Here is a 927,755-nt window from a genome sequence, read left to right on the forward strand (position 1 = left end):
TCTCGATCCTTGCGCCACCTAGCGGCGATTTTTTTCATAGGTCGCTTTCTATTCTTGTATGTATTATGTGTTCCAAATATGAGCCAAATCGGGCCACAAATACGATTTTTGTGAATATCTCGATCCATGCGCCACCTAGGGCTTTTTTTTATGGGTCGATTTCTATTCTTGTATGTATTATGTGTTCCAAATATGGACCAAATCGGACCACAAATACGATTTTTGTGAATATCTCGATCCTTGCGCCACCTAGCGGCGATTTTTTTCATAGGTCGCTTTCTATTCTTGTATGTATTATGTGTTCCAAATATGGGCCAAATCGGACCACAAATACGATTTTTACGAATATCTCGATCCTTGCGCCACCTAGCGGCGATTTTTTTCATAGGTCGCTTTCTATTCTTGTATGTATTATGTGTTCCAAATATGAGCCAAATCGGGCCACAAATACGATTTTTGTGAATATCTCGATCCATGCGCCACCTAGGGCTTTTTTTATGGGTCGATTTCTATTCTTGTATGTATTATGTGTTCCAAATATGGACCAAATCGGACCACAAATACGATTTTTGTGAATATCTCGATCCATGCGCCACCTAGGGCGATTTTTTTTATGGGTCGATTTCTATTCTTGTATGTATTATGCGTTCCAAATATGGAGCAAATCGGACCACAAATACGATTTTTGTGAATATCTCGATCCTTGCGCCACCTAGCGGCGATTTTTTTCATAGGTCGCTTTCTATTCTTGTATGTATTATGTGGTCCAAATATGAGCCAAATCGGGCCACAAATACGATTTTTGTGAATATCTCGATCCATGCGCCACCTAGGGCGATTTTTTTTTATGGGTCGATTTCTATTCTTGTATGTATTATGTGTTCCAAATATGGACCAAATCGGACCACAAATACGATCTTTGTGAATATCTCGATCCTTGCGCCACCTAGCGGCGATTTTTTTCATAGGTCGCTTTCTATTCTTGTATGTATTATGTGTTCCAAACATGAGCCAAATCGGACCACAAATACGATTTTTGCGAATATCTCGATCCTTGCGCCACCTAGCGGCGATTTTTTTTCTTATTATTGCATTGTCATCGGGTTCTGAACTATGTATATTCCAAGCTTCAAGCTTGGAGCTTATCGGGAATTTACTTAAATTTCAATTACAAAATTCGTTCACAACGCTCGTGCATGCGGCCGTGCGGCCTGCCTGTCAAGTCAAGCTAAATAAAACCGTTTAAAAATAATTATTGTGAGGCCTTGAGTTCGATTTGAACCCGCGATCTTACAAGTCAGTTGGCCGATATAACAACAAAAATTGTTAGTACACCCTAGAACACGGAGAAAAAGTGTCAATGAATATGACACTGTGGCATCGTTGCCATAAAACAAGTCCAATTTTCACATCGCTTCTGCAACAGATGTCGTAGCGCTGTGAAAATCAATTGGCAAGAAACAGGATAGAAGTAGAAATAATGACAACAAACAAACAACACCGTGATAGCTGAATGGTTATAGCAGCGGCGCCTAAACATTCTTCCATTCTAATTTAAAACAATCTTTTCATTTAAAAAATGTATCATAATAATAAAATAAAATAATTATTTATTATTAAAAATAATTATCGTGAGGCCTTGAGCTCGATTCGAACCCACGATGTTGTTGTTGTAGCGATAAGGACACTGCCCGAATGCCTTGGGAAGTGTTATCGATTTTGATGGTCCTTTGCCGGATGCAGATCCGGTACGCACCGGTACAAAGCCTGACAAACTCGGGAATGACCTCATGCGACTTTCTAGGCCATAACGCCCTCCCACCCCCTAGATCCATGAGGAGTTCGGGGTCGCCAGAGCCTCGGCTGTTAATGAAACAGCATTCGCCACGGATAAGTGAGGTTGACAATTGGGTTGGAGAAGCCATATATTGTGCTGGCAACCCCTTTAAAGTGTTGCCTCACACAACCCCTTGAATCTATTTGGTATTTTAGTCGCCTCTCCAAGTCAGTAGTCCGATATGCCACCAAAAAGTGTTTATAATTTTGTTGGTTGCACTTAAACTGCGGTAAGGGCTCGATATATTTAACATTACACATCTGCGGCGATAAGGAAGAGTGCGTGTAACGCACATGTTAAAAAAGTCATGTCTGTCAACTTTAACGCCAGGGTGGCGCAAACAACTTATATTTGGCCGCAAAGCCGGAATGTTCAGCCCCTACAACGATACCTCTCCCCTTTTGTCCCTGTCTCCGGTAAACAAAAAATTAAAAAGATTGCAGGTGGAGGAACACGATTATTTTGGATGTGCGTAACCAAAATCGGCATCCGAAATCAGAAGACCAACTTGTGAAAAAGTGTTGGGAACGTGCATATCATCTTATATATTATTTCTAATTGCTGTTTTTATGTACAGATCCCTTTTCGCTCTTATTTTGTAGTTGTGCTTTTGTTTAGCTATATTTTATTAAAATAATTTGTTAAAAATAATTGTGAGCACACAAAAAATCTATTTGTACTATGGAACTATTGTGAATATTTGATTAGAACTAACACTGCATTACCGGCAGTTGCTAACATTCGCCAGATGCCAGCGATTTCTGTTGATATTTGATATGGGACTTTTATATTTGTTGCGCAAGATGCGCACGGGTCCGGCTCGTATATATTATTTCTAATAGGCTTCCCAGTGGTAATCATTCTGGCATCGCTTCCACACCCTATAAGCTCTCTCCTGTTTTTTTATTAATTTTAAGATCTCTGATGTAAACCACGGTTTTTTATGGCTCTGGATTTTTACGTTCTTTGGCGGGACGTATGTATTAAACAGGTAATAAACGTGGTTATTAAAATATTGTAATTTTTCGTCTAACTTAGAAAATGACAAACATCCACTCCAGTCAAGACGAGAAGCCTCTTCACTAAGGGCTTCTAAGCTTACACCATTGTAATTCCTATACGTTATTTCAAAGCCGGGTTCTCTTACATTGAATTGCAAATCGTATGATAAGAACAGCATTTCATGGTCAGATATACCTTCCATAGGGAGTTGGTCAAAATTATTTACGTAATTGGCATTGTTAAAACAAATTAGGTCAAGCAAGCTAGGCTTACTGTTATTAGCAAAGCGACTTGCTAATGGATTTATAATATTGAAATCACACGCCATAAAGTTATTTATAAGGGACTTACTACGGGAGTCATTATTAAGAGTATCTATATTAAAATCCCCGCATATAATAACATGATCATAATATATAGAAAATTCCGACAATTTCTGAAATAGGAATGCCAGGTTTGTTCCACTATTAGGAATAAACTACATACAGAGTGTATGTGCCTACATGGTGATTAAAAGGAATAGAAACAAAAAAGGCAACTCTTAGAGACCAATTGTACAGCGAACAACAGGACATTCATATGGCTCAGCAGCTAAAGGCATCTGCCTTTGCACTGATATGAATGTTGGAGATTCGAGTTCAATGCTCAGCTCCCGAAAAGGTAGCTGATGAAGAAGTGAAATTCAGAAACATGTCCTAGTAACCATCGCCGTTTGTAAACTTACAATTTTTCTCTAATATCAATAACAAAAACCATTGTATAAAGCAATATGAGCCAGAGCTGTAAAATGACTCAATCAATACAGTTATAAATCAAGATTGATTCATTTTACAAATATGATTGGGTGATTTCAAATATATAAGCCAAGTTTGAATGCGATTTCATTTTTTCCATTCAAAAATTCCCTTAGTGATTGCATGACTGTAAGAAGAGCATTCAGCGTGATTGTGGATGCATCGAGAGCACTCCCACTCACGAGGGATTGCAAAATTTGTTGACTGCAATTACTTTTTCATTCACTTCCATTCAAATATCCGCTTTCAGGGTTGATACTTTCGTACTTTTGATGGCTAACATACCTGTGATTGGTTTGAAGGTGTCAAAATAGTTATAAATAAGCGGGCTGCCATATTTCATTTAAAACATTTTGTTTGATTCTTAAAAGTTTTAATCGGGGAATTTTGCCCCAAATCAATGAAATTAAATTTTAAATGCTTCAGTTCTGATTGAAATAAATAAGAACCACGAATAAATGAGTTAATAAATTCATAAAACATAATTGGAATAAAATATTATTGCCAAAAAAATAATTTCCAATCATAATTCCAAAATGTGGTTCTCGCATTCAATAGCGACGGTAACACTGACTCAATGTTTTGACATTTTATATTGTAAAACTGTATTTTGGTATTTTCTACAAAAATAAGCATAATTTTTTTAAAAGTTAAGTAGAAATCAATTGCCACATAAATAAAGAATATAATGAAGTGCTTCTTGTAGATTATAGTGCAGTGAAGGTGGAGAAAAATGCGTTTAAAAACCTGAAACGGTAGACGTCAATTAGTTGTGCACAGTGTTCCTCTTTATATCAAAAACACATAAAATGTGATTGTATTATTCAAAGGCCCGGCATTTCTTGATCTTCCCCAAATATATATTTTAAGACTGCGAGACTATTTCACTTGCAGATTTAAGCTTGCCTGTGCAATACATTTATTTCAGCATTTCTTGATATGGTTAACTATGCTAATCAGTGATTTAATATTTTGTAATTTTGGACCTCTATCTATTTCACCATGCACAAGTAACTTGAATTCGTTTATTAGAGCATGTTAATGATATCTTTATGAAGTAAAAGTCACATCTGGGACAGTCTTGAATACTGTTACTAGCAAATATCTATGTATCGAAATTCAACAACCTCTGTAAAGCATGTTTCAATGTATATACATAAGTATAAGTCAAAAGTAAAAGTCATTATAAAAAAAAGCAAGCTACTCTGAAATTTAAAAAAACCATTTTTCCGATTTACAAAGTCGTCGGCATTGTGTGCATAACTTCAAATAAACCAAGATTTGATAGTTACTTTTCCCAAGATCTAGGGGTGTGATGTCTCTGTGCATTGACTAAGCTTCCCATTGCGTTTGGTACAAATGGCCTAAAGGAATCAGGGCAGCGGTCGTCACCTCATAAGCGCTTTCACGCAATTGTTTTTGTAAAACGCTTAGGCAAGCGCATCGCATAGGAATGTATTCTGCTGTGCCCATTAGGAACTCAACTGCAATAATTTCGTGTAAAATGACTTTTGAAGAAAATTTTTGGTTATATTTTTCGGTCACCTGTACGAAAACAATGAAGCTTTGTTTGATTTATTTAATTGAAGGCATGTAGAAGTATTTTTAAATGCATTCAAGAAAACAATGCGATACGTTAATTTTGAAAGCTACCAAGTCCGACTGGGTTTGTTTACATGCCAGCGCCATTTCTGCTCGCTGATTGGTTGTCGCTATTTTTTTAGAAAACAAAATGAAGAATAGACATCCACTGACAAAAATTTATTTCGTCTCACTTGAACTTAAAAATTGAATATGGAATATATGTACATATTAGTGAAAAGTTTGAAGTTAAGAAAATAATTTAAGATTATCACTCATTTATCTAATAGAATATAATAAATAATAGCGGTTATTTTTAAAGGGTTTTATTTAGCTTAACTCTGTGTAGCGAACAGAATTTTGTAATCGAAATTTAAGTAACTTCCCGATAAGCTTGAAACTTGGAATATGGTTCAGAACTCGATAAAAATGCAATAATAAGACAAAACTTTCAGATAGGTGGCGCATGGATCGAAATATTTAAAAAAATTGTATTTGTAATCCGATTAGGCTCTTGTTTGGAACACATATTAAATACGGGAATAGAAATCGCCTTGTGAAAAAAACTCCCGCTAGGTGGCACATGGATCGAAAAATTTAAAAAAATCGTATCTGTGCTCCGATTAGGCTAACATTTGGAACACATATTACATACATGAATAGAAAGCGACATATGAAAAAATCGCCGCCAGGTGGCGTAAGGATCGAGATATTAAAAAACTGTTATTTTATGAATTTTAGAAGTTTTTACAGTGTACTTTTTACTAGCTTCTTCGCCATTTTTTTCTATTTATGGATTTCAAAGTAGGCGTGGTCACGCTTCCATAAGAAGCTTTTGGCGATCCCTGCATCGAGGGGATCAAAACCAAGGAGAAAGGGGGATTTTGTACATATTATTATTTATAAAAACGTTTTTTTTGTTTTCTTGGAGCCCCTGCAATAGTTTTGCAAATTTAGAAAGTTTTGGCAGCCAATGGTATCGAAATTGGCCACTTTTTTAATGAAAAATACGACCTATATCGTTTTCAAGACTTTTAGAAAGTTTATTCATATAAAAGGATGAAATTCGCATGACACCAACGTAATTTTTTATTAATAGTTAATAGTGTAACTATATTACTATTAATTACGTTAGCTGGCTATACGCTTTTTACTTTATATCTCATGTTTGTTGAAAATGCTACACTGTGTCTGGATGCGACGTTTTTTCTATTGTCATAAGCAAAAATATATATAAAAATAAAAAAAATTTCATTAAATGACATAAGTACAATATTGGACTACCTACCCAATTGGAAACCTTATTGCTCATATAATATATATCGTCGTGTCTTTTCCAAGAATATGTTAGCAAGAAAATTTTGGATTTCGCCCAAATAAATAAGTTAAAAATAATAATTAGTTTTTCTCTCGCAAAGTAAGATGTAAATTTTTTGTATCCTATGCGTCAAGCGAAGAAAGGTCTATTTTACAATCAGATTTGGACATATTGCTCAATTGGTGCACCATCAACTATATGCCACTTAATCTTAAAAAATGCAAATTTATGTAGATTACTTCAGCCAGCTTCCTACACTCTTAACAATTAAAACCTTGAACAGGTATGTATACAGTTTTGTAGACCTTGAGGTTGATATTGACAGTAAACTTAACTTCAACCTTCATATTACTACAACTGTTAATATGGCTAGAGGTATTCTGGCATTTGTAAGGCGATGGTATAAAGAATTCAGCGACCCGTATGTTACTAAAGCCCTTTTTACAACATTAGTCAGACCGATATTAGAATATGGTGCAATAATTTGGAACCCCTGCTACCAGGTTCATATTGACCGGCTAGAATCAGTCCAAAAACAATTCTTACCTTTCTCCTTAGGGGATTTCCTAGCTAGTCGTAGGGAAATGCTTGGAATTGTATTTATGATTAAATTACTAAATGGTTCGGTCTCTAACAATGTCCCTTGCCGGCCTTCAAGACATCTTAAACCTCTCTACCTAAAATATTTTAGATCAAATTTTGAACTAAATGAGCCCTTCCGCTGTTTTTGTCAGAATTACATCTCCCACTCTAGCACATTTGATGTTTTGGACTCGCTGTTTTGTATTAAAAAATCTGTTCCTTCCTCTCTTAATAGTAACTAACTGTATTCATCACCATATTGAATTCACTAATAATTCTATCCATTATATGTTTGTATATTTATTACTAATACGGCATTTATTTTACTTAGCTGGTGAATCCTCACTCTGTAGCTGACCAGTTTTAGATTTCGACGGAACAGGATTAGCCTGGTTTCATTTGACGCCTTGAGGGCAGTGCGGTGTCACAACGTCTATAAAAAAATATATAAAAAAAACTCTTTCCGCTCTGAACACTTTTTTTTTAACAGACAATTTTTCTAAATGCCCCATTTATTTAATGGGATCATTTAAAAAGAAGTAATAAAAACTTGAATTCTTTAAATCCTTTAATTGGTGGTGCTAAAACGTACAATAAGAATCATAATTTTCTACTTTGGTTTATATTATGAAAACAACTTCTTAGTAATGAGAATAAGTACGTATATTTGTCATACATGCGCTAATTTCCTACTGGTGCGCTTGGTGTGTAAAATTATTTGAATACATATCTTTATTTTTATTTGAAAATTGCCTAAACATGAATGCTAACGATGTAAATTCAGAGAATTCACCTTTAATACAAATTCTAGCGTTTTCGGGACTCCAAATTTCTTAAGAAACATAAAGTGCCGTCAGAAAACCGCTTTTTATTAAAGCTTACCTAATTCAATATTAATTTAACATGCGCGCATACATATACATACGAATATATACAAACCTATAGTAGTAGTACTTATTTGAATGTAGGAATACTTTTTGAAGTTTTTGAATGTTGTTTAGTATTAAAAGCAGAACATACACATAAGTAGGATGTTATGAAATTTCTTTGAGTTATCAGATCACAATAGAGTAAAGGTTCTCAAGAAATTATGGTCTTATTAAACAATGTATATTATTTTTTCAAAATATGTGATTGTTAGTTTGAATTGAAAATGTTATGCAACGAAGTTTGAAACCTTTTTATTTCTGAATTAATTTTAACCCTTATAATTTGATGTATAAGAGGTTATCCTAAATAATATTGTGCACTTTCGTAGGTTAGGTTTTTGAAATCTTAAGAATATCTAATCCCGGTATTAATTACAATACAAGATCCCGAAATTCCCGGGGTTCCCAAATTATAAAATATTGACATCCCTAATATAAGGTGAAGTTTTAGAATTCGTTGGCATATTCATTAACCCATTTATCGGCATATGTTGCTATTATTCGGAAACTAAAAAAAATTCTAAAACTTAGTTTTCGAGACCTCAGAAACTTGTACGGTGAGTACGTATATATATGGGGTATTCCATCCCATTTCGACCAATTTTGAACCCGACGCCTTTAGAATTGGCTGAAAGTTTTTCTTCTTTTTCTAGCTTACGAAAGACGTTTTTCAGAAGTTTTTAAAATTTTTTCATCCAACTCAAAAAAAGTTATGAATTAAAAAAAAACACCGTTTTTGTTTTCAAAATGCTATGACTTTTTCAAAAATTGACCGTTTGGGATCTTTTTTTTTTACAATTTGTTTTTAAATTTACTTTTCGGAAAAAATTCAAAAAAAATGTTTAAGTTTTTTTTGTAATTTTTCAGTTTTTCGAGATTTTTCGAATTTCGCCCTTTTTTTCTCATAAAAAACTTCAATCAATTCTGCAATCATCGCCACTAATCCCGGAGTGGGCCGAGAATTTTTTTTTTATTTAATTGAAAAAAAAACTTTAATTTTTTTTTTGTATTTTTTCCGAAAAGTACATTTAAAAACATATTTAAAAAAAATGATCTCAAACGGTCAATTTTTGAAAAAGTTATAGCATTTTGAAAAAACACCATTTTTTCAAAATATTTAAAACTTATTTTGAGTTGGAAAACGGTGTTTTTTTCAAAATGCTATAACTTTTTCAAAAATTGACCGTTTGGGATCATTTTTTTTTTAAATATGTTTTTAAATGTACTTTTCGGAAAAAATACAAAAAAAAAAATTTAAAGTTTTTTTGCAATTAAATAAAAAAAAAAAATTCTCGGCTCACTCCGGGAATAGTGGGGATGATTGCAGAATTGATTGAAGTTTTTTATGAGAAAAAAAGGGTGAAATTCGAAAAATCTCGAAAAACTAAAAAATTACCAAAAAAAAACTTTAAAAATGTTTTTGAATTTTTTCCGAAAAGTAAATTTAAAAACAAAATTTAAAAAAAAGGATCCCAAACGGTCAATTTTTGAAAAAGTTTATCATTTTAAAAACAAAAACGGTGTTTTTTTAAAAATTCATAACTTTTTTTGAGTTGGATGAAAAAATTTGAAAAACTTCTGAAAAACGTCTTTCGTAAGCTAGAAAAAGAAGAAAAACTTTCAGCCAATTCTAAAGGGATCGGGTTCAAAATTGGTCGAAATGGGATGGAATACCCCATATATATAAATAGTTTACACCCACTTAAAGAGATTGCTAGACATCACGCCGATTTTCACAGATCTTTATATAAATGTGCCATATGTTGTTGTATGGTGCGCAAGTGATGTGAAATTTTGGATATATCCATTTTACTTTATTCTACCCAAGATAATAAGGTTATTGGTTTCATCTGTGACTCTGCATTGTAATGACATAAATTAGTCCAGATAAAATGTATCAAGCTGATCACGGGAAAAAAGAAATTGATTGAAACCGATGATGCAAACTTTACAGTTGGGTAGAAAACTTACTATAGAAATCTTTTTCTTTTCCAATTTTTACCATGTGAAGGTAAGTAATAATTTTTCTAAATTAAAAAATGCTTCTGCTTACTGAAAGAGTCTATAGCATTTGTGAAAGCAACATTTTATTCAACCGTTATTTTGAAAAATTAAGGTTCAAATAAAAAATTTATGATTGGGTGGTTTTGCACTTTGTCTATGACAATCTCCAAAAAAAAATTTTGATAAGCATTTATTTTCCATTTAGCTTTATTTTTTTAAAGCTGTGAGAGTGAATTCAAGGGCTCCTTCGAAAAAAGCGAGCAAAATTTGTTAAAAAACCTAACAAAATGAATAACCAAATATGCTCCGAAGGTTAATTCAATATGCCCAAGTAAAAAATCACCATATCAGCAACTCCAAGAAAAAATTAATATGAAAGACAGGAATGTTCAACTTGCCGGAATGATACCTTTTTTCAATATAACTCGACATTTTTAAAATTGTCATGCTTAATGCTCTTGAGCAAGTTGTTTTAACTCTTCTCGCGCTAACTATCTTCATAACAACCTTTTCAACCAATTTTTAAAACTAAGCTTTCATAAAATGGAACTTAACATTTTTTCGTACTATTTTAGGTACTATTTACGCATTTTTGTAGCAAGTGATTGGTATTGAATGCATGACTTCACACACCAAAAATGTGAAATCACCTGAGTGCACTCATTGATTTCAGTACATTTATTTCTGCAGTCTGATTTAGCATTCTTTTCAATTGCATGTGGTGCTGAATGAAATCCTTATTTCTCTGCATGATTGTAGAATTAAAAAAATGAAAGCATAATTCTCGTATGAAGAAAAAATTGTGAAATACTGATTGTAGAAAAGCTCTAATTTCAAAAAGCAAATGATTTCATTCTTCATCAGCTCTGATATAAGCTCGCTAATTAAATACATATGATCATATTGATATAATAGTAACAGCGGAAGTATTAATGTCCCTATTACGGTTTTCAACTCAACTTAGTTGGGTTGTAATTAAAACAACTCAACTCTAAGACAACTCAACTCCTGTTTGGTATTATGAATTACAACTTATTTCAGTTGAAGATGAATCGATGTTGCCAACCTAAAAAAGTGATGATTAGACAGATAAATGAACAGCTGATCAATTTGTGGTGGAAAGCATTTGCAAAAGTGATTTTTTTATTAATAGCAAAATGGATACCAAATAAATAATATTAGAATTATTTTATAACGACGAAAACGGAAAAAATTCTCATGATCACTCCAATCCCTTGGAACTACCAAGCACCAACTAAGAAAACGTTTAAGTGACAAATAATGAGCTTCTAATGAAGTTATTTTGCACATTTGTAAGGTAATTTCGGTTAAGTATGGAAGAATATTGCTCGAGGGACGGCTGTACTCGTACCCTGTTTTAAAACAACACTCCTTGCTGACGGCAGCTATCAAATATGCTGTGGAAATGATTTTAGTGATTAAGAGGTTTTAGATATTGAGGAGCATATTTGTGCGAAGTGGATTAAAACCAAAATGACTCCAGAGCAAAGCGCTACAAAAACCGCATTTAACTCTAAAACAGGATTCCCACGAGTAGTGGTTAGTATCGAGATAGTATCACGTTCGCATAATTTCACCTATTTTGGCTGCATCCGAACTGCGCCCTGCCTCGTCCAACTTCGGGATGTCGCTCCAGAAGGTCAAAAAGTTCTTCAATGTAAACTTGTTTTTTCTATAAATGTGTACAAAATTGCTTATTATAAAGCTTCTTTAAATTATCTTAAAAAAGGTTTAATTACTCGCTTACCATTTTTTTTTTTCGGCAACGTTTTACAAGAAAATTTTTTCATAAAGTATCAAAGGCGGTATCAAAATACACGTTTCCACTTCCGTTTTAAGAATCCGAAAGCGGAAATTAAAATTTTTATTTCTATCGAAAGATATTTACAAAAACCCATAAAATGGGTTGAAATTTCGCAATTTGGTATTAAAATTACAACTCAACCTGTAAAAAAATGTCGGTTGAGTTGTCTAACAAAAGGCATTACCGTTTACAACCTTGTGTTGGTGTAGTTGTCAAAGACGTCAAAATCTTACAACTGATTACTAGCAGTTGTCTCATACAATTTTGCAGTTGTTTTGAAAAAAGGTAACATTTTACAAGACGGTTCACCACCTAATTTTTAACAAAAATTTTCAAAGTTGGTATCAAAAGACACGTTTCGACCTCCGATTTTAGAATCCGAAAACAAATTCAAAATTTAATTTCTGTCGTCATATCATTTTGGTTAAAATTTTCATATGGTTGTTGTATTTTGCGGGATTTTTTGTACACACTAATGTAGAAAGGCGTTGGATCCACCCAGGGTTATTTTTACAAATCGCGGCCGAAGGTCGCCAACGCAGAAAGATGTTCTGTGGAAAAAAAATATGGATCGGGCCTCATATTTCGGACCCTCTCGGGGCCATTTTGTGGGTTTTTGTAAATATATTTCGACAAATAAAATTTTTAGTTTCCGCATCCTAAAAACGAAGATCAAAACACGTCTTTTGATACCACATTTGATAAGAGTTAGATGGTACACGGTCTCATAAAACGGTACCGAATAAAAAGAAAAAATTTAAAGCCGGTAGTTAAGCCTTTTTTAATCAAACAATAATCAACAATTTTGTACACATTTATAGAAAAAACAACGTTTAAACGAAGGATTACATTGAATAACTTTTTGACTTTATGGAGCGACATTCCGAAGTTGGACGAGGCTGGCCGCAGTTCGGATGCAGCCAAAATAGGTGAAATTATGCGAACGTGAGTCCCGTTGATACTAATCACTACTTCTGGGAATCCTATTTTAGAGTAAAATACAATTTTTGCTGTTTGGGTTTTAATCCACTTCGCACAAATATGCTCCTCAATAATATCTAAAACCAGTACAACACCAAAATCATTTCCACATCATTTTTATAGTTGCCATCAGCAAAGGGAAACATAGTCCAGGGACTAATAAAGAAACTGAACGGGGAATGGTCACGTAATAGTGAGGAATCCATTGAGGTGCTTCTCGACACACATTTCCCATCGGGAGACGGTTTAGAAGAGCCAGCAGACATCACTCACACTTCGATCACGGAGCTAGTAGTGCCGGGCTTGGTGACCGATACCAAGATAGAATGGGCAGTGAAAACGTTTTTTAAGTTTAAATCGCCGGGCCCAGACGGTATATTCCCGGCCATGCTACATATATATTCGATGGGTGCATATGGCTGAATCATGTACCGCACTCTTGGAGAACTGCTCGTGTAGCTTTCCTACCAAAGGCGGGGAAGATCGGTCACGTGTATCCCAAAGACTATAGATCCATTAGCTTAACATCATTTCTGCTCAAACCATTTGAGAGGCTGATAGATGTGTACATAAAGTCCAACGTGGATGAAAAGCTGCTCTCCACAACACAGTGTGCGTACACCAAAGGCAAGTCGGTAGATACCGCAATGCATAGGGTGGTAATAAGCATAGAGAAATCCCTGGAATATAAGGAGTATGCTCTAGGAGTCTTCTTGGACATTGCCGGGGCTTTCAATAATGTTGCAAAATGAGCGATTATGGATGGTCTCAATTACATAAAAGTACATCCTGCCTTAATCAGATGGATCGGCTGCATGTTAAATTGCAGGAAGATTACATCACAATGGGGATTGTACGAGGCCACGAAATCAGAGGACAGAGGCACGCCGCAGGGAGAGGTGCTATCACCTCTGCTGTGGACGCTGGTTATGAACCAACTGCTCAGGCGATTCGAAGAGGGACCCGTAAAACTTACGGCTTATGCCGATGACGTTGCAATTGTCATTAGTGAAAAGTGCCTTCCAACGATTAGCTCTTTGATGGATCGGGCGCTTCGGGATATGCATACCTGGGCATCTAATGTCGGGTTGAAAGTCAACGCGTAGAACACGGATATGGTCTTGTTTACAAAGAGGTAGAAGGTCCCAACTTGGACCAGGCCTAAGTTAGGAGGGGCGACCCTACAGGAGAAACCTTACACAAAATATCTAGGAATCATCCTAGACAGTAAGCTGTCATGGAAGCTCAACGTGCAAGAGAGGGTGAAGAAGGCCTCAACGGCACTTTACGCATGTAAAAAATGTTTGGGTGTACGTGGGGCGTATCGCCCTCTCTTTCTCATTGGGTTTTTACAGCGATTGTAAGCCCTATATATACTATGGAGTTCTTGTTTGGTGGAAAGCCACACAAAAAACAACATACCTCAAAAAATTAGAGAGGGTATGCAGACTATCGATGCTTAGCATTACGGGAGCCCTGAAAACAACCCCGACGGCTGCACTGTATGCCATTCTGCACATTCCACCTGTAGACCTGGTAGCAAAGAACATAGAATTAACAAATGCAACCAGGCTCGGTGCCTCGGAGCAGCTTGAGGGCCGAGTAGTAGTATAGCGTCATCAATCACAAGACGAACAGACTACCTGATTCCCTATCTGCGCTTCAAGGGAGATCTTAAGGCCACAGTAGAGGTTGGTGCAAGGGTGCGCAAATGGCGGACGAGGCGTACATGTGTACACAGATGGTTCCAAAGTAGTGGAAGTAGTAGGGTCTGCGGTATACTGTGCTGATCCGGAAATAAGCAGATCCTACAGGCTGCCGGATTACTATAGCGTTTTCCAAGCGCAAATATTAGCCGTAACCCAAGCAGTAGAAACCCTGGAAGAGAATAGCTTAAGCTGCAACCGTGTTATCTTTAATATTGACAGTCAAGCAGCAATTAATGTAATAATTTCGCATAGCACAGCATATAAATGCGTGTTAGAGTGTAAGCAGCCTCTGGAGGAAATCGGGACAGGGAGAAGCATACATCTATATTGGGTCCCAGGGCATATGGGAAAAGATGGGAATGAAAAGGCGAACAAACTAGCTAAAAAGGGCGAATCCCTTGAAGCTTGCTCCGTAGACGTCCCAATTAGACTGGGCGAGATAAGGCGAAGGCGAGGGGTGCACATGATCGACCAAGCGGGAAAGACGTGGGTTAAAGGGCGGGGCTGTAAAGTGTCGAAGATTATGTGTAGGTCTCACAACGTTAGACTGACAAAGTTGCTTCTATCATTAAAAAGGGAGGACTGTAGACTCATGACGGGTATTCTAACTGGACACTGTCTTCTGGCGTCACATGCCTTTAAATTAGGCTTGGTCAGTGACAGCAGATGTAGGAAGTGCGGGTTGGAGGAGGAAACGATCGAGCACGTTCTGTGCTCGTGCCCTGCGCTTGCCAGACTAAGACTCCAGCTATTAGGAGTGATACAGCTGTCAGATCTAGAAGCAGCAAGCGGCTTAAGTCCTAGGAAGGTTCTAGTATTTGCCAAGAGGACAGAGTTATTTTATAACATAGGTCCTGGGTTTTGATAGGGTTTTTCAGTTTGGTCGTTAAAACAAACTTCTGGTAACACTACGGACTTAATCAGTCTATGTGAGGTCCTCATGGACCGGCCAGTTCAACCTAACCTAAGCATCTCTCACGTATATTCGAATAAAAAATGATGGCGTAAAGCTGAGAAAATCACTGACTCTTACTCATTTCGATTTCGAACTAAAAATGTCGGCTTCATCATTGCCCTTACTTATATACATATGTATTTGCATAATGTATTTACTCGGTAACTGACGATGGCAGCTTGTCTTTCTAATCCGACATCTTGAACTCCCACTCTGAAAAACAATTCACGACGACAAACGACTTATTTATTCAGAAAAAAGGTTTTACTGAAAAGTTTACAAATAACATACGCATTAATCAAGTATGCAAAGAGAGTAGACGTGTGATTCGTTTCGCTGCAATAAAATAGCATTTATTTAAATAATCTGTTACTTTAATTTTGTAAGTACCCGGAAAATTCTTTTGTAAAGTGGTTTGCAACTAAAATTAAAAAAAATAAACGTAAGGCGTGATAACCTCCGAAGAGATCTAAGGCCGAGCTTCTCTTCCAATTTGCGTCGTGCTCCTCTTGATTTTCCCTACAAATTGGCCGGACGGGACCTATATGTTTTATGCCGACTCCGAACGGCATCTGCAAGGCAGATGAGTTTTCACTGAGAGCTTTTCATGGCAGAAATACACCAGGAGCGCTTGCCCAACACTGCCGAGGGGCGACCCCGCTTAGAAAAATTTTCTTCTAATTTAAAAACCTTATTTCTAAAATTTTGATGTTGCTTTGCCCGGGGTGCGAACCCAGGGCATACGGTGTGGCGGAGCACGCTACCATCACACCACGGTGGCCGCGGGGGTTTGCAACTGGTGCGTGGAATTCTTCTGTGAAGTTTCGCTGTAATATTTATCATTGATATTAGAGAAAAATTGTAAGTTTACAAACGGCGATGGTTACTAGGACATGTTTCTGAATTTCACTTCTTCATCAGCTACCTTTTCGGGAGCTGAGCATTGAACTCGAATCTCCAACATTCATATCAGTGCAAAGGCAGATGCATTTAGTTGCTGAGCCATATGAATGTCCCGTTGTTCGCCGTACAATTGGTCCCTAAGAGTTGCCTTTTTTGTTTCTATTCCTTTTAATCACCATGTAGACACATACACTCTGTATGTAGTTTATTCCTAATAGTGTGGACATGATTTTTAGGCGCGCTTTTGAAAGCTTAGTAACATTTGTTCGGATTTTTACAGTATTTGCTTTTTATGCCCCTATTACCGTTTACAACTCAACTCTGTTTCAGTTGAAATTTTGCAATATGGTATTACATATTACAACTCAACTTGTCAAAATCAGTGTCGGTTGAAGATGTCTGGTTTAAGAACTTTTTGTGGCATTACCGTTTACAATCTTGTGTTGGTGTAGTTGTCAAAGACATCAAAATCTGACAACTGATTACTAGCAGTTGTCTCATACATGCCCCTATTACCGTTTACAACTCATCTTAATTGGGTTTTAATTAAAACAACTTAACTCCTGTTTGGTATTACGAATTACAACTTATTTCAGTTGAAGTTGAATTGATGTTGCCAACCTAGGAAAGTGATGATTTGACAAATAAATGAACAGCTGATCAATTTGTGGCGGAAATTTAGGCATTTGCAAAAGTGATTTTGTTATTACAAGAATAGGCTTTACCCCTATTTTAAAATTGTGCGCCACACAGATTCCTTGCTGATGGCAGGTTAGGTTAGGTTGAACTGGCCGGTCCATGAGGACCTCACATAGACTGATTGAATCCGTAGTGTTACCAGAAGTTTGTTTTAACGACCAAACTGAAAAACCCTATCAAAAACCAGGACCTATGTTATAAAATAACTGCGTCCTCTTGGCAAATACTAGAAGCTTCCTAGAACTTAATCTACTTGCTGCTTCTAGATCTGACAGCTGTGTCACTCCTAATAAATAAAAAAAAATAAATGTAAGGCGCGATAACCTCCGAAGAGATCTAAGGCCGAGCTTCTCTTCCAATTTGCGTCGTGCTCCTCTTGATTTTTCCCTACAAATTGGCCGGACGGGACCTACATGTTTTTATGCCGACTCCGAACGGCATCTGCAAGGCAGGTGAGTTTTCACTGAGAGCTTTTCATGGCAGAAATACAATCGGAGCGCTTGCCAGACACTGCCGAGGGGTGACCCCGCTTAGAAAAATTTTCTTCTAATTGAAAAATCTTATTTCTAAAATTTTGATGTTGCTTTTCCCGGGAGTTGAACCCAGGGAATACGGTGTGATAGGCGGAGCACGCTACCATCACACCACGGTGGCCACCACTCCTAATAGCTGTAGTCTTAGCCTGGCAAGTGCAGAGCACGAGCATAGAACGTGCTCGATCGTTTCCTCCTCCAACTCGCACTTCCTACATCTGCTATCACTGACCAAACCTAATTTAAAGGCATGTGACGCCAGAAGGGAGTGTCCAGTCAGAATACCCGTCATGAGTCTACAGTCCTCTCTTTTTAATGATAGAAGCAACTTTGTTAGTCTAAGGTTGTAAGACCTACACATAATCTTCGACACTTTACAGCCCCGCGCTTGAACCCACGCCTTTCCCGCTTGGTCGATCGTGTGCACCTCTCGCCTTCGCTTAATCTCGCCCAGTCTAATTGGGACGTCTACGGATCAAGCTTCAAGGGATGTGCCCTTGCATTTGGTGTACTCATGTTGGGTTGTGGAGAGCAGCTTTTCATCACCGTTGGACTTTATGTACACATCTATCTTTCAAAGGTTTTGAGCAGAAATTATATTAAGCTAATGGCTCTATAGTCTTTGGGATTCACGTTGCCGCTCTTCCCCGCCTTTGGTAGGAAAGCTACACGAGCAATTCTCCAAGAGTGCGGTACATGATTCAGTCTTATGCACCCATCGAATATTATTTTAAGCCATTCCACGACCGCTCTACTTGAAACTTGTAGCATGGCCGGGAATATACCATCTGGGCCCGGCGATTTAAACTTAGAAAACGTCTTCACTGCGCACTCGATCTTGGTATCGGTCACCAAGCCCGGTACTACCCGCTCCATGATCGAAGTGTGAGTGCTGTCTGCTGGCTATTCTAAACCAATCCCCCATGGGAAATGTGTATCGAAAAGCACCTCAAGGAATTCCTCCCTATTACGTGACCATTCCCCGTTCTCCTTATTAGTCCCTGGACTATGTTTCCCCTTGCTAGGACCTTTTTCAGCCGAGCCGTGCTGTTTCGCTGGAGCACTCTATGTCCGTACAGAAACTTTCTTATGAGATTCTCTTCCCCCTAGAAATTTGACGCTTGTAGATCCCTGTACTCGTCCCGAAACGCTTCGCGGTTTTACTTTTCCTCTGAATCTTCTTAGATGGCAATCTTTGTTATTCGCAGTCATAAGCGTCCTTGTTAGGACTTCATTAGACTCTTCCAGTTCCTCCACATTGGCAACCTCTTTGGGTTGTCCCAGTTTTGTTTCTACCTGTTTCTGGAATTTAGTCCAGTTCGTTGACCTAGAGTTTCCTACCCTCTTTAGGGGGATGCTGAAGCTAATATAAGCATGGTCGGAGAAGGAGGGTCCATCAAGAACCATCCAATCATACCTGGATATATCACGTTCGGACGAGTTCGCTCGACGCCACTTTACTGTGTTGGACTCGCAGCACCATTGGGCTGTTTGTCCCCCTCCAGAATCTTTGTCGTGACGTCGTCGTCCTCTCCTTGCCCTTTTGGTTTAGAGTGTTCGGGCCCCCTTCAGCCCCTCATAACTGTTGGACCGGGTGTTCCTCTTTGCGACTCGTAGCACCATTTGGCTGTTGGTCCTCTACTAACACCTTCGTGGTGACGTCGGCTACCTCCATCTTTTTCTCTTAGGCTTTTGAGGTCCTTTTCGACTTCGCCCACTTTTAGCGTGTTAGGATTTTTATCCTCGGGACTTCTCTTCCTGAGCCGCAAGTAAATTTGGCCTGTACCAATGAACATTTTGCCAAGCTGCGTGTACAATATAACCTCCGCCTGCTTGTTTATTTGGAGGATTTAGAACTGATCTTCCTCCGTGGGCCGAGGTACAGTAAGTACCTCCCAATTCTGTGTGGATATGTTTCAGTAGTCATCTGTCCGAAAGGACTGCTACAATCAACCAGCGCCACAGTCTGTGACTGCTTTGACACATCACTCATCTTCTCGGGAAAATCCGGAGTCCTAGTGTTATCTCCTTTTGGCACCTCCGAGAAAGCCGGAGTCTTAGCGTTAACTCCCTTTAGCACCTCCCCCCCCCCCCCCCCCTCCCTTTTAATTTTCTCCTACTTCCGTAGTTGGAACTTCCCTCTGACTCGCAGCTTTCGAGGTAGTTGCTACCTCGCTATTGGGGCCCATCTGTCTTACAACTTTGGGCCTACTTGTCTTGTCTATGCGACTTCCCTGCCTCGCGGCTCTGGGACTGGGTCCTTTCTGCCTCTTGAAAGCAGGGGTCGGATCGTTACATACGATGCGTGATCGAATGCCATTTTTTAATTCACTATAGCTCCGAAACAATGCATTGGATTAATGAAATATGTGAACTAGGGACAAAGCGTACTCACTAAATCCATAATATATTATTATTTTTTTAAATAGTTGAATAGCCTTATTTTTATCGCTTTTGTCAAAGCCGTTTTCGATCCGTGATCGTATGTTACGATTCCATAGCATGCGTGTCGACTTCCGCCGCTTCTTCCTCCTCGTACCGGTTGCATAACCGAGGGTTTCTCGCAGCAAACCTTTTGAACTGCCTTCGACCTACTTCTACCGTCTCATGGGTCCACTCCAAGCGCTCGATCTCCACTTCTGTTGGGTCGACCACTGCTCCCAGGCATTGGACAATTCTTAGTGCTGCACGGTACTGCTCTTTTACTTCCTCTGCTCCGTACTCTTTTCCACTCTTCTAATCCGTTTTCATTTGTATGCTTTTCCAACACGGAGTTCATTGAATCAGCGCTACTCTCGATCCCCGAGTCCGACGCATCGCTTAATGCGTATTTTTTGTCCTTGGCCTGCGACTCGGTCCTTATCTTGGTCCTTATTACAATTAGTTAATGAGTGGTTCATGGTCGTACGACCGCCTTCCCGACAAGGCGGGCTCAGCGGTCTAGTATTATATAAGGGGAAATAACCGTCCGCCACAGCAGCGCCCTTTACTGTTGTAAGGCCATTAATACTTCCCGAGGTGGCCCGGTATACGGAGAGATGACTTTTCTCATAATTTCGATTGAACCGATATGTGAGTGTGAATTGAAAACAGAGAACTAGATGCTATAATGCTAATTTGAAAAATTCGTACGTCGCACCGAAATTTTTCGATTTTACGAGTGATATGACATGTGCACGAAAGAAAAACTCGATTTCTGTAGAGATTTTTCTGTTATATACGAAAATTTATTTATTTACTAGAAATAGTAGCTCTACCAAAACATATAGTGTTGCACGATTTATTTAAAACAAAAATAGTTAAAATATCTGTCCAGAAGTTATAACCAATACAAGAATGTAAATTTTTGAAAAACAACGTATATAAGTTAACACCACCCACATTAAAACTTCACAAATATTCACATAGTAGGTTGCCTGCATTCTCCAGTCAGATCGCAGCACACGTGTATGCGGTAAACGCTGACTAGTATATTCGCATCATGGGAACATTACTGGTGATACGATATCAACAACATAAGCTACCTGCATTCTTCACTCTAGTTACAAAACGCGCATCCGGAATAAATGCTGATGCCTCTGTAAGGTTCATTTTATGAACCTCCGAAAAATGGACGTGCGCTTGCACGTCGCAACGCACTCCTCATAAAATCAAACACGTCTTTCTTGTCTTAGCTTTTAAGTTTTATTTATGTTGTTTTTAATTTGTAGCACAATAAATGTTTGTACGTCTTTATGTTTTTTTATTTATTAAATAGCTTAGTTTTGTCTGCGATTTAATTTAATATTTTACGCCACACTTGAAGCCGGTCCCAATTATAATTATGATGATAATGGCCGGTCTTTTTTCTGCAGAGCCGAATTGCTCTGTCTCCAAATTGTCCCAACATCTATTGTCCGTTCACAGTAGACAACGGGTGTTGCAGCAATTTGGAAACAGAGTAACATTTTTATTATTTATTTAAATATTTTCGTGTTTCTGATGTGGTTCTTTCCGTAAAAGTACTTTATCTCCGATTTTGACAACTAAAGGACGTGCCGTTTTATCATACAGCTTTTACTTTGTAATTTATTTTTATTAATTAGATTTTTTGCCATTTTGTGCGTTTTCTGCATCCTAAACTTAACTTCTTTGGCATAGTTTTCGACATTATAGATTGAGTCAATTTTTTCTTTTGTCAATTCATTAGGCAAAGTTGCCTTTTTTCCAAAGACTGACTCGAAAGGCGAAAATTGATTGTCGAAAACTGTGCTACTCGTAGTATTGTGTAGGAAAGTAAAGTATTTTAAATAAACATCCCAATCAGAAACAATATCTTTCAAATATGCACGTAACTATTCATTAAAAACTCTATGATTACGTTCAATCAAGCCAACAGTTTCGTGATGGTATGCAGTTGAAAAATTATGTTCAATATTTAGAAGTTTAGTTAATTCTTCAAATAATTCATTTTTAAATTCAGTACCTAAATCTGATTTTATGGCATTCATTGTGCCTTATGTTAAAATTAATCCTTCAAAAATTGCTAAAGCGATTGTTTTTGCCGATTTGTCTGGCACAGCGACTGTTACCAGGTATTTAGTCATGTCGCAAATCATGGTAAGTGCGAACTTGTTACCATATTTGGACTCAGGTAGGGGTCCTATTGTGTCAATTACTAGTATATCAAATGGTTTACAAGGAGTTTGTGTTAAAACAAGTTTTTCTTTTGTTTTAGGTTTAACCTTGTTTAAAAGACAATCATTACAACTTTTGATATATTTCGATATATAACGAGTCATGTTCTTCCAATAAAATTTTGTTCGGAGTTTTGCGTAAAGTCTTTTCATTCCTCAATGTCCACCAGAAATGGGATCATTATGGTAAATTTTCATTAGTTTTAATTTTGTATCTTCGTCTGTTACTGTCTCCACTAGATCAGTTAATATAATTTCTAATGATTTTAAAATTTTATTTCCAATATTTTTGAAATTTGTAATAGTATAATGTTTGAACAAAATATCGTTTTTCGGCCATTCAATCTGCTTAATTTTGCGTTTGCCGGCTTCTGATTCAAGACTCGAAAGTTATTTCTCTAAAGTCATTATTTCGTTAACAAGCTCAAAACTAAGTAACTAGAGTTTCTTATGTTTAATATGCGTAAAAATTCTTAAACTTTTTGTTTTATTATTTTTATCGTAAGTAATTTCGGATCTTATTCGTGGAATCTTTTTTGAAAAATTAAATGAAAATTTGTCGTAGACATGTAAAATAAGTTGTTTTTCGTCATTTTTGTCTGTTTTCCTATGTAAATTTTAGTCGTTTGTCTTTTTTGTCATTGCCCTTGTCTGTACTGCCAAAATTTGTTTGTTCGATTCCTTGATCTCATCGATTGCAATACGCGATAGTGCATCAGCACCAAAGTTTGATTTACCCTTAATATATACAATAGTGAAATTATATTCAGCTAGTTCTAGTCTTATTCTTGAAAGTTTTGAAGATGGGTCTTTCATATTGAATAAGTATACTAGAGGTCTATGATCTGACTTTACAATGAAATGGGTGCCATAAACGTATGGTCGAAATTGCTTTATTGCGAAATAAATAGCTAAGAGTTCCAACTCTATAATTGGTCTTTTCTGCTCAGTTTTATTAAATGCTTTAGAAGCGAAACAAATTGGTAAATCACTACCTTGCTGTTCTTGACTTAAAATAGCGCCACATCCACTTGTGGAAGCATCAACGGTAATAATGAATTGTTTAGTAAAATCTGGATATTGAAGTAATTTTGGTGAAAGTAACGCTGCTTTTAAAGATAAAAATGCTCTTTCGCACTCTACATACCATACAAATTCAACTTTTCTCTGCTTAATCGATTTAGAGCCGCTGCCACAGACGCAAAATTAGGTATAAACCGTCTGTAATAGTTTGCAAACGCGACGAATCGTCGTACCGCGTCTTTGTCAGTCGGTTTTGTATACTTTTTAACTGCGTTTATTTTGGAGTCGTCTGGCAACAAACCTTTGGCTGAACATTTGTGACCTAAAAATGTAACTTCTGGTCGTAAAAAGTTGCATTTATTTGGGTTAAGTTTGAGATTGAAAGACCTACAAGTATCGAAAACTTTTGAAAGATTTTTAATGTGGTGTGCTTCACTACAACCTATGACGATAATATCGTCGACGTATAAAAATGCGACGTTGGGTGGTATACCCGAAAAAGCTATTGTCATCATTCGTGAGAATGAATTAGGTGCTATATTTAAACCGAATGGAAGCACTTTCCATCTAAATGGACCTCGGTCAGGTAAACGTAATGTCACGTGAGTCAGGATGCAAGGGGATTTGATGAAATCCAGAAAAAAGATCTAATGTGGAAAAATATTTTGCTCTACCGACATTATCTAAAATATCGTCAACTCTAGCTAGTGGAAATTTATCAGCAAAGAGTTTTTTGTTTACTGCGCGAAAATCTACGCACATACGATATGCTTTCTGACCATTAGTATCCTTCTTTGGGACTACAATCAAAGGACTATTGTAATTCGAATAACTGGGTTCAATCAAATCGTTGTCTAACAGTTTATTTACTTGGCGATTTATTTCTTCGCGTTGAGAGTACGGCAATCGATAGTTTTTTACATATACCCGCTCGTTGTCTGTCAATCTTAATTTTTGCTCGTAGAAGTTGTTTAAAGTCATTTTGTCCGTGTCAAGAGCGAAGATGTCGGCATAATCAATGCAAAGGTCAATTAGTTTACTATGAGCATGTTGAGGTATTTGATTTTTTAAAATTGAAATAAGTTTTTTCGTACGTTTGTCTTCTGTTTCTGTCTTACTAATTGTATAAACATTGTAGTTTGAAAGTTTTTCTGTCCTAATACTTTTTCTTTTCACATACTCTACATCATCCGTGGTGTTAATGACTTTAATTATTGGGTTACTGGAATTAGCAATGCACCTAGCTGTGAAAACGCCTTTTTCAATTTCCTGAATATTTCGCATCTTGGAGGAATGATACAACTGTCGCTTTCTGTTCCGTGCAGGATTGGTATCGCAACTTTTCCATTGCATACCAAAATACTATTTCTTTCACAATTAATAATGCATTTTTTAATTTTCAGAAAATCTTTACCCAGTATGCCATCGTATGGAATATTAAAGTCTTCATTTACTACATGTAAAGTATGTTTAATAGAAAAGTTTGAAAATTTTAAATTTGCGGTAATTTTACCTAAAGTGAAAACTGAATTAGAAGTGACACCGGTAATGTTAATAATGTCGTTTGTATTTAAGGAAATATTAGTGTCTATACATGATATTTTTATTAAAGAAATGTCTGCTTGAGTGTCTACTAAGAAATAACAAAAATTTTGTGACTCGTTAAGTTGTAATTCTATGAAACCTGAATAATTTAGGTTTAAACAATAGATGCCTATTGGTGAGGTAAATTCGCTTACTCGGTTAGTTCGTCCTCCCCCAGTGTTCGCTCCCGAGGGGCACTCGCGTTTAAAGCGCGTACGTTTGCATTTCTACCTCTACTGTTGGATGATCTAGAATTGTTACCTCTATGGTTACTATTGTTTGAATTAGGATTTGTATTTGAACGCTGCAATTCTCCCTGCTACAACTTTCGAATTGTCTGGTTTGATCGTATTACGTAGAGCTGTTTTAATTTCATTAACTGAATTTACTTGTCTTGGTATTGCTTCACGGGCTTTACCCTCTAGTTTTGATTTTAAGAACGCTATAAAAGTATTACTTAAATCTGCAATAGCGAATTGTTCAAGTAATGCAATTTTGTCTATAAAAGAATCAAGTGCTAGAGGATCACCATTGTAGTTTTCTCTAATAGAATTAGCACATGTGTTAATGAAAATTCTCTTTTCCTCAGGTGTTGCCATGATTTGATCGTTAAGATCTGGAGCTGAATTAGCAGAAGGTGCCACGTTTGTACTAATTGGATCGTTAAGATCTGGGTTTACGTTAGAAGAAGGGGTAACTAAGGTTGTATTATTTGAGTCGTTAATGTTTATAGATGGACCAATTTATAATATTTGTGTTTGCTGGGTTGAGCACATATGGTCAAAAATTAAAAAACAGTTGTTGTTGTTTTTTCCCGACGCGTTTCGACGTTCTTTTTTCACGTCATCTTCTGGGGATTTCTTTAATGATAAATATGCAGAAATAATATACATATTAACATTTTGATACTTTTTTCTAACAATTAACATGAAACTGACACATCATAACATTTTTTTATTTACTTACATTAATTGTATTATAATTAAATTAACTATTGCACTTTATTTTAACAAATATACATAAACAGTTCGCACTTGCATTTTTGTTTACTTTGATTTACATCTCTGAATAACAGCTGAGTAGACGCTGCTGATATTGTCAAAGTCTTCTTTGAAATTTAGTGTGTTGTGTATTTGTTGTTGTATTCGTATGCTTTCAAGAGACATTCTCGTTTTTTCTCTTTTTTCGATATCTAATATCTATCTTTGTTAAGTGATGGGCTAAACCGGTGTTCGTTTTTTTGTTTGCTGCGTCTTTTCTGTGTTCATTAATACGTATACCCAGTTGTCGTTTGGTTGTGCCAATATAACATTTTCACATTTATCATCATCGCGACCATTGCATGTTATTTTGTAAACCACATCGTTTTGTTGATCTTTTGGGATTGGGTCTTTAATTTTTGTAAAAATATAATTAAGTGTGTTGTTCGGTTTGTGCGCGTAATTAATGTTTTTGTTGTTTATTGTTTTATGTAGTATTTGATTGTCTGTAAGACCCGGTATGTATGTTACACCGATGTATTTTTTGTTGGTGCTGTCCGGCGGTAAATTGTCGCGTTTTTGACTAATTCTGTTTATTGTGTTTTGAATTAGTCTATCAATGAGGGTGCTTGGATAGCTATTTTTGAATAATATATTTTTTATTTTCTTCATGTTTTCCTCAATGTACTGTTCATCACTGAGTAGCGCTAGAGTCGTTAAGCTCTGATTTTAAAGTAGAATAAGTTGAAGTTAATTGTGCTTTGTAAAAAAATTCGTATATTTTCACGGACGCACCACTTTATTTAAAAAAAACGAAAACGAAACCACCGTTTATATAAAAAAATTTTAATTGGGTTTTATCGGAACCGCCGCATATTTCAAAAAAATTTAATTGGTTTTTAACGGAACCACCGCATATTTCAAAAAATTTTAATTGGTTTTTAGCGGAACCACCGCATATTTCAAAAAAAATTTTTAATTGTTTTTTTTGTTTTAAACACCGTTTATATCAAAATTCCAAAATTTACACGTTACAAACTGCTTATCAAGTTCAACAGTCTTATAAGGTGAAAATTAATATTATGCTTGAAATCGAAGTAGTTAAATGTAGATATGTATATTATAACGCACCGCATAAAAGAAATTTTCTGTTTTCTATACATACATATGTATATGTGTTATAAAAAAACCGTAGGCAAAAATTTGTTAAATACATATGGGGTATTCCATCCCATTTCGACCAATTTTGAACCCGACCCCTTTTGAACTGGCTGAAAGTTTTTCTTCTTTTTCTAGCTTACGAAAGACGTTTTTCAGAAGTTTTTCAAATTTTTTCATCCAACTCAAAAAAAGTTATGAATTTTAAAAAAAACACCGTTTTTGTTTTCAAAATGCTATACTTATAAAAACACCGTTTTTTTCAAAATATTTAAAACTTATTTTGAGTTGGAAAACGGTGTTTTTTTTTTTAATGCTAAAACTTTTTCAAAAATTGACCGTTTGGGATCATTTTTTTTTTTTATATATGTTTTTAAATGTACTTTTCGGAAAAAATACAAAAAAAATTTTAACGTTTTTTTCAATTAAATAAAAAAAAAAAATTCTCGGCCCACTCCGGGATTAGTGGGGATGATTGCAGAATTGATTGAAGTTTTTTATGAGAAAAAAAGGGCGAAATTCGAAAAATCTCGAAAAACTTAAAAATTACAAAAAAAAACTTTTAAAATTTGTTTGAATTTTTTCCGAAAAGTACATTTAAAAACAAATTTAAAAAAAAGATCCCAAACGGTCAATTTTTGAAAAAGTTATAGCATTTTGAAAACAAAAACGGTGTTTTTTTAAAAATTCATTGAGTTGGATGAAAAAATTTTAAAAACTTCTGAAAAACGTCTTTCGTAAGCCAGAAAAAGAAGAAAAACTTTCAGCCAATTCTAAAGGAGTCGGGTTCAAAATTGGTCGAAATGGGACGGAATACCCCATATATATATTATACTTACGACTGCTGCCATTTAAAATTGTGTATTTTCACTGCCACGTAGAACTGCCTTTGAAAAAAAATTAAAACCACCACCTACCTTCTTCAAAAAAATCCGGTTGCCTGCCGAGGCTCCAGCCTCACGGTCGCCATGTCAAGTTCCCTTTTGGAACTTCTCAAAAAATGATTGTTCTTGTGTCGTACACACCCTATTACGCACACACTCCACCCAGTCCCCAAACAAAGTATTTTAATTCGTTTTTGTTTCTTTATTTAAGTATGTATGGTTATAAAAGTTTCAAGTGTAAATAAATGCTCCTTTTTTAAAAATTCCTTTACAAATTAAATATTTTAGCTTTTTTCTTTTTCACGTACTTAGTTCACGTTCGTTCTTCTGTAGTTCCAAATTTATATTGATGGCGGTGAAACATAAAAATGCCGATGGCACTATTGCCATTCGCCATTTTTATATTTCATTTTACACAACATACTTTGCCTACTGTCTTACACATTATATTGCAATAGCTGACTACTTATTACAACATGATTGAACATATTTCTTACTCTTTCTTACAGAGTGCACCATTCACAATGACACATCGTGCATTGCCAGCGATGGCGTTGCCAGATGTGTCGCTATGAATTAAATTGCGGGATTTTACCTTTACATCCGCCTTAGTAAACCGCCTTAGAAAGTAAATTAACATTACTTCAATACTTTTAATAAACTTTAAATTTGATTGAAAAACAAATCCAAAATTTTCTTACTAGCATTTAAGCAGCCACGAAGGCTCAAAAACTGTTAAAACAAAAAATACAAAAAAAATTGTATATTCAAATGAAAAATGTATTTTATAAAAATGATTCATACATAAGTATGATATTAAAATCATAACAAAAGATGTAACAAAAGTAAACAAAAATTCCTGTTCATTAAAAGCTTAAAAATTTAAACATAATTGTACTTCTTAAGTTTCAAAATATGTAAATGTATATAATGTAAATCTTTACAAATGAAAATTCAAAAACAAAGAACATACAAAGTATTTACAATTTAAAATGTAATTTATATTCCTACCAATAACTTTCTAGTTGCTACCAGCAAACTAACATAAATGTAAATAAAATTTGAGTATTTTACCTCTAAGTTCATTTGTAATCAGTAGCAAAAATGGTTCCGAACCAACGAATTCAAAAGTGGAGGAACACCCTAATGTAAATATATTCGTTTGTTCGCAACAATTTTATAAGTTTATTGGCAAGAAGACTGTGACAAAACTGATCACTTTGTCAATTATTCTTTTCCCCAAAAAGGGTGATGTAAAGGTAAAATCCCCCAATTTAATTCATAGCGACAAATCTTGCGACGCCATCGCTGACAATGCAAGATGTGTCATTGTGAATGGTGCACTCTGTAATAAAGAGTAAGAAATATGTTCAGTCATATTGTATTAAGTAGTCAGCTATAGCAATACAATGTGTAAGACAGTAGGCAAAGTGTGTTGTGTAAAATGAAATATAAAAATGACGAATGGCAATAGTGCCATCGGCATTTTTATGTTTCACCGCCATCAATATAAATTTTGAACTACAGAAGAACGAACGTGAACTAAGTACGTGAAAAAGAAAAAACTAAAATATTTAATTTATAAAGGAATTTTTAAAAAAGGAACATTTATTTACACTGGAAACTTTTATAACCATACATACTTAAATAAAGAAACAAAAACGAATTAAAATACTTTGTTTGGAGACTGGGTGGAGTGTGTGCGTAATAGGGTGTGTACGACATAAGAACAATCATTTTTTGAGAAGTTCCAAAAGGGAACTTCACACCTCACTACCGCTCCGTGGGAATATAGTTCGCACTGCCAGTACCGCCTAAACCCACAACGGGTTAACCGGCGCCCAACGGCCTAGTCGCGAGTTAAAAGGCCCTAAAGTAGTGCCCCGCGAATTTAACGCACCAAAAGGCCCTAAAACAGTGCCTCGCAAACAGATTCGCGGAAAACTCATCGCGACAACGGGAATCCACAAGCGAATAGCTTCGGTAGAAGAAAGCCACACATCCACGCAGAGTGCGCATCGAGGGAGCCAGAGTAGCAGAGAATTTTTATGATATAAATCAAAAACTATCAAGAAAAGATGCAAAAAGGACCAAAAACCCTATACGCCGTGGGACTAATGTAAGAAATAATTAAATTAGAGTAATATATAAGTGAATCAATAAAGATGGAACTAAGTTAAGCGAAGTGAAAATGAACTGCTATCGTTACTAACTTGTGAGGTCAGTAAGCGAAAGAGAAAAGTGGCTCAGAATTATATACTTAGACCTCCACTCCTAAATACAGGAGCAACAGCTGCCTCAACAGCACCTGCAAACCTTTCCCCTCCCCAAGTCGTAACAACGACCGAGGAATTCAGGGAAGTTGTAAGAAGCACCCTAGCCGAAATCCTTCACACCGACGCTTCAGTCCTGACTAGAATCAGTGCTCAACCCCCTTTGCTAATTGACCAGACAATTGAGGAGAGGTGTAAAATAGTATCTCGGACATGGACAAGATCCCTGACGTCGTCCGTTCCCTAAGAGAGTTCAGTGGAAACCCTACTGAGTTCAGTAGTTGGAAGAAGAGCGTGGAAAGGGTACTAAAAATTTACGAACCCAGTGTAGGTATTTCAAAGTATTTTGGTATCCTGAACATTATCAGGAACAAAATTGTCGGTGGTGCAGATGCCGCGCTCGAAGCATACAAAAAAAAATAAATGTAAGGCGCGATAACCTCCGAAGAGATCTAAGGCCGAGCTTCTTTTCCAATTTGCGTCGTGCTCCTCTTGATTTTCCCTACAAATTGGCCGGACGGGACCTACATGTTTTATGCTGACTCCGAACGGCATCTGCAAAGCAGATGAGTTTTCACTGGGAGCTTTTCATGGCAGAAATACACCCGGAGTGCTTGCCAAACACTGCCGAGGGGCGACCCCGCTTAGAAAAATTTTCTTCTAATTGAAAAATCTTATTTCTAAAATTTTGATGTTGCTCTGCCCGGGAGTTGAACCCAGGGCATACGGTGTGATAGGCGGAGCACGCTACCATCACACCACGGTGGCCGCCAAAGGACGGAAGTCGGTACAGGAGTTCTACGCAGAAGTGTACAAGTACCTATCTCTCATCCTCAATAAAATTTCCTGTATGGAAATTAACGACGAAGCCATGCGCGTACTCACCAATACATATCGCGATAAAGCACTAGATACCTTCGTAAGAGGATTATCAGGCGACCTCTCCAGGCTCCTCGGCATGAAAGAACCTGCCGAATTACCTGAAACATTACATTTATGCACGAAAACCAAAACTTTAGGTCCATACATGCTAACAACCAATATAGCTTTTCGAAAATATTGAGTTCACCTTCAATACCATTCAACACCCACCAAAAACCTTCTATTCCCGCAAGGAAGTTCCAACACGGAAATCATCCCTTCTACCCACAGCTCGCCCACATACCTCAACCAACCCCTCCCATGATACAGTCCCCCCCACAGTTCCAGCATACCTCATGTCAACAACCCATATACCAACAACACATATACCGAGAGCCCTATCCTCAGTACTACTATGGGCAAGGTGTACCTCCTGGTAGACCTCTTAACAATAACCCACCTGCAAGGCCAACTCAACCAAAGCCGCCGGTACCAATGGAAGTAGACCAGTCGCTGAAAACAAGGAATGTTAATTAACTACATCAACAGACCTAACGAGAACAATGCTACGCCGAAGCAACCACCGCCCACGCAATCCCATCAACATATTAGGAATTTCCCGAACAAAGTTCAACGTGTAAACCATATTTCCCCAAACCTCGATCTCACCACAACCGACTCGGCCAATACGACGGCGACACCAACACATACGATCCAGAGAGTGGGGAGCAATCATGGCAGGACTATTACAACCCTTACGAGCAACAGGAGCACCAGTATCGCCAAGACGACGCAAACGAATATGTGGACGTTCATTTTTTAGATTTACTTCCTCATCGCTTCCTTACTTCGAATGTAAAACAAGCGATGGCAGAATACTTAAATTCCTTATCGACACTGGTTCAAACAAAAATTACATTCAGCCCGCGTTAGTTACAAACCCTAAACCGAATGACAGCGTGTTCTTTGCAAACTCCGTAGGCAGAAAAATAAGTGTATCACATCATGCCGAACTTAACCTTTTTGGCCTCAGAGATAAAAAGCTAAAGTTCTTTATCTTACCAACCCTGAAATCCTTTCACGCCATAATTAGCAACGACAGGTTAAAACAACTTAAAGCTGTTATTTACACCTCTAACGACTACATGCTCATAGAAAACAAAATAAAAGTCCCCATTAAGCAACAAATTTCTAAATCAGTGGACAACATAGAAATAAAAACTGAACATATGAATCCAGAACAAAAAGTCATTATCGGAAATTTAGTGCAACAGTTCCGCACATTATCCGCCGAACCCTACAAAAACTAACGTACACCACTAGCATCGTCGGTGAAATGCGTAGAACAAACGACTCTCTAATTTACACCAAATATTATCCTTATCCAATGTCCCTAAAAAATGAGGTTGAAAAACAGGTCAATAAACTTGTTGAAGATGGGATTATACGACCATCTCACTCTCCCTAAAATTCCCCCGTATGGATCGTTAACAAGAAACCGGACTCTGCAGGAAATAAACAGTACAGACTAGTAATTTACTACAGGAAGCTCAACTCGGTTATTATTGCAGACCGGAACTCAATCCCCAAATAAACGAGGTACTAGCGCAACTAGGACGTAATAGGTTCCTTTCCGTGTTCGATCTGAGAAGCGGATTCCACCAAATAACCCTGAAAGAATCAGATATCGAAAAAACCGCATTTTCCATAAACAACGCAAAATATGAATACACTAGAATCCCTTTCGGATTGAAAAACGCACCATCAATTTTCCAACGCACCCTCGACGATATACTACGGTAACATATAGGGAAGTTGTGTTACGTCTACAGAGACGATATCATAATTTTCAGCAAGACAGAACAAGACCATGCTAAATCCTTACAAATAATTTTCGATACACTAGAGCAAGCCAATATGAAAATCCAGCTAGACAAATGCAAATTCTTCGCGCAGGAAGTAGACTTTTTAGGATTCATAGTCACTGCAGACGGCATTCGAGCAAATCCATTAAAGATTGAAGTAATAGAAAACGTACCCATACCAAAAACACTAAAGGACCTCAGATCCTTCCTGGGAATGTCTGGGTTATACAGACGTTTCATTAGGGACTACGCCAAAATAGCAAAAGCCCTTACTCTCATCTTAAGAGGGGAGGAAGGACGAATGAGTAAACATTTATCTGCAAAAACAGCAATAACCATGAACAACGAAGCAATATACGCCTTCAATAAAATAAAAAGGACGCTTACGTCCAACGACGTGATGTTACAATACCCCAATTTCGGTAAAGAATTCCATCTGACTACCGACGCCTCCAGTTATGCAATAGGAGCAGTGCTTGAACAAGATAATAAACCCATTCTATTCATATCTAGAACCCTATCAAAGGCCGATGAAAACTACGCAACAAACAAAAAGGGAATGTTAGCGATCATTTGGGCCCTCAAATCTTTGAGAAGCTATCTTTACGGCCCTGCCGTAGTCAAAATTTTCACAGACCACCTCTTACATATGCAACAAGGACAACAATAGCAAACTCAAGAAATGGAAAGCCATCATGGAAGAGTACAACTATGAGATCAAATACAAGCTCGGCCACACAAACGTCGTAGTGGACGCACTTTCTAGACCACCACAGGAAATAAATTCAATGACACCCACCCAACACAGCGACGAAAGTTCAGGTCAAACCCTAATTCCCTACACGGATGCACGCATCAATGCATTCAAGAACCAAATTTTTATTTCAGTAGGAGAAACTCCTTCATACCAATTTAAGATAATTTTCCCCACCTACCACCGTCATATCATAATCGAAAGAGATTTTACGGAGAAACCTCTCACCACCGTACTAAAACGATACTTAAATCCTTCAACAGCAAACTGCATAAGAACCGAAGATAGCATTTTGGGCAAAATCCAAACAATTTACCAAACTCATTTTAGCAGATACAGGGTACTCTACACCCGCAAATTCATAAAGGATATCTTGAACGAGCGGAACAAGAAACAGAAATCATAAACGAGCATAATAGGGCTCATCGAAATGCAATAGAAAATAAAAAACAGCTTTTTGATAGATGCCATTTGCCATATGCAATGAAAATAAGTATGAAAGACATCCGACTGCCCCAATCATACAAGCAACCCCAATTCCCAATTACCCAGGACACATTGTCCATATCGATATCTATCACACAAACAATAAGGTTATCCTCACAACCATCGTCAAATTCTCTAAATACGCCCAAACGAAAGTACTTAGATCAAGGGCGACGGAGGACATAAGGCAACCCCTTCAAGAATTGCTAACCTCTTTTGGTATTCCAAAAAAATCGTTATTGATAACGAAAAATCCTTAAACTCTGTAATCATAACCTTTATGCTCGAAAACCAATACGGAATAGAGATTTACAAGACACCCCCCTACACCAGTACTGTCAACGGCCAGGTTGAACGCTTCCATTCCACCCTTTCAGAAATAATGCTATGCCAATCATCCTGCAAGTACAATTATTCCATCCATTCGACAATTAAGAGAAAACCAATAGAAGTATTTTTCGGAAGGACTGTAAGTACCGAAACAAATAAGAGATTTAGAATTCCACAATAAAAAAAGATCAATCTTCAAAATTTACAGTCCCAATGACATCATCTATGTCAGAATAAGCAAAAGAGTAGGCACTAAGCTTACACCCAGGTACATGAAGGAGGTCGTCAGAGAAGACAGGAACTCCACAGTCATAACCCAATCAGGAAAGACGGTGCATAAAGGGCTGATAAGGAGCTGATAAAAATATAACAAGAAAAAAATACAAAAAAAATTTTTTTTTTTGCTCTCAGAAAAACTTGTTTAAAGAAAAAAAGCAGCAGATAAATAATTTAACGAAAATCACTAATGATATATTAAGTACCTTTCAGAACGAGGAGGTAATTGTAAACGAAATCGCTTTAAATTTACAGAATAAAATTAGGCTTATAAAAGAAGAAATAGTTAACATAAAATATGCCATACAATGGGCTAGATTAGGTATCATAAATTCTATGATTTTGAATAAGAAAGAAATTGAAATATCTATTAAGGAGTTTAATAAGGAAACTATGCCCTTCAACACAATGGAAGAGGCTCTAGAATTAGCCGAAGTTAGCATAAAGCAATTCAAATTCTATTTCGTATGTCTTGAAAATTCCATTAACTACAAAAGTAATTTATAACAATTTTATTATAAAATCGTTAATAAAAACAGATGTAATGATTAATTTAAAATTTAATAATATTATTCAAAATAAAGAAGAAATATTCGGAATACAAATTAATTGTAAAAAATATAACTCAATTAGCATTTGTAAGCAAGATGAATTGTTAGATTTAAAAAATGACTTTTGTATGACTAACCTAATTAAAAGCCTTAATTATTCGTGCCCCATGATAAATTGCCATCATATACCAAGAGACGAGCTAATTGCCCCAGGAATACTATTCCTTAATGATTACCATGGCAATATAAGTATCAGCAGCGATATGCGCCAATTAAATGGCACCTATATGTATATTGAACTTCAAAAACGAGACGGTAATAGCTAACGAAAGAACTTATAGGAATTTCGAAACACCTCCTTTAAGGGTGATGCCAGCAACAGCACAGCCAAATCCAAGGGAGGAGAGCTTTACCAAACTTGTGTCACGCGAAGCCCTTAGCGAGTTACATTTGAACAGTTAGTTATTCTTATCATTGCCAGCTTCAGGAAGCACTGCAGGAAGAAAACAAATAAATCTACAGAGCAACCATTACAATCAATCACTCAAGGCAGCCAGAGCCAAGAAGCAACCAGGCAAGTCCAAGTCCCAGTGCCCGAACTAGGACTTTTCAAATTTTTCAGACGATCGAGGAAAACCGTCTTTAAGAGGGGAGGAGTTAACACCACCCACATTCAAACTTCACAAATATTCACATAGTAGGTTGCCTGCATTCTCTAGTCACATTGCAGCACAAATTGTATGCGATAAACGCTGACTGACATATTCACATCATGGGAACATTACTGGTGATACGATATCAACAACATAAGCTAACTGCATTCTTCACTCCAGTTACAAAACGCGCATCCGGAATAAATGCTGATGACTCACTACCGCTCCGTGGGAACATAGTTCGCACTGCCAGTACCGCGCATACCTTAGCTTCATATTTCTACACGCGTAGCCAACAAACGCCAACTGCGCCTCACCAGCGGATGGGAACATTGGCAGCGATACGATACCACTGCAACATATGAAAATACCAACAATGATGCGACGCCGCTGTAATTGGACCGTCGCTAAGAATTAATAAAAGGCCATACTAACATAGTTTAAGTTCAGTTGTATTTTGCTCGTGTAAAACCAATAAAGTGCAAAAAAAAACGGCATAAGCCGGCAAAAAAATAATTTATAAGTGAAAAGCGTTTGTGATTTAAAATTTTTTTTTGTCAAACATTATACAATTAAATTCCGCATTTCGCGAATTTAAATCATTTAAGGAACGTCCCATTGTCCGTGCTTGACTATCTTAAAAAAAAAAAAAAACAATAATAAAACACAAACACCGTCACCAATTTAACTTCCCTTTTTAAATTTCTGTGGCACGAACAGCAATTCCATCTTCGAACTTTGCGAACGTTACCTGAGCATACAAATATTTTGTTCAATTTTTTTTTTTTGGTGAAGACCCAAAAGTTTGCTTGAAATGCCTCTTAGTACCCCAAAAATGTCCGAAACCGGGGCAAAACCAAAAGATGACCCAAAAAAAGAAACGACCAAGGAAAGGGCAACATCCCTCGCCCAAAATCCAAATCAGTTGACCCATTCGCGCAAAAGTTCATCGCGGAAAGTGACGTTCTCATGAGATACTGCGCGAAATTTAACGAGGCACCGATTCAAGATCACACTGAATCGTATCTCATGTTCAAAGACAAATCACTAGATGATTGTGGGGCACGGCTTCAATCGGTTACCGATCTGGTATTTTCGAAACCAGACGAAAGTTTCCCTGAAGGCTTCAAGAGTTCAGTAAAAGGCAAATATTGCACTATACGTATGAGGTGACCAAAGCAAAGATTGCCGATCAATTTTCGTTGATCAAAATGATGGCAACACCGAGCCCACCACTCCGCGTGGAACAGCCCTCGGCTGAGGAAAATATTTACTTCAAATTCCAAGCATGCGACACGGAGACCTTTTGTGGTGGCTATGAAGAATGGACCGCTTTTCCTGATATGTTGACAGAGGTGTACATTAAGCATCCAAAGCTCTCCCGTGCTCATAAGTTGTACCATCTCCGGTACGGAACGCGAGGCAAAGCCGGCTCCATCGTCAAACAATTTCCGTTGAGCGATGATAACTTTGACCTTACCTGGGAAGCTTAACGGTCACGATACGAAAACAAGCGTATCCTCATTGACAACCAGATAAAATCCTTACTGACTCTGGCCACTATTCCTTCCGTGAGCAACTTCAGAGAATGCAAAACACGATCAACAACTGCCTATCAGTCCTTCACTCCAAACGAGTTACGACAAACAGTTGGGATCCGATTCTGGTGTTCATCAAAACTCCCCGAAACAACCCTGTCACTTTGGGAACAATCTCTCTTTTCGCGAAGAGATTTACCTTCATGGTCACAAATGAACGATTTTCTCACCTCGAGGTATGAAGTCGTTGAAAGAGTCGATTAGCTTCAACCAAGCCAAAGGAAAATAAAACCAAAACCATCAAAATTCTGCACAAAACAGGTCCTTCAACAGGACGCAAACCCTTGTGGCAGACTCTAAAAAGGAAACTTGCCATTATTGCAACTGTAGTATCGCGTGGAATTCACCTCACTTCAAACACGCTTAACATTACAAACATTCGTTCATTGACCCAGATAACTACCTTGAGTTCATTCGCCAAGTCGCCTAATGTATTAATGCGTCATACGAAACTGCTCAAGAAGGAATCATATTGACAATATGTAGGTCAATATAATAATTCGCTGACAAAGCATTCCTCACTATGAGTCATTAACCTCTAGTATGTAAATATTAATGTAAGTATATATATATGTATAGGTTAAGAACTTTTGTATAAATAATAATGAATGTCGTCAATAAAAACAATTAACAAATTGCTATCCAACGCTAATCATCAGCGTTGGTCAGCCAAATCATTTGTTGTTCAATTCATTTTTTCTTTACATGGCGATCCTTCTATTTTCATTTCTTTAGATGAAATAGGAAACATTTCTTTCTACTTTTAACCTACCTCCAAAATAAGGAAATAATTGTCCATAAGAATAGGCTTACCCAATATAAAATATGCAAATGACTCACAATAATTTAACAAAAAAAAAAAAAAAGCGGTATCAACAATAGCATTACAATTTACTCGTCAATAAACAAAAACAAACAATTCATATTGGTATCCAGTTACCATTAATTCACATGCCGATTTTAAGTGAGTCGACGCTCTTAAGGGTCGGCTGTACAAAAAAAAAATTACTCATTATAGTATATATACAAACAAAAAAATAGCAAAAGTCAGCTTATTATGAAAAAGCGAGAATCAGCATAACGGGCACTGTATGTAAAGCAAATGCAAACGAATAAAAACAAAAAAAGAAAACACATATACTCATAATATCAAGTTACTACTATGACATAATTAATAGTTACAATTAAATTTGAAAAAAATCTCTTTTGTTAACACCAAGCAAGTTGACTGGGTCATTCAACGAAAAATGAAAAAACATGGCACACTTATCACAGTGACATTGGAGTGACCGTCTATAATTAAGCATAAAATTATATACGCTCACTTAAAAGGCCAATGGTGTAGTATCGCGTGGAATTCACCTCACTTCAAATACGCCTAACATTACAAACATTCGTTCATTGACCTAGATAACTACCATGAGTTAATTCGCGTTTGCCAAGTCGCCTAATGTATTAATGCGTCATACCAAACTGCTCAAGCAAGAATCATATTGACAATATGTAGGTCAATATAACAATTCGCTGACAAAGCATTCCTCACTATTGAGTCATGCACCTCTAGTATGTAATTATTATGTAAGTATGTATATATGTATAGGTTAAGAACTTTTGTATAAATAATAATGAATGTCGTCAATAAAAACAATTAACAAATTGCTTTCCAACGCTACTCATCAGTGTTGGTCAGCCAAATCATTTGTTGTTCAATTCATTTTTTCTTTACACAACTCCCCGCACCTTATTAGATTCTGTCCACAATTCAAGCGAATGGCTGTGCAAAGCCGAACACAATTAGTCAAACAAGCTAAGCTGTGTACAAAATGCCTTAGCAGCACTCATATAATCAATGAGTGCAGGAGCAAGTGGTCATGTTCGACATGTCATCAACGGCATTACACGCTGTTGCATGCGAATCCACAAGCTCCACGTTCCACCCCGCAAACGAATGCATCAAACGAGCAGCACACAACTGCTGAGTCGACATCTCCCGTTAGACAAATGCCGAATAGCTCCGATTCTAGCGAGCTACCGTGTTGTTCAAAACACGCACCGGTTCAATCATTGCATGCAGCCAATGACAACCAAATTCTCCTTCCTACTGCTATGGTCGCAGTCGAACACGAGGGTGAATTATTTCCACTGAGGGCCCTTATTGATCAGGGCTCGGAAAGAACTTTCATTTCCTCGAAAATTCAAGAACGGTAAACTACCCTTCGAATATTCAAAGTTCGAAATCTCTGGCATGGGTGGACAAGTCGTACAAAAGTCCTTCAAGGTTTGCCCTTTGACACTGGTTGCATCCAAGCCCATGAAAAGGATAAAGGCTCATGCCATTGTGTTGCCGCAACTTACCAATAATCTGTCAACATCCACCATCGGTCGCAAAATCTGGGAGCAGTTTAAACTCCTTGAGCTCGCTTATCCCAGTTGCCACATACCAGGTCAGACTGACATGGTCATAGGCAGCGACATTTATTTTAATTTTTTTTTTTTTATTTATCTGCAGGACACAGTCCTCACAAATAGATAACCATTTGAAATAACAATAGAAATTAAAAATAAAAAAGCAATTACAATAAAATTATATAATTACAAGATCAAAATACATAGAATTCAATATAACAGATGCAGCGAATTATATACATACATTTATATATTTATCATGATAATTCTAATTTTGTTTTTGGGACTGTGGGTTGAGGAAGGTGGCAAAAAGCGCGCCTTTACGCCGACGAGCCTCAGCTGGGCTACCACCATGCCTACCCGGCACCCTTCTCGCCGGACCAAGCAGTTACATTACAAGCTTCAACACAAATGCATTAGAAATTGACTACAAGGTACAGAGATGCACCAAAATCATCAAGTCCTAGCACTTAAACGGGATGTCTTCTTAAGACGTTTGACCATCAAATAATCTCGGAACACATCTGTTTGATGTAGTTGCGCCTCCAATAAACATAAGGCTACGTCTATTAAACTCTATTGGAAGATCTGGAGTAAGTTCCAGAGAAAATTAGCTGGCCTTCAAAAGTATCCACACAGATTCTGTGGGTTTTTTCAAAGCAATCACAGAAAAAAGCACACGTCGACCTGGTGGAGTATGGCACAAATATTGGACAAACACTAACATCCCTTAACTGGATTAGGTGAATCGGTCAGCTTCGACGACCTGCAACATATCTGTTGTTGATGGCAAGTTAAAATTCGCGGTTAAATTCTCCAAAAAAAAAAATGTTGAAGCCGAATCGTGAAAAATTCATAACAAATTTTCCATTGTTTTATTTTTAATTTTTTTATGATATTTGAAAAAAGTTAAATATTTCAAAATTTCGGTTTGTATTCTCTCGTTTGGCATTCCCGCAAAGTTTTAGAGAGTGATTAAAATTTTTTCAGCGTTGGTCAGCCAAATCATTTGTTGTTCAATTCGTTTTTTCTTTACACAACTCCCCGCACCTTATTAGATTCTGTCCACAATTCAAGCGAATGGCTGTGCAAAGCCGGACACAATTAGTCAAACAAGCTAAGCTGTGTACAAAATGCCTTAGCAGCACTCATATAATCAATGCGTGCAGGAGCAAGTGGTCATGTTCGACATGTCATCAACGGCATTACACGGTGTTGCATGCGAATCCACAAGCTCCACGTTCCACCCCGCAAACGAATGCATCAAACGAGCAGCACACAACTGCTGAGTCGACATCTCCCGTTAGACAAACGCCGAATAGCTCCGATTCTAGCGAGCTACCGTGTTGTTCAAAACACGCACCGGTTCAATCATTGCATGCAGCCAATGACAACCAAATTCTCCTTCCTACTGCTATGGTCGCAGTCGAACACGAGGGTGAATTATTTGCACTGAGGGTCCTTATCGATCAGGGCTCGGAAAGAACTTTCATTTCCTCGAAAATTCAAGAACGGTAAACTACCATTCGAATATTCAAAGTTCGAAATCTCTGGCATGGGTGGACAAGTCGTACAAAAGTCCTTCAAGGTTTGCCCTTTGACACTGGTTGCATCCAAGGCCATGAAAAGGATAAAGGCTCATGCCATTGTGTTGCCGCAACTTACCAATAATCTGTCAACATCCACCATCGGTCGCAAAATCTGGGAGCAGTTTAAACCCCTTGAGCTCGCTGATCCCAGTTGCCACATACCAGGTCAGACTGACATGGTCATAGGCAGCGACATTTTTTTTTATTTTTTTTTTTATTTATCTGCAGGACACAGTCCTCACAGATAGATAACCATTTGAAATAACAATAGAAATTAAAAATAACAAAGCAATTACAATAAAATTATATAATTACAAGATCAAAATACATAGAATTCAATATAACAGATGCAGCGAATTATATATATACATTTATATATTTATCATGATAATTCTAATTTTGTTTTTGTGACTGTGGGTTGAGGAAGGTGGCAAGAAGCGCGCCTCTACGCCGACGAGCCTCAGCTGGGCTACCACCATGCCTACCCGCCACCCTTCTCGCCCGGACCAAGCAGCTACATTACAAGCTTCAACACAAATGCATTAGAAATTGACTACAAGGTACAGAGATGCACCAAAATCATCAAGTCCTAGCACTTAAACGGGATGTCTTCTTAAGACGTTTGACCATCAAATAATCTCAGAACACATCTGTTTGATGTAGTTGCGCCTCCAATAAACATAAGGCTACGTCTATTAAACTCTATGGGAACATCTGGACCAAGTTCCATAGAAAATTAGCTGGCCTTCAAAAGTATCCACACAGAAAAAAGCACACGTCGACCTGGTGGAGTATGGCACAAATATTGGACAAACACTAACATCCCTTAACTGGATTAGGTGAATCGGTCAGCTTCGAGGACCTGCAACATATCTGTTGTTGATGGCAAGTTAAAATTCGCGGTTAAATTCTCCAAATAAAAAAAATTTTGAAGCCGAATCGTGAAAAATTCATAACAAATTTTCCATTGTTTTATTTTTAATTTTTTTATGATATTTGAAAAAAGTTAAATATTTCAAAATTTCGGTTTGTATTCTCTGGTTTGGCATTCCCGCAAAGTTTTAGAGAGTGATTAAAATTTTTTTTTTGAATCAAAAAACCATTATGGCCGCCAAGAAGAGTAAATGGTTTCACCTTCTCATATTTTTATCATGCAAAATACAACCAGGTGCTAAGGGCGGTCTATTTGACAGCTGTCAAAACATTCTCCACCTTCTATCATTACATTATGGACCGACTGTTTCGGTTTAGTTTTGCCTTTGCTGTAGCTTTTGTATTGATTGTTTTGCTTTATCGTTGACTTAAATTTTGTTTTGCAATAACCTTCTTTGTGACATTTTTCGGAGGTATGATTTTTGTAACTGCAATTGCACACGAAGTGCATCGAATAGTGCTGGAAACAAATGTGTTTTTGGTTTCTGATCTTTGTTGTTTCCACGGTGTTGGCAGACAATTTGTTTATTTAAGTGATTTCGCGAATTTTGTTTTCCACTAGTGCACTGTCTGATTTCAAGCTAATAACACAGCCCACAGAAAAAAAGTCGGATGTTCAATGGAGGAGACAGATCAATTCTTATGGATTTTTGCTCGCTGAACACGAATCCGTTGCCAGAATTCAAAAGTTAGCTCTTGTTTTTTTTTTTCTAACCTCAAAAAACTCCCCTTTTTCGAGTTTTTGAGACATGATCATGATCTGTGTAAGGGCAATCGTCTTACACTTTCTTCTTTGATCGGTATGTCTCGTTTGAGACACCAACTGTAGGATTATTTATGTAATTGTTATAAATATACTTTGTTATATTTTAAATTTTATATTATTAGACTGTTTATTGTTTATTATCAAAATATGAAAATATTTTCAGTTATCAAAAATATCTTAAAAAAAATAAAGTTTAAATAAATTATTCAAAATTATACAGAAAATATTATCTATTATCTATATATATAAAAAGAAGTGTACATTTTGATTGTCACTCCATAACTCGAGAACGGCTCGACAGATTGCCATGAAATTTTTAGGAAAGATACAGGAAGGAGAGATGATGGTTAGTTGATAAAATTACAAGTTAATTTCATTGACAGCATAAAAATGTTAAACAGATGAACCTGTCCAAATGCAAATGTTTATCAATCACTTTCTTCTGATGGTAACTATTGTTCACGCCTGCCTTTCCAACATTTCTTCGTTAAGTTAATAATTTACATACATACAAACACACACTCCCACTCATCGCACGCATTCATGCTTTAGTTGTACAACGTAACGTCACCGTCTTCGCTTTTGTCTCCCATTGTCCTTAACCACCTTGGCACATTTAGTTAACTTACAAATCGACGGCAATCCGATTAAATCCATACTACGCATATTCTATGAACATCACGTGAACGTGCGTGTGCCTCTATCGAAAAACGACATCTTTATCAAAGTGATACAAGTTCTTTATCATCGACATCATCGGCAATTTCATTTAATTTATTTGGTATAAAATAGTTCATATAACATGAGTGCAGATAGTTTGAATAACCCACGTCGTCCAATTGACGACTGTAATGAGAATGCAATATTTCCCGATAAATACAAAATGAGAAAAACACACACTTAATGTGACAATGCAATATCTTTTAACAATGCTTGGTGAGGTATTCCAAACGGCATCAGAGGAGCATATTAGCTACATACGTTAATTTATCCAAAAATCTTCTAGAAACATTGCCTGAATCGCTTCAATTTCTCAATAAATATACTAAACTTGGTATTCTGAATACGTTACGGGAGTTGAACATATACAATAACCGTTTTGATCACATGCAAAGCTTTCTTTATAAAACAAAAATCTTAAAATCCTATTAACCAGTGATAACCGTATCAATCATATAGATACTTAAATCAAAAATTAAATATATTTACATATATACATATATATGTTTAACTTTACGAATTTTGGTCTACGACCACATATATTTTTTAATTGACACTAATAATCTACTAAACTAGTCATATAACGTACAACAATTTATTTTTGAAAATTCAATTTTTTTTTAATTTAAAAATATCAAAATAAATGTAACAGATAAATTACCAGTATGATGATCTTACGATTTAGTGAGCTGTATTGTTCAAAATATTTGCATTTTTCGACAACTAATACTCATATTTTATTTTAAAAAGTTTGTTTCTTCAATCTCTTGTTACATTATGAAATGAGAATTTAATCTAAACAAAATAATTCCTTTTAGAATACTAATGTTACATTGCTTAACAATTTATATTAATTGATTTAAAACAATAGTCAATTTATTATTTATATTAATTATACGCACTTCTTCTCCAGTTAATATTCAAGAATATATATTAGACTGGGTTCGCCCCATACAAAAAAAAATTCTAATGTCCACCCCTCAATTTGAAGATTATGTTGAGAGGGTTTCGGAAACATTTTTTTAAATTTTTTTGATCCTTCGAAATACAGCCGAAACAGTTTTTTAGTTGTAACTTGGTTATTTAACGCCCGATTTTTAAAATTGATATGTCAATATTTTGGCCTTGAGAAGCTTCACATTAATGTCCTTTTAAGCTATGAAGTCGTTTTCGCATGATTAGGTCAGCTAACAAAAGTTTGCCCCCCCCCCCCCCCCAATGTATGGTTTTTCCTTACCAAATGAAAGTACTTAAAAATTCAAGAAAATGTTGCTTTGAAACCATATTAATAAAATAATAAACAAATAAGTTATAGCACTTTCAATATTTATTGCAACTGTTATTTTACCCGATTCTTATTATACTTAGACCTGAAACTCATGATATTTTTCGGGGGGAAATTGCAGGGTTTGCATTGAAAAGTTAATAAAGATATGCCAAATATCATGAATAGGGGAAGTCAAAGTAAATAAGTGAGTCAAACCTGTTGTTTCGTATTTATAATAATAACACTACGCGACAAAATCAACTTTTTTTCTGGGTATTGGACAAAACCCACTTTTTCGTAGAGACTGAGGTTTAAGTAAACAAAGTACTATCTCCGTTTTTCGAACTTAGCCTCCAAAGAATAGATATCGGCTTACGAAGTTCAAAGTCTGAAATTCTACATTTCGAAATTTTATTATATTTTTTTGTTAACGCGTTCAGCAAATTGAAAAAGTAAAAATGTGGTCCGCTCTTTTCCCTTATTAGAAGGGCTTGATTCTTTTTTTGAGAAATTTAGTATAACATCTGTTATACGAGGTTAAAGTCAGAAGTCAGAGTCTGACCGTATTCAGAAGTGGGGGTAACATTTTGTTAGCTGACCTAATCATGTGAAAACGACTTCATATCTTAAAAGGACATTAAATGGAAATGTGAAGAAGGCCAAAATAATGACATATCAATTTTAAAAATCAGACGTCAAATAACCAAGTTACAACGAAAAAACCATTTCGGCTGTATTTCGAAGGATGAAAAAAAATTTAAAAAAAAATTTTTTCCAAAACCCTCTCAACATACTCTTCAAATTTAGGGGCGGACATTAGGAACTTTTTTTTCGACCCAGTCTAATATATATCATCTACATATATAAAATATTTTACAACAACAGACATACAAACTCCGCAATGCAAATTAATTCATATTCAATTCGATAATAACACAATCCACTACAAAAAAAAAAAAGAAATAACTTAAATTTTTAAAAATCAGACAAATTTCTACAATTTTAAAAAATCTCTTAAAGATTTTTTAAAATAAATTTTAACAAAATATTTTCCTAAATATCAATATTTCACATTGAAATGTAAATCATATTAAAAACTCAATTTATACTCATTAACATAACATGAATCAATAACAATTTCACCCTCAAACAATTAAAGGAATCAACTTTTCATTCCTTATCAACAACTTGGACATACATTATGAAGAGTACAATTATATATTGAACATATATTCTGCATAATACAAGTTTTTAATTTTTTTTTAATGATTATGCACACAAAGTTCCAATCTACTATCATTCAATCTCATCCTAGGTTCTTCAATCGCATTATTATAAATAACAATATATATATATACTAGCGGACCCTGTTGCACTTCGTAGCAACCAACCAAAAAAAGAAATGAAAGATTATAGATTTTTTTTTATGAAATGAATGCATTGTATTTCAAAATTATTAATGTCAATCCAAATTACGCCGTAATTCTTCATTTCTTCGATGTAGCACAATATCGCGAGATTGAAACTGGTCTCCAACAATCACAATTGCCACTTCATCAATTGTTGGTGCATTAAATCGTCTCGCATGCTCTCCAAAGGGCGTTTTGTCAACCCTTATAACGATTCTGTGATCATCAGATGGCATACGATCGAGAGCGGTTTTAAACAATCGAATTAATTCATTGTACTGATGTAAGAAGGTTTGAAGTTCAGAAACAATTTGTCGTCTTGCATGCGCAGCAATTGTACAACGCCGATCCAATTCACAATTTGCATCTCCGATAAAATAGATTTGCAAAAATTGATGATCAGCATCAGGATACGGCAATAAGGATCCAGCTCGATGATAAATCTTGAATCTGTAATATTTTTTTGAAATGTAATTAGATACTGGATACGAATTCTTGAACACATCAAAAGAATTGCTGCTGAGATCGCAATTTTCATATGATATTCCGCATGAAGTAATTACCTTAAATGTCGCCATGAAATTGTCTCTTACAATTTTGGTCGCACCAAAAGAAGTCATTTGAAATGCCGCATTGTATTCTTGAATATGAGACAAAAAACGCTTAGACGTTTGCGACGTTCCAAAAATGAATGAATGAAGTGGATCGGCGGGAGATTCAAATGCTGGTAGTCTCACTTTTCCATTAGCACAACACATGCCAGGCGTTTCACCCTGAAATTTGGCTGCATCACAATGTGGACATCTCACCGTCATTCCACCAATATTGGCATGTTCACTATAATCATTTTCGCTATTGTAAGCGAAAGCAGCGTATTCCATCTCTTGCACAGCACGACGTGAAAGTCGTGTCGTTCGTCTCGATGCTGGATTTAATGGATTTGGATCTGTCGATCTATGATGACGTGCGTTTCGTAATTGTTGTACTTGGTTTTGTTGTGAGCGTTCCTCTACACTTTGCGCTCTCCTTTGATTAAATCTATAGGTAGAACTACGCGTACGTCGACCTATAGTTGATCGTCTTGTTGGTGGCATTTTGATGCATGTGATGAAATTATGGAAAAAAATCTTTTTTAACTATGTTTTCTTTCACTGAACACACCTAAAATCACTTTTTAAATTAATAATAGTTGGAGAAATGTAGAGCGTTTTCTACATCTATGTATATGCCAAATCAATAGGCAAACGAAATTTGGTTTTTATATGGCTTTATTTTGTCGTAACTCTTTGCCGATTACAAATTCAATGATTTTACATGCTAAGAAAAAATTCAATTTAGGCATCAGAATTTATGTTTAGGAATTTTAAAAGTCCTGCTATTTAATGTTGACAAAATAAGCGATGAGTGCGAAGAGTATATAGGCAAAGTAATATTAGTACAGTTGAGTGTGCATTATGTTGCTGCAGTGGAGTGGGAGTGCAGTGCATTGAGGAATATGCGATAATAGCAAAATGATAAAAAAAAAACAGCGAAGACGGTGACGTTACGTTGTACAACAAAAGCATGAATGCGTGCGGTGAGTGGGAGTGTGTGTTTGTATGTATGCAAATTATTAACTTAACGAAGATATGTTGGAAAGGCAGGCGTGAACAATAGTTACCATCAGAAGAAAGTGATTGATAAACATTTGCATTTGGACAGGTTCATCTGTTTAACATTTGTATGCTGTCAATTATTAATAATAGGTTGGATCGATTTTTTTCGTAGGTCGGACCGAAATGTAAACTTTTTTTCAAAATTTGAATTTTTTCTAAAAAAAATCATAACTCAAGAATTGCTAAACCGATTTGGGATTTCAAAATCAACTAACCATCATCTCTCCTTCCTGTATCGTTCCTAAAAATTCCATGGCAATCTGTCGAGCCGTTCTCGAGTTATGGAGTGACAATCAAAATGTACACTTCTTTTTATATACATAGATATTATTATATTATATTATAAATAACTAATATTAACTCACATAAAACTAATTCAACAAATAAAAACTAACAACAATAACAACTTATAGTAATCAATATACATTGTAAGTTAACATTTAAAAAATAAATTTTTCGTTTCACTGGAGGGGGAGTAGATGTAGGATTATTTATGTACTTGTAATAAATATGCTTTGTTATATTTTAATTTTTTTATTATTAGATTGCTTATTGTTTATTATCAAAAAATGAAAATATTTTCAGTTATCAAAAATTTCTTTTAAAAAAATAAAGTTTAAATAAATTATTCAAAATTATATAGAAAATTATTATTTTCTATACCAACAAAAATAAGCCATCATGTTGATCCCACCGAGCTTGATAACGACTCTTCATAGACTTATGCCCCTATTACCGTTTACAACTCAACTCTGTTTCAGTTGAAATTTTGCAATAGGGTATTACAGATTACAACTCAACTTGTCAAAAACAGTGTCGGTTGAAGTTCTCTGGTCTAACAACTTTTTGTGGCAATGCCGTTTACAACCTTGTGTTGGTGTAGTTGTCAAAGACATCAAAATCTGACAACTGTTTACTAGCAGTTGTCTCATACATGCCCCTATTACCGTTTACAACTCAACTTAGTTGGGTTTTAATTAAAACAACTCAGCTTTAAGACAACTCAACTCCTGTTTGGTATTACGAATTACTACTTATTTCAGTTGAAGTTGAATTGGTGTTGCCATCCTAGGAAAGTGATGGTTTGACAAATAAATGAACAGCTGATCAATTTGTGGCGGAAATTAAAGCATTTGCAAAAGTGATTTTGTTTATACAAGATATTATATGATATGAAGTCTATTTTATAATGGCGAAAATGTTGGTGATTGATATGTCGCGAATACGGAAAACATTCGCGTGATCATTCCTGTCCCTTGGAACTACCAAACACCAAACAGTGACAAGTGATGAGCTTCAAATGAAGTTATCTTGTAGATTTGAAAGGAAGCATTTTGCTCACTACTAAACTCAATTAAGGACCATTTCCGCAAACGCGTTCGAGGGAAGGCTTTACCCCTATTTTAAAATTGTGCGCCACACTCAGATTCCTTGCTGATGGCAGGTTAGGTTAGGTTGAACTGGCCGGTCCATGAGGACCTAACATAGACTGATTGAGTCCGTAGTGTTCCCAGAAGTTTGTTTTAACGACCAAACTGAAAAACCCTATCAAAAACCAGAACCTATGTTATAAAATAACTCCGTCCTCTTGGCAAATACTAGAAGCTTCCTAGGACTTAAGCCACTTGCTGCTTCTAGATCTGACAGCTGTATCACTCCTAATAGCTGGAGTCTTAGCCTGGCAAGTGTAGGGTACAAGCACAGAACGCGCTCGATCATTTAAAGGCATGTGACGCCAGAAGGAAGTATTCAGTCAGAATACCCGTCATGAGTCCTCTCTTTTTAATGATAGAAGTAACTTTGTTAGTCTAAGGTTGTAAGACCTACACAGAATCTTTGACACTTTACAGCCCCGTGCTTGAACCCACGCCTTTCCCGCTTGGTCGATTATGTGCACCTCTCGCCTTCGCTTAATCTCGCCCAGTCTAATTGGGATGTCTACGGAGCAAGCTTCAAGGGATGCGCCCTTTTTAGCTAGTTCGTCCGCTTTTTCATTCCCGTCTATTCCCATATGCCCTGGGACCCAATATAGATGTATGCTTCTCCCTGTTCCGATTCTCTCCAGAGACTGCTTACACTCTAACACGCATTTAGATGCTGTGCTATGGGAGATTATTGCCTTAATTGCTGTTTGACTGTCAATATAAAATTTAACACGGTTGTAGCTTAAGCTATTCTCTTCCAGGGTTTCTACTGCTTTTGTTACGGCTAATATTTCTGCTTGGAAAACGCTACAGTAATCCGGCAGCCTGTAGGATCTGCTTATTTCCGGATCAGCATAGTATACCGCAGACCCTACTCCTTCCACTACTTTGGAACCATCTGTGTACACATGCATCACCTCGTCCGCCATTTGCGCACCCTTCCGCCAACCGTCCACCTCTATTGTGGCCTTAAGATCTCCCTCGAAGCGCAGATAGGGAATCGGGTAGTCTGTTCGTCTTGTGATTGATGACGCTATACTACTATGGCCATATGGTCGTCGCTCAAGCTGCCCCGAGACACCGAGCCTGGTTGCGGTTGTTGTTTTGTGCGTTGCTACCAGGTCTACAGGTGGAATGTGCAGAATGGCATACAGTGCAGCCGTCGGGGTTGTTTTCAGGGCTGCCGTAATGCTAAGCATCGATAGTCTGCATACCCCCTCTAATTTTTTGAGGTATGTTGTTTTTTGTGTGGATTTCCACCAAACAAGAACTCCATAGTATAGAATAGGGCTTACAATAGCTGTAAAAACCCAATGAGAAAGAGAGGGCGATAAGCCCCACGTACACCCCAGCATTCTTTTACATGCATAGAGTGCCGTTGAGCCCTTCTTGACCCTCTCCTCCACGTTGAGCTTCCATGACAGTTTACTGTCTAGGCTGATTCCTAGATATTTTGTGCAAGGTTTCTCCTGTAAGGTCACCCCTCCTAACTTAGGCCTGGTCCAAATTGGGACCTTGTACTTCTTTGTAAACAAGACCATATCCATCTTCTCCGCATTGACTTTCAACCCGACATTAGATGCCCAGGTATATCCCGAAGCGCCCGATCCATCAAAGAACTAATTGTTGGAAGGCACTTTCCACTTATGATAATTGCAACGTCATCTGCGTAATCCGTAAGTTTTACGGGTCCCTCTTCGGATCGCCTGAGCAGTTGGTTGATGACCAGCGTCCACAGCAGAGGTGATAGCACCCCTCCCTGCGGCTTGCCCCTGTCCACTGATTTCGTGGCCTCGTACAATCCCCATTGTTATGTAATCTTCCTGCAAATTAACATGCAGCCAATCCATCTGATTAAGGCAGGATGTACTTTTATATAATTAAGACCATCCATAATCGCCCATTATAGAAAGCCCCGGCAATGTCCAAGAAGACTCCTAGAGCATACTCCTTATATTCCAGGTATTTCTCTATGCTTATTACAACCCTATGCAATGCGATGTCTACCGACTTGCCTTTGGTGTACGCATGCTGTGTTGTCGAGAGCAGCTTTTCATCCACGTTGGATTTTATGTACACATCTATCAGCCTCTCAAATGTTTTGAGCAGAAATGATGTTTAGCTAATGGGTCTATAGTCTTTGGGATACACGTGACCGATCTTCCACGCCTTTGGTAGGAAAACTACACGAGCAGTTCTCCAAGAGTGCGGTACATGATTCAGCCGTATGCACCCACCCATCGAATATTATTTTAAGCCATTCCACGACCGCCATACTTGAAACTTGTAGCATGGCCGGGAATATACCGTCTGGGCCCGGCGATTTAAACTTAGAAAACGTTTTCACTGCCCATTCTATCTTGGTATCGGTCACCAAGCCCGGCACTACTAGCTCCGTGATCGAAGTGTGAGTGATGTCTGCTGGCTCTTCTAAACCGTCTCCCAATGGGAAATGTGTATCGAGAAGCACCTCAAGGGATTCCTCACTATTACGTGACCGTTCCCCGTTCTCTTTCTTTATTAGTCCCTGGACTATGTTTCCCTTTGCTGATGGCAACTATCAAAAATGCTGTGGAAATGATTTTGGTGTTGGACTGGTTTTAGATATTATTGAGGAGCATATTTGTGCGAAGTGGATTAAACCCCAAACAGCAAAAATTGTATTTTACTCTAAAATAGGATTCCCAGGAGTAGTGATTAGTATCAATGGGATTCACATTCGCATAATTTCACCTATTTTGGCTGCATCCGAACTGCGGCCAGCCTCGTCCAACTTCGGAATGTCGTTTCATAAAGTCAAAAAGTTATTCAATGTAATCCTTCGTTTAAACGTTGTTTTTTCTATAAATGTGTACAACATTGTTGATTATTGTTTGATTAAAAAAGGTTTAACTACCGGCTTTCAATTTTTGCTTTTTATTCGGTAACGTTTTATGATACGGTGCACCATCTAACTCTTATCAAATGCGGTATCAAAAGATCTGTTTCGATCTCCGTGCTTAGGATGCGGAAACTAAAAATTTTATTTGTCAAAATATATTTACAAAAACCCACAAAATGGCCCCGAGAGGGTCCGAAATATGAGGCCCGATCCATAGCTTTTTTCCACAGAACATCTTTCTACGTTGGCGGCCTTCGGCCACTATTTGTAAAAATAGTCCTGGGTGGATCCAACGCCTTTCTGCGTGTACAAAAAATACGGCAAAATACAACAACCATATGAAAATTTGAACCGAAATGATATGACGACAGAAATTAAATTTTGAATTTTTGTTTTCGGATTCTAAAATCGGAGGTCGAAACGTGTCTTTTGATACCAACTTTGAAAATTTTTGTTAAAAATTAGGTGGTGAACCGTCTTGTAAAATGTTACCTTTTTTAAAAACAACTGCAAAATTGTATGAGAGAACTGCTAGTACAGTTGTAAGATTTTGACGTCTTTGACAACTACACCAACACAAGGTTGTAAACGGTAATGCCACAAAAAGTTGTTAGACTAGACAACTCAACCGACATTTTTTTTCACAGGTTGAGTTGTAATCTGTAATACCAAATTGCGAAATTTCAACCCAACCAGAGTTGAGTTGTAAACGGTAATAGGGGTAACAATTTTGCAGTTGTTTGGAAAAAAAGTATCGTTTTACAAGACGGTTCACCACCTAATTTTTAACAAAAATGTTCAAAGCTGGTATCAAAAGACACATTTCGACCTCCGGTTTTAGAACCCGAAAGCAAAAATTTAAATTCTGTCATATCATTTTGGTCCAAATTTTCATGTGGTTGTTGTATTTTGCCAAATTTTTTGTACGCATTAATGCAGAAAGGTGTTGGACCCACCCAGGGTTATTTTTACAAATAGTGGTCGAAGGCCACCAACGCAAAAAGTTCTGTGCAAAAAAAAAACAATGGATCTGGCCTCTTATTTCGGACCCTTTCGGAGCCATTTTATGGGTTTTTGTAAATATCTTTCGATAGAAATAAAAATTTTATTTTCCGCTTTCGGATTCTTAAAACGGATGTCGAAACGTGTATTTTGATACCACCTTTGATACTTTATGAAAAAATTTTCTTGTAAAACGTTGCCGGAAAAATATGGAAAGCGAGTAATTAAACCTTTTTTAAGATAATTTAAAGAAGCTTTATAATAAGCAATTTTGTACACATTTATAGAAAAAACAAGTTTACATTGAACAACTTCTTGACCTTCTGGAGCGACATCCCGAAGTTGGACGAGGCAAGGCGCAGTTCGGATGCAGCCAAAATAGGTGAAATTATGCGAACGTGAGTCCCATCGATACTACCCACTACTCCTGGGAATCCTGTTTTAGAGTTAAATGCGGGTTTAGTAGCGCTTTGCTCTGGATTCATTTGGGTTTTAATCCACTACGCACAAATATGCTCCTCAATATCTAAAACCTCTTAATCACTAAAATCATTTCCACAGCATATTTGATAGCTGCCGTCAGCAAGGAGTGTAGTTTTAAACTAGGGGTACGAGTACAGCCGTCCCTCGAGCAATATTCTTCCTTACTTAACCGAAATTACCTTACAAATCTGCAAAATAACTTCATTAGAAGCTCATTATTTTTCACTTAAACTTTTCTTACTTGGTGCTTGGTTGTTCCAAGGGATTGGAGTGATCATGAGAATTTTTTCCGTTTTCGTCGTTATAAAATAAGTCTAATATTATTTATTTGGTATCCATTTTGCTATTAATAAAAAAATCACTTTTGCAAATGCTTTCCACCACAAATTGATCAGCTGTTCATTTATCTGTCTAATCATCACTTTTTTAGGTTGGCAACATCGATTCATCTTCAACTGAAATAAGTTGTAATTCGTAATACCAAACAGGAGTTGAGTTGTCTTAGAGTTGAGTTGTTTTAATTACAACCCAACTAAGTTGAGTTGAAAACCGTAATAGGGGCATTAATGTCTTGATGGAATCTTTCTCCTTGTTCCTCACTAAAATCGCCCAAATTTTCCGGGAAGTAATCTAAATGAGAATGCAAAAAGTGCAATTTCAGATTCATCAAGCAACCGAGTTTTGTATAGTTTTTTACCATAGCAGCTACTATTTTAGCGTAATCTTTGCTTTATTATTTCCAAGAAAATTTTTAACGACGCTTCTGAAACTTAGCCACGCATCCTTTTCTTCTTTTATCATTTTCTTGACGAAAATTTCATCGCCGATGATTCTCCGTATTTGGGGACCATCAAATACTCCTTGATTCAATCTTTCTTCTGTGATATTTGGAAACTTTTCCCTCAGGTAAACGTAGCACTCCCCTTCTTTATTTAGAGCCTTCACTCACTGTTTCATCAAACCGAATTTTATGTGGAGAGGTGGTGGTAAAACTTTCGAAGGCTCAACAAGCGGCTCTTTAAGAACATTCTTAGAACCAGGGTATAAAGACATACGTTTCGGCCACACTGTTTTCAAATAATGACTTTTCCGATCTCGGCTATCCCATTCGCATAAGAAGCACGGAAATTTTGTGTAACCAGACTGCTGCCCCAGAAGTATGGTTATTATTTTCAAGTCACCACAAAGCAACCAAGAATGTTCTGAATATTTTATTGCTTGAAGAACTAGTGACATCGAATCGTAATTTTCTTTAATTTTTACAGACGAAGCCACCGGAATCGGGACATATTCGTTTGTGTTGTGCAACAACACTGCTTTTAGACTTTTTACTGAAGAATCAATAATGAGTATCCACTCATTAGCCGTATAACAGCCGGACTTAAGCTCATCCATCAATCCTTTCACATCATGACAATAAACTAATGAATGTTCTTCATCCCAGGAAAAATATTTGCGATATTCTTTTTTTCTGTACCTGTAGTACGTGACTTTGACTGAATTGCTTCTTCAGTATTTTGTTTTAACCACGATGCCAGGTATTCTGCTCCATCTTTCGGTAAACCCTAATTTCGAACAAGATCATCAACTCTCTCCTGCGTATTTTTTCCAGCTCGTTTTTCAACATTATAAGGAACATAGTCTTCACTTTCCGAGGTTTGACTTATCTACATCCTTTCAAGCTCATTGTCACATTGATGTGTAATCGTCGCAGTCTGCAAACTTGTTTCCGGATTCACTGTCCAATTTTTGTTCCACCGTTTCCTTGACGTCCATTTCATCCTTATCACTAGTGCTGTTAGAACATTCGTCCATAACAGCTTTTTGTTTTTCGAACATCGATATATATACTGATTTGACTAGATTTGAAACTTTGGCGTAGTCGATAGCTAACTTTTTTTCCCCCGTTCATTCCACTCAGATTTGTCATACAAAATTAGCAGTCCTTTTTAGTTAACGGTTCTTTCCAATGGCGGCCACCGTGGTGTGATGGTAGTGTGCTCCACCTACCACACCGTATGCCCTGGGTTCGCACCCCGGGCAAAGCAACATCAAAATTTTAGAAAGAAGGTTTTTAAATTAGAAGAAAATTTTTCTAAGCGGAGTCGCCCCTCGGCAGTGTTTGGCAAGCGCTCCGGGTGTATTTATGCCATGAAAAGCTCTCAGTGAAAACTCATCTGCCTTGCAAATGCCGTTCGGAGTCGACATAAAACATGTAGGTCCCGTCAGGCCAATTTGTAGGGAAAATCGAGGAGCACGGCGCAAATTGGAAGAGAAGCTCGGCCTTAGATCTCTTCGGAGGTTATCGCGCCTTACATTTTTTTATTTTTCTTTCCAAACAGGAGGAATTTTAATACTCATTTGCTTTTTGCCAGTCTCTGATCTCTTCAACATCATATAGCAACTGCTACATATCTTCTGAGGGACCGAGTCACAGTTTGCATCTGCAATTTCCAATCCGAAACATTTCTTATAGAGATCTCTCGTATGTTGAGTTATTAATCTCTGGTTTTTTGGTGTTTCGTACCGACTGCAAACGTAGCAAAAACTGTCTTTTTTCTTATCAGATATGTGATTTGGATTCGTCTTTACTCGTCGAGACTGTTTTCTTGCTGTATTTGATGCACTTGTCGCATTAGATTCCATGGGAGCCAATTTATCCACTTCCATAGAACTGGGGTCACATGATGACGACGACTGAGGACCCGCTTTCCCACCCTTACCAGTCGCCGATACTAGGTTTTTAGATCCTTGCATCGTACATTTGTTTCTTTTTCCTGCCATGACGGCGTAAAATTTAACCAAGGAGCTTTGCCAGCATATATATCTGTTGCCCACCTTCACCACGTGGATGTGCCCTGATCGCAGAAAAAAAGGAATAAAACGATCCGTACTTCTCAATCGATATCAAGTTGCTGAAATTGTCATTGATTCAGTTCAGTTTACATGAGTAAGGGGTTTTCTGAGGAGTAGAAATTGACAAACATTTCCTTAGCTAAGATGCTGTATTTTTAGTTTGCAATTTTGTAAATGAAATACTTTATTGAATGTGATGTGTAGATCAGATATTCAGATAGCATATCGAGTAGGTTGGGCCAGGGAAAGTTAGGTTATGTAGGGTCAGGTTAGTTTTGGGTGCGTTCTGTTACGTTTTTACGCTCATATGTTTCTTTCTGCGGCTGTGGATTTTTCTGTCCAAGTTTTAAGCGTGCACAGTTTAAGAACAAAATTCCACGGTATTTTTGATTGAATTTGACCGCTTTTAGGTTAGGATTAGTTAGTTTGAGTCACAAATAACGTTTTCAGATATGTTGAGGGTTGAGTGAGCAATATCCAAGGTCATTATTGTATTAAGTTACGAGATTGAACTCGTGAATTGTCCCTATGCCTTGAAAACGGGAGTTTTTTGAGGTTAGAAAAAAAAAGAGCTAAATTTTGAATTCTGACAACGTATTCGTGTTCAGCGACCAAAAATCCATAAGAATTGACCGGTCTCCTCCGTTAAACATTCTCGAGAAAGTGTGTCCAAATTAATTTTATCGGCTTCTGTGTCCAATTAAGTTAACATTTGGGTTCTTATATCGAAATCTGATTCGGCTTTAAGTTCCATTACGAATATTAAACATTTGAATTGATCAAATGTTATGCTATTTAACTTGAAAGTTTCACATTGCTTGTTGACCATGTATTGCGCTGTTGTCATCTGCAAATAATTGTAGCGCATGCTGAATTGAGATTTTTGATTCCCATTCAATTGCTTCAATTTATCTACAGTGCAGGCGAAATCGAATTCTCTTAAATTCTTGGGTAAAATTTAGTCAATCGGGCATGTTCTGGATTTCGATTCCGACCAATTTATTCGGAATCGAAATGGATTGGTGTTCTGAATATCGATTCCGACCACACTTGGTCGATTTGAAAAGTTTTGCCTGTGAGCAGTCGGAATCGAAAGTAATTAGCCTATTAAGCACAGATAATTACATTATTTTTCCCACAAATAAGTTTTATTACATTATTCATTTTATGTGGAAGATTTATAACAACTTTTTGCTGGACTATTTGTTTATTTAGTATAACAAATCTTAATTTGAAAATTCCTATCAAAAATTGTCCAAGCTAAACAAAGCGATTCTGGTCGAAAGGAAACCGACGTGTTCTCAATTTCGATCGATCGATTTTTGCGATTTTTACCCAGAATTGCACGTCTTCTTGCCTCTGCATTTCCGAAAACCATTGCACATAGGTAGATTTTGAAGTTTTAGGCGGCCAAAAACATTTTATTGCCTATATCTTCTTAAAACTGGTTAATAAATGAAAAATTATAATAAAATGTGTAATTAATCGGTTATATTAAAAAAATAGATATTACACTGTGTAACACTAAAAAATACCTGGGCAGTGAGGCTATTTTTCTTGTTGTACAGCAAGAAGTGTAATAACTTAGTTCGGTCTTTATCTTGGGTAAATTTTTAATTGGTTTTATGAAAAATTATAATAATTTGTGTAACTAAGCGGTTATATTAGAAGAGATATTACACTGTGTAACACTAAAAAAATACCTGCGCAGTGAGGCTATTTTTCTTGTTGTACAGCAACAAGGGCGTATCAAACCCTCTATCTAACCCCCTATCTGCAAGTATCTGCAGCTAAATTTAATGCAGTTGGCAAGCTAATTGTACCAAGTACCATGTTCAAAACTAATTTTCACTTGGACGGACTTGGAAACGTAACAAAACTGGTTTTGAACACCAAAAATAAAAAAATAAAAATTTTTTTTTTAACATCCTAAATAAAATAGGTTCTTTATCAATTTATAACTTTTAAAAATCACAAACACCATTAATAATGTTAGTATTTACCTGAAATATCAGAATCCATCACAATTACTCAATTCAGTTGTCTTAAAACTTAAAATATTCACGCAGATTTTTAATTTTTATAAGCTTTTCTGATCTAATTGTTGATAGTGCGAATAAAAGAGACTTATTCCACCTTTTAACTCAACGTTTCGCCAAATTTCCTTGGCATCATCAGGAGTTAAGATATCTCTATTTATTTAATAAAAGAAATCGAACATTACAATAAGTTTTGTGTATGTTTTTTTTACATACATATATATAGAGATATGTAATGAGACGGTGAACATGATTACACATAAAACAAAAATTACACTTGACAATAATGTTAATTTTGCACTTACTTACATAAAAATGTGTTGATTTAATTATTAAAATATGTGAAAACCATTAAACTATTAAAACTAAATCAAAAATCGATACTATCGTTTTTTGTGGTAAACTTGTCCCTATAAATGTTATAAACATAATAAATATGAAGCGGCAATATTGTCGGTGTCTTCTCTTCTGTTAATCGTATGTTCTCTTTTTTGAAGTATTCGAAGGCTCTATATGGTGTATCTCTTTTTTTCTCTTTTCTCTTTGTCTAATATTCTTGTATTTGCACAGTCAGCTGTGTGGTTGTTTGCTACCGCGTGTTGAGATAAAGCTGTGCTTTGTTTTTGTTTGCGTATGTCGGCTTCGTGTTCAGCTAATTGCGTACCTAGTGTTCTTTTAGTTGTACCGATGTACACTTTGTTGCAGTTTTTGCTGTCGTTGCCTTTGCACTGTATTTCATATACTACATTACTTTGTTGCTGGATATCTATAGGGCTTTTTGATTTTGTGAAACACGTCGCTAGAGTGCAATTCGATTTCAATGCCAATGTTGTGTGGGATGTATTCTTATTATTATGATCATGTGCGAGACTTTCTGTCAGCCTGGGAATGTATGTGACACTGAAGTATCGCTTTATTTGGTTGTTTATATTTGGGGATTGTTTTGTTGTGTAGAAAAATTAAAAAGACGCTTAAAAAGAATAACTACCCTGACTACTTAATAACCAAACCCCAAATATAGACAACCAAACAAAGCGATACTTTAGTGTCACATACATTCCCAGGCTGACAGAAAGTCTCGCACATGATCATAATAATAAGAAAACATCCCACACAACATTGGCATTTAAATCGAATTGCACTCTAACGACGTGTTTCACAAAAACAAAAAGCCCTATAGATATCCAGCAACAAAGTAATGTAGTATATGAAATACAGTGCAAAGGCAACGACAGCGAAAACTGCAACAAAGTGTACATCGGTACAACTAAAAGAACACTAGGTACGCAATTAGCTGAACACGAAGCCGACATACGCAAACAAAAACAAAGCACAGCTTTATCTCAACACGCGGTAAAAAACAACCACACAGCTGACTTTACAAATACAAGAATATTGGACAAAGAGAAAAGAGAAAAAACGAGATACACCATAGAGAGCCTTCGAATACTTCAAAAAAGAGAACATACGATTAACAGAAGAGAAGACACTGACAATATTGCCGCTTCATATTTATTATGTTTATAACATTTATAGTGACAAGTTTACCACAAAAAACGACGGTATCGATTTTTGATTTAGTTTTAATAGTTTAATGGTTTTCACATATTTTAATAATTAAATCAACACATTTTTATGTAAGTAAGTGCAAAATTAACATTATTGTCAAGTGTAATTTTTGTTTTATGTGTAATCATGTTCACCGTCTCCTTACATGTCTCTATATATATGTATGTAAAAAAAAATACACAAAACTTATTGTAATGTTCGCTTTCTTTTATTAAATAAATACAGATATCTTAACTCCTGACGATGCCAAGGAAATTTGGCGAAACGTTGAGTTAAAAGGTGGAATAAGTCTCTTTTATTCGCACTATCAACAATTAGATCAGAAAAGCTTATAAAAATTAAAAATGTGCAGGCCAAACAAACTGATCGGTGACAAAAATCTTGTAAAATATTCTCGTCAAAACATGCGATTTCACATAGGTTAAAAAAACTATAACGCGCGTTGCAGAAATAGCTAAATTCCGATTACTTGACAGCTAACGCCAGGTATGTGATGGATGGGAAGGGATATAATTATTGCTCCCCTGTCTATTCTTAAGCTGTGGGAGTGCTTTTTTTGTAATTGTGGCAACTTTCAAAAAATCCATTACGGCCGCCTAAATGTCTAAAATCTACCTATGTGCATTGGTGCTGGCATTTTGTTCAAATTTTTGCACAATTTTAATTTAACTAAAACGAAAATAAATAAAAACAGCTGTTTCGCTTGATTATCGAGTCGAAATGAAAACGATTCGAAATCGACTTCGAATCGATTTGTTTGAATCGGAATTGAGAACACCAAAAAGAAATCGACTCGAAATCAGCCTCGTTTAACTTTTCAAAACGAGTCGGAATTCAGAACAGGGCTGAATATATTTGATGGGGACGCTTTTGTTGAGTTTCCTCAGGAATAGCCTGACTATAGCTGCCTTATCGAGCTTATTTGCATTTATTTAAAACAAATCCCCGCACTGAGGGGACCACGTTTTAAAAGTTGGGTAATGTTCTGGGTCGTATATGAATTCAGTGATGCTAGATGCTAATGTGTCCATTTTTCGCTCTGGTTGCAAATTTACTTTTTGACCACCACATGTATCCCCAGATGTCGATGTAAAAAGCTGTGTTATAAGACCTTGCATTGACGCATTATCTCGCTCTCGTTGCTTTTGCAATTGGTTAAAAAATATTTGCATTTGCTGTGGATCCATTTTACAAAGTTTTTTTCGTCTGTATAACGAGACAAATTTTCACCACCTCGTCGCCACTATTAACTTTAGAATACATTATTTATTTAATTAATTTACAAAAATATATCCTAAGCATAAAATCAGTGATTAGTACGTCGCTCGAGTCGTAGGAAAAAAACGGAAGTGCCGATAAACTCGTGTAAGCGCTGCCACTTAATTATTTACACAAATAAGGTTTCTGTGCTACAAACAGGAAAGTCAAACTCAAAGCCCTTTCGGAACCAGTTTTCGAAAAGAGAAAATATGAAACATGAATTTAAGGCTCGAGGAGGTTAGGTGTATAATCTTAAAAATCTTAACAAAAAGTAGTTCTGGAAGTGGGAAGATAATTAATGCGGAAAAAGCATAAATCTTGGGCAATTTAATACAAAAAAATGCTTGAACGGTTTGTAAAAAGATATGTTTTATTTTTAGCAAAAAACACTTTTTATATAATGTTAGATCTACAAATGTAACTTGTGTGTTTGGATTTATTGAAATAAGTAGGTACGTTCGGCATTTGAAGTTCTCACATTCTATTCTTTGTCGTCATATATAATGCTGTCACACAAGGTAAAATTAAAAAAAGAAAAAAACAGAAGTGATAAAATGGTGCATGCCCCATATAGGGTTAATTCATTTGTTTAGTTTTGTTTGACATAATAGTTCCTTACAAGAGATTTATATTTAATTGTCAATCACACTTTGTTAAACTCACTTTGGTCGCAAGTTAGTCCATAAGTGCACCGTTGGCAATTAGTTATCGTTATTAAATTAGATTACGCAGTAATTTAAAATTTTGTTTTGTTTTACTTTCACCCATAAGTGTCAGTTATGTTTTATTTTAGATATTTAAATATTTAAGAGCAGTGTTGTCAAAGTTGATCAAAATTATAACACATTATGAATCAAACTAACTGTGATATCTTATCTGTCAACTGCCTGAGAGGATGTTCAATATGGCTACTTTTTAGCGTTTTGACAGGGTGTTCAATATGGCGGCGCATAGGGCCAGCTATCTTCAGCGGGTGATAGAAAGAGATACAGAATGAGACAGCGATAGTCAATTACAAATCAGCTGATCCAATCACCTTAGAATTTTGACGTCTATGCAGAAGATAGTTTGATTTTTGATTGATTAGTTTGATTCACAGTTCAATAAAAGATACTTGGTCGTTATTTATTATTTTATTTATTATATAATAAATAAAAAAATTGGAATGGACAAACTTTGTACATATGTATGAACATTAGAGCATACCACGTTGTATCACGGAAAAAAGAGTTGAAAATGTGCCACCCTCTTCCCTCTGGCTAGTACGCTTACCAACTGATTTGAAAAAAATAAAAGAAAAATGTGCCGGTACCCTGTAAAAATAGCCAAATAAGACTTTTCCTATGATTTTTTTATCTTATTTCTAATTTTTCACTTATTTACTCAGATAATGGCGCACGAATAATATTTGAATATATCTTATATCACACATTCTAAAGTGTTTACACAAGGCGCATTCGTATTTCCCCTTACATTTGAATTTAAAATTATTTGTTTATTTAATTAAGCTTTTATCTGAAAATGCTATACATTATGTAGTGTTGACTTAGTAGATACTTAACTATAACAAGATATTATATTGAGTATGTTTGGCATAAATTCTTAGTATTCTTCTCGCTGGCAACTTTGAACAATGGTGTGCTTCTGACTGGTCCTGTGTAATCATCATTTTTACTTTGATGTAGGCTTCTGCTATGGATCGATGACAGTGGTTTACCCCAAAACTTCAAGGGCTTAAGCGTGTTGTAATATGCAATTCTGCAAAAAGGAAATTTATCAGTTATATCTATACTAGTTACACGGTTAAAAATTTGAGTTTTAGTTTCGAACCCTCCATTGGTTTAAGCAAATTTTTAAACTATTTTTTGAAATCTTTTAAACCATCCATAATTGTGAGAAATAGTACGACTTTAAATAAAATTTTGTTACAAATAAATCAAAAAAGTTGAAAAAGAAATGCAATAAGTTTGAAATTTTCTTTTGAAAATGTTAGGTTAGGTTAGCTTTAACTGGTCGGTCAATAAAGACCTCACATGAACTGAATGTGTCCAAAGTGTTGCCAGAATTTGCTTGACGGCCAAACGGAAGGACCCGAATCAGGTGCCAGGACTTATTTTATAGAATTACACTATCTTCTTGGCAAATACTTGAAATTTTCTAGGACCTAGCTTAAGAGATCTGGCAACTCTGCCATCCCTAATAGCTGGAGCCTTCACCTGACGAGCACAGGATATGAACACAGAACTTGCTAAACCGTTTCTTCCCGCAACTTGCGCTTCCTATATCTGATGTTACTGACGAGGCGTAACTTATAAGCATGTGACGCCAGAAGACAGTGTCTAGTCAGTATTGCAGTGTAAACAGCCAACAATTTCAATTCCAAATATTTAAATCAGTTAATATGCTACCCTGTAACAAAAATAGTCTAAATGTTCATCAACACATAAAAAGGCTTCTGATAATTATTGCTGACATAGCCATTCACACGATTTAATACAGGTGTGTGTACAACACACAACCAAACAAATTTGCGTTTAATCTTTTATATGGCGATCCTGCCTATGATCCTACTGGCTGATTTTTCAGCCTAATTTCATAGCTGGCAAGGATTTTACTGGCTGATTACAGCCTAAGCCTTGTAAAAGAAGAAAAAACGGAAAGGAAATAATAATTAAATTCGGGCACCAAGAGTAAAAATTGCAGCAATTAGAAGACCACATTGGAACGATACAGATCAGCATGGCACAAGGATGACACCCTGAAGCGTTCAGGACTGGCAGCTAATAGTTATAATACGTATATTAGCTTAGTTTTTACAATCTCAAATTTATTGTCAAGCAGAAAAATATTCAGGCAACCTAACGGCTGCCTATCGACAAGCAAAAATTTAAATTTCTGCTGTAAAATCTTTTTTTTCTAATTTTTGAGCTATGTTCCCAGAAGAGAACATACAAAATGAAAGTCAAGTGCCTTAGGCTGTTTTCATAAAACTCCTTAAATATGGAAAAAAAATTTTACTGATGTTTTCCCAAAATAAAAAAAAAAATTTTTTAAGCCCAATATGGCATAGAAAACAAAATGAACAAAAAAGAAAATAGCATAGGAATTAATGTTTAATAATTAAACAAGAAAAAATATACTGTATTTAACTATTCATCATTTGAAACAAAATTTTTTCAGAAGATTTTGTAAGAAAAATTAGAAATGTCAGATTAGAAATGTTAAATTAAACAAATTTTTCCTTAAGAAAAAATATTTTTAGAAATAAACATTTTAAATAATAACTTTTATAATGCTAACTAAATAAGAAAAAAAAAATAATAAAAATAAAATGGAATGTTTAATATAATAAACATAAAAAACAAAGAAATAAGCATAAATTAGCATTATTAACACCCCAAAGGACAACAGGAATACATTTTTATTTTCTCTTTAATTTTCTCTTTCAATCATATCATCTCTTTAAAATGTCTTCGTGGACAAAAATTAACCCCAAAGCTGGTTACGAGTTAGGAAAAAGAAACTCTGAAACATCAGAGAATAGAATATTAAAATATAAACCACCAGCTGATCCAGAGCCAAAAATTAACCCAAACATTTCAGATGTTTGGCTAGCAGTTTTAACCTGCGTAATCGTGCTATTGATATAATATTCAAATTTAGCACTCTAAACCATCTAAACTCAACCCAATTTCGATAAGAACAGTAAACAATTACAAATGAATCACTGCAAAATGCCTCGCTCAATAGAAGAATTTATTAAGACAACTTCATTAGCACCCACCAAGTTCAAGAATTTGCTAATTCACAGTAGTAGCTGTCAAGGTAGAAGATTTATACCACAAACCTTTCGCAACATAATGCTTGACTAAAAAACGTACGTAAGTGGAAATATGCAAAATACCTAAAATTACCATAAGATCGGAAACTTAAAAACCAGTCAGAATGAAGAAAATAAAAAGTCACAAAGAGAACCTTATTACAAACAAAGCGCTTAATAAATAAATTTGCAATTAGACATATCACGCTCGTTCTCATCCAAAAGGATAGAAAAATTGTGGCGTAATACAAGCAACCAGATTGTTGAGGAAGTTATTGACTTAGGACAATATTCAACCAGGCTTAAAAATGCCGGCACTCTAGGACTTGTAAGAGAAAAAGACAGATGTTCCTTAGGAGACAAATTGGTCAAGAATAATGAATACTCGAGTAAGCATATTTAAAAATAAAAAATAGGTACCCAAGTTCTCAAAGATCTAATATTTGCATTAACCCCATAAGTTATGCATGTGACAAATGTCGACAGAAATTAAAGAAGTTCTTCATAAATATCATGACCATCCCATCTGGGAAGGCCACCCAGAAAATCGCATGACACATAAGATCTAAGAAAAATATTGCTGGAAAATATGAAAAATGGTACAAGAAAAGATATGAACAATTTTTGCATCCACTGTACCCATTGGTTTAACCACTTATCGCTATGTAACTACTTCTTGCTCTAGCAGAAACTGAATCTACCAATCTACTGTATATCATACGCTCAAAGATCCCACTTTTAGATAAATGTCAATTTTCAACCAATGATGACTGTAACCATTACCTTGTTCTATACGTTTCAATTTTAATTATAAATAGAGTAGATATATAGGGCCCTGTAGAATAGGAAAAGTAATTTTATTAATTACCTGCGGAATAGAAAATATCAATAAGAAAAATAATTTTATTATTGACGTGCGGAATAGAAATTATCAATAAAAAAAATAAATGTATGGCGCGATAACCTCCGAAGAGATCTAAGGCCGAGCTTCTCTTCCAATTTGCGTCGTGCTCCTCTTGATTTTCCCTACAAATTGACCGGACGTGACCTAGATGTGTTATGCCGACTCTGAACGGCATCTGCAAGGCAGATGAGTTTTCACTGAGAGCTTTTAATGGCAGAAATACACCCGAAGTGCTTGCCAAACACTGCCGAGGGGCGACCCCGCTTAGAAAAAATTTCTTGTAATTGAAAAACCTTATTTCTAAAATTTTGATGTTGCTTTGCTCGGGGTGTGAACCCAGGGCATACGGTGTGGTAGGCGGAGCACGCTACCATCACACCACGGTGGCCGCAAGATATTATCAATAGGAAAAATAATTCTATTAATGCCACCTGTAGAATAAAAAAAAATATCAATAGGAAAAATTATTTAAGTAATACCCTGTAAGGCAGAAAAGATCGACAGAAACTATAATTTTACTCTAATACCCTATAAAGTAGAAAATATCGATAGTAAAAATAATGACACTTTAATCCCATATAGAATAGGAAATGAGGGTAAGCAAAAATTTCCCAGTAACATAGAGAATAGCAATATTATAAATAATAAGAAAATAATAATACACAAAAATAGACTTAATTTAATAGAATAAGTAAATTTTCAACCTACCAACATAAAATGCAAAATATAGAATTAATTTATACTTAACTAAATAAAAATAGAATGCTCATGCATTCTCCAAATGCATAAGCATTCTGAAAAAAAGGGACATGTAGTGTAAAAAGCCAACAAATTCAATGCCTAATATTTGAATTAGTTAATATGCTACCCTGTAACAAAAATAGTCTAAATGTTCATCAACACATAAAAAGGCATCTGATAATTGTTGCTGACATAACCATTCACACGATTTAATACAGGTGTGTGTACAACACACAACCAAACAAATTTACAAACGTTGCATTTCCCACAGAAGTCACAGCTCAACACAGATGTGTAGGTCATAGTTTGTGTCGAGTTGTATGTAGGTATGTAAGTATGTATGCTTAAGGTAAATATGTGTGTAAGTATGTATGCTTAAAGTAAATATGTGTGTAAGAATATGTTTAGAATAATTTAGTATAAATAAGCTGACAATAATTGAATAAAGAGAATTCGCTTATTGATGTTAAAACTGACAAAACCAATTATTTTGCATTTAATCTTTTATAGCAGAGCCGGCCAAAAGTTGCACATTGTGCAATTTGAGTTCGTATTTTCACACAGACACTAACGATGTGCGATCACGATCGTTCGCTTTCGCTTGTCACTCACTAAAATCAACAGTGAATGCAAAAAGAAAAGTCCATGGTACTTTTTGGGCACATAATAAAAACAATATGCTGCAATGTTAAAGTGACTTCTAATACGTTTTAGTTAGTATTATTAAGTTCCTTTGAACATACATATTAATATTGAATTAATTATTATTAATTATTAATAAATAATGACAATTTAATATAAGTAACTTTTTATACGATATACTTAGTTTTATTAATTTTTATACATTTTTTTTATTGAATAACTATATGTTTTGAAAATATATATTTCTATCTTTACATTTACTTTGTTTTGTAGTCCTTTCATAATGAAAAAGTGATTTTTTTAAGTAAATTTTGCATTGAAGAAACACCATACCTTCTTTTATAAAAAATTTTATCTGGCTAGCTCGACTTCCGCGTTCTTAGTTATATGAATTTTAGTAAATATTGTTAGGATTAGCTTGAAATCAAATAATCAGAGTCGTTTTTAATTTCGAACTTCACAGTCCACATATTCTTTTAGCACACTGTGGGGAGTTGTCACTCAATTTTTACATACACTTATGCAATTGTTTTAGTATTTGTGTGGCCGGCTCTGTTTTATAGTATCCCCATCGTGAGTCTTCTCTCTTCAGAGATATGAGCCACTTTGTGAGTCTAATATCGTAGGCTTTGTAGATGGTCTTAGAAATTTTGCAACTCCGCGCTTCTGTCCATGCCTTTCCTGCTTGATGGATCATATGCAACTCCTTTCTCGTTTTGATTTCTTCCAAACGGATTGGAACGTTACAGCGAGTGTTGCCAACTCATCGGCCTTTTCGTTACTTTCTATCCATTTGGGACCGGGATATAGTTGTATGGTCCGGCTTGGGTGAAGATTTTAACGCTTCTTTGCATTCCAGAACACTTCTTTACGAAGTACTGTGTGAGATTATGGCTTTAATCGCCGCCTGGCCATCAATATATATACGCAACTTCAGCTTAAGCACGCTTCCTCCAGGACTTCTACTGCTTTCTTCACGGCTATAATTTCCGCCTGAAAGATACGTCAGTAATCTAGCCGCCTGTAGGATTTACTGTATACTTACTTTTTTAATGCTATGTGCAGTTTTCTAGATAGGGTCAAGAAACCCTTTTTAAGAGGTTAAGGCATGTATGGCCCCATAACTTTGTTTCTGTTTATTCTATCAACATAATTTTAATGTTGTTGAAAAGAGTACATTCGCTTCTATCAGTATACATGTTGTTAATATGTCTTCACAAACGTCAGATAAATTGCCAAAATAATGTGAAAAATTCAATTTTTTGTTAAATTTTTTCATTTTTAATCACGGTTTTCTCGAATAATTTGTCAACCAGTGCATATGTAAATGTTAAAAATAAAAAATAGGTACCCAAGTTCTCAAAGATCTAATATTTGCATTAACCCCATAAGTTATGCATGTGACAAATGTCGACAGAAATTAAAGAAGTTCTTCATAAATATCATGACCATCCCATCTGGGAAGGCCACCCAGAAAATCGCATGACACATACGATCTAAGAAAAATATTGCTGGAAAATATGAAAAATGGTATAAGAAAAGATATGAACAATTTTTGCATCCACTGTACCCATTGGTTTAACCACTTATCACTATATAACTACTTCTTGCTCTAGCAGAAACTGAATCTACCAATCTACTGTATATCATACGCTCAAAGATCCCACTTTTAGATAAATGTCAATTTTCAACCAATGATGACTGTAACCATTACCTTGTTCTATACGTTTCAATTTTAATTATAAATAGAGTAGATATATAGGGCCCTGTAGAATAGGAAAAGTAATTTTATTAATTACCTGCGGAATAGAAAATATCAATAAGAAAAATAATTTTATTATTGACGTGCGGAATAGAAATTATCAATAAAAAAAATAAATGTATGGCGCGATAACCTCCGAAGAGATCTAAGGCCGAGCTTCTCTTCCAATTTGCGTCGTGCTCCTCTTGATTTTCCTTACAAATTGACCGGACGTGACCTAGATGTGTTATGCCGACTCTGAACGGCATCTGCAAGGCAGATGAGTTTTCACTGAGAGCTTTTAATGGCAGAAATACACCCGAAGTGCTTGCCAAACACTGCCGAGGGGCGACCCCGCTTAGAAAAAATTTCTTGTAATTGAAAAACCTTATTTCTAAAATTTTGATGTTGCTTTGCTCGGGGTGTGAACCCAGGGCATACGGTGTGGTAGGCGGAGCACGCTACCATCACACCACGGTGGCCGCAAGATATTATCAATAGGAAAAATAATTCTATTAATGCCACCTGTAGAATAAAAAAAAATATCAATAGGAAAAATTATTTAAGTAATACCCTGTAAGGCAGAAAAGATCGACAGAAACTATAATTTTACTCTAATACCCTATAAAGTAGAAAATATCGATAGTAAAAATAATGACACTTTAATCCCATATAGAATGGGAAATGAGGATAAGCAAAAATTTCCCAGTAACATAGAGAATAGCAATATCATAAATAATAAGAAAATAATAATACACAAAAATAGACTTAATTTAATAGAATAAGTAAATTTTCAACCTACCAACATAAAATGCAAAATATAGAATTAATTTATACTTAACTAAATAAAAATAGAGTGCTCATGCATTCTCCTAATGCATAAGCATTCTGAAAAAAAGGGACATGTAGTATAAAAAGCCAACAAATTCAATGCCTAATATTTGAATTAGTTAATATGCTACCCTGTAACAAAAGTAGTCTAAATGTTCATCAACACATAAAAAGGCATATGATAATTGTTGCTGACATAACCATTCACACGATTTAATACAGGTGTGTGTACAACACACAACCAAACAAATTTACAAACGTTGCATTTCCCACAGAAGTCACAGCTCAACACAGATGTGTAGGTCATAGTTTGTGTCGAGTTGTATGTAGGTATGTAAGTATGTATGCTTAAGGTAAATATGTGTGTAAGTATGTATGCTTAAAGTAAATATGTGTGTAAGAATATGTTTAGAATAATTTAGTATAAATAAGCTGACAATAATTGAATAAAGAGAATTCGCTTATTGATGTTAAAACTGACAAAACCAATTACTTTGCATTTAATCTTTTATAGCAGAGCCGGCCAAAAGTTGCACATTGTGCAATTTGAGTTCGTATTTTCACACAGACACTAACGATGTGCGATCACGATCGTTCGCTTTCGCTTGTCACTCACTAAAATCAACAGTGAATGCAAAAAGAAAAGTCCATGGTACTTTTTGGGCACATAATAAAAACAATATGCTGCAATGTTAAAGTGACTTCTAATACGTTTTAGTTAGTATTATTAAGTTCCTTTGAACATACATATTAATATTGAATTAATTATTATTAATTATTAATAAATAATGACAATTTAATATAAGTAACTTTTTATACGTTATACTTAGTTTTATTAATTTTTATACATTTTTTTTTATTGAATAACTATATGTTTTGAAAATATATATTTCTATCTTTACATTTACTTTGTTTTGTAGTCCTTTCATAATGAAAAAGTGATTTTTTTAAGTAAATTTTGCATTGAAGAAACACCATACCTTCTTTTATAAAAAATTTTATCTGGCTAGCTCGACTTCCGCGTTCTTAGTTATATGAATTTTAGTAAATATTGTTAGGATTAGCTTGAAATCAAATAACCAGAGTCGTTTTTAATTTCGAACTTCACAGTCCACATATTCTTTTAGCACACTGTGGGGAGTTGTCACTCAATTTTTACATACACTTATGCAATTGTTTTAGTATTTGTGTGGCCGGCTCTGTTTTATAGTATCCCCATCGTGAGTCTTCTCTCTTCAGAGATATGAGCCACTTTGTGAGTCTAATATCGTAGGCTTTGTAGATGGTCTTAGAAATTTTGCAACTCCGCGCTTCTGTCCATGCCTTTCCTGCTTGATGGATCATATGCAACTCCTTTCTCGTTTTGATTTCTTCCAAACGGATTGGAACGTTACAGCGAGTGTTGCCAACTCATCGGCCTTTTCGTTACTTTCTATCCATTTGGGACCGGGATATAGTTGTATGGTCCGGCTTGGGTGAAGATTTTAACGCTTCTTTGCATTCCAGAACACTTCCTTACGAAGTACTGTGTGAGATTATGGCTTTAATCGCCGCCTGGCCATCAATATATATACGCAACTTCAGCTTAAGCACGCTTCCTCCAGGACTTCTACTGCTTTCTTCACGGCTATAATTTCCGCCTGAAAGATACGTCAGTAATCTAGCCGCCTGTAGGATTTACTTATTTCTGGATCGATAGAGTAAACAGCAGACCCGACCCCTTCCATTAATTTGGAACCATCGGTAAACACATGTATAGCACAGCTCAACGAAATAAGAGTTTTGGTTTGGTGCAGCTTTACTTGTAACCAAATTTGGTAGTACTCGGTACCCAGATAAAAACTGTATACTTACTTTTTTAATGCTATGTGCAGTTTTCTAGATAGGGTCAAGAAACCCTTTTTAAGAGGTTAAGGCATGTATGGCCCCATAACTTTGTTTCTGTTTATTCTATCAACATAATTTGTTGTTGAACAATGTTGTTGAAAAGAGTACATTCGCTTCTATCAGTATACATGTTGTTAATATGTCTTCACAAACGTCAGATAAATTGCCAAAATAATGTGAAAAATTCAATTTTTTGTTAAATTTTTTCATTTTTAATCACGGTTTTCTCGAATAATTTGTCAACCAGTGCATATGTAGATTATTTTAAAACAATCTCCTATTAATTCTGTTTTCAAAGACATTTAACTTTTTTATATCCGCGTAGATCTTCCTGGGATTTTCTACTTTAGTACATGTCTACTGTGAAAAAAAATTTTATTTTATAAAAAATTTTTCCTTCCCCTTTATTTTTTAAATTTTCTGTAATTGGTACTTTCGGGAGCGCGGTTTCAAGTGTTAGTGCCTTTCTATAAATAAATAAAAAAAATTCAATATCATGTCTTCATCACGAGGTAGTTGTGTCAATGACCCAAATGTGTTTTGCTACATTTGTGGGGAATACACAGTCCAAAAATTCAGGAAAAGTATAACAGATTTTATTAAAAGTGCTTATTTTTTGTACTTTAAATTGCAAGTTGTAGACAAAAACAAGCCGTGGATACCTCGAATAGTTTGCAAAATGTGCTGTGAACACTTGACACAGTGGGTCAATGGTAAAAGAAGCCATATGAGATTCGGGGTGCCTATGCAATGGAGAGAACAAATAAATCACTCCGATGACTGTTACTTCTGCTGTGTCGATTTGCGTGGTGTTAATGTTAAAAAATGATATATCCAAACGTTCAATCCGCTAAGAGACCTTTGCCACATTCAGAGGAAGCGCCTGTTCCAACATTTTATTCTACCCGTGAATCATCGAATAGTGAAATGTCTAGCGATAGTGATATCGAAGAAATAGCGTCTACTGAGCCAAAACCTTTTAGGGATCTTGAATTATCTAAGGAATCTGCAGAAGTGTTGGCTTCTAGATTAAAAGAAAAAAACTTGTTAGCTACAGGTACGAAAGTGACTCTCTACCGTACAAGAGAGCAAGACTTGCTGCCATTTTTTAATTCGGAAAATGATATAGTTTTTTGTTCAGATGTGCAAGGCCTCCTTCTCAAAATGGATGGCGTCTCTTCATAGACAGCTCTAAACGAAGCCTTAAGTGTGTTCTTTTACACAATGGCAACCAATATGGTTCAATTCCCATTGCTCATTCAACTAAATTAAAGCAAGAATATTAAAATATTGCACTTGTTTTAGACAAAATCAAGTATAACGAACATAATTGGAATATTTGCGTAGATCTAAAGATGGTTAACTTTTTGTTAGGACAACAAAGTGGATACACCAAATACCCATGTTTTTATTGCCTGTGGGATAGTCGTGCCAAGCACCAACACTGGACAGAAAGGGACTGGCCTGTACGTGAGATGTTGGAAATGGGAAAGTAGAATGTGATAAACCCACCTTTAGTTACAAAAGATTCAATTATTTTGCCACCCTTACACATTAAACTGGGTCTAGTAAAACAATTTGTGAAGGCGTTAGATAAAAATGGACAATGTTTTCTTTACATAACGAGAAAATTTCCTAGGCTAAGCATAGAAATAATAAAAGCGGGTATTTTTGTTGGCCCACAGATAAGAATGTTGATAAAAGATACTGATTTTTCAAATGCAATGACCAGTTTGGAACTGCTTGCGTGGAATTCGTTTGTTGAAGTTACTAAGAACTTTCTGGGAAATCACAAGTCAAGTAACTACTCGGATATTGTTAACAACATGCTGGAGAATTACAAAAACTTAGGATGTAACATGTCCATCAAAGTCCATTATCTCCAGACCCACCTTGACCAGTTTCCGGAGAATCTTGGTTCCTATAGCGAAGAACAAGGCGAACGGTTTCACCAGGACATAAAAACTATGGAAGAGAGGTACCAAGGCCAATGGGATCAGCATATGATGGCTGATTACTGCTGGGGAATGCAACGTGATTGTCTTGCTATACCTCATTAGCGAAAATCACGTAAACGAAAGTTTTTATGTAAATAAAAAGTTAATAATAAAATAAATAACGAAAAATCTTTTTTTTTACAGTAAAAAATTACTAATATAGAATATATTAAGAAGATCTACGCGGATATAAAAAAGTTATATGTCTTTGAAAACAGTATTAATCATTGTGAATGATAACTAAGTATGATATCTTCTGCATAGACGCCAAAATTCCAAAGTGATTGAATCACCTGATTTGTAATTGCCTATCGCTGTCTCATTCTGTATCTCTTTCTATCACCCGCTGAAGATAGGCGCCGCCATATTGAACACCATGTCAAAACGCTAAAAAGTAGCCATATTGAACATCCTGTCAGGCAGTTGACAGATAAGATATCACACTTAGTCATCATTCACAATGGAATTAATAGGAGATTGTTTTAAAATAATTTACATATGCCTGGTTGACAAATTATTCGAGAAAAACGTGATTAAAAATGAAAAAATTTAACAAAAAATTGAATTTTTCACATTATTTTTGCAATTTCTCTGACGTTTATGAAGATACATTAACAACTGGTAGAAGCGGAATGTACTCTTTTCAACGACATCAAAACGGTGTTGATAGAATAAACAGAAACAAAGTTATGGGGCCATACATGCCTTAACCTCTTAAAAAGGGCTTCTTGAACCTATCTAGAAAAGTAAGTATACAGTTTTTATCAGGGTACCGGGTACTACCAAATTTAGTTACAAGTAGAGCTGCACCAAAATCACTGTTGACCAGTGTAGTATGTTCTGCCATTTCTGCACCCTGGCGTCAACCCTCCGTCCTTAAGCCTTGTTGCAGTTGCTAACGCGATACTTTTGGCCTTTAGGTCTGCGCGAAATGGCATACAATGGTGATGTCGGGGTAGCTTTTAGCAGTCCCGTTATATCAATCATTAATGCTATGCATACCCCCTCAAGTTTTTTGGTATATGTGCTTTTTTGGGTGGCTGTCCACCAAACAAGGACCCCATAGTAAAGTATGGGTTTGACTATTACCGTATATACCCAGTGGGAGAGTTTGGGTGATAGGCCCCACTTGCATCGTTGCATTTTCTTGCACGCATACAGCGCCACGGATGCTTTCTTCGCTCTCTTCCACATGGAGTTTCCGCGACAACTTACTATCTAGTATAACTCCTAGATACTTCGAGCTATATTTTTCTTGTTGGGTTACTCCTCCAAGCTTAGGATTAGCCCCATAAGAGACCTTATGTTTCCCAGTAAATAATACTAGATCGTTTTTTCCGCGCTGGCGGTTAACCCGACTCCAGGTGCCCCGGCATGTTCATCCCGAACACGGATCAGCAACCATACAAAAGAAAATTACGTGATACGTCAAACGTATAAACAAAATGGGATCATAACATACGATAGCAAACGGAACGTAATTTATTTTCAATTCACAATAAATTTTACGATCCACATTAGGTTGGATTATATTTTTAGCTCACAATATATTTTGAACTGTCAAATTGGTTGCCAAAAATATAAAAATAAAGTAAATAACTGCGATGGGTGCAGTTTTGTTTTGTTTCAGCTCCAGTAATAGCGAAAGCGATGAAAACCTAGTCCGAAGGCGGTTAAGAGTACAAACTTATCGAACAAAGCGTAAGCATATCATTTATGTATTATTTCTTTGTAACAAAAAGTCATTGGAATTTCTTGAAGAGATTTCGCTTAACTTAAGAACCTTAAGAGAAGTTAAACTTGTCTCGCCATGAATTCCGGCAATATTTCCTTTTGGCTCGGATTAAGCTTGTTTAAATTCGACCATTGTTAATAATAATAGTTTTGAAATTTGTTATTATATTTCATTTATCCATCTATTTTAACAATTTTCTTACATTTTCAATGAAATTTGTGTGCATACGATCGCCAGTTTGTGTTCGAATGAAAGTGGAACGTAACGTCTACGTTCAGTCACTCGTCACGTAAGGTAAGTGTCCCTAATTTCGTGGTAGTACGATATTTCGTGGCATTTCGATTTTTTCTTCCAAACAAGGAACTGGGGAGTGTTTTTTTAAACTGAAAATTTCATAATAAAGATTGGTTTTTAAGGTATAATAATTGATATTTTACTAATTTTTAATATTAAACCTAATATTAAATATCAAGCAATATAAATTTGGAAGTTCGGAAAATGAGCCTGTTGTAAGGATACCTCTTAAGTAAAGTGTTAAGGAGTCCAGTGTATTTTGTTAAGTCTGTAAAAATTGTATCGTTAAATTTTTTTATGACTATTACTGTAAAAATCATTCCAATAATTTTTTCAACTTTTTTTTAATATTTATAGCCCACGAAATTAGGGACACACTTTTTTTGTGATGGTACCCACGAAATTAAGGTTATATAATACTTTATGTTTTTCATATTTTCTTTAAAATTTCATAAGAAACCCTCTTTTTTAAAGTATTTTAATTGTTAAATAAACTCCCGAGGAAGATTTCGATGTAATTTCGTGGTACACTTTTATTAATCTATCCGTCATTATTTTAATCAAAAAGCTCTGCGAAGCACAACATTTCAACGAAATAATGGCATTATAGAACTTTTGTTTATTGAATAATTTTTAATTTAATTTAAATAATGTATCAAGATTTCAACTTCTTTATTATTGTTTTGAATGAATATTGATAATAGCAAAAAAAATTTAATATGAACCTCAAATTACCGCTTAAAGCGATACCACGAATTTACGTACACCAAATTACAACACAAAAGTACACAAAAGCTCGTTACACAAAAAAGATTTGACAGCAGCGCTTAATGGTGTCACTAATGAAACAAAAATAAAAAAAAACATTTTTTGTAATTATAAATAAAAGTAATTTTTAGAAAAGTGACAAGTTACATCAATTGAATAAATTTTTTCTTGTTTATTTTTGTTTTAAACCTTTTTCGTTTAATGTTACTTATTTCATATCAATAATGTCTAAAGTTCTAAATAATCTTAGATTTAATGAAGAAATACAAAAAAATAAAAAAAAAATTCAAAAAAATTCAAAAAGAAAACAAAAAAATAAAAATAAAAAGTTTTTGAAAAGTACGTACATTAAACTATTTTTTTCTTATTTATTTTGGTCTTAAAACTCTTTCTTTTCATAGGTAAAATATCAATAAAAAAAATAGTTTTTAAATTTAAAATTTCTGAACATGAATTTCAGTAAATCAATTTGTTTATCTTTAGGAATTTGCGTTTAAAATAAATTATAACTATTTTTTTCAAGTTTTTAGGTTTCCTTCATTCGTTTTCACGCAAGATAGGTAGAAATTCAGATAATTTCTTAGTACCACGAAATTAGGGACACTTACCTTATGTTGCGATCCAAAATTACGATCGAAGTAGTACGTTCTCGTATGCCATAATCCGAACATCATGTTTTTACGTGACGAGTTATACGATCACGGATGTTACGATTTGGCCCCTGAATGTTATTAGGCATCTGCCGCTCATGATTACTGAAACGTCATCTGTATATGCCGCAAGTTTGACTGGTCCTCCGTCGAACCGCCTAGCAATTGGTTTATAACCAGCGTCCACAGCTTTGCTGATAAAACCCCTCCCTGCGGCGTTCCTCTGTTTACAGATTTTGTTGTCTCGCATGGACACCATTGCGACATGATCATGCAGCTTAACATGGAGCCGATTCAGTTTGTTCCAGCCGGGTGAACTTCAATCGAGTTGAGACGGTCCATGATTACTCTTTCCGAGACATTGTTGAAAGCTCCGACAATCCAGTATCGACTGGCCTTTGCTGTAAGGAAGGTGTGCTGAAGAGAATAATTCCTCTTTCATATTTGATTTTATATACACATCTATTAATATCTCTAGGGTTTTGAGCATAAAAAATGTCAAGCTAATAGGCCTGTAGTCTTTCGAATGCAGATAACTGGCTTTTTCCGCTTTCAGTATGAAGACTACTCGAGCCGTTCTCCAAGATTTAGGGACGCGGTTCAATTTTATGCTAATTCTAAGCCATTCTATATTCGTTCCATATTAGGATTGTTGACGTGGTTACATACATACCTCTTCCGCTTTTATCTCCTGATGGGAAGTGTGTGTTAAGTAGTGCCTCAAGGGACTCTTCACTATTGTGTGACCGTTCCCCGTCGTCCAATTTGATCAGTCCCTGGACAGCATCTCGCTTTCCGCAACTTTTTCCAGCTTAAACATCGCTTTTACCTGCCCTCTAAGAAGACTCAACTCCACCATGGTGGCTTTGCTTTCCTCTTTAATCTTCTCAGAGGACAAGATCTGTTGTACGCAGTTCTCAGCGCCTTTGATGAGAAGTTGTTGCACTCCTCCAACTACTCTACCATGGTAACCTATTTAGGCCACACCAGTCTTCCTGACACTCATTTCTGATATTTGTATCAGTCCTTTTCCCTAGGGTTTGTAAAGGTTTTCCCCTTCTCTACCCTTTCTAGGGGGACTCTGAAGCTGATATATGTGTGGTCTGAGAAGGATGTCCTATCAAGGACTCTACATTCATACCCCGACATATCCTGCTCAGCGCTCAATGCGAAATCAACAGCCATGGGCACTACCATAAACAAGTGACCAGCAAACTTGCGCATGCATAATAGATTGGGTTAGTCCCGATACAAAAAAAAAAAATTGCAAATGTCCGCCCCTAAATTTATGTTGAGAGGGTTTCGGAAAAAAACTTTTTTTTGATCCTTCGAGATGCAGCCGAAAAGGTTTTTTCGTTGTAACTTGGCTATTTGACGTCCGATGTTTAAAATTGATATGTCATTATTTTGGCCTTGAGAAGCTTCACATTTCCATTTAATGTCCTTTTAAGCTATGAAGTTGTTTTCACATGATTAGGAAAGCACTTAAAAATTCAAGAAAATTTTGCTTTCAAACCATATTACTAAAATAATAATCAAAGAAGTTATATCACTTTCAATATTTATTGCAACTGTTATTTTACCTGATTCTTATTATACTTAGACCTGAAACTCATGATATTTTTGGAGGAAAAATTATTATTACGGTTTGCATTGAAAAGTTAATAAAGATATGCCAAATATCATAAATAGGGGAAGTCAAAGTAAATAAGTGAGTCAAACCTGTTGTTTCGTATTTATAATAATAACACTATGCGACAAAATCAATTTTTTTTCTGGGTATTGGACAAAACCCACTTTTTTGTAGAGATTGAGGTTTAAGGTAACAAAGTACTCTCTCCGTTTTTCGAAGGTAGCCTCCAAAAAATAGATATCGGCTTTCGAAGTTCGAAATTCTAAATTTCGAAATTTTAGTTTTTTTTGTTAACGCGTTCAGCGAATTAGAAAAGTAAAAATGTGGTCGTGGTCCGCTCTTTTCCCTTATTTGAAGGGCTGAATTCTTTTTTTGAGAAATTTTGTATAACAGCTGTTAAATAAAAGCGTTGGGCGCGTGAGATTTCTAAAAATGTGAGGCGTAGCATAACCTGGTTAAGGTTCAGTTGGTCTTACTTATGACTATCAATAGAAATTTAACGCGTCCAACGCTTTTATTTAATTGTATGATCAACGCCCTAGTTTGATGGGGAGTGTGATGACTAGTACCTAGGACGTACCTAATTATTTTCTAGCTTTAAGTATTACTATTACTTAATGTAAGTATTGTTTTCAATAAAACCGTTTAACTTAAACATTTTTTTTAAATTATTTTATATTTAATTCACTCGAAAAAAGGAATAACAACAAAAAACATAAAAACATGGATAAAAGCATCTGCCTTTACACTAGTATAAAGTATGAATGTTGGAGATTTTGGTTTCAATTATCATCTCCCGAAAGGCTAGCTGATGAAGAAGTGAAATTCAGAAACATGTCCTAGTAACCATCGCAGTTTGTAAACTTTGTAATTTTTCTCTAATATCAATAACAATTTACTTTACTTTCATAGAAAATTCAAACGGAGTATTTGTGAGGTGTATCAGAACTTTTCGATGGTGGATTTTTTTTGTTTTACATTTTTGACACAAATAAATAAAAAAACTACTATGTTGATAGTTTTTCAAAACATAGTTAAAAAAATAAAATAAATGTAAGGCGCGATAACCTCCGAAGAGATCTAAGGCCGAGCTTCTCTTCCAATTTGCGTCGTGCTCCTCCTGATTTTCCCTACAAATTGGCCGGACGGGACCTGCATGATTTTATGCCGACTCCGAACGGCATCTGCAAGGCAGATGAGTTTTCACTGAGAGATTTTAATGGCAGAAATACACCCGTAGCGCTTGCCAAACACTGCCGAGGGGCGACCCCGCTTAGAAAAATTTTCTTCTAATTGAAAAATTTTTTTCTAAAATTTTTGATGTTGCTTTTCCGGGGTTTGAACCCAGGGCATCCGGTGTGGTAGGCGGAGCACGCTACCATCACACCACGGTCGCCGAAAAGATAGTTACTGTCACTAATAAAAACAAGAGAACCTTTCCACGAGCAAAAGTACTTTTAATTGTTTGGAAATACATAGCACTGCATGATGTAATAATAAAGATGATGTCAACAACATAACCTCACTTTTTCGGTAGCTCTATTTTCCAGTATTTACTTGTATTACAAAAGTATTAAACTTTGATTGCTTCATTTTTTGTACAAAACTCCCCAAAAATTTGTTTTCTGCAAAATTTTTTCTATATTCTTTTGGGGAACGCAAAGTTACGTTAATCCTTTTGGCTAAACAATTCTAGTAGCGGCTTATAGGATTATATATTTATAATATTTCTAAACGTTTAGTAAAATTTACTCCGATCGTAGTAGAACTCAAAGGAAGTTCTGTATGATAGACAACCCTCTAAAATATGCATGTCGAGCATGTCAGAATAAGGAAAAACGACAACGGGATGAGAAGGCTTGAATATTCAATTCATCATGATAGCATTCGAATACATGTTTGAAAGTTTACTGTTAAATATTTGATAATGAATGTAACATAAAAATATGTATTCGAGTGCTTTGTATTTCCAAGCAGTTGAAACTCCCTAAAAAACTGTTTTGCTTTATTAGAAAATTTGAAGTATATTTTACCTGTGAAAAAGTTTTCGTTTTTATTTTTGACAGTAACTAATTGAGAAATAGTAAAATATAAAATAAATAAAAAATTGTATAAAACCATGGAGAAAATAGGCACACAGTATTTCCCGCTTATATGCACCCCGGTTATAAGCGTTTTCCGGTTATAAGCACTACAAAAATTGTAAAAAAAAGTCCCCCTATTTCAATGTACACAAAAAATCACGACATAAGCATTTCCCGCTTAACCAAAAAGAAATAAAGTTAAAGATATCCATCTTTTCGAATAAGATTGGTGACAAATGGTTGGCTTCGGGCAAGTCGAAGGAGCGTTTCTTAATTAATAATAAAGTTTGGCTGTTGCGACTCTTGCTAATCTAATGATAGTGATGCAATTAATCCTAGGCAGTTTAACTAGTGACGAAGCTTTAGCTTTTTATTTATATAGATTCTAAGTCAACAACGCATTCATACAAACAAACTAGGAAATGGGCAATGAAGGCAGGACATAATGTGTTTCCCTCATATTATAGTTTGTTGAAGTCCAAACAGGCCTGTTATCATGCAGAGGAGCACATTGCTATAACGGAAACTGGCGCTGAAATAAATTTGCAAGCCTTATAAAATAAAATAGTGGAACGTCTAATTCTAGCCCAGAATGAAATTGTCAGCAGTGCGCTTCCAACAAGTTCATCGTTTACACTTGTGACTAAATGGGGATGTGATGGAAGTTTTGGGTACAGCACATACAAACAGAGATTTGAGAACACTGAAAGCACGGACGAGTTTCTTTTCGTATTTTCTTTAGTTCCCCTTAGATTATTTGATGGGTCCAAAATCATTTGGCAAAATCCTCGGCCTTCATCAACTTTGTACTGTCGTCAAATAAAATTTATATTTGCCAAAGAAGCGACCGATTTAACATTAGCGGAGACAAATAAATTGTTAGGCGAAATCAGTGCTCTTCTTCCAACATTTATTAACTTTGATGATTCTCAAATCTCTTTGAAACACGAACTTTTGCTTACAATGACAGACGGAAAGGTGTGTAACACATTAATCGTTCATCTCAGAAGTGTTTCATCTTCAAGATGATGATCGATGACCCCGCGAAGTTTAATAGCAACTAAGAAAATTTGGCTTTGGTTTACCTACACTTCATGCTTGGATTCACTGCTTCCAATGCCTCTTACATATCAGCTATAAGTTAAATATTAAGAAATGGCAGACTAGAAGCGCCGAAGATAAAGCAAACATCAGTATTCGTTCCGACGAAACCAACCTGAAATTTAAAACTGAGATGGGACTCATTGACCAAGGCCAGGATTCGGCTCTTCAAATGACGGAAACACAGCCCGTCGCTTTTGTAAGAATGCTGAGATGAGTGCTCAGATAACAGACTTGTATGTTGAAATAATCAAAAAATTTGATGTTATTTTGAGGACATTATCTTCTGGATTCGAGATAAACTTGGATGAATTCAATAAATTTTGTCTTGAAACCAGAAGACATTATCTTAGTCTCCATTCGTGGTACAATATGCCAGCTACTGTACATAAAATATTGATTCACAGTACAGAGGTGATCAAAGCGGCATTGCTTCCAATTGGGCAACTTCCGAAGAGGCTCAGTAAGCACGGAACAAAGATTGCCGCAGATTTCGGGAATACAATACTCGCAAATGCTCTCGTGTTGCCACGAACAGAACCTACTATCCATGTTAATTATAACATCCGATCTTTTGATTAATAGCCTTCGAGAAATTCCAAAAAAAAAGGCGGATAAAATATGTACAGAAGTCCTAAATCTAATTGTCAGCCCTAGTACAGAAGAATTGAGATCAGAATCGTCATCATATTGTAGCACAATACCACAAAATAGTGACGATAATACGGTATTAGGCTAAGTTAAGGTGTTGAATTAAAATTTTCTGTTTTTCGTTTTTTATTAAAAAATAAAATAAACATGTAAGAACGTCTAAGTTTGGGTGAAACTGAATATTATATACCTAGCTGCAGATTTTCAGAAGATTGATGATGACTATTAGGCTAAGTTAAGGTTTTAAATTAAATTTTCCGTTTTAAGTTTTTTATTAAAAAATAAAATAAACATGTAAGAACGTCTAAGTTTGGGTGAAACTGAATATTATATACCCAGCTGCAGATTAGAAATGGGGTTTGAAATAAAAAAAATAAAAAATAAAATTGTTTTTTTTTTAAACGCTTGATCTTTGAAGTTTTTTTTTTCAAATTTAAAGTATTACTTTTGGAAAAAAGGTTTAGTGTAAAAAAAAAATTTTACAGTGTATGCTTTCAAAAGCCGATTTGAATAACATTCCAATGGTACCAAGATCTTTGAAATCGGTTGGGCCATTCCGTTATCACAGCTCAAAAGTACATATTACGGTAATTTTTCAAAAAATTCGATACTTTAAACGCCCACAATTTTCTAAAAATGCAATTTCTAAAAATGAGGTTGTGTCTGGATATGTAAAATGGATCTCTACGCAAAATTTTATCAAAATTTTAGGGGGTCAAGTTCAATCAGTTTTGATTAGAAATTCATCATATGTGACCCGGCCTATGAAAAGGTGGCTTATGACTCAAAAAAAAAAAAAAAATTGCGAGAAACAGCTGTTAAAGATAAACAATGCATTTCTTCAGTTTCTTAGTAGTTTTCTTTTTTTTCAGTCATAAGCCACTTTTTCATAGGCCGGGTCACATATACAGAAATTAGCATTAATATGTAAACAAACTAAAATGTTAGAAAAACAACAACTGTTGCGGGGGCAGTGTGAACCCGGGGTAGTCGGGCGTGTGCGTCGCAATAAAAAGAAATAAAACACCGAATTAATATCAAAACAATAACAATTCATTCACTGTGTAAAGATTTGATTATAAAAAGGTTCGTTAAGGTTAAAGTTAAAAAACCCAAAGTTTGTGCAAGAGTACACTCGCTGTATTTAATGTAGGGGCAAAATGTATTGGTTAAAGAAAGAATTAATCAAATGCACACTTCACTATGTACTTGGCAATTCAAAGTTACAAAAATAGTTACTTGCAATATTAATTCACGGAATTCAAAGAGAGAATTAATTAAAGGCACAAATGATGAAAATAATTAATTGCAATATCACTTCAAATACAAATTGTTAAAGCGTAATAAATGGTTTGTTTCGATTACTCACCTGGGGCTAGCTGCAGGCTCGTGAACGTTCAAAAATAGAAGAAGGAGCCAAGACCGCGAAAAAGTCCGCGGCACCTGCCGACAGCCAACTTTCGTTGAGTTTTTCCCCTTCAAAGTTAGCTCTCGACTGGTGTAAGCCGTTACCGGTATTAATAATAAAATAACTAATGCGCGCATTAGGTTGGTCCGAAATATTTATGCTGGTGGCCTAAACATGCCGGCCCCCTTGCGGCGAGCAACTTGAAACTCGGTGAGTGCGCCAGCAACCTGCCCAAGGCGGGATAAAAATTAAAAATATGATATGTACGTATGGTTGTATGGTAAGTACGATCTCCGGTGGACATCCGTGCTTTCAATAATGCAGCCTCGCTGAACTGTGGATGAAAGGAAAAAGTGTTAGTGTTCAAGTGCGTGGGGTTGCTTGGTTTAAAATGCACCTTGTGGTATACTTAAAGTTATTATAGTCGGTGGGCTCCAGACAAAACGAGGCCGAAAATTGTGGCTTGGGTGAGGAACCCGCCGACAGTCAACGCGGGTGTGCCGACGACCATAATACTGGCGTAGACGTCGGCGCCCAAAGTGAGCAACACTGGCGACGATCGGTAAAACATCGGATCGGCCAGCTTCATGAACTGGAATGGGGCCGCTACCGACGGGTCCATATTTGCCGTTGAGTTTAACCTGGCATAGTTTGCCATTACTTGGCATAGATAATGCTGGTGGGAGCGCAGGCATCTAACAGGGCGCGGACCAGGTGTAAACGGACTCCTGCCTCAATACGGACTATTGCTGTCGGCGCGATGGCGATCAGTGCTCGAGTTATAGTAGGTGCCGCTAAATTGTCCCGCAGTCGACCACTCCTGAAGCCTGTAGGGGTTTGTTGTCGCCTCACGAGTGATCTATGGTTGTTGCGCATCTTATTAGGAGCCGCCCTCCCAGCGAACTGTCGGGATGAGCGGGACGGACGCGGTTCCGCGTCATCACGCTGTTTACCAGTAGGGCAGTGCGATGGGCGGAAAGGACGTGTCTCCGCGCCATCCCAGTCTTGTAAACGCGCGAAAGCGCCGTGCATAAGCGAGCGGTTCTCGGGCCTCTCGTGGCGTAGTGGTGGCCGGAATCGCGGCGTCTCTAAGCTACCCGATTGGGCTACCTCTGCTGCATTAGCCAGCCTCTCTTCTTCCTCGACTTGCTGGGCTCATGATTTTGTTTGCTCTGTGACGTGGATGGAGAGTACCGCATCCGAGCTCGCATCGTCGTGCTTGCTTGGAGTTGGCGACGGCTGATCCTCGTCCATATGTAGCGTCGTGTGATGTGGTTCGCGGCAACGCCGGCATCGGTCTTGGCTGGGGCATATTTCCAGGCGGCAGAACGGGGATAGGCAGTTGGGACAATAGCGGTGAACTAGTATTGCGCGTAGTCGCTCCCCAGTCGACATACCCCGGTAAATCGGGCACAATCTCACTCCGTGTGGTTTGGTGCACAGACGGCAGGCGATGGTGAACGCATTGGGGGGTGCCTCTATTTTGGAGCGTTTGGGTGCAAATCCAGGCATGTCTGGAAGTGGTAGCGTTTAGTAATATCGCTGCATAAGTTGGTTGGGTGGCTAATGGACAGAGACCAGGGGTCGATTATAGCTTACACATTGGTTGGCGTACTCGGGATAAGGGGTTCATGGCAAATGCATAACCTTATTATGTTACGCGGCAGAGATAATTGTACTTTATAAAAACTTTTATTTAGATACGCCTTAAATTTAATTTGGGTAAATATTTCCAACCTTAAATAAAACGATTGAGCATAAACGAAAGACAAACTGTAGTTTTTGTTGTTTTCCTGATGCAGGCAATACGCGTTTATATACGCTGTTAATTGGGTGAAATAGGATATCACGGTAAACCCATGTATTTTCAACGTGGGCAATTTAGAATTGGTGAATCGGATTGTCGTTTGAGCGACGACGTTAAAAAAAATATGTGCTGATGGGAAAAGGCCTACCTTACCGAGTGCGGTAATTTGTGGAACTGTCATCTGATCGCTCTTCCACATATTGACTGAAGCAGCTGTGTGGTGCGTGATGATACTTAATGGTCATGTCAGGAACGTATTTACGGTAATTCGCGTCTGAGTTCCGACGCAACATAAGTTTTGATAATGATTTCTAACAATTTTCATTTTTCCCTTGTTTGTCGTGGTTAAGTAGAAAAGTTTTTTGGCGTGGAGGGATTTCGTTATTATTATTTCTCTTTTTTTTTTTACATTTAGCTTGCCGTTGACCCCTGTTCATCTGATCAGTGCGTTAGGGTTTTACTAGTTTGCTGATGTCCGTCTGGCATCACTGTAGGGTATCGTCGTGGTGTTTTTGCACAGGAAACGGCATTTTTAGCGTGACATCGGTCAAGTGCACATATGACAAGCAACGTAAGTATAATATTGGTAGTTTTTTGGTTAGAATTCGTTTTACTAACCGGAGGTTTCCATTCTTTTCCAGATGGATTCAGTGAGAAGGGTGACCACGTATACGGCGGACGGAAGACGGCGGGAGGTATTGGTTCTCAATCCGCAGGGGCACCACGTAAGTTGGCACATGGATGAAGAAACAAATTTTTTTTTTGTTGTTTCTTTTTTTTCAGATGGTGGATACGGGTGTTGCTGCGGCGAATACCACGGCACTGGTGCACTGAGCCTCGGATTCGTTTGATTCGCTACGAAGAGAGTACGCGATGGTCCTTCGCATTCTTTCGGAGGCAGGAGGGGGAGATGTGGGAGCGGTTCGTTGAGCCCGGAGGTGAGCCCCGATTTCAGTGTCGGGTTTGTCCCCACATACCCACTACGTGGGGTACATTGGTGGCCCGTTTAAATGGGCACATGGGGTTGCCCCCTACGGATGCCCGTGCTGCCCCAAGCGATACCCGTCGGCCAGCTCGTTGAGCCTCCACCGGCGGCGTAAGCACACCCCGGCCTAGGCGTCCTGTGGGGGGAGGGGGGGGTGTTTCTCAGACCGGATTGTATTTTGAGTTTGAATTCGTTGAATTGCGATTGTTTTGTTCTATATTAATTTTTTTCTTTTTTCCTCGCGTGCCCATAATAGGGCTTGTGGATCTGACGGATCCGAGTTATGATCCTCATTGTATCACGCGAAATATGTTTACGGCGTAAGCACTTAAAAAGAGCAAGTGCCATTGAGTGGCAACCTTGTTTTATTCATTCAAAATGTCATTCATTCATGGGAGTGAGTATACACAGATTTTAGAATGAATTTCCAGGAAACGTGGATTTTTTCTCAGTTACTGGCTAGCTCGATTAATATCATATTTTTTTCTTTTCGTTTCAGATTGATGATGGTGATACAAATAAAGGATGCGGTCATTGGAAGTAATAAACAGAAAGGTGCACTCATCTCCCACGAATGTGGTTCCGGTCATACTCAATAGCTGCATTGATCAAGATCTAAGCCCAGCCCGCAAAATGGATGGACTCGTCATCTTAGGTTCCTTGGCGAAAGGTTCGGAAGAGCAAGTTGAAATGCTGGTTAAACAATATAAGGTCGTACCATACTTTGCTAAAGGAAATTACTTCAAAAAGTAATAGTAAAAAATGTGTTGAAACATGCCTCAGTACATTACGTTCGATATTTGAACATACGTGTCCACCTAAAAAGAATTTCCTTGCAGATGCAGATGTGCTGAAACATTTATTTTTTTTTACGTTTAGCTTCGTCCAATAGTTCATTGAAAACTCAACTTTGTATTACAAGTATACTTCTTTCCGTCTGTCAAACCAATAAAGATCAACTGCGTCTTTTGCAAGCTGGCACTCTGCACATTTTAGCTCGAATTATTTGCTATGATGATGAAGATATACAAATACCGGCGTTACGTTGCCTAGCCTGCATGTGCTATTCAAAATCGTTCGGTACCGGATAATATATGTGTTACAAGCTTTCAGGGCAGGTCCCTGCCAGATATTTAGTACAAAGTGAAGACCCCTCAGTTAAACAAGCAGCTCTGTGTTGCTTTGCGTCATTGGGTGCAAATGATGAGGCGATTCGTAAACGTTTAATGGATACAAATGTCTTAATGAATGCTATATTAAATGGCCTAAAAGATAATAATACACAGGGCAAACTAGTTGCGATTAGATGCCTGCATTCATTATCAAGATTTGTACAGCAAATACGTACCACCTTTCAAGATTATACAATTTGGGAGCCTTTAAGGGAAATATTTGCAACTGAAACATTGATCGATTATCTAATTTCCATTACTTCAGCCATATGCAATCTTCTGTTAGAGTTTTCACCATCTAAGGAACCTATTATAAATGCTGGCATTATTGATAAATTATGCCAGTTTACATTGCATGAAGATCCCTCACTTAGATTAAATAGCGTATGGGCTTTAATGAATATGTCGTTTCAGTCTGAATTATTTGTAAAAACCGATATTAGAAATACATTAGGAAAAAAACGTATCTTGGAATTGCTGAATGATACCGATACCAAGATTGTGAGGAAAACATTAGGGCTGTTAAGAGATCTACTGAGTAAAACTCATCATGTTGAAAGACTAATGAATACGCATGCGTCACCAATACTCGAAGCTATAAATAAGCTACTAGAGTCTCAACAATCAGCTGAAGGTAAAGAACAAGCATTATGTATTATTGGCAACATTGCAGCTGAGGCCGAGAATGCTGATTATATAATAATGGATAACAAGATCACGAAGCACTTGGCCGAATTTTTGTTTCATTCAGGTAGAAAAGTGCAGGCGGGCGCTGTTCACGCAATTTTCAATCTTGTGCATAGGAAGGATTCGTGGTCTATGGAAAAGTATGCGCGTCTAAGCGAATCGAATATTATTAAAAATGCTGAGGCCAGCTGAGGGAAATCCTGAAGAAGTGAATTACGAGGTGACCGAGCCCTTGTTACAGGTATGCGAGCGCTTTGACCAGCTGCATGTAATAAAAGTTACTTTTAAGTTAACAATTCCAACCGTTTCCGTTACAGCGTATCGCTTGATTTCAAGTAACCTTTCAGAAGCAGCGTAAGCACCTGTCCTTGCTCAGAATTCTCCGACATCGATGGCGATTTTTGGGTCGATTACTCACCTTTTACTATAGCGCCACAAATCAAAGGTTATCTAAAAAGGTGTAACAAATTCCACATATTGTGCGCATTGAACGTTGGCTGTGGAGGCAGATGATGTGGGTTCAGCCGTGATACTTATCGGAGGTGAAAGTGATATATGTTTTTTGTATTTTTCTTAATAGTGCCAGCGGTGTGCAAATATTATTTATATACATTAAACTCTAATAAACGCGATTATAATGAGGGACCTTGTCTCATAATCGAACTATCAATGCACTTATTTTTGTGCTTTTTATTGGCGCTGCCCTGTCCCAAAGTGCAGGTCATCTTTTAGCTCTCAGGGTGCCACAGTTCTCACACAAAAGGCTCATATTCCGTCTGCAATATTCCTTAAAATGTGGAAATAGCGCTGAAAATAATTTTCTTGAATTTTTGTTAAAGATAACAATTTAATGAAGGGACGGTTTGACATGGCCCAATCAAAATCTATTTCGATACATGTAATTTTTGATATACGGAAGTTCATGCTTATCTATCCTTAACAAGATAACAGCCCATCTGTACCCCATTAAAGCTATAATACGCCCTATGTACGAGTAAAACTGGGTATAAAATGTATGTTAGATATATATATTGTTTGAGGTTTGATTGTGGATGCTTCCACTTAACGCGCTTCTGCAATTCGGTGAGATACTCCGTTTTGCACCGTTTGCAGAAGGTTTGATGCAGCGCCTTAAGTTTCTCCCATCGATTGACGAATGAAGCGCGATTCTCGCTGACGTCGATCTCCGATGGAGCTAATAGGTGCCCTCCAACGAGGAAATGTCCTGGAGTAAGTGGCTCCAAGTTAGACGGCTCGTTGGAGGAGGGGCTTAACGGTCGAGAATTGAGACAGGACTCGATTCGACAAAGTAGGGTGCTGAACTCTTCAAGGGTAAATTTGTGATCCAAAGCGATCTGCTTGAAGTGGTTCTTGAAGCTTTTGACCCCTGCGTCCCATAGTCCGCCCATGTGAGGAGCTCCTCGTGGTATGAAATGCCATGTCAGATTTTGGTAACTGTACTTGGACAGAGTTTGGTTGCGAGCGGTCGCCAGGAAAGCTTTGAGCTCTGAGCGGAGAGCTCTGGAGGCTCCGACAAAGTTGGTTCCGTTGTCGGAGTAGATGTTCTTTGGACATCCTCGCCGTTTAACAAACCTATTGAAAGCTGCCAGGAATGCGACAGTACTGAGGTCACTAGTGGCTTCCAAGTGAATAGCCTTCGACATGCGGCATCCTCTTCCGCTATAAGATTTGATGGCAAATGGTCCGGCAAAATCTACCCCCGCATTGGTGAAAGCCCGGGAAAAGGTGGTTCGTTCTGGAGGTAGATCTCACATAAGTTGGGTTTGGGTCCGCTTGCGGAATATTGTGCACGTTTTGCAATTATGTATGATCGATCGGATCACATTTTTGACCCTAGGGATCCAATATTGTGTGCGTAGGCAACGAAACATAAGTTGGTTCTCCCCATGCAGGGTGTCTTTATAGATGAACTGGACAAGAAGTCGTGTGAACCGGCAGCAATACGGCAGAATGATCGGGTGCCGTTTACTGTAGGGAAGATCCTTGGCCCCTGACAAGGGGGGTAAGAGGCAGAATTTCACTCTTTGAACCGATGAGTTTCCCGGAATTTAAACTCGAAAGCTCCTCCGAATAATGCTTGCGTTGGTAGATAGTTATTAAACGACTTGTCGTGGCCTGAATTTCATCGGGTTAAATGAAGTACGATGCCGCTTTAAAGGAAGATTTTGTCTTAGGATTGGTTCTTTGGATAAATCTTCGAACATAAGATATGACCCTCAAGGCCCTTGACAAAAAACTGTTCGAGGATGTCCTCTTTCACTTTTATTTTTGAAGTTGTATAAACCTGCACCCATTTCTGCTCTATATTAGTCCGATAGTCCTTTTCTTGTATTGGCCATTATGTCTTATCTTCTTGTAACCAAGAAGGTCCCTGCCACCACAAAGAGTTGTTGACTAACTCCTTCGCTGGTACTCCTCGGCTAGCCAGGTCTGCAGGATTGGATGCGGATTCTACGTGGTGCCAAGATTTGTTTCCTACCTTTTCTACTATTTTCGTTACTCGATGAGCGACAAAGGTTGACCAAGAACAAGGGGGTTTTCTTATCCATGCTAAAACAGTCGTGGAGTCTGTCCATAGGTGTAGATTGAAATTTTCTAAACTCAGATGTTCGCGCACTGATTCGATGGTTTCGGCCAGCAAAACTGCACCGCATAGTTATAATCGGGGTAAGGAACTTGTTTTCATGGGTGTTACTTTTGTTTTTGCTATTAATAGGTTAACGTAGACCTCATCCTTTATCTTTGCTCATAAAAAGACTGTCGCGGCGTAAGCTATTTCCGAGGCGTCACAAAAGCCGTGTATTTCAACGTCGTTGGTTGGCGTAAAATACACCCAACGTGGGATACGAATTTCGTTAATGGAGGGGTATTCCTGCATAAAATTATGCCATCGGTCTAGGGTTCCTGCCGACACTGGTTCGTCCCAGTCAGTCCCTTCTAGCCAAATGTTTTGCATAATGATTTTGGCAGCAATGACGACTGGGGCGAGCCAACATAGAGGGTCGAAAAGTTTAGCGATTGCGGAAAGTATTGCCCTTTTCGTTATCATATCCCGGTTTTGCGGTGAAGTAAAAATAATCCGCATGCGCGTTCCATCGAATGCCTAGGGTCTTGACCGTACTCCCGTCCTCGAATTCCAAAAAGTCTTCGTTGAGCGGATGAGGTTTGAGTATTCCTTTCAGGTATTCTTGAGCAATTTGACGTCCATTTGCGAAGGGAAAAACCTGCGGGACTATAAAGCATCTGTGATTTCATCGCGAGCTTTGAGAGTGGATTCGATGCTATGCCCCCCGGCAAGAACGTCATCGACGTACATACCTGTCCGTAAAATATCTGCGGCAATTGGTGAGGAAGTTTCAACGTCGTCTGCTAGTTGGTGCAGTGTCCTTATCGCCAGATAAGGAGCACAATTAACTCCAAAGGTGACTATCTTTAATTCGTAGACGCTGATAGTGTCACTTGGATTGTTGCGAAAAACTATTCTTTGGAATTGTGTTTGGTTTGGCTTTACCCATATCTTCCGGTACATCTTTTCGATGTCGCTATTAAAAAGATATATAAAGAATCTCCATCGAAGGCGTAGGATCGTTAAGTCGGCCTGAAGTACTGGGCCTGTATAAAGTACGTCGTTTAGGCTTGTGCCATTGGCTGTTGAATTCCACACGAACTTTTGTCGTGGTGTTTTCTTCTTTTATAACCGCATGATGGGGTAAGAAGTAGCAATCGGTCAAGTGGGTTGTATGATTTTTGGAACTTTTGACATATGTCCCAATGTCTCATATTCCGCTAGTACCCTATTGTACTCTGTCTGTAGGGTCGGTGTCTTGGCTAGGCGCGTCTCATTCCGGTAGAATTGGGAGCAGACGACTTTTGAGGGAAGGCCCTAAGGAGATGTTGTTAGGAAAATCCTGTTTAAATAGAAGGGCGACAATATATTTTCCATCGGAGTTTCTTTCTGTTGTAGCTCTGAAAAGTTCCTCGCAATAGGCATTATCTTCGTTAAGTGCCCTTTTCTTAGGTACGTTTTCAAGTTCCCAGAAAGCGGTTAGTTGCTTGTCTAGGCTAATTTCGTTAAAAAAGTATACCCGTGTATTAGTTGGGTGAGGTGCTTCTGCACGACCGGTTAAAATCCAACCGAAGACGGTTTCTTGGGCGAGAAGCGTATTTAGAACGTTCTTCCGTATACCGTTTAGTATTATCTGGGGATAAATGTCGCCTCCAAGTATGAGGTGGCCTGGTTCATGAATGAAGAACCTCTTATCCGCCAGAATCAGATCAGGGAACGCTTGCCGAGTCGTTGCGCTAACTTGGCAAGTCGGAAGGTCCCCTGTTAATTGAGGCAGGACTAGGACCACTGTATCGATGCTTACTAAAGGGTCTGTAAGCGAACCTAAGTTCGTCGAACACGATTCTTATACCTGCGCGGATAGCGAATTGTTTATTCCCGGCACTTGCACATGCAAACGTTTGGATGGCAGGTTTATTCTCTTCTTGAGTCTTTCTGTTATGAAGGAGCACTCGGACCCAGAGTCAATCAGCGCTCTGGCGGAAAATTGCACTCCGTTGTAGTGTATATTAACCCGTGCTGTTCCTAATAACACCCCTTTAGTTGTGTTAGCATGACAAGAAGTGACGTTGGTATTATTATCTTGCCTTTTTTCAGACTCCATCCTTGTCCTAGCCTGCTTTGAAGTTGAAGGTGTGTTGTCGGTGGCGTTTTGAGTCCACCTTTGAGGAGTTGTCTTTGGTTGTGCTGTCGGAAGATGGAGCAAGGTGTTGTGCCTTACGTGGCACGTGCTGCAATTTAATGGGCTAGTGCAGCGTATCACGGAGTGTTCACCCGACAGACAATTCAGACAATAACTATTGCTTTTTACAAACTCTATTTCCCTAACGTAGACAACCTACGGAATTTTTGGCAATTTCGTAATTTGTGCTCCGTACTGATGCACATCTTACACGCCAGTTTTGGTACGCTGGCTTGGTAAACCCCAAGTTTTGTAGAATTTTCCCTAGAATTCGAATTTTGACTTTTGGGTGCTTTTGTGTTTTTGTTACCCCTAAGATCAGAAACCGTCTCTAATGTCTGGAAGCGATTGAACAGGAATTTGTCCATATCCTCCCATTTCGTGATATCTGTTTTTCGTTCTACGGTCTGTTCCCAGAGAGCCAATGTAGATTCAGGGAGTTTTGTGGAGCATAAGTAGGTTATAATTGCATCCCAATTTCTGATGTCAATATTATGACATTGTAGCGCAGATATGCAATTGTTTATCTCCCGTTGCAATTTTTTGATTGAGGTTCCACACTCCTGTTCGACTGCCGTCAGATTAAATAAGAGTTTAAGTTGGGTGTTTACAAGGATACGTTTATTTTCATATCTGTCGCGTAAGTTTTTCCAGGCGGTTGCAAACCCCTCGTTTGTTAACGAGCACCTGCCCACTATTTCTTTTGCCTCCCCTTGCGTTTTTCGTTTGAGATAGTATAATTTCTCGACATCTTTCAGATCGGTATTGTGGATGTAAATGGCCGTGAACATATCTCTAAAGGCTGGCCAAGAAAGGTAGTCGCCTTTAAATACATCGGTGTCGCAAGGCGGCAGCCGCATTTTATGCCCACAGCGCGAAGAGTCTTCATCCTTTGCTTCATCTTTTGCCGGCTGTGGGGTGATAGCTTCGACTTCAGCCGCCACAGCAGACATGCATTGCAGGTAGCATGCGAAGCAACTTTTATTCTTTCTTCTTAGCGAGCTGAGTTCCTCTTTGAACAACTCAGGATTGCTGAGGAGACCTTCATATGTAGACTTGGTCTTCTTCCATAGTGCCCTTAGCTCCTCTTGCAGTAGTGCAAGGGTGTGCTTGTTCCGGGATTCGGCCGGGGTGGAGTTGAAATCTTGTTCAAACTCGACTATGGAATCAGCCAATCTAATATAAGTCTCCATTGATTTTATTAATTTGAATATCTTGTTTCTTTAAAGGTGTCGAGCTTGGAGGTAAACGACCTAGTGGCGTTGGTGTATATGCAACCGCCGCAAAAACTATAAGTGTTTGTTTTTTTTTTAGTGGTTCAGCTATCAATCCTGCTGAGATTGAGTTGTGTCTAAGTAGAATCTTTAAAAACACACGGATTGAAATTCTGATCTGATTGAATGTATTAACACAGATGGAAATCCTTATGTGAATTTAGTGCGATAAACAAAATTAAGATAATTATGTAAACCACAGATAGAAAACCTGACGAGGATTTAGTGTGTATAAAGTGATATAAAATACAGATTGAAATACTGACGAGGATTTATTGTGTATGTAGTGATATGCAGCACAGATAGAAATCCTGAAGAGGATTTAATGTGTATCAGATGATATTAAAACGCAGATAGAAATCCTGACGAGGATTAAATGTGTATACAGTGATGTGCGATGCAGAGAAGAGAATCGTCTGCAAATATTTAATGTGTCTTAACAAGTGTGTTGGACACAGATAGAAATATTTTCCAAAAATTTTGCGTGTCTAAAAAAAGGTTTTAAAACGCAGATAGTAATCCCGATGTGGATATAGTGTGTCAACCTCGAGATTTGAAACACAAATCGAAATCGTTATGTGAATTTAATGTGTGTAACCTAGAAATTTGAACCACAGATAGAAATCCCGACGAGGATTTAATGTGTATTCCTAGTGATGTGAAACACAGATAGAAATCCTGACGAGGATTTAATGTGTATACAAAAAGTGTGATATGAACGCTGATGAGTATTCCCGAGTAGCCAACCAGGGTATCTTTCCGAATATAAATAAGAAAATAAATTTGTTTATCCAACTTAATGTGGAAAATTACACTTTTAATTATTTATTATAAAAACGCTGAAAAAATACAGGCCATATAATATAAGCGACCAGTATAAATTGTGTTTGTGAGCAATTGTGATAAGCCACTAGCCACCCAACGTAGTGCTAATTTTTCGGCTTTTTGGGTTTTATTTCAGTTCGCACACTGATTAATACAGTGAATTCCGTGATAGATATGCTAAGGCTATCAACCAAGTGAAAATATGGTTCCTGCAGCAAGTTTTTGTCAACGTATGTGACGACGAGGGGGTACAACACAGTGCAGTGATGAGTGTGTGAAAAAAACTAAAAAAAAATTCACTGACTGTCTGCCTTAAGCTGTGTCGGGTAACCCCTACCACTGGTGGGGGAATTACCCGATAGTCAAAAGGCGTTGTGTGCTTAGTAAACACGAAATTTTGCAATTTCACTTGCTTTGCCTTTGTTATCTATCACGGAGTGCACTTTCCGTACGTAAATCACGTAACTAAAAAAAAATGTGCACCACCAAGCAACTTTTTTACCACGTACCTTGAATTTGTGAGTGTGAAGTTAACGATGTTGATGCTAAAGATGTAATGTTATGCTGAATTGACTGTGTTCGATATGCTGATGGACTGTATGTGATGTTGAAAGGTTGTGTGTGATGTCGTGTGCTGACGTGATGTGATGTGATCTCGATGTGACGATGATATTAGTGGACTGTATGATATGCTGATGATGTTATAATGCTAATGGACTGTATGTATGTGTGTGATGACGAGTTGGTATACGCTGCTCGTTCGTTTTGATGGCCAACTTTTTTCACTGCTGGTTGATTTTAATGATTAAATATCCTAATTTTCTATGCAATCTCCAAATTCCTGGGTTTTGGTTTATTAAAAAAGGTATTGATTTTCGAAATTTTTCCTTTCTCGGCGCGTAAGGACCAAATGTTGAGGGGGCAATGTGTACCCGGGGAAGTCGGGCGTGTGCGTCGCAATAAAAAGAAATAAAACACCTTATTAATATCAAAACAATAACAATTTATTCACTGTGTAAAGAAGATGTGATTATATTGATTATCAGAAGGTTCGTTAAGGTTAAAGTTAAAAAACCCAAAGTTTGTGCAAGAGTACACTCGCTGTATTTCATGAAGAGGCTAATTAATTCCAACACAAAATGTATTGCTTAAAGAAAGAATTCATTAAATGCACATTCCACTATGCACTTGGCAATTCAAAGTAACAAAAATAGTTACTTGCAATATTAATTCACGGAATTCAAAGAGAGAATTAATTAAAGGCACAAAAGATGAAAAGAATTATTTGCAATATCACTTCAAATACAAATTGTTAAAGCGTAAAAAATGGTTTCGGGCTAGCTGCTGGCTCGTGAACGTTCAAAAATAGGAGAAGGAGTCAAGACGGCGAAAAAGTCCGCGGCACCTGCCGATAGCCAACTTTCGTTGAGTTTTTCCCCTTCAAAATTAGCTCTCGACTGGTGTAAGCCGTTAACGGTATTAATAATAAAATAACTAATGCGCGCGTTAGGGTGGTCCGAAATATTTAGGCTGGTGGCCTAAACAACAACAAATAAAGCATAGGGCAAAAATAAATTACATAATTACAATAAATAACTCCAAAGGGAACAGAAGACCTAAGAAAATATTTTTGTCCAGCTAGCTTGTTCAACAAGGAACACTGTGCCACCGGAAGAAGATCAATTTCACAGCTAACTATGATTTATTTGCTCTCCTATTTTTTAGTGCGCACCCATGGTATAAGTCATGGTGGAATCACCATGGGAAGTAAATAGAAAAAAGACAGAACATGTACGCTATCTGAAACGATACGGGTGTATTTTCAACGGTCAGACAATGGTTAAATTTTTAAACGCATTGAAAAAATGTGAATAGAAAAATATATTGGATATTAAAAACCTGCATTTTACAGCTTAGCAGTGGTACCTAACGCCAGTGCAAAAGGGGATACTAAGGCCCAGTGTAAGTTTAAAGTACTGTTAGCTTTAAAAAAAAAGTTTTGAACTATTGTAAACTGAGAGCAAGTTAAACTTCAGATCCAGCTTCCACTCAAAAACCGGACATAATATGAAGAGTTGTTATCCATTTACATGTAACACCCCTACATACATACATACGTCAGTTATTGAGTTAAACATTATTGCCTTTCGCGGCAATAGAGTGGGTTTCGGGTTCGACTGCTGATGTCGTAGTGATGGTGAAAGTAATCCTTTGTCTTGTCTTTGTAATGTCTTTATCCCTAAACATCTTTACAACTTTCCAGCAAATTTGTTGATTTATAAGAAGTTAGACATTCTCCCCTCTGATAGGTAATACAAACTTTATCAGAAGATGCTCCAAAAACTTTTGACATTTGAATTCAAGATATATTTACCAATTTTATCAAAAACAGAACAAGCATTTTGATCAGGTGCGCGTATCTGTGTGTGGGTGTGCTGATACACATCCTACTTGTAAACCTTTACCAAAGTGCGCTATACTTGCATTTGTTAAAATTAACGACAAAAATTAATTCTTGTTTTTCATATTTGAATTTAGGTTGAAAAAGTATGATTAAAGAATCTAAATTTTTTTAGATAGGTTGCAATTTAGGACAACTCGCATCCAGCCATAATATCAAAACATATTACCTATAGTTTCTATTGCTTGCAGCATATATGATAGGATTAATTACACCCGACGCCCATGCCAATACCGATGCCACAATGTGAAACCAAGGATATTTCGTTTTTCGTTCGTCATCTACGACATTCGCCAGCATCAATGGCAAATAGCAACCAAGAAAACAGCCAAATATGGTGACCATCATTAACGTTAATCTATTATCTTCGTTGGCTTTTCGATTTGTCAATACCGAATCGTTCGAAGAAACTTGATAATTTCTATGTGTTTCCATTTTCCGTTTTTGCCGCAAAACTGTGGTGTATATGCATGAATACGAAATTATAATAACTATACATGGCAGAAGGAATCCGATGAGAAATAGGGTTTTCTTAATAGATTTTCCATTTTTCTTCAAAATAGTACAGGAAAACGTGACTTCATCAAGACCCATTTCGCCCCAAACACCCAAAATTGGCGGCAGCTGTAAATAAAGCAAATAATCAAAACATATTAAATAAAAACTTACTCGTAAGTATTTGGAATATAGCGCACGGCTACATAATTACAGAAAGAAAACTATGAAGTCGTCATGCAGCAATTCTGTTTGTGGCAGTCTACAGAATACAAGCACATTTACAATTTTTTCCATCCGTCGCATTGTCAAACCTCATTTCCTTCTTTATTTTTGCTAAAACAATTGTTTTTACTTATATGGACTTAACTGGCTGACATGATGTTCAAGATAGCACCGAATGCGGTCGCCTATCTTCAGCGGGTGTCAGAAAAAGATGCAGGATGAGACGACGATAGTAACACTAAAAATCGGGTGATCCATGTTGGGACTTTGTTCATATTTTTATTATTGTTTATTAATATTTACTTTATATATTTAACTTTGTTATTTGTGATATTTTAGATTTAGGTTGTTTTTGAGTTTATAGTTTTTCAAAAGAAAATTTTAGACTTTTATATATACTGAATTTTGTGGGAGAAATAAATCGTTAGCTTAATGTGAAAATGTGCTAAGTCAACTTTTACGAATTTTACAGGAGACGAAAAAAATGAATAACTTTTGAAATAACCTTCTTTTTTCAAAACTGAGGATACCTTAATTGCAAGGCTTTTGAGGGTAGAAGCTTTGAAAAAGATAAATAAAAATCACGTCTGCCAACCCAGCAGCTATTTTATGACTTAGCACAATTTCCGCACTCATAACAAATTTTTTTTCCTGACTTAGTACTTTTTACGCAATATGTTTTCCCATCACTCCTCAACTTAATGATTGAAATAAAGCACTAAAACTATATATTTCACAAAAAATACTATTTATTTCTCAAACTATTTCTAACGGTTCTGATCTGGACTCTTTTACCGGATGGTGCGCAGACAATAATTTACATTTAATTCACACAAATGCTGTGTTGTGTCTTATTCCAAAAAGGTAACTGCCACATACTTTATCTAAAAACTAAATACTAAATCCCTTAATCGTTGTCAAGAGAGTAAATACGTATAATTTTTAACTCCAAACTATCTCTAGTACCATTGACTTCGTTGTTTCAAAATTTGTTGGAATGTTTGGGTTCAGTAGACTTAACACCAGTGACTTTAAGGCCCTATGACGTTGAGGGCACTTTATATATCCTTGGTCAGAAGTGATCTTGAATATTGCTCAATAATATGGAATCCTTTCCATGAATCTAACTCCTATAAAATTGAGAGAGTTCAAAAAATGTTTATAAAAATTGCTTTAGGTGTGCTTCACTGGCCAGACGGCCTCCCATTATATACCAGCAGGCACAATTTGCTTGGTCTTCCGGCTTTGCATGACAGAAGAACTTTAATCTCAGTCATGCTTGACTTTAGCATGAATTGCTCTGATTTATCTAATTTGTTCATTCCATATATTTCATTGCGTGATCTTCGGCATAATAGATTATTTATCTAAATAACTAATAAAACGAATTATGCTATGAATGAACCTATAACTAGAACTATACATCTAGCAAATCGATTCAGTAGTGTTCTTAATTTTAATAACAGCTTATATAAGTTTAAGCTTGAATTGTTTTCTATTTTTAACTAGTCTGTAAGAAAGCATGTAGTTATCGACATGTAGAAGTAGATTATTGAAGTAGGTTATGGTCAGCGCAAAGCATTTATCAAACACCAAAGGTATGTCTCAATTGGGTGAATCCAATTTAAAGGGGTTGTGTAGGCAACTCTCTCAAGGGGTTCCCAGCGCAATATATAGCTTCCCTAACCCAATTGTCAACCTCACCTACACGTAGCGAATTCTGTTTCATTGACAGCCGAGACTCTGGCGACCCCAAGTTCTTCATGGAACTAGGGGGTGGGGAGGACGGGATGGCCTAGAAGGTTTAATGTGGTCATATAAATTGTTCCAGAGATGGTCAGACTAGTACCTTAATAGTGCTTTGCAAAGGACCATCAACATCGGCCCAAAGCCTTCGGGGAGTGTGTTTATCGTTAATACAACAACAACAACAAATCATGTACTTTTAGACTGAATGAATTAAATAGTAAATAAAATGCGCGCACAAAGAAATGACTAGTAATTCAGATTGATATTATTGACTGGGCACACTTAGCACATTTTTTTTGAACAGTTGATGGCTTAGCACAGTTACACATCATTTCAAACAGCACGTAAAAATTAAAATATTTTTTTCTATCCATGTATTTTGAATTCAGTTTTAAAACTGCATTAAAATACAATTTTTTAAAAAAAAGTTACTTAGCACATTTTCACATTAAGCTAACGAAATAGTTTTTGGAATACAAGAAATTAATATTTTAATATTTATTAACCAACTACATTGGCGATGTTGCTATGTTGTCGAGACCATTATCCATAAAGAACAACTTCCACACACATTATTAATATATTGCAAGCTGCGAAAAGTAAAACAGTGTTTATTACAAATGCGAATTTATATCGAGTCTTACCAAAACCAAGACGTAAACCGTAACATACTGTTACATACAATAGGAAGTCTTAATAGTCCAGCGCAAAGAGTTTATAACGTATAAGAAGTAGCGATTTTGTCATCGAGCATCATCATAATTATAGAATATCATCATCATATGCAATTGATTATCTACTAAACATGCAGTATGTACATTGTACACATAAATAGTTACTCGAAATAATCGAAAGTCATCTTTTTCACGAAAGTTAATGTCAAATTTAATATTTTGGTAACAAAAGAAGTGCACATATAGTAAAATATAGCAGTGAAATTCCATGTGCTGAAGATACATTACAAATCCAATTACTTGGTAATGCAGAATTAATTCGACAGATTAATAAATTACTCAGAGAAATGAATGTGCAATTTAAAATTGTAAAATAATTTAAAATAAAAGTTAATTAAAAAGATTAACAATAAAAGTTAATTTTCGAACATTACATTATTTTTACTAACGCAAGTCCATGCTACCATAAATCTTTGTACAGTACAATCAGAGCAACAACAATAGAAATATCAACGCATATATATATTACAAGCAAATCAAATACAGTCAGACATTGTAGTGGAAATCAAATTGGTGAGCTGCCTCGTATTATTTTATATTTGATATTTGTATGTATTTATTTTTATATGTATGTATTTAAGTATTTACACATACGATAATTTAAACTAAATATTTTAAATTATATATTTAAATATTTAAATTATATATTTAAAATATTTTTAACTGTAAACGCTCTCTTCCAGAAATTTCCTTTCTTGTTTTTATAATTATAATTAATTAATTAATATAATTCCAATAAATAACCTTAATTGAAAATTTACTTTAAAATCACAATTAGTTAGTTAAATGTTTCGTTCTCCACAATACAGCATACACACTTCCACACTTACACATAACTTAAATGATTCGCTCTTCCCAAGAAGAATTGGTAAATCCTTATGCAAATCAAAATAATAATGAAATTTTTGCTACCTCCGTGAAACTTCCACCTTTTTGGACAAATTGTCCAGAAGCTTGGTATATTCAAGTAGAAACACAATTCAATACAAAAAACAGTACACAAGACACTAAAAAATATGAACACACAATTACTGCACTACCTCAAGAAGTTATATTTACTATTTTAGATCACATTCAGAATCCACCACAAAACAATAAATTTGAACAAGTAAAGAAAATCTTAATTTAAAGACATTCTTTAAGTGAAAATAAAAAACTAGATAACATTTTATCAGATTCAGAAATGGGTGACCGTAAATCCTCTGAATTTTATTGGTCACTTATACTACTTGCTGGTTCCAATTTTAGTCCCGATATATTAAAGAAATTATGGATGAGGAAATTGCCTAATAATCTGAAGGCAATATTACCTAGTTCTAGTGTCGAGAATATAAATGAATTAACAAAATTAGCTGACAATATTTGGGAAGTAGATAATAGGTCAGAAGTTTCTGTTGAAAATAGTTTCCAAAACTCAAAGCATCAAGATTCAATAATTGAGAATTTGGTTAAAACAACCAATATTATGTGTCAAAATTTCCAAAAACTTTCACTTGAATTAAGTCCTATACGACAGGAAATTAATCAAAGTTCTAGATCGAGGTCTACTAATAGAAGTAACTTTAGGCGGGGATACAAAAGTAAATCTAGATCTAATTCTCGGAATAATCCGAATTGGTTGTGTCGATACCATTACAAATTTGGGGATAAAGCTCAAAAATGTCAGCACCCTTGTGCATTTTCTAAAAATCAGAACTCGTCAAACTAAAGTCATCTGTTGCTGCGACGACAAACATCGGAAATTTAGATATTTCCACTCGTCGCCTCTTTATTTATGATAAAACAAACAAATTACATTTTCTTATTGATAGTGGAGCCGAAATAACTGTACTTCCGGTAGCAAAATTCCCTCATGCTAAAAAGCCTTCAGATTTAATTCTTACAGCAGCTAACGGTTCAACAATTTCCACGTATGGGAAAAAGGTTTTGAATATAAATTTAGGGTTAAGGCGCGAGTTTCCTTTCATATTTTTAATAGCTGACATAGCTAAACCTATTATAGGTGCGCATTTTTTTGTGCAAATACGTTCTCTTGGTTGATATTAAAAAATGCAAACGTTTAATTGATCCAATAACAAGTCTTTCGGTTAATACAATCTCGTGTGTTTGTAACATTTCTCTTCCGAAAATTTTTGTTGTTGATAATAAGTATTCAGAATTACTACATGATTTTTCGTCACTAAGTTTGGAACCAGACTATCCAAAACCAGTGAAGCATAATACGGTATATAGACTTATTACAGAAGGAAACGTTCCATTTTCTAAACCAAGACGTTTAGATCCCATATAGTATAAGGTGGCTAAATCTGAATTAGATTTTTTGGTTAAAACAGGCATATGTAGACCACCAAATTCTTCAGTAGCATCACCCTAGATCTAGTACCCAAAAAAGAATTAAATGACTGTCATCCTTGCGGTGATTTTCGGAGACTCAATGTTGTAATTATACCTGACCGTTACCCTTTACCTTATATTCAAGATTTTAATATGAACCTCAGAAATAAGGGATATTTTCGAAATTCGATTTCGTAAGAGCTTATCAACAAATTCCAATGGCAGAAGTATATATAAAACTGCAATAACAACACCTTTTGGTATGTTCGAATTTATACGAATGCTTTTCGGACTTAGAAATTCGGCTCAAACATTTCAAAGAGTTTGTTTTTACATTTGATGACTTGCTAGTTGCCAGTGAAAATGAAAAACAATATTTTAAAGATCTTAAGTTACTTTTTCAACGTCTGGCAGAGTATGGTTTTAATATAAAACCAAACAAATGTATCTTTGGGTTTACAAACATTGATTTTTTAGGCCATAATATTTCTCAATCGGGTATCAAACCATCAGAAGAGAAAATAATAAATATTCGTAGTTTTGAACGCCCAAGGACAATTAAACAGGCACAAAAATTAATTGGATGGTTAACTACTATCATCGTTATATACCAAAATTGGCCGAGTACACAGGAAAATTATACGATTTAATCAATCGAACGGATAAGAAACGAGGCAAGACTTTAGTTAGGGATGACACATCCAATACAGCCTTTGAAAGTATTAAAGAAAAGTTTGCATCTACGATATTGTTAAATCATTTTAACAAAGATGCAAAACTATCTTTAAACGTAGATGCATCTAATATGGCAATTGGTGGCGTAATACATCAGTCATTTAATGACATTTTGGAGCCACTCTCATTCTATTCAAAGAAACTGTCTCGGTTCGAAGTTAAATGCAATACATTTGATAGAGAACTTTTGGCTATTTATTTGAATATTAAGCACTTTCGCTATCTCTTAGAAGGACGTCAATTCATAGTATCGCGATATCTGTTGGTATCATCATATTTTCGGCAAGAACGCAACTCGGTGTCGGTCCCCAGGCGCTTTCACACCAAAGCTTTCGGAAAACTAGTCAGCCCTCCGTACAAGGCGGCTATGTTGGAGGAGAATATGAACTCCAGCCGCCGTTACATTTGAGACAGAACGTCTTCAATGAAATTTCTCGACACGGGCGCCGAAGTTTCGGTTGTACCCAAACGTCACGGTGAGAGTATGCAATCAAACGCAATGAAACTGGTTGCTGCAAACAATACTACAATTAATACATTCGAGACAGAACGTCTTCAATGAAATTCCTCATCGACACAGGCGCCGAAGTTTCGGTGGTACCCAAACGTCACGGTGAGAGTATGCAACCAAACGCAATGAAACTGGTTGCTGCAAACAATACTACAATTAATACATTCGGCAAACGACAAATAACATTAGATCTCGGCCTACGACGGCAATTTAAGTGGTGTTTCATAATCGCCGACGTTGCGCATCCTATAATAGGTGCGAATTTCCTAAAACACTGCGACGTGTTGGTGGATTTAAAAACAAAGCAAAGAATCTTTAACGCATACGCATACGCAAACGCAATTGCAAACACAAACCAAGGAATTATTTCCAAATAACCAACATAATTTTTTACGAGAACTACGACACTACGACGGCATTTCGAGACCGTTCGACCAATACAAACGTCACAGCATGGTAAACCTGCGGTATTTGTTCCCAAGGTTCTGCGCTTATGCAGCCATGTTTTTCTACGTGACGATACAATTAAAAAGCTATTGAAAGCACTTTACGACGGGCCATACCTGGTTGTAACGATAATGATTGAGATGAATTAGCAGCAATAACACAAGCCGCAAGTATTGATGCCAGCACATCGGCGAATTTTCTGGAAAGGGGGTGGTGTAGTGACTACCCAAATCGAACCCTGCAGCAATATGTGGCAACATCATAGAACAGCTGAGTTTTAGCAACTACAGCCAACGTCTAATAATAATTTGAATTTAAACGCATATATAATTTGGGACTTTCCATTTTAAGATACGACATTGTTCTTTTTAGTTTTAGTTTTAGTCTAAGTTTTATTTGAATTATTAAATATAGAATAAACATAACATTCTATATATATAATACTGCTATATTGCTGCTACAGGGTAAGTACACTCACAAACATCAGAGTGTCGATATATTGCTGTTTAAATGTTTTTGTATTCAATAATCGAATGTAATCTTGTCACACTTATGCTGTTATAATCACAAACAATTTGTAGGCTGTCTTGTTTTGATTTCGAATTCAAAACTCATTGCGAGCATTTTGTATTAGCAATATAGGAGTATTATATATATGTTATTAAGTAATATAAATAAAATGTGAAACTTACTAGCAGCAAAAATGATGTAGACCAGATGAGAACAAGTTGTATCAGGATGTAACTGCGTTTATAAATTTGCACGTACAACCAACGGCAGGCAATTAATATGTATCTAAAATGTATGAAAAATAGTAATTGAAATAAAAAATAAACAAAGAAAAGTCTTGACTCGGCCTGAATAGCTAGGCCATGTAAACAAAAATATTTAATATTAAGAGGCTTCGTACAAAGATATCTACTTTAATCCCTAAAATTTTGTTAGTTTAGTTTGAAAACAAATTTAGGTAGCTTTCTTTTGTTAAATTAAAACTAATGCCATGTCAATCATTTATTATTTAAAATTAGATTTGAAACGACAAGCTTTAGCCATTTCCACTGTGGAAACATTAGCCGTGTTTTCTTTCCCACGCGTATACGTTTACGTTTGCGCGTAAAAAAAACAGTTTGGCTCGCTTAGATAATGCTTAGGAGACCCATCTAGCGGCAGTGGTTAAATAACTACAGCTACAGCACAGGGTGTACCGAAAAGCGGAGACACAACCCTCTGATGGCTTTAGGGTATAACATATAGCTGAATCAATTGCGATGAAATGTGGATGAAATGTGGACACACATAGAATACATAGAATTATTGTATAGGGTGAAACAAAGACACATATTTCAGTTACATCTGAGTATAATGCGTACTGAAATTTAGTAGGCCAAATTTTATGCGCATGAATTTCAGAGGTGTTTTTAAAGTTTGTCGCTTAGCAGTCCATATAAAGTTTAAGCGTAAACGTATATAGAAGTAAAAAAAAAAAAAACACAGCTATTTATAAGTGAGATCGTCTACTGTCATCATTATTAATTTCTATTATAATAAGTACTATGTACAAGCACTCACCAAATTGGAAATTTATACCATTTTTGCAATTTATTACGAAATTTATCATATAATAAATTTCCAATTTAAAAAAATTGCGTAATAAATTGTTTCAAACTACAAATTCAACCTTGTAAAGTGTATTTATTGAGTAGATTTAAACGTCAGTTACGCAACTATATGATTGGTTAATCTCATCAGCTGATTTCTTTTTACATTTCACTGGAGTAGGGATTGTCAAAAGAAGAGGGCAAACTCAAAATGAAACCAAAACATTCTACACATTTTCTTACAACACACAAAAATTTCAAAGTTTTATGTTTTTATTTCATTCGCCTAATACCAACAGGCATATTTTGACAGTCTGAACAAAGGTATGTTGCTGCTGTAGAGATGAGCCAACCAGCTATCAAATTTCTATTGTGTAAGCTAAATTGCGTTGTATGAACACCTCTGAATTTAAATCGAAATTGGATCAATTTATTTTTCTGTTTGAACAAAGTATAATGATATTTCGGAAGTAAAATTCCATTGATATAAAGTTACTTTTCACATATACATTACCTATTATGACCTGCTCGCATTGTCACGGTTCTGTTAAAGATCTTTTGTTAAAAGTGGGCGTGGCCCTTGACCGAGATAGTCTATTTTTAACAGATATATTCACTGTTTTAATGAAAGTGCGCGCACCAAAATTTGTGGCGAGCTACTTTTATAGTTTTTCTAAAATTGTTGACTTTGCAATTTTTCTGCTGTCCTAGTATTTTTGAAGTTAAATTGCATCGATATAAAGTTAATATTCGCAAAGATATTGTTTATTATTTTCGAATTCGATCCTTTTAATATAAAAGTCCTCAACCGGTTTCATTCGTAAAATTCAAATTTTATAAAATCAGGCGGTGCTACTCTTTTTTCAAAAATTTCCAAATTTTTATACATATAAAAAGTGGGCGTGGGTATAATAAAATTTCGATCCTTTTAAATAGCAATGGGTGATGGGTGGGAAATAAACAAAAAACCGAAAAAACGGACAAGGACTCCTTCTATGAATAACTAAAAAAGACGTACGATAAATGCCCCTACCATGTACTAAAGTCAGGCTGGGCGACTTTAACGCCAGAACGGGCAAGGAAAGGGGACTTTTTTTTAAAGGACGTTGTGACAGCGTACTGCCCTCAAGTGTCCCAATGAACCCAGGCTAATCCTGGTCAAAGGTTTTTTTTGAAAATGTTATTATTTGAAATTGTTATAACATTTTTTGTTGTTATATCGACTTACTGACTTGTAAGATCGCGGGTTTGAATCGAGCTCAAGGCCTAACAATAATTATTTTCTGAAGGTATCTTATTAGGCTTTTCCGGTCTTAGTTTTTTTGAAGAGCGAAATAGAAATACATTATTCCACTTTTCTAACCCAACGTTTCGCTAATAACTTCTTAGCATCATCAGGGGTATTTGTTTATTAATTATATCTGTTACAAACAACAAAATACAAAATATGTTAAATTACATACAAATACAAAATATATTGAATTTACTAAATCCGTATAAAAAATCAATTAAAAACTGATAAACATACATACAAAACCAACTTACAATATTGCACCCCGCCGAGGGGTTTTCCCCGTTTAACACTATTTAAAACTATTTATACTCAGCTGAGCAGAGCTCACAGAGTATATTAATTTTGTTCGCATAACGGTACCCCGCAACGGCATACGAGATAGATATAGACTTCTATACACCAAAATTATATGGGCGAAAGAAGAAATTTATTTAGCCATGTCCGTCCATCCGTCCGTCCGTCTGTCCGTAAACGCGATAACCTGAATAAATTTTGAGGTATCTTAATGAAATTTGGTATGTATGTTCATCAGATCGCTATTTAAAATGAACGAAATCGGACTATAACCACGCCCACTTTTTCGATATCGAAAACTTCGAAAAACTGAAAAAGTGCGATAATTCTTTACCAAAGACGGATAAAGCGATGAAACTTGGTAAGTGGGTTGACCTTATGACGCAGAAAAGCAAATTGGCGAGGCACCGCCCAAAGGCAATTTAAAAGTTGTACAAGCTGTAATTTGGCAGCTGAGTATGTAATATTCGGTTACACCCGAACTTAGCCTTCCTTACTTGTTTAAACATAAAAAATTTTTGAAAACATTGAACATTTATGGACAGTATATCCTACCATCTTAACGCTATGGTAATCTCGTCGATACTAAAAGCTATTTTCCTAAACACGTAATGTAAGCAGATACTATATTGTCTGTATCTTCTTTCTTGTTAATCGTTTTTTCTCTTTCTTCCATGATTCTCAGGCTTTTTAAAGTGTATCTTGTTGTTTATTTCCTTTCCGTGTCAATAATTTTCTCATTAATGAAGTCAGCTGAGTGTCCGCTTGATATTATGTGTTGTGATAACGCTGTACTGTTCTTTTGTTTCCTTCATGTTCACCCAGTCTAACACCTAAGGGACGCTTCGTTGTTCCAATATTTATTTTATCGCATTCGTCGTTTGGTTTTTTTTTGTCTGCAAGCAATTTCATGAATGATGTTGTTTTGTTGGTGGAGATCTATGTGACACTTTGTTCTTGTAAATATCGTTGACAAAGTGCAGTTTGACTTAAGGTAAGGCCACATTAGGCTGCACTACGCAGCACTACACTGTTCTACAAAATATTCTTTGCATTTATTCTTATGAGGCAATTCACACCTAGCGTCAGCAGCACTGCCCGACCCGGCACAGCGCAGCAAATTTGATCAATTAGGCAAAAAAGCCGCGTTGGGAAGTGTCGCGCAGTGCTGCTGCCGCTAAGTGTGAATTGCCTCATAAGAATACATGCAAAGAATTTTGCACCATCTTTTTTCAATCTGGGCAAAAGAGTGTGGAACTCTCCTTCCTCATATCTTGAGGATGAGATGTCTTGGACCCGTAGCCACGACCTTTTTCTTTTCCTTTCCTCTTCTTCGCACAAAAATGAAATAATTACAGCTTCAAAAACTGTGTCATCAATTTTTCAAACAAAAATAAACACAAACTTTTGCCGCAATGTGTCGCTCGATTGCCGCTTAATGTGAATTGCCAAAATATGTCGCTCTGTGAGGCGCCGCTGCTGCTACGTGTCGCGCAGCGTAATGTGCGAGTATCTTTATAGGCAAGTGTTGTGTTTGTTGTTTTTATTATGCTGTGATCAATATTTTCGGTAAGTTTGTGTATGTATGTCACACTGTAAAACTTTTTCGCTGCTTTTGTTTCTAAATTTGTTCTTTCGGTTGGTTGGTTGCTGGATTTCATGATTTCTTGGTCTATTAGCTCTCGTATTTAATTATTAGGATAATTTTTGCTGCATAAAATATTATAAATTTGAAAATACAAGAACGAAATTGTTTTAACAGAGGCTGACAAGGGAAAGGAAACAGTAGCAATGTTTAAAACTGAGTATACAGAGAAATCGAAAACAAAAACACTTACATAGCAACAAGAACTGACCTTTATATGATACTTTACAAAAGAAAAACAACAGAATAGTGAACGATCTACACAAAAACCAACATATCGACTATAGAGAGAAACAACAACTCACTTGCTCTGCGGCTACGACACCTAGAATATATGGATTGCCAAAAATACATAAGCCTGAAATTCCTTTACGTCCTATTGTTTCTTCAATTATGGTCCCCTGCTACAAATTCTCTAAGTACGTTGGAGATATTCTACAAGCTTTAATATCAGGTAAAAGGTTATGTGATAATGAAGTGCTAGTGCCCTTTGATGTCGTTTCATTGTTCACTAACATACCAACAATGTTAGCCTCGAAAATAATTATATGGAACCAAATAAAAGAAAAAACCAGTATTCCAAAGCCGAACTTCCAGTAGATATTAGATTTCTCCTTAAAGGTAATAATTAGTTTATGTTTAATAAAATGCTTTATACGCAAACGTTTGGAATACCTATGGGCAATCCAATTTCACCTACAATCGCTGATTTTGTTATGGATGACATACTTGACAATCCTGTTTTGGAACTAAAGCAAGGATTTGATATAGACATAAAATTTATCAGCCCAATTCTAAAAAAAATCCTTGCAAGTTTTTCCCCTTCTCCCATTCCTCGTATTCTAAATAAAAATTCCTTGTGAGTTTTTTCCACTTCTCCCTTTCCCCTTATTCTGAACAATGCTCGAAAAAGCGGAAACCGGTTATGGGAGTAAAGTAGGTATTATGAATGTAAGTGAGAGGGAGATTTTTCTGCCATTTCTTAAGAGTTTTTTCACTGGTAACATTAAAGGAAATGCATCAAAATAGTTAAAGTAAATTGGTTCTTTTAAGAAAGAACACTTATTTGTACAAATTTGTGCTGAAATATGTACATTCTACCACAATATTCTTTATTTTAAATCGAAAGTAAATCATAAGCAACGGAAGAACTCTTGGTATATTTGATGTGCCATCCAGAATTTGTGCAAGGATTTTTAAAGAAGGCTTAAATAGATTTTGGCATATGACGAAAGGCGAATTCAACTCGACTTGGCCGCCAGAAAATTGTTTTGCTGAATGGAAGCAGGCAAATCCAGCAGATTTGTGTTATCCTGCCATCTTCCTCTTCTTATACTCCTCCGTTGATGTTGCTGTGGCACCAATTAAAGATCGTTTGATGTGAGTGGACGTGTTTACACTGTGTCGTGGGGTGCGCGCATTTGTTTATACGTTTTATTTCGTTTTCTTTCTTTCGTTGATATCACTAAAGCATTTGACATGGTTGATCACAAAATTTTATTAGACAAATTGTATTTTGCGGGCTTCCGTGGGTTTATATATAATTGGTTTAAATCTTATTTGTCAGGAAGAATTCAAAAAGTAAAAGTTGGAAGTAGTATAAGTAACCCAGTTACAATTAGCTTAGGTGTACCTCAAGGATCTGTCTTAGGTCCTATTCTATTTTTGATTTACCTTAATTCAATATTCTCGCTGCCATTGTATGAAAAAGTAACAGCCTTCGCTGACGACCTTGCTATCGCCTATGGTTCATCGACCTATCTGGATTTAGTAGCAGGAATCAATAACGATGTGCATTTGCTAAGAGTGTGGTTTGCAGCACATAAGCTCTGTGTCAGCAAGAAAACGAAGTTGATGTATTTCAATTTGCATCCAAAATCCTCGCCTGACATAGCCATTGTATTCCATGCTACTGACTGCAAACGTTTTGTACTAAATAATTTTCTGTTCTGTGCATCGTTTAAAGCTGAAGTAAATTGTTCCGATAATGGCTTCACTATTGAAAAAGTAAGCGACTTCCAATATCTTGGTGTTATTGTTGACCAAAACTTGAGTTGGTCTACGCATATTTCTCGTTTGAAGTCCTACTTGCGATCTTCCATTCGTTATTTTTACAATTTAAGAAAAGTTTGTTCAAACGAAACACTTAAAACTATTTACTACGCTTTAGTCCACTCCAAGCTCCAATATGGCATAACCTGTTGGGGTGGCGCTGCAGGTAATAAAATCCAGCAGCTTCTAACTATTCAAAAATGGGTCATAAGAAAAATATGTAATGTTGATCGTTTTCACCACTCTATGGAGTTGTTTAGGGATCTGAAAGTTCTTCCTGTTAAGCATATGTACTACTATAAAACGTTAAAGATATTTTTCATTCGCTGTGGGTATTTACATAGCCTGGTATCGGATAGTTATAACTTGAGGCAAAACTCATATGGACTTGTGTATGTCCCGACCTCTCGAACAACCAACTTCAACAACTTCTTTACTATCGTTTCTTGTAAAGCTTTTAATGCGTTGCCTGCATGTATACGTGTCACTAGAAATCTGAATGAGTTTTTGGGAAAGGTTAAATCTTTTCTACTAGAGAAATCACACGAAGACATCAAAATTTTGCTGAACCATAGCACTTAAAAAAATATATGTACATATTGTATTAATATATTTTATTACTTATTATTTTTAATCAAACTTCACCCCACGCACTATTTTACATGTTTTTGAATTCAATTTTATTCGGAGATGGCATTCGATACTAAAATACATATATTTTTACAGAATGCCTTACTTTTCTTTCTGTAATTATGGTTAATTTAATTTAAGTCGCTATTGTAACATATATGCTGTTTTGAAAGAAAATGAATAAAAAATGAAATGAATTCATTACTAATTTCAGTGAATACCATATGTAATACTGTGCATTATTTATACTTTATTTCTTAATTTCAAACAAATGGGCAACAATAATTACTTTTAAATTTTGTAAACAAAATAAGAAACGCGAAACGAAATCCCGATTGACAAAACAGTTGACTTCGAATATTCAAAATTCCTATTCCTCAATTATTGTTCTCCCTAGGAGAAAAGAATTGGAGGAATTTTTCCGCGGGAATAAAAAATCCGTGAGAAAAAAATTCCGAGGCAATATGTAAATATGTGGACGATCTCTTTGCTATAATTAAACGTAGCGGGGCGAACATTATTCTAGATATTCGAAACAAATATCACAAAGAACTACAATTTATAATGGAAATGGAAGCCAACTACAAAATAATTTTTCTTGACGTCTGCATCCATCCACCTACCTCTTCTGGACGCTTAATAAACTACCTTTCCTCTCAACCGACCAAATATAAGATTAATACAGCAGAAAATTTCATACATAAAATATTGACTTTAAGCCACAAAACTTTTCATAATGCCAATATAGAAAAAATTTATAATATTTTACGCAGCAAGAATTACACTGGTTTACAGCCAAAAGCCTTCCGATTCCGAAAATCAAGGTTATTTTTAATTCTATGGTAAAGTTTTTTAGATATTTACGAATAACCGTTTTTTCATAAAATAAAAAAAATTGGGTCCACTTAATCATACATATATATCTCATATATCTCTAGAAAGAATTGAGCAATTCCAGAACGGTTTGAAGCTTTTAAAAGGTAATACATTTTTCTATAAACTGTGCATACAACACTTTTTGCTAGGCCCTGCAGATTCAAAGATAACGAACAATTATTACGGATTTTTTAATTTTTTTTTGTAAAAATATAAAAAAATGTGTACTTTGCGAGGAAGGATCTCGAAAACTTTTTATTTTTTGCAGATTTTTTTTCTCTCTAAACTCTGTTTATTACAAAAAAAATAACCTATCATTCAACAAAATCGATGAACTAATACAAAAGTTATAAGCATTCAAATAAATATATCCATATAGTAAAACTTAAGTACCCTACAAATAATAGCATATGTACATATGATTCTGTCTTAACTCTATGATCTTATTTTATAATTGAAAAAGTTATGTGTTTTGTTTTGACGCTTATTTAGATTAGGGTCGGTTTCTTTACATTTTTCTCGTTCTTGTTTGTTCGGAACTGGACGATGAATTCAGATTTAGGGCTATATATTCTCATGTAAATTTAAAAATTTTCATACAAATTTTATGTTTATCGGGCAGATAGGTTTTAAAGTTAACTGAGAAACGGTCTTAAATATGTTTTTTTATTTACCCATTTCCGCATAGTATTTGATTAAGTCGTTCACCATCATCTCGTAGTTAGGACTTTTGTGTTGTGTAAAAAAGAAGTAACGACCTTTTCAAAAGAATCCCACGCTGCTGCCTCCACTGGTGACAATAGTTCTGTGAAATGGTTATTGGTCACCATTTTCCTTTTTTGCGGTCCCACAAAAATCCCTTTCTTTATTTTTGCTTTTGAAATCTCTGGAAAGATTGTCTTCAAGTGACGAAAAGATTCGCCTTCTTTGTCCAAAGCCTTGACAAAGTTTTTGATAAGGCCGAACTTGATGTGGAGCGGAGGTAGAATTAGTTTTTCCAGAACGGTTTCTTTATAAGTGGGGAGTATTTTATGTTATCCACCCCAACTTGAAACTCGATTCGTTGTGGCCAAGCCTTTATGATGTAGTGGCCTTGACGAGCTTGGCTATACCATTTGCATAGAAAGCAACAGTATTTTGTGTATCCACTTTGTAGACCACCTAGCATTCCAACGACTTTAAGATCGGCACGTATATTCCAATCATGTTCTTCGTATTTGATTAACTTGAGCAATTTTTGCATTATCTCATACGTTTCCTTCGTATTTACTGCATGCGCGATCGGGATAGATGGCTTTTGGTTGCCAATATGCAATAATACGGCCTTTAAACTTAATTTATTGCCGTCTATGAACAATCGCAATTATTTTGAATCATATTCTCCACCAAACTGTTTGAATAGACCAGCAATATCCTTGCAGTAAGAAACACTGTCTAATATGTTACCTTAACATCGGATGAAACAAATTTAAATTGTTGCATACGAGAGGCGTGTAGTTCGGCCTTTTCCAAGCGTGTAGTTTCCCTTATCCAATCATTGAGTTGTGCTTGTGACAATGAGTTTCTATCGGTTTCCGTTTGAAATCCAGTACAACATGATGCCGCGTAATCAGATACTGCTGTTGACAATGAAACTGGAGCCGGAACTAAAGTTAAATTTGATTCTGGCAATGTAGCTTCCGTTGAATTTAGTTCTGGTAATGACACTGTAGATACGCTCGCATTCTTGACTTTCCAACCCCAAGTACTTTTGTAGTACAAATATAGCAGTCCGTTGAATGGCAAGTTGGTTCCCTCCACTTTACTGGTGTAATAAATTTCATATGTCGCCTAAATAGATAGTTTCAGAAATTAGTCAGGGAGCAAGTTCCTAATTTTTACAAGGCACCTTTTTGTTCCGGTTTCCGAAAAAATCAATTCGACTCGACATGTGGTGCACACAGTATTCGGTGTTTTAGGCTCAATTCCAAAATACTTATAGTATGTAACTTTCAAAGGATTTGAAAACACACGTCGCATCCTTTTAACGATAAATTGACCGCAGATGAAACAGAACATATCTGGATCATTTGTACCCTCAAACTCCCGCGCCATTTTATTCATATTATATTTTTAAGTAAATGACGGGTTATAAACTGCAATTACAAAATGAACAGTATCCGGCGAGCCTTGTAGATATTATGAAGGAGAAGGCGCATGCACTATTATTTATACTTGAATCAAGTAAAAATTCAAAAGGTTCCCTAGTTCTACAAAGAAAACACTACCTGCCTTAAAAATATGCTCTTGTTACAAATGTACCTGGGTTTGAGAAAACGACACTAAAATTTTTTGTATGTAATAACCCGTCGAAAATCTACCTGCTATGTACCAGTAGGGTACTTAAGTATTAAATGGATATGTTTACTTGAATGCTTATAACTTTTGTATTAGTCTATCGATTTTGTTGAATGAAAGCTTTTTTGTTTGTAATAAAACAAATCTGCAAAAGAAATAAAAAGTTTTCGAGATCCTTCCTCGAAAAGTACAATTTTTTTTTTATTTTTACAAAAAAAAAATTGAAAAAATCCGTAATGATTGTTCGTTATCTTTGAATCTGCGGGGTCTAGCAAAGTGTCTTATGCACAGTTTATAGCAAATTTTATTACCTTTTAAAAGCTTCAAACCGTTTCGGGATTGCTCAATTCGTTCGTGGATCCATTATTTTTTTTTAACGGTAATTCGTAAATATCTCAAAAACGTTACCATAGAATTAAAAATAACCTTGATTTTCGGAATAAGGGGGTGGTTCTACATAGGAATTTCATAATGGCGTCTCTGGTCCAGAAAAAAATTGGAATTTGTGATCCAGTGTTATCCCTGTTTAAGTGACTTGCGCTCACTTAAATATGAAACGGTTCCGTGACTTGCATTCAACTAACCACCCCATCTGTGACTTGTGGTCACTTCTCCGGTGACTTGCGTACACCTCACTAGTTATGACTTGCGTTCATACAACCCTGGCTGTAGAGTAGACTGGAGTTGCCATCCAGTGCTTCCAGTCAACATTGTTGGAGTTGCCTTCCATCAATAATAGATCCTATAGATACTGGTGTGCGATGCGTCATCGCGCTCTCTTGCTTTTTTTGTGCGAACAGCCTACATCGATCAAAAAACCGGATCCGTTTTAGGTATATCATCCACAAAGCATCTACCATTTTCATCAGGTTACCAAACCCGGAGCAATCATTTTCAGCATTACCCTCACCTTATCCAACAAAAGGAAAAACAAAGGAAGTATCTATCCACAAAACGTAAGTTGTAATTTTCCTTATCAATCAACTAGAAGTAGCACTTGCGCTGCACCAGTCCCCAAAATATCACCAGACCCTGCGCAGTCGAGAGGCGCATCGAATTCCGCGCGTCATATCCATAATCAATTTCCCGTTTTTCTTGTTACAACAATTAATAATTTAATTATAGAATAATCCAATCCAGTTAAATCGACTTTCATTGTAAATGACATTATCGTCTACATATATATATACATAATTTCTGTTAATGTTAAGTATTGAATTCAATAAATGAATTAGAATTAAATTAAAATACATTTGCATCATTACGCTAAACATTTGGTCCTTGCGAGCCAAATTTGAAACAGTGGCAACGCAAAAGGTACAACACTGTTTGTATATCACCATCGCCCCATCGCTAATTTTCCATTCGAATTTTCAACTCTGCGCGTGTGCTACGTAAAAATAAAAGTTCTCATTAAATAGTTGTATATTCCTCAAAATAGTGTGAAAAGTATTAAAGAAGAGGGTTTAAAAAAAACTCGAGTATAGTTGTGAAAAACAAAAAAAAATTCATATCGTTTTAATACGCAATATAAGCATTATCGCCGCACAAGCCAAACAGCTTTGCGCACAAAGCATTGTCCACTCAGAACCCTACAGTGGTCTAACAAAAGACAGGAAAAGGAGAATAGCGCTTCAACCAGGGTGAGAACTGGCCACATACGCACGTAAGTGAAAATCCATTTTTTTCGCTCAAAAAAGTGCATATACATTGTGGCAACTTAGCCCGTTAGATTTAAAGGAAACCGCTACTCCCCACATACGCACATACATATATGTAAATATATCGTTCCATTCTGCTATTTTTCGAATAGCGGGACTAACCCTCCAACAATCGCTTCCATTTTTCGTTCGTAGCTTGCGCTTACGCGAGCAGCGACAGCAGCCTATCTCTTCTGGTTGTTCATAACATATGTACATATGTATGTATATTTATTTATTAATAAAGTGCATACTAATTTTCGCTATTTGTACTAGCACACCAAACAACCTCTATTCCTTATAATTAATATAATTTCATATACATTTTTACTTATACTTATTCATGCTATTTTCACTAGTCACTACCACTATTTACCTACCAAAAAATCCCTGCCTTTTCAATTAGCTTCCGTCTAAAAAGCTACTAAAATTCAAAATATATATATGTATATATACAGAATTTTTCTTAACTTTATACAGTTCATATTTGAGATTTTTCCCAAAAAACAGACAACACCACTAGTTGCTTATACGTATACATAAGCGCCTGTTTGTATGAATGTGGTTACATATTCCAAGACAAAAAAAGGGTGACCACAACAATCTTAAGACCTGCGCATTCCAGCACGTGAATAAATGCGTTATTACGTTGCTTGCGGCCAACCATAACCGAGAAAACCGCTTATCTTGGGTTTCTCAAATATCGAAGATCATACGTTATTTTGCGTATAACGTGTTTGTTACCACTCTTATCCGCATATTTCCATCATTAGCCATCGATTCTACACTTACTACGTTTATTTATACATCACACAAACATTTTATATCACAAAAACAATTAACATCATACGTATATTTCAGTGAGTTTGGGGGGAATTCCCTAATAAACCGTGCCAAGTTCTTTATTGTGAAATCCCATCGATATCAGCGGGACGTTCCCCAATTAACATTGCTTAGTTTTTTTTGTGAATCCCTTCGCGAAAAACGCAAAACCGGTTAAGTGCCTATTAATTTTTCGGAAAATCGTTGTTATAAATCTAAACCCTTCAAGGGACAGACGGCAGGTCCACTTTCCAAATAAGTGTTTTTCGGCTTGCGTCCATTGTGTCGAATTTCCCATCATCAACACGAAATTTCGTGCACAATACTAATTGTGAACTCAAGTAGTCTCCCTCCAGTTTATATTTTGTCAACTCAAAATCTTGATACAGTCTCCAATCATGCCTTCTTCAACCGAAATCAAGTCTAAATTTATCTTCGACTCCAACAATGTGATGAAATTTTGCACCAATTTTCAAAAAGAAGATCCTGATGACCAAACGGACTCTTTATTGGATGTCAAGTTAGAAGACCTCAACGGTCGTTGGGCTTCGTTGAAAACCACCTATGAAAACGTCTGCATAGCTGAGGAAAGCGCAGTTTATGAAGAGTTTAAAGAGGAAGCCCACAACAAATTTCAGCTTTGTGCCGACTCTTCCTACATCTGTAAATCGCATATATTGGATCAATTAAAAGTCCTCCGTGGGAATCCAACAGTCAGGCAATACCTCCCGTCAGTATCTGTCTTTTGATCCCAACTCGATGTGGTGTCTGAAGGTGGCACCGTGTGACACAGAAATCTTTTACGGTAGTTACGAGGAGTGGCCATCCTTTCGTGATATGTTCACGGCCGTTTATCTCAACCATCCCAGACTGACTCCCGCACAGAACCTCTACCACTTGCGTAATAAGACTCGAGGAAAGGCAGGCGCGATCGTAAAGCAATACCCTTTGTCCGATGACAAATTTTCATTAGCATGGGAAGCGCTAAAAGCCTGATTCGAAAACAAACCAATCTTAATAGACAAACAATTGAAATTGCTTTTCAACATTCCTCAAGCTACCTCGGAAAGTAGCGAAGGAATTCAAAAGGTACAGAACACCATCAATGATTGTCTTGTGATCCTAAAGTCGCAAGGAATTTCCGTTTCCCAGTGGGACCCCATTTTAATTTATTTATGTTCCTCAAAGTAACCAGGGGAAACGCTTTCTCTGTGAGAACAGTCACTAGAATCTAAAAAAGAACTTCCTAACTGGTCCCAGATGGACCAGTATCTGGCCAAGCGATACGAAGTGGTTGAACGCCTACATGAATATAAAGGCACTAAATGGCGCACTTCGTTCCCATCGCACTTCGTTCCCATCGAAATCCTCGCCTAAAATCCAATCTTATCACTTGCAAGAAAAACTTATTACTTGTAGATTGTGCAACGACAGTCATCCCTTGAGATCTTGCCCCGAATTCCGAAAACTGAGCGTACCGGAGCGTACCAAATTTGTTAAAGATATACGGTTTTGCACGAATTGCTTCGCTTACAACCATTCATCTACCAACTGTACCAGTGCCTTCCGATGTATGCACTGTAAGAAAAACCATCACACAATGTTACATCCTCCCGTAATCAACCAGCCCGACCACGCCTTGCACACCTGCAAAAAAGGCAACCAATCTACTACACACCGAATCTTCCCAAGAGTCCAGGCATCCAATCTTCAATCTAACCGAGGGCAATTGGGAAGAATCTCCTTCTTCCAAAAAACCTGACTCCGAAGTTCAGGCTAATTTCTCCACTAACAACGAGAAAACCCTTCTTCCCACAGCCCTAGTGAGTATCGAACACAGGCGCTCCATCTTCACATTACGAGCATTAATTGATCAAGATTCACAAAAAACTTTCGTGTCAGAAAAAATACAACACCGTTTCCAACGACCTACCTATAAAGAGAATTTTTCCGTCACCGGGATGGGCGGAAAAGTAGTAGAAAATGCTAATCGTGTCTGTCAACCCACGTTAGTAGCGAAACTCAATCACACCCGTATCCATACTAACGCCATCGTCTTAAAACAGCTGGCCAGTTTTCTTCCCTCCTTTAAACTATCAAAACCAAATGTTTCGGAAATCCAGAATTTATATCTAGCGGATCCATACTTTTACACACCCGGTCCCATTGATCTTGTCATTGGCAGTAACCTTATACCCCAAATCCTCCTACAGGGAATAAGACATGGAGTTTTTGGAAGTTTGCTTGCGAAAAATACCGTTTTTGGTTGGTACCTGAGCGGACCACTCACCTCAACCCAATGTTCTACCTTTCATACGTATGCCACGGCAATTTGAAACGAGGATCTGAGCTTCCAGCTGAAACGTTTCTGGGAATTAGAAGAAGTCACTGAATCAAATTCCCCATCCGACGACGACCTTGCGTGTGAATCGTTCTATCAAGAAACCACATACCGGCAAGCCAATGGGCGTTACGTCGTACGTGTACCATTTAAAACAGGGTTTCCATTCCAGATTTCTCTCGGTGCGTCTCGGTCGCAGGCGATGAAACAAGCGATTCGCATGGAACATATTCTCAGAAAACCCCGCTCCTTGAATCTGAATATAACCATGTACTAGAAGAATATTTAACCCTTGAGCACATGAAACAAACTTCTCCCAAAGAAATTCATAAAAACGAAAAGTACTTTCTAAGCCGACGTCATCTGGAACATCGTTGAACGATATCCTCCAAATAGGTCCTACTCTGCAAGCTGACCTTATGTTCGTCATTCTCAACTGGCGTCTTTATAAATATGTATTCAATGGAGACATTCAAAAAAAGTACCGACAGATCCTCCTGCATGAGGACGACCAGCAGTATCAGATAATTCTTTTTCGACGAAGCCCTGACGCAAAACCTACTGATTTTGCCTTAAAAACCGTGACATTTGGGGTGAATTGTGCGTTATACCTGGCTATCCGAACATTACACCAGTTGGCAAAGGACTTGAGGAAATCCTACCCTATAGCTGAGAGAAAAGAAACTTGCGTCGACGACATCTTGTCTGGAGGACATGAACTACGCTCCTGCATATAAGCCCAATTTCAAATCATTCATTGTCCAAACTCCGCGGGTTCCCCCTTAAGAAAATCACAGCAAACCATCCAGAGCTTCATGTCCATATTGCAGCCGAAGACTTGTTTGACTCAGATTTCTTAAAATTTGATTGCTCAAGTTCAACGAAAATCCTCGGCATTAGATGGAATGCCTTAAACGATTCCTTTTCGTACACCATAGAGCCCACCAAAATACCTTCTCAGGCGACTAAAAGCAAATTTTGTCATCAGTTTCGAAACTTTTGGATTCCGCAGGATGGCTTGCGCCTATTCTGATTCAGGCAAAGATATTGCGACAACAGATATGGTTAGAAGGTACGAATGTGTCCAACCACTCTCCCTTCAAAAGTGGATTCAATTTGTATCCGTCCTACCCGTTATCGAAAAAATTCGAATACCCAGATGGACTGAGTTCTCTCCAAACCAAAACATCCAAATTCATGGCTTTTGCGATGCTTCCGAGAAAGCATATTGTGCAACTGTATATATACGGTGTCAATCGGATGAAAAAGTATCATGTCATCTTCTTTTCTCTAAAACAAAAGTAGCACCTTTGCAAACAGTGAGCCTACCGCGCTTAGAACTGTGCGGCGCAGTCCTATAATCCAAATGCATAAATAGTCTAATTAATCAACTACCTTTAGGAGACATTGAAATGTTTACGGTCTGATTCATCAATCGTCCTTGCGTGGCTCGAAAAATCACCATGCAGTTGGAAAATATACGAAGCGAATCGTACATCACAGATTATCAACAACGTCGGTAACATCAAATGGCGCCACGTAACCCAGCAGACCTCGGCACCCGAGGATGTAGACCACAGGATTTAATTTACCAATCACTCTGGTGGACCGGACCTGAGTGGCTTCCAAAACCCCCTGAGCAATGGCCCATTTCATCGCGTCCGAACGTCGTTCCTCACGAAGAACGAAAAGCTGAGGCTTTTCACATTTCGGAGAATGAACCTGACATCTTAGACCGATTTTCATCTTGGCCGAGGGCATTACGAGTGATAACCTACATTTTTCGTTTCCTCCATCAATACAGTCCACTCAGTCGATAAATGACGAATCCTTAATTATCACTCAGGCTGAAATTCACTGGGTAAAAAACCGTCTCATAAAACTCGCGCAGACCTGATACTATCCGGTTTAATATTTATTTATTTAAGCCAATTAAAAAAGAATCTTATAGGCTAATTATAAAAGTGTAAAGTAGTTAACAATGTATAATAATATAAATTACCTTACTTATAAAAAGTATTTAAAATACTCAGAAAGCCATCTTTCGAACAAGAAAAATCTATCTCACAAAATTTAGAAATTCTATTGAACTCAATTAAGGCTCTAGTAATTGGAGCATTCCGCGCATAAAGAGCCCTGAGAACACCAATATGAAAAAACTCAGAAGCACGAAGAGCTCTAGCCGGTATATTAATGAAAATCCTCTCCAAGAGCACAGGGCAATCAACAACCCCACGTAACAAATCGAAAACGAACGACAGCGATAAAATTGTCCTCCTATCCTGCAATGATTTTAAGTTAATCAATAAGCAACGAGCTTTATAAGTCGGGATAGGATCCGAGAAGCGCAGACTGCGTAATGCAAAGCGTACGAATACTTTTTGGATTCGTTCAATTCTTGCAACATGGCAGGAATAATACGGAGACCAGATGAAACAAGCGTACTCAAGTTTGGATCGCACAAACGTAGAATATAAAAGCTTTAGCGTATACGGGTCACTGAAATCCAAGCTATGACGCCTAACAAAAGCTAGCATGGCATACGACTTAGCAATGCACACATTAATATGACTTGAAAACGAAAACTTCGAGTCAAATATTACTCCCAAGTCCTTAATTTCACTAACCCGCAACAGGGGCGAGTTTGATATTTGGAAGAACTTTCTTAGGTTAAGTGATAACCGATTATTATTACACCAGTTACTAAGTTTATCCAAAACTTCTTGCAACAATACCGCATCATGCAGGCTATGAATAGGCAAGTATATCTTAAGGTCATCTGCATACAGCAAAAATCTTACTTTAGAGAAGCAAGAGCGAATATCATTAATAAACATGACAAAAAACAGTGGACCCAGGATACTACCTTGTGGAACACCGGAGGAAGCAACGAATGGACGATACCTAACACCATCAACTACAACCATGCAACGACGATTAAATAAGTAGGATTCAATCCAACTCAAAAATACTGAGTGAAAGCGCAAACAGTCTAACTTTTTTATCAAAATAACATGGGAGACCCGATCGAATGCCTTGGAAAAGTCAGTATACACAGCGTCAACCTGATATCCTGCCTGAAAAGCTTCGAGGCAGTCATCCGAGAAAATAGTCAGATTAGACACCGTTGAACGTCCTGGAAAAAATCCATGCTGCTCTGGACACACAAAATTCTTTACACAGAAATGTAATTTATCTTGGATGATCATTCGAAGAGCTTCGCAATGGTGGAAAGTTTTGAAATAGGCCTATAATTAGTAATATCAGTTTTATTGCCGCTCTTGAAAATAGGTGTAATGAACGCTACTTTCCACGCATCAATAAAAGTACCTGTAGATAACGAATTATTAAAAATTAACAACAGTGGATAGACTAGGGAATCACATTGTTTAAACAAAGCCGAATAAGCCCATTAAGAACATCTTCCTTAGACAGTACTACATTACCGAAGTCAATAGAAGCCTGAATATTAAAAGTAATATTATCATGATTGACAGAGTCGGAAGTGAAATTGTTCATAAAGTATTCAGCAAAAAGATTTGCAGCGTCCTCCGGAGTATCGACAGCTTCTTCAGCAAGAAAAAGAGAGGACGGAATATTCGAAACTGATTTCTTCGAGTTGACAAAGTTCCAAAATGATTTTGGGTTAGATTTAAGATTTTCCTCAAAATTTAAAATATAATTTCTGTGTAAGAATTTATCCAGACACGCGAATTTCTTATCATACTCTTTATACAATTTGAAAAACGTTGGATTTTGAGTTCTTTTAAATTTACGGAAAAGTTTATTTTTCAAATTCCGGAGTTTCATCAAGGCTCTATTATGCCAGGGCACCTTGTACTTCTTTTTGGAAGCCAAGGGAATGACATTTCTACAAATTTGCAGAACAGTAGACTTAAATATCTCAAATCTTTTAGTGGTATCAAGACTGCAAAACAAATTATCTCAATTTATTTCCAGCAAAAGATTGTTCAAGTTCGAAAAATCACATCTCTTAAAATTAAAAGAAAAATTAGAGCTGGTAGTACTCGCTTCGGCAAATTTATAAAACTCAAGATCAAGAACTAATGGAACATGATGCAAATCGGATTTTTTAATAGGAGAAATAAATTCAAAAAGTGAAAAATTTAGATTATTAGATAAAAATATCAAATCCAAAGTACGACCTAGTCTGTTTGAAAAACGGCTAATTTGTTTAATATCAATACTTAAAAAACTATCTATTAAATATATTTCACTGGAGCTAATGACCTCACATGCTATTAAAACCGATATTGATAGAGTCTGTGACCATTTAACATTACCCAGAGAGAACTCCACCACCTCGTGCACAACCAGTAAGGTTTGAATTTCTATCTTTGCGAAAAACATTGTATAACATAGGATCAAAATATTCCTCGCTGAAAGAAATATGCCCAAGTTTCCAACGGACAAACTATCTCAAAAAGGAGTTCACTTCTCCCCCTGAATCCCCTTCTTGACAAAATCACTTCAAGAAAACCTCGGGATCACAAATCATGGCAGCCTTACCACCAGAACGTTCTAACTATTCCTTACCATTCACCTATACCGGACTGGACTTTGCAGGTCCCTTTGACCTCAAGTCTTCAAGTATTCGTAAAGAACCAATAATCGTAATTCGTAAAGAACCAATAGTCTGCGTTTTTGTGTGTTTCTGCACCAAAGCAATACACCTAAAACCCTCTTCGGACCTTTCCACCAAAGCTTTTCAAGCCGCCTTTTCCCGATCTCCCCACACGAATTTTCTCCGACAATGGGAAAGATTTTGTCGGCGCCAATAAAGCATTTCAACGAGACTTTAAACAATTCCTGAAAGAAGCTTCCGATGATATGAAGGAAAAATATTCTCTTCAACCTCTCGAATAGCACTTTTTACCACCCAACGCCCCCCAGATGGGTGGCCTTTGGGAAGCAGCCGTTAAGAGTTTCAAATTACATTTTAAACGCATTGCTAGCGGTCATAATTTTACGTTCGGGGAGCTGGCCACATTGCTTGCGCACATTGAAGCCGTACTCAACTTCCGACCACTTTCCCCTATGTCCGACAATCCACAGGAACTACTAGCGTTAACTCCAGGGCACTTCCTACGGGGTGCGCCATTGCTGGCTGCGCCAGAACCCCAATTCGATAATCTCTCTTTTCATAACAAGTGTGAAAAACTTAAAAGGTTACATCATCAATTTAGCCAAAGGTGGAAAGATTAATACCTCAAAGAGCATCATCAAAGGTATAAATGGAAGACCCCACAGCAGGACCTTTCTGAGGGAGATTTCGTCGTCCTTAAAAATGGATTAGTACCCCCAAACGAATGGCGCCTGGGCCGAGTAGAAAAGGTTTACCACGAAGTTGACAATAGTATACGCGTCGCGGACATTAGAACGCAACATGGAATCTTCACGTCAAACTAGTCCTTAACCCCAAGTTACACACACTTTCACCGTCTAATTACCACCGCCAAATTTATTTAATACTTTTATTAAACCGCATCTCTCTTACAGAAGCCGTGACACCCGTCAAACTTCATAATCGGAGGGCTCCGTCGGCCATCGTTCCCGAGAGCTCCGTGACCCGAACGTACACCAGTACTTGATATGCTTCCGCTACCATGCCCTTCGTTTTTGCCGGGAGTTTCGATTAATGGATGTAGAGGAGCGTCGAGTCAAGGTACACTTCCCTGATTACTGCCCCAACTGCCTCGCCGGAACACACAATCAAGTCAGAGATTGCCAATCCGAAGAAAAATTTAAAATATGCCGCCAATTACACCATACCTTATTGTATCGTCCATCCGCAGTAGAGCCGGCGGTGGAGCACACAACGCCCGAAACGGCACGCCAACGGTCAACAACGCCAGCGGCCCGACCAACCTCACAGTCCCCGCCGCCACCTCCCGATCGGCTTCAAGACTCGCTGCCTCACCTGCACGACGTAGACCTCAGCCCTTGGATGCTCACTTGTGGCTCGAGCTGGACAATGCCATAAGTACATTGCAACGGATCTGTAGAGCAGTTGCACCTGTGCACCGGGGGCACCATGCTTAATTGACTTGCGCTCACTTAAATATGAAACGGTTCCCTATCCACAAACCGTAAGTTGTAATTTTCCTTATCAATCAACTAGAAGTAGCACTTGCGCTGCACTAGTCCCCAAAATATCACCAAACCCTTGCGCGGTCGAGAGACGGATCGAACTCCGCGCATCACATCCATAATCAATATCCCGTTTTTCTTGTTACAACAATTAATAATTTAATTATCCAATAATCCAATCCAGTTAAATCGACTTTCATTGCAAATGACATTATCGTCTACATATATATATACATCATTTCTTGTTAATGTTAAGTACTGAATTCAATAAATGAATTAGAATTTAATTAAAATACATTTGCATCATTACGCTAAACAATCCTAATAATTTAATACGAGAGCTAATAGACCAAGAAATCATGAAATCCAGCAACCGACCAAAGGAAAGAATAAATTTAGAAACGAAAGCAATGAAAAAGTTTTACAGTGTGACATACATACCCAAACTTACCGAAAATATTGATCACAGCATAATAAAAACGACAAACACAACATTTGCCTATAAGTCAAACTGCAATTTGTCAACGATATTTACAACAAAATTTTAGGTAGATCTCCACCAACAAAACATCATTCATGAAATTGCATGCAAAGGAAAACCAAACGACGAATGCGGTAAAATCTATATTGGCACAACGAAGCGTCCCTTAGGTGTTAGACTGGGCGAACATGAAGGAAACAAAAGAAAAGTGCAGCATTATCACAACACATAATATTGTAACGAATTTAGAAAAATTCCGCTTATTTCCAACCTTCTGCAAACGTTCGAATCGCTAAATTGTTGAATAAATAACTCCAATATTCAGTAATGCAAAATGGTTTTTATTAGACTACTTTAAGGTACTAGGGGATATTCTGGTATAAACAAATCCAACAAAAACATTGGAGACCAGGAGAAACTTGATGAACTTTTAACAACCAAAAAAAGATTTGATGGACTTTTAACAACCAGAAAAGATTTGATGGACTTTTAACAATCAGAAAAGATTTGATGGACTTTCAACAACCAGAAGAGATTTGAAGTTAGCAGCATAGAGAAGTGGAATACAAAATTGGCCAATAGACTAGCAGCAAAAAGGAAATGGAAAATTGACCATTAGCCTGGCAACAAAAGAAGATTCAAGAACGACTGGCGGCTGTTAGCTTTAAATAAGTATATTTAAAAGTTATTACATTACATGTATAATTAAGATTAGAATTAATTGAGCGGCCGTATGGACGCTAAACCATGACCAAAAACTTCGTTTTTGCTTAGGAAATTTTTTTATCAGCATTTTTAGAATAAATTCTCTCACAATAGGACTAGCTCAATAGAAATGTCATGAAAAAAAAGAAGTAGCAAGAAAATTAAAATTTCTTATTTGAAAAAAAATTTTTTTAAATATTGTAGTTGAAAAACATTTTTTTTTGAAACGCTATCATTTACAATGACAGAAATTAATTTTTAATATTTTGTAAATCGAAAAAAAAAATTTTACATTAAAATACTAAAAATCTTAAATTAAACAAACTTTCCCAACAAAATTTTGCTTAGACTTTTATATCAACTAAATAAGGAAAAATATTGAAGTAAATTGGAATGCTAAGGACGTTTTTTTAAATAGTCATTTAACTTCCGACAGTTTCAATTATCCCTTTGTTAGGAATAAAATAACCACGGAGGAGAAATCCCATAGGACATTCTATAAATTTTTTTTTCACTCTGTTAAAATGCAAAGGGACTCCTCAGACTTTCCCCTCCAATAGTGGGACGAAAATACCATACACACTAGGGACCTACAAAAGGAATTAGAAGGCTTAAAGAAATTGTGGAAAATAATAGGAATGGAAAGGGAACCCACAATAGAAACACATAATAAACCCCACAACCAGAGTAGAGGAAATAATGCGGATGATTAGGAGAGTGTTCCCCGAAGATACCAAATGTTAAGTTATAGTAGCGTCTAAAAAATTTTTGACTATGACAAAAAAAATAATTTTAAATATTTTATAAACTAAAACTAAAATAAACTTAAAATATTTGAAAAAAAATTGTTTTCCTAATTAAAAATATTTTAAGAAATATTTCAGAATAACAATTTTTATAATACAAAAGTTATAAATAAAATAGAGTACCTGGGATAAAAGAAAAAAAAATCAAAGACATTTTATTGGAATTTAAACCCTTACTTAATGGAATAAGAAAGTAATTACAGAAGTTTCAAAAGGTCTTGGTGGGCAAAAATAGCCCAAGGCATTATGATAGCCATAGCTGGCTACGAACTAGGGAAAGGAAACCCTGAAACATCGGAGAATAGAATTGTAAAATATGAGCCACCAGCTGAACCAGAACCAGCCACTACTCCAAACATTCCAGATGTTTGGCTAGCAGTTTTAATCTGCGTAATCATACTATTGACCATCGCAATAGTTACGATACTTAAAAAATATATGAAAATCAAGTATATGCAATTGAAAAATGTGCAACAGCGCATCTAAAATTGTTTTTTTTCACCTTCTCAAACATCTAAATTCGTTTTACCCAAAACTGCGGAAGAGCAATAGACAATTAAAAATAAAACTTTTAACCAGTAACTCTCAAAATGTCGCAAATGACATTAAAGGCAGCTTCATTAGACCTGCCCAAAGTTAATGGCAAATAAATAATTTGCATACCTCACAGTAGTAGTTTCCATGGAAGTTATAAAATAACATCCCAGAAGGCTTTCAAAGGAAAAAGATTTATAAAATAGCCCTGGTAAAATTTGTGTCAGCGGACATATGAAAAAAAAAAAAAATACAAAAATTTTACAACCAGCCAATAAGACCAAAAAAAGATTTATGAAGAAAAAGTCACAAAGAGAACCTTAAAAATATATGTAAAGTGCTATATAAATTTGCAATAAAAGACTAGTTGCGCTCATTTTCACCTTAGGATAGAAAAATGTTAGCGTAGAAAAAGTATCAAGCAACCAGATTGTTGACGAAGTTATTGACGTAGGACAATATTCGACCAGGCATACAAGAAATGCCGGCAATCCAGGACTTGAAATCTATAAGGAAAAAATAATTGAATATTTACTGCAGTAGGAAAATTTAAAAATTGATAACCAGGTTCTCAATATCAACTAATTGCACAAGCCCAAGAGGTTGTGCAAGTGACAAATCCCGGAATAAAAATAAAAATAATTCTTCATAAAAATCATGACGATTCTGTCTTGGTGGCCGCCGCAGAAATCGCATGACAAATAAGATCAAACAAATTGCTGGAAAAATAAATAGAATAATTTTTGCATCCACTGTACCATCCTTCCATTAACCAGCTAAACTACTACCACTAATATAAACTACCTTGCTCTTCCGTCAACCTCAGCTCCAAAATGTCTGCACAATTAGCTACAGATTTTTGTTATACACTAAATTCAATAAAACCCTAATAAAATGAAATAACAATGAAAAGCCGTTATTTAATAAAAATAATTAAAGTTAGAAAGAGAAAAAAAAGGAAAAAAAAGAAAAAATAGATATTAGTATGAGATGCTTCAGGTAGGAAACCTAATTTTTAGAGAGATCATAATTTTAGGAAAGATATTTTTATTTAGCCACAGATAGAATAAAAAATAGTAATAGGAAAATATTTTTTTAGAGTTTAATATAGTAATAGAAAATATTTTTACTTTAACCCACACATATAATCCATACGAATAGGTTTAATCCGGTATAGAACATATTACATGACACGGTATAGAACATTTACTAGTAACACATATGATTTAAGAACCAAAACAATCATACATTAAGCATCCCAATTTACTCAACAACATAGATACATAAGAAAGAAAATGCAAATAAACAAAAGAAATAAAAATACTAACCCATGTTAGCGCAAAGTTACAGTTACTTCATAATAATTTGTAAACACATGCCGCTTTTTAAGGGAGACGACGCTCTTAAGGGTCGACAGTGCACAAAAAAAAACCAAAAAAAAAAAATCAATTACTCATCATAGTAAATACACAAAAAAAAAAAAAGAAAAAGTCAGCTTATTATGAAAAAGCGAGAATGAGCATAACGGGCATAGTATGTAAAGCAAATGCAAATGAATGAAAGCAAAAAGAAAACATATAAACTTATAATACCAAGTTACCACTATGACATAAATTACAACTGAATGCAAAAAATTATTTGGTAACACCAAGCAAGTTGACTGGGTCATTCAATAAAAAATTAAACAACACGGCACACTTATCACAGTGACGTTGGAGTGACCGTCTATAATTAAGCAAAAAATTATATACGCTCACTTAAAAGGCCGATGGTGTAGTATCGCGTGGAATTCACCGCACTTCAAACACGCTTAACATTACAAACATTCGTTCATTGGCCCAGATAACTACGATGAGTTCATTCGCGTTTGCCAAGTCGCCAAATGCATTATACCCAAATTGCTCAAGTAAGAATCATATTAACATAGGTCAATATAATAATTCGCTGACAAAGCATTTCTCACTATTGAGTCATGCACCTCTAGTATGTAGATATTAATGTAAGAATGTATATATGTATAGGTAAAGAAATTTTGTATAAATAGGAAAGAATTTATTCAATAAAGGAGGAATATCATTCTGACGCTAAACTTCAGCGCGTCAATTTTAATATTATTCGGAAATATTACAATCGCGATCAGACAAATCTCTCAATCTAAACGCTTCTAGCCTCTCCAAATGAACCACCCTTCTATTTCGTGGTTTTTCAATGGTTTGTATGTGGTAGATAGTATCAGCGATCCTCTTCAAAACTTTGTACAGGCCCTCCCAACTGCACCAAAATTTGGATGGAACACCTTTCTGCTGGTGGGGGTTGTATAGTAGTACCAAATCTCCCTCCAGGAAACCTACCGGATTATTTTTCTTGTCGTACCTGTGTTTCATCCTATTATTCATTATCTTGGACCGTTTCCTCACACTCTGTTGTTTGGCCAATGAACTACTTCGCAGAGCTTGATCTTGACGGATTGACTTTGCATTATCAGTATCGTCTTGACGGTTCCCAACAGTAGTGCGCCCTGGTTTGAAACTACCCTTGCATTCCTTCTCGGAAATTCTTTCCTTCGTTTTAGTGCGTCCATTTTGGTTTGTCAATGCCAGTGTTTCTCTCGCAGGTATCTTTGCTTTTGCCTTGTTTGGCCCATTCGTTCGATCAACCTTTGCCCGATCTATTGCCTTTGACTTTGGTGGTCTTTGTCGAATCGCCTCCACCAGCATTCGCTTACTGCTGAACCCTTTCTCCAAACTGAAGTTGAGTGGTACATCCTGGTTGTTATAGCGCATATTATTTCTTTTCATGTCGTTCCGGATGTCATGGTCAACTAAGAAATTCACTCCCAATATGACTTCATCAACAATCTCTGCCACAACGAATTTGTGTAGAACCGTGACCTTTCCAATTAAGACCTCACATACCACCTCTCCTTGGACTTGGTTATACTTGCCAGTGACCGTACGCAATCTTGCTCCAGGTAACGGTTTTACTATCCTGTTGACCAAGTCAGATCGGATTAAGAAATGAGATGCCCCGTATCTACAGTCAGTACATGCACTTTGCCATCCACGTTTCCTCTCGCTCGATTTTCATCCGATTTGTGATATAGATATCACAGGACATTCGATAGGTGGGGCAAGTTCTCGATCTTTACATCTGACTCGCTCTTGCTCATCTCCTCCAGCTTTGCACTTAAGACCACCCATGCTGTTGGAACCACTAGGGTCAAGACCGCAATGACGTGCAATGTGACCTGGCTTCCCGCATTTGAAGCATTTGATTACTCTAGCACTCCGCTTTTGCAATCCTTTCAGCGCCTCCAATATTGCGTTCACCGAGTCTGGCCTTTCTACTTCCACACGGCGTACTTTGAAAACTGGCTTACACGGAAGCGATGCTGTTTCCTGAGTCAGCGCATGGGATACTGTTTCAGCAAATGTTGGCTTTGGGTTTGCGTATGTCGCTCGCTTCGTTTCAACGTCCCGTATTCCATTAATAAAGCTCTGGATTTTTACGCTCTCCGTGTATTCCACGGGTGCGTCCGCATTTGCCAAATTAGCCAACCTTTCAACATCCGAAGCAAACTCCTGCAAGGTTAGGTTAGGTTGAACTGGCCGGTCCATGAGGACCTCACATAGACTGATTGAAGTCTGAAGAAGTTTGTTTTAACGACCAAACTGAAAAACAGTATCAAAAACCAGGACCTATGTCATAAAATAACTCCGTCCCCTTGTCAAATACTAGAAGCTTCCTAGGACTTAAGCCACTTGCTGCTTCTATATCTGACAGCTGTATCACTCCTAATAGCTGGAGTCTTAGCCTGGCAAGTGCAGGGCACGAGCACAGAACGTGCTCGATCGTTTCCTCCTCCAACCCGCACTTCCTACATCTGCTATCACTGACCAAGCCTAATTTAAAGGCATGTGACGCCAGAAGGCAGTGTCCAGTCAGAATACCCGTCATGAGTCTACAGTCCTCTCTTTTTAATGATAGAAGCAACTTTGTTAGTCTAAGGTTGTAAGACCTACACATAATCTTCGACACTTTACAGCTCCGTGCTTGAACCCACGCCTTTCCAGCTTGGTCGATCATGTGCACCTCTCGCCTTCGCTTAATCTCGCCCAGTCTAATTGGCAAGCAAGCTTCAAAGGATACGCGCTTTTTAGCTAGTTCGTCCGCTTTTTCATTCCCATATGCCCTGGGACCCAATATAGATGTATGCTTCTCCCTGTCCCGATTCTCTCCAGAGACTGCTTACACTCTAACACGTATTTAGATGCTGTGATATGTGAGATTTTTGCCTTAATTGCTGCTTGGCTGTCAATATAAAAGTTAACACGGTTGCAGCTTCAGCTATTCTCTTCCAGGATTTCTACTGCTTTGGTTACGGCTAATATTTCCGCTTGGAAAACGCTACAGTAATCCGGCAGCCTGTAGGATCTGCTTAATTCCGGATCAGCACAGTATACCGCAGACCCTGCTCCTTCCACTACTTTGGAACCATCTGCGTACACATGTATCGCCTCGTCCGCCATTTGCGCACCCTTGTGCCAATCGCCCACCTCTATTGTGGCCTTAAGATCTCCCTCGAAGCGCAGATAGCGGATCAAACTCCTGCAAAGCCTCATTAACTTTTTGGTAACGCTTTTGTAATTCTATTTGGTGTATTTGCTTCCTGTGTTCGCTTCCGTATCGCCTATCTAGAGCGCCCATCAATGTTTCGTAATTGTTTCGTTCTCCCTCTGGAATGGTTTGTAAGATTTCAGCTGCAGGTCCTTTAATGCGACGAACAGCGCAGCAACCTTATCTTCAGTATTCCAGTTGTTAGCTGCTGACGTCTTTCGAATTGAAGCTTAAATACCTGAAAAGGAACAGACCATCAAAGGATGGTGTTTTTACCTTTGGATTACTCGCTGAAACTGCTGAGCAATTTAGTAGTAACTGCTCGATACGTCCTCTCAAAGCATCCACCTCGGCCTCGATTTTTTCCTCAAACTGTTAAATTTTTGTATCCCTAGCCTCCAGCTTCGATGAAACCCTTATCTCCTGTGCCTCCAGCTGCGATGATATGGGGGCCTCCTGTGCGTTCTTCAACTGCTCAGCCAACTGAGATGTCATATATGTCTTCTGTTCTTCCAGTTGAGATGCCATATATGTCTTCTGCTCTTCCAGTTGAGATGACATTTGCGACGACATTTCTGAAATGCGTGCCTCCTGTGCTTCCATTTTGGATATTACTGTCGATGTTTGAGCAGATATTGCAGGCAAAATCGTGTTCAAGTCTGTGCTCGTAACTGTATGCGATGTTTCGTTTTTCTCTTCAATTTTTGTTGTTGTCTCGTCCCCATCAGGATGAAAGACATCATAGTCCACATAAATTCCTTCCGACTCTATCACCTCTCCTAGCCGTGCTTAAAGTTCGATCTTATTGCCGGTTGTATTCAATCCACGGCTCTCCAACTCCTTTTTCAGTTGCCGGATCCTTAATTTAATTAACTTTGCCATGTCCAAGTTGTATTCGAAATCTTCGGAATTTATTCAACAATTCCTCTTCTGACACCAACTGTAACGAATTTAGAGAAATTCCGCTTATTTCTCAATCTTCTGCAAACGTTCGAATCGCTAAATTGTCGAATAAATAACTCCAATATTCAGTAATGCAAAATGGTCTTTATTAGACTACTTTAAGGTACTTCACAACTAATTGCGTGTTTAAATCAAACTGTTTTCTGACTACTAAGCTTATTCTGCTTTTATGTTCTCGGTTTTCTCCTTCACCCATTTCTCAAAAGGTGTATTAATTTCTTGGTTACCAGCATATACATGTATATTTGTAGTTTGTATCCATATGCGTGTGTATATGTGAGTACTACTTCGGCTGATTATGACATGCTTTTTGAGTATCTCTCTGCTGCCTTGTATGTATGTGTGTACATGATGATAGATTTGTTCACGTATATACGAGTGGCTGCTTAGTATCGGCTTAGTGATACTAGTATCTCTTAGGGATGATAATATTTGTCACAATATCAAGCGGACACTCAGCCGACTTTATTAATGCGAAACTTATTGACATGGAAAGGAAATAAACAACAAGATACACTTTAGAAAGTCTGAGAATCATGGAAATCATGGAGAATCAGACAATATAGTATCTGCATACATTACGTGTTTAGGAAAATAGCTTTTAGTATTGACGAGATTACCATAGCATTAAGATAGTATGATATACTGTCCATAAATGTTCAATGTTTTATGTTTAAAAAATAGTTTTAAATAGTGCTAAACTGGAAAAACCCTTGGCAGAGCGCAATATTGTAAGTTGGTTTTGTATGTATTTTTATCAGTTTTTAATTGATTTTTTATACGGATTTAGTAAATTCAATATATTTTGTATTTGTATGTAATTTAACATATTTTGTATTTTGTTGTTTGTAATAGATATAACAAATAAACAAATACCCCTGATGAAGCTAAAAAGTTATTAGCGAAACGTGGGGTAAGAAAAAACTTAGACCGGAAAAGCCTAAGAAGATACATAATAATTATTTTATCTTAATATTGTTATGATACATTTTTTCTTAAATGAAAAGATTGTTTAAATTAGAATAGAAGAAAGAAAAAATGTAGACAACTGTCAAAGCTCGTTGTATAGATTTATTTTGCCGAGTCGTTTATGGGCAGCGGTTTGTCAAACGTCGAGATCTAAAACTGCTCACTTACAGAATAGATATCATCAGCTCAGTGTAATACTTTAATAAATAGAGAAGAAATATGAGAAACATACAAATACTATATTAATTATTAAATGGGAGAAGAACAGTATTTTTTATAAAAACAAGTAAGGAAGGCTAAGTTCGGGTGTAACCGAACATTACATACTCAGCTACCAAATTACAGCTTGCAAAACTTTTAAATTAAAAAAAAATAAAAAAAATAAATGTAAGGCGCGATAACCTCCGAAGAGATCTAAGGCCGAGCTTCTCTTCCAATTTGCGTCGTGCTCCTCTTGATTTTTCCCTACAAATTGGCCGGACGGGACCTACATGTTTTATGCCGACTCCGAACGGCAGATGAGTTTTCACTGAGAGCTTTTCATGGCAGAAATACAATCGGAGCGCTTGCCAGACACTGCCGAGGGGCGACCCCGCTTAGAAAAATTTTCTTCTAATTGAAAAATCTTATTTCTAAAATTTTGATGTTGCTTTGCCCGGGAGTTGAACCCAGGGCATACGGTGTGATAGGCGGAGCACGCTACCATCACACCACGGTGGTTAAATTACCTTCTTTTAAAAGTGGGAACCGCTAATTGCCCAAAATTTTACTAATTTTCTATTCTGCGTCATAAGGTCAACACACCTACCAAGTTTCATCGCTTTATCCGTGTTTGGTAATGAATTATCGCACTTTTTCGGTTTTTCGATATCGAAAAGTGGGCGTGGTTATGGTTGGTTGGTTGCTGTGCTGCCCGCGTGGTTATAGTCCGATTTCGTTCATTTTAAATAGCGATCTAAGATGAGTGCCCAGGAACATACATACCAAATTCCATTAAGATACCTCAAAATTTACTCAAGTTATCGTGTTTACGGACAGACGGACGGACGGACGGACATGGCTAAATTAATTTCTTTTTTCGCCCAGATCATTTTGATATATAGAAGTCTATATCTATCTCGATTAGTTTGTGCCGTTACGGGGTACCGTTATGCGAACAAAATTAATATACTCTGTGAGCTCTGCTCAACTGAGTATAAAAACGGAGTCCGAGGTTTCAAAATGCGTGAAAAGAGGTTTGTAGTGTCTCGTGGTTCGAGACGGAACACTAAACTTCACTTAGTTCAGAAGAAATGGCCTTGAAATCGACACATTTAGTAGTTTCGCCATAAATAATACAACAAGCATTTCTCTTCGAGTAGTAATAGTTGGAAGATTTATGAGCTTTAACCAGTTAGTATAAGGTGGAGGAATTGGAATGGAAAGGACATTATTCCAAGCCACCCACCCAAATCATTCCGTATTTAAGGTAGTCCGCAGATATTTTTTTTATTACGTAGAGTGAGTCATACGTATCAATGTTTTTGCAGTGCTTATTGAAGTCAGTACACAGACAACGAAGAGGTTCGTGCATTTCAAAATTCGATCTGCATGTGCTTATATGAAGCGGTTGAAATGGTCTAAAGGGAACATTAAATAAAATTTCACCGAAAAGAAAAGGCTATTTACCATCCCTCTAATAAGTGCTTGCGATGAGCTTTGTAATAAAATAAACGGCTATCTCCCTGATCTCTCCAGTTTTTCAGTTCATCGGCGACTATATTTACAACATGGATGCGCCAAATGTCGACCATATTGAACATCCACGTCGATAGCATTACGATACCGACTGTCTTACACCCAAAATCTTGGGTGTGTCGTTCGATCGGGATCTACATTTTGGAGAGCATGGAAGCGCAACTGTTCCTAAAATCCAGAGCCGTAATAAAATCCTCAAATCTCTTGGCGGAATCACTTGGGGTAAAGACAGAGAAACGCTCATTACCTCTTACAAAACAATTAGCCGGGCGGCCGGCCGGCCGATTGCATGCTATGCGTCTCCGTTATGGTCGCCATGCCTAAAGGTTACTCGCTGGAAGACAATAGAATCCTGCCAAAATACTGCCCTCAGAACCGCTACGGGCTGTCTTCTTATGTCCCCAGAACACCACATATACAATGAGGCGAGAGTACTCCCCATTAGGGAGAAAAATTAAATGCTGATCAAACAGTTTCTGTTGAATACCCAGAAACCTGGGCATCCCAACAGACATCTGATTGATGAGGCTGCACCTTCCAGGGGCTTAAGGGGTCATCTCCGTAAGCATTATGAGGAAATACGGCACCTGAGAACAGGGGTGAAGCAAAAAAGCACAAGCAGGTCCTCAGTGATATCCACAACCAGGCGTCGGACCTCTAGCTCAACTTCGATATGGATACTATAACAGGTTAATCTCTTACTTATCAAGAATCAACCCCGACATACAAAATGTCCTGCTTGCAATGTGTCCCCACATGACACCACCCATCTCTTCAATTGTAATGTGGAACCAACGCCTCTAACACCACCGTCACTACGGTCCATCCCTGTTGAAACTGCAAGTTTCTTTGGACTCCCGTTAGAGGACATTGATGATAATTTGTGATCGATCGCACCTCATGGATGGGGCGGAGCACTGCTACAACAAGAACACCATAGGTTTCCGGCGAGGGCGCAAAAATAACTTGTACGATGAGGAACGTGGCGCTCCCCCGAAAAAGAAGGACGCTGCGTACGGGCGCGGCAACGTGCGGTATATTGGAAAATTATCAATGGCCGAATGGGGAAGAGAGACGCCTATTTAATTTAATTTAATTTAAGACCGGACAGATTCCTGCAGGAACGATAATGGCGACCTGGTAACTGACGTAGAGAGCGTGCTTAAGTTGTGGAGGGATCACTTCTCTTCATTGCTAGCTAGCGAGGGAGAAGACGAACCCGATACCACAATCGCTGATGATGTAAAACCCGTTCCGGCACTCCACTATGACGAAGTGAGAATATCAAAATTCCGGAAAAAAATCAAAAGGCGCCAAATAATGACGGAATACCCACCGAGCTGTTTAAACAGGGCAGAGAAGAGTTGGTAAAGAACATGCATCAACTCCTATACAAAATATAGTTAGGTAAACGCATGCCTCCAGATTGTATCTTAAATGCACTGTATCGATCCACAAGAAAGGCGATCCCACGAACTACGGCAATTACCGTGGAATCATGTGCAAAAGACTGAAGAACTTTGTCATTAAAATAATTGGATCTTATCCTGAAGAAAACTCACGATAGGAGAATGGACACTCACCAACTTTTCGTCAACTACAAAGCAGCATTCTAGAAGCTCCTTGTATGCTGCTATGTCTGAATTTAAGTTCCAAAGTTAATAAGGCTCTGCCAAATGATGTTGAGCAAGAACCACCAACTCCGTAAGGATTGGGAAGACCTATTATTGCTGTTGTTGTGTTAACAGTACTGCGCCCTATTTAATGGGTGCGACCACTCACAACTTGTCATCAAAGTCCTCTAACAGAATTCCAAGGAAACTGACAGTTTCAGCAGGAGCGTACCATATTTATTTACAATAATTTTTTTTATTTATCATTAATCAAACACACACTTAGGTTAATTTAGAGTATTTGAGCTTATAATTAACTTAAAAAATAACAATAAAAAAAAACTTGCTTTGTAATAGATTTGTTTAACAGAGAATAACAAGTCAAAGGATGTAATAAAAAGTAAAGAAGAAAAATGAGAGAAGAATAAGAGAAAGTGCACTTTAGCATTGCCTCTTTATTGACGAAAGTAGTTTATGAGCTAATTCTTGAGTTGTTGTTGTTGTAGCGACAAGGTTACTCCCCGAAGGATTTGGGGAGTGTTATCGATGTGATGGTCCTTTGCCGGATACAGATCCGGTACGCTCCGGTACCATATCACCATTAAGGTGCTAGCCCGACCATCTCGGAAACGATTTATATGGCCACATTAAACCTTCATGGGGTCGCCAGAGCCTCGTCTGTCAGTGAAACAGGATTCGCCGCGGATAGGTGAGGTTGAAAATTGGGTTTGGAGAAGCTATATATTGCGCTGGCAACCTGAAGGGTTGCGCTACACAGCCCCTTCAATCTGGTATTTTAGTCGCCTCTTACGACAGGCATACCTACCGCGGGTATATTCTGATCCCCTAACCCGCTGGGGGCTCATTCTTTAGTCGCAGCGTATGTTGTATTGCTTTTGGGGCAGATCCTCCCAAAAGCGAACAGCGAAGACAAAAAATTGACGTTCAGTAACTAGCCAGTTGTACTTCATAGTAGTTAAGTTGAACGATCGAGATGATCTGTTAAGTTTAAGGCGGTCCATGAGATATTCAGGTTCTCGAGATGTGATGATCTTATGAAACAGTGTTAGGCACTTTAATTTTAGCAGGTTATCGAATTAAATAGAGAAAATCCGTTTGCAGTTTCAGCAGGAGCGGAGGTTGATATTAGAGGCGTTGGTTCCACATTACAATTGAAAATATGGTTGGTGTCATGTGGCGACACATCGCATGCAGGACATACATTACGTATGTCGGGGTTGATTCTGGACCAGTAAGAGTTCAACCTGTTACAGTATCCAGAACGGAGTTGGGTCAGGGTGGCTCCTGTCTCCCTTGGTAGCGTTGTTTTTTCTTCTGAAAGAGTAGGATATTGTGTATTTATAACAGGGTTCACCGGGTGCATCATGGCAAAGGCGTTTACTGATTCTGTATGGGAGTCCTTATGCTTGTCTGAGTCAAACGGCTGTGTTAGCAGGTGCCAGATCTCATCATAGTGCTTATGGAGATGTTCCCTTAACCCTCTCGCAGGCGAGGCTAGACCAAGCAGTTGTTTGCTAGGGTGTCCTGCTTTGTGACAATTTAGCAAAAACTGCCTCTTCAGCATTTCATTGTGCTCTTTAATTTTGAGCTCTTTGACCTCACTATGTAGTACAGATTTACGCCGATCACTTTATACAATTTTTCTGTATGTCTCGTGCAAAGCGTAGTTTCACCGAAGGAGATGTTATGGGCTAATTCTTAATGATCGTTGTCGACACGATTTCTTTACATCATTTGTGGCCCCTTGCTGGTCACGCACAAAGGCGACTTACGGTTGCTATTAATGGTCTTTCAATACTTACGACCCTGGTGGCACAGTTTTAACGATTAGCACCAACGCTGGCCTATTGATGAACGCGCCAAACTGTTTTTTTTTTTGGCTGTTTTAAGACCTATAAATCCCGATGTGTGAACAATAGCAATCCTGTCTACCACCAGTCGCTACCATACCTCCGGCCCTCACACCACATGCCATCACAGAAGCTATAGGACTACGACTTCGAACTCATACCTTCGCAGACGTCACGTTCCCAGAAGCTCTAGGTTTAGCTCCGAAGACTTTCTAAAGAATTGTTTTTCGCGCAATGCTGCCGAGCACTATCAGAGAAACACCTTGAAACGCTAGGGAGTAACTATTCGGCCAAGGATGCCGCCCTGTTGTTGTTGTTGTTGTAGCAATATTTCGCCCCACCTAATAGCTGCGACCGATACCAAATTGTCATCAATATCCTCTAACGGGAGTCCAAGGAAACTTGCTGTTTCGACAGGGGTGGACCATAATGAAAGGGGTGTTAGAGGTTCCACATTACAATTAAAGAGATGGTTGGTGTCATGTGGGGACACATTGCAAGCGGGGCATACGTTTTGTATGTCGGGGTTGATTCTGGATATGTAAGAGTTTAACATGTTACAGTATCCGGAACGAAGTTGAGACAGAGTGACTCGCGTTTCACTGGGGAGTATGCGTTCCTCTTCCGCAAGTTTTGGGTACTGTTCCCTGAGTACTGGATTCACCGGGCAATTCCCGGCATAAAGGTCCGACACCTGTTTGTGGAGTTCACCAAGGACCTTCTTGTGTTTTTTTGCTTCATACGGCTGAGTTATCAGGTGCCGTATTTCCTCTAAATGCTTACGGAGATACTCCTTAAGTCCCTAGGCGGTGCTGGCTCATCAATCAGGTGACTGTTGGGATGCCCAGGTTTCTGGGTATTCAACAGGAACTGTTTGGTTAGCATCTCATTTCTCTCCCTGATGGGGAGTATTCTCGCCTCATTATGTAGATGGTGTTCTGGGGACATAAGAAGACAGCCCGTGGCGGTTCTGAGCGCAGTATTTTGGCAGGCCTGTAGCTTCTTCCAGTGGGTAGTTTTTAGGCTTGGCGACCATATAGGGGACGCGTAGCACGCAAACGGCTGGCCAATTGCTTTGTATGTGGTAATGAGCGTTTTTTGTCTTTTCCCCAAGTACTGCAAGCAAGGGATTTGATTTTGTTGCGGCTCTGCATTTTTGGAACAATTGCGGCTGCGTGCTCACCAAAACGTAGATCCTGATCAAACGTCACACCCAAGATTTTGGGGTGTAGGACAGTCGGTAGCGTAGTGCCATCGACGTGGATGTTCAAAATGGTCGACATTTGGGACGTTCAAGTTGTAAATAAGGTCGCGAATGATTTAGTCGGTGATAATGGCAGGTTTCGCGAGGCGAAAAAGCTGGAGAGATCAGGGAGGTAGCCGTTTATTCTGTTGCAAAGCTCATCGATCTTTGGGCCCGGGCCTGTGGCCATTATTGTGCAGTCATCGGCGTAAGAAACGATACTAACTCCTTCTGGTGGCGAAGGTAGTTTTGATATATAAAAATTAAACAAAAGTGGGGATAGGACACCACCCTGTGCCACCCCTTGTTTAATTCTTCTTGGCTTTGATATTTCGTTTCTGAATTGCACCGATGCCTGCCGACCACCCAGATAAGTTGCGTTCCACCTTTTAAGACATGGGGGAAGGGTAGACCCTTCCAAGTCTTGCAGTAACGTGTCATGGTTGACCGTATCAAAAGATTTTGATAGGTCTAGCGCTTTGAGTATTGTTCTATGGTGGGGCTTCTGATTTAAACCACAATTTATCTGGGTGCTAATGGCATTTAGCGCGGTGGTGGTGCTATGGAGTTTTCTAAAGCCATACAGGCTAGCTGCAAATTTGCTTTGAAGTAGGGGAGCAAAATGGCTCCAAGCATCTTGGCTACTGGCGATAGGAGAGATATCGGGCGATACGACTTTCCTATGTTAGCTGGTTTCCCAGGCTTTAGTAGCGGGACCACCTTGGCCATTTTCCATTTTCCGAGTATGACAAATGTGGAAAGAGACAGGTTGAAGACATGTGCTAAATATTTGAAACCCTCTTTCCCTAGGCTTTTAAGCATCGGCATGGCTATGCCGTCTGGGCCCACTGCTTTGGATGGTTTAGCATGACCGATGGCATCCTCAACCTCTTTGGCGGTGATGGTAATTGGTGACGCGCTGAACTTATGTTTACGTGCGTGTCTGTTGGCCCTCCGTCTATTTTTATCGACCGTAGAATGCATTATGTATTGTCGGCAGAAAGCGCTCGCGCATTTTTTCGCATCCGACAGCACTTTGTCGCCAAAGGCGATGGAAACTTTGTCATTGTGCCTAGACGGATTCCATAGGGACTCTACAGTGGACCAAAAGTTACCTACACCGGCAGAGAGGTTACAACCGCTTAGGTGCTCCTCCCATTTCGCCCGCTTGTGTTCATCCGCAAGCAATCTGATGCGTTGGTTTATATCCCTTATTTGGCGTTCGCCGGGATCGAGCTGTCTTATAAGGTCACGTTCTCTCGCTAAATTTGCGGCCTCTGCCGGGAAGTGGGCCGAATTTCGGGAATTCTACCGGCGGGAATGAAATGAGCCGGGGCGGATTTAATGACCTTGTGGAAAGCACGCTCCTCTTGGCGGGCATCAGTTGGGATAGAGAGGGCATCAAAACGGTTGTATGTAAAGGATTTGTATTCGTCCCACCTTCCTTTTTTAAAGTTAATGAAAGTGCGTTTTTCTGCGACGATGAAGTCGGCGGGACGCTCGAGCGAAATAAGTATAGGCAGGTGGTCGGATGCCAGTTGACGCAGTTTACGAGTCCTGCGCTCACGATTGAAATATTCGGCGAACTGTGACAGCTTCCTACCATACGTGTGGGGGCGTCTCCGTTTATAGTCTAGAACGTCGTTTCTTCTATTTGATCCGCTAACATCTCACCCCTACTGTCCACCCGCAAGTTTGAATGCCATAGATCGTGATGGGCATTGAAACCGCCTAAGATAATGCGATTGTTTCCAGTCAGTACGCCGCTGATATCAGGTCGGTATCCACTGGGGCAACAGGTGACAGGAGGGATGTAGATGTTGATGATTTCTAGATTTGCATCGCCCGACCGGACAGATAATCCTTGACGTTCTAAGACACTGTCCCTGCGGTGGATGTCGGGATCAAATATATGATATTGCACAGTGTGGTGTATGATAAACACGAGGCCGCCTCCATTTCCTCTCTCGTGATCTTTTCTGTGGACATTATACCCAGAACAGGTTTGCAGTGCAGATCTTTCTGTGAGTTTAGTCTTCTGAATCGCAGCAATGCGGATGTTGCGCCGCTTCATGAAATCGACTATCTCCGTGATCTTCCCAGTTAGTCCATTACATTTTAACTGCAGAATTCTGAAGTGAATAGGGGGAGACGTCGCCACTCTGGGAGTAAGTGACTGGTGACTACGCCTTGGTTGTGGAAGGCCAGAACGCGATTGCTGTTGAGATCCTGGGACTAGACGTCCTTGGGTAGGCATTGGGGTACCCGGTGTATTTGGGTATGCGGCCTGGCAACATGACGCAATGAAACCCGTCGGGGGGTTGCCGTCGCGGAGACCAGAACATCTAGGAAAGTGGCACCGTCCATGGCAGGAGCTGCATTGGGCGGATGTCGCAAACGTATACATTCTGTGCTGGCAAACGGTGCAAAGGGAGGTAGGGACTAAGAGTCTGTTTCCCTGACCTACACAATTGCTACCGGAAAAGAGGCGGGAAGAAGACGGGGCAGGGACTGATGCTCGGCATTGCTCCCGACTCTACTACGGAGATTGTAGGTATGAGTGGGAGCAGCTGTGTGAGTTGGTGGCGCCGTGGGGCGCGAGCAACAGCGGGTACTTGTTGTGGCTTGCTGAGCAGCGGGGCTGCTGGAAGGTAGCGCGGGGGGTGCTAAGGCGCAGATTACGGGACGTCCTAGGACGTGAACAGCAAGGAGCCACAAAAGATTTATAGAAGTTACGTGGACGTCTGGTTTTGGGGTCTAGCCCAGAACAACCTGTCTGATGCAACCATCCCATACACGAGACACACTGACAAGAGTATGACCGTCCTAAAAAGATTCTTTTCCGGCAGATGCAGCAAAGCCATTTCTCAGGACCGGGGTCAGGAGACGGACCCGGATTGGGTCCGATACCTGCCCGGAGCAAGAGAATATGGAGCAGTCCCGCTACAAGGAGCTGCTGGGAGGATGACAATTTGTGGGAGGGGCGCTCCGGTACATAGAACCGACGGCCTTGGGATGCCGCCCTCGAAATCATAAGCAGCCCAAGTGGATATCATTGGGTAACTCATGGGTGAAAATATCATAATCCTACATAATTTAAATTTTACAAGAACACTGGATACAATTTTTTAAATTTCAGTAGTCTTCGTTAAACCAAAACGTCATTTTAGAATGAAAGTCGACCGATTTTAAGTTGAAAAATATTAAGGTTATACGCCCAGTCCAAACTGTTGTTTTCCGGCCTTTTGATACAAGAATTCATTATGAATAACCGCGTAGCTCCAGTTTTTAGACTAGTTCGACTATCCCCTACGTTATGGTAGCAGAACACCACTTTTACTTCACCACTTTGAGTGTTCTTGCGAAGGACAAAGCCATACCTGGTAAATATATTGTGGCGAATGTTGACATCACTAGGCTGTTAGTAAATAATCACAACAACAAAACACAGCAAGATACAATTTTTTGTGAAAATCTGTACTTTTTTCGGGTAACTTCCTTTTTTAACAACTTAAGGACAACTTGAAATCATGCTCGATTTAGGGTCATTTTATTTGAATTCATTGTTCTCTATTAATTTTTTTTAAAAAAATATGCAAAATGAGCATTTACATTTTTTACATAACTTTTTTTTTAGTGTTTTGTTTTAATAACTTGGTGAATTTGGTGATGCAAAATCCGTGATAAGCTGCCATGGAAAGCGCCTGTTTTTTTAAATAACTTTTAAGCGGTTAGAAAGAGTTAAGTTTCGAAATTGGATTCTTATAACTGGCAGTGATGCGCATCCGTTGATATCCATTTCGACTATATCGGACCAATTTTCAACATGAACAATAAATGGCCAAACAGTCTTAAATGAGTAGAAAATATAGTACTGCGCCGGACGCCGCCGAATGTCAAAAGTACCGGCGCGGCGGCGGCGTGCGAAAAACGAAAAAATCGGCGGCAACGGCGGCGTATATCTCTACTGTGTAGGTGATGTTCAGGTATCCTAAGGAGACATCCCGTGGCAGTTATGACGTTTCTTTATCTTTTCCCTGCTGCCGACATGCGCTTTAGGATTTGGTTGCGACTTTGTACTTGGATCGATACCTGGCCACTTCGGTAAGTATTGATGGCCTTACCACAGGACCGTTAAGCCCGCCTTGCCGGCCAGGTGGCCGTACGACGAAGATAAAAGACCCAAGATCTTGTTTCAATAAGGAGGATGAGAAAGGGAGAACGGAGTCGCAAGCCAAGGAAGACAAAAACGCTAAAAGCGAATCGTCGGACTCGGGGAGCGAAGGTACTGGATAGTCGACGAGCTCCATGATTGAAAAGCATTACGGCCGCCATTTTCCATTAGTTACTGCAAATAAGGTGTCCTAAGTGCTATATTTTCCAAAATTATCACAGTTTAAAGCTATTTAAAAATTTTATTTGCATTTTCTTAAAGATTTTCGTAATATGGCCATTAGTGATGTTTGTGTGTTTGTGCTCATTTTGTGTGATCAGCTGTTGGTTGCGCTACTTGTTAAGGTTTACAATGTGTTTAGCTTTTCGGTTTAATTTTGAAATAAGTTTTCCACGTTTGACGTTTTTTTCGATTTTTGTTTATTTGGGTTTGAAATCGAAGCCGAATTAAATTAAAAAGTATGTATGAAATTTCAAGAATTCAAAGTTACTACTAAATCGTTTTGAAAAGCGTTTTAACCCATGAATGATTTTAACCGTGTAGATGCACCAAATTTCACTAGATGCTTATGTATATATGTATATAGCATATATTGGTATTTGAAAAAAATTTAGAGGTCGGACGTATTTGAAACTATTTTTTTCTAAAGTTCGATGTTGCTTTGTCCGGGACTTTAACCCAAGACCTTCTATGGTAGGCGGACCATGCTACCACCACACCACGACGTATCCATAATTGTGGATTATCCTTAATATAGAGCTTTAACTTCTTAAAAACTTGAAGGTTTTCTCATAAATTTAGAACAAAAGTTTTAAAAAGTTCAATATGGTGACAAAACAATATACGAGCTTCAACGGTTTTGGTTCATAAAATATAATATAAGAATGTTATTTATTTATAAAAATTGCACTTTACCTATTTAACGTTATTCCAACCATACTTAAGATCGATACGGCGACGTTGCCATAAAATATTACTGGAAATATTTTGCAAAGGGTTTCTCCAAAAGTCCATTTCTGAAACAAATAAATAAGATCATGAATACTACTATTTAAAAGGTTTAGAGATGATTTCTCCAACTTAAGTCCAAGCAATCGTTGCGAAATACAGCCACACAATTACAACTTAGCCTTGATAATACATATTTCACTTATAGGGTTGATATGCGACACCACTTATCCAGATCCATGATCTGCCTGACATACAGCATTCAATGTGAAAACTTTGTTTTTTTATGTAATAAAATCCAATAACTCAAGAAGGAGAATGGATACTAAAAACAGTTCGAGTTTCTAAAAGATTTTAAAGTGTACCAATCAGGAAAAATAGACCCGTTCCATCTAGCAACGGTATTGTAATATTTCTGCAATGTTTCTACTTGAAATTGGATCCGTTCGAGACTCGACTTCCCCGCGTACCTTAAGCTTTAACGTTTAATTATTTTGAGATTATGAATATCGGCTTTAACGACGCACTGTGTCCAATATCAATAACGGGCATAATAACAGACCTGTAAAGTACTGAGTACATACTTGTACTAGTACCAAATAAGTACAACTACTCAAGTACTTCAAATCTAAGTACAAAGTATAAGTACTACAGTACTTGTACTTCGAATCCGTAAGTACAAGTAGATATACTAACGAAATACTTCGAAGTACACGAAAGTACATTTTCTGATAAAATATGTCAGTTTGATTCATAAATGGAAAATCAAAATGTACAACGCCTGTTATAAATTTTTTTATTGAATATGAGTAAAATTCATATTAGAAAGCAACAAGAAGTAAAACAACGTATTAAATAAGTATAAATTGTATAACAGCTAACAATATTAAAGTAGTTTTGTGTTTACCTTCATAGTACTAGCTCTTCAAACGAAGATTCATTGATTGCCTTCTAGGACTATAAACAATGCCTTCTAAGGAAAATAAACGCTCTACTGGGGCGGAGGAAGCTAAGGGCGTATTCATTTTGAGTGATAGGTCCTTCATAAGAGGATAACTCTGAATCATATTGAAATCTGCTGATGTATCATTAAGATACCTGTAAAATTCTTCTTCAACCATTTTGTCAAAGTTAAGTGATCGTAAGGGTGCTGGTTGATCATGGCCTATTTCTTCGAATAGCTCATCTATTTTAAAAAATTGAGGGTTAATAAAGATATAATTTTCATAAACGCATAAAAAGGTAAAGAATGAGGTATTAATACCTGGAGTATTAAAGTCAAAAAATAAATCACTTCTTTGTGCATCGGTCGTCCTGGGATTTCCAAATTCGATCTCCATGTGTGTTCTTGCGTGACGAGTTGCTTCAGTGATAACAATTTTGTACATATCTGCGGTGGACAATGTAGTACTTGATATACCTTGTAAGGCTTTATACCATCTGAGCTTTATGCCAGAGCATAAAAAAGCTGCAACAATGGCGTCATAGTTTTCTTCAGATAGCTTAAAGTTGGTTCAAATCGTAAAATTAATTTGTGCTCCAACTTTTTCGCCACTTCCTTTAAATAAATGAGGGTTTTGCCTAAATTTATTTTTTTCAATTTTACACAGTGTCACAAGGAAGGAAGAAGATAACCATATAACATATTATCTTCTCTTTGTAAAAAATCTAATGTTTCAGCGAAAGGAAACATTACTTCTTTATATTCTTGCAAATACGATACATCTGTAGCAGACAAACTGTATTTTTATACTCAGTTGAGCAGAGCTCACAGAGTATAATAACTTTGATTGGATAACGGTTGGTTGTACAGGTATAAAGGAATCGAGATAGATATAGACTTCCATATATCAAAATCATCAGTATCGAAAAAAAATTGATTGAACCATGTCCCTCCGTCCGTCCGTCCGTTAACACGATAACTTGAGTAAATTTTTAGGTATCTTGATGAAATTTGGTATGTAGGTTCCTGGGCACTCATCTCAGATCGCTATTTAAAATGAACGAAATCGGACTATAACCACGATATCGAAAATTTCGAAAAAACACAAAAAGTGCGATAATTCATTACCAAAGACGGATAAAGCTATGAAACTTGGTAGGTGAGTTGGACTTATGACGCAGAATAGAAAATTAGTAAAATTTTGGACAATGGGCGTGGCACCGCCCACTTTTAAAAGAAGGTAATTTAAAAGTTTTGCAAGCTGTAATTTGGCAGTCGTTGAAGATTTCATGATGAAATTTGGCAGGAACGTTACTCCTATTACTATATGTATGCTTAATAAAAATTAGCAAAATCGGAGAACGACTACGCCCACTTAAAAAAAAAATTTTAAGTCAACTTTTAACAAAAAATTTAATATCTTTACAGTATATAAGTAAATTATGTCAACATTCAGTAATTATATGGTGCAACAAAATACAAAAATAAAAGAAAATTTCAAAATGGGCGTGGCTCCGCCCTTTTTCATTTAATTTGTCTAGGATACTTTTAATGCCATAAGTCAAACAAAAATTTACCAATCCTTTTGAAATTTCGTAGGGGCTTAGATTCTAGGGCGATAACTGTTTTCTGTGAAAAAGGGCGGAATCGGTTGAAGCCACGCCCAGTTTTTATACACAGTCGATCGTCTGTCCTTCCGCTCGGCCGTTAACACGATAACTTGAGCAAAAATCGATATATCTTTACTAAACTCAGCCACGTACTTATCTTAACTCACTTTGTATTGGTATAAAAAATGGCCAAAACTATGACCACGCCCACTTTTTCGATTTCGAAAATTATGAAAAATTAAAAAAATGCCATAATTCTTTTACCAAATACGAAAAAAGGGATGAGACATTGTAATTGGATTGGTTTATTGACGCAAAATATAACTTTAGAAAAAAACTTTGTAAAATGGGTGTGACACCTAGCATATTAAGTAGAAGAAAATGAAAAAGTTCTGCAGGGCGAAATCAAAAGCCCTTGGAATCATGGCAAGAATACTGTTCATGGTATTACATATATAAATAAATTAGCGGTACCCGACAGATGATGTTCTGGGTCACCCTGGTCCACATTTTGGTCGATATCTCGAAAACGCCTTCACATATACAACTACCACCACTCCCTTTTAAAACCCTCATTAGTACCTTTAATTTGATACCCATATCGTACAAAAAAATTCTAGAGTCACCCCGTGGTCCACCTTTATGGCGATATCTCGAAAAGGCGTCCACCTATAGAACTACGGCCCACTCCCTTTTAAAATACTCTTTAACACTTTTCATTTGATACCCATATCGTACAAACAAATTCTAGAGTCACCCTTGGTCCACCTTTATGTCGATATCCCTAAATGACGTCCACCTATAGAACTATGGCCCACTCCCTCTTAAAATACTCTTTAATTCCTTCCATTTGATACACATGTCATACAAACACATTCCAGGTTTACCTAGGTTCATTTTCCTACATCGTGATTTTCCCTTATTTTGTCTCCATAGCTCTCAGCTGAGTATGTAATGTTCGGTTACACCCGAACTTAGCCTTCCTTACTTGTTTTCCCTTTTAAAATACTCATGAACACCTTTCATTTGATACCCATATCGTACAAACAAATTCTAGAGCCACCCCTGGTCCACCTTTATGGCGATGTCTCGAAAAGGCGTCCACCTATAGAACTACGGCCCACTCCCTTTTAAAATACTCTTTAACACTTTTCATTTGATACCCATATCGTACAAACAAATTCTAGAGTCACCCCTGGTCCACCTTTATGTCGATATCCCTAAATGACGTCCACCTATAGAACTATGGCCCACTCCCTTTTAAAATACTCTTTAATTCCTTCCATTTGATACACATGCCATACAAACATATTCCAGGATTACCTAGGTTCATTTTCCTACATCGTTATTTTCCCTTATTTTGTCTCCATAGCTCTCAGCTGAGTATGTAATGTTCGGTTACACCCGAACTTAGCCTTCCTTACTTGTTTTCCTATATCTAGCTTCTCAAAAAGTTCCTTTAATTTATTTTTGTGATCTAAAAGCCGACACACAGCATCGTATGTTGAATTCCATTTTGTTATCACAGGTGTAACTAGAGACGACCCTAATGCTTCTATTTTTTCCATAAAATACTGCATTTTCAGAAAATCTTTCAATGAAAAGTTAAGTTTAAAAACGATTTATTTGTTGTTTTTCGGCCATCAATATTTAAATTATTCAATTTTTCGAGCTCAAGGCCACGCATAAATAAAAAAACAAATATTTTATATCTTTCAATAAATATATTTGTTTAATGATTGATCGATATTTCGACCTCAATCTGAGATCATCCTCAGGACTAAAAAGATTACAAAACAATAAAAACATCAAAAAGTGCATTTTACAAACATTACTATAACACAACTTACACTCTTGGCTGTGCCTGATCGACTAATTTTAAAAGATTACATATCAAACGAATATAAACAATATAATGTAAACAAATAAATACCGTAAATATAAACAAATTTTGACAAAAACAACCATGTACAAATTTCTCCAACTGTACGTCGCGCTCAGCATACATATATATGTACATACATATATCAGCTACAGGTAAACTGTTGTTGTCTATCATTATAATACAAATATTGGTGGGCCATTAAACTAACAAATTACTCTCAAAGGGATTTTTTGTTTCTGCTTATTAGCTGCCTACAGGCCGCAGCACAATTTTCCGTGTCCGTTTTAAAATTTATCCGTTTGTCGCTCTCTATATTGATAATATGAAGCATTTCAAGTATGTATCTCTTATTATATTGCTTCTCTTGTTGCAAAATTCTCACATTGTCTAAATCTGGACAATGTCCCGTAGCGCTACAATGATGTGTTAAGGCTGTTTTGTTATCGTTCAAATTGTTTCTGTTTTTTATATTCGACTTGTGTCCGGAAATCCTCGTCTTAAGCTTAGATTTAGTTGTCCCCACATATACTTTGTTGCATAAGTGGGACCCGTCACCATTGCAATTAATTTGATATATTACGTTGGATTTCTCGGATTTTTCAATCCTGCTATTCATGTTGCTGTATATTTGTCGTAGAGTGTTGTCATACCCTCCATTCGCATAAATAAATATTAGAAAAAAAACTCGAACCATAAAAGAAAAAAAGTGAAAATGCCGCTCACACGTTTTAGTACATCAAGCGCATCGACAGTGGAGCAGAAATCTACAGGTACCTAAGGCTTCTGAAAATAGCGCCACCGTTGTACCTCCGCCTGCTCCTGGTTATCCTGCTGCATCTGCCATTTCATCGACCGCTGTAACTAGTACTTTTGGCAATACATTGCCTGCTGCCACTATGGCGCCTGTTGTCACAGCTGCCAAATTGCCTGTCGCTGCTGCTGTTACTATAGCGCCTGTTGTCACCGCTGTTAAATTGCCTGTTGCTGCCGCTGCCACTACATTTCTTACCGTTACCGCTGCCTCTGCCACTACATCACCTGCTGCCTACGCCACTACATTGCCTGTTTTTAACGCTGTTGCTACCACTACATTGCCTGCAGTTACTACTACTGCTGTACATCATAATTCACCCGCTGTTATGCTGTACGATGCCTCTGGTGGGACCGTCGTAATGTCCAGTGAGAATACTAACAACGTTGCCTGGTATGGTGCCACTCAGCCTCATATGAATGAATCCGCTGCAAACTATGCCATAAGCCCAACTATTGCTTCTGACGTATCTGTTGGCCTTGAAGCCATACCATCAAGTGGAGAAATAAACCACCTTGAAGAGAAGTTAAGATTATTGAAGCTACGTAAAGAAGTAATGGTGCTGCAAGGTGTAGTCCAGCAATTGGAGTCTGGCCCGGTCGTGCGCATAGGAAAGTACATCCATTTCGACGAACTTGATGCAGCAGTCCCGAAGTTTAGTGGCGACAATCACTACGATATAAATCGGTGGCTTTTACAGTTTGAAGACTATGCTGATTCTTACAACTACAATGAAAGACATAAATGCCTAGCATTGCGCCTGTCTTGACGCGAACCAAAAACTCCGAAAGTTTGATCGGTCAAGTTTCAATGGAACGAAAATAATAAAAAGGTTGGTATTAATGTTAAGTATAAAGGTGCTTTTAATAATTATATAGTATTTGTATAAAATATAAAAGTGATTTTAATAATTATAAATTATTGTTTAATATGTATATATGTAACAATATTTAATTACAGGTTACCTTGTAAAATCTGGAACAGGACGGCTGCGTGCGATCGGTAAGCAATCAAAATCCAAGTGGCGGAAAACTTATAAAAATGTTAGCACCGGTTGTTGTCGAACGGTTTATTCATCTGTGCGATGTTTTAACATAGATAGCTTAAACCGTTCGATCACCTCTGTTAACCTTATTGAAACAAAAAGAAATACTAGGGCTACCCCAAAAGTATAAGGTTTTGGACCGCCGGTCTAAACATGCCGGCCCCCTTGCGTCACGCAACCCTGAACTAGAACCGAACGCTTGCACCGCCGTGTTCCATTGACTACTGAAGGCTACTTCTTATTATCTAAGTATTTCTATCGCCTAGTCCTGGAACCTTGTACCTAGGCTAGAGAGAGAAAAGAAAAAAAAAAATAGGAACAAAGGTGGTTTCAAATTTCAATGGCACATTTATTCATTAAAAAAAAATCAGATAAGTATGCATATTCAAAATTTACTGTGAATTCATTTTTAGGTTCATCTGAATATAAATGCGAAAAGAAAGAAAAAATGATAAAATAAATAAAAAATACGTATATAGTTAGCACGCGCCCGACAGGACCCATCCAAATATAGTATTTTGGGCCAGTAGTGGACCCAGTATTCCAGCTGGAATGACCCCTAGAAAAATTTTAGGAAAAATGTCTGCCCGCAGCACGAGACGAACTGGAGCAGCGACGTGGAAGCGCGGGTCCGCCAAACGTAGATTTGAATATTTCCCCGCTATTGTGGCATCTAGTGTGGTTAGTGGCGTGCGTCGATTGAACTTCCGGAGGCATACTGCGTGCGTGGTGATGGTCGTGGATTGACCATGCTTCCCGCGCAACTTGATGAAGCAGCCCATCTGGCGATTTATGTAGGTCACACCTAGCTGCAGCTCTCGCGCGAAATCTTCGCTGATTATTGAGGTGGTGGCACAGGGATCGATCAATGCCCTCACGAGATGCAGACGCCCTCGGGCTTCAATTTTCACCACCGCGGTTGGAGCCACTGATGTGAGGGACTGAACTGGTTGTGGTGGCGCTCTTACTGGGGCCACTCTTCCGGACCGGAAATTCCTCGAAGGCGTGAGGTGGAATGCTGAAGATTCCACTCTCTCGTGTTGACGGTGTTTACGGGATCTCTGTCGGGCTTTTGCGCTCTTTCTATTAGACGGTTGGAAAGTTTTCATTTCCAATCCGCTGGTTCTTTTTATTTCGTGCTGAAGTTGCGGTCGGAAACGCTGAGGTTCCGATCCGCCGACTATAGCTGGGTGGAATGCATGTGATTCCACTCCAGCCAGGTTTTCTAGGCGGAAAGCGAACGTTTCCGCTCCAGAATGAGTATCGTTTCCTACTTCGGAGGCGTACAACGAGATTGCATCGCTGTCATCGGCGTCATTTCCCTTGGGTCGTGGTGGTCGTCGTTGGCGTTTTGGTGCTTCCCCAATGTGGTCTATATGGAGCATTGTGTGATGGTGCTCGCTGCATCGACGGCATAATCCCTCGTTGGTGCATTGAGATGCGAGGTGAGCCTCTGATAAGCAATTAGTGCAATAATTATATATGTGAGTATCGCGTAAACGTGCGGCTGGTTCTTTCGCCCGGAAAACTGGGCATACTCTAAGCGGGTGCCGGTTACCGCATACACGACATACCAATGCGTAATGGTTTGCTTCAGCCCGTTTGCGAATGGTGGTGAAACGCGTCATTTCTGTAAATAATAATTTTTCCATTGCAGCGATTTGCTTTTTTTGTTTTTGGTGGCGAGCAATATTTGCATGTTTGACTCTCTTATTGATGGTTGGTGGAAACAGGGTTAACTAATTTACTAGCAAAATAGCCATTGAGCTATTGTCGAACAATTTCATTTGGCTAACAAATGATATCCTGGCGCCCTCAACACAAATCCAACGAAGAAAGAAAAACGCTTCGAAAAATGCCCTAGAAAATCACCCACACATGCCATTCATTCAGTTCTATACATTTATCTTGATGTGCACCCAATTCTTGATCAAACTTAATCGTAATGGTCAGTGACCATAACGATTGACCGAAAAAGTGATGGTATCCAGTGCCTATACTATCATGCAAATGTATCGAATTTAGTACATATTCGATAGCATATGCATATCCCTATAATGATGAAGCCGGAAGTTTTTGATTAAAAGTGAAACGTGTCGGTTTAATGTTTTAATGTTTTTACGTGCGGGTGTGGTTTTCGCGTTTGCGACTTTGGATTTCCACGGGAATCCAAGAAATAAGTCTCGTGAGTGATAGTGAAAATATAAAAAACTGAAATAATATGAGGAAAGTGAAAAAAAAAATGTGCGCCTTTAATTAAGGCAAAATTGATTCCTCAATCAAGTAAAAGAGTCTGTAAGGCCATTGTTTTCGTTAAACATACAATAAGTGGCGGTGGTGTGATTTAGTTTTGTTGTTGTGCATAGTGAAAATGAAATAATGAAATGGCATGTTCCTACGGCACTTGTGTGTTAGGGTGTTTCCAAAGAAGTTTTTTTTTTGTTTTGGGGTTGTCGTATCTTCGGTTTCTGCACTATTCGACGGTAGCAATACCAATTTGACGAGCGGTCTTGTCACTTCTCCTCTCTCAGTTAGGACATCTACCACGCGTACCCGGTTGTCGGAACCAGGGTGTAATTTGACAACTCGCCCTAATCTCCATTCATTGGGTGGCAGGCTGTACTCCCGTATGACCACCATGTCTCCCACTTTTATGTTGGACTTAGAATGTTTCCACTTGGTCCGCTTTTGAAGTTCTGAAAGATATTCTGTTTTCCACCTTCTGAAAAAGTTCTGATGCAAAGCCTTGAGTTTTTGCCACCTGTTCACAATTGAGGCCGGGTTTTCATCGACGTTGATTTCCGCAGGGGCTAGTAGGTGCCCTCCGACTAGAAAATGCCCTGGTGTTAGAGGTTCAAGGTCTGGTGGCTCATTTGAGGCCGGACTGAGGGGTCGTGAGTTAAGACACGCCTCAATTCTGCATAATAGTGTATTAAATTCTTCGAAGGTGAACTTTTGGCTGAAAGCTACCTTTTTGAAATGGGCTTTGAAACTTTTCACCCCAGCTTCCCACAGCCCCCCCATGTGCGGAGCCCCCGGTGGTATAAAATGCCAAGTCAATGCCTGATGGGAATGTTTGGAAAGTGTTTGGGTGCGGGCGTCAGCCAAAAAGGCTTTAAATTCCGCCTTAAATGCGCGTGACGCTCCGACGAAATTGGTCCCGTTGTCTGAGTAGACATTTCTGGGGCATCCACGTCTGGCTACGAATCGAGCAAAAGCTGCTGCAAAGGATGAGGTGCTCAAGTCCCTAGTGCCCTCTAAGTGGATGGCCTTAGTCAAAAAGCACACGAACAGACAAGCGTAACCTTTGGAAATGCGACACCCGCGCCCACTATAACTTTTAATATCGAAAGGGCCTGTGAAGTCCACCCCGGTATTAGTAAATGCGCGCGAGAAAGTCGTTCGCTCCTGGGGAAGAATACCCATAAGCTGATTTTGGGCGCGTCTCTTATGGATTGTACATATTTTGCAATTGTGAATGATTGACCTAATCAGGGTTTTCACTTTTATAATCCAGTACTGCGTTCGAATAATACGCAGCATGAGTTGGTTTTCACCGTGGAGCGAATCCTCATGAACAAACTGGACAAATAGACGTGTAAACCTACAATTGTATGGTAGTATTATTGGATGGCACTCAGGATAAGGCATATCTTTGGATGCGCCGAGTCGCCCGCCAACCCTTAATACTTCGTTTTCATCAAGGAAAGGGTTAAGTGAAAGGATTTCGCTTTTAGACTCAAGTGATACTTTGGCTTTCAATTTCGTGATCTCTGATCCGTAATGTTGCTTCTGAGCTAGTTTTATCAGACGGTTCGTCGTTGTTTTAATTTCATCGGATGAAATTAGACAAGAGCCCTGCTGGCTAGAAGCTCTTGTTTTCGGATGGGTTCTTTGAAGGAATCTCAAAATATACGATATTACCCTCAAAGCTCGCGAAAGACTGGAAAACCTGTCAAGAATATCACTAATGTTGTCATTAATTGTTGCTGCATGAGCCTGCACTCGTTTTTCCTCAACGTTTGTTGTGAAGTCCGTTTCCTGGGTTGGCCACTTTTCCTTATCTTCTTGTAGCCAAGAAGGTCCCTGCCACCACAGAGTGTTGTTGATCAATTCTTGAGCTAAAACGCCTCTGCTCGCTAAGTCTGCTGGATTTGTAGCTGAATCCACGTGATACCAAGTCGAATTTCCTACTTTGTCTAAGATTTTTGTGACTCGATGAGATACAAAAGTAGACCATGAACATGGGGGTTTGCGTATCCATACCAGTACGGTCGTCGAATCAGTCCAAAGATGTATCGTAGTGTGGCCGAAGTCCACATTGTTGGATATCGATTCGATGATTTCAGTTAGTAGTACCGCCCCGCAAATTTCCAATCTTGGGAGCGAAATGGTTTTGACTGGAGCCACTCTCGTCTTTGCTAAAAGCAGGTTAACAAGTATGCCGTCATCCCTTTCCACGCGCAAGTAGACTGCTGCGGCATATGCCTTTTCAGATGCATCACAGAAACCGTGAATCTCGACGTTTTCAGTTGGCGAATAAAATACCCATCGAGGAATCCGTATCTGGTCGATTTCCTTGTATGTTCTGGCAAAATTGTGCCATTTGTCTAATGTGGAAGGAGATAACGTTTCATCCCAACCAGTACCCTCGAGCCATATATTTTGCATAATAATTTTTGCGACAATAATTGTAGGAGCTAGCCACCCTAATGGATCGAAGAGTTTCGCTATAGTTGACAAAACTGTCCTTTTGGTGAAAGTGGAATTTTCTTCTATTGACTTTGCTATAAAGTAGAATTGGTCAGAATGTGCATTCCACCTAATGCCCAGAGCTTTCACGCTACTGGAATCCTCGAATTCTAAAAAATCTTCGCTCAGTAGATGAGCTTTTGGAATGCCTTTCAATACTTCGTTACTATTCGAGGTCCATTTACGTAAAGGAAACCCGGCTGATTTCAATATCCCTGAAACTTCATTTCTTGCCTTTACCACGGAGGCAATAGTATGACCACCGGAAAGCACGTCATCTACGTACATATTTTTTCTCAAAATGTTAGAGGCAATTGGATGAGAACTTTCTGAGTCATCCGCCAGTTGGAGTAAAGTCCTTATTGCTAAATAAGGAGCGCAATTTATACCAAAAGTAACCGTTTTAAGCTCGTAGAGACTGATTGGTTCATCTGGGCTTGGGCGGAAGACTATTCGTTGGTACTTTGTATGGTTAGGCTCTACTAGGATTTGCCTATACATTTTTTCAATATCGCTGTTGAAAACATATTTGAAAAGTCTCCAGCGAAGAATTAAGGTCGGTAAATCCGACTGAAGCACTGGGCCTGGCATAAGAATTTCGTTCAGACTGACGCCATTCGAAGTTGAAGACGAGGCATTAAAAACCACCCTAACTTTTGTTGAAACACTCTCTTCTTTAATAACAGCATGATGAGGCAGATAATAATTGTCCACAGCGTCAGCTGACTGTATTGACGTTATTTTCGACATATGACCCATTTTCTCGTACTCCATAAGTACTCTATTATATTCCATTTTCAACTCTGAGTTTTTTCTAAGTCGCGTCTCAATTTTGTAATGAGGGCCCCAGGCAAATATCTGCAGGAAATTCCGCTCTGAACGGAAGGGACACGATGTATCTTCCTTCTGAGTTTCGCTGCGTTGTGCGCTCGTAGAGTTCTTCGCATATTTTTTCTTCTACTGTGGGGGATTTTGCCTTGGATATATCCTCAAGAATGACCTAAGCTGCATGTCTAAAGCCACTTCATTGAAAAAGGAAACCCGATTATTATTAGTTGGGCTGGCTGCATCAGCACGACCAGTCAGTATCCAACCGAAAACTGTTTCTTGGGCTAAAAGTGTGCTGAGAATGTTTTTCTTAATCCCGCCTAAGATTATTTGCGGGTAGATGTCTCCGCCCAGAACAAGATCGACTTGTTCATTGACAAAGAATCGTTTGTCCGCCAGTACAAGGTCAGGGAATGCCTGTTGTGTTAATGAACTGACGTCATGTGTGGGTAAATTGCCTGTCAATTGTGGCAAAACTAACACAATAACATCAATTGATATAAGTGGGTCAACCGGTGACCGCAGTTCTATGGCACATGCCTCTTTTACCTGCGCAGAGATTGAGTTATTGATGCCCGAAACTTGGGCATGCATTTTCCTAGTTGGCAGGTTGATTCTGCGTCGGAGTCTTTCTGTAATGAAAGAGCATTCAGAGCCAGAATCTATGAGGGCTCTTGCCGAAAAATCTGTACCATTATAGCGAATGGTTACACGAGCCGTTCGTAGTAATACACCTCTACTAGTATTCGCGAAATTTGATTTCATATTAATTGTTTCTCCTGAACCTTTTGTTTTTTTCGAACTGTGGCGTAATCGCGCTTGTTTCGACGTAGACGCCGAAACATCCAATGATTCTACAGCCGCTTCCGCCGAAGAAGGCTTCGTTTGAGCTGTCTGCAAATGCAGAAGGGAATGGTGTCGTGTATGGCACGTGCTGCAGTTGTGTGAGCTTGTACACTTTGACACGGAATGCCTCGAAGAGAGACAGTTCAAACAGCAGTTGTTACGTTTGATAAAGGAAACCCTTTCAGATGGTGTCAAATTTCTGAATTTCTGGCATGTGTGGATTTTGTGGTCGCTGTTTTTGCACATTTTACATGCGTATTTGGCGACTGTGGTTTGGAATGATCCTAACTTTTTAGGCGGTGGTTCAGAGGAATGCTTGTTGCTTTGACCCTTTGGTGGTTTCGAAGGCTTGATTCCTCTTAAACCTGAAACCGATTCTAAGGTTTGGAACCTATTTGTGAGGAATCGATCCATATCCGCCCACTTGGACGTTTCAGTTTTATTTTCTACTGATTGTTCCCATAAGGACAGGGTAACATCAGGTAGCTTTGTTGAACAGAGGTATGTGATTATCGGATCCCAGTTAGAAATGTCAATACGATGACTCTCTAATGAGGATATACAATTGTTAATATCCCTCTGTAAACGTTTAATGGACGCGCCGCATTCAGTTTCAACAGCATGAAGATTGAAAAGAATTTTTAGTTGGGTGTTGACTAAGATTCTTTTGTTCTCGTACCTGCCACACAAATTTTTCCAGGCTACATTAAAACCATCGTTTGTCAATTCGCACTTCTTGACAATTTCGCGAGCTTCACCTTGTGTCTTTTGGATGAGGTAATAGAGCTTTTGAATTGGCGACAGGTGCTTATTTAGTATATAAATGGCCGTGAACATGTCACGAAAGGTTGGCCGTGTCATATAATCACCTTTGAATACATCGGTATCACACGGTGGTAAATGTAGGTTGCGTGGAGCGAAGGAGGTTTCACTTTCCTTCTGTACCTTCTCCAAATTTTCCGCCAGGTCATTTATTTTCGTCATGCACCGTACATAAACGGAATAGCATGATTTATTTTTCTTTTTAATTGCGGTAATGTCTTTAGCGCTAGTGTCCTCGGCCACTAGCAGAGCTTCGAAAGCAGCTTTGGCTTTCTCCCACATGGACTTCAACTCCTGCTGCTGAATTTTCAGCGAATTTTTGGAGTGTTCGCTTGGTGGGTTTGCTTAAGAATTCGATGTCGAATTCAATTACCGTGTCTGCTAGGCGGTTGAATGCTTCCATTTTTACTTTATGCTTGGAAAATTTGAAATAATTTGAAATGCACCAAGCTTTTGTTGTTGCAAATCTTGCTTATTTTGACAGAGACAGAATCTGTATCGAGGTAACACGCTTTATACTATGTTTATTAAATAGCAATAACCACCAATAAATCGTAAATATGTTAAAATGATTTAATTTTTATAAATTTATTGGAAAAAAAAAAATCAACGAAAATAAACGTTTTTTAGGAGTGTGAAAAATGGACTGTAATGTTACATTTCACATGTGTGTATATGTATGTGTTATTATGTTAAAAAAAATTATTGCTCGCCAACCAAACTTGAATTATGTACTTGTGTATTACTGCAAGCACTAAAGTTATGGGAATAATTTTTCAAAGCTATTTTCCCAAAATTAATTTTGTTTCTTTGGAAAGTATTTAATTTAATAACGTGAAGTGATTTTGTGAACAAGCTTTTGTAATTTCAAATGCTAAGATTCAAATGGAAAATAAGTGAGGTTATGCCCACAGTGTAGTGTTGTTATTTGTGGAATATTAAAGCGTAAGTGCAAGTAACGAGAAGAAAAAAAATAAATGGGATTTAAGTGATCTCCGCAAGAAACTGCTTGCAACTTGTATTGTGCTTATTCCAACAACAACAATTGTACAATGTGTGAGTGTGTGTAACTCAGCAAAAACCTTAAGCTGTGTCAGGTACTCCTTACCACTGGTGGGGAGTAATACCTGATATTCAAAAGGGGCTATTTGTAAAAAAAAAATCACTGCAATTTACTTGTGGTGAAAAAATCTTTTGCTATCATATGTATTTAATTAGCGAGCTTTGCTCATATTGCTTTATACAATGGTTTTTGTAATTGATATTAGAGAAAAATTGTAAGTTTACAAACGGCGATGGTTACTAGGAAATTCAGAAACATGTCCTAGTAACCATCGCCGTTTGTAAACTTACAATTTTTCTCTAATATCAATTACAAAAATTTTTTGCTATGCTCACTAAATCACTTGCATGTATTTTATTTTGCAAAATACTCCAAGGTTTTGTAAAACTGAATTATCGAAAAAATGAAAATGGAAACGGTGAAGTGATTTTGTGTGAAAAAAAATTCTGCCGTGCAAATTTAATTAAAGTGGGGTTATGACCACCGCGCAGTGTTGTTGTTGTGGGAAGTGAAGAGGATATGAAGAGCAAGTCACGTCTAAACTCCAGAGTAAGTTGGATTACTTAATCCTCAACAGAAAATTACGTGCACTTCTCTATCACTCTCAAACACTGATTTGTACAAGTACGTGTGTGCGTGTGACACTGAAGACCCTTAAGCCGTGTCAAGTATTCCTTACCACTGGTGGGGGGAAATACCTGATGATCAAAAGGGTTACTTGTACAAATTTTTCCTTTAAATCACAGAACACTCGTTTCACCTTTTAACTTTCACAAAAAAATATTTTTTTTTTCTCACTTTATTATTTATATAAAACTATTCATGTGCGCACTGATAATTTAAAACCACTTACTTTTAATTTTATTGTAGTTGTCGTGGATTGTGTACTTCGATAAAAAATTGCTGTTGTTATGCCTTGATTAAATTCAGCCGCTGGTAATTTGTTTTATCAGAACTGGACTCCAAATTCTCGGTTGGCTAGCAAGGATTTCCACTGGTGCTGGAATTGCAATTTATAAGGCGTTGTAAGGACCAAATGTCTTGACGCGAACCAAAAACTCCGAAAGTTTGATCGGTCAAGTTTCAATGGAACGAAAATAATAAAAAGGTTGGTATTAATGTTAAGTATAAAAGTGCTTTTAATAATTATATAGTATTTGTATAAAATATAAAAGTGCTTTTAATAATTATAAATTATTGTTTAATATGTATATATGTAACAATATTTAATTACAGGTTACCTTGTAAAATCTGGAACAGGACGGCTGCGTGCGATCGGTAAGCAATCAAAATCCAAGTGGCGGAAAACTTATAAAAATGTTAGCACCGGTTGTTGTCGAACGGTTTATTCATCTGTGCGATGTTTTAACATAGATAGCTTAAACCGTTCGATCACCTCTGTTAACCTTATTGAAACAAAAAGAAATACTAGGGCTACCCCAAAAGTATAAGGTTTTGGACCGCCAGTCTAAACAGCGCCGATGCATGACTGGGACAGCGAAAGAATTCGTTTTGAACCACGGCCTAACGGATTACTCCACGTTGAAGCTTTTATTATGTGCAATGTTCCGCCGTAATTGCTCTCGACAGGAGGTCTATCGCCAGCTACGGTTACGCAAACTAAGACCGTCAGAATCGTGTGACAGTTATATGGTGGCAATGCAATCAATTCCTGCCCAATCGGAGATAATGGAGCAGGAGTTGGTAGACATTATAGTGGACGGAATCCCAGACAGCAGCAACAATATAAGCATCTTGTATGGCGCTAATACCATAAGCGAACTCATACGCCGAATGGAACGTTACGGGCAACGTCGTCACAGCGTTGATGTGCGCAAACCATTGAGCACAGAGGTATCAAATACCGCAGTAAAGGCAAACACTGCTGAAGATCTTTCCACTGTACGTTTTTCAACTGCTCGCGATTCGGGCATTATCAGAGTGCCTGCCCAAAGCCGCGACGCCCAGCCGGGCATGTTTTATTTGCCACCAACTAGGACATATGCATCGCAATTGCCCAAAGAAGAAGACCCAAACATCTCAGGTTGCAGCCATATCCATGGATGACTATGTTCCTTTAGTATCTCAGCAAGAGGTAAGTGTGGCCTTTTACGATAAAAATCGAAACAGATGTACAGGTTTTACAAATATCATCTCTCTTTTCGATTCCGGTAGTTCTCTTAGCCTTATGCAAAGGTCAGTTGCCGAAAAATTTGTTAAGCTGTCATTTCGGGCAAAGCCTACACAATCGTTGGCGTTGGTAAAACAAGGATATATTCTTTTGGCAATTTATTTTCGTAAATTAATTGGAGATATTAATGTAATAATAGTTCCCGATGAAACTCTTCCATTAATTCTTGGTCGAGATTTTTGGCAAAAACTTAACATTCTCTTAATACAATTCAATGAAATATCAAATGAATTTAATAAAAACGTAAAACAAAAGGTACCTTCTAGAAATACTGAATTAAATAAAGAAGATCCGAAAAAATATATATCTGATTCGATTATTAATAAATTTGTTGATGGTGACTTAAGTGTTAAATTAGATGGTAATAAGCCTACATTAAGTGAAGTATATGACAGATGTGATCATAATAAGCAGGACTCAAAAAAATTAGCAATTACCCCTATGATATGACGGATCTGTTTGATTCAGCTGTGAAAGAGATAGGAGCAATAGATGAAAGTGTTTTTCAGTCGGAAATAGATATAGGGCCCCGTTTGGCTAAACGAGAAAGAGGGGTAGTAATGGAAGTGTTGTCTAGTGAACATTTATCACCTAGATCAATTGAAAAAAAACCGTATGACTATAAAATGACAATCCGAACAACGGATGATATACCTTTCTATTCTTTGCCAAGACGATTATCGTTTAAGGATAGGGAAGAGGTACAAAAGATCACTGATGATTTAATGAAACGCGAAATTATACGACCTAGTAACTCCCCTTATGCTTCTGCGATTGTCCTGGTAAAAAAAAGAGCGGCGAAACTCGTATGTGCATCGATTACAGAGCTTTGAATAAGAAAACAGTACGCGACAATCTTCCATTGCCCCTAATAGACGATTGTATAGATTATATGTCGGGGAGAAAGTGGTTCACTCTCTTGGACTTGAAAGATGGGTTCAATCAGTTAGCAATGGATGAGGTATCTATTCCATTAACATCTTTTGTCACACCACATGGGCAATTCGAGTACCTTAGAATGCCATTTGGGTTAAAGAATGCACCGGCTAATTTTCAGAGATTTGTCTATAACATCTCCCGAGACCTAATTGATGCAAAAGAAATCATTGTGTATATTGATGACATATTAATAGCGTCAAGTGATCTTGAAAGTCATATTAAGATCCTACGTAAAGCGCTTAGGAGGACTTATGAAAAATATTTGGAACCTAAGCTAAGGAAGTGCAAGTTTTGCTACAACAATAGCGTACTTTTCCAAAACAACGACACCAGCTGAGTCTAGATATCATAGCTTTGAGCTAGAAACCCTATCGATCATATATGCTCTCCGCAGATTTAGAATATATTTAGAAGGTGTGCCATTTAAAATCATAACAGATTGCAACTCACTCACTATGACCCTAAATAAGAAACAGATCAATCCAAGAATAGCTAGGTGGGCATTGGAGCTGGAAAATTTTGATTATTCTATTCAGCATCGGGTTGGAGCTAGTCTGGGCCATGTATACGCGTTAAGCCGGAGTCCGTTGTTGGAAAGAGAATACGATTCCATAAATTTCACTTCAAAATCCGATTAAAGCAGTATTAGCAGTCATCAGTATTCTCAACTTGTAGATTCGCAGCCCTGGTTTGACGAAGTTGAAAGTGAGTTAGTGGCCGCTGTAGACTTGGATGATCTGGATGTTGTAGTGGCACTTGTAGCCAAATAATCATTCCTAGCTCCTAAGGAACAGTTTATTTTCATCGCTAATTTATTTCTACAAGACCTAAGCCACACAAACTTGCTATTAATACATTTTTTTGGACGTTTAGTATACCTTTATCTACGCATTTTTCTATCTACCCGGCTCGAAGGACCACAATGTCTTGGCCGGGCCACAGCTCAGGGATGGTGCCGGTCAAGATTTAATGTAGAAAAGAAGAAAAAGTTTGGTATTAGAATTTGAATTTAAATATAATATCTTTATTCGAAATAAAGATTGTGCACAAAAATTAATTATATATATATTTTTAGGTTACCTTTTGGTTGAAGCTGGAAACTGCGGCGGGATACGTCCTTTCTCCTTGATGTGTAAAAACAAGTGAAGTAAAAGAACATAACAGGTCAATACAGCTTGCTAGTCAAACTGTTTATTTATTCCAGCGATGTTCATTTGTATGGTTAACATAAACAATTTGACTGGCACTGTTAACCAATATAAGAAAAATGCGAGGGCGACCTTTTATGTTTGGAGTTTGGGCTGTCGGCCTAAACATGCCGGCCCCCTTGCGACACGCAAGATCTATTTGGACATATTCCGCCGCTGGTTCGCAGAATTTGCTTAAATTAAGTTTACAACTATTTTCAGCTTAAGTTCCGCTTGAGCCACCTAAAGGAGAAAATTGTAAAATAATAAATGAAGGTACACATGGTTCTAATTCAGTGGCACATTTATTTTCAAATTTCATACATTTATGTATAAAATACGTCATTGCTTATGTGTATGCATAAGCAGTATTTAAAATTCATTTTTTTGTAAAAAGTATATATATAAAGGTATTCAAATTTACTATAAATTCAATTATGTTTTTTTTTTGTGTAAGAAAAGTATAGTATAGTAATAGTAATGCAATTAATATATATATATAAATCAATTTAGCAGGCGCCAGACAATACCCAGCCAAAGATGGTGTTCTGTGCCAACAGGGGCCCCAAAGTTCCGGCTGGTATGGCGCCCAGCATAACCTTTGGGACCACGTCGGCACCGAGCACCAATTGGACTGGGGCGGCGACGTAGAACCGCGGGTCTGCGAGCCTGATGTTGGCATATGGTGTGGCTACCGTTGCGTCCAGGCTCGTTAGTGGGGTTTGCCTCCGGAAATGAGGCAACGCCACGGCATAAGTGGTGACGGTTGCCGTCTGCCCATGCTTGCCCCGCAGCTTGATGAAGCACCCACACCGATCCCCCAGAATCGTCACATCAAGGCCGAGTCGGCGGATGAGCTCTTCCGCGATGATGGACATCGCAGCGCATGGATCGAGTATAGCTCGAACCAGGTGCAAGCGTCCACCCGACTCGATCTTAACAACGGCCGTAGGTGCAACCGACGTGAGGCACTGGATCAGCTGCGGCGGCGCACGTGGGCTGACAACCGTCCCAGCCCGGAAGGCACTCGTTGGATGGAGGTGGAATGCAAGTGATTCCACTCTCCTTGCGGCGCGACTATGATGCGCTTGCTGCTTGCGTCGATTCATTTTGCTTTTCCCTTGGTAGCTATTCTTCTGCGGTTGGAAAGTTTGCATTTCCAATCCGCTCGCGATCACCTCATGTCGAAGCATAGGTCGAAAACGGCGCGGTTGGAAAGTTTTCATTTCCAATCCCCTCGTAGAAGGTGGGTGGAATGCCGATGATTCCACTCCACGTGAGACCTCCGGGCGGAAAGCGGACGTTTCCGCTCCAGAGGACTCTGTTTCGACCTCGGATGCAATTATGGAGAGGGTGTCGCTTTCCTCGGTGGTTATTTGTGGCCTGCTGCGTCTCCAGGGATTGCGTTGCCGCCGCGTCGTCTCCTGCACGTCCTCAATGTGCAGCATGGTGTGGTGGTCGTCTTCGCACTTCTTGCACCTCCCCTCATGTGTGCAGTGTGCGGCACTATGCAAAGAGGATAGGCAGTTGGTGCAATAGCGTTTTTTGATTACGAAATACCACCTTCTTTCCGGCGTACTATCGCGGAATATCGGACACACCCTAAGTGGGTGCTTCTTTTCGCATAAGCGGCAGGCCAGAGAGAACCCCTTAGCCTCAGATGTTTTGCGAATTGCAGTGAATCGCGTCATTTTTCTGAAAAGGAAAATGAGTTGTTCTAATTTCATCGACGTAGCGAGCGTATTTCGGTTGGCGAGCAATTCTGACAAGGTAATTGTAGACTTCACCTTATAAGGGGTTGTTGGTGGAAGCAGGGTAAAACTGGTGATACATAAATCCGCTATGGATGTATCGTATTGTAGAATAATTGATATTCATTTGTTTTGCAAATGATACCCTCGGACCCTCAAGACAGAAACAACGCTAAACCAAACATTAACAGGAAAGATTTTCTAAAACAATGTCTCATTTATATATTTCCCAGCATTTATAGCATTTATTTTTGATTACTAACTCGTTTCTCAAAAATGTAAATGTCTACGTCATGCTTTTTCATATGTGATGCATGCAGCCTTACGGATCATTGATGATGTGTCAACACCCTTATGCTACCTTACTAGAGTATCGATTGTTTGCAATATCGATATATTGCATGTTTCACTAACTTCAGTTCCGGATTAATTAATGAAAACGAAAAACGAAAAAAATAACGTGGCGCGTGTGATTTCGTTTTTGTGATTGCAATATAATTGTAATTGCAAGAAAAATAGTGCGCGCGCGGGCGAAAATGTAAATCGCGAAAATTTTGTATTTCGTGTTTGTGAAAATTTTGTGTTTATTTCGTGTTTGTGAAGTGGTTTAGTGAAACAAAATGTACATATGTACATATATATATATACATGTTGCAAAGTATAAAAAGAGGAAAAAAAAGAATGTGATAATAAAGACCTATGAAAGGTCATGTAAAAATCCTCCAATAAGCAGAGCAACAAGTTGTGTGAAAAAGTGTGTAATTGTGTTTTGATGTCGATACGATTCGCAATAAAATCATGCGATCGTGGAGTGACGACATGTGTGGTAGGGTGTGCAGTGGTTTTTTTTTTTTTTATTGTGAAAGAAAAAAATTTTTTTTGTGTTGGTTTTTGCTTCGAAAAGCAAAAACTTAATTGCAATATGTTGCATTAGGGTGAACCGAGCAACCCGAAATTTCTCCTCTGTTTCTTTTTTTGTTGTTAGAAAATTCCTTTTTTTGTTCTTTTCCTTTTTGTTTACTATTTAAACTTCTTACTTCGAAAAGTAAAAAGGAATTGTGCTATGTGCCGTGCATTATATTAGGGTGTCCTTAATTGAAAAATTTTTATTTCCGTAATTTTTGTTTTTTACTTATTTTATTTTTGTTTTTATTTTTATTTTGATAAAAACGGGTGTATGCAATGGAATTGGCAGCGCTTTGTTTAATTTAAGTAACGTTGCCTTTGCCATTGTACTATCCTTTTTTTCGTTTCTTCGTAACAAAAACAAAAAAATTATGTTTATGTGAGGACCCCTATATATAATTCACTAGGCGAAAGAACAAGGAAAACAATTATTTGAGGGAAATTTCATAATGTAATATGTGGTTTGCGAAACCCCGAACTTTTTTTTTTTTTGATTGCTTAAGTAGACCCGAATTTTTTTTCTTTCATGATTCCATGCAGTCCAATGCACATAGTCATTGTGTATATGCCTGTGCACATGTTTTCGGTGGCGACTACCTGATAACCTCAATTTGTAGTGAGTGTGTAAAAATCGCATTAAAAATTGAAAACTTAATAATAAAAAGTGTTCATCAATTCTAGAAAAATATTGTTGCTTTTATAAATGAAAATCACCACCCATGTGCGCAAGCATGTATGTACATGTACATATGTAATATTAGGCTGCATCAAAAAAAGAAATTTTTGTTTCCACTATGAGTTTGTTGAAGTTGCTTCGTTTTGGTTAGGAGAAGTTTTGATGTTGTGTGGAGATTTTATAACTCCAATTGTAGCGTTACTGCTGAAGATTCGGGTTTGACGTGTTTTCGGTTTCCGCGGTATAGGGTGGTAGTAATATTAGTTTGACAAGTGGTCTTGTTACTTGCCCCCTTTCAGTCCTTATATCCACAACGCGCACCCGGTTGTCTGAACCAGGGTGTAACCTTATAACACGCCCCAATCTCCATTCGTTGGGAGGAAGATTGTCTTCCCGTATAACCACCATATCTCCTACTTGCATATTTGATTTAGGATGCTTCCATTTTATCCGTTTCTGTAGTTCGGAAAGATATTCTGCCTTCCATCTTCTGCAGAAGTTTTGATGTAATGCCTTGAGTTTCTGCCAGCGATTGACTATTGAGGCGGTATTTTCATCAACGCTGATTTCCGCTGGTGCTAATAGGTGTCCTCCAATCAGAAAGTGTCCTGGTGTTAGAGGCTCAAGGTCAGATGGTTCATTTGAAGCGGGGCTAAGAGGGCGAGAATTGAGACACGACTCAATTCTACATAACAATGTGCTAAATTCCTCAAAAGTGAATTTGTTGTTTAAGGCCACTTTTTTGAAGTGGCTTTTAAAGCTTTTCACTCCCGCTTCCCATAGTCCTCCCATGTGTGGAGCTCCTGCTGGTATGAAATGCCAATTTAATGCCTGATGGGAATATTTTGACAGGGTTTGGTTTCTTGCATCGGCAAGAAATTCCTTAAATTCAGTTTTTAATGCACGTGATGCACCGACAAAATTTGTTCCATTGTCCGAATAAATGTTTCTTGGACATCCTCGTCTAGCTACGAATCTTGAAAGAGCGGCTAGAAACGAGGAAGTGCTCAAATCACTAGTGGCTTCTAAATGTATGGCCTTAGTAGAAAAGCAAACGAACAGACAAACGTAACCCTTTGAGGTAGAATTCCCATGAGCTGATTTTGCGATCGTTTCTTGAAGATCGTGCAAATCTTACAATTATGAATTACGGATCGTATCATGGTTTTAACTTTTGGAATCCAGTATTGAGTTCTAATGATGCGCAGCATTAATTGGTTTTCACCATGGAGAGACATTTCATGGACAAACAGAACATACAGACGTGTAAACCTACAATTGTACGGAAGTATTATGGGATGGCGTTCAGATTCGGTAGTATCTTTGGATGCACCAAGTCGTCCACCCGTTTTCACTACTTTGTCTTCATCAAGATATGGAGTGAGCGAAAGTATTTCGCTTTTAGATCCAATTGGTGTTTTGGATTGCAGACTTGAAATTTCTGATCCGTAATATTGCTTCTGAGCAAGTTTTATTAAACGGGTTGTTATAGTTTTAATTTCATTTGAGGAAATTAAATAAGATTCAGGTTGACTACAATCTTTCGTTTTAGAATGCGTTCTATGAAAAAACCTGAGTATATATGAGATAACTCTTAAAGCCCTAGGAAGATTCGAAAACCTATCGAGAATATCATTAATATTGCTTGAAATTGCGGTTGCATGTGCTTGTACTCGTTTTTCTTCAATATTCGTGTTAAAATCCAAATCTTGTGTTGGCCACTTTTCCTTCTCTTCTTGGAGCCAAGAAGGACCCTGCCACCACAGAGAGTTGTTGACTAAATCCTCGGCTAGTATTCCTCTACTGGCTAAATCTGCTGGGTTTGTACCCGAATCCACATGATACCACGATGAACTTCCAACTTTGTCGACGATTTTTGTAATTCGATGCGCAACGAAAGTTGACCATGAGCACGGAGGTTTTTGTATCCAAGCCAGCACGATTGTCGAATCTGTCCACAGGTGAATGTTTTGTTGACCTAAATCAAGGTGAGCGCATCTAGATTCGGTTATCTCCGCTAATAATACAGCTCCGCAAAGTTCCAGTCGAGGAAGTGAGACGGTTTTGACTGGAGCTACTCTTGTTTTTGCCAAAAGCAGATTCACAAATATGCCGTCGTTGGTTTCCACTCTCAAATACACGGCTGCACCATACGCTTTCTCGGAGGCGTCGCAGAACCCGTGGATTTCCACCTTTTCTGTTGGAGAAAAGGCTACCCATCGCGGTATTCGTATTTTGTCGATCTCCTTGTACGTATTGGTAAAATTTTTCCACCTGTCTAATGTTGAAGACGAAACGGTTTCATCCCAGCCAGTACCCTCTAACCAGATATTTTGCATGATCATTTTTGCCACGATAATTGTTGGAGCTAGCCACCCTAATGGGTTAAAGAGTTTTGCGATAGTAGATAGTATCGCTCTTTTTGTGGGCTCGGTGTTTTCTTCTATAGGGTTTGCTATGAAGTAAAACTGATCGGAATGAGCATTCCACCTAATACCGAGCGCCTTTACACTACTTGAGTCTTCAAATTCTAAGAAATCTTCGCTCAGTAGATGAGCTTTGGGAATACCCTGTAATATTTTACTGGAATTTGAAGTCCATTTTCGTAATGGAAAACCAGCTGAACTTAAAACCCTGGAAATTTCATCTCTTGCTCTGATCGCAGATGCAATAGTATGCCCTCCCGAAAGAACGTCGTCGACATACATATTTTTTCGTAGGATATTTGAACCGATTGGATGAGATTTTTCGGAATCATCAGCCAGTTTAAGTAAAGTCCTTATTGCTAGATAAGGAGCACAATTGATACCAAATGTCACTGTTTTGAGCTCATACAGACTGATTTGATCATCTGGACTTGAGCGGAAAACTATTCTTTGGTATCTTGTATGATTATGATCTACTAGGATTTGCCTATACATCTTCTCAATATCGCTATTGAAGACGTATCTGAAAAGTCGCCAGCGAAGAATTAATGTTGGTAGATCAGCCTGAAGCACAGGACCAGGAAGAAGAACATCGTTCAGGCTGACACCATTCGAAGAGCGTGATGAAGCATTGAAAACAACTCTAACTTTGGTAGAGATGCTTTCTTCTTTTATTACTGCATGATGTGGTAAATAGTAATTATCGACCGCATTGGCCGATTGAATTGAATCTAATTTTGACATATGCCCCATAGTCTCGTATTCTAGTATGACTCTATTGTACTCCTTCTGTAAATCGAGATTTTTTCTAAGTCGGGTTTCATTTTTATAGAATTGAGAGCACGCTATTCTTAATGATGGACCTATATTTATCTCTCCTGGGAATTCTGACCTGAACGGAAGCGACACCATGTATCTTCCGTCAGAGTTCCGCTGCGTTGTACGTTGATACAATTCCTCACAAAATGTATCTTCTAATGTGGAGGCTTTAGCTTTCGGCGTGTCTTCGAGCTCCCAAAATGACCTTAGCTGCTTGTCTAAAGCCACTTCATTGTAAAAGGATACCCGATTATGATTGGTTGGACTGGCTGCATCAGCACGACCAGTCAGTATCCAACCAAAGACAGTTTCTTGAGCTAAAAGAGTGCTAAGAATATTTTTTTTGATACCGTCTAATATGATTTGCGGATAAATATCCCCGCCCAGAACAAGATCAACTGGCTCATTCACGAAGAAACGTTTATCCGCAAGCACGAGATCAGGGAATGCTTGTTGTGTTAATGCACTAACATCGCATGTTGGCAAATTACCTGTCAAATGGGGTAGAACTAGAACTAATGCGTCAATAGAAATTAGTGGGTCAACTGGGGACCGCAACTGAATGGCGCATGCCTCTTTTACCTGCGCAGAAACTGAATTATTGATGCCCGAGACTTGAGCATGTATCTTTCGAGTTGGCAGGTTGATTCTTCGTCTGAGTCTTTCAGTGATAAAAGAGCATTCAGATCCCGAATCTATGAGAGCTCTGGCCGAAAAATCTGTACCATTATAATGAATGGTGACGCGAGCTGTTCCTAGTAAAACCCCTTTACTGGTATTAATAAAATTAGATTTTACAGTAGTTTTATTTTGCTGCTTTTTTTGTTTTGCAGATTCATTTTGAGATTGAGCTTGCCTTGAAGTGCACGGTTGCTCATCTGATGAATCTGCAGAATTATTTACCTGTGTAAGTTTTGCCTTACTTGTCTGTAAATGCAGAAGGGTATTATGTCTTAAATGGCAGTTGCTGCAATTGTACGCACTTGTGCATTTTGACACTGAATGCCCCGATGACAGACAGTTTAGGCAGAAGTGATTTCTTTTTATGAAAGCAAGTCTTTCATTGGTGTTCAAATTTTTGAACTTTGAACACGCATAAATTTTGTGATCATTGCTTTGACACATTTTACAAGTGCCTTTAGCTACACTTGCTTGGAAAGCGCCAAGTTTCTTTGGGGGATGTTCAGAGGCCTGCTTTGAGTTTTGTACCTTTTGAGGTTTTCTACTCTTTGTACCTCTTAAACCAGAGACTGATTCTAACGTTTGAAAACGATTTGTCAGAAATCGGTCCATATCCGCCCACTTCGAAGTTTCTGTCTTGTTTTCTACGGACTGTTCCCATAGCGAAAGGGTCACATCAGGAAGCTTAGTTGAACATAAGTATGTAATAATTGGATCCCAATTAGATATGTCAATATGATGACTTACTAACGAGGATATGCAAATATTTATGTCCCTTTGTAATCTTTTTATTAAATTACCGCATTCAGTTTCGACTGATTGAAGGTTGAAAAGAATCTTTAATTGGGTGTTGACTAATATTCTTTTATTTTCATACCTGTCGCACAAATTTTTCCAAGCTATATCAAAACCATCATTCGTCAATTCGCATTTCTTAACGATTTCTCTGGCTTCACCTTGGGTTTTTTGTATGAGATAATATAATTTTTGTACTGGCGACAGGCTTTTATTTAGAATATAAATGGCCGTGAACATGTCACGAAAAGTTGGCCATGACAAATAATCACCTTTGAATATATCAGTATCACAAGGTGCTAAATGCAAATTGCGTGGCGTGAAGGCAGCATCGTTTTCCTTCTCTGCCTATTCAAGTTTTTCTGCCAGGTCATTTATTTTTGTCATACACCGCACAAAAACAGTATAGCACGACTTATTTTTTTTTCTAATTGCCGTAACATTCTTTTCAGATATATTTTCTGATTGTAGTAACGCATCAAAGGCTTCTTTAGCTTTTTCCCACATCGATTTCAACTCCTGCTGCTGAATTTTCAGCGAATTTTTGGAGTGTTCGCTAGTGGCTATGCTTAAAAATTCGATGTCGAACTCAATAATTGTGTCGACTAAGCGGTTATATGCTTCCATATTGAAAATTTAAAAAAATCAAGCAATTGATTTTTCAAAAAAAATTACGTACACAGAGACAGAATCTGTGGAATTACCCAATTTGCTAATATAAATTAGTTAACGCTTTCCACCAACAAAATCAACCCAACAAATTAAATTAATTTCTGACAAATTTTGTGTAAAATTACAAACGTAAATATTTATTTTGAAACGAGTAAACTGAAATTTAATAATTTTCAGAGTAAAAAACCAGTGGACTGTATATACGTATAAATATACGTGTTAAAAAAAATTATTGCTAGCCAACCAAATATATTTATGTATGTGCGTGTATATATGTATGTAGCACAGTATATTTAAAATCAAACGCAAGCGAATCAACTGAGCAAAGTTGGAGGAAAAATGTTCCGTCCACTAAATAAAGTGTGACTTTTGTGAAATTAATTTTTCTTAAATTCAAATATATTTATGTACGTGTGCGTGTATATATGTATGTAGCACAGTATTATTTGAATGCAAACGCAAATGAAAACCTGAGCAAAACTTGGAGGAAAAATGTTCCGTCCAGTGGTAAACGCTCAAATTAAATTTTGTCTGTTTTAAAAAGTGAATTTAATTAAAAACCGAGTGACTTTTGTGAAATTAATTTTTCTTAAATTCAAATATATTTATGTACGTGTGCGTGTATATATGTATGTAGCACAGTATTATTTGAATGCAAACGCAAATGAAAACCTGAGCAAAACTTGGAGGAAAAATGTTCCGTCCAGTGGTAAACGCTCAAATTAAATTTTGTCTGTTTTAAAAAGTGAATTTAATTAAAAACCGAGTGACTTTTGTGAAATTAATTTTTCTCAAATTCAACTGTGATGAACCAAACCCAAAAGTGAGGTTAATTACACAGTGCAGTGTTGTTGTTGTGGGCTGTTAATAACAGAGAAGTGCGAGTCATATAAATGTAAATTGAATTAATTAAATTTGAAAAATTACTTGCACTTTTCTATTAAGTTATTCCCAAACACTGTTTGTACAAATATTTGTGTGCAATAATGCAACAGCGAAGACCCTTAAGCCGTGTCAAATATTATTTACCGTCGGCGGCAAGCAACATTTGATGGTCAAAAAGGCTATTTGCACAAATCAAATTTAATTTTGCTTTTGTTTCACAAGTCACTCGCGCACTTTTCACTTTCACTAATTTTTAATTTATTAACTAATGTGCTCACTGAAATAACCACGTACCTTTATATTTGTAGATGTGTCCTGATGAAGTGGATGAAATAATATATAAAGAAATGGCTTTTATAAATTGCTGTGTTTTTGCTGCTGCCAATGGTCGCTTTAAATTCCCCACAAATAAAATACTGCTTCTGGAATACCAAGCACTATACCCTCAAAATTGGTCGCAAGTACAACAAAATTTGAATTCCTGTGGTTGGTTCGCAAAATGGTCGTTTTAATAATATTTAAACACTCGTGCTGTTGATGCCAAACTGGTCGCTGTGATGAGAAAACGGATTAAGGACCAATGTCTTGGCCGGGCCACAGCTCAGGGATGGTGCCGGTCAAGATTTAATGTAGAAAAGAAGAAAAAGTTTGGTATTAGAATTTGAATTTAAATATAATATCTTTATTCGAAATAAAGATTGTGCACAAAAATTAATTATATATATATTTTTAGGTTACCTTTTGGTTGAAGCTGGAAACTGCGGCGGGATACGTCCTTTCTCCTTGATGTGTGAAAACAAGTGAAGTAAAAGAACATAACAGGTCAATACCGCTTGCCAGTCAAACTGTTTATTTATTCCAGCGATGTTCATTTGTATGGTTAACATAAACAATTTGACTGGCACTGTTAACCAATATAATAAAAATGCGAGGGCGACCTTTTATGTTTGGAGTTTGGGCTGTCGGCCTAAACAATTGCTATGCTATTTTTACCAATTATTACTATATTACTTATATATATTTACTACAAATAGGTTATTCTACCATATTAATAATTGTTTACTTATACATATATGCTAATATATTTAAAATTAATGTATCTAATTATTACGAAATTCTAATAAGAAGTACCGAATTTGGATTTCTTTTATATCGAAAAATTCGAACTTCTGGTTTTGTTCTCGGCTAAGTCAGTGCATTTTTATTTTATGTATCCAATATTATTGTTTGCACAATACTATTGCTTACCCTGACATTTATCTTTACGTGTTTTTGAATTTCCATGAAAATCACGCCACTCGCGATGATTAAGCATAAGAATTAAGACATTGGAAAATTTCCGCAAATAGCGGCTTAGCTGAGGCTATCATTGCAGTACTTCGAGCTTCTTTTGGTTTTGGACAAGCAGACAGTGAACATCATTTTTCTAACGTTTCGAAAAATTATAGAGTCTAAAGTGTGACTCACGTGTTCAATCTTTTATTAAAATTTTAAAGTCGTTTTAATTCGATGAAAATGTTTGCGATAATCGCGAATAAAAAAAATTTAATGAACGCGCATAATAAAGTTCTAAACCTATGAAATCCATTTTACATCTTTAATGGGAAAGGGTTCCCGAAACCAGGATGCAATCATCATCACTATCATCACTTCAGAGGACGAGCTTTGGCAGCGTTTTCTACCGTCAAGCATTTGGATACCGGAAATCTTTTTTAGTTGTGCATAAGACAGTGAAGTTAAAAGTCAGAAGTTCATATAGTTTTTGGACTTTCGAAGTGAATCTATCACACTTTTCCGGTTATAAACTTTCTTATCATTACATTTTTCGAATTATACCAAGATGGCGTTGTGATGTTCGCTGGAATCGTAACAGCTTCGACATTCGCTCAGCTGTTAACCAGAAGAGAACTAGTGATTTAGGTAGTTATTTTTTTGGTTTATTTGTGTGTTAATTGCAATTGCGATTTTTGGAAAATTTTCAATATCAGACCATGGCAGACATATAAGACTTGAAATAATTTAGTGATTAATTTTTAACTTTCATTTGATTTTTGTATGTTTTTTTTTCAATTTTTGGAATTCATTTGGAAATGTAGATTATTATATTGATGTAATATCTAACCAATGCATACCAAAAGAGTGAATATAAATAATCACACTATCTTTCACATCTTCGGAATGGTAGATTTTAGTTTTGGGAAATCTAACCGACGGAATTACCACTGGGGTTGGATGGATTTTCGCTTAATTTTTTGATTTATCGCAGAGGTGAATGGATGGGTTTACCACTACTTACTTCTATCAGGCAAATTAAGGAGGAATCAGCAGTTTATCTCTATTTTTTTGTATCTTATTTTGGGCAAATAAGGATATATATCTTTTATTGCATGCCTTTCACAAAACTTGTCTAACAAAATATTTAAGGAACAACTCCAACTGTCCAATTTGTGATACGCGGATAGTGTCAGAATCAACAACTCACAAACCTGCCACTCCGAAATCCAACACTCCACATCGTTACGAAACTCGGTTCCAAACAGGTTCACTAGAGGAATCTAAGTCTAATCAGACTGTTACTAAACCTGTACAGAGGGCGCAACAATCTGCCACCACCCATGTGAAGGTAGATAATGTTCAGACTATAGTTACAGCAGCAGTAGGGGCGCAGCAAGAAGAAATGTTGCAAAGTATTGACCATTCAATTGATCGTAGAATTGAAACGCAAATGGAAGAAAGGTTTAGACGTTTAAGCCTTCATTTTTCACCAATTCGAAACCAACAACAACCACTCTTATCTAATTTTAATACTTTACCCAATGTACAATAACAAAGCTTAGAGTAGTTACTTGGACTTCCTTCCGCGAGCGTACCAAATCCCGGATCGTCAGCTTTTAACCATGTTCCCAACAGAAGTGCCACAAGACAGGGTTTGAATGAATTAGCGTCTAGGCCTGATAAGGTTGGACACATTATTGCCAATTGGAAGTTGCGCTTCGCCGGTGCGATTGATGGTATGCCAGTTGAAAATTTTATATATCGTGTTGAGGCCTTGATTAATCAGACATTAGGCGGGTGCTTTGATATAGTTTGCAGACATGCAAGTTTGCTTTTTGACTCCAAAGCTAGTGACTGATTCTGGAGATATCACAAATCTGTATCGGAAATTCGCTGGCCTAGTTTATGTGAGGCCTTAAGACGTCAATACAAGGACACCAGAACATATGTAGACTTTAGAGAGAAAATACGGGATAGAAAGCAAAAAGTAAATGAAAGTTTAGATTCGTTTTACGACTCGATAGTCCAGTTGACTGATCGGCTAAGTCAATAACTTCCGCAAAATACACTTGTAGAAATACAGTATGAAATTTTAAATATTGATGTTTTTTCCATTGCTCATTTGCGCGATATTTGTCGGAAAAGTGAATTTTTCCTGCAAGACATGCAAACCCGGCAAAACTATAGCAAATCTTTGCCAATTCGCAAACGTGTTTCTGAAGTTCAAACCAATTTTGACTTTGACAGCGACGGAGATGTAAGCGAATATGACGAAATTGAGGAGGTAGCCTTAGTTTGCTGGAATTGCAAAAGGAATGGACACAGATATCAAGATTGTGTTAGCGAACGTAGGGGTTTCTGCTACGGATGCGGAACCGCTGATGTATATAAACCTAATTGTCCGCGTTGCAATGTTTCAAAAAACGACCAACCGAGTGCGCTGAAAAGTGCACGCAGACAGACACGTTTGAAAAGCCCGAAACATCAAGCAACAAACCTAGAATAATTCCTATTGATATATCGAAACCCATCACAAAAAAAAAAACGTGATTTACCTAACCCAACTAAACCTTTCCATGTTCGTGTGAAGGAATACGACCTTGCACGTGAACGAATCTTTCATGATTTTAATCAAAATAGTATCAAACTTAAATAAAAAGTAAGTCCAGTAATCGGATAGCCACTTTTTGGAATAATGTTCGCAATAACAGAAAACTACTATTAAGTTCAATTTTTGATAAAACGAATGACATTTGACCATATGCGGAAGTTCAGTTATTCGGCAAAACAGTTTCCGGGTTTCTAGATACTGGTGCTTCTGACAGTTGTGTTGGAGCCAAACTTGCAACACAGATTTTGGAAGAAGATATACCTATTAAAACTTTTACCTCATTTGTTAAAACCGCTGACGGAAAGTCACAAAAAGTTCTAGGGTGTATAAAACCCCAAATTACTTTTCGAGGCGTGTATTTTTGTTGTTCCCACCTTAGCACAAAATCTGTATTTGGGAATAGATTTTTGGAAATTATTTGATCTTTTACCTGTCCATTTAAGTGAAATAAATCAGGCTTCTGACGAAGAGCTATTTTCAAAACATACTTTAACAGAAAATCAAAAACATAATTTAGAAAAAGTAATTCAATCATTTCCTTCTTTTGCTAAAATTGGTATCGGAAAAACGCATGTGATATCACATGTCATAGATGTTGGTGATGCTAAACCAATTAAACAGCGGCACTATCCAATCTCACCAGCGATAGAAAAGCTAATTTATGCTGAGTTGGACAGGATGATTGAACTGGAAATAATCACCCTTATCGCGAGTTTTGTTTTCCCCCGAAAATATTCACAGTTTTTGTTCACCCTATCGCAGACGCAGGCGAAAAAATTGTTCGTGTTCGAAAAAGATTTCACCTTACCGGCAACTCTTTGTTCGGGCGAAATGAACAGCGGGAAAACCCAAATTTGTTCACTTATATTTTACAGGCGAAAGAGAGGAAAAGAAAATGTTAAGTAATATTTTATTTTGAAATTTAATACTCTTATAATTACTTTTATTATTAGAAATAAATCAATAAATAATGCACAATTGGAAGATGAATGGAAAAAGTGAAATTCCTGTATTGCTAAGTATGTAAATTCTATTTTTTATACAACGTATCAGTCGGCCAAGTTATCCATTGTGGACAAAGCAACGGTTCCAAAATGTTGGAACAGCTCACTGAAACAAGATTGGCTACGACCCATTTCGTCCTTTGCAACGCCTTTCTCTATACGAAAAAACGAATACATGTACTCAACTTTTCAATTGGTGGAACTCCAAATTTTTGCTTCAATTGTGGCAAGGAGTTGGTAAGAATATCTAGCCAATATCAGAATGCCGGCTTGTTTAGCCTGTAATATTGGCGAAAGCTAATTGAAAAAAAATTAACTTGTTATTCAAAAGTGCTGACAATAGTAATTTTTAGCTTACAGTGAACCAATTAGCTTCAAATGGTTAGAACTGTGCCTTTATTGCCTACGAATCGCTTTCAAATTTATATTCTCCTCGCGCTCAATCAATACCAACCTTAGTGCAATACTAAATATTATTTTATACATTTTTTATTTCTATTTTTGTTGTATTTTAAGGAAATATATACTTGGTTACAAAATTTACACAATTGTAAGTAAATTACTTGTTCACTGCTAATTCACAATAGAGCATCAGCTGTTTCGAAGTGAGCTTTTGTTCGCCCGAAATTGCCGATAGGCGGAAAAAGTTCATCCGAACAAAAGAAGTGAAGGCGAACACTTTTCCGCGTGAACTTCGCGATAAGGGTGAATAGAAGAATCTAATAGCAATTGGTCTTCACCGATTGTACTGGTACGGAAGCCTGGTAAAGTTCGATTGTGTCTGGGTAGTAGGAAGGTCAATAGCGTCACAGTAAATGACGCGTATCCATTGCCAAATATTGAGGGTATTTTAAGCAGGTTACCTAAGGCTGAGTTTATAACGAGCTTAGATTTAAAGGATGCCTTTTGGCAGATCCCTTTGGATCCGAAGTCTAGGGATAAAACGGCCTTTACAGTGCCAGGTAGGCCTTTATATCACTATAAAGTAATGCCGTTCGGCCTCTGCAATGCTACTCAAACAATGTCCCGTTTGATGGACAATGTTGTACCATGCCATCTACGCAGCGAGGTATTCGCATACCTGGATGACCTCCTGATTATCTCAGAAAGTTTTGAAAAACACATGGAAGTGCTTCGTATAGTTGCTCGGCATATAAAGGAGGCAGGGTTAACTATCAATATCGAGAAAAGCCATTTTTGCCTTAGCGAAGTGCGATATCTAGGTCACATTGTGGGAAAAGGGATTATTAGAACAGATCCCGAAAAAGTGGCTGCCATCACAGATTTTCCGACACCGAGATCTGTCAAACAAGTTAGACGATTTTTGGGTATGTCTCGGTGGTATCGTAAATTCATTAAAAATTACGCAGCGGTCACATCTCCGCTTACCGAATTGCTAAAGAGCAATAGAAAATTTACTTGGTCCGTTGAGGCTCAGAAGTCTTTTGAAGAGTTGAAATCCATACTGAGTAGTGCTCCCGTTCTGCATAGTCCTGATTTCAATAAACCTTTTTACATTCATTGTGACGCTAGCTTAACAGGAGTAGGAAGCGTGTTAGTCCAAAAAAATTAGGAAGGCGAAGAATACCCTGTTGCGTTCATGTCCAAGAAGTTGAATAACGCTCAAAGGAAATATTCAGTAACAGAGCAGGAATGTCTGGCAGCAATGCTCAGTGTGAAAAAGTTCCGTCCCTATATTGAAGGTCACACATTTACCATTATAACAGATCATGCATCTTTAAAATGGCTAATGTCTCAAACGGATTTGAGTACGCGACTAGCGCGTTGGGCTCTCAAGCTCCAAGGGTTTTATTTTAGCATTGAGCACCGACGTAGTAGCCAAAATGTTGTACAGGATGCCGTATCCAGGGTTAATACCTTTCATCTCTGGAGGCTGGTATTTTTGTTGATTTGAATTCATCCCAATTTACAGCGGACGACTATATCGAGCTTAGAGAAATGATACTCAAAAACATTGAAAAATTACCTGATTTGAAAGTAATTGATGGCTTTGTGTATAGACGGACTGAACACTCAACCGGAGAGCAATTGCACGACGATATGGTATGGAAACTTTGGATACCTAAAGGGTTGATTCCTGATATTTTGTATAAAGCGCATGATGCCCATTTATCTTCTCATTGTAGTATTAACAAAACTATAGAGAAAATTCGGCGATATTATTATTGGCCTGGTCTTGTTAACGACGTTAAGGCGTACATAAATGCGTGTGAAACATGCAAGTGTACGAAACAGCCAAATTATATACTTAGACCGCCAATGGGCAAAACTATTTCCAAATACGTTTTCTTGAAACCGGTTAAGAAGTTTTCTGCCGACGTTGTTTGTAAATACTTGGAAGAAGACATATTTCATGCTTTCGGTGTGGCAGAGTCGATTGTGTCAGACAATGGAACACAATTCAATTAATTCTTTGCTTCAAAATTTTGGCGTAAATCACGTATATACAGCAGTACACTCGCCACAAGCAAATGCGAGTAAACCGTTCCGTAATTTCAGCTATTAAGTCATACATTGCAACCGATCAGAAAAACTGGGACCAGTATCTTAGTAGCATTTGTTGTGTCTTGCGTTCTGCAGTACATTCTGCAATTGGTACTTCTCCTTACTTTATGACTTTTGGTCAGCATATGATAACAAACGGTTCTACATATAGTTTGTTACGTCATTTGAGTATGTTGGAAGATCGCAGTGTAAATTTTAACCAGTAAGATACAATTGACGTTATAAGAAAGAAGGCGGCTGAATGTATGAAAAAGCAATTTAACCGAAACGAAAAGTCTTATAAATTACGTTCACGGGTCGTAACGTATGAGGTTGGTCAGGAAGTCTATAGAAGAAATTTCAAACAATAGTATTGTTTGCACAATATTATTGCTTACCCTGACATTTATCTTTGAGTGTTTTTGAATTTCCATGAAAATCACGCCACTCGCGATGATTAAGCATAAGAATTAAGACATTGGAAAATTTCCGCAAATAGCGGCTGAGCTGAGGCTATCATTGCGGTAGTTGGAGCTTTTTTTGGTTTTGGACAAGCAGAGAGTGAACATCATTTTTCTAACGTTTCGTAAAATTATAGAGTCTAAAGTGTGACTCACGTGTTCAATCTATTATTAAAATTTTAAAGTCGTTTAATTCGCTCAAAATGTTTGCGATAATCGCGATTAAAAAAAAAATTTAATGAAAGCGCATATTTAATAAAGTTCTAAACCTACGAAATCCATTTTACATCTTTAATGGGAAAAGGTTCCCGAAACCAGGATGCAATCATCATCACTATCATCACTTCAGAGGACGAGCTTTGGCAGCGTTTTCTACCTACCGTCAAGCATTTGGATGCCGGAAATTTTTTTTAGTTGTGCATAAGACAGTGAAGTTAAATGCCAGAATTTCATATAGTTTTTGGACTTTTTCTTAAATTTTTCTAAGATACAAGTTATCTAAAATTTACTTCAGTTTTCTGAAATTCCTTTGTCTGTTTCTGATAAAATTGAGAAATTTGCATAAAATAAATTCTTCTTAAAAATTTGTATAAAGAAGAAAATGTTAAAAATATCATAAAACTTGTACATATATTTAATCATATTCATATATATGTACATAAAGAGTGAGTGCCTATAGCTTTTCTAGCTTGAAAAAGAAGAAGCAGAAATAGTAGATGTATACCTAAATAAAATATGTATACCTAAATTGTAAATTAGTATACGCATACTTGCATATACATATTTTAGTGTTTTTGTTTTGCTCCAATAGAGAAAGAATTAAAATAATTTTTGAAGCTTTGCTAAAAATACGTAAAATAGAAGTTTAAAAATTTGTGGTTTTCTTTTTAATTAGTGTGGAAGTTGAAAATTTAAATATTTAATGTGTTAGTGTACCAAATTAGTAAGCTTTGCATTATTATAAATGCGATAGAGTTCTAATCGCGAAATTTATCGCATGCGATTTTTCGGATGCCATATAAATTACATGCGTTTTTTATAATCTCACTTCAATGTTGAGTGACATATATCATTTTGAACCTGCGAAAGGAAAGGGAAATAAATAAGTGCTAATGAAGAAAAGTTTTCATCAAAAACAACAACAATAACCACGTATTTCGATTTCAGTCATCATTTTAGTTCCAGGTCCTCTGCTGAAAGATCTTTCAACGTTGGAGCGTAAGCGGTGAGTTTGTATTGTTTTTGTTATTTCTCCCAACTTTTTTTGTTGGTGAGCGACTGGATATTAAAATATTCATTTCTCTTTCGGCGAGGTTTCTAACTATGATAAAAGTGGTGTTGCCATATTCGTACTTTAAAATTAGTACCAACATTTATTTAACTTTTATTCGGGATTTTTAATAATTTAATAATTAAAGCATTAGAGAAAAAAATCGAAACTTTTTGTTTTCTTCACTTTAAAATTTAATGTTAAAATAACCTAAAACATTTAAAAATTATTCATCTCATAAATATTTACCTTTTGATGTACTCGAAATTATAAAATTAAACTTAATGAAATCTTTTGGAAAAACAAACTGAAATGTATAAATTTAAGCAAATCAAAATTCGTTCTGGTTGTTGTTGTTGTTGTTGTAGCGATAAGGTTGCTCCCCGAAGGCTTTGGGGAGTGTTATCGATGTGATGGTCCTTTGCCGGATAAAGATCCGGTACGCTCCGGTACCACAGCACCATTAAGGTGCTAGCCCGACCATCTCGGGAACGATTTATGTGGCCACATTAAACCTTCAGGCCATTCCCCCCTCCCCACCCCCAAGTTCCATGAGGAGCTTGTGGTCGCCAGAGCCTCGTCTGTTAGTGAAACAGGATTCGCCGCGGATAGGTGAGGTTGACAATTGGGTTCGGAGAAGCTATATATTGCGCTGGCAACCTGAAGGGTTGCATTACACAACCCCTTGAATCTGGTATTTTAGTCGCCTCTTACGACAGGCATACCTACCGCGGGTATATTCTGATCCCGCTGGGGCATTCGTTCTGGTTAAAATGCTAATGTAGCAACGAAATATATTTATTATTACGACTAGTGGTTAGTTAAATACTTTTCTTAAACGGAAAATTCTGATTTTTATAAAACGCTCTTAAATATTTGTAAATTTTAATTTTTTTTAAGATAACATTAATTATTATGACTATTTCCAAAAGCATGCTGGATAATTTTCGTATTAAGAAAATTCAGTTTCGGTGAAGGTTATGGTTTATCTAATAAATTTTGTAAAATTTAACATGACTCTTTAAACTTTTTATTTTGATTCCCTAGCCTGATAGTAGTTGAATGTGGTAAGTTTTAGGGATTTCCATGTTTTTTTTTGTTTTTTTTTTTTTTTTATCATGTGGAAATCATGGTTGGGAGGGCGAATGTTGCAACAACACCATGCAACACATCCCATACTGAAACCGGTGCGACATCAAAACATGTAAATCAATGTAGGTATCCGCTTTCCTTTAGGTATCTCTTTTTTTGGCACGTTAAATAAAATAATTGTGCTGTAGTGTGAGCTGACAGCGAAAGGTAGGAGCAAGAACTCCACCCCGTTAGCCGACGAGCAAGATCCGGATTTAAAGACGTGCACCCGCTCCTTACTTTTTGCAAACACAGTGCTTACTACAAAACGTTGCATGCTACAATGTTCAGATCCAAATTGCTCAGAACCGAGACGAGAAGCTTAGGGAGCTCATGACAAAACTGGAGAAAGAGGAAGTCATAGGGTATGAACTAGTAGACGGTTTAGTGTGTAGGAGAATTGGCGAGAAGATTATGCTTTGTATACCTTCCGAGATGGAGGAAAATGTAATCCGCACAACTCACGAGAAATTTGGCCATTTAGGAACAGAGAAATGTTATAATCAAACACGCAAGACTTATTGGTTTGAAAGTATGAGGGATAAGGTTGACCGGTTCATTAAGAATTGTCTTAAGTGTATTTTGTACTCTGCCCCAGCTCGTTCCAATGAGCATAACATGCTTAGTATTCCTAAAAAACCAATACCATTTGACACCATTCACTTAGATCACTTCGGTCCCTTGCCAGTGATTAAATCAAAACGCAAACATATTTTAGTCGTGATTGGCGCATTCACAAAATTTGTCAAATTATATGCGGTTAATTCCACGAGTACAAAAGAAGTGTGCTGCTCACTAGATAAATATTTTTCTTACTATAGCCGCCCCAGACGTATCATAACTGACCGCGGAACTTGCTTTACGTCCCTCGAGTTTAGTGACTACTTATCGAAAAGAAATACAAGCCATGTGAAGGTCGCAGTAGCATCACCGCAGGCAAATTGGCAGGTCGAGAGAGTAAATCGTGTCCTCAAGACGATGTTGAGTAAACTTACTGAGCCGTGGAACACTCCGACTGGACTGCAAAGTTGCCTCAAGTAGAATATGCTCTAAACAACAGTATTCATAGTACTACGAAAAACTCGCCTAGCGTTTTACTCTTTGGTAAATCAAAGAGGTAGTATCGTGGATGAATTTACCGAATCTATGGAAGACAAACTAGTGGATGAAACCACTAGAGACCATGAGGAAAATAGGCAAAAGGCACTTAGGAATATAGAACGTTCTCAAGAATAATTACCAATATTTTTTGAAACACAGTGTTCCGGCAAAAACCTATTCAGTAGGAGATTTTATAGTCATTAGGCACGTGGATACCAAGGTAGGAACTAATAAGAAACTCGTTCAAAAGTATAGGGGCCCGTATGTTATACAAAAAGTACTACCGAATGATCTTTATGTCATAAGGGATATAGATAACTGCCAGCTGACACATCTGCCATATGACGGCATTATTGAAGCTATGAAAATTCGTAAATGGAGCCTGCCTAATAACGATGAACAAGACCCATTTCAGTCACCAACTGCAACAGGTCACACAACCTCAGCTGATTGAGGTCAATCATTAAGTCAGATTGGCCGAGTTGTAATGTACTTATATTTAATCTGTCATGTCACCCATTTTATTATACCATGCATTTCTGACAGATGGTAAATGTCACCTGCTGGCGGAAATGCAGCCAACTTCGCTTTTGCTCTGGGGCCTGCTTCTTCTGGTGACAGTGAAACGCAGAGGTTGTTCAAATAAAAATAAAGCAAAATAAATAAATCAAATCGTTTTAAGTTAAAAGGAATAAATTGCAGGTTTTTTATTTATGCGTGGCCTTGAGCTCGAAAAACTGAATAGTTTAAAAACGATTTAAAACTATATATTTGAATCATTTGTACCTGTTTATGGCCTGCTTAATATTGCACGCTCCTCTGATAAAGTTTTAATAAAATCAGTAGTGGTAATTAAGTTCAGTGTGTGACTGGCATACCTTATATGTTTCGGTAAGGCTACAATATTTTCTATAGAAGAATTATCAGTACTACCGTCCGTCTCATCATCAGAGTCATCAAAATCGTCCAAGTTACACATGCCGAACTCTTTGAAAGCCTTTACAAAGTTCGACCCATTGTCTGTGACGGTCTCCACAATTTTTGATGATACCAGCCCGAAATTATTATTTATATCTGCTATCATTTCATGTATGCGTATGTGGTTATGCACCCCCAGAAAACCTTTTACACGCTAGTGCTAATGAATTCCTGTCAAAATTTGTCATCCAACCAATGGCAAGTGTACCCGAAGAAACTTTTATGCTTTGAAGACCATATATCGGTGATAGTACAAAAGTAATGATTTGTCGATATGAGTTCTTTTATTATACCAAACATTTTTGTAAATTGTTCGTCTAGTTTGTTCATTAATTTTGGACGACTCATCACTTTTAGCGATGTTCCTTCGAACATTTTTCGGAAGGATTCCCTCTCCACGGTTGAGAGTGGTGATGCCGTATCAATGATATAGCTCATCACTTTTTCGTCAAAGCTTTTCCCACCCAATGAAGTTGCTGTACGGCTTGAGTGCTTAAGCCCCGCATGCTTTTCCCGGTGTTTTATACGCAGGTGCTTCGAAGTAATCTTTTTATTGCCTTTTAGGCGTGCATCACAATATACGCATGTCGCACTTATCGTGCCTGCCTTGAGCTTATCATCAATAATCTGTGTTAAGAGTTCGGTTAAAGTGTGCTAGACTGCAAATATTAAATTGTACTTACTTCTTTAAAATCATAGAAAAACTGCAGAACTCCATTTTGTAACGACGGGTCAAGTTGACAATTTTTTGCTGGATATCTGTCAGATTCACTAGTTCTAGTTAATAACTTGTTTGTCTGTGGAGAATAATCCGGGTCGCGGACAGAATCATCCGATTCAAAATAAAAGGGCAAGTTTTGTGAGGAAATTATTTTGTGTTAAATTATTTACATTTATTTCTGAATGTCTTTTGGAAATAAAGAAATATAAATTAAATTTTTTTTTTTTTTTCAAGGAAAGCTATATATATATACATATATTGGGTAAACCGATCAAAATTGCAGATTGTACAACAATTTCAGGTAGTTTGTGCATGCGTATGTAGTATTATCAGAAAGTGGACCTAATAAAAGGTCAACGCTCATAGCCTTTGGGTTTTAATTCGGATGCTTCCGTAAGCGACTAAGCAAATTATTGCCTAGAACTAGTGAATCTAAAAGATATCCTCAAACAAATTTCGCCTTGACCCTTCGACACAAAATGGAGTTATGCAGTTGTTTTTAGGATTTTGAGGAAGTATTTGCAGTCTTGCAATAATAATAAGACTTTAACATATATTAACAGAGATTATTGATGATAAGCTCATGGGAGGAACTATTAGTGCAAAATGCGTGTTTTGTGATGCACGCCTAAACGACAAAAACAATTCGTCGAATTTTTGAAGCACCGAATAAGTCCAAGTACACCCAACGCTTTGTTGGCAATTAAATCTAGTAAATTTTTTGTGCACCCAAAATTGCAATGAATTCAAATCGGCCTGAAAATGATCTAAGGGACCCGAATTGGTAGAGCAATAAATGTAGCAAACCCTGCAGGCAAAAGCCAAAGTAGTCAGCAAACATTCTAGTTCATTGACTAGAATTTTGTGGGGTTATTCCTACTGGTTAGTTTTTGAACTGTTCATTGACAAGAACTTTGTCTGTCTGACTCGATGAAATGAGCGAGCGATTTCTGCCGCCAGTTTACAATACATTTATCAGTTTACAATGTTAGATGTCGTATAAACAAAAGGGCATATAAACATAGACGTTACTTCTGTAGATTAAATACACCAATAAAAAGGCCAAGCCTTCTTAGGCCTGGTTTTGTCAGTTAAACTACCTCAGTTTGTCAGTTAAACTACGCTTAAACTTATTCTCTGGTTTTCAGTCTACATTAACTGAAGACGAGCTTAAGCGGCCGATCAGGCAGGGTTAAAGTCTTCTTAACCTATCAGTTATTTGAGTTCGTATGGCGTCGAATAAACCCAAAAAGCATTTGGGTTTGTACCATTAGAGCTCATGCTGAAAACTAGTCATACATCTAAAATCTAAAGAGTTGTTTCGAAACAGTGGCTCAACTCGAGAATCACAGCGTACTCAGCAAAAGGGGATTTTCTTATAAAGCAAAAAGTGTCCTTACTTAAGTTAAAAAAAATTGGTTCCCAACTTGTGGTTCTCTAACTCGATTTTTGATTAATTACGCTTCATTACTGCTATCAACCAGGTGTTTATTTCTCACAATAAACATCTACTGGTTTTGATGGTACCACCTTAGAGAATTTTTTCAACTCCACCTCAACACGATCCCCCCTGGGCGGTGTTGGCTCATAATCAGATGTCTGTTGGGATGCCAAGATTTCTGGGTATTCAACAGGAACTATTTGGTTAGCATTTCATTTCTCTCCTTAATGGGTAGTATTCTCGCCTCATTATGTAGATGGTGTTCTGGGGACATAAGAAGACAACCCGCGGCAGTTCTGAGGGCAGTATTTTGACAGGCCTGTAGCATCTTCCAGTGAGTAGTCCAAGTTATGCAGGCAAGAGATTTGAGGATTTTATTACGGATTTTAGGAACAATTGCGGTTGCATGCTCTCCAAAATGTAGATCCTTATAGAAGGTCACGAGACAGTCGGATGCGTAATGCCATCGACGTGGACTTTCAGCATGGTCGACATTTGGCGCGTCCATGTTATAAATAAGGTCTCCGATGATTTGGTCGGCGACAATGTCAGGTTTCGCGAGGTGAAGAAACTGGAGAGATCAGGGAGATAGCTGTTTATGGCCTGTGGCCATTATAATGCAGTCATCGGCATAGGAAACGATAGTGACTCCTGCTAGCGGTGAAGGTAGTTTTGATATATAGGAGTTAAACAAAAGTGGGGATACGGCATCATCCAAAGGACAATCAACACCGATAGTACTCTCAAAACCTTCGGGAAGTGCCTTTATCGTTACAACAGCAACTCTGCTATATCACGGAAAATATTCAAAAATAAAATGTTGAAATATTTAAGTAAATAATATATTTCCAATATTTTCATATATCTTTGGCATTTCTTCATATGATGCACTCTCTGCAGCCAATATTGATAAGAATCTCCTATGTAAGCTGGTTTTCCAGGCTTTAATAGCGGAACCACCCTGGTCGTTTTCCATTTTTCGTGGATGACACCTCAGCATAGTGTCTTTTCTTTAACCCGAGCTCTAAAAAAGGGAAGATTCAGATTTAGACAATTTTGTTGAATTGATTTCTAATTTTGACTTTTATTTTTCTTTTTTTCTTCTTAGCAAACAAATACTTCAACCCGCTTTCTTTACAGGATGCAACCATGGCTACAGTAAGCAGAACTTTTGAAAATGTAAACAAAGCCTGTCTCTGTAAGTTATATTGAATCAATAACTAATTTTGACTTTTATTATTCCTATTTTTCCAGTAGCAAACATATCGTTCAGACCACCATAAGGACATGACGAGAACAACTTCTGCTGATATGGATCTGCTGGCAACGAAGAAATAATTTTTTTTTTTTTTTGTTTTGCATAATAGTTTAACTTAGTATATAGCTACAAATAATATTAAGAAATTTTATAAAGTTGTAACGAACGTGAATATTTTTCACTCACTGTAAACGAGTAATTAATGCTAGTATATATCAAAAGAAAGGTAATTTTATCTATATTATATATTTAAATATATCTAACTAGGGAAAATATTGAGAAATTTTATAAAATTGTAACGAAAGTGATTATTTTTCACTAATTGTAAACGAGTAATAAATGCTAGTATATATCAAAAGAAAGGTAATTTCATTACTTTTCTTTCGGTACTACTATCGTTTAAACCTATATCCGATTTTTTTTTAATTTTTGGAAAATAAGAGATACATGTATATAGCTAGGGAAAACTTGGTAAAATTTTGTAATGTTCTAAGAAAAGTATATTTTTTTCACTCCTTGCAAATGAGTTTCAAGTTTAAACATATACCAAAAGAAAGATAATTAAATTATTGTATTTTTGATAGTACTGTCAATCGAATCAAAAAGTTTTTTTCCAAAATTTTTTATATTTTAGAAAAACATCTCTGTAGTAAGAAAAATGTTGGCAAAGTTATACAAGTATTTTTCATTCTTTGTGGCTTTTTGTTAAAAAGAACTAACTGGCTCTCTGATAAAACATCAAAGTTTATTACATCGAGTGATCAAAAAGCAAATAGTTCCTTTATTAAATAATATAATTAATTTTAATTGATTTGAAAAATTTAGCTTATCGACTGATTGGTTTTTAATGGAGTTGCCCTTTTAGAAGCTCGGCCTAATCAGCTTTGATATTTTATAAATTATCGAATTAATTACTTTGATAAATAAACAAATGTCATTTTAATGTCATAAATCCGAATATTACGCTGTTATTCAAAACTATTTTATTTCACCGTTATTTGTATTTCTTTTTTAATTTATATAAAAAATATTAAAGTTTAGTAAATAATTGTTTTTGTTTGTATCGGCCTATTGGTAAATGATTCAAGGTTCGATTCGAGCTCAAGGCCAGAACAATAATTTTTTTTCTAATGATAATTATTGTTATTTTTTAATTTTTCTAAATTTGAAAAATTTTATTTTGTTTTTGGAATAGTAAGTCGAAAATGTTTCAGACAACATGCCATAGCTGCGCAGATAGATCCATTTCGAAGGGTGCTAAGCCTTCATCATCAGTACGCTTTAGGCACGCTGCGCTAACCATTTAGCTATACAGCGGTGGTTGGTTTGACTGGCAAATTTGCACCGTCTATTCCTTTTACCAACTATATTTATTCAGTGTTGCGCCATCTGGTGAAAATCACTGATAATGCTGGATTTTTGTTTATTGTCAATTACTTTGTTTGACATTCCCAAGTGCTCATGGTTTATTAACAATTGTTTTTGTTTTTGTCGGCCTATTGATAAATGATTCAAGGTTCGATTCGAGCCCAAGGCCAGAACAATAATTTTTTTCTAATGATAATTATTGTTAGTATTTAATTTTTCTAAATTTGAAAAATTGTATTTTGTTTTTGGAATAGTAAGTAGAAAATTTTTCAGACAACATGCCATGGCTGCGCAGATAGATCCATTTCGAAGGGTGCTAAGCCTTCATCATCAGTACGCTTTAGGCACGCTGCGCTAACCATTTAGCTATACAGCGGTGGTTTGTTTGACTTGCAAATTTGCTACTTCTATTCCTTTTACCAACTATATTTATTCAGTGTTGCGCCATTTTCTACTTACTATTCCAAAAGCAAAATACAATTTAGAAAAATTAAAAAATAACAATAATTATCATTAGAAAAAAATTATTGTTCTGGCCTTGAGCTCGAATGGAACCTTGAATCATTTATCAATAGGCCGATAAAAACAAAAACAATTGTTAATAAACCATGAGCACTTGGGAATGTCAAACAAAGTAATTGACAATAAATTAAAGACCAAAATTATCAGTGATTTGCACCAGATGGCGCAAAACTGAATAAATATAGTTGGTAAAAGGAATAGAAGTAGCAAATTTGCAAGTCAAACAAACCACCGCTGTATAGCTAAATGGTTAGCGCAGCGTGCCTAAAGCGCACTGGTGATGAAGGCTTAGCACCCTTCGAAATGGATCTATCTGCGCAGCTATGGCAGGTTGTCTGAAAATTTTTCTACTTACTATTCCAGAAACAAAATAAAATTTTTCAAATTTAGAAAAAGTAAAAAAACAATAATTATCATTAGAAAAAAATTATTGTTCTGGCCTTGAGCTCGAATCGAACCTTGAATCGTTTAGTAAATACTTAAAAAAAATTGTGATTACAAATTATTATTATTTATGCTATTTAATAACTTAAAGTCCGTTTTGTCTTAAAATTTATGTAAAAAGTCCTTTTGACAGATGTATTCTTAACATTTTTACGTTTGGAGATTTTTTGGGCATTTTGGAGTCTTTTTAGGTATTTTTGTAAATGTTTTGGGTATTTTTAGACTTACAATTTTTCCGATATGGAATCCCTACAAAAATTCAACCCTGTGTTATGGGAAATTTTCTGTTAGAGAGGAGCAACTATGCATTTTTCTTTATGGCATTTTGGTATAAGTGTGAGAAGGTTACGCGATCACACGTACACGACTCGTTCAAGGGGAAAGTGGATAAAATCCGCAAACTGCCTATACAAAGTTATCCATTTTTTAGCCACTTTTTTACGTGTCCTTATCCAGTTTTTTACGCAGTTTTGGCTGGCAGGGACTAGTATGTCAATTGGTTTGATATTGGTGTTTATAATAACTAGTATGCCATCTGGTATAATGCTGACGCAGAGGTTGACTAGAGTGTTAATTGGTGTGACCCTGATGCCTATACGGACTATTATGGCATCTGGTACGATATAATGATTAGTTTGTTAACAAGTGTGATGCTGATGCAGAGACTGGCAATTGATATTTCGTAGGACATCGCCGTGTTAAAAACACCTGTGCTAATATGAAAAAACGACAGAACTCTAACTAGTTGGTATTTTTGGCAAACTCGTACCTCTAGTATACAACTTGTTGGTTTGACTGTAGGGAAAATTTTACATCATCAGTATACATTATAGTGTGGGAATGCAATATAATCTGTGGCAAGTCATTTATGAACAAGGTAAAGAGCAAGGGGTCCAGATGACTTCCCTGAGGTAGACCAGAGGAAACTCCGAACGATTCCGAGAGATTGCACTTGAACAGGACTTTTTGGATCCTGTTAGAACGATAACTTTTCAGTCACATTCAAAGGTGAAACGAAGGCCCATTAAATCGAGCTTATGAATAGGTAGCTGGTTGACGGTATCGAATGCTTTGCCAAAATCGGTGTAAAAGACGTCAGTTTGCTTGTTCTTTAAAAATCCTTCCATAACGATAGAGGTAAATACAAGCAAGTTGGTAGTGGTTTACAGTTGACGTATGATCCGTGTTGGCATGGAGATAAACGGGAAGAGTACTGCTGACGTTGGCTGGTAACAATCTGTTTAAAAACTTTAGGAAAAACTGAAAGTTTAGCAATGCCCCCGTTCGCGGTTTTTAGCGGTTTGCGCTCGATTTATAAAACACACTACCACTTTGTACAATTCATTTAATTAGAAGCAGAAAAAGAAGAAGCAAAAGTAACAGCTGACGATCAGTGCTACCAATTCTAGTACATATTGACAATTTTAAATGTAATTTTAATGTAAAACAATAAAATTCAGTTCGAAAAAATATTGTTGGTAGAAGCGATAGTTTTGCAATAGACCTCAGTAGTTCCCCTTCGGATGTATTTAGGTTGACCACTCGTACGCGATCATCTTTGCCAGGATAGCTATCGAGGACCCGAACAAACTTCCATTTGGTAGGTGGAGCGTTGTTATCGTGTATAACCACCACATCATCTAGTTGTAGATTTTGAGTTGGACGAAACCATTTTGATCGTCGCTGAAGGTTCGAGAGATATTCATCTCGCCATCGTTTCCAAAAATGTTGCCATGTTGTCTGGCAGGCCCCGTAGTGATTCTTCGACCATAAAATTACCCGGCGTTAGCACTTCGAAATCTTGTATGTCAGATGGTATCCAACAGAGGGGACGAGAATTACGCAGCGCAACCCAAGGCCGTCGGTTCTATGTACCGGAGCGACTCGGGATTTTCCCGACCCGATTTGGCCATTTCAGTGTAACCCCATTTAATTTGTTGCGTCCCTCTCACAAATTTTCATTCTCCCAGCAGGACCTTGCAGCGGGATTGCTCCATATTCTCTTGCTCCGGGAAGGTATCGAACCCCATCCGGGTCCGTCTCCTGACCCCGGTTCTGAGAAATGATTTTGCTGCATCTGCCGGAAAAGAATTTTTTTAGGACGGTCATACTATTTCCAGTGTGTCTCGTGTAAGGGATGGTTGCATCGGACAGGTTGTTCTAGGCTATATCTCAAAACCAGTCATCCACGTAACTTCTATAAATCTTTTGTGGCTCCTTGCTGTTCACGCCCTAGGACGTCCCGTAGTCTGCGCCTTAGCCCCCCCCCCCCCCCACCCTCCACCAGCCCCGCTGCTCAGCAATCCACAACAAGTACCCGCTGTTGCTCGCGCCCCACGGTGCCACTAACTCTTACGGCTGCTCCCACTCATACCTACAATCTCCGTAGTAGATTCGGGAACAATGCCGGGCATCAGCCCCTGCCCCCGTCTTCTCCCCCCATCTTTTCCGGCAGCAATTGTGTAGGTCAGGGAAACAGACTCTTAGTCCCCACCTCCCTTTGCACCGTTTGCCAGCACAGAATATATATGTTTGCGATATCCGCACAATGCAGCGCCTGCAATGGACGGCGCCAATTTCCTAGATGTTCTGGTCTCCGCGACGGCAACCCCACAACGGGTTTCATTGCGCCATGTTGCCAGGCCACATACCCAAATACACCGGATACCCCAATGCTTACCCAAGGACGTCCAGTCCAGGGCCATAACAGCAGTTGCGTCCTAGCCTTCCAGAACCCAGGCGTAGTCACCCGTCATTTACTCCCAGAGTGGCGACGTCTCCCTCTATGCACTTCAGACTTCTGCAGTTAAACTGTAATAGATTCAGTGTTGCGCCATCTGGTGAAAATCACTGATAATGCTGGATTTTTGTTTATTGTAAATTACTTTGTTTGACATTCCCAAGTGCTCATGGTTTATTAACAATTGTTTTTGTTTTTATCGGCCTATTGATAAATGATTCAAGGTTCGATTCGAGCTCAAGGCCAGAACAATATTTTTTTTCTAATGATAATTATTGTTATTATTTAATTTTTCTAAATTTGAAAAATTGTATTTTGTTTTTGGAATAGTAAGTAGAAAATTTTTCAGACAACCTGCCATAGCTGCGCAGATCCATTTCGAAGGGTGCTAAGCCTTCATCATCAGTACGCTTTAGGCACGCTGCGCTAACCATTTAGCTATACAGCGGTGGTTTGTTTGACTGGCAAATTTCTACTTCTATTCCTTTTACCAACTATATTTATTCAACGTTGCGCCATTTTCTACTTACTATTCCAAAAACAAAATACAATTTTTCAAATTTAGAAAAATTAAAAAATAACAATAATTATCATTAGAAAAAAATTATTGTTCTGGCCTTGAGCTCAAATCGAACCTTCATTCATTTATCAATAGGCTGATAAAAAAAAAAAAAAAAAAAAATTGTTAATAAACCATAAGCACTTGGGAATGTCAAACAAAGTAATTGACAATAAACAAAAATCCAGCATTATCAGTGATTTGCACCAGATGGCGCAACAATGAATAAATATAGTTGGTAAAAGGAATAGAAGTAGCAAATTTGCCAGTCAAACAAACCACCGCTGTATAGCTAAATGGTTAGCGCAGCGTGCCTAAAGCATACTGATGATGAAGGCTTAGCACCCTTCGAAATGGATCTATCTGCGCAGCTATGGCAGGTTGTCTGAAAAATTTTCTACTTACTATTCCAAAAACAAAATACAATCTTTCAAATTTAGAAAAATTAGAAAATAACAATAATCATTAGAAAAAAATTATTGTTCGGGACATGAGCTCGAATCGAACCTTGAATCATTTATCAATAGGCCGATAAAGAAAGAAAAAAATTATTGTTCTGGCCTTGAGCCCGAATCGAACCTTGAATCATTTATCAATAGGCCGATAAAAATAAAAACAATTGTTAATAAACCATGAGCACTTGGGAATGTCAAACAAAGTAATTGACAATAAACAAAAATCCAGCATTATCAGTGATTTGCACCAGATGGCGCAACACTGAAAAAATATAGTTGGTAAAAGCAATATAAGTAGCAAATTTGCCAGTCAAACCAACCACCGATGTATAGCTAAATGGTTAGCGCAGCGTGCCTAAAGCGTACTAATGATGAAGGCTTAGCACCCTTAGAAAAATTTTAAAATAACAATAATTATCATTAGAAAAAAATTATTGTTCTGGCATTGAGCTCGAATCGAACCTTGAATCATTTATCAATAGGCCGATAAAAACAAAAAACAATTTTAAATAAACCATGAGCACTTGGGAATGTCAAACAAAGTAATTGACAATAAACAAAAATCCAGCATTATCAGTGATTTGCACCAGATGGCGGAACACTGAATAAATATAGTTGGTAAAAGGAATAGAAGTAGCAAATTTGCCAGTCAAATAAACCACCGCTGTATAGCTAAATGGTTGCGCAGCGTGCCTAAAGCGTACTGATGTTAAGGCTTAGCACCCTTCGAAATGGATCTATCTGCGCAGCTATGGCAGGTTGTCTGAAAAATTTTCTACTTACTATTCCAAAAACAAAATACAATTTTTCAAATTTAGAAAAATTAAAAAATAACAATAATTATCATTAGAAAAAAATTATTGTTCTGGCCTTGAGCTCGAATCGAACCTTGAATCATTTATCAATAGGCCGATAAAAACAAAAACAATTGTTAATAAACCATGAGCATTTGGGAATGTCAAACAAAGTAATTGACAATAAACAAAAATCCAGCATTATCAGAAATTTGCACCAGATGGCGCAACACTGAATAAATATAGTTGGTAAAAGGAATAGAAGTAGCAAATTTGCCAGTCAAACAAACCACCGCTGTATAGCTAAATGGTTAGCGCAGCGTGCCTAAAGCGTACTGATGATGAAGGCTTAGCAACCTTCGAAATGGATCTATCTGCGCAGCTATGGCAGGTTGTCTGAAACATTTTCTACTTACTATTCCAAAAATAAAATACAATTTTTCAAATTTAGAAAAATTAAAAAATAACAATAATTATCATTAAAAAAAAAATTATTGTTCTGGCCTTGAGCTCGAATCGAACATTGAATCATTTATCAATAGGCCGATAAAAACAAAAACAATTGTTAATAAACCATGAGCACTTGGGAATGTCAAACAAAGTAATTGGCAATAAACAAAAATCCAGCATTATCAGTGATTTGCACCAGATGGTGCAGCTGAATAAATATGGTTGGTAAAAGGAATAGAAGTAGCAAATTTGCCAGTCAAACAAACCACCGCTGTATAGCTAAATGGTTAGCGCAGCGTGCCTAAAGCGTACTAATGATGAAGGCTTAGCACCCTTCGAAATGGATCTATCTGCGCAGCTATGGCAGGCTGTCTGAAGAATTTTCTACTTATTATTCTAAAAACAAAATACAATTTTTTAAATTTAGAAAAATTTTAAAATAACAATAATTATCATTAGAAAAAAATTATTGTTCTGGCATTGAGCTCGAATCGAACCTTGAATCATTTATCAATAGGCCGATAAAAACAAAAACAATTGTTAATAAACCATGAGCATTTGGGAATGTCAAACAAAGTAATTGACAATAAACTAAAATCCAGCATTATCAGTAATTTGCACCAGATGGCGCAACACTGAATAAATATAGTTGGTAAAAGGAATAGAAGTAGCAAATTTGCCAGTCAAACAAACCACCGCTGTATAGCTAAATGGTTAGCGCAGCGTGCCTAAAGCGTACTAATGATGAAGGCTTAGCACCCTTCGAAATGGATCTATCTGCGCAGCTATGGCAGGCTCTCTGAAGAATTTTCTACTTACTATTCCAAAAACAAAATACAATTTTTCAAATTTAGAAAAATTTTAAAATAACAATAATTATCATTAGAAAAAAACTATTGTTCTGGCATTGAGCTCGAATCGAACCTTGAATCATTTATCAATAGGCCGATAAAAACAAAAACCTTTTTTTAATAAACCATGTGCACTAGGGAATGTCAAACAAAGTAATTGACAATAAACAAAAATCCAGCATTATCAGTGATTTGCACCAGATGGCGCAACACTGAATAAATATAGTTGGTAAAAGGAATAGAAGTAGCAAATTTGCCAGTCAAACAAACCACCGCTGTATAGCTAAATGGTTATCGCAGCGTGCCTAAAGCGTACTGATGTTAAGGCCTAGCACCCTTAGAAATGGATCTATCTGCGCAGCTATGGCAGGTTGTCTGAAAAATTTTCTACTTACTATTCCAAAAACAAAATACAATCTTTCAAATTTAGAAAAATTAGAAAATAACAATAATTATCATTAGAAAAAAATTATTGTTCGGGACATGAGCTCGAATCGAACCTTGAATCATTTATCAATAGGCCGATAAAAACAGAAAAAAAATGTTAATAAACCATGAGCATTTGGGAATGTCAAACAAAGTAATTGACAATAAATAAAAATCCAGCATTATCAGTGATTCGCACCAGATGGCGCAACACTGAATAAATATAGTTGGTAAAAGGAATAGAAATAGCAAATTTTCCAGTCAAACAAACCACCGCTGTATAGCTAAATGGTTAGCGCAGCGTGCCTAAAGCATACTGATGATGAAGGCTTAGCACCCTTCGAAATGGATCTATCTGCGCAGCTATGGCAGGTTGTCTGAAAATTTTTCTACCTACTATTCCAAAAACAAAATATAATCTTTCAAATTTAGAAAAATTAGAAAATAACAATAATTATCATTAGAAAAAAATTATTGTTCGGGACATGAGCTCGAATCGAACCTTGAATTATTTATCAATAGGCCGATAAAAACAAAAACAATTGTTAATAAACCATGAGCACTTGGGAATGTCAAACAAAGTAATTGACAATAAACAAAAATCCAGCATTATCAGTGATTTGCACCAGATGGTGCAGCTGAATAAATATGGTTGGTAAAAGGAATAGAAGTAGCAAATTTGCCAGTCAAACAAACCACCGCTGTATAGCTAAATGGTTAGCGCAGCGTGCCTAAAGCATACTGATGATGAAGGCTTAGCACCCTTCGAAATGGATCTATCTGCGCAGCTATGGCAGGTTGTCTGAAAAATTTTCTACTTACTATTCCAAAAACAAAATATAATTTTTCAATTTTAGAAAAATTTAAAAATAACAATAATTATCATTAGAAAAAAATTATTGTTCTGGCCTTGAGCTCGAATCGAACCTTAAATCATTTATCAATAGGCCGATAAAAACAAAAACAATTGTTAATAAACCATGAGCACTTGGGAATGTCAAACAAAGTAATTGACAATAAACAAAAATCCAGCATTATCAGTGATTTGCACCAGATGGCGCAACACTGAAAAAATATAGTTGGTAAAAGGAATATAAGTAGCAAATTTGCCAGTCAAACAAACCACCGCTGTATAGCTAAATGGTTAGCGCAGCGTGCCTAAAGCGTACTAATGATGAAGGCTTAGCACCCTTCGAAATGGATCTATCTGCGCAGCTATGGCAGGCTGTCTGAAGAATTTTCTACTTACTATTCCAAAAACAAAATACAATTTTTTAAATTTAGAAAAATTTTAAAATAACAATAATTATCATTAGAAAAAAATTATTGTTCTGGCATTGAGCTCGAATCGAACCTTGAATCATTTATCAATAGGCCGATAAAAACAAAAAACAATTTTAAATAAACCATGAGCACTTGGGAATGTCAAACAAAGTAATTGACAATAAACAAAAATCCAGCATTATCAGTGATTTGCACCAGATGGCGGAACACTGAATAAATATAGTTGGTAAAAGGAATAGAAGTAGCAAATTTGCCAGTCAAACAAACCACCGCTGTATAGCTAAATGGTTAGCGCAGCGTGCCTAAAGCGTACTGATGATGAAGGCTTAGCACCTTTCGAAATGGATCTATCTACGCAGCTATGGCAGGTTGTCTGAAAAATTGTATACTTACTAATCCGAAAACAAAATACAATTTTTTAAATTTAGAAAAATTAAAAAATAACAATAATTATCATTAGAAAAAAATTATTGTTCTGGCCTTGAGCCCGAATCGAACCTTGAATCATTTATCAATAGGCCGATAAAAACAAAAACAATTGTTAATAAGCCATGAGCACTTGGGAATGTCAAACAAAGTAATTGGCAATAAACAAAAATCCAGCATTATCAGTGATTTGCACCAGATGGCGCAACACTGAATAAATATAGTTGTTAAAAGGAATAGAAGTAGCAAATTTGCCAGTCAAACAAACCACCGCTGTATAGCTAAATGGTTAGCGCAGCGTGCCTAAAGCGTACTGATGATGAAGGCTTAGCACCTTTCGAAATGGATCTATCTACGCAGCTATGGCAGGTTGTCTGAAAAATTGTATACTTACTAATCCGAAAACAAAATACAATTTTTTAAATTTAGAAAAATTAAAAAATAACAATAATTATCATTAGAAAAAAATTATTGTTCTGGCCTTGAGCTCGAATCGCACTTTGAATCATCTATCAATAGGCCGATAAAAACAATTTTTAATAAACCATGTGCACTCGGGAATGTCCAACAAAGTAATTGACAATAAACAAAAATCCAGCATTATCAAAGATTTGCACCAGGTGGCGCAACACTGAATAAATATAGTTGGTAAAAGGAATAGAAGTAGCAAATTTGCCAGTCAAACAAACCACCGCTGTATAGCTAAATGGTTAGCGCAGCGTGCCTAAAGCGTACTGATGATGAAGGCTTAGCACCCTTCGAAATGGATCTATCTGCGCAGCTATGGCAGGTTGTCTGAAAATTTTTAATTATCAATAGGCCGATAAAACTAAAAACAATTGCTAATAAACCATGGGCACTTGGGAATGTCAAACAAAGTAATTGACAATAAACGAAAATCCAGCATTATCAGTGATTTGCACCAGATGGCGCAACACTGGATAAATATAGTTGGTAAAACGAATAGAAGTAGCAAATTTGCCAGTCAAAGAAACCGCCGCTGTATAGCTAAATTGTTAGCGCAGCGTGCCTAAAGCGTACTAATGATGAAGGCTTAGCACCCTTCGAAATTGATCTATCTGCGCAACTATGGCAGGTTGTTTGAAAAATTTTAATTAGGCCGATAAAAACAAAAACAATTTTTAATAAACCATGAGCACTAGGGAATATCAAACAAAGTAATTGAAAATAAACAAAAATCCAGCATTATCAGTGATTTGCACCAGATGGCGCAACACTGAATAAAAATAGTTGGTAAAAGGAATAGAAGTAGCAAAGTTGCCAGTCAAACAAACCACCGCTGTATAGCTAAATGGTTAGCGCAGCGTGCCTAAAGCGCACTGATGATGAAGGCTTAGCACCTTTCGAAATGGATCTATCTGCGCAGCTATGGCAGGTTGTTTGAAAAATTTTAATTAGGCCGATAAAAACAAAAACAATTGTTTATAAACCATGAGCACTTGGGAATGTCAAACAAAGTAATTGACAATAAACAAAAATCCAGCATTATCAGTGATTTGCACCAGATGGCACAACACTGAAGAAATATAGTTGGTAAAAGGAATAGAAGTAGCAAATTTGCCAGTCAAAGAAACCACCGCTATATAGCTAAATGGTTAGCGCAGCGTGCCTAAAGCGTACTAATGATGAAGGCTTAGCACCCTTCGAAATGGATCTATCTGCGGAGCTATGGCAGGCTCTCTGAAGAATTTTCTACTTACTATTCCAAAAACAAAATACAATTTTTTAAATTTAGAAAAATTTTAAAATAACAATAATTATCATTAGAAAAAAATTATTGTTCTGGCATTGAGCTCGAATCGAACTTTGAATTATTTACCAATAGGCCGATAAAAACAAAAAACAATTTTTAATAAACCATTTGCACTCGGGAATGTCAAACAAAGTAATTGACAATAAACAAAAATCCAGCATTATCAGTGACTTACACCAGGTGGCGCAACACTGAATAAATATAGTTGGTAAAAGGAATAGAAGTAGCAAATTTGCCAGTCAAACAAACCACCGCTGTATAGCTAAATGGTTAGCGCAGCGTGCCTAAAGCGTACTGATGATGAAGGCTTAGCACCCTTCCAAATGGATATATCTGCGCAGCTATGGCAGGTTGTCTGAAAAATGTTCTACTTACTATTCCGAAAACAAAATACATTTTTTTTAATTTAGAAAAATTAAAAATAACAATAATTATCATTAGAAAAAAATTATTGTTCTGGCCTTGAGCTCGAATCGAACAATGAATCATTTATCAATAGGCCGATAAAAACAAAAACAATTGTTAATAAACCATGAGCACTTCGGAATGTCAAACAAAGTAATTGACAATAAACCAAAAATCCAGCATTATCAGTGATTTGCACCAGATGGCGCAACACTGAATAAATATAGTTGGTAAAAGGAATAGAAGTACCAAATTTGTCAGTCAAACAAACCACCGCTGTATAGCTAAATGGTTAGCGCAGCGTGCCTAAAGCGTACTGATGATGAAGGCTTAGCACCCTTCGAAATGGATCTATCTGCGCAGCTATGGCAGGTTGTCTGAAAAATTTTCTACTTACTATTCCAAAAACAAAATACAATTTTTCAAATTTAGAAAAATTAAAAAATAACAATAATTATCATTAGAAAAAAATTATTGTTCTGGCCTTGAGCTCGAATCGCACCTTGAATCATTTATCAATAAGCCGATAAAAACAAAAACAATTGTTAATAAACCATGAGCACTTGGGAATGTCAAACAAAGTAATAGACAATAAACAAAAATCCAGCATTATCAGTGATTTGCACCAGATGGCGCAACACTGAATAAATATAGTTGGTAAAAGGAATAGAAGTAGCAAATTTGCCAGTCAAACAAACCACCGCTGTATAGCTAAATAGTTAGCGCAGCGTGCCTAAAGCGCACTGATGATGAAGGCTTAGCACCCTTCGAAATGGATCTATCTGCGCAGCTGTGGCACGTTGTCTGAAAATTTTTCTACTTACTATTCCATAAACAAAATACAATTTTTCAAATTTAGAAAAATTAAAAAATAACAATAATTATCATTAGAAAAAAATTATTGTTCTGGCCTTGAGCTCGAATCGAACCTTGAATCATTTATCAATAGGCCGATAAAAACAAAAACACTTGTTAATAAACCATGAGCACTCGGGAATGTCAAACAAAGTAATTGACAATAAACAAAAATCCAGCATTATCAGTGATTTGCACCAGATGGCGCAACACTGAATAAATATATGTGGTAAAAGGAATAGAAGTAGCAAATTTGCCAGTCAAACAAACCACCGCTGTATAACTAAATGGTTAGCGCAGCGTGCCTAAAGCGTACTGATGATGAAGGCTTAGCACCCTTCGAAATGGATCTATCTGCGCAGCTATGGCAGGTTGTCTGAAAAATTTTCTACTTACTATTCCAGAAACAAAATACAATCTTTCAAATTTAGAAAAATTAGAAAATAACAATAATTATCATTAGAAAAAAATTATTGTTCGGGACATGAGCTCGAATCGAACCTTGAATCATTTAGTAAATATTTAAAAAAAAAATGTGATTACAAATTATTATTATTTATGCTATTTAATAACTTTAAGTCCGTTTTGTCTTAAAATTTATGTAAAAAGTCCTTTTGACAGATGTATTCTTAACATTTTTACGTTTGGAGATTTTTTGGGCATTTTGGAGTCTTTTTAGGTATTTTTGTAAATGTTTTGGGTATTTTTAGACATAAAATTTTTCCGATATGGAATCCCTACAAAAACTCAACCCTGTGTTATGGGAAATTATCTGTTAGAGAGGAGCAACTATGCATTTTTCTTTATGGCATTTTGGTACAAGTGTGAGAAGGTTACGCGATCACACGTACACGACTCGTTCAAAGGGGAAAGTGGATAAAATCCGCAAACTGCCTATACAAAGTTATCCATTTTTTAGCCACTTTTTTACGTGTCCTTATCCAGTTTTTTACGCAGATTTGGCTAGCAGGGACTAGTATGTCAATTGGTTTGATATTGGTGTTAATAATAACTAGTATGCCATCTGGTATAATGCTGACGCAGAGGTTGACTAGAGTGTTAATTGGTGTGACCCTGATGCCTATACGGACTATTATGGCATCTGGTACGATATAATGATTAGTTTGTTAACAAGTGTGATGCTGATGCAGAGACTGGCAATTGATATTTCGTAGGACATCGCCGTGTTAAAAACACCTGTGCTAATATGGAAAAACGACAGAAATCTAACTAGTTGGTATTTTTGGCAAATTCGTACTATACAACTTGTTGGTTTGACTGTAGGGAAAATTTTACATCATCAGTATACATTATAGTGTGGAAATGCAATATAATCTGTGGCAAGTCATTTATGAACAAGGTAAAGAGCAAGGGGTCCAGATGACTTCCCTGAGGTAGACCAGAGGAAACTCCGAACGATTCCGAGAGATTGCACTTGAACAGGACTTTTTGGATCCTGTTAGAACGATAACTTTTCAGTCACATTCAAAGGTGAAACGAAAGCCCATTAAATCAAGCTTATGAATAGGTAGCTCACGGTTGACGGTATCGAATGCTTTGCCAAAATCGGTGTAAAAGACGTCAGTTTGCTTGTTCTTTAAAAATCCTTCCATAACGATAGAGGTAAATACAAGCAAGTTGGTAGTGGTTGACAGTTGACGTATGATCCGTGATGGAGATAAATGGGAAGAGTACTGCTGACGTTGGCTGGTAACAATCTGTTTAAAAACTTTACGAAAAACTGAAAGTTTAGCAATGCCCCCATTCGCGGTTTTTAGCGGTTTGCGCTCGATTTATAAAACACACTTCCACTTTGTACAATTCATTTAATTAGAAGCAGAAAAAGAAGAAGTAAAAGTAGCAGCTGACGACAGTGCTACGAATTCTAGTACATATTGACAATTTTAAATGTAATTTTAAATGTAAAACGATAAAATTCAGTTCGAAAAAATATTGTTGGTAGAAGCGATAGTTTTGCAATAGACCTCAGTAGTTCCCCTTCGGATGTCTTTAGGTTGACCACTCGTACGCGATCATCTTTGCCAGGATAGCTATCGAGAACCCGAACAAACTTCCATTTGGTAGGTGGAGCGTTGTTATCGTGTATAACCACCACATCATCTAGTTGTAGATTTTGAGTTGGGCGAAACCATTTTGATCGTCGCTGAAGGTTCGAGAGATATTCATCTCGCCATCGTTTCCAAAAATGTCGGTTCTATGTACCGGAGCGACTCGGGATTTTTCCCGACCAAGTACTGCCATTCCAGTGTAACCCCATTTAATTTGTTGCGTCACTCCCACAAATTTTCATCCTCCCAGCAGCTCCTTGCAGCGGGATTGCTCCATATTCTCTTGCTCCGGGAAGGTATCGAACCCAATCCGGGTCTGTCTCCTGACCCCGGTTCTGAGAAACGATTTTGCTGCTTCTGCCGGTAAAGAATTTTTTTAGGACGGTCATACTCTTGTCAGTGTGTCTCGTGTAATGGATGGTTGCATCGGACAGGCTGTTCTGGGCTAGATCCCAAAACCAGACGTCCACGTAACTTCTATAAATCTTTTGTGGCTCCTTGCTGTTCACGCCCTAGGATGTCCTGTAGTCTGCGCCACCTGTTGCCCCAATGGATACCGCCATAATATTAGCTCTTTACTCACTGGCAACAATCGCATTATCTTAGGCGATTTCAATGCCCATCACGATCTATGGCATTCAAACCTGCGGGCGGACAGTAGGGGTGAGATGTTGGCGGATCAAATTGAAGAAAAAACGTTCTGCACAACAAACGGAGACGCCCACACGTAAGGTAGGAAGCTGTCACAGTTCGCCGGATATTTCAATCGTGAGCGCAGAACTCGTAAACTGCGTCAACTGGCAACCGATGGTAACATTGGCATCTGACCACCTGCCTATACTTATTTTGCTCGAGCGTACCGCCAACTTCATCGTCACAGAAAAACGCACTTTCATTAACTTTAAAAAAGGAAAGTGAGACGAATACAAATCCTTTACAGACAACCACTTTGCTGCCCTCCCTATCCCGACTGATGCCCGCCAAGGGGAACCTGCTTTCCGCAGGGTCATTGAATCCGCCTCGGCACGTTTCATTCCCGCCGGTAGAATTCCCGAAATTCGGCCCCACTTCCCGGCGGAGGCGGCAAATTTAGCGAGAGAACGTGACCTTATAAGACAGCTCGATCCCGGCGATAAGGGGTATAAGGGATATAAACCAACGCATCAGATTGCTTGTGGATGAACCCATGCGGGCGAAATGGGAGGAGCACCTAAGAGGTTGTAACCTCTCTGCCGGCGTAAGTAAACTTTGGTCCATCGTAAAGTCCCTATCGAATCCGTCTAGGCACAATGACAAAGTCTCCATCGCCTATGGCGATAAAGTGCTGTCGGATGCGAAAAAATGCGCGAGCGCTTTCTGCCGACAATATATGATGCATTATACGGTCGAAAAAGATAGATGGAGGGCCAACAGACACGCACATAAACATAAATTCAGCGCGTCACCAATCACCATCACCGCCAAAGAGGTTAAGGATGCCATCGGTCATGCTAAACCATCCAAAGCAGTGGGCCCAGACGGCATAGCCATGCCGATGCTTAAAAGCCTAGGGAAAGAGGGTTTCAAATATTTAGCACATGTCTTCAACCTGTCTATTTCCACCTTTGTCATATCCGAAAAATGGAAAAGGGCCAAGGTGGTCCCGCTACTAAAGCCTGGGAAACCAGCTAACATAGGAGAGTCGTATCGCCCGATATCTCTCCTATCGCCAGTAGCCAAGACGCTTGAAGCCATTTTGCTCCCCTACTTCAAAGCAAATTTGCAGCTAGCCTGTCATCAGCATGGCTTCAGAAAACTCCATAGCACCACCCCCGCGCTAAATGCCATCAACACCCAGATAAATTGGGGTTTAAATCAAAAACCCCACCATAGAACAGTACTCGTTGCGCTATAACTATCAAAAGCTTTTGCTACGGTCAACCATGGCACGTTACTGCAAGACCTGGAAGGGTCTACCCTTCCACCATGTCTTAAAAGGTGGACTGCAAATTATCTGGGTAGGCGGCAAGCATCGGTGCAATTTAGAAATGAAACATCAAAACCAAGAATAATTAAACAAGGGGTGCCACAGGGTGGTGTCCTATGCCCACTTTTGTTTAATTTCTACATATCTAAGCTACCTTCGCCACCAGAAGGAGTTACTATCGTTTCCTACGCCGATGACTGCTCAATAATGGCCACAGGCCCAGGCCCACAGATCGATGAGCTTTGCAACAGAATAAACGGCTACCTCCCTGATCTCTCCAGTTTTTTCGCCTCGCGAAACCTGGCATTATCACCGACTAAATCCTCCGCGATCTATCTGCGCAGCTGTGGCAGGTTGTCTGAAAATTTTTCTACTTACTATTCCAGAAACAAAATACAATTTTTCAAATTTAGAAAAATTAAAAAAAAAAACAATAATTATCATTAGAAAAAAATTATTGTTCTGGCCTTGAGCTCGAATCGCACCTTGAATCATTTATCAATAAGCCGATAAAAACAAAAACAATTGTTAATAAACCATGAGCACTTGGGAATGTAAAACAAAGTAATAGACAATAAACAAAAATCCTGAATTATCAGTGATTTGCACCAGATGGCGCAACACTGAATAAATATAGTTGGTAAAAGGAATAGAAGTAGCAAATTTGCCAGTCAAACAAACCACCGCTGTATAGCTAAATAGTTAGCGCAGCGTGCCTAAAGCGCACTGATGATGAAGGCTTAGCACCCTTCGAAATGGATCTATCTGCGCAGCTGTGGCACGTTGTCTGAAAATTTTTCTACTTACTATTCCACAAACAAAATACAATTTTTCAAATTTAGAAAAATTAAAAAATAACAATAATTATCATTAGAAAAAAATTATTGTTCTGGCCTTGAGCTCGAATCGAACCTTGAATCATTTATCAATAGGCCGATAAAAACAAAAACACTTGTTAATAAACCATGAGCACTCGGGAATGTCAAACAAAGTAATTGACAATAAACAAAAATCCAGCATTATCAGTGATTTGCACCACATGGCGCAACACTGAATAAATATATGTGGTAAAAGGAATAGAAGTAGCAAATTTGCCAGTCAAACAAACCACCGCTGTATAACTAAATGGTTAGCGCAGCGTGCCTAAAGCGTACTGATGATGAAGGCTTAGCACCCTTCGAAATGGATCTATCTGCGCAGCTATGGCAGGTTGTCTGAAAAATTTTCTACTTACTATTCCAGAAACAAAATACAATCTTTCAAATTTAGAAAAATTAGAAAATAACAATAATTATCATTAGAAAAAAATTATTGTTCGGGACATGAGCTCGAATCGAACCTTGAATCATTTAGTAAATATTTAAAAAAAAAATGTGATTACAAATTATTATTATTTATGCTATTTAATAACTTTAAGTCCGTTTTGTCTTAAAATTTATGTAAAAAGTCCTTTTGACAGATGTATTCTTAACATTTTTACGTTTGGAGATTTTTTGGGCATTTTGGAGTCTTTTTAGGTATTTTTGTAAATGTTTTGGGTATTTTTAGACATAAAATTTTTCCGATATGGAATCCCTACAAAAACTCAACCCTGTGTTATGGGAAATTATCTGTTAGAGAGGAGCAACTATGCATTTTTCTTTATGGCATTTTGGTATAAGTGTGAGAAGGTTACGCGATCACACGTACACGACTCGTTCAAGGGGAAAGTGGATAAAATCCGCAAACTGCCTATACAAAGTTATCCATTTTTTAGCCACTTTTTTACGTGTCCTTATCCAGTTTTTTACGCAGTTTTGGCTAGCAGGGACTAGTATGTCAATTGGTTTGATATTGGTGTTTATAATAACTAGTATGCCATCTGGTATAATGCTGACGCAGAGGTTGACTAGAGTGTTAATTGGTGTGACCCTGATGCCTATACGGACTATTGTGGCATCTGGTACGATATAATGATTAGTTTGTCAACAAGTGTGATGCTGATGCAGAGACTGGCAATTGATATTTCGTAGGACATCGCCGAGTTAAAAACAACCTGTGCTAATATGGAAAAACGACAGAACTCTAACTAGTTGGTATTTTTGGCAAGCTCGTACCTCTAGTATACAATTTGTTGGTTTGACTGTATGGAAAATTTTACATCATCAGTATACATTATAGTGTGGGAATGCAATATAATCTGTGGCAAGTCATTTATGAACAGGGTAAAGAGCAAGGGGTCCAGATGACTTCCCTGATGTAGACCAGAGGAAACTCCGAACGATTCCGAGAAATTGCACTTGAACAGGACTTTTTGGATCCTGTTAGAACGATAGCTTTTCAGTCACATTCAAAGGTGAAACGAAGGCCCATTAAATCAAGCTTATGAATAGGTAGCTCATGGTTGACGGTATCGAATGCTTTGCCAAAATCGGTGTAAAAGACGTCAGTTTGCTTGTTCTTTAAAAATCCTTCCATAACGATAGAGGTAAATACAAGCAAGTTGGTAGTGGTTGACAGTTGACGTATGATCCGTGTTGGCATGGAGATAAATGGGAAGAGTACTGCTGACGTTGGCTGGTAACAATCTGTTTAAAAACTTTAGGAAAAACTGAAAGTTTAGCAATGCCCCCGTTCGCGGTTTTTAGCGGTTTGCGCTCGATTTATAAAACACACTTCCACTTTGTACAATTCATTTAATTAGAAGCAGAAAAAGAAGAAGCAAAAGTAACAGCTGACGATCAGTGCTACGAATTCTAGTACATATTGTGAAGTCAGTCGTTGCGAGCAAGCGAAGCATAGCGGTCGTATTTTGAAGTCGATGGCAGTCGTGCCTACGTTTACATATATTTCTATAGTTTTTACTATTATCAGCAACTTATCTTACTCTTCTTTTAAATAATTATTATTCAATAAATCCTGAAATGATCAATTGTATTAAACTTTAAATCATATTCGAGTTTCATCTTGACAAGTCAAAAGTGAGATTCACTGACGCCTACACGAAATCCATAAAAAGGGAAAAAATTTGCATCATCTACAAATACAAACGCATGACGACCGCGCAGAGCTAAATCGAAACATGAAGAAGAAGCATTAAAAATCAAATCAACGGAAAACAATTTGGTTTACTTTTTGGTGAACCAAAACAACAAAAAAAAAATCCTCTGCAACGAGCATTCTGTATGTGAATACATACAGCGTCAACTGCAAAGCAGAGAATTCTCAGCGAACAACGGCAGCGCGTCAGCGAAACTTACAATCGCAAAGACACTGCAAATAAAAAAAATAAATACAACATACGGCAAACGAAAATAACTCAGCCACGCACAGGCAACATTGACTGAAACGCAAGCAGAGTAGCAACGAGCAAGGGCGCCAAAAGCTAAACGGACATCAAAACGAAACAAAAAGACAATTTTGCAAAGCATCGGATGGAAAAAAGTAAAACGATCAACTCCAGAAAAGTTTTGTTAACGGGGCAACAAAAATAAAGCGACGTCGGCGAGGCGACAAAGCAAGACGCAAATTAAAAACAAACGAAGCTGGCAGAGAAAACATCGAGAACAAAGTAGAAGAGCATTTTTTTGGACGTGCACAGCAACAAGGGGAGTTCAATTTTAGCGTTCGAGGAATAAGCATTGCATTTTGTGGCGACTTACAAAAGGGACGCTTATTTGGCATAATAATAATTGAATTATTAAATGCACCATGATTAAATAAAATTCTTTAAAGGTGAACCAGCTGAATCACCTTCTGCAGACCAACAATGTATCGATGACCGGCACGAAAGCCCATAAGGTGGTAAAACTGCAGGAAATGTTTGGCAGCGACGAAATTGATCCATCTGAACTGGAAGATATGGACAATGACTTGCAAGCACAAATAAACGGATTGAAAGAGGTCATGTCGACGTTGGCGAACACAATAAGTACATTGAATTCTGCACATTCACGGGACAGTGGCAATACTCAAAGCCACTCCAATAACGAAAACGCATCGCAAATTTTGCAAATAACAACTGTAGGTGGAAACCAGCAAACGACAGGGCGTGCAACAATGACGATACAAGATATGGTAGGCGTGATGCCCGATTTTGATTCAGTTAAGGATCTTACAGCAGCGCCACAGTTTATTACACGCATCGAAAAACTACGTCAGGCATATGACTGGCAAGACAATTTGGTTCTTGTGGCAATTCAACACAAATTTAAAGGTATAGCCAAGCAGTGGTTGGATTCCCAAGTTGTTTTCAGCACTTGGGAGCAATTTGTTAATGCATTTGAAAGGGATTTTCCTGCCAAATGCAATGCAGCAGAAACGCATAAAGCCTTAATGAAAAGAAAACGTAAAACTGGAGAGGATTACGTTGAATATTTTTATACAATGTTAACGATGGGACACCAGGGTAGACTCGACGATCAGTCAATAATCTCACACGTTATCAGCGGTCTGAATGATGCTGCGTTGACACGAAATTTAGCAACAATGAATTTCCACACATGTAGCGAGTTACTGGCGGCACTAAAGAATTTGGTTGCTGTCACGGCGACCACGGTAACAACACCAATGTATAATCAGCAAGCTATTAAACCCGAAGGTAAAGAAAGCAATAAGCCAACGGGGCCGAAATGTTATAACTGCAATGAGTATGGGCATATCTCAAAGAAATGTCCACGACCTCAAAGAAAGCAACGTTGCACAGTATGCTCAAAGGTGGGGCATGATGCAAAAACCTGCAGTAGTAAACCGACGGTGGCAAAAATAACTGAGCTAGTCGAAAATGTTGAAGCACCCCCGGTACTTAAAACAGTGGTGCTGAACGGCAAAAACCTTGAAGCACTTGTTGATACAGGTAGCGTTAGCTCACTTATTAGGTCAAAGGCGGCTGAAGGTATAAATAGTCTCGAAACATACAAACGCTTTATTGGCTTTGGCGGGTTTGAGGTTGAAGTTACGCGCAAAATAGAGGTAAATGCGTGTGTAGATGACAAGATTCTTCCTGTAACGTTATACGTGGTTAACGATAATATGCTACCACATGATGTATTATTAGGGCGAGATGTTTTACAGAACAATGAGTACCGCATGGTGATTGATAGAGGGGTACTTCGCTTGGAAGAATTAACCACAAACAATTTTAATATTCCCAACGATTTAGACCGGGAAGAACGAAAAAGGTTATTGAAGTTACTCGACACTTACAAATCTAGTTTTTCTGAAGACATAAGTCATATCGGCAAATGTAAAGATGCCCAGATGACTATCGAAGTAACCACAACGAACCCTATCCTGGGAAAGAGGTACCAGGTACCATTCTCTCTGCGAACGATTTTATCTGAAATTTTAAAGAAATTGTTAGACAACGATATAATAAGACCAAGTAATTCTCCCCATGCCGCATCAGTACTATTGGTAAAAAAGTCAAACGGGGAGAGTCGGATGTGCATTGACTATCGTGCATTGAACGAGGTCACCATAAAGAAAAACTATATAATGCCTATAGTTGAAGAACAGCTGTCGCGGTTGGGAGGCAATCGATATTTCTCAACATTGGATATGACGTCTGGCTACTACCAGATTCCAATAGAAGAGACATCTAAAGCATACACGGCATTCCTAACGCATGAAGGATTATTTGAACACAATGTGATGCCATTCGGGCTCGTCAATGCCCCCATGTTTTTTCAGGAAACCATTGTGAATATCATTAAGCGGCTTCCGTATAGGAATAAAATCGTTAATTACGTTGATGAAGTAATCATCGCAACGAGAGACGAATCAGAAGGACGAGCGGTATTACAAGAGTTACTAGAAGCGATTAAACAATCTAATCTGACACTAAGACCATCAAAATGCACGTTTCTGGCGAAGACGGTAAACTTCCTGGGCCATACGATTGACGGCGATGGTATACGACCAGGGCCAGAGAAGACGAAGTGTATCAGAGAGTTTCAACCGCCTAATTCTCCAACAATGGTTCGTCAGTTTCTGGGTCTTACGGGGTTTTTCCGCAAGTTTGTCCCCAGTTACAGCGTGATTTCTATCCCTCTTTCGGCACTATTGAAAAAGCAAGCAACGTTTGTGTGGGGAGCTTCGCAAGAAACAGCTTTCCAGCGACTAAAAGATATTGTATCTACGAAACCGGTGTTAACGTTGTTTGATCCGGAGCGGGATCACGAGGTTCATACGGATGCGAGTTCAATGGGTTTAGCAGCAGTGATGCTACAAAATGAAACAGACGGATACAAGCCAGTATTTTACTTCAGCAGAAAATGTAGCGAAGCCGAACAGAAGTACGCTAGCCATGAGTTGGAAGTGCTAGCAATTGTGGAGGCTTTGCAACGCTTCCGCAACTATCTGCTGGGGCGAACATTCAAGGTAGTAACCGATTGCGATGCAATTGCAAGAGCGAAATCTACGACACCATTGACACCTCGTATAGCTAGATGGTGGTTGAAACTCCAAGAGTTCGATTTCACGTGTCAACATAGACCGGGGTCAAAGATGTCACATGTTGATGGGATGAGCCGAGCCCCAGTGCTGCCACCAAGTAACAAAGAAACAGTAGCTGAAAAATTACGGGGTTACGAAGTGATGAGAAGAAAAAGCTAGACGAGTTCAAACATTACACGTTGCAGAAAGGACGGTTGTACCGAGACGTTGATGGCCATAAGCAACTGGTGGTACCAAAGGCGATAAGGTGGCGTATAACCAAGACATACCACGACGACGCAGGGCACTTCGCTCTGGAAAAAACAATCCAACGGCTGCAGCAGCATTTCTGGTTTCCACGGGTAAGAAGATATGTGAAGTCCTATATCGACGCATGTCCAGAATGTTGCCTCAATAAAGCAAAAGGCGGCAAACCAGAGGGCCAACTTCATGTAACCGATGAGATAACACCGATTCCATTTCGGTCTCTACACATCGATCATCTGGGACCCTTTCCCAAAAGCAAAAAAGGTAATTTTCATATCCTTGTGGTAGTATGCGCATTCAGCAAGTACTGCATCGTGAAGGCGGTGCGCAATACGAAGACGACTCCAGTAGTTAATACTTTAAAAGAAATATTCCTAACATATGGGCAACCTAAAAGAGTGACCACGGATCGAGGTACGGCGTTCACGTCAGCTGAGTTCAACCGTTTCATGACAGAGAACAGTATTCAGCATGTAAAGGTGGCGGTAAGAACTCCTCGTGCAAATGGGCAGGCAGAACGTATCAATAAAACGGTTCTGGCTTCACTGAAATGTACAACGAAGAGCGATAGGGAATGGGACGTCGCATTGCCAACGTTACAATGGAACATAAATGCACAAGCAAACGCAACAACGGGGTTTAGTCCAAATCAATTGGTATTCAACTTTAGCGCGCGCGATGTATCCACTAACCGATTAATTCAAGCTATCGAAGATGAGTGTGACACCCCAGGGAATGTTGAGTTCCGACGTCAAGAAGCATGTGAATCGATGAAGAAAGCCAGGTGCGCCTGGAAAGAGCGATATGATAAACGACACCAAACGCCACGACAATATGAGGTGGGTGATCTAGTAGTAACCGAGTATGTACCCTCCGCAACAGGTACGTCTCACAAGTTGGACCCATTGTTCAGGGGCCCGTATATAGTAACAAAGGTGCTCCCTCATGACCGATATCTTGTTGAGGATCTTCCTGATACGTCGAAAAGCCAACGGCGGTATTCTGGAATACTAGCCAGTGATGGGTTGAAGCCATGGTGTACACTAGGTCCGGAAGACGATGAAGTCAACAGCGACGCTGAATCGTCACCCGATGACGAGCTGTCAGGAGAGGCCGAGCTGTGAAGTCAGTCGTTGCGAGCAAGCGAAGCATAGCGGTCGTATGTTGAAGTCGATGGCAGTCGTGCCTACGTTTACATATATTTCTATAGTTTTTACTATTATCAGCAACTTATCTTACTCTTCCTTTAAATAATTATTATTCAATAAATCCTGAAATGATCAATTGTATTAAACTTTAAATCATATTCGAGTTTCATCTTGACAATATTGACAATTTTCAATGTAATTTTAAATGTAAAACAATAAAATTCAGTTCGAAAAAATATTGTTGGTAGAAGCGATAGTTTTGCAATAGACCTCAGTAGTTCCCCTTCGGATGTCTTTAGGTTGACCACTCGTACGCGATCATCTTTGCCAGGATAGCTATCGAGAACCCGAGCAAACTTCCATTTGGTAGGTGGAGCGTTGTTATCGTGTATAACCACCACATCATCTAGTTGTAGATTTTGAGTTGGGCGAAACCATTTTGATCGTCGCTGAAGGTTCGAGAGATATTCATCTGTCCATCGTTTCCAAAAATGTTGCCTTATTGCGGTGATTGAGTTAGGTTCTGGCAGGCCCCGTAGTGGTTCTTCGACCATAAAATTACCCGGCGTTAGCACTTCGAAATCTTGTATGTCAGATGGTATCCAACAGAGGGGACCAGAATTACGCAGCGCTTCCCAAGGCCGTCGGTTCTATGTACCGGAGCGACTCGGGATTTTCCCGACCAAGTACTGCCATTTCAGTGTAACCCCATATAATTTGTTGCGTCACTCCCACAAATTTTCATCCTCCCAGCAGCTCCTTGCAGCGGGATTGCTCCATATTCTCTTGCTCCGGGATGGTATCGAACCCAATCCGGGTCCGTCTCCTGACCCCGGTTCTGAGAAATGATTTTGCTGCATCTGCCGGAAAGGAATTTTTTTAGGAAGGTCATACTCTTGTCGGTGTGTCTCGTGTAATGGATGGTTGCATCGGACAGGTTGTTCTGGGCTAGATCCCAAAACCAGACGGCCACGTAACTTCCATAAATCTTTTGTGGCTCCTTGCTGTTCACGCCCTAGGACGTCCCGTAATCTGCGCCTTAGCGCCCCCACCTTCCAGCAGCCCCGCTGCTCAGCAAGCCACAACAAGTACCCGCTGTTGCTCGCGCCCCACGGCGCCACCAACTCTTATGGCTGCTCCCACTCATACCTACAATGCCGAGCATCAGCCCCTGCCCCCGTCTTCTCCCCCCATCTTTTCCGGCAGCAATTGTGCAATGGACGGCGCCAATTTCCTAGATGTTCTGGTCTCCGCGAAGGCAACCCCTCGACGGGTTTCATTGCGCCATGTTGCCAGGCCGCATACCCAAATACACCGGATACCCCAATGCTTACCCAAGGACATCCAGTCCAGGGCCATAACAGCAGTTGCGTCCTAGCCTTCCAGAACCCAGGCGTAGTCACCCGTCATTTACTCCCAGAGTGGCGACGTCTCCCCCTATGCACTTCAGACTTCTGCAGTTAAACTGTAATGGATTAACTGGGAAGATCGCGGAGATAGTCGATTTCATGAAGCGGCACAACATCCGCATTGCTGCGATTCAAGAGGCTAAACTCACAGCAAGATCTGCACTGCAGACCTATACTGGGTATAATGTCCACAGAAAAGATCGCGAGAGCGGAAATGGAGGCGGCCTCGCGTTTATCATACACCACTCTGTGAAATATCATATATTTGATCCCGACATCGACCGCAGGGACAGTGTCTTAGAGCGTCAAGGCAGGCGATGCAAACCTAGAAATCATCAACATCTACATCCCTCCTGCCACCTGTTGCCCCAATGGATACCGCCCTAATATTAGCTCTTTACTCACTGGCAAAAATCGCATTATCTTAGGCGATTTCAATGCCCATCACGATCTATGGCATTCAAACTTGCGGGCGGACAGTAGGGGTGAGATGTTGGCGGATCAAATTGAATAAAAAACGTTCTGCACAACAAACGGAGACGCCCACACGTAAGGTAGGAAGCTGTCACAGTTCGCCGGATATTTCAATCGTGAGCGCAGAACTCGTAAACTGCGTCAACTGGCAGCCGATGGTAACATTGGCATCTGACCACCTTCCTATACTTATTTTGCTCGAGCGTACCGCCGACTTCAACGTCACAGAAAAACGGACTTTCATTAACTTTAAAAAAGGAAAGTGAGACGAATACAAATCCTTTACAGACAACCACTTTGCTGCCCTCCCTATCCCGACTGATGCCCGCCAAGGGAGCGTGCTTTCCGCAGGGTCATTGAATCCGCCTCGGCACGTTTCATTCCGGCCGGTAGAATTCCCGAAATTCGGCCCACTTCCCGGCGGAGGCCGCAAATTTAGCGAGAGAACGTGACCTTATAAGACAGCTCGATCCCGGCGATCCCCAAATAAGGGATATAAACCAACGCATCAGATTGCTTGTGGATGAACCCATGCGGGCGAAATGGGAGGAGCACCTAAGAGGTTGTAACCTCTCTGCCGGCGTAGGTAAACTTTGGTCCACCGTAAAGTCCCTATCGAATCGTCTAGGCACAATGACAAAGTCTCCATCGCCTATGGCGATAAAGTGCTGTCGGATGCGAAAAATATATGACAATATATGATGCATTCTACGGTCGAAAAAGATAGATGGAGGGCCAACAGACACGCACGTAAACATAAATTCAGCGCGTCACCAATCACCATCACCGCCAAAGAGGTTGAGGATGCCATCGGTCATGCTAAACCATCCAAAGCAGTGAGCCCAGACGGCATAGCCATGCCGATGCTTAAAAGCCTAGGGAAAGAGGGTTTCAAATATTTAGCACATGTCTTCAAACTGTATATTTCCACCTTTGTCATACCCGAAAAATGGAAAAGGGCCAAGGTGGTCCCGCTACTAAAGCCTGGGAAACCAGCTAACATAGGAGAGTCGTATCGCCCGATATCTCTCCTATCGCCAGTAGCCAAGACGCTTGAAGCCATTTTGTTCTCCTACTTCAAAGCAAATTTGCAGCTAGCCTGTCATCAGCATGGCTTCAGAAAACTCCATAGCACCACCCCCGCGCTAAATGCCATCAACACCCAGATAAATTGCGGTTTAAATCAAAACCCCCACCATAGAACAGTACTCGTTGCGCTATACCTATCAAAAGCTTTTGCTACGGTCAACCATGGCACGTTACTGCAAGACCTGGAAGGGTCTACCCTTCCACCATGTCTTAAAAGGTGGACTGCAAATTATCTGGGTGGGCGGCAGGCATCGGTGCAATTCAGAAATGAAATATCAAAACCAAGAATAATTAAACAAGGGGTGCCACAGGGTGGTGTCCTATGCCCACTTTTGTTTAATTTCTACATATCTATGCTACCTTCGCCACCAGAAGGAGTTACTATCGTTTCCTACGCCGATGACTGCACAATAATGGCCACAAGGCCCAGGCCCACAGATCGATGAGCTTTGCAACAGAATAAACGGCTACCTCCCTGATCTCTCCAGTTTTTTCGCCTCGCGAAACCTGGCATTATCACCGACTAAATCCTCCGCGACCTTATTTACAACATGTTCGTCCCAAATTTCGACCTTTTTGAACATCCACGTCCATGGCACTACGCGACCGACTGTCCTACACCTCAAAATCTTGGGTGTGACGTTTGATCAGGATCTACATTTTGGTGAGCACGCAGCCGTAACTGTTCCGAAAATCCAGAGCCGTAATAAAATGCTCAAATCCCTTGCTGGCAGTACTTGGGGAAAAGACAAAGAAACGCTCATTACCACATACAACGCAATTGGCCAGCCGATTGCGTGCTACGCGTTCCCTATATGGTCGCCAAGCCTAAAAACTACTCACTGGAAGAAGCTACAGGCCTGCCAAAATACTGCTCTCAGAATCGCCACGGGCTGTCTTCTTATGTCCCCAGAACACCATCTACATAATGAGGCGAGAATACTCCCCATCAAGGAGAGAAATGAGATGCTAACCAAACAGTTCTTGTTGAATACCCAGAAAACTGGGCATCTCAACAGACATCTGATTGATGAGCCAACACCGCCTAGGGGCTTAAGGAGTCATCTCCGTAAGCATTTTGAGGAAATACGGCACCTGAGAACTCAGCCGTATAAAGCAAAAAAACACAAGGGTCGGACCTTTATGCCAGGAATTGCCCAGTGAACCCAGTACTCAAAGAACAGTACCCAAAACTTGCGGAAGAGGAACGCATACTCCCTAGGGAAACGCGAGTTACTCTAGCTCAACTTCGTTCTGGACACTGTAAAAGGTTAAACTCTTACCTATCCAGAATTAACCGACATACAAAATATATGCCCCGCTTGCAATGTGTCCCCACATGACACCAACCATCTCTTTAACTGTAATGTGGAACGAACGCCTCTAGCACCGCTTTCATTATGGTCCACCCTTGTTGAAACAGCAAGTTTCCTTGGACTCCCGTTAGAGGATATTGATAACAATTTGTGATCGGTCCAAGCTGTTAGGCGGGACGAAGCACTGCTACAACAACAACAACAGAATTTACGCAGGCTTCGCCTCTGTTAGAATTGTTGCAAATTCCTCGTAAGTTAGAAGAGAGAAGTTTAACGCGCGCTTTAGGTGATATTTTGTGCGCTTTATGCCGGCCTCCCAACAGCCGCCCATGTGAGGAGAGCTTGGAGGATTAAAGTGTCAAGTTGTTTGAGAATCAGCGAAATAGGATGCTATCTTGTCGTCATCGACGCAGCATTGGAATGTAGCACGAAGCTCCTTGTCAGCACCGACAAAGTGGGTGACGTTGTCTGAATAAATATGTTGACAATGCCCTCTTCGATTGGTGTAGCGCTTGAAGTTAGCGATAACACTTCCTGAAGTGGGATCTCCGGTCAGCCCTAAGTGCATAGCGCCCGTGCTCATGCATATAAAGGAGCATATGTACGCCTTTGTTGATTTCGCACCTCGGCCATGAGTAAATTGTATGCTGTAAGGGCCAGCAAAGTCGACTGCACTTTGAAGTAAGCATCGTGTACTCTTAACACGACTTGATGGAAGGTTGGACATTTGTTGTTGTAGCGTTGTGCGGTTTAAGCGTTTGCATGGAACGCAACGGCGATATATACCTCGAACTAAGAAGTTGTGAATGCCAGGGAACTAAAACCGACGCTGTATTACTGCTTGCATCATTTGTGGACCGCCGTGCAACATGGCGATGTGGACTTCTGCGGCAATAACTTTGGCGAGCGATGAGTTTTTCGGTAGTATGATTGGAAGTTTCATATCGTTTGAACATGATGCGTTTTTGATTCGAGCTCCAACTCGTAGAATGCCTGTATCGTCCAAAAACGGTTGATGATGAGCGAGACTACCGCGCGTAGGTATTGGTTTTCCTGACATGCAATTAGAAATTTCTTGTGCGAAAACGTTTGCTTGAGAACGCCTTACCAATGATTGTACAGCTTTGCGAATTTCATAACAGGTTAGCGGACCAACTGATCGTGCATCTACAGTACAGTGTCGTACGCATATGCGAGCATTATTAATAAAACGAAGGAGGTATGCCCTAACTCGTTTGAGCTTGTTGTATGAATGAAATCTTCTTAGCAGATCACATTCTTCGTCGATTTGCATTAGGTGTGACCTGGTCTTGCTTGATTTCAACTCCAAATTTGTACTATGTTGTGCGGTATGTTGCACCCAAAAACGATAGTTTTCTCGAAGCCAAGGTGGACCATACCACCACAATTGATGATTAAGAAGTTGAGCAGGGCTAAGGCCCCGTGAAGCACAATCTGCAGGGTTGTATTCCGAAGCGACATGTGTCCAACTGACTGAAGGTAGGACCTCTTGTACGTCTGCCACGCGGTTTTCGACGAAAGTTGACCAGCGGCTTGGGATTGCTTGCAGCCGCGCCAGAGTTACCATCGAGTCGAACCATGCATACAGTTTTTAGCATTTTTGTCCGAAGCTTTGCTGAATTTGGCGGATTAGCTTAGCGCCTAGATGAGCTGCGCATAGTTCGAGGCGCGGTAGTGAAGTAGTTTTTAGCGGCGCTAACCTGGTTTTCGCAGCAATCTGGACAACGTTTGCGTCGTCGTATTGTGTTTGTGTGCGGCAGTAGATAGCAGCCGCATAGGTAGCTTCCGAAGCGTCGGTAAATACTTGAACTTCCACATCTGTAGTTGTACTACTACCAAGCCACCGTCTGAAAGCTTTGGCAGCTCCCTTCTGTGCGATACCCATCTGAGGCTAACTCATCCACATTATGTGGAGTGGTGCATGGCCATATGAGACCAAGCGGGTCGAAAATCTTGCTCGTATCGGAAAGAAAAATGTGTTTCGTTAGTTGACTCTGTAATTGCTCCAAGTCGAAAGCAATCGAAAGCGAATCGTCTTCGGTATGCCAAGTACAACCCAAAGTTCGAATGTCGTTCCCATCAGCCAATAAATGAGAGACCTGAGTAGAGGGAAGTGGTATTTGTTCCTTAATGGTTCGCAATTTGTCGCCCACTTTCGGAGCTCAAACCCACTCTGAGAGAGAACGTGTGAAATATCACGTTGAAGTGTAGTTGGCGATTTTAGAGAATCGGACCCTGTTAGTAAGTCGTCCAGGTAAAAATCGGGCATAACTATTTTAGCGGCGGTTTGATATTCTTCGGCTGCTTGCTGCGCAGCGCGATGCAAAGATTTAACAGCGAGGTGTGAAGCGGAAGCCACCCCATAGGTGACTCTTAGAAGGCGATAGTCACGCAAGGGTTCGTACGAATTTTCGCGCCATACAATGCGCTGATAGTCGATGTCCTCTTTAGCGACGTAGACCTGCCGATACATATTCGCGATGTCAGCAATTATACCATAACGATGGGTGCGAAAGGAGTTGTTGCCCAACCATTAGCGCATCGTTTAACGAATTGCCTGACGATGTCGTCATTGACGCGTTGAAGACGACTCTACGCTTCGTGGTCGAACTTGTTTCATGAACCACTGCGTGATGTGGCATATAATATGCGGTTTACGCTGCTGGTTCGGCTGGCTCAATATGGCCCAAGTCGAAAAGCTCCTTCATGAGCTTACTATACTCCTCGTGCAAACTTTTATTCGCGGCAAATCTTTTTTCCATTCGCAGTATTGCCTTTACTGCTGCGTTTCGCGACTCACCAATAACAACTTCCTGTTTAAGCGGCAGACGCATTATAATTCGACCGTCTGATGCGCGTTGGGTTGTTTCGTCGAACAACTTTTCGCAATATAGTTCCTCGGGTTTATAAAACTTTCTTGGAGGCAGCTCCAAAAACTTGGTAAGAAGGTTAGATAATTGTATGTCGCAATAGTGCGTTGAGATTAAAGTCGGCTTTAGATGTCATGCAGTGACGTTTCCGAACAGCAAGCACCCAACCGAATACGGTGTTCTGCGCCATCGGGCGCCGTTTTCACCCTTTTTAAACCATGGAGTAAAACCTTGTCCATTTCGTCCATGCCTAACAAAATATCTATTGGACCAGGCTTAAAACAGTTTGGATCGGCTAGCGGCAAATCTATAACATGCGGCCACCGTAAAGCGGGTACCACGTTGATCGGAATAACGACCTTTTAGGTAATATAAGTGTACTAACGTGAAAGGTTAAGTCATGTGATTTTGGAGAGATGCACAGTTTTACCTCACCCTTTGTGTGACCTCCGGGAATGGATCCGATACCTGTGACGCAAGACTCGGTGATAAACGTGGCGTGTGATCCGTTATCGAGAAGCGCCCTAGCGGGTTGCCAGCCACCAGCGTTATCTTGTATGTAAACTTCAGCAGTGGCTAGTAAAACCACCCTTTCAGCATCAGCATAGTGTGAGGTTATGTTGGCGCCCTGAACGCCGTCGTTATAAGCGGATGCTTACTTACTTACTTACTTAATTGGCGCTTAACCGTCTAAATGGTTATGGCCGTCCAACAAGGCGCGCCAGTCGCTCCGCCAACCGGCGCCAATTGGTCACACCAAGGGAGTTTAAATCGTTTTCCACCTGGTCCTTCCAACGGAGTGGGGGCCGCCCTCTACTTCTGCTTCCATAGGCGGGTTCCGATAGAAACACTTTCTTGGCCGGAGCATCATCTTTCATTCGCATGACATGGCCTAGCCAGCGCAGCCGCTGCGTTTTAATTCGCTGGACTATGTTGATGTCTGCATATAACTCGTACAGCTCATCATTAAATCTTCTTCGGTACTCGCCATCGCCAACGCGCAGAGGTCCATAAATCTTTCGAAGAACTTTTCTCTCGAACACTCCCAAAGCCGCTTCATCTGCTGTTGTCATGGTCCATGCTCCTGCCCCATATAGCAGGACGGGTACGATAAGTGACTTGTAGAGTATAATTTTCGTTCGCCGAGAGACGACTTTACTTTTCAATTGCCTACCTAGTCCAAAGTAGCATTTATTGGCAAGATTGATTCTTCGCTGGATTTCAGTGCTGATGTTGTTGCTAGTGTTGATGCTGGTTCCCAAATAAACGAAGTCTTTTACTATTTCGAAATTATGGCTGCCAACAGTAGCGTGGTTGCCAAAGCGCGTATGCGCTGACTCTTTGCTGGATGACAGCAGGTACTTCGTTTTGTCCTCATTCACCAACAAACCCATCTTTACCGCTTCTTTTTCTATTTTGGAGTAAGCAGAACTAACAGCGCGGGTGTTTAGGCCGATGATATCAATGTCATCAGCATATGCCAGTAATTGCACGCTTTTATAGTATATTGTTCCAGTGCGGTTAAGTTCTGCAGCTAGTATAATTTTCTCCAGCATCAAATTAAAGAAATCGCACGATAGGGGGTCACCCTTTCTGAAACCTCGTTTAGTTTCGAACGGCTCGGAGAGGTCCATCCCAATTCTGACTGAGCTGATGGTGTTGCTCAACGTCATTTTGCACAGCCGTATAAGTTTTGCGGGGAAACCGAATTCAGACATAGCGGCATATAGGCAGCTCCTTTTCGTGCTGTCGAAGGCGGCTTTAAAGTCGACGAAGAGGGAATGTGTGTCGATTCTATTTTCATGGGTCTTTTCCAAGATTTGGCGCATTGTGAAAATCTGGTCGATGGTAGATTTACCAGGTCTGAAGCCGCACTGATAAGGTCCAATCAGCCGGTTCACGGTGGGCTTCAATCTTTCGCACAATACACTTGAAAGGACCTTACATGCGATATTAAGAAGGGTGATTCCACTATAGTTGGTGCCTTTTTGCAGTATCCCCCTTCTTGTGGACTGGGCAAAGAACACTTAGATTCCAACCGTAGGGCATGCACTCGTCCGCCTATATTTTGCTAAGAAGCTGCTGCATGCGCCTTACCAACTCCTCGCCGCCGTACTTGAATAGCTCCGCAGGCAATCCATCAGCGCCCACGACCTTGTTGTTTTTCAATCTGGTTATTGCTATTCTAACTTCGTCATAATCGGGCGGGGGGACATATATTCCATCATCATCGATTGCGGGATCGGGTTCTTCATCTCTGCGCGGTGAATTGCCGCCTCCATTTAGGAGAGCAGAGAAGTATTCCCTCCATAATCTAAGCACTCTCTGGACATCAGTTACAAGGTCGCCGTTTTCATTCCTACAGGAGTTTGCCCCGATCTTAAAACCTTCTGTCTGTCGCTGTATTTTTGCGTAGAATTTTCGGGCGTTATTCCTGGTGGCTAGCAGCTCAAGCTCCTCGCACTCACGCCTTTCTTCTTCTGCTTTTTGCTTCCTGAAAAGGCGTCTCGCTTCCCTTTACAACTCACGATAGCGTTCACACACTCCTCTTGTCGCGCCCGCTTTTAACGTAGCCCTGTAGGCAGCGTCTTTTCTTTCGGTTGCAACGCGGCATTCTTCATCGTACCAGTTGTTTTTCGTGGCCGCCGGTAACCAATTTTTTCCTCGGCGGCAGTACGAAGTGCTTTGGAGATATGCTCCCACTGCTCCTGTATTCCTTCAGGATGAGTTGTGCTCTCTGTGAGAGTCGAGTTGCGAAATCATTGGCAGTCTGTTGTGATTGAAGCTTTTCGACGTCTAGCTTTCCTTGTGTTTTTTGTTCCTTGGTTTTAGCCGCGTTGAGGCGGGTGCGTATTTTGGCTGCAACGAGATAATGGTCCGAGTCGATGTTAGGTCCTCGGATCGTGCGCACATCTAAAACACTGGAGGTATGCCGTCCGTCTATCACATGTATATCTGATTGCGAGTATTTCGATAAAGCCATGTAGCTTGATGTATCTTTTTATGCATGAACCTCGTGCTGGATATGACCATGTTTCGAGCACCGGCAAAGTCAATCAGCCTCAGTCCGTTAGGAGAAGTTTCATTGTGTAGGCTGAACTTTCCGACTGTAGGGCCAAAAACACCTTCTTTGTCCACCCTGGCGTTAAAGTCGCCAATCACGACTTTTATATCATGATGGGGGCAGCGCTCGTATGTGCGTCCTAATTGTTCATAAAAAGTGTCTTCCACCTCATCGTCTTTCTCCTCTGTCGGCGCATGGGGGCAGATGAATGATATATTAAACAATTTTGCTTTTATTCGGATAGCGGCGAGACGCTCGTCCACAGGCGTGAACGCCAGCACTTGGCGACAAAGTCTCTCTCCAACCAAGAATCCGACGCCGAACCTGCGCTTATTCGTATGGCCACTCCAATAGATGTCACAATTTTTGATCTTCTTTCTTCCTTGCTTCGTCCAACGCATTTCTTGGATGGCGGTGATGTCAGATTTTGCTTTGACGAGGACATCAACCAGCCGGGCATCTGCACCAATCACATTCAGGGAGCGGACGTTCCAGGTGCATGCCCTCAATTCATTGTCCTTCAAACGTTTGCCATGGTCGTCATCAATAGAGAGTGTATTTGTTTGTTTGTTTGTTTGCTTTCTTTATTTTCTTATAAACATTTATCATTATACAGTATTACAATCTAAGTTAATAATTAAATAAGAAAATAGATAATGACATTAAATACTCATATTATGAGCAGTGGAAATGCCATTTCTTCCATTCGGTATTCGCTTTTTTAAAATGCTTGTGGGGCGCATTACAATAAAAAGGTACAATATATAAGATAAGCATGAGTAGAGAGATTCAATGATACAACTATTATAAATACAAGCAATAATTAGAGATATAAAGTTATATTTTTTTTTACTATAAAAGTGTAGAGTGTAGAGTGTATTTATCCGAGGCTTGTTGTTATATTTCATTGGAGTATGGTTTTACGTGGCGGGTCCCAAGCCCAGCGCACAACCCGCTCAGCGGGGGTGAAAATATTACTTGCACGTTTATATAGCGAGCCGCTTGCTCCAAGACAGATGCCCGCTTGCAGACGCACCTAGAGGTGTATAGACGCTGCCGATGAGATCTCCCCCGGCTAGCCCTTAAACTGATTATGTCAGAGTGGCCTAGCCAGGTTCTCGCCTTCTCACATTAGCTCACCGCTAAACGGATGTTTAGCGGCTACCCAGAGGATACTTGGCCGCAAGTGACCGGCAGTAGTGAGCTGCTTGAACCGCATGCAAAAGAATCGCTCTGGCCATTCCCAGGTGAATGGCGGTCAGAAGCTTTCCCCACTTTCGTGGACTTCTACACACGGCTCCACCCTCCATATAAGCTGATGCTGCCTCTTGATTATTGAGGCCAGCGTGTGAGAACGTATGGTGTCGGCGATGGCACATGGGGCATGATGAATAACTACGACATTTGCAAAGACATGTCCCTTACTGAGGCAATTTAAACAGGCACTTTGCGATTTTATAGCTGCTAGCTTTGCTTTAGCATCCAGCAGATTAAGTTTCGCACAAGTGTATATTTTATGGTCAGCCTTACAATCTGAGCAGGTTGCGACCTTAGCGGTGTTTGAAGATTAATAATCATTTGAATTGATTTGGTTGCATGCTGTATGCAGAACATGTTTTGCGTTTGACCTTGCGTTATTTGAAACTGCAGGCATCATTTCTAACGACCGCGCGCGAGCTTCGAGGAAATCACGAAGTGCTTTTATGTGACTTTTCACTATAATTCGCATCACTTTGTATCTAGTGGTCAGCACGTCACAGGCTTCACTGTAGTTCTTGTCACTCACTGCAAAACTACTAACTAATTCCAATGTCTCACCCAATGTTGGAAGCGGTATGCGTACGGGGGCAAATGCAGCCTGAGTTACTTCGCCATTCGTTTGTTTTTGTGGCATTTTGAGTCGTTAAAAAAATTATATTTAGCTACGGTATACCATTCCTCACCTTGAATGAGGGATTGTTCCTCCACTTCTGCGTTCTCATCGCCACAGGACACCTCCACTTCTTGTTGTGCTTCTGAAAAGCGTACCCATTACTCTTCCAGCAATTGTAAATATGTAGTTGCAGCTTCTGTATCGACAGTAGGCTAGTCAGAAAAAGAAGAAGCAAAAGTAACATCTGACGATCAGTGCTACCAATTCTAGTATGATAAGTTATGGATTGATTGATACAGAGATGCCATTTAGGCCCGAACAGCCCCTGTAGTTCTCAGCTTTTAATCTACTACCTTTATATGCAAGGATGTAATAAAAAACTGTTTCCAAAGTGGCGGGAATGTCGCAGGTCATAGAGATAACTCAAATAATTATAAAGTAGGCTCAAATTTATTTGCAGCGCAGTACTTAAGCACGTAATTGGCAGCACCATACTAATAGCAGAAATTCGAGCTATCTGAGCGATACGGATAATGACCGTAATGAGAACTCCTGGAGGAATATGTGGACTTCAAGAATTCTAAAATAGTTCTGCTACGTCATCCCCATTGGCAGCTTTTTATATCCAAAGGTAAATGAGGAAGGATACCCAGATGTTATGCATTTTGAATTAACAAAACTGTAAACCTTGTTCGGATTTTTCAAAAATTTTGCTTTACAACAACTTAAGGAATATTTATTACTGATTTGAGACAATGAATGCTAGAACAAGCTACTAGATATATAGAGAACTAGTGCAGATGGTCCAGATTTCTTGGATCTCTTATAAAGCCTAGATTTAATGTTGTTAAGTCTGATAAGTTGCTTTGAAAACCAAGCAGGCTTATTCGCACACAAGTTTACGGGAAAATATGGAGATTGATGAATCGATATCACAGATCCGACCAAGCCATCAGTTCATTGAGGTTAATCAAGTTCGCTTTGTATATCATGTGGTATCTTAAGCGCAGCGTGCAGCCGATATTCTGGAAGGGAATTCGAGTAAGGGCAGTACCCATCGAAATTATTCGAATAATAAACTCTCTTATTCGCAAGGTATTCGAAATTCGAGTATTTGTTACAACTTTTTTATCGCTTATTCGAATAAAAGTATTTGGTAAACCCTCCGAGTGTGTTTCTACCATAAAAAACTGCTTAGTGAAAACTCATCTGGCTTGCAGATGCCTCTCGGAGTCGACGTAAAACATGTAGGTCCCATCTCGCCCGTCCCGTCGCCGAAGAGATTTTAGGCGGAGCTTCTCTTCCAATTCGCGTCGTGCCCTTTTAAATTTTTCCTACAAATTCGCGGGACGGGACCTACATGTGTTATGTCGACACCGAACGGCAGATGAATTTTCACTGAAAAGCTTTTCATGGCAGAAATACACTCGTTGTGTTTGCCAAATTACTTCCGAGGGGCGACCCCGCTTAAAAAAACTTTTTTTGTCTAGATTTTAGATGTTGCTTTGGCCGTGAGTTCAACCCATGATCTTTGGTGTGGTGGGCGGAGAACGCTACCACCACACCAAGCAAGTCGTCGGTTAGCCAGCCACCAGCCATGGCTTCCGCAAAATGCATATCGCTATAGCACCCGCGCATAACGCCATTAGCACCCTGATTTATCCCTTGTCTAAAAATATTGACCGCCTATTATCTGAGTGGTCAGCAAGCGTCGGTTCAATTTAAGAGCGAAACCTACAAGCCTAGAAGCATTAAACAAGGGGTGGTGCAGGGTGGTGTCCCCATGCTATTCAATTTATACATATCAAAGCTCCCTCCATCACGAGAACAAGATACCAACATATCCTATGCCGACGACTGCACGATAGTGGCAACTGGCTCTAGCTCCTCAATAGACGAATTAGTTTTAAAAATGAATAGTTATTTACCGATTCTTTTTGTTTTTTTCATCTCGCGCGATCTAAAACTATTGCCGAACAAGTCACTCTGTTTAAGATATTTAAGGAATAGATGACGCAAATATTAGGTATTCATGTCGATTGCGTTACCATACCAACTGTCAGTCACCCAAAGATCTTAGGGGTGACATATCGAATGCCACTCTTACCTTCAAGGCGCATACCTCCGAAACGACATCTTAAGTACAAAGCCACAACAAAATCCTTAAGTCGCTTAACGGCAGCACAACTTACAAAGCAATTAGTCCACTGCTCATGTGATACGCGTCACTGGTTTGGTCGCTTGACTTAAGCGTAAGCGTGCCAAATACTGCACTCAGAACTACCACTACACTATCTACAAAGTGAGCCAAAAGAGCTCAACTTAAAGGAGTTTTTGTTGCATTGTCACAAGGCGGAGAATACCAGCAAATAACTGCGTGATATAGCCCCGTCTCACAGTGTTTCGTGTAGAACAAGCTAGCTGGACAAAATTATTTTATGAGATTTTCCGTTTCATATGCAGTCATTTATTACAACTACGTAATTTTTTTCAGCCATATGTTTTTTTTTTATTTTTTTTTCCAAAATTTTACTTCATATGCATACATTTGCTTATTTCATATATAGTAACACATGTGAATAAGTGACATAAATCCAAAAAAATTTAAAGGCTTGAGAATTTTTTATGAAAATTCGTCGAATTTTTTAAATATAATTTAGTTTTTTTTATAGATCGTGACACATTTTCTTATGGGAAATTAGTTAAAATAAATTTGCGAAAGCGAAAATTGTAAGAATTATCCAAAAAGGGGTTGTAATGAACCAAGGTGAAAGTGGGCCTAGGTGAGACTCCGCCAATATAGATCCTTAGGAACTCAACCATGAACCAGGGCACCGACTAATCAACATCTTAGTTCTCCGAGTACATATAGAGTTTGCTACTACCAGCTAGTCTTCAGCGAATGAGGGTGGGAACTTGCTCCTACACTGACTTTTTCTCGGCTTCACATAAAAATTTCAAACAGAGATTTGAAAAAAAAAATTATTTGTGGCCAACAAGGGTTACACCTGCTAAAAATTAAATTTGCCTAATCCTTACCAAATCCTACAAACTCCAAGTTGAAACCTGCTTACCTCCGTTGTCATACCAATAGCCTGGTTAAACTCTTCCGGCCGCGCTGTGGAAGGCTGAAGGTGTTGTTGCCATTCCGTCATAACCCACCCAACCTGCTAAAAGAAATCATATACGTTTGCTCTTTTAGCCCAAAAGAATACCTACCATTGCCTCCGCTAGCAACTATAGAAAAAAATTTACACCATCATGTCCATATTAAATTTTTCGACTTAACTTTATTACAAAACTGATGTTATTTCCATTCCCTGATTTCATTCTCCACAACTTACTATTCGATATACACCTACATAGATAAGTAACCTAATAGTTCATGTTAGTGTGCATCATCATACCAATTTTGACACAACATGGTCTCAGCAAACTTACAGCAAAATAGTCAAATCAAAAAAAATATGTACCATATCAAACAACTTCTTAATATATGTATACATATGAGTGTCTGAAGTCAACATTCTCTGTTTATATTTATAACAGCTTGCAATCCATCTCTCTGAATATAACATACATATTTCTGTTCTCATTCCATCTATGAATAATGCTGGTTCGAGAGACTCTCAATATTGCCAAATATTTTACTAGTCGCTCTCTATTAAAATTCATACATACTAGAGTATTAAAGTAAATCTAACAGCTAACATTCCTTTTCCCATTGTTAACATTTCTCGTATCTACAATATATTAAGAGTAGCATAGTCTCTCTATATTTAACTTCAAGTTCACAACATTCATGCTACAGTGTGGTAATTACACATACATTCTAATGCAAAATTTAAACGGTTGTCGTTGAGAGAGTGAGCGAGTGAGCGAGATCAATTACTCCGATTCATTCTCTACGGCTAATAATCTCCGAGTTCTATTACCAAGCTCTCGTTTGCTCACTATATGATAATTAAAACTTTTAGTGCTTGAAGCGAGCAGACAAAAACAAAAGGCACTGTTAACAGCTGAAGTTAAAGCTACGGCCTTTACGTACTAAGAAAATAAATGACTATGTAAAGACAAAAGGCATATGTTATCGTAGCATACAAACTTGCTACACATTTAATGGCTATGTTGCCACTGGCCTTATTCGATTGGATAGGATACAGTTTAATAAATAATTCAATTTGAGACACAAATTACATTATTTAGTAAACTCTTCCATATAGAATTTTTCTTTTAGATGTTCTAAGTGCCTTTTTAAGCGGTAGGTGTGAATAAAGAAGTTTTCATATATATACATGTATGGTCATCAAATGACTTACCCACTTATCCTCCTTCCACTGGCCAGTTGATGGGGATGATGGCGGCTAGGCATCAGCTAATAAAACTGAAAAAAAATATAGGAAATCACTTTCACCATTCACCACTTCCGTACGTCGGGGCTATTTGGCTCTCGGTGCAAGCATTCTTCCCCTGTTATGACCGGTCTTTCGATTTTCGATCGCCAATCTTTTGGTACCTTTGGTACGTTACTTAAATTTTACTCCCTTTTTCCCTATTTTACACTCACTCACTCTAACATTACATCTCTCTTCCCTCTATTACTAACTTCACCTTTGTTTTCTAAAATAAAATTTATAATTTATTATTAATACAAAAATTTTTTTTTTTTTTCCTTTACAACTTCTAGACATTATGAAATTATGCCTATTTAATTTAAATCCATGACCCCGATCCGCTCGTTTCCGGCTCCTGCGACTGCTTCCTGTGGCTTAGGTTTCAAGTTTCTTCTTCCGAATTACACCCTCCTTTACAAAATAAACTTAACTTTTGGCGATTATTCACGTCTTACGCAATTTTCCCCCTTTTTTTTTTTTCTTTTTTTCTAGTTGCTATTTGTTTATGTATTTACGAATGTTCCTTAATAGCATCCTTCTTTTTCGCAGCACAATGCTCGCAAAATTTTTCTTCGGAAAATATTTTAAAGGTCTTATTTAAATATTTTTTTTTTCTCTTTTTCGCCACTGAAAGCTTAGTTAACTTTCCTATCCGAATTCTACAAACCAAAACTTTTTAGTAGGTAAGCATTTTAAAGTTTTATTTCCTTTTTTTTTTTCTCTAAATCCAATCCACGAAAATTCTATGCAAGATTATTGCATAACTTATTATTAGTTTAATTAATATTTCGTGTTTCAAAAGGGTTTTTTTTTTCTCTTTTTTTTCTTGGTTTTTTCTGGTTCGTCAGAAAAATTATGTTCCTTCCGCGGTTGGTTTTTTCTTCAAAAAAAGTTCACTTTTCTTTTTTTTTTTTCTAACTACAACTCAAACAAGTTTATTGGATAATTTATTAATTTATTATTAAGTTATCATTTCGGGTTTCAAAAAGGTTTTTTTTTTTTCACACCACTTTTTTTTTCGAAAGTTTTTGGTTTAGTTTAAACCTTATATTTATTTTAGTTTCGCGTTTGGTTTTTTTTTTTTTCAAAAAAAAAGTTTTTTTTTTTTTTTTCTCTCTCGGACGGCAAAAGCGTTTCTTTTTTTTTCAAATTTTCTTAAACTTTATTATTCAAATGGTTGACAACCGCCCGAACTCAACTTATTCACCAGCACGACTTTCACTATTAGATCTCCAACATCAACTGTCCTAAGCTTGCGTTAATATTCGTTTCCTAAGCTAGACTTCAACCGCAATCCCGCTATTTCCTTAAAAAAATTTATTTACGAACTATTTGACTCCAAAAAAAATTGTTTGCGAACTATTTTATATGCTATTGTTGTTATAATTTTATATCCTCTACCAACTTATTAGATCGAACCCTACTCCAATGCTTCTCGCCGTTATTTTCTCATTTTTTCTCGAAACTATTCATCTCACTTCTTCGGTCTCATTTGAGACATTCTCAACCACAGTGCCAGTCCCGCTGTTAAGGTATCTGCTATAAACTGTTCCCACTTTTCGAACTCATCTTCGAGCGTGTACCCTAACATAGCCGAATTCGCTCGACCGCTGTTAACGTACGCGGTCAAATGTTGTTCAATCGTACTGTTAAAGGTATTGGGGCATATCAACATTTGTAATCTATTCCTATTTCCTATGGCGACCGGATGTAAGCAGTAATAGGACTGCCACATAAATCTCCCACCCTACACCACAGGTTCTTTGATATTGCTTAATGGGATGAGCACAAAGCAAAGGACCTGAAAACATGGAGATTTATGAGGGGTAAATAAACATAATCAAGGTGAGCTGTTAGGGTAACTTCAAATTTTTACCATAGATCTTTTGCATGGTAGGTTCCTATCACTTTGCCATGCAGGTCTTCTAAGACATAGTAGCATGATCCTTTAATGGCCTTAATTTTGGCTTTTACTCCGGTTGGTGCAAGCTTCGCGCTAAAATTGTTAGCTAGGTTGCTCTGCACAAAGTTTCGTCGCGTAACGATTTGGCCTACTTGGAAGTTTCTACTACGGCTTCGTAGATTATACGTGTTTGTATTTCGGATATGTGCTTTTTCCAAATTCTTCCTTATGGTATCTCTTATGAGGTGGACGTTGTCGGGGCGGTCTAGTCTTGCAGTATTGTCATTTAACAGTTGTAACTTTCGGAGTAGTCTGTAGTCTGTTCCGTGGGTAATCATGTGTTGTCCGAACACGGCAAAGTATGGGGTATATCCCAGCGATTGGTGTAAGCTATTACGCAGAGCACAGTTAATGCTGCTGGTGTATGCATCCCATTCCCTCTGATCCTTGCGTATGTAACTTCTAAGAGCCTCATTGATTGAACGATTCACTCTTTCTGATGCATTCGACTGTGGCGAATAAACAGCAGTAGTGATATGTGAAACACCATATTTCGTCAAAAATCCCTCGAACTCCTTACTTTTGAATTGGCTACCATTATCCGTGATAACGCTAACCAAAACAATCAAACACATTTTCCTTTAAATAGCCTATTATCAAGTTGGAGGTAAACCTTTTTAAGGGTTTTAAAAATACAAACTTCGTCAAATGATCGAGAATAATCAATAAGCCGATGTTACCTCTCTTTGAACGGGGAAACGGTCCTATCAGGTCGATATATAGTATTTGGAACGGTCTATCTGACACAATTTGTTGTCCCATTGGCGGTCGTAATGTAGTTGTTGGAGCTTTAGAAGTTTGACAATCTTCACAGTTACGTATGTACTCGCGAATTTGTGTAACCATACCTGGCCAATAGAACTTCCGCCGAAGGCGTTCTACCGTTTTGGCTATCCCACCATGTCCTGCAGATGGTGGATCGTGGGCCGCGGATATTACATGTTGGCGTAGTTCGGCTGGCACATATAATTTCCACGCTTTGTCATCTGAATCACTGTTACCGGTAGCAAAGTCTGTACGATGGTAGATGTATCCATCGATAACCTGAAAGTCGGGTAAATTCGAGTTCTGGAACTGACGCTTCAGTTCTTCGTATTCAGGCGAGTTGAAAGCATCGGAGCCTAAATCAATTTCTGGTAAAATGGTTAGTTCTAATTCATTGATTTCGGTTTCAGACATGTCTTCGGGTATACGCGATAAAGCATCCGCGATTACATTTTCTCTTCCCTTTTTGTGTTCAATAGTAAAATTAAATCCCTGTAATTTGATCGCCCATCTGGCTAGTCGACCGCTCAAATCTTTTTGTTGCATGAGCCATCGCAGACTAGCATGGTCCGTCACCACCTTAAACTCCATCCCTTCGATATACATGCGAAATTTCTTTATCGCTAATACTACAGCTAGGCATTCTAACTCCGTCACCGAATAATTTCGCTGGGCCTTATTTAGCTTCTTCGACATATAGGCTATAGGGCGCTCTTGACCGTTATCGTCTTCTTGCAACAGACACGCGCCTATCCCTACTTGACTCGCATCGCATTGTAGTATAAAAGGTTTGTTGTAATTTGGATGAATTAGTACGGGGGCGCAAGTTAATTTCCTTTTGAGGTCATCAAATGCTTTCTGTGCGTCCGGATTCCACGCGAAATGTTTTTTCTTGGAAATTAGTTCTGTTAGATGAAAGGTTACAGAAGAGTAGTCGTCGATAAATCGTCGGTACCATCCGGTCATGCCGAGAAATTTTCGAAGTTGACGTACGGCCTTTGGAACAGGGTAAGTCTCAATCGCAGCAATTTTATCTTGATCTACCTGAAGAGTTCCGTTTCCAACTATAAAACCAAGGTAATTGACTTGGCTTAAACAAAATTTACTCTTTTTGATGTTGATTGTCAAGCCAGCCTTTCGCAATAATGTGGAGACTTCGGACAAATGGATCAAGTGTTCATTAAATGTGGATGCTACTACCAACAAATCATCCAAATATACAAAGACCTGAGTTTTTAAATTGTATGGTATTACTTTGTCCATCAGTCTACACATGGTTTGGGGCGCGTTGCATAATCCAAAAGGTATTCTTTTGAACTGATACAGGGGCCTGTTAGGGACGGTAAAGGCAGTCTTCTCCCTCGATTGCTTATCAAGACTAATTTGCCAGAATGCATCCTTTAAGTCAATCTTGGAAATGCAATGAACGGGAGGAAGCCTGCTTAGCAATCCCTCAATATTTGGGATGGGATATGCATCCTTCAACGTCACCTCGTTTACTTTCCGCGAATCTAAACAAAAACGGACCTTTCCTGGTTTCACAATCAAAACTACCGGCGATGACCATGCCGAGCAAGGAGCTTCTTCTATGACTACTAGTTCCAACATTCTATCTATTTCTTCACATAACAACTTCTCGACTGCAGGGGAGATAGGATAGTGCCTTTGTTTGATTGGCTTTGCATCCCCTGTATCGATAACATGCTCCACTACTTCTGTCAAACCTAGCCCATCTCTCTCAAAACTTGGAAACGAATCTATTATTACTTCTAACTGTCTCTGTTGGTGAGTATTCAACGGCACAACTTCATTAGAATCGTCCTCAATCGCACTTACGTGACTAAATTGAGAATCGAGCTTCACCCCGATGCCAAACTCCTTCCAAAAATCCATACCGCATATGGCTGACTGTACAATCGAGGGTACTATCAAAAATTCTATTGTTTTCCGTTGTCCGTTGAAGCAAACTGGTATAAAAACTATTCCACTTATTTGTTGTCGTTGGCCATCCGCTGTTTTCACGTATCCCTTACCATCTAAAGCAGACGACCTTTTGGCTAACACCGCTTTCGCCAGCTGGCCTCCTATCACGCTTTTGTTTGCACCGCTGTCTAGTAAAGCAAGTACTTGCTCATCGTTAATCCCTATCTGTATAAACGGCCTGTTATCGGAAGGTTTGTATGCGATAGATGAAATAACTATCTTACGCAAACTCTTTTCTGGTTCCAAAAGTTTTTCATTCGCCGCGTTGAACGAGGAACAACTTTCGGAAGGGTGGAGAAGATGTCGGCGCGGCGCTGTTTGTATTCCGCCAACCGAACATGATAAGGTTTTAGAGGACTTAACTTAAGCAGAACTGTAGGACTTGTGGCAGAGGGTATGGGATTAGTTAAAAGTTGAACATTTTCTACATCCGAGGCTGATGGTTCGGATATCCTCGACGGCGGACATCCTGACCCCCGTTTTCCTCCCTCCTATTACAATGTTGACAACTGGGCTTGTAGGTGTCTAATCTTCCACAGCCGTAACAAAATACCCGTCGCACTGGGTTTGTGCAGTCTTGGTACCTATGCCCCCTATCGTCACAATTCCAACACTTGAGGTTTTCCGTTGACATTTCGGCGATGGCTGCATGTTCCGTAAGGTCCTGGTCATAAGTACCTTCCGTTACTTCGGTTATATTTCTTCTGGCTGGGAAACTTCGAGTTGGATGGCTGGTCACCACGCTAGCCATGAAATTTTCATGCCGGTGGCACTCCCTTCGAAGAATCGATAAATTGGCAATGTCTAAATGTAATAGCTCATACCTAAGATCAGGCTTTAAATTCCTAAACATGGTTTCAATAAGCTCCTGATCTGCCATGGGGTAACGCAGACGATCATTCATAGCAAGGATCTCGTCCAAGAATTGATCAAATGGTTCGTTGGGTCGCTGCTTTCGACGACGTATATTTTTATGTTGATTGGACCAAATTCTTTATGAAAATGTTTGCTGGGTTGGAGCTGTTTTGGTCGATATGTATAAAGAAAAAACCCAAGAGTTTTTACTTTTCTCTTCTATGCATTTCGACGCATCCGCGTCATCATCAGGAAGTCTATTTATTTTCAAACAAACAACATGAAAATACAAAAGTAATCATTATTTTCAATAAACATTACAAATTCAACATTAAAACAATAACTCACAATAATTTGATTAGTTGTACAAACACAATAATATCACAGGACAATCGACACATTCATTTTTCTTATTTTCTATTTTTGTTCTTATCATTTTTTATTATTGCTGTATAAGCGCTATTTGTATTGTCAATGTCTTCTTTAAAATTCATGACATTCGTCATATGTTGTTGAATGCGGAGACTTTCCAGTGTCATCCTCCTTTTGCATCTTCTCTCAACATCTAAAATTTTTGCGTTCCCAAAATCAGCTGTATGGCCATTGTCAGTCAGGTGTTGAGAAAGCGCGGTATTTGTTTTTCTGTTTTTTGCGTCCATTTCATGTTCGTGTATTCTCGTTCTCAATGCTCTTTTCGTTGTGCCAATGTAACATTTATTGCAGGCATTGTTGTTGTTACCGTTGCATTGAATTTTATACACTACATTGCATTGTTGTCCCTTGTCTATTTTGTCTTTTGTTTTTGTAAAGAAACGATTAAGTGTATTGTGTGGTTTGTGAGCAAATGTTATGTTGTCTTTTTTCATAATTCTCCTGAGCGATTGATTACTTGTTAGTCCGGGTATATAGGTAACTCCAATATAAGTTTTGTTTGTGTTTGCTTCTGTTTGTCCATTTGATGAATTAGGGTGGTCCATTTCTTGTGTCGTATTAATTATAAGCTTTTCTATTAGAGTATTCGGGTAGCTATTTTTGAAGAGAATATTTTTTATTTTCTTCTTGTTTTCTTCTATGAAATCACCGTCACTTAGAAGATGTATTTTCCTTATTACACTTGTTGCTGTGTTAATTTTCTGCTTCCATGGATGATTGGAGTGATAATTGATAATTCTTCCTGATGCCATCGACTTTGCATACCAGTTGAACGTTAAGTTTTGGTTTTTTCGGTGTATTTCTACGTCTAGGAAGGCAATTTTGTTGTTCTGCTCTAATTCTTTAGTAAATTGTATCCTGGTATGCTGTGCATTAAATACTGTTAGTATGTCTTCCACGTCTTTAGCTTTAACAATTGCGAATATGTCATCTACATATTTGGTTATGTATTTGACATATATGTCTTTGCTTTTTAATTCAGCGAGGCTGTCGTCCAATATTTTGTCCAGAACGATATTTGCAATGGTTGGAGATAGCGGGTTGCCCATTGGCATTCCGTATATTTGTTGGTATATGGTGTTGTTATATGAAAAATAATTGTTGTCACGTAGGCAGAAATCTAGTATCGTCTGGAACTGTTTTTTGTCTATTTGTGTATGTGTCTCCAATTTTTCCCATTTTCGCATAATAGTGCGTATTGCTAAATGTATGGGTATATTCGTAAAAAGAGATACGACGTCGAATGAAATGAGAATTTCGTCGTCTTGAATTGTGAAATTATTGATTTTTTCTTTAAGTTGAAGTGAACTTTTTATATTAAGATCATCGGATATAATATTTTCTAAAATGCTTCCAACAAATTTTGATAATTTGTAACATGGTACATTAATAGATGAGCAAATCGGTCTAAGTGGTGCGTGTGGTTTGTGAATTTTCGGAAGTCCGTAAAGTCTTGGAGCATTAGCAGCCGCGGATGTCAGCTGAAATTTTTGTTTTGCATCGAGTCTCCTTTGTTTGTAAAGATTATTTATAATTGTGTTATTCTTCCTCATCAGTTTTTGTGTGGGATCATTCCTAATTGTTTTGTATGTGTTTTTGTCGTTTAGCAACTCTTTCATTTTTAGTTCGTATTCATTTTTGTACATCATAACTGTCTTGTTGCCTTTGTCTGCATTTGTTATTATGATCTCGTTTCTGTGTTGGTTAAGGAATCTTTTGGTGTCTGTCGATGTTTTCAGTATAAACTTGTCCTTAGTGCAGTTTCTAATTTTTTGTTGAAAAGTATTGATTTTTGCCGCAATGTCACTCCTTACAGTATCTTTTTCCCTCTCGTCCTCAAAACTTTGTACGCATTGTTCCAAATCGGCGATTATTTCAATGGGTGAAAATGTTTTTCTTGACACTGGTAGGGCGAATTTGTTGCCAAGTGACAATAACCAACGCGACTCCTGCGGTACTTCGATGTTCGTATTGTTCACAAACCAATCTTCATTTAATCTCATGCCAAATTTTATAGTATTCTTCGAAATTTGCTTCTGGAGTTTGTCGTTGTGTATACTTTGTGTGTTTGTGGCGATTTGTGTCGAAAAATAGTGGTGGTTCTCTATAATTTTTTCGTAATCTGTTTGCTGAAGTCTGTTTTGTAACGTTTCCTGTAAGTGCTTAACGGTCGTTGTGATAATTTTAATATTAATGTTTGATTCTTTTATTTCTAAGTTAACGACTTTCAGAAGAAAGCATTGTTCTAATTTCATAAGGTCTCGTCGTGTGGTGTCTAGTTTAAAGCAGTGTTGTATCGTTTTTGTCTTACCCTGTAAATGTGATGGAATGATGCCATAATCTTTGCACCGCAGTAAAAATTTTAGGCGCTCTTTTTGTTTAGCCAGTTTTTTGATGTTTTTGTTGTGTTGCTTGATTATGTAACAAATCTTTTCGTCGTATTTGTATTTGATGTGTTGGTAGAACTGCTTCATGTTGTTGTTTGTAATATTCCGCGTTTTTTCCGGTTTTGCTCACCGTAAATATTTATATGTTGATTGGACCAAATTCTTTATGAAAATGTTTGCTGGGTTGGAGCCCGCTATCTCCAACCATTGCAAATATCGTTCTGGACAAAATATTGGACGACAGCCTCGCTGAATTAAAAAGCAAAGACATATATGTCAAATACATAACCAAATATGTAGATGACATATTCGCAATTGTTAAAGCTAAAGACGTGGAAGACATTACAGTATTTAATGCACAGCATACCAGGATACAATTTACTAAAGAATTAGAGCAGAACAACAAAATTGCCTTCCTAGACGTAGAAATACACCGAAAAAACCAAAACTTAACGTTCAACTGGTATGCAAAGTCGATGGCATCAGGAAGAATTATCAATTATCACTCCAATCATCCATGGAAGCAGAAAATTAACACAGCAACAAGTGTAATAAGGAAAATACATCTTCTAAGTGACGGTGATTTCATAGAAGAAAACAAGAAGAAAATAAAAAATATTCTCTTCAAAAATAGCTACCCGAATACTCTAATAGAAAAGCTTATAATTAATACGACACAAGAAATGGACCACCCTAATTCATCAAATGGACAAACAGAAGCAAACACAAACAAAACTTATATTGGAGTTACCTATATACCCGGACTAACAAGTAATCAATCGCTCAGGAGAATTATGAAAAAAGACAACATAACATTTGCTCACAAACCACACAATACACTTAATCGTTTCTTTACAAAAACAAAAGACAAAATAGACAAGGGACAACAATGCAATGTAGTGTATAAAATTCAATGCAACGGTAACAACAACAATGCCTGCAATAAATGTTACATTGGCACAACGAAAAGAGCATTGAGAACGAGAATACACGAACATGAAATGGACGCAAAAAACAGAAAAACAAATACCGCGCTTTCTCAACACCTGACTGACAATGGCCATACAGCTGATTTTGGGAACGCAAAAATTTTAGATGTTGAGAGAAGATGCAAAAGGAGGATGACACTGGAAAGTCTCCGCATTCAACAACATATGACGAATGTCAAGAATTTTAAAGAAGACATTGACAATACAAATAGCGCTTATACAGCAATAATAAAAAATGATAAGAACAAAAATAGAAAATAAGAAAAATGAATGTGTCGATTGTCCTGTGATATTATTGTGTTTGTACAACTAATCAAATTATTGTGAGTTATTGTTTTAATGATGAATTTGTAATGTTTATTGAAAATAATGATTACTTTTGTATTTTCATGTTGTTTGTTTGAAAATAAATAGACTTCCTGATGATGACGCGGATGCGTCGAAATGCATAGAAGAGAAAAGTAAAAACTCTTGGGTTTTTTCTTTATACATATCGACCAAAACAGCTCCAACCCAGCAAACAAGACGTATATTTTCTTTCCTGTCGTAGTCACTCAACTGATCTTTATATTTCTGTCTCAAACCTTCACATAACTCCCCCCAATCTAATCGTTCAGTTTGGCGATGGTGTCGCCAAAACCAAGCTTCCGCATTATCGCTGAACAACATATGTACGTATCGGCATAATAAAACGAAGTCCCCGTTCAAGGACTGCCGTGTTAGCGCATTAACCCGATATATAAAGTCTTCGACAGACATTCCATTTGGTTTGCCTGTGAAACGCACATGCCAGTTAGAAATAAGATTGGAAATTTTGTTAGCCTGTAGATCGCTGGTCCGGGGTAGAGATCCTCTGTCACGGTACGGTCGGGTATGAGGCTCCTCCGAATCATTCAACGGCATGTCCTGTGGCCACCTTGGGATGTCTTGATTCGATGGACGCTCGCGATTCCTTCCTAAATTTAAGTGCTCGAGTAGGGCGCTTAACTCACTGCCGATTTGAGCCGTCATTTGTTCGCGGAAGCCATTCAGGGATTCTTGAATTAAGCCCCGTACCATAGAGTCGTCTACCGCGGTGACCTGCGTTTGAGCACTAACCGTCGGTCTGGCGATTTGTCGCGGTGATCGGTTAAAATTTGGTCTGTTCAAATTTGCTGCAGCGTTTCTAGACGTTTGCGTTACCAAACGCGTGATTGGCCTGTTTCTAGCTACCGCACCCCCTCTCGCGCGGAATGAAGTATTCGACGGTGAAACAGCCGCCTCATTCATACTAGACACGTTTGGGAAATCTGACACTGTAACTGGTTCTCTGCAGGTCGGACAAGAAGCATTGGTTTCTATCCACCTAACTATACATTGCCTGTGAAAGTTGTGCTTGCACGGAGTCTCAACTCGGTCGTGTCGCACAGTATCGCTACAAATGGTGCAGATTAGTTCTTCCTCTGCATTTGTGAGATTCAGATTCTCTGGACTATGACGAACTGCCATTGCAAAAAAAAAATCTCAGACTTGTTAATTAAAGATAAAAAAAATTGTAACGTCGCTGTAAAATTTCGAAAAGTATTTATTATTTATATCAATAACCTACTCTTATTTGGGTTTCTTTCTAGAAACAATTTTAATAAAAAAAATAAAAAAAATTTTATTTTATTTTTTTTTTTTTTTCCTCCATGTAAAGAAAATTCGAAGTTATTTGTTTGACATAGTTGCTGCATTTGAGGACTTACATGGCGCATTGAAACTGTAATCACTGCCGGTTGAATTCACCCCGGAAATGGTATGACAATCGATAACAAAACAAACTACCTCTTCTGCAAATTCGGGTCTAGTTATGTGGCGAGAGTTTAGTTACCAACTAACTACTTCTCCAACCACCTACACCCGTATTGCAAAAAAAAAATGATGCGGTGAACAACGCGAGTAGTCTACCGAGGTAACCCAGTAGAGAAAATCTCGAGCGAAGTTTTACCAAAACAAAAAAAGTAAAAGTTAAGTATTTATGTATATCACTTTCTTCGGGTATGACTTCGACATAAGCCAATTGCCATCAATATCTCCGACTAAAGTGCAGTTGGAATCTAATGCATTCTGCTAAAGTATCTCCGGTTCACCTCCGAAATAATCCAGATCATGACACTCCAAGAAAGAATCTTTTGGCAGATGCGAAATTATAGAACAAAAAAAATATATACAAAATTTTATGGAAACGTAACCTTCGTTGGCCCCACACTTGGACGCCATTTATGTAATGAACCAAGGTGAAAGTGGGCCTAGGTGAGACTCCGCCAATATAGATCCTTAGGAACTCAACCATGAACCAGGGCACCGACTAATCAACATCTTAGTTCTCCGAGTACATATAGAGTTTAAGGAGCGGGTACTCTGTTTGCTACTACCAGCTAGTCTTCAGCGAATGAGGGTGGGAACTTGCTCCTACACTGACTTTTTCTCGGCTTCACATAAAAATTTCAAACAGAGATTTGAAAAAAAAAATTATTTGTGGCCAACAAGGGTTACACCTGCTAAAAATTAAATTTGCCTAATCCTTACCAAATCCTACAAACTCCAAGTTGAAACCTGCTTACCTCCGTTGTCATACCAATAGCCTGGTTAAACTCTTCCGGCCGCGCTGTGGAAGGCTGAAGGTGTTGTTGCCATTCCGTCATAACCCACCCAACCTGCTAAAAGAAATCATATACGTTTGCTCTTTTAGCCCAAAAGAATACCTACCATTGCCTCCGCTAGCAACTATAGAAAAAAATTTACACCATCATGTCCATATTAAATTTTTCGACTTAACTTTATTACAAAACTGATGTTATTTCCATTCCCTGATTTCATTCTCCACAACTTACTATTCGATATACACCTACATAGATAAGTAACCTAATAGTTCATGTTAGTGTGCATCATCATACCAATTTTGACACAACATGGTCTCAGCAAACTTACAGCAAAATAGTCAAATCAAAAAAAATATGTACCATATCAAACAACTTCTTAATATATGTATACATATGAGTGTCTGAAGTCAACATTCTCTGTTTATATTTATAACAGCTTGCAATCCATCTCTCTGAATATAACATACATATTTCTGTTCTCATTCCATCTATGAATAATGCTGGTTCGAGAGACTCTCAATATTGCCAAATATTTTACTAGTCGCTCTCTATTAAAATTCATACATACTAGAGTATTAAAGTAAATCTAACAGCTAACATTCCTTTTCCCATTGTTAACATTTCTCGTATCTACAATATATTAAGAGTAGCATAGTCTCTCTATATTTAACTTCAAGTTCACAACATTCATGCTACAGTGTGGTAATTACACATACATTCTAATGCAAAATTTAAACGGTTGTCGTTGAGAGAGTGAGCGAGTGAGCGAGATCAATTACTCCGATTCATTCTCTACGGCTAATAATCTCCGAGTTCTATTACCAAGCTCTCGTTTGCTCACTATATGATAATTAAAACTTTTAGTGCTTGAAGCGAGCAGACAAAAACAAAAGGCACTGTTAACAGCTGAAGTTAAAGCTACGGCCTTTACGTACTAAGAAAATAAATGACTATGTAAAGACAAAAGGCATATGTTATCGTAGCATACAAACTTGCTACACATTTAATGGCTATGTTGCCACTGGCCTTATTCGATTGGATAGGATACAGTTTAATAAATAATTCAATTTGAGACACAAATTACATTATTTAGTAAACTCTTCCATATAGAATTTTTCTTTTAGATGTTCTAAGTGCCTTTTTAAGCGGTAGGTGTGAATAAAGAAGTTTTCATATATATACATGTATGGTCATCAAATGACTTACCCACTTATCCTCCTTCCACTGGCCAGTTGATGGGGATGATGGCGGCTAGGCATCAGCTAATAAAACTGAAAAAAAATATAGGAAATCACTTTCACCATTCACCACTTCCGTACGTCGGGGCTATTTGGCTCTCGGTGCAAGCATTCTTCCCCTGTTATGACCGGTCTTTCGATTTTCGATCGCCAATCTTTTGGTACCTTTGGTACGTTACTTAAATTTTACTCCCTTTTTCCCTATTTTACACTCACTCACTCTAACATTACATCTCTCTTCCCTCTATTACTAACTTCACCTTTGTTTTCTAAAATAAAATTTATAATTTATTATTAATACAAAAATTTTTTTTTTTTTCCTTTACAACTTCTAGACATTATGAAATTATGCCTATTTAATTTAAATCCATGACCCCGATCCGCTCGTTTCCGGCTCCTGCGACTGCTTCCTGTGGCTTAGGTTTCAAGTTTCTTCTTCCGAATTACACCCTCCTTTACAAAATAAACTTAACTTTTGGCGATTATTCACGTCTTACGCAATTTTCCCCCTTTTTTTTTTTTTCTTTTTTTCTAGTTGCTATTTGTTTATGTATTTACGAATGTTCCTTAATAGCATCCTTCTTTTTCGCAGCACAATGCTCGCAAAATTTTTCTTCGGAAAATATTTTAAAGGTCTTATTTAAATATTTTTTTTTTCTCTTTTTCGCCACTGAAAGCTTAGTTAACTTTCCTATCCGAATTCTACAAACCAAAACTTTTTAGTAGGTAAGCATTTTAAAGTTTTATTTCCTTTTTTTTTTTTCTCTAAATCCAATCCACGAAAATTCTATGCAAGATTATTGCATAACTTATTATTAGTTTAATTAGTATTTCGTGTTTCAAAAGGGTTTTTTTTTTCTCTTTTTTTTCTTGGTTTTTTCTGGTTCGTCAGAAAAATTATGTTCCTTCCGCGGTTGGTTTTTTCTTCAAAAAAAGTTCACTTTTCTTTTTTTTTTTCTAACTACAACTCAAACAAGTTTATTGGATAATTTATTAATTTATTATTAAGTTATCATTTCGGGTTTCAAAAAGGTTTTTTTTTTTTCTCACACCACTTTTTTTTTCGAAAGTTTTTGGTTTAGTTTAAACCTTATATTTATTTTAGTTTCGCGTTTGGTTTTTTTTTTTTCAAAAAAAAAGTTTTTTTTTTTTTTTTCTCTCGGACGGCAAAAGCGTTTCTTTTTTTTTCAAATTTTCTTAAACTTTATTATTCAAATGGTTGACAACCGCCCGAACTCAACTTATTCACCAGCACGACTTTCACTATTAGATCTCCAACATCAACTGTCCTAAGCTTGCGTTAATATTCGTTTCCTAAGCTAGACTTCAACCGCAATCCCGCTATTTCCTTAAAAAAATTTATTTACGAACTATTTGACTCCAAAAAAAATTGTTTGCGAACTATTTTATATGCTATTGTTGTTATAATTTTATATCCTCTACCAACTTATTAGATCGAACCCTACTCCAATGCTTCTCGCCGTTATTTTCTCATTTTTTCTCGAAACTATTCATCTCACTTCTTCGGTCTCATTTGAGACATTCTCAACCACAGTGTCAGTCCCGCTGTTAAGGTATCTGCTATAAACTGTTCCCACTTTTCGAACTCATCTTCGAGCGTGTACCCTAACATAGCCGAATTCGCTCGACCGCTGTTAACGTACGCGGTCAAATGTTGTTCAATCGTACTGTTAAAGGTATTGGGGAATATCAACATTTGTAATCTATTCCTATTTCCTATGGCGACCGGATGTAAGCAGTAATAGGACTGCCACATAAATCTCCCACCCTACAGGGTGTCTACTTATTTATGTGAGTGACTGTACATATGTATATACATATTTTGTATTTATTTGAGTATTTATCCTGGCACTACAATTTTTACAGAATTATTTTATAGTACCAGTCAGGAATGTAAAAGTGAATTACAATAATAATAATAACAATGTAAATAATTAAGTTAATTATGTGAAAATTACTTATTACAAAAACTTAAAAGTAAAGTATCATACAAAGTAGAAAAGAAAATAGATTTTAATTGAATAAAACCTGATCCAACAAAAAGTTATAGGGTAGGTTATCTTTTATAATTATGTTATTATTCGCTATCATCACTTTCATTGGATAAGTCACTTGTGGAATAGTCATGAACATCAGCAACACTACTGTGAAAGCTTGAAACAACTGGGGTATTTATTAACTCCTCAACATTATCGGGGGACAGTAAATTTAAGACTTCTGAAGTCAGACTTTTAAATTTTTTCTAAGGTATCTCCCTAAAACTGTTAACTAAAGGATCCGATGTTATAAGCAACATATTTAGATCTCTATTCGTGGCTTCACGCGTCTGCTTTTGTGTGTTATAATCCCTGAATCGTCTCAAATCTTTGTTACGGGCTTCCTGTGCTTCCTCGGAAAGTTGACCAATAGGTAAAATTGCTGATTCTATAATATCAGTACTATGCACTAAGAATTTATGAACTGTAACAGGCATATTAAACCATGGATAGAGATATATGTATAGTTCTTTAGTCTCGACCGCAAATTTTTCAAATCTTTGGATATTTATATTGTACCCAGATGCTAATGCGCGAAGGAGAGTGTCGAATCTTTTGATGAGCGTTACATACAATCCCGTAATCTCAGCACTAGCCTCAGAATTTTAGAAAAACCTACGAGCAGTGTTGCCGTCATTGGTATTGCCGAAACCTGGTTTTGGTTTATCTTCATCAATCCATTGTATGTACCTGTTTTTATGCCTTGGTGACTGGTGCGGTAGGTTGTGGCAGGTTGAAGTCAATGATCTTCGCCTTTTTGCTTTTGGTATGCTCTTGTTGACCTTGCGCGTTTATTTTTGTATGTTTTATGGCTACGTGTTTGTTCCCTGTACCAGGGAATTGGTTTTGCCGTTTGTAGATCAGCTTTAAAAGTTCAAATATTTCGTCGGAGCTGGTACGTACATACATCCTATTTGATATGTAGAGATAACTAAATCTACAAAAAAAAAAATTTAAATAGATGTGCAAAGAATTCGCAATGGTTTTTTCTTTCGACTATTAGAGAATACTTGCGACTATAACATATGTAAAATTAAGCCCGGATGTCCGCGGATGTATATAACTTTTTTGTCCCTAAAGTTAAAAATATAGGGAAAAAATACCTTTTCTTCTTAATAGCGGAATGTTAAATATATTGAAAATACTCTAATTGTGAAAGAATTACTAATAAAAAATTTTACTTACCTTCGAGCTTAGAATCCATCAAAAAAATTATGTAAAAGTGTTCACTTAAAAGAAATATGAATCTTAATATTCAACAAGAATTTTGCAAATTAATCAATGCATTTTACGGCCACTCCTGCCTTCTTACTTCAATTACTCAATATATATGAGCATAAATATCAAAAAAAAAGCAAAAATCCCGTTATTTTGTTTGTTTTCTTTCATTTCTCATTACCTTGGAATAAGAACTTTGTTTTTGTCCAGCTTGTTCTACACGAAACACTGTGCGTCTCCCAGAGGGAAAAGGAAACAAATCTGTAAGCACTACGATGAGATACTCCACCTACCAACTCAGCCGGTTGATCCAGATAAACATAATGAGGTCCACACTGAGGTGGTAAGTACCTTCGCTAGGTCGCGCCTGGTGAACGCTGTTATCAATATATCCCAAAGCGGGGCACTCCAGCTACCAACTGCGTGATCTAGCCCCGCCTCACGGAAAAATAAAGAAATATAAATAAGCACTATGGTGAGATTCGACATCTATCATCTCAGTTGGTTGATCTATATAAACATAAAGATACCAGAACCCTAATCTACACTAAGTCGGTAAATACCGTCGCTAGGTCGTTGCCGGTGAACGCTACTATCAACATACTGTTGCATAAACTAATTAGTATGTCAGTTTGTATATTGGTGTTTATAATAACTAGTATGCCATCTGGTATAATGCTGACGCAGGGGCTGACTTCCGTGTTAATTGGTATGACCCTGATGCATATACGGACTAGTATGGCATCTGGTACGATATACTGATTACTTTGACAACAGGTATGATGCTGATGCCGAGACTGGCTATTGATATTTCGGACATCGCCGTCCAGTAACCAGTCTCTAATATGGAAAAAAGACAGAACCCTAACTAGTTGGGATTTTTGGCAAACTAGTATTCTTCTAGTATAAAACTAGTTGGTTTGACTGCAGGGTAAGTACGCATGTGCATGCTCATATGTGCAAGCGATGAGCGTGGGATAAGTAGGTACTTTTTTGCAAATCGCACCGCGCTATTCGAATAAAAGATTTTCGAATAATAAGGAAAGAAATCGAAAAAACTGTATGCGAATTTTTAATAAAAGTTAATAGCCTTGAATATTATAAATTGTTAGATTTGTTGAGCAAAAAGGCTTCACAGATGAATAAAACTTATTTTTTGTTTATATTCATTTATAATTTATTTGTCGATATTTCGACTTCAATCTGAAGTTATCATCAGGGCTGGGGACAAAACAATAAAAATAATAATAATTAATTTAATATATACTTAAGTACATATTATTCAAAACAAAGTCACCACTTACAAATATGGATATGTATGATCGACTGATTAGAGGAATCACTGTTTTGAAAAACTGTAATGCGAAAAAGCTTTGCTCGTTACTATAACATAAAAAGGCCAGCATTCGCATCAGTTGCAAAAAAATAAATAAATTTAGCCAAATCGCGGGTTTTAATCGAGTGCTGTGTTAGTGTAAAATTACAAAAAAAACAAAACAAGAACAAAAAAAAACAGTGAAAGAAGATACACGGGGAGACTGATCCAGATCCGTTAGGCTTTCGGCCAACGGAATCCTCCGGTAAGTAAACCCACCAGGGAGTAGTGTCCTGGCCCTCTACCATACTCACCTGTGCACGTATTGTATATAAGAGTGAGCTAACTCTCGTGTTCTTTCCCAGCAAAAAATCGTGCGATTAATCCCTAAAGAGATTGGTCTCCGATTGATCTCTTTTGTCTACATTTGGGCATAATTGATCCCTTTGGGGTGCAGTTGGGATTAGTCAGGTTGAAATCTATGTAACCCATTTTAAGAAATTTAAAAAAACGACAACGACATGAGTAAAATAAAAAAGATTACAGGTGAATGAATCGAGTTATTTTAGAAAAGTGCGAACCCTATACCGAACCTAAATTACTAGGACTTAACGACTACGACGGAGTTAGGATTAAGTTTTCGGAGAATATTTTGTATTCCTTTTATAAAAGCGGGAAAACCACTTATATCAAATAGATTTGGTGGCTTTGTAAACCATTCGATTGTGTTTCTGCAATGAAAAATGCGACTGTTCACTATTTGAGTCCTTATTGAACCGAAAAGGGACTAGTCTTCATATGTTCCCATATGGGTACAAAGGGGATTGGTCCCATCGATCTCTGTCGGGTATAAATGGGTAGAATTAGAATCTTCATAGGACATGCTCAAACAAAAGGGAACAGTTCAACTCATACAAAGAGATCAAAACTGGCATTGGTCGCATACGGCTTTGCGCCTCATCCCGCATTCATCCTAGACTAATCGCATTTTTCGCAGGGTTGTTTTAGAGGCAGTGCCGCGATTTGGCAACCGATATTTTGGGCAACTTTATGCTCGCATCCACCACAAATACAACAAAAAGTTACATCCATTACACGCAATAACTAACATCCACCGGCAATCCAAACAAAACCGGCAACACGAATCTCTTCAGCCACACACACATTGACAACACAATCACATCCATCGATCTTCTCAAGCATCCACCTACATACACCGGAAATATATCCAACAAACGCCTTCTACATCCACACACCGATACACCAGCATTCACCTGCAGTCCGCTCCAAAATTGGTAACATACTTCTGCACTCACACATACAAGCATACACTGGGATCATCAATCATTGGTAACACAGCCGCCAGAAACTGCATTCATCCATAGTCATATACACACACACACATAAGGTGCACTTAATAGACACTTTCTTTGTTTGGTAAGGGATAAGGGCCACATCCGTACTGGGCTGAACCAGCCAGCTACGGGGGATGTGACTGCGATCAGCTGGTCCATAGTAAATAAAATAAATGTAAGGCGCGATAAACTCCGAAGAGATTTGAGGCCAAGCTTCTCTTCCAATTTGCGTCGTGCACCTTTTTCATTTTTCCTACAAATTGGCGGGACGGGACCTACTTGTTTTATGCCGACTCCGAACGGCATCCGCGAGGCAGACGAGTTTTCACTGAGAGCTTTTCATGGCAGAAATACAATCGGAGTGCTTGCCAAACACTGCTGAGGGCTGACCCCGCTTAGAAAAATTTTCTTCTAATTGAAAAACCTTATCTCTAAAATTTTGATGCTGCTTTGCCCAGGGTGTGAACCCAGGGCATTCGGTTTGGTGGGCGGAGCACGCAACCATCACACCTCGGCTGGTCCATAGTACATATGTTTATACAAGAACTCAACGACCTTAAAGAGCAAGTCAGCCATCAACGTTGATCACATCCAGCAGGGAGGGAGAGAGTTCCCTGCGGAGCGGCGCTGATAAAACACCACAAAAATAAACCCACCACGATTGTGCAGCCAGAAACAGGGTGATTGGGGAGCGAACGCACTTGCTTCATGTTAGATTTAAGTTTTCCATTATTATTATTTTAGTTGCATCATTTCATCCTTTTTTTTGTTCACATATCTTTTTCTTATTGAATTATTCGAGGTATTAAAGGGCGACGCGTGCAGTGGTTCATTTGCGATTTTGAATGTTTTTTGCACGCAGTCATTTCACTTCATATTTTTATAAATTTTTATACTCAGTTGAGCAGAGCTCACAGAGTATATTAACTTTGATTGGATAACGGTTGGTTGTACAGGTATAAAGGAATCGAGATAGATATAGACTTCCATATATCAAAATCATCAGGATCGAAAAAAAAAATTGATTGAGCCATGTCCGTCCGTCCGTTAACACGATAACTTGAGTAAATTTTGAGGTATCTTGATGAAATTTGGTACGCAGGTTCCTGAGCACTCATCTCATATCGCTATTTAAAATGAACAATATCGGACTATAACCACGCCCACTTTTTCGATATCGAAAATTTCGAAAAACCCAAAAAGTGCGATAATTAATTACCAAAGACAAATAAAACGATGAAACTTGGTAGGTGAGTTGAACTTATGACGCAGAATAGAAAATTAGTAAAATTTTGGACAATGGGCGTGGCACCGCCCACTTTTAAAAGAAGGTAATTTAAAAGTTTTGCAAGCTGTAATTTGGCAGTCGTTGAAGATATCATGATAAAATTTGGCAGGAATGTTACTCCTATTACTATAAGTATGCCTAATAAAAATTAGAAAATAGGACAAACACGCCCACTTTTAACAAAAAATTTAATATCTTTACAGTATATAAGTAAATTGTGTCAACATTCAACTCCAGTAACGATATGGTGCAACAAAATGCAAAAATAAAAGAAAATTTCAAAATGGGCGTGGCTCCGCCCTTTTTCATTTAATTTGTCTAGGATAGTTTTAATATCATAAGTCGAACAAAAATTTACCAATCCTTGTGAAATTTGGTTGGGGCTTAGATGCTGGGATGATAACTTATTTCTGTGAAAAAGGGCGAAATCGGTTGAAGCCACGCCCAGTTTTTATACACAGTCGATCGTCTGTCCTTCCGCTCGGCCGTTAACACGATAACTTGAGCAAAAATCGATATATCTTTACTCAACTCAGTTCACGTACTTATCTGAACTCACTTTGTATTGGTATAAAAAATGGCCGAAATCGAACTATGACCACGCCCACTTTTTCGATATCAAAAATTACGAAAAATGAACAAAATGCCATAATTCTATACCAAATACGAAAAAAGGGATGAAACACGGTATTTGGATTACTTTATTGACGCAAAATATAACTTTAGAAAAAAACTTTGTAAAATGGGTGTGACACCTACCATATTAAGTAGAATGAAATGAAAAAGTTCTGCAGGGCGAAATAAAAAAACCCTTGAAATCTTGGCAGGAATACTGTTCGTGGTATTATATATATAAATAAATTAGCGGTATCCAACAGATGATGTTCCGGGTCACCCTGGTCCACATTTTGGTCGATATCTGGAAAACGCCTTCACATATACAACTACCACCACTCCCTTTTCAAAGCCTCATTAATACCTTTAATTTGATACCCATATCGTACAAACACATTCTAGAGTCACCCCTGGTCCACCTTTATGGCGATATCTCGAAAAGGCGTCCACCTATAGAACTAAGCCCCACGCCCTTTTAAAATACTCATTAACACCTTTCATTTGATAACCATTTCGTACAAACATATTCTAGAGTCACCCCTTGTCCACCTTTATGGCTATATCTCGAGAAGGCGTCCACCTATAGAACTAAGGCCCACTCCCATTTCAAATGTTCATTAACCCCTTTCATTTGATACCCATATCGTACAAACAAATTCTAGGGTCACCCCTGGTCCACCTTTATGGCGTTATCTCGAAACGGCGTCCACCTATGGAACTAAGTATCACTCCCTTTTAAAGTACTCATTAATACCTTTCGGTTGATACCCATATTGTACAAACGCATTCTAGAGTCATCCCTGGTCCACCTTTATGCCGATATCTCGAAAAGGCGACCACCTATACAACTACCACCACTCCCTTTTAAAACCCTCATTAATACCTTTAATTTGATACCGATATCGTACAAACACATTCTAGAGTCACCCCTGGTCCACCTTTATGGCGATATCTCGAAAAGGCGTCCACCTATAGAACTAAGCCCCCACGCCTTTTTGAAATTCTCATTAACACCTTTCGTTTGATACCCATATTGTACAAACGCATTCTAGAGTCACCCCTGGTCCACCTTTATGGCGATTTCTCGAAAAGGCGTTCACCTATAGAACTAAGGCCCACTCCCTTTTAAAATGCTCATTAACCCCTTTCATTTGATACGCATATCGTACAAAAAAATTCTAGGGTCACCCCTGGTCCACCTTTATGGCGATATCTCGAAACGGCGTCCACCTATGGAACTAAGGATCACTCCCTTTTAAAATACTCATTAACACCTTTCATTTCATACCCATATCGTACAAACAAATTCTAGAGTCACCCCTGGTCCACCTTTATGCCTATATCTCGAAAAGGCGACCACCTATACAACTACCACCACTCCCTTTTAAAACCCTCATTAATACCTTTAATTTGATACCCATATCGTACAAACACATTCTAGAGTCACCCCTGGTCCACCTTTATGGCGATATCTCGAAAAGGCGTCCACCTATAGAACTAAGCCCCACGCCCTTTTAAAATACTAATTAACACCTTTTGTTTGATACCCATATTGTACAAACACATTCTAGAGTCACCCCTGGTCCACCTTTATGGCGATATCTCGAAAAGGCGTCCGCCTATAGAACTAAGCCCCACGCCCTTTTAAAATACTCATTAACACCTTTCGTTTGATACCCATATTGTACAAACGCATTCTAGAGTCACCCCTGGTCCACCTTTATGCCGATATCTCGAAAAGGCGACCACCTATACAACTACCACCACTCCCTTTTAAAACCCTCATTAATACCTTTATTTTGATACTCATATCGTACAAACACATTCTAGAGTCACCCCTGGTCCACCTTTATGGCGACATCTCGAAAAGGCGTGCACCTAGAGAACTAAGCCCCACGCCCTTTTAAAATACTCATTGTCTTGGCCGGGCCACAGCTCAGGGATGGTGCCGGTCAAGATATGGTGCCGAAAAGAAGAAAATTTTGGTATTAGAATTTTAATTTAAATATAAGTATCTTTATTCGAAATAAAGATTAAGTACAGTAATTGACTAATACATATATTTTTATGTTACCTTTTTGATGATTCTGGAACCGCCGGTGGGATACGTCCGTGCACGTTGATGTTAAAAATCCAAGAAGCCCAATAACAGAATTTGTTAAGCCCGCTTGGCAGTCGAACTGTTTATTTATTCCTGCGATGTTTATTTGTATGGTTAACATAAACGGTTCGACTGGCTCTGTTAAAAAATATAAAGCGAATGCGAGGGCGACCCAATATGTTTTAGAGTTTGGGCTGTTGGCCTAAACATGCCGCCCCCCTTGCGAAACGCAAAATCTATTCGGACATATCCCACCGCTGGTTCGCAGAGTTTCTTAAATTAAGCTTAAACTAGTTCCAGCTTAGGTTCCGCTTGAGCCACCTAAAGGAGAAAATTGCAAAATAATAAATGAAGGTACACATGGTTCTAATTCAGTGGCACATTTATTTTCAAATTTCATGTATGTATATATAAAACGTAGTTAAATTTACTGTTTCGTAAAAAATATATGTAAATAAAGGAAGTTCATTTTATGAATAACTTTACAATGATTCCAATGAAGGTTTCAAAAACTAAGTATGAAAAATATTTAAAATCCATTTTATGTATAAGTATGGAAGTATATATATTTTATGTATGTAAATATATATATATGAAAAAAAGTATGTAAAATTACTCTTCGGTAAACATATGAAATTATAAATTTAAATTGACATATATAAAGCCAATTTAACAGGCACCAGACAATACCCAACCAAAGATGGTATTCTGTGCCAACAGGGGCCCCAAAGTTCCGGCCGGTATGGCGCCCAGCAGAACCTTTGGGACCACGTCGGCACCGAGCACCAATTGGACTGGGCGGCGACGTCGAACCGCGGGTCTGCGAGCCTGATGTTGGCATATGGCGTGGCTACCGTTGCGTCCAGGCTTGTTAGTGGGGTTTGCCTCCGGAAATGAGGCAACGCCACGGCATAAGTGGTGACGGTTTCCGTCTGCCCATGCTTGCCCCGCAGCTTGATGAAGCACCCACGTCGATCCCCCAGAATCGTCACCTCAAGGCTGAGTCGGCGGATGAGCTCATCCGCGATGATGGACGTAGCAGCGCATGGATCGAGTAGAGCTCGAACCAGGTGCAAGCGCCCACCCGATTCAACCTTAACCACGTCCGTGGGTGCAACCGAGGTGAGGCACTGGATCAGCTGTGGCGGAGCACGTGAGCTGACAACCGTCCCAGCCCGGAAGGCACTCGTTGGATGGAGGTAGAATGCAGGTGATTCCACTCTCCTTGCGACGCGACTATGATGCACTTGCTGCTTGCGTCGATTCCTCTTTCTTTTTCCTTGGTAGCTATTCTTCTGCGGTTGGAAAGTTTGCATTTCCAATCCGCTCGCGATCACCTCATGTCGAAGCATAGGTCGAAAACGGCGCGGTTGGAAAGTTTTCATTTCCAATCCGCTCGTAGAAGGTGGGTGGAATGCCGATGATTCCACTCCACGTGAGACCTCCGGGCGGAAAGCGGACGTTTCCGCTCCAGAGGACTCTGTTTCGACCTCGGATGCAACGATGGAGAGGTTGTCGCTTTCCTCGGTGGTTTTCTGAGGCCTGCTGCGTCTCCAGGGATTGCGTTGCCGCCGCGTCGTCTCCTGCACGTCCTCAATGTGCAGCATAGTGTGGTGGTCGTCTTCGCACTTGTTGCACCTCCCTTCATGTGTGAAGTGTGCTGCACTATGCAAAGAGGATAGGCAGTTGGTGCAATAGCGTTTTTTGATTACAAAATAGGAAGATCGGACACACCCTAAGTGGGTGCTTCTTTTCGCATAAGCGGCAGGCCAGAGAGAACCCTTTAGCCTCAGATGTTTTGCGAATTGCAGTGAATCGCGCCACTTTTCTGAAAAGGAAAATAAGTTGTTCTAATTTCATCGACGTAGCGAGCATATTTCGGTTGGCGAGCAATTCTGACAAGGTAAATGTAGACTTCACCTTATAAGGGGTTGTTGGTGGAAGCAGGGTAAAGAATGCGATATATAAAAACGCTATGAATGTATCGTATTGTAGTATAATTGATATTCATTTGTTTTGCAAATGATACCCTTGGACCCCCAAGGCAGAAACAACGCCAACCCAAACATTAAAAGGAAAGATTTTCTCAAACAATGTCTAATTGATATATTTCCAAGCATTTATAGCATTTATTTTTGATTACTAACTAGTTTCTCAAAAATGTAAACGTCTACGTCATGCTTTTCCATATGCGACGCATGTAGCCTTACGGATAATTGATGATGTGTCAACACCCTTATGCTACCATACTAGTGAATCGATTGTATGCAATATGCAATATCAATATATTGCATGTTTCACTAACTTCAGTTCCGGATTAATTAATGAAAATGAAAACCGAAAAAAAAAACGTGGCGCGTGTGATTTCTGTTTTGTGATTGCAATATAATTGTAATTGCAAGAAAAATAGTGCGCGTGCGGGAAAAAAATGTAAATCGCGGATATTTAGTGTTTATTTCGTGTCTGTGAAGTGGTTTAGTGAAACAAAATATACATATGTACATATATGTATGTACATATTGCAAATTATAAAGAGAGGAAAGAAAACAAAAAAAAAAATGTGATCATAAAGACCTATGAAAGGTCGTGTAAAAATCCTCCAACAAAGCAGAGCAACAAATTATGTGAAAAGTGTGTAATTGTGTTTTGTTGTTGCTACGATTCGCAACAAAATCATGCGATCGTACATTATAGTAGGGTGTGCAGTGAATTTTTTTATTGTGAAAAAAAGAAAATTTTTGAGTGTTTTTTTTTTTGTTGGTTTTTGCTTCGAAAAGCAAAAACTTAATTGCAATATGTATTTAATTAGCGAGCTTTGCTCATATTGCTTTATACAATGGTTTGTGTAATTGATATTAGAGAAAAATTGTAAGTTTACAAACGGCGATGGTTACTAGGACATGTTTCTGAATTTCACTTCTTCATCAGCTAGCTTTTCGGGAGCTGAGCGTTGAACTCGAATCTCCAACATTCATATCAGTGCAAGCCTTTAGCTGCTAAGCCATATGAATGTCCCGTTGTTCGCTGTACAATTGGTCTTTAAGAGTTGCCTTTTTGTTTATATTCCTTTTGATCACCATGTAGGCACATACACTCTATATGTAGTTTATTCCTAATGGTGTGGATATGATTTTTAGGCGCGCTTTTGAAAGCTTTGTAACATTTGTTCGAATTTTTACAGTATTTGTTTTTAATACTTCCGCTGTTACTATTATATCAATATGATCATATGTATTTAATTAGCGAGCTTTGCTCATATTGCTTTATACAATGGTTTTTGTAATTCATATTAGAGAAAAATTGTAAGTTTACAAACGGCGATGGTTACTAGGACATGTTTCTGAATTTCACTTCTTCATCAGCTAGCTTTTCGGGAGCTGAGCGTTGAACTCGAATCTCCAACATTCATATCAGTGCAAGCCTTTAGCTGCTAAGCCATATGAATGTCCCATTGTTCGCTGTACAATTGGTCTCTAAGAGTTGCCTTTTTGTTTATACTCCTTTTGATCACCATGTAGGCACATACACTCTGTATGTAGTTTATTCCTAATGGTGTGGATATGATTTTTAGGCACGCTTTTGAAAGCTTAGTAACATTTGTTCGGATTTTTACAGTATTTGTTTTTAATACTTCCGCTGTTACCATTATATCAATATGATCATATGTATTTAATTAGCGAGCTTTGCTCATATTGCTTTATACAATGGTTTTTGTAATTGATATTAGAGAAAAATTGTAAGTTTACAAACCGTCGCCCGGAAAAATTGATGTCGTATGTGAAATTTGGGCCGAATTGAGTTAATAATGCAGTTATACTAAACTAATAAAGATATTTCGAATCACGTCATCCGTTTTTCGCTATCTCTTTTGGTTTTAGAGATATTGAGCAGTATTTTGTCGTATGTGCAAGGTCCCAAGCGATTTCGTCTAATTTTGTCGCATGTGACAACTAATTTTCACGTACGACAATTCTCCGTATATACTTTGTTCTTTGAACACTCGGTAAAATATTGGCATAATCACCAATTAAACAACACATACGACAAACTTTTACAGAAGATTGGTAACATTTTGTCTTATGTGTCATACAAAACCGCATGATCGCACAATATTTAGTATCGATTACGATGTCGGCGAGTACGGACGAATCATCTGCGCCACTTTTGCCGCCGGAAATTAATGAGTAAGTATAAATTCAAAAATATGCAATACAATTAATTGAAAACATTTAATATTATTACAGTATGGAACGTGAAATACTAAGCGATAGCGATAGTGATTTTTCACCAGATGATGATCAGAAAGATCCGAACTACATTCCAAATACTTCGAAAAAGTCTGCAATAACGCATAATTATGAATTTATTGCCACGACAATCGATTCAACACCAAATGATGTTGGCAGCCAACTTCGAAATTTGCCGTCCCATGCCAGCAATTCTTGTATGTATGTGCCTTTTCTTATTTTAGTTAATTTATCAATATTTATCTTCAGATTACAGCGAGGCTCCAGTAACTAGGAAACGTGAGCGAAATCCCGAACTTTGGAAACAAAATGTGAGAAAAAATTTCGTACAAGAAAGGCAACTTATACTCGATCATTTCTGGAGCCTAGGTCCTACAGAGAAATAGACCTTTTATGCTAATTTTATAAAACAGGAGGAAGTTAAACGCAGACGATGTGAGACCAAAAGGCAGGACGATCCAAAAAAAAAGAACAGCTTTAAATTCTATTTGAAATCATGTACCAAAACTGTACAGGTTTGCAAAAACTTTTTCTTAAACACCTTATCAATATCCGAACGAGGCATCTACTATTTTTTTCGCAAACATTATGCAGTAGACACGAAGGAATCTTTGTCTAAACTACATCATCGTGGGAGAAAACGTACCGAAGAAAGTCGAATAGAGGAAGTAAAGAATCATATTTTGAGCTTCCCAACAGTCGAATCACATTACTGTAGATCCTCCACCTCAAGAAAATATTTGGAGGCCAATTTAAGCATCCAGAAAATGTATGATCTCTATAAAATTTCGCTCAATAACCCAGTCAGTTTAGATATTTACAGGCAGGTTTTTAACACATAGTTCAACTTAGGTTTTTATACACCACGTAAGGATGTTTGCGACAAATGTAGTCTCTTTAAAGTAAATAATGCTAAACAAACGGTAGCTTCTGTTCAACTGTATGAGAAACATTTAAATGAAAAAAGATTTACAATAGCTGAACGTGATGCCGATCTCAAGATTATTGACAAAAATACTGTGGTTTTAGTGTATGATCTACAAAATGTATTTTCACTTCCGAAATTATTTGCTTCAAGCTTTTACTATAAAAGAAAGTTGTCTGTATTTAACCTTACTGGTACGCTTATACTACCTGGATGCGAAAAAGTAACATACTGCGCTCTTTGGAACGAAACTTTGAGCGGACGAAGCGGAAACGACATTGCCAATGCCTTAATTAAAATATTGAATAAAATTTTAGAAGAGCATCCAAATATTAATACCATTATATTATGGAGTGACTCGTGCGTTCCGCAAAACAGGAATCGTATAACTGCGATTGCTTTGCTACAATTCTTACACGATCATCCACATATTATAGAAATTAAGCAAAATTTCAGTGAGCCAGTGCATTCTTGCTTACAACTGGTTGATTGTGTTCACAGCGTAATTGAGAAATACTTACGAAACGTCTAAATTCCTAGTCAACTTACATTATTAAGACTGCTTAAAAATACAAACTTTACAAATACAAAACTCCGTTTGTTACAAATGACTGATAATGACTTTAAGTGCTATTCTATAAAATCGGAAAATATAAATTTTAAAGATGTACAATTTTTTAAATGCAAATCTCTACTATATTCTGGAAATTATTTGTTCGAAATTGGAACGAAAATTTCATTTGAACATGCAAATTATTCGTTTACAAATATTCAAAAAAAAAAAAATAGATTTTCAAAATCCATAACCATTTGGGAGAAACCCTTTTGTATTGTACCGAAAAAAGCACTTGATGAAAATAAAAAGAAAGACTTAACAAGTGCTATTTCATTCCTGGAAAACCAGGAAGATAAAGATATTTATCAAGCTTTACTTAAATTTTAAGCTACTTATCGCTTTGTTTATTTATTTGTTTAATTGTTTTTTTACTTTATTTTTGTTTAAAAACTGAATTGTTATATTTATTTATTTGTTTAAGTTGTTTGGTTATGATACTTGTACATTTAGTTTTTTTTTTTAACAGAATTTAACTTTTTTTGGAAAGATGTTCATTCTACTGTGCTTTTACTTGCTGTGAATTAATTTATTTAATTTTATGAGAAATAAAATACAATATTTAACTAATTTAAAAAATCTTTAATTTGGTTGAAATTGAGAGCACATTTTGTCGTACGTTATACACATTCCTGCAAGACTGTTGCTAAATATAACGTACGACAAAATTTTACTGAAAAAAATCCTTTATAAATTCCAAAATAATTAACAATATATAACAGAACTAAAACAATTTAAGAACTTCGTGGCTTAGTAGTATTCTCCCAGACTTTGGAGAAAATCGAATGAGGCGTTTTGGAGAAATACAATTCCAAACTTCAAACCTGTTTTCCCAAAAGTCTTTTAATGCAACATACGACATCAATTTTTCCGGGCGGCGAAACGGCGATGGTTACTAGGACATGTTTCTGAATTTCACTTCTTCATCAGCTAGCTTTTCGGGAGCTGAGCGTTGAACTCGAATCTCCAACATTCATATCAGTGCAAGCCTTTAGCTGCTAAGCCATATGAATGGTCTCTAATATCAATTGGTCTCTAAGAGTTGCCTTTTTGTTTATATTCCTTTTGATCACCATGTAGGCACATACACTCTGTATGTAGTTTATTCCTAATGGTGTGGATATGATTTTTAGGCGCGGTTTTGGAGGCTTAGTAACATTTGTTCGGATTTTTACAGTATTTGTTTTTAATACTTCCGCTGTTACTATTATATCAATATGATCATATCAATTTAATTAGCGAGCTTTGCTCATATTGCTTTATACAATGGTTTTTGTAATTGATATTAGAGAATAGCAATATTTTGCATTAGGGTGAACCGAGCAATCCGAAATTTCTCCTCTGTTTTTTTTTGTTAGAAAATTTTTTTTGTTCTTTGTTTTTGTTTAGTATTTAAAACTTTTTACTTCGAAAAGTAAAAAGGAATTGTGCTATGTGCCGTGCATTATATTAGGGTGTCCTTAATTGAAAAATTTTTATTTCCGTGATTTTTGTTTTTATTTTTATTTTGATAAAAACGGGTGTATGCAATGGAATTGCCAGCGATTTATTAATTTAAGTAACGTTGCCTTTGCCATTGTACTATCCTTTTTTTCGTTTCTTCGTAACAAAAATAAAAAATTATGTTTATGTGAGGACCCCTATATATAATGCACTAGGCAAAAAGAACAAAGAAAATATTTATTTGAGGGAAATTTCATTATTTAATATGTGGTTTGCGAAACCACGAACCTTTTTTTGATTGCTTAAGCAGACCCGAAATTTCACGATTACATGCAGTCCAATGCACATAGTCATTGTGTATGTGCCTGTCCACATGTTTTCGGTGGCGACTACCTGACAACCTCAATTGGTAGTGAGTGTGTAACAATCGCATTAAAAAATTGAAGACGTAATAATAAAAAGTGTTCATCAATGTAGTAGCAAAATATTGTTGCTTTTGTAAATGAAAATCACACCACCCATGTGCGCACGCATGTACATATGTAACATTAGGCTGGATCAAAAAAAAAAGAAATTTTTGTTTCCACTATGAGTTTGTTGAAGTTGCTTCGTTTTGGTTAGGAGAAGTTTTGATGTTGTGTGGGGATTTTGTAACTCCAATTTTAGCGTTACTGCTGAAGATTAGGGTCTGACGTGTTTTCAGTTTCCGCGGTATATGGTGGTAGTAATATTAGTTTGACAAGTGGTCTTGTTACTTGCCCCCTTTCAGTTCTTATATCCACAACGCGTACCCGGTTGTCTGAACCAGGGTGTAATCTTATCACACGCCCCAATCTCCATTCGTTGGGAGGAAGATTGTCTTCCCGTATAACCACCATATCTCCGACTTGCATATTTGATTTAGGATGCTTCCATTTTATCCGTTTCTGTAGTTCCGAAAGATATTCTGATTTCCATCTTCTGCAGAAGTTTTGATGTAATGCCTTGAGTTTCTGCCAGCGATTGACTATTGAGGCAGTATTCATCAACGCTGATTTCCGCTGGTGCTAATAGGTGTCCTCCAATAAGAATGTGTCCTGGTGTTAGAGGCTCAACGTCAGATGGTTCATTTGAAGCGGGGCTAAGAGGACGAGAATTGAGACATGACTCAATTCTACATAACAATGTGTTAAATTCCTCAAAAGTGAATTTGTTGTTTAAGGCCACTTTTTTGAAGTGGCTTTTAAAGCTTTTCATTCCCGCTTCCCATAATCCCCCCATGTGTGGAGCTCCTGCTGGTATGAAATGCCAGCTTAATGCCTGATGGGAATATTTTAACAGGGTTTGGTTTCTTGCATCGGCAAGAAACTCCTTAAATTCAGCTTTTAATGCGCGTGATGCACCGACAAAGTTTGTTCCATTGTCCGAATAAACGTTTTTTGGACATCCCGCGGCCACTGTAACTCTTAATATCGAAGGGCCCAGCGAAATCTACCCCTCTATTGGTAAATGCACGCGAAAAGGTGGTGCCGTCTTGAGGTAGAATTCCCATGAGCTGATTTTGAGATCGTTTCTTGAAGATCGTGCAGATCTTACAATTATGAATTACGGATCGTATCATGGTTTTAACTTTTGGTATCCAGTATTGAGTTCTAATGATGCGCAGCATTAATTGGTTTTCACCATGGAGAGACATTTCATGGACAAACTGGACATACAGACGTGTAAACCTACAATTGTACGGAAGTATTATGGGACGGCGTTAAGATTCGGTAGTATCTTTGGATGCACCAAGTCGTCCACCCGTTTTCACTACTTCGTCTTCATCAAGATATGGGGTGAGAGACAGTATTTCGCTTTTAGATCCAATTGGTGTTTTGGATTGCAAGCTCGAAATTTCTGATCCGTAATATTGCTTCTGAGCAAGTTTTATTAAACGGGTTGTTGTGGCTTTAATTTCATCTGAGGAAACTAATAAGATTCCGGTTGACTATAGTCTTTCGTTTTAGAATGCGTTCTATGAAGAAACCTGCGTATATATGAGATAACTCTTAAAGCCCTAGGAAGATTTGAAAACCTATAGAGAATATCATTAATATTGTTTGAAATTGCGGTAGCATGTACTTGCACGGGTTTTTCTTCAATATTCGTGTTAAAATCCAAATCTTGTGTTGGCCACTTTTCCTGCTCTTCTTGGAGCCAAGAAGGACCCTGCCACCACAGAGAATTGTTGACTAAATCCTCGGCTAGTATTCCTCTATTGGCTAAATCTGCTGGGTTTGTACCTGAATCCACGTGATACCATGATGACCTTCCAACTTTGTCGATGATTTTTGTAATTCGATGCGCAACGAAAGTTGACCATGAGCACGGAGGTTTACGTATCCAAGCCAGCACGATTGTCGAATCTGTCCAAAGATGAATGTTTTTTTGACCTAAATCAAGGTTAGCGCAGATAGATTCACTTATCTCCGCTAATAATACTGCTCCGCAAAGTTCCAGTCGAGGAAGTGAGATGGTTTTGACTGGAGCTACTCTTGTTTTTGCCAAAAGCAGATTCACCAGTATACCTTCGTTAACGGCTGCAACATACGCTTTCTCGGAGGCATAGCAGAATCCGTGGATTTCGACCTTTTCTGTTGGAGAAAAGGCTACCCATCCTTGTACGTATTGGTAAAATTTTTCCACCTGTCTAATCTTGAAGACGAAACGGTTTCATCCCAGCCAATACCCTCTAACCAGATATTTTGCATAATCATTTTCGCCACGATAATTGTTGGTGCTAACCACCCTAATGGATCAAAGAGTTTTGCGATAGTAGATAGTATCGCTCGTTTTGTAGGCTCGGTATTCTCTTCTATAGATTTTGCTATGAAGTAAAACCTATCGGAATGAGCATTCCATCTAATACCGAGCGCCTTTACACTACTGTAATATTTTACTGGAATTTGAAGTCCATTTTCGTAATGGAAAACCAGCCGAACTTAAAACCCCGGAAATTTCATCTCTTGCTCTGATCGCAGATGCAATAGTATGCCCTCCCGAAAGAACGTTGTCGACATACATATTTTTTCGTAAGATATTTGAGCTTATTCTTTGGTATCTTGTATGATTATCATCTATTAGGATTTGCCTATACATCTTCTCAATATCGCTATTGAAGACGTATCTGAAAAGTCGCCAGCGAATAATTAATGTTGGTAGATCAGCCTGAAGCACAGGACCAGGAAGAAGAACATCGTTCCGGCTGACACCATTCGAAGAGCGTGATGAAGCATTGAAAACAACTCTAACTTTGGTAGAGATGCTTTCTTCTTTTATTACTGCATGATGTGGTAAATAGTAATTATCGACTGCATTGGCCGTTTGAATTGAATCTAATTTCGACATATGGCCCATAGTCTCGTATTCTAGTATGACTCTATTGTACTCTTTCTGTAAATAGAGATTTTTTCTAAGTCGGGTTTCATTTTTATAGAATTGAGAGCACACTATTCTTAATGATGGACCTAGATTCATCTCTCCTGGGAATTCTGACCTGAACGGAAGCGACACAATGTATCTTCCGTCAGAATTCCGCTGCGTTGTACGTTGATACAATTCCTCACAAAATATATCTTCTAATGTGGAGGCTTTAGCTTTCGGCTTGTCTTCGTGCTCCCAAAATGACTTTAGCTGCTTGTCCAAAGCCACTCCATTGTAAAAGGATACCCGATTATGATTGGTTGGACTGGCTGCATCAGCACGACCAGGCAGTATCCAACTAAAAACAGTTTCTTGAGCTAAAAGAGTGCTAAGAATATTTTTTTTTGATACCGTCTAATATTATTTGCGGATAAATATCCCCGCCCAGAACAAGATCAACTGGCTCATTCACGAAGAAACGTTTATCCGCAAGCACGAGATTAGGGAATGCTTGTTGTGTTAATGCACTAACATCGCATGTTGGCAAATTACCTGTCAAATGTGGTAGAACTAGAACTAAAGCATCATTAGAAATTAGTGGGTCAACTGGGGACCGCAACTGAATGGCGCATGCCTCTTTTACCTGCGCAGAAACTGAATTATTGATGCCCGAAACTTGAGCATGCATTTTTCGAGTTGGCAGGTTGATTCTTCGTCTGAGTCTTTCAGTGATAAAAGAGTATTCAGATCCCGAATCTATGAGGGCTCTGGCCGAAAAATCTGTACCATTATAATGAATGGTGACGCGAGCTGTGCCTAGTAAAACACCTTTACTGGTATTAATAAAATTAGATTTTACTGTAGTTTTATTTTGTCTTTTTTGTTTTGCAGATTCACTTTGAGATTGAGCTTGCTTTGAAGTGCACGGTTGCTCATCCGATAAATCTGCAGAATTATTTGCCTGTGTAGGTTTTGCTTTACTTGTCTGTAAATGCAGAAGGGTATTATGTCTTAAATGGCAGTTGCTGCAATTGTGCGCACTTGTGCATTTTGACACTGAATGCCCCGATGACAGACAGTTTAGGCAGAAGTGATTTCTTTTTATGAAAAAAAGTCTTTCATTCGTGTTAAAATTTTTGAACTTTGAACACGCATAGATTTTGTAATCATTGCTTTGGCACATTTTACAAGTGCCTTTAGCTACACTTGCTTGGAAAGCGCCAAGTTTCTTTGGGGGATATTCAGAGGCCTGCTTTGAGTTTTGTACCTTTTGAGGTTTTGTACTCTTTGTACCTCTTAAACCTGAGACTGATTCTAACGTTTGAAAACGATTTGTCAGAAATCGGTCCATATCCGCCCACTTGGAAGTTTCTGTCTTGTTTTCTACATACTGTTCCCATAGCGAAAGGGTCACATCAGGAAGCTTAGTTGAACATAAGTATGTAATAATTGGATCCCAATTAGATATGTCAATATGATGACTTACTAACGAGGATATGCAATTATTTATGTCCCTTTGTAATCTTTTTAATGAATTACCGCATTCAGTGTCGACTGATTGAAGGTTGAAAATAATCTTTAATTGGGTGTTGACTAATATTCTCTTATTTTCATACCTGTCGCACAAATTTTTCCAAGCTATATCAAAACCATCATTCGTCAATTCGCATTTCTTAACGATTTCTCTGGCTTCACCTTGGGTTTTTGGTATGAGATAATATAATTTTTGTAGTGGCGACATGCTTTTATTTAGAATATAAATGGCCGTGAACATGTCACGAAAAGTTGGCCATGACAAATAATCACCGTTGAATATATCAGTATCAAAAGGTGCTAAATGCAAGTTGCGTGGCGTGAAGGCAGCATCGTTTTCCTTCTCTGCCTTTTCAAGTTTTTCTGCCAGGTCATTTATTTTTGTCATACACCGCACAAAAACAGTATAGCACGACTTATTTTTTTTTTCTAATTGCCGTAACATTCTTCTCAGATATATTTTCTGATTGTAGTAACGCATCAAAAGCTTCTTTAGCTTTTTCCCACATCGATTTCAACTCCTGCTGCTGAATTTTCAGCGAATTTTTGGAGTGTTCGCTAGTGGCTATGCTTAAAAACTCGATATCAAACTCAATAATTGTGTCAACTAAGCGGTTATATGATTCCATATTGAAAATTAAAAAAATCGAAACAATTGATTTTTCAAAAAAAAAAAAATTACGTACACAGAGACAGAATCTGTGGAATTACCCAATTTCTAATATAAAAATTAGAAAACGCTTTCCACCAACGAAAAGAACCCAACAAATCGAATAAAATTCTAATAAATTTATAGTAAAATTTCGTATGCAAAATATTTATTTTGAAACAAATAAACTCAAATTTAATAATTTTCAGAGTAAAAAACCAGTGGACTGTATGAAATATATTTCATTATTTCACTTAGTCAATGGACTTAAATCCTTACAGACTATGATACAAACTAAAGTTAAGAGATAGTTATTTGAAAAATAATACATAGTACTTAGAAAGCAGATTTTAACATATTTAGCAGTTTCGCTTTTGGAGCAGAAAAGTCTAGATTTAGTACTGATAGAGTTAAACTCACGGAGAGCACGAGCAATTGGAGCATTACTGGAATAGTGGGTTTTAAAATTGTCACAATAAAATGTATAAAAACTGCGAAGACACCTCCGAGGAATATTAAATCGAATCCTATCAAATAAATATGGACAGTCAACGAACCCATTAATAATATCATACGTAAATGACAAGCAGAGTATTGATCTGCGATTATCTAAAGACTTAAGGCTTAAAAGCATAAGTCGCGCAGAGTAGGCGGGTATAGGATCAGAGAAGTTTAATGGACGAAGGGCACATTTGAGAAAAATTTTTTGTATTCTTTCAATTCTGGTAATAGCAGTTTGACTACTTGGTCTCCAACTAAATACGCCATATTCCAGATTAGATCTAACAAAAGATGTGTAAAGTAGCTTAAACGTGTAGGGATCAGAGAATTTGGTAGCATTGCGCCTTACAAAGCCAAGCATAGAATATGATTTAGAGGTTATGAAATTTATGTGCTTACTAAAAGAAAACTTATTGTCAAAGACAACACCAAGGTCCTTAATCTCATTAACACATTGAAGCTCACAATTAGAGATACTATAATTTGTAGTTAGAAGATTAATTGACTTCGAGTAGGTCATTTGAAAGCATTTGGACGGATTCAAAGAGATACCGGAATTCAGGCACCATTGGTGCAATTTAGTAATATCATTCTGCAACATTAAGGCATCATCTGGCATCTTAATGGCAGAAAATAGCTTTAAGTCATCGGCGTATAGCAAACACTTCGCGAATGAAAAACAACTACTTACGTCATTAATAAATAAGATAAATAAAAGTGGACCTAATATACTCCCTTGGGGAACCCCAGAAGTGGCTAGAAACGGTCTAGACGATTGTCCATCAATGGAAACATCACACTGTCTGTTACTTAAATAAGACTTTACCCATAAAAGAAACGAAGAGTGGAAACCAAGGCAACCTAATTTTTTAATTAAAACACTATGATGGATTTTGTCAAAAGCTTTTGAAAAGTCCGTATAAATGCAATCAACCTGATAACCTGCAGAAAAAGATTCAATACAATATTCACTAAAAACAGCAAGATTTGAAACTGTTGATCTACCAGCGACAAAACCATGCTGGAAGGGAGATATTAAAGACTTAACCGCAAAACTCAACTTGGCATTAACAGCATGCTCGAAAATTTTGGAAATGGTAGAAAGCTTTGAAATAGGTCTGTAATTACGCACATCATTTTTGTTACCACTTTTAAAGACGGGGGTAATGGAGGTGAGCTTCCACTCCTCAGTGAACGTACCGCACGAAAGAGATTTATTAAAGATTATTCTTAAAGGAAGAACTAGAGTCGGGCAGTTTTTTAACAGGACTGAAGAGAACCCATCAACGTCTGTTTGAGACGAAGATTTAAGTTTGAGAATAGCATTACTAATATCATCAGAAGAGAGACAGAGGGCACCAAAGTTTAGAGCAGTGTCAAGATTCGAGGAGGCATCAAACGATTGATAACTATCGTCGGCAGAAAAATTTGATTTAAAAAACTCCGCAAATAAGTTGGCTGTATCACCCGGTGTTCGCGCTGAGTGGCCATCAAGGAACACCCCAGACGGTATACTGGAGCAACCTTTTTGGACTTGATATAGCTCCAAAATGTTTTCGGATTCAACTTAATGTTAGACTCGATTGTATGAATATAGTTGGTTAAAGAAGCTTACCCAAATTATTAAATTTCTTCAAGTATTGCTTATATTTAATGAATAACAAATGGTTCTTCGTATGTTTAAACTTACATACTATGTGTTAAAACCAAAAGTAATTGCTCGCCAACCAACTATGTGCTTGTGTGTATGTATAGATGTATAGCACAGTATTTATTTAAATCAAACGCAAGTGAAGAAACTGAGCAAAGTTGGAGGAAAAATGTTCCGTCCACTAAATAAATGCTCAAATTAAATTGTTTGTTTTAAAAAATTAATTGGATGTAAAAGCTGAGTGATTTTTGCGAAATTAATTTTTCTTAAATTCAACTGTGATGAACCAAACCCAAAAGTGAGGTTAATTACACAGTGCAGTGTTGTTGTTCTGGGCTGTTAATAACAGAGAAGTGCAGGTCATATAAATGTAAATCGAGTTAATTAAATTTTGAAAAATTACTTGCACTTTCCTATTAAAACATTCCCAAACACTGTTTGTACAAATATTTGTGTGCGCTAATGCTACACTGAAGACCCATAAGCCGTGTCAAATATTATTTACCGTCGCCGGCAAGCAATACTTGACGGTCAAATGGGCTATTTGTACAAGAAAACTTTGTATTTTATTTTTCACAAAATCACTCGCCCACTTTCCACTTTCACTAATTTATAATTAAATTGTGCACACTGAATAACCACGTACCTTTGTATTTGTAGATGTTGTTCTTGATGCAGTGGATTCAATAATATATAAACAAATGGATTTTATAAATTGCTGTGTAATTGTTTAATGAAAAGTTGATGTTGCTGCTGCTGATGTTGCCGCAAATATCTCCTCACAGAATAACTCCTCGAAAAATACCAAGTATATTGAATTTCCGCTGCTATTGGCACGCAATATAATATTTAAAACACTGTGTTGGTTCGCAAAATGGTCGCTGTGAAAAAACGGATTGAATGGACCAATGTCTTGGCCGGGCCTCAGCTCAGGGATGGTGCCGGTCAAGATATAGTGCCGAAAAGAAGAAAAGTTTGGTATTACAATTTTAATTTAAATATAAGTATCTTTATTGGAAATAAAGATTAAGTACAGTAATTGACTAATACATATATTTGTAGGTTACCTTTTTGATGATTCTGGAATCGCCGGTGGGATACGTCCGTGCACGTTGATGTTAAAAATCCAAGAAGCCCAATAACAGAATTTGTTAAGCCCGCTTGCCAGTCGAACTGTTTATTTATTCCTGCGATGTTTATTTGCATGGTTAACATAAACGGTTCGACTGGCTCTGTTAAAAAATATAAAGCGAATGCGAGGGCGACCCAATATGTTTTAGAGTTTGGGCTGTTGGCCTAAACACTCAATAACACCTTTCGCTTGATACCCATATTGTACAAACGCATTCTAGAGTCACCCCTGGTCCACCTTTATGACGATATCTCGAAAAGGCGACCACCTATACAACTACCACCACTCCCTTGTAAAACCTTCATTAATACCTTTAATTTGATACCCATATCGTACAAACACATTCTAGAGTCACCCCTGGTCCACCTTTATGGCGATATCTCGAAAAGGCGTCCACCTGTAGAACAAACCCAACGCTCTTTTGAAATACTCATTAACACCTTTCGTTTGATACCCATACTGTACAAAGCATTCTAGAGTCACCCGTGGTCCACTTTTATGGCGATATCTCGAAAAGGCGTCCACCTATAGAACTAAGGCCCACTCCCATTTCAAATGTTCATTAACCCCTTTCATTTGATACCCATATCGTACAAACAAATTCTAGGGTAACCCTTGTCCACCTTTATGGCGATATATCGAAACGGCGTCCACCTATGGAAATAAGGATCACTCCATTTTAAAATACTCATTAACACCTTTCATTTGAAACCCATATCGTACAAACAAATTCTAGAGTCAACCCTGATCCACCTTTACGGCGATATCCCTAAATGGCGTCCACCTATAGAACTATGGCCCACTCCCTCTTAAAATACTCTTTAATACCTTTCATTTCATACACCTGTCATACAAACACATTCCAGGGTTACCCTCGGTTCATTTTCCTACATGGTTATTTTCCCTTATGTTGCCACCATAGCTCTCAACTGAGTATGTAATGTTCGGTTACACCCGAACTTAACCTTCCTTATTTGTTTTTTTTTTTAAGTTTTTTTGCTACAACAATATCACATTTATTCGTACCTTGATTATTTATATTTTTTTTTTGAGTGTTGGCGTGAAACCACAAAGATAACGCAGCGGTCCCACCCACGTGGAGAAGACAAAGAACACCTAACACCTTAAAGATAGTTACACGCACTGCACTCATTAGGTCTACACGACCGTCCGGGCCTCCCTGGGACGCTATAACTCGGGATATTTCACGGTTTTTCCATTATTTTGTATACTTTTTCCGGGCAGCCGCGTCTTATGAAGTTCCACGCACACGATACAAATTAGTTTCAGTTTCATTTCGCCGGAGCGACTAAATGTAGGTCGGGTTGTTGTTTTGACTTCTCTTTTCTTTGCAGCTAGCTTTCGGATGGTACCATTGGAGATTGACAAGCAAGGTGAGTCTCAACAGCATGCCCAAAATATATATGTGACTAGTTATGTTGAATAACTATTTTTTACCAATACCATTAACACGACAGTTTTTTTTGTTAGATACTCAGCGTAGAGAACCGGGAGTAGGCTCGCAGATATATACCCGATAGCGTCTCGTTCAAATCATTTTTTTATTTTTTTTTTTATTATCTGTTTTTTTTTTTGTTTTGATTACAACAGTTTCTTGATTTTACGAACATCATCGTTGCAGGGTTTGTTCGTAAAATCGATTTTTTCGTAAAATCGGGTACCATAACTTTTTTCATATATTCTTGATTACTTACTTACTTACTTAATTGGCACTTTAACCGTCTAAACGGTTATGACCGTCCAACAAGGCGCGCCAGTCGCTCCTTCGCTCCGCCAACCGGTGCCAATTGGTCACACCAAGGGAGTTTAAATCGTTTTCCACCTGGTCCTTCCAACGGAGTCGGGGCCGCCCTCTACTTCTGCTTCCATAGGCGGGTTCCGATAGAAACACTTTCTTGGTCGGAGCATCATCTTTCATTCGCATAACATGGCCTAGCCAGCGCAGCCGCTGGATTTTAATTTGCTGGACTATGTTGATGTCTGCGTATAGCTCGTACAGCTCATCATTAAATCTTCTTCGGTACTCGCCATCGCCAACGCGTAGAGGTCCATAAAACTTTCGAAGAACTTTTCTCTCGAACACTCCCAAAGCCGCTTCATCTGCTGTTGTCATGGTCCATGCTTTTGCCCCATATAGTAGGATGGGTACGATAAGTGACTTGTAGAGTATGATTTTCGTTCGCCGAGAGAGGACTTTACTTTTCAATTGCCTACCTAGTCCAAAGTAGCATTTATTGGCAAGATTGATTCTTCGCTGGATTTCAGTGCTGATGTTGTTGCTAGTGTTGATGCTGGTTCCCAAATAAACGAAGTCTTTTACTATTTCGAAATTATGGCTGCCAACAGTAGCGTTGTTGCCAAGGCGCGTATGCGCTGACTCTTTGCTGGATGACAGCAGGTACTTCGTTTTGCCCTCATTCACCATCAAACCCATCTTTACCGCTTCTTTTTCTAGTTTGGAGTAAGCAGAACTAACAGCGTGGGTGTTTAGGCCGATGATATCAATGTCATCAGCATATGCCAGTAATTGCACGCTTTTATAGTATATTGTTCCAGTGCGGTTAAGTTCTGCAGCTAGTATAATTTTCTCCAGCATCAAATTAAAGAAATCGCACGATAGGGGGTCACCCTTTATGAAACCTCGTTTAGTTTCGAACGGATCGGAGAGATCCTTCCCAATTCTGACTGAGCTGATGGTGTTGCTCAACGTCATTTTGCACAGCCGTATAAGTTTTGCGGGCAAACCAAATTCAGACATAGCGGCATATAGGCAGCTCCTTTTCGTGCTGTCGAAGGCGGCTTTAAAGTCGACGAAGAGGTGATGTGTTTCGATTCTTTTTTCACGGGTTTTTTCCAAGATTTGGCGCATTGTGAAAATCTGGTCGATGGTAGATTTACCAGGTCTGAAGCCGCACTGATAAGGTCCAATCAGCCGGTTCACGGTGGGCTTCGATCTTTCGCACAATGCGCTTGAAAGGACCTTATATGCGATATTGAGAAGGCTGATTCCACGATAGTTGGTGCATTTTGCAGTATCCCCCTTCTTGTGGACTGGGCAAAGAACACTTAGGTTCCAACCATCGGGCATGCACTCTTCTGCCCATATTTTGCTAAGAAGCTGCTGCATGCGCCTTACCAACTCCTCGCCGCCGTACTTGAATAGCTCCGCAGGCAATCCATCAGCGCCCACGGCCTTGTTGTTTTTAAATCTGGTTATTGCTATTCTAACTTCATCATAATCGGGCGGGGGGACATATATTCCATCATCATCGATTGCGGGATCGGGTTCTTCATCTCTGCGCGCTGAATTGCTGCCTCCATTTAGGAGAACAGAGAAGTGTTCCCTCTATAATCTAAGCACTCTCTGGCCATCAGTTACAAGGTCGCCGTTTTCATTCCTACAGGAGTTTGCCCCGGTCTTAAAACCTTCCGTCTGTCGCCGTATTTTTTGGTAGAATTTTCGGGTGTTATTCCTGGTGGCTAGCAGCTCAAGCTCCTCGCACTCACGCCTTTCTTCTTCTGCTTTTTGCTTCCTGAAAAGGCGTCTCGCTTCCCTTTTCAACTCACGATAGCGTTCACACACTCCTCTTGTCGCGCCCGCTTTTAACGTAGCCCTGTAGGCAGCGTCTTTTCTTTCGGTTGCAACGCGGCATTCTTCATCGTACCAGTTGTTTTTTTGTGGCCGCCGGTAACCAATTTTTTCCTCGGCGGCAGTACGAAGTGCTTTGGAGATATGCTCCCACTGCTCCTGTATTCCTTCAGGATGAGTTGTGCTCTCTGTGAGAGTCGAGTTGCGAAATCATTGGCAGTCTGCTGTGATTGAAGCTTTTCGATGTCTAGCTTTCCTTGTGTTTTTTGTTCCTTGGTTTTAGCCGCGTTGAGGCGGGTGCGTATTTTGGCTGCAACGAGATAATGGTCCGAGTCGATGTTGGGTCCTCGGATCGTGCGCACATCTAAAACATTGGAGGCATGCCGTCCGTCTATCACAACGTGATCGATCTGATTGCGAGTATTTTGATTAGGAGACAGCCATGTAGCTTGATGTATCTTTTTATGCATGAACCTCGTGCTGGATATGACCATGTTTCGAGCACCGGCAAAGTCAATCAGCCTCAGTCCGTTAGGAGAAGTTTCATTGTGTAGGCTGAACTTTCCGACTGTAGGGCCAAAAACACCTTCTTTGCCCACCCTGGCGTTAAAGTCGCCAAGCACGACTTTTATATCATGATGGGGGCAGCGCTCGTATGTGCGTCCTAATTGTTCATAAAAAGTGTCTTTCACCTCATCGTCTTTCTCCTCTGTCGGCGCATGGGCGCAGATGAATGATATATTAAAAATTTTGCTTTTATTCGGATAGCGGCGAGACGCTCGTCCACAGGCGTGAACGCCAGCACTTGGCAACAAAGTCTCTCTCCCACCAAGAATCCGACGCCGAACCTGCGCTTATTCGTATGGCCACTACAATAGATGTCACAATTTTTGATCTTCTTTCTTCCTTGCTTCGTCCAATGCATTTCTTGGATGGCGGTGATGTCAGATTTTGCTTTGATGAGGACATCAACCAGCCGGGCATCTGCACCAATCCCATTCAGGGAGCGGACGTTCCAGGTGCATGCCCTCAATTCATTGTCCTTCAAACGTTTGCCATGGTCGTCATCAATAGAGAGTGTATTTATCCGAGGCTTGTTGTTATATTTCATTGGAGTATGGTTTTACGTGGCGGATCCCAAGCCCAGCGCACAACCCGCTCAGCGGGGGTGAAAATATTACTTGCACGTTTATATAGCGAGCCTCTTGCTCCAAGACAGATGCCCGCTTGCAGCCGCAGCTAGAGGTGTACAGACGCTGCCGATGAGATCTCCCCTGGCTAGCCCTTAAACTGATTATGTCAGAGTGGCCTAGCCAGGTTGTCGCCTTCTCACATTAGCTCACCGCTAAACGGATGTTTAGCGGCTACCCAGAGGATACTTGGCCGCAAGCGACCGGCAGTAGTGAGCTGCTTGAACCGCATGCAAAAGAATCGCTCTGGCCATTCCCAGGTGAATGGCGGTCAGAAGCTTTTCCCACTTTCGTGGACTTCGAAACACGGCCCCACCCTCCATATTCTTGATTAAAATAGCTAAGATAACCAGAGAAAGTACACGTGTTTTTAAAACTTGTTTTACTCAAATAACGAATGCAAAAAAAGAACAAAAACAAAAATTTAATTTCAGAATGGTTATCACCGTATAACATACATACATATTGCATATTTTAGCTTAGGTGTATGCTCAAAAAAGTTGTTCGAACAATATCATGTGCTTAATTCAGTAAGACAGTATTTAATGTTTAAAATATTTGTGTAAAAAGTTTATTAATCATTGCTTGTTTGACAGGAATATTGAGGTAACTGTTTACTGCAGCTTTTTGAAACAACCAAATTTGAAGCACAATACCGTTTTGCTTGGCCCACCGAATGCACGTGCCAAAACTTTCAATACCGTCTGTATGCTTAACTTTTGGCTCTTCAATTAAAATTTTTTATGATACAAAACACAAAATTTGTTAGTTGTTCATAGAACCAAGTACTGTCGATGCACGTTTGTTCGTACTATAAAGTCGTCAATGTAAAAACTTTGAATGTTCGTAAAATCGAAATTTCGTAGAATCAAATTTTGTAAATCAAGAAACTGCTGTATTTGTATTATAACCCTTGAATCAATTGAATGTACCTGTACTGATCGCATGAAGTACATAGTAAGTTTTGCGGTTTTGAATATTTTATGTTTGAATTTTGATAACACTGGTTAACAACATTTTTGTACATGGGTCGTGCGTATATTTTTTTATTGCTTTTGCACCCAGAAATAAGAATATGAACATAAACAATTTTTGATTTGGTTTTGTTCGAAAAAAATGAGAAAAACGAAAAACATGAAAATTCATCAAAATTTGACATACATTTGATTTATTCTAGTATAGTAAAAATCAATTTAAGATTTATTCTTATAAATTTAGTTTTAGAATACAGTTTTAATGTTTAAGAATGCTTTTTTCTGCTTTTCCTGCCATATTCGGTAACATTTTCTCTTATTAATGTTCAAATATAGTCCCGCATCATGCTTTCCGTATACTGACCTTGGTAGCGTTTCTCAAACTCCATTATATCTTGATGGAATCGCTCCCCGTGTTTTTCTGAATAAGCTCCCATTTATCTTTAAATTTATCCAGATGTGAATGTAATATGTGCATCTTTAACGACATTCTACATCCGATGGCGGAAAAATTCGCAATCATGCCAGTTATCAGCTCATCATAATTTTCATCCCTATGATTTCCAAGAAAGCCATGAACTACTGCCTTAAAACTGTTCCACGCAAGTTTCTCCTCATTACTAAGTAGGTCCGGGAAAATATCGCAGTTCATAATTTTTTTTTATTTGAGGGCCAACAAAGGCTCAAGCTTTAATTTTCGCCTCTGACAGCTTTGGAAAAAGTCTGCAAATATTTGAAAGCTTTAGACTCAATATTAAGAGCCTTCACAAATTGTTTAATAAGGCCAAATTTAATATGCAATGGCGGCATCAATATATTTTTAGGATCAACAATTGCTTCATGTTTAATATTAAATCTTCCCACTCCATACTCAGTACGTTCAGGACAATGTTTTTGGCGATAGTGGGCGGCATTATTTCTGCTAACCCATAGTCAAAGATAACAGGAGTGTTGGTATAGTGTTAACTACTTTGTATTCTTTACTTTAATTTTTAAAATAAATTTTAATTGAGTTTTCATGTTAACTTAAAATTTTTGAATAACTTCAAAAAAAGAAAATTCTAGTTAGTTTGAAAATATTTAAACTCAAAAGTAAATAAAATAATATTTCTAAAAATAAATATTTAAATATTTGGTTAACCACCAAATATATTGGCGATTCTACCAAAGGACCTAATTTTTAAATCGATATTTGATACAAATGCTGAATGTGGCGCTTTACGTATCACAGAGCTACTGAACAATGCAATATCACAAATAGAAGTGCAACTAAGTGACGTGCTACCAAAAAAAAAAAAAAGTTTTATTAAGTTGTCTGAACCAATTGCAGACTATCAACCGGTTTCGGCAAATGTGCACACGATCCAATACAAAAATGCGTGAACTGATTTCTCAAAGAAAAGTTAAATCAAAAATATCTACAAGAATTAGTGAAGATTAAATAGTGAATTCTTAACCGAAATTTATCTAAAAATAACCCTAAAATTGTGCACAAATATCTTTAAATATTTATATGAAGTGAACTAAAGAAGTTATTATAATAAAACAAACATCCAAATTAAAAAATTTAGTATACAAAGATATAAACTATGAACAAAGATACAAATATAAATAAACTATCTACGTAAATACAAATATTAAAAACTTTATTATCTACATTTAAACCCTTAAAATTTAACTAAATACTTAAAAATTAAAAACTATTTACAATTGAGTTATCCACTTCATTACAACAAGAGCTATTTTACGCACAATACACACAAGAACGGATTTAAAATATAAGACATCACGTTGAAAATGACGAGATTTATAAAGAAAACCACAAAGCCATTGCATAAACAGCAACAACGACGTATTCAATTGTTATCACTTCCAAAAAACGCAATTGATTCCCTTAAAATTTCTACAATCATCAATCAACTACTTATTAATTTTAATATATATATATTTTTTTTTTTTTTATTAAATTAAATTTTATGTAAGTATAATTATTATTTTAATATTAAATTTAAAATCTTCTATTATAATTTAAATTAAAATTTTAAACCCTTTACATTTTCAAATTTATTTTAAGATTATTTTTATATTTTAAAAATTCTATATAAATTATTTAAATTTATTTATTTTTTATATAAAAATCTTAAATATTTCCTAATTTTCAAATTTTTCATTTAATTTTTTTTTTTCATATGGTTCTACGTTCACCAATACGAACCCGTAAGTTTACAAATTCGGAAAATCAAAACAACAATTATACAAATAACACAACGACTCACAATACAACTCAAAATTCTAACATTAATACAACACAAAACACCATCTCTAATATAACACAAGATACTTCAACACAAGATAACTTTACAAATTTTCCTTCTACTAAATCTATTAAATTACCACAATTTTGGCAAGATTGTCCTGATGCCTGGTTTTTACTTGTTGAAGGACAATTTGAAATTAATAATATCACTGATGATAATTTAAAATTTCAAAATGTTCTAATTACTCTTCAACGAGATACTATTTCTAAAATTTTAGATGTTATTAACCCTCCTCCTCTTTTTAATAAATATGATACAATCAAAAAAATTCTATGTGAAAGATTTTCTCTTAGCGAAGAAAAACGATTAGAATAATTATTTTCAAAAGCTGAACTTGGTGATCGTTCACATCTGAATTATTCAGATTTATGAAATCACTTATAGGTTCTGACTCCATAGTTAGCCAAGAATTACTCTTTAAATTGTGGATTCGTAAATTACCACAAGAAATACAAATTTATTATTTTAGCTGACAAACTTTTTGATTTAATCAATAATCCTCATTTTTCCAAATCTCCTGTAGTCTCAAGTATAAATAATAATATTTTAGAACAAATGCGTTAAAAATTTAACTGAATTAACCACGGCTATTTTTCAAAATTTAAATAAAATTTCTAATGATATTAATCAATTACAAATCCGTTCAAGCGAAACCCAGACGTCTTGATCCAATCAAACTTAAAATTGCTAAAACTGAATTTGAATTTTTAGTTAAAACTGGTATATGCAGACCCTCAAATTCTCCTATTGCATCTCCACTTCATCTCGTTCCTAAAAAAGAACCAAATGATTGGAGACTATCGAAGACTTAATTTTATTACTACACCAGATCGGTATCCTTTACCACATATTCACGAATTAACAATTGATTTAAAAAACAAACAATTTTTTTCCAAAATTGATCTTGTGCGTGCCTACCACCAAATTCCAATGGCAGAAGAAGACATTCATAAGATTGCAATAACTACCACTTTTGGAATGTTTGAATTCGTAAGAATGCCCTTCGGTTTACGAAACAGTGCTCAAACTTTCCAACGCTTTATTAATGAAGTATTTTCTGATTTCGATTTTGTATTTACATACATTAATGACATTCTTATTGCCAGTGATAATGAAGATCGACATATAAATCATTTAAAATCAGTTTTCAAAAGACTTGAAGAATATAATTTAAATATTAAACCTTCAAAATGTACTCTCGGTGTAAATAAATTAAATTTCTTAAGTTACGAAATTTCAGGCGAAGGTATTAAACCATCTTTAGATAGAATTGAAATCATAACAAATTTTGAAAAACTAATTTCTATAAATAAATTACAAAAATTTTTAGGTATGATAAATTACTATCACAGATATATTAAAATGTTAGCAACAGAACTTAGTCCTCTTCATGAAATGTTAACACATGCAATTAAAAACAAACTCAAACAATTAAATTGGACAAATGAAACCACAACAGCTTTCGAAAATGTTAAAAAACTTTATGCTAAAAATACATTACTTACACTTTTCGACAAAAATGGTACTTTATCATTAGCAGTAGATGTGTCAAATGTTGCTATTGGAGCAGTTCTTCAACAAACTAGCAATAATATACTAGAACCCTTAGCTTATTTTTCAAGAAAATTAACTACAACAGAAACTAAATATTCAACATTTGATCGTGAACTTTTGGCAATTTATAATTCAATTAAACATTTTAAACATTTTCTTGAAGGTAGAACTTTTACAATTTATACTGGTCATAAACCTTTAATTCATGTTCTAAATTCTAAAGTAGATAGATCTCCTCGTCAACTACGTCATCTTGAATAAATTGCTCAATTTACAAATGATATTCAATATATACGTGGAAAAGACAACATAGTTGCCGACACACTTTCCCGTATTCCAGAAATAAATGCAATTTCAACTCAAGATATAAATTTAGAAACTTTATATAAAGAACAGCAAACTGATACATTTTTACAAAAAACCATTTCTGATCCAAATTCTAAAAATAATTTAAAAGAAATTCATATTCCAATTATTAATTTAAACATATGGTGTGATGTTTCTCTACAACCTTTTCGACCTTATGTTCCACATTCTATGAGAAGAATTATATTTGACAAAATTCACTCATTATCTCATCCAAGTATAAGAACAACTAGAAAACTAATTCAAAATAAATATTATTGGCCTAACATGCGTAAAGAAATTAACGATTGGACTTCATCTTGCATCAATTGCCAAAAATCCAAAATTTCAAGACATACTAAATCTCCTATCCAAAAAAATTCAAATACCATCAGGCCGTTTTGAACATATTCATATGAATATTGTTGGACCTCTTCCAGTTTCAAATGAAAATTCTTATATTTTAACAATTATTGATAGATTTTCACGTTGGCCTGAAGCTTATCCACTTAAAGATATTTCAACAAATACTATAGTAAAAACTTTTATTCAAAATTATATACCACGATTTGGTATACCATTGAATATTACAGTAGATCAAGGTTCACAATTCACCTCAAAATTTTTTACGGAATTAACTAAACTTTTAGGTTCTCATAAAATTCATACATCTCCTTACCATCCCCAAGCAAATGGCATGATAGAGAGATTTCATCGAACTTTAAAAGCAGCAATTATAGCATCAAACGACTCGGTTCATTGGTCTGACATTTTACCATTCATTCTACTTGGTTTACGAACTTCTATTAAAGAAGATTTAAAATGTTCATCTGCGGAACTTGTTTATGGCCAAACACTTAGAATACCTGGTGAATTAATTATTTCAAATAGTAATAAAGAACACGATTTTTCTAATGACGCTCTTCATAAAATAAGAGAATATTTTTCACTTGTTCGTTCTAAAGTTTTTCGTCATAAGAAAGAAAATTTTTTCGTTCCTAAACAATTAGAAAATTGTGAGTATGTTTTTGTTAAAGTTCTTCGTAAATCTAATTTAGAATCACCTTATGAAGGACCTTTTAAAGTTATCTCTAAGAAACATAAAACATTTACAATTCAATACAAAAATACTATTAAAAATATTTCAATTGATTTACTTAAACCAGCAAACATACTTATTAACACTAATTTAAATACAAATACATTAAACAACAAAAAACAAAAAAAGGTTACATTTAATATTAATTAATAATTTGTTTGTTTCAAATTTTCTTGGAGAGGGAGTAAATATAGTGTTAACTACTTTGTATTATTTACTTTAATTTTTAAAATAATTTTTAATTGAGTTTTCATGTTAACTTAAAATGTTTGAATAACTTCAAAAAAAGAAAATTCTAGTTAGTTTGAAAATATTTAAACTCAAAAGTAAATAAAATAATATTTCTAAAAATATATATTTAAATATTTGGTTAACCACCAAAGTTGGTATATCCACCTTGCATTCCAGTAAAAAAACAAACCATCTTGATGTCTCCAATAACTTCCCACTTGTATTCCGTATATTTGATTGCAGTTAATAGCATTTTAATACTGTCATAATTTTCTTTGAGATGTATGGAATGTGCCAGTGGAATAGATGGGAATTTGTTCCCATTGTGTAGTAGAACTGCTTTTAGACTTTTTGTTGAGCTGTCGATAAAGAGGCGCCATTCATTTGTATTACAAGGAATACCAATTGCTTCAAATAAACCTTTCTCTTATTAAGTCATTGAGATCTTCAGAGTTGATGAGATGTGGTATTCCTGGTTAAAATTGAGGAACAAATTCGTATGTACGGATGCAGATGAACTCGGTGTTTGAAAGCTGCCTTGAGGGAATAGTTGCTTTTCCAACACAGGCGGATCAGGTAAAGGATTTTGTTCCGAATGTGGTACTGGAGCGGATGTCGATGGTAGTTCCGGATATATTGTTTTCCTTAAACGTTTCCCTTTCAGTGGTTTCACTACACAAAAATAGCAATCAGTGTCATGATTACTCGGTTCCCTCCAAATCCTCGGCACTGCGAACTTCATGGCTCTTTTCTCACCCTGGTAGCAAACTATAATAAAACGTAAAGCATTTCATAACAATTTCAGTTATTATGCAATTATATATATGTAGATATATGTATATATATGAAACAGTTAGTACAATAAAAAAGAGAAAATAAACTTACGCTCCAGAATGCTTCTGCAAGAGTTACATGAAACATGTGCAGCCCATTTTTTGTCCTGGTTTTTAACAGGTAGACCGAAGTAGGCTAAGTAGGTTCTTGTGTTTTTAGTTAAATCAAACTTTTTTTTGTCTTCTTTTAATACATTCGCCACATATATAGCAAAACGAATTAGCCGCCCGTTTACAACTTCTCGAAAACATCATTCCTCTGTGTATGCAAAAACATAGTGTCGCCCACAACGAGTGACCCAAGAAACTACCGCTTCTTAAAAAAATGTTACTTACAAAAACGCTATCAGGTAGCTGGCATGCTCTATTGCTAGGCCTGCCAATCCGTCAGTAAAAGTTTCGATGAGTTTCTTAATATGTACTTAACGAATTGCCAAATCTACCTAAAATCATGTGTATCTGGGACCTTTTATCTCCTTTTTACTGTTTCTCAGCCACATTTTTTGGTTTTTTTTTTAAGATGAGTATATTGTGCTTTAAGTAGATCTTTTTTCGATGCATCGCTGCATCAGGTAGCTACCCGCTGCCCTCTATCGACCGAAATAGCGCGAAAGGACCTACATTAGCCGTGTGCAAAAATGAACAATTTTCAAATCGCTATAACTTCTACAAAACCAAATATTTTAGATTCGTAATTGCATTTTTTTTATAGAATTGAACATAGAATCCGAATTTTTTTTGTTGGCCTGTGTAATCTCTCCTTGCTTTATTATTATAAATCTACTATATATTTGTGAAAGTATGTCTGTATGTATGTTTGGACTTGCAGCCTAAACCGCAGAATGGAATCGAACGAAATTTTGCCATGACATACCCTGAGTGCGTCAATCTATGGTAGCCTATATAAAAAAAAGTTTTCGACAAGGGCGCGTGGCACCTCCCATACAACTTGAATTTTTGGTAGTCAATATATCTGAAAGTATTAAGGCTAGACGACTGAAATTAGATGAGTGGTTATATGAAGCCAATCCCTACCCCTCCAGAAAAACTGGGTGTAACGAAAAAAGGGGCGTGGAACCTCCCATACAACTGGAATTTTTCGTTGTCAATATATCTGAAAGTATTAAAGCTAAACGACTGAAACTAGGTGAGGAGGTATATAAGACTAATCCCTACCCCTCGGGAAAAATTTGGGACAGCCAAAAAGGGGCGTGGCATCTCCCGTACAAATGGGGGTTGGGATTAGTCTAATATATTAGTCTATATAGTACTGCTTTTATTTATACCCGAACGACGTCGGGTCCTCTGCTAGTAATAAATAATTATCATTACCAGATGTTAGATTTGAGGCGGAATTTTCCAAATACATATAGTAATAAAGTAGTTTAAACCAGTACAACTTAATATACTATTTTATTTATTGTCCATGATTCAGTGAAAGTATTCAACAGGATAAATATGGAGTAGTTAACCCTTTAGTGTTAGTGTGGGTGTTGCCCTTAGGAGAAGGGGTTGACCAAATGGGGGTCGTTGGACAGAAATGACGGACTGACTGGGCACTTAGACCGACCTTCTGACAGACGGATGAATGTCTGGCAAGGGAACTCAACTCGGATTAAGGAGCTATAGTGGAGTTCAAGGCTGTTCGCCGCTAGCGAACAGGTGGGGTGGGATGGCTCCCCCAGATACGGATGGGTTTCTTCCGCTTTCCTTTCATCTTTAATTATTTCAATTTATTATCAGATCCTCCCAAGGCATGAACCTTCATTTTTTGTTTAGTGGCTGCGGGTGGAGTAAGGTGGTAAGGAACACGGCTACCGACGAACCTTAGCAGCGCTACCACCATGCCTGCCGGTCACCCTGCTCGCCCCTATACAGGCAGTTACACAACAGTATGAGTTAAACCTGTTACAGTATCCAGATCGAAGTTGAGCTAGAGTGACGAGCGTTTCCCTAGGGAGAGTGCGTTCCTCTTCTGCGAGTTATGGGTATTTTTCTTTATGAACTGGATTCGCCGGGTAGTTCCTGAAATAGAGGTCCGACGCCTGTTTGTGAATATCACAGAGGACCTGTTTTTGCTTTTTTGCTTCATACGGCTGTGTTCTCAGGTACCGTATTTCCTCATAATGCTTACGGAGATGACACCTTAAGCCCCTGAGAGGTGTAGCCTCATCAATCAGATGTCTGTTGGGATGCCCAGGTTTCTGGATATTCAACAGAAACTGTTCAGCATTTAATTTCTCTCTCTAATGAGGAGTACTCTCGCCTAATTGTGTAGGTGGTGTTCTGGGGGCATAAGAAGACAGCCCGTAGCGGTCTGAGGGCAGTATTTCGGCAGGCCTGTATGTTTTTCCAGTGAGTAACCTTTAGGCTTGCTTGGTAATCAGCGTTTCTTTGTCTTTACCCCAAGTGCTGCTAGAGAAAGGATTGAGGATTTTATTACGGCTCAGGATTTTATGAACAATTGCGGTTGCATGCTCTTCGAAATGTAGATCCTGATCGAACGTCACACCCAAGATTTTTTGGTGTAAGATAGTCGGTAGCGTAATGCCATCGACGCGGATGTTCAACAGACGAGACAAATCAGCAATTACCTGTGCGTTGTTATTGCTGTGTTCGTAATTACGTTTTTTGGCTTTTCCAAAAAAACTTACCTTATCAAAGTACTTATGCATCAGAACGAGTTATTTTAAATGAGATGTCTCCCTCATACTTTAATTTAAATTAAATACACATTGATGTTACTATTGCATGCAACATTAAGTTTAGAGTAAACACAATGAGCAATATCATTTTCGGTTAGCGAGGCGTGTAATCGGGACACAAATATGGCCCTACGAGGTGGCACCTCCAAAGGACCACTAGTTGGAATTATTGTTGGGCATACTTTTCTTTTGTTTTGGGGATACATTAATCCCTTCAGCCTTTTAAAGTGAGCATCCATCGTTTTGAAACTATCGTTAAGGACACGAAACCCAATAAAAAAGTTTTTGAACTCATTCTGATTTTGCTTCATGAAAGCACGCATGCCATTTTCTACATAACGACAATCATGACATGTCCTATTCAGTCCAGTTTTGCTAAACATTAGGTCAATAACTCGACCACCTATGCGAGAGAAACCGGCACAGGTCACATAAGTCATATTATCACAGAGCCAATAGCAAACATAAATGTGTAGCAGCGCGCACATACACAGCCACGCTCACCTGATAAAATGCTTGTTCTTGTTCGTTTTTTGTGTGGATGCTATTTGGCACTGTTGTACTTCTTAGGTCGAAGAGAAGTGTAGTAGCTGCTAACGACAACTGTGTAAAATTTTTATTGCAAAATTACAAAGAAATATTCTTATTAACTTTCAAATGAGCACTTAATTACACCTCTCTTTAAAATCCATATGTTTTGGATAATTTTAATTAATAAATTGTGATACTTTATTACCGGGGACGATTGCTAAAACACGACCAGAACCGTCGAGGGAGGTATTAATAGACAATTTTTTGCCTCGCTTCCAATAATTAGAATACTTTTTCGCCTTTGAACTATAGATAACAGAACAAAACGCGTCTTTTCATTTCTCTTTCCACATTTTTGGACGGGTTATTGCAGTCGAACTCGGTTTCAAACTGTTCTTCGCGGAGAACTTCTGAACGGGTAGAAAAACTTAGCACTCGTGTTTCTATTCTTAATGCTGCAATAACTACGTGTCCTCAGATACCCCAATTCAAGACTTTTGTATAATTTTCTGTAGGACGCATATAGGTGCAATACATTTTCTTGCTAAATTCGTAAAAAAAAATTTACCATCACGGCAACCCATATCTAATATTCCGCTCCTTTTTTGTTTCCCTGCGTCTATTCCACGACAGCAACCCCGGTAATTTTGACACTTCGTTCAGTGTCAAACGCAGGTTCCACTGAGTTCCACACTAGTTTGACACTGACCGAAGTGTCAAACGGCAGTGTGTTAGAAAGAGAACGGAATTGTTTCCTTCTCATACATATCATACTTGTAAACCTGTACTATGAGCTGACCGAACAGCTGTATAAAATATATTGGTATTGTGCCATGCAGATGCCGTTCGGAGTCGGCATAAAACATGTAGGTCCCGTCCGGCCAATTTGTAGGGAAAAATCAAGAGGAGCACGACGAAAATTGGAAGAGAAGCTCGGCCTTAGATCTCTTCGGAGGTTATCGCGCCTTACATTTATTTAAAAAATGTTAAAAATGTAAGGCGCGATAACCTCCGAAGAGATCTAAGGCCGAGCTTTTCTTCCCATTTGCGTCGTGCTCCTCTTGATTTTCCCTACAAATTGGCCGGAGGCGACCTACATGTTTTATGCCGACTCCGAACGGCATCTGCAAGGCAGATGAGTTTTCACTGAGAGCTTTTCATGGCAGAAATACACCCGGAGCGCTTGCCAAACACTGCCGAGGGGCGACCCCGCTTAGACAAATTTTCTTCTAATTGAAAAACCTTATTTCTAAAATTTTGATGTTGCTTTGCCCGGGAGTTGAACCCAGGGCATACGGTGTGATAGGCGGAGCACGCTACCATCACACCACGGTGGCCGCCATTAAAAAGATTATGTATGTATATAAAATAACACATATGTGTGTACAATAACACATAAATTTGGTAGTTTTTCTTAAAGCCGGTACACATTCGGATTTTGCGTTGCGTTGCGCAAACAGCTGACTTTGAACACACACGTCTTTACAACCCAACAAGCAAGGTAAACGTAATATAAGTTTTTAATAAGTTTTATCAAAAAAACATTAAGCTTACAAAACCTTGATTTTTTGTTTATAAACCGTTTAGAAATAAGCGACAAATAATCGAAACTGTTCCGTGCTACGCATACCCAAAAAAATAATTTTCGAGCCTGCAAGAAAAAATGTCGGAGGGGTAAATTTTTCGACCAAAACACTCCCCAAAACCCAAAAAATATTTTTTTTTACAAAAAGCTGTTATCGCCAACGTTTTTACAACAGTTTTTTGAGAAAAAAAATTTTTTTTTGGGTTTTGGGGAATGTTTTGGTCGAAAAATTGACCCTTTCGCATTTTTTTTCGCAGGCTCGAAAATTATTTTTTTGGGTATGCGTAGTGGAACCTTTTTTTCCTGAGCCCAAATCCTATCGAACAATAGATGGTGCGATATCGGTTAACTTTCATCCATACAAATCGACCCAGCTTATTGTGCACACATAATATATATATATATATATATATAATTTCTTAGTTTCATACATACATTACATTAAGTTTAGCTGCAATTCTAACGCATTCTTGGAGAATTCAAAAAGCGGTTTAAATGTAGCCATTCTCTTTCATATATACAAATTGTATTCGCGCAAAACGCCCTTTTAGTTAATTCGTTTCTGTGTACAACAAAATAATCAAAATTACAACAACCACATACAAATTTTAAACTTTTTTTTGTAAAAATCTTGACAGTAAAAATATTTCTTTCCCGCCGTCGGGTTATTGATTCCAAGGTAAAAACGAGTCTTTTGGCACTTCCCGAAATTTTTGGTTTGGTTTTACCATCGTAACCATCGCACATTCTAAAATTGCGTAATTTTCGTCGCAAACATACAAATATGCATTCTAAGGATAATAAACTAGCTCCTGACGTATATTTGCTTGTCGGGGAAGCGTTTTTTCACTACCATTTAAATTTTTCGCAAAAAGAAAATTATTAAATTTCTCTCATTTTTGATAACTGCCGCCAAATTAAGACCTACTTTAAATAATTAAAATCGAGCTCACGTCATTTTAAATTTGAAATACCTGTTTAGAGATATAATAGTGTTTAAATTGATTATAACAGACTTAAAATGATGCTTAATTAAGAATTATGTTTAAACCAATAAAACTCTGTTTTATTTCGACGATGACCACGGGCCATTATTTATTTGTCAATTTTCAAAACAGCTATAGCTATTAGTGCAATCAATTAATCCTCTAACTTATATTTACCTCTGCTAGTTTTCCTTTCGGTTTGTTTAACTTTGCAATTATTTTGGATTGCTGTGTAAAGAAGTGTACTAATCACAATAAAACTTCCCGAAGGACATTTCTGTTTGCTATTGGCTCTGTGATAATATGACTTATGGGACCTGTGCCGGTTTCTCTCACATTGGTGGTCGAGTTATTGACCTAATGTTTAGCAAAACTGGACTGAATAGGACATGTCATGATTGTCGTTCTGTAGAAAATGGCATGCGTGCTTTCATGAGGCAAAATCAGAATGAGTTAAAAAACATTTTTATTGGGTCTCGTGACCTTAACGATAGATTCAAAACGATGGATGCTCACTTTAAAAGGCTGAAGGGTTTTATGTATCCCCAAAACGAAAGAAAAGTATGCCCAACAATAATTCCAACTAGTGTTCCTTTGGAGGTGCCACCTCGTAGGGCCATATTTGTGTCCCGATTACACGCCTCGCTAACAGAAAATGATATTGCTCATTGTATTTACTTTAAACTTAATGTTGCACCCAATAGTAACATCAATGTGTATTTAATTTAACTTAAAGTATGAGGGAGACATCTCATTTAAAATAACTCTTTCTGATGCATAAGTACTTTGATAAGGTAAGTTTTTTTGGAAAAGCCAAATAACGCAATTACGAACACAGCAATAGCAACGCACAGGTAATTGTTGATTTGTCTCGTCTATTGAACATCCGCGTCGATGGCATTACGCTACCAACTATCTTACACCAAAAAATCTTGGGTGTGACGTTCGATCAGGATATACGTTTCGGAGAGCATGCAACCGCAATTGTTCATAAAATCCAGAGCCGTAATAAAATCCTCAAATCTTTCTCTGGCAGCACTTGGGGTAAAGACAAAGAAACGGACATTACCAACCAAGCCTAAAGGTTACTCACTGGAAGAAAATACAGACCTGCCAAAATACTGCCCTCAGAACCGCTACGGGCTGTCTTCTTATGCCCCCAGAACACCACCTATACAATAAGGCGAGAGTACTCCTCATTAGGAAGAGAAATTAAATGCTGAACAGTTTCTGTTGAATACCCAGAAACCTGGGCATCCCAACAGACATCTGATTTATGAGGCTACACCTCTCAGGGGCTTAAGGTTTCATCTCCGTAAGCATTATGAGGAAATACGGTACCTGAGAACACAGCCGTATGAAGCAAAAAAGCACAAGCAGGTCCTCAGTGATATCCACAAACAGGCGTCAGACCTCTATTTCAGGAACTGCCCGGCGAATCCAGTTCTTAAAGAAAAATACCCATAACTCGCAGAAGAGGAACGCACTCTCCCTAGGGAAACGCTAGTCACTCTAGCTCAACTTCGATCTGGGTACTGTAAGTAGTAAGTAGCAGGTAAGTAAATTAATTGGAACTCTTCACATTTTGTCGCGATCAATTCCGTTAGCAATACAAAATGTGAAGTTGCTGTTGCTGCATTTTTCTGAAAGCTAAAGTTAATATTTGACTGTGTTAACTCCCCCTTTTTAAGTATCAGCGTCCCGCTGATAAAATAAAGGATCTAACTTTTACCTATTGCAACTGGTTGGAAATCTATTATTGTAGGAGTGGATTTGAATTTCCTGTGGTAAGCTGATTTGGTGTGGAAATAGAGTATTATGAATAAGGTCAGCCCAAGAAATATTGATAAAAAACTGTAACTTATTGACATAATAAACTTGGATGAGATGTAATCTAATTTTGTTACATTCGTCAAGTGGAGTTGGTGAAGGTATTGTAAATCTATTTTTATCTCTTTTTCAGTTAAGTCGCTAGAGAGTATAGGGGTAAGATCTGGTGAGACGTAGTTTGCCAATTTGTGTAAATCATATTGCATATAGTTTCGTTATAAAAATTTATGATAAAGGTGCCGTTCAAGACCTGAGTTAAGTTATTATACGTTAGATTTCCTATAAAGTTGGAAATGAAGACTGTTCCATCTGTAATTAATTCAATTATAGGATCATTTCGAACCTGATAGTCGCAAGTTGCTTTTCCTCCCGTGAGGATCTGTGGAATACAATGGTTTTCATCCAAAGGTTCTAATTGATTTCTTTTGCATATTGTTATGTCTTCTATTATCATGCATTTTTCGCGAATGCCATATTTACCTTCTTGTGCAATGAACAAATCAATAAATTGGAGATAAATTTGTTTGCTATTTTTTATTGTTGATCGGATAAGAATTTTGTTGTATAAAATATCTTCGGTTTGTGGCAAAGATATTACGTATAGGAGAAGCGAATCCTGGACTATCATTGACGGTTCTGCGTATCTAAGAGCTTCTAATTCATTTTTGAAAGGTAGAGTTTCGGTTTGGCAAATTATATTGGCTATATCTGCTTTATTTAGCAAATGCGAACGAACTATACCCTTTTTTGCAAGTTGAGTGACTAAAACTATTTGCGAGAGACCATATTTTACTAATCCTAGCTTATTATATAATGCTTGTTCGAATCTAACTGTATCGTTTGCGTCGATTTCGTCGAGTATTCTATTGTAATTATCCAGTATTTTTTTGGTTGTTTTAATTAAGTAGTTATTGATTGTGTACTGTTTGTTACTATTTCCCGTGAGGTCATTCGTTGTAGTCAAGATTTCGTCCCAGTCGGTTGCGTCCGGATTACCTGCTAGCCTTTTCCAGGCCGAGCCAATCCAGTTGATTGATCGTTTGCTCTTTTTTAACGTTTCTAGTCCGTAATTGATCTAAAAGGTTGTCGATTTGTGAAATTTTATAGTCTAGCTGTGGAGCTAGAGGGCTTGTTCTGCTAGTCTGATAGCGAATGATATGTTTGATGTTGAGAATTCGTTCATAATCGTCCAAGTCAATGTTTGATATTTTTCCTATGCCGTTTTATTGCCATCAATGGGCTTTTGTATTCGTATATGTCTACTACTGCTCCTGTAAGTTTTGGTATCAACCTAGTAAACGGAAGAATTTTCAATTTTCAGATGAGATTTGTGAATCCTTCCATTATTAGTGGTGGTAATTGTTACATTATTGTCTTTTCCTACGGCTTCTTTCTTATAAATAGGTTTGTTTTTCTGTTTAATCTGTTTGTCTTTTTTGAAAACTGTTTCGCCTGGTTCATAGTTTTTAATTTTAGTCCTTTTTTGTTGTGCCAGTTTAGCATCTTTTTCTGGTTCCTGGCGAGTTTGTGTTTGATGTCGTTACTAACAATGTTCTTGAAGTCCTTTTATTCCTGATAATTTATCCTGTTAGTCCTACCAAAGAAAACGTCAGCTGGTTTCTTGTTTGTTGTTGAATGGATTGTATTGTTTTATCTGTCAACAGCGATGTAAATTATCTCATTAATAGAAAAGGCAAGATATTCGGCTTGAAGGCATCGGGCTGTTTCAATTATGGTGGAGTGAACGCGTCCAACCGCACCATTCACTTCGCTTTTTTGAGGAGGGGTCAAATAGATTTCTATTCCTAAGGCCTCCAAGTAGTTTAATGTAATTGGGCTAATAAAACTGCCCTCGTTGTCCATAACCAACGTTTTCGGGACAGAGCAGAAATGAAGAAGTTTTATCAGCATGTCGCGGATATGTATAACGGATTTATTTTTTATGCGAAAGAATTTAACAAATTTCGAGAATTTATCTAAGCAGGTTATATATTTTTCCCCTGCAATTTCGATAATGTCTATATGAAGAATCTCAGTAGGATACGATGGAATGGATGTGGCTTGGATTTCGGGTTTGGGAGGTAGGCGTTCATACTTGTTACAATGGCAAATTTCACATGATCTTGTGTAATCTTTGATTAGTTTGGCAATTTGAGGGAAATAAAATTTTTCCAGTATTTGTTCTTTGTTTTCTCTCCCGTTACGATGAGCTCTTTTGTATTCTTCTCTGATAATGCGGAACTTATCTTCATCGTTAGGGACATCGCTCACTATCCTCTGGGTGATTCTAATTCTAAATTTTCATAAACATTCTTTGAAGATTTCTTGCAACATAGGAATGTGTTTTCTGGGATTTTGACCCCATTAACTAAATTTGGGTTTAGGTAATTTTTTAATATGGATTTAATAACTCCTTTGCTAAGCTTTGTTTTTGCTACGTAGTGCCTTTGGTAATTTGGGTGTGGCTCCTCATGGCATTCCAGTTCCTTTCCTTTGGAAATTACTATTTGAGGCATAAATACGTCTATAGGAGCCTCGCAATGAGGAATCAAGTCTGTGTTGTCCTCTTCTGCGCTATGTTGGGAATTGTCATCTGTAGTCGCGAAAGAGCGTCGGCTACTGTGTTAGTTTTCCCAGGTGTGTATATGAGCTTATAGTTGTATTCCTCTATCCTTGCCTTCCATTCATTTTAACTTAGCATTATTATTGCTATTGCTCAAGGCGAAGGTAAGGGGTTGGTGGTCGGTTAAAATTTGTATTTCCTTCGCACCGTACAGGCAGGTCCTAAGCTTATCTAGTGCCCATATAATAGCCAGCATCTCCTTTTCAATTGTCGAATAATTCTCTTCAGTTTTATTAAGCGATCTGGAGATGTAGGTTATTGGCTTATCTTTGCAATTTTCACCCTGAGAAAGGACAGCTGCGATAGCTATATTCTTTTTATAGAGGAAATTTTTTCAGAGTCGGGTAGGATTCCATCCTGTGTGACAACGTGCTCTAAAAATTCTACATGTGTCCTGAGGAATTTCGATTTTTCTTAGTTGACTTTTAGTCCTGATTTTTTAAGTAATTTAAACAAAAGTTCCAAATTCTTTAAATGTTCCTCTTTATCTTTCCCTACGATGATAATATCATCAATGTAGACGTAACAACATTTACCAATTAAGGGTTTCAGAACATCATTAATCATTCTTTGAAAGATGGATGGCGCGTTTCTAAGTCCAAACGGCAGCCTGTTAAACTCGTATTTACCATTGGCCGTTGAAAAATCTGTTTTCTTTATATCTCTTTCTTTGATTTTGATCTGGTGAAATCCAGATGTTAAATCAAGAGTGGTGAAGTACTTGGATTCGCCTAAACTTGCTAATGTGTTATTTATATCCGGTATAGGATACGTATCAGGAATAGTTACAGCATTTAAGCGTTTAAAATCTATAACTATCCTATACTTTTTTCCCCAGATAGGCCTGGCTTTTTCGACAATACCCACAAAGGAGACTTATAAGGACTTTTTGATGGCCTGATTATGACGTATCTTATTAGCAACTCTTTTATTTGTTTTTCCACCTCCTTCCTAAGGTTCGCTGGGTAGGGGTATGACTTTGTGTAAACGGGTTCATCCGTTGTTGTTTTGATTTCTGCGCGTACACTCGTCTTAACAGTGCCGCTGTCCGAAACAGGACCAAAAATTTCTGCGTATTTCCGCTTAATAGTTTCTATATTATTAGTAGTAGTGGTTAGGGTATTATTTACTTGCCGAACCGTTTTTTCTTGTAATTTGATTTCAGTATCATTTAGCCGTAGCGTATTGTTTTTTTATCAATTATAGCTTCTAAGTGTTTTAAAGTGTCGTCTCCTATAATCCCGTCGAAGGATTCCAGTATCAATTATTAACTTTAGAAGTCCATTGTTTTTTGTATGGTAATTTATGTAAGGAAGGCTTGATCGGCCCCTATCATAAAATTTATTTCCTCGGAATTCTCCTGCTCATCAAGCTTTTCATCTCCTGATTTAATATTAAATAATTTAGGTTGTTTCCTTGGTAAATTTGAGGTATTTTGTGACCTCGTAGCCGGAGCATGGTTGGCCCGTTTATATAATTTACTTTTTGAGAATGCAATGATGGATCGACCTCCATCGGGACAGGGGGTTTGGGCTGTGTAGGCCGTGGGGGTGGTCCTTGCGGCTGAGTTTGCCTAGCATTATGTTGGTTTCTATAGTTATATATTGTATTTTTTTCGTGAATGTTCAATTTATTTGGTGAATTTGGCAATGAGGAAAAATTATATTTTTTGTAATTCGCATTGCCAGAATTTTTTGGGTAAATCGAATGATTTCTTAAGTTCATGTTATGTATCTCTAAACAGGAAGGATAGGCTTCAGGTAATGTTTCGGGTTTTTGGATTATTAGCATCCTTGAAAGTTCGACTTGTACTCCCCTGACAAAAACATCGAGTGCCCTATTCCTGTAGCTGTCTATCAAAGCGCTTATAGCTTCCTCTGAATGTACTTGAGCCTTTATCTTATTTATTATAAGCGAGAGCTGGTAATTAATCCTGGCGTAAAATTGGTCTACACTAGAATATCTCTGGCTTAAAGTTGTTAGTTCATACTCAAGGGTTCTGAGATCACGCTTGTCAGCGTAGTGTAGGGATAGGCAGGTTTTAATTTTTTCCCATTCGTCATTAAATACGTTGTAAGATATAAGGGCGGTATCCGCCAGTCCTCTTATTTTATTTCTAATATGCTACATTATAGCACGAAAGATGGGTCTGTTTTTGATTACCTCGTAATCTTTTAAAATGGATTACACACTGGAGATCCACGGAATATATTGAATTGGATTTCCATCAAAAATTTGTAAATCCTTTACACATTCTGACAACCTCCTCATTTCGTTGAGTTCTGCCTCTGTTGCTGGGGCAAGAGGTGCAGGGCTATTTATTGGAAGAGGTCTAATTATAGTTTCTAATTCCCCTATTCTGTTGTTCATTGCCTTAATCAGCTCAATTTGCAAATTGAGAGCACCAGTTAGCTGTGAAATTGCGTTTTCTATATTTTCCATTTTTTTCTTTTTTGTGATTTTCAAATAAAAAATTAAGCAAATAATTTAACTAAAATTTTATCACTTAATGGCTTTTAACTTAAGTTAATTCTGTCAATATTTTTTAAATTATTTTCTAGTTGACATAATTCACTTACAATAAAATGAGGAACAGCAATGCAGTAATATTTGGTTGTCGCCTGCAGGCGGTTGCTGTTGGAGATTTATCCTCTTCACAGTTTTTGAGGGTTTATTCACTAGTTGCACAAGGATATTTGTATTCTTTACGTTATAACTTTTTGAGGGTCTATTTTATAGTTTTGCTCAATCGACAAGGATATTTGTATTCTTTTTAATTTATACAGTTTTCAAGATTTTATTTACCCAGTTTACAAGGATATTTGTATCCTTTCCGTTATAACTTTTTTGAGGGTCAAGTTTCACTCAATCGACAAGGATTTTTGTAAAATTTTTAAGCTACATAGTTTTTACTAGTTTCACTCAGTGAAATAGGATAATTGTATCCACAGTTTTTATAGATTTATTTATTAATTTCACTCAATTTTATGAGGATATTTGTATCCCTTTTTTTAAGTTACTTTATTGCGCTATTTTTACGTTGGGCGACAGTTACTGCCCGTGCGCCGTCGATAACAAAATTAAACTCAATCGTTAAATTTATCAACTGAACCAACTGAACCTAATTGATTTGTTTTTATTAGTTTTGTAACCCTGATGACGATTGCCGCATAGCAGTCGAAATATATTGGTTGAGAATAAAGAAAAAAACATCAACGTTGTTTTATTTTACAACACAGACCTCGAGCCAGCTAAATAAGATAGCTAATTGATTTATTTATTTCAGTCTTTTATATTACAATTTTGCTTACTCGCTAATTTACAATATTCTTATTGCTGTTTTGTTTTTGTTGTTATACTTGGAAGTCGCGGCGGTTTTTATTCCGTCGCGATCGCTTCCGCTTAATGTTTGCGAAATATTGCCTAATCATCAATTTGCAAATGGAGCAGGTAAGTAAATTAATTGTAACTCTTCACATTTTGTTTCGATCACTTCCGCTAGCAATACAAAATATGAAGTTGCTGTTGCAGCATTTTTCTGAAAGCTAAAGTTAATATTTGACTGTGTTAACTTACATATGTACATACAAAAGAAGCTAATATGAGCGTGGTTAAAAGGGACCAGCGGACCAAATAGGCGTAGAAAAGACCATTTTTGGTCCAAATGGACCAAAGTGGGAACCATGGTCCAAAGAACTCAACCGGTCTTGACAAAAATTGGACAGTTCACGTGGTCACTCGGTATTTTTCTGGCTACATAGAATTCGTAAAAGTGAGCGGTGCCTTATTAGTGAGTTACGGGTAAAAAACCGGCTTTTCGTACCTTTAGACTCTTGCGAGCCTAAAAATTTTTGGGCTATAACCCGGTTTTAAATTTTTCTCCGGATCGTATAAGAAGATATTTAGACCTTTCCCACTATATATACATACATATGTGAACTAGAAAAATATAACACAGATGTGAGAACTGAAAATTTTTTTTTCTCTTTTTTGCGGGTTTTGTCAACTTTTGTGCTATCTGTATGCATTGAATCAAAACTGGAAATCAATTATGGCTTCAATAAGTATTAATTTCCTTATATATGCTAAAAACTTTAATGAAAACAAAATTTAAAAAATGTAAAATTGTATCAAAATGACTAAGAAATATTTACTTGACCCATTGTTTTCGTAATTTAGAATCATCCTCTACAGGCTAATATGACTGTAACTTTTGTAGTTACCAACCGATATTAAACTTCATTCTTAAAAATTACATACACACTTTTTTGAACATGTGTGAACATTTGCGTGTATCAATCACCCAACAGACCAATTTTTTTAATAATTTTGTGAATTTTATAATTTTTTATTTATTTTTTTATACAAAAATATGTGTCAAAATTCGGAATAGTTTTATGTTTAGTATTACTGGTCTGTGAATAATTGAATCAAAATAATATTCATTTGCCGTCTTCAAGACCGGTTTTCTTATTATATAAAAGTAAATATAATAATAAATTAATTATGAGACCAGTAAAACCAAACTTAACATTAAATACCTTTTACAAAAATAAAAAACTCGGTCCTGAAGATAATAAATAATAGAAAATATACATTTTATATTTTATCTTCTGTGCTAAATGAATGGCGGCGGCAAGGGTGTGGTGGCAACGTGCCCCGCCTACCATACCGATGTTCATGTGTTCACGCCCTGGGCAAAGTAACATTAAAGTTTAGAAACAAGTTTTTTCGATTATGAAGTTTTTCTAAGCGGGGTCGCCCGTCGGCAGTGTATTTCTACCATGAAAAGGTTCTCAGTGAAAATTCATCTGCCTTGCAGATGCCGTTCGGAGTCGGCATAAAATATTGTAAGTCCCGTCCCACCAATTTGTAGGAAAAATTAAAAGGAGCACGACGCCAATTTGAAGAGAAGCTCTGCTTTAAATCTCGTTAGAACTTATCACGCCATACATTTATTTATTTAAATGAATGGCCAAATCGAAAGGAAAGTCCTTACAGATAAAAGTACCATGTCTATATTAAATTTATTCCAGAAAACGTGGAAAGTATACTACGCTCTCTACAGACGCTAGAATGAAAGAATTGCTCCATTATAAATGTTTATTTTATGTATTATCCCTAGCTATGGGTGCTCCAGCTCTGTATTCCCCTCAGCTTGCTTATGCATATCTTATAGTCCTTATAATTGTTATTACACTAATCAATGGTACTTACTTCTTCATAATATCTCAAAGCTGTTAGTGGTAAGCTTAAGCAGCAAAATAGAAGGTCAGACACGCTGAGCGACAATATAAATGCTGTGGTTGCATGTCCCCGAATTTTAGGACATTTCAATAAAGCAATGATGGTTATAAAATTTCCTGGAATGAAATTAGATTGTAATATGTAATTAATTCTTCATTAGCCATAGGACGGGCAGGCCGACAGCTGTTTCGATTATACCATGTGAATCTCATCAAAGCTTTTTCTCTCGGAAATGGGGCTTCTTTAATCGAAACAGTTGTGCACTGGCCATTAAAAAGTGGCGTTTAAATTATTCCCAAAACATATAGTTAACTCTTTCCAGCAGTGCAAAAAGTATGAAGAAACTATTCTAATTTGACTTGTTAACTTTACCGACTAGCACAGTCAGTTTATCACAGAGTATTTTTTTTGTTTTTGTTTAGAACCCATTTTCGTTGTTTAGTTTACTGGTTAGTGCGAAGAAAAAAAAAAGTAAAAACTCACATAAACACACATTTAATTGTTGAGTAATGAATAAACCATAGCAAGGATAATTCCACAACTAAATCCTGGGAAGCCAGCTAACAAAGGTTAGTCATATCGATCGATATCATTTCTTTCGCCAGTTGCAAAGACAGGGGAAGCACATCCTAGATCCTCACTTCACTGCGAATCTTCGCTTAGCCACCCATCAGCATGGCTTCCGCAAAATTCATAGCACTACCGCCGCGCTAAGCACCATAAATACCCAGATAAATAAGGCACTGAACTAGGAATAGCCCCCTCAACCACGGCACGCCACTCCAAGATATAAAAGATTCACTCCTCCCTTGTATTAAAAGATGGAACGCAAATTATCTGAATGGTCGGCAACCGTCCGTTCAATTTAGGAACGAAACCTCAGGGTGGTGTTCTATCCCCGCTTCTATTTACTTCCTTCATATCAAAGCTCCCATCCCCACCAGAAAGAGTTACTATCATTTCCTACGTCGACGACTGCACGATATTGGCAACAGGATCTGACAGTCCAATAGACGATTTAGTTTTCAGAAGAAACAGCTATCTCCCCAGTTAAGTTTCTCACCTCGCGCGACCTGGTACTATCACCGCCCAAACCCACAGCCACTCAGCTTACGACGTTGATAGAACAGATGACGCAAATATTGGACGTTCGCGCCGATGGTGTCACACTACCGACTGTCAGTCACCCAAAGATCTTAGGTGTAACGTTCGATAATACTCCCGCGTCCTTTCCGCATCAGGCACCATCAGCACGAAGGCGCTGAAAAATGTATTATGAAAGGTTCATCAACTTATTAAAATTAGGGCGAGACTTTCACCCCCCAAATACAGATACAAGCGTGGCGGCGAAGTATCTTACCACAAATCTGACATAAAATCTGCGCTTTTCAGTTGAATGGCGACAGTATCGGGGTTTTATTCGTGAAAAAATGGTGGTCAGCACCAAAAAAAGGGGCAATATCCCAGGTTTGTTTATTTACAATGTGCTTTTATGAGACCCGTCATAAGCCCAGTACGAGGAATACTAAGTGGAAAGTATTAAGCGGAAAGAAAGATTAGATTTCTACACACGTTCCCAACCTCGTGTCATCTGTTGGCCTATAGAATATAAAAGACTACGGAAACGCTACTTAGGAGGACTACCAGATTGTAATTTAATACATACATAAATTAGCATACGCACTATTATGCTCGTCAAATGATGTCACGCGGAGGACGATGTCCCGCTAAATCTAATGAGAAAATGTAGCAGCTCGCTTCATAACTTCACAATGAGCGAACGCTTGTTTAGATGTGTAGTCTATTGCCCGATGCTATTTTTGGCCTTGGACCCCTGCCCACAATAGGCCTATAAGCAAAATAATAGCGCATAATCATAAATTAGTGGGACCTACATGCCGTATGTCAACTACTAGAAATACACTCAAAGCGTTTAGCAAACCATTGAGGGACGACGCCGTCAGGTAGAAATAGTAAAAATTTGTTTCTAAAGTAATTTACTGTACTACAAAAAAAGCATATTACCTATATACCACGCCAGTCACTTTGACCTATATTCACTTGTTATTTTTACAAACAAATTAAAAATATTTGTTTCGTTAACATTTTGGATTAAGTGCTTTGCTAAAAAAAAGTACTATATTTAATACCATTCCAGAAAAGAGCATCTTCTGTTATTCCCCTTTCTCTCATCATTCGCGTTGTATGGGAGTCTTCAAAATGAGCTGTCACTACAAAGGACACCTGGAATTATTACATTATGTTGCTGCCTTTCTCCAATCATTCATTTTTTCACTACCAGTCAGCTGAGTGAAAAACAAAAAATATCATTAATGAAAGTTTTCTATACCTCTATTCAAATTACGGAAGAAACATTTTTGTGCACTAATCTGAAGGTGAACATATTTTCACTACCAGCTTTTAAATTTTAGTGAAAAATTGTTCTGCTTCAATACCACTATGGCTGAGTGACATTTTTTGCATTACTACTCAACTGTGAGTGAAGGCTGGTGAAGTATTACCATACGGTGAGCGGCAGGGCATAAAACATTACGGTCGTCATGACGGTGGAAACTCGTTCATCAAAGTCAAAGCGGTGAAAAATTTACATTATTCATAAAAATAAGCAACATTTTTGACTTTTTATTTTCTTGAATATGTTTTTTTCTGTATGTGCTTATAAAAAATAACAACTAAGAAAAAAACCATGAAAATTAAAAAAAATTGTCTGCCGTAAGTTTTCCGGTCGCTCTTAAGCGGTCGTAAAATAGCGGCACCGCTTTTGGGGGAAACTAAGCCTTTAGTTTATTTTAAATTAATAACAACAGTTTAAGGCCGTACTTTTGCTACATAATCAGTTGAGGAAAATGAAAAGAGATCAAATAATTATCGATCAACGATGCTTCTAGTCTATGTTCGCTCTGTTCGTTCGGGACCAAAAACATGGGTTTTCTTCATACCATTTCATTGAGTGTAAGCCACACGATTATATTTTTTACTTCAAAGGTTCGTACGTGCGCGACTACGCAATACCTTTTATTTTATATGTATATAAAATATCCTTGATTTCGATCTTTATATGTGCGATCACAAGCAATAATCACCTAAGTTCTCTCTTTTTATATGGGACTTGGCGATTATTGCTTATGACCACAGATACATACATATATAAAAACCGTTTAAAAATGAATTTGTGTGCGGTAGTCTTCCTAAATTTCAAAAATTCCGATATATGTATGTGTTTTTTTCATTTTTTATGGTTAACGGATTGTTTAGGGAAACATTTTTTGAAAAGTGGGCGGTGCCACGCTCCTTATGAAAAAAAACTTAAAATCGCTTCATCTCCGCAATTATTTGCAGCATGTATTCAACATTTGGTATAGAGATTCCATGCATTAGGAAATTGAGGTGGCAGAGGTGTGATGGTATGAATGGGAGTAAGAGACTGAGTGGGAATGGAGATAAATAGAATAAGAAAATAAAGTAGAAGAGAATGACATAGGGCCTCACTTTTTCAGTGTAGGCAAACCAATTTTATTTAGGATAGGCAAAGTCTGCCGGAAACGCTTTTAATATTTTTTTGTCGTTTCGTTCGTTTTGCTTCAGAAACGGATTGGAAAAACAAATTGAAAAAAAGGAATAATAAAGAAATTTTTTAACATATAAACATTTTTAATTTTTAGTGCAAGTGACCACTGATTTTATTGTTTTCGAAAATAGTAAATTTTTTTTTTGTTTGAGTGCTAGTGCCACTACTGGTTTTATTATTTGTGAAAACATTTACGGGTCGTTACCTAAAATAATTGCGGGTCGTTTATTTGTTCATGTTTTTTTTATTGTGGTATATTTATGGTGTTCCATTAACATGCTGGGGAAAACGAGCAGATTTAGCACGAGCTACCTCACGTGCTAATGCCCTCTGGGCAATAGATAACGCGGATAGCCGTGTTATGTCTGAATTTCGTTCAAGGGCGACAAATGAGTGGATAAAATAATAGCGCTAGAATCACAGTGAATTTAAAAATGTGTGACTGACAGTTAAGTACGATTATCTTGTAAGGGACTATTATGTCAAACAAATGAATTACCCGTAGAGGTTTTTTTTGCATTTTACCTTGTGTGACAGCATTATTTATGACTATAAAGAAAATAGTAATTTTTAATATTTTGTTGTTAGGCTATTTGACCTATTGTGGGTTCCAGTAGGAAATAAAAATGTGGTGATTACTCCACTGTTGCGGCTCTATTTTGCGCTAGCCATCCTAGCTTCTTCAGGGGCGCAGTCTATTTTCAACAATAAAACATAAGAAATAATTACATTAGTTTTGTCACAATTTTGAAATAATTTACATTAACAATAATAAGGTGTCACAAAAACAACAATTTTAGCTAAGCTAAGACTAATATAAGGTACATAAAAGACGCACATACATACATACACGTAATATTTTTCTTTAACTCTAAAAAATTGGTACCACTTGCAAAAGGGATCATAGTCATACTAAACATTAAAATATTATAAACATAAAAGATAGCTTGCTCCAATCGCTTCTGTATCCTCCTTCTAGTTTATAGCGATTTCCCATTTTTGCATTATTCGTAGGCTCTCTAATGTGTATCGGAATTTTCCTCTTTTGTTTTTGTCTATTATTGTGGTATTCGCGAGATCAGATGTATGTCCAGTTGCTATTATGTGTTGTGATAAGGCAGTGTTGTCCTTTTTCTTATGTATGAAATTATGTAGACAAGAATAATTATTGTGCAGTCATCGGCGTAGGAAACGATAGTGACTCCTTCTGGTGGTAAAGGTAGCTTCGATATGTAGAATTTAAACAGATGTGGGGATAGGACGCTTCCCAAGGCAGTCGGTTCTTCGTACCGGAGCGACTCGGGATTTTTCCCGACCAAGGGCTGTCAGTTCAGTGTAACCCCATTTAATTTGTTCCGTCCCTCCCACAAATTGTCATCCTCCCAGAAGCTCCTTGCAACGAGCGGAAACGGATTCGATGACCTTGTGGAAAGCTACTTGCTACTCGTTTCGGACCCCATTGCAAACCTAGTTTACTAGATGTATTTTGTGTGGCTGACATGGGCAATATCTTACATTTTGATCAGCTTTATCTGGGAGGTGTTAGCGACCATGACTTCATTTTTTTGAGTTATAATGTAGTTTTGCAATCTACGAATACTATCTCCATTGGCAACCTGTACGTTCGTGATTTCAATAGAATCAATCTCAGAGCTTTAGCTGCTGAAGCATCTTCAGTTCCTTGGAATGACAGTTGGTTTGAAGCAGACATAAATAAAAAAGTTGAAAATTTTTCCAATTTGGTTAACTACCTATTTAATAAATATGTCCCACTTAAGAAAATTAGAGTGAACAAAAATAAGCAACCATGGTTCAATCGACATGTACTTCAGGCAATAAAAGCAAGAAATAAAAGCTATTCACTTTGGAGGAAACCCTCTTGTGAAGAAAACTGGAAGGCTTATAAGATATTGCGAAACAGAGCTACGAAAATTACTAGGGATGCCAAAAGGGGTTATTTCCAAAGCAAACTTGATGTATGCCTACAACCAAAGATTCTCTGGAATAATCTTAAACAACTTGGTATTAAGAATGATTTAAAATCGGAATGCTCGATTGAGGCTGATGTAATGAATGATTTCTTTGCTACCAAGTTACCGAATGAGAGTGAGTCAAATATTTCCAGCGACGATTCTTTGTTTGATTGGTGCAGTAAATTTAACTTTTCTAATATTACTGAATCTGAAACAATACAATCCATATTTTCAATAAAATCAAATGCAACAGGGGAAGATAAAATAAGTCTAAGATTTATTAAACTTATATTACCATATGTGATTGCGCCATTGACGCATATTTTAAATTTTGCTTTAACATCTCTAAGTTTTCCTGATGCTTGGAAGGTGGCTAATATTATACCTATTCCAAAAAAGGGTAATGCTTCCCAACCATGTGATTTTCGGCCAATAAGTATTCTTCCCTGTTTATCAAAAGTTTTGGAAAAGCTCTTATCGAACCAGATTAGGAAATATCTGACTGAAGAAAATCTGCTTTCGGAAAATCAATCAGGTTACCGCATTGGACATAGTTGCTCAACCGCTATGCTCAAGGTTTTAGAAGACATACGACCAAACTTTGACAATGGCGAACTCACAATTCTTACGTTGTTGGACTTCTCTAAGGCATTCGACACAGTCTGCCACAGAATTCCCCTGCATAAGCTAAAAACATATTTTGGATTCAGTAGCGATGCTGTAAAGCTACTTGAGAGCTATTTGACAAACAGGTACCAAAGGGTAATATGTGGGGATAGTGGATCCAGGTTATTGCCAGTAAAATCTGGGGTACCACAGGGTTCTATTCTTGGTCCAATTTTATTTAGTTTGTACATTAATGACATAGAAAAATGCTGTCGTAAAGTATCCATTCATCTCTACGCGGATGATGCTCAGATATACCTTTCTGCCCCTCTTGGCTTAATGGAAGATTTAGTTTGCCGATTAAATGAAGATTTAGAAGCTATATTTCAATGGTCTAAAAGAACAAGCTATGCCTTAATGCATCCAAAACACAGGCGATCGCTATTTCACATTTTTCCTACAATCTGAATGGCATTTCTCCGATAGTTATAAATGGAAGTGTTGTGAAATATGAGAACAATGTCAAAACTCTTGGATTTATCTTAAATAAGCATCTTACTTGTGTTGATCATGTGAATTCCTCAATTAGTAGGTTATATTATATGTTAAGGCATTTAGGGAAAACGGCTTATTTTATTCGAGAAGATATAAAACTTAAACTGGTCAAAAGTCTATTAATACCAATAATATCTTACCATGAATTGATATACAGTTGCCTGGATAAAGCTTCCATGAACAAATATCAACTACTGATTAATAATTGTGCCAGATATATCTATCTTAAACGGAAATATGATCATATTTCGAACTTCTCAAAAACTATTCTTGAATGCAGTTTATCACCGTTATTTGACCGTCGTTTACTAATATTTATACATAAGATTATCCCGTACTTTCAATCTAATTGTACCGCATTTTAAGTATTCAGTAACATCGAGAATGTTTTTCGTTAGGGCTGAGCAGTTGTGGAATGCTTTGCCTAATAAAGTAAAGTTAGAATCAAATCCTAAGCGCTTCAAATTAGCTGTACATCGCACCCTTTGTTCCTGAACATTCTTATGTGTTTTACTTTTTCTTTTTGTTTTTTACTTACCACCAGGAACATATTCTGTATGGTTTGAATGTTAATTCTATTTTTGTTTCTAGCTTTTAAACTTACTTTGTACTAGTAATAAGAATAATAACAAATATGGCACTGTAAAAGACTATGTCTTATATGTGTATTTTAAATAAATAAATAAAATTGAATCATTTCGTTCTACTGTGGAATTTTGTTGGATGGAGTTGGCAGCTTTTACAGCATTGTCGACGATATATTGGCATTGAAAATGGTCGCAATCAGATTATAACCACGCCCACTTGCAAAAATTTAGAAAAATGGAAAAACCATTGTATTAACAAATACTAATAAAGTAGTGAAACTTGTGATTTAACTCTACGCCACAAAATAGAAATTTAGTACAAATTTGTGTATTAGAAGAAAATTTGGGTTTTATAAGCCGTAAATCAAAAGCATTTGTTATAATTTAACAAATTTGCGGAAGGATGGTATCTGGTATTTTGTATAGATCTGAGAAAAATCGGTTGAGAACCACACCTACATTTTAAAAACTTTGCTCAAAGATTTATCCTAACAAAATTTTCAATTTGTTTATGTATGTTATGCACTATATACTTACATAACTACAAGTAGACTTATTTTAATCGTCCTGGTCAGCTCCTTTTTAGTCAGTCTCTTCACAAATTGATTAATGCCAAAAGTTCATCAAAAATTAACAAATTTTAATTTGGCAAGAACAAAGTTTTTATTACAGCATCTGTTGTAAAGCATCTTGTTGAACATGCTATTTTGATAAGGCAAGGCAGTTTATTTTAGCTTTCATATCATTTAATGTTCGTGACGTTTCTCTCTAAATCTATCCTTAATATATTTGTGCCCACTCCAAAAACTGGATATCTACAAAATCCAATAATCTAGGTGAACAAGTTGTCAAATTTGCAACTAGCCTATCATCAGCATGGCTTTTGAAAACTACATAGCACAACCACCGCGCCAAATGCCATTAGCACCTAGATAAATTGCGGTTTAAATCAAAACCCGCACCATAGAACAGTACTCGTTGCGCTAGACCTGTCAAAAGTTTTTGATACGGTCAACCATGGTACGTTACTGGAAGACCTGGAAGGGTCTACCCTTCCCCCAAGTTTTAGAAGGTGGACCGAAAATTATCTAGGGGGCCGGCAGGCATCGGTGCAATTTAGGAACGCAACATCAAAACCAAAAAAAACTAAACAAGTGGTGCCACAGGGTGGAGTCCTATCCCCACTTTTGTTTTACTTCTACATATCAAAGCTACCTTGGCCACCAGAATGAGTTATTATCGTTTCCAACGCCGATGACTACACATAAATTGCCACAGACCCAGGCCCACAGATCGATGAGCTTTGCAACAAAATAAACGGCTACCTCCCTGATCTCTCCAGTTTTTTCGCCACGCGAAACCTGACATTATAACCGACTAAATCATCGGCGACCTTATTTACAACATGGACGTCCCAAATGTCGACCACTTTGAACATCCACGTCAATGGCACTACGCTACCGACTGTCTTATACCCCAAAATCTTGGGTGTGACTTTTGATCAGGATCTACATTTTGGTGAGCATGCAGCCGCAATTGTACCGACAATCCAGAGCCGCAATAAAATCCTCAAATCTCTTGCTGACAGTATTTGGGGAAAAGATAAAGAAACGCTCATTACCACCTACAAGGCAACTGGCCAGCCGATTGCATGCTACGCGTCACAGATATGGCCGCCAAGCCTAAAAACTACTCACTGGAAGAAGCTACAAGCCTGCCAAAATACTGCTCTCAGAATCGCCACGGGTTGTCTTCTTATGTCCCTTAAACACCATCTACATAATGAGGAGAGAATACTCCTCATTAGAGAGAGAAATGAAATGCTAACCAAAAAGTTCCTGTTGAATATCCAGAAACCTGGACATCCCAACAGGCAGCTGATTGATGAGCCAACACCGCCCAGGGGCTTAAGGAGTAATCTCCGTAAGCATTATGAGGAAATACGGCACCTGATAACATAGCCGTATGAAGCCGAAAAACAAAAGCAGGTCCTCAGTGAACTCCACAAATAGGCGTCGCACCTCTATGCCAGGAATTGCCCCTTGAATCCTGTACTCAAAGAACAATACCCAAAACTTGCAGAAGAGGAACGCACACTCCATAGGGAAACACGACTCACTCTAGCTCAACTTCGATCTGGATACTGTAACCTATCCAGAATCAACTCCGACATACAAAACATATGTCCTGCTTGTAACTTGTCCCCATATGACACCAACCATCTCTTTAACTGGATTGTGGAACCAAAGGCTCTAACACCCCTCTCATTATGGTCCACCCCTGTTAAAACAGCAAGTTTCCTTGGACTCCCGTTAGAGGATATTGATGACAATTTGTGATCGGTCGCACCTATTTGATGAGGCGAAGCTCTGCTATAACAACAAAAACAACAAGTTGTCATTTTACCGGTGACCGAAATATGAACTATGAAATATATGAAATATTTTAGTTCTCAAAATTTCAACGCACAAAAAATTTTTTCAAACTTAAAAAAAAAAGGTGATACATTTATTGCAATTTCTAAAAATTTAAAATTTTTACATTACGGAACGGTTTCGATTTATTTTGATGTTGCTAAAAAATAAAGCCCAATTATTCCCTTACAAAAAATATATCGGTTCGTATTGCAAAAAAATTTAAAAATAAAAATGAAGTAAAATTTTTAAATAAAAAATTAATAATGTAATTCACGCAATACTGGTTTGATTCTTTTGTGTTGTTCCGAATAGGCCCCATGTTTTAGCTTATAAAAATGTACAAACCACTTTGCAGGGCAACGTAAATTTTTATAGTTCTTTTTGCGCTATACAACTGTACTGCAGTGAAACCAAAGAGCTTCAAAGCGAAAAAAGCACAAAAATGGACATTGCCCCAAAAAATCATATTATATTTTAAGTTTGCAAAAAATTTTACTAGAATCATCTAAACTTTTTTGTACGTTGAAATTTGATAGCCTAAATTTTTATTGAAAACAAAGCGCAAGGAGGGAAGCTAATTTTTAACATGCTTTTATTAGCTTGGCGTGTATGTAACGGAATCTTTGAGCTTAATTTTCACCGGTTTCTAGAAGTCTGATTAATTTGAAAGTTTGCATACGATGACAATGCATTAATGTGATGGTGTGGTGACATAAGGTCAAAGGACATAAGGTCAATTAGCCTTATTACCACTTTGAATGGCCATAAGTTTGACTGAAACTTTGCACACATATCAAGGCTCGATGATAATGCATTAATGTGATGGTGTCAATTGGCCTTATTACCACTTTGAATGGCCATAAGTTTGATTGAAACTTTGCCACGTATCAAGGGTCGATGACAATGCATTAATGTGATGGTGTGGTGACATAAGGTCAACGGCCATAAGGTCAATTGGCCTTATTACCACTTTGAATGGCCATAACTTTGATTGAAACTTGGCACACGTATGAAGGCTCGATGACAATGCAATAATGTGATGGCGGGGTGACATAAGGTTAACGGACATAAGGTCAATTGAACTTATGACCACCCCAAATGGCTACAGATTTGAAACCTTGCACATAATGCTAAAAACGCATTCCTTTATTAATGATATAAGTGAATGCATGGCACATCTACGAAAGAGCATACTGGAGCTCTTTTTTAACACGCTTTTATTAGCTTGGCCTGTATCTATGTATGTAACGGACTCTTTGAGCTCACCGGTTTCTAGAAGTCCGATTAATTTGAAACTTGGCGTACGTATCAGGGATCGATGAGAATGCATTAATGTGGTGGTGTGGTGACATAGTGTCAACGGCCATACGGTCAATTGGCCTTATTACCACTTTGAATGGCCATATATTTGATTGAAACTTTGCACACGTATCAAGGCTCAATGACAATGCATTAATGTGATATTGCGGTGACATAAGGTCAACGGTCATAGGGTCAATTGGCCTTATTAACACTTTGAATGGCCACAAGTTTGATTGAAACTTTGCACACGTATCAAGGCTCGATGACAATGCATTAATGTGATGGAGTGGTGACATAAGGTCAACGGCCACAAGGTCAATTGGCTTTATTACCACTTTGAATGGCCATAAGTTTGATTGAAACTTTGCACACGTATCAAGGCTCGATGACAATGCAATAATGTGATGGTGGGGTGGCATAAGGTTAACGAACATAAGGTCAATTGAACCACCCCAAACGACCCTAGATTTGAAACCTTGCACATAATGCGAAAAACGCATTCCTTTATTAATGATAGAAGTGGATGCATGGCACATCTACGAAAGAGCTTACTGGAGCCCTTTTTAACACGCTTTTATTAGCTTGGCCTGTATCTGTCTATGTATCTATGTATCCATGTATGTATGAAACGGAGTGGAGCCGAGAGCCCCCATAATGCAGAGCTCCGAACTCCGTTGCACCTTTTGAAGCATTTTAAGATAGGTACTTTTAGCTAGTGCAGGCCACCAGACCAAGGCACCATAAAGAAGAATCGGGCGCACAATGGCTGTGTAAATCCAGTAGGTCACCTTAGGGGAGAATCCCCAGGAGGAGCCAATTGCCCTCTTGCAGGTGAACAGCTCTGCTGCTGCCTTCTTGGATCGCTCCACTATATGGTCACTCCATAATAGCTTCCTATCCAGAATGACTCCCAATAATTTGACTTGATCGCTAAACGCTAAGAACGTACCCCCAATTCTTGGCGGTGTAAGATTTGGTACTTTGTACCTCCTCGTGAAGAGGACAAGCTCGGTTTTATCTGGGTTGACTTCTAAACCTGTGGCGGATTGTACTCCTGGAGCAGCTCCAGGATGCCAGCTGGGTCCGTTGGCGTCATTGGAACCCAGGCTCTAGCCCTTGGTTGTGAGGGGATATCAAGTGCCTCCACTACCTTGAGGCGCGCGCCCGGATATACCACCCCTATCAGCGTGACGGCGACCCTATAGAGGTTTACCGACCTGGCGTCGTCACAGGCAATTAGCTTGACATTGCCCAGGAACCACCCTGCATCGGTGTAAGATGGCGGTGGACCAGGGTTATCTTTCTTAACCTTAACGGCCACCGTAGCAAGCGCGGCCTCGATCCACTTCCACTGTTGTTGCGGGATCCTGCCATCTTCGCTGCTCTCGTCTATAATGCCAATGATCTGCCAACCCTTGGCAATTTCGGCGAAAGGCCGCATCCAGCCTCCCTGCGTCTTGGCCCTTTTCGGTGCCGTGGGGTTGGATTCATCCATCCCGCTGGCGTTTCGAGGTTTCACCACTCTCGACTAAAACTTTTAAAATGACTTGAACTAAAAAATTAAAAATAAATAATAGTTTAAAAAAACTAAAAAAACACGCTTTTATAGCTAACCGAACTAAATAAATAATAGTTTAAAAAAAACTAAAAAACACGCTTTTATAGCTAACCGAAAAAAAAGAAAATAATTTACAATTAAAAAGAGTTTATATAACAGTAGAAGAACGTCAAACAATCATTTATAGTTATTCACCTCAAAATAAAATTATAATAAAATTTAAGTTATTAACAGAATAATTTAATTCACTGTAAAAAGCGTGGGGTGCATTTGACTACATTTCATATCTTTCCTCTCAGATAGTTGCCAATAAAATGATTGTAAAATTCAATATCAAGCACCTATGTTTCAGCTTTGGGAAAAGTTCCGAAGTTGTCGTTGTGTAAACAGTACGAAGTTGTTGTTGTGTTCCGAATCACTTGAATCGAGTATACTCGATACCTTTTACTGAGTATGAGTACTAGCATCGATGCTTTGATCCGAGCATTTTAAATGAGTACCGTTACCGATACTTTTTTTGAAAGTTGTATCATTTCAATTTGATTCAGTTCTAAGAAAGATCCATTTCGAAGGTTGTCAAGCTTTCATCATCAGTACGCTTTTAGGCACGCTGCGATATCAATTTAGCTACACAGCGGTGGTCTGTTTGACTTATAAATTGCTACTTCTATTCCTCGTTACCAACTATATTTAATCAGCGTTGCAAATCGCTAATAATGTTGGATTTTTGTTTATTGTCAATTACTTTTGACATTTCCATGTGAAGAGATTTACAAAGTATAATCGAAACAGCTGTCGCCTTGTCCATCCTGATGTCACGTTGTTTCAGTTTTTCGCTATAATACCTTCTCTAAATTAATTTGAAGAAGATAAACATGAAAACGATTTAATCAATTGCATGTTTGCCAGTGCACAATTTAATGTATACTACTTTCTCTTTATACAAGTTAACACAGTCTAATGCTCTGTAAATTGTTTAGACTAATTGTGGCTTTCATTTCAGCAATTTAGCCAAATATTAATGAAAAGCGATACCCGATACTTCCACCTGCGGAATCAATTCATAATAAACAATTCGAACCATGGGAATCGCTGAGCCAGCATACCCGCAGGCAAATGCCAATACCACCGATATCAGCGAATTGCGGCGGCAGCGGACAACATCATAAGCTGCAAGCGCAACAGCAGCGACGATGACGACGATGCCGGTGATGGCTATAGCTCAAGGTAGAAATAAGTTAGGGTACTTATATGAGTTAACCGGGGATTGCCCGTATCGCTTTAAATGTATGAAAACATTTATTTAAAGCAATTTTTAATTTTATAATTTATTTAATAATTTGGGAAAAATTTAAACAACGTGACATCAGGACGGACAAGGCGACAGCTGTTTCGATTATACCTTGTAAATCTCTTCAAAGCCTTTTCTCCCGGGAGTGGGAGTCGAACCCGCACTCCTACGATAGTTGAAATGGTTACAAACGCATTCAGCTACGTCATGCCTTAGTTTTTGTAAACTTTTTCCCAATTGCCTTCTTTCGCATATATTATCTTCTACACATCACATACTTCGTATGTAGTTATGTGTTGAAGTTATGCATGCTTGTAAGGCGGTTTTTCAGAGAAACTTGGCATTGTTGTTGTTTTTGTTCTATTTATAGAACTACAAAGAATTAACCAAATGTTGTCCACTTATATGAGTTAACCGGGGATTGCCCGTATCGCTTTAAATGTATGAAAACATTTATTTCAAGCAATTTTTAATTTTATAATTTATTTAATACTTTGGGAAAAATTTAAACAACGTGACATCAGGACGGACAAGGCGACAGCTGTTTCAATTATACCTTGTAAATCTCTTCAAAGCATTTGCTTCCGGGAGTGGGAGTCCAACCCGCACTCCTACGATAGTACAAACATGCATAACTTCAACACATAACTACATACGAAGTATGTGATGTGTAGAAGATAATATATGCGAAAGAAGGCAATTGGGAAAAACTTTAAAACTTTAGTAACTTGCAGATTTCGAGGAATAGGAATACAAGTGTAATGGACGCAAACCAAATAACTGTTTTAGTACAGGCTGCCGTAACTGGCGCACTGCAACAGCAATAGGAGTCCTTTGAACGCAAACTTACCTGACTGACAGAGCAAATTACCACTTTAACCACAGTGAAAAAGCCACATACGTACGAGCCTGTGAAAATCATTTCAGGCATTAAATGCGAAGAACCTCTAGACCTGGTGAAGTCACTACCAGAGTTTGACGGTCAAGTCAGCACCTATGTTTCCTGGCGTCAGGCCGCCCACAGAGCTTATGAGGTATTTCGAAACCATCAGGGCAGTTCTAGGCACTATCAGGCCGTAGGGATAATTAGAAATAAGTTGAAGGGCTCCTCTGATGCCGTTTTAGCATCTTTTAAGACTGTGCTGAATTTTGAGGCGATCATTCCTAGACTAGATTTTACCTATTCGGACAAACGTCCAATATATCTCATAGAACAGGAACTGTCCGCTCCGACAGGGCAACCTTTCAGTCCTGAAATATTTCGACGAAGTGGGGAAGAAACTAACTCTTCTCACAAATAAAACCATAATGACCAATGAGGGTGACATTGCTGAATCAATCTGTACAAAGTATAGAGCAGGGTATTAATTCCGGGTCTGAAAAGACCATTGTGTGACATTCTCTTCGCTTCTCGACCTGATGACTTACCGGGCGCTCTGGCCCTGGCACAAGAAGTCGAGTCAAATAGAGAACGATATGCGTTCGCTACAGGCTTCGCTGCGTCTGCTGAAGATCCAAACAGATTTAAGAAGATCGGTGGTAACAACTTAGACCAGAGATTGCGCTTCCCAAGGCAGTCGGTTCTATGTACCGGAGCGACTCGGGATTTTTCCCGACCAAGGACTGTCATTTCAGTGTAACCCCATTTAATTTGTTTCGTCCCTCCCACAAATTGTCATCCTCCCAGCAGCTCCTTGCAGCAGGACTGCTCCATATTCTCTTGCTCCGGGAAGGTATCGAATCCAATCCGGGTCCGTCTCCTGACCTCGGTCCTGAGAAATGGTTTTGCTGCATCTGCCGGAAAAGAATCTTTTTAGGACGGTCATACTCTGTTCAGTGTGTCTCGTGTAAGGGATGGTTGCATCGGACAGGTTGTTCTGGGCTTGATTCCAAAACCCGACGTCCACGTAACTTTTATAAATTTTTTGTGGCTCCTTGCTGTTCACGCCCAAGGGCGTCCCGTAGTCTACGTCTAAGCGCCCCCCCATTACCTTCCAGCAGCCCCGCTGCTCAGCAAGCCACAACAAGTACCCGCTGCTGCTCGCGCCTTACGGCGCCAACAACTCAAACAGCTGCTACCACTCATAACTACAATCTTCGTAGTAGAGTCGGAAGCAATGCTGAGCAACAGCCCCTGCCCCCGTCTTCTCCCCCCCTCTTTTCCGGCAGCAATCGTGTAGGTCAGGGAAACAGACTCTTAGTCCCTACCTCCGTTTGCACCGTTTGCCAGCACAGAATATATATGTTTGCGACATCCGCCCAATGCAGCTCCTGCCTCGGGTGGTGCCACTTTCCTAGATGTTCTGGTCTCCGCGACGGCAACCCCTCGGCGGGTTTCATCGCGCCATGTTGCCAGGTCGCAAACCCAAATCATCTGGGTACCCCAATGCTTGCCCAAGGACGCCCAGTCCCAGGGCCACAACAGCAATTGCGTCCTGGCCTTCCTGAACCCAGGCGTAGTCACCCGTCACTTACCCCCAGAGTGGCGACGTCTCCCCTCATGCACTTCAGAATTCTGCAGTTAAACTGTAATGGACTAACTGGGAAGATTACGGAGATAGTCAATTTCATGAAGCGGCACAACATCCGCATTGCTGCGATTCAAGAGACTAAACTCACAGCACGATCTGCATTGCAGTCCTGCTCTGGGTATAATGTCCACAGAAAAGATCGCGAGAGCGGAAATGGAGGCGGCCTCGCGTTTATAATACACCACTCTGTGCAATATCACATATTTGATCCTGGCATCGACCGCAGGGACAACGTCTTAGAACGTCAAGGCCTATCTGTCCGGTCAGGCGATGCAAACCTAGAAATCATCAACATCTACATCCCCCCTGCCACCTGTTGCCCCGGTGGATACCACCCTAATATTAGAGCCTTACTCACTGGAAACAATCGCATTATTTTAGGCGACTTCAATGCCCATCATGATCTATGGCATTCAAATTTGCGGGCGGACAGTAGGGGCGAGATGTTGGCGGATCAAATAGAAGAAACGACGTTCTGCACAATAAACGGAGACGCCCCCACACGTATGGTAGGAAGCTGTCACAGTTCGCCAGATATCTCAATCGTGAGCGCAGAACTCGTAAACTGCGTCAACTGGCAGCCGATGGTATCATTGGCATCCGACCACCTGCCTATACTTGTTTCGCTCGAGCGTACCGCCGACTTCATCGTCACCGAAAAACGCACTTTCATAAACTTTAAAAAAGGAAAGTGGGGAGAATATAAATCCTTTACAGACAACCTCTTTGCTGCCCTCCCTATCCCGACTGATGCCCGCCAAGGGGAGCGTGCCTTTCGCAAGGTCATTGAATCCGCCTCGGCACGTTTCATTCCCGCCGGGAGAATTCCCGAAATCCGGCCCCACTTCCCGGCGGAGGCCGCAAACTTAGCGAGAGAACGGGACCTTATAAGGCAGCTTGATCCAGGCGACCCCCAAATAAGGGATATAAACCAACGCATCAGATTGCTTGTGGATGAACACAAGCGGGCGAAATGGGAGGAGCACCTAAGAGGTTGTAACCTCTCTACCGGTGTGGGTAAACTTTGGTCCACCGTAAAGTCCCTATCGAATCCGACTAAGCACAAAGACAAAGTTTCCATCGCCTTTGGCGACAAAGTGCTGTCGGATGCGAAAAAATGCGCGAGCGCTTTCTGCCGACAATATATAATGCATTCCACGGTCGACAAAGTTAGACGGAGGGCCAACAGACACGCACATAAACACAAATTCAGCGCGTCACCAATCACCATCACCGCTAAAGAGGTTGAGGACGCCATTGGTCGCGCTAAACCATCCAAAGCAGTGGGCCCAGACGGCATAGCCATGCCGATGCTTAAAAGCCTAGGGAAAGAGGGTTTCAAATATTTAGCGCAGGTCTTCAACCTGTCTCTTTCCACCTTTGTCATACCCGAGAAATGGAGAATGGCCAAGGTGGTCCCGCTACTAAAGCCTGGTAAACCAGCTAACATAGGAGAGTCGTATCGTCCGATATCTCTCCTATCGCCAGTAGCAAAGACGCTCGAAGCCATTTTGCTCCCTTATTTCCAAGCAAATTTGCAACTAGCCTCCCATCAGCATGGCTTCAGAAAACTCCATAGCACTACCTCCGCGCTAAATGCCATTAGTACCCAGATAAATTGCGGTTTAAATCAAAACCCCCACCATAGAACAGTACTTGTAGCGCTAGACCTATCAAAAGCTTTTGATACGGTCAACCACGGCTCGTTACTGCAAGACCTGGAAGGGTCTACCCTTCCCCCATGTCTTAAAAGGTGGACCGCAAATTATCTGGGTGGTCGGCAGGCATCGGTGCTATTTAGAAACGAAACATCAAAGCCAAGGAGAATTAAACAAGGGGTGCCACAGGGTGGTGTCCTATCCCCACTTTTGTTTAATTTCTACATATCTAAACTACCTTCACCACCGGAAGGAGTCACAATCGTTTCCTACGCCGATGACTGCACAGTAATGGCCACAGGCCCAGGCCCACAGATCGATGAGCTATGCAATAAAATAAACGGCTACCTCCCTGATCTCTCCAGTTTTTTCGCCTCGCGAAACCTGGCATTATCACCGACTAAATCTTCCGCGACCTTATTTACAACATGGACGTCCCAAATGTCGACCATTTTGAACATCCACGTCGATGGCTCTACGCTACCGACTGTCCTACACCCCAAAATCTTGGGTGTGACGTTTGATCAGGATCTACATTTTGGTGAGCACGCAGCCGCAATTGTTCCGAGAATTCAGAGCCGTAACAAAATCCTCAAATCCCTTGCTGGCAGTACCTGGGGAAAAGATAAAGAAACGCTCATGACTACATACAAAGCAATTAGCCAGCCGATTACGTGCTACGCGTCACCCATATGGTCGCCAAGCCTAAAAATTACCCACTGGAAGAAGCTACAGGCCTGCCAAAATACTGCTCTCAGAATTGCAACGGGCTGTCTTCTTATGTCCCCAGAACACCATCTACATAATGAGGCGAGAATACTCCCCATCAGGGAAAGAAACGAGATGCTGACCAAACAGTTCCTGTTGAATACCCAGAAACCTGGGCATCCCAACAGACATCTGATTGACGAGCCAGCACCGCCTAGGGGCTTAAGGAGTCATCTCCGTAAGCATTTTGAGGAAATACGGCATCTGAGAACACAGCCGTATGAAGCGAAAAAACACAAGCAGGTCCTTGGTGTACTCCACATACAGGCGTCGGACCTTTATGCCGGGAATTGCCCGGTGAACCCAGTACTCAAAGTAAAGTATCCAAAACTTGCGGAAGAGGAACGCATACTCCCCAGGGAAACGCGTGTCACTCTGGCTCAACTTCGTTCTGGATACTGTAACAGGTTAAACTCTTACATATCCAGAATCAACCCCGACATACAAAATGTATGCCCCGCTTGCAATGTGTCCCCACATGACACCAACCATCTCTTTAATTGTAATGTGGAACCAACGCCTCTAACACCCCTTTCCCTATGGTCCACCCCTGTTGAAACAGCAAGTTTCCTTGGACTCCCGTTAGAGGATATTGATGACAGTTTGTGATCGGTCGCGTCTGTTAGGTGGGGCGAAGCACTGCTACAACAACAACAACAACCAGAGATTGCGAACCCCCCAAAAAAAATCCACATTTTTTCAATAGACAACCGAAAAGGAACAGCAACGAAAATGATCAACAAGATCAAGCAATATCGATGGTATTAGATCGATCAGATTCACGGCCTCGCCAGAATTCAAATTGGCGTCAATCACAAAAAGTAAATCAGGGTCAACAACAATACCGAAACAATTCTAAACAGAGCCCTAACTATAACCAACAAGAACAAATTGGAAAGCAACAGGAATCAGGTAGGAATACTAGATCAAAACCCCAGAGAATAAATAATTTAAGCTAGGTTAACCAATAGGGGACACAGTGGCGTCGAAAAACTATATTAAACCTTTGCCCGAGTTTAAAAAAGTCATCCCAGCATCCACACCTTTTCTAGTTAAGTCACTGCACGGAAAAAGCCATGTGAATAAGAAGTATAGAATCAAGTTATTTGGTGTATGGACAGATTTTTTCATATTGCCTAATATGGCAACGTTCGATGGTATTATTTGACTGGATCTATTAAACAAGGTAAATGACCAAATAGATCTGAGTAGTGGAGTAATACGAAACGATTTCGGAAACGAAAAGCTGTTGGTCCACGAGTGCGTGAATGTAAATTTCATTGATATGAGAAGTGAGGGAAATCCTTCTTGTGTCCGAAATCATTTCCTTAAGATGATAGAAAGTAGGAAGAGGGCCTTCGCGGACCCAAACGAGTCCCTTCCCTTCAATACAAATATAGTTGCTACTATACGAACAAAAACAAAGAGCCGGTATATTCTAGGCTCTACCCATACCCTATGAGTGTGGCCGAATTCGTCAACGGGGAAGTGGCCGATTTGATGGCTAACGGCATCATCCGCCCTTCCAGATCACCTTACAATAACCCGATTTGGGTTGTTGACAAAAAAGGGAAAGATGATGCAAGAAATAAAAAAAAAGGTTAGTGATTGACTTTAGGAAACTAAATGAAGTCACAATTGAGGACAAGTATCCGATGCCTAATGCAATGGTGATATTGTCAAACCTAAAGGGAGCACAATACCTTACCACACTTGATCTGAAATCTGGATTCCATCAGATTCAGTTGATAGAGATGGGCAGAGAAAAAACTGCCTTCTCTGTAAACAACGGCAAATACGAATTCCGCCGCCTGCCCTTTGGACTTGAAAACGCCCCCAGTATATTTCAGAGAGCGATCGATGATGTTCTGAGGGAGCAAACTGGCAAGACCTGCCATGTTTACGTCGCCGATGTAATTATCTACTCAAAAACTACAGAAGACCATTTAAGGGATGTTGAGTGGGTTCTGCGTAGGCTTGCGAGGCCAATATGAGAGTATCAGTAGAAAAATCAAATTTTTTCAAAACTGAGGTGGATAACTTGGGCTTTGTTTTATCAAGAGGGGGCGTAAAAACAAACCCTAATAAGGTCCACGGCTTAAAATGCTATGAGCAGCCAACCACGCTTCCCAAGACAGTCGGTTCTATTTACCGGAGCGACTGGGGATTTTTCCCGACCAAGGACTGTCATTTCAGCGTAACCCTATTTAATTTGTTGCGTCCCTCCCACAAATTGTCATCCTCCCAGCAGCTCCTTCAGCGGGGGACTGCTCCATATTCTCTTGCTCCAGGAAGGTATCGAATCCACTCCGGGTCCGTCTTCTGACCCCGGTCCTGAGAAATGGTTTTGCTGCGTCTGCTGGAAAATAATCTTTTTTACGACGGTCATACTCTTGTCAGTGAGTCTGGTGCAAGGAATGGTTGCATCGGACAGGTTGCTCTGGGCTTGATCCAAAAACCCGAGTCCACGTAACTTTTATAATTATTTTGTGGCTCCTTGCTGTTCACGCCCAAGGGCGTCCCGTAGTTTACGCCTTTGATCCCGACATCGGCCGCAGGGACAGTGTCTTAGAACGTCAAGGCTTATCTGTCCGGTCAGGCGATGCAAACCTTAAAATCATCTACATCTACATCCATCCTGCCACCTGCTGCCCCAGTGGATACCGGCCTTATATCAGCGTCTTACTCACTGGCAATAATCGCATTATCTTAGGCGATTTCAATGCCCATGACGATCTACAGAAACACGTACTTTCTAAAATTTTAAAAAAGGAAAGTGGGACGAATAAAATCATTTACAAACAACGTACAAGGAAAAAATTTCTATCGCCTTTGGCGATAAAGTGCTGTCGGACGCGGAAAAATGCGCGAGCGCTTTCTGCCGACAATATATAATGCATTGTAGGGTCGACAAAGATAGACGGAGAGCCAACACACACGAACATAAACATAAATTCAGCGCGTCTCCAATTACCATCACCGCCAAAGAGGTTGAGGATGTCATCGGTCAAGCTAAACCATCCAAAGCAGTGGGCCCAGACGGCATAGCCATGCCGATGCTTAAAAGCCTAGGGAAAGAGGGTTTCAGATATTTAGCGCATGTCTTCAACCTGTCTCTTTCCACCTTCGTCATTACCGAAAAATGGAAAATGGCCAAGGTGGTCCCGCTACTAAAGCCTGGGAAACCAGCTAACACAGGAGAATCATATCGCTCGATATCTCTCCTATCGCCAGTAGCCAAGACGCTTGGAGCCATTCTGCTCCCCTACTTCAAAGCAAATTTGCGGTTAGCCTGTCATCAGCATGGCTTCAGAAAACTCCATAGCATCACCACCGCGCTAAATGCCATTAGCACCCAGATAATTTGCGGTTTAAATCAAAACCCCCACCATAGAACAGTACTCGTTGCGCTAGACCTATCAAAGGCTTTTGACGCGGTCAATCATGGCACGTTACTGCAGGACTTGGAAGGGTCTGCCCTTCCCCATGTCTTAAAAGGTGGACCACAATTTATCTGGGTGATCGGCAGGCATCGGTGCAATTTAGAAACAAAACATCAAAACCAAGAAGAATTAAACAAGGGGTGCCACAGGGTGGTGTCCTATCCCCACTTTTGTTTAACTTCTGCATATCAGAGATACCTTCGCCACCAGAAGGAGTTACTATCGTTTGCTACGCCGATGACTGCACAATAATTGCCACAGGCCCACAGATCGATGAGATTTGCAACAGAATAAACGGCTACCTCCCTAATCTCTCCAGTTTTTTCGACCGAAAATACAGAGCCGCAATAAAATCCTCAAATCTCTTGATGGCAGTACTTGGGGTAAAGATAAAGAAACGCTCATTACCACTTACAAGGCAACAGGCCAGCCGATTGCATTCCACGCGTCCCCTGTATGGTCGCCAAGCCCAAAAACTACACACTGGAAGAAGCTACAGGCCTGCCAAAATACTTTTCTAAGAACCGCCACGGGCCGTCTTCTTATATCCCCAGAACACCATCTACATAATGAGGCGAGAATACTCCCCAACAGGGAGAGATGTGATGATGAGATGTTAACCAAACAGTTCCTGTTGAATACCCAGAGACCTGGGCATCCCAACAGACATCCGATTAAGCAAAAAAACACAAGCAGGTCCTCAGTGAACTCCACAAACAGGCGTCGGACCTTTATGCCAGGAATTGCCCGGTGAATCCAGTACTCAAAGAACAGTACCCAAACTTGCTGAAGAGGAACGCCACTCCCCAGGGAAACGTGTGTCACTCTAGCTCAACTTCGATCTGGATACTGTAACAGGTTTAACCCTTACCTATCCAGAATCAACCCCGCCACAATTTTCCCAAAAGAACGAAATACCCCGTAAAGGCGTTGCCTGTTTGTTAGAATAGAACAACAACCCTTGCGCGGCGTACAAAAAGCGTAACAATTTAGCCAGAAAAGAAAACGCTATTAGAGATTTTTTGGCCTTCCTGACCACCAGCCTTTGACATTTGCAGTCTCAGATAAAAATCCTAACGCGAAGATCAAGCGATGGAAATCTCTAATAGAAAGCTTCAATGCAAACATTTTTTACAAGCCAGGGAAGGAGAACCATGTTGCCGACGCATTGTCGAGACAACACATGACCCCAGCGGGTTAGGGGGTCAGAATATACCCGCGGTAGGTATGCCTGTCATAAGAAGCCACTAAAATACCAGATTCGAGGGGCTGTGTAGCGCAACCCTTCAGGCTGCCAGCGCAATATATAGCTTCTCCAAACCCAATTGTCAACCTAGCCTATCCGTGGCGAATACTGTGGTGGGGAGGGAGGGGATGGCCTGAAGGTTTAATGTGGCCACATAAATCGTTCCCGAGATGGTCGGGCTAGCACCTCAATGGTGCTGTGGTACCGGAGCGTACCGGATCTGTATCCGGCAAAGGACCATCACATCGATAACACTCCCCTAAGCCTTCGCGGAGCAACCTTATCGCTACAACAACAACAACAACACATGAATATGGTGGAGGTTGAAATGGAGGCAAGCTCTGACTGCGCCACCGTACATAGCGAAGAGTCCCCGACCTATACCATTGAAACAGTGGATAAGCCTGTTAATTGCTTTAGGTATCAAATTGTACTTCAAGAGTGCGAAAGTCCGTCAAAGCAGACCTTTATCCTGTTCGGTTCGAAGACTATACATAAAAATATTGTTTCATTCCGTGATGCAGATTCTAGATATATAATAGACACATTACAAGAAGTAATTAATGATGGTGTGGTTAACGCAATACACTGTAGCATACCGGTTCTGGCGACGATTCAGCACCGACTGGTGGAGCTTCATCCCAACGTGAAGTTCCGCCACACTGAAAAGATGGTTGCTGATGTCCTTAGTGAAAGTGACCAACATGAGATTGTTGTTGCTGAACACAACCGAGCACATAGGGCTGCGCAAGAAAACGTGAAACAGATCCTGGCCGACTATTTTTTTTTTTCAAAGATGGATAAAAAAACCAAGAGAGGTGGTGGCAAACTGCCAAATCTGTTCAAAGTCCAAATACGACCGCCATCCAAAACAGCATGTCATTGCGGCAACGCCGATACCATCTCACATTGGACAAATATTACACATAGATATTTTCTCCACTGATCAAAAATATTTCTTAACTTGCATCGTCAAGTTTTCAAAATTTGCAATAGTGCAGAAGATCGCATCGAGAACGATCATTGACATAAAACCGCCAATTTTAAAGCTAATAAATATTTTTCCAAACGTCAAAACAATATATTGTGACAACGAAAAGTCGCTGAACTCGCATACCATAAAATCAATACTGTTGGATTATAATAATGTAACAATCGCAAATGCACCCCGCTTCATAGTACCTCAAACGCGCAAGGGGAACGTTTCCACAGTACTTTAACCGAGATAGCTAGGTGCCTTAAACTAGAAAGAAATCTTAGCGACACCGTTGACATAATTTTGCTGGCTACTATAGAATATAATAAATCTATTCACTCAGTGATCAACTGGAAACCAATCGATGTTCTTTACTCAGGTTCAGCCAATGCTGTGGAATCAATCCGAGACCGTATTGAAAAAACACAGGCCGCTGACCGCGATTATCATAATAGGAAGTAGTTGACCAGGACCCAGGCACCACCGTTCTTATAAAGGGGAGGAGGGTCCACAAGGACAACCTTCGGCCCCCTTGACAGACCAAGTCACTAATCGGCACCTTCGAACAGCAGGTGACAATAAACGGTACCGAATTCCGAAATCGAAACAATGCCATGACAAGCACTCCCGGAAAATCGACTGCCCAAAAGATCAACCTGGTGGGACACTTGGGGTCTCTGAGCCTTAATTACCTCCAGGAAATGAATGTTGAAAACATCAACCACATAGACGCTTTGCGACAAGAGATCAGTTTAAACACAGTGGTTTTCCTTGTTGCAGTGACAACCATTACTGCCTTCCTAGTGATTTGGCTGATCCTAAGCATCCAAGGAAAACGTTCCGCAAAAAAGATGATGGATCTTGCTATACGGAAAATTACTGAGAGGATCGCGGACGAGCCTCACTTAGGAGGGGAGGAGTTAACATAGTATAATGCTCTGTAAACTGCTTAGACTACAGTGTTGCATTCATTTTCGCAATTTAGCTAAAAATTAATGAAAAAGGATACCCGATTCTTTCACCTGCGGAATCAATTCATAATAAACAATTCTAACCATGGGAATCGCTGAGCCAGCAAGTTAACATAGTCTTATGCTCTGTAAATTGTTTAGACTACATTGTTGCGTTCATTTCCGCAATTTAGCCAAATATTAATGAAAAACGATACCCGATACTTCTACCTGCGGAATCAATTCATAATAAACAATTCAAACCATGGGAATCGCTGAGACAGCATACCCGCAGGCAAATACCTATACCACCGATATCAGCGAGTTGCGGCGGCAGCGGACAACATCATAAGCTGCAAGCGCAACAGCAGCGACGGCGACGATGCCGGTGATGGCTATAGCTCAGGGTAGAAAAAATTTAGGGTAGATTAATCAGTTCTAAATTAGACTCAATAAAGCACACAAGTGCATTAAAATAATTTACATAATACCTTCTAACTAAATAAACATTTCTGCATTTTGAGAAAAATTTAATGTGTTTTCTGTCGTCTGATTACTTTCTGGGTGGAGCCCTGTATAGTGCTTCTGACCGCCATTCACCTGGGAATGGCCAGAGTGATTATTTTGCATGCAGTTCAAGCAGCTCACTACTTCCGGTCGCTTGCGGCCAAGTATCCTCTGGGTAGCCACTAAACATCCGTTTGCTAATGGGAGAAGGCGACAACCTGAATAGGCCACTCAGACATAATCGGTTTAAGGGCTATGTGGCGGATCTTTCATCGGCAGCGTATGTCCACCACGAGGTGCGGCAGCAAGCGGGCGTCTGTCTTGGATCAAGCGGCTCGCTATATAAATGTGCAAATAATATTTTCATCGCCGCAGAGCGCTGGGCTTGGGACCAGCCACGTCAAACCACACTCCAACGAAAAACTCAACAAAGCCTCGAATAAAAAGATAACCCTTAACTGATGACGACCATGGAAAACGTTTGAAGGACAATGAATTGAGGGCATGCACCTGCAATGTCCGCTCCCTGAATGGGATTGGTGCAGATGCTCGGCTGGTTGATGTCTTTGTCAAAGCAAAATCAGGGCTCGAATCGTATTATCCGTGATCGTATAACTCGTTACGTAAAAACATGATTTTCGGATTATGACATACATAAACGTACCTACTACTTCGATCGTAATTTTGGATTGCAACATACGTGACGAGTGACTGAACGTATACGTTACGTTCCACTTTCAACATTTGGCAACAAATGAAAGAGAGCTCCTGGCAATCGTGTGGGCCCTCAACACCTTGAGAAATTACTTGTACGGTGTAAACCAGTTGAACATTTTCACTGACCACCAGCCTTTGACATTTGCAGTCTCAGATAAAAATCCTAACGCGAAGATCAAGCGATGGAAATCTCTAATAGAAAGCTTCAATGCAAACATTTTTTACAAGCCAGGGAAGGAGAACCATGTTGCCGACGCATTGTCGAGACAACACAAGACCCCAGCGGGTTAGGGGGTCAGAATATACCCGCGGTAGGTATGCCTGTCGTAAGAGGCGACTAAAATACCAGATTCAAGGGGCTGTGTAGCGCAACCCTTCAGGCTGCCAGCGCAATATACAGCTTCTCCAAACCCAATTGTCAACCTAACCTATCCGCGGCGAATCCTGTTTCACTAACAGACGAGGCTCTGGCGACCCCAGCCTCCTCATGGAACTTGGGGATGGGGAGGGAGGGGATGGCCTGAAGGTTTAATGTGGCCACATAAATCGTTCCCGAGATGGTCGGGCTAGCACCTCAATGGTGCTGTGGTACCGGAGCGTACCGGATCTGTATCCGGCAAAGGACCGTCACATCGATAACACTCCCCTAAGCCTTCGGGGAGCAACCTTATCGCTACAACAACAACAACAACACATGAATATGGTGGAGGTTGAAATGGAGGCAAGCTCTGACTGCGCCACCGTACATAGCGAAGAGTCCCCGACCTATACCATTGAAACAGTGGATAAGCCTGTTAATTGCTTTAGGTATCAAATTGTACTTCAAGAGTGCGAAAGTCCGTTGTCTAAGCTTTGGGCAATTGAGGGCGAGCAGTTTAATAAGAGTTATAAATGAGTAATTTTATGTGCTTGTAAGCGTATGAGTCGTGGCACAGTGGCTGACGTCCCCGACCAAACGCCCGGGGTTGCGGGTTCAACTCCCACCAAGCATTCCCTTTTTTTAATTTATAAATTATTATTATTAATGGACTGTATTGAGTTTACGGGGTTTTTGATTTAATGTATTCCATTTATTGAGTTGGGTAGTTTTAGTGTTATTGGTGTATTTAAGTCATGGGAGGATGCATAGCATCAGTACACCTTTATTTATTTATTTGTGTTTATTTTAAGGGATTAAGTTTATTAAGTTGGGTAATTTTAGTGTTATTGGTGTGTTTAAGTCATGGGAGGATGCATAGCATCAGTACACCTTTTATTTATTTAATTTGGGGGCGAGCACTGGGGGCTCTGAGGCTTCGCTCTACTGAGCCACCTCATCCTCTATTTGAAGAACCCTTTAAAATGTGATATGGAGGCGAGCACGGGACGGCTCTGAGGTATTGGCACCCCATTTTCTACAAGAAAAACCTCTATTTATTTAATTTGGGGCGAGCGTTGGGCACTCTGAGGTTTCGCTCTAATGAGCCACCTCATCTTCTATTTGAAGAACCCCTTCAAAGTGTGATATGGAGGCGAGCACTGGGCTCTGATGTATTAGCACACCATCCGAAGAACCTCGCTTTTAATTAAAAAACTCAAACTATGTCTTTAGAATATTTCACTAACCAGTTGAGAATTACAAGCACACTCAATGGCTACTGAAACAAACGAACGAAAAATGCTCATAGTTTAAGTCGCTTAAACATCCGTCAAAGCAGATCTTTATCCTGCTCGGTTCGAAGATTATATATACAAATATTGTTTCATTTCGTGATGCAGATTCTAGATATATAATAGACACATTACAAGTAATTAATGATGGTGTGGTTAACGCAATACACTGTAACATACCGGTTCTGACGAAGATTCAGCACCGACTGGTGGAGCTTCATCCCAACGTGAAGTTCCGCCACACTGAAAAGATGGTTGCTGATGTCCTTAGTGAAAGTGATCAACATGAGATTGTTGTTGCTGAACACAACCGAGCACATAGGGCTGCGCAAGAAAAGATGGATAAAAAAGCAAGAGAGGTGGTGGCAAACTGCCAAATCTGTTCAAAGTCCAAATACCACCGCCATCCAAAACAGCATGTCATTGCGGCAACGCCGATACCATCTCACATTGGACAAATATTACACATAGATATTTTCTCTACTGATCAAAAATATTTCTTAACTTGCATCGTCAAGTTTTCAAAATTTGCAATAGTGCAGAAGATCGCATCGACAACGATCATTGACATAAAACCGCCAATTTTAAAGCTAATAAATATTTTTCCAAACGTCAAAACAATATATTGTGACAACGAAAAGTCGCTGAACTCGCATACCATAAAATCAATACTGTTGGATTATAATAATGTAACAATCGCAAATGCACCCGCTTCATAGTACCTCAAACGCGCAAGTGGAACGTTTCCACAGTACTTTAACCGAGATAGCTAGGTGCCTTAAACTAGAAAGAAATCTTAGCGACACCGTTGACATAATTTTGCTGGCTACTATAGAATATAATAAATCTATTCACTCAGTGATCAACTGGAAACCAATCGATGTTCTTTACTCAGGTTCAGCCAATGCTGTGGAATCAATCCGAGACCGTATTGAAAAAACACAGGCCGCTGACCGCGATTATCATAATAGGAAGTAGTTGACCAGGACCCAGGCACCACCGTTCTTATAAAGGGGAGGAGGGTCCACAAGGACAACCTTCGGCCCCCTTGACAGACCAAGTCACTAATCGGCACCTTCGAACAGCAGGTGACAATAAACGGTACCGAATTCCGAAATCGAAACAATGCCATGACAAGCACTCCCGGAAAATCGACTGCCCAAAAGATCAACCTGGTGCGACACTTGGGGTCTCTGAGCCTTAATTACCTCCAGGAAATGAATGTTGAAAACATCAACCACATAGACGCTTTGCGACAAGAGATCAGTTTAAACACAGTGGTTTTCGTTGTTGCAGTGACAACCACTGGCTGATCCTAAGCATCCAAGGAAAACGTTCCGCAAAAAAGATGATGGATCTTGCTATACGGAAAATTACTGAGAGGATCGCGGACGAGCCTCGCTTAGGAGGGGAGGAGTTAACATAGTCTAATGCTCTGTAAATTGCTTAGACTACATTGTTGCATTCATTTCCGCAATTTAGCTAAATATTAATGAAAAATGATACCCGATTCTTCCACCTGCGGAATCAATTCATAATAAGCAATTCTAACTATGGGAATCGCTGAGCCATCAAGTTAACACAGTCTTATGCTCTGTAAATTGTTTAGACTACATTGTTGCGTTCATTTCCGCAATTTAGCCAAATATTAATGAAAAACGATACCCGATACTTCTACCTGCGGAATCAATTCATAATAAACAATTCAAACCATGGGAATCGCTGAGCCAGCATACCCGCGGGCAAATACCAATACCACCGATATCAGCGAATTGCGGCGGCAGCGGACAACATCATAAGCTGCAAGCGCAACAGCAGCGACGACGACGACGATGCCGGTGATGGCTATAGCTGAGGGTAGAAATAAGTTAGGGTAGATTAATCAGTTCTAAATTAGACTCAATAAAGCACACAAGTGCATTAAAATAATTTACATAATACCTTCTAACTAAATAAACATTTCTGCATTTTGAGAAAAATTTAATGTGTTTTCTGTCGTCTGATTACTTTCTGGGTGGAGACCTGTATAATGCTTCTGACCGGCACTCACCTGGGAATGGCCAGAGTGATTATTTTGCATGCAGTTCAAGCAGCTCACTACTTCCGGTCGCTTGCGGCCAAGTATCCTCTGAGTAGCCACTAAACATCTGTAACGACAGCCTTTCACCATAGGTACTGGTTTGAGTGAATGGTAGCGTGTGTCCGTATCTGTGTGTAGTGTGTCTAGGTTCATGCCTCAGCCGCAATGTTGCGAAGAACGTATCTACATTCCGTCATGACAACATTGTTGCAGCGGAAGTGACTAGTCGCTTCGGCATCAGGTTGGTTTTAGCTGCAACAATGTTGCCAAAGGTATAGCTACATTGCGGTGAGGGCACGAAGGTGGTGTAGGTGTTATTTTGTGTGAACGCACAAATGTGTGAATGTATGATTGTGTAAATGCATAAAGGAAAGTACGGGATAGCCGAAAATAAAAAGCTTGTATGTGTTAAAACTATCCATTTTGGGTAACTTTCCTTACCACGGCAGTAGAGATAAAAAGGCAGAAGTTTAGGCAACGGGCCAAAAGTACATTTTTTACAGTGTCCAGTGGTGGTTGTCAAAGCAGTGATTATTTAAAAAGTGCGTGAAGAAAGTCGGTTAAAGTGCGCGAATTAAACCGCAAAGTTACCAGTTTGGAAAAAAAATAAGTTTTCTTAAATTTTGCGCGCAGCGCCGTAAAGTATAGTTTCGGGATATGTATCACCGAATCAACCAAACCCTCACAAAAAGGCAATAATCAGCCAGCCAGATCCAGGTAAGTCCACCTCCAGTTTTTGTTCGTTTTCCTAGGCGTGCTCGACGGGAGCTGGGACATTAACCTAGTCCATGTCCCAAGCAAGCCCAAATCAAAATTGCAAGCATATACATAAGCCTACGTACAAATATGTGTATGTAAGGTGAGTATATGAGCATGCAAACAAGAAATGTATGCATAAATATGGTTGATGAATTTTTAAAGCTCGAAATATATTTTACTTAGTAAAGTTTGGGTTTTTTATTCTTTTCTCATAATTCTAGTTCACCCTGCTAGTTGGTAGGACCCACTGGGCACAGCCATTTCCGGCATATCGGCCACGCAACAACAACTACAAACCGTACCATTTGGCGACACCCAGCCTGAACAACCAACGACCGCTACAACATTTTTTATATTATTCAGCGCACCACAGTAACAGCCACAACTCTTTGATTTGGCAGCGTACATCGATGTTATACTGACGCAAACCGCCCCAATAACACTTCTTCTTATTGCCAACAAACCGACCTCAACAACAGCAACAATTACAACGAATTTTGGTTACAGCAACAACAACACTCACAAAACCCACCGGCAACATAATCAAAACAAACCCAGTTAACCCATCTTTATGCTATATCCACCTGGTCAAAAATCGCAGCAACAACCACTACGACATTTTCAGCAACATTTTTGAGACAATCGCAGCAGCCATCAAGGGCCAACAACAACAACAATTAAATTGAAATTTTTTTTGATATTGTATTTATACGTACATTGTTGTGATTTTGTGCATAATTTCTAAGGTTCATAAACCCAGAGTAAAAGGCAAAGAGGGTTTAAGGGGCATATGGGGTGCGCATGAGTTATATTTCAACTTTTAGTTTTACCTTTTTGGGTTTAAAATTAGTCATACACAATTTAACATTTTCTTGCCTAAAACGCACTTGTAAATGTTAGGGGCATAAACTTCCATGCTTGCCTACAAGTTTTCAGCTTTTTATATATATTCACCTTTTATTTTTCTTAGTTTTTACGACATAAATTCTGTTATTCCATCTTTCATAATTATATTCATTTCACTTTCTTACCTATGTATTATGCTCATTCCGTTTCCTTTGGGTTTAATTTGTCTTTTTTTCAACTTGGTTCCTTTTTTTTGACATTTGTTATTAGAATTCCAATCCTCCCGATCTTTCCTATAACTTTTGCTTTTCTTTGATTTTGCTTTCAATTTTAGCTCCTTCTTGCCTTTCTCAGAACTTCATGGAAATCCTTCCCTAGCTTCACAAGCCCATGTGGCTTCTTTGATTTAGAACAACACTCCAATTTTTTTAAGTTTTTGGCCACCTAAATTTTTTGCCAACTTAAGAATTACCCTGCCTTCCATCGGCACCAAAACCTGGTTTCTAACTGTGCAAGCGGGCAACAGCTGTCCCTTTAACTAATATTCTTTTTTTATGTTCTTTTACATCGCCACCACAACTACAGATTTCATACTACCAACTAAACGATTCTCCAAGATCACCATCGAGTGATCTTGCTGAGTAATTGAGTGACAAGTGTATGTTTGAGCCTTTTTTCCCTTTCAGCACAGGTATCTACTCAACTGCAGCGGCGCCGTTGGAGAACGAGAGACCGGTGAGTGCAGTTAAAGAATTTGGTATTTATGTTGATATCAGCGTACATATGTATGAACATGTATTGAGATCGATTCACTGATCTTGCGAAAACAGAAGATCAGGAAAGAATGAAAAAAAAAAAAAATTTGAATATATGTCCATACATAATTACGACAATTATACAAACATACATATTTTACTTATCTGCTTGCAAACTCAGTTGCTTTTAGTTCCTTTTTTTCTTCCTTCTATTTGTCCATTTACGGGTTTTGTCTTTTTCATTTCCTTTTTTTTGCTTATATTGTTTACGCGTTTATGAATTCGGAATTGTATCTTTAGGATTTGAATTCACTGACTGTAAGTATTAAGATATAAGGGGGGTCAGTAACAAAAGGCAGAGGTTTGAACTTCTATAGTGATTTTTTTTTTTATTTTGTTATTATATATTATATGGCGCCCAACGTGTAATAGCCCGATCACCTTTCTTAGCTTTTGTCTTTCGATTTTTATTTTTACCTTTTTATCCAAATCATTTTTAAATTAGTAGTATGTTTTGCATTATTTTTATTATTATTTTGTTTTTCTCTGATCTTCATTAATTTGTCAAGTTCCGCTCCTATTTCTTATTTAGCCTTTTTAGTTTACAAAAATTTCTTTCAGTTTTTTTTTTTTGCTTTGTATTCCCAACGGTTATAGCCCGATACATTTTCCACTTCCACGTTAATTAATTATTTCTTATTTTAAATTTCCCATCTTCATGTTAATTAATTATTTCGTGTTTGTTATTTTTTTTCTACCCTTCCTTCCTTAGATTTTTCAATTTGTTTTCTTAAATCCTTCCCACCCTTCCAATCCCAATCCCTATTTCCGTCTTTTGACAGGACAGGGACCGTCATGATGGCAACGCCGATTGCGCTCACCTGGTTGACATGTGTCATCATGACAAAGGTATAGGGAGTGTCTGAGTGTTCATGCCAGGGTTCCTTTTCCGGATTTCTACAACTTGATTAAGTGGTACCTGGTATGACACTTAGCTAGTGACGGACTTAGGTAGGAGATCGTAGCGAGCTGTTCAAGCTACCTTACCGGGAGTCCAGTATTCCTGGTGAGTGAGGTTTACAGTCGTCGCCACGATAGTTATGAGAGGAGGTGTGACATCCACTCTTAGGGACTAGCTCTTGAGCGTGATGTGCCACACTTCCATGGACAGCACGAAAACTGACTAGACAGTATATAGATACAGACGAACACACTGCCTTCACGGAACCTTCGCCAAGGCAGCACCGCACTCACCAATACACACTCAATTTCAGTAGTGACTTTTTTTTTACTTTGCAAATTTCAAATTTGAGTCTTTTTATATTTTCTTATTAGGATTATTCCCAAACAAATTTTTTGAAACTGCGTTGTAAAATTTTTAGTTTTTTTATTATATCGTTCTTATACTATGTTCAAACAGAAAAATAAATTGAGGCAATATCAATTCTAATTGAATGCTGTTCATACAACTCAATTTAGCTTACACAATAGTAATTTTATGGCCGGTTGGCTCATCTCTACAGCAACAACATACCTGTGTTCAGAATGTCAAAATGTGCGTGTTGGAATTAGGTGAATGGAATGGAATGAAAACGTAAAACTTTGAAATTTGTGTGTGTTCTAAGATAATGTGTTCAATGTTTTGGTTTCATTTTGAGTTTGTCATCCTCTTTTGACAATTCCTACTCCAGTGAAATGAAAAAATAATATCAGCTGATGAGATGAGTCAACCATATAGTTGAGCCATGCGCAAGTGACGTTTAAATCTACTCAATAAACACACTTTACAAGGTTGTATTTACAGTTTGAAGCAATTTATTAAGCAATTTTTTTAAAATTGGCAATTTGTTATTACAATTTATTATATGATAAATTGCGTAATAACTTGCCGAAATGGTATAAATTGCCAATTTGGCGTGTGTTTGTACCTAGTATTAGGTTTGTTTCATATTGCTTTCCATTTTTTTATTAGGGACTTGAAAAAAAAAATACACATACATACATACGTATATTGAAATTCGTATACATTTTGTAGGTGTTTAGCATATTCCATAAATTACAGAATATCTTTGAATTTTTTTTTTTGTAATAATTAGAACTAAGTTTTTATTTTTCTGTTTTATTTTTGAACTTGGGTTTTGGGTGAACTTTACTAATTACTTTCTAGGCGTTTAAGATATAAAATTTCAGTTTTTTTTATCATATCCACACCATTACTTGAATTACCATACACATACATACACACACACATTATTAATTGATTGAATTTTTATATACCTACATTGTAATTTTTATATCTATTATTTAATATCCATTATTTATATATATTTTTTTTATTGGGTTTTGGGTGAAATTATTAAGGCTCACATTCATATTTATTCTTTTGCTTAATTTTCGCTTTCGTAGCATATTTTGGTTGCTTCCAAATACATATCCAAATACATACAACACCACTTAGTGAACTCCTCTTTTTTTTATTTGCATTTTCTTCACTTTTTTCTGTGTTTCTGCAGTGAACGCACCACCAACGGTTTCCGGCGGCCTTGGTGTTCCCCGCGCTGACGCCAGTGAAAATGCAACCAATGTTGAACAGCTGAGCTGAATGATGGCGATGATGGCGCAACAACAGGATTTGGTTGTAGAAATGGCGACAGAGGTGCGGAGCATCAAAACCAATGTGGGGAATCTTGGTGGTCGCGTAGCAGAACTGGAGGCTTCTGCACAAGCGTCGGGACATCGTTCTGCCTTGTCATCCACGCCACAACCTCGGAATCAGAGGGAGGGAACTACTGCTCGCGACGGTAATCCGGTTACCAATCAGACTACCGAGAGAGATAGTGGAAACCCCCAAGGTGGAAAAAGCTAGATTTAGAAAAGTGGCACATCAAATTCGATGCACAGTAAAAAGTGGAGTCTTACTTTTAATACCAGTTGCTATTGAACTTAAACATTTTTGGTATTAAATATGTGTTTTAATTCTAAAAAGTTTTATTTTAAGACTATGAAATATTATTGAAATAAATTTTAATCCAAAATGGTTTTGAAACAAAACTTTAATCAATGCTGATTTTCGCGTTTTAAAAATATTAATACTTTGCAGTTTTAATCTAAGACCAAAAAAATATTAAATTTCGCTCTCTAATATTTTAAGTATCATTGGTTTAAAAACAAAACCAAAAAAGTATTAAGAAATTCTCTCACTCTCAATTATATTAATGTTACACGGCTCCTTAGTGCGACTGGCTTAAAAGTAAAACCAGGAAAGTACTAAGACGTGCTTTCACTCCCAAACTTTAATACTTTTTAGTTTTAATTTGAGATCAGATAGGCATTAAGATGGTCTCTCCGATATTTTAAGTATTTTTGGTTTTAAAACGAAACCAAAAAATATTAAGAAATTCTCTTTCTCCGAGTTATATTCATTGCATTCTGCACATTAGTACTATTGGCTTAAAAGTAAAACCAGTATCACTTGTCCGACTATTGAGAAAGCGTCATGTGCACGATGTTTCCGAAAATTAAACACGAGGGACAAATGCGTTTTATTAAAATCACAAATCCTGAAAGTCGTGAGTTCTCGACGAACGAAGCAATTGTATCAAGCAAGTAATGTAAATAATTAATGAAATTTGGAAAAGTAAATTGTATTTCTTGCCAGTTGTGGAGCAATTAAACATTAATATCGATTGTGAAATAACATTGAGAGACCGCGATGGAGCTGAAATTTTCGTGGACGATTTCCAAGAAATTATTTTTCAATATAAAAACTGTATCTGGTTTTTATTGGAAATAAATGAAAATTTGCCAAAGAAGGGATCACCAGTTGCTAAGAGTTTAAATCACGAGGTAAGTATAAGAATAAATGCCAAAGTTTATTTTAATGGTAGAGTATTCACCAGGAGTTGCAAAACTACCTCCGATGTGGAGATTTCTCGTGCATTCTTGAGGAGTACAAAAAAACGAACAATTTAAGTGACAGCTACCGACGTTCCTTAGTACGCGAGTGTACCAACTTTTTACGAAAGCATTGTGGAAATTACCCCAAAGCGTGAGGAAAAAATTGCACTAGCTGAATCAGTGATACGTCTTTTTCCAGTTTATAAGGTTACTAACAGCAATTTTGGAGCGATTTCGAAAGGTTTTTTAGAAAACTGTGAAAAGTATGAAACCTGTGTGGAAAACATTTTCATTGATGCGAGTGGCGGATATAATTTGGGAAACCGTACTGATTGGTCCTCTGAAGTGCTACCTTATTTGATTTTTTTAAAGCTGCTACCATCTACTGCAAATGGACGTGGCAAAAAAGAAACAAACTTCCAAAAATCTGTCGATAGTTTCGAGTCTTTTGAAAACGTAATTTGCAATCAATGTTTTTATTCTTAATCAACACAAATAACAAATTTATTTTTTTGCAGCTCAACACCCCAATAACAGAATTTACAGTGGCGTCAATTGCCAATATTTTATTACCATTGATGGTAAGACGATAGGTGTTCCCCCCTCTTATAAGTTTAGACAAGTATTCGATCTTTATTTTAAAGGGGGGGGGGGGGGGCGGGAAATTACAAATTATCTCACTACAAAATTTTTGAAAATCTTAATGTTGATGTAATGCACGATATTTTGGATGGCGCTCTACCTTTCATTTTAAAACTCTTTTTTTCAGAAGCTGCGGAAAGCAAATACCTTTCAATAACAGATATTAACGATAAAATTAAAAGCCTCAATTTCGGATATTTACAAAGTACATGCTTCCCATCAAAAATCACTCTTGATAAAAAATGCCGAACATCCATTGGATTGTCAGCCTCTCAAAACTTATGTTTTATTTTGCACTGCCTTTCATCTTTTTTAACTTTTATGATATTATGCCACATTTCTGGAATGGGGTTACTTCGTTTATTCGAATAATAAAGCTTACATTGTCTCCCGTCTTAAAACAACACCACATACAATCTCTCAGAGAAGATATAGAGTTACATTTGAAATGTATAGTAGAAGTTTATGAAGAACCCCTGCTCCCAAAACATCACTTTTTGACCCACTATCCTTCAGCTTTAGAAAACATGGGTCCTCTGATTCATACGTGGGCAATGGGATACGAGGCTAAGCATCGCGAATTTATCAGGGATGTTTCAGTTATCAATAATTACAAAAATATGTGTAAATGTGTTTAAATGTAAATATGGGTATTTTTATAGGCCAGAATTTATGTTAAATTTAAGACAAGAAAACGGAACTCTTACATTCGGACAAATAAAAAAAATATATCTTATCGACAATGAAATTTACTTAAGTTAAGAAATTTTTGTCAGTAAGAAATTTAATTCCATCTTAGAGTGCTATGAAATTTCTTCAACAGAATATTTAGAAGTAGTTGGTTTATATAGCCTAAAAAATGTAAGACCATTCGAAGTCCACAATATACATTCGAAAATGTTTTTGTTAATGCCCTATGAAATAATAGAATAAAATTTAGTTATACTTATATATAAATTTAGTATTACTTATATAAATAATTTATATAAATAAAACATACATTTCTATTTAAATAATTAAATTGGGTTTTTATTTTCAGCACTCTTCAAAATAATACTCATTTTAATAAATATCAAATTTCAAAGATTTCGGTAGAATTTCTTCTAAATTTTACTTGAAGAGGACTATGCATGGGCTTATAATTTTGTTGACCACTGTACGTTTAAAAAAACTCCCTGTTGGTTTTAATTCCAAAAATTTACTAAATTCAATTACATTTTTGGTTTGGATTCAATGCCTTTTGAGCATTAAAATATCAGGTATGGGTTTATTTTAATACCAATAATGTACCACATCCAATTCTATTTTGGCTTAACTTTAATCTTAGTTATTATTAAATCTATTTCGGTACACGGATAGATCCAAAACCATTTTAGTTTTATTTTAAAACAATGAAATGTATAGAAATTAGTCCCATGGTTTGTTTTTCAGAGAGAATCTTTGAATAAATTTCCCTCTCTTTGATAAAACCAGCACGGTTTTAATATTATACTTTCTGGCATTGTTATATATAAATGCCAAATTGGTATTAAAAGTAAACTAAAATTTTTACAGTGTGGGACCAATAAAGGCATAAGCGTCGAAAGCTTCATCTTTCGGGTAGAGAGGATGCGCGAGCAGCATAATATTTCCTTCATCCAGCTCTTCACGGACTTTCATAGTCTGGTTTCCGGCGGTGCCTTGAAGTGGTACTGGCAGGTCCTCGAGGACCATGCGGACGAGCCCGACTTCGGCTATCATGAGCTGAAGGCCGAGATGCTAAGCCACTTCAAGTCTGCTGAGTCCGACTATGAAATAATCCGTGAAATAATGGAGAGGAAACAGCTGCCCACGGAAGCTTTCGATGACTTCTATGCCGAAGTCCACAACATGACGTTCCGTTTGCGGAAGAGGATCTCTGAAAAGGAGTTGGTTGGCATCATCAGGGGAAACCTCAAACCGTACCTGGCCAACTTGACCTTCGCCATAAAAATGGACTCGTTGGCGGAGCTCAAGGCGGAATGCAAGAGAGCTGAGAAACTCATCAAGGAAAACAAGAGCAGGTACAAAATAGTCAGCGAGGTAGGTTTCGAGCCTCCAGAGCAGTTTGGGGAACCAAAAATAGAAGCCTTTGATAGGAAGCCTCAAAGTCCACTCCAACCACAAATCCCAGCCCATCCAAATAGTGCACGTCCGTCTGTTAGTGACTCTGTTAGTCCTGCGTCTAAATCCACTGTCAATTCCTTTTGTGCGTCTCCCTTCCAATTAATGTTGTGTTTTTCGTGCGGTATGCCGGTGGATCAGTATGTGAAAAACCCGGCAGAAGCACAAAAACCAAGTAAATGTTCGTCCGCGTTTCACAGTATGGTCTGTTTTGCTTGTGGTCGTGACGCGTCCTTCTGTGTTTATAAACCCAAACAGGGAAACCCGAGGCTAGCGGAGTTGACCGGGGGCTCCAGTCAGGAGGTAAGCAACCCGGCAACTCTCAAGTAAAGATTTTGAGGAGAAGGGATACGGAAAACAGGGAAGAAGTGGAGGCAGGAATGACACGGGAAAAGAAGGAGATTAAGAGTTTACACCAAAAAAGCTAGAGTACGAAGAAGCAAGAAAAAGAATATTTTGTGATACAATAAATGCAAGTAGGAAAAACAGAAATTTTATGAAGATAGAGAAGATGAGGGAAAAGAAAAATATTTTAAAAGGTTGAAGAATAAAATAGTTGCAACAATTGTTACCGTGAAAGGAGATAACAGATTTTACGTCAAAACAAAAATAGGAGGTCATGAGGTCCTGGCTCTCTTGGACTCAGGGGCGAGTGCCAGCTGCTTAGGAAAGGACTCAGCTGCACTCCTTCGGGTAAAAGAAGCCTCGATTGTGCCAATGAGGGGCCAAAATATCCGAACCGCGAACGGGGAGGAAACCGCCGTGGTAGGAGTAATAAAGTTACCGGTTGTGTGGGATAATTCGATGGAAGAATTAGAATTTTTGATAGTGCCAGGTCTACAACAACAAGTTTATTTAGGAATATACTTTTGGCAGGCATTCGGTATGAGTGTTGTGAGTAAAGGTTTGAATGGGAGTGTGAATGCTGCCAGTGTGGCGGAGCTCGTGCCCGCCGAGGGTGACGTCTCTTTTGACGCGGTCCAACACGTTTTGACGACGGAACAAAACCATATGTTGGAGCGTGTGAAGACCCAATTCCCGTCCTTCGCGGTACTGGGGATAGGCCGGACAGACAAAGAGGAACACGTCATCGAGGTGGTGGACGAGAATCTGCCGGTCAAGCAACGCCATTATCCAATTTCGCCGGCCATACAAAAACTCATATACGCAGAGTTAGATCGAATGTTGGACATGGGAGTCATCGAGGAGTCCAACAGTAGTTGGAATTCCCCCGTATCACTGGTCATTAAAGGAACGAAGAATCGGCTTTGCCTAGATGCTCGCAAAGTGAATGAAAGAACTATAAAGGACGCATACCCCTTACCACATATTGGTGGAATTTTGAGCCGCCTACAAAATACGGGATATATTTCCGTAATCGACTTGAAGGATGCTTTTTGGCAGATTCCCCTCGAGAGGAAATCACGTGGAAAGACTGCCTTCACTGTCCCTGGCCGACCCGACCCCTTTACCAATTTACTGTCCTGCCTTTTGGGTTGTGCAATGCAGCACAACGAATGTGTCGTCTGATGGACAAGGTCATTCCGGCCGCTTTACGTGAATGTGTTTTGTTTATTTGGATGATTTGTTAGTGTGTTCTGAAGATTTCATGTCCCATATGTGTCTGTTGGAAAAGGTCGCTCGGTGCCTTCGTGAGACTAAGTTAACTATAAATGTAGAAAAGAGCAAGTATCTAGGGTACGCAGTCGGGGATGGTTGCATTAGAACAGACGTCAATAAAGTGGTATCTGTGAGGGACTTTCCGGTTCCGAAAACCCCGAAGCAACTACGACGGTTCCTGGGTATGTCGGGCTGGTACCGACGTTTCATACAGGACTATGCGACTATTGCATCTCCGCTGCACGACTGCCTCAAGAAAGAAGAAATTAAGAATTTCGCTATGACTGACGAAGCGATGAAATCTTTTGAAATTTTAAAGCAAAAGTGTATTTCGGCACCGGTGCTTACGCACCCGGATTTCAATCGAAAGTTTTACATACAATGCGATGCATCGACAGACGGACAGACGGAGTGGGACGGGTTTTGTTTCAGTTGGACGATGACCAGAACGAAAGACCTATTGCCTACATTTCGGCAAAATTGAATAAGGCGCAGAAAAATTACAGCCTTACGGAACTTGAATGCTACGCCGCCATCGTGAGTGTCAAGAGATTCCGACCTTACGTGGAGGGAACCCCGTTCACCATCATAACTGATCATGCCAGCCTCAAATGGCTCATGAATCAGAAAGATCTTTCTGGGAGGTTGGTAAGGTGGAGTTTGAAGCTCCAAGGTTATGACTTCGATATTCAACATCGAAAAGGTGCGCAAAACGTGGTTCCCGACACACTCTCACTAATGCACATGGACGAAATACAGACGAATGACAGAGCCATAGACGTGTGTCTCGAGTCACCGTGCTTCGAGTCGGAGGAGTATACGGAGTTAAAAAAGACGGTGACCGAGAACAAGGACAAACTACCCGACCTATGTGTATCGGACGGTTACGTGTATAAACGGACGCAATTCGACCGGGGGGATGACCTTATAGCGGACCAGACCTGGAAGCTCTGGGTACCGTCGGAGTTGCGACCGGGGCTGCTAGAGTCTTCCCACAGCTCACCGTCCGCTGGTCATGGTGGCATTCACAAAAAACTATCCCGACTACGTCAAAAATACTACTGGCCAGGAATGGTCACCGATGTATGCGCTCACGTAAAGGACTGCGAAAATTGCAAAACTAACAAAACTCAAAACGTTTTCAAACAACCCATGATGGGAAAACAAAGGCTCACAGAGCGACAATTCCAACGCTTATTCATAGATTTTATGGGTCCGTATCCGCGTACTGTAGATGGGAATGTATATGTCTTTGTCTGTCTTGATCATTTCTCGAAATTCGTATTTTTAAAATATGTCCATTCGGACAATGGAAAACAGTTTGTGTCGGAAATGTTTAATGCATTTTTGGAAAAATATGGCACAAAACACATAAACACTGCATTCTATTCGCCACAGGGTAACGCTGCGGAGAGAGTTAACCGATCAGTATTACAAATAATTAGATCCTTCATAAAAGACAATCAAAAGAATTGGGACAAATGCGTCAGCGATGCTGCATTTACGCTCCGCAGCGTTACACACTCCGCAATTAACATGTCGCCTTATTTTGCCACTTTCGGTATGCCTATGATACAGCATGCTGCATCATATGAGCTATACCGAAAGCTGGCGGCGGTTAAGGACGTTGATTGCGAAATAGAAGCATCCACCGATAGAATGCCGCTCATCCGAGACAAAATCATGAAAGAGCTGAAGTTGGCCCATGAAAGAAGCCAAAAGGGATATGAAACTAGAAGTAGAGATGCGAAGTTTAATATTGGACAAGTGGTATATCGCCGAACCTTCAAAGAAAGTTCCCAAGCCGAAAATTACAACGCTAAATTAGCTCCAAAGCAAGTAAGATGTATTGTTTTAAACGTTATAGGGAACTCAATGTATGGACTTGGCGACAGCAATGGGAAAAAGATCGGCGTATACCACGCTAAAGACATTTTTGCAAAATAGTTTAATGTTTTTTGTAGTGCTAGTACTCTTGTTCTATGTTATTTATTTATTTATCGACGTATTTTATTTATTTATTTATTGACGTATGTGATTATTTTATTAAATTATTTTTATTTTTCTTGATTTTTTTTTATTTATTTGATTAATTTTGCATTTATTTAGTTTTTTTTATTTATTTATTTATTTTACATATTTTTTTACTTGACTATATTATCTGTGATATTTTATTTTATTTAATCCTTTTATTGCATCTTTTTTATTACCAGTGATATTTTATTTTATAGTTTTTATTAAGTTTTATTATCTGTGATATTTTATTTATTTTTTTTTTATTTATTCTAGATTTTTGATTCTATCTGAGATATAGGTTATGTATGGTATAAAGAGTAGAAGTGACCCAGTGACGTAGTATGTAGATGTGGCAATAGAACAAGCTTTGAGATTTTGACAATAAGATTAGGCCCGGCATTGAGTCGTGGGTCGAGGCCACACGTTGGACGGGAAACAACAAGTTACAGGCTGCGTCTGAATCTTTTTACGCACACGCTCCATAGTGCAGGCACCATCGGCGGTTGCGAGCCTGTAACGACAGCCTTTCACCATAGGTACTGGTTTGAGTGAATAGCGTGTGTCCGTATCTGTGTGTAGTGTGTCTAGGTTCATGCCTCAGCCGCAATGCTGCTAAGAACGTATCTACACTCCGCCATGACAAAATTGTTGCAGCGGAAGTGACCAGTCGCTTCGGCATCAGGTTGGTTTTAGCTGCAACAATGTTGCAAAGGTATAGCTACATTGCGGTGAGGGCACGAACGAAATGTATCTGTGTAGGTGTTATTTTGTGTGAAAGTACAAATGTGTGAATGTATGATTGTGTAAATGCATAAAGGAAAGTACGGGATAGCCGAAAGTAACAAGCTTGTATGTGTTAAAACTATCTGTTTTGGGTACCTTTCCTTACCACGGCAGCAGAGATAAAAAGGCAGAACGTTTGGCAACGGGCCAAAAGTACATTTTTTACAGTGTCCAGTGGTGGTTGTCAAAGAAGTGATTATTTAAAAAGTGCGTGAAGAAAGTCCAGTTTGGAAAAAAAAAGGAATTTTCTTAAATTTTGCGCGCCGCGCCGTAAAATATAGTTTCGGGAAATGTATCGCCGAATCAACCAAACCCTCACAAAAAGGCAATAATCAGCCAGCCAGATCCAGGTAAGTCCACCTACAGTTTTTGTTGGTTTTCCTAGGCGTGCTCGACGGTAGCTGGCAGCGCAAGCCCAAATCAAAATTGCAAGCATATACATAAGCCTACGTACAAATATATGCATGTAAGGTGAGTATATGAGCATGCAAACAAGAAATGTATGCATAAATATGGTTGATGAATTTTTAAAGCTCGACATATATTTTACTTAGTAAAGTTTGGGTTTTTTATTCTTTTCTCATAATTCTAGGTCACCCTGCTAGTTGATAGGACCCACTGGGCACAGCCATTTCCGGCATATCGGCTACGCAACAACAACTACAAACCGTACCATTTGGCGGCACCCAGCCTGAACAACCAACGACCGCCACAACGACATTTTTTTATATTATTCATCGCACCACAGCAACAACCACAACTCTTTGATTTGGCAGCGTAAATCGATGTTATACTGACGCAAACCGCCCCAATAACACTTCTTCTTATTGCCAACAAACCGACCTCAACAACAGCAACAACAACACTCACAAAACCCACCGGCAACACAATCAAAACGAACCCAGTTAACCCATCTTTATGCTATATCCACCTGGTCAAAAATCGCAGCAACAACCACTACGACATTTTCAGCAACATTTTTGAGACAATCGCAGCAGCCATCAAGGGCCAACAACAACAACAATTAAATTGAAATTTTTTTTGATATTGTATTTATACGTACATTGTTGTGATTTTGTGCATAATTTCTAAGGTTCATAAACCCAGAGTAAAGGGCAAAGAGGGTTTATGGGGCATATGGGGTGTGCATGAGTTATATTTCAACTTTTAGTTTTACCTTTTTGGGTTTAAGATTAGTCATACACAATGTTAGGGGCATAAATTTCCATGCTTGCCTACAAGTTTTCAGCTTTTTATATATATTCACCTTTTATTTTTCTTAGTTTTTACGACATAAATTCTGTTATTCCATCTTTCATAATTCTATTCATTTCACTTTCTTACCTATGTATTATGCTCATTGCGTTTCCTTTGGGTTTAATTTTTCTTTTTTTCAACTTGGCTCCTTTTTTTTGACATTTGTTATTAGAATTCCAATCCTCCCGATCTTTCCTATAACTTTTGCTTTTCTTTGCTTTTGCTTTCAATTTTAGCTCCTCCTTGCCTTTCTCAGAACTTCATGGAAATCCTTCCCTAGCTTCACAAGCCCATGTGGCTTCTTTGATTTAGAACAACACCCCAATTTTCTTAAGTTTTTGGCCACCTAAATTTTTTGCCAACTTAAGATTTGGTAAATTACCCTGCCTTTCATCGGCACCAAAACCCGGTTTCTAACTGTGCAAGCGGGCAACAGCTGTCCCTTTAACTAATATTCTTTTTTTATGCACATTTGTTCTTTTACATCGCCACCACAACTACAGATTTCATACTACCAACTAAACGATTCTCCAAGATCACCATCGAGTGATCTTGCTGAGTAATTGAGTGACAAGTGTATGTTTGAGCCTTTTTTCCCTTTCAGCACAGGTATTTACTCAGCTGCAGCGGCGCCGTTGGAGAACGAGAGACCGGTGAGTGCAATTAAAGAATTTGGTATTTATGTTTATATCACCGTACATATGTATGAACATGTATTGAGATCGATTCACTGATCTTGCGAAAACAGAAGATCAGGAAAGAATGAAAAAAAAAGTTTGAATATATGTCCATACATAATTACGACAATTATACAAACATACATATTTTACTTATCTGCTTGCAAACTCAGTTGCTTTTAGTTCCTTTTTTTCTTCCTTCTATTTGTCCATTTACGGTAGGACAGGGATTAGGCTTTTGTCTTTTTCATTTCCTTTTTTTTTTTGCTTATATTGTTTACGCGTTTATGAATTCGGAATTGTATCTTTAGGATTTGAATTCACTGACTGTAAGTATTAAGATATAAGGGGGGGTCAGTACCAAAAGGCAGAGGTTTGAACTTCTATAGTGAATTTTTTTTTATTTTGTTATTTTTTTTCTTTACCATTTGGAATTTAACTTGTTAAGAAATTGGTTAATGAGAGGGCATTAAGAAGGGTCGGAATAAGTCTAGCTTAGTTTGAATTTATTTGAAGTTAGAGTTTCGGGTTCACTAATTGAATTGTATAATAAGGCATTGTCATTAGGGTAGTCTAAGAACCCAACGGCAGCTATATTAGTTTAAAGTTAATTTAAGCCTTATATAAGATTTTTCTCTATCGCTTAAACTCACAGTTTTCTTTTAGTGACTAAGGAAATTGAATTCATGAATAAAATTGTTAGTATGTTTGGATGAAATTTGAAAATATTCATTATGCAGGGCTAGGTTGACAATATTTGGTGTAGGTGCTGCGCTTGTGCGCGATAAGGGTAAGTGAAGGTGAACATAGGGAAATGACTTGTTGACGGACGGATGGACTTATGTCAGGTTTGGGGGCACTGTAAGTAGATAGGAGTCAGCACAGTGCCCACGGTGCGGTGCAAGTTGCACTGCAGAGGGAGGGTAGACTCCACCTGACAGGACAGGCCTTCATCCTTTTCCCCCTCTTAACTTTCTCCTCACGTATATTTCGATCTTTTTCAGCTTTTCCTTCTTTTTCTCATCATGCAGGTATGAACCCCTATTTTGTTCATGTGGCTGCGGGAGAGGACGGTGGTGAAATGCCCCGCCCAAGACGACGAGCTAGCCTGGGCCCGCAAGCATACCTGCTTGCCGCCGCTCCTCGCCACCCAAACAGTTAGCCACGTAACACATCCGTTTGCTAATGTGAGAAGGCGACAACCTGAATAGGCCACTCTGACATAATCGGTTTAAGGGCTATGTGGCGGATCTTTCATCGGCAGCGTATGTCCACCACGAGGTGCGGAAGCAAGCGGACGTCTGTCTTGGATCAAGCGGCTCGCTATATAAATATGCAAATAATATTTTCATCCCCGCAGAGCGGGTTGTGCGCTGGGCTTGGGACCAGTCACGTCAAACCACACTCCAACGGAAAACTCAACAAAGCCTCGAATAAAAAGATAACCCCTAACTGATGACGACCATGGCAAACGTTTGAAGGGCAATGAATTGAGGACATGCACCTGCAATGTCCGCTCCCTGAATCGATAAAGCAATTAATTCGGAAGGTTTTCGGTAAGGAGATTTGGTGCTGTTATACAACCCATAACGGAAAAAAGGTTTGTTTGCAGTGTAATTGGGAAAGCCCATATAAAGTTGTAAAACGAATCAACGATGTGGTTTACCGCATACAAACCATTGGCAAACCACGATTCAAAATGAAAGTGGTTTATTTGGAAAGGCGGCAGCGTTTAGATCAGGATCATTTGTCTGATCGGGTGGAGAGCAATGTGACGAATATTAACTATCACTAGGCGATACTACCGTCACTAAGCCGATACTAGGGAGCCACTCGTAGGTACATAAACAAATCAATCATCATCTACACACATACATACAAGGCAACGGAGAGATAATCATAAACACATGTAATCATCAGCGAAGTAGTACCCACATATAAACACGCATATAGCTATGCGAGAGGCAATAAACTATAAATACACACCCATATAGCTGGTAACCAAGTAGTAGAGTCTAGAAGGAGAAACGTCTAGACATTTGGAGAAATATGCGGACAATGCAACAGAGAGTATAAAAGCAGCGAAAGCTGAGTAGTCAGTAAGCAGTTTGATTTAAACACGCAATTAGTTGTGAAGTAAGAGTTATTGTGAAGTACTCACAAAATAGTATAATAAAGACCATTTTGCATTATTGAATATTGGAGTTATTTATTCAACAGTTTACCGATTCAAACGTTAGCAAAAAGTTTGGTATAAGCGGAATTCCTCAAAATTCGTTACAATATTGTAACGAATATTAGCAGCACTAAGGGATACTATCATCTCTAAGCCGATGCTAAGCAGTGACTTGTATGCACATAAATAATTCAATTATTATGTCTACACATATGTACGTACACGCAGCGGAGAAGTAGCGCACAACCACATGCATAAATCTGAGATACTCCCGAAAGTATGCAATGGTTGTGCAAGTGTCGCTCACACATGCAAACACATGCAGATATCTTATCTGAGATGCTCCGAAAAGCATGCAATTATAATTGTGGAAGTGTCGCTCACAAATACACGGGTATATGAGAAGCTATACACGTGCATCTGTAGTTATAATTTCATAGCAGTAACTAAGTAAATTCTGGAAGCGCCTAGAAGTATGCGAACGAAAAATCATAGACTATTAAAGGCAGCAGCAGTAGAGGCGCGACAATCAGTTTGATTTAAGACGCTATCTGGTAAGCAATAGTAATGTTATTCTGAAGTACTTTGATAATATTTTATTCAATATTTTAGTGATTCGAACGTTAGCAGAAGGTTGCAAATAAGCGGAATTTCCCTAAATTCGTTACAGTTGGTGTCACAAGAGGAATTGTTGAATAAATTCCTGAGTTGCAGAGCATAACAAGGACATGGCGAAGTTAAGTGAATTAAGGATCCAGCAACTGAAAAAGGAGTTGGAAGCCCGTGGATTGAATACAACCGGCAATAAGATCGAACTTCAAGCACGGCTACGAGAGGTAATGGAGTTGGAAGGAATTGATGTGGACGAGTATGTCTTTTATCCTGATGTGGAAGAGCCAGCGACTAAAACGGAGGAGAAGATAGAGACTTCGAATCCTTTGGCAAGTGTTGACACTAACGCGATACTAGCAGTTTTGAAAAAAATATCAACCGAAATGTCAACTCAACTGGCAGAACAGAAGACAAGTATAGCATCCCAACTAGAATCCCAGGAGAACCGCATAACATCTAAGATGGAAACTAAACTGAAAGAACAGGAGACACATGTGACATCTCAGTTGGCTGAGCAATTGAAAGCACAAGAGGGCCACATATCCCCGCAGCTGGAGGCACAGGAAGCAAGGGTATCATCAAAACTTGAATCGCAGGATGCAAAAATCGCACAATTTCAGGCTGAAGTCGATGATTTAAAAGGTCGTATGGAGCAATTACAACTAAATCGCCCGGCTGTTTCAGCAAGCAATGCGAAGGTAAAAACTCCATCTTTTGACGGATCTGTTCCTTTCCAGGTCTTTAAGCTTCAATTTGAGAAAACATCAGTAGTGAACAACTGGAATGCTGAAGATAAAGTTGCTGTACTGTTCGTGGCATTGAAAGGGCCTGCAGCTGAAATCTTACAGACTATTCCAGAGTACGAAAGGAACAGTTATGAAGCATTGATGGCCGCTGTCGAGAGACGTTACGGAGGCGAGCATAGGAAACAGATATATCAAATTGAGTTACAAAATCGCTACCAAAAAGTTAATGAGACTTTGTAGGAGTTTGCATCGGATGTCGAAAGACTGGCCCATCTAGCAAATGCCGACGCACCCGTGGAATACACCGAGAGGGTAAAAATCCAGAGCTTCATAAATGGCATACGAGATGTAGAAACGATACGAGCCACGTATGCGAATCCAAAACTAATATTTTCTGAAACGGTATCGCATGCACTGACTCAAGAAACAGCCTCACTTTTGAGTAAGCCAGCGTACAAAGCTCATCGCGTGGAAGTGGAAAGGCCAGACTGGGTAGACACAATTTTGGAAGCACTGAAGGGGTCACAACAGAAAAATGCTGGAGTTATGAAATATTTCAAGTGCGGCAACTCAGATCACATTGCACGTCATTGCAGCACCGGTTCTAATAGTTCCAACAATGTGGGTGGCCGTAAACGCAGAGATGAAGGAGATAAGCAAATCTCCAAATCTACTCAATCGTTAAACTAAAGCGAGTCAGCCGCAAGGGGCAACAGCTGGCTCCCGCAATTGAATCTCTATCTCACAAACTGGAGGAAGGTCAAACAATATTACTGTCGGAGGACATGTGGATGGAAAGGAACATTTACTGACTGCAGATACGGGTGCATCTCATTCCATCATTCGAGCGGATTTAGTCAACAAGAAGATAAGACCATTTCATGGAGCAAGATTGCGTACAGCCACGTGAGAAGACACCCAGGTAATTGGAGAAGTAGCATGTGAAGTAGCAATTGGGAACGTCACTGTACTACACAATTTTATAGTGGCAGAGATTGTTGATGAAATCATAATTGAAGTGGACTTCTTAATCGACGAAGGCCTCAAAATCGACATACAAAGCAAGACGATGCGATATAAGAACATGGATGTGCCACTTAATTTCGGCTACGAGAGAGACTAGAGCAGTAAACGAGTGCTGGTGGAAGAGAGTCAGAAAATACCACCAAAATCAGAAGCAGTCATCTGGGCAAAGGTTGATGGAGATTGTGGGACAAACAAATTGTGGGTTGTCGAAGCAGCAAACAAATCAGCACTGAACATACTTGTAGGAAAAACCCTGGCTATGACAAAACAAGGTGGACGTATTCCGGTAAGAGTACTCAATGAGTTCAAGTCACCACTCAAACTGACTAAAGGAGCTATTTTGGGAAGATGCCAAGAGGCTGAAGTAATAATCAATTGTGAACAGCTCCAGGAAGAGGTTTCGACTAGCAATATTGATCTTTCAGATGACATCATGGCATGGACGGTGAGACTATATGAAGACTATCAGAGTAAGGCAAAACAACTGCTCCTAAAGTACGCAAACATGTTTGACCAGGATGGTTCCAAACCAGGCCGCACCAATGTTGTGAAACATCAAATTGACACTGGAGACGCGAGGCCGATACGTAAAGTCCTGTTGTTGTTGTTGTTGTAGCGATAAGGTTGCTACCCGAAGGCTTTGGGGAGTGTTATCGATGTGATGGTCCTTTGCCGGATACAGATCCGGTACGCTCCGGTACCATTTCATGCCATTAAGGTGCTAGCCCGACCATCTCGGGAGCGATTTATGTGGCGACATTAAACCTTCATGCCATTCCCTCCCTCCTCACCCCCAAGTTCCATGAGGAGCTTGGGGTCGCCAGAGCCTCGTCTGTTAGTGAAACAGGATAAGGCGCGGATAGGAGAGGTTGACAATTGGGTTTGGAGAAGCTATGTATATATTGCGCTGGCAACCTGAAGGGTTGCGCTACACAACCCCTTCAATCTGGTATTTTAGTCGCCTCTTACGACAGGCATACCTACCGCGGGTATATTCTGATCCCCTAACCCGCTGGAGGACGTCAAGCTCCTCGTAGTGTTCCACTGGCGAAGCGGGAAGTTGTGAATCAAATCGTACAAGAAAGGAGCGACAGCGGCGTCATCGAACCATCAGCTAGTCAATGGAGCTCACCGGTAGTACTTATAAAGCAGAAGGATGGAAAAATTAGGTTTTGCGTGCACTACCGGAAGTTGAATGACGTTACGAAAAAGGATAGCTACCCATTGCCAAGAATTGACGACACTCAGGACTCGCTCTCTGGAACGAAATGGTTTTCCACACTGGACTTGAAAAGCGGCTACTGGCAAGAGGAAGACAAAGAGAAAACAGCCTTCAGCGTCGGAGATGGTCTTTGGCAATTTACAGTAATGCCCTTTGGACTATGTAATGCACCAGCTACTTTCGAGCGACTCATGGAACAGGTATTGAAAGGGCTACATTCGAAAACATGCTTGGTGTACCTGGACGACATCATCGTATTGGGCAGCAAGAACTTTGATGAACATCTTAAAAACTTAGAGGAAGTTTTCCAGAGAATAGCTGGCGCTGGTCTGAAACTAAGTCCCAAAAAGTGTTTGCTGTTTAAAAAGGAAGTAAATTTTTTGGGTCACAAGGCAACGACAGAAGGCATTTGTACTGCGAATGAAAAGATACAGTCAGTGAAGGATTGGCCAAGACCACTGAACCTGCATGAATTGAGAAGTTTCCTTGGGCTGTACACATATTACCGCCGATTTGTGCCAAACTGTTCCAGCGTAGCCCATAGCCTCCAAGAGCTTTCAAGAAAAAATAAAGCTTTTGAATGGAAGAAGGAGCAAGAAGTGGCTTTCCAAACATCGAAGGAGCGTTTGTGCACTGCCCCAATGTTGGCATATCCGATTCCAGGAGCAACATTTATTCTAGATACAGATGCGTGTAGATATGCTATATATAGTTTTATCACAACTGGTCGATGGACAGGAGAAGGTAGTTGCATATTACAGCCGTTCGATTGGAAAACCAGAGAGGAACTATTGCGTTACACGGAGAGAGCTGTTGGCATTGGTAGAGTGTATTAAACATTTTCACAAATACCTCTATGGCCAGCGATTCCGCGTCAGGACAGATCACGCAGCGTTGAAATGGCTTCAGTAGTTCCGTAATCCGGAAGGACAATTAGCACGGTGGATCGAGCGACTACAAAGCTATGACTTTTCCATTGAGCATCCAAAAGGTAGTACCCATGGAAATGCTGATGCAATGTCACGAAAACCATGTAGTTTGGAATGCAAGCACTGTTCAAAGGCCGAGGTTAAAGAAGACATTATAGATGTCCGGCTAATGACTATAACGTGTACGGATGAATGGGACAAGGAACAACTAAGAAAGTGTCAGCTCGAACGAAACGAAAGACCAAGCAGAGAGGAGATGTCAGCAGAGAGTCCCATTGCGAAGTCATATTGGGCGCAGTGGAACAGTTTAGAATTGATATCCGGTTGCTTGCATCGAGTATGGGAGAGTGAGGATGGTCAATGCAACAAGAAACTGATAGTTGTTCCCAGAAAGAGGAATCCTGACGTGCTCAGCGAGCTGCATAATGGTCCAAGTGGAGGTCACCTTGGAATCACGAAGACGCTCGAGAAAATTAAGCAGAGATTCTATTGGGTTGGTTGCCGTCAGTCGGTCACCGAGGGGATTGCCAACTGCGAGGTTTGCAACCGAGCGAAAGGGCCCAAAATACGAAGTCATGGCCAGTTGATGTCGCAGGTCCATTTCCTACTAGCAACCGCGGAAACAAATACGTAGGTACTGGTGGTTATGGATTATTTCAGTAAATGGCCAGAGGTATACCCAATCCCAAACCAAGAAGCAGAAACAGTAGCAGAAGTGGTTAAAAATGAATGGGTTGCAAGGTATGGTGTACCAATGGAGTTACATTCTGACCAAGGCAGGAATTTTGAATCAGCAGTGTTCCAAGAAATGTGCAAGAAGTTGGGCATTCGAAAAACACGGACAACTGCATTGCATCCTCAGTCCGATGGTATGGTGGAACGCTTCAATAGAACATTGGAGGAGCATTTAAGGAAAGTAGTAGACAAGTACCATAAGGACTGGGATACACACATATAATTATTCTTGATGGCCTACCGATCGGCAGTACATGACACAACGGGCCAAACTCCCGCAAAGGTAATTTTTGGCAATGACTTTCGACTGCCAGCTGTTTTGAAGTATGGGATAGATGCCGATGCAGAGAGGAATGTCAAGAAATCCACTGGTGTCTTGGAAGAAGAGCTGAGAGAGATACACGATCTGGTAAGGCATCGAGCCAAGATTATGAGTGCCAAGATGAAAGCGAGGTACGATAAAGCAATTAATTCGGGAGGGTTTCAGCAAGGTTTGGTGCTGTTATACAACCCACAACGAAAAAAGGTTTGTCCCCGAAATTGCAGTGTAATTGGGAAGGCCCATACAAAGTTGTAAAACGGATCAACGATGTAGTGTACCGCATACAAACCATTGGCAAACCAGGAACCAAAATGAACCTTACGTCGTATCGTATCGTCCGTAAATGTTCCCTGTTACCATTTAGCCAAATATATAGGAGATAAAATCAAAAATGTAACGTCCGAAGAGTTTAATGTCAAGAATGTGTTTAAATTAAAGGAAAGACTCCAAAATATTCATGTAGATGATGAAGAAGTGCTAGTGTCATTTGATGTCGTGTCCCTGTTCACTAATATCCCCACCAATCTCGCCATCCGAATAATAATGCAAAAATGGGACCAAATAAAATCCACTACAAATATACCAAAGATCAAATTCCATGACATATTAAAATTCTGCTTGTTAAACAACAATTATTTTAAATACAATGACACAATTTATGCACAAACGTTTGGCATGCCAATGGGTAACCCTCTCTCCCCGACAATAGCTGATATAATTATGGACGACCTACTTGACAACAAACTTAAGGCACTTAAGGAAAAACTTGACATTAATATAAAATTTCTAGTCAAATATGTTGACGATATCTTCGCGATAGTTAAAAGAAATGACGTGGAACAGATCTTAGAAGTCCTAAACAATTATCATAACAAAATTCAGTTTACATATGAAATGGAAAGAGACTGCAGCATTCCCTTGCTCGACGTCAAAATACACACATGTAATGGAAATCTAGTTTTTGATTGGTATGCAAAACCCCTATCTTCTGGACGTCTGATAAACTTTTTCTCTTCACAACCCCTAAAATATAAAATAAACACGGCGAAAAATCTTATAAGCAAAATTATAACAATAAGCGACGAACAATTTTGGGATAAAAACTTAAGAAAAATTACCGAAATCCTTAAAAATAATAATTATCCGGGCACTCAAATAAAAAGTCTAGTTGATCGCAAAATAATGGAAATAAAAAACGAACAAAATAAAACAACAATACAAAGAGAAAAAGAAACGAAACAATACTTTAGCGTAACATACATACCTAAACTTACGGAGAACTTCAGCAAAACGCTAACCAACAACAAACACAAAATTGCATCTGCCTACAAATCCAATCATACATTATCGACGATATTCACAAAAACAAAAAGCCCCATTGAAAAGCTCCAACAAAACAACGCTATATATGAAATAACATGTGAAGGCAATGAAAATGAAGAATGCAAGAAAATATACATAGGAACAACAAAACGGCCACTAGGAGTTCGGCTCGCAGAACATGAAGTAGATATCGAAAGAAAAAAAAGCACAGCATTATGTCAACACTCAACGCAAACTGGGCATGCAGCTGATCTACAAAACACAAGAATCGTAGACAAGAATAAACAAGGAAAAGCCAGGTACACATTAGAAAGCCTGCGAATATTGCAAAGAAGAGACAAAACAATAGACAAAAAGGAAGATACAGATGACGTTGCTGCTGCCTACACCCTCTGTCTCTAACATTAATTCGTTTTAGTATGACAATGACTATGGAATGGTACCGAAAATAATTTTAGTTCTAACAAATTTGTTTAAATAGTCCAATTATGTGAGTTTTCTATATAAATCGTGTTGTATTATTCAAAGTGTTTTTTGCCTCTTGTTCTGTGATATTTGTTTGTATGTAATACTGTGATTACTAATATTGAAATGTTACGCACTTATGCCTTTTCTGTTTTTTATATTAATGTATTGCTTTTTGTTATTAAAATACACAGATCGCCCTTGAAAAAGCTAGAGAGACTAGCGAAACGTCGGGTTGGAATGGTGAAATAAGTTTGTTTTTATTTGCACCAAACGCTAATGGTCAAAAGAGCCCAAGTAAGCATTAGTAAATGTTATAAATAAATTGACCGGAAAATCACAAAATGAAAGTGGTTCATTTAGAAAGGCTGGCAGCGTTTAGCTCGAAAGATTTGTCTGATCGGGACGATCAGATTTAGGTGGAGGGCAGTGTAACGAATATTAGCAGCACTAAGGGGTACTATCATCTCTAAGCCGATGCTAAGCAATGACTAGTATGCACATCAATAATTCAATCATTATGTCTACACATATGTACGTACACGCAGCGGAGAAGCAGCGCACAACCACATGCATAAATCTGAGATACTCCCGAAAGTATGCAATGGTTGTGCAAGTGTCGCTCACACATACAAACAAATGCAGATATCTTATCTGAGATGCTCTCAAAAGTAGGCAATAATAATTGTGGAAGTGTCCCTCACAAATACACGCGCATATGAGAAGCTATACACGTGCATCTGTAGTTATAATTTCATAGCAGTAACTAAGAAAATTCTGGAAGCGCCTAGAAGTATGCGAACGAGAAATCACAGAGTATAAAAGGCAGCAACAGTAGAGGTGCGACAATCAGTTTAATTTAAGACGCTATCTGGCGAGCAATAGTAGTGTTATTCTGAAGTACTTTAATAAAGGCGATTTTGCACTATTGAATATTGGAGTTATTTATTCAACATTTTAGTGATTCGAACGTTAGCGGAAGGTTGCAAATAAGCGGAATTTCCCTAAATTCGTTACAATATGTTCGTTAGATGTAGGTTTTTGCTAACCAATATGTGTACCATCTACACAGCCAATCACTAAAAAATGAATATCTATATTCAGTAATTTTACAAGAATTTATTATTGAATTTACCTCCAGGTATTTTATATTTTTCCACGAACCATTCTTTACAGCTTTGGCAGTCATCTGGTTCAAATCATATAAATTCCGCACACAGCTTCCTCTCCATCTCGGGAACAACATGTGATGTCAACTTCGAGGCAGTGCTCTGACACATTCCTACTAAACAGTCACTACCGACATTGTGCTGGTAGCCACCGCTAGCAAGAAGTGAAAAGCGTGCCAATTTTAAAATTGGAGGAACCGCTTTGGCATCGACTTGCTTCAAATTTAACTTCTCCAGAAGGTAACTAAAAGCTTCTTTAGTTAAGCGAAATTTCTTCAAGAAACTGCAATCATTTTTTGTTACAAAGAAATAATACATAAATGATATGATTACGCTTTGTTCGATAAATAATAAATAAAAAAAATACAATCCAACCTAATGTGGATCGTAACAATTATTTAGAATTGGAAATAAATTACGTTCCGTTCGATATCGTATGTTATAATCCCATTTTGTTTATACGTTTGACTTATCACGTAGTTTTCTTTCGTATGGTTGCCGATCCGTGATCATATGTTACGATTAGAGCCCTGACATTACCGCCATCCAAGAAATGCGTTGGACGAAGCAAGGAATAAAGAAGATTAAAAATTGTGACATCTATTGGAGTAGCCATACAAATAAGCGCAGTTTCGGCGTCGAATTCGTGGTGGGAGAGATACTTTGTCGCCAAGTATTGGCGTTCGCACCTGTGGACGAACGTCTCGCCGCTATCCGAATAAAAGCAACATATTTAATATATTATTCATCTGCGCTCATGCACCGACAGAGGAGAAAGACGGTGAGGTGAAAGACGCTTTTTGTGAACAATTGGAACGCACATACGAACGCTGCCCCCGACATGATATAAAAGTCGCGCTTGGTGACTTTAACGCCAGGGTGGGCAAAGAAGGTGTTTTTGGCCCTACAGTCGGAAAGTTCAGCCTACACAATGAAATTTCTCCTAACCGACTGAGGCTGATTGACTTTGCCGGTGCTCGAAACATGGTCATATCCAGCACGAAGTTCTTGCATAAAAAGATACATCAAGCTACATGGCTGTCTCCTGATCGAAATACTCGCAATCAGATCGATCACGTTGTGATAGACGGACGGCATGCCTCCAGTGTTTTATATGTGCGCACGATCCGAGGACCTAACATCGACTCGGACCATTATCTCGTAGCAGCCAAAATACGCACCGGCCTCTGCGCGGCTAAAACCAAGGCACAAAAAACACAAGGAAAGCTAGACGTCGAAAGGCTGCAATCGCAACAGACTGTCAATGATTTCGCAACTCGACTCTCACACCTGCTCTCTGAGAGCACAACTCAGCTCGACGGAATGCAGGAGCAGTGGGAGCATATCTCCAAAGCACTTCGTATTGCCGCCGAGGAAAAAAAATTGGTTACCGGCGACCACGGAAAAACAGCTGGTACGATGAATAGTGCCGCGTTGCAACCGAAAGAAAAGACGCTGCCTACAGGGCTATGTTAAAAGCGAGCGCAACAAGAGGAGTGTGTGAGCGCTATCGCGAGTTAAAACGGGAAGCGAGACGTCTTTTCAGGAAGAAAAAAGCAGAGGGAGAGAGGCGTGAGCGGGAGGAGCTTGAGCTGCTAGCCACCAGAAATACCGCCCGAAAATTTTACCAAAAAATTCGGCGACAGATGGAAGGTTTTAAGAGCGGGGCAAACTCCTGTAAGAACGAAAACGGGACCTTGTAACTGATGTCCAGAAAGTACTTATATTCACCCCTATTCTGCATTTCGACTTGTATTGGAATTTTTTCGATTTGGCAAATTTGGTATTCTGTGTTCCAATCTCTTTCGATCCAACTTCGAATCGTTCGATTTTGTATATTCTGCATTTCGATCGTAGTTCCGCTTTTCCAATTTGCAAATTTGTTGGCGGAAAAGTATTTTCATTTTATTTTTTATTCATTTTTAACAGAATTTTAACAAAAATGTAAGTAAAACTTGTTGAGAAACGTAAAAAGCTTGATGGTGATTGTTTTTTATATGTTTCCAACACAAGTGCAATACGAGACGTTTCAGACAGGGTGACCCCCTATCGTGCGATTTCTTTAATTTGATGCTGAGGAAAATTATACTAGCTGCAGAATTTAACCGCTCTAGAACAATCTATAAATCTTATAAAATAAAGTCGCTAAATGCCATGTATGCACATAACTTCATACAGAATGCTCCGATTTTAAAACGGTTTTTTGCATTTGAAAGCTTAGCTACGTGAAATGGTACAGTTAATATAATTTGAAGATATATATTATAGGGGCGTGGCAAATTGCCAAAATATAGTAAAAAATCATAAAATTTTTGTTTACACAGCTATAACTCATAAACAGATGGATGGATTTAAAAAATTCTACTTTTAAGTAAAACTTTGAAATATTTACCTTCGATATGCATCAAAAAAATACTTGATTCCTTTCTTATGTCAGCCAAATTGTTTAGCATCAGGTTAACACTAGGATGTGTTTTTACATTATGGGTATCAAATTGAAGCTGTTGATGAGTGCTTTAGTACAGAGTAATTTTTATACTGCTGGGTGACTAGGGTCTCAAGAGATGGGCAAAACCTGGACCCGGATACCCCTAAAATGTGTGTGTAATATGGATATCAAATGAAAGTTGTTGCTGAGAGCTTTAAAGTAATTTTCATTGTGATATTCGATTTAGTTGCATTAACCTAGCAAAACTGATAGATGTGCATGTGAAGCCGAAATAAAGACATGAATTAATAATACCCACATAACTATTTACATACGTCCTATTCGATTTGCCTGGTAATAAGGGATGAAGAAGAATGGGAAAAACTTTAGAGAAGAGAAAAGAGAGAAGGAGACTGAGAAAGAGATAGAGTGAGACGAAAATAGAGATAGATGAAGCGAAAATACGGAGGAGGAGTGAATAAAAGGATTAAGAAAAGTGAGGAGGGGGGGGGGGGCAGAGTTAGACGGATAAAGCTTATTAAAATGTATGGAGATAGACCAAATTTAGGGCAGAACAACGTCTGACGGGTCTGCTAGTATTCTATAAAAGCGTGCAATTACTGGCATATGCTGATGACATTGATATCATCGGCCCAAACAACCGCGTCGTTAGTTCGGCTTACTCCAAACTGGAGAAAGAAGAGGTAAAGATGGGTTTGATGGTGAATGAAGACAAAACGAAGAACCTGCTGTCATCGAGCAAAGAGTCACCGCATATGCGCTTTGGCAACCACTCTACTGTGGTTGTGTTGGCAGCCATAATTTCGAAATAGTAAAAGCCTTTCTTTATTTGGAAACCAGAATCAACACTAACAACAACATTAGCTCTGAAATCCAGCGAAGAATCACCCTTGCCATTAAATGCTACTTTGGACTATGTAGGAAATTGAAAAGTAAAGTCCTCTCTCGGCAAACGAAAACCGTACTCTACAAGTCGCTTATCGTTCCCGTCTTGCTAAATGGCGCAGAAGCATGGACCCTGACAACATCAGGTGAAACGGCTCTAGGAGTGCTCGAGAGAAAAGTTCTTCGAAAGATTTATGGACCTCTACGCTTTGGCGATGGCGACTACCGAAGAAGATTTTAACGATGAGCTCTACGCAGACATCAACATAGTGCAGCGAATTAAAACGCAACGGCTTCGCTGGCTAGGCCATGTTATGCGAATGAAAGATGACGCTCCGGTAAAGAAAGTGTTTCTATCGGAACCCGCCTATTGAAGCAGAGGTAGAGGGCGGCCCCCACTCCGCTGGAAGGACCAGGTAAAAGATTTAAACTCCCTTGGTGTGACCAATTGGCGCCGGTTGGCAGAGAAAAGAAGCGACTGGCGCGCCTTGTTGGACGGCTATAACCGTTTATACGGTTTAGCGCCAATTAAGTAAGTAAGTAAATAAACGTTTCTGCATTTTGAGAAAAATGTAATGTGTTTCCTCTATTCTGATTACTTTCTGAATCTTGGCTTCTGAATTTTGTCTTTCTGAAAAAGGGTTCTGACCAATGTTTTCTAAAAAAATGTGTTTCTGAATTCATGGGGGCACCTTTTTTAACATTTATTGACCTTTTTTTTCAAAATTCGCTACCGCATATCATTTACAGGATAGAAATCATCGAACATTTATTGAAAAGTTGAGGCTTTATATGTAAATCATAAAAGAGACACTTCAGAAAACTGATTTGCAATAAAGAGTTTAGAGGTATAAATATTAAAGAATATCTAGAGGTTGAAAATATAGAGCTACATTTGGTAAAGCAAAATAATCATATTGGTAATGTTGACATAGAAAGGCTACATAATACAATTTCAGAAAAAAGAGTGTTGATGCTAGAATAACAAGTCCCTTAATATAAATTAGCAAGGCAATTGAATATTATAATAATACATATCATTCGGTTACTAAAGAAACGCCAATAAATATTGAACTTGGATATTGTAAAGAAAATATATATAAAAATATTTTATTCATAAAACAAAAATATATTGAAAAAATAATTTAAGAAAAATGTTTAAGTTGAACGGTTTTATTGAAAATAATAAAACCGTTTAACTTAAATTTGTTTTTTTAATTATTTTTTTTTTAAGTTCTTAGTTTTTATTTAATTCCCTATTATTTCTCATTATATTTAGTTCATTTAGACTCATTATTACAAGGACTCTTTCCTGACAATTTGTTACAATCTAAGTCCTCAATACATAATCCTTCCAAAGACTTTACTCGACTCAGCGTCCGTCCTCGAACTTCCCAGTATTTTGATGTCACTTCTACCGGACTATATGTAATATTTATTCAAAATATGAAGCAAATCGACATCATAGGTCGCTTTCTATTCATGTATGTATTATGTGTTCCAAATATGGACCAAAGCGAACCACATATACGATTTTTTTTTTTAATATCTCGATCCTTGCCCCACCAAGCGGCGATTTTTTTTCATAGGTCGCTTTCTATTCATGTATGTATTATGTGTTCCAAATACACTGGTTTACAGCCAAAATGCACCAGAGGCGCCATTATGAAATTCCTATGTAAAATCACCCCCTGAATCTGAAAATCAAGGTTATTTTTAATTCTATGGTAACGTTTTTGAGATATTTACGATTAAGCGTTTTTTCAAAAAAAAAAAAGAATTGTGTCCACTTAATCATATATATCTCAAGAACGATTTGAGCAATTCCAAAACGGTTTAAAGCTTTTAAAAGGTAATAAACTTTGCTATAAACTTTGAATACAACACTTTTTGCTAGGCCCTGCAGATTCAAAGATAACGAACAATCAAAATATAAAAAAATGTGTAATTTGAGAGGAAGGATCTCGAAAACTTTTTATTTTTTTGCAGATTTTTTTTCTCTCTGAGCTCTGTTTTATTACCAAAAATAATAAGCTTTCATTCAACAAATATAACATTAATACAAAATTTATAAGCATTCAAATAAATATATCCATATAGTAAAACTTAAGTACACTACAAATAATAGCATATGTACATATGATTATGTCTTAACTCTATGATCTTATTTTGTAATTGAAAAAGTTATGTGTCTTGTTTTGTCGCTTATTAAGGTTAGGGTCGGTTTCTCTTATGAGAAACCAACAGTAGTCACCCATCATAGCGACATCCCAGATTCCTTGATACCGACTTTCAATCATTTTCATTTGCTGGTGAAACCTTTCGCCATGCTCGTCACTTTCGTCGCCAAGATTTTGCGGGAAAAATTTTTATTAATAAATCTTTCAATTCAGAACAAATTTTTGGCTTACATTTTTCCCGTTCTTGTTTGTTCGGAACTGGACGAAGAATTCAGATTTAGGGCTATATATTCTCATGTAAATTTAAATATTTTCATAAAAATTTTTTGTTTATCGGGCAGATAGGTTTTAAAGTTAACTGAGAAAACGGTCTTAAATATGTTTTTTTATTTACCCATTTCCGCATAGTTTTTGATTAAGTCGTTCACTATCATCTCGTAGTTAGGACTTTTGTGTTTGACAAAAAAGAAGTAACGACCTTTTCAAAAGAATCCACGCTGCTGCCTCCGCTGGTGACAATAGTTTTTGTAATGGTTATTGGTCATGATTTTCCTTATTTGCGGTCCCACAAAAATCCCTTCATTTATATTTGCTTCTGAAATCTCTGGAAATATTGTCTTCAAATGATGAAAAGCTTCGCCTCTTTTGTCCAAAGCCTTGACAAAGTTTTTGATAAGGCCGAGCTTGATGTGGATTGGAGGTAGAATTATTTTTTCCTTCTTTATAAGTGGCGAGTATTTTATGTTATCCACCCCAACTTGAAACTCGATTCGTTATGGCCAGTCCTTTATGATGTAGTGGTCTTGACGAGCTCGGCTATCTCGTTTGCATAGAAAGAAACAGTGTTTTGTGTATCCACTTTGTAGACCACATAGCATTCCAAGGACTGTAGGATCGGCACATATTTTCCAATCATGTTCTTCGTATTTGATTAATTTGAGCAACTTTTGCATTATCTCATACGTTTCCTTCGTATTTACTGCATGCGCGATCGGGATAAGCTTTTGGTTGCCAATATGCAATAATACGGCCTTTAAACTTAATTTATTGTCGTCTATGAACAATCGCAACTCTTTTGAATCATATGGTTCACGAAACTGTTTAAATAGTCCAGCAATGTCTTTGCAGTAACAAACACTGTCCTCCTTCGTATAGTACTTCGAAAATTGTTCGTGACGAGTTCTATAATATTGTGACGAATATTAGCAGCACTAAGGGATACTATCATCTCGAAGCCGATGCTGAGCAGTGACTTGTATGCACATCAATAATTCAATCATTATGCTACACATATGTACGTACACGCAGCGGAGAAGCAACGCACAGCCACATGCATATATCTGAGATACTCCCGAAAGTATGCAATGGTTGTGCAAGTGTCGCTCACACATACAAGCGCATGGGGTTTGAGAGAAGCTATAAAATCATGCACCTGTAGTTACAGCTGAGTAATTTTATAGCTGATATCTAACTAGTAAGTTCTGGAAATAGAAAAGCCTAGAAATATGCAACGCGGAAACCAGACAGTATAAAAGGCAGCAACAGTAGAGCCGCGACAATCAGTTTTTATTAAGCACGCTATCTGTCGGGCACTAGAAGTGTTATTTTGAAAGTAGTAATGATAAGGTCAGCTAACAGAATTTTACCCGCCCCTAATGTATACTTTTTTCCTTATCAAACGAAAGTATTTAAAAATTCAAGAAACTTTTGCTTTCAAACCATATTACTAAAATAATAAACAAAGAAGTTATAGCACTTTTAATATTTATTGCATCTGTTACTTCTCCTGATTCTTATTATACTTAGACCTGAAACTCATGAGAAGTGTTATTTTGAAAGTAGTAATGATTAGGTCAGCTAACAGAATTCTACCCGCCCCTAATGTATACTTTTTTCCTTACCAAACGAAAGTATTTAAAAATTCAAGAAACTTTTGCTTTCAAACCATATTACTAAAATAATAAACAAAGAAGTTATAGCACTTTTAATATTTATTGCATCTGTTACTTTTCCTGATTCTTATTATACTTAGACCTGAAACTCATGATATTTTTGGAGGAAAATTGCAGGGTTTGCATTGAAAAGTTAATAAAGATATGCCACAGATCGTGAATAGGGGAAGTCAAAGTAAATAAGTGAGTCAAACCTGTTGTTTCGTATTTATAATAATAACACTATGCGACCCCAGCGGGTCAGAGGGTCAGAATATACCCGCGGTAGGTATGCCTGTCGTAAGAGGCGACTAAAATACCAGATTCAAGGGGCTGTTTAGCGCAACCCTTCAGGTTGTGCAACCCTTCAGGTTGCCAGCGCAATATATAGCTTCTCCAAACCCAATTGTCAACCTCACCTATCCGCGGCGAATCCTGTTTCACTAACAGACGAGGCTCTGGCGACCCCAAGCTCCTCATGGAACTTGGGGGTGGGGAGGGAGGGAATGGCCTGAAGGTTTAATGTGGCCACATAAATCGTTCCCGAGATGGTCGGGCTAGCACCTTAATGGTGCTATGGTACCGGAGCGTACCGGATCTGTATCCGGCGAAGGACCATCACATCGATAACACTCCCCAAAGCCTTCGGCGAGCAACCTTATCGTTACAACAACAACAACAACACAAAATCAACTTTTTCTCTGGGTATTGGACAAAACCCACTTTTTCGTAGAGACTGAGGCTTAAGTAAACAAAGTACTATCTCCGTTTTTCGAGCTTAGCCTCCAAAAAATTGATATCGGCTTACGAAGTTCGAAATTCTACATTTCGAAATTTTATTTTATTTTTTGGCTAACGCGTTCAGCAAATTGAAAAAGTAAAAATGTGGGCGTGGTCCGCCCTTTTCCCTTATTTGAAGGGCTGAATTGTTTTTTTGAGAAATTTAGTATAACAGCTGTTATATGAGGTGAAAAGTCAGGCTCTGACTTCTGAATACAGTCAGACTCTGACTTCTGACTTTCATTTTGTTAGCTGACCTAATCATGTGAAAACGACTTCATAGCTTAAAAGGACATTAAACGGAAATGTGAAACTTCTCAAGGCCAAAATAATGACATATCAATTTTAAAAATCGGACGTCAAATAACCAAGTTACAACGAAAAAACCTTTTCGGCTGTATTTCGAAGGATCAAAACATATTTAAAAAAATTTTGCCGAAACCCTCTCAACATAATCTTTAAATTTAGGGGCGGACATTGGCAACTTTATTTTTTTGTGGGGACAAACCCAGTCTAATGTACATGCAGGCACATGCATATGGCGGTGATGGTGTGGGTGGTTATAAATTAAAATCGAGTATCGAATTGCATTAGGGGGGTCGGGATCAGATGCGAAGAAGTTAGGCATCCTGTCTAAACATGCCCCCCCCCTTCCCCCGTGCGATACGCAACTTCGTTTTCCACCAACGATCTTCGGCCGCTGAAAAAGAACGAGAAAAAATTAACCTAGATCGTGCCAACGTCGTGGATGACCGGGAGTCCTTCCCGACTTGCTCAGCATGTCACCTAAGCTAGGATGGAAAATTAGGGGTGATGAAAAGATATAAGTGAATATTTCTTGCCATTGGATTATACGTAATTCTTAAATATAAAAATTCATAAAGTAATATATAGTCGAAGGTTAATAAGGCTGGACGAAGAGGCCGAGGTCTCCGTTTCAGACGGGCAACATTTTTTTGCTCTTTTGTTGTTTTGTTGGACGGAGAGTCCGAGGTCTCCGTTCCTGACTCGCAGTTTTTTTGGTTGGACGAAGAGGCCGAGGTCTTCGTTCCAGACTCGCAGTTTTTGTTTGGGGGGAATTTCCCTGGGCTCGACGAAGAGGCCGAAGTTCCAGCGTCTTACTCATCGGATCGCTCTCAGGGCGACTGCTTTATTTGTTCGACGAGGTGTGGCATCTTATGGATGTGCCGGGGCGAGTGGCCGTGAGGTTGGTTGGGTGAGGCTTGTTCTCGCTATAGTACATATATATTCTGATCAGGTATTATATCATTAATTAGTGCTGTCGGAATGGACGTGATTTCGAGCAGCGGTTGTATGTTTAACACAATAAGTCGGATTGCGGTGTGTGGGCGGTTGGAAGGACATGATTCCAAGCCGTCCGCGCAAAATTACTGGAGCTGGTGATAAGCGTGGGAGGTTGGAAAGGACGTAATTTCAAGCCACTCACCCAAATCATTGCGTATTTAAGTTGGTCAGTAGATATTTCATTATTGCGTGTGAAAAAGGTGTTATTTTATTAAAAAACGTATGTTAAAATAACCAAAATCAAGTGCAAACGAAAGCGAGTTACGCCGAGCGTAAACGAGCCTACGAAATTATACATTTAGCATTGTGCGAAAGCTCATAACCATCCCTCACATGAATTTTCACGACGGGTTTTATCTGCATGTACCATTATGCTAAATGTTACGTGCAACCCTGTCTTGTGTTTATTGATCAGCTGGTTGTTGAGTGATTGACGCGAACAGACGTGTGTTTGCTGCGCTCTAATGTTTTCTTTAAATTTGTGCTTTTGTTAAGTGTCGCTTAACAATAAAAATTACAATCTAAAATTGTGATAGAGACATTGACGCTCTTAGTTTTTCTATGTTTTTCATAGTTTATTAATTGCAATATTATGCCTTGTTTTTGTGGCCATAGAGTGGATCGCGCCCAAACTTCGGTGCAATGTGAAAATTGCAGAGAAATTTCCCATATGAGTTGTGTTGTTGGTAGCTTGTCTGCCGACCTAAACCAACTAAACAATGCTGACAATATTTACATTTGTGGCTTGTGTACTCCATCTCAACAAGACGAATCTATTACTTCACATAACTCTTCTTTACAACAACAACAAGCTACTCTAGTGCAAATGCCTAATCCGCTATCAGCTAATGACAATTTTGCTTCACATAACTCTTCGTTACAACAACAAGCTACTCTAGTGCAAATGCCTAATCCGCTAACTGCTAATGAAAATTTTGCTGAGTTGAAAATTTTTAACTCTCTGTTGCTTTCTGCTATGACTGTTTTGCATAAAGATAATGAGGGCTTACGACAAAAAAACAGATTCTCTTCAAGCTGAGGTTCGTGACTTGCATTGTAAGCTCACTGAGAACAATTCTATTTTGTCTCTTTGCTCACGAAATTTGAGAAATTGTGCTGTGTAAACAGCAACTCGTCTACATCAAAGCAGTCAGCTTCTTCGTGCGTGTCAACAGTCGCTAGTGGCTCTGTCGACAGTTCTGTTCATCCACCGTCGACACTGATGCCTAATAATGCTGCTGTTGCTAATACTTCAACTGCGTCTGGCTCTGCCGACGGCGTTGCTAAAGACGTCGAGAGACTATACAACCAGACTGATACTGCTTCCTATGCACATCCACCGTCGAATATTCTGCCTCATGATACTGCTAGTGTTGCTACCTCTTCAAGTGCGGTGCCTATTGTTAATGCGGCTCCTACGCAACTAACTTCGCCAACTCCGGTTACTGTTGACAAATCCGGTAACTCAAACGAATGGAAAACAGTGCGAAATAAAAGGAATTGAAGAAATAAAAATTTAAATGAAGATAAAAATGAACATAAAATTCAAAATGACAATGGTGATGCTGACGCTGGTACAATTTCAATGCCTGAAGGTGTTAATAGTAGTAATAAAGCAGTCACGGTGAATGACAACATTAGACCCATCCAGCCATCCAATAACAATACTTCACCCCACGAGCCTATTGTTGATGCTGTCGAAATTGTTGATAATGAAAATGGGCAGTTGACTGAGGTGATGCGTAGGGGGCGCAGGAATAATAATAATAACAAACAGGCTCGCATTATTGGTACTAGTGTTTGCACTCACCTTGATGTTGGCGATCGCTATAAATGGCTTCATATTTCCTCTTTTTCACCATCTGTGTCAGAGGTTAATATTATAAATTATGTGGCTAGGCAAACAAAGATAGAGGCGAAATTTCTATCATGTGCTAAACTGGTTAAAAAAGATGTTTCGCTGTCTACTCTGACTCGAGTGAGTTTCAAGTTGGGTGTTCCTGAGTCGTCGTATGAGAAGGTGTTATGCTCAGATCTTTGGCCGGTGAACATCGTGGTAAAGCCTTTTCAGTTTTTTCGAAGGGCTCATCGGAAGCCGCTACGGAGGTAGGAAGGCGTGACTTCCCCCCTATTAAAAATATCAGTGGACTGAAAATGTATTATCAAAATCTATCTGGCATGAGGACCAAAGCTGACTTGGTGTACAAGTTTAGCGCGCAGTTAGATTATGACATCTTCGTATTCGTGGAAACATGGCTTAATGAAAAATTTTTTGATTCTGAGTTTTTTGACTCCAACATTTTTAATGTATTTCGCGAGGATCGTGATGCAGAAAAAACTGGCCTCAATCGAGGCGGTGGTGTTTTAATTGCCGTCAAACGTGAACTTCGAGCTTCTTTAGTGCAACTAAAAACTAATGATACTTTGCTGGACCAGATCTGCGTTTGCTTAACTGGCACCACCTCGCAAGGTTTTCTGTATGTTATGGCATCATATGTACCACCTTCGAACGCACTTGAGTTATACAAGGCTCACACAGACAATACTGTTTCTTTAGGTTTAAGTGACTTAAGTGATAACCATCTCTGTGTGCTAGGTGATTTTAGCCTATGTAATGTCAATTAGTCACTCAGTTTATCTAATAACGGCCTTACGCCTTCTAATCTTTCTGGAAATCATGAATTGTACCTCATTGATAATTTTTGAGCCTAAATTTATTTCAAATTAAAAATAATGTTAATTCTCTAAAGACTTTTAGATCTTGTATTTATTAGTGATAATATTAATTGTGAAGTAAGGGAGTGCATGAACCCTATTACGGCTAGTGACAGGCATCATTTGCTTCTGATTACTACAGTTAATTTTTATTGTTTTGCTTCGAAGAATTTTGAAAGCAGTGTTTCTTTCAATTCTAATTCATTTGATTTCTCCGGTTTTAATGATTGCTTATTTCAAATAAACTGGGAGGAGCTACTTGAGGGACTTAATACCGCTAATAGCTTCCACACTTTCAAAACTATTTTATACAACCACTGCTTGGATTGGGTCCCGGTTAAAAGAAAAATACCCTATAAATTGCCATGGTATTCAAAGGACTTAAAGAAATTGAAGAATCTTAGGAACAAATACTTTAAAAAATTCAAAAACTCGAAAAATCATTTGTTTTTTACTAAATACAAGTTTTATCTTAGGAGTTTCAACAATTTGGATAAGTATCTATACACCAATTACATTCGTAACATTGAGTAGAGCATTAGGTCGAATCCGAAATCTTTCTGGAATTACATAAAGTCAAAAAAAATACTGCGCCAGTGTCTCAACAGGTGTTTTTCTCGATGACAATTCTGCGAATTCTCCAACCGAAACAGCCAATTTATTTGCGGAGTTTTCAAATCGAATTTTGACCCAGAAGATAATAATAATCAAATGTTTGAATTTCCGAAGAGTCAGGACTGTGCTGTTAACTTTGGATCGCTATGTCTCTCTTCTGAGGATATTAGTAAAGCCATTAATAAATTAAAATCCTCCTATCGGTCTGATGCTGATGGCTTGTGCCCTATAGTGCTAAAGTGCTGTCCAGCTTTAATATATCCGTTAAGTGATCTTCAATAAATCCTTGTCTTCTGGGACGTTCATTAATGATTGGAAAATAAATTCCATTACCCCAGTCTTTAAAAGTGGTAACAAGAACGATGTCCGCAACTACAGGCGCATATCCAAGCTACCTACAATTTCCAAGATTTTTGAGCATGCCGTCAATGCAAAGCTAAGGTTTGTTGTTAAATCTCTCATTTCTCCCTATCAACATGGATTTGTCGCTGGCAGGCCAACTTTTTCTAATCTTGCTATCTTTAGTGGGTTTCAAGTGGATTGCATCTACACAGATTTCTCTACAGCTTTTGATAGAGTTTCTCATAGAGTTTTACTAGGAAAATTAGCTTCTCTTGGCTTTCATTCCTCGTTTCTGCTATGGATTGCCTATTATTTATTTAACAGGCAATGTGTTGTTAATATTGATGGTGTATCCTCCAGGCCTTTTGTTGCCACTTCTGGTGTACCCCAGGGTAGTATATTGGGACCGTTATTTTTTATTATTTTTATCAACGACATTAGTAGTTGCTTCTCGTTCGCCAAGTGTTTGCTTTACGCTGATGACCTGAAGCTATTCTCGGCAATTAAGGGGCCAGATGATGCCTCAACATTACAAAATGACATTAACAAACTCTACCGCTGGTGCTAGGAATCTCATCTTTCCTTGAACTCCGCCAAATGTTTCCACATAACTTATAACAACTAGTACACTACATACGATTTACAGAATTTCAAATTGTGAGCTTCAGTGTGTTAACGAGATTAAAGATCTTGGTATTATCTTTGATAGTAAGTTCTCGTTTAACAATCACGTAAACTATATAACTGCTAAATCATATTCTATGCTTGGTTTCGTTAGGCGTAATACTATAAAATTTTCAGATCCGTATACGATCAAGTTATTATTCACGGCCTGTGTTAGGTCGCGGTTGGAATATGCAGTTTTTATTTGGAGGCCAAGCCAGCAGAAAGCTGTAAATAGAATAGAGCGTATACAGAAGATCTTTCTTAAATATGCTCTTCGACCTTTAAACTTCTCTGAACCTGTGCCTCCTTATTCTTCTCGTCTCTTGCTATTAAACCTTAAGACCTTCAACGTTCTCTCCAAAATTTCTATCCCTTTTATCGTGATAATCTTAGAACTAATTATGCCTGTAATGCTCCTATTGCCCGTGCTATACGTGACTTTAACTCACTGAGCGTTACGATTTCTTTGGATTTTTCACTACCAAGGTTTAAATTTCTAATTATTTTAAACTCTCCATTTTAAGTTCTCCGGTCCATATATGTATATAAGTTTCATACTTTTAGCTCTACATTGAATTTAAGAACTATTTAATATATTTAGTCTGTAAGGATTTATTCCATTGACTGCAAATAAATGAAATGAAATGAAATGATAGCTGGGCAGTAGCACACTAGGCCAGTAGAAAAGTTGACTTTTTCTAATTCCGGGACTTATTCTTTGCGGGACTCGGAAGCTTGATGCATGAATGTTTGAGATGTTTGTTGTTAAAGAACAACAAGTCCTGCCCTCCCCCCCCCCCCCCCCCCCCCGCGGAAGCCAGTCTTTACTACCGACCACGTCGATGATCTTGGTGATCCGGTGTGCGACGAAGGTTGACCAGGAACAGGGCGGCTTTCATATCCATGCGAGTACGATAGTTGAATCCGTCCAAAGGTGGACTTTCGCTGGTCCCAATTTGAGGTTCCTGAAGATTGATTCTGTGATTTCTGCTAACAGCACGGCTTCGCAAAGTTCCAATCGTGGATGAGAAAGAGTTTTCACTGGGGCTACTCGGGTTTTGGCTAGAAGCAGGTTTGCCCAGATGTCATTATCCGTTTTCACGCGCATGCAAACGGCTGCTGCATAAGCCTTCTCGGATGCGTCACAAAATCCATGGATTTCGATGTCGGTTCCTGGTGAAAAGTTGATCCATCCAGGTATCCTGATTTTATCGATCTCAAGGTATTAGTCGGTGAAGGTTTTTCATCGTTCCAGCGTACTGGTCGATACTGGTTCGTGCCAAACGGTGCCTTCTAACCAGATACTCTGCATGAGTATTTTTGCCACAATGACCATTGGCGCAAGCCAGCCTAAAGGGTCGTAAAGTTTGGCTATAGCGGATAGGATTGCTCGTTTGGTGATGTTTTCGCTATTCTCTAGGGTTCCTGCTTTGAAATAAAATACATCTGAGTGAGCGTTCCATCGTATTCCCGGGGCCTTTACCGAAGTAGCTTCTTCGAACGCTAGGAAGTCCTCGCTGAGCAAATCCATTTTGGGGATCTCCTATAGAATTTCCTCACAATTTGAAGTCAACTTGCGTAATGGAAAGCCAGCTGAGTGTAAAGCTTCGGGAATCTCTTTTCTTGCTTTGATGGTTGACGCTATTGTGTGTCCTCCAGATAAAACATCATCTATGTACATACTCTCTCTTAGTATGCTAGCTGCTGTAGGGGTGTTGCTACGTGGTCAGCCAGATGTAGGAGCGTTCTTATCGCGAGATATGGAGCGCAATTCACTCCGAAGGTAACCGTATTTAATTCGTAGAGACTAATAGGGCCATTCGGGGAAGTGCGATACACAATTCGTTGAAATTTGGTGTGATTTTCGTTAACCCAAATTTGTCGATACATCTTTTCGATGTCGCTATTGAAGACGAAATGGTATAGTCTCCATCGTAAGATAAGTATGGGTAACTCGGCTTGTAGAACCGGGTCTGGGAGGAGAATATCGTTTAAGCTGGTGCCATTCATTGTAGGGCTCGAGGCATTAAATACTACGCGTACTTTGGTGGTTGTACTTTCTGCCATTACAAAGGCGTGGTGGGGCAGGAAGTAATTATCCGAATCGTCGGATGGAATATTGTTTTTGATTTTTCTCATATGTCCGAGCGTTTCATATTCTGACAACACTCGTACATACTCTTTACCTAAATCTGGGTTTTTTTTATTAGCCGCCCCTCATTCGCGGAAGGATTGAGAGCATGCGCACTTCAGCGACGGTCCTAAATTAATATTATTAGGGTAATCCTGCCTGAATGGTAGTGACACGGTGTACCTTCTGTTTAGGTCAGTGGCCTAATTAATTTCCTACCGGGTAGCCGCCCTCGACTTAATTTATTTTTTTTTCGTTTGTCAGCAAGCAACGGCTAACTTCCAATCGTCCTCTTGATCCAGCATGTTCTTTCGTTAAGAGAGAAAATTCCGGGTTCGTTGGCGATTTGGAAGTTGCCGTCGGCACTGATTGAGTTTGCAAGTCAACAAATCACCAGCTGTTCCTGCGTTTGCGAGTTTTTTCATCGTTGGATATTCAAATTACAATCAAAACGGAAGTTCCTAAAATCCTCTAATTGTGATAATTAATATTGACGAAATAAAGACACACTTTGATTATTATACATATTTTTATGTATAAATACTAATAATCTTGTTTTTATTTCTTTTCCGTGAAACACAATTGGTTTCATTCCCGCCAATTGTGTTCATGGTCCTTCGTAGCCGTTCAACGAACAAGCAGCTTACCATACAAGTAAAGGAAAGAAAAAATAGAGCTTTGATATCAAGGCAAATTTAAGCCAACAGGTGCCGAACATTTACACATATACATACATACATATTCATCCTACTCCCACATACACCAAAAAAGTAAAATACAGGTGAGTTTTTCTATTTTATTTTATAATTGAATAAACTAAGAAAACGAAATAAAAGGTGTTTAAGTGATTTCCGCGGATTTTCCAAAAAATATTTCAAATTGTGCGCGAGTGATTTCGTGTTTTTTGTGTTTTTTTGTCTTCCAATACCAATTTGTATGTAAAGATCTTCGGCTAGCGCCATCTTTATAGTGTCCGTCGAACATAAACAAAACAAAAAGTGGTAATTTAATTATTTTGCAGTGAGTGCTTATTAGAACTTTCCAAATTAATTAAAATAAATATATGAAAAAGTGTCCAAATTAATTGTTTTCATAATCGTTTTTTTAACGCGTTGCATTGTTGCCAATTACATTTTTTTGGCCGCGCCAACATACGGCCTAAATTGCCCATTGGATACTGTTTTTGTTTTACAACAACATAGCACTGCACTATTCACTTCAAATGAATTAATTTATTACCACTTAGTTCAGAAAACACCAAAATCACTCCCATCGAGTTTATTTCCGTAATTATTATTGTTGAAAACAATTTAAGTTAAAAATAATAGCGATTTGCGATCGCATTATTAAAAACAAGCGTAAAGAAAAACAAAGGAAATAAGAAAACAAAACGAGGCGAATTCGCGTATCTACGCGCGTTATAGTGGTGGGTGGTGAGCAACTTCGATATAGGAGTGCAAATCCCGAAATTAGTACTGCAAATCCCGAAAACGTCAAAAAGGAAGTTTAAAAATACATTTTCACCGGTATTTATTTTAAATAAAGTGTGCAATTATTTTTGAAATAATTTGTGATTATTTTTGAAATAACAAATAAATATTTTTATACTTAAATTTCGTGTTTTTTTTCATTTTTCTCCTCACTTATTTAGTTGTATTATACTAATATTTCTAGATTTTGGTGAGTTTTCGGGATTTTGGTTGGCGTTCTTACTGAAATTTATAGGCTCTTTGAAATTCACCCCATTTACAAAAAGAAAAAGGGAGTTTCGAGCACCACAGTGCTATTTCGTTAACAAGTTTGAAATTTTTAGCGGCAAAAAGTTTACGATACCTCTAGGCTACTTAAGTTTAACGCCATTTTAAGTAAATTTTGATCATAAAAGTACTTTAGCACTACGTGCATTTTTCGGATTTCGTCCAAGTTTTTAATAATTCAAAGCAAATTTTTTTCGTCCAACAAACTTATAAAAAATGGCTAGTTTCAATCAATTGGTGAATTCGAAAACCATAATCAATCAGTCATCGAAACCCAAAGGGAGGAGGCTAGAGAGCTGTGGAACAAAGATGCTAGTGCAGCGAAGAAAAAGTATAAGTTAGCGTACACGACTTATATGAAGTGCATAGAGTTGATAGGTGACCTAGCTACAAAGCAAAAAGATAAGACCTCTGAAAAATCCAGCGATGACTTGGTTAGGGAACGCAATATCAGGCTTCCGCCTTGCGAGACCGAAGTTTTTAAGGGAGATTATTTGTCATGGCCAGCATTCCGCGACTTATTCACGGCCATTTACATAAAGAACCAAGGGCTCGCCTCAGTAGAGGTGGTAAGCAAATGTCGCCTTACAAATGAAGGTTTTGAAATCGCGTGGAAAAACCTGACCGATCGTTACGAAAATAAGCGAATTCTGGTTAATAACCAATTAAAGATCCTCTTCAACCTTCAACCAAGTTTCTGACAAGTCGATTCCAGACTTTGGAAACTGTTTTTGATTTGCGAAGCGCACAGCCGACCAAATCCCAACCCCCCAAATCACATAACGAGGGGAACAGCAAAAAATTGAATACTTTTCAGGCAAGCGTATCAAATGCGAAATGCAAACTCTGCAGTCGTGACGCTCACCACATTCGATCCTGCTCACGCTTCCTAAAGATGACTCCGTCTGATCGCAGTAAGCATGTGAGAAGGAACAATTTGTGTCTGTACTGTTTGTCTTCCGGACATGGTGTGGCGAAATGCAACAGCGCCTACAACTGTTCAACTTGCCACGCACGACATCACACTCTCCTGCATTTGAATCCAGTTCAGGCAACCTTTTCGTCCAAACAGGACTCTTCGAGCTCAACGTCGAGTGGTACCGGAACTACTTCCAAACGAACCACTTCTGAACATGGTCGCAATCACGCCAACAGTGACTCTCCGAGTCAAGTCCAATCGTGTTTTTCGAACACACATAAAGGGATCCTACTGGGAACTGCTCAAATCCACCTGCGATATAGTGATACCGTATACTCGGCCCGAGCCTTAATAGATTCCGGCTCCGAGTGTTCATTTATTACGAACGGCTTCGCCGACGTATCGGGCTTCCAGCCAAAAAGTGAACGCTACCGTGTCAGGTATCAACAATACGGTGTCTGCTCATTCCACCCTAGCTTGCCCTATCCATATAGGCTCACCCCTTGACACAACGGTATCCATCAGCACTACGGCTTTAGTGTTACCTCAATTGACAGGCGATCTGCCAACCGTCGATATTGACCCGGCTATCCAACGAAACTTCCCGGGAATTAAACTAGCAGATAGCAGATTCTTTGCGAACGAAGGATCTTGTGCTTGGAGATGTCTATCCGCAAATCATGTTGGACGGGATTCGGAAGGACTTTAAGAGTAATCTTCTCGCCCAGGAAACGGTATTCGGATGGATACTTACGGGACGGACCAACGCAAACAAAGAGGACTGGCAGCATTTTGGGAACTGGAAGATATCCCAAGGAACGCGATCCGTACGGCCGATGAGGAACACTGCGAGGAAATTTACAAAGCAACTACGACGCGAACGGATACGGGGAGATATACGGTCTCTCTACCCTTTCGAAAGAATTTCCTAGCAGATATTTCTTTAGGGTGTTCACGTAAAACTGCGTTCTCGCAATATTTTCGTTGTGAAGGCAGGCTAGCCAAAAACCCCTCTTTACGAGAGGAGTATACAAGAGTCATTAAAGAATATGATCAGTTAGGTCTAATGTCTGAAATCCGACCAAGCCTGTCCGAAAATCCGACCGAGTCCTACTACCTACCCCATCATGCGGTAAGCAAGCCAGAAAGCACTTCTACGAAGGTGAGAGTTGTGTTTAATGCTTCGTGCCCCTCGGACAATGGTGTGAGTTTGAACGATACTCTGCTTCCCGCTCTCATCCTTCAAAGCGATCTTACGATCTTGATTCTTAGACGGAGACTGTTTAAATTCGTCTTTAGTAGCGACATCGAGAAGATGTATCTCCAAATATTTGTCCATCCTCAACAGGGGAAATTTCAAAGGATTCTTTTTCGTGAGTCCACAGATGAACCCATACGTCAATTCCAATTACATGCGGTCACTTTCAGCGTAAACTGCGCTCCCTACCTAGCAATAAGAACATTGCTTCAATTGGCAGACGATGTTCAAGACTCACATCCGGTCGCCCCCACCATTTTAACGCGACATATATACGTCGACGACGTACTTGCAGGTGGGCACGACTTAGAATCCACCATCAAAGCGCGGGATGAAATTTCCGGGGCTTTATGTTCGGCAGGTTTCCCACTTAGAAAGTGGACTGCCAATTGCAAACAAGGTTTGCGCGACATTCCTGTAGCCCACTTGCCTAACCAAGATTTTTTGGACTTCGCAAATGCAAGCAGCGTTAAAGCCCTTGGCATCCGGTGGAATGCCTGTTCAGACCAGTTCTACTTCACCTCTACAGACGTCGATCAAGGGCAAGAAGTGACAAAACGTAAGATTCTGTCGGCCATCGCGAAACTATTCGATCCTCTCGGTTGGCTAGCTCCAATAATTATTGTAGCGAAAATGTTGATGCAAAATGTCTGGTTAGAAGGAACAGGTTGGGATGAGCAAGTGTCTTCAAACACATTAGAACGTTGGCGTAAATTCCCCACGGATTATTCTGCAATTGACAACATCCGTATCCCACGATGGGTTAAGTTTTCTCTAGCCTACAAAATAGAACTCCACGGGTTTTGTGACGCCTCTGAAAAGGCCTACGCGGCAGCCATTTATATGCGCGTGGAAGAAGGCGAGGAGGTCCACATAAATCTGCTGTTAGCCAAGACTCGAATAGCTCCAGTGGAAACGATATCTCTTCCGGGCTTGGAATTATGTGGAGCAGTACTCTTGGCCGAAATGATGGAATCAGTCATCAGTAACCTCGATCTTAGGTCCCTGCAGGTTTATCTCTGGACTGACTCCACTATCGTGCCCGCTTGGCTGAGAAAACCACCATGCTCCTGGTCAACCTTCGTGTCCCACAGGGTTACCAAAATCATCGACAAGGTGGAGCAGCATCACTGGTATCACGTGGACTCATCCTCGAATCCAGACGATTTAGCCAGCCGTGGAGTAACAGCTCCGGATTTAATTGACAATTCTGTGTGGCGGCAGGACCCTTCTTGGCTGCAAGAAGGCAAGTCAGAATGGCCAAAGCAAGAGTCGGTCTTCCAAACCGACGAAGAGGGAAAGCGCGTGCTCTCCCACGCAACGAAAGTCGTTGAAGTGTCGGATATACTCCAACGCTTCTCTTCGCTTCCAAGGCCTTTACGAGTTCTATCGTACGTCTCTCGTTTCATCCAAAGGACCCAACCCACTCAGAAATCAATGTTCCAAGCAGCTTCTGTATCAATCCCTCCGGAGGAAATAAAAGGTACAACCCAGCGAATAATTGCCCTCTGCCAGCAACAACATTTTTCAGCGGAGGTTTCGAAGTTAAAATCTGGGCTTGCGATCAGCGCTAAAAGCGAAATTCTAACCTTAAACCCATTTATCGACTCAAGCGGAGTTCTAAGAATCGGAGGTCGTCTCGGAGCATCGCGAGACCTCAGTTACAAAGAAAAGCACCCAATCCTTCTGCCGTATAACTGCCATTATTCACGCTTGTTAGTGAAGTTTTTGCCATGAAATATCAATTCGCATCATTCGAGCACAATATTGGATCCCTCGGATCAAGGTTATGATCAAGTCAGTCATTCACAATTGCAAGGTATGCACTATATACAAAAAGCAAACGCAATCTCAAATCACGGCGTCCCTACCTTCAGAACGCACGACTTTCTCTAGGGCCTTTACAAACACCGGCGTTGATTTCGCAGGACCTTTCGAGATAAAAAACTATAGAGGCAGAGCTTGTGTAATTACAAAGGGGTACGTATGTCTTTTCGTCTGGTTCGCAACGAAGGCCATTCATCTAGAACCTACAATTGACCTTAGCACTGCCACCTTTCTAGCAGCCTTTTCTAGATTTATTTCGCGTAGGGGATGTCCTAAAAGCATATATTCAGAAAATGGAACTAATTTCGTTGGAGCTTCGAGATCCCTAAAGGCTGAATTTAAGGCTTTTCTATCTGATTCTCGTACTGCACTTCTTTCCAAGTACTTCTATCAAGAACTTTCCTAGCATTTCATACCCGTATCGGCTCCTCACATGGGGGGCTTATGGGAGGCTGGCGTGAAGAGCTTTAAAACCCATTTTCGAAAAGTAGAATCTCGACTCAAATATAGGTTTGAGGAGTTTTCGACACTTTTATGTCGAATTGAGGCTTGTCTTAACTCAAGACCCCTCAGTCCCGCTTCAAACGACCCATCGAGCTTAGAACCGTTGACACCTGGACACTTTCTTATAAGCGCTCCTATGATATCTCCCCCGGAGATTGAGGTTACCGAGAATCCAGCATCAGTTTTCAACCGATGGCAAAAGATGAAAGCATTGCATCATTCATTCTGTCAACGATGGAAGAACGAATACCTTACGGAGCTGCAGAAGAGGACTAAGTGGAAGCGACAGCAGCCGGACATAAAAGCGGATGATCACCAGAGGAGAGGTTGAGGATGGTACTCATCCACAAGTACTGCGCCAACTGTATGTCGCCATTCCATCGCATGGAAACGTGCTCGTGCACGGCACGTTGTCATTATTGTGGTGAGAAACACACCACCCTACATATCGAGGCCGTGGCAAACGACGACAACGCTGCAGTCTCGCTGCCACAACGTAGACGAGGATTCTGACGACACTTTGTCAATTCACGTCACTGAGGAGACAAAATCGGGGGCTCAACAGGTTGAGGAAGAGGAGTTAGAGCAAACTGCGGCAGTTGGCGTTCTTCCAATAAAAGGCAGTGGCGCGGCATTAAATACTTTCCGCCCGCTGCTCCAACACGAAAGGCGGTCGCGCGACTTGACATTAAATACTTGCCAACCGCCGATACCACGAAGCCTTACAGGTAGAGACTTTGGTACACCAGTTCATCAACGTTTGGTAAGCTCAGCATCTCGTCCTGCTCCGCAGAAAAATTGGCGACAGGGCGGCTCGGCATCAAATACTTTCCGACCGTCCAAACGTCGCAATGATCACATAGCTCCTAACGCCAGCAAACCGTATACGCGGAAAGAGCCTAATCGAGCCAACGAGATCATATCGCTCACCCTCCAACGCTCAACACCGAAAGGATTTCGAGCAGGGAGAGTAGCCTCAATTGCATATGCACCAATTTTGACCACCCTCGAGCCTATAGCACCTACCACCATAGTCAAGATTGAGTCCGGTGGCCGACTTCACCTTGTGCGGGCACTCATTGACCCGTGTTCTCCGAATACGACTATCGACAAAGAGCTAGCGCGAGAAATTCAACTGGATCGTGCGGGGGGTGGCCACAGTAAAAGTCGTCACATAACCTTTCGTGGAAAACATGGCGTAACCCAGCGGATCTCGACACTGGCGACGGTAGTTGAGGGGTATGCGAAAGTAAGTCCACGAGCAAATCTGGACCCAAAGATTGCTACGCCATTGCAATTCAGGCGATTAGCAGATCTAAAATTTTATGTTTCGTCGCCTAATCGGCTCGTAATCGGCGCGGACGTGTACGCCAAAATCATGATGAGCGGTACACCAACTTCAAAATGTTACTCAAAACTATTGGCCACATCTGCGAAGACCTACGGAAGACATTTGATGAAAAAGACTTTCGCCTAATTACAGAAAACCACAAACAACATTTAAGAGACATTAAAAATATTAGACAAGCAAGTTAACTCCAAAATTCAAACACATATAGAGAGAGGTTTTGAGAAGAACGAGGATTGGTTCATCAACCAAACGGACATTAATATACCAAAAGAGTGCCGCTGGCTACTATCACTGGGGAACAAGTTTGCGTTACCAGTATCAAAGAAATCTTTCTCGCCAATACGTTTGATTGCCGATATCGAACAAGGCGTACAAATGATTGATGATGATAAGGAAAAAGACACGATTAGGTCCAATATTGCGAGTAGAATAAGCAGTTACAAAAACAAAATAAAATGCGGACCTAAAGAGAAATTAATTTTGAAAGTTTTTGAAGAAACAAAATAGATAGTTAACAAGCACAAACAATCAATAATTATCACAAATACAGATAAATGTAACAAAACGGTCATTATGTACAAAACCGAATACAATAATAAAATGAAAGACCTTTTAAGTGACAAACAAACATATAATACTATGAGAATTGACCCGACGCAATAATTGTTAAGAAAGAATACTGCACTCGTAAACGAAATGTACAGACAAAAAAGTATTGACGCAAAGCTAAAGCACCAACTGACATGCCATGCAGCTACGGCACCAAGACTATACGGACTCCCTAAAATACACAAATAGATACCCCACTAAGACCCATTGCATCATTACTGAATGTTCCATATTACAAATTGGCAAAATTTATAGGAAAAATATTAAAAAGCATCGTCTCGGAAACATACAACATCAAAAATTCATTACAATTAAAGGAGAACCTCAAGCACATCTCAATAGGAGAGGATGAAATATTAGTATCTTTTGATGTGGTATCACTTTTTACCAACATACCCATACATCTAGCGATCCGAACTATAATGCAACAATGGGCAATTCTACAAAATCAAACATCAATTCCAAAGAAAAATTTTCAAGCTGCTCTTGAGTTTTGTCTGCGTGATAATAATTACCTAGTTTTTGATGGAGTCACTTACCAACAAATATATGACGAACAGCTGGGATAGAGTGTGGATGTTTGGTTTTATATGTTAAGTGTTTAAATGTTTGTATAAATGTAAATAAATGTCACCCATTAAAAAATTGTGTAACTATATATTAAGGTATGTAAGTGAAAAATTCTAAGTGTTTTAAATATTAAATAATTGTGTTTTCTTGTTTTAAATAAAGATAATTACTCCCTGAAGAGGACACAATATCGTGTCGAAATGCGTCGGAGTTAGAAAAGAAAAATTAAGTCATAATTAATATTGACGAAATAAAGACATACTTTGATTATTATGCATAATTTTATGTCTAAATACTAATAATCTTGTTTTTATTTCTTTTCCGCAAAACACAATTGGTTTCATTCCCAACAATTGTGTTCACCTTCCGTTCTCACTTCGTTGCGTTGTTTATTTAAATAGTTGTTCGCAATACATTTCGTCTTCATTTAATATTTTATTTTTGGGCACATTTTCTACCTCGCAGAAAGCTTTTAGTTGGTTGTCTAACGCAACCTCGTTGTAGAAGGACATGATGCTCTTCGTTGGATTCGGTGCTTCGATTCGACCGGTTAATATCCAACCGAACACTGTCTCTTGGGCCAAAAGTGTGTTTAGTACATTCTTTTTATCCCGCTCATTATAATTTGGGGATATACGTCTCCGCCAAGTATGAGGTCTACGTCTTCGTTGACGTGGAACCTCTTGTCTGCCAAAACCAAGTCTGGGAATGCCTGCATAATCATTGCGTTGAATTGGATGGAAGATTCCCAGTGAGTTTAGCTAGAACGAGAACGGGTGTACTCAGGCTGAAGCAGGGATCCGCTGTTGAACGTAAGTCAATGTTGGATGCTTCTTTCACCTGAGCTGACACCGCATTTGTGATGCCTGAAACCTGGGTATGCATTTTCCTCGCTGGCAAATTGATTCTACGTTTCAGTCTTTCAGTTTTAAAGGAACATTCAGGCCCAGAATCAATTAATTCCCGCGCGGAGAAGTCGGTACCATTATGGTGAATGTGTGCGCGAGCAGTTCCTAAAGCTCACCCGTGCTGGAATTGGCATGGCAGGATTTGACATTGTGGTTCGTAGAGGAAGGTTGTTGTCCCGACTTCTGCTTTTCCGCGCCTGCGCCGAAGTTGACGGGGTATTATCCGCATCTTTGGTAGGGTTGCGCACCGCAGTTTTCTGAAGTGTATCCACATGCAGGAGCGTGTGGTGACGGGAGTGGCATTTTGAACAGTTGTACGAACTGGTGCACTTCGTCACTGTGTGTCCTGGGGATAAACAGTTCAGGCAGCCATTTGTGGATTTAACGAATTTAATCCTTTCTACCGGGGTTAAATCGCAAAAGCGTTAACAATTGCGTAATCTGTGCTCAGTGCATTTCCACATTTACACATTGGTTTTATTGTTTGCTTAGATACTTTTGTTTGAAAAGCACCATGTCTTTTCGTAGGGTTTCTGTCGATTAGCGCGACGCGTTCGGTTTTTGCCCTTTAGAAGTGACATTCCATGCCGACACTGTTTCAAGTGTCTGAAACCGATTAGATAGGAATTTATCCATATCGTCCCACTTTGATATGTCCGTTTTGTGGTCAATGCTCTGCTCCCATAGAGCCAACGTATTTTCAGGTAATTTTGTCCAGAATAAATAGGTGAAGATCGCATCCCAATTTGATGGGTTTTTAGGGATGCTAAACAATTATTTATGTCGCGCTGTAAGGTTTTAATTGGGCTGCTGTACTCGCTATCTATCTTTTTCAGATTAAACAAAATTTGTACTTGTGGGTTTACGAGAATCCTTGTGTCTTTTGGTTAAGGTGGAAGAACTTTTCTACCGGGCTTAGACGACTGTTGTTTTTGTAGATGGCCGTAAATAGGTCACGAAATGTTGGCCAAGATAGGCAGTCGCCCTTGAATACCTTAGTATCGCAAGCTGGCAGGCGGATACTATGTTCACGCGCGCGATCTCCTTCGGGTCGAACCTCACCATCTCTTTCCTGCTTCAATTTAGCTTGAAGTTCAGCCATGTTGGACATGCATCGCAGGAATACGGCGTATGCCGCTTTATGCTTGATCTTGACCGCTGAAATCTTTTTTGCGTCAAGCGTGTCAGAGTCAAGTAACTCATCGAGGGCGGTCTCTGCTTTTGCCCACTTAGCTTGCAACACTTTTTGTCGTATTGCTAGAGTGTGTACCCGCATTTATATCATTAAAGTCGGCCTCGAACTCGATTATTCGATCGGCCAACCTAATATAAGCTTCCATATTTGTGGACGAAAGTTGTGAGCGAATTAAATGAGGAATATAAATTTGAATAAACTGAGCGAATCACCCAACCAACCGATTAAAATACAAAAAACCCTTTATTTGACGCTTTCAATTTCTTTATTTTTTTTCCACTGACTCTGGAGCTTATTTTGTGCCGAAAAAGCAGGGAGAAAGGGAGACAACAATGTGTTCTGTGGAAATAAAGGGGCCACACGTCACTTCAACGTTCAAATTTATTACAAATAACTGTGTGCTGATATGAAACTCGACGAAAAGTGTGAAAACGTGTGATAAATCTTGTGTAACAAAGAAAAAAAAACTGTGTAACAAAGATTTATTAGAAAAAATAATAATGACGCAAAAAGAAATTTGCCGCAATCGAATGGCGTGAAAATTTTTTGTGAAAATGAGGCTATATGCACCTCTTCCTTGTGCTGCGTACGGAGAGCCTTACCGCTGGTGGGGGGACAGACCAGATAGTCACAAGGAATCTAAGACAACGTTAATGAGCGTTTGCACTTAATTTTTTTTCCGGCACTAAAAAAAATTTTTCACACTTTTCGGGGTTGAATACGATTACTACGCGTGTGTCTGTCACTCAGAATATAGATTTTACACGGTTTTTATAGTTTATTATAACCAAAAAAATGTGGCAAGAAATATTGCACTTACTTTTATTTGGCGATTTGCTGCTCTCGCGATGATGTGGCAAGATGACTTGTGGTGTTGCATTGGCTTCAGCTGGCTGTAGCTTTTTGACGCTTATATGAAATAATAAACGTTCTCACGCTTTTTGTGGTATAGCTGCTGATTGTGGCAAAATTCTCCGGATAACTTGTTATACCAATTTCTGCAATTTGTGGTGCGGTAAGCTATGATTTTTGTTGTAAACTTTTGATTTTTTGGACTGTAGTTTTTCGGTGCTTTGAGTTCCTTTTTCGGGGAGAAGGACCAAATGTTCGGCCGGCGTGCGTGTGATCCTTGCGAGAGGTAGGTGGGCGCACCGGGGTCGATCTCCATAAGCGGACTGGAAATAAGAATAAGAGAAGACGAGATTTCTCGTTATAATGGGTGAACTTTATTGGGTAAATATATAAAATAATTTGGTTACAATATTACCTGAGTGTACTGCAGAAAAACGGCAGAGATCGCTGGCGGCAGGTGTGGGCTGGTCGACTGCTAAAATCCAAGACGCCGGTTGTATCGAAAGCAACAACCGTTGACCCGCAAAATCCTCCGCTTTGGAGGGAAAAGCACCCACACATCAACCCTGACATACATATGCATGAGTGGTGAGAAAGGGCACCCATACACGTGCATGTACATGCATGCACATACATAAGGCGGTGATGGTGTGGGTGGTTATAAATTAAAATCGAGTATCGAATTGCATTAGGGGGGTCGAGATCAGATGCGAAGAAGTTAGGCATCCTGCCTAACCAAAGTAAATGACGGGTTATAAACTGCAATTATAAACTGAATAGTATCCGGCGAGCCTTGCAGATATTATGAAGGAACACGGCGCATGTACTATTATTTATACTTAAATCAAGTAAAAATTAAAGATACCTAGAAAAGAAGGTTCCCTAGTTCTACAAAGAAAACACTACCTGCCTTAAAAATATGCTCTTGCTTGAAACGTACCTGGGTTTGAGAAAACGGCACTAACAGTTTTTTGTATCTAATAACCCTTCGAAAATCTACCTGCTAACTAACTGATATACGAATACTAACACATATGTACCAGTAGGGTACTTAAGTATTAAATGGATATATTTACTTGAGTGCTTATAACTTTTGTATTAGTCCATAGATTTTGTTGAATGAAAGTAAATTTTTTTTTTTTTTTTGTAATAAAACAGAGCTTAGAGAGAAAAAAATCTGCAAACCAATAAAAAGTTTTCGAGATCGTTCCTCGCAAAGTACAAATTTTTTTATATTAATACAAAAAAAATTGAAAAAATCCGTAATGATTGTTCGTTATCTTTGAATCTGCAGGGCCTAGCAAAAAGTGTTGTATGCACAGCTTATAGCAAATTTTATTACATTTTAAAAGCTTCAAATCGTTTTGGAATTGCTCAATTCGTTGAGATATATATGATTAAGTGGACCCATATTTTTTGAAAAACTGTAATTCGTAAATATCTCAAAAACGTTACCGTAGAATTAAATATAACCTTGATTTTCGGAATCAGAGGGTGATTTTACATAGGAATTTCATAATGGCATCTCTGGCGCAGAAAAAAAATTGGAATTTGTGATTCAGTGATATGAACCAAGGCAGTCGGTTCCATGTACCGGAGCGACTCGGGATTTTCCCGACCAAGGACCGTCATTTCAGTGTAACCCCATTTAATTTGTTGCGTCACTCCCACAAATTGTCATCCTCCCAGCAGCTCCTTGCAGCGGGACTGCTCCATATTCTCTTGCTCCGGGAAGGTATCGAATCCAATCCGGGTCCACGTCCTGACCCCAGTCCTGAGAAATGGTTTTGCTGCGTCTGCAGGAAAATAATCTTTTTAGGACGGTCATACTCTTGTCAGTGTGTCTCGTGTAAGGGATGGTTGCATCGGACAGTTTGTTCTGGGCTAGATCCAAAAACTAGACGTCCACGTAACTTCTATAAATCGTTTGTGGCTCCTTGCTGTTCACGCCCAAGATCGTTCCGTAGTCTACGCCTTAGTGCGCCCCCACTACCTTCCAGCAGCCCCGCTGCTCAGCAAGCCACAACAAGTACCCGCTGTTGCTCGTGGTCTACGGCGCCACCAACGGCGCATCCCACTCACACCTACAATCTCCGTAGTATACTCGGAGCAGCAGCCCCCGCCTTCTTTCCCCCTCTTTTCCGGCAGCAATCGTGTAGGTCAGGGAAACAGACTCTTAGTCCCTACCTCCTTTTGCACAGTTTGTCAGCACAGAATATATATGTTTGCGACATCCGCCCAATGCAGCTCTTGCCTTGGACGGTGCCACTTTCGTAGATGGTCTGGTCTCCGAGACGGCAACCCCCCGACGGGCTTCATAGCGCCATGTTGCCAGGCCGCATACCCAAATACACCGGGTACCCCAATGCTTACCCAAGGACGTCGTCCCAGAGCCACAAAGGCAGTTGCCTCCTACCCTTTCACAACCCAGGCGTAGTCACCCGTCACTTAATCCCAGAGTGAAGACGCACAGTGGCGCCTCTGCCGTTAAAGCATGGCAAAAATCAAAAAAATCATGAAAACGTTCGCTAAATCTTATATATGTTTCTAATAGAGAATTTTCCAGGGATCAAGAATAAACAACTGTTTTTTTCACAGAAAATTATAGTTTACCAGGTAGAGCCGCTCAAAATTGGCCAATTTTCAACATTGAGAAAAATTTGAAATTTTTCTTCTTTTTCGTTGTATTTAAAATGGTTTTGTGAGTAAATAAGGCGGCCGGTTGTCGTTTTCTTGTATAGCAATTAAAGATAATTTAATTTAGAATTGAAACAAAAAAAAATTTTTTTGTTGAAAGTTGGCGGATATCTGTTTTTCGAAATGCCTATTTTTAGGCCCTTTTTAAAACTTTGATGGAAAAAAAATTTTAAAATATGTGCTCTGTCAAATAACAGTAGTTATTTGTGAAATATTCAGTTACCTAAATTCATAAAGTCTACCTGCGTCCAGCTGCAACTTCACTTTTTACATCAAATAAACTTAAACAACCTTGGGCATAAATACGCGCCTGAGCAGGTATATATAATTCAGTACGGCCGTAAGCTCGTTTTTGTTATTGGAACTTGTTAACAACATACATTTTTTTAAGTACGAATTGTATACCTGAAATTTATTTTAATAATTTGAGTAGGTATATAAAGCTATCCATCATACAATACACATTATCATGCGTCTTTTGGAGATTAAGGAACTAAGTATTCTGTTTACTTAAATAAAGTGAATAGTATTTTTAAATATAGTTCACAGATTAATATTTAATCAGACACACTCGAAACCAATTCTAATATGTATCTAGAAAACTCGAAATTATTTGCGGTGTTTAAATCTACAAAGTCAAGACGGGACTTCGTTGAGGCTATTATGAGAAAATTAGCGAGTGAAACAAGCATTAAAGAAAAGGAAGGCCTGGAAGAAAAAATTGGTTTACAATACATTATGATAGAAAGAAAATGGAAGGACGTCTATCGTTACAATTCAAAATTTCTAAGTAAGCATGAAAAGTGGCTAGCTGACAAAACTTTTTTGGACGAAGAAACGCCTAGCACGTCAACCAATCCAACTAGAGGGAGACCAACAAAACCCATAGAAGCGTGTTCTACCTACACAAGGAAAAGGAAGCTGTCTGATACCACAGAAGCACTGGCTATTAAATATAAAAAAGACGAAGAAAACGTGAAGTCTCATATAACAGAAGCAGTTGCGGTAGCAAGTCCAGTGCGACTGACGAGGATCAAAAACAGCTTTCCCACACCACCAAATACGCTACCTAGGAAATACACTCCCGAGGAAGCTTTGACGCTGTTTATAGATATCGGTTTAACGAAGAAAAAATATATTATATTGCGTAAGTCATTATTGCAACGTAATGCCGATATTTTACCTGGATACAAAAAAATTACTCAAGCCAAGAAAGAAGCAGTTCCTCTAAGTCGCAAAATAACCGAATTATCAGCTGAAATTGAGCTACAAAACCTAATGGATCATACGTCCACACGACTCCTTCAAAGTTTTACTGAAGAAAAGTTGAAATCACTGCCAAAGGAGCTAGCATTGATAACTAAGTGGGGCTGTGATGGATCATCAGGACAAAGCGCATATAAACAAAGAATAAATGTAGACGATGAAACAATTACAGATAGTAATATGTTTATGGCTTCTATTGTTCCATTACGACTAAAAGATGAAGCTTCAGAATATTGGAAAAATCCACGTCCGTCATCAACTATATTGTGCCGTCCGATATTATTTAAATACGAGAAGGAGTCTTGAAAATCTTGATGATTCAATAACTGACGAACTAAATTATGAGTATGGAATATCTCCTTTGCATGCTAGGATAAGATGTATGGAATTTGTTTTGAAGCTGGCTTATACACTACCACAACAAGGGGAAGTTTTCGACGACAATACAACATGTAAGGAGAAACAAAACAGGAGAAAAAAAAATAATTCAGGATGCATTCTATAAAGAGATTGGCCTTAGAGTTGACTGTCCAAAGTATGGATACGGAAATACAAATGATGGTAACTCCTCAAGAAGATTTTTTGAAAACGATGAAGTGACTGCTCGCATAACAGGAGTTGATAGAGATATTGTGAAAAGATTGGGAGTAATTTTAAATATTTTAAACTGCCATGAACCAGTTAATGGACCCAAATTTGGAGAATATGCATCTAAAACTACAGAGTTGCTGCATCAAAAGAACCTGAGAAAAAACATACACCAACGGTACATAAAATTTTAGCACATGGAAAAGATTTAATAGAGTACCAGTGCTTACCATTAGGAGAATTGTCTGAAGAAGCTCAAGAATCTAAGAACAAGGACTACAAAAGATATAGATGTATGAACACCTGCAAAGTATCACGAGTTAGACAAAACGAAGACCTTTTCAACATGTTAGCTATCTCTTCTGATCCAGTCATATCATCTATGAGGTATGTAAGAACACAAAAAGATCTTACAGATGCGTATAGCTCAAAAATGGTTCCAGTGACGATGACTATGTTAAGATAAAATAAGTTTCTCACTTCTTATCACAACAATGAAAAAGAGATTTACTAATCAATTTTGTTACTTTACTGAAAAATAAGATATCTATGTACAAGTTAATTTTTTATTTCAAAAAAAGAATTAATTTTGTAATTTATAAATATATACTTTTCGTTATTGCATTTCTCTAAAGTTTATTAAATTCATTTTAAAGCTTAGGCATTTCGCCTTCAAACGAGTATTAAATTTTTATAGAAATCAATACCTCTATCGAGTTTGGTAGAAATTGGTAAAGCGGTTACTAAGATCAAACTTTTTAGCATAAATGGGCAGTGCCACTCCCTTTTTCCAAAATTCGTTGGCTGTTTAAACTTAAGCTCAAATAAAATTTCATTGAACCACTTTCAATAACTTTTAGTTATTAATAAAATACATATTTGGCTTGTAAATTAAAAAAAAAAACATGTAAAATTTTACGATGAATTTTGAAGCACCTTGTTATTGTGGCACCAAAAACGTTATTGATTACGTGACTACTTAGATACAACTTTTTATCATAAGTGGACAGCGCCACGCTATCTTATCAAAATCATTAGTTTATCTTATTTAATGCTTAAATACGTCATTATAAGACAAATCTCATTTTATAAAATTTTCGACTTTGACGAATTTTTTTGAAGCACCCTGTATCTGTGACATTCTGAGCTTTCGCACAGTAAAACTTCGAATAATTAGCTTTCATTTGCATTTTAAATTTTTAAAATATCTTCATTGGTTCAAAAGTTATGATTTTTGCAAAGAAAATACTCAAAAGGCGCCACTGTGCGACGTCTCCCCCGTTGCACTTCAGAATTCTGCAGTTAAACTGTAATGGATTAACTGGGAAGATCACGGAGATAGTTGGTTTCATGAAGCGGCACAACATCCGCAGTGCTGCGATTCATGAGACTAAACTCACAGCAAGATCTGCTCTGCAAACCTGTTCTGGGTATAATGTCCACAGAAAAGATCGCGAGAGCGGAAATGGAGGCGGCCTCGCGTTTATCATACACTACTCTGTGCAATATCATATATTTGATCCCGACATCGGCCGCAGGGACAGTGTTTTAGAACGTCAAGGCTTATCTGTCCGGTCAGGCGATGCAAACCTAGAAATCATCAACATCTACATCCCTCCTGTCACCTGTTGCCCCAGTGGATACCGCCCTAATATCAGCGCCTTACTCACTGGCAATAATCACAATATCTTGGGCGATTTCAACGCCTATCACGATCTATGGCATTCAAACTTGCACGCAGACAGTAGGGGTGAGATGTTGGCGGATCAAATAGAAGAAACGACGTTCTGCACAATAAACGGAGACGCCGTCACACGTATGGCAGGAAGCTGGGACGAATACAAATCCTTTACAGAAAACCGCTTTGGGGCCCTCCCTATCCCGACTGATGCTCGCCAGGTGGAGCGTGCTTTCCGCAAGATCATTGAGTCCGCCTCGGCTCGCTTCATTCCCGCCGGTAGAATTCCCGAAATTCGGCCTTATTTCCCGGCGGAGGCCGCAAACTTAGCGAGAGAACGTGACCTTATTAGACAACTCGATCCCCAAATAAGGGATATAAAACAACGCATAAGAATGCTTGTGGATGAACACAAGCGGGCGAAATGGGGGGAGCACCTAAGCGGTTGTAACCTATCTGCCGGTGTAGGTAAACTTTGGTCCGCCGTAAGGTCCCTATCGAATCCGTCTAAGCACAACGACACCTGTTGCCCCAGTGGATACCGCCCTAATATCAGCGCCTTACTCACTGGCAATATTCACATTATCTTGGGGGATTTCAATGCCTATCACGATCTATGGCATTCAAACTTGCAGACAGACAGTAGGGGTGAGATGTTGGCGAATCAAATAGAAGAAACGACGTTCTGCACAATAGACGGAGACGCCCCCACACGTATGGCAGGAAGCTGTCACAGTTCGCCGGATATATCAATCGAGAGCGCAGGACTCGTAAATTGCGTCAACTGGCAGTCGATGGTAACATTGGCATCTGACCACCTGCCTATACTTATTTCGCTCGAGCGTACCGCCGACTTCATCGTCACAGAAAAACGCACTCTCATAAACTTCAAAAAAGGAAAGTGGGACGAATACAAATCCTTTACAGACAACCGCTTTGCGGCCCTCCCTATCCCGGCTGATGCTCGCCAAGGGGAGCGTGCTTTCCGCAAGGTCATTGAGTGCGCCTCGGCTCGCTTCATTCCCTCCCGGTAGAATTCCCGAAATTCGGTCTCATTTCCCGGCGGAGGCTGCAAACTTAGCGAGAGAACGTGACCTTATTAGACAGCTCGATCCCCAAAAAAGGGATATAAACCAACGCATAAGAATGCTTGTAGATGAACACAAGCGGGCGAAATGGGAGGAGCACCTAAGCGCTCGTAACCCATCTGCCGGTGTAGGTAAGCTTTGGTCCACCGTAAAGTCCCTATCGAATCAGTCTAAGCACAACGACAAAATTTCCATCGCCTTTGGCGATAAAGTGCTGTCGGATGCGAAAAATGCGCGAGCGCTTTTTGCCGACAATATATAATGCATTCTACGGTCGACAAAGATAGACGGAGGGCCAACAGACACGCACATAAACATAAATTCAGTGCGTTTCCAATTACCATCACCGCCAAAGGGGTCGAGGACGCCATCGGTAATGCTAAACCATCCAAAGCAGTGGCCCGACACGGCATATCCAAGCCGATGCTTAAACGCCTAGGGAAAGAGGGTTTCAAATCTTTAGCACATGTCTTCAACCTGTCTCTTTCCACCTTTGTCATTCCCGAAAAAATGGCCAAGGTGGTCCCGCTACTAAAGCCTGGGAAAGCAGCTAACATACGAGAGTCATATCGCCCGATATCTCTCCTATCGCCAGCAGCCAAGACGCTTGAAGCCATTTGGCTCCCCTACTTCAAAGCAAATTTGCAGCTAGCCTGTCATCAGCATGGCTTTAGAAAACTCCATAGCACCACCACCGCGCTAAATGCCATTAGCACCCAGATAAATTGCGGTTTAAATCAAATCCCCCATCATAGAACAGTACTCGTTGCGCTAGACCTATCAAAAGCTTTTGATACGGTCAACCATGGCACGTTACTGCAAGACCTGGAAGGGTCTACACTTCCCACATGTCTTAAAAGGTGGACCGCAAATTATTTGTGTGGTCGGCAGGCATCGGTGCAATTTAGAAACGAATCATCTAAACCAAGAAGAATCAAACAAGGGGTGGCACAGGGTGGTGTCCTATCCCGACTTTTGTTTAACTTCTACATATCAAAACTACCTTCGCTACCAGAAGGAGTTACTATCGTTTCCTACGCCGATGACTGCACAATAATGGCCACAGTCCCAGGCCCACAGATCGATGAGCTTTGCAACAGAATAAGCGGCTACCTCCCTGATCTCCTCATGAGGCGAGAAAACTCCCCGTAAGGGAGAGAAATGAGATGCTAACCAAACAGTTCCTGTTGAATATATAAAATTAAATGTAATAGCGAACATTTCAAAGAAAAAATCATGAGAATCGGTTAATTTTTGACAAAGTTATTGACAGTTGAAAAAATAGGTGAATAAAATACCGGTTGCATTTTATGGAATTTAATTGCCGATAAATCGAAAAAAAAAATTTTTTTGAGGCAAAAAAAAAAACACGTCTTTCATTATTTTGACCAAAGAACAACATATTTAAATTTCATCGAAATCAAAAATCATGTCCTGCGCGGACCGGGTGTCTTGAAATGGAATGACCCTGGGGAAAATCGTATACAGATTTTTAACATATGTAGATGGCATTTAGCAATTCCAATGTTGACAGACCTTTATCAAAATTTGCTTCGTAAATGTGTTCCAATTCGCATTCTATTATTTGAGAAATGTCCGACTTGTATTTTTCGACAAATTGTGCCGCGCTCGCCCGAACAGTAGTTTCATCCATGTCTTCAAATTGCCACAAGAAGGAAAACGTCTCGCTCAAATCTCTCATAGCTGCAAATCGTTTAGAAATGCCAGTTGTCTAAGCTTTGGGCAATTGAGGGCGAGCAGTTTAATAAGAGTTATAAATGAGTAATTTTATGTGCTTGTAAGCGTATGAGTCGTGGCACAGTGGCTGACGTACCCGACCAAACGCCCGGGGTTGCGGGTTCAACTCCCACCAAGCATTCCTTTTTTTTAATTTATAAATTATTATTATTAATGGACTGTATTGAGTTTATGGGGTTTTTGATTTAATGTATTCCATTTATTGAGTTGGGTAGTTTTAGTGTTATTGGTGTATTTAAGTCATGGGAGGATGCATAGCATCAGTACACCTTTTATTTATTTAATGTGGGGGCGAGCACTGGGGGGCTCTGAGGCTTCGCTCTACTGAGCCACCTCATCCTCTATTTGAAGAACCCTTTAAAATGTGATATGGAGGCGAGCACGGGACGGCTCTGAGGTATTGGCACCCCATTTTCTACAAGAAAAACCTCTATTTATTTAATTTGGGGCGAGAGTTGGGCACTCTGAGGTTTCGCTCTAATGAGCCACCTCATCTTCTATTTGAAGAACCCCTTCAAAGTGTGATATGGAGGCGAGCACTGGGCTCTGATGCATTATCACACCATCCGAAGAACCTCCCTTTTAATTAAAAAACTCAAACTATGTCTTTAGAATATTTCACTAACCAGTTGAGAATTACAAGCACACTCAATGGCTACTGAAACAAACGAACGAAAAATGTTCATAGTTTAAGTCGCTTAAACATACTCCCCCCTTAGACGGCTTAGTCGTCTAATGAAACTTCCATACGAGCCAGTCATCCGGCTCGAAGGACCATGTCTAAGCTTTGGGCAATTGAGGGCGAGCAGTTTAATAAGAGTTATAAATGAGTAATTTTATGTGCTTGTAAGCGTATGAGTCGTGGCACAGTGGCTGACGTACCCGACCAAACGCCCGGGGTTGCGGGTTCAACTCCCACCAAGCATTCCTTTTTTTAAATTTATAAATTATTATTATTAATGGACTGTATTGAGTTTATTGGGTTTTTGATTTAATGTATTCCATTTATTGAGTTGGGTAGTTTTAGTGTTATTGGTGTATTTAAGTCATGGGAGGATGCATAGCATCAGTACACCTTTTATTTATTTAATGTGGGGGCGAGCACTGGGGGGCTCTGAGGCTTCGCTCTACTGAGCCACCTCATCCTCTATTTGAAGAACCCTTTAAAATGTGATATGGAGGCGAGCACGGGACGGCTCTGAGGTATTGGCACCCCATTTTCTACAAGAAAAACCTCTATTTATTTAATTTGGGGCGAGAGTTGGGCACTCTGAGGTTTCGCTCTAATGAGCCACCTCATCTTCTATTTGAAGAACCCCTTCAAAGTGTGATATGGAGGCGAGCACTGGGCTCTGATGCATTATCACACCATCCGAAGAACCTCCCTTTTAATTAAAAAACTCAAACTATGTCTTTAGAATATTTCACTAACCAGTTGAGAATTACAAGCACACTCAATGGCTACTGAAACAAACGAACGAAAAATGTTCATAGTTTAAGTCGCTTAAACACCAGTGATTACCGAATCAACGATCAACAGGAATGTATTGTTTTTAAAATCAAACTCTGAATCATCCGTAATCATTTCATTTAATTTATCTTCAGAACATCTTTTGGCTTTTCTCTTTCGAATGTACGGAAACTTTGGCGAGATGTTCAGTTGAATTGCAACTGTTTTGCATTCGTTTAAAATTGTTTCCCATTGATTCCTGATCGACTTCAAATCAGCTAATAAGGCATCTATATGTCGGACCTCATGTTGTTGTTGTTGTAGCAGTGCTTCGCCCCACCTAATAGGTGCGACCGATCACAAATTGTCATCAAGGTCCTCTAACGGGAGTCCAAGGAAACTTGCTGTTTCAACAGGGGTGGACCATATTGAAAGGGGTGTTAGAGGCGTTGTTTCCACATTAAAATTAAAGAGATGGTTGGTGTCATGTGGGGACATATTGCAAGCGGGGCATACATTTTGTATGTCGGGGTTGATTCTGGATAGTTAAGAGTTTAGCCTGTTACAGTATGTAGAACGTAGTTGAGCTAGAGTGACTCGCGTTTCCCTGCGTTCCTCTTCCGCAACTTTTGGGTAATATTCTTCGAGTACTGGATGTGGAGATTTAAAACACGTTTTAATTTATTAAAACTTTAAACTATATTTATTAATACGCGTTAATGTATGCGTCTATTTTATTTTTCATTTTTCAGAACAATGAAAATTTTTGAAAATTTAAAAATCAATATTGAAAATTAAAATATTGATAATACATTTTAAAATTACAAAGTTCAAAGTAACTAAAATACAAAGTTAAATAAAAATAATAAGAACCCTACATTACTCCCCCTACAGGAAAATTTAACATTAAACAAATTGAACGTAACTCTCTTTTTATGTAAATTCTTGGTGTTGTTTGTGTCTGTCGTTTCAATTATTGCAGATTTTAATCTATCAATAGGAGTATTTTTAATATTATTATCTATTTCAAGTTTAAAACATTTTTGGGCTTTTTCCACAATTTTGTATGGTTGTTGTAATGAATGTTTATTAATGACTCTAACAAATGCAAATTTACAGTTTTGAAGATCTTTTGGAACGTAAATTCCAGTATCAGAATCTTTATGATGACTTAAATTTGATCTAACATTTCGAAAATATTCACGTAAATTACTTAAAATTTCAGTTGATGAGAAATTTTTAGCTGATGGCACAATAAGTTCCCCTGGCAAACGTAAATTCTTACCGAAAACCATTTCCGCTGGTGTAGCCGAAATATCTTCTTTGTAAATAGATCGCAAACCAAGTAATATGACGGGTAACTCGTCATACCAATTATTTGTGTCCTCTCTAGCTATTATAGTAGTCTTTAATTGTCTATGAAACCTTTCAACCATACCATTTCCTTGAGGGTGATATGCGGATGTTGTAATTTGGTGACTACCAAGTAAGTTAGTTAACTCTGAAAACAATTTCGATGTTGCTATCTTTAACGGAACTCCAAACCGAGAAATATATTCTCTAAAAAACTTATTTGCAATTGTAGTTGCTGAAATATCTTTTAATGCATATGCCTCAGGCCAACGGGTAAATCTTTCAATAATCGTTAAAATATAGCGATGTCCTTTTGAAATAGCTAATGGTCCAACTATATCTAAATTGATGTGTTCAAATATATTCTTGGGAATTTGAATTTTGACAACAGGGGATTTTATATGACGATAAACTTTAGATTTTTGACAATTAAGACACTCTTTTGACCAAATATTAATATCCTTATTCATATTAGGCCAATAATATTTTTTAACTATGAGCCGTCGTGTAGCTCTTGTACCCGGATGTGCTATTCCATGTAAAATATCAAATACTGTCTTTCGCAAATTACTCGGTACAAATGGCCTAGGAGTTTCTCCTGAAATTTCACACCAAATATTAAAATTTAAAATGGGAATACTAATTAGTTTTAAATTTAGATATTCAGAATCAGATACAAGTTGATTTAAGTCATCATCTTTTTGTTGTTCAGTTTGTAAAATTTTAAAATTCAGTTCTGTATTATATATTGCATTAACCTCAAAAGCTCTAGATAGCGTATCTGCTACAACATTGGATTCTCCTTTAATGTATTGCATGTTATCAGTAAATTGTGCTATACATTCCAAGTGTCTCGTTTGTCTAGGACTTCGTTCTGTTTTTGAATTTAAAGCAGTAGTCAAAGGTTTATTGTCCGTATAAACTGTAAATTGTCGTCCTTCCAAAAGATACCTAAAATGTTTTATATTTAAGTAAATCGCCAATAACTCCCTATCAAAAGCACTATATTTAATTTCAGTTGGAGAAAGTTTTTTAGAAAAGAATGCAATGGGCTCATTTTTATTATTGTAATTTTGTTGTATAACGCCCCCAATCGCTGCGTTAGATGCATCTACTGTTAAAGATAATTTAGCATGTTTGTTAAAATGATTTAACAATATCGTAGATGCAAATTTATCTTTAATGCATTCAAAAGCTTCATTCGTATTCTCGTCCCATACCAAAGTTTTGTCACGTTTCTTACTTACTTTGTAAATTAGATCATAAATTTTGTTTGTAAATTCTGTTAGTTTTGGAATGTATCTATGATAATAATTTACCATAGCAATACGTTTCTGTGCCTGCTTAACTGATTTTGGACGTTCGAAATTGCGAATAGTTGATACCTTTTCATCAGAAGGTCGAATACATGTTCCAGAAATGTTATGTCCTAAAAAATATATATTTGTTACACCAAAAGTACATTTACTTGGTTTAATGTTTAAACCGTACTCTGTAAGGTGTTGAAAAAGGATACGTAAATCTTTTAAATGTTGTTCTTCGTCTTTACTTGCAATAAGTAAGTCGTCAATGTAAGCATATACAAAATCTAAGTCACCTACTACCTCATTTATGAATCTTTGAAAGGTTTGTGTAGAATTTCTAAGTCCGAAAGGCATTCTCATGAATTCAAACATACCGAAAGGAGTTGTAATGTAACTAAATCTAATTTTGAAAATATACTTTTATTATGAAGGTTCATATTAAAATCCTGAATGGGAGGTAAGGGATAACGATCGGGAACAGTTACAATATTTAATCTTCTAAAATCACCACATGGACGCCAATCGTTCAACTCTTTTTTAGGTACAAGGTGAAGTGGTGATGCTACTGAAGAATTTGAAGGCCGACAAATGCATGTTTTAACTAAGAAATTAAACTCCGTTTCCGCGACTTTGTATTTTACCGGATCTAAGCGCCTGGGCTTAGAAAATGGAAGACTACCTTCTGTTACAAGTCGATGTACTGTTGTATGTTTAACAGGTTTAGTATAATCTGGCTCTGAAATAAGTGACGGAAACTCTTTTAATAATTTTGTAAATTTATTGTCAACCACAAATAATTTAGGTAATGGAATATCACAAAAGTAGGATACTGTATTAACTGAGAGATTGGTTAATGGATCTACTAAACGTTTATGTTTAATGTCTATAAGACCATATTTACAAAGAAAATCAGCTTGGCTTGGCTATATCCGCAATCAAAAATGTAAAGGGAAATTCACGTCTTAAACCTAAATTTACGTTTAAATTGCCCGTAAGTGGCAATTGTTGAGCCATTAGCTGCAGTGAGAATTATGTGTGAACGTTTCGTATGAGGAAATTTAGACGCGGGTAATACCGCAATTTCTGCTCCGCTATCAATTAAAAAATTTTGTTGGTTTTCTCTATCAAAAATAAATAAGCGACGCGTCGAAAATTCTAAATTTTCGTTGTTCGTCGCTGCAACGGAAGAATTTAGTTTGTTGAAACTTTGTTTTTTGTTATAAGAACAAGGTTGTTCACAACTTCGAGCATTATTTCCAAATTTGTAATGAAATCTACACAACCAATTTGGATTATTAAGCGAGTTACAATGACGTCTAAAAGAATTTCTAAAATTGTTCCTAGGATAAGAACGCGACCTAGATTGATTCCGATACATTTCTGTTTTAACTTCAGCTAACTCCAAAGAAAGTTTCTGAAAATTCTCACACATCAAAGGGGTGATTTTAACTAGATTTTCAACAATAGAATTTTGAACTTTTGTATCTGAATTTGTATTTACTGAGAAAACTTCGTTTTTATTCATAACTTCAAAAATGGTATCTGCTAATTTTGTTAACTCATTAATATTATCACAACTTCAGCTAGCCAAAATGACATTTACATTTTTGGGAAGTTTTCTCAACCAAATTCTTTATTTCTTTATTTAATTATGAGTCTTTGGAATACAATCCTTACAGATTATGTACTTAACTAATTTATAGGTTACATACTAATTTTGTGTATAAATCGAACCACTTATAGGGCTAAGTTAAGCATTACGAGAAAAGCATTAATTGGCATCGAAAAATCCAAAGTGATAGCATCACTTAGTGAATTAAACTCCCTTAAAGCACGATTTACGGGAGCATTACGAGCATATAGCGTTCTCGTATTAACCCCATAGAAAGGAGACATATTACGAAGAAACCGTTGAGGGACATTAAACCGAATCCTTTCTAATAAGTATGGACAGTCAATTAGGCCCTTGACAATTTTGAAAATAAAGGACAAGGAGAGTATAGATCTTCGACTCTCCAATGATTTGAGACTTAGCAGTGTAAGACGAGCAGTATAAGATGGTACGGGCTCCTCAAAATGTAACGTCCAAAGAGCATACTTAAGAAAGCGTTTTTGTATTCCCTCTAGTCTATTTATAGCTGTCATAGTACTAGGTCTCCAAATAAAGACAGCATATTCTAAATGAGACCTTACAAAAGAAGTATAGAGAGCTTTAAAAGTATAAGGGTCACAGAACTTCGCGGAATTGCGCCTAACAAAACCCAGCATTGAGTAAGATTTAGAGGTAACGTGGCTAATATGATTATTGAAGGAAAACTTGCTATCAAATATAACCCCAAGGTCCTTAATCTCACTAAGACATTGAAGTTCACAATTAGAAATACTATATTTTGAGCTAAATATATTGGATGACTTAGAATAGGTCACATGAACGCATTTAGATGCATTTAAGGACAGATGAGACCTGAGACACCACAGATGTAGCTTGGTAATGTCATTTTGCAATTTCAATATATCATCAGGCGACTTAATAATTGAAAACAATTTTAGGTCATCAGCGTAAAGGAGACATTTAGCAAATGTAAAGCTATTGCTAATGTCATTAATAAAAATATTAAATAATAATGGACCTAGCATACTCCCCTGTGGTACCCCAGAAGAGGCAATAAAGGGAATAGAAGACTCCCCATCAACAGTAACAACACTCCGCCTGCTGGATAAATATGAACTTAACCATTACAGAAAGGAAGAATGAAAACCAAGGCATCTTAGTTTATTAATTAGTACTCTATGGGAGACCCTATCAAAGGCTTTCGAAAAATCAGTATAGATACAATCTACCTGCGAACCAGCTGAAAAAGACTCAATGCAATACTCACTGAAAACAGCAAGGTTAGAAATCGTCTACCTCTCCGCAACGAAACCATGCTGATAAGGAGAAATAAGGGACTTAACCGCAAAGCTCAACTTAGCATTTTGGAAACAGTGGTCAGTTTGGATATGGGTCTGTAGTTACGCACATCATTTTTGTTGCCACTCTTGAAGATAGGCGTAATAGACGTAACCTTCCAATCATCAATAAAATTCCCAGAGGAGAGTGATTTGTTGAAAATAAGTTGGAGAGGATAAACCAGGGCCGGACAATTTTTCAATAAGATGGGAGAAAATCCGTCTAAATCTGTTTGAGAAGAAAACTGAAGATTATTAATAGCTTCACTAATATCATCAGAAGAAAAATGTAGAGCTCCGAAATTTAAGGCAGAGTTCAGACTATTCGAAAAATCGAGCGGTTGATAACTATCATCCACAGAAAAATTGGATTTAAAAAAATCAGCAAATAAGTTAGCAGCCTCATTTGGAGTTTTCGCCGAGTTATCATCCAGGAAAACTCCGGTAGGCACACTAGCGGAACACTTTTTGTCCTTAAGATATTTCCAAAAACATTTTGGATTCGATTTGATGTTACCCTCGATATTGCGCATATGCTCAGAATAAAGAGTTTTATTCAAAATATTAAAATCCTTTAAGCACGACTTATATTTACTGAAAAACATGTTATTCTTATTCTTTTGAAATTTTTTTAAGAATTTGTTTTTAAGATTCTTGAGTTTTTTTAATTCCTTAGTGTACCAAGGTAATTTGTACGCTCTTTTTACCCGCAGGGGGATTCTATCCAAACATTGGGTGAATAAAATAGACTTAAAAGTGGAAAAGCTAACAGAAGTATCAAGTCCACCAAGTAGCTCCTCCCAATTTATTTCAAGTAAAAAATCATTGAGACTTGCAAAGTCACACAAAGAATAACTAAATATTAATTTACTGTCAGTAGTAACCGGAAGAAAATGATAAAAACTAAACTCAACGACAAGTGGTAGATGATGACTGTCCTTAGAAGTAACTGGATTCAAGCACTCACTAACATCACAACAAAAATTGTCACTTATGAATATGAGATCCAATAATCTATTTAGAGTATTAAAATACTTATTAATTTGAATTAAGTTAAGACTAAGCACATTATCGATAAAATACAACTCCAGATTTGAGATGACATTATTGGGCGTGAGACCGTATTTATTAGAAATGCTGGTTGACCAATTAATGTTAGAGAGATTAAAATCGCCAAGCACGCAGAGATGGTGCTCTTTAACGTTGTTGAGAGCTAATGATGCAATGTTGTCTGCGTGTGCCTTGTATAACTCAAAAGAGCTGCCCGGTGGCACGTACGATACGAGAATATATAAAGAGCCTTGCGGTGTGGAACCACTAACACGTACACAAAGCTGATCCAGTAAAGAGTCACCATTCGAAAGTGGGACTAAAGACGCTTGCAATTGACGCTTAATGGCGATAAAAACACCACCTCTTCGAAGGCAGCCAGTTTTTTCAGCATCACGATCTTTACGAAATACAGTGAACAAATTTGAGTTGAAGAATTCACCATCAAAAAAGTTCTTGTTTAACCATGTTTCAACGAAAACAAAGATGTCGTAATTCATTTGCTCACAAAAGTTGTACACCAATTCAGACTTGGTTCTCATACCAGATACATTATGAAAATAAATTTTCAGCTCACTATTATTGTTTATGTGTAATCGGTTACTACTTGCTACGCCCGTAATAGCTTTCGTCGACCCTTCCGAAAAATCTGAAAAGGCTTTACGGTAACATTTGTTGGCCAGATATCCGAGCATAATAATTTTTCATAAGAGGACTCAGGAACTCCTAATTTAAAATTAATCCTATTCAGAGATTGAGTTGAGACGTCTTTATTTATCAGTTTAGAGCATGAAAGTAGAGTTCTATCTAAATCAATTTGTTTAGCCAAATAATTTTTTATATCATCCTCCGATACAGATGGTGAAAAAGAAGCCAAATGGAGCCATTTGTAGGGGTCAGCGACATTCAGATCAATATTGTCATTGGTTCCTCTTATGCGAACATTATTATTATTATTTTGACGTTTATGCGACAGCTTTACCCCTTGTGCATTGTCAGCATTGTCTCTTTAAAATATTTTCACTAAAATTTGAACCCGATAACAAAATTAATGACCGATAAAACTCAGAGGGCTTTCGATCATCCATTTCTGAATCACTTAAAATTTTGTCTAGCTTTGAATTTTCACTAAGCGAATGCCTTTCTATCAAAACTTGTTTAAGTTCACTAAACTTGTTAGTAAGGGGAGGATTTTGGATAAAATCTAAAATTGTTACTATTACTTCTTGTGGAAGTGCTGTTATAATGTGTTCGTATTTGGTATTCTCTTGGGTTATATTTTTGGTGCTAAATTGTGTTTCAGCATGTATAAACCACGCTTCTGGACAACTATTCCAAAATTGTGGAAGTTTGACTGAAGTTGCTGAAATTTCGTTTTGATTGTAATTATCATACGGATTTGTAATATTTTCTTGTAGTGTCATTTGGTATATTTATAAATGAATTATTTAGATTATTAGAAAGTGTAGATGTTTGTGTATTCTGTTGTGGTGAACCATAGATGTTAAGAATGATTGAAGTGAACGAATAATGATGTAAAAAAATATGAATAATTGATTCTAATTCGAGCTAATTGAATATCTAATTGCATTAGCAGAAGTCAACTACATTTCTAATTGTAAAGGTAACCCAATTTTTTTTACTAATGGCAACTAATTGCAATTAGATTTACCATTAGAATAAAAATTTCAATTGTCTAATGGGAATTAGTTGACTATTTCTAATTGTTTAATGAATTAGACAATATAAACCAACTGCATCAATCACTAATTCTAATTGCAATTTAACATGTATGTGGTGAACGAAACATGGTAAAAAATTTGAAAAAGAGAGTTCACAAACAAAACCGTAAAATAAACCAGTAATTATATTATGAATTTCGAAAAATGTATTAAATAAATAATTTAAAGACAGAGTTTACAATAAATTTAAAATATATCTATATATCAGTATACTTATATATATAAAATATATTCATACACAAAAACAAAATAGATATGACTCCTCACCAAAATTATTGTTACAATGCAGGAAAATGACGTCGTTGTTAAAAAATACTTGATACGGATATTCTTTCTGCTGCTGCAACTGATGTTTATGCAATGGCTTTTGATTGTTTTGCTGCTCAATCGTTGAAGTCAAATGTGACAGCTGTGTTTACGCAATGGCTTTGATGAAGGGGTAGATGGGTGTAATATGGATAAGAACTATTATAGACGCCGCTTAAATGTAGCTCCAAACAAATATGTTAGTATACGTTCATAAATTATATACCAAAGGATTTCAAGTTTGATAGTAGTTTTTGATTAGCTCGTTATTGCTGTTACTGTACATTTGTGGTTTAACCCAAAAGTGCCGCTGCGTTTCAGCAAACACATGCACATTTCGTTATTCCATAGATCGAATATCAAATATTTTGATTGAGATACTTTATTAAACAAAATAGTAGATACATTAATAACCATTGTTAAATACATTATATTCTATTATTTAGAAATGCTTATAACTATTTGTTATTTCTTTTTGTTATTTTTACCACTTTTATCATTTTTAACCTTTTTTCTATTTTTAACAATGGAGTTCTCTGTCTGCTTATTCGTTTTTGAAACCACTTCAATTCTTTTATTTTTCAGTTCTTTCTGGTCTACGACATTGAATATATTTTCATACCATTTCGATGCTTCACTACTTCAAAATTTTATTAGAGAGTTATACCGTTTTTCCATAAATGAAGCTAATATCTTTGTTTAAATATCACTATTATTTTCTAAGATTAATATGGTATATGTATGTGATCGTTCTCTTTTTTATTTAGTTGATTTATGGAAAAACGGTGTAACTCGACTTCTACCATTATTCCACACATCCCCTCAATTTTTAATTAATTTGTGCTCATGAAGCTTTGGTAATAAAATTTATGTAATCACTGCTTCTTTAAGTTTCCGCGCCTCCTTCGATGTTCTATGACGATCTTAAGCATTTAGGGTTTTTGAACTGATTTCCTTTCGACAAATCGCCGCCAAATTGAGGTCGCTATTGGAGAAAGGTACGCCAAACAGCTTGTAGTTGGCGACATTGGAGACGCACAGAGTATGCTACGTTTCGCAGACTATGAACACTTTTATTGGTGTGCTTTGCTATTAGCTATTGTTTATCTAGAAATTGACGCCCACTCACACAATTGATTTTGGGTGCTTATTAACTTTTTAAGAACTTGTGCACTTGAGAATTTTGTTTGTAATAATTTTTCTATCAATAAAGCAAGCTTTTAAAACTCGTATGTTCTTTTTAAACTGCACTTTTCTACAACCCTTAAAGATATGTGCCTTTATTAATTTCTTATTGTAAATGCATTCAATTTCTTTATATTCTATTCATTTCACAGCGTCCTTTTACACTTCACTGCGTAAGCACATTCTATTCGCTTGATTTTCTTATTATTTTTACCGACAATCTTATAAACTAAATATATCAAGCGACATTATTGTTGTTGAGTTTTTGCATCATTAAGATGTTTTGTCTTGTCGAAATTAACATTGATGTTAGTGGCTTGCGTTTCCCTTCGCGTTCACGCTGCTTCTCTAATTGAGCTAATTTTAATTGCTCTTCTTTTTGCCTTTCAAGTTGCACACAACACAATTTTTTAAATAGACAGAGATCGCCAATGAGGAGATTTAAACCACGTTTTAATTTATAAAAACTTTAAACTATATTTATTAATACGCCTTAATTAATGCGTATGAAAATGAAATTTTTGAAAATTGAAAAATCAATATTGAAAATTAAAATATTGATAATACATTTTAAAATCACAAAGTTCAAAGTAACTAAAATACGAAGTTAAATAAAAATAATAAGAACCCTACACTGGATTCACCGGACAATTCCTGGCATAAAGGTCCGACGCCTGTTTGTGGAGTTCAATGAGGACCCCCTTGTGCGTTTTTTGCTTCATACGGCTGAGTTCTCAGGTGCCGCATTTCCTCATAATGCTTACGGAGATGACTCCTTAAGCCCCTAGGCCGTGTTGGCTCATCAATCAGATGTCTGTTGGAATGCCCAGGTTTCTGGGATGCCATCGATCATGCTAAACCATCCAAAGCAGTGGGCCCAGACGGCATAGCCATGACGATGCTTAAAAGCCTAGGGAAAGAGGGTTTCAAATACTTAGCACATGTCTTCAACCTGTCTCTTTCCATCTTTGACATTCCCGAAAAATGGAAAATTGCCAAGGTGGTCCCGCTACTCAAGCCTGGGAAACCAGCTAACATAGGAAAGTCATATCGGCCGATATCTCTCCTATCGCCAGTAGCCAAGACGTTTGAAGCCATTTTGCTTCCCTACTTCAAAGCAAATTTGCAGCTAGCCTGTCATCAGCATGGCTTCAGAAAACTCCATAGCACCACCACCGCGCTAAATGCCATTAGCACCCAGATAAATTGCGGTTTAAATCAAAACCCCCACCATAGAATAGTACTCGTTGCGCTATACATATCAAAAGCTTTTGATACGGTCAACTATGGCACGTTACTGCAAGACCTGGAAGGGTCTACCCTTCCCCCATGTTTTAAAAGGTGGACCGCAAATTATCTGGGTGGTCGGCAGGCATCGCACAGTGTTTCGTGTAGAACAAGGTAGCTGGACAAAAACAAAGTTCTTATTCCAAGAAAAGTGTAATGAGAAATGAAAGAAAACAAACAAAATAACGGGATTTTCGCTTTTTTTTTGATATTTTTGCTCATATACATTGAGTAATTGAAGTAAGAAGGCAGGAGTGACCGTAAAATGCATTGATTAATTTGCAAAATTCTTGTTGAATATTAAGCTTCATATTTCTTTTAAGTGAACACTTTTATATAATTTTTTTGATGGATTCTAAGCTCGAAGGTAAGTACAATTTTTTAATAGTAATTCTTTCGCACGGCGGCCACCGTGGTGTGATGGTAGTGTGCTCCGCCTACCACACCGTATCCCCTCGGTTCCAACCCAGGGCAAGCAACATCAAAATTTTAGAAATAAGGTTTTTCAATTAGAAGAAAATTTTTCTAAGTGGGGTCGCCCCTCGGCAGTGTTTGGCAAGCGCTCAGGGTGTATTTCTGCCATGAAAAGCTCTCAGTGAAAACTCATCTGCCTTGCAGATGCTGTTCGGAGTCGGCATAAAACATGTAGGTCCCGTCGGGCCAATTTGTAGGGAAAATCAAGAGGAGCACGACGCAAATTGGAAGAGAAGCTCGGCCTTAGATCTCTTCGGAGGGTATCGCGCCTTACATTTATTTATTTATTTAATTCTTTCGCAATTAGAGTATTTTCAATATATTTAACATTCCGTTATTAAGAAGAAAAGGTATTTTTTCTGTATATTTTTAACTTTAGGGACAAAAAAGTTACATACATCCGCGGACATCCGGGCTAAATTTTACATATGTTATAGTCGCAGGTATTCTCTAATAGTCGAAAGAAAAAACCATTGCGAATTCTTTGCACATCTATTTTTAATTTTTTTTTTTGTAGATTTAGTTATCTATACATAAAAAATAGGATGTATGTACGTACCATCTCCGACGAGATATTTGAACTACAAACGGCAAAACCAATTCCCAGGTACAGGGAACCAACACGTAGCCATAAAACACACAAATATAAACGCGCAAGGTCAACAAAAGCACACCAAAAGCAAAAAGGCGAAGATCACTGACTTCAACCTGCCACAACCTACCGCACCAGTCACCAAGGCATAAAAACAGGTACATACAAAGCAATCCTAATGCAGGTATAATCACACAGGAACGCTACACAAAACAACCCCATTTGGTAGCATCTACGCCAATACCTGAATGTAATATAAATACTGCACAACTGATAACAAATCAGAACGATCAACGACACTTAAGATGGCAGCACAACAATCATCAACTATTCACCCTGTCGGAAAATCAACAACACAAAGCAGTTTAGTTATAACCGTACCAAGAACGGAGTTTTTTGACATTTGGGTTCAACATTCGAAGGAAACCAGATATAAAGAATTATTGAGTTTTTTTTTACTTAAGTACGATTTAAGCGAAGCAGTCGAGTATTCGTTAAAAAGTTTAAGCTTACAAATATCGGCATATTCGTCGAAGCTGGATTAAAAGTGGAACACTTCTGGAAGACATAAGGAGCGACTTTTGAATAAAAACTCGGAGTGGCTTTCAGGTCCAGACTTCACATTTACAATAACGGTGGATTCAAAGTTGCCACCAGACCAACCAACCACTTCTTCAGGTAACCCCGGCCCCGGGTGATGAAAGAAGGAATTTGTTAGCTGCAGTGAAAAAACCAAACGGCGTCGAGTGGATGACCTCTTAGAATCTAGAAGTCCTGGTGAGTTACTTTATGCGGCAGAAGTATCAACGCGTATGTCCGGCAATAGAAATGTTGCTAACATTATAAAAAAATCACAGGAAACCACTCAAATATCCTGCAAAAAGATGACATGTGAGCCAGATGCAAGATGCTTGAGCAATGTAGAAGCTTTAGCATACTACGTAGATAGCAAGTCGACGAATCATGGGTACAAAACGACTCGGAAGTGGAGCATCAAGGCAGGCCATAAGGTTTATCCATCATTTTATAGTCTAAGAAAATCTTAGGGAGAATGCTATCCAAATGAAATTGATGTGGGTGAAGCAAGTTCGGAAATTAAAGTCCAGTCCGTATTAGATAAAACTGTTGAGCGTTTAGTTTTAGCATATCAAGAAGTTTTTGTTAATTTATTACCTACAAACTTGACGTATACTTTAATCAGCAAGTGGGGTTGCGATGGAAGCTCTGGCCATAGCACATATAAGCAAAAGTTTACATTCAGTTCTGACACTGATGAGTTTTTGTTTATAGTTTTTTTCGTTCCTCGTCAATTACAGGATGAAAAATGTAACATTGTTTGGCAGAATCCTCAACCTTCTTCTACCATGTATGTGGGAATGCAACTCTGACCTAAGCGATTCTGATAAAAAGCGACTCTGAGACTCTACGAAAACTTGACCAACGCTTAATAACTAACGGACGAATGGACGATCAAAAAATACCGAAAGGACAGTTGAATTAAAGCACTCGAAACGGACGGACGCGTTTAACATGCGCACGGCTAATTAGCCTTGAAAATAACTATTGTTTAATAACTAAAGTTGATTAAAATAGTGAACGTTTGTGTAAAAATAAAACCTAAGCAAAACCTACAACTATGTTTGAACTTATATGCGAAATTAAAATCTAAGCAACAATTACAACTAAAACTATGTTTGAACTTACATGCTATTCTAAAATCTAAGCAACAATTACAACTATTACTATTCTAAAACTACCCTTAATCTACAACTATGTGTAAAATCTAAACCTAATTTACAATTAATAAACATTCTTAATAAACACAATAAATATTTAACTACATGTATTGTCGTCCAATTAAATTTATTTTTTTTAAAGAAACAAAAGATTTTATTGTTTTTTAAATGAACAAAGTTTTAGAGGAGATAAATGCGTTGTTGCCAGCAAAGTACATGCTCGAAGAATACGAAGTTTCCGTAAATCACAATATGCTTATAACAATGATTGACGGAAAAGTTTGCAATGTTTGAAAACTTCTTCCGCATAAAAGTGTTATATTTGTGGTGCCACTCCAAAAGATATGAATAATGAGTTACGGGACTTTACGCCTAACCGAGATAATCTTGGTTTTGGTTTGTCTAGTCTCCATGCATGGATAAGATGTTTTGAATGCTTGCTTCACATAAGTTATCGCCTCGAAGTAAAAAAATGGCAGCTTAGGAATGAGGCAGATAAAGAGAGTGTAAAGCTACGTTCCAACGAAATTCAGAATAAATTTAAAGTGTACTTGGAATGATAGTAGATAAACCAAAACCAGGTTTCGGCAATACCAATGACGGCAACACTGCTCGTAGATTTTTCGAAAATCCTGAGGCGAGTGGTGAGATTACGGGATTGGATATAACGCTCATCAAAAGATTCGCACTCTCCTTCGCGCATTAGCATCTGGGTTCAATATAAATATCCAAAGATTTGAAAAATTTGCGGTCGAGACTAAAAAACTATACATAGATCTCTATCCATGGTTTAATATGCCTGTTACAGTTCATAAAATCTTAGTGCATAGTACTGATATTATAAAATCAGCAATTTTACCTACTGTTCAACTTTCTGAGGAAGCACAGGAAGCCCGTAACAAAGATTTGAGACGATTCGGGGATGATAACACACAAAAGCAGTCGCGTGAAGCCACGAATAGAGATCTTATGAATATGTTGCTTATGTTGCTTGAATCATGTATCAATAGGCCGATAAAAACAAAAACAATTGTTAATAAACCATGAGCACTTGGGAATATCAAACAAAGTAATTGACAATAAACAAAAATCCAGCATTATCAGTGATTTGCACCAGATGGCGCAACAATGAATAAATATAGTTGGTAAAAAGGAATAGAAGTAGCAAATTTGCCAGTCAAACAAACCACCGCAGTATAGCTAAATGGTTAGCGCAGCATGCCTAAAGCGTACTGATGATGAAGGCTTAGCACCCTTCGAAATAGATTTATTTGCGCAGCTATGGCAGGTTGTCTGAAAAATTGTCTACTTACTATTCCAAAAACAAAATACAATTTTTCAAATTTAGAAAAATTTAAAAATAACAATAATTATCATTAGAAAAAAATTATTGTTCTGGCCTTGAGCTCAAATCGAACCTTGAATCATTTATCAATAGGCCGATAAAAAAAAAAAACAATTATTTAAAAAATGTTTGAAAAATTCGACGAGTTTTCATAAAATATTTTAATTTTTTTTTCGGAATTTTTAGAATTTTTTAGAGTATTGAGATTTGTAGTCCATTCAATTTAAGTACAATAAAGTAATATTTTAAGTCCTTTAAATTTTTTTGGATCTATGTCACTTATTCACATGAGTTACTGTATATGAAATAAGCAAATGTATGCATATGAAGTAAAATTTTGGAAAAAAAATAAAAAAGAGCATATGGCTGAAAAAAATTACGTAGTTGTAATAAATGACTGCATATGAAACGGAAAATCTCATAAAATAATTTTGTCCAGCTAGCTTGTTCTACACGATGTGCATCGGTGCAATTTAGAAACGAAACATCAAAACCAAGAAGAATTAAACAAGGGGTGCCACAAGGTGGTGTCCTATCCCCACTTTTATTTAATTTCTACATATCAAAGCTACCTTCGCCATCACAATAAGTTACTATCGTTTCCAACACCGAAGACTACACATAAATTGCCACAGGCCCAGGCCCACAGATCGATGAGCTTTGCAACAAAATAAACGGCTACCTCCCTGATCTCTCCAGTTTTTTTCGCCTCGCGATTCCTGACATTATCACCGACTAAATCATCGGCGACCTTATTTACAACATGGACGTCCCAAATGTCGACCATTTTGAACATCCACGTCGATGGCACTACGCTACCGACTGTCCTACACCCCATAATCTTGGGTGTGACGTTTGATCAGGATATACGTTTTGGTGAGCACGTAGCGGCAATTGTTCCGAAAATCCAGAGCCGTAATAAAATCCTCAAATCCCTTGCTGGAAGTACTTGGGGAAAAGACAAAAGGGCCGTTCCATTGGTTTATCGAGCTCTGGCTCTGAAAATCTCATTGGAACGATCTGGATCAACTTTATGAGAGCTGGCAGCACTAATATAAAACATCTGTTTTGTTGAAAATAAGAAGAAACGTACACAAAATTTTAAGATACTGATAGAATTATTGAAATTTAAATAGTTTCGCACGTAAGCAAACTATTTATTTTCCTTACATCATCTTCAAGTTGTTTACTCTTTCAGTGTTTTTGCTTTTAAATATGGCGAAATCTTTTATGTATACACAAATGTACACGTATTTAGTTCAGTGCTAACATGGCTCAACTATATGGTTGGCTCATCTCACCAGCTGATTCTATTTTTTTCATTTCACAGGAGTAGGGATTGTCAGAAGGAGATGGCAAACTTAAAATGAAACCAACGAATTGACATTTTCTTACTACTTACAAATGCTGCTAAGTTTTATGTTTTCATTCCATTCCATTCGTCTAACACCAAAACGCTGATTTTGGCAATGTGAACAAAGGTATGTTGATGCTGCAGAGATGAGCCAACCATATAGCTGAGCCATGAGTGCTACCAAGTCAAAAGTGGTTAGCTGTCAAAAAATCTACTACAGAAAACGAAACGAACAGAACTGCTATACGGATCAGAAATTGAACCAGATAAATATGAGGATCATAACGTTGTTGTTGCATTTGCATGTTAAATTTCTATCCGTATCTGGTTCACGTACCAATGGAACGTAATAAAAGAAATGCTCATTACCACATACAAATCAATTGGCCAGCCGATTGCATGCTACGCGTCCCCTATATGGCCGCCAAGCCTAAAAAACACTCACTGGAAGAAGCTGCAGGCCTGTCGGACTTTATCATCTATGATGGCGTCTCTAGCTTGGAGGACCTCGTTTCTTTCATTAACGGTAGTCAGTATTTTGAACCAAATTGAGGCAGCAAGATACATTCGAACTTGTTGATGTACTTGAGAATGCCGGTAACATCGCCGTAAGCTTGCAGTCAAATTTGGCTTTTGGCTGAAAGACAATGAAGAGAGCTCGGTACATTTTTTTTGAGGATGTCCCATCGTTGTGGAGTGCTGCTGAAAATAGTAAAACATTTTGTATAAGTCCGAAGAAAGTAATTGCAGCCGTACAACATTCTGCAGCATCAACGCCACATAAATTGAGACTGTGGGTTGCACAAGGCGAGTAATCAGCATTCGAGTTTTTGTCGAGAATGTGACGTAGTGCTCCGTTGTAAGCTCCTTTCATATAATTGGATTTCATGTTTACCTAGAGTATGGCAAATTAGATCAGCGATTTTCTGACCAGTTTTTTGGTTACAATTCACGAAAGCGAAAAACCGTTCTTGAATTGTAAAATTTGTTACTTTCGAATTGAAATGGAGTTAGCGGAAAATGAACGTAGTCAACATGAATAGCATCAGGCATAGCATCAACGATAATAGCAAAATACTTGGCTTTCTTGCCTTGAGCTAATATAGTTTCCCTCACGTGCTTTGCACAAATTTCGATAAACACGTTCTGAATGTCTGGAAAAGGATAGTGAACTTGTAAGCGTTTGTGCTACTGTTGTGAAATCCTAACATTCTCCAAATGATCTCTAAGTATCGGGTCGTCATGACACTTATAATGACCTCGATGAATTATTTCGTTGACTTCTTCAGATCGCAAAAACTCATTATTCATGGTACCGATATCGAAGTCGTTTAAATAATCTGGACTTTGATACAGAGTTGGTGGCATTGTTGGAAGACTTTTTGAAGATGAACCTTCATCAGTGTCGCCACGAAAACTTTACGATTTCGGATTCATGTAAACATGCATTTTTGTTTGATGATTTTATTGTCTCCTCAGGCCCAGGCAAAAAATCATTATCAATATTCGTTGTTTTGAAATTCAGCTTAAAATTTGTACATGGAACAACTAAAGACTCTCCTGAATTTAAAAAAATGTCTTAGTACCTCTAAATCGCGGGCCCCCTGAGAAACCCCGGGCCAGGGGGGAACAGAAAAAGCATTGAAGCGAGCCACACATGTACATGTACATAAACACATTAATCATTATGTCTACACATATGTACATACAAGCAGCGGAGAGATACGCACAAACACATGCATATATCTGAGATACTCACAAAGTATGCAATCATCATTACTCACATATACACGCGTATATGGCTATGCGAGAGGCTATAAACTACAGATACACACGCGACGCGTATAGCTGGTAACCAAGTAGAACATTCTAGCAGAAGAAACGCCTACAAGTATGCGAACGAGACAGCAGAGAGTATAAAAGGAGCGAAAGCTAAGTAGGCAGTAATCAGTTTGATTTAAGCACGCTATCAGATGCGAAGTATAAGTGTCATTGTGAAGTATTTTCAAAGTAGCCTAATTAAGACCATTTTGCATTATTGAATATTGGAGTTATTTTTTCAACAATTTAGCGCTACAACGTTAGTAGAAGGTGTAAAATAAGCGGCGTTTCCCTAATTTCGTTACAATTGGTGTCAGAAAAGGAATTGTTGAATAAATTCTGAAGATTTCGAATACAACTTGGACATGGCAAAGTTAAGTGAATAAAGGATCCAGCAACTGAAAAAGGAGTTGGAGAAACGTGCATTGAATTCAACCGGCAATACGATCGAACTTCAAGCACGGCTACGAGACGCTATGGAGTCGGAAGGAATTAATGTGGACGATGATGTCTTTCATCCTGATGGGGACGAGACTGTAGGGTTCTTATTATTTTGAACTTTGTGATTTTAAAATGTTTTATCAATATTTTAATTTTCAATATTGATTTTTCAATTTTCAAAAATTTTCATTATGGTGAAAAATTTAAAAAGATATTGACGCGAACATTTAGCCGTATTCTTTATTGAATAAAAGTTTCTTTATATAAAAAATTAAAAGTGGTTTCAATCACCACACTCGTGATCTGCCTAATTATACATTTGACGGTTTATGTCGCTCCAAAGAAAATGCAATTATATTCAACAGGTGAAACACTCGGACACGTACGGTTACATACATAGAATGCATTGCAGCGTGAGAAGCGTTTAGAACTCATGTAAGATATATGTATGTAACCGTACGTGTCCGAGTGTTTCACCTGTTGAATATAATTGCATTTTCTTTGGAGCGACATAAACCGTCAAATGTATAATTAGGCAGATCACGAGTGTGGTGATTGAAACCACTTTTAATTTTTTATATAAAGAAACTTTTATTCAATAAAGAATACGGCTAAATGTTCGCGTCAATATCTTTTTAAATTTTTCACCATAATGAAAATTTTTGAAAATTGAAAAATCAATATTGAAAATTAAAATATTGATAAAACATTTTAAAATCACAAAGTTCAAAATAATAAGAACCCTACAGTCTCGTCCCCATCAGGATGAAAGACATCATCGTCCACATTAATTCCTTCCGACTCCATAGCGTCTCGTAGCCGTGCTTGAAGTTCGATCGTATTGCCGGTTGAATTCAATGCACGTTTCTCCAACTCCTTTTTCAGTTGCTGGATCCTTTATTCACTTAACTTTGCCATGTCCAAGTTGTATTCGAAATCTTCAGAATTTATTCAACAATTCCTTTTCTGACACCAATTGTAACGAAATTAGGGAAACGCCGCTTATTTTACACCTTCTACTAACGTTGTAGCGCTAAATTGTTGAAAAAATAACTCCAATATTCAATAATGCAAAATGGTCTTAATTAGGCTACTTTGAAAATACTTCACAATGACACTTATACTTCGCATCTGATAGCGTGCTTAAATCAAACTGATTACTGCCTACTTAGCTTTCGCTCCTTTTATACTCTCTGCTGTCTCGTTCGCATACTTGTAGGCGTTTCTTCTGCTAGAATGTTCTACTTGGTTACCAGCTATACGCGTCGCGTGTGTATCTGTAGTTTATAGCCTCTCGCATAGCCATATACGCGTGTATATGTGAGTAATGATGATTGCATACTTTGTGAGTATCTCAGATATATGCATGTGTTTGTGCGTATCTCTCCGCTGCTTGTATGTACATATGTGTAGACATAATGATTAATGTGTTTATGTACATGTACATGTGTGGCTCGCTTCAATGCTTTTTCTGTTCCCCCCTGGCCCGGGGTTTCTCAGGGGGCCCGCGATTTAGAGGTACTAAGAAATTTTTTTAAATTCAGGAGAGTCTTTAGTTGTTCCATGTACAAATTTTAAGCTGAATTTCAAAACAACGAATATTGATAATGATTTTTTGCCTGGGCCTGAGGAGAAAATAAAATCATCAAACAAAAATGCATGTTTACATGAATCCGAAATCGTAAAGTTTTCGTGGCGACACTGATGAAGGTTCATCTTCAAAAAGTCTTCCAACAATGCCACCAACTCTGTATCAAAGTCCAGATTATTTAAACGACTTCGATATCGGTACCATGAATAATGAGTTTTTGCGATCTGAAGAAGTCAACGAAATAATTCATCGAGGTCATTATAAGTGTCATGACGACCCGATACTTAGAGATCATTTGGAGAATGTTAGGATTTCACAACAGTAGCACAAACGCTTACAAGTTCACTATCCTTTTCCAGACATTCAGAACGTGTTTATCGAAATTTGTGCAAAGCACGTGAGGGAAACTATATTAGCTCAAGGCAAGAAAGCCAAGTATTTTGCTATTATCGTTGATGCTATGCCTGATGCTATTCATGTTGACTACGTTCATTTTCCGCTAACTCCATTTCAATTCGAAAGTAACAAATTTTACAATTCAAGAACGGTTTTTCGCTTTCGTGAATTGTAACCAAAAAACTGGTCAGAAAATCGCTGATCTAATTTGCCATACTCTAGGTAAACATGAAATCCAATTATATGAAAGGAGCTTACAACGGAGCACTACGTCACATTCTCGACAAAAACTCGAATGCTGATTACTCGCCTTGTGCAACCCACAGTCTCAATTTATGTGGCGTTGATGCTGCAGAATGTTGTACGGCTGCAATTACTTTCTTCGGACTTATACAAAATGTTTTACTATTTTCAGCAGCACTCCACAACGATGGGACATCCTCAAAAAAAATGTACCGAGCTCTCTTCATTGTCTTTCAGCCAAAAGCCAAATTTGACTGCAAGCTTACGGCGATGTTACCGGCATTCTCAAGTACATCAACAAGTTCGAATGTATCTTGCTGCCTCAATTTGGTTCAAAATACTGACTACCGTTAATGAAAGAAACGAGGTCCTCCAAGCTAGAGACGCCATCATAGATGATAAAGTCCGACAGGCCTGCAGCTTCTTCCAGTGAGTGTTTTTTAGGCTTGGCGGCCATATAGGGGACGCGTAGCATGCAATCGGCTGGCCAATTGATTTGTATGTGGTAATGAGCATTTCTTTTATTACGTTCCATTGGTGCGTGAACCAGATACGGATAGAAATTTAACATGCAAATGCAACAACAACGTTATGATCCTCATATTTATCTGGTTCAATTTCTGATCCGTATAGCAGTTCTGTTCGTTTCGTTTTCTGTAGTAGATTTTTTGACAGCTAACCACTTTTGACTTGGTAGCACTCATGGCTCAGCTATATGGTTGGCTCATCTCTGCAGCATCAACATACCTTTGTTCACATTGCCAAAATCAGCGTTTTGGTGTTAGACGAATGGAATGGAATGAAAACATAAAACTTAGCAGCATTTGTAAGTAGTAAGAAAATGTCAATTCGTTGGTTTCATTTTAAGTTTGCCATCTCCTTCTGACAATCCCAACTCCTGTGAAATGAAAAAAATAGAATCAGCTGGTGAGATGAGCCAACCATATAGTTGAGCCATGTTAGCACTGAACTAAATACGTGTACATTTGTGTATACATAAAAGATTTCGCCATATTTAAAAGCAAAAACACTGAAAGAGTAAACAACTTGAAGATGATGTAAGGAAAATAAATAGTTTGCTTACGTGCGAAACTATTTAAATTTCAATAATTCTATCAGTATCTTAAAATTTTGTGTGCGTTTCTTCTTATTTTCAACAAAACAGATGTTTTATATTAGTGCTGCCAGCTCTCATAAAGTTGATCCAGATCATTCCAATGAGATTTTCAGAGCCAGAGCTCGATAAACCAATGGAACGGCCCTTTTGTCTTTTCCCCAAGTACTTCCAGCAAGGAATTTGAGGATTTTATTACGGCTCTGGATTTTCGGAACAATTGCCGCTACGTGCTCACCAAAACGTATATCCTGATCAAACGTCACACCCAAGATTATGGGGTGTAGGACAGTCGGTAGCGTAGTGCCATCGACGTGGATGTTCAAAATGGTCGACATTTGGGACGTCCATGTTGTAAATAAGGTCGCCGATGATTTAGTCGGTGATAATGTCAGGAATCGCGAGGCGAAAAAAACTGGAGAGAGGGAGGTAGCCGTTTATTTTGTTGCAAAGCTCATCGATCTGTGGGCCTGGGCCTGTGGCAATTTATGTGTAGTCTTCGGTGTTGGAAACGATAGTAACTTATTGTGATGGCGAAGGTAGCTTTGATATGTAGAAATTAAATAAAAGTGGGGATAGGACACCACCTTGTGGCACCCCTTGTTTAATTCTTCTTGGTTTTGATGTTTCGTTTCTAAATTGCACCGATGCACATCGTGTAGAACAAGCTAGCTGGACAAAATTATTTTATGAGATTTTCCGTTTCATATGCAGTCATTTATTACAACTACGTAATTTTTTTCAGCCATATGCTCTTTTTTATTTTTTTTCCAAAATTTTACTTCATATGCATACATTTGCTTATTTCATATACAGTAACTCATGTGAATAAGTGACATAGATCCAAAAAAATTTAAAGGACTTAAAATATTACTTTATTGTACTTAAATTGAATGGACTACAAATCTCAATACTCTAAAAAATTCTAAAAATTCCGAAAAAAAAATTAAAATATTTTATGAAAACTCGTCGAATTTTTCAAACATTTTTTAAATAATTGTTTTTTTTTTATCGGCCTATTGATAAATGATTCAAGGTTCGATTTGAGCTCAAGGCCAGAACAATAATTTTTTTCTAATGATAATTATTGTTATTTTTAAATTTTTCTAAATTTGAAAAATTGTATTTTCTTTTTGGAATAGTAAGTAGACAATTTTTCAGACAACCTGCCATAGCTGCGCAAATAAATCTATTTCGAAGGGTGCTAAGCCTTCATCATCAGTACGCTTTAGGCATGCTGCGCTAACCATTTAGCTATACTGCGGTGGTTTGTTTGACTGGCAAATTTGCTACTTCTATTCCTTTTTACCAACTATATTTATTCATTGTTGCGCCATCTGGTGCAAATCACTGATAATGCTGGATTTTTGTTTATTGTCAATTACTTTGTTTGATATTCCCAAGTGCTCATGGTTTATTAACAATTGTTTTTGTTTTTATCGGCCTATTGATACATGATTCAAGCAACATAAGCAACATATTCATAAGATCTCTATTCGTGGCTTCACGCGACTGCTTTTGTGTGTTATCATCCCCGAATCGTCTCAAATCTTTGTTACGGGCTTCCTGTGCTTCCTCAGAAAGTTGAACAGTAGGTAAAATTGCTGATTTTATAATATCAGTACTATGCACTAAGATTTTATGAACTGTAACAGGCATATTAAACCATGGATAGAGATCTATGTATAGTTTTTTAGTCTCGACCGCAAATTTTTCAAATCTTTGGATATTTATATTGAACCCAGATGCTAATGCGCGAAGGAGAGTGCGAATCTTTTGATGAGCGTTATATCCAATCCCGTAATCTCACCACTCGCCTCAGGATTTTCGAAAAATCTACGAGCAGTGTTGCCGTCATTGGTATTGCCGAAACCTGGTTTTGGTTTATCTACTATCATTCCAAGTACACTTTAAATTTATTCTGAATTTCGTTGGAACGTAGCTTTACACTCTCTTTATCTGCCTCATTCCTAAGCTGCCATTTTTTTACTTCGAGGCGATAACTTATGTGAAGCAAGCATTCAAAACATCTTATCCATGCATGGAGACTAGACAAACCAAAACCAAGATTATCTCGGTTAGGCGTAAAGTCCCGTAACTCATTATTCATATCTTTTGGAGTGGCACCACAAATATAACACTTTTATGCGGAAGAAGTTTTCAAACATTGCAAACTTTTCCGTCAATCATTGTTATAAGCATATTGTGATTTACGGAAACTTCGTATTCTTCGAGCATGTACTTTGCTGGCAACAACGCATTTATCTCCTCTAAAACTTTGTTCATTTAAAAAACAATAAAATCTTTTGTTTCTTTAAAAAAAATAAATTTAATTGGACGACAATACATGTAGTTAAATATTTATTGTGTTTATTAAGAATGTTTATTAATTGTAAATTAGGTTTAGATTTTACACATAGTTGTAGATTAAGGGTAGTTTTAGAATAGTAATAGTTGTAATTGTTGCTTAGATTTTAGAATAGCATGTAAGTTCAAACATAGTTTTAGTTGTAATTGTTGCTTAGATTTTAATTTCGCATATAAGTTCAAACATAGTTGTAGGTTTTGCTTAGGTTTTATTTTTACACAAACGTTCACTATTTTAATCAACTTTAGTTATTAAACAATAGTTATTTTCAAGGCTAATTAGCCGTGCGCATGTTAAACGCGTCCGTCCGTTTCGAGTGCTTTAATTCAACTGTCCTTTCGGTATTTTTTGATCGTCCATTCGTCCGTTAGTTATTAAGCGTTGGTCAAGTTTTCGTAGAGTCTCAGAGTCGCTTTTTATCAGAATCGCTTAGGTCAGAGTTGCATTCCCACATACATGGTAGAAGAAGGTTGAGGATTCTGCCAAACAATGTTACATTTTTCATCCTGTAATTGACGAGGAACGAAAAAAACTATAAACAAAAACTCATCAGTGTCAGAACTGAATGTAAACTTTTGCTTATATGTGCTATGGCCAGAGCTTCCATCGCAACCCCACTTGCTGATTAAAGTATACGTCAAGTTTGTAGGTAATAAATTAACAAAAACTTCTTGATATGCTAAAACTAAACGCTCAACAGTTTTATCTAATACGGACGCTCCAAAGAAAATGCAATTATATTCAACAGGTGAAACACTCGGACACGTACGGTTACATACATATATCTTACATGAGTTCTAAACGCTTCTCACGCTGCAATGCATTCAATACCCTACTTATGTCGTAAGTATGAATGTGTTTATGACAGGCATGCTTAACGAACGAAACGATATCATTTCGTTACGATAATCAACGCTAATAAACGGAACGAAGTCACTTTCCGTCACGTTCCGTTTATTAGCGTTGATTATCGTAACGAAATGATATCGTTTCGTTCGTTAAGCATGCCTGGTTTATAATATGCAATGTCAACATAATTACGTTCCCACAGGCAGGCAAGCAAGCGAAGCGCGTGCGATATATGAGCCACGCTTATGCAACAGCGACCATGCGAACGGTTGCTATGTACAAACGGTTACATCGCTCGTGCAATATGTATGTACGTATGATTAGTATATAGGAACTTTAATACATAAGTATTTGTATTGAATATTTTAGTAAAAATAAGCCGAAATTTACTGAATAAAGTCAATTCCATCTGGTGCCGCTTAAATGGCACTTCTCTGAATTCAATTCTTTTAATTATCATATTACAGTACAACTGAACAATTACGCCATTATCTGCCATTGCATCACAGTTTTGCTCGCCGCAGCTGGCCAAACTATTGAAAATATAATTACAAAATACAAGCTATTAAAACTGCAATTCAAAAATTAAAAAAAAACTTCAAAAGGCATATTCCCGTGCGACGATGTTGAGGAAATCGACGAGTTTATTTGCGAAATCAGTGTTATAAAGCAAAAAAAAAATATTTAAAATAGAGCACTATCCTAACCAACTGAAGACTTATCAGTGTAAACAATAAATTATATATAATTTATAAAAATAAAAATACAAGATACATACAAAAAAATACGTGATATAGCCACAGCATGCAAGAAAATATTACAATCAATATTAAACGAATTTCGTATATCGTTACCCGAACGTTTACCTCATATAGAACCAATATCCAATGCAGAAAATCAGATTCGTCAAGAAGTTTCTTTAATTTCAACTAAGTGCAAAGATTTTTTACATCGTACGAACTCCCTTCAAGACCCTATATCCGGATTAAACGTGTGTCAAACAGAATTTGTAGAATAATGTGCAGTTTTTCAAGCTGATCCGAGCCACTACTTCTGTTGCTCTTAGATGTGTATAATTGTACCATTTATCATTAAATGCGATGTTAAGTAACAACAACAACAAAAATTAACAATGTAACTCATCAATATTGTATCATCCAACTATATTGAGCACACGCAATCTCAACAAAGCCATTGCATTAGCACAGCTGTTATTTTTGAGTTCCCTGATTGAGCAGCTAAAACATCAAAAGCCATTGCATTAACAGCAACATATTCACAGCAAGTATTTTGGTGAACAGTTATATTTATATTATATGTGTTTATGTATGTATACTAATATATAGATATATTATTATTATTATTGTAAACTCTCTCTTTATAGAATTACTAGTTTAGTTTACTGTTTTGTTAGTGAACTCTCTTTTCATTTAATTCAATATGATTCATTGGCCACAACATAATACACAAACATCTACATTTACTAACAATTTAAACGACACTTTGATAGATTTACCAAATGACACTTCTCAACAACAAATTACAAATCCATATGCAAATGTTACTCAAAATTAAATTTTGTCAGTTTCAGTATAACTTCCACAATTTTGGGCTAATTGGCCGGAAGCATGGTTTATTCATGCCGAAACACAATTTAGTACTAAAAATATTACACAAGAAAACACTAAATACGAACACATCATTACAGCACTTCCGCAGGAAGTGATAATAACTATTTTAGATTTTATCCAAAATCCCCCTATTAATAACAAATTTACTGAACTTAAAAAAGTGTTGATAGAAAGACACTCACTTAGCGAAAATTCGAAACTTGATAAAATTTCAAACGATTCTGAGATGGGTGATCGTAAGCCCTCAGAATTTTATCGTTCATTAATTATATTAGCCGGGTCAAATTTTAGCGAAAATATTTTAAAGAAAATTTGGATGCGTAAACTTCCTTGCGGCGGCCACCGTGGCGTGATGGTAGCGTGCTCCGCCTACCACACCGTATGCCCTGGGTTCACACCCCGGGCAAAGCAACATCAAAATTTTAGAAATAAGGTTTTTCAATTAGAAGAAAATTTTTCTAAGCAGGGTCGCCCATCGGCAGTGTTTAGCAAGCGCTCCGGGTGTATTTCTGCCATGAAAAGCTCTCAGTGAAAACTCATCTGCCTTGCAGATGCCGTTCGGAGTCGGCATAAAACATGTAGGTCCCGTCCGGCCGATTTGTAGGGAAAATCAAGAGGAGCACGACGCAAATTGGAAGAGAAGCTCGGCCTTAGATCTCTTCGGAGGTTATCGCGCCTTAAATTTATTTTTTTATTTTTAAACTTCCTAAAAATCTGACTATGATTTTGGCTACTTCGAGTTCTAATAATATTAAAGAATTAGTAAAATTAGCAGATAATATTTGGGAAATGATAAACAAAAATGAAGTATTTTCGGTTAATACAATCAGATACAAAAGTTCAAAATTCTGTTGTTGAAAAAATAGTTAAAACCACCTCTTTGATGTGTGAGAATTTTCAGAAACTTTCTTTGGAGTTAGCTGAAGTTAAAACAGAAATGTATCGGAATCAATCTAGGTCGCGTTCTAATTCTAAAAACAATTTTAGAAATTATTTTAGGCGTCGTTCTAACTCGCGTAATAATCCAAATTGGTTGTGTAGATTTCACTACAAATTTGGAAATAATGCTAGAAGTTGTGAACAACCTTGTTCTTATAACAAAAACAAAGATTCAACAAACTAAATTCTTCCGTTGCAGGGACGAACAACGGAAATTTAGAATTTTCGACGCGTCGCTTATTTATTTTTGATAGAGAACACAAAAACAAAATTTAATTGATAGTGGAGCAGAAATTTTGGTATTACCCGCGTCTAAATTTCCTCATACGAAATTTTCAGACATAATTCTCACTGCAGCTAATGGCTCAACAATTGCCAATTACGGGAAAAGGCTTTTAAATGTAAATTTAGGCTTAAGAAGTGAATTTCCCTTTACATTTTTGATTTTGATTGATTTTTGCGGATATAGCCAAGCCAATAATTCGCGCTGATTTTCTTTGTAAATATGGTCTTTTTATAGACATTAAACATAAACGTTTAGTAGATCCATTAACCAATCTCTCAGTTAATACAGTATCCTACTTTTGTGATATTCCATTACCTAAATTATTTGTGGTTGACAATAAATTTACAAAATTATTAAAAGAGTTTCCGTCACTTATTTCAGAGCCCGATTATACTAAACCTGTTAAACATACAACAGTACATCGACTTGTAACAGAAGGTAGTCTTCCATTTTCTAAGCCCAGGCGCTTAGATCCGGTAAAATACAAAGTCGCGGAAACGGAGTTTGATTTCTTAGTTAAAACATGCATTTGTCGGCCTTCAAATTCTTCAGTAGCATCACCACTTCACCTTGTACCTAAAAAAGAGTTGAATGATTGGCGTCCATGTGGTGATTTTAGAAGATTAAATATTGTAACTGTTCCCGATCGTTATCCTTACCTCCCATTCAGGATTTTAATATGAACCTTCATAATAAAAGTATATTTTCAAAATTAGATTTAGTTACATTACAACTCCTTTCGGTATGTTTGAATTCACGAGAATGCCTTTCGGACTTAGAAATTCTGCACAAATCTTTCAAATATTCATAATGACTTAGATTTTGTATATGCTTACATCGACGACGTACTTATTGCAAGTAAAGACGAAGAACATTTAAACATTTAAAAGATTTACGTATCCTTTTTCAACGCCTAACAGAGTACGGTTTAAAAATTAAACCAAGTAAATGTACTTTTGGTGTACCAAGTATTGAGTTTTTAGGACATAACATTTCTGGAACAGGTATTCGACCTTCTGATGAAAAGGTATCAGCTATTCGCAATTTCGAACGTCTAAAATCAGTTAGGCAGGCACAGAAATTTATTGGTATGGTAAATTATTATCATAGATACATTCCAAAACAAACAGAATTTACAAACAAAATTTATGATCTAATTAACAAAGTAAGTAAGAAACGTGACAAAACTTTGGTATGGGACGAGAATTCGAATGAAGCTTTTGAATGCATTAAAGATAAACTTGCATCTACGATATTGTTAAATCATTTTAACAAAGATGCTAAATTATCTTTAACAGTAGATGCATCTAACGCAGCGATTGGGGGCGTTATACAACAAAATTACAATAATAAAATTGAACCCATGGCATTCTTTTCTAAAAAAATTTCTCCAACTGAAATTAAATATAGTGCTTTTGATAGGGAGTTGTTGGCGATTTACTTAAATATAAAACATTTTAGATATCTTTTGGAAGGACGACAATTTACAGTTTATACGGACCATAAACCTTTGACTACTGCTTTAAATTGAAAAAAAAGAACGAAGTCCTAGACAAACGACACACTTGGAATTTATAGCACAATTTACTGATGACATACAATACATTAACTGAGAATCCAATGTTGTAGCAGATACGCTATCTAGAGCTTTTGAGGTTAATGCAATATATAATACAGAACTGAATTTTAAAATTTTACAAACTGAACAACAAAAAGATGATGACTTAAATCAACTTGTATCTGATTCTCAATATCTAAATTTAAAACTAATTAGTATTCCCATTTTAAATTTTATATTTCGTGTGAAATTTCCGGAGAAACTCCTAGGCTATTTGTACCGACTAATTTGCGAAAGACAGTATTTGATATTTTACATGCAATAGCACATCCGGGTACAAGAGCTACACGATGGCTTATTTCAAATCTTCTACTAAGGTTCGAATCACTAAACTGTTGAATAAATAACTCCTATATTTAATAATGCAAAATGGCCTTTATTAAAGTACTTCACAATAAATAACTCTACTATTGCTAGACAGATAGCGTGCTTAATCAAAGCTGATTCTCGCGCCTCTACTGATGGTGCTTTTATACTCTGTGATTTCCTCGTTGCATCTTCTAGGCGCTTCCAGAATTTACTTAGTTACTGCCATATAATTATAACTACAGATGCACGTGTATAGCTTCTCATATGCGCGTGTATTTGTGAGCGACACTTCCACAATTACAATTGCATACTTTTGGGAGCATCTCAGATAAGATATCTGCATGTGTTTGTGCATCTCTTCTCCGCTGCGTGTACGTACATATGTGTAGACATAATGATTGATTCGTTTATGTAGATATTGATTTATGGATGTGCATACAAGTCACTCTTAGCATCGGCTTAGAGATGACAGTACCCCTTAGTGTTGCTAATATTCGTAACAATGCCCTCCACCTAGGTCTAATCATCCCGATCAGACAAATCTCTCGATCTAAACACTGCTAGCATCTCCAAATGAACCACCCTTCTATTTCGTAGTTTCCCAATGGTTTGTATGCGGTAGATGGTATCACTGATCTTCTTCACAGCTTTGTACGGGCCTTCCCAACTGCACCGGAGTTTGGATGGAACACCTTTCGCCGGTGAGGGTTGTATAACAGTACCAAATCTCATTCCAAGAAACCTTACGAATTATTGTTCTCATCGTACCTGCGTTTCATCTTACTACTCATTGTCCTTGATCGTTCCCTCGCACTCTGTGGTGCTGCGAATGAACTACTTTCTAGAGCTTGCTCTTGTCGGATTGGCTTCACATACTCAGTATCGTTCCGACGTTTCCCCTACAGAAATGCCCGCTGGCTTGAAACAGCCTTGTATTCTTTCTGGAAAATCCTTTCAGTCGTTTTAGTGCGTCCATTAGGTTTTGTCAATGCCAGTGTTTCTCCCCCAGGTACTTTTGATTTCGCTTTATTTGGCCCATTCGATCCATCAAGCTTTACCTTTGACTTTCGTGGTCTTTCTCGAGTCTTCTCCACCAGTACTCGATTACTGCTGAACCCTTTCTCCAAACTGAAGTTAAGTGGTATATCCTGGTTCTCATAACGCATCACCCTTCTCTGCATATCGATCTTGATGTCATGGTCAACTAAGAAATCCACTCCCAATATAACTTCATCAACAATCTCCGCCACAACGAATTTGTGTAAAACCACGACCTTCCCAATTAAAACTTCACAGATCACTTCTCCCCGGACTTGGTTATACTCGCCAGTGACCGTACGCAACCTCGCTCCAGGTAAAGGTTTTACTCTCCTGTTGACCAAGACAGATCGGATCAAGGAAAGAGATGCGCCCGTATCTACAGTCAGTACACGGTCCTTGCCATCCACATTCCCTCTGACGGTAAGACTGCTTGATTTCCTTCCAATTTGTGACACAGATATCACAGGACATTCAATAGCCGGGGCAAGTTTTCGTTCTTTACATCCGACACGCTCTTGCTCATTTCCTCCAGCTTTGCGTTTACGGCCACCCCCATTGTTGGAACTATTAGGACCAAGATCGCAATGACGTGCAATGTGACCGGACTTCCCGCATTTGAAGCATTTGGTAACTTTTTCACTCCGCTTTTGCGATCCTTTCAGCGCCACCAATATTGCGTTTACCCACTCTGGCCTTTCTACTTCCACACGGCGTGATTTGAAAACTGGCTTACACAGAAGCGACGCTGTTTCCTGAATCAGAGCTTGTGACACCGTTTCTGCGAATGTTGGCTTTGGGTTTTCGTATGTATCTCGCTTTGTTCCGACGTCCCGTATGCCATTTATAAAGCTCTGAATCTTTACCCCTTCAGTGTATTCCACGGGTGCGTCCGCATTCGCTAAATGTGCTAGCCTTTAAATATCCGACGCAAACTCTTGCAATGTTTCACCAGGCCTCTGGAAGCGGTTCAGCAACTCTATTTGGTATATCTGTCTCCTATGCTCAGTTCCGTATCGTCTCTCTAGAGCGCCCATCAATGCTTCATAACAGTTCCGTTCGCCCTCTGGAGTGCTTTGTAAAATCTCAGCTGCAGGCCCTTTCAATGCCATGAGTAGTGCAGCAACTTTATCTTCCGCATTCCAGTTGTTCACTGCTGCGGTCTTCTCAAACTGTAGCTTAAAGACCTGGAAAGGGCACCTTGTCGTTGGTGTGAGGGCTTAACCGAACTCCATAGCGCCCGACTATGAGGCGGAGCTGTTTAGGACTGACATCTACTCCGTTTCGCCTCATACGAGGGCGGCGGGATGTCGGTGACCAAGAACTGCCAACCCCCTAATCCAGGGTGTTATGCGGACCGTGCCTATTGGACGATTTGCTGCCAGGGGATAAATTCGGCAGTATTCGAACGGAGCGTTCCCGATACCGGACCACCTCGGGAAGTATTAATGGCCTTACCACAGTAAAGAGCGCTGCTGTGGCGGACGGTTCTTTCCCCTTGTATAATACTGGACCGCTGAGCCCGCCTTGTCGGGCAGGTGGTGTACGACCAAGATGAACGACTCATTACCTGACTGTAACAAGGACGATGTAAAGAGGAGGACTGAGTCGCAATCCAAGGACGACAAATACGAATTAAGCGATGCGTCGGACTCGGGGAGCGAGAGTAGTGCTGATTCAATGAACTCCGTGTTGGAAAAGCACACAAATGAAAACGGAGTAGAAGAGTGGAGAAGGGTACGGAGCAGAGGAAGTAAAAGAGCTGTCTCGCAGTACAGTGCAGCACTAAGAATTGTACAACGCTTGGGAGCAGTGGTCGACCCAACAGAAGTGGAGATCGAGCGCTTGGAATGGGCCCATGCAGCGGCAGAAGTAGGTCGAAGGCAGTTCAAAAGGTTTGCTGCGAGAAACCCTCGGTTCTGCAGCCGGTACGAGGAGGAAGAAGCATCGAATGGCAGAATGAAGGGGCAACGTTCGGCGGAAGGCGACAAGCCTGCTTTCAAGAGGCAGAAAGGACCCAGTCCTAGAGCCGCGAGGCAGGGCAGTCGCATAGACAAGACAAGTGGTCCCAAAGCTGTAAGACAGATGGGCTCCAATAGCGAGGTAGCAACTACCTCGAAAGCTGCGAGTCAGAGGGAAGTTCCAATTAAGGAAGTAGGAGATAAGCCAAAGGGAGATAACGCTAAGACTCCGGCTTTCTCGGAGGCGCTAAAGGGAGTTAACGCTAAGACTCCGGCTTTCTCGGAGGTGCCAAAGGGAGATAACACTAAGACTCCTGCTTTTCCCGAGAAGATGAGTGATGTGGCAAAGCAGTCACTGACTGTGGCGCTGGTTGATCGTAGCAGCCCTTTCGGACAAATGACTGCTGAAAGGTGGAGATCTGTGGAAAGGGAGCTTATTAGCTTAATGCTTAAGATGATGCGGGAACAACCAAGTAAGCCCCTTCCAACCTTTGATTCGGGGGGATGGTATAATGGTGTGAAGATGATAGCGTGCGACAACATCGCGAGCTTGCGGTGGCAGGAGGAAGTGGTTCCAAAGCTCCAAAGGCAAGGCACGAACGCGCGGTTTGAGGTGGTGGATAAAGCGCAAATCCCCACGGTACCAAAAGTTAAGGTATGGATACCATGCGTGATGAAGTCGGAGGACACACTGCGACTTCTGCAGAATCAGAATCCGAACATACCGACACAGGATTGGAAGGTACTTACTGTATCTCGGCCTACCGAGGATGGTCAGTTCTACATCTTCCAAATAAACAAGCAGGCGGAGGATATTTTGTACACGCAGCTTGGTAAAATGCCCTTTGGCACTGGCCAAATTTACATCCGACTCAGGAAAAGAAGTCCCGAGGATAAAACCCCTAACACGCTAGAGGTGGGCTAAGTCGAAAAGGACCTCAAAAGCCTAAGGGAAAAAAGACAGGTGGATGTCCCCGACGTCACCACGAACGTGCTAGAAGAGGACCAACCGCTAAATGGTGCTGCGACTCGCACAGAGGAACACCCTGCACAACAGTCACGAGAGGCTGAAGGGGGCCTCGAATACTCTAAACCAAAAGGGCAAGGGGAGGATGACGACGTAAAGACGAAAGTGCTGGAGGGGGACAAACAGCCCAATGGTGCTTCGAGTCCTACAGATAAACCTCCAACACAGTAAAGTGGCGTCGAGCGAACTCCTCCTAACCCTTGAGGAGGGTTCGTTTGACGTGGCGCTGATCTAGGAGCCGTGGCTCTCATCGGGAGGAAAGGTTTCTGGACTTAGCGCGCGCGGGTTTGGCGTTTACTACGCGCAAACGGAAGGACGGGTGCGAGCTGTAGTAATGGTAAGGAAACAGCTGCATTCATATATGCTGCCTAATTACACCACTGAGGATCTCGTAGCGGTGGCCGTTGAGCAAAAGAATAAGCAGGCATTTATTCTGGCGTCCTGCTACATGGCCCATGCTGCGGAGGTCCCACCGATGGAGTGCAAAAGGCTAGTACAGGAGGAAGGGCGCAAAGGGCGGTTGGTCATAGGCGCAGATGCAAATGCGCACCACAATGCGTGGGGAAGAGCAGATTCGAACGAGAGAGGCGAATCTCTGTTTTGTTACATCCTGCAAACCAATTTGCAGATAGCCAACAGGGGAAATATCCCTACATACATTGGTCCAACATCCAGCAATGTTCTGGATATTACATTGAGCTCCGAGCGTGATATATCAAGGTATGATTGGATGGTTCTTGATAGACCATCCTTCTCCGACCATGCGTATATCAGCTTCAACATCCCCCTAAAGAGGGTAGAGAAGGGAGGAACCTTTAGAAACCCTAGGTCAACGAACTGGACTAAATTCCAGAAACATGTAGAAACAAAACTGGGACAACCCAAAGAGGTTGCTAGAGGAACTGGAGGAGTCGAATGAATTCCTAACAAGGACGCTTATGACTGCGTATAACAAAGCTTGCCCTCTAAGAAGATTCAGAGGAAAAGCAAAGCTGCCATGGTGGACCAATGAGCTGAGTCTTCTAAGAAGACACGTAAAAGAAATGTTTAATCTCGCAAAGACCGCGGAAAGCGAAGCGTGTCGGGACGAGTACAGGGATCTACTGAGGATCTACAAGCGTGAAATTACCAGGGCGCAGAGAAACTCATGGAAAAGTTTCTGTACGGATATAGAGTGCTCCAGCGAAAGAGCACGGTTGAAAAAAGTCCTAGCAAAGGGAAACATAGTCCAGGGACTAATAAAGAAAGAGAACGGGGAATGGTCACGTAATAGTGACCCTTGAGGTGCTTCTCGATACACATTTCCTATCGGGAGACGGTTTAGAGGAGCCAGCAGACATCACTCACACTTCGATCACGGAGCTAGTAGTGCCGGGCTTGGTGACCGGGCTTGGTGACCGATACCAAGATCGAGTGGGAAGTGAAGACGTTTTCTAAGTTTAAATCGCCGGGCCCAGATGGTATATTCCCGGCCATGCTACAAGTCTCAAGTAAGGCGGTCGTGGAATGGCTTAAAATAATATTCGATGGGTGCATACGACTGAATCATGTACCGAACTTTGGAGAACTGCTCGTGTAGCTTTTCTACCAAAGGCGAGGAAGATCGGTCACATGTATTCCAAAGACTATAGACCCATTAGCTTAACATCATTTCTGCTCAAAACCTTTGAGAGGCTGATAGATGTATACATAAAGTCCAACGTGGATGAAAAGCTGCTCTCCACAACACAGCATGCGTACACCAAAGGCAAGTCGGTACACACCGCATTGCATAGGGTGGTAATAAGCATAGAGAAATCCCTGGAATATAAGGAGTATGTTCTAGGAGTCTTCTTGGACATTGCTGGGGCTTTCAATAATGTTGCAAAATGGGCGATTATGGATGGTCTTAATTACATTAAAGTACATCCTGCCTTAATCATATGGATCGGCTGCATGTTAAATTGCAGAAAGATTACATCACAATGGGGATTGTACGAGGCCAAGAAATCAGTGGACAGGGGCACGCCGCAGGGAGGGGTGCTATCACCTCTGCTGTGGACGCTGGTCATCAACCAACTGCTCAGGCAGGGACCCGTAAAACTTACGGCTTACGCAGATGACGTTGCAATTGTCATAAGTGGAAAGTCCCTTCCAACGATTAGTTCTTTGATGGATCGGGCGCTTCGCGATATTCATACCTGGGCATCTAATGTCGGGTTGAAAGTCAATGCGGAGAAGACGGATATGGTCTTGTTTACAAAGAGGTACAAAGTCCCAAATTAAACCAGGCCTAAGTTAGGAGGGATGACCTTACAGGAGAAACCTTGCACAAAATATTTAGGAATCATCCTAGACAGTAAGCTGTGATGGAAGCTCAACGTGGAGGAGAGGGTCAAGAAGGCCTCAACGGCACTCTATGCATGTAAAAGAATGCTGGGGTGTACGTGGGACATATCGCCCTCTCTTTCTCATTGGGTTTTTACAGCGATTGTAAGCCCTATTCTATACTATGGAGTTCTTGTTTGGTGGAAAGCAACACAAAAAAACAACATACCTCAAAAAATTAGAGGGGGTATGCAGACTATCGATGTTTAGCATTACGGGAGCCCTGAAAACAACCCCGACGGCTGAACTGTATGCCATTTTGCACATCCCACCTGTAGACCTGGTAGCAAAGAACAAAGCGTTAACGACCGCAACCAGGCTCGGTGCTTCGGGGCAGCTTGAGCGCCGACCATATGGCCATAGAAGTATAGCGTCATCAATCACAAGACGAACAGACTACATGATTCCCTATCTTCGCTTCGAGGGAGATCTTAAGGCCACAATAGAGGTGGACGGTTGGAAGGAGTAGGGTCTGCGGTATACTGCGCTGATCCGAAAATAAGCAGATCCTACAGGCTGCCGGATTACTGTAGCGTTTTCCAAGCGGAAATATTAGCCGTAACCAAAGCAGTAGAAACCCTGAAAGATAATAGCTTAAGCTGCAACCGTGTTAACTTTTATATTGACAGTCAAGCAGCAATTAAGGCAATAATCTCGCATAGCACAGCATCTAAATGCGTGTTAGAGTGCAAGCAGTCTCTGGAGAGAATCGGGACAGGGAGAAGCATACATCTATATTGGGTCCCAGGGCATATGGCAATAGATGGGAATGAAAAAGCGGACGAACTAGCTAAAAAGGGCGCATCCCTTGAATCTTGCACCGTAGATGTCCCAAATAGATTGGGCGAGATTAAGCGAAGGCGAGAGGTGCACATGATCGACCAAGCGGGAAAGGCGTGGGTTCAAGCGTGGGGCTGTTAAGTGTCGAAGATTATGTGTAGGTCTTACAACCTTAGACTAACACAATTGCTCCTATCATTAAAAAGAGAGGACAGTAGACTCATGACGGGTATTCTGACTGGACACTGCCTTCTGGCGTCACATGCCTTTAAACTAGGCTTGGTCAGTGATAGCAGATGTAGGAAGTGCGGGTTGGAGGAGGAAATGATCGAGCACGTTCTGTGGCCGTGTCCTGCACTTGCCAGGCTAAGACTCCAGCTATTAGGAGTGATACAGCTGTCAGATCTAGAAGCAGCAAGTGGCTTAAGTCCTAGGAAGCTTGTAGTATTTGCCAAGAGGACGGATTTATTTTATAACATAGGTCCTGGTTTTTGATAGGGTTTTTCAGTTTGCTCGTTAAAACAAACTTCTGGTAACACTACGGACTCAATCAGTCTATGTGAGGTCCTCATGGACCAGCCAGTTCAACCGACCTACCTGGAAAGGAACAGAACCGTCAAAGGATGGTGTTTTTACCTTTGGATTACTCGCTGAAACTGCTGGACAAATTCAAACTCTTAATAAAATTAAAATCAGTAATTTTTCAGACACTAATTTTAATTATTTAATATATTACATATTTAGAATTAATTTTTCATAAATTTTTCTAAATTATTAGTATAAAAAAAAAAAAAAAAACACATTTATTTTATGATGATTTAGTTGCAACTCCTGTATACGATCTTTCAAAGCATCCATCTCGGCCTCCATTTTATCTTGTCGTTCACTAAAAGCCTCCAGCTACGATGAGGCTTTTGTTTCCTGTGCCTCCAGCTTCGTTGAGATATGCTTCCTGTGCTTCGAGTTGTAATGTTATGCGTGCCTCTTGCTCGTTAATTGTTCTGCAATTTGTGACGCCATGTGTGTTTTCTGTTCATCCAATTGTGCTTCAATCTTCGATGTGATGCGTGTCTCCTGCGATTCCAGTTGGGATGACATTTGTGACGACATTTCTGAAATGCGTGCCTGCTGTACTTCCAATTGTGATGCCATATATGTTTTCTGTTCTTCCAGTTGACTTTCCATCTTGGGTGTAATCTGTGTCGACATTTCTGACACACGCGACGACATTGATGTTACTGTCGATGTTTGTGCAGATATTGCAGCCAAAATCATGTACAAGTCTGTGCTCGTAACTGTCTGCGATGTTTCGTTTTTCTCTTCAATTTTTGTTGTTGTCTCATCCCCATCGGGATAAAAGACATACTCGTCCACATCAATTCCTTGCGACTCCATTACCTCTCGTAGTCGTGCTTGAAGTTCGATCTTATTGCCGGTTGTATTCAATCCACGGTTCTCCAACACCTTTTTCAGTTGCTGGATCCTCAATTCACTCAACTTTGCCATGCCCAAGTTGTATTCCCAATCTTCGGAATTTATTCAACAATTCCGCTTATTTCAAATCTTTTACTAAGGTTCGAATCACTAAACTATTGAATAAATAACTCCAATATTTAATAATGCAAAATGGCCTTTATTAAAGTACTTCACAATAAATAACTCTACTATTGCTCGATAGATAGCGTGCTTAATCAAAACTGATTCTCGCGCCTCTACTTTTGGTGCTTTTATACTCTGTGATTTCCTCGTTGCATCTTCTAGGCGCTTCCAGAATTTACTTAGTTACTGCCATATAATTATAACTACAGGTACACGTGTATAGTTTGTCATATGCGCGTGTATTTGTGAGCGACACTTCCACAATTACAATTGCATACTTTTGGGAGCATCTCAGATAAGATATCTGCACGTTTTTGTGCATCTCTTCTCCGCTGCGTGTACGTACATATGTGTAGACATAATGATTGATTCGTTTATGTAGATACCTAATGATTGATTTATGGATGTGCATACAAGTCACTCTTAGCATCGGCTTAGTGCTGCTAATATTCGTAACAATATTATTGGCCTAATATGAATAAGGATATTAATATTTGGTCAAAAGAGTGTCTTAATTGCCAAAAGTCTAAAGTTTATCGTCATACAAAATCCCCTGTTGTCAAAATTCAAATTCCCAAGAATAGATTTGAACACATCCATTTAAATATAGTTGGACCATTGCCTATTTCAAAAAGGCCTCGCTATATTTTAACGATTATTGAAAGATTTACCCGTTGGCCTGAGGCATATGCATTAAAAGATATTGCAGCGACTACAACTGCAAATACGTTTTTTAGAGAATATATTTCTCGGTTTGGAGTTCCGTTAAAGATAACAACTGATTAAGGAGGCCAATTTACATCGAAATTGTTTTCAGAGTTAACTAAATTACTTGGTAGTCACCAAATTATAACATCCGCATATCACCCTCAAGGAAATGGTATGGTTGAAAGGTTTCATAGACAATTAAAGACTACTATAATAGCTAGAGAGGACACAAATAATTGGTATGACGAGTTACCCGTCATATTACTTGGTTTGCGATCTATTTACAAAGAAGATATTTCGGCTACACCAGCGGAAATGGTTTTCGGTCAGAATTTACGTTTGCCAGGGGAACTTGTTGTGCCATCAGCTAAAAATTTCTCATCAACTGAAATTTTAAGTAATTTACGTGAACATTTTCGAAATGTTAGATCAAATTTAAGTCATCATAAAGGTTCTGATACTGGAATTTACGTTCCAAAAGATTTTCAAACTTGTAAATTTGTATTTGTTCGAATCATTAATAAACATTCAATTAAACAACCATATGAAGGACCCTACAAAATTGTGGAAAAATACCAAAAATGTTTTAAACTTGAAATAGATAATAATATTGAAACTATTCCTATTCATAGATTAAAACATGCAATAATTGAAACAACAGACACAAACAACACCAAGAATTTACTTAAAAAGAGAGTTACGTTCAATTTGTTTAATGTTAAATTTTCTTGAAGGGGGAGTAATGTGGGGTTATTATTATTTTTAATTAACTTTGTATTTTAGTTACTTTGAACTTTATAATTTTAAAATGTTTTATCAATATTTTAATTTTCAATATTGATTTTTCAATTTTCAGAAATTTTCATTATGGTGAAAAATTTAAAAACATATTGACGCATACATTTAGGCGTATTCTTTATTGAATAAAAGTTTCTTTATATATAAAATTAAAAGTGGTTTCAATCACCACAGAGACAACAACAAAAACTGAAGAGAAAAACGAAACATCGCAGACAGTTACGAGCACAGACTTGAACACGATTTTGGCTGCAATATCTGCTCAAACATCGACAGTGTCATATCAACTGTCATCTCAACTGGAAGAACAGAAAACATATATGGCATCTCAACTGGAATCGCAGGAGACACGCATAACATCAAATATTGAAGCACAAGAAACGTGTATTTCAGAAATGTCGACACAGATTACATCAAAGATGGAAACACAACTGAAAGAACAAGAGACACGCATAAAGTACAACTCGAAGCGCAGGAGGCGCGTATATCATCAAAACTCGAAGCGCGTATGACCGAAAAAATAACGCAGTTTGAGGAAAAAATCTAAGCCGAGGTGGATGCTTTGAGAGGTCGTATACAGGAGTTGCAATTAAATCGCCCAGCTGTTTCAGCAAGCAATACGAAGGTAAAAACTCCATCTTTTGACGGCTCTGTTCCTTTCCAGGTATTTAAGCTTCAATTTGAGAAGACGTCAGCAGTTAGCAACTGGAATACTGAAGATAAGGTTGCTGCGCTGTTCGTCGCATTGAAAGGACCTGCAGCGGAAATCTTACAGACCATTCCAGAGGGAGAACGAAACAATTACGAAACAGTGATGGGCGCTCTAGAAAGGCGATACGGAAGCCAACATAGGAAGCAAATACACCAAATAGAATTGCAAAACCATTACCAAAAAGCTAATGAGACTTTGCACGAGTTTGCTTCGGATGTTGAAAGGTTGGCTCATTTAGCGAATGCGGACGCACCCGTGGAATATACCGAAAAGGTAAAAATTCAGAGCTTTATTAATGGAATACGGGATGTCGAAACGAAGCGAGCGACATACGCAAACCCAAAACCTACATTCGCAGAAACGGTATCACATGCTCTGATTCAGGAAACTGCGTCGCTTCTGTGTAAGCCAGTTTTCAAAGCACGCCGTGTGGAAGTTGAAAGGCCAAGCTGGGTGAACACAATATTTGAGGCGCTGAAGGGATTACAACAGAAAAATGACGGAGTTATGAAGTGTTTCAAGTGTGGTAACCCAGGTCACATTGCTCGTCATTGCAGCACCGGTCCTGGTAGTTCCAACTTGGCTGGTCGTAAACGCAAAGCTGGAGGAGATAAGCAAGAGCGATTCAGATATAAAGATCGAAAACATGCCCCGGCTATTGAATGTCCTGTGATATCTATCTCACAAATTGGAAGAAAATCGAGCAGTCTTACCGTCAGAGGAAATGTGGATGGCAAGGAGTATTTACTGACTGTAGATACGGGCGCATCAAATTCCTTAATCCGATCTGATTTGGTCAACAGTAGAGTAAAGACATTACCTGGAGCAAAGTTGCGCACGGTAACTGGCGAGTATAACCAAGACCAAGGAGAAGTGGTATGTGTGGTCTGAATTGGAAAGGTCACGATTCTATACAAATTCGTTGTGGCAGAGATTGTTGATGAAGTCATATTGGGAGTGGAATTCTTAGTTGACCATGACATCAGGATCGATATGCAGAGAAGGATTATGCGCTATAAGAACCAGGATTTACCACTTAACTTCAGTTTGGAGAGAGGGTTCAGCAGTAAGCGAGAGCTGATGGAGGATATTCAACAGAGACCACAAAAGTAAAAGAAGGTAAATCGGGAAAAGGTTGATGGAATGAATGGGCCAAACAAATCAAAACCCAAGGTACCTGCGAGAAAAACACTGGCATTGACAAGCCCTTATGGATGCAATAAAACAAACGACAGAATTTCCCAGAAAGAATGCAAAGGTGGTTTCATGCCAGGGCGCACTACTGTTGTGAAACGTCGGAACGATACTGATTATGCGAAGCCATTCCGTCAAGCGCAAGCTCTACGAAGTAGTTCATTGGCCAAACAACAGAGTGTGAAGGAACGGTAGAGGATAATTAGTAGGATGAAACACAGGTATGACAAGAACAATAATTCGGAAGGTTTCTTGGAGGGAGATTTGGTACTGCTATACAACCCTCACCGGCGGAAAGGTATTCCATGCAAATTTTGGTGCAGTTGGAAAGGCCCGTGCAGAGTTGTGAAGAGGATAAGTGATGTCATCTACCGCATACAAACAATTGGGAAACCACGAGATAGAAGGGTGGTTCATTTGGAGAGGCTGGCAGCGGTTAGATCGAGAAAATTGTCTGATCGGGACGATCAGAGTTAGGTGGAGGGCAGTGTGACGAATATTGCCATCTCTAAGTGTTTACTAAGTAAATGATCACGCAACAGAAGAAAACATTGAAGCGAGCTACACATGTACATGTACATAAACACATTAATCATTATGAAGAAGAAGAAACGCCTACAAGTATGCGAACGAGACAGTAGAGAGTATAAAAGGAGCGAAAGCTGAGTAGGCAGTAATCAGTTTGATTTAAGCACGCTATCAGTTGCGAAGTATAAGTGTTATTGTGAAGTATTTTCAAAGTAGAATAAAGACCATTTTGCATTATTGAATATTGGAGTTATTTATTCAACAATTTAGCGATACGAACGTGAGTAGAGGGTGTAAAATAAGCGGAGTTTCCCTTAATTCGTTACAGTATATATATATTTTTTTAATTTTCTGAATTATATTGAAATACTGTTAATTTAAAATATTGTAACGAATTTGCTGAAAATCCTCTTATTTGCCCTTTTGCTAGGTTCGTATCGCTAAACTGTTGAATAAATAACTCCAATATTGAATAATGGAAAAATGGCCTTTATTAAAATACTTCACAATAACACTCAAACTGTGCAACGAATAGCTTAATAACCAAACTGATAGCTTAAATGAAACTGACTTTCAAAATAATACTGCTATTGCTCGCTAGATATCGTCTTAGTCGTAACTGCTTGACAACTCAAATCAAACTGAATTCCAGCGCCTCTACAATTGCCGCCTTTATACTCTTTGATTTCAACCTTCGCATCTTCTAGGCGCTTTCAGAATCTACTAGTCCAGTAGCTCTCAAACTTCTCAGCTGTAACTACAATTGCACAACTTTATAGTTTTTCTCATTGCATACTTATAGGAGTATCTCAGATATATGCATGTGTTTGTGCATTGACTCTCCGCTGCTCGTATACGTACATGGTACATATGTGTAGACGCAATTATTGTTTCGTTTATGTAGATATATAATTATTGAATTATTAATTATTAAAAAAGCAATAATTATCATAAAATTTATTTTTCTGGTCTTGAGCTCGAATCGAACCTTTTTATCCATGAACTTCTATCACTTTTGGCCACTTCGCGACATTGTGCAACGTAGTAAATAGAACTGAATCAAATTCAAATGATAGAACTTTCAAAAAAAGTATCAATAACGGTACTCATTTAAAATGCTCAGATCAAAGCATCGACGCTAGTTCTCATACTCAGTAAAAGGTATCGAGTATACTCGATTCAAGTGATTCGGAACACAACAACAACTTCGTACTGTTTACACAACGACAACTTCGGAACTTTTCCCAAAGCTGAAAAAACTTTTTATTTTTTGGAGATCGTAAATTTTAAATTGAGTAGTAAACAAGTAAGGAAATAGGAAACCAAAAATTATATACCCAGCTGAGAACCCTCACATATGGCACTTTTCAAGTCAAGTTTTCCCACTCGAAAAATTGATATCTAAATGTTCTCAGTGGGGTACATTTCATATGCAAGAAGAGTAACCGAAATATGAACGAATTGTGATGAAACGGAGTATGCAAAATAAGCTTTCCTGTTGTTGTTGTTGTTGTAGCAGTGCTTCGCCCCACCTAATAGCTGGGACCGATAACAAATTGTCATCAATTTATCCTCTAACGGGAGTCCAAGGAAACTTGCTGTTTCAATAGGGGTGGACCATAATGAAAGGGGTGTTAGAGGCGTTGGTTCCACATTACAATTAAAGAGATGGTTGGGGTCATGTGGGGATACATTGCAAGCGGGGCATACATTTTGTATGTCGGGGTTGATTCTGGATAGGTAAGAGTTTAACCTGTTACAGTATCCAGAACGAAGTTGTGCCAGGGTGACTCGCGTTTCCCTGGGGAGTATGCGTTCCTCTTCCGCAAGTTTTGGGGACTGTTCATTGAGTACTGGATTCACTGGGCGATTCCTGGCATAAAGTTCCGACGCCTGTTTGTGGAGTTCACCAAGGACTTGCTTGTATTTTTTTGCTTCATACGGCTGAGTTCTCAGGTGCCGTATTTCCTCAAAATGCTTACGGAGATTACTCCTTAGGTCCCTAGGCGGTGTTGGCTCATGAATCAGATGTCTGTTGGGATGCCCAGGTTTCTGGGTATTCAACAGGAGCTGTTTAGATAGCATCTCATTTCTTTCCCTGATGGGGAGTATTCTCGCCTCATTATGTAGATGGTGTTCGGCGACATAAGAAGACAGCCCGTGGTGGTTGTGAGAGCAGTATTTTGGCAGGCCTGTAGCTTCTTCCAGTGGGTAATTTTTAGGCTTGGCGATCATATAGGGGACGCGTAGCATGCAATCGGCTGGCCAATTGCTTTGTATGTGGTAATGAACGTTTCTTTGTCTTTTCCCCAAGTACTGCCAGCAAGGGATTTGAGGATTTTATTACGGCTCTGGATTTTCGGTACAATTGCGGCTGCGTGCTCACCAAAATGTAGATTCTGATCAAACGTCACACCCAAGATTTTGGGGTGTAGGACAGTCGGTAGCGTAGTGCATCGACGTGGATGTTCCAAATGGTCGACATTTGGGACGTCCATGTTGTAAATACAGTCGCGGAGGATTTAGTCGGTGATAATGCCAGGTTTCGCGAGGCGAAAAAACTGGAGAGTCAGGGAGGTAGCCGTTTATTCTGTAGCAAAGCTCATCGTTTAGACGGTTAAGCGCCAATTAAGTAAGTAAGTAAGTAAAGCTCATCGACCTGTGGGCCTGGGCCTGTGGCCATTATTGTGCAGTCATCGGCGTAGGAAACGATAGTAACTCCTTCTGGTGGCGAAGGTAGCTTAGATATGTAGAAATTAAACAAAAGTGGGGATAGGACACCACCCTGTGGCTCCCCTGTTTAATTCCTCTTGGTTTTGATGTTTCATTTCTAAATTGCACCGATGCCTGCCGACCACCCATATAATTTGCGGTCCACCTTTTAAGACATTGGGGAAGGGTCTACCTTCCAGGTCTTGCAGTAACGTGCCATGGTTGACCGTATCAAAAGCTTTTGATAAGTCTAGAGCAACGAGTACTATTCTATGGTGGGGGTTTTGATTTAAACCGCAATTTATCTAGGTGCTGATGGCATTTAGTGCGGTGGTGGTGCTATGGAGTTTTCTGAAGCCATGACAGGCTAGCTGCAAATTTGCTTTGAAGTAGGGGAGCAAAATGGCTTCAAGCGTCTTGGCTACTGGCGATAGAGAGATACCGAGCGATATGACTCTCCTATGTTAGTTGGTTTCCCAGGCTTTAGTAGCGGCACCACCTTGGCCATTTTCCATTTTTCGGGTATGACAAAGGTAGAAATCCCGAAATTCGGCCCCACTTCCCGGCGGGAATGAAACGAGCTGAGGCGGATTCAATGACCTTGCGAAAAGCACACTCCCCTTGTCGCGATAGGGAGGGCAGCAAAGCGGTTGTCTGTAAAGGATTTGTATTCGTCCCATTTTCCTTTTTTAAAGTTAATGAAAGTGCGTTTTTCTGTGACGATGAAGTCGGCGGAACGCTCGAGCAAAATAAATATATGCAGGTGGTCGGTTGCCAAGGTTACCATCGGCTGCCAGTTGATGCAGTTTACGAGTTCTGCGCTCACGATTGAAATATCCGGCGAACTGTGACAGCTTCCTACCATACGTGTGGGGGCGTCTCCGTTTATTGTGCAGAACGTCGTTTCTTCTATTTGATTCGCCAACATCTCACCCCTACTGTCCGCCCGCAAGTTTGAATGCCATAGATCGTGATGGGCATTGAAATCGCCTAAGATAATGGGATTGTTGCCAGTGAGTAGGGCGCTGATGTTAGGGAAGTAGGGCAACAGGTGGCCGGATGGATGTAGATGTTGATGATTTCTAGGTTTGCATCGCCTGACCGGACAGATAAGCCTTCAAGTTCTGTCCCTGCGGTCGATGTTGGTATCAAATATATGATATTGCACAGCGTGGTGTATGATAAACGCGAGGCCGCCTCCATTTCCGCTCTCGCGATCTTTTCTGTGGACATTATACCCAGAACACGTCTGCAGTACAGATCTTGCTATGAGTTTAGTCTCTTGAATCGATTTATAGAAGCTACGTGGACGTCTGGTTTTGGGATCTAGCCCAGAACAACCTGTCCGATGCAACCATCCCTTACACGAGACACACTGACAAGAGTATGACCGTCCTAAAAAGATTATTTTCCGGCAGATGCAGCAAAACCATTTCTCAGGACCGGGGTCGGGACACGGACCCGCATTGGGTTCGATACCTTCCCGGAGCAAGAGAATATGGAGCAGTCCCGCTGCAAGAAGCTACTGGGAGGATGACAATTTGTGGGAGGGACGCAACAAATTAAATGGGGTTACACTGAAATGGCAGTCCTTGGTCGGGAAAAATCTCGAGTCGCTCCGGTACATAGAACCGACGGCCTTGGGAAGAGATTAGCTTTCCTCCTTGTGTTTTGTTTTCAATAAAAATTTAGGCTATCAAATTTCAGCGTACAATAATGTTTCTAGTAACATTTTTCCCGAACTTCAAAATATAATTTGAATTTTTGGGTCAATGCCCATTTTTGGGCAACAGAACACTACCTACTAATTGTAAACATGAATATACACAAAGACATTCGCAATCATACTTATTTTTGCACTCACTCTCTTCTTTACTTTTCATGCTTCGTATATACTTTAAATTGCCTAAATAAATTATTGTAACATTGTCGCTCACATTAAGCGGTTCGGCCTCGTTATTATTTGGAATTATAATAGTTTCGCGTATACACCCCCACAAATTTCTCGTACCATTTTTTGCAATTCAATAGCAAATGAAAAAGCTGATTGCTCGTACATAATTTTTGGCGCCCAAATGTGAGGAAGTGTATAATCGCAAATAAAAGATAAAAATATTAATCTTTCTTTCGCGCAATTATTAATCGCAGAAAATCGCCCAGTTTAATATAAAACAAAAAAATACAAGTTCAACAACCAACAACAATCAAGTCGCTGGACATCATCAACATTACAAAGGGCATATTATACATACACATTTCTGTCACATCAGGTGCGGTAATTGGACACTGTGCAACAGGTCCATTTCACACAAACCATATATAAATCCATCGCTTGGTATGTATGCATGAAATTTATTTAGCCACCGAAATACAGTCCCGTATTTCGTACTTCATTCGCCCTACCAATAATAATTGTTGTTGTAAACCGGCGTTCTGCTGTTAACCTACATACATTCATTTTCGCTAGCAAGACTCTGCGCTGCTAACTTCCGTTACCGTCTTATTCCCTTTGCTGTTTCGCAACCGCTGCATTTGCCTTCGCTGCCAGTAGAAGTCGCCTTTGCACTTTGCTGATATTTGCGCTGCTCTCGCTTAAGTTCGCTGTTCACGCATATTGCTATTGTGGTGACTACATTTTCGTTTTCCTTTTCATCGCTGCCGTCGTTTCTGTCATTGCGACCGCCGGCAGTTATTGTTCATCACTTTACATTACGCTCACTCAGCAGACTATACCCACCAAAAGATCATGTCGCTAGAAGAATGCAAGCGTAAGCGCTCTAATATAAAACGAAATATTTCGCGGATCAAATAATTTGTAGAATCAGCTAAGAATTCGGTCAGTAAATTAACCAGTGCAGAGCTACAGTGCCGCTTAGGGATTTTAGAATCGTACTTCAAGAAAGCATTGTCGGTACAAGCCGACATTGAAGACTTAGATCCTAGCGACAACGGCCGTGCAGATTTGGAAGACAGCTACGTCGCAGTGAAGCTAAGCATTCAAGCGGAACTAGGAGAAGATGCAAACAACACTGTGCACTATCCTGAAACATCTACAGCAGCCATAACCCCATCGTCCCATTTAACACGGTTGTCGTTACCAACAATTAGTGGTGATTATACCGATTATAGAAATTATATTACATAGTTTACCCAACTTACAATCTGCTTACGCGTAGGCAAATTAAAACTGAGCTAGGTGAATGCGTGATCCGCACACCGGTCGGCAGAGGCACTCCGCTACCTTGAGTGGTTACCGTCAACCAACTACTACGACTCATGGAGGCAGAAGGTCACCAAGTGATCGCGTATGCAGATGACATCTGCGTCACCATGCGGGGGAAATTTCCGCAAACTCTTTGCAAGCTAATGGAACGGGCACTATCGAAAATTTCGCACTGGGCCACAGCCACAGGTTTGGAAGTCAACCCGGATAAAACCGAGCTTGTCCTCTTCACGAGGAGGTACAAAGTACCAAATCTAACAACGCCAAGAATTGGGGGTACGTTTTTAGCGTTTAGCGGGCAAGTCAAGTATTTGGGAGTCATTCTGGATAGGAAGCTATTATGGAGTGACCATATAGTGGAGCGATAAAAGAAAGCAGCAGCTGTTAACCTGCAAGAGGGCAATTGGCACCTCCTGGGGATTCTCCCCTAAGGTGGCCTACTGGATTTACACAGCCATTGTGCGCCGATTCTTCTTTATGGTGGCCTGCACTGTCTGAAAGTACCTATCTTAAAATACTTCAGAAGGTGCAACGGAGTTCGGAGCTCTGCATTACCGGGGCTCTCGGCTTCACCCCGTCTAAGGCACTCAACACAATGCTATATTTTCCATCTCTTGACCTGGTGGCGAAGGAAATAGCGGTCATCGCCGCTCTACGCATAAGGGAAACAGGTCTCTGGTCAAATGGATCTAGTGGACACGCACCAATCCTGGACACGAACGCCCCAGTCCCAATACCGGTACGCACTGACTACTGCACGCCAAAGAACTTCTTCGTTAAAAACTATAGTATTTATATCCCATCGCGACAAGACTGGAATACCAGACAACATACGGTACCGGGTGCCATCAACATATTCACGGATGGTTCTAAGCTTGACGGGAAGGTGGGAGCAGGCCTCTTTTCACCGGATCTGGGTCAAGAGGTCTCTTTTTGCTTACCAGATCACTGTAGTGTTTACCAAGCGGAAATTCTGGCAATACACAGGGCTGTGAATCATCTCCGGTCTATGCCTAAGGATGATAAACGGGTGTTTATTTTCTCAGACAGCCAGGCCGCATTAAAGGCCCTGGACTCATTCGTCGACAACGCAAAGTCGGTCACTGAATACCGCAGATCTCTTAAAGAGATGGCTCAGCACTTCAGTATCAGTCTTATATGGGTATCTGGGCACAGGGATATTGAAGGCAACTGCAGAGCAGACAAGCTGGCTAGAAGAGGCACCACCGACCATATCCTTCCGGGAAATGATTCGGTAGGTATACGCATGGCCACTTTCAGGCTTCGTGTGAACACAAGCCCTATAAGAATTGCAAATGGAATATGGTCAGCCATATCATCGTGTGAGACATCCAGGCTAACCTAGCCCTCATATGACAAGGGGCGCACAAGAGCGCTTCTGATTTTAAACAAATCAGTTCTATCGTCCCTGATAAGGGTTCTAACAGTGCATTGTTTAATAGGCACGCATGGTGCTAGAATCGGGGTAACGACCTTCGACTACTGTCGCAGCTGCATATGTACAGAAGAGGAGGAGAGTATTCAGCACCTTCTCTGTCATTGTCCAGCGTTTAGTAGGTGTAGGTTGGCCATCCTTGGTAAACCTTTTCTACATGACCTTGCTGAGGTCTCTAGCTATGAATTCAAGGCTCTAGCAAAATACATAAATTCCACGAAGTGGTTTTACCCGCTTTAGGCAGGGTAGGGGCCCTCGTTGAGACCGTATAGGGTATTACAATGGGCCCATCAGTTATTGCTAGTGAGCCGAGACTCACAAATATTAAAAAAATTCAATTACCTGTTGTCTTGTTTAAAAGGACCAGCACTAGAAACTGTTAAGGTATTTCAAGTCACTAACGAGAATTATTCCAAGGCTCTTACTTACTTAATAATTTGACGCTTAACTTAAACACGCGTGCCGGTAATTCAATGACCGAATCGAATAATAAAAATTTACAAAAACAATGCAAAGAGTAATTAGCGAACAATGTAATGGCAAAATGTCAAAACTAAGTGTAGGTAAACGCTAAAAAATTATTGCTGTATTAAGTGTTGTAGAATACAAGTTATGATACAAAAAGTTTTGTTATTACAATTCAAATAATAGAATAATTGATAAATCAAAATTATGTGATGTGGGTACGCCACATTAATCCCCTCTTAGATGCCAGGCCCAGTTGCGACGAAAGCCGGTTTCAGCCTATTGCTCGTGATTTTGACGTGTTTTCCGTTTATTTCCATAGTGTAATACTTTGAAGACCGACGTAGAACTTTATACGGACCTTTGTACGGTGGCGAGAGCGATGGTCGAATAGAGTCATCTCCAATAAAGACTTGCTCGCATGTTTCCAGCGATCGATGTACAAAAACTTTTGGTGTTGAATGCCACGCTGCGTCTACAGGTTTTAGGTCGTGCATTACCCGTCGAAGTGTAGCAAGCATCTCGTGTTCGCTGGTTTGCTCTCTACCTAGAACTCTGAAGGTAGCCGAAGTGTGGCTCCGTAAGCTAGCTCAGCAGGGCAAGCCATTAAGTCGTTTTTAAACGTTGACCGCAGTCCTAATAAAATTAGGGGCAGATATGCCGTCCAATGCTCGTGCTTATGGCATAGTATGGCCGCTTTAAGTGTACGGTGCTATCTCTCTACCATACCATTTGCTTGAGGATGGTAAAGCGTTGTGCGAAGATGATTCACTCCTAAGCGTTTCACGAGTTCTTGAAAAAGAGCGCTTTCGAACTGCCTGCCAAATCCGACGTAATATTTTCGCTACTGTTGGTGCTGTGATGTCTGGGATGGGAATGCCGTCAGGCCATCCCGTAAATCTATCGATCACTGTAAGGCAATATCGGTTGCCATCACATAACGGGAATGGTCCGACGATGTCAATATGAAGATGAGAAAAACGCTGTTCTGGCGTTTTCACTTGTTGTAGTTTTGCTCTGTTGTGGCGAACAACCTTTGACCGTTGGCAATTGATACAATTGCGTGCGAACTCTCTACTGTCGCGCCGAATGGAAGGCCAAACGAACCGTTCAGACATGAGGCGTCCAGTAGCTCTTGTGCCGGATGTGATAATCAATGAATCGAACGCAAGACATTTAACCTGAATTTCTTCGTAATGAATGGTATCGCCATGTCGGTCGAAAAATCGCAATATATTTTTTTGAACTAAACGGGATACTAAACTGCTTTAGCTTGAGTGAATCAGATTTTGCACCTGACAGCCCTGAAAGAAGTTCATCATCTGTTTCTTGGGCTGTAGATAATTGGTTATAGTCAATGGGCTTGTAATCGATTAAATCTATGCGCGACATCAAATCGGCACTACCTGATTTAACACAGCTCCTGCGGCAAAATTTGAAGCGTCGACCCATAATGATAATGCGGCGTTAGGGACAGGATGAGCAAGCATTACACAATTCGCCAGTTGCTGTTTGCATGCTTCGAAATTGTGAGAAGCTTCGTCCATCCACATTAGTATTGTAGAGCCGTTACGCTTGTTTGCACCTATCATGTAGAACAGAGGACCTTGTATGTCCATTGCCCGTGGAATGAAACGCCGGTAGAAGTTTAGCATGGCAAGAAATCGCTTTAACTCTTTCGCTACGGTTGGTCGTTTGAATGCCATCCTTGGTAATAGAGTGACCCAAAAATTCAAGCGTTGAAACGCCAAGCTCCGATTTGGATACGTTGATTGTGAGATTATGCTCGCGCACTCGTTTAAATACCTGTTTCAAATGGTCGCGGTGTTCATCCGACGATTTTGAAGCAACACAAACATCACCGAGATAGGTGAAAACAAAGTTGAGGCCACGAAATACTTCATTTAATAGGAGCTGAAATGTTTGGGCTGCAGTTCGCAGGCCGAATGTCATCTTTGTAAACTCGTATGAGCCAAAGGGCGTGGTTATGGCCGTTTTGCAGATATCATCAGGGTGTACAGGCACCTGATGAAATGCCCTTTGTAGTTCTATTTTCGAAAAAAAATTTATTACCTGTTAATACATTTGAGAAGTCCTGTAGAAACGGGAGAGGGTATCGGTCCGGTATCGTTTGTGCATTTAGCAAGCGATAATCGCCGTAAGGTCTCCGTGTGTCATCAGTTTTTCGCACCATATGGAGTGGACTAGCCCAACTACTGCTTGACGGACGGCAGGTTCCAAGTTTCAAATGGGAGTCAAATTCAGCGCGCGCAGCTGCACCTCTCTGAAGTTGGCAAGACAACTTTTACGTGGAAAAAAATTACCTATTGGGAAAATTGCCGTGAATTTGCCGTAATTTATCCGTGAAATAAAAAAATTTGCCGTGGCCATATTTTAGAAAACACAGGGTGGCACGCCAACTTCACGTGAAGTTAGCGTGCCACCCTCAGAAAACCACCTTAGAGACCAGCTAGGAAAATAATTCTTGCACACGAATTTGCCGTAGATAAGTGACATGTTATATAATTTCGAAAAAAAAAAATTTTACTTTTTTTATGGTGCACCGCCAACTGCACGTGAAGTTAGCGTGCCACTTTTCGAAAACCACCTTAGACACCAGTTAGGAAAATAATTCTTGCACGTGAATTTACCGTGAATTATCTGTGACACAAAAAAATTTGCCATGTTTTAGAAAATACAGGGTGGCACGCCAACTACACGTGAAGTTAGCGTGCCCCTTTCGAAAACCACCTTAGAAGCCAGCTAGAAAAATAATTCTTGCACACGAATTTGCCGTAAATTTGCCGTAGATAAGTGGCATATTTTATAAATTCGAAAAAGAAAACTCAAATTTTTTTTAAGGTGCACCGCCAACTTCACGTGAAGTTAGCGTGCCACCCTCAGAAAACCACCTTAGAGGCCAGCTAGGAAAATAATTCTTGCACACGAATTTTCCGTAAATTTGCCGGAGATAAGTGGGATATTTTATAAATTCGAAAAAGAAAACTCAAATTTTTTTTATGGTGCACCGCCAACTTCACGTGAAGTTAGCGTGCCACCCTCAGAAAACGACCTTAGAGGCCAGCTAGGAAAATAATTCTTGCACACGAATTTGCCGTAGATAAGTGGCATATTTTATAAATTCGAAAAAGAAAATTCAAATTTTTTTTATGGTGCACCCCCAACTTCACGTGAAGTTAGCGTGCCACCCTCAGAAAACCACCTTAGAGGCCAGCTAGGAAAATAATTCTTGGACACGAATTTTCCGTAAATTTGCCGTAGATAAGTGGCATATTTTATAAATTCGAAAAAAAAAATTCAAATTTTTTTTATGGTGCACCGCCAACTTCACGTGAAGTTAGCGTGCCACCCTCAGAAAACCACCTTAGAGGCCAGCTAGGAAAATAATTCTTGCACACGAATTTGCCGTAAATTTGCCGTAGACAAGTGGCATATTTTATAAATTCGAAAAAAAAATTTTAAATTTTTTTTATAGTGCACCGCCAACTTCACGTGAAGTTAGCGTGCCACCCTCAGAAAACCACCTTAGAGGCCAGCTAGGAAAATAATTCTTGCACACGAATTTGCCGTAAATTTGCCGTAGACAAGTGGCATATTTTATAAATTCGAAAAAAAAATTTAAAATTTTTTTTATGGTGCACCGCCAACTTCACGTGAAGTTAGCGTGCCACCCTCAGAAAACCACCTTAGAGGCCAGCTAGGAAAATAATTCTTGTACACGAATTTGCCGTAAATTTGCCGTAGATAAGTGGCATATTTTATAAATTCGAAAAAAAAATTATCAAATTTTTTTTTTATAGTGCACCGCCAACTTCACGTGAAGTTAGCGTGCCACCCTCATAAAACCACCTTAGAGTCCTGCTAGGAAAATAATTCTTGCACACGAATTTGCCGTAGATAAGTCGCATAGTTTATAAATTCGAAACAAGGAAGAACGGGACTGTCTTCGGCTGTGCCGAAGACTTCATACCTTTCATGAATGGGGCTGAACAATAATCTTATCCCGTTCGTAATCTCCGAATAATCGGATGTATAAGATAAGAAATATATAGTGAACAGATCTACATACCTAAACGATTTTTAAGATAAATATAAAATAAAAAACAGGTAGGTACTTTGTGTGAGGATGCAAAGTTTCAGGCTTTTTGTGGTCTGCGTGTAAAAACTATGACTACGAATCACGTATTTCAACAATATATGACGTAAACGTAACTATTTGATGAAATTTGAAGCTTCTAGCCGTAAAAAAGGGGCAAAAATTACAATTTATATGAGGTATATAATATATATACCACCGATCTCTATGATTTTTTCAGACAACAATATATGCTATATACGTAAGCATTTGGTGAAATTTGAAGCTTCTAGCTGTTAAAATGGGGCAGAAATTGCGCAAAGTTTCTTATCTGAACAATCGGTTGTATGAGATATATACTATATATGCCACCGATCTCAATGATTTTTTCAGACAACAATATATGCTATACCGTAAGCATTTGGTGAAATTTGAAGCTTCTAGCTGTTTAAATGGGGCAGAAATTGCGCAAAGTTTCTTATCTGAACAATCGGTTGTATGAGATATATACTATATATACAACCGAAAGCTATGATTTTTTCAGACAGCAATATATGCTATATATGCATTCGGTGAAATTTGAAGCTTCTAGCTGTTAAAATGGGGCTAAAATTGCGAAAATATACATATATACTATATATATATACTATAGTTTTTACCATGCAGACCACAAAAAACGTGAAGCTTTGCATCCTCACACAAAGTACCTACCTATTTTTATACCTTTCATGAAAATGAAATGGTATATTAATTGCGTCACGAAACCAAAAATTGTAAATCCTCAAAGGAAAATAGATAGACCCACCATTAAGTATACCGAGATAATCAGGATGAAAAGCTGAGTTGATTTAGCCATGTCCGTCTGTCCGTCTGGCTGTTTGTATGCAAACTAGTCCCTCAATTTTTGATATATCTTGATAAAATTTGGTGAGCGGGTGTACTTGGGTGTCCGATTAGACATTTGTCGGAACCGGCCGGATCGGACCACTATAGCATATATCCTCCATACAACCGATTTTTCGGAAAAAGAGGATTTTTGTCATATCTTACTCAATTTAACAGATTGAAGCTTCAAACTTCACCATATAATTTCGCATATTGCACATATTGTTGCCTGAAAAAATTGATGAGATCGGTCGTATATATAGTATATATCCCCCACAACCGATTGTTCAGATAAGAAACTTTTCGTAATTACTGCCCTATTTTAAGAGCTAGAGGCTTCAAATTTCAACGAATGCTTACGCATCTATAAATCTTATAAAGTCGCTAAATGCCATGTATGCACATAACTTCACACAGAATGCTCCGATTTTAAAACGGTTTTTTGCATTTGAAAGCTTAGCTACGTGAGATGGTACAGTTATTATAATTTGAAGATATATATTACAGGGGCGTGGCAAATTTCCAAAATGTAGTAAAAAGTCATAAAATTTTTGTTGACACAGCTATAACTCATAAACGGATGGATGGATTTAAAAAATTCTACTTTTCAGTAAAACTTTTAAATATTTACCTTCGATCTGCATAAAAAAAAAATACTTGATTCCTTTCTTATATCAGCCAAATTGTTTAAGCAAAAGTAGCATTTTTACCAAAAAATGTGTTTGTGTGGTTGTTCGCTGTGAACTGTGCGCGCTAATTGCTTTTGAGTGAGGCATGATGCCACATATGCATACGTACATATATAGCATTCGCTATTAACTTCGGGCGTAGGTTTATAGGTATGTATGGATGTACATCACTACATAGTATAAAATAGTCACTTTTTCTGTCCCTATCATGCCAACCTAATAAAACCGCACTGCGTTTTTTAAGCGCACGCAAACAACCGGCGTTTTTTGCCCTAACCCAAATAAGCATGCGTTGCGACAATGTAAAGCATGTGTGCAAACGCCAATTCTAAATGTCACGCAGAACAAAAATTGGAAATCGAGTTAGGTTTTCACGCAGCAAATTCAATTTGGGTTGCTCTCATGCAAGTTGTATGTGCATGAGACATTTTTGACAGAAAATGACTTGCGTGCGTTTATATTAGGTTGGCATGTATGTCCCTTTGAATGCTTATACCTTTAAAAATACGCTTGATAAAGAGTGATTGAAAAGGAAGGAAACGATGAACATATTTGGCTGAAAATTGGTGGAGGAGTAGCTTAGAACAAGGAGACAGACATAGGATAATTTTTATCCCGTTCTGGCAAGGGTCTTGAGATCAAAACGTGGACCTGAATCCTTGGATATGTTTGTACAATATGGGTATCAAATGGAAGATGTTTATGAGTACTTTGACACGGGGTATTTTTCGTACCCGCGGGTAACTAGGGTCTCGAGATATAAGCGAAAACGTGGACGCGGGTATCCCTAGAATGTGTTTATACAATATGGATAAAAAATGAAAGCTATTGATGAGTTCTTTAGGAGAGGGTAAGTTTCATACCTATTTGTCACTAGGGTCTCGAGATATAGGCCAAAACGTGGGCCCGTGTACCCCTAGACAGAGTTTATACAATATGGAAAAAAAACGAAAGCTGTTGATTTGTGCTTTAGTACCGGGTAGTTTTCATACCTATTTGTGACTAGGGTCTCGAGATATAGACCAAAACGTGGATCAGGGTAACACTAGGAAGCTGTTGATGAGTGCTTTAGTACAGGGTAGTTTTCATACCTATTGGTTACTAGGGTCTCGAGATATATGCCAAAACGTGGATCAGGGTAATACTAGGATGTGTTTTTACAGTATGGACATCAAATTGAAGTTGTTGATGTGTGCTTTAGTACAGGGTAGTTTTCATACCTACTGGTGACTATTGTCTCGATATATAGGCCAAAAGGTGGACCCGGACACCCCTAGAATGTGTGTGTAATATGGATATCAACTGAGAACTGTTGCTGACAGCTTTAAAGTAATTTTCATTGTGATATTCGATTTAGTCGCATCAACCTGGCAATACTGATAAATATGCATGCGAAGCCGAAATAGACTGGAACAAAATAGATACCACCCTCTTGGACTGGCAATAAATGATGAAGAAGAAAGAGAAGAACTTGAGAAGAGGGAAGGAGAAGGAGACTGAGAAAGAGATAGAGTAAGACGAAGATAGAGATAGATGAAGCGAAAAAGACGGAGCGAGGAGTGAATAAAAGGATTAAGAAAAAGTGAAGAGGGGGAGGGCAGAGTTAGACGGAAAAAGCTTATTAAAATTATTTATATAGACCAAATTTAGGGCAGAACAATGTCTGCCGGGTTTGCTAGTATAGCATATATTGTTGCCTGATAAAATCATAAAGATCGGTGGTATATATAGTATATATATAGTATATATATATAGTATATATATATATATATTTTCGCAATTTTAGCCCCATTTTAACAGCTAGAAGCTTAAACTTTCACCAAATGCTTACATATATAGCATATATTGCTGTCTGAAAAAATCATAGCGATCGGTTGTATATATAGTATATATCTCATACAATCGATTGTTCAGATAAGAAACTTTTCGCAATTTCTACCCCCTTCTAACAGCCATTAGCTTCAAATTTCACCGATTGCTTACGTATATAGTATATATTGTTGTGTCAAAAAATCTTAGAGATCGGTGATATATATAATATATATATGATGGTATATATAGTATATATATATTTTTTTTTGCGATTTCGGCCCCATTTTAACAGCTAGAAGCTTCAAATTTCACCAAATGCTTACGTGTATAGCATATATTGATGTCTGAAAAAGTCATTGAGATCGGTGGTATATATAGTATATATCTCATACAACCGATTGTTCAGATAAGAAACTTTGCGCAATTTCTGCCCCGTCAAATTTCACCAAATGCTTAGGTATATAGCATATATTGTTGTCTGAAAAAATCATAGAGATCGGTGGTATAAATATTATATACTTCATATAAACTCTCATTTTTGCCCCTTTTTTACGGCTAGAAGCTTCAAAATTCATCAAATTTCATCAAATAGTTACGTTTACGTCATATATTTTTGAAATACGTGATTCGTAGTCATAGTTTTTACATGCAGACCACAAGAAACGTGAAGCTTTGCATCCTCACACAAAGTACCTACCTATTTTTTTTTTTATATTTATCTTAAAAATCGTTTAGATATGTTCAAATTTCACCAAATGCTTACGTGTATAGCATATGTTGTTGTCTGAAAAAATCATAGAGACCGGTGGTATATATAGTATATATCTCATACAACCGATTGTTCAGATAAGAAACTTTGCGCAATTTCTTCCCCATTTTAACAGCTAGAAGCTTCAAATTTCACCAAATGCTTACGTGTATAGCATATATTGTTGTCTAAAAAAATCATTGAGATCGGTGGTATATATAGTATATATCTCATACAACCGATTGTTCAGATAAGAAACTTTGCGCTATTTCTGCACCATTTTAACAGGTAGAAGCTTCAAATTTCACCAAATGATTACGTATATAGCATATACTGTTGCCTGAAAAAATCATAGAGATCGGTGGTATATATATTATATACCCCATATAAACTGTAATGTTTGCCCCCTTTTTGCGGCTAGAAGCTTCAAAATTCATCAAATAGTTACGTTTACGTCATATATTGTTGAAATACTTGATTCGTAGTCATAGTTTTTACACGCAGACCACAAAAGGCCTGAAACTTTGCATCCTCACACAAAGTACCTACCTGTTTTTTATTTTATATTTATCTTAAAAATCGTTTAGGTATGTAGATCTGTTCACTATATATTTCTTATCTTATACATCCGATTATTCGGAGAATACGAACGGGATAAGATTATTGTTCAGCCCCATTCATGAAAGGTATGAAGTCTTCGGCACAGCCGAAGACAGTCCCGTTCTTACTTGTTTCGAATTTATAAAATATGCCACTTATCTACGGCAAATTCGTGTGCAAGATTTATATTCATAGCAGGCCTCTAAGGTGGTTTTCTGAGGGTGGCACGCTAACTTCACGTGAAGTTGGCGGTGTACCATAAAAAAAAATTTGAAAATTTTTTTTTCGAATTTATAAAATATGCCACTTATCTACGGCAAATTTACGGCAAATTCGTGTGCAAGAATTATTTTCCTAGCTGGCCTCTAAGGTGGTTTTCTGAGGGTGGCACACTAACTTCACGTGAAGTTGGCGGTGCACCATAAAAAAAATTTGAAATTTTTTTTTCGAATTTATAAAATATGCCACTTGTCTACGGCAAATTTACGGCAAATTCGTGTGCAAGAATTATTTTCCTAGCTGGCCTCTAAGGTGGTTTTCTGAGGGTGGCCGCTAATCACGTGAAGTTGGCGGTGCACCATAAAAAAAATTAAAAATTTTTTGTTTTCGAATTTATAAAATATGCCACTTATCTACGGCAAATTTACAAAAATTAGTGTCCAAGAATTATTTTCCTAGCTGGCCTCTAAGGTGGTTTTCTGAGGGTGGCACGCTAACTTCACGTGAAGTTGGCGGTGCACCATAATAAAAATTTGAAATTTTTTTTTTCGAATTTATAAAATATCCCACTTATCTCCGGCAAATTTACGGAAAATTCGTGTGCAAGAATTATTTTCCTAGCTGGCCTCTAAGGTGGTTTTCTGAGGGTGGCACGCTAACTTCACGTGAAGTTGGCGGTGCACCATAAAAAAATTTGAATTCTCTTTTTCGAACTTATAAAATATGCCACTTATCTACGGCAAATTCGTGTGCAAGAATTATTTTCCTAGCTGGCCTCTAAGGTTGTTTTCTGAGGGCGGCACGCTAACTTCACGTGAAGTTGGCGGTGCACCATAATAAAAATTTGAAATTTTTTTTTTCGAATTTATAAAATATCCCACTTATCTCCGGCAAATTTACGGAAAATTCGTGTGCAAGAATTATTTTCCTAGCTGGCCTCTAAGGTGGTTTTCTGAGGGTGGCACGCTAACTTCACGTGAAGTTGGCGGTGCACCATAAAAAAAATTTTAGTTTTCTTTTTCGAATTTATAAAATATGCCACTTATTTACGGCAAATTCGTGTGCAAGAATTATTTTTCTAGCTGGCTTCTAAGGTGGTTTTCGAAAAGTGACACGCTAACTTCACGTGAAGTTGGCGTGCCACCCTGTATTTTCTAAAACATGGCCGCGGCAAATTTTTTTGTGTCACAGATAATTCACGGCAAATTTACGGCAAATTCACGTGCAAGAATTATTTTCCTAACTGGTGTCTAAGGTGGTTTTCGAAAAGTGGCACGCTAACTTCACGTGAAGTTGGCGGTGCACCATAAAAAAAATTAGAATTTTCTTTTTCGAATTTATAAAATATTCCACTTATCTACAGTAAATTTACGGCAAATTCGTGTGCAAGAATTATTTTCCTAGCTCGCCTCTAAGGTGGTTTTCTGAGGGTGGCACGCTAACTTCACTTGAAGTTGGCGGTGCACCATAAACAAAAATTTGAAATTTTTTTTTCGAATTTATAAAATATGCCACTTATCTACGGCAAATTTACGGCAAATTCGTGTGCAAGAATTATTTTCCTAGCTGGCCTCTAAGGTGGTTTTCTGAGGGTGGCACGCTAACTTCACGTGAAGTTGGCGGTGCACCATAAAAAAAATTTGAAATTTTTTTTTCGAATTTATAGAATATGCCACTTGTCTACGGCAAATTTACGGCAAATTCGTGTGCAAGAATCATTTTCCTAGCTGGCCTCTAAGGTGGTTTTCTGAGGGTGGCACGCTAACTTCACGTGAAGTTGGCGGTGCACCATAAAAAAAATTTGAAATTTTTTTTTCGAATTTATAAAATATGCCACTTATGTACGGCAAATTTACGGAAAATTCGTGTCCAAGAATTATTTTCCTAGCTGGCCTCTAAGATGGTTTTCTGAGGGTGGCACGCTAACTTCACGTGAAGTTGGCGGTGCACCATAAAAAAAATTTGAAATTTTTTTTTAGAATTTTAAAATATGCCACTTATCTGCGGCAAATTTACGGCAAATTCGTGTGCAAGAATTATTTTCCTAGCTGGCCTCTAAGGTGATTTTCTGAGGGTGGCACGCTAACTTCACGTGAAGTTGGCGGTGCACCATAAAAAAAAATTTGAATTTTCTTTTTCGTATTTATAAACTATGCCACTTATCTACGGCAAATTCGCGTGCAAGAATTATTTTCCTAGCTGGCCTCTAAGGTGGTTTTCTGAGGGTTGCACGCTAACTTCACGTGAAGTTGGCGGTGCACCATAAAAAAAATTTGAATATTTTTTTTTTTCGAATTTATCAAATATGCCACTTATCTACGGCAAATTCGTGTGCAAGAATTATTTTCCTAGCTGGCCTCTAAGGTGGTTTTCTGAGGGTGGCACGCTAACTTCACGTGAAGTGGCGGTGCACCATAAAACAAATTTGAAATTTTTTTTCGAAGTTATAAAATATGCCACTTATCTACGGCAAATTTACGGCAAATTCGTGTGTAAGAATTTTTTTTCTAGCTGGCCTCTAAGGTGGTTTTCGAAAAGTGGCACGCTAACTTCACGTGAAGTTGGCGTGCCACCCTGTATTTTCTAAAACATGGCCGCGGCAAATTTTTTGTGTCACAGATAATTCACGGCAACTTTACGGCAAATTCACGTGCAAGAATTATCTTCCTAACTGAGGTCTAAGGTGGTTTTCGAAAAGTGGCACGCTAACTTCACGTGAAGTTGGCGGTGCACCATAAAAAAAGTAAAATTTTTTTTGTCGAAATTATAAATATGCCACTTATCTACCGCAAATTTACGGCAAATTCGTGTGCATGAATTATTTTCCTAGCTGGTCTGTAAGGTGGTTTTCTGAGGGTGGCACGCTAACTTCACGTGAAGTTGTGCCACCCTGTATTTTCTAAAATATGGCCACGGCAAATTTTTTTGTTTCACGGATAAATTACGGCAAATTCACGGCAATTTTCCAAATAGGTAATTTTTTTCCACGTAAAAGTTGTCTTGCCAACTTCAGAGAGGTCGCAGCTGCTAGTTATTCGGGTGATAGTCGTCGTGGGCGTGAAAAGATTTTTTTAATTCTATGTACTACAGATGAACTTGTAGACGCACCGATTGGACACGGCCGAGTTATGTCCACAAATTCTTGCAAAACATCAGCGAAGTTTGATTCCATGTTAACTGTTTTAACACTCAAAGTGAGCATTCTGTAAACTGCGCATATTGATTTTAGCTCGGTTTTACTGTCTCTTAAGCAACCACACTTTAAGTCGACTAATATGCCATAGTTACTCAAAAAATCTGCACCGATAATGGCATGGGATACGTCTGCTATCAAGAATTTCCAAACGAACTCTCGTCTTAAATTTAAAGTTAATTTAAAAGGCCCCCCCATATACTTCAAGGGTGAGCCATTGGCAGCAAACAATTTCAATTCGGTGGTGTTGACTCTAACTGCCTTCGTATTTGGCGGTGTCACTGACACATTAGCGCCATTATCAATAAGAAATTCAATTTTGGATAATGGGTCAAAAATACGGAGCCGGTAGTTGTTGGCGATTTCAGGTTGTTTGCGGGACCTGAAAACGCTGCAGCTGAGCAACCTCATTGATTTGTCGGCTTTTTATCGAAAGTGCATGGTTGACGGCACTTCGTTGCTTTGCCTGAAAATGTTCGGTGGTACCAACAAAAGTTTTCTGAAGAGGCTTGTTGATTGTTGAGTCGCACTTTTTTCGTTCGTGAAGTCGATCGTGAACGATGGCGACGATCCTTCAAGATCACATGCTTTTCAACACTTCGAGCTAACTCAGCAATTATACTTTTGAGGTTAGAAATGTCTGTATGTGTGGGCACAGCATCCACGTAACCGCTTTGCCAACCAATGGACTCTACAGTGGAGTCGGCAATTTTGCAGCAAGTCGAGTGGCACTTTTGCAGCAATTACAGCTGCTTGCACATACGGTGGGAGGCGCGTTACCCACAAGTCGTTTAGAGTGGTTCCGGCAAAACGTCTCATTTCACAAAACAGCTCACTAGGCTTGCGGTCACCAAGTGGCACGTCTTTCAGCACCTTTTACAGACGACGTTGCTGGCTATCTGCAAAGTGGTCTATAACCTTTTGTTTTATGTACTTAAATTTCTCAACTGCCGGCGCTGCTTCGATTGTTGGTTTGAGCTCAAGTAATTTGTTAGGTGGCAGGCTCGCTAATACGATATGGAATTTTCTGGTATCAAAACACACGAGTGATGCATGAAACCAGAAGTCCAGGGCGTAGAAGTAGGCTTCGATGTTATCTTCATTCATGTGCGGCAAGGGAATACGTGGCACTGTGCTAAAATTTTCGGTAAGATTGTTACTATCCCCACCGCTGCCACCAACTTGCATGCTGTCGTTTAATGGCATGTTAAGGGAAATATCCAAATGAGGAATTGCTGGCGGTTTCCAAGTGCACCTAATTAGTGAGGTTACGTTGCTCCGCTACAATAAGGCCGTCACAGGCACCCAAGTAAAAAATGCGATATTCGTACAAAATTTAGTAAAACTTGATATTTTAAAGTTACTAATATTTATTGAGTAAAGATTGTACAAAAAAATTCAGATGAAATAAAAGTTTTTGCTTTAAACACGCGTGCCGGTAATTCAATGGCCGAATCGAATAATAAAAATTTACAAAAACAATGCAAAGAGTAATTAGCGAACAATGTAATGGCTAAATGTCAAAACTAAGTGCAGTTAAACGCTAATGAAATTATTGCAGTATTAAGTGTTGTAGAATGCAAGTTATAAATACAAAATGTTTTGTTATTACAATCAAAATTAAATGATGTGGGTACGCCACATACGCATTATAATCCGTCGAAAAACCAAACCCTCAACAACTTCGCAGTTTAGTAGATAAGGCGTCAGCCATTTTCAGCTCATTGGAAAACAGCACTAACATTGCAGAGGCAATGATAATTATATCGTTATAAGCAAATGTGACCAGCAATCACGTTAAAAGTAGAATGAGTCCCTCGATTATAAATCACTCCCGACATGGTCCCAATGTACCAGGTTTTAGAACGCCATTGCCAGTTTTTATACTCATCGGAGTCGTGAGAAAAAAGAAAACCCGATTCTGGATAATCTATTAGAGCAAAAAATCATAATCGGCAATCGTCTTTCATAACGAATTCCAAGTGTGTGCTCTGCTCTAGCGTCAAACACAAGCTAACTAGTTGTCCTCAGTTTAAGGAAAAGACTACCAATCAACGTTTTGACATCTCGAAGAAGTACGAACATTGCAAAGCATCGGTGCCACACATGTAATCGGACACACCACACGCTACTACATCACGAAAACAATTCGCAGAGTACGGACACTCAACATTCGTCAGGTACAACTTCGCAGGTTTTAGGTACGTCTCAAACGCCAGTGTCTTCATCAAATGCTTCGCAAGCTCCCCAAACTTATTGGCAAACCCCTTCGTTCACACCGAATTCATCTAACAAATCCCAATCGTACAATCAACAAGCTGCAACCCATTCGCATATGGAGGACTCGGATTAAGGACAAGTTATTCTGGCTACAGCTATGGTCCTAGTCAAAGACGCCACAGGGGCATACAAACTGGGAAGAGCTCTACTTGACTCTTGTTCGCAGGTCAACTTCATTACAGACGACTTTGCGCAAAAACTGCGCCTTCGACGCGAAAAGCATAACGTCGGACTTCGCAGTATCGGTGAATCACTTACCAATCTGAAGTCTCGTATTACTACAACTATAAAAACGCTCACGTCGGATTTTCAACTCTCATTTCAGTTCGGAATCACGTCGCATATCGCATACCAACCTGATACGGAAATCGATACCTCTACATGGAATTTACCAGCAAACACGAAATTTGCAGACGAGACTTTCTTCAAGCCACCTCGAATCGATCTGCTACTTGGAGCAGAGGCATTCTTCGGGGAGCTCGCTTTAGGCCAAATTCGCCTTGGTCCAAATCTACCTACACTTCAGAAAACGTTATTAGGGTGGGTCATTTCCGATAGATACCGTGGTGAGTATGATGTGGCGACACGATCTTGCATGGTGTCAAGTGAAGGTTCGATAGACGAGAGCTTACAACGCCTTTGGAAGTTGGAAACAGTCGACGTACCATCAAAACCGATTCAACCAGATCACCATATTTGCGAGAATCACTTCGTAAAAACGACATATCAAGATAGTACTGGTCGCGTGGTCGTTACCTTACCCTTCAAATCAGATCCCAGCTGCCTTGGAGATTATTCCTTCGATATCGCTCGTCGACTATTCCTCGCCCTTGAGAAACGTCTTCTACATTCGCTCGAAATTCGTTCAAAATACTTGGCTTTCATGGACGAATACGAAAATCTTGGTCATGTGTCTGTCGTAGAACAGCCCTGGGTTGACGAGCCGCATTACTACATACCACATCATTGCGTGTTTAAACCCAGCAGCACCTCTACGAAGCTTGGAGTCGTATTTGACGCCTCCTGTCGCACATCATCACAAACATCATTGACCGACATTTCGTTGATAGGGCCAACCATCCAACAAGACCTATATATTCTATTACTTCGTTTCCGCTTATATCGTAACGCTATCACTGCAGATGTCACCAAAATGTACAAGCAAGTAGCAGTGAACAAAAATGATTGTAAGTATCAATACATTCTTTGGCGAGCTTCTCCTGACCTAGATCTTCAGACGTATCAGCTCAATACGGTCACATATGGCACAGTCTACACTACTTGGCATCAATGCATGGATGAGCTTTCAATCGGCGCTACGGCAGTAAAATCATGATTTTCGACGATTTTTTGTGTGGCGCAGACGATGCAGACGCTTTGCATATACTGAAATCTCAAGTCATCGCAGTACTACAACGTGGGCAATTTACATTATCAAAGTGCCATTCAAATCATTCCGACTTCATGGAAGGTTCAGCCTCAAAGGAGCTTAACAGAACGGACGATTTTGTAACCAGTACATTAGGAGTAACATGGCATCAGCGAAGCGATACGTTTTCATTTTCATTCCAGCCCAAAAAGGAAAACAATCTGTGACGACGCGAACCATATTGTCTATCACATCATCTTTATTTGATTCACTTGGCTTGTTATCACCGCTGGTAATTACAGCTAAAATAATTTTGCAAGAGCTTTGGCTATTAAAGCTCGACTGGGATGAGTCTGTACCTCACCATGTCCATCAGGCTTGGACTAACTGCTTGCAATCGTTAAGCTCAATCTCGTCACTCACCGTTCCTCGCTACTGCTTGCAACCCAATACAAAAATTACACAAATGCATGGATTTTGCGACGCATCAATACGTGCATATGGCTGCTCGGTATATGTACGTACTGAAGATTGTCACAGTCATGTATCAGTGCAGTTACTGACAACAGTCGCTTCCCAAACTTGAGCTTTGCGGTGCTCATCTTCAAATTTAGATCGGTACGATATGATCACTACTATTAAGCAACCCCTTTGGCCCCGCTGATCATCAGATTATATTAATGAACTACGCTCTCTTGTAAAGTGGACAACTTCCGTGCCCAATGTCATGGAAGGAACTGTAGTTATTCATGACGACAACCTACCACCACAGCGTTGGAGGCTTGGCCGTGTAGAGTCCAAAGACGTGACGGTCACGTTCGAGTGGTGCACCTTCGCACTGCCAATGGTACCTGCTGCGGTCCTATACATAAAATTACTATACTGCCGGTTTTTTGAAAGTGGACATTGAACATTGCTACTCAAATAATATTCAAAACATAATTAGTTACATACGTACAACAGAACACTACCTACTAATTGTAAACATGAATTACATACACACACACATTCGCAATCATACTTATTTTTGGACTCACTCTCTTCTTTACTTTTCATGCTTCGTACAGAATTTAAACTGCCGCTAGTGCTGCTAGTTTTTCGGGTGATAGTCGTCGTGGGCGTGAAAAGATTTTTTTTAATTCTATGTACTACAGATGAATTTGTAGACGCACCGATTGGACACGGCCGAGTTATGTCCACAAATTCTTGCAAAACATCAGCAAAGTTTTATTCCATGTTAACTGTTTTAACACCCAACGTGAGCATTCTGTAAACTGCTCATATTGATTTTAACTCGGTTTTACTGTCTCTTAAGCAACCACACTTTAAGTCGACTAATATGCCATAGTTACTCAAAAAATCTGCACCGATAATGGCATGGGATACGTCTGCTACCAGGAAGTTCCAAACGAACTCTCGTCTTAAATTTAAAGTTAATTTAAAATTAGAAATGTCTGTATGTGTGGGCACAGCATCCACGTAACCGCTTTGCTAACCAATGGACTCTACAGTGGAGTAGGAAATTTTTGTTTTTTTCGTCGAGTGGCACTTTTGCAGCAATTACAGCTGCTTGCACATACGGTGGGAGGCGCGTTACCAACAAGTCGTGCAACAAACTGTCGTTTAGAGTGGTTCCGGCAAAACGTCTCATTTCACCAAACAGCTCACTAGGCTAGCGGTCACCAAGTGGCATGTCTTTCAGCACCTTTTACAGACGACGTTGCTGGCTATCTCCAAAGTGGTCTATAACCTTTTGTTTTATGTACTTAAATTTCTCAACTGCCGGCGCTGCTTCGATTGTTGGTTTGAGCTCAAGTAATTTGTTAGGTGGCAGGCTCGCTAATACGATATGGAATTTTCTGGTATCAAAACACACGAGTGATGCATGAAACCAGAAGTCCAGGGCGTAGAAGTAGGCTTCGATGTTATCTTCATTCATGTGCGGCAAAGGAATACGTGGCACTGTGCTAAAATTTTCGGTAAGATTGTTACTATCCCCACCGCTGCCACCAACTTGCATGCTGTCGTTTAATGGCATGTTGAGGGAAATATCCAAATGAGGAATTGCCGGCGGTTTCCAAGTGCACCTAATTAGTGAGGTTACGTTGCTCCGCTACAATAAGGCCGTCGCAGGCACCCAAGTAAAAAATGCGATATTCGTACAAAATTTAGTAAAACTTCATATTTTAAAGTTACTAATATTTATTGACTAAAGATTGTACTAAAAAATTCAGATGAAATAAAAGTTTTTGCTTTAAACACGCGTGCCGGTAATTCAATGGCCGAATCGAATAATAAAAATTTACAAAAACAATGCAAAGACTAATTAGCGAACAATGTAATGGCAAAATGTCAAAACTAAGTGCAGTTAAACGCTAATGAAATTATTGCAGTATTAAGTGTTGTAGAATGCAAGTTATAAATACAAAATGTTTTGTTATTACAATCAAAATTAAATGATGTGGGTACGCCACATACGCATTCTAATCCGTCGAAAAACCAAACCCAGTTTAGTAGATAAGGCATCAGCCATTTTCAGCTCATTGGGAAACAGCACCAACATTGCAGGGGCAATGCTAATTTATATCGTTATAAGCAAATGTGACCAGCAATCACGTAAAAAGTGGAATGAGTCCCTCGATTATAAATCACTCCCGACATGGTCCCAATGTACCCAGGTTTTAGAACGCCATTGCCAATTTTTACACTCATCGGAGTCGTGAGCAAAAAGAAAACCCGATTCTGGATAATCTATTAGAGCAAACAATCATAATCAACAATAGTCTTTCGCAGTAACGAATTCCAAGTGTGTGCTCTGCTCTAGCGTCAAACACAAGCTAACTAGTTGTCCTCAGTTTAAGGAAAATACTACCAATCAACGTTTTGACATCTCGAAGAAGTACGAACTTTGCAAAGCATCGGTGCCACACATGTAATCGGACACACCACACGCCACTACATCACGAAAACAATTCGCAGAGTACGGACACTCAACATTCGTCAGCTACAACTTCGCAGGTTTTAGGTACGTCTCAAACGCCAGTGTCTTCATCAAGTGCTTCGCAAGCTCCCCAAACTTATTGGCAAACCCCTTCGTTCACACCGAATTCATCTAACAAATCCCAATCGTACAATCAACAAGCTGCAACCCATTCGCATATGGAGGACTCGGATTGTTGTCAATTTATTCTGGCTACAGCTATGGTCCTAGTCAAAGACGCCAGAGGGGCATACAAACTGGGAAGACCTCTACTTGACTCTTGTTCGCAGGTCAACTTCATTACAGACGACTTTGCGCAAAAACTGCGCCTTCGACGCGAAAAGCATAACGTCGGACTTCGCAGTATCGGCGAATCACTTACCAATCTCGCACCACTACAACTATAAAATCGCACACGTCGGATTTTCAACTCTCATTTCGATTCGGAATCACGTCGCATATCGCATACCCACCTGATACGGAAATCGATACCTCGACATGGAATTTACCAGCAAACACGAAATTGGCAGACGAGACTTTCTTTAAACCACGTCGAATCGATCTGCTACTTGGAGCAGAGGCATTCTTCGGGGTGCTCGCTTTAGGCCAAATTCGCCTTGGTCCAAATCTACCTACACTTCAGAAAACGTTATTAGGGTGGGTCATTTCCGGTAGATATCGTGGTGAGTATGATGTGGCGACACGATCTTGCATGGTTTCAAGTGAAGGTTCGATAGACGAGAGCCTACAACGCCTTTGGAAGCTGGAAACAGTCGACGTACCATCAAAACCGATTCAGCCAGATCACCATATTTGCGAGAATAACTTCGTAAAAACGACATATCAAGATAGTACTGGTCGCGTGGTCGTTACCTTACCCTTCAAATCAGATCCCAGTTGCCTTGGAGATTATTCCTTCGATATCGCTCGTCGACGATTCCTCGCCCTTGAGAAACGTCTCCTACATTCGCTCGAAATTCGTTCAAAATACTTGGCTTTCATGGACGAATACGAAAATCTTGGTCATGTGTCTGTCGTAGAACAGCCCTGGGTTGACGAGCCGCATTACTACATACCACATCATTGCGTGTTTAAACCCAGCAGCACCTCTACGAAGCTTGGAGGCGTATTTGACGCCTCCTGTCGCACATCATCACAAACATCATTGACCGACATTTTGTTGGTAGGGCCAACCATCCAACAAGACCTATATATTCTATTGCTTCGTTTCCGCTTATATCGTTACGCTATCACTGCAGATGTCACCAAAATGTACAAGCAAGCAGCAGTGAACAAAAATGATTGTAAGTATCAATACATTCTTTGGCGAGCTTCTCCTGACCTAGATCTTCAGACGTATCAGCTCAATACGGTCACATATGGCACAGTCTACACTACTTGGCGTCAATGGATGGATGAGCTTTCAATCGGCGCTTCGGCAGTAAAATCATGATTTTCGACGATTTTTTGTGTGGCGCAGACGATGCAGACGCTTTGCATATACTGAAATCTCAAGTCATCGCAGTACTACAACGTGGGTAATTTACATTATCAAAGTGCCATTCAAATCATTCCGACTTCATGGAAGGTTCAGCCTCAAAGGAGCTTAACAGAACGGACGATTTTGTTACCAGTACATTAGGAGTAACATGGCATCAGCGAAGCGATACGTTTTCGTTTTCATTCCAGCCCAAAAAGGAAAACAATCTGTGACGACGCGAACCAAATTGTCTATCGCATCATCTTTATTTGATCCACTTGGCTTGTTATCACCGCTGGTAATTACAGCTAAAATAATTTTGCAAGAGCTTTGGCTATTAAAGCTCGACTGGGATGAGTCTGTACCTCACCATGTCCATCAGGCTTGGACTAACTGCTTGGAATCGTTAAGCTCAATCTCGTCACTCACCGATCCTCGCTACTGCTTGCAACCCAATACAAAAATTACACAAATGCATGGATTTGGCGACGCATCAATACGTGAATATGGCTGCTCGGTATATGTACATACTGAAGATTGTCACAGTCATGTATCAGTGCAGTTACTGACAACAGTCGCTTTCCAAATTTGAGCTTTGCGGTGCTCATCTTCTTCTCCGACATACAAGAACTAACAACAGGCGTACATTGGAAACATGTTCCAACGAAGAACAACCCAGCAGACCTTGTCTCACGTGGTTGCCCACATTGGAACTCAAGGCGTCCATTTGGTTCTCCGGTCCCGCTTTCCTGTTGAAAGATCAAACCAAGTGGCCGAACAGTAAGACGTTATCAATACTGCGAAATGCAAGACGGCTTTAACAATAGTCAAGGAAACAAATTAAATCATCGAAATCATAAATGGGATAAGTTCTTATTCCCATTGTTTACGCCTCGTTGCCTGGTTAATCCAATTTAAAACATCTCACTCCCTTTATAGATAACACCACTGGGTTCGAACTCATCTAAGTTGGTGGCCGATTGGACTATGCAGATTTACCAGACTCTCAGAAACATCCTATTTTGCTACCCAGTAATTCGCATTTTGTATATAACTACATTCGTCATTTACATATTCGAAATTATCACGCCGGCCCTAACGCATTGGTTGCCCTGATACGTCTAGAATATTGGATCATCAATGCCAGAGACTTGGCTCGTCGTATCGTTCGGTCTTGCGTACACTGCGTGCGCTATAAACCAGTTCTAGGTCAACAAGTCATGGGACCACTGCCGGCCACACGTCTCACTCCCGCTCGCCCTTTTGATCGTTGTGGAGTTGACTTCTGTGGACCAATAAATACTTACTTGAGGATTCGAGGCAAGGCTCCTATAAAATCTTACTTGTCCGTCTTTGTTTGCCTCGTCACAAAATCAGTACATATCGAAGTTGTATCGGATCTCTTAACGAATTTATTTCTATACGCTCTGAAGCGCATGGGTGCGACATATTTTGTGATAACGCTATAAATTTTGTCGGGGCGTCCAACCAGTTAAATGAACTAAAACAATTTCTGTTTGAAACTAATACTTAAAAATAAATTTATAAATTTTGTTCGTCGGAATTTATTAATTTTCATTTTATTCCTCCCAGGGTACCTCACTTTGGCGGTCTTTGGGAAGCTGCGGTGAAAAGCGCAAAGGGACATCTAAATCGAAGTTTAGCAAACATAAGATTGACCTTTGAAGAACTGAGCACGGTTGCCGTGGAAGCTATTCTCAAATATCGCCCACTTTGCCCGATGTCATCAGATCCAAACGACTTTGGCGCACTAACTCCAGCACACTCTCTGGTTGGTTCTTCTCTACGTGCCTTACCCGAGCGATCTCTCGAAGATAGAAATTTTTCAAATTTAGATCGGTACTTCTATTAAGCAACCCCTTTGGCCCCGCTAATCATTAGATTATATTAATGAACTACGCTCCCTTGTAAAGTCGACAACTTCCGTGCCCAATGTCATGGAAGGAACTGTAGTTATTCATGACGACAACCTACCACCACAGCGTTGGAGGCTTGGCCGTGTAGAGTCCAAGGACGTGACGGTCACGTTCGAGTGGTGCACCTTCGCACTGCCAATGGTACCTGCTGCGGTCCTATACATAAAATTACTATACTGCCGGTTTCTTGAAAGTGGACATTGAACATTGCTACACAAATAATATTCAAACCATAATTAGTTACATACGTACAACAGAACACTACCTACTAATTGTAAACATGAATATACATTCACACACACATTCGCAATCATACTTATCTTTGCACTCACTCTCTTCTTTACTTTTCATGCTTCGTACAGAATTTAAATTGCCTAAATAAATTATTGTAACAGTGTCGCTCACATTAAGCAAAGATGACTTGATACGAAACTCTCTCATTTTTTGCGCTCTTACCAAGGATTTATCTCAAATTTGTGGTGGCAACAATCACAGATATATCCCTCGCGCCAGCTGAAGCGGGTGCCGGAACAAAAAATGTGCCAGCTAAAACGAAAAACGGGCCAAAAATTTCGGTAAACTTTAGTTTGACCTACAACTGTAGAAAGCGTTCAAAAATTATGGGAAAAAGGATAAAAATACTTGTTTTACGGTAAATATTATTAGTTCGAAAGCGGAGGGTAAATATTATTGCCCATTCGAAAGTTATCACTAAAAACAGGTTTTGTAAATATGAAGTCCCGAAGTCCCAGGCCATTTTGATCACAGAACTTGGAACGTCAGACATCTAGGATAAGCCCTATCCATTAAATGATGTTAACTATTATATCATAGGTCCGATTTACTAAAATTTCAAAAGAATATATGGTTTTCACTGTGAGTTAAATGAGTTACAAAATTTGACTAACTAATTTAATCAAAATGTAAATTTTACTTAGATTTGTTTATATTTAACTCTAACTCTAACTAGTGGTAAAATAAGTATAAAGAAATAAACGTTTTACTACTATCATTTTATTAAATGATTGAAACTATAACCGCCGAAATGTATGTCAAAAATCCACATATTCAGATCTATTCATTTCTGTTTGGATTGTCATCATTGGCAAAAATGTGCATTTTGACAGCGCTCTCTCGAAACAAAGAGTTGCAAATCCATATGTCTATGGCATTAAGCGGTTCGGTCCCGTTATTAATTGGAATTATAATAGTTTCGCGTATACGCCCCCATAAATTTCTCATACCATTTTTTGCAATTCAATAGCAAAGGAAAAAGATCCTTGCTCGTACAACATTATTAAATTTTTATTTAAAAATTTAACTTTTTTCTTTTTCAATATTTTGCAATACGAACCGAATTTGATTTCTAAAAAATGCTTAAAATAAAGAGCATTTACTTAGCTACAAAAAAGTGCAGGTCGCCTTGTGGTTAAACATAAATTTGTATAACGTTTAGGGTTTTGAAACTGTACTGTACTGCGATGGAACCTAAAACCTGCAAAGCGAAAAAATGCATTAAAATTGGCATTGCCCCACAAAGTGACCGATATATATTTTGTAGGGAAATAATTGGGCTTTATTTTTTAGCAACACCAAAATAAATCGAAACCGCTCCGTAATGTAAAAATTTTAAATTTTTAGAAGTTGCAAAAATTTATCACATATTTTTTGGAAAGTTGGAAATTTTAAGAGCTAAAATATTTATTGAAAAATAGCACAAGGAAAAAAGCCAACTTCCGACAACCTGTACCATAGCAACCCGATCATATTTCGGTCACAGGTAAAATGACAACTTGTTCACCAAGCTTAGTGAGTTTTGTAGATATCAAGTTTTTCGAGTGGGCAGACATGACGTGAAAAGCCCCAAATATATTAGGGATAGATTTAAAGAGAAACGTCACGAACATTAAAGGATATGCAAGCTAAAATAAACTACCCTACCTTATCAAAATAGCAAGTTTTGCAAGAGGCTATACAACAGTTGCTGTCATAAAAACTAGGTTTTTACGAAATTAAAATTGGTTGATTTTTGATAAACTTTTAGACATTTGATTAACAATTTTTTTAAACGTCCATTCTTTACTCTAATATAAGTCTACTTGTAGTTACGTAAGCATATAGTTAATTATGTTAAGATAAACTTTTAAGCAACGTTTTTTTAAACTTAGGCGTGGTTCTCAACCGATTTTGCTCATTTGCAAAATTATAACAAAGGTTTTTGATTTACGGCTTATAAAACCAAAATTTTCTTCTAATATATGTAGGCGGAGCCTTGCCCATGTTACAATATTGTACTAAATTTCTATTTTGCGGCATAGAGTTAAATCACTTCCTAAGTGCCCCACTTCATCAGTATTTGTTAATACAATGGTCTTTTTTCCATTTTTCGAAATTTTTGAAAGTGGGCGTGGTTATAATCTGATTGCGACCACTTGCAATGCCAATATATCGTCGACAATTCTGTAAAAGCTGCCAACTCAATCCAAAAAAATTTCACAGTAGAAAACTCAATTTGATGAAAACGACACTCAATATTCTACAATTTTATTTATTTTTTTTTATTTAAAATATCGCACTTCTCTCAGTCTAGGTAACGTAGTAAACGTCGAAAGTTAAATATGAAATGTATATATTATGTATTTTTATACTTAGCTGAGCAGAGCTCACAGAGTATATTAATTTTGTTCGCATAACGGTACCCTGTAACATAAACTAATCGAGATAGATATAGACTTCTATATATCAAAATGATCTGGGCGAAAAAAGAAATTCATTTAGCCATGTCCGTCCGTTCGTCCGTAAACACCATAACTTGAGTAAATTTTGAGGTATCTTGATGAAATTTGGTATATAAGTTCCTGGGCCCTCATCTCAGATCGCAATTTAAAATGAACGAAATCGGACGATAACCACGCCCGCTTTTTCAATATTGAATATTTCGAAAAACCGAAATGTGCGATAATTAATTACCAAAGACGGATAAAGCGATGAAACTTGGTAGGTGGGTTGATCTTATAACGCAGAATAGAAAATTAGAAAAATTTTGGGCAATGGGCGTGGCACAGCCCACTTTTAAAAGAAGGTAATTTAAAAGTTTTGCAAGCTGTAATCTGGCAGTCGTTGAAGATATCATGATGGAATTTGGCAGGAACGTTACTCCTATGTGTTCTAAATATGAATTAGCAAAATCGGATGACGAACACGCCCACTATTTAAAAAAAAAAAATGTTTTAAAGTAAAATTTTAATAATAATGGGATATCTTTACAGTATATAAGTAAATTATGTCAACATACAACGCCAGTAATGATATGGTGCAACAAAATACAAAAATAAAAGCAAATTTCAAAATGGGCGTGGCTCCGCTCTTAAGTCGAACAAAAATTTACTAATCATTGTGAAATTTGGCAAGCGCATAGCTTCTATGGCGATAACTGCTTTCTATGCAAATGGGCGAAATTGCTTGAAGCCACGCCCAGTTTTTATACACAGTCGAACGTCTGTCCTTCCGCTCGGCCGTTAACACGATAACTTGAGCAAAAATCGATATATCTTTACTAAACGTAGTTCACGTACTTATCTGAACTCACTTTATCTTGGTATTAAAAATGGGCGAAATCCGACTATGGCCACGCCCACTTTTTCGATATAAAAAATTTCGAAAAATGAGAAAAATGCCATAATTCTATACCAAATACGAAAAAAGGGGATGAAAAATGGTGATTGGATTGGTTTTTTGACGCAAAATATAACTATGAAAAAACTTTATAAAATGGATGTGACACCTATCATATTAAGTAGAAGAAAATGAAAAAGTTCTGCAGGGCGAAATCAAAATCCCTTGGAATCATGGCAACAATACTGTTCGTGGTATTACATATTGTAACGAATTTACTGTAATTCCCCTTATTTGCAATCTTCTGCTAAGGTTCGAATCACTAAACTGTTGGATAAATAACACCACTATTCAATAATGCAAAATGGCCTTTATTACTACTGCTCGACAGATGGATTGCTTAAATGAAACTGATTATGCTGCTATTGCTCGCTAGATAGCGTCTTAAATCCAACTGATTGTCGCCTCTCTACTGTTACTGTCTTTTATAGTGTTTGTTTTCCTCGTTGACATTTCTAGGCGGTTCTGTTCTAGAATCTACTAGTTGGTTATCTGCTATAAGTTTCTCAGCTATAACTATAGATGCACAATTTTTATAGCTTCTCTCACAGCTCATGCGCGTATGTTTGTGCGTTGCTTCTCCGCTGCGTGTACGTACATATGTGTAGACATAATGATTAAATTATTGATGTGCATACACGTCACTACTTAGCATCGGCTTAGAGATGACAGTACCCCTTAGTGTTGCTAATATTCGTCCCGATCAGACAAATCTCTCGATCTAACCGCTGCTAGCCTCTCCAAATGAACCCCCCTTCTATTTCGTGGTTTCCCAATTGTTTGTTTGCGGTAGATGACATCACTGATCCTCTTCACGACTCTGTACGGGCCTTCCCAACTGTACCGATATTTGGATGGAACACCTTTCCGCCGATGAGGGTTGTATAGTAGTACAAAATCTCCCTTCCGGAAACCTTCCGGATTATTTTCCTTGTCGTACCTGTGTTTCAACTTACTACTCATTTACCTGGGCCGTTCCTTCACACTCTGTTGTTTGGCCAATGAACTACTTCATAGAGCTTGCGCTTGACGGATTGGCTTCGCATAATCAGTATCGTTCCCACGTTTCAAAACAGTAGTGCGCCCCGGCTTGGAACTACCCTCGCATTCTTTCTGGAACATTCCTTCCTTCGTTTTGGTGCGTCCGTTCGGGTTTGTCAATGCCAGTGTTTCTCTCGCAGGTATCTTTGATTTTGTTTTATTTGGCCCATTCGTTCCATCAACTTTTACCTTTGACTTTAGTAGTTTTTGTCGAATTTCTTTCACCAGCACTCGCTTACTGCTGAACCCTTACTCAAAACTGAAGTTAAGTGGCACATCCTTGTTCTTATACTGCATAATCCTTCTCTGCATATCGATCCTGGTGTCATAGTCAACTAAGGATTCCACTCCTAATATGACTTCATCAACGATCTCTGCCACAACGAATTTGTGTAGAACCATGACCTCCCTCTCCTGTTGACCAAATCGGATCGGATTAAAGAATGAGATCCGCCCGTATCTACAGTCAGTACACGCTCCTTGCCATCCACATTTCCCCCGGTCCTGGGAAATGGTTTTGCTTCATCTGCCGGAACAGAATATTTTTAGGACGGTCATACTCTTGTCAGTGTGTCTCGTGTAAGGGATGGTTGCATCGGACAGGTTCTTCTGGGCTAGACCACAAAATCAGACGTCCACGTAACTTCTATAAATCTTTTGTGGCTCCTTGCTGTTCACGCCCTAGGACGTCCCGCAGTCTGCGCCTTAGCGCCCCCGCTACCTTCCAGCAGCCCCGCTGCTCTGCAAGCCACAACAAGTACCCGCTGTTGCGCGGCCCCCCCGGGGCCACCAACTCACACGGCTGCTCCTTCTCATACCTACAATCTCCGTAGTAGAGTCGGGAGCAATGCCGAGCATCAGCCCCTGTCCCCGTCTTGTTCCCCCCTCTTTTCCGGCAGCAATTGTGTAGGTCAGGGAAACAGACTCTTAGTCTCTACCTCCCTTTGCACAGTTTGCCAGCACAGAATATATAGGTTGGCGACATCCGCCCAATGCGGCTCCTGCCATGGACGGTGCCACTTTCCTAGATGTTCTGGTCTCCGCGACGGCAACCCCCCGACGGGTTTCACTGCGCCATGTTGCCAGGCCGCATACCCAAATACACCGGGCACCCCAATGCTTACCCAAGGACGTCTAGTCCCAGGGCCACAACAGCAATCGCGTTCTGGCCTTCCATAACCCAGGCGCAGTCACCCGTCACTTACTCCCACAGTGACGACGTCTCCCCTAATGCACTTCAGAATTCTGCAGTTAAACTGTAATGGATTAACTCGGAAGATCACGGAGATTGTCGACTTCATGAAGCGGAACAACATCCGCATTGCTGCGATTCAATAAACTAAACACACAGCAAGATTTGATTTGCAGACCTGTTCTGGGTATAATGTCCACAGAAAAGATCGCGAGAGAGGAAATGGAGGCGGCCTCGCGTTTATCATGCACCACACTGTGCAATATCATATATTTGATCCCGACATAGACCGCAGGGACAGTGTCTTAGAACGTCAAGGATTATCTGTCCGGTCGGGCGATGCAAACCTAGAAATCATCAACATCTACATCCCTGCTGCCACCTGTTGGCCCAGTGGATACGCCCTCACTGGAAACAATCGCAGTATCTTAGGCGATTTCAATGCCCATCACGATCTATGGCATTCAAACTTGCGGGTGGACAGTAGGGGTGAGATGTTAGCGGGTCAAATAGAAGAAACGACGTTCTGCACAATAAATGGAGACGCCCCACACGTATGGTAGGAAGCTGTTACAGTTCGCCGGATATATCAATCGTGAGCGCAGAACTCGTAAACTGCGTCAACAACATGGCGATGGTAATATCCGACCACCTGCCTATCTTATTTCGCTAGAGCGTTCCGCCGACTTCATCGTCGCAGAAAAACGCAATTTCATTAACTTTAAAAAAGTGGGACGAATACAAATCCTTTACAGACAACCGTTTTGCTGCCCTCCCTATCCCAACTGATGCCCGCCAAGGGGAGCGTGCTTTCCGCAAAGTCATTGAATCCGCCTCGGCTCGTTTCATTCCCGCCGGTAGAATTCCCGAAATTCGGCCCCACTTCCCGGCAGAGCCCGCAAGTTTAGCGAGAGAACGTGACCTTATAAGACAGCTCGATCCCGGCGACCCCCAAATAAGGGATATAAACCAACGCATCAGATTGCTTGATGTGGATGAACACAAGCGAGCGAAATGGGAAGAGCACCTAAGCGGTTGTAACCTCTCTGCCGGTGTAGGTAAACTTTGGTCCACTGTAAAGTCTAGGCACAATGACAAAGTTTCCATCGCATTTGGCGACAAAGTGCTGTCGGATGCGAAAAAATGCGCGAGCGCTTTCTGCCGACAATATATAACGCATTCTACGGTCGACAAAAATAGACGGAGGGCCAACAGATACGCACGTAAACATAAGTTCAGCGCGTCAACAATTACCATCACCGCCAAAGAGGTTGAGGATGCCATCGGTCATGCTAAACATCCAAAGCAGTGGGCCCAGACGGCATAGCCATGCCGATGCTTAAAAGCCTAGGGAAAGAGGGTTTCAAATATTTAGCACATGTCTTCAACCTGTCTCTTTCCACCTTTGTCATACCCGGAAAATGGAAAATGGCCAAGGTGCTCCCGCTACTAAAGCCTGGGAAACCAGCTAACATAGGGGAGTCATATCGCCCGATATCTCTGCTATCGCCAGTAGCCCAGACGCTTGAAGCCATTTTGCTCCCTTACTTTAAAGCAAACTTGCAGCTAGCCTGTCATCAGCATGGCTTTAGAAAACTCCATAGCACCACCACCGCGCTAAATGCCATTAGCACCCAGATAAATTGTGGTTTAAGTCAGAAGCCCTACCATAGAACAGTACTCGTAGCGCTAGAGCGCTAGCGCTAAAAGTTTTTGATACGGTCAACCATGGCACGTTACTGCAAAACTTGGAAGGGTCTACCCTTCCCCCATATCTTAAAAGGTGGACCGCAAATTATCTGGGTGGTCGGCAGTCATCGGTACAATTCAGAAAAGAAAACATCAAAGCCAAGAAGAATTAAACAAGGGGTGCCACAGGGTGGTGTCCTATCCCCACTTTTGTTTAACTTTTACATATCAAAACTACCTTCGCCACCGGAAGTAGTTACTATCGTTTCTTACGCCGATGACTGCACAATAATGGCCACAGGCCCGGGCCCACAGATCGATGAGCTTTGAAACAGAATAAATGGCTACCTCCCTGATCTCTCCAGTTTTTTCGCCTCGCGAAACCTGATATTATCACCGACTAAATCAGCCGCGACCTTATTTACAACATGGACGTCCCAAATTCAATTTTGGATAATGGGTCAAAAATACGGAGTCAGGTTGTTTGCGGGACCTGAAAACGCTACAGCGGAGCAACCTCATTGATTTGTCGGCTTTTTATCGAAAGTGCATGGTTGACGGCACTTCGTTGCTTTGCCTGAAAATGTTCGGAGGTACCAACAAAAGTTTTCTGAAGAGGCTTGTTGATTGTTGAGTCGCACTTTTTTCGTTCGTGAAGTCGATCGTGAACGATGGCGACGATCATTCAAGATCACATGCTTTTCAACACTTCGAGCTAACTCTGCAATTATACTTTTGAGGTTAGAATTGTCTGTATGTGTGGGCACAGCATCCACGTAACCGCTTTGCCAACCAATGGACTCTACAGTGGAATCGGCAATTTTCGTCGAGTGGCACTTTTGCAGCAATTACAGCTGCTTGCACAAACGGTGGTAGGCGCGTTACCCACAAGTCGTGCAACAAACTGTCGTTTAGAGTGGTTCCGGCAAAACGTCTCATTTCACCAAACAGCTCACTAGGCTTGCGGTCACCAAGTGGCATGTCTTTCAGCACCTTTTACAGACGACGTTCCTGGCTATCTGCAAAGTGGTCTATAATCTTTTGTTTTATGTACTTAAATTTCTCAACTGCCGGCGCTGCTTCGATTGTTGGTTTGAGCTCAAGTAATTTGTTAGGTGGCAGGCTCGCTAATACGATATGGAATTTTCTGGTATCAAAACACACAAGTGATGCATGAAACCAGAAGTCCAGGGCGTAGAAGTAGGCTTCGATGTTATCTTCATTCATGTGCGGCAAGGGAATACGTGGCACTGTGCTAAAATTTTCGGTAAGATTGTTACTATCCCCACCGCTGCCACCAACTTGCATGCTGTCGTTTAATGGCATGTTGAGGGAAATATCCAAATGAGGAATTGCCGGCGGTTTCCAAGTGCACCTAATTAGTGAGGTTACGTTGCTCCGCTACAATAAGGCCGTCGCAGGCACCCAAGTAAAAAATGCGACATTCGTACAAAATTTAGTAAAACTTGATATTTTAAAGTTACTAATATTTATTGAGTAAAGATTGTACTAAAAAATTCAGATGAAATAAAAGTTTTTGCTTTAAAGGCGCGTGCCGGTAATTCAATGGCCGAATCGAATAATAAAAATTTACAAAAACAATGCAAAGAGTAATTAGCGAACAATGTAATGGCAAAATGTTAAAACTAAGTGCAGGTAAACGCTAATGAAATTATTGCAGTATTGAGTGTTGTAGAATGCAAGTTATAAATACAAAATGTTTTGTTATTACAATTCAAATAATAGTATAGTTGATAAATCAAAATTAAATGATGTGGGTACGCCACATACGCATTATAATCCGTCGAAAAACCAAACCCTCAACAACTTCGCAGTTTATTAGATAAGGCGTCAGCCATTTTCAGCTCATTGCGAAACAGCACCAACATTGCACAGGCAATGCTAATTTACATCGTTATAAGCAAATGTGACCAGCAATCACGTAAAAAGTGGAATGAGTCCCTCGATTATAAATCACTCCCGATATGGTCCCAATGTACCCAGGTTTTAGATTAGATTAGATTATTATTTATTTCATTATTCTCATAGGCGTATGTACATATTCGATATCTTAATTTTACATGTCTACAATATCATTACTTAGAGAATAGTTAGTGATATCTTTATTTTATATAATAAAAATAGCGTTGTATGTCACATCAAATAGTAGTAGTGGGGTGAACAAAAAAAAGAATACAAGATATATATAAAAAAATTTATTTAAAATGAGAATAAGATATTTCAAAAATAAATTGACTAAATTAAGTCATGAAACAATTTGAAGAAAGAATACAAAAGCTAAGTTTACAGAATTCCTCATAAGAATACAGCAAAAAGAAAATTCAAAACTATACAATGCTTATATAAAAGTAAAGACTATATTATACAACGTAGTGCATCAAAATTTTTATCTGGTTGGTATCAAACTCATGAAGCCAAGTTTTTATTTTTTTTAAAAACACAGATCTGGATCTAATGTCTAGTATGTTTTCTGGAAGGGAATTAAAAAGTTTGCAGGATAAGACAGTGTAGGAATTTCTAAACAATGTTGTTCGAAAAACTGGCAAAGAAACAAGTGTGCTATGGTTATTACGCAGGCTGTACATTCCTCGTGTTGGATTTTGCAAATAGCCACCTCTCATGTAAAATTTTTTTAAAACTTTGTAATAGAACAAATGCCGAACTGGGAATATATTTGATCTTCTAAATAAGTCAAAGGAGTGAGTCCGACGTGGACAATTAAAAATTTTTCTTACTGCACATTTTTGCAGTACAGTTAATTGATTTATTTTATTGGAGTGAGAACCACCCCAGCAACTTATCCATATTCTAATTTTGAATGAAATATACTATAATAAACTGTTTTCAGTGTATGGTTTGGAACGTATTTTCTGAGACGGTAAAGTATACGATCGGTTGAAAGTAAGTATTTTCTTACAGTTGCGATTTGCTCATTCCAGTATAGATTACGGTCAATTGTGATTCCTAGGTATTTGAAGCTATTCACTTTTTCAATTTCAAAGCAGTTAGAGTCACATGCTGTATTATTTTGAAAAGAATACTCATAACGATGGTTGGAGCACTTGTTACTATATAGGATATTACGTTTGCATATTGCACTGTGAAAAGTTATATTAAGATCTTGTGCTTCTTGAAGTTTTGGACTAAAGCACATTAATTTGGTTTTATTGCTGACAACCAGTTTATGTTCCGCAAACCATGACCGAAGTATGTGTATATCGTGGTTCAGATCCGCTATCAAATTTAAAGGATCCGTAGAGTTATATGCAATTCCTAGGTCATCCGCAAATGCTTCGACTTTGCCCTTAAAAGGTTGAATAAATAGTGAGTTCACATAGATAAGGAATAATATGGGACCCAGAACCGATCCTTGTGGTACACCAGAGTTTATGACTTTGGTCTCACTAAGAGTGTTGCCTATTTTCACCCTTTGGGTTCGATTTCCTAAATAAGAAACAAACCAATTGTATAACAAGCCACGAATTCCCAAATTATAAACCTTATTTAAAAGACGGCCATGATCAACCATATCGAATGCTTTTGTAATGTTCACAAAAAGCCCAGCACAATCTTTTTTGAATCAATACCCTTGTATATAGTTGAACAGAAGTCCAAAAGAGCATCTTCCGTAGAAAGACCATCCCTGACACCAAATTGCAAAGGACTAAGAAATTTTATTTTTTCAAAGTAGGATAACATCCTTACTTTTACAATTTTTTCAAAAATTTTAGTAATTGATGACAAAAGTGAAATCGGCCTATAGTTAGCCACATCTTTTTTATTACCTTTTTTGAGAATCGGTATTACAATTCCTAATTTTAATTGTTCTGGGAAAATCCCAGTTGTAACACTCAAGTTAAAGATATGTTTTAAAACATCAACAATATTGTATGAGATTTTCTTTAACATAACGTTAGAGATTCCATCATGACCGGAATAATTACTATTTTTCAAAGATTTGATTGCAGTTAAAATTTCCGATCCTGAGATTGGCTCAAAAAAGAAGCTGTTACTTCTGAAAGAATCTTTAGCTACTTCAAAATCAGAGCAACAATCGCAAGGGGGTGTCACATTTGGCGGAAAGTTTGACTTCATAATTGAAGTAAAGTATTCATTAAAATCATTAGCTAATTCTATGGGAACAGAAATATCAACGCCTTCTTTTTGTAAAACAAAATGAGAATCTTGTCTTTTTGTGTTTTTATCAATAATCCTATTTATTACTTTCCACTCTTCTTTTGGATTACCTTTGGATTTATTGACTAAGTTATTATAATAATCGTCCCGACATTTACGAATTTCTCCATTGATTCGTTTGCATATTTGCTTAAAACGAGTATTCAAATTGGTAACATATGGATGTTTGTTGCACTTTTTTTTAAATTTATTTTTCAACTTAATTCTATTCAAAAGGCATTTATTTATCCACGGTTTGAGTCTGATTTCTTTTTTGTTAACGCAGTATGTTGAGGAGTTAATGCATTGCATTAAATTATCTAAAAACAAGCCGTATGCCCTTGATACATTTTCTTCGGCGTATACATTGCTCCAAATATTTAAGCGAAGTTCAATATTTAGTTGATCAAAATTAATTTTTTCCACATCATGCCTATTTCTTTTTCTAACGTCTTTCTCAACCATTGTGTTTTTAAAGAGAATACCACTCATACAGTGATCCGTGATACCCAGGTCCGAGTTAATAGCGGAACAGGCAGACCAAGAAGAACCAAAGAAGCGGCACAGTACGTGATCAAGACACGTACCTGCCACTGGTCTAGTAGCTTCGTTTATAAGTGAATATAACCCATGATCTGACAATACCATGTTATAATTATTAAGTACAGGGGTTGTACTTAATAGATCCAAATTAAAATCGCCCAAAATTACAAGATTCGTCGTTGATACACTACTTAATAATGAATTGAACTCATCGATAAATAATTGAGCAGGTTGCGAGTGAAGCCTATAAATACAGGCAAATACAAAGTTTATTTTGCAAATGCAGCACGAAACCTTTATAGCGTCAGCACTAGTGAGACTAAGTCGTTCAATTTTGCTACAGTCAAACGAATCATGAACAAAAACCCCTACACCGCCAGCTGGATACGAATCATTAGCACTTGCATAGAATTTATAACTAGGTAAATTATATTCATCAATCTCAAAAGAATATATCCAGATTTCTGATACAAAAATAAAGCTAGGTAGGTTCAGGAAAGCATCAAGATTTGTTGCCAATAGATCGAAATTACGACGCAAACTACGTATATTTTGATGTACAGCATAAACAGATTTAAATTGATAAGAATTCGAATGAGTATTCAAATCAGAAATACTTCTAATGGTTGTTATGGGGGGCTCTTCAGCTATAAGATCAATATTATTATTTAAGTTATTAAACATAAGGCTAATAGGCAACAAATATATTTAGTTTTTTATTTTTTTGAGATCCTCAAAAGACCTTATAACATAGACATCACCATTATCAACCTTTTTTAGAAGTATAGTGGAATTTCGAATCCATAGGTACTTGAATCTTTTCTCTGCTTTTACTTGTTTTGCTGACATAAACAATTCCCTAGTATATTTGGTAAGGCGATCATTTATGTAGATGTTTTGTTTTTTATCGCCACCAAAAACAGACGCATTTAACTTCCCTTTACATGTTTTTTTACTCTGCATGTTCTTCTTCTTAACATCAAACGAAGAGAGTTTGGCACAAATAATATTGTCAACAGTGTTTGATTTTTTAATGCGCTTTACATAACACTTACTAATATCTTCTGCTGAGACAGTGATATTAAGAGCTTCTCTAAATATTCTTTGCACACACTCTCCTACATTTGCATTATCCACGTTAGGTACACCAACTAACTCAATGTCGTTCTCCAGTTGCTTTTGCTCTCTCCAGTTGAGTCTACTCTCCAGATTGTTCACTTTTATTTTTAGCTTTGCATTTTATTCTTTCATTTCATTTATCGTTGACAGGTAATAGGTGTTTATTTTTTTTAAAGCAATTATTTCTTCATAAAGGAGCTGAACTGTAATTGTTTTGGCGCAAAATTGTGCTTTGCTTGCAGTCGCTTCGTTCGGCTCTTCATTGCTTTGTTGTTGTTGTGATTTTGTTACATGCTGTTTTTGCTGCATTTGGTTCCGTAAGCAAAGTTCTGCATTCTGCTGTTGCTGAGCATCTTTTGTTGTTGGAAATGATAAAGGCTGATTTTGAAGTGATTTGCGCCGAAGAGCATTGCACTTGTCGCATCTGAATTTTATGTTTTCGGCATTCATATATTCAATGTCGTCTTTTTTAACATTCGCACAAGAATAATGAAAAGAGCTAGCGCAGTCAGCACAAGTAACCTTTGAAAGATTGTTTCTATCGATTTTTTGTACACAAACCGAGCACTTCATATTTACTTTATTTTTAATTTTTTAATTTTAATACGGAGCAAAGAAATATACGTGCGCACCCCACGACGCACCAACGAAATTGCCAGTTTTTACACTCATCGGAGTCGTGCGAAAAAAGAAAACCTGATTCTGGATAATCTATTAGAGCAAACAATCATAATCAACAATCGTCTTTCGCAGTAACGAATTCCAAGTGTGTGCTCTGCTCTAGCGTCAAACACAAGCTAACTAGTTGTTCTCAGTTTAAGGAAAAGACTACCAATCAACGTTTTGACATCTCGAAGAAGTACGACCTCTGCAAAGCATCGGTGCCACACACACTACTACATCACGTAAACAATTCGCAGAGTACGGACACTCAACATTCGTCAGCAGGTTTTAGGTACGTCTCAATCGCCAGTGTCTTCATCAAATGCTTCGCAAGCTCCCCAAACTTATTGGCAAACCCCTTCGTTCACACCGAATTCATCTAACAAATCCCAATCGTACAATCAACAAGCTGCAACCCATTCGCATATGGAGGACTCGGATTGTGCACAAGTTATTCTGGCTACAGCTATGGTCCTAGTCAAACACGCCACAGGGGCGTACAAACTGGGAAGAGCTCTACTTGACTCTTGTTCGCAGGTCAACTTCATTACAGACGACTTTGCGCAAAAACATGCTCCTTCGACGCGAAAAGCATAACGTCGGACTTCGCAGTATCGGTGAATCACTTACCAATCTGAAGTCTCGTACCACTACAACTATAAAATCGCACACGTCGGATTTTCAACTCTCATTTCAGTTCGGAATCACGTCGCATATCGCATACCAACCTGATACGGAAATCGATACCTCTACATGGAATTTACCAGCAAACACGAAATTGGCAGACGAGACTTTCTTCAAACCACGTCGAATCGATCTGCTACTTGGAGCAGAGGCATTCTTCGGGGTGCTCGTTTTAGGCCAAATTCTCCTTGGTCCAAATCTACCTACACTTCAGAAAACGTTATTAGGGTGGGTCATTTCCGGTAGATACCGTGGTGAGTGTGATGTGGCGACATGATCTTGCATGGTGTCGAGGGAAGGTTCGATAGACGAGAGCCTACAACGCCTTTGGAAGTTGGAAACAGTCGACGTACCATCAAAACCGATTCAGCCAGATCACCATATTTGCGAGAATCACTTCGTAAAAACGACATATCAAGATAGTACTGGTCGCGTGGTCGTTACCTTACCCTTCAAATCAGATCCCATTTGCCTTGGAGATTATTCCTTCGATATCGCTCGTCGACGATTCCTCGCCCTTGAGAAACATCTTCTACATTCGCTCGAAATTCGTTCACAATACTTGGCTTTCATGGAAGAATACGAAAATCTTGGTCATGTGTCTGTCGTAGAACAGCCCTGGGTTGACGAGCCGCATTACTACATACCACATCATTGCGTGTTTAAACCCAACAGCACCTCTACGAAGCTTGGAGTCGTATTTGACGCCTCCTGTCGCACATCATCACAAACATCATTGACCGACATTTTGTTGGTAGGGCCAACCATCCAACAAGACCTATATATTCTATTACTTCGTTTCCGCTTATATCGTTACGCTATCACTGCAGATGTCACCAAAATGTACAAGCAAGTAGCAGTGAACAAAAATGATTGTAAGTATCAATACATTCTTTGGCGAGCTTCTCCTGACCTAGATCTTCAGACGTATCAGCTCAATACGGTCACATACGGCACAGTCTACACTACTTGGCATCAATGCATGGATGAGCTTTCAATCGGCGCTTCGGCAGTAAAATCATGATTTTCGACGATTTTTTGTGTGGCGCAGACGATGCAGACGCTTTGCATATACTGAAATCTCAAGTCATCGCAGTACTACAACGTGGGCAATTTACATTATCAAAGTGCCATTCAAATCATTCCGACTTCATGGAAGGTTCAGCCTCAAAGGAGCTTAACAGAACGGACGATTTTTTAACCAGTACATTAGGAGTAACATGGCATCAGCGAAGCGATACGTTTTCGTTTTCATTTCAGCCCAAAAAGGAAAAAAATCTGTGACGACGCGAACCATATTGTCTATCGCATCATCTTTATTTGATCCACTTGGCTTGTTATCACCTCTGGTAATTACAGCTAAAATAATTTTGCAAGAGCTTTGGCTATTAAAGCTCGACTGGGATGAGTCTGTACCTCACCATGTCCATCAGGTTCGGACTAACTGCTTGGAGTCGTTAAGCTCAATCTCGTCACTCACCGTTCCTCGCTACTGCTTGCAACCCAATACAAAAATTACACAAATGCATGGGTTTTGCGACGCATCAATACGTGCATATGGCTGCTCGGTATATGTACGTACTGAAGATTGTCACAGTCATGTATCAGTGCAGTTACTGACAACAGTCGCTTCCCAAACTTGAGCTTTGCGGTGCTCATCTTCTTCTCCGACATACAAGAACTAACAACAGGCGTGCATTGGAAACATGTTCCAACGAAGGACAACCCAGCAGACCTTGTCTCACGTGGTTGCCCCACATCGGAACTCAAGGCGTCCATTTGGTTCTCCGGTCCCGCTTTCCTGTTGAAAGATCAAACCAAGTGGCCGAACAGTAAGACTGCAGTCGAACTCGACAAGGACGTTATCAATACTGCGAAACGCAAGACGGCTTTAACAATAGTCAAGGAAACAAATTAAATCATCGAAATCATTAATGGCATAAGTTCTTATTCGCATTGTTTACGCCTCGTTGCCTGGTTAATCCAATTTAAAACATCTCACTCCCTTTATAGATAACACCACTGGGTTCGAACTCATCTAAGTTGGTGGGCGATTGGACTATGCAGATTTACCAGACTCTCAGAAACATCCTATTTTGCTACCCAGTAATGCGAACATTTTGTACATAACTACATTCGCCATTTACATATTCGAAATTATCACGCCGGCCCTAAAGCATTGGTTGCCCTGATACGTCTAGAATATTGGATCATCAATGCCAGAGACTTGGCTCGTCGTATCGTTCGGTCTTGCGTACACTACGTGCGCTATAAACCAGTTCTAGCTCAACAAGTCATGGGACCACTGCCGGCCACACGTCTCACTCCCGCTCGTCCCTTTTGAACGTTGTGGAGTTGACTTCTGTGGACCAATAAATACTTACTTGAGGATTCGAGGCAAGGCTCCTATAAAATCTTACTTGTCCGTCTTTGTTTGCCTCGTCACAAAATCAGTACATATCGAAGTTGTATCGGATTTCTCAACGAATTTATTTCTATACGCTCTGAAGCGCATGGGTGGTCGCAGAAAACTACCATGCGACATATTTTGCGATAACGCTATAAATATTGTCGGGGCGTCCAACCAATTAAATGAACTAAAACAATTTCTGTTTGAAACTAATACATAAAAAGAAACTTATAAATTTTGTTCGTCGGAATTTATTAATTTTCATTTTATTCCTCCCAGGGCACCTCACATTGGCGGTATTTGGGAAGCTGCGGTGAAAAGCGCAAAGGGACATCTAAATCGAAGTTTAGCAAACATAAGATTGACCTTTGAAGAACTGAGCACGGTTGCCGTGGAAGCTTCTATTAAGCAACCACTTTGGCGCCGCTGATCATCAGATTATATTAATGAACTACGCTCCCGTGTAAAGTGGCAACTTCCGTGCCCAATGTCATGGAAGGAACTGTAGTTATTCATGACGACAATCTACCACCACAGCGTTGGAGGCTTGGCCGTGTAGAGTCCAAGGACGTGACGGTCACGTTCGAGTGGTGCACCTTCGCACTGCCAATAGTACCTGCTGCGGTCCTATATATAAAATTACTATACTGCCGGTTTCTTGAAAGTGGACATTGGACATTGCTACTCAAATAATATTCAAAACATAATTAGTTACATACGTACAACAGAACACTAGCTACTAATTGTAAACATGAATATACATACACACACACATTCGCAATCATACTTATTTTTGCACTCACTCTCTTCTGTACTTTTCATGCTTCGTACAGAATTTAAATTGCCTAAATAAATTATTGTAACATTGTCGCTCACATTAAGCAAAGATGACTTGATACGAAACCCTCTCATTTTTTGCGCTCTTACCAGGGATTTATCTCAAATTTGTGCTGGCAACAATCACAGATAAATCCCATGCGCCAGCTGAAGCGGGTGCCGGAACAAAAAATGTGCCAGCTAAAACGAAAAACGGGCCAAAAATTTCGGTAAACTTTAGTTTGACCTACAACTGTAGAAAGCGTTCAAAAATTATGGGAAAAAGGATAAAAATTTTTGTTTTACGGTAAATATTATTAGTTCGAAGGCGGAGGGTAAATATTATTTCCCATTCGAAAGTTATCACTAAAAACAGGTTTTGTAAATATGAAGTCCCGAAGTCCCAGTCCATTTTGATCACAGAACCTGGAACGTCAGACATCTAGGATAAGCCCTATCCATTAAATGATGTTAACTATTATATCATAGGTCCGATTTACTAAAATTTCAAAAGAATATATGGTTTTCTCTGTGAGTTAAATGAGTTACAAAATTTGACTAACTAATTTAATCAAAATGTAAATTTTACTTAGATTTGTTTATATTTAACTCTAACTCTAACTAGTGGTAAAATAAGTATAAAGAAATAAATGTTTTACTACTATCATTTTATTAAATGATTGAAACTATAACCGCCGAAATGTATGTCAAAAATCCACATATTCAGATCTATTCATTTTTGTTTGGATTGGCATCATTGACAAAAATGTGCATTTTGACAGCGCTCTCTCGAAACAAAGAGTTGCAAATCCATATGTCTATGGCATTAAGCGGTTCGGTCCCGTTATTAATTGGAATTATAATAGTTTCGCGTATACACCTCCACAAATTTCTCATACCATTTTTTGCAATTCAATAGCAAAGGAAAAAGCTCCTCGCTCGTACAACATTATTAAATTTTTATTTAAAAATTTAACTTTTTTCTTTTTCAATATTTTGCAATACGAACCGAATTTGATTTCTTAAAAATGCTTAAAATAAAGAGCATTTACTTATGTAGCTACAAAAAAGTGGGCCGCCTTGTGGTTAAACATAAATTTGTATAACGTTTAGGGTTTCGAAACTGTACTGTACTGCGATGGAACCTAAAACCTGCAAAGCGAAAAAATGCATTAAAATTGGCATTGCCACACAAAGTGACCGATATATATTTTGTAGGGAAATAATTGGGCTTTATTTTTTAGCAACACCAAAATAAATCGAAACCGCTCCGTAATGTAAAAATTTTAAATTTTTAGAAGTTGCAAAAATGTATCACATATTTTTTGGAAAGTTGGAAATTTTAAGAGCTAAAATATTTATTGAAAAAAAGCACAAGGAAAAAAGCCAACTTCCGACAACCTGTACCATAGCTACCCGTTCATATTTCGGTCACAGGTAAAATGACAACTTGTTCACCAAGCTTAGTGGATTTTGTAGATATCAAGTTTTTCGAGTGGGCAGACATGACGTGAAAAGCCCCAAAAATATTAGGGATAGATTTAAAGAGAAACGTCACGAACATTAAAGGATATGTAAGCTGAAATAAACTACCCTGCCTTATCAAAATAGCAAGTTTTGCAAGAGGCTATACAACAGTTGCTGTCATAAAAACTAGGTTTTTGCGAAATTAAAATTGGTTGATTTTTGATAAACTTTTAGACATTTGATTAACAATTTTTTTTAAACGTCCATTCTTTACTCTACCATAAGTCTACTTGTAGTTACGTAAGTATATAGTTAATTATGTTAAGATAAAGTTTTAAGCAACGTTTTTTTAAATTTAGGCGTGGTTCTCAACCGATTTTGCTCATTTGCAAAATTATAACAAAGGTTTTTGATTTACGGCTTATAAAACCAAAATTTTCTTCTAATATATGTGGGCGGAGACTTGCCCATTTTACAATATTGTACTAAATTTCTATTTTGCGGCATAGAGTTAAATCACTTCCTAAGTGCCCCACTTCATCAGTATTTGTTAATACAATGGTCTTTTTTCCATTTTTCGAAATTTTTGAAAGTGGGCGTAGTTATAATCTGATTGCGACCGCTTGCAATGCCAATATATCGTCGACAATTCTGTAAAAGCTGCCAACTCAATCCGAAAAAATTTCACAGTAGAAAACTCAATTTGATGAAAACGACACTCAATATTCTACAATTTAAAATATCGCACTTCTCTCAGTCTAGGTAACGTAGTAAACGTCGAAAGTTAAATATGAAATGTATATATTATGTATTTTTATACTCAGCTGAGCAGAGCTCACAGAGTATATTAATTTTGTTCGCATAACGGTACCCTGTAACGGCATAAACTAATCGAAATAGATATAGACTTCTATATATCAAAATGATCTGGGCGAAAAAAGAAATTCATTTAGCCATGTCCGTCCGTCCGTCCGTAAACACCATAACTTGAGTAAATTTTGAGGTATCTTGATGAAATTTGGTATATAAGTTCCTGGGCCCTCATCTCAGATCGCAATTTAAAATGAACGAAATCGGACTATAACCACGCCCGCTTTTTCAATATTGAATATTTCGAAAAACCGAAATGTGCGATAATTAATTACCAAAGACGGATAAAGCGATGAAACTTGGTAGGTGGGTTGATCTTATAACGCAGAATAGAAAATTAGAAAAATTTTGGGCAATGGGCGTGGCACCGCCCACTTTTAAAAGAAGGTAATTTAAAAGTTTTGCAAGCTGTAATCTGGCAGTCGTTGAAGATATCATGATGGAATTTGGCAGGAACGTTACTCCTATTACTATATGTGTTCTAAATAAGAATTAGCAAAATCGGATGACGAACACGCCCACTCTTTAAAAAAAAAAATGTTTTAAAGTAAAATTTTAATAAAAATGGGATATCTTTACAGTATATAAGTAAATTATGTCAACATACAACGCCAGATATGGTGCAACAAAATACAAAAATAAAAGCAAATTTCAAAATGGGTGTGGCTCCGCTCTTAAGTCGAACAAAAATATACCAATCCTTGTGAAATTTGGCAAGGGCATAGCTTCTATGACGATAACTGTTTTCTGTGCAAATGGGCGAAATTGGTTGAAGCCACGCCCAGTTTTTATACACAGTCGACCGTCTGTCCTTCCGCTCGGCCGTTAACATGATAACTTGAGCAAAAATCGATATATCGACTATGGCCACGCCCACTTTTTCGATATCAAAAATTTCGAAAAATGAGAAAAATGCCATAATTCTATACCAAATACGAAAAAAAGGGATGAATGCAGGGCGAAATCAAAATCCCTTGGAAACATGGCAGCAATACTGTTCGTGGTATTACATATTGTAACGAATTTACTGCAATTCCCCTTATTTGCAATCTTCTGCTAAGGTTCGAATCACTAAGCTGTTGGATAAATAACACCACTATTCAATAATGCAAAATGGCTTTTATTAAAATAACACTGCTACTGCTCAGATGCTACAGATGGATTGCTTAAATGAAACTGATTATGCTGCTATTGCTCGCTAGATAGCGTCTTAAATCCAACTGATTGTCGCGCCTCTACTGTTGCTGTCTTTTATAGTGTTTGGTTTCCTCGTTGACATTTCTAGGCGATTCTGTTCTAGAATCTACTAGTTGGTTATCTGCTATAAGTTTCTCAGCTATAACTATAGATGCACAATTTTTATAGCTTCTCTCACAGCTCATGCGCGTGTGTTTGTGCGTTGCTTCTCCGCTGCGTGTACGTACATATGTATGTGTAGACATAATGATTGAATTATTGATGTGCATACACGTCACTGCTTAGCATCGGCTTAGAGATGACAGTACCCCTTAGTGTTGCTAATATTCGTCCCGATCAGACAAATCTCTCGATATAACCGCTGCTAGCCTCTCCAAATGAACCACCCTTATATTTCGTGGTTTCCCAATTGTTTGTTTGCGGTAGATGACATCACTGATCCTCTTCACGACTCTGTACGGGCCTTCCCAACGGTACCGATATTTGGATGGAACACCTTTCCGCCGGTGAGGGTTGTATAGCAGTACCAAATCTCCCTTCCGGAAACCTTTCGGATTATTTTCCTTGTCGTACCTGTGTTTCATCTTACTACTCATTACCCTGGGCCGTTCCTTCACACTCTGTTGTTTGGCCAATGAACTACTTCGTCGAGCTTGCGTTTGACGGATTGGCTTCGCATAATCAGTATCTTTCCAACTTTTCACAACAGTAGTGCGCCCCGGCTTGGAACTACCGTCGCATTCTTTCTGGAAAATTCCTTCCTTCGTTTTGGTGCGTCCGTTCGGGTTTGTCAATGCCAGTGTTTCTCTCGCAGGTATCTTTGATTTTGTTTTATTTGGCCCATTCGTTCCATCAACTTTTACCTTTGACTTTAGTAGTTTTTGTCAAATCTCTTTCACCAGCACTCGCTTACTGCTGAACCCTTACTCAAAACTGAAGTTAAGTGGCACATCCTTGTTCTTATACTGCATAATCCTTCTCTGCATATCGATCCTGATGTCATAGTCAACCAAGGATTCCACTCCTAATATGAATTCATCAACGATCTCTGCCATAACGAATTTGTGTAGAACCATGACCTCCCTCTCCTGTTGACCAAATCGGATCCGATTAAAGAATGAGATCCGCCCGTATCTACAGTCAGTACACGCTCCTTGCCATCCACATTTCCTTTGACGGTAAGACTGCTCCATTTCCTTCCAGTTTGCGAGATAGGTATCACACGGCATTCAATAGCTGGGGCAAGTTCTCGATCTTTACATTTGACTCGCTCTTGCTTATCTCCTCCAGCTTTGCGTTTACGACCAGTCAAGTTGGAACCACCATGACCGGTGCTGCCATGACTTGCACTGTGACTTGGGTTACCGCACTTGAAACACTTCATAACTCCGGCATTTTTTTGTTGTAATCCCTTCAGTGCTTCCAAAATTGTGTCTACCCAATCTGGCCTTTCCACCGCCACGTGACGCTGTTTCCTGAGTCAGTGCATGGGATACCGTTTCAGCAAATGTTGGCTTTGGGTTCGCATATGTAGCTCGTTTCGTTTCGGCATCCCGTATTCCATTTATAAAGCTCTGAATTTTAACCCTCTCGGTGTATTCCACGGGTGCGTCTGCATTTGCGAGATGAGCCAATCTTTCAACATCCGACGCAAACTCCTGCAAAGTCTCATTCGCGTTTTGGTAACGATTTTGCAACTCAATTTGATATATCTGTTTCCCATGATCGCTTCCGTAACGTCTCTCTAGAGCGCTCATCAATGTTTCATAGTTGTTCCGTTCGTACTCTGGAACTGTCTGTAAGATTTCAGCTGCAGGCCCTTTCAATGCCAGAACAGTGCAGCAACTTTATCTTCAGCATGCCAGTTGTTCACTGCTGACGTCTTCTCAAATTGAAGCTTGAATACTTCGAAAGGAACAGAGCCGTCAAAAGATGGACTTTTTACCTTCGGATTGCTCGCTGGAACAGCTGGGCGATTTAGTTGTAACTGTTGCATAAGACCTTTAAACGCTTCCCAAGGCCGTCGGTTCTATGTACCGGAGCGACTCGGGTTTTTTCCCGACCAAGGACTGCCATTTCAGTGTAACCCCTTTTAATTTGTTGCGTCCCTCCCACAAATTGTCATCCTCCCAGCAGCCCCTTGCAGCGGGACTGCTCCATATTCTCTTGCTCCGGGAAGGTATCGAACCCAATCCGGGTCCGTCTCTGACCCCGGTCCTGGGAAATGGTTTTGCTGCATCTGCCGGAACAGAATCTTTTTAGGACGGTCATACTCTTGTCAGTGTGTCTCGTGTAAGGGATGGTTGCATCGGACAGGTTCTTCTGTGCTAGACCCCAAAACCAGACATCCAAATAACTTCTATAAATCTTTTGTGGCTCCTTGCTGTTCACGCCCTAGGACGTCCCGAAGTCTGCGCCTTAGCGCCCCCGCTACCTTCCAGCAGCCCCGCTGCTCTGCAAGCCACAACAAGTACCCGCTGTTGTTCGCCCCCGGGGCCACCAACTCACACGGCTGCTCCCTCTCATACCTACAATCTCCGTAGTAGAGTCGGGAGCAATGCCGAGCATCATCTTGTTCCCCCCTCTTTTCCGGCAGCAATTGTGTAGGTCAGGGAAACAGACTCTTAGTCCCAACCTCCCTTTGCACAGTTTCCCAGCACAGAATATATACGTTTGCGACATCCGCCCAATGCAGCTCCTGCCATGGACGGTGCCACTTTCTTAGATGTTCTGGTCTCCGCGACGGCAACCCCCCGACGGGTTTCATTGCGCCATGTTGCCAGGCCGCATACCCAAATACACCGGGTACCCCAATGCTTACCCAAGGACGTCTAGTCCCAGGGCCACAACAGCAATCGCGTTCTGGCCTTCCATAACCCAGGCGCAGTCACCCGTCACTTACTCCCACAGTGACGACGTCTCCCCTAATGCACTTCAGAGTTCTGCAGTCAATAATGTAATGGATTAACTCGGAAGATCACGGAGATTGTCGACTTCATGAAGCGGAACAACATCCGCATTGACGCGATTCAAGAAAATAAACACACAGCAAGATTTGCATTGCAGACCTGTTCTGGGTATAATGTCCACAGAAAAGATCGCGAGAGAGGAAATGGAGGCGGCCTCGCGTTTATCATACACCACACTGTGCAATATCATATATTTGATCCCGACATCGACCGCAGGGACAGTGTCTTAGAACATCAAGGATTATCTGTCCGGTCGGGCGATGCAAACCTAGAAATCATCAACATCTACATCCCTCCTGCCACCTGTTGGCCCAGTGGATACGCCCTCACTGAAAACAATCGCAGTATCTTAGGCGATTTCAATGCCCATCACGATCTATGGCATTCAAACTTGCGGGTGGACAGTAGGGGTGATATGTTAGCGGGTCAAATAGAAGAAACGACGTTCTGCACAATAAACGGAGACGCCCCACACGTATGGTAGGAAGCTGTCACAGTTCGCCGGATATATCAATCGTGAGCGCAGAACTCGTAAACTGCGTCAACAACATGGCGATGGTAATATCCGACCACCTGCCTATACTTATTTTGCTAGAGCGTTCCGCCGACTTCATCGTCGCAGAAAAACGCAATTTCATTAACTTTAAAAAAGTGGGACGAATACAAATCCTTTACAGACAACCGTTTTGCTGCCCTCCCTATCCCAACTTATGCCCGCCAAGGGGAGCGTGCTTTCCGGAAAGTCATTGAATCCACCTCGGCTCGTTTCATTCCCGCCGGTAGAATTCCCGAAATTCGGCCCCACTTCCCGGCAGAGGCCGCAAGTTTAGCGCGAGAACTTGACCTTATAAGACAGCTCGATCCCGGCGACCCCCAAATAAGGGATATAAACAAACGCATCAGATTGCTTGATGTGGATGAACACAAGCGGGCGAAATGGGAGGAGCACCTAAGCGGTTGTAACCTCTCTGCCGGTGTAGGTAAACTTTGGTCCACTGTAAAGTCACTATCGAATCCGTCTAGGCACAATGACAAAGTTTCCATCGCCTTTGGCGACAAAGTGCTGTCGGATTCGAAAAAATGCGCGAGCGCTTTCTGCCGACAATATATAATGCATCCTACGGTCGACAAAGATAGACGGAGAGCCAATAGACACGCACATAAACACAAACTCAGCGCGTCACCAATTACCATCACCGCTAGAGAGGTTGAGGACGCCATTGGTCGCGCTAAACCATCCAAAGCAGTGGGCTCAGACGGCATAGCCATGCCGATGCTTAAAAACCTAGGGAAAGAGGGTTTCAAATATTTAGCGCATGTCTTCAACCTGTCTCTTTCCACCTTTGTCATACCCGAGAAATGGAAAATGGCCAAGGTGGTCCCGCTACTAAAGCCTGGGAAACCAGCTAACGTAGGTGAGTCATATCGTCCGATATCTCTCCTATCGCCAGTGGCAAAGACGCTTGCAGCCATTTTGCTCCCTTATTTCCAAGCACATTTGCAGCTAGCCCCTCATCAGCATGGCTTCAGAAAACTCCATAGCACTACCACCGCGCTAAATGCCATTAGCACCCAGATAAATTGTGGTTTAAATCAGAAGCCCTACCATAGAAAAGTACTCGTAGCGCTAGACCTATCAAAAGCTTTTGATACGGTCAACCATGGCACGTTACTGCGAGACTTGGAAGGGTCTACCCTTCCCCCATGTCTTAAAAGGTGGACCGCAAATTATCTTGGTGGTCGGCAGTCATCGGTGCAATTCAGAAACGAAACATCAAAGCCAAGAAGAACTAAACAAGGGGTGCCACAGGGTGGTGTCCTATCCCCACTTTTGTTAAATTTTACATATCAAAACTACTTTCGCCACCGGAAGTAGTTACTATCGTTTCTTACGCCGATGACTGCACAATAATGGCCACAGGCCCGGGCCCACAGATCGATGAGCTTTGCAACAGAATAAACGGCTACCTCCCTGATCTCTCCAGTTTTTTCGCCTCGCGAAACCTGACATTATCACCGACTAATTCATCCGCAACCTTATTTACAACATGGACGTCCCAAATGTCGACCATTTTGAACATAAACGTCGATGGCACTACGCTACCGACTGTCCTACACCCCAAAATCTTGGATGTGACATATGATCAGGATCTACATTTTGGAGAGCACGCAGCCGCAATTGTTCCGAAAATCCAGAGCCGTAATAAAATTCTCAAATCCCTTGCTGGCAGTACTTGGGGAAAAGACAAAGAAACGCTCATTACCACATACAAAGCAATTGGCCAGCCGTTTGCATGCTACGCCTCCCCTATATGGTCGCCAAGCCTAAAAACTACCCACTGGAAGAAGCTACAGGCCTGCCAAAATACTGCGCTCAGAACCGCCACGGGCTGTCTTCATATGTCCCCAGAACAACATCTACATAATGAGGCGAGAATACTCCCCATCAGGGAGAGAAATGAGATGCTAACCAAACAGTTCCTGTTGAATACCCAGAAACCTGGACATCCCAACAGACATCTGATTGATGAGCCAACACCGCCTAGGGACTTAAGGAGTCATCTCCGTAAGCATTTTGAGGAAATACGGCACCTGAGAACTCAGCCGTATGAAGCAAAAAAACACAAGTAGGTCCTTGGTGAACTCCACAAACAGGCGTCGGACCTTTATGCCGGGAATTGCCCGGTGAATCCAGCACTCTGGGAACAGTACCCAAAACTTGCGGAAGAGGAACGCATATCCCCAGGGAAACGCGAGTCACCCTGGCTCAACTTCGTTCTGGATACTGTAACAGGTTAAACTCTTACATATCCAGAAACAACCCCGACATACAAAATGTATGCCCCGCTTGCAATGTGTCTCAACATGACACCAACCATCTCTTTAATTGTAATGTGGAACCAACGCCTCTAACACCCCTTTCATTATGGTCCAGCCCTGTCGAAACAGCATGTTTCCTTGGACTCCCGTTACAGGATATTGATGACAATTTGTGATCGGTCGCAGCTATTAGGTGGGGCGAAACATTGCTACAACAACAACAACAACCTGCGTTGAAGCGTTGAACTTCTATCTCGGCATCAATTTTTCCCTCGAAGTGTAAAATTTTTGCATCCTGCTCTTCCAGTTTCGCAAAGAGCTGCGATGATATCTGTTCCTAAATTTTTGTCGACCATCCAGATATACGTGCCTCTTGCGCTTCCAGTTGAGATGACATTAAACTCACAGCAAGATCTGCATTGCAGACCTGCTCTGGTTATAATGTCCACAGGAAAGACCGCGAGAGCGGAAATGGAGGCGGCCTCGCGTTTATTATACACCACTCTGTGCAATATCATATATTTGATCCTGGCATCGACCGCAGTGACAATGTCTTAGAACGTCAAGGCCTATCTGTCCGGTCAGGCGATGCAAATCTAGAAATCATCAACATCTACATCCCTCCTGTCACCTGTTGCCCCAGTGGATACCGCCCTAATATCGAGGCCTTACTCACTGGCAACAATCGCATTATCTTAGGCGATTTCAATGCCCATCACGACCTATGGCATTCAAACTTGCGGGCGGACGGTAGGGGTGAGATGTTGGCGGATCAAATAGACGAAACGACGTTCTGCACAATAAACGGAGACGCCCCCACACGTATGGTAGGAAGCTGTCATAGCTCGCCAGATATCTCAATCGTGAGCGCAGAACTCGTAAACTGCGTCAACTGGCAGCCGATGGTAACATTGGCATCCGACCACCTGCCCATACTTATTACGTTCCAGCGTACCGCCGACTTCATCGTCACCGAAAAACGCACTTTCATAAACTTCAAAAAAGGAAAGTGGGAAGAATATAAATCTGCAACAGACAGCAGCTTTGCTGCCCTCCCTATCCCGACTGATGCACGCCAAGGGGAGCGTGCCTTCCGTAAGGTCATTGAATCCGCCTCGGCACATTTCATTCCCGCCGGGAGAATTCCCGAAATCCGGCCCCACTTCCCAGCGGAGGCCGCGAGTTTAGCGAGGGAACGCGACCTTATAAGACAGCTTGATCCAGGCGACCCCCAAATAAGGGATATAAACCAACGCATCAGATTGCTTGTGGACGAACACAAGCGGGCGAAATGGGAAGAGCACCTAAGAGGTTGTAACCTCTCTACCGGTGTAGGTAAACTTTGGTCCACCGTAAAGTCCCTATCGAATCCGACTAAGCACAAAGACAAAGTTTCCATCGCCTTTGGCGATAAGGTGCTGTCGGATTCGAAAAAATGCGCGAGCGCTTTCTGCCGACAATATATAATGCATCCTACGGTCGACAAAGATAGACGGAGAGCCAATAGACACGCACATAAACACAAACTCAGCGCGTCACCAATTACCATCACCGCTAGAGAGGTTGAGGACGCCATTGGTCGCGCTAAACCATCCAAAGCAGTGGGCCCAGACGGCATAGCCATGCCGATGCTTAAAAACCTAGGGAAAGAGGGTTTCAAATATTTAGCGCATGTCTTCAACCTGTCTCTTTCCACCTTTGTCATACCCGAGAAATGGAAAATGGCCAAGGTGGTCCCGCTACTAAAGCCTGGGAAACCAGCTAACGTAGGTGAGTCATATCGTCCGATATCTCTCCTATCGCCAGTGGCAAAGACGCTTGAAGCCATTTTGCTCCCTTATTTCCAAGCACATTTGCAGCTAGCCCCTCATCAGCATGGCTTCAGAAAACTCCATAGCACTACCTCCGCGCTAAATGTCATTAGCACCCAGATAAATTGCGGTTTGAATCAATATCCCCACCATAGAACAGTACTCGTAGCGTTAGACCTATCAAAAGCTTTTGATACGGTCAACCATGGCTCGTTACTGCAAGACCTGGAAGGGTCTACCCTTCCCCCATGTCTTAAAAGGTGGACCGCAAATTATCTGGGTGGTCGGCAGGCATCGGTGCAATTCAGAAACGAAACATCAAAACAAAGGAGAATTAAACAAGGGGTGCCACAGGGTGGTGTCCTATCCCCGCTTTTGTTTAATTTCTACATATCTAAGCTACCTTCACCACCGGAAGGAGTCACAATCGTTTCCTACGCCGATGACTGCACAATAATGGCCACAGGCCCAGGCCCAAAGATCGATGAGCTATGCAATAAAATAAACGGCTATCTCCCTGATCTCTCTAGTTTTTTCCCCTCGCGAAACCTGGCATTGTCACCGACTAAATTTTCCGCGACCTTATTTACAACATGGACACCCCAAATGTCGACCATATTGAACATCCACGTCGATGGCACTACGCTACCGACTGTCCTACACCCCAAAATCTTGGGTGTGACGTTTGATCAGGATCTACATTTTGGTGCGCACGCAACCGCAATTGTTCCAAGAATTCAGAGCCGTAATAAAATCCTCAAATCCCTTGCTGGCAGTACCTGGGGAAAAGATAAAGAAACGCTCTTGACCACATACAAAGCAATTAGCCAGCCGATTACGTGCTACGCGTCACCCATATGGTCGCCAAGCCTAAAAACCACCCACTGGAAGAAACTACAGGCCTGCCAAAATACTGCTCTCAGAATCGCCACGGGCTGTCTTCTTATGTCCCCAGAACACCATCTGCATAATGAGGCGAGAATACTCCCCATCAGGGAGAGAAATGAGATGCTGACCAAACAGTTTCTGTTGAATACCCAGAAACCAGGGCATCCCAAAAGACATCTGATTGACGAACCAGCACCGCCTAGGGGCCTAAGGAGTCATCTCCGTAAGCATTTTGAGGAAATACTGCACCTGAGAACCCAGCCGTATGAAGCGGAAAAACACAAGCAGGTCCTTGGTGAACTCCATAGACAGGCGTCGGACCTTTATGTCGGGAATTGCCCGGTGAATCCAGTACTTGAAGAAAAATATCCAGAACTCGCAGAAGAGGAACGCATACTCCCCAGGGAAACGCGTGTCACTCTTGCTCAACTTCGTTCTGGATACTGTAACAGGTTAAACTCTTACCTATTCAGAATCAACCCCGACATACAAAATGTATGCCCTGCTTGCAATGTGTCCCCACATGACACCAACCATCTCTTTAATTGTAATGTGGAACCAACGCCTCTAACACCCCTTTCCTTATGGTCCACCCCTGTTGAAACGGCAAGTTTCCTTGGACTCCCGTTAGAGGATATTGATGACAATTTGTGATCGGTCGCGGCTATTGGGTGGGGCGAGCATTGCTACAACAACAACAACCAGGCCTCCACGGCAACAAAAAAATCTTCGGCCGCCTGTGCAAGCTAGCGGAAGAACTAAACCCCTTGAGGGCAAGTCCAATTCCGCAGCAGCCGGCAAAGCTAGCCCCAAAGAGGGAAAGCAACGTCCGACTGAGCAAGCACAGGAGGCCCGTCCCACGCCCGTACCGGGCACCTCTTGTCAGCAGGTGGCTGGTAACAGCACTAAATCCTCCACGAACAAAAGTACTGCCTCCACCGCTGCAAAGCCACCTCGCAAGCCGGCTGAACCCCTTGAGGATTCCAAGGCAAATAAGCGAATCCCGACTTCGGTCCGCAACTAGCGGAACATTCGCAATGCCGTCAAAATCGTTGAGAAACTTATCAACTCTCCCAGCGACAAGTTGACGGCAGAGCAAAAAAGTTCTCTGGCCTGGGCCAGGAAGATTATTGCTGCCAAGGAGAGCAGCAACAACAACCCCATCCCCCCTTCCTCTTCTGCCACCAAACTACCTTCTGACCCGAAGATGCCGGCCCTTAAGAGACAAAGGTCTATGGGAAATGCCTCGAGCGATCCCAAAAGGCACCGGCCTTCGACCTCTACTCCCCCTGCCCTGACCAAAACCTTCAGCGAGGCGGCGAAGGCCAACTTTACGCTGTCGGTTTTGAACCGCGGTCACCCGGATGGGAACATGACCCCGGATAACTGGAAGGATGTCCTTAACGGCCTTCTCAAGATCTTTAAGGACATCATGACCAAGTATCCGGGGCCGGCTCCCACTATCCGTGATGCCGGCTGGTAGCAGGGTAGGGGCAAGCTTGTTTCCTGCGCCGATGAGCGCTCGTGCAAGCTCTAAAAACTCGCCCTAGCTTCGCTAGGACAGCTGTGGCCTGTGGGCGAAGCAGCGTTATGTTGGTTTCATCATAAACGAGGTTTCTCTCCCTTGGCTTGACGAATGTGGTGGAGTATTAAGCTACGGCTTCTACTCCATCACGTTGAAAATTCGAAGGGATGGTACGAAGGAGGAAACACCGGACGAGGGTGAGCCTGTACCTCAGGACGAGCGGTCAGACAGAAACACCCCGAGTGGATCTGCTGCACATGGCACTGGGGAAGGGACCGCCATCGCGCCGGAGGATCTGGTGATTGGGGATACCGCCTCGAGCGAACCCGCAACCGCCACAATGAATCTCACGGACCCATGCAACACCTTGAGTGGACATGGGGCCGATATCGAACTGGCACGCAGCACTCCGGATGCCGAGAGCGATACACTCTCGGTATCTGAGTTTGCGGGCCAGTTCTTTACGGGCATGGACGAGCAGCTTCTGCTGGAATCCGACCCGTCGGATGCCGAATTCGACGATACTATCGTAGAGGGGGCATCCGACGATGCGGATCAGAAGAGGATGGACGTCGATGCCGCAAACGAACCGTAACGGGCGCGCAGGTACTACAGATAAACCTGCACCATTCTAAGGCAGCCTCGGCTGCCCTAATCTTCCCCTCAGCACAACGTATGAGGACGTCGTTCTAGTCCAGGAGCCTTGGGTCGTTGGCAGCAAGGTCTGTGGACTCTTTTCTTTCAGATCTTGTATTCTAGTAAAGAAAAATATAGTATTTATTTTACTATCTCTTTTTAGCGACGAGGACGTTACCTGTATTAGCCTCGAGCTACAGGGGCAAACAATCTGGCTGATGTCCGCATATCTCTCGCACGATCGCCCAACTTCTGTACAGGACCTGCTCTGCAAAGCGGTACGGGAGGCCCACAGTAAAGGGTTCCCGATAATAATTGGGGCCGATGCCAATGCACATCACACTGCTTGGGGCTCTACCGACATTAACAGTAGGGGTGAGTCTGTTTTTGATTCTATTATAAGTAACAATCTAAGTATATGCAACTCTGGAGACAAACCAACTTTCATCACCTCAAACAGGAAGGAGGTTCTAGATGTTACTCTAGTTTCTGGGGCATTCTCTGACCTTGTCAAAAATTGGAGAGTTTCCAAAGAAAAATCCTACTCTGATCATATGTATATCATTTTCACTCTGCTCTTGCGTACACCGCCTAGGGTGGCTTACAGGAATAGAAGACGTACGGACTGGAACCTTTATAAAAAAAGTCCTATCCTCTACTCTCCTAAAGAACGCTTCTCACGGTAGGCCGAGCCTACCGCTAACAACTGATGAAGCGCCTCCTTTAGACACAACATTTGCTTCTCTCGGTGAGCTAGACTCATCGTCAAAAATAGAAGAGGCAGTAGATCTTATCACCAAATCTTGTAGCGCTGCCTTCACAGTAGCCTGCCCGGAGATTAAGGTGAGGGGTAAAAAGAAACCCTATTGTTGGAACCAAGAAATCTCCGAGCAGAGGAAAAACAGCAGAAAACTCTTTAACGAGGCTAAGCGCACGGGAATCTGGTCCCATTATAGGGACGCCTTAAAATCTTTTAAGAAGTTAACCCAGAAGGCCAAAAGGGACTCCTGTAAGAACTTCATCAATGACATCGAAGAAGTCTCAGAGGCCAATCGCCTACGAACGGTCCTCTCCAAAAACCCCATACCTCCAAGCTGCATTCGCACAACGAGCGGAGAATGGGCCACTTCTAGTACGGAAATTCTCGAAACCCTGATCAGCACTCACTTTCCGGGCTGCAGATCTCAACCATACATCTTAAACACGCAATCTAACCCAGGGCCATTTCAACCCCTGGACCACATTGTAAGCGAAAAAGGAGATATCTGGGCAATCAAGTCCTTTAAACCCTTCAAATTTCCGGGAACGGATGGAATATTTCCCGCTGAATTGCAAGCTGCAAGCGATCTTATAAGCCCGCTGCTAGCTAAAATCTACAAGGCTTGCCTCAACCTGGTCTATATCCCCACGGAATGGACCAAGGCAAAGGTAGTCTTCATACCCAAAGGAGGCAGGATATCGGGGAACAGTCCAAAGGATTTCAGACCAATAAGTCTGGCCTCCTTCCTCCTAAAAGTTCTAGAACGATTGCTGGACGCCTACATTAGACGATCGGCAAATAAGGCTCTAATCTACAACAACCAACACGCCTACTCTAAGGGCAAATCCGTAGAGACAGCTCTACATGCTATCACTACTAAGATAGAGAAAGGTCTTGCCTTTAAAGAATTTACGCTGGGTATCTTTCTCGACATAGAAGGAGCCTTCAACAACGTTCTCCCAGCAGCGGTCACAAAATCTCTACGTTCACTAGGGGTGGAAGAGCCTCTTGTGAAATTTGTCGAGCTCCTTCTAAACAAGAGAATCATTATCTCTGAGCTGGGCAGCTCATCGTTAATAAGGTATACCAACAGAGGAACCCCCCAGGGGGGCGTTCTTTCTCCTCTACTATGGAACCTGACGGTGAACGCTCTGTTATCTATACTACAGCCCACCGGATGCCAAGTCATTGCATATGCCGACGACATAGCCTTGACAGTTACCGGCAAACACCTTCCGGTGCTTGGCGAACTCTTGCAAAATGCTCTTAATCTAACAAACACTTGGTCTATGGAATGCGGACTCAGCATCAGCAGTGGAAAAACTGAGATGGTGCTTTTTACCCGCAAACGCAGTATACCGGAATTTACCCTCCCGTCCCTAAACGGCAAGGAAATCAAACTCTCTACCGAGGTTAAATATCTCGGAGTTATTCTAGACAGGAAGCTTGACTGGAAGCGAAATGTGGAGGAACGATCCAGGAAAGCCACAATGGCTCTCTACGCTTGTAAGTCGGCAATCGGAAAAACATCGCCCCCTTGCTGGGACAACAAATTTTCCACAAGAATCCCAGAGAGGAACGAGTGGGCAAACGGCGTGGAGCAGGGATCACACGAAATCTCCGTTTTTACAGATGGCTCTAAACTAAACAACAGAGTCGGCAGCGGGATATTCTCGGAGAAGCTCAATCTAATCGAGAGCTTTCGCCTACCTGATCACTGCAGTGTTTTTCAGGCTGAACTCATAGCTATCTGGGAAGCAGCCCGCTATCTTGCTAACCTGCAGGTAACCAATTATATTTCAATTTTCTCTGACAGCCAAGCTGCCATAAAAGCCCTGCAATACAGTAACACCTCGTCACTAGTGGCATTGAAGTGCAGAGAAACCATCAACAAACTAGCTGAAAATTGCAACCTAAGCATAATTTGGGTTCCTGGCCACTGTGACATCTCAGGAAACTGCGCCGCGGATGAGCTAGCTAGGGAAGGCACCAACTTGCAAACAACAACCTCCGCTGGTTGGGCCAGCCCTCCTCTAAACACTTGCAAATACCACCTGCGATCTCTTTTCACGGATCAGGCAAACGCCAGATGGGCGAGGGAACCTACATGTAGTATATCCAAGCAAATCTGGCCTAAGCTGGATGGAAAGAGATCGCGATCGGTGATATTGTTAAACCGTATCTCTATAAGCCCACTAGTGGGCCTTCTTACAGGTCACTGTCTCATGGGCACTCACGGTGCCTATATGGGCCTGCAGACAAATGACTTCTGCCGCAGCTGTAGGGACGAGGAGGAGATAGAAAGCGTTGAGCACTATCTGTGCCACTGTCCCGCACTGTCAAAAACCAGGTACCAATGCCTCCACAGACACTCTTTTGGGTGCCTTGCGGAGCTTGAATCTATAAACCCAAACGCATCTTGCATTTCATTAGGCAAACGCGTTGGTTTAGCCTCACTGACTAAACTTTCTTCTTCATCGAAAGTAGGGTAATAGGAAATAGGGGCTCCCGCGTGGTAGCACAACTGGCCACAACGGCCCACGTGAGTCTCCGCTCGAACAGCGGAGGCAGCCACTCTAACCTAACCTAAGCTATAGTCCCATTTTAGTTGTACGACTGACGTATTACGTAACTTTCGTTCGTATCATATTCGATCCGTGATCGTATGTTACGATTCGGCCCAACATAAGCTCGTGTGCCAGATTTGGTGAAGACCAAGTTATCATGTTAATGAACTGTACTTTGTTGAACCTTAATCTGTAAATTATCGATACTTTATTCAGTACTTGGTAAAAAGCATCGAGTACAAAATAATCGAGTATTTTTTATAACAGTATCGATACTATTCACTCAGTAGTCGTATCATTCTATGACTAGTTACGATTCAAAATTATATGATCTTTCACAACACAGCTGTGAATAGTTCTGAACCATGATATGTAGGCTCTGTAATCTTCTTACCAAATGTCCCGATCACAGTAAATAAACTCGCACAAACAGCAGCAAACAAGGTGGCAGAATGTGGATATATAATATTTCTGTCCATTCTGAAAATCAGAAAAAGAAAATTGTGTTATTTATTCTATATGATAAACAGAACTCGAAAAATTTAATATTAATGACTGTGTGTTCAATGGTGTGCAAATACTTGATTTTTAAGAATTCAATATTAATAATAACTTAAATAAGGTCAGTTCTCAAAAAATAATACATTTTGTTCGAGCAAATAACGTAATATACGAGTACAAATCTTATCAAATAAAATCGCTAAATATCGTTGTACGACCATTACTTCACGCAGAATGCTCCGATTTTTAAACGTTTTCTTGGATTTGAAAGCTTGGCTGCGTGATATGGAAATTTTCAATACAATTTGAAGGTATATATTGAATTGCTAAATTGCCAAAATGTAGTAAACCGTCATACAATTTTTGTTTATACTGCTATACATTGAAAAGGGATGCATCGATTTTAATATTTCTTCTTTGCAATAAAACTTCGAAATATTTACCTTCGTTCTGTATAAAATAAATGCATTATTCCTCTTTAATATGGGCAAAATTATTGACACAAAAGAAAAATTTATGTTTGTAATGGTGTGTGTTCAATTTTTAATATATTTTTAATATATAAGATTAACATGATTAACACCAGCTTATAATAATTGAATATTCAATTATTATGTTTGTTTAGAGAGTGTAAGAATGAGAAAAACTGAAATAAGCACGAAAATAAATACAAGCAGGATAGCCTAGTGTTAAAAGCTACTGCAGTTTCACCGTGTTATTCGCGGTTGGAATCTCTGTGAAACCTTTGATAACATTACGAAATTGCCCGATGTTGATTACGTGGCGGTTTTCGAAATGTTACCAACGCAATATGCCAGTAAATATTTCTTTCTTTTAAGTTTCTCTTAAACAAATATTATAATTGAATATTCAATTATTATAAGCCGGTGTTGAGCTTATGAATTCTTAAATATTAAAAGTAAAATTTGGTTCCAAAAAAGGCAGTGCGTGTGTTTGTTAGCTGTGAACTGTGTGAGGAAACTTGCTTTGAATGGAACAGCGTCATATACATACATACATAGTTGAATTATATCGAATGGTGAAAAAATATAGTTAAAAAAAACACGCTTTTAAATAATATCGAACTAAAAAGTTAAAAATAATTTTCAAAATAAGTTTAAAACAATAATGAACGAAAAATACTAGTATTATTTTTTACTTTTTAGTTTCATATACTATAAAAGCGTGTGTTTTAGTTTGTTAAACTATATATATTTGTTTGTAAGTCTAGTTTGCGCGCCTAGCCTAGAGAGTTACAAACAAACATACATACATACTAGAGGTTTACGCCGATCACTTTATCGGCGGCGGCGGCGTAGACCCTATTATATACCGGCGGCGGCGGCGGGGCCGGCGCACCGACAAATTGATCGGCGTAAACCTCTAAACTTAATGGCTGTACTTCAGAGTATAATATTCTCCACAACTAATGAAATATACTGCTGACGTCAATGGCATGTTTGACGATCTGGACCAATATCAATAAGTTGTGGGCGAGTATCTGGGAGGCTTGTAATACTCGAATTTAAAAAAATAATATTTGGAAATTTGTTTATGTATATTTAAGGAAATCGACGTTTCGGTTATTTGGGAAAGATCCGGGGTTTTGCCTCAAAAACTCGCGACTCGTTTAATAAATTTCAGGAGTCCTCCTTGCGGAGGGAGGGAGAAATACTTAAAATTGTCACACATTTGTAGCGTAGTTTCACCGAAGGAGATGTTCTGGGCTAACTCCAATACTCGTCGTCGGCACGATTTCTTTAAATGATTTGTGGCCCCATTCTGGTAACACACAAATACGACTTACGGTTGCTATTAATTATCTACTAAAAGTCATGGCTCTCGTTGCTCAGTTTTAACGATTAGCATTAATGCTGGCTTATTGTTGACTCAAATAACTTTTGACCGGTTAGAAAGTGTTAAATTTCGCAATTGGATTTCTATAACTGGAAGTGCTGCGCATCCCTTGGTACCCCTTTCGTCCATATCGTATCAATTTTCGCAACGAACAATAAATGGCCTAGAGTCCTAAAATAGTAGAAAATATAGTAACGCGCCGAACGCCGCTGCCGCCGATATTTTTGACATTCGACGGCGGCATGCAAAAAACGACGAAAAAGATACATCACATGGCTGTCCCCCGATCGAAATACTCGCAATGATACCGATCACGTCGTGATAGACGGACGGCATGCCTCCAGTGTTTTAGATGTGCGCGCGATCCGAGGACCTAACATCGACTCGGACCATTATCTCGTCGCAGCCAAAATACGCACCCGCCTCTGCGCGGCTAAAACCAAGGAACAAAAAACACAAGGAAAGCTAGACGTCGAAAGGCTGCAATCGCAACAGACTGCCAATGATTTCGCAACTCGACTCTCACACCTGCTCTCTGAGAGCACAACTCAGCCTGAAGTAATGCAGGAGCAGTTGGAGCATATCTCCAAAGCACTTCATACTGCCGCCGAGGAAAATATTGGTTACCGGCGGCCACGGAAAAACAACTGGTACAACGAAGAATGCCACGTTGGAACCGAAAGAAAAGACGTCCTACAGGGCTACGTTAAAAGCGAGCGCAACAAGAGGAGTGTGTGAACGCTATCGCGAGTTAAAAACGGAAGCGAGACGCCTTTCAGGAAGAAAAAAGCAGAGGCAGAAAGGCGTGAGTGCGAGGAGCTTAAGCTGCTAGTCACCACGAATAACGCCCGAAAATTTTACCAAAAAATTCGGTGACAGACGGAAGGTTTTAAGACCGGGGCAAACTCATGTAAGAACGTAAACGGCGACCTTGTAACGGATGTCCAGAAAATACTTATATTAAAGGAACGCTTCTCTGCTCTCCTAAATGGAGACAGCGATTTACCGCACAAGAATGACGAACCCGATCCCGCAATCGATGATGATGGAATAAATGTCCCCGACCCGATTATGACGAAGTCAGAATAGCAATAACCAGATTGAAAAACGGCAAGGCCGCGGGCGCTGATGGATTGCCTGCGGAGCTATTCCAATACGGCGGCGAGGAGTTGGTAATGCGCATGCATCAGCTTCTTCGCAAAATATGGGCGGACACGTGCATGCCCGACGATTGGAATCTAAGTGTCCTTTGCCCAGCCCACAAGAAGGGGAATACTGCAAACTGCACCAACTATCACGGAATCAGCCTTCTTAATATCGCATACAAGGTCCTGTCAAGTGAATTGTGCGAAAGATTGAAGCCCACCGTGAATCGGCTGATTGGAGCTTATCAGTGCGACTTCAGACCTGGTAAATCTACCATCGACCAGATTTTCACAATGCGCCAAATCTTGGAAAGAACCTGCGAAAAAAGAATCGACACACATCACCTCTTCGTCGATTTTAAAGCCGCCTTCGACAGCACGAAAAGGAGCTGCCTATATGCCGCTATGTCTGATTTTTTTTTCCCCCGTAAAACGTATACGGCTGTGCAAAATGACGTTGAGCAACACCCTCAGCTCAGTCAGAATTGGGAAGGACCACTCCGAGCCGTTCGAAACTAAACGGGATTTCAGACAGGATGACCCCCTATCGTGCGATTTCTTTAATTTGATGCTGGAGGAAATTATACAAGCTGCAGAACTGAACCGATCTGGAACAATATTCTATAAAAGCGTGCATTTACTGGCATATGCTGATGACATTGATATCATCGGCTTAACACCAGCGCCGTTAGTTCTGCTTACTCCAAACTTGAAAAAGAAGCTGGGTTAGATGGTGAATGAGGACAAAACGAAGTAACTGCTGTCATCGAGCAAAGAGTCAGCGCATATGCGCCTTGGCAACCACGCTACTATTGGCACCCATAATTTCGAAATAGTAAAAGACTTCGTTTATTTGGGAACCAGCATTAATACCAGCAACAACATCAGCTCTAAAACCCAGCGAAGAATCACTCTTGCCAATAAATGCTACTTTGGACTAGGTAGGCAATTGAAAAGTAAAGTCCTCTCTCGGCAAACGAAAATCATACTCTACAAGTCATTTATCGTTCCCGTCTTGCTATATGGTGCAGAAGCACGAACCCTGATATGAGATGAAACGGCCCTGCGAGTGTTCGAGAGAAAAGTTCTTCAAAAGATTTATGGACCTCTACGCGTTGGCGAGTACCGAAGAAGATTTAACGATGTACGAGCTATACGCAGACATCAACATAGTCCAGCGAATTAAAACGCAGCGGCTGCGCTGGCCATGTTATGCGAATGAAAGATGACGCTCCGGCCAAGAAAGTGTTTCCATTGGAACCCGCCTATGGAAGCAGAGGTAGAGGGCGGCCCCCACTCCGCTGGAAGGACCAGGTGAAAACGATTTAAACTCCCTTGGTGTGACCAATTGGCGCCGGTTGGCAGAGAAAAGGAGCGACTGGCGCGCCTTGTTGGACGGCCATAACCGTTTAAGCGGTTAAGTGCCAATTAAGTAAGTAATCGAAGCTGCTGTCGCCATGTCCGTCCTGATGTCACGTTGTTTAAATTGTTCCCAAATTATTGAATAAATTATAAATTACTAGCTGACCCGGTAAACTTCGTTCTGCCCAAAATAGATTTTTTTATTAATTTCATTTCAAAAATTACACCGGTATTATTTTTAATAGAAAATTTACGATTTTTCACTACTTCATTGTGTATACAACTTCAAAAATATATAATTTCAGTATTCAGTTTAAGGCTGCACGGTACACAACATTTTTAGTTTTCTGTCCCGGAGCGTAAATAAATAGCGAGGACGAGTTTCCTACACGGAACATGGCATTTCTAGGTTTATGCCGCATACTTCCAACTAATGCCCTTGTGACTTGTTAATTGTCATCGCAAATGCAAGTTTCACTGGGAACTGCATATGTTTGAATTGGAAGGGCAAATCTGTTGAAGTTAAGGGAATCGGGGGAGGTAAGCATTACTCTCCCTTGAACGGGTTTTCAAAATGCTTACCACTATTAAATTGTCCATTAGCTTCGTAACAATCAGTCGTGTACCATTGCACAGTTTGGGAGCATGAAGATTGCGTAGCATAATAACAACAGACCCAACTTTGAGACGCAAATGATGAGGAGGCATTCCAGGCAAATCCAGAGAATTTAAGAACTCCAATGGGTAATTTACTACTTCGTCTTCATTTTCAACGCGAACAATAGTTTTATAAGAACGCAGACCTCACGGAATTTGATTTTGAATCGTCCAATTCAAGTCGTTGAGATCAATATTTTTTGCTGCTAAAATTGCGCGTGCGGCCAACCATTCGTAGTTACCATAATTTTGAGCGATATTGGGATATACACTCCTAATTATTTCATCCTTACTTGACGCGAATTGGCAAATCGCAGTTGGAGTCGATATTAATCCACTGCAAGGATCTATCGGAACTTGTCCATTGCCGATTCGCAGCAGCTCTTTTGAAAAAACCTCTGCAGTTCTATCGTGTTGCAGCAAAACTCGCATATTGATGGTCAATGAAATGGTTTTAACAAACCTCCGCAAATGCGATGACTTCAGACATGCGTTTAGCTCATCTGCCGCTGTTGATTTTGGAATCACGGGTAGTGTTTGTCTGAAGTCGCCCGCCAGCAATATCATCACTCCTCCAAAGCAACGATCATTATTGCGCAAATCTCTCAATGCTCGGTCGAGTGCTTCTAATGATCGTTTGTGGGACATTGTGCACTCATCCCATATGATCAATTTACAGTTTTTTAAAACTTGTGCCATTGCTGATTGCTTTGAAATATTGCAAACAGGACTTTCGTGTATTTGCAAGTTTAATGGAAGCTTTAATGCTGAATGTGCCGTTGTTCCACCTTCCAACAGTGTTGCCGCAATTCCGGTAGATGCAAAAGCTAATGCAATACCACTTTGACCACGTATTGCTGCTAGTACTAAAGACAATAGGAACGTTTTACCGGTCCCGCCGGGCGCATCGAGAAAAAATATGCCACCGTTTCCATTATCTACAGCATTTATTAGTTGATTGTACGCACTGCTTTGCTGTTCATTCAACAGTGAAACATTTTTTTGTACTTGTTGTTGCAAGTGAGTTATATCGTAAGCACCCTCGCGTTCCAATTCGCGATTCAGTACATCCCTTGCTTGACGACTTGGCGCTGGCATATGAACTTCAATCAATAGTTTTCCACTCATGAGTAAACATAAATCTTCAATAAGGACTAATGCTTCATTGTAGATGTCAGCGTTCATTTGCAACTCGAAATTTCTTGTCGCGAGTCGCAAGCGGTGCAAAATATCTTCTGCCATGTCATCTTTGTACGTATCCCATAATAGACGCGGGTTTGAAGGCTGACATGTGGAAATTATTGTAGCGAAAAGTGGACGAACTGCAGTGGCTGGTGAGGAAGCTATAGCATCCGCCAGCGTTTGATTCCAGTGACTGTCGTGTTCAAGCAATTGCAATTGTTGACATGCTTCTCGAAATGTTGCACAAATGGTACCATCTACAGTCCTCAAACATTGAAATGAAGTTGAACCGCGTACATTGACCAGAAGCAAACGTAGGTAAAAGCAATCATCGTTTTTTGGATGCATACTGTAAATTCTTCCCAATGCATCAGTTGAAAAAACACCTGGATACCCATATACTGGATGGCCGTACTTCCTGCGTAACCATTTCTTCGACGATGTATTCCATGTATAATACCGAGGCATCTCAGAGTAAAGCAATGTTCTCGCGAACGGATCACTGGCGCAAGTTGCAAAGAAACTTGTTAAAGTGGTTGCTGGTGGTCTTTCCGCTCGCTGTACTATGTTCTCTGCGTTGAAATAAACTCGATGGCCATTCTCCAAATGAACTGCCAGATGCACAACAGTCGGATGGCGTTCATGTATTGCAAATGAAAATATTCTCCAGATTGCTTCATTGCAATTGACATATCTGCCCATTTGGAATTTGCTAATTTCATCTCGTTCCACGCCAATAACCGCCATATCGCTTCCTTTGGTGACGTATTTGCAAACATACTTAATTGACTTTATTGAACTGCAATACTCAACATTTATATGTGTTTTGAATGCCTTAGACAAAATAGGCGAATATGGAACGATCCATGTGTTATCAACCAAGAAATTCTTTCCTTTCAATTGAGTGATGGATGTTCTGCCATTGTCAGCGGGTGAGCGACGCCAATAGAGAGGGTATCCATCGTTTCCAGTTTGAGTTTCCGAAATAAAAGCACATGGATAGCGTTTTTTGCATTTATTGTCCGACATACAAACCCAAGATGGATCGTGTTGTCCGCATGGCCCATGAACCATATTGGCCACCACCACTTCGTGCAACTCTATATCAACATCAGGAATTTCAGCGGAAATTATGTCATCAATTTGGTCAGGTGTAATTTTCTCCCCCATCCAAAGCACAATGTGCGTGGGGTAAACCGCTCTTCTGCCACTCCACTGAGTACATCCAGCATCGAACAGTACCATATACACGTTGTTTCGTCCACGTTGGAAGTCCATCAAACATCTGAGTTTTTGTTTAAACACTCGTGCTGTGACGTCGTGGCGATCGCTTGGTGATTGGCCGGGATGCAAGAGATTCGTAATATCTGGCCATTTTGGATTGCAAGTAAATGTTACAAACAAATCCGGTGTTCATAATTGCGCACGTAAGTCATCGCGTCCTGGGAGTACTCATGCATGTGTCTAGGACTGCCAATGTATGTCGATGGCAAAATAGTGAGTCGACCAATATCTGTAATATCCGCATCACTATTCATCGCATCTCGTAAGTGAACATACTCTTCAGATCGCAACTTCGACTGATTGTATCGGAATGTAATTAAGTCGTTCTGTCTCAAGTTTAACGTACACATCAACTGCATACTGTTGGAATAATCGTCGACATCTCAGTAAGTGGCTGTTATAGTTTTGTCGATATGCGTAAAAGTTCATTGAACTGACCTTTTTATTTGTCTCGACACCTAAAAATTTAAATTACATATATGAAGTAACAAACAAACATTTTTTTGTACTAACCATTCATTGGATTTATCATCTTATAGCCTAAGTGATATCCGTCTTCCCCACGGCAGAACATGAGCGGATATTGCATTGCGTCGTATTATGTGTCTCACTTATCCGCTTTAGTGCGTTTTCAGTTCTACGTTTTAGGACAATATCACGCGACTCTAAATTTTCTCCAACAACAACAACTGATATTTCGCTAACTGTATGTGCATTATATTGTCTTTCATGAGATCCTGTTGGTCTCTTGTCCGCATGTATGATTATGCTATGATCATCTGTTGGTATACGTTCCAACGAAATCGTAAACAGTTTGATGAGGTCATTGTGTTCGTGTTACATTTTCTGCAATTGATCGATTATTTCTCTTTTCGTTGCATTGAATATAGTACAACGTCGATTTAGTTCATCATGTGAATCTCCCAGAAAGTAAATTTGGAGATATTTGTGTTCTTGATCTTGATGCGGCAACAGCGATCCAGCGAGATGAAAAATTTGCCCATGAACCTGTATAATTGGAGGAAAGTTCTGCAGTTTCTGTCAAGTATTGCGCTTAGTAAAATTACCTTAAACGTTCGATTGTAGTTTTGTTCATTTACAATTTCACCGCCAAACGACGTCATTTGAAAACAATCGTTGTACATTTTAGTGTGCTGTAAGAAATGCCTCGAATTGGGAGATTCACCGTAAAGCAGCTGGAACAATGGCTCTGGTGGTGGAAGCAATTCTGGCAACATAAACTTTCCCTCCGCGTAACATAATCCTGACGGTTCTTTTTGAAATTTGACTGCATTGCAATGTTGACAAACTACTGACATTTGGCCGATTTGAACAGATGCGCTATATTGAATGTTTGGCTCATATCGAAAGCCTGCCCGTTCAGTGTTCACCAAAGAAACTTGTTGTTGCCGCTGTTGTCGTCGAATAATCGCATGTTGTGATCTTTCTTACTTCATCACATTCGCGAGCACGAGTCTCCCTTCTTCTCAATCGTTCTTGCTGATTGTGAACTTACCTTCTTTTCAATCGTTCTTCCTGATTGTAAGTTTGGTTTACATCTTTTTCGAGCTGATACCCTCTCAATAACACTTTCCCTTTCTGTTTGACGTGCTCTGAAATTTCCTATTCTCATTCTGCTGTGAGAATTCCGACCAATGTTACCATGCACATTGATTCTTGGCATCTTAACAAATATCTAATTGGAAATGATCATAAATTTGCATACAGCTCACATAAGGTTTTACCAACCGTTAACTTACTTTTGAAAAATCCAAAAATGAGCTAACCCAACTAAGGAAAAAGATGCAATTTAACGATAAACTATATATAGTCCAATGTAAATAGATATTCACCGACACACTAAATCACTTTTACCAATTCACTCACTTTTTTAAACGAAATATGAATAAAACCAGCCAGAGAATTATAATCCACACATTCGCTATTTTTTATTTCGTAAATGTAAACTATTTAACACGAAAATATGCAATTGGACGATAAACTATGTATCTATTCCAATGTAAATTGGTATTCGCCGATACACTAAATCACTTTTTTAAACAAAATATTAATAAAACCGCTTAGATATTGATAATCCACACATTCGCAACTGTTTATTTCATAAATGTAAACTATTTAACACGAAAATATGCAATTGGACGATAAACTATGTATCTATTCCAATGTAAATTGGTATTCGCCGACATACTAAATCACTTTTTTAAGCAAAATATCAATAAAAACCGCTCAGATATTGATAATCCATACATTCGCAAATGTTTATTTCGTAAATGTAAACTATTTAACACGAAAAGCTACCGCTTCAATTATTACATTAGAAATAATATTGTAAGCTGTGAAATGGACTGACCGCCTGCTACGCTCCAATTTATTTTCACTGAGTATTGGCTATTTTAAGTAAGTAAGTAAGATTATTGATATAGTGTACCTCCATAATGGTTTTCAGGGCCCTCCTCCAACCCTTTTAGATATATTCAGCCTCAAAAGTTTCGTACGTATGGGAGGTGCCATGCCCCATTTTTCGATAAATCTTTTTTTTTGGGTGAACATAGTAATGATATCGTATATCTGCACAGTGATTTCTATGTACATGCCATGAACGCTTTTAGGGATATTTAGCCTTAAAAATTAAGAACGCATGGGAGGTGCCACGCCCCCTTTTCCCAAACTACTGTTTTTTTCATAAGCATGCTATTGGTATCGTTAATCTCCTGATCAATTTTCAGGTCCCAACCTTAAACGCTTTTATAGATATTCAGCTTGAAAAATTAAGTTTGTATGGGAGTTACCACGCCCCCTTTTCCGATAACCCCCACTTTTATGCGTGGGTATGGTTTTGATATCATTTAGCTCTATACCAATTTTCAGCTCCCTACCTTGAACTCCTTTAGAGATAATCAGCTTGAAAAATTAAGATTATATGGCAGGTGCAACGCCCCCTTTTCCGATAAGCCCCACTTTTATGCGCAAAAATTTTTTTGATATCATATAGCTCTGTACCAATTTCCAGGTCCCTGCCTTAAATCCTTTTAGAGATATTCAGCTTAAAAAATTAAGTGTGTATGGGAGGTGCCACGCCCCCTTTTTCGATAACCCCACTTTTATGCGTGAGGGTGGTTTTAATATCATTTAGCTCTATAGCAATTTTCAGGATCCTGCCATTTATTCGTTCTGATATATTCAGCTTCCAACGCTAAGTATGTATGGGAGGTGCCACGCCCCCTTTTCGTATTTCAGCTTAAAAAATTAAGTGTTTATGGGAGGTGCCACGCCCCCTTTTTCGATAACCCCACTTTTATGCGTGAGAGTGGTTTTAATATCATTTAGCTCTATAGCAATTTTCAGGATCCTGCCATTTATTCTTTCTGATATATTCAGCTTCCAACGCTAAGTATGTGTGGGAGGTGCCACGCCCCCTTTTCATATAACTCCTATTATTTTGCGTTAGCATGTAATTGTTATCGTTTATCTCCACATCAATTTCCAAGTCCCTACCTTAAACAATTTTAGAGATATTCAGCATGAAAAATTAAGTTTGTATGGGAGGTGCCACGCCCTCTTTTCTTATAACCCCCACTTTTCTGCGTAAGAAGGGTTTCGATATCACCTACCTCTATACCAATTTTCAGCTCCCTACCTTGAACTCTTTTATAGATAATTAGCTTTAAAAATTAAGATTACATGGAAGGTGCCACGCCCCCTAATATTTTTTAATTTTTTCTTCGACTAAACCTTCGCGGGGTAACAACAAACAAACCGCCCTAAGGAAGTATTTGATTTGGCTCAGCCGTTTTCAAGTTTTAGTGTTACAATTAATCACCAAGTCATTTTTATATATATAGATAAGTGGCTTCAAATAAATGCTTTCATACATTTAAAAGCAATGAGAGCAGTCCCCGCTTAATTCATATGAAAAAGCTTCATCAGGAGATATTTCTGGAATATTAATTGTGTTAAGTGTGTTAAGTTGAAATGGATACTCATTTGAAAAGAATTAAATTCAGCGGAATAGTTGGACTTGAAAAAATGTGCAAAGATTCGTCGCTAGACAAATCATCCTGGTATTTTAAAGCAGAAGGAAACCCTCTAACTCCACGTTTATAGTTCACGAAATCATAGAAGGCCTTCGCAAGTTATTTTCCTTTTCATCTTACAGATGCACGTATTATAGCACTTTCTGTTTAATTCAAAACGTTTACGACGCAAAAGAGAGTTGCAGGTAATCGTAGTGACAGCCCTTTCTCTTGAATAATTTGAAGAAGCGCGATTTTCTGTATTTTAAAGACCTCAGCTCTTTAGTGAACCATATTTGGACTGGTTCGGTACACACTTTTCGCTTAGGTGCGTGTTTTTTAAAAATACCGCAAATGGTGGTATAAAAGTCAGAAGCATTTTCGTCAATATCTACACCGTGGTTGGACCAGCCCACTGTAGATAAAGTATAATTAAGTTTAGTATAATTTGCCTTCGCAAAGTCAAATCTGAAACTAGAGTCGTATTTATTGGCAATTTCTTCTTCAATTATTCAGAGAATTTCTTTCGAATTCATATGCTATTTCCAGGGACTGGTTCGGTAGACACACGTTTTCGCTTAGGTACGTGTTTTTTAAAAATACCGTAAATGGTGGCATAACCCAGTTTTGAATCCTTATACACTAGATGGCACCCCTTTGGAGCGTATATCTATTGCAAATGATTTAGGTGTCCTTTTTGATCCGAATCTGAGTTTTAACATGCATATTTCATCTACTGCCAACAAGGCGTTGGGTGTACTTGGATTTGCTAAAAAGTGGGCTAAAGAGTTTGATGACGCGCACCTCACTAAGACTCTCTACACATCGCTGGTTTGTATAATACTTGAGTACTGCTTATCCGTTTGGTGTCCTGTCTCTCAATATCATTTAGAGCGTATTGAATCTGTACAAAAGCAATTTCTGATACTTGCATTACGTGACCTTAATTGGGCCTCAAATCTTCAGCTACCACCATACAGAAGTAGGCTTCTTCTTATTAACTTACCCACTGTAGAAAATCGCAGAATATTACCTGGGGTATTGTTTATCCATAAGCTCATTATTGGAGAAATCGACTCCGCTGACCTTTTAAGCCGATTGAATTTTGCTGTCCCTCCTAAAGTATCCAGACACGTACCTTTTCATTTACCCCTTTGTCGTCGAAACTTTGCCAGAAATAATCCTCTTCTTATCTGGTGCTCGCACTACAATGACTTGTATAGCTGTATTATTTTTGAATGTACCTTTGCCACTTTACGTAATGCAATACTCGCATATCTAACCTGAGAGTTGGCATCTAATTTATTTAATTTTTTGTTTTTACACGCCGGCATATTTGTCCAGTAAAAAACACAGACACGATATCGTTTAAGGATGGGTTGTATACATTGACTACTCAACCTGGAACATAATCTGGTGCATTCCAACAACGTTAAAAACATGCTTTCCCACGTGATACTGACCGGAATCGCATGCATTCCGGCAGTATAATTTAATGGGTTAGGCATCGAGTTGATTGGAATCCGGTGCATTCCAACAACACAAGTCATGTTACTTTTTATGCATTGTGATGGCATACAGCACTATACTACCGGAGTTCTGCCGCATTCCGACGACATACTGATTGAAATCTTGTTTGCATTCCCACAGGAAGCCGATCGAAACCCTGCGCATTCCGAATGTTTGCTGAGCGGAATCTGATGCATTCCGCCAGCACACGATTTTATTTTGGTTTCTTTTATTTCTAGCTATTTATTCTGAAATTTAATTGTATTGTTATCTATATATTAATACGCTAACAAAATTTCCATACAACCAATTGACAGGCTGTTTCGCATACTTAGCATACGTAAAATCATATAAAAGTTATATGAATCGAATCGTATTGATCAGCCGCAGTGCATATACCTATTTTTGTTAACAAATATTACTCTATTTGTTTATAATTAATAGAAAAAGTTTTTTGTAAATTCGAAAATCTGTGCAACTATCGAAATTGCCATCTGTAGGACGCATTATGTTCACAAACCCCCCTGAGTACATAGCTCCAAATTCTCAATTGTCGCGTTGCTCAAATGTTTCATCTCTACATATGTATATATTTGTACACGCCAAACGGTGAGAGAAATACTGCTTCGCTCATTCTCTGTTGAAATAAAATATTGTGTCCCATTGTTGCCAATTACCTATATTGGTCTGTACAAAAATCCTTAAAAAATTTGTCTAAAATAATTTTTAGCGCACAAAAAAACTTTAAAGAGAAGTAATAACTTAACCGGCCTATTTTTTTGGACAAATTTTACTTACACGTAAAAGCAAGGGTCTTTATTTAACAGATTCTTTGTTTTTCATTTTAGGTGCTTTAAAAAAATGAAATCAGAAATAATGAGTCAACTTTTGATCAAACTCACTAAATTTATTTATTTATAACAATTAATTGCAAATTTGACCCAAATGTTTTTTGCTTTTCCAGATTTTATGCTCATTTTAGATATAGCACGTCTTATAGTGAACAAAAAATAAATAAATTTGCTACAAAGATATTACATTAAAATTTGTATATTGTCTTTTATGCTAATTTATTTTGATATTTCTTATTTTATTTTATTATATTATCTTTTATCACGTTGTATATTAAATTTGCTACAAAGATATTACATTAAAATTTGTATATTGTCTTTTATGCTAATTTATTTTGATATTTCTTATTTTATTTCTTATATTACATTAAAATTTGTATATTGTCTTTTATGCTAATTTATTTTGATATTTCTTATTTTATTATATTATCTTTTATCACGTTGTATATTAAATTTGCTACAAAGATATTACATTAAAATTTGTATATTGTCTTTTATGCTAATTTATTTTGATATTTCTTATTTTAGTTTATTATATTATCTTTTATCACGTTGTATATTAAATTTGCTACAAAGATATTACATTAAAATTTGTATATTGTCTTTTATGCTAATTTATTTTGATATTTCTTATTTTATTTCTTATATTACATTAAAATTTGTATATTGTCTTTTATGCTAATTTATTTTGATATTTCTTATTTTATTTTATTATATTATCTTTTATCACGTTGTATATTAAATTTGCTACCAAGATATTACATTAAAATTTGTATATTGTCTTTTATGCTAATTTATTTTTATATTTCTTATTTTACTTAATTATATTATCTTTTATCGAGTTGTATATTAAATTTGCTACAAAGATAATACATTAAAATGTGTATATTGTCTTTTATGCTAATTTATTTTGATATTTCTTATTTTATTTTATTATATTATCTTTTATTTCAACTTAGTTTATTATTATTTAAATGCAACTTGATTGAATCGGAAAATTTCACGTTGTATATTAAACGAAAAAAAACGACCCAAAAACGTTTTCGATTTTAGGTCGAAATATTGCATAGGTCGTATATTACTCTACTATCTATATATTAATACGCTAACAAAATTTCCATACAATCAATTGACAGGCTGTTTCGCATACTTAGCATACGTAAAATCATATAAAAGTTATATGAGTCGATTCGTATTGATCAGCCGCAGTGCATAGGCCTATTTTTGTTAACAAATATTACTCTATTTGTTTATAATTAATAGAAAGTTTTTTGTAAATTCGAAAATCTGTGCAACTATCGAAATTGCCATCTGTAGGACGCATTATTTTCACAAACCCCCCTGAGTACATAGCTCCAAATTATCAATTGTCGCGTTGCTCAAATGTTTCATCTCTACATATGTATATATTTGTACCTAAAAATTCCGCGTTCTTTTATGACCCCTAAAAGTATCAAATATTCTACGAAATCTTAAGGGGTGGCAACACGAATGTTGTGTTTTTACTTATGTAAAAGTACTCAACTATATCGTTACTGATTTTTAAGTGATAAAGAGAGAGTTACACTCAAAATATGAAATAAATGACTAAATTATGGCCTTCGTCATCCGCTGCCTCACTTCGAAAAAGTTCGTGCCAGGAGAAGGAGTAAAAAGAAAGTGAATTTTTGCAAATTTTTAAATGAAATTTAAAATTTTTATATTTTCAGGATAAGCAAAAAAAGCACATCACACACGCATACATTATTCTATATCATTTATATTATCATCAACATCAGGTAAGTTTATATTTTATCCCACCCGTTCAAACAACTTACATTGGAAATCACCCCAACTCCCACTCCTACTCCCACTCTTATCATCATTCCATACTCCTATTCCCACTACCACTTCTTTTAGCACTCCTACTCCTACTCCCACCCCTCCCACTCCGACTCCTATTTCCATTTCCTCTCCCACTCCTACTCCTACTCTTCCCACCCCTATTCCAGCTACTACTAATCCTGTTCCCCTCAAACTCCTGCTACTCCTATTCCCAATCCCACTCCCACTCTTACTTCCTCTCTTACCCCAACTCCTATACCCATGATACTCCTACTCCTACTCCCACTCTCAATCCCATCCTTTTGCCCCTACCAACCCCCACACGACCCCTAATCCTACTCCCACTCTTTCCCACCCCCACCCTCACCCTCACCACCACTCCCACTCCTACTACACCTACTCGGCTCCCACTCCTACCCGCACTCCAATTCCCCTACCACTTCGTCTACTCCTACTTCCACTTACAATCCCAACCCACTTACAATCCCAACCCACTTCCACTCCCACTACCACTCCTGCTACTACTATTCCCACTCACAATCCCACTCCTACAACCCCACTCCACTCCTACTCCTGTTCCTATCCCAATCCCGCTCACATTCCTACCCCACCTCCCCCTCCTGTTACTCCTACTCCCACTCCTATTCCCATGATACTCCTACTCTCAATGCCACCCCACTCCTGTTCCTCTCCCAATCCCACTCTCATTCCTACCCCCACTCCACTCCTGTTACTCCTACTCCCACTCCTATTCCCTTGACACTCCTACTCTCAATGCCACCCCACTCCTGTTCCTCTCCCAATCCCGCTCCCATTCCTACCCCCACTCCCACTCCTTTTACTCCTACTCCCACTTTTACTACCACTTCTACTCCCACTCCCACTCCTATCCCAATCCCGCTACCATTCCTACCCCACCTCACCCTCCTGTTACTCCTACTCCCACTCCTATGCCCATGATACTCCTACTCTCAATGCCACCCCACTCCTGTTCCTCTCCCAATCCCACTCCCATTCCTACCCCCACTCCCACTCCTGTTACTCCTACTCCCACTCCTATTCCCTTGACACTCCTACTCTCAATGCCACCCCACTCCTGTTCCTCTCCCAATCCCACTCCCATTCCTACCCCCACTCCCACTCCTTTTACTCCTACTCCCACTCTTACTACCACTTCTACTCCCACTCCCAATACCACTAGCAATTATATATATATACACATGCATTTTTTAAATTTGTTTTTATTTAAAATATTTGTATATATACGGGCGCCCACACTACTGCCCCACCCCTCCTTTATCGCAACTTATACTCCTACTCGAACTCCCACTCCCACTGCCACTCCCACTGCAACTCCTGCTACTCTCGCTACCATGCCCATCCCCTGCTACTCGTACTCCCAATCCGAACCCACCCCAACTACCACTCCTGCTACTCCTATTCATATTCCTACTCCCACTCCTACCCCCACTCCTGATACTATAACCCTACTCCTACCTCCTCAATCACACTCCCAGTCCAACTCCAACTTCTGCTACTTATATTTCCACTCCCAATCCCACCCCCACTCCCACTCCTTTTCCCACTCTAACGCCTGCTACTCCTACTCCCAATCCCAATCCCACCCCCACTCCAACTCCTTTTCCCACTCTCACACCCGCTCGCTGTCCACTCCCAATTTATGATCGGTCAAATTGTTTAGGATGCAACCCGATTTATACCTACACACATAAGTTGAATTTTAATTATATCTATATGCACATGCATTTTTTAATTTGTACATATATGGGCGCTAACACTACTGCCCCACCCATCCTTTATCCCCACTTATACTCTTACTCTAACTCCCACTTATACTCCTACTCTAACTCCCACTGCTGCTCTCACTACCATGCCCACCCCACGCTACTCCTACTCCCAATCCCACTCCCACTCCCCCACTCCTTCTACCACTATTGCTACTCCTATCCCCACTGCCACTCCTACCCACACTCCTATTCTCCTCCCACTTCTGCTACTCCAACTCCCAATCCCACCCCCCCCCCCCCCCCCCCCCCCCCCTCTCCTACTTCAACTCCTACAACTACTACTACTTCTATCATTTTGCCCCTGACAACACCCACTCCTGCCCACACTACCCCTAATCCTATTCCCACTCCCACTCTTTTCCACCCCCACTCTCACCCTCACCACCACTCCTACTACACCTATTCTGCTCCCACTCCTATCCCCACACCAATTCCCCTACCACTTCGTGTACTCCTACTCCCACTTACAATCCCACTCCTACTACCACTCCTGCTACTCCTACCCCCACTCACAATCCCACTCCACTCCTACTCCTGTTCCTCTCCCAATCCCACTCCCATTCCTACTCCCACTCCCACTCCTGATACTCCTATTCCTACTCTTACTACCACTTCTACTCCCATTCCCAATAGCACTACCAATTATAATTTAACTAATACGAATGGTGGTAATAAGCATATGCAACCTGCTAGTGTCGCTCATTCTTTGTATTCTTTGCATACTGCTTCTTCATTTTTGCCGTCGGCCACTAATAAAATGCAAAGTCATATCACTGCCAACGTCGCCGCCCCTCCATGTGCGCAATTACATTCGGATGCTTTGAAAACTCATTCCGCTGCTACGTCACCTCGCACTGTGGGGCATGCACACCCGCAGATACCTCAAAATGAGTTTAACATTGTTGGCTGTAATTCTAACCTAGAACTTGGGGTTGCGCCCCGTATACGATGGTTTCATATTTCTTCTTTCCAACCATCAGCCACCGCAGATAATATTATAGCCTACGTCGTAAAATATGCGGGTGTAAGTAAATGCGATCTCGTGTGTAATAATTTAATAAAAAATAATACGCCAGTGGAGTCCGTTAATAGGGTGAGCTGCAAACTTGGAATTTCTGCCGCACTCTTTTCTAAACTACTCTCAGCTGATCTATGGCCAGCTGGTGTAAATATTCGCCCCTTTCGATTTCTTCGCAAGCGGAATAAAACAAACAAATAACATTATTAATGCAATTGGTGATTCCAATACGATCGCTAATAACAGTCTCAGCATATACTTTCAAAATACTTCCGGACTTAGAACAAAGTCTGACGTTGTCTTGTCGTATAGCTCGCAACTGGAATATGACGTTTTCGTGATTGTGGAAACGTGGCTCACTGCCGATTTTTTTGATGCAGAATTTTTTGATAACAAGCTTTTTGCCGTATTTCGTAAAGACAGGGACGCTGAGAGAACTGGTCGGTCGAGGGGTGGTGGTGTCCTCATTGCAGTCCCACGAAAATACTGTTCGTCTTTAATCAATTTGGACATTATAAAGTTTGTACACAATAGACCTGGTGAGAACCAGATTTGCGTTTTTGGTGATTTTAATCTTGGTTGCGTTAGCTGGTCAAACAGCTATTCACGTAATGGTCTTGTTCTTAATAATCTATATCCTTTTCATGAGACTTATGTTATTGATAATCTACTTAGCTTAAATTTATGTCAAATTAACAAATATGTTAACAAGCTCGATAGAATTTTAGATTTAATTTTTGTTGATGATGGTTTGCATCATGATCTATCTGAATGTCTTGATCCTCTAAATATTGATTTTGATCATCTAAATATTATTTGTTCAGATGTTAACTGGAGTGACTCTTTGGATGGCTTAGATGTTTCTGCCAGTTTTCACAAATTCAAAGAAATTTTGTTAGCCATTTGTTCTACCAATATTCCTGTAATAAAAAGCAAACCATATAAGTTACCTTGGTATAACTACCGTTTGAAGAAGTTAAAAAATCTTCGCAATAAATTTTACAAGAAGTATAAGGCAACTAACAGCCAATGCCATTATAATACCTATAAGCGTTTGTTGAAAGAGTTTAACTGTCTGGATAAGTTTTTGCATAGAAATTATATTCTTAATATCGAACATAGCATCAACTCTAATCCCAAGACCTTTTGGAACTTTTTGAAGTCGAAAAAGTCCTGCTCTTTAATACCATCAACCGTTTTTCTTAATGACAAACCAGCTCATACTCCTGTAGATGTGGCAAATTTGTTTGCCGACTTCTTCAAGTCTAATTTTGATAACAATTGTTCTGAGGCAGACCTTGATCTCAATTTTTCTTCTGATGCAAATTTATCGTCAGGTTTTGGGTCGCTTCTTCTCACATATGAAGATGTTGCTAATGGTATTTTGAAATTGAAGCCTTCCTCACGTACTGACGTGGATGGAATATCTGCAGTGTTATTAAGGAATTGTCCAGCTTTGATATTCCCTTTACTAACTATCTTTAACAGATCGCTATCCACGGGTGTCTTTATAGATGCTTGGAAATTGGCATCCATAACTCCGGTTTTTAAAAGTGGTAGCAAAAACAATGTAAGCATTTATAGACCAATTTCCAAACTATCTACTGTTTCAAAGCTACTTGAATATATTATTAAGGACAAAATGTATTTTTCAGTCAAAAGCTTAATTGTTCCAAACCAGCATGATTTTATTCCGGGCGCTCTACTGTTTCAAATTTGGCAGTGTTTAGTGAATATTGTCTATTGGCTTTTTCTAGCAGATGTCAGGTAGACTGTGTCTACACGGATTTTTCGAAAGCCTTTGACAAAGTGTCTCATTGCGAAGCTTGAGTGTCTTGGCTTTTATTCTGGATTTTTTAATTGGCTTAAGTCGTATTTACGTCATAGACCAAGCGTGGTTATGGTTGATAATGCCTCCTCTTATTCGTATGTTGCGACATCGGGTGTCCCACAGGGTAGCATTCTTGGTCCATTGCATTGTATTGTTTATAAATGATATTTCCCCATGCTTCAAGTATCCCAATTTGCTATATGCCGATGACTTGAAGATATTTTCGAGAGTTACCAATCTAACTGACGTGGCTAAAATTCAATTAGACCTTAATAATTTATACTTGTGGTGCCTGAAGTCGCACCTTTCGCTTAATATCAGCAAATGTTTTCATGTTTCTTTTTCAAAATCGAATAATATTTTAGCATCATCTTACAGTATTTCAGCTCATACTCTGCAGATATCCAGTGAAATAAAGGATCTTGGTGTTATTTTTGATGCCAAGCTCTCTTTCAACAGCCACATTGATTTTATAGTATCTAAGTCATATGCTACGCTAAGTTTTCTTAGAAGAAATAGTTCTGATTTCTCAAATCCATATACATTAAAGTTGCTTTACACTTTTGTACGTCCCCATCTGGAGTATGCAGCCTTTATATGGCGTCCATTTCATCAATTTAGAATAGACAGGATAGAACGTGTTCTAAAAGTGTTTCTTAAATACGATTTGCTTTGCCTTCGCTTCACGGAACCAGTTCCCTCCTACAGGTCTCGATCATTTTTAATAAATCTTAAATCTTTAGAAAAAAGAAGGTCTGTCCTCTCGTTAACTTTTGTTTTTGGCATTATACAAGGAACTGTTGACTGCACTTACCTTCTGGAGCGCATTTATCTTAATGTTCCGCAAAGGACACTGCGATTTTCAAACATTTTTTATTGCGAAAACTTTAAGATAAACTATCTTCGGAACGCCCATTTGTCAAGGGCTGTTAAAGAATTCAATATAATCTCTAATTCTATCGATATTGATTTTTCGGTCTCGAAATCATATTTTCTTTATACTTTAAATTTAATATAATCTATTAATTTGCTAAATTTTATTTACTCATAGTCTGTAAGAATGTTTTTATGTTCGTAGACTAATTCAAATAAATAAATAAATAAATATCTATATGAACATGCATTTTTTAAATTTGTTTTTTTTTTTTTTAATATTTGTACATAATTAATTATAAATACATATGTAATAGTAAAGCGCCAATTGCATACCTAACCGGTGGTGTGAAATAGGTTAAATTCCTTTAGCACATTTCTTCGTTCTTAACTAAAAATTCGTGTTTTTTGGATTATGACGCCATTGAAGTAAATGGGCGATATATGTATATGTAGTTTATATTTGTGATATAGGCCTGCTGGGGAACCGAGCATCCAAAACTAACTTCGGTAGCGCACCAACGGCGTATCTCCCGGGTGGTGTGGAAAAAGCAAATTTTCAATTCAATTCCAAGTAATTTCACCACAATTCTATGTAAATTTCATTTGATTTTACATATTTGTTATATTTTTTTTAAGGAGCTCCATACCAAAACTTATAATTACATTTGAAAGGTTTGTAGAAAATTTAAGAAAATACAATCAAAGATTATAACGTCTTAGGTTAAATTCAAAATTTTAATGAGAACTTTAAGTAAGATAGATCACTTTGCTATATTTCCAATCACTGCTCAACTATTAACGCATTATTGCACTACCCAACACTGGATGCATAGAGTGAGTTGAAAAAAATACAAGTTGGTCGAATTTCGACCACGGGTGATACTATTATATATTATTCGTTCTACTATACATTGTTGAAATTTCGATATATTTAAATTTTAGCTTTTGAACTGTATTCATATATATGTCTATTTTTATCATGTAGTCGAAAATTTTGCGTTTGTTGTCGACTTTAAATAAATAAATAAATAAATAAATAAAAGTCAGAAGCATTTTCGTCAATATCTACACCGTATTTGCGCCAAGCCTCCGTAGATGAAGTTTACTATAATTTGCCTTCGCAAAGTCAAATCTGAAACTAGAGTCGTATTTAGTAGCAATTTCTTACTTCAATTACTCAGAGAATGTTTTTCGAATTATATGCTATTTCCAGGGAAGGATGGTAAGGGTCTTCAGATACAGTAAGAGGTTCACCCCGGCTAAGAGTACCATTTGATGTATCGTCAACAAATACCAAATCTAGGGTCCTCCCTCCCTCACTAGGGTAGGCACCTTGTCGTTGGTGTGAGGGCTTAGCCGAACTCAATAGCGCCTGACTATGAGGCGGAGCTGTTTAGGACTGCTGCTGTTTCGCCTCATAGGAAGGCGGCGGGAGGTCGGTGACCAAGAACTGCCATCCGCCTAATCCAGGGTGTTATGCGGACCGTACGACCAATATGAACGACTCATTACATAATTGTAACAAGGACGATGATAAGAGGAGGACTGAGTCGTAAGTCAAGGACGACAAATAAGCATCAAGCGATGCGTCGGACTCGGGGAGCGAGTGTAGTGCTGATTCAATGAACTCCGTGTTGGAAAAGCATGCAATGAAAACGTAGTAGTAGAGTGGAGAAGGGTACGGAGCAGAGGAAGTAAGAGAGCTCTCTCGCAGTACCGTGCAGCACTAAGAATTGTCCAACGCCTGGGAGCAGTGGTCGACCAGAAGTGGAGATCGAGCGCTTGGAATGGGCTCATGAGGCGGTAGAAGTAGGTCGAAGGCAGTTCAAAAGGTTTGCTAAGAGAAACCCTCGGTTCTGCAACCGGTACGAGGAGGAAGAACCGTCGAATGCCAAGATGAAGTGGCAACGTTCGGCGAAAGGCGACAAGCCTGCTTTCAAGAGGCAGTCTCATATAAGAGACAAGCAGGCTCAAAGCTGTAAGACAGATGGGCCCCAATTGTGAGGTAGCAACTACATCGAAAGCTGCGAGTCAGAGGGAAGTTCCAACTACGGAAGTAGGAGATAAGCCAAATGGAGATAACGCTAAGACTCCGGCTTTCTCGGAGGTGCTAAAGGGAGTTAACGCTAATACTCCGGCTTTCTCGGAGGTGCCGAAGGGAGATAAAGCTAAGACTTCGGCTTTTTCCGAGAAGATAAGTGATGTGGCAAAGCTGTCATTAACTGTGGCGCTGGTTGATCGTAGCAGTCCTTTCGGACAGATGACTACTGAAAGGTGGAGATCTGTAGAAAGGGAGCTTATTAGCTTAATGCTTAAGATGATGCGGGAACAACCAAGTAAGCCCCTTCTAACCTCTGATTCGGGGGGTGGTATAATTGTGTGAAGATGATAGCGTGCGACAACACCGCGAGTTTACGGTGGCTGCAGTAAGTGGTTCCAAACCTCCAAAGGCAAGGCAAGAACTCGCGGTTTGAAGTGGTGGATAAAGCGCAAATCCCCACGGTACTATAAGTTAAGGCATGGATACCATTCGTGATGAAGTCGGAGGATACACTGCGACTTCTGCAGAATCAGAATTCGAACATACCGACACAGGATTGGAAGGTACTTACTGTATCTCGGCCTACGGAGGAAGTTCCGTTCTACATCTTCCAAATAAACAAGCAGGCGGAGGATATATTGTACACGCAGCTTGCCAAAATGTCCTTTGGTAAAGGCAAAATTTACATGCGAATCAGGAAAACAAGTCCCGAGGATAAAAATCCTAGCACGCTAGCAGTGGGCGAAGTCGAAAAGGACCCCAAAAGCCTAAGAGAAAAAGGACAGGTGTAGGTGGCTATGTCACCACGAAGGTGTTAGAAGAGGACCAACAGTCAAAAGCTGCTGTGAGTGGCACAGAGGAACACCCGGCCCAGCACATACGAGAGCCTGAAGGGGCCTCGAATACTCTAAACCAAAAGGGCAAGGGGAGGACGACGACGTCACGACGAAGGGGCAGGAGGGGGACAAACAGCCCAATGGTGCTGCGAGTCCTACAGATAAACCTCCAACACAGCAAAGTGGCGTCGATAAACCCTCGGGTCTGCAACCGGTACGAGGAGGAAGAAGCGTCGAATGCCAAGATGAAGATGCAACGTTTGGGGGAAGGCGACAATCCTGCTTTCACGAGGCAGAAAGGACCCAGTCCCAGAGCCGCGAGGCAGGGCAGTCGCATAGACAAGACAAGTAGGCCCAAAGCTGTAAGACAGATGGCCCCAATAGCGAGGAGGTGGCTACGTCACCACGAAGGTCTTAGAAGAGGACCAACAGCCAAATGCTGTTGTGAGTCGTACAGAGGAACACCCGGTACAGCATCTACGAGATGCTGAAGGGGGCCTCGAATACTCTAAACCAAAAAGGCAAGGAGAGGACGACGACGTCACGGCGAAGGTGATGGAGGGGGACAAACCGCCCAATCGTCCTACAGATAAACCTCCAACACGGCAAAGTGGCGTCGAGCGAACTCCTCCTAACCCTTGAGGAGGGTTCGTTTGACGTGGCAATGATCCAGGAGCTATGGTTCTCATCGAGAGGAAAGGTTTCTGGACTTAGCGGCCGCGTATTTGGCGTTTACTACGCGCAAACGGAAGGACGGAAACGGCTGTATTCATATATGCTGCACTGAGGACCTCATAGTGGTGGCCGTTGAGCAAAAGAATAAGCACACCGATGGAGTGCAAGAGGCTAGTACAGGGCGAAGGGCGGTCGGTTGGTCATAGGTGCGGATGCAATGTAGCATTCACTCATTAAGTTATTCATTCATTTGTACAAACATATATTTTGACCCGTTTTGGAATGCCTTAAAATGCATTGACTCTTACATACATATTAATATATTTGTACATACATATATTTTCGCTCGCTTTGGTACGGCCTGAGATTCATTGACACATTCATTCATTTGTACAAACATATATTTTCTACACGCCACGGTAACTACGCCGTGCACCGTCTGGTAACTTGAACCTTGGTATGTTAATGTTTAAAGCCACAAGCCTTTACCTGTATACAAATCATTAACATGATTTACTTATGCTTGCGTTGCAGATTCCACATCTAATTTTATTTATGCTTAGACTGCAGTTCCCAGGAAACCGAAGGTATATGTATGTAATACACTTAGTTTGTAAGTATTAGTGTAAGTAGGTATTTTAGCTTATAGAAATTTTGAATAAAAGAAACAGCTTTTTAATAAAGAACTCAATTCCGTCTGGTGCCGCTTAATTGGCACTACACCAAATTCAATTATTTTAATTATTACATGGCGATCCTGCCTAAATTGGCATCCGACTGCTGAAACTAATAGCCTACTGCCTCATTATTGGCATCCTGCCTTACAGCTGCAAATACGGGGAAGAAAGCATAAAACTAAATACCGGATTAAGCTCTTTGCTGGCGTTATTGGCAGAATTTATTAACAAATTAAACAACACTTGTTCCGGTAACTTGTGTTTATGATCACCAGTTGGATGATAACCGTTTGCAGCTGCCACATTTGTCCACGCAATGGGTATGCCTTCAATTGAAATGTATTGCACTACCGCCACCAAAAAGGCCACCACCGACGCATTACGAAGTGGAATAAGCAAGAGATCCTCCAAACTAGAAAGAAGACACGATCTTGGAGAACGAGGACCAGCTAAGCAGAATTATTTATTTTTTTATTTAAGTATTTTTAGAAGCATTTTGCAACCTAACGGCTGCCAGTTTATGGGCAAAAAGTAGATTTTTGCCAATAAAATTAAGACTTTTTAAATGAACGATATAAGTAGTCAGGAAGAATTTGGCGCAGTATTTTTGCGTTGTACCCAATTAATTCAGGAAGAAGAAAACAAGCTAGAAAAAGTATCAGAAAAACAGTAGAAACATTAGGAAAAATTAAACAGGGCCATAGAAGAATATAGGCGCAGAAAACAGCAAGATAAAATAGAGGAACCAAAGATTCCAAAACCAGATAAAATCAAAAGAAAGAGAGGAGGTAAAGATTCAACCTTAGAAAAGCGGTAGCAATTTTGTACCAAAAAATTAATTTATCTACAAACACAGAGGAAAAAATTCGTTTAAAGACAGAAATAAGAAAAATCAAGGGCATATAAAGTAAGCTTTTTCAATGGAGAGTGCATTGCCTAATGACCTTGACTACGGGGCTATCAACCGCACTGTTGATAATTTAGAATTGGAAAATAGGAATTTTAAGGAAGGTATAATATCATTAAAGAAATTAATAGAAGCAGAAAAGTCATTAGTCTCACTTAAAAAATGGTGGAAACTGATTGACATGCCTAGGGAACCCACCTTAGAAAATGTAATAACACCCGGACTAACCACAGCTGAAGAAAGGTGGAGGTACGAAGTTAAATATATGGGACGTACCGACTAGCATTAGAATTTATCAAAATCTTGTTGATAATATTAACAATTTGCACTTGCCTCAATTTGTTTCTCAAATTATACTCAGCTCACAATAAATTCTTAAAGAAAAGATACATGAGCCGAGCAGATGGTCTAGACAAAGTCTAATTCTAAGGGACAAATATATACCCCAATGGAGAAATGGGAAACCATTCTGAACAAGCTTGTGGAAGAGAAGACCTTGTCGGAAAAATCTTATAAGTGTATCAACAAAAATACAACCATACTAAGATTTACTGTGTTGAAACACCTCACGACAATATTACAGTCATTAAACAATATAGGAAAAATCATACAAAGAGTATATAGCAATTTAACATCTAAACATCAGATAGAAGCACAACAAATTTTTTCCAGTGTCAGGGATAAATTGGTATCCTCACTGAGTAGACATAACGTTGAGGCATTGGTCCCAACGTAATTTGAAAATGAAATAGAAATAGATTTTGCTGCCCTATTGCCAGAGACTCAACCCAATTTAGGGGAAGCCCTAAAAATTGAAATTACTGATAAAAAATCGCAAACAGAAAGCGACAAAATGCCACAAACAATAGTCGAATTTTTAAAGACTGCTTCATCAGTTCTGCCAGAATTCGATGGTAAAGCTGAGAACTTGAATAGCTTCTTATATGCTTTGGATATCCTAGAACAAATTAAGGATACCCATGAAGCTATAGCAGTTTCGATGATAAAAACCAAGCTGAAAGGAACAGCCAGAAACCTATTAAGCACTAAACTCAATTGAAGCAGTATAACAAAAATTTAAAACAGCAACTAAAGGTGAATCAGTTGAACTTTTGACAGCAAAACTCCTGAACTTCCAGCAACGTAGTAAAACGGCAAACGAATACACTGCTGAAATTGAAAGGCTCACAAAATCGTTGGAAGGCGCTTACATATCTGACGGACTAACACCAGAGTTAGCAACCAAGTATGCTACAAAATCAGCTTTGAAAGCTATGTGTAAAAACTGCTCCAACGACAAGGTAAAAACAATTATGCAAGCTGGAACGTTCACAACAATGAACGAAGCCATATCAAAATTCACTAACAGTTGCACACAGGTAACAGGAAATCCAAATTCAATATTACGTATTCGCCAACAAAATCAGTTCCGAGGTTACTTCCGCAGGAGTTACCAAAACAATTTTTATAGAGGAAATTATAGACGTTCTTTCAATACCTATAATAATAATAACAGACAAAATAACCAAAGATCTGGTCGAAATTTCGGATCGCGAGGAAATACCCGCAATAACACTAGGAATGTCCGAAATGTTACACAACAGGAAAACCAACAAACTCCACCTCAATAAATAAAAAATTATATATTTTCAATTTACAACTTAATAGCTACATATCTTCCAGAACAACTCTGAATGATTCCATATCAACCCTCCTAATCGATACGGGAGCGGATATTTCAATAGTAAAAAAGGGTCAAATTGACAGTAATGTCACGATAAATAATTCTCAAAAAACAGATGTAAGAGGAATTGGTCAAGGGATAACAAGCACTATTGGCACTGTTAAAGCGGACTTAAAAGATGATTATATATTAATTAGACACAAATTCCAAATAGTAGAAGACAATTTCCCAATCCCATGCGATGGAATATTAGGATTAGATTTCACTAAAAAATATAACTGCATTTTGGATTATCCAACAGAAGGAGACACTCTAATATTGAGACCATATGACTACCCAGAAAACATAATAATTCAGATGACTAAAAAACCAACGATCAATAGTATTTAAATTCCCGCACGATCAGAAGTAGTTCGACAAATTCACATAGAAAATAACAATTCAGATTTACTAATCCCACAACAAGAATTGTCTGAAGGTATTTTTATTGCAAACACACTAGCAAATTCACAACAAACATTTGTTAGAATTATAAATACAACAAATAAAAATGCAACACTTCAAGATTTTAATATACGTACAGAAAATTTGAATGATTATACAATAGTTAAAAATAAAAAACTCGAAAATGAGGCCAACAATAAGGAAAAATTATAAAGAGTAAATAAAAACCTTCCAAACTTTGCAAATAAATAACTTAATGCATTATGTGCAGAATTCATTGACATTTTTCATTGGAAACAGAACCAATTACCACTAATAATTTTTACAAACAAAAACTTCATATGAAAGACAATAACCCAGTCTACGTAATAAATTATAGAATACCAAAAGCTCATAAGAGTGTAATTGATAAACAAGTAAATAAATTAATTAAAGATGACATAATAGAACCTTCAATCTCAGAATTTAATAATCCAATTATTAGTACCGAAAAAATTACTCCCGAATAACCAAGAAAAAAGAAGAATGGTTGTAGATTACAGACAGGTAAATAAAAAATTAACCGCAGATAAATTCTCTTTACCAAGAATTGATGACATACTAGATCAATTAGGAAGAGCTAAATATTTTTCATGCTTAGATTTAATGTCTGGATTTCACCAGATGGAACTCAGCGAAGAATCAAGAGATATCACATCCTTTACAGCAGATAATGGTACTTATCGTTTTAAACGATTATCGTATGGCCTTAAAGTAGCACCGAACTCATTCCAGAGAATGATGACATTAGCATTTGCAGGCTTAAAACCTACACAAGCATTCCTATACATGGACGATTTAGTCGTATTAGGATGCTCCGAAAATCATATAATTAAAAATTTACGAGATATTTTCGCAACTTGTAGAAACTATAATTTAAAATTACATCCGGATAAATGTTTATTTTTCAACCAAGAAGTAACTTACCTTGGTCATAAATGCACAAGCAAAGGAATTTTGCCAGACCCCAATAAATTCGAAATTGTTAAAAATTTCCCAACCCTTAAAAATGCGGATGAGGCGAAAAGATTCGTCGCATTTTGCAATTATTACAGAATATTTATTCCAAATTTTGCAGAATATTCTAGTATAATAACAAGACTTTGCAAGAAAAATGTAGTTTTCGACTGGACAGAGGATTGCAAAAAATCCTTTGACTATTTGCGTTAATAAGCCCTAATATCCTACAATATCCCAATTTCAATAAACAATTTTGTCTAACAACTGACGCAAGTGGATATGCTTGCGGAGCAGTATTAAGCCAAGAGTATGAAGGAAAACAATTGCCAATTGCCTATGCATCAAGATCATTTACTAAAGGAGAAATTAATAAAGCAACAATTGAGAAAGAATTAGCGGCCATTCATTGGGCCATAACATACTTTAGACCATACATTTACGGTAGAAAATTTTTGGTCAAAACATACCGCAGACCCTTAACATTCCTATTTTCGATGACAAATCCGTCATCAAAGTTAACTCGAATCAGATTAGATCTGGAAGAATATGATTTCGAGGTGGAGTATATCGCAGGTAAAGAAAACTATGTAGCCGACGCATTATCGCGCATAGATATTAAAGACCTAAAACAAATCGCTTCCCAAGGCCGTCGGTTCTATGTACCGGAGCGACTCGGGATTTTTCCCGACCAAGGACTGCCATTTAAGTGTAACCCCATTTAATTTGTTGCGTCCCTCCCACAAATTGTCATCCTCACAGCAGCTCCTTGCAGCGGGACTGCTCAATATTCTCTTGCTCCGGGAAGGCATCGAACCCAATCCGGGTCCGTCTCCTAACCCCGGTCCTGAGAAACGGTTTTGCTGCATCTGCCGGAAAAGAATTTTTTTACGACGGACTCTTGTCATTGTGTCTCGTGTAAGGGATGGTTGCATCGGATAGGTTGTTCTGGGCTAGACCCCAAAACCAGACGTCAACGTAGCTTCTATAAATCGTTTGTGGATCCTTGCTGTTCACGTCCTAGAACGTCCCGTAGTCTGCGAATTAGCGCCCCTCCCTACCTTCCAGCAGCCGCGCTGCTCAGCAAACCACAACAAGTACCCGCCGTTGCTCGCGCCCCACGGCGCCACCAACTCACACGGCTGCTCCCACTCATACCTACAATCTCTGTAGTAGATTTGGGAGCAACGCCGAGCATCAGTCCCTTCCCCGTCTTCTTCCCCCCTCTTTGCCGGCAGCAATTGTGCAGGACAGGTAAACAGATTCTTAGTCCCTACCTCCCTTTGCACCGTTTGCCAGCACAGAATATATACGTTTGTGACATCCGCCCAATGCAGCTCCTGCCAAGGACGGTGTCACTTTCCTAGATGTTCTGGTCTCCGCGACGGCAACCCCCCGACGGGTTTCATTGCACAATGTTGCCAGGCCGCATACCCAAATACACCGGGTACCCCAATGCCTACCCAAGGACGTCTAGTCCCAGGGCCTCAACAGCAACCGCGTTCTGGCCTTCCACAACCCTGGCGTAGTCACCCGTCACTTACTCCCAGAGTGACGACCTCTCCCCCTATGCACTTCAGAATTCTGCAGTTAAACTCTAATGGATTAACTGGGAAGATCACGGAGATAGTAGACTTCATGAAGCGGCACAACATCCGCATTGCTGTGATTCAAGAGACTAAACTCACAACAAGATCTGCATTGCAGATCTGTTCTGGGTACAATGTCCATAGAAAAGATCGCGAGAGCGGAAATGGAGGCGGCCTCGCGTTTATCATACACCACACTGTGCAATATCATATATTTGATCCCGATATCGACCGCAGGGACAGTATCTTGGAACGTCAAGGATTATCTGCCCGGTCGGGCGATGCAAATGTAGAAATCATCAACATCAACATCCCTCCTGTCACCTGTTTCCACAGTGGACACCGCCCTGATATCAGCGGCGTACTCACTGGAACCAATCGCATTATCTTAGGCGATTTCAATGCCCATCACGATCTATGGCATTCAAACTTGCGGGTGGACAGTAGGGGTGAGATGTTAGCGGATAAAATAGAAGAAACGACGTTCTGCACTATAAACGGAGACGCCTCCACACGTATGGTAGGAAGCTGTCACAGTTCGCCGGATATTTCAATCGTGAGCGCAGAACTCGTAAACTGCGTCAACTGGCAACCGATGGTAACATTGGCATCCGACCACCTGCCTATACTTATTTCGCTCGAGCGTCCCGCCGACTTCATCGTCGCAGAAAACCCGACTTTCATTAACTTTAAAAAAGGAAAGTGGGACGAATAGAAATCCTTTACAGACAACCGCTTTGCTGCCCTCCCTATCCGGTTGTAACCTCTCTGCCGGTGTAGGTAAACTTTGGTCCACTGTAAAATCCCTATCGAATCCGTCTAGGCACAATGACAAAGTTTCTATCGCCTTTGGCGACAAAGTGCTGTCGGATGCGAAAAAATGCGCGAGCGCTTTCTGCCGACAATACATAATGCATTATGCGGTCGACAAAAATAGACGGAGGGCCAACAGACACGCACGTAAACATAAGTTCAGCGCGTCACCAATTACCATCACCGCCAAAGAGGTTGAGGATGCCATCGGTCATGCTAAACCATACAAAGCAGTGGGCCCAGACGGCATAGCCATGCCGATGCTTAAAAGCCTAGGGAAAGAGGGTTTCTAATATTTAGCACATGTCTTCAACCTGTCTCTTTCCACCTTTGTCATACTCGAAAAATGGAAAATGGCCAAGGTGGTCCCGCTACTAAAGCCTGGGAAACCAACTAACATAGGAGAGTCATATCGCCCGATATCTCTCCTATCGCCAGTAGTGAAGACGCTAGCCATTTTGCTCCCCCACTTCAAAGGAAATTTGCAGCAGCCTGTCATCAGCATGGCTTTAGAAAACTCCATAGCACCACCACCGCGCTAAATGCCATTAGCACCCAGATAAATTGTGGTTTAAATCAGAAGCCCCACCATAGAACAGTACTCGTTCGACCTATCGACTCGCGCTAGACCTATCAAAAGCATTTGATACGGTTAACCATGGCACGTTACTGCAAGACTTGGAAGGGTCTACCCTTCCCCCATGTCTTAAAAGGTGGACCGCAAATTATCTGGGTGGTCGGCAGGCATCGGTGCAATTCAGAAACGAAATATCAAAGCCAAGAAGAATTAAACATGGGGTGTCTCAGGGTGGTGTCCTATCCCCACTTTTGTTTAATTTTTACTTATCAAAACTACTTCGCCACCAGAAGGAGTTACTATCGTTTCTTACGCCGATGACTGCACAATAATGGCCACAGGCCCGGGCCCAAAGATCGATGAGCTTTGCAACAGAATAAACGGCTACCTCCCTGATCTCTCCAGTTTTTTCGCAACGCGAAACCTGGCATTATCACCGACTAAATCATCCGCGACCCTATTTACAACTTGGACGTCCCAAATGTCGACCATTTTGAACATCCACGTCGATGGCACTACGCTACCGACTGTCCTAAACCCCAAAATCTTGGGTGTGACGTTTGATCAGGATCTACATTTTGGTGAGCATTCAGCCGCAATTGTACCGAAAATCCAGAGCCGCAATAAAAGCCTCAAATCTCTTGCCGGCAGTACTTGGGGTAAAGATAAAGAAACGCTCATTACCACTTACAAAGCAATTGGCCAGCCGATTGTATGCTACGCGTCCCTATATAGTCGCGAAGCCTAAAAACTACTCACTGGAAGAAGCTACAGGCGTGCCAAAATACTGCTCTCAGAACCGTCACGGGCTTTCTTCTTCTGTCCCTAGAACACCATCTACATAATGAGGCGAGAACACTCCCCATCAGGGAGAGAAATGAGATGCTAACCAAACAGTTCCTGTTGAATGCCCAGAAACCTGGGCATCCCAACAGACATCTGATTGATGAGCCAACACCGCCCAGGAGCTTAAGGAGTCATCTCCGTAAGCATTATGAGGAAAGACGGCACCTGAGAGCTCATCCGTATGAAGCCAAACAACACAGCAGGTCCTCAGTGAACTCCGCAAACAGGCGTCGGACCTTTATGCCAGGATTTGCCCGGTGAATCCAGTACTCAAAGAACAATACCCAAAACTTGCGGAAGAGAAACGCACACTCCCCAGAGAAATGCGAGTCACTCTAGCTCAACTTCGATCTGGATACTGTAACAGGTTAAACTCTTACCTATCCAGAATCAAACCCGACATACAAAATGTATGCCCCGCTTGCAATGTTTCCCCACATGACACCAACCATCTCTTTAATTGTAATGTGGAACCAACGCCTTTAACACCCCTTTCATTATGGTCCACCCCTGTCGAAACAGCAAGTTTCCTTGGACTCCCGTTAGAGGATATTGATGACAATTTGTGATCGGTCGCAGCTATTAGGTGGGGCGAAACATTGCTACAACAACAACAACCTAAAACAAATATTGGTAGAAGCGTGTGAAATATTAAAAGTTACGACTAGATCGGAAACTAAGAAAAATTATAACAATAAAGATTCCCGTAGTAAAAATGAAGAAATAAAAAGTCACAATAAGAACCCAATAATATTTAAAGCGCTAAATGAATGTGAAGTAAAGAGACTAGTCCAGCTCGTTTTCGATTCTACGAAATTACGTTTCAAAAGAGGAAAGAAAATTTGTAGCGAAATTAATATAAAAAATCTAATTTCTGAGGCGAAGATTGACTTAGGTCAATTCTTTGCCAGGCTTATGAAAGAAGCCGACAATTTAGGAATTAGAAAAATACAGTTGTCAGGAGACAATTTGTTTAAGAATAATTATACCCTGGTGGACACATTTAAAGAAATTGGTACCAAAGTTCTCAAAAACTTAATTATAGCATTAACTCCAGAAGTTATGCAAGTGACAAATGACGAGGAAATTAAAGAAATTCTTCACAAATTGCATGACGATCCTCTTTTTGGTGGCCACCCAGAAATAAATCGCATGACAAATAAAATAAAACAAAAATATTACTGGAAGGGAATGAAAAACGATATCAGAAAATATGTAATAAAAATAAAATAATAAAAAACTTGAAAGAGCCTATGATTATAACCGAAACGCCCACAAAAGCGTTCGACACAGTACAAATAGATACGATTGGCCCTCTTTCCAGGTCGGAAAATGGAAATGAATATGCAGTTACTATAGTATGTGACTTGACTAAGTATTTAGTTGCAATACCAATACCCAGCAAACACGCAAAAACAATAGCCAAAGCGATAGTCGAAAATTTTATCCTAGTTTATAGTTGCATGAAGACAATTATAACAGATATGCGAAGCGAATATAAAAATAGCTTACTTGAGGAATTATGCAAGCTTCTAAAAATAAACCATAAAACATCAACACCAACCACCACCATCAAACTTTAGGCACAGTTGAACGTAGTCATAGAACATTCAATGAATATGTACGTTCCTACATATCCATTGACAACAACGATTGGGATGAATATCTTACATATTTTGCGTATTGTTACAATACTACCCCATCTACAGTTCATAATTATTGTCCATACGAATTAGTATTTGCCAAAAAACTCCAGACTTACGAATTTTTAAGAGAAAATACAGTAAGCTCATTATACAATTATGAGGCTTACGACAAAGAAATTAAGTACAGGTTACAAATAGCGCAAGATAGAGCATATAAATTAGTAAAACAGGCTAAAGAAAAACAAAAAATTAGTTATGATAGGAAAACACAATATAAAGAAATAAATTTAGGAGACTTAGTGTTAGTAAAAAATGAAACCGGTCATAAGTTAGATAGTAAATATAAGGGGCCCTATAAGGTAGAAAAATCAATAAAAATAATAATTTTACTATAATTCCCTTTATAGTAGTAAATATCGATAAAAACAATGTAGAAAATAGAAACATAGAAAATATAAATCAAAATAATAAAAATAAGAAAATTGTAATACATAAAAATAGACTTAAAACTCATATAATAAGAGCAGTTTAATTTTGTAAAAAAAAAAATACAATAATAAAACAAAACAAAAGAGAAAAACAAAACAAAAGAGAAAAACAAATGTAAACTATTCTTTGGAAATCAAGCCAAATGTCATAAAATACTAACAGACAAAAAAAAAAAAAAAACAGCAAACAAAGAAAGCACAAACGGATTCAAAAATTAATAGTATCACTTGAGTAGCCATAGATAATTCGTGCACAAAATTATATATGTCTACTCTTTCAAAGGCGGATGGTGTAGCATTCACTCATTAAGTTATTCATTCATTTGTACAAACATATATTTCGACCCGTTTTGGAACGTCTTAAAATGCATTGACTCTTACATACTTATTAATACATTTGTACATACATATATTTTGGCTCGCTTTAGTACGGCCTGAGATTCATTGACACATTCACTCATTTGTACAAACATATATTTTCTACACGCCACGGTAACTACGCCGTGCACCGTCTGGTAACTTGAACCTTGGTATGTTACTGTTTAAAACTTGCTCGCCACAAGCCTTTACCTGTATACAAATTATTAACATGATTTACTTATGCTTGCGTTTCAGATTCCACAGCTAATTTTATTTATGCTTAGAATGCAGTTCCCAGGGAACCGAAGTATGTAATACACTTAGTTTGTAAGTATTAGTGTAAGTAGGTATTTTAGCTTATAGAAATTTTGTATAAAAGAAACAGCTTTTTAATAAAGAACTCAATTCCGTCTGGTGCCGCTTAATTGGCACTACACCAAATTAAATTATTTCAATTATTACAGCAAATGCGCACAACAATGCTATAACGCGTGCATTTATAAAAGCCACACGCACGCCCACACAACATTAAATTAAACGCCGCACTTGTTTTAATTTTAGTTACTTTTTATTAAAGTTGTCTTATGTTTTGTTTGTTAAGTTGTTTTAAGTTTTATTTGCACATTAGATGTTAGTTTAATCAACTTAGTCCTTAGTTATTTTATTCTTAGTTTTGTTAACTACGCGTTTTATTCTCGCGTGTATTGCGGGCCGGTTCAACTCAAACTAAACTCGTTCAAACTCTCCACTGCAAAATCAGCCCTGCCGCTATGCAGAAGTGCACGACGATAAAATGGCGTGATGGAGTCGAATAACGGAAGATTGAACCAATCAGAATTCTCCGCGTTATTCGACTCCTTCATTGTCAGTGATGCATTGCAGGAATACGAAAGAGAGCGATTTAGTTTCAGTGATCAAATAGAACTGATTGTTTATTCACAAAACACTTTATTTTATACAAAATATTTCTAGATTACTAATACATATTTACACTAATACTTACAAACTAGATGTACATAAATTCATAATACATAAATGCCAGTCAGCATATTATAATAACCCATTTATGTGCATATGTATATGGTTCGACAGTCAATATGACTAATAGGCAGTGTGACTAATTGACATATGTGTCGGTCAATGTGACGGATTGACAAATGTTAACAAATATGTGTCGTATGTGCCGGCATGCAAATATGATGTTGAACTCCTGCTGAGTTCAAGTAATTATTGGGCTACTTGTGTGGTCTATATATGTGTGTATATATTGTACCATCAAATGCATTGAAAGTGAAACGCATTCCAAGTACCGCTACATCACCCGCCTTTGAGGAATGGTCATACATAATTTGATAATGTATGACTATTCAAGTGGCCTAATGGCCCATTTAAAACTGGCTTGGGTTTACAAAATTTCAATTTTCTTTCCTATTCGATTGTAATTTATGACATAATGGTAAATTTATGCCAAAAGGAATGAGTTTGTTTGTTTATGTAGTTTTTTATTTCTATTTGCTTACATTTGCTTTACATGTGTACCTATTATGATGAATTTTGTTTTTTTTTTTTTTCTTTACATTTGAACATATTCAGACCAATTCTAAATATTCTCGCGGAATTTTGTTCTCGCGGATTTTTTTATTCCCGAGGAAAAATTCCTCCAATTCTTTTCTCCTAGGGAGCAGAATAATTGGCGAATAGGAATTTCGAATTTTCGAACTCAGCTGTTTTGTGAATTGAAATTTCGTTGCGCATTTCTTATTTCGTTTAAAAACTTGAAAAGTTTAATTATTGTTGCAAATTTGTTTGAAATTAAGAAATAAAATATAAACAATGCACAGTATTGCATTTCATGTGTTATTCACTGAAATGAGTAATGAATTTGTGCCACAGCAACATCAACAGAGGAGCATAAGAAGAAGACGGCGGGATAACACAAACCCGCTGGAGTTGCCTGTTTTCATTCAGCAAAGCAATTTTCTGGCGGCCAAGTCGAGTTGAGTTCGCCTTTCGCCATATAAAAAAAAAAAAAAATAAATGTAAGGCGCGATAACCTCCGAAGAGATCTAAGGCCGAGCTTCTCTTCCAATTTGCGTCGTGCTCCTCTTGCTTTTCCCTACAAATTGGCCGGACGGGACCTACATGTTTTATGCCGACTCCGAACGGCATCTGCAAGGCAGATGAGTTTTCACTGGGAGCTTTTCATGGCAGAAATACACCCGGAGCGCTTGCCAAACACTGCCGAGGGGCGACCCCGTTAGAAAAATTTTCTTCTAATTGAAAAACCTTATTTCTAAAATTTTGATGTTGCTTTGCCCGGGGTGTGAACCCAGGGCATACGGTGTGGTAGGCGGAGCACGCTACCATCACACCACGATGGCCGCCATATGCCAAAATCTATTTAAGCCTTCTTAAAAATCCTTGAGCAATTTCTGGATGGCTGCATCAAATATACCAAGAGCTCTTCTGTTGCTTATGATATACTTTTCTACTTAAAATAAAGACTATTGTGGTTGTTGTTGTTGTATTAACAGTGAGAATATTGTGGTAGAATGTACATTCATATTTTAGCACAAATTTTTACAAATAAGTGTTCTTTCTCAAAAGAACCATTTTCCTTTAACTATTTTGATGCATTCCCTTTAATTTAACAAGTGAAAAAACTCCTATGAAATGGAAGAGAAATCCCCCTCACATTCATAATACCTACTTTTCTCCCATAACCGGTTTCCGCTTTTTCGAACATCGTTCAGAATCGGAGGAAAGGGAGAAGTGAAAAAACTCACAAGGAATTTTTATTTAGAATACGAGGAATGGGAGAAGGGAAAAAACCCGCACGGAATTTTTGTTTAGAATCGGGCTGATTGTGTTGGTATTTGTTTTTTTTTTTTTTTAGTGCTTGGCGAGTAAAATGGAATGCTGATAATGAGATTGTTGTTTTTATTTTATATTTTTAATTATTTTGGTTATTACTAAAGGTTTTATATTGGTTTAAGCCTATTCTTATGAATTATAATTTCCTTATCTTTACTTGTACTATCGCTATTTCCTATTCTGTGCAATATTAATGTAAAGTTGTTATTTTTATCAATATTTGTTACTCTATAGGATCTATATTGAAATTATTTTTCTTAGTGATATTTTGTCTAAGGAAATTAAAGTAAAAGTATTTTTCCTATTGAGATTTCCTATTATACCGGGATTAAATGTAAATTATGTAAAATTATTTTCCTATCGATATTTTTTTCTAAGCGCCCACATATATTTACTATCTAACTTAACTGTGTATAAAGGATCCTATTATCTAAAATTACGACCTCTCTAACGGGCGAGATTTTCCTAAATGAAACAGGCCAAACTTATATTTATAATATTTCTAAAAAAATAGTAAAGATAAATGATTTATATTTCCTTACTTTAACTATTTCTATTAAACAGGGCTTTTTCATTTTAGTTCGAATAAACTTAGAACATATAGAATAAGAAATCTGTACTTAATTATCCAGAAAATTGAGGAGCTGTGGTTGGTGGACGAGCAAGGTAATTTATAGTAGTACAAGTATTTCAAGTAATAGGTAAAAAGGAAGGTACAGTGGATACAAATTTTTATTTTTAAGTGTACTTTTTATGTTTTTCATATTTTCCAGCAATATCTTTTTTTTGTTGTTTTTTTCTTTAATCTTATGTGTCATGCGAATTCTGGGGCGGCCACCAATCAAGACTCGTCATGATATTTATGAAGAATTATTTTAATTTTATTGCGATTTGTCACATTCACCACCTCTAGGGTGTGTGCTATTATTAGATCTTCGAGAACTTGGGTACCTATTTTCTTATTTTTTTTTTTAAATTTGCCTACTGCAGTCGTAGTCTTATTGTTGCAAATTTATATAGCGCTTCACAAATACGTTAAGGTTCTCTTTGTAACTTTTCTTCATTTTTGTTGTTATTGTTGGCTGGTTTTTAGTTTACGGTCTTGTGGTAACTTTTAGTATTTGCATATTTCCACTGACATACGGTTTTTAATCATGCATTATTTTGCGAAAAATTATTGTATTATCGGGGCTGTGGTATAAATCTTCTACTTCGATAGCCTTTGTGGTTGTTATTTCGATCACTTCCATAGGAATTACTATTGTGAATTGTGAAATTATGAAAATTCTTGATTTGTTGGAATGGTATCAAAAAGTTTCATAATTTTGTTTTATTTTTATAAAAGCGGTATTCATGTATAAATTGCCATTCGTCGTGAAATGCCAAAATTTTGTACCTACTGCTATTCCATACTCAAGAAAAATGTAAAATTTTGTAAAAATTTCTGAAAGTGATTTTTGAGCAACAAAGATATTATTTGATAGCTATCGATAATACAAATAAATGCTTGTCTTCGATTTTTCCAAAAAATACTGTATCCCTAATTATCGCCATTTGAATTTTCTTTGTCCTTTTTCTTTTAAAGTTGAATAGCAGCCGATAGGCTCCACCAATTTTGACAATTCGGTAAAAGTCTAGTTGAAGGGTCGATTGCTAATATGCTACCAACAATATCGAGGTATCCGCGCCTGTTCTATTCTCTGATGTTTCAGAGTTTCCGTTTCCTACCTCGTATCCAGCTATTGCTGTTATAATGCATTGAGCTATTTTTGTACACCAAGACAAATTTCCTATAATTATTTTCCTATAAATTGAATGAATTCAAAATTAAAAAAATTTCTTTTTTGAATTTTATTTATTTATTTAGTTTTTTTTTTTTTTGATAAAACTTCTGTAAATTAATGTTAATCTAGGACCATTCTGTTCATTCTACAAATTTCTTCCTCTATAGTTGTAAGATTTTTTACATCTTCTATTGTCGGCTCCTTATTCATACCTATTATTTTCCAAATTTTTCTTATTCCATTTAATTCCTTTTCATAATTTCTTACTTCTAAGTCTAAAATTGCGTTTTTTCCCCATTTAAGGGGGTTTTTTGAAAAAGACCTAGGCACTCCAATTTACTCTATTAAACTAGTTTATTTCTTATTTCTCAGTTCTTTAATCTTTTGTTTGTTTTTTTTTTTAATTAAGTAGCCTTTATCAGGGTTCTTAATTTTCTTCACAATTTTTAAAAATTTCATGAGATTGTTCTTCAGTTAAAATTTAACAAAACATTTTTTTCAATTTTTCTCTAAACCAAACAAAACTCCTAAGCAGAAATAAAAATGTCTGCTCTTAGTTGAGGTTAAATTACTTAAAATACATAAAACTCGCTGCCAGTCGTGCTGCCAGTCATATCCTGTTGGTTCGCTAGTATGCTTTTAGTTAGTGTTCTATCCCACTTTCGTTTCATATTTTGCTGCTTGTATAGTATGCTGTCTTCAATTTATTTTTGTTGTTAAAAATGCTTTTGCTTCTTGGTGGAAGGCTGGCTTAGTCCGCAAGTATTCGCTTGATCATAATGTGAAAATCAATTTTTCAAAAAATGGTTTCTTTTTGCCTTGTTGATTATTATTGAATTTTACTTTTGAACTAATTAGATTTTACTTTTTAACCTTGGCAGGATCTCTGGTCAGTATTTTCGTTTTAGCAGTTTTGCTTATTAGCAAATTTTCTGCTAACTAGTGATCAAGGAATAGGAAAGAGTTTCAGTGATCAAATAGAATTGACTGTTTATTCATAAAACACTTTCTTTTATACAAAATATTTTTACATTACTAATACATATTTACACTAATACTTACAAACTAGATGTACATAAATTCATAATACACTATCAGACCCAGCAGACGTTGTTCTGTCCTAAATTTGGTCTATCTGCATACATTTTAATAAGCTTTTTACGTCTAATTCTGCCCTCGCTCCTCTACACTTTTTCCTAATCTTTGTATTCACTCCTCCCTCCGTATTTTTCGTTTCATCTATCTCCATCTTCGTCTTAATCTATCTCTTTCTCAGTCTCCTTCTCTCTTTTCTCTTCTCTCAAGTTTTTCTCATTCTTCTTCATATCTTATTGCCAGTCCCAGAGGGTGGTATATATTTTGTTCCAGTCCCACACCGAGTCTCAGTCTCAGTCTCAGTCCAGGCCGAGTCCTAATCCCAGTCCCAGACCCTCTCTGGTCTACTTCCCGGAAAAAAGCATCGTAAATACTAATATAGGCAAACTTATATACCAAATTTCATGCAAATCGAATAGGACGTATGTAAATAGGTATGTGGGTATTATTAATTAATGTCTTTATTTCGGCTTCGCATGCATATTTATCAGTTTTGCCAGGTTGATGCGACTAAATCGAATATCACAATGAAAATTACTTTAAAGCTCTCAGCAACAGCTTTCATTTGATATTCATAATACACACATTTTAGGGGTATCCGGGTCCAGGTTTTGGCCTATATCTCAAGACCCTAGTCAACCAGCGGTTTAAAACTTACTCTGTACTAAAGCACACATCAACAGCTTCAATTTGATATCCATAATGTAAAAACACATCCTAGTGTTAACCTGATCCACGTTTCGGCCTATATCTCAGGACCCTAGTGACCAATAGGTATGAAAACTACCCTGTACTAAAGCACTCATCAACAGCTTCAATTTGATACCCATAATGTAAAAACACTATCTAGGCGTTCACGGGCCCACGTTTTGGCCTATATCTCGAGACCCTAGTCACCCAGGGGTATGAAAATTACCCTCTACTAAAGCAGTCATCAACAGCTTTCATTTGTTATCCATATTCTATAAACACATTCTAGGGGTACCCGGGTCCACGTTTTGGCCTATATCTCGAGACCCTAGTCACCCTCTACTAAAGCACTCATCAACAGCTTTCATTTGTTATCCATATTCTATAAACACATTCCAGGGGTACCCGGGCCACGTTTTGACCTATATCTCGTGACCCTAGTCACCCAGGGGTATGAAAATTACCCTTAATAAAGCACTCATCAACAGCTTTCATTTGTTATTTCTATAAACACATTCCAGGGGTACCCGGGTCCACGTTTTGGCCTATATCTCGAGACCCTAGTCACCCAGGGGTATGAAAATTACCCTCTACTAAAGCAGTCATCAACAGCTTTCATTTGTTATCCATATTCTATAAACACATTCTAGGGGTACCCGGGTCCACGTTTTGGCCTATATCTCGAGACCCTAGTCACCCTCTACTAAGGCACTCATCAACAGCTTTCATTTGTTATCCATATTCTATAAACACATTCCAGGGGTACCCGGGCCACGTTTTGACCTATATCTCGAGACCCTAGTCACCCAGGGGTATGAAAATTACCCTCAATAAAGCACTCAGCAACAGCTTTCATTTGATAGCCATATTCTATAAACACATTCTAGGGGTACCCGGACCCATCTCGAGACCCTAGTCACCAATAGGTATTAAAACTACCCTGTACTAAAGCACTCATGAACAGCTTCAATTTGATACCCATAATGTAAAAACACTATCTAGGCGTTCACGGGCCCACGTTTTGGCCTATATCTCAAGACCCTAGTCACCCAGGGGTATGAAAATTACCCTCTGCTAAAGCACTCATCAACAGCTTACTTTTGTTATCCATATTCTATAAACACATTCTAGGACTACCCGGGTCCACGTTTTGGCTTATATCTCGAGACCCTAGTCACCCAGGGGTATGAAAAATTCTCTCTACTAAAGGACTCATCACCAGATTTCATTTGATATCCATATCCTGTAAACACATTCTAGGGGTACCCGGGTTCACGTTTTGGCCTATATCTCGAGACCCTAGTCACCCAGGGGAATGAAAATTACCCTCAATAAAGCACTCATCAACAGCTTTCATTTGATATCCATATTCTACAAACACATTTTAGGGGTACCCGGGTCCACCTTTTGGCCTATATCTCGATACCCTGGGAATTTTCTTTGCTATAAACCTCACGGAGCCCGAGACCTTTCCAACGAATGCAAAACCGTGGAAATCGGTTGGTGCGTTCTGGAGTTATAGCGTCAGGAAGGAAAACCCGACTTATTTTATATTATAGAAGATAAATGCCAGTCAGTGTATTATAATATATTGTACCATCACATACATTGAAAGTAAAACGCATTCCAAGTAACGCTACACATTGCATTCTTATATTTGGGGAGATGCCAGCTAGTTTACACGTAACGTAACGCTAACACTACATGATCCCTCTTTGGAAAAGAAGAATTTGCCATATTCTTTTTTAGGCTTTACCAACGTGAATTAAAATTGAAATTTGCAAAAATGAAATATGTAAAACAAGGTAATTATTAGATTTCGATAATTTATATAAGTTTGTTTGAAGTGAGCCGTTTTTTTAAATTATTATTTTTTTTTTGTTTTGTTGTCTTTTTTTGTTTTTTGTAAAGTATGCTTATTTTATTTTAGTTATATGTCTACGCTTAACGTAAGGAAATTTTACTTAGTATTTCATTGATGTGTTCTTAAAATATATTTATATTTAAAGATTATTTACAAAAATTAATTTAATAGATTTTTTGAATACGATTCTTGTGTACAGTTTTTTCAATTTGTTTAATTTCATCGAAAATCGTTACATTTGTTCCATCAATATTCTTTACTATGTAGGGACCTTGATATATGTGACCCGGCCTATGACTCAAAAAAAAAAAGAAAACTACTAAGAAATTGAAGAAATACATTGTTTATCTTTAACAGCTGTTTCTCGCAATTTCTTTTTTGAGTCATAAGCCATCTTTCATAGGCCGTGTCACATATATTTTTATGCTTATTTCTATCATTTATTTTAATTTCTAAAGGCTTAGCCGTTTTATCGTATAATTCTTTATTTCTAATTTTATATTTATTAATCAAATTTGTTGCCATTATATATTTTAGTTCTTTTGCATAATTTTCTACGTTATAGATCGGATCAATTTGTTCCTTTTGTAATTCATGTGACATTGTAGATTTTCTGCCACATATTAATTCGAAAGGAGTAAATTTATTGTCAAAAACCGAACTACTTGTAGTATTATGTAGAAATGTGAAATATTTCAAACATGTATTACAATCTGAATACGTTTCGTTTAGATATGCATGTAAATATTCGTTAAAGACTCTATGATTTCTTTCAACAGTACCAACAGTTTCATGATGGAAAGCTGTTGAAAAATCATGATTAATTTTTAAAAGTTTTGTCAATTCAGAGAATAATTCATTTTTGTATTCCGTTCCCAAATCGGATCTAATGGCTTTCATTGTACCATATTTATGGTATATGAATATGAATCTTTCAAAAATGGCACATGCGATAGTTTTTGCTGATTTATCTGGTACGGCTACCGTTACCAGGTATTTAGAAAAGTCACAAATCATAGTAACTGCGAACTTGTTACCATATTATTGGAAGTGGACCTATTGTATCAACAATTACTATGTCAAATGGTTTACAGGGTGTTGGAGTAAGGACAAGATTTTCCTTTGTTTTTGGTCTCATTTTATTTAAAAGCCATTTATTGCAATTTATTACAAATTTCAACCGCCTAACAGTGGATCTTCGTGATAAAATGTCATGCGTTGTTGTTTCTGTTCATTGTCTGTTACGGTTTCTACAGGGTCCGTCAATATTATTTGTAATGATTTTAAAATTTCATTTCCGCGGATTTTAAAATTCGTAATTGAAAAATTATTGAAAAATATATAATTTTTTGGCCATTCTAACTGCTTAATATTGTGATTGTCGGCTGCTTTTTCAAGCCTCGAAAGTAACTTATTTAAATTCGTTATTTCGTTAACAGTTACGAGATTAAGTGAATTATATTTTTTATTTTTTATGTTTTAAATGAGCATAAATTTGTAAATTGGAGATCTCATTATTTTTATTATATTGTATAGTTGATTTTACTCCCGGTATCTTTTTTGAAAAATCATAAGAAAGTTTATAATAAACTTTTACTGTATTATCGTTAGAAGTCGTATCATTTAAAGTTATATCTTCGTTTTGTAATTCTGGTTGTTTAGTTTGTGGTCTTGTGGAATATTTTATTTCGTCTATACTTATTCGCGAGAGAGCATCAGCCACAACATTGGATTTTCCTTTAATATATTCAATTGAAAATTTGTATTCCGATAAATCTAATCTAATTCTAGAGAGTTTTGAGGAAGGATCTTTTATATTAAATAGATAAATTAATGGTCTATGGTCTGATTTTACCGTGAAATGTGTACCATAAACATACGGTCGAAAATGTTTAACGGCAAAATGTATTGCTAAAAGTTCTAATTTTATGATTGCATTTTTCTTTTCGGCCTTGTTGAAAGATTTTGATGCAACGCAAATCGGTAAATCATTATCTCTATGTTTTTGGCTTAATATAGCACCACAGCCACTCTTAGAAGCATCTACAAGGATAATAAATTCTTTTGTAAAATCAGGGTATTGTAACATCAGGAGACATCAATGAAAATCTTATAAATTATGTAAAATTATTTTCCTATAGATATTTTTTTTCTATGGGCCCACATATATTTACTATTTAACTTAACTGGGTATAAAGGATCCTATTATCTAAAATTATGACTTCTCTAACGGGCGTGGTTTTCCCAGATGGAACAGGCCAAACTTATATTTATAGTACTTCAAAAAAATAGTAAAGATATATGATTTAAATTTCCTTACTTTAATTATTTCTATTAAACAGGGCTTTTTCATTTGAGTTCTATTAAACTGAGAACATATAGAATAAGAAATCTGTACTTAATTATCCAGAAAATTGAGGAGCTGTGGTTGGTGGACGAGCAAGGTAATTTATAGTAGTACAAGTATTTCAAGTAATGAGTAAAAAGGAAGGTACAGTGGATACAAATTTTTAGTGTACTTTTATGTTTTTCATATTTTCCAGCAATATCTTTTTTTTGTTGTTTTTTTCTTTAATCTTATGTGTCATGCGATTTCTGGGGCGGCCACCAATCAACACTCGTCATGATATTTATGAAGAATTTGTACAGCCTGATAAACAATTGTCCTAAGTCAATCATAACCTAACAATCAGGTTGCTTGTATTTCTTATGCTACCATTTTTCTATCCTAGTCTTATTGTTGCAAATTTATATAGCGCTTCACAAATACGTTAAGGTTCTCTTTGTAACTTTTCTTCATTTTTGTTGTTATTGTTGGCTGGTTTTTAGTTTACGGTCTTGTGGTAACTTTTAGTATTTGCATATTTCCACTGACATACGGTTTTTAATCATGCATTATTTTGCGAAAAATTATTGTATTATCGAGGCTGTGGTATAAATCTTCTACTTCGATAGCCTTTGTGGTTGTTATTTCGATCACTTCCATAGGAATTACTATTGTGAATTGTGAAATTATGCAAATTCTTGATTTGTTGGAATGGTATCAAAAAGTTTCATAAATTTTGTTTTATTTTTATAATCATGTATAAATTGCCATTCGTCGTGAAATGCCAAAATTTTGTACCTACTGCTATTTCATACTCAAGAAAAATGTAAAATTTTGTGAAAATTTCTGAAAGTGATTTTTGAGCAACAAAGATATTATTTGATAGCTATCGATAATACAAATAAATGCATGTCTTCGATTTTTCCAAAAAATACTGTATCCCTAATTATCGCCATTTGAATTTTCTTTGTCCTTTTTCTTTTAAAGTTGAATAGCAGCCGATAGGCTCCACCAATTTTGACAATTCGGTAAAAGTCTAGTTGAAGGGTCGATTGCTAATACGCTACCAACAATACCGAGGTATCCGCGCCTGTTCTATTCTCTGATGTTTCAGAGTTTCCGTTTCCTACCTCGTATCCAGCTATTGCTGTCATAATGCCTTGAGCTATTTTTGTACACCAAGACACATTTCCTATAATCATTTTCTTGGAAATTGAATGAATTCAAAATTAAAAAAAATTCTTTTTTGAATTTTATTTATTTATTTAGTTTTTTTTTTTTTTGATAAAACTTCTGTAAATTAATTTTAATCTCTATTAGGGAGGACCATTCTGTTCATTCTACAAATTTCTTCCTCTATAGTTGTAAGATTTTTTACATCTTCTATTGTCGGCTCCCTATTCATACCTATTATTTTCCAAATTTTTCTTATTCCATTTAATTCCTTTTCATAATGTCTTACTTCTAAGTCTAAAATTGCGTTTTTTCCCCATTTAAGGGGGTTTTTTGAAAAAGACCTAGGCACTCCAATTTACTCTATTAAACTAGTTTATTTCTTATTTCTCGGTTCTTTAATCTTTTGTTTGTTTTTTTAATTAAGTAGCCTTTATCAGGGTTTTTAATTTTCTTTTAAACCAAACAAAACTCCTAAGCAGAAATAAAAATGTCTGCTCTTAGTTGAGGTTACATTACTTAAAATACATAAAACTCGCTGCCAGTCGTGCTGCCAGTCATATCCTGTTGGTTCGCTAGTATGCTTTTAGTTAGTGTTCTATCCCACTTTCGTTTCATATTTTGCTGCTTGTATAGTATGCTGTCTTCAATTTATTTTTGTTGTTAAAAATGTTTTTGCTTCTTGGTGGAAGGCTGGCTTAGTCCGCAAGTATTCGCTTGATCATGATGTGAAAATCAATTTTTCAAAAAATGGTTTCTTTTTGCCTTGTTTATTATTATTGAATTTTACTTTTTAACTAATTAGATTTTACTTTTTAACCTTGGCAGGATCTCTGTTCAGTATTTTCGTTTTAGCAGTTTTGGTTATTAGCAAATTTTCTGTTAATTAGTGATCAAGGAATAGGAAAGAGTTTCAGTGATCAAATATAATTGACTGTTTATTCACAAAACACTTTCTTTTATACAAAATATTTTTACATTACTAATACATATTTACACTAATACTTACAAACTAGATATACATAAATTCACAATACACTATTAGACCCAGCAGACGTTGTCTGCCCTAAATTTGGTCTATCTGCATACATTTTAATAAGCTTTTTACGTCTAACTCTGCCCTCGCTCCTCTACACTTTTTCCTAATCTTTGTATTCACTCCTCTCTCCGTATTTTTCGCTTCATCTATCTCCATCTTCGTCTCATTCTATCTCTTTCTCAGTCTCCTTCTCTCTTTTCTCTTCTCTCAAGTTTTTCTCATTCTTCTTGATATCTTATTGCCAGTCCCAGAGGGTGGTATATATTTTGTTCCAGTCCCATTCTGAGTCTCAGTCCCAGTCCCACTCCGAGTCTCAGTCTCAGTCTCAGTCCAGGCCGAGTCCTAATCCCAGTCCCAGACCCTCTCTAATCTACTTCCCGGAAAAAAGCATCGTAAATACTAATATAGGCAAATTTATATACCAAATTTCATGCAAATCGAATAGGACGTATGTAAATAGGTATGTGGGTATTATTAATTAATGTCTTTATTTCGGCTTCGCATGCATATTTATCAGTTTTGCCAGGTTGATGCGACTAAATCGAATATCACAATGAAAATTACTTTAAAGCTCTCAGCAACAGCTTTCATTTGATATTCATAATACACACATTCTAGGGATATCCGGGTCCAGGTTTTGGCCTATATCTCGAGACCCTAGTCACCCAGCGACATAAAAGTTACTCTGTACTAAAGCACACATCAACAGCTTCAATTTGATATCCATAATGTGAAAACACATCCTAGTGCTAACCTGATCCACGTTTCGGCCTATATCTCAGGACCCTAGTGACCAATAGGTATGAAAACTACCCTGTACTAAAGCACTCATCAATAGCTTCAATTTGATACCCATAATGTAAAAACACTATCTAGGCGTTCACGGGCCCACGTTTTGGCCTATATCTCGAGACCCTAGTCACCCAGGGGTATGAAAATTACCGCCTACTAAAGCAGTCATCAACAGCTTTCATTTGTCATCCATATTCTATAAACACATCCTAGGGGTACCCGGGTCCACGTTTTGGCCTATACCTCGAGACCCTAGTCACCCTCTACTAAAGCACTCATCAACAGCTTTCATTTGTTATTTCTATAAACACATTCCAGAGGTACCCGGGTCCACGTTTTTGCCTATATCTCGAGACCCTAGTCACCCAGAGGTATGAAAATTACCCTCAATAAAGCACTCATAAACAGCTTTCATTTGTTATCCATATTCTATAAACACATTCCAGGGGTATCCGGGCCCATCTCGAGACCATTGGTGACTAGGTATTAAAACTACCCTGTACTAAAGCACTCATGAACAAATTCAATTTGATACCCATAATGTAAAAACACTATCTAGGCGTTCACGGGCCCACGTTTTGGCCTATATCTCAAGACCCTAGTCACCCAGGGGTATGAAAATTACCCTCTGCTAAAGCACTCATCAACAGCTTACCTTTGTTGTCCATATTCTATAAACACATTCTATGACTACCCGGGTCCACGTTTTGGCTTATATCTCGAGACCCTAGTCACCCAGGGGTATGAAAAATTCTCTCTACTAAAGGACTCATCACCAGCTTTCATTTGATATCCATATCCTGTAAACACATTCTAGGGGTACCCGGGTTCACGTTTTGGCCTATATCTCGAGACCCTAGTCACCCAGGGGAATGAAAATTACCCTCAATAAAGCACTCATCAACAGCTTTCATTTGATATCCATATTCTACAAATACATTCTAGGGGTACCCGGGTCCACCTTTTGCCTATATCTCGATACCCTGGGAATTTTCTTTGCTATAAACCTCACGGAGCCCGAGACCTTTCCAACGAATGCAAAACCGTGGAAATCGGTTGGTGCGTTCTGGAGTTATAGCGTCAGGAAGGAAAACCCCACTTATTTTATATTATAGAAGATAAATGCCAGTCAGTGTATTATAATATATTGTACCATCACATACATTGAAAGTGAAACGCATTCCAACGCTACACATTGCATTCTTATATTTGGGGAGATGCCAGCTAGTTTACACGTAACGTAACGCTAACACTACATGATCCCTCTTTGGAAAAGAAGAATTTGCCATATTCTTTTTTAGGCTTTACCAACGAGAATTAAAATTGAAATTTGCAAAAATGAAATATGTAAAACAAGGTAATTATTAGATTTTGATAATTTATATTTTTGTTTGAAGTGAGCCGTTTTTTTAAATTATTATTTTTTTTTTTGTTTTGTTGTCTTTTTTTGTGTTTTGTAAAGTATGCTTATTTTATTTTACTTATATGTCTACGCTTAACGTAAGTAAATTTTATTTAGTATTTCATTGATGTGTTCTTAAAATATATTTATATTTAAAGATTATTTACAACTATCACTTTAATAGATTTTTTGAATACGATTCTTGTGTACAGTTTTTTCAATTTGTTTAATTTCATCGAAAATCGTTACATTTGTTCCATCAATATTCTTTACTATGTAGGGACCTTGATATATGTGACCCGGCCTATGACTCAAAAAAAGAAAACTACTAAGAAATTGAAGAAATACATTGTTTATCTTTAACAGCTGTTTCTCGCAATTTTTTTTTTTTTGAGTCATAAGCCACCTTTCATAGGCCGTGTCACATATATTTTTATGCTTATTTCTATCATTTATTTTAATTTCTAATGGCTTAGTCGTTTTATCGTATAATTCTTTATTTCTAATTTTATGTTTATTAATCAAATTGGTTGCCATTCTATATTTTAGTTCTTTTGCATAATTTTCTACGTTATAGATCGGATCAATTTGTTCCTTTTGTAATTCATGTGGCATTGTAGATTTTCTGCCACATATTAATTCGAAAGGAGTAAATTTATTGTCAAAAACCGAACTACTTGTAGTATTATATAGACATGTGAAATATTTCAAACATGTATCACAATCTGAATACGTTTCGTTTAGATATGCACGTAAATATTCGTTAAAGACTCTATGATTTCTTTCAACAGTACCAACAGTTTCATGGTGGAAAGCTGTTGAAAAATCATGATTAATTTTTAAAAGTTTTGTCAATTCAGAGAATAATTCATTTTTGTATTCCGTTCCCAAATCGGATCTAATGGCTTTCATTGTACCATATTTAAGGTAGAATCATTCAAAAATGGCACATGTGATAGTTTTTGCTGATTTATCTGGTACGGCTACCGTTACCAGGTATTTAGGAAAGTCACAAATCATAGTAACTGCGAACTTGTTACCATATTATTGGAAGTGGACCTATTGTATCAACAATTACTATGTCAAATGGTTTACAGGGTGTTGGAGTAAGGACAAGATTTTCCTTTGTTTTTGGTCTCATTTTATTTAAAAGGCATTTATTGCAATTTATTATAAATTTCAACCGCCTAACAGTGGATCTTCGTGATAAAATGTCACACGTTGTTGTTTCTGTTCATTGTCTGTTACGGTTTGTACAGGGTCCGTCAATATTAATTGTAATGATTTTAAAATTTCATTTCCGCGGATTTTAAAATTCGTAATTGAAAAATTATTGAAAAATATATAATTTTTGGCCATTCTAACTGCTTAATATTGTGATTGTCGGCTGCTTTTTCAAGCCTCGAAAGTAATTTATTTAAATTCGTTATTTCCTTAACAGTTACGACATTAAGTAAATTATATTTTTTATGTTTTAAATGCGCATAAATTTGTAAATTGGAGATCTCATTATTTTTTTATATTGTATAGTTGATTTTACTCGCGGTATCTTTTTTGAAAAATAATAAGAAAATTTATCATAAACTTTTACTGTATTATCTTAGAAGTCGTATCATTTAAAGTTATATCTTCGTTTTGTAAATCTGGTTGTTTAGTTTGTGGTCGTTTTAACGACTAAAACGTGCTTTGTAGAATCTTTTATTTCGTCTATACTTATACGCGAGAGAGCATCAGCCACAACATTGGATTTTCCTTTAATATATTCAATTGAAAATTTGTATTCCGATAAATCTAATCTGATTCTACAGAGTTTTGAGCAAGGATCTTTTATGTAAATTAATGGTCTATGTTGTACCGTTTTTACCGTGAAATGTGTACCATAAACATACGGTCGAAAATGTTTAACGGAAAAATGTATTGCTAAAAGTTCTAATTTTATGATTGCCTTTTTCTGTTCGGCTTTATTGAAAGATTTTGATGCAAATCAAATCGGTAAATCATTATCTCTATGTTTTCTCCTTAATATATCACCACAACCACTCTTAGAAGCATCTACAGCGATAATAAATTCTTTTGTAAAATCATGGTATTGTAACAGTTGAGGAGACATTGATGAAAATCTTAGTTTTTCGAAAGCATTTTCGCAAGCGTCATTCCAAACAAATTTAACTTTTTTCCGATTTAAACGATTTAAAGGGGCTGCCAGTGACGCGAAGTTGGGTATAAAACGCCTATAATAATTTGCGAATGCAACGAATCGCCTAACAACGTCTTTGTCTTTGGGCTTAGTGTATTTTTTAATTGCGTCTATTTTTGAGTCATCTGGCAGCAGGCCTTTCGAGGTACATTTATGGCCAAGAAAAGTTACCTCGGAACAAAGGAAATTGCATTTGTTGGATTTAACTTTAAACTGTGTGTTTCTGTAAAGAGTACATAAACACATGGATCATTATTTTTTGCGGTTTTCATGATAATCAACTATGTATCTTGGGTGACTTTAACCTAAGTAATGTTAGTTGGTCTGGTAGCTTTTCAAGATTAGGTCTTACACCATTGAACGTTAACTCTGGTCATGAATCTTATTTCTTTGATAGTCTTTTAAGTCTGAATTTGATACAAGTCAATAGTTTTATAAAAAAGTTGGATAAAACTCTAGATCTAATTTTTATTAGTGATAGTTTGATATTCAATATAACTGAATGCCTTTCTCCTATATCATCTTGCGATAAGCACCATGTGCCTTTGATCGTTATTTTTAAATTTTATGAATTCTCGTCATGGGTTCCTGAAGAAAAAGTATCTTAATTTCGCAGCTTGCGATTATGATAAAATCGACGCTTCTTTAATGGATTACGACTGGGATATTCTATCATCCTGCCCTGATGCTTCTAGTTGCTATCATACTTTGAAAACTCTAATGTCCGACTTTGTTTTAAAAAATATTCCGGCTGTAAAGAAAAGGCCTTACAAACTTCCTTGGTATAACATTAACTTGAAAAAGTTAAAGAACCTAAGAAATAAATTCTTCAAGAAATTTAAATCATCTGGTAATCAAACCTATTTTATCAAATATCAACAATACTCCAAAGATTTCAATTGTTTAGATAAATTTTTGTACAGAAACTATATTCTTGGAATGGAGGAGAATATTAAATCAAATCCAAAAGCCTTCTGGCAGTTTATTAAGTCTAAAAAGTCGAACTCTTCTATACCTTCGGCTGTATTTTATGATAAGCAGTTTGCTAGCACCCCATTTAAGGTGGCCAATTTGTTTGCAGATTTTTTCAGTTCAAATTTTGTTGTTGACGATGACAATCTTCCGCCTAGCTTGAACTATAACTGCAAATCTACTTTCAGTTTTGGTTCTCTTAGCCTCTCTTCTAAAGATGTTATTACTGGCATTAATAAACTTAAACCATCTGCGAAAACGGACTCTGATGGACTTTCAGTTCTACTATTCAAGAATTGTCCTGCTTTAGTTGTGCCTTTAAAACTAATTTTCAATTTGTCATTGTGAACTGGAGTTTTCGTTGATGATTGGAAATTTACTTCTATTAGTCCTATTCTTAAAGGAGGCTGTAAGAACGATGTCTGTAATTATAGACCCATTTCAAAGCTTTCTACGGTTTCGAAGCTTTTTGAAACTATCGCTAAGGATAAAATGTACTTTGTATGTAAGAGTCTGATTTCGCCAAACCAGCGTGGCTTTGTCTCAAACCGATCTACGATTTCGAATCTTGCAGTATTCAGTGAGTATTGTATTGCATCTTTCTCTTCGGGACTTCAAGTGGACTGCGTTTACACTGATTTCTCAAAAGCTTTCGATAAAGTTTCACATTCCTTATTCATCTATAGGCTTTATCGTTTAGGATTTCATTCGGTTTTTTTGAAATGGATCCAGTCTTATTTATGTAACAGAAATTGTGTGTTAACAGTTGACGGCACTTCTTCTGAACCATTCTTCGCCTGTTCTGGGGTTCCTCAAGGAAGTATACTAGGCCCATTACTGTTTGTTTTGTTTATTAATGATATAACACTTATCCTGTATAAGTGGGTCAAAATTGTGTTATGAACTAGGGTACAGGGTAGAAAGAGGAAACGATTGAGGGTCGTTTAGAAGGGCCGGTTAAGTCTTGTCCTACGACTGCCGCGTGTGCACTGGCTCGTCCCCGGAGCTTCAGCCTGGGGCAGGGTATTAAACAGCTGCAGGACCCAGACACCTTCTCCCTAATCCCTAGCCCTAACAAGACATAATATAATATTGCACACGACTCAAAAAAAACACCCATCGACTTACCCATTGAAACCCATACTTACTCCTTCAAAGCTTCGACGCCCATCCCCTTGCAGCACAAGTAGATGTTTTGGCTGCTCTAGACCCACCCAACCATGGCCTTTAAGGTGGTTAAAAAGGCCCCAATAAACCCACTCTCACTATCCTTAATTAGACCAAACTAATAGATTTATGTACTCATGTTAACAATATTTTTATTACAATTCAAAGCATGATTAATCTTAGCATTAGAAGTAAAGATAAGAAGTCAAAGCTATCTTATAAGTTGTACAAACTACTAATTCCAAATTTAGAAAAAAAATGTACATTACTTAACTTCTAACAGTTTTTGTTTGGGGGTACTTAAATGCAAATCCCTAACCTACCTCAACAGCTGATCTGTATATGTATGGTCATTGAACTATCTTTTTCAAGAGGATGGAAAATCGTATGTACAGGTTACATATTCATTCACATACATATGCTTGCGGAGAGCGAAAAAAAATTTAAAAAAAGGAACTAATATGTATGTAGCTGGGATTGATGACTTTATCACCAAAAGAAAATAGGTGGAAAAAGAGAAAAAAAAACCCACTTGTTGATCACTAACTTTGGCAATCGCAACTAGAGAAAGAAACTCATCCATATGTATATATGTATGTATATATGTATGCATATACAGGTTCTCACTCAAATCATTCCAGTCAAATGAGAGTATTAGATAAAATAACCAAAGCTAGGCACACTATCGTCAGGTGTATAACCACACGTAAATATATGCATAAATATGTACCTAGATCAAAGCGACTTAATATTTTATTTGCTTACAAAAGAAAACATAATAACCATGTTACTTACATGTGGAGCATTTCGACGTAGCGTTGAGGCCTCCTCGCTGTGACGTAGTGCTGAAAATGAATGCGTTATCTCGCCTAACTCCCTAATAATTACTGCTTCGAGCAACTAGTTATTACTTTCTTTTAAATCAAATAGTGGTTCTTTTTATGTATTTCTTCCTTATAAAACGAAATTTCGCAACATAACGAAGAGATTAAAAAGAAACAATATTTATCCTAGGGAAAATTCGAGTCGTTTCGTGGCCATTTTTATTTTCACCACTGTACGTACTTATTTGAGTGAGCGCCGAGTAAGTGAAAAACTCGAAACGCTAAACAAATCAAAGTTTAAAACAAAAATATTTGTATGAGGAAGAAGCAAAAAAAAACTTCGATTTCTCATTTAATAATAAATATGTATGGACATGGGTATGTAACCTATAAGAATTCCGCCAACCCAGAGAAAAGACAAAAAAAACCAACAAAAACAATAAAGATATTGTGTGAGGGAGGCTAGTGATTACACTTGTTCTTGATGGACAAAATCTGAAGCATCGCTCGGAAAGAAAAATGGTCCAATATCCATGCGAACTTAAATGCGTATTTTTATATGCTACAATGAATTACAATGTTCCGTGATGAAAAAGTCTTTGAAAATTCTAAATATAGACTTTGATATTTGTATGAAACCTTTTCGAGCAAACTTAAACTTAAAATGTATTTTATTAAACTCAAATGGGTAAGACTTAAACAACGCCGTATTAAAGTCTTTGAAAATTCGAAATGTAAGCTTGGAATTTGTTTTCGAAATCGGGTTCTAAATTTAAGGGAACGTTTTTGGAATTGCAACTAAAATTTATAAAATCTCATCATTTACGCTGCTATTTATTTGCTTACAAGCATACATATACCCTCACAAAACCAGGCACAGCAATTTTTAAGTTCGCCACATTGTTCACGTATTCTCGGGACGCTCAAGCAAGACATTGCAAATTTCAAATAGCTATAACAAAAGATGCGACTTGAGAATGCGGATAGCTTTTAAATTTTCATTACACGGGTCCTTATCTATGAACCAAAGTTGAGGTTATCCCATCCACAGACAATTGAATTGGGATTTTAGGTATGCAACGAGAACATGAATGTAGCTCGGAAGATTCTATTAAAATAAACAAAAGTTTTCATGCCCAAACTCGATTATTTAGCACCATCCTTTGAATAGAAATTAATTTGACGTCAGCGAAACTACACAGCTGGGCTCCTGGTGGTCCAGCGGCGATAGGTGGCCTCGTGGCATGCACCTTGGATGCGTCTCTTGATATTTGCGTGTCGGCTTCAGCGTTGGATCAGTGGAGATGATTTTAGGTAGCGAAACCGATTGTAGATTACGCGTAGGTATACTTTTTACCCTTTACTTGCGGTCTTAAATAAACTTTGCGCATGCGGGCAGATGGAATTTATTAGAAAGCACACTTGTGTGTGCATATGTTCATGAAAAAGGAAAAAAAAAACAACTTCGCCTAATCTCCACTGATCTTACCTCCTCGATATCTCGTTCAGAAAAAAAGCCCAAAAACATGTTTCCTTCTGGAAGTCTAGCTATGTTCTCCTTTTCTGACAGCTAGCAGTCAGTCGGTTTTGAAGTGGCATCAAATGATATAAAGGAAGTGTTCTGATCGTGGTGTGGTGAGTAACTTTCTTGCACCGGAATGTATACACTGGAAGTGAAAAGTACTCAATGATTTTAGATATAAAACTATATTAAATGGAGGAATTGTAACTTTACCAGGTTACACCAGAAACCACCCCCCACCTAGAGTGTTGGTGCGTTGTTTTTATCTTCTTGAATATCTTTGCGATGATACATTCCCCGCTTTCCACTAGCTACATCCTCAAGCTCATATATACAATTTCCTTTTACATTTACGACTTTTGCTTTTATGAATTTTGGTGCAAGTTTGGCGCAGTATTTCTTCGTGGCATCGCTTAAGGTAAAATTCCGACGAAAAACAGTTTCGCCAACTTTAAAGGCTTTCGTAGTGCTCCGGAGGTTGTACCGTTTGGCTGTAGATTCGAACGCTAGGCTAATATTTTTCATAATCGTATCACGTATACAGTTTAAACGATCTGCTCTACTTGCGACATTCTCGTCAAGCGTTCCAGTTCCCGTAGCAATTTATAATCATTTCCGTGTGAGATCATTTGCTGGCCGAAAAGTGCAAAATACGGTGAACATCTAATATTCTGGTGGTAAGAGCTCCTGAGAGCTTCGGCAATGTCTCCTAAATGCTCATCCCAAAGTCCCTGGTCATGTTTGAGGTATGACCTAATGCCAGTGATGATGGACCGATTTACTCTTTCACTCGCGTTAGCCTGTGGGCTATATAAAGCAGTGTATATATGTTTCACTCCACGGTCGGCTAAAAATGTGTTGAACTGTTTCGATATAAACTGTTGGCCATTATCTGTTAGGACAATTTCAGAAGTTCCAAAGAGGCTAAATACTTCCCGCAGATACTCTCGAATTGGTGAGGTGTTAAAATGTCTAACAAGCTTTAATAAGGGATATTTTGTTAGGGCGTCGAGCATAATCAGTACCCCAATATTTCCGTTTCGATCGTAGATAAGGTCCTATTAGGTCAATGTAAAGTTTCTGGAAGGGTCGCTCAACGATGTACTGCGTAGACATAGGGGGACGTACAGTAGTATTTGGTGGTTTACACTTCCCATTGTCAATCACCGAACGGGTAAGAGTTTTTGGAATCCACAGCTTCCAGTTGAAAGCTTCTCGATCGACGTTACCATTAGGATGCTCTGTGCGTTTATACACCTTGTTGTCCAGTACCTGTAAGTCCGGAAGCCGAGTTTTGTGGATTTGAACGTGTTGTACAAGCTTATTGTACTCTTCCGACAAAAACTCAGGTGAGCTAAGATCCACTAGTGGACGGACTTCTAGTTCAGTTATTTCGTCGAAGTTCTGGCGCGATAAACTATCCGGGACAACATTAAGCGAACTTTTGCGATGCTCTATTTTAAACCTAAAGCCCTGTAGTTTTAATGCCCATCGAGCCAGTCTACTTGACGAATCCGTCTGTCGCATGAGCCATTGCAAGCTGGCGTGGTCTGTTATGATGGTAAAGTCCTGACCCTCTACATAGGCTCTAAACTTCTTGAGGCTGAGAATTGCAGCGAGGCACTCCAGTTCAGTCACACTATAATTCGTCTGAGCCTGGTTCAGCTTATGAGAAAATTAGGCAATAGGGCCTTCGGTTCCTTCATCATTTCTTTGTGCCAAAACAGCACCAACACCAAGCTTACTAGCATTACGCTGGATGATAAACGGCTTTTTGTAGTCCGGGCTTGCTAAGACAGGCGCGGTGCACAACATATTTTTGAGTTTGTCGAACGATCTGGGCCTCCTCGTTCCATGTGAAATTTTTGCTATTCTTTAGCAAATTTGTTAAAGGTGTGGTAATGGCTGCGAAATTATCCACAAAACGTCGGTACCAGCCGGCCATTCCGAGGAACCTTCGCAATTGCTTTACAGTGTTTGGAACGGGATAGTTCGTTACGGCAGAAATTTTGTCGGGGTCAGTGCGAAGCGTACCATTCCCTACTATGTAGCCGAGGTATTTAACTTCGCGAATGTAAAATGAGCTTTTTCCCACGTTTATAGTTAGGCCCGCTTTCCTAAAGTGTTGAGCAACCTCTTCGAGAACGGACATGTGGTTTTCGAAAGTCTCTGATAGGATCAAGAGATCATCCAAATAAACAAAAACTTGATTTTTCAATTGAGGAGGGATTACGCGATCCATCAGTCGACAAAGCGCCTGTGGAGCATTACATAGACCGAAAGGCATAACGCGGTATCGGTAAAGCGGACGATTAGGGACAGTAAAACAGGTGTAATCTCGTGAGCTTTCCGCTAAGGGAATTTGCCAGAAGGCACGACGTAAGTCGAGGGAACTAATAAGTTCAGCCTTTGGTAATCTGCTTAATATACCATCAATATGTGGGAGGGGATAAGCGTCCTTAACCGTGACACTGTTAACTTTTCGCGAGTCGAGACACAGACGGACTTTATTAGGCTTTTTCACTAGCACGACCGGACTGGACCATGGACTATTTGGAGCTTCCTCGATTACACCTAATCTAATCATTTCATCAATCTCTTCGTGTACTAACCTTTCCACTGCAGGAGATATCAGAAAATATCGCTGCTTTATCGGACGGACGTTGGGTTCAAGCTCGATAACATATTCCATTAAGCAATTTTTTCGCAGACCTTCTTTTTCGAAGCTGGGAAACCTATTCGTAATTTGGTCTAATTGACGCTGTTGGTCCACACTTAAGGAAATACGGTTTGCATCATTTGAATCAGGGGTTTGGCAAGTCGAAATTTCCGAAATAATATTTGGAGCAATTTGGAATTTTGCCCAAAAGTCGACGCCTAGAATGACTTGTTGGGACATAGACGGGGTAACAAAAAAGTGAATAGTCTTTCGTTTTCCTTGAAATTGAACATCTAGGTCGATACAACCATACAAGACTTGTCTCTTCCCATCTGCGGTGCAGATTGAAGTGGCATATTCGCGTAGTTGATTTTTGGCTTTCACGGTATTCGCTAACGAGGAGCCTAAGCAAGATACCTGGGCTCCGCTGTCTAACAGACCCAAATACTCACAACCTAGAACCTCTATCTTAGCGTATGGTCGTAAGTCGGCAGACTTCTGGTAGATGGAGCTAACCACGCTATTTAAAAGTTTGTGGTCACGTTTGACTTTTTCCCAAAAGTTCTTGCAACGTACGGACGATCGCTTGGAGTTGGTTGGTTTAATATCCTCTGCAAATATCCTACTCCTAACTTTATTATAGTTTTTGAGACGCTCTTCGTATGGGATAATTTCCCGGATAGGTGAATTGGGTTCACTGAAATCGCTCTCGGAAATTTTATTAGGACGGACGGCTATCTTATTTGGGGCTACTTCCGGTCGTCGCGAGGAATCTTCCTGAGACCCTCGCACGGTTTTGGGTTTTCCGGATTACACTTACTACATTTCGGCCGGTAAACGTTTGGTGCTCCACATCCGTAGCAAAACACTGTCCGATGTTCGAGGCAGTCAAAGTACCTATGGCCTTCGCCTTGGCAATTCCAGCAAATTTGTTTCGTCTTGGATGCTTGCTTTGATATTTCGTCGATTTCCGGTTCAGCTTCGATTTCGGTGTCCTCACATGGTATTTCACTAACATAACGGCGAGTAGGTTGTCGGATATCCCCTACTGGCATCGGATTAGCAACCCTACTGATTTCGCCAGCAAGACTTTCTCCCTTGAGACAGAGTCTACGCAGATCCGCTAGCGAGCTTATTTGAACATATAGAAGCTGCTGTCTTATCCGAGGTCGCAAGTTGTGTTGGAGGATTTCCACCAATTCGGCTTCAGGTAGTGGTGACTGCAAAGGTTCTGCTATCTTCAGAACGGCATTACGGAATTCGTCAAAAGTTTCGGTCGGTCCTTGTTTTCTGCTACGTAGCATCTCTTTAATTTTAAAATCCGTACGATGCTGCTGAAAATTAGTACGTAAGGCTTCACAAAGGGATGGCCACGTAACTCGTTCCACAGTAAGACGGTATCGCCAATACCAATCCTTGGCTTCATTAAGAAACAAGCATTGAATGTGCTCGCAGAGTAAATTAAAGTTACCCCCTAAAGTATCTGAAACCTGACATTCAAGCCTATAAAGAAAACTATCTACAGATAATTTCGATGAACCATCAAACTTTATATCCCAGTTTGATATCAGCTGGGCAACCCTACCTGCATTTGGAACACTTGAAATGTCACTAAAGCGAAGCTCGTCAAGTTGCTGGTGAAAGTTGGGGTTCGAATGGTATGGTAAATTCGGTATATCTCTAGGCCAACGTAGAGTTGAATGGTTCAGGTGCATACTAGGTTGCGGAGCCACTCTTTCGGGACTAGGGACATTTGATTTTTGAGCGGGTGGAGCATTGAGGTTCAGCCTGTTCATTAGTTGAGAAACTACACCCTCAAGTTTTTGTTCGATCAAATGTGATACGAGATCTTCGAGATTATTAAAAATGGTAGCTTGCCTTGCCGATACCACCGCAGATACGATGTTGCGGATACGATTGTCGTCATCATTTCCCTCATTATTTCCAACTGGGGCATTCAAGACAGGCAAACTGGCAGCGCCTTCGGACTGCTGTTGCCCATTTTGGGCTCCAATGGTGAGACCTACTTCCCTACTTCTGTTTTGCTGATTGTGCTGAGGAGGTTGGTGCGAACGCGTCTTCATCCGTGCGCCGGTGTTTTGACTAAAATCTCGACTGTGACATTTGCTGCGGCATTGTGGACAGGTCGAGTTCCTTTTCAGCCAATTCAAAAGGCAAGCGCGGTGGAACTGATGTGAACACCCGGTTATTAGTATATCGTCTGCCTCAGAGAACGCGTCGCGACATATCGTACATATATTGACCTGCTGTGGCACATGCTCATTACGGTGGCGCAGGGCCATTTTCGCAGTATAACCCGAACGTAACCAAAATCCAACCAAATAAAATTAAAAGGGTTTAAAAAAAGTCTTTAAAGAAAAGGTCGACTTGTATTCTCCGATATGTATATATTATAAAAACAATATTCACTGGCACGAAAGAAAAATTTCCGAACAATATGAAATCTCGTAACTAAAATCTCCTCCTAAAATCAAATTTGCAAATCTTGGAGTTTAGTGTCTATGCATTTATGCATTTTACGCCGTATCTTGAAAAAACGGGAATATTCAATAAAGGTTTTTTTCTTTTGTTTTTTGTTTAATTAATAGCAAAAAGGGTATATAAAAAAGATCAGCAAAAGGTTACTATGGTCTGAGTCTCCGGAAGTGAGAGAGGTAGAACTGGTGATGGGTAGTCTGAGGACTGGAGAGTGCATGGTCTTACAACCAACAGGCTTTAGCCATGGAAAGAAATTTTTGAAGCAAAATACTTCTATGCATCAAAAAAAATGAAGAAAAAAATCACATAAACTTTTAAAATGTGTCAATTTTACTGGTGTTGGCAAGCCAGCGGGCATTTAGCCATAGTGCAGCTAAACTCCTAACAACGGCAAAAAAGGAAATCATAAAAGCGAAAAAAAAACATTAACTAGAAAAAAATTTCAACTTGAATTGTATCTAAATACACAACATCCAAAGGCGGTAAACTCCCCAGATATTCAACCTTGTCAGAGTTAATTTCCAGCTGGCGGACGTTGGCGTATGAATTACAACTTGAAAGTAGGTTATGATGCCAGAACAACTTTATCAAAGCTGGTCAAAACCGAAGGCATATCAGTCTTGAGGTCCGAAACTTTTTGGTAGTTCCACTAACCAAAATTTCTAGACTAATAAAAATATTTTAACGTCGGACAAACGAAAACGAATTCCGACACGGGAATAAAAATATGGGGACAAGAGGCTGTTATTCATCGTCTCTTCAGGTCCCTGCTCGGGCGCCATTTCTGTTATGAACTAGGGGACAGGGTGGAAAGAGGAAACGATTGAGGGTCGTCTAGAAGGGCCGGTTAAGTCTTGTCCTACGACTGCCGCGTGTGCACTGGCTCGTTCCCGGAGCTTCAGCCTGGGGCAGGGTATTAAACAGCTGCAGGACCCAGACACCTTCTCCCTAATCCCTAGCCCTAACAAGACATAATATAATATTGCACACGACTCAAAAAAAAAACACCCACCGACTTACCCATTGAAACCCATACATACTCCTTCAAAGCTTCGACGCCCATCACCTTGCAGCACAGGTAGATGTTTTGCCTGCTCTAGACCCACCCAAGCATGGCCTTTAAGGTGGTTAAAAAGGCCCCAATAAACCCACTCTCACTATCCTTAATTAGACCAAACTAATAGATTTATGTACTCATGTTAACAATATTTTTATTACAATTCAAAGCATGATTAATCTTAGCATTAGAAGTAAAGATAAGAAGTCAAAGCTATCTTATAAGTTGTACAAACTACTAATTCCAAATTTAGAAAAAAAATGTACATTACTTAACTTCTAACAGTTTTTGTTTGGGGGTACTTAAATGCAAATCCCTAACCTACCTCAACAGCTGATCTGTATATGTATGGTCATTGAACTATCTTTTTCAAGAGGATGGAAAATCGTATGTACAGGTTACATATTCATTCACATACATATGCTTGCGGAGAGCGAAAAAAAATTAAAAAAAAGGAACTAATATGTATGTAGCTGGGATTGATGACTTTGTCACCAAAAGAAAATAGGTGGAAAAAGAGAAAAAAAACCCACTTGTTGATCACTAACTTTGGCAATCGCAACTAGAGAAAGAAACTCATCCATATGTACATATGTATGTATATATGTATGCATATACAGGTTCTCACTCAAATCATTCCAGTCAAATGAGAGTATTAGATAAAATAACCAAAGCTAGGCACACTATCGTCAGGTGTATAACCACACGTAAATATATGCATAAATATGTACCTAGATCAAAGCGACTTAATATTTTATTTGCTTACAAAAGAAAACATAATAACCATGTTACTTACATGTGGAGCATTTCGACGTAGCGTTGAGGCCTCCTCGCTGTGACGTAGTGCTGAAAATGAATGCGTTATCTCGCCTAACTCCCTAATAATTACTGCTTCGAGCAACTAGTTATTACTTTCTTTTAAATCAAATAGTGGTTCTTTTTATGTATTTCTTCCTTATAAAACGAAATTTCGCAACATAACGAAGAGATTAAAAAGAAACAATATTTTTCCTAGGGAAAATTCGAGTCGTTTCGTGGCCATTTTTATTTTCACCACTGTACGTACTTATTTGAGTGAGCGCCGAGTAAGTGAAAAACTCGAAACGCTAAACAAATCAAAGTTTAAAACAAAAATATTTGTATGAGGAAGAAGCAAAAAAAAACTTCGATTTCTCATTTAATAATAAATATGTATGGACATGGGTATGTAACCTATAAGAATTCCGCCAACCCAGAGAAAAGACAAAAAAAACCAACAAAAACAATAAAGATATTGTGTGAGGGAGGCTAGTGATTACACTTGTTCTTGATGGACAAAATCTGAAGCATCGCTCGGAAAGAAAAATGGTCCAATATCCATGCGAACTTAAATGCGTATTTTTATATGCTACAATGAATTACAATGTTCCGTGATGAAAAAGTCTTTGAAAATTCTAAATATAGACTTTGCTATTTGTATGAAACCTTTTCGAGCAAACTTAAACTTAAAATGTATTTTATTAAACTCAAATGGGTAAGACTTAAACAACGCCGTATTAAAGTCTTTGAAAATTCGAAATGTAAGCTTGGAATTTGTTTTCGAAATCGGGTTCTAAATTTAAGGCAACGTTTTTGGAATTGCAACTAAAATTTATAAAATCTCATCATTTACGCTGCTATTTATTTGCTTACAAGCATAATATACCCTCACAAAACCAGGCACAGCAATTTTTAAGTTCGCCACATTGTTCACGTATTCTCGGGATGCTCAAGCAAGACATTGCAAATTTCAAATGGCTATAACAAAAGATGCGACTTGAGAATGCGGATAGCTTTTAAATTTTCATTACACGGGTCCTTATCTATGAACCAAAGTTGAGGTTATCCCATCCACAGACAATTGAATTGGGATTTTAGGTAAGCAACGAGAACATGAATGTAGCTCGGAAGATTCTATTAAAATAAACAAAAGTTTTCATGCCCAAACTCGATTATTTAGCACCATCCTTTGAATAGAAATTAATTTGACGTCAGCGAAACTACACAGCTGGGCTCCTGGTGGTCCAGCGGCGATAGGTGGCCTCGTGGCATGCACCTTGGATGCGTCTCTTGATATTTGCGTGTCGGCTTCAGCGTTGGATCAGTGGAGATGATTTTAGGTAGCGAAACCGATTGTAGATTACGCGTAGGTATACTTTTTACCCTTTACTTGCGGTCTTAAATAAACTTTGCGCATGCGGGCAGATGGAATTTATTAGAAAGCACACTTGTGTGTGCATATGTTCATGAAAAAGGAAAAAAAAAACAACTTCGCCTAATCTCCACTGATCTTACCTCCTCGATATCTCGTTCAGAAAAAAAGCCCAAAAACATGTTTCCTTCTGGAAGTCTAGCTATGTTCTCCTTTTCTGACAGCTAGCAGTCAGTCGTTTTTGAAGTGGCATCAAATGATATAAAGGAAGTGTTCTGATCGTGGTGTGGTGAGTAACTTTCTTGCACCGGAATGTATACACTGGAAGTGAAAAGTACTCAATGATTTTAGATATAAAACTATATTAAATGGAGGAATTGTAACTTTACCAGGTACACCAGAAACCACCCCCCACCTAGAGTGTTGGTGCGTTGTTTTTATCTTCTTGAATATCTTTGCGATGATACATTCCCCGCTTTCCACTAGCTACATCCTCAAGCTCATATATACAATTTCCTTTTACATTTACGACTTTTGCTTTTATGAATTTTGGTGCAAGTTTGGCGCAGTATTTCTTCGTGGCATCGCTTAAGGTAAAATTCCGACGAAAAACAGTTTCGCCAACTTTAAAGGCTTTCGTAGTGCTCCGGAGGTTGTACCGTTTGGCTGTAGATTCGAACGCTAGGCTAATATTTTTCATAATCGTATCACGTATACAGTTTAAACGATCTGCTCTACTTGCGACATTCTCGTCAAGCGTTCCAGTTCCCGTAGCAATTTATAATCATTTCCGTGTGAGATCATTTGCTGGCCGAAAAGTGCAAAATACGGTGAACATCTAATATTCTGGTGGTAAGAGCTCCTGAGAGCTTCGGCAATGTCTCCTAAATGCTCATCCCAAAGTCCCTGGTCATGTTTGAGGTATGACCTAATGCCAGTGATGATGGACCGATTTACTCTTTCACTCGCGTTAGCCTGTGGGCTATATAAAGCAGTGTATATATGTTTCACTCCACGGTCGGCTAAAAATGTGTTGAACTGTTTCGATCTAAACTGTTGGCCATTATCTGTTAGGACAATTTCAGGAGTTCCAAAGAGGCTAAATACTTCCCGCAGATACTCTCGAATTGGTGAGGTGTTAAAATTTCTAACAAGCTTTAATAAGGGATATTTTGTTAGGGCGTCGAGCATAATCAGTACCCCAATATTTCCGTTTCGATCGTAGATAAGGTCCTATTAGGTCAATGTAAAGTTTCTGGAAGGGTCGCTCAACGATGTACTGCGTAGACATAGGGGGACGTACAGTAGTATTTGGTGGTTTACACTTCCCATTGTCAATCACCGAACGGGTAAGAGTTTTTGGAATCCACAGCTTCCAGTTGAAAGCTTCTCGATCGACGTTACCATTAGGATGCTCTGTGCGTTTATACACCTTGTTGTCCAGTACCTGTAAGTCCGGAAGCCGAGTTTTGTGGATTTGAACGTGTTGTACAAGCTTATTGTACTCTTCCGAAAAAAACTCAGGTGAGCTAAGATCCACTAGTGGACGGACTTCTAGTTCAGTTATTTCGTCGAAGTTCTGGCGCGATAAACTATCCGGGACAACATTAAGCGAACTTTTGCGATGCTCTATTTTAAACCTAAAGCCCTGTATTTTTAATGCCCATCGAGCCAGTCTACTTGACAAATCCGTCTGTCGCATGAGCCATTGCAAGCTGGCGTGGTCTGTTATGATGGTAAAGTCCTGACCCTCTACATAGGCTCTAAACTTCTTGAGGCTGAGAATTGCAGCGAGGCACTCCAGTTCAGTCACACTATAATTCGTCTGAGCCTGGTTCAGCTTATGAGAAAAGTAGGCAATAGGGACTTCGGTTCCTTCTTACTATGCTTACTAGCATTACACTGGATGATAAACGGCTTTTTGTAGTCCGGGCTTGCTAAGACAGGCGCGGTGCACAACATATTTTTGAGTTTGTCGAACGATCTGGGCCTCCTCGTTCCATTTGAAATTTTTGCTATTCTTTAGCAAATTTGTTAAAGGTGTGGTAATGGCTGCGAAATTATCCACAAAACGTCGGTACCAGCCGGCCATTCCGAGGAACCTTCGCAATTGCTTTACAGTGTTTGGAACGGGATAGTTCGTTACGGCAGAAATTTTGTCGGGGTCAGTGCGAAGCGTACCAATCCCTACTATGTAGCCGAGGTATTTAACTTCGCGAATGTAAAATGAGCTTTTTCCCACGTTTATAGTTAGGCCCGCTTTCCTAAAGTGTTGAGCAACCTCTTCGAGAACGGACATGTGGTTTTCGAAAGTCTCTGATAGGATCAAGAGATCATCCAAATAAACAAAAACTTGATTTTTCAATTGAGGAGGGATTACGCGATCCATCAGTCGACAAAGCGCCTGTGGAGCATTACATAGACCGAAAGGCATAACGCGGTATCGGTAAAGCGGACGATTAGGGACAGTAAAACAGGTGTAATCTCGTGAGCTTTCCGCTAAGGGAATTTGCCAGAAGGCACGACGTAAGTCGAGGGAACTAATAAGTTCAGCCTTTGGTAATCTGCTTAATATACCATCAATATGTGGGAGGGGATAAGCGTCCTTAACCGTGACACTGTTAACTTTTCGCGAGTCGAGACACAGACGGACTTTATTAGGCTTTTTCACTAGCACGACCGGACTGGACCATGGACTATTTGGAGCTTCCTCGATTACACCTAATCTAATCATTTCATCAATCTCTTCGTGTACTAACCTTTCCACTGCAGGAGATATCAGAAAATATCGCTGCTTTATCGGACGGACGTTGGGTTCAAGCTCGATAACATATTCCATTAAGGAATTTTTTCCCAGACCTTTTTCGAAGCTGGGAAACCTATTCGTAATTTGGTCTAATTGACGCTGTTGGTCCACACTTAAGGAAATACGGTTTGCATCATTTGCATCAGGGGTTTGGCAAGTCGAAATTTCCGAAATAATATTTGGAGCAATTTGGAATTTTGCCCAAAAGTCGACGCCTAGAATGACTTGTTGGGACATAGACGGGGTAACAAAAAAGTGAATAGTCTTTCGTTTTCCTTGAAATTGAACATCTAGGTCGATACAACCATACAAGACTTGTCTCTTCCCATCTGCGGTGCAGATTGAAGTGGCATGTTCGCGTAGTTGATTTTTGGCTTTCACGGTATTCGCTAACGAAGAGCCTAAGCAAGATACCTGGGCTCCGCTGTCTAACAGACCCAAATACTCACAACCTAGAACCTCTATCTTAGCGTATGGTCGTAAGTCGGCAGACTTCTGGTAGATGGAGCTAACCACGCTATTTAAAAGTTTGTGGTCACGTTTGACTTTTTCCCAAAAGTTCTTGCAACGTACGGACGATCGCTTGGAGTTGGTTGGTTTAATATCCTCTGCAAATATCCTACTCCTAACTTTATTATAGTTTTTGAGACGCTCTTCGTATGGGATAATTTCCCGGATAGGTGAATTGGGTTCACTGAAATCGCTTTCGGAAATTTTTTTTAGGACGGACGGCTATCTTATTTGGGGATACTTCCGGTCGTCGCGAGGAATCTTCCTGAGACCCTCGCTCGGTTTTGGGTTTTCCGGATTACACTTACTACATTTCGGCCGGTAAACGTTTGGTGCTCCACATCCGTAGCAAAACACTGTCCGATGTTCGAGGCAGTCAAAGTACCTATGGCCTTCGCTTTGGCAATTCCAGCAAATTTGTTTCGTCTTGGATGCTTGCTTTGATATTTCGTCGATTTCGGGTTCAGCTTCGATTTCGGTGTCCTCACATGGTATTTCACTAACATAACGGCGAGTAGGTTGTCGGATATCCCCTACTGGCATCGGATTAGCAACCCTACTGATTTCGCCAGCAAGACTTTCTCCCTTGAGACAGAGTCTACGCAGATCCGCTAGCGAGCTTATTTGAACATATAGAAGCTGCTGTCTTATCCGAGGTCGCAAGTTGTGTTGGAGGATTTCCACCAATTCGGCTTCAGGTAGTGGTGACTGCAAAGGTTCTGCTATCTTCAGAACGGCATTACGGAATTCGTCAAAAGTTTCGGTCGGTCCTTGTTTTCTGCTACGTAGCATCTCTTTAATTTCAAAATCCGTACGATGCTGCTGAAAATTAGTACGTAAGGCTTCACAAAGGGATGGCCACGTAACTCGTTCCACAGTAAGACGGTATCGCCAATACCAATCCTTGGCTTCATTAAGAAACAAGCATTGAATGTGCTCGCAGAGTAAATTAAAGTTACCCCCTAAAGTATCTGAAACCTGACATTCAAGCCTATAAAGAAAACTATCTACAGATAATTTCGATGAACCATCAAACTTTATATCCCAGTTTGATATCAGCTGGGCAACCCTACCTGCATTTGGAACACTTGAAATGTCACTAAAGCGAAGCTCGTCAAGTTGCTGCTGAAAGTTGGGGTTCGAATGGTATGGTAAATTCGGTATATCTCTAGGCCAACGTAGAGTTGAATGGTTCAGGTGCATACTAGGTTGCGGAGCCACTCTTTCGGGACTAGGGACATTTGATTGTTGAGCGGGTGGAGCATTGAGGTTCAGCCTGTTCATTAGTTGAGAAACTACACCCTCAAGTTTTTGTTCGATCAAATGTGATACGAGATCTTCGAGATTATTAAAAATGGTAGCTTGCCTTGCCGATACCACCGCAGATACGATGTTGCGGATACGATTGTCGTCATCATTTCCCTCATTATTTCCAACTGGGGCATTCAATACAGGCAAACTGGCAGCGCCTTCGGACTGCTGTTGCTCATTTTGGGCTCCAATGGTGAGACCTACTTCCCTACTTCTGTTTTGCTGATTGTGCTGAGGAGGTTGGTGCGAACGCGTCTTCATCCGTGCGCCGGTGTTTTGACTAAAATCTCGACTGTGACATTTGCTGCGGCATTGTGGACAGGTCGAGTTCCTTTTCAGCCAATTCAAAAGGCAAGCGCGGTGGAACTGATGTGAACACCCGGTTATTAGTATATCGTCTGCCTCAGAGAACGCGTCGCGACATATCGTACATATATTGACCTGCTGTGGCACATGCTCATTACGGTGGCGCAGGGCCATTTTCACAGTATAACCCGAACGTAACCAAAATCCAACCAAATAAAATTAAAAGGGTTTAAAAAAAGTCTTTAAAGAAAAGGTCGACTTGTATTCTCCGATATGTATATATTATAAAAACAATATTCACTGGCACGAAAGAAAAATTTCCGAACAATATGAAATCTCGTAACTAAAATCTCCTCCTAAAATCAAATTTGCAAATCTTGGATTTTAGTGTCTATGCATTTATGCATTTTACTCCGTATCTTGAAAAAACGGGAATATTCAATAAAGGTTTTTTTGTTTTGTTTTTTGTTGAATTAATAGCAAAAAGGGTATATAAAAAAGATCAGCAAAAGGTTACTATGGTCTGAGTCTCCGGAAGTGAGAGAGGTAGAACTGGTGATGGGTAGTCTGAGGACTGGAGAGTGCATGGTCTTACAACCAACAGGCTTTAGCCATGGAAAGAAATTTTTGAAGCAAAATACTTCTATGCATCAAAAGAAATGAAGAAAAAAAATTTCATAAACTTTTAAAATGTGTCAATTTTACTGGTGTTGGTAAGCCAGCGGGCATTTAGCCATACTGCAGCTAAACTCCTAACAACGGCAAAAAAGGAAATCATAAAAGCGAAAAAAAAACATTAACTAGAAAAAAATTTCAACTTGACTTGTATCTAAATACACAACATCCAAAGCGGTAAACTCCCCAGATATTCAACCTTGTCAGAGTTAATTTCCAGCTGGCGGACGTTGGCGTATGAATTACAACTTGAAAGTAGGTTATGATGCCAGAACAACTTTATCAAAGCTGGTCAAAACCGAAGGCATATCAGTCTTGAGGTCCGAAACTTTTTGGTAGTTCCACTAACCAAAATTTCTAGACTAATAAAAATATTTTAACGTCGGACAAACGAAAACGAATTCCGACACGGGAATAAAAATATGGGGACAAGAGGCTGTTATTCATCGTCTCTTCATGTCCCTGCTCGGGCGCCATTTCTGTTATGAACTAGGGGACAGGGTGGAAAGAGGAAACGATTGAGGGTCGTCTAGAAGGGCCGGTTAAGTCTTGTCCTACGACTGCCGCGTGTGCACTGGCTCGTTCCCGGAGCTTCAGCCTGGGGCAGGGTATTAAACAGCTGCAGGACCCAGACACCTTCTCCCTAATCCCTAGCCCTAACAAGACATAATATAATATTGCACACGACTCAAAAAAAAAAACACCCATCGACTTACCCATTGAAACCCATACATACTCCTTCAAAGCTTCGACGCCCATCACCTTGCAGCACAGGTAGATGTTTTGCCTGCTCTAGACCCACCCAAGCATGGCCTTTAAGGTGGTTAAAAAGGCCCCAATAAACCCACTCTCACTATCCTTAATTAGACCAAACTAATAGATTTATGTACTCATGTTAACAATATTTTTATTACAATTCAAAACATGATTAATCTTAACATTAGAAGTAAAGATAAGAAGTCAAAGCTATCTTATAAGTTGTACAAACTACTAATTCCAAATTTAGAAAAAAAAAATTACATTACTTAACTTCTAACAGTTTTTGTTTGGGGGTACTTAAATGCAAATCCCTAACCTACCTCAACAGCTGATCTGTATATGTATGGTCATTGAACTATCTTTTTCAAGAGGATGGAAAATCATATGTACAGGTTACATATTCAGTCACATACATATGCTTGCGGAGAGCGAAAAAAAATTAAAAAAAGGAACTAATATGTATGTACCTGGGATTGATGACTTTGTCACCAAAAGAAAATAGGTGGAAAAAGAGAAAAAAAAAAACCCACTTGTTGATCACTAACTTTGGCAATCGCAACTAGAGAAAGAAACTCATCCATATGTACATATGTATGTATATATGTATGCATATACAGGTTCTCACTCAAATCATTCCAGTCAAATGAGAGTATTAGATAAAATAACCAAAGCTAGGCACACTATCGCCAGGTGTATAACCACACGTAAATATATGCATAAATATGTACCTAGATCAAAGCGACTTAATATTTTATTTGCTTACAAAAGAAAACATAATAACCATGTTACTTACATGTGGAGCATTTCGACGTAGCGTTGAGGCCTCCTCGCTGTGACGTAGTGCTGAAAATGAATGCGTTATCTCGCCTAACTCCCTAATAATTACTGCTTCGAGCAACTAGTTATTACTTTCTTTTAAATCAAATAGTGGTTCTGTTTATGTATTTCTTCCTTATATGACGAAATTTCGCAACATAACGAAGAGATTAAAAAGATACAATATTTATCCTAGGGAAAATTCGAGTCGTTTCGTGGCCATTTTTATTTTCACCACTGTACGTACTTATTTGAGTGAGCGCCGAGTGAGTGAAAAACTCGAAACGCTAAACAAATCAAAGTTTAAAACAAAAATATTTGTATGAGGAGGAAGCAAAAAAAAACTTCGATTTCTCATTTAATAATAAATATGTATGGACATGGGTATGTAACCTATAAGAATTCCACTTGTTCTTGATGGACAAAATCTGAAGCATCGCTCGGAAAGAAAAATGGTCCCATATCCATGCGAACTTAAATGCGTATTTTTATATGCTACAATGAATTACAATGTTCCGTGATGAAAAAGTCTTTGAAAATTCTAAATACAGACTTTGATATTTGTATGAAACCTTTTCGAGCAAACTTAAACTTAAAATGTATTTTATTAAACTCAAATGGGTAATACTTAAACAACGCCGTATTAAAGTCTTTGAAAATTCGAAATGTAAGCTTGGAATTTGTTTTCGAAATCGGGTTCTAAATTTAAGGCAACGTTTTTGGAATTGCAACTAAAATTTATAAAATCACATCATTTACGCTGCTATTTATTTGCTTACAAGCATAATATACCCTCACAAAACCAGGCACAGCAATTTTTAAGTTCGCCACATTGTTCACGTATTCTCGGGACGCTCAAGCAAGACATTGCAAATTTCAAATGGCTATAACAAAAGATGCGACTTGAGAATGCGGATAGCTTGTGAATTTTCATTACACGGGTCCTTATCTATGAACCTAAGTTGAGGTTATCCCATCCACAGACAATGAATTGGGATTTTAGGTATGCAACGAGAACATCAATGTAGCTCGGAAGATTCTATTAAAAGAAACAAAAGTTTTCATCCCCAAACTCGATTATTTAGCACCATCCTTTGAATAGAAATTAATTTGACGTCAGCGAAACTACACAGCTGGGATACGGCTCCTGGTGGTCCAGCGGCGATAGGGGGCCTCGTGGCATGCACCTTGGATGCGTCTCTTGATACTTGCGTGTCGGCTTCAGCGTGGGATCAGTGAAGATGATTTTAGGTAGCGAAACCGATTGTAGATTACGCGTAGGTATACTTTTTACCCTTTACTTGCGGTCTTAAATAAACTTTGCGCACGCGGGAGATTGAATTTATTAGAAAGCACACTTGTGTGTGCATATGTACATGAAAAAGAAAAAAGACAACTTCGTCTAATCTCCACTGATCTTACCTCCTCGATATCTCGTTCAGAAAAAAAAGCCCAAAAACATGTTTCCTTCTGGAAGTCTAGCTATGCTCTCCTTTTCTGACAGCTAGCAGTCAGTCGTTTTTGAAGTGGTATCAAATGATATAAAGGAAGTGATCTGATCGTGGTGTGGTGAGTAACTTTCTTGCACCGGAATGTATACACCGGAAGTGAAAAGTACTCAATGATTTTAGATATAAAATTATATTAAATGGAGGAATTGTAACTTTGCCAGGTACCCCAGTACAATTGCCCAAACGACTTTTAAATTTGCATATCTTTTTATAGGCTTCATATAATCTGGTGAAACTTCTCGACTTTTATTATTTAATAAAACTAAACTTGAAAATAATTTATGTTTAAATATGTCATCTACAGGATGGGCTGGGCAGAAAAAGTTACGTATATTGTATAAGTGGGTCAAAATTGCCCAATAGTAAAAGGAGTATGTGTATAGCTACATACTCATATGTTTGTAAGTACATATGCCCGTGCACATTACGAACAATATCAATAAACCTCGCGGCTGCCTGACATGAATGGATGGATGTATGTACATATGTATGTGAATAGAAGTGTGAAAGTTCTGTTTATCTTGCAGCAATTTACCGCTAACTTGTTCGTGCGTGATGATGCGATGTTTACAATCTTATGTGCAGTCGTAAAAAGTTCTTGAATTGTCAGGTTGGTTTTTTTTTTTCAAAGAATAAAGTAAGGGTAAAAAAGTGAAATCTATACTATTTTGTGAATTAGTAAGAAGTGTTTTTAGTGCGGTTGTGTTTTATTTATGTTTCAGTATGAATAGAGAAGAAATTGAAGCCCTTCTAGAGAACTCCGATTTGGATGATGAAGCGCCAAACGATACCGAAAGTGATGATGAAGAAGACCAGATATCAGAAGTCGAATCCCTTTACGATCTCAATTTATCTGATGAAACAGACGAAGAGGACAATTCTGTCCGAGAGCATGATGTTTCCGGAGCTTTTCCGTCGAAGGATGGAAAATATATGTGGTATAATCAATCAGTTGCAAGCGGAGCTCGCAGGCGGGCTGCAGAAAATGTTATTACCACCGCGCCAGGTCCTACACGGTATGGCATTGCTCGGACCGATGGTATAAAATCTTCATTTATGTTATTTATGCCGCCAGATATGGTGAAAATAGTCATTGAGATGACTAATATAGAAGGTAAATCACTTGCAATTGAAAGATATAATTATATAGAAGTATGTACCTGCATGTAAAGTAATACCTGGGGATTTGTTTCAGGTCAATTAGTGTTTGGAAATAATTGGGTCGAAATAGATAGTATTAGTTTGGAAGCATATGTTGGCCTTTTGCTCTTAGCAGGTGTATTTCGATCACATGGAGAAGCACTCGAATGTTTGTGGGATGATTGTAAGGGCCGGCCGATTTTCAAATCGACAATGACTTTACGCAGATTTCTGAATATCACCAGAGTTCTGAGGTTCGACAAGAAATCTGACCGGAATGAGAGGCGAGCTCCAGATAAACTGGCACCTATCAGGGATGTTTGGAATCGCTGGGGATGTAACATACAAAAGATGTATAACCCTGGAGAGTTCGCCACAGTCGATGAACAATTGGTTACATTTCGCGGACGTTGTCCTTTCAAACAATATATCCCATCGAAGCATGGAAAATACGGAATTAAAATTTGGGCCTTGTGCGATAGCCAAATAAGTTTTGCATGGTCGCTGCAGGTTTATACAGGTAAAGATCGAAATTGTAAGCCTGAGAAAGAGCAAGGGCGTCGTGTTGTACTCGATCTAGTGAAGGATATACAAGGTCGTACTATCACGTGCGATAATTTTTTTACATCTCACGAGTTGGGGATAGAGTTTTTGAAACGCAAGATGACCCTAGTTGGTACGGTTCGAAAGAATAAAACGTTTTGCCTGTGGAAATTACAAAGTTAAAAAATAAACCGGAAAATTATTCACATTTCTTTTTTGATAACAAGAACAAAACTACATTAGTTGGATATGTGCCTAAAAAGAATCGAGCTGTATATCTACTCAGTACTCTTCACAATAATGTTGAAATCAATCCAAACACTGAAAAGCCTGAAATCATAGACTTTTACAATAAAACCAAATCCGGGGTTGACATACTAGACCAAATTATCAGGACATACACCTGCAAGAGAAGGACAAATCGGTGGCCACAGTCCTTGTTTTACAATATGCTGGATATAAGTGCATACAATGCTTTTGTAATTTTTAGAAAAATAAACCCTGAATGGAAAAAGAATAAAAAATTTAAACGCCGTTCGTTCCTAGAAGAGCTCGGAAACGAACTTACTTTTCAGGAAATATCGCTAAGATCTATACTTCCTCGAAGCAGTGCAGCCAAAATGGTCGTAATAAACACTCAAAAAACAGCAGCAACTACTGAAAAGACTCCGAAACCTACAAATCTAAAACGTGGTCGTTGCTTTATTTGTCCAAGTCGATCAAATAGTACGAAATATAGCAGTAAATGCGGAAGCTGCGAAAAATTTATTTGTAAGACTCATTCTGAAGCATCTATCTTAAGTACTAGTTGCTTAAAATCACCCTAAGAACATATTTTGTACTTACTTAACTCAATTTTATTATTTATTGAATAAAAAAATACTTTAAAGCTTGAAATAAAATCAAAATCTATTCATTCCTCCGTTGGGCAAAATTGACCCACTTATGTCACGTACGTTAATTTTTTTGAATACAGGATAAGTGATAAGCAGCTGCTTCAATTTTGCTGAGTTCTTACTCTATGCCGATGATTTAAAGGTATTTTCGAAAATTGCAAAACCGGATGATGCTGTTAAGCTTCAGAAAGACATTGATAGCTTAGAAGTATGGTGCTTTAATTCTAGGCTTTCTTTAAATATCAAAAAGTGTTTTAAAGTCACTTATGCGAAAACTCGTAATATCTTGCTGACATCTTATCACATTTCCCATTCACTATTACAAAGTTTGGATAAAATTAAAGATCTTGGTGTAATTTTTTCTAGTAACTTCTCTTTCAGTAGACATATTAGTCACATTATTTCGAAAGCTTATTCGGTATTTGGATTTGTTAGGTGCAATAGTTCAAATTTGTTTTACCCTTATACTCTCAAGTTGTTGCCCACGGCGTTTGTTCGTTCTAAATTGGAATACGCTGCTTTTATATGGAGGCCAAGTCACAAAAACTACGTTAACAGGATTGAACGGGTCCAAAAAGTTTTTCTCAAATATGCTTTACATCCTTGAATTTTGATGAACCAATTTCATTTTATGAATCTCGCCTGCTTTTGATAAATTTAAAAACTTTCGAAGCCAGACGAACGGTTCTCTCGCTTTCTTTTGTTCATAATATTATCAGTGGCGACATTTACTGCTCTTTTCTTTTGGAGAAAATTAATTTTAACATACCTCAGCGTAATCTTCGTAGCTTTCTAACCTTTTATGGAGTTAATTGTAGAAGTGATTATTCGCGTAATGCTTCTTTTGTGCGAGCCCTGATTGAATTTAATTTAATCTCGAGTTCTATCCAATTTGATTTTTCATTTTCGAAAAGTGTTTTTCTAAGATTCTAAATACTATATTCTAGGTTTTTAGTCTTAGTTTTTATTTTTCATTGTTAATTGTTATTAGTCTGTAAGATTCTTTTGTTCATAGACTAACTAAATAAATAAATAAATAAATTGAATTTTCTACAAGTTTCGAAAACTTTTTCCAAATTTTTGAGGTGATGTGTCTCGCTACAACCGATGACGATAACATCGTCAATGTACATAAAAGCTTGATTTGGCGAAATTCCTGAAAATGCTAATGACATCATACGTGAAAAATAGTTTGGTGCTATAATTAAACCGAAAGGTAAAACTTTCCAACGAAAAGCTCCTCGATCTGTACTGAAAGATGTAACGTCTCTAGAATTGACATGAAGTGGTATTTGGTGAAAACCAGAAAAAATGTCTAAAGCTGAAAAGTATTTGGCTCTGCCAAGATTGTCGAGTATGTCGTCTAGACGTGCCAACCGAAATTTTTCTGCGATAAGCTTTTTGTTGACTGTTCTGAAAGCAACGCACATAGGATAAGACTTTTGGCCTGTAGGATCTTTTTTCGGTACCAAAATTAAAGGACTGTTGTAATTAGAAAAGCTGGGTTCTACTAAATCATTTCGCATTAAATTTTCGATTTGTTTATTAATTTCTTCGCGTTGTGTATATAGTAAGCAATAATTTTTATATAAACTGTAGTTTTGTCAGTTAAACGAAGTTTTTGTTCGTAAAAGTTATTTAAAGTCATACGATCAGTTTTTAAAGCGAATACATCGGCATATTTTAACCATAAATCTAGCAATTGTTTTTGGGCATAACCTGGCATTTGATTCTTCAAAATTTTCGTAAATTCTTCTAAGCGTTTTGAGTCATTTGAAATTTCATTGATTTTGTAGACATTGTAGTTGGTGATATCTTCTGTTACGATATTGCAATTGTTGACATGTTTTACTTCGTCAGTAACATTTAAAATTTTTATAACTGGATTATTTGTGTCAACAATTCACTTTGCCGTAAAAACACTTGTGAGTCTACATAAAACAGGATTGTCGGATTTTGGTTATTTAAATAAACAATAAACTTCGCATCTTGGAGGAATAACTAAAGAATCGGTACTTGTGCCGCGCAGAATTGGTATATTTATATTTTCTAAGCCTGTATTAATAGTTATGCTATTGCTAACGTAATTAATGATGCATTTATTTAATTTTAAAAAGTGCCGAGTATTCCTCTGAACGTATATTAAAATCGTCGTTAACTATAGCCGTGTTTTTTTTACACGCGTATACGTTTACGCTTAGATAATGCTTAGGAGACCCATCTAGCGGCAGTGGTTAAATAACTAGCTACAGAACAGGGTGTACCTAAAATCGGAGACACAAACCTCTGGTGGTCATAATGTATAACATATCGTTAGCTTAATGTGCAAATGTGTTAAGTCAACTTTTGAAATAACCTTCTTTTTTCAAAACTGTGAATGAGGATGCCTTAATTGCAATGCTTTTGAATGTAGAAGCTTTGAAAAAGATGAATAAAAATCATGTATGCCAACCCAGCAGCTATTTTATGACTTAGCACAATTTCCGCACTCATAACAATTTTTTTCTCCTGACTTAGCACTTTTTACTCAATATGTTTTCCCATCACTCCTCACCTTTAATGATTGAAATAAAACACTAAAACTATATATTTCACAAAAAATACAATTTTTTTGTCAAGTATTTCTAACGGTTCTGATCTGGACTCTTTTGGCGGATGGTGCGCAAACAATAATTTATATTTAAATTCAAACAAATGCTGTGTTGTGTCTTATTCCAAAAAGACAACTGCCACATACTTTATCTACAAACTAAATGCTAAATCTCATAATCGTTGTCAAGAGAGTAAAGACTTGAGTGTAATGTTTAACTCCAAACTCTCTTTTTCTAGTACCACTGACTTCGTTGTTTCAAAATTTGTTGCAATGGTTGGGTTCAGTAGACGTAACGCCAGTGACTTTAAGGACCCTATGACGTTGAAGGCACTTTATATATCCTTGGTCAGAAGTCGTCTTGAATATTGCTCAATAATATGGAATCCTTTCTATGAATATAACTCCTATAAAATTGAGAAAGTTCAAAATTTTTTTACAAAAATTACTTTACGTATGCTTCACTGGCCAGACGGCCTCCCATCATATACCAGCAGGTGCAAATTACTTGGTCTTCAGGATTTGCATGACAGAACAACTTGACTCTCACTCATGCTTGCCTATAATGTAATAAACGTTAGCACGAATTGCTCTGATTTATCTAATTTATTCATTCCATATATTGCAATGCCTGTTTTATTTACAGCCGAGGCTCTGGCGACCCCAAGTTCCTCAGGAACTAGAGGATGCGGAGGACGAGATGGCCTAGAAGGTTTAATGTAGTCATATAAATTCCCGAGATGGTCGGACTAGTACCTTAATAGTGCTTTGTTGCCGGAACGTACCGGATTTATATGCGGCAAAGGACCACCAACATCGGCCCAAAGCCATCAGGGAGTGTCTTTATCGTTAATACAACAACAAAGCATGTACTTTTAGTCTGAATGAATTAAATAAGTAAATAAAATGCGCGCACAAAGAAATGACTAGTAATTCAGATTGATATTATTGACTGGTTGACTTAGCACATTTTTTTTTGAACTATTTACGACTTAGCACATTTACACATCATTGCAAACAGCACGTAAAAATTAAAAATTAAAATATTTTTTTCATGTGATCGATGTATTTTGAATTCAGTTTTAAAACTGCACTAAAATACAATTTTTCAAAAAAAGTGACTTACCACATTTTCACATTAAGCTAACGATATAGCGGAATCGCGCATAGAAAACATAGAATTAGTGTAGAGGGTGAAACATAGGTACATATTTCAGTTACATCTGAGTATAATGCGTATTGAAATTTAGTAGTACAAATTTTATGCGCAGCAATTTCAGAGGTGTATTTAAAGTTTGACGCTTAACAGTCCATATAAAGTTTAAGCGTAAACGTCTATAGATGTAAAAAAACATAGCTTATATGTAAAGTATGCGGTATTAAAAAATTATATGCAATTAAGTTAGTTTTTAAGGTGCCTAAAGTTGAAATTGCTTCTGTTGTTACGCCTATTATATTAATAATTTCGTTACTATTAAAGTTACAATTTTGAGATAAACTTGAAATTTTGATTAAAGAAATATCTGCTTGAGAATCTACTAGAAAAGCACAAGGTTTGTAGGAATCGCTACATTGAAATTCAATAAAATCTGAATAATTAAGTTTCAAGCAGTAGATGGATTTTGATATTTTTGAATTTTTAATTCTCTAAATCGTGATCTCGATCCCCCAGTGTTCGCTCCTGAGGGTCGTTCACGTTTAAAGAGCGTACATTGGAATTACTTCGCGAATTTCAAACTGTAATGGATTAAATGCGAATATCACGGTGAAAGTCGATTTCATGAAGGGGCATAACATCCACATCGCTGCGATTCAAGAGACTAAACTCACAGCAAGATCTGCTCTGCAGACCTGTTTTGGGTATATTGCCCACAGAAAAGATCGCGAGAGCGGAAATGGAGGCGGTCTCGCGTTTATTATACACCACTCAGTGCAATATAATATATTTGATCCCGACATCGGCCGCAGGGACAGTGTCTTAGAACGTCGTGCCTTATCTGCCCGGCCATGCGATGTAAACCCAGAAATCATCAACATCCCATTGGATACCGCCCTAATATCAGAGCTCTGCTCACTGGCGATAATCGCATTATTTTAGACGATATGGCCTTCAACCCTGCAGACGTACAGCAGGGGTGAGATGTTGGCGGATCAAATACCGTATGGTAGGAAACTGTCACAGTTCGCCAGATATATCAATCGTGAGCGCAGGACTCGTAAACTGCGTCAACTGGCAGCCGATGATAATATTGGCATCTGACCACCTGCCTATACTTATTTCGCTTGAGCGAGCCGCCGACTTCATCGTCACAGAAGAACACACTTTCATAATTTTAAAAAAGGAAAGTGGGATGAGTACAAATCCTTTACAGACAGCCGCTTTGCTGCCCTCCCTATCCCGATTGATGACCGCCAACGGGAACGTGCTTTCCGCAAGGTCATTGAATCCGCCTCGGCTCGTTTTATTCCCGCAGGAAGAATTCCCGAAATTCGGCCCCATTTTCCGGGGTTGGCCGCAAATTTAGCGAGAGAACGTGACCTTAAAAGACAGCTCGATCCTGGCGACCCCCAAATAAGGGATATAAACCAACGCATCAGATTGCTTGTGGATGAACACAAGCGGGCGAAATGGGAGGAGCATTTAAGTGGTTGTAACCTCTCTGCCGGTGTGGCTAAGCTTTGGTCCACCGTAAAGCCCCTAACGAATCCGTCTAAGCACAATGACAAAATTTCCATCGCCTTTGGCGATAAAGCAGTGGGCCAGACGGCATAGCCATGCCGATGCTCAAAAGCCTAGGTAAAGAGGGTTTCAAATATTTACACATGTCTTCAACCTGTCCCTTTCCACCTTTGTCAACCCCGAAAAATAGCTAGCATAGGATATTCTTATCCCCCCATATCTCCCCTATCGCCAATAGCCAAGACACTTGAAGCCATACTGCTCCCCTACTTTATAGCAAATTTGCAACTAGCCGATCATCAGAATGGCTTTAGAAAACTACATAGCACAACCACCGCGGTAAATGCCATTAGCTATAAATTCGGTTTAAGTCAAAACCCCACCATAGAACAGTACTCGTTGTGCTAGACCTCTCAAAAGCTTTTGATACGGTCAACCGTGGCACGATACTGCAAGACCTGGAAGGGTTCCCAAGGCAGTCGGTTCTATGTAGCGGAGCGACTCGGGATTTTTCCCGACCAAGGACTGTCATTTCAGTGTGACCCCATTTAATTTGTTTCGTCCCTCCCACAAATTGTCATCCTCCCAGCAGCTCCTTGCAGCAGGACTGCTACATATTCTCCTACTCCGGGAAGGTATCGAACCCAATCCGGGTCCGTCTCCTGACCCCGGTCCTGAGAAATGGGTTTGCTGCATTTGCCAGAAAAGAATCTTTTTAGGACGGTCATACTCTGTTCAGTGTGTCTCGTGCAAGGGATGGTTGCATCGGACAGGTTGTTCTGGGCTTGACCCCAAAACCCGACGTCCACGTAACTTTTATAAATCTTTTGTGGCTCCTTGCTGCTCACGCCCAAGGGCGTGGCCGTTAAGGTTAAAAAAGACAACCCTGGTCCACCGCCATCTTACACCGATGCAGGATGGTTCCAAGGCAATGTCAAGCTAATTGCCTGTGACGACGCCAGGTCGGTAAACCTCTATAGGGCCGCCGTCACGCTGATAGGGGTGGTATATCCCGGCGCGCGCCTCAAGGTAGTGGAGGCGCGTGATATCCCCTCACGACCAAGGGCTAGAGCCTGGGTTCCAGTGACGCCAACGGACCCAGCTGACATCCTGGAGCTGCTCCAGGAGTACAACCCGCCATAGGTTTGGAAGTCAACGCGGATAAAACCGAGCTTGTCCTCTTCACGAGGAGGTACAAAGTACCAAATCTTACACCGCCAAGAATTAGGGGCACGTTCTTAGCGTTTAGCGATCAAGTCAAGTATTTGGGAGTCATTCTGGATAGGAAGCTATTATGGAGTGACCATATAGTGGAGCGATCCAAGAAGGCAGCAGCAGAGCTGTTCACCTGCAAGAGGGCAATTGGCACCTCCTGAGGATTCTCCCTTAAGGTGACCTACTGGATTTACACAGCCGTTATGCGCCCGATTCTTCTTTATGGTGCCTTGGTCTGGTGGCCTGCACTAGCTAAAAGTACCTATCTTAAAATGCTTCAAAAGGTGCAACGGAGTTCGGAGCTCTGCATTACTGGGGCTCTAGGCACCACTCCAGATTCCGTTACATACATACATGGATACATAGATACATAACTAGATAGATACAGGCCAAGCTAATAAAAGCGTGTTAAAAAGGGCTCCAGTATGCTCTTTCGTAGATGTGCCCTGCATCTACTTCTATCATTAATAAAGGAATGCGTTTTTCGCATTATGTGCAAGGTTTCAAATCTATGGCCATTTGGGGTGGTCATAAGTTCAATTGACCTTATGTCCGTTAGCCTTATGTCACCCCACCATCACATTATTGCATTGTCATCGAGCCTTGATACGTGTGCAAGGTTAGGTTAGGTTAGGTTCAAGTGGCTGCCGTCCACATTGGAGCGGCACACTTAGGCCTTTATAGGCCCGTTGTGAAACCACACGGATTTGTTCCTACTCTCCTAATCAAACCACTCCGTTGAGTTTATGAAGCTAACTAAGCGTCGTGTATTGACCTCAGCTATATCACTCAGATCTACGAGAAACATCTTGCCCATAAAACGTTGCCTTCTTCTACCGAGCGCTGGACATTCACAGAGTAGATGCCTAACAGTTTCAGGTTCTTCTTCGTTGCCGCAGCTTCTACAATAATCATTAAATGGAGCGCCAATCCTTTCCGCATGCGGTCCAATACAAACATGACCCGTAAGAAGACCTACAAATAAGGAAATATTCCTCTTACGGAGGGTGAGAAGCTCTCGCGATCTCTTCTCATTCCATTCCGGCCATGTGAGTTTTGCCGTGTGGCATCTATCATGATGCTTCCACCTGGCTCCCGATTCCATCAGTAGAGCATCCTTTATCTTGAGCTTGCAGGTGGAGAGCGGCATGCCCAACCTCTTCCAGGATGGCGAAAGTGGAAGGGATGTACCCTTTCTTGCAAGCTCATCCGCCATCTCATTACCTGGTATGCCCTTATGTCCCGGAACCTATACCAGATGCAGAGTAAACTGTTCAGCCATCACGTCAAGTGATCTGCGACAGCCTACTACAGTTTCAGAATTAGCTGTGAAAGAGTCAAGGGCTTTCAGTGGTGCCTGACTGTCTGAGAAAATATAAATGTGTTTCTGAGAGACTGCCTTCTCCCTAAGGCAGTCCACAGCGTCTTGTATGGCCGCAAGCTCGGCCTGAAATACGCTACAGTGATCCGGAAGGCGAAACGATCTTTGTATCCCCAATCGTTCCGAATAGACACCCCCTCCAACCCTGTTAACCAGTTTAGATCCATCCGTGTAGATCTGTATGCTGTTAGTGGGCCAATGAGAGTCATTCGCCCACTGTTCCCTCTCAGGGATTAATATATCGTATCCCTTGTTAAAGTTGGTATGTGGTTTGCAGAAATCTGTCCATTCTGGTATGCAGAATCTGTCGAGAATTTCAGTATGTTTGCAGTGCGACCATGTGGTCAGTTTCCTCAGCCTGATAGCTGCACATGCTGCATATTTAATGCCTACTATATCTATGGGTAGTAGGTTCAGTATTACATTCATAGCCTCCGTTGGCGTTGTGCGGATGGCTCCGCTTATGCATAGTAGTGCAGATCTTTGCACCTTTTGAAGAGCAAGGACCGTCGAGGATTTATTCATGGCGGGCCACCATACAGCCACCCCGTATAGCAATATTGGCCTAACTATGGCCGTGTATATCCAATGTACTATCATGGGGGACATACCCCATTTCCTTCCAATTGCCCCTTTACATGTGTAGAGGGCAACCGTGGCCTTACGGACACGTTCCGTGGTGTTTTGTGTCCAGTTCAATCTCTTATCAAGTGTGAGCCTTCGATAGTTGGCGGACTCACTTAACTTAAGCACTGTGTTTGCCAGCACTGGAGTTGGAAGACGTGGTATCTTATACCTCCTCGTAAAGAGCACCAGCTCCGTTTTATTTGGGTTCACACCCAGACCATTATCAACGGCCCATGCTTCGACCCTTCTTAATTCCACCTGCATCATATCGCAGAGCGTTTGTGGCAACTTCCCACTTATCACCAAAGCAAGGTCGTCAGCATATGCTATAGCTTTACAGCCCCTCCCCTCCCCCATGTCCCTTAGCAGCTTATTCACCGCCAAGACCCACAGCAGAGGGGATAGTACTCCACATTGGGTAGTTCCCCTACTGACGAACCTGCTCACCGATGCCCCTGCAAGTTCTGCCTGTACTACCCTGCATAGCAGCAATTGGTGCACAAGACCCACCAGCTGAGAATCGATGTCCAGATCAGTCAGTACCTTAATGATTGAGTCAGGTTTAATGTTATTGAACGCTCCTTCTATGTCTAGGAAGGCTGCTAGGCAGTATTCCTTGAAGGAGAACGATCTCTCTATGCACGATGTAATTTCGTGCAATGCCGTTTCGGTTGATTTACCCCTCATATAGGCGTGATGTGCTTCAGAGAGTTGGTCATTCACTGCCTCCCTGATATGTGTTTCCATCAGCCGCTCCATCACGTTTAGTTGAAAGGAAGATAGACTGATGGGTCGGAAGTCCTTAGGCTTCGCGTGACATGCCTTGCCTGTCTTGGGAATAAATACCACTTTAGATATTTTCCATATACTTGGGATGTGGTTTAGTGCCACGACACCTCCTATTATAGCATATAGCCAGCTAGTGCTGCATTCCAGTGACTGTTGCAGTTGTATAGGTGTAACTCCGTCCGGCCCTGGAGTTTTGAATGGTTCAAAGGATCGGATGGCCCAAGATATCTTATCTCTTGTAATTAGGTTGTGCAGTATAGCTTGCACTGTTGCTTGTGTCAAGCTTTGTGTATCCCCTGGTTCGTTCCTAGCTGCACCTGGAAAGTGTGTATCCAGCAGTAGATCCAGCGTTTCGTCCCCAGTTTCGGTCCACGAACCATCAGGCCTTTGCAAGCATCCTGGGGCCGTATTAGCCGATCTGGAAAGTACTTCCCTGAGTCTACTCCCTTCAGACACTGTTTCCTCTGTTGCTACAGAAATCTCGCCAGGAGGATCTTTTGGCTTTCCTTAGCTCAAACTTATAGTTTCTAAGATGTTCTTTACATACTTCCCAATGCTGCTCATCGCCAGAGGCTTTAGCTGCATTGAAAGTGGTCCTACTTAACCTGCGAAGGTTTTCTATTTGTGAATTCCACCATGGTGGCTTCTTTTTACCCCTTTGAATGCTCTTGGGACAGACTTTATCTAGTGCCTTGCGGCATGCCCCCATGATTTACCAGTCTTTCCAGTTCTGATATGCTACCTGGTGTTTCGGGTACGCTCTCAAGTGGCAATATCTTAACTAGTTCCCTATTGTATTCTTGCCAATTTGTATTTTTAATATTTCTGATGGCAGCGCTCTGCTTTTTCACCAAGCCTAAGTCGAATTGGATGTAACGATGGTCGGAGAATGAGTGGTCCTTAAGGACCCTCCAGTCTCTGACCAACTCTTCCGCATCTTCTGAGACTAAGGTGACATCGAGAACTTCCCTTCTTGTTTTTGTAATAAAGGTTGGTTCAGTTCCGCTATTGCTTATGGTTAGTCTATAGTTTAGGATGAAATCAAAAAGTAACTCACCCCTTTCGTTTTCGTCATTACTCCCCCAGGTGGAGTGGTGCGCGTTTACATCTCCTCCAAGTATTAGAGCACCTGATGTAACTTCCACCAGCTTCCTGACGGTCGATCTCGGTACCGTCCTCTCATGGGCTAGATAGATTGATGATAGCCTGATTTGACCCATACTCAGGCTCAGGCTGATCGTTGTTGTGCCTTCAGCACTAAATTGAAGAAGAAACAAAACATTAAGCTTGGTACTAACAAGTATACACGATCTTGGCTTTCCCGAGGTGCCACAACTTACCAGTGTGTAGCCGGTGGACTTGAGTCCGCAAATGCTTTGTCCTATCACCCACGGCTCCTGGATGAGGACAATATCAGCTGCTCCTTTAGATGCCAGTCGGAGCAGCAGTGCAGCGGAAGCTGCTTTACTATGGTGCAGGTTTATCTAGAGGACCCGCACCAACATCGCACACTTTCTCTCCCTCCTTGAGCGGAGAGTTAGCCGCATCCTCCATCATCAGCTCCTCCTCCGTATAATGCAGGTGTAACCCGCCTATCCCCATGGATGAGGTAGACGAGGCGTAGCCGTCCCGCGTATCCGGCTCTCCCCCATCTGCCTTCGTAACCACGTCCTCGTCGCTACATTCTTCTTCTGGCTCCAACTAGGCTGCCATGTTCCTAGCGTTGACGTCGTTACTGTAGACCCTTACAGTCACGGTGTCTAAACCATAATTTGTCTCGCCTCCAGTTTTCCTCAATACTGTCAGCGATTCTTCATTCAGTAGAAGGACAGCCTGACGTGTGGCTCTGTCCCCCTTTTCCACGCTGACAACTCTCCAGTTGGCGGTTGGAAGCGTCGGGTTGGGTATCCTTATCATACTGAGTATCCTCTCTGGTTCAGCTGGTTTTGCCGGTAGCCACACCCTTGCTCGTGGCCGTGACGGTATGTCTTTGAAATCGACCGCCCTGAGCTTCGCTCCAGGGTAGACTTCACCTACAGACTCTACCGCCTTTTCGTATATGGCTGCGGACCTCTCGTCTCCGCATGCTACGACTTTGATACTACCCTGGAATCACCCCGCATCCTTGCATACCGGTGGTGGTCCAGGATTGCGCATAAAAACGTCCAGGGTGATATTCGACAGCTCGCTTTTCACCCATTTTCATTTGTCTTTTTTTATTGCGCCGTCTTCCTGATTGTCGTCAAGGATCCCTAGCAGGATTTTGTCCTTAACCACTTCTGCAAAAGAGCGCCCATGCACCTTCGGCCTCTTTAGTTTGGTAGGCACTACTTCCGCCGACCTTGTCCTTTTGGTTTCCACTTGTGGCCCCCTTTCTTCAGCCAGTATTTCTCCTACGCTGTCGCTTTCCCCTCTACTCTCGAGGTATGGCATACGTGCGGATCTGGTTAGGATCCTTGCAGCCGCTCTCCTGTGCTTGTATCCAACTTCACTAGGATTTGGCCGCTCACTAGGCTTCGTGAAGGCGGTGGGCGTCGGGGGTGGGCCACGCGGGGCCTGCGCACCAGCTTCAATTGAGGCTGCATTCTGCAAACCTGCTGCGTCTCTGCTAGTGCCAGGAGTATCCCGGAGAACACCTCTTTGCCCTGGCTCACTGCCTAAAGTTTTGTTGGGAGAGGGTTCTTACCCGGCATCGCCACTGGTCTTGAACCATCCCCTTTTTTAGCCATATTCTGACGGTTAGAATGACCCTGCATCGCACTGGCCACCGTTGTGGTGGACAAAAGTCCTCCCGGCTTTTGAAGAGCGCCGGTCTCTTTTTGTTTTTTTGTATTTTTGTTACTTTTGTTCATGTTCCCACGAGTGGCGGAGAAAAGGAACGTCCACCCGGGCAGAGATCCGCAATACCCGGGTATGGTCTCCATACAACCTGGTGCGACCTGGTGCCAGGAGGGCTCCGTTCGCGACTGGGCTATCTAGGGCCCCCAGCCTGGCTGATTCTCGGCACGGAAACGCATAACGCCTTGATGCAGCCCCCGAGAAGGAAAGGAAACAGGAAAGAAGGAGACAGAGAGAAAGAGTAAAAGAAAGAGAGAGAAAGATACCCCAGAAACCATGGTCAAGAATCATTTCCGTGTATCCAGGCTATTAATGAGTCAGGCACACAGCCCTGATTCCTGATCTTAGCTGGACACCGTCCTGACACCGTACACGCTCAATACTGTAGTGCACCCTCGTGGAGGGTTCAGTTGGGGATTTACGCCGACCATACGTGTGCAAAGTTTCAATCAAACTTATGGCCACTCAAAGTGGTAATAACGCCAATTGACCTTATGGCCGTTGACCTTATGTCACCACACCATCACATTAATGCATTGTCATCGAGCCTTGATACGTGTGCAAAGTTTCAATCAAACTTATGGCCATTCAAATTAGTAATAAGGCCAATTGACCTTATGTCACCGCACCATCAAGCCTAAGTCGAATTGGATGTAACGATGGTCGGAGAATGAGTGGTCCTTAAGGACCCTCCAGTCTCTGACCAACTCTTCCGCATCTTCTGAGACTAAGGTGACATCGAGAACTTCACTTCTTGTTTTTGTAATAAAGGTTGGTTCAGTTCCGCTATTGCTTATGGTTAGTCTATAGTTTAGGATGAAATCAAAAAGTAACTCACCCCTTTCGTTTTCGTCATTACTCCCCCAGGTGGAGTGGTGCGCGTTTACATCTCCTCCAAGTATTAGAGCACCTGATGTAGCTTCCACCAGCTTCCTGACGGCCGATCTCGGCACCGTCTTCTCATGGGCTAGATAAATTGATGATAACCTGATTTGACCCATACTCAGGCTCAGGCTGATCGTTGTTGTGTCTTCAGCACTAAATTGAGGAAGAAACAAAACATTAAGCTTGGTACTAACAAGTATACACGATCTTGGCTTTCCCGAGGTGCCACAACTTACCAGTGTGTAGCCGGTGGACTTGAGTCCGCAAATGTTTTGTCCTATCACCAACGGCTCCTGGATGAGGACAATATCAGCTGCTCCTTTAGATGCCAGCCGGAGCAGCAGTGCAGCGGAAGCTGCTTTACTATGGTGCAGGTTTATATAGAGGACCCGCACCAACATCGCACACTTTCTCTCCCTCCTTGAGCGGAGAGTTAGCCGCATCCTCCATCATCAGCTCCTTATCCGTATAATGCAGGTGTAACCCGCCTATCCCCATGGATGAGGTAGACGAGGCGTAGCCGTCCCGCGTATCCGGCTCTCCCCCATCTGCCTTCGTAACCATGTCCTCGTCGCTACATTCTTCTTCTGGCTCCAACTAGGCTGCCATGTTCCTAGCGTTGACCCTTACAGTCACGGTGTCTAAACCATAATTTGTCTCTCCTCCATTTTTCCTCAATACTGTCAGCGATTCTTCATTCAGTAGGAGGACAGCCTGACGTGTGGCTCTGTCCCCCTTTTCCACGCTGGCAACTCTTCAGTTGGCGGTTGGAAGCGTCGGGTTGGGGATCCTTATCATACTGAGTATCCTCTCTGGTTCAGCTGGTTTTGCCGGTAGCCACACCCTTGCTCGTGGCCGTGACGGTATGTCTTTGAAATCGACCGCCCTGAGCTTCGCTCCAAGGTAGACTTCACCTACAGACTCTACCGCATTTTCGTATATGACTGCGGACCTCTCGTCTCCGCATGCCACGAATTTGATACTACCCTGGAATCACCCCGCATCCTTGCATACCGGTGGCGGTCCAGGATTGCGCATAAAAACGTCCCGGGTGATATTCGACAGCTCGCTTTTCACCCATTTTCATTTGTCTTTTTTTTATTACGCCGTCTTCCTGATTGTCGTCAAGGATCCCTAGCAGGATTTTGTCCTTAACCACTTTCCGCCGACCTTGCCCTTTTGGTTGCCACTTGTGGCCCCCTTCCTTCAGCCAGACGAAAAGCGGGTATAACCTCTTTCGCCCTTTGAATCTCTGCCAGTATTTCTCCTACGCTGTCGCTTTCCCCTCTACTCTCGAGGTCTGGCATACGTGCGGATCTGGTTAGGATCCTTGCAGCCGCTCTCCTGTGCTTGTATCCAACTTCACTGGGATTTGGCCGCTCACTAGGCTTCGTGAAGGCCGTGGGCGTCGGGGGTGGGCCACACGGGGCCTGCGCACCAGCTTCAACTGAGGCTGCATTCTGCATACCTGCTGCGTCTCTGCTAGTGCCAGGAGTATCCCGGAGAACACCTCTTTGCCCTGGCTCACTGCCTAAAGTTTTGTTGGGAGAGGGTTCTTACCCGGCATCGCCACTGGTCTTGAACCATCCCCTTTTTAAGCCATATTCTGACGGTTAGAATGACCCTGCATCGCACTGGTCACCGTTGTGGTGGGCAAAAGTCCTCCCGGCTTTTGAAGAGCGCCGGTCTCTTTTTGTTTTTTTGTATTTTTGTTACTTTTGTTCATGTTCCCACGAGTGGCGGAGAAAAGGAACGTCCACCCGGGCAGAGATCCGCAATACCCGGGTATGGTCTCCATACAACCTGGTGCGACCTGGTGCCAGGAGGGCTCCGTTCGCGACTGGGCTATTTAAGGCCCCCAGCCTGGCTGATCCTCGGCACGGAAACGCATAACGCCTTGATCCAGCCCCCGAGAAGGAAAGGAAAGAGGAAAGGAGACAGAGAAAGAGTAAAAGAAAGAGAGAGAAAGATACCCCAGAAACCATGGTCAAGAATCATTTCCGTGTATACAGGCTATTAATGAGCCAGACACACAGCCCTGATTCCTGATATTAGCTGGACACCGTCCTGACATCGTACACGCTCAATACTGTAGTGTCCATTTCCAGTCGGCACCCTCGTGAAGAGTTCAGTTGGGGATTTACGCCGACCATACGTGTGCAAGGTTCAATCAAACTTATGGCCACTCAAAGTGGTAATAACGCCAATTGACCTTATGGCCGTTGACCTTATGTCACCAGACCATCACATTACGTGTGCAAAGTTTCAATCAAACTTATGGCCATTCAAATTAGTAATAAGGCCAATTGACCTTATGGCCGTTGACCTTATGTCACCGCACCATCACATCAATGCATTGTCATCGAGCCTTGATACGTGTGCAAAGTTTCAGTCAAACTTATGGCCATTCAAAGTGGTAATAAGGCCAGTTGACCTTATGGCCGTTGACCTTATGTCACCGCACCATCACAATAATGCATTGTTATCGAGCCTTGATACGTGTGCAAAGCTTCAGTCAAACTTATGGCCATTCAAAGTGGTAATAAGGCCAGTTGACCTTATGTCACCACACCACCACATTAATGCATGGTCATCGGTCCTTGATACGTATGCAAAGTTTCAAATTAATCAGACTTCTAGAAACGGGTGAAAATTAAGCTCAAAGATTCCGTTATATACAGGCCAAGCTAATAAAAACGTGTTAAAAAGGGCTCCAGTATGCTCTTTCGTAGTTGTGCCATGCATCCACTTCTATCATTAATAAAGGAATGCGTTTTTCGCATTATGTGCAAGGTTTCAAATCTATGGCCATTTGGGGTGGTCATAAGTTCAATTGACGTTTTGTCCGTTTACCTTATGTCACCCCACCATCACATTATTGTATTGTCATCGAGCCTTGATACGTGTGCAAAGTTTCAATCAAACTTATGGTCATTCAAAGTGGTAATAAGGCCAATTGACCTTATGGCCGTTGACCTTATGTCACCACACCATCACACTAATGCATTGTCATCGAGCCTTGACATGTGTGCAAAGTTTCAATCAAACTTATGGCCATTCAAAGTGGTAATAAGGCCAATTGACCTTATGGCCCTTGACCTTATGTCACTAAACCATCACATTAATGCATTTTCATCGATCCTTAATACGTATGCAAAGTTTTAAATTAATCAGACTTCTAGAAACCGGTGAAATTTAAGCTCAAAGATTCCGTTACATACAGGCCAAGCTAATAAAAGCGTTAATAAATGAATGCCTTTTTCGCATTATGTGCAAGGTTTCAAATCTATGGCCATTTGGGGTGGTCACAAGTTCAATTGACCTTATGTCCGTTAACCTTATGTGACTCCACCATCACATTATTTCATTGTCATCGAGCCTTGATACGTGTGCAAAGTTTCAATCAAACTTATGTCCATTCAAAGTGGTAATGAGGCCAATTAACCTTATGGCCGTTGACCTTATGTCACCACACCATCACATTAATGCATTGTCATCGAACCTTGATACGTGTGCAAAGTTTCAATCAAACTTATGGTCATTCAAAGTGGTAATAAGGCCAATTGACCTTATGGCCGTTGATCTTATGTCACCACACCATCACAATAATGCATTGTCATCGAGCCTTGACATGTGTGCAAAGTTTCAATCAAACTTATGGCCATTCAAAGTGGTAATAAGGCCAATTGGCCTTATGGCCGTTGACCTCATGTCACCACACTATCACATTAATGCATTGTCATCGGTCCTTGATACGTTTGCAAAGTTTGAAATTAATCGGACTTCTAGAAACTGGTGAAAATTAAGCTCAAAGATTCCGTTACATAGATACAGGCCAAGCTAATAAAAGCGTGTAAAAAAGGGCTCCAGTATGCTCTTTCGTAGATGTGCCATGCATCCACTTCTATCATTAATAAAGGAATGCGTTTTTGGCATTATATGCAAAGGTTTCAAATCTATGGCCATTTGGGGTGGTCACAAGTTCAATTGACCTTATGTCCGTCAATCTTATGTCACCCCACCATCACATTATTGCATTGTCATCGAGCCTTGATACGTGTGCAAAGTTTCAATCAAACTAAATGGCCATTCAAAGTGGTAATAAGTAATTGACCTTATGGCCATTGACCTTATGTCACCACACCATCACATTAATGCATTGTCATCGAGCCTTGATACGTGTGCAAAGTTTCAATCAAACATATGGCCATTCAAAGTGGTAATAAGGCCAATTGACCTTATGACCGTTGACCTTATGTCACCACACCATCACATTATTGCATTGTCATCGAGCCTTGATATGTGTGCAAAGTTTCAATCAAACTTATGGCCATTCAAAGTGGTAATAAGGCCAATTGACCTTATGGCCGTTGACCTTATGTCGCCACACTATCACATTAATGCATTGTCATTGAGCCTTGATATGTGTGCAAAATTTCAATCAAACTTATGGCCATTCAAAGTGGTAATAAGGCCAATTGACCTTATGGCCGTTGACCTTATGTCACCACACCATCACATTAATGCATTGTCATCGAGCCTTGATATGTGTGCAAAGTTTCAATCAAACTTATGGCCATTCAAAGTGGTAATAAGGCCAATTAACCTTATGGCCATCACACCATCACATTAATGCATTGTCATCGGTCCTTGATACGTATGCAAAGTTTCAAATTAATCAGACTTCTAGAAATCGGTGAAAATTACGCTCAAAAATTCCGTTACATACAGGCCAAGCTAATAAAAGCGTGTTAAAAAGGACTTACATAAGGGTCAATAAATTATTTAGACCATCGTTTCACAAATGATAGAAACCTCTAGCCTTATCGACAGTACCCATAATATGAAGGTTGAAACTAAGTTTAGCATCCATCGTAACTCCCAAGTCAACCAAATAATTTGCTGATGCAATACAAAAATTATTAATTGCGTAAGAGGCTGCTGACAAAGATCTTCGAGAGAGGCACATGAATTTACATTTATTGTGGTTCAGTGGCATTGAGTTTGCGTTGCACCAAGCAACTAAGCAGTTTAAATCCGCTTGAAGCAAAGAACGTTCATCAATAGACGCATAGGACCTAAAAAGTTTTACATCATCAGCATACATTAAAATTTTGCAATATTTTATTGTGGTACAGATATCATCAATTAATAGCAAGAACAGGATTGGAGCGAGATGACTGCCCTGTGGGACGCCAGAGGGAACATTAATAACATTTGAAAGAGTATTTTTAAAAATGACTTTTTGCGTTCTACCGCAGAGATACGAAGAGATCCACTGGGTGAGACCAGGTTGGAAGCCAAGTCGATCAAGCTTTTGGATAAGCAAGGAGCGGGAAACTTTATCAACTGCTTTACTGAAATCAGTGTATATAATATTGGTGTGAAGATTTTCTCTAAATCCATAAAAACATGAGTTGTGAATTCAAGTAAGTTGGTAATGGTAGATTTGGAAATGTTAGCTGATTAGTAACAATGGCTTCAAATACCTTTGGGATGACAAAGCCCCGATAATTTTCTACACATGACCTACTGCCGTTTTTGTGGAGCGGTATTAGAAAAGATTCCTTCCAAGCAGCAGGAAAAACACCCTTTTTTAGGTACATATTGAATAAGTCAGTTAGGGGCTGATAAATATATTCAGCACATTTTTTAAGAAAACATGTGGGAATAAGGTCAGGACCGTATTTGTAAGATTCCTTCAAAGACGTTAAATGTGAAAAAACCTTCTCAGGAGATATTGCTGGAATATTAATTGCGTTAACTGATTTAAGTTGATACGGGTATTCATTAGACAAAGAAATTAATTCAGCGGAATAGTTGGAATTGAAAAATTGTGCAAATAAGTTGGCAATATCTTGATCGTCGCTAGAGAAATCATCACGATATTTCATACCAGAAGGAAACCCTTTAACCCTATGTTTACAGTTTACGAAATCATAGAAAGCTTTCGGATTGCAAGTTATTTTCTTTTTCATCGTACAGAGATAGGTATTGTAACACTTTTTGTTTAATTAAAAATATTTAAGACGCAATATAGAGTACTTTAAGTAGTCAGAGTGTGAACCACAGCTTGAAGGAACGCGATTTTTTATTTTTTAAAGATTTCAGCTCTGAAGTGGACCATATTTGGACTAGTTCTGTGGAAACACATTTACGCTTAGGTACGTGTCTTTCCAGAATAGCGTGAATGATGGTATTGAAGTCCGAAACGTTTTTGCCAATATCTGCACCGTATTTGGGCCAAACTAAAATTTGGTTAATTTTATTAAAATTAGCCTTCGCGGATTCAAATCTAAAACTAGAGTCGTATACAGTGGTAATGCAACTCCGAGAACTTTTTTTCAATTTGTAAACTATTTCCAGGGAAGGATGGTAAGGGCCTTCAGGTACAGTAAGAGGTTCACTCCTCCTAAGAGTGAATTTATCTGTCTAAAGCAAAGTTCAGTTATTTCGGCTAAAAAGTCGTTTGTGGACAATTTGGAGGAAACGGGTACAATATCATGGTCAGATGTGGTCCATGATACATGGGGAAGATTAAAGTCATCCAAGAGAATTATAGAACCAATGGGCTTCAACATTGAATTGATAGCTTTCAGCAACGAAATATGATTCATGTACACCGAGGGATCAGAAGGTGGTGGGATATAGCAGATGGCAATATAGGTAAAACCTATTCCCAGCTGGATTCTAATGCACTTAAATTCCGCTTCTGTTATCGCTTCTATAACAGGTAGATTAACCTCAGCATAAAATATAGAAGAATGTACCGCGAGCAATACTCCAACTCCAACTCTGTTCAAGCGGTCATTTCTATATATTTGGTAATCATTGCCAAGAACCTCCGAATTAAATATATGAGGCTTTCAGTAAAAGCAATGATATTGCAATTACAGTTAAATGATTTCAAGTACAGATCAGTTAGTTTAGTGTTTAGACCTCTTACATTTTGATAAAATATATAAAGGAAAGATTTAATATTTAGTTTTTTGTTATGAGGAACGGTAGCAAGATTAGGAATTGGTGAATCCTGTTCTCAAAGAACAATACCCAAAACTTGCAGAAGAGGAACGCACACTCCCTAGGGAAACGAGAGTCACTCTAGCCCAACTTCGATCTGGATACTGTAACATGTTAAACTCTTTCCTATCCAGAATCAATCCCCATATACAAAACATATGTCCCTCTTGTAACGTGTCCCCACATGACACCAACCATCACTTTAACCCTATTGTGGAACCAACGCCTCTAACACCCCTCTCATTATGGTCCACCTCTGTTGAAACAGCAAGTTTCCTTGGACTCCCGTTAGAAGATTCTAATGACAATTTGGGATCGGTCGAACCGATTGGATAGGACGAAGCACTGCTACAACAACAGCAACAACTAAAATTTTGGAACAAAAATGTTCTTTTAACTCGAAATTGTACCTGAAAATTTTTATATTTTTAAATAGCAAAAAAAAAGCTAAATAAAGAAGAAACTAATTAACTAACTAATTAACCACGACGTCAATTTAAAAACCTAAAACATAAAGAAAAAAACTACAAACGATCTTGTAAAACAAAAATTTATTTAATTAAGCTAACAATAACTAACACACTAAGAACAATAACAGCCTTGCAGATTCACACTGCTGGCATCAGCCATCAGCGCCCTTCATATGTTTGACTATAAGGCCCCAATCGTAACTATCCAAAACGGAAATGGGTGGATAATTCGCGGATCTTTCAAGCTGGTTCACGTTATTAATCTCCAGCAATACGTTACGATTATGATACACATGGAAAATTTAACCAACAGTTTAATGAAACGAACCGAGGACCAAATTTGGCTCATTTCTATATCAACCAAACATTAGAACTACTTGAAGAATTAACGGGGAGCACAGGCAAAGCGAGAACCATCCGCTTTATCGACTGGATAGGCTCAGCATGGAAATGGCTAGCAGGATTACCCGATGCAACTGACTGGAACTACATTCTCCACAACCAAAATGAAGTAATTAAGAGCAATAATCACCAATATAAAATGAACGAAAAACTCTTCAGCACCACACAGGAAGTCTTAAAGAAAATCGACGAGATGGTGAATCGCACCAATTACATAACGAAGGAAAATGAAGCAACGGAATTCGGTCAAAATGCACTGCACAACATCCTACTCGTTCGTGAAGAGGTTAATGAAATTGCAATGACATGCCAGCTGGCGAAAAGAGGAATTGTCAACACAAATTTACATGATACAAATGAGGTCAACCAGATACTATCGGAAATAGAGACCCTTCCATACCAAAATGTAATCGAAGCTATTGAATACGGTCAACCATCAGTATACACAAATGGGACACTGGTTCTCTACGTGCTCTCAATGCCGAAAGTGACAGCTAACAAATATCATCTACTGATCACTCGCGCCGGCATCTACGAAAACAAACAACTTGACCTACCGGTTGACAGGATGCTCGTCAACCAAGAAGAAACCCACGGAGTGACGCGAATTAATTTGTAATAGTTATGATTAATTTAAGTAAATGCATATATAAACGCATACTTTTATGTCAGTACGTAAATTTTAGTTTTCTTTAAATTTTATATTGTTTTTTTTTTTTATTGTTATTGAACTTCCCATTTACATAAAATGTATTAGCATAAGTTTTTAATGTCAGTTGATGTACATATAAAAGACTTTAAGTTCTTAGTTGTACAAATTTGTTAAATAAATGAAATAAATGAAATGAAATGAAATTGTATAGTAATCAGTTCATCTACAGTATGTAAGTCGGAATCTTTGTCGAAATTCGAAGAGGACAGCTGCATACCACGGCTACTAAAAGGCGGAGACGCTAGCTGCCAGTTCATCAGGCGAAACGGATCCATAATAGAATTGGTAAACGACAATACAATATTCCTCGCAAATTACCAAGGTATGATCAGGAGCAGCAATGCCGCAAGCACAATTAATGGCACCTACATCATCCAACTTAGTAACGACACAGTCGGGATTGGTGACCAAGTGTTTTCCAGCAACGAGGCGATGGCAGCGCAAGCTCTGTCAGCCATCCTATCGAAAGTCAGAATTCACACAATGAAGATCACCCTAGAATATGTTCACGACATCACGCTGGAGAACGTTAAGTATCTAGGACACGTTAATGAGAAGATCAATTTTTCTATCTTTACAGAAGCCCTAACAATTAGCGCAATAATCCTTCAACCATCGTAGGAGTGCGGGATCAAATTCCACTCCCGGGAGAAAACGGCTTTGAAGAGATTTACAAGGTATAATGGATAATAATAATAATAATAACAGCTGTCGCCTTGTCCGTCCTGTTGTTACGTTGTTTAAATTTTTCCCAAATTATTAAATAAATTATAAATTAAAAATTGCTTCAAATAAATTTTTTCATATAATAAAATTAAATATTTGTAGCTCAAACGGAAAAATTGTTTTCAAATTGAATAAAAAAGAAAGTAAAAATAAAATCTGACGTTTCTGTTGCGTTGTATACAAGAACAAAAGTTGTATGCATTAAGACAGCTGTGACGGCCAAAATGATGCAAACATTAAATGTTAGTTGACAATAACCGTTAAAGCCGTTTAATTTAATACACCTGAAATGGAATAGAGATATGACTAACCTCGATACTGTATAAGCATGTAGGACCTTCAATAATAATAAAGTTAAATCAAATTAAGGTTTGTCTTCGCAAAATCAGCATAAATACATTTAGCATAGTTTTCCATAGGAAATAAGTGACCTAGAATGTTAAACATGGGCTTGGAGACATTGAACTCAAGTCGTTCATCACATAGACTAAGAGGGTGATAAAGGAGGGAAGTAGTACAACAGCGCCCGTACCAAGCAGTTCTTAACATTTTTTGTTGCTAGTTCTTGTTGTATTCCGTGTTTTATTTCACGCTATCTTTTAAGAAGAATTGGCAAATGTAAAGGGGAAAAGAAAATGCCAGCAGAATTGAATTCAAGAATTCTGTAATGTAATTCAATAATCAGGAGTCGGAAATAAGAAATTTTTCTTCTTTTATTAATAGATATTCAAACAAAAAAAAAACACAAAAAAATGCCTCCAAACAGCTGCGAAACTGGTGAAAATTGTATCCGCGCAAAATTCCTTTTTAGTTCATTCTTTTTTTATCACCAAAATTACATCAACCACATGAAAGTCTTAAACTTTTTATGTTTTGCAAAAATCACTGGACAGAGTAAAAGTATTACTTTGCCGCCTTCGGATTATTACTTCCGAAATTAAAACGCCCCATCTGACACCTCTCACGAAACTTTTGGACATGTATTAAAAATCGACGCCTGTGGTAAATAGTTCCTTCCATTTAATAATTATTTTTATATTTAATGCAAAAATCAATATAAGATGCTACTTTTTCCTCAAAAGATACTAAAATATCAAAACTCACAAATACCTATGAATGAGGAATATTCTTAATTAAAGATTTCGCATATGTGGAGCCAAGAAACCGTCGCACATTTTAAAATTGTGCAATTTTCATCACAAACATATTAATACGCATTCTAACGATAATAAATTAGTTCCTAACGTATATTTGCTTGTCGTGGAAGCCTTTTTTCACTTCCATTTAAGTCCATCGCGTTAAAATAGCAAATTGTTTAATTTCTTGCAACTTTTGACAGCCGCCCACCAGCTTAAAACCTATTTTAAAAAATTAAAATCGTTCTCATGTCATTTTAAATTTAAAATACTTTTTTAGAGATAAAATAGTGTTTAAGTGGATTATAACAGACTTGAAATGATACTTAATTTAGAACCTTGTATAAACCAATTATTTTATTTCGACTATGACTACGGGCCAGTGAGGTTGACATGTTTTTGTTTATGTTTTAAATTTTATTTTTTATTAATATTTTCGACAATAAAAACAATACACGATTTCGGTCTCTGATGGTTCACTTTTTTCACAAGAATGTTAAAATTAGCTCTGTGTTTATGCACAAAATTTGCAAACTAAAAACAAAGTTTTCATTTGTCAGAAAAAATAAAGAAAAAAGGCCGAATGTCAAAAAAATATATCGAAATACAAACTGGCTCGTTTGTTTTTAATGAACAAGATTGTATTTTTCTTGTATTTCGTTAGTTTTTTAAAATATAGTTTTCACACTTACACCAGTACTGAAAACGTATTAGGAGGGAGGGCAACACAAAATATAAGAGAAAATACAAGAAAAATACAGAGAAAATAAAGTAGTGTCATATAGTATGTAGATGTTATTGGTGAACGGCTTCAATTTTAATTTTTTTAAGTTTCTCGCCCAGAGAACCGTAAGGTGCATGTTATGAATTAGTTTTGTTTCTACTAAATAAAATAAAAATGACAAAACTTGCTTCCAAATGAAGGTTTAGTACCTTTAACTTTTGGAGAATAACATCTACATACGTATTACTTGGGGACCGACGAACATATGTCAATAATTATCTTGATTAACCGGCTGGAACGTTGTTCACTGCAAAAATTAAACAAATATAAGTATAATCCGTTATTTTCGATAGTGGCACAATTCGATTTTATTTGGAGCTTTCTTAACACTTGTTTGTTTCAGTGGACTTATGCCACCATCAAAAATAACGGCATATGCTATTATTTTCAAAGCTGAAAGGAACTAAATATTAAGTTGGTGTTTTGGAGATAATTTCACTCCAGCTCACGTAAATCTTAATATTTCTAAATAAAATTTTGACATAAGGCATAAGAAAATATACTGATTTTCACAAAACTACTTAAATATAATAAAATTCATATAAGCTGGTTCGTTTTACAAATTCCTCCCTAGTACCGACAAAAACTTTGGTTCATTTTCATATTCAGAGGTTGTTGAATAGTAGATATATGTACGCGTACATGCACACGAAAATGAGCTCAAAGAGAGGTTTTATATTTTCCCCCAACAAATTCGGCATTCCGACTGAACACAACCAATGCAAACCAACTTTTGAATAAAATACTAAATAATTTTTGGTATTATGTGCAATACCACAACATATTTAATCATATTTCCCAATAAGCACAACGGGTTCGCCCCGAATTCGCGACGAACTCTATTTTGCTGATAAAAGCTGTATTTCACTACAAGCTAGTGGAAATAAACCAGCAGGTAGATTAGCAAATTGCAAAAAAAGCAACAACACAAACCCGCTAATATAAGCGTGTTAAAAAGGGCACTATTGTGAACGAGCGCATAAAATGTAAATTACAAAATAACAAGATGGTGGTAGGGTGAGATAAAAACAAAAAAAGCACCACATTACATGAATTTTATTTTCGTAGCTCTCTGGTTTAGTGTCAAAAACGTACTGTGCCAGAAGTTGAAATATCAAAGCAGCTAAAGAAGCACCAATCTATCTTCTTGACAATTCAAGTATTTTACTTTCTTGAAGCTGTGGCAGTTAGCGCTTTCGAATGATGCATGAACACTGAGGAAAAGGCCAAGATATACATTAAAACAAATATTAGCAAATGGAGGTAATTCTATCCATTATGCAACAAAATAGATGTTATGTTGGTTTAATTGGTTTTTTAATAATAAATTATTTAATTAATTTTTCGTCTTCAAGACTGGGTTTGTTATTTTTGTAAAATGAATTTTTTACAAGTTATTTTATTTCAAAACCCAATACGGTTTATCATCAGCGATCTACACATTGAAGGCTTGACATTTAGCGCATCAAGCCATCGATGCACTTTGAAAGTTTCTACCTATAACTCATTTTCTACTTTTTGTTGCTTTTATTATTTTACCACTATCAATTGAGTGCGAAAAGCTGGATGGTTTTCCTATAAGCTCTTGCATTATTATATTTCCTGGGAGCTTTTTCCGTAGGCTGATAGTGTTTCATGTTAACTTTGGTTTTACTGGTCTCGTAAGTAATTTATTATTATATTAACTTTTATATAATAACCAACCCGGTTTTGAAGACGGCAAATGAATATTATTTTATTAAACTATCCACAGACCAGTAATACTAAACATAAAATTTTTCCGAAATTCGACACATATTTTTGTAAAAAAACAAATTTAAAAATTAAAAATGCACACAATTATTAAAAATACACGCAAATGTTCACACATGTACAAAAAAGTGTTTATGTAATTTTTAAGAATGAAGTTTAATATCGGTTGGTAACTACAAAATTTACAGTCAAATTAGCCTGCAAAGGGCGATTCTAAATTACGAAAACAATGGGTCAAGTAAACATTTCTTAGTCGTTTTGATACAATTTTACATTTTTTTTTTCAAATTTTGTTTTTCTTAAAGTTTTAATAGCTCAGTCAGTTTTTAGCATATAGTATAAGGAAATTATTACTCATTGAAGACATAATTAATTTCCAGTTTTGATGCAATGCACGGTCTTCTTATAAATTAGTGCATACAGATAGCACAAAAATTGACGAAACCCGAAAAAAGTTAAATTAATTTTGTTCATTGGGAAATTTTTGCATTTTGCATTGATTGTATCCGTTTTATAAGACGACTACTACTATTTTTGTGAGGCGAACTTCGATGAGGTTACTTTGCACCTGTTGAGTATTGTGTTTTCAGCTTTATCATTTTCTTTAAAAATATATTCAGTTCAAAGTTGATGCACTAAAAACTGCATTCGTAGGTTGGGTATAAATTGTTTATAATTGCGTACTTTTATTTTCATATGAGGTTTCCTATAATTGAACAAATTTATGACCCTTCATATTGAAATGTATGTACATTTGTGTGTATGTCTGCCTGTGGCACTTTACCTACGGGGAAGCTGCTGTACATAAATGTGTATACACACATGCATACATTCAAAAATCATTAACTATAAAATACTCCTCGCTTGTTTGCGCTTTATTCCCACATCAAAATAATTCAAAGTTTAAGCTATTGCGTACAGTACACGACCTTTTAAAACAATTAATACTGGTGGGGGGCTAAAAATGAGAATATTGGACAAGTTGGAATTTTTTCAAGAAAACAGAGCGCACCATTTATAAAAATTGCTTAAAATTTCAGACCTAGTTTGAATTTTCTTGTACAAAATAAATATTGGCCATAGCTTTTATCTACATACGTGTTTTTCATACAAAACAAATTAAGGATATTTCACGTAAATAATATCTTCAATGCGTTGGCATTTTAATGCTAATGAAACAAAAAATCGAAATTCAAGAATTGTATGTAAATGGAAAACCTCAATTGAATAGATTTGAAAATTTAATGTAAATATAAATTTTCCATGCATTGATTTTCCAAAAATAATGCCAAAGACGGCCGACATGGTGTGGTGGTAGGGAGGGTGCTCCGCCTACTACACCGAAGATCCCGCAATAAAATAAAATTCCTGGATACGAAGAAAAAATGGGATTGATTTTGCGCTTCCTTCAATGTAGGCAAGTAATTTTCTCAAAAACTTAGGAGATTTCCCTTGGGTATGGGAATTACTTTCTTAAAAATGGAGAAAATTTTATTTAAAAAAACGTTAGGTTAGATTGAACTTGCCGGCCCGTGAGGACCTCACATAGACTGAATGAGTCCGTAATGTTACCAGAAGTGGGGTTAACGACCAAACTGAAAAACCCTATCAAAAATAGGTCCTGCCTATAATATAAAATAAATCCGTCCTTTTGGTAAAAACTTTAAGCTTTCTAGGATCTATGCCACTTGATGCCTCTAGATGTGACAGCTGTATGTTGTCGCTGTTGTTGTAGCAGTGCTTCGCCCCATCAATTAGGTGCGACCGATCACAAATTGTCATCAATATCCTCTAACGGGAGTCCAAGGAAACTTGCTGTTTCAACAGGGGTGTAATGTGGGGACACATTACAAGCAGGGCATATGTTTTGTATGTCGGGGTTGATTCTGGATAGGTAAGAGTTTAACCTGTTACAGTATCCAGATCGAAGTTGAGCTACAGCATTCACCGGGCAATTCCTGGCGTAGAGGTCTGACGCCTGGGTGTGCAGTTCACTGAGGACCTGCTTGTGTTTTTTAGCTTCATACGGCTGTGTTCTCAGGTGCCGTATTTCCTCATAATGCTTACGGAGATTACTCCTCAAGCCCCTGGGCGGTGTTGGCTCATCAATCAGAAGTTTGTTGGCATTCCCAGGTTTCTGGGTATTCAACAGGTACTGTTTGGTTAGCATGTAATTTTTCTCTCTAATGGGGAGTATTCTCGCCTCATTATGTAGATGGTGTTCTGTGGACAAAAGAAGACAACCCATGGCAGTTCTGAGAGCGGTATTTTGGCAGGCTTGTAGCTTCTTCCAGTGAGTAGTTTTTAGGCTTGGCGACCATATCGGGGACGCGTAGCATGCAAGCGGCTGGCCAATTGCTTTGTAAGTGGTAATGACCGTTTCTTTAACCCATTTCTTTAACATTAAATTAACCCCATTTAATTTGTTGTGACAGCTGTATCATTTCTAATAGCTAGAGTCTTAGCCTGGCAAGCACAGCGCACGAGCACAAAACGTGCTCGATCGTTTCCTCCTCCAACCCGCACTGTATACTCGTCAAGCCTAATTTAGCCCTAGAAATATAACGTTATTTTTTACCCTAGAAAGATAACGTACGTCTGAGAGGCGTTCTCAAGTTTAAGGACCCTAAAGATATAAAAAAACTTACATTTTTATTTATTTTTAATCATTTATTTGATATATATTCACTTGTTTTAAATGTTTTTTAAAGAAAAATATTGTTAAATTATAATTTTTGGCGACCTTTTTTCCTTCAACTAATTGTTCTGTTTTGCTGGCTCGAGGTCCGTGTTTTATAAATTAAACACAATTGTTTCTTTTTTCAAAAAACCGATATATTTCGATTGCTCTACGGCTATCGTCTTCAAGGTTACAGAGCTAATAAAAACATAATAACAACAATTAACAAATATACATATCAAACATTTAACTTATTTACATACTTTTCTTAACACCTTTGCTCTGTGTGACGTAGAGTATGGTACTGCTTTTTTCTTAGCAGGTGTTTGTAAATATGAGCGCAATGGTCCACATCACTCTTATAGTTGAGTCGTATGTTTGTCGGTACGTTGATAATATGTAACATTTCAAGAGTAAATCGTTTATTATAGTGTTGTTCTTGTAGCAGTATTTTGGTCTCGTCAAAGTTAGGTATGTGGCCGCTACTTCCACAGTGGGCCATGAGTGCAGTTTTCTGATTATTTAGTTGAAGGCATTGTTTTAAATCAGATTTGTGTTGTGATAATCTTGTTTTTAATTTGGCTTGGTTGTACCGACATAAATGTTATTGCACGTTTCCTCAACATTGCCTTTACAGGGAATTTTATATACAACGTTGCTTTTGTCCATGTTTGATATATTCGATTTGGTTTTATTGAAAATACTTTTTAATGTGTTAGAAGGCGTATGTGCTATTTTTACGTTTTCTTTGTTATAACAATCAGACTTGGTCAGACGCTCTGACAGTTGTGGTACATAAGCCAGCGACTTAAAAATAAATGGTTTCTCGGGGTTTTGAATGTTTTTTGGAAGGTTAGCTTTTTTTATTAATTTTTTAATTCTGTATTTCGGAAAATCGTTATTTCTTAATATTGTGAATATTTCTTTCTTTATTTCATCGTGGTATACTTCGTCCGAGGTGTGCAGCATTCTACGTATACAGCCCATTGCTGTATTAATAATCATAGATTTAAGATGTTTTGAATTAAAATTTATTATTCGTCCTGAAGCTGTGGGTTTTTTATACCACTTTAACTTAAGATGATTTCCACGTCTATTTATTTCGGAGTGCAGATAAGCTAATGTTCCATCATTTTCTATTTCTAAAGTAAATTGTATACTCTTATCAAAATTGTTAAGTGTGTCCAGTGTATTATGAGTGTAGAATGAGGTCTCACGCAAGTGAAAAGTCCGTACGAGGGCGATCCAATGGCTGAACAGATTGGCCTTAATGGGGTTCCTTCTTTATGGATCTTCGGGAGGCCATAGATTCTGGGTGGCAATGCTGTGGTTGTTGTAAGTTTATTTCTCTCCGTTTTTGTTATTAATTCCATTTTAAATAGTTTTTCTACTAGGCAGTTATTTTTGTTCTGTAGTCGTGATGTTGGATCTTGCCTTTGCACCCTATATGTTGTTAAATCCATTAAAATATCTTCCATTTTCTTGTTGTAATCATCGACTTCCATTGCTACCGTTTTATTTCCTTTATCAGACGTTAAAATTCGTATATTATTGTTTTCCCTAAGAAATTTCTTGGTTTGCCCCACTGTATCTGCAATTGCACTGTCAAATGCACTTAGCTTGTTTGTTGTTGTGTGGTTTGTTATTAACAACGAAAGTTTTGTGCGAGCTTCTTCTTGCTGAACTTTATTTTTTATGGTTTGTACTAACTCTTCACCATCCGCTATATACTGAAAGAGCGGGAAACTCTTGTTATCCACAGGTTGCCAATAACGCCTTCACCTCTTTCGGAAATTCTAATTTCGTTTTGTTTATAAACCACTCATCGTGCTTGTTGTTATTAGTGAGTATTTCATTACTTTTGGCTCGGATTTTCTTGTATTTTAACTCTTGGCGCTTTTTAAGTTTTGTTTTTGTTATAACAAAGAAAACGTAAAAATAGCACATAAGCCTTCTAACACATTAAAAAGTATTTTCAATAAAACCAAATCGAATATATCAATCATGGACAAAAGCAACGTTGTATACAAAATTCCCTGTGAAGGCAATGTTGAGGAAACGTGCAATAACATTTATGTCGGTACAATCAAGTCAAAATTAAAAACAAGATTATCACAACACAAATCTGATTTAAAACAATGCCATCAACTAAATAATCACAAAACTGCACTCATGGCCCACTGTGGAAGTAGCGGCCACATACCTAACTTTGACGAGACCAAAATACTGCAACAAGAACAACACTATAATAAACGATTTACTCTTGAAATGTTACATATTATCAACGTACCGACAAACATACGACTCAACTATAAGAGTGATGTGGACCATTGCGCTTATATTTACAAACACCTGCTAAGAAAAAAGCAGTACCATACTCCACGTCACACAGAGCAAACGTGTTTAGAAAAGTATGTAGATATGTTAAATGTTTGATACGTATATTTGTTAATTGTTGTTATTATGTTTTTATTAGCTCTGTAACCTTGAAGACGATTGCCGTAGAGCAATCGAAATATATCGGTTTTTTGAAAAAAGAAACAATTGTGTTTAATTTATAAAACACGGACCTCGAGCCAGCAAAACAGAACAATTAGTTGAAGGAAAAAGGTCGCCAAAAATTATAATTTACGTAGACGGAAGGCACGCCGTGGGCATTAATCACCAAACATGGGATATGCTACAATAAAGAACTATAACGAAACAGCTAGATCAACAATCAACAAGTTGCAGTCAACATCAAAGAAATTGGTAAAAGTCAAATCGAATATAAAGTTCCTTTTAAAATGTAGAAAAATAAGAATTATTCCTAAGTTTATAAGTAATTCCACAAAATGTAAGAAATTATTTGTATCTGACTCGGACAGACACACGGACATAGATAAATTATTACACAGACATACGCAGTTTTACCTCATGAAAATCTTGAGCTTACTGATAAAACACAAACACAACATATTACAAAGATTAAATCAGCGAATGGATCAAACAACAAAAAAACTCAGAGAATATTTGGGTGAGAACGACTTCAAAGAGCTAATGGAAAGGGAAAATAATCTCGCAAACAAAACAAAAATTAAAAAGCGCCAAGAGTTAAAATACAAGAAAATCCAAGCCAAACGTAATGAAATACTCACTAATAACAACAAGCACGATGCGTGGTTTATAAACAAAACGAAATTAGAATTTCCGAAAGAGGTGAAGGCGTTATTGGCAAAGGGACCGAAGTTCGGATTACCTGTTGATAACAAGAGTTTGCCGCTCTTTCAGTATATAGCGGATGGTGAAGAGTTAGTACAAACCATAAAAAATAAAGATCAGCAAGAAGAAGCTCGCACAAAACTTTCGTTGTTAATAACAAACCACACACAACAAACAAGCTAAGTGCATTTGACAGTGCAATTGCAGATACAGTGGGGCAAACCAAGAAATTTCTTAGGGAAAACAATAATATACGAATTTTAACGTCTGATAAAGGAAATAAAACGGTAGCAATGGAAGTCGATGATTACAACAAGAAAATGGAAGATATTTTAATGGATTTAACAACATATAGGGTGCAAAGGCAAGATCCAACATCACGACTACAGAACAAAAATAACTGCCTAGTAGAAAAACTATTTAAAATGGAATTAATAACAAAAACGGAGAGAAATAAACTTACAACAACCACAGCATTGCCACCCAGAATCTATGGCCTCCCGAAGATCCATAAAGAAGGAACCCCATTAAGGCCAATCTGTTCAGCCATTGTATCGCCCTCGTACGGACTTTGCAAATATATCGCGGAAATATTAAAACACGTAACGGCAAGTTCGATATATAACGTAAAAAGTACACTGGAGTTCAAGGAAGGGGTGAACAACACTTACGTATTTGACGACGAGAAACTTATTTCCTTCGACGTCGTATCACTCTTTCCGAGCATACCTATACAGCTGGCTCTTGACACAATACAAGAAAAATGGGAAATAATTAAAGAATATACCAAGATACCGAAACAGCTGTTCATGGAAATATTAAAATTTTGCATTCAAGAGAGCAGATATTTCAAGTTTAAGGATACCATATACACACAATTGAAAGGAATGCCTATGGGAGCACCAACATCTCCAATTATAGCAGATATTATTATGGAAAAACTTTTAGATAATAGTATTGAAAAATTACGCTCCAAACCAAGGATACTTACAAAATATGTCGACGACCTCTTCGCCATAGTACGTGAGAATGAGGTACAAAATACACTGGACACACTTAACAATTTTGATAAGAGTATACAATTTACTTTAGAAATAGAAAATGATGGAACATTAGCTTATCTGGACTCCGAAATAAATAGACGTGGAAATCATCTTAAGTTAAAGTGGTATAAAAAACCCACAGCTTCAGGACGAATAATAAATTTTAATTCAAAACATCCTAAATCTATGATTATTAATACAGCAATGGGCTGTATACGTAGAATGCTGCACACCTCGGACGAAGTATACCACGATGAAATAAAGAAAGAAATATTCACAATATTAAGAAATAACGATTTTCCGAAATACACAATTAAAAAATTAATAAAAAAAGCTAAACTTCCAAAAAACATTCAAAACCCCGAGAAACCATTTATTTTTAAGTCGCTGGCTTATGTACCACAACTGTCAGAGCGTTTGGTAAGTCTGATTGTCATAACAAAGAAAACGTAAAAATAGCACATAAGTCTTCTAACACATTAAAAAGTATTTTCAATAAAACCAAATCGAATATATCAAATATGGACAAAAGCAACGTTGTATACAAAATTCCCTGTAAAGGCAATGTTGAGGAAACGTGCAATAACATTTATGTCGGTACAACCAAGTCAAAATTAAAAACAAGATTATCACAACACAAATCTGATTTAAAACAATGCCATCGACTAAATAATCACAAAACTGCACTCATGGCCCACTTTGGAAGTAGCGGCCACATACCTAACTTTGACGAGACCAAAATACTGCAACAAGAACAACACTATAATAAACGATTTACTCTTGAAATGTTACATATTATCAACGTACCGACAAACATACGACTCAACTAGAAGAGTGATGTGGACCATTGCGCTCATATTTACAAACACCTGCTAAGAAAAAAGCAGTACCATACTCCACGTCACACAGAGCAAACGTGTTAAGAAAAGTATGTAAATATGTTAAATGTTTGATATGTATATTTGTTAATTGTTGTTATTATGTTTTTATTAGCTCTGTAACCTTGAATACGATTGCCGTAGAGCAATCGAAATATATCGGTTTTTTGAAAAAAGAAACAATTGTGTTTAATTTATAAAACACGGACCTCGAGCCAGCAAAACAGAACAATTAGTTGAAAAATATTGTTTTTTTAATATATTAAAAATTAAGTTTGACTTGTCTTGGATTTGTCCTTACAACAATCAGTCTTTTTCGAAGGACCTCAGTTTATAGCAAAAAAATTTAAATAAAATAATTTTTTTTGTACTTCAATTGAATGAATTAACTATTTTAAACTATACTAAAAAAAATATTTGCTAAAATTATCATTTTATAATAATATAATATTGTAACGAATTTACTTGCAAATCTTCTTATTTGCAACCCTCTGCTAAGTTCGAATCACTAAACTGTTGAATAAATAACTCCAATATGTAATATGCAAAATGGACTTTATTAAAGTACTTCACAATAACACTCAAACTGTGCAACGAATAGCTTGCTTAATAACCAAACTGATTGATAGCTCAAATGAAACTCTCCTATTGCCCGCCAGATTGCGTGCTTAATCAATAACTGCTTGATAGCTCAACTCAAACTGAATTCCAGCGCATCTACATTTGCTGCCTTTTATACTCTCTGATTTCAACGTTGCATCTTCTAGGCGCTTCATTTTCCAGAATCTTCTAGTCCATAAGCTCTCAAGCTTCTCAGCTGTAACCACAATTGCACGATTTTATAGTTTCTCTCATTGCATACTTTCAGGAGTATCTCAGATATATGCATGTGTTTGTACATTGACTCTCCGCTGGTCGTATACGTACGTGGTACATATGTGTAGACGCAATTATTGTTTCGTTTATGTAGATACATAATGATTGAATTATTGATGTGAATTCACGTCACTGCTTAGCATGGGCTTAAAGATAGCAGCACCCCTTAGTTTTGCTAATATTCGTAACACTGCCCTCCACCTAAGTCTGATTGTCCCGATCAGACAAATCTCTCGATCTAAACGCTGCTAGCCTCTCCAAATGAACTACTTTCATTTTGGTTCGTGGTTTGGTAATGGTTTGTATGCGGTACACTACATCGTTGATCCGTTTTACAACTTTGTATGGGCCTTCCCAGTTACACTGCAATTTCGGGGACAAACCTTTTTTTCGTTGTGGGTTGTATAGCAGCACTAAATCTCCTTCCTGAAACCCTTCCGAATTAATTGCTTTATCGTACCTCGCTTTCATCTTGTCACTCATAATCTTTGCTCGTTGCCTTACCAGATCGTGTATCTCTCTCAGCTCTTCACCAGTGAATTCCATGACATTCCTCTCCGCATCGGCATCTATCCCATACTTCAAATCAGCTGGCAGTCGAAGGTCATTGCCAAAAATTACCTTTGCGGGAGTTTGGCCCGTTGTGTCATGTACTTCCGATCGGTAGGCCATCAAGAATAATGATATGTGTATCCCAGTCCTTATGGTACTTGTCTACTACTTTCCTTAAATGCTCCACCAATGTTCTATAGAAACGTTCCACCATACCATCGGACTGAGTATGCAATGCAGTTGTCCATGTTTTTCGAATGCCCAACTTCTTGCATATTTCTTGGAATACAGCTGATTCAAAATTCCTGCGTGGTCAGAATGTAACTCCATTGGTACACCATACCTTGCAAGCCATTCGTTTTTAACCACTTCTGCTTCTTGGTTTGGGATTGGGTATACCTCTGGCCATTTACTGAAATAATCCATAACAACCAGTACGTATTTGTTTCCGCGGTTGCTAGTAGGAAATGGACCTGCGACATCCATGGTGATCCTTTCAAATGGTGCTCCTGAAATATACTGCTTCATCTGGCCATGACTTCGGGTTTTGGGTCCTTTCGCTCTTTGCATACCTCGCAGTTGGCAATCCACTCGGTGACCGACTGACGGCAACCAACCCAATAGAATCTCTGCTTAATTTTCTCGAGTGTCTTCGTGATTCCAAGATGACCTCCACTTGGACCATTGTGCAGCTCGCTGAGCACGTCAGGAATCCTCTTTCTGGGAACAACTATCAGTTTCTTCTTGCATTTACCATCCTCACTCTCCCATACTCGATGAAGGCAACCGGATATCAATTCTAAACTGTTCCACTGTGCCCAATATGACTTCGCAATGGGATTCTCTGCTGACATCTCTCCTCTGTTAGATCTTTCGTTTCGTTCGAGCCCTTGCATAACACGTGACAGATCTGTATCTTCTAGCTGACACTTTCTTAGCTGTCCTTGTCCCATTCATCTGTACATGTTATAGTCATTAGCCGGACATGTATAATGTCTTCTTTAGCCTCGGCTTTTGAAAAGTGCTTACATTCCAAACTACATGGCCTTCGTGACATTGCATCGGCATTTCCATGGGTACTACCTTTTCGATGCTCAATGGAAAAGTCATAGCTTTGTAGTCGCTCGATCCACCGTGCCAATTGTCCTTCCGGATTACGGAACTGCAGAAGCCATTTTAAAGCTGCGTGATCTGTCCTGACACGGAATCGCTGGCCGTAGAGGTATTTGTGAAAATGTTTAATACACTCTACCAATGCGAACAGCTCTCTCCGCGTAACGCAGTAGTTCCTTTCTGGTTTTCCAATCGAACGGCTGTAATATGCAACTACTTTCTCCGGTCCATCGACGAGTTGTGATAAAACACCTCCAATAGTATATCCACTCGCATCTGTATCTAGAATAAATGTTGCTCCTGGAATCGGATATGCTAACATTGGGGCAGTGCACAAACGCTCCTTCAATGTTTGGAAAGCCACTTCTTGCTCCTTCTTCCATTCAAAAGCTTTACATATCACTTTTCCCTGAACTTGGTTATACTCGCCAGTGACCGTACGCAACTTTGCTCCAGGTAACGGTTTTATTCTCCTGTTGACCAAGTCAGATCGGATCAAGGAATGAGATGCGCCCGTATCTACAGTCAGTACACGTTCTTTACCATCCACATTCCCTCTGACGGAAAGACTGCTCGATTTTCTACCAATTTGCAACACAGATATCACAGGGCGTTCAATAGCTAGATCTAGCTCTCGATTTTTACATCTGGCACGCTCTTGCTCATCTCCTCCAGCTTTGCGTTTACGGCCACCCACATTGTTGGAACTGTTAGGATTGGTACTGCAATAACGTGCAATGTGCCCTGGCTTCCCACATTTAAAGCATTTGACGGCACCATCGTTTTTCTGCTGCGTTCCTTTTAATGCTTCCAGAATTGTGTCTACCCAGTCTGGCCTTTCCACTTCCACGCGATTAGCTTTGTATGCGGGCTTACTCAAAAGTGACGCTGTCTCCTGAGTCAGTGCGTGGGATACCGTTTCAGCAAATGTTAGTTTTGGATTCTCATATGTAGCCCGCTTCATTTCCACATCTCGTATGCCATTTATGAAGCTCTGGATTTTTACCCTTTCAGTGTATTCCACGGGTGCGTCCGCATTTGCAAGATGAGCCAATCTTTCAATATCTGAAGCAAACTCCTGCAATGTCTCATTTGCTTTTTGGTAGCGGTTTTGCAACTCAATTTGGAATATCTGTTTTCTATGCTCGCTTCCATAACGTCATTCTACAGCAGCCATCAATGCTTCATAACTGTTCCGTTCGTACTCTGGAATCGTCTGTAAGATTTCCGCTGCAGGCCCTTTCAATGCCACGAACAGTGCAGCAACTTTATCTTCCGCATTCCAGTTGTTCGCTGCCGACGTCTTCTCAAATTGGAGCTTAAATACCTGGAAAGGTACAGAACCATCAAACGTTGGGGATTTTACCTTCAGAGTAGACGTTGACGTTATTAGACGGTTCAATTGTAACTCCTGAATACGATCTTTTAAAGCATCTATCTCGGCCTCCATTCTATCTTGTCGACCACTGAACCCTTCCTGAAACTGCGTTAGTTTCTCTTCCATACGCGATTCTAGTTGTGCAGATATCTGCGATGATACCTGTGCTGAAATTTGTGTCGACATTTCTGATATACGTGCCTCTTGTGCTTCAATTTTAGATGTTATTTCTGACGACATTTCTGAGATACGTGTCTCCTGTGATTCAATCTTCGCTGTTATACGGTTCTCCTGCGATTCTAGTTGTTTTTCCATCTTGGATGTTATGCGGTCCTCCTGGGATTCCATATGTGTCTTCTGTTCTTCCAGTTGTGATGACATGTTGGTGGATATTTGTGATGAAATTTCGGACATTTGTGCCGATATTGCAACCAATATCATGTTCAAGTCTGTGTTCGCCATTGTCTGCGGTGTTTCATTTTTCTCCTCCAATTTTGTTGTCTCATCGCCATCAAGATGAAAGACATACTCTTCCACGTCAAGTCCTTCTAATTCCATTGCCTCTCGTAGTCGTGCCTGAAGTTCGAGTTTAATGCCGGTTGTATTCAATCCACGGCTCTCCAACTCCTTCTTCAGTTGCTGGATCTTCAATTCACTGAACTTTGCCATGTCCTTGTGGTTCGCTGGAATTTATTCAACAATTCCTCTTCTGCCACCAATTGTAACGAATTTACTTGCAAATCTTCTTTTTTGCAACCCTCTGCTAAGTTCGAATCACAAAACTGTTGAATAAATAACTCCAATATGTAATAATTCAAAATGGCCTTTATTAAAGTACTTCACAATAACACTCAAACTGTGCAACGAATAGCTTGCTTAATAACCAAACTGATTGATAGCTCAAATGAAACTCTCCTATTGCCCGCCAGATTGCGTGCTTAATCAATAACTGCTTGATAGCTCAACTCAAACTGAATTCCAGCGCCTCTACATTTGCTGCCTTTTATACTCTCTGATTTCAATGTTGCATCTTCTAGGCACTTCCATTTCCAGAATCTTCTAGTCGATTAGCTCTCAAACTTCTCAGCTGTAACTACAGTTGGACGATTTTATAGCTTCTCTCATTGCATACTTTCAGGAGTATCTCAGATACATATATGCATGTGTTTGTACATTGACTATCCGCTGCTGGTATACGTACATGGTACATATGTGTAGACGCAATTATTGTTTCGTTTATGTAGATACATAATGATTGAATTATTGATGTGAATTCACGTCACTGCTTAGCATCGGCTTAGAGATAGCAGCACCCCTTAGTTTTGCTAATATTCGTAACAATATAAAATTTGAAGTCACATAAAAGATAACGATATGTCTCTTAGACGTATTTTTAAAAAACCATATACATATTTCAACAAAAAAACAGTTACTATTGAAAAACACCCCCCACTGACATAGTTGATGATGGTAGCTGAGAAAACTGAGAATGAGAATGTTCTCTCTTTACGATTGTGGGAGACTGAGAGCAAAATTAAAACGATGTACGTCTCACAGACGTACGTTATCTCACTAGGGTTAAATGCATGTGACGCCAGAAGGCAATGTGCAGTCAGATTAACTGTCAGGAGTCTCTAATTTTAATAGGAGTAACTTTGTTGGTTTAGGGTCGTACTTTGTGGCACCAGAATAGCATATAGTGCAGCCGTCGGAGTTGTTTTCAAGGCTGTCGTAATGATAACCATTGATAGACTGCATACCCCCTCTAATTATACTCAGCTGAGCAGAGCTCACAGAGTATATTAATTTTGTTCGCATAACGGTACCTCGTAACGGCATAAACTAATCGAGATAGATATAGACATCTATATATCGAAATTATCTGGGCGAAAAAAGAAATCCAACGTCCGTCCGTACGTCCGTCCGTTCGTGTGTCCGTAAACACGATAACTTGAGTAAATTATGGGTATCTTAATGAAATTTGGTATGTAAGTTCCCGGGCACTCATCTCAGATCGCTATTTACGAAATCGGTCGCTAAATGAACGAAATCGGACTATAACCACGCCCACTTTTTTGATATCGAAATCTTCGAATAACCGAAAAACTGCGATAATTCATTACCGAAGACGGATAAAGCGATTAAACTGTGTAGGTTGGTTGACCTTATGACGCAGAATAGAAAATTAGTAAAATTTTGGACATTGGGCGTGGCACCGCCCACTTTTAAAAGAAGATAATTTAAAAGTTTTACAAGCTGAACGTTACTCCTATTACATTCTATATGTGTTCTAAATAAAAATTAGCAAAATCGGATTACGAACACGTCCACGTTAAAAAAACCTTTTTCATTTAATTTGTCTTGAATACTTTTAAAGCCATAAGTCGAACAAAAGTGTACCAATCCTTGTGAAATTTGCTAAAGGCATATCTTCTATGACGATGACTGTTTTCTGTGAAAACGGGCGAAATCGGTTGAAGCCACGGCCAGTTTTTATACACAGTCGACTGTTTGTCCTTCCGCTCGGCCGTTAACAAGATAACTAGAGCAAAATTCGATATATCTTTACTAAACTTAGTTCACGTACTTATCTGAACTAGATATATAAGCGCCGATAAACGCCGCCGCCGCTGAATGTCAAAAATATCGACGCGGCGGCGGCGGTGGCGGTGTTCGGCGCGGTACTATATTTTCTACTCATTTAAGGCTGTCTAGGCCCTTCATTGTACATGTCGAAAATTGGCCGATATGGTCGAAAGGGGATTCAATGGATGCGCATCACTGCCAGTTAAAATAATCCAATTGCGAAATTTAACTGTTGTTGTTGCTGTAGCGTTAATGACACTCCCCGAAGGCCCTAGGGAGTGTTATCGATGTTGATGGTCCTTCGCCGGATACAGATCCGGTACGTTCCGGTAACGAGCACCATGTAGGTACTAGCCCTACCATCTCGGGAACGATTTGGTATGACCACATGAAACCTTCCAGGCCATCCCGCCCTCTCACCCCCTACACCCATGAAGAGCTTGGGGTCGATAGAGCCTCGGCTGTTAAAGAAATAGGATTCGTCACGGGTAGGTGAGGTTGACAGTTGGGTTGGAGGTGCTATATATTGCGCTGGCAACCCCTTGAAAAAAGGGTTGCGCTACACAATCCCTTGAATCAATTTGGAATTTTAGTCGCCTCTTACGACAGGCATACCTACCTACTTCTAAGCCCCCTAACCCGTTGGGGGAGCGAAATTTAACTCTTTCTAACCGTACAAAAGTTTTTTAAAAACACGGATTTTGCATCACCCAATTCACCAAGTTATTAGAACAAAACACTAAACGAAAAGTTAAATAAAAAATTTAAATGGCCCAAGTCGAACATGTTTTTAAATCGTTATCAAGTTATTAAAAAAAGCAAGTTACCCGAAAAAGGTGCCGATTTCTTCAAAAATTCTATATCCCGATTGGCTAAAAGGATAAGCGAAACCAGTGATGCTACATCCTGCAGTAGGTACAGGGGTTCAAACACTCCTTTGAAATGGTTCTCACCTCATTCTTATGACACGTATGAGAAGGGTTTGAAAAATCACTTGGCCTTTATTCAAACATCTGTTGTTTATTTGCGAAACTTAAAAATAGCGTCTGAAATTTTCATTTTGATTTTCACCTATCATCTTTCAACACCCAAGTCTCCCGGTTTGACATTTCCTAAAGTTGGCGGCCCTATCCCAACTAGTCCCTTGGAGTGAATCACATTGATTATAACCTATCAACCAAATTTAAGTATCACCTACACGTTACGGCTGCTGCTACATATGTGAGTACGTAGGAACACTCAAAGTAATGAAGTCAAAGCTTTCCCAAGACAATCGAAAAAATGACGGGTATGCTACTACCCTAACGTAGTGGACAGCTGAACTAGTCTGAAAAGTGAAACTACGCGATTATTCATAATGAACTCTTGCATCAAAAGGCCAGAAAACAACAGTTTGGGCTATCATATAACCTTAACATCTTTCAACTTAAAATCGGTCGACCCACATTCCAAAATTCAGTTTGGTTTAATGAAGACTATTGAAATCAATGTTTCGAACACAAAGGTTCGTAAATTTTGGCCTGCATTTAAAAAAACTTTATCCAGTTTCCTTGTAAAATTAAAATTATGTAGATGCGCCGAGGATTATACTATTTTCACCCATGAGTTAATACTTGGACTGCCTACGATTTCGAGGGCGGCATCCTTGGCCGAATAGTAACTCCCTCACTTTTATAGGTGTCTGGTAGTGGTCGGCAGAATAGCGCGAAAAAAACCCTTTAGAAATTCTTCGGAGCTACACCTAGAGCTCCTAGGAAATTGTCGTCGACGAAGGTATGAGTTCGAAGTCGCAGTCCTACAGCTTCTGTGCTGGCATGTGGTGTGAGGGTCAGTAGGCGTGGTAACGACTGGTCGTCAGGATTGTTACTGTTCGCACATCGGAAATTATAGCTCTTATAGCAGCCGAAAAAACTGGAGGCGCCCTTTAGCTCAATCAACAAAAGGCCATCACTGGTGCTTATCGTTAAATTGTACCAAGAGAATCATGAGTATTAAAATACCATTAATAGCAACCGTAAGTCGCCTTTGTACGTGACCAGCACGGACCCACAAAAGATTTAAAAAAATCGTGTCGCCAAAGAGTATTAGGAGTTAGCCCAGAACATCTCCTTCGGTGAAACTACGCTTTGCACGAGACATACAGACAAATGTGTGACCATGTTAAGTACTTCAATTTTTTGCGGCAGACGCAGCAGTAAGGCTCCCTTACACCGGGGTTAGCTTCGAAGCCTCCCTGGAGTAAGTGAACGAAGGACAGTCCCTCCGCAAGGAGCCACTCCTGAAACTTTTTGAACGATCCGCGAGACTTTGAAGTAAAAACCCCGGATCTTTCCGAATTGGTCAAAATGTTGATTTACTTAAATACATATAGGCAAAACCTTTCCCAAATATATTTTTTTTAATAGAGCTTTGTAAAGTAAGAAAGCCGTGGGCGAACGACCACTTTTTCGATATCGAAAATTTCGAAAAATGAAAAAGAAATGCCATAATTCCATGCAAAGTACGAAAACAAAGATGAAACATGGTGATTGGATTGGTTTTTTGACGCAAAATATAACTTTAGAAAAAACTTTGTAAAATGGGTGTGACACCTACCATATTAAGTTAAAGAAAATGAAAAAGTTCTGCAGGGCGAAATCAAAAGCGCTTGGAATCATGGCAGGATACTGTTCGTGGTATTACATATCTGTGGTCACAAGGCTTAACAGCAAAAGTCCATTTTTGGCCAAATTGAGTTATTATCATGGTTGAATTCTCCTAATTCGATTTCATATTGTGTCAAAATTTTGTGAAGATCACACCAGTTGTTAACAAGATATTAAGTAAAGGTAAACAGCTCAAGTCAAATTTATTGCAGTTTGCATAGGGAATAACAACACATCTCAGTTCTCTAATATCACCTGATTCTCGCTTCACTTGTGTTCATGTATCCTGTTAGAATTCAGCAAGCGAAGCGGCTAATTGTCACTTTTTTGCGTACGGGAAAATAGCATATCTAACTTGTGCTTTTATTTCATAATAAGTTTTTTGTTCGAAATCGTACATAAGTATACTTGTAATGTTTTATTCAATATATTTTCCTACAAATGTGTATCGTTACTTAACTTATGCCCTTGTTATATGCTATATTTCCTATTATTTGTAAACATAATAAGATATATGTTATTTTTCCAAAACGACTTATTTGTCTCAAATAAAGTAACTTGACTTACTTTTTTATTCCAACTGCTAGCTTCAGGAAATCGTTGAATAGTGTTTTTATTGCAATACATATTTACATAAGTTAAAGTTAATAAACAATGGAAGAAAGAGGTAGGTTAAAGTTTATCCAACATTCATATTGCATTAAACAGGTTTTCTTTCATTATGACACATTAAAGATCCGGAATTTCGTGAGCTATATCAATGGTTCTTCCAAAAAGTTAATTTTCAGACGATCCCTCCAGCCATAGGCGATACATTTTTTTTAAATAAGTTCCATGCTCCCCTTGTACCAAAAGAAACATATTGTAGTGCTAATTGCGTTTTGTTATGTTGACTCCGAACGGCATCTGCAAGGCAGGTGAGTTTTCACTGAGAGATTCTCATGGCAGAAATACACTCGGAGTGCTTGCAAACACTGCCGAGGGGCGACCCCACTTAGAAAAATTTCTTTCTAAAATTTTGATGTTGCTTTTCCAGGGGCGTGAACCCGGGATCTTCGGTGTGCATAGCGGAGCACGCTACCGTCACACCACGGCGGCCGCCTGAAATTATTAGAGAGCATATTTAGTTTTCTGCTTACGAAAAACACTATTGGCGGCGAGATTCAAGTGCAAAATATTTAAACTCCGATTTGTCAATAACAAAAATGTACAGTCTGTACTGCAAAGATGTTGAAACTCCTGTTAGCTTATCAAAATATTCAGAAATATTCCACACAATGAACTTAAAATTCAAACAACCCAATCTTGATACTTGTAAATGCGATTACTTTAAATCCCAAATGGACCACATCAAAAAAAATACGTCAGAATATAAAATACTGACTGAAAAACAGGCAATGCATCACAAAGATGCAGATAGAGCGTACAAATCTAAGAATTTTGACAAAGATCTGGCTGGAAAGCAAAAAAATGTAAACTCTTACACATTTGATTTGCTGCAAGTTTTGCCAACTCCTTACCTGAAAACCTCCATTTGGTACTATAAGAGGCAATTGAATACTTACAATCTTACCATATACGATTGTGAAACGAATGAAGCGTTTTGCTATATGTAGCATGAAGGAGTTGGCCAGCGAAGTGCTAACGAAATATCTTCATGTATTTTTCAACACTTATAGGCCTTGTCCGCAGTTAACAATGTTGACTCTATAATTTTTTACAGCGATACATGCGTCGGCCAAAATAAGAACTCATTCGTAAGCTCTATGTTTATAGCTTTCTTAGAGAGCATATAATATTAAAATGATTGAGCATAAGTTCCTTGAGCTAGGGCATACACATATGGAGTGTGATGTGACTCACGCCCTTATCGAACGAAAAAAGAAGAAGACTACTATGAAAATCCACCATCCACGTAATTGGTATCAATTTGTACTTTCAGTTGGTAACAGGAATACATATGAAGTAATTGGAATGGAAGACAAATTTTGGCTCAATTGCTAAAAGTAAATTGAATTATAGAAAAGTTAATGAAGATGGAGCGAAGTTTAGAGATTAAAGAGAAAAAGGAAGACTTGTTAAGCATTTTCAATTTAATTGATCCCATGTTCCATAATTTTTACAAAAATTTGAACTCGGGAAATATACGGAATACTGATCCAGATATTGCCGATGTCTCTACATCTACTGAAAATATTTAGAACGATACCTCTCAATAGGATATGCTGTCTGTTGTTGGTGGCATACATGCGGGTGTTGATAGTTGTTGTTCATCTTCAGCTTCAGTTGTAGTAGCTTCGTTACAACACTTCTCATTTTACGCGATCACCAATGCCTGTATAGAAGAAACCAGCATCCGCTAATTGTTTTAGACGTTGTTTCATATTACGTGGCAATTCAACAAATGAACGTATACGTGCTGCCTCTATAACATATTCAGGATATTCAAGTCGATAGAATTATAAATCATTTTTACTATTACCACAACTGTGTGTATGATTGAGAGTGTGGTTATTGTATTGCGCCGCTGCTGTTGTTGTCGCACCGCTACTAGCTATGCTATCATATTGATACGTAACAACGGCTAAACCAGCTGTTGGAGCAGACGTCGTCAGATCCTCACCAACATTGTTGCTTTTCTACACATTTGATTCACCACTACCGATAGCAACAGCAATTGTTGTTGAACTTGCCACTTATTAAAAATTAAAAATACCATCAAATACATATATACACAATTTATAGCTTATAAGTTGCGATTTTGTTGTCAATCATTGACTTTGAAAACAGCGTTAGAAACAAAACATCATCATAATCATCGAGCATCATAATCATCGAGTTTCATTATCATATGCAATTGATTTATCATTTAACTAATCATTTGTTGCCAATCATTTACATTGTAGTGGAAATCAAATTGGTGAGCTGCCTCGTATTATTTTATGTTTGATATTTGTATGTATTTAATTTTATATGTATGTATTTAAGTATTTTCACATACGATAATTTAAACTAAATATTTTAAATTATATATTTAAAATATTTTTAACTGTAAACACTCTCTTCCAGAAATTTCCTTTCTTCTTTTTATAATTATAATTATTACTTATTTATTAATTATAATTATTATTTATTTATTAATTATAATTATAGCTCCAATAAATATATTTGATTTACTCTTAATTTAAAATTTACTTTAAAATCATAATTAATTAGTTAAAATGGTTCGTTCTCCACAGTACAACAATACACACAATATACAAACTACACTCAAAGAATTTAAATGACTCACTCATTGATTTACCAAATGAACATTTTTCTGAACATATTATTAATCCTAGAAAAAATTAAATTTCTGCAACGTCTATTAAACTTCCACAATTTTGGACTAATTGTCCTGTCGCATGGTTTGTACATGCAGAAATGCAATTTAATACTAAAGGTATTACTCAAGAGATTACTAAGTACGAATATATTGTAACAGCACTTCCGCAGGAAGTAATTATAACTATTTTGGATTTCATTCAAAATCCTCCTCAGAGTAATAAGTATTCTGAACTTAAAAAGGTTCTGATAGATAGATTTTCACTTAGTGAAAATTCTAAACTAAATAAAATTTTAAGTGATTCTGAGATGGGTGACCGCAAACCCTCAGAATTTTATCACTCATTAGTTTTGCTTGCAGGTTCGAATTTTAGTGAAAACATTTTAAAAAAACTTTGGATGAGGAAATTACCAAAGAATTTAAATGCAATTTTAGTTAGTTCAATCTTGCCAATAAATGCTACTGTGGACTAGGTAGGCAATTGAAAAGTAAAGTCCTCTCTCGGCGAACGAAAATCATACTCTACAAGTCACTTATCGTACCCGTCCTGCTATATGGCGCAGAAGCATTGACTATGACAACAGCAGATGAAGCGGCTTTGGGAGTGTTCGAGAGAAAAGTTCTTCGAAAGATTTATGGACCTCTACGCGTTGGCGATGGCGAGGACCGAAGAAGATTTAATGATGAGCTGTACGAGCTATACGCAGACATCAACATAGTCCAGCGAATTAAAACGCAGCGGCTGCGCTGGCTAGGCCGTGTTATGCGAATGAATGATGATGCTCCGGCCAAGAAAGTGTTTCTATCGGAACCCGCCTATGGAAGCAGAGGTAGAGGGCGGCCCCCACTCCGTTGGAAGGACCAGGTGGAAAACGATTTAAACTTCCTTGGTGTGACCAGTTGGCGCCGGTTGGCGGAGCGAAGGAGCGACTGGCGCGCCTTGTTGGACGGCCATAACCGTTTAGACGGTTAAGCGCCAATTAAGTAAGTAAGTAAGTAAGATTAATAAAAATGAAGTTTTCACGGTTAACAATAGTTTAGATAATAGATCTCAAAATTCTGTTATTGAAAATTTAGTTAAAACAACTTCTCTTATTTGAGAAAATTTTCAAAAATTATCCCTAGAATTATCAGAAATTAAAACTCAAATTAATGAAAATCGTTCACGATCACGATCAGATAAAAGAAATAGTTTTCACAATTTTTGTTGTTATATCGGCCTACTGATTTTAAGATCGCGGGTTCGAATCGAGCTCAAGGCCTAACAATGATTTTTTTTTTTTTATCATTATTATTGTTATGATAAATTTTTTCTTAATTGAAAAAATTTTTAAATTAGAATAGAAGAAAGAAAAAATTTTAGACAACTGCCAAAGCTCGTTGTATAGATCCATTTCGGGAACTGCTAAATTCCTTCATCGGCAACGTTTAGGCGCCGCTGCTATAGCCATTCAGCCACCACAGCGGTTTTTTGTTTGTCTTCATTAATCCTACTTCCATTCTGGTTCGTGCCAATTGATATTCACAACACTGCGACATCTGTTGCAGAATAGCTGTGAAAATTGGACTTGTTTGTTGGCAATGCTGCCATAGTGTCATATTTTATTGACACTTTTTTCCCCGTGCTCTGGGATGTATTACCAATTTTTGTTGTTATATCGGCCTACTGATTTTAAGATCGCGGGTTCGAATCGAGCTCAAGGCCTAACAATAATTTTTTTTTATCATTATTATTGTTATGATAAATTTTTTCTTAATTGAAAAATTTTTAAATTAGAATAGAAGAAAGAAAAAATTTTAGACAACTGCCAAAGCTCGTTGTATAGATCCATTTCGGGAACTGCTAAATTCCTTCATCGGCAACGTTTAGGCGCCGCTGCTATAGCCATTCAGCCACCACAGCGGTTTTTTGTTTGTCTTCATTAATCCTACTTCCATTCTGGTTCGTGCCAATTGATATTCACAACACTGCGACATCTGTTGCAAAATAGCAGAATGGCAGTTGTCTAAAATTTTTTCTTTCTTCTATTCTAATTTAAAAATTTTTTCAATTAAGAAAAAATTTATCATAACAATAATAATGATAAAAAAAAATTATTGTTAGGCCTTGAGCTCGATTCGAACCCGCGATCTTAAAATCAGTAGGCCGATATAACAACAAAAATTGTTAATACATCCCAGAGCACGGGGAAAAAAGTGTCAATAAAATATGACACTATGGCAGCATTGCCAACAAACAAGTCCAATTTTCACAGCTATTCTGCAACAGATGTCGCAGTGTTGTGAATATCAATTGGCACGAACCAGAATGGAAGTAGGATTAATGAAGACAAACAAAAAACCGCTGTGGTGACTGAATGGCTATAGCAGTGGCGCCTAAACGTTGCCGATGAAGGAATTTAGCAGTTCCCGAAATGGATCTATACAACGAGCTTTGGCAGTTGTCTAAAATTTTTTCTTTCTTCTATTCTAATTTAAAAATTTTTTCAATTAAGAAAAAATTTATCATAACAATAATAATGATAAAAAAAAAAATTATTGTTAGGCCTTGAGCTCGATTCGAACCCGCGATCTTAAAATCAGTAGGCCGATATAACAACAAAAATTGTTAATACATCCCAGAGCACGGGGAAAAAAGTGTCAATAAAATATGACACTATGGCAGCATTGCCAACAAACAAGTCCAATTTTCACAGCTATTCTGCAACAGATGTCGCAGTGTTGTGAATATCAATTGGCACGAACCAGAATGGAAGTAGGATTAATGAAGACAAACAAAAAACCGCTGTGGTGGCTGAATGGCTATAGCAGCGGCGCCTAAACGTTGCCGATGAAGGAATTTAGCAGTTCCCGAAATGGATCTATACAACGAGCTTTGGCAGTTGTCTAAAATTTTTTCTTTCTTCTATTCTAATTTAAAAATTTTTTCAATTAAGGAAAAATTTATCATAACAATAATAATGATAAAAAAAAAAAAAATTATTGTTAGGCCTTGAGCTCGATTCGAACCCGCGATCTTAAAATCAGTAGGCCGATATAACAACAAAAATTGTTAATACATCCCAGAGCACGAGGAAAAAAGTGTCAATAAAATATGACACTATGGCAGCATTGCCAACAAACAAGTCCAATTTTCACAGCTATTCTGCAACAGATGTCGCAGTGTTGTGAATATCAATTGGCACGAACCAGAATGGAAGTAGGATTAATGAAGACAAACAAAAAACGCTGTGGTGGCTGAATGGCTATAGCAGCGGCGCCTAAACGTTGCCGATGAAGGAATTTAGCAGTTCCCGCAAATGGATCTATACAACGAGCTTTGGCAGTTGTCTAAAATATTTTCTTTCTTCTATTCTAATTTAAAAATTTTTTCAATTAAGAAAAAATTTATCATAACAATAATAATGATAAAAAAAAATTATTGTTAGGCCTTGAGCTCGATTCGAACCCGCGATCTTAAAATCAGTAGGCCGATATAACAACAAAAATTGTTAATACATCCCAGAGCACGGGGAAAAAAGTGTCAATAAAATATGACACTATGGCAGCATTGCCAACAAACAAGTCCAATTTTCACAGCTATTCTGCAACAGATGTTGCAGTGTTGTGAATATCAATTGGCACGAACCAGAATGGAAGTAGGATTAATGAAGACAAACAAAAAACCGCTGTGGTGGCTGAATGGCTATAGCAGCGGCGCCTAAACGTTGCCGATGAAGGAATTTAGCAGTTCCCGAAATGGATCTATGCAACGAGCTTTGGCAGTTGTCTAAAATTTTTTCTTTCTTCTATTCTAATTTAAAAATTTTTTCAATTAAGAAAAAATTTATCATAACAATAATAATGATAAAAAAAAAATTATTGTTAGGCCTTGAGCTCGATTCGAACCCGCGATCTTAAAATCAGTAGGCCGATATAACAACAAAAATTGTTAATACATCCCAGAGCACGGGGAAAAAAGTGTCAATAAAATATGACACTATGGCAGCATTGCCAACAAACAAGTCCAATTTTCACAGCTATTCTGCAACAGATGTCGCAGTGTTGTGAATATCAATTGGCACGAACCAGAATGGAAGTAGGATTAATGAAGACAAACAAAAAACCGCTGTGGTGGCTGAATGGCTATAGCAGCGGCGCCTAAACGTTGCCGATGAAGGAATTTAGCAGTTCCCGAAATGGCTCTATACAACGAGCTTTGGCAGTTGTCTAAAAAATGTTTTCTTTCTTCTATTCTAATTTAAAAATTTTTTCAATTAAGAAAAAATTTATCATAACAATAATAATGATAAAAAAAAATTATTGTTAGGCCTTGAGCTCGATTCGAACCCGCGGTCTTAGAAATAGTTTTCATTTAGACGTAGACCTAATTCACGTAATAACCCAAATTGGTTGTGCAGATTTCACAATAAATTTGGAGATAAAGCAATTAAGTGTGAACAACCTTGTTCATATAGTAAAAATAAAAATTCAACAAACTAAATTCGTCCGTTGTTGCAGCGACAAACAACGGAAATTTGGAATTTTCAACTTGTCGCTTATTTATTTTTGATAAAGAAAACAAACTAAATTTTTTGATTGATAGCGGAGCAGAAATTTCAGTATTAAATAAAAAAAAAAAAAAATGTAAGGAGCGATAACCTCCGAAGAGATCTAAGGCCGAGCTTCTCTTCCAATTTGCGCCGTGCTCCTCTTGATTATCCCTACAAATTGGCCGGATGGGACCTACATGTTTTATGACGACTCCGAACGGCATCTGCAAGGCAGATGAGTTTTCACTGAGAGCTTTTCATGGCAGAAATACACCCGGAGCGCTTGCCAAACACTGCCGAGGGGCGACCCCGCTTAGAAAAATGTTCTTCTAATTGAAAAACCTTATTTCTAAAATTTTGATGTTGCTTGCCCGGGGTGTGAACCCAGGGCATACGGTGTGGTAGGCGGAGCACGCTACCATCACACCACGGTGGGCCGCGAAATTTTAGTATTACCTGCATCAAAATTTCCACATGCAAAACGTTCGGATATTATTCTTACTGCAGCTAATGGTTCAACAATGTCTACCTATGAAAAGAAGGTATTAAATGTAAACTTAGGTTTACGTCGTGAATTTCCCTTTGCGTTTTTGATAGCTGAAATAGCAAAACCCATTATCGGAGCTGACTTTCTTTTTAAATATGGTCTTTTAATAGATATTAAACAAAAACGTTTAGTAGATCCATTGACAAATCTATCTGTTAACACAATTTCAAATTTTTGTAGCGTTCCTCTTACCAAATTGTTAACTGTTGATAATCAGTATACAAAATTATTTAAAAAGTTTCCATTACTTATTACTGAACCAGATTATACAAAGCCAGTAAAACTTACCACGGTACACAAACTTATAACAGAAGGTAATCTTCCATATTCGAAGCCCAGGCGCTTAGACCCAATTAAATATAAAATTGCTAAAGGTGAATTTGATTTTTTAGTTAAAACAGGAATTCGTCAACCTTCTACTTCTTCAGTAGCTTCTCCACTTCACTTAGTACAAAAAAAGAATCAAATGACTGACGTCCTTGTGGTGATTTCAAAAGATTAAATGTTTGTACCATACCAGATCGTTACCCACTACCGCATATTCAGGATTTCAATATGAATCTCCATAATAAAAAGATATTTTCAAAGTTAGACTTAGTTAGAGCTTATCATCAAATACCTATGGCTAAAGAAGACATTTATAAAACTGCGATTACCACTCCTTTTGGCATGTTTGAATTTATTAGAATGCCCTTTGGTCTTAGAAATTCAGCTCAAACTTTTCAAATATTCATAAATGAAGTAATAGGTGACCTAGATTTTGTATTTACCTATATCGACGACTTATTTATCGTAAGTGAAGACGAAGATCAGCATTTAAAGGATTTAAATATACTTTTTCAGCGTCTGACAGAATACGGTTTGAATATTAAACCCAGTAAATGTACTTTTGGAGTTATGGGCATTGACTTTTTGGGACATAATATATCTAGCTCAGGGATCCGACCATCGGATGACAAAGTATCAGCTATTCGTAGTTTTGAACGCCCAAGGACAATTAAACAAGCACAAAAATTTATTGGAATGGTTAACTACTATCATCGTTATATACCAAAATTAGCCGAGTACACAGGAAAATTATACGATTTAATCAATCGAACGGATAAGAAACGAGACAAGCCTTTAGTTTGGTTTGGGATGACACATCCAATATAGCCTTTGAAAGTATTAAAGAAAAGTTTGCATCTACGATGTTGTTAAATAATTTTAACAAAGATACAAAACTATCTTTAAACGTAGATGCTTCTAATACGGCAATTGGTGGCGTAATACATCAATCGTTTAATGGTATTTTAGAGCCACTTTCATTCTTTTCAAAGAAACTGTCTCCGTCTGAAATTAAATACAGTACATTGATAGAGAACTTTTGGCTATTTATTTGAATATTAAGCATTTTCGCTATCTCTTAGGAGGACATCAATACTGATACTGATCATAAGCCTTTGATATTTGCTTTAAATTCAAAGACTGAAAGAAGTTCGAGACAAATCAGACATATGGAATTTATCGCACAATTTACTAATGACATTCAGTATATAAAAGGAAAAGAAAATATTGTAGCTGACACATCAAGAGCATTTGAAGTTAATACCATTAAAAGTACAGAATTAAATTTCAAATTATTATAAGTTGAACCAGAAAAAGATGAGGAACTTAATCAGTTGAAATCTGGAAAACAATCGCAAAATCCTAAATTTATTCAAATTCCGATTTTAAATTTTAATATTTTTTGTGAGATGACAGGTGAAAATCCTCGACCTTTTATACCGAAAAGTTTACGAAAGACAGTGTTTAATATGTTACATGGGATTACACATCCTGGAATTAGAGCTACACGTCATCTAATTAATAAAAAATATTTTTGGCCAAAAATGAACAAAGAAATAAATATCTGGTCGAGAGAATGTATAAATTGTCAAAAATCAAAAGTAAATCGTTACACTAAATCTCCAGTAACTAAAATTCCTATTCCTAAAAAAAAAAATGTATATATTCATTTAGACATTGTTGGATCTCTACCTATTTCGAAAGGATATCGTTATATATTAACAATAATTGACAGGTTTACACGTTGGCCAGAGGCTTATGCACAAAGCGAAATTTCGGCATCTGAAATAGCAAATAAATTTGTTAGGGAATATGTTTCACGGTTTGGAGTACCGTTGCAAATCACTACTGATCAGGGAGCGCAATTTACGTTAAAATTATTTGCTGAATTAATGAGATTGCTAGGTAGTCATCATATTACAACTTCTGCATAACATCCGCAAGGAAATGGTATGATAGAAAGGTTCCATAAGCAGTTAAAGGCTACGATTATGACTAAAAATGGAAAAAGTAGTTGGTATGATCAGTTACCGATAATACTTCTGGGTTTACGATCAGTATATAAGGAAAGTATTTCGGTCACATCTTCTGAGATGGTTTTCGGACAAAATTTACGTCTACCTGAAGAAAATATTTCTCCAGAAGAACTTTTACAAAGTTTAAAAACAAATTTTAAAAATTTAAGTTCAAATTTAACACATAACAAAATCTTAATACAGACATTTATATTTCAAAAGATTTGGAAACTTGCAAATATGTTTTTGTTTGGGTTATTAATAAAATAAATTACAACATCCATTTGAGGGACCTTTCAAAGATGTGGGAAAAGACAAACAATATTTTAAGCTAGAAATGGATGGTGATATTAAAATAGTTCCGATAGATAGACTTAAACCAGCTTTTATTGAAGTTCAACAAACATTAGACACTAACCATTACACTAACAACATTACAAAAATTAAGAAACATGTTACGTTTAATTTATTTGATATTAATTCTCTGGAAGGGGGAGTATTGTAGGGACTTTGTTAATATTTTTGTTATTGTTTGTTAATATTTACTTTATAAATTTTAACTTTGTTATTTGATATTATTTAGATTTAGGTTGTTTTTGAATTTATGTTTTTCAAAAGAAAATTTTAGATTTTTATATTGATTCAATTTTGTGACAGAAATAAATATTTTTTGGAATACAAGAAGTTAATATTTTAATATTTATTAACCAACTACACTGTCATCATTATGTCAAATTGTTGAAATTCCTTTCAGATTCTTTACTTTCGTATTGCATTATTTTTCTACGACTATCTCATTTTTTTATGATAAAATTGGTTGAAGTTCCTATGTTTCATTCTTATTTTTCGCATTACATTATTTACATACATTTACAAAAGAAAATTTAATGAAATAAGTGCACTTAACTGAGTTCAATAATATGAAAACAGTTTTGACAAAACAGCGCAAGTAGTCTTATACTGAAAACATTATATTCAATAATCGAATGCACCTAAATTTAAATTTTTTCTTGTCACACTTATGCTGCTACAATCCCAAAAATTTTATAGGCTGTCTTGTTTTGATTTCGAATTCAAAACACATTGCGAACATTTTCTATTAGCAATATAGGAGTATTACATATATGATTCTATCAGATATCCACAGGAAAAGAACGATGGTTGCTTCAGGAAATTATATTAGACCCTCGAGTTTCCCATATGTGTCGATAACTCAGTTCAAAAACATATGTTTTTTTGACATTAACAGAGGTAGAATATTGAAGTTGGAACAGTGGTGGCCAAGCAAAAAAAGGGGAAACAATATCAGTAAAAACTAAAAGCAGCTATAAATTAAAGTGGAAAAAATGAAATTATATTTGCGGCTAAGTACTACGGTACAAATATAATGCGATTATCGCCAGTGAGTAGTGTGCTGATATCAGGGTGGTATCCCCTGGGGCAGCAAGTGACAGGAGGGATGTTGATGATTTCTAAGATTACATCGCTTGACCGAGCATATATGCCATGACGTTCTAGGACATTGTCCCTGCGGCCGATGTCGAGATCGAATATATTATATTGCACTGAGTGGCGGATGATACACGCGAGACCGCCTCCATTTCCGCTCTCGCGTTCTTTTCTGTGGACGTTATACCAAGAGCAGGTCTGCACAGCAGATCTTGCTGTGAGTTTGGTCTTTTGAATCGCAGCAATGCGGATGTTATGCCGTTTCATGAAATCAACTATCTCCGTGATCTTCCCAGTTAATCCATTACAGTTTTATTTTTGCATATGATAGGTATGCACACGTAGATTAATCCACAAGTCGACCCAAGGTTCTATCATTAACGGTTTAGGTGCTACGAAGGTTAATCTATAAGCGATTATTGTGCTATCTCTTGAGCCAAGCAAGATTTTCTATGTTGTTGTTGTTTTCTATAGTTTATTTTTGTGTATGATAGGTATGCACGTGTAGATTAATCCACTAGTTGACCCAAGGTTCTATCGTTAACGGTTTAGGCGCTACGAGGGTTAATCGGATAATCCACAATTTTACCCAAGGATATATTATTAACGGTTTATGCGCTACGAGGTTTAATCGGTTACCAAGTAAGCTTTTCTAATTTAATATTTGCATATGATAAGTATGCACGTGTAGATTAGTCCACAAGTTGACCCAAGGTTCTATCATTAACGGTTTAGGCGCTACTAGGGTTAATCGGTTAATCGATATGCGACTATTGTGCATATCTCTTGAACCAAGCAAGATTTTCTAAATTACATTTTTTCGTATGATAGGTATGCAGGTGTAGATTAATCCACAAATTGACCCAAGGTCCTATCATTAACAGTTTAGGCGCTACGAGGGTTAATCGGTTAATCTATAAGCGATTATTGTGCAATCTCTTGAACCAAGCGAGATTTTCTAACTTTTATTTTTGCGTGTGATAGGTATGCACATGTAGATTAATCCACAAGTTGACCCAAGGTTCTATCATTAACGGATTAGGCACTGAAGTGCAACGGTGAAGACGTCGTTACTCTAGGGTTAAGTGACAGGTGACAACGCCTGAGTTGAAGGAGGCCAGGACGCAATTGCTGTTGTGGCCCTGGGACTGGAAGTCCCTGGGTAAGCATTGGGGTACCCGGTGTAGTTGCGTTTGCGGTCTGGCAGCATGGCGCGATGAAACCCGTCGGGGGGTTTCCGTCGCCGAGACCAAAACATCTAGGAAAGTGGCACCGCCCAAAACAGGAACTACATTGGGCAGATGTTGCTAACATATATATTCTGTGCAGGCAAACGGTACAAAAGGTGGTAGGGACTAAGAGTCTGTTTCCTTGACCTACTCGATTGCTAGTGCCGGAAAGAGGGGAGAAGGCGGGGGTGGGGCTGAAGCTCGGTATTGTTATCGACTCTACTGCGGAGATTGTAGTTATGAGTAGGAGCGCCCGTAAGAGCCGGTAGCGCCATGAGGCGCGAGCAGCAGCGGGTACTTGTTGTGGCCTCCTGAGCAGCAAAGCTGCTGGAAGGTAGTGGGGGCGCTATGGCGCAGATTATGGGACGCCCTTGGGCGCGAACAGCAGGGAGCCACAAAAGATTTATAAAAGTTACGACGACGTCGGGTTTTGGGATCTAGCCCAGAACAACCTGTCCGATGTAACCATCCCTTGGACGTGACACACTGACAAGAACGTGGCCGTCGTGAAAAGATTATTTTCCGGCATACCTAGCAAAACCATTTCTCAAGACCAGGGTCAGGTGTGGGACCCGGATTGGGTTAGATACCTTCCAGGACCAGGAGAGTATGGCGCAGTCCCGCTGCAAGGATCTGCTGGGACCATGACAATTTGTGGGAGGGACGCAACAAATTGAATGGGGTTACACTGAAATGACAGCCCTTGGTCGAGAAAAATTCCGTGAATATCTTTTGAACGATGCAATTTTTTTTTTTTTGCCTCGAATTATTTTGCCTCGAATTATTGATAGTGAGGTCAAAAAAGCTCATTGTTTTACCCTTATTGATACACTTTTTTTAAATAATAACCTATCTATGAGGACTGCGTCCTTAAAAAAATTTTATAAAATAACTTGATACCCACCCTAAGCGAATAGGTCAATTGTTTTGTTCTGAAGTGACGATACGTATAAGTTCATATGTAGATGCATACTTAATTAAATACACGGTAACATTTCACAAGACGGTGAGACACCTAAATTTTATCAAAAATGTTCAAAAGAGGTATCAAAAGACCCCTTTATCTTTCGACAGAAATATAATTTTTAATTTCGGAGTCTAAAAACGAAGGTCGAAACGCATCTAATTTTTGAAAAAAAATTTGGTTGTGCACCGTCTTGTAAAATTGGAACAAATTCAGAAAAATATTAGTAAAATAATATATTTTTCATACCTTGTTAACTGTAGGAAGTTCTAATATCAAAGCAACTGGTGAAAACGACACTGTACCAGAGGTTTATAATAACAGGCACCAGGTTGGTTAAACTAAAAGTCTAGAACAGGGGTTGGCTGCTAATACGCGTTCAAAAATATCGGGAGAGAAGTCAAACGACGCGTCTTGAGATCAGTATTAATTATCTGCAGGCGGAAAATGAAAAATGACCCCGGCTTCCTCCCAAACCGGGGGTGGGATCCACGGTATTTTTGCATTGGCGGCCTTTTAAAAAAAAAAAATTACCCAGGCCAGTCCACCAATGGGGTGGGATCGAAATTAAATCCATTTGTACATAAAATTTGTTTAGTGCACATTGCAACAACCACATGAAATTGCCAACTTCAACTGCATATATCTCCGGGCAAGTATACAAATTTTGGAAAGTCTAGAACAGGGGTTGTTGTTGTTTTATTAACAGTGCTACGCACCATTCAATGGGCACGACCTCTCACAAATTGCCATCAAAGTACTCTAACGGGAGTTCAACAGGGGCGGACCATAGGGAGATTGGTGTTAGAGGCGTATATTCCACATTACAATTGAAAAGATAGTTGGTTTCATGTGGGGACACATCGAATGCAAAGCATACATTACGTATGTCCGAGTTGATTCTGGACAAGTAAGAGTCTAACCTGTTACAGTATCCAGAACGAAATTGGGCCAGGGTGACTCGTGTCTCGACAGCTAATATGCGTCCAAAAATATCGGGAGGATGCAAAAAATGCGTATTGACTTCGAAAACAATAATCGGAAGGCAGAAAAGAAAAATTTTGTCTCTGTTAGGAGATATTTGCACTTGAAGTTGGCAATTTTCATGTGCTTATTATTATGTTGTGGTGCAGAAAAAAGGGGTATTCCACGGATTTAATTTTGATCCCACCCCATTGGTGGACCGGCCAGGAAACATTTTTATAAGCGCGGCCAAAGTCCACCAGAGCTTCCCAAGGCAGCCGGTTCTATGTACTGGAGCGACTCGGGATTTTTCCCAACCAAGGGCTGTCATTTCAGTGTGACCCCATTTAATATGTTGCGTCCTTCCCATAAATTGTCATCCTTCCAGCAGATCCTTGTTACTGTTGTTGTAGCGATAAGGACGCTCCCCGAAAGGCTTGGGGAGTGCCATCGATGTTGATGGTCCTTTGCCGGATGCTGATCCGGTACGTTACGGTACCCAGCCCGACCATCTCGGGAACGATTTGTTATGACCCCATGCGACCCTCTAGGCCATCCCGCCCTTCCACCCGAGATACATGAGGAGCTCGTGACCGCCAGAGCCTCGGCTGTTAATTTATTTATTTATAGACTTGCCCAGTTGAAGCAGCTTTTCTACCTCCGCAATCATTTTGTTGTTACGCGGCTTCATTTTGTAAATAAAGGTTAATATTTCCACTTTTCACAGCGAACTAGGACTAATTGATCATAGCTGGAATAGCAAATACCAAGTCAACCCCTTATCTTAGTAAAATACCGAATAACGGTATTTAACGCCGCTCCTACTTTATCAAAGTGCAAAAAATTTTAATGAGCGCAAAAGGGAACACTATGCCTATCCTTACTTAAAGACGAATTGTGTTAAATGCATTTGTTGTTGTTTTTGTTTATAAATTAATTTTTGCCCCAAAAACAATGGCAATGCTAATAACCTGGTTGATTTCTGTCATATTATAACACTACGTTTTGTGTATGACATAACCTGCAAAATTGATTCTTAAGTGTTCACTTTTGCTCCATAGTGTATACATTGTGCTGGCAACCTGAAAGGGTTGCGCTACACAACCCTTTGAATCTGTTTGGTATTTAGTCGCCTCTTACGACAGGCATACCTACCGCGTGTATATTCAAACCCCCTAACACGCTCGGGGGTCCAGCAGAACCTTGCAACGGGACTGCGCCATATTATCCTACCTTCACCTTAGCCCGGTACAGAGAAATGGTGTTGCTGCGTATACCGGAAAAGAATATTTTTAGGACGGTCACACTCTTGTCAGGGTGTCACGTGAAAGGGTTGGTTGCATCGCACAGAATGTTCTGAGCTAGACCCCGAAACCCGACGTCGTCGTAACTTTTATAAATCTTTTGTGGCTTCTTACTGTTCAGCATCAGCCCCCTCCCCCGTCTTCTCCCCCTCTTTTCGGCACTAGCACTCGAGTAGGACAGGGAAACGGACTCTTAGTCCCTACCATCTTTTGCAGCTTTTGCCAGCACAGAATATATATGTTTGCGATATTGGTTCTGTTCCTGCCTTGTACGGTGCCTCTTTCCTAGATGTTCTGGTCTGAGCGACGGCAACCCCCGACGGGTTTCATCGCGCCATGCTCACAGGCCGCAAACCCAACTACACCGGGTACCCCAATGCTTACGCAGGGACGTCCTAGCCGCTCTCAAATCAGGCGTAGTCACCCGTCACTTACCCCCCGATTGACGACTTCTCCCGCGTTGCACTTCAGAATTCTGCAGCTAAACTGTAATGGATTAACTGGGAAGATCACGGAGATAGTCGATTTCATGAAGCGGCACAACATCCGCATTGCTGCGATCGTAGTGACCAAACTTACACCAAGATCTGCTCTGCAGACCCGCTCTGGGTATAACGTAATCGTCGTTATCACCCACCACTCAGTGCAATATAATCTATTCGATCCCAACATCGGCCGCAGGGACGGTGTCCTGGAACGCCAAGGCATATCTGTCCGGTCAGGCGATGTAAATTTTGAGATCATCATCTACATCCCTGTCACCTGTTGCCCCAGTGGATACTGCCCTGACATCAGCGCACCACTCACTGGCGATAAACGCATCTTATGCGATTTCAATGCCCACCACGATCTACGGCATGACAGCAAGAGTGAGATGTTGGCGGAACAAATACGAAACGATGTTCTGCACAATAAACGGAGACGACCCCACTCGTATGGTAGGAAGCTGTCACAGTTCGCCTGAACTATCCATCGTAGGCTTGGGCTAGTCCCAACTGCGTCAACTGACAGCCGATGCGACCATGGCATCTGACCACCTGCCCATACTTTCGCTCAAGCGATCTGCCGACTTCATCACCACTGAATACCGCACTTTCATCAATTTTAAGTAAGGAAAGTGGGATGATTACAAATCTTATACTGTCAATCGCTTTGCTGCCCTCCCTATCCCGACTGATGCCCGCCAAGGGGAGCGTGCTTTCCGCAACGTCCTTGAATCCACCTCGGCTCATTTTATTCCCACCGGAAAAATTCCAGAAATCCGGCCACTTTTTCCGTCGAATGCCGTAAATTTAGCGAAAACGTGACTTATAAGACAGCACGACCCCGAAGGGATATAAACCAACGCATCCGATTGCTTTGGTGAGCATGCAGCCGCAATTGTACCAAAAATCCAGAGCCATAATAAATTCCTCAAATATCTTGCTGGCAGTACTTGGAGAAAAGATAAAGAAACGCTCATTACCACTTACAAAGCAATTGGTCAGCAGATTGCATGCTACGCGTCCTCGATATGGTAGCCAAGCCTAAAGATTACCCACTGGAAGCTACGGGCCTGCCAAAATACTGCCCTTAGAACCGCCACAAGTTGTCTTCTTATGTCCTCAGAACACCATCTACTTAATGAGGCTAAAATACTCCCCATCAGGGAGAGAAATAAGCATTATGAGGAAATAAGGCACCTGAGAACACAGCCGTATGAAGCCAAAAAACACAAGCAGGTCCTCAGTGAACTCCACAAACAGGCGTCGAACCCCTATGTCAGGAATTGCTCGGTGAATCCTGTACTCAAAGAACAATACCCTAAACTTGCAGAAGAGGACGCACACTCCCTAGGGAAACGCGAGTCACTCTAGCTCAACTTCGATCTGGATACAGTAACAGGTTAAATTCTTACCTATCCAGAATCAACCACGACATACCAAATGTATGCCCTGCTTGCAATAAGTCTCCAAATGACACCAACCATCTCTACATTGCAATGTGGAACCAACGTCTCTCACACCCTTCTCATTATGGTCCTCCTGTTGAAACAGCAAGTTTCCTTGGACTCCCGTTAAAGGACCTTGATGACAATTTGTGATTCGCTTCCCAAGGCAGTCGGTTCTATGTACCGGAGCGACTTGGGATTTTTCCCGACCAAGGACTGTCATTTCAGTGTGACCCCATCTAATTTTTTTCGTCCCTCCCACAAATTGTCATCCTCCCAGCAGCTCCTTGCAGCAGGACTGCTCCATATTCTCTTACTCCGGGAAGGCATCGAATCCAATCCGGGTCCGTCTCCTGACCCCGGTCCTGAGAAATGGTTTTGCTGCATCTGCCGGAAAAGAATCTTTTTAGGACGGTCATACTCTGTTCAGTGTGTCTCGTGCAAGGGATGGTTGCATCGGACAGGTTGTTCTGGGCTTGATCCGACGTCCACGTAACTTTTATAAATCTTTTGTGGCTCCTTGCTGTTCGCGCCCAAGGGCGTCCCGTAGTATACGCCTTAGCGCCCCCCCCCCCCCACTATCTTCCAGCAACCCCGCTGCTCAGCAAGTCACAACAAGTACCCGCTGCTGCTCGCGCCCCACGGCGTCAACAACTCAAACAGCTGATACCACTCATAACTACTACCTTCGTAGTAGAGTTGGTACCAATGCTGAGCATCAGCCCCTGCCCCCGTCTTCATCCCCCCTCTTTTCCGACAGCAATCGTGCAGGTCAGGGAAACAGATTCTTAGTCCCTACCTCCGTTTGCACCGTCTGCCAGCACAGAATATATAGGTTTGCGACATCAGCCCAATGTAGCTCCTGCCTTGGGTGGTGCCACTTTCCTAGATGTTCTGGTATCCGCGACGGCAACCCCCTGACGGGTTTCATCGCGCCATGTTGCCAGGTCGCAAACCCAAATCATCCGGGTACCCCAATGCTTGCCCAAGGACGTCCAGTCCCAGGGCCACAACAGCAATTGCCTTCCACAACCCAGGCGTAGTCACCCGTCACTTACCCCCAGAGTGGCGACGTCTCCCCTTATGCACTTCAGAATCCTGCAGTTAAACTGTAATGGACTAACTGGGAAGATTACGGAGATAGTCGATTTCATGAAGCGGCACAACATCCGCATTGCTGCGATTCAAGAGACTAAACTCACAGCAAGATCTGCATTGCAGACCTGCTCTGGGTATAACGTCCACAGGAAAGACCGCGAGAGCGGAAATGGAGGCGGTCTCGCGTTTATCATACACCACTCTGTGCAATATTATATATTTGATCCTGGCATCGACCGCAGGGTCAATGTCTTAGAACGTCAAGGCCTATCTGTCCGGTCAGGCGATGCAAACCTAGAAATCATCAAATCTACATCCCTCCTGTCACCAGTTGCCCCAGTGGATACCACCCTAATATCAGGGCCTTACTCACTGGAAACAATCGCATTATCTTAGGTGATTTCAATGCCCATCATGATCTATGACATTCAAACTTGCGGGCGGACAGTGGGGGTGAGATGTTGGCGGATCAAATAGAAGAAACGACGTTCTGCACAATAAACGGAGACGCCCCACACGTATGGTAGGAAGCTGTCACAGCTCGCCAGATATCTCAATCGCGATCGCAGAACTCGTAAACTACGTCAACTGGCAGCCGATGGTAACATTGGCATCCGACCACCTGCCCATACTTATTTCGCTTGAGCGTACCGCCGACTTCATCGTCACTGAAAAACGCACTTTCATAAACTTCAAAAAAGGAAAGTGGGAAGAATATAAATCCTTTACAGACAGCCGCTTTGCTGCCCTCCCTATCCCGACTGATGCCCGCCAAGGCGAGCGTGCCTTCCGTAAGGTCATTAAATCCGCCTCGGCACATTTCATTCCCGCCGGGAGAATTCCCGAAATCCGGCCCCACTTCCCGGCGGAGGGCGCAAACTTAGCGAGAGAACGTGACCTTATTAGACAGCTTGATCCAGGCGACCCCCAAATAAGGGATATAAACCAACGCATCAGATTGCTTGTGGATGAACACAAGCGGGCGAAATGGGAGGAGCACCTAAGAGGTTGTAACCTCTCTACCGGTGTGGGTAAACTTTGGTCCACCGTAAAGTCCCTATCGAATCCGACTAAGCACAAAGACAAAGTTTCCATCGCCTTTGGTGACAAAGTGCTGTCGGACGCGAAAAAATGCGCGAGCGCTTTCTGCCGATAAAATATAATGCATCCTACGGTCGACAAAGGTAGACGGAGAGCCAATAGACACGCACATAAACACAAATTCAGCGCGTTACCAATCACCATCACCGCTAAAGAGGTTGAGGACGCCATTGGTCGTGCTAAACCATCCAAAACAGTGGGCCCACCTTTGTCATACCTGAGAAATGGAAAATGGCCAAGGTGGTCCCGCTGCTAAAGCCTGGGAAACCAGCTAACATAGGTGAGTCGTATCGTCCGATATCTCTCCTATCGCCAGTGGCAAAGACGCTTGAAGCCATTTTGCTCCCTTATTTCGAAGCAAATTTGCAGCTAGCCCCTCATCAGCATGGCTTCAGAAAACTCCATAGCACTACCACCGCGATAAATGCCATTAGCACACAGATAAATTGCGGTTTAAATCAATACCCCCACCACAGAACTGTACTCGTAGCGCTAGACCTATCAAAAGCTTTCGATACGGTCCACCATGGCTCGTTACTGCAGGACCTGGAAGGGTCTACCCTTCCCCCATGTCTTAAAAGGTGGACCGCAAATTATCTGGGTGGTCGGCAGGCATCGGTGCAATTCAAAAACGAAACATCAAAACCAAGGAGAATTAAACAAGGGGTGCCACAGGGTGGTGTCCTCTCCCCACTTTTGTTTAATTTCTACATATCTAAGCTACCTTCACCACCGGAAGGAGTCACAATCGTTTCCTACGCCGATGACTGCACAATAATGGCCACAGGCCCAGGCCCAAAGATCGATGCGCTATGCAATAAAATAAACGGCTACCTCCCTGATCTCTCCAGTTTTTTCGCCTCGCGAAAACTGGCATTATCACGGACTAAATCTTCTGCGACCTTGTTTACAACATGGACGCCCCAAATGTCGACCATATTGAACATCCACGTCGATGGCACTACGCTACCGACTGTCCTACACCCCAAAATCTTGGGTGTGACGTTTGATCAGGATCTACATTTTGGTGAGCACGCAGCCGCAATTGTTCCGAGAATTCAGAGCCGTAACAAAATCCTCAAATCCTCGCTGGCAGTACCTGGGGAAAAGATAAAGAAACGCTCATGACTACATACAAAGCAATTAGCCAGCCGATTACGTGGTACGCGTCACCCATATGGTCGCCAAGCCTAAAAATCACCCACTGAAAGAAACTACAGGCCTGCCAAAATACTGCTCTCAGAATCACCACGGGCTGTCTTCTTATGTCCCCAGAACACCATCTGCATAATGAGGCGAGAATACTCCCCATCAGGGAGAGAAATGAGATGCAGACCAAACAGTTCCTGTTGAATACCCAGAAACCTGGGCATCCCAACAGACATCTGATTGATGAACCAGCACCGCCTAGGGGCTTAAGGAGTCATCTCCGTAAGCATTTTGAGGAAATACGGCACCTGAGAACCCAGCCGTATGAAGTGAAAAAACACAAGCAGCTCCTTGGTGAACTCCATAAACAGGCGTCGGACCTTTATGCCGGGAATTGCCCGGTGAATCCAGTGCTTAACGAAAATTATCCAAGACTTGCGGAAGAGGAACGCATACTCCCCAGGGAAACGCGTGTCACTCTTTCTCAACTTCGTTCTGGATACTGTAACAGGTTAAACTCTTACCTATCCAGAATCAACCCCGACATACAAAATGTATGCCCCGCCGGCAACGTGTCCCCACATGCCACCAACCATCTCTTCAATTGTAATGTGGAACCAACGCCTCTAACACCCCTTTCCTTATGGTCCACCCCTGTTGAAACGGCAAGTTTCCTTGGACTCCCGTTAGAGGATATTGATGACAATTTGTGATCGGTCGCGGCTATTAGGTGGGGCGAGCATTGCTACAACAACAACAACAATTTGTGATTGGTCGTATCTATTGGATGGGGCGAAGCACTGCTACAACAACAACAACATCCACCAATGCAGAAAGGTGTTCTGCACAAAAATACTATGGATACCACCCCTGTTCGGGGAACCACGGGTCATTTTTCGGTTTTTCGTTAACATCTTTTGAATGAGTTAGAATTTTTATTTTCCGTCTTCGGATTATTAATACTGACGTAAAAACGTGTCGTTTGACACCTCCCGATATTTTTGGCAGCGTATTTGGAGTCGCTCTGGACTAATACCCTATCTCCGTGCGAAGATACAATTTTTGGTAAAAGTCTAGAACAGGGCTCGACTGCTAACATTGACAATAGTCATTCGATTTGCAGCCGACAAACTTTCGCTAAAAGTACAATGTATCGCCTGTTACTTTAGAAAACCTCTTTCATTTTACGACAAAAAAAAAACAAATTTCAACTATACCAAAATAAGCTGGGCTTAAATAAAGATGTGTTTCATTCGATAAAAGAAAATCACTTAAAGAGTATTTTTTAAAGGTCCCAAGCACATACCAGAATTACCAGACCCTACAAGAATACTGACTATCATATGACTATCATCTGATTGTCAGCAATGTCAACCTAACGATCAGCGCCTCATACAAACTTTCTATCACAAACTTAAGGGGACTTGCGCAAATGTGATGTAAACAACTGTGTACGTGTGAGTTTTTGTCTCTTTCTTATACACCAACATGGCCTACTGATTAAGTATATAGCCGTACTGCTCACTCTCATTCCTTTTCCTGGATCAGTGCTGACACTACAACTATCAAAAAGTGTCATAAATGATAGTATACTGTGGATATCAGGTTTGACTGTTATACTATCATAAATGACCATTGTTATATTCCGCCAAAAATGAAACAATGCTTTTTGCTTTTTATTTACTTTATTTCATTACGTTTTTAATTTTGTACGTGATAAAAGCATACGCGTTTCTTAGTTGTTTAAAATAAATAGTTTTATAAGAATTCGAGTTCAGAATGTTCAATTTAAATTCAGAAAATAACAAAACAACAGAAGAGCGCTTTCCTCATGCGGAAACACATTTAAAAATGAATCTCCACTAACCACTATTATTTTTCGCGTATCAATTTTTTGAGTGGGTCCCACACATTTCGACAGCTTTTGGTATTTTTTAATATTGTTTTCGATTTTTTTTCTTTTAGCATGGAGCTTTGAAATGCTCCCCTTTTCATTTTTTAAACTTATTTTTTATATGGTTTTCGTCGGTTGAAAATGGCGGAATTTAAAAAATAACAAAACAACCGTGATAATCATTTGATTGTCATATGACAGTCAGTAGTGACAACATGATTAAATCGGATAAACTGTTCTCGCATACATAAAATTCCGTTGAGAATTATGTATCTGTCTCACATGAATAATGGTATCTGCTGTATGTTCTTTTGTTCTGTACCAGGTGTCCGAAACTTTCCCAGTTTGAGTCCTTTTTCATGATTATAGGCTGTCGTTGGGTACATTCGAACATGCGTGTGCGAACAAAGGAACATACGTAAATTTGAGTATCAATGTTTACGTCATCGCAGGATCAGCATTGTCAATTACAAGTGTGAGTGTATTAGTTAAACTATCAGCGTTTCTTGTAGGGGAGTTAATAGAACCTTGTCAATTGCTGGTAGCCATCATCCGGGGGCAAAATCCTTAGCCAGATAAACAATTTTGCATGTATGGCAAGGTGCACACGAGGCTACGCGTGATAGACGCGTACAAGATATTTCATATAGCTACAATTTCTCTACGCCTCAAGATCTGTGCACGAAGCTACTTTCGAGCGTTGCTGCAAAAAGCAAATAATTATTGAAAAAAATAAAAAAATTTAAATTTCTTCAGCTCTATATGTCCCCGAAACCAAAGTAAATTGGTATTAAACGTTGTTTGCATCCCCGTGCCTTTGTAAATTATGAAAGGCATTTTTACACCACTGCGGACTAGAGAAAAGGGTGATTTCTAATTTCCAACACTTTTTAGCCTTTTAAACGCTTCAACAATGTCTAACCAAGCTGTTGTGGTGTTTAATACTCTTTTTCGCTTTGGTAATATACCTTTCACGCACTTTTATTAACTAAAGTAACATTTTTTAACTAATTACACAAATTTGCATACAAAAAAATGTAAACAAACATCTTGTTCTTCCTTTTTCTCAAGCGTACGTACGCTCAGCGAACAACATTGCTGTACGCTTAGCTACACGAAAATTTCATGCTTTGTCGCTTTCATGCAGCTGACGCCTCGTATGCAGCTCTCCATTCAGATACATGTATTGGGCATAAAAGCGTACAAATATCGCCTGCAGCGTCTATGACGCGTAGCCTCGTGTGCACCTTGCCTAAATGTAACAACTATTTGAGCCAGATAAAAACAGATAGAAGTCTGGTTCAATTTGTGAGCCAGATAATTTGTTAATTACTTCTCCTTAGTTTGGCAACGCTGCCTTTAATAAACCTCCGTTTTAAAAAAATAGATTTCGCTGCTTAGACTTTCGCCGTATGAGTTAAATGAAAAACATCGGCGACATCTGCCTATCACATTTCACGTGTGCGAAAATTTCACGACATCTGCTTCTCAAGTCTCTCAATAAACCAGAGCATTCTCATGAGAATTGAGCGTGAGCCGGAGCTGTAAAACAAAGCCGGCCAAACAAAACTGTCGCATGCGAAAGAGAAGAGAAGTGAAATGAAGATAAGAGAAAGGAATATAAGAAAAGTTCATTTTTAGTGAAATTTCACTGGTCAATACAGTGAGTGAATCAATTAATTGCAAGGAGTTTTACGCATACAACTGAATCTGATTATAAACCCGATGTGTGATCACGATCGTTTGCTTTCGCTTGTCACTCACTAAAATCAACAGTGAATGCAAAAGCATTGTGAATGATGACTAAGTGTGATATCTTCTGCATAAACGTCAAAATTCCAAAGTGATTGGATCACCTGATTTGTAAATGACTATTGCTGTCTCATTCTGTATCTCTTTCTATCACCCGCTGAAGATAGGCGCCGCCATATTGAACAGCCTGTCAAAACGCTGAAAGTAGCCATATTGAACACCCTGTGAGGCAGTTGACAGATAAGATAACACACTTTGTCATCATTCACAATGTGCAAAAGGAAAATTCCATGGTACTTTTTGGGCACTAGTGATGGAACGATATTTCGCATTTGGTGATTGCATCGCCGCTATTGATAAATCGCTAATAGCAATTGCTATTGCAATCCAAATATATCAGTGATTGGCGATTTTCCTTCATTCGATTCTTTTGAATGACAATCACCTCTGGCAGAATATCGCCAATAGCCATTGGTGATTTTCCTTCGGCATGAAATTCTAATACTAATAGTGATAGAGGCGATGCAATCATCGATAGGGAAATATCGTTTTTCACTACTCATCTGTGTGCTTTACTTTCCGACCGAGTAAAAAAGTTTATTGGATACAAAAAGGAATAATTTTCTCGAAAATTTAAAAAAATACTTTTAAAAAAGTTTGCCAGCTATTATCGAAAAATTGGGATAGTTGTCTTAAGAACTGCACAACGAAAAAAATTTCTCGTTAACAGATATTGGTAAATAAGGGCTGCTTTTTGTGCAGAGAAATTAAGGAAACGGCGAACGGAACGAAGCAAACTTGTGCAACAACAATTTGGACGACGAAGTGATGTGTAATAATTGCAAACAATGGTTTTGCAATGGGCGTGGAAGCACATCTAACCTTTCTGGCTTATAAAAAATTACCCTAGGTGGATCCAACACCGGTTTGGGGATAAAAAAAAAAATGCGCACAGAACACCTTTCTGCATTAATGTGTGTGTGTGTACATCAAATGTGGCAAAAAACAACAACCACATGGAAATTTGAACCGATTTTTTGCTTATATCTTTTGACAGAAATAAAAATTAAATTTTCGCTTTCGGATTCTTAAAACGGACCTTTGATAAATTTCGACAAAAATTAGGTGGTGCACCGTCTGGTAAAACGTTACCGAAACTAATGCATGTGTTATTCATAGTTTAATACTTCCAGGCTGTAGCCGTTAACAATTTTATAAAATTTGTGTTTTTGGTGGAAAAATGAAAGAATTATAGAAACATATATCAATCGTCGTATTGAAATAGATTAACTCAAAATTTAAGTTTTTTGGGAGAATGCAATTCAAGCTTTGTCATATGGTTGAATTCTCCGGCTAATTTCTAGGGCACTAAAGTGGGTGGCTAATTTTCTGCTAAAGAATATTTTTAAATTACTTTGAAGAATTTGCTATATTTTTCCTCTGTATTTTTCATTAAAAATTGATCAACTTTACTATACAAATATTATGCAGCCAAATAAAATTTTCACAATAAATTCATACAGAGTATTTCTGAAAACATCGGTGTAATAAAATATAGTAAATAAATCATGTTTTTATGGTGTTACATATACAGATTTATTTCGGGTTGATTCATCTTACATTTAAAAATCAAAGCATTTTCAATTAGCAAAATTTATAAAACAAATATGCTTATACATCTATTTCCGATAGTTTCATCTCATTGAGTGTAATACGAGTCTGAACATATTGTCGTCAGCCAGTTAATAATATTGTATCATAACATCTCAGAAAATTAGAATTTCACATTACATCAATTTACAATAAAAGGTACATATTTTTTCTTTTTATTCCAATTTTGGTTTATATATTCTGTATACTAAATTAAATTAATGTATAACATTGAATCTACTCCGGTAAACAAACTTAAACATTAATTTTGTATATCCAAGCATACAAATAATAGCAGATTCGCTTATTAAAGATAAATTAAAGCGATCGCCATAGCTGTAAAGGGGAATATTTTGAATAAGGTGCCACGACTTTCCAACTTTTTTTTCGAGGGGTAGAGGGGGTCGTAAAAATCACCAAAATGGAATCCGCAGCTCTAGGAAACTCTTAGGTTATGAAATATAAGCTTTTTAATTTACAAATTTAGTAAAATTTCAACTTAAGTCCTGCACTTAAAATTCGGGTCGCACATGTCGATAGCAGTATTAAAAGACGCGTATTTGCGTCAAGATTCAGAATCCGAAGCAGAAACCATATTTTTTTTATCTCGTTTAAAAGTTATTCGCGGAAAACCCGGATACTTTTGTCGCGTTTTTCGTTGTTGCAATTAAACAAATGAAAACATATGAAGGTGGTGAATAGTGTTGCCAACTCCGCAAAAATATCTTTTTATCTTGATAGAACATTATAAGGTGGTGGCACGTCGACATGGTTGGTAAATTTCTAACATTTTTCACAAATAAAAACTGCAATATAACAATCGAATACGACACAAAATATGTTAGCAAGTATTTTTGTTGTATGGGGAGCATGTTTACAACAGTGCTTCGCGAAATTTTGTATGAGAATCGGCAAGGCGTAATAAACTTCAATTGCCAAGTCTGAAGTTCCTTCATATTTACAAACGCAACATCTTGGTTGATTGTGACGATGTCATTGGAATGCATAAGCTTGTGTTAATCGCATCTATATGAAAAATGTCATTGTTTCACCGCCTTAGATTGCTCGTATTTTAATGGAGAACGGTAGAATGAGCGACACTGGCGACATCTGATATTGAAAAGTAACCAAATCCCAAATTTTTTTTCAAGCAAATCATAAGAAGAAGAATTTGACATTTGCTTTGGCTAATGGTGTTGGCACACTCTGCAAGTGAATTTTTTTTTCCACTGGTTGGTAAATTTTCTAACATTTTTCACAATTAAAAACTGCAATATAACAATCGAATACTACACAAACAACAAAATATGTTAGCAAGTATTTTTGTTGTATAGAGAGAATGTTTACAACAGTGCTTCGCGAAATTTTGTATGTGAATGGGCAAGGCGTAATAAACTTCAATTGCCAAGTCTGGTGTTCCTTCATATTTACAAACGCAACATCTTGGTTGATTGTGGCGATGTTATTGGAATGCATAAGCTTGTGTTAAACGCATCCCCTGCAAAAATTGTTGGATTACGTGTTCCATTTTCTTCATGTTGGAGTACTCTAACAATACTCCTTTGCAATGCGTTTGCGGACCACCAACAGCCGATCACTGCTCGTTTTTTAACGACAGTGATCACGACACGATGACCATCGAACAGAGTTGCCAAAAGTAAAATATTGCATGCAAATAACTTATAATAAAATTTTACTTTGGCAACTCTGATAAAATGCAACAGCGCACTGGTTTTATGTATACATATTATATTAGTTTCTTTATTCACGTATGCGTATTAGGGTGGTTCAAGTTCTTATAGTAAAAACCCAAGTTGAATGTTAAGGCTACGGGACCCTCGAATTCTTGTATATTTGATAAAAGAAGTGAGGAGCCAAAATTTCAAGATTATAGGTCATTTGGAAGGCAGCGCTCAATGCTGTTTAAAATCTGAAAACTGGAATTTTTCTAAAATTTCTGGAAAAAATGATTAGACATGTTAGGATACAAGAACCTTAATATATATGCATGTTTTAAAGTACGAACCTTCTTTAAAATAAGTACATTTTATTTTGAATATAAATAATCAATATGAAGTCTTTATAATTTTCCTTTGGAAGTGGGTGGTTTCTGTAGGCTTTCTAAAACGACCTTCTTGTTGTTGTTACAGTCGGAACTTCTTTTTGGTTAGCCTCTACAATCTGCCTCAATAACTGTTTTTCCTCCTCATCATTTGTTATGAGTTTGTTAAAATCTTGAATTAGTTTAACGCCTCTTTAGCCGATGTAATTGACCACTTTGATTTTATTAATTGTATTTCTTGCCTCCTTAAACTCTGGCTTCTGTTCCCATTCACTAGAGTGTTTGTCCAAAAAGCTTTGCTTTATGTTTAGCTTAGTAAACAACAACATTGTTCTACTATTAGCAAAATCTGCCAATTCACATTCATCACTTAGTAAATTGGCATTTCCTCTAATCATCCTCTCCGGTGCAGGGAGAGAGACATCTTATTTACAATGCTTACTTTGTTTTCATGGCTCACTTTTGCGGAAAAAACTGATAATCCGACCAGCTCGTCGCATAGGTACCACAAATGTGACTGCATTTTTTTATGGTTTTAGCTATCTCTTCATCAACTGCTCAGTATTTCCCAACCTCTTTCCAAAACATTAGGTAATTGAAAGCTGCATTGGTGCTGATTGGAGTCTCTACCCAGTTTTTCACGTGCTCCAAAACGAATAAACCAAATTTTTTTATCCTTATTTGTGAGATAAACTCCTTGATTTTGGAAAAGGCGCAATTTATATGCATAAATAAGCTTAGTCATCCATCGAGCGTGATGTATTGGCCCAGGTGCTCTCCAGTGTATTTTTTTCTATTGGTTGCCCCAACACCAACAGCGCCAGTTCATTAAGTTCGAGGTAGTCATCTCGAGGATGATCTTTCTTACTTAGATGATGAAGGAAGGAATCGATGGCACTACTTCTTAACTCAGCTTTTCCAGGAGAAAAAATTAATGGTGTGTGATCTGATCGATCAACTTCATTTCATGATTCCTTTAACCTTTTAAATATGGGAATTTAAGGAGAGCTTGAAGGTCACAAACATAATGTAAATACCTTGCTCAAATTTATTTCCATTATGTGGTGGCAACATGGCAACCATAAAAGTTCTTTGTTCAGTTGTTTTTCAATGAAATTGCATACAAAATTCTTCATACCGGTGTTGACGCTTGTTGTGTCAAAGCCCATACCAATGACTTTATCATCGAGATGCCAAGTCTTAAGAGTTTTAAGTACTGCATCTCCAGTTTTCGTACCTGTTGCACTAGCCAACTTTGGCACCCCAGCAGTTTCTCATTTCCATCACCATAGGAAACTAGCACTGGTAGTCTGTCTACTTTTTGTGAACCTAAAATGTCAGGCAAGATTTTCCTGTCACAATGAACAGCAATTGGTTCTTTTATGTCTTCTAACTTTGACATCATCTCTGTCGAAAAATTCTGCCTTGCTGCTTCTCGTTTTCTTTTTATCGAACTTCTTGAAAGCGGCAATGCTGCGGGATCATGGCCAAGTGCGGCGGCAATATGAACGATAAGCCTTACAGCCTCACGATCGGACACTTTATTTCTGTCTAAAGCCCCTGCCTCATTCATGTCAAAAAGCTCTTGTTGTTGTTGTTGTTGTAGCGATTAGGTTACTCCCCGAAGGCTTTGGGGAGTGTTATCGATGTGATGGTCCTTTTTCGGATACAGATCCGATACGCTCCGGTAACACAGCACCATTAAGGTGCTGGCCCGACCATCTCGGGAACGATTTATATGGCCACATTGAACCTTCATGGCGTCCCTCCCTCCCCACCCCCAAGTTCCATGTGGAGCTTGGGATCGCCAGAGCCTCGTCTGTTGGTGAAACGGGATTCGCCGCTCGAAGGTGAGGTTGACAATTGGGTTGGAGAAGCTATATATTGCGCTACACAACCCCTTGGTTCAGAAACATCTTCGTTCTTGCCACCTAAAACTTTTTCAAATTTTTTTTTGGAAGAAGGCTGATATAATTCATAATCAGTACCATTTTCTGAATTCCTTTGGCCCTTAAACCATTATTTAAGCCAGCATCGGGTATATTGATGGAAGGAGTAGTGGATTTTGTAGCAGGTCCTTAACACCGATTAAGTAAACACTGTCTGCCTGACGCGTCTTAAGTGCACTCATTTTGATTGAAGTATAGTTTAAACCGGCGGCCACCGTGGTTTGATTGTAGCGTGCTCCGCCTACCACACCATATGCCCGGGGGGTTCCCACCCCGGGCAAAGCAACATCAAAATTTTAGAAATAAGGTTTTTAAATTAGAAGAAAATTTTTCTAAGCGGGGTCGCCCCTCGGCAGTGTTTGTTTTCTGCCATGAAAAGCTGTCAGTGAAAACTCATCTGCCTTGCAGATGCCATTCGGAGTCGGCATAAAACACGTAGGTCCCGTCCGGCCAATGTGTAAGGAAAATCAAGAGGAGCACGACGCAAATTGGAAGAGAAGCTCGGCCTTAGATCTCTTCGGAGGTTATCGCGCCTTACATTTATTTATTTTATAGTTTAAACCTGAAATAAAAAAGGGGCTGATAACATGTTTAATATCAAATTTATTGAAGACCACACGTTTTTCAACTTCTGAATCCTTAAAAACAAACAAATAAAAATTTACAGAATTTACGAAAACTAAGCCTTGTTGAGCACTGCTTTCTATATGCTCTACAGAGTTAAAATTTTGCTTAGATGAATCTTCCGTTGGATGTAACAAAATTGGAGGGTCCCTTGGTTTCTAAAATAAACTTTGGTTATTTGGACCACCCTAATGCGTATGCGTATTATATTAGTTTCTTTATTCACACAAATGCTAAATAACAAGAATATTCGTAGTATAAAATATAAAAGTTGTATTGCCCCTCTTCATTTACTTTCATTTTAAATTAAATTCACTTCGGTAATTCTTTCTGACACAATTCCTCTTTAGTACTTTGGCATATGATCCTCTGTGGGTGCTCCATAGAGTACTACAGTGAAAGTACTTTGGAAAGTACTCTAACGTATGTACTCTATGGATTACTAACAAACAGAGCGAGAGTGGGATCACCTACTCCTCTCCTAGGACATCGCAATGTTAATTGGAGCACATTTTTTGTATGAATACAGATTAGATTTGGAGCAGTCCTATACCCCCAAAGGAGTATTCCTTACATTATTTATAGAGTACTCGCGTTTTTTGAAGGGTCTATATGAAAAATGTCATTGTACCGCGGCCTTGAGATGCATATAAAAGCCCCGTCACATGGAAAACTATAGATATGTTTATCGCAATCTTATAGCGTTTTCTTTTCTGAAATAAATTGTTGCCTAAGTAAATGGTAAAGCCTTAATAGAGTTACTCCTACCCCAGAAAATTTTCAACATTTATAGTGCATACAAAGAACATTTCAACTCACGTCAATTTGGCGGCCACCGTGGTGTGATGGTAGCGTGCTCCGCCTATCACACCGTATGCCCTGGGTTCAACTCCCGGGCAAAGTAACATCAAAATTTTAGAAATAAGGTTTTTCAATTAGAAGAAAATTTTTCTAAGCGGGGTTGCCCCTCGGCAGTGTCTGGCAAGCGCTCCGAGTGTATTTCTGCCATGAAAAGCTCTCAGTGAAAACTCATCTGGCTTGCAGATGCCGTTCGGAGTCGGCATAAAATATGTAGGTCCCGTCCGGCCAATTTGTAGGGAAAAATCAAGAGGAGCACGACGCAAATTGGAAGAGAAGCTCGGCCTTAGATCTCTTCGGAGGTTATCGCGCCTTACATTTATTTTTTTTTTTTTATGACCTAGAAGGTTCAATGTGGTCATATTAAATCATTCCCGAGATTGTCGAGCTTTATACCTTAATGGTGTTTGTTAACGGAACATACCGGATATATATCCGGTAAAGGACCATCAACTTCGATAACATTCCCCGAAACCTTGTGGGAGTTTCTTTATCGCTACAACAACAACAACAATTGGTTATGGTTTGTCGATAACAAGTTTCTAGTGTTAGGCAAGGTGCACACGAAGCTACGCGTCATAGACGCTGCAAGCGAAATTTGTGGGCTTTGATGCCGAACACATATATTTGAATGGAGAGCTGCATACGAGGCGTTCGCAGCCTGAAAGCGACAAAGCATGAAATTTTCGTGTAGCTAAGCGTACAGCAATGTTGGTCGCTGAGCGTACGTACGCTTGAAAAAAAGGAACAACAAGATGATTATTTACATTTTTTTGTATGCAAATTTGTGTAATTTGTTAAAAAATGTTACTTTAGTTAATAAAAGTGCGTGAAAGGTATATTACCAAAGCTAAAAAGAATATTAAACACCACAACAGCTTCAACATTGTTAAGCGTTTAAAAGGCTAAAAAGTGTTGGAAACTAGAAATCACCCTTTTCTCTAGTCCGCGGTGGTTTAAAATTGCCTTTCATAATTTACAAAGGCACGGGGATGGAAACAACGTTTAATACATATTTTCCTTTGGTTTCGGAGACGGATGGATATAGCTGAAGAATTTTAATTTTTTATTTTTTTCAATAATTATTTGCTTTTTGTAGCGACGCTCGAAAGTATCTTCGTGTGCAGATCTTGAGGCGTAGAGAAATTGTAGCTATATGAAATAACTTGTACGCGTCTATGACGCGTAGCCTTGTGTGCACTTTGCCTTAGTAGAAAAAATAAAACGGCCAGCGTGGTTCCGCTATTAAAGCCTGGAAAACCAGCTAACATCGCAGATTCTTATCGCCCGATATCTCTCCTATCGCCAGTAGTCAAGACACTTGAAACCATTCTGCTTCCCCATTTTAATCCAAATTTGCATATTGCCAAACATCAGCGTGGCTTCCGGAAATTACATAGCACTATCACCGCACTAAATACCATTAGCATACATATAAATTCCGGATTAAATCAAAAACCCCACTATAGGACAGTACTCGTTGCTTTAGACCTGTCAAAATCTTTTCATACGGTCAGCCACGACTGCAGGACCAGAAAGGGTCTCCTCTTCCTCCAAGTCCCAAAAGGTGGGCCGCAAATTATCTGTCTGGTCGGCAAGCATCGGTGCAATTCAGGAACGTAACATCAAAACCGAACAGAATTAAACAAGGGGTGCCACAGGATGATGTCCTATCCCCACTTTTGTTTAATTTCTACATATCTAAGCTACCTTCGCCACCGGAAGGAGTCACAATCGTTTCCTACGCCGATGACTGCACAATAATGGCCACAGGCCCAGGCCCAGAGATCGATGAGCTATGCAATAAAATAAACGGCTATCTCCCTGATCTCTCCAGTTTTTTCGCCTCGCGAAACCTGGCATTGTCACCGACTAAATCTTCCGCGACCTTATTTACAACATGGACGCCCCAAATGTCGACCATATTGAACATCCACGTCGATGGCACTACGCTACCGACTGTCCTACACCCCAAAATCTTGGGTGTGACGTTTGATCAGGATCTACATTTTGGTGCGCACGCAACCGCAATTGTTCCGAGAATTCAGAGCCGTAATAAAATCCTCAAATACCTTGCTGGCAGTACCTGGGGAAAAGATAAAGAAACGCTCATGACCACATACAAAGCAATTAGCCAGCCGATTACGTGCTACGCGTCACCCATATGGTCGCCAAGCCTAAAAACCACCCACTGGAAGAAACTACAGGCCTGCCAAAATACTGCTCTCAGAATCGCCACGGGCTGTCTTCTTATGTCCCCAGAACACCATCTGCATAATGAGGCGAGAATACTCCCCATCAGGGAGAGAAATGAGATGCTGACCAAACAGTTTCTGTTCAATACCCAGAAACCTGGGCATCCCAACAGACATCTGATTGACGAACCAGCACCGCCTAGGGGCCTAAGGAGTCATCTCCGTAAGCATTTTGAGGAAATACGGCACCTGAGAACCCAGCCGTATGAAGCGGAAAAACACAAGCAGGTCCTTGGTGAACTCCATAGACAGGCGTCGGACCTTTATGTCGGGGATTGCCTGGTGAATCCAATACTTGAAGAAAAATATCCAGAACTCGCGGAAGAGGAACGCATACTCCCCAGGGAAACGCGTGTCACTCTTGCTCAACTTCGTTCTGGATACTGTAACAGGTTAAACTCTTACCTATCCAGAATCAACCCCGACATACAAAATGTATGCCCCGCTTGCAATGTGTCCCCACATGACACCAACCATCTCTTTAATTGTAATGTGAAACCAACGCCTCTAACACCCCTTTCCTTATGGTCCACCCCTGTTGAAACGGCAAGTTTCCTTGGACTCCCGTTAGAGGATATTGATGACAATTTGTGATCGGTCGCGGCTATTAGGTGGGGCGAGCATTGCTACAACAACAACAACAACAACCTTCGTAGTAGAGTTGGTAGCAATGCTGAGCATCAGCCCCTGCCCCCGTCTTCTCCCCCCCTCTTTTCCGGCAGCAATCGTGCAGGTCAGGGAAACAGACTTTTAGTCCCTACCTCCGTTTGCACCGTTTGCCAGCACAGAATATATAGGTTTGCGACATCTGCCCAATGCAGCTCCTGCCTTGGGTGGTGCCACTTTCCCAAATGTTCTGGTCTCCGCGACGGCAACCCCCAGACGGGTTTCATCGCGCCATGTTGCCAGGTCGCAAAACCAAATCCTCCGGGTACCCCAATGCTTGCCCAAGGACGCCCAGTCCCAGGGCCACAACAGCAATTGCGTCCTGGCCTTCCACAACCCAGGCGCAGTCACCCGTCACTTACCCCTAGAGTGGCGACGTCTCCCCTTATGCACTTCAGAATCCTGCAGTTAAACTGTAATGGACTAACTGGGAAGATTACGGAGATAGTCGATTTCATGAAGCGGCACAACATCCGCATTGCTGCGATTCAAGAGACTAAACTCACAGCAAGATCTGCATTGCAGACCTGCTCTGGGTATAACGTCCACAGGAAAGACCGCGAGAGCGGAAATGGAGGCGGTCTCGCGTTTATCATACACCACTCTGTGCAATATTATATATTTGATCCTGGCATCGACCGCAGGGACAATTTCTTAGAACGTCAAGGCCTATCTGTCCGGTCAGGCGATGCAAACCTAGAAATCATCAACATCTACATCCCTCCTGCCACCTGTTGCCCCAGTGGATACCGCCCTAACATCAGGCCCTTACTCACTGGTAACAATCGCATTATCTTAGGTGATTTCAATGCCCATCATGATCTATGGCATTCAAACTTGCGGGCGGACAGTAGAGGTGAGATGTTGGCGGATCAAATAGAAGAAACGACGTTCTGCAAAATAAACGGAGACGCCCCCACACGTATGGTAGGAAGCTGTCACAGCTCGCCAGATATCTCAATCGTGAGCGAAAAACTCGTAAACTGCGTCAACTGGCAGCCGATGATAACATTGGCATCCGACCACCTGCCCATACTCATTTCGCTTGAGCGTACCGCCGACTTCATCGTCACTGAAAAACGCACTTTCATAAACTTCAAAAAAGGAAAGTGGGAAGAATATAAATCCTTTACAGACAGCCACTTTGCTGCCCTCCCTATACCGACTGATGCCCGCCAAGGGAGCGTGCCTTCCGTAAGGTCATTAAATCCGCCTCGGCACATTTCATTCCCGCCAAGAGAATTCCCGAAATCCGGCCCCAATTCCCGGCGGAGGCCGTAAACTTAGCAAGAGAACGTGACCTTATAAGACAGCTTGATCCAGGCGACCCCCAAATAAGGGATATAAACCAACGCATCAGATTGCTTGTGGATGAACACAAGCGGGCGAAATGGGAGGAGCACCTAAGAGGTTGTAACCTCTCTACCGGTGTGGGTAAACTTTGGTCCACCGTAAAGTCCCTATCGAATCCGACTAAGCACAAAGACAAAGTTTCCATCGCCTTTGGCGACAAAGTGCTGTCGGACGCGAAAAAATGTGCGAGCGCTTTCTGCCGACAATATATAATGCATACTACGGTCGACAAAGATAGACGGAGAGCCAATAGACACGCACATAAACACAAATTCAGCGCGTCACCAATCACCATCACCGCTAAAGAGGTTGAGGACGCCATTGGTCGTGCTAAACCATCCAAAGCAGTGGGCCCAGACGGCATAGCCATGCCGATGCTTAAAGGCCTAGGGAAAGAGGGTTTCAAATATTTGGCGCATGTCTTCAATCTGTCTCTTTCCACCTTTGTCATACCTGAGAAATGGAAAATGGCCAAGGTGGTCCCGCTACTAAAGCCTGGGAAACCAGCTAACATAGGAGTCATATCGCCCGATATCTCTCCTATCGCCAGTGGCCAAGACGCTTGAAGCCATTTTGCTCCCCTACTTCAAAAAATTTGCAGCTAGCCTGTCATCAGCATGACTTTAGAAAACTCTATAGCACCACCACCACAATGCCATTAGCACCCAGATAAATTACGGTTTAAATCAATACCCCCACCATAGAACAGTACTCGTAGCGCTAGACCTATCAAAAGCTTTTGATACGGTCAACCATGGCTCGTTACTGCAGGACCTGGAAGGGTCTACCCTTCCCCCATGTCTTAAAAGGTGGACCGCAAATTATCTGGGTGGTCGGCAGGCATCGGTGCAATTCAGAAACGAAACATCAAAACCAAGGAGAATTAAACAAGGGGTGCCACAGGGTGGTGTCCTATCCCCACTTTTGTTTAATTTCTACATATCTAAGCTACCTTCACCACCAGAATAAGTCACTATCCTTTCCTACGCCGATGATTGCACAATAATGGCCATAGGACCAAGCAGATCGATGATCTTTGTACCAAAATAACCAGCTATATCCTTGATCTCTCCAGGTTGAAACTCTGTTCTTCATTCAACTCCATTCTACTGCCTAGCATGCAGTTAGCTACATAACATCAACTTAAGCTGCCAAATTTCATAGTTAACAATGACAGCAGCATTGCTGACAAGGGCAAGTGTGTGGCTCCATTCTGACAGGAACTCGGTAAATTTGGCTTTATGGGAAAATCCGGGTTGCCATTGTTGTTTGGGTTGAAAAGGGTCAATCAGGGGTCAGTGATTTAGTTTTCGTTGAAAGGAATAGTGGAGGAAACGCATCACCAAAAATTTCACAACAGTTAGCCTGCATAAATTCTCTGCAGGAGTCGGTTAGCTAATTACGTAGTGGTAATGAGCAATTGCGAAAGGAAAGAAATAATGCCACCGCATCTAACATTCCAGCTGCTCCATCTCTGCCATAACATTGACATCATCTGCCATAACATCTACATCATCCGCAAAATTTTCAAACAATTTAGTGCTAAGCTCTACCACCACTGTTGATACCACCAGCGTATCTAGCATTCCGCATTGCAAGTACTTCTCAACGACCACCAAACAATCATCCATATTTTATTACCATATTTGGGAGCCATGGGATCCATACCGAATGCTCCTATGCACCTTGGGAACACGCCGCCACCGAGCCAATATTTAGCATCGCTGCCTCCCCTGCAGGCCGCACAACCACAGTTGTATCAGCCAGCAGCTGAGCAATATCGAGGAATGATGACATACGTGGAAAATGCAGCTGCTAAACTCTAACCCTTACCCACTTTCAATGGCGATCCGGAAGACTAGCCATTATTTAAAGCTAGTTACGTTGACACCACCAGAGGGTTCGGCTACAATAACAAATAAAATTTGATACAATTGCAGAAAGCGCAGGGTCGGAACGCCAAGCAAAAGGTTTCGTCACTGCCAATTTTTTCAAACGAGGTGTCACATGTTTTAGATGAGTCGAATTTGATTTCGGATGTTCTGAGTTAATGTTACGGGTACAGATGCAAAAGGTACAACAGTGCCCAGTTATAAATGAAAGAAATATTAAACAAATAGTTGACTTTTCAAATAAGCTACGTAATATAGCGGCGTTTTTGAAGTCTTCCAACTGCCATCATCAATCAATGAGCTGTATGCTATTGGAATTACTCTTCCTGAAGATACCAGCCTCGAAGAATTTCAATTCAAATTCAAGCTAGTTGGAAACAAAATATTAAATGGGACGATGATTTACCAGCGGAGCTTAACAAACGGTGGTGGTCGGCCTTTCAGAACGTGGAGCAGTTCGCAGTGCCCAGATGCCTTTCACCCCGCTATTCAACGTCAGATGCAGGGATGCATCTTAACGTTAAGCTAATCGTTTATCAAAAAATTTCCACCGTTTCCGTTGAAACACTTCGAAATATTATCGATAAAGAAATTATCAAGATAAATTGTATCTCGTTTTTAACCGAAACGAAAAGCTTTCGTTAACGTTAAAAACAATAACAAAACGTGTACTTTATATTTGAATTGTGCTGGCAATGCTATAGCCATGGTGAAGCCGTAAGGTGGTAACAGCGAGCGGATATACACACAAACTCCATGTAATTTGTTTGTGTAATTCGTTGGTGGTAATGTCAAAAATTCATGAGAAAAGTTGCAGTCACCTTGGCTAATGCTTTCACCTTTAATGACTCCACCATCAATCAGTTTTGCCAGCATAGTTTGAAATTAATAATCAACATAAACGATTTGATTTCGTTTTGATATGGCAAAAAAGAAACAAAATCATTTCGTTAATTTGACGTTCTTAACGTTAATAAACGATACGAAATGACTTTGTTTCGTTTATTAATATTAATTATCGTAACGAAATGATATCGGTTCGTTGGTTAAGCATGCCTGGTGAGATGAAATACATAGATGCAAGCGACACGGCTTATGCTGCAGTTGCATATTTAAGAATTAAGCAAGATGACAACATTGACGTCGAATTTATGTCTCGAAAATCGCGATGTGTCCTCAAACGAGAGATTTCTGTTCCACGATTGGAACTCCAAGTCGCTGGGATGGGTAGCCGTTTAAAGAGTTCCATAGAAGATTGTCTTGAGCGAAAAATGCACAGTGTAACGTTTTGGAGTGACTGCGAAACCGTCCTGCTATGGATTCGTTCTACCACAGTGGCGGTGAATGCCATCGGCAATAAACGAAGCGGATGCCGCAGCAAAAATTAAGTCGCCACTACAATCAGATTCATTGTGGGTAAAAGGTCCCGACTTCTTATATGCCAGCGTGTATTCCGAGCACTGTCCCTAAGAAGAGTCCCACAAATGTTTGCTGGTCACAACCAACAAGGTAAAGCACATTGTAAAAATTAGAAATTTTTCGTAATTTTTGAGACTGTTGCGAGTTATTGCCTAGGTCAAACGTTTTGTTGATAGCTTACAGCAGAGGAACTGACCAAAGTCAAAACAAACATGAAGTTTTTTATGGAGAGATCTACGCCCTACAAAATAATTAATCGCCGCCGAAGTCTAGCGCGCTATACCAGCTTACACCGAAGCTTGATGAAAAGGTTATCCTACGGGTGACTGACAGGGTCGAAGCAACTTACTGTCTCCCATATTCAGCTCGTCACCCCATGCTCTTGCGAATTTAGTAATGCACTACTAACACAGAAACTGGCATCATCACGATCAGTTTATAATAAGCGAAATGAGACATCACATCTGGATACCTCGGTCCTGTCATTTATTGAAAACTCTCATATTCTCGCGAATTTAGTAATGGGCTGCTGCCACAGAAAATGGCATCATCATAACGATCAGTTTATAATCTGGGTACCCCGGTCGCGTGATCTATTGGAAACTTTTAAAAGAAACTGTTCTGTGTGTATTAAAAGTAGCGCTAAACCTATTGTGCCGCTGATGAGTAATATACCACCTGACCGCCCTACATATGCGGGGTGGATTATTGTGGGCCATTTCTTATCGCCACCGGTCGACGTCGTGAAAAGAGCTGGGTGGCGCTATTTACTTGCCTGGTAACTCCGTCCATATACATAGAAATAGATGAGGACTTATCATCAGATGCCTTCATTTTATGCATGAGAAACATTGTTTACCGTAGGAGCGTGCGCATTTGTTTGATAAGCCACAACGGCACCAAAAGGTAAAAAAAAGATCAGAAAACCTTTGATTCGACGAAATCAGCAAGAGCCCGCAAAAAATAGAATTTAATGGATTTTCAACTGCCCATGTAATCCTGCCGCTGGTGGATGCTGGGAGCGTCTGGTGCAATGTGTTGAGCGCATAATACAAAGAGTTCTCAACGACGAAGCACCATGTGTCGGGACTTTGCGAAACATGCTCATCGAACTTGAAAATATAATTAAACAGCCGTCCATTGACAGATATCCCAGTGACGCCCGATAGTCAGACACCGAATCACGTTTTATTAGGTGGCCTAAATTCGACTCAGACACCAGCTGTCAGTGATCATCATATTAGCAAACGCAACCCTGTTTACTGCTGAATACTTATCCTATTTCTTTATGTTCTTTTATTTCAAATTGCTGAATATTTATCTTATGTCTTTAGGTTCTTGTATTTCACTCTTTCAATTTACTCGTTACCAATTTTCTTTGTTGCCCCTATTATGAGACAAATTCGATCTTCAAATTCGGTTGAAAGAAATTTTTATTCGGTATTATGACACTCATTGGATGAACACAATAGTTCGATAATTCAATAAATCCAACCATTCAGGAAAGCACATTCCCGTTAGCTGTCAAATAAAACAAAACCAAAATTATTTATTATGAAGAAAAAACTTAAGTACTAGAACTAGCCAGAAGTAGCAAACGGCTGAAATGAATTTCAACGTGCAATTGTAGCTTTCTACACATTGTAACTTTCTAAACCTGTTACATGAATTAAAAACTAAACTTCAGACTGCCCATAGAAGCCTTCGTGGACTAGCTATCCAGTAAAGATGAATGGCTACAACAATGCATACGAGCCAGGTCTATACCAACCATTTTAAATTGGCAACAATTCTCAGATTTTGCGCTAGGGATTGTCTCAACTGAACATCGGGAACGAGAATGCACTTGGAATTTTTTCCACCTGATCCTTTGTGCAAAGTTCCTTTTGCTATAAATGGATTTTGCCCAGATTTGAAACCAGTCTTCCAACCTGTTGTTTTATATTCACGACCTTGGATCTATATAAGATTAATACAAATAGTTTGAAATTACAATTAGGTAGCAAAAAAGTAGAAGATAAACGGAAAAATTTATATTTCAAACAAATTTCTTCTAATTCAATCCATCGTCGACAACACACTTCTATTCGATTCAAAATTATATAACGAAAATGAGCTGTCATAATATGAATTTGAAATTCGATTTTCGATGTTTGTACCCAACGAATGGCCTGTCGCTTATAAATTTAGTTATGTACTGGACGCCCAAACTTATCAATTAAATATACATTTTTGAAGTGGCAAACGATAGATTTTTTACTTGCCAGTAGCATCGACGACATTTAATTATACAAACGCAACATATTGTGTGATTGTGGCGATATTGCTGGCATGCATAAGATTGCGTTGAACGCATATTTATGAAAAACTGCATTGTGGCTCGGCCATTACGATATCAGCTATAGGTTCACGTATCACATCCCAGCAAAAATCTAGTGACCGAAAATGGCGAGCAACAACAAAAATCCCACATTGTTCCACAATTGTTAGTATGATAAAATGAGATGACCCAACTACAATGTCCGATTCATATATGCTTGCCTTTTCTTACATGGTATGTACCTTCAAAAACGTCATAAAAATTTTCTGCGAATCCGCCATTTCTAATTTAGCGTTCCATATCGGCGGTGGAAAATTTTTGTTAAGAGATGTAATTTAATTTATATTGTGCGATTGTGATACAATTACAAATTATTGTGCTGCTAAATTGCTTGTAATGAATTCTAAAGTGGTTGGCATTCATTAGCTAAACTTTGAATGTGTATCGTGTACATTCCCGGGCCTAATACTTTCCGCGAATTTAGCTGCAGACCTGTGCCAATTTTGGAGCATTAAATTTTATGGAATATATATAATTTTTGCAGGTAAATATAAAACGTTCATGCAAAGCTGAATAGGTGTGATAATTGCACATATTTTTCGCAAATCCATTTAGAAGCCTCGAGCCAATGCGCCAACTTCCATGTATTCGTCAGCGCCTCTAGCAACGACACCGCCAGGGCAATCTGTACCTGGTGGTCCCAATCAGATGACTATAAATAGAACAATTATACCTGGCTTGCCTCATATGCCACCACCAAAACAAGCAGTATACGCAAACATATATTTTTAAATAATTTCCTGTCTAATAAACTTTGTTATTTTTCTAGACTGGTCCTCCTCAAACTGGTCAGCTACACCACCAACATCAATTGCAGGCGATGTTACATCTCCATACCAGTAAACAGGTGAACAGCAAATGCCACCGCAACTGGGTCCAATGCCACGACAGTCTGGTCTAACGCAGTCACAATCTGGTCCACCTCAACACCCTATGAACCAGCCATTTGGTGGCCATGAGCAACATGGTCCTCCAGGTATGCCGCCCGAATCTACTGGACCAGGTGGGGCAATGACACCACATCCAGTTATGCCAAGGTATATACCACAACAGCAACAACAACAGCAACCACGTTATGCAATGCCACGACAGCAGCAGCAACAAGCTATCTGCCAATGCCACAACAGTCGGGCTATCCACCACAACCTCAACAGCCAGGTTATCCTCTACAACAGCCAGGTGCACCAGGTGGTTACATGGGTGAAATGATGCCACCAACACAACCTGGACAGGCGCCAATGCCCAGTCAGCCACCCATGCCGGGTCAACCCCCAAATACCCGGACGTCCTGGTTATAATGTATGCTAATACAACTAATATATTTCAAATATTGCTGATGACTATTTTTGTATTATTTTCTTTAGCAACCACCTGCACCTGGTACTGGTATATATCAACAGCCGCAACAGTAGCCCAACGCCGTTTTGATCCCGATCAGATGCCAAATCCGATAAGCGTTATCATTGAAAATCAGCGCTGGTGGTGCTTTTATTGCTAATCAAAAAGGTTTATTGCCACCATTGGTGGCCACAAAATATGTGGTACAAGATCAGGGTAGCTCCTCGCCACATTACGTTAGGTATTGATATTCGAAATTAATGTTTTGTTTGGCAATTACATTGATCTTTCTCGTTTGCAGGCCTTTTTATATTGCATACCTGCAACAGCTGATTTATTAAAAACAACACCTTTGTCCTTTACACGTACCATCTCACCAATGGCACGCACGGTTGAGGGTGAATATGAGCCCCCCGTTGTAAATTTTGGTGAATTGGGTCCAATTAAATGTAATCGTTTGTAAGGCTAAAATGCAATTTGTAGATGCTGGTCGTCGTTTCCATTCTCTAATGTGTAAAGTAATAACAGATGGTAAAAAAAAACTTTCACTTTTACTTGTGTTTAATGATCCATATTTTTTCTCAACAGTGCCAATTGAATATTGCCAAAAATTTGGGCCACACCGGACAGCGCGTCGATAAATATGAACGTCCTGAACTTGTATTGGGTACATGAGTTTTTGTGTAAAAAATGTTTGGGTACCGATAGCTCTCAAGGTAAACCTCAACTTATATCCAACATCAATGCCTCGCATTCAATTGTAGACGCTGTACGCACTTGTTGATTCTAGTGGTAAGGCCACAATTTCAAATGGGGCAACCATTATGAAACTATTAGATATTGTGCATCCAGCCGTAAAACTCTAGTCGATACGCCAAATCTCAAAATGCTGAGGTAAGTTTTTTGTTATATTAGAATGTGTAGAATAAATATGTTTCTCTTATCAGGTCGGCGATGGCACCACTTCAGTAGTACTTTAAGCATATGAAATCTTAAAACAAGTTAAGCCATATGTTGAGGAAGGCGTGCATGAACGTATCATCATTAAAGCTATACGCAAAGCATTACGTAAAGCGCCAATCAAAGGAATATCAACGTGCTTTATTGGAAAAATGCGCTGCCACAGCAATGTCGTCCAAACTTATTCCTCAACAAAAATATTTCTTTTCTGAAATGGTTGTGGACGCTATACTTTCCTTTGATGGACCCAAAGTCATACAAAAAATATAAAATCGCATTATTAAATATAGAATTGGAATTGAAGGCTGAAGTACGTGTTTATAATGTTCAGGATTATCAGAAAATTATTGATGCTGAATGGCGTATTCTGTACAATAAACTAGCTAGGTTATGTTAGGTTGTACTGACCGGTCCATGAGGACCTCACATACACTGATTGAGTAAGTAGTGTTACCAGAAGTTTGTTTTAACGACCAAACTGAAAAACCCTTCAAAAACCAGGACATATGTTATAAAATAACTCCGTCCTCTTGGCAAAGACTAGAAGCTTCCTAGGACTTAAGGCACTTCCTGCTTCTAGATCTAACAGCTGTATCACTCCTAATAGCTGGAGTCTTAGCCTGGCAAGTGCAGGGCACGAGCACAGAATGTGCTCGATCCTTTCCTCTTCCAACTCGCACTTCCTACATCTGCTATCACTGACCAAGCCTAATTTAAGGGCATGTGACGCCAGAAGGCAGTGTCCAGTCAGAATACCCGTCATGAGTCTACAGTCCTCTCTTCTTAATTATAGAAGCTACTTTGTTAGTCTAAGGTTGTAAGACCTACACATAATCTTCGACACTTTACAGCCCCGCGCTTGAACCCACGCCTTTCCCGCTTGGTTGATCATGTGCACCTCTCGCATTCGCTTAATCTCGCCCAGTCTAATTGGGACGTCTACGGAGCAAGTTTCAAGGGATGCGCCCTTTTTAATTAGTTCGTCCGCTTTTTCATTCCCATCTATTCCCATATGCCGTGGGACCCAATATAGATGTATGCTTCTCCTTGTCCCGACTCTCTCCAGATACTGCTTACACTCTAACACGCATTTAGATGCTGTGCTATGCGAGATTATTGCCTTAATTGCTGCTTCACTGTCAATATAAAAGTTTACACCGTTGCAGCTTAAGCTATTCTCTTCCAGGGTTTCTACTGCTTTGGTTACGGCTAATATTTCCGCTTGGAAAACGCTACAGTAATCCGGCAGCCTGTAGGATCTGCTTATTTCGGGATCAGCACAGTATACCGCAGACCCTACTCCTTCCACTACTTTGGTACCATCTGTGTACACATGTATCGCCTCGTCCGCCATTTGCGCACCCTTGCGCCAACCGTCCATCTCTATTGTGGCCTTAAGATCTCCCTCCAAGCGCAGATAGGGAATTAGGTAGTCTGTTCGTCTTGTGATTTATGACGCTATACTACTATGGCCATATGGTCGGCGCTCGAGCTGCCCCGAGGCACCGAGCCTGGCTGCGGTTGTTAATGCTATGTTCTTTGCTACCAGGTCTACAGATGGAATGTGCAGAATGGCATACAGTGCAGCCGTCGGGTTGTTTTCAGGGCTCCCGTAATGCTAAGCATCGATAGTCCGCATACCCCCTCTAATTTTTTGAGGTATGTTGTTTTTTGTGTGGCTTTCCACCAAACAAGAACTCCATAGTATAGAATAGGGCTTACAATCGCTGTAAAAACCCAATGAGAAAGAGAGGGCGATAAGCCCCACGTACACCCCAGCATTCTTTTACATGCATAGAGTGCCGTTGAGGCCTCCTAACTTAGGCCTGGTCCAATTTCGGACCTTTTACCTCTTTGTAAATAAGATCATATCCGTCTTCTCCGCATTGACTTTCAACCCAACATTAGATGCCCAGGTATGAATATCCCGAAGCGTCCGATCCATCAAAGAACTAATGGTTGGAAGGCATTTTCCACTTATTACAATTGCAACGTCATCTGCGTAAGCCGTAAGTTTTACGGGTCCCTCATCGAATCGCCTGAGCAGTTGGTTGATGACCAGCGTCCACAGCAGAGGTGATAGAACCCCTCCCTGCGGCGTGCCCCTGTCCACTGATTTCGTGACCTCGTACAATCTCCATTGTGATGTAATCTTTCTGCAATTTAACATGCAGCCGATCCATCTGATTAAGGCAGGATGTACTTTAATGTAATTAAGAGTATCCATAATCGCCCATTTTGAAACATTATTGAAAACCCCGGCAATGTCCAAGAAGACTCCTAGAGTATACTCCTTATATTCTAGGGACTTCTCTATACTTATTACCACCCTATGCAATGCGGTGTCTACCGACTTGCCTTTGTTATACACATGCTGTGTTGTGGAGAGCAGCTTTTCATCCACGTTGGACTTTATGTACACATCTATCAGCCTCTCAAAGGTTTTGAGCAGAAATGATGTTAAGCTAATGGGTCTATAGTATTTGGGATACACGTGACCGATCTTCCCCGCCTTTTGTAGGAAAGCTACACGAGCAGTTCTCCAAGAGTGCGGTACATGATTCAGCCTTATGCACCCATCGAATATTATTTTAAGCCATTCCACGACCGCCATACTTGAAACTTGTAGCATGGCAGAGAATATACCGTCTGGGCCCGGAGATTTAAACTTAGAAAACGTTTTCACTGCCCATTCTTACTTGGTATCGGTAACCAAGCCCGGCACTACTAGCTCCGTGATAGAAGTGTGAGTGATGTCTGCTGGATCTTCTAAACCGTCTCCCGATGGGAAATGTGTGTCGAGAAGCACCTCACGGGATTCCTCACTATTACGTTACCATTCCCCGTTCTATTTCTTTATTAGTCCCTGGACTATGTTTCCCCTTTCTAGCAATTTTTCAACCGTGATGTTTCGCTGGAGAATTCTATGTCCGTACAGAAACTATTCCATGAGTTTCTCTTCGCCCTGGTAATTTCACGCTTGTAGATCCCTGTACTTGTCCCGACACGCTTCGCTTTCCACGGTCTTTGCGAGCTTAAACATTTCTTTTACCTGTCCTCTTAGAAGACTCAGCTCATTGCTCCACCATGGCGGCTTTGCTTTTCCTCTGAATCTTCTTAGAGGGAAAGCTTTGTTATACGCAGTCGTAAGCGTCCCTGTTAGGAATTCATTCGACTCCTCCAGTTCCTCCACATTGGCAACCTCTTTGGGTTGTCCCAGTTTTGTTTCTACATGTTTCTGGAATTTAGTCCCGTTCGTTGACCTAGGGTTTCTAAAGGTTCCTCCCTTCTCTACTCTCTTTAGGGGGATGCTGAAGCTGATATACGCATGGTCGGAGAAGGATGGTCTATCAAGAACAATCCAATCATACCTTGATATATCACGCTCGGAGCTCAATGTACTATCCAGAACATTGCTGGATGTTGGACCAATGTATGTAGGGATATTTCCTTTGTTGGCTATCTGCAAATTGGTTTGCAGGATGTAACAAAATAGAGATTCGCCTCTCTCGTTCGTATCTGCTCATCGCCACGCATTGTGGTGCGCATTTGCATCTGCGATTATTAGAAGGATGGTCTATCAAGAACCATCCAATCATACCTTGATATATCACGCTCGGAGCTCAGTGTACTATCCAGAACATAGCTGGATGTTGGACCAATGTATGTAGGAACATTTCCCCTGTTGGCTATCTGCAAAATGGTTTGCAGGATTTAACAAAATAGAGATTCGCCTCTCTCGTTCGTATCTGCTCCTCCCCACGCATTGTGGTGCGCATTTGCGTCTGCGATTATGACCAACCGCACTTTGCGCCCTTCCTCCTGTACTAGCCTTTTGCACTCCATCGGTGGAACCTCCGCAGCATGGGCCATGTAGCAGGACGCCAAGATAAATACCTGCTTATTCTTTTGCTCAACGGCCACTGCTACGAGGTCCTCAGTGGTGTAATTAGGCAGCATATATGAATGCAGCTGTTTCCTTACCATTACTACAGCCCGCACCCGTCCTTCCGTTTGCGCGTAGTAAACGCCAAACCCGCGCGGGCTAAGTACAGAAGCCTTTCCTCCCGATGAGAGCCATGGCTCCTGGATCAGCACCACGTCAAACGAACCCTCCTCTTGGGTTAGGAGGAGTTCCCTCGACGCCACTTTACTGTGTTGGAGGTTTATCTGTAGGGCTCGCAGCAAAATTGGGCTGTTTGTCTCCCTCGAGCACCTTCGTCGTGACGTCGCCTTCCCCTTGCCCTTGTAGTTTAGAGTATTCGAGGCCCCCTTCAGCCTCTCGTGACTGTTGTTCCGGGTGTTCCTCTGTGCGAGTCACAGCATTTGGCGGTTGGTCCTCTTCTAACACCTTCGTGGTGACGTCGGGGACCTCCACCTGTCTTTTTTGCCTTAGGCTTTTAAGGTCCGTTTCGACTTCGCCCACCTCTAGTGTGTTGGGGTTTTTATCCTCGGGACTTCTTTTCCTGAGTCGCATGTAAATTTTTCCAGTGCCAAAGGACATCTTGCCAAGCTGCGTGTACAAAATATTCTCCGCCTGCTTGTTTATTTGGAAGATGTAGAACTGACCATCCTCGGTAGGCCGAGATACAGTAAGTACCTTCCAATCCTGTGTCGGTATGTTCGGATTCTGATTCTGCAGAAGTCGCAATGTATCCTCCGACTTCATCACGCATGGTATCCATACCTTAACTTTTGGTACCGTGGGGATTTGCGCTTTATCCACCACCTCAAACCGCGGGTTCGTGCCTTGCCTTTGAAGGTTTGGAACCACTACCTCCAGCCACCGCAAGCTCGCGATGTTGTCGCTATCATCTTCACACCATTATATCATCCCCCGAATCAAAGGTTGGAAGGGGCTTGCTTGCTTGTTCCCGCATCATCTTAAGCATTAAGCTAATAAGCTCCCTTTCCACAGATCTCCACCTCCGAAAGGACTGCTACGATCAACCAGCGCCACAATCAGTGACTGCTTTGCCACATCACTCATCTTCTCGGGAAAAGCCGGAGTCTTAGTGTTATCTCCCTTTGGCACCTCCGAGAAAGCCGGAGTCTTAGCGTTAACTCCCTTTATCATCTCCGAGAAAGCCGGAGTATTAGCGTTATCTCCCTTTGGCTTATCTCCTACTTCCGTAGTTGGCACTTCCCTCTGACTAGCAGATTTCGAGGTACTTCCTACATCGCTATTGGGGCCCATCTGTCTTACAGCTTTGGGCCTACTTGTCTTGTCTATGCCACGGCCCTGCTTCGCGGCTCTAGGACTGGGTCCTTTCTGCCTTTTGAAAGCAGGCTTGTCGCCTTCCGCCGAACGTTGCCCCTTCATTCTGCCATTCGACGCTTCTTCCTCCTCGTACCGGTTGCAGAACCGAGGGTTTCTCGCAGCAAACCTTTCGAACTGCCTTCGACCTACTTCTACCGCCTCATGGGCCCATTCCAAGCGCTCGATCTCCACTTCTGTTGGATCGACCACTGCTCCCAAGCGTTGTACAATTATTAGTGCTGCACGGTACTGCGAGAGAGCTCTTTTACTTCCTCTGCTCCGTACCGTTCTCCACTGTTGTTGTTGTTGTTGTTGTAGCGATTAGGTTACTCCCCGAAGGCTTTGGGGAGTGTTATCGATGTGATGGTCCTTTGTCGGATACAGATCCGATACGCTCCGGTAACAGCACCATTAAGGTGCTGGCCCGACCATCTCGGGGACGATTTATATGGCCACATTAAACCTTCAGGGCCAGTTCCCTGAGGAGCTTGGGGTCGCCAGAGCCTCGTCTGTTAGTGAAACGGGATTCGCCGCTCGAAGGTGAGGTTGACAATTGGGTTGGAGAAGCTATATATTGCGCTACACAACCCCTTGAATCCCACCGTTCTCCACTCTTCTACTCCGTTTTCATTTGTGTGCTTCTCTAACACGGAGTTCATTGAATCAGCACTACTCTCACTCCCCGTGTCCGACGCATCGCTTAATTCGTATTTGTCGTCCTTGGATTGCGACTCAGTCCTCCTCTTTACATCGTCCTTATTACAATCAGATAATGAGTCGTTCATCTTGGTCGTACGACCACCTGCCCGACAAGGCGGGCTCAGCGGTCCAGTATTATATACAGGGAAATAACCGTCCGCCACAGCAGCGCCCCTTACTGTGGTAAGGCCATAAATACTTCCCGAGGTGGCCCGGTATCGGGAAGCCTCCTTTCGAATACAGCAGAATTTATCCCCTGGCTGCAAATCGTCCAATAGGCACGGTCCGCATAACACCCTGGATTAGGGGGTTGGCAGTTCTTGGTCACCGACATCCCGCCGCCCTCCTATGAGGCGAAACGGCGTAGATGGCAGTCCTAAACAGCTCCGCCTCATAGTCGGCCGCTATGGAGTTCGGCTAAGCCCTCACACCAACGATAAGGTGCCTACTCTAGTGAGGGAATAAACTAGCTAAGTAAGGCGCCAATGTTGTTTTATCTAAACTACCAATTGGTGATGTTGCTACACAGTATTTTGCAGATCGTGATATGTTCTGTGCTGTTCGTGTACCAGAAGAAGATTGGAAACGTACAATGAAAGCTTGTGGTGGTGCTGTTATGACTACAGCTAATGATATTAATTCAAGTGTTTTGGGTCAATGTGATTACTTTGAAGAACGTCAAGTTCAACATTTTCCAAGGTTTGATAGTGGGTTTGACACTGAATTTATTTTCATAGTTTATAATTATTTAAAGGTTGCGTTAATGCTAGAACATGTACATTGATTTTGCGTGGCCGTGCCGAACAATTTTTGGAAGAAACTGAGCTTCGTTACATGAGGCTATAATGATTGTGCGGCGTACAATAAAACATGATTCTGTTGTTGCTGGTAAGTCAAAATACAAATTGAAAAAAATGTCTAATCTTAAATTGTTAAGTAATATAATGAAAAGATTGTGTCCAACTCCGGCAGAAAAAACTATAAAGTTTGTGTCAGTGAAATGATAATTACTGCTTTTGGTTGTTCGTTTTGAGGCATAGTCTTCGAGTGCCTTCTGATCGTATATGCCGTTTCTTTCCCAACTACCTGTAAGGCCTTAAACTGATCAGTAACCTTGCCGTGGCGGCCACCGTGGTGTGATGGTAGCGTGCTCCGCCTATCACACCGTATGCCCTGGGTTCAACTCCCGGGCAAAGCAACATCAAAATTTTAGAAATAAGATTTTTCAATTAGAAGAAATTTTTCTAAGCGGGGTCGCCCCTCGGCAGTGTCTGGCAAGCGCTCCGATTGTATTTCTGCCATGAAAAGCTCTCAGTGAAAACTCATCTGCCTTGCAGATGCCGTTCGGAGTCGGCATAAAACATGTAGGTCCCGTCCGGCCAATTTGTAGGGAAAAATCAAGAGGAGCACGACGCAAATTGGAAGAGAAGCTCGGCCTTAGATCTCTTCGGAGGTTATCGCGCCTTACATTTATTTTTTTTTTTTTATTTATTTAACCTTGCCGTGGACTCTTTCAGTGTAATGTAGCTCCGCTCTATCACAAAACAATGAAAACATGTTTGTACACCAAAGTAAACGAGGGACTCAAGGGGTTGATAAGCGACAAAGCTTTATAGGTTCAGAACTTCCGCAACCCAATTGTCAACCTCATCTACGCGAGAGTAATCCTGTTAGAAATATGAATGTATCACACACATATTTAGCAGGCGAGGCTCTGGCGACCCCAAGTTCCTCGTGGAACTGGGGGGTGGGGCGGGATGGCTTTGAAGATTTAATGTGATCATATTAATCGTTTCCGAGATGTTCGGGCTAGTACCTTAATGGTGCATTGTAACCAAAACGTACCAACTAGACTTTTACCATCTACAACACTCCCCAAAACATTCGGGGAGGGTGTTGTTGTTGTTCAAGGGAAGTAAAAGGTGGTGGGATATTCTTTCCACGAACTGTAATCAAATTATCTTTACGCAGGAGAGCCACATGTAAAAAGTGAGAAATAAAAATAAAATTGCGGCTGCATACTCTCCAAAATGTAGATCCTGATCGAACGTCACACCCAAGATTTTAGGGTGCAAGAGTCGGTAGCGTCATCCCATATGGTCGACATTTGGCGCGTCCATGTTGTAAATAAGCTCGCCGATGATTTGGTAGGTGACAATGTCAGGTTTCGCGAGGCGACAAAACTGGAGAGATCGGGGAGATAGATGTTTATTATATTACAAAGCTCATCGATGTAAGAAACAATAGTATAGGCGTAGGAAACAATAGTGACTCCTTCTGGTGGTGAAGATAGCTATTGGTATGTAGAAGTTAAAAAGAAGTCGGGATAGGACACCGGTTTGAATATGAGTTTTTTTTGAAGTTATTGCAAAAAAAGTGTTAAGGATTTTTAATATCTTACGCGGTACCTTCGTACATGTTTCTGAGAATGAAGAATGAGACCTATTCAAACTCAATTTTCACCAGGACAAAGCCGGTGAGACTTTAACATACAATATTTTACCCCTCTTTAGCACAACTCTCATTTTTGATTTTATTAAATTTTATAAAATGTTTCTTCCTCTAGAGTTCAGCATATCTTTTGCCAACACAGGTTGGCGATGTGTTTGCGCAGGACCGTGCCTTCGCTACTTTATAATGAATGTCAATTCCCACAAATGGCTATTGCGGCGCGCGATTGACCAACAAAACGATTCCATGACACCTTTGAGTATCCTTGATCTGAAAATTAATATGCAACGAATTTGTACAACAAACGAATAACACACACTGAAATAATGTTGATTAAAAAGTATCTAAGAATCTAATAATTCTAAGTTTATCTTTTTTCCTATTCTAAGCTTTTTATGTTCTAATTAAAAAAATATTCAACAATCGCATAAAGTTTGCAAAGATTTTTTAAGCAATTCAATTGCAACGAATTTGTCAATAATTTTTAATCAAACCTTATAAACTAGATGTATAACAAAAAAAAAAAAAACAAAAATATTTTGAATATAAATATTTGATGAGAAATTTAACTGACAATACCAATACCATCAACTAAATGCTCCTTATAAATTTTGTAATCACATAATTCAAAATTAATTACTATTATGAGTACCTACGTTTATTATTGCAAAATCACGAAAGAAAGAAAATTGCATAAAGTACCCTCAATGTAAAATTATTCCACTGAATGTATATATCGCATTCTAAACTAAAAAATGTCAAAACTTAAAAAAAATTTATATCGGTATTTAAGTGTAAATCGATCCATGAAAGCATCGTAAAATAACCTATCTTTTTTTGGTAGTAAACGTTATCGTTTAACTTGGTTTTATTAAGAATTTTGTTATTTGTGTGGTATAAATCAACATTCAACACAAAGCTACTCTGATTATGAGTTGCAATATTTTTGGTTTAGGTTGCGATATGTAAAATTGCATATTTTGTACACAGTTCTAAAATGTAAAGGAAAAAAATTTATATTTGTCTATTTAAATTATTAAAAAGATATTGTTAAATTAATGATATAGAGAAGCGCCAACACGAATGCAAGTGGTTTCAAACCACTGGTAGGCAATTCACCACTTTAACTGTCAGAAAAAATGTTAAATTGTTCATTTTATGTGAAAAAAAATTTTGAAAGTTGCAATTGAAGTTCTGGAAGCTCGGGAATTTCAATTGAAGTTCAAAAAATTACAATTGAAGTTCAGAATTTTCAATAGAAGTTCAGCAAATTATAATTGATCAGGAATTTCAACAGCAGTTCAGAAAATTACAACTGAAGTTCAGAAATTTACAATTTAAGTTCAATTATAATTTTCTGAACTACAAACACAAATTCTGAACTTCAATTTTAATTTTCTGAACTGCAAATAGAAATTCTGAGCTTGAATTTAAATTTTCTGAAATTGAATTGAAATTTTTGAACTTCAATTGTTACTTTCGAACCTCAATATAAAAATATATTTATATTAAATGGTCAATATTTATTAATAACTAATTAATTGTTGTTAATTATTAATAATTAATATTTAAATTGATAATATTAATATCACTTCTTGCGTTCGTGCCGAACATACGTGTTTTATCTCGCTCTCTGTTTTTTATTCTTTTCGTCCAGTTTTTATTTATTTATTTTACCTATTACGATATCTGGTGTAATGGATAAATATTGTGCCAAGTGCGACAAGCATTTTTCGCGTTCGAATACTCTTATTGTGCCTTGTTGTGGCTTTTGCAAGAATGTCTACCATCGTTCTTGCTGTGAAGGCAACTTTTCAGAGTACGAAGTGAATTTGCTTATGAAGAACCGCCACCTAAGTTATATGTGCGCGGATTGCCTAAATGCCTACGGCAAGCTTTGTAACGCCTATGACGCTGTGTTGGCATCCCATAAAGGTACATTGGAGTCCACAATGCTTGCCCTGGACCTTAAATTTAAGGATTTGTTTGCGGAGATGGCTGATATACAAAATTTCATCAAAAGACATTTTAAAGATAATGAAGACGACTCTAACAAAAACAATGAAAGGTGTGTGGAGGTGATGGCTGATGGCATAAATAAAATAAAAAATGTTGTCAGCTCTATCAGTAATCCGAACTCGTTGAGTAGTGGTAATATTAGTTGCGCGCTCAAACCTCATACTCTATCGATTTCACCTACACTAATGTAGCCATGTATACATTGCCATTTGCTCGCCCGATCACAAGTTTATGCAAGTCCAATTTCTGCTCATAACAATAGCGAGCCTTTTTGTGTACAAATGTCTTATGCTAAACGATTGACAGCACCTGTTAATACTGATGATATTCCCAATACAATTGTTAACCTCAGTACCGCTGCTAACTAAGCAATGTCTAGTAAGAACAAGACTCCAGTTCAAAAAACAAAGCGAATGCTGTTGGGAACAGCACTAATTCTGTTATTGCTGATGATTCTGATGGTGTTAATGTTCCTGTACCTGTTAATAATGCTGATATTCCCAATACAACTGTTAACCCAGTGTTGCTGCTTATATTGCAATATCTAGTAAGAACAAAACTCCAGCTTCGAAAAACAAAGCGAATGCTGTTGGGAACAGCACTAATTCTGTTAATGCTGATGATTCTGATGCTGTTAATGTTCCTGCTATTCAACACAATTCTGGTAATGATTCGACTGCTGTAACAACAACCGCACTCGCAGCCCTAAACACAGCCCCTGTTTCTGAATCGGTTGCTTTAGAACCTGGTGCTCATAGGTAGGTGACTGATGCCCCCCCCCCCCCGTAGGTCCATTTTTGTATCACGGCTCCACGCATCGCTGACGGATATATCTAACTACGTACGCTCCAAGCTGGGTGTTGAACTTAACAGCAATATTAATGTTTATAAATTTAATTTTAAGTCTGGGAAAGAGATCTCTTCTTTCAGAATCTTACTTCCTGACAAATTTTTTGATAGGGTACTCGATTCTACTTTCTGGCCGAAACACTCTGTGGTGCATTTGTTTACTAGAAAGTCGAACCGTGACCGCGCTACTTTAAATGCATCAACAAACTTGCCAGGCAACACTCCAGAAGTGGTACAAACTTAAATTATGTCTTATCAAACGTAAATAATATCTCACTTAGTATATTTTATCAGAACGTTAGGGGGTTGAATACCAAACTAATGGAAATTTTTCTACTGAGCCATGAGAGTTCTTATGATGTACTCGTTTTTACTGCGACTTGGCTAAAACCAAAAGTTTTTAATGCTGAAGTTTTATCGAGTTCGTTTCAAGTGTTTAGAAAAGACCGACTGGCCAGAGCTGGTGGAGGTGTGTTAATTGCCGTTCACACTAGGATTTTCCGCGGAGGAACTACATTTTCCTGACTTTGAGGATGCTGAGCTTCTTTGTGTGAGAGTAAAACTTTCCTCAACATAAAAATATTTTATAGCCAACTACATTCCCCCGCAATCTGACATTTCCTCATATTTGAATCATTCCTCAATAGTGAAATCTGTGTGCAGTACTGCCAGGGCCCCCCTCACTAGGGTAGGCACCTTGTCGTTGGTGTGAGGGCTTAGCCGAACTCCATAGCGCCCGACTATGAGGCGGAGCTGTTTAGGACTGACATCTACGCCGTTTCGCCTCATAGGAGGGCGGCGGGATGTCGGTGACCAAGAACTGCCAACCCCCTAATCCAGGGTGTTATGCGGACCGTGCCTATTGGACGATTTGCAGCCAGGGGATAAATTCGGCTGTATTCGAACGGAGCCTTCCCGATACCGGGCCATCTCGGGAAGTATTTATGGCCTTACCGCAGTAAGGGGCGCTGCTGTGGCGGACGGTTCTTTCCCCGTATATAATACTGGACCGCTGAGCCCGCCTTGTCGGGCAGGTGGTCGTACGACCAAGATGAACAACTCATTACCTGAATGTAATAAGGAGGATGTAAAGAGGAGGACTGAGTCGCAATCCAAGGACGACAAATACGAATTAAGCGATGCGTCGGACTCGGGGAGCGAGAGTAGTGCTGATTCAATGAACTCCGTGTTGGAGAAGCACACAAATGAAAACGGAGTAGAAGAGTGGAGAAGGGTACGGAGCAGAGGAAGTAAAAGAGCTCTCTCGCAGTACCGTGCAGCACTAAGAATTGTACAACGCTTGGGAGCAGTGGTCGACCCCACAGAAGTGGAGATCGAGCGCTTGGAATGGGCCCATGAAGCGGTAGAAGTAGGTCGAAGGCAGTTCAAAAGGTTTGCTGCGAGAAACCCTCGGTTCTGCAACCGGTACGAGGAGGAAGAAGCGTCGAATGGCAGAATGAAGAGGCAACGTTCGGCAGAAGGCGACAAGCCTGCTTTCAAGAGGCAGAAAGGACCCAGTCCTAGAGCCGCGAGGCAGGGCAGTCGCATAGACAAGACAAGTAGGCCCAAAGCTGTGAGACAGATGGGTTCCAATAGCGAGGTAGCAACTACCTCGAAAGCTGCCAGTCAGAGGGAAGTTCCAACTACGGAAGTAGGAGATAAGCCAAAGGGAGATAACGCTAAGACTCCGGCTTTCTCGGAGGCGCTAAAGGGAGTTAACGCGAAGACTCCGGTGTTCTAGGAGGTTCCAAAGGGAGATAACACTAAGACTCCTGCTTTTCCCGAGAAGATGAGTGATGTGGCAAAGCAGCCACTGACTGTGGCGCTGGCTGATCGTAGCAGTCCGTTCGGACAAATGACTACTGAAAGGTGGAGATCTGTGGAAAGGGAGCTTATTAGCTTAATGCTTAAGATGATGCGGGAACAACCAAGTAAGCCCCTTCCAACCTTTGATTCGGGAGGATGGTATAATGGTGTGAAGATGATAGCGTGCGACAACATCGCGAGCTTGCGGTGGCTGGAGGAAGTCGTTCCAAACCTCCAAAGGCAAGGCACGAACGAGCGGTTTGAGGTGGTGGATAAAGCGCAAATCCCCACGGTACCAAAAGCTAAGGTATGGATACCATGCGTGATGAAGTCGGAGGATACACTGCGACTTCTGCAGAATCAGAATCCGAACATACCGACACAGGATTGGAAGGTACTTACTGTATCTCGGCCTACCGGGGATGGTCAGTTCTACATCTTCCAAATAAACAAGCAGGCGGAGGATATTTTGTACACGCAGCTTGGCAAAATGTCCTTTGGCACTGGCAAAATTTACATGCGACTCAGGAAAAGAAGTCCCGAGGATAAAAATCCTAACACGCTGGAAGTGGGCGAAGTCGAAAAGGACCTCAGAAGCCTAAGGGAAAAAAGACAGGTGGAGGTCCCCGACGTCACCACGAACGTGCTAGAAGAGGACCAACCGCTAAATGGTGCTGTGACTCGCACAGAGGAACACACGGCACAACATTCACGAGGGGCTGAAGGGGGCCTCGAATACTCTAAACCAAAAGGGCAAGAGGAGGACGACGACGTCAAGACGAAGGTGCTGGAGGGGGACAAACAGCCCAATGGTGCTGCGAGTCCTACAGATAAACCTCCAACACAGTAAAGTGGCGTCGAGCGAACTCCTCGTAACCCTTGAGGAGGGTTCGTTTGACGTGGCGCTGATCCAGGAGCCGTGGCTCTCATCGGAAGGAAAGGTTTCTGGACTTAGCGCGCGCGGGTTTGGCGTTTACTACGCACAAACGGAAGGACGGGTGCGAGCTGTAGTAATGGTAAGGAAACAGCTGCATTCATATATGCTGCCTAATTACACCACCGAGGATCTCGTAGCGGTGGCCGTTGAGCAAAAGAATAAGCAGGCATTTATCCTGGCGTCCTGCTACATGGCCCATGCTGCGGAGGTTCCACCGATGGAGTTGTTGTTGTTGTAGCAATGCTCGCCCCACCTAATAGCCGCGACCGATCACAAATTGTCATCAATATCCTCTAACGGGAGTCCAAGGAAACTTGCCGTTTCAACAGGGGTGGACCATAAGGAAAGGGGTGTTAGAGGTGTTGGTTCCACATTACAATTAAAGAGATGGTTGGTGTCATGTGGGGACACATTGCGAGCAGGGCATACAGTTTGTATGTCGGGGTTGATTCTGGATAGGTAAGAGTTTAACCTGTTACAGTATCCAGAACGAAGTTGAGCAAGAGTGACACGCGTTTCCCTGGGGAGTATGCGTTCCTCTTCTGCGAGTTCTGGATATTTTTCTTCAAGTACTGGATTCACCGGGCAATTCCCGACATAAAGGTCCGACGCCTGTCTATGGAGTTCACCAAGGACCTGCTTGTGTTTTTCCGCTTCATACGGCTGGGTTCTCAGGTGCCGTATTTCCTCAAAATGCTTACGGAGATGACTCCTTAGGCCCCTAGGCGGTGCTCCACCGATGGAGTGCAAAAGGCTAGTACAGGAGGAAGGGCGCAAAGGGCGGTTGGTCATAGGCGCAGATGCAAATGCGCACCACAATGCGTGGGGAGGAGCAGATACGAACGAGAGAGGCGAATCTCTATTTTGTTACATCCTGCAAACCAATTTGCAGATAGCCAACAGGGGAAATGTTCCTACATACATTGGTCCAACATCCAGCAATGTTCTGGATATTACATTGAGCTCCGAGCGTGATATATCAAGGTATGATTGGATGGTTCTCGATAGACCATCCTTCTCCGACCATGCGTATATAAGCTTCAGCATCCCACTAAAGAGGGTAGAGAAGGGAGGAACCTTTAGAAACCCTAGGGCAACGAATTGGACTAAATTCCAGAAACATGTAGAAACGAAACTGGGACAACCCAAAGAGGTTGCTAATGTAGAGGAACTGGAGGAGTCGAATGAATTCCTAACAAGGACGCTTATGACTGCGTATAACAAAGCTTGCCCTCTAAGAAGATTCAGAGGAAAAGCAAAGCCGCCATGGTGGAGCAATGAGCTGAGTCTTCTAAGAAAACAGGTAAAAGAAATGTTTAAACTCGCAAAGACCGCGGAAAGCGAAGCGTGTCGGGACGAGTACAGGGATCTACTGAGGATCTACAAGCGTGAAATTACCAGGGCGAAGAGAAACTCATGGAAAAGTTTCTGTACGGACATAGAGTGCTCCAGTGAAACAGCACGGTTGAAAAAGTCCTAGCAAAGGGAAACATAGTCCAGGGACTAATAAAGAAAGAGAACGGGGAATGGTCACGTGATAGTGAGGAATCCCTTGAGGTGCTTCTCGATACACATTTCCCATCGGGAGACGGTTTAGAAGAACCAGCAGACATCACTCACACTTCGATCACGGAGCTAGTGGTGCCGGGCTTGGTGACCGATACCAAGATCGAGTGGGCAGTGAAGACGTTTTCTATGTTTAAATCGCCGAACCCAGATGGTATATTCCCGGCAATGCTACAAGTCTCAAGTAGGGCGGTCGTGGAATGGCTTAAAATAATATTCGATGGGTGCATAAGACTGAATCATGTACCGCACTCTTGGAGAACTGCTCGTGTAGCTTTTCTACCAAAGGCGGGGAAGATCGATCACGTGTATCCCAAAGACTATATCTCCTCCTCAACATGTACATATTATAAGTATATATTGTCTATCTGACTAATACAAACCCATTTCGCTTCTAAATTTACAATGCTTTACCTTTTGAAGGTTTTTGGTTAAAATGTCAGATACCATATCTTCAGTACAAATGTAATTTAGACTTATCTCACCTGACTTATACAAATCCCTAACATGATGAAACTTTAAATCTATATGCTTACTTCTAGAATGATAAACCGGATTCTTAACTAGATGTAAAGCACTTTGATTATCGCTATTAATTAAGGTTGGGCTATTAATAGGAAAACCCATTTCAGCAAGGAGCATTCTTAAATATACTGCCTCCTTTGCAGCTGTAGAAAGCGCCACATATTCAGCTTCAGTGCTACTTAAGGCAACGATGTTTTGTTTTTTCGATTCCCACGAGAATACTGCACCGGCAGCATAAAATGCACTGCCTGTATAAGACTTCCTGTCGCCAACATCAGCGCCCCAATCAGCGTCGACGTAGCATTTAATGGGCTGACCTGATTTTCGGTAATGTAGTTTAAAATCGCTCGTACCTTGCAGGTAGCGTAACACATGTTTAGCCCCTGCTTCGTGCTCAGAATGTGGATCGGTATTCTTTTGCGACAGTTTACAGACCGAATGCAGAATATCCGGTCAGGTTGATATTGCCAAGTATATCAACGCACCGATAAGCGATTGGTATTCCCTTTTATCAACGCGTCTACATTTTGCATCATCACAGCTGACTTGGAACCCAGCATTTAAGGGTGTCACTACAGCCTTACATTCGGACATACCATACCGGTTTAATAGATCCGTTATATATTTTTTATGACCAAGAGTAATTGCGTCTGTTTTACCTTCGCGCTGGATCTCCAACCCCAGAAAATACCGCAGTTGCCCACTGTCAACCAGATCAAACTCGTTCGCAATTTTTGCTTTGATCGCAACTACGTCTTCTAACCGGGTGCCACCTACAATTAAATCATCAACATACACAGCTATAATGTTATAATTACCATTTTCGTGTTTCGTATACACGCAAGACTCGCTGACGCACGGCGAATACCCAAACGATCTTAGGACTGTGTCCAACTTAGAGTTCCATTCACGCCCACTTTGCTTTAATCCATATAGTGCCTTATTGAGCTTCAGCACTCGGTGTCGAAACTCATCGCATACGAACCCCTCCGGCTGTTTCATATACACTATCTCTTGTAAATTGCTGTTTAAGTATGCTGAAGATACGTCCATTTGATGTAAATGCAGTTCATGCTCACACGCCAACGCCAACAGTAAACGAACTGTCGCATACCTCAACACCGGTGAAAACGTTTCGGTGAAGTTCACTCCAAACTGTTGACTACACCCCTTTGCTACCAAACGGCTCTTAAAACGTTTAATACTACCGTCAGGGTTTCTTTTAATGATGTATACCCATTTGCTGCTGATTGCCTTTTCGCCTGTAGGAAGATCCACTAATGACCAAGTTTGATTTTTTACCAGGGCGTCGTACTCCTCTTTCATAGAGGCCATCCACTCCGCCGAATGCGCACTACCCAACGCCTCCCTTACCGAATTGGGTACAAGTATTTCGTTGGTATCTATCATATTCAATATATGACGTTCTTTACGTGGACGCAGATCATACCGCACCTCATTTGTACATTTATTATCTTCTTCCATACCTTCGTCGCTTGCTTCAGCTGGGCATTCTTCGCTCAAATCATTTGCTGGCTCACTCTTAGTGTTGTTCTCACTCTCATCTTAATTAAAGGCTCCATTATCAAAAGACGTGATGTCGACGTGCTCGTTTTCATTACCAAAGTGCGTATTTTCCATAAAAATTACATCTCTGCTTGTGATCACCTTACGCGTGTTTGGATCCATCACTCGATAAGCCTTGGAGGTGACTGAATACCCAACCATAATGTATTCCTTCCCTTTGGGTTGAAATTTCTTTGAGTGCGTTTTGTCTAGAGCAATCGCTAAAGAGCCGAATACTTTAAGGTGTGTTACTGTAGGCTTTTTACCTGTATACACCTCGAACGGTGTTTTGTTAACCAGCGACTTTGTTGCGGCTCTATTTCGAAGGTAAACTGCCGTGGATACCGCCTCTGCCCAAAAATTTTCACCCAACTTACTATGCACTAACATACTGCGTGCCATTTCAACTAAGGTTCGATTGGCCCGTTCAGCTACGCCGTTTTGCTGGGGGTTGTATGGTGTTGTCAACTGGCGTTGTATACCATTTTTAATCAAAAACGTTTCAAATTCATTATTAAGATATTCGCGGCCGTTGTCGCTTCTCAAGCACTTAATCTTTTTATCAGTTTGCTTTTCTACCATTTGCTTGAATTTTTTAAAAACAGCAAACACCTCACTTTTCGCTTTCAAAAAATACACAAATATATACCGCGATTTATCATCGATGAAGGTGAGGAAGTATTTGGAGCCACCAATCGAATCCGTGTTCATGGGGCCACATAAATCGGAGTGTACCACTTCTAGTAAGCTTTCGGCACGACTTTTCGATGCTTTAGCAAAAGGTTTAACACAAATCTTGCTTTTGGCACAAGTGACGCAATCACTTTTAACTGAAATATCTTTCAACTTGAGGCCATACACTAACTCTTTATTTGCCATTTCATATAAGCTCTCAAAATTTAGATGGCCAAAGCGATTGTGCCAAATGGTTATTTCGTTGTCTTGCTTAACACCAAAACACTTGTTTGTGATACTTTTAAAAACATACAAACCGCCAACTAACTGCGCTTTTATCAATACGGGATTTTTCTCTTTGATTACAGCTCCATTATTTTCAAAGGTCACAACTAATCCGTGTTCACATGCCTTATTTACTGATACGAAATTGCATTTTAAGTCTGGCACGTACAAAACCTCCTTCAATTTAATTCGATAGCTATCAGTGTGTATACATACTTCGCCAATTCCGTTTGCTTCTATATACTTGTTTCCCGCTAATTCTATTCTCTCGTTTCGTTTTCTAAAAGTTACATATAATGAGCGGTCACAGCATAGGTGTGAAGTTGCTCCGCTATCAATACACCACTCATCGCTCTTTAACTCATGAGGGGAAATAGAAGCAAGGATAGCGAACGATTTATCACCCCGAACCGTATGACGATGCTCTTTACATTTCGCGGCAAAGTGTCCAAACTTCCCGCAATTAAAGCATTTACCTCGACTTCTGCCATTGTTGTTGCCTTTTTTCTTTTCTCCCACACCATGACTCTGGTTATTGCTAGCGATATTCTTGGCATTAGGAACTTTCTGAATATTTGCCTGCGCCACCAGCGCGTGTTGAGAATGAACTTCGCCGCTTTTATCTTCTTCTCGCCTCGCCCCCTCTTCAAGCAACTTGACTTTTAGTGTAGTTAATGTAGGCAAGGAATCTCGAGACTCGATCGCCACAACGAAGTTCTCATACGATTTGGGCAAACTTGCTAATAATACTATCACAGACATTTCGTCTGCTAAAGTTACCGATATTTCAGCCAACCTTTCATGTATATCGCAAAACTCATTTAAATGGTCTTGAATTTTATCACCTTCGCTCAACCTAAGTGATAACAATTGGCGAAACAACTTTTCGCGCCGGACCGGTGGGTTGATGTATTTGCTGAAGTTTACTCCAAGCCATCGCCGCTGTATTGCAATGCTTCACATGATTTACCTGTGACGGCTTTATGCATAACATAATGCTAGCTAATGCTTTTTCATCCTTGGTGTCAAACGCTGCTGCTTCTTCGGCTGTGGCTTCTTCACTTTTCACGATTTTTCCACTGGCGATTGCCCATAATTCAGTGTGGACTAAAACGCTCCTCATCTGCACCGCCCACGATACGTAATTGCTGTCGTCCAGCTTTTCAATCGAATATAATCCAGGTGTACTCATTTTTTTTTTTAACTTTACTTGTGATTAACTTTAAACCCTATTACGACCTGGGCCCATAACCTATCAGAGGTATAGAGAACTTACGTGCACAGTATTACCGATGTAATAAGACAAAAACGACACGACTTACATCTTAAGTCCACGAGAGTATATTTGACAATGACAAAAAGGAAAAAGTTACATATATGATTATTTGCATAGCATAAAAGCTTTATCAATAAGAATGACGCTGCAAAAGAAAATTAACAGTAGCGGTGAATATATCATGTTGCCTAACAATTCTTATTACCAACACTATAGACCCATTAGCTTAACATCATTTCTGCTCAAAACCTTTGAGAGGCTGATAGATGTGTACATAAAGTCCAACGTGGATGAAAAGCTGCTCTCCACAACACAGCATGCGTACACCAAAGGCAAGTCGGTAGACACCGCATTGCATAGGGTGGTAATAAGCATAGAGAAATCCCTGGAATATAAGGAGTATGCTCTAGGAGTCTTCTTGGACATTGCCGGGGCTTTCAATAACGTTGCAAAATGGGCGATTATGGATGGTCTTAATTACATTAAAGTACATCCTGCCTTAATCAGATGGATCGCCTGCATGTTAAATTGCAGAAAGATTACATCACAATGGGGATTGTACGAGGCCACGAAATCAGTGGACAGGGGCACGCCGCAGGGAGGGGTGCTATCACCTCTGCTGTGGACACTGGTCATCAACCAACTGCTCAGACAATTCGATGAGGGATCCGTAAAACTTACGGCTTACGCAGATGACGATGCAATTGTCATAAGTGGAAAATGCCTTCCAACGATTAGTTTTTTGATGGATCGGGCGCTTCGGGATATTCATACCTGGGCATCTAATGTCGGGCTGAAAGTCAATGCGGAGAAGACGGATATGGTCTTGTTTACAAAGAGGTACAAGGTCCCAAATTGGACCAGGCCTAAGTTAGGAGCGGTGACCTTACAGGAGAAACCTTGCACAAAATATCTAGGAATCATCCTAGACAGTAAGCTGTCATGGAAGCTCAACGTGGAGGAGAGGGTCAAGAAGGCCTCAATGGCACTCTATGCATGTAAAAGAATGCTGGGGTGTACGTGGGGCCTATCGTCCTCTCTTTCTCATTGGGTTTTTACAGCGATTGTAAGCCCTATTCTATACTATGGAGTTCTTGTTTGGTGGAAAGCCACACAAAAAACAACATACCTCAAAAAATTAGAGGGGGTATGCAGACTATCGATGCTTTGCATTACGGGAGCCCTGAAAACAACCCCGACGGCTGCACTGTATGCCATTCTGCACATTCCACCTGTAGACCTGGTAGCAAAGAACAAAGCGTTAACGACCGCAACTAGGCTCGATGCTTCGGGGCAGCTTGAGCGCCGACCATATGGCCATAGTAGTATAGCGTCCTCAGTCACAAGACGAACAGACTACATGATTCCCTACCTGCACTTTGAGGGAGATCTTAAGGCCACAATAGAGGTGGACGGTTGGCGCAAGGGTGCGCAAATGGCGGACGAGGCGATACATGGGTACACCGATGGTTCCAAAATAGTGGAAGGAGTAGGGTCTGCGGTATACTGCGCTGATCCGGAATTAAGCAGATCCTACAGGCTGCCGGATTACTGTAGCGTTTTCCAAGCGGAAATATTAGCCGTAACCAAAGCAGTAGAAACCCTGGAAGAGAATAGCTTAAGCTGCAACCGTGTTAACTTTTATATTGACAGTCAAGCAGCAATTAAGGCAATAATCTCGCATAGCACAGCATCTAAATGCGTGTTAGAGTGTAAGCAGTCTCTGGAGAGAATCGGGACAGGGAGAAGCATACATCTATATTGGGTCCCAGGGCATATGGGAATAGATGGGAATGAAAAAGCGGACGAATTAGCTAAAAAGGGCGCATCCCTTGAAGCTTGCTCCGTAGACGTCCCAATTAGATTGGGCGAGATTAAGCGAAGGCGAGAGGTGCACATGATCGACCAAGCAGAAAAGGCGTGGGTTCAAGCGCGGGGCTGTAAAGTGTCGAAGATTATGTGTAGGTCTTACAACCTTAGACTAACACAGTTGCTTCTATCATTAAAAAGAGAGGACTGTAGACTCATGACGGGTATTCTGACTGGACACTGCCTTCTGGCGTCACATGCCTTTAAATTAGGCTTGGTCAGTGATAGCAGGTGTAGGAAGTGCGGGTTGGAGGAGGAAACGATCGAGCACGTTCTGTGCTCGTGCCCTGCACTTGCCAGGCTAAGACTCCAGCTATTAGGAGTGATACAGCTGTCAGATCTAGAAGCAGCAAGTGGCTTAAGTCCTAGGAAGCTTCTAGTATTTGCCAAGAGGACGGAGTTATTTTATAACATAGGTCCTGGTTTTTGATAGGGTTTTTCAGTTTGGTCGTTAAAACAAACTTCTGGTAACACTACGGACTCAATCAGTCTATGTGAGGTCCTCATGGACCGGCCAGTTCAACCTACCTACCTACTGCCAGGGCCCGTGATTCTGTTACTGTACTTGGCGATTTTAATCTGCCATGTGTGTCATGAAGTCTTATCTACGGGAAGCTAGTCCCTACTTCTTCTCGCGCTATCCACTATGATTTCCTAAACGAGTTTGCAGATGTTGGACTTTTTCAAGTTAACAACATTCAGAATAAATTCGGTAAATGCTTGGATTTCATTTTCTCAGACGATTCAAATTGTTTTGTAAATCGATGCGATCCCCTTGTCCTGTCTGAAGATGTGTATCATCCTGCTCTCGCGATGTTTATGGAATCTCATAATTTATCTGAGCGTTCCTCCAACGTAGTGCGAAAGACCCCTCACCGGTTTCTGTTTTGGAAAGCCAATTGGTCTAAAGTAATACTCGAAGTATCGAGAATAAATTGGCCTGAGTACGATTGGGATATTGATGAGAGTATATCCCATTTTAATAATGTAATATACGGAATATTTAAAAAATGCATACCTACGTCCGAAACCACTGCTATATCATCATCGGCTTGGAGCACTTAAGAATCGAAACGCCTGAAAAATCAGAAGACGCGTTCATTGAAACGTTACAAACTTCCTGGATCAATGACTGACTATGCCGCCTACTCAATTTTGCGTCACAAATATAACACATTGAACAGAGTTTGTTATAAGACTTTATAAGTAGGATTAAAAGCCAAATTTTTGTCAATCCTAAGTCGTTTTACAGCTTTGTTAATTCAAAAAGGAAGATAAAAGGGTTTCCTTATACAATGAAGCTAAATGATCAGATTTCCACCGATAGCCTTCGAAATTGCTAACATGTTTGCGGATTTCTTCGAATCTAATTATTCAAATACCTATGATTACCCGCCATCGAATTATCCTTTCAGATTGTCTCCTCTGGATTCCCAGGCAGTCCCATATATATGTACTGATGATGTTTTAACTCATCTGGAAAATCTAAAAATTCCTTACTCTAGTGGTCCGGATCAAATTCCGTCGGTAGTGCTGAAATCTTGTGCTCGATACTTACATCGACCTCTAGCCTGTTTGTTTAATGCGTCCCTGAAGCAAGGGGTATTCCCCAAGAAGTGGAAAGAATCATTCATTATACCACTGCATAAAAATGGAACCAGAACGTGTGTTATAAATTATAGATGAATAGCTAAACTAAACACTATTCCTAAGCTTTTTGAATTGATTATCACAAAACAGATTGCTTTTAGAGTATCTTCATTAATTGACTTTTCACAACATGGCTTTTGCAAGGGTAAATCAACGGTGTCCAACTTGCTCGAGTTTACAACCTTTGTATCCAACGGTTTTAAGACTATTTGTGAAGCTGATGTTATTTATACTGATTTTAGTAAGGCATTTGATAAAGTTTCTCATTCTATACATTTATTCAAACTTCATCGGTTAGGATTTCCTCCTTTGCTTCTATCTTGGGTTTCTTCTTATGTGAAGGAAAGAAAACAAACAGTTATATTTAATAATTGTTGGTCTCGGTTCATAAACGTAACTTCTGGTGCTCCTCAAGGCAGCCATCTTGGTCCGGTTTTGTTCCTGTTGTTCATTAATGACCTTCCCAGTGTTTTGAAGAGCTGCAAGCCGTTGGTGTACGCTGATGACGTCAAACTTGTAATGCCTATCCGCTCACCCGTGGATAGGGCATGTCTTCAGGCTGATCTGAATAGTCTTGGTGACTGGTGTAATGTAAACGCCATGTCACTAAACCTACCTAAATGTAAGTTCATGTGTTTTACAAGGAAGTCCTTCCAATCCCATGATTATGTTATTGGCGACTATGTAATCAAGCAAGTTACTAATTTTATTGATTTAGGCGTTACAATGGACCCAAAACTCGATTTTAAGCTTCATATTGAATCTTGCGTGAATAGCGCTAAAGGTACCTTGGCTTTTGTTAAACGTTGGTCTAAAGAATTTAATGACCCATACGTTACAAAAACTCTTTTTAAATCATTGGTCAGACCTACTTTGGAATATGCTTCAATAATTTGGAATCCGCGTTATCAGGTTCATTCTGACAAGCTGGAATCGGTCCAGAAACAATTTTTGCTCTTCGCTTTAAAACACTTACCATGCGATCCATCTAAAAATCTTTCCCCCTATTGCAGCCGGTTAAAACTAATACAGCTGCCCACATTGCAGAGCCGCAGGGAGATGCTTTTTGTCTTATTTATTGTTAAATTAATAAGAGGGTCAATAAATAGTCCATTTTTGCTTGGTGAAATTAAGTTTAACGTTCCTATTAGGCCCTCTAGACATTTTCAATCAATTTTTGTAGCTACATGTAGGTCGAATTATGAAATGCACGAACCACTTCAGTGTTTATGTCGTAATTTTAATAAACACTGTAAAAATTTAGACGTCTGCGACTCGTTTCTTGGTATTAAAAAATACCTTTTAACTACATTAAATTTGTAATTCGAAATGAAGCAAAGAACGCTAAACCGTGATATACTGTTCAGCCCTCTGTTTCAAATATGAAGTACCAGTTACTTGATACTTGTTTGCAAAATTGCCTTGTGATCACTATTTTTATATGTATGTAATCAAATTTACTCTGTATAAATTCTTTTCTGTATATATTTTATATACTATTAATTTGCTTTATTGTCAATTTCATAAATTATTTGTTACTAGCTCCTTCATGAGTACATTTTAACTCATTTACAACATTTTAACTTTTGCCTTCTTCTAAGTTTTTAATTGAAATTTTCAAGCGTTTAATTAAATACTGTTTAAATATTACTTTAAAATTGATGACTGCTTATGTTGTTTATATCGTGTATTACATCTGTGAATTAAGTGTCGGTATATTTGGTCTGTATAATTGTTTAATTTGTAGACTGATAAATAAATAAATAAATAAATATGTATGTTCAAAGGAACTTAATAATACTAACTAAAGCGTATTAAAAGTCACTTTAACATTGCAGCATATTGTTTTTATTATGTGCCCAATACTGGTAGACGATATGGCGATTTTGAGCTATCAGTGAAAATAGATATGGCTATTTTTGAATCGCGGCTATTTTTTATAGCTATAGCGATCGCTATATTTTAACAAGCGATTCTATACAGAAGATATGATGGGCGATACAGCGATTTTGAGCTATCAGTGAATATGGATATGGCTATTTTTTACAGCGGGTTGGATTCTATATAAGGTGCCACGATTTTCAAACTTTTGTTGATTAGTAGGGGTAGAGGGGGTCCCAAATATCACCAAAATGGAATCCGCAGCTCTAGGAAACTCTTAGTTTATGAAATATAAGCTTTTTAATTTCCAAATTTAGTAAAATTTCAACTTAAGTCCTGCACTTAAAATTCGGGTCGCACATGGTGAGAGAGATTCGAACGGGATGGACGTGTATTGTGTGGCTCCGGTAAATTCGCGTTCTAAATTGGCAATAAGCCATTGATCGGCGTAAAATTAACCAAGAGCGAGATAGAGACTCAAATAGCAAAGGGGAATTTAAAAAATATTAGTGGAAAAATAACAAAATTTTATCATTTTAATTGCAAAATCATTGAATTGCAAAAAAAAAATAACTATGAGAAAAAATACTCAAATTAAACAAATTTTAACGCATACAAGTACAAACAAACGGACAAGTCGTTAAAATCGAAACACAAAAATGAGTGAGTGTGCGAAGTGCAATCGTTCCATTAGAGGAGGGAGTGGTATGCGATGTGAAGGAGTGTGCAATAAGGTTTACCATTTGAGCCGTGCATGTGCGGGTGTAGACGAATACAGTGTAAAGATTTTTGATGAAAAAAAATGGCACGCTTCATGTGCGATGAGTGCGTAACATATATACAGAATGTAGACTTGGTGCTGCAAGAAATGCAAATGAGTGTAAAAAAAAAATAACTCAATATTAAATGATTATAAACATGAATTTGAAGATGTTATGTTAAAAAGCCAAAATGAAATAAAAGCTCTATTGAAGCTGTAGAGAGTCGGTACACACAGAGAGTGGCAGCAATGGAAAGATCACAAAGGCTCTTTGAAAAGAAAGTTGGTGAAATAAAATTGCTTATATGATATGATTGAAGAAGTAAAAAATAAAACAGAGACAATCGGAAAAGACAACGAAAAAGTGCACAGTGAAATAAAGAAAATAGGCAGTAGAAATAAACAAAAAGAAATGTCGTATGCAGAAGCTATGAAAAATGGTAACAAGAAAGCTGAAGTTCCGCAATTAAAAAGTGATGTAGCGATAATAGTGAAAACAAAATCAAAACAAAATGTGGAAAAAACAAAAAAAGAATTAAATAGCAAAGTAGACCCAACAAATTTGAAAATATCGAATATAGCATCAAAAAGCAATGGTGTAATGGTAATTCACAGTGAAAATACTGACGAACGTGATAAAATTAAAACAGCAATTGAAAGCAATATTGGGAAAGAATACGAAATCAAGGTGCTAGACATAATTCGACCGAGTTTTATAGTGAGAGGAGTAAACTTTCAAGGTGACAATAATGCGCTGATTGATACAATAAGAAAACAAAATACTCAAGTTAAGCGAAAGTTCGTTAAAATTTGTAAAGAAAATTGAAAGAAAACGGGGTAATACAGTGGTTATGGATATAATTATACAAACTGAAAAAGATGACATTTCAAAGATACTTGCCGCGGAACGAATAAATGTCGGTTGGGAAAGATGTCAAGTGTTTGACGCGATAGATGTACTAAGATGCTATAAGTGTAAAGGCTTTAACCACAAATCTGCGGAATGCAAGAATGAAGAAGCCTGTCACAAGTGCCATGGGGACCATAAATCGAAAACGTGTAATCAAAATCCAATAAAAAAATGCTTGAATTGTATAAGAGCAAAGGAAAAATTAAACCTACCATTAGATATAACCATGATACGTTGGACAAAGAGTGTCCATGCTATGTAAATAAGCTGCAAAATAGAAAGAATAAGCTCGGGTATTAGCAATTAAAAAACGGTGAAGAAAAGAAAAAACGTAATACCTGGAACGATGAATTAAAATGCATATACCTAAATACAAATAGTATAACAGCCAACAAGAACGAAGTAGAAAGAATGGTTGAGGAAGAAAAACCTAGTATTGTGTTATGTACGGAGACCCATGAAACAGATAATAAAGTGAGTCTGAATTAAGTATTATTAGTTTTAATCATATTAGATGTGATTCACATAGCCGACATACAGGTGGTGTATTAATATATCTACATAAATCGATTAAATTTAAAATTGTATATAATAACGGTATAAACAATAACCTATGGTATATTGTGATAAAAATACTAGGTGGAGCGATGAAATGGCAAATTGGTTTAGTATACCACTCTCCTAATACAAGTGATGCTGAATTCATACAATATATCGGTGAGATACTTGACGAATATTACAGTGAAAGTGAAAATAACATCATAATTGGTGACTTTAACATAAACATAAATACAAGTCAACGTATTCCAACCAACTAACTCATACATCGCGACAGCATCAATGAATCAGTTAGTTGAATTCGATACAAGAATGACCGAAGCTTCCAGAACAAAAATAGACCTGCTTTTTAGTAACAATGATAAAATAGAAATAAAAGATCTAGAAGAACAACGTATATCCGACCATGAAACGATCTGTTTCAAACTGCCTGTGAAAGAAAAACAAAAAATGAGAATATATGAAAATCGCCGGTGTTGGGATAGATATACAAAAGATAATCTAATAACTCTTTTAAGAAATTACAATTTCGTGGAACATAAAAGCTGTGATAGTGGACTTAGAGTACAAACTATTAATAATATTTTATGTGATGTAATGGAAATGCTAACGTACGAGAAAAGAGTGCAAATAAAAATAATAAATAAATGGTATGATCATGAGCTTACAGAACTTAGCAAATTAAAGTATGAGCTTTCCAAGATAGCCAAGAGAACCAACGAATGGGATAATTATAATTATACTAAACGCGAATATAAAAAACTGATCAAAATAAAAAAGAAGCAATATATGGAAAATAAAATTATGGCAAATTGTAATAAACAAAAGAAAATGTGGATATGTCTTAAAGACGTGGTAAATTTAAACAACGAAACATCTCAAATAAGACGGATTATTATAAATAACATACCAATTGAAGAAGATCAAGAAATCGCAAGTCGTTTAAACCAGTACTTCGTTGGAAGCATAAAAGAAATATGTAATACTATAGAAGCAATTATACCAGAAAATGCACCGGAAGATATAAATAGAGAATTAATGAATCTTAAACCTATAAACGTTCAACAGATTATGCGCATAACAGCTACTTTGAAAAATAAATATGGAGGGAAAAAACTGATAACTGAAGGTGTATGTAAAGATAGTATGGAGTATCTGGGTTTCATGTATACATCCATAATTAAAGAAAGCTTTAGAGACGGAATCTTTCCGTCATGTTGGAAAACTGCGACGGTTGTACCATTTGAAAAAGTGAGAGGCACAGAAAAACCAGAAGAAATACGACCTATTAATACGATTCCCAGCGATGTAAAAATAATAGATAAAGTCGTCAAAGACCAGCTTATCGAGTATTTAAACAAATATGAAATTATCATAAGTGAACAATCAGGTTTCAGATCCAAACACTCCTGTGAAGCCCCTCTAAACCTGGTTGTAGCAGAATGGAAGGAAGAAATGTCAAACAGGTTAGTGACAGTCGCAGTGTTCCTAGACCTAAAAACGGCATTTGAGACTATTGACAGGGTAATACTGCTGAGGAAGCTACATAACATAGGAGTACGTAATAAAACCCTGGAGTGGTTTAAAAGCTACCTTACTGGAAGGAAGCAGAAAACCATAATTAGAAATCAAATTTCCCCTGAAATTGATACTGAGATAGGCCTACCACAAGGATCTGTACTTGCAGCAATACTATTCATCATATACATAAATGATATTAAAAACTGTCTGAGCCATTGCCAGATTAGGCTTTTTGCAGATGATGCACTATTGACTGTTAGCTGTGCATCGGAGAGAGAAGCTACGTCCAAGATGCAAGAGGATTTAGACACAGTATATAAGTGGTTGTGTCAAAACAGGCTTAAAATAAATATTGACAAAACAAAATTTATGATATTAAAGAGGAAATCTTCCGTAGAAGAAAATACGTCGCTGAAAATAGCAAATTGTACGATTCATAAAGTAAATGAAATGAAATACCTTGGAATAATAATTGATGAGAAACTAAAGTTTAATGAGCACCTCAAATATACAGAAGCTAAAATATCAAAAAAAATGGGATTCATGTTTCGAACCTGTAAACATGTGAGCAAATATTATAAAGTAATGGATATAGATCCATTATAGAGCCTCACTTCATATATTGGCCTACAATTTTATTCACATTATCGGATTCGAATATCTCAAAACTCCAGGTGAAGCAAAATATAGCAATGCGGTTTATCCTTAAGAAACGTTACGATACACCAATACATGAAATGCTTGAGGGCCTAAATTGGCTAAGTGTTAAACAAATCATCGTATACTATACTTTAAAATGTATACATAACATTAAAATAGGAAATCAGCCTAAATATCTTAACGACCGACTGATATACAACAACGAGGTTCACGATTACCAAACAAGAAACAAAAACAACTTTCGCATTCCAGCAGTACGATCGGAGTTCGACAAGAAAAATATATACTACGAAGGACTGAGAGAATACAACGATCTTCCAGTTGGAATAAAACAATGCCAAAACATCAATCAATTAAAGAAGGTATTGTATAATTATTGCAAAGAACTACCTTTTAGATAATGATCTCATAGATATACAAAAGGGTTAGGTTTACAAGACTGTATAAAATTAAATAAATAAATAAAATAAAACATGTCGATAGCAGTATTAAAAGACGCGTATTTGTGTCAAGATTCAGAATCCGAAAGCAGAAACCATATTTTTTTATCTCGTTTAAAAGTTATTCGCGGAAAACCCGTCGATACTATTGTCGCTTTTTTCGTTGTTGCAATTAAACAAATGAAAACATATGAAGGTGGTGAATAGTGTTGCCAGCTCCGCAAAAATATCTTTTTATCTTGATAGAACATTATAAGGTGGTGGCACGTCGACATAAATGCAAACACACATACCCTATCAATGTATTTTGATTTTGTAAAACTCTTTGAATAATTTGTAGTCTAATATTTTTTGGGGTGTTGACATTGCTCGGGTTAATAATCAGATTCAGTTGTATGCGTAAAACTCCTCCAATTAATTGATTCACTCACTGTATTGACCAATGAAATGTCACTTACGCCCCGATTCTAGTGGTGTAACAACATTCTTCACCACGGTAACGAAATCATGTGGCAACTTTTACACCCTTTGGGTATTCTACCTGCGAAAGTAGCCGGATAATTTTTTACCCACTAAAGTAGGTGGTTACATCGAAATAACCACACAACAGCTGTTGTTCAGAAAAGGGCAAAACTGAAAAATAAAGAATTGTAAGCGCAAATAAGTAAAGATAATAGTAAAAAAGTGTTGCCTCTTGCTATACATATTTGCTTACATTATGTACTTTCACAGAATATATTACGATATACTTATGTAGAAACTTATCATGCATAATATGCATATACACATCGTCCCGTTTATTCGTTAACCTCGTTGCTACAAGCGAGACATTTTAGGTAAAGCGAACACGGTTGCCACACCATGTTTTCATTTGGGACCAAAATTCATCGAAAAAAAGAACCAAATTTTTATTTTATTTTATTAGTATAAAATACAAAATTTTAGGATGTTTCTATATAAAATTTGACTAAACATAGTGAAGACGTTCCTTTAATTCAAGCTGAGCAAACAAATATATGGTAATGCAACCAAAAATGGTACTATATTTTGACATAGGATAAGTCTATGTCTTCCCCCAACCAAACGTTGTGAACCTAGTTTTGGTCACAAAGCTCTTGGTTTCAGCATTTTGTTGTTGATTGCAATGAAATAAAATCTATGTTGCAGTTAGGTTTTAGTAAGAAACGGTTCAAAATTTGCGTTCTGGTGTTGCCGAACTATGTATGTGGAAAACTCAGTAAATCATAAATGAAACTAGGCAATTTTGTTAGTGCTATTTTTATAGATGCTTACCTTTTCTCTTAGCGTTTAAACCTATTATCAGAGCCTAGATACAGTAAGTGTGAGTTTTGATCCCAGGACTCAGGGATTCTGCTAGCACCTACCGGAATAATTTTATACAAAACATTTCTTCCGAAATCAAATCTCTTCTGCATTTGCTTCCTTCTGCCTTCGAGTTAAAATATTTCTTGTGCGAAGATACTTAGTTTTAAATTACCTTGCGTGGCTTAACACCACAATAGTCCTGGAATTCCTTGAACTCATTGAGCTGGGTGAGAAAAATTTGAATATCAAATTTCCAAACGAGAAGTAATGCATCGAATTTCTTTGTATAAGTTTTGAAAGTGTCAGAGTGACAGAGTGCTCGCTATAAGCTATGCTAGGCCAGAATAAATTTTTATTTTCATATATTTTACATAGTGTTGTAGGTAGGTAGGTTGAACTGGCCGGTCCATGAGGACCTCACATAGACTGATTGAGTCCGTAGTGTTACCAGAAGTTTGTTTTAACGACCAAACTGAAAAACCCTATCAAAAACCAGGACCTATGTTATAAAATAACTCCGTCCTCTTGGCAAATACTAGAAGCTTCCTAGGACTTAAGCCACTTGCTGCTTCTAGATCTGACAGCTGTATCACTCCTAATAGCTGGAGTCTTAGGCTGGCAAGTGCAGGGCACGAGCACAGAACGTGCTCGATCGTTTCCTCCTCCAACCCGCACTTCCTACACCTGCTATCACTGGCCAAGCCTAATTTAAAGGCATGTGACGCCAGAAGGCAGTGTCCAGTCAGAATACCCGTCATGAGTCTACAGTCCTCTCTTTTTAATGATAGAAGCAACTGTGTTAGTCTAAGGTTGTAAGACCTACACATAATCTTCGACACTTTACAGCCCCGCGCTTGAACCCACGCCTTTTCTGCTTGGTCGATCATGTGCACCTCTCGCATTCGCTTAATCTCGCCCAATCTAATTGGGACGTCTACGGACCAAGTTTCAAGGGATGCGCCCTTTTTAGCTAATTCGTCCGCTTTTTCATTCCCATCTATTCCCATATGCCATGGGACCCAATATAGATATATGCTTCTCCCTGTCCCGATTCTCTCCAGAGACTGCTTACACTCTAACACGCATTTAGATGCTGTGCTATGCGAGATTATTGCCTTAATTGCTGCTTGACTGTCAATATAAAAGTTAACACGGTTGCAGCTTAAGCTATTCTCTTCCAGGGTTTCTACTGCTTTGGTTACGGCTAATATTTCCGCTTGGAAAACGCTATAGTAATCCGGCAGCCTGTAGGATCTGCTTAATTCCGGATCAGCGCAGTATATCGCAGACCCTACTCCTTCCACTATTTTGGAACCATCGGTGTACACATGTATCGCCTCGTCCGCCATTTGCGCACCCTTGCGCCAACCGTCCACCTCTATTGTGGCCTTAAGATCTCCCTCAAAGTGCAGGTAGGGAATCATGTAGTCTGTTCGTCTTGTGACTGAGGACGCTATACTACTATGGCCATATGGTCGGCGCTCAAGCTGCCCCGAAGCATCGAGCCTGGTGGCGGTCGTTAACGCTTTGTTCTTTGCTACCAGGTCTACAGGTGGAATGTGCAGAATGGCATACAGTGCAGCCGTCGGGGTTGTTTTCAGGGCTCCCGTAATGCAAAGCATCGATAGTCTGCATATCCCCTCTAATTTTTTGAGGTATGTTGTTTTTTGTGTGGCTTTCCACCAAAAAAGAACTCCATAGTATAGAATAGGGCTTACAATCGCTGTAAAAACCCAATGAGAAAGAGAGGGCGATAGGCCCCACGTACACCCCAGCATTCTTTTACAGGAGTCTTAGTGTTATCTCCCTTTGGAACCTCCGAGAACACCGGAGTCTTCGCGTTAACTCCCTTTAGCGCCTCCGAGAAAGCCGGAGTCTTAGCGTTATCTCCCTTTGGCTTATCTCCTACTTCCGTAGTTGGAACTTCCCTCTGACTGGCAGCTTTCGAGGTAGTTGCTACCTCGCTATTGGAACCCATCTGTCTTACAGCTTTGGGCCTACTTGTCTTGTCTATGCGACTGCCCTGCCTCGCGGCTCTAGGACTGGGTCCTTTCTGCCTCTTGAAAGCAGGCTTGTCGCCTTCTGCCGAACGTTGCCTCTTCATTCTGCCATTTGACGCTTCTTCCTCCTCGTACCGGTTGCAGAACCGAGGGTTTCTCGCAGCAAACCTTTTGAACTGCCTTCGACCTACTTCTACCGCCTCATGGGCCCATTCCAAGCGCTCGATCTCCACTTCTGTTGGGTCGACCACTGCTCCCAAGCGTTGTACAATTCTTAGTGCTGCACGGTACTGCGAGAGAGCTCTTTTACTTCCTCTGCTCCGTACCCTTCTCCACTCTTCTACTCCGTTTTCATTTGTGTGCTTCTCCAACACGGAGTTCATTGAATCAGCACTACTCTCGCTCCCCGAGTCCGACGCATCGCTTAATTCGTATTTGTCGTCCTTGGATTGCGACTCAGTCCTCTTCTTTACATCCTCCTTATTACATTCAGGTAATGAGTTGTTCATCTTGGTCGTACGACCACCTGCCCGACAAGGCGGGCTCAGCGGTCCAGTATTATATACGGGGAAAGAACCGTCTGCCACAGCAGCGCTCCTTACTGCGATAAGGCCATAACTACTTCCCGAGATGGCCCGGTATCGGGAAGGCTCCGTTCGAATACAGCCGAATTTATCCCCTGGCTGCAAATCGTCCAATAGGCACGGTCCGCATAACACCCTGGATTAGGGGGTTGGCAGTCATTGGCTCTTTAATATGTTTATTGATTTTATTCTTCTTGCAGCGTATGCAGTTATTTACGTATTTCTTTATGTTACCTCGCATGTTTTTCCAGCTATAGCTTTGTTTGATTTTCTTTATGATGCGATTTATTCCTGTATGGCCACCACTAATAGGATCGTCATGATATTTCTGCAGAATTTCTCAAATTTTCCCAGGATTAGTCACGTACAAAACCTCTGGGGTTAGTGCAATTGTTAGTTTTTTGAGAACCCTGTTTCCTGTTTCAATAAATTTGACTACTCGAGTATAATTACTTTTAAACAAATTGTCCCCTAAAGACAACTGTATTTTTTCAAGTCCTAAATTGGCGGCTTCTTTTTCAAGCCTGATAGAGAATTGTCCTAAGTCAATTTTATCATCTACAATTAGGTTGCTTGTATTTATGGTGCTACAAATTTTTTTTCCCTTTTTGAAGTATAATTTCGGGGGATTGAAAACGAGCCTGACATGTCTTTTTACTTCAAATTTATTTAGCGCTTCATATATTTTGGGGTTCTCAGTGTGACTTTCTTTAATTTCAACATTATTTTTTATATTTTTAGCTGTTGATCTGGTTGTGACTTTCAGTATTTTGCATGCTTCCACTGACATTTCTTTTAAGTGTGTTATATTAATGTTATATTAATAGTGTTGTATAACCGATCGAAATATCTAGCCGTTATTAATATTATTATAAAACAATAGTTTTTTTCGATTATTCGGTTATTTCATCAACAATTAACGACAATGTGTTTGCCAACACTTTTCTTTTTAATGCCTGGCTTAATTATATCCTAGGGAAATGTTATTGTTCTGGTACATTTTACTGACTGAGCAATTTTTTATGGTGAGAGTTCCATTGAAGTAAATTCAAAATTATATGGGGGCTAACGAAAGTGTGGCGAATTTTTGGGCAATATTAAAATTTTTACCTGAGTGAAAAAGAAAGAAAAGTACCAATCGTGGCTACTGCCTAAAAAGGACCAAAATTGAAGAAAAGGGACCAGCTGACCAAATGGGGTTGGAAGGGACCATTTTTGGTCCAAATGGACCAAAGTGGCAACCGTGAAAGCGAAAAAACTACCATTCAAATTTCTCCACAGACACTGGTGAGATTCTTGGTGATGGCCACTTGGGCCAGAATCGCGAAAAAAAGAACTGGTAACGATATTCGGTTACATAATGTTCTGGGAACTATTTTACCGGTAACACTCAGAATCGAGGCGTAAAAATGAACCTTTCTTATCCTCCTTTCCCTTCTCTTCTCTTCTCTTCTCTTCTCTTCATTTCACTTCTCTTTTCTTTATTTCACTTCTCTTTTCTTTCGCCTGCGACAGTTTTGTTTGGCAAATAAAATAAAATAATTTTTTTTTTATTTCGTACGATAAAACATGAAAATTTTTAATAAAACATCGCGCGGGTTTGTTTCGAGGTGAGTTTTTATTTTAGTTTTCTTGTTGCCGGTGTCGGATCGGTTAAGGGTAAGTTTTTTAAAGGTGTTCTCTGCAGAATTACTGTGCATGGCTTAGCCCGTGTTGCATTGGCTAAGGGTTATTTTTTTAAAGTGTGGCCGAAAGCCGCCTACGCAGAAGGACATCACCGTGGCGGTAGCCACGGTTATACCACACACCCGGACTTGGCATAGCGTAGCCCACGGTTATTTTTTATAAGCGCGGCCGAAGGCCGCCTATGCAGAAAGGTGTTCTACGCAGAATTACTGGCATGGCCACCAAAAAAGAGATTTTTCAAATTTTTGGTAAATAAAGACTAGAAAAGTTAAAGATATATATACATCAGATGAAAGGTATTTTTATAAGTTATTTTTCGATTTTTCAATTTTTGAAATCCATCCACTAGTTTCGGAGATATTTTGTTTTGAAAAATTCATAATTTCGCCTTTTGACATGGAATTACCCCCAAGCCTTTCATTTTCACAATAAAAGAAATATACCGTTGGAATCACCATAAACATCTCTATAAAGTCCGATTTTTTTTTTTGACAAATGTATGTATTCTGCCCCTTTTTCTAAATTCTTATCATAAAAAACTTTATTATTTATTTAAAAATCTCGCGTTTCGGTAAACTAAATACATTAATTTCAAATTATTCAGAGAATTACAAAAACAAAATACATTGATAGTGTATGTGTGTTTGCATTTATGTCGACGTGCCACCACCTTATAATGTTCTACCAAGATAAAAAGATATTGTTGAGGAGCTGGCAACACTATTCACCACCTTCATATGTTTTCGTTTGTTTATTTGCAAAAACGAAAAAAAACGACAATAGTATCGACGGGTTTTCCGCCAATAACTTTTAAACGAGATAAAAAAATATTGTTTCTGCTTTCAGATTCTGAATCTTGACGCAAATACGCGTCTTTTGATACTGCTATCGACATGTGCGACCCGAATTTTAACTTCAGGACTTAAGTTGGAATTTTACTAAATGTGTAAATTAAAAAGCTTATATTTCATAACCTAAGGGTTTCCTAGAGCTGCGGATTCCATTTTGGTGATTTTTAGGACCCCCTCTACCCCTCGAAAAAAAAGTTGGAAAATCGTGGGACCTTATTCAAAATATTCCCCTTTACAGATATGGCGATCGCTTTAATTTATCTTTAATAAGCGAATCTGCTATTATTTGTATACTTGGATATACAAAATGAATGTTTAAGTTCGTTTATCGGAGTAGATTGAATGTTATACATTAATTTAATTTAGTATACAGAATATATAAACCAAAATTGGAATAAAAAGAAAAAATATGTACCTTTTATTGTAAATTGATGTAATGTGAAATTCAAATTTTCTGAGATGTTATGATACAATATTATTAACTGGTTGACGACAATATGTTCAGACTCGTATTACACTCAATGAGATGAAACTAGCGGAAATAGATGTATATGCATCTTTGTTTTATAAATTTTGCTAACTGAAAAAGCTTTGATTTTTAAATGTAAGATGAATCAACCCGAAATAAATCTGTATATGTAACACCATAAAAACATGATTTATTTGCTATATTATACTACACCGATGTTTTCAGAAATACTCTGTATGAATTTATTCTGAAAATTTTATTTGGCTGCATAATATTTGTATAGTAAAGTGGAACAATTTTTAATGAAAAATACAGAGGAAAAATATAGCAAATTCTTCAAACTAATTTAAAAATATTATAATTAGGCAGCATATATGAATGCAGCTGTTTCCTTACCATTACTACAGCCCGCACCCGTCCTTCCGTTTGCGCGTAGTAAACGCCAAACCCGCGCGGGCTAAGTCCAGAAGCCTTTCCTCCCGATGAGAGCCATGGCTCCTGGATCAGCGCCACGTCAAACTAACCCTCCTCTTGGGTTAGGAGGAGTTCCCTCGACGCCACTTTACTGTGTTGGAGGTTTATCTGTAGGACTCGCAGCACAATTGGGCTGTTTGTCGCCCTCGAGCACCTTCGTCGTGACGTCGTCGCCTTCCCCTTGCCCTTGTGGTTTAGAGTATTCGAGGCCCCCTTCAGCCTCTCGTGACTGTTGTGCCGGGTGTTCCTCTGTGGGAGTCACAGCATTTGGCGGTTGGTCCTCTTCTAACACCTTCGTGGTGATGTCGGGGACCTCCACCTGTCTTTTTTCCCTTAGGCTTTTAAGGTCCTTTTCGACTTCGCCCACCTCTAATGTGTTGGGGTTTTTACCCTTGGGACTTCTTTTCCTGAGTCGCATGTAAATTTTTCCAGTGACAAAGGACATTTTGCCAAGCTGCGTGTACAAAATATTCTCCGCCTGCTTGTTTATTTGGAAGATGTAGAACTGACCATCCTCGGTAGGCCGAGATACAGTAAGTACCTTCCAATCCTGTGTCGGTATGTTCGGATTCTGATTCTGCAGAAGTCGCAATGTATCCTCCAACTTCATCACGCATGGTATCCATACCTTAACTTTTGGTACCGTGGGATTTGCGCTTTATCCACCACCTCAAACCGCGGGTTCGTGCCTTGCCTTTGAAGGTTTGGAACCACTTCCTCCAGCCACCGCAAGCTCGCGATGTTGTCGCTATCATCTTCACACCATTATATCATGCCCCAAATCAAAGGTTGGAAGGGGCTTACTTGGTTGTTCCCGCATCATCTTAAGCATTAAGCTAATAAGCTCCCTTTCCACAGATCTCCACCTCCGAAAGGACTGCTACGATCAACCAGCGCCACAATCAGTGACTGCTTTGCCACATCACTCATCTTCTCGGGAAAAGCCGGAGTCTTAGTGTTATCTCCCTTTGGCACCTCCGAGAAATCCGGAGTCTTAGCGTTAACTCCCTTTATCATCTCCGAGAAAGCCGGAGTATTAGCGTTATCTCCCTTTGGCTTATCTCCTACTTCCGTAGTTGACACTTCCCTCTGACTAGCAGCTTTCGAGGTACTTCCTACCTCGCTATTGGGGCTCATCTGTCTTAAAGCTTTGGGCCTACTTGTCTTGTCTATGCCACTGCCCTGCTTCGCGGCTCTAGGACTGGGTCCTTTCTGCCTCTTGAAAGCAGGCTTGTCGCCTTCCGCCGAACGTTGCCCCTTCATTCTGCCATTCGACGCTTCTTCCTCCTCGTACCGGTTGCAGAACCGAGGGTTTCTCGCAGCAAACCTTTTGAACTGCCTTCGACCTACTTCTACCGCCTCATGGGCCCATTCCAAGCGCTCGATCTCCACTTATGTTGGATCGACCACTGCTCCCAAGCGTTGTACAATTATTAGTGCTGCACGGTACTGCGAGAGAGCTCTTTTACTTCCTCTGCTCCGTACCGTTCTCCACTCTTCTACTCCGTTTTCATTTGTGTGCTTCTCTAACACGGAGTTCATTGAATCAGCACTACTCTCACTCCCCGAGTCCGACGCATCGCTTAATTCGTATTTGTCGTCCTTGGATTGCGACTCAGTCCTCCTCTTTACATCGTCCTTATTACAATCAGATAATGAGTCGTTCATCTTGGTCGTACGACCACCTGCTCGACAAGGCGGGCTCAGCGGTCCAGTATTATATACAGGGAAAGAACCGTCTGCCACAGCAGCGCCCCTTACTGTAGTAAGGCCATAAATACTTCCCGAGGTGGCCCGGTATCGGGAAGGCTCCTTTCGAATACAGCAGAATTTATCCCCTGGCTGCAAATCGTCCAATAGGCACGGCCGCATAACACCCTGGATTAGGGGGATGGCAGTTCTTGGTCACCGACATCCCGCCGCCCTCCTATGAGGCGAAACGGCGTAGATGGCAGTCCTAAACAGCTCCGCCTCATATTTGGCCGCTATGGAGTTCGGCTAAGCCCTCACACCAACGATAAGGTGCATACTCTAGTGAGGGAATAAACTAGCTAAGTAAGGCGCCAATGTTGTTTTATCTAAACTACCAGTTGGTGATGTTGCTACACAGTATTTTGCAGATCGTGATATGTTCTGTGCTGTTCGTGTGCCAGAAGAAGATTGGAAACGTACAATGAAAGATTGTGGTGGTGCTGTTATGACTACAGCTAATGATATTAATTCAAGTGTTTTGGGTCAATGTGATTACTTTGAAGAACGTCAAGTTCAACATTTTCCAAGGTTTGATAGTGGGTTTGACACTGACTTTATTTTCATAGTTTATAATTATTTAAAGGTTGCGTTAATGCTAGAACATGTACATTGATTTTGCGTGGCCGTGCCGAACAATTTTTGGAAGAAACTGAGCTTCGTTACATGAGGCTATAATGATTGTGCGGCGTACAATAAAACATGATTCTGTTGTTGCTGGTAAGTCAAAATACAAATTGAAAAAAATTTCTAATCTTAAATTGTTAAGTAATATAATGAAAAGATTGTGTCCAACTCCGGCAGAAAAAACTATAAAGTTTGTGTCAGTGAAATGATAATTACTGCTTTTGGTTGTTAGTTTTGAGGCATAGTCTTCGAGTGCCTTCTGATCGTATATGCCGTTTCTTTCCCAACTACCTGTAAGGCCTTAAACTGATCAGTAACCTTGCCGTGGACTCTTTCAGTGTAATGTAGCTCAGCTCTATCACAAAACAATGAAAACATGTTTGTACACCAAAGTAAACGAGGGACTCAAGGGGTTGATAAGCGACAAAGCTTTATAGGTTCAGAGCTTCCGCAACCCAATTGTCAACCTCATCTACGCGAGAGGAATCCTGTTAGAAATATGAATGTATCACACACATATTTAGCAGGCGAGGCTCTGGCGACCCCAAGTTTCTCGTGGAACTAGGGGGTGGGGCGGGATGGCTTTGAAGATTTAATGTGATCATATTAATCGTTTCCGAGATGTTCGGGCTAGTACCTTAATGGTGCATTGTAACCAAAACGTACCAACTAGACTTTTACCATCTACAACACTCCCCAGAACATTCGGGGAGGGTGTTGTTGTTGTTCAAGTGAAGTAAAAGGTGGTGGGATATTCTTTCCACGAACTGTAATCAAATTATCTTTACGCAGGAGAGCCACATGTAAAAAGTAAGAAATAAAAATAAAATTGCGGCTGCATACTCTCCAAAATGTAGATCCTGATCGAACGTCACACCCAAGATTTTAGGGTGCAAGAGTCGGTAGCGTCATCCCATATGGTCGACATTTGGCGCGTCCATGTTGTAAATAAGCTCGTCGATGATTTGGTCGGTGACAATGTCAGGTTTCGCGAGGCGACAAAACTGGAGAGATCGGGGAGATAGATGTTTATTATATTATAAAGCTCATCGATGTAAGAAACAATAGTATAGGCGTAGGAAACAATAGTGACTCCTTCTGGTGGTGAAGATAGCTATTGATATGTAGAAGTTAAACAGAAGTCGGGATAGGACACCGGTTTGAATATGAGTTTTTTTTGAAGTTATTGCAAAAAAAGCGTTAAGGATTTTTAATATCTTACGCGGTACCTTCGTACATGTTTCTGAGAATGAAGAATGAGACCTATTCAAACTCAATTTTCACCAGGACAAAGCCGGTGAGACTTTAACATACAATATTTTACCCCTCTTTAGCACAACTCTCATTTTTGATTTTATTAAATTTTATAAAATGTTTCTTCCTCTAGAGTTCAGCATATCTTTTGCCAACACAGGTTGGCGATGTGTTTGCGCAGGACCGTGCCTTCGCTACTTTATAATGAATGTCAATTCCCACCAATGGCTATTGCGGCGCGCGATTGACCAACAAAACGATTCCATGACACCTTTGAGTATCCTTGATCTGAAAATTAATATGCAACGAATTTGTACAACAAACGAATAACACACACTGAAATAATGTTGATTAAAAACTATCTAAGAATCTAATAATTCTAAGCTTTTTCTTTTTTCCTATTCTAAGCTTTTTATGTTCTAATTAAAAAAATATTCAACAATCGCATAAAGTTTGCAAAGATTTTTTAAGCAATTCAATTGCAACGAATTTTTCAATAATTTTTAATCAAACCTTATAAACTAGATGTATAACAAAAAAAAAAAAACAAAAATATTTTGAATATAAATATTTGCTGATAAATTTAACTGACAATACCAATACCATCAACTAAATGGTCCTTATAAATTTTGTAATCACATAATTCAAAATTAATTACTATTATGAGTACCTACGTTTATTATTGCAAAATCACGAAAGAAACAAAATTGCATAAAGTACCCTCAATGTAAAATTATTCCACTGAATGTATATATCGCATTCTAAACTGAAAAATGTCAAAACTTAAAAAAAATTTAAATCGGTATTTAAGTGTAAATCGATCCATGAAAGCATCGTAAAATAACCTATCTTTTTTTGGTAGTAAACGTTATCGTTTAACTTGGTTTTATTAAGAATTTTGTTATTTGTGTGGTATAAATCAACATTCAACACAAAGCTACTCTGATTATGAGTTGCAATATTTTTGGTTTAGGTTGCGATATGTAAAATTGCATATTTTGTACACAGTTCTAAAATGTAAAGGAAAAAAATTTATATTTGTCAATTTAAATTATTAAAAAGATATTGTTAAATTAATGATATAGAGAAGCGCCAACACGAATGCAAGTGGTTTCAAACCACTGGTAGGCAATTAACCACTTTAACTGTCAGAAAAAATGTTAAATTGTTCATTTTATGTGAAAAAAAATTTTGAAAGTTGCAATTGAAGTTCTGGAAGCTCGGGAATTTCAATTGAAGTTCAAAAAATTACAATTGAAGTTCAGAATTTTCAATAGAAGTTCAGCAAATTATAATTGATCAGGAATTTCAACAGCAGTTCAGAAAATTACAACTGAAGTTCAGAAATTTACAATTTAAGTTCAATTATAATTTTCTGAACTACAAACACAAATTCTGAACTTCAATTTTAATTTTCTGAACTGCAAATAGAAATTCTGAGCTTGAATTTAAATTTTCTGAAATTGAATTGAAATTTTTGAACTTCAATTGTTACTTTCGAACCTCAATATAAAAATATATTTATATTAAATGGTCAATATTTATTAATAACTAATTAATTGTTGTTAATTATTAATAATTAATATTTAAATTGATAATATTAATATCACTTCTTGCGTTCGTGCCGAACATACGTGTTTTATCTCGCTCTCTGTTTTTTATTCTTTTCGTCCAGTTTTTATTTATTTATTTTACCTATTACGATATCTGGTGTAATAGATAAATATTGTGCCAAGTGCGACAAGCATTTTTCGCGTTCGAATACTCTTATTGTGCCTTGTTGTGGCTTTTGCAAGAATGTCTACCATCGTTCTTGCTGTGAAGGCAACTTTTCAGAGTACGAAGTGAATTTGCTTATGAAGAACCGCCACCTAAGTTATATGTGCGCGGATTGCCTAAATGCCTACGGCAAGCTTTGTAACGCCTATGACGCTGTGTTGGCATCCCATAAAGCTACATTGGAGTCCACAATGCTTGCCCTGGACCTTAAATTTAAGGATTTGTTTGCGGAGATGGCTGATATACAAAATTTCATCAAAAGACATTTTAAAGATAATGAAGACGACTCTAACAAAAACAATGAAAGGTGTGTGGAGGTGATGGCTGATGGCATAAATAAAATAAAAAATGTTGTCAGCTCTATCAGTAATCCGAACTCGTTGAGTATTGGTAATATTAGTAGCGCGCTCAAACCTCATACTCTATCGATTTCACCTACACTAATGTAGCCATGTATACATTGCCATTTGCTCGCCCGATCACAAGTTTATGCAAGTCCAATTTCTGCTCATAACAATAGCGAGCCTTTTTGTGTACAAATGTCTTATGCTAAACGATTGACAGCACCTGTTATTACTGATGATATTCCCAATACAACTGTTAACCTCAGTACCGCTGCTAACTAAGCAATGTCTAGTAAGAACAAGACTCCAGTTCAAAAAACAAAGCGAATGCTGTTGGGAACAGCACTAATTCTGTTATTGCTGATGATTCTGATGGTGTTAATGTTCCTGTACCTGTTAATAATGCTGATATTCCCAATACAACTGTTAACCCAGTGTTGCTGCTAATATTGCAATATCTAGTAAGAACAAGACTCCAGCTTCGAAAAACAAAGCGAATGCTGTTGGGAACAGCACTAATTCTGTTAGTGCTGATGATTCTGATGCTTTTAATGTTCCTGCTATTCAACACAATTCTGGTAATGATTCGACCGCTGTAACAACAACCGCACTCGCAGCCCTAATCACATCCCCTGTTTCTGAATCGGTTGCTTTAGAACCTGGTGCTCCTAGGTAGGTGACTGATGCCCCCCCCCCGGTCCATTTTTGTATCACGGCTCCACGCATCGCTGACGGATATATCTAACTACGTATGCTCCAAGCTGGGTGTTGAACTTAACAGCAATATTAATGTTTATAAATTTAATTTTAAGTCTGGGAGAGAGATCTCTTCTTTCAGAATCTTACTTCCTGACAAATTTTTTGATAGGGTACTCGATTCTACTTTCTGGCCGAAACACTCTGTGGTGCATTTGTTTACTAGAAAGTCGAACCGTGACCGCGCTACTTTAAATGCATCAACAAACTTGCCAGGCAACACTCCAGAAGTGGTACAAACTTAAATTATGTCTTATCAAACGTAAATAATATCTCACTTAGTATATTTTATCAGAACGTTAGAGGGTTGAATACCAAACTAACGGAAATTTTTCTACTGAGCCATGAGAGTTCTTATGATGTACTCGTTTTTACTGCGACTTGGCTAAAACCAACAGTTTTTAATGCTGAAGTTTTATCGAGTTCGTTTCAAGTGTTTAGAAAAGACCGACTGGCCAGAGCTGGTGGAGGTGTGTTAATTGCCGTTCACACTAGGATTTTCCACGGAGGAACTACATTTTCCTGACTTTGAGGATGCTGAGCTTCTTTGTGTGAGAGTAAAACTTTCCTCAACATACAAATATTTTATAGCCAACTACATTCCCCCGCAATCTGACATTTCTTTATATTTGAATCATTCCTCAATAGTGAAATCTGTGTGCAGTACTGCCAGGGCCCGTGATTCTGTCACTGTACTTGGCGATTTTAATCTGCCATGTGTGTCATGGAGTCTTATCTACGGGAAGCTAGTCCCTACTTCTTCTCGCGCTATCCACTATGATTTCCTAAACGAGTTTGCAGATGTTGGACTTTTTCAAGTTAACAACATTCAGAATAAATTCGGTAAATGCTTGGATTTAATTTTCTCAGACGATTCAAATTGTTTTGTAAATCGATGCGATCCCCTTGTCCTGCCTGAAGATGTGTATCATCCTGCTCTCGCGATGTTTATGGAATCCCATAATTTATCTGAGCGTTCCTCCAACGTAGTGCGAAAGACCCCTCACCGATTTCTGTTTAGAAAAGCCAATTGGTCTAAAGTAATACTCGAAGTATCGAGAATAAATGGGCCTGAGTACGATTGGGATATTGATGAGAGTATATCCCATTTTAATAATGTAATATACGGAATATTTAAAAATGCATACGTCCGAAACCACTGCTATATCATCATCGGCTTGGAGCACTTAAGAATCGAAACGCCTGAAAAATCAGAAGACGCGTTCATTCAAACGTTACAAACTTCCTGGATCAATGACTGACTATGCCGCCTACTCAATTTTGCGTCACAAATATAACACATTGAACAGAGTTTGTTATAAGACTTTATAAGTAGGATTAAAAGCCAAATTTTTGTCAATCCTAAGTCGTTTTACAGCTTTGTGAATTCAAAAAGGAAGATAAAAGGCTTTCCTTATACAATGAAGCTAAATGATCAGATTTCCACCGATAGCTTCGAAATTGCTAACATGTTTGCGGATTTCTTCGAATCTAATTATTCAAATACTTATGATTACCCGCCATCGAATTATCCTTTCAGATTGTCTCCTCTGGATTCCCAGGCAGTCCCATATATATGTACTGATGATGTTTTAACTCATCTGGAAAATCTAAAAATTTCTTACTCTAGTGGTCCGGATCAAATTCCGTCGGTAGTGCTCAAATCTTGTGCTCGATACTTATATCGACATCTAGCCTGTTTGTTTAATGCGTCCCTGAAGCAAGGGGTATTCCCCAAGAAGTGGAAAGAATCATTCATTATACCACTGCATAAAAATGGAACCAGAACGTGTGTTATAAATTATAGAGGAATAGCTAAACTAAACACTATTCCTAAGCTATTTGAATTGATTATCACAAAACAGATTGCTTTTAGAGTATCTTCATTAATTGACTTTTCACAACGTGGCTTTTGCAAGGGTAAATCAACGGTGTCCAACTTGCTCGAGTTTACAACCTTTGTATCCAACGGTTTTAAGACTAATTGTGAAGCTGATGTTATTTATACTGATTTTAGTAAGGCATTTAATAAAGTTTCTCATTCTATACTTTCATTCAAACTTCATCGGTTAGGATTTCCTCCTTTGCTTCTATCTTGGGTTTCTTCTTATGTGAAGGAAAGAAAACAAACAGGTATATTTAATAATTGTTGGTCTCGGTTCATAAACGTAACTTCTGGTGCTCCTCAAGGCAGCCATCTTGGTCCGGTTTTGTTCCTGTTGTTCATTAATGACCTTCCTAGTGTTTTGAAGAGCTGCAAGCCGCTGGTGTACGCTGACGACGTCAAACTTGTAATGCCTATCCGCTCACCCGTGGATAGGGCATGTCTTCAGACTGATCTGAATAGTCTTGGTGACTGGTGTAATGTAAACGCCATGTCACTAAACCTACCTAAATGTAAGTTCATGTGTTTTACAAGGAAGTCCTTCCAATCCCATGATTATGTTATTGGCGACTATGTAATCAAGCAAGTCACTAATTTTATTGATTTAGGCGTTACAATGGACCCAAAACTCGATTTTAAACTTCATATTGAATCTTGCGTGAATAGCGCTAAAGGTACCTTGGCTTTTGTTAAACGTTGGTCTAAAGAATTTAATGACCCATACGTTACAAAAACTCTTGTTAAATCATTGGTCAGACCTACTTTGGAATATGCTTCAATAGTTTGGAATCCGCGTTATCAGGTTCATTCTGACAAGCTGGAATCGGTCCAGAAACAATTTTTGCTCTTCGCTTTAAAACACTTACCATGCGATCCTTCTAAAAATCTTTCCCCCTATTGCAGCCGGTTAAAACTAATACAGCTGCCCACATTGCAGAGCCGCAGGGAGATGCTTTTTGTCTTATTTATTGTTAAATTAATAAGAGGGTCAATAAATAGTCCATTTTTGCTTGGTGAAATTAAGTTTAACGTTCCTATTAGGCCCTCTAGACATTTTCAATCAATTTTTGTAGCTACATGTAGGTCGAATTATGAAATGCACGAACCACTTCAGTGTTTATGTCGTAATTTTAATAAACACTGTAAAAATTTAGACGTCTGCGACTCGTTTCTTGGTATTAAAAAATACCTTTTAACTACATTAAATTTGTAATTCGAAATGAAGCAAAGAACGCTAAAACGTGATATACTGTTCAGCCCTCTGTTTCAAATATGAAGTACCAGTTACTTGATACTTGTTTGCAAAATTGCCTTGTAATCATTATTTTTATATGTATGCAATCAAATTTTCTCTGTATAAATTCTTTTCTGTATATATTTTATCTACTATTAATTTGCTTTATTGTCAATTTCATAAATTATTAGTTACTAGCTCCTTCATGAGTACATTTTAACTCATTTACAACATTTTAACTTTTGCTTATTTCTAAGTTTTTAATTGAAATTTTCAAGCGTTTAAATACTGTTTAAATATTACTTTAAAATTGATGACTGCTTATGTTGTTTATATCGTGTATTACATCTGTGAATTAAGTGTCGGTATATTTGGTCTGTATAATTGTTTAATTTGTAGACTGATAAATAAATAAATAAATAAATAAATAAATATGTATGTTCAAAGGAACTTAATAATACTAACTAAAGCGTATTAAAAGTCACTTTAACATTGCAGCATATTGTTTTTATAATGTGCCCAATACTGGTAGACGATATGGCGATATTGAGCTATCAGTGAAAATAGATATGGCTATTTTTGAATCGCGGCTATTTTTTATAGCTATATCGATCGCTATATTTTAACAAGCGATTCTATACAGAAGATGTGATGGGCGATACAGCGATTTTGAGCTATCAGTGAATATGGATATGGCTATTTTTTACAGCGGGTTGGATTCTATATAAGGTGCCACGATTTTCAAACTTTTGTTGATTAGTAGGGGTAGAGGGGGTCCTAGGTATCACCAAAATGGAATCCGCAGCTCTAGGAAACTCTTAGTTTATGAAATATAAGCTTTTTTATTTCCAAATTTAGTAAAATTTCAACTTAAGTCCTGCACTTAAAATTCGGGTCGCACATGGTGAGAGAGAGTCGAACGGGATGGACGTGTATTGTGTGGCTCCGGTAAATTCGCGTTCTAAAGTGGCAAAAAGCCATTGATCGGCGTAAAATTAACCAAGAGCGAGATAGAGACTCAAACAGCAAAGGGGAATTTAAAAAATATTAGTGGAAAAATAACAAAATTTTATCATTTTAATTGCAAAATCATTGAATTGCAAAAAAAAAAAAATAACTATGAGAAAAAATACTCAAATTAAACAAATTTTAACGCATACAAGTACAAACAAACGGACAAGTCGTTAAAATCGAAACACAAAAATGATTGAGTGTGCGAAGTGCAATCGTTCCATTAGAGGAGGGAGTGGTATGCGATGTGAAGGAGTGTGCAATAAGGTTTACCATTTGAGCCGTGCATGTGCGGGTGTAGACGAATACAGTGTAAAGATTTTTGATGAAAAAAAATGGTACGCTTCATGTGCGATGAGTGCGTAACATATATACAGAATGTAGACTTGGTGCTGCAAGAAATGCAAATGAGTGTAAAAAAAAAATAACTCAATATTAAATGATTATAAACATGAATTTGAAGATGTTATGTTAAAAAGGCAAAATGAAATAAAAGCTCTATTGAAGCTGTAGAGAGTCGGTACACACAGAGAGTGGCAGCAATGGAAAGATCACAAAGGCTGTTTGAAAAGAAAGTTGGTGAAATAAAATTGCTTATATGATATGATTGAAGAAGTAAAAAATAAAACAGAGGCAATCGGAAAAGACAACGAAAAAGTGCACAGTGAAATAAAGAATATAGGCAGTAGAAATATACAAAAAGAAATGTCATATGCAGAAGCTATGAAAAATGGTAACAAGAAAGCTGAAGTTCCGCAATTAAAAAGTGATGTAGCGATAATAGTGAAACCAAAATCAAAACAAAATGTGGAAAAAACAAAAAAAGACTTAAATAGCAAAGTAGACCCAACAAATTTGAAAATATCGAATATAGCATCAAAAAGCAATAGTGTAATGGTAATTCACAGTGAAAATACTGACGAACGTGATAAAATTAAAACAGCAATTGAAAGCAATATTGGGAAAGAATACGAAATCAAGGTGCCAGACATAATTCGACCGAGTTTTATAGTGAGAGGAGTAAACTTTCAAGGTGACAATAATGCGCTGATTGATACAATAAGAAAACAAAATACTCAAGTTAAGCGAAAGTTCGTTAAAAGTTGTAAAGAAAATTGAAAGAAAACGGGGTAATACAGTGGTTATGGATATAATTATACCATCTGAAAAAGATGACTTTTCAAAGATACTTGCTGCGGAACGAATAAATGTCGGTTGGGAAAGATGTCAAGTGTTTGACGCGATATATGTACTAAGATGCTATAAGTGTAAAGGCTTTAACCACAAATCTGCGGAATGCAAGAATGAAGAAGCCTGTCACAAGTGCCATGGGAACCATAATTCGAGAACGTGTAATCAAAATCCAATAAAAAAATGCTTGAATTGTATAAGAGCAAAGGAAAAATTAAACCTACCATTAGATATAACCATGATACGTTGGACAAAGAGTGTCCATGCTATGTAAATAAGCTGCAAAATAGAAAGAATAAGCTTGGGTATTAGCAATTAAAAAACGGTGAAGAAAAGAAAAAACGTAATACCTGGAACAATGAATTAAAATGCATATACCTAAATACAAATAGTATAACAGCCAAAAAGAACGAAGTAGAAAGAATGGTTGAGGAAGAAAAACCTAGTATTGTGTTATGTACGGAGACCCATGCAATATAAGCGAGTCTGAATTAAGTATTATTAGTTTTAATCATATTAGATGTGATTCACATAGCCGACATACAGGTGGTGTATTAATATATCTACATAAATCTATTAAATTTAAAATTGTATATAATAACGGTATAAACAATAAGCTATGGTTTGTTGTGATAAAAATACTAGGTGGAGCGATGAAATGGCAAATTGGTTTAGTATACCACTCTCCTAATACAAGTGATGCTGAATTCATACAATATATCGGTGAGATACTTGACGAATATTACAGTGAAAGTGAAAATAACATCATAATTGGTGACTAACATAAACATAAATACAAGTCAACGTATTCCAACCAACTAACTCATACATTCGCGACAGCATCAATGAATCAGTTAGTTGAATTCGATACAAGAATAACCGAAGCTTCCAGAACAAAAATAGACCTGCTTTTCAGTAACAATGATAAAATAGAAATAAAAGATCTAGAAGAACAACGTATATCCGACCATGAAACGATCTGTTTCAAACTGCCTGTGAAAGAAAAACAAAAAATGAGAATATATGAAAATCGCCGGTGTTGGGATAGATATACAAAATATAATCTAATAACTCTTTTAAGAAATTACAATTTCGTGGAACATAAAAGCTGTGATAGTGGACTTAGAGTACAAACTATTAATAATATTTTATGTGATGTAATGGAAATGCTAACGTACGAGAAAAGAGTGCAAATAAAAATAATAAATAAATGGTATGATCATGAGCTTACAGAACTTAACAAATTAAAGTATGAGCTTTCCAAGATAGCTAAGAGAACCAACGAATGGGATAATTATAATTATACTAAACGCGAATATAAAAAACTGATCAAAATAAAAAAGAAGCAATATATGGAAAATAAAATTATGGCAAATTGTAATAATCAAAAGAAAATGTGTAAATGTCTTAAAGACGCGGTAAATTTAAACAACGAAACATCTCAAATAAGACGGATTATTATAAATAACATACCAATTGAAGAAGATCAAGAAATCGCAAGTCGTTTAAACCAGTACTTCGTTGGAAGCATAAAAGAAATATGTAATACTATAGAAGCCATTATACCAGAAAATGCACCGGAAGATATAAATAGAGAATTAATGAATCTTAAACCTATAAACGTTGAACAGATTATGCGCATAACAGCTACTTTGAAAAATAAATATGGAGAGAAAAAACTGATAACTGAAGGTGTATGTAAAGATAGTATGGAGTATATGGGTTTCATGTATATATCCATAATTAAAGAAAGCATTAGAGACGGGATCTTTCCTTCATGTTAGAAAACTGCGACGGTTGTACCAGTTGAAAAAGTGAGAGGCACAGAAAAACCAGAAGAAATACGACCTATTAATACGATGCCCAGCGATGTAAAAATAATAGATAAAGTCGTCAAAGACCAGCTTATCGAGTATTTAAACAAATATGAAATTATCATAAGTGAACAATCAGGTTTCAGATCCAAACACTCCTGTGAAGCCCCTCTAAACCTGGTTGTAGCAGAATGGAATGAAGCAATGTCAAACAGGTTAGTGACAGTCGCAGTGTTCCTAGACCTAAAAAGGGCATTTGAGACTATTGAAAGGTAATACTGCTGAGGAAGCTACATAACATAGGAGTACTAAAGGAGTACTAAAACCCTGGAGTGGTTTAAAAGCTACCTTACTGGAAGGAAGCAGAAAACCAAAATTAGAAATCAAATTTCCCCTGAAATTGATACTGAGATAGGCCTACCACAAGGATCTGTACTTGCAGCAATACTATTCATCATATACATAAATGATATTAAAAACTGTCTGAGCCATTGCCAGATTAGGCTTTTTGCAGATGATGCACTATTGACTGTTAGCTGTGCATCGGAGAGAGAAGCTACGTCCAAGATGTAAGAGGACTTAGACACAGTATATAAGTGATTGTGTCAAAACAGGCTTAAAATAAATATTGACAAAACAAAATTTATGATATTAAAGAGGAAATCTTTCGTAGAAGAAAATACGTCGCTGAAAATAGCAAATTGTACGATTCATAAAGTAAATGAAATGAAATACCTTGGAATAATAATTGATGAGAAACTAAAGTTTAATGAGCACCTCAAATATACAGAAGCTAAAATATCAAAAAAAATTGGGATTCATGTTTCGAACCTGTAAACATGTGAGCAAATATTATAAAGTAATGGTATATAGATCCATTATAGAGCCTCACTTCATATATTGGCCTACAATTTTATTCACATTAGCGGATTCGAATATCTCAAAACTCCAGGTGAAGCAAAATAAAGCAATGCGGTTTATCCTTAAGAAACGTTACGATACACCAATACATGAAATGCTTGAGGGCCTAAATTGGCTAAGTGTTAAACAAATCATCGTATACTATACTTTAAAATGTATACATAACATTAAAATAGGAAATCAGCCTAAATATCTTAACGACCGACTGATATACAACAACGACGTTCACGATTACCAAACAAGAAACAAAAACAACTTTCGCCTGCCGGCAGTACGATCGGAGTTCGACAAGAAAAATATATACTACGAAGGACTGAGAGAATACAACGATCTTCCAGTTGAAATAAAACAATGCCAAAACATCAATCAATTAAAGAAATTATTGTATAATTATTGCAAAGAACTACCTTTTAGATAATACAAAAGAGTTAGGTTTACAAGACTGTATAAAATTAAATAAATAAATAAAATAAAACATGTCGATAGCAGTATTAAAAGACGCGTATTTGTGTCAAGATTCAGAATCCGAAAGCAGAAACAATATTTTTTTATCTCGTTTAAAAGTTATTCGCGGAAAACCCGTCAATACTATTGTCGCTTTTTTCGTTGTTGCAATTAAACAAATGAAAATATATGAAGGTGGTGAATAGTGTTGCCAGCTCCGCAACAATATCTTTTTATCTTGATAGAACATTATAAGGTGGTGGCACGTCGACATAAATGCAAACACACATACCCTATCAATGTATTTTGATTTTGTAAAACTCTTTGAATAATTTTTAGTCTAATATTTTTTGGGGTGTTGACATTGCTCGGGTTAATAATCAGATTCAGTTGTATTCGTAAAACTCCTTGCAATTAATTGATTCACTCACTGTGTTGACCAATGAAATGTCACTTACGCCCCGATTCTAGTGTGGTAACAACATTCTTCACCACGGTAACGAAATCATGTGGCAACTTTTACCCCCTTTGGGTATTCTACCTGCGAAAGTAGCCGGATAATTTTTTACCCACTAAAGTAGGTGGTTACATCGAAATAACCACACAACAGCTGTTGTTCAGAAAAGGGCAAAACTGAAAAATAAAGAATTGTAAGCGCAAATAAATAAAGATAATAGTAAAAAAGTGTTGCCTCTTGCTATACATACATGGCGGCCACCGTGGTGTGATGGTAGCGTGCTCCGCCTATCACACCGTATGCCCTGGGTTCAACTCCCGGGCAGAGCAACATCAAAATTTTAGAAATAAGATTTTTCAATTAGAATAAAATTTTTCTAAGCGGGGTCGCCCCTCGGCAGTGTTTGGCAAGCACTCCGGGTGTATTTCTGCCATGAAAAGCTCTCAGTGAAAACTCATCTGCTTTGCAGATGCCGTTCGGAGTCGGCATAAAACATGTAGGTCCCGTCCGGCCAATTTGTAGGGAAAATCAAGAGGAGCACGACGCAAATTGGAAGAGAAGCTCGGCCTTAGATCTCTTCGGAGGTTATCGCGCCTTACATTTTTTTTTTTTTTTTTTTTATGTACTTTCACAGAATATATTACGATATACTTATGTAGAAACTTATCATGCATAATATGCATATACACATCGTCCCGTTTATTCGTTAACCTCGTTGCTACAAGCGAGACATTTTCGGTAAAGCGAACACGGTTGCCACACCATGTTTTCATTTGGGACCAAAATTCATCGAAAAAAAGAACCAAATTTTTGTTTTATTTTATATTATATTTTATTAGTATAAAAATTTGACTAAACATAGGGAAGACTTTCCTTTAATTCAAGCTGAACAAACAAATATATGGGAATGCAACCAAAAATGGTACTCTATTTTGACATAGGATAAGTCTGTGTCTTCCCCCAACCAAACGTTGTGAACCTAGTTTTGGTCACAAGGCTCTTGGTTCCAGCATTATGTTGTCGATTGCAATGAAATAAAGTCTATGGTGCAGTTAGGTTTTAGTAAGAAACGGTTCAAAATTTCCGTTCTGGTGTTGCCGAACTATGTATGTGGAAAACTCAGTAAATCATAAATGAAACTAGGCAATTTTGTTAGTGCTATTTTTATAGATGCTTAACTTTTCTCTTAGCGTTTAAACCTAATATCAGAGCCTAGATACAGTAAGTGTGAGTTTTGATCCCAGGACTCAGGGATTCTGCTAGCACCTACCGGAATAATTTTATACAAAACATTTCTTCCGAAATCAAATCTCTTTTGCATTTGCTTCCTTCTGCCTTCGAGGTAAAATATTTCTTGTGCGAAGATTCTTAGTTTTAAATTACCTTTCGTGGCTTAACACCACAATAGTCCTGGAATTCCTTGAACTCATTGAGCTGGGTGAGAAAGATTTGAATATCAAATTTCCAAACGAGAAGTAATGCATCGAATTTCTTTGTATAAGTTTTGAAAGTGTCAGAGTGACAAAGTGCTCGCTATAAGCTATGCTAGGCGAGAATAAATTTTTATTTTCATATATTTTACATGGTGTTGTATAACCGATCGAAATATCTAGCCGTTATTAAATTATTATATAAAACAATAGTTTTTTTTCGATTATTCGGTTATTTCATCAACAATTAACGACAATGTGTTTGCCAACACTTTTCTTTTTAATGCCTGGCTTAATTATATCCTAGGGAAATGTTATTGTTCTGGTACATTTTACTGACTGAGCAATTTTTTATGGTGAGAGTTCCATTGAAGTAAATTCAAAATTATATGGGGGCTAACGAAAGTGTGGCGAATTTTTGGGCAATATTGTGAATTTTTAGCTGAGTGAAAAAGAAAGAAAAGTACCAATCGTGGCTACTGCCTAAAAAGGACCAAAAATGAAGAAAAGGGACCAGCTGACCAAATGGAGTTGGAAGGAACCATTTTTGGTCCTAATGGACCAAAGTGGCAACCGTGAAAGCAAAGAAAACTACTATTCAAATTTCTCCACAGACACTGGTGAGATTCTTGGTGATGACCACTTGGGCCAGAATCGCGAAAAAAAGAACTGGTAACGATATTCGGTTACATAATGTTCTGGGAACTATTTTACCGGTAACACTCAGAATCGGAGGCGTAAAAATGAACTTTTCTTATCTTCATTTCCCTTCTCTTCTCTTCTCTTCTCTTCTCTTCTCTTCTCTTCTCTTCTCTTCTCTTCTCTTCTCTTATCTTCTCTTCTTTTCTCTTCTCTTCTCTTCATTTCACTTCTCTTCTCTTTATTTCATTTCTCTTTTCTTTCGCCTGCGACAGTTTTGTTTGGCAAATAAAATAAAATAATTTTTTTTATTTCGTACGATAAAACATGAAAATTTTTAATAAAACATCGCGCGGGTTTGTTTCGAGGTGAGTTTTTATTTTAGTTTTCTTGTTGCCGGTGTCGGATCGGTTAAGGGTAAGTTTTTAAAGGTGTTCTATGCAGAATTACTGTGCATGGCTTAGCCCGTGTTGGATCGGCTAAGGGTTATTGTTTTAAAGTGTGGCCGAAAGCCGCCTACGCAGAAGGACATCACCGTGGCGGTAGCCACGGTTATACCACACACCCGGACTTGGCATAGCGTAGCCCACGGTTATTTTTTATAAGCGCGGCCGAAGGCCGCCTATGCAGAAAGGTGTTCTACGCAGAATTACTGTGCATGGCCACCAAAAAAGAGATTTTTCAAATTTTTGGTAAATAAAGACTAGAAAAGTTAAAGATATATATACATCAGATGAAAGGTATTTTTATAAGTTATTTTTCGATTTTTCAATTTTTGAAATCCATCCACTAGTTTCGGAGATATTTTGGTTTGAAAAATTCATAATTTCGCCTTTTGACATGGAATTACCCCCAAACCTTTCATTTTCACAAAAAAAGAAATATACCGTTAGAATCAGCATAAACATCTCTATAAAGTCCGATTTTTTTTTTTTTTTTTGACAAATGTATGTATTCTGCCCCTTTTTCTAAATTCTTATCATAAAAAACTTTATTATTTATTTAAAAATCTCGCGTTTCGTTAAACTAAATACATTAATTTCAAATTATTCAGAGAATTACAAAAACAAAATACATTGATAATGTATGTGTGTTTGCATTTATGTCGACGTGCCACCACCTTATAATGTTTCTACCAAGATAAAAAGATATTGTTGAGGAGCTGGCAACACTATTCACCACCTTCATATGTTTTCGTTTGTTTAATTGCAACAACGAAAAAAACGACAATAGTATTGACGGGTTTTCCGCCAATAACTTTTAAACGAGATAAAAAAATATTGTTTCTGCTTTCGGATTCTAAATCTTGACGCAAATACGCGTCTTTTGATACTGCTATCGACATGTGCGACCCGAATTTTAACTGCAGGACTTAAGTTGGAATTTTACTAAATGTGTAAATTAAAAAGCTTATATTTCATAACCTAAGGGTTTCCTAGAGCTGCGGATTCCATTTTGGTGATTTTTAGGACCCCCTCTACCCCTCGAAAAAAAAAGTTGGAAAGTCGTGGCACCTTATTCAAAATATTCCCCTTTACAGCTATGGCGATCGCTTTAATTTATCTTTAATAAGCGAATCTGCTATTATTTGTATACTTGGATATACAAAATGAATGTTTAAGTTCGTTTATCGGAGTAGATTGAATGTTATACATTAATTTAATTTACAGAATATATAAATCAAAATTGGAATAAAAAGAAAAAATATGTACCTTTTATTGTAAATTGATGTAATGTGAAATTCAAATTTTCTGAGATGTTATGATACAATATTATTAACTGGCTGACGATAATGGCCTGTAATCATAGTCAAGTTAGAATAGAGTTTTATCGATTTAAACATGATTCTAAATTAAACATCGTTTTAAGTCTATCATAGTCAACTTAAGCACTGTTTTATCTCTAAAAAGGAGTTTTAATTTTAAAATGGCGCGAACGTCATTTTAAAATATTAAAATCACATTTAAGTTGACGTTTTGCGTTGCATACTTGCGAAAATACTAGAAATTAAAATAAAAGTGAAATTATTGAAGTTAAAGTGAAAAAATGGACAGAAATCAACGAATTTTGAGGGATTTTGCGATTGTAGATGATGCAATCCCAAGTAGGAGGGAAAAAGTGTACAAGACGCGGTACGATCCTTTCCAAATGGAGGAAGACGATTTTTATAAACGATATCGATTCGATATGGCTACAGTTCTATATCTCATAGAAATTTTGGATATTGACGAACCTTTGAATAACAGGGGACTTCCAATTTCGGCCAGCCTGCAGGTTCTCACGGCGTTGCGATTTTTAGGAAGAAATGTTCACCAAAGTGACATTGGGGGGTGCTATAATTTGTGCTCTGCAGAATTTTACTTGAATTTACCAATTTTGGTCATTTAAGGTGATCTTCATGGAATGTCACAGGCTACAGTTGGAAGGGTTATAAAAAAGATGTGCAAAAAGATTGCCCTTTTGTTGCCACACTTCATTGCATATCCATCCAATCAGGAGTTGGCTGACGTAAAATCCAAGTTTTACAACGTGTCCAGATTTCCTGCAGTTATTGGAGCAATTGATTGCACACACGTTAGGATAAAATGCCCTGCGAAGGATGTTGGAGTGATGATGGCAGGACATTACCTTAATAGAAAGGGGTATTATTTCTTAAACGTTAAGGTTAAACTTTTTTTGCTCACTTTGTTGTGTTTTTAATCATATAATATAAAATACATCCATAGATCGTATGTGATGCAGACTGCAAAATTTTGGATATTGTCGCAAGATCTCGTGGCTCAAAGCATGACGCTCGGATTTGGAACGAGTGCCAATTAAAAAATAAATTAGAGAGAATGAGAAGTTCCCATAATGGTGTACTACTCGGAGATGGAGGATACCCTTTGTCACCTATTTTGTTAACCCCTGATAGGAATCCTTCAACACCAAAGGAAGAGAGGTATACACATCACGACATGTTTGGCAATGTGCATATTTATTCATGTTTAATATTGTTCTAATGAAAAGTACAATAGGTCACACATTGCCACTCGAAGCAAAATAGAATGCCTAAACGGACAGATTAAATCGAAATTCCGTTCTATTTTCGAACGTCTTCGTGTAGATTTGGATACAGCGAAAAATGTTATTATTGCTGTTGCTGTATTTCACAACATCGCTAAGGAACGGAATTTGACATGTAAGTTAAAGAAAAATCAATTTTTAAACGATGTACTATCGTATTTTTTTCTTTACAGTTTTAGATGCTGAATCTGCCATAGAGCCCGTAGCAGCAACAAATGCAAATGCGCCACCAAATGTACCAAGTACCACCACAGGAAGGGCATTTCGTTCTGCATTTATTAATGCTCATTTTTAGTAATCTTTAATAATTGATACACCTTGGCATATCGCATGAACCTTATTGTTGTGTGAACGTCCTAAGATTTTCAATCATGCGATTTAATTCGAACGCATTAAGCTTGTCAAAAATGACTTTTGAATGAAAACAAATCACCCATGTAAATAAATAAAGAAAAGTCAACAAGCAACCAATTTAATCAATTTTTGATAAAAACTATAACTAATAATTTACCGGGAATTAGTTTTCATAAACGAATCGCACACAAATTTTCTCACCAAATTTCATCTAAAAGTTTTATATTTTACCCGGAATCGGTAATAGTACACTGATTAAATATACAACCTCGACTACTAGCACGCGTCTAAAAATGCCGGGATAGGCGTCAAACTACGCGTCTTTTAACTCTGTGAGGAGATATTTTCACCTAATTTTTATCAAAAATTATGAAAGGTCTCTGTTGTATTTCGCCAGACTTTTTTAAGTGCGCCCAAGGCTACAAATACAGAAAAGTGCTCTGCGCAATAGTACTATAGATCCCACCCCCTCCTTCGCATAATTAATACCGGGGTCAAAGCCAGGATAATTGTTTACTTTAGCTCACAACTGCTAAAACTCGTCCAAAAATGTCAGGAGAGGTGTCAAAAGACGTGCTTTGCACCCAGGATCACGAATCCGAAGGTGGAAATTCAAAATTGTATTTCGTTTCGGAGATATTTGTCAAAAAAATTAAAAATGTTCATGTGTTTGTTGTTGTTTTGATGATTTTGTAGTAGCCACAAGAAAAACTGTGGGTAAAAGTGTTTTGCGCGGATATAGTTTTGGTCTCCAAACCTGTGTTGGACCCACCCAGGGTAATTTTTTATAAGCGCGGCCGAAGACCGCCAATGCAGAAAGGTGTTCTGCGCAAAAATACTATGGATCCCACCCCCGGTTTCGGAGCGCTCCGGGGCTATTTTTCGGTTTTTTGGAAATAACTTTTGACAGAAATAATATATTTTAAATCTCCGCTCTCGAATTTGTAGTCCTGGGATCAAAACGCGTCTTTTGACACTTATCCCGATATTTTTGGTCGGGTTTTAGCAGTTGTGAGCTAAAGTAAACAACCGAAAATGACCAGTGGCGAATACACACTAAGTTAGGGTAATTCTATACGACAGCATAACACTGTTAATATGTGTCCAAAAATATCGAGATAGGTGTCAAACGACGCGTCTTGACATCAGTATTAATATTCCGCAAGAATTCAGAAGAAAAATTTTTAGTTCAAAACAAATTACCGAAAAACCGAAAAATTACCCACGGCTCCCACCGATACCGTGGGTTGGATCCACATTATTTCTGCTCAGAACACCTTTTTGCATTGAAGGCCATCGGCCGCGGTTATAAAAAATTACTCTGGGTGGGTCCAACACCGGGTTGGAGACCAAAACTATATACGCGCAAAACACTTATGTTCACAATTTTTTTGTGGGTACACCAACATTACACAACGACATGAGAATCGCCAACTACAACTGCAAATATCTGCGCATTGAGATAAAATTTTTGTTTTCCGGTTTCGGATTATTAATACGGATGTAAATACGCATCTTTTGACACCTCATCGATATTTTTGGACGCGTATTAGCAGTGTCATGCTGTCGTATAGAATTACCTTATAATTAGTAATGCCCTTTAATGTTAAGCTCGTTGCCTCAATATGTAGACGATATTCAGGGTGTCATAACAAGCCATCTCGTGGCAGAGTTTTTAAGACTAGAGGACTAGACTGGTGCCGCGTACCACATTAGCGGCCGGCCAATGGCTTCGTAAGTGGTTAGCAAGGTTTCTTTATCCTTTCCCTAAGTGCTGCCGGCTAGCGACTTACGGAATTTGTTCCAGCTTTGTACTTTGTAAACAATTTCGGTGGCCTGCGTCTTAAAGGTCAGAGTGTTATCGAACGTTGTCCCTAAGATCTTTGGGGGACTGACAGTCGGTGGCGTAACACAATCAACGTTAACATCCAATATTTGCGCTTTCAACGTCGTTAACAGAGAGACCGTGGATTTGTTCGGCGATAGTACCTGTCGCACGAGGTGATTCCTCAGGGTAAAAGTCTGTAACAGGGGTCGACTGCTAACACGCGTCCAAATTATCGGGAGAGGTGTCAAACGACGCGTATTGACCTCGACGACAGTATTTTGAAGTCGGAAAAGAAAAATCTAATCTATGTCTGGAGATATTTGCAGTTAAAGTTTGCAATTTTCGTGTGGTTGTTGTACACAGGAAAAAATTGTGTGGACAAAGGGATTTAGCACGGATTTAATGTTCAGCCTACCCCATTGGTGGATCGTCCAGAGTATTTTTTTATAAGCGCGGCCAAAGGTCGCCAACGCAGAAACGTGTTCTGCGCAAAAAACAGTATGAATTCCAACCCCGGTTTCGGAGTCTCGCGATTTTTCGTTAATATCTTTTGAACGAGTTAAAATTTGTATTTTCCTCTTTCGTATTATTAATAATATTCGGATATATAATGTGTCAAAACGCCTCTCCCGATATTTTTGGATGCGTATTAGCAGTCGACCCCTGTTATAGATTTTCACCGACATTGGAAGGACTGAGGAGATAGCTGTTTATTCTAAAAGCAAACTCGTCTATGAGAGGGCCAGGTCCCGTTGCCATTATTATGCAGTCGGCGGCGTAGAAAATGAAAATAACTTCTTCTGGTGGGGAAGGCAGCCTTGATATGTAGAAATTAAACAGAAGCGGGGATAGGACACCACCCCGTGGAACCTCCTGTTTAATTATTCTAGGTTTTTATGTTAAGTTCCTGAAATGTACGGATGCCTGCCGACCATTCAGACGACGAGGATGGGTGGACCCTATGGACTATTTGTAAGGCTTTTAAGTCTAGTACGAGTACCTTTGTATGGAGGGGGTTCTTTGATTCAGCCCACAGTTTATCGGTGAGTTGGCATTTAGCGCGGTGGTGGTGCTGTGGAATTGAGGAAACAGGACGGCTTCAAGTATCTTGAGTACTGGCGATAGGAAAGATATTGGACGATATGAATATCCAAGCTAGCTGGTTTCCCAAGGTTTAGTATTTGATTTATCTAGCCTTTTCAACTGAAGAATGGATCCCATCCAATTTGAGAGGGCCCAATGTACTTCAATCACGTTGAGACTGTCTATGATACTCGTTTCGGGACATGTATGGAGAAACAAGGGTATGTACACATTTATGAGGCTTATGGACTCCGAAACTACTCCGCAATTGTGATCAGATTTTCGGGATAACTTCATAGCAATCCTGAGTGTATCTGTAGTTTTAATCGAAACAATTAATTTTTATGTGAAATTCGTGACATTTTGAACACATGTAGCTCTTCTTGACAATGTTAGTATTTGTTGAACTTTTCTTCACCGAAAGTCGATCAGGGCCTGTAATATTCTTAAGAATCTTGTTTATGGTTCGATATTTTTCAAAATTGCTACCTGCCCAGGTAGCCTTTCTGATAGGTAAATATTTAGAATATTTTTCCTTCGACGACAGTGGACGAAGTCCGACTGGTTTTCGAAATATTATGCAAGTAAATTCCATTTCATTTATGAAAATATTTTTAGAAAAAAGTGGAGCGGTTTCGGTATGTAATTTTAGCAGTCGACAAGACTTTACATTACCTTTAATCCAGTTTTCTTTTTACAAATACAATAACATATATCCATAAGTATTGAATTAAAAATAAATATATTTTTAAAATAAATATTTGTATATTTCATTATTCAGTCTTTTTTTTAGTTTGCAGATTGTGTAAATAAGGCAGGTCATATAGCTTAAAGCTACAATATAAAATAACAACTCCAATGTAAAATAATAAAAACGGAATAAAATCAATTCGCAAAAAGAAACTAAAAATTACCTCTAAAAATAAATGCATATAATATTTCAAAAAATGTTTTGCATACGCGTTCCCACACCCTCATCATTGAAAGTTAAACCTTGATGATGATGCGATTAGTAGAACAAAATTCGAAGCATGCAGGTAAGCAGGTACAAATGGAAATGTTAGTTGCAGGTAATAGAAGGAAAATCATGGAATCGCAAGCAATGGCCAAGATTGAAATTGGCAGCTCAAAACATTTTCAGCGCAGAACGAAAGACAGCCATTGCTACTGGAAATATTATTAAAGAGGCAGTTGCTGACAGTGTGGATATATCTACCATTCAGATCATACACAAAGCACCTGAGTTAAAGGAAGATACTATACTGCCAAGCAGCTGCACCTATTCCGCTCTGCACCAAATGATTTTTTTGCTGCCAGTTTCATCCTTGCCCACTGTTTACGCAATTTTGTGACCTCCCTTTCATATCCAGCAGCCAGCATTGTCATTTTAACCTGGTTCCATTCATCTCTCTTCTTTGATATCATCGCACCATCATTTGATTTATCATCTATGATGTGGATGTGGGACGCAATGCATTCACGCAAGCAGGCCTTTTCCCCTATGGTCCAATTTCCCTCACGGACTCCTTGTTTCGTTTCCTAGAACAACAATGAAGTTATTTATTTAAAATACTTACAATTTCGGTTTCTACTTACATTTATCTGCTGCATTTTAAAATAATTTGTGTAAAAATAAATAAATAGAAAAATGGCGAAATAAATGTTGTCGCTTTGCCGGTATGTATCCTTTTTGTAAATATCAGCAGGTAAAGGGTGATATTTTAAAATAGCTGAAATTCCTTCGTTACGCATATCGAAACTTTTTTTTCATGTGGTTACCATGTACATGCTAATTTTAGCTGATATCTGTGTTTAATATGACTATGACAGACAAACATTTTAAATGGTATTCTAAATTTAGGCAAGATTTTAACTAAAGAGTATTTTAGTCAGCGACTATGATTACGGGCCAATATGTTCAGACTCGTGTTACACTCAATGAGATGAAACCAGCGGAAATAGATGTATATGCATCTTTGTTTTATAAATTTTGCTAACTGAAAATGCTTTGATTTTTAAATGTAAGATGAATCAACCCGAAATAAATCTGTATATGTAACACCATAAAAACATGATTTATTTATTACTATATTATACTACACCAATGTTTTCAGAAATACTCTGTATGAATTTATTCTGAAAATTTTATTTGGCTGCATAATATTTGTATAGTAAAGTGGATCAATTTTTAATGAAAAATACAGAGGAAAAATATAGCAAATTCTTCAAACTAAGTTGAAAATATTCTAGAAATTAGCCGGAGAATTCAACCATATGACAAAGCTTGAAATGCATTCTCCCAAAAAACTTAAATTTTGAGTTAATCTGTTTCAATACGACGAGTGATATATGTTTCTATAATTCTTTCATTTTTCCTCCAAAAACACCAATTTTATAAAATTGTTAACGGCTACAGCCTGGAAGTATTAAACTATGAATAACACATGCATTAGTTTCGGTAACGTTTTACCAGACGGCGCACCACCTAATTTTTATCGAAATTTATCGTCGTATCAAAAGACGTGTCTCGACCTCCGTTTTAAGAATCCGAAAGCGAAAATTAAATTTTTATTTCTGTCAAAAGATATAAGCAAAAAATCGGTTCAAATTTCCATGTGGTTGTTGTTTTTGCCACATTTGATGTACACACACACACATTAATGCAGAAAGATGTTCTGTGCGCATTTTTTTTTTTTTTGATCCCCAAACCGGCGTTGGATCCACCTAGGGTAATTTTTTATAAGCCAGAAAGGTTAGATGTGCTTCCACGCCCATTGCAAAACCATTTTTTGCAATTATTACACATCACTTCGTCGTCGAAATTGTTGTTGCACAAGTTTGCTTTGTTCCGTTCGCCGTTTCCTTAATTTCTCTGCATAAAAAGCAACCCTTATTTACCACTATCTGTTAACGAGAAATTTTTTTCGTTGTGCAGTTCTTAAGACAACTATCCCAATTTTTCGATAATAGCTGGCAAAGTTTTTCAAAAGTATTTTTTTTCCAATTTTCGAGAAAATTATTCCTTTTTGTATCCAATAAACTTTTTTACTCAGTCGGAAAGTAAAGCACACAGATGAGTAGTGAAAAACGATATTTCCCTATCGATGATTGCATCGCCGCTATCACTATTAGTATTAGAATTTTGTTACGTGCGGTGTTTTTGCCAGGCGGGCGCATGCTCTTCCGATTGCCTCACCATCATGTTGTATGCCCCAGTGGTCGCGCAGGTATGCTTGCTTTTAGCACGAGCTAGCTCGCCGGACTACGGGGTGGTTCTTGCGACTCTGAACATACCAACCGCACCATACAAGAAAAAAAAATACATACCTGGTGCTCTCCATGTTCACTCTAGGGATACCACGCTGCCCGGGAAAACCCCCCTTGGCCAAAGAAGACGACCCACCCTTCCATGGTCGACAATGGCTAATGATTTTGTTGCCGACCCCTATATGAATGCCTGTATCTGCCCCCTTAAACACGTCCTTTCCAACCGTCCGATAAGAGTGGCTTATTCTGCTGAGCTGCTAGCTTTTGGGTTGACCGAAATCAAATGCATTCCGACAGCATAAATAATAAAACTGGGTAATCATACTCTTGGAGTAGGGCAGGATTTAGAACACGTCCTTCCAACCTCACAATAATATGACTCCAAGACTCGCCCGTTGGGACCACCAGTTCCCGTGCTGATCGGAATCTCATGCATTCCGACACCCCAAACGCTAGAATCCTATTATTATTAAAATGTATTTAAAAATTTGTAATAATCTAAGTTTTAGGCTTAAAACGCCGTAATAATAAATAAATAATAATAATAATAAAATTCACTCCCCCTTACTGTCCGCATGTTCGTCCGTCTCCCCCACATCTAAAAGAATATCGTCACCAAATCTGAAAAATTAACAATTCATGTTTATTGTATTACAATGTCATATAAATACGTATGCTATCATATGTAGCTATGATTTCTAAACAAAAATTCACAATTAATTAACCTTAAAAATTATGTACCTGAACATCCCTCCCTTGGCCCATTACCATGCATGCGTGCATATATATATACTTGGGGTATGTATGGTGTGGGATCTATGGCAAGGCTAGCCGCTCTTTATATGAGTCCTTAGATACACCTTAACTGGTGCGACCGACACCTATTTCCCACGCCCTCCACCTTATACATATGCACTCATGCACTTGGGTGCCTTACCATAGGGCACTACCTCTATTTCGTCGGAATCTTACGCTCTACAATATAAATTTAATTTGAGGTCTAATTCAGTGACCGATATTGACTATATTCTATGAGCTACTCGGCTTACATATATATTCGAACGGTTCAACCGGGTTTAGCTTAGGTGTACATAAATGCTTAACATATCAACTACTTTGACCTAGGAGTATATAAACGTTTGATTCCTAGCTCCTGTACTTATTATCGAGTGTTTATCAACAATATTTGATTCAATTCAATTTTTATTCATGGTTACATGGGTTATCCACAAACTAACAAACGTATATATGTGATACCAACATTTGGCGTTATCGGGATCCTCTGCTGAGTGCAGTCAATGCTATACAAACGCAATGTCAGGAATACATGCGAACGTCGGTTCGCCCTCCCAAAAAAAAGAAAACACAACGCAAAAGAAACCCGAACGGGTTAGGTTCCTCTAGGAGAACATCCGACGAATAGATCAAATTCCCACCCAGCCCTACAAGACTTCTTGTCTCAGGGAATACTCTCAGGGTAGTTGGATAACCCTGCGGTGGCGAATTATTACTATATTATCTTCTCGGACCGCTCCCTATAATTCTTTTTCAAACTTTAATTTTGGATGGGTATTTCGAGGGACGAACCTACGTTATTCGCGGTGCTACCGAACACACCCCGGGATTCACCACCAAATATATGGCTGTGTACAAAAACGTATATGTGCTTCTACCCGTTACTAAATACATATATGCTTAAACTAGAAAAACCTGTAAACCGTCCGACCAGAGTGCTGCTTCATTAGTTGGATGTAGTCCTGTATCGATATTGCGCTCAGATGAATGCTACTGAGGCTTCCTTAAGCGCTCCTTGGAAGTGGTTATGTCGCTTTTGGGTATGGCCCTGGATGCCCGGTGGTGTTACGCTCTTATATCGGTCGCGGATAGGCGACCATTTGCCTCCCGCCTTTTGGCACCGACCGATCAATGTACTCGTAGGTGCCGTGGTTGATTTCCCAACCGCGTGGCCTCGATCGTCCAGGCGACACGGCAGCTGTTTCGCCCGGCTGGACCAGACTGCAGCTATGGGGACGAGATATTAATTCACTACTCCCGTAATAGTTATACTACCTTACCTCTTTCCGACGCCGCTGACGAATGTCGCATACTTTACAAAAATGTAAGTGTTGATGCAGGATGGCCAAAAAATTGCAGTGCCGACACGTATAGGCCGTGCTGAAGACGGTGGATTCTGCCCCCAAACAATTTCCAAACTCAGTGGCCAGTCGGGCGGTGTGATACGCTTATTTTGCGATCACTGGATAGCTTCCAAACCGTAAGTAGTGACCCGATAAATTTGTGGGAAGAATTTTTCCTGTTTGTTTTTCTTTATTTGGCGTGTGTGTTCGCCTCCGCTGCTGTCGATTAAAAGGAAGTTGGCCGCGGAAATTGCACCGATAAGCGTGCAACTGACGTTTGTCATTTGCTGACGTGGCACGGACATGAGGTTGCCAGACTTTAGGTCCAGATCCGTCGCACAGGGTGACCGAAAAAAGGCGAGCGCTGCTGCCGGCTCTGCTTGGCTAAGCGTTCGAAAGGCTGGTCGCCTTATCTTCATTATCTTATCGCCGTATGTCTTTGGCGTGGTAAACCCCTACGGAATGACCTGCTACGTCGCCCAGTTCATATAATGCGTTCCCCCTGACTGCTAATACCGTTGATCGAAGATACTTTAGAGCCAGCTTAGCGTTAAATCCATCCGCCGCGTTGCTGAGCTTGAAGTTCCTTCGATACACGATGTCTCCCTCTCGATATTTAACTGGCCTAGTCCGGGTGTTGTACGTCTGTTGTCCTTTTCTGTATGCCTCCTCCAAATTGTGGATCAGTCTCTCACGCATGAGCCATGAACGATCATCTCTGTGCAGGACCTCCACGTCGCTCTCCCTCAATGCTCCCAATCGCCGAAGAATTTCGTAGGTGCAGCCATTTTGGACCATTGTCTGGCCAAAAACCGCCTTGTATGGCTCGATACCGATGGCCTCGTGTACGGCGCTTCGTAATGCGAAGGCTGCATGGGAAACGTGCTGGTCCCATCGGGACTGATTGCCCCCCGCAATGTATGACCTTAACATGGCCAGTAACGACCGGTTAACTCTTTCGGACGCATTCGACTGTGGTGCATATGCGGCCGTCTTGACATGGTTTACCCCGTAGGTTTTGAGGAACCCTGCGAACGAATCGGCAATAAATTGCCTCCCATTATCGGAATGCAGGGCCGCAGGCACTCCGAACACATGAAAAACCTCTTCTTCTAAATATTTGATCACCTCCGACGCCGTGGCCTGTCGCATTGGCTTAATAAATATAAACTTTGTTAAATGATCGAGTACTACGAACACCACCGTGTTTCCAGTCTGAGAGCGTGGATATGGTCCACAAAAATCCACGTAAAGCCCTTGGAAGGGTCTTTCGGACTGGAATCGATTTACCATAGGTGGTCTTTGAGATAGATTCGGGCCTTTCGAGCACCTGCAGACCTCACAGCGCGCTACAAAGTTACGGACTGCCCCCACCATGCCAGGCCAGAAATATTTGGAGCGCAGCCTATGCAACATTTTTGCTATACCGCCGTGACCGGCCGACCGATCGTCGTGTGCCTTTTCGATGAGTCCTAACGTAAGTCCCTCCGGTATCCGTATCCTCCATGCAGACTCCTCTATCTCTTCTGTGCACCTCGGGCGGATTCTCTTATACACCACGCCGTCCACCATCCGTAAATCGGGTAGTCGTTCAGCATTCTGCTCCACGTGCCGTTTCAGCGCTTCATACGTTTCGCTTGAAAAATCTGGTGACGCGAAATTGATCTCCATTGTGCGGTCCGGCTTGTCAATCTGCGCCATGTGCATTCGGCTCAAGGTATCGGGAACGACATTCTGTGCCCCCTTCCTATGCTCCACCTCAAAATTGAATGCTTGAAGTTTCAAATTCCATCTAGCAAAACGTCCGGAAAGGTCTTTCTGACCCATGAGCCACTTTAGACTCATGTGATCTGTGATGATGGTAAACGGTAATCCTTCTACATACGCGCGAAACTTTTTCACGCTCACTACTGCGGCAAGGCATTCCAATTCTGTAATAGTATAGTTTCGCTGAGCCGAATTTAATTTTTGCGACATGAATGCGATGGGTCGCTCGTTTCCTTCGTTTTCCCGCTGGAATAGGACGCTCCCGATACCCTTAGTCGACGCATCACACAGTATATAGAAGTGCTTAGAAAAATCTGGGTTCACTAGCACGTCTGTGGATGTGAGGGCTTCTTTCAGCTTGTCGAACGCTGCCGTTGCTTCTTCCGTCATGACGAACGTCTTCGATTTACGTAGGCACTCAGTCATGCGTGCCGCAATTGTAGAAAAGTTTGGTATAAAGCGCCTATACCACCCGAACATGCCCAGAAATCTCCGAAGCTGCTTTATGGTTACTGGTACTGGGAACTCGACTATGGACCGAACATTTTCGGGGTCGGTCTTCAGCTCACCTTGTCCAACAATAAACCCTAGATATTTTAATTCCTTCTGGCAAAACTTTGACTTCTTTAGATTTATGGTTAAGCCAGCGTTCGCGAGACACTCTGCCACTTCCGCCAGGTGAACTATGTGAGACTGAAAATCCGGAGAGCAAACCAACAGGTCGTCGATATACACGAAAACATTTTCCCTTAGACGCGCTGGTATAACTTTGTCCATTAGTCTACATAGCCGCTGCGGTGCATTGCACAAGCCGAATAGCATCACCTTAAATTGATAAAGCGGCCGCCCTGGTACCGTGAACGCGGTCTTTTCTCTTGAAGATTGTTCTAGTGGAATCTGCCAAAAGGCGTCCTTGAGATCAATCCCCGATATTAAATGCGTTTCTCGCAGCCGTGCTAGAATCCCTTCCACATGTGGAGTTGGGAAGGCGTCTTTCTTGGTGCGTTCATTAAGCTTCCTCATATCGACGCACAGACGCTTTTTCCCGGGCTTTTCCACTAGGACAATCGGCGAACTCCAAGCACTGTTACTCTCTTCAATTACATCTAGTTCCAGCATACGGTCGATTTCTCCGTATGCGTACTTTTATTTAACTGGCGACATGGGGTAGTGGCGTTGTTTAATCGGTATCGTTTCATCTGACACTTCGATCGTGTGCTCAATGAGATGCGTTCTCCCGAGTCCTAATTCAGCGAACGATGGGAAAAGCTTTTTGATGCGCTCCAATTCTCGACATTGATCGACTGACAACTCAAGTTGGCCCTGGGTATCCAGTTCTGAGATAACCATCGGTGCCCTAGACCTCGGACTTCAGCGTAGTACTCCTCGAACTTTTCATTATATCCTTGCTTACGTTCGTTCATAGCTTGGCGGATCTCTTCGTCGCAGTCCGCCCGGCGAAAGTGCTCTACCATCGCTACTCGAAACGCTTGAAAATCGACCACGCAGTCGTCTGGGTGCTCCTCGGTATACAACCAATACCACTCCTGCGTTTGACCCTCGAGCAGTAAGTGGAAATTTGCATACAAATCTTGCGACGATATACTGTGCTTTCTCCGCAGGGTGTCAACGCGGAATACGAAGCGCTCGATTGGAATCGCCTTGGACCCACCGTCGAACTTTATGTGCCAGTCGCGTATCGCTTTTGTCGCGCCCCTTTCATACCGCGCGCCGCCCGATTCCCCCCGTCGCTCTGTTGCTCCTAACACTAATTTTTTATTCGCGCTTCCTCTGCGCTCGCTCCTTGTCTGGTCCATTTCGTTTGCGCTCGTATTCGGCCTCCTCTCGCCAGGCGTCGCGTCCAGCAACCAGTCCCCGCTCTGCATCCCTGAGCGCGCGTGCGCGTCTGTGTCTTCCAACACCGAGAGTCTTCCCGCGAGGCTGCTCATTTCCTTTTTCAGGGTACGCACCAAACCTTTGACCGCCTCCGTGGTAGAGCGGCACAAACATCAATTCGAACTTTTCCATGAAATCGTCGCTTAGACCGCTGGTTGGCGCTACTTTAGGAACGTGCGCGTTAATTGTTCCGGCCTCTGGTGACTGCGATCCTGATTGGGGCGCGTTCGCTTCTTTGTCATCGCTATCGTCGTTCTCGTCGCTATGGTTCCCGCGATCCTGGTTGGCCGGTTCGTGTAGGCTCACGTTTCCCTCTTCGTTGCGCTCTCCATCGCGACTGTGTCTGTCGTCACTGTCGTCGCCGTGTTGCTCCGCGTTATGCTGGCTAACATGGCCTTCTCCTGGTGGCATATTGGAATCGTTGTCTTCGCCGTCCGCGGTCTTCTTTCCGCTTCTAAGTCCGTGCCTTTTGGGTGGTTCAGACATCTACCGCGTTACACAGATTCCCGGACAAAAAAAAATTGGTTACTACTGGTTTCCGAAGCTGTGCGCACGCGTATAGCTATCGAGCCCTGTGATGGAAACTGACGCTTAAGTTTAAGTTCGAGCGACGCCGAAGATCGTAATTGATCCAACTGCGACCGCAACCTTTGACCCTCGAAGATCCTTGACCCTCAAATCGCCGAGCGTCAGCACCCGCTTCTATTAACGCGCGGTTCGGGCGCGTTCCAAGGTGTCGCTATACCCCGTAAGCCGCGTAAGCGCTGGATGAAATATGTGAACTGGTGTTATGTTCCTAGCTGGCTTACCCTCGGATAGTCGAGGGATAATACCGACGATGAGTACGCGAACGCTAATCAAACCGACTCGCAGTCGGGTAAGTCAAGATGTGTATTATAAAAAGGTAACAAAAAAATTTCGTTGTTTGTCTACGATTCACCACGCTTCATTCGGAGTGATAACAAAATTGTATGCCCAATGGTGTTCAGCCTAGCGCGACGTCAAATCAGATAATCTCAAAAAAAAAAATAATCCAAATTCTCGACCTAATTTCCTACTTCCGAGACATTAGGCCTTTGTCGAAAATATGAAAAAAATTGAAATAGACGTGGTTTCTAGAAGTGGTTAAATGTAACACCAACATACGATTGGATAAATCAAACGCAACTGACTAAAAAAATAATAATAAACATCGTGACTCATCTAGTAGATGTGGGGTCTGTCCACCCTAATGTCGTCCGTCGATGTCTGCCCCCCCCCCCCCTAAAGTGACTCTGTGAACCCATTTCTCGGCTGCTAGCACAATCAGATGGCTTCTAAATGACCAACTGAGATACCTAATCAGCTCATCCCAACCCAATTAAAATTCCTTCCCCGAACACTTTCGTCTACTACTTCTCGATTGGCAAAACGAGCTGCCCGGAATGGGACTCCTGGTGAGTGGATTTTGTCTACCTACAACGCCCAAGACAAGCTGCCAGATAACAGAACACCATTCATCCTACCCCCCGACATTGGCACTATTGACCGGCTATACCTAAGCCAGATCAAGATCCCAATGCATCGCATTATAAAAAAATCTAAATTGAACCAATTGTAGTTATTAATTCACCCAGAATATACTTGAAATCCTGGGGCGAAACCCATTCAAATCCCTTGGGCAAACCTGTATACCCCCAGAGTGTGTCCGACAAAAAAAAAATCTATTTAAAGCCCACAAGGCTGTGAGCCCCACGTTGGGCGCCATTTTCTGTTACGTGCGGTGTTTTTGCCAGGCGGACGCATGCTCTCCCGATTGCCTCACCATCATGTTGTATGCCCCAGTTGTCGCGCAGGTATGCTTGCTTTTAGCACGAGCTAGCTCGCCGGACTACGGGGTGGTTCTTGCGACTCTGAGTCATACCAACCGCACCATACAAGAAAAAAAATACATACCTGGTACTCTCCATGTTCACTCTAGGGATACCACGCTGCCCGGGAAAAACCCCCCTTGGCCAAAGATGACGATTGGCCAGCCATTCATCACCCACCCTTCCATGGTCGACAATGTCTAATGATTTTGTTGCCGACCCCTATATGAATGCCCGTATCTGCCCCCTTAAAATTCACTCCCCCTTACTGTCCGCATGTCCGTCCGTCTCCCCCACATCTAAAAGAATATCGTCACCAAATCTGCAAAATTAACAATTCATGTTTATTGTATTACAATGTCATATAAATACGTATGCTATCATATGTAGCTATGATTTCGAAACAAAAATTCACAATTAATTAACCTTAAAAATTACGTACCTGAACATCCCTCCCTTGGCCCATTTCCATGCATGCGTGCATATATATATATATGGGGTATGTATGGTGTGGGATCTATGGCAATGCTAGCCGCTCTTTATATGAGTCCTTAGACACACCTTAACTGGTGCGACCGACACCTATTTCCCACGCCCTCCACCTTACACATATGCACTCATGCACTTGGGTGCCTTACCATCGGGCACTACCTCTATTTCGTCGGAATCTTACGCTCTACAATATAAATTTAATTTGAGGTCTAATTCAGTGACCGATATTGACTATATTCTATGAGCTACTCGGCTTGCATAAACATTCGACCGGTTCAACCGGGTTTAGCTTAGGTGTACATAAATGCTTAACATATCAACTACTTTGACCTAGGAGTATATAAACGTTTGATTTCTAGCGATATTTGATTCAATTCAATTTTTATTCATGGTTACATGGGTTATCCACAAACTAACAAACGTATATATGTGATACCAACATTTGGCGTTATCGGGATCCTCTGCTGAGTGCAGTCACTGCTATACAAACGCAATGTCAGGAATACATGCGAACGTCGGTTCGCCCTCCCAAAGAAAGGAAAACACAACGCAAAAGAAACTCGAACGGGTTAGGTTCCTCTAGGAGAACATCCGACGAATAGATCAAATTCCCACCCAGCCCTACAAGACGTCTTGTGTCAGGGAATACTCTCAGGGTAGTTGGATAACCCTGCGACCGATCCCTATAATTCTTATTCAAACTTTAATTTTGGATGGGTATTTCGAGGGACGAACCTACGTTAGTCGCGGTGCTACCGAACACTCCCCGAGATTCACCACCAAATATATGGCTGTGTACAAAAACGTATATGTATATATGCTTCTACCCGTTACTAAATACATATATGCTTAAACTAGAAAAACCTGTAAACCGTCCGACCAGAGTGCTGCTTCATTAGTTGGATGTAGTCCTGTATCGATATTGCGCTCAGATGAATGCTACTGAGGCTTCCTTAAGAGCTCCTTGGAAGTGGTTATGCCGCTTTTGGGAATGGCCCTGGATGCCCGGTGGTGTTATGCTCTTATATCGGTCGCGGATAGGCGACCATTTGCCTCCCGCCTTTTGGCGCCGGCCGATCAATGTACTCGTAGGTGCCGTGGTTGATTTACCAATCGCGTGGCCACGATCGTCCAGGCGACACGGCAGCTGTTTCGCCCGGCTGGACCAGACTGCAGCTATGGGGACGAGATATTAATTCACTACCCCCGTATTAGTTATACTACCTTACCTCTTTCCGACGCCGCTGACGAATGTCGCACACTTTACAAAAATGTAAGTGTTGATGCAGGATGGCCAAAAATTGCAGTGCCGACACGTATAGGCCGTGCTGAAGACGGTGCATTCTGCCCCCAAACAATTTCTAAACTCATTGGCTAGTCGGGCGGTGTGATACGCTTATTTTGCGATCACTGGATATCTTCCAAACCGTAAGTAGTGACCCGATAAATTTGTGGGAAGAACTTTTCCTGTTTTTTTTTCTTTATTTGGCGCGTGTGTTCGCCTCCGCTGCTGTCGATTAAAAGGAAGTTGTCCGCGGAAATTGCACCGATAAGCGTGCAACAGACGTTTGTCATTTGCTGACATGGCACGGCCATGAGGTTGCCAGACTTTAGGTCCAGATTCGTCGCACAGGGTGACCGCAACAATTTCATGCCGAAGGAAAATCGCCAATCGCTATAATCGCTATTGATGATATTCTGCCAGAGGTGATTGTCATTCAAAAGAATCGAATGCAGGAAAATCGCCAAACATTGATATATTTGGATTGCAATAGCAATTGCTATTAGCGATTTATCAATAACGGCGATGCAATCACTAAATGCGAAATATCGTTCAATCACTAAAGGGAAGCGACAAATTGGCTATTTAACCGAAAACGACCGTTTTGTTATCCCTAGAAATGAGTCTTTCTCCAAAGTTTGGTTGCAATGGCGTGCTCTGTATAGCAAATTTGTTTGTGATAATTATTTCTGGATGGGCCTTAAAATGGATGGAAAGTACAGCGACATTATGTCGAGGAATGTTTTCAGTTACTATGGCTTGTAGCATTTTGGGCATTCTTACGTTTGCTAAACCGGAGGGCCCATTATTCAGTCCTGCGTTATGGAATTTTATTTTGACGTTACAACTGGATATTATCCCTGTTTTTGTATTAAAGGACGCTTCTAAACTTGTAAATGTATGTTCTAGTATGATATTACATGGTGCGTTAATCTTGGCAATTATTTCTTCGCTTGCCCAGTGGAAAAATGTAAAATATAGAACTATTGTATCCGGTGTATCTGTTATCTACAGCACGGTGTTGGTGATTCTACTATCCTTTGCAGTTAAAGGAAGCTACTGGATAATTGGTTTTGCTGCTCTAATTAGTTTTAATCACTTTGTGTTGAGCTGGTTAATAACATATTCGGAAGTCTCATTTATGGAATTTAGAAATATTAGTCTCGGTTTCTGCGAAATATTCGCTTTAAATTCACTTTATGATGTTGTAACCGCATTGGGGTAAACAGTGTCTATTTACACACTTATATGTAAATATATATCGCACATCTACAACTGTTAATGAAAACAGCGAAAACTCAACAAATCACATTGTTTAGAATAGGCAAAAACTTACTGTCTTCCCATTGCTCCAAGTTTTTTAGTAGTCATCCCGGGTGAAACTTGGAAATATTGCTAACTGTAAACAGATCGGTAGTTGTTGACTTGGTGGTAGTATGCCTAACTTCCATATTGACCTAGGTGTGCGATACGTCCGTTATGTCTGAAGATTATTACGTACTAAAGGAAGATCTTCAACATGTATTCTAAGCTCTCTTAATAATTATTATATGCTATTTAAATATATTGAAGCTTTTAGCAATTAAATTTTTAATAAATTTCTGGTTGCCACTTGCCGTAAGTACATCTATCTGTAAATTACTATAACAATCATCGCCAAGGAGGTTGAAGAAGTCGTCATAAGGGATATAAACCAAGTCAACAGCAGGTTATAGACAAACACAAACGGGCGAAATGGGAGGGACATTTGAAGGTTTTGAATCTCTACCGGTGTAGAAGTCAGTGCTAAATCGTATGTACTTCCCAAAAAGACATATTAACTTTCAGGAGTTACCTAATCTTTACATTAATGTTAACTCTCTGAAATACATCTTTCTAAACCTAGGGTTCGTTGTTGTTGTTGATGTAGCAATGCTCGCCCCACCTAATAGCCGCGACCGATCACAAATTGTCATCAATATCCTCTATCGGGAGTCCAAGGAAACTTGCCTTTTAACAGAGGTGGACCATAAGGAAAGGGGTGTTAGAGGCGTTGGTTCCACATTACAATTAAAGAGGTGGTTGGTGTCATATGGGGACACATTGCAAGCGGGGCATACATTTTGTATGTCGGGGTTGATTCTGGATAGGTAAGAGTTTAACCTGTTACAGTATCCAGAACGAAGTTGAGCAAGAGTGACACGCGTTTCCCTGGGGAGTATGCGTTCCTCTTCCGCGAGTTCTGGATATTTTTCTTCAAGTATTGGATTCACCGGGCAATTCCCGACATAAAGGTCCGACGCCTGTCTATGGAGTTCACCAAGGACCTGCTTGTGTTTTTCCGCTTCATACGGCTGGGTTCTCAGGTGCCGTATTTCCTCAAAATGCTTACGGAGATGACTCCTTAGGCCCCTAGGCGGTGCTGGTTCGTCAATCAGATGTCTGTTGGGATGCCCAGGTGTCTGGGTATTCAACAGAAACTGTTTGGTCAGCATCTCATTTCTCTCCCTGATGGGGAGTATTCTCGCCTCATTATGCAGATGGTGTTCTGGGGACATAAGAAGACAGCCCGTGGCGATTCTGAGAGCAGTATTTTGGCAGGCCTGTAGTTTCTTCCAGTGGGTGGTTTTTAGGCTTGGCGACCATATGGGTGACGCGTAGCACGTAATCGGCTGGCTAATTGCTTTGTATGTGGTCATGAGCGTTTCTTTATCTTTTCCCCAGGTACTGCCAGCAAGGGATTTGAGAATTTTATTACGGCTCTGAATTCTCGGAGCAATTGCGGTTGCGTGCGCACCAAAATGTAGATCCTGATCAAACGTCACACCCAAGATTTTGGGGTGTAGGACAGTCGGTAGCGTAGTGCCATCGACGTGGATGTTCAATATGGTCGACATTTGGGGCGTCCATGTTGTAAATAAGGTCGCGGAAGATTTAGTCGGTGACAATGCCAGGTTTCGCGAGGCGAAAAAACTGGAGAGATCAGGGAGATAGCCGTTTATTTTATTGCATAGCTCATCGATCTCTGGGCCTGGGCCTGTGGCCATTATTGTGCAGTTGTTGTTGTAGCAATGCTCGCCCCACCTAATAGCCGCGACCGATCACAAATTGTCATCAATATCCTCTAACGGGAGTCCAAGGAAACTTGCCGTTTCAACAGGGGTGGACCATAAGGAAAGGGGTGTTAGAGGCGTTGGTTCCACATTACAATTAAAGAGATGGTTGGTGTCATGTGGGGACACATTGCAAGCAGGGCATACATATGGTATGTCGGGGTTGAACGAAGTTGAGCAAGAGTGACACGCGTTTCCCTGGGGAGTATGCGTTCCTCTTCTGCGAGTTCTGGATATTTTTCTTCAAGTACTGGATTCACCGGGCAATTCCCGACATAAAGGTCCGACGCCTGTCTATGGAGTTCACCAAGGACCTGCTTGTGTTTTTCCGCTTCATACGGCTGGGTTCTCAGGTGCCGTATTTCCTCAAAATGTTTACGGAGATGACTCCTTAGGCCCCTAGGCGGTGCTGGTTCGTCAATCAGATGTCTGTTGGGATGCCCAGGTTTCTGGGTATTCAACAGAAACTGTTTGGTCAGCATCTCATTTCTCTCCCTGATGGGGAGTATTCTCGCCTCATTATGCAGATGGTGTTCTGGGGACATAAGAAGACAGCCCCTGGCGATTCTGAGGGCAGTATTTTGGCAGGCCTGTAGTTTCTTCCAGTGGGTGGTTTTTAGGATTGGCGACCATATGGGTGACGCGTAGCACGTAATCGGCTGGCTAATTGCTTTGTATGTGGTCAAGAGCGTTTCTTTATCTTTTCCCCAGGTACAGCCAGCAAGGGATTTGAGGATTTTATTACGGCTCTGAATTCTTGGAACAATTGCGGTTGCGTGCGCACCAAAATGTAGATCCTGATCAAACGTCACACCCAAGATTTTGGGGTGTAGGACAGTCGGTAGCGTAGTGCCATCGACGTGGATGTTCAATATGGTCGACATTTGGGGCGTCCATGTTGTAAATAAGGTCTCGGAAGATTTAGTCGGTGACAATGCCAGGTTTCGCGAGGCGAAAAAACTGGAGAGATCAGGGAGATAGCCGTTTATTTTATTGCATAGCTCATCGATCTTTGGGCCTGGGCCTGTGGCCATTATTGTGCAGTTTAGATATGTAGAAATTAAACAAAAGCGGGGATAGGACACCACCCTGTGGCACCCCTTGTTTAATTCTCCTTTGTTTTGATGTTTCGTTTCTGAATTGCACCGATGCCTGCCGACCACCCAGATAATTTGCGGTCCACCTTTTAAGACATGGGGGAAGGGTGGACCCTTCCAGGTCTTGCAGTAACGAGCCATGGTTGACCGTATCAAAAGCTTTTGATAGGTCTAACGCTACGAGTACTGTTCTATGGTGGGGATATTGATTCAAACCGCAATTTATCTGGGTGCTAATGACATTTAGCGCGGAGGTAGTGCTATGGAGTTTTCTGAAGCCATGCTGATGAGGGGCTAGCTGCAAATGTGCTTGGAAATAAGGGAGCAAAATGGCTTCAAGCGTCTTTGCCACTGGCGATAGGCGAGATATCGGACGATATGACTCACCTACGTTAGCTGGTTTCCCAGGCTTTAGTAGCGGGACCACCTTGGCCATTTTCCATTTCTCGGGTATGACAAAGGTGGAAAGAGACAGGTTGAAGACATGCGCTAAATATTTGAAACCCTATTTCCCTAGGTTTTTAAGCATCGGCATGGCTATGCCGTCTGGGCCCACTGCTTTGGATGGTTTAGCGCGACCAATGGCGTTCTCAACCTCTCTAGCGGTGATGGTGACTGGTGACGCGCTGAATTTGTGTTTATGTGCGTGTCTATTGGCTCTCCGTCTATCTTTGTCAACCGTAGGATGCATTATATATTGTCGGCAGAAAGCGCTCGCGCATTTTTTCGCATCCGACAGCACCTTATCGCCAAAGGCGATGGAAACTTTGTCTTTGTGCTTAGTCGGATTCGATAGGGACTTTACGGTGGACCAAAGTTTACCTACACCGGTAGAGAGGTTACAACCTCTTAGGTGCTCTTCCCATTTCGCCCGCTTGTGTTCGTGCACAAGCAATCTGATGCGTTGGTTTATATCCCTTATTTAGGGGTCGCCTGGATCAAGCTGTCTTATAAGGTCGTAGGGCCGAAGTAGGGCCGGATTTCGGGAATTCTCCCGGCGGATTCAATGACCTTACGGAAGGCACGCTCCCCTTGGCGGGCATCAGTCGGGATAGGGAGGGCATCAAAGCTGCTGTCTGTTGCAGATTTATATTCTTCCCACTTTCCTTTTTTGAAGTTTATGAAAGTGCGTTTTTCGGTGACGATGAAGTCGGCGGTACGCTCGAACGAAATAAGTATGGGCAGGTGGTCGGATGCCAATGTTACCATCGGCTGCCAGTTGACGCAGTTTACGAGTTCTGCGCTCACGATTGAGATATCTGGCGAGCTATGACAGCTTCCTACCATACGTGTGGGGGCGTCTCCGTTTATTGTGCAGAACGTCGTTTCTTCTATTTGATCCGCCAACATCTCACCCCTACTGTCCGCCCGCAAGTTTGAATGCCATAGGTCGTGATGGGCATTGAAATCGCCTAAGATAATGCGATTGTTGCCAGTGAGTAAGGCCTCGATATTAGGGCGGTATCCACTGGGGCAACAGGTGACAGGAGGAATGTAGATGTTGATGATTTCTAGATTTGCATCGCCTGACCGAACAGATAGGCCTTGACTTTCTAAGACATTGTACCTGCGGTCGATGCCAGGATCAAATATATAATATTGCACAGAGTGGTGTATAATAAACGCGAGGCCGCCTCCATTTCCGCTCTCGCGGTCTTTCCTGTGGACATTATACCCAGAGCAGGTCTGCAATGCAGATCTTGCTGTGAGTTTAGTCTCTTGAATCGCAGCAATGCGGATGTTGTGCCGCTTCATGAAATCGACTATCTCCGTAATCTTCCCAGTTAGTCCATTACAGTTTAACTGCAGAATTCTGAAGTGCATGAGGGGTGACGCCGCCACTCTAGGGGTAAGTGACGGGTGACTACGCCTAGGTTGTGGAAGGCCAGGACGCAATTGCTGGTGTGGCCTTGGGACTGGGCACCCTTGGGCAAGCATTGGGGTACCCGGATGATTTGGGTTTGCGACCTGGCAACAAGGCGCGATGAAACCCGTCGAGGGGTTGCCGTCGCGGAGACCAGAACATCTAGGAAAGTGGCACCACCCAAGGCAGGAGCTGCATTGAGCGGATGTTGCAAACCTATATATTCTGTGCTGGCAGACGGTGCAAACGGAGGTAGGGATTAAGAGTCTGTTTCCCTGACCTGCATGATTGCTGCCAGAAAAGAGGGGGGGAGTTACGTGGACGTCGGGTTTTGGGATCAAGCCCAGAACAACCTGTCCGATGCAACCATCCCTTGTACGAGACACACTGAACAGAGTATGACCGTCCGGCGTTGGTTCCACATTACAATTGAAGAGATGGTTGGTGTCATGTGGGGACACATTTCAAGCGGAAGTGAAGTTGATCGGCTTTCGTCGCGTATAGACGTGTTTCGTTTGCTCCGTGTTTTTCTTTAAAATTTTTTCTTAAATGGATGACTTTTGTGCTAAGTGCAATAAAGCCTTTGCGAGAAATGACTCACTTGTTGTGCCATGTTCGGGTTTTTGCCAAAAAAGATTTCATAGAAACTGTTGTGATGGCCAGATTTCAGAATATGATGTGAAATTATTTAAGCTTAATCGTAACATCGTGTACTTGTGTCAAGGGTGTGTTAACTTGCCTGAGCGCTTTATATCCTCTTTAGGCTCTATTGCTGCTTCGCAAAAGCTTGGCATAGATTTTTTAAAAGATCTGTTCTGCTCTAAATTCGAGGATTTGATGAAGGAGGTTGAGGGGCTGAAATCGCTTATCAAATCAGATGAGCAACCTCAAAGCTTTAACAGTGATAACATCAACAATGCCAATGGCCTACAATTCTTACATAGTGCCGTCAGTCCATCTTGTGTTAGTGTGCGCGAAAATACAAACAACAATAACCACGGGTCTGCTACAGCTGCGCTTTCGTCTTTGCCGTTGTCTTTTACACCTTCTGTTTACCCTATACCTACAATGTTATCACCTGTTTTTTGCAATGTCAACGGCACTTCGGCATTCGTACAGTCAAATGGTGTGAGTGTGCAAAATACATGTTCTTTAACAGATGTTACTAAGGGTCATGCAATGTCTGCTAATAATGCTATCGTGAGCAACGTACCTTCTGCCGATGGGACTGTTATTGCTTCGACTGGTGCTCAAACGTTTGCCTCTGCTGTTGCTAACAGTGTGAATGCATTGGCTTCTTCAGCTGACGATGTTTATAATCGTAACAATGCTACTTATACTTCTACGAATCCTGTTAAATCAGATGCTGCTGATACTGCTAATGCTAAAGCATCAAAATCTACAAAGAAGCGCACACTTAAGGAAATACCTGCTGCAATTGCTGTTAACCCTGATGAGTTAAATATTACTGCTAGTGGTGGGAATCCTAATATGCAATCAAGTACATCGTCGGGATTGGGCATCCAACCTAGCTCGCCTAATGACAATAATAATAATAACAATAACAAGAATGCCAACTTGGGGTAGCTGCTCGTTTCAGATGGTTTCATCTTTCTTCTTTTTTACCCTCGGTCAAACCTGAGGATATTATTGAGTATGTGATTAAACATACTAATCTAAATAAGCGTCAACTGCAGTGTTTCAAGCTTGCTAAGGAATCGGAGTCGATTAACCGTACATATGTTAATTTTAAACTTGGTGTAGATGAATTGCACTTTGATAAAGTTCTGAAGGCTGAGTTGTGGCCAGTCAATGTAACGATCAGCCACTTCCGTTTTTTTCAAAAGGACGCAAAACTACAACAGCGGACTTAGTTCATAGTGTCAATCACATGCCATGCAAATATATCAATATCTTTTTTCAAAATGTTTCTGGCCTTAGAAGCAAGACCGAAAATGTGCGCCTATTTAGTTCTTTATTGGAGTATGATGTATTTGTCATCATTGAGACTTGGCTGAATAGTAATTTCTTAGATGCTGAATTTTTTGATCCTAAGCTTTATCATGTTTTTCGTAAGGATAGAGATGCAACAAAGACTGGCCTAAATAGAGGAAGTGGTGTGCTGATTGCCGCTCGGGTCGGTCTCCAGGCCTCGCTTATTTCTTTAACTGTTAGTGACACGATTCTTGATCAACTTTGTGTGCGGATTCATGGCTCTCTGGGTCAACTGCTCATTTGTGCTTCATACATTCCGCCGTCCAGCCCAGAAAGTATTTATAAGGCTCATGTAAATAATATCTTAAATCTTAAGCGAAGTTCAGGAGAAACGCAGCTATGTGTTCTGGGGGATTTTAATTTAAGTAATGTTAGCTGGATCTCTCTTGAAAACAATCTCTATTTAACTCCTACTAATATTAACAGCTCTTATGAATCGTATCTTATTGATAATTGTGGAGGGGTTGGTTTATCTCAAATTAACAGTTTCCATAATTCTTTACATCGCACTCTTGATTTAATTTTTGTAACTAATAATATTAGTTTTGTTATCTCGGAACCTGCGTCTTCAATTTCGCCACCAAACTTGCATCACCTGCCCTTAAAGCTTGAAATTCAGTTCTTTGAGTATTTCTGTATTCCTACATCAAATATGAAAAAATCGTTCAATTTTCGAAGATGTGATTTTAATCGTTCAAATTCTGCTTTACGTGGAGTTGATTGGGATGCTATGCTTGGCGAAAGTGAAGTTGGAAAGTCTTTTAATGTATTTAAAAATGAAATTCATAAGATTTGCGAAAAAATCGTGCCGATATATAAAAATAAAATTTACAAATCTCCCTGGCACAATAGTGCGCTCAAACATCTAAAAAATTTGAGAAACAAGTTCTTTAAAAAATATAAGTTTACTAATCAGCGTCGATTTTATGATTTGTTTATTGTTTATAAGAAAAAATTTAACAATCTTAATAAGTCTTTATATGCTAAGTACGTCAGAAATTTTGAGGTAAACATCAAGAGCAATCCGAAGAACTTTTGGAATTACATTAACTCCATGAAGAGCGTATCTAGCATACCGAAATCAGTAAGCTACAATAATATTACTGCCAACTCTGTTAATGATTTTATCACAGATAATGATTTAACTGTGGAAGATACAGATAACATACACAAGTTAATTAAGTCTCCCTCTGCTAATAATTTTGGGTCACTGACTCTCACTGAGGCAGACATAATTGAGGGGATTATAAAACTTAAAAATTCCTCCAGAACTGATGTTGATAATCTTTCAGTTATTCTATTGAAAAATTGTCCTTCTCTAGTACGACCCTTAATGATTATATTCAATAAATCATTGGAATCGGGTATTTTTATTGATGACTGGAAACAAGCATCCGTCACTCCCATTTTTAAGTCTGGCAACAAAAGTAACTGTTCTAATTACAGGCCTATTTCCAAATTGTCTACAACTTCGAAGCTATTTGAATGTGTTGTCAATGACAAGCTTTACTTTAGCATTAAACACCTGATTTGCGCCAATCAACATGGTTTTGTCCCGGCCAGATCCACATTAACGAACCTCGCTGTCTTTTCTGAGGATTGCTACGCGGCATTTAGGCGGGGTTTTCAGGTTGATACAATATACCTTGACTTCTCCAAAGCATTCGATAAAATTTCTCATAAAATTTTAATTGCGAAATTAGCTTGTTATGGGTTCCACTCTACGTTCCTACAGTGGATTAAATCTTACCTGCACAACAGAAGTAATGTTGTAAATATTGACGGTGTTTATTCGAAACCATTTTGGGCCACCTCTGGAGTGCCCCAGGGCAGTATTCTGGGCCCTTTACTATTTATCTTGTTCATTAATGACATTAGCTCTTGCTTCTCATCTACCAAATTTCTGCTTTATGCTGATGATCTCAAGATCTATTCTGAGATCAGTTGTTATAATGATGTCGTTGTTCTTCAATCTGAGATTAATAAGCTTTATATCTGGTGTGTTAAGAACCGTCTTTTCCTTAATATAAGTAAGTGCCACACTGTGACGTATGGTAAAATGCTGAGGCCACTTCATACCTCCTATCATATTGCAGAAACCTTTCTTCGAACGAATCTTGAAGTTAAAGACTTGGGGGTATACTTCGACTCAAAGTTTAATTTTAACACTCACGTCAGCTTCACAATTTCTAAGGCGCTTTCAATGCTTGCTTTTGTCAGACGCCATTCCGCAAACTTCTCTGACCCCTACACACTCAAAGTTTTATATACGTCCTTTGTGCGGTCCAAACTTGAGTATGCGGCTTTCATTTGGCGGCCCTACCACACAGTTCACATCAACCGCCTGGAGCGGGTTCAAAAAATCTTTATGCGCTTCGCGCTTATTTCATTACGTTTCTCTGAACCGATCCCGTCTTATGAGTCTCGATGCCAACTAATATCCTTATTATCCCTTAACAATCGCAGAATTCTTTTGGCCTCGTTGTTCATTTTCGATCTTTTCACGGGCAAAATTGACTGCGCGCTGCTTCTTGAAAGACTATGCTTAAATACTCCCTGTAGAAACCTCCGCCACTTTGAAATCTTTTTCATAGGGCTGAGTAGAACTGTTTATAACTCAAAAGCGCCTATTAACAGAGCCCTATCAGAAATTAATTGCTTCTCTAGTGTTTTGGATATTGATTTCTCCGACTCAAAATACGCTTTTCAACTTAAACTAAAAAATTACTTAATCTGTAATAATATAAATTCTTCTTGTTAATGTTCTGCATTGCTTAATATAAGCTGGTCTCTGTAATTTAGTCATAAGTGTCTGTACTAAACATTTGTTACTAGACTAAATAAATAAATAAATAAATAAATAAATAAATAAATAAAAGTTACGTGGACGTCGGGTTTTGGGATCAAGCCCAGAACAACCTGTCCGATGCAACCATCCCTTGTACGAGACACACTGAACAGAGTATGACCGTCCGGCGTTGGTTCCACATTACAATTGAAGAGATGGTTGGTGTCATGTGGGGACACATTGCAAGCGGGACATACATTTTGTATGTCGGGGTTGATTCTGGATAGGTAAGAGTTTAACCTGTTACAGTATCCAGAACGAAGTTGAGCAAGAGTGACACGCGTTTCCCTGGGGAGTATGCGTTCCTCTTCCGCAAGTTTTGGATAATTTTCGTTAAGTACTGGATTCACCGGGCAATTCCCGGCATGAAGGTCCGACGCCTGTTTATGGAGTTCACCAAGGACCTGCTTGTGTTTTTTCACTTCACACGGCTGGGTTCTCAGGCGCCGCATTTCCTCAAAATGCTTACGGAGATGACTCCTTAAGCCCCTAGGCGGTGCTGGTTCATCAATCAGATGTCTGTTGGGATGCCCAGGCTTCTGGGTATTTATAATACACTTCCACCTTGCGCACTTGTGTGTATTGAGCTTAGTATGCAATTGAAAATATTTGGATTTTTCAAATGCATAGTAGGCGAGGTGAAAAAATAATTTGTTGGAGTTTGGGAATTTGAATTTGATGTGATCGAATGTAAAGAATCGTGTTCATCTGATATGCAAATTAATAACTAAATTTTTAAAAATATATTTTAATTATTAAATAAAATATTAATATAAATAGTTACAAAATATACGTGTATGTGTGTGTTATTTAATTAAAGCGTATGCGTGTGTATTGGTGCATAAATGCACGTAAGAAGACATTCCTGTTATGGAGTCTTTATATGGCGACCGTGGGCCGGAGCCCTACAATAAGAAAAGTTATGAAGTTTGAAGAATTGCATTGAAAATGAATTAATGCAAATTATATGTGTATATGTGTTGTGACGTAATAAAAAAAAGACAAAAAAAAAAAAAAATTAAAAAAAAAAGTTTTATACTATCGAAATACAAAATTAAATTTAGATCTTACAAAAAAATCTATGAAAATAAAGATTTTACAAAAGAAATAAGTTAATAAGAGCTAATATATGAACTAATATCCACGTTTCAGAAAACTTAAATATATATATATATTCGTATATAAAAAAAATATTATCTTTGAGCTGTAACAATAATCTGTGAATACTGTTTACAGTAGAACAAAACGAAAAGCGGAACGAAGAGAAATACTAATATTAACATATTAAGTGAACGAAAGAGGAACATAGAGAAATACTAATATTAATATATTAAGTGAACGAAAAGCGGAACTGAGAGAAATACTAATATTTACAATGGTATAAAAAGGAAAGGAACTAAATGCGAACGGAAATGTCAAAGAAACATAAAAATATTCAGTAAACAGTCGTGAGCGAAACAAAACGAAATCGGAAAGTGAAAATTAGTGGAAGAATTTTGGAAAAAGGAAGCTACTGAAATCAATAATGTCCCTCAACTAAACTGCAACAGGGTAGTCAACTATTGAATGGAACAAGTCAGCACTGAATATTAGCAATAATGAAACAATATATTACGAGCGGAAATCATACACTAATACAACAACAACAGCGGAACTAATAATGATTGCAGAATTGGGTATGGCGCACAGTGTACGAAACATGTAGTTTAGCAAATATAAAATAAATTTTTTTTCTTGAACTAAAATTTTCTTAATTTATATTATTTACACTTTTGCACATTTATTATAGTACCACCACACACATGTACTCATTACATATTTACATACAAACTATTACTAATATAATTTATCTAAATATTTAACAATAAAAAAAATAAAAAAAAAGAAATAAAATTTAAATAATAATAATTAACATTTTACTAAACTTTATTTTAAATATATTAAAATATATTAACATATGTATGTACAAGTGTACGTGTTAATGACAGTGGGCTGGTGTTGATGAAAATTTTAAAATATTTCTTTTTGTTTTTGAAGACAAAATTAAAACAAAATAATTGAAATAAATAATTGAATTCAAATTATTTAATTTTTCTTTTTGAAAATTTACTTTTGCCTTACTGTCCTATATTCACATGTGGTAAAATTTACTTTAATTTAATACAAGCTTTTTATATAAGGCAGTGTGTGCGTAAAATGAATATGTTACTTTTGAAATAAAGCGATACAATTTTCAAAGATGTGGCTTGAAAGCGATGCGTCAGTAATATAAAAAAATTTATTTATATATATATAGTATTAAAATTTGAATGTCTCCGAAACAATGTTTTTTTTTTTTTCCCCAAATTTTGTAAGCTCAGCGGAAATTTCATTTTGTTACGATAAATTACACGGTAATTCTTTTACTATTACATATTCAATATTCAATTTAGTTTGCTTTTGTTTTGTTTTTCTTTTACTTGTGCGATTCTAATAGTCCACATACATTTTCAAATGCTAGAATAGAATTTAGTGCAGATAGAGATTCTTTATTTGAAGACTTTTTAGGGTTTGATAACACAAATCATTCTACGCAAACTTCATCTTCTAGTTCGATTTCTAATTTTGACCTAACTTCAAATTCTAATTCTTATTTTACTTCTGATACTATTTCAAATTTTAACGATTTAAACATGGCTACTCTTGAGCAAAAGAGGTCATTCATTAGTACTTGTGCCTCGATTATTAGAGAAAACTATAGTGGTGATCCGTTATCACTTGCCTCGTTTATAGATAAAATTGATTTAATAGAAGATTTAACTGATGTATCTTTAACTACTACATTTATATCATTTTTAAAGTCGAAACTCGAAGGCAAAGCTCGCGAAGCTCTACCAACGCAAATAGATTCTATTAGTCAGATTAAAGATGCTTTACGTAGCAGAATTAGGCCAGATAACTCGAAGGTTGTTGCGGGTAAAATTGCGGCCTTAAGGGTAAACAATAATAATTTTACTGATTTTTCAAAACAAGTAGAAGATCTTTCTGATTCGCTAGAACGCTCTTTGATCATCGAAGGTATGACACAGGCAAAAGCTCATGAGATGGCGGTTGAGCAAACTGTTACTATTTGTAGGTTGAACAGTCGTTCAGATATGGTGAAGTCTATCCTTGCATCAACAACTTTTAAGGATTCAAAGGATGTTGTTGCTAAAATGATTATTGAGCGTGAACAGGAGGTAAAAGAGCGGCAGGTGTTAGCGTATCGCTCACGTCCGATAAGATCTAATAGTTTTCGCGGGAATTTTAGAGGTAATAATAATTTCGGATACAATAACAATTTTAGATTCAATGGTAATGCAACTAGACCTAACAATAATTTACATTTTCGAAATACTAATTACAATGGAGGTAACAATAGGTATAATAATTACAACAACAATTACAATAGAAATAACAATCGGTCTGTAAATAACAGCAATTCAAATAATCAACGTTTAAATAACAGGAATTCAGTCAATGTTCGTTCTTTAAATGCCGAAGCCCTTCAGGAGCGAACACTGAGGGAGCAGGTGCTATTGGGTTAAATTCTTTTAAATCAATATATTGTCTAAATTTAAATTATTCTGACTTCATCGAAGTCAACTGTAGTGATTCTTATAAAATATGTTATTTTCTTGTAGATTCTCAGGCAGATATTTCACTTATAAAAATTTCTAGTTTAGCAAGTGACGTAATAGTAGATAACAGTATTGTAATAAATATAACAGGTGTAACAACAGACACAGTAACAACTTTAGGCACAGTTAGTACGAACATAGTAGTTTCAAATATATTATTTCCTCTGACTATTCATGTTGTTGATGACAACTTTAATATTCCTTCGGATGGTATAATAGGAAAAGACTTTTTAAAAGCAAACAAATGTATAATCAATTATTCGAATGATACAATAACGATAGGACTAGGGAGAGAAAGAGTTAATATTTCAATTTTGCATAGCACTTCAACAGATACTCTTGTAATTCCACCAAGATGTGAAGTTTTTCGTGTTTTTAGTTTGAATAAATCGGAAAATCCAGTTTTTGTCGATTCTCATGAACTTTGTAGTGGTGTTTTTACCGCAAAATGTGTCATTGATACGGAACATCCTATTTTAAAAATTATTAATACTACTGATGAAGTGAAGTATGTTAAAAACTTCAATATTCAAACTGAGGACATAGAAAATTTTGATATCTATCGCATAAATGAAACATCTGTTGATTCAAAACGCATAGAAGAGCTTAAGTCAGTTTTAGTAAAACAAATAGCTTCGTATGCAAAAGATAAATTACTTGACTTATGTTTGAAATATTCAGATATTCTTGCTCTAAAAACAGACTTAATGACGATTAATAATTTTTACGAACAAAAATTAAGACTAACGGACAAGACACCGGTGTACATAAAAAATTATAGATTGCCATATTCACAGCGTGCTGAAATAAATAAACAGGTTGATAATTTGTTAAAAAATGATTTAATTGAAGGAAGTTGTTCAAATTATAACAGCCCATTGATTTTAGTACCGAAAAACGACCCAACTGGACAAAAAGCATATCGAATGTGTGTAGACTTTAGAGCAGTCAATAAAAAACTTGTTGCAGATAAATTTCCTTTGGCACGTGTTGATGATATTTTGGATAACCTTGGTCGAGCTAAATATTTTTCGACTTTGGATCTTTTTTCGGGTTTCCATCAAATTCCATTACATAAAGATTCGAGAGATATAACATCATTTAGTACAGATCGTGGATCTTTTCGTTGGAAAGTTTTACCATTTGGACTAAATGTTGCTCCTAACTCATTTTCAAGAATGATGTCAATAGCATTTTCCGGTATTGCACCTAATCAAGCCTTTATGTATATAGACGATATTATAGTCATTGGATGTAGTGAGACCCATCATTTAAAAAATTTGGAGAAAGTTTTTGAGACATGCAGAAAGTTTAATTTGCGGCTTAATCCTAATAAATGTAATTTTCTTAGATCTGAGGTAACATTTTTGGGGCATAAATGTTCAGCAAAGGGTTTGTTACCTGATGATTCAAAAATAGAGGCAATTAAAAAGTATCCTAAGCCGCGTGACAAAGACGCAGTTAGAAGATTTGTTGCATTTGCAAACTATTATAGGAGATTTATACCTAATTTTGCTTGTTTAGCGGCACCTTTGAATCGTTTGAGTCGGAAAAATGTTGAATTTAATTGGGATACCTCGTGCGAGCTGGCATTTGAGAAACTAAGAAAAAGTTTAATGTCTCCAAAACTTTTGCAATATCCAGATTTCACTAAAGAATTTCTAATAACAGTTGATGCTTCGAAAATTGGGTGTGGTGCGATATTGAGTCAAGATCATAATGGTAACGATTTACCAATTTGTTTCGCTTCAAAAGCATTTAGCAAGTCTGAACAAAATAAAGCAATTATCGAATTAGAACTTTTGGCAATATATTTTGCAGTTAAGCATTTTCGGCCATACGTTTATGGTACACACTTTATAGTGAGATCAGATCATCGGCCGTTAGTTTATTTATTTAATATGAAAGATCCTACGTCAAAACTGTCTAGAATACGTTTAGAGTTATCTGAGTATAATTTTACTATAGAGTATATAAAAGGTAAAGCGAATGTAGGTGCAGATGCTCTTTCTCGTATAACTATAGATGAGTTAAAAAATTCGACTAAACATATATTGGCAGTACAAACAAGGTCAATGACAAAGCAAAAAGAGGAAATACAGATACAAAACGATAACCGACAAATACAGACAGAAACATTACAAGTTTACGACAAATTTGCTTATAATTTTTCAAATAAAATCCCGAGAATAAAGTCGAATATAAATTATGATAAGAATGGTGATATTAGTAATATAGAAATATGTGCGCACTTAAAACATAAAAGGCTCGAGCTACTTAATTTTGAGATTGTTAACAAAATAGTGAATTTAGATGAGCTACTTTTGAGGCTGGAACATAATGCCGGCAATCACAATATTAAGAATATTGAATGGCAGAAAGATGATAATATTTTTCATCATTTTACTATTGCAAATTTTAAAGAAACCGGGAATAAAATTTTAAAACATTTAAAAATTATATTGACAGAGCCAGTAGAGACGGTAACTGATGAAGACACGAAATTAAAACTTATGACAGTTTATCATAATGATCCAATATCAGGTGGTCATTGTGGATATAAGAAGTTATACGCGAAAATACGTACAAAATATTTTTGGAAAAATATGACGCGCGATATTGCTAAATTTGTGAAAAATTGTGAAAAATGCCTGTTAAACAAAGTTAAGCCCAAAACAAAAGAAAATATGGTGCTTACACCAACACCTTGCAAGCCTTTTGATATAGTAGTTATAGACACGATAGGACCTTTGCCTGAGTCGAATAATGGGAATAAGTTCGCAGTTACCATTATGTGCGATTTGAGCAAATATTTAGTTACAATAGCTATTCCAGATAAGAGTGCAAAAACAGTTGCATCTGCAATTTTTGAAAGTTTTATTTTAATTTATGGAATAATGAAATCTATTAAATCAGATTTAGGTACAGAATTTAAAAATGAAATTTTTGCGGAATTGACTAAACTTTTGAAAATTGAGCATAATTTTTCAACACCTTATCATCATGAAACTGTTGGTACTATTGAAAGGAATCATCGTGTATTTAACGAATATTTAAGAGCTTACCTTGACGATTCATTTCCCGAATGGGACGTTTATTTAAAATATTTTACATTTTTGCATAATACAACAACAAGTACTGTTTTTGATAATCTATTTACACCTTTTGAATTAGTATTTGGTAGAAAAGTTACTTTGCCAAATGAGTTAAAGAAGGAAAATATAGATCCAATTTATAATGTTGAAAATTATGCAAAAGAGGTAAAATATCGTATACAAAAGTCACATCTACTTGCAAAAGAATTAATTAATAAACATAAAATTAGAAATAAAAATGTTTACGATAAAACAACAAAACCTTTGACTATTAATATAAATGATCGAGTTCTAATAAAAAAAGAACCTAGAGATAAACATGCAAACATATATCAGGGCCCCTACACTATAACAAAAATTGATGGAGTTAATGTAACAATTTTTGATAACAAAATTAAAAAGGAAAAATTAGTACATAAAAATAGAATACATAAGATAAAATAAATATTCTTATATTTTAGTTTTAGCATAGACTAAAATTTAGTTGTTGGATTAATAAAAATTAAAAAACTCAAAAAAAAAAAAAATAAATAAATTGTTTACTAATACAAATTGAATTTAATATTTGAATTATTAACATAATGTTTAGAATATAAGTTAGTAATTATTTGTAAATTACTTATTGTAGTATTAACCTAATATAGTATTAACATAGTAGTAATAATAATAATTAATAAATAAGTTAGTCTGTTTTTTTTTTTTTTTTTTTTTTTTTTTGTTTTAATACAAATTGTTCTGAATGATCGAATTTTAGGAAGGGAAGGTACCTCTAAATAATGCATATTCGTTCATTCAAAACAATTAATCTTGCAGCTGAATAAGCAAGAAGGACGTGACAAAACTGATCATTTTGTCACATCCTTCTTTTCGAAAGGAGGGTGATATAATACACTTCCACCTTGCGCACTTGTGTGTATTGAGCTTAGTATGCAATTGAAAATATTTGGATTTTTCAAATGCATAGTAGGCGAGGTGAAAAAATAATTTGTTGGAGTTTGGGAATTTGAATTTGATGTGATCGAATGTAAAGAATCGTGTTCATCAGATATGCAAATTAATAACTAAATTTTTAAAAATATATTTTAATTATTAAATAAAATATTAATATAAATAGTTACAAAATATACGTGTATGTGTGTGTTATTTAATTAAAGCGTATGCGTGTGTATTGGTGCATAAATGCACGTAAGAAGACATTCCTGTTATGGAGTCTTTATATATTCAACAGGAACTGTTTGGTCAGCATCTCATTTCTCTCCCTGATGGGGAGTATTCTCGCCTCATTATGCAGATGGTGTTCTGGGGACATAAGAAGACAGCCCACGGCGATTCTGAGAGCAGTATTTTGGCAGGCCTGTAGTTTCTTCCAGTGGGTGATTTTTAGGCTTGGCGACCATATGGGTGACGCGTAGCACGTAATCGGCTAGCTAATTGCTTTGTATGTAGTCATGAGCGTTTCTTTATCTTTTCCCCAAGTGCTGCCAGCGAGGGCAGGATTGAGGATTTTATTACGGCTCTGAATTCTCGGAACAATTGCGGCTGCGTGCTCACCAAAATGTAGATCCTGATCAAACGTCACACCCAAGATTTTGGGATGTAGGACAGTCGGTAGCGTAGTGCCATCGACGTGGATGTTCAAAATGGGCGACATTTGTTGTAAATAAGGTCGCGGAAGATTTAGTCGGTGATAATGCCAGCTTTCGCGAGGCGAAAAAACTGGAGATATCAGTAGCCGTTTATTTTATTGCATAGCGCATCGATCTTTGGGCCTGGGCCTGTGGCCATTATTGTGCAGTCATCGGCGTAGGAAACGATTGTGACTCCTTCCGGTGGTGAAGGTAGCTTAGATATGTAGAAATTAAACAAAAGTTGGGATAGGACACCACCCTGTGGCACCCCTTGTTTAATTCTCCTTGGTTTTGATGTTTCGTTTCTAAATTGCACCGATGCCTGCCGACCACCCAGATAATTCGCGGTCCACCTTTTAAGACATGGGGGAAGGGTAGACCCTTCCAGGTCCTGCAGTAACGAGCCATGGTTGACCGTATCAAAAGCTTTTGATAGGTCTAGCGCTACGAGTACTGTTCTATGGTGGGGGTATTGATTTAAACCGCAATTTATCTGGGTGCTAATGGCATTTAGCGCGGTGGTAGTGCTATGGAGTTTTCTGAAGCCATGCTGATGAGGGGCTAGCTGCAAATTTGCTTGGAAATAAGGGAGCAAAATGGCTTCAAGCGTCTTTGCCACTGGCGATAGGAGAGATATCGGACGATACGACTCACCTATGTTAGCTGGTTTCCCAAGCTTTAGTAGCGGGACCACCTTGGCCATTTTCCATTTCTCAGGTATGACAAAGGTGGAAGGAGACAGATTGAAGACATGCGCTAAATATTTGAAACCCTCTTTCCCCAGGCTTTTAAGCATCGGTATGGCTATGCCGTCTGGGCCCACTGCTTTGAATGGTTTAGCACGACCAATGGCGTCCTCAACCTCTTTAGCGGTGATGGTGATTGGTGACGCGCTGAATTTGTGTTTATGTGCGTGTCTATTGGCTCTCCGTCTATCTTTGTCGACCGTAGGATGCATTATATATTGTCGGCAGAAAGCGCTCGCGCATTTTTTCGCGTCCGACAGCACTTTGTCGCCGGAGGCGATGGAAACTTTGTCTTTGTGCTTAGTCGGATTCGATAGGGACTTTACGGTGGACCAAAGTTTACCCACACCGGTAGAGAGGTTACAACCTCTTAGGTGCTCCTCCCATTTCGCCCGCTTGTGTTCATCCACAAGCAATCTGATGCGTTGGTTTATATCCCTTATTTGGGGGTCGCCTGGATCAAGCTGTCTTATAAGGTCACGTTCTCTCGCTAAGTTTGCGGCCTCCGCCGGGAAGTGGGGCCGGATTTCGGGAATTCTCCCGGCGGAATGAAATGTGCCGAGGCGGATTTAATGACCTTACGGAAGGCACGCTCCCCTTGGCGGGCATCAGTCGGGATAGGGAGGGCAGCTAGGCGGCTGTCTGTAAAGGATTTATATTCTTCCCACTTTCCTTTTTTGAAGTTTATGAAAGTGCGTTTTTCAGTGACGATGAAGTCGGCGGTACGCTCAAGCGAAATAAGTATGGGCAGGTGGTCGGATGCCAATGTTACCATCGGCTGCCAGTTGACGCAGTTTACGAGTTCTGCGCTCACGATTGAGATATCTGGCGATCTGTGACAGCTTCCTACCATACGTGTGGGGGCGTCTCCGTTTATTGTGCAGAACGTCGTTTCTTCTATTTGATCCGCCAACATCTCACCCCTACTGTCCGCCCGCAAGTTTGAATGCCATAGATCATGATGGGCATTGAAATCGCCTAAGATAATGCGATTGTTGCCAGTGAGTAAGGCCCTGATATTAGGGCGGTATCCACTGGGGCAACAGGTGGCAGGAGGGATGTAGATGTTGATGATTTCTAGGTTTGCATCGCCTGACCGGACAGATAGGCCGTGACGTTCTAAGACATTGTCCCTGTGGTCGATGCCAGGATCAAATATATAATATTGCACAGAGTGGTGTATGATAAACGCGAGCCCGCCTCCATTTCCGCTCTCGCGGTCTTTCCTGTGGACGTTATACCCAGAGCAGGTCTGCAATGCAGATCTTGCTGTGAGTTTAGTCTCTTGAATCGCAACAATGCGGATGTTGTGCCGCTTCATGAAATCGACTATCTCCGTAATCTTCCCAGTTAGTCCATTACAGTTTAACTGCAGAATTCTGAAATGCATAAGGGGAGACGTCGCCACTCTGGGGGTAAGTGACGGGTGACTACGCCTGGGTTGGGGAAGGCCAGGACGCAATTGCTGTTGTGGCCCTAGGGCTGGGCGTCCTTGGGCAAGCATTGGGGTACCCGGATGATTTGGGTTTGCGACTTGGCAACATGGCGCGATGAAACCCGTCGGGGGGTTGCCGTCGCGGAGACCAGAACATCTAGGAAAGTGGCACCACCCAAGGCAAGAGCTGCATTGGGCGGATGTCGCAAACATATATACTCTGTGCTGGCAAACGGTGCAAACGGAGGTAGGGACTAAGAGTCTGTTTCCCTGACCTACACGATTGCTGCCGGAAAAGAGGGGGGGGGGGGGGGGAGAAGACGGGGCAGGGGCTGTTGCTCAGCATTGCTTCCGACTCTACTACGAAGATTGTAGTTATGAGTGGTAGCAGCTGTTTGAGTTGTTGGCGCCGTGGGGCGCGAGCAGCAGCGGGTACTTGTTGTGGCTTGCTGAGCAGCGGGGCTGCTGGAAGGTAGTGGGGGGCGCTTAGACGTAGACTACGGGACGCCCTTGGGCGTGAACAGCAAGGAGCCACAAAATATTTATAAAAGTTACGTGGACGTCGGGTTTTGGGATCAAGCCCAGAAGAACCTGTCCGATGCAACCATCCCTTGCACGAGACACACTGAACAGAGTATGACCGTCCTAAAAAGATTCTTTTCCGGCAGATGCAGCAAAACCATTTCTCAGGACCGGGGTCAGGAGACGGACCCGGATTGGATTAGATACCTTCCCGGAGTAAGAGAATATGGAGCAGTCCTGCTGCAAGGAGCTGCTGGGAGGATGACAATCTGTGGGAGGGACGAAACAAATTAGATGGGGTCACACTGAAATGACAGTCCTTGGTCGGGAAAAATCCCGAGTCGCTCCGGTACATAGAACCGACTGCCTTGGGAAGCGACCTAAGGGTCGTCATTAATTCTAGTCTGTCCTGTGTAGATCATGTCTAAAAATAATCCAGCGTCGTATCCGTGCATGGGTGAAAATGCCGCCCCTGGACAAGGCGATAAAATTGCTCCCAAACAATCTCGCTCCGGAACTGCCTCGACGGTTCCGAGAAGGTCTTCACGGGCAACATCTAAACCACTTCGGTTCTCCGCAAGCGTAGTGCCACTAAACCCCTAGAGGGAAAGTCGACAATATGAGAAACCGAAATGCCAAGCCCCCAGAGGGTACGACCGGCTCGTTAAACAGAGAACAGACGACCCGTCCCAATAGGCCCATCGTGAGCAACATGATAACACAGACCCGGGGCATCGCCCAAACTCCTCCGCGAGGACACGGGCGGAACCTGGGAATTCAAACTGCGCTTTCCCAGCGAGGCCAATAGAAACAAAGAAATCCCTTCGTCATAGCTCACCGCGAGCGGCATGTCCTTCCCACAAATTGGCATCCCTCCAGCAGCACCTCGCAGCGGGACTGCTCCATACTCTCCTGCTCCGGGCAGGTATTGGACCCAATCCGGGTCCGTCTCTTGACCCCGGACCTCAGAAATGGTTTGCTGCGTTTGCCGGGAAAGAATCTTTTTAGAACGGTCGTACTGTTGTTGTTGTAGCAGAGCTTCTCCCCATCCAATAGGTGCGGCCGATCACAATTTGTCATCAATATCCTCTAACGGGAGTTCAAGGAAACTTTCTGGTTCAACAGGGGTGGACCATAAAGACAGGGGTGTTAGAGGCGTTGGTTCCAAATTACAATTAAAGAGATAGTTGGTGTTATGTGGGGACACATTGTAAGCGGGGCATACATTTGTAGCTTCTTCCAGTGGGTAATTTTTAGGCTTGGCGACCATATGGGTGACGCGTAGCACATAATCGGTTGGCTAATTGCTTTGTATGTAGTCATGAGCGTTTCTTTATCTTTTCCCCAAGTACTGTCAGAGAGGGATTTGAGGATTTTGTTACGGCTCTGAATTCTCGGGACAATTGCGGCTGCGTGCTCACCAAAATGTAGATCCTGATCAAACGTCACACCCAAGATTTTGAGATCCATCGACGTGGATGTTCAAAATGGTCGAAATTTGGGACGTCCATATTGTAAATAAGGTCGCGGAAGATTTAGTCGGGGATAATGCCAGGTTTCGCGAGGCGACAAAACTGGAGATCAGGGAGGTAGCCGTTTATTCTATTGCAAAGGTCATCGATCTGTGGGCCTGGGCCTGTGGCCATTATTGTGCAGTCATCGGCGTAGGAAACTATTGTGACTCCTTCCGGTGGTGAAGGTAGCTTAGATATGTAGAAATTAAACAAAAGTGGGGACAGGACACCACCCTGTGGCACCCCTTGTTTAATTCTTCTTGGTTTTGATGTTTCGTTTCTAAATTGCACCGATGCCTGCCGACCACCCAGATAATTTGCGGTCCGCCTTTTAAGACATGGGGGAAGGGTAGACCCTTCCAGGTCTTGCAGTAACGAGCCATGGTTGACCGTATCAAAAGCTTTTGATATGTCTAGCGCTACGAAAAAACTGGAGAAATCAGGGAGGTAGCCGTTTATTCTGTTGCAAAGCTCATCGATCTGTGGGCCCGGGCCTGTGGCCATCAGGCATGCTTAACGAACGAACCGATATCATTTCGTTACGATAGTTAACATTAATAAACGAAACAAAGTCATTTCGTTTCGTTTATTAACGTTAAGAACGTCAAATTAACGAAATGATTTTGTTTCGTTTTCTGCCATATCAAAACGAAATCAGATCGTTTATGTTGATTATTAATTTCAAACTATGCTGGCAAAGCTGATTGATGGCGGAGTCATTAAACGTGAAAGCATTAGCCAGGCTGATTGCAACTTTTCTCATGAATTTTGACAGTACGCACATTTCTCAGAGTATTTTTGACTTTACTACCAACGAATTACACAAACAAATTGCATGGAGTTTGTGTGTGCATGTCCGCTCGCTGTTACCACCTTACGGCTTCACCATGGCTATAGCATTGCCAGCACAATTCAAACACAAAGTATCACGTTTTTGTTAACGTTTTTAACGTTAACGAAAGCTTTTCGTTTCGGTTAAAAACGAGATACAATTTATCTTGATTTCTTTATCGATAATATTTCGAAGTGTTTCAACGGAAACGGTGGAAATTTTTTGATAAACGATTAGCTTAACGTTAAGGTGCATCCCTGGTGGTCATTATTGTGCAGTCATCGGCGTAAGACACGATAGTAACTCCTTCCGGTGGCGAAGGTAGTTTTGATATGTAAAGGTTAAACAAAAGTGGGGATAGGACAAAATGGTCGACATTTGGGACGTCCATGTTGTAAATAAGGTCGCGGAAGATTTAGTCGGTGATAATGCCAGGTTTCGCGAGGCGAAAAAACTGGAGAGATAAGGGAGGTAGCCGTTTATCTGTAGGCCTGGGTCTGTGGCCATTATTGTGCAGTCATCGTTGTAGGAAACGATTGTGACTCCTTCCGGTGGTGAAGATAGCTTAGATATGTAGAAATTAAATACAAGTGGGGACAGGACACTACCCTGTGGCACCCCTTGTTTAATTCTTCTTGGTTTTCATGTTTCGTTTCTAAATTGCACCGATGCCTGCCGACCACCCAGATAATTTGCGGTCCACCTTTTAAGACATGGGGGAAGGGTAGACCCTTCCTGGTCTTGCATTAACGAGCCATGGTTGACCGTATCAAAAGCTTTTGATAGGTCTAGCGGTACGAGTACTGTTCTATGGTGGGGTTTTTGATTTAAACCGCAATTTATCTGGGTGCTAATGGCATTTAGCGCGGTGGTAGTGCTATGGAGTTTTCTGAAGCCATGCTGATGACAGGCTTGGAAATAGGGGAGCAAATGGCTTCAAGAGTCTTTGCTACTGGCGATAGGAGAGATATCGGACGATACGACTCTACTATGTTAGCTGGTTTCCCAGGCTTTAGTAGCGAGACCACCTTGGCCATTTTCCATTTTTCGGGTATGACAAAGGTGGAAAGAGACAGGTTGAAGACATGCGCTAAATATTTGAAACCCTCTTTCCCTACTCCCCGAAGGCTTTGGTTAGCGTTATCGATGTGATGGTCCTTTTCCGGATACAGATCCGGTACGCTCCGGTAACACAGCACCATTAAGGTGCTAGCCCGACCATATCAGGAACGATTTATATGGCCACATTAAGCCTTCAGGCCATCCCTTCCTCCCCACCCCAAAGTTCCATGAGGAGCTTGGGGTCGCCAGAGCCTCGTCGGTTGGTGAAACAGGATTCGCCGCGGATAGGTGAGGTTGACAATTGGGTTTGGAGAAGGGTTGCGCTACACAGCCCCTTGAATCTGGTATTTTAGTCGCCTCTTACGACAGGCATACCTACCGCGGGTATATTCTGACCCCCTAACCCGCTGGGGAATGTCGGGGCGTCCTCAACCTCCTTAGCGGTGATGGTGATTGGTGACGCGCTGAATTTGTGTTTATGTGCGTGTCTGTTGGCCCTCCGTCTATCTTTGTCGACCGTAGAATGCATTATATATTTTATTTATTTATTTATTTATTTATTTATCAGTCTACAAATTAAACAATTATACAGGCCAAATATACCGACACTTAAATCTCAGATGTAATACATGATATAAACAACATAAGCAGTCATCAATTTTAAAGTAATATTTAAACAGTATTGAACCAAACGCTTGACAATTTCAATTAAAGACTTAGAAGTAAGCAAAAGATAAAATGTTGTAAATGTGTTAAAATGTACTCATGAAGGAGCTAGTAAATAATAATTTATGAAATTGACTATAAAGCAAATTAATAGTAGATAAAATATATACAGAATATAATTTATACAGAATTTCATTACATACATATAAAAATAATGATCACAACGAAATTTTGCAAACAGGTTTCAAGCAACTGGTACTTCAAATTTGAAACAGAGGGTTGAACAGTATATCACGGTTTAGCGTTCATTGCTTCATTTCGAATTACAAATTTAATGTAATTAAAAGGTATTTTTTAATACCAAGAAACGAGTCGCAGACGTCTAAATTTTTACAGTGTTTATTAAAATCACGACATAAACAGTGAAGTGGTTCGTGCATTTCATAATTCGACTTGCATGTAGCTACAAAAATTTATTGAAAATGTCTAGACGGCCTAATAGGTACGTTAAACTTAATTTCGCCAAGCAAAAATGGACTATTTATCGACCCTCTTATTAATTTAACAATAAATAAGACTCCAAGCATCTCCCTGCGGCTCTGCAATGTGGGCAGCTGTATTAGTTTTAACCGGCTGCAATAGGGGGGGACGATTTTTAGAAGGATCCCATGGTAAGTGTTTTAAAGCGAAAAGCAAAAATTGTTTCTGGACGGATTCCAGCTTGTCAGAATGAACCTGATAACGCGGATTCCAAATTATTGAAGCATATTCCAAAGTAGGTCTAACCAATGATGTAAAAAGAGTTTTTGTAACGTATGGGTCATTAAATTCTTTAGACCAACGTTTAACAAAAGCCAAAGTACCTTTAGCGCTATTCACGCAAGATTCAATATGAAGTTTAAAATCGAGTTTTGGGTCCATAGTAACGCCTAAATCAATAAACTTAGTGACTTGCTTGATTACAAAGTCGCCAATAACATAATCATGGGATTGGAAGGACTTCCTTGAAAAACACATGAACTTGCATTTAGGTAGGTTTAGTGACATGGCGTTTACATTACACCAGTCATCAAGACTATTCAGATCAGCCTGAAGACATGCCCTATCCACGGGTGAGCGGATAGGCATTACAAGTTTGACATCATCAGCGTACATCAACGGCTTGCAGCTCTTCAAAACACTAGGAAGGTCATTAATGAACAACAGGAACAAAACCGGACCAAGATGGCTGCCTTGAGGAACACCAGAAGTTACGTTTATGAACCGAAACCGATAATTATTAAATAAAACTGTTTGTTTTCTTTCCTTCACATAGAAACCCAAGATAGAAACAAAGGAGGAAATCCTAGCCGATCAAGTTTAAGTAAAAGTATAGAATGAGAAACTTTATCAAATGCCTTACTAAAATCAGTATAAATAACATCAACTTCACCATTAGTCTTAAAACTGTTGGATACAAAGGTTGTAAACTTGAGCAAGTTGGACACCGTTGATTTACCCTTGCAAAAGCCATGTTGTGAAAAGTCAATTAATGAAGATACTCTAAAAGCAATCTGTTTTGTGATAATCAATTCAAATAGCTTAGGAATAGTGTTGAGTTTGGCTATTCCTCTATAATTTATAACACACGTTCTGCTTCCATTTTTATGCAGTGGTATAGTGAATGATTCTTTCCACTTCTTGGGGAATACCCCTTGCTTCAGGGACGCAGTAAACAAACAGGCTAGAGGTCGATATAAGTATCGAGCACAAGATTTCAGCACTACCGACGGAATTTGATCCGGACCACTAGAGTAAGAAATTTTTAGATTTTCCAGATGAGTTAAAACATCATCAGTACATATATATGGGACTACCTGGGAATCCAGAGGAGACAATCTGAAAGGATAATTCGATGGCGGGTAATCATAGGTGTTTGAATAAGTAGATTCGAAGAAATCCGCAAACATGTAAGCAATTTCGAAGCTATCGTTGGAAATCTGATCATTTAGCTTCATTGTAGAAGGAAACCCTTTTATCTTCCTTTTTGAATTCACAAAGCTGTAAAACGACTTAGGATTGACAAAAATTTGGCTTTTAATCCTACTGATATAGTTCCTATAACAAATTCTGTTCAATGTGTTATATTTGTGACGTAAAATTGAGTAGGCGGCATAGTCAGTCATTGATCCAGAAAGTTTGTAGCGTTTGAATGAACGCGTCTTCTCATTTTTCAGGCGTTTCAATTCTTTAGTGCTCCAAGCCGATGATGATATAGCTGTGGTTTCGGACGTAGGTATGCATTTTTAAAATATTCCGTATAGTACATTATTAAAATGGGATATACTCTCATCAATATCCCCATCGTACTCAGGCCAATTTATTCTCGATACTTCGAGTATTACTTTAGATCAATTGGCTTTTCTAAACAGAAACCGGTGGGGGGTCTTTCGCATTACGTTGGAGGAACGCTCAGATAAATTATGAGATTCCATAAACATCGCGAGAGCAGGATGATACACATCTTTAGGCAGTGCAAGGGGATCGCAACGATTTACAAAACAATTTGAATCGTCTGAGAAAATTAAATCCAAGCATTTACCGAATTTATTCTGAATGTTGTTAATTTGAAAAAATCCAGCATCTGCAAACTCGTTTAGGAAATCATAGTCGATGTCGGCAGAAAGCGCTCGCGCATTTTTTCGCATCCGACAGCACTTTATCGCCAAAGGCGATGGAAACTTTGTCTTTGTGCTTAGACGGATTCGATAGGGACTTTGCGGTGGACCAAAGTTTACCCACACCGGTAGAGAGGTTACAACCTCTTAGGTGCTCCTCCCATTTCGGCCGCTTGTGTTCATCCACAAGCAATCTGATGCGTTGGTTTATATCCCTTATTTGGAGGTCGCCTGGATCAAGCTGTCTTATAAGGTCGCGTTCTCTCGCTAAGTTTGCGGCCTCCGCCGGGAAGTGGGGCCGTATTTCGGGAATTCTCCCGGCGGCAATGAAACGTGCCGAGGCGGATTCAATGACCTTGCGGAAGGCACGCTCCCCTTGGCGGGCATTAGTCGGGATAGGGAGTGCAGCAAAGAGGTTGTCTATAAAAGATTTATATTGGGCCCACTTTCCTTTTTTGAAGGTTATGAAAGTGCGGTTTTCTGTGACGATGAAGTCGGCAGTACGCTCCAGCGAAATAAGTATAGGCAGGTGGTCGGATGCCAATGTTACCATCGGCTGCCAGTTGACGCAGTTTACGAGTTCTGCGCTCACGATTGAGATATCTGGCAAACTGTTACAGCTTCCTACCATACGTGTGGGGGCGTCTCCGTTTATTGTGCAGAACGTCGTTTCTTCTATTTGATCTGCCAACATCTCACCCCTACTGTCCGCTCGCAAATTTGAATGCCATAGATCGTGATGGGCATTGAAATCGCCTAAGATATGTCATGGACCAATACACATGCTGGGGAGCTTGGAGCGGGCGTGCATGCTTGCATTTTCCAGGCTTAGCCAGTTCGGGAATGTCGGGGTTCTTGCTCTTTGCACCCTAGCTATGGTACATATACATAAAATTATAATCATGCACTGCAAACCAATTAGACGGATCGAAACCCATACAAGTGATCTAGCTCCGGATTAAATATGAGGTTGCGCACCTGTTCTCTAGTGTATTTACTCGATCGGACATATGACTGGAATATTTCACAGTATAATACGGACGGACTTGTGAGACAAAGAAAACGGCAGACAAAAAAAAAATGTAAACATAACCGGACTCTCTGGCGATCTTCCACCGATCGACAAATCTACATTAATACTGTGGGAGGAAATAATATATACGTAATCCATTATATGTATGTACCTATGTTAGCTAAGAGCAGAGGATAAGCTGGTGTTTTTCCTCCATATCTGCTCTCACTCCCTTCCCTTCCAATGTATTGAGAGTTAACGTGAAGTTCTCCCATACCCAACCAAGATAAACCACCCACTACATAACGCTTACAAGAGTATTAAAATTGCGTTACACTTTATTCATTATTCTCAAATATATAATACAAGGAGAGAGTTTATGTTCATTTCTTTGACATTTGCAATCATTTATGAATGATCAAAAATACATCTCCCTAGAGCAAAACAAAAGCAAAGGTATTACGAGTATTGCCTTTACAATCGAAAAAAAAAAAACAACTTTCGCAAAAAGCATTATCAATGAACAATTGCAGTAACAAGAAAAACTATAGTGAACCCAAAATAGGCATATATGTATGTATGAAACATTATGAATGAGCGAATTTAGCAAAGTACAACAACATCGCTAATAAGAAGATTCCTCTTTGCTACTAGACATTCATTTTTATAAACTTAATATTAAGATATGTAAATATGTATATATGTGTGTAGTTAAGCTAAATTAGAAGTATCAATGATAAATTTTTACTCACATTATTTTAAAGGGTGTTCCAACGATGTTTGCGCAAACAGCAGGAAGTGTTGTGGATACCGAAATGAAAATATGCCACCATCTTATAAACTAATTACTTAGAGTTGTTTTGCGAGCGTAAAAAAAATGTTATTCTTTTGATCAATTATTTTTTTGGTTTCTTTTCGTCTTTTTAATTTTAAAGAGATTTAAAACAAAAAACACAAAAAGCAGAAAATTAATTATAATGGCAAGTTTTAACTGAGTAAATACTATATATTCATACATATATACACATATGTGAATGCGTATAAGTTTATATATGAAAGTTCTTGATTTTTTTTCTTTCTTTTTTTTTTTTTTTTGATTTTTTTCTTCCTTTTTGTTTGTTACTTCATACCAATTATTGTTCTTATCAAAAGTTAATTAGGTTTGACCTAAGAGTTTACAATTTATTTTCTTTTCTTTTGTTCTTTTCTCCTTATACATATGTACATATTCATACAGGAAAAAAAATATATGTAGGTAAATGGAGATATGCAAAAACTATTGAACGAATCCCTAACCAACTTATGTTTAGGATTCCCCCTTTTTTCTTTCAAAGATTTTTAGAAACCAAACCACACTTTAGCTCGGAAAAAAAAGACGAAGTTTGGATGCGCTGACAAGTTGTGTTCACCGGCAGCTTATGGTTTCTCTCGAGTTATGTAAAGCCCACGTGTCACTCCAACAATCTTCCTGGCTGAATTTAGTTATTTTGGGCGTGCTCAGTGTTTCCCTTGGATGATTCTGAGTAGCCTTGGGAAGCGTTCTAATAGGAATGAGTACTAAATGAAATTGTTCGATCATTTAACCTAATTTATGTGGGCTTACCCGTAAATAACAATTTGTTCACTTTTCATGAAATAATGTAAATTATATTGAGGTCAGTGCCGCGTTATGGTCGCAAGAACGCGCAGTCCTCCAGCGGGTGCTTCAGGCACGTGGGCCAAATGTGCTCCACTCACCTTGGTACTCAGGGATTAAAGTTTTCTCTGTTCCGACGAAATTAAATTTTTTTCCGTCGAGCGAACACAATAGCGCACTATACCTGGAAGATCCCGATATACACACAACTGGATTCCGGTAAAATTCTTCGATTTCTCATTATTTAAAATTATTGTATATAGACAAAAGCATATATATATTCACTTTTTAATTTATTACCAAACATGTGGTTCACTACCGCTCTCAAAATGAAATGGCGGAGGAAATGATCGTGACAAATGAAAAAGGTCGATTTTGGTATTCAAGCCAGTGTTGTATAGCGAAAAAAATCAAATGATTAAGATACCTTACGACTGCTGTTCGTGGTGAGATTAATTTTAGGTACATAAACAAAATGATTGTACTAGATATGTTATCAAGGCAAGGTACTAAGTTAATCAATTTTTGCTGGGGTTTTTTTTTTTTGTTTTTTTTTTGTTTATAATGAGTTCTCCGTCAGCCATCACAACACAGGTTTTAAGACTATGTACCCACATCATTATTAAAAGCTGAAGAAAAAAAATTGCTACAAAAGCATTTTTAATTTCTTCGTCAGTTCGATGCTTGTATATCTTTCGCATGGAATTTACCTAGTAGGTTCCCTGACATATCTTCTAGGACATAGCATGACTTCCCAACTTTTTCACGAACTCGTGCTTTTAAAAATGTCTTCGCTAACTTGCCACTGAATTTCTTAGAAGCATCACTCTGGGTAAAATTTTTCCGATAAACTTCCTGACCTATCTCGAAAAATGTAGGCCGTGAACGCAAATTATATCTCCTCGAGTTCGTTTCATATGCTTTTTGGATGTTTTCGCGTACAAGATCTTTCATTATAGCCAATTTATCGTGTCTGTCGACTGCAGGTTCTATTTTCCCTTCGTCTACCATGCCAATATTTCGAAGCAACTTGCAGTGGTCTCCGTGAGTCACCATGTGTTGGCCGAATACAACAAAATAGGGTGTTTGACTTAACGTCTGAGGTACGGAGTTTCTAAGTGCACAGTTTATGCTACTTTGGTGTAAATCCCATTCACGCTGGTCATTCTTTATATATGCTCGAAGTGCAGCATTCACTGAACGATTTACTCATTCTGAACTGTTATTCTGCGGGGAATAAATTGCTGTGAATATATGTTTCACTCCACACCTGTTACGGAAACCTTTAAACTCTTTTGAGCGAAACTGACTACCGTTGTCACTAACTACGAATTCAGGAACCCCAAATGTATCAAACACTTGTTGCTTCAGGAAGCTAATTATCGGGGAGGTGGTAAACTTTTTTAGAGGGCACAAGAAAGTAAACTTCGACAAGTGGTCCAGCACAATCAATATGCCGATATGGCCGTTCTTAGATCTGGGAAACGGTCCAATGAGGTCCATATACAGTCTTTGAAAAATTCGTTCGGTTGGTATGAAAGTTCCCATCGGTGGTCTGATTATCTTGGTGGTGTGTTTAGTTGTTTTACAAATGTCACACCTTGATACATAATCTCTAACCTGACGATACTGGCCTGGCCAATAAAAGTATCTTCTGATTCTTTCAATGGTTTTCGCCACTCCACCATGAGCAGCTGTGTCAACATCGTGAGCATTCGATAGCACTTGAAGACGTAACCCTTATGGCACCACGAGTTTCCATGCCGAATCTTGTTGTTCAATGTCCCCACTATAAAATTCTGTACGATGGTATAAGTACTTGTCTAAAACCTTAAAATCAGGATATCGGTCTAGCTCAGTTTTAACTTTTTCATCATCATTATATTCAGTACTGTCAAATTCCGATGATTGTAAGTTAATATCTGGTACATTTTCGTAAAAAAAGGTTAATTGATCAATGTTGTCATTTGAAACACGAGACAAAGCATCTGGTACCACATTGGCGGAGCCTTTTCGATGTTCGATGGTGAGCACGAACGCTTGCAGCTTCAATGCCCATCGAGCCAAACGACCGCTGAAATCCTTCTGTCTCATTAACCATCGAAGGCTGGCGTGGTCAGTAATGATTTTAAATGCTTTTCCTTCAATGTACGGTCTAAATTTTTTTACAGCTAGAACAGCGGCAAGGCACTCTTGTTCCGTCACCGAATAATTACGCTGTGCCTTGTTTAGTTTCTGGCTCATGTAAGCTATAGGAATTTCTTCACCACAATCGTTCTCTTGAGCGAGTATTGCGCCTACACCCCTCTGACTGGCGTCACACTGTATTGTGAACGGTTTTCGAAAGTCGGGAGTTGCCAATGTAGGTGCTGACGTTAGACAATGCTTTAAGAGCTCAAAAGACTCTTGTGCTTCTTTAGTCCATTCAAACTCGCGACCTTTCTTTAGTAGTTCTGTCAAAGGATGAGTTACCGTCGCAAAGTTGGCAATAAATCGCCTGTACCAACCTGCCATTCCTAGAAAGCGACGGAGCTGTCTTACGGATTTAGGTGAAGGAAATTCGCTTATTGCAGAGACCTTGTCTGGATCTGTTTTCAGACTTCCATTGCCTACAACATAACCTAAATACCGAACCTGCTTAAGGCAAAATTTGCTTTTGGATATATTAATGGTTAATCCAGCCTTCCTAATATGCAAGGCTACTTCTTGTAACAGTTGTATATGCGATTCAAAGTTTTCAGAGACTAGCAGAAGGTCGTCAAGATAGACAAACACACGTTCTTTAAGATTGTAAGGAATTACTTTGTCCATTAAACGGCACATGGTTTGAGGTGCATTACACAACCCGAAAGGCATCACCTTGAACTGATAAAGTAGCCTTTTCGGTATGGTAAATGCCGTTTTTTCGCGAGATTCAATCCCTAATGAAATTTGCCAAAATGCATCTTTCAAATCTAAACTTGAAATGAACTCTGCACGAGGTAGCCTACTTAATATGACCTCAATGTGTGGTAAGGGATAGGCGTCTTTCACAGTTACCGAATTGACTTTACGACTATCTAAACAAAGGCGTATTTTCCCAGGTTTTCGCACTAAAACGATTGGAGATGACCAGGGGCTGTTCGATTCTTCAATGACATCTAAAGCTATCATCCGATCAATCTCCTCACCCATCAATTTTTCAATTGCTGGGGATATCGGATAATGGCGTTGCTTAATTGGTTTAACTTGACCAACATCTATAACATGCTCTATGAGAGTTGTCCTACCAAGACCTTTATCTTCAAAAGATGGAAAGCACCGAACTGCTGCGCCAAGTTTTTCCTTTTGAATGCTAGATAATATATGTAGATTTTCATCTGATTCGAATAAATTTAAATCACTCACTAAGTGTGGAGCAATCTCAAACGTTTTCCAAAAATTTATCCCCAAATATATGTCCTGGCTTAAGGATGGAGCTATGTAAAAATCAATTGCAAAAGTTGTATCTTGATAAACGACATCCAATGTAACAATACCAACAACAGATTGCTTTGCACCGTCAGCTGTGCAAAGGTTTGTGTCTAATTTCTTAATTTTCAGATTTTGTTCGAGTACGTTTTTAGCCCATTTTCCTCCAAAGCAACTTATCGACGCTCCTGAATCTAATAAACCCAAGACTTTCTCTCCTAATAACTCTATGGCAGCATATGGTCGTATGTCACCTGGCTTACCCATCGATGTGGCGGATAAGTTTTCGCGCTGGGATTTTATATTTTTCCAATTAGACTTGGCTCTAAGTGCTGAACGCGGTTGGGAAAAAATTTCTTCACGCTTAGCATTATATTCTTGTAAACGTAAATGTAAAGGACGAAAAGGGTGTATTTTTAAATTCGCTTCATGGTTATCAGTAACGAATATCTGGAAGTATGTTACGAATTAAAGTCTCAACTAATTCTTGTTCAGACATTGCCACTTTTAAGCTATCACTCAATGTCATCACTGCTTCGAAAAATTGTTCAAACGACTCTCCCTGCTTTTTTTCCGATTTCTTATTCTTTCCTTAATGTCGTAATCGGTACGGACGTCTTTAAAATTACTTTTTAATGCATCACATAAATTAAACCAATCAAGGGAGCGCACTGAATGGTGATATCTCCAATACCAGTTCTTGGCCTTTCCCTCGAAAAGAATATGGGCATTCTGACAAAGCGCATCGAAATTTCCTCTCAAAGACGTCACAGTCAATGCGTTGATTCGGTAGATAAATTCGTCGACCGAAACGTTCTCTAAAGAACCGTCAAAAGTTAATTTCCAATTTATTATAATTTTAGATATAGCTTCCGGTGATAAGTTTCGACCGTCTCTATTAACGTCGTTATTAATACTAACGTTTGAAATATTTGGGTTTCTTAAATCTAGAGAATTAGGGGCTGGCTCTGCGCCAGAACATCTCCTATCTGCTACAGTATCTAAGTTCGGTATATTTTGTGGTTCAACGGTATCTTGCCTACTCCTTTCATTGGTAAGACTAAGGTTTTGTAAGCGTGTTTCTATAGACTGAGATACTAGTTGGCTTACAGCTTCTGATATCTCGCGCGTCATATTGACTCGATGACGTAATGTCGTATCTTCAATCATTTGTTGAATGCGCCCTAAATCTAAACTAGCTTGGCGATTTTCATTTCTATATTGCCGATTGTTTCGCCCGCGACGATTATTAGCTGGAGAATGCATCTCCTCCGGGTTTGATCTATTTAGGGTATTATAATTAAAAGCTTGTAATCGAGTAACAGGACCTCTACGAACAGCACCCTGTGAAGGAGCTTCGTCGATAACCGGCCTGATATCTTGTTCCTTGAAACTTCTCAATGACTGCGAATCGACTGTTCTCCTACATAAAGGACACGATTCATTTTCAGTCAACCAAATTGTAAGACATGACCTATGGAAGCCGTGCATACATGGCGTCGCTACAAAATTGAAATTGGTAGTTTTCTCATTGCAGATGGAACATATGTTTCCAGGGGTAGCTAGATTTGCCAAATTCTCTTCGCTATGTCGTACGGACATTTTCCTTTCTTTTTTTTTTTTTTTAATTAAAAAAAAAACTTTATATAAACAATAAACTTTACTAACTCCTGTAAGTGTACGTGAGTGGATGGTTAAATATAACATAGATAGTATCATACCTGCATTGATTACGCATACTGAACGGACTGGTTTAGAAATGGTGCAAACCGGATATAATAATCTTTTATTATTTCGTATCTATGCATTAACATGAAATGCTTGAGGATTACGAAAAGCATAAAGCATACCTACTATAAACAATTTATGATAAGCTACTGGTAGAAACTACCTCAAATTTAATAAGATCTATTCCAAATAACTAGATGCATAAGAGTATTTATAGAAGACATAAATAATTTAGTCAAGCTGGTTAGATGGACGACCCATCGCATCCAAACTAATTCCATCGCTTGCAAATTATCCTGTAGAAAGCTAAATTTTAGAGGCTCGAAAACAGATGTCTCGGGCCCCACGTTGTTGGGCACCATTTTTATGTCATACACAGGCTGGGGAGCTTGGAGCGGGCGTGTATGCTTGTATTTTCCAGGCTTAGCCAGTTCGGAAATGTCGGGGTTCTTGCTCTTTGCACCCTAGCTATGGTACATATACATAAAATTATAATCATGCACTGCAAACCAATTAGACGTAACGAAAACCATACAAGGGATCTAGCTCCGGATTAAATATGAGGTTGCGCACCTGTTCTCTAGTGTATTTACTCGAACGGACATATGACTAGAATATTTCACAGTATGATACGGACGGACTTGTGAGACAAAGAAAACGGCAGACAAAAAACAAATGTAAACATAACCGGACTCTCTGCCGATCTTCCACCGATCGACAAATCTACATTAATACTGTGGGAGGAAATAATATATACGTAATCCATTATATGTATGTACCTATGTTAGCTAAGAGCAGAGGATAAGCTGGTGTTTTTCCTCCATATCTGCTCTCGCTCCCTTCCCTTCCAATGTATTGAGAGTTAACGTGAAGCTCTCCCATACCCAACCAAGATAAACCACCCACTACATAAAGCTTACAAGAGTATTAAAATTGCGTTACACTTTAGCCGTGTTTTTTAACACGCGTATATCCGTTTACGCTTAAACTTTATATTGACTGCTAAGAGACAAACTATAAATACACCTCTGAAATTGCTGCGCATAAATTTTGTCCTACTAAATTTCAATACGCATTATACTCAGATGTAACTGAAATATGTGTCTTTGTTTCACCCTGTACACTAATTCTATGTATTATATGTGTGTCCACAATTCATCACAACTGATTCAGCTATATGTTATACCCTATGGCCATCAGAGCGTTGCGTCTCCGCTTTTCGGTACACCCTGTTGCTGTAGCTAGTTGTTTTACCACAGCCGCTAGATGGGTCTCCTAAGCATTATCTAAGCGAAGATAGGCGTTTTTTAACACGCGCAAACGAAACGTATACGCGCGTGTTAAAAAACACGGCTTTTATTCATTATTCTCAAATATATAATACAAGGAGAGAGTTTATGTTCATTTCTTTGACATTTGCAATCATTTATGAATGATCAAAAATACATCTCCCTAGAGCAAAACAAAAGCAAAGGTATTACGAGTATTGCCTTTACAATCGAAAAAAAAACAACTTTCGCAAAAAGCATTATCAATGAACAATTGCAGTAACAAGAAAAACTATAGTGAACCCAAAATAGGCATATATGTATGTATGAAACATTATGAATGAGCGAATTTAGCAAAGTACAACAACATCGCTAATAAGAAGATTCCTCTTTGCTACTAGACATTCATTTTTATAAACTTAATATTAAGATATGTAAATATGTATATATGTGTGTAGTTAAGCTAAATTAGAAGTATCAATGATAAATTTTTACTCACATTATTTTAAAGGGTGTTCCAACGATATTTGCGCAAACAGCAGGAAGTGTTGTGGATACCGAAATGAAAATATGCCACCATCTTATAAACTAATTACTTAGAGTTGTTTTGCGAGCGTAAAAAAAAAATGCTATTCTTTTGATCAATTATTTTTTTGGTTTCTTTTCGTCTTTTTGATTTTAAAGAGATTTAAAACAAAAAACACAAAAAGCAGAAAATTAATTATAATGGCAAGTTTTAACTGAGTAAATACTATATATTCATACATATATACACATATGTGAATGCGAATAAGTTTATATATGAAAGTTCTTGATTTTTTTTCTTTCTTTTTTTTTTGATTTTTTTCTTCCTTTTTTTTTGTTACTTCATACCAATTATTGTTCTTATCAAAAGTTAATTAGGTTTGACCTAAGAGTTTACAATTTATCAATAATTTCTTTTCTTTTGTTCTTTTCTCCTTATACATATGTATATATTCATACAGAAAAAAAATATATGTAGGTAAATGGAGATATGCAAAAATTATTGAACGAATCCCTAACCAACTGATGTTTAGGATTCCCCCTTTTTTTCTTTCAAAGATTTTTAGAAACCAAACCACACTTTAGCTCGGAAAAAAAGATGAAGTTTGGATGCGCTGACAAGTTGTGTTCACCGGCAGCTTATGGTATCTCTCGAGCTTTGTAAAGCCCACGTGTCACTCCAACAATCTTCCTGGCTAAATTTAGTTATTCTGGGCGTGCTCAGTGTTTCCCTTGGATGATTCTGAGTAGCCTTGGGAAGCGTTCTAATAGGAATGAGTACTAAATGAAATTGTTCGATCATTTAACCTAATTTAAGCTGGAGACATTGGTGCTTTATCGGTAACCGTACCGGTAACCTTTTAACAGCTGATTCGACCAACCTTATGAGAATCAATGCAATCGATTATTGGTGCCGCTAAGGTCGTAACCGTATCGTAGCCAACCAATTGGGTTTTGGTTTACCGTCGTAACGATAAACAGCTGATTACGTTAGGGATACGGATACAGCGATACGACAACGCACCAATGACTCCAACTTTATGTGGGCTTACCCGTAAATAACAATTTGTTCACTTTTCATGAAATAATGTAAATTATATTGAGGTCAGTGCCGCGTTATGGTCGCAAGAACGCGCAGTCCTCCAGCGGGTGCTTCAGGCACGTGGGCCAAATGTGCTCCACTCACCTTGGTACTCAGGGATTAAAGTTTTCTCTGTTCCGACGAAATTAAATTTTTTTCCGTCGAGCGAACACAATAGCGCACTATACCTGGAAGATCCCGATATACACACAACTGGATTCCGGTAAAATTCTTCGATTTCTCATTCTTTAAAATTATATATATAGACAAATTTATTACCAAACATGTGGTTCACTACCGCTCTCAAAATGAAATGGCGGAGGAAATGATCGTGACAAATGAAAAAGGTCGATTTTGGTATTCAAGCCAGTGTTGTATAGCGAAAAAAAATCAAATAATTAAGATACCTTACGACTGCTGTTCGTGGTGAGATTAATTTTAGGTACATAAACAAAATGATTGTACTAGATATGTTATCAAGGCAAGGTACTAAGTTAATCAATTTTTGCTGGGGTTTTTTTTTTTGTTTTTTTTTTTTTTTTTTTGTATAATGAGTTCTCCATCAGCCATCACAGATAATGCGATTGTTGCCAGTAAGGCGCTGATATTAGGGCGGTATCCACTGGGGCAACAGGTGGCAGGAGGGATGTAGATGTTGATGATTTCTAGGTTTGCATCGCCTGACCGGACAGATAGGCCTTGACGTTCTAAGACATTGTCTCTGCGGTCGTTGCCAGGATCAAATATATAATATTCCACAGAGTGGTGTATGATAAACGCGAGTCCGCCTCCATTTCCGCTCTGTTGTTGTTGTTGTAGCAGTGCTTCGCCCCACCTAACAGACGCGACCGATCACAAACTGTCATCAATATCCTCTAACGGGAGTCCAAGGAAACTTGCTGTTTCAACAGGGGTGGACCATAGGGAAAGGGGTGTTAGAGGCGTTGGTTCCACATTACAATTAAAGAGATGGTTGGTGTCATGTGGGGACACATTGCAAGCGGGGCATACATTTTGTATGTCGGGGTTGATTCTGGATAGGTAAGAGTTTAACCTGTTACAGTATCCAGAACGAAGTTGAACCAGAGTGACACGCGTTTCCCTGGGGAGTATGCGTTCCTCTTCCGCAAGTTTTGGATACTTTACTTTGAGTACTGGGTTCACCGGGCAATTCCCGGCATAAAGGTCCGACGCCTGTTTGTGGAGTTCACCAAGGACCTGCTTATGTTTTTTCGCTTCATACGGCTGTGTTCTCAGATGCCGTATTTCCTCAAAATGCTTACGGAGATGACTCCTTAAGCCCCTAGGCGGTGCTGGCTCGTCAATCAGATGTCTGTTGGGATGCCCAGGTTTCTGGGTATTCAACAGGAACTGTTTGGTCAGCATCTCGTTTCTTTCCCTGATGGGGAGTATTCTCGCCTCATTATGTAGATGGTGTTCTGGGGACATAAGAAGACAGCCCGTGGCAATTCTGAGAGCAGTATTTTGGCAGGCCTGTAGCTTCTTCCAGTGGGTAAGTTTTAGGCTTGGCGACCATATGGGTGACGCGTAGCACGTAATCGGCTGGCTAATTGCTTTGTATGTAGTCATGAGCGTTTCTTTATCTTTTCCCCAGGTACTGCCAGCAAGGGATTTGAGGATTTTGTTACGGCTCTGAATTCTCGGAACAATTGCGGCTGCGTGCTCACCAAAATGTAGATCCTGATCAAACGTCACACCCAAGATTTTGGGGTGTAGGACAGTCGGCAGCGTAGAGCCATCGACGTGGATGTTCAAAATGGTCGACATTTGGGACGTCCATGTTGTAAATAAGGTCGCGGAAGATTTAGTCGGTGATAATGCCAGGTTTCGCGAGGCGAAAAAACTGGAGAGATCAGGGAGGTAGCCGTTTATTTTATTGCATAGCTCATCGATCTGTGGGCCTGGGCCTGTGGCCATTACTGTGCAGTCATCGGCGTAGGAAACGATTGTGACTCCTTCCGGTGGTGAAGGTAGCTTAGATATGTAGAAATTAAACAAAAGTGGGGATAGGACACCACCCTGTGGCACCCCTTGTTTAATTCTCCTTGGCTTTGATGTTTCGTTTCTAAATAGCACCGATGCCTGCCGACCACCCAGATAATTTGCGGTCCACCTTTTAAGACATGGGGGAAGGGTAGACCCTTCCAGGTCTTGCAGTAACGAGCCATGGTTGACCGTATCAAAAGCTTTTGATAGGTCTAGCGCTACGAGTACTGTTCTATGGTGGGGGTTTTGATTTAAACCGCAGTTTATCTGGGTGCTGATGGCATTTAGCGCGGAGGTAGTGCTATGGAGTTTTCTGAAGCCATGCTGATGGGAGGCTAGTTGCAAATTTGCTTGGAAATAAGGGAGCAAAATGGCTTCGAGCGTCTTTGCTACTGGCGATAGGAGAGATATCGGACGATACGACTCTCCTATGTTAGCTGGTTTACCAGGCTTTAGTAGCGGGACCACCTTGGCCATTCTCCATTTTTCGGGTATGACAAAGGTGGAAAGAGACAGGTTGAAGACCTGCGCTAAATATTTGAAACCCTCTTTCCCTAGGCTTTTAAGCATCGGCATGGCTATGCCGTCTGGGCCCACTGCTTTGGATGGTTTAGCGCGACCAATGGCGTCCTCAACCTCTTTAGCGGTGATGGTGATTGGTGACGCGCTGAATTTGTGTTTATGTGCGTGTCTGTTGGCCCTCCGTCTAACTTTGTCGACCGTAGAATGCATTATATATTGTCGGCAGAAAGCGCTCGCGCATTTTTTCGCATCCGACAGCACTTTGTCGCCAAAGGCGATGGAAACTTTGTCTTTGTGTTTAGTCGGATTCGATAGGGACTTTACGGTGGACCAAAGTTTACCCACACCGGTAGAGAGGTTACAACCTCTTAGGTGCTCCTCCCATTTCGCCCGCTTGTGTTCATCCACAAGCAATCTGACGCGTTGGTTTATATCCCTTATTTGGGGGTCGCCTGGATCAAGCTGCCTTACAAGGTCACGTTCTCTCGCTAAGTTTGCGGCCTCCGCCGGGAAGTGGGGCCGGATTTCGGGAATTCTCCCGGCGGGAATGAAACGTGCCGAGGCGGATTCAATGACCTTGCGGAAGGCACGCTCCCCTTGGCGGGCATCAGTCGGGATAGGGAGGGCAGCAAAGAGGTTGTCTGTAAAGGATTTATATTCTTCCCACTTTCCTTTTTTAAAGTTTATGAAAGTGCGTTTTTCGGTGACGATGAAGTCGGCGGTACGCTCGAGCGAAACAAGTATAGGCAGGTGGTCGGATGCCAATGATACCATCGGCTGCCAGTTGACGCAGTTTACGAGTTCTGCGCTCACGATTGAGATATCTGGCGAACTGTGACAGCTTCCTACCATACGTGTGGGGGCGTCTCCGTTTATTGTGCAGAACGTCGTTTCTTCTATTTGATCCGCCAACATCTCGCCCCTACTGTCCGCCCACAAATTTGAATGCCATAGATCATGATGGGCATTGAAGTCGCCTAAAATAATGCGATTGTTTCCAGTGAGTAAGGCTCTGATATTAGGGCGGTATCCACCGGGGCAACAGGTGGCAGGGGGGATGTAGATGTTGATGATTTCTAGGTTTGCATCGCCTGACCGGACAGATAGGCCTTGACGTTCTAAGACGTTGTCCCTGCGGTCGATGCCAGGATCAAATATGTGATATTGCACAGAGTGGTGTATTATAAACGCGAGACCGCCTCCATTTCCACTCTCGCGATCTTTTCTGTGGACATTATACCCAGAGCAGGTCTGCAATGCAGATCGTGCTGTGAGTTTAGTCTCTTGAATCGCAGCAATGCGGATGTTGTGCCGCTTCATGAAATTGACTATCTCCGTAATCTTCCCAGTTAGTCCATTACAGTTTAACTGCAGAATTCTGAAGTGCATGAGGGGAGACGTCGCCACTCTGGGGGTAAGTGACGGGTGACTACGCCTGGGTTGAGGAAGGCCAGGACGCAATTGCTGTTGTGGCCCTGGGACTGGGCGTCCTTGGGCAAGCATTGGGGTACCCGGATGATTTGGGTTTGCGACCTGGCAACATGGCGCGATGAAACCCGTCGAGGGGTTGCCGTCGCGGAGACCAGAACATCTAGGAAAGTGGCACCACCCAAGGCAGGAGCTGCATTGGGCGGATGTCGCAAACATATATATTCTGTGCTGGTAAACGGTGCAAACGGAGGTAGGGACTAAGAGTCTGGTTCCCTGACCTAGGCGATTGCTGCCGGAAAAAAGGGGGGGAGAAGACGGGGGCAGGGGCTGTTGCTCAGCATTGCTTCCGACTCTACTACGAAGATTGTAGTTATGAGTGGTAGCAGCTGTTTGAGTTGTTGGCGCCGTAAGGCGCGAGCAGCAGCGGGTACTTGTTGTGGCTTGCTGAGCAGCGGGGCTGCTGGAAGGTAATGGGGGGGCGCTTAGACGTAGACTACGAGGCGCGCTTGGGCATGAACAGCAAGGAGCCACAAAAGATTTATAAAAGTTACGTGGACGTCGGGTTTTGGGATCAAGCCCAGAACAACCTGTCCGATGCAACCATCCCTTACACGAGACACACTGAACAGAGTATGACCGTCCTAAAAAGATTCTTTTCCGGCAGATGCAGCAAAACCATTTCTCAGGACCGGGGTCAGGAGACGGACCCGGATTGGATTCGATACCTTCCCGGAGCAAGAGAATATGGAGCAGTCCTGCTGCAAGGAGCTGCTGGGAGGATGACAATTTGTGGGAGGGACGAAACAAATTAAATGGGGTTACACTGAAATGACAGTCCTTGGTCGGGAAAAATCCCGAGTCGCTCCGGTACATAGAACCGACTGCCTTGGGAAGCGCCATTTCCGCTCTCGCGATCTTTTCTGTGGACATTATACCCAGAGCAGGTCTGCAATGCAGATCTTGCTGTGAGTTTAGTCTCTTGAATCGCAGCAATGCGGATGTTATGCCGCTTCATGAAATCGACTATCTCCGTAATCTTCCCAGTTAGTCCATTACAGTTTAACTGCAGAATTCTGAAGTGCATGAGGGGAGACGTCGCCACTCTGTGGGTAAGTGACGGGTGACTGCGCCTGGGTTGAGGAAGGCCAGGACGCAATTGCTGTTGTGGCCCTGGGAATTGGCGTCCTTGGGCAAGCATTGGGGTACCCGGATGATTGGGTTTGTGACCTGGCAACATGACGCGATGAAACCCGTCGGGGGGTTGCCGTCGCGGAGACCAGAACATCTAGGAAAGTGGCACCACCCAAGGCAGGAGCTGCATTGGGCGGATGTCGCAAACATATATATTCTGTGCTGGCAAACGGTGCAAACGGAGGTAGGGACTAAGAGTATGTTTCCCTGACCTACACGATTGCTGCCGGAAAAGAGGGGGGGGGGAAAGACGGGGGCAGGGGCTGATGCTCAGCATTGCTACTCTACTACGAAGATAGTAGTTATGAGCGGTAGCAGCTGTTTGAGTTGTTGGCGCCGTGGGGCGCGAGCAGCAGCGGGTACTTGTTGTGGCTTTCTGAGCAGCGGGGCTGCTGGCAGGTAGTGGGGGACGCTTAGGCGTAGACTACGGGACGCCCATGGGCGTGAACAGCAGGGAGCCACAAAAGATTTATAAAAGTTACGTGGACGTCGGGTTTTGGGATCAAGCCCAGAACAACCTGTCCGATGCAACCATCCCTTACACGAGACACACTGAACAGAGTATGAACGTCCAAAAAAGATTCTTTTCCGGCAGATGCAGCAAACCCATTTCTCAGGACCGGGGTCAGGAGACGGACCCGGATTGGATTCGATACCTTCCCGGAGCAAGAGAATATGGAGCAGTCCCGCTGCAAGGAGCTCCTGGGAGGATGACAATTTGTGGGAGGGACGCAACAAATTAAATGGGGTTACACTGAAATGACAGTCCTTGGTCGCGAAAAATGCCGAGTCGCTCCGGTACTTAGAATCGACTGCCTTGGGAAGCGTCTCATTAGCATCTCATTTCTCTCCATAATGGGGAGTATTCGCGCCTCATTATGTAGGTGGTGCTCTGGGGACATAAGAAGACAGCCCGTTGCGATTCTGAGAGCAGTATTTTGGCAGGCCTGTAGCTTCTTCCAGTGAGTAGTTTTAAGGCTTGGCGACCATATAGGAGACGCGTAGCATGCAATCGGCTGGCCCAATTGCTTTGTAAGTAGTAATGAGCGTTTCTTTATCTTTTCCCCAAGTACTGCCAGCAAGAGATTTGAGGATTTTATTACGGCTCTGGATTTTCGGTACAATTGCGGCTGCATGCTCACCAAAATGTAGATCCTGATCATACGTCACACCCAAGATTTTGGGTTGTAGGACAGTCGGTAGCGTAGTGCCATCGACGTGGATGTTCAAAATGGTCGACATTTAGGACGTCCAAGTTGTAAATAAGGTCGCGAATGATTTAGTCGGTGATAATGCCATCTTTCGCGAGGCGAAAAAACTGGAGAGATCAGGGAGGTAGCCGTTTATTCTGTTGCAAAGCTCATCGATCTGTGGGCCCGGGCCTGTGGCCATTATTGTGCACTCATCGGCGTAAGAAACGATAGTAACTCCTTCCGGTGGCGAAGGTAGTTTTGATATGTAAAGGTTAAACAAAAGTGGGGATAGGACACCACCCTGTGGCACCCCTTGTTTAATTCTTCTTGGCTTTGATGTTTCGTTTCTGAATTGCACCGATGCCTGCCGACCACCCAGATAATTTGCGGTCCACCTTTTAAGACATGGGGGAAGGGTAGACCCTTCCAAGTCTTGCAGTAACGTGCCATGTTTGACTGTATCAAAAGCTGTTGATAGGTCTAGCGCTACGACTACTGTTATATGGTGGGGCTTCTGATTTAAACCACAATTAATCTGGGTGCTAATGGCATTGTGGTGGTGGTGCTATGGAGTTTTCTAAAGTCATGCTGATGACAGGCTAGCTGCAAATTTTTTGAAGTAGGGGAGCAAAATGGCTTCAAGCGTCTTGGCCACTGGCGATAGGAGAGATATCGGGCGATATGACTCCTATATTAGCTGGTTTCCCAGGCTTAAGTAGCGGGACCACCTTGGTCATTTTCCATTTTTCGGGAATGACAAAGGTGGAAAGAGACTATTTGAAGACATGCGCTAAATATTTGAAACCCTCTTTCCCTAGGCTTTTAAGCATCGGCATGGCTATGTCGTCTGGGCCCACTACTTTGCATGGTTTAGCATGACCGATGGCATCCTCAACCTCTTTGGCGGTGATGGTAATCGGAGACGCGTTGAATTTATGCTTATGTGCGTGTCTGTTGGCCCTCCGTCTATCTTTGTCGACCGTAGAATGCATTATATATTGTCGACAGAAAGCGCTCGCGCATTTTTTCGCGTCCGACAGCACTTTATCGCCAAAGGCGATGGAAATTTTGTCATTGTGCTTAGATGGATTCGATAGGGACTTTACGGTGGACCAAATTTTACCTATACCGGCAGAGAGGTTACAACCGTTGAGGTTCTCCTCCCATTTCGCCCGCTTGTGTACATCCACAAGCGATCTGATGCGTTGATTTATATCCCTTATTTGGGGGTCGCCGGGATCGAGCTGTCTTATAAGGTCACGTTCTCTCGCTAAATTTTCGGCCTCCGCCGGAAAGTGAGGCCGAATTTCGAGAATTCTACCGGCGGGAATGAAGCGAGCCGACGCGGAGTCAATAACCTTGCGAAAGCACGCTCCCCTTGGCGAGTATCAGACGAGATTGAGAGGACAGCAAAGCGGTTGTCTGTGAAAGATTTGTATTCGTCCCACTTTCCTTTTTTAAAGTTTATGAAAGTGCGTTTTTATGAGACAATGAAGTCGGCGCACAGTGTTTCGTGTAGAACAAGCTAGCTGGACAAAATTATTTTATGACATTTTCCGTTTCATATGCAGTCATTTATTACAACTACGTCATTTTTTCAGCCATATGTTCTTTGTTTTTATTGTTTTCCAAAATTTTACTTCATATGCATACATTTGCTTCTTTCATTACAGTAACTCATGTGAATAAATGACATAGATCCAAAAAAATTAAAGGACTTAAGAATATTACTTTATTGTACTTAAATTGAATGGACTACAAATCTCAATACTCTAAAAAATTCGGAAAAAAAAATTAAAATTTTGGATGAAAATTCGTCGAATTTTTCAGACATTTTTTAAATAAATAAAATAAAAATAAAAACAACATCAATTTCTTAAATATAATTTAGTTTTTGTTATAGATCGTGACAAATTTTCTTATGGGAAATTAGTTAAAATATGAAAATTCGTCAAATTTTTCAAACATTTTCTTATGGGAAATTAGTTAAAATAAATTTGCGAAAGCGAAAATTTAAAGAATTGTCCAAAAAGGGGTGTCTACTTATTTATGTGAGTGACTGTACATATGTACATACATATTTTGTATTTATTTGAGTATTTATCCTGGCACTACAATTTTTACAAAATTATCTTATATACCAGTCAGGAATGTAAAAGTGAATTACAATAATAATAATAACAATGTAAATAATTAAATTAATTATGTGAAAATTACTTATTACAAAAACATAAAAGTAAAGTATCATACAAAGTACAAAAGACAATAGATTTAAATTAAATAAAACCTGATCCAACAAAAAGTTATAGGGTAGGTTATCTTTTATAATTATGTTATTATTCGCTATCATCACTTTCATTCGATGAGTCACTTGTGGAATAGTTTTGTAAACCGTGGATAGAGATCTATGTATAGTTTTTTAGTTTCGACCGCAAATTTTTCAAATCTTTGGATATTTATATTGTACCCAGATGCTAATGCGCGAAGGAGAGTGTCGAATATTTTGATGAGCGTTACATCTAATCCCGTAATCTCAGCACTAGCCTCAGAATTTTCGAAAAACCTACGAGCAGTGTTACCGTCATTGGTATTACCGAAACCTGGTTTTGTTTTATCTACTATCAATCGAAGTACACTATTAAATTTATTCTGGATTTCGTTGCAACGTACCTTTACACTCTCTTTATCTGCATCATTCCTAAGCTGCCATTTTTTTACTTCGAGGCGATAACTTATGTGAAGCAAGCATTCAAAGCATCTTATCCATGCATGGAGAGTAGACAAACCAAAACCAAGATTATCTCGGTTAGGCGTAAAGTCCGGTAACTCATTATTCATATATTTTGGAGTGGCACCACAAATATAAGCATTGCAAACTTTTCCGTCAATCATTGTTAGAAACATATTGTGATTTAAGGAAACTTCGTATTCTTCGAGCATGTACTTTGTTGGCAACAACGCATTTATCCTCAGAAAAAATAAATTTAATTGGACGACAATACATGATAGAAGAAGGTCGAGGATTCTGCCAAACAATGTTACCTTTTTCATCCTGTAATTGAAGAGGAACGAAAGAAAATATAAACAAAAACTCATCAGTGTCAAAACTGCATGTAAACTTTTGCTTATATGTGCTATGGCCAGAGCATTCATCGCAACCCTACTTGCTGATTAAAGTATACGTCAAGTTTGTAGGTAATAAACTAACAAAAACTTCTTGATTTGCTAAAACTAAACGCTCAACAGTTTTATCTAATACGGACTGGACTTTAATTTCCGAACGTGCTTCACCCACATCAATTTCATTTGGATAGCATTCTGCCTTAGCTTTTCTTAGACTATAAAATGATGGATAAACTTTATGGCCTGTCTTGATGCTCCACTTCCGAGTCGTTTTGTACCCATGAGTCGTCGACTTGCTATCTACGTAGTATGCTAAAGCTTCTACATTGCTCAAGCATCTTGCATCTGGCTCACATGTCATCTTTTTGCCGGATATTTGAGTGGTTTCCTGTGATTTTTTTATAATGTTAGCAACATTTCTGTTGCCGGACATACGCGTTGATACTTCTGCCGCATAAGGTAACTCACCAGGACTTCTAGATTGCAAGAGGTCATCCACTCGACGCCGTTTGGTTTTTTTACTGCAGCTAACAAAGTCCTTCTTTCGTCTTCCGGGGCCGGGGTTACCTGAAGAAGTGGTTGGTTGGTCTGATGGCAATTTTGAATCCACCGTTATTGTAAATGTGAAGTCTGGACCCTAAAGCCACTCCGAGTTTTTATTCAAAAATAGCTCCTTATGTCTTCCAGAAGTGTTCCACTTTTGGTCCAGCTTCGACGAATATGCCGATATTTGTAAGCTTAAACTTTTTATCGAATACTCGGCTGCTTCGCTTAAATTGTACTTAAGTACAACAAAACTCAATAATTCTTTATATCTGGTTTCCTTCGAATGTTGAACCCAAATGTCAAAAAACTCCGTTCTTGGTACGGTTATAACTAAACTGCTTTGTGTTGTTGATTTTCCGACAGGGTGAATAGTTGATGATTGTTGTGCTGCCATCTTAAGTGTCGTTGATCGTTCTGATTTGTTATCAGTTGTGCAGTATTTATATTACATTCAGGTATTGGCGTAGGTGCTACCAAATGGGGTTGTTTTGTGTAGCGTTCCTGTGTGGTTATACCTGCATTAGGATTGCTTTGTATGTTGTTTTTATGCCTTGGTGACTGGTGCGGTAGGTTGTGGCAGGTTGAAGTCAGTGATCTTCGCATTTTTGCTTTTGGTGTGCTCTTGTTGACCATGCGCGTTCATTTTTGTGTGTTTTATGGCTACGTGTTTGTTCCCTGTACTTGTGAATTGGTTTTGCCATTTGTAGATCAGCTTTAAAGGTTAAAATATCTCATCGGAGCTGGTACGTACATACATCCTATTTTATATGTAGAGATAACTAAATCTACAAAAAAAAAATTAAAAATAGATGTGCAAAGAATTCGCAATGGTTTTTTCTTTCGACTATTAGATAATACTTGCGACTATAACATATGTAAAATTTAGCCCGGATGTCCGCGGATGTATGTAACTTTTTTGTCCCTAAAGTTAAAAATATAGAGAAAAAATACCTTTTCTTCTTAATAACGGAATGTTAAATATATTGAAAATACTCTAATTTCGAAAGAATTATTATTAAGAAATTTTACTTACCTTCGAGCTTAGAATTCATCAAGAAAATTATATAAAAGTGTTCACTTAAAAGAAATATGAAGCTTAATATTCAACAAGAATTTTGCAAATTAATCAATGCATTTTACGGCCACTCCTGCCTTCTTACTTCAATTACTCAATATATATGAGGAAAAATATCAAAAAAAAAAAGCAAAAATCCCGTTATTTTGTTTATTTTCTTTCATTTCTCATTAAACTTTTCTTGGAATAAGAACTTTGTTTTTGTTCAGCTAGTTTGTTCTACACGAAACACTGTGCGGCGGTGCGCTCGAGCGAAAGAAGTATAGGCAGGTGGTCGGATGCCAATGTTACCATCGGCTGCCAGTTGACGCAGCTTACGAGTACTGCGCTCACGATAGATATATCCGGCGAGCTGTGACTGTTTTTTTTTATTATTATTATTTATTATTACGGTCCTTAAGACCTAGTTTAGGTAAAAATTAACAGACTAACATAAATACTCATGTCACATTTAGCGACGTACAATATAAAAACAGTTTTTCTTTAAACTTACTAATATTTTGACAGTCTTTTATCTCAGAAGGTAACTCATTGTACATTTTATACCCTAAATATTCTAGAGACCTTTTGGTGAACTCAGTTCTTATTCTAGGCAGTCTTATATTATTGCAATTTCTAGTTCCATAATTGTGGATTTCATGATTATAATGTATTTTACTACTCAGGTAATTCGGTAACATTCCTAACCTAAGTTGGTGTATAAATTTCAATGTGAAATAACTAACTGACTGTTTAATACTAAGCCAGTTTAATCTATAGAGCATTAAAATTTTTGGCGTTCTTGGAGGACATTTTAAATAAATCGCATTGCCTTGTTTTGCTGTATTTGAAGTTTCTTAATATATATATCATTACTTAATAGCAGAATAGTAGGACAATAAATAAAGTGTGGTTCAATATTTGAACGATAAACCAATATTTTATGACTTCGGCTGATGTGTTTACATGTTCTATACATGAAGCCTATTTTCTGTGCAATTTTCCTTTCCAGATAAGTTACATGCTCTCCAAAATTTAGATTATCATCAATCAAAACTCCTTAATACTTAGTTTTATCTACTCTTTGAATTTCCTTGTTTTTCACCTTCAGCGTAAAATTATTTAAACTATTGTTACCTATGATATTAGTGTTTTTACAAAATATCATGAACTTAGTTTTTTCGACATTTAATTTCAGTTTCCTGAGGCATAACCATTTGTATAGCGAGTCCAGGTCTTCTTGTACTTTCAGCATGTCACATTCTGCATATTTTTCACTTATGGTAAGCAATGCATCATCCGCAAATAGACGTATTTTACAATATTTTAAGCATCTTTTGATATCATTGATATACAATGTAAACAATATTGGCTCCAAGACCGAGCCTTGTGGTAAACCAATGTTAACATCCACCACTGATGAAACTTCCTTTCCAATTATCGTTCTCTGCTTTATGTCGCTCAAATAACTCCGGAACCATTCCAACGACTTTCCTCTTATACCAGTTTTAAACATAACGTCCAATAACTCAGATCTGTCGACAGTTTCGAAAGCCCGTTTTAAGTCCAAGAAGACGGACACCGTAAATTTTTTGTCCGCTAATTCTTCTCTCCAATTTGCAATTATCATATTCAACGCTGTTTCGCAAGAATGGCTCTTCCTGAATCCCGATTGTTCTGGGATAATCAAATTGTGCTTCTCTAAGAATGCCACAAGCTCATTCTTCACCACTGTCTCCATAAATTTTTCATCTGTAGGTAACGTGTTAATTGGACGTAGTTCCTCAGGTTTCATTGTATTTTTTACTTTTTCCACAGGCATTATTGTTGAAATTTTCCAGTAACTAGGTACAATACCGCTGTTTAAGGACTCGTTAATTAGATCTTTGTAGAAATTAGCAGTATATATCATGGCATCTTTAAAGACACTCTCCGATAAAAGCTTGTCGCGGCCATATTTGTTTTTAAGTGATTTGTGATAATAATAATATCGTCCACTACAATGTCAGTAAATTTAAATGTTTCAAATGGATTACTGTGATTTGCGCTTATTTCATTCCCATTTACAATTTCTTCGATGCTATCATTAATTTCAACAATACTTTGTATAAAAAAGTTATTTAGGGTATTAGCCATATCATGTTCATTTTCCAGGCATTCGCCGTTAATTACAATTTTAGTGATATGTTTTTTAACATCATTAAGCTCGACGAGGTCTTTTAGACACTTCCACATACGGTTCCTATCGCCATTGTTATTATTTACTCTATTTTCCATGTATTTCTTTTTTTTTATAAACTATGGTTCCTTTATATATTTTCTTAATGACGTTATATTCGTCCCAAAATCCAGTATTTCGAGCAGCTTTATAAAATTATATTTTTCTTTTATGCAGGTTTGTTAATTCGCGGTCATACCACTTATTTCTTATCTGTATTTGGGTCCTCTTTATATAAGTCAGTGATTGCATAGCCTCAGTTAAAACTTCGTTCAGGGCTTTTTTTTTCTACTCCCGAAATTGCTGAAATCGCATGTTCGCAGCAAACTTAAAAGCGTGCTCCGCCTACCACACCGTATGCCCTGGGTTCGCACCCCGGGCAAAGCAACAAAAAAAAATTTAGAAATAATGTTTTTCAATTAGAAGAAAATTTTTCTAAGCGGGGTCGCCCGTCGGCAGTGTTTGGCAAGCGCTCCGGGTGTATTTCTGCCATGAAAAGCTCTCAGTGAAAATTCATCTGCCTTGCAGATGCCGTTCGGAGTCGGCATAAAACATCTAGGTCCCGTCCGGCCAATTTGTAGGGAAAATCAAGAGAAGCACGACGCAAATTGGAAGAGAAGCTCGGCCTTAGATCTCTTCGGAGGTTATCGCGCCTTGCATTTATTTATTTATTTAATTATTAAATTATTATCCGCCTCCTTGAGATGTTCAGTGATGATTTCATTTAGATAAGTAATAAAGGTGGAGTCACTGCTACTTGGTGAGTGATATAGTACACCGCTTCTCCATTTTAATGCGCATTTGTTTATTTTTACAATAATGCACCACACATTCATGTTGATAGCTTTATTACAAATTATGCTAAATTGTATATTTTCATACACATACATGACAGCACCGCCAGTATGCCTACTTTGAGAGTCACAACGAATGCATTTGTAAGTCGGAATACTAAGTTCAGAATCCAAGATATGTTCTGTTGTACACGTTTCCGTACATAAAATAATACTTGGTCTTCTTATTTCAATAAGACGTTCCAGCTCGATTTTATTTACTATAATACTACTAATATTAAAATAAATGCATTCCAAGTTGTATACATATATTGCTATCTCGATTTAAATAATATTTTGATTTTTGTGTTGCATTAAGGATCTTCTTTGGTTGCTAATAAACAACTTTTCTTTTCCTTGCATCTAGCTTTTGTTGGTATACCGGACAAGTTCTATCCAGAGTATCATGGTTTTCATCAAGTCCTAGATTCAGCTCCTTATTTGCTCTTATGCAGTTAATCCACTTGTTTACTGCATCCTTTATGCATTGTGTATGTTTATGCTCACCCAAGCATTTTGTGCATACTTCCTTTTCCTTGCAGTCAACCGCTTTGTGATTGAAGCCTTTGCATTTAAAACAACACAATACATGCACTGCATCATATACTCGGCAACGTTCCCAACCTACATTTAGCCTCCCTCCAGCTAGTACATTTGCGAACGCTTCAACATTCATTTCTATCACAGCATTATAGTAGATTTTCGGGTTCTTTTTCACTTCATATTGCTTAACAATTTTGATGAATGTTTTGTCGTTTAATTCTTTGCACCAGTTCCTCGTCGCTATATTTAAAATGTATACCAGTCACCATGACTGCTGGTTTAACTTTTTTGGGAATCTTAACCTCATAGTTATTTCCCAGGTTGTTCTCAATGGCATTTTTTATTTTGTCACGCTCATGATAATTTTCGCTTTCAACAATAACAACACAGCTTTGGCTTGCTACTATATTAGTAATTTGCAGCTCTTTAGGACCAACTTTCGAGTATAGATCAGTTTTGGTTTTTTCAATATTTTGCCTTTTATTCGGCTTGACAATTAAGGGATGATTATTTCTAATGTCTGGCACTACTTCTTTTTTTGTCTTTAATTTTTTGTTGTCGCTGCGTATGACACTTTGGCTTCAACACTATTAACATTTTTCTTTATTTAATTTTTTTATTCTCTTTACTTATTTCTTCAATCACTTTTGTGCTAAATGATAATATTTCCCACCCACCCCTTCGCAACGAATTTTTGACACTTATCTACGTATCGTACTTTTGCACTTTTCGCATTTATTCTCCATTTTTTTGTATAGTATGAATATATGTATGTATCAAACTTTGTAAGTGTATGCGTTTTGCTTTCTTTATTTAGAGTCACTTTCTCGCAAATATATTAAATTTAAGAAATCAAACTTTATTTGGTATAATATTCTTGAAACCATTTTAAAATGTAAAATTCGAGGAGCAGAAATAAACACAACCGTACACTTCAAAAATTCACCTCTCCTACCATACGTGTGGGGGCATTTCCGTTTATTGTGCAGAACGTCGTTTCTTCTATTTGATCCGCCAACATCTCAGCCCTACTGTCTGACTGCAAGTTTGAATGCCATAGAGCGTGATGGGCATTGAAGTCGCCTAAAATAATGCGATTATTGCCAGTGAGTAAGGCGCTGATGTTAGGGCGGTATCCACTGGGGCAACAGGTGGCAGGAGGGATGTATATGTTGATGATTTCTAGGTTTGCATCGCCTGACCGGACAGATAAGCCTTGACGTTCTAAGAAACTGTCCCTTCGGCCGATATCGGGATCAAATAAATGATATTGCACTGAGTGGTGTAAGATAAACGCGAGGCCGCCTCCATTTCCGCTCTCACGATCTTTTCTGTGGACATTATACCCAGAACAGGTCTGCAGAGCAGATCTTGGTGTGAGTTTAGTCTCTTGAATCGCGGCGATGCGGATGTTGTGCCGCTTCATGAAATCGACTATCTCCGTGATCTTCCCAGTTAATCCATTACAGTTTAACTGCAGAATTCTGAAGTGCAACGGGGGAGACGTCGTCATTCTAGGAGTAAGAGATGGTGACTACGCCTGGGTTGTGAAAGGCTAGGACGCAACTGCTGTTGTGGCCCTGGGACTGGACGTCCTTGGGTAAGCATTGAGGAACCCGGTGTAATTAGGTTAGCGACCTGGCAACATGGCCCAATGAAACCCGTCGGGGGGTTGCCGTCGCTGAGACCAGAACATTTAGGAAAGTGGCACCGCCCAAGGCAGGAGCTGCATTAGGCGGATGTCGCAAACATATATATTCTGTGCTGGAAAACGGTGCAAACAGGGGTAGGGACTAAGAGTGTGTTTCCCTGACCTACACGATTGCTGTCGTAAAAGAGGGGGGGGGGGGGGGGGGGGGGGAAAGACGGGGCAGGGGCTGATGCTCAGCATTGCTACCGACACTACTACGGATATAGTAGTTATGAGTGGTAGCAGCCTTTTGAGTTGTTGGCGCCGTGGGGCGCGAGCAGCAGCGGGTACTTGTTGTGGCTTGCTGAGCAGCGGAGCTGCTGGAAGGTAGTGGGGGGGGGGGGGGCGCTAAGGCGTAGACTACGGGACGCCCTTGGGCGTGAACAGCAAGGAGCCACAAAAGATTTATAAAAGTTACGTGGACGTCGGGTTGATCAAGCCCAGAACAACCTGTCCGATGCAACCATCCCTTACACGAGACACACTGAACAGAGTATGACCGTCCTAAAAAGATTCTTTTCCGGCAGATGCAGCAAAACCATTTCTCAGGACCGGGGTCAGGAGACGGACCCGGATTGGGTTCGACACCTTCCCGGAGCAAGAGAATATGGAGCAGTTCCGCTGCAAGGAGCTGCTTGGAGGATGGCAATTTATGGGAGGGACGCAACAAATTAAATGGGGTTACACTGAAATGACAGTCCTTGGTCGGGAAAAATCCCGAGTCGCTCCGGTAAATAGAACCGACTGCCTTGGGAAGCGGACGGTCATACTCTTGTCAGTGTGTCTCGTGTAAGGGATGGTTGCATCGGACAGGTTGTTCAGGGCTAGACCCTAAAACCAGACGTCCCCGTAATTTCTATAAATCTTTTGTGGCTCGCTGCTGTCACGCCCAAGGGCGTCCCGCAGTCCACGCCTTAGCGGCCCCCATCGCCTTTGGCGATAAAGTGCTGTCAGATGCGAAAAAATTCGCGAGCGCCTTTTGTTTATGTTTATGTTTAATTTATTTAGTCTATGATGAGAAATAATCTTACAGACTAGAAACGAAAGTAATAAAAAACTAAAAACAACTTATAACTACACAAAATTTTTAAAATATGAATAGCATAAGCAACATAAAAAAATACAAATAGATATTTCAAATTAAAATTAGAGATATACTACCAGAGTTGACTTGAAAATATTTCTCGACAAAGAGAAATCAATAAAAAAACTTCCCCGAGAGTTTGTTAAATTCAATTTTGCCGACAATATATAATGCATTCTACGGTTGACAAAGCTAGATGGAGAGCCAACAGACACGCGCACAAACATAAATTCAGCGCGTCCCCAATTACCATCACCGCCAAAGAAGTTGAGGATGCCATCGGTCAAGCCTAACCATCTAAAGCGGTGGGCCCTGACGGCATAGCCATGCCGATGCTTAAAAGCCTAGGAAATTAGGGTTTTAAATATTTAGCACATGTCTTCAACCTGTCCCTTTCCACCTTTGCCATTCCCGCAAAATGGAAAATGGACAAGGTGCTCCCGCTACTAAAGCCTGGGAAACCAGCTAACATAGGAGAGTCATATTTATTTATTTATTTATAACAAAAAAATAGCATACGGCTAATACAGGTAATCCCATACAATTGTTAGTCATTGTTATTATATATATATTTAACAGCCAGCTGTATATAAATTTAATTTTAATTTCAACTACTATAATATTTATTTGATTTTTCAATGTATGTATGTATGTATGTATTTATTTGAAAATTAGTTCCTAGCACAACAATTTTGACAAATAATTTAACAGTTCTAGTCATGAATAGCATGAGCTATAAAAATTGAACATTTAAAATAATAATAAATTAAATTAATCAAATTAAATTAAATATAACGGATAATAGTGAAATATTTATGTATGTAAATGTAAATCTTAAAACTAAAGAAAAGTAATTAATAAATATTAAAAGACAGCAGTAGTGATGATAACATTTGGCTGGTTATAGATCGAATAGTATTTAACAAATAAAGAAAGAAGACACAGAGAAAGGAAAAGGACTTAGAAATGAACATTTTAACAACAACAATTTGAGATCCAATTTAAGAGTCGTTAAAAAATGATGTTAGCTCTTTTTTGAAGTGCAGAGCATTACTTAAGAGTCGAAGACTTGTAGGTAGGGAGTTCCAAAGACGTATTGCAGTAGCAAAGAATTGGCGCTCAGAGGTTAGCGTGCGGTATCTAATGTGCTTAAGAAGAAGCACCGATCTTGATGATTGCAGTAAACAACATTTAGTTTGTTTTTGCACAGATAGTCACAGTTTGAGTAAATCACACAACCATGGAGTAGCGTAGGTATTAAGTACGCTTTATTATATTTTATTAAGTACGTGCAAAGGTGTGAAATACTGTGTTAACCATAGTGTAACAAGGCATTCCATACACTTTTCCAACCGTTCTAAAAATATGGTCTTTCCATGTCAATGTTTTGTTAAAAATTACACCTAAGTTTTTCGCCGTATCTACGTATTCTATAACGGAATTGTCGAACACTACATTCTCTAAATCATTAGTGGGAAAAGACTTTCTATGAATAACAATACATTTTGACTTATTCGGGTTTATACATAAGCCATTCAGTCTTATAATTTCATTAAGTACTTATACCTAATTCTAACAAATCAACTTATTGCTCAATTTATTACATCAGCACCTAACCATAAACCAATCTTTTCTCTAAACATTCCGATAGTTCTTACATGTTTAATATCATCAGGTACAACATTATATGTTGCAATTCCATTGTTAAATACCGACTTTAAGCCCTTACTTGTACGTACAGGTTCCAAGTGAAATTGATTAGCTTGTCTAGTTAGGTACTGATGCACATCTGAGTTTCTTCTTACTAATGACTCTGGAAGCAAACCATTTTCAACTCTATAAATAAAAGTTAACACATCCCTTAACACTTCATTTTCTACGGATAAATAGCCTAACTCACTTAACATACTGTGAACAATTTCACTACGCCTTTTGTTCAATACTGCTCTCATCCCTTTATTAAAATTTTTTTGAAACTTAGATATATCATTTTTATTTGCCATTGAGAGTACTGTAGAACAGTACTTTATATGAGGTACCAAAAATCATTTTGAAAAGTTTAATTTTCCCTGCTTTAGAAATAGTTTTCCGTAATCTATACAACAAATTAACTGTTTTTTGCCATTTTACCATTTATATATTCAACGTGGTCTTTAAAACTCAAGTTAGCATCTATAATTACCCCTAGGTACATATATCGTGGAACCCATTCCAGAATTGATCCCATAAGCATAACTGATCCCATTTCCATATCTTCCCTAAACCTCCGCTTTCCCAATGCCATACATTTTGTTTTATGAACATTAACGCATAATTGATTCATGCAAAGCCAGTCGCACACGGTAGCTAAATCCGCGTTAATATTTCCACTCAACTCTTGTACATCGTTTCCACTTAAATAAATCAATATATCACAATGATGTAATACATTTGGCAAATCGTTTATATATAGTATAAACAACAATGGTCCTAATTTACTTCCTTGGTGGTAACCATGTCTTACTTCTAACTCATTGGAAGCTCTGTTGTTTTGAAATCTTACACTTAAGTAGTCTTCTAACCACTCATAAACAAATCCAGTGATGTTGTACATATCCCTTAATTTTTTCAGCAACAAATTTCTATTTATTGTTTCAAAAGCTCTTTTGTAGTCCAGAAAAACTGCTAAAACGCCTTCACCTCTATCAATAGCTCTAACCCAATTGTCTATAACAAGTTGTAAAGCCGAATAAGTACTGTGTTTCTCTCTAAAGCCTGACTGGTGCTTTGTAAGTAATCTATTTTCTGATATGTACTTTAGTAATGTCTCATGCACCACAGTTTCAATCACCTTGTCTATCACAGGAAGGGTATTAATTGGCCTGAGATCATTACAATTCACACTCCCCTTGATTTTAGGGATGGGCACAATTACTGACGTTTTTAAGGTTTTAGGCATATTCTTTTGTGCAAGTGACTGTTGGACAATACTAGTCACTTCATCTCCCAACACTTCCCACAAGTTTTTAATCGCTTCACAACTGAGGCCATCAGGACCTTTCGTATTTTTAAATTTTTTATTATTTTTTCAACAGCTTCTTTATCTACTTCTGGGAACTCACTTAGTGAAACATTGCCGGCTCTTATTTCCAATTCAGCAATATTTTCATTGGAAACTTTGTCGACTATTTCCTCTACACTGTAGACAAAAAACTGTTAACCTATTTGCTATTTCAACTTGATCAAACACCTGTTCATTCTGAATTATAATACTATTAATTTGTTTAGACTCAGCTTTATATAAAGTTTTAAGATGATTCCAAAGCTTTTTGGGATCTTTTTTCAGTTTATCAAAGCTATATTCGTAGTATTTTTTCTTTGCATTCCTCCAAATATTGATAAACTTATTTCTATTCTGCTTGTATTGATCCCACGCTTCAGAATGCCCATAACCGGTTTCCTTTAACAGGAGAAACCTATTATATGCTACATCCCTTTCAACCATGTACTTCTTAATTTCTGCCGAGTACCATGGACGCGGTACACTTTTAACCCACATATCTGGTCTCCTTCCCTGCTGTATACTTTCAGTAATTATTTGCTTTAACACTTCATATTTAGTTCCACAATCGTTACTTGGGTACTCTACATATCTCAACTTATTCTGGACTACAAAAGACACTACCTGGTAATCTATTTTCCCTTTCATAAGAAACTTCGTTTGTTTTTCTATAGAACAGTTTAGTAGCCCTGCAATATCAATGTCCAGTATAAAATGATCCGAAATCCTTGGCGTTTGCAATACTTTGAATCCAATATACCTATTATCAGTTATGACCCAATCAATAAGAGTTTCACTGTCTCTGGTCACCCTAGCAGCATTTGATACAATTTGTTTCATACCTATTCCCACAACACAGGACTTCAACCTTCTGGTGTAACAATCACCTTCCTTCATCCAATCAATATTAAAATCTCCTACAATACAATCTTTTCGACTACCATCTAACAACTCTTCCATGCTCAAAGAGAACTCATCAATAAATTCACCTTTACTATAACTTGGGGATATATAAACACCAGCAAATTTACTTATCTCGGCTGCCTTAAAAAATAACTTAGTGGCCAAAATCCACCATCTTTTCGGATTGCTTTGGGTTTTTAAGACCTCATACGAAAAATCTTCATTTACATATATTACTATTCCTCCGGTGTGTACAGAATCTGAATCGCATCTAATACTAGAATATCCCTTAATATCTTCCAGTGTATCCGCATCAACATCTGTTACGTGTGATTCAACAATTATTGCAATGATTGGCCGGCTTTCAAAAAGTAATACCGACACCAATTATTTTTTTGCAATCAGACCATTAACATTTAAAACTATTAAACGCTTATCAAATTCAGTGTCTTTTTGCTTCAGGCCCGTAGCTACGTACGGGCGCGGACGGGCCTTGCCCGTACAAGCGGATTCTTTGCCCGTACAGAGAGTAAGTACAAGAAAGAACCGATGTTTGAAAAGATTTTGGCATAAGAATCACTCAAAATTTTGCATATTAAATGGTTGAAGTTTTCAGTGCTAGTGATGTGATTGGATAGCATTGGAGAATCGGCACACCTGTGTTTGTTGATACTACTTTGAGTTTTTCAATTTATTTATTTATTTAAGCCAATCAGCATACAGATCTTATAGGCTATTTAGACATATATATATATATATATTAAACAATAATACTGCATTTCAAATACTTTATTTATAAACAAATCAAAAATTAATTACAGCGACAGTATTGTTCTCCTGCTCTGCAATGATTTTAATAAACTAATCAATAAGCATCGCGCTTCATAAGTTGGAATAGGCTCCGAGAATCGTAATTTGCGTAAAGCAAATTTTAAAAATACCTTTTGGATGCGTTCAATTCTTACAATTTGGCAACTGTAGTATGGCGACCAAATGAAGCAGGCATACTCAAGCTAAGGGTCGGCAAAATCGGAGCTATGACGCCTAACAAAGGCCAGCATGGCATACGATTTTGAAATGCAAAGGTTAATATGGCTTGCAAAACTAAATTTCGAGTCGAAAATTACTCCTAAGTCTTTAATTTCACTTACCCGTGACAAGGTCGTATTAGATATATGATATGAGGTATCAATGATATTCATACGTTGAAAAGTGTTTAATTTTAAAAATGAAAGAAGCTAAGACGTTCGTAGTCAAAAACATGAATCTTCTTTATTAAATAATTGCTTTCTCTTTTATACTAATTTACTTAACCTATACATTCATAATAATCTTAATACTAATAAACTAAAAATATGTAAATTGGTAATAGGGTATGCATATATGTAAGTTTGCATACAGTCTTTGTATACATGTAGAATTGTATGCATGACTCCATACATGTAGGTTTGTATACATTGTTAGCAACGTCAGCAGATCAATGCAAGTACTTTGGTTAATGTTAGGCATACATGTAAGTTTGTATGCCTGTCTCACAACGCCTGGTGAATGCTATGCATATATGTAAGTTTGTATGCCTGTCTCGCAACCTAAGCAGATCAATGCGGGAATTTGGTTAGTTCCCATAATTGGTTGTATGTAAATAATAAGCAAAATTTATTAGCTGTGAACGGACACGGGTTTCATATTCGGCATTCCATTGATGTTAGTTAACCGTCTGGGTTAGTTCAATAATTTATGTTGTATAATATTGTAATATGATTGCTATTAAAATATATTTGGCATGGAGGTTCATGATGCGTAATGCCGCAAGTGTATTACATAGATGGGTATGACGCATAATGCTACACCATCCGCCTTAGAAAAAGAGTGTTATATAATTGTTTTGTGAACAATTGTATAAGACTCTTTGTCGTATTTTTAATGATTTTGGTATTTTACTGTTACTTGATATTGTAGTGATAGAGTTTGTTTGATTTGCTTCTGATTTGCTGACCTTGATATTTTCACATTTTATGCATATCCCCTTTTTTTCAAAAATGTTTACATTTTACATATACTTTATTAGGTTTTTTTTTGTGTATAATTTCTTTCTCAAAAAAAAAATTTTAATTTTATAGAAAATTTTATTTTTTTTTTTCGTTTTTTAATTTGTTTTTGCATAGCCGGTTTTTAAGAGCGTCGACTCACTTAAAAATCGGCATGTTTTTACAAATTGAGTAAATTGGAATGATTCTTTGCTTTAAGTTATGAATGTATGGACTATTATTTCCTTATCTTTATTGTTCCTATCATTATTTTCTAAATTATAACGCACTATTTTCCTGTAGAGATTTTTCTATGTATATGAGTTACCGTAAAAATTTTTTTGTTTATCTATCTACTGGGGGTTAGAGTAAAAATATTTTCCTATTACTATTTTTAATCTATTGGGGTTAAAGTAAAGTATTTTCCTAATATCTTAAAATATGATCTTATGAGACCTAGGTAATAAATGATTGTATTTATTTAATTTTTATTCAAGGAGAAAAAAAAGAGAAATTTTTTTTTCACTTGACCTTATTTTTTTTCATTCATAATAAGATGAATTTGTAATAGATTGTGTAAACAATAGATGGGTTGCTGATGGAAGAGTGAGAAGTTATGTGTTGGTAGTGGTACTATTAATGGATAAGTGGAAGGTACAGTGTGTGCAAAAAAAAATTTTCGTATCTTTAAATGTTCTTTCTATATTTTCGACAATTTCATATTTTCCAGCACTCTTTTAGGTCTTATTTGTCATGCGATTTCTGCGGCGGCCACCAGGACAGAATCGTCATGACTTTTATGAAGAATTAATTATTATTTATACCGGGATTTGTCACATGCACAACCTCTTTGGTTAATGCATCTATTTGATTTTAGAGAACTTTGAATTATTATTTTACATTTGTCTACTCGAGTAAATAATCAATCATTTTCCTCTAATTTGTCCCTCAGGACAACTGTGTTTTCTTATAAATACCAAGACCTGTATTGGCGGCATTTGTACAACGTGTGTACAGCCTGATAAGTGATTGTCCTAAGTCAATTTTATCATCTACAATCAGGTTTCTTATATTTTTTTCGCTACCATTTTAGGAGCGCGACATGTCTTATTGCTGCAAATTTATATAGCGCTTCACTTATATTTTTATAGGTTCTCTTTGTGGTTTTTCTTCATTTTTTCTTTTGTTGTTATGGGATGGTTGAAAAAAATATTTGTATTTTTTTTTTAGGTTTTGCTTACTTCCACTGTCCTAGAATTTCCTATTGCTTCCTGACCATCTTTGTCAGGAGCATTCAGAGGTGTTATGAAAATTTTTGATTTGCTGTTTGCTTTAGGCAGGGCTGCCTTTACTGTCGATTCTGACATTTTGAGACTTACTATTTGAGATTTTACTTGAATTGTTTACTGCTCTTCCTCAGTTTTGAGTTTGGAAATTTGGGTAGAAGAAAAAAATATTAGACGCGCTGTTGCACGTTATTCATTTGCCTATATTTAAATTTCATATAGGTTTTAAGTATAGCAGCAATCGCTATGATTAATAGCACTATCGTGCATATTAAAGCACCTAGCCAAATGTCTGTAGGTTTTGTGTCCACTTGGGCTTGTGGCTCATATTTTATCAATTTGTTGTCAACTATTTCCTCTTCAGAGGTTTCTTTACCGAATTCATAGCCAGCTATCGCTATCATTATGCCTTGGGCTATTTTTGTCCACCAAGCCATGCTGAAAATTTTCTATAAATATCTTTCTGAGGAATGAACTAACTTTAATTTTTAATAAAATTTGGTTTTATTATTTATCCTATGTTTTTATTAGGTTTATTAGCGTAATATAGTTTATATAAAAAAAATCTTAAAATTAATTTAAAATTTCAGAGGAAAAAAAAATTATTAGGCGCTACTATAGCTTAACATTTAGAATTTTTAGGGAACACTCTCCTCATCATTCTAATTATTTCCTCCTCCCTGGTAGTGGGGTTTATAATGTCCTCAATTGTGGGTTCCCTTTCCATACCTATTATCTTCCACAATTTCTTTAAACCTTCTAACTCTTTGGGTAGGTGCCTAGTGTGTCGGGTATTTTCGTCCCACCAATAAAAGGAAGATCTGAGGAGTTTCTTTGCATTTTAGTAGTTATGGTGATTTTGATTTTTAACCCTTATTAAATTGTTCTATGGCCTTTCTTATAGGATAGGTTAACTGTCCGAAGTTGATTTACTATTTTACAGAAGTCTTCTAATCATTCCAATTTACTTGAATTTTTTTTTCGTATAAAAGTTTAATTTAAGATTTTTAGCATTTTAGTTTTTTTTTTGAATAAGAAATTTTTACTTTTTCGCTTCTTCTTTTTCTACAAAAATTTTACTTCAACTTTTAACAAATTAGTTTAATATATTATATATTTTATTAAAAAAAAATTTGGTTGTATGTAAATAATAAGCAAAATTTATTAGCTGTGAACGGACACGGGTTTCATATTCGGCATTCCATTGATGTTAGTTAACCGTCTGGGTTAGTTCAATAATTTATGTTGTATAATATTGTAATATGATTGCTATTAAAATATATTTGGCATGGAGGTTCATGATGCGTAATGCCGCAAGTGTATTACATAGATGGGTATGACGCATAATGCTACACCATCCGCCTTAGAAAAAGAGTGTTATATAATTGTTTTATGAACAAGAGGGTATGGAATTCCTCGAAGGTGAATTTGTGTGGTGAGGCTATCTTTTTGAAATGGCTTTTGAAGCTTTTCACTCCAGCCTCCCACAGCCCTCCCATATGGGGAGCGCCCGCAGGGATGAAATGCCACGTGAGTGACCGGTGGCTGTACTTTGAGACAACGTTCTCTCGCGCTTGTGAGATGAAGGTCTTGAATTCTGATCGTAAGGATCGTGACGCTCCGACAAAGTTCGTACCATTGTCGGAGTACATATCTTTCGGGCATCCGCGCCTAGATATGAAACGGTCAAATGCCGCTAGAAATGATGGTGTGCTGAGGTCAGTAGTGGCCTCCAGATGAATTGCTCGTATAGAAAAACACACGAAAAGGCAGACATAGCCTTTGGATAGTCGACACCCTCTGCCGCGGTAAATTTTAATGTCGAAGGGTCCGGCGAAGTCGACTCCAGTATTCGTGAATGCACGACTGAAGGTCGGAGGAGGATTGGGTGGCGTTCAGTAAAAGCTAAGTCCTTTGACGCCCCGAGTCGCCCTCCTACCCGAATGATGCCATGTTGGTCTAGGTAGGGATTAAGTGAGAGTATTGCACTTTTCCCTGCAATTGGTTTTCCGGCCTTTAGATCATTATATTCGGAACTATAATGTTGTTTCTGATAGATTTTAATTAAGAGTTGGGTTACTGATTTGATCTCATCAGGAGAGATTAAAGGTGATTCGACCTGAAATGTTTGGGGTGAGTTCTTCGGTAGAACCTCATAACGTATGAGAGCACCCGTAAAGCCCTAGGTAGGTCTGAAAAGCGTTGGAGAACATCCGTAGTATTTACTGTTGTTGCGCAGGTCTTCGCCCTCTTTTCCTCTACGGAGGTGATGTAGTCACTTTCTTGTGCTGGCCATTGGGAAGTGTCTTCTTGCAGTCATGAAGGTCCCTGCCACCACAACGAATTGTTGACCAATTCAGACGCCGGTAATCCTCTGCTACCTAAATCTGCTGGGTTATACTCTGAGTTCACGTGCAACCAGTCCTTATTTCCGACCATGTCGATGATCTTGGTGATCCGATGTGCGACGAAGGTTGGCCAGGAACAAGGCGGTTTCCTTATCCATGCGAGGACGATCGTTGAATACGTCCACAGGTGAACTCTCACTGGTCCCAGTTTAAGGTTCCTGAAAATTGGTTCGGCGATTTCCGCTAACAGCACGGCTCCGCAAAGTTCCAATCGTGGAAGAGACAGGGTTTTCACCGGGGCTACGCGGGTCTTTGCTAGCAGCAGGTTTGTCCAGATGTCGTTATGCGTTTTCACGCGCATGTAAACGGCTGCTGCGTAAGCCTTCTCGGATGCGTCACAAAATCCATGGACCCCGATGTCGGTTCCTGGAGAAAAGTTGACCCATCTAGGTATCCTGATTTTATCGATTTCATGGTATTGGTCGGTGAAGGTTGTCCATCGTTCCAGCGTACTGGTAGATACTGGTTCGTCCCAAACGGTGCCTTCCAACCATATACTCTGCATGAGTATTTTTGCCACAATGACCATTGGTGCCAGCCATCCCAAGGGGTCGACAAGTTTGGCGATTGCTGATAGTATCACTCTCTTCGTAATGTTTTCGGGATTATCCAGCGTCCCTGCTTTAAAATAGAAGAGATCTGAGTGGGCATTCCATCGAATGCCTAATGCTTTGACTGAAATGGTATCTTCGAATGCCAGGAAGTTTTCACTGAGCAGGTCTGCTTTGGGGATGTCCCTTAGAATGTCCTCTGAATTGGATGTCCATTTGCGAAGTGGAAAGCCCGCGGAGTGTAGGACTTGACGAATTTTATCTCTAGCTTTAATGGTCGATGTGATCGTATGTCCACCCGCTAACACGTCATCTACATACATGTATTCTCGCAGTATGCTAGCCGCTGTAGGGTGTGAATTTGATACGTCGTCTGCCAGTTGTAGGAGCGTTATTATCGCGAGATATGGAGCGCAATTCACTCCGAAGGTAACCGTCTTTAATTCGTAGAGACTAATAGAGTCATTCGGGGAAGTGCGATACACAATGCGTTGAAATTTGGTGTGATTTTCGTTCACCCAAATTTGACGATACATCTTTTCGATGTCGCTATTGAAGACGAAACGCTATAGTCTCCAGCGTAAGATTAATATGTGTAAATCGGCTTGTAAAACTGGGCCTGGGAGGAGAATATCGTTTAGGATATTACCGTTGGCCGTAGGGCTCGAGGCATTAAATACTACGCGTACCTTGGTGGTTGTACTTTCTGCTTTTACAGCGGCGTGGTGGGACAGGAAGTAATGATCCGAATCGTCGGATGGGATATTCCTGTTCAATTTTTCCATATGTCCGAGCGTTTCATATTCTGACAACACTCGAACATATTCCTTGTCTAAATCTGGGTTTTTTATTAGCCGCCCCTCATTCCGGAAGAATTGAGAGCATGCACGCTTCAGGGATGGTCCTAAGCTAATATTGTAAGGGTAATCGTGCCGGAATGGTAGTGACACGCTGTACCTTCCATTCTCACTTCGCTGCGTTGTTTCTTTAAATAGTTGTTCGCAGTACCTTTCATCTTCATTTAATATTTTATTTTTGGGTACATTTTCTACCTCCCAGAAAGCTTTGAGTTGGTTGTCTAACGGAACTTCGTTGTAGAAAGACATGATGCTCTTCGTTGGATTCGGTGATTCGCTACGACCGGTTAGTATCCAACCGAACACTGTCTCTTGGGCTAAGAGTGTGTTTAGCACATTCTTTTTTATACCGCTCATTATAATGTGGGGATATATGTCTCCGCCAAGTATGAGGTCTACGTCTTCGTTGACGTAGAACCTCTTGTCTGCCAAAATCAAGTCTGGGAATGCCTGCATAGTCATTGCGTTGATATGGCAGGATGGAAGATTCCCAGTGAGTTTCGCTAGAACTAGTACGGGTGTAGTCAGGCTGAAGCAGGGATCCACTGGTGAATATAATTCGATGTTGGATGCTTCTTTCACCTGAGCTGACACCGCATTTGTGATGCCTGAAACATGGGCATGCATTTTCCTCGCTGGCAAATTGATTCTGCGTTTCAGTCTTTCAGTTATAAAAGAACATTCAGACCCAGAATCAATTAATGCCCGCGCGGAGAAGTCGGTACCATTATGGTGAATGTGTACGCGAGCAGTTCCTAATAGCACACCTGTGCTGGAATTGGCATGGCAGGATTTGACATTCTGGTTCGTAGAAGAAGGTGGTTGTCCCGATTCCTGTCTTTTCCGTGCCTGTACCGAAGTTGATGGGGTATTATCCGCATCTTTGAAAGGGTTGCGCACCGCCGGTTGCTGAAGTGTGTCCGCATGCAGGAGCGTGTGGTGACGAGAGTAGCATTTGGAACAGTTGTACGAACTGGTGCACCTCGTCACTGTGTGTCCTGGGGATAAACAATTCAGGCAGCCATTTGTGGATTTGACGAATTTAATCCTTTCTACCGGGTTTAAATCGCAAAAACGTGAACAGTTGCGTAATCTGTGCTCCGCAGATTTGCACATTTTACACATCGATTTTGTTGTTTGCTTGGTTAATTTTGTTTGAAAAGCACCAAGTCTTTTTGTAGTGGTTTCTGTCGACTGGCGCGACGTGTTTGACTTTTGCACTTTAGAAGTGGCATTCCCTGTAAAACCAGACACGGTTTCAAGTGTCTGAAAACGATTTGACAAGAATTTGTCCATATCCTCCCACTTGGATATGTCCGTTGTGTGGTCAATGCTCTGATCCCATAGAGCTAACGTATTTTCAGGTAAGTTTGTCAAACATAAATAAGTAATAATCGCATCCCAATTTGAAACATCGATCTGATGTGTTTTTAAGGATGCCAAACAATTATTTATGTCGCGCTGTAAGGTTTTGATTGAGCTGCCGCACTCGCTATCTATCTTTTTTAGATTAAACAAAATTTGTAGTTGTGAGTTCACGAGAATACGCTTATTCTCGTATCTCTCACATAGGTTTTTCCAAGCTGTTTCGAAGCCTTCATTTGTCAAGGGACATTTCTTGACGATGTCCTTTGCCTCACCTTGAGTTTTTTGATTGAGGTGGAACAACTTTTCTACCGGGCTTAGGCGACTGTTGTTTTTGTAGATGGCCGTGAACAGGTCAGGAAACGTTGGCCAAGATAGGTACTCGCCCTTGAATACCTCAGTATCGCAAGCTGGCAGGCGGATACTATGTTCGCGCGCGCGTTCTCCTTCAGGTCGAACCTGACTATGTCTTTCCTGCTTCAATTTGGCTTGAAGTTCAGCCATGTTCGACATGCATCGCAAGAATAAGGCATATGCAGCTTTATGCTTGATCTTGACCGCTGCAATTTTTTTTGCGTCGAGCGTGTCAGAGCCAAGCAACTCCTCTAGGGCGTTCTCTGCTTTTTCCCACTTAGCTTGCAACTCTTTTTGCTGTATTGCAAGAGTGTGTACAGTGTGCAGAGCCGCATTGATATCATTAAAATCGGCCTCGAATTCTATTATTCGATCGGCCAATCTAATGTAAGAGTCCATGTTCATGGTTGAAAAGTGGAGAGCGAATTAACCAAGGGATATAAAACTTGAAAACCTGAGCGAATCACCCAACCAACAACTATTAAAATTACGCAAAATTGATTTCTTACTTTTAATTTGTTTATTTTTTTTGTCACTGCAGCTATTTCGTACCGAAAAAGCAGGGAGAAGGGGAACACAACAACAGTGTCTTTGACGGAAATAAAGGGGGCCACTCGCCACTCAAACGTACAACTTTATTATAATTATAACTAAGTGCGCGCGCTGATATAACAACTTGACGAAAAGTGTAAAAACACAGTGAAAACTGTTGTAAAAACTGTGTCGATTGAATTAGTGAAAATTAAAGTGCTTGAAAAAAAATGAAAATTGCCACAGCCATATGGCGTTAGATTTTGATATGAATGTGAGGTTATGTGCACCTCTTCCTTGTGCTCTGTCCGGAGGGCCTTACCGCAGGTGGGGGGACAGACCAGATAGTCACAAGGAATCTTAAACGACGTTAATGCAACGCGTTTGAACTTATCTGCTTTTTGGCACTACACAGTTTTTCCACACTTTTCGCGGTTAATTACAATCACGTATGGCACTTTCGATCGAATTTTCGCACTTTTTATTTATTATTATTTTTTTTTTAACCAAAAAAAATGTGGCAAGAAATATTGCACTTACTTTGAACTTTTTGGTGATTTGTATGGTGCTGATGTGGCGAGATGACTTGATGTGTTGCAGTGGCTTCCGCTGGCTTAGTGTCTTGACGCTGAATATATTGAAATTAATATAACCATCCAAATTTTGTGGTATCGTTGTTGATAGGCAAATAACTTCTCGGATAACTTTTGTAAGGAATTTTTAAATGTGTGCGGTCAGCTATGATACTTTGTGATGTGGACTGTATTTTAGGTGCTTTAATTCCTTTCTCGGGGAGATATGACCAAATGTTCGGCCGGGGTGCGTTTGCTCCTGGAGGTAGGTGGGCGCACCGGGGTCGATCTCAGTGAGAATAAGCGGGTTGGAATAAAATAAGAGAATACGAGATTTCTCGTTATAATATATGATTTATTGGGTAAATGTAAAAATAGCAAAGGTCACAATATTACCTGAATAAACGCAAACAATTACGGCAGAGATGGCTGGCGGCAGATGTGAACAGGATGGCTGTTAGAATCCAAGAGAGCGGTTGTAAAGCAAGCTACAACCGTTGACCCGAAAAATCCTCCGTTTTGGAGGGGAAAGCCCACACATCAACCCCGACATGCATATGCATGAGTGCTGACAAAAAGCACACATACACGTGCATGTACATGCATGCACATGCATGTGGCGGTGATGGTGTGGGTGGTTATAAATTAAGTGGAGTATCGAGTATCGATTTGCAGAGTTGCATTGGGGGGATCGCAATCAGATGCGGAAAAGTTAGGCATCCTGCCTAAACACAATGGATGCCTTGATCTTATAATAATAAACGAAATCAAGCGACGCTCCACAGAGAGTCAAGAGCTAGTTACTGCGATTTCCAACATTAGCGAATTCAAAACGGATAATTTGAATAGCTTTAGAGAACTAGGTAATTCGAAACATTTATCATCAACACAAAATTTGTCCCTTCCATTTAACTAGCACTCATAAATTTACATGATTACAGGTTTGAAAGTTCCCAGCGAAGAAGAATTGACAGTCGCGAAAAACTTGTTCAAGAATCGAAAGGAACAGGCTGACGATGGAACTAAGTTGGAGGTACTTTTCAGATTTCGTGAAGCTTTCAGTGACACGTTCGAGCTGATGGCAGCTGTTGAGACATTTGGGTGCAGTACAGCAATTTGCGAACAAACGTTTTCGGCATTGACCGCAATTAATAGGCCGCAACGCCTGTCCGTGTCCCATGCCCGCATGGCTGATCTCGTCTACTTAGCTTTTAAAGGACATCGCACACGTGCAATTAATATCGATATGATTCTCCGAAAATTTAATAATAATAAAAATCGTAAACTGCCATTGTACTAAGTATCCATTCTTAACAATATTTTTTGTATGTTTCTTTTAAGCATTAATTGAAAATTGAATTTTCTTATTTAATTTATTTATAACTATTTAATTACATAATAAAATAATTTATTATAAAAATAATTTATTACACAAATAATTTTAACCAATTATTCATTTAATTATTTGTTTTTGCAAACTTTTAATCCTGCCCGTCCTTCGATAGTGTCTGCCCGTACAGTTGGTTAGGTCTGGCTACGGGCCTGTTTTGCTTGGGTTGCTATATGCTTTCATACCTAACTGCTCTTCTCTTAATACTTATTTTTCTTTTGTATACAGGACAGTCACTGCTGAAAACACTATGGTTATAATCCAATTTTAAATGTAACCTACTGTTTGCATTTACACAATTCATACATTTCAAAACTTATGATTTACAGTCCTTTGTCAAGTGGTTTCCGCCACATTTAACGCATATTTTTTTCACCCTTACATGCCTCACTCCCATGGTCGTACGAATAACATTTCATGCACCGTGACAATGCCAAATACTCCTGCACCTTGCACCTCCGCAACTTGATTTTCAATCTTCTCTGATCCAACATTCTTTTGAACGTTAGTGGATCACATTCCAAAACTACCATATATGTATTCTTCATATTCATATTTCTCTTTACTTCGACTTCTGAATCTGCCTTGAATATTTCTGGATTTTGATTTTTTATTGCCTCTAATAATTCGCCATCTTCCATTTCATCTTCAATATCATATATTCTTATCTAGGCGTCTTCCATTCTGGTATCCTAGCTTCATATTTGTGTAGCCAACGAGCCTTTTCGATGGCTATTTTAATTTGCCGAAATAAAAAATTCAAATTTCCAATAAGCGTATAAATTTTATTGAAGCGATTTGAAATGCAGCCGGGTTCGATTTAGCCCGTGCACTCTGATTAGCGATTGAACAACGAGTAAAACAATGTAAATGTTAGGTGAAACTAATGAGAGCCTTTAGCAAAGGCAAAAGCAATAAATGAGATTAATTTGGATAAATTTGTGTATATGCACGTATGTATGTATATGCTAGTATGTATCTAAAATGAATTTGATTTCTCATTGCTTCGCAGAGCAATTTACAATGTATGTATGTATGTACATATGTAAAATGTATTAATTTGGAGTGGAGTTTGTCATATTATATTAACTGGACTGTGCTGCTAGCATTGTTCCGTTTTCGGCAGTGCCCAGCAAGCCAACAGCTAATGGTTCTACTGTAGACAGTGCAGGCGTAACCAAACAATATTCTTTTCCCATCTTTTCACGAACTTCCCTACTAATTTTTTGAATTTCCTCCTTAGTTTTGCACGTAACTGCAATGCCACCGTTTCTAATTTTTCTGACGTTTTCAATTCCGATCTTCATTTCTGCTGGGTTCAATTTTTCTTTGCATTCCTTCTTGGTAATATCATTTGTTTGCCTTTGCTTTTTTGGATGTACAATAATAACTTCTTCATTATTCTCTCTAACCTTATTTGCATAAGTTGGCAACTCATCTTTGTTGTTGTTTTTGTTTTTGTTTAATAATTCCGATGATTTGCTTGTCAGCTATCTTCATGGTTTCCATCATCTTACACATGATTTTTTTCACGGAAGTTTTTACCAGATTAGCATACTGCTCATTGCACTCATCGCACATCCACTTGAGGTTCTTATTTCTTGATATTATCTTTAACTCAGCTGTAGTAACGCAAACACAAGCAGAATGAAACCACTTTTGGCATACCCCTTTACAACCAATACATTCATAGTTTGTAAACTTTTTTTACATTTCCCGCAGTTCTCCCCACCTCCGGTATCCATCTTGTGTTAAAGCTGGTGTCACAAAGTTATTATTCTTGTTAATTTAATCGGGTTTCATGAATCCTCCAATCAATTATGATGACATATAGTCTGAATAAACTTTTATACAAGTATTTTAATTTTTACCTCAGTATATTTATTTATTTTGCTGTTTAACATACAAGTGTAAAATATCCAACTTTCTGTTGTCGCGTTCCCAACATTTTCTTTCTATTATATCGCCCGATATCTCTCCTATCGCCAGTAGCTAAGACGCTTTAAGCCAATTTACTGCCCCATTTCAAGGCAAATTTGCCACTAGCCTCTCATCAGCATGGCTTTAGAAAACTACACAGCACCACCACCGCGCTAAATGCTATTAGCACCCAGATAAATTGCGGTTTAAATAAAAACCCCCACCATAGAACAGTACTCGTTGCGCTAGACCTATCAAAAGCTTTTGATACGGTCAACCCTGGCACATTACTGCAAGACCTGGAAGGGTCTACCCTTCCCCCCAAGTCTTAAAAGGTGGACCGCAAATTATCTGGGTGGACGGCAGGCATCGGTGCAATTTCGAAACGAAACATCTAAACCTAGGAGAGTTAAATAAGGGGTGCCACAGGGGAAAGAAATGAAATCCTAACCAAACAGTTTCTGTTGAATACCCAGGAACATGGGCATCCCAACAGACATCTGTGTGATGAGCCTGAGCCAACACCGCCCAGGAGCTTAAGAAGTCACCTCCGTAAGCACTATGAGGAAATACGGCACCTGAGACCACAACCGTATGAAGCCACAAAACATAAGCAGGTCCTTGGTGAACTTCATAAACAAGCGTCGGACCTCTATGTCAGGCTTCCCAAGGCCGTCGGTTCTATGTACCGGAGCGACTCGGGATTTTTCCCGACCAAGGACTGCCATTTCAGTGTAACCCCATTTAATTTGTTGCGTCCCTCCCACAAATTGTCATCCTCCCTGCAGCGGGACTGCTTCATATTCTCTTGCTCCGGGAAGGTATCGAACCCAATCCGGGTCCGTCTCCTGACCCCGGTCCTGTGAAATGGTTTTGCCGGAAAAGAATCTTTCTAGGACGGTCATACTCTTGTCAGTGTTTCTCATGTAAGGGATGGTTGCATCGGACAGCTTGTTCTGGGCCAGACTCCAAAACCAGACGTCCACGTAAATTCTTTAAATCTTTTGTGGCTCCTTGCTGTTCACGTCCTAGGATGTCCCGTAGTCTGCGCCTTAGCGCCCCCGCTACCTTCCAGCAGCCCCGCTGCTCAGCAAGCCACAACAAGCACCCGCTGTTGCTCGCGCCCCACGGCACCACCAACTCACACGGCTGCTCCCACTCATACTTACAATCTCCGTAGTAGAGTCGGGAGCAATGCCGAGCATCAGCCCCTGCCCCCATCTTCTACCCCGTCTTTTCCGGCAGCAGTTGTGTAGGTCAGGGAAACAGACTCTTAGTCCCTACCTTTGCACCGTTTGCCAGAACAGAATATATACGTTTGCGACATCCGCCCAATGCAGCTCCTGCCATGGACGGTGCCACTTTCCTAGATGTTCTGGTCTCCGCGACGGCAACCCCCCGACGGGTTTCATTGCGCCATGCTGCCAGGCCGCATACCCAAATACACCGGGTACCCCAATGCCTACCCAAGGACGTCTAGTCCCAGGGCCTCAACAGCAATCGCGTTCTGGCTTTCCACAACCCAGGCGTAGTCACCCGTCACTTACTCCCAGAGTGACGACGTCTCCCCCTTATGCACTTCAGAATTCTGCAGTTAAACTGTAATGAATTAACTGGAAAAATCACGGAGATAGCCGACTTCATGAAGCGGCACAACATCCGCATTGCTGCGATTCAAGAGACTAAACTCACAGCAAGATCTGCATTGCAGACCTGTTCTGGGTATAATGTCCACAGAAAAGATCGCGATAACGGAAATGGAGGTTGCCTCGCGTTTATCATACACCACACTGTGCAATATCATATATTTGAATCCGACATCGACCGCAGGGACCCCAGCGGGTTAAGGGGTCAAAATATTCCCGCGGTAGGTATGCCTGTCGTAAGAGGCGACTAAAATACCAGATTCAAGGGGCTGTGTAGCGCAACCCTTCAGGTTGCCAGCGCAATATAAAGCTTCTCCAAACCCAATTGTCAACCTCACCTATCCGCGGCGAATCCTGTTTCACTAACAGACGAGGCTCTGGCGACCCCAAGCTCCTCATGGAACTTGGGGGTGGGGAGGGAGGGAATGGCCTGAAGGTTTAATGTGGCCACATAAATCGTTCCCGAGATGGTAGGGCTAGCACCTTAATGGTGCTGTGGTACTGGAGCGTACCGGATCTGTATCCGGCAAAGAACCATTACATCGATAACACTCCCCAAAGCCTTCGGGGAGCAACCTTATCGCTACAGCAACAACAACAACAACCGCAGGGACAGTGTCTTAGAACGTCAAGGATTATCTGTCCGGTCGAGCGATGCAAATCTAGAAATCATCAACATCTACATCCCTCCTGTCACCTGTTGCCCCAGTGGATACCGCCTTGTATCAGCGGCGTACTCACTGGAAACAATCGCATTCTCTTAGGCGATTTCAATGCACGATCTATGGCTTTCGAACTTGCGGGTGGACAGTAGGGGTGAGATGTTAGCGGATCAAATAGAAGAAACGACGTTCTGCACTATAAACGGAGACGCCCCCACACGTATGGTAGGAAGCTGTCGCAGTTCGCCGGATATTTCAATCGTGAGCGCAGAACTCGTAAACTGCGTCAACTGGCAGCCGATGGTAACATTGGCATCCGACCACCTGCCTATACTTATTTCGTTCGAGCGTTGCGCCGACTTCATCGTCGCAGAAAAGCGCACTTTCATTAACTTTAAAAAAGGAAAGTGGGACGCCCGCCAAGGGGAGCGTGCTTTCCGCAAGGTCATTGAATCCGCCTCGGCTCGTTTCATTCCCCTCGGTAGAATTCCCGAAATTCGGCCTCACTTCCCGGCAAAGGCCGCAAGTTTAGCGAGAGAACGTGACCTTATAAGACAGCTCGATCCTGGCGACCCCCAAATAAGGGACAAAACAACGCATCAGATTGCTTGTGGATGAACACAAGCGGGCGAAATGGGAGGAGCACCTCAGCGGTTGTAACCTCTCTGCCGGTGTAGGTAAACTTTGGTCCACTGTAATGTCCCTATCGAATCCGTCTAGGCACAATGACAAAGTTTCCATCGCATTTGGCGACAAAGTGCTGTCGGATGCGAAAAAATGCGCGAGCGCTTTCTGCCGACAATACATAATGCATTCTACGGTCGACAAGAATAGACGGAGGGCCAACAGACGCGCACGTAAACATAAGTTCAGCGCGTCACCAATTACCATCACCGCCAAAGAGGTTGAGGATGCCATCGGTCATGCTAGCCATGCCGATGCTTAAAAGCCTAGGGAAAGAGGGTTTCAAATATTTAGCACATGTCTTCAACCTGTCTCTTTCCACCTTTGTCATACCCGAAAAATGGAAAATGGCCAACGTGGTCCCGCTACTAAAGCTTGGGAAACCAGCTAACATAGGAGAGTCATATCGCCCGATATCTCTCCTATCGCCAGTAGCCAAGACGCTTGAAGCCTGTTGCATAACTGACTGTTGGGGTAAGGCGGGGGTTGCATGTGGCATGCTGGCAAGCCCCTGCTAGCTCGTCGGATGGGGTGAGTTTTTGCTCACCCGCCTTACCTACAGTTATACAAACAAGAGAGAGGTTCAAGCCTGAAATCTATGAAAAGAAAAGGAAAGCTGGAAGAAAGGGTCTGTCCGTGTCAGGTGGAGTCATCCCTCCCCTTCTGCGTAAAACCTTGACGCAGCCTTGGGCGTTACACTGACTCCGAAACTTTAGCAACGCCCCCTTAGCCTGACATTTGTCTGTACGTTACGGTCCCATGTCCCTAGCCTGTCTAGTCTGTCACAGTCGCCTCACACCCACGTCCCCTACATTGCACTCGTGCAACACCCACACCAATTTAAAGTGTTTAGCCGCTCATTCTGAGATAAGCTCAACCCATTTAACTAATGAACACGGCAAAATCAAAAGTAAAAAAACTTTAAATTGAAAACTATTGACTAAAAATGAAAAGGGTTTTACGTAAAAAGGAAAATTGGACGGTGCACCAAAAACTTAACATGAAAATTACCGAATAAAAATGTGAAACTTTACCGTAAAAAATTAAAATTGAAAATTAGTAAATGCTAATAATGCTGTCGTTATCGGACCGCCACTGTATCCCAATAACTCCTTAGCCTCTGCTGGCTTCCAGCAGGTTTGTTTACAATTTGATATATACGTATGTTTGTATTTAAACTATTTATGTAGGTAGTTAATAACTTATAACTCTAGCACTTACCGATCAATCTCGCGACGGCAGCGCCTGCGTCGAAGAGAGAGAGCGTGGCTGCAAGAACGTACATATACATATACCTACAAACATATACTGGAAAGCGTTCCAGCCTACAATGGGAGGTATGAGGGCCAATAACTTAGTATGGAATGTTATTCCATTCGTTTTTTAATTTTCTGTTTTTCATTCTCAATTCTGCCAATTAAAAAACTGATCGTTCTGACTTTCGATGTCTTGATTTTTTTTGAATTACGTAACGTGCTTTTCGCGGCAATTTTACAACCCAGCTTCCACTTCCTTTTCTCTATTATCTTCAATTTAGCAACCTTATCTTCATCAGTTATATTTTTTTGTTATACATATAAGTAGATAGAATTAGTTTCAAACCATTAGCCTTAAGGAAAATTCGATATCAGGGAAGTTTTGAATTCTTTTGATCATTATTTTAGTATAACTAGTTAATAAAGAGTTTTATAACGTTTTACGAAGAAATTCAAACTATCGTGTTCATTAGTTAAATGGGTTGAGCTTATCTCAGAATGAGCGGCTAAACACTTTAAATTGGTGTGGGTGTTGTACGAGTGCCATGTAGGGGACGTGGGTGTGAGGCGACTGTGACAGACTAGACAGGCTAGGGACATGGGACCGTAATGTACAGACAAATGTCAGGCTAAGGGGGCGTTGATAAAGTTTCGGAGTCAGTGTAACGCCCAAGCCTGCGTCAAGGTTTTACGCAGAAGGGGAGGGATGACTCCACCTGACACGGACAGACCTTTTCTTCCAGCTTTCCTTTTCTTTTCATAGATTTCAGGCATGAACCTCTCTCTTGTTTGTATAACTGTAGGTAAGGCGGGTGAGCAAAAACTCACCCCACCCGACGAGCCAGCAGGGGCTTGCCAGCATGCCACATGCCACCTCCGCCTTACCCCAACAGTCAGTTATGCAACAATGGCGCCCAACGTGGGGCCCAGTTTTTTTTAATTTTTATTTTTCCCAAATTTCTGCCTATTTACAATTTTGTTTACTTACTTTTTTTACGTACTAATTTTAACATCAATAGCCCATTTCTCAGTTTCCTTATTTTTTTTCTTCATTCAATTTTAAAAAATTAGTTTTTATTTCTCCTTCACTTTCTTTAACAATCTTCTTGTCTTCTTGGGCATCCCAACAACATCACTTGGACGCGTTCGATGTGATTAGTGCCACTGTAACAAATACGAGGGGGGATACTTAGCCTGCCGTAGGAGTTCCTTATATAAACTGCAACGCTTGTATAAGTGGGATCCTGCGGTAAAGCAAGTATGATAGTAGGGAGACGTTTCGAGGGCAGGCCGCTGTTTTAGCTACTGTGCAAGCAGTCCAACACTGCTTGTACGTGAGGTTTACAGCGTGCCTGTACCAAAGCTGTTTGCGGCAGTGTGGCAACCAAGCTTTAGGCTATGGCTTCGAGGCCTGATGTGCCACGCTGAATGGACGGAGTGACGACAAGAATTCAGTTGACCTACACTTTGACAGATTACAGACGGACAGCGCACATTCATTACGACCTAGCTGAGGTGCAACACCAACACACATCAAGCGTCTTGATACATAAAAGAAAAAATATATATAGCAACAACAACATCAAAAAAAAAAGGGAGAATTACACATAAGCACAAAATATCAACACATTACTACTTATACACATATATATACGTATATAACTATTTTTTGCAATTTCATTGTATTATTTTTTTTTTTGTTTAACCCATTTTTTGTGAATTCGGATTTACTTTCAAGATTCATATGTTTGTATTTCGGTAATATCATACTTTGAAATTCTGAATTGTAATCTTTTGGATCTTTCTACTTAGTTCTTAAATTACCTTATTAAGAAAATCACCTTTGGCTTACTTCGAAATAGGATTCTAAAAAGGTTTTAATCATTAATTGTTCTTTGGTGTTATCTACTAAACAACTTTATTAGTGAATTTCTATTTTTTTATTCCGAATTATTTTTGGAGTTTTGAAGTCGGAATTGAATTTTTATTATTTTATTTTATTGTATTTTTGAGTTCTATACCTTTTTGAGTTTTTGAAATTTTCTTACCTAAATACGGAGTTCGATCTCTACATACTCCGTAGTACTTTTTATATATTACCTTAGATTGGAAATATCTTGGGTGTTGAATTTTTACGTTAACCCTCAGTGGGCTTATTTTCTTTGTTTAATATTTCTGTTTTATATTAAGAAACTTTTATTTTTATTTTTTTTTGGTTTTTTACTTTATTCCCTTTCTTTCTTTTTTGGATACATTTTTTTTACTCTTGAGTTTATTAACCTTTAACTGCATAGTAACAAATATTTTTGAAATTTCCTTTTTTGAGTTTTGTTTGAATTTTAAATCTAGGATCCTTTCTTCGGTTTTAACCCCCCGTGTGCTGGTGTAAAGTTTTAGTTTCTAAACCGTTTTCTTTTTGATTTCTTTGTTTAATTCCTTCGAGTTTTCTTCTCTCAAGGAAGAACGTTCCTTTTTTGCTAACCACCCTTATTTCCCCAACCTTAACTCGCACACTAGTGGTGACTGTTGGAGTCTTTTTATAGTTAGGCTCTACCAACTCTGTATTTAGGATTTAGTTCTGTTTGGCGACCACATCCCTGTAGGTCAAGTCCCCAGGAGGATTGAGCCACCAGCGAACGCGGGTGCTGGCGCAGCGGAACCCCGGAGAAGCGGACCTAGTTCCACAGCTGCCAACATCGAAGAGTTAAACCAGATGATGGCGATGATGGCACAGCAAAACCAGGTGATGGCACAATATATGAATGAGGTCCGTCATATCCGGGATAACGTGTCCAACCTCAGCAACCGCATCGCTGATATGGAGAACTCAGCGCAACAGTTAGGGCACAGGTCTGAGCGCGCGCCTACACCAGAGCCTAGGGAGATAAGGAATGAGACAGCCCACCAGCGTGTCAATCCAGGTGCAGCAGGGGGGGGTTTCAGGTAGCGAGAGGAACACCCAGGACTCACCGAGATGGAAGATGTTGGACCTGGATAAGTGTAATGTGAAGTTTGACGGGACGACTAAGGGAATTACGGTGGAGAGCTTCATTTTTAGGATTGAAAAGTTGAGGCAACAAGCCATTTTGCTCCCCCACCTCAAAGCAAATTTGCAGCTAGCCTGACATCAGCATGGCTTTAGAAAACTCCATAGCACCACCACCGCGCTAAATCCCATTAGCACCCACATAAATTGTGGTCTAAATCAGAAGCCCCACCATAGAACAGTACTCGTAGCGCTAGACCTATCAAAAGCTTTTGATACGGTCAACCATGGCACGTTACTGCAAAACTTGGAAGGGTCTACCCTTCCCCCAAAGGTGAACTGCAATTTATCTGGGTGGTCGGCAGGCATCGGTGCAATTCAGAAACGAAATACAAAGCCAAGATGAATTAAACAAGGGGTGCCTCAGGGTGGTGTCCTATCCCCACTTTTGTTTAATCTTTACATATCAAAAATACCTTCACCATTAGAAGGAGTTACTATCGTTTCTTACGCCGATGACTGCACAATAATGGCCAAAGGCCCGGGCCCAAAGATCGATGAGCTTTGCAACAAAATAAACGGCTACCTCCTTGATCTCTCCAGTTTCTTCGCCTCGCGAAACCTGGAATTATTACCGACTAAATCTTCCGCGACCTTATTTACAACATGGACGTCCCAAATGTCGACCATTTTGAACATCCACGTCGATGGCACTACGCTACCGACTGTCCTACACCCCAGAATATTGGGTGTGACGTTTGATCAGGAGCTACATTTTGGTGAGCACGCAGCCGCAATTGTTCCGAAAATCCAGAGCCGTAATAAAATCTTCAAATCCTTTGCTGGCAGTACTTGGGGAAAAGACAAAGAAACGCTCATTACCACATACAAAGCAATTGGCCAGCCGTTTGCGTGTTACGCGTCCCCTATATGGTCGCCAAGCCTAAAAACTACCCACTGGAAGAAGCTACAGGCCTGCCAAAATACTGCGCTCAGAACCGCCACGGGCTGTCTTCTTATGTCCCCAGAACACCATCTACATAATGAGGCGAGAATACTCCCCATAAAGGAGAGAAATGAGATGCTAACCAAACAGTTCCTGTTGAATACTCAGAAACCTGGGCATCCCAACAGACATCTGATTTATGAGCCAGCACCACCTATGGACTTAAGGAGTCATCTCCGTAATCATTTTGAGGGAATAAGGCACCTGAGAACTCAGCCGTATGAAGCAAAAAACACAAGCAGTTCCTCAGTGAACTCCACAAACAGGCGTCGGACCTTTATGCCGGGAATTGCCCGGTGAATCCAGTACTCGGGGAACAGTACCCAAAACTTGCGGAAGAGGAACGCATACTCCCCAGGGAAACGCGAGTCATTCTGGCTCCACTTCGTTCTGGATACTGTAACAGGTTAAACTCTTACATATCCATAATCAACCCCGACAAACAAAATGTATGCCCCGCTTGCAATGTGTCCCCACATGACACCAAAAATCTCTTCAATTGTAATGTGGAACCAACGCCTCTAACACCCCTTTCATTATGGGCCATCCCTGTCGAAACAGCAAGTTTCCTTGGACTCCCGTTAGAGGATATTGATGACAATTTGTGATCGGTCGCAGCTATTAGGTGGGGCGAAACATTGCTACAACAACAACAACAGGAATTGCCCGGTGAATCCAGTACTCAAAGAGCACTACCCTAAACTTGCGGAAGAGGAACGCATACTCCCTTGGGAAAGGCGAGTCATTCTAGCCCAACTTCGATCTGGATACTGCAACAGGTTAAACTCTTACCTGTCCAGAATCAACCCCGATATAAAAAATGTGTGTCCTGCTTGCAGGTCCGTCAAGCTGGAAAAAAGTTTGGTGCTCAAAATTTAAGTACTTTTTTTTAACCTCAAATTGGGGGGTCCAGCTGGACGTCCAGCACATTGAATTCCAGCTGAACCCTCCACTTTTGATGTTTTAAAAAAACATTAAAAGTTGTGAGAAAATGAAACGTTTTTGAACTATTGAGCCCATAAAGAGCAAATAGCAAAAAATTCTGCACCTATCCCGTTTCGATTTTGACGTCTGGGGTTATATGCCCCCTTACCTCCCCTTTCTTTTTTTGGACAGACCGTAGCTTATGTTGGAGCACATAAATAGCACATAATTCCCACATTTCAATTTTTTTGTTTGACCTAGTGCTTATGAGGGGGTTCTAGCTGAACGTCCAGCTGGACCCCCCACTTTTGATGTTTAAAAAAAAATCATTAAAAGTTGTCAAAAAAAACGAATCGCTTTTGGAACTATTGAGCCCATAAAATTAAAATTTTTTTGTTTGGCCTAGTGTTTATGAGGGGACAGGGGAGGGGTCTAGCTGGACGTCCAGCACATTAAATTCCAACTGGACCCTCCAATTTTAATGTTAAAAAAAAAAAATTTTAAAAGATGTCAGAAAACGAATCGTTTTTGGAACTATTGATCCCATAAATAGCACAAAATTCTGCACCTATCCCGGTCCGATTTTGCCGTCTGGGGTTATATGCCCCCGCTTCCCCCTTGCCTCCCTTTGGTTTTTTGGACAGACCGTAGCTTATGTTGGAGCACATAATTCCCACATTTCAATTTTTTTGTTTGACCTAGTGCTTATGAGGGGGGTCTAGCTGGACGTCCAGCACATTAAATTCCAGCTGGACTCCCTACTTTTGAAGTTTTAAAAAATCATTAAAATCAAAAAACCGAATTCTTTTTGGCGCTATTGAGCACATAAATAGCACATAATTCCCACATTTAAATTTTTTTGTTTGGCCTAGTGCTAGAAATATTCGAAGTAATGAAAAGAATGTTTGACTTTGGAAGTCTGATAATAATTGAATTTATTGAAGAAATTCTTTCTCTTTTATACATAATTTCTTAACCTACACATACATAATTATGCTAACACTAACAAACTAAAAATATGTACATTTGTAATACTGGTATGCAAAGTCAGCAGATTACTTCATTGACCTATTTATAAAAATAGTACTCTGTGAATATTTTGGTGATTCACATTGACAAACTAACACTGACAATTAGACATTCCGATCGGCACGTGCATTGATCGGCGTGACTAGTTGAGCAAAACTATGAAGGTGTGAAATGACATGGGTGTCGTATTCGGCATTCAATTGATGTTGACTTCCCGCTGTGTCGGGTTAATATAATTTATGTAGAACAATATTGTAATATGACTGCACTATGACTGCGTATGGCAGGTTCATAAAAAATGCATTGGCATAGAAGTTCATAATGCATAATGCCGTAAATGTATTGCATAGGTCGGCATAACGCATAATGCTACACCATCCGCCTTAGAAAAAGAGGCTTATATAATTTTGGACAATTGTATAAGACTGTTTGTTTGAATTTTAAATGCTTTTGATATGAAAGTGAAAGAGTTTTTGCGCTTTGTTTCTAATATGCTGACTTTGATACTTTTGTTATTTTTACATTTTGTCTTTGAATAATGTTTTGTATAAGTTTTTATTTAACAATTATTTTACACATTACAATTTTAAATGTATTTTGCACAGCCGGTCTTTAAGAGCGTCGACTCACTTAAAAATCGGCATGTGTTTACAAATTATTATGAAGTAACCGTTATATTTATGTATTTTTTTTTGTCTGTTTGCTTTTTAATGACGAGTAAATTGGAATGCGATTGTTGAAACTGTTTTTTGTTAAATTGTGTGCGTTAATAGCAGATTTTTTTGCTAGCCACGTACGAATCAATTGGCCGGCCACTTAACAGCAAATGTAAACTACGATGATACAATCTTACCATAACCTTCCTCATATATGGCGAAAAAATGAATTGCAAGTCATTGAAGGCAGTGCTTGTGTTTTAAAAACATTTTCTTATGGTCCAAAAAGTTACTATGACGTCCTAAAATCACCGCTTGCATCGCAAAAATATTTTTTATACTAAGAATTTTTCAATTACTTTTGCAATTCCTTTGAGGAATGGAAAATTATCAATTACTTTTAGCATTCCTTGTAATTTAATTGGAAAATTTTCAATTACATTTGCAATTCCTTACCAAAGTACTGGGGTAGAAATTACAAAGCATTTTTTTTTTCAATTACAAGCAAAAAATTTGAAATGTAATCAATTCCTTTGCTGAAGAGGAAAGGAATTGATTACTTAGTACATGTAATGGAATCGACGGGTATTGATTACCTAAAGAAATCATTACTACCCAGCTCTCTCACACGTATGGTAGGAAGCTGTGACAGTTCGCCGGATATATCAATCGTGAGCGCAGGACTCGTAAACTGCGTCAACTGGCAGTCGATGGTACACATTGGCATCCGACCACCTGCCTATACTTATTTCGCTCGAGCGTAGCGCCGACTTCATCGTCACAGAAAAACGCGCTTTCATAGACTTTAAAAAGGAAAGTGGGATGAATACAAATCTTTTACAAACAACCGCTTTGCTCCCTCCCTATCCCGACTGATGTTCGCCAAGGGGAGCGTGCTTTCCGCAAGGTCATTGAATCCGCCTCGGCTCGCTTTATTCCCGCCGGTAGAATTCCCGAAATTCGCCCTCACTTTCGGGCGGAGGTCGCAAATTCAGCGAGAGAACGTGACCTTATAAGACAGCTCGATCCCGGCGACCCCCAAATAAGAATATAAACCAACGCATCAGATTGCTTGTGGATGAACACAAGCGGGCGAAATGGGAGGAACACCTAAGCCGTTGTAACCTCTCTGCCGGTGTAGGTAACCTTTGGTCCACTGTAGAGTTCCTATCAAATCCGTCTAAGCACAATGACAAAATTTCCATCGCCTTTGGCGATAAAGTGCTGTCGGATGCAAAGAAATGCGCCAGCGCTTTTTGCCGCCAATATATAATGCATTTTACGGTCGAAAAAGTTAGATGGAGGGCCAACAGACACGCACATAAACATAAATTCAGCGCGTCTCCATTTACCATCACAGCCAAAGAGGTTGAGGATGCCATCGGTCATGCTAAACCATCCAAAGCAGTGGGCCCAGACGGCAAAGCCATGCCGGTGCTTAAAAGCCTAGGGAAAGAGGGTTTCAAATATGTAGCACATGTCTTCAACCTGTCTCTTTCCACATTTGTCATTCCCGAAAAATGGAAAATGGCCAAGGTGGTGCCGCTGCTAAAGCCTGGGAAGCCAGCTAACTTAGGAGAGTCATATCGCCCGATATCTCTCCTATCACCAGTAGCCAAGACGCTTCAAGCGATTTTGCTCCCCTACTTCAAAGAAAATTTGCAGCTAGCCTGTCATCAACATGGATTTAGAAAACTTCATAGCACCACCACTGCGCTAAATGCCATTAGCACCCAGATAAATTGCGGTTTAAATCAAAACCCCCACCATATAACAGCACTCGTTGCGCTAGACCTATCAAAAGCTCTTGATACGGTCAACCATGGCACGATACTGCAAGACCTGGAAGGGTCCACCCTTCATCCTTGTCTTAAAAGGTGGACCGCAAATTATCTGGGTGGTCGGCAGGCATCGGTGCAATTTAGAAACGAAACACCAAAAGCAAGAAGAATTAAACAAGGGGTACCACAGGGTGGTGTCCTATCCCCACTTTTGCTTAACTTCTACATATCAAATCTAGCTTCGCCACCAGAAGGAGTTACTATCGTTTCATACGCCGATGACTGCACAATAATGGCCACAGGCCCAGGCCCACAGATCGATGAGCTTTGCAACAGAATAAACGGCTACCTCCCAGTGTGGTAATAAATCAAATGTTTATTTTATTTTTAAAAATTTATTTTTGTTTATTTTTGAGTTTAAATATTTTAATACTAATAAGAATTTTCTTTTTTTGAAGTTATTCAAATTAACACGAAAACTCAATTAAAAATTATTTTAAAAATTAAAGTAAAGAGTACAAAGTAGTTAACACTATATTTACTCCCCCTCCAAGAAAATTTAAAACGTACAAATTAGTAATTAATATTAAATGTAACCTTGTTTTGTTTTTTGTTGTTTAATGTATTTGTATTTGTATTTAAATTAGTGCTAATAAGTACGTTTGCTGGTTTAAGTAAATCAATTGAAATATTTTTAATAGTATTTTTGTATTGAATTGTAATTGTTTTATGCTTCTTAGAGATTATTAAATGTAACATTTTTTTTGTTTTTTGTTGTTTAATGTATTTGTATTTGTATTTAAATTAGTGTTAATAAGTACGTTTGCTGGTTTAAGTAAATCAATTGAAATATTTTTAATAGTAATTTTGTATTGAATTGTAATTGTTTTATGCTTCTTAGAGATAACTTTAAAAGGTCCTTCATAAGGGGATTCAAATTAGATTTACGAAGAACTTTAACAAAAACATACTCACAATTTTCTAATTTTTTAGGAACGAAAAAGTTTTCTTTGTTATGATGAAAAACTTTAGAACGAGCAAGCGAAAAATATTCTCTTATTTTTTGAAGAGCGGAATGTGGAATACAAGGTCGAAAAGGTTGTAGAGAAACATCACACGATATATTTAAATTAATAACTGGAATATGAATTTCTTTTAAATTATTTTCAAAATTTTGATCAGAAATGGTTTTTTGTAAAAATTTATCAGATTGTTGTTCTTTACATAAAGTTTCTAAATTTATATCTTGAGTTGAAATTGCATTTATTTCTGGAATACAGGAAAGTGTGTCGGCAACTATGTTGTCTTTTCCTCGTATATATTGAATATCATTTGTAAATTGAGCAATATATTCAAGATCACGAGGAGATCTATCCACTTTAGAATTTAGGACATGAATTAAAGGTTTATGATCAGTATAAATTGTAAAAGTTCTACCTTCAAGAAAATGTTTAAAATGTTTAATTGAATTATAAATTGCCAAAAGTTCACGATCAAATGTTGAATATTTTGTTTCTGTTGTAGTTAATTTTCATAAAAAATAAACTAAAGGATCTAGTATATTATTGCTAGTTTGTTGAATAACTGCTCCAACAGCAACATTTGATGCATCTACTGCTAATGATAAAGTACCATTTTTGTCGAAATGTGTAATTAAAGTATTTTTAGCAACAAGTTTTTTAACATTTTCGAAAGATGTTGTGGTTTCATTTGCCCAATTTAATTGTTTGAGCTTGTTTTTAATTACATGTGTTAACATTTCATGCAGAGGACTAAGTTTTGTTGCTAACATTTTAATATATTTGTGATAGTAATTTACCATACCTAAAAATGTTTGTAATTTATTTATAGACATTGGTTTTTCAAAATTTGTTATGAGTTCAATTCGATCTAAAGATGGTTTAATACCCTCGCCTGAAATTTCGTAACTTAACAAATTTAATTTATTTACACCAAGGGTACATTTTGATTTAATATTTAAATAATATTCTTCAAGTCTTTTGAAAACTGATTTTAAATAATTTATATGTTAATCTTCATTATCACTGGCAATAAGAATGTCATCAATGTATGTAAATACAAAATCGAAATCAGAAAATACTTCATTAATAAAGCGTTGTAAAGTTTGAGCACTGTTTCGTAAACCGAAGGGCATTCTTACGAATTCTAACATTCCAAAAGGGGTGGTTATTGCAGTTTTATGAATGTCTTCTTCTGCCATTGGAATTTGGTGGTAAGCACGCACAAGATCAATTTTGGAAAAAAATTGTTTGTTTTTTAAATCAATTGTTAAATCGTGGATATGTGGTAAAGGACACCGATCTGGTGTAGTAATAAAATTAAGTCTTCGATAGTCTCCGCAAGGTCTCCAATCATTTGGTTCTTTTTTAGGAACCAAAAATTCAAATTCAGCTTTAGCAATTTTAAGTTTGATTGGATCAAGACGTCTGGGTTTCGAAAATGGTAAAATACCTTTTGTTTCTATCCTGTGAACCGTATGGTGTTTAACTTTTTTAGTATAATCTGGTTCACAGGTAATAGATGGAAATTCATTAAGTAATTTTGAAAACTTATTTTCGACAATAGGAATTTTGAGTGAGAAAATATCAGAAAATCCAGAAGATCCCGTACCTTTAATTTTTGTAGTAGAATCCATTATTTAATTATTTTTAATATTGACAATAATTCCGAATTTTTCTAAAAAGTTTGCTCCTGAAATTGGTGTATCAATGTTCGCAATAATGAATGGAAATTCAAAATCTCTTCTTAAACCTAAATCAATTTTAAGTAGTTTTGTACCGAAAGTTTCAATTGAAGAACCGTTTGCTACAGTCAAAGTAAGATCCGAATTTCTTTTATAAATTTTAAATTTAGAAAAAGGAATAACTGATACAACTGCGCCGGTATCGATAAGAAAATTAGGTTTATTGAATTTATCAAATATGAATAGGCGACGAGTAGGTTTAATAATATTTCCATTATCCGTCACCGTCATAATGGATTGTTTCAGTTTAAATTTTGTTCGGAGTTTGAATTATGATTTTGATTAAAGTTGCATAGGGGTATACATTTAAGAGCGTTATTCTTAAATTTTTTGTGATACCAACAAATATTTCTTTGTGAATTAAAATTACGAATGTTTGAAAAATTTCTGGATCTTGAAAAGTTTCGAGATTTAGATCTATTTCTATCTTTAGATCTTGAACTGATTTGTAATTGATAAATATCATTAGAAATTTTATTTAAATTTTGATAAATAGCCGTAGTTAATTCAGTTAAATTTGCATTGTTCTAAAATATTATTATTTATACTCGAAACTATAGGAGATTTGGAATAATGAGGTTTGTTGATTAAATCAAAAAGTTTGTCAGCTAAAATAATTACTTCATCTTTATTTTGATTGTTACTAGAAGTTAAATGGATTTGTATTTCTTGTGGCAATTTACGAATCCATAATTTGAAAAGTAATTCTTGACTTACAATGGAGTCAGTACCTATAAGTGATTTCATAAATCTGAATAATTCAGATGGTGAACGATCACTAAGTTCAGTTTTTGAAAATAATTGTTCTAATCGTTTTTCTTCGCTAAGAGAAAATCTTTCACATAAAATTTGTTTGATTGTATCATATTTTTGAAAAGAGGAGGAGGGTTAATAACGTCAAAAATTTTGGAAATAGTATCTCGTTGAAGAGTAACTAAAACATTTTGAAATTTTAAATTATCATCATTGATATTGTTAATTTCAAATTGTCCTTCAACAAGTAGAAACCAGGCATCGGGAGATTCTTGCCAAAATTGTGGTAATTTAATAGATTTAGTAGAAGAAACATTTGTAAAGTTATTTTGTGTTGAAGTATCTTGTGTTATATTAGAGATGTTGTTTTGTGTTGTATTCATGTTAGAATTTTCAGTTGTATTGTGAGTCATTGTGTTATTTCTACAGTTATTATTTTGATTTTCTGAATTTGTAAAATTACGAGTTCGCACTGGTGAATGTAGAACCATAAAAAAAAAAAAAATTTAAATGAAAAATTTGAAAATTAGAAAATATTTAAGAATTTTTTTGGCAAGGGAGTTAACAATTTAAATAAAATATTTATTTTTATATAAAAAAAAAAATTAAGTAAATTTAAATAATTTATATAAAATTGTTAAAATATAAAAATAATCTTAAAATAAATTTGAAAATTTAAAAGGTTTAAAATTTTAATTTAAATTATAATTGAAAAATTTTTAATTTAATATTAAAATAAAAACTATACTTACATAAAATTAAATTTAATAAAAAAATATTAAAATTAATAAGTAGTTGATTGATGATTGTTGAAAAATTTCTTGAAATTAATATTTGTATTGTTTGATGTCGCAATGGTTTTAAAATATGCAATGGCTTTGTTGTTTTCTTCATAAATCTCTTAATTTTCCTGATGTCTTCATTTTAAATCTGTTCTTGTGTGTATTGCGTGCAAAATTGTTGTAGTAGCTTTTGTTGTTGTGGCTTGGATAACCCAATCGTTGCTTTTAAGAGTATTATGTTGTAAATGTTTTTTATTTTATTTACACACACATTTTTAGAGTTCTTTATTAATTAACAAATCGTAGACAAATTTTATTTTGTATTTATGTTGCATAAAATTCGTAGCATGTTTACTAATAAGCTGTTATAAGTACTTCATGTTTTTAATTTGTTTTTCCACACTTATTTTATTTTTTTTTTTGTTTTACGTTTCGTATATACAATTAAAAGCGACTGCATATGAAATTTGCACAGAATGTTGCTTATTAATTGAAGTATATTTAAGTTTCATTTCATTATTTTCTAATGAACAATTTGTTTTGTCTTTGTATAGTTAGAATAATGATTGTTTAATGTTGAATATATAAACATTTTCCTTGAATTTGTAAACATTTAAAGGTGTAGCGCACTTCTAAGCATTCTTATTACTTGTACTGCTTCCGGTCCACATATGTATTAGGAACACAAGCACAGATATATTACATGCACAAGAATTTCAATAGTGTCATTTATTTAATAATGTTCGACAACTTTTCTTTGATTAAGTTAACTAGGTTTTAAAGTTCGTAATTGTAGGTCCGTTGGTAGAATCGCCAATATATTTGGTAATAAACCAAATATTTATTTTATTTTTAAAAATTTATTTTTGTTTATTTTTGAGTTTAAATGTTCTAATACTAATAAGAATTTTCTTTTTTTGAAGTTATTCAAATTAACACGAAAACTCAATTAAAAATTATTTAAAAAAAAAAGTAAAGAGTACAAAGTAGTTAACACTATACCCAGATATCCAGTTTTTTTCCTCGCAAAACCTTGCATTATCATCGACTAAATCCTCCTCGACCTTATTTACAACATGGACGTCGACCATTTTGAACATCCACGTCGATGGCACTACGCGACCGACTGTCCTACACCCGAAAATTTTGGGTGTGACGTTTGATCAGGATCTACATTTTGGTGAGCATTCAAGCGCAATTGTACCGAAAATCCAGAGCCGCAATAAAAGCCTCAAATCTCTTGCCGGCAGTACTTGGGGTAAAGATAAAGAAACGCTCATTACCACTTACAAAGCAATTGGCCAGCCGATTGTATGCTACGCGTCCCTATATAGTCGCGAAGTCTAAAAACTACTCACTGGAAGAAGCTACAGGCGTGCCAAAATACTGCTCTCAGAACCGTCACGGGCTTTCTTCTTATGTCCCTAGAACACCATCTACATAATGAGGCGAGAACACTCCCCATCAGGGAGAGAAATGAGATGCTAACCAAACATTTCCTGTTGAATGCCCAGAAACCTGGGCATCCCAACATACATCTGATTGATGAGCCAACACCGCCCAGGAGCTTAAGGAGTCATCTCCGTAAGCATTATGAGGAAAGACGGCACCTGAGAGCTCATCCGTATGAAGCCAAACAACACAGCAGGTCCTCAGTGAACTCCGCAAACAGGCTCCGGACCTTTATTTGCCCGGTGAATCCAGTACTCAAAGAACAATACCCAAAACTTGCGGAAGAAGAACGCACACTCCCCAGGGAAATGCGAGTCACTCTAGCTCAACTTCGATCTGAATACTGTAACAGGTTAAACTCTTACCTATACAGAATCAACCCCGACATACAAAATATATGCCCTGCTTGCAATATGTCCCCACATGACACCAATCATCTCTTTAATTGTAATGTGGAACCAACGCCTCTAACGCCCCTCTCACTATGGTCCATCCCTGTTGAAACAGCTAGTTTCCTCGGACTCCCGTTAGAGGATATTGATGACAATTTGTTATCGGTCGCACCTATTGGATGGGGCGAAGCGCTACTACAACAACAATAACAGTAGGTGGACAGCATGGCCAGATAGACAGCAACGACACGACCTATTGGTCCCGAGCCGTTCCTGCTAGTAGGCCCGTGTGAAATTAGGGGGCATCTGTTAGTAGAAGAAAGGGAAAAGAAGGAAGAACACTGGCGCAATATGCCAGGCCAGAGACAATCTAAGTTACTGTTAGGGGATTACAGCACAACTCGATATAGGACGCTTCCCAAGGCAGTCGGTTCTATGTACCGGAGCGACTCGGGATTTTTCCCGACCAAGGACTGTTATTTCAGTGTCACCCCATTTAATTTGTTGCGTCCTTCCCACAAATTGTCATCCTCCCAGTAGCCCCTTGCAGCAGGACTGCTCCATATTCTCTTGCTCCGGGAAGGTATCGAATACAATCCGGGTCCGTCTCCTGACCCCGGTCCTGAGAAATGGTTTTGCTGCATCTGCCGGAAAATAATCTTTTTAGGACGGTCATACTCTTGTCAGTGTGTCTCGTGTAAGGGATGGTTGCATCGAACAGGTTGTTCTGGGCTAGATCCCAAAACCAGACGTCCACGTAACTTCTATAAATCTTTTTTGGCTCCTTGCTCTTCACGCCCTGGGACGTCCCGTAGTCTGCGCCTTAGCGCCCCCACTACCTTCCAGCAGCCCCGCTGCTCAGCAAGCCACAACAAGTACCCGCTGCTGCTCGCGCCGTGCCGTCAGATTATACATTGTTAAATTTGTAGACTAATAAATAAATAAATAAATATTTAAAAGTTTTCGTAAAAATTATGCATCGTTTCGCTTCCTTGTGTAAAAAGTTTAGTGGTCAGGTGTTCTTCTGTGCCTCATTGTAAAGATATTTACATTTCAACCTCCTCACAGTACGATGTTTGTCCTAGTACCAGGTCCAAGGACTATGTTAGACAGTTTATCATCTCTCTCGCTTCGGCAATGAGGCGTTAGCAAAATTTGTGAGTTTTTAGGTAATGGTATCCCCATTATTCCTATCATACCTACGTTAAAATATATATGTGACTCGGTCTAAGAAAAGGTGGCTTATGACTCAAAAAAGAAATTGCGAGAAACAGCTGTTAACAGCTGTTTTTTTTTTTAGTCATAAGCCACCTCTTTATGGACCGGGTAACATATGTACATCAAATGCACGTGTGTTTCTGACTAAACTCCTCCTAAAAAACTGTACCCATTTTAATGAATATTTTTTTATGTTGAAGGAGAGTTTTTTGGTCCGTTTTTTTCTTATTTCCCCGGGAAATTAACCAGGGGCCGACATATTTTAAACAAAATTAATTTATGAAGCGATTTCCTTGTAATTTCTTTCCGGTGTTTTTGACGATTTTTCCAGACAACAATGCTTGCCACATTGTTTAAACAAAAAACAATTGGCGAAAATCCTTATTCTGAAAATTGTTGTATGGGGCACCAAAATATACTCGCTCTCTTAATTTCAAGATATCTCAAAAATTGAGGCACTAGTTTTTGTTCAAACAGACAGAGGGATAGCAACAGTTCCTTATCCTGATCATTTCGGTATGCTTACTTGTTTGTTTTTCTCTTCTCCTTTAAGGACTTACAATTTCCGAGAACTTAATATACCATTTAATTTTCATGAAAGGTACAAAAAGGAAAAACAAATTTTGAATAGATTTTGCATTATTTCAAAAGGTTTTCTGCTAGAAACTCTCGGCAATGCAACCGGTACGAGTAGGAAGAAGCGTTGAATGGCAGAATGAAGAGGCAACATTCGGTGGAAGGCGAAAAGTCTGCTTTCAAGAGTGTGAAAGGACCTAGTCCCAGAGTTGGGCAGGGCAGCCGCATAGACAAGACTTCTGCAGAATCAGAATCCGAATATACCGACACAGGATTGGACATTGGGATCTATACATTGATCTCCATTGTGCTGCAATATCACCGGGCCTCAGCGCTATGATTCTAGCTCACCTGATATATGTTTAAAAATTAATTAAAAATTCTGTAAAATCCTTATCTAACCCGAAAAAACACAATGATAATTTATCCATCGCCTTTGGCGATACAACTCTGATGACTCGAAGACATGCGTGAGCGGTTTTTGCCGGCAATTTTGAATTCCCGGAATTTTTAATTCCCCGGATGAGGGGAACATAAACACAAACACGACGTGTGACCCGTTACCATCACTCCACAGGGGTTGAAGAAGCCATAAAGAAGCCAAACCTTCTAAATCAATAGGTCCAAAAGGAGTAGTCATTCCAATGCTAACACATCTTGGCGCTGAAGGAGAAAGCTACCTGACGCACGTTTTCAAGCCTGAGAAACCGGCTAACGAAGGTGAGTTATAACGACCGGTCCGTTCGCCAGTAGCGAAGACATTGGAAACCTTCCTGCTCCGTCAGTTTAGTGCGAATCTTCGCCTAGCCACTCGTCAGCAAGGCTTGCGCAAAATACATAGCACTACCAGCACTGTCAAAAGCTTTGGCAAAGTCAACCACGGTACTATACTCCAAGATATAGAAGATTCACCCTTTCCCCTTTGTATAAAAAGATAAACTGCAAATTATTTGAACCTAGCCGACCAAATCCACGGTCACTGTTTGACGACGTGGAATATTGGACGTTCACGTCAATGGTGTTGCGCTACCGATTGTCAACCGTTAAAATTCTTAGGAGTAACATTCGGTCACACTCTCACCTTCAAGACGTATGCCATATCTAAAGTACAAAGCCGCAACAAAATCCTCAAGTCGCTTGGACATTGGTTTTTCAAAATTTGTTATGATTTCAATTCGATCTAAAGATGGTTTAATACCTTCGCCTGAAATTTCGTAACTTAACAAATTTAATTTATTTACACCAAGGGTACATTTTGATTTAATATTTAAATTATATTCTTCAAGTCTTTTGAAAACTGATTTTTAATAATTTATATGTTAATCTTCATTATCACTGGCAATAAGAATGTCATCAATGTATGTAAATACAAAATCGAAATCAGAAAATACTTCATTAATAAAGCGTTGTAAAGTTTGAGCACTGTTTCGTAAACCGAAGGGCATTCTTACGAATTCTAACATTCCAAAAGGTGTAGTTATTGCAGTTTTATGAATGTCTTCTTCTGCCATTGGAATTTGGTGGTAAGCACGCACAAGATCAATTTTGGAAAAAAATTGTTTGTTTTTTAAATCAATTGTTAAATCGTGGATATGTGGTAAAGGATACCGATCTGGTGTAGTAATAAAATTAAGTCTTCGATAGTCTCCGCAAGGTCTCCAATCATTTGGTTCTTTTTTAGGAACTAAAAATTCAAATTCAGCTTTAGCAATTTTAAGTTTGATTGGATCAAGACGTCTGGGTTTCGAAAATGATAAAATACCTATTGTTTCTATCCTGTGAACCGTATGGTGTTTAACTTTTTCCATTAAGTAATTTTGAAAACTTATTTTCGACAATAGGAATTTTGACTGAGAAAATATCAGAAAATCCAGAAGATCCTTTAATTTTTGTAGTAGAATCCATTATTTATTTATTTTTAATATTGACAATAATTCCGAATTTTTCTAAAGAGGTTGCTCCTGAAATTGGTGTATCAATGTTCGCAATAGTGAATGGAAATTCAAAATCTCTTCTTAAACCTAAATCAATTTTAAGTAGTTTTGTACCGAAAGTTTCAATTGAAGAACCGTTTGCTGCAGTCAAAGTAAGATCCGAATTTCTTTTATAAATTTTAAATTTAGAAAAAGGAATAACTGATACAACTGCGCCGGTATCGATAAGAAAATTAAGTTTATTGAATTTATCAAATATGAATAGGCGACGAGTAGGTTTAATAATAGTTCCATTATCCGTCACCGTCATAATGGATTGTTTCAGTTTAAATTTTGTTCGGAGTTTGAATTATGATTTTGATTAAAGTTGCATGGAGGTATACATTTAAGAGCGTTATTCTTAAATTTTTTGTGATACCAACAAATATTTGTTTGTGAATTAAAATTACGAATGTTTGAAAAATTTCTGGATCTTGAAAAGTTTCGAGATTTAGATCTATTTCTATCTTTAGATCTTGAACTGATTTGTAATTGATAAATATCATTAGAAATTTTATTTAAATTTTGATAAATAGCCGTAGTTAATTCAGTTAAATTTGCATTGTTCTAAAATATTATTATTTATACTCGAAACTATAGGAGATTTGGAATAATGAGGTTTGATGATTAAATCAAAAAGTTTGTCAGCTAAAATAATTACTTCATCTTTATTTTGATTGTTACTAGAAGTTAAATGGATTTGTATTTCTTGTGGCAATTTACGAATCCATAATTTGAAAAGTAATTCTTGACTTACAATGGAGTCAGTACCTATAAGTGATTTCATAAATCTGAATAATTCAGATGGTGAACGATCACTAAGTTCAGTTTTTGAAAATAATTGTTCTAATCGTTTTTCTTCGCTAAGAGAAAATCTTTCACATAAAATTTGTTTGATTGTATCATATTTATTGAAAAGAGGAGGAGGGTTAATAACGTCAAAAATTTTGGAAATAGTATCTCGTTGAAGAGTAACTAAAACATTTTGAAATTTTAAATTATCATCATTGATATTGTTAATTTCAAATTGTCCTTCAACAAGTAGAAACAAGGCATCGGGAGATTCTTGCCAAAATTGTGGTAATTTAATAGATTTACTAGAAGAAACATTTGTAAAATTATTTTGTGTTGAAGTATCTTGTGTTATATTAGAGATGTTGTTTTGTGTTGTATTAATGTTAGAATTTTCAGTTGTATTGTGAGTCATTGTGTTATTTCTATAGTTATTATTTTGATTTTCTGAATTTGTAAAATTACGAGTTCATACTGGTGAACGTAGAACCATAAAAAAAAAAAAATTTAAATGAAAAATTTGAAAATTAGAAAATATTTAAGAATTTTTTTGGCAAGGGAGTTAACAATTTAAATAAAATATTTATTTTTATATAAAAAAAAAATTAAGTAAATTTAAATAATTTAAGGTTTGAATCGAGCTCAAGGCCAGAACAATAATTTTTTTCTAATGATAATTATTGTTATTTTTTAATTTTTCTAAATTTGAAAAATTGTATTTTGTTTTTGGAATAGTAAGTAGAAAATTTTTCAGACAACCTGCCATAGCTGCGCAGATAGATCCATTTCGAAGGGTGCTAAGCCTTCATCATCAGTACGCTTTAGGCATGCTGCGCTAACCATTTAGCTATACAGCGGTGGTTTGTTTGACTGGCAAATTTGCTACTTCTATTCCTTTTTACCAACTATATTTATTCAGTGTTGCGCCATCTGGTGCAAATCACTGATAATGCTGGATTTTTGTTTATTGTCAATTACTTTGTTTGACATTCCCAAGTGCTCATGGTTTATTAACAAAAACAAAACAAAAACAATTGTAAATTTAAATAATTTATATAAAATTGTTAAAATATAAAAATAATCTTAAAATAAATTTGAAAATTTAAAAGGTTTAAAATTTTAATTTAAATTATAATTGAAAAATTTTTAATTTAATATTAAAATAAAAACTATACTTACATAAAATTAAATTTAATAAAAAAATATTAAAATTAATAAGTAGTTGATTGATGATTGTTGAAAAATTTCTTGAAATTAATATTTGTATTGTTTGATGTCGCAATGGTTTTAAAATATGCAATGGCTTTGTTGTTTTCTTCATAAATCTCTTAATTTTCCTGATGTCTTCATTTTAAATCTGTTCTTGTGTGTATTGCGTGCAAAATTGTTGTAGTAGCTTTTGTTGTTGTGGCTTGGATAACCCAATCGTTGCTTTTAAGAGTATTATGTTGTAAATGTTTTTTATTTTATTTACACACACATTTTTAGAGTTCTTTATTAATTAACAAATCGTAGACAAATTTTATTTTGTATTTATGTTGCATAAAATTCGTAGCATGTTTACTAATAAGCTGTTATAAGTACTTCATGTTTTTAATTTGTTTTTCCACACTTATTTTATTTTTTTTTTTGTTTTACGTTTCGTATATACAATTAAAAGCGACTGCATATGAAATTTGCACAGAATGTTGCTTATTAATTGAAGTATATTTAAGTTTCATTTCATTATTTTCTAATGAACAATTTGTTTTGTCTTTGTATAGTTAGAATAATGATTGTTTAATGTTGAATATATACAAATTTTCCTTGAATTTGTAAACATTTAAAGGTGTAGCGCACTTCTAAGCATTCTTATTACTTGTACTGCTTCCGGTCCACATATGTATTAGGAACGCAAGCACAGATATATTACATGCACAAGAATTTCAATAGTGTCATTTATTTAATAATGTTCGACAACTTTTCTTTGATTAAGTTAACTAGGTTTTAAAGTTCGTAATTGTAGGTCCGTTGGTAGAATCGCCAATATATTTGGTAATAAACCTAATATTTATTTTATTTTTAAAAATTTATTTTTGTTTATTTTTGAGTTTAAATGTTTTAATACTAATAAGAATTTTCTTTTTTTGAAGTTATTCAAATTAACACGAAAACTCAATTAAAAATTATTTTTAAAATTAAAGTAAAGAGTACAAAGTAGTTAACACTATACCCAGATATCCAGTTTTTTTTCCTCGCAAAACCTGGCATTATCATCGACCAAATCCTCCGCGACCTTATTTACAACATGGACGTCGACCATTTTGAACATCCGCGTCGATGGCACTACGCGACCGACTGTCCTACACCCCAAAATCTTGGGTGTGACGTTTGATCAGGATCTACATTTTGGTGAGCATTCAGCCGCAATTGTACGGAAAATCCAGAGCCGCAATAAAAGCTTCAAATCTCTTGCCGCTAGTACTTGGGGTAAAGATAAAGAAACGCTCATTACCACTTACAAACCAATTGGCCAGCCGATTGTATGCTACGCGTCCCTATATAGTCGTGAAGCCTAAAAACTACTCAATGGAAGAAGCTACAGGCGTGCCAAAATACTGCTCTCAGAACCGTCACGGGCTTTCTTCTTATGTCCCTAGAACACCATCTACATAATGAGGCGAGAACACTCCCCATCAGGGAGAGAAATGAGATGCTAACCAAACAGTTCCTGTTGAATGCCCAGAAACCTGGGCATCCCAACAGACATCTGATTGATGAGCCAACACCGCCCAGGGGCTTAAGGAGTCATCTCCGTAAGCATTATGAGGAAAGACGGCACCTGAGAGCTCATCCGTATGAAGCCAAACAACACAGCAGGTCCTCAGTGAACTCCACAAACAGGCGTCGGACCTTTATGCCAGGATTTGCCCGGTGAATCCAGTACTCAAAGAACAATACCCAAAACTTGCGGAAGAAGAACGCACACTCCCCAGGGAAATGCGAGTCACTCTAGCTCAACTTCGATCTGGATACTGTAACAGGTTAAACTCTTACCTATACAGAATCAACCCCGACATACAAAATATATGCCCCGCTTGCAATATGTCCCCACATGACACCAATCATCTCTTTAATTGTAAAGTGGAACCAACGCCTCTAACGCCGCTCTCACTATGGTCCATCCCTGTTGAAACAGCTAGTTTCCTCGGACTCCCGTTAGAGGATATTGATGACAATTTGTTATCGGTCGCACCTACTGGATGGGGCGAAGCACTGCTACAACAACAATAACAGCAGGTGGACAGCCGGGCCAGAGAGACAGCAATGACACGACCTATTGGTCCCGAGCCGTTCCTGCTAGTAGGCCCGCGTGAAATTAGGGGGCATCTATTAGTAGAAGAAAGGGAAAAGAAGGAAGAACACTGGCGCTATATGCCAGGCCAGAGACAATCTAAGTTACTGTTAGGGGATTACAGTACAACTCGATATAGGACGCTTCCCAAGGCAGTCGGTTCTATGTACCGGAGCGACTCGGGATTTTTCCCGACCAAGGACTGTTATTTCAGTGTCACCCCATTTAATTTGTTGCGTCCTTCCCACAAATTGTCATCCTCCCAGTAGCCCCTTGCAGCAGGACTGCTCCATATTCTCTTGCTCCGGGAAGGTATCGAATACAATCCGGGTCCGTCTCCTGACCCCGGTCCTGAGAAATGGTTTTGCTGCATCTGCCGGAAAATAATCTTTTTAGGACGGTCATACTCTTGTCAGTGTGTCTCGTGTAAGGGATGGTTGCATCGAACAGGTTGTTCTGGGCTAGATCCCAAAACCAGACGTCCACGTAACTTCTATAAATCTTTTTTGGCTCCTTGCTCTTCACGCCCTAGGACGTCCCGTAGTCTGCGCCTTAGCGCCCCCACTACCTTCCAGCAGCCCCGCTGCTCAGCAAGCCACAACAAGTACCCGCTGTTGCTCGCGCCGTGCCGTCAGATTATACATTGTTAAATTTGTAGACTAATAAATAAATAAATAAATATTTAAAAGTTTTCGTAAAAATTATGCATCGTTTCGCTTCCTTGTTTAAAAAGTTTAGTGGTCAGGTGTTCTTCTGTGCCTCATTGTCAAGATATTTACATTTCAACCTCCTCACAGTACGATGTTTGTCCTAGTACCAGGTCCAAGGACTATGTTAGACAGTTTATCATCTCTCTCGCTTCGGCAATGAGGCGTTAGCAAAATTTGTGAGTTTTTAGGTAATGGTATCCCCATTATTCCTATCATACCTACGTTAAAATATATATGTGACTCGGTCTAAGAAAAGGTGGCTTATGACTCAAAAAAGAAATTGCGAGAAACAGCTGTTAACAGCTGTTTTTTTTTGAGTCATAAGCCACCTCTTTATAGACCGGGTAACATATGTACATCAAATGCACGTGTGTTTCTGACTAAACTCCTCCTAAAAACTGTACCCATTTTAATGAATATTTTTTTATATGTTGAAGGAGAGTTTTTTGGTCCGTTTTCTTTCTTATTTCCCCGGGAAATTAACCAGGGGCCGACATATTTTAAACAAAATTAATTTATGAAGCGATTCCCTTGTAATTTCTTTCCGGTGTTTTTGACGATTTTTCCAGACAACAATGCTTGCCACATTGTTTAAACAAAAAACAATTGGCGAAAATCCTTACTCTGAAAATTGTTGTATGGGGCACCAAAATATACTCGCTCTCTTAATTTCAAGATATCTCAAAAATTGAGGCACTAGTTTTTGTTCAAACAGACAGAGGGATAGCAACAGTTCCTTATCCTGATCATTTCGGTATGCTTATTTGTTTGTTTTTCTCTTCTCCTTTAAGGACTTACAATTTCCGAGAACTTAATATACCATTTAATTTTCATGAAAGGTACAAAAAGGAAAAACAAATTTTGAATAGATTTTGCATTATTTCAAAAGGTTTTCTTCTAGAAACTCTCGGCAATGCAACCGGTACGAGTAGGAAGAAGCGTTGAATGGCAGAATGAAGAGGCAACATTCGGCGGAAGGCGAAAAGTCTGCTTTCAAGAGTGTGAAAGGACCTAGTCCCAGAGTTGGGCAGGGCAGCCGCATAGACAAGATAAGTAGGCCTAAACTGTAGGATAGGTGGCCCCAATAGCGAGAGAGCAACTACCTCGAAAGCTGCAAGTCAGAGGAAGGACATAAAAAGTGGCGAAGTGCCTACTAGGGAAGTAGGAGATAAGCCAAAGGGAGATAAAGCTAAGACTCCGGCTTTTCCCGTCAAGATGAATGATGTGGCAAGGTAGTCACTGGTTGATCGTAGGAATCCTTCCGGACAGATAGTCATCTGAAAGGTGGAGATCTGTAGAAAGGGAGCTTATTAACTTAATGCTTAAGATGATACGGGAACACCCACGTAAGGCCCTGGTGTGAAGATGATAGCGTCCGCGAGCTTGCTGTGGCTGGAGGAAGTGGTTCCAAACCTCCAAAGCCAAGGCACGAACGCGAAGTTCGAGGTGGTGGATAAAGCGCAAATCCACACGGTACCAAAAGTTAAAGTATGGATACCATGCGTGATGAAGTCGAAGGATACACTGCGACTTCTGCAGAATCAGAATCCGAATATACCGACACAGGATTGGACATTGGGATCTATACATTGCTCTCCATTGTGCTGCAATATCACCGGGCTCAGCGCTATGATTCTAGCTCACCTGATATATGTTTAAAAATTAATTAAAACAATCTGTAAAATCCTTATCTAACCCGAAAAAACACAATGATAATTTATCCATCGCCTTTGGCGATACAACTCTGGTGACTCGAAGACATGCGTGAGCGGTTTTTGCGGCAATTTTGAATTCCCGGAATTTTTAATTCCCCGGATGAGGGGAACATAAACACAAACACGACGTGTGACCCGTTACCATCACTCCACAGGGGTTGAAGAAGCCATAAAAAAGCCAAACCTTCTAAATCAATAGGTCCAAAAGGAGTAGTCATTCCAATGCTAACACATCTTGGCGCTGAAGGAGAAAGCTACCTGACGCACGTTTTCAAGCCTGAGAAACCGGCTAACGAAGGTGAGTTATAACGACCGGTCCGTTCGCCAGTAGCGAAGACATTGGAAACCTTCCTGCTCCGTCAGTTTAGTGCGAATCTTCGCCTAGCCACTCGTCAGCAAGGCTTGCGCAAAATACATAGCACTACCAGCACTGTCAAAAGCTTTGGCACAGTCAACCACGGTACTATACTCCAAAATATAGAAGATTCACCCTTTCCCCTTTGTATAAAAAGATAAACTGCAAATTATTTGAACCTAGCCGACCAAATCCACGGTCACTGTTTGACGACGTGGAATATTGGACGTTCACGTCAATGGTGTTGCGCTACCGATTGTCAGCCGTTAAAATATCTTAGGAGTAACATTCGGTCACACTCTCACCTTCAAGACGTATGCCATATCTAAAGTACAAAGCCGCAACAAAATCCTCAAGTCGCTTGGACATTGGTTTTTCAAAATTTGTTATGATTTCAATTCGATCTAAAGATGGTTTAATACCTTCGCCTGAAATTTCGTAACTTAACAAATTTAATTTCTTTACACCAAGGGTACATTTTGATTTAATATTTAAATTATATTCTTCAAGTCTTTTGAAAACTGATTTTAAATAATTTATATGTTAATCTTCATTATCACTGGCAATAAGAATGTCATCAATATATGTAAATACAAAATCGAAATCAGAAAATACTTCATTAATAAAGCGTTGTAAAGTTTGAGAACTGTTTCGTAAACCGAAGGGCATTCTTACGAATTCTAACATTCCAAAGGGGGTAGTTATTGCAGTTTTATCAATGTCTTTTTCTGCCATTGGAATTTGGTGGTAAGCACGCACAAGATCAATTTTGGAAAAAAATTTTTTGTTTTTTAAATCAATTGTTAAATCGTGGATATGTGGTAAAGGATACCGATCTAGTGTAGTAATAAAATTAAGTCTTCGATAGTCTCCGCAAGGTCTCCAATCATTTGGTTCTTTTTTAGGAACTAAAAATTCAAATTCAGCTTTAGCAATTTTAAGTTTGATTGGATCAAGACGTCTGGGTTTCGAAAATGATAAAATACCTTTTGTTTCTATCCTGTGAACCGTATGGTGTTTACCTTTTTTCATTAAGTAATTTTGAAAACTTATTTTCGACAATAGGAATTTTGAGTGAGAAAATATCAGAAAATCCAGAAGATACAGCACCTTTAATTTTTGTAGTAGAATCCATTATTTATTTATTTTTAATATTGACAATAATTCCGAATTTTTCTAAAGAGGTTGCTCCTGAAATTGGTGTATCAATGTTCGCAATAATGAATGGAAATTCAAAATCTCTTCTTAAACCTAAATCAATTTTAAGTAGTTTTGTACCGAAAGTTTCAATTGAAGAACCGTTTGCTGCAGTCAAAGTAAGATCCGAATTTCTTTTATAAATTTTCAATTTAGAAAAAGGAATAACTGATACAACTGCGCCGGTATCGATAAGAAAATTAAGTTTATTGAATTTATCAAATATGAATAGGCGACGAGTAGGATTAATAATAGTTCCATTATCCGTCACCGTCATAACGGATTCTTCCAGTTTAAATTTTGTTCGGAGTTTGAATTATTATTTTGATTAAAGTTGCATGGGGGTATACATTTAAGAGCGTTATTCTTAAATTTTTTGTGATACCAACAAATATTTGTTTGTGAATTAAAATTACGAATGTTTGAAAAATTTCTGGATCTTGAAAAGTTTCGAGATTTAGATCTATTTCTATCTTTAGATCTTGAACTGATTTGTAATTGATAAATATCATTAGAAATTTTATATGATCATATGTATTTAATTAGCGAGCTTTGCTCATATTGCTTTATACAATGGTTTTTGTAATTGATATTAGAGAAAAATTGTAAGTTTACAAACGGCGATGGTTACTAGGACATGTTTCTGAATTTCACTTCTTCATCAGCTAGCTTTTCGGGAGCTGAGCGTTGAACTCGAGTCTCCAACATTCATATCAGTGCAAGCTTTTTAGCTGCTACGCCATATGAATGTTCCGTTGTTCGCTGTACAATTGGTCTCTAAGAGTTGCCTTTTTTGTTTATATTCCTTTTGATCACCATGTAGGCACATACAGTCTGTATGTAGTTTATTCCTAATGGTGTGGATATGATTTTTAGGCGTGCTTTTTGAAAGCTTAGTAACATTTGTTCGGATTTTTACAGTATTTGTTTTTAATACTTCCGCTGTTACTATTATATCAATATGATCATATGTATTTAATTAGCGAGCTTTGCTCATATTGCTTTATACAATGGTTTTGTAATTGATATTAGAGAAAAATTGTAAGTTTACAAACGGCGATGGTTACTAGGACATGTTTCTGAATTTCACTTCTTCATCAGCTAGCTTTTCGGGAGCTGAGCGTTGAACTCGAGTCTCCAACATTCATATCAGTGCAAGCCTTTTTAGCTGCTACGCCATATGAATGTTCCGTTGTTCGCTGTACAATTGGTCTATAAGAGTTGCCTTTTTTGTTTATATTCCTTTTGATCACCATGTAGGCACATACAGTCTGTATGTAGTTTATTCCTAATGGTGTGGATATGATTTTTGGGCGTGCTTTTTGAAAGCTTAGTAACATTTGTTCGGATTTTTACAGTATTTGTTTTTAATAGGGGACTCATGTAACTGTATAAATGCCTTATAAAGTGTGTAAACGTATAAATTTATCTAGTTTACACACGAGCTGTCAAATTTTGTATGAAAAATCATTTACACAATTTGTATAAATTTACGCGCACATTTCATTGTGTAAACGCGGTAAACTCAAAGGAATGCAACCTTGCAGACATTACAGACGGCATTTTCATCAAAAATCTTCAACATCAGCAAGTAAAGGCGTTTTAGTTTTGATTTTTCACTTAATCTTGGTATTTTTTAATTTGTATAACAATCAAAAAAATTTTTTTGGAAATAATACAGCTGAAAAACAATCAAGTTTATCAAGAGTATTACTAGATGCGTTCATATAACCGCGTGTGGAAATGGATATATTTTTACACCTTATAAGTTTATATGCTATCATGAGTCCCCCTAATACTTCCGCTGTTACTATTATATCAATATGATCATATGTATTTAATTAGCAAGCTTTGCTCATATTGCTTTATACAATGGTTTTTGTAATTGATATTAGAGAAAAATTGTAAGTTTACAAACGGCGATGGTTACTAGGACATGTTTCTGAATTTCACTTCTTCATCAGCTAGCTTTTCGGGAGCTGAGCGTTGAACTCGAGTCTCCAACATTCATATCAGTGCAAGCCTTTTTAGCTGCTACGCCATATGAATGTTCCGTTGTTCGCTGTACAATTGGTCTCTAAGAGTTGCCTTTTTTGTTTATATTCCTTTTGATCACCATGTAAGCACATACAGTCTGTATGTAGTTTATTCCTAATGGTGTGGATATGATTTTTAGGCGTGCTTTTTGAAAGCTTAGTAACATTTGTTCGGATTTTTACAGTATTTGTTTTTAATACTTCCGCTGTTACTATTATATCAATATGATCATATGTATTTAATTAGCGAGCTTTGCTCATATTGCTTTATACAATGGTTTTTGTAATTGATATTAGAGAAAAATTGTAAGTTTACAAACGGCGATGGTTACTAGGACATGTTTCTGAATTTCACTTCTCCATCATGATGAAGTGAAATTCAGAAACATGTCCTAGTAACCATCGCCGTTTGTAAACTTACAATTTTTCTCTAATATCAATTAGAAATTTTATTTAAATTTTGATAAATAGCCGTAGTTAATTCAGTTAAATTTGCATTGTTCTAAAATATTATTATTTATACTCGAAACTATAGGAGATTTGGAATAATGAGGTTTGTTGATTAAATCAAAAAGTTTGTCAGCTTAAATAATTACTTCATCTTTATTCTGATTGTTACTAGAAGTTAAATAGATTTGTATTTCTTGTGGCAATTTACGAATCCATAATTTGAAAAGTAATTCTTGACTTACAATTGAGTCAGTACCTATAAGTGATTTCATAAATCTGAATAATTCAGATGGTGAACGATCACTAAGTTCAGTTTTTGAAAATAATTGTTCTAATCGTTTTTCTTCGCTAAGAGAAAATCTTTCACATAAAATTTGTTTGATTGTATCATATTTATTGAAAAGAGGAGGAGGGTTAATAACGTCAAAAATTTTAGAAGTAGTATCTCGTTGAAGAGTAACTAAAACATTTTGAAATTTTAAATTATCATCATTGATATTGTTAATTTGAAATTGTCCTTCAAGAAGTAGAAACCAGGCATCGAGAGATTCTTGCCAAAATTGTGGTAATTTAATAGATTTAGTAGAAGAAACATTTGTAAAGTTATTTTGTGTTGAAGTATCTTGTGTTATATTAGAGATGTTGTTTTGTGTTGTATTAATGTTAGAATTTTCAGGAGTATTGTGAGTCATTGTGTTATTTCTATAGTTATTATTTTGATTTTCTGAATTTGTAAAATTACGAGTTCGTACTGGTGAACGTAGAACCCTAAAAAAAATTTAAATGAAAAATTTGAAAATTAGAAAATATTTAAGAATTTTTTTGGCAAGGGAGTTAACAATTTAAATAATATATATATTTTTATATAAAACAAAAATTAAGTAAATTTAAATAATTTATATAAAATTGTTAAAATATAAAAATAATCTTAAAATAAATTTGAAAATTTAAAAGGTTTAAAATTTTAATTTAAATTATAATTGAAAATTTTTTAATTTAATATTAAAATAAAAAGTATACTTACATAAAATTAAATTTAATAAAAACATATTAAAATTAATAAGTAGTTGATTGATGAAAATATGCAATGGCTTTGCTGTTTTCTTCATAAATCTCTAAATTTTCATGATGTCTTCATTTGTAATCTGTTCTTGTGTGTATTGCGTGCAAAATTGTTGTAGTAGCTTTTGTTGTTGTGGCTTGGATAACCCAATCGTTGCTTTTTAAATTATTATGTTGTAAATGTTTTTTATTTTATTATTTATTATTTATTTTTAGAGTTCTTTATTAATTAACAAATCGGAGACAAATTTTATTTTGTATTTATATTGCATAAAATGCGTAGCATGTTTACTAATAAGCTGTTATAAGTACTTCATGTTTTTGATTTGTTTTTCCACACTTATTTTATTTTTTTTTTTTGTTTTACGTTTCGTATATACAATTAACAGCGACTGTATATGAAATTTGCGCAGAATGTTGCTTATTAATTGAAGTATATTTAAGTTTCATTTCATTATTTTCTAATGAACAATTTGTTTTGTCTTTGTATAGTTAGAATAATGATTGCTTAATGTTGAATATATACAAATTTTCCTTGAATTTGTAAACATTTAAAGGTGTAGCGCACTTCTAAGCATTCTTATTACTTGTACTGCTTCCGGTCCACATATGTATTAGGAACACAAGCACAGATATATTACATGCACAAGAATTTCAATAGTGTCATTTATTTAATAATGTTCGACAACTTTTCTTTGATTAAGTTAACTAGGTTTTAAAGTTCGTAATTGTAGGTCCGTTGGTAGAATCGCCAATATATTTGGTAATAAAACAAATATTTATTTTATTTTTAAAAATTTATTTTTGTTTATTTTTGAGTTTAAATGTTCTAATACTAATAAGAATTTTCTTTTTTTGAAATTATTCAAATTAACACGAAAACTCAATTAAAAATTATTTTAAAAATTAAAGTAAAGAGTACAAAGTAGTTAACACTATACCCAGATATCCAATTTTTTTCCCCCGCGACCATATTTACAACATGGACGTCCCAAGCGTCGACCATTTTGAACATCCACGTCGATGGCACCACGCGACCGACTGTCCTAAACCCAAAAATCTTGGGTGTGACGTTTGATCAGGATCTACATTTTGGTGAGCATTCAGCCGCAATTGTACCGAAAATCCAGAGCCGCAATAAAAGCCTCAAATCTCTTGCCGGCAGTACTTGGGGTAAAGATAAAGAAACGCTCATTAACACTTACAAAGCAATTGGCCAGCCGATTGTATGCTACGCATCCCTATATAGTCGCGAAGCCTAAAAACTACTCACTGGAAGAAGCTACAGGCCTGCCAAAATACTGCTCTCAGAACCGCCACGGGCTTTCTTCTTATGTCCCTAGAACACTATCTACATAATGAGGCGAGAACACTCCCCATCAGGGAGAGAAATGAGATGCTAACCAAACAGTTCCTGTTGAATACCCAGAAACCTGGGCATCCCAACAGACATCTGATTGATGAGCCAACACCGCCCAGTGGCTTATGGAGTCATCTCCGTAAGCATTATGAGGAAAGACGGCACCTCAAAGCTCATCCGTATGAAGCCAAACAACACAGCAGGTCCTCAGTGAACTCCACAAACAGGCGTCGGACCTTTATGCCAGGATTTGCCCGGTGAATCCAGTACTCAAAGAACAATACCCAAAACTTGCGGAAGAGGAACGCACACTCCCCAGGGAAATGCGAGTCACTCTAGCTCAACTTCGATCTGGATACTGTAACAGGTTAATCTCTTACCTATCCAGAATCAACCCCGACATACAAAATATATGCTCTGCTTGCAATATGTCCCCACATGACACCAACCATCTCTTTAATTGTAATGTGGTACCAACGCCTCTAACGCCCCTTTCACTATGGTCCACCCCTGTTGAAACAGCTAGTTTCCTCGGACTCCCGTTAGAGGATATTGATGACAATTTGTTATCGGTCGCACCTATTGGATGGGGCGAAGCACTGCTACAACAACAATAACAGCAGGTGGACAGCCTGGCCAGAGAGACAGCAACGACACGACCTATTGGTCCCGAGCCGTTCCTGCTAGTAGGCCCGCGTGAAATTAGGGGGCATCTATTAGTAGAAGAAAGGGAAAAGAAGGAAGAACACTGGCGCAATATTCCAGGCCAGAGACAATCTAAGTTACTGTTGGGGGGGTTACAGCACAACTCGATATAGGACACTTCCCAAGGCAGTCGGTTCTATGTACCGGAGCGACTCGGGATTTTTCCCGACCAAGGACTGTTATTTCAGTGTAACCCCATTTAATTTGTTGCGTCCTTCCCACAAATTGTCATCCTCCCAGTAGCTCCTTGCAGCAGGACTGCTCCATATTCTCTTGCTCCGGGAAGGTATCGAATACAATCCGGGTCCGTCTCCTGACCCCGGTCCTGAGAAATGGTTTTGCTGCATCTGCCGGAAAATAATCTTTTTAGGCCGGTCATACTCTTGTCAGTGTGTCTCGTGTAAGGGATGGTTGCATCGAACAGGTTGTTCTGGGCTAGATCCCAAAACCAGACGCCCACGTAACTTCTATAAATCTTTTGTCTCCTTGCTCTTCACGCCCTAGGACGTCCCGTAGTCTGCGTCTTAGCGCCACCACTACCTTCCAGCAGCCCGCTGCTCAGCAAGCCACAACAAGTACCCGCTGCTGCTCGCGCCGTGCCGTCAGATTATACATTGTTAAATTTGTAGACTAATAAATAAATAAATAAATATTTAAAAGTTTTCGTAAAAATTATGCATCATTTCGGTTCCTTGTTTAAAAAGTTTAGTGGTCAGGTGTTCTTCTGTGCCTCATTGTCAAGATATTTACATTTCAACCTCCTCACAGTACGATGTTTGTCCTAGTACCAGGTCCAAGGACTATGTTAGACAGTTTATCATCTCTCTCGCTTCGGCAATGAGGCGTTAGCAAAATTGGTGAGTTTTTAGGTAATGGTATCCCCATTATTCCTATCATACCTACGTTAAAATATATATGTGACTCGGTCTAAGAAAAGGTGGCTTATGACTCAAAAAAGAAATTGCGAGAAACAGCTGTTAAGAGCTGTTTTTTTTTGAGTCATAAGCCACCTCTTCATAGACCGGGTCACATATGTACATCAAATGCACGTGTGTTTATAACTAAACTCCTCCTAAAAAACTGTATCCATTTTAATGAATATTTTTTTATATGTTCAAGGAGAGTTTTTTGGTCCGTTTCCTTTCTTATTTCCCCGGGAAATTAACCAGGGGCCGACATATTTTAAACAAAATTAATTTATGAAGCGATTTCCTTGTAATTTCTTTCCGGTATTTTTGACGATTTTTCCAGACAACAATGCTTGCCACATTGTTTAAACAAGTAACAATTGGCGAAAATCCTTATTCTGAAAATTGTTGTATGGGCACCAAAATATACTCGCTCTCTTAATTTCAAGATATCTCAAAAATTGAGGCACTAGTTTTTGTTCAAACAGACAGAGGGATAGCAACAGTTCCTTATCCTGATCATTTCGGTATGCTTATTTGTTTGTTTTTCTCTTCTCCTTTAAGGACTTATAATTTCCGAGAACTTAAAATACCATTTAATTTTCATGAAAGGTACAAAAAGGAAAAACAAATTTTGAATAGACTTTGCATTATTTCAAAAGGTTTTCTGCTAGAAACTCTCGGCAATGCAACCGGTACGAGTAGGAAGAAGCGTTGAATGGCAGAATGAAGAGGCAACATTCGGCGGAAGGCGAAAAGTCTGCTTTCAAGAGTGTGAAAGGACCTAGTCCCAGAGTCGGGCAGGGCAGCCGCATAGACAAGATAAGTAGGCCTAAAGCTGTAGGACAGGTGGCCCCAATAGCGAGAGAGCAACTACCTCGAAAGCTGCAAGTGAGAGGAAGGACATAAAAAGTGGCGAAGTGCCTACTAGGGAAGTAGGAGATAAGCCAAAGGGAGATAAAGCTAAGACTCCGGCTTTTCCCGTCAAGATGAATGATGTGGCAAGGTAGTCACTGGTTGATCGTAGGAATCCTTCCGGTCAGATAGTCATCTGAAAGGTGGAGATCTGTAGAAAGGGAGCTTATTAACTTAATGCTTAAGATGATACGGGAACAACCACGTAAGGCCCTGGTGTGAAGATGATAGCGTCCGCGAGCTTGCTGTGGCTGGAGGAAGTGGTTCCAAACCTCCAAAGCCAAGGTACGAACGCGAAGTTCGAGGTGGTGGATAAAGCGCAAATCCACACGGTACATAAAGTTAAAGTATGGATACCATGCGTGATGAAGTCGAAGGATACACTGCGACTTCTGCAGAATCAGAATCCGAATATACCGACACAGGATTGGACATTGGGATCTATACATTGATCTCCATTGTGCTGAGCGCTGAGCCCGGTGATGCGCTATGATTCTAGCTCACCTGATATATGTTTAAAAATTAATGGAATGGAAAATTATCAATTACTTTTGGCATTCCTTGTAATTTAATTGGAAAATTTTCAATTACATTTGCAATTCCTTACGAAAGTACTGGGGTAGAAATTACATTTGAGCAAAGTATTTTTTTTTCAATTACAAGCACAAAATTTGAAATGTAATCAATTCCTTTGCTGAAGAGGAAAGGAATTGATTACTTTCCTCAAGTACATGTAATGGAGAATCGACGGGTATTGATTACCTAAAGTAATCATTACTACCCAGCTCTCTCACACGTATCGTAGGAAGCTGTGACAGTTTGCCGGATATATCAATCGTGAGCGCAGGACTCGTAAACTGCGTCAACTGGCAGCCGATGGTACAAATTGGCATCCGACCGCCTGCCTATACTTATTTCTCTCGAGCGTAGCTCTGCCTTCATCGTCACAGAAAAAAGCGCTTTCATAAACTTTAAAAAAGGAAGGTGGGATGAATACAAATCTTTTACACACAACCGCTTTGCTCCCTCCATATCACGACTGATGCTCGCCAAGGGGAGCGTGCTTTCCGCAAGGTCATTGAATTTTTGTTTATTTATTTGATTTTATTTATTTTACTTAATTTTATCTATATATTTGATGTTACCTATTTTACTCAAATGTCTGACTTTATGTATTTACTAGCCTTTACCCGCGGCCCCGTCCGCAAGGAGAAATTAAAATATATGTGCTATTCACGTTAGCCTGCTTATCAAGTTATCTGTTTAAAAATTATTTTTGTCTAATGTATTTTATTTTTGTAATTTAGTAAAAAAAAGAACTAAATTAGAAGATAAGCTGAACGGCACGCTTTCATGAATAGTACAATACAGTTTTCTCGAATTAAGAAAAAATAAATTTTTTTTAAAATTAAATTATCTGATATGAGAGGGGTGAAAGAATTACTACTCATAGAACAAAGGAGTGAAACTACAATTAGCTAAAACCAAAGAGAATTTTTAGATGAAAATAGTGTTGCTTTTTCGGGTATTTAGTTGGTTAAAATATTACAAAAAGTGTAATTATAGTTATAACAGTTCGTTACACGATTCATTTAAAAAACTCAAAAATAGAACGAAAAAGCTCTGTTAGATTGAAGATAAAACATACCGAATTTTAATTATGAATAATTAGCAGCAAATCCACGGCCATAAAAGCTCATAATTTAAAAAGGCATGTGTGCTGAACTACCGGTTGCGAAGAGACCTAAAATGATCCCGGAAGGGTCCCAAGATGATACTAAAATTTCCGGGCAGATCTCGAAAATTATCCAGAAATTAACCAGGAGGGGTCCCAAAATGATTCCGAAATAGTCCCGAAAAATTCATGAAATGACCCTGACGGGATCCCAAAAGCCATCCAGAATTGATCTCTGAAGGGTCCGCAAATGATTCCGAAATAGTCCGGAAAAAGTCCCGAAAAAACTCCGACGGAATCCCGGACAGATCCCGAAAACCATACAGAAATTATCCCCTTGCGGGATCCATACGGAATCCCAAAATGATCCCGAAATAATCCAGAAAAAAGTCCCAAAAAAGTCCCGAAATAACTCCGACGGTATGCCGGACAGATTCCGAAAATTACCCATAAATTATCCCGGAGGGGTCCCAAAATAATCCCGACGGGATTCTGCAGGGATTCCGAAAATCATCCAGAAATTATCCCTGAAGTATCTATCCTGAAATGATACCGAAATACTCCCAAAAAATACCCGAAATGTTTTTGACGGAACCCGATATAGCCCTGAAAAAGTTCCCAAAGTACGCTAACGGGATTCCGTATGGATCCCGAAAAACATCCCGAAATAATGCCGGAAGGGTCTCCAAATGATCTCGAAATAGTCCCGAAAAGTACCCATTTGACCCTGACGGGATCCCGGAAAAGTCCAGAAATAACTCCGACGGGATCTCGGACGAATCCCCAAAATCATTCAGAAATTATCCCGAAATGATCCAAAAATTATCCCAAAATAGTCCCGAAAAAGTGCCGAAATAACTCCGACGGGATCCCGGACAGATCCCGAAAATCATGCAGAAATTATCAAGGAGGACTCCCAAACTGATTCCGAAAAAGTCCTGAAATGACACTGACGGGATCCCGGACGGATCCCGAAACCCATCCAGAAACAATGCCAAGAGGGTCCCCAAATGATCCCGAAATAATACAGAAAAAGTCACGAAATGACCCATAAAGGGTCCCCAAATGATCCCGAAATAGTCCCGAAAAAGTCCCAAAATAACTCCGACGGGATCCCGGACAGATCCCGAAAATCATGCAAAAATTATCAAGGAGGGGTCCCAAAAAGATTCCGAAATAGTCCCGAAAAAGTTCCGAAATGACACTGACGGGATCCCGGACGGATCCCAAAACCATCCAGAATTGATCTCCAAAGGGGCCGCAAATTATCCCAAAATAGTCCAGAAAAGGTCCCGAAAAAACTCCGACGGAATTCCGGACGAATACTGAAAATCATTCAGAAATTATCCCGAAATGGTCCCAAAATGATCCCGAAACAGTCCCGAAAAAGTCCCGAGAAAACTCCGGCGAGATCCCGGACGGATTCCGAAACCCATCCACAAATTATCCCGAAATGGTCCCAAAATGATCCCGAAATATTCCCGAAAAGTCGCGAAATAACCCTGATGGGATGCCGGACGGATCCCGAAAGCCATCCAGATGTGATGTCGAGAGGGTCCCCATATGATCCCGTAATAATACAAAAAAGTCACGGAAATTACCCCTAAAGGGTCCGCAAATGATCCCGAAATAGTCCCGAAATTACCCGGCGGGATCCCGGACGGATCCCGAAAACCATCTAGAAATGATGCCGGAAGGTATCTCAAATGATCCCGCATTAGTCGAGAAAAAGTCCCAAAATGACCCCGACGGGATCTCGGACGGAGCCCAAAAACCATTTAGAAATGATGCCGGAAGGTACCTCAAATGATCCCGTATTAGTCGAGAAATAGTCCCGAAATTACCCTGACGGGATCCCGGACAGATCCCGAAAACCATCTAGAAATGGTGCCGGAAGGTACCTCATGTGATCCCGAAAGAGTCCCGAAATGAACCCGACGGGATCCCGCACGGATCCCGAAAATTATACAGAAATGATCCCGGAAGGGTCCCAAAATGATCACGAAATAGTCCCGAAAAGATCCCTAAATAACCCCTGCGGGATCGCGGACGGATCCCGAAAACCATCCAGAAATGATCCCGGAAGGAACCCCAAATGATCCCGAAATAGTCCCGAAATGACCCCGACGGGATCCCGGACGGATCCCCAAAACCATCCAGAAATGATGCCGAAAGCGTCCCAAATGATCCCGTATTAGTCGGGGAAAAGTCCCGAAATGACCCGACGGGATCCCTGACGGATCCCGAAAACCATTCAGAAATGATGCCGGAAGGTACCTCAAATGATCCAGTATTAGTCCAGAAAAAGTCCCAAAAACCATCCAGAAAAGATGCCGAAAACGTCCCAAATGATCCCGTATTAGAAGGGGAAAAGTCCCGAAATGACGCCTACGGGATCCCGGACGGATCCCGAAAACCATTTAGAAATGATGCCGGAAGGTACCCCAAATGATCCCGAAATTACCCCGACGGGATCCTGGACGGATCCCCAAAACCATCCAGAAATGATGCCGAAAGCATCCCAAATGATCCCGTATTAGTCGGGGAAAAGTCCCGAAATGACCCGACGGGATCCCGGACGGATCCCGAAAACCATTCAGAAATAATGCCGAAAGGTACCTCAAATGATCCAGTATTAGTCCAGAAAAAGTCCCAAAATGACCCTGACGGGATGCCGAAACCCATCCAGAAATGATGCCGAAAGGGTCCCCAAATGATCCCGAATTAGTCCCGAAATGACCCCGACGGGATCCCGGACGGATCCCGAAAACCAACCAGATATGATGCCGAAAGGGTCCCCAAATAGTCTTAAAATGACCCCGACGGGATCCCGGACGGAGCCCGAAAACCATTTAGAAATGATGCCTGAAGGTACCTCAAATGATCCCGTGTTAGTCGAGAAATAGTGCCGAAATGACCATGTCGGGATCCCGGACAGATCCCGAAACCCATCTAGAAATGGTGCCGGAAGGTACCTCATGTCATCCAGAAATAGTCCCGAAATGACCCCGACGGGATCCCGCACGGATCCCGAAAATCATATAGAAATGATGCCGGAAGGTACCCCAAATGATCCCAAAATAGTCCCGAAATGACCCCGACGGTATCCCGGACGGATCCCGAAAATTATACAGAAATGATCCCGGAAGGGGCCCAAAATGATCCCGAAATAGTCCCGAAAAAGTCTCGAAATAACCCCGGCGGGATCGCGGACGGATCCCGAAAACCATCCAGAAATGATCCCGGAAGGGTCTCGATATGACCCTAACGGGATTACAAATAGGGTGAAGATAATTTTAAAACCATGTTAATAAGGCAGCAGGCGCGTTTCACTGCTCACTTTGTAAGCCTTCGACTTATTTCACGAATTGAGTATGTAATATTGGTGAAGGCCAGTATACGTAAAGTTATAATGTGTAAAATTTATTAAAAAGTAATTGATCGAAGGGATCGTGGGACCCCCACCCCTCTTTCCATGTTCGGGAAAAATTTCGCTAGTAGACTGTTGTCTGTGTCCCAAATTTCATCAAAATCCGTGTAGCCATTCTGGCGTGATTCAGTCGCAAAGACGAAAAAATATAATAATTAAATTATAACTGTTCCTAGGGGGCGGGGACCACGCCCCTTTTGAAAAATATATAGCTAGTAGATCCTTCTAGACTATTGGCTATATGTGTGCAAAATTTCATCCAAATCGGTCCAGCCGTTCTTGCGTGATTGAGTCACAAAGACAAACGTCTGGACAAACATCCAAACATCTAAACATCCAAACATCCAAACTTTGCCATTTATAATATACTAGCCTTTACCCGCGGCCCCGTCCGCAAGGAAAATTTTAAATATATGGGCTATTCGCGTTAGCCTGCTTATTATCTGTTTAGAATTTTGTTTTCTGTCTAATGCATTTTATTTTTGTAATTGAGTAAAAAAAGAACTAAATGAGCTGATAACCTGATAGGATCCCAAATGATCCCGAAATTATCCAGAAAAAGCTACGAAATGACCCCAACGCTATCGCGGACGGATCCCGAAAACCATCCAGAAATGCCCCGAAAGGGTCTCCAAAAGTTCCCCGAATAGTCCCAAAAAAACCCGAAATGAGAGCGACACGATTCTAGACGTATCCAGAGAACCACATAGAAATGATCCCTGAAGGTGTTCCAAAATGATCCCGAAAAGGTTCCGAAATGACCCTGACGGGCTCCCGGGCGGATCTCAAAAACCATCCAGAAAATATCCAGGAAGGGTCCCTAAATTATCCCGACTAACTCCAGAAAAAGTTCCGAAATGGCTCCGAGGGGATCCACGATGGATCGCGAAAACCATACAGAAATGATTCCGGAAGGATTCCAAAATGATCCCGAAATAGTCCGGAATTGACCCAGATGGGATCCCGCACAGATCCAGAAATGATCCCGGAAGGGTGCAAAAACTACCCCGGAAAAGTAACAAAAAATCCCGAAATGGCTCCTACGGAATCCCGGACGGATCCAGAAATGATCTCGGAAGGGTCCCCAAATAATCCCAAAATGGTCCCGAAATGACCCTGATGGACCCGGCAAACCATCAAGAAATTATGCCGAAAGGGTCCCAAAATGATCCCGAAATAATACAGAAAAGTCACGAAACGACCCCTAGAGGATCCCCAAATGATCCCGTATTAGCCCCGAAAAGGTCCCGAAATAACCCCGACGGGATCCCGGACAAATCCCGAAAACCATCCATAAATGATGCCGGAAGGAATCCCAAATGATTCCGTAAAAGTCCCGCATTGATTCCGACGGGATCCCGAACGGATACCGAAAATCATCCAGAAGTGATGCCGGAAAGGTCCTCAAATGATCACCTAATAGTCCCGAAATGACCCTTAAGGGGTCATGGACGGATCCCATAAACCATCCAGAAATGATCCCGATATAGTCCCGAAGAAGTCCCGAAATGACCCTGACGGGATCTCAAACGCACCCCTAAATGACCCTGACGGGATTCCGGACAGATCCCGAAATCCATCCAGAAATGATCTTGGGAGGGACCCCAAATGATCCCGAAAAAGTCCCGCAATGATTCCGAGCGGATCCTGATCGGATACCGAAAACCATCCAGAAGTGATGCCGGAAAGGTCCTCAAATGATCACCTAATACCAAAATGACCCTGACGGCATCCCCGACTGATCCCAAAATCCATCCAGAAATCATCTTGGGAAGGTCCCAAAATTATCCCGAAATAGTCTCGGAAAAGTTCAGAAATTACCCTGACGGGTTCCCGGACGAATCCTGAAAGCCATCTCTAAATGATCCCGAAAAAGTCCCGAAATTACCCTGACTGGACCCCGAAAGGATCCCGAAAACTATCCAGAAATGATGCCGGAAATGTCCTCAAATGATCACCTAATAGTTCCGAAAAGACCCTGACGGGATCCCGAACGGATCCCGACAACTATCTAGAAATGATGCCGAAAGGGCCCGCGAATGATCCCGTATTAGTCGAGAAAAAGTCCGGAAAAGAACCCGACGGGATGCCGGACGAATCCCAAAAACCATCCAGAAATGATCTTGGGAGGGTCCCAAAATTATTCCGAAATAGTCTGGGAAAAGTCCAGAAATTACCCTGACGGATCCCGGACGAATCCTGAAAACCAATCTTTAATGATGCCGAAAAAGTCCCGAAATTACCCTGATGGGACCCGGAAAGGATCCCGAAAACTAACCAGAAATGATGCCGGAAAGGTCCTCAAATGATCTCCCAATAGTTCCGAAAAGACCCTGACGGGATCCCGAACGGATCACGACAACTATCCAGAAATGATACCGAACGGGCCCGCAAATGATCCCGTATTAGTCGAGAAAAAGTCCCGAAATGACCCCGACGGTATGCCGGACGAATCCCAAAAACCATCCAGAAATGATGTCGGAAGGGACCCCAATGATCCCGAAAAAGTCCCGCAATTATTCCGACGGGAATCTGAACGGATACCGAAAACCATCCAGAAGTGATGCCGGAACGGTCCTCAAATGCTCACCTAATAGTCCCAAAATGACCCTGAGGGCATCCCGGACAAATCCCGAAATCCATCCAGAAATGATCTTGGGAAGGTCCCAAAATGATCCCGAAATAGTCCCGGAAAAGTCCAGAAATTGCCCTGACGGGTTCCCGGACGAATCCTGAAAGCCATCCTTAAATGATCCCGAAAAAGCCCCGAAATGACCCTGACGGAATCCCGAAAGGATTCCAAAAACTATCCAGAAATGATGCCGGAAAGGTCCTCAAATGATCCCCTAATAGTTCCGAAATTACCGTGACGGGATCCCGAACGGATCCCGACAACTATCGAGAAATTATGCCGAAAGGGTCCGCAAATGATCCCGTATTAGTCGAGAAAAAGTCCCGAAATGACCCCGACGGGATCCCGGACGAATCCCAAAAACCATCCAGAAATGATGCCGTTAGGTATCCCAAATGATCCCGAAATAATCCCGAAATGACCTCGTCGGCATCCCGGACGGATACCGAAAATTATCCAGAAATGATGCCGGAAAGGTCCACAAATGATCCCCTAATAGTCCCGAAATTACCCTGATGGGATCCCGGACGGATCCCGAAAACCATCCAGAAATGATGCCGGAAGAGCCCCCAAATGATCCCGAAAAAGTCCCCAAATGACCCCGACGATATCCCGGACGGATCCCGAAAACCATCCAGAAATGATGCCGGAAGAGCCCCCAAATGATCCCGAAAAAGTCCCCAAATGACCCCGACGAGATCCCGCACGGATCCCGAAAACCATCCAGAAATGATGCCGGAAGAGCCCCAAATGATCCCGAAAAAGTCCCCAAATGACCCCGACATACTCCAGAAAAGGTTCCGAAATGGCTCCGAGTGAATCAACGACGGATCGCGAAAACCATGCAGAAATGATTCCGGAAGGATCCCAAAATGATCCCGAAATAGTCCGGAAATGACCCAGATGGGATCCCGCACAGATCCAGAAATGATCCCGGAAGGGTCCAAAAACTATCCCGGAAAATAACAAAAAATCCCGAAATGGCTCCTACGGCATCCCGGACGGATCCAGAAATGATCTCGGAAGGGTCCCCAAATGATCCCAAAATGGTCCCGAAATGACCCTGATGGATCCGGCAAACCATCAAGAAATTATGCCGGAAGGGTCCCCAAATGATCCCGAAATAAAACAGAAAAAGTCACGAAACGACCCCTAGAGGATCCCCAAATGATCCCGTATTAGCCCCGAAAAAGTCCCAAAATGACCCTGACGGGATCCCGAAAGGATTCCGAAAACAATACAGAAATGATGCCGGAAAGGTCCTCAAATGATCCCCTAATAGTCCCGAAATGACCGTGACGGGATCCCGACAACTATCCAGAAATGATGCCGAAAGGGTCCGCAAATGATCCCGTATTAGTCGAAAAAAAGTCCCGAAAGGACAAAGACGGGATCCCGGACGAATTCCAAAAACCATCCAGAAATGATGCCGGTAGGTATCCCAAATGATCCCGAAATAGTCCCGAAATGACCTCGTCGGCATCCCGGACGGATCCCGAAAATTATCCAGAAATGATGCCGGAAAGGTTCCCAAATGATCCCCTAATAGTCCCGAAATTACCCTAATGGGATCCCGGACGGATCCCGAAAACCATACAGAAATGATGCCGAAAGGGTTCCCAAATGATCCCGTATTAGTCGCGAAAAAGTCCCGAAATGACCCCGACGGGATCCCGGACGGATCCCGAAAACCATCCAGAAATGATGCCGAAAGGGTTATCAAATGATCCCGTATTAGTCGCGAAAAAGTCCCGAAATGACCCCGACGGGATCCCGGACGGATCCCGAAAACCATCCAGAAATGATGCCGGAAGAGCCCCCAAATGATCCCGAAAAAGTCCCCATATGACCCCGACGAGATCCCGCACGGATCCCGAAAACCATCCAGAAATGATGCCGGAAGGGTCCCCAAATGATCGCGAAATAGTCCCGAAATGATTCCGGAATAGTCCCGAAAATGTTCCAAAATAACCCCGACGGGATCCCGGACCGATCCCGAAAACCATCCAGAAATGATCCCGGAAGGGTCTCGATATGACCCTTACGGGATTACAAATAAGGTGAAGCTAATTATAAAACCATGTTAATAACGCAGCAGGCGCATTGGAGCGAATAAAAAGTTAGATAGAAACATACAGGTAAAGCTAATAAAAGCGTGCTAATAAAAACAATTGATGGAGGGCGGATGGCGGGAGTAGAGGAGAGGACCACTTTCGTTCCTCCAAAATTGTCTAGATTTCGTTCTGTATGTACCAGATACCAAAAACTATTGATTTAGGAGAAAATTTAGATTGAGTTATAACAATTTATGGATTTTACACCAGAGGGGGAGATAAAGGGGGGCGGGCGGAGGGTGTCACTGCTTACTTTGTAAGCCCTCGACTTATTTGACCCCTTGAGTCTGTGATATTGGTGAAGGCCAGTATACGTAAAGTTATAATGTGTAAAAATTATGAAAAATAATTTCTCGAAGAGGTCGTGGGACCCCCACCCCTCTTTCCATGTTCGAAAAAAATTTCGCTAGTAGACTACTGTCTGTGTCCCAAATTTCATCAAAATCCGTGTAGCCATTCTGGCGTGATTCAGTCGCAAAAACGAAAAAATATAATAATTAAATTATAACTGTTCCTAGGGGGCGGGGACCACGCCCCTTTTGAAAAATATATAGCTAGTAGATCCTTCTAGACTATTGGCTATATGTGTGCAAAATTTCATCCAAATCGGTCCAGCCGTTCTTGCGTTATTGAGTCACAAAGACAAACGTCTGGACAAACATCCAAACATCCAAACATCTTAACATCCAAACTTTCCCATTTATAATATATATTAGATTAGATATTAGATATTAGATTAGATGTATGATATTTTATTTTAATTAGTTGTATGGTTTTATTTTATTTTATAATTATAGTTAATTTATTTAAATGTTATTTTATTTTATGTGCCACCACCATCGAGTCACAAACTCACACAAAGGCGGGGTGGTACTTCATACAGGAACTTGCCACACACACACATACACTAAAGTCAACATAAAAAGCGGGGTAGTAAGTTGAAGAAGACAAGAGGAAGCATACAGACGGTGCCTGGCTGAACATCAAAGGGGTAAAAGGGCATCTTGGTGCTCCTATCCTGGCACGGCAATCATTAATAGAGGATAGCTGCAGACGCAACTAATTGGAGGAGAGAGGCAAAAGGGAGCAGTTATTCGCGCGACCCTGCCGGAATTTATATTTGCTTTTTTTATATATATTTCATTTTGATTTTTTTGAGTGATTAGAAATTTTTTTCCTATTAGTTAATTTTAATCACTATTTAGTTATATTGAGTTTGTTTAATTTGAATTTTAAATTTGGCTTTGCTGAGGTTAATTTAGCTCAATTCGTGCTCTTATCCGACTTCTTTCGGAGTTTTTTGTACTTTTTTACGAAGTTATATTTTCTTAAATTTTTATAATTGTTAACATTTCTACTCTTACGCTTCGTTTTCTTACCACTCTTCATTTCTTTTCTATCTTTTCAACATTTCCCTTGTCACTTATCTACCTATTATTTCCTTAGCTTCTTTTCTATCTTTGTACATTTATCTTTTCCTCGTATCCTGCTTCTTTCTATTAAATACCTAATTTTTAAGCTTTCAGCTTCTCCCTGAGTTTGCCACTTTTTCAATTTGTCTTTTTGCATTCAAAGATTGCCATTTTCTTTTCACCTTCCTAACAGTTTTTTAACTTTTTGGCGTTGTTTGCTTTTTAGCACGTTTTGCTTTTTTCTTTTCCAATTAGCGCATTTTTGTTTGTTAGTTTTCACTTCAATTGTTGTTTTCCGTTTTTTTTTGCGCTTTTATTTCTGCTCACGTAAAGCTATTAGAAATTTTGAGTTCACACATAGTTTTTCGGGAAAGATTTTGTACTTCGCAGCAATAATTTTATTAGTTCATTTTAGTTTTTTATATTATTTTCTTTCCGTCAGGATTATTGCGGAAAAATAGCCAACTTAGTAACGTACCTTTGATTCGGACCGCGACCACGGATCCGAATAACATTCCATACTAAGTTATTGGCCCTCATACCTCCCATTGTAGGCTGGAACGCTTTCCAGTATAGGTTTGTATGTTTATGTACGTTCTTTGCAGCCATGCTCTCTCTCTTCGACGCAGGCGCCTCCGTCGCGGGATTGATCGGTAAGTGTTAGAGTTATAACTTATTAACTACCTACATAAATAGTTTAAATACAAACATACGTATATATCAAATTGTAAACAAACCTGCTGGAAGCCAGCAGAGGATAAAGAGTTATTGGGATACAGTGGCGGTCCGATAACGACAGCATTATTAGCATTTAGTAATTTTCAATTTTAATTTTTGTACGCTAAAGTTTCACATTTTTATTCGGTAATTTTCAAGTTAAGTTTTTGGTGCACTGTCCAATTTTCCTTTTTACGTAAAACCCTTTTCATTTTTAGTCAATAGTTTTCAATTTAAAGTTCTTTTACTTTTGATATTCCATCGGTTTTTTAATTTTCTGTTTTTCATTCTCAATTCTGCCATTAAACAAACTAACTGATCGTTCTGACTTTCGACGTCTTGATTTTTTTTGAATTACGTAACGTGCTTTTCGCGGCAATTTTACAACCCAGCTTCCACTTCCTTTTCTCTATTATCTTCAATTTAGCAACCTTATCTTCATCAGTTATATTTTTTTGTTATACATATAAGTATATAGAATTAGTTTCAAACCATTAGCCTTAAGGAAAATTCGATATCAGGGAAGTTTTGAATTCTTTTGATCATTATTTTAGTATAACTAGTTAATAAAGAGTTTTATAACGTTTTACGAAGAAATTCAAACTATCGTGTTCATTAGTTAAATGGGTTGAGCTTATCTCAGAATGAGCGGCTAAACACTTTAAATTGGTGTGGGTGTTGCACGAGTGCAATGTAGGGGACGTGGGTGTGAGGCGACTGTGACAGACTAGACAGGCTAGGGACATGGGACCGTAATGTACAGACAAATGTCAGGCTAAGGGGGCGTTGATAAAGTTTCGGAGTCAGTGTAACGCTCAAGCCTGCGTCAAGGTTTTACGCAGAAGGGGAGGGATGACTCCACCTGACACGGACAGACCTTTTCTTCCAGCTTTCCCTTTCTTTTCATAGATTTCAGGCATGAACCTCTCTCTTGTTTGTATAACTGTAGGTAAGGCGGGTGAGCAAAAACTCACCCCACCCGACGAGCTAGCAGGAGCTTGCCAGCATGCTACATGCCACCTCCGCCTTACCCCAACAGTCAGTTATGCAACAATGGCGCCCAACGTGGGGCCCAGTTTTTTTTAATTTTTATTTTTCCCAAATTTCTACCTATTTACAATTTTGTTTGCTTACTTTTTTTACGTACTAATTTTAACATCAATAGCCCATTTCTCATTTTCCTTATTTTTTTTCTTCATTCAATTTTAAAAAATTAGTTTTTATTTCTCCTTCACTTTCTTTAACAATCTTCTTGTCTTCGACTGGACAGACGACCGTTATAGTGGCAACATCACTTGGACGCGTTCGATGTGATTAGTGCCACTGTAACAAATACGAGGGGGGATACTTAGCCTGCCGTAGGAGTTCCTTATATAAACTGCAACGCTTGTATAAGTGGGATCCTGCGGTAAAGCAAGTATGATAGTAGGGAGACGTTTCGAGGGCAGGCCGCTGTTTTAGCTACTGTGCAAGCAGTCCAGCACTGCTTGTACGTGAGGTTTACAGCGTGCCTGTACCAAAGCTGTTTGCGGCAGTGTGGCAGCCAAGCTTTAGGCTATGGCTTCGAGGCCTGATGTGCCACGCTGAATGGACGGAGTGACGACAAGAATTCAGTTGACCTACACTTTGACAGATTACAGACGGACAGCTCACATTCATTACGACCTAGCTGAGGTGCAACACCAACACACACCAAGCGTATTGATACATAAAAGAAAAAATATATATAGCAACAACATCATCAAAAAAAAAAATGGGAGAATTACACATAAGCACAAAATATCAACACATATATATACGTATATAACTATTTTTTGCAATTTCATTGTATTATTTTTTTTTTTGTTTAACCCATTTTTTGTGAATTCGGATTTACTTTCAAGATTCATATGTTTGTATTTCGGTAATATCATACTTTGAAATTTTGAATTGTATTCTTTTGGATCTTTCTACTTAGTTCTTAAATTACCTTATTAAGAAAATCATTTTTGGCTTACTTCGAAATAGGATTCTAAAAAGGTTTTAATCATTAATTGTTCTTTGGTGTTATCTACTAAACAACTTTATTAGTGAATTTCTATTTTTTTATTCCGAATTATTTTTGAAGTTTTGAAGTCGGAATTGAATTTTTATTATTTTATTTTATTGCATTTTTGAGTTCTATACCTTTTTGAGTTTTTGAAATTTTCTTACCTAAATACGGAGTTCGATCTCTACATACGGAGTACTTTTTATATATTACCTTAGATTGGAAATATCTTGGGTGTTGAATTTTTAGGTTAACTCTCAGTGGGCTTATTTTCTTTGTTTAATATTTCTGTTTTATATTAAGAAACTTTTATTTTTATTTTTTTTGGTTTTTTACTTTATTCCCTTTCTTTCTTTTTTGGATAAATTTTTTTTACTCTTGAGTTTATTAACCCTTAGCTGCATAGTAACAAATATTTTTGAAATTTCCTTTTTTGAGTTTTGTTTGAATTTTAAATCTAGGATCCTTTCTTCGGTTTTAACCCCCCGTGTGCTGGTGTAAAGTTTTAGTTTCTAAACCGTTTTCTTTTTGATTTCTTTGTTTAATTCCTTCGAGTTTTCTTCTCTCAAGGAAGAACGTTCCTTTTTTGCTAACCACCCTTATTTCCCCAACCTTAACTCGCACACTAGTGGTGACTGTTGGAGTCTTTTTATAGTTAGGCTCTACCAACTCTGTATTTAGGATTTAGTTTTGTTTGGCGACCACATACCTGTAGGTCAAAAAAGTTTTCCTTTCCTGAGCGATTGTTGTCGTGTATGGAGGAGGAAGACGCACCGCAACGAGTTGCTGGTGGATTGGGGTTATTCAACAAGAACCAGAGGGTCACAAGGAGTGTGAGCAGAGCGCTGCAGAACCAGGTGGTCGGATCAATCTTTACGCAGATCGACACGGGCGTACCCCATTCCGTAGATTTTTTGCCAACAGACTTTTTCAACAGGTGCACTTCGCGGGTTTTTAGGTCGACTAGTCGGGAGGAGGTGATTCATCCGGTTACGATTAGGAGATCAGACAGTTTCTATTTCAGCGAGGGTGAAAAGAGTTCGACAGCGCACATTCATTACGACCTAGCTGAGGTGCAACACCAACACACACCAAGCGTATTGATACATAAAAGAAAAAATATATATAGCAACAACAACATCAAAAAAAAAAAAAGGGAGAATTACACATAAGCACAAAATATCAACACATATATATACGTATATAACTATTTTTTGCAATTTCATTGTATTATTTTTTTTTTGTTTAACCCATTTTTTGTGAATTCGGATTTACTTTCAAGATTCATATGTTTGTATTTCGGTAATATCATACTTTGAAATTCTGAATTGTATTCTTTTGGATCTTTCTACTTAGTTCTTAAATTACCTTATTAAGAAAATCATTTTTGGCTTACTTCGAAATAGGATTCTAAAAAGGTTTTAATCATTAATTGTTCTTTGGTGTTATCTACTAAACAACTTTATTAGTGAATTTCTATTTTTTTATTCCGAATTATTTTTGAAGTTTTGAAGTCGGAATTGAATTTTTATTATTTTATTTTATTGTATTTTTGAGTTCTATACCTTTTTGAGTTTTTGAAATTTTCTTACCTAAATACGGAGTTCGATCTCTACATACGGAGTACTTTTTATATATTACCTTAGATTGGAAATATCTTGGGTGTTGAATTTTTAGGTTAACTCTCAGTGGGCTTATTTTCTTTGTTTAATATTTCTGTTTTATATTAAGAAACTTTTATTTTTATTTTTTTTGGTTTTTTACTTTATTCCCTTTCTTTCTTTTTTGGATACATTTTTTTTACTCTTGAGTTTATTAACCCTTAGCTGCATAGTAGCAAATATTTTTGAAATTTCCTTTTTTGAGTTTTGTTTGAATTTTAAATCTAGGATCCTTTCTTCGGTTTTAACCCCCCGTGTGCTGGTGTAAAGTTTTAGTTTCTAAACCGTTTTCTTTTTGATTTCTTTGTTTAATTCCTTCGAGTTTTCTTCTCTCAAGGAAGAGCGTTCCTTTTTTGCTAACCACCCTTATTTCCCCAAGCTTAACTCGCACACTAGTGGTGACTGTTGGAGTCTTTTTATAGTTAGGCTCTACCAACTCTGTATTTAGGATTTAGTTCTGTTTGGCGACCACATACCTGTAGGTCAAAAAAGTTTTCCTTTCCTGAGCGATTGTTGTCGTGTATGGAGGAGGAAGACGCACCGCAACGAGTTGCTGGTGGATTGGGGTTATTCAACAAGAACCAGAGGGTCACAAGGAGTGTGAGCAGAGCGCTGCAGAACCAGGTGGTCGGATCAATCTTTACGCAGATCGACACGGGCGTACCCCATTCCGTAGATTTTTTGCCAACAGACTTTTTCAACAGGTGCACTTCGCGGGTTTTTAGGTCGACTAGTCGGGAGGAGGTGATTCGTCCGGTTACGATTAGGAGATCAGACAGTTTCTATTTCAGCGAGGGTGAAAAGAGTTCGAGTTTTTCCAGGAAAATAGACCACCTGTTTGAGATGACGGATACGGAGGAGCCAGGTGCTGTTGGGGGGGGGGCAGTCCCTAGGAGGATTGAGACACCAGCAAACGCGGGTGCTGGGGCAGCGGAACCCCGGAGAAGCGGACCTAGTTCCACAGCTGCCAACATCGAACAGTTAAACCAGATGATGGCGATGATGGCACAGCAAAACCAGGTGATGGCACAATATATGAATAAGGTCCGTCATATCCGGGATAACGTGTCCAACCTCAGCAACCGCATCGCTGATATGGAGAACTCAGCGCAACCGTTAGGGCACAGGTCTGAGCGCGCGTCTACACCAGAGCCTAGGGAGATAAGGAATGATACAGCCCACCAGCGTGTCAATCCAGGTGCAGCAGGGGGGGGGGGGGGGGGGTTTCAGGTAGCGACATTTTTCTTCGGTATACAATAATCGTCAAAAGCTTTCAAAACTTGTTTAAGTGTACGAACACTACGTGATGAACCACCCTCGTCATCCCTAGAGCGACCACTCTCACCAACACCATCGCCAGTTTCGTCGGCAGCACCAACAATAGTTTCATCTAATCCAAGTAACTGTTCGGTTGTACCATCATTTGGAAATAAATTATTGTAGATTTCTACCGCTTTCGAGCCAACAAGCCATAGGAACGTAGCCACTTGCACATCGTCTCCCTCTTTTAATTTGCCATTTGCATGCATATATGTACATGCAAAAGTTGCCTTTCCATATAGGCCAATCTTTTGCCAAATTGCTGCAAACTAGCTCCGGTGGTAATCTGTTCTCTGCCATCCCACTTTTCTGACACCATGTAATAACTACAACACTTATTATAATATGAAAGTATTTTGTTTGGTAATATCAATAATCCACGTGTACGGCAGAACTTTTTATTATTAAGCCCTCAAGCCGGAAATGTGTATATGTATATATGTTCTTAAATGCATGTAATGACTAAATTAGTTCACAAATATATGTAACATTACTATACATATAAAGGCCGGTTTATACCATACATATATACTTGTTACAGATGCCTTGGTATACTTATTGTTTTTTTGTCCAAGAGGGTCTGATATGGAATATTGTACAGTTTCGATGCTTTATAGCATGTCATTTTAGATGATTTGATCGCCTCAAGGGCTAATCTTAATGATTCCTGTGTATATTTCGGCATAGTTTAGCGAAAATGTTTATGTCTCTAAAAAAATACACCTGCAAAAAGATATGTCCCGCAATTACAATCTACAACTTCTCAATTGCGTTATATGGCACGGAATTAGAAAAATATATACAAATTATGAGCCTAATTATGTTGTATGGTTATTTTAAATAAATACTTTTTAAACCTATAGATTATCGAACTGAATACGTTTTTCAAGTCAGTTTATTCCCGCTGAGTTTTGAAATTCTGTAAAATTATCATTAGAATGCCTTTTAAACACGTTTTTTATGTTCGTATTTAACTTCTTGTTCGACTTATTTTAGCTGAGAGTTAAAAACTTTTTACTTTAAAAACAAGAATATTCTGCAGAATATATTGGAACGGAATAACAATTTTGAGATCCTTATTAAGTTTTGTTATATCTCTATTTCAAACAAAAATATTTAATTTATTTATTTAAAAAAATAAGCGACAAAAAAAAATAGAACAATTTTCCGTTCTAATAACACAATTGGCAGCACTTCGAAATACGAGCGCACCTTATTACGTTTTAGTTTAGAACACATTTTTTCACGTATTTCAATAACAAAACCTAATTTTTCAATACAAAAATAGAAATCTAATACATTTAGTTCTAATTTCATGTGTAAAACATGTTATAAAACTTTCCAGTTCGTTTAAAAAAGCTTATGAAAGTTGCGATGAATCCTTAACACTTTTACTAAGAAAACCACTGATTTTTTCGTTTATCTTCGCTGAATGCCAAATGCCCACTGATAAGTTCAAATATTTTCAAAGCTGAAATGGGCTTATCCCTGATTTTCTCAGAACTCATAATTTCTTAAATTCACAATAATTTAAAATACAAATTGTGTTCACAAAGTAAGCCATAGTCTTATTTTTTAAGTAAATTCGTTAACAAAATAGAACGGAAATATGGACTAGCCCGTAAATTGGTGCATTTACCTTATTCCCCCTGCCACCTGCCGTCCAAGTGGCTATTACCCTGATATCAGTCGGCTACTCTGTGGCGAAACCAATCTTATCCTTGGCGATTTCAACGCTCACCATGTCATTTCAGTGTAACCCCGTTTAATTTGTTGTGTCCCTCCCACAAATTGTCATCCTCCCAGAAGCTCCTCGCAGCTGGACTGCGCCATACTCTCCTGCTCCGGGAAGGTATCGGGCCGTCTCCTGACCCCGGTCCTGAGAAATGGTTCTGCTGCGTTTGCCGGAAAATAATCTTTTTAGGACGGTCATACTCTTGTCAGTGTGTCACGTACAAGGGATGGTTGCATCGGACAGCTTGTTCTGGGCTAGATCCCAAAACCAAACGTCCTCGTAACTTTTATAAATCTTTTGTAGCTCCTTGCTGTTCACGCCAAAGGGCGTCCCGCAGTCTGCGCCTTAGCGCACCACGACTAACTTCTCTCTGCTCTGCTGCTCAGCAAGCCACAACAAGTACCCTCTGCTGCTCCCGCCCTACGGCACAACCAGTTCATACGGCCGCTCCCACTCATAACTACAATCTCCGTAGTAGAGTGGGTAGCAATTCCGAGCAACAGCCCCCGTCCCCGTCTTTCTACACCGATAAGTTTAAGCTTGAATTGTTTTCTATTTTTAACTAGTCTGTAAGAAAGCATGTAGTTATCGACATGTAAGAATTGTAGTAGATTATGGTCATCGCAAAGCATTTATCAAACACCAAAGGCATGTCTCAATTGGGTGAATCCAATTTCAAGGGGTTGCCAGCGTAATATATAGATTCTCCAACCCAATTGTCAACCTCACCTAACCGTGGCGAATCCTCTTTCATTGACAGCCGAGGCTCTGGCGACTCCAAGTTCCTCATGGAACTAGAGGGTGGGGAGGGCGGAATGGCCTAGAAGGTTTAATGTGGTCATATAAATCGTTCCCGAGATGGTCGGGCTAGTACCTTAATAGTGCTTTGTTACCGGAACGTACCGGATCAATATACGCATACGACCATCAACATCGGTAACACTCCCCAAAGCCTTCGGGTGGAGAGTCTTTATCGTTCATACAACAACAACAACAAAAACAAAGCATGTTCCTTTAGACTGAATGAATTAAATAAATAAGTAAAATGCGCGCACAAAGAAATGACTAGTATTTCAGATTGATATTATTGACAGGTTGACTTAGCACATCCTGTTTAACAGCTGACGACTTAGCACATTTACACATCATTGCCCACAGACGTAAAAATGAAAAATTAAAATATTTTTTTTGTGATCGATGTATTTTGAATTCAGCTTTAAAACTGCATTAAAATAAAACTTTTCAAAAAAAGTCACTTAGCACATTTTCACATTAAGCTAACGATATGAAAATATTGGGTCACTGATGTTGGAATCTTCAGAAGTACCTTTTTCTGGGTTGGGATCACCGGCGCACGATGTAATGGGAGAATTTGACACAGAAATAGTCATAGATGGGCATATTTTTCCGATCCCAATCAGAGTGATTTCTAATGTTATTGCAGGGCATCGTCTTTTGATTGGAAATGATTTCCTTGTACGAAGAAATTTCCATGCCAAACATGGTGTGATTTATATTGACAAGGATAACGAAGTTTCTGAAATTATTCAAATGCAAGCTTATGATGAGGAGGATAATGGGGAGATTGACCTTTCTCATATAGATGAACATGAAGTTAAATCTGAAGTGGAGAGAATAGTTACTCAAACAAAATGTTAACACGACGGTGAGTATGAGATTAGTACTTAAAGATAATGAGCATGTGTATCAGAAAGCGAGAAGATTATCTCTAGCTGAGAGGGATATCGTGAACAAACAAATTGAAGAGTGGCAGAGCCAAGTCATAGTATGACCTTCAGCATCTGGTTACGCTAGTCCGATAGTTTTGGCTAGGAAAAAAGATGGTTCCCATCGACTTTGTATATATTATAGATTGTTGAATAGGAAAATTGTAAGGGATCGATATCCCTTGCCTTTAATTGAGGATCAACTGGATGGACTTCAAGGTGCAAGAATATTTAGCACATTAGACTTGAAGAATGAATTTTTTTATGTTAAAGTAGACGAGGAAAGTGTGAAATAAACGGATTTCTTTGTTCCAGATAGGCAGTTAGAGTTCTTAAGAGTTCCTTTTGGGCTCTGTAACTCACCATCAGTATTTCAGAGGTATATTAATGCCATTTTAGAGAAGCAATACGCGAAGGGATTGTATTGATTTATATGGACTAAAACTGAAATTCACACAGATGCTTCTAAAGATGGGTATGGGGCAATTTTATTGGAACAGGATGCTGAGGATGGATTGATGCACCCTATATATTTTGCAAGTGGAAAGACTACTGAGGCTGAAGAGAAATATCCCAGCTATGAGTTAGAAGTTTTGGCTATAATTAGAGCCCTACGTCGATTTCGCATATACCTATTAGGCATAAAATTTAAGATTGTGACGGATTGTCAAGCTTTTACCATTACCATGTAGAAGAAAGATCTGTGTGCAAGGGTATCACCCTGGGTATTGCTCTTAGAAGAGTTTCAGTATACAATAGAGCATGGGCCGGGTCGAAGTCTTAAGCATGTGGATGCATTAAGTAGATACCCGATTTCATGTTTAATAATTGCTGAGACTGATGGCAGTCTATCTGCAAGAACAAAGAAACTTCAGCGAGAGGATGTTGATTTAAATAAAAAAATAAAACAAACAGAGGAGGGAACGTGTAGAGGTGATAGTATTTGGAGAGGGCTGTTGCGCAAAGATGTAGAGGACGAATCACGTATCCTAGTTCCAAAAGTAATGCAGATGCAGATAATTCGAGGCGCACATGAAAGAGAGCATTTTTCGGTTGGGAAAACTTTGACATTGCTTGAAAATTCTACTAGATCCCTGACTTGCGGAAAAAAGTAGAGAAGGTAATCGAAAGTTGTGTACCATGCATTTTAGGTGAGAGAAAGATGGGGAAACCAGAAGAATTTTTGCATCCAATTGACAAAGGAAGTTGTCCCTTTCATGCATATCATATTGAACACTTAGGACCACTGTCCTCAACAAAAAAATCCTACTGCCATGTTTTTGCGGTAATTGATTCATTTACAAAACTTGTGTGGCTCTATGCTACCAAATCAACAACCTCTGCAGAAGTAATTGAAAAGCTTCGACTAATCAAAATAGAATTGTAAGTGACAGGGGAACTGCTTTCACATCAAAAGAATTTGCAATGTATTGTAGCGAAGAAGGAATTCCACATGTATTAATAACAACAGGTATTCGAAGGGCAAATGGTCAAATTGAAAGATTTATCGAATAATAATTCCTACTAGTATCGCCTGTGGTCGAAATTCGACCAACGTGTATTTTTTTCAACTCAGTCTATGCATCAAGTGTTGGAAATATAGCAAACTCGTCTAACTTACTTAACTTTTTCTTTGAAATTTTGAATTTGATCTAAGACTTTGTACTTTTTGATTGTATTTTCTTAAATTTTCTACAAACTTTTCACATGTAATTATAACGTTTTGGTATGGAGCTCCTTAAACAAAAATATAAAAATTATGTAAAATCAAATGAAATTGACATAGAATTATGGTGAAATTACTTCAAATTGTATTGAAAAATAGGTTTTTCCAGACCACCCGGAAGGTCCCCGTTGGCGCGCTACCGAAGTTAGTTTTGGGTGCTCGGTTCCCCAGAAGGCCTATATCACCCATATACATACATATTTCGCCCATTTACTTCAATAGTGTCATAATTCTAAAAACATGAACATTTCGTTAAAAACGAAGAAATTTGCTAAGTGAATTTAACCTATTTCCCGACACCCGTTTAATTTTGTATAAATACATATCTAATATGTAAGTGCGACACAAAACAAAAACTTCGAGTAGAATGGGGGATACCTTCATAAAAAATAAAATAAAAATATAAAAAAATTATGTAATGAGAAAGAAGGCAGAGTTTACTAAAAAAATCTTTAATTAAAGAAAAAAAATAAAGTACTTAAATTGCGAAAAAATTAAGTGAAGTGAACAAACAGCTCCATACAAAAACGCATTAAGTGCACTTAAATTTTTTTCCGGGTTTTAATGTGATCATTGTGGAAATATGAAGATTCTAATGTTCGGATATTTAATGTTGGGATTCCCATTGAGATCTATGTACGTAATTAATTTGTATTAAATTTGTAAACACTCCATTTCATGAATATATATGACCATATCTACCATAAAATATCGTCTGTGAACAATATAATACTAAGATATAACAAAGCAGAATAAATTAGAAAGAAAAGAAAAACAAACAAAAACATTGAAATTATTCACGCAAACATATTTACTAAAATAAAATTGATTTCATAACTTTAAACGACATAAACAAATTCGGGTTATGGGATCTAAGCATCCGATTAATGGATATATAATCCAACAAAGTTAGCCTTCAATATAGTGGGTAATATACTGCATATGCAATACGGCCGCTATGATGCCGGTTGCCGCTTTGACCTAAAATCAAAAACGTTTTTGGGATCTTTTTTTTCGTTTCGTTTAATATACAACGTGAAACTTTCCGATTCAGTCAAGTTGCATTTAAATAATAATAAACCAATTTGAAATAAGAGAATATATAATAAAATAAAATAAAATATAAAATAAGAAATAAAATAAATTAGCATAAAAGGCAATATAAAAAATTTAATGTTATATTTTTGTAACTTTTTCTTTATCTAAAATGAGGATTAAATCTCCAAATGCAAAAACATTTTCGGGCAAATTTGCCATTAATTGTTATAAATAAATTAGTTAGTTTCAATAAAAGTTAACTCATTATTTGTGATTTCATGTTTTTTTGAAAACAACTAAAATAAAAAAACAAAGAATCTGTTAAATAAAGACTTATGTATTTACGTGTAAGTGAAATTTGCCACAAAAAATGGGCCGGTCAAAAATTCATTTTATTTAAGATTTTTTGGTACGCTAGAAATTATTTTGGAAGATTTTTTTAGGATTTTGGTATGTAGGTGAAACATTTGTGCTTTCGAATTTAGCGGGGATACATAAAGGCTTAGGTCTTTGAAATTCGCATTATAACACTTAGATAATTGTTCCCAAAGATGCCGCGCTTCTGCACGAAGACGAATTTCGATATTTGTATGAATTGTTCAAATTTGCAAAAAACTTTTTCTATTAATTATAAAAAAATAGAGTAATATTTGTTAACAAAAATAGGCCTATGCACTGCGGCTGATCCATACGAATCGATTCATATAACTTTTATATGATTTTACGTATGCTAACAGCTGAATACAGTAAACCGTTTCTAGTCACTATTAGAGACTATTTGGGGTGAAAATCACTTTTGAGACAATTTGCCATTCTGTAAGCTGTCTCGCGTCTCCAGCCTCACAACCACTAATTTGTGAGCTGGGCCGGGGCAGATCACAAACGTGAAAATTTCAGAAAAGGTATGAAAATTATTTACGAAAAATGCTTTAAATATATTGTTTTATTATTCAAATTAAAATAATAATAGAAAAAATTAAAAAACAGAAAATACTTAAAAAAAACATCGAACTCTAGATTCGAACCTGCACACTTTGGGATTTTCTATACAAAATTGTGAACGGCGTCTTCGCAAGCTCAGCCACAATACCACCCAACATTATGTTGACAAAATGCAATTCTATATTATTGTTAAATGTATGAGTAAATTGTCTTTTTGGTGAATTTCGTTGATATGGTGAATTGTTTTTGTGACTTTCGTTTACTGAATACCGAAATCATCTCAAGTCACAAAAATTCTAACGGCCCTATGCTGCGCGAGTTATGAGTCCGTGTTGGAAGTTGAAATAAAAATATAAGCAGAAGCTTCTTTCAATCTTCGTTTATTTTCAGAACTGACTACATTTTTGTGTTTACTTCTATTTATACTAATTCTAAATATTGTTTGTGTTTTGACAAGGTTGTTATTCGAAAGATGTTTACATGTTAAGTATAATGTTATCAAAATGCTTTGTTACTTATGAGACAAACAAGATTATGTTTCTTTGTTTGTTCTTCATTATCTCTTGAAGGGAAAAAGGTTATTGTTATTGTTATTGCTTACAGATATTTTAATTCGTAAACAATAATTATGTGTGTGTTTGGTATGTATATATGTATATATATATCTACTTAGGGTCTAAATGTGTTAACTCTCCCCTGTGTTGAAAATGAAATGTCCTCATTTCAACAGCTTAGGTTTTGTATTCGTTGTCATTCGGTTAGATAAGCTAATTCGAAGTTTCTTTGGCGGTTAATATTTAATTGCAATTGCCGATAAGCATAAAATTTTATAATTGAGTACGTAATTAAAATTAATATAAATATTGCTATGGTCATATATAAAGTAAATTTGCAAGGATGTTCCTCAATTGGCATTAATAATTTATACATTTTTTGTATGTTAGTAAACTTATAATCTGTTTCGGAGTTTAGAATTCTTAGTACATTGACCATTTCATTCTGGTGAGCATGTATTGCATTTTTTATTTCTTGTTTGTGGTTAACATAAGTTTTATTATCAATTGTTGTATTAAAATTAAATTGGATTAAATGTGGACCATTTATTTTAAGTCCGTTCCATGTGTGTTCATAGTCGATAATAATGTTACCGTCGTCTATTACTTGTAAGGGAATATTATTTTCTTGAATTATATTACAATGTGCTTTTTGTTTTAATAATAAAGGAATGGTAAAATTATCATTTGGTTCTTTTTTACAAAAATATAAGTCCCTACATAATTTTTACATTTTGATAAGTTGGTGAATTTATTATTACATAAAGCAATTCTATTATAAAGCTGATATTTTCCATATTTAAAGGCTAATGGAGTAAGATTATACATTTTACATTTTTCGGTTATTACAGGATATTTGTAAATTGTAATAATAGCATCATTAAAGGTACATACGTGTATGTCGGAATATTCTAGTACATTTATTATGGGGATATCATATATTTCGTTTTTTATTACTTGCTGTATATCTCTAAAATTAAGTGTACCAGAGAAGAAATTTCCTGTTTTCGCAAAGTTAATGGTATTTGTAATAGTTAATAATTCGTTATATATTTCTGTAAGTACTGACTGATCAAAAATTAATTCTGGATTTAGCGTTGCTAAAATCTTTTCAAACCTGGAATTTATTTTCCTTTGCTGATTATTATTTTCAATAAGCTGGTTAAGTCCTGTTTTAATTTCTACAAGATCATCGTGATCTGGTATTCCTGTTACAAATTTTTATACTGATCCTAAACAATTTATGGCACGTTTGGCACGATACTCGGATGGTTTTAACTGTGACTTCAAAGCTTCTATTTTTTAATTAATATATTTTTTTCTTCGTTTTGAGTTGAGTCATAACTAGTTAGCACAATTTTTTCATTTGGTTCTAATATTATAGATAAGTTCGATATATGGTAAAGGTAGGATGAACTCTCGTAGGTATATACACTATCTAACTCTGTAAGAACATATTTCTTACCAGACAAGTCTGTGATCTTATCGCAAAATCCGTAGGTAGCTATTATCAAAATTAGGAAGCCTATTCGTTGCATGGTGTGCTAGTTTTCCTTATACTGTCCTTGTGAATGATTTATCCCCTCGCTGTTAGGATTGTGTCCCCACGATCTTCTTTTACTTTGTGTTTATTGTACTTTGTTGCAAGTTTATTACGCCGATCTGTTCGGCTATAAATTGTATCGCCTGGTTTATATATAATAGTTTTCCTTTTTATACTCAGTTGAGCAGAGCTCACAGAGTATATTAAGTTTGATTGGATAACGGTTGGTTGTACATATATAAAGGAATCGAAATAGATATAGACTTCCATATATCAAAATAATCAGGATCGAAAAAAAATTTGATTGAGCCATGTCCGTCCGTCCGTCCGTCCGTTAACACGATAACTTGAGTAAATTTTGAGGTATCTTGATGAAATTTGGTATGTAGGTTTCTGAGCACTCATCTCAGATCGCTATGTAAAATGAACGATATCGGACTATAACCACGCCCACTTTTTCGACATCGAAAATTTCGAAAAACCGAAAAAGTGCGATAATTCATTACAAAAGACCGATAAAGCGACGAAACTTGGTAGATGAGTTGAACTTATGACGCAAAATATAAAATTAGTAAAATTTTGGACAATGCGCGTAGCACCGCCCACTTTTTAAAGAAGGTAATTTAAAACTTTTGCAATCTGTAATTTGGCAGTCGTTGAAGATATCATGATGAAATTTGGCAGGAACGTTACTCTTATTACTGTATGTACGCTTAATAAAAATTAGCAAAATCGGAGAAGGACCACGCCCACTTTTAAAAAAAAAATTTTTTTAAAGTAAAATTTTAACAAAAAATTTAATATCTTTACAGTATATAAGTAAATTATGTCAAGATTCAACTCCAGTAATGATATGGTGCAACAAAATACAAAAATAAAAGAAAATTTAAAAATGGGCGTGGCTCCGCCCTTTTTCATTTAATTTGTCTAGGATACTTTTAATGCCATAAATCGAACAAAAATTAACCAATCCTTTTGAAATTTGGTAGGGGCATAGATTTTATGGCGTTAACTGTTTTCTGTGAAAATGGGCGAAATCGGTTGATGCCACGCCCAGTTTTTATACACAGTCGTCCGTCTGTCCTTCCGCATGGCCGTTAACACGATAACTTGAGCAAAAATCGGTATATCTTTACTAAACTCAGTTCACGTACTTATCTGAACCCACTTTACCTTGGTATGAAAAATGAACGAAATCCGACTATGACCACGCCCACTTTTTCGATATCGAAAATTGCGAAAAATGAAAAAAATGCCATAATTCTATACCACATACGAAGAAAGGGATGAAACATGGTAAGGTAATTGGATTGTTTTATTGACGCGAAATATAACTTTAGAAAAAACTTTATAAAATGGTTGTGACACCTACCATATTAAGTAGAAGAAAATGAAAAAGTTCTGCAGGGCGAAATAAAACACCCTTAAAATCTTGCCAGGTATTACATATATAAATAAATTAGCGGTATCCAACCGATAATGTTCTGGGTCACCCTAGTCCACATTTTGGTCGATATCTGGAAAACGCCTTCACATATACAACTACCACCACTCCCTTTTAAAACTCTCATTAATACCTTTAATTTGATACCCATATCGTACAAACTCATTCTAGAGTCACCCCTGGTCCACCTTTATGGCGATATCTCGAAAAGGCGTCCACCTATAGAACTAAGCCCCACACCCTTTTAAAATACTCATTAACACCTTTCTTTTGATACCCATATTGTACAAACAAATTCTAGGGTCACCCCTGCTCCACCTTTATGGCGATATCTCGAAACGGCGTCCACCTATGGAACTAAGGAATACTCCCTTTTAAAATACTCATTATCACCTTTCTTGTGATGCCCATATTGTACAAACAAATTCTAGGGTCACCCCTGGTCCACCTTTATGGCGATATCTCGAAAATGCGACCACCTATACAACAACCACCACTCCCTTTTAAAACCCTCATTAATACCTTTAATTTGATACCCATATCGTACAAACACATTCTAGAGTCACCCCTGGTCCACCTTTGTGGCGATATTCCGAAAAGGTGTCCACCTATAGAACTAAGCCCCACACCCTTTTAAAATACTCATTAGCACCTTTCTTTTGATACCCATATTGTACAAACAAATTCTATGGTCAACCCTGGTCCACCTTTATGGCGATATCTCGAAACGGCGTCCACCTATGGAACTAAGGATTACTTCCTTTTAAAATACTCATTAACACCTTTCTTTTGATACCCATATTGTACAAACAAATTCTAGGGTCACCCCTGGTCCACCTTTATGGCGATATCTCGAAACGGCGTCCACCTATGGAACTAAGGATTACTCCCTTTTAAAATACTCATTAATACCTTTAATTTGATATCCATATCGTACAAACGAATTCTAGAGTCACCCCTGGTCCACATTTATGGCGATATTTCGAAAAGGCGACCACCTATAGAATTAAGGCCCACTCCCTTTTAAAATACTCATTAATACCATTCGTTTGATGCCCATATTGTACAAACAAATTCTAGGGTCACCCCTGGTCCACCTTTATGGCGATATCTCGAAACGGCGTCCACCTATGGAACTAAGGATTACTCCCTTCTAAAATACTCATTAACACCTTTCATTTGATACCCATATCGTACAAACGCATTCTAGAGTCACCCCTGGTCCACCTTTATGACGATATCTCGAAACGGCGTCCACCTATAGAACTAAGGCCCACTCCCTTTTAAAATACTCATTAACACCTTTCGTTTGATGCCCATATTGTGCAAACGCATTCTAGAGTCACCCCTGGTCCATATTTACGGCGATATCTCGAAAAGGCGTCCATCTATAGAACTTAGGTCCACGCCCTTTTAAAATACTCATTAATACCTTTCATTTGATACCCATATCGTACAAACGCATTCTAGAGTCAACCCTGATCCACCTTTATGGCTATATCCCTAAATGGCGTCCACCTATAGAACTATGGCGCAATCCCTTATAAAATACTCTTTAATGCCTTTCATTTGATACACATGTCATTCAAACACATTCCAGGGTTTCCCTCGGTTCATTTTCCTACATGGTTATTTTCCCTTATGTTGTCACCATAGCTCTCAACTGAGTATGTAATGTTCGGTTACACCCGAACTTAACCTTCCTTACTTGTTTTATTATGGTGCCTGAGGAGTTTCTCTTGTTTATCCACAAGTATGTCCTTGATATTAGGATATTTGTCTCGGTTGTAAAAAACCTCTTCGGGTTTATATCCTGTTGTGGAGTGTATCGTCCTATTGTATTGGCGAACTGCGTTGAATAATTCGTCACCGGGAGCAGTATTATTTTCTGCAGCTAAACTTTGGCAAAGTTCAATTAGAGTGCTATGTATCCGTTCAACTTGAGCGTTTGATGTTGAATGATGTACAGGCGTAACTGAGTATGTTATTTGTAGCCGGCTGTACAAGAATTTCGTTATGTTGCTCTTAAATATACTTTCGTTATCAGTCATGAGGTACTTGGCATTTGGGTAGACTTGTGTGAGTACTTCTTCTATGTATTCGTGGCAGTTTGTCTTTGTGTCCAATTTTCGTAAGAAGCAGTATTTGGAATATCTATCTGTAGAACTAAGGTATTGTTTGTTGTTGATATGGAAAATATCCATCTGTATATACTCTCCTACTTGTGTTGGTATTGGACTTTTTCCAATAGGTTGTTTATTTGGCTGTCTTTCGTATTTATGCTGTAGACATATTTCACAGTCTACGGCTAGTTTACGGCACATTTCTTTAATATTGGGCCAGTATTGAGTCAACAATATTTCTTGCGTGTTATTTTTGTAGTTCCTATGCGCACGTTTATGTGTTTTTGTGATCATTTCTCTTTGTTCGTTTAGAGAAGTTACGTCGTTTAACTTATTTTGGGCTAGCACTAGGTTATAATTAGGGAAGGCGGAGACAATTTCTTGTTTTAGGTGAAACAGTATTTCCTCATCTATCTTTATCGCATTAGTAACTTTTGGGTTACGTACAGCTTTAAGTTTAGATAGTAAGTCCGGGGTTTCTCTATAAAATATTGTATGTCTAAACCGACCTGGAAATATTGTTTGACTGAGGACGTCATTCCTTTCATTATCTTGTAACACAATTATTTGATTTCTGAAAGCGTTAAGTGGTTGTTTAACTTTCTTCATAATTTCTACAGGAGAACTTTGTTGCGAATGGTCGGAACAATTCGTTGAAGTATTTATTTGTTGTCGCGAAAGCGCATCTGCAACGACATTCTGGTGTCCAGGTTTATATACAAGTTTGGCACCGTATTCTTCAATTAGGTTTTTCCAACGCTTTAATTTCGCATTCGGATTTTTTTCGGAAATTGAAAATATTAGCGATTGGTGGTCCGTGTAAATTGTCAAGTTTGCCACACCATACAAATAATTTCTAAGTTTTTGCAAGGACCAAACGATTGCTAGTAGTTCTTTTTCATTGGTACTATAGTTTTGTTCTGTTTCACTTAGAGTGCATGAAATGAATGCGATCGGGTGACGATTTTGTGACAGAACTGCCCCGATAGCGAAATTACTAGCATCGGTTGTTAGACTAAATGGTTTAGAGAAATCAGGCTGGAAAAGTTCAACTTGCTCTTGTAGAGCCTTTTTTGTTTTTTCCAAGGCTTCTTCGGCTGCTGTATCTAATTGTATTGGTATTTTAGCACTTTGATTTTTTGATACCATTCCTAATTCTCCTCTCAAATTAATCGTTAAAGGTTTCGTGATTTCAGCAAAATCCTTTATAAACTTCCTGTAGTAACTAGCAAGTCCTAGGAAAGATCTCAATTCTTTCAAATTTTTTGGTTTTGGGTATTTCTTTATAGTTTCGATTTTTTTCGGTCTACCGTAATTCTATTATGTTTTATAATGCGTCCAAGGTATTCAACTGAATCCTGGAAAAAATTTGACTTTTCGTCAGAAATTTTCATGTTAGCATTATGAAGTGCGTTAATTATAATCCGGATGTGTTCCATATGTTCTTCTGGTGTAGATGAATAAATTAGCACGTCATCAATATAAACATACGCGAACTTTCCGATATACTCTCTAAGGATGTCGTCAACGCATCGTTGAAATATGGAGGGTGCATTCTTTAACCCGAATGGCATTCTGATAAATTCATACTTTGCGCCGTTGACAGAGAATGCTGTCTTTTCTCGATCAGGTTCTTTAATTAAAATCTGGTGAAACCCTGATTCTAAATCTATTGTGAAAAAAATCTTGGCTTTTCCGAGGTTTTGTATTGTCATATTAATATCTGGAATTGGATATCTGTCAGTAATCTTATGAGAATTTATCTTTTGGAAGTCAACAACCATTCTCCGTTTGGGCTTGCCTTGGTCATCGGTGCCCTTTTTTGGTACAGTCCATATAGGTGAATTATATGGGCTTTTGCTTGGTTGTATTATGCCGTCGTTTAAGAGTTTCTCAATTTCTTTCTTGACAAAGTCGTGATCGGACATGGGATATGGGTATTGTTTTGTCCATATAGGGTCTTCCGATTCGGTCTTGATAGCTGCTTGTATTTTGGTTGTAAAAGGCAATTTACCGTTTGTATTATTATTTCTATTCATTAGCTCTTCCACCTGATCTTTAAATTTTTCGTTATTTATTGTATAATTAATCCTTGGTTCTGCTACCAGGATCTTTTTCTTCTGATACTTCAAGCTATAGTCAAATAACCTAACTTCTGCCTTCATTTGGCGTAATCCCTGTTCTCCGAGTATCATGTCGAAGTCGTTTAGTTCCGTTATTTCATAGAACGCTAAATGATGCCCGTACATCGTTATAACTTTTTTAGAATTTACAGTTGAGTAACCATGTAAGGTTTTGGTTTTAAATGGGTTTAATTTAATAGATTTTCCTATATTACAATTTATATTAATGTAATACTAGGTACAAACACACGCCATATTGGCAATTTATACCATTTGGGCAATTTATTACGCAATTTATCATATAATAAATTGTAATAACAAATTGCCAATTTAAAAAAAATTGCGTAATAAATTGTTTCAAACTGTAAATACAACCTTGTAAAGTGTGCTTATTGAGTAGATTTAAACGTCAGCTGAGCATGGCTCAACTATATGGTTGGCTCATCTCATCAGCTGATATTATTTTTTTCATTTCACTGGAGTAGGAATTGTCAAAAGAGGATGGCAAACTCAAAATGAAACCGAAACATTGAACACATTATCTTACAACACACAAAAATTTTAAAGTTTTATGTTTTCATTCCATTCCATTCACCTAATTCCAACACGCACATTTTGACATTCTGAACACAGGTATGTTGTTGCTGTAGAGATGAGCCAACCGGTCATCAAATTACTATTGTGTAAGCTAAATTGAGTTGTATGAACACCACTCAATTTGAATTGATATTGCCTCAATTTATTTTTCTGTTTGAACATAGCATAATTGTTAGTGGAGCCTGTGTCAATTAATAAGGTAACGGGTGTGCCGGTTAGGCCGCATTTTGTTTGTAAGCAAGGCAACCCGTTTATTCGCCTAAAAAAGTACTGCCTGTTTCAAATTGTTCTTCATAATTAGGTACATCCACTGACTCTAGATCTTCTCTATATAATTGGTTAATTCTTTGGAACTTCCTATCTGGCGGAGAAGTGGCGTTATTGTAGCTAGATGCCCTATCTCTTTTATATACATGGTTTGATTTAAAAGAATTTTGACTTACGGCATTATTGTACTTGGTTGTCTGCGTGAATTGTCTGGATTGGTCTATGTCCATTGGAGTAGGTGTGGGTTGTTGTTGTCGCTGTGGTGGTTGTTGTTGGTGTTGTTGATTAAAACTACTTGCCTGGTAGTTGTGATTCTGTATCCTTACGTTTGGCTTGTAATATCTTTCCTCTTTATGTTGTGAGTAGGTGTTTCGGTTTGTACTGTGTTGATGCCGTCTGCTGTTACTTTCTAGTCTGGGCCGTGTCTCGAATTCCGCATTCTCATTGTCGTGAAAAATGGTAGAAGCTATCACATATGCCGATTCCAAATTTTCTGGGTTATGGCTGTACAATGTACCGCTTGTATATTTGGAGTTTAACCCAAGAATAAATGTCCTTATTGCCTCCTGATTAGCGTATGCTATCATTCCCTTGTGATCATTGGACATCTCAATTTTTGATAGGGCTAAATTAAGTGCCTTAGAAACATCGCTGTGGAATTCTGCAAGGGTTTTTCTACCCTGTGTGATTCGCTTCATTTCATCCAGAAGCACATATAGTGGGCGTTGGTCTGCATATGTATAATCCAATCTATTAATGATTGAATAAAAATTCAATTGGGTGTTGTGGTTCGTCAGAACGTTAGCAGCGGGTCCAGTAATTTTTGTGCGCATTATTCCCAGAGCACTGTAATATTTGGGGTGGTCTTGGAAGGTCTTTATAGCTTCCATGAATGTCCACACTTGCGATCTCCATGATCGGTATTGCTCCATATCCCCGTCAAATTTTGGTAGGGATTTGAAAAGCTCAAGGTCGATATCCTTGGCGTCAGTAATATTTGGTTTTACCTCTTCGTACAAAACCAATGCTTCCGGAGCGTTTCGTTGTTCTAGTGAGGCAATTTTCTCCATGAATTCCGTTTTTTGTTGCTGCATCTGGTTCGTCAGTGCGGTGAACTGGGCATTTAGTTGGGCCAGTTGTTGTTCCATTGTACACTTATTTATGCCTCTGTGTTCGTCGTAGGATTTTTGCTTTTTTCCGCTCCGAAGTCTCCGTAAAGTATCCAGATTTTCACTTCACTTTTTTGTCTCAATTTTTCAGAGATTTTTTTTTTTTATTATTATTTATCCACTTTTTTCAATAAACGAGTGTTGGAAGTCTTTCTTCCCGTGGATTGATTTTTTGAATAAAAAAAGGGCTTAAGGTTCGGTTGAGCTCCCAGTTATGAGTCCGTGTTGGAAGTTGAAATAAAAATATAAGCAGAAGCTTCTTTCAATCTTCTTTTATTTTCAGAACTGACTACATTTTTGTGTTTACTTCTATTTATACTAATTCTAAATATTGTTTGTTTATTGACAAGGTTGTTATTCGAAAGATGTTTACATGTTAAGTATAATGTTATCAAAATGGTTTGTTACTTACGAGACAAACAAGATTATGTTTCTTTGTTTGTTCTTCATTATCTCTTGAAGGGAAAAAGGTTATTGTTATTGTTATTGTTATTGCTTACAGATATTTTAATTCGTAAACAATAATTATGTGTGTGTTTGGTATGTATATATGTATATATGTATATATCTATCTATTTAGGGTTTAAAGGTGTTAACTCGCGTAACCGGTAAAATTGTTATCGGCAAACAAAGTTACCAAAAGTCGTAACCCCCAAATGTAACCGCGATTCTGATCAGATGGTAACGCTGTCATAACTAAGAAACTCACCAGTGTGTATGGTGGAATTGAAAAACATATGTTTTTGCAATCAAAAGAAGAAAAAAGGAAAATGGAAATCAACAAGTAAGTAAATGTTGGTAAATATTTTGTTAAATTCATTAAATTCCCGAGCTCCCGCAGGGTAAAAACTGCCCCACATCGCCGTATCATGTTCAAATGATGTGGGAGGAGCTCACATCTAAATTTAATGCGATGGTGGGGCCATCAAGAACATGCGATACCTGGCGAGAGGTAAGCAAATTGATTTTTTATATAATTAAGGGGTTTGTGTTGTTTTGTGTGCCAAAAATTTACTCCGGCTACAGCGTGATTGTGCGTTCAAACACGTAGCCGGAGTAATGCAATCTGCAGGATTTCTGTGTCTAGTACACATTTTAATGTCCAATAACATACAACAGCGCACCTGTGTAATTAAAAACTAAAATTCTTATTTATAAGTTATTAGTTGTTGAAATTTGTACTTGGCATAACAAAGCATGTATGAATGCCACAAACACCAGATTAATAACATACATAACTACATACTACTAAATTATTATTGGAAAGAGGGTAAGAACTGATTGTTTCTCTTTATTTGTAATTTTAGAGTTTGCGAAACTGGCGAAAACAGTTGCGTTCCCGGGCCCGAAAATTTTCTGCCGAGAGGAGAAAGACAGGTGGTGGACAAAATCCTGTGGCAGAGCTCACTGACTTCGAGCAGCAAGCGTTAGACGTGTTTGGGATTGCTGCTGTGGAGGGCCACTCAACCTCAAGGCTCGGCTTCCAGGTAAATATATTTGTAATAAACTTGTGTAATACAATAATAACCGCTGGTAGTGTATGTGTGTAATTATTATGCCAATGTATATATATGCCTTTCTTGCATTTTTATTTAAGAATTGAAATATGTTTTCATATACTTAGAATATACTGCCGATATTGTAGTATTACATTTTTATATTGTAAAAAAATGTTTGACGATAATACTTTTTTTATTAATAGAACGCCAACAATGCCGAAAATGTTCCTCCAACCCCAGAGGAATTACCACTGGAAATTCCACCACCTGCTTCTGCGGAAGATCCGAACGAGTTTGCCTCGTTTTGCTTAGTGGTAAGTGAATCGCCCAGTCGAACTTCCTCACGTCCTTTTACTCCCAATCCCGTGCTGCCGAATGCTGATACGCCCAGACAAGTTTTGTTGCCAACGTCACGCAACAGAAGAAGGGGCGCTAGGGATGAAATTTTGGAATTGGTGCAACAGGACATGAGGAACAGACGTCATGAACAGTCAAGATTGGCTAAGTCCCTAGAAAATTTGGGAATTGGCTGCGGCAATTCAGGAGATGGTGGCATTGCAAAGACAACACCGGGACTTAGCACGTATGATGTCAGCCAGTATGCGTTACGTTTAGCTTAAGAACATTGAATTCCTTTTTTTTAAGTATTAAGTAATTTAAGAAATTAAAAAAGACTGAATTAATTTTTATTTGTTTTATATTATTGAATTTTTATTTCATTTAAAACGAATTTCTTTTAATTTTAAATGTATCAATATAGTGCAGTAATTTTTGCTTTTTAAATAACCAATATGAAATGTGATAAAATTATTGGGAAACTTAAAAACAAACTATTCTGTACTTTTTGCTGTTTTATTTACTTTATAAACAAATGTATATTAGTTTTTAAGTAAACAATAAGGAATGTGATAAAACTCATTACTATGAAACAAAATTATCAAAGAAGATACTCAGTACTATTTTTTTATTATTAACTTATTTAGAAATATAAACCAACAAATAAGAAACCTGCAAGTCAATCATATAATTAATAGAGTTTTGAAAATTTTAAATTTTGTCTAAATTTTTATTCATTCTTCAGTATTTGTTTGTGTTTTGTTTACATATATTATTTTATTATCCTATTCGCAGGCACAGTCAGGGTATATGGTTGATTAACTGCTGCCGAACCCTTTCGCCTTGGCGGTGAAGATGGGTGTTGGTGGCAATTTCTGGTGCAGTCGTTTCTTCGTCTGGCTCCACTTCTTCAATTTCCACTTCGTCACTCGGAAAATTTTTTCTTACAACATTGTGAAGAATAAAGCAGGCGTTTACAATTATAGTTACTCTTTCGGGACTATAATTTAAAGTGCGATGTTGTGCCAAGCATCGAAAACGTGACTTAACCACTCCAAACCCTCTTTCAATAACATTCTTTGCCTTACAATGTACTTTATTGAATTTTTGTTCCCGAGGATTTGTGGGCTGAGCTAAGGGTGTGATAAGCCAAGGCTCTAGGGGGTAACCCTGATCACCTAGTAGTAAGCTTCCTCCAGGCCCGCTCATAAACGCACGCACGTTTGATGTTGTCCATATACCTGAGTCGTGGCATGACCTAGGAAAAGTTGCATCAATTGCCAGAAACTTTAAGTTGTCGTCGCAAACAGCTTCAACATTGACGCTGTAGTATCCCTTGCGATTCATGTAGAGGCTACACGGTCTGGCCGGAAAAGTTCTTGGTGGACAAATGAGCGCCACATATGTGCAATCGATTGCACCGATAACACCCTTCAAACCAAACTTTGCGTAGAACCTAAACAAGTAGAAACAAAAAATATTATCCCATGTACTATCTGTAAGTTTCCACGTTCAACGTTACCTTGCTTTTATAGCCAACTGCTCCTCGTTTGTGGTAGGAAAACTTATTTCAGATGATTTTTCTTTCACAATTAAATCTGTAATGTATTTGATAGCTCGTGATGCAGAAGATTGGCTGAGCGCAGCATATATATTATTAGCAACACATTTTTGATACGATCCATGTGCTAAAAATGTGAGACAACAAAAAAATCGTACTCTAAAGGGCAGAGAAGTAGGTTGATCATCCTTTGGCCACAACTCTTCAATAAGTATTTTACAGGCTTCTTTCGGTAAACGAAAATGCTCTTTGAAGGTACTACAAGGAAGGTTCAAAGGATCACTACTGTCCCGAAGACACTTTAAGTTTTGTCTCCGTTCCAAAATTTCATCATATTCTTCATCTTCAGCAAGCAGCAATAATAGTAAATTGGATATTTTTATTATATTAAACTGATTATTGGCGTTTGAAACGTTTTGATTAATTTTTACTTTTCCTTGTATTTGTTTATTGTATTTGTTTATTTGTTTTTAAAATGCTCAATTTAATTTTCACTTTCGCTTTATTTATTTTTCAGAGTAAACTTCAACTGTTTTATGTGGTTACGTCGATGTTACCACCTATTTTAGTGGTTACGTTGTTATCCGACAACTTTTGCCTTCAGAATACCGAAAATGTGTAAAAGTTGCCAGAAGATTTCGTAACCGCTAAAAAATTAAGTTGTTACCACTGTAGAATAGAGCCGAAAAGGAAAATCTCAAATTTAGAGACTTGAGATGAGACTGAATTATAGAATTCAGCCGTAAGTATGCGAAACAACCTGTCAATTGATTGTATGGAAATTTTGTTAGCGTACTAATATATAGATAGTGGGTAATATACAGCCTATGCAATACGGCCGCTATGATGCCGGTTGCCGCTTTGCCCTAAAATCAAAAACGTTTTTTGGGACCTTATTTTTGTTTCGTTTAATATACAACGTGAAACTTTCCGATTCAGTCAAGTTACAGTTAAATAATAATAAACCAATTTGAAATTAGAGAATATATAATAAAATAAAATAAGAAATAAAATAAATTAGCATAAAAGGCAATATAAAAAATTTTATGTTATATTTTTGTAACTCTTTTTTTGTTCAGTATAAGATGTACTTTATCTAAAATGAGGATTAAATCTGCAAATGCAAAAACATTTTCGGGCAAATTTGCCATTAATTGTTATAAATAAATTAGTTAGTTTCAACAAAAGTTAACTCATTATTGGTGATTTCATTTTTTTTTTTGAAAACAACTAAAATAAAAATCAAAGAATCTGTTAAATAAAGACTTATGTATTCACGTGTAAGTGAAATTTGCCACAAAAAATGGGCCGGTCAAAAATTCATTTTATTTAAGATTTTTTTTGTACGCTACAAATTATTTTGGGACAATTTTTTAGGATTTTGGTAGAGGCTATTATAGGCAAGTGGCAACAATGGGAAACCATATTTGTATGTAGATGAAACATTTGTGCTTTCGAATTTAGCGGGGATACATAAATGTTTAGGTCTTTGAAATTCGCATTAGAACACTTAGATAATTGTTCCCAAAGATGGCGCGCTTGTGCACGAAAATGAATTTCGATATTTGTATGAATTGTTCGAATTTACAAAAAACTTTTTCTATTAATCAAACGTTTTTGGGACGTTTTTTTTGTTTCGTTTAATATACAACATGAAACTTTCCGATTTAGTCAAGTTGCATTTAAATAATAATAAACCAATTTGAAATAAGAGAATATATAATAAAATAAAATAAGAAATAAAATAAATTAGCATAAAAGGCAATATAAAAATTTAATGTTATATTTTTGTAACTTTTTTTTTGTTCAGTATAAGACGTACTTTATCTAAAATGAGGATTAAATCTGTAAATGCAAAAATATTTTCGGCCAAATTTGCCATTAATTGCTATATATAAATTAATTAGTTTCAACAACAGTTAAATCATTATTTGTGATTTCATGTTTTTTTGAAAACAACTAAAATAAAAAACAAAGAATCTGTTAAATGCAGACTTATGTATTTACGTGTAAGTGAAATTTGCCACAAAAAATGGGCCGGTCAGAAATTCATTCTATTTAAGATTTTTTGGTACGCTACAAATTATTTTGGAACATTTTTTTAGGATTTTGGTAGAGGCTATTATAGGTAAGTGGCTACAATGGGAAACCATATTTGTATGTAAGTGAAACATTTGTGCTTTCGAATTTAGCGGGAATACATATAGGTTTAGGTCTTTGAAATTCGCATTAGAACACTTAGATAATTGTTCCCAAAGATGGCGCGCTTGCGCACGAAAATTAATTTCGATATTTGTATGAATTTTTCGAATTTGCAAAAAACTTTTTCTATTAATTATAAACAAATAGAGTAATATTTGTTAACAAAAATAGCCTATGCATTGCGACTGATCCATACGAATCGATTAATATAACTTTTATATGATTTTACGTATGCTAAGTATGCGAAACAGCCTGTGAATTGATTGTATGGAAATTTTGTTCGTATTAATATATAGATATTCGGTAATATACTGCCTATGCAATACGGTCACTATGATGCCGGTTGCCGCTTTGCCCTAAAATCAAAAAATTTTTGGGACCTTTTGTTTGTTTCGTTTAATATACAACGTGAAACTTTCCGATTCCGTCAAGTTGCATTTAAATAATAATAAACCAATTTGAAATAAGAGAATATATAATAAAATAAAATATGAAATAAAATAAATAAGCATAAAAAAGTTAATGTTACATTTTTGTAACTTTTTTTTTGTTCAGTATAAGACGTACTTTATCTAAAATGAGGATTAAATCTGCAAATGCAAAAACATTTTCGGGCAAATTTGCCATTAATTGTTATAAATAAATTAGTTAGTTTCAACAAAAGTTAACTCATTATTTGTGATTTCATGTATTTTTGAAAACAACTAAAATAAAAAACAGAGAATCTGTTAAATAAAGACTTATGTATTTATGTGTAAGTGAAATTTGCCACAAAAAATGGGCCCGTCAAAAATTCATTTTATTTAAGATTTTTTGGTACGCTATAAATTATTTTGGAACAATTTTTAGGATGTTCGTATAGGCTATTATAGGTAAGTGGCAACAATGGGAACGCATATTTGTATGTAGATGAAACATTTGTGCTTTCGAATTTAGCGGGGATACATAAAGGTTTAGGTCTTTGAAACTCGCATTAGAACACTTAGATAACTGTTCCCAAAGATGGCGCGCTTGTGCAGGAATATGAATTTCGATATTTGTATGAATTGTTCGAATTTACAAAAATATTTTTCTAATAATTATAAACAAATAGAGTAATATTTGTTAACAAAAATAGGCCTATGCACTGCGGCTGATCCATACGAATCGATTCATATAACTTTTATATGATTTTACGTATGCTAAGTATGCGAAAAAGCCTGTCAATTGATTGTATGGAAATTTTGCTAGAGTATTAATATATACCACCGTGGTGTGATGGTAGCGTGCTCCGCCTACCACACCGGATGCCCTGGATTCAAACCCCGGGCAAAGCAACATCAAACATTATAGAAATAAGGATTTTCAATTAGAAGAAAATTTTTCTAAGCGGGGTCGACCCTCGGCAGTGTTTGGCAAGCGCTCCGGGTGTATTTCTGCCATGAAAAGCTCTCAGTGAAAACTCATCTGCCTTGCAGATGCCGTTCGGAGTCGGCATAAAATCATGTTGGTCCCGTCCGGCCAATTTGTAGGGAAAATCAAGAGGAGCACGACGCAAATTGGAAGAGAAGGTCGGCCCTAGATCTCTTCGGAGGTTATCGCGCCTTACATTTATTTTTATTTTATATTAATATATAGATGCTAACGAAACTCTGCTCCAAGTCCAGGGGACTGGTTTCGCCATCTTAGCACTGTTCAGAAGTTCATCAACATTACAGTACATCGATTGATAGATTGATGTTTGGAGTAGAAGCAAACACCAAAGATGATCCGAAATTGTTAGAGATCTTGGATCAGGAGTGTATTAATGCGTTTGATGAAGAAAAAAGTTATCTCCGACAGGAGGCACATACGAGCATTCAGCTTATGCAGGACGAAAATAGACGACATTTTAATAGAGGCAGAAAAAAGGCATATACTTATCGTGAAGGAGACTTGGTTGCTATTCAAAAAACGCAGCAAGCACCAGGATCTAAGTTGGCGCACAAGTTTCTTGGCCCTTATCAAATAGTGACGTGTTTGCGAAACGATATATATGTTTTACATAGAATTGGTGAGTTTGATGGTCCGAAACAAACATCTACCGCAGCCGATTTTATGAAAAGATGGACATTTGGTGCTGGTGGCGCCGTGGGGCGCGAGCAGCAGCGGGTACTTGTTGTGGCTTGATGATCAGCGGGGCTGCTAGAGGGCAGTGGGGGCACAGACTACGGGACGCCCTTGTGCGTGAACAGCAAGGAGCCACAAAAGGTTTGTAAAAGTTACGAGGACGACGGGTTTTGGGGTCTAGTCCAGAATATCCCGTCCGGTGCAACGATCCCTCACACTGACAAGAGTGTGACCGTCCAAAATGATTCTTTTCCGGGAAACGCAGCAAAATCATTTCTCGGGACCGGGATCAGGTACAGGTCCCGGATTGGATTCGATACTTTCTCGGAGCAGGAGAATATGGCGCGGTCCCGCTGCAATGATTTGCTGGGAGGATGACAATTTGTGGGAGGGACGCAACAAATTAAATGGGGTTACACTGAAATGACAGCTCTTTGTCAGCGAAAATCCTGAGTCGCTCCGGTACATACAACCGGCTGCCTTGGGAAGCGTTTCCAATGTAGTCCTTTCAATACCCGATACATGAGTCTCTCAAAAGTAGCTGGTACATTACAAAGTCCAAAAGGCATCACCGTAAATTGCCAAAGATCATCTCCGACACTGAAGGCTGTTTCCTCCTTGTCCCCTCCTTCAACTCCACTTGCTAGTAGCCACTTTTCAAGTCGAGTGTGCAAAACCAGTTTGTACCAGAAAGCGAGTCCAGAGAGTCGTCAGTTCTTGGCAATGGGTAGCTATCCTTCTTCGTGACGTCGTTCAATTTCCGGTAGTCCACGCAAAATCTTCATGGACTAGCTGATGGTTCGATTACGCCGCTGTCGCTCATTTCTTGTATGATTTTGACTCACGATTTCCCGCTTGGCCAGTTGAACACTACGAGGAGCTTGACGGATCGGTCTCGAATCTCCAGTATCAGTTGGTGCGGCCTGGTTTGGAACCATCCAGGTCAAATATGTTTGTGCACTTTATGAGCAGTTGTTTTGCCTTACTCTGATAGTCTTCCTCTAGCCCCTCCGGCCATACCGTAATATCATTTGAGAGATCAGTCTTGCTAGTTAAACCGTGTTCCTGGAGCTTTTCACAGTTAATAACTACTTCAGCCTCTTGGCATCTTCCCACTGTAGCTCCTTAAGTAAGTTTGAGTGGTGATTTGAACTCATTGAGTACCTTACCGGAATACGTTCGCCTTGTTTTGTCATAGCCAGAGTTCTTCCTACAAGTATATTTGGTGTTGATTTAATTGCTGCCTCTACAACCCACAATTTGTTTGTCCCATAATCTCCCTCAACCTTTGCCCAGATTACTGCCTCCGTTTTGGTGGTACTTGCTGATTCTACTCCACCAGCACTCGTTTACTGCTGTGGCCTTTCTCGCAGCCGAAATTAAGTGGCACATCCATGTTCTTATATCGCACCGCATTGCTTTGCATGTCTATCTTGATGCTTTGGTCGATTAAGATATCGTATAGTACAGTGACGTTCCCAATTGCGAATTCACATCCTATTTCTCCCATTACCTGGGTGTCCTCTCCAGGGCCGTACGTAATCTTGGTCCATGCAATGGTCTTATATTCTTGTTGACTAAATTCGATCGAATGTTGGAATGAGATGCGCCCGTATCTACAGTCTGTAAACGTTCCTTTCCGTCCACATGTCCTCCGACGATAAGATTGCTCGACCTTCTTCCAGTTTGCGAAATAGAGATTATGGGGCAGTCAATTGCGGGAGCCAGCTGCGGCCCCTTGTGGCTGACTCGCTTTAGTGTATTATTATTATTTTATTTATTACGGCCAAAACAGCCTAATTCATTGTATAGTAAAATTCATAAATTCATAATTGTTTCTTAAAACTATTTCATTAAAAAAATGAGTAAATTCATTGTTTAACTAGTATTACATATTTAAATTTTTACAATATAGAAATAGTTTTTCTTTAAACTTAACAACGTTTTCACAGTCTTTTATCTCTGCTGGTAGTTCATTATACATTTTATAGCCTACGTATTCTAAGGTCTTTTTTGCGAACTCGGTTCTTACTTTGGGCAGTCTTAAATTTCTGCTACTCCTAGTTCCATAGTTATGGATCTCATGATTAGTACAATCCTATCACTCAGATAATTTGGTAAGATGCCCTGTGTTATGTAATGTATAAACTTCAAAGAGTAATAACAGATTAATTGCTTAATACTAAGCCAATTTAACATAGGAAGCATAATACTTTTTGATGTTCTATAAGAGCATTTTAGTATCAAACGCATTGCTTTGTTTTGCTGTATTCGGAGCTTATTAATTAACGTATCATTTGTTACTAGTAGTATTGTTGGGCAGTAAATAAAATGTGGTTCTACAATTGATCTATATACTTATATTTTGTGATGTTGGCTAATATGATTACATGTTCGGTACATAAATCCTATTTTCTGTGCAATTTTCTTCTCTAAATGATTCATATGTTCTGTGAAACTTAGTTTCTCATCAATTATTACACCTAGGTACTTCATTTGATCTACTCTTTCAATTGCATTGGTTTTTATTTTCAGACTAGATTGGATTAAGTTATTATGGTTCTTGTGAAATATCATATACTCAGTTTTATCAATATTAAGTTTTAGCTTTCTGCTGCACAGCCACATATATATATTATTTAAGTCTTCTTGTATTTTCATGACAGCGCAATCTACATTTTGTCACTAATGCTAACTAATGCATCATCCGCAAAAAGACTTATTTTACAATTTCTCAAACAAGTTTTTATATCATTGATGTAAATTATAAACAATATCTGAGCAAGTGCTGAGCCTTGTGGCAGCCCAATGTTAACATCAACAACCGATGAAACTGCGTCTCCAATTACCGTCCTATTTTTTCTGTTACTCAGGTAACTACGAAACCATTCCAAAGCTTTTCCCTTGATCCCAATTTTATCCATTAACTTCACCAATTCATTTCGATCGATTGTTTCAAACGCCCTCTTTAAGTCTAAGAAGCAAGATACTACTACCTTTTTATCAGCAACAGCGTCTTTCCACTCTGCAATTACCATGTTCAATGCTGTTTCGCAAAAGTGGCCTTTCCTGAAGCCTGATTGATCTGGTATGATTATATTATTATCGTCTAGGTATGTTACTAGTTGCCTTTTCACCACTGCTTTCATAATTTTTTCATCAATAGGTAGGATATTAATCGGACGCAGTTTTCATTGTATTTTTTACTTTTGCCACTGGTATTATTGTGGATATATTCCAGCAGCTGGGAACAATGCCACTATCAAACGATTCGTTTATAATGTCCTTATATAAGTGTGCAATGTACACCATAGAGTCCTTGATAACACCCTCTGACAATAGATTTTTACCGCCATATTTGTTTTTAAAAGCTTTTGTGATGTTCATTATATCTTCTAACTCGATACTGGTGAGCTCAAATGTTGCTACCGAGTTGGTTGTTTCACTTTCATCAACAAGTTCAATTGTTTCAATACTATCATTGATTTGGATTATGCTCTGAACAAAATAACAATTCAAGACATTAGCTATATCGTTGCTATTTTCTAGACATTCACCGTTAAATACTATTTTTTTAATATGCTCTTTATTGTCTGCAAGTTCCACAGCATCTTTCAAACATTTCTACATGGATTTCATATTTCCTTTAATAATCACTTGATCTTCCATGTATTTCTTCTTTTTAAGTATTAACGTTTTTTTATATATTTTTTAACGGCATTATAATCATCCCAATGACCCGTGCTAATCGAAATTTTATATAATTCAAATTTTCTTTTATGTAGTACTGTTAGTTCACGGTCGTACCACTTATTTCGCAATTGTATCTTGATCCTCTTCTCGTATGTCAACGTTTGCATGGCTTCAGACAAGATATCATTCAAAGCCTGAACCCTATTTTCTATTACGATATTAGACATAGAACTTATATCATATATCCGCAGAAGATTTATCAGGTTCTCCGCGTTGTAGATCTCCCAACAGACGGCATTAGCATATTTTCTCATTCTGCAATATTTTGAAGTAGGTATTTGAAAGCAGATTGTCTCATGATCTGAAATTTTATATTCGCTGGCATATTCAATTGTTGTAAGCTGGTTAGAGTACGTGGATGGTATATTCATGTTTATATTTAAGTCCCCAATATGATTAGATTGTTATCCGAATCTTTAAGGTGCTCTGTGACGATCTCATTTAAATATTTAACAAAATCTTTGTCGCTGCTACTAGGTGAGTGATAGATTACTCCAAATTGCCATTTTAGAGCGCAATTTTTAAATTTTTATAATAATACACCATATGTTCATGTCGAAAGACTTATTGCATACAACGTTGAATTTTACTTGTTCATGTATATAAAATAACACACCACCCGTGTGCCTACTATGTGAATCACAACGGATTAATTTATATGTAGAAATATTTAACTTGTTGTTGTAGCGATAAGGTTGCTCCCCGAAGGCTTTGGGGAGTGTTATCGATGTAATGGTCCTTTGCCGGATACAGATCCAGTACGCTCCGGTACCACAGCACCATTAAGGTGCTAGCCCGACCATCTCGGGAACGATTTATATGGCCACATTAAACCTTCAGGCCATTCCCTCCCTCCCCACCCCCAAGTTCCATGAGGAGCTTGGGGTCGCCGGAGCCTCGTCTGTTAGTGAAACAGGATTCGCCGCGGATAGGTGAAGTTGACAATTGGGTTTGGAGAAGCTATATATTGCGGTGGCAACCTGAAGGGTTGCGCTACACAGCCCCTTGTATCTGGTATTTTAGTCGCCTCTTACGACAGGCATACCTACCGCGGGAATATTCTGACCCCCTAACCCGCTGGGGTAAATATTTAACTCGGAGTCCATTATATTATCTGTTGTACAAGTTTCGGAGCACACTACTAAGGCTGGTTGTTTAACTTCGATAAGACGTTCTAGTTCTACTTTATTTGATACAATACTATTAATATTAAGATATATGCACTGCAGGATACAGCCTTCCTTAGTACGTGTAGTATACGCTTTAGTTTTCCGTGGTATAGTCACATTATATTTGGTTTGTTGCTAGTATCCCATATGTTTTTTCCTAACATTCAGTTTCTGCTGATATACAGGGCACAATTTGTCCATAGTATCGTGGTTTATATCTAGTCCCATATTCAGATCTTTGTTTGTTCTAATTTAGTTGATTCGTTTATTAATTGCTGTCTCATTGCATTCTTTGGAAATATGTGCGCCATGACATTTCCGTTTCTTTACAGTCTTTAGCTTTATGATTGAAGCCTTTGCACTTAAAACAACACAAAACCTGCACTGCATCGTAGACTTTGCATCGTTCCCATCCTACGTCAAGCCTTACCTCAGCTAATATCTTCGCAAACTCTTTGACACCCAATTCTAGAACTGCATTGTAGTAAATATTTCCATTTTTATTTACCTGGTATAACTTTGTAATTTTTATGTCGATTTGGCTTAAGTAATTAATCAATCTCATATTTGTAACTTATTCCGGTTATAAGAACCGATGGGTTAATTTTTTTAGGGATCCTCACCTCATAATTATTTCCAATATTATTTTCAATTGCATTTCTTATTTTTTCTCTCTCTACATTATTTGCACTTTCTACGATTACCACTCCATCTTGTCCACCCACTATGTTCATAATTTGTAACTCTTTGGGATCAACTTTTGAGTTCAGATCTTTTTTAGTTTTTTCAACTTCCTGTTTGGTACCAGGCTTAATTATTAGAGGAACTACATTTCTTAGCTCTGGCAACTCTTCTGGTTTGATTTGGCACTTTTTGCTGCGTTTGCATATGAAAGTCTGGCATCCCCATTTGTATTTTTCTTTATTTCTGCACACATTTTCTCATTTTCTTTAGTTATTGCTCCAACCATTTTCTTGTTATCTTCAATTACCTTACGTACCTTACGTACCTGCTCGCTATCTTGCTTTAGAACATCAGCTATATCACGGAGTTTATTTACTTCTTTAACACTTTTCTCACATGTCTCTTGAGCTTTTTTCATTGCCTTAATTCTTTCAGCAAATGCTGTTTCTACCGACTTCAGTACTTGCTTAATTTCGTCTTCATGTTTCTTCAGAGAAATATCGAACTCGTTTCTATATTCAGCTTGCTTTTGGTCATTTGGTTTCACAACCATTTGCATATCTTTAAGGATATCATCAACGTTACTTATGTACTGCAAACAATCATCGCACATAAACCTAATACTGTTTTCACACAGACGGCTTATTGAATAATAAAGGCAGTTTTCTACATTAAGACGCTTATTGAGCTCAATCTTCCCTACAAAATTCTAATCTATTATTATTTCATTAGTAGCTAATCGAATGCCTAATGAAGTCAAAAGCACAATGCAACTCTGTTGGCAGCGTTCCGCTTCCGTTTCCGCTTCTTAGTTTTCAAAGCAAATGTCATTGTCTGCATGGCGGAACGATACAAGGTGACCGCATCGAACAGCTGATTATAACCTTTTTTATTTGATTTGATACATCAACTACCGGCGCAGTACGATTTTGACATTTGTCCATCGAATTTACAAGTACATGGACTTTTTTTTGTTAGTAGGTATGTCACCATGCTCCCACCTTGTATCGTTCCGCCATGATTGTCTGTCTCATCCTTCATACTAATCGAGCAGTTACTTCTGTGTGAAAGCAAAAAATTAACGATTTCATTAGCAGGTGAAATGAGATCATTAAGTTTCTGTGTGAAAACAGTATAAGCATCGGAGCCTCACTCAATTAAAAAAAAAAAAAAATGTAAGGCGCGATAACCTCCGAAGAGATCTAAGGCCGAGCTTCTCTTCCAATTTGCGTCGTGCTCCTCTTAATTTTCCCTACAAATTGGCTGGACGGGGTCTACATGTTTTATGCCGACTCCGAACGGCATCTGCAAGGCAGATGAGTTTTCACTGAGAGCTTTTCATGGCAGAAATACACCCGGAGCGCTTGCCAAACACTGCCGAGGGGCGACCCCGCTTAGAAAAATTTTCTTCTAATTGAAAAACCTTATTTCTAAACTTTTGATGTTGCTTTGCCCGGGGTGTGAACCTAGGGCATACGGTGTGGTAGGCGGAGCACGCTACCATCACACCACGGTGGCCGCCAAGTGCTAGTTAAATGGAAATATTTCCCATACACGCCTTGACAACGGATTTTCGCCACTTCTGTCGGAATGGTGCCTTTGCACCTGTCACATCTTGCTTCCATCCTTCCTCACCAACTACATCAATTGCTTCCTTGTACCTGTGCTTATTTTCAATTAATACACTAGTTTTTAAGCAAGATACTTTATAGATAACAATTTATTTAATAATTTAACAAAAATTTCGCAAGAGCATCCAAAATTTACGTCTTTCTCTTTTCAGAGTTGCCAATCCCTCAGCTGTATCAATTTTATCATAAAATCAGTCAAGAAAATTAAAAAAAAAAATATTGTCCCACGCAGTAAGTGCGAGTTTTGAAATGAACACTTTTTTGCATATAATTTGTGTTAGAGAAAAATGTACATTTCAAAACTCACATTTATTGAATCTAGTCACAGTCCTCTTATTAACCGTTGAGAAGTCTTAAAAGTGTCAACTGTGTAGTATTGGAGTTTTGATCACATTTGACTAGGTACGAGAAATTAAATTAAATTTTGTAAAAATTTTTTAAGAGTCACTTTTTGTTTGGTATGTAGATATATTGTTTCACAAACTCTCAATACCTATCGGCATGCTTGCACGCATGACTAGAACATAAATTAACGGAGTTACCACTTAATATAAAATAAGTAAGTTTCTGCTTTCACTTAGTTTTCAATTCAAGAATGGCTTCATCAGTGGCAAACTCCGTCAAATTTCTTTGAGGCACATGTGCATTTCCAACAACTTTTTTTAAGATCAAGAAGTGATAAAGCTCTATCACGACAAGTGGTTAATAACCTATAGAAATATCTTGCACAAAAAAGATTTTCTGATTGGCCACTTGTTTCATAAACAATTAACAAATATTGGTTTGCTTTAAGATCCAACACTTCTCTGAACTATCTGCTAGGTATTTTGCCATTGTTCTGCTACATTTTAATGATAGCAGTTTTTTCGTAAGAAATCCATTGAAGTTAATTGAAAATTATAAGAGGGTTAATGATGTGGTGTAAAAATTTTGTAGGCGGTATTGTACATTTTTACCTCAGTGAAAATAACAAAAGTACCAAAATCTTGGTTACAGCGTAAAAAGGACCAGAATTGAAAAAAATGGACCAGCGGACCATTTTCGTTCCAAATGAACCAAAGTGGCAACCGTAGCAACGACTACGACACCGATGAATCGGTGCACGAGCCTTTAAAAAGAGAATGTTGGTTGACGAAAAATTAAAATAGTGGTAGAAGTTGGTAGATTTTTTTCCCAAGAAAACAATAGCTACACTTTATATTTGTATTCATATTTTATTGTAAAACAAATAAAGCACATTTCACGGAAATAACACTTATAACATAAAAAGACATGTAAAAAAAACAAAAAAATTTATGTTAATTTGTATATATGTATATAGCTTATGCCTATATGATACTTGTTTTTTCCTGTATTTTGAGCTCGAAATACTGAGGAAACTTTACCGATACGTCTAATTACAACAACAGTTTTCAAATGTAAAAGTATTTTTCTGCCACACTGGCATGTTATCGTTTAGTTAATAAAACTTTTTTATTTTCGTTCTAAATTATTCATAAAAAACTTATAAAATAATATATAGCGCAGGAAAATATTTGCGAGTAGATGACTACTACTTTCTTTCATAAACAAATTTCTTTCTTGTAATGAAATAAGGTTTTTCAATTAGAAGAAAAATTTTCTAAACGGGGTCGCCCCTCGGCAGTGTTTGGCAAGCGCTCCGGGTGTATTTCTGCCATGAAAAGCTCCCAGTGAAAACTCATCTGCCTTGCAGATGCCGTTCGGAGTCGGCATAAAACATGTAGGTCCCGTCCGGCCAATTTGTAGGGAAAATCAAGAGGATAACGACGCAAATTGGAAGAGAAGCTCAACCTTAGATCTCTTCGGAGGTTATCGCACCTTACATTTATTTATTTTTATAATGAATTTGTGCACAAATTTTTCAGAATAAAAACTAAATTTTCAACAACAAAAAAATTGTCAGAAAAAAAAACAAAAGAAAAATCTAGTCCCATATGGGTGTTATTAAATACAAGGAACAAAATCACCTTTTACAAATTAAATTTTTTTATAAAATCTTATTAATTCAATGGGAGGCTGAAATAAAGTCCGTCCGATACAATACTCTTTTATTAATATTTGATTGGAAATGCTTGACATTTTTAATCCATTACACTTGGCGGTTTTTATGTCGTTCATTATAGAGAACGACCTTTCTGCGGCTGCACTACTGTGAGGTAATATTGCTAAGGAGCACATTTATTCACTGAAATTTTCAAACAAATTTTCTTATAGAAGACTCTTTTCAGTTCCCAATTTTAGCCCTTCTTTAAGAATATCGTCGGAAAATATCTTTTCTATTTTTTCCTTATCATATAACATTAATGATCGCCATTCGCTGTTAACAATTTCCATGGAATTCTTGTGAAATGGAAAAGCTTTAAGTAGATTGAATATTTTTCTCATCAAAATATTCCAAAAGGTGTAATTTTTCGTCTTCGAAATTGAATCGTTTCTTAATTTCCTTACAAAGGCAAATGTTGGTAGATTTTTGGGCTTTGGTGGTAGTAGTGGTAGAAAATGAAAATGGGCTAAAAAGTTGCACCTAAAATTACTCAAAGTGGTAAAGTCCGTGCACTGGTTAGAATACGAGGGTAAGTTTGTATATATGTGCGAAGAGTGTAGGCCAAATTCGAAGTAGCAAAGACTGGTTGGAAGTGCGTATGCGGCGAAGGTTGAGCAATAAGGAGGGGCGTAAACAATTACCAACCTACCTCAGTGAAAGGCTTATATATTGGTGATTTCTTTTCCACACGAAAATGTCGCAACTTTCAGCGGAAAACATTTTTAAGATTCTCACTTCGCCCTGTGAAATTGTAGCCACACTTAAAATGTTCAGTGCAACCCTGCATGACTTGAAAAGAACAAACATTGTAACAATTTTTACAAAAAAATGCAGTTCGTGTGGTTGTTCGCTGTCAACTGTGATCGCAAATTGCTTTTGAGTGTGGCATGATGCGACACATATATAGTACATATATAGCATTCGCTTCAGCTTCGTGTGATTCATCAGCTAATTGACAGGGCAGTTTTCTGCACCGTCAACGGCAGCGAGGGCAAGTAATGTTGTATTATTGGCCATTTTTAGGGGTAGGTTGTTGAGAAAAGATAATGATGCCCTCTATCGAGGCTAAGCTGATTTTACAACAGAACCCAACTTTTTGAAGGGTTGGCGTGAAGGCAACATTTTCGTGTAGAAAAGAAAACACCATTAGACAAATAGGAAATGCTCGGCACTTCAAAAATGAGCTAACCACTTTTTAAAATGATTTGTAAGCCGAAACAATTTTTGTATTCTTGCTAATGAAATTCTATTATCTCGTCATCTTGTTTCCTTTTCGCCTATTGTCTTAATGCTGACTTCTACTTGCTTAAGCTAATAATCATATTTGTATACGTTTTATTTTTATTTTTACTAATATTGTTGTATTGTTTGCTTGTTGTTAATTCTATTGTCATATTTATTCATTTTAAATTTAACTTTTTACAATTCCTGACTAGCACTGTAAAATAATTTACCAAATTCTTGTGCTAGGAAAATATTTAAGTAAAAATATAAGGAAGGCTAAGTTCGGGTGTAACCGAACATTACATACTCAGCTGAGAGCTTTGGAGACAAAATAAGGGAAAATCACCATTTAGCAAAATGAACCTAGGGTAACCCTGGAATGTGTTTGTATAACATGTGTATCAAATGAAAGGTGTTAATGATTATTTAAAACGTAGTGGGCCTTAGTTCTATAGGTGGACGCCTTTTCGAGATATCGCAATAAGCGTGGACCAGGGGTGACTCTATAATGTGTTTGTTCGATATGGGTATCAAATTAAAAGTATTAATGAGGCTTTTAAAAAGGAGTAGCCCTTAGTTGTGTATTTCTTATTTCTTATTTATTTATTTATCAGTCTACAAATTAAACAATTATACAGACCAAATATACCGACACTTAAATCTCATATGTAATACACGATATAAACAATATAAGCAGTCATAAATTTTAAGGTAATAATTAAAACAGTATTGAATTAAACGCTTGACAATTTCAATTAAAAACTTAGAAGTAAGCAAAAGATAAAATGTACTCATGAAGGAGCTAGTAAATAATAATTTATGAAATTGACAATAAAGCAAATTAATAGTAGATAAAATATATACAGAATAGAATTTATACAGAGTAAATTTGATTGCATACATATAAAAATAATGATCACAACGCAATTTTGCAAACAAGTTTCACGTAACTGGTACTTCATATTTGAAACAGAGGGTTGAACAGTATATCACGGTTTAGCGTTCTTTGCTTCATTTCGAATTTTTATTAATTTAACAATAAATAAGACACCAAGCATCTCCCTGCCGCTCTGCAATGTAGGTAGCTGTATTAGTTTTAACCGGCTGCAATAGGGGGACGATTTTTAGAAGGATCCCATGGTAAGTGTTTTAAAGCGAAAAGCAAAAATTGTTTCTGGACCGATTCCAGCTTGTCAGAATGAACCTGATAACGCGGATTCCAAATTATTGAAGCATATTCCAAAGTAGGTCTGACCAATGTGGTATAAAAAATTTTTGTAACATATGGGTCATTAAATTCTTTAGACCAACGTTTAACGAAAGCCAAAGTACCTACCTTTAGCGCTATTCACGCAAGATTCAATATGAAGTTTAAAATCGAGTTTTGGGTCCATTGTAACGCCTAAATCAATAAAATTAGTAACTTGCTTGATTACATAGTCGCCAATAACATAATCATGGGATTGGAAGGACTTCCTTGTAAAACACATGAACTTACATTTAGGTAGGTTTAGTGACATGGCGTTTACATTACACCAGTCACCAAGACTATTCAGATCAGCCTGAAGACATGCCCTATCCACGGGTGAGCGGATAGGCATTACAAGTTTGACATCATCAGCGTACATCAACGGCTTGCAGCTCTTCAAAACACTAGGAAGGTCATTAATGAACAACAGGAACAAAACCGGACCAAGATGGCTGCCTTGGGGAGCACCAGAAGTTACGTTTATGAACCGAGACCAACAATTATTAAATATAACTGTTTGTTTTCTTTCCCTCACATAAGAAGAAACCCAAGATAGAAGCAAAGGAGGAAATCCTAACCGATCAAGTTTGAATAAAAGTATAGATTGAGAAACTTTATCAAATGCCTTACTCAAATCAGTATAAATAACATCAACTTCACAATTAGTCTTTAAACTGTTGGATACAAAGGTTGTAAACTCGAGCAAGTTGGACACCGTTGATTTACCCTTGCAAAAGCCGTGTTGTGAAAAGTCAATTAATGAAGATACTCTAAAACAATCTGTTTTGTGATAATCAATTCAAATAGCTTAGGAATAGTGTTGAGTTTGGCTATTCCTCTATAATTTATAACCCACGTTCTGCTTCCATTTTTATGCAGTGGTATAATGAATGATTCTTTCCACTTCTTGGGGAATACCCCTTGCTCCAGGGACGCATTAAACAAACAGGTTAGAGGTCGATATAAGTATCGAGCACAAGATTTCAGCACTACCGACGGAATATGATCCGGACCACTAGAGTAAGAAATTTTTAGATTTTCCAGATGAGTTAAAACATCATCAGTACATATATATGGGACTACCTGGGAATCCAGAGGAGACAATCTGAAAGGATAATTCGATGGCGGGTAATCATAGGTGTCTGAATAATTAGATTCGAAGAAATCCGCAAACATGTTAGCAATTTCGAAGCTATCGTTGGAAATCTGATCATTTAGCTTCATTGTAGAAGGAAACCCTTTTATCTTCCTTTTTGAATTAACGAAGCTGTAAAACGACTTAGGATTGACAAAAATTTGGTTTTTAATCCTACTGATATAGTTCTTGTAACAAATTCTGTTCAATGTGTTATATTTGTGACGTAAAATTGAGTAGGCCGCATAGTCAGTCATTGATCCAGAAAGTTTGTAACGTTTGAATGAACGTGTCTTCTGGTTTTTCAGGCGTTTCAATTCTTTAGTGCTCCAAGTCGATGATGATATAGCAGTGGTTTCTGACGTAGGTATGCATTTTTTAAATATTCCGTATAATACATTATTAAAATGGGATATACTGTCATCAATATCCACATCGTACTCAGGCCAATTTATTCTCGATACTTCGAGTATTACTTTAGACCAATTGGCTTTTCTAAACAGAAATCCGTGAGGGGTCTTTCGCACTACGTTGGAGGAACGCTCAGATAAATTGTAAGATTCCATAAACATCGCGAGAGCAGGATGATACACATCTTCAGGCAGGGCAAGGGGGTCGCATCGATTTACAAAACAATTTGAATCGTCTGAGAAAATTAAATCCAAGCATTTACCGAAATTATTCTGAATGTTGTTAACTTGAAAAAGTCCAACACCCTATTCGTCTAATAGTATCAATTCAAGTCATTATCCGTATTGCATAAATAGTTCAAATTGTATTCTGAATCCTGTAATTGACTACAACACAGTATTTCAAAGTATTCCAGCAGTGAAACCAACAAATTCTCCGGGGCCAGACGGTGTACCCGTTGTGTACTCAAGTACTGCGCTGTGAGTTTATCGGAACCGGTTTTGAAATTATTTCAATTATCTATAAATTCTGCGATATTTCCCTCAATTTGGAAACAGTAATTTATTATTCCCCTACATAAAAAAGGTAGCAGGTCTAATATTGAAAACTACAGGGGTATTGCTAAGCTCTCAGCTATCCCTAAAACCTTCGAGCAAATAGTTACTTGCCAGCTTCAACATATGTGCAAATCTTTATTATCTCCCTGCCAACATGGTTTTGTGGGCCGAAGGTCAACCACCACCAACTTACTGGAGTTTACTTCCATAGTAAGGGACGGCTTCCTGTATAAACAACAAACAGATGTGATATACACCGATTTCAGTAAAGCTTTCGACTCTGTCAACCATAAGCTACTGATTCATAAGCTTGACCTAGTAGGTTTTCCGAAGCGATTATTATTATGGCTCGCAAGCTACCTTACAAGCAGGACTCAATCAGCCCTATTCTGCATTTCGACTTAGATTGGAATGTTTTCGATTTGGCAATTTTGGTATTCTGTGTTCCAATCTCTTTCGATCCAACTTCGAATCGTTCGGTTTTGTGTATTCTGCATTTCGATCGTAGTTCCGTTTTTCTAAGTTGCAAATTAGTTGGCGGAAAAATATTTTCTTTTTAGTTTTTTATTAATTTATAACAGAATTTTAACAAAAATGTAAGTAAAACTTGTTAAGAAACGTAGAAGGCTTGATGATGATTGTTTTTATATGTTTCCAGGTCCAAAACAACATGTCGATGTCGAAGTCCTTGGACGTATTTGCCCCGCAAAAGTATCTAACACATACTTGAAAGCATCCTTGTTAAGTCGAAAGTTTTTTTTGAATCTAAATAAGAAAATAAGTCATTAAACTTTACCACTTTTAAGTTCAATTTCCTACAATTCGTCAGTCATCTCAAATGGATTACACAAATCTCGCAATATTTGCCTTTCCATTCTCGCCTGGCAATTTTCGTATGCGTTGCTTTCCAACTCCATAAATAATGCCGCGGCTATTGATTCCATTATAATAGACAGCTATAATTTGTGTCTGTTCGTTGGGTTCAGTTATATGCCAAAGCAAGCTGCCGGCGTAGAGGAAGGTGAAGCCGAAACGTAAACAATCCTTGCAGAATGAATAAATAAACCTTTATAAAGTTTTTTAGGCCAGTGCAATGAAATTAGCATCCTTAAAATTCAGAAAATTTCAACTATATTCGTGCAGGAATCCGTTTTAACAAAACTTGGTGACCACGGCAGGGAATTGGCCAAAAGAACGACAAAAACACATTTACAATTATGAAAGCACTTCACTCAAAAAATATAACACTGCGGCAATATATTATATTGCTTTTTTTGTACAAAATGGCGTGGATAATAAAATGTAAACGTTTTTCAGTGTTTTCTAAAAATTTTCTTTAATTTATTTTGTTCCAATGTTCACACATTCCGTACCAACAGCTGATTTCGAAAAATCATTTGCTCTTCCTCTTCTTTTTACGATTCCGTCGTAATGCAGAATACCCAACTTCGATTAAAGCGGAGCGTAGAACGGGAACGTAATCGAAATGCAGAATAGGGATGAATATGTTTTGTATAAAAATATTGCATCTAAGATAATTAATGTAACCTCTGGCGTACCACAGGGTAGCCATCTTGGCCCATTGCTTTTTACCCTTTTCATATATGACTTACCATTAATACTTAAATATTCCCGGGCTATTATGTATGCGGATGATGTAAAACTTTGCCATACATACTTGCCCTCGGACTTGTTTAGTCGGAACCTCCTTCAAGTTGATTTGGATTCATTTCAGAGCTGCTGCACAGCGAACCTACTCGTTTTAAACTGTACAAAATGCACGCTTATGACTTTTCACCGAGTAAAGCCATTTTTGACCCCATATTCTCTAAATTCTACACCTCTGGAGCGATTATCTTCCGTTAATGATTTAGGTGTACTTTTCGACCTAAAACTACATTTTAATACGCATATTTCATCCATTGTAAATGAAGCAACGGGTACACTTGGCTTTGTTAAACGTTGGGCGAAAGAGTTCAACGATCCTTATCTCACGATGATCCTAAACACTTCCCTCAAAAATTATATAACCGGATTGAGTCTGTACAGAAAAAAATTTTAATATTTGCACTTCGCGGTCTTAATTGGGATTCTGGCATTCATATTCCACCTTACAGAAGTAGGATTCTTCTCATCAATCTGCCTACTCTTGAAAATCGTAGAATTCTAATTGGGGTGTTGTTCATCCATAAGTTGGTCATGGGTGAGATTGACTCTTCTGATTTGCTAGCTCGGCTTAATTTCGCTGTTCCCGCTAGGACGTCGAGACACTACGTATCTTTTCTTTTACCGCTATGCCACCTAAACTTCTCAAAAAGTGACCCTCTGCGGATTTGGTGTGCGCACTGCAATGACCTGTATAAATGCATAAGTATCGAATGTTCGCTTCCTGAATTAAATTGCCTGATACTTTCTAATTTGACCTGATATTTTAAAGTTTCATATTCTCTCTGAATCAATTTGAATTGCTAAATGCATAAGTTTACTTTTATTTAATGTTAATCTTATAATTTATAAGTTTAATACTTTTTGTACAAATTTTATAATTTACCAGTCGACCGTTTTCCTTCTGTATCGACTTTAAATAAATAAATAAATAAAATCTGGAAGATGTAGAACTGACCCTCCTCTGTGGGGCGAGATACAGTAAGTACCTTCCAATCCTGTGTCGGTATGTTCGGATTCTGTCACTGCAGAAGTCCCAACGTATCCTCCGACTTCATCACGTATGGTATCCACATTTTGACTTTTTGTACCGTGGGGATCTGCGCTTTATTCACCACCACAACCCTCGCGTTCATATTCACATCATTGAACCATCCTGACCAATCAAAGTTTGGAAGGGGCTTACTTGGTTGTTCCCATATCCTCTTGAGCATTAAGCTAATAAGCTCCTTTTCTAACACGAAGTTTATGAGGTGGGTTTTGTCTAAGGCTGGGGTAACGCTCAGTCAATCCAGAGTCGAGTAAAGGTCCCACAAACCCCTACTGAATAAATACACGATATTTATGTTACGAACACACGCACACACGGCTGGTGATATTAGGCGGGCAGCAGCTTTCCGTCGCAAGATGGCGAGGGGGCGGAGCGGCGGCTAACGGTCGTTGGAGTAGAGGAGGTTCGGTAGGGCGGTTGAACGGTCGGGTAACGGACGGACTGGTACGGCGGTGCGGAAGCAGCGGCTTAACGGCGATAGGATGGCAAGCGACCAGTGGCTGGTGTAGCAGCGGCGGGACGGATGCCGTGGCTTAACAGCGGTAGGATGGCAGACGGCCAACGGTCGTCGTAGCAGCGGCGTAACGGATGCAGCAGCTTAACGGCGGTAGGACGGCGGACGGCCAACGGTCGTCGTAGCAGCGGGGGACGGAAGTAGGGGCCTGACGGCGGTAGGATGACAGACGGACAACGGTCGTCGTAGCAGCGGCGTGACGGATTCAGCGGCTTAACGGCGGTAGGATGGCGAGCGGCCAGTGGCTGGTGTAGCAGCGGCGGGACGGATGCAGCGGCTTAACGGCGGTAGGATGGCGGACGGCCAACGGTCCGCGTAGCACCGGCGGTGGGCTACGGAGCGCGTACCAGGGCCGTGGTGAGAGGGGAAGTAGGCTGGCGATGGGGTTTTCCAGGACAGCGGCGGCTCGTTCCGGTCGGGGTCGGCTGACGGTATCGGCAGAATCGATGGTAGGCCGGTCGGTCACCTGGGGAAGAGACTGTGAGGACTCGTTAGTGCTGGTTTCATCGCTGTACACCCCCGCCTCCCTACTTCCACACTAGTAGTAGGTGCGTAAGGGGGGCGGAGTTGTACCAGCCGGGGCACCGTGGGTCGACCCGTGGGCGGAGGGGAAGTGTACCTTAACGGCACAGCGGTACCCGCTGTGCGCACGCATCGGCTCACGGCTGAAACCAGAGCTATGGAGAGGGGTCGTGCGGTCGTTCGGGCAGCGGGTCATTCCTTACCAGACCAGGGCGACGGAGGGAAAAGTAGCCCGAAGACACCACTCTCGTCGTCCTGGTGCAGCAAGGGGTGACTCGCGCCACGGCCGCACCCTCTTCTCCCTAGCTAACTAGTGGGAGTGGTCCCACCGCTCCGGCCAGCCTATTAAACCAGAGCTGAGGGGGAGGGGTGCTTTGGGTCATTGAGGCGGCGGGCTGCTCAAGCACCAAGGTGGGCGACGGAGGGAAAAGTAGTCCGAAGACACCACTCGCGTCCTCCAGCCCTGGTGGAGGGTGACCCGCGCCATGACGGCGCCGCTGCCACGCAGCCCGAGCTGAGGGGGGAAGGGGGTATTTGGTCATTGAGGCAGCGGGCCGCTCAAGCACCAAGGTGGGCGACGGTGGGAAAAGTAATCCGAAGACACCATTCGCGTCGTCCAGCCCTGGTGGAGGGTGACCCGCGCCATGACGGCGCCCCTGCCACGCAGCCCGAGCTGAGGGGGGATGGGGGTATTTGGTCATTGAGGCAGCGGGCCGCTCAAGCACCAAGGTGGGCGACGGAGGGAAAAGTAGTCCGAAGACACCACTCGCGTCGTCCAGCCCTGGTGGAGGGTGACCCGCGCCATGACAGCGCCCCTTCCACTCAGCTAGCTAGCAGAAGTGGTTATTTTGTCTTTAAAAAGACAACCACTCCCGCTGGCTCACCTGTGAGGACTGAATTGCAAAAATGCAAATTTTATGTTTATATGGGTGGTGCCGCAAACTGGTTGAGAAGTCAACACACCATTATTGTGATTTTCATTGGTTTGATATCAGTGGTTGTTGACTATGCTATATAAGAATAAGTACAAGTGGTTCTTGGTTATGCTATAGAAAAATAAGTACAGGGAGGTTCAGGTTTAAGTGAATAAGGAAATACAGGGGGTTACGTTATTGTAACGCTACTTTATAGTCCCCCTCCCACTTCGGTTGACGGAAAGCTGCGGTGGGGAAAGGTGGATCTCCAGGCATGGCCTAGGTCTTATGCCGGTGTGCATGTGGGCGAAGCACTTTATTAATTATTTTTTTCTTTTTTTTCTCAAGAATATACAGAGTCATTCCACTTATATCTAACAGAGTTTATGTTCTTAATTCATTTGTATAACGTAAGAATAATTACATTTCATTGTTCTTAAAACTAACAGAGTATATTTCATACAATTCATTATAATACATAATATTCTTTTTCTTCGTTTCCATCTTCCTCGGGTTGTGATTTCATCATGGCTATCAGGTATTCGGAAAAATGTGGCCCGAAAATAATAGGTCCCCTTCGCGTTTTTGTTCGGTTGGCTCCCTCCGTGTGCACCCGCTCTGACGTCGTTTTATTTCGCCGAAGTTTATGCCTGCTGCAGATGCTTTTGTACCCTCTTTTCTGACCATGTTTATTGCAAGTGTCATTTGTGGAATCTCCTAATCCCATGTGCGGTGGTCGCTCAGGAACGGTGCTAACGCTTTTCCGCCGAACTGCTCCCCATTGTCGGTGGGAAAGATTTTCGGACAACCAAGTAAGTATATGACCTTTTCTTGTAGCGCTTTGAGCACGCTTGCCGTTTTCGCTTGGGGCGCCGGGATTAACTCCACCCACTTGTAGAATTTGTAGATCATGGCGAGGAGGTAATTGCTTCTTTGCTTGGAACATGGTAGTGGTGGCACGGAGTCGGTGGTTACTATTTCCCATGGCCGCGGATATTGCATGGTTGCCAATAATCTCACCGGGCTCTTCTATGTCGCTTTATATTTTGGTTTTTATGTCGGTGTGTCGGTGTTTTGTAACGGGCGGCGGGATAGCGCATTGAATACCGTGTTCGGCGCTCTTTTTCGGTACTCTTTATTGAGGTTGTATTTTTGTATTGCCGGGTAACGGGGGTAGAAGCGTTTCTTCAGCGGTCGGTTATGTTTACGGATGGTCGAATGTTCGGCTGTAGTAATTGGGCTAACGGTTTTACTCAATCGCTTCTGATGGTGCGCTGAAAAAGTTTCCTTCTCCGAATTTTGGCCATTGCTCACGTGTTCCCGGCTGGTCATTGCACATAGTGTGTCTAACTCGGCTGATCTTCTGGTCAAAATGGCTACTAACGGCTGGCCATCTAGCGTGAGGGTGATTCCCCTTTCCCGTAAAAAGTCCATACCTAAGATCATCCGTTCTGCCAGGTTCGGGATGACGGACATCATTGTGTTGGTCGTTCGTCCTTGGTGCGTAATCCTTGCTGTGTAGGAATTCGAACTATAGACACACGTCTGGTCTGCCAATTGGACGCTCCTCCTGTTAAGACGTGGTTTGATGTTGCTTCTCTCCAGGTGATTTCGTATTGACTCATCGACGTATGAAAGGGTGGCGCCGGTGTCCACTAGCGCACGCACGCTCATGCCCTCGATGGTTATCGGTATATAGAAACGGTCATCTACTTGCATTTCGGCAGCGGGATCGCAGACTGGTGGTTCAATAGGCTTCTGTGGCCGCACAAATAATGCTTGGCGGCTTCCTCTCACATAACTTGACGGCATCCTTGATGTGTTGTTGTCGGTGGATTGGTTGGTCGAAGGGCATAGGCAGTCCCTGGAGAGGATGTTGTCTTGTCCACACCTGGAGCAGAACATTCTCCAGCGGCCCCTGCATTGGAAGCGGCGGTGTCCGCGTTCCTTGCAGCGCCAGCAGCACTCTTTGCTATCGTACTCCTTTAGAAGATCACACAGGCTGTGGATCGCCTCTTTGTCCTGTTTCGCTTCCTCGCTTTTTAGCAGCTCATATTCCTCCGTTATTTCCAGGAGCTCATCAATCGTCTTAAACTCGCTTCCTCGCTTTTTAGCAGCTCATATTCCTCCGTTATTTCCAGGAGCTCATCAATCGTCTTAAACTCGCTGCGCTTGACGAAGAGGCGGTATTCAACGCGTAGGCCATCGTATATTCGCTCGAGGTGATTCTCCTTGCACATTGTCCGATGCTGGCTGATCAGCGTTTCCAATGCGAGGACGTAGCCCTTGGCTTTTTCTCGGCCTTGTTGCCTGCGTTTTCGGATGGCCTCTTCTAAATGTTGAAGATGACGCTTAGGCAGAAAAAAATTTTCACCTCCCTTCGAAAATCGCTCCAGTAGTTGATTTGTTGCTTACGGATGCGGTGCCATTGAAGTGCTTTGCCACGCAGCAGTTCTGGCATCGTTAGGAGGAGCCGGTCGTCTATTCTCTCCAGAAATTCGTGCAGCGACTCCTCTCCCGATAAATGCAGATCCCAGTGGCGAACGGTATTCATTAGCTCACTGGTGCTCATTTCGTCTCGTTTCGTCTGCGCGCGTTCTTTCTCATGCGCATTCGAGACGGAATTTTGTACCTGGATGGCGGTTGACTTGGTCGGTTGTGTTGGGGTGATGTTTAGTGTCGGCGTTGGTAGTTTAAATGGTTTCCCTTCGTCCTCTTCTACTTCCTTCTCCAACTCCTTCATTAGGTCTTCGCTTGATTTCCTCGTGCGTTTCGTTTGTACGTAAGTGCTCAGTGCGCGGCGCAGATCGGCTACGGGTTGGCCCTCCACGTGAATCGTATGCTTCTTGCACTCCTCCATCAGCCTCTCCCTTTCAGTAAGTAGATCCAATTGAGTGAGTCGGCATTCAGCGTCGTAACTTCGGGGCCGGTGTGTTTGATGTTTCTGATGGTGTGTTCGTCGAACCCGCCCCGGCAGTGTAGGTGGCTGTTGTATTTGTTTTTCCACGGTCATCTGCGAAGGAGGGTCCATGCTCGGGCGCCATTTATGAGGTGGGTTTTGTCTAAGGCTGGGGTAACGCTCAGTCAATCCAGAGTCGAGTAAGGGTCCCACAAACCCCTACTGAATAAATACACGATATTTATATGTTACGAACACACGCACACACGGCTGGAGATATTAGGCGGGCAGCAGCTTTCCGTCGCAAGATGGCGAGGGGCCGAAGCGGCGGCTAACGGTCGTTGGAGTAGAGGAGGTTCGGTAAGGCGGTTGAACGGTCGGGTAACGGACAGACTGGTACGGCGGTGCGGAAGCAGCGGCTTAACGGCGATAGGATGGCAAGCGGCCAGTGGCTGGTGTAGCAGCGGCGGGACGGATGACGTGGCTTAACGGCGGTAGGATGGCAGACGGCCAACGGTCGTCGTAGCAGCGGCGTGACGGATGCAGCAGCTTAACGGCGTTAGGACAGCGGACGGCCAACGGTCGTCGCAGCAGCGGCGGGACGGAAGTAGGTGCTTGACGGCGGTAGGATGGCAGACGGCCAACGGTCGTCGTAGCAGCGGCGTGACGGATGCAGCGGCTTAACGGCGGTAGGATGGCGAGCGGCCAGTGGCTGGTGTAGCAGCGGCGGGACGGATGCAGCGGCTTAACGGCGGTAGGATGGCGAACGACCAGTGGTTGGTGTGGCAGCGGCGGCACCAGCAAGGCGGGATGGGCACGGCGGTAGTATGGCGGACGGCCAACGGTCGGCGTAGCACCGACGGGATGGAAGAAGCGGCGGCACCAGAGGGGCGACGATGCGACGGCAGCGGCGGTGGGCTACGGACCAGGGCCGTGGTGAGAGGGGAAGTAGGCTGGCGATGGGGTTTACCAGGACAGCGGCGGCTCGTTCCGGGCGGGGTCGGTTGAAGGTATCGGCGGGATCGGCAGTCTTCGGCAGAATCGATAGTAGGCCGGTCGGTCACCTGGGGAAGAGACTGTGAGGACTCGTTAGTGCTGGTTTCTCCGCTGGACACCCCCGCCTCCCTACTTGCACACTAGTAGAAGGTTCGTAAGGGGGCGGAGTTGTACCAGCCGGGGCACCGTGGGTCGACCCGTGGGCGGAGGGGAAGTGCACCTTAACGGCACAGCGGTAGCCCCTGTGCGCACTCATCGGCTCACGGCTGAAACCAGAGCTATGGAGAGGGGTCGTGCGGTCGTTTGGGCAGCGGGTCATTCCTTACCAGACCAGTAGCGCTATTCACTTTTAACGTATCTACATACGAGATTTTTAACATAAACACTTTCGTTTGTTATATCATACATACGATTCACTAACTTAGCTTTAACAATACTTGTTAACTATCATTTCGATGTGGCAATGCTGGTAGTGAAATGTTAAAATTTACGAAAAGTTCAAAGAGGAATCGAAAAAAAACAAACAATTTTTTGTACGCGACAATAATTTTATGCAGCTATTTTAGCAAAGGGAAGTATTTTTGATATATATTTTATATTTAGATCATTTACTGCTTTTATTTCTCATTTTATATTTCAGAATGGAACCAAAAACTGCATCATACACAAAACGAAGCCGAGCAACAGCAGAGCAGATAAGAATGATGGTGGACCTGCTTGAAGAGGTCCCTGGGTTAGCGTCCGGCAGATTCCAACGGATGCACGGCAAGTTGGAGCAGCAGAAGCAGTGGAACAAGCTAGCGGGCAAGCTCAACGCCGTTGGAGGAGCTTCAAAAAGTGCAGAGCAATGGCTTACGGTAAGTACTGAGGAAAAAAGGAGGTAAATTTTAGGGATCTGAAAATCCGTTTTTAACTAACTTCCTGGTTTGGGGCGTAGTTATACTATAACTTGTAGAAAACAAAATTGAGTTAGGTGATGCAGGGACCGATACATCTAGAAAATTAGTTTTCCTATAATATATGTTTCCTGTGGGATATACTATATGTCTTAGTGAATGTGATGCCCAGAGTTCAAATAAAAAAAAAATAAGGTTCACCCAATAGTTCATACTTTTTTACAGGTCTGGCGCGATCTAAAAAATCGCACGAGCAATCGAGTGAAGGATATAAATAACCAGCGGGCACAAACGGGAAATAGACCGATCTCGGTCGCGCCTTTGACCGATACAGAGAGGCGCATTGTGGAGCTAATTGGGGACCGATATGTTGACGGCGCAGGCATATGTAGGGACAGTGTGCCTATGGATGAGGTCAGTATATAGTTATACAGCTATACCTATTAGCATTATTAACTTATTGATTCATTCTATTTTAAATTTTTAGGAAATGCATTTGGTGATGGAGGAGGATGAAGGAGAAGTGGAGTACCTCGAGGAGCTAGATGCCAGTAGCGAGGTGCAATCCCAAGGCGAGGGTGAAGATCAGCCAACCACATCTTCTGCTGCCATTGCAGTATCGAAAAGATGTGCTGCAAACACCTCTACAACTCCTGCAATTCGTCCTACAACTCTTGCAATTCGCCCTAGAACTCCCACAACCACCCAAAGAACTTCTGCACAAACTCCTCGCAGGTCCTCCAGAACGAAATTCAACGACGAGGAGGCCGAGCGCCAATACAGGTTTTTGGCGATTGCTGAGAAACAGGCAGATACTATGAGGGTAAGAAATAGTTGAAAGTTCAATATATTTTACAATATATAAAATCCTTAGTTAAATTAAAAAATGCTAACAGTGTCCTTACAAATTTAAAACATAAATTTTCTCATCCTCTAGATGCTGGCCGAAAACCAAATAAAGTTGGCTGAAAATCAAATAAAGCAGACGGAGGCAACGTTTGCAATGGCCAAGGCAATTGAAAATATGGGAAAAGGGTTGGAAGTGTGTGCCGAAGCCTTCAAATAATTGTCAGGTGCAATACTAAACAAACACTAATTTACCAAATAATTATGTATAAGATATTTATAAAATAGGTTTAATATAAATATACATTTTTAGTTTATACGTATCGCTAACATCAACCATAAAGCCATTTTAGAGTTAATTTAGTTTAGTTTTTTACATTCGCTTGCTTTTTTTTAACTTTTCATAGATTACTGTTTCATGCTTCTTTTCATTAATGCATTACCTTTTCCCACTGACTATGTAAATACTTTTTAGTTGTTGAAAATGCGCTTTATATTTGACGATAGCGATACTATTATGGTTGACTTTCTAGTCATTTTAATTGAATTTCCTTTTTTAATTTTCGACTTGAAATGAATTGTACCTGTTTTTTTATTCGTTTTATATAACGTTTGATGTTGACGTTTTTGTCAAATATGCTAAAGACATTAAAGATGTTTACTTTTTAAAAATATGTTTAATTATTACGCGAAACGTATGCAACTTTTTTTAAGGAAACCGTTAAACTCTTTTAAAATCTTAATTTAATAAATCTTAATTTAATAAAATCTTATTGTATTAATCATTAATTATTTGAAACATAAATAAATACGGTACTGTTTAATGGCTTACTTGAAAAAAGGTGCATATGTTTCGAACAATACTTACTTTATAAAACAAAATAAAATTAAAAAAATGTGATACGAAAGTTCTATATTATAGGTCTGGATAATAACAAATTAGTTTTCCTATGGGAATCTTGAAAACTCCTTTTAACTAACTTCCGCAGTATTTTTAAAACTTGCAATTTTTTCAATGTGTTTAATAAATTTAACAAAAGTCCATGAAATAAAAAAAGTAAATGTTTCTTATGCAATTCATTTTTGTTTTATTTGGATTAATAATAATAATTAATATATAAATACTTATATATTATAATACTTGAATGAATTTGGTACTTAATAGAAGGTAGGTACTAAATTTCATGGCAATATAAAAATTGCAAGTAATGAAACTTGAAAAAAACCCGTCTTTTGTGAAATTTCTCTCACACGTCTTTTTTGTGAACAGGGCTCGATAGGCATGTATGTTTAGGAAAAGAAAGTATTTATCAATCTCTCTTGGACACGTTTGCCAGCGGAAGACACTGAACTTATATTATCGGGATTGTCGTCCGTCAGCTAAGTTCATGTCTTCATTTTCAGTTGGCTGTTCGCCCAAACGAATGTTATGCAAGATTGCACACGCATTTACAATGTTACCAGCAAAACCTGGCTCATATTGAAGAGTCCTGTGTTGCGACAAACAACGCCAAGTTCCTTTTAATACACCAAATAGTCTCTCAATAGGATTTCTGGCTTTGCATAGCGACTCGTTATACCGAAACTTGGGCGTACCTTCGGGTTGGTTCGGTAATGGCGTCATAAGCCACGGCTCCAAGGGATATCCAGAATCTCCTGCAAGTTGGGTATCAAAAAATTACATGAATTTCGGTGTAAACTGGATAGAAATACCTATCAGAAACAAGTTCCGGTATCCATTTTGATGGTCTCTCTGCAAAATTCGACGAACAGCACAGGAAAAAATGTACATGTTATATATATAGGCCAATATATTTTATATTAACTTTACCATTTGAACATTTATGGAGTGATATCCATGATGGTTCAAGTACGCTTCCTCATGATGTTTCGGAGCCATAATGGCAATGTGCGTACAGTCAATTGCGCCTATCGTACCCCCAACGAATGGCGCAGGTGCGGCACTAAAAACCTCTTTTGCTGCTTGACGATCCGCCTCAGTCATAGGGAACTTAATCTCCTCATAAAGCATGGCGGAGTTTATGGCATCTGTTACTCGGTGGATGCAGCGGCTTATTGTGGATTGGCTCATTGAGATGCCCCACTGTTCTCCCACAGGCCTTTGGTAGCATCCCGTAGCATAAAAACGCAATTCACACAAAACTTGTAAAGGAAAGACATGCAACCAAATTGTTAATTTGCAATAAGGATAACTAAATGTTGGCAATCATATGCGACAGCACGTATCTACTAAAGCTGGTCCAAAAGTCACGTTTTAGCCTCGGTATTCAATGAAGTTATTGGAAAGCTCCAAAAATAACCCTTAGCCCATCTAACCCCCTTTACGTGACCCCCAATATTTCCGGGCAAAACGCCCTTCTGCACTTTTTGGAACAGCTAATATGTGTGACTGCAATAACCACATGACGATGAGTGAAAATTTACACTTTGTTTGCAAATATTTCTTGACAGGAATAGGATTCTTCATACACGGCTTTTTAAACTTTTTTGGTAGCAGTTGCGCGGTGCCACATAGAATTAACTAAATGTTACCTGCTTCTCTGGAGAAATTGCTGTGATCCTCTGTCCCCGTAAATGTTCCTGCAGGTGCTCCGCAACGACTTTGGCAATGTCAGGACTCACCCGGTACAACTTCCTAAACTCGGAGGAAGCTAAGTCAAATGTCCCTCAGTAAACGCCGATCTACTTCTGTTTTAAAAGCTTACACAAAATCTGAGTTAAACTAACACATGCAAAATCGACTACGTTAAATTATCGGATTTGGAGTTGGCAAAAAGTTAGTGAATCGAAAAAGTGTTAAAATTTATGTTAAGCTAATTTAACATCTCTAAATGCAGTTAAAAAAGTTAGTGAATAGCGCTACAGGGCGACGGAGGGAAAAGTAGCCCGAAGACACCACTCTCGTCGTCCTGGTGCAACAAGGGGTGACTCGCCCCACGGCCGCACCCTCTTCTCCCTAGCTAACTAGTGGGAGTGGTCCCACCGCTCCGGCCAGCCTATTAAACCAGAGCTGAGGAGGAGGGGTGCTTTGGGTCATTGAGGCGGCGGGCCGCTCAAGCACCAAGGTGGGCGACGGAGGGAAAAGTAGTCCGAAGACACCACTCGCGTCGTCCAGCCCTGGTGGAGGGTGACCCGCGCCATGACGGCGCCCCTGCCACGCAGCCCGAGCTGAGGGGGGAAGGGGGTATTTGGTCATTGAGGCAGCGGGCCGCTCAAGCACCAAGGTGGGCGACGGAGAGAAAAGTAGTCCGAAGACACCACTCGCGTCGTCCAGCCCTGGAGAAGGGTGACCCGCGCCATGACAGCGCCCCTTCCACTCAGCTAGCTAGCCGAAGTGGTTATTTTGTCTTTAAAAAGACAACCACTCCCGCTGGCTCACCTGTGAGAACTGAATTGAAAAAATGCAAATTTGATGTTTATATGGGTGGTGCCGCAAACTGGTTGAGAAGTCAACACACCATTATTGTGATTTTCATTGGTTTGATATCAGTGGTTGTTGACTATGCTATATAAGAATAAGTACAAGTGGTTCTTGGTTATGCTATAGAAAAATAAGTACAGGGAGGTTCAGGTTTAAGTGAATAAGGAAATACAGGGGGTTACGTTATTGTAACGCTACGTTACTAGTTCATTGACTCTCCATTACTCTCGCTCTCCCGAGTCCGAAACATTTTTTAATGCTTTTTTTGTCTTCTTTGCGACTCAGTATTCTCTTTCTCATCATCCTTATTGAAACAAGATATCGAGTCCTTCATCTTGGTCGTACGACCTCCTGTCCGACAAGGGGGGGCTCAGTGATCCAGTATTAATTATGGGGAAAGAACCGTTCGCCAGAGCAACATTCCTTACTGTGGTAAGGTCATCAATACTGCCCGATGTGGCCGATATCAAGAAGGCTCAGTTGGAATACACCCAACTACATCCCCTGGCTGCAAATCGTCCAATAGCCACGGTTTGCATAACACCCAGTATTAGGGGATTTGTAGTTCTTGGTCAACGACATGCTGCCGCCCTCCTATGAGGCGAATCGGCGTAGATGTCAGCCCCAAACCGCTCAGCCTCATAGTCGGGCGCTATGGAGTGCGACTAAGCCCGCACACCAACGACAAGGTGCCTTCCCTAGTGCGGCTACTTTGGTAGTTATCCTTCACAATCAAATTACTCCCGTACTTCACTAATAGCGTGTTAAAATCAAACTGAATGATGATTCCTCAGCTTGGGTTGCTTGGTTCGGCTTTTTCTCATAGAGTCTAGACTTCACGAACAGTCTTCTCCAACAGCTACTTATGTTTTTAATTTCTGTACTCATATTTACGTTTGTCTTCTTGTTATATGCGTGTGTATGTACGAGTAATAACTTCTGCGCTTTTATCTGTTGTTTACATGTATGTGTAATAACGTCTGAGGTCTTATACACTCTCGCTGTTGCGTTCTATGCATATGTGTGTCTGACTGATATACGCCGTTTATTTCTGTATACTTGTATGTGCGTCTGATTTCTCTTCCTTCTTTGCTTTTTACATTTACGAGTGGTTGCTTACTTCGCTATTGTTGTGAATTTATTTACTAGTAGCATAGTGAATTATCGAAGCTGCTAATATTCGCCTCACTGCCCTCCATCTAAGTCTGATCGTCCCGATCAGACAAATTTCCCGATCTTAAGCGGCCAGCCTTTCCAAATAAAAAAGTTTAATTTTGTTTCGTGGTTTGTCAATGTTTCGTATGCGGTAAACAACATCGTTGATCCGTTTTACAACTTTGTCTGGTCTTCCCAGTTACACCCAAATTTCGGTGACAAACCTTTTTTCGTTTCGGTGACAAAAATGTATTTCGTTGTGGGTTGTATAACAGCACCAAATCTTCTTCCAGAGAACTTTCTGAATTAATTGCTTTATCCTATCTGGCTTTCATCTTCTAACTCATAATCTGGTTTCGGTGTCTTACAAGATCGTGTATTTCTCCCATTTCTTCCTCCAAGACACCAGTGGACTTCATGGAATTTCTTTCCGCATCGGCATTTATCCCAAACTTCAAGTTAGCTGGCAGTCGAAGGTCACTGCCAAAATTACTTTTGTGGGACTTTGGCCCGTTGTCTCATGCACTGCTGGTCGGTAAGCCATCAAGAATAAGGATATGTGTGTATCCCACTCTTTATGGACCTTGTTCATTACTTTCCTTAAATGCTCCTCCAGGGTTATTTTAAATCGATCCACCATACCATCGGACTGAGGACGCAATGCAGTTGTACGAGTTTTTCGAATGCCCAATGTC

The 927,755-nt window shown here is 38.9% G+C and overlaps 2 protein-coding genes, 3 long non-coding RNA genes and 2 pseudogenes across 33 annotated transcripts; 5 read left to right on the forward strand and 2 right to left on the reverse strand.

The window, feature by feature from the left end:
- Nucleotides 1-63,343: 63,343 nt before the first annotated feature.
- Nucleotides 63,344-777,145, reverse strand: Tre1 (Trapped in endoderm 1). Of its 28 annotated transcripts, none has more exons than XM_067782125.1 (8): nt 648,473-648,602; nt 640,030-640,129; nt 505,131-505,216; nt 301,232-301,377; nt 148,289-148,389; nt 106,653-106,755; nt 98,900-99,354; nt 63,344-63,621 (listed from the first exon to the last, which is right to left on the reverse strand). In XM_067782125.1, exons 3-8 carry the CDS (start codon nt 505,213-505,215, stop codon nt 63,438-63,440), a joined length of 1,074 nt encoding a protein of 357 aa, XP_067638226.1. In that variant the 5' UTR covers nt 505,216; nt 640,030-640,129; nt 648,473-648,602; the 3' UTR covers nt 63,344-63,437. The 28 variants fall into 28 exon arrangements, with proteins under 28 accessions (XP_067638226.1, XP_067638225.1, XP_067638221.1 ...); XM_067782124.1 differs by having other exon boundaries at nt 648,543-648,587; XM_067782120.1 differs by having other exon boundaries at nt 640,030-640,145; nt 648,543-648,567.
- On the forward strand, nt 85,348-89,593 carry LOC137247627 (armadillo repeat-containing protein 8-like; annotated as a pseudogene).
- Nucleotides 155,234-164,365, reverse strand: LOC137248016 (uncharacterized). The gene is made up of 3 exons (XR_010952006.1): nt 164,168-164,365; nt 163,780-163,926; nt 155,234-156,245 (listed from the first exon to the last, which is right to left on the reverse strand). It is a non-coding gene; the product is annotated as an uncharacterized lncRNA (long non-coding RNA).
- LOC137248017 (uncharacterized) lies at nt 176,124-177,892 on the forward strand. Of its 2 annotated transcripts, none has more exons than XR_010952008.1 (3): nt 176,124-176,678; nt 177,163-177,505; nt 177,588-177,892. It is a non-coding gene; the product is annotated as an uncharacterized lncRNA (long non-coding RNA). The 2 variants fall into 2 exon arrangements; XR_010952007.1 differs by having other exon boundaries at nt 177,163-177,500.
- Nucleotides 669,888-681,568, forward strand: LOC137248561 (T-complex protein 1 subunit eta-like; annotated as a pseudogene).
- Nucleotides 777,146-891,404: 114,259 nt separating the features above from the next.
- On the forward strand, nt 891,405-892,432 carry LOC137248980 (uncharacterized). Its single transcript, XR_010952229.1, has 3 exons — nt 891,405-891,548; nt 891,904-892,083; nt 892,299-892,432. It is a non-coding gene; the product is annotated as an uncharacterized lncRNA (long non-coding RNA).
- Nucleotides 892,433-921,230: 28,798 nt separating this feature from the next.
- LOC137248562 (uncharacterized) lies at nt 921,231-922,683 on the forward strand. Its single transcript, XM_067779484.1, has 4 exons — nt 921,231-921,578; nt 921,843-922,031; nt 922,105-922,440; nt 922,555-922,683. The coding sequence occupies exons 1-4, from the start codon at nt 921,363-921,365 to the stop codon at nt 922,681-922,683; spliced, it is 870 nt and encodes a 289-aa protein (XP_067635585.1). The 5' UTR covers nt 921,231-921,362.
- Nucleotides 922,684-927,755: the final 5,072 nt, after the last annotated feature.

Source organism: Eurosta solidaginis, chromosome 4 (genome assembly GCF_040869045.1).
Source record: "Eurosta solidaginis isolate ZX-2024a chromosome 4, ASM4086904v1, whole genome shotgun sequence".
NCBI classification, from domain to species: Eukaryota; Metazoa; Arthropoda; class Insecta; order Diptera; family Tephritidae; genus Eurosta; species Eurosta solidaginis.

Bases quoted from the DNA above. Each gene is read 5' to 3' on its own strand.
- Tre1 (XM_067782109.1), bottom strand. From the start codon at position 607,389: ATGCCGAATTTGTTGGGGGAAAATATAAAACCTCTCTTTGAGCTCATT. The intron at 505,217-607,330 runs GTACGCGTACAT...TCTGATTTTCAG, and splicing joins GAGCTCATTTTCGTGTGCAT to AATGGACAGAAATATTATAT. The intron at 301,378-505,130 runs GTAAGAAGATTA...ATTTCATTCCAG, and splicing joins TACTGTGATCGGGACATTTG to GAAATTTTATAACCATCATT.
- LOC137248562 (XM_067779484.1), top strand. From the start codon at position 921,363: ATGGAACCAAAAACTGCATCATACACAAAACGAAGCCGAGCAACAGCA. The intron at 921,579-921,842 runs GTAAGTACTGAG...ACTTTTTTACAG, and splicing joins GTGCAGAGCAATGGCTTACG to GTCTGGCGCGATCTAAAAAA. The intron at 922,032-922,104 runs GTCAGTATATAG...TTAAATTTTTAG, and splicing joins ACAGTGTGCCTATGGATGAG to GAAATGCATTTGGTGATGGA.